The sequence below is a fragment of the Vicugna pacos genome, chromosome 21 (genome assembly GCF_048564905.1).
Source record: "Vicugna pacos chromosome 21, VicPac4, whole genome shotgun sequence".
Taxonomy (NCBI): Eukaryota; Metazoa; Chordata; class Mammalia; order Artiodactyla; family Camelidae; genus Vicugna; species Vicugna pacos.
Window position 1 is genome coordinate 29809399 of NC_133007.1, and position 1129066 is coordinate 30938464.

At 54.1% G+C, this 1129066-nt stretch overlaps 11 protein-coding genes, 11 long non-coding RNA genes and 4 other non-coding genes across 63 annotated transcripts; 14 read left to right on the plus strand and 12 right to left on the minus strand.

Moving 5' to 3' along the window:
• Nucleotides 1-1128: 1128 nt before the first annotated feature.
• Nucleotides 1129-47601, minus strand: CHD1L (chromodomain helicase DNA binding protein 1 like). 4 transcript variants are annotated; one of them, XM_072946723.1, is made up of 23 exons: nucleotides 47453-47601; nucleotides 41449-41561; nucleotides 38624-38730; nucleotides 37950-38064; nucleotides 37340-37371; nucleotides 34154-34235; nucleotides 31183-31300; nucleotides 29726-29881; nucleotides 28952-29044; nucleotides 26240-26336; nucleotides 24444-24517; nucleotides 23018-23128; nucleotides 20181-20295; nucleotides 19397-19550; nucleotides 15877-16042; nucleotides 11873-12021; nucleotides 10920-11083; nucleotides 10176-10381; nucleotides 9016-9114; nucleotides 5233-5303; nucleotides 3154-3268; nucleotides 2354-2462; nucleotides 1129-1481 (listed from the first exon to the last, which is right to left on the minus strand). In XM_072946723.1, exons 1-23 carry the CDS (start codon nucleotides 47547-47549, stop codon nucleotides 1403-1405), a joined length of 2622 nt encoding a protein of 873 aa, XP_072802824.1. In that variant the 5' UTR covers nucleotides 47550-47601; the 3' UTR covers nucleotides 1129-1402. The 4 variants fall into 4 exon arrangements, with proteins under 4 accessions (XP_072802824.1, XP_072802823.1, XP_072802825.1 ...); XM_072946722.1 differs by having other exon boundaries at nucleotides 31183-31345; XM_072946724.1 differs by lacking the exon at nucleotides 38624-38730 and having other exon boundaries at nucleotides 31183-31345; nucleotides 47453-47592.
• A 2957-nt stretch (nucleotides 47602-50558) lies between these two features.
• LOC140688135 (uncharacterized) lies at nucleotides 50559-56034 on the minus strand. The gene is made up of 3 exons (XR_012062903.1): nucleotides 55457-56034; nucleotides 52636-52725; nucleotides 50559-51787 (listed from the first exon to the last, which is right to left on the minus strand). It is a non-coding gene; the product is annotated as an uncharacterized lncRNA (long non-coding RNA).
• FMO5 (flavin containing dimethylaniline monoxygenase 5) lies at nucleotides 56030-83942 on the plus strand. Of its 3 annotated transcripts, XM_072946725.1 has the most exons (11): nucleotides 56030-56143; nucleotides 57516-57570; nucleotides 59991-60098; nucleotides 61282-61459; nucleotides 68437-68625; nucleotides 70554-70716; nucleotides 72005-72147; nucleotides 74839-75038; nucleotides 75843-76195; nucleotides 79581-79653; nucleotides 81915-83942. In XM_072946725.1, exons 4-11 carry the CDS (start codon nucleotides 61325-61327, stop codon nucleotides 82258-82260), a joined length of 1602 nt encoding a protein of 533 aa, XP_072802826.1. In that variant the 5' UTR covers nucleotides 56030-56143; nucleotides 57516-57570; nucleotides 59991-60098; nucleotides 61282-61324; the 3' UTR covers nucleotides 82261-83942. The 3 variants fall into 3 exon arrangements, with proteins under 3 accessions (XP_072802826.1, XP_072802827.1, XP_006212486.1); XM_072946726.1 differs by lacking the exons at nucleotides 56030-56143; nucleotides 57516-57570; nucleotides 59991-60098 and adding an exon at nucleotides 60758-60849; XM_006212424.4 differs by lacking the exons at nucleotides 56030-56143; nucleotides 57516-57570; nucleotides 59991-60098 and adding an exon at nucleotides 60858-61086.
• On the plus strand, nucleotides 59682-59754 carry TRNAS-AGA (transfer RNA serine (anticodon AGA)). Its single transcript has one exon. It is a non-coding gene; the product is annotated as a tRNA-Ser (tRNA).
• LOC140688134 (uncharacterized) lies at nucleotides 69905-93376 on the minus strand. 2 transcript variants are annotated; one of them, XR_012062901.1, is made up of 3 exons: nucleotides 91582-93376; nucleotides 75841-76036; nucleotides 72551-72846 (listed from the first exon to the last, which is right to left on the minus strand). It is a non-coding gene; the product is annotated as an uncharacterized lncRNA (long non-coding RNA). The 2 variants fall into 2 exon arrangements; XR_012062902.1 differs by lacking the exons at nucleotides 72551-72846; nucleotides 75841-76036 and adding an exon at nucleotides 69905-70623.
• Nucleotides 93377-93435: 59 nt separating this feature from the next.
• KIAA0513 (KIAA0513 ortholog) lies at nucleotides 93436-144611 on the plus strand. 3 transcript variants are annotated; one of them, XM_072946727.1, is made up of 12 exons: nucleotides 93436-93695; nucleotides 122540-123034; nucleotides 125145-125244; nucleotides 125987-126060; nucleotides 128420-128490; nucleotides 129613-129817; nucleotides 130639-130679; nucleotides 131167-131245; nucleotides 133625-133702; nucleotides 137772-137852; nucleotides 138295-138389; nucleotides 139402-144611. In XM_072946727.1, the coding sequence occupies exons 2-12, from the start codon at nucleotides 122706-122708 to the stop codon at nucleotides 139449-139451; spliced, it is 1203 nt and encodes a 400-aa protein (XP_072802828.1). In that variant the 5' UTR covers nucleotides 93436-93695; nucleotides 122540-122705; the 3' UTR covers nucleotides 139452-144611. The 3 variants fall into 3 exon arrangements, with proteins under 3 accessions (XP_072802828.1, XP_072802829.1, XP_072802830.1); XM_072946728.1 differs by having other exon boundaries at nucleotides 93436-93588; XM_072946729.1 differs by lacking the exon at nucleotides 93436-93695 and adding an exon at nucleotides 118161-118270.
• A 1096-nt stretch (nucleotides 144612-145707) lies between these two features.
• Nucleotides 145708-155997, minus strand: CIBAR2 (CBY1 interacting BAR domain containing 2). The gene is made up of 9 exons (XM_072945920.1): nucleotides 155931-155997; nucleotides 153850-154084; nucleotides 152124-152192; nucleotides 151936-152037; nucleotides 151821-151826; nucleotides 150948-151052; nucleotides 148010-148123; nucleotides 146644-146751; nucleotides 145708-145915 (listed from the first exon to the last, which is right to left on the minus strand). The coding sequence occupies exons 1-9, from the start codon at nucleotides 155948-155950 to the stop codon at nucleotides 145802-145804; spliced, it is 873 nt and encodes a 290-aa protein (XP_072802021.1). The 5' UTR covers nucleotides 155951-155997; the 3' UTR covers nucleotides 145708-145801.
• Nucleotides 155998-181078: 25081 nt separating this feature from the next.
• Nucleotides 181079-198444, minus strand: LOC116284931 (uncharacterized). Its single transcript, XR_012062617.1, has 3 exons — nucleotides 198374-198444; nucleotides 185989-186145; nucleotides 181079-182155 (listed from the first exon to the last, which is right to left on the minus strand). It is a non-coding gene; the product is annotated as an uncharacterized lncRNA (long non-coding RNA).
• Nucleotides 198445-203394: 4950 nt separating this feature from the next.
• LOC140688136 (uncharacterized) lies at nucleotides 203395-433800 on the plus strand. 2 transcript variants are annotated; one of them, XM_072946750.1, is made up of 3 exons: nucleotides 203395-205826; nucleotides 345910-346090; nucleotides 433205-433800. In XM_072946750.1, exons 1-3 carry the CDS (start codon nucleotides 203511-203513, stop codon nucleotides 433216-433218), a joined length of 2511 nt encoding a protein of 836 aa, XP_072802851.1. In that variant the 5' UTR covers nucleotides 203395-203510; the 3' UTR covers nucleotides 433219-433800. The 2 variants fall into 2 exon arrangements, with proteins under 2 accessions (XP_072802851.1, XP_072802850.1); XM_072946749.1 differs by lacking the exon at nucleotides 433205-433800 and adding an exon at nucleotides 377669-378084.
• On the minus strand, nucleotides 304723-304794 carry TRNAT-GGU (transfer RNA threonine (anticodon GGU)). Its single transcript has one exon. It is a non-coding gene; the product is annotated as a tRNA-Thr (tRNA).
• Nucleotides 353143-354202, minus strand: LOC140687982 (uncharacterized). Its single transcript, XR_012062618.1, has 2 exons — nucleotides 353965-354202; nucleotides 353143-353818 (listed from the first exon to the last, which is right to left on the minus strand). It is a non-coding gene; the product is annotated as an uncharacterized lncRNA (long non-coding RNA).
• On the plus strand, nucleotides 357937-358346 carry LOC140687983 (uncharacterized). Its single transcript, XR_012062619.1, has 2 exons — nucleotides 357937-358069; nucleotides 358200-358346. It is a non-coding gene; the product is annotated as an uncharacterized lncRNA (long non-coding RNA).
• LOC140687984 (uncharacterized) lies at nucleotides 401059-401909 on the minus strand. Of its 2 annotated transcripts, none has more exons than XR_012062621.1 (2): nucleotides 401761-401909; nucleotides 401059-401295 (listed from the first exon to the last, which is right to left on the minus strand). It is a non-coding gene; the product is annotated as an uncharacterized lncRNA (long non-coding RNA). The 2 variants fall into 2 exon arrangements; XR_012062620.1 differs by having other exon boundaries at nucleotides 401059-401349.
• GSE1 (Gse1 coiled-coil protein) lies at nucleotides 419778-592668 on the plus strand. 17 transcript variants are annotated; one of them, XM_072946734.1, is made up of 17 exons: nucleotides 542988-543538; nucleotides 550355-550545; nucleotides 560149-560367; nucleotides 570715-570914; nucleotides 575812-575987; nucleotides 576417-576614; nucleotides 577144-577335; nucleotides 577795-578105; nucleotides 578578-578902; nucleotides 581475-582088; nucleotides 583214-583326; nucleotides 583593-583821; nucleotides 585269-585382; nucleotides 586059-586433; nucleotides 587974-588252; nucleotides 590910-591013; nucleotides 591701-592668. In XM_072946734.1, the coding sequence occupies exons 2-17, from the start codon at nucleotides 550431-550433 to the stop codon at nucleotides 591833-591835; spliced, it is 3699 nt and encodes a 1232-aa protein (XP_072802835.1). In that variant the 5' UTR covers nucleotides 542988-543538; nucleotides 550355-550430; the 3' UTR covers nucleotides 591836-592668. The 17 variants fall into 17 exon arrangements, with proteins under 17 accessions (XP_072802836.1, XP_072802837.1, XP_072802847.1 ...); XM_072946733.1 differs by having other exon boundaries at nucleotides 542989-543538; nucleotides 575815-575987; nucleotides 583551-583821; nucleotides 586062-586433; XM_072946738.1 differs by lacking the exon at nucleotides 550355-550545 and adding an exon at nucleotides 557842-557950 and having other exon boundaries at nucleotides 542990-543538; nucleotides 583551-583821.
• Nucleotides 592669-596477: 3809 nt separating this feature from the next.
• On the minus strand, nucleotides 596478-605092 carry GINS2 (GINS complex subunit 2). The gene is made up of 5 exons (XM_031688875.2): nucleotides 604902-605092; nucleotides 604506-604620; nucleotides 600517-600616; nucleotides 597358-597484; nucleotides 596478-597156 (listed from the first exon to the last, which is right to left on the minus strand). Exons 1-5 carry the CDS (start codon nucleotides 604989-604991, stop codon nucleotides 597031-597033), a joined length of 558 nt encoding a protein of 185 aa, XP_031544735.1. The 5' UTR covers nucleotides 604992-605092; the 3' UTR covers nucleotides 596478-597030.
• Nucleotides 605093-614443: 9351 nt separating this feature from the next.
• C21H16orf74 (chromosome 21 C16orf74 homolog) lies at nucleotides 614444-640048 on the minus strand. 3 transcript variants are annotated; one of them, XM_072946753.1, is made up of 6 exons: nucleotides 639840-640048; nucleotides 631586-631630; nucleotides 623705-623854; nucleotides 623204-623312; nucleotides 617365-617505; nucleotides 614444-614982 (listed from the first exon to the last, which is right to left on the minus strand). In XM_072946753.1, exons 4-6 carry the CDS (start codon nucleotides 623226-623228, stop codon nucleotides 614924-614926), a joined length of 225 nt encoding a protein of 74 aa, XP_072802854.1. In that variant the 5' UTR covers nucleotides 623229-623312; nucleotides 623705-623854; nucleotides 631586-631630; nucleotides 639840-640048; the 3' UTR covers nucleotides 614444-614923. The 3 variants fall into 3 exon arrangements, with proteins under 3 accessions (XP_072802854.1, XP_072802855.1, XP_072802853.1); XM_072946754.1 differs by having other exon boundaries at nucleotides 623701-623854; XM_072946752.1 differs by lacking the exons at nucleotides 623204-623312; nucleotides 623705-623854.
• LOC140688137 (uncharacterized) lies at nucleotides 620931-625278 on the plus strand. 2 transcript variants are annotated; one of them, XR_012062905.1, is made up of 2 exons: nucleotides 620931-622978; nucleotides 623269-625278. It is a non-coding gene; the product is annotated as an uncharacterized lncRNA (long non-coding RNA). The 2 variants fall into 2 exon arrangements; XR_012062906.1 differs by having other exon boundaries at nucleotides 624353-625278.
• Nucleotides 640049-655556: 15508 nt separating the features above from the next.
• Nucleotides 655557-655629, plus strand: TRNAD-GUC (transfer RNA aspartic acid (anticodon GUC)). Its single transcript has one exon. It is a non-coding gene; the product is annotated as a tRNA-Asp (tRNA).
• A 3043-nt stretch (nucleotides 655630-658672) lies between these two features.
• LOC140688138 (uncharacterized) lies at nucleotides 658673-661879 on the plus strand. Its single transcript, XR_012062907.1, has 3 exons — nucleotides 658673-659631; nucleotides 659771-660225; nucleotides 661393-661879. It is a non-coding gene; the product is annotated as an uncharacterized lncRNA (long non-coding RNA).
• Nucleotides 661880-662781: 902 nt separating this feature from the next.
• Nucleotides 662782-677847, minus strand: EMC8 (ER membrane protein complex subunit 8). Its single transcript, XM_006212420.4, has 5 exons — nucleotides 677339-677847; nucleotides 670251-670327; nucleotides 664557-664626; nucleotides 663745-663839; nucleotides 662782-663249 (listed from the first exon to the last, which is right to left on the minus strand). Exons 1-5 carry the CDS (start codon nucleotides 677567-677569, stop codon nucleotides 663090-663092), a joined length of 633 nt encoding a protein of 210 aa, XP_006212482.1. The 5' UTR covers nucleotides 677570-677847; the 3' UTR covers nucleotides 662782-663089.
• A 65-nt stretch (nucleotides 677848-677912) lies between these two features.
• On the plus strand, nucleotides 677913-685192 carry COX4I1 (cytochrome c oxidase subunit 4I1). Its single transcript, XM_072946755.1, has 5 exons — nucleotides 677913-678046; nucleotides 679196-679269; nucleotides 683214-683381; nucleotides 683958-684089; nucleotides 684938-685192. Exons 2-5 carry the CDS (start codon nucleotides 679197-679199, stop codon nucleotides 685072-685074), a joined length of 510 nt encoding a protein of 169 aa, XP_072802856.1. The 5' UTR covers nucleotides 677913-678046; nucleotide 679196; the 3' UTR covers nucleotides 685075-685192.
• A 17480-nt stretch (nucleotides 685193-702672) lies between these two features.
• On the plus strand, nucleotides 702673-766536 carry IRF8 (interferon regulatory factor 8). 3 transcript variants are annotated; one of them, XM_072946756.1, is made up of 9 exons: nucleotides 702673-702889; nucleotides 751054-751228; nucleotides 755997-756180; nucleotides 758485-758573; nucleotides 759755-759860; nucleotides 760874-760921; nucleotides 762494-762880; nucleotides 763643-763758; nucleotides 764333-766536. In XM_072946756.1, exons 1-9 carry the CDS (start codon nucleotides 702831-702833, stop codon nucleotides 764507-764509), a joined length of 1341 nt encoding a protein of 446 aa, XP_072802857.1. In that variant the 5' UTR covers nucleotides 702673-702830; the 3' UTR covers nucleotides 764510-766536. The 3 variants fall into 3 exon arrangements, with proteins under 3 accessions (XP_072802857.1, XP_015101788.3, XP_015101789.1); XM_015246302.3 differs by lacking the exon at nucleotides 702673-702889 and adding an exon at nucleotides 715052-715166; XM_015246303.3 differs by lacking the exon at nucleotides 702673-702889 and adding an exon at nucleotides 747628-747710.
• Nucleotides 766537-814191: 47655 nt separating this feature from the next.
• TRNAT-GGU (transfer RNA threonine (anticodon GGU)) lies at nucleotides 814192-814276 on the plus strand. Its single transcript has one exon. It is a non-coding gene; the product is annotated as a tRNA-Thr (tRNA).
• A 10921-nt stretch (nucleotides 814277-825197) lies between these two features.
• LOC140687985 (uncharacterized) lies at nucleotides 825198-827486 on the plus strand. 2 transcript variants are annotated; one of them, XR_012062623.1, is made up of 4 exons: nucleotides 825198-825520; nucleotides 826295-826363; nucleotides 826599-826745; nucleotides 827035-827486. It is a non-coding gene; the product is annotated as an uncharacterized lncRNA (long non-coding RNA). The 2 variants fall into 2 exon arrangements; XR_012062622.1 differs by having other exon boundaries at nucleotides 825198-825456.
• A 22893-nt stretch (nucleotides 827487-850379) lies between these two features.
• On the plus strand, nucleotides 850380-856568 carry LOC140688139 (uncharacterized). Its single transcript, XR_012062908.1, has 3 exons — nucleotides 850380-851126; nucleotides 851227-852779; nucleotides 856284-856568. It is a non-coding gene; the product is annotated as an uncharacterized lncRNA (long non-coding RNA).
• A 50587-nt stretch (nucleotides 856569-907155) lies between these two features.
• Nucleotides 907156-1000894, minus strand: LOC116284928 (uncharacterized). 6 transcript variants are annotated; one of them, XR_012062625.1, is made up of 6 exons: nucleotides 1000765-1000894; nucleotides 999030-999566; nucleotides 943335-943467; nucleotides 929685-929730; nucleotides 926517-926737; nucleotides 907156-907517 (listed from the first exon to the last, which is right to left on the minus strand). It is a non-coding gene; the product is annotated as an uncharacterized lncRNA (long non-coding RNA). The 6 variants fall into 6 exon arrangements; XR_012062626.1 differs by lacking the exon at nucleotides 907156-907517 and adding an exon at nucleotides 964441-964595 and having other exon boundaries at nucleotides 925898-926737; XR_012062627.1 differs by lacking the exon at nucleotides 926517-926737.
• Nucleotides 1000895-1129066: the final 128172 nt, after the last annotated feature.

Consider the following 1129066-nt stretch of genomic DNA (forward strand, 5'->3'; position numbering starts at 1 on the left):
GAGTTCCTGCTCTGCACCCCTCAGATGTTCATCCAGGGCTCGCCCCCGCGCTCCGCTAGCTGAAGGAAGGACAGCTTTTCAGGAGGGTCCATGGCTGTCACATAATCAGGTTTTCTTTGCATCTGCTGGTACTTCATGGGCTTTGACTGCTTTGGGAGGCATGGCAATTACTCGTGCATTAGGTTAGGTTCCTCTACGTTCTCCCTTTTCGGAGTTCCAGTTCTGCTTCTAAGACTTATGACGCCAGTCAAGAGGTTAAAGTTATCATAATAACCATGTGTCAAGGGCTGAAGGGAAGAGTAGCAGATAGGAGGCAGTGAAAATGAAAGTACATTTTAGGAAAAACAAACTTGGGAATCATGAATTTAGGGTCTAATAGGTCTTCAACACAGATCCTAAATCGTGAAGGGCCGAGGAGCTGGGGAGGGAGGCAGATAGTACAACCCAGGTGCTAAAGGCACCGCCTTCCTTAGGAGGTGATGGTCCCAGCTCTGGGGCCTCCAGTAGCCAGGGTTCCCTGGATCCAGGGCCCAGGGCTGAGGCTTCGGAAGAGGGAGGCCTTTGGGCATCCCAGGTGTTGAGGGCCTCAAAGCAGCAGAAATCAGGCTGGTTGAGGACAGTCGGCCAAGACTGAGACTTCACGTACAAAAGCATGAAAAGCCATAGCTTGTGTGGTGTCTCCCCCTAAGACTCCTTCTCCGGGGGCTCTGAGCCCCCTGCCCTCCTGTCTGACATTCAGTGTCAGCTCTTTGCCATTCCCACAATCCCCTTATTTCTTGAAGCGGAACTGAATTTGGAGAGAAGGGGAAAGGAGATCCTCTGATTTCTCTGAAGTCACATTTGACAGGCCTCTGGACCACTGTGTGCTCTCCAAGATCTGAATGCTGAGCGGTATGAAGAGAAGGGCGGGGTCAGGGGGGCTCCACTTCTCTGGGTCAGGATCCCTATTCTCAGCCTCTGCCCTTCAGAGACCTGTCTTTCCAAGGCACGAACTGGCTGAAGGTGCTTCCTTCTCGGAGTCACCCTGTTCTCCTGTGACCGCTCATTTCTCCTTAATCCACATAACTTTTTCAGCACAAAGAGGTCAGTCTGATGGAGGGGAAGAAAGCTAGAGAGGAAAGAAAGCAATGAAACCACTAGAGATAGGAACTTTATTATTATGCAGATAGCTATGCAAACGGGCCCAGGCACGCTGCCCAAGGGCCTTCTCACACAACCTGTGTGTCCCTGTACCACAGGCACCGAAGCAGCAACACCGAAGGAGAGCAACATTAGAACTTCCAGAAAACAGTATCTCAGAGGCCACTGGGCCCTGATCCCGATGTGAAATGCTCTGTTACAGGAGCTCTGAGCAGACAACTCAGCTGGCTGCTGAGGGCTGGCCCTGACGCTGAGCCAGCGGTTAAGGCACCAGCTGTCGTGAGGATGAAGATGAGGGCTGTGAGTGAAGGCTGGCAGCCCTGCTTCTAGGAAAGTAGTATCTGAGAAGGGCGGTCAAGGAATGTGTTTCATCACTTTAAAGTCAACTTCACTAAAGCTACGCAGTCCCTGGTTTAGTCATGATCAAAATAAGCAGCCCAGAAGCCTGGACCTCCTTTCTCCGTACCAGAAGCCCTTCTGATGCTGTCAGCACCCACGACCGCTGCTCCGGCCTGCTGTGCAGAGGGCTTCTGACACCGCGCGCGCTGTGCAAGCACATAGAATACAGCGTCTCTCTTAAGGTCCTATAGTGACTTAAATATCCTGAAAACCACCGAGTGAATTAACTTCAGTAACGAAGTAAGAGGATGAAGTTTCTATCTGACCGTAGCTCTTGGGGGTCAATTCAGCTTCTTCTAGCGACTCTGGACTTAGTATAAGTTCCAGCAATGCTAACTCACACAGCAAGCAAGTCATTAGAAGAAAATACTAGTCTTGCAAAACTAGATTATACCCTGAATGGTCAAAATTATTTTCTCATTGCTCCTTAAGAACACACTGAACAGGTTCAGAAACACAGCAGCTCACCTGTTTTGCTGCGTGTCTGTCAGCGAACAGAGCGAAGCTGCCAGCGTCGGGCCTCGGTCGGCCGGCCTGAAGGGGGAGACGCGGTGTAAGAAAACCCAACACGTGCCGAGCGCAGCTGCCCCGCAGATCCCCCTCTTCAGGCGCCTCTAGCCTCGCTGTGGGCGGGCTCAGCCCCGGGACACACACAGGTCAGCCAGTGCATCCTAGTTCTTCCCCACTGAAAAGGGGCAGAGTGAAAAACGTGGCAGAAGAGGGCTTGGCCTTGGGTTAACAGTGACACCAGAAAACGCAAGACGTCCTCCTTTTTGAGCTGCGAGAGCACACGATGAGGACAACGAAAGGATACATGTAAGTTGGGATGCCTCTTGCGGCCAAGTGTTTCCGAATAAGTCGCTCAGTACCGTACCAGTTAAAGTCTCTCGTGGCGTGTCCGATGCGTGGAAGATGGACACTTGCTGTTACAAAAAGAACACATCATGATATCTTCATTCATCTGAAACTGAAGGGTACAGTGTATGCAGAGAAGGTAGTAATGTCCTCTGAGTCACTCTAGTTCCCAGTGGACAACACGTGTATAACCATGTGCGTCCCACTCAGAGCGCAGAATTATAATGTCAGAAATATTCTGGGGAGGGGCCGTAAGAGGGAAAATTAAATAATTCTATTGAACATGAGGATCTACAGGCTCTGGAAATAAGTAGGTATAATGGAAATAGAATATGATGGTCGAGATATAATTCTTTAACAAATCAAGCAGTTCCACAAACCCTGAGATGCTCTGGGTTTGGAAACAAAGTGTAACTGGTCTTTGGCAAAGAACTGTCTGCTGATGTGGACTGTGACTCTCGAAGAGGGGACAATGATAAACAGCATTTCCCAACTGCACCTCTGGTCCTCTGCCTCCTCATCTGTGCTCATGATACAAACACCCCAGTGGAGGCGGATAACGGGTACAAAGGAGATTTAGAAACAAAAGGGACTTTACAAACAGGGTGATGCAGTCATTACTTCTGTGGTCTCCCATGTCGGGGCTTACCTTTACCACATACACTGAATGGGGTCTTGACATCTCTCCCCTCCCTTTAAAATTCACATATGCTTAGAAACAGAAATTCACCTACTCCCGGGCACAAACGAAGAGATTACCTTTCTTTTTCTTTGCTGCGAAGAATATCTTCTTCAGGCCCTCTTCCAGGGCTGCCATCTTAATGCCAGACAGCACATTGGAGCGGTCGCGGTGCTGGGCCACAATCAAGGCCAACTAGGAGAAGCAGTCATTAAGTGGGTGACGAGGCATGAGATGCTCCGCCCCAGCTAAGGGACCTGCCCCCGGTGGGGGTGTGAGCAGCCCCTGGGCAGGCACAGCCCCTCTGGGGTTACCCAGACTTTGGCTTCACCTCTTTTTCCTAACTCTTTGTTAACGTGTAGTCAGCTTACAGTGTTAGTCTCAGGTGGACAGCAGAGTGTTCCGTTACACATATACATACATACACACATGTACTTCTCAGATTCCTTTCCATTATAGTTACTACAGGAAACTGAATGCAGCTCCCCTGTGGTTTACCTGCTTCCGGCCTCCTCTCTTTGGAACGCGCTGCCTGAACAGCCAGGTCCTACGAGATCCATGACTCCACGCCCCGCTGTAACTGTTCAGTCTTACTTAGTGGTAATTTTATATAAGCTTTTCTTCCTCTTTTTAAAGATATGTTAAAACCTGAGTCCAAAGCACGCTGTCCTTTCTAAATGCTCTCAAGGGGAAAGAGAATTCTTGAGAATCTTAGGAGCAGGGGAGCTTTAGAGGTCCTTGTACCCAGCCTGCTCTGGGGCTCCAGTCAGCTCTGAGGTCCCGGAGACAAGCAGGCACCCCAGCCCTGCTCAGACAACTCCCAGGAGGACGAAATGGCCAACACCGCCCACCCTGTCCTAACCCAAGTGCCAGGGCAGCGCCTGGGACGGATGTCGCCAGTCGCACAGCGGCCGCGCTGCTCCACGCGCCCTCAGCTGTTCTGAGTCACTGGGCTCCGGGTCTCTTAGGCACGCCCACTGTGTCCTCCTCGTTTTTTAGAAATGACTAGATGACTGAACAAGAGACCACTCTGTTCTTAGCCATGAGGCCACCAACCTCAAGAAAGCGCCCCTGTCCTTCAGCCAGATTTCTAAATTCTTTTTCTAAGTCAGTAAGATTTGGCTCGAAATTTAAGTATGAATTCAGGCCTTGGAGAAAACTAGGTAGGTGTGGTAAATAAAACATCTTACAGGAATTCCAAGTGACAGGCGAGTGTAAGACACTTAAGGTGTGAAAGGAGAATTCTGACGCAGGCAGAAGAAACACGCACTGGCTCACCTCCTCTGCTTGTGGCTGGCAGGAAACACGGCCTGCCACAGGCCTCTTCACGTGCTAAGTGATGAGATCCTCAGAGCTTTCACTCATGTTCTCTTCTTCATTTAGTAAATGTTTAACGGGAGCATTTCCTGTAAGCCGGGACTGCATGAGGAACTGAGGACAAGAGGACAAAGCAAGAGCCCTTGCAGCCAGGAGGGGCCCGCCACCCAGGCCAGCGGAGGGAGCGGACGGGGGACAGTGCTGCTGGGGCGGTGACGGACGGGGGTGGGGCGGGAGGAAAGCAAGGCCCAACCTGCTTGTTACGGGCTGAACTGTGTCCCCCCATTTCCTATACTGAAGCCCCAACCCTCAGTACTTCAGAATGTGACTGTATCTAAAGACAGTGCCTTTAAGGGAACTGAATTCAATGTCCTGTAATACCCTTTAATGAAAAATACAGAAACAAATGTATGTATATGTGTACGTACACGCATGATTGGGACACTGTGCTGTACACCAGAGACTGACACACTGTAACTTACTTCAATTAAAAAAGAGAAAAAAAGTGCCTTTAAGAGGCGGTGAAGTTAGAACGAGCCTTACAATCAGCGCTGCACAGAGGAAACACCCTGTGGGGACGCAGCAGGGAGGTGAGCGTCTTCAAGCCGAGGACAGGCCCCAGAGGAAACCGGCCCTGCTGGCGTCCTAATGCTGGACTTGCAGCCTGCAGGCCCGTGGCAAAGTAACTTTGTTTTTCAAGCCACTCGGTCTGCGTGTTTCGTGGCGACAGCCCGCGCGGACGGACACGCTGCTAGAGGCCAGCGCGAGCAGGGGCGGTCCCAGCGGGAGGCGACGCGAGCCGAAGTTCAGCTCTGATAAAAGGTCCGATCTTTTCTACTTACCAGATCTTGCCCTTTGCTTCTTGACTCTTTATCATCAATAGGAAATAAAAGGACACTTCCCAAACTCAAGTCTGAGGTAAAATAAAAGGGGGCAACAGAAAGAACATTAAGTTCACGACGGAATGAGACCTCCAAGGAAGGACTGTCCTGAGCCCCTCCTGTGCGTGCCCTGCCTTTTCCACAGCCTCCTTGGCTCACTTTCCTGGCCAGTGGTCACTGCCTTCGCCAGGTACTTGCTTCACTTGTGAACTGTTTTTTCCTCAAAAACATTTATTTTTAAAATTTTTAATTGTAGTAAAATACTCATAAAATTTACCATCTTAGAGGGGAGGGAATAGCTCAGTGGTAGTGTGTGTGCTTAGAATGCAGGAGGTCCTGGGTTCAACCCCCAGTACCCCCATTAAAATGAATGAATGAATGAATAAGCTAGTTACCTGACCCCCCCCAAATTAAAAAATAAAATTTGCCATCTTAACCATCCTTAAGCACACAGTTCTGTAGTGTTAAGCACATTCACCCTGTTGTGTAACCCATCTCCAGGACCCTTTATCTTGCAGAACTGAAACTGTGGGGATGAAACAGCCCCCCACGTCCTCTTCCCCCAGCCCCTGCAGCCACCCTTCTGCTTTTCTCTCCGACTCTGACTGCTCCAGCTGTCGCAGGTTAGCGAAATCACACAGTATACAGTCTTTCTGTGACTGGCTTATTTTGCTTATTAGATTATGTCGCTATGGTTCTCCTGTATTGTCGCATGTGTCAGAATTTCCTTCCTTTTCAGGCTGAATAACATTCCACTGTATGTACATACCATTCACCCGCTGATGGACACTTGGCTTGCTTCCACCTTTCGGCTGTTATGAATAATGCTAACACGGGCATTTAAATGTCTGCTCAAGTCCCTGCTTTCAGTTCTCTTGGGTACAGACCCCTGCGCGGGATCGTATGTAATTTTAGTTTTAGTTTTTTGAAGAGCCTTCACGCTGTTTTCCATAATGGCTACACCGTTCTACATTCCCACTATCAAGTTCCAGTTTTTCCATACCCTCACCAACAACTGTTGTTTTGGGGATTTTTTTTGTTTTTAAGATAAAACTGACACATAACATTATGTAAGTTTAAGGTGTACAATGTATTAATTACCCTGATACATTTACACTGCAGTGTGATTGCTACTGTAGCATTAGCTAAGGCCTCAATCCCTCCCATAATTTATCATTTCTTCTAGTGGTGGGACAATCAAATCTAGTCTCTTAGAAAGTTTAACATTTAAAATACAGTTTTGTTGTCTGTAGTCCTGGACTGAGTATTAGATCTCCAAGACTTGCTCCTCTACCAGCTGCAAGTCTGTTCAGTATCTCTACCACTCTCTAGCCCTGAGCAACCACCACATTGCTGCTTTTAAGATTTCAGTTTTCATAGATTCCACATTTAAGAGACTTCATATAGTAGCTGTCTTTCTCTGTCTGACAGCTCACTTAGCATAAGTTCTCAAGGCCTCCATGTTAACACAAATGGCAGGATTTCCTTTTCTTTCATGGCTAAATAGTATTCTGTTTTGTGTGTGTGCGCGCACGCGCATGGGGGTATCCTGTATCTTCTTTATCCACTCACGCACTGACAGACAGGTGGTTTCCATATCTTGGCTGTTACAAGTAATGCTACAGTAAACATGGGAATGCATATGTCTCTGTGATAACCTGCTTTTATCTCCTTTAGATTATACCCAGAAGTAGAGCTGCTGAATCGTATCATAGTCGTAGCTTTAATTTTTTTGAATAATGTCCATACTATTTGCCTACTGTTTGGACCAGTTCACAGTCCCGCCAACAGTACACAAGGCTTCCCTTTTCTCCACACCCTGCCCAACACTGATCTCTCGTCTTCTTAGTGGTAGCCACTGTTACAGACGTGAGGTGATACCTCACTGTGGCTTTGATTTGCGTTTCCCTGATTAGCGATGTCACGCACCTTTTCGTGTACCTGTTGGCCATGTGGATGTCTTTGGAAAGATGTCTATTCAAGTCTGCCCATCTGAAAATCAGACTTTTTCTTTTGCTATTGAGTTGTCTGAGTTCTTCACAAATGTTGGGTATCAACCCTTAATGACACGTGGTTTGCAAATATTACTTCCCATACAGTAGGCTGCGTTTTGTTGATCGTTTCTTTTGTAGAACATACGTTTTTAAGTTTGAGGTAGCCCCACTTGTTTTTCTCCTATTGTTGTTCATGCTTCTGGTGTCATATCCAAACAACCCACTGGGAAGATCAACATCAGGAGCTCCGTTCCTGCATCCTCTGTCCCTCCAGCCAGACCCCCCGCTCCAGCCTGACAGCCCGCGCTCCACTCTCCAGGAGCACTCACTGACCGCCCCGTGCTGGGGAGGCTGGGGTTACAGGGGCACCAAAGAGAATGCAGCACGGCTAGGGGCTCTCTTGCCCTTTCTCTCCGCCTGTTTAAATTCAGCCCATCCTTCCAGGCCCAAGAAAACTTCCACCGCTTCCATGAAGCCCTCCATGGTAATTCAAGCCTATGTTTCATCTCTCCTGCTCCACCTTATTTCAGTCCTTCTTCAGAAAAGAGTACACACTCCCACGTCTGCTTCCTTACTGACCACTTGCACCTGAACTCTGTGCAACCAGGTTTCACGCTACGCTCTCCTCAGAGGGCTCCACGGCTGTGCGACTGCCCCCGGGGCAGACCCAGCGGTCTCTCCCCAGTGCTCATCTGCACGTCGGCGTCTGATGCTGGAGACCACTTCTTGACACCCTCTCCTTCTTATACCTCAAAACTCTACATTGTCAAGGTCCCTTATTTCTCTGACTATTCCTTCTGTCTCCCCTTCTTGCCCCTGCTCCTAAATGGAGGTGTTCCCAGGTTCTGTTCTCCAGCCTCCCGCTTCTCCGTCCTATCGCCTGCAGGGTTTTAAACGAGGATCCAAGTGGGGACTCCTCAGTCTGCACCTCTAGCTCCAGCCTCCCCTGGAGTCTCTCCTTTCCAGCTGCCCACTCAAGATCTAGATCCGGGTGAATTACGTCAACACGTGCTAAACCCTCCGTTCAGTCGTCGGTTTTAGCAGGAAAAGTGTTCATTCTAAATCTTTACATCCCTCTCTGCCCTAGAGAACTGAGGAGGGAAGTCAGGAAAAATCAATCTTTAAGCAATCTGGAGGGCCCTTCTCTATTGGACAACATCCTTTAGCCTCTCAAGCTTGGAGGAAATTATCACAATAATCACTTACTCCTCTCGCCACTGTGATCTCCACACGTAACAGGAGGCGCCCTAGCCCCGTCTCCGTGCCGGCCTCCCAAGTTCCCCTGGCCCCAGACAGCTCCAGCCCAGCCTGTGCCCCCTGCATAGCACGGCCTCCCCCCGTCAGCGCCCGGCTCTCGTGAGCACTTCAGTGGTGTCTGATTTCTCTCCCACAGGTGTCTGACATTTTCATGAGAGTCCCTCAAGAAGATGGGGTGAGTTGGGTAAACAAGGAAATGATCTTCAAGCCTGTCCTTTAAGGTGCACGCAGGGACTGACATTTATCAGAATACCTACACGTTCGTTATCCTCATTATAGTCCCACGGGGCGGGTGGAGCGAGTATTGTTCACAAATTACAAATGAGAAAACGGGGCTGCCTCAGAGTCACACATCACTTGCTAACTGAGGACAGAACTCGGATTCCAGCCAGCTCGTCCGCCCCCTCACCTGGTGCTTTAACCCAGGTGAGCCTGTCCTAGCTGTTCTCCCCCCGCCCCCAACCCGGACGCTCCTCTCTGGTTTGTTTCTCACCTTTCATCCTCCCGGCCAGCTCGTATATTCTTCTTGGCTCGGCAGACCTTGTTTCCAGAGCTGTGAACAAACCCCCTCTGCCCCAGCGGCCAGAGTCATCTGACAGAAGAAAGAGAAAAATTTTCTTCTATAGGAGACAAAATCCAGTCCACACTTTAAAGGTATGCCCCAGAGACTCAGGGAGAATGATTTTTCAAAGGGCAGGAGAAACTAAGGGTTTCTGGAATCTACCTGGCGAACACAACAGGAAAGCATCGGAAGAATTAGTGCTCTGAAAGCGTGAACTCCCCGGTTCTCCTGCGGTTCCCAGGAGACGGCTGGCGGGCCGGGGAGCAGATGCAGCGCAGGAAGGGCCGGGGCTCTGCCGGCACAGCCGCACACAGCTCCCACTTCCAGGAGGAACGCGGGGAGGCTGAGCGCCCTGCTCAGGCCGGCACTGACACAGCTGGTTAGGGCCTTGTATTCAGAGTCAGTCATTTACTCAGTCATACTACAAACGTCTGTTTCTGCTACATGTCAGGCACTGTTTTAGGCACTAGGATTACAGCAGTGGATAAAAAAAATCCCTGCTCCCATGAGGCTTATTTTCTAGTTCAGTGAAGCCATAAGCAAATACACATGGAATTTGTCAGGTGCTGCTGGGTCATCAAGTGAAGTAAGGCAGGAAAACGGAGAGAAAAACAGAGCGGTGAGGGTGGGGTCTGGTGCTCAGGGGAGGCCCTGCTGAGGCGCAGACATCTGAGTAATGTTTGATGTGGCTACTTGGGGAAAGAGGGCTCCTGCAGAGAAGTCAGAGGTACCCAGGTCACAAGGAAAGAACATGCTTGGAGTTTTTGCTTTTTCTCAAAGGATTCACTTGCTTTGTAGACACTGCCTCCTTTTACCCTCATAAAAACCTTGTGCAGAGAACAGAGCAGATATTATCCCATTATAGAGATAAGGCAGTTGAGGCCCAGGGAGATTGGGCTGCTCAACCAGGTAAGCAGGAGGGGTAAGAGTCAAATCCCAGTCTCTTGGTTGTAAAATTCACACTTTTTTGACCACATAAGTCTGCACCAGGCCCATTAATCACCCCGAGGTCAGGGTTCTGCCTCACCTTCCCCAGTTCTTGGCACCATAAAGATGGAGGCCCCCACTCAGACCCCAACCATGTCTCCTACCTACGCAGTGCACGATGACCACGTCCTCCGCCCCGGCCTGCGGGTGGGTGACGTCACCGCTAACATACTTGATGGAGGTCGAGTCTGGGTCTTCATAATCCAGCCGGGCAGAGCTCTCATCTTCCCCTTCCTCGAGGTCCTCTGGTTCGCTGTCCCCAGGAGGCAGGCAGAAGGACTGGTAATTGTTGGACTGCCACCAGGCCATCCTTCACAGGGCCAGAGAGAAAAGGACATTAATTGGGTCTATCACCACGTCCCTTGGAGCACATTTCACATTGCTGTTCACAAACGGTAAGCGCCAAGTGGAAATGCAGTTAGAAACTCACCCCGACTGAGGTTTCCTGCCTACCTGTAAATAAACAAGCTTACCAACGAGCCTGTCTCCTGACTACACGTCAATAATGAGCAGCCACCAGATGTCACTGTTCTTAAGGACATGTGACTAAAAGGGACTGTTCAAACTCCTCTTTGTCAGACAATGAAATTCTAAAATTTTCTAGCTTCAGTTGAATGTATCTTCTCTGCCTTCAGCACTCAGGACTGCTCTCTTAAGTAGACTAACTGTTAAGGTTAAAGTTTAATCTTTAAAAAGTATTGTATTACCAGTAGGAACCAGCAGCTTCACAGGGGTCTTCTGCAATTTTAAAGTGCTGCTCAGCCGGGGACTCACGATACGGCGCTGCTGCCCTGACCGACCGTGGCCCTCGGCTTTATTCATGACACGGTCAAATGCCACACACATACCTTTTCTTACGTTCTGCTTCCTCCTTTTCCCTCCTCTTCTCCTCCGTTAGTCTCTTTCTCTTGGCTGCTGCTGCTTGTCTTTTCTTCCTTCTGTCCTCCAGCTCTTCAGGGCTCAGAACCCGCTTCCGCGCGGTAGACCCCTCGCCGAGGCCTGGGAGGAGGGCCTGGAGGAAGGACAAGACCTGTGAGCAGGGAGGCTGGGGACTACCTGTTCCTCCATGGGCTTCCTTCATCCCTAAAACCACTCTGCATGGAAGCAGCGTGCTAAATATTTCACAAAACCACGCCAACTTGTGTGCTGGCAAGACACCGCCATGCACACGTCCTGGAGACACGGTAACCAAGACCCCGTGCTCTGCACTCCGCCAGAGCCCAGGCATGGCCAGGGCAGCAGTGCATCGTTTTCATTCATCTTACTGGGAATAAGCTACTTCAGAAAACAACTTTTTTTTAATTGACAGCATACCTTGCAGGATGCCATTTTAGGGTTAACAATTTTTAGTGGAAATCCTCACTGTATTATGTCATTCCTTCTTAAAAAGAATGTTTCAACATCATGATCATCTGAATGGTAACCGTCACTTCCTGAGCACGTACTAAGTGCCGGGCACCACGGACGCCGCGCAGACCACCTGCGACTGCCACCCTCCTAACGACGCGAGGTCACGGCCGTCAGCAGCAGGGCGCAGGAGGTTGGTGCAACACAGCGATGCCTTCAGGGGCTCCGAGGGACGGCTGCCTTCACGTGCCCCAAGTGATGAACATACTCTTCTTGATGGTGTTTCTAATGCTGTTTTCACATCGCTTTTACACTAAGGTACACTTAATTATACCTGCATTTCAACAAATACTTGCATACTTATTTCTTAACAAATCACTCCCAGTATCATTTTTTGTTCTCTTAGGATGAAAGTTTGGAGGAATGTACTCTTCCATAAGCGAACAGTTCTTACACGGCCTTTATTTCGGAGTAGCCGGCCCTCTTGCCTGGTTTTCTCCAGAAGGGTTTTCTGAAGATTCACCAGTTGTTCAAACGATTTTCTGTCTTCTTTACTAGGCTCCTTAGAGTAGTCTTTCCCTTCAAATAAGTACATGTGGTTTTCTAAGGACATAAAACACAGAGAGACATGTTGGACACTAAAGACAAATAGACCAATTCGATTCAAAGCAATAACCAGGGTGAACTAGCGAACAGCCTGTGTTCTAAACGGGCTGAGATTAGCTCACGAGGAAGGCAGTGGATGTCTGGTCCCACTGACGCTGACGGGTTTGGGATCCACGTGCAGGTCTCACGTGCTCGTCTCACGTGCTCACCTTTGAGGGGAGAGCGTGGCTAAAGCCCTCCGGCCCATCTCTAGATGGTCCGTGGGTCTCTGCCGGATGCCCCCGCCCCGCGGAGTCTGGCATCACTCATCACCCACTCACTCCACACTATTCCCCAGCATGAGTCTCCCTGACAGTAAGGCTCACCAATACGGGTAACAAAGAGCATATTTTTAAAATTCTAAACACAGTTTTAACCCCTCTCTCCTCCCTTTTCTGCAATATTAACAGGAACGGGGGGAGAATCTACGAGGAAGTAAAGAATCTAACAATCCCTTAGATTTACGACGGTCTTTACAGGCCTCGTGAAACACCCCAGTCCTGGTGCAACCGACCCCACTTAAGACAGGGAGAACTGAGGCTCCGACGGGGGAGAGACTCCCCGGTCCTCAGTGCTAATACATGAAGAAGGCAGGATTTTCTGACTCGGAGGCTGGGGGGCTCTTTTCGGCATATTACTATGTACAGGGGGATGGAAGGCTAGCGGGCAGGGACACTAATGACAGCGACAACAGCGATGACGGCGGGGTACGTGGACAGCACCTGATGCTGTCAGAGCCCTTCTGTGACCACACCTGGTTGCTGTGACTGCGGGAGAGCAGAGCGGGCTCTACCAGCGCCATTGTACAGGGGACGACACTGAGGCTGAGAGAGGCTGGATGGCCTGCCAAGATCATGAATCACTGGATGAAGAGAAGCCTTAACAAGCCAGGACTGGCAACCAGGGAGAGGTGACACAGAGATTACAACGTGAAGCATGTTTAATATAAGCACATGTTACCAAAGAACGTGTTTTCACAGCATTAGTAAAATCAGCAATAAGTGTGTTTTCCCTAAAGAGTACGAAAGCAAAACATTTTCATTCTCAAGAGATCAACTGCTTCACACTTGTACCCAAATCCACCCAGCTGCGATTCTAATTGGCATCTGCTAATTAAATCAGCGGGGGGCTTTCAGTGAGGCGCTCTATCAACAAGTGGAAGAAAAACACAGCGCCGAGAGGCGTCAGATATGATCGGCACACACAGCTTCACACTGCGAGCAGTTCTCGACTTACGGACGTGCTTTTAAAAAAATTCCTGGCGGTCAAGATACAGCAGCGCTGTTTTTCCTTTCACTCTGGCGGGGCGTGCTCTAATTACCGCTCTCTCACACTCAGTTACATCCCTTCAACCACGCTCCCTGTTTTCACCCTGCAGCCGAGAGGAGGCTGGAGACCACGGGCTCAGACCCTCATCTGCCTCCCGCCAGGGGGGCCACCTGCCACGCAGTGAACCCACGCTCACTGATCAAAGACAAAATCCCAAATTTTAATACAACTGGGGAATTTTTCTGGCAGCTGGGCTGCCTGAAAAAAATAGAATTTTTTTGGCAGTTGGACTGAGGATATAATTATCTTTCTGGAAAACTGAAATTTTACTTTGTTCTAGTAAATGTTAGGAAAACAAGCTGAAATTAATCTAGATGAAATGGGTGCAAACTTCAGTGCTTAATGTGCTCAAAATGCAACTAAAAAACAGGACCACATACATCTATTTCTTCTCTCATCTAAAAGTAAATGCCATTTTTAAAAGACATGAGACAACAGTGAATGAAAAGTTCAATAACTTTGGAAAATGGAAAGTGGCTGATAACAGACTTAAAAGAGCAGTGGAAGCAAAACACAGGTGCCCAGTCAAAGGGTGATTATGAGAACAGGGACCCCTTCAACTCTCCAAAAGCGCAGAGCATACAAGGACGAGGACCCGTGGGGGGGGGGGGACTGAGAGAACCTGCACACCGAGGAACAGGAGCGCCCGAACCCCTTCTCATGTCGCCCCCTCAGCGTGAGCAGATTTATTCCAAGCTCCTACCCAACCTTTTCCAAGAATGATCTCAAGCATTCATCTCTGGAGAAACAGCTGCCCAGAGGAAAGGCTTCCTTCCAGACACAGACATCTGGGAAGGCCCCCTTCAGTGAGGAAGGCAGCTCGCCAACCGGTGACGCTGCAATAAGGACCCAGAGCCCAGACACCTACCCGTCAGCTTTGGCATTTCGCCGGCACAGGCGCCAGCCAGAGCCACCAGGTGTTTCAGGGAAACCTCCGGTGGGGACGAGACAGCGTTTTTAGAAAGAAGCAACTGGAGGGAAAAGACAAGGCAGAGGCTGGAGGAGTTCTTTTTTCTAAGATAATAAATACCCTCCCTGGAATACTTTTTAACAGCTATGATAAGAGAGGGCGTGACATCCCTGAAATGAGGACAAGATACAGGCAGACGGCAAGCAGAGAAAGGGCTCTTTAAAAAATACTAATAATGAAACATTTTTAAACTAAACAACTAGAAAGGTCACAAAGCAGAGTCCTGCCGAGTAACGCCAGCCGCCTGCGGGCCGGGCTCCCCACACACCCTGCGAACCCCACACACAGCAGCAGAGCCACAGCTGCGGCGGAACCAGGAGGCGGAGAACACGGGCACCCTCAGCCCACAGGTGCGAGAGATGCGAACGGCCCAGGCCGGCCGAGTCCGCTGCGGGGCCCAGCCCGGAGAGGCAGCAGGGGCTGCGCAGAGAGGGCAGCAGGCTTCTGCCAGTGTCAGCTGCAGATCAGACCTGTCCCCCAAAGAACGCCACACCCCAAATGGGAGAATAACGAGGCTCAGTCAGACCGGGCGGATCAGAGCAGTGACTACTAAGCAACTGAAAGGAAGGGACTAGAAAGGACTCGCAGCCAGCAACTTAGGACGGCACTGCTTCTGGGGGGAGAGGCGCCTCAGAAGGAGGGACATGCCTTGGCAGTTTGGTGGCAAAGGGAAAGAAGGAAGCAAGGGACGGAAAGTCAGGGTCCCACGGAAACGGGAGAATCAGACCGCCACCAGTCACGCCAACCCCACCCTCCACCCAAGAGAGAGCAGCCTGTAGAGACGCTGCACTTCTCCGTGAATGGAACAGGCACTTCTGAGTTAAGCAGCTGGTAAGACGACCAGTCAGACCTTCCGCCCGAGTCCGCACCGAATCTCTGGCACAGGCAGAGTCATTTCAAAACAACCCTAAGACGTCAGAAGACATCCTTGCAAAGCTACCAAGTGAAAAAAACACTGCAGATCAGAAGTTCAGGTACTACAGAAACGGACAAAAGACAAATGTTGACCAAAAGCAGAAAAAAATGACAAAAATCATCTTATGATTTACATGTATCGCTTCACTTAAAACCTAAAATTAACGGCGCCTCACCTCATGGTGAAGATGAAATGAAAGACACTGGTACAAGGCACGTGACAAGCACAGACTTCTGGCTGAACAGAGTAAAGGCTCAATCGGTGTTAGCTGCAGCTCAAAATGAGTTGCCCTGCCACTCGGAGAAGGCCTCACCGCGCGCAGCTCCACACCAAGGACAGACGACTAAGGACAAGCACACATTTACATCCTTGAGACGGATGCCACCGTCAGCACTGGCACCATCAACGTGGTTCAAAGTTCAGCCACATGGGACAGTCAGACGACTTCGAACCACGTGAATCTTAAACAGCCCACGGCGAGGGGCAGGCAGGGGAAGGGCGCCTGGGCAGCAGCACCAGGACCCTCCGCAGGGACGCATCGCACTCATGTCCCCGCGGGGGTGGCAGGACCACCAGCTCTGCTCTCGCCCCCACTTACTTTCTTCCTCCTGGTCTCTGCTTCCTTCCTCCTCTGTCGGCAAGGCATCCGAGAGCCACTGGCCGTCTTTTGTTTCTCCCAGGATAGGCTCCAGGTCTATTTCACCCATGGTGCTCCCCTCCGAAGACAGCAGTTTATCCAAACCGAATTTGAGGATCTCACTCAGCTTGAATGAGAAAACAGAAAAGTCCAGTTGGCTCTTGTGAAAACAAACCCTGGGGTATCAGTGATTTGCTAAGCGGCTTAAGGACACCACCAGGCACGTCCCCTCCCTGATGGTCAGCCTCTCTTCCCTCCCCACGAAGGATGACACCACCAGGGCTGTTCCGAGGATGGATGATGGGTAACCAAAGAGGTAATAAATGACGGACAGAGACGCTGACTCGCAATTCTCAATAGCCAAAAAATTTTCACCTGAAATCTTTTCTGAAGAATAATCATAATTTCCTACATCTCTCACACAGTCGCTTTCACAGGCATTCCAGCAGCCACATGAGAAGTCACAGACCCTGTTAGCTACCCTCCCCCCCGACTTCCGCTGCCAAGCTTCTCAGAAAGAGAAGGCTACACCGGGCACTCTACCTCCACTGCTGACTGACTGACTGCTTTTCTTTGGCCGTTTCGTTCCTGCCGCAGCGCTCTATGGAAACAACCCTCACGAAGGCCAGTGACAAGTCCGGATCACTGGATCTGAAGGCCGTTTCTCAATTCTAGCGCTCCTGGACACTGCTCTGGCCCTGCACGGCCCCACTTCTCTTCCCTTCTCTCTACCGTGCTCTCTGTCCATTCCCTAGGGATGCAGAAACCACCCGAAAAGTTCAGATCGTCTTTCCTGGCTTTAGCTTCCCACCTTCACCTGTGTGCTTCCCTGTGAGCCAAGTGAGATGTGGGCCAAGCTGCATTCACGTCTTGGCTCCTCATTTGCATCTTGTCCTTTCAGACTGGGTCGGTTACCTCTAGATGGTCTATTTTGTGACTAGGAAATTCTCTGGTAGCTGCAAAAAAATTCAGGTAGTTCACCGAAGCAACACACCGGGCTATACTGACCTTGAACCCTGATATACATGTGACAAGGTGTGACTGGCTGCAGCAGTTGGCCCCCAAAATAGAAGAAAGCCAGCTATTTCTGAGGGGGACTGGTCTGAATGCGACACTCCCTTTGGTCCATCTCATATTCATGCCATGTGATGAGTCTCAGCCATCAAGGGACTACCCGTGTTTTTAGAGAAACAATATTTTACAGCAGTTAAGGGCAAAGGGATGTGCCTGGAGGTTAGAGAGTACCCAGACTGGAGTCCTAAATCTGAACGTCCCTGGGAAAATTACTTAAAATGGAAACAGCACCTACCTCGTTCTCTGGTAACTTACATTCACAGAAACAACGGGAAGGAAACACTGCATGTAATACGCAGCACACAGCAGGCATTCAGTAGACGCTGCTGCGGCTGCAGCTGCCTCGCTCTGCTTGTCAACTCCTCCCTGCAGGGTGACAAGCCCGCTTCCCTCCTTGAGGGCGTCAGGAGCCTGTACTCAGACTTACTAAACCACAGTCACTATTTTACTGTTGGATTCTTTTTTACTTTAAAGACAAATAAACCCTGCTTTCTTCTGAGACGAGGGCATTGGGTTGTCACCTTTGTTTTTGGCCACCAAAGAGATAAGCTGTCTAGTCTTGGTAGAGAAGACAGAAATCCGCCATTAGAGCCAGAATGGAACCTTCCGACAGAGCCTGCCTCCAACAGCCAGTGGCCTACGTCCCCACCAGGATTTGGCCCATGGCACAGAGGCATGTCTGCACGACCACACGGATGTGCCCAGCAGCCTGCGTCACGGGGACACTGACTGAATTCCCTGAGCTTCTCCCCACTGGCAACTCCCCACCTCCATGCACACCCAGAAGGGGGCCTCTGAGGCTCTGCCGTTCGTGCCCTCCACCCCCCAAGGTGGGCTCGCCGCCCTCAAGGCTGAACAGAGGACTGGCGCGTGGAGAACCACACTTCAGAGCTCCGCAGGCTGCCCGACCTCTCTCTCGAGCTTTCAGCTGACACCTGTAGTGGCCCCTTAGGTAACGTGAAGACAGCGTCGAGCCCGCCCTGCCGCCAGCATGGGTGAGCTCGCACACGTCAACCAGGAGCCGAAGGAAGCACAGAAAGAGGAAAAAAAACACACTTTGCACCTTGAGGTTAAACAAAAACCAAACAAGAAGATGCACAGAACCCAGGGTTACTCTCGTTTTAGCCCCAACATAAAGGAAACCTTCAGCCTCTCCCGCAAGTTACTAACTCCCTAACAAAACCAGCGGGAGCCTCGTCTCTTGCAAGGCCGGGCGTAAAGGCCGGCGCTGCTCTTTGTGGACATGAAAACCACATGAGAAGATGTCGTTTTTAACCAGACTAACTGTAGACCAGTAGCTCTGTGCGTAACAGTGTGTAGCTTTTTTCCTTTTAAATACTTGTATTTTCTGCTTGACAAACGAGACCTTTTAAAGCCTGCTCTTTCTTACAAACTTTTGCAGATGAAATTCTTGTCTCAGTTTTCCTCTAACAATAGCTTTGTTTGTATTTTATTTTTTACTGCAAACTCTGTTGACTAAAGCCTAAATTATCTTTCTAAACCTCTGTTCTACCTTCCACCTTCCTGCTACCATCCTCATCACCTGGGCTTCCAGCCTCACAGCCACCTGTGAACTGTCCTTCTCCCCAGCCCCCCGCCTCTGACAGCCAACTCCTGTCACTTCATCTTCTGTGCGCTGCTCACGCCAGGCCCTCGCACTGCTGCTGCCCTGGCGGAGGCCCGCTACCCCCGGCACGCCTGGGTCTTTCCAGTGTCCCAGGAGCTGGTCTCTCTGCTTCCAGCCCCTCATGCCTGGGTCAGAATGGAATGCCCTGGGATACACGATCACACGGGTTCTAATTTTAACCCCAGGGCTGCTACAGAGTGTCTGTAAGCCCTCTTGCAGATAAAAGCTTTCTCTAAAATCTTCCAAGCCAGCATTTCTTCCCTATCCAGTGACCCTGTCTTCAAGCAGTTAACTCTCATTCTTTCACCCACTTTTCCTATGTATGGCATAATTCCGAATTCCCAGCCTTGTCCACCCTCTTGTGAGCATGAAGAAGGTGATGTGAACTGACCAGAGGGCCCGGGGTTAAGGTGGAGGTATGGGAGCAATCACTGTTTGTTACACTGCGTTCTTTATTTCACCTCATTCTCCTAGTGGCCCTCGGAGGCGGCCCGTGGCAGCCTGGCTTTCAGAAAAGCAAAGGTAAAGACGCCTGCTCAGAGCCACGCGGCCAACCAGCGACAGGGCCTGGGCTGGAGTGCAAGTCAGAGGGCTCCAAAGCCCGCCACGTTCTAGACCTGCCGCCTGGACGGGAGGCACGCCGGCAGCAGGACTCTGGCCGGGGGACAGATGTGCCGTGGGGGGCGGATTAATGCCAGTTGTTTTCACTTGCTTTCTCATCCCCAGAGAGCACTGGCTACAATCACAACACTTTCCAAAGCGAAGAACGACGTGCATTACCCGGAGGTCAGCGTCCGCAGAGGGTCTCGGGGCTCCCAGGGTGAAGCGGCCCCCTTCCATGACCGCGCTGGCGAGCTGCAGCTTGGAGGCGGCCTTCCTGCAGACTATTTCTTCCACAGTGTCTCGGCCAACCAGCCGAATAACCTTCACAGGCCTGTGCAGACATCCGAGAAGAGGAATGCGCTGTAATAAGGGGTCTGCAAACCCGGGCACAGGCATGCAAGGCCGACATGCCCAAAAGGAGCCTCAAAGTGCCGTGTCTGGGGCACCACTAACGGGAGGTGGCTGTCAGAGGTCTGGCCTCTCTCACTGAAACTTTCCGAAAGAGTCAAGGGAGGGACCACGAGGGGTCGTAACTGCGATTCCTTACCCGTGGCAGCAGCAAACCCCGGGTAGATCTAAATCACCCTCAGGTCAGAGGGCAAGACCTATCTTCTGAGCTTCGTTCCATAACCCTGTAATTTCATGTTCAGCCGAATCAGACTTCGACTCAGGAAGGACGAGTTAAACAACCGCTGAAGGTTCCTTCTAGTCCCTTCTCAACTTGATTTCGCTCTTTTAAACAAAGCAAGTCTGGAACAGTCACGGGCCCAGCCCCGCACTACTCTGGAGTCACCAGCAGGGCTGCGCTCACGCCTCACGGCCCCTCGCCCCCCCCCCCCCCCCCCCCCCCCCCCCCCCCCCGTCTGCGACCGTCCCAGCCCACGCCCTTCACAATCCTCCCCAATCCAGAACCGCTGAGGAGCCAGGGCGGTGGGGCCGTGCCGGCGATCAGGGCTCTCACTTGCTCTGGCCGATTCGGTGAGCCCTGGCGGCTGCTTGCAGGTCATTCTGAGGATTGAAATCACTGTCGAAAAAAATAACAGTGTCTGCTGCCGTCAAGTTCATGCCGACGCCACCTGCAAACAGTGCAAAAAGGAACGTCAGCTGCAGCTCACGGGCCGGGGACCTGACGATCAGGAGGCAAGTCTACACTGGTCAGGCTGATAAATGGAGACCAGTCAGGACAACTGGCTTCATCCTCCACAAGGACACCCCCTCCCCAACTGCAGACAGAGTCTCACAGGGCTCATACTGCCTGACGTGGAAAAATTTAACGACCAAAAGTAACAGAGTGAGGGGAGCAAGAGTAAGTGGCAAAAGTGGATAGTTAAGTGAGCGCCCTGAAGCCGTTTTAAAATCTCTTCTGTTTAAAAACCTTCATTGAGTTTTGTTCAGAACAGTGTGTGGGAGAGGACACATGCTCTTTCAGAAAGCAGTTTTAAACATGAGCAAGGCCTGTCGTGGGCACTGTGAAAAGAAGAGCTCTCGGCATCCACCGCAAGCGGCAGCGGGGCAGCAGGGCCCTGGGCGCGAGGGGAGGAGGAGAGGGGATGCCCCCGCACCGCGGCGAGCAGAGCAGGGAGGCCGCCTCCCTCTGACTGGAGAAGACTTCAGGCTCCTTTGAGCCTGTTTCCACGTTATCAAGGAGACGGTAAGAAAACCACCCACAGGACAAGAACTCTGCGCAGGACAGCTCTGCGCTTCCTCCAGCGCTGCAGGACGGGCCCGGAGGCTTCTTGGACTACAGGAATTAATTAAGAGAACCATGAAGGCAAATTACAGCCTTCTCTTTGATTAATGTGGAAACAAGTGCAAAACGGACTCCCTCTTGCCAGGGTCATTACAGCTCGTTGCTGAAACAAGCAAGCCTGAAACGGCTTGTTCCAAGAGCCAGAATTAAGGACTAACTTTTGAGACGGGCTACTGACTCCAAGTTGGATCTCAAGACAAGTCAGGCTGGAACATTCTAATTAAAGCCTTCATATAAAATTAAAGTCGGAATAAGGAGATAATAAAGACCGATTACTGAGAGATGCCAAATTACACCTACTCATAAGGCCAGCTACCCCGGGGCCGTGCTTCACTCCTTGCCAGGCACCGTTCTAATAAGCACGTCGCATATATTAACTCCTTTAACCCTCCCAACAATCCTACGCGTCGTTACCCTCATTATCCTCATTTTACAGATGATGACATGGAAGCACAGAGAGGTTAAGGGGTTTTTCAAAGCTTGCGCAGCTAAAGGTGAAAGAAAGAGCCGGGTTCAGTCCCCCACGGTCTGGCTCCAGTGCCCACACGTTATCCTCCATCCCACAGTCCCCCTCGGGCCCTCGTGTCACTAAAGTGCACTCATAAAATCTCCTCTTCTTGGGTTAATGTCGTCTAAGCTCAGCTGCTCGTCATCGAGGGGTGCTATCTTACAAATAAGCCGTATCTGGGCTTGTTTGCGACGCATTCATGTGCTATTACTGCCACCTGGTGGCAATATGACTCAATCAGAAATAATTCAAAGTTGGAGGGTAACTATTAAATAAATAATGATGCAAATCTACAGATAAAAAGAGAGCGAACAAGACAGTTAGTGTTTGGAAAGGCTCCTGTCCAGGACTGCTATGGCTCCTAAAAAAAAAAATCACTCTGTTCTGACTAGTTCTGAGTACTCCAGGGAGGTTAGCTGAAAAGCAGAGCTCTCTTTCTTCCTAATTTTAGATGTTTCAAACCATGCCGCTCTCTCAAAATGAAGGTGATGAAATTAGTAACACGTCAGCGGGCTGTTTTCCCAACAGTGAGGATGTTCTGCGCTGCCCCTTTCAGTGTCTCCTAACAGCACCCCTAAGACCATGGATGACACGAATAAATGGCTGAGATCCAGCACGCAGCCTACGATCCTGAGTGAACGGAGCCAAACAAGTCTGACTCTCCCTTTGTGACGCACAGATGACACACGCAGGTGAAGCCACCTCCTTACACTCAAGGATTACAGCTAACACTTCCTTTTATACCCTCTGGTCAGAGGCACTTAATAAATGCTTTCTAAATATGACTGAACTCTCTTTATAACAGAGGACACACATCCCCTTAGAGCTCCTGCATCTATTCTATCAAGATATAGGTCTACGAAAAATAAAATAAAATAAAATAAAATAATGAAACTTAAGACTCTGTGAGTTCAAAACTAATTTAAGTTCCGCTTGTTCCACGACATGAGAAAAATTTCATCTCCAAGAGTGGGTTTCGTATTATTGGAGTAAATGAAAGCATTCTGTAACGGGTAAAGCACGACAAATGTCATACACGATACTTCATATGTAAACAGTGTTACGAATAATTCTAAAGAGCTGCCAATTCCACTGTAATCACATGGTCTTTAAACCAGATTTTTACCCGTAGGAAGGACAACGAGCAGACAGGCTGCTACCTCATTTCCCAAACTCACGGCTGGGAGGGGAGCGGCCTCTACTGAACGTGACTAAAACCCTGCACGAATTCCAGAAAGCTTTCAGGACGATCCGAGGTCAATGGTCAAAGCAGGTTAGAATTACTCCCCAACAACCCCACGTTTCCACCTTACTTCTCTGACGAGACGAGCGCTTAGTTAGGCTGGACAGAAAAGAGCACCCCACTAAAGTCCAGTGCCTTGATCAACCTACGCCACCCACCCCAAGTCCCCTTTCTTTACAGTCCTCAGTAATAACCTCACCTTTCAGAGAAGTAAGGGAAAAGGTACTAATGGTTAGGATGTAAATGCACAGTATCGCCCCCTATGTGTCTGTTTCTGTCAGTGTCTCTGCGGCCCACCTGCCCTGGTACTCAGGAGGAAAATAAAAATGGGCTGCTGTCCAAAGTTCTTAATGGCCAGGTGTCTCTCTTCTCCTCTCACAGAACCGTCCACACGCTCGTAGCTGTAGCCTTCACACAGAGGAAGAAAAAGGAGAAATATTAACCCTTTTCAAGTACTCTTTGTGGAATAAACTGCTGTCAGCTCAAAACCAAACGCTAATTTTGTCCCTTTCCAGATGCAGGCAGGCCCCTATTGTAAGTATATCCCGTGGGAAAAAAATCTAAATCCTGGGGATATTTCCCTGTTTACAAAAGAACTCACCATAATAGACTCCCCTGGGTTTTTACACACATACAAGAAAAAAATACATAGAGCTGATGTATTGGCACTTGTGGGGTTAACGTTCAATGCTGACAATCCCAAGCCAGCCTGGAGGCACAGGCACGCTGGTCCCCACTGTGCGGCAGCTCCAGTTCCCAGGCAAGTCAGACCAGCACTCGGGAGCCCGGCCAGATGGCCCAGCGCTGCCTTTCCGTGAAGTTTCAGGGTTCTCCACCCGTCACCACAGACCCGCTGTCGGGGAGGGAAATCAGATGCTCAAGCTCTGCCTGTGAACTGAGGACGCCGCCTCGACACGCCAGTGCATTTCCTGCGAGCGTCCAATGGACCAGCTACCCTGCGGTGCTTGGGGGAATCACATGGTTCTAAGAGACCTCCTCTGAGTTCATTTTTTAAATAGTTACAGTCCAGAGCTGATGCTTCTTCACCACCGGTCTCAAGATCAACCAATGTTACGGCCTTTTTCCCCATCACCCCACATAAATTTTATTATGTATTAAACAGAGTCCCCAGGTAATAACTTACATTCCCCACTGTCTATATAGAAAAAAATGTCCTTTGCTTTTCCTTGGTGGGTAGGTGGGATCTCTGTGATTCATATTCATCTTTCTACCGGTCCTGAACAAGTCCTCAGCTGCTGAGCTGAATACTGCAGGACACTGAAAGCTCGTATTTTCAAAAACACTCAAAATTTTGCAACACACATTTTCTCCAGTACACATAATTTTTTCTCCCAGTTTTTATTGAGCTATAATTGACAGCTAGCACTGTATAAGTTTAAAGTGTAGAGCACAACAGTTTGACTTACATACCTCATGAAATGGTTATCACAGTAAGCCCAGTGAACACCCACCATCAGCACCCATCGTTCTCAATCACATCACTGACGGGGCTGTGTGTTTATTTCTGCCCTCGTGTCTCCACCCTCCTGTCAAACCCTGCATCACACATCTCTCTCCTTACTTTCAATCTTCCTTTGGTTCTGAATAATGCCTTCCACTGCTTTGCTCTGTAACATCCCCACACCCCAGATCTCTCCTCATGGACCTATCTGGACTATTCTGTCTAAAAGTCTTGAGCAATGCAGTGGTCAAGGGGTGTCACCTCTATAATCCATGTAGTCCTGGAGAATATCCAACATCTGGGTCATCTGGGAGAAAAGTAAAACTCGATGGCCCCTGGCGAAAAAAAGAAAAGGGACAACTGCCAACTCCAGCAGCACGTAAGGTGGGTTTCCCTCAGGTGAGACTTACCAAAGAACGCACGTCTGTGAAGCAGTGAAGTCCTGACGCAGAAACATAAATGTCACACTCATTACAGAGACTTTCTGGGAAGTGCCAGACGCTTTACATAAGAACATGGCCCCACATGTGGGCTCGGGGCAGCAGCTCTCACCCTGGAGCGGGGGTGTTCCTAGGGGCGGTGTCAACGCGCCAGAGGGCACAGGAAGCCCTGGGACAACCAAGGCGCGTCTTTCTAGGACGTCAATGACTAAATGGAAAGAAAGACATGCTCTTCACAGCAAAATACATTTAAAAATGCAAAGAGTAAAATGCAAAATTCAAAAGTACAAAAAACAAAACAAAAACTGGAGAGCCTGAAGAGCATGTGGTCAGCCATCGACGGCTCATCTCCACGTGGAGGTGAAGTCACTACCCTCTCATCTACAGCAGGACTGGCTGAAAATTCCAGAAGCGTCACTTCAGAAAAGCAAGGGGCAGGGGGCATCTCATATCCCACATGACACATGAGAAAACCTCTGTATGGGGAGAGGAGAGAGGAAAGGAGGAGGCAAAATGGACCAAGTCAAGAATAAAGTCAAGCCTAGAGCCCCATGCTGTCAGCTGTAATTTTAAGTTTGCACAAAGAATTATGGCACAGTCAAAACAACACTCTCATTAGGAACACTAATTTAACCTGAGTTTGCAATGGGTATAAGAGGAACAATTATGAAAAACTCTTTTAAGACTCTAGGCCCAACAGGTAGAAAGGGCACTGAACTTGAAGTTGAGGACCTTAATTCTACTCCCATCTCTGTCATTTGCTGGCTGTGTGACCTTAGACAAGTCACACAACCTCTGGGCCTGTTTCATCACTTGTGAAATGAAAAGGTTGGAGAGAAGATACTTATAGGTCCTCCAACTGTAACAAACTTGGAGTAGAAACACCATAGCCAATGAACTACAGTGAGACATGCAGTTATTTGTCTCGCACATTCCTAGCACTGGGCGTTTTTAACAAACCTGAGGTTTTAGTTGGTTTAGGCCTACTTGGCACAACTGTTCCTAAGGGGCAACTTTGAAATCCTTGGGAAACAGGTTTTTCTAGACTGCTCTGTCCCTCTGGGGACCAGGAGGATTAGATACAGGTTGGACACCAGGCACTAAACATCCGTGGCTCCAGAAGTGACTTGGTCTTCTGATGCCCAAATCATGTCTCGGGCAAAGAGCCCCCCACGTTCTTCCTGGGTCCAAACTGAACCCCACAAGTTAACAAACGTGCATACTGACTAGTACTTACTATATGCCAATTGCACACAAGGTACCAGCAGGCAAAAAAGAAATGCTTGCTGTTACCTCTGTCCTTGTGGAACCAAACAACCGGAGTGACGTGGTTAACACACAGGAATCAACCAGACAGCAGATAAGGCAGTGCGCTGCCAAGTGCTGGACTGGGAGCCTAAGGCTGAAGGAATTCAGAGAAGGGAAGGATGACTATGGAGGGGATGGCGGGGGACAGAGTGGAATTGGGGAGTGAGTGCAGTTGCAGAGAAGGCAGAACCTGAATCAGGGTCTTGGAAAAAGGAAAACGGGGATAAGTTTCAAGAAATCAGTGAGGTGCTCATGACTCTGGTTTTTAAAGTCACCAGCTCAGAGCAGAAGACACGAACCCCCGCCTACCTGGGGTACAGGAGCGCCAGCAGCCTATCCAGGAGGTGAAGCTTCCCGCTGGCCTCGATCAGGTGGTCTCCAATCTCAAAAGGCTCTGGTTCTACACCTGGAAAAGAAAGAACCCCTCCCAGTAACGGGCCCGCAGGAGACGCCGCCGGCCAGGCTACAGAGGCCGGGCGCCTTCACTGGTCACGGTCCCGAGTCGCACACCTCTGAAGCGCTTTCTAGTTACTTGTTTGTAAGGTATTTCAGAGCTGCCAACATCAGTCAGAGCCTGGCACACCCAACATGCCCTAAGGTCTACCCAGGGGTCAGAGCCACGCTTCAGGAAACCGAGGCACAGGGAAGTGCTAAAGACCAAACAGCCCCAAACTGGAGTCCTGAGGCTCCCAACCTGGGAGACAAATGACGAAACAGGCTTGGATGTATAAACAAGTAATTCTTAAGGGGGGTGGCAGAATAACCCGGGGGGCTTCTTTTAAAATCCACATGTTCCCAGTGCCCCCTCCCTTAAATAAAAAAAGTCTTGACTGGCACCTAGTTAAGTCTAGGACACCTGAAAACGCTTCACAGAGCTACTTGGCTGGGACCCCCTTGAAACGGCCACAGCGAACCCTCCGTGCTGAGCCTCAGCGCCAGACCCCTGCAGCCACCGAAGGCCTGGAGCTGCCCCAAAGGCTGCCAGTCAGAGTGAAATGAGGAAAAAAAAAAGTTTGGATGAAAATGAACACACTACATATCAAAATGTGTCAAGTGCAGCTAGAGCAGTGCTTCCAGGGAGCTGCAGACATGCACGAGACGGAAGGGAAGCAACAAAGGAGGCTGGCGAGGAGCAGACGTGAGGCAGGTAGAAAAGCAGGAGAAAGAACTGTCCCAGAAGCCAAAGGGAAAAAGTGCTTCAAGAAGCGATCGACCGACACGTACGACGGAAGCGTTGTGCTGCGCACCAGAAACTGACACAACGCTGTCAACCGACTGTACTTCAATTTAAAAAAAAAAAAGAAAAACAAGAAAAAAAGAAGAAACCAGCCGCATAGGATAAACAACTTCACTTCAAATAAAGAAATGCAAGATGATGACTACCTTTTAATTTGGCAAAATTTCTAAAGGATGCCAATACCCATTGCTGGCAGGCATGTGGGCTAACAAGCTCCATCCTACCCTGCAGGGTGGCCTGAGGCTAGACACTGAAAGTCTCAAATGGAATCTTCCCTTTGATACAGCATTGCATTTCTAAGAATCTGTGCAAGTGAAAGTAAACACTTTTTTACCTACACATAGAAGTATGTGTGATTGTTAATTATACACATAAGGAGGCATAATTACTGGTTGTCATTACACAGCAGTGGAGACAACACAAACGTCAAGAGATGGGAGGGGCTGTTAAAATTCTTATGACACATCCATCCAATGGAATGTTAGCCATAAAAATACAATTCTTGACGCGGAAAGTCAATCAAGTTGTGTAGCTGAGTATTAAAAAAAAAAAGCACGTTCCAAACACCATAGGTAATACATGACCTTTGGCTAATAAATGATAAACGAGACTTAGCGCTGATCCACAAGGCTACATACCCAGGGTTACAGTCACGGTAGAATTATGAGGCTTTCAGGTTTATTTCTGCTGATCTGCATTTTCTTATTTTGCTACAATGAATGGTAGTATGTAAAAACAATTAAAAGTAAATTAAAATTATATATGAAAGAAAAAAGTGATCAGCTGGATCAAAGGTTTTGAGAGGTTAATTAAAATGTGAACCACTGGTCGAGTGTCTGGGAGTCCGCTCGTGAAGCAGGAAGGGCGGTGATAAAAGGCTGAGAAAAGGGACATTTGATCATAACGGAATGATCAGCTAAATCCAGATCATGAAACATGCCATAAAATAACCATCCTTGATTCTTCAGAACTGTCAATTTCATGAAAGACAAAAAAATGGCCAAAAAAACAAACAGACAAAAAAGCTGGGGCCTGGGAAGCAGGCCCCGCAGTGCTACCCTAGTTCCGTCAGCTCAGCCGGGACCCTGACGCTGCTCACCCCGGCAGCACCTGCGCCTGAGGAGCGAGTGTGACAAAGCCCGGGAGTGCGTCCACCAGGCGGCTTCAACCACCCACCCCAAGGAGTGCCCCTGAAGCCGTCTCACTGGCCGTCCACCTCCACCCGCAGAACGGCAGCACCCAGCCGGCCTCACAGATCATCAAAAGGAACCAGCTGCTCCCTAGAGTGAAAACTCTCTGAAATAAGAAAGAAGTCAGTGTCTCGGCGTGTCCACCGGATCCAGCCCATCCAAATGCCGGCTTCCACTGTACAGAGAAAGTGGTATTTTGCTCTTGGAAACCTGTTACCTGAGACCCAGGGGAGTATCTACAAGGCCTTTTTGGTTGCATCACAGCAAAATGAATAAAAGACAGATGGTAAAGGGTGCTAGTTTTGAAGACACACACACAAAAATGCTAGGTTTTAGGAACATTAAGAGATACAACCCAGCATCTATGACAGGATCTCGAATTTAAAAAGAAAAAAAACAAAATCCTGAAGGACGTAAAAGGGACAACTGAAGATATGAGCAATATATAGGTAATACTGACATAAAAAAATTAACACAAGAAAATAGGGAAAAGCAGACCATAAATACAGGCAAAGCTTTGGAAGAACTTTGCTACGAGGTTGGCCACAGAAATGTGAACAAAAAGTAACGTCAGAGAAATGGGCACCGCCTTACCATCAAACAAGTACGGGTGACCCACGCACTTTCGAAGCTGGGATAAGACGTTCTGTAGTTTAACTTTCTTTGCCGTCTCATTTTCAAATGCATCTGAAATTTTTTAAAGAGACACAGAGAGGTACTACTGAGCAACAAAAAACCCTCAAGTTTCCATAAATAACTTTACTCATTTCAATAATACATCTTTCAAACCTATATTAACCTCCCGAATTTCACTGAATTGCATTAAGAATTAACAGCACAGCAATATGCAGATTTCTTAACCATCATCTGGTTTTTAAAATCCACCTAACTATAAACGGAACTCAGCAGTACTGTTAGCCTTCTGCAGAATCCCGTTTCCTTCTCTGACGGCTATTGCAGAGCTAAGGAACAAAAAAAAACGCAAAACTGAAAGGTCTTCCCACTCTCTCCCCATTCCCAGTCCCAATTCCTCCCAGTAAATTTGATTTAACAAAAATGTTCTGCAATGTGTTACGTATGTGACACAGTGGGAAAACGCAAGTCATGACTGGGACACCTAGAAGTGTCCGCTTAACTACAGGCAGTAAGGAAAGGGGGAGGGCGGATTTCACAAACGCAACAACCGAGAAAGTCTGAGTTACATTCAAGACACTGCCAGTTTCACAGCAGCGGCCCTCAGTATTATTCAGAACACAAAATTCCATCCCATATTCTCGTTACATAAAGCAAGCCAGACTGTAAAACACTGCCTTGCATGAAAATCACACCTTCACTTAGTTTCTAAATGGACAGGTGCCCTCTCATCACCTAGGTCCTTCATCAGAATGGCCCTGTAGCACCTCTTCTGCAGTGCCGACATGCCGTGGTACAGCACCACTTCCATCTTCCTGGGAAGCTCTGCAGCCACCTCCGCTTTCACTCGCCTCAGCAGAAACGGCTGCAAGAGTTTGTGCAGTTCACTTGCTGCATGAGGAAAAACAAAAACACACGTAGTGTGGGACAGAAGCAAGACCGAGGCATTGCACTACTAGAGAATACACAGCACTTTATTTTTGTTTCCCGTTTTCATGCCAATTCTGTGTTCTAGGCCAGGATGGTAATTTTTCATAGTATTTCTTCCTTCATTGGGTTTTCCTTTCCAGCTCTTCTGATTCTTACCAGTAATCTCATTTGCATTGAGCTATTTTGTTTCCAGGATACTTCTGCATTTGATCAGCATAAAAGCTTAGAAATGTAGGGCAAGTAGATAATATTGTCCCCATTTCTAAGGCTGAGTGAGGCTCAGAAAAATTAAGCCCCTTATCCAAAGACACGCAGCTGGATGCTAATGTTGCCAGCATTCAAACTTACAATCCCTTTGTTCCTTCCCCGGGTGTTGTGAACTTCAAAACCTAGCCTACACTGGAATTACACTGCATGTAGGGCTGCCAGATACAGCAGATAAAAATACAAGTGCCCAGTTAAATCTGAATTTGATAAACAACAAACAATGTTTTAAATATCAGTACATCCTGTGTAATATGTGACTGGGTGACATGTATTTATCTGGCAACCCTGAACATGGGAGCAATCAGAGCAGTTCCCCAGGTAACCCTCAGCCTGCGGTGGAGGTGTTTCTGCTGTGAAAAGCCCTTCCAAATCACACTCACCTCGCACATACAGACCCACACGCTGGCATGCCTGCCATTTGTTCTGAATCACCATCCCAGGATAATATCACAGAAATCGATAATTCCACGAGGGAGAGGGGCACAGGTGTGAGAGGAAGAAGACTACAAATGGCCTGTGTGAACGACGTAGGCCTCCCCCCTTCACTTCCACCACCCAACCATCCAGACTTTGGGTTTTGTGCAGTGTGCAAAGAAACACCAGTGCTGTGGAATGCTGGACAGTAGTTTCAGGCTACAGCACCCACATATATTTCTGCCTCGGGAAGCAGCACAGAAAGTTTACCAAGTCCTTACGGAAATTACATGTTGGAAGAAAAAAAAAAAAAGCCTGCAAATCAGCAGCCACTATCTCTTCCAAAAACGGCCCGGTGAGCACTACCACAGACTCACGCAGCCGACAAGCAAGAGAGTCACCAAGAGCAGACACGGACCAGCACGAGGGCGCTGACGTCGCCTCGTCCGTGTGCGGCGCCTCCCCTCCCGGAAGGCGCCCTCTGGTTATCGGTTCCCTTTCTTTTCTCTCCATAACCGTCACGCACAAGGGCAGCTTCTGGGCCCAGGCCCCTCGGGCAGGTTTGCGAGAAGGGAACTTGCCTGACTCCGACTCCTTCTCTATGTCCTGGTACCGCTGAACGAAATCTTCCACCTGCTCCCTGGGAAAGAGCTCCGGCTCCGCAAAACCGAGGAGAGAGTAGAGCTCCCGGAGGCTGTTCTGGATGGGAGTTCCGGTCAGCAGCAGGCTGAAGACGGCTGAGAACTCAAACGCACGAACACCCGAGGTGAAAACCCGTAGCCCCGGGGGGCAAGGCTGAGTCCCCAGCACAACCGTTACTCGTGCCCAGAGACGTGCGGTTTAACGAGAGGACCAGAGCGGCGACACCCAGGGGCGCGGGCGCAGGCGCAGGCAAGGGCTCCGCCCCGGCTCCAGCCCTGAGAGGGGCTGAGGATTCTCTGAAGACGGCGCCGCTACAAAGACGCAGGTAAACTCACTTGCGGCTCTAAAGCACCGCGTGAACACTGCGGGCGGCTGCCGGGCTGCAGCCCACGTGGGCATGCGCGCCGCGCTATCACTACGCGGGGCGCGCGGCACGCAAGGCGGAGGCAGCGCTCTCCCACAAGAGCGCCCGTCTGTGAACCCTCACAGGTGCAGCCAGTGCAAGACGTGAAGACTTCTGGACTTTTCTGGACCATAAACAACCCAAAGTGGAAAGCAGCTCTAAACTTTGCGCAAAAGATGAGAACACGAAGAGTAAGAGACTAAAGAAGTAAAAGGTTAGGAAAAACAGTAACAGATATTAGTCAAAGGACAGCCTCTGAACTGACATCAACAAGAGCTTGCACTACTTGAGTTAAATAGCACAGCACGCGCGCGCACACACACACACACACACAAATACAACACAGAGAGAAAGCCACAGCCTATGAATATATATCAAACATCGAAATACATTGTGTGTATGTAAATACATATACACACGTACATAATCACTGCACTTTAAAGTAATACGTCTTGATTTGAAAAAAACATACAGATGCGTGCTTCTGTGTGGGCGCACTCATGGCTGCAAAGGACGTGGCAGCGCGTACACCAAATGTTAACACGCAGCGCAACAGGGTCACTGGTGCCTTTTACTCTCCTTGTGTGTCTACGTTTTGATTTGGGATGGGGGTCATACGAAGATACTTTCGAAGGAAGAAAAGGTAATCGGTGAAATGATGTAATCAGTTAAAACTGATTTGAAAGTCTTTTTTTTTTTTTTTGGCATTTTCCCTTTTCTGTTTTGTTTCTTTTTAGACTGTCTAATCAATGCCCACCCACTCATGCCTGCTGTGCTTGTAGGGCAAAGTTTTCAAGCATTTCAAGCACGGGAACTGGTCACAAATAAATGTTTCTAGTAACCAAATCACATTTTTACAGTACGTGCTCACCAAGCAAAGGGCTAAAGTGACCCAAAGAAAATGAGGTCAACAAAGACAATCAAGGTTGTCAGGTACTGCAATCAGCTTGCCCTGCCACCTGAGTTACTCACATTCTTACTCAAAGCCGTGTCCATTTTGCACTAAAACTTAACACGGAAGAAAGTCCAGAGATAATCTCTGTTTGTGTGTGTAATATTTTGTAAACATTTTGCATAAAATATTTTACAAATATTTTCCATGTTACTAAACACCCTTCTACACAATTCTTCGCGGCAGCCGTACTCTGTAAACGCACTGTATGGACAGAGCGTAAATTGCGTGACCACTTCTCGGTGTTCACATTTAGGCTGCTTCCAACTTCAACAAACAAGTTGAAAACAGTTTTAGGAAGCGAGGAAAAAAGGCAGCACCTTTCTCCCCTCCCTCAGCCCAATCAGTAAATGTGACTGTTTCTTTCCGACCAGCCAGCTGCCTGCAATTCCAGCCTCACCTAAAAAGGAACCCTCGGATGACGCAGAACAGTTCTCTCACCGAGTCCCTCCGGGCCTAAGTTTCCTTATGAGTAAGAAGAAAAGGCCCTGGAGCCAGGGGCAGAGCTCGCCTCCCCACTCCAAGCCCGGGGCCTTCTGCTGCACCTGCTCCTCTTCCCCGTTGCAGGAAGCTGGCACGGCAGTTTATGAAGCAGGCTCTTATAAGGTTAGGTGCCAGGATGTGACAACCTCTTGGGAAAGAGATGCTATGCGGAGTCCCTAAAAAGAAGGCAAAGGACACCACAGAGTAGAGGGGGCCCACTAGGGGACAGCAATCCTTAAGACTGGGCCAATAACAGACAGTGGCCATATCTGCATAAAAGCACTAAAAACTGGGCTTTTAACAAGTAAATACACAATTCAGACCTAAGACTCTCCTCTGAATTCCCTCTAAATTTATTAGCTGATTTATTACAGGACAGGAACCAAACTTCAATGATGGGCACAGACATTCACACACATAGTCTCACGAATGAACAAGCCTTTACTAGGTCAATACGGAGAGGGCCCTCCATCCGCACAAGCTATTCCACTAGCCCCTCAGAAAAGAGGGCAAATCTAGGGCTCCAACGACACGGCTCACCTGCTGTGCCAGACTGATGCCAGAGAGCAAGGGAGTGGAGTAAGATCAAGGGAGTGATACTCAGAAGAATGGCAGAGACAGGAGAGACTGGAGGTAACATTCTACAGCAAGAGATCAGGCTCCTCGTGGTGAACTGTCCAAGATTTTAAACAGGTAAACGGAGAAGGGGTACAACGTGTCAGGTGTGGTCCTTATTGCAGGCAGAAGAACTACAGCAAGGCTATCTTTAAAGAAACTGCCTCTTTAAAGACGACCAGAAGAGAGCTGAAACATTTCCAAAAATACAATGTGTTTTACTGGGGTAGAACCTTAGTCACTTGGTAACCAGATTTTAGTAAATATCACCCCTGTAAACGACAAGAGGAAGCAGTCAGGCCATAATAAGCACTCCTTCTGTCACCACCAAATGTTCATTTAACTGCAGAAATCTGACTGGGAAAAAAAAGTTCCAACATAATTGGCTCTGTATAGACCTAAGCTAATGTCTCTGAAGGGGGGTTACGTGAGAACGAAGGCTGCCCTGAGAGCTCACCTCCGAGAGCGTCCTATGCAGCAGGGAGCTGTGGTTCTTCAGCCTGTGAGCTTCGTCCACGACGAGCAGGCTCCACGCGAAGCTGTGGGGGGAGAGCCAAGCCTTCAGTCTCATGTGACTCAGACACGTACCTCACCGCCAGGAGTCCTACCACGACACCCCGGCGCTTGCTGGGAAGGCAGGTATCAGGCCCCCCCTGTTAGAAACACACCCACACTGCCTTCTCATCTGAGACTACCATGTAGTACAGTATCTGGATATGGCAATAAAATTAAGGGAATTTATTTTCCAAGATTGGAAAGACACTGAAGGCAGAAAGGAAGGAGCCAGAGACAAAGAGCAAAAGGAAACATTTACAGTCACTTACTATGTGCCAAACACTCAGCTTGGGGCTTTAGGTATGTTACTTAATCCAAAGACTAAGGTAAGCAGAAATCATTGAGCCCATTCTACCAACAGGGAGACTAACGCTCAGAAGGTAGGTAACCTAGTCAGGGGCACAAAGCTAGCATGAGGCAGAGCTGAGATTCCGACCGAGGAGAAAAGCCAACAGACGGTGGTATCATAGTAGCTAAAAAGGATGGTTTTAAAATGGGGAAGCGGTGCACAGGGTCAAACCTTACAGACAGGAAGCTTCCTCACTGGCTCTTTTCACCTGGAAGTCACGGTGGTGTGACAGAGCACTTCTGTAGCGTAATAGTTGTGACCACAACTTCCCAACAGGTTGCAGTCATAAAAGGATACTCTTTGCAAACACTCCTGGGAAACTGTTTTTTTCCCATGAAAAAATTCAAAATTTGGAAATACATGCGTGTTCCAAGCTGCATTATTTAAAACAACAAAAAGCTGAAAATACTACCAGGTCCAATAATGCATGATGAAATACAGCATTTTAAATGATAAATGATTACACTGTGATAAAAAAAAGCCTATATAACTAAAAATATATAAATATTGTATCTTTTTCAAAAGTGTGAAAATCATGCAAAAGATAATTAAGTGAAAGTTTAAGATTTTTAAGTTGATATTTCATTTGTAAACATTCTGTTTACAGTCCCATTACATTATTTTTATACTTAAAAAACTAAATGTATATTCAAGTAAAGCAGAATATTGGGAGAGTAGTAGGTATAGAAATAAAAATCCTTCCAACACTAAGAGTAAGGTCTTGAGCAGAGCTTGGCCTTAGAAGGAGGGAAGCCTCTTCCTCTAAGGTCACAGAGAAAACCCAGAAAACAGACTGCCAGGCACCACTCACTCTCCCACCGAGGGTGGTGCAGGCAGAGGGAGGGAGAGCAGGAAGCGGGGCCACCCCCGCTGAACAGAAGGGGCCGCACTGAAGGACCACGGAGGGGAAGAGCGCAGCCGAAGCTGGACACACGCCACGAAATGAGGTGTGGAAGTGGCCACAGCGCAGTGCTTGGTTCCTGCCTGAATTGCCATTCAGGACAGAGCTGGTCCTGCTCCTCTGTGAAGAACTAGATACTCAGGTTTTGGCGCACAGCAAGCATCCAGTACAAAGCCTGTTCAATGGAACGGCTGCGGGGAGGGAACCTGGGCTCACCGAAAGGAAGGAGGGCAAATCACTCATCAAAGGACACCCTCAGGGACGCTCCCCGAGAGGACGAGGTGGAGGGAGTTCCAGCAGTGCGTGGACAGTGGGACAAAGGAACTTCTAATCCTCTTGAGCTAAAGATTCCGTGTCTACTGTCAAAAAAAATTTCCTATCTTTCATACATGCACAGTCTCAACTCTCCACAATAAACCTCATTAGGGCAGAGATTACATTCCACTTTCTGGCTGTTCTCAGAGTGTGCGGTACAGTAACACACAATAGAACCTTGCCAAATACATCAAAAGCAAGCATCCGTGTTCTTGCAACCATACTGAGTGAACATTATAAATGGCCCTTTATTACTCAGGTTCTTAAATTCACCTGGAGTGGATTCAAGACAGATGACCTAACACAGAAAGAGTGTATTTCTGCTGAATAACGTGAAACTCCAGTGCACCTACACACTTTGACACGCTCTCTTAAAAAGCAGCTCCACAGCACTGCGTGGTGGGTTTGGATGTCTGCTTGGCCGTTTACTAGCAATGTACCCCAGGATGGGTCACCTAATCTCTTACCTTCCTATTTAGAACGTGGCTGAGAATCCCCACCTACTAGGGTTTTCACCAAGATCAAACAGGATGACGTATGTAAAGTCCCCAATAACATTTATGTCCCCATCTCCGTGTCTTGTGAGACTCCCAGGCACTGCCCGGCAGTCTGGCTGTCCGGGTGCTTCTCATTCCTCTACCAGAGTCTGTGTGCTCTCAGGGCTGCTCTGTCGTTCACTCTCCTGGTGCTGCTGCTGACTCCCCGAACAGTGTGTTTCCGGGGGAGAGATCTTCAGCACGTACTAAGCTGGGCATCGATCACAAAAGACAAGCGAGAAGGAAAGCATCTCTTTTTCTTAAGGAAAGTAAGGTGCTGTGCTTACTTAAGTGACACTTAAAACAAAACACTGGGTGGAACTGCATCATAACTACACACGCTACGGAGAATGAAATCCTGTCAACATACATTCCTTTTCACCTAAAATCTCACTCGTTTCATTTATAAGGTAACTGTTGTCTTGACTACACACTGCAACATGTCACCCCTACTACCAGGTGGTACTAAGAGTTAAATCTAACTTTCCTGTATTTTGTGAGCTGATATGAGGCCTGAAAGCTAATTAATTAGAAAGAAGTATACTTAAAAATCCCTTTCTAAAAAGTTAATTTTATAGCACTGACTGCTACTTTAGGATATTCCCAGGAAAAGGCTGAAATGATTCACCTCCTGTGATGCAGTAAAACCTCCACAAGGCAGTCCTGAAAGGCGTCTATGCAGCTGCGATGTGAAGGCCCACCGTGTACACCAAATCTCACTTCATCCTCACAACGGCCGTTCAAGGTGAGAGATTTAATTATCCCCAACTTACAGATGAAGAAGCTGAGGTTCGTGGAGGTTAACTAACTAACCCAAGAACGTGCAGTTAAGAAGCAGGGGGTCAGGCTGTAAGACTCCTGCCACGTCCCACACAGATGAACAGGCCTCCCAGACGACGCACCAGGGAAGAAGCAAAGCACTGAAACGTGAAGGAAAGACATGGCTTTCACGATATGCTAGACGCGAGCTCTGAACAGCATACTCACGGCTTCAGGAATGATGCATCTTTCAGGCAAATCTGAAAAATTAAAGAAGACACCTTATAAAGGCTGACGCCGACATAACTCGGATGTTAATAAGCTAGTTTGTTATTAACTCTCCCAAACTACACGATTTAGTTAAGTCTTATTCACTCACTGTGTAAACAAGCCCTGAGCATAAACCTAAGCACCATCTGACAGACAGACACAGGGAGGCAGCAGTAAGTGGAAGGTCTTGCTTACAGTGACCCAGACAAGCTTAGCGCGACGAGCAAGGACTTAAACAGAGACTTGAGCTAAGTGTCCTCCTCTCCCATCCTCCAGTAACAGAGACGAGGCCTCAGCCCACAGCCCTCCCCCTGCCGCCTGCCTACTGCTACCCACCATTCGGGGGGCAGCTGCCCCCTTGCTCCACCAGGAAAGAGAGGGAGAGAGAGCTAACTCATTTGAGCACACTTCTTTGCTCACAGCCCCTCTCGGAGAATCTAATGAAAGTAGGCTTTCTTCCCAGAAAAATATGAACTCTCAAAAAAAAAATTAAATATGATTCCAGTGGATTCTACGACCTCTAAGGGCCCAAGTGAAGAGCTCTGACTGCAGGGAAACACACAGGTACCTCGTAGGTAGTCAGCAGCACGTGGAAGCGCGACTCCTGTTTCAGGTCCTGCTGCAGCTGGGCCCGCTCCTCCTTGCCACCCGCGTATGCTACACAGGAAAGCCCTGGGGCCAACCTGAATCCAAGAAGAGAGGCAGATGAACACACAGGACGAGCCACGGGAAGCGGGTGCACGTCTGGAAGATCACACCTCATGGAAGGGCTGTAGGTGTGCCCTCAGGATACTCTACAGCCAGAGCAAGCCCCGGGCCCTGGGATCTCGCCGAGACTGACGGGTAAACCCAAGGGCGAGTTCTCGTGTGAAGACAGAAAAGGGCTGAGTGAACATCAAAAAGGGCCTTGTGTTAACCTAAAAAGAAAACTTTCATTCCACATTGGTTACTTCCTATGAGTGTCACTAGTCTTTATGAAAAAGCTGGGTTTTCCTTTAGTTCAGCAAAATTTACTAAAAATGAGCACTGACTTTTCAAAGTGCCAAACAGTAACAAGAGCATCCCTTAGACCGCCCCACCCCCAGCCCCTCAGTCTCTGTCGGCACAGCCTTGGGTCACACTTTTCTGGAATAAACAAACTCATTGCTTAGGGCAATATGTCGTTTTATCCTATTTCAGACAGCACCCCAGAAAAAAGGAATCAACGTGAAAAATAAAATTTCAGCTACATCTGCTCTGTACCTCTCCATCTCTTCTTTCCAGTTGCTCAAAACAGACAAGGGACAAAGAATCAGAAATGGTCCTTCATCATTTAGTCTTCCTGTCAAGTAAAGGAAGAGAGCGATAGTCTGAAACAGAGAAAAAGGAGGCAGTGCTGATCACACTCCAACATGAGAAATACAATTAAAGTTCCCACAACCTCGTAGAGAACACTTACAACTGCATCAAAAAGATAAAACCAAATGCAAACTGTTATAGAGGACTTGCTTTAACAAAACCCTTGTGTACAATCTCCGCCCATCAGGAGGGTAATCCATTCCCAGGGGGAAATCACAGCCTTAACACAATCGCCAAAGAGACGTGTGGTGCCCAGTTACACCAACAGTCAATAAGCAATGGGGCTCAGCGTCTATGCGACTGAAGCTCTAATACAAAGGGAAACATCAGGAAAGACAACAGGAAACAATGGGAACAATGCAAGGAACATGCAAGATCAGGGATGCCCTGCAAACACAAGGCAGGGAGTGTCGAGACCTGCTGTGCAGAGGGCCGGCTGCACGGGGCCCCACTGCTGGCCAGCATCTCCTAGGGAGCATGCCCCCCTCCCTCCACATGCACTTATGAGGCACCTTCTATTTACCAGGAGCTATTCTGAGCTCTGGAACATAGTAGTGAACAGAACAGACAAAACTCCCAGCTCTCCTGGAGCATAAATTCAGTGAGGAAAACAAACATTAATAACGTCTCATAAGCTTACATCAGGGTCTACACTGAAAATCTTTTAGCGCCTAAGAGACTACTTCAGGATGTGGCTGCACACACTTTCAACTAGAACATCTTCTTTGAAAAGTTGCTGTGACATACAGAGAACACAGCACTCTTTTACGAAACAAGTTTGAGGGCGCCCAGCCCCACCTGCAGAGCTGCTTCTGAGAAAACCGCCCCTAAGGATGTAACCCAAAATCCTGACAGAGCCGCTCGGGCCCGATGTCCACACCGAGGCTAGTGTCAGTACCACGGAGAGGGAACGTCTGCATTCGTCCTCTGGAGAGCATTTAAATAAATTACGATCACTTCCCTTGACAGGCATTACGCAGCCAACAGAAAATCATCACTGTAAAGAACATAATAAATGGAAAATAACAATGACTGCCAGATTAATAATATACAAACTACATGTGCACTATAATTTCAACCATGTAAAGCACACAGTGCTCTCCGTGACTATGGTCAGAGTGCTGTGGTGAGGGGTTACTGAGGTCACATTTCTGTGATAACAGAAATAATTTTCTTTTTCACTATCCATAGCTTCCCAGCCCAAGAAGAACTTACTGAATTAAAGCCATTCCGGTTAGTTTTCGCTTGAGGATACTGTTTAGAGAAAATTTATCTTTTATTACCATGAGATACATTGACAAAACAAATCTGGATTCACTAGTGGATTCTTCCAACCTTCTAAGGAAGAAACAATAACTACACAAACTCTTCCAGAAAACTGATAAGGAAGAGATACTTCTCAATGCATTTTACGAGGCCAGATTTACCCCAATACCAAAACCATACAAAGGAAACTACAGATCAATGTCCTTCATGAACACGGATGCAAAAATTATAAACAAAACTTTAGCAAGACGAAATCTGAGGTGTGATACTGTCAGGGCACTTAAAGCTGGGCTATGTGAACACCCTGGGAAAGGCAAAGGACACGTGGGATCTGCGGGCTCTGGACGGAGTCGGGCGATTTCAGTGTCCCAGGCAAAGCAGAGGGCTCTGCTCCCGAGTGCAGGTCTCTTATTACCTCCCAGAACAGTGGGAAACGTACCTCTGCTGCACAGCTGTCAGTGCAGGAAGGTACCAGGACCAGGGTCATCTGCCTGGGAAACCCGAGGGTCATAAATGAGGTACCTGAGGGGACACGCTCAGAGGTCATACTGTATTCTGAATAATCCCAAGACTGATGAGGTACGCCTGGCTTAGAGCAAGGAGTCTCCAAGACATGGCCAGACTAGATTATGAGCAGAGTTGCTCCAGCCCAATGTCTATGTACGTGGGTTAGACTTGAAAGGACTATGAGACCTTGACTCATTCTGTGTGCTCACCGGTGAACCCTCTTGGTATCCAAATATTTACACCTTCGTGTTTCAGCTCCAGTTGCCTCTTCTGTGCATCCTGACTGCACTGGCTTCCTGTGGCATCTTACAGATGAGGAAACCTTGTGTGATTAATCCCAGGAGTGTCTGTGTCTGGACTGGCCAGAAATTGAAGCCTACCGCTGACATCTGTCAACACGGACTGTTATTGGTGATCAACCTACTGGAAGCGTTGACCTTAACACACCACTCGCTAATCGATGCTCAAGGAGGTTACGTCTGATTCTCCAGGTCTCTAGACTGCAGCCTACCACTGTATGGCCAAGGCATTTCAGAGGACACAGGGCACTTTCTGTGCGCTTCTCTAGCAGGCAGAGAAAAGGGAAGTAGCCCCACCACCCACTGAGGAAGGGAGACGATATTAAAAGTAATCTAGTTAACTAGATAAAGTATGACTAAGGAGGGCAGAGTCAGTTTGAGCCCTGGAACAGGTGTATTTGCTTTACAGAGAGAAAAACTCTATCCATTAATTTTAATTCTATGTCAAGGGCTGGATAAAATAAAGGTAGTGCAAAGTTCAAAACCATCCCCATGGCTAAAGAAGTCAAGACCAAGATCACGATCTCTTAACAAAGGTCCAGGCATTTTACCTCCTAGTATAAAAACACACACCAGTAGCTGGCAGCTAAAGACAGTCATGAGCTGTAAGGAGGTGCTGTAGTGGGAGTAAACAGTGTTCACTCCACAGCAACGTACCTGACAGGTCTTACCCAGGCCCATCTCATCTCCCAGGATGCAGCCATTCTGACAATGGAAACGCTGGGCTAGCCAGTTGACCCCCTCCAGCTGATAAGGGCGGAGACGGATCCCTAGAAATAAAAAACACGGCAGCCGTTTCAGCACACACAGACTGTGTTCAAGACTTCACTGAAGAACGCCGCCTCAGTCCCCACACCCCCAGCCTTACCGGCCACATCCCTTGCTGAGAAGTTACAGACACGCAAACATTTGCTGACCTCCAAACTGTGTTTTGAGCAGACTTAGTCACCACTACACTCAAAGCCCTAACACAGCCCGTCAGTGTTAACAGGACTGCCTTGACAGACGAGAACGTCAACCTGGGATCTGGCCTCTGTACTGCCTGAGTCTCACATCAGTGTCCGTTCTAGGAAACGAGGCATTAACTGAGGCACCACAGCAGCACACAGCAGCACGTGGACTGGACTTGGGTCTGCTTGCCTGATCGCAGCCACTTAAACCTGCCATCGAGCACTAAAGGAAAAAAAATCAAGACAGGACTAGATTCAGTTATGCTTCCATAGAGGTGCAGTGCTGTTAAGAACTGAAATGATGCTCCGCAGGAGTTTGCCAGTGCACAGGGACCGCAGAAAGCGTGTGAAATCCACACGGAGCTTCTGCTGCCTCTCTTTTCTCTTTCACTTGAAAAAAAGTTCAATTTCAGAGAACAGCTATAACTTGAGAAGAGGGAAGACCCCAAACACACTTTACACAAGAACTATTCACAAATGTAAAACTTTCTGGTTTGAACTCATGACCTTTAAAAAGAAACTACACAATATACAACTGTAGAATATTAAAAATATTAAGAAGTTATCTTTACTAAGCACTTACTAAGTACTGGGGAGAGGAGAGAACACTGTACCTACGTTATCCCATTTAATGTGACAGCAATCCCGTGCCCTAGGTATTTATCCCCACCTTATAGGTTAGAAAACCCAGAAAATCAAAGATTAACATGTGCAATCTGGAGACTTCTGCTGCTGGGAAGATGGAGATGTTCTTTTCCCCAATTTTCTTGCTAATACAACTAAAAACCCTGAATATTACCAAAAAAAAAAAAAAGAAGAAGGAGGAGGAGGAGGAGGAGAAGGAGAGGAAGCGGAAGAGGAAGCGGAGGAAGAAGAAGAAGGAGGAGGAGGAGGAGGAGAAGAAAGGAGAAGGAGGAGGAGAAGGAGGAAGAAGGAGGAAGAAGGAGAGGAGGAAGAGGAAGAAGAAGGGGGAGGAGAAGGAGAGGAGGAAGAAGGAGGGGAGGAGGAAGGAGGAGGAGGAGGAGGAGGAGGGGGAGGAGGAGGAGGAGGAGGAGGGGGAGGAGGAGGAGGAGGAGGAGGAGGAGGAGGAGGAGGAGGAGGAGGAGGAGGAGAAGAAGAAGAAGAAGAAGAAGAAGAAGAAGAAGAAGAAGAAGAAGAAGAAGAAGAAGAAGAAGAAGAAGAAGAAGAAGAAGAAGAAGAAGAAGAAGAAGGAAGAAGGAAGAAGAAGAGACTCTGAAAAGGTGGCATGAGGAAAGCAGGCTGGTTAGTGCCCAGAGACCCAGCGAACAACAGAGTGATGAGTTAACCGGTTTCCTTTTGCCTCATATACCCCAGGCTTAGAAGAAACTGGCCACCCAGAAATGTCAATCAGCATAGAAAGAAAGAAAGAAAAAGGTCCCACAAAAGCCTGCCCACATATGAAAATGAATATATGTATGTCTGTGCATGACTGGGACACTGTGCTGTACACCAGAAATTGACACACTGTAACTGGCTGTACTTCAAAAAAAATAAAAGCCTGCTCCCACTAGCCAAAGGAAAGGGGCAGCCTAGCAAGACAGAAAATTTATATTTTTAGACAATAACCACTCTGGTTAAGCCAAACACCATAGGGGGAAAAACTGTGGTCCAACTCACACCAGCAAAGGCCAAGTGAGGGTCTACATTCTGCCCTCAAGCAGCTGTAACCAAGTACCCCAACACCTCCAGAAATGAACCCACAAACTTTTGGTCAACTAATCTTTGACAGAAGAGGAAAGAACATACAATGGAATAAAGACAGTCTATTCAGCAAATGGTGTTGGGAAAACTGGACAGCTGCATGTAAATCAATGAAGTTAAAATACTCCCTCATAGCACACACAAAAATAAACTCAAAATGGCTTAAAGACTTAAACAGAAGAAAACACAGGCAAAACATTATCTCACATATATCTCAGCAATGTTCTCCTAGGGCAGTCTAAGCAATAGAAATAAAAGCAAAAATAAACAAATGGGACCTAGTTAAACTTAAGCTCTTGCACAGCAAAGGAAACCATAAGAAAAACAAAACGACAACCTACGGAATGGGAGAAAATATTTGCGAAAGATGAGGCTGACAAGGGCTTGATTTCCAGAATATATAAACAGCTCATATGACTTAAAAAAACAAACAACCCAGTCCAAAAATGGACAAAAGACCTAAACAAGCAATTCTCCAATGAAGACAAACAAATGACCAATAGGCACATCAAAAAAATGGTCAATATCACTAATTATCAGAGAAATGCAAATCAAAACTACAGTGAGGTACCACCTCACATCAGTCAGAATGGCCATCATTCAAAAGTCCATCAATGATAAATGCTGGAGAGGCTGTGGAGAAAAGGGAACCCTCCTACACTGCTGGTGGGAATGCAGTTTGGTGCAGCCACTGTGGAAAACAGTACGGAGATTCCTCAAAAGACTGAAAACAGACTTATCATATGACCCAGCAATGCCACTCCTGGGCATTTATCCAAAGGGAACCTTAATTCAAAAAGACACCTGCACCCCAATGTTCACAGCAGCACTATTTATAATAGCCAAGACACAGAAGCAACTTGAATGTTCATCAACAAATGACTGGATAAAGAAGTTGTGGTATATTTATACAATGGAATACTACTCAGCTACGAAAAATAGTAAAACAATGCCATTTGCAGATACATGATGGCCCTGGAGAATGTCATTCTAAGTGAAGTAAGCCAGAAAGAGAAAGAAAAATACCATATGATATTACTCATATGTGGATCTAAAAAAAAAAAGGCAAATGAACTTATACATAAAACAGAAACAGACTCACAGACATAGAATACAGACTTGTGGCTGCCACAGGGGAGGGGGGTGGGAAGGGATAAACTGAGAGTTCGAGATTTGAGGATACTGACTGGTATCTATAAAATATAAAACAAGTTTTTACTGTATAGCACAGGGAAATATATTCAGTATCTTGTAGTAGCTTATGGTGAAAAAGAACATGAAAATGAATGCATGTATATTCATGTATGACTGAAGAATTGTGCTGTACACCAGAAACTGACACAACATTGTAAACTGACTATACCTCAATAAAAAAACATTTTTTAAATGGGCAACAAGCTTAAACAGAAAAGGAAGACGAATACCCAAGTGTCCATCAACATTAGTAAACAACAGACATTAAATTAAACAATAAAACAGCATTTTTACATTCTCAAATTTGAAAACATCAGCGTTGGAGAGAGTGTGGAAAAATGAGCAAAAATTCTATATACTCTTCTCCCAGAAATGCTGCCTTTGAAGAATTAAAAATTCACGGCTTTTTATAACTAGAGTTACTGTGGTGATCATTATGCAATATATACAAATATTGAATCGTTATGTCATACACCTAAAACTAATATAATGTGACATGGCAATTATATCTCAATTTTTAAAATTCATAGCAATAAGTATTTGGTTACAAGAGTATTTATTAATATTATGTAAAACAGGAAAAAAACCCTAAATACCTAAGTGAAGGGGCTGGCTAAATTATGGCTCACCCACACACTGAAGTACTAAATATAATACTGAAGAAAACTAAATGATAATAAGGAAAAGAAACATGGTTTCCAAAAAGTATGTACATGAATCTCCATTTTTGCACTTCTGCCTCAGTTCCTGACCAGCCCGGGAAAAGAAGGGAAAAAAGAAATTAGACATACACACATATGCATGCACAGACCAAGGACTGGCAGGAATAGGTAATAACAAGCTACCAGCAGTAGCATTATGTATGTAACTATTTTTTCTTTATGCATAGACTATTACCCTAAATGCTGGGGTTTTTTTTAATTTAACTTTTTTTTTAATTAAACCTAAAAGATAGTTGACATAAAAGTCAAGTTAATAAATGAGTCTGCTGTGGGCACTCAGTGGGGAGATGCTGTGAGGGTGGGGGATGGAGAGAGACAGAAGAGGAGGATGGGTGCCCCCTGCATGAAGATGCTGGCATGACCCATGCATCCCCCAGATGCGGCCGTGGTTACCCTAAATATTTCACTTGTGGAGTACATTTACTACCTGCTAATAAGAAAAAAAAAACTAGTAAGCATTTTTAACCAATTCACAAAGAACAGTTTCTCAGAATGTCAATTTATTCTGGCAAATAGAAATTTCAAGTTATATTATTAAATGGTTATTCCTCTGAATATATGCACTTTCTACTCATTTTCTTTCCCTCCACTACTCATTTATCCGTTCCCACCAAACCCCCACATTTGTCTGTTTACTTCACTCTAATTCATCCAAGCAAACTTGCAATCTCTCATCTATGGTCTCAGCTTCACTGACACAGCGCTCATCCATCCATGTGTGCATTTCTCCAGGTATATAATCTACAGTCTAATGTCAATGTGCACATTTGATCTAGCCTCCTCTCACACATGTTCTCAAAGTACCATACCCAAAAACACATGCAAGGAAATAGGCAAACATATAAAAACGTTAGCTTTATAAACATATAAACTACACCAAACGTAGAAGCATCAGTCCATAAATCCATATTTAAGTTGGATACACACTCCTTGCAGACACAGAGCTATCATGCTCGTAGTTTCAGAGACTCAGGATGGGAGAGGTCTTTCTCTTCCATGTCTGTGTCCGATCCATTCATCTTTATCCATCCCTCTTCCAAGTTAGACACAGAACTGCACCTTTTGTCTCATTCACAACAAAGCCTCACACTTCCTTGGTATTTAGCACACAGTATGAGTTCAATAAATACTTGTTTATACTTTTGAAAGCACTCACAGTCCCCAGGCTAGAAACCCTAGGAAAGCAGGGCCCACATGGGTATCCTCACCTCTGTACCGAACACTTTATAGTATGTGGCTCTCAGAAGCACTCAGTAAGTAGTGAGTTAAAAACTATACCATTGCTTATTACTGATCCAGGGTTCTGTCATACAGTTAAGGCATGGCTGTTTTTTCCCATTTTATAAAAAAGAAAATGAGGATGGGAGAGGTTAGGCGGGGAGTTAAGTGCAGGCCAGGAAGTAGAGAAATGGGATTTGGGTGTCTCCAATCCTACGATCTCCACGCAAAAATGCGGTCCGCCTCCCTACCTGCTGACCGCGGGGAGACGCACAGTTTCGTGCTTCGAAGATTCTAGGGAAGGGCTAGTATAAATAAAATAGTTACGCGCAGTAATGAGCTGATGAACTTTGCTTAGCTGCATATTTCAAACTCTAGTACTGGGAGAGAACTGGCCAGTTGGAGAACTATCCCAGAACTGCGCGCGCACGGTGAACGAAGAAAACGGAAGCTTGGAGGAGAGTCTGGCCGGTTTACAAAAGCAACCAACCCCCCGCCCCCAACCAGGCCAGGCCTCCAAACCCACCGCAGCAGAAACTTTAAACCCGCACCCTCGCGGCGCCAGGACGACCCCCGCTTCCTCAGAGAGGACGGTCTCACCTTTGGGACAGGGGCCTCCCCACGCCCCCCCCTCCCCGGGGCCGGAGCCCCGCTCCTCCGGCGTCCGCGGGCCCCGCGCGCCGCGCAGGCGGGGCTCCGCTCCGCCCGTCCCCACCGCAGGGGCGGGGAGGCAAGGCCCCGTCGTCCGCACCCGCGGCGCCGCCGGACCGGCGCCGGCGCGGGCTCCCGGGCCCGGGGGACGCGAGTGCCCGCGAGGCGGCCCGCCTGGGCGGAAGCTCGCCCGGAGCCACTGACCCGTCAGGCCCCACTGCCGCAAGTCCTGCTCCTGCACGCGCGCCCGCGGCGCCTCGGCTCGGCTTTCGCTCCGAAGAGCCAGCAAGAAGCCGGACATGCTGGCCTCGCGCGTCTCGGCGCCCGCACGCTGCGTCCATCCGGGAGAGGCCCCGCCCCGCGCGCCGCGCGCGCTTCCTCCCCGACGCCCGCGGCGCCGCCCCGGGCGCAGCCGCCGCCAGAGGGCGTGCGCGGGCTCCGGCGCGCGGAGGGTGCGCGGAGGGTGCGCGGAGGGGCCCTGCTCGCTGCTGAGCAGCGCCTGCGGCCCGCGCACGTAGGGCCGCCGGAGTCCCACTCCTGTGCCTCTGGTTGTGCCCAGGCCCGCTCTAGGCGATGATGACCAGAAGAATGGGAGGAACCAGAAGAGACGAAGAGGAGGAGCCTACGAGACTGTGAGAAGGAAGAGCGCAGTGTCCCTGAGCCAGATGAAGAGGAATTTCAAAAAGAAGTGATGGTGTCAAATGCAGCTGAGAGGAGGGGTAGAGACAGTGGTGGTCATCAACGACCTTGGCAAGAACGATTTCTGTATACTGGAGTGGGTTTTAAAGAGAGAACAAGAGGAAAGAACGTGGAGGCAAATGTCTCACACCTTCTTCAGAGCGTTTCACTGCAAAAGGGGACAGAAAACTGGGAGCAGTTAGGAGGGGAAACAGAGTCAAGGGGAGCGGGGCTTTGTTTTCAGATGGGTGGTATTAGAGCATATTGAAAGCTCCTGGGAACGGTCCAGTAGAGAGAAGAGCTGATGCTGCAGGCGTGGTGTCCTTGAGTGAGAGGAGAGGGGACCCGGTGCACAGAAGCGGGGTTGGCCTAGACAGGGGCATGGACACACGGCGCAGTGTAAGCACAGGCGTGGTGGTGAGAGCGTGCGGATCTCTTCCGATTCTGTTGCTTATGCGGGATAAGAAAGAGGGTCACCAGATGAGCTTGAGGAAGGGGAAAGGGGCTTAGAGGTTTGAGGAGGGAAAGGTGTGAAAGAGGGGTCTGGGGACGTGGGAGAGTGAATTGACTGGAGAAATGCGATAGCCAAGCAGGAGCTCGGGACGCTGGAGGTTTATGGTTGTGAGACCCGTCAGCATAGCACGTGTTGGGTACAGGTGAGGGATAGGTATGGGCAGAGAATTGGCTTTTACTAGGCTGGATTTTTGCCAGGTGAGTACTATAAAGAGTGATTATACGGGCCGTATCCCCAGTGTTTAGAGTGGCGGTGAACAAGGCAGAAAATGTCCCTGCACTTACAGCGCTCAGATTCCAGTGAAGGAGACATATAGACAAAATGGGGGAGGGGTACAAGTAAGTCATCAGGCAGTATCTGTGCTGATGAGACAGGGATGAGATGAAGGGCAGGCTGGGGAGCAGTTCTGTGTAGGAACGGCTGAAGAGCATGTCACTAACAAGATGACATTTGAGCTAATACCTGACTGATGAGAAACCAGCTATGTGAAATCAGGAAGAAGAGTGTTCGAAGCAGAGAGACCACAAGGGCAAAGACATTGAGGCCAGGTTAGCAAGGGAGCAATGGACTGGTGAGGCTACGCTTGAGAGGGCCCGGTCATCGATTGGGATATGGGGCTGAGGGAAAGAGAAGCACTGAGGCTGCCTCCCAGGGATCCCTGGCATGGACGACTGAGCGGGTGTTGCGGGGAGAGCGCAGCTCAGTGGTAGAGCGTGTGCTAGGCATGCACAAGGTCCTGGGTTCAGTCCCATTTAAATAAATAAATTAAATAAATACCTAGTTACCCATCCCCCCAAAAAAGAAAAAGCTTGGTGAGTGGATGCTGATGCCTGAGAGTACAGGAGATAAAAAAGCTGGTCTTGACGCTGGAAAACAGACATGGGGCGTGAGGAGGGCCGAGTCCCAGGCCTCGGCTGAGCCCCTGGGACGTGCCCCGCCAAGTGTGGGTCCTTGGCTTCACGCAGGAAAGAATTCAAGTGCGAGCCACCATTGAGTTAAGGTAGATTTATTTAGAGAGATATATACCGCATAGAGCATAAGGCAAGAGAAAGGCAAGGAAAGAGGTGTGGGAACTGGGTGCTCAGGTTAAAGTGAAAGTAGGTGCACACTCCATGGACAGAGTGCAGGCATCTCCAAAGGGGAGTGAGTGCAAAGGGCCACTAGGCGTGGTGGTGTCACTTTTTATGGTCTCAGTAGCTTCATATGCCTACAGGTGGGATCAATCCAACTGCCCTGGGGAAAGGGCTAGGATTACCAGGAATTGGGCCCCGTCCATTCGTTGCCTTTCTCAGTCAGCCTTGGGGCTGTCATGGCGCCTGCGGGCATGTTATTTGATCACGCTGTTACAATGAGCATATAAAGAAGCGCAAGGTCGGCTAGAAGTTAAACCTCTTAATCCTTAAGGCCCACTAGGAGGTGAACCTTCCACCATTTTGGTGTTAACTGCTGTCCTTCCCTGAGTGGCTGTGCCCTGCCCCCCTCCCTCCTGTCTCAGTCTGAGGAAGGGAAGGGAGTGATTTCACTTTTAGGATATGTTGAATTTGTACCTAGAACACTGCCTGACACACAACAGGTATTGTTGAATGTTTGAAGGAGGTGTCTGTAGAACGATTCTAAAGTCCAGGACCTATGATGGTTGTAATCTTGAGGCACAGAAAAGATATTTCCCAGGTGAGGAATCTAAGGCTCGCCTCCCGAAAGCATGGGCAATCTGTCCAACGTCTTCTAGTGAATCAGTGGCAACTGCCAGAATAAAATATAACCCCAACTCCTTTTTCATTCTTTGCTCAGGTTATATAATCATGGTGTTCATATTAGTTTGTTTTATTGCTCCACAGAGAGGGTACACACTCTGACATCAGCAACCCAGTAAGGTTAATGGCAGCCAAGTCACGCCATTGATGGGCCTCAGCATGTGCCAGGCATGACTGAGCACAGGTTAGTAAACAAATCGTGTTTGCTGTCCATTGGGTACCTGCTCTGTTGGGTAACAGCAGGGCACCAACGGGCAGCACCTAGTGATTCAGATATGGAGCTTGAGCAAAAAGCTGTGACCACGGGGGAACCTCTTTTTGGGTACATGGACTTAGACCTTTGGGCTCAGGTTAGGATCGGGTCAGTGCCCCAGAACAGAAAATCACTGTACCGGGAGGAAAGGGACTGGGTTTTCTTTCTCCCAAGAAAGGAAAAACTGTATTTTTCCTTTTGATATAATTATACATCTTTGGCATCAAATAACACATGATAGATTTAAAACCCAGAAAGCCAACATGGCCAGGAATTACATCAAAGAGAGTTCACATTTTAGAATATCAACAAAGTGAGTCTGCTTTACAGAATTCTTGCCCAGTCATTCCGGAAATTTCTACTAGCCTTTAATAGCAAAGGTAACTTGACTATTATCAAGTAAATCTTTGAGGACAAAGTTCAAAGACCGAAGATGTGCCTCCATGCACCCAAATTTCCCCACAGATCTCTTGTTTGACAAGACTGTGTTTGTTTTCCCTTTTAATTGAACACCTTTGGACTGTGAATGAGTTGCCATCCAATTAGTCACATGCAACTTCACTCTCTGTTCTCCCCCCAGCAGTGTAACGGTTCTGCAGTCCATCTAGCTAATCTCAAAAACTTCTTGAGTTTCCTAACTCTGAAATTTAACTTTTGTGACCTATTTCCACAGAAGGAACAAGACATCTCAATATTAAAATCAGGAAACCAAAATGTTCTTCATGACTCAGCCTTACACTGAGATATCTTTAGCCCACGTGAACATGCTGTCAGGGACCTAACCCTAATCATTCCCTCCTGCCATGGCTGACAAGAGCCCAAAGCCGTCCCGTGACCGACCCCTACAAAGTCTTAGGCTTGAAAAACGAGCACGCCTGTTGTACACGTATCTGTATTCCTGGGGCGCTGCTACAACTTTGATGCAAGGGAGCTCTCCTACCTCCATCCCCACAAACTGCTCCAAATTGGCATGCACAATTACTCTTCGTAATCAAAGAGTTAAAACAATACGAGTGTTTCTGGAAGGCCTATGATGCACAGTAATTTATAATGAGGATAAAACAGCTACTGTAGAGTGATGTTGTGAAAATTAAATGAAATAGTTTTTTATGAAGAACTAAACACAAATTTGAATGTCCAGAGGACTGTGAAGGACCAAGACACTTAAGATGGGAGTGAGCCTGGTGACACCCAAGTGTCTGTATCTTCCCAGTGGAGACGCAAGAAATCAGGAGTTAGCCCTCACTGTCAAGGTTCCATCGTCACCTCATTTGCTCAGGAAATCCACGGGCACTGTTCCGTAGTAATGTCCTCATATGTGTGGCCCACAGAGATGGGTTCTGGAAGTAAACAGAAAACGCATGCACACAGAGCATGGGATATCCACTCAGCCTTCTCGGTAACTGGGTTGTGACAGCCAGCTTTGGTAGACTGCACTCCTGTTCCCAGCTCTTCCCTGTCTCCCTATAAGATGGTTGTACACCCATGCCCTTGGCTGTATGACTCCAGTGTCTGCCAACAAGCAGAATCTGTATCAGTTGCTTTAGTCAACGGAATGCAAGTGGAGGTGATGTACTGTAGAACATGGGCTAAAGCTTTAACGTGCTGGCTTAGACTGTTTCTCCCCTTTGCCATGAGAACTATACAAACCAAACGGGCTGTGCTGGTTAAAATCTTTCCTCATCTTTCCATGTCAGTATAAATTCATCTAATGAAAAATGAATTTTTAAAAACTTTAAATACATATATATTACTCCATAGTATGATGTTCCACAAGAGTGTCCTTCCCCATCTTAATAAGCATTTGTGACGTTATTTCAAATTTTTCACTATTAACATCAGCTAACACTTGAACTCTGTGTGCCAGACCACGTGCAAGCACTTTACATCTATGATCTCCTTTGTTCCTCACAACAACGCCATAGGGTAGGTTATAGTCTATTTCTCATTTTACAAATGAGAAAACTGAGCCACAAGAATGTTAACTTCCCTAGGGTGAGGAAAACAGTTACTGGTGGAGTCCACATCGTCTGGCTCCCACACCTAAGCTGTGCCCCAAACAACTCCGCAATCACGTTTTTGTTACTATGCGCAACTATTTCTGGAGGAAATCCTGCAAGGGAATTGGTGGTAAAAGGGACTTACAATTTTGGTAAAACTGTTGCACATGAAGGCTTCCTCAACTTACCTTCCACCCACAGGGGGTGAGCATGCCCATTTCCATTACTTCTCCAGTCCTGAATGTGACCAATCTTTTTGTTTTGTCTTGTTTTCCGATCTGATGAGGAAAACGGATATCACATTACCTAAAATATCTTTGGTTAGGTGTCTTATTGAAGATTACTTCATCGATTAATTGGCTAATTTTTAATTCCTTCTTTTTTTAATGGCTGTTCATACCTTTTGCTCATTTTTCTATTGTTTTGTCTTTTTGTAATAGTCATGTGAAGCTCTTCACATTTTGAAGTTTAATCTTCTGTTGAATTCCTAGTTTTGAATTCTTTATATAAAAAAGTTTTGAACTTGCATGTGTAAAATTCTCCTTCACTGTTCTTGGATTTTGTCTCTGACTTATAAATGCCTTCCATTTCTCCCAGATTATACAAATATTTTCTCACATTATCTTCTAGTATTGTCTAGTTTTGTTTTTTACATTTATCTCTGAAACTTGTTCTTCCGTACAGTGCAGTCAGGACCTAACTTCAGCTTTTTCCCCTAAATCAATAACATCATTTATCAATAACTCATACTTTCTTCCAATGATTTGTCTACTTATTTTTTATTTGGGGGTAGGAGGTAATTAGGTTTATTTTGTTTGTTTGTTTGTTTATGATGAAGGTACTGGGGACTTTGTGCATGCTAAGCTTGTGCTCTACCACTGAGCTAAGCCCATCCCCTCCTTCCAATGATCTGAAATAGGATCTTTATTGCAAACTAAATTCCTTCGTATATACAGGCTATCTTTTTACCCAATACCACAGTGTTGCGATCACTATAATGCTACAGTTTGTCTTGAACATTTCTTTTAAATTTTTGTCTCCATTTTAATTTTTTTCACATATTTTCTTTTCCAGTATTCACTATAAATTTGAGAATCAAGTCATTAAGGTCCATAAAAAATTCAACCAGAATTTTGATTGGATTGCCTTGACATCACTGGTGCTGGGAGACTGGGAGAGTCGATACTTTTACAACACGAAGGCTCCCTGTCTGGGATGAAGGTATTTATTCAAGTCATATTTTATGTCTTTCAGTCAGGTTTTATTGTTTTCCTTAAATAGGTCCTACATGTTGCTTTTTTGTTTACTCTTGGGAAATGTTTAATTTTTTCCTGCTGTTGTTAGTGGGCTCTTTGATTCTATAACTTCTTCTAATCGGTATACAGGAAAACCATTGGTATACAGGGAAACCGCTGGTATACAGGGAAACCGCTGGTATACAGGAAAACCGCTGGTATACAGGAAACACATTGGTATATAAGGAAAACATTGGTATATAGGGAAAACATTGATTTGTATATGTTGATCTTTTATTCTGCCTCTTTATTGAACTCTCTTTTTAGTACAGTTACTCAGTTGATTCTTTTGGAGTTTTTTAAATTTCCACCTATGAAAAAATGTTACTTCATGTTACTGTGATCTTTATCACATGGTTTAAAAAGGTAAAAAAAATGTGTTTTCAGAGTGAGAATGAGTCAGTTATGCCAGCACAACCATGAATAATCATTAAAAGATACTGGCATACATGGGGCCAGAGAGGAAAAAGAGCAACCATCTTGTTTTATGGCCCTACTAGCCATAAAACTGTGGACTCAGTGCACTTCTAGTTTGACCCAAGATGATGAGGAGTCCAACCTCTAATATATGTCAACTGATTTATTTATTATTTTAAAGTTTACATATAGCAAGTTTACTTTTTTTGGTTTACTATTTTATGAGATTTAATACTGCACAGATTCTTATAACCACCACCACCACAAAGAGGATAAAGAACAATTCTAACCCTCTTAATGGGTCTCTCAACCCATCCCTAACCCCCTAGAAACCACTGATCTGTTCACCAGCACTACCGTTTTATCTTTTCCACAACATTACAGAAATGGAAATACACAGTATGTGACCTTTGAGACACTTCTTTCACTTAGCATAATGCATTTCGTGTTCATCCATGCTGCTTGTGTATTAATAGTTTATTACTTTTTGCCAATGCGTAGCACTCCCTTGTATGGATACACCACAGCTGTTCTGTCTGTTCATCCACTAAAGGACATTTTGAGTCATTTGCAGGTTTTGACAGTCGTTACTAGCACTGCTATGACCCTTTGTGTGCAAGTCTTTATGTGGACATGTGCTTTCATTTCTCTACAAGAAGTAGGATTTTACATTGTAGGCATTTGTTTAACTGTATTAAAATTTACCAAACAATTTTCCAGAATGACTAGTCCATTTTGCATCCTCACAAGCTGTGTAAGAGCTCCGGTGGCGTCAGGCCCTTACCAGCACTGGATACTGGCGTTATTTGTTATTTTAGCCATTCTAGTAGGTGTGTCCCAGTTTCCCATTTGGCTTTAATTTTCATTTCCCTGTTGACCGTTGGGCTCATCACGTGGCTTCTGCCATCCATGTATCCCCTCTGAAGTGTCTGTTCAAATCTTTTGCCCACTTTTTAAAAATAGGGTTTTTTTTTTCAAGTTTTAAGAGTTCTCTATGTATTCTAGATGAAAGTTCTTTGTCAGATATATGATTAAGGCAACTTCCTCCCAGCTAAGGCTGGCTTTTCATTCTCTTAAACTCTTTTGAGAAGAAAAAGTTTTAACAAAGCCTAATTTATCAATTTGTTCTTCTATGGATTATGCTTTTGTATCCAAGAAATGCTTGCCCTACCCAGTCATGAAGATTTTCTCCTATATTTTCTTTTAGTAGTTCTATAAGTTGTACATTTTACACTTAGGTCTATTACCCATTGTAAATTAACTTTCTATATGGTGTAAGATACAGGTCAAGTCTCACCTTTTTGTTTTCGGCCTTGGATGTCTAATTTTTCCAGGATCATTTGTACAAAAAGACTGTCCTTTCTCCATTGAATTGCCTCTGTACCTTCATTAAAAATCAATAGACTGAATTTATGAAGGTCTAATTCTGGAGTCTATTCTATTCCACTGATACAAACAGAAGTTAGAAAATATTGTGAAAGTAATGGTAATGAAAGTACAGCACACTGAAATTTCTGGGACGCAGCTATAGTAGTTCTTAAATGGAAATTTAATGAATTAAGTATCTATCTCAAGCTACAAAAAAAAAGAAAAGGTAGAAAGAGGCAGACATAAAATCAGACATTAATGAAACAGAAAATAGAGAACAGAGAAAGTCAACGAAGCCAAAGATGGTTGGTTAAAAAGATTAATAAAATTGACAGACTTGATTAAGGAAAAAAAAGAGAACAACAAAGAGGCCACATCACCATAGATGGTACCCACACTAAAAAAACAGTATGAGGATTCATGAATACGTCACATCACGACATTCTACCTCCAAACCATATACCGAATCATCTACTCATGATCTCCATGGTCCCCACCCTAGGCCCAGTCTTGATGGTCTCTGATGTGCACGCCAGAAGAAGGACCCCTTGCCCGAGGAGTGAGTGGGAGGACAAGGACCCCCAGACATCCATCGGATCTGAGCGTTCTTCTCTACGTGAGTGAGGTGGAGCCACTACCACAAAACTTCCATCCCCTACTGACCCAGGATTTTACCTGGTTTTCTTTTGTGCTATTTTAAGGATTCAATAGGGTTTTACATTTCCAGTGCCTTAGCCACAGAAAATGACGTTGTTTCTATGGGAAAATGTATTTTGATGTTCAACAATTGATTAAAATTGTTAAAATTGATTAACTTTGGAACCCGATCACTTCTTCACTGGAGATTTTCCTCTTGCTTTTTATGGTGCTTTAAGTATCTTTAAATCTTTTTAATGGGTTTGTAGTCTGTGTTCCCAATCATGTTTGAAAATCAGGAAGGGCAGGGTCTTCCCTTGCTTGTTGTTGTGTGTGAGCGTGGCGGGCAGCACTGGATCCACAGGAACATAACCAGCAGGGCTGCTTGACTGACATTTCATCGTAAATAAACTGATTCACAGATGTCTTTCAGATTCGTTTGCTTTTGAACAAGTCCCTGTATCCTCATCTTGTGCAAGTGTTTATCCTCTCTGAATGGGTTTCTTACAGCTGCTCTAACAAATCACCACAAACTTAGTGGCTTAAAGCAATGTAAATGTATTCTCTTACGTTCCTGGAGACCTGAAGTCCAAAATGGGTCTCTCTGGGTCAAAATTAGTGTCCACAGGGCTGTGCTCCCTCAGAGTTTCTAGGGGTGAGTCTTGTTTCCTTACGGGTTTTGGCTTCTAGAGCTGAACTCCTTGTATTCCTTGGTTCCTGAACCCTTCCTCCATTTTCAAATCCAACAGGATAGCATCTTGCTTCATTGTTCAAATGTCCTTCTCCCTCGACACTCACATCTCCCTCACTCTCCCTTTTATAAGGATGCTTGTGATTACATTAGGTCCATCTGGACAACCTCCCCACCTGAAGACCTCCATTTCATCACGTCTGCAAAGCCCCTTTGGCCGTAATAAGGTGATGGTCGCAGGTTCTTTGCACTAGGAGATGGATCTCTTTGAGGGCCGTGTTTTCAGCCTGCCATAGTGTCCATGATTTGTTTCCTTCTCTTCAATGTGAGTTATCCCCTTCCCTCCTCTGTGCCCAGCAGTAACGCCTAGCACATAGCAGGCCTGGAATAGACGCCACACTGTGGGTGACTCCTGCACGGTCAGGTCTGACTGATGCAGGCTTCACTACTGTAGCAAACACGTCCTCAGATGTTAATTCAACAGAAGCATAGTTCTCACTCACGCCACGCGCGGTGCGCGTCAGGCGGCCTTCCTTGGCAGCTCTCCTTCAAACAAGATTCAAGCTCATTCTCTTATAAACCTGCCATCTTAAAAAAAGGGGGGGGGCAATATTTATTGAATTAATTTTTATTTATTTATTTGTTTGTTTGTTTGTTTTAGGCGAAAGGCAGACTTAACAGAAAGAATTAGGATGTGGGAGAACCCCTGAGCAGAGGTGAGCCTGTGCTGCTCAAAAGCCCCTCCTGGTTTGGTCTTTTGCAGAAATTCATCCATAAACACAATTAGACATGCCTGTACGCTTTGCACGCACGCACACACACACACACCCCTTCGAAAGTCTCATATCTACTTCCCTGGAATCAGCCCTTGTCATCTGTCCTTTGTCTTACTGCTCCTCCCCAGTCGCACGAGCAGCTTAGCGGGGTCTGTGTAGTGATTTGCATGCGCTGTGACAGCCCAATGAAGAAATGACTCACTTGCAAATTTGCAGTTAGCCTAGACAGAGAGAAACTTTGAGTCAAGGCTGAAAACATTTTACAAGTAATCTAAAAACAAAACAATTTGCCAGATTTAAAAGTAATTAATTATAAAACACAATTAAAGTAGTAGAGCATTAGAATAAAGTGACATTTTGAAAGATGGTTTTACAAGTGATTCTCGTATTGTTCTGAAACTGTAAACCTGATTCTGCAGGGAGAGGCGAACATTCAGGTTACAAAAGTATTTGTCAGTTTTCCTATAACTAGGCATCTCTAGTACATTCAAAATGATCCAATTCACACATAATTCATTTATAGGTTAAACTTCCAGTACATAAGATGGTTGCATTGAAACTCTGTTCAGAATTTTACTTTTAAAACATACTATTATAGTATAAGTTCACATTTACGACGGAAAGCTTTTATGAAAGACATCAGTCTTAAAAAAGGTACAGGCCCAAAGAATATTGATACTAATAGTAATTAGAGTTGCCTAAACAGCTGTAGAAAGCAAAATTTAAAATTTAATAGCACTGCAAATAGCGGTTTACTTACCTCTAATACAACAGTCCAAGATTAATAGACCCAGAGGAGAAGATCCAGTCATTTAGGGCCCCAACCTGATGGCAGACCTACCTCTTCAACAGAATTTCCAAAGGTCTTCTGATTATCAACAGTCTAGGCTACAGGAAAGCAGAACGAGCAGAGGTCTAGGGCAAACCATTGCCTTTTAAATAGGCGAGGCAGAACTTGTCTACTCACCTCTTCTCAGATTCCGTGGTGAGAACGTAGTCACTTACATGGCCACGTGCAGCTGCAAGAGAAACTGGAAAATACAGTTACTACTGTAGCCACAGCTACAGCCCAATGATGTTGTAACAGGAGGAAAACAGATTTTAATGAAGAGTCAGCAGTGTCTGACACCCCTCTAGCCTCTGAAATTCCAGTTGCTTCATTCTCCTGATGCGCTCATCCCCACCCCAAGGGAGATAGCTCCAAACCCCGCCCAGGTGCTGCCCGCAGCTCAGATTCTGGGGTCTCCGGGTGGCTTGTGATCGTCTTCCTTAGCCGCGGATTGGCTTCTTGCAGCCCAGCAGCTCATTAACTCAAACGAAGTCATCCAGTAAGCCATGGTCTAATAGAAACATGGTGATTGTGTGAGATGTTCTTGTTCTTTAGTATCCAGTGGCCTTCCTACTACCGTAAGTTTTGATGAGGAATAAGATGAGAAGTTAATATTTTTGAGGGAGATGCATTTAGGTAACTGAAAAAACTTTTGCTTTCTAGGAGAGAGTATCATTAGACAGGAGGAAAGACATTTGGCGACAAAAGACATTCTCTTTCATGGTATTTGGTGGTGAGGACACTAGTTAAATAAAGCGTTCTGGAGCAAAGGGAGAAGAGAATCCAGAATAAAAGTATTTAGTAGCTTTTTTTTTAAAAAAAAACTTTTTTGGTAGACCATCTTGATGTCACTACTGAAAGAGTAATGACACTTTGACAGAGAAGAACCACATAAAAAAACACTGTTTAAAAAATTGCTGAGAAATATATAACTCCATCCTTTAGCTTTTCCCCTTTATTCTCCCATTAGTCTATGTTGATGTTTTGTGTTCCCCACTGTGTGTGTGTGTATGTGTGTGCGTGTTCATGTAATTCAGATCATATATCGAGCAGTAATCTTCCTGAGGTACCTGAATGATTCCCCTAACCAAAGATCTATTTTTAAACATATTTTGAGATAGTGGTAGAAATAAGGCAAGCTACACTCAGCTAAAATTAGTTCAACCAAAGTGTAAACTGTAAAGGCAGGAGTTAGGCAAAGAAAAGAGATGCAATAGCGGGAGGAGGGTATAGCTCAGTGGCAGAGTGCGTGCTTAGAATGCACCAGGTCCTGGGTTCAACCCCCAGTACCTCCATTAAAAACTAAATGAAATAAATAAGCCTAGTTATCACTTACCCCACCAAAAAAAAAAAAAGATGCAATAGAGAGATTGGAAACGGAAGAACGACTTGTGGCTAAACAAGATGTAAAAATATCCTCATAAAGGAGCAGTATGTATAGTGATTGGACGCCCAGGTCTGAAGCCAAATTGCCTGGGTTACCTCCCTGCCTTTTCACTTGTCTGCAAAATGACTAGTACTTTCTTCATAGGGTTGCTGAGAAGACTGTGTCTGTTCCAATGAAGTCTTGCACCATACAAGACCAACTCTTGAGAAGTAACCATTGGCCTGGGAGGTGGGGAGATACTTTTGGGGTGAGGTAAGTCAGTCAAAACCCACGGCTGCTATTCTTGGCATCAGGTCACCTTCAGCAAAGTTGACTGAGGGGTTCCAGTAGGAGGTGGCAGAAGATGCATGACATGTCACAACCTACCTCTTCAAGGGTGCCTTGCATCTGTCAAAATGCACTTCTGGGTTGGGTGCGCCCTGCGTCTGACCCAGTATGTGAAATCCTATATCCATTATATCGATCTTTTCTGCAGGATATTTGAAAAAAATGGTTACATTTTGAAAGTGAGTATTTTTTGCTCCTGATTACACACGTAACTGTGAGAGAAAGCACTTTCTAAAAGTTTTTTTATTTCATTGAAATTATCAGTTTGTGTTTTGCTCTTCCCTGAACTATAACCTCCTCTGAGTAGGAAATTTAATCCATTCCTCACCATCCCCCAGCACCCAGCTCAGGGCACCGGTATTTTAAAGTAAATTTCTACCAGTAGCACAGAACCGAAGATCTGATTTCTGAGGCGGGGATGGGGGTCGAGAGGTGGACGAGGGGGCCAGGCTCTGTTTTAACAGAGCTCTTAAAAGGTAAGTGTACTCCACTTCAAGCTTCTGGAGCAAGACCTGCTCTGGGGTTACTGACAGTGCCCCTTCGTCGGGAGGAGTTTGTCACTTTAAGGCAAAAACACACCAGGAAGTTTTAAGTGGATGGGAGGGGCTGGCGACGGAGTGACGCGTTTGCTCTCCGGAGCACAACAGTTTCGTTTGTGGAACTGCAGCGGAAAAAAGTTAAGTTTTTTGCGGGAAGCAGGCTTCCGCCCACGTTTTAGTTCTACTGTGCGGGGAGCGGGAGCCGCCGAGTGGGCGGGGCGCTGGCTGAAGGGGGGCGGAGCCGAGCAGCCCAGCCCAATTGGCTGTTGCTGCTGTTTGCACTTTGTCGCTTTATATTTCATCGAAAAGGGCCTAAGGGGCAGCGTGGCCTCCAGATCGCAGCTGAAGGATCTGCAGGTGTCGCCGGAAAGGCGGTAAGATCCGGCACCCCAGCAGACCTCTCAGCTCTGGTCTCAGCCCTGGGTCTTGCAGGCGCAGGGTTCCCCCATCCAAGGTGTAGTCATTCCCCGTAGCCAAGAGGACACTGGAATTTGGATGCCATGGCCAAGGTCTTCCCTGAAAGGTGTTAAATGATATGTGTTCTCTGTCTTTTGTCACCTCTTCTTTAGGACGGGTTACACTGACACAGTCGGGTGAAGGTCTCCGGAGACCATGACCAAGAAAAGAGTTGCGGTGATTGGGGCAGGTGCGAGCGGGCTCACGTCTATCAAGTGCTGCCTGGAAGAAGGCTTGGAGCCCGTCTGCTTTGAAAGGTCGGATGACATCGGAGGGCTCTGGAGGTTCCAGGTAAATCTCCTGGTTCCTTAATATTTGGAACCCTCGATGTAACTAGGTGCATGAGGTGTTCTGTCTCGTGTCAGGAAATATGATGGGCTTGATTGTGATTAAACCTCTTAGATTTCAGTCTGCTGACAGCAGCAGCCAATACCTTGCCACACCATGCAGGTTCCTCTTTCCCTAGGCTGGCAGCAAAATGAAACACAGGTATCACTTGCTTTTTCCCTTTATTGATGCCTGTGAAAATGGCACAGAGATCACCTTCATTTACAGAGCTTCCTTGATTTACATTTTGGTAAGCCTATCATAAACTTAAAATATTCTAAGTTGAAAATGCACTTAATACACCTAACCTACCTAATGCTATAGGGGAGCCTTGCCTACCTTAAACATGCTCAAAACACTTAATTAGTCTACAGTCAGGCAAAATCATCTCACACAAAGCCTAGTTTATAATAAAGTGTTGACTATCTCATGTAATTTATTGAATACTGTACTGAAAGTGAAGAACAGAATGTCTGGGTACAGAGTGGTTGTGAGTGTATGGGTTGTTTACCCTCCTGGTGGTGTGGCTGACTGGGAGCTGCTGCTGCCGGGCATCACCAGACTATGGTACCAAATATTGCTAACCCGGCAAAAGATCAAAATTCAAAAGTCCAAGTATGGTTCCTATTGAATGTGTATCTCTTTTGAACCACTGTAAAGTCAAAAAAATCTTAAGTGGAATCATCATAAGTTAGAGACCGTCTGTAATGAGTTCTGCTGCTGTTCAGAAGAGGGTAACAATCTGGGGGGGAGGGGTGTAACAAAATAATAAACACTAGAAAATGCAAAGGGGTTAGAAAATTTGGAGTGATTGTTCTTGGTCTGCATTATTCCGTAAGTGGTTTAGGATACTGCTTACAACTCCTTCTAGGAATCCCCCTTTTCAGTCTCCTCTAAACTTTTTGGATTTTTTCTTTTCTTCCCTTCCTTTTTTTTTTTAAACTTTTTTTATTGAGTTATAGTCATTTTACAATGTTGTGTCAAGCCTTCCTCTTTTTCTAAATTCTAGTTACTTTAGATAAATCTCTAATAATTCTAGTCCTTGAATGGAATATAAAATCTGGCAGCCTTCTTTGATTTGAACTTTTCTTTCACTTGAGAAATCAAATCAGTAGTTCAAAGTCCTGTCTTCAGAGAAGGGCAGAGGGCACCCCCAACTGGGTTTTTTCGTCCTTGCAAATACTCAGTTTTAAAGTTGAGTTGCTTTAATATGCAAACCCAGCCCTGCAACTTGTTAATAACAGTTATTATCTAGTTAAATGTCAAAGTTAAACTTATTATAAGTCAAAGAATATCAGCCTCCTTAACTGATCTCCAAAGTGACATCCACTGGGTTTGCTTTTAAACTCACCCTATAAGCCAGTGAATGGTATTAAGGTGTCCAGATGTGTTTCATATTTTGTAAAAACTAACACAGTGTTAGCCAGCTACTTAAAAGTGGCTTCAAAGCTTTCCTTAGTTGATCAGCAGTACAATTCTTCTGCATCTTGGCTCTGTCTTGGGGACTTACTCTATTTGACAATAGCCCTTTTTCAGATCTAGGGTGCTTCCCCTTAGCAGGGTCAGTCATGCCTCTGTCATAATCAGTCTTGGGCATGGGCTGAAAAGACTGTTATTTAGTATTTTGTAATCAATAGAGAATTTTACTTCTGAAATCCAGCCACAACACAGTGTAGAGATTAAGAGCACAGTCTAGGTTCGAAGCCTGTGTCTGCAGCTAGGAGCAGTGTGACCTTGTGGAAAATCACTAACCCTCTCTCTGCTTCGATGTTGTCATCTTCAAGCAGAAGGTGATAACACTTCATAGCTGTTGTGGGGACGAAGTGAATGAGTAACTGTGCCGTCACTAGTGATAGCGCCACGGTAAGTGCTGCCTGTTAGTTCTTCTTCAGTGGGCCTGGAGCGGGGCCCATGCAATTGGTGTCTCTGGCCAGCAACCCAGGCAGGTTTGGCAGCTACTAGCAAGGCATCAAATCAGTTGAGGGTTCACCATCCTATACGATTATCAAGTTTCTGGCTTTTATCTCCGAAGTGGTTTTAATTTGTTCTCAGTTAAAGATTTAACCTGGAGTTTCTTCTGATTATACTCTTAGCAACATTTCAACACCTTATAAACTGCTTCCTTGAAAATAAATAAGCTATATTTCATCATAATTCTCTGACTTCTGTTAAGACACGCCACATCTGTGTCTATTTTATTATATATGTCATATGTAAAATATATTTTATGTATATTTTAAAATACACATGCATATTATATCATATATATTTTACACACACAGGCGCACATACCACTGTATTTCTAGAGCCAAGGGTGATGCCTGGCATGTATCAGATACCAGATACATTTATGTTTTATAAATGAGTTCTTGAGAAGCAAAATGCCTTGAGTGGCTGCTTAGAATGCTTGTGGAAACAGAGGCCTTCCTTCTCACATATTCCATGGTTACACAGTTGAGAGCCTGAGGTATTACAAAAAACCATTAATTGCAGAGTAAACATGTTTTACGTGTTTGATTCTGGTTTCCTTAAGAACTCCCTCTGTCTGTTTCTCTGCCACCCCCTTGCTTGTCAGGTGGAGTCCTGCTTTCCCCTTTCCTACCCCATAACTTTTCTGTGATTCACTGGGGGCTTCACATATAGGATCACCCAAGCACTTTGGAATTCCACCATTGCTGCCGGGTTCCAGTAAGCTACTGGGAACTCAGGGCTTCCATTTTCTCTTTCTTGCTACAGGTCTCAGGGATTCAGTACACATTTTTTTTCCTTCTTGATCTCCTCATTAATGTTAGATCAGACTGATGATGAAAAGATACTCACGTGAGGCATGTCACTTTGATTTGCATACTACAATGTTACTTTGGGGGGGGGGGTAATCAGGTTTACTTATTTTTAGAGGAGGTGCTAGGGATTGAACCCAGGACCTTGTGTATATTAAGCATGTGCTCTACCACTTGAACAATACCCTCCCTGCCTGCTATAATATTACTTTATGAATGAAATAACTTCAAAGGATAAATCCCTTATGAAATGCTGAGGATTTAATATACATATTTAATGATGAAAAGTAATTTTTAATATTCTTTCATCAATTTGAATATTCACAAATCCTTCAGGCATACCAAAACAGTGCTTCTTAGACTTCAATGTCCATATGAATCACTGGTGACTTAGCCAAAATGCACATTCTGATTCATTAATCTGGGGTGCTGCCAAGAGCCTACAGTGCTAATAAGCCCCAGGTGATGCCAGTACTGACTTGATAACTGCACTTCAAGTAGTAAAGTTCTCCAGTGTGTATGTGATACAAAGATACCGTAAGGATACAATATAATGTAAAATGAGGCATGTTGGGTAAGTGTTCATTTAAAATATAAGATTAGCTAATAATCACCCTTAAATGAAGAGGTTTTTTTTTAAATTCTTATATATATTAATCCCCCCACCCAAAAATAAAACAACTGAATGGATGCAAAAACACTTAAAAGAGGGTACCTGTAGAGCCATGGCTGTCAGCTTTGGCTGCACCCTGAAGAATCATCTGAGGAACTTTAACAGACGCTGGTATCAGTCCATCCTGATTCTGGCTTTACTGGCCTGGGACGCCAATAAAGCTGTGCACTAGTTATTTGTAACGTGCTGTGCACATGGAAACCTTTGCCCTTTAGCTTTTACCCCAGATGTCCCAGGTGATAAATGAGGATGACACTGCATCTTTGAAACAAAATCAATAATATTTTATTGAACACACATTTCTGGACCTCAGATTGTTAGATATTATATAACCTCCAGCCACCACCCTCAGTCATTCTGCAGTTTAGCTAAGGATGTGTGGAGAAAGGACTTTGAGTGGATGGGATAAACTCTGGTGCCCTGAGCTTTCTGGGGCCAGCACGCTACCTCTTACCAGCAGATCTCAACCTTGTCTACCATTAGATAAGGAGCAATTAAAACAAGGTCTCTGGGAGCAGAGAGCAAGCATTAGTATTTTCTAGAGTTCCCCATTGATTCCATTGTGCAGACAACGTTGAGAACAACCATCCTAAGACAGCTTCTGTCCCGTGGGGTGCTGAGAGTCTGTCAAGGAACAGCAGACCCACACTGTCCTCACTGCTCCCACTGAAGGGGAGTCATGCTTCTCCTTCCTTCTGCCCTCACCACGGCTACAACCTCTTCAGCTCCAATTACACCACCCTAGGTCCCCTCTTTTATTATATGAACTTCCTACTCTAATGCGAGAGTCGCGTGTTTAAGCAGGAAATACAGCCAAGGTACGTCTGTAGGGGGCAGATTTGTTCACTGACGGTAGGAAGCATTCAAATGCAGGAGCAGGAGCTTCTTTTCCCACCCACTTGCCCAGTGCCGCCCGGCTCTCGCTCTCTTTCATACAGCAGTGGGGTGACCGTGATAAACGCTATCTCCAATCCAGTCAGGTGTTTAGAGGGGCTTGAAGAATCTTGCTGACCCGTGATAACACTTTGTTGTGTTTGTTACTTGGAAAAGAATACAAATACATGAGTATTGTCAGAAGGGTAAGATCTGTGATTCATTTAGCTCAGTGGACCCAACAGACCTGCCGCGGAAAGCGTGGCTCTACTTGTCTACACTTTGAACCCTGAAAAACCAGGGACAGAGTTGTATTTTTTTAGCATTTAATATAGTTGGGGTTTTTTTTATTATTATTACAGAGGGACTTTGGAGATGTCTGCTCAACAAATGAAGTCAAATTTAGAAGTTAGGAGTGTGTCGACCCCTGCCCCCACAAACAGCTTAATTTCAAAATGACCCTGCCACTCGTTCATTTATTTTAATTAAAAAAAAAAGCCATGTACAAACATTTTATTATTTATATATATATACATATACACATGTGTGTATATATATTCTTTTTTCCTTTTTTTAATACAACGGATACTATTGATTTTAATTTTTTTACTTTACTTTTTTGTGGGGGGAGGTAATTAGGTTTATTTATTTTTCAGAGGAGGTACTGGGGGTTGAACCCAGAACCTTGTCTGTGCTAAGCATGTGCTCTACCATTTGAACTATACCCTCCCTCTAAACAACATGTTTAAATAAACTTTTAATTGTAGAACAGCGTTAGATTTACAGAATTATTAGGAAGACAGTAGAGTTCCCGCATAATCCACGCCCAGTGTGCTCTATTATTCACACCTTACACCACTATAATACATTCGTCATAATTAATGAGCCAATATTGATACATTATTATTGTTGCCGAAAAGCCAGCCTCTGTACCCTGATCGCCGGACTGAGAGCTGGAGGAAGAGTTCTGGGAGGAGAGAAAAGAACAGCTTTATTGCTTTGCCAGGGAAAGGGGGACCCAGGAGGCCGACGCCTTAGAGACCACGAGCCCGTCGTGGGGTTGGGGTCTTGAGGTTTCCTAGAAAAGTGGTAAGAATCAGGGTGTTTTACAGGGGCTACCCTCCTCTTCCCCTCAGTGAATCTTCAGCAGGAACTTGGAGGTCTGTCCACTCTTCTGAGATTATCAGCCTGTTACCTCCGTGCTGGAGCGCAGCCTCGGGGTTAAAGTCATGTAAAGAATGAGTCCGCAGGTTGTTTTAGCATCAGGGAAGTCAGTGTGTTTGTTTGCTTTACACTCCTTCATTATTAACTGAAGTCCACACTTCTTTCAGATGTACTGCTTTTTCCCTAATGGCCTTGACCTGTTCCAGGCGTTCCCATCCGGGACCCCACCCTGCGTTTGGTTGTCTTGTCTCCTTAGGCTCCTCTTGGCTGTGACAATTTCTCAGACTTCCCTTGTTTTTGATGACCTCGACAGTATTGAGGATTACTGGTGAGGTATTTTACAGAATGTCCTTCAATGGGGATTTGTCTGATTTTGTTTTTTAAATCATGGTTAGACTGGGGTTATGAATTTGGGGGAAGAGGACCTTAGAGATAAAGTGCCATTCTTGTCACATTGTATCAGTGTTAAAGCTCATCACAGTGATGTTAACCTTGACGACTTGGCTGAAGACGGTGTTTGTCAGGGTTGCCACTGTGAAGTTACTCTTTTTTTCCTCCCCTGCCATACTGTACTCTTTGGAAGAAAGTTACTGCGCACAGTCGACACTGAAGGACAAAGTTGGCTATTCTAGGTCTTTCGTCTTTCCACATAAATTTTAGAATCAGTTTGTCCACAAAATAGCTAGCTGGGATGTTGATTGGGGTTGCATCGAATCTATAGATCAAGTTGGGAAAACTGACATCTTAACGTTATTGAGTCTTTCAATCTATGAGCACAGAACACCTTTCCCTGTGTTTAGATCTTTGATTTTCTCTATCTGTGTTTTATAGTGTCTCCATGTAAGTCTCCTACATACTTGTTAGATTTTTACCTAACCATTTAATTTGGGGGGGGGATGGTTATAAATGGGGCTTTTTTTTAAAAATTTCAGAATCCAATTGTTCACTTCTGGTATATTGGAAAGTAACTGACTTTTGTATACTAACCTGTGTCCTGCAACACTGCTATAATTGCTTATTAGTTCCAGATTTTTTTTTAAGTTCTTTGGGATTTTCTACACAGACAGGCATATCATCTGTGAATAAAAATACTTTTATTTATTCCTTCCCAGTCCGGGTACTTTTATTTCCGTTTATTATCTTATTACACTAGCTAGGATTTCTAGTAGTCCTGGTGGAAGTGGTGAGAGAGGATGTCCCAGTCTTGGGAGCCCTTCAGTACCATCCCAGCTGCGTGCTGTTGGTCAGAAGCAAGCCATAAAGACAACTCAGATCCAAGGGGAAGAGACCACGCGCGGGTGCAGATACTGGGAGATGTGAAGGTGTGTGTGTGTGTGTCACTTTTTTAAAATTGGCATTTCTTTCAGGAAACTTGTTCAAATGTTTATGGGCTGTTTATAAACCGTGACCTTAATTCTCAAATGGCTATGCAAGCTTTCTATTTACCGCAGGAAAACCCAGAAGAAGGAAGGGCCAGTATTTACAAGTCCGTGATCATCAACACTTCTAAGGAGATGATGTGCTTCAGCGACTACCCCATCCCAGACAGCTACCCTAACTTCATGCACAACTCCCACGTCCTGGCATACTTCAGGATGTATGCCAAAGAATTCGACCTTCTAAAGTACATTCGGTTCAAGGTAGGGGATTTTGTGGTTATCTTTGTGTTTGAAGTTGTTTGTCAAGTAAGTGAATGATGTGGCTTCATTTGCCAGGGCTCGCGGGTAGGCTGGCATGCACATGTGTCTGTCCCACCCGGACAGGCTCCACGCCATGTCTTCTCTGTGAAGGAAAAATCTTCATGGAAAGGTCTCTCTTCTATATATTCAGGCTGCAGATCCAGGAAGCTACCTTCATCTCATGGCCTTCACTCTATATCATTTGATTGCAATAAAACAACTGGGGGGAACTGACAGCGATGGGAGCTTTAAAACCTTCTAGTTCCACAACTTGTCCGCTACCGCTGAGCCCGTTCATGCTTCCTGAAGCACTTTTCAGTGCATTATTTTACGTGATCACAATGATCCAGTGAAGCAGTTACTGAAAAGTTATTGAGGAAGCAAAGAAGATAACTCTGGTGTAGAGAGAAGAACGCTGAATTGGGGAACAAGCACTTGAGTTCTAGTCTCTAGTCTTTGCTCTACCACTAGTCAACTTGTGACTGCCGACAACCAAGCTCCTCAGCTTTGCTGTGTCTTAATTTTCTGGTTTGTAAAACAAGATGATTATCGTGGATCACTTCAGTGGCTCTTTCCTGCTGTAAAGTCTTTCATGATATTTCTATCATTTTAAACCACGACCATAAAAGAATATATATTTCTGACAGCTGGCAAAAAGCCCAGATCTTCTTCTACCTTCTGATCATTCTACTAAATCATGCCTTTTTCTACTTAACAACAGAAATAAAATGGCAATATCCAGTGACGGCTCCCAGAGTCTGTCACGTACAGCCCAGTGGTGCTTCTCTTACTTGTTCAAACGCTTACTGAACAGACTTGTTACCATACCAAGTGGTGAAGAGACAAAGACAAAAAAAAAAAAAATCAGTGATTTCACAGTCTAGTTAAGGAGACAGAAAAATGAAGCAAATTTCCACTGTAAACATAATCAATAAAAATAGATACTGGGTGAGAAATATCATAGCGCTGTACACACTGCGGCTCAGAAGAGGGGTGCTAGCCCACCCAGGCATCAGGCATCAGGCACCTAGGGACTAGGAGGGAAAACCGAATTAAACGTTGAAGGTTGAGCATCTCTAAATGAAGAAGGTGTAAAAGCGTGACCCAGGCAGAAGCACCAGCCGAGGTCCTGACGGAGAGGAACTATGAGCAGTCCAGGATGGCTTGGTCTACCAAGACAGTGTGGTCATAAACCCTAGAGGCACACAGGGACACATTATTAATGCTTCCTCAGGCTGGGTAGAGTAACCCATATTTATTATTACTTTTAAAAGCTAAAAATTGTACCACTGACTATCCCATCTCATGCCTTCTTTCTTTATAGTTACTTGTAAAATGGACATTTATAGGTGTCAAAGAGGCTCATTTACATAAAATGGGAGCCACTGAGATGTTTTTCTCCTCTACTGGGAAACGGAGCCCTGTGGCTCCATCACACGTTTAAGGCTGAGCAGTGAGAGCAGGAGCGGGGGGCAAGAAGACATCAGAGAGTCTCAGGGTGTCTGGGGGTCTGGAGAGGAATAAGCATTTAGTGCGTGGAGTGTTTTAGAGGCACTAGAAAAGCCCAAACTTTGTTCAAGTATCGTGTTGCCTTGGGGTATGGGCCAAGAGAACTGGTCATTTGCGCTCTAGAAGCAGAGGAGAGTGCCACTTCAGCCCGCCAAGTCTGCTGTGTTTAGCTTGCCTCATGAAAGTCTTCTCACTCTGACCACAGCCCCGATCAAAAAAGTTCTTATCTGTGGAGTGCGAAAGTCAAGCATCCTTGTGTGAGCCCTGAGATGCGGCGTCCGCCCCCTGGGTGACACTCCGCAAGGAGAGTCGTGTCAGGGAAGACATCCGCTGCACAGGCTGTGGCTGTCGTCCCCCATGGCGGTGCCTTTTTTCCTTAGACCACTGTGTGCAGTGTGAAGAAGCAGCCTGATTTCTCCGCTTCAGGCCAATGGAAGGTGGTCACGGAATCTGAAGGGAAAACGGAGACAGACATCTTCGATGCAGTCATGGTTTGCACTGGCCATCACACCGATGCTCACTTACCCTTGGAAAGCTTCCCTGGTGAGTAGCTTACCAGGAAGGAAGGCCCCAAACCCTGCCCGTGACCTGATCCCTGAGGAGTGGGGGGACCGCGGCCCGAGTGGTTCCCTGAGGAGTGGGGGGACCACGGTCCAAGTGGTTCCCTGAGGAGTGGGGGGACCGCGGCCCGAGTGGTTCCCTGAGGAGTGGGGGGACCGCGGTCCAAGTGGTTCCCTGAGGAGTGGGGGGACCGCGGTCCAAGTGGTTCCTGCCTTGGGATGAAACAAGGCTTCTATCCCAACTCTGCACACTCCCCTGAACGATGCTGGGTACCTTGTACGACTGCTGTCTGGGAGCAGAGATGACGGTAATTTGGGGGACTAGAGGAAAATTAGAAGGCTCTGTATTTAGTCTCACCATGACCTTGGTTTTTCTAAGAATCAAAAGAAGGAATGTGGAGTTGCTGCATTAGGTTGAATGAGGGCTTTTTTAGCAACTGAGGAAACAAACAGAACTATTAGGTTTCTATAGAAGAAAATAAAGCTTAAAGAAAGTTTAATTATAGTCTTTGGCCTGGATTTTCATTTTGAGGGAAAAAAGCACTCTATGTATACTCTAGATCATTGAAAAACATATATGCTCCAACTAAAATGGAAGTAGGGATTTACAGACGATGCAAGAGAGGGGTTGGGGGTGGGCAAAGTAGGTGAAAGGGATTAAGAGATACAAACTACCAGCTATGAAATAAATCTGTCACAGGGATGTAATGTACGGCACAAGGAATGTAGTCAAAATGTTGTAATAACTTTGTTGCATAGTCTATGAAAATGGGCAGGGTATAGCTCAGTGGTAGAGCATGTGCTTAGCGTGCATGAAGCCCTGGGTTCAGTCCCCAGTACCTCCATAAAATAAGTAAATAAATAAACCTAATTACATGCTCCCTACCAAGTCACTTCAGATGTTGTACATCTGAAACTAATATGATAAGTCAACTACCCTTCAACATGAAAAAATAAAGACGATGAAGAGACAGAAGAGAATGGAGGTCTTCTGAAGCAGTTTGGACTTAGGAGTTCACATGTCCAAAATACAAACAGATCCTGATTTAAGCAGACAGCTTATGATAAGGAAATCACAAGGTTCTACTCTGAGGCTGTGGGAAAAGAAAGCAGGCAAAAATATCCAGAAAGGCAAGAGTGAGTGCAGCTGAATAAAGGGGGAACATACGGAGAACATGTGCATAAACTCCGCACACTGCAAAACAAGGAAGGATTTAACAAGTGATGTCAGGTGAACCATCGCGCAATAAGCACTGTCCCTTCTCCTGCAGGAATTGAGAAGTTCAAAGGACAATACTTCCACAGCCGAGACTATAAGAATCCAGAGAGCTTCGCCGACAAGAGAGTCATTATAATTGGCATTGGGAATTCTGGAGGGGATCTGGCTGTGGAACTCAGCCACACGGCTAAGCAGGTTTGAATTAGTAAATTACTTACTTTGCTTCACCAAGGAAGCTGCAGGCAGACCCAACAGAGTGTATGGATGCCTTCACATAGCCCATCGGTGCCAATGGCAAAAGTAGGGCTTGGTTTCACTGCCTCAGCTGGCAACGTTGTAACTGATGATGCGATGGAGCTAAGGTTACCAGTTAGAGTCCCATCATTCATCTGGCCTCACACCAAGGATTCGGTCGTGATCACAGGCTGTGCTCAGAATCTCACTCAGCTGCCTCTTCAGAGTGTGCCTCTGGCTTTGAAGAAGACCAGGCGATTGCTGAGAGAACTTGTTAGAAGGCAGCATTCAGAGCGTGGACCATCTGCTGGCCAGCAGAACTAACATCGATGCCCTGCTGTGAAGGAAAGCCTACTGTGTCATCGACAGCTTTTCACACATAGGCTGGTGGGGGGGCTCTTCCTCTTCACTCCTTATCACTCCCCAGATGGAAGAAAGAGGCAAAGTAATCTTTCCAAAGACAACACACGAGTCAGTGTGAAAAGCGTTCACACCGCAGCACACACAGTCACCTCTCCTCAGCCTCTGTGTACAGTTAGGTGGCATGGAGTGACATTCACTCTAGAGCAGTCTTTATGTCCTTGAGTTTTTTTTGTTTGTTGTTTTGCTCTTAGTATCTTAGATTTTGAACTGAGAAGAAAGTATCTTCATTATAAATTCCTAGAAAAGGGATCAACGATACATTTTGCTATTCATGTCTTTATTGAATCACAACTTTGTGGCAATATGTAAATGCCTGGTTGTTCTTCAGTGACTTTAAGTTGCGCTCCTCCACAAATATGTTTTAAATTATCTTAAAAAATAGAAGTTTAATGCCACAACTTTGTTACATGACCTTAGCCAAGAAACCCATTCAAAACCACATCTTCGCAGTACTACCCACATCTATCACCACAAAACTGATTTAATATGTTACTCTGTGAATTAATTCAACAAGCATATATTAGGAAATAAGTATATAAAGAAGAAAGGGTCGAAGTGTGTATGGGTGTTATGATAAAAGAATGTCCAAGGTATGTGGTGGGAACCAAGGCCTGAGCCTTCTTTAATGTCAGTGGCTTGTTAAATGGTCAGTTACAGAGGAGCTGGGCCTTACAAGCACTGAGGAGTTGGAGACTGCCAGGGAACAAAGCGGTGAGAGAGGGTGGAGGAGAGGAAGCGGCTGTGTCTGAGGAAGGCTTGTGCTGTGTGTTTTACTGCCACGACTCTATCCATGGAGAACTTTTAAACTGAGGCTCTGAACATTTATAATATTCATATACGTTATATAACAAAAGTTGTGTAGACTACACCCAAAAGCCATTTGACTCCTAAAACCATGCATGCTCTTTCAACTGTGACATGTAAGAGTGCTTAATTATGACAGCGCTTAAGGTCACCGTCAGTGAGATGCATGTACGAAGTACGTGACCATCCTGCATGGACAGGTCACCTTCTACTGTGAGCACTTAGACGAAAGCCCACAGAGCAACGTGCTCATACACCTTGCAACTCCGAGAACTATCTCCAGAGAGTTTTATAATGCAGCTAAAGTGATGCTTTTGCCAGGGAATTGAATATTAAACTTTGATCAGCTCTGAACGTGGACTTCGGCCAGCGGAGGAGCAGCTCCCTGTCGTCCTACTGACAATCTTCAGTTCTTTCACTAAATCAGTAACGAAACGTTTCTTAAGTACAGACTGTGGAGTTAATCAGACCTAGGCCGGAAATTCAGCTCTGCCACTTAGTGCCTGTGTGCTCTCAGGCAAGTCATTCATACTCTCCGCGCCCCTCATCCATAAAGTGGGCGCAACAATAACTTCCTCAACAGGCGGTTGTATTGATTAAATAAAAATACAGAAAAAGGACCTCACACCGTGGCAGGTTATAATTCTTAATAAATGGAAGTGATGATGATGATGATGATGTGCTGGGGAGACTAAAAGATGTGCTATACCTCCGCCCTAGGAGAAAGCACATTTGGAGAGACAGAAATAAGGAAAAGAAAAGAAAAGGAAAGAAAAGAAAAGGAAAGAAAAGAAAGGAAAAGAGAAGAGAAGAGAAGAGAAGAGAAGAGAAGAGAAGAAAAGAAAAGAAAAGAAAAGAAAAGAAAAGAAAAGAAAAGAAAAAGAGCGTATAGTGTTAAATATCAATATAAATGATTGATAAGTTTTCTTTTTGTATAATAATGCAAATAATGTCAAAGGCAAAAAAAAAAATACTGAAGGTTTTGGATTAAATGATCTCCAGTTGCTTTCAAATGTACTGTCCCATGATTTTAAGTGAGCTGGAGAGGTGGTAACTGCTAGGGGAGTTCAGAAGACGGAGAGGAAATTACCAGCCAGAAAGGTCCGTGGCGCCTTCATGAAGAAGGTAGACTTGATCTAGATTTTAAAAATGAACAGGCTTTGGAGAGTTCAGAGGATAGGAGCTTTTCAGGGAGGCATAATGACATTAAACAGAAATGCAGTGGTGGTTCAGATTAAGACATATTCTTGGTCAATGAATAAGTCAATTTAATTGTAAGTGTAAGTGTTTGAGAAGAAAATGGCAGGAAAAAAAAAAAAGCCAGACTAATGAGTTTGAACTTCACCTTGAAGAAAATGGGGTCCCATTAAAGAACTATGAGCCGGAGCATGACAAAAGCACACGATTTTCCCCTCCATGCCCCAGGTTTTCCTCAGCACCAGGAGAGGGGCCTGGATCTTAAATCGTGTAGGAGACTACGGCTATCCCTTTGATGTGGTGTTCTCTTCCCGACTTACAAATTTTCTGCAGAAGATTTTTGGTCAATCAGCAGCAAATACATTTTTGGAAAAACAGATGAACCAAAGGTTTGACCATGAAATGTTTGGCCTGAAGCCTAAACACAGGTATGTTCCTAGGATGGGCGCTGGGCAGTAACGACCAAGGCAAAGAATAAGGACTGTTCACATAGGCTGGTAGTGGAGCTACCTCTGCCTGTAACATTGAGCAAGTACACAGAATCTGAAATCAGATTTCTACTTTGCCCCCAGAGAAGTCCAAGATCTACTGTCTATAATTTTCAGCCTGTAATTCTCCTTGGCATTAACCATTTTATCAATCCCCTAGGTACCAGTTCTTTTTACGTGATGCCCAACAGCAACAACAAAATGCTAGTAGATGGCAGTGCATCATCCATCCATTCATCCAGCAAACATCGAGCATCCTTATGAGCTAGGTATTACACTGGCACATGAATACACAGGCTGAAGGCCCAACAGTAGCACTAACACAAATAACGGCAGCCTGCCTTTCTGGGGACTTAGTGCAAGAGAAGTCCTCCGCTGAGTGAGTTACATGCACTACCTCATTTAATCCTCGCAACAGCCCTAGGTGGGCACTGTTTTTATCTCCATTTTGCAAATACAAAACAGTTCTTCCCCCACTTCTCTAACATCTTCCTTTCAATGCCATCCAGGGTCTAGTTTCTACTCTGAGATCCTTATCTGTATCAAGCTGGTATACGTTAGACCTTTCCCAAATTTCATGAAGAGATGAAAAGGGAGACCACTGACATATTGTTTAACCATGTCAATCAAAGCAGAATTTTACTTACATGGTAATGATCTCTCTCTCTCCACCTCCACCCACCGCCCTCCTTCCCCTCTACCCCATGATCTCTCTTGTTTCTCCTTCTTCACCGTCACTCACAGAGCTCTGAGTCAGCATCCAACGGTAAATGATGATTTGCCAAACCGTATCATTTCTGGCATGGTGAAGGTGAAAACGAACGTGAAGCAGTTCACAGAGACGGCTGCCATATTTGAGGACGGCTCGAGGGAGGAAGACATTGATGCTGTCATCTTTGCTACAGGCTACAGCTTTGACTTTCCTTTTCTGGAAGATTCTGTCAAAGTAGTTAAAAACAAGATATCCCTTTATAAAAAGGTCTTCCCTCCTAACCTAGAAAAGCCAACTCTTGCAATCATAGGCTTGATCCAACCCTTGGGTGCCATTATGCCCATTTCAGAGCTCCAAGGACGCTGGGCCACTCAAGTATTTAAAGGTAAGTGACCATGCAAATTGACTACCTAATTACTTAGTGGCATGTTTAATTATGTTTATGTTCTTGCTTATAGATAGCTGAGACAGTATGTATGACTGTAACAGTGCCTGGCACAAAATTAGTGCTCAAAAATTAATTTGTGAGTGAATATGAATAGTAATTTATAACCACGGACATATATCAAAATCTTCTGGGAAATTTTCCCAAAATAGGCATGCTTTGCCTGGTGGTGTGTATTTAATAAGTCTAGGCTGGAGCAGACATAAGATCGTTGCGAAAATGTTCCCCAGGTGATTCCAACGTGCACTCCAGATTAGAACCCACTTTTCCAGATTTTAGGCAACTGATACATTTGTGAAGCAAAAGAATTGAATCTTCTTGCATTAGAGTTAGAAAAAAGTCAAACAGAGAAATGCTGTGATTTGATTTCAGCCAGAAATTAAGACCTGGTTGAAGATTAGTGCAGAATGTAGATTTAACCACTCAAATTCTCGCCTTCCCCGTTATACTCCCTCTTTCCGAAGGTTCTGGCTAGGAAAGCATGAGGAGAACCTGTGGGGTTCTGGATAGTAGGCTCCATACGAACCAGCAGAATGACGTGGCTTCCAGAAGACTTAACTCTATCTAGCATCGTTGAGAAACTACAATGTCCTGGAATTTACAACCGCTCCTCTCTAAGCTGGCTCAGACTACACCCAATGATATTTTAAAAAGTGACACTGGAATACATTAAAAGGAGAGGGGCAAGAGTGGTTAAGGGATTTGAAAATGAGCCATCTGGAAGTACAATTTAAGCAGCTGGGCAGGTTTAGTCTGGAGGAGGTAAGATTCAAGTGAGATAGGAAAGTTCCTTTCAGTTATCTGAAGAGATGCCCCATGGCAGAAGGGTTTTATTTGCATAGTTTATCACTTCCGAGGGTTGAAGCAGAACCAAGGAGTGAAACTTTGAGGGTTGCACAGTATCAGCTTAACATTAAAAACAAACAAGCTTTGGCCAGGCCGGTATGGAGTAGATACAAGCCTCAGAATAGGGAGAAATCAAATGACCTTTAAGGTTCCTTCTAACAAAGAAGTTCCTTGATTCTATGCTTGTTATAATAAAATTTGCTACCGTTACTAATGCTTAATTAAAACTATTCAAAGTTCTTGTTGAAATTACAGCTTCCTCTTCCTAGTGAAGATCCTCATGGTAGCAGAGAAAAAAAAAAAAGTAATAGTGTTAGAGTTGATAGATAAAAAGCCTTTACAAATTTCCCCAAAGTTCTATCATTTCTTAATTCCTTTTAATTCTGTTCAGTAGATCATGTACTCCTTGAGCACTGGACGGCAATCAAATGCAAGTAACCCGATAAACTGGCTTAATTCTGGCCATATTAAGTGGATCTTTTAATTGGGTCAGTTAAGTAAGAGGGGAAAGTTGCATTTAAATAGGCCACAGCATTTTAGTGTACTTTAAACTACTGAGACTCTTTTCTAGGACCAAGTGAACTATTGAGAGGATAAAAGAAAAATGAGTGTTTGGAAGATGCGCATCATGGCTGTGGGATTGGGGGATTTTAGGGGGAGTGCACAAAAAGCCCAGCTTCCTGCGCTAACAAAGCTTAGTGCCAATTCCTCCAGCTTTCTTCTGACACTTGGAAGGAATCATCAGGAGAGTCCCTATAACTTTATCAAACGTCCAACAGGAACCCTGAGGTTTTTGTTCTACCCAGAGCCCTACTGTCTGCCTACCACATTCTTGCCTTTCTCATCTCTGAATTCTACCCTCACTGCACCAATTTTAAGCTCTTAGGATCAGCTAGTTTCCCCCATTCTTTCACACCCGCCCAACTCAGCCTTTCCTCTTCCCTGGCCTGTCCTTTCCCTGCCAAGCCCCGCTTCCCTTCTTCCTCTGTTCTCCAGAATCACTGTTCTCTTGTCGAGAAAATATTCTATCCTTTTCTAGCACGCTGAACCCACTTGCTTGCCTTGACTGAAATCTAGTTTTCTTTTATCTTCGCTTCTTTTGTTGCCCTTTAAGAGCCCTTACAGGTGTTCCACTTTCATTCAGCACTTTCCCAAATTCTATCAATTCTCTGGCTCTCCAGAAGGCATTATGTCATAGCATGGCATTCAAGTTCCTTCACAAATTGGATTCCGGCTGCTTTTCTAGACCTACCTTTTACTAGTCTTCACATATATCCTACCATCTTCTAGATGCACTGAATGACTTACCCACTAAGCGGCCGGCGCAGAAGGTACACGTGTAACCCATGCCTTCGCTGTTCTCTCTCCTTGGCATGCCTCCCCTTTACTCCTTTTCTGTGCAGAAAGGCCTAAGTTTATCTCCTCCCTCCCTTAGTAGTACGGTGAAAGCTCTTTAAATGAAAGAATCATGTTTATTCACCTTCGTGTTCTGAGGCTAGACCGGCGCCTAGCACACGGGGCGCATCTAATAACTCTCAATTCAGTGAATGCAAGTTTAACTTCGGAGGTTTTCTAAACTCTACAGTAGCAACTTCTTATCTGAGGATCTCAGCTTGTGAGCTACCTTCCCAATTTCCAGTGTCGACTGAAATAAAATGCACAACCTAGAAGTTGGGAGTTATGTTTTATTTGATGGACTTCCTGAGGACTCGAGCCTGGGAGGCAGCCTCTCAGATCACTACCAAGAGATTGTTCCAAAGTGGCAAGGTAGAAGGCAGGATATGTAAGTTTTTGCAGCAAAGATCAGGTGGTTGGAACATCAAAAAATTACTGTTAATTAAAGGAAACCAGACATCTCAAGTTAAAGAATTCAGTGCTTAGAATCCTACGCATGGGAAGGTGCAAAGGTAGGGCTCATTGAAAGCATTCCTTTGACAAGCACCTAGTTATCTAGGGCCAGTATAATGTTCTCTCACATCCTGAGCTGCCTCAGGGTGCACAGTTGGGGGCGGCTGCAGAGGCCAGGCTGCCTGTCTGTCTGCATCCCAAGTCCCCTCTGCTCAAGCAGAATGGCAGCCACATCTCTTTTCTCTTGTAACATTATCTCTACATTAAAATGTGCAGGGACACGTTAGAATTACATGAGTACAACCTGCCTGAGGCCTAAAAGCAGAGGGCAAGCAGGCTCACCTCTTCTGAACCTTGTCTTGAGACCCTTAGAGAGTCTCTGCACTTCAGTTCCTCCCTGTTCTTCAACAACACTCTTTAGCCAGCATTTACTGGTCTCAGTGCATGCGAGGCCCTCTGCTAGGTGCTGGAGATGCAACTGTGACCAAACAGAAAATTCCTATCTTTAGGGAACTCAGAGTCAAGCAAGGAAGACAGACAAGTAAACAGAGATTTAATGTGTTAATTGTTAATAGGATTATTGTTCCTACTGACGTAATTTTACATTTAAAATTTTGATTTTTCTCTTTAGGGCTAAAGACATTGCCCTCACAAAGTGAAATGATAAGAGAAATAGCTGAGGTTCAAGAGAAAATTGAAAAAAGGTAAGAAATTCTTCCAGGAAGATATGAGGTCAATCTTTCCACTTAGTTCTTAATAAGAGCAACATTGTACTGCATTTATTTCCCTCATGTTCATTTAAGGTTTTAGATTATATTTGGAAGGAAAAGCAAATAATAGTTTATGACAATAGAATGGAAAAGTACCACCAAGTGGTTTGAATATGGATGGAGAAAGAAAGAAAAGCTTATGTTGAGGGCCTACAAGAAAAGTCAAGGATGAGGAAAAATCACATGGAGAGAAAGTCAGGTATATTATTTTTGCAAGGATTACTTGAAGGGCTAGGAAAGCTGCCAGAGAAAGGAAAGGCGACAGTGAACTCACGAGAGCTTAAGTACGGTCGAATCACAGATCTGCGGGTAGATGAAAAACCTGCAGAGGCCCCTCTGCTGGCTGTCACGTGAGGGCATGCGCAGGGCCCAGTGGCTCGCTGTTTGAGTGGTCTGTGTGACCTGGGAGGGTGGGGCCGTCAGCCAGCGGCCTGGCGCTTGGGTGGCTGCAGTTACTTAGCAAGCTGAATTTCAGAACCTGAGCTTATTCACTAGGTGGCTTACTGGACAAAGTTGACATCGATGAAGTTCCTGAATTTCTGTGGAAAAGTCAGAGGCACAATGGTTCCATGCCCAGAGATGTGGCTTTCTTCAGGTGATTACACCTGCACACCTCTCGCTTCTGGCAAGGGGAGAGAGCAAGTTTTCATTTAACCCTGACACCCTCTCCAGATGGTTTCCTATTTCCCCTCTTCCCTTCACTGCCAAACTTCTACAATGAATCTTCTACGTTATATGCTCTAAATTAGCACCCTTTCTCCCTCCACTGTGACTTCTATTCTTACTCCTGCAACTGCTCTCTTAAAAGTCACCCACGACCGACTCGATTTTCCCTCCTCTCACTGCTGCGTTCGGCGCTTTTAAACATCTTGTCTTCTGGGAGTGCTTCCTTCTTTGCTTTTCTGGCACGCAACTATTCCATTTCAACTTGCCTCCTCTCTTTCCTTTGACTTATTTTCGTCTATTCATCTTCCCAAGGATACAATTTAACCTCTATTGGGGGTCAACTTTGTATAAATACTGAGTGTTTTATGTGCATGAGTTTATTTAATCCTCAAAACAACCCTACGAGGCAGACACTCGTGAATCTCTTTGTGAAACCTTCATGAAACCGCGGCTCTGGACCCACGACGACAGCACAAATGCTGTAAACCCTCAAGCCAGCATGACGTCCGTAAGGGAAAGCTCTCAAATTCTTCCCTGTCTTACCATCTTCTCTTGTAAACTTTAGTTTCACTTCAATAAATTCCTATTTGATCATCTGTCAGTTCCTCTGGAATTCCATCTCACCAGTTGTACCTCCAATTTATTTTCTATCATTTTTTTCCTATCCTTCTTTTTGGATTCCTCTAGTAAACCCATCTAATCTCAGTTAGCTTGACTTGGCTTTTCTCTTATTCCCTTTCTGTCCCACTGTTCTTTCTTTTATTTTCATTGTAGAAAGCAAAACGAGAAAGTCACCAGTCAGCTCTTTAAATCCCGATCCTTCCACGCAGGTATTACACTGTTACCATATTTTCCCTCTGACAAGTCCTTTTAAGCTCTGTCAGGTCTGCACTTGGGACAGTCGGTCCATCCGGCTCCATCCTCCTCCCTTCAGGGTTTCAAACTAACACTGGCCCTGGGAAGGCCTGCTCCTAGGACCCCACCCCCACTGCCCGCATAAGACAGGCGAGGATCCCAAACTGGAGAATTTTTGTGGTGGGTTCTCTCTTTCTGGTAACATCAGAGTCCTCTGTGTGGGGTCCGCCGTGCTTGCCTTCTTATGCCCGTCCTTGTCTTCCGCAGCGCCCTCTGCAGGAGGGAGGCCATGCCCACCGGGGCTCCAGGCGCTGCGGGTCCCAGGCTTGTCATACTTTCCTCTTTCTTCTCAGCCCGTCTATTTCTTCCACATCCTTCCAGGGCTTATTACAGCTCTATTTTAACTACCCTTTTCTACATTTACTATTTAGCAATCTAAAACCGCATGATTTTACCCAAAGTCTTCCATTCTCCTCCGTTTCACGTGTATCTATCTTATCTACTCCAGCAGGTTATGAGGCCTTAAGGACAGAGACAGTGTCTTTTCTTCCTTTTCTGTTTTCTACAGCTCCTAGCCCAACACGGAGCCAACACCCTGTACTCAGAGAGCACTGCTTAACTGACTGGTTGTCTGAACGGTTAAGAGGCCACAGCTTCTGTCTTCTCTGCTGCAGGTATGTGGACAGCCCGCGCCACACCATCCAGGGGGACTACGTGGACACCATGGAAGAGCTCGCTGAGCTGGTGGGCGTCAGGCCCAACCTGCTGTCTCTGGCCTTCACCGACCCCAAGCTGGCACTGAAGTTGTTATGGGGACCCTGCACCCCAATCCACTATCGTCTCCAAGGCCCCGGGAAGTGGGATGGAGCTCGGAAAGCCATCCTCAGCACGGAGGAGCGCATCAGGAAGCCGCTGATGACCAGGGCGGTGGCGGGGGGTGACTCCACGGCGTCGATGGCCACAGTGACCAAGTGTGTGCTGGCCGTTGCTTTCTTTGCTGTGATCATGGCCTATTTTTAGCTGTCCCATTGTCTCTGCCCCAGTGTTCTTTGGAAGCTGGATCTAGAGATGCCTTCTAGAAACCCGACGAGATTGAGCACTGCTCAGCTCCACGTTGCCTAGAGATCTGCTTTTATTTCTCCTTCCAAAGCATTCATCCTCTTTCTTCTTTTCTCTACAGAGAAATCACGGCTTTTCACTTGTGTTGGCTTACCTCCCTTCCTCTCACGCCCCATGGCTTTTTCCTCCCAGTAATCCCCAGACCAGTGAGCTCAGATGCCCTTTCAGTCATTTTGTATGTCCCTAGCACACTTCTTGACAGGTGGAAGGTGCTTAGTCAGTGTTTGCTGTCATTTATCAGATATCATGGTGGGGAGCAGAAGCCAGTATTTGTATGAGAAAGGGGTGACTCAATGCAACTGTGCTTCTGGTAGGATTTGGTTTTCTACTAGAAGTTCACTCTTTTGTTTGTTTTCAATATTGTAACTAAATGTATTTTTCCTGAGAGGTAAGAGACATGATGGTCTTATAACAGTTGGAGAGACCTAAGACAAGATACATGGATATTTAAGCATTTTGTTTCACTAGCTATTCACTCGTGTCTCCAATACCTGGTAATTTTCTCTTTCCCCCTAAGCAACGTGTCTTTATTTTTTTAACTGCCTTCAACTTTCTAGGCTCATGGATCATTCTCACAGTCTAGCAGCTGCCAATAGGTTCAACCTGGTTGAAAAAATGGGGATTATAAATTAGCCGCCCAGTCTTTTTTTCTCTCTTCATTCCCGTGTTAGGACACAGCAAGACTTCATGCCAGGAACTGTGACAATTAGCCATGCACCGCTGCAGTGGGGCCTGTAAGTGTGACTGGGTTTTCTCCCCCACTGCTACTGTCTCTCCTCCACCCACTCCCACACAGAGAGCCTAAGGAATAAGTATTTGAAGAGGTCATTTATGTAATTAATTAGGACTGATAATAACTAAACATAGGGGGTACTCCATGTGTAACAGTTCTTTTTATGTCATATGCTGTAGTTATGAAAAACAAAGCAAATGAGATGAAAACCAGGGCCGCCAGTTTCTGTCCAGCGCTGCTGTTGACTGTTTTCTCATCCGTAGATGTTTTGCTCTGTTCTTGTCTCTCAGAGAAGTTAACTAAGAGTTACCTGTCAGGGACACTGAGTTCCATGAAGAAAGGTCCTGGATGGGCCAGCTAGGTGTGTACTCATAAATGAGCTGCTGTGCAAGACATTTTGGGATTGCTGACAAAAGAATACATTTGCATAATGGAAAGAACACCCTTCGAAATGATTATCTTTCCTGGTATAAACAAGAGAACCAGAAATGTGAGGACTGCAGCTGCCTTCAGTCACATAACTGTTTGCACCATCCCCTGCTCTCTGGCCGAGTTTCCCTGTGGAAGTGCCTTTTGAGAATTAGGTCTTGGACTTCTTCCTTCCATAATCCTTGTGATACTGTGATTTATCCTCTGCTAAAATGGATCTAGTATCTTTTAATCTACATATTACTCTAGTTAAAAAGTAAATTGAAAGCCATTTCTTTTTCATTTCCTTCTTTTAACATACAGGTTTGCCTCTTTTAGCATACAAATTTGTTGAATTAACAGTCCTTTGACAATATAATTCATAGCTATCAGTTATAAGTACACCAGTTTCCTCTTTAAATAAAAAGTATGTAATTCTAAATTCATGGACTCTCTTATTCTACTTATAATATGCCAGGTTACAAAAAATATCATTGATTAAATTCCAAACCAAGCTAAAAGTAAGCTGTGCAAAGGAAAGTAAACTCAAAATAACTCAAGATACAAAGGCCAAGTTACCGATGAATGTGTATTAATATTCATCAATTTATCATATCTTGCTTTTGTAATTATATTAAAAGGTTATATCATTTCCCCAATTATATTATACAAAAAAAAAAAAAAGCTTTCCTGTAGTGCCAGAAAGTAAGGAAGTGCTCAAAAAGCAAACTGATGGGGACACAGGAACCAACTGAGAGTGGCCCCAGTGGCTAAAGATGCAACAATTTGAGCAACGATATAAATAACCTAGTATCGGATTATAATATAAAGTATAAAAAATACCCATGAATCCATACTGATATAAGTAAGTGACTGAGTAATAAGAATTCCATACAGAAGAATTCCAAACAATTTATTTACATAAGTACTCTGTCCTCAAGGAGTTGGAGCATAACTCCCCACTCCTTAAGTGTAGGCTGCAAAGAGTGACTTCCTTCCCCCAAAAAACAGCATGGAAAGGGGGAAAAATAACTTTACGGTGGAGAAATCTGGCAAATATTATCTCAGCTGGGTGATCGAGATTAACATCAAGAGTGAGGTCACGCTGACAGTAAGTACTCTTGATATAAGGTGATGAGAAGGACACTTTACCTCTGGGGTCTTCCTCCCAAAAACCATAACCCAGTGTAACTGGAACTGAGTAGAACCCTGCAGCTATTCACCCCGCCCCCCGCCCCCAGCCAAGTACAAAACCAAGCAGTTAATGACGAGGACAGTAGAGTCAGAGACGCAGTCAGTGTCCGACGCACATTCCTGAGCTGTTTTACAGATACTATAGCTACCACCAGAGGGGAAAAAAAGCTAACTGCGTGATGACCAGACCGCAGCCATGACATAAGCTGCTCCACCTTGAACAGTACTCAGTCTACGACCAGCACAATTCCAAGAACTGGCCTCAAATGAATGGTATTGACATTATCGCTCATAATAACTTATATCTCTTTGGGCATCAAAATAATTGTAGTCTTCTCTGCCTGTGTATGTAAGGGGGCAACTAAAATTGTCAGCAAAGAGATGCTACAGACCCATGTCAGTATCTTCCACTCTGAGAATATGGCGCCCTGTGTCAGCATGAAGAAGTTACAGAAGATGGGCCTTTGCCCCTAATCCAGTAGAAATGGAATGACGTTTGACAGTGGGGAACTGAAAGCAGCTTTTTTGCCCCTTTCCTGTTCTCCCACTTCTGTTCCCCTCTAACCTGAAGGGAACCTAATTATAGGAATGAGACCACTAAGCAGTTTAAAGTAACTCCTGGCTTGTGCTCTCCCGGACGCATACCACGCCTCGTCTAACCTGCTGATTCTTTTCCTAGATCAAAAGAAGTAAGAAGGACGAATCAAGTAGTTAAAGAGCGATTAGCCCTCTACCCTCAACGCCCCCTTAGCAACCCTGCAGCAGGTCACACAGGCGAGATAACATCTGAAGAGACAGCCAGTCTGCACGCAACGGAGAACAATTCAGAACCCAAACCCCTGCCTCCACAATTCACTGAGATTCTTCATCTCCCCACCCAACCCCTCTTCCCCTTTAAAGACTGTCATGGCTAAGCAGAATCTTCGGAGGTGCTCTCTGGACACAAGTCCACCTTCTCTTCAGATTGCCATCTTTTCTGATTAAAGTAACTTTCCTTTCTATTGATACTTGCCTCTTGATCAGCTTGCAGCCAGCAGCCAAGTGTGAGTTCAGTAATGTAACCATGAGGAAAACATCAGACAGACCCACGTTTAGGCATCTCTTACAAAATACCTGACCATCTCAGACGGTCAAGATCATCAAAAGCAAGGAAAGTCCGAGACATTGTGATAGTATAGAGGAGCCTTCGGAGACCTGATGTCTAAATGTAATGCATCTTGGATAGGACCTGGAACGTAAAGGCGATATTAAGTAAAACTTGAAGAAATGTTCATAAAGTGTTTGGGTTAGTAACAATGTACCAATTGGCTTATTAGCTGTGACAAGTGCATGACAGGAATGTACGGCATTAACAACCAATGAACTTGGGGGTGGGATATACAGGGACTCCTGTACTGTCTCTGCAAGTTTTTTTAAATCTAAAACTATTCTAAAATTTAAGATTTTTTTTAAAGATGTATTCTTGTGGTTCAGGATTTGACCCAGAGGCATAGTCTACTGGGATTTTCTCACAGGAGGAAGAATATTGGATAACCATTCACTTAAATTACTGTCTTTTCCCTTGATTCCTCTACAAGTTAAGTTGTTCTAATAAAGCATCCTATAACTTACTATAGCAATTTTGTTCCTTTGCTGAGTAAGTATAGACTACAATTGTAGAGGGGGAGAAAGTGGTAATTTAAGGTCAAAAGACACATCTCCTTAAAACACTTAGGTAAGTTCTTTCTTGTAGCTGAGCCAATAGTCTTCACAAGCAAAATGTATGGCATATCAATGACAAGTGTATTCGTGAATGAGATTGTTTTACTCAATTCTGGGCCTGTGCCTGGTTACTTTTGTCAATAGTAATATAATATATAACACTATGTGAACATTTTCCACACTGCCTACTTGAAATTCCCCAAAGGGCTGTTTCTCCATGCATATTCTCCATGAACACTCACATTCTCATGCTGCACCCTCCTCTTGGCATATTTTTCATTTGCCCAAGATCTGGCCCCACCCAAAGCCTATATGCTTAAGTGCTCGGAAGCCTCCCTCCATACAATGTACTGGGTGGGAACACAGCCACACCCATCAGCAGACTTCCTAAGCCCACAGCTGCCTCTAGACATGCCCCTAGACATGCCCACCAGAGGGCCAGGACCCAGCTCCAGCCAGCAGTGGGCAGGCACCAACCCCTCCTGCCAGGAAACCTGCATAAGACTCTAGTCCAGCCTCACCCACCAGGGGGCAGATACCAGAAGTAAGAAAACAGTCCTACAGCCTGAGGAAGGAGTCTGCGAAGGCAGGCCAGACTTTGCCCTGGGACCAGCTGGGCCCTGGCTTTTGGGTCAGCAGAGGAGAGTGCGCTGCTGTGATGTATAAGACATCTTGTGCAAAGGGCCACTTCTCCAAGGCTGAGAAATGTAACTAACATATAACAATACAAATAAAAATTTAGCCAAAATGAGGTGAGAGAGGAACATGTTCCAGGCAAAGGCACAAGATAAAACCCTAGAAGAAGAAATAAGCGATGAGGAGACAGGCAATCTACCTAAGGAAAGAGTTCAGAGTAATGACTGCGAAGATAATCAGAGAACCTTGGAGGAGAATAGATGCACAGAGTGAAGTTTTCAGCAAAGAGTTAGAAAATACAACAAACACCCAAATAGAGTTGAAGAATACAATCACTGAAATGAACAATACACTAGAAGGAACCAAGAATAGACTAAATGAGGCAGAAGACTGGATCAGTGAACTTGAAGAGAGATCAGTGGAAACCACTACCACAGAACAGAAAAAAGAATGTAAAGAAATAAGGAAAGTTAAAGAGGCCTCTGGGACAACATGAAGCACACTAATATTCTCCTCATAGGGGTCCCAGAAAAGGAAGATAGAAAGGACTTGAGAAAACATTCAGAGAGATACTAGCTGAAAACTTCCCTAACTTGGGAAAGGAAACAGTCACCCAAGTCCAGGAAGCAGAGAGAGTTCCACTCAGGATTAACCCAAAGAGGAGCACACTGAGGCACAAAGTCATCAAGTTGACAAAAATTAAACATAAGGAGAAAATATTAAAACCAGCAAGAGAAAAGCAACAAGTAACATATAAGGGAACTCCCATAAGGTTGTCAGCTGATTTTTCAGCAGAAACTCCACAGGCCAGAAGGGAGGGGCACAATATACTTCAAGTGCTGAAATGGAAGAACCCACAGCCAAGAATACGCCACCCAGCAGGGCTCTCGTTCAGATCTGATGGAGAAAGCAAATGCTTCATAGGTGAGCAAAAGCTACAAGAACTCAGAACCGCCAAGTCAGCTTTACAGCAAATGTTAAAGGAACGCCTCTAGGTAGAAAAGGAAAAGGTACCACTAGAAACAAGAAAAGTAATAGTGAGAGGAGGAGGGTACGAATGCAGGGCATCTAAAATGCATTTGAAATTAAGAGATCAGCAACTTGAAACAATCATGTGTATAGACAGACTTCCACACCAAAACCTCATGGTAACCACAAACCAGAAAGCTGTAATAGATAAACACATAAAAAAGAAAGAGGAATCCAAACGTAACTCTATAGTCATCAATCCACAAGAGAAGAGAAAAACAGAAGAAATGGAAAAAGGCCTAAAAAACCAAACCCTTAACAGTTAACAAAATGGCACTTGCATATTTGTTCAACTCTTTGCAGAGCAAGATAGCACTGTGAATCACAAAAATATAGGCGCACCTACCCTTTGACCCAGCAGTTCCACTCAGGAATTTATCCTACAGACTCACCCATGTACACAAAGATGTTTGCACTTGCGTATTTACAGTAGTATGTTTGTAGAAGCAAAAAACTGCATCGCCCTATCTGCTGTCAGTATATTAAATAAAGGATGTCACGGGTATCATTAAGTCTATTGTGTGAAATTGTGTATTAGTGTGAAAAAGAAGTGGGGGGATATATATGTTTATACGTACACAGGATATCCCTGGAAACATGCAAGGGAGAGGTCTGTAACTTAAGTTTTTAAACCATGTACCCATTTTTAAATACATAAAAATTAAAAATAAATGAGATGACTCAATAAAACAATTGGCAAAACACTTGAACAGGTAGTTCACAAAAGAATATCCAACACATGAAAGAGGGCTCATTTTCATGAGTCATCAGGGAAATGCAAACTTAAACCACAATGAAATACTCTTGACACACCCACCAGAATGACTCCCATGAAAAAACACCAAGGGTTGGCAAGTTTACGGAGTAACTAGGACTTCCATTCCCTGCATTGCCGGTGGTGGGAATGTGACTGTTAGACCGCCATGGACAACTGTGAGGAGTATCTGCTGGACCAAAAGACTTGGGCTAGAATGTTCACACGGTATTACCCACAACAGCCCCACCCTGCAAACAACCTAAATCTCCACGAACAGCAGAATGAACAGTGGTGCACCCATTTGATGAAACACTGTGCGGGAGGAACGAACGCGCTCCACACAACAGAACAAATAGATCTCGCAAATGTGATGTTGGGTGAAAGAAGACACAAAGGTACACACTATATGATTTTGATTAATAAAAAGCTCAAAATTGGGCAAACTGTCTTTGGTGCAGGAAGACAGGGCAGGGCAGTGGTTAGCACAGAGCGGGGATGCTAGGGTCCTAGTAACAGTCCACTTCTTGATCTGGGTGCTGGTTGTACTGTGTTCACTTGGTAAAAATTCATCCAGCCATGTCCACTTGTGATCTGTAGGCTCTACTTCAAGTAAACAGTGGGTGAAAAAGAGACACTTCCAAGGGTTCCACAATGGAAAATGCGAAATTCCTTCAGAAGGGAGTTTGGGTTGTTTCTTGTTTTTTTCCCACCAAGTTTGAGGTGTCAACTGCATCAGCCAGGGAGGAAAGCCACAAGGCTGCAAAGCCACACCCCAAAGCTGAATGATGTGTGCCTGAATTCCTTTGCACGGGGCCACCTCACCTCCAGCTGTGGGGAAGGGTCTGCTGGGATCGCGGGCCGTGCTTGGTGGGGAGAGTGCATGGCTAGGGGACACGTCTGGAGCTTCAGTGAGTGCAGAGCTCTGGGCGTGGTGCCTGCATCCCCTGGGTATCCCAAGCTCGCTCCCATGTCCTTCTTGTCTCAGACACATCTCCCTCCCTGGCCCCCTGTCTAAAATTTCTTCCTCTCTCCCATTCCTGCAACATCTCACTTCCCCCTCTCTGCTTTGTTCCTTGTCCCAGCTCATCCTCTGTCGTTCACCTACTTACCCCATTGTTTATCCCTCACTGCAGTGCAAGCCTCAGAAAAGGCAGGGAGTTTTGCTGGTCTTGTTCCCCGGCGAGATGTAGGCACTCGATGACTACTCATTGAATGTGTGAATGAACACGCTCTGGTCGGCCCCATTCTCAGAGGAAGAAGCGGGCCCAAGGGGTTTCAGTGGTGCACGGCAGGTCACACAACTGGGGGGGGGTGCCTCACAGACTCGCTTCGCCCTCCCGTCCCTGTGACAGTGGCATGATACTTTTGTACAGCTGAGAAAAGAGGCTCAGAGCAAAGTGATCGCCCCAAAGAAGCAGCGCACAGCCAGCCTGCAGGCCTCACTCTGCCTGGGTCTGAAGATCCTGCTTTTTGTCCTTAACACCCTCACTCTCTAAGGAGCCAGAGGCCATCCCCTCTACCATCCCAGCTCTCTACCAAGTCCCGAGGGCAGGCTGGGATGTGACTCCCCTGCTTCTGCTGCCAGGACCCGATCCACCGAGTGGCCTGGAAGCAAGTCCCTGCCCATTTGCGCTCTGACCCCAATAACTCAGTCCTCTTCTTGTCCTCCACTCTCACCCTCCATCCTTATCTTAAACCTATATTGGTTCATTCAACATGTATTTAATGATTACTCTCGGCTTGGCACCATGTTAGGTGCTGCAAACATAAGTGAGCAAAGCCAGACAAAGTTCTGCCTGTTATGGAGCTCAGAGCTTAACTGAACAAATAAGTGTACAATTACAAACTGGGGTGCTCCTCTAAAGGGGAAGGACGTGTGTGGTGAGAGAGTACACCTGGGAATCTGACCTGGTCTGGGGGTCAGACAGAAGGCTTCCCTTAGGATGTGATATGTGAAGGACACGTGGGGATTTGATGAGGAAGGAGTGCAGGGGATGAAGGATGAGAGTTCCAGGCAAAGGGGTGGGTGGGGAGGCCTTACGGTGGAAAGCAGCATGGACTGTTTGAAGTTCCGTAAGGAGCCCAGTGCAGTGGGCGTCGGGGGAGTTGCTGGAGACCAGGCTGGAGACCAGAGCGGAAGGGTTCAGGTCATGGAAGGTCCCAACAACCATAAGAGGGAGTCTGGCCACATCTGACGGCAGTGGGAAACCACTGGAGAGTCTGATCACATTTGTGGTTTTAGAAGGTCATTCCAGCTGCTTACTAGAGAACAGACTGGAGAAGGGCAAGGATAAATGCAGGGAAATGTCGGCTAATAAATGCTGATGGAGGAACCGAATTACAACATTCAACGTTTTGCAAACATCATCGCATTATCATTAATGGATGCTAAACCACTGAGTGAAAGTTCATTGGAAAATAGGATATTTACATAATCTCGAAGCATCTTCCCCACAGATAACTGATTACTTCCAAAGGGAAAGAAGTACCTTTGCAATGGAGAAATGTAGCACCATCTCAACCTTTGGTTAAATAAAGCATCAGGAATAATGAGACAAACTGATGTTTGTGCCTCCTGGTAGGATACACAGAGGACACACATCTGTTACACAGCACTGCTGCCCAAAATATGTGACCTGATTCTACACAGGAGCAGGCAGAAAAACATAACTGAGACACACAACACCAGCCTGTACTCTAAATACACGTTCATGTCTTGAAGGACGAAAAAGCTGAAAACTACTCCAGATTAAAGGACACTTACTTTGAAGTTGAAGGAAGAGATCTTAAGCCAAGGAATGCCCGCAGTCTCCAGAAGCTGGAAAAGGCAAGGAAATCATTCTGTCCTGAATGTTTCCCAGGCCCAAAGTCAAGTTCACTGCACTGTGGTTTGCAGAACTTACTTTCTTCTTTTTAAAAATGACCATGTCATCTGCCTCTCTCCAACCATCTGACAAGTTCAGTAGATCTGTTATGAGATATGGAGAGACAGCGTCCATAGGACTCTCTTGAAGAGATGGTATTTCCCCCAGTGGAGTCTTACCCTGAATGAGCTCTCATTTTCCAGTTTTCCTGAATAGCTGGTATCACCAGAGTCAGAGTAAGGCTGCAAGACTCCATGCCTGGAACCAACTTCACTTGCTGAACTAAGGGAGGACTTCCTCCAGCTGCAGATGCAATTCTTTGTCCCTGTAAAATCTTCAGGATGGGCTTTTATTCTGCTGGACACAGGGCATAACTTCACAGGGACCAAGGGCACGCCCACCTATCTGTAGTGCCCACAGAAGGAAATGAGCACCACGTTCACTCCTTCCCTTCCTGAGTTCCCACCAACCTTGAAACACCGAGAGATCCAGTTGCTCACACATGATGGCTACACCAAGCTGGTCAAGCGAATCTGGAATGGACCAGAAGCAGCTGCGATTTTGAAGGCCCCATGACTCTCATGGAACTGCACTCCCAGCTTTTCCCTTCAGGTTGTTCCCTTAAACTTTTCCAAACAAGTCTTAAGTTCAATAGGCCATCTCCCCAGGGACAAGCAGCTCCATGCTTGGGGCACAGGAAAGACACTCGATCATCAGTCCATATGTCATCTTTTCTCCTAAGTTGCAGGATGCCAGTTCCTCCTACATAACTCCTAGGACTTCAGAGAACCCCCAGTTTTCTAAAATTTGACACTCTGCCCTAGTTCAGATACCAGGGCATTTATTTAAAGGTAGACCTTTATTATTTCATACAGGCAACCACCAGAAGGAACACTATAGCTCTGTAGTGTTGCTTGAAAATGTCTTTAAAGAATCAGTTCTCTATCTTGCTAAGTGCTGGAACCAAGTTCGCCATAACCCTAAAATTATTGGGAGAGGGTGTGTGTCACTTTATGTTCCTATACTTGCTCTAAAACTGAAAAAGCTTTCATAGGAGACACATATTTTTCACCTTTTGTGGGTTTTTTTTTTTCTGCTTGTTTTTTAAAGAAAAAAACGAAACCGGGTGGCCTGAATGTTGTGTTTATTGCATTTGGTGAAAAGATGCTGACTGGCCTAGAACTTTTGGAGCAGAAAGTGGACTCTATCAGCTTTTAAGACGCCCCCTTTCAAAAAGGCATGTTGCCCTTCTGTTCCGTATATCCTTGCCTGCCTTGTTTTACAGGTATTTTCGTTAATGTCAAGGCTTCATCCTAACCCTGGAGGAGGCGAGCAGGAAATGTGAAACGGCATCCTTGTTCTAAAGGTGCGGACGCCTGGGCGGGGACGCAATCAGAATCAGGCTATATTTCCTGGCTCCTTGCAGGGGCTCCCCCCACCTTCCCACCCAAATCACCGAACCACTCACTCAAGTGCTCGCAGAACGGCCTGCCCCACCCAGCTCTTCCCTGCCCGGGAGAACACCCTCGTTTTGAGCAGATCCAGGAAACGGGTTCCCGGGACCTTCTGCTACAGCAACCCACCAGAAGTCCCCAAGCGTGCTCCTGGGGGCCGGGGGCCGAAGCATCCCGCCGAGGGGCGGCCCCCGCGCGGGGGAACCCGGGCCCTAGCAGGGACCGCCGGAAGCGAGCGACCGCCCCGCCCCGTCACGTGACGCGGCTCCCGGGCCGCCCTGCGCCTGCGCAGACGGGGCCGGGGTTGGGGGGCGGGCACGGCTGCTGACTGACAGCTCGCGCGGCCGGAGCCTCTGAAGGACCCGGCTCTGGGGCCGGCGCAGTGGCCGCGCCGCCGAGCCGGACCGCGTCCGTTCGCTCCCCGGTCCCCGCGGCCGGCCGGCCCCCGCCGCGGTGAGAAGGGTCCCGCCGGCCCCCGTGAGGGGAGGGCGTGCCCAGGTTCTCCTGGCCGCGCGAGGGCTCTCCGACGGGCGACAGCTGGAGCGCCCGGAGACCGACGGGTGAGGGGCCGTGGAGTGGGTGGGGATCGGGAGATCAGGGCTTTCTCCGGGGTCCGCGCGTGCCGGGGCTGAGGAGATGGGAAGGGGGGCCCGGAGCCCACGGTGTGGGGAGCAGCGCGATACCTGAGTGGCGGGGCTGGACAAGGTGTCCCCAACCCCCGGTGGTTGACGATGTCGCCAGGTGGCTTTGGGATGGAGCTGGTTCCTCAGTTTGGGGGAGGAAGAACCCCCCTCCCCCGACTCCTGGAGGGCATGCCGGGGAGGGGTGCCTGGGACTGGGAGGGGAGAGACGCTTGCCAAGTTGTGCTGTGTGTCGCGTTTTAAGTTTGCTGCCTCCCTGCTCCTGGGGTGGCAGCGGGTGGGGGGGAAGGTGTGGGGACCAGGGAAAAGGGGCGCTGCCTGTGCTTTCCCAGGGCCCCCTCCACCCACGATCAGGAAGGAAGAGGAGCTTTGCAGAGCGGACAGCGGTACAAACGCAGGCTTAGAAGCTGTTTAGGGTGGCCTGGACTGTCCAGAGTCTTTGAATGGACAAGATGTGGTCTCTCTGGAGCCGGGTGTGCGTCTTCTCTTGGGTGAGGTTTGTACTTCCCTAGGTTGCTCGTTGATTAGATTTGAGGAGAACAAGACTTGGCAGCGGGCACTGGCCAGCTCCTCTAACTCTGGTTAAGTGTGAGGCGAGGGTGGCAGCCTGCAGACTGGGCAGGAACTCGCCTCTGAGCTGGCACAGGTAAGGCGCCCTGACGTGGAGGTTGTTGCGAATCAGTGTTAGAGGCAAGCTGACAGCTGTCAGGGACCAGGCTACTGTAGCCAGGCTGCCTTCCAGACCACTGTCACCTACTGCTAAGTTTTCACATTCATTTGATTAGAGGCACCCCCTCCCTAATTCTAAACCACAGCAGCCAAGATGCCTAACACTAAATTAAGCAAAGAAAAAAAAATTCAGTTGTATTAACACATGAGCGCTTCCTCCCGTCGTTTCACATTTCTAAGTGTATGTTCCCCCATTGTTCAGTCTCTGCCTTCGGCTGTCACCGTTTTTATTTCCACTTTGTTCAGAAATAGGACTGCTTATGCATTTGAAGCTCAGGGCGATAGGCTATTGAAATCAGCTCACAATTGAAAAGTTGACTCATGAGATCCTCTTTTTCCATGGAAGAAACAAAGATCCCAAGGACACAGGCAGGGGCACTGTATCTCTAGCCTCTCATTTGGTTTGGACAACATTCCCACGGTTTGTTCGTTTGGTGTTTTGTTTTGGGGGGGGGGTTTGCAGTGGTTTTCTTTTGTATGGCATGTGCCTGTTAATGTGAGGATAGTTTGTGTGATCTGAGGACAGTGAAAAGCTCCCAGGTGATGTGAGTAAATCATGAACCTTAAATAACTTGCTACAGAATTCCAGAGAGTGGAGAATAGCCATAGGTATTAGATGTGGTCCTTTTTTTCATGACAATAGCTTTGGTTCTTCGGAGGCAAATTGCTTTCTGGTGACTCCACATGGCTCTGAGGGCACTTCTTTTAGGACAGTCTTTAGGAAAGGTTTAGGGTGGGATGAGTCATGCCCCTGCCTCTCTCCCTCCCGCCTCCCTCAAAAAAGAAAATAATTGGGGTAAAAGAAACATCAAAGGTGACCTGGGGAGACAAAAAGTCAGGAAAAGTCAACTAGTAGCAGGAAGGACATGCAAAGGGCAGAGTAAAAATTCTTATCACCAGTGATAACCGCTCAGTTTTACATGACAGAGTAATTTGCAAAGGGCTTCACACACAAAATCTTAATTGATGTTCCCAATAAATTTGGAGTGTAGGCAGTGTTGTCATTCCCATGCCACAGATGAGGAAACTGAGGCTGACTTGCTCAATGTCACTTAGATACTAGAGGCCAGAGCCAAGTGGTAAGCCTCACTGTCTGACCCCAGATGCAGCAGCCCATCACCCATCTGGAGAATGGGATGTGGGAAGGATGTGGGTGGATTACACACACACCCCAGGGCCCTAGTGCTTTCCCAGCATCCTTCTCTCCCACTGCTTGCTCCACCTAAGTCAGCGTAGCGTGCAGGTGTAGACTCGCCTTCACCATTTCCCCTACCCCAGGCTTGAGAGAGGCTGTGACAACTCAGATTTGTTTATAAGACTTTGAGAAATCTAGGAAGTGTGATTGCAAGGAGTGTCTTTTTGCTCAAGCACTTGGGGTTTCCTAATAGTCTAAGTGTCTTCAGCTGTGTGATGCAAGCGGCCAAGGCAGTGCTAGGGAAACTTGCCATAATAACTTTCCTTGTTCTCCACCCAGAAGAGAAATGTAGTGGTTGTGAAACCTAAGGAGTTGACCCAGTAGTTTTGTTTTATCCAGTTTTTCATACATGGCATTGTTTGGATTATGGTGACACTTTTTTTTTTTAAAAAAAGAAAAAACAGGGCACAGCTGTTCTCATTAGGGAGAAACAAGCTTTCATCCTGTTTTCTAGATCTGAGCATCTAGGTCTGAAAAAGGACGTCAGGGGAAGTTGGCTGAGATGTGTTTCAGCAGGTCCATGGTACAAAACAGAATTAAAAGCCAAGGCAGTCCTGGCACACATCAGTACATGTATAGATCTGGAATGAGAAGGTGAAAGTTCCAGTCTATTCCGTGCTTGGAATATGGAGTTCTTTTTCTGGGCATTGTGTTTAATGAAGAACACAGAAAAAAAATCAAGCATATTTGTTGAAAATTGCTACAGTGGGGAATGAGTTAGAGCTGGTGAGCCTGAGAATCTTGGGAGCCATGATTCCAGAAGGTTCAGGAATGTCGTTTATTAAACTTGTCCTGTGGAGGCGTAGGAGCCCAAGAATGAAAGGACAAATGTAATACTTAGAAAGATTTCGGTTTTAAGAACTTGACTGCCAGAGTGACCTTTTAAAACCTACAGATCAAATCATGTCTCTCCCCAGTGACTTCTCAGTAGTCTTGGGATCAGAGTCAAACATCTTACTTGGGTCTCCTCTGTGAGTACTGACCGACCTTCCTCGTTTCTTCAGCTTTATTGGTGACCATTCTCTCACGAAAACCTCTCGTTCCTTCTGTGCCTGCAGTGTGTCTAACTTGCTCTGCCTAAGAGCCTTTGCACTGGCTTTTCCTCCTGCCAGATTTTCCCATGGCTGACTCCCTGTCACTCAAGTCACTGATCCAGTATCACACGCTTAGTGGGACCTTCCCTAACAATCTAAATGATGTCTTCCTGGTCCCCAGCACTCTCACGCGTATCACATTGTCTTGCTTTCTTCATCACGGTGTCAGAAACAGCCTTGCTTGTGAATGCCTTTATGGTCCGCTCCCCTTTTACCATTGTATCAGCAGTGCCTAGCATACAGTAGGTGCTCAATAAATATTCATTGAATGAATGATTGTTAGGACAGACATGTTCAAAGATGGGAGGGATTGCTCCATTGGCAGATACCAAGTGAGTCTTCTTTTACTACAGACAGTCATACAGAGGCTGGCTCGCCGACCATCGGGCAAGAGAATTCAAGCATCAGACGGTAAAGCCAGGTGACTTTCTGTATTAGCTTCCTAAGGCTGCTATAACAAAGCACCACAACCTGGGAGGCTCGAAACAGCAGATTTTTATTCTCTTACAGTTCTGGAGACCAGACATGCAAAACCAAGGTGTCGGCCGGGTTGGTTCTGACCTGGGGGCTTGGAGGGAGAATCTGTGCGTGCCCCCTCTCACATCTGGGGCTTTGCGGCCATCCTTGCTGTTCCTCAGCTTGTAGCTGCATCCCTCCCCTCCCTGCCCCCAAGGTCACGTGGCTGCCCCGTGTGTGTGTGTGTGTGTGTGTGTGTGTGTGTGTGTGTGTGTGTGTTTTCTCATTATTGTCCTTCTGCGTGTGTCTCTCCGTCTCTCACAAGGACACCAGTCAAAGTGGATTTGGGGCCCACCCCCATTCCACTATGACTTTATCTTAGCTAATTGCATCTGCAGCCACCTTGTTTCCAAATAAGGTCCCATTCACAGGTTTAGGGCTTAGAACTTCACCTTATCTGTTTCAGTGTTCACTTCAATGCATAACACCTTCTAACTGCAAGGTCCAGTGACATTTTAAAGGGAAAAACTGGCAGGAGAGGCTGGATTGTTTTTAGACATAATGGCATGGATTTGGATGTTTGTGCCTAAAGCACCTGTGATCCTTACAACTTGCAGGGTAAGTGGGGATCTGTATGTGTTCCAGGTGAGGAGAGTGAGGGTCCTAGTGACTGAGTGACGTGCCCAAGGTCGGGCAGGACCAGACGAGCCTCCTGACTGTGACTGCAGAGCGCACGGCCTCTCCACCCCTCCCCTGCCTGCTAGTGGACAGGTCTTCCTCGTGGCTCAAGCCCAGGGCAGGATGCGGGGTTTCTCCGACAGTCCTGTGGGGCCCTGGAGGGGTTGTCTCCTTCCCCAGCATCTTGCCTTATGCTGTCCTCGTGGTGGAGGGGCCACGGCACAGCCCTTGTAGCTGACGTCCACCAGTGACATAAACAGTGCAGCTGGGCGCGAGGTTCCAGCATCAGACCTCGTGCGGCCGGCTTTGACCTGGGGCCACAGAATTAGAGAAGTTGCATTTTCCCTTCGTTGGGCTTTTCCAGTGATTCCAAAGAGCTTTTAAGTAAGGTTTTGAGACTTCTGAGTTTCAATGTCTTAGATTTTGACCCTGAAAACTTATTGCTGATGTTCCAGGAGTGAGCCGTGCAGGAGTTCGCAGAGAAACTTCCCTGCTTTGGGGGTGGCAGGGTAAGAGCAGGGCAGGCTGCCGCCAGGTAGCTAATGTGACTGCTTCGCCTTTGGGGACCTTTTTATTTCTGGCTCTGTCTCGCCCCCCTTATCCCCCATCTCCTCCACTTTCTCGTGTCTCCTTCCAGAGACCTGGTGTCCTTGAGTGTCCCCTGGATGCCAGCCCCCACGGGCTGTGCTTCCGTCCCTGCTTTCCACTCTTCCTTCCTCCTGCCTTTTCAGACCCCCTTCGGGGGGGACCTGATAGGCTGGTCTGTTCCCAGGTCCTCAGAGCCGATGACAACACCTCTGCCAAGGGCTTTATATTTAGAAGGAAGGTGCTCGGAAGAAATGAGTCTGTAATGGTGAGATGTGGGGCTTTGAGGCTCGAGTGTGGGAAAAGCTTTTATTTATGGCCTGGTTTTCAAGTCAGGTTCCACTTCAGGGTTAGCCGTGACAAGGAGGCGAAGACAGCGCGCTCAGGGACGAAAGGCGGCAGGGACAGTAGATGTTGTGTCCCTGAGGGCATCAAGGTGGTGGTGTTGCAGCTCCTGTTTTTTGTGTGAGGTGCTCTGAGGGGGTTGTCACTAGCCCTCACAAGAACAGTGATGGGGTTGCTACTGTTGTCCTCCCCATTTCACAGATGAGAAAGCCAAGGAAGGGAGAGGCTGAGAGACATGCCTCCCGTCTCAGCTTGTAAGGGCAGGGCTGGCGCACAGACCCAGGCAGATCCAGTCTGGGTACCACGCTGCACTCCCGTGCTGTCTCCCCACCTCCTGGTCCGGGACGGCTCTCATCCTTCCTTGTTTCATGTGTGGTTTGGTGGCATCTTCGTAGCTCTCAAAAGGCAGCGTGATCCCAGTGCCTAGTGTGGGGCGCTGGGGATGCTCCACGTTGTACGAGAGAGAAGAACCTCATGGAAGAAAAGCCTTCAACCCTGGGGCTCCCTGGGCTCCTTCCCCTGCCTTTCAGTGTCCAAACAAAGGACCCAGACATTCCACCAAAGGAGTCATCTCCAACAGCAGCTGAGAGAAATGGTAGGTTTGTAGGGGAAAGAAGCGGAGAGCAGGGGATTATTTTTCCTCCTTGTCACCGAATCCACATGGGGAAGCCCGTGAGTGTCCCCCTTAGTGACAGCCTTTTGTAGACCAGGTGTGCACTGAGGCGTCATCCTGGCCTTTGCATCACAGCCAGGCGTGACTCAGAGCCAATGACTCACCAGTGACAAAAATGACCAGTGAGCTGGGGGAAAATGAGAATCTAGAAACAGCAGAGCAAACGGAAAATGCCAAAGTAAATGAGCTGGGAGGGCTGCTGTTCCGCTGACGTCCTTGAGTGAGTGAGGGGCTTGGGGGCGGGGCCGAGCCGGGAAACTAAGATACAAAAACAGGGCCCAAGAAAAGTGAGTGAAAACCTCACGAGAGAAGAAAACTGAACTGGGAGTTGATAGTAAATACCAAGAATGAAGTAAAAGAATTAAATGGGAACAGAACAGCGACGAACCTCAGGCCCCTGCCCCCTGATTTTAGCTTAATTTGGGTGGTTGTACAAAGGAAAAAGGAAGCCAGTTAATGGAGGAAAGCTGCTCTGGCCCCCTGAACTTGATCAGGCAGCAGAATCACTCAGCATCCTGAGGCTCGATTTGGGTAGTCAAAAAAAATACTTACCTGCCCTCGTAGGGGAAAGAGGTCTTCTACATAATCAAAGTGTAACATAAGGGGGACTGACGAGGCTCCCATACCCCACGGGGAAAGGCAGCATCTCGGACTTCACCTCTGAGGTCACCTGGAGTGCTGACAGCTGAGGGGTCCCTCAGGGTTGACACCTCCTGCCCAGTGGTCCTGCTCTGTCCGCGCCTGCATGCCTGCCTTCTCTCCAGACAGCCACCAGAGCGCAGCATCTCTGTAAAGTCTAAATCCGATCATGGTGTTCCCATGATGCAGACCCTCTGGTGCTCTCCCAGTTGCTCCTGGGAAGAAATCTCAACTCCTTAACTTGGCCTCCAAGCCCCTGCTTAGTGCACAGCCCTCAGCCCTGCCGTCCTCAGCTGGGCCGAGTTCATTCCCACCGCAGAGCCCGGGAACTTGCCATTTCCCCGGGGCCGGATGCTGGTGGTGGAGGTCTCTCAGGACGAGGGAACAGGAGGACGGGCTGAGCCACGTGCACGGGCTGAAGCTTCTAGCAGCCACAGTGAATGAGCAAGCAGGCCCAATGATCAACATAAACATGGTTCACGAGGCAGCTTACTTTCTCCTTCTGCACCAAGCCTGGGATTGTGGTCAGCACGCTGCCATTTGGATGAGCCACGTTTCCTGGCTCAGTAGGCACACGGGGCGTGTGGCCGCGGAGGGACAGCGCAGCGCTGACCCGCACGTGCCGTGGCTTCACTCAGCCTCTACGACGGACTGCAGCGATGTCCGCTTTCCTCTGTTCTCCGGCGAGAACACACGCTCCCTGGAGCCTGGACTTCTGTTTGTCCTGTTCACCGGGCGCAGCGCCTGACGCACTGTATATCCAGAATATTTGCTGGGTGATCACACGAACATCTGACCAAACAAACGAAACGCACCTCCGTCCTCTCCATGTCCTGGAGACAGCTGAGTACTAGTGCCGTTTGGAGCCTCCTCTCATCAAGGGAATTCCGTGCACAAGGTTCCCTGTTTCCTGTAGGTCCCTAACTCTCTCACATCGGGACTCGTGTGTTGTCAGAGACCCATTGTGACTATTCTTTTTTGGGCTTGTTTTGGGAGGTAGCAGCAATACTGCAAGAAGGATTTTCAAAAGGAAGCAGTTAGCAGGATTGAGATGCTGGTGGTGGTACTGCTCGAAGCTAATCCAGATCAGGGATTTTCAACCGGGAGCACCATCTAGGGACAGTTTGGGGTCACGACTGGGAGGTGCTTCCCGCCTCCGTGCTGCTAACCGAGCTACAGTTGGCACGCGGGACAGCCCTCCCTGCAGAGAAGCGTCAGCCCCGCCGTGGGTCTGCCTGACTCACGCTGGCAGCTAGCTGCCTTTCTGATCTGCCTCTGGTAACGTCAGGGAGCTTGTTAGTTTCTGGAAACTTGACAGGTTCTGTGTCGGCCCCATCTTTTCATTCCCTTCTCTCTGTCCTGTAAACCTGCTCCTACTTACCATTTTCTCTCCTCAAAGGATGGACCAAACAGGGGCTGCCTCTGGCTGAGCATTTGAGATGAAAGAAAATCAGCTCCGCTTTCACACCGTAGATTAGAATTCTGCAGAGAAGCCATCTGGAGCAGCCAGCACCTGAGAGCCGTGGGGCGGTACACCTGAAGCAGCCCTGGGACGCTGTTCAGATGCCTTTGTAGCAGAGCAACAGCAGAAACCCATTTCTCTTCACTTTCATTCAAGTAAACATCTGTCAGCTACGCTTTTTAAAAAAAACACATATTTATACTAAAAAGCAGGATTGTAGTGAAGAATTACATATTTCAATCCTTGTTAAATATTAACCCCCTGCCCCAAGTATTAGAGAATTCAGCTCCCATTTTATTGAGGGTAGAAGAGGGACTGATTTTGTGTTTTAGTTTTAGGGTTTTAGGGACTACTTTCAAATATAAAGCGAAGTTGTGCGCAACTTGGCAATGTTTTTTTCATCCTTCCCAACCTTCCACCGAGGTCTGAATGGGTCTGAACTAGCTGGGCTAGGGTCGGGGGTATCTACCGCCTCTTGCCTGCTGCTTCATGCTGTTTTCTCCAGAATAGCCCCCCCTTGTCTGACTGGCAGGCTCCTACCAGATTTGACCCAAGCCAGGCAATCTTTAAAGTTTCCCCAGGCAGGACTGAGTACTCCCACTTCTGGGCTCCCGTTGGCATCTGCATCCTGGAATTACAGCACTTGTCACTTGCTATGATCATTCACTTGTCTGTCTCTTAGATGGTGTTTGGGAAAGGAAGGCCTGGCTCCAATTTATCTTTGTGTCCCCAGGACTTAATCACAGTTCCCAGGACACGGTAGTGGCTCAATAAATGTTTGTGAAACGAGTGACCTGAACTCTACAAAATAACACCTTTTATCTGTCCACGCCGGCACCGCCTCCTTCAGAGAAGGAGAGGCAGCAGCTCCGTTCTTTGGCCTTGGAGTGGTAAAATGCCAGGCCTTGGCACTGAGCGGAGAGAGGACAAACCAGTCCAGGGGCAGGAGTGGTCCCGCGTTGTCCCTGGTTCTGCGGTTTGCTCATTGTGGGCAGGAAGTGTGGGTTCCAGGCGAGGCTCTGTATGAACCAACATGCGGCTTTGCAGACATGCCACCCCCGTCACTTCTCTGCTCTGGGTCTCAAGTTTCTCATCTCAGATCTCCTTCAGTGAGTCTGCACCTTTCCACTGAGCTCCATGTCTGCTTCCCCTGGCCCTTTCTTGTCTGCCTTCTGGCCCCCACCGTCTTCTGGACCCTGACATCTTGGGATTTTACTTGAGTAAAACAAAGTCTAGAATTATTTAGTGTGTAACAGTTTTGTTCCCTTTCCTGGGCAGACATCTCCTTTACTCTTTTATTATTATTTTAAAATCATTCTTTTTTCCCTTAAGGGAAATAATATATTTTATATTACTGAAAAAAGTAATATAAAAACCTAGTATTTGTGAGTTAAAAGGGCTCAGCCCTCCCTGTTTGCCCGTCTCTACCAAAACAGAAATTAGGAAACATCTTTAAATGCTTTGGAATAAATGTCAGGTGGCTAAAGCAGACCTTGCTTGCATCACTTCCAAACAGGAAGACCTATAGATTGCCGTCTCCAGTAGGGAAGTGTTCATCGACTCCAGTCTTTGGCAGCTCTTGGAGCATCCTTCTCTGGGCCCCAATGAGCACGGTCAGCTCCTTACATCACAGTGAGGCTGTGCGGTCAGACTGCGTGGGCTTATCTAGTCCGTTCATTTAGCTCCGTGGTTTAGACAGCTATGTAAAACTCTCTCTCTAAAAAGCTACTGAAAGAGCTTTTCTAAGCCTTAATATTTCTTCAGCCATAAAATGGAGATGATGATGACCTAGCTCCTGTGTTACGAGAATTAAATCAGGTTATCAGCATGGGGCGCTAGCGCAGTGCCTGGTGTGTGGTGAGCATACAGTGAGTGTTGGTTGTAATTATCATTTAATTATTCAAAAGTACTAAATCATGGAAATAGTTAACCTTATGGAAAAGAACAGCCCAGACCAGCCCAGCTCTCTCCCAGGATTGTCGTTGGCTGAAGCAGCAGTAGGGAGCGGTGGCTTTGACCTTCTAAAGAGCACGTCATACCAGGAACCACGGCCACGCTCAGGGGTGGCAGAAGGCCTCAGGCGAGTATGTGGGAGGAGGGAGCAGTGACTGTTTTGAGATGTTTGAAAATGCCATCCTTGTATTCAAATCCAAATTTGTAAGGGGGGGGGAAGTGTTTAGAAAAACGTGACTGAATGTAGCTCCTGCAATAAGTGGCATAAAAGTCTTTAAGATGTTTGATAAAACACCTCATTTCACACCTCAGAGCACTTTGTAGACTTGATGGTGCTCTGTCATTGGACCCAGCGGTGAGTTTTCCCCCGACCCCGTGTCTCTTTTTCTGTCTCCGTCTCTCTCGCTTTCCATCCTTCTGCCCCCCTCTCTGTCCCTCCATCTTTCCCCCTCTGTCTCCCAGGGAGCTAGGACAACCGAGCAGGTATGGTCTGATCAGAGGCACTTGGTGGGATGACACTCACTCCCATGGGGGAGTAATGTTTTGGGGGATTCTGAGTCCAAGAAGCATATGTGATCTCATGCTCACACTGAGAGTCTGGAATGGGATCTTAGGGAGGTATTCGCATTTGCTCAGTCAAGGAACAGCAGTGGGGAACTGGGGTAAATCACTGTAGGACAAACTCACAAATTCAGCCATGGAGGTGGCGGCCTGGGAGCCAGTCCCCCAGAGGACCCAGAGCCATCACGCTTGGTTCTCCTGAGCCTCGGGGTACGACTCTCTCCAGCCCCGATGACTGGCAGAGGTTTGGGTCAGGCGGTGGCTGAGCGTGGGGAGCGTGGTGCCTCCCTGCCGGCCACATCCTTCCAGAGTGCAGCGCACTGCCCGCGTGACTTGCCTTCCGGCCTCTTCTTTTCTCTGCTTGGGTTGTTCTGCTCTGTATGTTGAGTTGCCTGGAATGCTTCACATGGACCTTGCTGTCCTTAGAGAGGTGTGAGCTTTCCCACCTCCGTTTCCTAAAAACCACCATGGCTCAGAAAGAAGGAAGCCTCAGTTACAGAGGGATACTTGGCGAGGTCTCCGCGGCTCAGAGCCTTTGTCCAGTCAGTGTGTGCATAGTGTGAGTTGGAAAGAAGGAGGTGACCTGTGCCCAGAGTGCCTGTCAGGGGCCGAGGGTCCCCAGGAAGGGGTGGGGGTGGTCTCCTCTGTCACCCAGGGAGGTGACTCAGAAGCCAGCCCTTGCCCTGGTGGCCTCAAAGGAGAAGGTTTAAAGAAAATTTTTTTTTATTGCAGTGTAGTTGACTTAACTATGTTTCAAGTGTACAGCAACGTGATTCAGTTATACATAAATATATCCTTTTTCAGATTCTTTTCTAAGTTTTTACAGATATTGACTGTAGTTCCCTGTGCTATACAGTAGGTCCTTGTTGTTTATCTGTTTTATATATAGTAGTGTATATCTGTTAATCCCAAATTCTTAATTTATCCCCCCCTCCCTTTCCCCTTCGGTAACTATAAATTTGTTTCCTGTGTCTGTGAGTCTGTTTTTGTTTTGTAAAAAAGTTCATTTGTATCATTTCTTTAGACTCCACATGTAAGCAATCCTATGTAGAATCTGTCTCTGTCTGACACACTTCACTTAGTATGATAACCTCGAGGTCCATCCAGGTTGCTGCCAATGGCGTTATTTCATTCTTTTTTCGGAGGGGGAGCTCTCACTGCAGCTCGGGAAACAGTCTCTCACCTCCCACCACCAAAAGGCGGTGCTGCCCTTAAAAGAGGAGGTGTCTGTCCCTTGTCACGTCCATGGTCTGTAATGGACAGATGCGTATCTGGACATTTCCTTGGCAGGGAAGAGCGGGAGGAGAGGAGGTCAGGGCTGCACACGTGGCTGTTCTGCCGGCAGCTTCTTACCTGGTTAGCTTTAAAACACAACTAACTGGATCCAGGGCACTTCCTGCCTGCGTGACCCCTCCCTCCACGTGGGCAAAGGGGGACGAAAAATCTCAGAAAACCTGGGGACTCTGGTACTGAGGACTCCCCCGGTTCCCCACCTCCTTCCCCGTGTGTCTGATGCTCAGCCCAGTCTAACAGGAGTTCGGATGCCTGCCCAGCGGAGGCCCTTCTTCTCTGCCGTCATCATTTCTAGCCGCTCTCTGTCTACTGGACTCTTGATTGGTTTCTGTTTTCTTTGTCTCCGGGAGCAGTAATTCTTTCCCCAAGGGAGTGGCTATTGGTGAGTAAACTGCGGAGGAAGGAGGGCCCGTCCGTAGGCGGGGGCCATCCTTTAAGGTCAGCTGGGACGGAGATCGAAGTGACCTGTTTGGTGGCCCTTGTTCTCCAGGGATTCAGGCTCAGGACCTGTTTGTCAGTAAGGGTGTGTGATTCCAAGTGGACACCGGTACCGGCCAAACCAAGAAATCTGGGATGCAGCTGGGGAGTCTGGGTCCCTGGCGCCCCACTTTTTATAAGAGAAGGGAGCTACTGTTGACTTAGCCGCTGTTCTGGGCACCTTAGCACCACATAGGCCCCTTTATTCTCTCCCCTTTGTGTGTAGTTTTCATGTGTATTACATCGTTTAACGTTGAAAACCTCATCAGCCAGTGTAACTTTGGCTTTGAACTGTCAAACACATGTTAAAGAACTCAAGAGGAGGAGGTTAGCCCACTTTATTTACCCAGAGTTTTTCCCTTTTCGCTTGCACCTCCCTCATTCCTGGTGTTCCGTTTCCTTCTGGTATTACTTCTCTCTAAGGAAGTTTCCTTAACGCTTCTTACAGAACACATCCACTGGCAGCAGATTCTCTTGAGAATGTTTTCACTTTCATTCCTGAAGGTTGTTTTGTTTTGTTTTGTTTGTTTGGTTTGGTTTGGTGCATATAGAATTCTAGACTGGCAGCTCTCTTCTTTCAGCACTTAAAAAGTGTTTTCCACTTCATTCTGGCTGCCATGATTTTTGTTGAAAAATCTTCAGTCATTTGAATCCTTATTTCCCCGAGAGTAATAGATGTTTCCCTGGTTGCTTTCAAGATTTGTCCTTTGTCTTTAGTTTTCAGCAGTTTCGTTACAATGAGTGTGGGTGTGGGTTCTTTGGATTTATCTTTTTGGCATTCGCTGAGCTGCTGAGATCTGTAGGTTTATGTCCTTCACCAGATTTGAGGAGTTTCAGTCATTATTTCCTCAGATGTATTCTTTGCACTGTCTTCTTTCTCCTCTCCTTGTAGGACTCTAATGACGCAAATGGTAGATCCCTTAAGATTGTCCCACAAGCCCCCAAGGCTCTGTTCACTTTTTTAAAACCTATTTTCCTCTCTGTTGTCCAGAATGGACCATTTTTATTGATCTGTCTTCATGCTCACTTATCTTTCCTTTGTTGTGTTCATTCTGCTTTCGAGCCTATTTATGGCTTTTAAGTGTTTCAGTTACTGTATTTTTTAGTTCTAAATTTTTCATTTGATTCTTCTTCATCTCTTCTGTCTCTTTCCTCAGACTTCTTAGTTTTCCCTTTATTTCAAGAATGTTCTCCCTTCCTTCTTGGAGTGTTTCTTATAACGACTACTTCGAAGTCAGTTAATTCCAATACTTTGTCATCTCGGCCTTGGCGTAAATTGATTATCTTTCCCTGTGCAGTTGAGGATCTTCCTGGTTCTTTGTACGTTGAGTAATTCTGGATTGCTCCTGAATGTTGAGCGTTACATCACGAGACTCTGGGCCTTGTTTAAATCGTGAGAATGTTGTTATCTTTGTTGTAGCAGGCACTTGACTGGTTTAAGTTCAGGTTCTAAGTCCCCAGCAGCCTTCTCTGGATTTCAGTATCAGCTGTGTTCTCAAAGCCTTCGTGGTGCTCTTCAGATCTGCCCCCGTGTGTCACCGTGTGGCCAGCATGGGACCTGGGCAGTGTTCTCTCCTGACGTTCAGGACTCACCGTCTGCAGTCTGCTGGTTAGGATCATGTCTGCACGGCTAGTGGGGAGCCCGGGAGCTCATACACAGCTTTATGGGCTTATTCCCTGGAGCCTGCCTCTCTTCACAGTCTCTGTGTTTTTAGCCGGAAAGCAGGGGCGTTATTCCTGCTGCTCTGCTCTACTGTTCCTGCAACTTAGCTCACAGCCATGACTAAGCAAGAGGACGACCAGGAGAGAAGAATCCAACAGGGTTTTCACTCTCTCAGACCACACTCCTCCAACCAGAAAGGAAAGTTCCCTCCCTCCAGGTCTGAGGCATCTGTGGGCCCGTCTGCTGCTGTGGAGTTGCTGGGTCTGGGGCATGAGAGAGCCAAGAAGACAAGCAGGAAGAAAGGAGACCCCTGGGTCTTGGCTCAATGTCTCTGAGAATTGGGCGGCCCCTTCCCTGCTCCTCGGCTTGGGCCAGCTTCTCCTGGAGCTCTGCGGATGCCTGTGGCTTGGGTCTCAGGCTGTATTCAGTCCTGGCTGGGGGTCTTGGAGGCAGGGATGGCAGGACCACTACCACTTTGGTGATGCTTCGGACCCTGGGTGTCTTCCCTCACCTGCCTGCTGCTGTGTACCCTTCAGAGTCCTCAAGGAGCTGCTCTGTCCATCCTGTCAGGTTTTATAGCCACATTCAGTGGGTAAGACAGGACAGAGGGTGCTTGCTCCAACTTACTCAGAACCAGAAGGAAGCCAGAAGATGTGTGTTTTAGAGGCATTCAACAAAGAAATCCGATCAAAGAAAGACAGGAGGAAGTCAGACTGTCTCTGGTGCCGGAGAACTGTGGTTGGTTTGTACCAGGAAGGAGGGAAATGAAAGAAGGTGGGAGGATTAGGTGGATAGTAACAGAAGTGCCTGGCACGCAGCGTCACGCAGAGGGCCTACCGAACCCTCTCCCTGGAACTTCTCCCACCCCGTCCTTACGGGCCTGGCCTTGCGGAGTGAGAAGGGAGCTCCAGACTGGCAGCTTGAAGGGACCGCTTCCTCTGTCAGCAGATGGGCTTTGTCCCTTTCCATCGGGGATGTCAGGAAACGTACGCGTGGAGAGTCAGGAGTCTTTAATTTAGGATGTTGAGCATCTGTATCCAGGTAGTCACGGCCGCATGCAGCCTCAGGCCGCAGAGTCTGGTCTGGACCTGACAAGGGAGCTAATCTCTTACAGCAGGTCTCCCTCTCCCTCAAGTAAAGCGGAGCCTTCAGCCTTCGCTGCGAGAATGCTCTTGCCTTGCTCAGAGATTTTCTGGCTGAGAAGAGACCGTTGACCCCAGTGACTGTCGCTGTCTTTCCATCTGCACACGTTGACGCAAATGCAAGCAAAGCACCCCTGAAAGCCCTAAAGCAGGACTTGCCAAGTGGCTGTCTTCTCCGGGCTCTCTGGCGCCGATGTGACTGTTAAAGCTCCTGTTGCCCTGTGGGTTCGTGGCCTGAATGTTCTTCGAATGCCTGGTATTAGCACCGTTCAGAATTCGTGCAGTGCCTTCGCCTTCTGGCTTTTTCTCCGGGCTTGTTCCCTTAGCTCACCTGGTCCTCACAGCGGCGGTGCGGGGCAGGCGAGTGGCTGTGGTGCCGTCCTTCCTGGGCTGTTTCTATGTTGTAGTTACAGGGGGAGTAGGAGTTGACGTCTTGGTTTTCATTTTCACTTTATTTCCATTTAACGTAAACATTTGCACGATGCCATGCTGTCATTATTGCTCTGGTGTTTCAGTGACGCGCTGGAATTATGTAGCAGAATTTACGTAACTTTCTTCTTGTTGAGACTTTAGTTTGTTACCACGTTTTTTGCTGTTGTAAGGCAGGCTGCATATAGGTGTTTTGTTCATGTCTTGGATTATTTCCCTAGGATGGATTAAATCGATACACTAAAAATATTGTTAAACACGTTTCAACATTAGGGAGGATTTCAAAAGACCACAAATGACCTAGAGAAAACACCAGCTTTCACACAGTAAGAATTTCCAGATTTCTCCGTTTTGCAGGGCAGGTTTTGGATGTGCCGAGAGATCTAGCCAGAGGGAGGCGGGAGTGTGCACAGGGAAATGAAGAGAGCAGCAGAGGCCCAGCGGGTGTCAGAGAGGGGGTGCTGGCCGGCGCGGGCAGACGTTCTGTCTTGAGGAAACCAACAACCCAATGCTCATGTGAGGCTCCTTCTGAATGACGGCAGTGCCCGCTCTGCATGTGGCCATTGGAAAGCTGCGTGGGCAGCCTTACCAGCTGCACCTTGACCACCAGCCAGAGATGACAGTGTCCTGGCTAACTGGTGACGGACACTGGTGGTTTTAGGCAGAGGGCTTACTGTGGCCTCCAGGTGATCCCACGTCCAGGAAGAGCCGTCCAGAGCCTTTCCTCCCGCGGAGGCGCAGGTGTCCCGTGTGCGTGGCTTTTGTTCTGGCCCTGCGTTGGGCGGAGGGGAGCAAAGCGCCAAGCCCGAAGAGGATGGACATTTGTTCAGCTCCGTCCCTCACCGCCTTGGGTTCTCAGAGGAGGACCAAGTCCCTGCTCTTTGAGGGAGCCTGTCCCAACCCAGGGAGGCACGGCTGTCTCTGAACAGCGGTCAGGGGCAGTATGCCGTTATTTTGCCAAATTACCCGAAAGGATGGAAGGCCAAGCCGGTCTCTGTCCAGACTGACTCCAGCTGTCCCCAGATTGTCAGCTGTGTCCTTCTTGTACTAAAGCAGAGCAACTGCTCGCCAAGGGAGGCTGTGCCCAGTGGTCAGTTCTGACGTTTGGTTAAAGCGCAGCCAACACAGTGAGTTGTGGTGAGACTTAATGGGGAGCACCTGTCACCAGATACCCCCTTATTGCCTTAAACTTGAGGGCTCACTAAGTCACCGAAGACTTAGTGGGATGAATTAAACATCGGTAGAGTGCAAAAGGTATAAAAGCATCCAGGTGCTTGTGGGAAGTGATTTTTGCGTTGAGACTTGGAACAGCTTTTGAAAAGCTAAGCAATTTCACAGACTTAGTCTGGGGAGGACCAATGATTTGTCATCATACTGTATCTTTTCCTTCCTCCCTGATCCCTCAGAGCTGGGTGAAGCCCTGGACCCCTCTGATCTGGGCAATGTGGTGAAATGGGGTTTGTTCTGGAGCTTTCTCTGCTGCAGCTGAACGAGGGAGGCAGAGCCACTAAGTCGCAGGGAGCCTGTCTCTTCCACGGCCCTACTTCCTGCCCCGAGCACAGCGCTTGGCCCCTTGTCGTGGTTTTAAAATTGATGCAGCGGGTGGGGAGGGTACAGCTTAAGGGATAGAGCACATGCTTAGCATACACAAGGTCCTGGGTTCATTCCCCAGGACCTCCTCTAAAAAAATAAAAATAAAAAGTCAAACTTAATCACCTTCCCCCCTCCAAAAATTTTTTTAATAAAACTGAGCCAGCGAGGTCACAGGTTTGTTAGGAAGTCTTTGTGGAGGACCTGCCAGTCTTACCCTTTCACTGCGTGGGGGAACAAGCAGATGGTCCCTTATCTCTTCTTCCTGGGAGCTGTGAATACTTTAGACATTTCCTTCTTCCCGGAGGTCATAAGATAGGAGTCATCTTTGGGTATAACCATCCTGACAGCTGCAGTAGAGAAAATCCTGCATTAAGTGCCATAAAATGTTATCTCGGGATAGAAATGGCATGAAAGCCTAGAGGTCCAGCGGCCTCGCCCACTAATGACCTGCCCACATCTTCTGCGTCCGGCTTCCCGATAAAGGGGCCACTCGAGGGACCCTCCTGGTGGGTGGAGATGGCCACCTTGCTGGGAGTCTGCCCTTGGACTCGGTTCTTCCCTCTGGAGCCGTAGAGAACAGTCTGATCCCTCGGTCCCATGGCCACGCCTCACAGATTTGAGCCCACTCTCCCGTCTTCCAAGTTACTCACCCCTCAGCAAACCGCCTCAGCTTACTCAGTATTGCTCGTGTGACCAGTTGCAGGTGGCTGTTTGTTCTCGTGTTTCTTTCTTTGGATGTTCTCCAGGTTCTCAGCAGCTCTCTCCTTTTTCCTCTCCTTTTTAAAAAGTCTTATAAGCATTTATGAAATTAAAATACTTTTGCCAGTTTAATGGTTTTTCTGAAGCAATGGATCCCACTGGGTTGCCTCGGGCCTCACGACTGGGGAGATCTATGCCTGGGTTCTCGGGCGTGTTTACCTGGATCTGCTGCCGTCAGAGGAGGTGGCTCCTTCCTTCCAAGGTGTGGGCTTGGACAGGAGCGCCTGACCAGCAGAAGCAGAGTGGAGTGAAACCGCCCCTCCTGCTTTGCATCAGGTCCTTCTGTCCGTGCAGCTGAAGGTCAAGTTCTGGTGTAATGTTGTTGTTGTCAGTGTCAAACCCCCTGATTTGCGGCTCGCGTACTGCGAGCAGACAAGCTGCCTCTTGGTGTTGAGCTTGTCTCTGGACAGTGACAACTGTATCTCCATGGGCCTGGATGGGAGCAACGTTAAGACGTGTCTGATTTCACAGATCTTAAAATGCAAAAAAAGTGCATTTTAGGACAATGGAATACAGTATTCATGAGTCCAGCTAGCTATGCTGCATTCGGGCCATATTTTTCTGTCTTGTCCTCAGAGCTGTATTGCATTTGTCTAGGACCTTGCTAAAACCCACGTACTGTTTCTACAGTGTCCCCCCGATGGACGAGTCTGCAACAAACATGCAAACGGCTCTAGAGCTTTGTTTGACATCAGACTCTGACCCGTCTTCACTGCCTCCTGGTCTGGGTGGTCCTCTGTTGGTGACCTCTAGACAGTCCGCAGCGTCGCTCAGGGAATTCCCTCACTCAGTCTGTGTCACCCTCTCCCATCTTCCCTTTTGAAACCTGGCTACACTGGTCTCTCTCCCACCTCTCCCCTGCCTATCATCTCCGCTTCCTCGGAGAGGAGAGATTGTGATTGGGAGACCCCCCACCCCCACCCCACCCCCGCCCCGCACAGGCCGGGAGTTGTGATTGGTCACCAGGGGCTCAGCTCCCACCTCCTTAACCAGTGCAGGCTCTCCATCCTGATTAAAACCCATGAGCTGGTGGCTTGGGCATCAGGGCATCATGTGCTTGCTCTTCTTCCCAGAACCTGCTGGGGCCCCTTCCCTGCACTGTTCCAGCTCTTTCAAACCGTTTTGATCAAGAAATCAGAACGTTGGCACCGCACATGCTCTTCAGAGAGCTCAGCCAGGAACGGGTGGTGGTTGGTGCTAGCCAGAAGCCCTTTGGGACATCTGATATTTGAGGAAGAGGGACCCTTGTGGGCATATTAACTGCAGTGTTCCCAGGTTATGATGCCCTGTCCCTGCACCACCAGAGAGATCTTATTCTCACCTCACAGCACACTCTCACCAGACAAATCCCTGTTCCAAATGGATTTAACATGTGCCTTCAGATTTTTGGAGACTCATTTTTTAAAATGTATATTTCAACATCTCTATCTTTTACAGAACCTTATTAGAAGCTTTCATTATAATAATCAGTGTCTTTTCATATGAAGACCTTCTTGACAAATTAATTTTAAAATTCAGCATCTGGATAAAGTTTATCTGTGGATGAATTTGTCAGGATGAAAAGAATATTTTATGACCAGTGAGATTCCCTTTTTCACTTTGGCTGCCAGGAAACTCCACTACATTCATTGTCCAGCTTTAGGAGTGGGTTTCTTTGATTCCACTGGCCTGAAGTTGCCCTAGATCCACGTTGACTGGATATAAATCTATGATGGAACAGCTGCCCAAACACACTGACATCTAAAAGGACAATGGTGACACTTCTTATTTGGTATGTATTCATTCATTGGAACGACTGTTGCCTCATAGCCCCAAGTGGCCCCAAATTTCTTCCTGGTTCCAAGGCAGTGTCAGTTATCACCCAGCCAGAAAGTGCTGAGCGGAGTTATCTGTCAGGAGCCGTAGGGCTGACAGCTCCGCCGCCGGCAGAGGCAGATGAAAGCCCTTGTTGTGGTCTTGCTGTGGGAGAGGTTCTGAGCAACAGGAAGCCGGTTTTCACGAGGCTCAGCCGGTGGCTGCGGTCTGGCTGGGGTGCAATCTGGCTGGGGCTCCGCTTCACCCCAGCTGCCCTCGGCCAGCACACGGGGTCTTTCTGTGACTTGTGACTGCGGGGGGGGGGGGGGCCTTGGGGACCAGATGCCAAGGAGCCGCAGGAGGAGCCTGTGCGTTGTGAGGCTGATCATCTGTGGCAGGAAGGCTGGGGGGTGTGGAATTAGTTCCTGCCCCCCGTCATAGTGATGCTGAGAGCCTGCCAGGGCGCTGACGGCTCATGGGGACGGGGAGAGGGTGCTGCAGGACCTCGAGAGTTTACAGTTCATCCACCGGGTCCTGCGGTCTCTCCACAGGATGACAGAGCAAGCTGTGTGCTGAAGGGCATCTCTTCCTCCCCATCTCCTCTCCAACAGCTGTTTCCATGTGGCACAGTTTTCCTGGAAACTGTTCATTATTTTGTCACTTAATAGCTGACCAGATACAGATAAACAGCAATCTACTAATTGAGCCAAGGTCACCCATCTCAAGATAGCCCCAGAGACCAGAAGTCTAAGCCAGGGGTCTGTCTCCCCAGGTCCCTGCAGCCAAACCAAGGCGGCCTGTCGACCTTCCGTTAGGTCCCTTTGAAATAAAACACTCTTCAAAGGACTGGAGAAAACCCTCTCCAGTAAGGTCACCTGCATGTTTGTAGATGTCATAAGAGGGTGACAGACAGACATTCAGATTTCTCTCAACATTGAAATGGTTAAAAAAAAAAAAGTTTGCTGGTTGACCAGAGGAGAAGGGAATCCACACAAATGAAGATGAATTTTGTTGGCGTGGTGGGACCAAGAGCTTTTTCTCCCCACCTTCTATTTCCGAATATTTCTCTCCCAATACATTTACGATAAAGGGATGTGAGAACTAAGTAGTCTCCACAAACTTGACTGAGTGCTGGAGAGAACCCATCTCGCAGATCCATGTGAAGTCTACATCAGGTGGCAGAGAAGGGGTTTATCAGGCATGGCCCTGGCCTGCCTTCTGGGCCAGAGGTTCCCGAACTTCCCAGCACGTTAGCATCTCAGTCATTTTTTCCTGCCCACCCCTTGCCCCCGGCCAGGCTAAAACAAAAACTGAATAGTCTCAATGACTTAACAGGTATTTATGTCCTGACAACATCCTAGCTGTTTGTATCAGTTTCCTATGGCTGCTGTAACAGATTCCCACAAACCCAGTGGCTTACAATGAATATTTATTCTCTTCCAGCTCTGGAGGTAAGTAGATCAAAATCAGCCAGACAGGCTAATGTCAGGGTTTCGGCAGGGCTGGTCCCTTGTGGAGGACCCAGTGGAGAATCTTCCTCCCTGGCCCTTTCCAGCTTCTAGATGTGCCTGCATCCCTTGGCTGTAGCCCCTCCCTCCTCTTCAAAGCTGGCATCATAGCATCGACCCATCACCTTCTCTGACTCTGACCCCCCTGCCTCTCTCTCCCGAGGATCCTTGCGATTATGTTGGGCCCACCTGGATATTCCTGGACCAGGCCCCCATCTCAAGGCCCCGAGCTCAGTTGTATCTGCAGATTCCCTTTTTCCTGTAATGTATGCAAAGGTTCTCGGAATTAGGAAGTGGACATCTTTGGGGGACCACTATTCAGCATATCACACCACTTGAAAACATACTTTTATTTCATTCTTAAATAACCGTGATTACTTACTAATGGGACCTCTGCACCTTTTGTGTTCAGTACACCTTCTTGTCCTGGGAATCAGACTGGACTCAGCCACTCTCCTTTCCCGCTCCACATTGATTTAAAAAAATTTTTTTTTGTTTTGTCTTGGGGGAGATAATTAGGTTTATTTATTTATTTTGATGGAAGTACTGAGGATTGAACCGAGGACCTTGTGCATGCTAGGAGCAAGCTCTACCACTAAGCTATGCCCTCTCCCCCATGTTGATTTTTGTGCAGTACTTGATCTCTGTTGTGGTAAACTGCTGGAAATACAGCCTCAGAAACAGGTGAGGTCATCAAAAGGTCTGTAGGCAGACCTTGTTTTACCGCACCTCACAGGTACTGTGTTTTTCACAAGTTGCAGGTTTGTGGCAAGCCTGCACCAAGCTGGTCTGTTGGTGCTGTTCTTCCAACACCATTTGCTTGCTTCATGTCTCTGGGCCACATTTGGTAAATCTCATGATATTTCAAACTTTTTCATTATTATCTTATTTGTTATGATGATCTGTGGTCACCGATCTTTGATGTCACTATTGTAGAAAGATTATGACTTGGTGAAACCTCAGATGATGGTTAGCATTTTTTAGCAATAAAGAATTTAAAGTATGAACATTGTTTTTTTAGATAATGCTGTTGCACACTTACTAGACTACAGTATAGTGTAAACATAACTTACATGCACCAGAAGACCAGAAGATCTGTGTGACTCGCTTTGTTGCCATATTTATTTGATTGCAGTGGCCTTGAACTAAACCTGCAGTATCTCCGAGGTCCATATTCCTGTATAGCACGACCTAATGGTGAAACTGTGAAATACTTGGAGCTAGTAGTTCGCTCTGTGTCTGGAAGGTGCCAAATATTGCTGTGTTTCCTTTGAAAAACTGAAATACCCCACAGCACCCCCTGTGAGTTTGCTCAGGAGTCTGGGGTGCCCTGGCACCAGTTTGGGAACCACAACTTTAGGCTAAAAGCATCCTCACTCAGCTCCTTGGGCTGTGCCTCATGTGGTGAGGACTGGCGGTTCCCCCTTAGCCAGGCTGCCTCCTCTAGTTGTGGGGAGCAGCCAGCTAAGACCACCAGCTAAGAAGATGCTGTCAGACCCAGAAGTCTGCTCCTGGCTGAGCCCTGGCCCCATTCCCGGCCGGTCACACCGACCCTTCCCTTCCGTCGCAGGTCGAGCAGAGGGGGTCAGGCTCTTCAGAACAGCCTGTGGCCACTGCCACTGAGAAGAAGAGACTTAACTTTTCTTGGGTTCTTCGGGCATATTTTCTGAAAGACAATTACTGAAAAGCCATAGAGGGCGTTAAATTGACTAATAACTATGTTAGTCACAGAAGGTTGCATGAATGAAACAGGTGTCACATCAAGGGAGTGAACTGCCCTTCGAGGGTTAAATCCCAGAGTTCACATGGGTCCGATGACAGCTGGGGGACAGTCATTAATACTCTTGCTTCCCTCTGGAGACCCTCACCTTCTCTGTTTGGAAGTACCTTTGCATGGGGTCAGGTGGGGTTGAAAGTCTTATGAACTGGAGTCTCAGGATGGAGGGTATTTTCCTACAGTAATCCACACCTGGATTACAGGGGTCTGTGCATCTTTGTCACTGACCCTCTACCACATTTCGGCACAGCACGGTAGATTTTCTGTAGGGATGTTGACTCTCAGCTTTACAAGAGGCCCTGCAGAGGATGTTCAAGTTGTGGTTGGAGAGAGGTCACGTGTAGCAGATGCTCAGGCAGCTGGTGTGAGGGACCCTGTGGTCCTGCTCCGCACCCCCGCGGGGTACCCTCCCCGGCACACGCCTCCCTCCCCCAGGCCAGACTTCTCTCTTAAAGTAGGAGTGAAAACGCAGCACTGCCCCAGCAGCTTGACAGAGTGGTAGAGAAGGAAATGTCTTGATGTATTTTTGTGCCTTGGGAAGCACCAACTGCTCTGTTCATATCGCCTCACGTGGCCACAGCAGGCGCCTCGTTCAGCTCATACCACAGTGTGTCATCTCCTTTATCTCGATCATAATCCAGATGATTAGGGACAACGAAAATTCAAATTCACCTTTTCCAAAGACAGGAGACCAGTACAGAGATCAGGTATTCTCCCAGTCTGAGTCTGACTGGAGCTGAAACTCAAGGGAGGAGGCTGGTTTTTCTTTGGGCAAGTCGTCGGCAAAGCTGTCAGACCAGATGCCGTAGTCAGGGCTGGGGAAGGGCACTTCTGGCCTCAGGGGTCCTGGTTCCTCGTGTGCAGGACAAACCTGCACTTTCTCACGCGGTGCTGCCACTTCACCCGAGGGACACAAACGGGTCTGGGTTCTGGATTGGGGGGGTCAGACTATGTTTTGACCTTTCCGTTGCAATGGAGATGCCCCCATAAAACCCCAAAGTGCAAGTGGCCACAGGACAGACTTTGGGAGCGGCGATCTGGCAGTGCCACCTTGGCCTCAATGACGTGCAGGCCTCTGACCCTGAAGCACTGGAAACGGACCCTCAGGAGAGGATCAGAGAGGCTCCCCGTTGACCTGGATTCTGTGCCTCGTTGCTTCCTAGCTGTGTGCAAACCCCCTGCTTCCTCACCCGAGCCTCGATTCTCTGATGCTGCGAGAGGGGCAAGCGGATGGAGAGGACCGGAAGCCGGCATGCCGGGCATGCCGTGCGTGCCTGCGTGCCTGCGTGCCGTGCATGTCTCAGCGCTGTGCATGCCGTGCATACTGTGCATGTCTCAGTGCTGTGCGTGCGTGCCATGTGGGCTGCGCGTGCTGTGTGTGTCATGCGTGTCTGCGTGCCAGGCGTGCCTGTGTGCCATGCGTGCTGGGAGTGCCTGCGTGCCATGCAGCAAGGTCTCTTCTTTTAATGGTAGGAGCAGCACATCTGGTGGCTTGGGGACACTGAAGAAACAGGAGCCGAGATGGATGGCAGAGGGCAGAGTTACAGAACTTTCTAGAGTCTCTCCAGGGGCCTGTCTGATTGCCCAAGGTCAACCTGCTAGAGAAGTGCTCACTCTGGGTGCGCTGGGTGCTGGGGAAATCAGGGTTTGAGCAAAGCCCCTGGAGATGTGGCCCGGCAGCCACAGAAGGTAATGTCCTTCCTACTTCCTGCCGCAGCTGGGGCCGCGTGGGGGTTGGGGGAGGAAGTCAGGAAACCTCCCACCAGATGCGCCCATCTGGCCACCTCCACTGGCCGCCTAGCTCTTGTCCCGTTCTTCTACCTGCTGCCAGGGCTGCCTGCCTGTCACCCTTGGAACCCAGTCCGGGCTCCTAGTGCTGGCCCTGCCTGCCTTGCCAACCTCTTCCCGAGAGCAGTCACTGAACTTTCCAGTCACAGCTGCTGAGGGCCTCTGTGCTGGCTGGGCCTCCACCCAGACTTCTGTCCTCGAGTCTTCTGGGCTGGTCCTCCCTCCATTCGTCTCGGCTCATGTATCTGCCTCCCTGACCCTCAGGCCAAAGAAGCTGCCTCTCAGTGCTGGGAGCTGTCGCCGTGAGACTATCTGTGTAGCACTCAGTGCCCCTGAAGTTCTGGTTAGGGTTTTTATTTTATTAACTGTCCTTTACCCTCCCACTGTCCTCCAGCGCGCGCGTGCACACACACGCACGACCAGTTTGCCCCATGCGGTCTTATTCAGGTCTGTATTTCAACTCCTAGTTGGTGCATAGGAGCTGCTTATTAGTAAATAACTTGTATGAATGAGTGGTTAAGAGCTTTGGAAGTTATAGACTGACTTAGAATTTTGTCTAATTGTGTTGGTAGAAACTTCTGCCATAGGGCCCAGGAGGTGAATTGTAGAGATGTGGTCGCAGGAAGGTCTGTTTTGCAGCAAGTCTGTAGAAGTGCACTTTTAACATCCACTCTCTGTACTTGGAGAGATTCCGCCATGATTTAAAACTTGAGTCTCAGAGTCTGCAGACCTTGCAGTGACTCTGGAGACCTCCTTGTACACAGAGGGACTGGGTGTAATCCACAGAGTTTTTCTTTGTCCTATGATGTGCTTTGAAATAAATTTAAATTAGTTGCCAATGTTGAAGAATTGGATTTCATGTTGTAGATTTCAGTGCCCTTTAGAAAGCTCTTTAGATCGGGACCCACTGGGCCCTTGATCCTGAGTGGCAGCAGTGTGGTCAGTCCCCACTGGGCCCACTTCCTCTGTGTTCTCCAGCTGCTAGAACACAGGTGGTCATGTGAGGTGTGTGATCCTGGTGTGCTGAGAGCGACCGTCACCTTGTCCAGTATAGAAGCCTGTAATTACGTTTCCTTCCTGGAGGAAAAGGCTGGGATCACTTCCAAGGCCCTTAGCACAAGTGGCCACTTCACGCTGGCATCTTGGCTCCACAATTGGGCTTGGCTATGCCACCTTTCTCCTGAGAGGGGAGGTCCCTGGGCTGAGAGGCCCGCATGCCCAGGACTGGGCCCTCCTGCCATTTCTACTTCCTCTCCTGCAGTGCGAGGCCTGTCGCTCTGTCCCCCTCCTCCCTGAGCCCACAGAGGAGGCTTCTGGGAAAGGATGACTCATGCACGCCCCAAATTTCTGAGCTGGAAAGGCGCTGGGAGAGCTTCCCGCCAGCCTCTGAGAGCGCCTCAGGCCGAACCAGAAATAGCCATGATGGTTCGCTCTGATCTGGAATCTCCTGTGTTGTTGGGTTCTGCTCTGGTAAATAGATGCAGCCCTCAGACCAGCCACCTGAAATGTTTCCAGATACAGTGACTCGTTTCCTCTTCCTCTAGATTTTTATTTACTGCAAACTACATTGTTGTGATAAAGGATAAAACAGAAAGAGGAAATTCTCTCAGTGCCAGCACTGTAGTACATTTCTGTCTTCTTTCAGGCCTTTTTCATACGTACACATAACTGTAATTACAGTAAAATTAAAATTCATTCACTTCAGTGTTTCCGGCACCCGGAACAGAGGGGGACTTGCAGTAGAATGATTCAGTAAATATCTGTCGATTGTAGAATATTTGTTTACTTAACTATAAAGTGAACATTTTTCTAATTGCATCATACGCTGATTACTCTTAGATCAAATTGTTAGAATCTGTTTGCCACTTTACTATATTTAGATTTTTTCCCCCAATTTATCAAGATTGTCAATACTGTTGCAGTGAGCATCTCTCTCCATATAACTGTTTTTGAGTGTTTTGAATTTTCTTAGGATAAATTCCAAGCATTTGAATTCCTAGGTCAGAGGAGAGAAAAATAGGAATTATAGAAATTAATTTCTAAATTCTTATTTATCCTTCTTGCTGGGATTATTTGAGAATATTAGCTTTACCATAATCTCACCTACACATAGGTTATAGTGTTCAAGTTTTTGCTTATTGCATAGTGTAAGCTGGTACTTAATTGTTTTAACTTGCATGTCTCTGTGTGTGGTTATTAGTGTGGATTGAAGAATTGCCTAGGCACTTAATAATATTTCCTCTTGTCTGTGTTGCCTATTTGAGTAGTTTGAATATCTATTAGAATATAGTTTTTTTTAGTTGAATTTGGGCGAATTTACCATATAGACATGGTTAACTCAATTTTCCTATCGTAGTGACTATGAACATTTTCCTGGTGTGTGATTTTTCCATTGTTAATATCAGGTGAGTCATTATAGGTGTGATTTTCTGTTCTTTAGAGAGCCTGAGCGCGTGTTTGCCAGAAGGACCTTAGAGAGCCAACCTGACCTCAGTGTCTCAGACGGGGTCCCCAGCCCAGAGCACAGAGGCCACAGCCCACCACCCCTGCTGGCAAGAGGGGAGCCAGGACTGGCCCCAACCACGACCCCTTCATCTCAAGCTCTCTGAGCATCTGAGCTCCTGCACGCCCCAGTTGCTTTCCTGGCCCAGAAAGTTCTTTTGAGCTGAGGTTAATGCTTCTCTGGTTTGGACCAAGCCAGGCTTCATAGGACTGTCTCTCCTGAAGATGGGCTGTTGCCACTCCAAATGATGCGGAGCCAGCTGTTGAATCTTTCTGACTCAGGGCATTTAAAAATATCCCAGGCTGGGGAATTTGGAGGAGCCCATAATCGATTCATGAACATTAAGCTCTTAGGAGGCAGTAAATGCAGTTCTGATACTGAATCACCATCAGAAGATGCGCTAGTTCCACAGTATCAGCGACTACCTGCCCACCAAGTGTTGTCCTAGATATCTGAGGTCTGTGGAGGTGGAGGAGAGGGACGTGGCCCGGGATCAAGATGTGCCCCTGCCTAGAGGAGCTGATGCATCCTGCTTAGCTGTGTGCCCCTCGTCACTGGGGAGGGAGCCCTAGATCTGGCAGGTCACCCCTAAACTGACCAGGAGACCTGGTTTAGAAGGGAAGAGCCTAATCCAGCTCTGCCTACATCGTCAGTGTCCTAGACTCTTAGAGCAAATTCACGGTCAAAGTGGTCGTCCCTCAGCAGTAACACCGTAGACACTTAGGCTCTGTGCTGGGCGCTGAGGTCGCTACAGAGGGGGCTACAGTGTGGTCCACTCCTCAGGGGATTACACTTCACTGGGATGAACAGAAATGCTAACATCTACCCATCACACAAGCAGACTTAGAAATGTGTATAAACAAAATGCTACTGGGGCCACAGAAGAATCAGTAAATGGTCTGCATAGCACGGAGCGAAGCTTCTCAGAAGAGCTGGTGCTAAGCTAAGCCTTGAGGGGTGAGCAGAACTCCAAGTGGGGCTGAGAGAGGAAGACTGGGGAGAAGGGAGAGGACTGCCCTGCCTTCAGAGCAGAGAAATGGGGTGCCGTCACGCAGGGTGGCCATGGTGTGGGGAGAGGGCAGGGAGGAGAAAGTGGGTCCAACCACAGATGTCACTTAGAAACCATTGGCCATCAGGGGTTGGAGGGAGTGATGAGAGGGGACACATACTGGATAGCCGGGAAGGTTCTGGGTCTTGAGTGGGAGAAGGCTAAGAAAGGAACCAGGAAGGAAGAGACGTGAGCCACGTGCCTGACAACACAGTCTTCCAGGCCTGCTGATCTCAGTGACAGCGGGTGGCAGGTGGCCGTCCTGGTGATTTTCGGTTTCCAGTAGCGTCAGTCTTTAGGCCAGAGTGGGAAGAGGGCCTTCGGATGCAGCCCCCTTAAAGTCTGTTTGCTTAGTTTGGAGAAATCCTCGTTGATGGTGTTTGTTCATTTATTCGACAAATATTTACTGGCTGCCCACGACATACGGGGTATTTAGCAGTCAGGTAGACACAGGAGGACCGTGTCGGCATAGATTCTGGAAGTTTGGAGCCTCTTCTCTTTACAGGGGGTTTGTGCCCTACTTCATTCAGCTAAGTCTGGATTTTTGGCGCCAAACTCTCCTTATGTGAGGAGTTGCTCTCATGGTGGGAACGATAATGTGTCTCTGCTTCCATTCCAGAAGCCTTAGGGCCACGTGAGCAGCCCCAGAGGACTCCTCCCCAGTGGCCAGCAGCAACCAAGCAGCTCACACGCGCTCAGCCGCAGGCTCCCTCTGACTCGCCTGGGAACCCCGTCTGCCGGCCTCCCCACCCGCCCGGCGTCCTCGCAGCCTGCCCAGTCGAGCCATGGAGGCCCCCGAGGTCCCTGTGGGCTCACTGATTGACTTTGGGGCTGAGCCATCCTCCTCCTCGCCCCTGGAGGCGCTGCCCCCAAAGCTGCAGGATGGGGACAGCTCCCCGGGTGAGGGCGCATCAGAGAGCGAGACTACGGAGTCTGCAGACAGCGAGAACGACATGGGCGAGTCGCCCTCGCACCCGTCCTGGGGCCAGTACCGCCGCTCCTCCTCCAACGAGTCCTTCTCCTCCAACCAGAGCGCTGACTCGGCCAAGGACGAGGAGCCGCTGGAGCTCCGGGAGTTCATGCGCAGCTACGTGGAGAAGATCTTCTCCGGAGGGTAAGCCTGGCTGTGGTCCCCCTGCTGCCCTCACGGGGCGCCACCCGCCTGGCGCCACCTCTCACCAGCCTGCAGCGGCCGCCTCGTGATCTCGGTCCCCCCTCTGCCCATGGACCCCCCTGGGGAGTTTCCCCAACTCCTGCCCTCCACTCACCAGCACTCTGACCTTGTCAGCACTAAATCCAGGCCACTGGCTTTGCTCCCATAGCACCCAAGCCCCCATCAGGTCCAATCTACTAGGTGATAGTGAATTAGGACCGTGTTAGGCAAGGAGGTTTCAGTTACCCACACTGCTTGGGATGCTCACGGGCAACTGAGCCTTAAGCAGGACAGGGACCACCTCCCCTTGCACCTCTTTCTGGCCTCTCTTTGGTAGTTCTTGATGGGGTGAATAAGAAGCAGTGAAAATTGTAGCAGGAAGTGGAGGATGGAGTCGAAACGTGGACCGAGGAGCCAGGAGTCTGTCTCACCGCTGTTAAGGTCTCCGCAGTGGACGGGAAACCTGCGACCACAGATGCAGTCCACGGCCTCAGGTCTTGACAGCTGGTCCTGTGTCACTCACAGCAGCAGGTTAAGTGCTGGTCAGGTCATCTCTGCCACTGGCAGCTTCAGCATCAGGGGAAGCTCGTTAGAAATGCAGAGTCCTAGGCCCCGCCGGAAACACTGAGTCAGAATCTGCATCTTAACGAGGCCCCTGGGTGTGCACAGACTGCATTCTGCCTGAGAGGACACTTCCATTTTCATTAAAGTGTGAAGAGAATTTCTGCCAGTTGACACCATACAAGGAGTATGTTGTTTCTACCATGGCTTAGGTCCCTCGTTTGCTAAGTGGCAGGGCTGATTTCCACCTTTTTCAGGTGCACCTCAGTTTTCTATGTGGTTAGGGAGGGGAGGAGTCCTAGGACCCAAATAGCTGGCTATCCCCAAAATGCTTTCACGTTTGGTTCTGTGCACTCTGGGAGAGCAGTAGATGTGGCTTCCTACTTGTTTTGTTTGACAAGCACTGAAATTAGCTTTCTCTGAGCACACCCAGTTAATAAAAAGGGGAGAAAGCCCAGAAGCTCGCTAATTTGCCAGGGAGGCCAGTCTGCATTTGTGGCAGCCAGTTGACGATATGGATCACGGACAGCCGAGTTGGAAGCATTTTCAAGAGCTTTCCAGAAATCCCTGCAAACGGCTGGCAAATTCTCACATTTCATCTGGTGTTGGTATTTTGGGATAAATGAGACCAAGATGTTTTCTGCAAAACCTTAAATAAATGAAATTGCACAAGCCAATTAATCTTCAGCCTTCTGCTTCCCCTTTTCTGCCGTTAAATCTGGGGTAGAGTATTGGCTCCCTTGGGAAGGTGATCGGAAGTGGTTTGAGATCAGGTGAGCATTTTGTCCACCCTGGCAGTGGTGACCCCCAGATCTGGGGCCCCCCTAGTCTTCACCCCACACACACACACATAGCTGGGGATCATCAGGGAGGTGGGCAGACTGGCTCTTCAGAAGGGCAGAGGAAGACGCAACCATGCCCTCCTTCTGATGGGTGGAGGTGGCATCAGACCCCTCAGTGTTCCTTTGCCTCACTGGGTCCTGCTGAGACTGAGCAAATGAGGAATTCTTGAATCCAGTGGGTGGCTCCTTGCCAACCTCAGCAGCAAAGATTAGCAGGAAGTTGGATGAGCTGGAGAACCAAGCCTTTGGAGGGTCGTGGAACCCTTGTTAGTGCCCGGACCTCACTGGGGCAGAAGGACGGACGTGTGGGGAGGGGAAAGCATGTGGGCCTTGGAGCTGGGAAGTCTGGCTGGAGCTCCGGTTCTCCACTCCCGGGCTGTGTCTGATCCTCCTAGCCAGTCTCCTTACCTTTGAAACAGAGATAATACCATTTCCTCACAGTCTGCCCGGAGGGTGAGATGAGCTGCTATAAGTCAGGTGTCTGTACCTGGCGGAGGTGCAGGACCATTGGGGTTCAGCGGCCACGGTGTGTCCATCCCTGGGTCCTGCACCCGCGGACACCGACCCACTGCACTCAGGAGTTCCTCTCCTTCCCCTTCCCCGACTCTGAGCTTTCTGGTTCCAGAGGATTGAAGGTTTCTGCTTTTCCCCTCTGCCCCCTCTCTCAGGGAGGACTTGGACCAGGAGGAGAAGGCCCGGTTTGGAGAGTACTGCAGCAGTGAGGACGGGAAAGGCCGGGAATGGTTCGCCCGGTATGTGAGTGCCCAGGTGAGGAAGGCGGGGCTGCGGGGGCTGGCTGTGTGGCCGTTCACCTGCCCTGGGGAGCGAGTCAGGGAAATGCCCCTAGAGAGGTTCCAGAAAGGCCTGTTTAGAATAGTGGACAGTGCCTCCCGGAAGGGAAGGTGTCTGTCCTCCACATGGAACTCTAGGAAAGTTCGTCTTGTTCGAGACAAGCCCATGGGCTCTGTCCATGGATATTTTTATTAAATAACTCACAATGTTCAGTTTTCATAAAGGTAGAACGTTCAAGACGATGACAGCCAAGTAAGTTCAGATAAGAACCAAGTTTTGTAAATAGCCAGCTGGTTCTTTTTCTTTGTTTTCTGTCAAGTGTATAAAATTCTTGGTTTTTAAAGTATTTTTGTCACAAATAATTAATTCTTCAGAGAAAAATTAGAAAATGTAGATAAGCAAAATTAGAGGACGTGTCCAGAAACCTACAGTCTAGGAGATAGCCGGCATTGTCACCTTGGGGTCCTGTCCCCCAACACTTTCCCGTGTGGGGGTGAGCGTGTGACGTGGTTGATTTTTAAGATCTCCTAAGGAGACACAGGAAGCACCTGCTTGCGCTCCACTGAGTGATGCTCGTGTGCAGGGGGCCAGCCCTCTGCTCGGTCCTGGGTTCTGTGGAGTGGGGCCGTCCTGGGCTTGCGTCCCGGCTGCGCCCAGCGATGCTCGGCGGGGCCCGCCCGCCAGCCGCCTGTGACATGCCTGCCCTCTCCCCGGACAGCGCTGCAACGCCAGGTGCGTCTCGGAGCCGGCTTTCTACCGCCTGGTGCAGTCCTTTGCGGTGGTCCTGTTCGAGTAAGTGATGCCGTCGCACAGCCTCTGTCTTCACAGCTGGCCCTCCCTCCCTTCCCGCCTGCGACACCCCAGTCGTGAGTAATGGCCACAGGCGTCATCAGCTCCGATGGCTCCGACGCCCCCAGCATCAGCTAAAAGAAGTCGTGACCAACATGTCACGAGAGAGTTGGCAGTCCCCACCTGGCAGTGGAGATGAGAGGCCCACAGCTGGGTGTGAGTAAAGCCCTCCATGCGGGTCCCGGGACAGGCTGTGATGACACACGGCCCCCGCCCTCCTTCTGGAGATCTGGAGTCCTCTTGGTTTCCTATTGGGAAGTACTTCACACTAAGTCACTGCCCACTTAATGGTGGGGTTGGGTGACGTAGCCCGCCCTGAGTACCAGTTAGGCACTGCGGGAGCCTTTCATCACGGAGGGCGTTCTGGACAGTGTGGGGTGGGCGAACGGGCCCTCCCCTCGGTGTGGCCGTGGGAGGCAGGCCACGTGACCAGCAGGGCTCCTGCGGCCGTGGCTCTAGGACTGCCAGGCCCACTGAGACGTCCTGACTTGCACTGGAGCTGGACGCGCCCTCCAAAGTATGACCCAGAGGGGCTGTGTCTTCCTGGGGGGAGCTGAGCAGTGGCTTTCATGGTGGGGATGGCGTGCGTGGGAAAGGGAGTGCGGAGGGAAGCCCTGACCCTGATCTGACTGTTGTTTGCGCCCACTTGCCCCCATCACCTCCATGTGGCCTCGAGCAGGTCCTGGTCGCGTGGCTTATGCCGTGTCCACTTCACCATGTCCCCATGGCCATTGTGTCCTTCCAGGATGGAAAACTCCTCCCTTACTGTCCCTTCCCCGTCTTCTCCAAACAGAAATGTGGCTGCTCCCTTGACCTTAATTCCTTGTGTCTCAGTGTCTCCCCACCTTTCTCTGTCCCCCCATAAATGGGGGGCATGTCCTGGAGGAAAATGACCAAAAGAGAGGAGCCCCTGTACTTCCGGCTCAGAATGTCCCAAGTTCAGGCTGTGCCCAGCAGGAAATCTGGGTCTGGGAGCCTGCTCGGGTGGACGGGTGAGCCCTCACCGGGGGAGGTGGAGCCTGCCCATGCTGGCTGGGGCACGCCGGGAGCTGCTCCGAAGTCCCCCCGGGTGGCAGGGCCAGCATGCTCTCTTGCCCGGAAGACGTCTGCATCCCCTGGGATTTTCATGAACCCGTATTTGGGTAGGTGGTGCCTGTCCCACATGATAACGTACTTTCCTAACTCTCAGTTTTTCTTTCAATTTGTCCTTAAATAAGTAAAACTTGGCGGTGGAGAGGGCAGTTAAATTCAAGGTCCAACTCTTTCACACTCTTGCCTCTCACTTCCGGACCATCTCCCAGTGACAGCCATTCTTAGTGATGCACATGCCCACAAGTACATGCATTTTCAAAACAGGCAGCACCATGTATTTGCGTACAGCGCTGCGTCTGTAACGGCTGCGAGGCGGGCTAGTGACCATGTGAATGGGCCATCGTTTATCCAGCACGCGCCCTGTTGACCCTCGTTTGGCTGACTCCCCATTTCCTCGCGCTCACAGTGCTGCACTGGACATCACCGTAGCCTTTGCAACTGTAACAGGAGAAATTCCTAGTGGCAGACAGGCCCTCTTTTTGAAGTTTTTCCCCCTTTTTTGTTTGCGGATGTGAATGGACCCACGTGCATCTCATAACCGTAATGTAGTAAGTGCAACGTATGTAGTGAGTATCGCCCTTCACGTTGTGGAGCATTCTTTAGCCTATCGGAGTATGGAATCATTTAATTTGATTTTCAGCAAATGACATAGGGAAGTCGGTACTTGTATTCCCTCGTCCTCAAAGTGCGGTCCTCGGGCCGGGAGCAGCCGAACCTCAGTGTCACGAGGCAGTTTGTGAGAAACGCACATTCTCAGGCCCTGTCCCAGCCCTGCAGCCCCAGAGGCTCGGGGGTTGGCCCGGGGACACGCTGCCTAACAGGCCCTCGAGGTGACCCAGCTGCTGCGCCCGTCTGGGGTATGTCACCTGAGTCACTGCTCGCTCCTGAAAAGCAGGGGCTAGAGGGTGGCCTGGGGCCTGCGCCCGCCCCCCAGCTTAGCGCAGCTTCTCGCTGTGGGGCTGAGCTTCCTGGGCCCTGGCTGTTCCGCCTTGAAGGTGAAAGAAGCCCAGCTGACGGACGGCGAGCTCCTTCCCATCGGAACCGGACGCGCTCCCAGGCCGTGTGCCTGCGGGTGACCCAGGGGAGGAATTTCTGTTGCTTCTCCCACGTGGTCCCTGGGCAGCGAGGTGTCCCGGTCTCGCGGCATGGTGCTCGCGCAGGGTGGGCATCAGGTGGGCGCCCCTCCAGCCTGTCACCTTGCCCCCGCCAGGTGCCACCAGATGGACGACTTCGGGCCGGCCAGGAACCTCATGACCATGTGCTTCACCTACTACTACATCGGTAAGCCCCGGCGCGGCTCACGGTGCGGGGCACACACTCGGGGCCTGAGGCTCAGCTTCTGAGGGCACATCAAATGGGGATTTCTTCCTGGTCCAGAAAACAAAGCGGTCTGCTGTCAGGGAGGGAGCCCACGAGCAGTGAGTCCCCTAGAGCAGGAGGAGAGGAGTGGTCCACGGCGCCAGTCAGGAGGCTGGCGGTCCTGGCTGTGGACACACAGGGCAGGACGTTTCAGGGTCGACGCACGGATTGCTGGGTGTGAGGACATCGGTCTCATGTTTTAGCCAAATGGGACACAGGGTTGGCCGTGGAAGGGGGCGAGGAGGGGCCGTCCAGGGTTTTGGACGGTCTAGGGGTGCCTTGGTGGGGCGTGTGGATTGAGATCTCCTGGCTCATTGCACCAGAACCTCCTGGTGCATCACATGTTCCGCTCCTTGGGCTGCGATGACAAAGACGCGTTCTGGCACCACAGGGACAGGGCTGCTGGGGGCCGGCATGGGCCGGGACCGGGGCTGGGTCAGGGCAGTGTGAGCCCCGGCCTCCCTTGCCACCAGTGGGCGCACCCTCATGGTGCATCCCTTCCTCTGCAACCAGGCTTCGTCCTCTCCTCGCCCCAGCAGCCTGCCCTCTCCATACCCCTCTGTGCAGAAGCCCTTTGCCCTGAAGGGCGCCCTTTGGCCTGTAGGGGTGCTGGGCCTGCTCCACACACTGCCCTGAGGAAGAGATGTTCCTCCTTCTCGTGGGGGCCCTCCTCGCACTGTCTCCCTCATCCAACACCCTGCTGACTCAGGACCAGTCCAGGGGCCGTGAATCTGGAAACTGCAGGCCCCTCCCTCCACCGGGAAAGACTCCCCTCTTCCTCCATTTGTGTGCTGCACTGTGCCCGTGAACTACTCACCTCGCTCCGGCCTCACTGCTTCCTTACCATTGGGTCCCTGCCCGTTTCCTCTTTACCTCCTGTGGCACCTGGCTCACTTCTTGTACACAGTGGGTGCTTAGTGACTGCCCTCTGTCTGCTCTCGGGCATCCTTGGGCCTCTTGCTCCGGCTGTGGTATCTGGCGATTGCAGGAGGGGGCGGCCCCACCATCCAAGCAGCTCTTCCTGCCCTCTCCTGTGCCCTCCAGGTAAACCACACCTACTCCGCTCAGAATCCAAGGAGAAGCCGGCTGGGAGCATCGACTCCTACTTGAAGTCGGCCAATAGCTGGTTAGCCGAGAAGAAGGACATCGCGGAGCGGCTGCTGAAGAGCACATCGGGCAAGACAGAGAGTGTCAAGGGCTTCTTTGGGCTGGAGACCAAGGCGAAGGGGCCCTTGGTCAGGAGAAGCGAGTAAGTATCGCCTCGGCCTGCATCCCTCCCTGACTGTAGGACTGACAAAGGGCAGAAACCAAGTTAGCCTGCGGGTGGTGGTGACAAGGAGGCAGCTCCCTGGCCTGGCGATGGGCGCATTTGTTCGCCCTCGGCCATCCCTGAGGCTGGAGCACACTCCCGGGAAGCGCAGCCTCCAGCCCAGCCTGCTCCCTGGCCCCGGAGTTTTCCAGGGTTTCCCAGCACTGTTCGGTTGGCTGACATGCAGGTATATTCCCCGTGGGTCCATGTTTCTAGGGCTGATGAGGAGCGTCTGGAAATTGTCGGGGGGGGGATTATAAACCCTCCCTCCTGCTCCTCCTCTAAGTGCGGTGCGAGCTTGTGTCATGGAGCAGGTGCAGATGCGGGAGAAATCATGTCCCCAGGATGGCAGTGCTCCGGCAGTAGCTCGGGAACTTCTGGGGGCTGGGCACTTTAGAACAGTGTAGAAACTAGGACTTCCATGCAGCAAGAGAGAGCCCTGAGCCCTGGATGGTCCCTGCCATCACCTCCGATGACCTGGCTACAACCGGGTGACTTGGCTATATTCCTTCTCTGGTCCAGACAGTATTAGATTCAGAGAAAATGGCACAAAGAAGCTTAAACACCACATCTCTTCAATTCTAAAAGACCGGCAATTGGTAAATAAAGCCTTGAGTTCATAAACATGTTCCCAGAGAAAATCCCATTAAATGTACATATTGGTTACGAGTCATAATCCCATTTTAGCAGCGTAGAAGGGTTTCTTTGATTGGAGAAACCGTGGGGGTCGTTTTGTCACTGCTGCGGTTTCTCTCCCCAAGGGAGGATGAGGGCAAGCCCCAGGAGAAGCCTCAGAAGACGGGTGAGTGCCTCCCTGTGCTGTCGGGCCCAGGGGCGCCAGGCCGGCACCCCAGCAGCCCCACTGGGATCTGGCTCAGCCCACGACTAACTAGCAGCACCTCCAAGTAGGTCCCCCGGCATCCTGGGCTCCAGCTCCCCTGAGGCACAAGGCGCTGCCGTACGTGATTCCAGGGTCCTCTCAGCTCTGGCCTATAATCTCTTTTTGAATTTCCATGAAAACCCACTCCTCTAGGGGCAAACACCTCACCCCAGGGAGGCCGAGGGAAGTATCACCAGGGGTGGGGGAGCCATTACCCCGTCCTTCCCTCGAAAGGAGCCCTCCTGGCCAGGCGTGGGCATCACCACGGGCAGCAGAGCAGATGCCGAGGAACTTCAGCCTCGTGTCGGTGTGACCCCCGGGGGGACACAGAGCTGGCCGGGGGCAGTGCCGAGGGTTTGCCGACACCTGATGCAGGCAGCGCCCCCTCAGTCTCCTCCCCCTCCCGCAGTGACTGTGTGCAGCCCGGAAGAGGAGAGCAGGGGGGAGAAGATCTACCTGTACACGCACCTGAAGCAGCAGCCCATCTGGTAAGGCCACCCTTACGGTAGCGAGTGCTGGCGGGGATGTGGAGACACTGGAACCTTGCCCACAGCTGGTGGGAGTGTCATATAGGGGGCAGCCACTGTGAGCAAGGGCCTGACAGTTCCTCAGAGGCTGAACAGAGTCCCCCTGGGCCCCTGCAGTTTTGCTCTTGAGTAGATACTCGAAAGAGTGGAAAACAGGTACTCAGAGAAAAACTTGTGCACAAATGTTCATAACAGCATGATTTTTAGGAGCTAAAAAGTAGAAATAACCTGAATGTCCATCTCCATGGGCATTTGATGTCTGGATACACAAAATGCAGGCTATTACTCATCCATCTAAAGGAACAAGGCACCCACACCTGCCACAACATGGGGGTGAAACATTCTGCTAAGTGACTGCAACCAGACACAAAGGACCACACACTGTATTTATGTGAAGTGTTCAGGATGGGCAAACCCCGGGAGACAGAGAAGGTTAGTGGTTGCCAGGGGCTGGGTGAGTGAAAATGTTCCATGAGATGGATGGTGGTGATGATTGCACAATTCCATGAATATACTAAAAGCCATTGAATTTACTTCTTAATCTTTTTAAATTATAGTTGGTTTAAAATGTTGTGTTAGTTTCAGGTGTACAGCAAAGTGACTTAGTTATATGTGCATGTGTGTGTATATATATATTTGTATATACTGTTTCAGATTCTTTCCCACTACAGGTTATTAGATGATATTGAGTACAGTTCCCTGTGCTGGACTGTAGGTCCTTGTTGTTTATCTGTTCTGTATATAGTAGTTTGTATCTGCAAATCCCAAACTCCTAATTTATCCCTCCCCACCCTCTTCTTTGGTAACTATAATTTGTTTTCTATGTCTGTGAGTCTCTTTCTGGTTTATAAATAAGTTTATTTATATCTTAAGATTCCACATATAAGTGGCATCATATGATATGTCTTTCTTTGCTGACTTACTTCACTTAGTATAATAATCTCTAGGCCCATCCATATTGCTGCAAATGGCATTATTTTATTCTTTTTTATGGCTGAGTAACATTCCTGATATTCCATTTTGTGTGTACACACACACACACACACACTCTCCACATCGCCTTTATCCGGTCATCTACCAGTGGACATTTAGGTTGCCTCCATGTCTTCACTGTTGTAAATAGTGCTGTTGTGAACATTGGGGTGCATGTATCTTTTCAAATTAGAGTTCTCTCCAGATAGCTGCCCAGGAGTGACGTGTATACTTTAACAGAGTGAATTTTATGGTGTGCAAATGATATCCTAATTAAAGCCATTTCATGTATGTGTATAAATAATGTATACACATGAAGGCTGTAGTGAAGCAAGAGACCAGTGATCAGGGAGCTCCCGCCCTCTGTCTTGCTCGGAGGACGCCCACTCGTGCTGCTACCATCCCTCCGAAGCCTCTCCATCAGCATGTTTTGTTTACCCACAAGTAGGCAGCGTACTAGCACCTGAAACCCAAAGGGTCTCAGGCGTGCCCCTCCCTTGAAGATCACAGTTGAGCAGTAGGAGAACTTGGCCACAGCAGAGCAGGGCACATGAGGTGTGTGGTCAGCAGGGGCTGGGGTGCAGCTGTCCGGAAGCCTCTGAGAGGGGCCCCACCTTGCAGGGCCGGGCTCAGTGGAAGCAGGGAGAAGAAGCCGAGCAGCCCGGTCCCACCAAGCCAAGATTTAGCTCTGCCCCTCTGGGCCGGGCCTCGGCGGCTGTCTTTGCATCTGCAACAGCACTCAGCACACTTTCCTGTAAAGAGCTGGGTGATAAACATTTTAGGCTTTGCAGGCAACTACTCCACTCTGCTGCTGGAGTGCAAAGGCCACCTTAGACAGGACGTCAGGGAATGGGCGTGGCTGTGAGCCCATAAAACCTGATTTACACAAACGGGCAGCAGGCCGAGTTTGGCCCACATGCCGTAAATTTGCTGACCCTGGTCTTTGGGAAGAATGATTCTGTCTTGTGTGTCCCTATAAATGTGTTTTCTCTCTGCTTATGGCCTGTCCCCACCGGGCCCCCATTTATGTTTCTAGACCCAGCTCTAGAAAAATAGGTCTCCCAGAAGCCTCTGTTTCCCTTTGGGGGCCTCAGCAAGAGATGCAGCAGGGGAAACAGTCCCTGCCCGCATCCTGCAGGTGGCGGCTTCAGCTTTGACCTGATGAGTCGGGCTGACCCAGCTCCACCCTCCCCTTCACGCCTGCACATCCCCAGTGATGCTCTTCCCTCCTCGGGAGCCCAGGGACCCAGTTCCAGTGGGATAAAGGCACATGCTCGTCTGTGTCCTCCGTCTCTGCTCTCTGAGGCTCCCCAACCCTATCCCTCAGGCGGGCCTGAGACCGTCTTTCCCACCTGCTCTGTCTGGCAGGCACACGCTGAGGTTCTGGAATGCGGCCTTTTTTGACGCTGTCCACTGTGAGAGGAGGAAGCGGTCCCCCACGACCAGGTAGGGGCAAAGTCCGGGCCTGCGCTGCCTCAGGGACGAGGCCCAGGGAGAGGCTTCCTTTCCCGTTTCTGACGAGGAGAATGGAAGAACAGAACGGCTGAGTCGATGCGTCTGTGTTTCTTCCTCCATTCCTTCCGGCCCCTGTGCCCTGCAAGCTGCCTGAAGGGTCCTGGGCACGCAGCTTCGTGGGTGGGGGGCTCAGCCTGCATGAGCGCTTCCTGCCCTGGGGCTCTGGCATGACTTGGCCTGACCCTTCTAAAAAATGCGGACTCCCACTGAAACCATCGGGACCTCCTGAGACCCCCTCTGCCTGTCTCTCTAAGAAGCCAGACTCCTGTGTTGGGGCCATGGCAGTGCGGTCTTGGGGTGCGGGGCTCACATCTAGGGAAAGGCAGTTGCTACGTTCAACTTACTGCTCTGGGCTGCAGTCTGAACAGGCCTTTCCAGCTCCTTACCGGCAGTCTTGCCACCTTGGAAGCCCTTTTGTAAACCATTCCACAGAGCACGTAGTGGCCGCCGGCGGGGGCGCCAGGCCCAGCTCTCTCTGGCCACCGTGAGCTGAGGTTGCCGCCCGCTGTGAGCGGCGGCTGTGTGGGGAAGAGGCAGCAGCCGCCAGGCCTGGGTCGCCGTGTTGGCCCCTCCAGTCCCGGGACTTTGATGTCTCTGAATCTCTCCTCGTTCATGAAACGAGTCCTCTCCTCCAACTCGGGGAGACCCCTTCCGCTTTCTCCGGGCAGGGGAGTAGGCAGGCACCTGCTGCTGAAGACTTTAGTCCCCAGCACGTGGCGGAGCTCAAGCGAAAGCTTTCTTTCTCGGGGGCAGTAGACCCTAACGGGGGCGGGAGGGCCTGCCTCGCACCCCGCGGCAGCGTGCTGTGGCTGCGTTTCCTCGGGAGTCGGGAGCATGTGGAGGGGGGGAGTCGTTGGTACGGTCCTGAGGATTCTAGAGAGAGAGTTCTCCGCTCTGCCAAGAGACACAGAAAGGAAGTGCCTGCAGGCGAGCTGGGTTTCCTCAGACTCCTAGGCAGCTGTCCCCTGGCGCCCCGTCTCCACCTCCGTTTCTGCTGGGATAGCCCTCTTTCCCGCTTGTTCTCTTGTCCGTCCACACATCTTGCATGACTTTGACATGTTCCTCTGTTTACCTGTTTCTGCTGCCGCTCCAGAGGGGATGCTGGAGAGGAGGAGAAGAAGAGGTGTGTGTCCACGTGGCTGTCCGCGGGCAGTGTGGGGCCCTTCCGGGGCCACTGGGGTGGGGGCGGGTCGCGCCCAGACACGCGGGGACAGGCTGGTGATGGTGGGAGCTCGCCCAGGATAGAGACCTGTAGTGGTCAGGGGGCAAACACCGCACCCGAGACCCCCACGGGGCCCGGTGTGCATTCCCAGAGGAGAGAGCAGTGAGGTCCCCAAAGTTAGCTCTGACCGTGAGCGAGTCTAGCCTCCACTGGCCGCTCCGGCTTCTCCGAACAGAGCCTGGAACCACACATTTGACCCCGACTCAGAAGCTACAGGTTGGGGCAGAGGACCTGTCTCTGCAATCATGCCCTGAGGCACGTGGGCTCTGGCAGACCCTCACCTGCTCTGACAGGTTTGGGGGTGGGATCCTGGAGAAAGGACAGCTGTTCCCTCCTCCCAGCTGCTGTGTGACTTGGAGCCTGTGTGTGTGAGGGGGTCTCTTGGAGAGAAGGGTCTAGAACAGGCTGTTTCCTGAGAGCCCATGGTGGGGGTCTGACTTGAACTATTTGAACTTTATATTTGTTAGATACCTTTGTAAGATATTTTTAGAGTTAAAGGCCTGCTGATTCAAAATATAGTTTCTGATACAGTGAGTTTTTTTCCCAAAAGCATGCTTCCTTTAATCAGTGGTATATTTTTAGCTCTTATTGTTTTATGAGAAGTCTTGTTTTTTTTATGCAGCCTTATTATGGCTTTAAAAGGCCTGTTTAGGCACAGCAGATACCTCCGTCTGTAGAAAGCCCCCACGCTCCCACAGCCTCTCTTGGGGGGAGGGTGATGAATCAGCCTTCCTGGAGCAAGGCTTCCCAGCACCACACCCGAGGCCCGAGCGGGCTGGAGCATCACGGCCTCTGAGCCGGTCCGTGCTGAGCCCCACAAGGGGAAGCGAGTCTCTGGGCCTCACAGGCCTTCTCACCCAGAGCAGATGTGGTCTGGCCATGCACATCCCAGACCTGCCCCCGGGACACCCTACATGACCCAGCAGGAGGGCAAGTGTTTGGGGACTGGGGGCGTTGGCTCTGGGTCCTTGGCAACTTTGTGCCTCCAACATTATTGCTGCAATACCATTAGTGCTCTCTCTGTTCTCAGAGGCGGAAATGTCCCCATTTCAGGAGGCTTCCTGTTCTGTAAGCTGTTGGTCACATCCCAGTTCCCACTGTGGCAATTTAGACACATGTTCTGCTCTCTTGTGTTCTTAGACATTGACTGGTATTGGGCACTGAACTCAATTTTAAGGAATGGATTTGATCGTAGGCAGCTTGTGATCGCTGATGACCTTCTACCTGTTTCTTCAGAGGTCAGATTAAATGTCCCAATTTTAGTCCTAACCCCAGCAAAACAAATCATCTCCTCCGGAGGAGTAGGGGTCAAAGCTGCTGTGCTGCATGACGGCAAGGGAGCCATTTCCATGTGGTCTGGGGTTGTGCAGTACACAACCTGCACAACTGTACACAGCAAGCCTGGTACTGGTGTGGGGATTTCTGTGCTTGGATACCTAAGGGTGACCCCTAGGGGAAAGAGGATGGGAAGGAAGATGGGATGGGATCGATGCAGTACCTGGAAGCACAGTCTGGGTCTCTTTGTGGGTTTCCTGTCATTAGTACAAGGAGGCTGGGAGTGATGTTTCCACTCTCCTCTGTTGTGCCCTGGCGTCCCACAGCTCCCGCTCAGCTGCAGCAGCACCAGTGGCCTCCCTGGGCCAGGAGGGTAGAGAGGAGTTAAGAGTTGATGTTCCTGGTTCTGTCCTGTTCCCTCGGCTTCTCTATCACCCTGACCCTGCTCCTAACACTGCCTCTTCTCTCCCTTTTATCTTTTCTTTCAACCCTGTTTTAGTCAGACTTCTCATCCAGAGTGTAATTTTTAAGGGGAAATAGGCTAAAACGAGCTTCTCTTCCATGTCTGCATCTGCTCACTTCTCAGTCGCACAGCCCTGTGCCCTGGGGCGGGGGTGGAGTGGTACAGGGGCAATGCCCCAGCCCCCTGGGACAAGGATACTCTGCCATAAGGGAGGGGCCGATGCCCTCCAGGAGCTGGTAGAATCAGTCCACTCAGGGACACAGAGCAATTACAGCTCAAAAGAGCACCCTCCCCCTGAGCCTGTTTCTGCCCAGAGAACACAGCCCTGGAGCCCACGGGCCAGGCCCTTCCTCATCGGGTTTCTGAGCTTTGCTTAGAAGCTTTGTGCTGTCCTGATGGCGGGTCACGGGTTGCAGTAACAGGTCCTATCCATGCACTCTGGGAGGGAGCAAGCAGAATGAGCCTGGAAGGAAAGTGACGGTGGCAGAGCCAGGCCGGCCTGGTGGGCAGTGTGTGGTCAGAGCATTTCCAGCCCCACAGCCGGGTGGACCTCGCCGAGGAGCCGTGAGGCCTGGGGACAAGCAGAGGTCCTGGGACCTCCTCACTGGGTCTGCAACACTCATTCCCTACAGATGGCCTCCTGTGGGGCCTTGCCCTCTCCGCGGGTCTCTGGGCAGTCACATGGGCCCTGTGACCTCCTATCCTTGAACTGTAAAGGATGGCATGGTGGCGGAGGGATGGGCAGCATTCCTGTCTCCTAAAGAATGTTCTGGGAACCACTCAGCACACATCATCTCTGGGTCCCGGATCTCCTATCTCCAGCAGGACCGTGTGATGAGTTTGTGTCTCGGCCCTTGGGCAGGCAGCAGGCCTTGGGCAGCTTCTCTGGAAGCAGAGCTAACAGCTCCTCCGTGGAGGTGCCCTTGTGTCGGAGAGGCCACACCCGTGCCGCCAATACCTGTAGTCAGAACAGGGGAGGCGCACGGCGGGGACATGGCCCAGGCTCTGAGGACCCCCTGCTGCTCCTCCTGTGCTTGCAGGGAGAGGTGGAGCCACATGACCCAAGAGGAGCGGGATGACAGCCTGCGCTTCAACGAGAACATCACCTTCGGGCAGCTGGGGTGAGAGCAGTGGCCGGTCTCCCCCCCAACCCTGCATGGGTGCTGATGGGGGCCCCGCTCCCCACATCAGGCCACCTGGGGATGAGAAAGCGGGGCGGGGGCTCTGACACTGATGCTCAAACTCAGTAAGGAGGGGCTGCTGGGTGAGATGCTCCTGCCACCATATGATGTCACACAGCCGTGACTCAGGGTCAGACACTGTGCGCTCTCAGCTCAGAAGCACACGATTAACTGCTTTCGGCCTCGACTCCAGTTCCTAATCAACCCGCCACTCAGCACCACCCCTGGCGGAGGCAGTGTCACAGGGAGAGTTGCTGGCTGGCTGGTGAGGCCCTCCCTCTTTCCTCCTCTCTAACGAGTCCCCACGGGCTGCGTGTTGGGCCCCAGCTCCCTTTCCCCAGGAAGGCAGCACGGGTGCCAGCTCACGCCTGTTTTCCCGCAGCACGTTCACACACAACATGCTGGCATTCGGGCTGAACAAGAAGCTGTGCAATGACTTTCTGAAGAAGCAGGCAGTGATTGGCAACCTGGACGAGGGTGAGTGGCGGCAAGGCCGGCAGGGCTGCGGTCTTAAGAACAAGTGTGCTGCATGTGGGCCTTCCCACCCTGCTCTGAGGGTCATCCCTACTGTGATTAGAAATGTGACATTAAACGTTCCTGCCTGCCTCCGTGCTTTTCCTCCCGTTTGGAACTCCATTTCTACCAGTAGGATTTGCCCAGGGCTGAGGCAGCCTGCCAGGTCAGTGCCCACAGACAGGGCCAAGTAAAGGTGCACCTTGGCACTCAGACCCTGACCTTGAAAAGGGGCGAACTCTGGCCATGAGTTGCCCCTTCTTATAAACGGCCACCATATGGCCTGCCTTTGTTTCCTGGACCACCCTGCCATGGGAGGTCCAGGAGCAGGGAGAGGGGGCAGTCTTGAGGTGTTTCCAGAATCTCTGACTTCTGTAATCGAAGGGGACACATTGCTGGTGACCTTCCTAATCTACACCTGGCCCTGATCCCACCTGCTACAAGATAGTTCTTCTTTGTGGCCTAGAAAGCCTTCTACTCAGACATGTAATTGGACAGATCAATACTGTTTAAAAATAAAACTCCATCCTGCACCAAGTTAAAGAGGGTGGTGGACAGGTGGCCTCAGGAGGAACCCCCGGACTATCTCAAAGTCCTGCCACCAGCCCCCCACCTGGCAGAGGGCAAGGACACCGTCCCCTACCATGTGCCCCTCCATGGTCTCCAGGATGCAAGCCTGGCTCCTGTGATGTGGTTCATCTGACCACACCAGCCCTTCTCGGGGTCCCCAGGGGGCCTGTGGGGCTGCCCTCCAGAGCATCATTTCCACGGGAAGATGCATCTGGTTCCAAGGAGCCTACTTCTGGTGCATGTCTGAGGCCAGCGTGCAGCGTGCTGGCAGCTGAGGGCTCTGTGTCACCACGTGCTCACCCTTCCCTGGGAGGTCCTACTTTGTCATTGCCCCGAATGAGAAGAGCATGACCAGCCTGTCTGCATCGCCCTCTCTTCCAAAAAGTCTCACTGTGTTCTCTTGCAGAGCAGTACAAGCTGCTGAGCGACCACATCGAGCAGACGGCCACTGAGTAGCCGCGAGAGGTGGCCCAAGGCACCCTCAGGACTGTGGCGCACGCTGCTCTCCTGGGCCAGCGGCTGGCCGTCACTCCCCTGCATGGCATCGGCAGCACCTGGAGCCGCTCCACGCCACCCTAGAACTAGCGGTTAGAAGATTCTGGTCGCCCGTCCTCTCCACCTCCCCTCTGCCTGTGTCTGCTCCCCTGTCCACGTGCCAAAGTGTCCCTGGGATTACACGGCTAAAACTGAGGTGACTGTCCACACCTCTGGCATCAGGCCTGTGGCCGAGACAGCGGAGGAGAGAGGATGCCTGGTCCAGGGCAGGCGCAGTGTCAGTCACAGCCTCCTGGGGGAGAGGGTGGGGCATCCGTGGGAAGGAGGGGTGAAGGCAGCCGTGAGCCAGCACATGCTGGTGACTCGGGGCAGTCGTGGGTGACGATCTGGGGTCCTCCCCTGCAGGGATCTGGGGTTCTTCTCACAGTCAGGGCTCATGCAGAGGTGGCAGTGGGCCTTTCTGCATCAGTCTAGGGCTGGTGCTGGCTCTTCCCCGGCTCCCCCCTCCATGTGACAGGGACTGGAGTGACAGGATCCTCAAGGAGGAGAGAGACGGGGACAGAGGACACTTTTTCCTGGCTGCAGAAGGCCTGGCCACAGTTGGGTGTGTGTGAGTGCTTTGGAGACGTCACAGGGAACCTAGGGGCCTGTGTCAGGCCATCTAAGAGGTTCCTGGGCTCCTGGTATCTTCCTTCTGAGCAGAGGAACTTCTGCCATTCGATCCTGGGGGTACCTTGGGGCTGTGCACCCCGTGACGAAGCACAGAAAAGTTTTTTCAGCAACTTCAAGACAGCCCGCCCTTTCTGAAGCACACAGTGTTGCTCTTGATTTCAAAAAAGACAGAAAGGTCTGTGTCAGTGCTACAGATGGCGGGGCAGGGGCGGCTTCTGGCGGCGACCACGTGAGATGGGTTAGTAAGCACTTGGGAGCCTCAGCCCCCCGCCCAGCGGCCCGGGGCCTGGAGGCTCTGAGGACTCTGCGGACGCCCCTGGCCGGCTCGTGCCGGTGCCCGGGAGCCGGGGCTTTGCTCCCTGGGGTTGCACCGGGCACAGTCACCAGTCTGAGGGCACTGGGTCTGACAGACAGGCTTCCAGCATGCCGGCTGCCCTGCTGTGGATACTCCATCTGCCTGGGTTCCTCTGTCCGCCCCCAGCTCGTGCTGTCCCTCCTGCCTTTGTCCCCATCCTGTTCTCCCTCCCACCTTCCCCGGCTCGCCGTCCAGTCGCTGTGTCCTCTGGAGCACAACAGACCATGCCTGGTCCTCAGCTCTCTCCAGTGCTCAAGGTCTCCCTCGTGCCCCGCTGGACTGTTCCCGGGTGTTGGATGAGCTGTAGGACGTGTGTCTTGGTGATCACAAGAGAGGTGACATGAAGCATGGGTGTGACATGCTTCTCCTGGAGGACTGGGGGGCTGGGGCTTCAGAAACCCCACTGTTTTTATGATGATGCGTGCGTGTGTGTGTGTGTGTGCACACGTGTGTGACTTCAGCCTCTCTGGCCCTGTCACTAAACAAAGCACAACTGTGTCACCGGTTTGCCTGTCCCGCGCGGGGGCAGGTCACCCCCACCCTGATGTCAGGCCCAGGGATAGTGCATGTCTCCAGTGAATGCATTTCAGAGAAATCACATCCAGTGGCCAGGCGTGCAGGCCTGCATGCCTCCTGCAGGCAATGCAGCCCCTCCTGAGACCTTCAGCTATAACCCCTGGGTGCACTGTGTTCCCTCCAGCACCCCAGCAAGCCCCTCAGGGGCGCTCTCCCCAGCTTTCCTCGTCATTTCTTAGTGGTTAGTTGAAATGCATTAAGACTTTATTCTAAGGTGCCCAAAAGACTTATCCTTGTATATATCAGATTTTTGTATGGATATTTGATTCGGTCTGATTTCTCGGAGAAGGGATTCGGTTCTGAGAGTCTTTGCAGGAGTGCTGAGGGGTGCAGGGCAGCTCTCTCCCCCCTGGGGGCGGGGGCTGGGAGGGCCCCCACAGCCTTGGAAGGAAATGCAGCTTTGATGTCTTCAGTTTTTTCCAAGCACTTTAACTTCACAATGATCTTGAGACTTTTTTTCCATATAGGCCCCTTGAAATAGCAATTGAAGTAGAGGCAAGGGTTGCCATGGGTTCGTGTTCGTGTAGATCTATCTGCTCAGAGTGGAATTAGTCTGACCTCTGAGGTGCTACCTGTCATGCTCAGCACCAGGAGGGGGCACTACAGAGTGACGATGTCGAGGTGGCTTGGAGGCTGCTCTGCTGTCTGTCTCCTGTTGGCAGCTGCCATTGGCTGGACATTTCACTTTGGAGTGTCTGGCCAGTGTCACCAGAGGGGACACGGCATCCCGAGTGGAGGCCAGCAGCTTGCCTCACTGAGATTTCCTCTCTGTGACATAGTCTCTTCCCCTCGGACCTGCCAGAGCAGACCCGGAGCACACTTTCCAAGGTCCCAGTGCGCAGAGAAGTCTCACCTCGCCGGACACACAGGAGGCTTTACAGAAATAGCTCAGGACTCTGAGACTCGGTGCAGGAAGCGTTGGGTCGTATCCAAGAAGAGAGTTTCCAGTCCCAGCAGGATCGGTGTCCCAAGCCAGGAGTTTCGAAGGTCTGCATTAGCAAAGGAATTTCGGGTTTCCTGCTGTCTGTCCTTCGGGGCAGTGTGAGTCGTAGGGAGCCAAAAACAGTTCACTCTTCCAAGTAAAAAGTCCCCTGCTTTGGAAACGGTGATATTGAGATGTGGCTTTGTATGTTTTAGGCCATTATTAACAATTTTAGCAATACTGATAGATGTTTAAGAGGCCATGTTAATGTTCAGATTGTATCTACGGGGGGGGGGGGGTGTGTGTGTGCGCGCGCGCCCGCGTGCCTTTAACCAAAGGCAGAAGAGAGCCAAGTTCCAATATTGTGAGTTACTCGTAAAGTGAAATGGAGTAGACTATGATTTTCCATTTGCCAAAAAACAAAGCAGGCCCAAGAGCCCTTGAATTACCAAAAGGAGGACTAAGAAGAGTCCAGTTGCTGAGTTTTGTGTCCAAATAAACCCTGAGATGGTCCGGGTAATGGGCAAGCCCCTGGGGTTTAGGACAGAGACCCTGGGTGGGCATCAGAGAAGCCACCTGGCCTTTCTCTTCCCTCCTTCCTGGGAGTGGAGGCCAGGGGAGCCCACACCCTCCTGCCCTCCCCGGTTAGACAGCAGGGTTCACTGCTGTGCAGAGAAGGTGACAGCCCCGAGGTTTGCTTTTCTGTGAACTGTTTCCTGTGGGTTAAGCTATCATCCCAAGCACCTAGTATCCCAGCCTCCCGGTGCAAGCAGCACGGCGCCCACACCACAGAGGGTTTGGCACGGGTTTTGTTTAACCATAACCAGAGGTCAGGATGGCAGCTACAAGCCTGACCCTACTGGCCCTGACTGCACCCTGACTAGTTGGCTTTTTAATTAGAGGGGATCTGGACAGAGCCGCGTGGTTAGATAGCTGTATTTACCTGATTTAGATAGTGTACCAAATCACCTTGAGACAGCTGAGCAGCCAGGGGGCCGAGTCATTTGCCAGAATAGCGGGGAGTTCGGGAAGCAGGGGCCGAAGACAGGAGGTCGGCGAGGCCCAGTCCCCACTGCGGGAGAGGATCCAGCTGGGGGTCGCAGGGTGGTCTCTCGTCTCGTCTTCCTCAGTTCTTCTCAGCCCCCGAGTCCTTCTTGCCCTCCCCTCCCCATCCTTCCAGTTCCCTTGAACCACTGCCTGTCCGACTCGGCCGTCTCACCCCATTTCTTCCTTTTTATGACTCTCGAGGGTGGGTTTCACTTGGAAGGCTTTCGGCTGAGCTCCCCCAGGAAGGGGACTGTACTGGTGAGAAGCAGCCCTGATTGACTGGTGTGCAGGGTGCAGACCTGGGGCGGAGCCAGGTCTACCCAAGCCACACAGGCTGCACATCCCATGTACTTGAACTTGTCCTGGTTGCCATGTGGCCTGAAGCAGGACTGTAGGCCCTCCAGATAACAAACGGGAGAAGCATCTCCAGATGGTTCATGTCCAGGAGTCCCCTCGATGCTGAGGCTCTCCCCGGGGCAGAGTTCCCCAGGCCTCGTTCTGTGCCAGGCCTCCCTGCTGTCCTCGGGGAGGGAGGCACCCACAGCGTGCACCCCGCCTGCCTGGGCCCCTGAGTGACCTGGCACAGGCCTGTGCTCCCAGGTGGCTGATCTGTTTGAGCTCTGAGCTTGAGGTGAGCAAAGGGCTCAGGAGGGGACCCTCCCCCTGGCTGTGTCCTGGGAGTTCAAGGAAGGCAGTGCTCCCACCAAAGAGTTCTTGATTACTGTTGAAAGGGGGAGCCTCATCATTTCCAGGAGAGAGCCAGAGGGTCTGGCTTTGCCTCTTTGTCTCCCATCACTCCCCGCAGGACCTCTGGCCTGTGCTGCAGGGTCAGACCCAGGTGCTCTCCCAAGCAGGACTGGGGTGGGGGCTGAGCTGGAAGCAGGGCTCCTGATGGTGAAGCCCCTTGGACCGCAGTCCGCCCTTGCCCTGGGGGCTGCGATGTTCCCTCCTTGGTCTTGCATGATGTGCTTGTGAAAACGAAAGGGTAGCGCGCGGCGGGCTCAGTTCCTACACACATTCCTGTGCTGGAGGCTTCGGTTCTCCTCCCCACAGAGCCGCCAGCCAGCCTGGGGCCGCCCCTTCTGTGGACGCCTGGAGGAGGACAGGTCAACACTAGGAGATGCTAGAAACCCAGACAGCAGACACACATCCCCTTAAAATGCGTGAGCATGGGAGAGCTTTGCCACCCTCAACTGAGGCTTCTGGCACTTTCTGCAGGGCTCTCCTGCGCGCTTCTCTGTTTCTTTCCCATCATCTGTCTCGGACCTGAACCCACCGTTGCCACACCCACAGTTGCCCTTAGTGGCCCAGAAGTAGGGGTCAGTGATACAGGTACGTGATGTGTTATGTGGACAGTTATGCAATTCCGTGTCCCATAGGGTGGTGTGCTACAGACTATATTTTAAGGTGGAGAAAGTTTCAAGGTTGAAGATCTCAGAGCAGTGCTAAAATCAAAGCTGTTTCCTGTGAAGAAAAAAAGTATGTCTATATATTGCACCTCAGATTGTCAGAAGGTGGAAACTGAAATAAATTATCTTTAAAAAAAGGAGTCAGCCTGTTTAATTTTTGTTTTCACATATCCTTGAGGGCTTTTTTTAAAAAAAAAAGAATTTGCAGTCTTAGTGACAGCAGTGGCTTTTCAGAAGAAAACATCTTTTTCTGGGGTCACATAGATGCTTCCCCACTTAGGCTGAGCGGCCGGGTCTTGTGCAGATGTGTGTGTGTCTTGTGGGAAATCTGGAAAGGGAGTGCCCCCGATCAGCAGAGTCCCCTGAGCTGCCACCAGGGCCAGGCCTCCAGGAGGCTCTCACCTCTTTCAGCTGAGACCCTGATCCTGCCCCTCCTCTGGGCCCCGCTGCCTAGCTTCTTGCTTTTGGGGGCTGGGAGTGGGCTTTAAGTAGAACTAGATTATCGCTCCTGCCGGACACAAACAGGACACCTTTATCAGTCCTTCCTAACTTGGTTGATAGGCAGCTTTTGTGAAATGCTGGCTTTCTCTTTTTCTGATGATAAGAGGTCAGTGGCCCCATGGTCATCCCTGCACCTCATGTCCCTGTGTTGTGGGTAAACTGAGTACCCCCAAAACTCACATGTTAAAGTCCTAATTCCCAGGACCTCAGATGTAGCCTTATTTGGAAATAGTCTTTGCAGATATATTCAGTTAGGATGAATGGGGTGGACCCTAATCCAATATGACTGGTGTCCTTATAAAAAGGGGACATTTGGACACAGACATGGGGAGACGCCATGTAAGGATGAAGACAGATCAGGGTGATGTGTGTACAAACCAGGGAGCACCGAGGATGTCTGGGAACCACCCAGAGGTCCTCCTCACAGACCCAGAAGGACCCAGCCCTGCCAGAGCCCTGATCTCGGGCTTGGGGCCTCCAGACTGTAGGGGAATAGATTTCTGTTGTTTGAAGCGCCCAATGTGTGGTGATTTGCTAAGGTGGCCCTGGAGAATGATCCACCGAGCTCTCAACGTTAACACAGGCTTAAACACCCGGAGCCCCGGTCATAAGACAGGAAACGAGACCCAGCACGAGTCAGGGTGAGATGCACCCACATTTATTGAGCACCAGCTATGCACCAGGCACCCGGCTGGCACCTTGATCCCCAGAGCGTCCTGAGAGTGATACTCTCCCTGTCGTACGGATGAGGAAACCGAGGCTCAGAAGGCACAGCAGAGCCCCCGAGCAACCAGCATCAGCCCCGTTCCCCATCTCGGGAGTTCTCGTTCTAGTGGTGGAGGCCCTGCCCCTGCCCCCTGAGGTCCTCCACGGGGTCCTCCACGGCAGAGCTGTCCTCGCTCGCTGCTGCTTTTCTGTGGCTCCGCATGGTGCTCTGAGCACTCTAAACAACAACAACAATATCACAGCACTAATCATAATGATGGTGACAAGTATGGATTTCTAAGTGCTTCGGGAAGGTCTGTTCACCTAATAACACGATGCTTTGAGGGGTTACTATCATTCGCCTCACTTTGCAGGTGAGGCATCTAAGGCACAGAGAAGTTAAGGAACTTTCCCAGAGCCACCCAGCTTGGGAGCAGTGGGTTTGGACTCAGGCCGTCTGACTAGGGACCATACTTCCTTCACTGCCTTTGGAGAGAATTATCCAGAAAGCATGAGACACCCCTTGCCCCCTATTCGCTGGGTGACTAAATCTACCCTGACTGGCATGATGCTGCTTAGTGCCCTGATTTATCCCACCTGGTTGAGCACTCAAGGGTTTCCCTGCAGGAATATAAACGTGCCTGACCACAGGCCTTGCTGGGGCTCATCAGGTAGCAGGTAGTTCATGCACCGCATTTCTTTCCGAAAAGCTGAGACATTCTGAGCTCTGAACCCGCGGGCGGGGCCCTGGGAGGCAGGAGTGCACACGCCCCCAGACGCCTCTAGGGGGCGCTCGGGAGCCGCGGCGGCCGCAGGCACGGGGGCGTGGCTTCCTGAGTCCGGTTCTGGCCGGGTCAGTCCGCCTCAGGCCGGTCCTCTCAGCAGCTAGGCTCGGATTCCGGCTCTTTGGTGGCCTCTGGACCCTTCACTTTGTCGCAGGCCTGACGCCCCACCTCCAGGGCTCACCTGGGCGAGAGACCACGGAGCAGCGGCGGCCGGGCCAGTGTCCGTGAGCGGCCGAGCGTCGCGAGGCCCGTGAGGCCTGTGAACTCCATGCATCTTGGCTCTAAAATCCTGCCGGGAGGGTTGAATCCGCTCAGGAAACAGAAAGGGGTGTGAGCGGGAAGGAGAGAGGGCCCGACAGGATGGCGGGTGCAGAGGTGACTGCCGGGCCCCCCACCCGCACCGGGAGCCTCCGGTTCCTCAGTCCGTTTGAGCTACAGCAGCCCTGTAAGTGGGCGTTATCACCCCATTTTACAGATGGGAAAGCCGAGGCCCAGAGAGGCTAGGTAACACGTCCATCGTCACATAGGAAGATTAGAAATCACCCTCCCGCCCCCCAAAATAGGGTAGAGATGAGTGACTGCACCGCAGCTTATCCAATCTCCATTTGATGTCTTATGGTGTTTTTAAAGCTCATCCACAAATTCTTTGACACTTTCTCCCATCAGGAGCTGGACTGTAATTCTCCCCTTGAATACGGTCTTTGTGAAGCTCAGATACTTCTGAGGTTAGGTCACAAAAGGTGACACAGTATTTCCGCCTGGCTCTGTCTCTGATGCTCGCTCTTGGAGCAGCTGCCACGGTGGGAGAGGCTGTGGTCAGTTATTCTGGGTGCAAACCCCACTATGGACCCAGACGGGGCGGGCCTCATCGGGGTACATCTCATACCACTGCCCAGGGCCCCCAGCTCGGAAGGACTCTGCCGTCTTGGAATTCTTAGTAATTGTTGAACAGAGGGCCCACGTTTTCATTTTGAACTCTGAATCACATCGCCTACTGGCTACACAGATGACAGCCTTCATCAACGAGACACGAGTGGGGAGCCTTGGAAAAGACTCAGCCCCAGCTATGGACTGGCTGAAGGACCCAAATGAGGATGGCGCCGCTGAACCCTCCAACCCCAGAACCAAAGAAGACAAACACAGTGATGCTGGCTGACTTACACCACCAGGCTTGGCGCGTCGCGTCAGAGGTAGCTCAGACAGCTTACTCTAGATCTCGCTCAGATCAGAGGGGGAGGGTACGCACCTTGTCTCGATGCAGAGTGCAGCGAGCATCTCCCTGGATGTGCTTCTTGTTGTTGATTCATTGGTTTTTAAACACCCAGGTGACAGTGAACATGGTGATATCCCCGAGAGACAGTGCGGGGGCCATTACCTGCCTCTGGTCTGGCGCCAAGGGCCAGCTATTTAATGCACTTCAAGAGAATGAGCCTTCAAAGTTAGAGAAACTGCAAAATGTTGCCAGCAAAAATTGCTTCTATCAAGACACAACCAACTTCAAGGTCAACCCCACACCCCAAATAAAAGATGGGGTGTACATGACCCACCTCCAGATCTCTCTCCGGATCGTACCTCTCCAGAGTCTGGAAGGCGCTGGAATATACCTCAACCGCTTTGGCATGGAAGACCATCTCAATGGTCACGAAATCCGACAAAATTTTCTATGGGGAGACAAGCCCGGATCAGCAACACTGTCAGGACAGCCCTGGGGTCACCTCAGGCGTGGACAAACCAGGAGGTGGGGGCTCAGTTGTCCTTGTGGGGCAGGTCCTTGGCAGGGAATTTCAATGTATTATTTCAAATTAGTTTATTTTTGTTTGAACACATAATGCATCTCCATAGTTCAAATGCTGCCTTGCACAGGGATTGTTCCAGAAATGTGTGAGGACTTGTTTCTTGGCAAGGACTTTCTGAAGGGCATCCTGCTCTCAGCTCTGTCATTCTGGGCTCATCCACTCAGCCTTTGCTTGTCTCACTCTGCAGACAAGTGTTTGCAGGCTGATGCCTACAAACCTTCAGCTTCTGTCACCCACAAGCTGGAAGTGGGTCTTACCAGAGAGGGAGGGGTTACTGCTGGTAGACATTGCTCGGCCCAGAGGCCCCATGACCTGATCAGCCAGCTTGTCAAAACATTAGTGATAGAGAGGTAGGCTTCTCTTGATCAGATGGTTCAGCATGGCTTAGTAAACTCTTACAGAGATCCTACTGCATGCCTGCCTCCAGTGGGGGGCTTCTACTGTGTGCAAGGTCTAGCACAAGCTCCTACTGTGTGCCAGACCTGAGAGGAGATCCTACTGTGTGTCAGGTCCAGCACAGGCTCCTGTTGTGTGTCCCGCTCCAGTGCAGACTTGTGTGTGCTGAACACAGCACAAGCTCCTACTGTGTGGGGAGCCTTAGCAGGACACAGGCTTGGTGCTAGGGGAGGATCCTGCAGTTTGGAAACGCCCTCTTCACGTCACATGGGAAGCGCCTGGGTAAGGCGGGCCGAGGAGGTCTGTAAGCTGACCTGGGAGAGGGAATCCAAGGCTGTGACGGAAATCCCTGCCTCCCCACTCCTCCCCGCCTGCCCTGGGAGGCGGTGCTGGCAGTAACACCTGTGAAACGAGGCCTCATCCTGCCCTTTACTGGCGTGTGGCCCGAGTCAATGACTTATCCCTTCAAGCCTCAGTTTATTCATCTGCACAGCAGAGACCAGAGCGGTCCCAGTTCACAAGGCCCTCCGAGATTCAGTTACTTCAACACCAGCCTCACCCGGGAGCTTGTCAGAAATGCAGGTTCTCCGGCCCACCCGGGCCCACGGGATGGGACTCCATGGCAGGCTGGTCATCTCCATTGTAAGGAGCCTTCGAGGGGACTTCTGATGCCTGCTCAGGTAGGGGAACCCCTGCATGAGAGTATTGCTTACATTCTTTTATAGGAGTCAGAGAGTTGTTTTGTAAATATGATCATTTTCTTAGAATTGCGATCTAAATCCAATATAGTGATAATCATTATTTCAAGTTCTGGTTTTTATTTCTTTTAAAAATTCGGAGGTTTGGATAAGTGTCTCTTATCAGTTTAACCCCTGGGTGTTGAAAGATACTGGTTTTAAACTGCACGTTCTGTTGGCCCCTGACCGTAGAGGATGTTGGGTGCTCTCGCTGACCCCCCAGGAGTCCTGCTTTTAGTCCTCATGAACATCAGGTGTTGGACACTGGTCTGCTGGTGGTTTTAGGTTCTGCCTGGACATAGCCGCTCGGGCACTAATTACCACTGTTTCACTTCATTCGTTCGTTCATTCTTTTGTTCATTTCTCAAATATTTACTGCATGTCTGCTGAGTGCCAGGCCTGGGGCCTGGTACCCAGGACTCAGCGGGGGACAAGACAGGCAGGGGTCTGCCCTGTGACGCTGACATGCAGCGTGGAAGCCAGGCAGGGAACAGTGATCTCTGTCCTGGCTCTCATGGGGTCTGCGTGATCTGTCTCCCCCAAGGGTGTCAGCTCTGTGAGGACAGGGCCTTGCTTTGTTGGCTATGGTGTCTCCAGCCTCAGACATAGCTCCTGGCACATAGTCGGTTTGTATTTAAACATCTGTTAGATTCATGAGTGAATTAAAGATACAATGAATCCACCTTCTAGGATAACTGTCCCCCGAGGGAGCAGGGCAATGTGTGCTAACAGTGGGGTGGACCAGGTCTGGGGGTCCAGGCAAGTCTCCCTGAAGGACAAGGAGGTACTAATTTGATGCAGAGTAAGGGCAGAGCCCTCCTGGTAGAAGGCACAGCCTGTGCAAAGGCCCTGAGGTATGAAACGGCTTGGTGCGCTTGAGCTTGGAGGGGTGTGTCCAGATGAGGCTGGAGGGCTGGGCTGGGGCTTCTGGAGACTTGGGGGGAATTTCAGCCTTTATCCTTGGAATGAGAGAAACCACGGGATGGTGTTAAACCTAGGAGTGACAAATCAGAGCTGTCTTTTGTGAGATCCCTGGGGCTGCAATTTGGAAAATGGACTAAAGAGGGAGTCAAGAGGGGGTACAGGGGCCTCTGTGACCACCTTGCCCTTAAAGACCCTGACTCCCTGAGGCCTCTTGTAAGAGAGGGGCTCTGGGCCTAGGATTCTGGGGGCATCGGGTTGGGGTCTGGGTGACTGGGGCTTCACAGAGGGGAATAGGCAGTCAGGGCTAGTCCTGTGCAGACAGGAAGGGGGCTAGGGGAGACAGACCCTGCCCAGGTCTCCTGGATGGTGGGGAGCCGTGCTGGGTGTTGAGATGTCTGGGCTGCCAATGCTGGCTTCCAGGCAGGCCAGCTGTGCTGGACAGCTGCCCAAGCAGTCGGCCTCTTAACCCCCGTGGCCAGGATGAAGCCAGGATTAACTGTCCTAGGAGCCTGGGCTCACACACACACGCACACACACACACCCACCATGTGCACACATACATGGGCACACTCACCAGTCCTCACGCAAGAGGCAGCCCAGCAGACTTCCGCCTGAGGACCTCCCACCTCTACCTGTAGGTCCTTTAGCTTCTGCTTCTGGAAGGCATCGACCGTCTCCTCCAGCTGGTGGGTGGTGCGGCCGGCATCCACCGAGGCTCTCTGCACACAGGTCTCCGCCTGGCCCCGGAGATAGAGGGTGCCATGGGGGCTCCATTCTCGGTCATTTTCTGTCCCTTCACCCTACTTTGGGGCCAGCTGTCCTGTGTCATGGACATCTCTTGCCAATTTAGTCATTGACCATGGCAAAAGGGGCAGGTGCCGCTTGGACAGACTCACTTGTCAGCTGTGTGACCTCGGGCAAGTCACTTAACCTCTCTGAGCCCCAATTCCTGCAAACAAGGGACAGTGATGAGGCCTGCTTCTGCAGGATCGTTGCAAGAATTAGAGTGGGCACCACCAAGATATTATTATAACAGGTACTCCACATTCACTGATCATGAATTCCTGCAGGTAGAAAGGTTTTAGGTAACTAATTTATTGGTTCCTTTGATTGACATCTGTATGACCGACTCCACGGTGGGCCGGCAGATGAAGGAGCTGGATTTCAGAGCCAGGCGCCCTCAGGGCTGAGTTCCAGGTTTGTCAGTCAGCTCCCTGCGTGACCTCGGGTGAGTCACCTCTCTTGGTTCCCTCACCTAGATGGCCCGCCTCGTGTGAGCAGTGAGCACGTTACAGACCCGCGGAGGGGAGTGACTCCCTGACTTGCTGCGTGGTGTTGCTGTGGGGAGGGAACCCAGTTCTCTCAGACCCCAACCAACCGCTTTCCCGGCACCTCAGACTCCCGACTCGAACTCAGGGCCCCGCACACACCTGCCTGGGTGAAGCTCACCTCACCATTTTGCGAGGCCATTCATTACCTTCACCAGACAGACGTGTCCTGCTCACCTGGGACTGAGAAAGATGCTGTTAAGGAGCCAGGTTAACCCGCAGCCCCTGGGGTCGCCCCTGCAGCCCTCCTCCTCCCCGGGAGCACACGGTGCCCGGCCTCACGGAAGGATACGATCATCTGTCTGTCCGAAGGGGACTTCTGTCTCAGCTTCTCCAGTTTTTCCAGTTGTTTGATCTCATGGTTCCGGACACGTTTGAATTTCTTGATCTCAGCCTAAGGCAGGAGTTGGGCTGTTTCCTGGGGTCCCAGCCTGGCCAGCCTCTGATGCGGCCCACCCACAATGCTGGGCCCTCACTCACCTGGGTCTGCTTTATCTGTGTCCCATAGAGTTTCAGGGGGTTGACGACCTTGAACTCCAGCCTCTCCACCTGGGGGACCGTGGACACACAGAGAGTCAGAATGGGCAGAGCCATGGAGGTGCTGGGAGACTTCGCGGCCTCTGACCTGCATTTATAGTGTGCCATCTGCATACCCGGAGCTGCACCATGGGCCCATGGGGGACAAGGCCAGGACCGGTTACCCTTCCCCTACCTTAGGGTTGACAGCACCAACCTGGGCTCAGGGTGCTGCCTCTCAAGGGCTGGGGCGACACATTTCATATCACTGAGCCCTGTTTCCTTGCCTGTAAAATGGGTATGACTGTGCCCAGCGTTCATGGCAGCTCAAGGGGACCCAGCACCACTTCAGTTCTCGAAACTGCCTTAAGGCCTTCCAGGGGAGGGTGACACACCCGCCTGGAACGTGGACTAACACAGAATTCAGAGGTGACTGCTCTGGGCGGCCCCAGGGATACGGCAGGGTCGGCCAAGGCAATGCCTCAGGCCCCTGCACCAGTGCCCAAATGCCCAGCCTAAGGCTAGACACTCGAATAAGCATGTCAGTGATAGTAACAACGGTCACAATGACAGCTGGTGTGGATCACACACTTACCCTGTGGGGGTCACACTAGAGCAGGTGTAGGGGTGCCCCAAGTGTTCCTTCAATCCCCCATCGCCAGGCCCCACCCCAGAGGTTCTGACTCAGCAGGTCCAAGGAACCTGCATTCCTAACAAGTTCCCAGGTAAGGCTGATGCTGGAGGACGGTCTGGCCTGCCAGATGGGTCGGGGGGCCAAAGCCCCCACGCAGTCCCAGCCTCCTCCTTCATCAGCCCTTATGGTGCTTGTAAGTGCAGATCTAAAACTCATGAGAATAATAGCTTTCCCAGGTACAGAAAGGGAGGGGGACTTGCCCCTCCCTTTGCTGGCAGCGTTTCCTTTAGAAAACTTAAAATTGTAAATCCTTCCTCTGTCCCTTTGAGATGGATGTCAACCTTTTGACAAAGACGGAAAAGCCTCTGGCTGGTTTTTACACCAGGAAAGATCAGTCATCTCTGCAAACATCAAGGATAAGAGCATCTCCTGGGGGTCTGCCTGGCGCCGGGCTCCTCACCTGCCTGCCTGCTTGTTGAGGGAGACAAGGAGCGTTCATTTTCTTTGGATAAAGACAGCCAGCACTGGTGGCCACCCAGTCGCCAGGTGGAATTAGGAAGCCCTGTGTGACAGAGGGTGCTGTCCCCTTCCCAGTCCTCGGGGAGGCCCCGTCCCGGAGGACAGTTACCTCCCGGCTCCAGAACGTGCCCGCAATCGCTTCCTCCTGCGTGGCTGTCAGCGGAGCATGGTTTCTGCCTTTGCCGTCACTTGTCTGATCCCTGTGACTTGCACTACCTTGTGGTTTAATGCTTATTCAGTAGAAAAGGTGTTTCATTCTTTTCTGCCATCACAGAGAGGATTTTTCTGGGCTGGCTGGAGGTTTTTATTTTTCATTGTTTCCCTAACTCCCTGCAGCCCCCTTTCCCCCTGCCAAGCCTTCAGGCTCTCAGTCCTATAAACCGAGGTGTGGCCCTGGGAAGGGAGTGGTGTGAGTGTCCTCCCTCAGGGACACCTTTGCAGGAGACACGTCCACTGACTGTGGTCCCCACCAGTCGGCTCCATCCCTCAGACCCAGTCAGGCGATGGGGTCCATCTCCTCTGGGGCAACCCGCTCACCTCAGCCTGCCGGTAATCCTGTACTTTGGCCAGGTCCTCTGCGAAGTTCCTCAGGGTGGTCCGCATCTCCAGGTTCTCAGTGTTGGCAAAGTCGATGAGCTGTTTGACCAGCTTGTCAGCCTTGTCTCGCAGACGGGCCGTCTTGCGGGTGTAGGCAGCCAGCAGCAAGCAGAACTGGCCGAAGTACTTCTCGGTGTTGGTCACCGTGTCCTCCATCACCCTCACCTGGCAGTCCCTGGGGAGTCGGGGGCCTGAGGGCCCATTCTGGGCAGTGACGCCCAGCCAGATCAGGACAATGACGCAGGGGTCACCCACCTATCGCCCCCCTCCTGAGTGGCAAGCCCCAGGCCAGGTGTCTCTTCCCCGGGTTAACGCTCAGTTCTTGGGTCAGATGCGGGAGACTGGCAGGGTCACAGGGCTGGTCAGTGGCCAGACAGGAATGCAAACGTGGGTTTGACTCCTCATCCAACCTCTTCCACCCTGGGACCCTTTAGAGGGGCTTTATCGTCCCCACGGAGTTGGTCCAGATTGCAGCCATCCTGGCGGCCCGCTGTGTCTTCAGTCTGAAACCCCCCGATTCTGTCTTTACCCCCAGCTGTTGAAATTCTCTCCTTTCTCTAAACCGTAAAGCTATTTTTTTTAATTAAAAATTTGGGAGGGGGCGGGGGAACCAGTTTTAGGTTTACAGAAAAACTGAGTGGAAAAGACAGAGAGTCCCCAGATATCCTCTCCCCAGCACCTGTGGTTCCCCTGTTATTAAGAGCTGCCCTCAGGGGCAGTGCCTTTGTTACAAAAGAGAAGCCAATAGTGATACGTTCTTACTAACTAAAGCCCCTCCTTGACATGAGGGTTCCATCTCCGTGTTGTACGTTCCATGGGTTTGACAAGTGCTTGAGGCCCTGTCTCCATCGTCACAGTGTCATAGAGAGAAGTCTCATGGCCCCAAAGACCCTGTGCTCCACCTGTTCGTCCCTCTTCCCTCCCCCAGCCCTGAACCTTTAGCTTGTCCCCCTGGCTCGAAGCTTATCACTTCCTGCCGAGCTTGGTTTCTCTCCCCTCTGCGTTTCTTGGGGTAAGGTGGGCTGGAGCTGGCTGACACATCTTTATGTGCTGCCAACCCAGTGCCTGCCCATCGGAGGTGTTCCATGAAATAAGACAGAGTGAGCGTAGGGCCTGTTGGATTTCATCTTCCCGAGACAGCAAAGGGAGCGCAGCCTCAGGCCCTCACTTCCCTCCCACCCGCTGCACCTCCTTCCAGGTGGTCACTGCCCCTGCTGGTCTCCATTTGACCAGGGTGCATCCCCTGCCCTCTAACCGTACCTCTAAAGCTGGAAGCTGGCAGGAGGGCCCTTGTCCTCCCCCTGACAAACCCTAACTGCCCTTCATGGTTTGCAATGCACGCGGCAGGCGTTACCCTGCAAGCACAGTAAACGGAGGCCAGAGAGGTAAAGCGTATTTATCCAGGCCACATAGCCAGCCGCAGTCTCTGTCCCTCCAGGTGGGGTCCTGGGGCCCCTCAATCAGAACCACCCTGGGGCACAAGTTAGACCTGCAGATTCCCAGTACACCCGCCCCCAGACTTGCGAGCCATACTCCCTATGAGTGAGGCCCAGGGGGCTGCATTTCTAAACAAGCACATTGGGTGGCTCAGAGGTGCCCTTGGCATTGCAGCCTCCCAGAAGAACCAGGCACGGAAACAGCCAGGTAAAAAGCCGATGAGATGAGAGGTGGAACCAGGCTGCAGGCAGTGGAGTCAGGGACGATTCCATAGAAGGGTGGTGCCTGATGTGGCTTTGAGGCATGAAGAGGGGTTTCCCAGGTAGAGGTGAGCAAGGAAAGTTGGATACCCCTGAGCTGTGGGCAATAATGCTGAAGAAGCAGTCAGAGGCCAGATTCTGGAAGCCTCCATGGTCCCGGGCCCTGTCCTCCCTAGACCTTGAGGTGGGCTTGGTGTAAGTGAGAGAGCACCCTTACCACCCCCCCCCCAGCAGTCCAGGCTGCCCCACCTGTCTTGGTGCATCCGGCCCTAAATACCTGGCCGCCCCCTCCCTCCCAGCCGGGATCAGCGTAGGGCCACTCACCTGAAGAGAACAATGTTCATTGTGACCAGAGCTGGCAGCTGTCCTGGTCTTAGGGAATAAGGACAGAGCCCCAGGGGTCCTTCCCAAAAGCCTGGGAGAAGCCGCACAGGGCTGGGCGCAGCTCTGTGGTCCTGGCTCCAGAGACGCTGCCACCTGGTTGCCAGGCAACGTGGCCACCCACAGTCACCCTGGGAGGAGCCTTGGCTGGTTGCCTGGGCAGCCTCTCTCAGGGCCAGCCCCCAAGCGGGTTAGGAGGCTACCCCAGGTGGGGTCCCAGAGGCTCCCACTTTCTGCATGGAGGTGGAGGTGCTTGTGAACTTGGCAGTGTTGGGGTTCGCCAGGAGGTGCAAGGACTGGATTTCGGGCTGCTCTCCCGGGACTCAGCCCCGGGCCCAGATGTGCTGGTGGATCTATCGCTGAGTCTCCTTCTCCCACAAGAAGGTGGCCTGGCCTCTCCAGGCTCCTCGGAGAGCTGGCTATGCGGGGCAGGTTTGTGAAGAAGCACAGAGTGAATCTGGGGGGGTCCCGAGGCCTTGTGACTGATGGAGGGGATGGCACTCACCCACAGGAACATCTTAAACATTTTTATCATCACCTTATTGGTTTTGTCCCCTTATGATAAAAACTGCTCATTATTAGAAAAAAAAACCAAAGAGAACACAAAAAGGAGGAAATATAACAGCACGTATAAAACTGTACTAACTGAAGATTAAGTACAATCCACTTTGCTAATTGTAAGATTTGTGCAGTTCAGTGTGCCTCCACTTTACCTGAAGAAAAGAATATGAAACTCACAAGCACAGCAAGGATGAGAGATGGGGCGGGAGGAGGAGGAGGTAGAACAGCAGAATGTTGGTAACTGTAGCCTCTGATACAAATCTGATACAAATTTAAATAACCTATAATGAAAAACTGTGTGTGTGTGTGTGTGTATAACTAAATCACTATGCTGTAGGCCAGGAACTGACACATTTAAATCAACTCTACTTCAATTAAAAAAAAAAGTGGGAGTTGGGAATCAGGAGGACAACAGAATCTGAGACATTTCACTTTCAAACCTAACCTTTCCAGTGAGCCAACTGCAATGGTCAGTTTTCCACGTTAACTCAGCTGGGCCAGGGTATCCAACCATTTCATCCAACGCGAACCCACGTGTGTGCATTTGGGAGATGTGGTAGCATCTGCAGTCAGTTGGTTTTAAGTAAAGAGGCTGCCCCTCAGTAATGGGGTCGGTGGAGGCTTCACTCAATCACTGGAAGATCCTAAGAGCAAAACAGAGGAGGGTTCCTGGAGATGAAGAAATTCCGCCTCAAGCCAACAGCATGAGCTCCTGCCAGAGTTTCCAGCCCGCCCTGTGGGTTTGGGACTTGCCAGCCCCCACATTGCATGAGCCAATTCCTTAAAATACCTCTCTTCATGTATCCGATTAATTGATTCTGTTTCTCTGGAGCCCCCAGCTCTTCTAGGACACTGAGGGGCTGCAAAGCCATTTCAGGTTTCTGCCACTCTGGGAGGGTGGGCTTGGCATTACAGAAAATGGCCACGAGAGGGCAGCAGAGACCACCTAATGGGGAATCCCCGAGTGGAGGGCCGAGGGGGCTGTGACCTCAGGAAGCACATCCCAGAGAAAACTGCCTTTATCCATGAGGGGAGAAAGAGCAGCGGGTTGGAGAGGAAGGGCAACGGGTAATTCACATCTTGAAACTTTAAGAACTAAGGAATGGAAACCACCTTTTGTAGGGCCACGTGGAGACATCTTGTGGCCAGAGAGGGAAAAGCTGAGGAAGTGGGGAGAGGGGAAGGTCGGGGAGAGGGATAGGGTGCAGGGGCTGAGTGAGGACAGAACTGGCCCTCCCTCCCCCTCACCCACCCCAGGCCCCTTCACTGCCCTTGGCCACAGGGGCAAGCAGGTCTGTGTCCTTGAGAAAAACTGCACAAACCATGTGCACCCCTCATTTAGAGCCCATGACTCTCTCTCTTTCCTACAAGTTAATTTTGCTGAACCACGAGAGACACAATTGCAGACATCCTGACCTTTTCTCCTTGCAGGAGAAAGTTCATTCTCCTGCAAGACCTCAAGTGACCACACACCCAGGAAGGGACAGGGATGCAGTGCTGGCATCCAGTACTCTCTCCACTGTCACGTTTTCCCATCAGGTGCTCACCGAGTGTCTCTCCCACCCCCAGGCCTGGGCTGCTGGTGGGGACGTGTCTCTACATAGGCAGACAGGTCCCTGCCGTGTGAAGCTTTTGCCAGGGGCCCAGTCCAGGCTCTTCCCTCCTGGCTAGACCCCAGGGCAGGCCAGGACTCCTCTGAGTGTTGATTTTTTTCATCTGTGAGGTGGGGACAGTAGTCATCCACCCTCATAGGGTCCCCTCAGGAAGGAAACGAGATGGGGCTGGGGAGGGACCCTTGGTGTCTGGCCTCCGTAGTCCTGGGCAGGATGAGGGTGGCTACCAGTGCCTGGAGGGACCCCATCCTCACCTGGGGGTCTGCTCCCAGATCCAATGCACCAGCATTTTTCATGTAGCTCAGAATTGAATTCGCTTTTTTTTAGCAGCTGCATCACAGCAAGCTGGCATTCCACAGGCTTCGCGAAGCCAGCGGGCGGGCAGGTGAACTCCAAAAGGGGCACTGAGCTGGGGTTTCTGCAGACCCCACAGTTGGCAGTGGCTTTGCAGGCCTGTCGGGCCCCAGGGTTTCTTGTGATTCAGAGCCCGGCTTGGGGGATGTGCTCAGGCCCCAGTGGGGCTAGGGTCAGGCAGGTGAGTCTCGAGTGGTGGAAGCGGTGGGGTGGACTCTGTCCTAGATGGGCCCGCATCAGGGGGCATCAGGGCAGCCGGAGAGGTAAGGCTGGAGGGGGCGATGGGGAAGGTTCTTCAATCGTGCCAGGCCTTGAATTGGCAAAGAGCCCCTCACACCCCAGATTCTGCTCTGGCTGACTTCTGACCTCCAAAATACGAGATAATGATTGTGTGCTTTTTCTGAGTGGACCAGAGGACTTATGGGCCCACTGATTGTGGAGCCCTCTGCCCCCCTATTGGCCTTTCTCACACTCCTCACTCCTGGGCCTGGGCCCTAAGCTCCAGACGGGACCCCTGGTGCCTTCCTGGGTGGCCTCTGCTCCTACTCTTCCCACTGCCTGAGCCCACAGACCCCCAGAGAGGACCCCAGAGCCAGAGTGCAGAGTCCAAATCCAGCTCTGTTGGGTGATCTTGGCGGCGGGGTTGGGGGTGGGGCACCACCCTCCCCGAGGCTCAGCACCCTCCCCGGGTAACAAGGGTGGCGTGCATCTACCCTACTGGGTTCCGAGGGTGTTATGAGAAATAATGTCTGTAAAACTATCCAAATAATGTCTTCGTCACAGTGTCTGATGGTGTCAATGCTTACCAGTCGTCCTCTTCTGATTCCTATCTTTGGGTCATGTTCAAATGCCTCCTCCACCTGAGCTGTGCCCTCTGGTCCCAGACAGCCCTGGCATCCCATGGACCAAGGTGGATGGTGTGATCACCTATGATGACAGCATAGTCACTGACATTCACTGGGCTCTTATTCTGAGCCAGGTGCTGGCTGAGTGTTTCATGCAGACACACAGCGACTGTCAGTCTCACGTCCGAGCCCTCCAGCCTCTCTCATACAGCAGGCGCCCTACAGCCCCTCTGCAAACAACTGCAAGCCACGCTCCAACCAAAGGATGGTGCATTTCTTAGGAATAGTTTGGCCACAAATCAAAGGAAACCTCAAATAACCATGGCTTTAAGAAGATGGAAATTTCTTTCTCACTGTAGGAGGCTTCATGATGCCAGGGCCCAGGTCTCTCCTATCTTGTTTTTCCTATGTCTAGAGTTGCCCCTGTGTTCCAAAGTGGCAGCTGGAACTCCAGTCATCACATCTACCATCCAGTCAGCAAAAAGAGGTGGGGCAAAGAAGGGCATGCCCCCTTCTTTACTTAAGTTGTACACATCACTTTGTGCTCACATCCCACTGGCCAGAACTTAGTCACATGGCCACACTTAGCTGCAAGGGAGGCTAGGAAATGTAGTTTAGGCTGCAGAGCCCACATCTGGCAGGGTACACCTCCACCAACTCCCCAGGGATTCACAGCCACTAAACCTCAGCCTCGGGAGACTCGATGTGGACTCCCTCAGACTTTCCTGGCAGGGCCCTAACATCGGGGATCTGGGGAACTTGGCAAACACCCAACCCTGTGTTTCCTAGAACTCGGGGCTCATGTGCTGAGCAAGCACCAAGGACAGACCTGATGTCCCATCTTTCTCCAGGCCGGCGGTGGCCTCGGGTTCCTCTGGCTCAAGATCATGTTTGTGGCATGCCTCATTGCCTGTCTGCAGTCTTGACCAAACAATTAGAAAAGGGCTCTCAGATTTCTTCAAATGAGCAGAAGGAAAGAAAGAATCAAAACTAAAATATGTTTCTCTTGGAAAACCCAGGGGTGATTTCGAAACCGGGTGATGTAGGAAGTCAGGAAGGGGTTGGAGTAGTTACTATCTGAGTCTACCAAACAGAGAAAAACCCAGGAGCACTACTGAGAGAGGGCCCTGGAGGATGGTAAGAGGGGTTCTGGGGAGGAGGACTCATGAGTCACGGGGTCAAGTCCCGCCTTGGCTGCAGGATGCTGTGTGACCTTGGGCAGGTCACTTCCCCTCTCTGAATCTCAGATTCTTATCTGTATAATGAGAGGGTGGGACCAAGTGTCCTCCCATCTCTGCTGCCCTGGGGATCAATTCCACATCCCGGAACACCCTGCGCTCTGACCCTGTGTAGCTTTCTGATAAGTAGAAAGTCCTCAGCCTGTAGCTCAGGCTGCCTGGGGAACCGTGGCTCCTGGAGTCCAGCCCCAGCTCCACGTGAAGGGGCCTCTCTCCTCTATTCTTTCTCATCTGCTGGACTCCTGGCAGCACAAATGTTTCCTGAACAGGAAAGCCTTGTTCCCTCCCAGGCAAGGAGAAGGCAATTTAGGAGCAATTAGCAGCTCCCCAGGAGAAGAGACACAGGGAAGGATGGTGGGAAAGTAAAACCCTAAGATGCATCTTATTCATATATTTTACAAAGCTTCCCCCCCTAATTACAGAAAGTCCAAAAACATGGGTAGAAAGTGTGGATGGAAAAGCCAATAACCCACATCCAGAGATGCCCCTTAGTTACACCGGGGTGCATGTCCTTACCATCCGTTTGGTGGTATGGTCCTTACCATACCATTTCGTGATTTCTACATATCACAGCCATGCCTGGTTTCTTACCAACTCTGTATTGGTCTAATCTTTGTTATTTTTTTCGGCTTTTTGTTAAGAAAGATTTCAAGTACACAGAACAGTGGGGAATATAGGACATTATACATTGTGTACCCACAGTCTCAGTTCAGATACCGCGAACGTTTGCCAGTCGGCAGCCTTATTCTTGTGGTCGTATATATTCCATGACAGCACTTGTACTCGGACCTGGTCAGTTACCGAGCAAACATTTACGAAGTGGCTACTCTGTGCGCAGCGGTCTCCTAGGCACGGGGACCACACCAGGGAGCAATAGTCCGGCATTTGCGGAGTGGATATTCAGTGGGGAATCTTTGAGATCACGGAGCCATCAGCCAGCAGGCGAAGTGGAATTTCTAACATGCAGCCAGCCTTCCTGGGAGCTCAGGGCACCCTTGAGATGTGTGAAGGTTCCCTCTGGGGACTTTTGACCCATCAGTTTGAGGCCCATTTCCTCAGTAGGAGGGAGTCGCCAGGGCCTCCCCCAGCCAGTGGGAAACCAGTGCCAAGTGGTCCAAGGCTTTTATCAGCCACATCTCCCCAACAGCCACCAGCCATGGGTAGGATGTGACCACGGCAGGGCCCAGCCCAGTGGCCCCCCAAGGCTGACCACATGGCTTAGCATTTCACAGTCCAAAGCCAACAAACAGGAAGGGCCACAGGAGAGGCAAAAATGAACTCACAAAAAGGGGTTGATCCCATTAAGAAAACAGTGCCGGACTGTGGATTTTCTTTATTTTGGTGCTCAAGTGTCTCTTGTGCAAAACGTCAGTGGTTGTGAGTGGCATTTTTTAAAATGTCCTCACTTGGCAAAACGAAGAGTTGGCAACCCTTTGTTGGCTCCCAAAACGGGGAAAGAGGAAAACGACTAGCCTGTGATACTGAAGAGCTGGGAACCACCATCTGGTGCACCTCTCACACTCGCAGAGGGTGGGAACAGCCAAGGCCTACATCAGGGTGTGGTGACCGTTTGCACCTCTCTGACCTGCAGTTTGACTTTCTCCCTGTCCAGCCTGTCCCCGTGTCCAAAGGCCCCATGCTCGAGGGGGAGGGGCAGCATCACCTGGGAGAAGGTGAGCCACTGGCGTCAGTGAGGGAGAGGGGTCAGGACGCTCAGGGCTGCTGGGGGTAAGGTTCCCTGGGACATGTGACACGTGCACCTGTCTCCCAGCCCTCTAAACAAGGAAACGAAGGCACAGAACGGGGTGGGGTCTGTGCCCGAGGAGATCGGAGCTGGGCCCCAAAGTCTCTGCCTTCCCTCCGCTCAGAGTCCTGATTTCACCCATTAGGAAAATTTAAACATAGTTATTTGGGGAAATTGATGCAGATAAAATGCCTTTTTATTTGGCCAAGCCAGAAACATTTTTAAAAAGCCTCCAAAATGAAGAGAGTCCCTGTCACAGCATTTTATTCCAGGAAAAACACTGTAACACACACACACACACACAGATGACCTCGGGGGTGGGTGCCAGCTGTCCTCTCATGCTGACACATTCTAAACGCTCAGCATCCTTATTTTGCTTTTCTGTTTTGAGTTCCCGTTGGCCTAGGACTCCTAGCTTACCTTTGGGGGACAACCTCAGCCAAACTGCTTGGTTTGAATCTCAGCTCCTCTGCGCCCCAGCCCAGAGGCTGTGGCAAAGGTCTTACCTGCCCCGGCCTCAGTTTTCTCATCTGTGAAGTGGGAACAGTAAGACAGGGCTTTGACAGGGTCTGGTGCATGGTGACTAGTCCGGAAATGGCAGCCGCTTTGATTCCCGGTCCTGGAGCAGGGGCCTGGCTGGGCTCAGCACCGCGGGGAGGAGGGGGAGTGAGAGCGAGGAAAGTGGGAGGGCGTCCAAGATCAGCTCTGCTGACTTCAGGCTCCACTGAAGCCAGGGCCACCATCCAAGCCGCCTCCATCAGAGGCACCGAAGGGTGACCGCCCCTCAGGCTCCCTGATTCCACAAGGACAACTCAGCCTCTTCCCCGGGGCCGCACAGAACTTTTTCCTCTAAACAATAAGCGTGGAGCTCCTGTGCTTCCTCCCTCACAGGGCGGCATCGCACATCCGCTGCGTTTGGCGGAGGTGGACACTGCAGAGGCCAAGGTGCGGGGGCCGGGCCCGTCTGGGAGCAGAACTGCAGTGGTGGGGGTGGGGGAACCGAGACCAGGTCCCTCCCAGGGCGGTCACTTTGAGTGTGCCATCCAGCCCGGCGGGGCCTGCAGTGACACGTTAATCAGAACGTGATGAGAACATGGAAATTTCCACTGGATGCCAGTTTGGGTTTGGTTCCTTGGACTTCTGAGTGATAAAAAGTCTTTAAAGCAGTTGTGCAGTCAGGATTTGTGTTCACATGTGGGCGCTGAGGGTGGTCATAAAGTCATCCATTCATTCAACACAATTCTTACTGAGCGACTGCTCTGGGTTGTGGGCCGGGGGACCACGATGGACAAGTCAGGTGTGTGCCCCGACTTCCTAGAGTCTCAGTCTAGAGGGAGCCCCCAGTTAAACAGGGGCATGGCAGCCCCGTGGGCAGTGAAGACTGTGTTCAGATGATCTGGCAGAAGAGGGAATTAAGAGTTAAGAGCCCCCACTGGGATGGCTACTAGCAAAAAGATGGACAGTCACAAGTGTTGGTGAGGATGCAGAGAAATCAGAACCCAGGGAATGGAAACTGGTGCAGCTGCCTGGGGAGATGGCCTGGCAGTTCCTCAAAAGGTTAAACATAGAGTGAGCATGTGACCCAGTCATTCCACTCTAGGTCTCTCCCCAAGACAAATGAAAACGCCCACACAAAAACGAGTACACAAATGTTCACAGCAGCACTATTCACAACAGCCAAAAAGTGGAAACAACCCAAGTGTCCATCAACGGATGAATGAATAAACAAAATGTGTCCCTCCGTGCACTGGGAGATTATTCAGCCCTAAAAAGGAATGAAGCCCAGGCTAGGACGTGGATGAACCTTGAAACACTGTACTTGTGAGAGAAGCCAGTTGCAAAAGACCCACGTATTGTATGATTCCACTCAGATGAAATGTCAAAAGTAGGAAGGTTCATGGAGACGGCAAGTAGATTGGTGTTTGCCGAGGTGGGGGGTAGGAAGTAGTGGGGTGACACTAAAGGAAATAGGGTTTCTTTTGGGGGTGGTGAAAATGCTCTGGAATTACACAGTGGTGATGGTTACATACCCTTGCGAATATTTTTTTTTAAACTGCTGAATTGTACATTTTAAAATTGTGAATTGTATTGTATATGAATTCTGTCTCCATTTAAAAAGAAGCATAGAGAAGGGCTGGGAAATGGGAGATTTCAATCTTTCATGGATCTCTCCACCTGTAAGTCCTGGAAAGTATATAGAATATTCATTCCTTTTAAATTTTCTGGGTTTTCAAAGGCCACATAGCTGTGGCCCCTTCTTCAAGATCTCTTTTGCTCTGGGTTATTTCTGTGGCCTGGGCTGTCCAGGGAAGGTACTGGCACATTCTGAGCACTTACTGTGCTCAGAAAAGACAGGTACATTAGAAGCAGCAAGGATGTCTGTCTTTCCTTTGGAGATCTAAACACCATTCAAATCCTCTGTGCTTCAAAGCCAGCCCTTGGTGGACCTTCTCAGTTTAAATGTATAGCCTTTTAATGAAAAGGAACAGAGAGGGGACTGCCAGATACTGTTGGGCAGGTTGTTCACTGTGCAAGCAGCATTTATTGAACATTTACTATACACCAGAAACCATACTGAGCTTATTTGCTATAATGAACTTTGTTTAATTTTCACACTCACCCTTGGGTGAGAGTTGTTATCCTCAGTTTATGAAGGCAGGAGCCTTGGGAAGATTCGTGATTCCCCCGAATTCATGCTCTTTTCACAGTTGTACCGGGAGGGATGCAACTATGGCAGGAGCCTGGCCTTCCTGCAAAGCAGGGCCTACCTGACTCCTGGGAGGAGCCAGGAGTTCTCCACCACCCAGTGAGTGCAGGGAGCCTGAGGTCTGTCCAGAGCTGGCCTTGGCTGGCGGAAGTGCAGTGGTTAGACATGTGCACCAGAGGTCAGCAGGACCTGGGTTCAACCTTGCCGGTTCTGTTCTTGTGCAAGTTGTTTAATGTCTCTGGTCCAGAATCCTGTGCTGGTCCATTAGTCCATCGGGGCAGGGGCCCAGCTGTCCTGTTTGTAGCAGTACCTGGTGCCTGGGACAATGCCTGGCAGGGATAATATTTTTAATATTTTTTTGAACAAATGAGTGAATGAATGAATGAATGAATGAGTGCTACTTAGTGCCAGGGTCTGGGCCGAGACTGCAGGATGGGCCTCTGGAATTCACCAGACCCCTCATAGAGGAGGCCATAGCCCCCAGGTGCCCCATCCTGGCAGAGGTCGGGTTCTCCATGGGTGGTCCTGCGCTGGGGTGTGATCAGCACAAAACCCAGAAAACATGCTGGAGGGGCCCCTACGTGGCGGGGGAGTGCTGGCCTCTCCTCTTTGGGCCTTGCCGGCGCCGTGACCTTCCGCACCTGGCCCCGTCCATCTCACTGGCTGCCCTGGGCCGCCAGGGAGCTCGTGGCTGCCCGGCTTGCCTTTCACACAGAGAGGGGACCTTCTCCGTCTGCTCAGCCTCACCGGGGCTTTCCTCCCCAGCTCTCAAGTTACATTCCATTCACAAAAACAATCTAGATCTTAAGACATGCGAGCGCATTATAAGGGGAAAAGCGAGGTGGAAAAATGTGGTCAGGGAGCAAGCGAGCTGGGACTGGGGCACAGGAAATGGCTGCGCCGCCCCCCTTCCACCCACCCACACACATGCCAGCTGGGGAGCCTTTCCATCTGCTGTGTGGGCTTCTCGGCTCCGGCTGCCCATGCTGTGGAGGGGGCAGGGGCTGAGCTGGAGAGGCAGAGACATTCGTGAAGGCCCTCACCAGCAACTGTTCCGGTCTTTTTTCTCCACCAGGGCTGCCCGGTACTGTTGGGCAGGTTGCTCACTCTGCAGCAGGACCTGGCTGTGTCCAGTAAGTCCCGTGCCCTGGCTCTGTCGCCCAGCAGGGAAGCTTTTCCTCACACACACACAAAGGCACTCATGGGCTAGTGGTCTTGGTTCCTGTATCTTTACTTCTAAGATGCCTAAAACAGAACTTTGCTAAGTGTGATCCCCCACCCTTCACTCTGAGACTCTCCATGGCTCCCACTGACCCACAGTATAAAGATTAAAAGAAGATGATTAGCATTCACATATCCTGACCATTCACTATGTGCCCAGACTGCGCTAAGGTATTTTGTCTGCAACGCCTCTTTCCCCATCACACACAATCTTTATATTACGAAGCATAAGACACATACGGAAAACTACACAAAACATGTATGTACTATCTAACAATTTATAAGCACTTTTAACCCTCACAGCAGCCCCATGAGGTAGTCACTATTACCTTCCCATTTTCCAGATGAGGACACTGAGATACAGAGGGTAGGTTGTAGGCCTGGGACCACACAGCAAATGGGAGAGGTAGGATTTGCACCCAGGCCTCTGGTTGCAGAAACCCACAGGGTTCGTGCTCCCCTGTCTCAGTGACACCCTGCGAGGGCTTCTCTCATTGTGCCCATTTTCCAGATGGGACACTGAGGTCCAGAGGGCTCAATTGCTTGTCCAGGGCTCGAGCGAGGCCCAGTGTGGAGGAGGCCACACTTATACCACACACAGTACCCTTGCACACAGTAGGTGCTGAATAAATGCCTATGTGAGTGAGGCTTGGGTGCATTCAAGTGCGCCAGCGCCCAGCCCCTCTCCAGGCAGTTTTGTGAGAGGCAGTGGGGGTGGGGTAGAGAAGGCTGCATTCCCTGGGATGCCGGCTCAGACACGGAGTCCTATGGTGGGGGGGCCTTCACCCCTTCTGGTGCTCCCCGCCAAATATCTTTGTGCCCAGAAGAGGCTCGTTTGAGGACAGAGTCCCAAGGTTGCCAGCCTTTGCTTCCCCCAGCCACTGGTGCAGCAGGAGCCTCACCTGCACCCTCCTTGCCCCGTGCGCTCTGCACACAGTAGGACATGAATGGACTGGAATTCCAAACAGCATGATCTCTGCTGCTGGGAGAACCAGCGTTCAACTGTCAGCTTGAGACCTTAGTGTCCTCACCTGCAGAATGGGGTGAACACCTTGCCCTTGGGTCTGCGGTGCGGCTTGAACCACCTCCTCTCCGCGGCCCTCCGGGGTGTGTGCTGGTGCGCGCAGTGGCTGTTTTCTCCCTGTCTTCAGCCGGCAGGGCAGGGGCCGAGCCTGGGCACAGGCAGACCTGTGGCTTAAACAAAACCAAGGGCTGCTGTTCACATGAAATCCTTATCCACGGGGCCCCACAAGGCTAATTCCTGTTCAGGATTTTTTTTCCTGTTGCATCTGTCGGTATCATAAATACTTGCAAGAGGAAGAAAAAAAAAATTCCCCCAGACTTTACGTCAACACAAACAGCCCTAATTGGTCCTGGAGCCTCATAATTCTCAGATTGTCTTGACCGCGTGTATCTAGGAAATTCACAGCAGCAAAGGTGAAGGGTGTTTTCATTTGTAAATTGAAGTGGAGGCTTTGTCTTCAGCTGAAATTTGGCTCCAGCCCCTCCTCGCCTTGGGGCACTTTCTCTATGTATGTGCAGAAATCTAACTTATCACTTTCTTAAGGGAAGGAGAAAATGCATGAATATTTAATTATTTTGCTGCCAAGAGGGGAGGGTTGAGAGCAAAATGAATAAAGAGCTGGATTTTTCTTTTCAAAGGCCATGGTGGGATCCGACCGAGGCTTTCGGATTTCTCCCTGTCCTCCCGCCCCGCCTCGTGTCAGATCGGGGGCCACAGCTGTCGTGTTCCCACTGCCCCGGCATCTCTAGTTTTGGGAATGATCAACCGTAGGCGAGTTTGGGTAATTTCCGGTTGGTTGTTCAGGGCTCCTTGGCATTTTTGTTTGGCTTGCAATAAACCTAAGAGAAGAGGGTGGGGAAAGGGGAGGTGAGGTCCTAGCACGTCTTTGGCAGAAGAATTGCCGGCCAGCAGAGGAGGAGGGCCTGTGGCTGATGAGGCTAGAACATTCTGCAATGTGCAAGCCAAAAAATTCCAAAAGAAACATTCTGTAGTTTCCAGCCTGTAAGAGGAGGAAGAGGATTTCCTCTTTGGGCGGCTTCTGGGGGCTCTGGGGAGGGCCCCCATCAGTGGCGGCCCTTCTGGCGGCCAGCACGGAGGGGCAGCGGCAGGGGCGGGGGCAGGAAACAAGGTCAAGAGTCTGAGCAGGACCAAATTTGGAGAAACTCAGGGCCAAGCATTTCATCCCAGGCAGGAATAGGCCTCTCTATGCAGGCAGAACATCCTCCCCTAATGGTGGTCCTGGGGAGGGCCGCCTCTGCTTCTTGGGGGAGAGGGGTGCTTAAACCAAGGCACCAAGGTAACTTCACTTTGCTGAGCAAGTTTCCGGGAGGGCTGCATGTTGGATGAGAACGACCGAAAGGACCACCTGCTGGGTGGGCATCACAGGCTTCCAGTATATTCCCTGCATCCTCAGCAGACCCTGCAAGGGCCTGGCCACTAGGCCCATAAGACAGATGTGGACCGAACTGATGCTTGGAGAGGAAAACGGTCTGGCCCAGGCTCCTTACATACAAAGAGCCACCTCTTTCCCCATTAGATAACTTTAAGCTGAACTATTATCTTCTTAATAACAACAGTATGCCAAACATAAAGGCATTCTATATAAACTGTTGAACATAAAATAATGGGGAATTCAAAATTTTCAGAATAACCTTTAGGAATAATTAAGACAATTGTGCTACGCCAACTTTGTTATAGCGAGTTGGACAGAACATTGGCAGAATTGATGTGCCACTAGCCTGTCTTTCGCATCAATAAAGCTATAATAAAAACACAATAATGTCTTTGTGTGAGCAGCGTCCCCTTAGATATGGCACCTTGAGCAATGCACAACCTAAACAACTGAACACAGCAGCCCTGATGAATAAGCAGATTCGGACTTGAGGCTGTCTTCCCAGAGCCTGGGCCAGGCTTGTCCCGTGGCTTGATTGGCTGATTTGGCCCCATCCCAGCGTCTAACCGCTAATGATAGAGAGCACAGATGAACCCTAGAGGAAGGGATAGAAGGAACAGAGGTGCAGGAATTAGAGACAGTTTGTATCACTCTCCCCGTGGTCCAGGCACAGGGCCTGGCTCCCAGTGGGCAGACTGACTGAATGACTGTAGGAACAAACGCTCAGCCCACCTCCCCTCCCCTCACTTCTTCTTGTCTGTGTCCCCCTCAGCACTGAGCTCAGGGACGTTGGCCAAGGGAGGGGCCACAATCTGAAACCCCACTGAGCCAGGGGAACAGAAGCCAGTTCCCACGGGCCCTGGGACACAGTGAGCTGTGTCAACGCCACCGGCCAGAGCCTCTTGTGATCAGGGACAATGCTTGGCCCTCAGGCCCGAAGGACATCCCGGGGTCTCCGGAGGCTGGGCCGGTCCTGCCAAGTGCCCTGGCCTTCTGCCCGCCCGGCGCTGCCTGCCGAGGGCGGGGCCCACCTGGCGACCCCTTCCTTCCAGCTGCTGGCTCCGGGGGTTCCGGCCACACCTTTCCTGTGGCTGCCCCTTCTCTTCCCGGCCCCCGCCCTGCTGGCCTGGCCGCTCCAGTGTCTGCCCGCCACCACCCCTGCCTTCCTAGAATATTCCCCTGGGGCACAGGCCTGGAGGTCTCAGCCCCCAAGGAGGGGAGGGAGCAATGAGGCCTGGTGGGGGGTTGACAGCTCTGGCTTTGTGCAGCTGACTCATGTCACATGCTCGCTGAGGGTGGTTTTGAGACAGAGATGCTCATCTGTGTCATGGCCATTGTGTGGGTGCCCTCCACACTCACTCAGGCCTCGCTCAGCAGTCCTTGGATAGGCCAGTGTCATCATCCCCACTACACAGATAGGGAAACTGAGGCTCTGAGAGGTTGAGTGACTTGAGGAGGTCACACAACTTTTACCAAAAGTGGGCAAGGTCTGAGCCCAGGCATGTTTGCCCCCAAATTGGGAGGGTCTAACCACTCTACCAGCCTGCCCTGTGGACTTCAGCCCGCTCGCCCAGGCTGCATCTGGGATTCTCACGCCCGGTGGAGATGCCTGGGACTGTGTTGGAATCAGAGAGAACATTCCCCACCCCCACCCTTGCCAATTCCTGGCTCCAGTAACATCCAACAAAACCGCCTGAACAAGCCAGAGAGTTGAGTGGACTTTGCCCAAACAGCGGTTCTTACAGGGGAGACCAGGCTGGTTGTGCTGCTTCCTTCTGAAGTTTCTCCAGGACAGTCGGGGGGGGGTGCGCGCGTGTGCACACGCACGCGCACGCGTGTGTGTTACCACTTACGCCTGGAGGACAGATGTCTCCTCAGAGCCTGGATGTCAGAGCAGAGATGGGAGCAGACAGTGGGAGGGGTTGGAAGGAGAAGAGAGGAGAAGGCAGGCAGGGAACATAGTCAAGCCACAAGACCAGGGGGGTTGATGAGAGAGAAGGCATGGCTCTTCAGGTGGGGGTTCCCCAGGGCCGAGGGATGGGTCTGCCTGCAGATCCCGGATCTCCAGCCCTGTCAGTGGGAGCCACGGGTGCGGAGGAGAGAGAGCCTTGGCTCCGGGGTCAGGAGAGCCTCAGTCCTGCAGTTGTTAGCAGTGGTGTTCCTGGGCAGATGTATCACTACTCTGACCTTCAGTCTCCTCATCTGGAAAATGAGCAAAACATCGTTCCTAGCTTGTGGGTGGTTGTGAGGAATAGATAAGCTATCAAGAGGAGATTAGGGTGCTTCTTGGTGCTCATACACATTAGAAAAAAAAAGTAAGACCGTTCAGGCCACACCAAAAGGTCAGTTTGAGGGTTGGGGAAAGAATTCTCTATTTCCTCCAGGGCCTGGCCTTGGTTTGGCCCCACTTCCTGTTCCAAACTGGCCGGTCAGGCCTGCCCTGATTTAACCCCTCCCCTGCCCAGAGTCACCTCAGCTGCTTGGCCAGGGCCTAACCTGGCCCAGTTGGTTTGATTAGCCTCAGCCTGGATTTTAAGGCAAAACTCGGTCTCTCCCCTCACAATCCGGGATGGCCCGCTGCCCACCCTGTGCGGCTGCAGCGCTGCAGCCCCTCCAGTGCTCCGGCTTCATGGTGCTCTAAGGCCCCAGGTCAGTGGGTCGCTCAGCATGGTCCGTCCACTCCTACTCTCCCCGCAAGTTGAGCTCAGGAACCGGCACTGGGAGGAGCCGCAGCCCCCTCGAGGCCGCTTCAGAAACCCTTTGCCCAGACCAGCACGCTCTGCCGCCCACTTGCTGTGCGAGCTCCGGACCCCATCTCCCTGTCCAAGGAGCAGTTCCAGTGACCTCAGACATCTTTCCAGCTCCACCTCTCACAAAGTCCACCTTCAGGGTGGTACTTCCCTCCACCTCTGTCCACATACAGAAGTCTCAGGGAAGGCTTTTGATTGGTCCTGGTTAGGTCACATGCCCATCCTTGCACCAATCACAGAGCTAGGAGAAGGGGTGAATGTGATCAGTCAGGACTGGGTCACATGATCTCCCTGGCTGCCAAGGGGCAAGGGCAAATTACTGTATTTGTTACCTCCCCCCACCCCCCAATCTTGGGGTTTGAGTGGGAGAAGCCACTCTCCCAGGTCAGGGATGCAGTTCCACGGGGCAGGGAGTGGTGCTGTGGGGAAAATCCAACCGCCAGATGTCCACAGTCAGGGTAAGTCCAAGGTCGGGTGGGAGCAGGGTGGGACAGAGCCGAGTGGGCGGGACCGGCAAGGGGAATGCATGGGGACCCCACCCCCTTCCGCCACATGTCCAAGGAGAAGGGGTGCAGTGAGATCCCCTGTGCAGTCCCTGTGCGGCGGCCCTGGTGCCTCCGGCCTCCCTTCCCTGCCGCCAGAGCACACATTGCAAACATCTGCCCTGCTGACTGCTGGGGGTCGCCCTCCTGGAGTTTCCTGCTGCTGACAGGAACCGTTCGCCTTTTTATTACCCGCAGCGCACATCTGGGAACACTCTCGGATCAGTCTGGCTAAGCCGTGGGCTGAAGAGCCTACTCCTAGGCCAAGCTCATGGGAGCGGGGGAGTAGGGGCTGCGGTGGGGGCAGCGTGAGTCTGGGAAGCGCCTCCCCCCCCACCTCGAAGCTGTCCCATGTGACTGGCCTCCTGGACAGCGTCCACAGAGGGGTTGTGTAACCAGCCTTGTCCAGGAGGGAGGGGACCGCCTGGGCCCAGGGTGGGGTCCCACCAGTAAGCCTGGCCTGCCAAGTCCAGAAATGGGCCTCAGGGGTGGCTTTGGGACAGGGGACAGTGGGGCTTCTCTGATTAGGGGTTGAGGTGTTAATTCTCCCCCTTCTTTTCCTTCCTTTTCTTTCTTTCTTTCTTTCCTCTCTTTTCTTTTTCTTTCTGTCTTTTTTCTGCCTTCCTTCCCTCCTTCCTCTCATCCCCTTTTCCTCCTTCTTTCTCTTTCTTTATTTTCTCCTTTGTTCTTTCCTTTTCTCTCCTCTCTCTTCTCCTTGAAATGACTGTTAATTTTCCCGCTCAAAGAGCACATCCTTTGAAACTGAGCTGAAAGCAAGAGCCTGAACAAATAGCATTATTTTAGAGAAACCTGGTCTTTGTGCTTAAAGATAACCGGATAGGTAGGGGAGCTGGCTGTGTCTTGCCCGCCTCTCTCCATCATGTGTTGAGTGCCCTTCTCCTTGGGCCTTTAAAAGTGAAAAATGACCCTTCAGCCTGCAACTACAGGCCCAGAGCTTTCCTGATGCTCATGAGTGGCAGATGCTTGCTTCGGAGGTGAACACGGGTGCGGAGGCGAACACGGGTGTGGAAAGGGCTGCACAGATCTCAGCAGAGCCGTGAACTAGGCTGAGGTGCTAAGGAGCCCTTCCAGCTGTAGCCACAAACCCACCAGCCCCAGCTGGTGGGTACCAGGCAGCCCCTAACTTCGCTGACCCTCTGTCCGTCCATCCATCCATCTGTCTGTGTCTCCCTCCATCAGCCACCTGCTCAATCCTCCATCAACACCAGGAGGCTTTATTTATTTATTATGACATGTGTATTTTGTATGCAAGCGTCAGCTCTTTCCAATGAAGAAAACCTCACCAGGGGAGTCTGGGTGGCCTTCCTATGGCTGGGGGAGGGGATGCTATTGGTCCCAGGTCTTCTCACAGCCCAGAGCAGCAGAGAAGCCCTGAGGTATTACTGAGGCTCTCAGCATCCCCAAAGCTTGGCCAGGAACATTCTCTGTGTCCCTTTAGTCATTCATTTATTTGTTTCACGAATATTGACTGAGTCCTTCTGGGCATCAAGGCATGTGTCAGATATGTGGATTATAAGAGTATGCAAGACAAAATGTCCCTACCTACTTCATTTTAGCAGAATGTTAGAAATGAACCCAAGTGAGTAAATGTAAGTGATGACAATTAAGAAGGAGGGTGAGCCAATAAAGGCACCAGAGCCCATGGGTCCAACGTTGACCTGCTTCAGAGCAGAGGCTCCTTAAACCTGCGCTGGATAGGAAGACAGGGTCCAGTCTTATAAGGAGTGGGAAGAATGTTCCAGGTAGCAGGGGCAGCACATGCAAAGGCCCTGAGGCAGGAACAGCTTGGTAGTTTCTAGGATCTGAATGGAACGAACAAGAAGGATAGAGGGACAAGAGGATGTTGGGGGTATGGGGCCTGATAACTGGGCCCCTGTGGGCCCTGGCCAGGACTTTGGGCTTTGTTCTAAGAGCAGTGGTGAAGTCAGTATGTAAGCTTACACAGGAGAGCATCATGATCGGCTTACCTTTTAGGAAAGGAAGACCCCTCACCAGGTGGTAGGAGTGGTGTAGGAGGGGCAGCAGAGAGCAGAGAGAGCCAGGAGGAGTCGACTGTAAACATTTCAGCAGAGGTGATGGTGGCATGGATAGGTGATGCCCTGGATGTGGAGAACAGCAGCCTAAACCTGGAGAAGTCAGAGGGTCCCCTCCTCGTAAGGGGAACAATTAAATAAGCATTTACAAGACAGAGTAAAAAACATAAAATATACAGGCAGCTCTGAGGAGTCATTCATGAGGGGCATCCAACCCCATCTTGGAACAACCGGGAGGGCTTCCTGGAGGAGGAGACATTAAAGCTGAAAATGGAACGATGAGTAAGAGCCAGGAGCAAAGGGGGTTGGGGCAGTGGGGAAGTCCTGTTCCAGGCAGTGGGAACAACCTGTGCAAAGGGCTGAAGACAAGAGGAAGCATGTGCGTTTGAGGACTCCTGCAGGCCAGTGCTCTCAAGAGCAGCAGTGAGGAGGTGAGACCTGGGAGCCAGGGCTGGGCTGTGACTGGCCTATTGTCACGGAGTGGATAGGACTTTGTTCTGTGGGCTCCAGGGGACACTGGACGGTTTACGTCTCAGTGTCATCATCAGTTTTGTGGTTTTGAGCGATCCTGTTGGCTGCAGGTGGCATTGGTGTGAGGGAGACACGCCCAGAAGAGGCAGTTCTGACTCTGCTGCTTTTTCTGAACTGCTCCCTGGAGAATCAGCCACTGAGCAGCTTAGCTCTAACAGGCCTCGCCTGGAAGGTGGCAGGTGGCATGCAGGGCACCGTGGGTTCAGGAGTTAGGCAGACCCAAGCTCACACCCCAGTCCTGCTCTTGTCTGGCTCCGCGACAGATGGGTCAGTTGAGTGAGGTGAGATGCGGCTTCAGGAGGGTATTTCCGTTTTATGGTCTTGGAGTTCTGATCGCTGAATTTTTCCTCCTGGATCTGGTGCTTTATGGTGGCCTGGGTCCAGCCCACCTGCATCCGACTCACCTGGCCCCACCTCAGAGCATCCCAGAGATGTGGGTGATGGCATCACTTGCCATGTCTGGTGTACTAGGAACAGGATCTTTTTCATTAAAAGAGGAAAACATAGAATACGTTTGTCCTATGCAAAAAAAAAAAAGTGACAATGAAAATACGTATGTTCATGTATAACCGAAAAATTGTGCTCTACACTGAAATTTGACACAACGTTGTAAAATGACTATTGCTCAATAAATAATGTTTAAAAAAAAGTAACAGCGATATTTCAATACAGCAAGGCTACTTAGTAAGCATCATTTTAAAAAAAAGAATACGTTGTCCATTAAAGTTCTTGCATGAGTAACCTAACTTTTGAAAAAAACTTTAAAATATTTAAAGCAATTAAGTGCCTCCCTGTGGGGGGCTTTGGGAGCAGCGGTTGAGGCTGGTGGATGACTTGGCCCCTGGGTCATAAAAAGCAGTGTTTGGAGAAGCGGATGAGATGGAAGGAGAAACACTGATTACGGGGATTAGGCCCACCGATGTTCATGAGGCTCATCGTTGACACCCCGTAACTACAGCTTCAGCATTATGAGCCCGCTGAACTCAGCATCAGCCTGGGGTCCGCCAGGGGCCTTTCTCGGGGGAGCAAGCGCTACTCAGACTGTTTGGGGGGTAAAGAGTCACACCATCTATTTCCATTCTTAACACTCCCCCCCCGCAACAGCCTGACCTGGGCTGTGTTTGAATCAGGATCCAAATAAGGTCCGCACTGTGAAGGTTTAATTTAATATATAGACTCTGATACATAGGTTTCCCCTCCGCTTCTCTCTGCCTCTGTCCCCCTCCATTCACTGTTGTCTCTTCGTGTGTGTCTCTCTCTCTGTCTCTCAGTCTCTCCTCTGCCCTCTTTGTTGCATTACACTGTATTTATTGAAGAAACAGGGTTGTTTGTCTTGGAGAGAGTCCCACCGTCCTGAGAGTCTATTACTAAGTGATGTTTATGTGTATTAATATACAGAAGTCCAAAAGCCCTTGGGCTGTCTGGCCTTGTCAAGCTCAGGGCTGCGGGCAGCAGGGCCACTCATCCTCAGCAGTGGACTGTCCTGTGCCCTGTAGGACATTGAACAGCATTCTTGACGTCCCCTCTGGGAGGTCGCTGACGTGTAGGTGTTTGTTGGAGGGCCTCCTGGGTCAGCACCGTAGGGGGAAGAGGGCGGCTTGGCCGCCCCTACCCCCACCCCCAGGGAGCTGTGGCGCTGGAGTGGCCCTTGTAATTGACCCCAGCTTAGCTGAGATGGCTGGGATTTTATGCACCAGCGTTGGTAGGTCACTGAGCCCAGGACACCTGGGAAGGGCCTGACCTGGGTGCAGCTCGCTTTAAGGGGCGACCGCTAAGCTGTCTACTGACAGCACTGCCAGTCATCAGGACGCATCCACTTTGAGGGGGTCTGGGCAGCCCAGCAGGTCACCGGAGTGAAAGGATGTGCGTGTGAATGATGGGTATGTGTCTGAGGTGTCAGTGAGGGTGGCTGCAGGGCCACGAGTGCCCGGGAAGAGGCCCGGGGAGAGGCCTGGGGAGACGAGGCTAGTTCTTTCGCTCCTGCTCTGAGCCCCTCCTGAGCTGGGGCTCACACAGAGGTGGGTCTGCAGAGGTTAACAGGTATAGTCACTGAGCCCAGGGCCATGGGAGCAGCGCAGGTGACAGGGGGCATCGTTTGTCTTAGAGAACTTCACAACAAAGCAACTAAAAGGCCATCTGCTTTTTAATATGTAACAGTCTCATTGCTGTATAATCCACATACCGTAGAGTTCACCCGGGTAAAGTGTACAATTCAGTGTTTTTAGTACATTCACAGATTGTGCAACCGTCATTACTACCTGATCCCAGTACATTTTCACCAACTCAGAAGGAAACTCCTTTCCGGCAATCTCTCCCCATTTTGCTCAAGTCCCCACCCCTAAGCATCCGCTGATCTGCTTTCTGTCTCCAGGGAGTTGCCTGTTTGGGGCATTTCCTGTAGGTGGAATCATACAACGTGTGGTTTTTCGTGACTGGCTTCTTTCACTGGACGTAATGTTGTCAAGGTTCATTTGTGTTGTACTTCATTCTTTTTTAAGGCTGAATAATACTCCAGTGTATGAATAGACCATATATACTGATCCATTCATCCGTTGATGGATATTTGGGTTGTTTCCACTTGGGCTATTATGAAGAAAGCTGCTCGGAACACTTGTGGACACGATTTTGTGTGGATGGGTGTTCTCAATTCTCTTGAGTTGATACGTGGGAGTGGAATCACTGGGTCATATGATGACTGTATGTTTAGCATCTTGAGGAGCTGCTGGACTGTTTTCCAAAGCGGCTGCCCCATTTTGCATTCCCGTCAGCAGTGTGTGAGGGCTCCAGTTTCTCTGCCTCCTCACCAGTACTTACTGCTCTTGTTTTGATTCTAGCCGTCCTCCTCGGGGGTAGGAGATGCTATCTCACTGTGGTTCTGATTTACATTTCCCTAATGACTAACGGCGTTAAGTATCTTTTCATGTGCTTGTTGGCCATTTTTATGTCTTTCTTGGAGAGCTGTCTATTCCAGTCCTTTGCCCATTTAAAAATTAGGTTATTTGTCTTTTTATTGTTGAATTGTAAGAATTCTTAATTCTGCCTGGATACAGATCCCTCATCAAATATGTGAGTCGCACCTAATTTCTCCCATTCTGTGAGCTGTCTTTTCTCTTTCTGATGGTCTCCTTTGGTGTGCAAAAGGTTTTCATTTTGCTAGAGTCCAGTTTCCTTGTTTCTTTTGTTGCTTGTCCTTCTGGTGTCATTTCTGAGGCCCACTACCTAACCTAAGGTTATGAAGATTCCCCCTATGTTTTATTCTAAGGGTTTTATAATTTCAGCTCTTGTATGTAGGTCTTTGATTTATTTCAAGTATATGGTGTGAGGTAAGGGTCCAACTTCATTCTTTTACATGTGGATGTTTAGTTGTCCCAGCCCCATTTATTGAAAAGACAGTCTTCTTCCATTGAGTGATCTTGGCCCCTGTCAAAAACCAGTTGACTGTAGATATGAGGGTTTATTTCTGAACTCCCCATTCTCTTCCACTGATCTCTGAGTCTGTCCTCAGGCCAGAACCACACAGTCTTGTGGACTACAGGTTTGTAGAAAGTTTTGAAATCAGGCAGGTGTCCAGTCCTCCAACTTTGTTCTTCTTTTTCAAGATTGTCTTGGAATTTTCCAGATAAATTTTGCATTTCCATATGCAGTTTAGGATCTGCTTGTCAGTTTTTGAGTTGCTTTTTATTCCAAACAAATGATAAAATCTTTCTTCTACCACCATGCCCTACTGGGGTCCTAAGAGAGTGGACTGAAGAGCTAAGTGTCTGGGTTGAAGCCCTGGCCCCACTGCTTACTAGCTGTGGGACCTTGAGCAAGTTGCTGGACCTCTCTGTGTTTCACTCATTTCAGGTGTGTAATATGGGTGATGAATGTCCCTACCTCATGGGGTTGCCGTGAGGATGAAATAAGCAAATACAGGTGAAAGACTTGATTGTATATAATAAGTGCTCAGTAAACATTAGCTGCTGTGATAGGCGCGTGTTGCTTTTTTAAGCCTTGCAACAGTTCCAGAAGGTGGAGGTTCTCAGCCCCACTAGGCACAGGATGCTCCTGGGGACTTTAAAACATGCTCTTACCAGAAATTTTGATTTGATGTGTTCAGGGTGCAGCCTGGGAATCAGTTGTAGTTTTTCTTTTTCTCCCAGGTAATTTTGTGTTTTTCTCTCTCTTTAAAAAAAAAACTTTAAATTTCTTTTTTGGGAAGGAGGTAATTAGGTTGGTTGGTTGGTTGATTGGTTTATAATGGAGGTACTTGGGACTGAACTCAGGATCTCGTACATGCTAAGATAAGCATGTGCTCTACCACTGAGCTGTTTCACTCCCCACACCAGGTAATTTTAAAGGAGGTGGACTAAGGACCTTTGTTAGATTGAACACAATCATCTCCACTTGGCTGGTGAAGCACCTGGTGTGCACCCTCCGACCAGTCACATTCACGGATCCGGGGGGACACATCCTGCCCCCAGGCTTCACTGTGCAGCAGGCACATGCCGTGAGGAGGCTGAGTGTGGCTAAAGGGCAGGTTGTTGGCATGACATGACATGTGACATGAAATACAAATACTCTTATGAGCAATGGTTCAAAAAGCAAGCTCCCAGGGGTGGGTGGCACGAGGGGACCATGGGGTGCGAAGCCACCCAGGAAGCAGTGATGAATCAGTACTCACCCCATCTCCATCCCAGGACTGCTCAGAGGCCTAATGAGCTCAGCAGTGAGGATATGACTGTAATTTCCTGTGGCTACTGCCACAAAATCCCACCAATGCTGTGGCTTGGACCAACACAGATACCTTGTCTTGTTTGTCTGGTGGTCAGTCGCCCTGATGTGAAGGCGAGAAAGGGGCTTCGTTCATTCTGGAGGCTCTAGAGGAGATGGCCTCTCTGCCTTTCCAGCCTTCCAGAACCTACCCCAGTCCTTGGCTCATGGCCTCTTCCCCCATCTTTAGAGCCAACAACGTCATCTTGCAGTTCCTTTCTCTCTGACCCTGCTTCTACTGTCCCATCTCCTCTGACCCTGACCCCCACCTCCCTCTTCTGAGGACCCCTGTGATGCCTCCTGGATAGTCCAGGATCATCTTCTGTCTCAGGAGCCCACTTTGATTATCCCTGCAAAGTCCCTTTGCCATGTTAAGATCACATATTCCCAGGTTTGAGGGATGAGGGTGTGGACATCTTTGGAGCTGTTATTCTGGTGACCGTGATGACAGTAGTTAACATTTACTGATTCCTTCTGACCCACCGGGCACTGTGCTTTTTGTACCAACCACATGGCTACCCTTGGAGAGCTAGGGGTCCCATCTCATCAGTGGGGCACCAGAGGACAGCAGAGGCAGGACCAGGACTCCCACTGGCTCTCTTGACCACGCCATGCGCATCTTCCCTGTGGGAGCGGCTGGGGCCACGTCCGGGACCCAGGAGGTTTCAGTCAACATTGGAGGTGGAGGAGCTATCATAATTGATCACAATTAGCACTAAATGAACTGGGCTGACAATTGGTGCTGAGATGGTGAGAGGAGTGACAGTCTCCCAAAGGCCTCAGTCAGGTCTGGAACACTGGGTGTCTGAGAGGAGCCTAGCTGGGGAGGAGGCTCCTATTGGTGGAGAGGCCTGAGAGAGCCCTGAATGCCGAGTTTGTGTGTCTAGACTTGATTCCTTAGGCAATGGGGAGCCATAGAAGGTGAGTGAGCAGAGGAGGAACATGAGAAAGAGGGTGTTAGGAAGGCTGCCCCTCGCAGGCTTAAATGCCCATCACCCTCACCCAGGGCAGCTTTTCTGTCCCCTTCTCAGGCCCATGGAGTTCCCAGGGGCCACCTGGCCTAGTCCCTCTGGAAAGCACCAGGGCCACCGGCACCTCTTTCCTGTGCCCAGGGCCCCTCGGTGGCCGGAAGCAATGCATTGTAATGCTGGCCTCCAGGGTTTCCTGCAGCAGCCCAGGGCCTGGACGGGTCTTTGTGAAAACCCTCCCCAGAGAGCCCCGTGCTGCTTGGCCAGGGTCAGGCCCAGGGGCGGCGGGAGGGGAGTTTGCTCTGGGGCCTTGGGGAGAGAGTCTCACAGGAAGTGGATGCTCTCTGCTTACTGGGCTGAGGGGGCCTTTGCAGCCCGTCCACCAGCCTCCTGGCTCTGGGTGTGGGTCACCTCCTAGCCTCCCCTGACCCGGTGGTGGTGGCTGCCAGCTCGTGACCCCCAGCTGGCCGTGGTCGCCTCCATTCAACAGAAATATCATCTGCGATGTCAGGGACCTTCGTGGAGGCCGTGTCCTGCTCCTTGTCAGCCGCACTTCCACCTCCCACGGGCTGGGGCATGCTCCCCTCCACTGGAGACGTTGGGGGTGAGCTGTCAAAGGTCACCCTCGACCCCCCCTCCCCCGTCCCCTCCCGTGACAGCTAGATCTTGTCACTCTTGGCCTCTAACCAGCCTTTGGCTGAGGCAGAGACACACAGGCCAAAACAGAATTTTATTTATACAAATAGTGTCCACCCAGTGCTGAGCAGACAGAGGGCGCTCAGTAAATTGGTGTCAGGGGGCCAGGGAGGACAGTGTTGGAAGGGAGGACACCCTGCTGCCCAGCCCAGCCAGGGGCAAGGAGCCTCCCACCCTGACTGTGGCCTGCCACCTCTCCAGAAGGCTCTGCAGTTCGAGGCCACAGTACCCAGAGGCACAGCCTGGCCCGAGGCAGCCTCCAAACCCAGCCAAGGTCACATCGCACTTCCTGTCATTGACTCCTGAGGCCAGGATGTGTTCCCCGCGGCCTGGATCCAGTCGGCCCCAGATTGCAAGGGGTTGGGGCGGGGCCTGGGCTGCAGCTGGGTGTCAGGGACCTGATTCCTGCCCTGGGGTGGCTGGAGGATCCTTTCTCTGAGCCCCCTAGTCTCTTTGGTCCCTCTGTCCCTGCACCTGGAGCACCTTGTCCCCACTCTGCCCATCCACACCCGGCCAGGCTGGGAAACTGAGCTGCCCCTGGGATCCTTGTTACTGCAGAGCCAAGGACAGATCAGGATGTTTCCATCCACCTACAAAATCCTCCTGAACCCTGCTGTCTTCCTGCGGACCACAGCGATACGCCACGGGGGAAACAAGACAGAGCTGGCTGGAAGTCTGGATGCATGATTTTGAGCTCCGTGACCTCACCTAGAAAGTGTCCTTCCCCCTGAGAGCTGACACCACTCAGCTATGGGTCTCCCCTGGCCCTCAGGCAGGCTGCAAGGAGGAAAGGGCTTCCGAGGGCTTGTTTTCCACTGCCAGAGAAATCGACTACCTCCCTAGCCTGTGGATCGGGTCACCTTGGTGGCCACTGAACAGTCAAGGGAGTGGAGTGCTGCTGTTAACTGAGCAGCTACTGTGTGCCAGCCTGTGCGGGGCCAGCACACTGGGCGTCTCGTTCAGCCATCAGTGTCCAGAGAGGCAAGTGCTGTTATTGCCACATTACCGGTGAAACACCCAGACTTAGGGAGGGGTCGTGACCCATTCAAGATCACCCAGCTGGTCAGGAGGGCCTGGAAGCAAGGACATCGGTCTTCACCTTCTGTGAGGGCTCTGTGGATCCTTCTCCTCAGTGTAGGCACAGTGCTGGCCTCAAGAAGATTCTAGGAAAAAAGCTGAGCAATAAAGGAAATGATTTCCAAGTGTGGGGCATGTCATGTGAGCAGACCTCTGATGGACAATCAGGGAGCACTTCTTGGAAGAGGTGACATCCTCATTTCCGCCTTGCTGAGCCCTGAGAACAGGCAGAGCTTTGCATCGAGAGGGGACGAGCGCTCCAGGAGCTGCTTGGGCAAACGCTCTGCCGAGAGGCTGAAATAGGCCACCCGCCTGGAGTGCGGTGATGAGGAAGGGGAGGGCAGACCCCCCGGGGGCCAGGAGGGTAGCTAGACCATGTGTGCTGTGGCTGAAGCCACACCACGCTGGGTGCTGTGGGACAAAGATGCCTAAATCAGGTTTCCTGCCTTTGAGGAAATTCCAATTAGATTTGAGGTGAGATGCAGAAGCGTGATAAGGTGACTAACAATGGCAGGCAGGCGAGGAAAGTGAGCAGGACCAGACAGAGAGGGTGCAGGAGCCCAGGGCAGGCGAGGCCCTGCCTGAACCGGGTGGAGGTGGGGAAGGCATGGGCAGGACCCCGACAGCAAGAGGGGATGTCCAGGGCATCGTGGGAATTTCTTGTGGCCACTGAAACAAATGACCACAAATGTGTTGGCTTAAAACATCACAGGTTTTTCTGTTACTGCTTTACAAGTCAGAAATCTGACGTTGTGGTCTCCCTGGGCTAAAATCAAAGTGTCAGCAGAGCTGGTTCCTTCTGGGCGCTACAAGGGAAATCTGTTTCTCTACCTCTCCCGGCTTCTCAAGGCCACCACATTTCTTGGCTCGTGGCTCCTTCCTCTGTCTTCAAAGCCAACAGTACAGCGTCTTCACATTTCTCTCTCTGGTTCTGACTCTCCTGCCTCCCTCTTCTAAGGACCTTGTGATTACGTGGGGGCCACCCAGATAATCCAGGACAGTCTCCCCATCTCAAGGTCCTTCTCTTCATCCATCTGCTAAGTCCCCTTTGCCATCTAAGGTCACGTATTCACAGGTTTCAGGGAGCAGGACGTGGACACCTTGGGGGTTGTTATTCAGCTGACTGCAGGTCAATATCTAGGTGGACTTTTGGGGGCTAGGCATCCAGGACCCCAGGGTCAAGGTGGGCGACAGGACTGAGCTGCTCCCTAAAGGGGCTGGAGAGGGCTGAGGAGCCGCAGAGAATTGCCGCGGATGTGACTGTTACATGCAGCTTGCACCGACAGCTGAGGTTGGTGGGGGTGGGGAAGCCCTGGCTTGGTCTCTTGCCAGTTGTGTGACCTGGGACAGGTCACGCTACCTTCTGAGCTTCAGTCTTTGCAGATGAAGAGCAGGGGGCATGAGAGGGTGAGGGGAGTGCAGTGGGATTGCTGACACAGTGCCCAGCACGCAGGAGATGGTTAGCCTGCAGGGGCAGCTGACCCCGCGGGCCTCCTGTGCAGGCCCTGAGGAGACTGTGCCATGGGAGAGTGCTGGCCAGGCCGCACCTGGGTGAATGGTCCGTCCCAGGACCGTCTCACAAGCTGAGAAGGTAAAGGGTGTCCCAGGAAGAACAACTCTGGGGAGCAGTAGGTGCTTAATGGTTGTGTGTAGGATGAATGAACAAGTGAGGCGGGGGGCACCAGTGTCGGGACCTAGGTCCAGGCAGGGGAGAGGGCCTCAGAGGGGAGAGGTGAGGGCCGCTGAGCTCTGCCCGGGGACGGAGCCGCCGGCCAGGGCCCAGGGTGGGCAGAGGCCTGGAGCTCAGCTCAGAGGCCCTCCTCTCCCGGAAGTGCCCCTTCCACCGTAAGAGCCCTTTGACCTGATGAACGGCCTGAGTGAACCCGACTTGGGAGGGGCAGCCGCAGAGCCCGCAGACCTGGTCAGTGACCGCCAGGCGGGTCCTCCCACCCCAGGGCCACTGTGCAGGGGACAGTCCCAGGTGTGGTCAGGCTGGCCTCCTGGTGGGGGGCACATGACCAGGGCCATCAAACCCCCAGGAGAGGTGTGACTAAGTGCAGGACAGTAGCTGCAGTGAGAGATGAGTGGAGAGGGTGCTGCCCTCCTGCTCGGGACCCCGGGAGTCCTCACAGAACAGCCCTCAAGGGAGACCCATGAGCCACCCAGAGTCGCCACGGGCCCAGTTCTTGCCACATGCACCCGCATACCTGGACAGGCTGAGATTCACACCCGAGGGACCTGTGCGTTGACAGAGCACCTGCTGTGAGTCCTGCCTCTTTGTGTGCTACTGAGTGACCCTTCACCTCTTTGTGCCTCAGTTTCCCCACTTGCCAAGTCAGGGGAGAACACTACCTACCTCATAGGATTGTGATGGTGATTAAATGAGTCAGCCTGTGGGACACCCTTAGAAGTGGCCCCTCCCTGGGGCCTGGCAGAGCCTCTGTGAGCGCCCACTGTTCTTTTTCTGTTGGCACAGCTTGCTGGTCCTCTCTGTAATGCATGGAGCATGGAGTGGAAGGCGGGAGGCAGACGTCATAGTGATGGGGACAGCTGTTTGGGGCTGGCCGAGGACGGCCAGATGGGGGCTGTGCCTGCTGGTTGGCTGGGGTGGATCCAGGACACCCCAGCCTCGGCCAGACTAAGAAGATGGACTGCCTCTATCCCCAGGATCTGTAATTCTCAGAAGGACCAGCTGGCGCTTCCTCTGAACACTCCCCACGGGGTGTCAGCTCATTTACTCTGCCTGTGACTTGGTGTGGGAAGCACCATCCTTACTCCACTGTACAGTTGGAGAGAGTGAGGCGCAGAAGCAGGGGGGAATTTATGATGTCACTCAATTTGTACGGGATTTGAACCCCAGTCCCCTGACTATAGAGTCCTTCCTTTTTGTCAATTTCCAAACTGCCTCTCTGGGGCACTAGGGAGCCACAGATGGCTTGAGGGCAGGGTAGTGATGTGAACAAAGTGGAGTTTTGGCAGACTGGGTGTGGAGCAGCCTGCTGATGGGCTGGCTGGGGGACCTGGGTTTGTGCGTGGAGTAGGGAGAAGGGGGAGAGCCTCTAGGAGACACTGTCCTGCAATCAGGCAGGAAGTGGTGTGATGGCCCAGGGGAGGGGTCAGCGAGGCTGGGACACAGCCAGGAGCCAGGTCTCAGGAGAATTTCAAGATGGAGGATGAGATGTGCCCATGCCACTGAGGGCTAGGGGTGAGAGGCCAGTGGCTCAGGCCACTGGAGACGTTTGGCTACCTGAGGACGGAGACCCACCCAGGCAGCTGCAAGTGGGTCTCCCTGGCTTATTTTTGCTGCATTTTCCTTACCTCCTCTTTCCCTTCCAGTCAGAGCTGACTTGGAGTCCCTGGGAACACCCTAGTGGCTAGGCCTCCCAGAGGGCCTTCTACCTGGTCACTAGGGACCCCAGTGGACTACATCCTGCCCCTTGCCGGGAGCCCAGGCTCTTAGGGATACAGTGTGGCCTCCCTTCCCCCTAGATCTATTAAAATCTGGCCTGAAAGTCGGGGAGAGGCAGGTCCTCACTCTGCAAAGATGGCCAAGGGCACATCTGCCTGCATGGAGGTCCCAGGACGAGTGTCCTGGGATGCTGGCCTGCTGACCGACCATGCTGTGTTCTCACCTGGCCCCGAGGGCTCGGAAGTCTGCTAGCCTGGTGGCTGACCTCGGGCAGTTTCCTTAACCTCTCTTGATCTCTTTCTCTGTAAACATGGGGAAATTAATAACAATAAATGTTAAAAGATTCCCTTCTGATGGGATTGTTTTGAAGATTTCTTGAAGAATAATGAAGGTCAGAGTAGCAGCTGCAAACAGGCTCATTACCATTCCACCCCCACTGGCAGGGCTTTACCTGGGGAGCTGGGGAGATCATGACATAAATCTAGCCTTTCATGAATTGAAGACTGTTTGTTGAGCACCTACTGTGTGCCAGGCAGTGTTCCAGGCATGGGGGAGAGAGCCACATCTGTGAATAAGTGGACAGAACCCCCAAGCATCTCCAGCTTTCAGTCTGGGGATTGTGAGCCCAGCCCTGGGCTCAGTCCTTCCACGTAGTATCTCATTCCCCTTCACAGAAATCCTGCAAAGAAGCACAATCATAATCAGGCTAACTGCCCCCCCCCTTAAAAATGGAAGCAAAACACACATCACATAAAATTTACCAATCTAACCATGTTCAAGTGTACAATTCAGTGGCCTTTAGTATAGTCACAAGGTTGTACAACCCTGACCTCTAATTTCAGAACATTTCATTACCCCAGAAGGAGACCCCATACCCATTCGCAGTCGCTCCTGAGCTCCCCTCCCCAGCCCTGAGCAGCCATTAATCTCCTTTCCGTCCCTCTGTGTTTTTTCTGTAAATATCCGGGACGTTTCTTATGAATCCTCCGTTTCGTAGCCCTTTGTGTCTGGTTGCTTTCACTCTGCGTGGTGCTTCTTGGTGGTTTATCCCCATGATAGCCTGTGTCAGGACCTCATTCCTCTTTAAGGCTGAATATAACTCCAGTGTGTGGACGGACCGCATTTTGTTAATTCAGTCATCTGTTGATGGATATATGGGTTATTTCTACTTTTTTTTAATCCTCATTTAAATACAAGGGAAGTGGGACCAAACCAGCTACTGGCTCAACACCTGCCTGGGACGCAGCAAAGACCCTATCTAAGAGGAGGGGGAACCCATTTGCACACCAAGAGCTGCTCGTCCGCAGCAGCTGTGTTCACAGTAACCCAATGCTGGAAACCATTCACGTGTCCATCGACAGGGGACGGGTGCACAAACGGGTGTCATTGGACACTGGAACACCTTCCATTAGTATGAAAGGAGGAGGGACCCATGCATGTGGCAACTTGGAAGACCCTCAAACACTTCCTGGGCATGAGAACACGCTGTGTGGCTCCATTCGTCTGAAAGCCTAGGAAAGGCAACTCACAGTGACAGAGCACACACCGTGGTTTTCAGGGGGTCGGGATGGGGGCCGGCTGGGAAGGGGCACTAGGGAGGGTTTTCGGGGTGATGGAGATGTTGATTATTTTGATCTGAGTGTTGCTACTCGGATGTTTATATGTGCCAAACTTACTTTCATGGATGCATTTCATTATATGAGCTGTGCCTCTGTAAAGGCGGTTTGAGAAAAGAGCTGTGTGTCCCGGCCTCTCCCACCTGCTGTCCTCCGTGCCCCTGCTCTCTGGACCACACAGCCTGGGTCCCTTTGTTTGCACGGTCCCTGAGTTTGTAGCATCTTTGAGCTCACCGGTACTTGGCACACAGGAGGCCTGTTGGAAAGTGTGGCTGTAGGCTGACTGAGGTCTGTGGACTTCCCACCGGGTGCCATGACTCTGCCTGGATGCGGGCAGAGCCCAGGACTGGGAGGACTCTGTTCAGAGCCCAAGCCCAGGGCCACGTGGCTCACTACTGTCCCCCTAGGACTGAAGGCCAGGTCCTCATCTGGACCCCGCAGTTCTGGCTGCCAGCTCTCTCTGCCCTGGTGGTGGGGACACATGTACCTGGTGGGACATCGTCTACCCAGGGCACCCACCGAGGTTCCTCGCTTTTCTACTGCACTCTGCAGCCCTCCTCTAGTCTCCACCCTCTACCTCACAGCTGACGGAACCCAGGCTCAGAGCGGTGATGTCCATGACCCGGGTCTCGAGGAGGGATGGGGGTAGACCCAGGACTCAAATGCAGGCTGCCGCCAGCTGGCCCCTGTGTATCTGCCGCTCCCTCATTGCTGGAAGCATTGGCCCTGAGCCGTCTGGCTGGGTCAGGACATAGGACACTGATGTTGGCACATGAGGTGCTGGGTGTCTGGGGCCCCGTGTGTTCTGGGTCACTGCTGGAAGTCAGCCCCAGTGTCTGCTGGTCTGCTCCAGCTGCTCCACTAGGAAGCAGCTGATTTGGGGTGATGAGGCTGGCAGGCTGAGAGGGCCTTGGGGGGCTCTGTGTCTCTGACTCTATCTTTGTGTCTCTCTGTGTGCAGGGTCTTCTGTACGTGTCTATGTGTGCACGTCTCTCTGTCTCCTTCTGTCCCTGTCCCTCTCTGCCTCTGCGTCTATCTTCGTATCTCTGTGTTTGTCTTTATATCTCTGCCTCGTCTCTCTCTCTCTCTGTATCTGTCTCTGTGTCTCTCTATCTCTGTCTCTCTCTGTCTTTCTTTATGTATCTCTGTCTCTGTCTCTGCCTCTCTGTATCACTATCTCTCAGACTCTCTGTCTCTGTCTCTCTCTGATGTTTCTGTCTCTGCATGGTCGGAATCACCACGTCCCCTCCTGCTTCTGCTCCGGTGGGAAGAAAACCCTTCTCAGGGCGGGGACTTGAGGGAGGGGGACAGGCCCGCCCTGACCTGGCACAGCTCCTTCCCAGGCCTGCTCTGGCGCCTCTGGGCCGTCGGGAAGAGGCATTCAGCCCAGGGAGGCCAGGGCCTGGCAGGCAGGCCTTTCCTGGGACAGGACCGCCCGCTCCCCGCCCACTGCAGCTGGCTGGCTTTCCTCTTTACGCCTGTAGGATAAATTCCCTCTCGCTGGGTCTCTGGGGCCCTGAGCGCTTGCGGGGGAAGGACCTGCCTGCTGCCCTCCATGCAAGCACCCCCAGCCGGCAGACCTGGGGTTCTGAGGGAGGGGAGGAGAGTGAGGACTGGGCCTCCCCCCTCGATGCTGCCTTGTCCTCCCGTGCCCTCCTGGGACCCTACTGGTCACACCCCGGCCATCCTCCCACACCGCTGTCTGCACTGCTTGGCTCCTGTTTGGATGAGCTGCTAGGTAGCGTCTGACAGCTTTGAGGGGTGAGGCCATTGGCAGGACCCCGAGGTCAGAGCAGTCAGGACAGGGCTGGCCTGAGCTGCACTACAGCCCACCCAGAACAGCTATCTGTTCCGAATACAGAGCCCAGTGGGCTAAACATGGCTTTGGGATCCACCAATGTGGGTTCACAGCCCATCTCCCCAGTGTCAGGTCTACATATCTCCAAGTTCAAGGTCACCATCTCCCAGGAAAGCTGAGATACAGACAGGGCCCCCAGCCGCATGGACATCAGCTCCTCATTTCCCACCTACCACCCTGATGGGAAAGGCCAGCTCTGCCCTTAATGAGGACAACACATGCTCACAGCCTTTCAGTGGATCTTCACAAAGTGTCCTTCCAACTGTATTCATGAAAACCCACCTGTACTGACAAGCCCCCACATGGCCCAGCTCCATCCCAGGCTCCTAAGATTCCGTCAGGGGCAGGCAGTGCCCATCCTGGAACGGGAAATCTCCACGAGTGCCATTAGGCCAGTGCAGGAGAGGTACCTGGCCTGCGGGAGGAAAGGTGTCAGGCAGTGCCGGCGGCGTGGAAGAGGGTGCCTGTTAGAGAGCAGGGGTAGCGCAGGGGAGAACACACTGTAACTGTGGCTCCTGCTGGCTTACTGGGTCCCCCTCCCTGCCCCTGATGGATCAGAAGCTGTGTGTGTCTCCCGGGCCTCCGCCTGCAGGCTGGCACGGGGCACCACACACCAGGGTCCCAGCAGCTGGGAGTGTGACAGCTGGGCCCCACCCTGGGGACAGATTCCAGCATGTTCCCTTCCAGGGTGGAGGCAGATTCAGTGAGGAGGAAGGAGGGGGCCCTAGGAGGGCCAGTGGTGGGGCAGCTGGGGAGCCAAGTCCAGGCTTGCCCTGGGCAGGCTGGCAAACGACTTGCCATGCCCCGCCCCACCCCTCATGTGAAAGGGCTGTTGATACTGACCACACAAGGTCACGTGAGACTAAAACAAAAGCATGTGAGGCTAAAGTCGAATGAAGGGATTGGATCCACGGTGCGTTGTGCGCTACCTCCTTCCACACGTCAGCTCTGAGAGGTCATTATTACTCTCACTTCACAGGTGAGGGAGTTAAGGCTCAGGGAGCTTCAGGCTGTCTCTCAGGGTCTTGGCCACACAGCTGGGAAGCGCTTGCATTTTAAAAGTTTTGGCATCTATATGACTTGTCTCCTCAATGGGTTTACAGGCTCCCCAAGGCCCTATTTCTGCACCTGGCAGGGAGCCGGCTGGACAGTTAGAAATCGATGAGTCAATCAATGAATGTTAAGCTGTGTGGCCCCAGGCCAGCTCCTTCACCTCTCTGGGTCTGCATTTCGATACCTGTCAGGTAATGGGTGGGTGCATCCAGTTCTAAAAAGCTTTTAGATCAAACTCCAGGGACCCAGGGATGAGAAGGGCAGGGTCGGGCCTGAGCACAGGGACTTTCCAAGGTCCCTGGTCATTTTTAGCTTTGCTCCCAGTGGACAAGTGACCCTGCTCTGTCCTCGGCCCGGCCCGCTCTCGGCGAGTTCTTTTTCTGGCTGTATGAACTCAGGCCGTGTGCAGAGCCAGAGTTAAACTCAAGAGGGCCGGACACGTGGCCTGGGCAGGGAGCCGGAGCAGATGGCAGGCCACCTGTTGAGGGGTGGCTGTGAATCAGCGGCTCCTGCCCAGCGGCCTCTCTGCCGCCCATGCCGCGCCCCTCCCTCCCTCCCACCTGCCTCCCCACTCCACTCTAGGCCCCCAGGGCATACATTCCAGGCCTGGGACTCTCAGAGAAAGGGGAGACACTGAGGCTGGTTCCCTTGAGAGCCTGGTTCTCTGGGCTGGGGGAGGGAGAGGTCCCTAGCAGCCAGGCAAGGGGCTTTGTCCACCTTCTAACAGGACTCTGAGAGGGGCTGTGGCTAAGCTGTCCCTGAGTCTCCTGACACTCCTGCCCCACCACTGCCCCCCGAGGGGGTCATTTCCCCAAGTCTTTGGGCAGTTAAAAGATTTTGGAATTCTAATAATTGGAATATTATTGGGAAAAAAACCACGAAGCAGTATATATTCATGGTTCAAGGTAGAAACTTTTGAAAATACCCATAAGCAAACCCCCCCCGAAACCCACCATCTGTAGCCCCTGGTGTCAGGTGTGTCTGCTGCTCTGGTCTCTTTTCCGTGTACACATGTGTAATTTTTTTTCCTCTTATTTTACTTTCCCAGTATGGCATTCATCACCTTCTCAGTCCATACCGATGTGGCCAGAGCATGATTTTTAAAATTTTTCATAGTATCATTTTGGATGGCTACCTCTTTATACAGGGCTCAGTCCCTTATCCAGAGTTCTAAAATCGCAAAAGCTGGAAAAACCAAGGTTTTCTGTAACTCATTTGGCCACAAAAACCTGCCTTGAGCTGACATGAGAGTATTTATAGCCTCCACGGCTCCCCCTTGGCATGAAGATTCATGTATTTTGCTACAGAAATCTTAGCAAGGTTGGTTAAGGGTGCTGCGCAGACCCCACTGAGGTACATGGTCATATTGGGCACAGGCAGCATTTTGTGTGTCTGGAATCCACAAAATTCCGAATTCTGGAGCTCCTCTGCTGGATGTACTAGACTTTAACTGAGTTGGATGTGATCAAATGTAGCTTACATTTGCTGGATGTAACACTCTGCGGGTGTTTTGTGCTTAATACTCATGTCAGCAGGGAGAGATAAAACACTGGTGTTGTATGCAGCTCGCAGATGGAGACACGGAGGCTCAGGGAGCTCCCCCATCCAGACTGAACCCAGATCCTTGGCTGCCAAGTTCTAGCACACACTGCCTCCCTGCCTCGCGCCCTGCTCTTTCCTGATGTGATTTGAGACGGCACCACTATCAGTGTTTTTCAAACTATGGGTCATGAGCCGCCTGTATGAGAATCCCGGGATGGTCATTAAAACAATGCAGATGCCCAGGCCCCGCCCAGCTGGCGACCCAGATCCTGGGGAGGGCCACAGGCAGCAGCGTGCCAGATGGGCTCAGGTGGTGCCGGGACTCGTCAGGTTTGAGCCTGTCCGGGTCCCAGGGACTGGGGGGAGGAGAAATGCTGCCCAACTCCGAGTGGACGTGTGCTAGCGGGGTCCCGGGGGCTCAGCTTTGCCTCTATCCCCTGCTACCAGGGACAGGGCAACCCTGGCTGCCAGCTCAGGAACCTTGTGTCTCTGGGGCATCCCAAGGCTACCGGGCACACCCTGTTGGTCTCGGAGCCATGGCTGGGAATGGGCTCTCCAGACCGAAGCTGTTAACCTTGGTTACCATTGAGGGAGTCACAGCTCCATTCAGAAGTTACCTTCCCTGTCTGCTCCTTTCTCAGGACGTGACCTTCCTGTAAATTTCAGCACAAAATTCCCATGTGAGCGCCGCCATTCCCTGCCCCTCTGCTTCTTCTCAAAAGAATGGTTGTGTCATTTATCTTAATCCAGCCTGCCTGTCTTCCCTCCTTGCCTTCTTTTTTCTAGGAATAAATCCTTCTTTCCTCCCACTGTCTATTTTTCTATTTATCCATCCATCCACTCTTCCTTTCTCCTACCATCCATCCATCCATGTATCCATCCGTGTATCCACTGATCCATCCCTGTATCCACCCATCCATCATGGCACCCAGTGAGTACCCAATAAATCATAATTGAATGAATGAATGAAGTTTCTCCAACCAATTTACCCAGTAACCTTATGAAAGAAGGAAACAAGATTCATCTGGAACAAGTGGTTCTGGCTGAATGAGTTCCTCACACCCCTCCTCATTCATTCATTCATTATTCCTTCTGTTAGCAAATGTTTATTGCGTGCCCCTAGGTGCCAGGCATTATACCAGGTTCTAGTGCTGGAGATACAGTGTTGAGCAAAACCAGATGTCCGGCCCTTACCCTTGTGGAACTTGCAAATCCTGGGGGGAGACAGATGTTAATCGAATAACCACACTCATGAATTCATAATTGCAAACAGCAATAAGTGCCCAGAAGGAGAAGAAATCACCCAGCATATCCCAGAGGTTCCCGAGCCAGGCCTGGTGGGGGCAGGGAAGGCTCCTGTGGGGCTTGGGTCCTCATGCAGGAGTCAAAGGATGAGCCTATAGCCGCCAGGAAAGTCAGGTGGCTTGAGAGAGGGAACCAAATAAAGGGACCTGGTTACAAAGGTGGGAATGTAGTTGAAAGAGCAAGTAGGGGAGATTTGGAATGGCAGGAAGCTGTTGTCACCTTCAGGCTGGAGGGACAGAGAGGAGACAGTTACTGGAGCTGCTGCTGGAGCCACAGAAGAGATACAGCCATTCTAGAGACAGTGCCTGAAGAGGGAGGGGAGGATGGAGAAGTGGAGAGGGATAGATGTAGAGGGAGAGGTTGGGGGGAGAGGTGCAGAGGGGAAGGGAGGAAGGGAGAGGGGAAGAGAGAGGAAGAAATGGCTTCCCCCTCCTCCCACCCTTGGGTCTCCCTCCAGTGCCTCCACTGGCTGAACCAAACGGGGAGGCTGAAGGCAGGGGAAGCTGCGGCTTGTTGTTTGTAGGGTTGGCCTGCAGAGCGGGAGGAGAGTGAGGAATGGCTTACATCTGGCACAGCAGGAATTAAATAGGCACAGAGGGGAGGGCATCAAGTTCCTGTCAGCCAAAACAGCATGTGCAAAGGCCCTGTGTGATGCAGAGTGCACAGGCCTCTTAGGAAGGCCAAGGCACCAGGAGGGCATGAGAGGCCTAGAGGTCTTGGGGTCTCCTGGAGCCCTGGGCAGGGCCAGAAACAGGGAGCTCCATCTTCCACCTGAGAGCTGTGAAGCCTGAGGATTTTAAGCAAGATGGAGACCACCACCAGATTTGCACTTTGGAACAGATCATGCTGGCCCCTGGGTGGAGAGCACCTGTGAGACATCCCCAGAGGGGGAGCGGGCAGGAGGCCATGGCTGCCCCTCCAATCCCACCCACAACTCCCAGCTTCTGCCTCAGGCCCGGCACCCCACCCCGACCCGGTCTCCCCACCCTCTGGCCCAGCACACCCACAGCAGGAGAGCTCCACCTTCTTATAATGATGCGGCTGCTTCCTTGATCTGCTGCTTCCCCCAGATGAAGTCCCCTGCTCAGCCTGCCTCGTCCACCCTCGCACCCTCTGCTAAGCCCCCCAACTGCCCGTGGCCTGGGCGAGGGTGCCCGCCACCAAGGCACCTGTTCACGGCTGTTTTTTGCTTCTCCAGTGGCTCAGCTTTCAGATCTGATAAATACTGATGGCCGAGCAGGGTCGAGGGTAGCCCCGCTGGGAGATAGTCTTTCTGCAAGGCACTTCAGGGTGCCCGGCCAGGGTTGCAATGGGACACTGGGGCCTCACTTCCAGCCTCCTGGCCTGCCCCCACCCCACCCCTAGCCCAGTCCACTTGGGGGCAAGCCTGGAGCCCGGGAAGCCACCCAGAGCATCAGACTTGCTCTGTTCTCTCTGAAAGCTGGAGCTAGTCATCTTGTGAGCTGACCTTTGGGGTCTTGAGGAAGAGACGGGTCAGGAAGAATTTCTTGAACAACTGGGTGAGGGAACCTTGGCCTCAAAACCATGAACCCCCATTTTCTAAGGAGTGAAAGAGCTTTAGGCTGAGCATTGCCCTTGAGACTGCATGAGACCTCGGACAAGTCAGGGCTACCTTGCACCTGGGACCCTTTACTTGTTAAAAAATGGAGTGGGTGGGTTGGAGAGGGTCTACGGTCTCAACTCTCCCCAGAAGTATGCACTTTTTTTTTTAAAACTGAAGTATAGCTAGTTTACAATTTTGTGTTAAGTTCTGGTGTGCAGCACAGAGATTTAATTACACATATATACATACTTTCCTTTTCATATTCTTTTTCATTATAGGCTATTACAAAGTATTGAATATAGTTCCCTGTGCTTCACAGTAGGACCTTGTTGTTAACCTATTTTATATATAGTACTTCGGATCTGCAAATCTGAAACTCCCAATTTATCCCTTCCCACCCCCTCTACCCCTGGTAACCCTAAGTTTGCTTTCCATGTCTGCAAGTCTGTTTCTGTTATGTAAATACAATCATTTGTGTCATTTTTTAAGATTCCACATGTAAGTGATATCATATGGTATTTTTCATTCTCTTTCTGGCTTACTTCACTTAGAATGATGATCTCCAGGTCCATCCACGTTGCTGTGAATGGCATTATTTTATTCTTTTTTATGGCTGAGTAGTACTCCATTGTATAAATATACCACCGTTTCTTTATCCAGTCATATATTGATGGATATGCAGGTTGCTTCCATGTCTTGGCTACTGTAAACAGTGCTGCTGTGAACATTAGGGTGCGTGTATCTTTTTGAATTAGAGTTTCCTCCAGATATATCACAATGCATACACTTCTTGAAGGCGGGAACCATTGTGGGGAGCTACAGAGGGCAGAAAGGGGCAGCACCTGCTGTGTTCTGGGTGCTTCTGCGTACAGGGGTGTTTTGCTCTCCCCCAGGCCATGAGAGGTGATAAGCATGGTTATTCCCCATACTTGTCTTGACTACGCAGATATGCCTGAGAAGTTCAGTTGCTTGCCCAAGGCCAGGCAGAGAAAAAATGGCAGGGCTGGGATTTCCATCCAGATGTTGAAAGCCAGAGGCAAAATACTGCAGCCCTGAAGAGTGTGGGCTCTGGAGCCAGACAACCTGGTTTGGAACTCTGGCTCTGTCACTGAGAAGCTGTGTGATCTTGGGCAAGTAGTGTAGCCTCTCTGGGCTTCCATCTCCTCATCTATAAAGTGGAAATAATACTTGCGCCTCTACCTCATGGAGCCAGTGGAAGGATTAAATGAGAGGATGGATGCAGATTTAGAACAGAGAGTGGCTGGCTGAGGGTCTGGGATGGCCTCCCTCTAAGACCCACTTTCTTCCCACTGCACCATCCTGCTGCCCGTTTGTTTGGAGCCTTTGCGGCGTCTAACCCAGCCCCCTAGGTGGGCAGGCGCTCAAGAAATGCACTTTGAACCCAGGAGGGAGTGGAATCAGGACACAAAGTGGGAACCAGGGACTGTAAGTCACTGTTCCTGGTGAGCGCTGTCCTCTCGACAGCTGGAATGTTCTAAATCATTCTAAGACCTGGGCAGATTGGAATTTTAAAATGTGTTTCCCCTTTTAGAGCAAGCCATGCCTAAGTATTTCTGGCCTGTGAAAGGAACACAGTTTCAGAGCCAGGGCAGAGAAACCACGCGTGCTCACACAACCCAACAAAAATACCAGCCACCCAGCCCTTTTCCTCTGTGGCCCATTTGGGCTGCATGTGGGCTGCTGGGGGCTGGCAGGAGGTGGGTGCCCTGCAGGGCAACGGCCCACAGGGTCAGGCTAGTGGGTGGGCACCTGAGAGGAGGGGTCGGGGACTAGGGAACCCTGGGAGTTCCACAAGCCACCACCAATGTAGTTTCAAATATCTTAGGGTGCACTGAAATCTAACATATACCCACCCCATGACCAGAAGCTCCTGTGTTTTCAACAAAAAACCTGGACGAAAATTTTCAGAGACACAATATTCATGTTAGCCTAAGATGGGAGCTCCTGAAAAGCCACTCAACAGTGGAATGGTTGAATATATTATGGTATACTCATCAATGGAATACTATATAGCAATGGAAAAGAATCAGGTACTCCTAGGTGCAAAAACAGGGAAGAATTTCATAGATGTAAAATAGGGCCACAAGCCAGACTCAAAGAGTACATATGATGTACTTCTATTTATATAAAACACAAAGACAGTCTGTACTGACACAAGCTCTAACACGGATAAACCCTGAAAACATCACGCTAAGTGAAAGAAGCCAGTCACCAAAGACCACATATTGTATGATGCCATGTATATGAAACCTCCGGAATGGACAAACCCATAGAGACAGAAAGTAGACAGTGCTTGCCAGGGGCTGGAGGGATGGGGAGGTGACAGCTAATGGATACAGGATTCCTTTGGGGGGCAATGAAAATGTTCTCAAATTGATTCTGGTGATGATTGCACAACTCTATAAATATGCTGAAAGCCACTGAACTGGTGGGTTGTGTGGTATGTGAATTAGATCTCAATAAAACTGCTAAAGAACAGTTTGGCATTAGAAGTCAGGTTGCCCGGGGTTCTGGCTGTAAGTCGTTCCCCTTGATCGGGGGTAGTGCCTGGACGAGGATGCAGGGAGGCTCCTAGGAGGCTGGACATGCCTTGTTTCTGGGTGCTGATGACGCAGATGTGCTCAATTTGTGAAAATTCCACAAGCTGCACCCATAGGACGAAGCACCCGGTTCTCTGTACATGTACACGCTTTTCTGTAGGTAAAAACCTAATGAGCGGTCTTAAAAATCACTACACCCTGGTGTAGTTCTGGACACACACTCCAATCCTGCTTGACAGCCCCGTCAATGAGTCCAGCACAACCCATGGCAGAAGTGAGAGACCAGGGCAGGCGGGCTGGCAGTGGGGTCTGGAATATCCTTCAGTGACTCAGAGGAACAGCTGGAAAGGATCTGTGGCTGCTCCAACCACCCCCACCCTGCATTAGCCAACAGTGGGGACCTGCCGCAGCCCACCGAGTATGCCAGGGCCTGAGACCTTGGGCTGCTAAGGGTCCAGGGACACTGGGCTGGGCTGTGGCCACTGATGGAGCCTTAGGCAGGACTCAGGGGTGTCCAGCAAGCCCTACTGTTAGCCTGCCTGGCAGGACCCAGCCAAGGACAAGAACCAGAGGAGGCTGGCCCGGCAGGCCAGGAGCTGGGCACCTAGCAGGATAGATAAGAGCAAGGCTCTGGGGCCAGACTGCCTGGATTTGAATCCAGCCCTGCCAGCTCAGCTCTGTGACCTTGGGGACGTGTGTTCACCATCCTGAGCCTCAGTGTCCCCATCGGTGAAATTGGGTAAAGACTAATACTTATTTTGCAGACCATCATGAGATCTAAACTAGAGGATGATATGAGCTTTGAACACAGCACCTGGCAGTCAGCGTCCAGTAAACCTTAGCTACCATACACACTGGTGGACGCGAACTGGTTTGTCTTGAGCGCCTACTGTGTACTTGCCTACTGGCAAGGCAGTTGGAAGTCACTACGGTCCACTTTTGTTTCTACCACCTCCCCTTCCCTACATTCTCCAAAACCTCCCTGGGCTTGGAAGCCTGGGAACTAACCACATGAATGATTACTATGGATTTTGTGCTGCAAATCAGGGGTCTATTGAGAAGCCAGCAGCAAGGGAGACTTTGAGTCCCCTCAAGATTTATGTGGAGTGTTTGTCTTGTCATTCCCAGAGGCAGGTCCACCCTAGTGATCATTTATCAAAGGAATTCTGCGAGGCCTTGAAGTTCACGGCAGTTGGGGTCTCGAGATGGAAGAGTTCTGGGGAATGGTGTCACAGGAGGGAGAGACTGGGCTATTTGCTTCTGGAATGTTTCTCAGGTTCACAGGAACCAGGCAAGATTTCAGGAGCACCTAATTCTGCTCTTAGACTATATACCCCATGCCCTGATCCTTAATTGTATAACACAAGCGGTGATTTTTTTTTTTTTAACAAAAAACTTTGTGCCTTACAAAATGCTTCTGCGTAGGCTGCGTCAAGCCCCGGAGATGGAAGGTGGTCCTCTCACTTCTACCCTCTGATGCTCCTGTATTTTAAAAAGGAGGGGGGGATGCGAAGCCAGGGTCATCAGACACACCATATATTTTTAATATTTACATGGAACAAATCTGCCCAATGTGTAAACATACAAATGTAAGGAAATTTCATCAGCCCTGGCAGCTGGGAGCTTATCCCGGTCTTAGGATCTGTGCCTTCGAGCCTCAGTTTCTCCATCTCTGAGATGGAGCTGGTGAATCCTGCTTTGCCCCCCTAGATGGCTGTGTCATTCGAGCTAACGGATGTGAGACGGCTCATAAACCCAAGGCTTCCATAAATCCTAGGGATTTTTTTTTTATTATTGTTAACGGTTACATTCCTTCCCTCTGAGAAGGAGGATATGCTTTTGCCTGTGGCCTGCCATGTTTCAGGCTTTTTCTGAGGACAGCAGAGAAATGCTTGCTTCATTCTTAGGGGGAAAAAAATGGAAAGAAAGAAAAAAATAGGACAGTCAGATGATAAATTTTGTTTTTCTGGTCCCCAGTGAGCCAGAGGCCAAACACACAGCACACGTAGCCTCTAAAAGAGGAACGATGGACCAGCCTATGAAGGTAAATGGGTCCTGGGAGGGGTGCCAGAGGTGCACGCACAGCCTAGAGGGAGGAGGAAACAGGCAAGGGTACCAGTGAGGAGGGAAGTTGGGTTTCAGGGTCGGGAGAAGCTGGGGGCACGTGGGAGGGTCTGGTCTGGATTGCTGGCACTTGGAAGAATGAAAGATTGGAAGCCGGCAGGAGCAGCCGGGCGATTCTGGAACTTGGAAGCTGCAGTGAGGTTTTGGATCGAGCCTGGCATCCCATGTCCAGGCACAGACTGGGCCCCTAACATATCCCAGCCTTGTGGTGCTGTGGGGCGGCACAAAGGGAGCCACCCAGAGACAGACACACAGAACAACGCGTGATAAGTGCTCAGAGCCTGGAAGCTTGCTCTCCCCCGCAGTGTGAGGGCAGATTCCTGCGGTTTGTGGGCCAAGACGACCCTACAGGAAGCCGCAAATTTGAGATGTGCCCAGATGTTCCACGCTGACGGCCTTCTGGTCTCCACATGACCCGGGGTGGGTGTCTCTCCCCCTTCCCAAGGCCAGGGCTGCCTGTGAGCATTGGTCAGTGCTTTTCAAGCCCACTACACTTGAGTCCGAGGAATGAAGGTGGAGAGAGCCAGATGGTGATTCATGTGGCCTCAGGGGGGCCTGGCACCCTCTCCCGAGCTGCAAGGAGGACCACGGGGCTGGCTCTGCTGGGGTCGGGAGGCTGTGGCTCCGACATGAAGTTAAAACGAATGAACCTTGAGATTTCACCTCATCTCTGGCCTACGCTCAGCCTCTTTTGGGTCTCAGTCTCCTTAGGTGTGAAACTGGGGACACAGGTGAGGATGAGCTGGCATCACAGGACCCCGGGCAAAGTTAATGGCTGATAAAGCCAGGGAGTGACAGAGACATGATGCCTGGGCTCTGGCCCCAGCTCCCCCAGCGGCGGGGCCTTGAGCCTTTACCTCCCTCTCTGTCTCCTCCTCTGGAAATTGAGGACAATAGCAGTACCTATCTCCCTGGCTTGTTGCAAAAATTTGGCCATTTTGCCTCTGTGCGGGACAGGGACCCCTGTGTGATTAATATTGAGTCGCTGTGCACAAGCACTACCGTTATTTCTGTGTCTAGAGGGTGTGCTTCGCCCGGATTGTCTCCATGCACCTTCCTCCCAGCCCTGTGGGGTGCATCCTTTCCTTATCATTGTTTTCCAGACAGGGAAGCTGAGGCTCAGAGAGGTTAAGCAGCAGGCCAAGGCTGCGCAGCTAAGAAACGACAGGGCTGTGATGTCAGTCTGGTGTGTCAAGCTGCACAAGTAGCCCCAGCCCTGTGTCATCCTCCTACAGATGACCGTCCATCGTCACATGCCTCCTTCCTCCTCTGCTCTTTGCTCTCCTGCTCCCTGGCTCCCCGGATGTGTGCCAGGGGGCTCTCCTGAGTCACCAGGTCAATGAAGGAAACCAAAACATCCAGCGCAGTGCCTCTCTACTCCCACTCCGGCCCACTTTATACACAGGCACACGCGTGAACACATGCATACACAAGCACAGGGATGCATGCACATGTGTGCACACTAACACGTGCATACACAAAGGCACACTCACGTGAATGCAGGCACTCATGTGCCCACTAAGATGCATACTCACATGCACACACATAAGTATATGCACACACCACACATGAATACACACACTTTCACACATGTGGCACATACTCAGGATATTCCCTGGATGATTCTAGCTTGGCCAAGAAAACTCCATCTCCCTCTTGAATTGTTGACCCCTGTAGCCCTCCTCCTTCATACCGTGTGTGATCTCATCACAGTGCTCCCCTCACCTCGGAGTGCAGACAGGCAGGAGCAGGACCTCGTTAACCGCTGGACAGAGCTAGGAAGGATCAACACACACACACGCACACAGAGTTACCTACAACGTGCCAGGCCCCTGTGATCCATGCAAAAAAGCCCGGTGAGGATCACAGCTCCATTGTACAGAGCAGAAAACTGAGGCTTAGGGAGCTAAGAGGTTTGCCCAAGGCTCACATAGCTAGAGAGGGATGGGACAGGATGGAGCCCTAGGTGTGTGGGGCCCAAGCAGTGAGGCCTGGATGTACATGGTAAGACAGACCTGGTTCCTACAGAAGGGAGCACCCGGGCTCCTAGGGGAACTGGACGGGGAAAGAGTCAACAGGAAAAGAAATAAAATCATTGGTAAATTCCTATGCCAATGAGCTGAGACTGAGAATAACAGGGGAAACTACTTTAGATGGAGAAGGCAGGAAATCCTCTGGGGGAAGACACTGCAGCCAAGACCATAAAGATGAGAGGAGTTGGCTTCACAAAGACAGACTGGAAAGGCATTTGAAACAGAAGGAACAGCATGTGCCAAGCCTTAAGGGACCCATGTGTAGTCCCGCAGCAGACCTGCCTTTCCTAAGCCAGGGGTTGTTTTACCAGCAGCAGCCTCTTGCACTGTGTGGGGCTTGAGAGGTGTGCTAGGACACAGACATCACTTTACAGTTTTCCTAATCAGGCCCCCTCCTCTCAGCAGATATGAAAAATGCCAGAAGCAGGGAAAGCCCCGCCCAGCCCCCAACATTCCTTTGGGACAGTTTTGCTGACACAGCTTTTCTCTGGCCTGGGTGAGAACCGGCAGTTCTGCATTTCTCGCCATGATGATGATGATGACTTTCCTGTTAACCCCTGGACTGTGATCCCTGCAACAGCCACCAGGGATTCCAAAGAGGCGGCCCTTTTCTCTTATTCCATTTATTTATAATGCATGGCCCTCCTCCACGCCAAGAGGAGGCCTAGTTTTACTTACATGTCAGTGCCCCAGAGGGCAGGGGGCAACTTGGCACCTTTGTCCTCATGACTCTGGGCTCCAGCTGGCAGGTTAGGACAGCTGTCAACTACTCAGAAATCAGAGACATAGAATTTTCAAGCTGGAAGGGGTGGCATTTTGCAGATGGAAAATGTAAGGCCCAGAAAGGCCTGGATTTTCACAAGGCCTCCCAGTCTCAGCCAGAGCAGCAGAGAGGATGGAGAGGTCCTGCCTGTGTCCCCTGCCGTGGACAGTCTCCATCAGCAGATGGATGACGGAGACCAGATGTTCGCCTAGTGCGGCTACACAGGCAGGCAGTTGTGAACAGGGGCCTGCAACTGGCTGCCGGGGTCTGAATCTCAGCTCCACCACTCCTGAAGAGTACCTTAATACTCAGTGCCTCCTCTATCTCGACTGTAAAGTGGGCTGACCATGGCACTTAACCCAGAGTTACTGGGAGGAGTAACTGAGTGGATATGTATAAAGTGCTTAGATTCTGCACCTGGCACATGCTGAGTTCTCTCTCCTCTTTGTTTAATAAATGCATGTATCTATACACATGTGCAGTAAATACATGGAAACAGTTAATCCCCTGCCAGAGCTTCTGTTTAACAAGAGGAAGAAAGGGCCCAGAGTTGCTGAGTCTTTGCCCTGGAACACACAGCCCAGACACAGGACCCTTTCTGCCCTTGGCCAGTGTTGGGTAGGGGTGTGGCAGGCTGAGGAGTCTGTCCCCTGGATGGTGCATTCACTAATGTGCTCTGGGAGACTGGAGACAGCTTCTCTTCCCTCTCACCAAAATTAGAACCCTGGGCCCTGAAACGTGCCCCCAACCCGCGGCTCCTCAGGGCTGTAAAGGCCCTTTAGAATGGGGAGGGGGTCAGAGCATCCCAGCTCACTCTGCAGCGTCCCTACTTCTGGGCTGAGGCTGCCCCTCTGGAGAGCTGCCCTTCCTGGTCGGGCTCCTGGGTCTCTGGGGATGCGGGCTGCGTCCTTACCTGGCTCCTCCCGCGTCCTGCTTGACCTTTACTTAAAGACCAGCTCCAGCGGCTGATGGGTTTCCGCGGGTCCCTGAGGAGACCCTTCAGACGGCTCGAGCCTGGCGCGCAGGAGAGAGCCCCTAATTGGGGCAATGAATCATCGAGCGCGGCTCCCGGCTGGACACAAAATAGATAGAGGAGCCGGCGAGCTATTGTGCGCAGTTTGGGACGCGGGCGGGGGGGGGGTGGCGTGGAGGAGAGCGGAGGAGGAGAAGAGGGAGGAGGGAGGGCAGGCGGAGGGGAGGGGAAGGGAGGGGAAGCGGCGCGAGGGAGGGATTCCCCCGCCCGCCGTGCTCCCGCCCTCCCGCCCTCTCCTCCCCTCCCCTCCTCCCTCCGCGCCGCCCGCCGCCCCGCCTCCCTCCTCCCCAATTAAATGACCCAACGCTTTGGCAGGCGCCGGAGCTCGCACATGCGGCTGCCGCTCCAGCCGCCCGGGGCCCGCCGCCGCCGCCGTTGCGTTCCGGGCGCGCTCGCCGCGGCGCCGCCGGGGGCTCGGCCGGCCGGGGGGGGCGCCCCTGCGAGCGGCCGAGCGCCCGCGCCCGCGCCGGCCGCCCGCCGCCAAACTTTGCGGCGCGCACACATGCTCCAAGTTGGGCGCGGCGGCGGCGGCGGCGGGCGGTGAGGGCGGCCCGGGGCGCGCGGGGACCAGGGCGGGCGGCGCGGCGCGGCCATGAGCGGGCGGCCGGCGCCGGTCTCCCGCAAGCAGCGGCTCATGGCAGCCGTGGGCGAGCGGGCGGCGGGCGGCGGCGCGCCGCTCTCCTGTTTCATCTGTGGCGGCGGCATCGGACGCGGCAAGGAGCTGAAGCTGCAGGTGAAGCAGCCGGCGGCGGCGGCGGGCGCGGGGGCCCCGGCGCAGCCCTTCTTCCCGTTCCTGCAGCAGCAGGAGCCGGCGCCCGGCGCGCGCGAGCTGTCCCCGGCCGACGGCTGCGTGCTGGTGTGCGCCGTGTGCCGCTGCTTCCTGGGCGAGCAGTGGGCCGCCTTCGAGCGCGCCCGCACGCCCGTGGACAAGCGCATGTACTGGCTTAAGAGGCCCCACCAGTGCGACGCGGGCGCGGGCGGGCGCCGCGGGGGCGCCGGGGCTCCCCGTGAGTGGAACGTCGCCTACGCGCTGGGCGGCGGGGCCGGCGGCGACGACGACGACGGTAGCGGCGGCCCCGGGTCCCGCGCGGCTGCTGAGGAGACTCGAGACTCGGAGCTGTCGGAGCTGTCGGACACCGATCCCCTCTCTGAGCCCGACCCGGCCCCGCGCGACGCTGCCAGTCCCCACCAGGACGGGGCCCCAGCGGCGAGGGCTGCCCCAGGGCCAGGGCCTCGCGGGGGCCGCTGCCCGGAGTGGAGGCCGGCGCCGGGACCCGCTCAGAGACAGGGCGTGGAGACCTCCACACCGGGAGACTTGGAGGACGAGGGAGTCCCTTCGAAACTCCACGTGGACGGGGAGCCCAAGACCGGCATCCGGCGCCGGCGGAAGGGCACCGGGAGGCACTGGGTCTCTGAGGCCCGGGCCAGCGTCCTGAGGGGCATTCAGGACCCTTGGCAAGGGCCTGCAGTCCAAGTGGCCCCTGCAGAGGGCGTAAAAGGAGCTCCTTCGGTGAGGGCCGCCAAGACTCCTGAGAGCAGACCGCTGGGGGAGACCCGAGGGGGCTACTGCATGTCTGAGGACAGTGACATCAACATCACCAGCGAGGAAGAGGACCGGAAGGAGCAGCCTCTCCCAGGCTCCTGCCGCCCCAAAGAGAAGGAAAACGGTGGCGGCCGTGCCCCCCGGGCTCCCCTGGATAGCCGGGCTGCACCACCAGAGGGCCTTTGCTGCTACATCTGCGGGTCAGCACTGTCCCCGGCCTCGCAGCACCAGATCCACGTGCAGAAGCAGGAGAAGCTGGCCCAGGCTCCCTTCTTCCCCTTCCTGTGGCTGCACAGCCCGCCCCCCGGGGCACAGCCCATCAGCCAGGGCGGCAGCACCCTGGTGTGTCCCTGCTGCTTCTCATCTCTCATGCAGCAGTGGCAGAGCTTCGAGCTGGCCAACGTGCCTGTCCTGCAGCGGCTATACGTGGTTCCCCTGAACAGCCACGCCCCTGGCATGGCCTCCAAGGGCAGGAGGCTCCCGAGGGAAGAGGACTTGCCTACTGGGGCCCTGCCAGAGGCCTGCTACCTCTGTGGGGAAGACTGTACCCAGGATGCCCGGGCCGTGGCCTCCAGGGTCCTCAACGGCAACGCCAGGGGCTCCATGCATTTCCCCTTTCTCAGCCTCCTGCCCTGCCCCCCCAACGCCCAGGGCCCCAACAAGCGCTGTGAGGTCCGCAGCTGCCCCAAGTGCTTCAGCGTCCTGGAGGACATCTGGGCCCTGTACCGGGCCTGCCAGAACGAGGAGCTCATCACCTCCGTTCAGGGCTTCCTGGGGAGGTACCACCAGGCCTTCTCTGCCTCAGACCCTGCTCTCTCCGAGCCGCCCACATTGGCCCAGGGCAGCCCAGCATCCGTCTGCTATATCTGTGGGGCTGAGCTGGGCCCCGGGAAGGAGTTCCAGCTCAATGTGAACCCCTCCAGCCGCTTGGGTGAGAAAGAACCGTTCTTCCCGTTCCTCACCGTCTACCCGCCCGCCCCGCACGCCAGGCCTGCTGACTCCACCGGCCTAGTGGCAACCTGCGTTCTCTGTTACCACGACCTGCTGGGCCAGTGGCTGCAGCACGAGGCCCGCAGCACCCACCACGCCATCAGCCCCTGGTCTCGGCAGTACCAAGTGGAGATGTTCGTGTGCTTCTTCTGCCAGCAGGAGAAGAAGCGCTGTCTTGGGCTGAAGGCTGTGCGGGTGGCCCGGTTACCCTTGTTTCTCTATACCCTGCGAGCAAGCCACAGCCTGCTAGTGGACGATGGGCGGCAGCTGATCATTGGCGCCTGTGTGGAGTGTGGGACCCTGGTGTGCGCTGGCCAAGGGCTTACCCGCCAGGGACCCATGGGCTGGAGCTCCCCAGTGGCAGTGGCAAGGAAGGTAAGCAGCAGTGCTCATCTCTGAAATGTGAGCAGGGAAAGAAGAGATGTTTCTGTGCCTCTGCTAGGAAGGAGTTTGCACTGATTCTGTACTGTGTGTTCCAGCAGGAGGTGCCCTCCCCGGGTCACCTGGCTGGTGCTCAGTGTGTGTGTTGGCCTGGCTGAACTCTACATGTGGCAGGTCAGAGGAGTTGGGGGGCCCACTGTGGTCTCGTAGAAGCATAGGGCACTGCTGAAAACAGCAGGCATGGGCCTGAACTTGAGTGTGTTTGCAGCGGAATCTATCAAACAGAGGAAGTTCGGGGCATGTCTGTCATCCGCCTGATAACATTGGTAATTAGTCCAGCCATGCAGGTCACCGAGAGGTCTCTGCACTTACCCGGTTTGAAACACATCAGCAATGGAAGTTCCTCTACACTAGCTCCCACTTGGCTCAGCTTTTCCAGAATTTTCCACCCAGGTTCACACTTTTCCTCTGAGGCTCTCTGGCTGCTTAATAGCAGATGGAGACAGATTTCCAGACATGGGGGTTCAGGACCCAGGGGAGAGTGGCCTAAACAGACTTTTCTCCCGGTGGGAAGAGAGTCTTTCTTCTCTGCAAGTCAGCTGTGCAGGGGGAGGGCGGGAGGCCTGGCGTGTGCCCTGTTTATAAGGCGCCTGCCTTCACGCTGCCTGCCTGGGAGCAGCCAGACGGGGCTCAGTTAATTTTGGATCTGGCTTTGCAAAGACTGAAGCAGGAACAGCCCCCGGTGGGTCTGGGGAAGAAGTTGCCTGTGAGTTGTGGTCTCCACCACGGCCACCGGGGCCACGAATCCTAATTTCCACCAAAGCCACTGACACTGACTTGTTTTGGCCAGACGCCAGTAGTGGTAGCTGCTGGCGAGGGGCTGGCAGAGGGATGTGTGGACAGGCGAGGGTGTCTCCCCCTGATCAGGAATGGTGGTGCCATCGGCTTGAAAGTTTCCTAATCCTGCCTCCCACGTGTCCATGCGCGTGCACATGTGCAGGGTTCCTGGGTTGCGTGTTCACTCACAGTGGTTGCTGTCTAAAAAGTAGATGCCATCCCCAGTGCCTTCAGGCTCTGCCCAGGGTTCCTTCAATGCCAGTGTCACCTTTGGACTCAGTGCTGTATTTGGGGGCTTTGGTCTTGTCCGGGGCTTTTGTCTTTAGAGCTGTGTTTGGGTGGCCTCTCATTTAAAGTGGCCAAGCCTGCCCCGCCATTGTGGATGCTGACCCTCTCGTTTGCTGTGTGTGGTGGTCCAGCCTGTCAGAAGGGCCAGGACCAGAGAAGAACCCTGCTTTGGAGCAGGACAGAACCGGATTCCAGTCCTGCCCTTTTTCTTGTTAATTGAGTTGCCGAGAGTACACTTCTCATCCTCCCTGGGCTCATTTTCTTGGCTGGGGAGTAGCAACGAGTATCACCTGCCTCGTGGGGCAGTGTGAGAATTAACTAGATCGGGGCATTTGAACGCTTCCAGAAAGTCAAGGACTTGGCTCACAGTTGGACCTTCACGTGCGCCCGACATGTTGGGGCAGATTGTTGTAGGGTGCAGGGGGATTGTTTGCAAGGCTTTGGGTTTGCAGGATGGGTGCAGATTTGGGGCTTGGTGGTGATGGGCCTGGGGTAATCAGAGCGCCCCACCGTGAGGCTTCTCACTGTTTTTCTGCGGAACATGCAAATTGCGGTGAATTTTCCCACGTTGATTTGCTCACTCATCAGGAGTTGATGAGATGCCAGTGTAGGCCTTCACTGATAGAAACTTGAAGAAACAAAAGAAGCTGCAGTTCCCAGTACAGCTGGGAGTGGGGGAGCAGAGGGTAGCCGGGTGTGGATGAAAACGCAGACTAGTGTCTGCCCAGAAGGAGTCAGCAGGAGTTTGGGAGGGCTGAACATCACACTAACTGTCGCACCGTTTCTAAAACAACTTATTTCGGGTACTCCTTACCATGTCCCTGTGAGTCCTTTTTATTCCCATTTTAGAGGTGAGTAAATTGAGACTCAGAGGTCAGATGACCCTGGTGACTGTCACACAGCCAGTAGGTGGCTGAGGTGGGTCTTGAACCCAGGTCTTCCTACTCCAAAGTCCTAATCCTAGCGGACTGCCTGGCAGAAGTGGAGCCTTGGAAGATGGGGAGGATTTGTTGAGGAGGGTGGAATTCAGGAGAAAGGGGAGTAAGGTTGGTGTAAACTAGAGGTTGGGTTTAGATATAGCGGAGCAGTAAAAAGTTCTTGAAAGAAGGCTTGGAATGGGCTGGGAAGAGCTCCACCCAGGGCCGGGCTATGGCAACAACCCAGGTGGCCGATGGGGCCTTGGGCGTGTGTGTGGCAGGGCAGTGGTGTGGGGCTCAGGCTCCTTTAGACAGACGGAGAGAGGAGCCTCAACTTCTGCTTCTAAGAGGGCCTGATTGAAGGTCGGTGGAACGCTGGAAATGCAGTCTCTGTGCCTCCCCTTTCTCCCCCTTCTCCCTTCTCATTCATTTAACAAATATTTGTGGAGCGCCTGCTCTGAGCCAGGCGCTGTTCCAGACACTGGGGGTCTGGTGGCCAGCACAGAGCCTCCGATATTGGGGGAAGGGGGCGCAGAGTCCGCAAAGAGTACAGCTTCCTGCAGAGCTGTAAGCAAATCAGGATGAGGCTAAGGCCAAGTGCCAGGGTGGGCACAGGGATGAGAGCGCAGGGTCACAGGAACTGCAGACAAACCCAGGGGACTCCAGGCAGGGGCTGGCAGGGGCAGAGGAGTGGCTGGTGCCACTAGGGAAGGGGCCAAGGCCCCCACACTCCTTTCCTGATGTCAGCTCCTGAGGCCTTGGTTCTCACATCCATATTCTGTGTCTCTTTGGTGTGTAGTTTGAGAATTCGGGTGGGAGTGGCTGGGGCATTGGAAGGTGGTGCAGGGAAACGGCTTAGCTGGGACATTGTGTTCCAGAACCTCGTCTATCCCGCCCCCCGTGATGCCTCAGTTGTTTCCTGTGAAGTGTTCATTCGTTAGTCAATCAACTTTAACCACTACGAAAGAAATGTGGAAGAGAGAGGAAGGAAGGAAGGAAGGGTGTCACTGATGCCCTCTGTTTAGATCGTGTTTGTGGCTTTTCTCACCAGCTGGACTCCTGGCCCCTGGGAGGGCTCCCTGCTTTGTGGCCACCATATCTGTGAGCTGGTTCTTGAATAGGGCTGTGTCAGGGGGTGGGATGAGGAGGCTTCAGTCCACCCTTTTGGGGATGCTTCCAGGGTAGGAGCCCCAGAACAGGAAGCTCTGCAGAGCCATGGGAAGACCCTGCCTTGACCTTAAGACCAACCTGGCTTCAGTCTTTGTTCTCTAGAGAGCTGGCTGTGTGTCCTTGGGTAAGACTCTTGCCCTCTCTGAGCCTCAGTTGCTGCCCTTGAGAAGTGCAGATGCTCCTTCCTCTGGAAGGTTTGAGATGGGAGAGCAGCTGTTGGGCAGCAGGGGTGCAGAGCACACTCGCTCCTGTCTCTTCCCCGAGGTACTTGTAACAGGGCTGGGTCTCTCGTCAGCACCCATGGGCTCTAACGTTGCAGCCTCTGCCCCCACTTTTCTGCTGGGGGTGGGGAATTGTCCCTCCCTTCGGAGCTGGGAGGCACAGCTGGCCAGGCGGCTGGCAATGGCATCTGGGGACATAATAATGATGAGGATATAGAATGTTCTCTGTGTTCTAGGCTGTGCCACAGGCTTCACCTGTATTCACACTTAACCGAATCCTCACAACAACCCCACGTAGGGAGGTGCTGCTATCCCCATTTCACAGGGGAAGAATCAAGTCCAGAGAGGTCAAGGAGTTTGCCCAAGGCCACTCAGCAAACAACAACAGTGCCAACATCTGACCCAGGAGCCCGGCTTTGGAGTATGCGCTCCAACCCTCGACTCTTCCCGGACTTCGTGTCCCGTCGGGGCTCCAGCTATAAAGGTATCAGTGCCCTGGGCGGGGGTTGTGGGGGGGGTGCCTGGGTCCCAATTTCTTCTGCACATGCCTGCCCCCCCGCTTCAGCCAGCAGAGCAGCTGAGATGCAGGAGGCAGCTTGCAGAGGCCAGAGGCCCCCGAGAAGCCCCCACTGGTTGCCTCTGCTGTCCTCCCCATACCCCACCACGCTTCTCCACTCGCTGATAAGTGGCTCCCTTGTGTTTGCTCCCCCAGCATTGCTCAGGTGTTCAGATTTCAGCCAGGACCGCCTTCTGCTGCTGGGAGGAGCTGGCTCCCGTCGAGGGTGGGTCTGCCGCTTGATGGTTCTGCTTTCCCTGCAAGCGAGTTGGCCGCCAGGCTGCCCTTCCCTCTCACGGCACTCCGTCCGTCCATCGGTCTGGGGAGCGCTCCGGGTGATGGAGCGTGCAGCTGTTTACCTAGCGGCACCCTGGGAGGCGGGGGAGCGCCCACACAGGGCTGCCCCCAACCCCCAGTGTGGCCTCCAAGCCTGAACAGGTGTTGCCGCTGGGCTGCCTTTCTTTTCTCTGCTGACATCTGAGGCCTGCAGAGAGCGTCTGTCATCACTCGCCTGTCAGGGCCGCGCGCACATCTGTTTCCTGTGTTCCCGGCTCTCTGCACCCACTGGGCTCCCTGTTCTTCAGGGAGGGCCTGGCAACCCCCTCCTCCCCAGGTCCAGGCTCCAGGGGGCACCTGGGTAAGGCAGTTGGATGGGGGAGCCTTCCGGAAGGTGCCAGAAAAGGCCACCTGGCTGGGCTGACACTGGCATCCTCTCCCTGTCAGCTGCTGGGAAGTGACTGTTCTTTGGGCCTTTCTCAAGCTCTGACCACCTCCAAGGGGAGGGCTGTGCTTTTCTTGGCGGGTTGGGAACCATCTGCTCAGAGGAGTAAACTTTCCAGATGCGCCCTGTCTTAAACCTGGAGGCGATCGGAGACAACTAGGAAGGCAGAAGGTCTTCAAAACTCAGCCCTCCCTGGAGGCAGGGAAGAGGCAGGGGCCAAGCTGCAGAGGTAGTTTGCCCAGAGCTTTCTGGCCCCTTCTCTGCTTAGATCTGTCTGGATCTGACCCTTGGGAAGTTAACTCTGCCATGACTGTCTTTGGAGGGATCGAAGGTTCTGGACAGATTTGCCTCACTGGCATGTTCTCTTGGCTGAGGAGGAGCCCACGTCTGGAATTCAGGTCCATCTCCTGCCCCAGGTCTGGATCCTGGAGGGGATGGTGGAGAGGGATGTCACTTCTGCCCTCTGGGAGGAGCATTTGGGACCTTGGCTTTTGGGCGCCACGCAACCAATGGGAGGCTCCCAAGGGCGGCTGTGGAAGGAGCTTCTAGTCGCCATGTGACCTTTGCTCGTTTCCCCATCTGTCAAAATGAAAGGTCCCGTCTTCAGGGGTTGCAGCGGTTTGTCTCCCACGCATGGTATCTGACTGACTGCTAGCACTGTGTTGAGAAGGATGCTGATGCTGTGTCCGGACTTGCTGGGAAAAGACCTAGTGACTTATTAGCAGTTTTCTTTTTTCCCCCAGCCTTATTGAGATTTAATTGGCATAGAATGTTATGTAATTTTAAGGTGTGCATCATGTTGAATAGTTGTATGTATGTATTGCGAAATGACCTCAATCCCACTACAGTCACCATTTCTTTTTTGTGGTGAGAGCATTGAAGATCTACTATCTTAGCAACATTCAAGTATGTGATACAGTGTTATTTACTGTAATCTCCATGTTGTACATTAGATCCCCAAATTTGTTAATCTTGTTACTGGAAGTTTGGCCTTTTTGTTCAGTGTCTCCTCATTTCGTGGGCTCTGGGTTTTAAATTCCATATGTCATGCTGAGGCCCTAAAACACCATGATGTTCCGTCCCGGGGAGGATGATACGTTATCAGATCCTCACTGATCATCACTTTTCAAGCAGCTGTACCAGAAGGACCAACAAATCCACAGCCTAAGGCCACTTTTGCTGTTTTATTTTTTCAGTAACACAAGTTAGTTAGATGTATATGTTTTAAAAGAAATTCTGCCAGTCCTCTTTCAGAGGTGCTGCTGCAGTTCTGTCTGCTGCCCTTGCTCTGGAGAAAAATTTGTATACATTCTACCCATTAGCGAAAGAAACGTTGCACGTCTACAGTGTACCAGGCGCTCTGTGAGCACTTGGCGCTCCAAGGACGTGGTATAGAATCAGGCAGGCCCTGCCTGTGGGGGATGGGGGGTGTAAGGACCTGGCTAGGTTGTGCAATGTGTTGAGTTCTGTGCTGGGGTCTCCTGGGAGCCCACAGGATGGTGGGAAACGGGGATGTTCAGGGAAGGCTTCCTGGGCGAGGTGACACCTAAGCTGTCCCAGAGCCTGGAAAGGAATCAGCGGGGTCCACAAGGGGGTGATGTGCTTCTGGCAGAGGAGCATGTGAAAAGGCCTGGATGTGGAGGGTGAGATTTGCTGAAGAACCTTAAAAAGCTCTAGTGGAAGTAGGAGGAGGGGATGGAGTTGGAAGGTTCATCAGGGTTTTGAATCCCCGGAGGCACATTTGAATCCACTAGCCCAGCCTGTTAAATCAGGGTCTCTGAGTCGTGGCACTGGTGTTTAAAGCGTCCGGAAGATCCCAGTACTAGGGGGGACAACTGCTGAGTGAGGGCTTTTTGAGCACAGCCTAGAAGTTTGGGGCTCTTGTCTTGAAGGTATGGCATGATGGTCGTTAAAGGAGTTCTATTCATTTGTTCAGTCTGTCTTAATTAAGTGCCTTCTGTATGCCAGGCACTGTTCTGAGCATCAGAATCCAGCAGTGAGTAAACCAGGCCGGAGGGGAGGGGCTGTGATGGTGACTCCAGGGTGGCGGAGAGAGGGCTAAGTGGGTGCTGTCACCTGAGCAGTGAGGAGGATGGGAAGCGGCCTGAGATGGGACTCGGAACAGTGTGGAAGCCAGGGTCTTGGGGGCGAGGGTTCATCTCAGAGGCCAGCAGGGGTCTGTTAGGTGGGCCTTGCTGGGAAGTCAGGACTGTGACCCTGAGAAGACATTGTTTCATTTTATTTGTTTAAAAATTGAGATGTAATTCACATACTGTAAAATTCACCCTTTTAAATTTGGGGGGACATGGGGGAATTAGGTTTATTTATTTATTTATTTACTTACTTACTTACTTAGGATGGAAGTACTGGGGATGGAACCCAGGACCTCGTGCATGCTAAGCACACAATCTACCAGTGAGTTATACCCTCCCCCTAAAATTCACCCTTTTAAAAGTATACACTTAAGTGGTTTTTAGTGTATTCGAAGAGTTGTTCACCTGTCACCACTGTCTAGTCTGTCACCCCTGAAAGAAACCCTGTCCCCATTAGCAGTCACTCCCCCTCCCCCAGCCCCTGGCAACCATGCATCTCCGTCTGTATAGATTTACCTGCTTTGCATTTCTTAGGAATGGAACCATACAGTATTTGTCTCCTGTGTCTGGTCTGGCTTCCATCACTTATGTTTTCCGGGTCTCCCCCATGTTGTAACATAAGCCAATACTTCATCCCCTTTGATGGCTGAATAGTATTCCACAGTATGGATGGAGCATGTTTATCCACCCGTCAGCTGATGGACACTGGGCTGTTGTGAATGGTGCTGCTGTGAGCATTTGTGTGCAGGTCTTTGTGGGGACCTGTGTTCCCACTTCTCCTGGGTAGCTACCCTAGAGTGAATTGCTGAGTCATCTGGTAATTCCTCGGTTACACTGTAAGTTCTGCTTTCCCATTGAGGGTTTCAGGCAAGCAGATAACATGGTACAACTTAGGCTTGAAAAATTCACATTTGCGACTCCTTGAAGCTTTGTTCGGTCCACTCACCGACCACAGTTGTACCTCCTGTGCCTGGTCTCCATCAACAGATTTGTGTTTGAAGGTGGGAGTTGATCTCCTCCTCCCTGGGACTAGGGGGAGCTGTACTAAGGATTAAAAATGGGTTGTACTTGCCCTTAGGGTGTTTGACTTGCTCCAGCTGCACCCTTGGAAATCAGAAGCCCCGGATTCTGGCCCCAGCATTCACAGTGGGCAAGACCCTCTACCTGTCTGGGTCTCAGTTTTCTCCTCTGTAGAATGGGATATGACGGTGGACGAGCAGCTGAGCCCCTCGGCTCCTGCCTAGCTGTCAGGCACTAGCCGCCTCATCTTTCTGCACCTGTTGGCAGGAGTGGGCTTGAGGGGAGGATGGAGAAGACCCTTGTGAGTCCAGCGGCTCTGAGGTTCTCTGCCCCATCCCTGGCTGCCCCAGCTACTTGCTACCTGACCTGTTCAGTGTGGAAACCTGTGTGAAATTGATTGCTGGATTGGATTGCCTTCGAGAGGTGCCAGCAACCTTGAATGAATAGCACAAAGGTCGCAGTTGGTATCTGGCTCAGCTGAGCCAGGCAGGCGTGCCAGGACCCTGGGCAGGAGCAGCTACCTCCTAAAGCTGTTTTCACCTTGCGGGCTGTGGGGTGAGAGTAAAGTGGGGAGAAGAAGCCATCCAGGGTCCAAGGAAGGCCCTTCAAGATCAGGGACCACCAAGACCACTGTTGCCCACCAGCGAGTATCCGGTGTTGGCAGAGCTGCTGACAAGAGAGGTCATTTCAGTTTTGTCCTAGTCCTGATGAAGACACAGGTCTAAGGAGGTGGTGGCGCTGATGACACTTATGGCACTAGCAGATGACACTGAGAGCACCCACTCTGTGCCTGTATAACCTCATGCAACCCTCCGTTAGCCTCATGAGGTAGGTTTTCTTATTTTATTGATAAGGAAATTGAGGCACAGAGAGGGGAAGTCACTCGCCCGAAGTCACACAGCTGGGAAGTACCAAATCTGATTCTAACCAGGCTGTTTGGCTCCAGCGTTCAGAAGCTTAACTGCTCCCCCACATGCCTCCCAAGTGGGTACCAAGATGTAGCCACGTGGGAGATAAAAGTTTGCCCAGTTAACAGTGGACTACGGTGTGTATGCTCAGTGGGGGAGACAGCTGAGGGCCCAGCCAGGACCTGGCCTAAGGTAGCTGCCAGCCGATATTTGGTGGCTTGGAGTGGATGGGAGTCAGGGAAGGCTGCATGGAGGAGGAGTCGTAGATGGGGGTCTTCAAATCGGCAGGATTTAAATAAGTGGTGAATCTAGAAAAGGCTTCCCCTTACAGGATTTATATACCAGTAATGCCATTTTTCAAATTTTAATTTTTTTATTCTCTAAATGTATTGCTTGGATGCTGCCTGTCAACTGATTGTACCATGGGAACCATTTCAGTGTTTTAAAGACATTTTCAAATTGTACTATATTTTACATCAAAAAAAAAAATACGTGCTTCATGATAGAAAATTTGGAAACTTAGAGCAGGTAAGAGGTGGGTCATATGCAGGTTCAGCTCATCCCTGGCCTGTGGCTCCACTCTTAGCTCCATTTTCCACAGCTGCCACCAGCTAACTCGGTGACCTAGAGTAAGATGCCAACTTCCTCCCTAGACGGCACATCCTTCTCCAGCCACGGAGGGTGGCATGACCTGCCCTGTGGGAAGATGGCATCAGCCCCATTTCTCAGATGAGGAGGCCAAGGCTCAGGACCCTGAGAGTTTTGAATTAAATGGCAGAGCAGGAATGTGTGAGAGCGGGTGGTCCCACGCCCGACCTTGGCCTCTGCCCAAGGTTGAGCGGCACCTATGAGAGAGGATGTGGGGCTGGCAGGGGCCCCACAAGGAGGCTGCCCTGGGACTCCTGCACGAGCTTCCAGAGGGGCCTATGGGGGGAGGGGTGGGGCAGGGCCTACTGCAGCTGCGTTTTATAAGTCTTCCCAGACCCGTAAAGTCGTCCTGGCTTCCAGAAGGGAGGGTTCGCGGATGGGGATTAAGAGGCTTGTGTGGGTTCTGCCAGCCGGGTAGGGTCGGAGGAAGGTGGGAGGCAGCCGTGGGCCTTGCAGACTCCGAGACGCAGCAGCACCGGGATGGGGCTCAGGGGTCCTGGGGTCCACAGCCGTTGGTCCAAGACAGGGGAGGCGGGAGGAGCCTCTGAGGCTCAGACGGCCCGAGAGGGTGGCCTTGGATCGGCGTTGGCAGCTCTTTTAATCCTGATTCCTCTGACAGCAAGGTTTCTCCCTGTGCCCTTTCCCTTCCAGAGGGTTTTGCTCAGTCCTGTGCTGTTCTTTCTCTGTGTGATTGTGTGATATCCCAGGGCCTTTGGACAGGGAGGCCAGGATATTTAGAACGAGGCTCCCAGGACAGGACTGTCTGCACCGAACCCCCTGGATGCTCCGGGAGAGCAGCTTGGCCGGAGCCACCCAGAGGCAGAGATCAGGCAGCCTCGCTGTGCACCATCCCTTGGGTCCTGCAGGGATGTGGGGTTGGGGGAGGCAATGCCACCCTGGAAACAAGGCCCTGCTTCCATCTCGTACAGGAGCCAAGACTCCATCGGGACCCGCGTGTTGCATCCCTGCAAAGGGCGGTCCTGGAGCCTGGCCTGTGCACAGTGTGGCCCCGCAGCAGCCACCCCAGCTGCTGGGCGGTGGTCTGGCCCTTGGCAGGGGGAAGGGTTGCTTCTCTTGCCCTCACCCTCCTTCTCTTGTGAAATTGCGCTTTCTTTGCTTTTCAAAACCGTGCGGGGAAGCAAGGCCTGGCTTTCAGAGCTCCCTGCCGTGGGGTGGCTAGAGTCCTTCCTGTTAGTGGATGCAACCTGGACCCTGGTCACCGTTTACCTGCCACTCGCCAGGTGATGGGGATGCACCAGACCTTCTCTGGGGGCAGGTCCCCAGGGGGCAGGCAGAGGAGGGGGCACTGGAGGCCCTGAATCGGAGGGACAGCAGGTGGTGGGGGTGTAAGAGGATGGAGCCCTTCCTCCCGACACCCCCACCCCGTCCCCACTGACTCATGCAGACACCCGACACACTCACCTTCTCTCTCACACCCAAGTTGACATGCTTGCACTCTGACACCCACCCCTCGTGTGAGTGCGCGCATGCTCCTACACCGGCACGCCCCCCACCTCTGCCCCACATTCTCTGAGAGGGGGTGTTAATATCCGTCAGTTTTGGATTTATCTTTTTCTCTCTTTAATTTTGCTTCATGAATTTTGAGGCTCCTGCACGTTTATGATCTTTTTGTCTTTCTGATGGATCGGCCCTGTCACCACAAAGGCTTATCCCTCTACCTCTGGCAATGTCTGTGTCTTGAAGTCGTCCCCATCTGAAAATCTAGGCCCCCAAGGTTCAGAAAGGGAAAGTGACTTGCCCAAGGCCACACAGCTGTCACTGTTGGGAGTACAATTCAAAACCGTCCGTGTAGCTCCAATAGTTTCTCCACCCCACTGGCTGCTTTAGGGCAGTGGGTCTGAGAAAATCCCCTTCCTGCTAACTTTCTGGGCGCCTGCATTTTGATGTCATGATTGTCAGGCGGCCAGAGCTGTGTCCCGGCCCGCCCTCAGCAGAAGAGCCCCCAGGAGCCCCAGAGGTCGGCCCCCACTGGAGCTGAGCATCTGGCCTACAGCCTGCAAGCTCAGCTGAGCATGCTTGGAACACCCTGTGGAAACTTCTGGCCAAACTCTGCTCCGCAGCTTCTGGCCCCTCCCCACCCTGCTTGGTGAGATTGTTCCCAGCATGATGGGCGGGCCTTCCCAGGACTCACATGTGGAATTTCTCCGGGTGGCAAGACATGTCCCCCCTCCACTGGCTTCTCTGGTCTGTGTGGGCCTTTTGGAGCTTGTGCCAAATCCACTTCCTGGCGGCTTCACCCCAGCCAGGCCCACGGCCTGGAGCTCCTTGGGGGCTCTGCGCTGGCAGCAGGCCGCTTGCCAGTGGTCCGAGTCATCCCAGCCAGCCCTGCTCCTGGGTCTGGAGGAGCGCCGCCTCCACCTCCCTGGGGCATTGTGGGAAACTCCAGTGCCTGCAGGGGGCCTGGGAGGGTCGTTGCCTAGGAGACATCTGTGGGGAGAATTGACAGAGTGAGGGGACATCTTTGCCTTAAGCTATAAATAAGGGAGCGTAAACAAGGATGCTGGGTTGGTTCATCAGCAGTGTTACTGAGCCCTACTATGCGCCAGATGCTCTGCTCAAGAGTTAAGGACCGTAAGTGTGTGATGTGGAGGGTGTGAATGCTGTTATTTATCTAATCCTTGACACGGTGCCACTAAGCAAGAGAAAAGTGCTTCTCATGAAACCAATCCTCCACCCACTGTAAGATTCGTCCTGATTTCAGAGAAGTTAAAATATAAAACAGGTCCGGGTCTTCAAGTCAATGAGATGCAGTAAGATGGGATGATGGCAATGAGCATGGTGATACGGAAACAGCAGTGACAGCCACGTGTTAGGTGCTTGCAAAACTTCGTCTTACTGACCCCATGAATAGGACCTAGGTGGGTGAGTGAGGAAAGATGGCACCTGTCTTCCCTCCTGGCCCCCTTGGGTGACTTTGCCGTGACTGGTGGGTCCTGCTGAGCCAAGCTGCGTTGGGGCTGACCCAGCAGCGACACGGCTGTGTGGAGCACCATGGGGGCAGCCAGCCTGGAGAGGCCTCTTACCTCTGCCACCTCCTGGTTCAGCACTGGCAGCGTCAGGGCGTGACTCAGCTGATAGGCTGACGCTGTGGCGTTCTGATGCCCGGAGCTCTGCGCCCCAAGGGGCCTGAGAGATCCCTTGTGATTCTGGCCGCAGTGGTGCTGGGGCTTTAATCAGGCGGAACAGAGCATCAGCAGAAACTGGCCGCCGCGTGGCTCTGGGGCCCTGGCTGGTGGGAGGGACAGGAGCAGGAGTGCCAGTGTCCCCACCTTCCATGTCCCTGTCACCCTACTGGGAGCAGCTTCAGGCCAAACCAAGCTCCTAGCGAGGGTTCAGGGTACCTGCCAGGAGCCTGAAAACTCAGGAGCCTTTCTGCTCTGGGAAGAGAGAAACAAGAACATCAGAAATTTGCTTCCTAGACTTTTCCCATTATGAAGCACTTCTCCACTGAGTATCACCCAGCTCTCTCAGCCATCCACACAAAAGGAGGTTGGAAGCCTTTGATACCCAGGAAACCGTGGGGAGGCCATGCTGGTGTGTTCTCCACAGGCATATGGTGTGGTTTGGCCAAGGGGATTCTGAAGTCAGACCGTGCCACCTTCCCCCACCACCCACGTGGGCCTCAGCATCACTTCACGTCTCTGAGCCCCAGGCTTCTTGCCCATACGCAGGAACAGTCTTATGATGTCCCGCAGGGGCACAGGAGGCAGGTGAAGCCCCTAGTGAGGCTGGCAAGCAGTCAAGACCCCACAAATGTTTGCTGTGGTTCCTGGGGACAGAGGAAGGAGGGAGAGTAAGAATCTGAGGCTCCACTCACAGCCCTGGCCTCAAGGGCCTGTGGAATGAGTGCCCCTCACCCTCAAAAAGCTCCACTCATGAGCCCCCTCTCTGAGGCCGTCCTGGTGAGTAGCGGGAGCTCCTGGTCAGTCTCCCATGAAGCTGGGCCTTGTTCAGAATGACCACCACCAAGCCGTGGCTGCTGCTGTTCAGAGGAGGGGGGTGGGAAACCTGGATGTGGGCAGAGGTACCTGGCATCTGAGCTCCTGTGGTCCCCTCCCTGAGCTCATCTGAGAGGTGAAGGGGGCAGTCAGGTGATGGTCCCTCACGTGACTTCTGGCCCTGAGAGGAGCCACGTTGGTATTTGGTGGCAGTCAGCAGGTACGTGCCATCTGACTGCTTGTCTGTCTGTCTGTCTGTGGGCCTGTTTCCTCATCTGTATGTGGGGATGCCTGTACTGGGTGTGTCATGGGGCACAGTATATATTACACACTCAATAAATGTTGGCTCATTAATGTTGCAATTTGTCATTTAATTTCCTCTCCAGTGCTGATGGTGCTGGAGAACTGACCTATAGACCTCAAAAAACGGGAATCTAGACCCCATTAGTGAGTTGAGACGAACCAGAAGGGGGCACATTTTGGGTCAGGTCCTGAGGCAGAGGCACACTCTAGAGTCAGGAAATAAGGGAATTTACGAAGATCCATCATTCTCAATGCTGCACCCCTACTCTCATATACAGGTTTCTTAACCTCAAAACTCTATGCAAAACCTGGTGCCTATGGTGCATTTTTCTCGGGAGGGAATCAGTGGCTTTTATTAGACTCTCGAAGGGGTATCTCCCCTCTAAAATGTAACAAGCCATTGTTCACATGCACCTGTCTGCACACACACTCACAGCGCCATGCACCTGAGCTGACTCCTCACCGCTCCTTGAAACTGTCCGACTTGTTCCCGCCACCATGTCTTGACACATGCTTTTTCTGCCTATTTTCCCACTCCAGGAAGCCTTCTTTGCTAAATCCTGCCAGCTGAAGTCTCTCCACTCTCCTGGCTGGTTTAGGCCCTTGCCTGTATGCAACTTTTTCGCACTTGGTAATAATTAATCACTTTATTATATGTGGTTTCACGTTGTCTTCTGATTGCTTCACATCTGTAAGCCGTCTCTCCAACTAAGTCAAGAAAATAGCTAAACTTGAAATTTTTATCCTTTGACCCTCTGTTGGTTTTCCCTTTATGTGTCGTACACAGCGATTCCTTGCCAGGTGTGGGAATGCATTCCTGAAGAGCACCGTGGTTGGCAGAACCACAGTTGGCAAAGTCAAACTCTCAGAGAAAATGCATTAGGGAAAAAAACAATAAAGATGGCATTAAGTATATGGCTTTAAAAACCACAGTAAATAAAAGTTCTAGAAGACATCATTGCCAAAACAAACCAGCTTCATCCACATTTTGAAACCTGCTCCAGTCATTAGCCTTTTCCTGAATTACCTTCTTCAGTGGGTGGTTGACCTGGCTGTCATCTTGAGGTGCTGAGGGAGAATTCTCCCATGAGGTTTGTTTCTTCTTGAGATAATTTTGGTTATTTATGTTTTTCAGGGAACTTAATCATTTCACCTCGGTAGTTAAGTTAATTGACGTAACTCCTCCGTAATGTTCCCTTATTAGCCTTCTAATGTCTGTAGGCTCTGTAACGATATCCCCTCTTGCATTCCTGATAGTGGTCATTGGTGGCTTTTTTCTTTTTTCCCTTGATCAGTCTAACTGGAGGTTTATCAATTTTATCGATCTCCCAAAAGGTTTATATTTAGAGACTGTGCCTCTTTAATGTTTTGAACCAGCCCTTTTGGGCTTGAAATGTAATGTGTTTTTACACTTATATCCTCTCTTGTTCTATTTTTGCAGGTGTAGACAAAATATTTGTGAAACCACCAGGCCTTTTCCAAGTTATTTATGCTTAAGGGCATGTTTTCCAAGCCTGACTTTCTCTCTCTGTGTTGAGCCAGTGCATGTTAAAATCATTTCTGTCAACCTGCCCTGGTGACCTCCACAGGTGAAGTCATGATGATACGTTCTTTTGCTTGAGGGGATTTTATCAAACCTGAGATAAGTAAGAAAAGGTACTAGACTTAAATTTTTTTTATGCAAAATGTAAAACTACATTATCCCAGAACCACAGGTTGTGAAGGATTGCCAGCTTTTTTGTATGTTGGTGGCTCTGTTATTTGGAACATATGTATTCAATAATGCTACGTTTCACTTTTTGTTAAACTGAATATCCACTGTTTAAAATGTTTGTGTCCGTTTATGCTTTTGCTACCGAGTATATTTCATCTGTAACCTGACTGAAACTTCTGTTTCTGTTGTCTTTACAATCAAATCTCAGAGTGTCTCTTTAGAATCAGACTTGGGAGGAAGCTTAGTAATCCTTGAGTCCAACCTCCCTCCCTTTGTCAAAGAGGACCCCAAAGCATAGGGAGGGGAAGGGACTTGCCCATGAACACAGAGCATGTTCGAGGCTGAGGCAGAATGCCAGTGCCCTGGGACGTTTCCGATTCATCAGCTAAGGCTATCTCTCCAGTGACAGATATCTTGATATTTCTTGCATTAGCAATCTGAGGGGCTATGAGAGGCCAGTCCCAGCTGCTAAACCCATGTGGCATCCCCAGCCCTTGGTACAAAGGAGAGGAACTCACAAAGGTGAGTGTAGATGGTGAACAGCACCCTTCTGTGAATCTACTGCCCCTCCATCTTCAGGGAGTTTTTTTCTGGGTGAGTTGCATTCTATTTAAAAGAAAATTTTAATAGCATCTTTATTAAGCTAAATTTGCATACCATAAAATTTACTGTTTTAAAGTGTACAATTAAGTGGTTTTTATTCACGAAATTGTGCCACCAACATCACTATCTAATGTTAGAACATTTTTCATCACTCCTTAAAGAAACCCTATTCTCCCCTCCCCCCAACCTCTGGCAGCCACTAATCTACTTTCTGTCTCTGTGGGTTTGCTTGTTCTGGACATTTTATGTAAATGGAATCGTAGACTAGGTGGTCTTTTGTGTCTGGCTTCTTTCACTCAGCATAATGTTGTCAGGGTTCATCCACGTTGTAGTGTGTGTCAGTGCTTCACTCCTTTTCATGACTAAGTAATAGTCCTTTGTATGTATAGGCTCCGTTTTTGCCCATTCACTCGTTGATGGATATCTGAGTTGTTTTCACCTTTCAGCTGTTATGAATAATGCTGCCGTGAACACTCACGTACTGGGTTTTGTGTGAATGTATTTTTTTTCTCTTGGGGTGCACTAGAGTGGAATTGCTAGGTCATAGCATAACTCTAGGTCTAACCATTTGAGAAACTGTCAGGTTGTTTTCAAAGAGGCTGCACAGGTTTATATTCCAATTGGCAAGGAATGAGGATTCTCGTGGGTGATTTGCTTTGAAAAGAGGAACAAAGTGAGTAGACAGACACTTTTTGTTTGTATATTGAGTAACAATACATATTTAATAAATAGTAAAGTTCTTTTCTGTCCTTGAGCTTTCATATCAAAGGATGATTTTAATACTTTTTCATTGTTAAAGATGACAGATCCCAGCTCTGGCACTTACTGTGTGGTCTTGGGCAAGTAAAGTAACCTGTCTGTGCCCCAGTTTCTTCTAATGTAAAACATTTGTGGTGGTACCTATCTCCAAGAGGGGGGTTAGTGAGTTAATGTGTATAAGGTGCTTGGTATCTGGCAATAAGCCCCATACAAATGCTGGCTATTATTTTCATTATGATTGTATTACTGTCGTAGGGATTTGGGGAAGTAAACGAAGGAATAAAGGAGAACTGGTTCCCCAGCCCACCCTCAGTACCTGCTCCCAACACAGCTCAGAGGCAGCTACTGTTAACATTGTCATATGTTTTCTCCTGGGCATTTTCAACGTTGAAATGAACCTCTGTGTACAGTTGGACAGCTTGCTCTTACTCACTTAATGAACCAGCACAAACACTTCCCAGTGTTGCTGTAAACATAATTTTAATGTCAGTGTGATAGACTCCCAAGTAGGAAGGCCGTAACTTACCCACCCCCAACCCCCCTCCCCCTGCCCCGACTGCCAAGAGTGAACATTTAGGTAGAGCAGAGAATTGATGCCACTGTAAAGTGCATTTCAGGCAATGCTGTGTAAGCTTTTTGGCTTGAGAAGCTTTCCCTGACCTCATGGCAGACCTCGGGGGCGGGTATGGTATGGTGGCCAGGAAGGACTTAGACCCTGAGCAAAGTTTCCAGAGCTCATGGGCCTGGGTGGGAACATGCAGAGGGAGAGCACCTGGAAGGGGGAAGGAGGTGACACTAGGGGGTCAAGGGCAGCTGACTTAACAGTTTTGAGTCTTTTCCTGAAGTTGAGCATGTTCTATGTTGAAAATGTGGACAGTAGAGGTAAAAGGGAAGTAATGAAAGTTACCCATCATTCCGTGACTCAGAGCTTCCGGCCGCTTCTTCTGCACACGTGTGCACACACACACATTCCTGTAGGTGGATCATACCTGTGTGTTGTGCTTTCTAGTCTTTTCTGCCTAGAGCATCATTAATATTTTTCAGAGGGGCTAAGACTTCGGACTGTGGAGCAAGACGACTGGGTTCTCATCGGGGCTGCACCCCTCACTAGCTGTGTGTTCTTGGGCCAGTTACTTGACCTCTTGGTGCTATAATTTCCCCATGTGTAAAGTGGAGTCATAGCAGTGTTTGTATCAGGTCGTTTTGGAGATTGGACAAGCCAGCATGTGTCAGAGCAGAGTGCCAGCTGTTATCCTGTGGTTCCCACGTCACTCAGCATCCTTTGAGAATAGGAATTTTATGGGTAATGTGGTGACCCCAGAACACCTGTTGCTGAATACCCAGCTTGTTTCTGGATTTTCACAGATGTGGCAGCTCTGCAATAAGCCTTCTTGAACCTCAGCTGCCTCCACCCTGGGCCTGCCCACTCCCAGCTATTACTAAGTGACGTCAGGGGCTGCCCTGGCCTGGCCTCACTGGGCAGTGGGGAGCCTGGGGGCCTCCAGCGTCCTTGCTAGCCTTGCAGCAAGTGGCCAGAGGACTGGGGGACCAGGAGCGGGAAGTTTTCTTTGGCAGCCTCTGAGTGGCTTCCCTGGACCAGCTGTAGGAAGGGGCTGGGCAGGAGGGGAGCCAGCATGGGGTTAGGGGTGGCCTGTCTCACACCTGGGCCTCCGCTGGAAACCATCTCAACCCTTTTGGGAGAGAGGTGGGATTTGAATAAACACCTTCCCCAGCAAGAGTGAACCCTATTCTTGGTTCTGCTGGCAGTGCCTGTACCCACGCCCCAGTCCCTGCTGGCTTCTGGCAGAAAGGCTGTGGGACGGGGAGGAGATCTACTCCCTTGGCAGCTGGCAAGTTTCAATAAAGCCTCTGATGTGGGGAGACTTCTGGTTGCAACGGACCCAGCAAGCAGACTCCAAATGAGTTCACTTCTCTGGGCTGATAAGACCTTATCAAAAGAGTAAGGAAAAATTTTGATCACCTACTGTGTGCTCCTTATCTTCCTCCACTCGGTTCATCTGTTTCCTGAAAACCCGCCGTGTGGTTTGGTTAGGCAGCGTGCAGGGAGTGAGAAATACACCATCTTGTTGGGCCTTCGCCATGTCCCCAGGATATAGGTGTCAGCCTGCTTCATCTTAAGAATTTGTTAGTTTGAGACGATTGTAATTTCACATACAGTTGTGAGAACTAACCCTTGATCCAGTTTTCCCCAGTGGTAGCATCTTGCCTAATTATAGTACAACGTCACAACCAGAAGACTGACCTTGACACAACCCACCCCTCTGACTCAGATCTCACCAGTTTTACGGGCGCTTGTGTGCGCGTCCAGGTGTGCTTGTGTCTGTGTGTGTTTACATGTTTCTCTATTCGGTGTCATCTCTGTGTATGTTTGGGTCTCTGTGTCCTTGTGGCCTGTTTCATTTTACAGGGAAGAAGTGAAGCTCAGGGGTCAAGGCCTTACCCAGAACGAGGCAGCCAGGGCACAGCAGAGCAGAGCTACATGTCCGGACGCTCTGAATTACTTTAGGGAAAAAAATCACCTCTACTCTTTGCTGCTGTTCTTGGACTCAGTAACCCCACTGGGTTTCTGCTGCAGCTATGAGCTGAGACCCCTATTCAGGCTGGAAACCTACGGTGCTGGTGCTGAGCTGCTGGCTCCTCCATTTCACAGATGAGAAATCTGAGGCTCAGAGAAGTTAATAGGTTTGCCTAACATCACCCATCTGGGCAGGGGCTGATCTGGCTCTATTTCTTCCAACTCTGCACGTGGCAGCCACCCCAATGGGCTTCTTTTTCCAAGAGGTGAAAGGACAGAGGACACTGTTGATCACAAACACCAGGCTCCAGATTCAGATCAGCTACCAGGGAGGCAGTGGTAGGGGCCTTTGGGAAGGTTTTTGAGCAGGAGATGACTCCGGAAGTGTGCACGGTGACCTCAGATACTTGGAGTGCCCCCAAGTGTGTGCCAAGGAACACTAATGACTCGAGTATTAGGATGATTTTTTTCCTCACATGCATTTGGGAAACGGTAGACGAAAGAAAGCTAAACAGGGTCGTGTGCTGCAGGATTTATCAGTGCCTTTAATGCATTGATGTGCACTATGACCCTCTTGGCAGGGGAAGGACTGTTCTGCACAATGTATTTCAGGAAATGCTTAACAAGATACTCTGCTCCCAGGGCTCCAGTGAGCAGAAGTGCCCAAGAAGCGGGATACAAGGGGCTGAAGTCTTTGTATTTTTTTTAAAGAAGAGGCTGGTGTGGTTGCAAGTGAGCATTCAAGGGGCCACTTATAGGGCCGGTGACTCTCAGGTGAACATGAAGGCCCCAGCCCAGCTCAGGAAACACTTAAGAGAGGGCAGGTAGTGGGATACAGATCTGTCCACCCACCATGATCCAACTGTGTGCTTCTGTGTGTGCGGATAGGGGAGAAACACGCATAGATGACGCCAGCTGTCCTAGGTGGACAGAATTTCGGGTGATTTATTATTTTTAATATAAGACTTTTTTTTCCCCTTAAGCCAGCAGAGGAGGTTGGGCTGCATTCACTGGGGCAATAAAAAGCCATTGTGTATTTGGAGCACGGGTTGAGAGCAATGTAACGAAAGTGGTTTCAAAAGAAGGATTTTTCTGAGTGGCTTTAGGCAGGCAGGTTGGGAGGAGAAAAGGAAATAGTTGTCACCCACTTGGGAGGTGGCTGCTCTCACCCAGGCCTGGGCAGGGGTGGGAGCTGAGAAGGGAGAGCTGGAAGCAGCCTCACAGCTTCCGATTTTCCTGAGGCCCAGAGAGGTTAAGCCATTTGCCCCGAGTCATGCAGCTGCTGGCCTGCAGACCCGGGACTTGGACTCAGCTCTCCGGTTTCAGCATCTTGGAACATTGCCACGTGAGACATAGCTGTCTTCACCTGCAGCGTATCTTCACCACCACTTGAGGTATGCGCTGCTGACCCACCATGCAGAAAACAGGACTTGTGTGTGTGAATCAGGATGTCCACTGCAGCATCGCTTGTGGTAGCAGAAATTGACCCTGTGAATTTCTCCGTGACGGAGAAGATTCAGGATGTCCCAGGACACGGCACTACTGGGGGTATCACGGGGAGGTTAGCAGGAAGGAGAGCTCTCTGTCCTTGTAAAAGTGAGCAGCTGCCGTCCATGTTGCTTCTGGTGCACATCCCTTGTCGGATGCCTTTAGGACCAGAAGTGTTTCAGAAGTCTTCAGCCCCTTAGGCAGATTTTTTTTAGTGCTGATGCTGTATTTCACGTAACACCCCAGCAGGGGAGGGAAGTGGCAGCACCCTGGAATCGAACCCTGTCCTGTTTCTGGGGCAAAATGTGAACACCCTGGTGGGAAAAAACCCAAGACTGTAAGCAGCCTCCAGGCAGGAGAGGTTTTGCTGGCAAATAAGTCAGGGATACTTTTGGCTTCCAGAACTTTTGGATTTGGGACTTGTGGGTAAGGACATGGGCATCGGGGTTAGGACTGCCTCCACTGGAGCGACGCCTGTGAAATGTCAAGTCTCAGGTGTAGGAGAGTCTCGGTTTAGGTGACGGGGAGAGAAGGCCACTCTCCTCTCTGGACTCTTGTGTTTATGTGAAGATGGAGAAAGCCGAGGAAGGAGCTGATCTGATTGTATCCAACACCCCCCCCAAACAGGGGTGGGTGGGAGACACGGCCAACTTCTTGTCCATACACCCCTGCACAGTTTGACTCATGAAGTGAGTGTGTGTTATTTTTTTTTCAATTTTAGGAAAAAAGGCAAAAATGGCCCCAGGTGTGCCCAGGGCTCCCCTTGTGTCCGGGGCATTGGGTTTTTTTCTTGATTTGATCTGAAGCTTTTATAACGTTGACTTGTTTCCTTCACAAGGGGACCCAGCCTGTGCTCCCTGTGCTGCTGGCAGCTAGGCCTGCCCAGACCTTGAGCAGCTCCGTGAATTCCCCCCGTGACATGCTACCATCCTGCACAAAAGCTCTCAGGCAACGCTGGGAGGGAGTCCCGGACGAGGCGTGTTTAGATGGGGTGGGATCTGCTGGACTTTGTGTTCCCTCATTCAGAAGCAAAATGGATCTTTTATGAAGGTTAGCAAAATCCATTTTTAACCAAATTTGAAGGCCACTTTATGCTTGGGCTTCTCCTGAGGATGCTGAAAGCGACCGTGTGGCCACAGCATTTGGAAATGGGCCATGCATCTTGGAGATGGCTGCACTGCCTCGGGGCCTGAGCAGTGCACAGAGCTTCTCAAGACCCTTTTGCAGGACCTGTCGGCTAACTGGTCACCTTGGGCCAGCAGCTAAACTTCTGTGTTTCCTCGGGGTCAAAAGAAGGGGTGGATGTGGCTCATTCATTGATCAACCACTTATTGAGCACCTACTGTGTGCAGTGGAGAGTACTGGTCCCAAGGAGCTAAGAGCATGGTGGCGAAACTGGACAGACAGGCAGGTGCTGCCAGGACAGTGGGGCTGGGAACAGGGAGGCCCTCGCTTACCTCGGGAGGGGCAGGGAACGCTTATGACCCCTAGAGCCCTTCCAGCTTTGAAACCTTGAATCTATATCTCATTCGAGGGCCTCAAATCCAAAAGACATCAGCTCACCAAAGTGCAGTTCAGAAGGACAGGTAACCGAGCTATGTTTCTCCAGTTGCCGATGGTCACTCGGGCATCGGCCCCTTGGCAGGGCTACAGTAAATAAATGCCTCTGTTCGCCTGCTCACTCAGCACTTCTCTCCCAGGGTCGAGGCCATGTGTCACCCAGTCTAGGAACCTGGTCCTGCTGTCCCTGCTCTGGGTGCCTCTGTCTCCTGGTTGGCAAAATGGGAAAATTCCGAGAGCGCCCAGAGTGGTGGTCCTGTGCCCGCGAGTAACCGCCTGGAAGCCAAGAGAGAAAGGGCGCGCGACATGGCAAGGCCGGCCCAGGGCTGACCCTCAGCCTGGCAGCTGGAGCGGAGCTGGTCCGCGTGATTGTTAAAGTCTGTTTTGACTCTGCTGTCAGTGTGTGGTGAGGGCAGGGGGCAATCTCTAGAGCCAATCAGTGACAGGCGGTTTTCCTCCAGGGGGTCAGCATTTCTTACTTCCGACTAAGAATGCCTTTGTGACTGGGCGCATCCTTCTGCGTGGGCTGGTGGGACGTTCAGCGTGGTCCTCAGGGTCCTCGCCCCTGGAACCTGTTTGGAGGTGGGAAGAGGGGAGGAAAGCAAGAAACCCTGGCCACTTCCAGCCCGTGCTCTCCAGCCCCCAGCTGTCCCGTCACCCTGGGAGGCCCTCGGGACCACAGAACAGGTCACCGCAGCCCCTAGCCATCGGGGTCAAGGGCTCACAGAGAGAGGAGCTCACAGGTCCCTGGATATAAAAGGGAAAGGAGTCTTCCTCTGCTGGTTGGATGAACGGATGAACAAGAGGCTGGCTAAGTGCATGCAACACATTCACTGAGCAAACACTTTCTAAGTGCCAGCTGCTGGCCAGGCCCTGTCCAGGACGGGGCGGGGGGTGCACAGCCATGAACAACACAGACAAGAGTCCCTGTGCGCCCGGAGCTGACCCTGCAGCCAAGAAGACAGGCAGTAGCAAAGTGGGCGAGCAGAGCAGGCAACACGTCTGACGGTGGCCTGGTGGGAGAGGTGAGGCAGTTGGGAGGGGGTGGGAAGGTGGTGGCCCAGAGTCCTGCTGACCAGAGGCATGGCCTGGGGAGGGACACTGACGCCCAGGGGAGGCCCTGGTGGCTTCAGAGGTGCCCCCAAATTCCCCTGAACAACCCTGGACACCACTGTGTGCTTCTGATGAGCAGCACAGAGGCCCCCACACCCCCATCACACACCCCTGAGGGCCTCGTTCCGTGGGCTTGGGTCCCGGCACAGCAGCGCGCCCAGGCCTCCTCTGTGTTGGCAAAGCCTGAGCTGAAGTGTGGGGCTTCTCCGTCCCCCGGCCCTCTGGCTCATGTGGAGCAGAGAACAGACACCAGCCCTTTGGACCAAAGACTCAAGGGAGGGAGATGTATTTATTCTGAAGTGTAATCACCCTCTCCAAGAATATACAACAGAGGTCCTGCTGTGTTTGTTGTCAGAGGCGTGTTGGCTTAACTGCGAAAAGAGACAAGTTTGTTCACCGAGATTCCCCGCCTTTATTTCTGTGTAAATATGCATTTTTTTCTTGTCTGTCAAAAAGTGCTTTGGGTGGGAACTCAGAGTTTGCATGTCTGCCCTTTTTTTTTTTCTCTGAAATCTGGAGCTCAGGATCCAAAAAGGATTAAATGGGGACATTCTTTCCAGAGAGCACACTTTGTCCACTTAGCTACGGGCAGCAGGGAAGGCTTTTGAGCACGGCCTTAATGTGACCAGAGACAAAGTCAACCCCTGTGTGGAGGGCCGGGTGACCTCGGAGGCTGGCAGCCGGGAGAGCAGGGAGGAGGCTACTGCAGTGGTCCAAGCATAGATGAGGGGATGGCGTGGATGGTCACTTTGGGATGCAACAGGTCAGGCCTGAAGACTGACTTTTAGGCCAGAAGACGTGCTCACCAAGTCTGCCTGACTTTGCCCTGCTCTGTTTTCCCCTAAATAAAAATAGCTAAGACTGTCACCCTTCCCTCTGCTGTCTGAGGACAACCCCACCTTCTTCCTCACCTGCTCCCTGACACCTCGTCACTCTCTTCTTCCCATTTCCTCCACCTTCAAATATACCTGGGTCTCATTCTTGTCACAGACGGTCCTGTGGGCCAATTTTATCTTCCTTTCTGGGGCTCTGAGTTCCCTTGGGGCAGGGACCTCTTGAAAGAATCCTTGGGCATTTTCCGCACCTCCAATCGGGCGGCCAGGCCAGCATCACTGATCTCTGTGGTCCTCACGTCATTATAGGGCTGATTGATATTTATGGATTGTTTCCTGAGGGTTTTGGTCTCCTTGTCTCAGAGGCTGCATGGACTCTGTTTCGAGAGCCAGGAAACAAGGAAACTTTACTTAGAGAGGTCATTTGACTTCCCCTACATCACACAGCTGTACTGTGGAGGCCAGACTTGAACTCAGGATGCTGGTCTCTGGGTCCCGAGCTCTCTCCTCTGGACCAGCCTTTCCCAAGTGTGCTTGGTGCTCTCACACCGGCCGATGTCTTGTAAGGGGCCCGCAGGTGCGGCATTAATGGACTGGGAATCACTCGGAGGGAAAGCTGTCCTCCTGGGCTCCACTTGTAATCTTACCACCGGGAGACATCTCAGGGCTAGCATCTTATTCAAACCACCCCCTCTCTTTCTCTCAATAAACAAACAGGCAAACAAACAAAATGTATTGGGATCCCATGGACATAACATAAAATTTGCCACAAACTTGTGAAAGGTGTTGCTTTTAGTCTTTAAAGCCTTTTCGATTTCAGAATTGAGGATGAAGAAAAGTAGTGCTTTAAAACCAAGTCCTTCCTAGATACATTTTAGCTACTACCTGTGGATGGTGAATGATGCTGATTTTTTTGAATCTTTTAAAGGTTTTTCAAAAAATGAGTTGAAAAGGAAATCTTCACTTAAATGATAGCCCCAGTGGCGGGGTACGGGGACTTAACCAAGCTCAGGAAAGTTGGGAGGCAGGGTGACACCCTCCATCTAGACCCCCCCATCCAATGACCGTTGGCTCCATGGTCCACAGTGTAGAGGAGCTGGGTTCCAGAGCTGAATCCCAACAGCTGTGGAGTTGGGTGGTGAGGGGCAGGGGCGGGCTGTCCTCATCCCAAAACCTCTCCTCCCCAGGCCCCGCTGCCTTCTGGAATCCAGCACCTTCCCAGGAAGGGGCATGAGGGCCAGGGTCTCAAGGAGCTTCCCACGGGCCCCACCTCCCTGCAGAAGCCTAGGTAACACCCCATGACATCAGTGCGGGGCCTGCTGAAGGCCCTGCGTAGCTTTCCGAGGCCAGGAGACAGCTGTCTGGCTCTTAGGGAGCTGGTGGGGTGGGGTGGGAGGTACTGATGGGAGAAAGAGGCTGACACTCCGGAGACGGCTGTGAAGAACACAGATACCCCAAACCAGGCTGTGGGTCCCCACGGACAGAGCCCCCACCCCAGAAGCACTTGTAAATATGAATGTTTTCATTGTCACAGTATTGGGGCTCCCAGCCTTCAGTGTGCCCTGTGAGCCTCAGGGTGGACCCGCAGAAGGAATTGTCCCCCAAGAGTGCCAGGAGTGCCCTGACGGGGTCCCCCATGCCCCTTGAAAAGACCCCTGTGATCCTGGCAGCCGAGTGTGCGGGGAGATGATTTTGCTGCCCACACGGGAACCTTGGTTTGGAGTCAGACAGAAATCACGCCCAGTTCCCTGTGCCTACCCTCGCCCGAGTGCCCTCCCCATAGCCCAGACGTGGTCTTCCCAGGCCGGGAGCGGAGCTAGGCTGGGCCTCAAGGCGGGACAGGAGGCCAGGGGTCTGGCCTCGCCCCGCCGCCGCCCTGGCGACAGTCTGCAGGCCTCCTGGCTGTGCCCCAGCTCCTTGGGGAGGCCGCCAGCCCTCGGCCTCTCCCTCTCCCGCCAACTGCTCTCCTCCCCTCCTCCTCCTCCCGGCTCCTGCAGAACATCTGTGCACTCCCAGCCCCAGCCGGCCCCACAGGGGACTGCTCCCCAGATGCTCTGGCCCCTACTCCTCTCCTCTGGGAGCCAGTCCTCAGGGACACCTGAGCTGTGAATTCACACCTGGCTTTAGGGCCCCGAGCCCCCGCCTTTCCCCTAGGACCCCCACCCCATCTTCCCTCCAGCTGTCCTTCTTGGTGCCCGGTTTACGACGGCCACCCAGACAGCCTCTCCCAGGCCTGCCTTGACCTGTGGGTGTTCTCAGCCTGCAGCCCCACTGCAGGGGGTGAGCGTCAGGCCTGCTCAGGTAGGGAGGGTCCTGACAGCCATGCACACACATGTCCACAGCCAAGGAGGACTTAGCGAAGGCCCTCTGTGCCCTGTGCCCAGGTGAGGGCTGGTGTAGGGAGAGCGAGGGTGGGAGGCTCCCTGGGCTGGTAAGGGCAGCATTGGGGACCGAGGGAGGGCAGCCAGGGAGGTCTGTGAGCAGCGCCATGGACAGGACACAGGATAACAGACGGCCCTGCAGGGAGGGCCTGGGTGACGGACGCAGAAGCTACCCTGTTCTCTCCTCTGCCAGCCCTTCCCGCCTGAAGCTGGCAGGCTGGACTCCCCATACTAATCACCCAGATTCATCTCGCGGAATGCAATGGTGGGTGGGGCAAGCATGAGAGGTGGTCCAGGAGCTGCCCCGTTTTACAGTTGAGGAAACTGAGGCCAGGGACTGGGGTTGTAACAGTTTTGTTGAGATAGGATTCCCACAGCACCCAGTTCACCCACCTAACACGTACACTTCAGCAGTGGTCGGCACGTCCACAAGGTCATGCAGCCATCACCACTATTTCAGACCATGTTCATCACCCCAAAGGAAACCCTGTGCCCATGAACAGTCATTCCTCACTCCCTGCCGCCTGCCCCCTCCCCTCCCATAAAGTGACCACTAATCTTTCTGTGGAGTTTTCTCTTCTGGACATTTCGTATGCATGGAATCATCTCATATCTGGCTTCTTTCACTTTGCATAATGTCTTCAAGGTTCATCCGTGTTGGAGCCTGTGTCAGGACTTCATTCCTTCTTATGGCTGAGTAACATTCACTGTATGGATGCATCTTAGTTCAGCAGTTGATGGACATTGAGGTGTTCCCACTTTGGGGCTGTTATGACAAGTGCAGCTTTGAACATTCATGTCAAGTTTGTTTTTAATTCTTATTTTTTTATGGAAGTGTAGTCGATTTACAATGTTAGTTTCACACGTACAGCCACACAATTCAGTTATACATATTCACTTCAAGGTTTTGTGCCGACAAATGCTTTAATTCTCTGGGTACATAGGAGTGGGATTGGCAGGTCACATGATAACTGCCAGACTGTTCCACGGCGGCTGCAATACTTCACATGCCTGCCCGTGGTGCACGAGGCTTCCCATCTTCCCACATCCTCACCACCGCTTGTTACTGTCTCTCAGACTCCAGCTGCCCCTGAGTGGGCGCAGTGGTGTCTCACTGTCAGGGAGGGGTATGAGCTGAGGTCTCTGTCCTCGGAGGCTGTGCCCTCTCCCCGGCAGGGCTCGCCCCGTGGGGCTGTCCTCCCTGGGGCTGCAGCACCTGCAGCAGCAGGCTGAGCTCCTGGACGGTGGAGTCATGCAGCTCCTGTGATGCCGAGCCTGCCCCTCCCCTGCCCCTCTCCTGCCCCCAGCCAGCTGGGGGCACTGTGTGCTCACGGCTGCTTACAGAGTCCTCGGGCTAAGACCTCAGTGGGGCGGGTGGACCACAGGCCCAGAGTTCTGGAGTCCAGGAGGTCGAAGCCCCTGGTTGGGGCATTCCAGAGAAAATCCCTGACACTCCCCCTCCAACATTCTGGACGGATGGCTTGCCCGAATCATAAGGCTCTCGTTTGTTGGACTTCTCCCCATCTTAGCTCACTGGTCACTCACACAGCCCATGAAGAGCTGGGCGCTGTGATCAGCATCTCCTTTTTGTGGGTGAAGAAACTGATGTCCAGAGAGGTCAGACCACTGGCCCAAGGCTACACAGCAGAGCCAGGACTTGAACTCACTCAGCCAACCAGTTCGTGCTCAGCCCACGGTCTTCAGAGCCTTGCTTTTTCTGCCTTTGTTTTCCCCTAACCCACTTCATCCTACAGCCCTGACAGTCATTGGTGGGGGGTGCTCTTGTCTACGGCAGATGCAGGCCTCTCTCGGGGCCAGGAGATGTGCGGAGCTCCGAGGAGCAGGGGACACGGCCCGCGTGTGGAGGCCCCACTGACCGGGAGGGGATGTGAACTGAGCCTGGGTGACCTTTCTGCATGACACTGCCACTCCCATCATCCCTTCATTCACTGATTCATTCATCCAACAAATATTTACTGAGTGCAGTTAGGAACCTGGCAGTTAAGAAACTGTGATGTGCAAAACCAGACACAACCCCTTCCTCACAGAGCTTCCAGGCTGGTGGGAGAGAGACAGGTGCTCGCCACCAGACACGCAGACACCTGTGAACTTGCAGCCGGGACAAGGGCTTGGAAGGGGAGGGACGTGGTGTGAGGAAAGGAGGTAATGGGGGCCTTTGAATTCATGAGGGGGTGGTGTCTGGGAGGCTTCCTAGAGGAGGTGACTGTGGATCCACGGTCTGAACAGTAACGGCAAGTGGACAAGGCCTAAGGGGGAAAGGAATAGCATCAAGGTGGAGGGGACAGTGTGTGGAAAGGCCCAGAGGCAGGAGAGAGGCTCATGGCAGGGAGGCCGTCTGGAGGGGAGGCTGAGGAGGCAGGCAGGGCTGGAAGGACCGTGATGTGAAGGGCAGGGGCCCTGCTGAAGGGCTTCGGCTGGGGGCAGTGCGGCTGGATTTGCCTTTTGAGAAGCCTTGTGGTTCTGGAGCATGGAACCAAAATTAAGGGAGCAGGTTTTGAGCCTGATGTGAACCAGCAACGGGGTCCACCCAGGGGCAGAATGAGAGGGGCCACTTCCCAGGGCTGGTGTGAGCTGTTTCTCAAGATGGTAAAAGGTTCTTCTGTGTGACCTGGGCATCTCTGCACAGAGCTCTCTTGCCTTCCCAAGATCCAGCTGGAAGCCCCAGGTGGGGCTTGGGGTGCTGGAAAAAGTATCTTCCTCCCTTGGCCAAGGCCGGGGCCCCCAGAGAAGGCCTCGCCCCTCCCCTGTCCCCTCTCCAGCCTGCGGCCGGCACTGCCCGGCTGGGCCTCCCGGCAGCCACACCACAGCGCATTCATTCATAGGCTCCCACTGCCTCCTCCAGAAAGGGGGAACTTCCAGGCCACGAGGATGGAGGTGCTGGCCCTGGGCCAGCCCAGCTTCCCTGCCCACCAGCCCCTCCCCAGACGCCCCCACCCTGGCCTGCCCTTTCTTACGGCAGGCAAAGTGCTAATTCCCAGCGCAGAGAGGTGGGCCAGAGTCTGTGGCCAAGAGAGGGACTGTTTACAGCCTCCGGCGGTTCTTGGCTCCAGAGGTCCGGCGGGCTGGCCTTGCCGTGACATGTTTATTCTCCAGGCCCACTGCTGGCCCCGGCTCTTGGCAGGGCCGAGCGGAGGGTTCCTGGTGATGGGGACAGGCTGGCGGCTGGGGGGCTGTTTGTGTCTGTGATCGCCTGCTCTCTCCCTCCTCCCTCGCTCCTATTTTACAGTCAAGGAGGCAGAATGTGGACCTGAGGCCCAGGGGCCCCCGCCCTCCTGGAGGGCACTGCGCCCGCCACAACACCTTTGGAAGCTGCACCCCAGCTCCCTGCTTGGGCTCCCAGGAGGCCCTGTGTGGGCCAGGGTTCCAGAGCCCCACTGGGGAGGTCATCAGGGCCCAGCAGCACTTTGGGGGCCCCTTTGCCTGCTGGCTGGGCCGGCCTCAGTCACTCAGTCACTCTGCAGAGTCCTGCTGAGCACCTGGCATGTGCCAGGCCTCAGGTGACAGCAGTGAGCAGGACAGATGGGGCCCCGGCCTCTGGGGTGGCTGCCCAGCTGGGCGGGTCTGGCGGTCCCCTGGCAGGGGCAACTGAGGCTCCTTCAGAGGTCCCCTCCCGGCCCAGCCGCAGTGCCTGTTGGTCTCTGTTACCCCTGAGGCTGGCTGCAGTGAGGGAGCCAGGCTTTGGAGCCAGACCGCGCCAGGTCAAATCCTAGCTCTGCTGCTGACCAGCAGAGTGACCTCAGATGAGTCCCTGCACCTCTCCCAGCCTCTGCTCTCTCGTCTGTAAAATGGGAGGAGGAGTGGGACACTTTACAGCTGACCTCACGGAGCTGATCACTTTCTCATTCAAACATCAGCTCAGGGTCACTGTGTGCCATGCTTGGCACATGGTGACAAATGAACACGGGAGTGGCTTTTAGGGGCGGTGCAGGAAGCAGGGGCAGCTTTCCCAAGGGGCCAGGCTGGGGAAGGACAGACGTGATGCAGAGTGTAGCTGGGGATGAGGTTGGTGTCCCTGGGTCCCCATCCCATGGCCTCACTCAAGGAGCACCCTGCCCAGGCCAGGGTGGCTCCATAGAAAGGGGTCCAACCAGGGTCTGTGGGGACAGAGGAAGTTCAGGAGGGTCCCAGGTGCCCAGGCCCCTGGGCAATGTGGAGCATCAGCTGGGGGGTTGACTCACCTGGATTCTTGTCCTTGACTGGCTGGTGACCTTGGACAAGCTGTACTGTCTCGCCTCAGTTTTCCTGGGGTCCAACCCTGTGGCATCTCAATGTTTGTCCAGATCTGGGTTCTGAGCTCCAATGGAGAAGGGCCACACCACATAGCCAGGTCTCATCCCACAGTGGCTGCTGCTGTCCCCAATGCAGAGGCAGCACCGTCAGCCCAGTTCCCTGCTGGACCCGTGCCCACTGCTGAGCCAGCACTTTCTCTGACCTGCAGGTCCTTACGTGCCACTCTCTGCTCAGCCACTAATGTCCTGCTGCTTCCTCTCCTAACTCCTGAGGTCCTTCTGCCCCGCTGTCTGTCCCCTCCCCGCGATTCCACGGGGAACTTCTGTGGCCCTAAACCAGGCTTGGCAAACTTTTACTCAAAGGACCCCATGGTAAATATTTTAGGCTTTGTGAGCCAGTCCGGTGTCTATTGCATGTTCTTACTTTTCACAATTCTTTTAAAATGTAAAAGCCATTCTTAGCTCAGGGCTGGCTAGTGTGTTGGTGGGTTACAGTTTACAGCGGCCTCCTCTGGTCCATCCAGGTGGCGTGTGGGCTGGCTGTGCATCACCCATGTCCGAGGTTTTTGTTTTCTGAGCACTGACTGTGCCCTGGGCCTGCTGAGCTGCATACGTATTGGCTCCGTTGACTCTGGCAACAACCCTGTGATTGGCACTGTGATCCCATTTCACAGATGAGGAAACTGAGGCCTGGGGAGATTAGCAAACCAGCCCATGGTCTCATAGCCGGTCAGGGCAACAATGGGATTTGAACACAGACCATTAGCATCTGTCTTAACCACGGTACCTCACCCACATGGCTTTTGGCAGCTAGCTTCTCTGCCTTCTACCCTACCCTGATTATTTTTAATGTAAAAAGAGCCCAGATTCTGTTCCTGGCTTTTTCCCCACCACTGGCCTGTGTCCTCATTCGCATTCACCTCCACCCATCCTATTCTCACCACCTTTACCTGCCCCCAAGTTCAGGAGACACCCACTGGAGCAACTTAAATTTCCATAGACAGCTTCTGCAGCACCTGCTTCTCCATGGCCAGCCCTCAGGTCACACAAGGTCCCTTCAGCTGCTCCACCCGCATTCTGCAACCCTATATCAAGTCACATGGGCTCAGCCACATTATGTGACCGAGGCGGGGAGTAGGAGCCCAAGGCAGTCAGCCTGACACTGCCCGCTGGACTTGCCCTGGCAGTGGAGGCCCCTGTAGCTGAGGAGGCCTGAGGAGAAGCTGTCTCCTGTCATTGATCAGACACAGAAAGTCACCCATTGGTGTCCTGAAACTGTGGACCGCCTGAGGCTGGTTCTGAACTTCCTGGTCTCCCAGGTGACTATAAAAAAGAGAGTTTTGGACAGGTAGTTCAAATGAGAGAAAACACAAATAATACAGAGAAAACACAAATAATACATATATGGGGAAATAGATACATGAAAACTATTAAAATACCAGAAAAATGGTAAGACTCAGTGCTGATGAAGGTGCAAAAATACAGCTCATTCGTATTGCTGATGGCAGCACAGATCTGTATCATACTGTCTTTTCCTCAAACCATTGTCAGTAGGTATCAAGGGCTTTAAAAATACTCCATACTTTGACCCAACCGTCCCATTTCTGGAAATGCATCCTAAGGAATTAACTTGCAACAGTGAAAACGATGAGGCACACAAAGATGTTCTTTGCACTGTTATTTATAATAGTGGGGAAATTCTGAATGTCCAACAATTAGACACAGTTCAGCAAACTGTTGAGTGTCCCTTGTGTGGAATATTATGTGGCTTTAAAATGCATGGAGCCCTGATGACACAGAGACAACATGACGATCTAATGCTGAGTAAAAATAGTTAGAACACAAAATTGTACATGTGTCTTGATTACAACCTTAAAGAAATATGTCCACCTAAGTTGCAGCTGAAAGAGAACCCGAAAGGCTGATGCGGCTGTGTTCAGCAGGGGATGGGATCCCCATCCCATTGAGACCTACTTACCTGCTGTCACCATGCTGTCTTAGCATTAAGTGTGAGGGAGGCACTTTTGCCACCTCTGTGCTGTGTGATCTTGGACAAGCCACCAGCTGTCTCTGAGGCTCCCTTCCATCATCTGTGAAATGGGCGGGCACCTCCGCAACTGCCCTTGGGGCTGAAGGACCCAGAGGACTAGCCTTGCAAGGCCTTCACGGTAACAGCTTGTTATCCTGTATGGAGTTGGGTCACTGCCATCTAGCTTGGGGAGGCCAGAGTTGAGTAGGATATTGAGGGTGGAGGGGCGTAGAGCAGGCCCCAGGGAGCTTGGCCTCTGATACTGAAGACCTATGAGGCAGGTGTGAGGTGGCTCATCTAAGGCCACTTAGCTCCTGAGACTTGGAGCTGGGAGCTGACCCAGGCCCTTTCCTTGACTTTGATGTTGCCGCTTAGGGTAGAAGGTTTCAGACAGAATTTCCTTCCTGGGAGCCAGTAAGATCTTTGAACTCTTGGGTCTCATGCAACAATGTGGCTGAAAGCCTCTGTGTCACCTTGGTGCCAGTGTCACTTGCAGCATGGCTTCCGTTTGGTGGCGGATGCCTGTCAGGGTCTGAATTGTGTACCTCCCAAATTCCCATGTTGAAGTGCTAACCCCAGCACCTTAGCATGTGACTGTATTTGAAGACAGGGTCTTTACAGAGATGATTAAGGTAAAATGAGGTCATTAGGATGGGCCCTAATCCAATAGGACCAGTGTCCTTGTAAGAAGAAGAGATTAGGACACAGACAACACACAGAGGGAAAACTGTCTGTGAGATACACAGACAGCCGTCTGCAGGCCAAGGAGAGAGGTCTCAGAAGGAACCAAACCTACCAACAACCTTGATCTCCAACTTCCAGCCTCCAGAACTAGGAGAAAAATATGTCTTGTTTGAGTCTCCCGGCCTGATACTTGGTTGCGGCAGCCTGAGCAAACCAACACACGGCCCCGTGGACATCCATGAGGGGTGTCCAAGGGTAGTAACTGAGGATGTTCAGCAGCATGTGCAGGGGGATGTCTGGGTTTTATTAATTGTACCTGATTGTTGGACACTTAGCATGTTTCCCCCACTATTATAAATAACAGTGCAAAGACTATCCTCCTGCACCTGAATGGTTTTCATTCTTACACATTTCCAGAAGTGTCCCAGGGCCAAGGCTGCTGCACATAGCTCTGCACCCACCCCGAGTGCGTTAGTCAGCAAGACTGGTGGTGCTGCGTGAGGAAGACATTCCCGGGCCTGGGGTGCCTAGAGCCCGGGCTCGCACCTGTCAGGAGTGCCCTCAAGGGGAGCACATGACCTTGAAGATCATCTGCTGGGCTCAGACTCTGAGTTGGGGTTTTCATAGGCGGAGGAAGCACTGGAGGATCCTCACAGCCTGGGGTGGGAAGACAGGCGGCTGCAGGCGGCTCAGGCTCACAGGCTCCGAGGGCGGAGATCAGTGGGCTGTTGGCAGCTGCACTGAGTCAGTCGAGTGGGAGCAGAGGCCTTGGTCGTCCCCACAAAGATCTTCTGTGGCTGGTTCTGTGTGAGAGGGAGGGGGAGAAAGAGAGCGCTGTGAAGTGGGGCGGAGGCCATCCCAGGGCGCCTCTTGCCAGATGGGGGTGCTGGCACTGACGCCCTTCCTTCGGGTACATAATATCCCATAGTAGGCTCTGGCTGTTAGGAGTCCAGAGACAGAAACAACGTTGACATCATGCAAGTGTTGGGTTTGGTGAGCGGGATGCCCGCTGGCCCCTTCTCTTAGCGTCTTCTGTTCACTTGATGAGATCTGCTCAGGTGCCAACACTTTAGGGGACCATGCTGGGGGGATCCCCCAGATTCACGTCCACCTGAACCTGTGAATGTGCCCTTATTTGGAAATAAGGTCTTTGCAGATGTGATCGAGTTATGATTAGGTCAGATTGGATTAAGGTGGCCCTAAATCCGGTGCCTGGCATCTTTATAAGAAGGGAGGAGTTTGGACACAGGCGGGGAGAATGGTATGCAGAGACAGACACACACGCGGAGGCCACTTGAAGGTGGACGCAGAGATGGGAACGATGCAACTACAAGCCAAGGGAAGCCACGGATTGCTGGTGGCCACCAGAAGCTGCAAGAGTCAGGAAGGTTCCTCCTCTAGAGCCTTAAGGAGTGTGGCCCCACCCACACCTTGATCTCAGACTTCTCCAAACTGAGAAAACTAATTTCTGTCATTTAAGGCACCTGGTTTGTGGGACTTTGTCACGGCAGTCCTGGGGCACCAGTGCACACACCCACTGTCCCTCCTCTGTTTTCCCCTCCCTCCTTGTCCAGTCCTGGCTTCTGGGCTGGGGTGGAGAGGGCAGCTGTGCCAGGCCCAGCCCCAGCCAGAGTGCTCACTGCTCCAGTCCCTCTCCTGCTTCTTGCTGGCTCTCTGGCTTTGGGCAACTTACCAGACCTCAGTTTCCCCAGCTGTGAAATGGGTCTGCAGTGCTGCTTCTCTGAGTGGCCTTGGGGAATAAGTGAGCTGGCCCACGGAGGGCAGTGTGCCTTCTCTGTCTGTCATGAGATAACTGATTCTACCTTCTCTGTCTCAGTTTCCCCATGTGGAAAATGGGGGTGATGAAAGCACCAACCTCATAGGTGGCTGGCTTTGAAGGAGGACAGGGAGCCTCGCACAGGCTCTCAAAGCCTGCACCTCGAGCCATAGTGGGAGACAGCGTGCTTGGGTGCCTGACAAGGACAGGACACGCCATGCCTGTGGAATTGGCTTGTCTTCATTTCTGGGCTGCGTTTGGGGCTGAGGAGCAAAGTTTTGTCCAGAAACCAGAGGAAGCTTCTCCATACAAAAGCCTTTGCATCTGAATGTTGGTCGTCCCTCGAAAGGGCCATGCAGAATGTGACAAGGTGGGGGCTGGCAGGTCCCTGACCTCCCACCCACATCTCCGCCGGCTGCATGCTTTTCAGAGGGAACAGGACTTGGGTGTGAAAGGTGGTACTGGTCCAGATCCGCATGCTCTGCCCCTGCCCTGGTTTGCGTACCGAGTCTACGTGAAATTGGGGTCCCCCTCCACCCGTGCACCTCCCTGCTGGGACCCAGCACACGCATCCAGAAACATCTGGCAGGGGTCAGAGGGCTGTCTGCACCGTGGAACTGAGGCATCCAGCTGCAGGTGGAGACCTGCCTCTGCCTGACGGGGGCCTCGGACCTGTCTCTACCATCCTGTTATCCCTCGGGCTGGGAATATGCAGCTCCCCAGGATGGCATCTTTTCCTGTGGTCACGTCTTCCCTTCCCGTGTTTTCCAAGATGGCAAACGAAGCCCCCATGTGCCAGCTGCAGCCCCAAGATCGTAGGACCCCATCCTTGTCCCCCCAAGACCACCATAAGGGCAGCATTATGCTCACTGCACAGATGGGCTCACTGAAGCCGGCCAGGCTGGCATTTCTCTGTTCTGGCCTGGGTCAGGGAAAGCAGGCTTCCCTGGTCGCCAGGCCCTGTGGGTGACGCGTTTTCTCTGGGACAGGTGGGCAGCGCTTCCAAGGGTGGCCCCAGCCTGAGGGGGGAGAGCACTGCTGCTATTTTCAGCCCCTCCAGGGTGAGGGGGCTGGGCTGCTGCCACCCTCAGTGGTTCATGGCTGCCTGGACTTGGACCTTGGCTCCCGAGTGGTGTCGGAGCAGCCTCCAGGCCCCCACACTCAGCCCCTCATCCCTGTCTTGGAGGCAGAGGGGGGAATCCCAAGGCGTGTCCCCCACCCCTCCGGGCCGAGGCAACTCAGCGTAACCCCGTGCCTGGGTTTCCTGAGCCCTTTTCGGGCCCCCCTCTCCAGTGGGTGGCTGTAAAAATAGCACTTGCTTTCAGTTAGGAGCTGGGGGTGGCGGGGGTCCGGTTTCCCTGCTCCTGGAGGAATTACCGGCCCACATGTTGCCAGGAGCCTTGGCTGGGAGAGGCAAGCGCGGCTCCAAGCCGGCGAGCGGGCGGCGGCGCAGATGGAAACTCGATCCCGGCTCAGCAGACTGTTTGATTTATTTTAAAATCAAGCAGATGGCTGCTGCAGGGGTTTGTTTAAGTTCAGCTCTGAGCCGGGCCCGCGGCCAGGAGCCTCGGGACAGCTGCGCCAAAAATTTTTCAATGACTTTGGTCGTCAAACCACCTCTTCCCTCCCTTTTGAACTTCAGCCTCACCACACACATGTCCGACGCTCGCGCCTTCTCCTGCGCCCCACGCTCCCTTTGTCTTGCTGCCTCCACCTCTCTTTGTCCTCCAGTCTGTTTGTGTCTGTGTCTCTGTCTCGTAATCTCTGTATCTCCGTGTCTCATGGCTCTGTTTCTCTCTCCCATTGCTTCCTTTCTCAGGAAACCGTCCCAGATTGCCCTCCCGGCCCCTGGGATTCCTGGAGCATCCCCCTGCCTCGCCCCCACCCCGCCTGTCCCCCCACAGCAGCCCTCCTCCCCCCTCTAGCCCACAGGCATATGGGAGAACAGCCAACCTTTGTGGCCACTCAGCATCCCCTGGGCTGTCCCCTCTCTGAGACACTGTGGCTGGGAAAACTAGGCCCCAACTGTAAAATCCTGGCACAGACCAGCCCTCTGAGGTCAAGTGGCTCAGCCCCCGCCCGGGGCAGGGAGGCTGGGGCGGCCTGCAGCTGTCCCTGCTGTGGGGGCTGGTGGCCTGGGCACCCTTAAGGAGCCCACTGTGTGGCTCTGTGGCTGGGGAAGTCAGCTGGGGGCTGCAGGCAGGATTCATGCCCCCCCGATGTGCCGGTGGTGAGCAGGCCAAGTCACCTCCCCCACACCCCCAAAGGGATTACTTGGTCCCCTATTCAAACAACAGCAGCAGACTCTCCAGCCCCAGGATCGCCCACCGGCCCCAGACCCCCAGCCTCATCCCCTAAGGGGCCAGCACACGCTGCCCGCTTCCTGAACAAGCCAAAGCTTTAAATAGCAGCCAGCTCTGTAAATAATCCCAGGTCCAGGGGGAAGCTCTCCAGGCCAGTGGGGCGTGGCCCCCAGCCATTCCTGCACCATGGGAAAGGGGTGCTGATGGCCTGCTGGGGGCCAGGCCCCATGGCAGGCCCTGGTTGGAGCTGGCCAGGGTGTTTTTCTGCCTCCCCTCTGGTTCATCTGGTGGGTGCTGACTTAGCTGCCCATCTCAGCCTCTGTTCCCCAGGGTCACCTCTGACTCGCTGGGCCACCTCGGGGAGGGCAGGAGAGGCCTACACCAGCCTGGGCACAGGGCAGCTGGGGGTCCGCCAGGGATGCCTGGCGGAGAGGGAGAAGCCAGGATGCTAGTTCCATGCCTCCCCTCCTCTCAGCTGGGTCCATGCTGTCAGGGACCTGGCCTGGCCCCCAGAGACCCTCTGTCCCTGCTGGGGTCCTCAGTGGAATGACCTTACATGCTTTAGGGTGGAGGCCGTGGCCTCTTCCTTTGTCAGACTCTGCCCTGAACTGGGCCCACAGACACCTCGGGAGCAGATCTGTCCAGTACGGCAGTGTGCGGAGCGCCCCCTCCACTGGGGCCAGGACGGGACTCCTGCATCCCTCCGCTGCCGGCGAGTTGGTGAGGTGCGACCACAGGTTAAGGTGGAGGCAGCGCCCTTGGTCCCAGGACCATGGCCTCCACAACACGCCTTGGGGGATATTTCCACATTGCAGTGCTGTCGCATTAGTTGGCTGGGGAGTCGTGGAGGGTGGAAACCAGCCCACCAGCAGCTATAAATCTTGAAAAAACCCTCCCAAAAGGTTTATATTTGTTTTTCAGAACAGCTGATTCCCACCTCCCTTAGCTGTGCACCAACATCTCTGTCAGATCAAACAATTTGAAAATTGTAACGATCTTAGAGCCGTCTGGAACAGTCCAGGAGGCTGAACATGTGACCCAGTTAAAAACTGCGTAGACTAAGGGAGGGGAGTGATTCTCGTGGAAAATGCTCCCTCGGAGGTGGAGGTGGGGAAGCTTTCGTATATTTATTTTCTGTCTCCCTGGTCTTCCGCCTGTGCCCACCATCCCCGAGCAGAGCTCCATCCACACTGTGACTTTTCTTCTCCTCTTTCTGTTTTAACTTCTGTGTAAGAAAGAGGAAAAGAAACACTTGGAAACGACTATATATCCCAAAAGCATGTGTGTGAAACTCTCCGAGTTTCATTTTGTAGGTGGTTTTTCCAGGTGGACGTTTCCGTTTGTCTTCTGACGAGCTGTACAAAGGCGCAGCCGGTTCACTGGGCAGGCGGGAATCAACAGCTATCGCACCCATGTGTTCTCTCTCAGGAAAACACAGAAAAATGCCTTGAAACCCACCAGTGTTATAAATGATAAAGTCTTCAAACTGTTAAACTTGATGGCCAAGCACCACTGGGGCCAGCACCAGTGTTTTACACTTTTTTGTGTGTGTGTAAAAAATAAACACCATGTATAACTTTTACCATTGTTAAAAGGTTTAAACGGTTTTAAAGGGTGCAGTCTATTGGCGTTAAGTGTATTCATTGCTGTTGAGCAATGGTCACTACCTTGTGGTTCTAGAACTTTCTCATCACCCCAAACGGAAGCTCCATCCCCATTTCCAGTACTATTTTTATGATGTTCTGGAGACAGAGAGACTTCCCAGGCAGCACAGGGCACACCTCTGAGGCCCACAGAGGAGAACTTATACAGAGGGCTCCTGTGTAGGGGTGACAGCCCCTGACGCAGCAGAGAGGACAGAGGAGCAGAAAACCAGGGCAGAAATCAGTGAGCCACTGACAGGAGTGAGTCCAGAGAGCGAGAGCAAGGAGGGGAGAAGCAAGGGAAGGGGGGTGAGGAACAGAGACAAGAGGTTCCTGGAGCCAAACTCATTAAAATAAAAGCCCTTGGTCTGGTTGGCAGCCGAGAAACAGCGTTATATTTGGGTTGAGCATGGTCTGTTCCAGTTCCAGCGTATGGCTTAGTTCATTTCGAGTCTGACTCCCTGGTTTCCTGGATGATGAGCCTTTGGCAGGAGCCAGAAACTCCATCGTTCATTCCATGAAGGTCTGTTGAGCACCTACTATGTGTGGGGCACTGTTCCACATAAGGCAGATGCTGTCCTGAACATGACAGACTGCCTTTGCTCCCCCCATGCCTCCCCAGTTGCTCCTGACGGTAAAGAAAACAGGGAACAAATATATAATATGGTATCACGTGGAGATGGTGAGGGCTGGAGGGAGTCTAGGAGCAGGGGCTATGTGTGGATCGACTAACCGATGCTGTAGTCAGTGGCGGGGGCTAGGGGTGGCGAAGCCCTGACTGGAGTGAGGGGCAGGCCAGGTGAGGAGTGGTCCTGGCAGGAGGAACAGAAAAGCAGTCAGTGCAGAGGTACTGGCTGGGGAATGAGCTTCGGGTTTTGTAGATGAAGCAGGAGGCTGGCATGGCTGGAATGAATGAACAGGGAGAAGGGAGAGCCTAGGGGAGATATGAGAGGTCAGTGGGGCAGGAAGACATGGGGCCTTGGGAGTTTAAGTGGGAAGGGGATCCACTGGGGAAGTTCCCCAGGTATTTGTGACTTGGTTCATGTAACCCCCATCCCTGTGGCTGCTAGGTGGAGAGCAGACTGGAGGGGGCAGGCCTGGACATGGTGACATAGCATCAAGAATACAGTGAGTACAGTCCCTTTCAGTTACTTACTCCCCTTTCAGTTGCCCTTTGATCACTGATTACTTCACAAAGAGTCTCAGCTTGGAATTGCTGTCTTTAATGCCTCCCTGACACTTGCTGTGTAAGTCATCTAGTGCTGTGTAACAAAATACCCCAAATACTTGCAGCTTAAAACAACAAATACTTATTACCTCACAGTTTCTGTGGGAGGTGGCTCAGGGAGGGTGGTTCTGGCTCCAGGCTGTAATCAGGATGTCAGCCGGGGGCTGTGGTCTCACCTAAAGATTTGACTGGGGCTGGAGGAGCAGCTGCCAAGATGGCACCTTCACATGACTGTTGGCTAGAGGCCTCAGACCCTTGCCATGTGGGTCTCTCCCAAGAGCAGCTGGCTTCTCCCAGTGTCATCGATCCAAGAAAGAACCTGAAGGGAGCTTCTGTGCCTCAATGACATGGTCTCAGAAGTCACACACTGTCACTTCTGCCCTGTTCTATTCATCAGAAGCGAATCACTATATCTGGCCTGTATTCCAGGACCCCGCCTTTTCAAGGAGGGCGTGTCAAAGCATCTGTGGACATGTTTTTAAACACTTGCTGATCTCCCTTTTTAACAGAGAGAGAATAGGCGTTGGATCCAGAGCCTTCACCCGGGAATAGTATTTGGCTAAAACTGAGTAACGTTGCTGCGTGTTCACAGTATATGTTTTCTGTTGTTCAATACTGATTTTCCTTTTAGGGTTGTCGTATACATTCAAACTGATTTAAACTTAAGAAGTGAGTGGACTTAAGGAAAATTATGAAGTAAGAAATGCTAAGTAAATACTAATTAAGTTGAAGGACCAGAGAGTGCAAATCCCAAGTGACGGCCAAGTCTGGGGCCTGCTGGCAGCGGTGGCTGAGGGTGCGGGCTCTGGAGCCAGGCTGCCTGGGTTCGAGTCCTGGCTCAGCCCCTACAGCTGTGTGGCTGTGAGTAATGATCTCACCTCCTGGGGGCCTCCTTGGTAAAATGAGGGAGCAGCCTGTGGAGCTCAGCTGGGGTCTTCACAGAAGGCTTGGCACAGAGCTGGATAGGCAGTAAGGGCTCAGTGAGTGTGCCCTGCAGGGAGGTGGCACAGTGCTTTCAGCCTCACCACGTGGTCTGCAGGGCTGCTCGTGACAACCGGTGTGTGTGTGTGTAGATGGACAACTAAGGAGATACCAAACACACACTCCCCCCCGGCCCCGCTCACTCAGAGCAGTGGTAGCACTTGGTGAAGATGGGGACGATTCCTTTGTGGGGTTTCTCATCAGGTCAGGAAACTGAGGGTACCCATGAAGGGATAAGTAATCCAAGCAGTGGTCATCCTCCCCACCCAGCGGCCTGCCTGACCATGCACCCATCCATCCATGCATCCGTCCTTCCTTCCTCCCACCCACCCATCCACCCCTCCATCCTCCATCCATCCATCTTTTCTGTTCTTCCATCCATCCCATGCGTGTATGCATCCAATCTTCCTTCCTTCCTTCTTTCCATCCATTCACCCACCCATCTATCCATTATCAACACTTCCATCCATCCATCCATCCATCCACCCATCTACCCATTATCCACACATGCATTCATCCATTCATCCATGCACCTTTCCTTCCCTCTTCCCCCTAGTCATATCTCTGTCTTACCCAACTCCTTCATTCCATTCATCCATCCATTGATTCATTTCTTTTTTTCCCCTCTGTATATCCATCCACCAATCCATCTACCCATCCCTCCATCCATTTTTCCTTCCTTTCTTTCATCCATCCATCTGCCCATTCATGTGTCCATCAGTCCATCCATCCATCCAACCATCCATCCATCCATCCAACAGGCATTGGATTTTGCACTGAGGACATAACAGTGAATGAAACAGCCCCTGCCACCAGAGAGTTCCTGTCCAGTCAGGGAGGACTGTACATTGTGAAGGACCTGAGAGGAGGTGGTTAGTTATTCTGTAACAGTGTAATGAGCACCTGCTGTGTGCAGCATGGTGAGCAGTGAAGGCCAACACATGAGGACCTCACGGTAGGTATGTCCACAGGACAGAGGGTGTCAAAAGGGGGCGTGATCAGATCTGCCTTTCGAGGGAGGGAATACCTGAAGGGCTCTTGAGGGATGTGCAGGAGTTGGCTGGATAGGTGAGGGAGAAAGGGTGTTTCAGGTAACAGGAACTACACAGGCAAGTCTGGGGAAGTCTATGCAGTGAGGAGCGTCTAGGAGAGTCATGGAGGATCTTGGAGGTTGGGGTCAGAGTCGGGGGGTGGGGTTGGGCCCCTTGAGGGAACTCTTGAGTGTTGGGGAGGATGAATGTAGACAGAGAACACAGGAGTGGGGTTCATTTTAGGCCAGCCAGGGCTCCAGATCCATGCTGGCTCTGCAGTGAGCCCTGGGAGAAGGGAACTCATTCATTCATTCACTCACTCATTTATTCATCCAGCATATCCTGAACGCTAGCCATGTGTTGGCCCAGGGGCTGCAGCAGTAAACAAGGCAGGCAAAATCCTGCTCTCACAGACTCACAGTGTAATCAGAGGCATCAAACACTAAACATAAATCAATGCCAAGAGCATGCCGCACTGGGTAGTGAGAAATGTGGTGGAGAAAAACCTGCAGGAAAAGGGAACGGTAGGGAGCACTGCCTCAGGGAGGGCCAGGGTCGCCTCTCCGAGGAGGCGACACTTAGGGAACAGCATGCGCAAAGGCCCCTATGATGGGTGTGGGCCTGCCCTGCTGGAGGAGGCAGTGCATAGTCCCTGCTCTCAAGAAGCCCTGTCACTTGGTTTGCGGTGGAGAGTGGAGTAGTGGAGTGATGTCGGAAGTTAGAGATGGAGAGGGCTTTCCAGAGGATTGTTTTCCTGTGGGTGCTGGGAGCCACTGAAGGTTGTTGACCAGGGGCGGCTTGTCAGCCTTGTTCTTGGGCAGCGACGTGAAGGATGGCCAGGAGGGGGAGGGCAAAGCTTGGGACCGGAAGCTTCTGGGAGTGCTGAGTCAGCACAGTTACTGCCCAGGCTTTGAGGTCAGTCAAGCCTGGCTCTGAGTCACTCCCTTGCCATGAACTAGTTGTGTCACCCAGGCAAGGGACTCACGCTCCCTGAGCCACAGTATCCTCGTCTGTAGAATGGGAATAACTATGACACCTGTCTCTGGGGTCACCAGGGATTCGTCAGGGGGTGTGACATGTGAGCAGCCCAGTCCCGTCTACGGAGGAGGCTGCCGCTGGGACTTTCGCCCCTCGGGCCAGTGAGAGCCACATGAATCATGGTAGCAGGCAGGCAGCAGGGCAGCTCAGCTGTGCCCGATGAGCTCAAGGAGAGGAAGAGGGTCAGCGGGCACACATTCTTGAGCCCAGAAGACCAGTGAGCAGAAAGGATCGGCTCAGAAGAGGAGCCGGTGCAGAAGGAGTTTATCCTGCTGCTGAGGAGCCTGGGGCCTCCACCCTCCTGGGAGACAAGAACATACCCGAGAGAGTTACGCGGCCCCCAGCCCAGCAGCCTGTTCTGAGCTGCACAGAGCCTGGGCATCCAACAAGCCAAACAACTGTTTTTGAGTCACTGCAGTTCGGCTGCCAAGTGGAATCGCTTCCCCCGTTGGCTCTGGCAGGAGGGGTGGAGGAACCCCGCCTTCCCCACGAAGGTGAGGCTAACTGGCCCGGGCTGGAGGAGCCTGGCCTGCAGAGTGGGGGGTGGGGCATCTCTGCACCCGGCTGAGGTCCCCCCAGGCCCGCTGGGTGCCCACCTAGGGGTCTGCCAGCCTGGTTCCAGGTCGGCAGGGGCGGAGGGAGGCGGCCGGCTGCGTCATGGGGCGTCTCTCCCTGCAGGCGTCGGCAGGCTGGAGCCAGCTGCTCTGGCCTCGGCAGGGTGAACCCGGAGCAAGTCAGCACAGCCTCCACAGTGCCAAGGCTGGGAGCAGTCTGCGGCTTCTGTTCGGCTCCTGCGGGCCTGGGCCTCTGTGCCTGCCCAGCTGCCCCCAGGCCTGGCCTGGCCCCCCACAACCCCCACATTCTCTGACAGCGACAGCTAGTTAGAGCTAATGTCTATTGGGCTTTTTCTTTGTGCCAAGCACGGTGCTAAATAAATGTTTTCAGGCGTACTAAGTTATTTAACATTCACAAATATTATTTACCTTTTACGGAGAAGGAAATGGAGGCACAGAGAGGTTAAGTAACTTGCCTAAAGTTGCACAGCCAGCAAGTAGTAAAGCTGGAATTTGAACCCAAGAAGGGTGACTCCAGAATCCATTGCCCTTAACTGCTTCATGAGACCAGCTCCTACAACCAATAGTGAGAGTGTAAACTGTAGCCTACAGCCCCAAGTATCCAAGAGATGATCTTTTCCTGAAATCAAAGTAAATCCAAGTATAATTCTCTTGTCCCTTTCCTCATGGTTGCAAGCTGCCTGCTGCAACTCCAGGCATCACGTGCTCAGGATAGCATCGAAAAGCAGGACAGGCAGGGGCAGGGGGCTCTCTTGGCCTTTTCTCTTTGGGACAATGGTGTTTTACAGAAGATTTTTAGCAAATTTGGGCCTACTTGTCCAGTCTGGGTCATGTGCCCATCTGCAACTGCAGGGTACTGGGAAAACGAGTATTTGACCTTCTCAGACTGTATGCAGTGCAGGTTGTACCATCAAAAAAAAAAAAAGAAGAGGGTAGGACTGGCTAGTGGGTGAGCAGCCCAGTCAGTCTGCTCCGCCACTGGCAGCCTTGCACTGTAGGGGGTGCTGTCTTCATTTCACAGACAGGGAAGCTGAAGCTTAGTGACAGGGGCTTTGTCTGGCCTCTTTGGACCCCATGCTGGCTGCCAGCATCTGGGCTGCATGGCTTTCCTCCTTGTTTGTGTTGGAACTACATCTCCGGCTGGGGATCAGCCTCTGGCAGGTCAGAACAGGGGTTGTTTGTCCTTTGGGCATCCTGATTTGACTCAGGAATGAGCATCTAGAAGGTTCTAAACCACCTTGTGCTGTATAGGAAGGGTCTGTGTTACTCACACCCGTTTCTGTTCCAAACTCCAACTCCAGCAAAAGGGGGTTTGTTGACTCAGGTAGCTGGTGAGGGTGGAGCTGGCCCCAGACTCTTGCATCCAGGCTCATCAAATGTCTCCATTCTCAGCTCTGCTTTCTCCCGCGTGGGGTCCATTCTTGGGCAGATTCGCATTACATGTCAGAGATGGCCCCCAGCAGTTCTAGGCCGATGTCTAGTGACTCCAAATTGGGGGGAGGGGAGCAGTTCCTAGCAAATGTCCCAGGGAAGATTCTGATTGGCCCACCTTATAAAGGGAAAAGCAGAGTGTTGATGGACAGACAGCCCCACTGGGTGGGGGAGGGACAGACTAGAGAAAACGAAAACATTGCTTACTACAGATGAGTGAGTGGCAGGACAGAATGATGGAAAGACGAAGGATGGATAGAAGGACGGACAGATGATAGATGAGTGAGTGGATTGGTGGAGGGACAGCAACATGGAATGACAGTGGATAGATGGATGATGGATATTTGGATGGATGAATGGTTGGATGGATGGGAAGATGGACAGATGAATGGATGCATGGTTGCATATGCTGATGGTTAGACAGACAGATGGATAGATGGATAGAAGGATGGATGGATGATGGGTAGATGTTTGGGTGGATAGATGGATGGTTGGATGGATGGGAAGATGGACAAATGAATGGATGCATGGTTGTGTGTGCTGATGGTTAGACAGACGGATGGATAGATGGACAGATAGATGGACAGATGGAGGGATGGATAGATGGATGGATGGTGGATGGATGGAAAGATGGACAGATGAAGGGATGCATGGTTGAGTGTCCTGATGGTTAGACAGACAGACGGATAGATGGAGCAGTAGCTGGATGGATGGTTGGAGTTGGGGGTGGCTGGCTGGCTGAAGCAACCCCCCCCCCCGTTCCCTAGGGGCTCCTAGGGTAGAGCCACCTGTGTGAGCAGTATGATGGCTGCATTGGATCTTCCTCTCAGGCCCCTAACTCCCCGGGCCCCAAAGCCCATCTCAACCTTCAGCCTTTCACTGCTGTATCAAGGTCATTTCTGCTCCTTCCTCCTGTGAGTGTTTTTAATAACACTCACTCTTCCCCAGCACAAAACGATGCCTGATCATCTTAGAAAATGCGGAAGATACAGAATAACTTGCAAAAGCAAATGGAGAGTCAGCATGATAGTGGCCTCCGGGGCCCCCAGTGCCGACAGCTGGTGGGTGTCACTCCATGGCTCTTTTCTGATGGCTGCCAGGGCCAGTGATGGTGTCCCCTCTGCCTTTGGTTTAGGGAGTGCCGAGTTCATGGGGCCTGGGCCCAGCCAGACTTGCTTCCGCACAGTTGGGGGTGGGGGGTGAACAGTGATGACTTTTTTGGGCAGGCAGACCAGAGCCAAGACGTTGGTCTTTGGTACATCTCTTCAGAGGTATATTTTGCTGCCAAAAGGCCACACAGAGCCAAGCATTTTTACGACTTCTTCCTTGGGAGCTGCCTTCTGAACCCCAAAGAACATGCAAATCCCGGAGAAGCCACATGGTGCTTCCCCGGGGCACACTCTGAAGGGGCCAGCCCTTGTATCTGAATGTGAATGTTCTGCCCATTTTAGCACCAATCTGCTCCCCTAGGGCAGGGAGCCCAGACTACCAGGTGTGACACCCTCAGAGGGGTGGGCGGGTGTCCGGAGTAAAGAGGGACAAGGCTGCTCCTAGTGCTTTGTCCTGCTCAGGATCTGGGCTTGGGGACAGAACGGACAGATCCTCAGGCAGGGTCTGCTGTCATGGAGGCCCTTGCAAGGGCCAGCTGAGTTCCTGTGTGAGGCATCAGGCAGGGAGAAGGTGGTCCTCTCCCCCAGCCCTCGCTTGGTGTTCCTTCCTAGGCTCTGGGGGTGGGGGGGGGTACCTGCCCTTCTGCTCAGAGTACCAGCTCTTTTTCACTGAATGCTCATGTCACCTCCTCCTGGAGGCCTCCCTGACTACTCCAGCTGAAGAAAGCTTCTCTGCACCCTGGTTGCATCTTTAGGATCTAAACCCTGTGTTTGTGTTCTTTCTGATATGGATGGATGAATGGACAAATGGGTCCAGGTTCCAGTGCGTGATGCACGCAAGCCTGAACAGGACACCCACGGCTGGGCTTCCGGGTGTGGGGCGTGGGTCCGAGCGGGTGGTTGGCAGGCAGCAGCGGAGGACCTGCGCTGTGGTTCTAGGGCACTCCTGGGGACCGCTGGCTGTGGATGTCCCCCACCCTCGCCCTGGCCTGGTTCTCATCAGCGAACTGCATCAGAAGTACAGTACCAGCCTTCTCGCCCCTAGAATCCAAGTAGTTACCGCCCTCCCTGCTGCAAAGGCAAGGCGTCAGCCAAACTACGTTTATCAGTCAATTGTTAATTCATTTCCTCATTTTTTATTAATCGCTCTGCCCACCAGCCAGAGCTTCGGATGGGGATGAAAAGCATGGGGGAGGCAGCTGGTTGTCAGAATTGCTGCTCCAAGTAAAGGAACCGGGAGTTGGAACCTGGCTTGGGCCCTCAAATTGGGGCTGCAAGGGGCTGCTCCACCTTTGGGCATATTTACCAGGGGCCCAGTCTGTCTCCTTATTGGGTGGGAACTGCTCTGACAGCTACGTGCATGCACGCATGTATCTGTGTGTTTGCATGTTTGTGTTCCTATGTGCATGCATGTGGCGTGAGTGCAGTATGTTTTGTGGTGCACATGGGGGAGGTGTGGGTGTGTGATGTGTGCACACGCAGAGCCTGCATGTATTGTGTTTTCTTGCACGTGTGGTGTGTGCCTGTTGTGGGGTGTATTCATGTGTGTGGTGTGTGTGTCTGTGCAAGTGGTACAAGTGTGTGCAGTGTGCATGGGTGGAGGCGATAGGAACAGACGGACTGATGGGGAGTTTCTCTGGATGATTAATGGGCTTTGGAAGGAGGCGCCGTGTCCATCAGACGCTGCTGGCAGGTTCTGAGCTTGGCATTCTGCCCACCTCTGCTGAACCAGCCCAGGTGAAGCTACGTTCCCAGCCCAGTGGCCCAGGGCTGGTAGGCTGAGTCCCGGGGGGTGGGGACAGAGAGCCCCCTTCAGAGCTGCTTTCAGCTTGGCCTGCCCTAGGCCCTTTCAACCCATCCCCCTCATCCACAGCCCAGACCACATGGGCAGCAGCATGGAAGGCAACTCCTCAATCCCCCTCAACATATTTATAATAAATGCAGTTCCAGGGCCCCCCTCCCGGAACTCTAGTTCACTAGGACCAGATCAAGGCCCAGGAATCTGCACTTTAACACAAGTATCACAAGGGTCTGATTCTGGAGGGCTTCAGACCACACTTTGAAGAACCCACCTAGTGCTACAAGGGAAGCAAAGGCTAGGAAGGTGCCCTCCCCTGCCCCCTCCTCTATTTGCCCCTTGGGCATCCATTCTCTCGGCCTCTCATTTGCAGTGTGACCTTAGGCAAGGCACTTTATCTCTCTGGGCCACTTTCTCTTTTTTTTTGTATATATATTTATTGAAGTATAGTCGGTTTACAATGTTGTGTCAATTTCTGGTGTACAGCACAGTGCTTCAGTCATACATGAACATACATATATTGGTTTTCATGTTCTTTTTCACTGTAAGTTACAAGATATTGAATATAGTCCCCTGTGCTATACAGTATAAACTTGCTGTTCACCTCCTCATTTTTAATAATAATCCTATCTCTTACTAGCTTTGGGATCTTTCTGCGCCTCAGCTTCTTTGTCTGTGCAATGGGGTTAACACTAGTGCCAGCCTCCTCAGTCTCAGGTTCTTGGGAGGAGTGAATGAGCCATGTCTGAGGAGTCCCACAGGCACCTAAGTGACTGTTACTGCTGTCCCACACCCTGGGGATGGGCTGCATGGTTAGATGGGACCATGTGCGCTCAGTGGGTGGTCAGGAAGGTATGAGTTTCATTCTAGGTCCTAATAACGTAGTATCCGGGCTTACTGAGCCCTCCACAACCCACGGCCTGTGTTCTCAACATTCCCAGTTTATAGACAGGAAAACAAAGGCTCAGATAAGTCATGTGACTGGCCCACGGTCACCAGGCCCAGGAGGGCATGATCCCCAAACCAGAGGTCTTACTCTGCCCTTGGCCTTCAGGTGGGAGAAAGTGAGGTTGAGGCTGCCAGGCCACTGCGCCCCCCTTCCCCTGGCCCCCAGGCACCCTGGGAAGGCCAGGCAGAGGGGCACAGCAAGACGGGAGGGGCTGGAGGGACTGGGAGCCGCTGGAGCCACAGCCGCAGGCAAATCCAGCCCAGCTGGGGGATTAGAGTGCATCTGGCTCAGTTTACACCCGAGAAACAAAGGCGGCTGCCGGCGCCTTTATCTGGTGGGGAGGGGCGGGAGGGGGCAGGAGCAGACTGCCCCCAGCCCCGTGGGGGACCTGGGTGTTAGGGAGGAGGGGACTCTGGGCCCTGATCAGAAACTGGCTTCCCTACCCGCCCCATGACCCTGCAGGGTGGTGACCTCACTTCTCTGGATGGAGGACAGGGTGTTCCTGGGGAGGGGGTAGGCTGGGGACAGTGAGGTCCCTCGTTGGGGGGACAGGGAATCCTAGGAGCCCTGGGGTCCCTGCAGCTGCACTTCCCAGGCCCCCTGCCCGGCCCACAGAGGGGATCCCCAACCTGGGGGGCATGGGAAATGCAGTACCTCAACCTCAGGCCACAGCCCCAAATGTAGCACTGGGTCTCCCTTTTCCATCACAGAAGGGAAGCAGCCAATAAAACAGAAAATCAGAGTAAACTCCCAGTCCCCCCTTCCCCACACAAGCGTGGAGAAGTGTTGGCTGGGGCGGGGCTGGGTGTTTCTGCCCTCCTCCCACCTGCAAGGGGTTCTGGCTCCCAGAGGGGTTCGTTCTTACCCCCTCCCTCCCACCACAACTATGGGGTGGGGAGGTAATCTGGCCCCTCCCCCGTCACCACAGAGCGGGGCTGGGGATCCCCCTCACTGCAGCAGGGGTGGAGGTGGGTCCGGGCCCTCCCCCAAGGCCCCGGGGACGAGGGTAGGGGCGCACCTCCCGCCCCAGGAAGTGAGGCGGCGCGGGTGCCAGGCGGGCGGAGGCCGCCGGTGAGTGCGCGGCTCGCCGGAGCCAGGAGCTGACCTTATTAGCCGGGGGCAGCTGTGCGCGATGCACATCTGGCAGCGGTCTGCCGCAGTACCCCTGCCCCCCTGCCTGGCCTAGCGTTACCTTCCAGGAATGCTGGCAGCGCCTCGTGCATCTGGAGCGCGTTTCTGGGGGCAGCCGGCGCCCCCTCCGGCGCCTGGCCTGGGGCTGGGGTGGGCGCCGCCCCGCCCGGATTTCCTGGCTCCTCCCTCCTCTGGCAGCCTGTGTGGCTCCCGGGCAGGCTCCCTGCTAGGCCCCGGGACGGAAAGGGCAAAGGGATGTGGCTTTCTCTCCAGGGTGGGGAGACTTCGGGACCAGCTGCTTGGCGCCCATTGTAGAGAGGGCGAAACTGAGGCCTGGTCAGGCGCCTTGTCCAGGGCCACGCAGCTCCCCTGTGGTGTGGGCAATTGTAGGGCAGATGCTGATTTCAGTGTTAAAATGGTACAGATCCGAGTCTGACAGAGCCCACCGAGGTTCATTATCACGCCCCTTCTGGCTAGGGCTTCACCTCTGGCTGGCAGGGCTAGAAGCTCCGGGGCTTGGGGCCTGGCCGGGGGCACAGTAACGAATGAAAGGCAAAGCAAGGTCCCCAAGGCCAGTGTTGCGACAGTCCTAGCTGTGTAATGCATCCTGGTTCCCAGCCCAGCACCATCACTTTCCAAGCTATGTGACCTGGGCATGTGACTTAACTTCTCTGTGCCTCACCCTTATCTGTAAAATGGGCTAGTTTGTGTACCTAGTTCAAGGAGTGTGCCTCCACCATGGAGGTAAATGGCTCAGGATTTGAGAACAGAGCCGGATGGGAGGGAGGGAGGAAGAAGAGGGCTGTGTAAACACACACGCACAGTCAGATGTGGAGCAGAGAAAGGGGTGTGTTTTGCAAAGAGAACAGCAGGTGCATGTGCCTGAATCTGGAGTGGAGGCAGGCGAGTAGTTTGGGGCCAGCGTGATGGCTGGGAACGCTCCCTCCGGACGCCAACACCCAGCATCTCGGACTTTGTGGCCAGGCCATGGGGAGCCCATGAAGTTTCATGAGCAGGGGAGTGCTCATGGCACTCTCAGACCCAGGCAGCAGCTCACTCTCCAGGGAACCACCCCTACTCCCTGTAAGGCTCCCAACTGACCTTCCAGCTCCCACAGGCCCCCCGGGAACTTTGCCTAGGTGCCCCTGCCACCACTTCCTCAGGCCCACACCCTTCTCCTGCAAGGCCTCCTGTGAATCACATACACCCTGAGTGCTTTGGTCACCAAGACCTCACACTTGGGGGTCTTCAGTTTAAAGCTAGTCTCTGGTGGAGAGGATGAGGGAGACTAGAGAATAGGACCACAGGCAGAGGGACTGGTGTGGACAGAGGCTTGGAGGAAGGGGTGAGCTTGAGCAGGTATGCACTCCGGGGCTTGTCCCAGTGACCTGAGGGTGGGCAGGGCTGGAATCCTGAGAGGGGAGTTTAATCTAGGAGATGACAGCTTTGAACGCATGCTTGGGGATTTGCCTTATCCTGAAGGTATGGGTTGGGGGAGCCATTGAAGTTGAGTGAATGAAACTCTTTGGGGCAAGATGGGTCTCTCTGCTGCTCCAGCCCCAATGCCTTAAGTAGGCTGGGCACATCCTAGGGGTCCTCTAATTACTGGCTGAGTGAATGAAGATAGGGTGCCGAGGAAAGCAGGTCAAGGGCTTGGCATGGACAGGGGTCATGGAGGATGGTGGACAGCAGGGAACTGGGGCCCAGGGTCCTGGCTTGGGCCATCCAGCTGACGGTGCTGTCAGACACAAGACAGGGGGAGGACTCCTGGGCAGTGGTGTCCCGCCAGGGACGCTTTCTCTGCCAGGCCCAGCCGGAAAAGCCTGGGGTCCCAACCCTGGCCTGGCACCATAGGGCACCCCGGGGGGGCCACCCTCCAGCCCAGCCACCCGCCAGCCTGCCCTGACCTCCCCCAGACACTGTGTCTCTCTTGCCAGCATCTGCTGCCTGCTTCCTCCCTGCCCCCAGCGCCTGTTTGTTTTTCTTCCAGAACCGTAGCCTCCCACAGAGGCAGTCATCCAAGGGAGGTGGTGTTCTGGAGACATCCCTCTGCCCTCCACAGCCCCATCATGCCTCACAGCCCTGGAGGGGATAGTGTGGGAGGCTGGGGCCCTGGCAGGCCGGCGGCATCCTGAGGCACCCAGGGTTTTGTCAGCTCTGGCTCCTGTTTCTGCTGGTGGAATTCTGAGCATGCGTGAGAGCAGCCCTCACCTCTGTGCGTCCTAGAAAGGGGCTCTGGAAGGCCCTCTGCTTGTCTTGGCCCCTCTCCCTGCTCCCCCTCACCCCTTTGCACCCCCTCAGGCAGGATTTGGGTCAGAACTTTGGCAGGGGAGGGCTCTAGGCCGGGATGCGGGGCTCTCCCTTGTGGCCCCAGGACCTTGGGCCTGTTCAGGGCAGGGACCTGTGCAGTGTGCTGACTCCTGTTCCTCTCCCCACACCTCCAGCCTCATTCCTCCTTCCCCCTTTTGACTTTGATTTAGTCAATTCATCCAGCAGACACCCTGTGAACATCTACTATGTGCTGGCTGGCAAGACCTGCCAAGCAGGGCCTGGGACTGAAGAAGGCAGTGGAGCCATAGGAGGGCAGCAAGGAGGGTCCGGAGACCAGAGCTGCATGTGTGACAGCCCACTGTGACTTGCGGAGAAAGGAGGTGAGGTGGCTGATGTGCGTCCACGGGGACAGATGTGTATTGAGCAGCACGGGGTGTGAGCAAAGCAGGCAGAAACGCCCCGGCCACTCCCCGAGCAATTTGGACAGGGTTGGCAGAGGTGGGGAGAAGTGGGTTCTGGAAGAGCCACAAGAAGTAGCACCCCTAGCTGAGATTCTCGCTTGCCCTGCCACTCCCTCCAGCCTCTCCAGGAGCTGGGGCTCAGGCTCCATCAGGACTAGACACCGCACCCTTGAACACTGTGCCCTTGAGCTCTGCTGCAGCTCTCCAGGGAGGCCGTGACCACTGTGCAGAAGGTGGGCTGGGCCCTGGAGAGATGGGAGGCCCAGAGCCAGGAGGGCTTCTTCAGGGTAAACGCTTGAAACAACGCTGGGACATCACCCCAGGGTCTGTGATTTTCCGTTTGTCATAGTTCAGCAGAAATCTGTTCTCTGCTCTGGGCTCCACTGTACCACATCCTGAAACCTCACACTGGAATCCTGAAGATCCCAGATCCCAGAGTAGGGGGACTTCAGGCTGGCAGGGGTGGGGGCCAAGCATCTGTTCCACTGGCTCCCAAGACAGGCAGCCAGCCCATTCAGACAGTGATGAGACCGGTCATTCGGGAGAGAACACGGAGATGCCCTGGGGGATGAAAATATTCTCTGTCTCAAGCTGCTGGGCGCAGGGTCCATCCAAACGTACCTCAGCGCTGGGCTGGACATTGAGCTGTGTGCACTTACCTGTTTGTGAACGTCTGTGGCCCAGTGGGAAGACACAGGCCCCAGGGCCAGGGCACCACCACGGAGCTGGGTGACTTGGTGTGAGTCACGGCCTCAGTGTCACTGTCTGCAAAGTGGGGGCATAGGTGCTGCCTTCCTTGGGTTCTTGGGAGTGAATTAGCACAGGTGCAGTGCAGTGCTGTTCTGATGAAACATACGGCCCTGGGGGGTTTCCATGCCACCCACAGTCACCCTGTTGTTGCTGGCCTGGGTCCCTCCCCAGCCCCACAGATGGCAGATGAGATGTTCCAACCCTGCTTTTACCTGTTCTGGCTCCCTTTTGAAAAATGCCTTATTAATGAAAAGCTGCCATCTGAGATGCTGAGGTCCTGGAGCTTCCCTCCAGCCGGGAGTGTGTGTTGAAACAGGTCCCCATCCTCCTGGTGGGGGTTGAGGGGCCTGTTATAAGCCCTCTTCCTCCCTTTTGAGACCGACAGACCTGGGTTTGAACCTGGCTCTGACACTTCTAGCTGTTTGCCGTGGGGTCATTATTTTCCCTCTCTGAGCTTTAATCTTTGCATTCGTAAAATGGGGCTGGTGATTTTCGCCCTGAAGGGCTGTGGTGAGGACCCAACCCAGGAGCCCCAGCCCAGCGCCTGACACTTAGCAGATGCCCACTTTGGCTGTGTTCCCTCCACCGCCTCCCAGGTGTGCCCCTGCACACCCCCTCCCAAGTCAGCTGTGGTGGGAGTATTTACACCATGGAAATCGGCAGATGCTACGAATCGGAGTTGTTTTGTTTTTTTCAGAAAGCTGATTGTTAAATGTTTACCACACACCACTGGGGAGGGGTGTCAGTGAGTCTCTGAGAGAACTGTGTCATTTACACAGTGTGTCCTTCCTCCCAGGACCCAGTGCCTGGATTTGGGAGCACGTCACCTAGCTAGCAAGTGACAGAACAAGGAGTTAAGCTGAGGTCTGCAGGAATCCAGAGCCCTTTGCTTTAAGTTCTCAGCCTGCAAAGATGGTCAGGGAGGACTTCCTGGTGGTGATGGGGCTCCCAGCCAGGCTTCAAAGGGTTCTCTCCCCCAGATCTCTCCTCTTCTCTGGCTTTAGAACTAAGGCTTGGCCAGACGCCCTTTGTGGCGTCCTCTCCAGCCATGAACTGGCATCGTGCCCATCGTTTGTGATGGGCAAGGGAGGGAGCCAGCCCCTGGAAGGCCGCTAACGTCTCCCAGTTACTGCCTGCGCCCCCAGGTCCGGCCAGGTCCCTGTCTGTTCCCCTCCACCCAGTGCAGCTCCCACCCTGGCCCACCTGATCTGCCACCGTCCTGTTGCTCCTGCAGCCCAAATTCTCAGAGCTGTGTGGTCCTAATGCCTCACGTGATTTCCTAGCACTGAGGTGGAGTTTGATGCCCTCCTCATCACATGCCCAAATGTCCTCCCATCCCCTCCCCTCCTTCCTGAATCCCACAGACCTCAGTGGTCCCTCCTGCTGGATGCAGCTCTGCATACACGTCTTGGTCGCGTGTCCCATAGGTGAAGAAAGAGCTGCTAGGGCTGCCGTGTGGGGCTGGCACCTTGCACACATTGGATGTTCAGGCACCAATGGCCACTGGACTGGGAGGATTCAAGGTGTGGGAGCGGAGCCCTGAGCTGCCTGAGGCCCCCAGGGTGAGTAGGGACCAGGATGCCCTCAATGACCCCCCACCATCCTCTCTGGGGTGAAGGTGACAGCAGACTGAAGTCACAACACCAGTTGGGCGGTGAGCACCGCCTTCTAACCCACGTGTCAGGTGTCCGCTGCCAGGCACCTGGCTCCTTATTTTGGACTCATAGCAGCCTAGTACAGAGGATGCTATTACTGGCACTTTACAGATGGGAAAACTGAGGCTCAGAGAGGACAGAGCCCCCTGCCAGGCATGATGGGGAGCGGGGTCTGCAGCAGCAGCAGATGTCAGGTTGGGGAGGAGAACTGTTTTCACAGCCCAGGCTGCGGCTCCAGGAACAGGAGATCTGGGCAGTGTCCCCACCCTGGTTGCCCCTTAGAAAAATCCAGCTGCCAACACTACCAGGGGACTCTGATTCAGCAGGCCTTGGGTGAGGCCAGGGCGTGTGTAAAGTGCCCCAGGTGGGTCTAGTGGGTAGCCAGCGATGGGACACACGAGGGTATCAGTTTGCTGTGGCTGCTGAAACAAGTAAACACAAATGTAGTGGCTTAGAACGAGACCCGTTTATAATCTTAATAATCAGTGTGTCTCGATAATATCTAAGCAGTAATATCTGGGAGCCAGAGGTCCACAATCAGTCTCACTGGACTCAAGTCAGAGTCAGGGGCAGGGCTGGTTCCTTCTGGAGGCTTCAGGGGAGAATCTGTTCATTTCCTTTTCCAGCTTCTAGAGGCTTCCCGGGAGGAGAGACGTGGGAGGGCAGCAGGGCTATACTAGATGGGACGCATCTGACCTGACCTGACCTGACAATTCTGCCACCAGGACTACATCTCCTGCTGTCGGGGGGGCGGGCACCATGTCCCAGAGCAGCCTGACACATTCCAAGAAGGTGGGGTACATGATGCCAGCTATGGCATCGTGAACCCAGGCCACCCAGTGCCCTGCTAGGATGCAGGATGGTGAAATCAACCCAGCCCTCTGTGCAGCATTTGTGCATGATGGATTTTGGAGAGATGCTCACAAAAGCACGGACAGTGGCTTCTGGAAGTTCAAGGGGCCCTCATTTAATGGTGCAGTGTTCTGTGCTGACTGGCTTTTTAAAAATCATGTGTCTCACTATTTAACATTTTAAGCCTTTGGTGTAAAGCGAAATGTTATCAGGGGCCAGGGGACTATCACTGCTTCACAGGCCAGAAACTTGGAGGTGGCTTTTTCTGGTTAGACATTCCCTTAGGGTGGCGCTGGACGAGGAGGGAGGGCCCGGGAGACCTCGGGTGGCGGATGCACACAGGTTGCTGTGTCCTTGAGATGTGTCGAGCTGGCAGGGCTGCCAGCTGTGCTTTGCCCTGTTTCACTGCTCAGCCAGGGGTCTCCTGGAAGGGGCTTGTGAGGGGGTGCTGCTGGGTGTCCAGTCTGGACAGAGAAAAGCTCAAGCGTCAGGCGTGAGAAAGGCTGCAGTGTGGATGAAGGGGTAAACTGAGTCACAGGCACACTGATTATAGAGGAACCCAGGGGCGAGTGTCCCTGAGCATTGTGTCTGGCGACAGTCAGCCTTCTGAGGGCACCTCCCAGACTTCGTCACACAAGGGGGTGAATTGAGGGCCAGGGGACCACTTCGTGTCCAGAACACCATCCTGGTTCAGATGTCCAGCTCTGCCAGGCCATCCATCAACCTCCCAGGGCCACTGAGTCTTCCCGAAAGACAGACACAACACACAGCCCCCTTGTGAGGAGGCCTCCAGCACCCCCTTCTGCTTGGCATGTTCACCCTCACATGACACTTATACCAGTATTCACTTCATAATTTTATTTGCATAAGGTCCCCCCTTTTAAAAGTAAATTTAGGGAGGAGGGGATAACTCAGTGGTAGAGCACGTGCTTAGCGTACTCAGGGTCCTGGGTTCAATCCCCAGTACCTCTATTAAAAAACAGAGAGAAAAGTAAATTTATTGTAAAAGGAAGCCTTGCACTACAGTCGTGCCAGGCAGCAGTGGCCCTGGCTGGCCCCTTAATACTATCGCTGTTGTCCTTGGAGAAGGAGCTTCCTAACTGACTGTGATAAAAACCCCTTTTTGGCCCCTTTTGGTTGGATTATTGAGATAAAGTTACGCGCCTTGGTCTTTTAAGCAGTTACATTAAAATTTTTATATATTTAATTCTTAAAATAGTCCTTACTCCTCCATCCAGTTAATTTGGTACTTTTTATTTACACATGTACCAGAATTGGTACAGATGAGGGGACTTTAATACAAAGAAGTTTCCTCCTCTGGCAGGAGGGAGGAGATGAGGGTGCAGGGGCTCTGCCTTGTCCAGGCTGGCAGTTCCAGGAGATGGGCCCTAGGTGGCGCCAAAACACCAAACTGCAGTTTCCTGGTCCTCACTGGGGGGACCCTGTGTTCATGTGCCCGTGTGTGTGTGTCTGTGTGGGTGTATGTCTGTCTCTGTGTGTGTTTGTGTGCATGTGTGAGTTTCGGGGAACCTGAAACCACACAGTCTCCACCAGCCCCCCACACCCTTGCCAGGAGCATGGTGGACTTGGGGTGTGTGGACCTCCCTGCAGGAGGCCCCAGATGCAGGGACCCTGCTCCCCCACCCCACCCCGCCCATCCTCAGGAGACGTGATTAGCAGATGTACAGGGCCAGGCCATGATTTATGTTCCTGGTTGCCTAAATTATTCCCAGCCCTGAAGGAGGAGAAAGAAAATGCTTTGCAGAGCTGGGAACCTGAAATCCCAGCGGGGACTCCGGGTAGCCAGGCCTACCCCACCCCCACCCTCAGTGGCCCCAGACCTCCCACAGCCTGGAGAGGGGACTGGGGGGGCAGCAAGGGTACTGCGCCTCGAAGTGATGAAAGTGGGGGCTTCTGGGGAGCAGACTGGGGCAGGGGACATCTGTCACCTCTTCTGAGTGCTGAAGAGAGTAGGGGCTTGGGGGATCCCCGAACTCAGCCTGTCCCTCAAGGACTTATGGCTGGTGTGTCCCCCACACTCAGCCCGAGCAGCTTTGTAGAGGGGCCAGCTTGGGTCACCCTCTGCTTGGATCCGTGAAGCAGCATCCCAGTGCTCTTAAAAGGAAATTCTAGATCTGAGTGCCCCCTTCCTGTCTGACCTCATTTTGTAGCCCCCCATCCCCCAAGCCCCGCTTCCCCCGACCACTGGCTGCTTCCCACTTCTCAGACATGCTAAGTCAGTTCTCCCTCCGCTTTTGTGTCCTCTCAGGGCTGTCACCATGGCCTTCCTTGATCCGTGTTCTTGGGCCCTCGTTGCTGAACCACAGGTGCCCTTTGCTCCATGCAGGAGGGGTCCGTGTCTGCCTGTTCCCGCTGTCCCCAGTGCCTGGACAAGCACCGGTAGATAGAGAGAGCTCAGTAAATATTTGTGGTTTGGATGGACAGACAGATGGTAAGCCCACAGCCATGCCAAGAGGCCAAGGCTTGGGTCAGACATGACCTCAGGGCTCAGAAGCAACGGGGCCTTGTGAGTGGGGAGAACAGGGCGGCCTTGGAGACTGCTCAGGACCCAGAGAGGTCTGCTGCCAGGGGGACCATGTCGTGCTCATGGAGAAGTCCTGGCCTTGGCCAAGCACACAGGGGTTCTCTCTCCCTCCTCCTCTGGGAGACTGGCTCAAGCCCTCAGCCCCGGGGACTGTGTTTGTTCCTTAGCCTCCAGCAGGAGACGTTCAGCCCCCAGAGGCAGTGTACCGGGGTTCAGGAGCATGTACCAGGGTTCAGGAGCGTGGCTCTGACCTTGGGTTACTGGCCTTGAACACTCACATGGTGTCCCCGACTGGGTGGCTTTGGGCGGGCCAGTCACTCAACCCCCATGTGTCCTTCCTTCCCATCTCTGCATAGGTTGCCCCACAGGGTTGGTCGAGGGACTCAAAGAGGGGTCACAGGGAGAGGCTGGGTGCATGGCAGACATCCCGGGGGGCTGGTCTGTGGTTCCCAATGGAGAACTCCGACCCCCGGCTTTCTCTTCTAAACAGTGTTGGGCGCCAACTGTGTGGCTTGCAGCTAGACTGGACATGCACCCGAAGGCCTTTGCAACTGGACTGGACGTGCACCCGAAGGCCTTTCCATAGAAAGGTCTGGGGCTCTGTGCTGTGATGACTCTCACCTTTTGGCTGTAGGAATCCCTGGGGGATAAATCAGGTGTGGGGTTAAGGCCTGCTGTGGGCAGCCCTGGCCTTAGAAGGGCTTTCTTGGGGCCTGCCTGGTGCCCTCTAGCTGGGCCTGCCTGCCTGCGGGGCCAAGGGCAGCATGGGGCGAGCCCAGCTGCAGGGGCGGGCAGACAAGGATGGGCAGGGCGCTGCCTGTGTGTCCTGCAGGGGACCCTGATGGGCAGGTGGGCCTGGGCCCCTGGATCCCCACACACCCGGGAGAGCTCACAGCTGCCTCCTCCCTGGCTCTCCCTCCAATGTCTGTGTCTCTGACTCTATGCTGTCTGCCCATCTCTCCCTGCTCCTTGACTGTCTGTCACTGTTTGTCTCTCTCCATGTCTCTCTGTCACCCTTGCTGTCTCTGTCTCTTTCTCTCCTTTTGTCTCTTTCCCTTTTTCTGTCTCTTACCTCTCTCCTTTTTTCCCCTCCTCTCCCCCTCCCTCCCCCTTCCTCCCTCTCGCCCACTTTCTCTCTCTGAGCAGCTGTTACCTAATAGGCTGTTAATGATGATACAGTAAGTGGAAGGCAGAGTCCTGCGGGAGCCGCCATGATCTGTGTAATTGGTCTCGAAGGAGACAGAAGTATCTAATATTTACACACCAGCATTAGTCCTATGGGAGCCTTATCTTGGCTGGAGCCGATCTGGGAGAGGCAGTTCTGGCTGGTGCCATCTCCCCTATTGGCACCCGCTTGGGAGTTCTTTGGTCATTGGGCTTGGAGATGCCAGGGCCTGGGCTGACGGTCCCAGAAAGCACAGGCTCAGTGATGGGGATGATCTGATTGGACCAGCCTGGGTGGTCACTGGGCACTCAGAACCCCTTCCAGTTAGTGCTCTGGGGGCATTGTATGGCAGGAGTCCCCCAAGTGTGAGGCCAACATCGAAGAACTCAAGGCCAGAGGGGAAGAGGAGAAGAGACAGAGACAGACAGTAGGCAGCTCCTAGGTGATGTGTGTATGAGACTCTGGATCCAGCTGTGCCTGAAGTCCTTCTGCCCCAGACTCTTCACTTACCACATCAACAGAGTCCATCTTTTGCTCAGCCAGCTTGAGGCACAACTGAGAAATCTTGCCTTACCCAGGCATGAAAGGTTTTTAAGCAGCAGTGGTGTTTGTTCAGATTTCATTGTACCCAGTAGCCCAAAGTACCCAGTCAGGTGGAACAAAGCTGCTGTGGAGGGAGGATGCTAGTCAGACCCCACTCCCACAGGGCCCCTCCGCTAGGTCCCGTGGGGCAGTGGGGAACCCCTGCTTCAGACCCCGCCCTTGGCCTTCCAGAAGGAGGCATGGGGCCTGACCAGGTGCAGTCCCGGGGAGGGCCAGGGAGCTCCTGCCATTGGAGGACTTAGCCCGCCCAGGTGCCAGTGTCTTATGGGCCTCCTCCTCCATGGGAGGACGGCGTTAGCCCATTTCAGAGACTGAGAAACTGAGAGGCACAACTGGGATGCAAACCAGGACTCCCAGCTCTGGGGGTGGGGAGCAGTTCTCTCTAAGGTTGCAGCCTGCCTCCGGGCAGGGATCTCACAGGGCAGAAGTCACTCGCTGGAAACAACAGGTCTTCAGAGCCAGTCTCTGGGCTGCCTGCCACTGGACGGGGCAGGCTGGCCTCCGGGCCGGCTCTCAGGGCCCAGGGGGGCTGGTCGGGGCCCCCGCTGCCCAGCTGTCCACCCAGCAGGATGCTATGGGCCTTCCATGTGGCTGTCCCCGCCGCAGTAAACCAGTTGCAGTAAGTTGTGCTTCCTGGAGTTCTGTGAGCCTTTCTGGCAGGTATCAGACCCAGGGAGGGAGTCATGGGAACCCCCGACTGAGAGCTGGTCAGCTAGAAGCGTGGGAGCTCCGGGACTGGTGGTTGGCGTGGAAGTGGGGGCCCCTCGCGGGCCTGAGCCGTTGTTCACCGTGGGGCCTGTGCTAACTCGGATAATTGTGTCAGAACTGAGTTAAATTGTCGGACACCTCGTCCTATGAGTAGAGATGGATGGTAGTCGTGGGGAAGGGGGTTCTTCTGGGAGTCCAAACGCCAGGCTCACCCTGCGATGGGGCGGGAGGCAGGCAGGCGCCCCGCAGCCCGGCGCCCTGACACCCTCCGTGTGGACAGCCAGCGTCGTGGCAGATGTCACTGCTGCAGCAGCTGCAGGTGCTGTAGGACCGAGAGATGTGACTGGGGCCCCTCCTTGCCTCGGTTCCTTGTCTGTACAACAGGGGTGAGACTGATTCCTACTCTCCGGCTGTTGTGGGTTCGCTGGGGCAGTGGGAGGTTTGCGGAACAGCACCCATGGGAACATAGGCCACGCACTCTGTGATGTTGTGATTATATTGGCCGTGGTCTCGGGCAGTCTCTTGCTGATCCTAATTTCGTCCACCATCCCAAGGCCAGGCCAAGCCCCTCTTCCTGCCCTCTGCAGAGAGAAAAGATAGTGGCCTTCCCTTTCCACGGGTCCTGGTGTTCAGGGGGCCTGGTGGTCAACCGAATACTGCCCGGGAGAACCCCCTGCAGCAGAAGTCCCCAGGGAATCCCTGCCAGCCCAGACATCTGCCCCCACAGCCAGGCCTCCACGACCCGCTGACCGTTTACAGACAGAAGCCTCACAGAAGCCTCGGGGCGTCTGTTCTGGGTCCTCCCCACGCCTCCCCCTCACCAGCTGGCTGTCTCCAGGGCTCCCGGAGAGCTGGGCTGGCGGGGACTGGGTGCCGCCCCTCTCCTGCTGCAGGCCCGGACTGCCTCCTGGGGAAGCTGGACAAGGCCTCCCCTCCCTGAGCCTCCACAGCCCTGCCCGGAAAACCCCCTTGCTGCAGAAAACAGGGCATCCACAAGCACCTGTGTTGTATCTCTGACCACAAAACAATATGTGCTCATTCCTTTTAATTTTGATAATTTCAAAACGTATGAAAAATGGTACTTTGCAAGTGTTATTTTAAGTATAGTTTTTAAAACAAGAATTTTATAACAATGTACCCATTTAAAGCATAAGTTCAATGGATTTTAGGACAGTCACAGATGTATGCAACCATCACCACCATGTAATTCTGGATCCTCTCATCACCCCGAAAGGAAATCCCTTGACCTTAGCAGTCACTCCCCATTCCTCCCTCTCCCAGCCCCTGGCAACCACGTTATCTACTTTCTGTCTCTGTGGATTTGCCTCTTCTGGAGATTTCACATACATGGAGTCATACAATTTGTGTCTTCTTGTATTTAACTTCTTTCACTTGGGAGGATGTTTTCAAGGTTTATCCACGTGGTAACACGTGTCAGTGCCGCACTCCTTTGGATGGCTGAGCACCATCCGTGGGGTAGACGTGCCACATTTGGTCTACCCGCCACCACGGGTGGACATCTGGGCTGCTGTGAACGCGCAGGTACAGAGTGTGGGCGTGTGTTTGTGTTTCTCTTGGGTTCACACCCGCAGGGTGGAATTGCTGGGCGACTCCAGGCTCCGGTCCGTTTTCACCAGAGAACCTTTCCTAGATCTTCTGGGCTCTGCCCCGATGTTATTCAGTCTGGTCCTCTCAGGGACTCCCCGAGAGCAGTATAGCCTGTCCCTCCGGGGAAGGACCTGGGGCTTGTCTGCTTCTGTGTCTCAGTCCTGAACACAGCAGTGGCACTAAGTAGGTGTTCAGTAAACATAGGGTGGCTGACTGGGCCATGAGAATCAGTGTGTCAAGCGCTGTTCTTCACTAGTCGATGGATGTTGTGGGTTGGATAGTGTCCTCCCAAATGCCTGTCTACCCGGAACCTGAGAATGTGACCTTATTGGGAGGGAGGGTCTTTGCAGATGTAGGTAGTTAAAACGGGGTCATACTGGATGAGGGGAGCCCTAAATCCAATGATTAGCATCTTTATAAGAAGAGCAGAATTTCAGATACAGAGTGGCATGTGGAGACAGAGACATGGGGAAGGCCAGGTGAAGATGGAAGCAGAGACGGGAACTACAGTGCTGCAAGCCAGGGACTACCAGCCACCCCAGAAGCAGGGAGAGGCAGCAGGGACCCTCCCCTAGAGCCTCCGGGGTGAGCACGGCCCTGCTGACACCTAGGCTGCAGCCTGCTGGCCTCCAGAGCTGTGTTGTATCCAATCCATGAGCTCATGTCACCTGCACTGTCATCCATAGGTAGGAACTGTCTTTGGCTCCATTTCAGAGATAGAGTCTCTCACCTGAGCCACACAAGCTGACAAGAAGCAAAGGCAGGATTTGAACCCAGGGATTCTGATTCCTGAGCCCCCGAGTTAACCCCTGCACGTGGGGTTCAGTGACTCTGCCGCATGCTCAGTGATGCTGATACACGTTTGCTGCTGATGAAAGCACCCTGTAGAGCTGTCTCTGCCCGGCTCCTTGGCGCTCTGGGGCACTGGGCCTGTTACTACACACTCAGTATTACCTCCCTCACTCTGCAGGTTTCCAGAGTCTTCCTCCCCTCCCCCGTCACTCCAGACTGTGTCCCCATGGGCTTACTGTGGAAATCAGCTCTAGACAATTTGTGGTTTAAGCGGACAAGCCCTCAACCCCTCGATTTCCCTCCAGCTCCCCAGGCAGGCCCCAAGCCCACCTGCAGAACACGGAAGCTCCAGGAACGCAGATGGAGAAGCATGAGTCAACTTCAGCCTCCAGGCTAAGAGTGCCCTGAGACTCCTCTTCTGGGCTTGTCAGAATAAGAGGAGACCAGGGAGGCCGAGGTCTCCAAGAGGGCCCTGACGCTCCCACGGGGAGGAGGAAATCCTGGTGTGGGGACTCACACAAGCAAAGCTTTGAACAAACCCAGTCCCCAGTGACCAGAGAATTCCACGGGGCGTTGTCCCACCCAGCCCCTCTCAAGTTACAGATACACAGTCAGAGGCTGTGGGCCACAGGACTTGTCCTTGTAAGCTGTGTGGCCTCAAGCAAAGCGCTCAGCCTCCGTTTGGTGGTCTGTAATGTGGGATCGCAGACTGGCCTCCTTCACCGCGGGCTGGCCCTCCTGGGAGCAGCCCCCTGTGCAGCTTGCTCCGTGTAGTAGTTGGGGTGAGCTCCAGTCTAGAGGCACCCCGCCCCCGCCAACAGGCTGCCTGCAGGCCCGCCGAGGATGCTGTCGCAAGGAGAGCATATGGCGGGCATATGCCACACGGGAACACGGCTTCCCACGGGAGGAGGCAGCAGGCGTTCTGAGAGAGGGAGCTGAGACCTGCTTTGGCGCCAACGATGCACGGTGCTTGCTCGAATTCCTGGCGCCCCTCACCCCAGGTCTACCTGGAGGGTGAGGCTCTGCTCTGTTTTGGTACTTAGGGTGAGCTGGGGAACCTCCTGGGGTGATGACCTCTGCCCACTAGGTGTCGCTGTCCTCTGCAAGATCCTGCGGACCACAGCCTAATCAGGCCCTGGAAACGGGGTGGGGTCTCTCTCAGGGGGGCTGCCTGTGGACCCTCAGCCTCGCCTCTTTCCTGGAGTCGGTGGGGTGTGGGTTGAGACCTGGAGGGAGACTATGAGTTAGCCAAGTGGTGATGGAAGGTGGCCAGGGGTGTTCCCAACAAGGACCTGCATGTGCAAAGGCCAGGAGGTGGGACCTGGCCAGGTGCTTGGGGCGGAGGCTGGTGTGGTAGGAGCCTGGCCAGGCGTGGGAAGGTTGGCTGGAGCTGGAGCAGCAGCCTTCTCATCGGCCCGCACCCTCCCTCGTGTTGAGCACCTGCTGGGTGCCAGGTGCACCTCACCCTGTCCTCATAGTCACTGTAGAGTGGGGTGCTGTTCTAATCCCTGGTGTGCTTGGCACTCAGAGAGGCCAAGTAACTGGCCTGCAGTAACACAGCCAGGAAGTGGCAGAGCCAGCATGGAGCCCTCCCACAGGGTCGTGTCAGAGGTAAGGGGAGCGAGGAGGGGTCTTGGGGTGCCCACTGAGCACTCCTCAGCCCTCAAGGCCCAGCTCTTCTGCCTGTAGAGCCTTACCTGCCACCCTGTCCCTCCCTGTGGCCCCCTTGGCCCACACGCCCTGCAGGCCTTATCATCTTGGCTGCCTGTGTGGAGACACGTGTTGACCCTCAGAAGTTGTCCTTTCACCTCTGCCAAAGTGCCCTGTACGCAGCAGGCACCCAATACCTGCTCTGTTCTTGGTAGGTGGCCCCTCAGTGTGGCTGTACCATGGGGAGGGGTCCCCTGAGCCCTCAGGAGGCCTGGCAAAGGGTGGCACAGGTTGAGACAGACTCCTCTGGGCCCTCAGCCTCCCCGGGCCTTTGCCACCAGCTGGGGAGCCGCAGAGGTCCCCTCCCACACATGCTGTCCACCCGCACCTGGCTTGTCCTGGGTCTCAGTCACACAGCAGGTGGCGAGGAAAACTGTATTTCTGGGACAGCAGGAGATCTTTGTAGTGGGAGTGTTGTGGGACCCGTGGCCCTGTGGTCAGAAAACCCACAGAGGGAGACACAGGAAGTGGTCCCAGGTATGGGTGGAAGCTGGTTCAGAGCTCGACACCATGTCGATGGTGTGTGCTGTGCCATCACTTGTGTGACAGGGAGGTGAAGGGGCATCCGGCTCACTGTGCCCACCACTCTGTCTCCCCTGGGGGTCCCCCGGCCCAGGAGAAGGGGAGGGTGGGGGGCCAGCCCCCACTACGACAGCAGCAGGCAGTCTAAGCAAGGACCTGACGCCCACCCTGATCCTCTGCGGGAGCAGATGGGCAGGAGAGGGGAGGAGGTGGCAACAGTTGGTGCTGCCAGCTTCCGGCTCCCCCGCAGCGGCGGGTGTGAGAAGCAGGGATGGGAGCGAGTGGCAGAAGCCCAGCCTGCTGTTGCCACCTCTCCCCCACCCCCATCCTGCCTCCTTGGCCCTTCCAGAGGCTTCTCCCCAAAACACCCTGCCTCAAGCCTGCCTGGGAGGCCTGAGAGCCCAGTGGTTGGAGCCTGGACGCAAGACGCCCAAGTCTTAGCTGCCAGCCCGGCTAAGCCTCTTCCTGACTACACGACCCAGGACCACTGAGGATGCCCCTCCCAGCCCGTTTCCCCATCTGTAAGATGGGGTGACGTCAGTGCCTGCTTTTGAGTCCTGGCTGTGCTATGTGGAGCTGTGTGGAGAGGTAGGTCCCCTAACCTCTCTGTGCCTTGGTTTCCCCATCTGTGAAGTGGGGAGAGTTATAATACCTGACGTGTAGTGTTGTAGAGCTGAGAGGAGTTTATTCTGGTAAAAGCATGTCTGGGGGGGGCCACTTAATGAAATAGTTAGAAATTCCATTCTCTGGTCACAGTGGCCGCATTCCATGTGCTCCATGACCACACGTGGCTGGTTGGTGGCTGCCGTATTGGGCAGCACAGATCTAGAACATTCCATCATCAGAGAACATTCTGTTGTAGAGTGCTGCTGCTGCCTCCTGGGGAGGCTGAGGGGCGCAAGGTAGGTGGCATTTGCTGTTCTTATCCAAGAGGCAGGCGGGAACCTAGCGGAACCACTCTGCATTTTATGCCGCATTTCCGCAGGAACTCAGTCTGTTATGTTTTACCAGACCTCGAACTGGAGCACACGGTCTGGGGAAGGATAATCCTTGTATATTTGTCAATTGATTTATAGATGTCTTAAAAGACATGAAAACTGAAACCACATTTGGTTAAGCCTTTTTCAGATTGCCTTTACTGAAAAGAAAAAAGATACTAAAATGACACATCTCTCTGAACATCAGGGACGTTTGTCATCATTCCTCTGGGCCTCAGTTTGCACAGCTGCATAAGAGCTGATCTCCTGGGCCCCTAGCTCGGAGATCCGGGGGACCTGGCATGGTGGTAGGGAGCACAGGGCCTGGACTCTCATCCTTGCTTTGCCCAGCGACCTTGGGCAACTTGGCTCACTTTCGGGGCCTCAGTTTTCTCGTCTCTAGAATGGGCAGAATACCTCTGGCTGAGCTGAGGATCTCACTGGGGGCATGTGCAGTGCCTGGGGAAGGCCTGGCGGGAGCCACTTTGAGAAGAGGCAGAATGGACAGAGCTGGGCTAAGAGGCCCCTCCGCCTTGCTGCTGGCCACTGATGCCACACGACCTGGCCTGAGTTAGGCCATCTGACTGCAGGCCCATTATACAGCTCAGAATAGCCCGGCTTTCCTGTCATGGGGTGGAGGGAGGGAAGTGGGCCCCAGAGCTCCCTGGGAACACACATTCTCCAGGCATTGTGTTCTCGGAGCAGGGCTCTGAGTTCTTCCTGGGGTGCAGATGAGAGCAAGAAAGGTCCAGAAGGGGTGGGTGTTGCCCCCCGCGTCCACAGGGCAGGGGAGGGAGGAGTCAGGCAGACTGAGTCTTTTGTCTGAACTCAGCAGCCTCCTCCCACCCTCAGCCACAGGCGGTTGTGAACATGCTGTTTGTTCATCCTTCCGTACGCATATCTCACTGGGTACCTACTACGCGCTGCAGAAATAGGGAGCACGGCCAGGGAGGCCCCACCTCCTGGACCCCACAGCCTCTTGGCCCCTTCTGGCTGGGAGAGGGGTAGGGGGCAGGGGCTACTGGGGCGCCCTTTGCCTCAGAAGGCATCAGAGAATTCCAGCAAGAGCCCCCACCCCTCTGTGTGAGGGGAAGGGAGGTGGGCTTCCCTAGATGTCACCACATTGTCCTCAGAGAGGACATGGCCTTGTCATGTTGGCCCTTGTGAGGCCCCTGCAGCCCAGCCCGACCTGGCCCTGGTGGGAGGCCAGGCCCGTTGCTCTGCCAGACTCCACTCCTGCCAGCTGGCCAGCCCTACATGGTTGCCATGGCAACCCCTCAGCATGTCAGCAGGGCCTGCTGCTCTTCTCCATCTCTCTCCGGGTTCAGAGTCACTTTGGGGAGGCCCCAAGGGCTGCTGGGCAAAAAAGGGGGTTCCCCAGAGGCCAGGCCTTGACCCCTACCAGAGGAGGGTAGAGGGCACCAGACAAAGAATGAGGGTTCCATGGGTGGCCAGGGAGTTGGTGGGAAGCTGTGGGTAGGGGGAGGGCAGAGAGAAATGAAATGAAAGAACCCTGAGGTGGGGGTGTGTGTCCCTGGGTCTCCAAGGGCCTGGCTGATGCCTCCTAGCCAGTCATCTGTGCAGCACCCTGTTCTGCTGTGCAGCACCGGGAGACCTAATCCAGCCCCACTGAGCGACCCCTCTCACTGTGTGGTCCTCCCCTATTGTGTGCCCCCACTGTGTGCTCCAGCCCGCTCCACTGGGGGCCAGGCACCAGAAGACTCTTCCTTGTGTAAGGAGCCAGACGGGCGTGTCCGAACAGAGACCACAGTCACAGCTATCCCAGGGGATTGGTGGCTCTCCCGGAGGCACAGAGAGGGTAATTGACCAGTCGTTAGCTGCACAGGGATGTAGATCCGACCTCCCTCTTAGGGTTGTTCTCACTGTGTGGGAGACATCAGTGTGGGAGATGGGGGACCCAGAGAGGAGGAAGAACTGGGGGAGGAGATTCAGAAGCAGAAAGGGGTCCAGTGCAGAGCCAGGAGAACTCTCATAGTGGGAGTACCGGAGCAGCTCAGAGGAGGTGGGGCCCCTGATCTCACCCTCATGGAGTTTAGTCTGGCTGGAGCTGAAGGAACGGATGTGGAGGGTGAGGGCTGGTAGAAGTGGGGGTCTAGTAAGGGATGGGGCAGGGCCCCTCCCCACACAAGCTCCTGAAAGGACCCTGGATGGTGGTCCCAGGCTGGGGTGGCCCATGGGAGGGGCCCCATGGCAGCCCACCTGCCCTTCCAGCAGCACCGGGTTGGGGCAGCTCCAGCCCCACCCCCTCCATCAAACCCTCCCAACCACCTAGCCTTGCAGTCACCTCTGGTCTCAGGGGGTACACTGTGGCTTTAATTTCAGTGACCTTGACACTTGTCGGGTCAAATATTTCAACTCAGTGGACTCATCCAGCAGGAACAGGTTTCCATGGCAATGGGGGCTGACCCACAGGAGCCTCCTGGCCCCCTGGGCCCTCCCGGGTCCAGGAAGGCGCTCTGGGCTCCTGCCGGGGTGTCCGCCGTCAGAGCCCTTTCTGCAGGATCTGTAACTGCTCTGGGCTTGCTCATTGCCCCTGAGGCTGTGCTGTGCAACAGCCAGGATGGTGTCTGGTGGGGCCCCCTCGCCCCTCCGCCATATCCTGTGATATGAGCGCATGGGCTATTGTCTGCGAGGACTCAGAGACTCAATCCATGTGTGGCCTTGGTTATCAGCCTCGAGGTGGGCTCTTGTTTTTTTCCTGGGGACATCCGTTGACCCGCACTGCCTGGCTGCAGAAATAAAGTGGAAAGACTTGAGGCCTTTCGACATTTCGGCAAGGATTCAACCAAGACGGCCCATGTCCCGTGGGAATCGTCCTCTCCCAGGCACGCAGGCCGTGCGGGAATTGGGCTCTCAGCCAGCGTTGTCAGTTCCCAGCCCTCCCCTTCACCCTCATCTCCCCTCCCCGTGATCCTGGCTCTGTCCTCTGCCCTGGGAAGCCCCGTCTCTGCTTGTGTTCCTGCAGCTTAGGCTCAGAGCCAGCGCTTTCCTGCTGATTGTGCCGCCTTTGTGGCCCCATCACCAACCAGCATTTATTGAGTGCTTGCTGTGTGCTCCCATGTGGAGCCCTTTATGTGCACGACTGAATCCTTGTGACAACCTACGAGGGTTCTTGGGGGACAGAAATCCCCGTGCTACCACTCACTAGGCGTGTGACTTTGGGGACGTGAGTTTGCCTCTTGGGGCCTCAGTGTTCCCATCTGTACCCTGGGCTGATGCCGGAACTCTTTGGGAGAATTCATGTAGAGTTTAGAATCATGCCTGACTTCCGGTTAGGGCTCAGGGAGGGGCAGCAAACCTTGTGCTTCTCCCTGCCCTGCAGAGAAGGGGAGCCCAGAGAAGGCACTCACATCTCTAAGGTGGCACAGCTGGTTCTGACCGCCAGGCAGCACTTCCAGCAGATTCCATGGGGGCCGCATGGGAAAGGGGAGAGCCGGCTCAGGGTGAGGGATTAGCTGAGCCCGGTCTGCTGGAGCCCTGGCCACCAGCAGGAAAGGACTTGACATTTATTGGTGCCCCTTATCCTGAGGCCATCCACCTTTGATGGTGTCCATGGGACCCAGCCAGTGCCCTTGAATGGTTCATCAAAACAGCAGCCGTCTACTCGGGCATGTTCTAGGCATTTCTGCTTCTTTTATTCATTGAGTTCTCCTGAGATCTCTTGAGATCTGAGCTGTTGTCATCCTCATTCCAGAGAGAAGTCAAGGATTTGAGCATCTTTTCGCTCAGCGGGGATGGCAGCAGCATAGAAGCACTTACAACGTTCCCGTGATGCGAACACTTAAAATGCACTCATCTCCCCTAAACCTTATAATGTAGGGCCTCTGATCACCCCCACTCTACAGAAGGGCAGACTGAGGCCCAGGAGCCACTCGCCCAGGGTCACACGGTGGCAAGGACAGAGCCTGTTCTGAATCCAGAGCCCAGGCCGTCTGCCACATTGCTGGCACCTCCCAGCCAACTCTCAGTGCACCCCAAACAGGAAGTCTGCTCTTCAAGAATAACTCCTTTCTGCAAACTGACGAAGACAAATTATTTTTTTAATGGCTTTAATTTATCCCTCTTTCCTCAGAGAGTGTCAGAGGCAATCTGCTTCTCTCTGCCTCTGCGAGCATCCCCGTCTCTTGTTAGTGGCTCAGCTTTGAACATATTTCTTTTTATCATGTGGTGACATGCGGTGGCAGAGGGCAGTTCCAGGAGAAGCTGTCAGGGAGGGGCCGGGCTAGAGTTTGCATCGCTCCTGACAGCTAATTAGCTGTGTGTCTTTGCACCAGGGGGTCTCTCATATGGCAGGCATCAGCCTCAGGGCCTTGAAGCCGCACACCGAGGCTTCAGAGGCACGCCATGGCCTCCCACCTGCATCCCCGGATCGGAGGTGCCCGGGGTGGTGGTTTCCATTTTGGTGGTGCCCTTGGACTGTGGCCCCTCTGGGGCCTGCTTGTTGGCCGGGGTGGGAGGGTGAGGCTGGCATGGCTGATCCCTAGGGACCGAGTTTGCCACTAGTTAGCAGGGTTCTGTATTAGAACCCAGACCAGAGTGGGAGTCTGAGGCTCCGGGTGACCTCAGGCAAGTCCGCTCCTCCCCGAGGCTCAGTTTCCTCATCTGTAGTTTGAGTGTAACTCATTCTGGCTCCCTGACACCTGTGGCCTGCATCCTGTCAGAGAATGTGTTGCACAGTGAGCCAAAAGAACTAAGCAAGCGTCTGGGTTCCTCCGTTCAGGGATCCAGTATGTGCTGAGCGCCTACTGTGTGCTAGGCCCCATTCTAGGCACTGGGGGTATAGAGCAGTGAACAGAACAGTGGCTGACCTTCTAGAAGGGAAGGAGATAATAACAAACCGAGAAATAGACTATGTAATCCCTGCTGTTGTCAGGGAGGGGGCCAGGCTCGCTCACATTCTCCTGACAGCTAATTAGAGATGATTAGAGGCCTGGAGGAGAGGGAAGCATGGGGTGGGTGGAGAGTGCCGGGAGGGGAGAAAGTTGCCGTTTCAAACCGCATGGTCAGGAAAAGGCTCGCCATCAGCATCGATCATTATTAGTATCGTGCTTGTTTACGAGGATGAGTAACAGAGATCATGAACCACCCCCACCTTTTTTTTGGCTTGTTAGAAAAGCACAGTGTATTACTTTATGTTTTTTAGGGCAGGGTTGTCACACTGGAGCAGTGTCAGGATTCCCTGGAGGGCTTGTTAAACACACAGCCGGGCTGTCCCCAGAGGTCCTCATCCAGAATCTGCATTTCTGACAAGGTCGCAGGTGATGCTGATGCTGCCGGCCTGGGGACCCCTGGGCTGGGCCGGGTATAAACTTGTCTCACATGTTAAAGCTTGAACCAAGAACCACTGATTCCGGGGACAAATACATCCCAGATCAAAGTGTATGAAATCACCACATTTTCCATTTCATTTGGTTCAGCTCCAGATGTGCTGGGTCTAAACAGCTGTTCTGGCCCTCATGGAGCTGCCAGTCACCAGGGAGGACACACCTATGGACCCCGTGTGCTGGAATAGAGCCAGCCTGGGCCTCAGGGAGGGCTTCCAGGAAGACGTAACACCTGAGTGACAGTTCCATAGACTCTCAGTACCACCAGGTGGGGAAGATGGGATGGGTGTTCCGGGTGGAAGGGAGTTAGGAGTGAGTGACCATGGGGCACAGCCTGCTGGGGAAGAGCCTGGGGACTAGATCAGGGAGTGGGGTCCCTCTCCAAGGGCCTCAAATGTCCTACCAGGGACATTTCTTCCTGGAGTTTCATCCTGAGGGCAGAGGGGGGCCCTGGATGGATGATGTGTGACATCCTTGTGCAGATGTGTGTCCTGGATGCTGAGTGTGATTCTGCCTCCCCCAAGATCCTTTCTGGAGCACAATGAAACCACCAGGGGGACCCCATCTCAGACTAGCCAAGTGCAACAGCATGAACCAGGCCCCTACCCCATGGGCCTGGCACTGCTGGCGGGGAGCTCGTCCAGGCAGAGTGACAGCCTTGGCCTTACCCCGAGCTGGCTCTTGTTGGGGTATCACACACCTCCACTCTGGGTTTCTGGGGCCAGTCTTTATTTACTTGAGTCCCCATGACCTCACCATCTCCTTAGTTTTTATTTCTGACCTGGTGGTGCTCAGAGCCTCTCCCTCCCATCTCTCCCCATTTTCCATCTTTGGCTTTAAGCTCTCACAGAGACCTGAGAACTGCCTTCAGAGCAGCCTAGGGCAGGAGGAGGGAGGGAAGGGACTGGCAGGTGCAGCCCCAAGACCTGCACTTTGTAATGTCCATCTGTGTGCCGTGATCCTGGGGGCTCGAGCCCTCTCTCCCTGCCAGCTTCCCAGCAGCAGCGATTCCAACATGTGGAGAGTCAGGGAGAAGGATGTAAAATTGGTCCCTCCCTCTGTTGAGAACCCTGGTGTATGATGTGTCTGGAGGATGCCAGCGGCTGGGACCAGGAGGGCCAGGGGCAGTGGGGTTAAGCCCTTGCGGTTTGAGGTCAGACAGCCTAGGTCCTGACTTCGGTTGCTTCGGTTGTGTGATGCCAGTCTAGTGACTTGGCCTCTCTGTGCCTCCACTTTCCCCTCTGAGAAATGGGACAGTAACAGTGCCATGGCCATGTGGGGCTGCGGTGAAGAGTAAACAGGCAAGTGTGCTTGGAGTGTGTCTGGAGTGTTGTAAACGCGCAGTAAGCATTTGCTGTTACCACTGTACGATTCATGGGGGTGGGAGGGCTTCTCCCCAGCGTCGCCAAATTGGGAGTGATGTGAAGGGGGAATAAATATCATTTTGGTTTTCTTAAGAGCAAATGAGCAATGGAATCAGACAAACAAGGGCCTGCAGGTAGATGCAGGGGGTAGAGATGGGAGCTGAAACCAGCTTATATTTGCAGCAGGAAAAGCTTGTCACCAGTCGTGGCTGCCTGGCGCGCCAGTTTCCTAAACAAAACAGAAAGGAGCTTGCGGCCATCCTCTGGTGGGTGGAGGCAGTCATGACTGCTGCTAATGGGAGCTGACTGCTCAGAAATGCTGCCTTCCCTGCTGAGTCTGACCTCTGGGGACCCCGTCTCCAGAACCCCCACCCCATGTAGACCCCCCGAGCTCAGACCCCCTACTGGCCGCCTCCAGAGTATGCCTGAACTGTCTCTTATAACTGGGATTCCCTGCACCCCTCCTTTATTCTCTGGGAAAATTTCTCATTGCAGGTGTCACTTCCTCCAGGAAGTCTCCCATGATAGCTTACCAGTAGCTACAAATCAGCTTCCTGGTAACTGACTTCACATCTGTCTCCCGCATGTAACGTGAGCTCCTCAGGTCAAGGCCTGTGTCTCCAGTTTCTCCTGTGTGATCAGCACCACTAGGAACAGGGGCTTTAAGTTTGATGAATGAATGAATGAATGAATGGTATTATCCTTTGCCCCAAATTCTCCTGGGACCGACTGGACCCCAGCTGGGCTTCCCTCCCCATTCATTGCTTTCTTCCCCTCTGAGTAACAGAGGACCCCGGGCCCTACAGTCATCAGCCCTGCTTACCACAGGCCCGCTGGGGTGCTGGAAGCCAAAGTGAAGACAGCCATCCCTCTACCCAGGGGCTCCCTCAGAGCTCCCTCCAGGGGTGGGAGTCTGCACAAAGATGGGGGTGAGGCCTCTATGGACGCCCGGGGCATCACCACCTGCCCCTGCCCCGACCCAGACCTGCTGGAATCCATCTCCATATGCAGAGAATTCCAGATCACAGATGCTGTCACACTGTGGCTCCCCTCACCCTCTGCCTGGGCCACCTTCTCTCCTCACTGCTTATCTCTTTCCCAGGCCAGCCTCACTCCCCCTCCTCCAGGAAGGCCTCCCTGACCTCTCCCATCCACTGGATGCCTTTGTTTCTTAGCCCTGTGCCTTCCCCAGTGGCCACCCCTTGGACCTGGGGTGTAGGTTTCCACAGGCCCTTATGGGGATTCATAGTCCCCCCAGGGCTGCAGACCCCTTCCTCCAGGCCCCGTGTCCCCAGCGTGTGGGAAGTTGCCTCCTGATACCGACACAGACCCTGCAGTGAGGGCGGGGGCAGCCATTCGCCCTGGGCATGTGGTCCGGCTCCAGGGCACTACTCACCCCCGCCACCGAGAGCCACACATTCAGGTTCTGATTTTCGTGAGGGAGGCATGTTCTGATCAGGCCATGGGGAGCTTTCTGCTACACATGGGAAGTGGGGTGCCTGAGTCCCTAGCTGTACCCTGGATGTTCGGGGCTTATGGAACCTGGGTGAGTGCGTTTTTCCAGTAAGCATCCCAGGGTCAGGAGGTGAGGTCCCAAGTCCACGGTCACGGGGCAGGTGCGGGTCCAGGTGTCGGCACTCAGCCCTGACATCCTCCATGCCCTGGGCCCTGAGCTGCCTGAGGACGCTCGCTGCGCCCCCCAGGAGAGTGTCCTGGCGGCCGGTAGAGCCCTAGACAGATGACACGGAGTGATGGATTCCAGGCCTTGGCGCCGGCTCTGGAGGGAGGAAGGGAATCGCTCATGCTGTCAGGGGAAGGCCATTCCAAGGAGCCCATGGCTCCTCGGGGAGGTGGAGGGGGCGCCCTACCCCACCAGCCTCCTCCCCAGGTTGTGGGGCTCCTTGGGAGCCGTTTCGACCCCTTCCTGCCGTGGGGCAAGGCTGCTGGGAGGTGTGCAGTCTCTCTCCGGGATGCCCTCTGCTGTCAGGAAGGAGTGATTTGGAAGATGGCTGGGGAGGACCTTGCTTGTTGCCCAGTTAGGGAAACCGAGGCCCAAGGAACAAGTTAATGCTTGCCAGCGCGCACCACGGAGGCCTTTCCCCCTTCTCACCTGCTTTTTCACCACTCACAGCGGGCACCCAGAGCCACCTGGGCCGCCCCAGAACCGGGACTGGGTGACAGCATGCCTGGAAAGGAAGCAGTGCTGGGAGCCGAGCTGGTGCTGCCAGTGCGTGGTCCCGACTCCCCCAGGGGCTCCCAGGAGCCCGGCGGCCCGGGCCGAGGCCTCCACATCGGGGCCTGTTTCCTCCCAGCCTCAAGGTGGCTTCTGCTCTGCCCACTCCACAGATGGCGAGACCTGGGCCAGCGATTCTCCAGTGCTGCCTGTCACAAGCCAAGCCCGGACCCACCCGCCTAGCTGCTGGGCCCCCACCTCTCCAGGAGGGAACGGCGGTGGTTGGAGACCTGGAAGAAAGAGGGAGAGCAGCAGAAAAAAGGGGGGAACAGGGGCTGGAGGTGGGGTAGGCAGGGACCTAACAGGGACTTACAGGTACTGGCCACTTTGAGTCCTGAGTGAGTCCATCCTGGGAAAGACCGTAGGCGACCCGCGTCTTTCAGAGGCCTGGGGTTGACATCTGACCTGAATGCACACAGCCAGCAGGTCGGGGAGCAGAGATTTGAGCCCCTGCCCGCGTCCTGCCCCCCCCCTCCTTGTCCCCTCCGCTGCCCGCCGTCGGTGCCTGCCAGGCCGCTCTGCCCTCAGCTGCAGGTCTTGGGCCCTGGAGCAGCCGGCTCCTTCTTGCCTCAGAGGAGGGATGCGTCTCCAGCTCAGCTAATTATGTGGAAAATTGGAAGAAATTGCACGGGCCTCAGCAGGAAATGAGGTCGGGGCTGAAGGTTATCGAAGCAGTAGTGGTGGCCACCCAGCCAGCCTCCCTTGAGACTCCTGGCCTCTGCCCAGGGCCCCCTCCCCACCTAGAGCTCAGATTCCCAGGAAGAGGGGGCAGCAGCGGGTGGCCATCCTCACTTCCCCACTCCTGCTGCATCCCTGTTCACCAAGTCCCCTCTCTCTCATCTTCCCAAGGATGCTTGGAATTGGGGGCAGCGCAGGGCAGCCCCGGACAATTCAGGGCCACCACTGGGGATGGGCAGGAAGGAAGTGAGGGCAGTGGGGGGGTGCGTATGTGCACACAGGTGTGTGTGTGTGTGTGTATGCAGGATAAAGCCAAACGCCTCTGCCTACCCCTCCCAGCCTGCTTCTCACTGCTCTCCCTGCCTCCAGTGCCTCGTTCCATACCTATTTATTGAGCACCTATTGTATGCCTGGCGTATAACTGCTTTTCTCCACCTGTACTCACTTCTCTCCAGTCTCTTGAGCACATGTACACTTTCCCCAACCCCTGAGTTGTTTCCTCTGCTGGCCAACCCCTATTCACCCTTCAGAATCCTCTGCAGGCAACCCCTCCTCAGACAGCTGCACACTGCGTTGACATGCTCTGCTGTACAAGAGAGACGTGTGCTGGCTCAGTGGGGAAGGTGGCTCCAGGCGCCTGGTTCAGACTCTGCTTTGCCACAGACTAACCAACAACCTTAGCCAAGTTGCCTCTCTGAGCCTCAGTGTCTTCCTCTGTGAAGTGGGGACAGCAGAAGCGCCTGCATTAAAGGTCAATGAGTCATACGTGGAATGAGCTTGGTTCCCGCCTGCCATAGCCCAGGGCTGTCATGTCAGGGTTTGTCACTGGTGGTGAGGTGAAGTGGTTTTCCCAGCCCCTTCCCCACCCCCCAGCAGCCTTCTCTCTTGCCTCTGTGTTCACACAACGCCGTCCGTCCTGTTGCCAGGGTGAGTTGTGTGTGGCTGGGCCTGGGACGAGCTGTGTTCTCTGTGCACAGCACACACCTGGGCAGCGGGGCCCCAGAGGAGGTAGTGCAGCGTGACCCTTTAGCACAGAGCGTCTGTCAGCTCTGACGCCTGGCAGCTGCCCCCCCGGGTCCTCCGCATACTAGTGATGGTGATGACCGTGATGACCATCCTACAGGGACTGTGTGGCGAGCCCCTTAACATACTCTGCACCTTGCACACGACCCTTCCTCACCTCCTGTCCCCACCGGCCTCCTCCCACCATGTGGGTCCTCGGTGGGGAGCATTGTGGGCAGCAAGTCTCCCCATTCTGGGAGGTGGCCTCTCCACACTCAAAGCTGTCCAGACACTGGGACCCATTTCCACCCCAGATGTCTGTGCCAGCTTTCCCCCCGCTCCCAGTAAGCTCTGATTTTAATGACCAAGGTCCAGGTAGGGTGGGGGGAAGGGGAGGCTGCAAAAAACTCCAGCATGGGGAGGGACTGCCCTGACATCCTCTGAGCCAAGGGCTCCCTGTTGGGTTGCCCTGGGGTGGGCACAGGCCCCTCATTGTACAGATGGAGAAGCTGAGGGCTGGGATGTTCAGGAACTTGTCCGAGGCCACAATGGAACCACGTCATTTTTTTTTTTTATTGCCATGCTGTTTAATATGGAGGTTGAGGGATGAAAAGAAATGAGCACCCCCAACCTCCAATTTCCTCCTGATTGACAGGTGGTAGCCTCCTGAGGGCTGGGCGGCCTCTCCTGGGGGAGCATCCCACGTCCTTCTGCAGTGCGGTGCGACGGTTGCCCCCAGGGGCATCAGAGGCTGGCAGGGAGGTGGGCGTAATTGACTTGTAACATACAGACCGTGACAGGCTGTCATCTGTGTCAGGCTTGGGGTGGGAGTGAGTGTGCGCGCGCATATATGTGCTGTGTGTGTGTTCTCACCTCGTGTCTTACGGCGATAGCAGTCTTTCCTGATTAGGGAGAACCTGACCAACGCGGCGTCGGTGGCACACAGGGCTGGGGACCAGGACGGAACAGGGGACTCCTGACTCCCCAGAGCTTCCTCCCTTGCTCTGCCTGCCCAGCCCCTCTCTTGGCCCCTGAGAAGTCCCTCTCTCCAGCCTCCCTTGCCCACCTTCAAACCCAAGCCATAGGAAAGGACTCCCAGGTCTTCTGAAAAATGGCCAAAGTGTTCTTGCACCCTGGCCCGTGGCAGCAGGTCTGCCCTGGGTCTCTGGGCAAGAGATGGCCCTGTAGTCAGGGTGCCTGCGTTTCACACACTCGATTTGCCACTGACCCATAAGTGGATGCTATCGAACACTTTGGGGTTCGCATAGCCAGCCCATTTTGCAGCTTTGAACCCTGACGCCCAGAGAAGGCAGGTGACTTGCCCGAGGCTGCACAGCTGGTAGAGCTGGCATCCAGACTCAAGTCCACTGGACTCCACCCCCATGCCCTTCCTGTGATGCTGCTGCATTGCCTTCTGCCCAGGGCCTGGTGTGGCTTTGCTCCTCTAGGGTCACTCTGGCCAGAAGGGACCAGATATGCTCAGTCATGACCTCCCTGGGCCACCAGCTCCCTGTGCAGACTCCTGGGGCTCCAGCCCCTGGTCCTGCCTGCCACAGCACAGCCCTGGGGTCTCTGGGGGCCGATGGAGCACTGCCTGGACCCTCGTTGCTCCAGGGCTCCCTGGCAGGGCGATGACCGTGCTGACCAGCTGCTCTCCCGCTGACATCACTCAGGAGCCTGTTCGGATGGATAAAGAGGTCCTCCCCTCCCTGTGTCCCTCTCCTCCTGGGCCATTTGTCTCAGTGACATCAGAGTCTCACTCCCTCTGCCCAGGTGACTCTGGGGATGCAGCCCACGTGGACATCCAGCACAGTAAGCTCCAGATGCCCGGTAGCCAGAGGTGGAGTTTTCCATTTGCATCCTCTTTTCAAATATTTTCAGAATCTGGAAACAATTAAAGTGGCCCAGTGGGGGCCGCTTTTATTAAATCAAAGCTCGCAGGCTGTTCTATTTGTTGGATTGATGCTGCCCTGGGCTGGCTGCTTTGTTAATGTTTGGTCCTGTGTGCGGCCTTGAAGGAAATACACACCAGAGGGAGGAAAAATCCATTTAATAACCCTTGGAAGCCCAGCTTCCGCGAGCTGCAGAGAATGTCGCCCTGGGTGTTTCCGGGGTGGGAGTGGTTCTGTATGAGGTCTTGCCATCCGCTCCAGAAAGAGCAGTTTCTAAATGTGCCTGTCTGCAGCCTCCGACAGCCCATCCATCCCGGGCTCGACCAAGGCAGGAGGAAGGGAAAGCAGGCAGCCTCGGGGGCAGACACGCCTGGCTTCGGAGGTCTGCCTCTTCTCACAGTGGCTCAGATGGCTTTGGTTTCTCTGTTTCTTGACTGGAGCCAGTGTTCCCGTTTCAGGGTTTGTTTGGAGACACAGCAGAGGACTCAGGCCTGCCCGTGGCCCCATCTCCCTCCATCCTGCAGGCCTGGCCCCTGAGTGCTTCTGAGCACACCTGGCCTGTGGCTGGAGATGGTGGAGGTGGCGCCGTTCCTGGTGATTGCAGGGAACTGGTGTATTGACCCCCCAGCCCCCTCCTGTCCTGCTCCCAGGACAGAGCTCCCGGTGGGATCAGTAGGCTTGGGGGTCGGGTGACCTGCTCCACATGCCTCCCTTCCCTTCCCTTCTCCCTCCCTCTTGCCTGCACTCCCACATCTCTGCTCACACTTGGGTCCTGTCTCCATCTGCCCCTGGAGCTGGGTGGGGTGCAGAGTGGCCTGCAGACACAAGGTCTGGGAGCAGTGGCGAAGTGTCATTGAGGTTCTTGGTGTCGGCAGTCTTCTGGGGGTGAGGGGGGCACCCCGGAGCCTGATAACCCCTCCAGGCTAGAGAGGACAGCCGTGAGGTGCCTTTGACATTTACAGACTGCTTGCCTGTCACTTGCAGAATCAGTGCTGTCCCGTCCCGAGAGGCAGTCGGAGCCTCCAGAACCAGCCCTGGTTTACAGCTGGAATAAGGCCCAGAGGGGCCGAGGTTGCCTGCTAGGTCCCAGGCTAGCGGGGGTCTTCTGACCGCATGCCCCTCTTTCATGGGTCCTGGGACAGAGCCCCAGTGGAGAGGGCAGCAGGGGACGGAGGGGATGATGGAGAGGGAGCCAGGGGAGGGTCACATTCTGGCTAAGACATGCCTCGTTCTGGGGAAGCAGCCGGAGGCCCCAGGGCTGGGTGGGGGCCTGGGAGAACCTGAGGGGCCTCGGGGCCAGGCCGCTGTCTGCAGGGCATCTTCTCTGAGGACTTCTTCCAGATGCCCTCCCGCCTCGCCCCTCCCCTCTACGGAGGTCGCTCCCCACGTACTGCGGGTGGGTGATTCCGCCAGCCTGGGCACAGGTGTGCAGGTGCCCTGTGCTCTGGTGTCCCCAGGCCAGGATCCAGCGTGCTCATCACTATCACCTTTCATCCGCCGGGAGCTGAGGGACAGACAGGCCCCGGGCTCTGCTCTCCTACACGATTCTCAGCTTTTGGCTTTCCCAAGTCGGGAGCGCTCCATCCTCCCCCACGCTTTGGAATAGCCTTCAGCCTGGGAATGATCGGAGGAACCACGTCTGGCCTTCACCATCCTTGGAGTAAATCCTTTGACAACTTTTTCTGTTTCTTCCCGGGCTTGAGGTCTGTTCATGTTTCTACTGCTTCCTGGATCAATTTTGACAGTTTTTAGTTTCTTGGAAAACTGTCCGGTTTTGGTGAGATCTTCCTCCGGGCTGCCGTTCAGCTGCACGTGGTGTTCCGTAAACCCTCAGAGCGTCTGCCCGATTGGCGCCTTCTGCCCTGACCCCCCAGGCACTTGGCACCTGTCTTGAGAAGCCCCAGTCGGTCTCATGCTGCAGCCGGCAAGCCAGACATCAGGGAGGTGAGGCCGGCTCAGCAGGCCCCCCTGGCTGTGCTCAGGGGCTTGGTTTAGGGCCAGGAGGGGGAGCGGGAGGGAGCCCTGCAGCCATATCTGTGCCAAGCGGCCCTGCGTCTTCTCAGGCGAGAGTGGAAGCCAGGACTGGCTGGGAGTTGATGCAATGACAGCCTGGAGGTGGATGGCGCCTGCTTCACAGCCACACCTGCCTGCTCAGACCCCAGCTGCACCCCCAGAGCTGGGGGACCCCCGGGCAACTACTCAGCCTCTCTAAGTCCCAGTGTCCGCATTTCTAACATGGGGCAAACATCACCCACTGTACAGGGGTGTGAGGGCTGAAGGGGAGACATGGGACCATCGAAGGTCAGTGAAATGTCTACTTGAGAAAAGCAGATTTTACTGCATGTAATTGCACCTCAACAACCTGACTTTTAAACATTTTAAAGGAACTTATACATGAATATTCATGGCAGCATGATTCACAACAGCCAAAAGGTAGAAACAGCCCAGATGTCCTTCAACAGATGATAAACAAAATGGGATCCATCCATCCCATAGACTATTACTTAGCCATGAATAGGGATGAAGCACTGACAGACTACAATGTGGGCGAACCCTGACAACATCACACAGAGTGAAAGAAGCCAGTCCCTGAAGGCCACATAGGTGTGACTCCGTGTATAGGAGATGTCCGGGATAAGCAAATCCAGAGAGACAGAAAGCAGATTAGTGGTTGCCAGGAGCTCGGGTCTGGGGAAGGAGGATGAGGACTGACAGCTAATGGGTACAAAGGGTCTGTTTCGGGTGATGAAAATGTTTTGGAATTAGAGAGAGGTGGAGATTGCAGAGGAAGATACCAGAGCACCAGGGATTGGGAGGAGGGTGGGCAGGTCCTGCAGGACAGCTGGCCTGAGCCCCAGTCGCAGCCACTCAACACCAGACATGCAAGCCATGTAGAGGGCAGGCAGGGGGCCGGGAGAGGAAGCCCAGGCCCTGGGCCCTGTGAGGGCGGAGGCCTGGGGGTGGCCAAGCGCAGGCTCGGGGAGGGACTTGGGCCCTGGCCCTGGCCCTGGCCCAGGCAGGAGCATCTCGAGGAGAGGGCCTGGACCTTACACACAGAAGTGCCGTGCTGTGCATGAGCCTCCCCACACTCATGGTAAATATCTAGTGAGTTTGAACCATGCCAACAAAAGGAGAGAAGTTTCTAGAGCTAGCACCTCCAGTGCACCCCCAGGTTCATGGGCATCAAGGCTGAATCCCAGGGGTCTGTCCTGGGTGGGGAGCCAGTCAGGTCACAGGGACTGTAGAGGCCCATCATGGGTACATTCAAGTCATGACCCCACCCAGCCAGGACCCAGGTGTGAGCGGAGCAGAGGAGTGCGTCAGGGTGCCGAGCCCACTACCCCCCAGCAGATGGCGCCCTTGGCCCAGGAAGGGAAGAGGCAGATGGCTGAGCTGCTGGCCTGCCCGCTGCCCTCTGGCCCAGTTTATTTCTGCACATGTGGGTGCAGGGCCTGACAGAGGCCCTCCCTCAGCTCTAGCAGGGCTGTGGGCACAGCCAGAGGGGGTGCTGCTAAGTTCATAGGCCCCAGGGTCCCCATCCCAACAGTGGGCACATTTCCTGCCTTCAGAGTGGGAAGCCCAGAGATAATTTACCTATGTGGTAGCACGGCACCTGGTGGGTGGCCAGAGCAGCAGAAGAGGTGGTCCCAACTCTGAGATTGCATTGGCAGGGTTCAATCTGCCCCCACTTTGCAGATAAGGAAACCGAGGCCCAGAGAGATTGAGTTCATTGCCCAAGGTCACACAGCTGGGAGGTCTAGACCAAGCCAGTTGTCTCCACCTTGCTGGGCAGCTAGAAGACCGTTCTGGTGGCTGCTGACTTCTGCTGCAGGCTTGCTGTATGCACCGTTGGAGCACTTTATGCAGATCTCCTCACTTAATCCAGAAGGAGACTGAGGCAGAAGGAGCTGAGGAAGGTGGCCCAGGAACCTCAGAGCTGCCACGTGGTAGACCAGGAGGTCTGGCTCAGAGCTAGACCAGGTCAGACTCATCCATTCACCCAGGATTTTCTGAGCACCTACTGTGTGCCAGCACCCTTCCCCATGCCCCTGCAGTCTGCCAGGGAGAAGGACACTAGTGAGGTCAGCTGATGAGTCACTGAGCAGTTTCGGCCACGGCAGGGCCCAGGAGAAGACTGCCCAGTGCCTTGGCGCAGTGTTAAGGCTGTTGGATCCTGAAAGGGCAGTGGGGTCAGGGAGGCCTTTGGAGCCTGGCGATGAGGAGTGAACAGGGGCAGGTGGCCCAGAAGAGGGTGCAGAGGTGGGGTGGGGAGCAGCCTTACTCCAGGTGTGGTCCAGGGCAGGGGACAGTGGGGCCAGGCAGCCGCACGGACGTCACCCAGACTTCTCAGAAATGCACTCCTGGGCCCATAGAGGCCCAGCCCCAGGTCTGTGTGGCTCAGATGTGCTCACCAGACACCAGGGCTCTCATGAGTCCAGGGCAAGGCCTGAGACTCTGCATTTTGAACTCCCAGTGATGCCTGTAACGCTGGTCTAGACCTCACTTTGAGCCCCCACCTGGGAGGGCCCTGGGGTGCAGCTGGGCAGCTGGCAGGGGTCAAGCGGGTAGGGGTCTGATGGGGCCCCTCCATCAACCAGGCCTCCCTCATGGACTATCTCCTCTCTCCTTGTGTCCATCTCCAGCAGCTCAGGCCTGAAGTTCTTTCCCATCCCTGGTTTTGGCCTGTGTCCAGGCCGGCCAGGGCCTCCCAGCTGTGTGTACCTGGGGGAGACCCCGAGTGACCCCAGGATGTCTGGCTGCAGGGCCTGTGGCAGGGGTGGCCTGTGATTTCCTCTGGGCCTCCTCCTCGGGACTTCTTCCTGCCTAGGGGACGTCGGGTCCCGTGGGGTCTCTGCACACAGGGCAGCCGTGGGCAGCGAGGCAGGTGGCCTCAGGGGCTGTTTTGGCTCCGTTCAAGGGAGGGAGAGTGATGGCTGCTCTTGCTCTAACTAGATGGTCCCGCTCAAACCTTACAGTTGCTGCGCTAGGAAAGTGATGATTGCAACCCATTTTTCAGATGACAGAACTGGGAGAGAGGTGCCCAGTTCCCTGGGCCGGAGTGCAGGATCTGCTCCCAAGCTGAGGCCCCGTCACCTTGCCGTGGAGCGGTGGAGCCGGGCGGCGGCCGTGGTGGTCCTGACCTGCTGCTTGGGGGAGCTCTGCGCCCATCGCCAGACGGCACTTTTCCTGTTTTTGTTTCCGGGTGCTTGCTTCCCCTTAGCTTTTTTGAGGAAGGTGACATTGCACTTAATAATGCAGATTTTTTTTAAACACTTGATTCTGGATTGACTGGTGCTTCTCTGATGAGCATGGATTCCTGAAGGGCTTGTTGCTGTGGTTTTACTTAAAATGTTTTGCGCATTTACCCCTAATTTTTAAAAATGCAAATGTTACATGGTATCGAAGAGAGGCTTTCAGCCTGGTTCGTCCCTCCCGCTCAGGTGTGGAGCGTAGTGGCAGAAGGACGAGGGAGGGAAGGGGGAGCGCCAGGTCTGAGTCCCTGGCAAGGGGACCCATGTTTTCAGGTTTCTGGCCATGAAACGCCTCTGCCAAGCCTGCCCTTATCCCACTGAAGGTAGTTCCACAGCCTGGAGCCTGTGTCCTCACTTGTAACCAGGGTCACCCCACCCCTGCTTGCTTCTCAGGGTGAACAGGGAGCAGAGGAGCCCCTGCACCTGAACACCTGTGTGTCCGCCCGGAGCCAGGCCAGCGCTGGAGGTGGCTGCTTTCTGAACTCCAGCTTCTCCTGTCTTCACTCAAACCCCGGAGGCTCCGAGCCTCCCCTGCCCAAGTTAGGATCTGGATTTTGGGAGAAGCCCATTTCTCACTGGAAGGAACAGCATCTCAGAGCAAATAGGGGACTTTACTCCAGGGAATCGTGAGCTGGGGAGATGGCCATTCGTGGAGTTTAAGTGCGTGACCCCAGGAATCGCTCAATTCTTTGCACCCACGGAGTTGAAGGGGGAGAAGGAGCCCCGCCCAGGCCCTGGAAGGCACGCCTTTCACCCAGGGCTGCGTAAGCCGGCACTTCTGCTGGCAGTTTTCCCAGAGCTAGAAGGTCTGCAGCTCTCATTCCAAAGCCCATGTCATTTAAGAGGAGATGGAACTGGCCCTTGGAGAACCAGCTTCCCTGCAGGTGGAGCCTGAGGTCGGGGTGGAAGTGCGGAGGGTGTAGGGAGCCTGCACCCAGCTCCTGCGTCCACCTGCTCCGTGACCTTGAGCAAGTCCCTTCACTGGTCCAAGATGAGGCTTCTCTGCCTAAGAGCCTTCCCAGCACCGTAGCCTCTGACCCTTGGGGGCTAGTGCCTGGCTGAGGTCCCTGGGGCCCATGACCTCCCCCTTTTTTTCCCTCATTTCTTTTGGTTTGGAGATCCTCCCCCATACATTGTTCCTGCAAACTACAATCATGAATTTACAAAATGTCTCCCTTGCTTCCTTGTATTTGCATAAATGTTTTTCCTTTTTCAAAGCCCTCTGAGGACGTTGTCTTGTGTTACTGCGTCTGGCTTCTCAGGCAAACCAGGCAGAGAGAAGCAGAGGGGCTGGGGACAAGGAGTGGGGCCCATGGGCCCAGCTGGTGTGGTGAGGTTGGCTCCCCAGGGCAGAATCATCATCACAATTCCTCAGCCCATCCTGGTTGATTTTGCTCGAGCAGCAGGGCCAGGTGAGAACTCCACTGGGAGGGCCGGCCAGGCGCCCTGGCTGTGCTCCTGCCTCTCGTCGCCATGGGCGAGTTTGGGAGGAATGGGCCTCCTTGCTCTAAAGCTGCTTAAGGAGAGACCCAGAAGGTGAAGGAGCGGACGCCCTCTCTTTCAACCCAAGCACCATTAAACTTCCGAGCTGCAAGGGGTCTTAAGGGGTCTTACAGGACGTCAGTGCTGAACCTTGGTAGGGGATGGGTGACATCCAAGGCCTGGGGACTTGTCCGAGGTCATGAATTCTTGACAGCAGACAAGGATGGCTTCTTCCTGGAACCTCGGGATGATGGTCACACCCTCCAGTCAGGACGCGGAGTGGCTCAAAGCATTCCAGCCATGAGCTATTTAACCCTCCCAGCACCTCTCCAAAGGGGATAATTATTACTCATAACCCCTCCGTAGGTGGTTAAACCGAGGCCCACGGGGTTGGGCGAGGGTATGAAATGCCAAATGGAGAAGTTACTCCACGTCACAGCTTAATCTAACCTGCCTCGTAATTAGTCAGGGCTATTCGTTCCCAGCTACTTTCAAAGACCCTGTGTTTGTTGTCTTCTAAAAGCCATATGCAATGCTCCAGCAAAAGAAAACCTCCAAAGAACATAAGTCTCAAACGCTGTCCCACCAGTTCTGTCCCAGCAGACGCGACAGAATGGAAGTGGGGTTGGGGGCAGTGACTTCCCGAGGGGCACCTGTCTTCCCAGTGCATCGGCTCACTGCCCGGGCGACGGGCAGCGTCCTTGTGGGATAGGAGCCCGGGGCGGGGGCTCCAGGGGCTGGTGGGAATTAGAGTTCCCTCTCCTGCTTCTAGAGGGCCCTGCTGGAGGGATTCACGTGTCTGAGTGGACGCGATCCCCGGGACGCGCAGGATTGTTCAGTCAGAGATCACGGGGTGCTGGGTTCGTGCCCCGTGGAGCCCTGGGGCTTGCATTTGCCCCATGTAGGGCCTTGGGTGCACGGGCTGTGCCGGGGGCCACATCAGGCCCGTCGTCTGGTCACCCTGCTTTTCCACTAGTACTCGCTGTCGACTTGCTGGCAACCTGCTTCCCACTGGGGTTGACTCATATTAAAGTTCCTCCCTCCAGGTTTGTGAAAGTTGTTTTTCCAAAAGCCTGCTTCAGACTTCTCGGGTCTTCTGGGGACCCAGGGTGTTTACAGAACTAGGTCAGGGCTGCAAATCCCAGACTGCTGAATGGCCGAGTCTGAAAGGTCCAGAGCAGCGTCCAGGTGGCCGGTCGGTTTGATGGCAAGGACACAGAGCCCCTGGAGGAGCGGGCTTTGCAATAACACACATTGCTCGAGCCAGGGGGACCCCAAAGACTCTTGTTTTTCCTGGGAGGATTTTATCATGACTGTGACTTCCCTTCTTTCTGTCCATAATTTTATGTTTTCTACTCCAAGGTTTCTTAAGTCCAGATTCACCTGGATTGCCTCCTGCAAGGTTTTGTTTCCCAGTTAACTTGTACAATTCAGTCACTGATGCGAGATCACTCATGACCCCCAAACCCAGTGGCCTGAACCACTGCCAGCATTGACTGCCTCTCATGGTTTCTGGGTTGGGATTTCGGGAGTGGCTTGACTGGGTAGTCCTAACTCAAGGCTTCTTGAATCGTCAGCTGGGGGTGGAATCGTCTCCAGGCTGGCCTAGGGTGGGAAGATTGGCTTCCAGGGTGATGCCCTCTCATGGCAGGGGAGCTGGGTCCTGTCCACGTGGGGCATCCCTCCACGGGGCAGCTTGAGGGGCCTGGCAACGTGGCGGCTGGCTTCCCCAGGAGAGCAGGAGGGAGGGGGTCTAACCTGCAATGTCCTGGCCTCAGGAGTCACAGGCTGTCCTGTCCACCGTATTTCACTGGCCACACAGGTCCCTGCCCTTGCTTCAGTGGCCTTCAACACCTGCTCCTTGCTCGGGCCTGACCAAGCGGCTGAATTGGCAGAAGCTGGAAATGCCCTGTGGGGGCGGGGGGGCCGTAAAAGTGGGAGATGAGTGTGTGCCAGCCCCGTCGTGCCCCACACTTCTTAGTGCCACTTGGCCTCCAGCTGGGTCCCCCCTTGACTTGTGGGGCTGCAGCCGGGCTGAGTCACACATATGTTTATTTTGGGAGCACAGGAGGCTCATGGGCCACACAGCCCTCATGCATCCAGTCCACAGATAGCTGGATCTTCACCGGCTGTAGCCAGAGTGGGGTGGGGCCAGCGCTGAATCCTTGGACGCCCTCCCAGCAGGCTGACTTCCACAGCACTGCATGAGGACTGCGAGAGGGACGGGTACCTGGCCGAGGGGGAGAGGAGCACCTGCGGTTGTGTGTCATTGTTCTCAGTGCTTCCCGAGTGTGTTAGCTCATCTCATCCTCCCTAGGGAGTACAGACTGTTGTGAGCCCCATTTTACAGATAAGGAAACTGAGGCCCAGAGAAATGAAATCCCTTGCCTAAGGCCACATATCTAGGAAAGACTAGAGCTGGAATCTGAGCCCAGGCAGTCTGGTTTTCACTCTGATCCAGTTCTCTGTATCCTTCCTGCCTCAGGGCTGTTGGGCGGGTCTCTGTGCCTCTGAACCTCGGTTTCCTCCCATGAGCTAAATAGAGTTGGGGCGAGAGGCAGGACTGCACAGGCCCCATGCTCCCTCCCGCAGCTCAGTGCGTGCCTGTGACTGCAGCTCTCCCTCGCAGACAGCCGCCTGCCAGCCCTCCAAAGTACGGTGTTCTGCTTTCGAGCTGCCCCCGGCCCAGGAGAAGGCCCCGCGGGTCAGGAGGCCGGGAGAATTGAGGATCTGTCCAATGGGTTGTGCTTTAGCTGTCGCTGCAGGATGACTCTTGGTGTGTAATCACAGTATGCGGCTCGGGGACAAAGACATGACAGCAGAGGATGATCAGACAGAGAGAAGGCGGGAGAGGGCAGAGCGGGTGGGGGCCGGGCCTGGGAGCCTCCACTTATATCTCCTCCACGAGAACTCGGGGAGGTGGCCGGGGAGCCCTGCCCTGTGCCCTTCCCTCTTCTCCTGCCCCAGACACCTGATCCCTGGCCCCAGGATTCTGTCATTGCGGCACACAGCTTGGTTTTTTCATGTCCACCAATTAAGGGATTTGCTGGGTTGATGATTCTCAGGAACTTGGTGCAGATGTATTTGAGCCAGTGAGGGGGTGGTGAGGTTCCACTACCTGGATATTAAACGCCTGCTGCTGGGAGAGTCGTGGTCCGCGGCTGGAGGGATCGTGGAGGAAATGGTGACCCGCGGACTCATAAAGGGAAGGCTGGCACACACGGCCACCGTGCACACACAGGCTGCCTTTCCACAGGGGCAGGAAACAGGCATGGCTAAGACTTTAGCACAACTGTATCTGAGTTTCTTTTTGTATTAGATGTATAACAACAGACCCAAATTTGAATTAGAAAATTAATAAGCATGGAGAGAATGAGGGAGATAGAAGAATGCCGTTTGCAAACAGCGCAGGAATCGTTTCAGGCAGGAATCATCAATGGATGACGAAATCAGTGGGCACGAGGCACACGCCCTCCAAACAGGAGGTAACATGGCGCCCTTCGCGGTGTGTGATACCAGGAGGCCCCTCCACGTCACTGGTACTTTCATGATGGTAACACTGAGCGCTTGGCACGGGGTTAAAGTGACCACTTTCCCCTTCAAAATCCATAAAGATCTCCAGGAGAGATACTTTGAAAGGACACCAGGATCCTGTTTCCCAACACGCATCTGCCCACTGATTTCAGCAACCGTTGTTGACGTGGTCTGTGCACCAGCGGCCCCCTCCCCAGACTGTGGAAGAAATACAGATCTCGGGCCCCCTGCCCCAGACTAGGACCTGCACTTTGACAAGACCCCCGGGTGCTTCACATACACAATGAAGGCCGCAGAGAATTCTATTGCACCTTCCAACTCTGAGAGTATAGTTTGGATCCAGTTTGTTTCAACATCACAGGGAGCCACGCAGGAAACCAGAACTTTGAGGCAGGACCCTGGCAGATGAGAGGAGGCAAATGGGGAAACCAGGGCAGGTTACTGGAGAGAATGGGTGGTTCCCCGGACTGTTCGTGCAGAAAAGGAGATGTCCTGACACATCTCAGCCCCTCATCCTGAGCTGCTGAGTTTACAGCCCAGGGCCCACGCTGGACCTCCCTCCACCAGGAGGAGGTCAGGAGACCCAGCCATGGAAAACAGGCACAGACAGAGGGCTCGTGTCCCAAGCTCATTACCAGGAACACAGCGGCCACTTGGTGTTTTCTGAGGAAGGGTTCAGGCGGGTCAGCCCACGTGTTGGCATCGGCGCCTGGTATCTTTGCCAAGTGACTCACTCGAAACAGAACATTTATTTGAGGGAGTGTGTGACAGCACAGCTCTGGAAAATAAAATGGGGGTTTTAGTGTCTGCGTGCCTGGCCCATCTCCCCTCAAACCGCTGTGTCACCACCTCGCTGAATGGGGGACTTGGCGTGCCAGGGTATCGGTCCACAAGGTGGGCTTCCAAATGCTGGCCCACGCACCAGGAGACATCCAACCCAACAGTAGATTATGGTGGAGAGCCTGGCCCGGAAGGCTGGGTCCTGTTATAATAAATTAAGAGCAGGCACGTCTGAGCTATAATCAGCATCATGAGTTCCCTGGCTTGCCAAAAATTGTCTGGCGCTGCGGTGCACACATCTATTAGTGCAAGTGCCCAACAGCTTCAGATTGGATTGGGTGGGGTTATTTTTTGAAAGATGAAAGATTAGGGGGCTATTGGAACATCTGTTCTGCCATCCCTCGGGAAGTTTAAAGTCAGGCGAGTTTATATTATCAGCCAGAATGGGATGTTTTATTCCCTGTGTAGGGAGTTTCAAAAAAAAAAAAGAAAGAAAGAAAGAAAACAGTGAAACTGACACAAGCATTTCCTTGTCCTGCAGCGTGGAGCTCGGGGTTCCCGGGCTCCGGGGCCCTGTGGGAAACAGCCCACTTAAAGAGAAGCTGTTGCAGAGTACGCCTCCGCTCCGAGAAGAGCCAGGGCCTGCGGGCTCCGGGTGGGCGGCCCCTCCACCTTCCTCCGGGGTGCCACTGCCTCGCCCCAGCTGCACGCACTGTCTCCCCTTGCGTCTCAGGGGACAGGGACGGCAGATGAGTGTTCTGTGGTGTCACTGAGAGCTCTGGCTCATGCAAGGGACCAGCTGGAGGCAAGCGCTGGGGTCTGTTCGAGCAGATGGCACTGTCAGATTCGGCTCCCGGAAGTTGTGCAAGACACGCTGCACCTGGCAGGGCTGCAGGGGCCTGTGCTCCGGGGCGGCCTCGGGGCCGCCTCCATGGGGCCCGCAGCAGACGGCTGGGGGTGGCACCCGTTGCCTGCCCCCCTACCCTGTGCCACCCATGCCACGGTTTTACAGGAGGACCTGTTGGAGGACCTTGAAGCCTAATGACAACTCACAACCTTACAGTGACCCCTGAGCTGCCCACACCCCCACCTCTGGCCTCCTCTCCTCTCCTTACTCACTCTGTTCTCGCTCAGCTGCTCTTCTTGCTGTTCCTCAAATACACCAGCTGTGTCCCTGCCTCAGGGCCTTTGCATGTGCTGTTCCTGTTGCCTGGAATTTTTTTTGCTGATACCTGTGTGGCTGGCTCCCTTGCTTCCTTCTGGGACTTCCCTCAGTTGTTACCTTCCCCTAACCACTCTCTCTGAAATTCCAGCTCCCGACTCAGCCACTCCTCTCCCACCTCCTGAGCTTTATTTTCCTTTACAATGAGTGTCCCCAACATACTGCTTTACTTGTTTGGTGACTGTCCGGCTCCAGTCCCTCCAAAACCTGAGTAAGCTCCATTGGCCCCGAGACTTGGCGTGGGTGGTTTGGGACACCTTGAGCAGAGGAGGTTGGTGAGAGAGCAGCAGGGTCTGGCTCTTATGAGCCTCAAACGCCGAGGCCACCCTTCCTGCCTCCACCTGGGGGGTCCGTGCCGTGGCAGCCGTGACCATCTCCCTCAGAACAATCAGACCCAATCTCAAGATTAATTTTCTTTTTTGAAAAAACTTCAGCAAAGCCCCAGTGTCTGGCAAGGCATGGCTTTGACCTAAACAGATCGAGTGCAGACCTACTGTCCAGGTGCACTGGAGCATTCATCCCCCAAACCCCTCTGGTGAACTCATTTTGACCTTGTCTGTCTCCCTATGAATGCTGGGGCTTCACCTGGGCCCGAGAGGCCTCATCTGTCAGGTTACACAAGCAGGTGCCCCTCAGGACACACTTGTGCCCCGGTTTCCTGCGCCCAGCTCCACTTCCCACAGCTGCACCCAGGCCAGCCTCGTCCACCTCGGGGCGTGTCCCCTGCGTAGCTCACCCTCAGTTGTCAGGCTTTTCACAGTGCAGTGCGCGAACCCCCAGCCCTTGCAGAAATGCAGGTCTGTGCTGGGGCCCGAGACTGCGTTCCTAACCTGTTCCCAGGGAAGGCCAGCGTGCTGGGCCACGGATGTACTTCGGGAATCACCAAGCTGGACTATTTGCACAGCTGCTGCCCACTGGGGATACCTGCAGAATACTGATGCCCCGGGCCCTGCCTTCAGGGATGCTGGGCTTAATTGCGCACATCACCAGCTTTTAACAGCACAAGCCCTGGAGTTTTGTCCGCCCGCTTGGTAGATGTTGGGCAGATGTTGGGCGGTTGCAGAGAAGGAAGTGAGTGTTAGGCGGGAGCCCCCAGGGTGGTGGTGACAGGAAGGCGTGGGGTTGGTGGCGGGAACCCCACAGCTGGTGGGGCACGTGGCGAGGTCCTGGGGAGATGGAGTGTGTGAAAGTGGTGTGAAAAGAGTAAAGATCTTTAAAACTTATTATGGCTATTAGTTCCATCACAGGTAATACCCTAAAACCCGCTTTAACCCCCATTTCATCGCTGAGTGGGGTTTAGCAAACATGTTTGTCCGGGCCTGGGAGCAGCATGTGGCTGATTTGATGTACATTGTCTGGCTCCAGAGGAAGAGGAAGGAAAAGGCCTCATCCCGCCATTGGAATTACTGGTGCTGCAAAGGGGCAAAGGCGGGACAATGCGGGTGGCACTTCTGTGGGAACAGTGATGGTACCAGTGGGGACCATCAATCCAGGAAGGCTTCCCGAAAGAGGTAATGTTTTAGAGGAGCCTTGACAAGCCTCTGTCTGATGGAGGAGGACAGGGCGCTCCAGGCAGACAAAGAAAGCAAGCCAGTGTGTGACTTTGAGCAGACAAAGTGAATTATTCAAATAGTCACATGGCGCTTAGAACACAAACACTGCTGTCCCCCTCCCAAGTCAGACCCAAGCTTGGTGACCTGCCAGCACGCATAGGCCTCCTCTCCTTCTGTGGCAACACTGGGAAGCTTTGCATTTCCTCCGAGCCCATAAGGCTCTCATCCTTGGGGAGGTGGGGACTGATTTTTGGAAGCAGCCAGCAGTGATTGCCAGTGAGCCTGGAATAAATGAGGGGTAGGTGCCATGTGGAGCCAGGCTGAGAGGCAAGTGTCAGGTAACGAGGCTCCTTCTCTTATGTGACCCCAAAACCAAGACCAAGGCTCCATCTGGAACGGAACCTGCACTCTTCAGATCTTCTGAGTCCTCCTGATGCCACCTCCTGAGAAGGGCTTTCTCATCCCTGTTTGCTTGATGGGGACCGAGGCCCAGAGAGGTTGAGAACTTGCCCGAGGTCACACAGCCAAGAGGCATTGGACTAAATTCCATATCCACTACAGTAGACAGAGGTCCCCGTAGGGTGCTAGAGAGATCAGCCCACGCTGTCTTTCTCCCTTCTGGGATACGGAAACCTCCACTTTCTTTTCAGTTGTCAGATGAGGCCTCTGTCTAACACTGGCAGTGGGGGAGTTCAGGAGATTGGCACTCATCATTTATTGCTGTTGTTGAATAGCATTTTCTGAACGCCAGGCCAGGGTCAGTTGGTGGTGTTCTCAATGCTTTACAAGGATTGTCTCATCCAGTTCCTCACCCCATCCTGGGAGGTAGAGACCATTACTGTTCCCAGGATACAGAAGGGGCAGTTGAGGACCAGAGAGGGCAAGTAACATGCCCAAGGCCACACAGCTAGGAAGTGATAAGCCAGGATTCAAACCTGGCAGCCCGACCCACTGGGGCACATCTAATGACCAGGGCTCAAAGGACCTCACAGGGCGTCCCAGCACCTACTTCCCCTTCTGGAGTGTGTCAGGCAGGGAGAGCAGAATTTTCTGCTGTCAGGCCCTCAAGACCTTGCTTGAAGCTTCTTTGGAGTCTGTTCCTGGCCCACAGAGACTCCTGGACTCTCTGAAGCCCCCATGCAAAACAAAGCAAGTGGTGTGGGAGGGGCACTGGGAGGGAGCCCAGGCCCCCACTGCTCCGCTCCGCTGCCCAGCTGGCCCTGCTGGCCCTGCAAGACAAGCTGTGACAGCTGCTGAGGGATTTGCATAGGCAAGGGCTGGAGAGGTTTAGGGGTGCTGAGCAAGTCCCCCTGGGGTCCTCATCCACCAGATACCCCCTTTCCACAGACATGGGTAAAACTCAGAGTGGCTCATTTCTGCTTCCCAAAGGGGCCCTCTTCAGGAGGAGCCCTGAGCCAGCCCCCTATTCATTTCGGTTCCAAGTCCTCACGTGGCAATAACAACTGTGCCTCTGAACATTCAAGCCTGAAGCCAGCCTGGGCCCCAGGGCTCCTATCAGGCTGGCCTCAGCACCCCACGGCCTTTCATGGAGGGGACGCAGTGCAGGGTGGCAGTGGGTCAGTGGGCAGGGGGATGTGAAATGGCGCCTTTCTTGGCCTGTCTTCCCACCACGTGGGCCCAGGGGCTGGCACGCAGCCACGCCAGTGCTGGCCAAACCATGGGGACCTTGAGTGCTTAGTGTGACCCAGGATCACCTGGCGCCCTTGCCAGACTGGTCTGGTAGCTGCGTGCTGCACCCAGGCCCAGGAGGTGAGGGTCAGGCCACTGGGTCCCTGGGGCTAAATTTAGCTGTTCTGCACCTCCGCTTCCACATCTGTAAAATGGGAGGGTTACATGGTACTTATGAAAGCACAGAGCACTTGCCTGATGCCGTTATAATGCTAATGCTGATGTGGTGGATGGTTACCAAGGGCTGAGTTAGGTGCTGGACACTGTGGGCTGGTCAGAGAGGGCAGCTGACATCCGTCAGGGGCTTCCCGGGGTGGTGATGTGGCATTTAGACTTACAGGTCCAGGCGGCAGGGGACGTTGGCTTCTGGCCTGATTTGATTACAACTCTGAAAACTGAGTGAGAAGGGAAACCACTCGGCTTCCCAGGCTTAGCACCCCACACCTGGGCCCGGGCCAGCCAGGCCAGAACCATGCCTGGGGGGCTGGCTTGTTCTCAGGGCTGAGATAGGGGATGTTTGGAGAGAAAGAGGCAAGTGGAGACCCCGGGGGCCTAGATGGGCAGAGGCTGTTTGTGGGCGAAGAGCCCTGATACCCAGGGAGGAACCGAGGGTGATGGAGGTTCGGGCCTCGTTGCCAAGTGGGGAGTAACTGTGGGTGGTTGGGAGCCCTGAAGGTTTGGGGTGAGGGGCACCTCCAAGCCAGGGCCTGCTTGGTCTCCTCGGGCTGGGGGGTGGGTCACCATCAGAAGCTGTCCAGGTCTTTGGAGTGGGGAGGGATGGCACCCCCGGGGCTGTGAAGGGAACAGAGACCACCTGCTCACAGCCAAGACCTCCCTCCCCTCCCAGAGAGGCCGAGGTCCTGTGCCCCAGGGCGGGCTGCCCAGACTCTCCATCCAGCCAAGATTTTTGCTGACTCAGCTGACCACCTGCCTGCTCTTCTTCCCTTTGCTAGTTTCTTCTTCCTCGTGTGTGTCATCTCAGGCAAAGGTGGAGAGGAGGTGTTTGGGGACAGGGCCAGTAGCGGGGACCTGGTGTGCAAAACCGCTGGATATAGGACTGAGGCCGGTCTGGGGTCCGGGCTGACCCTGTGGGGAAGTTAGAGGATTCCTGTCCCTCCCAAAAGCGCCATGTGGGTTTTCCTTGATGCAGAGGGGAAGTGGTTTGGATACCCGTTATTGGACAATTAAGTCCTTCAAGAGGAAAGACCGTCTTCATGTCACACCTGAGGATACCTGTCCTACCCTTGGGCCCAGCCCCAGCCTCTTTAGCTGGCCCAGCTTGTCCCCTTGCTGTCCTCTGACCACTCAGCCTTGTTCACGTCGCTCCTCTTGCCTTGCCATTCTACCAGGAACACTCTGGCCTTCAGGGATCCTCCCCACCCCAGGCTTCAGCACCACCTCAGTCTGTGCCGTTCCATCAGGCGCTGATCGTGTGCTGCCTCACATCGTTAACTGAAATGTGAGTCTCTTTCCCGCACCTAGATGCTAGGCCTCTAGAGATCAGGTAACGTGCCTTAAACCCTCTGTCACTCATGTGGCTTTCTGTTCATAATTCCAGGGCTCCCATGTGCAGTTGTGCAGGTTCCACACTGCACAAGGACACCAATTGAAAATCTAGCCTATGCACCACATACCAAACTACATGTCTTGGAGCAAGAGCACATTTTTTTTTCTAATGTAAACCTTTAATATACACCTTGCTCCTCTTTTTGAAATAATCTGTGATGTTAACAACTCTGCAAAAGCCTTTTTGGGGTCAAGAGGGACACGAAGAGGATAGGAGGCAGCCACTTCACACCCTGTCTGTTAGTTTCTGAGTTACTTTGTGTTCTGACCAGATGACGGTCAGGGACCACTCCTGTACTTCTTTGCCCCTGCTGCAGCCACCGCCAGCTGGCACAGTTCCCCGAGAATGGGCAGCCTGGCAGTGTCTGCTTAGTGCTCTGGGGCAGGGGAGCCAGGAGGCATTTCTTCACCGTTACAGCCAAATCAGCAAACTCAGAGCAGGGCCGCCAGCCCCAAACAACCCCAGGAACAACAGCAGACCCTTCTATGGCACGGCTTGTCTACATAGGGTCTGGGGCATGGGTGAGAGGCCGGGGTCGGGGGACGGGGGCGCTGTCCCTCCCCAGCCCCGGGGCAGCACAAGCCCAGCACAGTGGCCACTTTGCAGAAGAGCGCCTTTGTGTCTGTCTGGCTCTTGGTGTATTTTTTTCCTTCCTGAGGCAGTCAAGCGGCGTTTTCCTGATTCTTCCCTTCCAAGAGGCCTGCTGCAGCCCTTGGAGAGGCTGCCGTGCCTCCCGCCCCCTCCCCTGCCCCCGCGCGCCCTGGCGTCCTGGGGCGCGGCGTGGAAGGCAGACGTGCCCACGGGGCTCAGGGCCATGGCGCGGGCACAGTGTGTGGCCTCTGCCCAGCAGGCCAACCAGGCCTCATCCCAACCCTTCTTCCCCTGCCAGCCCCAGCTGCTGACCGAGCTCCTGACCCCGGGGAGACCATCCCCACACTGTCCTCATCATACAGGAGGCTGGGGGTGCAGGGCAGGGATGGCACAGCCCTCTAGTAGCAAGAGGCTACCCCTCCCCAGGCCTCTCTGTGGGGTCGTTAAACTCCTGGCTGGCTCTGCCCTCCTCCCCTTCCCAGCACAGAACAGTATGCTTGTCACTCTACCCACAAAGGGCCCTTATTTCCCTCCATCTTTTCTTAGAGCTGGCTTTGGGTTGACTGGGTCAGGCTATGGGGACTTAGACAGAAATAGGGAAGCCATGCCCTTGACCCCTCAGGCAGAGAGGTAAACAGAATAATCACCCTCAACCCGGGAGGTGCCAGCATCCCACACCAGTGGCTGTTTGCTGTGCATCTTTGGGTGAATTACTTAATTTCTCTGGGCTTTGACTTCTCATCTGTAAAATGGGGATAATCATAGATATTACTTCTTCTGTGAAGAATAATTTTGTAGTGTGTGCATCTGCAGATTAATTTGTTGTATTTTTAACATTTTGATCAGCTTTATTGAGATATAATTTATATATACTAAAACCCATGAGTTTCAGGTATCTAATTCAGTGAGTTTTGACGAATGTTTGCAGTCATGGAACAGCCACCACAATCATTACGCAGAATGTCTCCATCACTCCAGAAAGTTGTGTGTGCCCTTTGGTCATCAGGTGAGCCCCGTCTCCCTGCCCTACCCCTGGCGGCCACAGGTCTGTTTGCCTTCATTAGCTGGTCCTTCCCTGCTAGATGCTGGGCAGGTGCTAGGCCTGCAGTAGTGTCCTGGGGCTGGTGTAACTAATGCCCACAAACTTGGTGGCTTAAACCAACAGAGGTGTATCCTCTCAAGTACCAGAGGCCAGAGGTCTGAGGTCAAGGTGTCAGCAGGGCTGGTTCCTTCTGGAGGCTCAGCGGGAGAATCTGTCCATGCCTCTCTCCCACGTCTGCTGGCTGCCAGCCATCCTCAGTGTTCCTGGGTTTATAACTGTATCACTCCCATCCCTGCCACCCTTGTCACAGGGCCTTGTCTGTGTCTTCACATGTCCTTCTTATAGGGACACCATCACTGGATTTTAGGCCCACCCAAACCCAATATGACCTCATCTTAACTAATTACATCTGCAAAGAACTATTTCCAAGTAAAGTTGAGTTCTTTTTTCCCCCTCTTAATGGAGGCACTGGGGATTGAACCCCGGACCTCGTGCACACCAAGCACGTGCTTTACCACTGAGCTATACCCCCAACCCCCGTGGTCACATTCTGAGTTTCTGGGTGGACATGAACTTTAGGGGGACACTATCTAACCCAGGACAGCACCTCTCTGCTTCAGTTTGCCCATCAGTACAGTGGGGATGATGGCACTAATGCCTCTTCCCAGGCTATTGATTTAATGAAATAACAGAGGGAAAACCCCAGAGCATGGCCTGGCTGCCAGCATCAGCCGATTCAGTTGCCTGTTCCTGCCGGCATCTCTCCAGCAGCAGCGGGAATGCCCTGTGTCCTCTCCACCCCAGAGCAACCCTCTGTCAAAGTTTGAAAGTTCAGACTTTCAGGACAGGTGGCTGTAACCAGAGACCTCCTATGGCTTAGCTTGGCCTGCTTCTAAGCTCTGGATAAACGGTTTCTGGCAATCCGTGCCCTTCAGAGCCGACCTTTAGGGTTTGGGGTTTATTCTCAGGGTCGTGTAGATCTGGCTGCCCCTTTCCCCAGCTGCGTGGCATTCCATGATGACGTTCGTTGGTTCGTGTTCTGCCGAGGACGGGGCATTGGCTCCTTCATCTCCTGTTACAGATGCTGCCTGGTGCCCGTTTTTTAACCTGTGCTTGCGAGGGGGCGTTTCTAAGGGTTTGCAGCTAAATTTCAGGCTGAAGGGCTGAGGTCACCTTTCGCTTTTCTGGACGATGCAGATGCCACTGGTTTGTGGGAGGGTTCTCCGAGGTCAAGAGCCTTGACCCATTCAGCCAGATGCCTCCTCCCCTAACCCGATATGCCCAAGAAGAAACTTTTTGTCTTTAGCCCTCTCCAGCCTGCAAGGGCGCCGCCCGGCCAGGACCCTCCCTAGAGTGTCCTGCTGCCCTGTCACTCACCTCACCCCACCTCAAGCCCACCGCCAGCCTGCTGGGATGATTCTAGAATGTTCCTGACTCCATCTTCCTCTCCCCACCTCCACGCAGCTGTGGTTTTGACTACATCTGCTGAGGGCTTCACGGGAGACAGCCAAATCTTAGCTAAAACACTTGCAGGCAAGAAGTCACCTGAGATCGTCTGTTTCTTCCAGCGAGGCAGGAGGGTTCCCACCCCAAACAGATGGTTCTCTGGGTGGTGGGACGTGAGCAGCAGCCCCCAGGGAGTTCTGGGGGTGCAGCGTCCCCCCTGCAGGTGGGCAGGCAGGTAGACCTGGCCCCTGCATTTTCACCTGGTTGCTGTCAAGGTGGGGGAGGGAGGGTGAGTGGTTCCACCTGCCTGAGTGTCCCTGACTTGGGCTCCCAGATCCTGGGGTGGAGATGGGTGGGTGGGAGCTTCTCTCCGATGTCTGTGGAGGTGCTGTCACTGTAGGTCCCAGGCAAGGGCTCCCGGAACTTGGCAAGGTCCTCCTGGTTTCCCCTCTTCATGGATATGAAAAGGGGTGAGAGGGAGGGTAGAGCTCAGTGGTAGAGTGCATGCTTAACATGCACGATGTCCTGGGTTCAATCCCCAGCACCTCCATTATAAATAAATAAATGAATCTAATTAACTCTCCCTCCAAAAAACACAAAAAGAAAAAAGAAGAGGGGTGAAGAGGTACCCAGGTCCACATGACAGGCCCATGGTCCCTTAAGCCGAGGACGAGGAATCCCTCTCCACCCCCCGTATTTTCTCTGTCTGAACGGGTTTCACGGAGTGCTTTTTCGTGCCCCTGATGAACAGCTGCTTCTCAGAAGTCTGAGAAGAAAGAGCATCCTGGTCTGGAAGAGGGTTATGGTCTGATCGTGATATTGGTGCCAAGCTGGTCCTCAGTGATGACCCCTCACCTGCCGGGCTGGACCCGCTGCTCCCGTGGGCCTGAGGGGCTCCTGGAGGCAAGACAGATGTTCTTGATGCACCAGAGGGCCCAGCTCTGTGCCCAGAGGGTGGGCTGGTGTGTCTGAGATGCAAGGCTGGCCCTGGGAGCCCCCAGTCGGGGTGGGATATGGCCCGGGTGGTCCTAGGAGATGATGCTGTGGGGGTGGGGGCTTCAGTTGTACTGCTAGGTTTGGTTTGGGTGGGATTTGTGTGGGTGGCTGCACAGTGGGCTCTGGGCATGGGGAGGGGACACTGAGATTTCAGCAGCAGGCCCTCATGGAGGGGAGCAGGAGAAAATGTAAGTCGAGGCCCTATCAGAAATTTCCTGGTGGAGTTGATTCTGTGGACAGCAGGCGGCAGTGATGATCTTTGACAGGAAGTGACACCAGGAGAACTCTTCCCGTAGGCATGTATTAGTCCCCTGCCAGGGGCCAGCACAGGGCTGGCATTTAGCAGGCAGCTTCCACGTCTGCTCTGCCCTCCACCTGCAGACTTGGCAGGATGCAGAGGGAGGAACGGCCCTCACGCCGGCTGAGTGGCTGTGGCGTGGCAGATTGTGGACCTGGACGACCGATACCAGGGCTGTGCGTGACTTGGTCCCTGCCTGCCCCACCGGGAAGCCATGTGGGAAGAGGGGTTTCCTTGCAGGACCCCACCTTGCGCTCAGGTGACCAGCAACTCTGTTCTATCTCAGCCGCTCGAGGAGAGACTGTGTCAGGTCACACAGTCACAGGTTCTGGGGATTCAGGGGACTTATCTTTGGGGGACCTTATTCTGACCACCATACCCTGGATGACCAGTTAGTTGGGCAGGTAGGGGCCAACAAGGAGGGACAGGAAAGAAACTAGAGCCCAGGGACCCAGGGACCCACCCCCCGAGAAGAGGAAGGGGGCCAGCTGCAGCCCTGCCACAAGGAGCCGAGGGGACATGGCTAAAGACGGCCTGGAGTGGTGAGGGAGGGCGGGTGAGGCGGAGACCCACCCCTGGGCGAGCATGTTTCCATTTCTCAAGGTCAGTTGGCCCAAAGGGAATCTCTGTTTGCCACACTTAGCAGCCAGCCTGGGTGATGTGTCCCCTCTGTGGATGGAGGACCCCAAAGCTCCAGGCAGGTGCTTCGTTAGGGGCTTCTTTCCATGTTGCCCTTGGGGTCTGGAATGCCCTCTTTGGCTGGTCAACATCCTTGGTCCCTGAGATGGGCCTCTGGGAAGGATATCTCTTTGTCTAGCCCTGATGAAAGAGACCACATAATATTTTAAAATAATTAAGTGGATTAGAGCCATGTTAATGTCATGGGCAGGGCGCGGACTTGGTGGTGGATAGGCTAGAACTCACTGGAGTGGCTCAGGGGAGTCAGGTCTTTATGCACCTGGTGTCGGAGAATTTTCCTTCTTGGCCAGCAAAGTCAGTCCTGCCAACCACCTGTGGTTGTGGGCACACCTCCATCTGCCTGTCTTCCTGACATTCTGCAGCCCTATATCTCAGCCCGCCATGGGGCACGGCCTTCTCGTCAGCAAGTTTGTCCAATGAACATGATTCCAATCAAACCTCGTACAGTTTTATGTGTACCTTCTCATCTTCAAGGAGAAAGATGCACTTGGGTTGACCTGGAAAGTCTAGGATATACACTGGTCCAACAGGACCTTGTTAATGGTTTGGTGCGGAGTCTGGCATGGCAGAATTCTTGTGTCTGTTTGGGAATCTGCCAGTCTTAGGACAGTGCGTGGCAGAGCTGGGGACAGGACCAGGCTTCTGGGTCCTGGGCTGCCTTCCTGTGTGCCTCCGTCCAGCCAGCCCTCGCCTGGCTTCAGGGAAAGCCGGGGCAGGTCCACACCCACTTCCACCCTGCAAACAGTCGAGGCCTGAGGTTGCAGGGAGCGTGTCCAAGAGCAGGCCTGCCTCTGGGCATCCAGCAAGCTTGACCTTGCTCTTAGGATTCAAGTGCAGCACATTCTGCCTGAGGCCTCTGCCCTACCCCTTCCTCTGCAGAAATTAAAATGGCTTTCACTGTAGACTGAACAATTACATTTTTTATTGTGTTAGAATATAGATAATGTAAGCTTTGCCGTTTTAATTGTTAAGTGTACAATTCAGTGGCATTAAGTGCATTACTGCGTTGTACCACTCTCACCACCATCTATATCCAAAACTTTTCATCTTTCCAGTAGAAGCGCGGTCCCCATTCAGCAATAACTTCCCGTACCCTTCCAGCAGCTCCTGGTAATGCTGGTCTCCTTCCTGTCTGTGAACCTGCCTGGTCCAGATGTCCCCTATGAATAGAATCAGACAACATCTGCCCGTTTGGCCCAGCCTCGTTCGCTCAGCAGGACGTTCTCCAGGTTCATCTGTGCTGGAGCCTGTGTCTGTGCGCCGTTCCTTTTGGGGGCTGAGTACTATTCAGAGCGATTATATTTTGTTCATCCACTCATCTGTTAAGGATGACTTTTCTGAGCCGTCACTGTGTGCCTGGCACCTACCTCAGTTCTCCCAACAGCCCTGTGATCTAGGCCCCAGCTTCACCCCAGATTGTGGATGGGACTTAATACAGGTGAGCAGTTCAGCCCCGACCACCCACCTTGCACATGTGTGGCTGAGCTGGGACACCCAAGGGTGGTTGCCCATCACACCCATACCATAAGCCCCCCAGCCGGCCTGCCTCCTGGAGTTTGAGGGTACGGTGGGGCTGGAGGAGGGGGAGACACCGGCAGAGTTGCAGCCAGGCAGCTGGTCCCGTGAGCTGGCGTTGCAGGACAACTCTGCTCTCTGGCCCCCTTGAGTGCAGGTGGGACCTTGTCTAGCTGCCCTCCCCCAGGGGCTCTGTCTTCCTGCCTCCTCCCATCGCTAGGAATTCCTGCAATTCCAGCTGCCTGCTCTCTGAAGTGGCACAAACCTTCCCAAAGCCACAGGGCCTGGCTGGGACCCCCCCCCCTTCCCTCTCACCTCACATGGCGCCAAGCCCGCTACAGGAATGTTGATGGTTAAACCTCCCAAGTCGAGACCGTGTTGATTTTATGGCCGTGTGGGCCCAGCAGAGTGGTGCCCTCTGTGAATGTTTGCTAACAACCCAGGCAGCTGGCAGAAGCAGCCTTCACTTGGGGGGATGTGTGGAATTCCTGAGAGCAATTGGAGAAGCCCCCAGAAGGGGGAGGTCCCTGGGAGGTGGGTTCTAGGGGTGATGAGTGGTTTCCAGAAAACACAATCTCCTCCTAAAAATCTGTCCCCCAAACACAAATTCTTTCTGTCCTCGCCTGTACAAGCCACCCTTCAGCAGGGCCTGGGATGGGAGCGATTCGGTTTATCCCCAGCTGCCCTAAATGGGCAGCGGAAAGGAAGTTCACCCAAGTAACATCTTGGGGCCAATGACCGGCCTCTCTGTTTTGTGCGTCCTCGCTGGGGACGCTGCTTCCTGACGCTCATCTGCCTCTCGTCGCCAGCTCTGCTGCTCTCTGTGTCTCATCTCTGTGCTGTTGAAGCCCGGCCCCGCCTCCCTGGGTCCTCTCCCAGGACAGGGCAGAGGGGTCCCCCTGCAGGCAGCAGCCCCAGTGTGGACCCACCCTCCTTCTACCTGGTTCAGAGGCCCTGGGCGTCAGGCCCTGCTGTTTGTCTCATGAAACCAGCACAACCTACGACCTTGTCCCCCTCCAGCCTACACACCTCCAGGCCCCAGAGTCCAGCCCTGCCTGGGAGGGAAGCCGGGTGCAGGCCAGCCTGAGCAGCTAGGGGAGGGAGCAAGCCACTCTGGGTTCCGTGACCCAGGAAGACAGCTCTGCCTCCTCGATGGGTAGAAACACTCACACAGCAGCAGAACTCTCCAGGCAGACACCCTCCCCGGACCTCCCTGCCCCGACTGAGCTGCTGAACAGCCCTCTGAACAGCCGTTAATGACTGCCCCAGATCTCCAAATCCTCCACTTCCAATTTCCCGTCGCAGAATGTCACCTGGGGGAGGAGACACAGCCCAGGAAGGGAGAGAGGAAATAAAAGGGAGAGAGAGAGAACTCGAACGCACACTCTAATCTTCGCTCGGCGCCTCAGCGTTCAGGAGCCCCAATTAATCATTATTAATTTAATCCAGGATGACTCAGAGTCGTCCTGACAAGAGATCAGCCACGATTTATCCCACCTGCTAAGGGACGACCTTATCAGAATTCGATGAATTTGTCATTGCGTTGAGCAAGGACCCTAATGAATCTCTTGTCTGCTCAGTTTACTGAATGACCATCAGCCGCCCGTGACTCACGGCCTCCCCACCCCCATGGTGCTGCTGTCAGGGCTTTTCTTGGACAGCATTATGGGGGTGAGCTGGGCTCAGGCACGAGGACCCAGCCTTTTCCCTTCTCTGGCATCAAATGAGAGGTCATAATTTTCTGTTCTGATGCTGGCAGTTCTCACATGCATTGTGCATCAGAGTCACTGGGGGTGCTGGCCTGAGATGTGGGTTACAGGGCCTCCCCCAAGCTTCTGATTCAGAAGGCCTTGGCTGGGGCCCAGGAATCTGCGTTTTAACAGGCACTCCTGGTAATTCGGATGCAGAAGGCCCATATGTCTCTCCCTAAGAGCGCTGTGATTTCCTTGAGGTAGGATCTTGGCCTTAGCCATTGTTGAAGTTCCGTGTATTAGGCGGCGGAGGGGGGAGTGATGCTAGCTGCTGTAACAAATAGCCCCCAGTTGTCAACGGTTAATGCAGTAGAAGCTTATTTGCATTTACATCATAGTTGGATAAGGTATTCCGAAGGTCTTCCATGAGATGGTTCAGGGGCCCAGGCACTGCTGTCTCTTGGGACCTTGGCACCCCCACTGCTAGCCCAGAGTGGCAAGGGGTGGAAAATGTTGTCTAGCTGTGTGTCCAGAGCTGTGAATCAGATTTGGTGAGTATTGGCCAGTCTCTGCCTCATCCAAGGCCTGGCGGGGTTCTCAGCACATGCGTGACATTTAGGTGAGGTGGCCGAGTGACTGGAGGCTTGCCGTGTGGTGGTCACTCAGATTTAGCTCGTTTCTGGGGCTCCAGGACATGCCTTAGCCATGGTCATGCTGAGATCAGGAGCACCCAGAAAGTGGGTGCTTTGGGTTTCAGGCTCGTGCTTCAGTGCTGAGTCACAGTCAATTGTTCCCAGAATAGAAGCCCATCGTGGTGTCACCGCTCACCTGCGGCCAGTGGCTGGGGGCTGTCGTCCTTCCCTACCTGTGCATCCAGTGCTGCTGCCCATCTCCTCCTGCAGGAGACCTCCCTGTCACCAGAGGGCACTGAATGCCCCATCCTCTGAACTAGAACTAGGACTAGCACGTGTGGTATTCCTAGTAACTGGCCCTTATTGAGCGCTTGCTGTATGCCGGGGGTTCTTCCTGGGCTCATTCATTTGACCCTCACAACAAACCCTGGGCAGCAGCTCCCATTGAGGCCCAGAGAGCTGAAGCAGCCTGCCCAAGGCCACATAGCTCACAAGCTGCAGACTAGGTGACAGATACGATAGCCAGGAGCAGGGCTGTGAAGCCAGGCCACCCAGGTTCACAGCCGACACGGCCTCCTGAGCTCTGGGGGGCCTGCGAAAAGTGACTTTAACCTGGCCCTGCCTCAGTTTCCCGGTGAGTAAAGTGAGGGTGAAAACAGGCTGCACCCTGCAGGGCAGCTGTGAGAATGACAGGGGAGAACGTGTGTGAAGTGCCCGGCGAGCATGCGAGTGCGGTGAGCACAGCCCTGAGGCTGCCGCAGCTCCTGCTTTCTCGGGCGGGGTCTTCAGTCCCGAGGCCCCAGGGCGCTGTGCCCTGTGCTTCTCCACGCACTCCTCGGGCTCACCAGGCACCCTAACTGCCTGACCACAGGAAGTGTCTGCTTCCCTGCTCCAGGCGAAGACAGCAACTCAGACGAGGAGAACAGGACCAGGAGAGGTCCTGGGTGCAGAAGATTCCCCCAGAGAGGAGAGAGGACTAGACAGGAGGAGATGACAGAAAGTGCCTCCGGGGTGACTGTCCAAGCTCTGTGTCCTTTCTGCACCTGACACCCCAAATCATGGACTTTCTGAGCACAGAGGGACCTGGAGACAGCCTTCCTGTTTCATGATGGGGAAACTGAGTCCCAGGAGGAGGAAGGGACCAGTCATTCTGCTGTTTTGTGTGGAGCTTAGAGTAGCCCCATGGCTAGCAGAGGTTGGGAACTCAGTGGGGTGGAGGCCCCTCTTTCTGGAGGCCACCGGGCATCTTCCATGCCAGGAGGAGCCCCAGACTGTGTCTTCAGAAAGGAAAGGGAAAGAGGGCTTTGGGGGTGCCACTGTGGGCAACCACCAAGGTGGGGGTCCTCTGTCTTGAGTCCATCAGACCTGGTGTGAAAAACGGCCCCTGGCCACTGGGCTGTGACATTCCCAGCAAATATAAGCCATGCTCACAGACGACGGACAGGGTACAGAGGTCACCTGTGGCCTTTCTGGCAACAGGCAGCCTCAAGCCACTCTACAGCCCTGGGGGGCTGAATGTTTCCTCTTCCACCAGCATCATGGCTGCTGCTCCTTTGCCAGAGGCAACTCTAGCCTTCTAGAAAAAACTAAGATCCCCTAACACCAAACAGCCCTACTTTAGGACAAGACCCAGCCCGGAGCAGGACCCACTTCCGTAAAGCCCGCTTAGGGCTGTGCTGCGCAACCCAAGTCCTCTTGGAAACCTGTCCCTCTGCGGCCCATCAGGTGCTGCAGGTGCATCCCAGTGGTGGTGGGGGGTGGGCCCTGCCCTAGCAAAGCTGCTCCCTGGGGGCCCCAGATTCTCCCCACCCAGCGTGGGCTCGGAGGCCATGGTCGTCGACTCCACATGCAAATTACAACCACCCATGGAGCTTTAAACAAAATGCTGGTGCCTGGGCCTCCTCAGCTTCCCCCAGACCAACTAAACCAAGCTCTGATGACCGTGGACCTCAGGCATCAATATTTTGTGAAGTCCCCTGGGGATTCCAGTGTGCTGCCAGCATCAGGGGTTGCCACTGTAGAAAACGATCAAGAACCTTCCTCTACTTTATTGGCTGCCTGCGTCCCTGAAGTACTGCAAGTGGTCTCCAGCTCTGGCTGCGTCCTTGCCCAGCTTCGATTCCTAACCCGCCCCGCTCAGGGTGGGGAATGGGAGGGCAGGTGGCAGCGCATTGGAACACTGGCCCGGCCGGGCAGGTCTGGAGCAGGAGGCCGACCAGGATGCAGGTGCTGGAAGCCACGCCGCTCCAGGTCAGGGTGAGCGGACTGCAGGTGCTTAAGCACAGGCTGCCGGGCGGCTGTTCTTGCACAGTGGATTCATCATGTCAAGAGTGAGCAGATTTATTCTGGATGGAGCTGAGGGCCCCCTCAGACTGGAAGTGGTGTTCCAGAGGGCTTTGACTCAGTAGGAGAGGGACCTTTCTAGCAATTTGGGGCCAACCAGAGAGCAGGCTGCCTCTGGCCCTGGGCTCGGCCATGCGAAGGCAGATTTGAGGGAGCCGTGGGAGTGACAGAGTGGCTTTTTAGGCCAAACGTTTTCCAGAGAGGGGAGCGGCCCTTCAGAGAGACACTTCACAGTGGGAGAGGTTGGGGGTCCCCCCGAGCACCCTGGTTCCCGGCACCAGGTCTCCTGTGCACCGGGGTACGAGCTCTGCTTTGGGGAGGAGGAGGCCCAGTGTCCAGACCCAGCTCACACCATCCAGGATTCTAGCCCTGAGCGCCGGGGTGAGGGCCTGGTACCTGGTAGGTGAGGGCAGGTGAAGGCCGGTGAGGGCCTCTGCCAGGCCCACCCAGCAGCAGAGTTTGTGCTCAGGTCAGAGGGACGGGCTACGGTAGACCCGCTGCCCCTTGGGGTAGGGGCGGCTGGGGCCTGGCTCGCCTGCTGACACGTGGCTTCTAAGGGACTTCAGTGGTGTGTGTGGGCGGGGGATGCTGGTACCCCCACCCCCGTCAGGTCTCACAGCTCCTTGCCTCCTTTCTCCTGTTTCTTCTCTGCATCATCTCTGGTTTAGCCATCCGCAAAGTTCAGAGGTGGCCCACAGTCTGCCCTCGCCTCTCCCACCAGTGTGGCTGTGGTGAGGTCCCAAGGCCACTGTCAGGTTCGAAAATCTGCCTACAGAGCTCAAAGCTGAGAGCTGCTACGCTCACAGTTGTGGATCATGACAGCAAGAGGATTCAGATGAAAATCAGCCAAGAAAAGAGGCCTCTGGGGCAGGTCCAGGAGGGGCCCAGACACTCAGCTTCCAGCTGCCCCTCCCAGCAAGTCAGGACAGCCTTTATTCCTGTCAGCAACAGTGATGACGTGCACAGAATCTCACGACAGGGACGCTCACCTGAGCCTTGGTGTCCAGAGTTTATATCAGGGCTTGGTCACAAAGGCCTTGGCTGACCACCCACAATGCTGACCTTCACCCCCAGCCCGCCCCACCCAGAGGGGGCCAAGACCCTCACTGTAGACACACTATTCACATAGACTGTGCTGTGGCCCAAGGCCCCAGCAAGCCATCCCAAGGGCCTGGAGGTCGCCTCCTGGGAGCCGAGGGCCAAGGCTGGACCTCTGTGGACATGGTCCACTCTTCACTACTCACCACTGCCTGGGAGTTTTGCAAATTTGGATTCAGCTCTGTTGAAGTGGATGACATGTTCTTGATACACAGGGAAAGAGGGGTGTTTCCTCTAGCAAGGCTGATGGCTTCCCCTAGGGAAGGGCGGTGGGGCTCAGACGTGATTCAGGGGAGGCCCTGCATCAGTGCCTTGAGGTTTGGTTTCCTCACACTTTAACTAGAATTTAGAGCTATTTCCTCTCTAAATTCAAAGGACGTGTCTAAAGGAACCCTCAGCTCTGGCAGCCTCACTGCACGTAGCTGATGTGTCCACGGTGAGAGCCAGCAGGTGGGAGGGCTGACAGGTCCCCCTGTCCCTGGACCCTGTGTCCAGCCTCCAGGAGGACTCTGAAGGAACATTTTGGGACACTAGATGGGGTGTCAAAGCAGTCTCTTGGCTTCCCAGGCCTGGAAAGCCTCCTTGAATATCAGCACACGTTTTAAGCCACAAAGTGTGATGCCAATGATAGACTAAGGCACTGGGGCTTATTTTAAACTGCTTGAGAAAACAAGCTCCCCAGGAACTTTTAAAGTAACTGTCAGCGTACCTGCTGCAGTCAGTCCTTAATGAGAAATCTGTCTTATGAAATATTTCTTAGTAAAACTGGCACCCACAAGATCCTCAAGGCAAACTGTGTCTACCCAAAGTGAATGAAATATACATATTTTAAATGCTTTGGCTGCGGAAGGCTCTTGGTAAACAGCTCTTGAGTTCTGCAAGCTAGACAGTCTCTCTCCACTTCGTTTAAATCAGAGGGGCTTTGACCAGAAGCCCTTTGGAGGGACTAGGGCAAGTTCAGCATTCTGAGATCATGCTTTCTGCCACCGTGACCCACAGGGGAAACTTCCCCTCGCTGAGGCCTGAGCTGCCTCGGACAGAGGGGAGGGCATTTCCGCTGACTTGAGGCCTGCAGGAGCTCAGATGGCGCGTGGCAGTGCGGGAGGCCTGATTCAGTTCGGAGACGGGTCACAGGCGCAGTGGTTGTGGGGCTCCAGAGTTGGCCAGGGGACGCGGGTTTGATTCTGCAAGCCTAGGTGGGGCCTGGGAGCCTGCATTTCTAAGACGCTGCAGGGGAGGCTGACGCTGTGGGTTTGGACCGCTGTGTTTAGCGCGGCACTGGACCCAATTGAAATAGACCGCCAGCCACATATGTAATGTTCAGTTGTCGAGTAACCACATTGAAAAGGTAAAAAGGAGGCTAGTTTTAAGGATATGTTTTATTTAACCTGGTATCTGAAATAGCACCATTGTGGGCTGTAATCAGCGGGACCAGGCAGGAGGCAGTGTCCCCTTTGGTGGCCCTCCAGGGCGCAGGTGGGGAACAGGGTCTGCAGCTGCCAAGGGCTGCCCGCCCACTGCCCCCTTCTCCGCGGGCTCCATTCGGGGCTAATGATCCGTCTTCAGCTGCTGGTCTGCGAGCTGGCACTCAGGCGCGTGGCTCTGCTGCAAGGCTGGGCAGCAGGCTGAGCCAGTTTGCTGGGCCGGCTGGCGGCCTGGGGCTCCCGGTGAGGGGTGGACGTGCCGGCGAAGCGTCCATTGTGCCCGCAGCAGCTGAAGCACTTACAGCTGGCGAAGAGACGGCCGCCCCCCTCCTCCGCCCGGGCTCAGGAACAAACATCTCTTCTTACAAAAAAATAAAAAAGGAGAAGTGACAGGGGTCGTGGCTGTGCTTTCCACATGACCTGCTAGGGAACAGAGTGCGTCTTTGTTAATCCAGCCGTCTGTCACTTGGCCTCTGCGCGGAGGCATAAGCCACTTAGCGCCGCCTCACCCCTGACCCGCCAGCGGGCGCTCGGCTGGGCTTGGGGGGGCCCCACCCCTGGGCCTTGGCCAGCGCCTCCTGCTGGCTTCCCCACCAGCGCCCCCCGCCCCCGGCAGAGTAGTCCAAGCAGAGCTGTGCTGATGGTGAAGGGGAGAACCGGGGAGCAGCCCTCTGTTCTGGTGCCCATCACTGCTGCAGGCCTCAGTTTCCTCCATCAGGGAAATGGAATGATAGTCATGGCAGACCTTCTGGATGGCTGTGAAGACCAGCTGGCTATTTTTATTAAACCATCATTTTTTATTAGTATTATCATCATCCTAACCCTCGTTTTCATAATGACTGGGATTAGCCTTCCTTCCTCCCTTCCACTGTCCCCGCCCATCCCCCTCCTCTCCCTCCCTTCCCCCTCCCTCCCCAGACCCTCCCACCTGTACCCGTACCTTGTTCCTTCTCCTGCTGTCACCCTCCTCCCTGCTCCCAGGCACCTGGGCATCATTTATCAGCCACTCTGTCCAGTGTTAGGTCAGGACTGCCGAGGCCCCCCAGGGTGAGATGGGGACAGCTAGAGGAGAATGCCAGGCCAGGAAGGGGGCTTCCAGCCCCACCTGTAAAGGGCAGTGTGTGGGGTCACCCAGCAAGGGTGCTTGGAGCCGACTCTGGCCCGTGCTCTTCTCCTGGCCCGCGCAGGGGCTGCTCAGCGGCCCATCCAGAGCTCCAGGTCACGTGGCCAGGTGGGCTGCGGCCCTGCCCCTCTCCTGCCCCAACCCGGTATCCTTCAGCACCTCGGACTTCACAGCCCCCCAGGCGAGAGCAATTGGAGACTAAATATAGCCACGCCAGCGTCTCCTCCCCGGTCGTCAGGAGTCAGCAATGGTGGTGGGCTGTCAGGGCGGATTAGCTGGCCTTACCGCAGGCAGCAGCTCTGACAGCGGCGGGGGGCAGCCGGGAGGGGAAGCACAGCCTGCTCCTTAGCCTTAGATTCCAAGGCCCAGTAGAGGCCTCGTTTCTTGGGCTCTCCCCAGCAGATGGGCTGATACCTATGTCCCCACTGACGCTGGCAAGAGGTGGGCAGGCTGAGGCTCTGAGCAGGTGCCCTGCCCTGGATATCAGGCAGAGGGCTCCCCTGCCAGGTCTGGTGGCTCCTCGTGCTCCTTGGCTTGTGGCTGGCCCCCTCCAGTCTCTGCCTGCATCATCACGTGGCCTCTCCTCTGCCTCTCTCTTATGGGCCCCCTGCCATTGGATTTAGGGCCACCCTAGTCCCATCTGACCTCTTCTTTACTTGATTGCGTCTACAAAGATCTATTTCCAAATAAGGTCACATTCACAGGTTCTGGGGGGGACACGCATATGGGGGGCACTGTTCACCCCAGTACAAGCAAGAGGAGGAGGAGCAGTCTTGTACATCTAGACTGAAGCTGCCCTCAGAGGTAGGGTGGCCACAGCCCCTTCCCCTGGTCGTCCAGACCTGGCTGGGCCAGAGCATGTCCCAGTGTGCTGGGCCAGCAAGCAGGGGATGAAGCAGGCCACTGAAACACAGAGTGAGGCCTGATACCCCAGCATGCCATCAGCCCCTAGACCCCGGCCACGGGGGCAGAGCCCCTCCCACTGTCCTGACAGGGCACTTTCTCAGTGCGGAGGGCAGAGGGGAGGCCCAGCAGTGCTCTTGTCCCTGAGAAGGGGTGGGCTCTGGGTTCCAGTCCCTGCTCTGCTCCTTCCTGGCCGACCTCGTCTTCCTATCCAGGAAGTGGCCACACTAGCAGTGGCCGCACCTCTCCAGCTGACATCCCTATTCTGTGTGTCTCCCCTTCAAAGCCCCTGGGGCTCCTTGCTCTACCCTCGTCCTGTGATTCTGTGTTTGGGGGGCTGCCCCGCCCAAAGACCACCCTGGAGGACATCCCAGGAGAGCCTGCCTGGTTGGGCTAGGGCCAGGCCATCTTGGCCTCCTGTCTCTCTGGTGGACAACGGGCCCTTTCATAGCAGCTCTGAGGAAGCCAGGCAGAATAACCCCACCCCTGCCCCCAGTTCTCCTTCCTGCGCCCCCTGCCTCCTGTCCCTTGCCATGAGAGGGTTTCCTGCCCTGTCGGTCACCCCAGGACAGCTGGAGCAGCCTCACTCGAGCGGCCTCAGGCCGGGAGGAGTGAGGCCTCAGCCCAAAGCAGGACTGCAGGGCCAGTTCAGCAGACCCTGAGGGCAGAGCCTGGGCAGGCCCCAAGGCCTGGGGGCTTAGACAGTGGTGGGAAGAGGGTGTGGGAGCTGCTGAGCTGCTCTCTTGTCCCAGACCTGGCTTCTGCCACCCTCCAGCCGGGCTGAGCTGGCAGTGTCCACCTTGGGCCTGCTGGACCCCCACACCTGCCCACCTTGGGGGCTGAGAGGCTGGGAGACCCAAGAGATGGGAGCAGGTCCTGCAGCGATGCGACAGTGCACTAGGCCCAGCCGTGTGTGTGTGTGTGTGACTGTGTGTGTGTGTGTGTGACTGTGCGTGTGTGTGACTGTGCGTGTGTGTGTGTGTGACTGTGTATGTGTGTGTGTGACCATGTGTGTGTGTCTGTGTGCGTGGTGTGTGGATGCAGTCAGGGCAGTGTAGGGCACGGGGCACACCCGGAGTGTGGCCGTCATTGGGGCAGGCAGTGGCGGTGGTGTTGGCCGTGGGGCAGGCTCTGGAACAAACTGCCAGTGAGGATGTGGCTTCTCGGCTCCTCCCTCCCCCGCAAGCACCCCCAGAGCTGGTGCCAGGAGACACAGGGCGGTGGAGGGGGGACTCCCAGGACTGACTGGGCCTGCTTAGCCCTGGGCTTGAGCCATCGTGTTGAACTGTCGATAAATGGCCTTGGCCCTTAATGTTCTCACTTCTAAAGGGCCCAGCAGCCTCACAACGTGGCTGATTCTGGTTCTTAGGGAACCAGCCAGGCCAGCAGGGGGCGAGCCCTGTGCTCAGATGACGTGTGGCCCAGGGTCTGGGCGCCAAGTTCTCAGTTGGAAAGCCAGGGTAGCTCTGAAGGATGGGAGGGGTGACATCCAGCACAGAACTGTGGAGCCCGGCACCCAGGAGGCGCTCAGTACACCCACGCCTCTCCTCCACTCCCCTCCTGCCCTGACACTGAGACCAAATCCCAGGGGGCGGCCTCAGCTCTCAAAGCCAATGAAAAGCCCAGCTCTCCTGTCAGTGGTTGGCTATGTGTGAGGGAAGCACCGAGTAAGTGAGCGTGTGACCCATGTCTCCGTGCGACCCGGAGCACTTGTGGTACGGGGCAGCAGGAATCCTTCTGGAAGCTTCTGGATGGAATGGCGTCCTAGTGGGGCTGCCGCAGGTGGGCCTCGTCCTCCCGCTTCCCTGGACCTGGCCGGCGGCGGGGGGGCATCAGCCGTGAGCTCACTCGTGGGTTGGAGCCTGCGGGTACCTTTGGAGGCTCAGGCAGCCGCCGTCACGACCGCGTCACAGATGAACCAGCAGAGGCTCCACCCAGAGCTGAGTCCACGGGGCTGCGAATGCCGGCGGCCCCAGTGCTGTTTCACCCCGTTTTCTCCAAACGTCTCCGTGACCTCTCAGAGGCCTGTGTCTCGGGCCTTCTTCCCTCTTCGCCTTCCTTGACCTTCTCACAAACTGCACACACTCAGTAAAAGACCGTCGGACTGAGCTGAGGCTGCATGTGTGGGAGCACGGTGCCCAGCAGACGCGCGGTCGGGGGTGGCCTTCCATCTGTCCTGTCTGCGCCACCTCGTCCTGGGGCTCACCGCCCGCAGAGCGTGTGGCCAACATCCCTAGCTGACTTGTTCCTCCTTAGGGGCTGTGTGCCCTTAGGGAAAAATGACAGGTTCTCGGATACATGAGGATGGGTTCCGGCTTGTCCGAGGGGGATCTCTGGGAAACTTTAAATAGGGGCCAGCCGATCCATGTTGCTGCTGTGCCTGGGGCCCAAGGCCCTGGAGGGGCCCGGGTGGAGAACAGTGCCCTGGTCACCCCCCACCGAGGGAGTGGGCCCTGCGGTGTGGGTGGCTGAGCAGACTTGTCCCTGGAGGGCTCTCGGGTGAGCCCAGGTGCTGAGTGGTTTTCCTCTTCTCCCCCAGAACGCCGCCTGTTAGCTTCCTCTGAGACCGAGCCCGATGCAGTAGGCAGTTTGATGTAACACAACCCCTAACACTGCCAGTCAGGTCGCGCCATGCCCCCGCTCAGTGTCCGTGTTGACCCCCACCTCGCCCCAAATAAAACCAGAGTCCGTCCTTGGGTGTTGGGGGTCCTGGGGCTGCCACCACAAATGACCACCAACTGGGGGCATACGCATCAGAAATCTATTCTCTCACAGTCTGGAATTTGAAAATCAAGGTGTGGGCAGGGCCAGGCTCCAGGGGAGGGTCCCTCCTGCCTCTTGCGGCTTCTGTGGCTCCAGGCGTCCTTGGCCTGTGGCCGCCTCCCTTGCACTCCTGCCTCTGTCTTCACTTGGCCTTTCCCCATCTATGTCACTGTGTCCTCTCCTCTTTTTATAAAAAACACTTTTATTGGATTTGAGGCCCACCCCATCCAGTGGGACATCGAGTTAACTAATATGCATCAGCAAAGACTCTATTTCCAAATAAGGCCACATCCCGAGGTTCAGTGGGGGAACATGGACTGGGGGGAATGCTGTTCAACCCTGTCCACTTAGCCTGCCAAGGTGTTATCTGACCCCTTAGCTAGCTCTCCTGCCTCCTTTCTTCCCACTCTCCTCGGCTGCCTCAGCCACACAGGCCTTCTTGCTGTTCCTCCAAAGCACCAAGGGTGCTTGTGCCTCAGGGCCTTTGCACCTGCTGGTCCTTCTTCCTAGAAGGCTCTCAGAGCCCCTTCCTCTCTTCCCTCATGAGTCTCCTCAGGTGGGCCTTCTGGAAACAACACACTCCATCCCTCTTAACCCCCCTTGTGTGGTTTTAGTTGCCTTAATTTCTCTCACCCCCCGCATCTCATATGTTTTTTCTGGTCTTGTTGCCTCCACGAGTCTGGAAGACTCGGGACCTGGTTTGTCTTGTTCACTGCTGGATCCCCAGCCCCTAGAATAGTTCGTTGCACATAATAGGTGCTCAGTTAATCTGTGGCCTAAATGAATGCTCATGGATCTCCGGTGTTCAGACTTCAAGGATACTATGGTTTCCTTAAAATAATGATTTATTCAGCAGTGAGGCCTCGGGGGGCCACAGGACAGGGAAGAAGGAGAGGAGGGGAAGCAAAGAGGTCAGCTCCACACCCCTTTATGCCCAAGCTGTTCTGCCTTTATCTGTTTCTTATTTGAAAGGAGAGGCCTGTAGGCAGTCGAACCTCCAATCTAGACGTGTAGCCCAGTTTTACAGATGAGGGCACTGTGGCTCAGGGGAGGGGTCAGGGACAGGCCTGAGGTTCCTGAGTCAGTCGGGGTAGAGCCAGACCTGGAATCTGCTCTCTGACCCCAGGATGTTGTCCCCACACCAGGCCAGACCCCAGCTCCTCCTTCCCCGGGCAGCTGCGGGGGACCGTGGCTCAGGGCTGGCCCTGGGCTTTTGTGGGAAGGCGCCCGGAGCTCTGCACCAGCTACTTGCCGGTCAGAAGGGCCAGACCCTCCCAGCTTCCAGAGTACCATGTCTCTTTCCAAGATCAACATCACCGTCCGCCAGAGGCCAGCTCAGTGTCACGTGGCCCACGTTCCAGGACACTGTGTGTCCTCTGCCGTCCCTGGCAGCCAGTCCCGGCCTGATAGCACCTGACGGGTCAGCACCCTCATAGTGGGGGGTGCGAGGGTGGGTAAGGGCAGCCCACCCAGAGCGAGAGGCTTCTGGAAACAAGGTAACCGGCCACACTGTTTGCACTTCCAAACCCTGCTGCAAAGAAAAATAAATACATAAACCATATCAGATGTGAATTTGCCACATGCAGTGACCAGGGACTATTTGCATGGCCTCTGTGCCAGCAGCTAACATCTGTGGGGTCTGTTGGGCCCGGCCACCGAGCTCTGAGGACGTCTCTGCCAGGGAAGGGCTGTGTCTCCAGCTTACATATGAGGAAGGCAGGGCTCTTGACGGCCCTGAGGTCCTCTGGGGACTGGGCCCCGTTGGGTCTGAAGTGAACCCCAGGCTTGTTCTGCTCTGTCTTCAGCCTCCCGAAATAGCCTTTGAAGGGAACAGCCCCAGGCGCCATGGCTTGTCGCCTATGAGCATCTATGGCTCAGGGCAGAGACAGAACCTCGGAGAACAGCCCGAGAGTCAATCTCAAGTGGGCCTGGGACTCCAAGACCACCGTCTCCAAACCAAACACGGGGTCACGCAGGCCCAGGGGCGTTTTGTTTGGTGCCAAAGACTTAGCATTTCAGGAACCTTCTGCTGGTGGGTGCGATTGGACCCCCTGCCCCCCTTCAGCTGCCCTTAGAAAGAATGAAAGGTTAGAGGTCGGGGGCAATGGCTGACCAGAGTTGTGGGGGCGGGAATCCAAGGAGGCTGTAAAGTTGAGCCAATTCTGGAAGAAGGATGAAACTTTCCAGAGGCAGGGGGTTCTGGGAGGGAGGGTGCCAGCTTGGAGACGGGTCAGTGGCTGGTGGAAAGGAGGGGTGTGTACCCGAGACCTGTAACCTGGGACCCCAATCCCCAGGCCTTTGTGGGTGGAACCTGCCAGAACTCCTAGAAACACTGCCCTGTGGGTCCCCACCTCCCGGACTCCTCCCTAGCTGAGCAGAGCAGATGGCAGAGACCTGGAGAGAGCCTTTGCCAAGGTGCTGTCCATGTGCCCAGGGCCAGCTCTGTGGGTGTGCCACTTGCAGTCACCCAGGGCCCCATACGCACTTCAGTGCTGTCGCCACCCTGACATTCTTAATCGCTGTTGAACAAGGGCCCTCCTTTGCATCTTGCTCTGGGCCCCACAAGGGATGTAGGCTGTGTGCTGGGGAGAGGCTATAAAACCTAAAAGCTAAGGATGCCACTGGCCTGGTTTGAATCCCAGCTCCACCACTTCCTGGCTGTGTGACCTCAGGAGAATTCCTTAACCTCTCTGTGCTTCAGTTTCCTCATCTGTAAGTTGAGAATGAATGCTGTTAAGATGAAATGTGCTTAACGCTTAGAACAGTGCCTGGCACTTAGGAAGTACTCACTGTCTGAGATTATCTCACGTTTTAGGGCTGACCATCAGCCAGCCTCTGTGGGCACGTGGCCTGCGGGCCCCAGGCAGGGGAAGGTGCCTCGCCTGCCTGGAGGTGTTCTCCCAGTAGTCATCTTGCTGTGTGACCGGCCACCCCAAACTCGGGAGCAGGAAACGATGGCAAGCATTGCTTTTGCTCATAAATCCACCATTTGGGTGAAGTTGGCAGGGAGGACCGGTCTCTGCTCCGTACTCCCAAGATGGCGCACCCACCACTTACAGGGCTGGTCCTTGGGCGGGCTGTGGGCTGGCAGCTCAGCCCTGTGTGGCCTGGGCTCTGTCACAGCACGGTGGCTGGGTCCCCAGACCAAGTGTCCTGAGAGAGAGAGCTGGGCAGAAGTTATACCACCTTCATGACAGGACCTTCTTGGTCCCCTAGTGTCTACTTCGGCCAGACCCCTTCACTGGAGGTCATCACCAAACCCCTGCCCCCTCCAGGCTTCAGGGGAGGGGACACAACTAGAAAGTTCTAGAGGACCTGTGGGATTGGAAGTACCACTCTGGCCATTTGGGGAAATGTAATCCATTCATGTGACATAAAAGGTCAGGGCTGGATGGATTTGGAGAGGGCACCCACTTTAAAGATGGGGAAAACTGAGGTGCCGAGAGGAAACTGAGTGCTCGAGGTCCACAGATTCTCCCCTGTCACGTATCAGTTTTGGAAGGATGCCATCTTTTCTGCTCGATAGCAAATTGCTGGAAAGGAGGAGCGGAGTCATCTTTCTCCTTATACCCCCCTGCCCCCCAAATGAGTTGCCTCCCCTGAGTTGGGCATCAGACTCCTGGCCACCCGAGTCCAGCTGACCCCCAGGCCAGGTCCCAGAAGGCCGCTCAGACCTTCAAGGTCCCCTCTCACGTTGATCTCTCAGTGCTGCATACATTAAATGCTCAGTCAGTGCTTTAGAGTCTGCTCATGCCTGACCGATGTCAGGTACCTCAGGGCCTGGCAGCCCCCTCCTCTTCCAAACTGAGCCCCGAACCGCCCACCACTGTGGGAGCCAAGGGCCTAGAGGTGCTGGCCTGCCTGGGGCCCCCCACCCTATCTCAGAAGGGAAGAGAGGCCTGGAGGGCTGGCTTCCTGAGCCCCCTGGCTGGAGGTGTCTCTGCGGCTGCAGGAAGAGCGGGCAGAGCCAAAGAAAGGCCCAGCGGGGGCCCTTTCCCAACAAAGGGAGCCTGCAGAGGCCTCTTCTCTCCCGCCTGAACACTCCAAATGCCTTTCAAGCTCTCCGGCTGACTGGCGGGCTATTCAGAGGCAATGGGAGGAGGTAACCACAGCACAAAATGGGGTGGGAGGTGCCTCTGCCTTCTTCCAGCAACCCAGAGGCAGATCCATTTATTTTGAAAGAAATAAACAAAAAACCCCATGTTCTTGCATCTTCCTTCTCAGAGAGCAGTCCCCATTCTTGGCCCTGAAGGCCGTGCACTGGGGAAGGAACTGGAGAGAGGCCCTGGGCCTGAGTCCCCCACCGCCCCTCCCGCCTCCTTGGGGTTGTTGATGGCTCCGCCTCTCCTGTGATTTTCGAGGCTGCCACCCAGCCCATGGCTGGCTGTTCCTTGGCGGGGGCGGGGGGGGGGGGGGACACTGGCGGCCCCACCCACCCCACCCTGGGCCTCCTGCAGTTAATTGGTTGGATGAGGACAGAGGAGATGTCCAGACCTCCCTGCTGCCCTACCCCTGCTCCCGCCCCCAGCCTCACAGGAGGAGACCTCTGCATCTGCAGGAGGGTGGCTGATGATTCTTCAGGATCGAACCGTCCAATGAGACAGGCATTCAGTGGTGGGCTAAGGGATGTCATTGCCCCTACCCACAGTGGGACCAGAGGTTCTGGCGACACCTCTGTGTTAAGGTTTGAATTCTGCCCTCTGCCCCTGCTGCTCCCCACAGCTCTCTGGGTTCATCAGAAAAAGCTGCAGTCTTGGAACCAGACCACGCCTAGCTGGAGTCCCAGGACCACCCTTTAGTTGCCAGCAAAGGCTCCATCTGTTCTGCACATTAGTTTTCTCATCTATAAAGTGGGGGTTAATATTGCCCGCCTCCCAGGGCTGGTGAGTGAAATTAGTTCAGGAGCTGCCTGCACAGTGCCCATGTCCCTGCGTATACAGGTCTCATCTCCCCTGGGTGCCCCCAGGGACCAGGGATAACATGGGACGACAGTAGGGTTGGTGTCAGGGTATCAGCCACTTGGACAGGCAAAGCCTCAGAACAGCCTGGGCTCCTGGTCTAGCTGGTGCTCGTAAAGGCAGGGGCCCTGCTAGCTCGGGGACACAGAGTGGCCTGCAGGATGCCACTCAATCTGGGCACGCACTGGTCCTCAAGCCTCAGTCCCCCCTGCACTGCTGGGGCATCTCCTGGCAGGGCTGAAGTCGCTCAGTAACGAGCCCCAGGGGCGCTGTGGGGCGCCTGGGAGAGGGCAGGACAGGGTTCACTGGTGCCAAGGCTCATTAAGTCTGCTGTTCAGATGGGGATTAGGCGGGAGCCAGCCCGCAATTCCTTGGGTTTGGTTATTAAAGGCTCCTTGCAAGGTAAACACCAGGCGCTTCCTTTCAAAGCCGCACCTGCTAATTAGAGGGCAAGGAACTCATTAAAACTGTAACTCAGGGCTGCCTGGGAAGAAGGGCGGGGGAGGGGAGGCTGGGCTGTGTGTGGGCAGAACCCAAGGCATAAAATCCTTAATTGGCGTTGGAGACAGACACTCTCCCCATCATGGCACAGCCAGGCTGCTTGAGAGGCAGGTGCAAGGCACCCTTCTCCAAGGGGCTTTACCCAAGAGCCCAAGCCTGGACCCCTGGCCCTTCAGCTTCATTCCTTTGCTTCCACCCCCACCTGCCTGTGCTCTGCCATCTCCTCGGTGGGCTCATCAGGGTCCACATGTTCTTCCTGTAACAGTGAGGAGTGGGGTAATGACAGGGGCAAAGCCATGTTTATTAAAGCCTGCGGTGCCAGGCTGAGTAACAGTCCTCAGGATGTGCCTGTTCCAATCCACAGAACCCATGTGTATGTGACCTGACGTGGCAAAAGGAACTTTGCAGACGTGATTAAGTTAAGGATCTGGAGAGGGGGTTCTTGGATTATCCGGGTGGGACCAATGTCATCCTGGTCCTTATTAAGGGTGCTTATTAAGAGGGAGGTGGAGGAGGATTCTACAAGGAAGGAGGTAGGAAACTTGATGGCCAGAAGTGTTGGACTGATGTGAGGAAGTGGCCACAAGCCAAGGGATGCAGGTGCCTCTAGACACTGAAAAGACAAGGAAATGGATTCTCCCCTGGAGCCTCCAGAAGGACCCAGCCCTGCGACACTTTGGTGTTAGCCTGTGAGACCTGTGGCAGACTTCCGCCTTCCAGACTGTAAGAGAATGAATTGATGATGTCTGAAGGACCGAGCTGGTGTTCATTGTTATAGCAACCACAGAGACCGAGATGCCTCCGCCAAGTGACAGCCACCCTGCATGAGTCACTCCCCTCAAGTCCATGACAGAGGCCTGGGCCAGCCCCACTGACGGGTGAGCGGGGGACTCTCAAAGCTTCCAGGCAGGGATACTGGCTGCACAGTGGTGTCCATCGCTACTGGATTGTGGAGGGGGTACATGTGGACAAGAGATGGGCACCTGCATGCTTGCTACATTATTTTCTGTTATGTTTGAAATATTTTATAATTTAAAACGTTTCTAAGGGACATCTGCCTGGTCCCAAATGCTGCACTCTCTCTCAGACTCCTCCTGCCCCTCTTTGGCAAATATCAGTGGCCAAGTATGTGCCCTTGGGGGACTGGAACCAGATCTTCCTGTGCTCGGACCAAGCCCCCGTAGAGTCTGAGGGTCCACAGGGAGTTGGGGATAATCATTCTGGTCTCCCATCAGGTAGCCCCGAGCACAGAGGAGCTGTTAGTTGCTCCCCTTTCCCAGCCTGGCTGCGGGACAGGAGTTAATCCAACCAACCAGATGGGAGTTAGAGAGACCAAATTCATACCCTGCTGTGAGACGCTGGGCTAGACACCTAACCTTTCTGAGCGCAGCCTTCTTCTGTAGCAGACAGGGAAATGCTGCTGATCTTTGAGTCTCTCTGGAAGATGTAAGACCCAAAGCAGGCGCCTCCTTCTCAGGTGGATGCCTGGGATTTAATGAGCGTGTGTGTCAGGCCCTGGGGCCTCTGGGTGAAAGAGTAGGTACACCTGAGTCACCTGTATGGCGATTTGGTGTCCCTGGGTGCTTCCAGCCTTGATGTGGAACCACAAGGTGGAGGACCAGTTTGGCCATCTGACTGTCTCTCAGCTGCTCTTCTCCAGGCTCTGGGCATCTGACAGGGACCCCTGGGACCCCTCTCCTATACTAGCAGCCCCAGGGGCAACCTTGGGCACAGGTCGGGGGCCCAGACTCTCCGTCACATCCAGCCACTGGGGTAGGTACCAAACACGACTCCTACCTAGAGGTGGAAAAACGCAGTGCTGCAGTGCGCTGTCTTCTAGGGCCATGTCACCGTTGGCCACCAGAGGGGCCACTGCTCTATCCACCCCTGGGTCTATGCACTGGGATATCTGGGTTTCTGGACCCACATGTGTAATTCCTTCTCCTGCATCCAAATAATGATAAAACTAGCAGAAGGGGATGAAGAGTACACACCGTGTACCTCTGAACTCATAGAGTCCTCCAGCAACTCCGCAAAATAAGGACTGCCGTTGGCCCTGCTGTCCAGATGGAGCTGCAGAGGCTCAGAGAGGTGAAGTGACTTGCCTGAGGTCACACAGCAGGATTCACAGCCAGCTCTGTTGGGTTCCAGAGCTGAGCTCCTGATGGAGACCAGTTGGTGTCTCCCCTCCCCTTCCCTCCCCTCTTCTCTCCTCCCCACCTCTCTCCTCCTCTCCCCTCCTCTCCCCTCCCTCCCTCCCTCCCCTCACTTCCTCTCCTCTCCCCTCCCCTTCCTTCTCTCCACCTCTCCCCTCCCCTCACTTCCTCTCCTCTCCCCTCCCCTTCCTTCCCTCCACCTCCCCCCTCCCCTCCTCTCCCCTCCCCTCCCTCCCCTCCCTTCCCCTCCCTTCCCCTCCCCTCCACTTCCTCCTTCTCTCCACCTCTCCCCTCCCCTACCCCCCACCTCTCTAGGCTGACAGCAGCTGAGAAGCCAGCGCCTTGGTGTGTTCTGTTCCGACATGGAAGACATCTCCTCCTCTCCATTCTTAATTTGCGTAGCAGGAGGGGAAGGTGTGATTTCTTTTTCCGCACACTGTATTCACTTGTTTTCCTTTCATAGAAACCCCTGGTTCTGCCTGCTCCCCTCTGTTTCTCTCCGAAACCCCCCTCTCCGCACTCAGTCCCTTCTTCCCCAGAGGTTATTCTCACTGCTCCCCAGTCCCAAGCAGGCCCGTGCTGAGGACTCCCAGCCTCAGAACCTTCTTCCTCCCCGCCCCCACCCCTGTCCTCTCCTTCCCTGCCCAGCCAGTCTCTGCAGGGTGGTCTGCACCAGGCTTCTCCGACTATGGGAAGCACCTGAACCCCCGGGTCTTGGTGAAGTGCGGATTCTGACGCAGCAGCGCTGCGTGGGCCTGGGAGTCTGCGTTTCTTGCAAGCCCCCAGAGGTGGCTGCTGCCCACTGAGCCCCCTGAACGAGGCTTTTAGCCCTGCTCCTAGGCTGTATTTGCTTTCCGAGGCCACCAGCAACTTCTAGTGACTGCTAGTGACCAGTCTTGGTCCACGGCCCGCTTTGGCCCATCTACCCATCAGGGTCTAACCAGAGAAGCCGGGCCAGCCGGAGATGGATGTGAAGACATTTACTGTCAGAAACTGACTGAGTGCTGGTGGGGCTGGTGGGGCGAGTGTGGAATCTGCAGGGCAGGCCCTCAGGAAGGGCAGCTGGACCTCTGCTGCCGGGCTGGAGCTGCTGTCCCCGAGCAGGATTTCTCCCTCCTCGGGGAAGCATCAGCTCTGCTCTCAAGGTTTTCACCTGATTGACTCAGGCCCATACGGAGAATCTAGAGCCATCTCCCTTCCTGAAAGCCAACTGATTATGGACTGTTATCACATTTGCAAGACCCAGAGGAGTGTTTGAATCACAGTAGCTCGCCCCCTCCCGGGCGGGGTACAAGGGCTCCCTGGGTGAGAGTGAGCTCACAGAAGTGGAGCTGTGCAGGCAGCCCCTAGCACTTGGAGAGGGTGGCCCCTTTCCTCTGGGACCACACCTCTGGCTGCTTCCTGCACATCAGTTGGTGTGTATCCTGTGGGTGCCACTTCCCTTGAGTTCAGGGGGCTCACAGGCACCTCCTCACCATACCCCCTCATGACCACACCTTGTCCTTCTCTAGGCTGAGGGTCCCCTGGCCCGGGTTTCTCAGCCTCCACACTGCTGACATTTGGGGTTAGATCATCCTTTTCCAGGAGAAGGTGCTGTCCCCTGCCTTGCAGGACATTGCAAGCATCCCTGGCCCCTCCCCTCTAGATGCCAGGAGCACCCCTAGTCGTGATAACCCGAATGTCTCCAGATGGGCCAGATGCCGCCCCCCGTTGATAGCCCCTGCCCCCACCCACCCAAGGGGGTCAGCTTTGGATTCAAAGCATATTCCTCCTCTAGGGGCTGGGCCCCAGGCCTCTGCGGTGCCCAGGATCTGGCTTCTTCCCAGTTCCGTTTCCCGTCCAGGACCTCATCGCTTTCGCTGAGCCTTTCCCACCACTGACGGCACCGCTGCCCTCGCCTCTTGGCCCACCAGTGTGGCAACGGCACTGCCCTTCCCTCCACCCTCCCTCGACTGCCCACTGCCCACGGGGTAACTGGCCCCACGGGAACCCAGCAGGGGGGCAAGAGTGTGAATTCTGTAGGTCGAGCAGCTGCTTCCCATCTGGGTAGCCCTGGGCCTCTTGGCGTCACTTTTGCTCTCTGGAAAATGGGTGTCATGGTGACAGTTACCCACACTTTGGAATAGGGCCTCAGTAGCAAGACAGGGGGGAACAGCCTGGGGGCTGCCGGTGCCCTTGGCCCCTCGTAAAGGGCTTGTCTGGCTTTATCCGCTGTCACTGTCCCCCCGTGCCTGGGCTGGGCAGCTCCATGCCTGGTGAGTGTGCCCCTTCTCAGCTTCCCTTCCCTGGGATCCCTTCCTCCCATCTCTGTCTTCAGAGTCCTGCTCATCCCAGGGGACTGAGCTCCCGCAGCACCAGTCTCACTCTGGCATCCCAACCAGAGGGGCAGGGGCAGCATGCCGGCCTCGGGGCACTGGGAGTGGGGTGAGCTCCTCATGGAGGAGCCCTTATTTGGGGCTGTGGGACGCCAGCCAGCCTAACAACACCAGCCAGGCACCAGATACAGGTCAGCCCGTCCCCTGAGCTGGCCCAGAGCTGGCCTGCTGACCCAGCCCCAAGGCCGCAGGTGCCCTGGGCAACACTGACGGGGTCTCGGCTCTGCGAAGCCGGGCAGAAGGAGGGTAGGGCTCAGAGGCGGAGGGGAGGCGGACATGGCACTGGCTTAGCTTTGTTTCCAAGGGAGGCAAGCAGGCAAGTTCAATCCACTTTTTAATAAACGAGGCCTTTGATCTGCAAAAATGAGTAATTAGCAAGGAGCCAGTGAGTTGGCACCTTGGCAGCCTCGGGGGCTGCAGGAGGTGGAGGCTGCTGTACAGAGCAGGCTCCGAGGATGCTGGGCGGCTGTGTCTGGGGGTGCGTCACCAGAGACAGAGCCACGCACTGAGGGTGGGTGCCTGGCTCCTCTGCCCCCACCCCAGCAGGGACGGCTCTGTGCTGCTCTGAAGCTGCCCCTCCCCACCATTCCCTCCCTCCCCAGGGCACCTGGAAACCTCCCTCTGCTGGCCGTGCCTGATTTCTGTGATTTCTGTGATTCTGATTTCATGTCCACCCTCAGGGCATCCCCGCCTTGTGAGCTGCAGAGCCAAGGAAATGCTTTGGGGGGCTTTAGCTCCCCTTCATCTCCATCAGCGCCTCCAGGTATCCTAAATAATCGAGTGTGGAGTTTAAAACGAGTGTTTGTTGGGCCAACCTGACTTGCAGGCAGCACCCTCTCCAGTGGATGGGCTCCCCTCTTAGGGATGCGTGGAGCCCCCACCACTCGCTGGCTGGCCCCGGGGGTGGATCCTGGCAACAGGGTGCGGGCCACCTCGTGCCCCTGGGCTGTGCTGGGAGGACGGCCAGGGCACAGCACACGGGCCTTGATGAGGCAGGAACCAGGCCTTCCTGGGGCCCCAGCATCTTAGGACTGTGACAGAACAGGGCATGGGGGTTACTTCTGACTCAGGTGTGGGCTGGGGTCCCTCTGGAACTCCCTGTGCCTCGGGTACTGGTGATCACCAGGGTCATTTGGGAGCATCTATTAACCCTTCTCCTGTTGTGTGGGACTCAGTGGTGTCTGGGGCTTGGCCACTGGATTTTGAGCCTGTGTTCTTTCACTTATTCATTCCACAAACGTTTATGAGGCCTGGCCCTGGGCCAGGAGGTTGGCAAGGGTTTGCTCAGGGAGCTCCCAGTCTGAGCATCAGGCTTTGAAGACAGTCTCCGAGGTGCCAGCAGCAAGGGAGCCCCGCAGGGAAGGCGCGGCGTGGGATCAGAGCACCCAGCCCCTGGCAAATCACGGTGGACCTGGCAGCCCTCTCCAGCTGCCACACTGTGAGCTACCAAACAAGGGCAGTACATCACGCACGTGCATACACACGCCCACACATGCACACCCACTTGCTCAGACACATCCCTACACACATACGTTCACACGTGCACACATACACACATATACACATTCATACAGGCACACATGCGGGCTTACACAGTGCAGTTCACATGTGCACATGCTTGTTTATGGGTACGTGCATGCTCATGTACACACAGGCACTGGTGCACACACGCCCACAGGCACACACACTCCAGGTGCAGACCCGGTCTTGAAACTGTCTGAGAGCAGGGTGGCAGTGGGGTGTGGTACCCCCTTGGCCCGACAGACTCCTCGCCTTTGGGGACACTTGAGGGAGGACCAGAAGAGGGGTGGACTCTAAATACAGGGTCTGGAACAGGGGTCCTGGGTGCCTGGGTCTGAGGCAACGCTGACATACTTCAGTAACCGGAGGATAAGTTTCACAAAATGATGTTTTTACAGCAGGTGGTGCATTCCAGTATTTTTTTTTATTCTATTCCATTCCCTTTTAATAAAAATTGCTCTCATATGGGAAATATCCCAGAATTTGAGAAACGCGAGGCAGACGACATTTCAGGCTGCCCCGCTCTGAGGTTTGGGGGTGCTGGAGACTTCCCGAGCTCCCATTCATCTTTGCAGTGAGACAGAGATTACTCAAACAAAGCCGGCTCCTCCGTGCCTCCGCAGCCCGCTCGCTGCCCCCGCTCACACCAGCCCCTCTGCCCGCCAGGTGCCGGTGGTGCTTCTCCTTTTTCATGATGATCAAAAGAAGCACAGCATCAGAATAAAGATCTGGAAAATAGACTCAGGACCGAGGGAGGCCCCTTCCTGCTCCCAGATGCGCCCTCCCCCTCTCCTCCGCTCGTGCCCTGGGGTCACAGACCCTTTGCTGCCCCAGAAGGGCTGACTCACCCTTGTCGCCCTCTCCCCGTTTCATGTTCACTCTGTTCCGCTGTCTGATTGTCGTACTGTGAGATCTTTATCCCACTGTGTCTCCAGACTTGCCTTCATCCAGATCTCACTTCACCTCTAACCAGCTGTTTGTATGAAGTTGCTTGATGTCCTTTGTATGATGGGGGTAACCTGAGTGCCCTCTGAACTTTCTGGGCTGTTCTAGGGGGGCAGTTTTATGTGGAGGTTAAAGGTACAGACTAAGGACGACAGCATGACAGCACTGGGGTGCAGAGCCGACTCTGTGTGACCTAGGGCAGCTGACCTACCCTCTCTGTGCCTCAGTCTTCTCATCCACAAAATGGGTGTGTGACACAGCAGAGCCTACCTCATAGGCGTTTTAGGAGGATCTAGCAAGTTAGGATGTATAAAGTATTTGAACAGTGCTTGGCACATAAATCAATGACATTGAGTAATTATCTGAAGGGGTGGCTGTCAGGAGAAATAAAATCTGGGCTCTCTTGAGCAGCTCCTAAGGGCCAGGCGGTGTTCTAAGCAGCTGTGTCTGGGGTCTTTTTTTTTTTTTCCTGTGAAGTGAGGACTGTCATGACCATTTTACAGGTGAAGAAGCTGGGGCCCAGAGAGAGTCAGTAACTTCCCTGCAGCCACACAGCCCACAGTGAAGGAGTTGCTGCCTGAGTCCAGGCACGCTTTAATAGGTGGAGGCTGCTGTCGACCTCCTGCTTATTACTGATACTGGTGCTTGAGAATGAAACAAGGTGATGTGTGTGGAACACAGCCGGGTGTGAAGTGAGCTAGGCTGCTTTTTCCCGTTGGCACTGTCGGTTTGAGCAGTCGGGCAGGTGACTGTGTGAGGTCACAGCAGGGCATCTGTGCCTCAGGTGGCCCTGGCCTGACCCAGGTGGCTGTCGTGGGCTGAGTAAATGCAATGTGGGATCACGCAGGTCCCCTGCGTCTGCTTCCTCGCCCACAGAAGGGATTCCACTGGCTGGGCTGCCATGCTCCTCCCCGCGCCGGGCTGGCAGCCGCAGAGTCATCCTGGTGCCCTCTTATGTGATTGCAAATTGATTCACCACCCCCGCCCCCGCCCCCTGCAGCTGCCCGACGATTTGTTCTAGAGTCTGCACCGGTATCAGTGCCAAGCCAGCTGGCCTGTCATTTCCCTCCTGGGAAAGGGGCGCGTGTCTGTGCTGTCCCCAGGGTCAGCTCTCATGTCTCCCGAGATCTCTCTGAACAAACAGCCGGCCCTGGCGTGACTCGCCCACGTGCTGTGCCCTTTCTAGAGGCTCCCACCTTCATTTCCCATTTTTAGTTTTCCCCTCTCCACCTCTATCAGGACTCACTCCAGTCAATTATTCCCTTCAGATCCTTTCAGGGAAGACAGCACTGCCAGGCTTTGAAAATCACTCCTCAGTGTTTCTCCCATTATTAGATTTCTTTCCCTGGAAATAGGGTGTGTGCACGTGTGCCCACAGAGAGAGAGAGAGAGAGAGAGAGAGAGGGAAATTATTCTTTTTAGAAGAGTAAGTTTAAAATCCTTTGCTCGTCAGACTGTTAGATTTTTGAATTGTGTCCTTACATCAGGAGACTGTACTTGGATTTTCATTGTTGATGACTTTCTTTTTCGCCTGTGGGCCCAGAGTCAGCGGCTTTGCTATTAACGTCTTCTTCCAACCTGAAACATCAGTGGCAAGAGGCCTGGAACTTTCCCTGTCTTGCTCTGAAACCCCAGTGCCTAGAACAGTGCCTGGCCCAGGGCAGGGGCCTGATACATATTCTAAAATTAATTCCTAGGTGCAGGGAGAAGGGTACAGCTCAGTGGTAGAGTGTATGCTTAGCATGCACAAGGTCCTGAGTTCAGTCCCCAGTGCCTCCATTAAAACAAAAATAAATTTAAAAACCTAATTACCTCCTGCCCCCCAAAAGTTTTTTTAATTAAAAAAAATTAATTCCTGGGTCTGCTGGTTCTTCGACTCCCCTCCTCCCCATGGACACCGAGCACAGTTTTGAGCCGCTGGCGGCCATGGGAAGTTTAGGTGAATTCTCAATCCCGTAGGTGAGGGTGTAGCCAAAATAGAAGTAAACTGCACAAGCCATGTAAAAGTAAGTGTGAGTGTGCGGGACTGGCCCCAGTGCAGCTGCGTATGCTGTGTTCTGAATTCAGTCGCTGTGCGCCTGCAGGTGCAGGGGCCCAGCCTCTGCTGGGCTCAGAGGCGCCGGGCGTGAGGTTCGGAGCGCAGCTCTAGACGGGGCTTAGTGGGCTCAACCCCTGCTCTGCCCCTGATTGTCCCTCCAGGCAGGTTACACAACCTCTCTGGGCCTCCAGACGCGCTCTCTCGTCTGGAACGTGATGCTGATAATGACAGTGTCTAGCTCACTGGTTGTTTCGAGGATTAAGTGAATTAAAACGTGTGGGAAGTACTTAAAACAGTGTGGAGCGCAGAGCAGGCGCTATGCCTGTGTTTAGCCATATTTTATTGCCATTATATTTATCATTCCTTCATATCTCAAATGAAACCTTTTGGCTGCCAGGAGACGGTTCACTGCTGTGACCAGAATACACAGATTCTGTCTCGTTGTCTGGGGCCCCTGTCATTAACGTGTTTGAATGGGTGAATTTCAAGTCGGCGTCCAGCTTGGTGCACAGGGCCCCACGATGACAGTGGTGTTGGAGCACTGGCTTGGCTTACCAAGGGCTGGTGACCTCTGCCCCCGGGCCTGCAGGATGCCAGGACACCCAGGCTTCCCAGCAGTGGAGTTAAGAAGGGCCCTGGCCATGTCCTGCCCGCTGTCCCTCCGTAAGGGCTGGGCGAGCGGGCCAGCGTCTCTGCAGGCCCCCAGGCGCCAGCCTCCAGCCCGGCCTGCCGCCCCCTGACACTGAGGGTCGCTGAGCCGTGACCCAGCAGATGTGACGCCCTGGGAGGCTGTTTGCTGTGGCTGTCACTGTGTTTCCATGATCTTGTGACAGAAACCCTGCCCCGGCATTAATTTACATTATAGCTGGTGCACCCGGACGTGTGTTTTTAAAGGGTATAATTTCTATCAACTTCAATTAGAGCTATTTTTATTTTTGTCACCCTGAAGAATTTCCCTGCGGTTAAGCTGCCGTTTCTCACTGTAATACCCCTGGCAAGGGCTGGGGGAAAATTAATAGTCTAGCGATCACTTAGCTAATGCACTGTCACGCTTGATAAACTGACTGCCCTGGGTGAGACAGCACAGTTCCCTCCACAGGAATTATGTCATGTTCACCTGCAGAGGCCTAGGCCCCTGTGGTGAGGCCCAGGGCCTAGCTGAGCCCCGACAGAGCCCAGGGCAGGGACCCCTGCTCTCACCCTCTTTTCGGGATCTGTCTTTGCAGTGATTGAGGTGCACCAGGGTGGGCGTCGGCCCATCTTCCTGTTGTGTGGCATTTGGCAGGTTGCTAAACATCTCTGATCCCTATTTGAATAGGGAGCCTCCAAAAGGTTTACTGCTGATAAGCCACCTGACCTCTCCAGCTTGGGGCATCAAAGGAGGCCATGTAGAAGGAGGGTTGTGTGTGTAGGTGGGGTGCATCATGCCTGGTAAACAGGGCTGTGATTTATGATCGGCGAGAGGTGCAGACCCTCACTGAGGGTTTACTAGGTAAAGCCCGAAAAAGTGCAGACCCTGAAGACAGGAGGAGGGAGCTGGGGCAGGGCTGGGGTAGGATGCGAACCTGGGGTGAGGGCAGAGGGAGTGGCTGAGCCTGCAGGGAACCAGCTTCCCTCCACCTAAATCTGGCAACGGGCTACAAACGGTGGCACAGCCTCGCCGGGGACGACTCCTCTGGAATAAAAAGGCACAAGCCACCGATCTGCCCAACAAGCTGGTGACTCTCCAGGGAATTATGCTGAGTGGAAACAGCTAGTCCCGAAGGGTTACACACTGTGATTGCATTTACATAGCATAGTTGACATGACAAAATATAGAAGTGGAGAACAGCTCAGCGGTTGCCAGGGCTTGGCGTCGGGGGCAGGAGGGAGGTGGGTGTGCTTACCGCAGAATGTCACAGGGGTTGCTCAGGATGGGGCTGTTCTGTATCTCAGCAGGGGAGGTGGGTACAGGAACCTGCGCCGGTGATAACACGGCCTAGAACAAAATACACACGTGGACAACTACAGGTCAGATGGGGAAGTGCGCCTCAGACAACTAGGTGTCCTGTTGGTCCCTTCCGTGACCTTGGGCTGCAGTGGTGTAGGAGGTTACCACTGAGAAGACTGAGCAAAGTGCGTGCAGGCCTCCCTGTGCCGTTTCCCACAACTCCACATGAATCTGGAAGCATCTCATTGTAAAAATTTCAATTAAAACAAAAATAAAAATCAGATCACATCTCTCCTTGGCTCAGAACCCTCCCAGCTCCCGTCTTACTCCGAATGACAGCCAGAGTCCCTTAGAGGCCTGGGAGGCCCTCCATAACATGACCCCATTTCTTCCCTCACTCTTCAGCCACATAGGCCCTGTTGCTGTTCCTCAAACACACCAGGGACTCTGCCACCTCAGGGCCTTTCCACAGTCTATTCCCTGTGCCGGAAACACTGTTCCCCAGGCCACCACATGGCTCCTCCCATAACTTAGATGTCTCCTCTCTGCTTTGGTGGAGACACTATGCCAGGCCCTGAGGTTACTGAGTGCTGTGGCTCAGGTTACTTTAGTGCTGGGGAGTGACAGTCTGGGGGAGGGGCAGAATCAGGGGTGCTCAGATGAGGGCACCAATGGAGGTGATCCAGGGCAGGGTCTGGCCCTGCCTGGGGAGAGTCCAGGGGAGCAGGGCAGACCCTTGGCTAAAAACAAGGCAGGAAATTGGGGAGGGGCGGAGGGCATTTCAGGGTGAGAAGAGGGACTCATGGGCATGACAGTGGCTCACTAGTAGACCTCTATGTTGCTTCTACTCCGAACCCTGAACCTGGGGAGCCCTCGCCATTTTATAGATGAGGAAGCCAAGGCTCAGAGAGGTAGAGTCACTTGCCTAGAAGGCACACAGCTCATGGGCGATAGAGCTGGGATTTGAACCGGGCTTGATGATTTCTGCGTCTGCCCTCAGCCCCTGCAGGATGCCTGGAGGGGTGAACGGAAGGTGGTGAGCCCAGCAGTACAGGCGCACGGATGGGCGCCCACGTCCTTCTGTCCTTCCGCAGTCCCTCCCCCGCAGGTGGATCTTTGTAAACAGCAAGCCTCAGCAGCACTCCAGCCTGAAAGCCCCTCCTCTGCTCTGAGTCATGGCTCGGCTCCCCTCCTCCCGCAGCCCCCTCCTCCCCCAGGTGTGTTCAGGAGTCACTCCACACCCACTTCCACCCCTCCAGCCACAGACCTCCTTGCTGCTTCTAGAACAGGGCTCAGCAAACTCTGCCCACAGGCCACATCCAGCCTACAGCCTGCTTACATACCACCCAGGAACTAGAAATGGATTTTACATTTTTAAATGGTTGCCAAAAAAAAAAAAATCAAAGGAAGAATAATAACATTTCACCACATGAAAATTATATGAAATTCAAATTTCAATGTACGTAAGTAAAGTTTTATTAGAACAGCCACACACTGTCCATTTACATGCTGTTTAAGTCTGCTTTGGTGCTCCAAGGCCGAAGCTGAGTAGTTCTGACAGAGACCACACGGTCCATCAGCCAGAGATACTTACTATTTGGCCTTTTCAGAAAAGGTTTACAAACATGCTCCTTGCCTCAGGGTCATCGTGTTTGCTGTTCCCTCTTCCTGGAACACTCTTCCCCCAGGTATCTAGCCCTGTGGCTAGCTCCCTTGTTTCCTTCAAGTCTTTGCACAAATGTCCCCTTCTCAGTGGGGTCAGCTAATGGAGAATTCTACCTGCACTCACCCACCCTTCTCCCCATCCCCTTCTCCAATTTGTCTTTCTGGCACCTCTTACCAACTGACATGTGAATATGTATTTATTGTCTGTCTCCCCCAGCCAGCATGCCAGCTCCTTCACAGCAGGAATTTTAAAATGTTTTGTTTTCTACTGTATCTCAGGCACAGTGCCTGGCAATAGCAGGTGCTTAATAAATGTTTATTGGATGAATGCATAGATGCATGGATGGACAGATGGATGGATGGATTGATAGACAAATGGCCAGCTGGATGGATAGATGAATGGGCAGACAGGTGGATAAGTAGGTGGGTGGGTGGATAGACAGATGACTGGATGGACGATGGATGGATGGACAGGTGGATGGCTGGGTAGATGGATGTGTGGTTGGTTGGGAAGGTGAGTGGGTGGACGTGAGGCATGACAGATGTGTGAAACGCTGGGCTGTCCCATATCACATGGCTCTTAGATGCCACATGGAGAGCTCAGAACTTTCCTGAAGGGTTTTATGTAGGCAGATGAATGTGGTGTTTTGGACAGTGGACTCAGGCCCAGCCATGGTTCAAGTGAAGTGAGCAGAGCTGTGTGCCCAGAAACCCTTGGGGGGCTCTCTCCCTGGGAGGCAAAAAGAGGTAGGCACAGTAGGAGGGAAAGGGGACCCCAGGAGAGCTGGGGTGTCGGGCAGTGATTGGTCTGGATTAGTCTAGCTCCCCCTTCTGGCCTCCAGGAGCTGGCCTTCTAGGATAATGCCAAGGACTCTGGAGCCCCCGTATGCCCAAGGGCTCTCTCCCTGACCCTGGCTCTGAATTGGGTTCCCCCAGCATCCCCCACATGCTCTGTTGCCTGGCAGTCATGGGGAGGCATGCTGGCCTCTGGAAATGGTGAATTCCTCCATCCAACCCCCTGCCCTGTCCCAGGCCTTACGAGGGAGTCAGCCGGCTCAGAGGCCTCCCTTGAGAGTGAGGGCTGGGCTCATGCCTCCTAGAATGTTCCTTTTAGCCACAAGAGCACCAGAAGCTGGGCATGCCTGCCCCTGGCCAGTTCCTACTGGCCTTGCTGCTTGAATATCCTACCGATCTCCCTGTGGCCCCGCCCTCCCCAGCGGCACCTGCCCGCCCGGGTGTCTCTCTGTGCTCTGGGTGCTGTTAGCAGCAGACTCCGGCTTTGTAATAATCTCCCAGGGACATCATGCCCCACCTGCCCATCCCACACTGTGTCTCAATTGCCCCATCTGTGTAATGGGGCCTAACAGTTCCTGACCCCCAGGAACTAAGGCTTAATGAGGCTGACACCCACAAAGGCTGACCTGGGGCCTGGCACTCAGTAGGTACTATCAACATATATTGAAGAATGCCGAAGCCTCTGCTTTAGGGTTATGGCCCATGACCCTTCTGCTCCAGCCCTACAGGGACAGACAGTGGCTCCTGGCTTGGAGACACTGCCTAGTTTCAGCTGAACCCAGAGAATCTTTCATCCCGACAGCCCCAGGTCTTGAACCAGGGGCTTTCTGGTTCTCTTTATGGAAAGTGGGACTGGAGTCTCCCTCTTTCTTTTCTCTTCTTTTTTTTTTTTTTTTGAAGTATAGTCAGTTTTCTATGTGTCAATTTCTGGTGTCCAGCATGTTTCAGTCATACATATAAATACATATATTCATTTTCGTATTCCTTTTCATTATAGGTTACTACAAGATATTGAATATAGTTCCCTGTGCTGCACAGAAGATCCTGGGCTAGGATGCATGAATGCAGCCTCGGGTATTTAACCTCCTCGCACTGTGGCTGGGACTCTCAGCATCCCCGTTTTAGATGAGGAAGCTGAGGCCCAGAGGCTTTGAGCCCAAGATCACCCACCTTGGAACCCAGACTGTGTAACTGCCTTTGGCCTCTTTTCTCCAGTGAGCTCGGCCACTGTCTTCCTGAGAAACGCCAGTGCCTTTCTCCTTACCAGACACCCAGGGGAAGGTGTCCTGTGCCTGCTGGAAGGGGAACCAGGTTGGGTGATCTCTGTCCACTTCCAGACCTCTTAACCTCAGTTGCCCCATCAATAAAATGGGCTGGTCAGACTCCCCGCCAGGCTTTACCCGGCAGGACCTTTGCAAAGCTCTGGGAGGTGCCTGTGTTCACATGCTTTGCAAATCATTCAGATGGAGAATTGTGACTGTTCCCATCCCCTCAAGTGGCTGCAGTGAGTCCTCACCTGGCGGGATATGAAGCCAGGAACAAAACCTTCTTTTTATTTTTCTCAGTCCTGGACCTTGTGTCCACTTGGGCTTCTCAAGGCTGGATGAGCCTGGCCCCTCACTCCACCCCTCCCTCCGGCCCCTGAAACGTGGGGGCACCTGAGGGGACTCAGCTAGGGAAGAATCTGATTGAGACCCCCGGCTGTGGCTCTGCTGCCCGAGCCGGTGACCCCCTCCCCACGAGCGCTGCAGCCGGAGTGCCCTAATTGCTGTCACAGATGTGCCAGCCACCAGCCTCTCCCGCGCGATCTGCTGTGTCGCGTGAGCTTAATTAGTCCCTGATTACTCATTTACTGGGTGCTGTGTGTATTCCATATCTAATAACTTTCCAATTACGCCCGGGCCGCACTGCACATTTAATAACCCGTCGTTGTCTGTCTTTCGGGGCCTCTGTATTTGGCAGCTCCATCTCCCCCTGACCCGGCGCCTTATCGTTCTCTTTATTGTAGTATTTGGAGTTCTCCGCTTGCCATTACGGGGCTATTACAGGGAATTAAGGGGCATGAAATGCTGTTTTTCGGCCTCTGACGCACCAGCTTGTAGTGTGGAACAGGAAATGTTACCAGAGGGGGTCGAACACATCTTTGTGGGTGGGTTCTCGTGGGGGCCCGGAAACGGGGAGGAGGGGGCCTGTGCAGGGCTGGCCCGAGTCCTGATTTCTCGTCTTGACAGACGGCGCCAGGCCTGGACCCACGTGTCCCCAGCAGGTGGCAGAGGTCTCTGGCCAGCCCAGGAGGTAACCCCCTAGGCCGTGCCCACCCAACCTCCAGCCAAGGCAGGCAGCCGGCCATGGCTGCTTGGGAGGGAGGTGGCTTTTGTCCCCGAACTTGGCTTCCTGCCTGTGTCCGATTTATCCTCAGGGCAGAGGGCAGGCGATGCTGTGTCCTCTGGTGCCATCAGGACGCTGGCGTCTCCTCCCCCCTCTGCTGCAGCTCGGTTTTGTCTCTTCCTCCCTCCTTGCTCTTGAGGTAAATCAGTCACCACCCATCAGCAAACCCACTGCCCCTTTCGTACGGCCTAACCCTTCGTGCCGGAGACCACAGTCCAGTCACTGTGTGTCTGCTGAGGCAGCGAGTACAGAAGCCAGGCCCTGCTGGTGCTCAGTGAGCACCTACTAGGGGGTGAGCACCTACCGGGTGCCGGCGCAGTGGGGGCTGGGTACCTGACAGACGACTGGCCTGGGTTCTCAGCTCTGTGATGCTGCCAATTCCCAGGATCCCCAGGCAGGGAGCAGTGTACGTCCCAGGCCTGGTCCTAATGGCACTGTAAGACGAGCTGTGAGCTTGGAACACTTGGCACTGGTAGAGACTACATTGGTTCAAGAGCCTGCTTTTTATTAGTCAGGAATTGTCGTAAATTTGGCCTTGAAGGGTGAGGAAAGGCGGCTCTCTGCCTCTGTGTGATGGTCTGGCTTAGAACCTTTGCCTCCACCTAAGATGCGGCCAGCATGAGATAATCCAGATTCAGCACACCACATGTGTCTGGCGGCCTCCCCCGTCCATTAATAGTGACTGAGCCCCCAGGAGTCCCAGGCAGCTGCTGACAAACGCCAGAGAAGGGGCTAGAATCCTTTGACTTCCAAGGAGAGTCAGCGTAGGGGAACGGCTAGACCAGGACAGGGAGGGTCTCTGGCACACGGAGGTGCCAGGGAGCATGTATTTCTGGGCAAGCCTTGTTCTAGAGCTTTTTGATTGTATTAGTTATTTACTGCTGCGTAAGAAAGGACTACAGGTAACCAGCCCACAGCAACACACATATGACCACCCCCTCAGCGGGGTCTCCTGCCAAGGGTCCCACAGGCTGCCGGTCCAGCATCAGCAGGACTGCACCCTCAACTGGAGGCTTGCCTAGGGGGAGCCCACCTCCAAGCTCACTATGGGCAGGATTCATTTGTCTGTGAGCTGCGGGCTGCTGCGAACATTCAGGTGCAAGTTTTTGCGTGGACCCACGTTTTCGGTTCTCTGGGATATCTACCTAGGAGTGGAATTACTGCGTCATAGGATGACTCTGTGTTTGACCCTTGAGGGACTTCCAGGCCATCCGCAAGTCCACTGCACCATTTACAATCCCACCAGCAGTGCATGAGGGCTTGCTTAGTGTTTCAACCCTTAATAATCATGAGAATGCAGCTGTTAAAAACGGATTCCCAGCTTTCTCCGGAAATGTCGGACCTGACAGGATGGGGCTGGCTTCCCTCCCTGTTGGGAGGCCGGTGCTGGGTGGGACTGAGGCAGTTCCCCTCGTCTCGTCTACCCAGGTCCTCGTTTACAGTTTACCCTCCTGGCTTCCATGGGGGTATGTGTTGGAATCTCTCATCCTTCCTGTCCCCCCTCCCTTTCAAAGCCTGCTCCTCCTGAAGGCCGAGTTCAAATTCCACCTGCTCCGGGAAGCCTGCCTGGATTTCCTAGCCCTTGGGGGATTTCTTCCATCCTCAGACTCCTTTGTGCTTGTCTTCTGCACCCCCTCCCACTCAGTAGCATTCTCTTTTGCCATCTGCTGTTCTCCACTTAAGAGCTATGTCCTCTAGTTGCTTCGTAACAGCAGTCTTCTCCCAACTGCCTAAGTTTGAATCCCAGCCCCTCCAATTACTGTGAGAGCTCGGGCTGCTTTGCCTCTTTGTGTTTCCATGTTTTTGTTTGAGACAGGACTGCTGGGAGGATTAACCGTGGCACATGGCAGGTGCTCAGTAAACGACATTCTCGTGCTCACAGCTCCCCATCCGGGAAGCCATCCCCACCCCCATGAGGCGTCTCCTAGCCACCTTCCCCCTGCAGGCCCCTGGAGGACAAGCAGGAGGTGGGCCTCACCCCCTCTCTCCTGTCCACCAGCCCGTGAGCAGGGTCAAGGCTGGGGCACAGTGCTGCCCTACCCCGCTCCCCGCCAGCCCGCCCCCAGGGGGTTGCAAGAACGCCTCCTGGTGACCAGGTGCCACCCCATAGACAGTCCCTGGGGGTGGCTGGACAAGTCAGCCTGTGACTAGTGTGGGACCCAGCAGCCCTACGTCTGGCAGTTTTCTGAAGAGATGGGGGCAGCTGCACGAGCAGCTGAAACCCGACGGGGAGGGATCTGTGGGCTCTAAGGTCCCCCACGTGCTGATGGGCCCCCAACCCTAATCTACCCAGTGAGTGAGTGAAGTGAGCTGGACCCGGGCGCCGCCTCCTCCTGCCCCCGCTGAAGCTGAAGCCGCCAGCACCCCTGAGGGATTTGCGGGGGCTGCGGTCTGGGCAGTGTCAACATATGGATCCCATAAATTAAAGTGTTTCCGGAAACAAACAGTAGATTTATCTGTCTCTCCCATGTGGGGCTGGGGGAGCCTGGATGGAGGGCCATCCATCTCTCTCGGGCACTTTGGTTTTAAAGCACTAACCCCGGAATAAACAGGATCAACATGAAGTTGCTTTTGCACAGCCAAGAGGGACCGGAACTTGTGATTGTGGAGCTGGGGGTTGCCAGTCCCCAGGACTGGTCGCCAGGGAACTGGAGCCCTAGGAGGGGCTTCCCCCGACGTCCCGCCCAGGCCCTGAGGTCAGAGGTGTGGGCCCAGGGTGGGGAGCCCTGCTGACCTGGGTTGACCCTGCCTTGGTGTCTGGCCTGTGACGTGAGGCTCCTCCCGCCCCCTCTGAGCCTCACTTTCCGCATCCGTGGAAAGAGGCTGGGAGACCAGGATGGCCACAGTCACCGAGACAGAAAGTAGGAAGGCGGTGCCCGGGGTGGGTGAAGGGGTGTGGAGCTAGTGGTGAATGTTATGGGGTTGCCATTTGGGACGATGAGAAAGTTCTGGAAATAGATACACATGGTGACTGGACCTGATGCCACTGAGCTGAACACTTGAAAATGGTCAAGATGGTAAATTTGATGTTACGTGTATTTTACTACAATTTAAAACCCTAAGACAAAGCGGGAAGTGCAGATGGAGTGACTGCCCTGCATGGTGAACTGAAGACTAGCTCGGCTAATCGTTACAGTTGAAACTAACTAGTAGGTAACCGTTACAGACTTCCGTGCAGAGCTGAGGGGCTCAGGCAGCGATGGGACCCAGGGGGAGAGCCCCAGTGCCTGGTGGCCGGCCTGTGTCCCCAGGCAGGGTTTGCTGGGTGAGTTGGCCTTCTGGGACCAGCTCTGCCGCTGCCCTGAGCCGGCCACGCTGAGTCGCTGATGACAACGCCAGGCCTTCGCTGGGGAGGGGCGGCCCAGCGGCCCAGAGGGCCCAGCCACTGGGCACCTCCAGGCAGGCGTGGCCAAAACTTACCATGTCCCCCTCCTGTCCTTCCAGGTCACCTCTGTATCTCTTGAGGCGTCAGCGGCCATCCACCCTCCTGCCCGGGAGCTTGAGCCCCGGCCAAACACCCCAGCAGAGAGCCTGCCCAGGGGCCCCCGGACCGCCCAGGAGCAGGGGCCAGCCCGGTGTCAGCACAGCAGCCAGGACGGGGCTGGACCGGACCTCACCAGCACAGGTAGGTGCCGGCTTGTTACTATGCCTGGGTACTAGAGCGGATCAGGCCACCCCAGCAGTGAGGGGTCCCCAAAGCCAGTTCGGACGCAGACTCCCACCCCACGGTCGCTGCATTCTAGGGGAGAGCCAGGAAGCTGAGTCTCCCTCCCTTACCCGAGTCTGAATTTTTTTTCATGCTTCTCAGGAATTAAACCAAACTGTGGTTTCACCAGAATTCCTGCTTCTTGACACTCTCTCATCCTCAATTCACAAATCGCCTTGTTGTATTTTTTTTAATCTCTGTGTGCATCATATTCATTCATTCATTTAAAAAATAATGTCAGGGGAGGGTATAGCTCAGTGGTAGATAATAATAATTTAAATAACTAAATAAATAAATCCAATTACCTTCCACCCCCCCAAAAAAATTAAAAATAATTTAAAAAATAATGTAATGGATCTCCATGAACCGCTATCCAACCCAAGCCCCAAATCGCTCCATCCACCTGGATGCCCCACCCCACAGAGGGATCCGTGTCTCCCATTTGCTCTTCTGTCACACCTGTGTTTGCCTGAACACCCCATCGCCTGGTTTCTGGGGGGCTGAGCTTTGAGCTTTGTCTTCTGGGCCTGGCTCAGCACTGCAAGGTCCGTCTGTTGTCACAGCTGCCACAGCGCTTGGTTCTGCCGCCGCGTGCTGTGCGAGGTGCAGCTCTGCCCGTGCGGGTACCCGCTCTCCTGCCGTGTGGGTGCCCCGCACACGGCTCTCGGTGTTAACCTTACCCTGGCCGGGGGGACAAAGGTGTACGACCGTTCTCCAGGGTGGGCATTTACAGCCCCCCTGACCCCAGCCACAGAGACCCCGTCCGCCTGTCTCGGCCCCGTGGGACTCATCACTTCCTCCATGATGGAGAGGCTGGCCCCCTCCTTGGTTGTTGGGCCCGTGAGTGTGAGAGTGGAGCTCCAAGGTGTTTATGGTGGGCCATATGGGCCCTGGGCTGGGAGCAGTGTGTGGACACCTGCGTTATTACCTAGGGAGGGTCGGGGAGCAGCCCCGTAGGCCAAGACCCCTCAGAGTGGGTCCCTGTGTGTATCTTGCCCCCATCACTGTCCCTGAGAGTCCCAAGACCCTCCTGGTGCCAGCCCTCTGCAGGGGCAGCTGGCAGAAAACACTGCTTATTAGTGAGAGGGCCTGGAGCCAGCAGGTAGGGGGAGTGAGTGATGGAGATGGGGGCAGCTGCACTCCCCCTGCCCCCAGTCCTCAGGTCCTGGGCGTCCATCTGGGGCATCCATCTCCAGGGAAACAGCAGTATTCACCTCTTTCTCTCTGCAATGTGGACTCGGGAAGGGAAAGGGCTGGCCAGGGATGGAGCTGGCTGACCAGGGGCTGTTGGGCCACCCGGCCCTCTGAGGGGCTTCCAGACCCAAGCAGATGGGGACGGGGTGTCAGGGAGCAAAGGGGACATGCGGGTGGTGGGCAGGGATGCCCCCAGCACACTCAGAGCCTGGGACAAGTGACTTCTTGCTTTGTGCCTTGGTGTCCTCATCTGAGGGATGGAAATGAAGGCTAACGAGAGACCCCGGCCCGCGGGGCAGGCGTGAGGACTGAGTGCCTGGAGAGGAGCCCCTTCCTCGCAGGCCCCGGCCCCTCCCCCGCCCTGCCTGAGTGCTTATAGTTCCGGCTGGCGTCAGCGCTATTGTTTGTAACTGCTAGTCACCCAGCAAGGTGCCTCCTCCAGGCAGCAAGGGGATCCCTGAGGCTGTTCTCCTGATCCACCTCCTTCACCCCGGCTGTCCCTCAGCCCTGGGTAATAACCTGCAAACCCGTGACCCTCGGGGACCCTCCCTTGCCCCAGTTGGCACATGGGAGGCCCTGCCCCCTGCCCTAGGGCCACCCGGGGCAGGGCAGTGGCACAAGACCCACGTCTGCCAGCTGCTCCCTGTCAGGCCCCCTGAGGAGGGGGGTGGAATGCAGCTCCACAGCTGGAGACCTGCCAGGAGCACCATCCCGCAGTCAGGCCCTTCCCGGGGAGGCTGCCGCTGCTGCGTGGAAACGTGACAGTGACTAATGGTTTATTACACACCTGCCACCTCTCATCGGGCGGGCGGGTACAGCCCCCGGGGCCAGCTGCGCACTGCCAGCTGGATGGCGGGGCGGGAGCAGCGGGGCAGCACTCACAGACACATGGACATGCACGGGCTCAGGGACACTCAGGACAAACAGACGGGGGAACACATGACACACAGGGTACCTGTGCCGAGGAACACGCAGACACGCACATACAGACACGCGTGCACAGATGGGCCCCGGGACACTCTAACATGTGCACACAAACACACGTCGCAGACAAACACCTGGGAACACAATATATGTGTGCACACATGCTCCCCCCCGCGCACACGTGCACACAGCCCAGTCGCTCCCCCTCCCTAGAGCTCTGAACCCCCTCCCGCTCCCTGTGTGGGAACGTTCACCCCAGCGCTGGCTGGGGCAGGGGCCTTTCCCAGAAGGGCAGGTGGTCACGGGCAGTGATGCCTGGAGGGACAACTACCCATTGTAGTCCATTTCTGACTGCCAGTTCCCTGCAGACCTCTGGAGTGTAGGGACAGCAGCCTTCACCATGTGATGGAAGCTGTCACACCAGCAGCCCTTGTGCCGGGCTGGGTGACTGGATCAGCTCCCCCGGAGACACACATGATCATCCTCGGTTCCTCCCAGGGGAGGCAGCTGTGTGGTTCTTGGGCACTGCATTTGGAGAGCCCACCTGGGGAGTAGTCACTTGCTGGCTGCAGGGAGAACAGCTCCAGGGCTGCAGGGGAACCAGGGACCCCCAGAGCTGGGAGGCGTCTGGCAAGTGAGGCCTGAACCTTGGACTGACCGAGCTGCTGGGAGAAGAGCACAACCCCAACCACACCAGAGGCAGCCTTCCCTAGTTGGTGGCAAGCCTCTAGGTCCAGCTCTTCCCGATATTCTTAAGCCTTTAGTCAAAGGAGGATCCATTTTTCACGTGCCGCTAGCAGGCAGTATAAAACCTGGCGAGAGGACACTCCTAATTCATCACCAGCTGCTGGGGACAGGCATTCCTAAACAATTATCTGTGCGCCGTCACAGCCTCCTTGGGAGAGAAGCAGCACCATCTGGTGATAAGTGAGGGTGTGGCTTGGTGTCCTAGACCCAAGTCCAAGTTTCTAAGTCTCAACACTGCAACTTCCCAGCCATGGAGTCTTTGCAAGTTTCAGAATCTTCCCAAAGCTTGGTTGCTCCAGCTGCCGAGTAGGTGTGAGAACAAAAGAAGTCTTCCTTGTAGCATAGTGTCAGTGGCTTGGGAGGAACACCAAGGGGGCACCCAGGGCTGCAGTGCAGGGCTGTGCAGGTCACACACTGCACAACTCCAGGGAGTGCCATGCTGGCTGTAGTCTCTGTGACTGTGCTCCCTGCGTGGCCACCAGGAGGACTGTGTTGCGCAGCTGAGCAGCTGCCCTGGAGTTCTGCCACATGGGCCCTAGACGTCCCTTCTGAGGTGTGGAATGGCTTCTAAAGTGGTTAATAATATTCACTAGTAGAGACAGTGGAAGCTGCGACCCCCCTGATGGGTTGGGATGGGGTCACCAGAAGCCAGGCCAAGACTGATTCTCCAGGTGTGGCTATGTTCCTGGGGCTCCTCCCTCTCTCCCTGGCCATGTTGGGGTGCTGGCGTGAGCCACCCCTGCTGGGGGTGGTCTTTGCCTTCCTGCTGTCCTAGCTGCCACAGCTCTGCTCCCGCCCAGAACGCCTCCCTTCTCGTTAGTGCTTGTTCCAGGATCCTGGGGACCGCTGGCCCAGTGGGGGGGGGAGGAGGAGCGGGGCCGGCAGGGTGGGGTAGGAGCGGGCAGGAGGAGGCACAGTGCATCTTCCCTTTCCCTTCTGAGCCGGCCCAGAAGGTCCATCCTGTTGCCTGCTCTTGTCGCCACCATAGCAGCAGCTACCTTGGAAGAGTTGGGTGTTAGCTCTCGCTGCTGCCGTAACAGATTATCAGTGGCTTAAAACGACACACTTTTAGTATCTTATTGTCCCAGAGGCCGAAGTCTAACTGGGCTAAAATTGAGATGTGGGCAGAGCTGCATTCCCTCTGGGGGCTCTAGGGGAGATTCCGTTTCCTGGCCTTTTCCAGTTTCTGGAGGCGCCCACGTTCCTTGGCTTGTGGCCCCTTCCTCCATCTTCAAAGCCAGCAGCGTTGCCTCGCCCTGCCCCGCTCCTGCAGGCACAGCGCCTCTGTCTCTTTCCTATCTCTTCCTGCCACTTGTGATTCTGGGGGCCCACCTGGACAATCCAGGAGACTGTCTCATTGCCAGGTCAGCTGGTTAGCAAACTTCATTTCCCTTTGCCAAGTAAGGGAGCATCACCCCTGGTTCCAGGGATTAGGACCTGGATATATTTCATGGCCATTGTTGTGCTGACCGCAGAATCCCTGATAAAGCCAGTTGCATTAGTCAGGGCAAGCACTGCCAGGTACTGTAACAGGGAGCCCCATGCCCACTGTGGTTCCTGGTTGGGTGACACAAGGTCTCCAGTTCCCTTTAGCCTGTGGTTCTGCCAGCATGTGGCTTACAGAGTATCCTGATTCCATCACTGGCAGACACAGGGGAGAAAGCCACTGGACACTCCCACACCTTGGCCTTGAGGTGGCTTGTGTCCTTCCATGGGCCTCACCAGGATCGAAGGGCGCTGGCTAGTGACAACTGTCCACTGCAGGAGGGGCCAGGCATGGTGAAGGATTGGCCGGCCACCTCTACCCGGCCGCCCATCCCACTGGGTGGTTCATCCACAGCTCCCTGAGCTCCGAGAATGTGGATCTGAGTCTGTCCTGCTGCTCTTGGACACCGTCCCCCACCCTGGTCCCTGTGTGCTTTGGGGAAGGATTGGGACTTCTCATCCCCTGCAGGGGTGGGAGCATGAAGCCCAGCCCCTCAGCTTCCAGCAAAAGAGCAACTTACCATCCGGGGCTCCCCTGGGCCGGGCTGGGGCTTTACCTGGAGTGGCCCCTGTTTCCTCATCCTGTCCCATCCCTGCTCCCTGGGTGCTCTGCCTTATAAATCACTTGCACACACGTCCTTGTCTGCTTCTACAAAACTGCCTAAGACAGCGTGGTTCCCTGGGCTGTGTACTCGGCGCTATCTGCAAATAGCACGGCAAATGCGTGTCCCGGGCCCCGTGTATAACCGGCCTCTGCCTGGGCTCCTCCTCTGCTGATGCTGGGGGCTTGGCCACAGGTACTGTGGCTCAGCCAGCTCTCCCAGGAGGGGTGTCCCTCAAGCTGAGTGCATGAACAAAGGGCGCCCAAGACCACCGAGAACTAGGCAGCTTCCCAGGGGCTGAGCCCCTCCAACCCAGGCTGAGTCTGTGGGGCCCCGGCCATGCCGGGGAGCTGTAACCAGAGGGCCGTGAGGACACAGCAGTGTGAGGGGCTGGATGCTGAACCACAAGAGGTGCCAGCGATGGTCCTCGGGCTGCTTCCTTTTTCCCTCTTGTCTTTTCAAGCCCTGCGTTTAAATCAAATCAGTGTTTGTTGGGTATGGACACCCTTAAGTGTTCTGATCCAGACTGGCGCTCTCTGAATTCAAATCCAGGCCTTGTTCCTTCTGAGCTTTTGGTAGGAGGCAGACAACCTCTTTGGGCCTTGGTTTCCCCTGCGATGGCTGTGAGGGTCTGAGAGTTGATCCGTGTCCCTTGCTGAGTGCAGCGCCTGGTGCTCAGGAACGCAGGGTCTGGCCCTGGCCCTGGCTCCTGCCGGGGGAGCGAGCTATGACCGCCGGAGCCCTGGCTTCCTCTCAGCTTTGTCTCCCCTTCGTTGGGCACGTGGGCTCCCAGACGGCAGTGCTGGGCCTCCATGCCAGGAAGGCAGGGCCTCTGCTTAGGTACTTGGCTCACGCCCTTGGCGGGCCTGGCCTGGAGCGGGCAGGTGAGGGTGCTGAGCGCTTGGGTAGGAGGTGCTCAGAGGACTCGTGCCCCTGTGGCCAAGCGGCAGCTGCTCAGAGGCACCAGCAGCCGGGTTTGGCGGCAGCTCTCCCTGCCCTCTTCCCTGCCCGATGGAAAGGCGTTCTATGCAGCAGGAATGCCTCTCCGCTCCCTTCGCCCCGTCTCTGCCTTTGTGCGTCTCCAGCTGAGCTGGGGTCCAAAGTCTGTTTTCTCTCCAGCTAGTGAGTGTTGGCCTTCTGGGGAACTTCTTGTAACGCTTGGGAGCACAGAGCTCGCGAGTCAGGGCAGGAGGCTGAGAGGCCCAGACAGCCTGAGAGGTTGTTGACTTGTAAGTCGCTTCTCCCCAGAAGCCTTGGAATATTTCGGGGGGCCTGAACCCCTCCTACCTCTCTCCTGCTCACCAGGGTCTGGTTGCTTTCAGCCGGTCCCTTGGCTGGTGTGTGACTCTGTGTGTCTGTCTGGTTCAGATTTCTGTGACATGAAAAAGGAAAGAACTTGGGCAATCTAATTAAACGATAAACTGAGCGTTGACTTAAACGAAGTTCGAAATGGCACGAAGATAAATGGCCAGGTTTGGCAAAGTTCGACCAAGAGGGTCTGTTGCCCTGAACTCTAATCCCTTTCCAAATAAGTGTGTGATCAAGACTTCAGATGGAAAAAAAGAGAGATCAGCTTAGCTGTAGAAATGACTGTTCTGGGGCTCAGGGTGGGCTGTCCCGGGTGCAGTGTTGGGGACCCCAGGGAGCTGGAGGTGGCATAGACCAGCTCCCCCCCAAGGGCTACTGCACCTGGGGTCCACCTGTCTGCCATACTGGCCATGGCCTCCACCCAGCCACCCACCACCCTGCTTTCCCCTCAACAGGGTTCAAGCTGGTAGATAAGCTGGCAGTTGAGGGACCTCGGCTATCGCATTTGGCACCGTGTGGATTTAACTGGCTCGAAGAGCATCACTGTAAGACTCTCCCTGTGTCCACAGCAGCTTTCACCCACAACCTTCGAAGTTAGAGCAAAACTCGTTTGAAAACTGGGCATCTCTCCCAGCATTTGCTCGTGTCTTCACCATGGTTGCCTGTTTACACCTCTGTCCCCACTTCTACACAGCCATTCACGTGTGTGCATCAGTTCACAAGTATTTATTATGTGCTATGTGCCAAAGACTGTACCGGGCAGCAGGTGTGATGCCAGGTGCTGAGAGGTGCCATGAAGCAGAATAAAGGAGGGGAACAGGGTTGCAACTTTAGCTGGGCTAGTCCCAGAAGGCCTTGCTGAGGAGGAAGCATCAGGCAGAGAATTCCAAGCCAAGGGTAGTGCAAAGGCCCTGAGACAGTCTGTGCTCAGCATGCGTGCTCTCTCCAGGAAGGCAGGGACCATATCTTAAGGGTCCTCTTTATCTCTCCAGTGCTTGTTGCAGAGCACAGAGTAGGCGCTTGATCAATGTTTGTTGACTGAATACAAGTTTTTAAGTCAGCTTGTGCTAGGGGATGGGACAAGGGGAAGGTAAAGAGGAAATGAGACTCCTGTAGGCATCGGGGATGGACGTTTACCCCAGCTTCCTGGGCTGAGGGCTGATGTTCCGAGCAGGTCCTTACTCCATTCTAGGACTTTTCTTCCCTCTCCAGGGCTTTGCTCTAAGGTAAAATTCCAGCAACCACAAGCTGCTTACTCTTTCTCGAGGTTTCACGTGTGATCATGTTGGGGTCAAGGACACTTCCAGGCCATCTGTGAGCGATTGGTCCTTCCTCCGCCTCGGACTTGGCTGACTGGGGAGGGGCTTTGGGCGCCCTGGATCAGCACCTGGAAAAGAACGCTCATTGAGCAACTGTTGTACGCCAGGTGCTGCAAGTCTGGGAACAGGTTTCTTCCTAGTTGTATTATTCTCCTCCGGCTTCTGTGACAGACCCCCTAGAACTTGGCAGCTTAAAGCAACACAAGTTTATTACCTTGTAGTCCAGAGGTCAGAGGTCAGACACTAGTCTCATTGGGCTAGAACCAAGGCGTCGCATGGCTGGTTCTTTCTGGAGCTCCAGGGGAAAATCTGTTTCCTTCCCTTTCCAGCTTCTAGAAGCACCTGTGTTCCTTGGCTTGTGCCCCAAGTCACTCCAACCTCTCACTTCTGCCATCACATCTCTCACTCCCCACCCCCGCCTCCCCCTTACAAGGACCTTTGTGATGGCATCGGGCCCACCTCAGGGTCCATGACTTAATCACATCTGCAAAGTCCCTTTTGTTCTGTAAAGTGACACATTCACAGGTTCCAGGGATGAGGACGTGGCCATCTCTGGGCCCATTATTTCACCTGCACAGCAGTCATTCTTGCTGGACTGAGCTGACCATGTGCTGCTCATAGGGCTTGGGGCCCATGCCCATGACTGACCCAGCCTGCCAGGCCGGTGAGGTCTGCATGGGGATACAGGAATTTACTGCGCACTGGCCCTGCACCAGGTACCATTGTGGGCGTGTTGCCAGGACTGGCCCGCAGGCCTCACGGCCCTGCTGCCAGAAGACCTGAGATGGCTGGTTCAGCCCCAGCAGGGGCACCCTGTCACCCTGGGTCAGTTTTCTCCCCTGGAACATGGGGGTGATGGTGGAACCTTTCTCATGAGGCTGTGGCATGAAGATGACCTCAGTCACTAATCACAGCATTTAGAGTGGGATGGGCGCCCTCCTGGGACTCCCCAGGCCACCCTGGTTGGGAGGTTTCCTAGGAGAGGCTGGATTTTCTCCCATCCCAGGAAGTTCTGGGTGCAGTTTGGCATTTGCCCAGGAGATGGCGCAACAAAGCACCAGAAACCTGTCCAAAGCCCCAGCCCTTGGGTTGCTCCCAACCCTGGTCCCTCTGCCTGCAACCCACCCTGGATACAGGGAAGATGATTGACCCCAGAGACCCAGACGTGGCTCTGCCCCTCCCCTAGCCTCTCACCACTGCACCCCAGCGGGAAGCCTATGGGCCCACCTTTGTGCATGTCAGGTAACCCTCTGGGCCCGGCCTGTGCCCTAAGGCAGCTGAGTCGTGGTCCCCACCCTCAGCAAATGTCCAGCCCTTCTGTCCACAAATACGCCAAGATAAGCTCTCACAAGGACTGGATAACAGAGAAGGCTTGTGTATCCAGGAGGGCTCCTGGGAGGAGGCAGCATTTGAACTGGGCCTCTGGGCCCTTGTAGGAAGGAGGGGGGCCCATCAGGGAGGAGACCCCAGGGCTGAGACCCCTGTGACAACAGGCTCCTTCCCTTCCCCTCGTCCTTCCTCCCTTCTCCCCACCTGTGAGTCTCCTACGAGAGCTTCGTTATGGGTCACCAGCAACCACAGCCCATGCTGGGGTGCTGCCCACACCCCTAGCTTCTGGAATTCCCTCTGAGCCTCGGGACCTCACCCGCCCTTGCCTGTTCAGCAGCCCCCTCCTCTCCAACAGAGCCCCTCTGTTCCAGCCTTCTCCTCACCCCTCTACCCCATTACAGCCCCTCCTCCCACGGGCACCGGCCTGAAGCCGTAGGTCCAGGGCAGGAAGCCTGCACCCTTCCTCCCCTTGAGCTGAGCTCTCCTGGGCCCTTTCTCTCCACGAATGCCCCCCAGTGTGGCTCCTGCTGCCTGAAAGATTATCTGAAGGAGCGAGGGCGGCCTTGGTGGAGGGTGCGACTCCCTTTGGGACCTGGGGTCTCCTCTGCTACCCAAGGCATGGGTCTCCCATGGGCAGTAAATCCCTCGGGCCCACCGGGTCCTGCTGAGAAGAGCGCCGGAGCGCGCGGGGAGGCAGGAAGTGGCCGCCTCCCTCCGGGGCATGGCTCCTGTCTGCAGCTGGCAGGGTGTGTGCCAGGGCGGGAGGGGACTGGGGGCCGGAGGAGGGCCTGCGCCGCGTGGTTGTGCTGTGGCTTGCTGGGCAGCCTTTGCTTGCATGCGCACACTCTCTCTCTCTCTCTCTCCTGACTTCTCGGGAGTCTGCTCCTGGGGCTGGTCTGCAGACCTGGGAGAGAGGCTTCCTCTGTCTCCCAGCCTTTCTGCTCCACCCCGCAGCCCTCCCCCAGTCCAAAGGGAGCTGCTCCAAGGCGGCCAGGCCAGGGGGCCAGGGGCTGGGACAGCCAGGTCTGATGGACCAGAAGAGCCCCAAATGGCAAGTTCTTCTACAGGGTGAGTCCCCGGGACGGCCCCATGCAGGGCTGTGGGGTTTGGACTGGGTCCTGGGACAGTGCCCAGACTCGCAGGACAGAAGACAGAGATGGGGGAGCAGATGCTGGGCTGTGAGGCGGTGAGGGGTGTGCGTCCTGGCTGCTGGGCACGGCGGCTCATGCATGTGTGGAGCCTCATGGCCCAGGGGACAGACGGAGTGTCCCCAGAAGCCAGCATAATGGCCCCAGTTTGAGCCTGGGAGCTGAAGGGCAGGCATTGGGACCCTCAAGGGGCACAGCAGAGCGTTGAGGTGTGGCAGCCAGTGCTGCAGCCCCGAGGTCCCCCTGGGCATGTCCTCGGTGCCCGTACCAAGGGCAGCTCCTCTTCCCACTGTGCGTTCCGGGGCACAGGCTGTCACGGGGCTTAGTGCTGGGCCCCCAAGAGGCCCCCGAGGGCGAGCATGGGTGATCCTGCTCTCCTAGCTGGTGGACGTTAAGTGCAGAGCCGGGTGGCCCACCGAGGTCACTGAATCCTGCCCTCCTTTCCTACATAGGGAGCCTAAGGCTCAGAGGAGGGAGCACACTTGTCTGTCTCTGCCCAGCCACCCAAGACAGAGCAGGGTCTAGAACCCAGATGACCCTTCTCCCAAGCCACCTCCTGCTTCCAGAAGTGGTGGGGAGAGGAGCTAGGAGCAGGTGGAGAAGGCCAAGGGACAGCCTCCCAGAAGGTCCTGGGAGGGACACAAGTGTGCACGCGCAGGTGACGCCAAAGCCCCAGAGCTCCTGGTCCCATACCAGGTGGGGTGTGAGGGCTCTTCCCCCTCCCTCCACCATGGCCAGCTTCTTGGACGCTCAGGTGACATGCAGGGCCCTGGACTGGGAAGCTGGAGGCACAGACTAGTCCTGACCTTCCACTCCCTGGTTTGGATGTAATCTGATTATGGAGGAATGCACTGACAAGGGGGGCACACACCCCTGCCGGTCCACAGGCCAGTCAGTGGTTAGGTAGTGAGCTCCCCGTCCTTGACAGTATTCAAGCAGGAGCCTCCAACCCACTGGAGAGGTTGTGGAGGGGCAGTGGTCAGACGGGACAATATTTTTTCCAAGTCTCAGATTCCAGGTCTCTCCTCCTCTCTGTGCCCCATATGTGCAGCAAGAAGGACTACAGCAGCCGGCGTTTAGCAAGCACCTACTGTATACCAAGGCTCTTTGCCACCCTTAGCTGGCACCAGCTCACACACCCTTTGTGTAGTTGCCATTCTTCTCCCACGTTCCAGATGAGAAGACTGAGGCATGGAGGGTCAGGTGACTTGCCAGTGGTCACCAGGCTGGCCAGCTGAGTGGCAGAACTGGGATGAAAGTGCGGCACAGAGTGTGCATTCTGACCCACCGTGCAGGATAGGATATATCCTCAATTATGGGAAGTCCAACCCCATTCAGCAAAATGTTTCCTAAGCTTTGGGAAGCCCAAAAGTTTCTTCAGAATCACTGCAGGGCTTTGGCTGGGAAGACAGTGGGTGGTGGCTTTCCAGGCCCCAGGTCCTCCGCCAGGCCAGGGACAGCTCCGATCCTGCCAGGACAGGCAAGTGCCCAGCAACGAGGCACCTGTGGGGTTGGGAGGTGGGGCACCTTGTCCACCCAGGGGGGCGGGACACTGGGTTCCCAGGAGCAGGCCCAGGCCCAGCCTGCCTTGCAGGTGCTGGGAGGGCAGCCAGGGGCTGCCAGAGCCTTTGTTCCCATCACAAAGGCCCAGCACCAACTCCAGCCTCCCTCCTCACATCCTTGGCAGACAGGCGGGCCACACCCGCCGAGGCAGCCCCAGGCCCCGTCTCCTACACTGCCTGGTACTCAGTGTCTATGCTTTCAGGGATCCTTCAGACCAAAATGTCCTTAAACAGAGGAAGGAAGCTGAGCCCTGGCCCGGGTCATGGGCACAGGATCTTGGTGGGTATTGTGTCCCTTTCTCCGGGTGCAGCTCAGCCCTGCCTCTTCCAGGAAGCCTTCAATGATTGCCCCATCCTTATAACCCCCCCGGTTTTTTTTTCTCTCTCTCTCAATTTCATCTTTTCCTCAGCTCCAGAGCACGAGAGGAGCGCACTTGGCTTCACCCAGGTCTGAACCAGGGCAACTGTTAGGTGGGGACGTTAGCTGAAAACTGGGACTGTCCCGGGCAAACCAGGACGCATGGCTGCCTGGCTTATACCACGATTGTTGGCCATTAGAGTGTTGCCTTCTCTGGCTCTCTTTCTTGTCAAATAAGATGGACAAAAAACTGGAAGGGGGAAAGAGGGAGAGGAAAGAAGGAAAGGGAAAGACTCAAAGCACAGGCTCTCGTGTCTGCTCCTGTCTAGCGGAGCCTCGGTTTCCTCACCTGTGCAGCATGAGTGCTGGCAGCAGCTGCCGCAGAGGGTCTGTGTGGTCTGAGTTTGTGGGCATGTGCGGCTCGGTGTACATGTCACTGTGCATGTGTGTGAGCCCAGCAGGCCCAGAGGGCGAGGTGGCCTCTGTGGCTTTGGGCTGAGGGAATTAGTGTGCAGACAGTGGCTTTGGCAGGCGGCCAGGCCCACAGTCCCTGAGAGGTGTGAGCAGCATGGACGTGACACACGTCTGACCTGCTGGTTCGGTGGGGCCACAGAGGAGAAGGCCCCTGAGGCTGGCTTTTGGGACCCTAAATCCTCTCCTCCTGGGTTGCCCACTGCCACCCAAGGCTGGAAGAAGGCCCCTGTCCTCTGGGGTGAGGACAGATGAGTGGACAAGGGCCAGCCTCTCTGCCCCTTCATCTCGGTGGCAGTGGCACTATATCTTCCCTTATGGGGACCGAGAGACCATTTCAGGCACCCCTTGGGTCCCAGATGTGTGAAAAGTGAGGCTCTGGACCCGGCTGGCCTGGGTTCAAATCCCAGTATTGCTGCTTATTGCTGTGTGCCCTGGACAAGCTGCCTGACCGATCTGGACCACTTCCTGATGTGAACCTCGCTGGCCAGGGCTGTGAGGGTGGAGCGGGTCCTAACCTGAGGCCCTCAGGACAACACAGCTCAGCAGTGTGAGCTGTCAGCACCCTGACTGTCACTGTCCCCCTCGTCATTCTGTTCTTGTCTGGGAGTATTTGAGTCACAGTGTCACCCCCCCATCCCCTCCCCCAACCACCCACAGCCCACTTCCTCCAGTGGGGAGAAAGGCAGGAATCTCAGGACCCCGACTGGGCCAGGGAGGAGCCCATCAGGCCCAGTAGGGGGTGGGTAGGCAGCCCGCCCGCCACACCCACCAGGGTGAGTGAAGGAAGTGCTCGGAAATCACAGAAAAGCAGTATCCTGGGAGCAGCTTCCAGGCGCCCTTCCCCTCTCCCCACCCCACCCCCGCATCCTGGCCCTCTCTCCCTCTCCCCCAGCAGCGCGCAGAAAGGGAAGGAGCATTTATGGAGCACCTACTGCATGCCAGCTCTCAAGCCATTAGCTCTGTATTATAGAGAAACTGAGTCTCTGGAGGTGGGAGGTCTGCCCCAGGCATCCTGAGGCCTGGGAGCAGCCCAGCAGTTCCACAACAGGAACTCCCACCGGGGACCAACCTCCACACTCTGAGAGGGCCTGCCTGCCTCCTCTTTAGATGCGAGCAACTGCTCCCTGAGCCCTCCAGGTCTCCGGGTGCTGCCACCCTAGCCCTCTCCCCACCACCAAGCTGGCATACCCTCCCTGGCTTCCCTACCTCACCCCCGGGAAAGCAGAACACGGGGAGAAAGCTGACTGCAGTCTCAGGAATCAGACCCCGCCGGCAGACCTGTGTACTGTCTCTGAGCCTCAGTCTCCCCAGCTGTAAAATGGGGACAACTGAGGGTGTTCATCTTCTCTGGCATTGGGAAGGCCAGGCCCCTCAGCCACTGCCCGAGGCCCCATCCTGGAGGACCGCCCTGGCCCCCAGGGGCTGATCTGGGGTAGGCTCAGTGGCTGGGTGGGCTAGTCTGGCCGCCTCACATCTCCCTAATGGCAGGTTTGGGCACAGACAGAGCCTGTGGCCCTGTGGTGTGGGGTGGTGGCTCTGCTCCCCCGCCCTTCTGCCCTCCTGCCCGCCGTGTGGTCCCGGCAGGAGACACGTGAACACAGCCTGGCTCTGTTCTCCGAGCTGTGGGAGGCGGGCTGTCACCGCGGGAGCCGGGAGCTGGAGGTGCGCCCAGGAGCGGGGGAGGGGCGGCGGATGTCTGCGCCTTCCCTCGCCCCTCAGCGCCAGGCCCTGCCAAGCCACAGGTGCCCCCGCAGCGCAGGAGGTGGGTGGGGCGAGGGAGGAGGTGTGAAGGGGAGTACAGGATGGCGAGGAGGGGGTCTGTTGGGGAGAGAGCTGCCCCACTCCGTTCTGGGGAGAGAGGTATCCAGGCGACATGGGCTGGTTTGCTCCGCCACCATCACCAGGGCTGCAGTCCCACTGGGTTTCTGAGCAGCTCCTGCTGTTGTGCAGGTTGTGCACTGCGCCATCCTAGGGGGCCCTTCGGTTAGAGTTGGGCAGTGTGCGGTGGCCTTGGCCTCCCTCCCATCTTCTTCACCTACCACATTTTGATCTTCGGTTCTGGAATTCTGATCACCTTTGATCAGAAGCCTGGAATGTTGGTGGGGGTGATGTGTGTGAATGATTGGGGGTGACAGGGCACCCATCGTGGGCTGTGCATGGTGTGGGGCTTGGGGGTTGCAAGAAGCCGGGTTTGTCCCTCAGACGTCAGAGGGATGTCTGTGTGTCTGAGCGCCCCGGGCACCCCATTCTCCACAGGCATCTGTGTACCATCAGAACGTTGTGGGTACCGTGCCTCCCTGCCCGCTGTCCTGTTCTCTCCTTTGCCTCCTAGCCCTCCTTGCTGAGATACAGCGTCTTAACTCGAGGGTTCCCTGTGGGCTGCTGGCCAAACAGAACCTGGAAAGAGAAATGCTGACCAAAACCTCTCCCAGCTATGTGACCTTGGGCAGGTTCCCTAACCTCTCTGTGCCTTCGTTTCCTCATCCGAAAAGCAGAGGTAACAGGGTTGTGGGCAGATTAAATGAGATAATGATGGAAAGCGCTCCGATCTGGGATAGCATGGAGAAAATGCCAGTTGTTTTCTCACTCCACGTGCCCTTGGTAGAAACTGCCAGCTTTGTTCTTTGCTTGAGTGCTTGGAGGTCCTGGGAGGCTGGGGTTCACCTCCTTTGTCCCCCTGGGGCGGCTGACACCAGGCTTGGCACAGGTGAGCCCTGGATTCATGAGCAGCTGCAGGGTTGCAGGGGGAGCCCTCCCTCTCCTGGAGCTGGGGGAAGGGTGTGGGCCCCCATCCCTCCGCCCACCCAAGCTGCCCTGGCCCCTTTGACCATGCCCGCCCTGCCCTCCCACAACCCCATGAGGAGGAAACCGTGGGCTCAGCACTGCTGCTCAGCTTTATCTCGGGCCCTCTGCACACAGACCTGTCCCCAGGAAAAGGGTTTATCAGCCTGGTCATCTGGGCCCCAGCAGGCTTGGGGAGACATGTGGTCAAGTGGCAGGGGGCTTGGAGGGGGAGGCCAGGGGGGCGGGGGCACACCCACTTTGGCCTGACAAGGTCCCCTCCTCCATGGTGGGCTCTGAGCACGTTAGGAAGAGCCAGGTGTCCAGACTCCCTTCCCAGACTCCATGACATTCAGACCCCACCAACCCCATCCCCAGCCCTTGGACTTGGTGCCCTCCACGTGGTTGCCCGTCCGCTAGGGCCTTCTTGGGCTGAACCCCCAGGGAGCAGCCAGGGGAGCCTGGAGGGTCATAGCTGAGAAGCCCATTTCAGGGTGATGAGCCAAGAGAAGGCTGCCCAGCCTCCCTGGTGCCCCACTAAGGACCAGGAGGACGTGGTTCTACCCCCTTTAAGAGCAACAGCTCACGTGTGTTGAGCGCTTACTGCACAGGGCGGCCCTGCTCTCCGTGCTTTGCACAGATTCACGCTTTGAATCCTCCCCACAACTTGAATGAGGCAGATACAGTGTTATTAACCCATCTTGGAGACCAGAAGACTGAGGCCTGGTCACCCTGTGCCCTGGGCCTTGTGTGCACCCTGGGTCCTGGGGCACACCAGGCAGCCAACTTGACATGGAATATGGTCCCTGTGGTCCCTGACCATCCTACTACCCTAGCACCATCTGCCGTTGTTTCCCCCGTCGTGGCTCTGTCTCCTCCCTGAGGGAAGCAGTCTTCCTAAGCCAGTGGCCGGGGTGGCAGAATTGGACCCTCCCCAACAGCAGGCATCTGCAGAGGCGACTTGAGAATTTGAACATCTGAGTTCAGATCCCAGCTCCGGCACTTACTGGCTGCCAACGTGCACCAGCCTCCTAGCCCTCCAGGGATGTGGGGGGCCACGTGGTCGGGGGCATGTGTCCCTTCCATGCTCTCCACATGCCCCCCCAGGCCTTGGCCCTGCTGCTGGCTGCTCCCAGAAAGCTGAGGGCCCTCCCTCTCTTCCCGCAGGTCTGAGGGTGAAGTCACCCCTCCACAGCCTCTTCCACATCACATCCTGTCCTTCCTTAGGCTATCCTAAGACACACGTCATTACCTAGTGATGGATTTCACTGATTTTCGTTGATTATTGTCTGTCGTCTCCTCTGGCCGGGCAGCTCCAAGAAGTCAAGAATTTCCATCTGTTCTTGTTCTTCTCTGTCTCCTCAGCACCTAGATCAGCACACAGCACGTAGTAGGCCCTCAATAAATACTTGTTGCAGAAATGAATGGCTGATCAGCAAGACAAAACAAAGAGCTTCTTCAGGTTTGTCCTCTTATTGATCAATTGATTGTTACTCTCAGCTCGCTCCCGAAGAGACTGGTGGTGCTCCCAGCACATAGTAGGTGCTTTTGAGTCTTGGCGTCCTTCCCTATGTCCAGGCTGAGCAGCTGCTCCAACCCCGGGGCCTCTGGTTCTTGGGACCAGTCAAGGTCTCACCAAAACAGAGCCAGGAGCCCCATATCCTGGCGGGCATTTCCTGCTGCCCCAGCCCGTGGGTGTCAGCTCAGACCCCCACAGGGCTGTGAGGGTCCTGGAGTCCCGCCACCTGGGTGTGTGCTCCGTCTGCTGCCTGACCCCCAGCCTGGCCAGAGCCCTGTGGCCGTGGTCCAGGAGGCATGGGAAGCAGGTCACTGCAGTCACCCTGCCGCTCCAACTCCTTGGACATAAGACCCTTTGTAGGTCCACAGCATGGCCATCAAGAGGGTGTCAGGCCTACTGGACTCCCTGTCCAGTCCACACCTACTGGGTGCCCCAACCCTGCCAAGCATGGCGGCAATGGGGCTTATTTTCCAAATCCAAAGACAGGACATCAGGTGTTTGGCCTTGGGTAGTCAAAACACTGTCATTTCCAGAAAATTCTGGTGGATTATAAGGACCTCAGGACTGGCCAGGAAGTTCTACCATGGACAGTCAGCATCTCCCTAAATGACAGCAGGAGTTCAGAAGTAGAAATCTTGTCCTCAGGGATCTTAAAGTCCAGCTGGGCACCCCAAAGCAGTTTGGGAGGGCTTCCTGGAGGAGAAGAGACAGAGCTGTGACTTGAAGGATTCCAAGATGCAAAGAAGGATGGTTGAGGTCTTCTTGGAGACAGAGGGAGACTATTCTAGCCGGGAGGGGTGGTGCTCCAGGGCCTCATCTGAATTGTGGGCATGTTAACGCCTCGCCCATCTCCTCCCTGAGCCCTGGAATCAACCCATGGAAACTGAAACCCGGGATGCTGCTTCAAGGTCAAGGTCATAAGCAAGCAGAGGTGGAGGCAAAGTAAAGTGAGGAATCCCCATGTCTGCTGCCCAGGTGTCCCTGCCTCCTAGCCCGTTACCATGATTGGGTTAAGAGTTGACACTTAGACATTTGGTCTGTGCTCTTCCTTAAATGGTAGTGGTTTGAAATCCTGACATAAACATGGTTAACAAATTGGCTCCATTTGGTGTGGCCCCATGTCTAATTGTATCCAATTAACACTTACCGGGGGGGGGGGTCTGAGTCGTCAGCTCCTGATCCATCATCCAGCCTCACAAACCAACCCTCCACTGCTCCTCCATCAGCCAGGAGGTACCATCCTTCCCAGATGGGAGACACATTCCTCCCAGTCTTTGCGTTTGGTTTGGGGACCTGTGAATTTCCAAATGGGTGTGGGAGCCTACTGGTTGTCTGGTAAAGTCTTGGCAATGTGTGTTAATTTAAGTTTTTTCTATTGAGATAGAATGCACGTAACATAAAGCTAGCCATTTTAAAGTGGATAATTCAGTGGCATTTAGTATGTTCACAGTGTTGTGAGACCATCACCTCTTTCCAGTTCAGCCCCTGGCAACCACTGATCTGCTTTCTGTCTGTAAGGATTTGCCTATTCCAGACATTTCATATACATGGAATCATACCACATGTGATCTTTTGTGTCTGCCTTCTCTCCGTGAGCATGTATTCAAGGTGCATCTGTGCCGTGGCTGTGTCAGGACTTCATCCTTTTTCATGACTGAATGGTATTTCACTGTGTGGATGGCCTCATTTTATGTATTCATTCTCCCGCTAACGGATATTTGGGCTGTCTCCATACTTCGGCTGCTATGATGAATGCTGCTGTGAACGTTCATGTACACATTTGACTTGTGTTTTCAGTTCTTTGGGGTATACAGTTGACCTTTGAAAAACATGGGGGTTAGGGGGATCAATCCTTCGAGAAGTCGAAAATCCACATGAAACTTACAGTTGTCCCGCCACACCCACGGTTCCTCCAAACTAGTATATGCAGCCAACTGCGGACTGTGCCGTACCGTAGTCTCTCCTACTGAGAAACACCTGAGTGTAAGTGGACCTGCTCAGTTCAAACCCGTGTTGTTCAAGGTTCAGCTGTATGCCCAAGAGCGGAATCTGCTCGGTCATACTATTAATTTAATTGCATAAAAATGTGCAGTGCTCTGATTAGGTGCCACTCATATTCACGGCATCCCTACGAGGTAGAGACTGTTGGCCCATTTACAGATAAGGAAGTGGAGGCTTGGCAGTTAGACCAGGATCTGAATCTGGCAGTCAGAGCTGGTATCTCCCACTATACAGAACTGAGGCCAGCAGCTCCGTCTGGCCCTTGGGATGGTAACCACATCTCAGGGTCACCCAGAACACCGGACAGGCCTGGGAGAACTCACCTGTGTCAACCACCCTGAGAGGCTGTTGGGTAAGCCTGAGGCTGGCGTGTCTGTTCGTAGAGAAGTGTCACCAAGAACAAACTGGAGACGGTTACCTCTCCTGGTCCAACAGCAGCCTGGGGGCTCTGCGCTGACCTGGGAGCTGGCTGGTACACACCCCCCTGGGGCTCCCCCTGCTGCTCACCCAGGAATAATGACAGCAGTGCAGGCTCTCAGTCAGCTCCGCTCTCCAGGCCCCCGACTTCCTCAGCACCCCTGCCTCTGCTGATGCCCCCTTCTGTGGGCAGTCAGCTCGCCCACTGCGCATCAATCTCGCGGCCCAGGGCCCCGACCTGGCCGCCCCCTGAAACCTGGTTATCCCCCCACCACACGTGCTGTGGGGCCTGGGGGCACAGGCAGCTCCGATGGCTCGTCTGTCCTGCCTGCTGCTCCCTCCCCAGTCCCTCCGAGTCGGGCTTTATCTTGCTGTTCTGGGCCCTTCCTTTACCCACAAGCCCTGGCTGCAAGTGGGACAGGGGCTGGAACCTCGGCTGTCCCAGACCCTCGGGACAGGGTTTACGCCCCACACAAGGCTCATTGGGCAGGAGGCCCCCACTGTGAGCACTTGTGTCTGAGAAGACACGTGGTGACCCCTAAACCTTCCAGACACTCAGACCCCATCTCTGCAGCGTGGGTGACTGAGGAAAGCCCCTCCCAGTCACCCAGCCCCAGGATAGCAAGGCAGGAGGCCAGCCCCTCGATTTCCCTATGACAGCGGCCTGGACAACCGGGGGACCTGCTTGTGGGCCCTCAGCCGGCACCCAGGCCGTGGAGCCCACCCTGGATTCTGGGTGAGTTGGAAGGACGGATGGGTTTGGGGGCAGAGCAGGTCAGAGCAATTCCAAATAAGACCAGAAATCCTCAAAGCCCTCCCTCTTCCCAAGGCTCATCTGGGAGCAGGGCAGACTCCAGCCCGTCCAGCCCGTGGCTGTCCCTGGGCCTTCTACCTAGCCTCACGGGCCTGGTGTGGGTACACGGACCTCTGATCATGGGTCTAGATGTGTGTGCAAACATAGCCACAGTTCCCAAGTGTACACGCCTTCACACACACACACACAGCCTCAGTACATAAGCACACACATACACTCATACATGCACACTAAACACACACACACAGCCTGTCTCACGCTCAGGCATGCACATAGAGCCTCCAGCATACGCACGTGCGCACGCGCACACACACACTCATACGGTGTCTCTCTCTTTCTCTGACACACACGCTCCTCCCCCAAGGCCAGCCTGGGTGACTGTGAGTTTCCTCAGATGCTGCCCACAATTGACTATTCATGCTTCCCTCTAATTGCCTCGTGGGTGTTTGTCTGCTTGGCCAGGAGGATCTTAAGCCGCAGGGTCTTGAGAGTGGGACTCGGGTAAGAGGGGTCTGCCATTAAAGGGACCCCCCAAGGGCAGGAAATCATCAGGCCAGGGGTGGGAGGACCCCCATGTGCCTCCTACTTGCAAAGCCTAAGGTCAGAATGGACCACTGGTCTCTAGGCCACAGGGATGTGTCTTTGGCCCAGAGGCAGCTGTCATCCATCCTTGGCTGTTCTCTGTGAGGCTTGGCAGCCACTCCCAGCTTTGGTTCAGATCCTGGTTGGTTTTTCCCTCAGAATCAAGTTAATGCCAACCATCCCTCCACATCGGAGGAGACTTCCTTTGCCAAAGCCGCTTCCAGAGTGTCCCTCCCCAGAACTCACTCCCTGCTGAGAAGCAGAATCACCTCCCTCCACAGATGAGGACAAGCTCAGAGACGGGCAGCGATGAGACAGTGGGGACCGCCCAGCCCAGGACCCTGATCTGGGGCCCCGGAGGCCCCCCCAGGAGAGAACAGGGACTGGGCCTCCTCACACCGGCTCTAAGGATGTGGTGGATGTTGCAGGGCTGTCTCCTTCATCCTGTGAGGGCCGGGCTCAGCTTGGAGAACCTCTTCCTGGCCCTGAAACGCAGCCGACAGGCACAGGGTGCTGGCTTCCCTCCCAGCCCTGCTGTTTACTTGCTGTATGACCTCCAACCATTCTCTTCACCTCTCTGAACTTTCACCTCCACACCTGTAAAATGGAACCAACAGGATCACTGACCCACAGCCTCACCAGGAGGATCATGTGAACTCCTGCTGGTGGCTCAGCCCAGGGCCTACAGAGCAGGCACGGAGCCAGTGGTCTTGAATATCATGGGAAAAGATTTCGTTTACTTGTCCCCCTGTCCCCTGGGTCTTGCTCTCTCTTCTCATACAAGCTGGGACCTGTGCGGGTGGCAGCTCAGCCCACAGCAGGGTCGAGAGCTCACAGCCAGGCGCGTGAGTGGAATGCTCTGAATGCCCGGCAGCCCTCATCTTCCGGGACCATGATGAGCTGGTCTAATGAAGCCCCAGCCCTCCTGAGAGGACACGTGCGTGGACAGAGGAGTGGGGCGACTTAAAATTGGCCCCACAGGGGAGAGGCTAGGAGAGTGCACAGAGCAGGCCTGTCCGAGTCTTGGGGTCCTTTTCTGTGCCCTGAGGGCTCGGAGCCTCCGCTAGGGCCAGGCTAGGGTGCTGGGCACCTGCCCAGCTCCACCCAGCCTCAGCTCAACCAGATACCTCAAGGACTACTTCCTCATAAAGGTGTCGCTGGCTCCCTGTCACCTGTCCTAGGCCCCGGGTTGTTCTGCCATTCAGGAGGCAAGCCCATTCTCGCCCAGCAGACCCCTTGTTCCACGCAGGACCCAGCAGGACAACCTCAGCAGGTGTTTGGGCTGGGTGCCAGCCAGTGGCTGCTTGTCTGGGGCAGGGGTCTTGGCAGAGATAGGAAGCGTATCAATGCTGTGTCTGGCGGTGTGGCCCCCACTGTCAGAGTACACTGTGCAGACACCTGGACAGACTCACGGCTGCACAGTCAGGGCCTGGTGGGAGATGCTTGATCCTGCCCCACCGCAGGCTGTCAGCTCCTTCCTGGCGTCCCTGGGGAATGAGGCGGGAGGCAAGGCTGAGCTGAGCGTTGCAGCTTAGAGGGGGTGTCCGCCCCCCACCCCCCGGGGTCGGGCTGGCTGCTGATGGATGGTAATGAGACCCGGGGAGTCTGATGAAGTTCATTTTTCACCTGCCTGTGTTTTCGCCTCCCTGCTCTCCCAAGGCAGCTGGTAATCCATCCTGGAGCCCTTGAGAGGCCTCGGCAGTAATGGGGTCATAGATCACTCCCTTGTGGAGACAGAGCCGGACAGCAGAGTGGAGCCATTAAGGATGACCACCAGTGACCCCCGGGCCAGGCCGGCTCCAGTGCGGACTCCAGATCCAGACGGGGCCTGCCACGCCCTGAATGTGGGAGTGAGTGGGAGAGGCCCCGGACATCCTCAGGGTTGGCGCAGGCCCCATGGGTGGTGAGGGGGCACCAGGAGCGGATGGTTCTTCCGAACTGGAGGGCCGGACCCCCGTGCCCTGGGGACACCCAGAGTGGGCATCACTTTGCAACTGCCCCTTTGGTCAAAGCTTCTCTGTGACAGGTCAGGGTGGAGGGGATGCCAGCTTGGAGACCACCCCCACCTCCCACCCTGTTTAAACCTGGTAACTGCAGGTGGAATCCTTCACATGCCCGCTTGCCCCCGCCAGCTCAGCAGTGTGGCCCACAAAGATTGAAACAGCAGCAGATGCCTGGCCCACCCCCGCCCTCCACATCAGCCCTCCTGCTCCCAAAGCAGGATAGGGGGCAGTTGGTTCCAAAGCAGAGCAGGAGCCCTGTCCTGCTTGGTTCAAACCCCGGCCTCAGCATCTTAACTGCTGTAATGGGCAAGTGCCGACCCTCCATTGCTTCAGTTTTTCCATGTGTAAAATGAGATGATAACTAGTGGAGTTTCGTGATGATAAAGGGCATTATAAGCAGGACGTGCTTTTGACAGCGCTGGGCACCTAATGCCTCAGAATTGAGATGTGTTACTATTATTGTTGGTGACAGCAGCATTAGTTCACGGCACAGGCTCTGATCCCAGCTGTGTGACCTTTGAACACATGCTTACCCTCTCTGGGCCTCAGTTTCCCAACTTGTAAAATGATAAGAGGATTGAACAGGCTACTCCTGAAAGGCCTTAGAAGGAAGCCTCCATGGAGTCAGCACTCAGGAAAGACTAGCCCCAGTTACTGGGTGCCAGAAATAGCCCCCCACCCCATGCTGCCCTCCTGGAATCTTCCATAGCACACCAGGGAGGGAGAAAGGAGGGCTCCCAGTTACAGGCCCCAACGGTCAGACTCTGGGCCAGGCCCATGGACAGGAGCCAAACACTCCTTACAACACAGGGGCTTGGGGACCCTCGGGGCCACACAGGTCCTCACCCAGCTTCCTGAGCTCTCAACACTTTACGACTGGGGCACCAAGAGCCCCGTGAAGGCCATGGGGGGCCTTGCTGGGGCGTCCCCACTCCCATCTGACAACTCTGGTCTCTCAAGATGGCTTTTCTGGTCCAGGATTTGGCAGGTTTTCCATGCAAGCTGCCCAGACACCTGAAGGCTGCACCTCCAGGCCCCACCGAGCCCCCACCTCCACCAGTTTCCCAGAATCACTCCTTCCCGAGCACCCAGCCTCCTCCCCACCCACCCCTCACCCACCCCACTTGAGCCCCATTGCTGCCAACGCCCTGTAGTCCCTTCTTTCCCGGTTCTACAACACGGCCTTTGCACTTGCTCTTTCCTCTGCCTGGAACAACCTTGCATGATTGGCTCCCCTTGTCTTTCCGGCCTTAGCGCCAATGTCACCTCCTCCGTGAAGCCCTTCTGGATCACCCGATCTGATTGCCTCCCCCAAGAATCCCTTGTTCTCAAATGCCTTGATTTGCTTTCTTCCTCACACCGGCACTAGTCACCCCAAAATCGTCTTGTTCATTGGTTTCCATGGTTTTTAAAATCTCCCTTGGTTAGAACATACTGTTGTGAGAGCTTGTCCATCTCTTTTGTTCACTAACGTGTCCCCAGAAAGAGGGATAGTGCCTGGGGCATAGTAGGTGACTAGTAAATATAATTGGCTGCACAAATGGGTGGAAGGAAGGAAGGACGGGTGGGTAGAAGGAGGGAGAGGCAGGGAGGGTACTTGGGTGGATGGACGATTGGTCCCCACCCAGAGGGCAGACAATACCTGGGCCTCTTTCCTTCTTTGACCCAGTTCTGCCCATTGACGGGGACAGTGGGAGGTGGCTGGTGGCTCCGTATTGGTGGCTGGGTGGTGACAAGGTGGGCGACAAGATGGGTTAGATGAAGCACCTCCAGGCAAGGTCACAGGTGTGTCACGATTTCTAAAAGGTGGAGAAAAATCTCTGTGACGTCGAGGGCCCTGTCGGAACCTTGGAGTGGCCGTTACTGACCAGGAAAGGGAACTTGGGCCCGGGGCCCCCCAGCCAGGTGCTGGGGAGAGAGGCAGTTGGCGCCCGGCACCAGCCAGGGCCCGCGTGGCATTGTCTGGAGCTGTGTGGTTGAGCAGAACCTCTCCAAAAGGCTGCCAGGCTCATCCTGGGGTCGGGGTGGGGGTTGGGGCCATGATGAGGGGAACAAGTGAATTTGCATCAGATTTGCACGCAGGTGGTGTCAAGCCTGGTTGTTCAGAGCTCCTTCAGGTGGTCAAGTCTCTGCTTTTCCTCCTCACCCCACCCACCCTGTTTCAGTGTCCCAGAGACCCTGAAACAGGAGGAGGGTGCCCTGTGCTGCTGGCCGAGCCTCCTGGGTCCCCTCTTCAGGGTAAATAAGCATAATCCTGACGCATTCCCTGCAGCAGCCCGACACCTGAATTAACCGCCCGAATCCTCACAACCTCTCGGGGTGGTGCAGCCACTGCCCTCGTTTTACAGAGGAGCAAACTGAGCCCCAGAGGGCGGTGTCACTCACAGGCAGCCACGTGGCGGGTAGGCTGGGGCTTGGCACTTTGTATGGATCAGGGCACTGAAGTCTCACATGGACCCCACGGACAGAATTAGGCTCTTCACCCATCTTACCCAAGAGGCCTGAGAAGGGGTGGAGAGAATGAAGCACAACTGTGCTGGGGGCTGAGCTCAGATTCACCCTCAGGTCAGGCTGGGAAGTCTGCATTCTCTCCCGTACTGCTGTGTGCCCAGAATCCAGGACCATCGCTGGGGAGTAGTAGGTGCTCAATAAATACTTGGTGCCTGGCAGTTTGGGAGGCCGCACACCTGGCTCTTCCCAGGCAGGCAGTGGGCACATTTGGGTGACCGAGGGGAGGTGCCCAGCAGGAGAGGAGGACGGGGCTCTTCACAGCAACACCAAGGTTGGATTCCTGCCGAATGAGGGGACCCGGGCCCGGGCTGGCAGGCAGGGCCACGAGCCCCTTTGAGCCCTAATTCCAAGAGCCCGCTTTGTGTCCCGCTGTAAAACAATATGATGGGTTAGGGTCAAGTTGTGGTCCCATAACTTGTGGGAAGACATTTCAGAACAATAAAGGTGTCTGGCTTTATATCTGCCCATATTTTATCCTTGCTTTAGCTTCTCCCGCTTACTTGCCTTGGATTTACTGTGCGAATATTTTAAACGGGTTGAGGTTTGATGCCTGCCAACGGTCCCCCGGCGGTGCCTGTCCCCTCCCTCCTGCCCCAGGGAGCCTGGCCCTGGCCAAGCCCCCCGTGCTGGCCTCCGCCTGCTGAAATACTTGCCTCCAGGCTCCTCTGACAGCCGGAGCTGTCTCCTGAAGCAGAGGTTATTGGACTGCGGATGTTATGACATTATATTTTGTGTCTGCGCTCTCGAGATGCGTGATGCTGGCAGAATGATAAGCTTGAGGCTGGGCCGGGCGGAGGGGCTGGGCGCCACAGGCGACTGATAGCGGATGACTTCCCAGCCCCACCGCTGGCGCCCCAGGAGTTGACAGAACCAGGGCACCAGCCTGCCCGGCTGGGGCTGCTCACACAGTTTGATGCTGTCAGCGCAGCTTACTCCAGAGGGGCAGGGACAGAACAAGACAAAGCCACACCAGCAGCCCTGCCTCTGCTGTGCTGGCCAGGATTTAGGTTCTGGGCACCGTGCTGAACGCTCTGGTTTATGAATGTGCTATGCCCATGCCACCAGAGGAGACAGGCGTTTTTATCCCTTTTGTTAGTGAAAGAGACTGAGGCACAGAGATAAAGTGACTTGCTGTATCCGTGTCCCAGGGCTATAAAACAGATCACAAACTGGGCAGCTTCAAATAGCAGAGACTGGGCCTCCTACAATTCCAGAGGCCAGAATATCAAGGTGTTGCAGGGCCGTGAGCCCTCGGAGGGCTCCAGGGGAGGGTCCTTCCTTGTCTCTTCCAGCTCCTGCTGGTTTCCGGCCATCCTTGGCGTCCCTTGACTTGTGGCTGCATCCTTCTGGTCTCTGTCTCTGCTTTCACACAACCATCTTACCTGTGTGCATCTGTGTCCAGATTCTCCTGTTCCTGTAAGGACCCTGAGCATTGGATGAGGGCCCACACTGGTCCAGTATGACTCACTTTAACTTGACCCCCTCTGCAAAGACCGTCTTTCCGTCAGGGATCACACTCGCAGTTTCCAGGTGGACGTGAACTTGAGGGGACACCGTTCACCCCAGTATGCTTGCCCTGGTCCCTGTAGCGGATGCTCCTGGGGCCCCACTAGCTTCTCCTCCGCCCGTCCCGGCACCTACCGGCGGAGAGCTCCAAGGTCCCCGTGGCTTCCAGATCCCTGTGATTCAAAGCGTGAGCTGCCACTCCAGGAAGGAGGCTGACATCGCACCAAGAAGGAGAGGCGTTGCTGAAAGACCCCGTCCTCCCGTCCTCCCATCCTCCCTAGGGACCTTCTCTCCCAGGCTCTCCAGCAGGACGGTTCATCGTGGCCCCTCCCCCCTTCCTCAGGTGCTGCCTCTGGGGGAACTCGAACGAAGGCGATACAAGTAGTAAAAATAATAACAGGACAGCCAACACGCACATCACTGGCTCTGTGCGAGGCAGTTAACGCATTTAATGTCCACGAAAGGCCTGGGCGGAAGGCTGCCAGATTTACAAAAAAAACAAGACAGGATGTCCCATTGAATTTCAGCTTCAGATAAACAAAAAACACATTTTTGTACAAGTGTGTCCCATGTAATATTTGGAATATGCTTATGCTGAAAACGTATTCATGACCTAGGGCTGGGGGAAAACGGAAGTGACTGCTAGTGGGTAGGGGACTTCGTTTCGGAGTGATGACTGTATTCTAAGATGGACAGAGGTGGCAATTGCCTAACCCAAGAATGTACTAAAAACCATTGAATTGCATACTTTAAATGGGTGAATTGGGTAGGGTGTGTGAATTATATCTTCATGAAACTGTTATATTTAAAAATGTATTCATCGTTTATCTGAAATTTAAATTTCCCTGTATTTTGTCTGGCAGTCTTGTTAAGATAGAGGTTCTCCCACTGTCCCCAGTTCACAGATGAGAAAACTGAGGCCCAGACAGATAGCACAGCCAGAAGGTTGTGGAAGGGGCTACCCAGGCAGTTGCCTCCCTGACCTTTAGGGCAAGGGCTCTTCGTTAGAGGGGAAGTGACCCTGTGAGCTTCAGCTGTGTCCGAGGGCCTCCGGGTGCACAGGGGCAGGGGGCAGGCAGTGGCCTACACCCTCCCGGGGGCTCCAGGCCAAATGAGCTGTGGTGTCTTGATTGCATCACCCTTTGCCTCCTGTTGGCACTCGTGTCTGCTGCTGGTACAGCACAGTCCTGCCCGGCACCTGGCACACAGTAGGCACTTAATAAGTGCTACTGGCATTGACCGTACTTTGGAGCTGCAGGGCTACTGAGGCAGCTGGGAGGATGTTCTGTTAACTTCATTTAGCAGAGATGACTTCTGAGACCCAAAGGGCCACCTGTCACTGAATGAGACAAGCCTGGAGCCTTCTGGATCAGTCTTTCTTCAGGCTGCGGTGAGATGTGTGGTCCCACAAAGGCCCTGGGACCCACACCCACGAGGTAGCAGCCGACTCCAGGCTTTGCTCTTTCTAGGAGTTCTGGTCTAGAACCAGGCAGTCCCCTAGCCTTGGCCTGAGCCGAGGGGTTTGTGGTCAGCACCGCCCCTCCACAGGCAAGTGGGCCTCATCACCGCCAGGGGGCAGCAGGGGCTTGGTTGCCACCCCAGCCCTGCAGTCCTGATTCAGGGCCCCGGGGACAGAGCTGGGCTTGGGGAACTTTGGTCTTGGGGGTTGGTGGTGGGGTGCTGGTCTGTAGGCATCGGTGTAATGTCCACCCCCGTCCCAGGGGCTGGCTGTCCCAGTGCTCCGTCAGAGGGACTGATGAAACGCCACCTGCCTTGCATCAGACTGACGGTTACTGCTGGCTGCTCACTGCCTATGGGTGGTGATTGTTGAGTTCTGCTGTTCCTCCCAGGAGGAGGAGTATTTAGTCCCTGGGCTCAGGGAGCCGGCTGTCAGGTGGTCCAGGAAGGTTCCCGCCCTGCCTGCTGCCCGCAAACTTCTGTGAGGGTGGAAGTCGGCAAGGGGGTGGCAGGAGAGGGAAAGAAAGAGGTCAAGGCCTGAGAAATTAAACGTTCATAAATGTAGGCCCGGCACTCACAAAGTAGGGCAAAGCCATTAGTGCTCATTAAAATTTAATACCTGCCTGTGCTCCCGCGGCCCCCGCTGGACACTCTAATTCAATGGGTGTAGAGGGAGAATTCGCAAATCATGGTGGAGGTTGGGGACTTGCTTTTCTCATGTTAACGTGAGGAGGATGGTCTGGCTTTGAGCTTCACCTTCAAAGTGGTGATGTGGGGGGTCCTCGGATTAGCAAATCCTCTGTGTCCATTCTTCGTGGGGTGGCTGGTCTCATCCGGGATGGCTCTCCCCTCTGCAGGTGCACCCCAAGCTTCCAGGCCCTGCTGGGAGCCAGATGTGGACCTCCCCTCTGAAAGTCCCTGGAGGGGTCAGTATTGCTCTTTTGTCTTCATTGGAGTGAAGGGCCCCCCTCCCCCCAGAGCATCTTTTCCTCAGCAAAGTAAGCCTTTCCTGTCCAGTTTCCCACTGCCTCCAGAAAGCGTGTCTTCCCTGGGTACTGTGAACACCCTCTGTGCCAGCCCCAGCTCTGTTGGCACAGTTTCCAGTCTCAGCCCAGGTCGGGTACTCTGGAAACTCTACAAGGTGCGGCAGGCTAGAGCATCCCTGAAAGGCTCCCTGGAGGAGGTGATGCTTAAGTCCTCAAAGGACATGTATAGGAGTTAGGCCAGTGGAAGGAAGCGGCTGGGCATTCTCTATGGGGAGGGTGAGCTTGTAGGGAGGATGGGGCTAGGGTACTTAAAAAAGGGAAGCTGGAGGTCAGGCCCTGGCAAGGTGGGAGATGAGCAGGAGGGAGGGTCTGGGGTAAACTGGGGCAGGGCCTGCATGCCAGGCTAAGAGTATGGATCTTGCCCTGAACCACTGGTCTGAGAATGGAATGGATCAAGCCGAAGAATCTCAGCCTGGGGCAGCCCGGGCTTCAGGGCAGCGTCAACCATGGAGTGTGTTAAAAGGAAGAAAAGGAGGAAACTGAGATTATTGCTTCCCTGCTGTGTGCCAAGCTCTTCCATGTGAGAAGGACAGCACGAATCTCCCCATTTTATAGGTGGATAAACTGAGGCCAGCGTGTGGGCCAGGTCTGCCCAAGGGTGGAGCAGGAATGCAGAGGGGCGTTGCAGAGCCTTCAGGCCTGGCTGGGCTGGACACAGGCTGGCATGTATGCTGGTCAGAGACACTTCCCAGGGCCAGTGCCCAGCTCTGTGGCTCCAGCTTCGGGCTGGGCACCACGCCCAGCCCTCACCACAGTGGCTCTGAGCCTCCCTTCCCACCAGGGCTCCCAAGAAAACCCTTTGCATCTTTTGACTCACCCTTAATAAACGGGCCTTCCATCTGTCACCTCCGCCCTCCCCTGCCCACACTCTCCAGGGGCCTGCCCAGAGCAGCTCCTAAATTATCCGCCTGCCTCCTCCTGGCTTCCTCCGGCTCCCCGCTGCCCTCCCCTGGCCTCAGCCCCTTTCCCAGCCTGGCCGGGAGCAAAGCGAGCCCAGAATAGATCAGGAAAGAGGAAAACCACAAACACCCCGGCCCTGAAGCAGGGACGGCTGGGGGAGTCCCGCCAGACTTGGGGCTGCCCCAGACCAGACTCGAGACCCCCGTCCTGGGGCCCGGAGAGCTGGCGGGCTGTCCTGGGGCTCCTTGCGTCCACTGAGCTCAGAGGTGCTCAGGGGTTTTCCTCCTTTTTGCCCCTGGCTTCCTTCCTGGAGAAAGTTCTCACAGATACTAGTAAGGCCGTCGAGAGCACCCTTTCAGACCCAGGCTGCCCGTTCCGAGCGTCAGTCTTTCCTGCTCACTCACAGCTCACATCCCATGTTGGAAAACCCACTCAGATCCCATGAGAAGAGGAGGGATGTACACACTGCTCCCCGGCCCCACCCCTGCCACTCCGAGCCTGTGGGCGGTGGGGGAGATAGATAAAGTGCAGCCTCTTCTCTGCCGGCTCAGCACTTGGCGGTGGGGGGTTGGGGGCGGCTTGGGGGTGGGCGGGTGTATCTTGTTTTAAGAGACAGGAAGTATTCGGCCACAGGCCCTAACACAGACAGGTCCCGGCTTGAACTCCAGAATACAGCAGATTCACTGCAACGGTGATGCAAAAACACTCCCCCCTCCTCCAAAAGCACCACTTTCAGTTCCACGTGGGAGAAACTGCTGTCCTGGGGGCCGTGGGCGGACTGGATGTGGGGCCCCCCCGCTCACTGTCTCCCTCCACTCCTGCGGTCTGCCAACACCTTCCGATGCCAGGCCGCTGCCAGAGGCGGGCTGCCCACCGCCAGGCGCCAGCAGAGGAAATCAGTTGGCTCGGGGCCCGGCGGCTCCCTCCTCTCCCCGACTTGGCAGGGGGGTGGCTCTGAGCAGTTTGGGGCGTCCAGGCCATGTCCAAGTTCTCTCAAGGGGTCAGAATGGACATCCAGAGGCCGCCCAAGTGGAACAGCGCCCCTTGGAGGGCCTGTGGGGACTGGAACCAGGGGTGTGTCAGGAGGCCACATCTGGAAGGCCCTAGGGCCGGGAGCACTGGCATGGCTGCTGCCTGGGAGACTGCTGTGTCCTGTCTGTGTGGGAGCCTGTGACCCCACAAGGCTTGAGACCATAAGACAAGGGAGAGACAGACAGAGAGAGGGAGCAGGAGTGGGTGGGCAGGGAGCAAGAGATTGTGAGAGAGGGGTGGCCCCTCCAGCTGGCGAAGCTGGGAGAGGATGCCAGGATGCCGGGGAGGTATGGAGTGGATGGACGCAGGCAGAAGGTGCCCCCCGTGGTGCCCTCCCTCTCTCCCAATTCCCTGTGGAGTTCGGTGAGGAGGAAGGGAAGCGATGAGGCTTGGTTTCAAATGCCTGGGCCGGGGGTTCAAATAAATACTTTCTCTTAGTCCCTGGGACAAACCAGAGATTTTTCTCCTCTTTCCCAGATGGAGAAGTAAATTGCAGCTCAGAGAGGCAGAGTGCTGGACCAGAGCCACACAGCAAAGCCCGCTGGCCTGAGACCCGTGGCCCTCCGCCTCTGCACATGCACACACACCTGTGTCCACGTCCTGCTGCGAGTGCTGCTCTGCCCCCGCTCCCCGGCCGCTGCACGGCCTTGGGGTCCCCTTGCTCTGTCCCTGCTAGGAACTCGTGGTCTCTGGTGGCCAAGGCTTTCAGAGGGACTGGTTCTGGAGAGGGGCCCTCCTCCTAGCTTCTGAGCTGTCACGTCTGAATTCACAAGGTTCCAAAGTCACCTTCTGGGCAGGGAGCCTGGGCTTCTGACTCAGCCCCTGGGCCTCCCTGGAGCCTCTTGGCAGCACGGGCGGCACCACCTGCCGGCCGAGCAGCCATCTGGCCCCGCTCAAGGACACCCGTCAGCTTCACACCTTGGTCGTCTTCGCAACCGCTTCTCTGGGGACCCGCTGGCCTAGGGCTTTGGGACCAAAGTGACGTGGGCAGGGAGCCCCTCCTGTTGTCTGATTTTAATTCGGGCACCTCCCCCAGGTCCCTACATGGGGCCCTTGCGGAGGGAGGCATGAGGCTTCCAGAAGCTGATGAGCCCCGGGGAGCTGCCCCCCACCACAGCGTCGCTCTTCCAAATCCTGAGGCCCACCTTCCACCCCACAGACCAGTTTGCTCAGAATCTCAGGGTGGGAGGTTCCAGGAGTGGTGGATTTCCAGGCTCCTGGGTGACTCCATGGGCCACCCAGGTGAGAACCTTGCTATAGCTGCACCCTGCTCTGCATTTGAGTCTTCAGGGTTCAGCCCCCGGTAGGTGGTGTCACCTCCTATACCTCGATGTCCTCATCTGCAAAATGGGCCTGACAGTAGTGCTGACTCCACGGATGGGCCTGGGGACTCAGTGAGTTAACGCAGGTGAAGGTCTGGGCGCCTCTGGAAATTGGGGCAGAGTGTTAGTGCCATCTTTCTGCAGGTGGAGGAGCGAAGGCAAATGTGAGAGCTCCCTCCCTCCCGGTCGGGAGGTGGGGGCTCAGAGGTGGCAGCCTGTGTCTCATCCCAGCTGCATTGCTGGTTGTCTTTGGGTCAGTGGTTGCACACACCTCCCCACCATGTCTGCACTGTGGGGACCTGTCTGCCACCTGCGGCTGTGGCAGGAATAGAGGTAACATGTGTGAGAGCTGCTGGGTCACCAGCATGAGACTAACCAGTTCCCTTCCTCTCAGACAGATTGCTGGGCAACCTGGCATCTCCATGTCCCCAGCTGTAAAACGGGGGAATTAGGCAAGAATTGAGGGGCCAAGTTCAGGTTCCTGCAACTAACAGGGGAAACCAAACCTCGCAGCTGGTGCCAGGTTGCTGAGCTAGTGGACAATGTCTTTTCTGGTCACTTGGTCCTGCTCAGGGGAACATGTGTGCACGTGTGTGTAGGTGTGTGTGCATTTGTGTAGGTATTTTTAGATGGGGGGCTGTGTGCATGTGTAGATATGTGTGGTTGTGTAGTGTATGCATACTCACATGGTGTGTAACTGTGTGCATACATACGGTGATATTGTGTGGGGCACACAATATCAATTGTGTGCATGTGATATGAATGTGTGTGTGTGTGCTTTCATGCACATGTGGCAGTGTTTGCTGCATTGCTGTGTGCACACACACTGATGAATGCATTGCATTGTGTGTACAAACAATGTATGTGTGTTTGTTGTACTATCTGACTGGTGTAAACACGGGTGCAGTGGGTGTGCACTTGTGGGGTGCTATTGGGAATCTTCCAGAGTCGCGTCAGCCTCGGCATCTGGCCCCGTGCTCACAGGGGGCTGCCTCGTCCGAAGGCCCTGGGGGCCCCCCCAGCTGCCCCCCGACCCCAAGCAGGACCCCATGCAGTCTGGAAAGGTCTGCTCCCATGGGGTGGGGTTCAGTCCACAGGGGCTGCAAGGACTTTCACGTGTGTCAGTGTGACTACTCGATGCGCGCAGAGAAGTACAGAGAATGGAGCCCCTTCTTTCACATCACGCACCCAGCCTCAGGAAGGAACTGCTGCCAGCGTGCTTCCTCTCCCCGCCAGCCCCCTTGGGCTTGTTAGAGCCCCTGCAGGCCCCTGGGGAGACCCCCCCTGGTCTCAGCCCTCCTGCCTCAGCTTCGTTGCTGGGAAGTGGACGTAACAGCGGAGCCGAGCTTTGCTAGGCGTGTGCGTCTGCTGAGCGCTGGCCGCGGGCCAGGCGCCCTGAGCACTGGGGCTGCGTTGGCGGCGGACACACGATGCCCCTGCCCTCATGGGTGCACATTCCAGGGTGCGTTCCCCCTGCTCCTGCTCGTTGACTGCTGGCAGGTCACTGCTGGCCGGGGTCAGACCCAGCCCAGCCCAGCCTCAGCCGGCTCTGCCTGGACAGCACACCTGGCTGAGGAGCAGCGGCCTCGTGCTGCGTCCCCGCTGGGCCCCAGCCCATAACGCTGCACTCTCCTAGCCAGGCCAGCACCTTGAATAACGAGCGCAAATTCTTTAAAAGTCAAGACAAGAGGCAAAATATGGGATTATCCACCAAAGGTTCGGCCAGCCCCTCCCCATTCTGTCATCAAAAACAGGGGAACTTGAAATTGTCACCACACTGTAAACTGACTATCCTCCAACAGAACAAAAAAGATGTGAGAAAACAAGGTGTGACTGTGTGTTATGTATCTTGTGCCTGTGGAGGTCTCATCTCTGTCTGTGATTGTGTCCATCTGTCCGTGTGTCTGTGTGCCTCTGGGTGTGGTAAGGACATCTACGCGTGTCTGTGAGGTTGTGTGTCTTGTGTCTGTGTGTGCAGAATTGTGTGTATCTGTGTGTGTCTCTGTGTTTATGTGGTTGTGTATCTTGTGTGATTGTGCATGTGTGTGTGATTATGTATGTCTGGTTGTGTCTGTGTGTGTTTGTGTTCTGTATGTGTCTGCAGTTGTGTATTTTGTATGATTGTGTGTGTATCTGATTGTGGGTGTGGTTGTAGCTGCGTGTCTGTGTGTGTGTCTGAGCACCTGTGCTTGGAAGCGGGTGTAGCAGAGACCTGGCTTGGACCATGCAAATCTCTGTTTGCAAGAGGAGGCGGCTGGGTCTGAGGCCTAGTTTGAATATCCAGATCACAAGGGTGTGGACCCCAGACCCTGTGCCCCCAAGTGGCCCCAGAACCCCTCCCCCAAGATCGAGTCTAGACCTTGAAAGACTGGATGGGAGCAAGTGTGCCAGGGCCCAGGAGCTCTAAGTCTGAGCACCCCCTACCCCCACCGTGGGTGCAGTCTCTGGGGGAGTGGGGACCCCGCCCAGGCAGGATGGGGAGGGGGGCCAACGTCGTACATTATTCAGCAGCTCCTGAGTTCACATTCTTCTCCCTGATACTTTTACAACCTGTCAGTAAATAAAAAGATTCTACATTATTTATAGAAATGGAGCAGAACTGGCCATGAGGATTTAGGATTGCCGTTATTAGGAAGTCCTCGGGGCCACTGGAACGGGCACCGGGTGGGAGGGACAGGAGCTGGCCAGCTGGCCCAGAGGCCCTGGCTGTCTCCCTGGCTGGCCCGGGGCTCCTAGAGGAGGGCACGGCCAGTCCTGCCAGCTGAGCCCACTCCGGGCCGGCCTCACTCTGGGCGGGCGGCCTGGCTGTGGCCACAAGGTGGTGGGTGGGGACCACCCACATAGGATGAGAGCAGGGGCAGTGGGGGACACCCAGAAGCCAAGTGCTGAGCGAGGTGCCAGGGAGTGTGCGAGAGGCCCTGATTACTCCCAGACAGTGTTCACGGAGCACCTGTTCTGTACGCAAGGCCCTGCACGGCATCCAGGGCAGGGCCCACCTCCCCAGTCCCTTTGTCCTTAAACTGTTAGTCCATCAGCCCAGTCAGGGTTTGGAAATGGTGCTGCAGATGGTCAGACCAACTGAGCGTGCCCTGGCCTGATGCGTACACCCCCTGTCCCACTTGTGGACGCCATGTCCTGCCCTGCCGGGCTGTTCTTGCCAGATGAGTCATGTGTGGGGCCGAGTGATTCTCAGCCTGGAGTCCCCCGGTTCCCTACCAGAAGTTTTTAACTTTGCGTTCTCCACTTTGATGGCAGTCTAAACATAACCAACATGAGCATGTTCTGTTGTTGGACGACCACCCTTTAAGCATTTCTGGGGACTCGGGGTGTGTGTCCATGTGCAGTTACATTCACACAGATCTCTCCTCGGGATGGCGGTGAGTGCCACACCCTGGGCTTCTCAATGCTGGACCCCAGGCACACTAAGGGCTCCCGTTGAGGGAACTGTTTTCTCACAAGCCCTGCAGTCCCCAAATCTGAGAACTGATGGCCCAGAGAGGGCAAAAATCCTGTGCTGTTCATCTGTAAGCCCAGCTTCCTGCACATAGAAGGTGCCCTATGGTGTTGAGCTGGTTAAGTTATTCATCCTTAGGAACCTTGCTGTCTGGGGAGGAGGTGAAACAAGCCATGGACACGGAGACTGGGGAGTAGCCTGTCATGAGGACCATGGCATTTTCTGAGCTGAACCTAGAGATACTGAGGGGCCCAGGGGAGCGGGGAAGTCAATGGGACATGGTTGATCAAAGAAGTCAGCCATGAAGGGGAGACTGGAGGGGGACCTGAAGGAATGAGCTGAGTTTGCAGAGGTGACAGAGAGCAGCCTCACAGCTGAGAATATACTGACTGGGACCCGTCATCTTCTAACTGAGGGCTGGGGCCAGGCTGCACTGCAGGAGGTTGGAGATAGGAGTGTGGACGAGGAGATGGGGCTCTGACAGCTCCGCTGAGTGTGGGCTACAAAACCACAGACCAGCACTTCCCAGAGAAGGTGCTGAGGGTGTGTCTGGCTGGGTGTATCAGCTATCTACTGCCGTATAACAAATTATCTCAAAACTTTGCAACTCCAAACAACATTTATTATCTCACAGTGTCTGTGGGTCAGGAATCTGGATACAGCTTAGCGGGATCTCCAGCCCTCACAGGTTGTGATCTGGGTGTTGGCCAAAGCTACCGTCTCATCTGAAGGCTCACTAGGGAAGGACCCGCCTCACAGCTCACTCACAGTCATTGGCAGGATTCAGTCCCTGGAGGGCTGTTGGACTGAGGACCTCAGTCCCTTGCTGAAGGTTGGCTTGAGGCCTTCCTTGATTCCTTGCCACGTGGCCCTCTCCCATGTGACAGCTCATAACGTGGCAACCTGCTTTATCAAAGTGAGCTGCCAAGAAGGCAAGAGCGTGTGTGCTGGGGGAGAGGGAACCAGTCTTTCAAACAAATCTCTTGAGTGACACCCCATCCTTTCTGCCGTATTCTGCTCATTAGGGGCAGGTCCCTACGTCCAGTCCAGGAAGGGGCATGAACACAGGGAGGTGGGATCGCAGGGAGTCACAAGAGAAGGATAAAATTAGTGGTGTTTCTCCCGAGTGACCATCTTGTGAATCACCCAAGGTTTGGGGGACTGGTACGTAAGGAACGGTGACAGTCTGAGTACGATTGGGGTGCTCCCCTGAGCTGCTGTGGGGAGGGGTGTTCAGGAACTGGCTGCACTGCTGGGTGCAACACAGAGCAGGGGGCACGTGTCTAATCCCCTAAAACATCTCTGCTGTGACCCTTGGCTCTGGCTGTGGTAGAAGTGAGAACAGCGACTGGGCAGCCTCCCTCTGCTCTGCAGGTCTGGGCACTCTGAGGGGCTGGTCCTGCCCATGGTGCTGGGACACTTCTGAGAAAGTGGCCCAGGTTGTCCGGGCTGCCATCCCACTGGCGCATCTGGACCTCTGGGTGTCACGGCCAGTTCCATCTTCTCTGGTCCCCATGCAAGATGAAAGTCAATCTTGCCTTCCCACAGACCTGGCGCCCTGACCCACCATAGATGGGTCCTGAGGGATCACAGCCTCCACCCCAGGATGTGCTGAGTGCCCGGTGAGGTGGGAAAGAGGGGCCCTCCCCAACACTGCCATCCTGGTGACACCTACATGAGTGAAGTCAGGGTTCTGCTTATGGAAGACCTGGCAGGGAGCAGGGCACTGAAGGGACTCATGCAGAAAGATCAGGTACCTCCACAGGCCAAGAAACCTGGATTTCAGGAGCCGCATGGCTTGCCGAATGACTGCTACAGACGAGTGTTTCCCAGACTTCTGCATCTGTGACTCACAATGTGAATTTTATATTTTACGTCATGACCCAGCCTCTGTGCATGTGCGTGTGCCCTTGGGACGGTGCTCAGGTGATGCTGGTGTCTCCTATTTTCTTTTGGGCAGTGGAGAAAAGATCCTTACCCCAGCCACAGAATGATTTCACGGCCCCTTCTTGGATCTTAACTTGAAGTTTGAACAAGAAAGGTGAGAGTCAGTGCCCCAGAGCTGTTTGGAAATCAGATAGGCATAGATATCAGGCTAGCAGGGGGTGACTGTCACACCTGGGGGTCCTGTCTTCTCAACTTGGGTCTTCTTGAGGGGGGAGTGTGTCCTCTTCACGTCCACATGTGACACAGAACATAGAAAGTACTGAATAGAATATTAACGATGGATGAATGAATGAATGAATGACTACATGATGAACCCACTGTGGAACCAGGTGGTTCCTGCTGGGATCCTGATGTCCCATCAAACTCACATCTTAGAGAAAAAGAATCTGCAAACCGGGGCAGGAAGTGACTGGGCCCCGGCTCCCGCCCCCGCCTGCAGCTGAGGCAGCCAGCCTTCTCCGCCAGCCACATCCCCCAGCAAACCCTTCTTCCACCACCGACCTCTGTTGACCCCTGTAATTGGGATCTGCTGTTTGAAAGAAGATTCATTCCCTTTGCAGTTGACGGACCTGCAGGAGAGGCGGGGAGGATGGGAGGCGAGGCCCCCTCAGCCTCCAGAACTTAACGGCTTGTCCCCCTGTCCTGAAGGTGCTTGCTGCCAGCCCAGCAGTGACAGTTTTATTGGCAGGCGGGCCTGCCAGAAGGATTGTGGGCTATTTACAGTGTCGAGGCCGTGGCTTTGCGCGGAGACAGTTAACATAAATTCACATGATAGATCCGTTATCACTTCATTGAACTTCTGGCGGACCCATCGAAGGCCGAGTGATAACACACTGTTTCCTGGGCTTGCACAGCCCTGGGATACATTAAATACACTTTATTTACGGCTCTCCATCGTGGCGCTGTGGGCAGGAGAATGCAGCTTTTGCAACTACCGTCTAATTTTATGATGAGCATTAAAGCCGGGCCTATAATTTGCACCTTTTTATTCATTAGACAGTGGTGCAGCCATAAGTCAAAAAGGCCCAGGGATTTAGATGCAGATCCAGAAGATAAACTATTGACAAGCCAGATGTATTTTTACATTAGAGCGCCTTTACAATAGTTTATGTTGAGAGTGGAATATAAATTGCGTTATTAAATATGAACCGCTCTTGGAGCCAGTGCTCGCCAGCGAGAAGAGGGAGGGGGCTTGGAGCCCGGAGCTGGGAGGGGCCGCCTAATTTCTCAAGGTTGAATGTCTGATTCTGCTCTGTGAGTTTTGTCTGTTCAGAGCCCCAGTCAGCATGATGGGGTGGCGGCAGCGGGCTCAGACTAGCCCACCGCTGAGCAGGCAGGATGTCCAGGGCTACGCTTCCCGCCCAGCTCCTTCCAGGAAGGAGGGCTCAGTCAGCTGCCAGGCCAGGAGGACGCATGCCCACTCGCTCTCTGGAGTGCGCTGGGGTGACACTGGTGAGGTATGGTGCCCTTCTGACCTGCAGGACGCCCAGCAAACTCTTCCAGGACATTTCAGCTGCTGCGCAGAGTTTGGCAGGAATGGGGGCCTGGCACATGGACTTCTGTGGGGTCACCGGTTTCCTGGTCCTGGGCTGGCTTGGGGGCCCAAGAACCTGAATACATCCCAGGGCTTCTCAACACCACTGCTGTTCAGGGCTCGATCAGTCTTGGTGAGGGGCCCTCCTGCACACAGTGGGATGTTGAGGTGCCATTAGCACCTCCCCCCCAGTTGTGACTACTCAGAACGTGTCCGGGAGTTACCAGCTGTCCCCCAGGGGCAAAACAGTCCCCAGAGGAACCCCTGATATAGCCCATCAGGCTCTTGACTTAACATCAGAAGACCTGAGGTCACATTCCGGCTCGGCCGCTGGCCACCCCTGGGATTTCAACTTTCCTGGCCTTCGTGTTCTCACTGATGGAAGGATGGGGTCGGAGCACTGAATTTCTGACTTCCTCCGCTTACCTTCCTGTGGTTCTAGAAGGGCTGCACAGGTGTGTCAGGACAGCTGTGGGATTACCGCCGTTGCTGCTGGTCCAGAGCGTCTCCGTGACTGGGTTTGCAGCTCTGTCCCCCTGGGTGGCCCAGGTGACTCCAGCGAGCATGCACTCAGGTGGCGTTCCTTGGACGGAAGGAATGGGTCTCCGGGTCCCAGATGTCCTCAAGCTTCCAGTGGGGCTAGATCGAGGTTCTCGAACTCCTGCAGCATCACCATCCCCTGGAGGGTGTGTGAACATCCCTGGTGCTGCGCTCTGTCCTAGCATTTCTGACCCAGTGGGTCTGAGTGGAGCCAGAGACTGCATTTTTAACAAGTTCCTAGGTGACGCTGACGCTGTAGGTTCAGGACCACAGGCAGAATCACTGGGCTAGAGGAAGTCAGGGTGGAGAAGGGCTCCTGGAAACGGGCTGAACAGGAGTCTTGCGGCAAAGTCATAGAGGTGGGGCTGACAGGCTCCAGGCTTCAAGGCTTGGGGCCCCAGGGCTATCTGAGGCGTGTGCTTGACAACTGGATGCCTCAGAAGCGGAAGATGAACCTCACTTGCTGCCTTTCCTAGCAAGTGGCTCTTCTCCACTCCCATTCTTTGGACAAGGTGGACTGCCTCTCTCCCTCCTGGCTGCCCATCCAGATTAACACTCAGCACAAACCTTACCTCCTCCAGAATGCCCTCTCTGACTGCTCCAGCCCCCCAGCGCAGAGAAGCCACTGCCACTTGTGGGATGTCGGTGATAGGCACCACCACGAGGATGTGGTCCAGAGCTGAAAGGATTCATTTCCCCATGTCATCCCTTCCAGGCCCCAGCCCAAGGTCCTCCGGCCGCTGGGTGGGGAACGGACAAAAGGGGCAAGGACAGAGGCCGGGAACTGTTAGGAGTTTGTTGCAATAATCACGGCGAAGACATGATGGTTTCTGGGCCCGCAGTGGTAGCTTTGGAGGGAGCGACTGGATTCAGGGTACGTTTGGAACTCGGAGCTGTCGGGATTTGCTGGTGGATCGGAGGTGGGATTTGAAAGAGGACTCAAGAACATGTCCAGGGTTTTGACTTGAGCAACTGGAAGGCTAGCGTTGCCAGGAGGAATGGGTTTGGGGAGAAGAGCCGGAGCTCCGTTCTGACTGCATTAAGAGATGCTGTTATACACCCAAGTGGAGATCCAGTTGGCAGTTGGATATTTGAGTCTGGAGCTACAAATGCAGCGCCCTTGGTGCACAGATGGTGTGTGAGGCTGGGAGCCTGGGGGAGACACATTGGAAGGGAGTGGTGTTTGGGGAGCACTGGGCTCTGGCAGGCTGACAGTTTCGGGGTGCTGGCTTGGTCACTACAAGGACAGCAGCGAGGGTGGATGGGCCCAGCCTCAAATAGACAGCTCCCCCAGAGAGAGTGCTGTGGACCATCAGGGACTCCATCTAGAGGGGGATCAGAGTTTACGAATACACCAGCCTTTCCCTTGGTGGTGATGCAGTGCTTCTCAGCCTTGAATCCTTGTTCCCATCACCCGGGAAACTCTAAAACACCAGATGCCCGGGCCCCACCCACAGAGATCTGATAGAAATGGGCTGGCTGGGGCTTCTGTGGGGAGGGTTTTGAGACCTCCAAGTGACTACGAGTTGTAGACGAGACTGAGAGCCGCTACTCTGGGAGGGCCAAGGTCGTGGGGCACTGGGCTAGAGCAGGACAGGGCACAGGCAGGGCCGGGACCTTTGCTGGAGAGTCCCCTCTGAAACCCAGCTGGGACTGTTCTGTCGTTCCTTCTGCCGGCAGTTGTCACGGGTTTGTGAAGTGCTCAGGCCCGTGTTGGGATGCTGACCTGACCTGAGAGATGAGTCCCCTGTCCTCCCTCCTGGTGTCTAGAGGGGTCTGACAGTTACCTTGGCAAACACTAAACAGTGTGCTTGTCACAGTGGCTGGTAGAAGCACTGGGAGCTGAGCCTGAAATCAGGGAGGGCTTCCTGAAGGTGGTGATGCTTGAGCCGGTCTTTGAAGGCAAAGGATGTTCCCTACTTGGAGAACTGGAGACGGGCATTCCAGACAGAGGGAATGGCATGGGAAAAGGCTTGGAGACTGAAACAGCATGAACATGGGGCTGTAGGGGGCAGATCTCCACACAGCTGGGACAGAGGATGTGGTGCTAGTGGTGGGACACAGTTGTGGGGAGCAGCAGGGGCCAGGTCAGCTTGGGTGTTAAGGTGGGGAGACTGGACTGTGGCCTGAGTTGTTGCTGAAGACGGGGCTGTGCTGGTTGGACAGTGTCCCCCAAGTGCATGTCCACCTGGAACCTCAGAATGTGACCTTAATTGGAACTAGGGTCTTTGCAGGTGTAGCTAAGATGAGGTTATACAGGATTAAGGTGGACCTTAAACCCAAGGCTGATGTCCCGACAAGAAGGCCCTGCGAAGGGGCCAGGGTTGCTGGCAGCCACCAGAACCTGGAAGAGGCAGGAAGCTCCTCCCCCAGAGCCTCCTGAGAGTTGATCTCAGACTTCTGGCCTCCAAAACTGTGAGAAAATACATTCCTGGTTTTGTAGGTCACCTCATTTATGGTGCTGGGTTACAACAGCCACGCAGGACTCGTACAGGGCCAAGCAGATTTTGATTCTCACCTGGTTTTATCCTCCCCCTCAGTTCACCTCGAAGGAAACCAGGGAGAGGCCCTGAGAGCCCCAGGTGGTCCCAGGGCTGACTGTGCACCTGCGCTCTCTGGTCCCACCCGACCACACCTCCTACTGCTGGCCAGTTGGATTCCCTGGTAATGGAGATGGTAGCAAGTGAGCCCCTGGTGACCCGGTACACCTGCCCACGCCCCGAGGCTCAGCATGTCTGTTTGCCTGTGGTCAGTACATGCTGGCCCAAGGATAAGGGGGCTGAATGGTGGCTTTTCAATGTCCTGTTGGAGGTTTAGGGCCTCCCACCAGGGCCCCCAGAGAGGGTGGGGGAGCCCAGGCTGGAGCCTCAGTACTGCAGTGTTGCAGGCCTCCATAAGGGGGCGCCACTAGGATGCAGCCCGCCCTGCAGGGGGCGTCCTGGAGGCACCTGCTGCCTCCTGTGCCAGGCATGTCTCCCGACCCTTTGGGCCTCAGTATCCTGCTCTGTCAAATAGGAATAAGAACAGTGCTCACCCCAGGGGTCCCTGGGAGGATTAGAGTGGCATCTGCAGAGTGTTTAGCACAGCACCCAGCAGGCGGTGAGTGCTACAGAAGTGTCTGAGAAAGAAAACCCAGAAGGGAAGCCAGGCAATGGGGCTGAAAGCGGAAGCCCGGTCTCTCCTTTGCAAGGCCCCGCAGCAGCCTTGGCCCAGGACAGAGGTGTCTGGTGGTCTCTCTGGCCCTGGCCCCAGAGTGTGGGAGGATGGGAACCCAGGACATCCTGCCGGGTACCTGCTTTCCACTGAGTCACCCAACTCCCCGTACCTCTGTCTCATCCAGCCCTGGGAGATGCACCCCCCAACGAGCACAGCAAGCAGGGCACTGACTCCAACCCCTCGTTCAATGAGAAGCAAACTGAGGCACAGAGAGGGGCAGAGCCTGGCCCAAGGATGCACAGGTGGCTGAGGTTCTGACTCCACCCACCCTGCGATGCGCTCTCTGTGGTGTCTCATTTAATCCTCACCTGTGATGCGAGGGGTGGAGATGTGAATCACCCCAAGGCACAGCCTGACCCTGACCCAAGGAGTCTCATGGGCCCAGGTCTCAGAGAGAGCTAGAGGTAGAGCTGGGCCTCCAGCAGTGGCCCCCGGCTAGCTTATCACTTACTCACTCAACAGACTCCTGGACAGCTACTTTCTGATGGGCAGAGGAGGGAAGGCAGGTTTCCCGACTGTCTGCTGCTCATTCTGCAGACGTGCCCTGGTGAATGGTGTGTGTGTGTGTGTGTGTGTGTGTGTGTGTGTGTGTGTTGGCTACACGTCACTTTTCATCCTACCTGCTTCTCCAGCTTCAGAGGTGGGGAGAAAGCAGGTAGCTGTATTCCCATCCTTAATTTTTCCTTTAAGAGTGGCCTCTCTGGGGGTCCAGACTCAAGGACCTTCTTCCTAAGAGAACCCTTATTAGTTGACATTCACTGAAGCTTCTTCTGGGCCAGACTCTGCTCTGTTCTTTCCACACATTACTTGCTCAGTCCTCACCCCACCCCACGAGGTGGGCCTTTGTTGTCATCCTGGGACCTTCTTGATGAACACCTCTTGATGACACCCTTCCTAATGTGGTTTTGATAAATGCACAGACCTGACCACTCATTTTTAAATGGATGACCCAGTGTGGGGAGGCGGTCCTGGACCCCAGGTGGCCCATCTGTGGACCCCTGCACCCAGCTGTCCCCAGGGCACCTGAGGCCTAGGTCGCCCCATCTCTGGTCCCTGCCTCCCGCATCCAAGGCTGTGACGCAGCAGCAGCTTTCTCTAATGGGTTAAGTGACTTTGCTCCAGACACAATCCTGCTTACATTATCGGCATGAATAAAAGATGAATTCGGCGGGGGTGGCTGTCAGGACCCTCCCACACACACGCACAGAGGCTCTGGGCAAGACTGACAGTAAGAGGCTTTTGGGGAAGGAGCTGGGGGTGCCCCCACAGAGCCACTAAATGAGGGATGTCGGCTTCCTCCCCTGGGGGACCGGGGGCTGCGCCGGAAGTGGGGGAGGGGCGCTGAGGAGGGAGGGGCAGAGGGGCACTGGCTGGGAGTCCAGGCCCATCGGACACATGTTTATTGAGCTGCCACTCTGTGCCTGGCGCTGTTCTGGCCAAAATAAATGGGGAGGGTGCGGGGGAGTAATGCAGACAAGGTCCCACCCTGGGGAAGGGACATGGATAGAAAATACACTTGTGCTCAAGTGAGTACATGATGCTGGGCAGAGTGTGATAAGAGCTGTGGAAACAGTGAAGCCAGGGAGAGAGGAGAGGGACAGGTGGGAGCTGAGGTTTCAGGAGGTGACCTTCTGGCCTGAAGGGGTGAGGAGGAGGTGCATTCTGGGCAGTGGACACAGCAGGTGCAAAGGCCCTGAGGTGGGCGTGTGCTTTGGTGCATTTGAGGCTAAAGCTGGAGAGCGAGGTGGGGAGGGGCGGAGGCCATGGAGGAAGGATTAGGGCGGGTCCTGCAGGGCCTCCAGGACCACTCAGGGCTCTGGCTTCTTTTCTGAGCGGGGGTTGGGCTCAGCAGACTCTGGCAAGCAGGCTTTGAAGGAGGGGCTGCTGGAGTCCGCAGGCTGCTTGTTAACCAGGCCTGGCCGCTCTGGGCTCTGGCAGGGCAAGGCAGGGCAGGGCACCCTGCTCTCCTGCTTGCCTGCTTTATCTTGGCAACAGATTGCACAAACCCCTGAGCTAATATTGAACTTGCCTGGATTTTAAATAGCAGCTGTAAACACCACTGCTCCCAAGCCCCAGCCCTCTGATCCCTGCCCGAGGAGGGCATTCAGGTGCGGCTGGCCCCAGGTGCTGCCTGGGCAAACACTGTAGAGGGTAAGGGGGGCAGAGTCATTTACCCAGGAACCAGAATCCTAAACATCTGACCTGCTCCTGAGTGTAGATGTCCCTTTGTCTGGAAATGGCCAGAAGGGACGTTTCTCTAGAGAAAGGGGCAAAGGTCCCAGTCTATCTGGGGAGTCATTTCCAACCCTGTATGGACATCCTCACTGATGCAGAACCAGGCTTCTGTCCTTCTGCACTGCCTGATTCCACGGGCCTGTGCTGGGGTCAGGCCCCTCAGCAGGAGGCCTGGCCACCCTCCCCCACTGCCCAGAGGCTAGGTCACTGCTCCTGGAATGTGGTCGCCTTCTGCTGAGCCTTAGACCCCTGGAATCACCCTCGGGCAGAGTCCCACCTGCAGGGATTCCCATTTAATCTGTCTCAAGCAGCCAGTTCATGGGGGGCTGCTATGCCCTGAATGCTGCATGCCCTGAAGGGGGGGTTCTGTGATGCACTGGGGGTCGGGAGGAGCTTGGACAGAAGAGAAAGTAGATCAAGCAGGGGGGCAGGGTGCCAGGAGGGCTGGGGCAACATCCTTCCTCCACCAAGCTGACAGAGCTGCGGTGAGAGTGTGCACCTACCTGTCGTCTGTCTGTCTGTCCACCCTCCCTCCCCCACCGATGCTCCAGCTCTTCCTGTGCCTGCAGAGCTCCCCCCAGGTGTCTGCTTCCTGGCCTAGCTCGCAGGGCGGGGCCCCCGGCAGCCCCAGCATCATCAGGAAGGGGCTCCTGAGCCCCTAGCTGGGGTGTCAGTTGCAGCTCTTCTCCTGGCTTGGGGGCTGACCTGAGGACACTTCCAGAGCAGAGCTTCCTGCTCTAATTACTGTCCAGGCTGAACCCCTCGTGAGACCAGAGCCCCTCTCCCCAGCGCCCCACGGCTCGGGCACATTGCTTTTCAGACAAAGAATATTCTAGGGTCTCCTGAAGGAGCCGGAAAGGCAGCTCTTGTCTCCCTACTAACAACTGTCCCCATTCATCAATTCACTCATTCATTCATTCGCTTGTTCACGGAGAACTTACTAAGCACCTCTGTGTGTCCTCAGCACTGGGGTGGGCAGTGGCCCTGAGACCCCCTGCACTCACAGCGCAGGGAACAAGTGTCCTTATGTGGAGTTGAGCTTGAGATGTGACGTCAGGGTCACTGTTCAAGCTGTTTTGCCTGTTGTGCCCTGGGCCCACCTTTCATTATGGGTCACGGGGAGACTGGCGGTTTCCTGTCACGAGGCCAAGCCTTCTGGAAGCAGCTTGCTGGGACTTGGGGCCACAGGATGGAAGAATGCCAGTGTTTTTACAACTGGCCCAGCTGGACTAGCGACTACAAGCTGCACATTGACCCACCAGCTGGTGGGACCCACTTGTGTCCTGCGGTCCAGCCCCCACCCACCTCTGGAAATCCAGGAGGCTGATCCCTGGGGACATGGGCAGCCACCCAGCCTCCCCGCGCCTGGCTCCTTCTCTCCCAGCCTCCAGGATCTTGCTTAAATACTTTAAAACAATCTAAAACTAATTATCACGAACAGGCTGCTTGGGAACACCTGCTCCATCCGTCCCTCGGAATAGCTAATGTGCCTGCACGGAGCGCTGACAGGCGTCGGGCCCGCGCGTGTCCCGAGTCGCCAGATGCTCCTGCGCGTGGCGCCCCCATCGCCACCCCGCCGCGTGGCACCGCGAGGGCCACCGAGCCCATGTTTCCAGCGCTCCCCGCACAGCTGTCACTTACCGCTATCAGTAGGAAAATCATCACCCCACGAAATCATACATATGGAACATCATATTTGCAGAATATTTATTTTAACACGTGTCAGGGCCTCCTCGGGTTGTAGGCAGAGCCTCAGCCTCACACACCGGCAGCTGGAGTGGGGCTTTCTTCCCAGAGAACAGCGGGGTAGGCAGAGAGCCAGGTGGGCGGCACACACCAGGGGGGCTGGGCTTGGGGACCCCAGCCTCCTACCCAAGGCTCCAGAAGGCCCACCCTCGGTGCTCTGGAGTTGGGGGTCGGCAGTGCCCCCATCCCTGGATCTGCCACATCATCACAGCTGTTGAACAGCTGTCTGTTCTGAGCCATCTCAGTTGGGGGCCAGCCAGAAAATGGAAACCACAGCGGGTATTTCAATAGAGAGGATTTAATACAGGGCATTGGTGAAACAGGTGTTGGAAGACTCCAATGGCAAAAGGGGGACACGCAGGTAACAGAGAGGTAGTGCCTGCAGGAAGCAGCACACCCTCAGGGCCAGGACAGAGGCTGGGGCTGCTGGGGGCCAGACGTTTGGCAGAGGAGGGACCTCAGAGCTGGGAGGCCGACCTTGGAGGAGGGGGAATGGCTGGGCAGGAGCTGGGAGTGTGGGGAGAAAACAGAAGCTGGAGAGAGGAATCGCTGGTGCTCATGAGACAAAGCAAATCTCATGGTGGCAAAAGGGGCAGGCCTGGCACTTCCTGCTGGGAACTCAGGGGTGGAGCTTCATTGCTGCTGCCCTGGGAGACGCAGGGCTGCAGGGACAAGGGGTGGTCGGTACGAGACACCGCCACCCCCCACCCCCTCCAAGGCCAGCCTGCCTTTCCCACCTTCCGTTTGTCAAGCTGTGCTGGCAGTCTTATCTCCCTGGCTCTTAAAGCTAGGAAGGAGCGACTTTGCTCCCAAATTACCGATGCGGAGACTGAAGCTGAATGGTGAAGTAACTTTCACCTTGGCCAAGAATCCACAGCAAGTAGGACTCCGGTAGGCATCTTATAGATAATACCTTGTAGACAGCTTAGTCCCTTAGATTCCTTTCTCATAGATAGGGACATCGAGGCAGGGAGAGGTGAGGGTACCCGCCTAGATTCGCTTAGCTCATCAGTGGCAGGGCCAGGATTCAAACTTCAGACAGTCCTGCTCCAGAATCTACACTTTTAGTCACCATTGCCTAAGAATTTGTTGGAAATGAATGAATGGATGGATGGATGGATGAGTGGATGGATGGATAGATGAATAAACAAACAACAGAACATTATCCCCTTGGCCAGAGGCATCTGCAGTCACTGGAAAACGTGCTGAATTAATCCTGGCTTTAGCCCCCTTCTGGTGGCTCAAAGATCCTCATCTTTTATTTTCTAGTGAGAGGTGCAAGAAGAAGAGACTGGGGAGGGTGGGACAGAACGTGGGCTGTGATGTGTGGGCTGTGGTTTGAATCCTGACTGTACCCCTTACTGCTTAGTGACCTTGGAGCCTCAGTTTGCTCCCCTGGGAAATGGAGTGGTGAGGCTGTCTACCCCACCTCCCCGCAACCTATGACCTTACAGTGGGAATGGCTGGGCACGTGCTGTCTCTCTGTATATACTTGACCCACCAGCAGCTCGGAGGCCGTACCCACACAGGATGCACACATCCAATACGCCACGTAACTTCTGAACACACATGTGGGAGAAGCAGACGCTCATGGGCACTCACGTTCCTGCAACACCACCCTCGAACAGAACATGCAGAGCCACACACACAGAGACACAGCACAGGACTCCTGCCCGGAGCACATATCCAGGGCACCCCCAGAGGACACCCTGCAGAGCCACATGCCCACCATCCCATACAGTCACAGGGGCGTGTGCAGCACACCTAGGGCACAGGGTACCCCTAAAGGGACAGGCCAAACTGCCACCCAGGCAGGAAGTCCCCCCGGGAAGCTGCATGCACAGGGCACCAAGGACCCAGTGTTTACCCCAAGGGGCTCTGGTGGTAATGGGTGGGCAGGGGGCAGCTTGTGCCATGTGACAAGTATAGATCTGCGAATGAGGTATGGTCATGTCCCTCCTTGCTCAGAGCCTTCCGTGGCTCCTGTCACTGGGTCAAAGCCAGAGCCCTTGCTCTGGCGTCTAGGCCTGGGGTGATCTGTCCCACACCCCTAGCTCCATTACCCCCTGTCCAGTCTCCTCCCAATCTGTCCAGCCACAACGGCCTCCTCCCGACTCTTAGACATGCCCCAGGGCCTTTGCACTTGCTGTTTCCACTGCCCCCTTTTTTTTTTTTAACAATTCAGGAGTGTTCCAATGAAAAGTTTTTTTTTTCCCACTGCCTCTTTCCACTCTTCTCACTCACACATACCTGCATGATTCGTGGCCACCCTTCCTTTCACAGCAGAGCCTCGGGGAGGCCTCCCTCCCTCCTTCCTTCCCTCTCTCAGGACTCTGCACCTACTCTGCTGTTTTCTCCAGAGCTCTGCACCACAGCTGATACACACATGGATGTGTGTATTTACTAAGTTTCTGTCTCCGTGCTGCACTGTCAGCTCCACCAGGGACTTGTTCCACTCAGAGCGCTATTCCCAGGGCTGCAGACAGGACTGACACCTGGCAGGTACCCAGTAGAAACTATGGGGAGAGCAAGTGTCCGTGGATTTCATTCATTCTTCTGTCTCTTCTTCTCCTGGTCCTCCGTGTGTAGATGAGGGGCTTAGGCTGCGTCCAGCTCTGTGCCAGCTGTAGAGCAGAATCGTAACAACATCTAGCGCTTCCTGAGCACTCGCCTCGCCCCAGGGGCTGAGCTAGGGGCTTCACGCGCTACCTTGTCTAATCTTCACAACCTCATGGCGCATGAAGCACGTTTTGCAGCTGAGGAAACAGACTTATCATGAGGATAAGATCTAGCCCCTCGCAGTAGTTTGGAGCAGTCAGACACAAATGAAAAGGTGAACGATGACGACCAGTGATGGTAACTGTCAGGACACAGGGTGCGCCTTCTGTATGGTCCTAATCCATAGTTCATGGGTGCGGGGAGAAGCTCACACAGAGAGGCAAGCAATCTGCCCGAGGGCACCCAGTTTAGCTCAGCAGGACCAGCTTGGCGGACCCTGGGAGGGACACAGGCAGAAGCTGCACTGGGAGGGCAGCCTGGAGAGTGGAAGGAGGTGGGAGAGCCTGGGGGGCAGGCATCAGTCACAAAGTGGCTCTCAGCCTGGGCTGCACGCGGCAGGCACCTTGGGAGCTTTCCACAATACAGACATTTAGCTGCCACCCCAGGGGTTCTGGATGGGTTACTGGGGAGCAATCTGGAGGTGGTGTGGAGGGCAGTCACCTTACATGTACAGCTGGGGGGACTTTTATGTGTGTGTACACCTGGGTTATCTCCACCCAGATGGAGGTCTAGCAGTGGTTCCCGGACTTGCATGTGCCTCAGAATCCCCCCAGGGGGCCCCTTCAGACATGGAGTGCCGGCTCCAGGCCCAGGGTCACCCACGCAGCAGGTCAGGGGTGGGGCCTGAGAACCTGCATTTCCAACGAGCTCTGCGCGATGCTGCCGCCGCATGGAGATCCTGCTTTGAGAGCCACTGACACAGCATCCCCAGTCTGTCAGAGTGCGCTGGGCACGAGGGTTCCTAGAAGCCCTCCTGAGAGACTCCTCGGCGCAGCTAAGGTTGGCAACTTCCACCTCAAGGGGCAGAGCCTTTACGTCTCGTGTGCAGAGCTGGACTCAGACTCCAGGATCCTCCTGGGGCGTTTGTGTGCAAAGCCTCCGTGTCTGTCCCAGTGTGGCTGAGGGAAGCACGCACGGGGACCAGAGGATGGGGGAAGCTGCCTGGGTGTGCGTGGAGGGGTTTTCGGCAAAACCTGGCATTTGGCCGCATGATGGGGCGGCAGGGGTGTGGGGGCGGCCTGCTCAGCCAGGCCGATTGTTGCTGCAGGACAGCGTATGGCAAAACTCTTTGTATTTTTCCAGAGAAGCCGGAAGTCCAGATTTTTCTGTCAAATCTGATTTTTAAAGTTGGCAACGAATGCACCCATGCCGTTCTTACCACCTAGCGAAAACCACACCAAACCCCAACTGCGCTGGCAGGCCAGAGCACAGGTGCTCCATCCAAGCACCCGCTCGCCCCCAGTCTGATCCTTTAGGGGGATCAGGGCTGGAAGTTGGCCTCTGGGGTGGGTGTGGAGTCTTCCTTCTGGCTCCCTTCTGACACTCGGCCAGCCTGTCTCCTGCCCAACTCCAAGCCCACCAGGGCAGGGGCAGATCCCTGACGCCCTAAGGGCCTCGGGGGTGTCTGGGCGCCCTCCGCCCCCAGTGGCCCAGGCACCCTCCCCTGACAGCTTTATCAAGCCTCCAGCCTCCCCAGTCCCATTGTTCCTGACATCTGTTTCGGTAAGTGATTAATTGCAATTAGCGAGCGGTTTGAAAGCCCTGGAAGAACACTCAGCAGAAAACTCATCAAGATTAATGAGTGGCGGGGCTGTCAGGGGAGGCATCGCCGCCACGCCGCCACGGTGGGACCCAGCAGAGTCGTCGTCGCCTGCGCAGGTGCCGGGAAGCGACTTGGAGGTGACCCCCCTCCACTCCACGCCCCCCAACTTGCCCCGAAACCCTCCTCCCCCATAAACTACCACTAGATGACTTCTCATCAAAATGCATGAATTACCCACTAATAAGCTATTAATAAAACCCTTAGAGTGCTATGCGGCTCTAAGCATGCAGACTGGATTGCGATGCTTCCAGAACACTCTGCCAGTGGCTGACGTGGACACGCCCAGGTGGGGGAGGCAGGAATGTGGCAGCCTGTACACTGCCGTACCCACCACCCCCATCAGGTGATTGCTGGGAACTGGGGAGGCCCCTGAAATCCAAGTCCATTGCGAACTGAAACCTTCCCCCTTGAGATGGGAGTCTCAGGGGCATTCGCCTCACAGGCAGGTGGAGACCAGGTGGGAAAAATGCAACGAGCAGCTTGAAACTGAGACCCAGTTTTGGCATCGCAGCCGCGTTTTTCTGCTCTTTCAGGTGCCCCAGCACCTGCGTGCCATGTCGCAGAACGCACATCTCCACGCGGTTGTTTTCATGTTTGCACATTCCCTTCCAGGTCTCGCCCGCACGTCTGTATGTTGCACCTTGTACGCACGTGGTACACGTGTGTTGTGTGTCGTGCACACTGTTGTACATGTGGCAGGTATCGCTCGCGGGCCATTGCACGCCACCTTTGCTGTCCTGCCCTTCGTGAGTTTCCCTGGTTCCCTGCATCCCCTCTCTGTCCCATTTCTAGTGATAACAGGTATTTATTGATAGACAATTAGATGGTGCGTGTCTTACAGTCACTCTCTGCAATGCTTCCAACGTGCCTGAAGTGCCCCTGGTTTACAAATGAGGAAACTGAGGTTGGACCTTTAAGCAGCGTGGCCCCAAAGACACCGTTAGTGACGGAGCAGGGATTTGAACCCAGGTCTGTCTAACAGCACGGATTGAGCTGGTGTCCCCAACGCCCAGAGGAGTTACGCTGGGTACGGATGGAAAGGCCCTGCTTTTTTTCTTATGCTTTTTCGGTTCTGCTGTGGAGCCCAGGTGGTGATAAACACCCCCAGAGACTTTTCTGGGGAAATTGGGAGGGACCTGGAGGTTCTGGGGGACCCAAGGGCTTGGCAGGCTGAGACACCCACCCGGGCAGGCGCTGTTACTGGCAGTGGGCGGCGAGATGTGAACAAGGCATCCAGCATGCTTTGGGTTAAACACATTTTCTGGCTTGGTTCATGTTGTCATCTTCTTTTCATTTGGTCTGCACACAGCCAGAGGAGGAGGCTCTGTGCCCTTCATACAGAGAAACTGAGACTCGGGCAGGTGAAGTCACCTGGGTCAGGTCACCAGACATAAACTGGAACTCTGATTTGATCGAGCTCAGATCTGTCTGACCTCAATCCCTTTTTCCGTTGTTCTAACCCCCAAGTCACTTGTCCTGCCCTCTGTCAGCTGTAGAGAAGGAAGCTGAGTGTATGCATGGACTTTGACCGCTGTCCACTCCCAGGGCCCTCTGCTGCCTGCTCCTGACAGGATCTGGGACCCTTCCACTTGGCACTGATACCTGTCTCTCTAACCAGATGAAAGTTGTGTGGATGGATGGATGGACGGATAGATGAGTAGATGATTGGGTAGATGTTGGATGGATGGATACTTGCATGGACTTGGAAGAATGGATAGATGGATGGTTGGTTCGATGGATGTTGTGAATGTTGGATGATGGATGGCTAGATGTTGGTTGGAAGAATGGATGTTTGTTGGATGACTAAATGTAAGGAAAGGAATCTCTGACTCTGGGAGGGGAAGGAAGAGCCATAATTCCTCATCTCCCTTATGGAAGGGATGAACTTGAGCACAAATTCTGCAGCGTCAGTTTGAAGGACTGTGGCCCAACCCCTCACTATACCAGGGAAGAAGCTGAGAGTCAGAGACGGGTAAGGACTTGGTGCAGTCACAGGATTTATTCACGGCAGAGTTGGGAACCCTGGCGTCATTCTTATGACACAGTATGGTTCCCACAGGACACCCATGGTCCTCTCCTGCTCTACGAGCCTCACCTAGCCTATGACCCAGGTCACTAGGGTAGTTGCCCATAATAACAAAGGTTATAATAATCAAAAGTAGTAACATTCATATCACGAGTATTCTGTGCCAGCTCTTTACATGTGTATGTAACTCTGATTTCTCCCAAAACCCCAGTGAGGAAGGGGCTCTTATCTGCGTTTTACAGATGAGGAAACTGAGGCACAGAGACTGAGTGGTTTGCCCAAGGCCACACAGTTAGGGAGTGTCAGGGCAAGAATGACAGACTGGCTGGGGCCTGTGCCTGCTCATCCCTGCCCTGCCCCGTTGGGGCGGGTGCCCTTCTCCCTAATCCCACAGCAGGGGGGACCTCAAAGGCGTGTGACCTGTCCAGTCACACGGAGCCCTAGGCTTGGTTCCAGGCTCTGGTGTTGCCATCTTGATGCTCAATCCCTTTTGAACAAGGGGCCCCACATTTTCATTCCACACTGGACACTGTCCAGCTCAGGGACGGGGCCCGAGCCTGCTGAGAGGTGGCAGCAGGCCTGGGATGCTTGGAACCTTGGACTGCACGCAGAGGCAGGAAGGCAGGCTCTGGCCGGTGGCCTCCCAAGGATGGGCCTGGTCTGGGTGCTCCCTCTGCCCAGCCCTCCCCCCTCGCGTCCCCTCTCCCCACTTCAGTGGGGCTCCCCTGGGGCTCTATGTACTCCAGGCCCATGCCCTAGATCTGTCAAAGCCCCCACAGCAGGTGCACAGCGCCTGACCTCTGGGCTGGGTCTTGTGGGAGGGCGTGAGGCCTGCTTGCTTTCCCACTGCCCTGACCCCCAAGCCCTCCAGCTTCAGCGGGTCCTGGAGGGTAATCTAGGCCTGGCAGTGTGTCTGAGAGAAGAGGAGAGGGAGGGAGTGAGCTGCATGTAGAATGGTATAATTGTGCGGGGAGCCCTTTAAGTCCTTTTCCTTAATGCCAGGCCCCCCCAGCTGTCTCTGCCAGTGCGTGCCTGTTCTGTGCAGTGAGACCTGGGCTGGGGTTTGACAGGGGGCCACGCACCGGGTGAGCCTTCTCACTGCTATGGGCCCCATTTCCCTGTGGGGAAAGCTGAGGCCAGGGGGTCACGTGTGTGTGCTCAGACATCAGCCAGTGGAATCAGGCCACATTCCACCCCCAGGTGGTGGGCTCTGAGGCCCCTGGTGTCCCCCAGCCGTCCCAGAGAACAGGCACAGTCTGGACTTCCCAGTCCTGAATCTCAGGGATGTGCTTTGGAAATATACTTAGGCTCTGTTGGTTCCCCCAACTTCTGCGGCCTTCCAGGGAGGGGCAGGGCGCCTGGGGCAGGGCTGCTGAGCCTCTCAGGCCCTGGGTTAACGGGAGGGCAGTTAGAACTCTCCTTTCCCTCCTCTGCGCTCGGTTCCAAGGAGGTGTCAGAATACATCATCGGTTCTGCAAGGTCGTTTTTTCTTATCCTGATTTTGCAAATAGGGAAACTGCCCAGAGACCTCAAGACACTGGCCTCAGTCCACACTGCTGAGAGTCGGCTCAGCCTGTTCAGAGCCCACATCTTAGCTGGGCGTCAGCTCGGTCGGTGGTCACTCCAGGGCGATGACGTCAGCTGAGCCTCTCCCTGCAGTCCTTACAGCTCGGGCTTGCTGTCCAGTGGTGGTGTCGAAGCCTCTGCTGGGGCAGGAGTAGGGGTTAACCGGTCGTGTTACTGGGGCAAGTCTTTATCTAGAATGCAGACAGGGTCCCCGTCAGAGGGAAACTCCCTTCCTCAGTAGGGGCGAAAAATGAAACTCTGGGCCCAGAGGGTTAAGGCCTGGACCTCTGCAGCCCAGAGAGGGGAGGATCTGACCTCCCGGGGAGTCCCTGGGAGCCAGCTCCAGCCCCAGGCCTGGCCAGCTGGGCACGGCCCAAACCCCGGAGGGCCCGTGGGCGCCGGTCTCCCGCCTGAGGGGGGCGGGATGGCTGCCTGGCAGGGGCCCCGCTGGCCGGGCGCCCGGTTCCCGGGCGGGGACCCCAGGCTGCGGCCTTCCCGGGTTGGAGAGAGAGCCTGAGGGCCTGAGAGTGGGCTGGGCTTGGGTCCCCGCCCCCGGCCGGGAGCCTCCACCCCGGGGGTGGTGGGGTCCGACTGGAACGAACCTCCAGCTCATCAATGGGAGACATCTGCTTTAAAAAGTGGGGATGAGGAGAGGAGGTTAACGCCGAGGTCAGAGCAACGGAGCCCCCAGCAGCGCCCCACACCTCCCCCGGCGACTTTTGGCCTCAGAGCAGATGGCGGGGGCGGGGGGCGTAGGCGCAACCCTCGGGTCTCACGTGTTACCACACCCGTTAAATTTCCCATTGTAGGGGGCGGGGGCAAGGAAACGGCTGCCTCCCCTCACGCCCGCAGCGCCTCCCCCCGCGGCCATCTGATCTCCCTCCCAGCGGACAAGCTCCGCCTGGCTCCCTGAGGAGGCGCCTAGGGTCAAAGAGGCCCCCTGCGCGCCCTCCACAGTCCCCGCCCCCAGAGGAAGTGGGGGAGGGTCGGGGAGCGCCGAGGAGAACTTTTTACATATAAATACAAGAACCGGCCTCCTGGAAAGGCTTTTGTTCCTCATCTTTATTTCTGGAAAGCCAGAGGTTGCCGGGGCCCTCCAACTGGACCAGGAGACTGGGACGCGGAAATAATGCCGCCTAGGGGTCGTCGCCCATGCCCCCCCGCCCTGAGGAAGGGGGTGTCTACACAGCCCGGTGGGCTCTGGCCCGGAAGTGGGCAGGGAGGGGGAAGCCACCAGGTCTGCTCGGGATCAGAGCCCAGGAAGGGATCTGGGTTTACGTCCCAGTGCCGCCACTAACTGCCTGTCACTCTAGGCTGCCCCTTCCCTCTCCGGGCTTACGTGTCCGCCCCCCCAAAGTAAGTGTGCTTTTCACTCCCCTGGTTCCCAGCTCGGGGCATAAATTCGTTGCTGGGCCCATCCACTAGGGCAGGTGCCACTCCTAGAGCCCGCTGGATGATGGGTCAGGGACAAGGCTGTCTCTGGGTTGAAATTCTCTGACCCTTTAGGTGTGTGGTCTTGGGGCAAGTCGCTGAACCTCTCTGAGCCTCCAGTTTCCTAGATCCTAAAGGACCTGCCTCACATCATAGGATTTTGTGGGATTCATTCAGTTATGGGTGTAATGTGCTGGGAAGTGGTGAGCACGCAGAAAACAGCCCACTGCTCTTAGGACTTCCATCATGTGGCTCAGCGTCCGCTTCCTGGGTAGCTGTCCCAGGCTTGGAGGAAGGGGTTCTGTCCTGAGCATCCTCAGGGCACTTACCTCTCCATGTGTGTATCCGCCTGAGTAGGATTCTGTGTTTCTGCTTCTGCCTACCCCATCAGCCTGTGAGCCCCCGTCATTTCTGTGCACTCTGTAAAATGTGTGGAATGGGCCTGCGAATGAATGAACAGCAGGGGTCATGTGGTCTCCAGGGGGCAGAGGAGGGAGAAGAGTGTGCCTTCACCCCATTCCTATTGGTACCCCCAGTGCCCACCCCCTAGGACCTTAATGGGTAGTTCATACTGGGTCCAGGCCCTGTTCCAAGCACTACCTCATTTAATCCTAGGGAGCCTAGGGGTAGGTGCAGCATCCCTGTTTACAGATGCGGAAACTGAGGCCCGGAGCAGCTGAGTCACTTGCTCAAGCTCAGCAAGTCAGGAAGAAAGATACCAGAATTCTAACCAAGCAGTTGGTTCCAGAGCCTGCCTGTCCAGCCACAGCCTGTCCCGTTTGTTGAATGACTGTAAGAATGACTCTTAGCCGTGCTGAGGATTCTTAGGGGACCCATATAAAGCCGGTGTGAAGACACGAAGGTCCAGGTCACTCAGCTGCGCCCAGGTCCCTGGGCCATGCCTGTGCTGCCCCTTACAGTATGCTGCCGTGTGTAGAGGTCTGAACCAAGGCGTCGGCTGGTGCGGGCAGCTGCTTGGGGCCGCCCTGCGCGGCCTCCTGCTTGCTGCCCACAGAGGCTGCCTGGGCAGGTTTGACCTGAGTCTCTGGCCCAGGGCCTCTGGTCAAAGGCGTCCTCCCCATGCGGTGGGGCCAGCCTCCATCACCCAGAGGCCCAGAGCAACCTTGGACACTCCCGACCTCCCTGCTGGCCCCTGGAGGTCCCTGGCCAGGGCTGTCGGGGGTCTTTGGCAGCCAGTCTGTCTGGGGGCCCTGGGGGCCATGCCTTTTCCTGCCCTGCTCCCTCTCCTGACCCTGACCTGGAGGGTGATTTATGCAACGGTGGCAAAAGGCCACTGGCGGTGGGGCCCAGGGACAGGGGTCAGGACAGCTAGGAGGCGCCGAGGATGAGGGTGGTGGCCTGGCCCGTGACCCAGGTGGCTGGGGGGCTCAGGGGAGGGGGCAGCAGCTCTGGCTCAGCCTCCCTTGGGGGAGATGAGGCCTTAATTCCTGCCATCTGGCTCCCCCAGCCCTGGAGGTCGGGCGAGGTGCCCCCCCACTGGCTCTAATGGTGGAGCCCAGCAGGAGGGGAGAGACAGATGGCGGCGGCCGGCTAGAGAGGTAGAGGGTGGACTTTGTTCAGAGGCGCTTGCAAAGAGGGGGACAGGTCTCTCTCACACACATGCACGAATGCGCCAGGCACCACTCTGGGGCGCTTTGGAACCCGGGGTCCGTGTCATTGCCGGGTGGGCTTCTGATGCGCCTTCAGATCCGGACTTACCTGTTGAACACTCTCCCCAGCACACAATCACAGACAACGTGTGTACATGCGTGCACGTGCACAGAGATGCGCAGACACACGCACACACATGCTCACCCCCCAGCTCTCGCCTTCAGGGTCGCGGTGCACTGGGAGGTAGATTGCTGCCCCTGGGCTTCAGAGGGGACTCTCTCTCCTGCCAGACACTTGGCTGTCACCCATCTGCTCTCCCCACAGCAAAGTCTCTTCCCAGAGAACCAGCCTCTCTCTGCTCTGCCCCCTCGTGTCGCTATGTTTATCTGAACCTCCTTGTCATCTCTTTTACACCTACGTATGTAACCCCGAGCAGACGGCCATCCCCTGTCTTGTTCACCAGCATACTCCCTGAGGCCTGGCATAGTACATGTTTGCTGAACGGATGGCTTGGGGCAAATCTGGCCTGCAGAGATAACCTAGGCCGTCGGAGTTTAGAGGTGAGGGTCAGGAGTCAGTTAACCTCTGCCGGGCTGTGTTCTGGAATAAAACCCCAACCCTTTAGGATGGCTTAGAGGCCTTGGGTGCCCTGGCCCTAGCAGCTCTCCCCAGCTTCATCCTCTCTCTCGCGTGGAGCCCTGCTGCAGCCACACTGACTGCCTTGCTGGTCCTCAAGCGCACAGATCTCGTTCCTGCCTCAGGTCCTTTGCACTTTCTCTTCCAGCAGCCTGGTGTTCTCTTCTTCCAGATACTTGCAGGATTCCATCCCTCTCTTGTTTCGGGCCTCAGCTCAAATATCACCTTGACAGAGAGGCTTTTGCTGGCCACCCCTCCTTAAGACAGCCATCTGCGTCTACCTCCCTTTGAGCAGGCCTCAGGGGCTGAAATGTTTGTTACTTGTCTGCCTCTTTGCTGACGGGCTCCACCACCCCAGCACCAGCCCCACACAGGCAGGACCTTCATCATCTTCCCTGCCGTATTTTCAGCACCTGGAAGAGTGCAGGTGCCCAGTAGTTGGTTGATAAATGTTTTTTGAATGAAAGAACGAAGGGCGGGTGTGACCAGAGCCAGTTCAGAGTGGCTGGTGTGTTGGGGAGCAGGAGGTTGAACCTAACTCCGAAGGTAAACAGGCTGTTCTGATGCACAGTATCTGATGCTACACGGTCGTCCGGATTTTTTGATCAGGAGAGAGGCATGATGTGATGCCTCCAGATTCCGTACCTTGAACTTAGAGGGTACCCGTGGGGAGTCCCGGTCAGGCGGCCCATTGGGTGTGGACCCTTCCTCAGTGGTGGCTGCCCTGCTAGTCCCATGTTAGTGTCCTGGGGCTGCCATAACCCAGCATCACAGACTTTGAAATGACAAAAGCCTCTTCTCTCACGATTCTGGAGACCAGAAGTCCAAAATGAAGATGTCCAGAGTGAATTCCTTCTAGAGGCTCTGGGAGAGGGTCCTTCCTGACTCTCCCAGCTCCTCGGCGGTTCCGAACTCTCCTCCACTGTGGCTGTGGCACTACAGCCTCAGCCTCCGTCCTCCCGTGGCCTCTCCCTGTGGCCACCCTGCCCGCTGAGATCCGACGTCTCCCTGGTCAGTTTCCTTTTTGGGGGGTAGATGCAGCTTCCATCTCTGGGGGTCCAGGACAGATCTCCTTGTGTGGTCTCCAGCAGGCTGGCCACCTTGAATTCTTGGGTGGCGAGTGGCTTGATATTACCTTTTCCCCCTGGACCATAAGAAAGCCTCAGATGGAGCCCAGAAATCTCAGTTCCCTGGTGTCTGGACCAAAGATGGTCCAGGCAGCCGTGACCAGATAGTATTGGAGATGGGCCCATCAGGGCCGTGCAGTGCAGCAGGTAGTCAAGAGCATGGCTGGGCTGCTTGAGTAGAGATTTGAATCCTGGCTTCCGCTGTGTGACCTTGGCCAGTTTCTGTACCTCTCTGTGCTGCTTTCCACATGTAAGACAGAGGGAGTGTTGATACCTTCCTCCTAGTGTTGTTGAGGGGCTTGAATGAGGACGTGTGTGTGAAGTGCTTAGGTCTGGGTCTGGCCTGCAGTGTTACTTACGTGAGTGTTCGCTGTTCCTGCTGGCCAGAACTTCAGTGCAGTTACAAGGAGCAGAAGCCTAGAGGCTAATGTGCACAGCAGACGTGGTGTGTGTCCGGCGGGGGCACGAGGCTGCACAAGGGAGTACTGCACACCTACCCCGGCCCTGCTTTCCTCTTCGCTGAGTGCCTAGGATGACAGGGGCTCCAGCACGTGGAAGATGGAAGAACCAGCCCTGCAGGGAATGTGGCAGGCTAGGTGACCTTGCCTGGGTATTCTGACCTCTCTGAGCTTCAGCCCCCTCCTCTGCTGACAGCGTGATTGTGTCCACTTGTCCCTCCTCCGCAGCCAGCCAGAAATAACGTCTGCGGAAGGCCCGGAGCTCCTGCAGTTCAGCGAGGACTTGAAGGGTGGGGGTGAGGAGGGGGCTTTCCAGGCTACAGGAAGGGCACAAGCCACATTTCCCAGGGGCAGACAGGAGCGACAGCTCAGGGCTAGGGGGACTACATCAGGATGGCCAGAGCCTCCAGTCCTGGGGGGAAGACCAAAGAGTTGGCAGGAAGGCTGTGCAATGCCTTTTCCAGATCAGACGCCCCTCGTCCAGCTGGATCCCCGAGGTGCGTGATGCAGAAGGCTGTTCGTTTTCACAGCTGCTGAGTCTGATTGATTTGGAGAGCGGACACTCAGAACAGCCCGGGAAACATCGGGGGTGGGGAGTTTTGGTGGTTGTTATGTTTCCTGGGCTACCACCCAGAGGGCAAAGGTCATGACTTGCAGTGCCCTGGTACGCCACATCCCCCAGACCTCACAGGCTGGTTGGGGTGAATCCTTCGGCCCCTGCACCCCCTCAAAGATGTTCACGTGCACACACGCTGCAGCTGGGGTTCTGTGTTGCTGGAGAAAGCTGCCTTCTCTGGACACAAAGCTGTGATGCTAGGAGGAGTGGAACCAGCACCTGGGTCAGGCCTGACCTCCTGTCCAGTGTGGAGCCGGGGTCCTCCCTCAACCTCCCTCTAATCCCAGCTCCACGTGGGCTGCAGATGTGGACACAGAGGCTCACTGTGGCTCAGTGAGTCCCCTGGAGTCCTGCCCCACCCTTCTGGGGCCACCTCTTCTTGGGAGGCCCCAGCAGGCCTCTTGCTTTGCAGCAGAGTGTCAGCCTCCAGTGATCTCGAGGCAGCTTCTAATTCCTCGGGCTCCCCAGCCACACGCACGCCAGGAGGCTGCACGGTGCTGTCTTTTCTGCACGGCTCGCCCTTGATCTGCTCAGGCTTTACCTTCCTGCCTTAATCGCCGGCGGCGCCCCACGAGGCCCCCTTGTTCAGCCACCCGCCCAGAGTCGGGCTTGGGGCACTGCATGGTCCGCAGACGGCCCTCCTCCACCCTGCTGCCCCCCAGCGGGGCCCCTCGCTGCTTTCTCTCCCCTCCCAGGAGCACCTGCCACGTGTGGTAATTAGGGGCTCGACACCAGGTGTGGCTGGGCCTGGGCTGGCTTGGCAGAGGGGTGCGCGCTCCCTGCCCCACTGGTGATGCTGCAGCACCAGGCTGGGGTGAGCGTGCAGAAGAGGGAGAGACGGACGCCGCGTGCCTGGGTGGCCACCTCTCATGGCCCCGCGCAGGTGCAGGCCTGGATTCTGCTGAGCTGAGCTTTGCGTGGCAGGCGGCTGGCAGGGAGCTGCCGAGCCTTCCCAAGGTGGCACCATCTGCACTGTGATAAAAAGCCCCGAGGATGATAAATAGACAAGTCGCGCTTTTATTGGATTTAAGCTCGGGCGCAGCCACTTTGGGTTTGGCACTGTGCTAACGACAGATTTCTGCTTCTCTTGCAAGGCCTGGCCTCTCAGGGAGAATGCCAGTGGGCGGCCCTCTCCTGGCGGGAGGGAGAGCGCCCTCCCCACTACCCCCAGCCCACGGTGGCTGGCCTGCTCCCATCATGTGCCTGCCTGTGGGGTTTCTCCAGGGGCCCCCATGTCACAGCCCCTGGGATCAGATCAATGGTCTCACACCCGGGCTCTGACACCTAATGGCTATGTGTTTCCGGCAGGCCACCTAACTTCTCTGTGCCACAGGCACCCCATCTGTGAAATGGGCAGATGATGGTGTTCCCCGCCCACACAAGCTTGCGAGGTTCTGTGAGTAATGGTGGGGTACGTAGGATTTGGAGCAGTGCCTGGCGTGCATTCGGCGAGCGTTATGCAAATATTAGCTGCTGGTATCCCCACCACCACCATCATCATTACTGTCAGCGTTATTGCTTCCGGAGAGCCTACCCTGGCCCAGCATCCTGCTGGGTGGGGAGCTGTGTGGGGTCAGATCTGGGAGTAGGGGACCCATTCCTGGGATGACCCGGGCTCTCCCGGGACACCAGGGCTGCTGTTCATCCCTCCACCCATTGGGTAAAGGTGGGAGCTCCAGAGCTAGGTGGTCTGGCCGCCTCCCAGTCCTGCACTGACAGCTGTGAGGCCCGGGGCGTGGCTGCAATACCCTGTGTCTTGGCTTCCCCCACTGTCACGTGAGGACAAGAGCAGAGCTCGCCTCGCAGCGTGGTTGAGAGGCTGAGATGTGCTGACCCTCTTTAAGCTCTGGGACCATATAGCTGGCATCAGTAAACATCGGCTCTTGGTGTTGTGGATGGTTGCCTGTGTTGGACACTGGGGGGACAGGGAATCAAGACAGGAGTGAGACGGTGGCCGGAGCAGGAGGTGCCTCCAAGGGTCCTCTGTACACGGCCCACCATTGCTCTTGGCACATGAAGTGGTGATACCCACTGTGCCAGCTCTGGTGGGCCTGCAGCTCAGCCTGAGGAAGGAGGGAAGGCACAGCGTGTCATGGGGACGGTGGCCCCCTCTGTCCCACTTGGCTTCCTGTGCACCATCGTGCAGGTGAGCTAACCTCTCTGAGCCTTGGTGTCCTCGTTGATGTCTCCTCAAGGACCCCCCCTGGCCCGGCTGCCTTGCTCCCTCCCCTGCCTGCTGTCCCCACCTGACCTCCTTTCCTTCTGCAGACACAGGGCTTCCTTTGTTGTTCCTTCCTTCCTTCCTTCTCTTCCTCCCCCGACCCTGTTCCTCCACTAGCCTCCCTATACCATGTCAGGTGCTGTGTGTCCTGCAGCCCCGAACTAGGCCTCTCTGCTGCTCCAGGCACCAGCCCCGCGTAGCCTCTCACCCTGGGCCCCCCTTGCCTCTTTCTGGGCCCCCATGCCTTGCCTGCTGTATTCCCCGACATTGGTGGTGGGCACGGGTGAGAGTGTGCCCCCTCCACCTCCTTCATGGCCCAGGGCCCTGTGTGCATCCCAGTGGCCCTGGTGGGAGAGCCCAGGACAAGAGGAGGCACCAGAAGGAGGCCCACAGGAGTACGTGGGGGCCATGATTTTGGGCTCACAAGTTCGAATCCCAGCGTCACCAGTGGACCTCGGGGAGGCGACATCTGCAGACCTCAGTTTTCTCATCTGGAGAATAGGGCTGCTAAACAACCAGCCCCGCAGGTGCGTTGTGAGGTCTCAGGACTCAGGACACGCTAGCTGTCACCATCGCTGGGCCAGGCACTTGCTCGGTGCCTGTTTTGCTTTCATAAGGACTTGTGAGGTTGTTCTATTATTCCCACTTCCCAGATGAGGTGACCAAGGCTTTGCAGGGCTCAGAACTTTTAGCATCATGTAGGAATCTAGTTTCTGAATTGAAACCCCATTTCCTGGGGGGAGGATATGGCTCAGCGGTAGAGTGTGTGCTTAGCATGTACAAGGTCCTGGGTTCAATCCCCAGTACCTCCATTAAAGAAGAATGAAAGAAAGAAAGAAACCCCATTCCCTCACCACATTTCCCTCCAGACCACAGAGAGCTCAGAAATGCAAGAAGAAATGAGGCAGGATTTTAGGTGTGAGGCCAGACCTTAGGGTGCCTTCCAGGCACAGCTTTGAGGCTGTCTATACCCAGTCAGCACCCAACCTTGCCAGCAAAAGTCCAGAGAAGTTAAAGAACTGGCCAGGCATCACACAGCTTCCCACTGCCAGGCCGACACGTTCTCTCCTGGTGGAGTAAGCTCGGGGAGCAGCTCCCTGTAGCTCTGGGCCTGCTCTGTCTCCATGTCGGGGGACAGGAGGGCTGGTAAGGAAGGGCAGGGCAGCCTGGTGGCTAGCGAGGGCTGCCTCCTGCGCCCGGCTCCCCTCCTCCTGCTGCAGCTGGCTCTGGGCTCCACGTGCCCTCCAGATGGTTCTGACACAGCCAGGGTATAGAACCCCTGGCTCCCGAGCTCTTTAAATAACTGTCCAGTGTTGAATGGTGGCATTTCAAAAGCACTGGGAGGCCGACTGCGAGGGCAGAGGGGAGGGTGCATTTACCGAGCATCTGCTCTGCACCCGCAGATGCTCCAGGCCCCTAACACAGGTGCATGTTAGCCCAGCGAAGTGGACGTGAGACCCAGGGGAATGAGGTGGGACCCCGGGGGAAGGGGTACCTTCTAACAAGAGCAAGGCCCAGATCTGTGGCCATTTCCTCTCCCTCCTGCTTACTTATCTGGTCCCTCTTCTTCCCTCCATCCACTGAGTTAATGCAGACTGGCAGGGGTGGGCGGGTTTGGGGCACCACTGGCAGCCTGCCCGCCCCTGCGGCCCACACTCCCTGCCCCCGCAGCCCCGGGCAGGAAACCACCAACGTGCTCATGAAAGAGGCAGGCGCAGCTGCTGTTAACAGGTGAGCCCTTCCCGAGCTGGCCTCTCCCCGGGCCTCCTGGAGAAATCCGTAATGAAGTGCAGCTGTGAACTCCGGTTTTGGGTCAGAAAGGCAATTTCTCATCTCTCCTCACAGCAATTGAGTCGAAAATCTGGGAGCCGTTTGCCTCTCCGGTGCCTCCGCCCCTCGGCCCTGGCGGCCGAAGCCCAGGCTCTGGAGGCGGGCATCAATATTGCCGCTGTCAGGGGCAGGTGGCCGGGCGCGGGAGGGAGCGGCCCTGCGGGGCCGGCAAGGTGGGAGCAGGGAGCAGCTGGCCGGGGTGCTCTGGGGGATCCGAAGGCTGTTTTTCCTCTCGTTTTAATTGGTCTTTGTGACTCTAATGGTGCCCGATTCACCTCGTGGCAGCGTGCTGGTCGGGGGCTCCCACCGCACCCGCGTCTGAGACTTTCGGGCGGCGCCAGGCAGCTGTTCCTGGCCTTAGGACATTCCTGGTGGTGCTGGGCCAGAAAGAGCCTAGAAAAACAAACCCCGGGTGGCTCGGAAAACTAGGGCCCACCCTGGGATGGGTGGCAGTGTGTGGGGAGTTGGGGGGGCCTGGCTTCCAGATCAAGCCCTGTCACTCCACCTTTGCTGCAGGGTCACTGGAGAAGCCAGTTTCTGTAAGGCCTGGATGACTGGAGAAACACTTGCCAAGTAAGACTGATTGAAAACGTGAGCCCAGCAGTGTCTCCTCTCCTCTCGGGAACAAGGTTTCTGAAGCCCCATTGCCTTGTTTACCTGGCTGAGAATCATGCGGTGAACACTGAGCACCTGAGCCTAGCGGTTGTGGGCGCTGGCTCTGGGGTCAGCGTGCCCAACTTTGTATCATTGCTCTGTGACCCTGGACAGAGAGCTTGACTTTCTCTGATCCTGTCTCCTGTAAAATGTAGAGGTTGGATTTGAAAAGCCGCTTTGAGGATCTGATGATGACCACAATGACAATAATAATACTGTAGAAAGACAGAAAAGTGTGCCACATCTGGCAAGTTACCAGTTGCCCCCTTCCTGCCACCCTGCCCACGAGGGCTCCCTGCTCAGCCCGCCGAAGGGCAGGGTCTCAGCCCCAGTGGCCTTCCCCCTCCAGCCCCTTTGCTGTGACTCTGAACTGCCTGGCTGCATCCCACCACTCTCTCATGGGTTCACGTTGTGGCCAGCTCTATTGTGGGTTCCTTACTTTTTTAAAAATCCGGTTTATTAAGACCTAACTTACAGTTGGGGGATAGGGTATAGCTTAAGTGGCAGAGTGCATGCTTACTAGGTCCTAGGTTCAATCCCCCAGTACCTCCACTAAAAACGAATAAATGAACCTAATTACTTCCCCCCCTCAAAAAAAAAAAAAGACACAACTTACATTCAGTAACATTCACTCTTTTTTTTTTTTAACGCAGATACTGGGGTTTGAACCCAGGACCTCCTGCATGTGGTATGCATTCTACCACTCAGCTTTACCCACCCTTTTTAAGTGCACTGTTTGGTGAGTCTTCACAAATGTTTGCAGCAGTGAGACCACCACCACAATGAAGATACAAAACACCCCCGGCCCCAGAAAAGCCCCTTGTTCCCCTCCCCCACCCCTGCAACCACAGGTCTGTTTTCTGTCCCTCTGGCTCCGCCTTTGCCGGACTGCTGGACTGTCGTAGGGGGAAGGTGTTCAGCGTGAAGACTACGGGTCTGGCTTCCTCCTCTTTGCACGCTGTTTTTGGTGCCTGTGTCATGGTCGAGACTGGGGTCCTGTGGTCAGGATGCACCACAACCTGTGTGTCCACTTGCCTGTGGAGGGACACTGGGGTGTCTACTTTGTGTGTTTTAATTCTGCCACAGCTGTCTTCGCCTGCTCAGGCTGCTGCATTGGAGTACCATGAACCAGGGCTTAGCCAACAGCTGTTTATTCCTCAGGGTTCGAGGCTCGAAGCCCGAGAGCTGGCACCGGCAGCCTGGGGCCGCCTCCTCACCATGTCCTCACGTGGCTGCTGCTTGGCGCACTTGCAGAGACCATTCTCGAGTCTCACTTCTTACAAGGATGCTAATCCCATCATGGGGGCCCCATCCTCACGACCTGATCTAAGCCAAATTGCCTCCCAAAGACCCCACCTCCGGACACCATTGCACTGGGGGCTAGGGCTTCAACAGATGAATCTGGGGAGGACACAAACGTTTGGTCCACAACAGCAATTCATATGCTCCCGTGAAGCCTGTGGCATCATCCCCCCCCCCACCGGTGGGTGGCGATACGGAGGCCATGGAATAGGCCCTCCTTGCCTGCCTTTCTCCCCTTTCTGGTTCCCAGCGAGACTGAGCAGGGCCCATGTCCCCTAAGGAATAAGTCTGTGCACCCCCGGACCCATCTCCCAGTGTCAGGTCTGACCTTGGCTGAAGATGCCTCTTTGTCTCTGCCAGAGCCCTGTGGCCAGCTCGAATAATTGGATTTTAATAAAACGGATGGGAGTGCAGGAGCAGTTCACCACCCTGGCCTGCGCCGAGGCCCTGCAATTAAACCGATTATGTCTTGAGAGTCAAGCTGTCTGACTCTGCATCCCTAATTTGGTGGTGCTTGCCCGCCCTACCAGCATGGTTGTTTATTTATTTACTGGATTTTCACGAGCTGGGACATGCAGGGGGGGTGAGGGGTAATTAGCATGAGGTGGTGAGCTGGGATCTGGACTTTGGGTGTTCCCACCCCAGCCACCCACCTACCTCTCCCTCCCTACAGTTTCCGGGTCCTGGCAGCTTAGGGGATCACTGGGGACTTTCAGATACTGATGCTGGACCACCCCTCCCCCAGGGTTGTGATGTAGGTAATCTGGACTGTGGCCAGGCCATGGGGAGTTTTCAAAGCTTCCCCAGTTGAGTTTGACCAGCAACCCCTGGAGACAGATTCTTCTGGATGCTACCTCCTTCCTGGACCCACTGTGCTCCCATGGGCACAGGCTGTCTGCACATGAAGGCTTGTGGCCATCTCCTCATGGGCTCGTGGAATCCCGTTAAAGGGTCTGAGCTCAGGGACCCTCGAGATGGACATTGCCAGAAAGAAACATCTGGTGGGCAGGATGCCTGGGGGCTTTTCCAGGCATTTTCTCTCCCCCATTTATTTTGTTAATAAACACTGAGCGCCTCCTTTCTGCCAGGCGTTCCGTTGGTGCTGGGTGGGTGGAGACCCCTGTGTCGGGGCTGGGTCTGCTCTGTGGCTTCCACCCACCCTGCAGGCACCAAGGGTGGAGACCTTTGCCTTCTCTGGGAGTGTGTTTTGGCTATAATTACCCCCATTGCCTGTGTATTTTGGGCTTCACAACCCCTAAGAGGTGCCCTGATGCTGCTGGTCGTTCTGGCACAGACCCCGGCTTAGCACCTCAGATGAGGCCCAGACCCCAGAGCCGGGCTCCCTCTGTTACCTGGGGCGGTGGTTGCCCACCACAAAGCAGCCCCTCTGGTTCCCACGCTGGATGAAGGTTCTGGATTTTGGCATCAGCAGAGCAGATGAGGGAGTGAGGAGAAGTTGTTTGGGGGATCCCTGCAATAAAATCACCAGGGTTTGGGGACCCTGGACAGCTTGCCCACGCTCTGCACCCCTTTCTTTCGCAGCCCCTCCAAGAGCAAACGCATGTGCAGGAGGCCGGGCCCTGAACAGTCAGTGTGCTCCAGGTGTTTGATAATTATGATTAATCGGGAAAGGGAAGGCCACAAAGTAGGCTGTGAGCCAGCTATCTGGAGCAACTGGGGCTGAGGGGTTGCCTGGTGGGAGCTGGGCCCCCAAGCTCAGGTGGGAGGACAGCCCCTTTAATTAGGTGAAGTCAGTGGGTAGCCATGGGGCAGGTCCCATCTGGTGGCCGCCCTGTGGGCTGATGGGGGTCCTGGAGCCCCAGCTGCTGAGGACTGGGGTAAACCTGTGTCCCTCAACCCCCAGGGCAGCCCCGCAAGGCTGAGCTCAGACGGGCAGTTCCTGGCCTGGAGTTGGAGGGCCGGGGAAAGGGGGAGACCTCACCTTTCATGTGAGTGACCCTGCCCAAGTCCTCTTCCCTCCTGACACCTCATTTTCCTTACCTGCAAAACGAGATGACACCCCAGCCTGATCTGGGAAGATGCGTGTCAGACTGAGGGAGACCCCTAGGACCGAACCCACCGGCCTGGTGCTCTGCTCTGAAGCCCTCTTGCCCCTCAGAACCTCTACATAGCTGCTCCAGGACCCTCATCCCGAGCCTGGAAGCCCTCATGGTTGGCTCATGCCTGCCGGGAGTCCTGCCACCCGCCTCCCACCCCAAGCTGAAGCACTCATCCCCCACCCTCAAGCTAGGATGAGCCTGCGGGTCAGGCCCTGCTCCATGCGCCTTACAAACCCATGTGAACTTGTGTCATCCTCACCATAAGCCTGCAAGGAGATGCTTGAAGCATATGCATTTTCTAGATGAGAAAACTGAGGCTCAGAGAGGCTAATGACTTGCCCGGGGTTGCACAGTTGTTAAGTAACAGCTGGGATTTGAACCTGGGCAGTTGACTTTCCCCCTGGACTCAGCTTCCCCTGGCCTGGTTCAGGGGAGGCAGGTGTCCCGCTGAGTTAACACAGGCCTGGCCTCGGGGAAGGTCAGCGGAGGGCAAGATGGTATTTTGGGAGATGCTGTGTGCCAGCCCCATGGTGTGTTGGACGTGCGGTACACTGTGGACTGTCGTCAGCGTTCTCTTTGTCTGGGTTTGGGGACCGATGGTGGAGTCCAGGAGAGAGGGCATTCCAGGAGGGAGGGACTGGCCATAGAACACGTGCCAGAGCAGTGCTTCCCGGTTTCTGCTCTGGAATTAACAAACTTCTGGGACCTCAGCACACACAGCCCAGCATTGCACACTGTGTGGAGTTTGGTGGGGACCAGGAGCCCCTGCAAATCCCCAAAGACCCCGAGGACAGGAAGGGGCGGTGCTTTTTTGCCTTGTGTGTGTGTGAAGCACTCGAGGTGGCTAAGTGGTATTCAGAGAAGATTCAGCTAACATCTGTAGTAGGGAAGATTGGAGTAGGGTGTGTGCTGGCATCCGAGAGGCCTGCTGGGAGGCTGTTGTAAGAACCCAGGCCTTGGAGGGAAGACCTGCCAGGCCCCCTCCCCAGGGGAACCACGGGGCAAGCTGTGTTTTCCAAAGAGGACACCGTTCCGCCCTTCACCGCACGAGGACAGAACAGCCCCTTCCCTGCTGAGCCACAGGGAATCGCGTGCGCCCAGAGAGGCTGACAGGGCTCCCGAGACGCCTTCTGATACAGGAGCCTCAGACGTCGGTGTCCCAGGCTTGCCATCAGCCCGGGGTGGCTGAGGAGGTGAGCTTGCCGCTCCTGCCCCCTGCTTTTCTCTGACCCCAAAAGAAAGGGCAGCTGGGTTTGCCCCCTGAGCCCTGGGAATATACAGCCAACAGCCAGATAGGGGCAGGGAGAGGCCCTGTCGGGCCTATCTGGAAAAGGTCAGGCCCCCGGAGCTGGCCAGACCCAGGGTGGGAGGAGGAGGGGCAAGTGTGCCTTGACCTCAGGAGCCAGGAAGCAGGGGCGGGCAGGCCTCCCCTGAGAGGCCTGGGCTGCAGCTGCCTGCTCCTGAATCCCAAGAATTTGGCGGCCACAGGGGTGAAGGCACCTCTGACCTGGGATGAGGATACAGGCCATCTTGGGTTTCTCTCCTGTCCCTGAGAGGGTCAGCCCGGCAGACCTTGCCGCCTCCCTCGCCGGGATAAAACGTGTCATCACCCCAGGAGCCGGGAAGCCCCCAGCTCTGGGCATGCGAGGAGTGGGGTGAGGTTCAGGGGTGGGCTGGGCTCCCTCCCAGGGTCCCCCTGGCCATCTGCACGCAGCCCCTCCCTCCTGCCCCATGTGAGCAGGCCAGTGAGGTCCTCACCCCCCAGGAATCCGGCTGGGGGTCATTCTGCCTCAGCCCCCAGGGGTCCAGCTTCAGCATGGATGGACGGGGGACAGATATGGGGGCCAAGGGAGCATCCCTGATCCGGGAAAGTATGACCTAAGGCTTGGTACTGCCCCTGGCTTCCCAAGAGCAAAAATAACAGCAGCCAACATTTCAAGCCTCGCTGCGCAATGGTTGCGTTCTGAGCCTGCCTGCACGTTGCCTCATTTCATCCCAGGACGGAGGGTAGTACTAGTGGCCCGTCTTATAGATGAGGAGGCTGAGGCCATGCCCTCTGGCTCCTGTCTCCGGAGCAAGGTGGTGTTCAGGCTTGCTTGTGCCATTTTCGGTCCTTTGTTTTGTCTCCATTTTGCAACTGTACGTGACACCTTGCTGCTGGCTTGGTGGTTTCAAATAACGCCTGAACGCATTCACCCTGAAAGTATGGCATTGGGGCCAGGTCAAGAGGCAGGCAGGATCTATCTAAGGTAACAACCCTGGCCACCCCAAACACTGTCCTGGTGCCCTCCTTTGTCCTGCCTACACCTGCACCTGGGAACGGATGGGAATCAATCATTTACCACTTTGAATGATTTTAAGAGTCTGTGTCCTTCCTGGGAGGTTGTACTCCCAGTCTGTGCTCTCAGAGTGCAGGGGAAGACTATCCCTAGGAAAGGGGTTCAGAACCAGGAGGGCAGGACTTGGCAAGCAGCGGTAGAACCACCACCAGCCCGCACAGATCTTCTGTGCAAATTAGAAAGTGCCTCTTTCTCCAGGCAGATAGAACCCATTCCCAGATTTGTTTTATGAGCAGAGTGAAGGCTAGGTTTCAGCTCTCATTTGCCATTTCAGCCAAATGTTCTTGTGCAGTGAACAACTTGAACAACTGTACTTGAGGATTCTTCTCCCAGGGTTCCTGTTGTCTCCCATCATCACCACCCCCAGTTGGCTGCTACGGACTCAGCACAGACCCAACACTACCCAGCATTCTTTCACCCTGGGGAGGCCAGGGTGCCCCTCACCACTGCCCTGGTTGATGTCTTTTGCCAATGTGTTTAGGGGGACTTGGCTGAGATCTGTTAATGTGGGTCAAGGGGTGGTTTAGAGGCGGAGGATTCTAAAAGGTCATTTAGCCCAGTGTGCCCATTGTACAGTTGAGAAAACTGAGGCCCTGTAGGTTAATGTGACCTTGAGCACATCAGTTCGACTTTATCTTCTCTGTGGGATGAAGAGGAGGGGACCCCAGGACACAGACAGGACACAACTTCACCCAGTTCCTGGCCCTGTGGTTGGTCTCCCCATGCCTGCCCTGCACAGGATAAGCAAGGGCACCCCTCCGGCCATCAGCAAGGCAAGGGTGGTGGGGTGCTGTTGCCACCACTGGGAGTTCTAGACAACCCTGGGGGAAAGCAGGCTGCACCCCATCTCCCTCCCAGCCCGCATCCCTGGACCGATAGGATACTCCACCACAGCCATTCCAGCCAGCCTTGCAGGGACCTCATGTACCTCCCACTAGGTTTCCTCCCAGCCTGCCTCCCTCGCCTCCCGCCCCTCAACTCTCCTCTTCCACCATGGGGTCTGGGCCTCTTGCTCACCTCCCCCACCTCCTCCTCCTCTGGGAGACTTTATCTCAGCCCCTGACCCTCCACTAGCTCCTGAGAGCCAGCCTGAAGCCCGGCGGCCCCTCCTTCCCCCTCTCCTCCCAGACGGTGGCTCTCAGCGCTGGCTTGATTTAGTAGGCGTTGGAGGAGAAAGGCAGCTTGAAGAGTCACTAAGAGATTCGATGCTCCATGCTCGCCAGCACTTATCTGGAAAGGAGAGGCCAGCAGCCCCTGGGAGGGAGCTGGGGTGTAAGGAGGAGCACACCTCTCAGCCAGGGAGGGGGCTTGGCAAGCCAGTCTCTTCCCAGCCTCTGCAGGGTTATTAGCATCTGGGCTACAGTCCCCCCACCCCCAGCACACAGCGTGGGGGCTGTCCCTCCTTGCCACAGTCCCAGAGGGTGGAGGGGAGGCGAGGTGGGGTGTCCCTGCAGTGGCCTCCTGCGGGTGGGGCTCAGCTCCTGGCAACCCCAAATTGGGGAGCTCAGAGACCCCTGGGTTAGAAAAGATGTCAGGTGGGCTCAGAGGGAGGTGGCCTGTGGCTGCTGACTGGCTGTTGAGGGGCAGGGAGGGCCCCCTTCGTGGCTCCCCTGCACCCCCACCCGCCTTTTGCTTGTTTGCCTGCCCTCCTCTCCTGGTACCCGTCCTCCTCGTTCTCCTCTTCCCTGATGAAAAATACAAAAGGAAAATGCGCCAGTGCCCAGGTCTGGGGAGCCCCAGCCCGCGAGATGGAGAAATGAAAAGCGGCCCAATTAGAGGCTTTGGTTCTGCAAACTTGATGCTCGGCACTTGAACTGTCACGGCGGAGCCTTAATTAGCAGCGGCGGGGGAGAGGTCAGGAACAACTCAGCAGTCTTGACAAGCGCGTTATCAAGTGCAGGGGAGCGGGGGCTGCCCGGGGAGCGGGCGGGGCGCAGGGGAGGGGACGGGAAGAGAGGAGGACGACGGGGGCGCCGCGGCGCGCGGGAGGTGGCGGGGAGGAGGCGCGCGGCCCCAGCCGAGCGGGAAGGGAATAAAATGGTTGCTGCCAGGCGGCCGCGCAGCCACGGCTGGCGGTGCATGAAGCCGCGGGCGAGGGGGCGCGCAGCGCTCCTGAGGGCCGCGTGAGAGGCCGCGCGGGGCTCCCGGGCGCCCCGGGCCTGCCCCCCCCCGCCCCCTCCCCTCGCCACAGCACCCCTCCCGGGGCCCTGCAGCAGGCAGACAGGCGTCCCCGGGGGGCTCCAACCCCCCAGTTCCTGGGCCCCTCTGGGGGCATCCCGGCTGCCCCGTGACCGCCCCCCTCCTCGGCGTCAGCCCCCCCCCCCCCCGCCTCTTGCCACCTCCCTGGGTTCCCAGCCCCCGGCGCGCAGCGGGCGGGAGGAGCGGAGGAGCGCAAAGCGTGCGTGGACGCCCCGCCGCTGGGTGACTCCGAGCCCACGCCGCCGGCTATGCTGGGAGGTCCCTCCTAGAGTCCCCCGGTCCCCGCGGGCCCCGGCGAGGGCGGCACAGCATGCTCGGCATGAAGACCTGGTCGTCCCTGCTCCAGAATCTCAGTAAGTGCCGGGCTCGCCGCCCACGGAGAGGGAGACGGGGAGGGCCTGGGCTGGAACTTTCTGGGGCTGACTGCCGACCCGGATTACCCCCAGATCATGCACGTGCCCCCAGGCGCGCCGCCTGCCACCTCCTCTTCCTGTCAACTCAGAAAAGAAGCCAGTGGATTTCTTTTTTAAAGTAGAAAAGCCCCGCCTGTCTGGCCGTACCTGGGACATCCAGGGTGTAGTGGTGAGACCATGGAGGATCACCTTCACATTTTGTCCCGGGGAGGTGGCCGGCCTGCACTAGCCTTGCAGGGGTCTGCGATATCATGGCTAATTAGCAACCCTGGGATGAGAGTGTTAACCTAGGCCTCCCCTTGGGGCCCGCAGGAAACCAGGGGGCTGAGACCCAGGAAGAAACAATGGGGGGGAGATTTCTTACCCTCTTGCACACAGGAGGGTACCAAGGGTGGGATGTGTGGCTTAAACTACGTTTCACCCATCTTGTCCCCTTCTCAAGCTGTGCTAGCATCTCCCTGGGCCCTCCTCGTGAAGGAACTTTCTCAGGGTGTCAAGGCTGTGACCTCGCATTGCTGTGCACTAATTAAGTCAGTGAGAGGGCCAGCGCTGTCTCGGAGCCCGCTATGGGCAGTGCCCGCATCAGTCTCCGCTGAAGAGGGTTTAGTACGTCTCCAAGAGAGACCTAGAGCATCCCTGCACGCTGAGGGTTGAAGGTGGTGGTGGGGACGGCAGAGGCCCTGAGGCCCTCAGCTGGAGGTCAGGCAGAAGGGGTGATGGAAGTCAACCACGGACAGTAACTCAGGTTGCCGAGGTCCCTTCACAGTGGTGCCAGTGACAGAGGGTGGGTAGGAGGATGGCATCAGCACAGCTCCCCCGTCCCCTGTAAGGCTGGGCATCCTGACCTGTTCCTCCACTGGTGCCCCTCCTTCTCCCCACCCCACCCCCTCACCCACCCTGCTGAGGTCCCCAGCCCCTCCTCCCCGCCTCGCCTCCCTTCCAGCCCCACGTCTCTCTGTGTATGCCTCTCTGCCTGTTTGAACTGAGGCTTTTAAAGGTTTTTGCCTTTTGAAAACTCAGGGAGGGGAAGAGTCGCTCATGGAGAGGTCGTGAACAGTGGATGATTACAGTGCAGTGGGTAGAAAGGGCTTAAAACAAATCCCATCCGTCAGATGTCGGCTTAGGCGGTTTCCCGTGCTCCCCTGGGGGGCCAGGTGGGGGCAGCAGCTTAGAGGAAGGGGGAGGCTTTTTCCCTTTCAGCTGGACGAACCTACAAAACTCCCATCTCACTCAGGTGTTTTGTCATCATTCCCTCTGATCACCCTTCTTCCTGGGGCTGGCAGAGGGGGGTCACGGAGGTCCCACCCCGAGGGACCTTGGCAGCCCCAGGAGGCCCCTCACCGGCTGTGTGCCCTTGGCCAGGTCACCCAGCACGTCACACCTGAGTTTCCCCAGGGTGAGCGGGGATGGCGGTCACGCGGGTGTGCGCCGCCATCTGCCAGGTGGACCGGGTCCCGGGCCCATGGTGCTCGAAGGTGAAATCCCCGCTTCCCCCAGCCCCCAGGTAAAGAGTCCACTTCCGTGGGGTTGAAAGGGCCTCACTTTGTTCCCAAAGCCCAGCTAGAGTGGTGGAGGGAGAACCTGGCCAGAGGGACCTGTAGAAAAAGCGCTGCATCAGCTGCCGGGGCTCAGAGACCTTTGCTGGCGGTCACACCTTGAGCCTCACAGCAGCTGCAGGGGGGAGGCGCTGGCTTTGTGCTCTCTAGTTTTTGCAGGTGAGGAAAGAGGCTCAGAGAGTTTACCCTCACTGCTAAGAGTCACACAGCTAGTAAGTGAGGGAGAGGCAATGGGAACCCGGGCAGTCCCACTTGGCCGTGTCCCTGCTTAGCCATCTGTGGCTGCCCGGCGCCCTTTCCTCTGGCAGGATCTGGTGGCCACTCCATGGCAGTCTCGGATGGCCCCTCTGCGCCTGTAGGATGCAGCCACCACGTGAGAGGTCTGAGCTCCACTCTGGTCCCGCCTTCCCCAGCCCTCCGGCCAGCTGACTCCCACGTCTTGTCTGTGCCATGCCCGGGCATTCCTCTCTCTGCCTGGTGCCTCGGCCACTCAGGAGGCAGAGAGCACAAAAGCAAAGAGGGCCAGACCCCCGAGTTCCTATCCTCCTACCCCCCTCACTTCTGTGTGACTTGGGGCAGGTGACCTAACCTCTCTGTGCCACAGTCTCCATTGGAGCATGGGGATGATGGTTCTGCCCTCCCAGGAATAGATGCGTCAGCCAGGTTACTGATAGTGACAGCGTGCTGTCGTCAACTGCTACTATCTTCTTCCTCCATCTGGAAAGCCCTTCCATGTTCTCTCTGCAGTCTACCCAAACCTCAGGGCCACCTCCTCTGAGAAGCCTTCCAGTTTCCACCCAGCCATTAATCATCTCTCTTGCCTCCTCTTGTCCTCATGGCCCAAGTTATTTTTTTCTAGGTAGAATCCATACCTTTGTGCGTGTTTTCTCTCTACTGTCAGACAAGAGTTTTGTGAGGAAAGATCCTTTTCTTTTCATTTCAGTCTCCTAAGATGCTGAGTATGCCATAGGTGTCCAATACATGCTTACTAGATGACTAGAGGGCTGCCGTTTTTCTGGTGAGACCAATCAGTGTTTTTGGACCCACTTCCTCCATGCACAGTGGGCGCTTGGCTCTCACAGATACTGGAGTAACATCCAAGTCAGTGTGGACCCTTGGGGATGCCTTCAAATGGTTTCCAAGTCTCCCCAGGGGGACAGCTCACTGGTCACGGTGGGGAGGCCCTGGCCCTCAGAGCTCCCTCCCTCCTTGGGCTGGGAGGTCAGGCTGACATCTGGACAGCTGGACAGCTGTGGAGAATGTTAGAACGGGGCACTCTGGGGGGACCATGTGGTCAGCTGTTGAATGTGGGGTCACCCCCAAAGCCAGGGTCGGGGTAACCCAGCTGTTGGCCACTCTACGAGGAGCCAGGGGCTGGGGCGTCAGAGCACTGTCCTTGTGTGTTGAGATGAGAGCCTGGAGGTAGAGGCACACAGTCTTGGTTGTTAGATTATTCCCGAAGTGGGGTCCCAGGTGAATGGGAACTCCCAGAGGGTGGGCGGTGGCTGTCAGAAACCCATGGCCTCTTGCTGTCACTGCAGCCCCTGGAGGACCTGGACCAGGCTTCTCCCCTGAGATTCTGTGGCCTCAAAGGGCCCTGAGGGCAGGCTCTGGCAGCAGAGCCTGTCGGTCCTCGGGTCAGCAACTGTGAGAGGTGAGGTTGGCGCTTGCAAACCCTTCAGAGAGAGCCAGGTGGCAACACGTCTGCCAGCGGTGCAGGCTCCTTGGGGAAGGCGATGGAAGGGACATCATTTGTGCTTCTGTCTTTCAGTAAGTAAACCAGATGTGCCATTTCCAGGTTTGCATACAAGTCTTGCTCTATTTGAAAAAAACCTCCCTAGAGACCCTCCACCAAGAAGGAAGAACCGAATTAAGAAATGGGGCAGAGCAGGTAGCTTAATTGCCAGGTCCTGGGCTCCGGACGGCCTCAGCAGCCAGGTGGCCATGCTGGCCGCTGCTGGTTAAGGTGGGGCACCTGCCTCTGCTCGCGCCTGGTCTAGCAGTTCAGAGTGCCAGTCTGGAGCCAGACAGCCTGGATTTGCGTCTAGATCTGCCTCTTATTGGCTGTGTGCTCTTGGGCAATACAGTTAACTGCTCTGTGCTTCCGCCTCCTCCTCCGTAAAAGGGGAAATAACAGGAGCACCTGTCTTGTTCTAGTTAGCTAGTGTTGTGTAACAGATTGCCCCAAGGCAGTGACTTTCAGACACGTCTCAAATCTCCCTCCTCCATGTTTCCCAAGGATGTTGGACTAAGTGGTTAATATGTGTAAACTGTGCTTAGAACATGGCGATTACCTTGTAAATGTTAGCTCTCCCCAGTGCTAGGTCCCTGAGACATTCTTTGCATCTAAAGTGACACTGGGTGCTGGAGGAAAGCATGTGGAAGTGGTTGTGGAAGGGTCTGGGGTCCTAGGCCTGCCTGCTTTCATGATACCATTTCCTCTCTGCCCAGCCTCTGGGTTTTGAAGTGACCCTTGACCTTTGACCCTTGACCATTTCTCCCACCTTGATTGGAGTCTTCCTGGTGGGCTGCCTCTCACCTGCCTGGTCTCCTGTAGGTCCGTGTTCAGGGATCCTGGGGCCACAGTAATGGGGGGGTGGGTCCTGGAGGAACAGGAAGAATCCAGGTGCACATGTGTGTCCTTGGACAAGCACTTCCCTTCTTGGGGCCTCTGCCTCCCCAGCTCCATGAGGATGGCTTGGACGGGCCCCTCCCAGGCCACAGTGCCAGAGTCACGGGCTCAGCCACTCAGACCTTGGTGCAGGTAAGTTGAGCCACTTCAAGGCTGACATCCCTTCCAAACCTCTAGGAGGACCCAGTCCTCGGCCTCACCTCAGAAAGCTTCCAGCCAGGGAATGGCCCTCTCCTCCTCTGCTCCCAGCCCCCTCCCTACCTCACTGTCCTCGAGAACAGTGACCACCTCTCCCACCTCTTGATGGCAAAGAGTCAGCTCTGGAAGGAAAGTGGGGGAATGTGCATGTTAGCATGCTGGTGACATTGCAGGTCATCTGTACTGGGGTGAATGGTGTCTCCAAAGATTCATGTCCACCCGGGACCTTACTGGGAAACATGCAATTGGCTAAGGATCCTGAGAAGAAATCAACCTGGATTTGGGTGGATCCTAAGTCCAATGACTGACATCCTTATAAGAGAAAACAGACACAGAGGGAAGACAGCTGTGTGCAGATGGAGGCAAACTGGAGGGGTGGGGCCACAAGCCAAGGACACCTGGAGCCGCCAGAAGCTGGCAGAGCCAAGGAAGTGTCCTCCCCGAGAGCCTCTGGAGGGAGTGAGCCCCGCCCACACCTGCATTTTAGAATTCTGGTCTTCAGACTATGAGAGAACACATGTCCCTTGTCTTAAGCTCCCCAGACTGTGGTCACTTGTTCTTGCAGCCCCAGGATACTAGTACACCATCATTCCCCCCTTTATATATTTTAAAAACATATAAAACATACCGAAGACCCCCAGTATTGTGGCATGGCTGAGAATACAGACCTGGCTTTGGGGACCTGTATCCCCCAGCCCTGGAGGCTAGGACCTCCCTTTCCCTCTCTGGTCTCCAGTTCAGACACGAGAAATGAGCTGGGCTGAGGGAAGGAAGGCCTGTACTGTCTGAAGTGGGCACAGCAGAAGGCGGGCTTGGCCCAGTAGCCGCCCTAGCCGTGGCCCATCTGCAAGAGATGGGGACCCCAGAGGGCGAGGGCGAGGGCGAGGGCGAGGCGGGGAGAGGAGCCAGGGCCGTCACCCTGTGATTCTTGCTCATCTCCGGCCTGAGATGCTGCCACTTCCCCTGCCCCCACATCCTCCCTTGGCCTCGCTGCGGGGCGAGGCTCCTGGGTGCTGGAGCCGGAGTCTGCAGGACCCCCATCCGTGCTCAGTTGCTCATCGCCTCTCGCTCTCTTCTAGAAGGTGAGCCAGCTGCTTTGCTCACCGAGGTATCCCCAGCACCCAGAACATGCTGGAACCTGTAGGTGCCCAAATCCTTGACTTGAAAGGACCCGTGGGGCCGGCGAGGTGTCTGCCTGCCTCACCCGACCTGACCTCACCGCCTGCGCACCCAGCCCATTGCTCCAGAGCGCCAAGCCCTGCAGCATCTACCTCACGCCTGTCCCAACGGCCATCCGAGCAACTGCATCTGGCCCCGGGGAAGACGTGGGAACTGAGGCCTGTGCAGGTCAGGGCTTGCCTGGGGCCCGGCGGACAGGGCGGAGCCGGGATCTGAGTCTCCTTCCCGGGTGAAGCTGCCATTCCAGGTCCGAGCTGCCGCCCAGATCTCTGCGCCCGGCCGCTGCGTCCTGGGACACCCCAGTGCTGTCTCCACCCTGGCCGCCTCTGGTTGGGATGCTGAGCTCATCCGGCTGGTGACCCACACCCGCAGAGCTCGAGTCTCTCAGGGCAGAAAAGTAATCCTGCCAAGTGTCAGGAGTGACAGGGTCTGTGTGGACTGCTGGGTGCCCCCGCGGAGGGCGGCACCTCTCTACTCTGCTCCCCCGGGGTGGGTGAGCTGGCAGGGCCTAGGGCCACCGGGCTGCCCCCCCCAGCCACCAGCGTGGAGAAACCCCGGTGACCCAGCCAATGTTTCTTTTAATTAGAGACAATTAAAACAGTGTGGCGGGTGGCAGTTTGGTGGCTTCTTTAGGAAGAAGCAGAGCCCAAAAGGAACCTAAAAAAATAAACAGGGAAAATAAAACCAAGTGAATTTTTAATAGCGATTATCTCCTGACACATAGCGCGCTGCCATCTGGCAGACACACAAGCCCACTGAAGCTTGATGCTGGTGGGGGAGGGGGGCAGCAGGAGGGAAGGGTTCCTGCTGGCAGTCTAGAGCAAGGTGCTCCCTCCTTGGATGGTCCCTGTGGCACGTCGGAGGCCCTTGCCTGCCCGCCAAGGGCTTTCTCAGCCCGGCCCCCTGGCTTCATAGACTCACCCTCAGCTGAGCTGAGTGGAGAGGCTGGGTTCCCGGCATCTTAGCCCACTGTACGGTTCTGCTGCACCGTGGTGGCGTTCAAGAAGGTTGTGGCTCCGTCGCAGTGGCCACAGCCTAGGAATGGAGGTGGTACTTTCTGTTACTCCCTGCTGCACGCCGCTCTCTCAGATCATTCATTCAGCCAACGTGTTTCAGGCCTCTGCAGGTGGCTGGACCTGGGATGGGCCCTGATGGCTCAGGAATGAAAATTTTGTCCCGCTGTCACTTAAGCTTGGGGGAGAAATCTTCACATGAGTGGTTACATCTTAAGGTGTTTGGACACCATTGATGTTTGGGGCTGGAGGCTTCGTGGTGGGGCTGTTCTGTGTGTTGTGAGACGCTGAGCAGCCCCTAGCCTCTGCCTGCTGCATGCCAGTAACATCCCCCAGTTGTGACAACCAAAGATGTCTCAGACCTTGCCCCGTATCCCGTGGGGAACACAGTGGCCACAGCTGAGAATCACTAGCTTAAGGTGAGTGTGAGTAACAAAAACCACAACCTGAAGGTCTTCAGACAACAGAGATGTGTATTCTCATAGCTCTGGAGGCCAGAAGCCTGAGTCAGGGTGCAGACAGGGTCGTGCTCCCTCTGAAGGCTCTCAGGGACGGTCCTTCCTTTGCCCTTCCAGCTGCTGGTGGCTCCAGGCACCCTTCCAGTCGGGAGCTTCTGTCCTAGGTGGTAGATGATGGGAGCAGCACCTGCTGTGGTGTGGTCTGAAGGTGCGGGTGCTGTGAACACCGAGTGGGGGGGGGCTGCCGGATTCAGATGCAGGATGATGAGCTGTCCTGCAGCGGCAGTAATGAAGCGCCACAAACTAGTTGCTAAACAAGACGTTTATCCTCTCAGTTCTGGAGGCCAGAAGCTGAGGCCCCGCAGGCCTGCTCCCTCGGGCTCCGGGGAAGAATCCTTGCCTCTCCCAGTTTCTGGCGGCTGCTGGCGTTCCTTGGCTTGTGGCCTCATCTCTGCTCCATCTTCGTAGGCCTCCCCTTTGCGTCTTCTTCCTCTTATGTGGACTCTCCTCATAGGACTTAGAGTCCACGCAGCTAATACAGGGCCATCTTATCTCAAGATCCTTACTTACTTACATCTGCAAAGACCCTTTTTCCAGATAGGGCCACATTCGCAGGGGTCCAGGGGTAAGGACGTGGGCTTATCTTTTGGGTGCCAGAGCTGGTCGCGCTGATGCCTGGCGGAGAACTCCAGGCAGAACAGGTGGGGCAGAGCCCTGAGCGGGGAACTTGCCCAAAGTGTTCAAGAAACAGCAAGGAAGCCAAGGCGTGGGGACGGCGGGCTGTGGGGAGAAAGAAGTGTGTGTGTGCAGTGGTGTCAAAGATTGGCCTTTCCAGGGGTGAGGTGGGGGCCTGGAAGGGTTTGGGCAGAGGGGAGACATGAGCCGGCCCCCCTTCTCATGGGGTCCTCTGGTGCCTCATGAAGCATGAAGCAAGGGGCCAGGACAGAAGCTGGGGACCAGCGAGTTAGTTGGCTACTGCACAAGTCTGGGTGAGAGGTGTCAGCTGGGCTGAAGAAGGTGACAAGGGGCCTGGGTTTGGCTCCCCTTCGGGGAAGAGCAGACATCTGAGTGCAGCTTCCCACCCAGGGCAGCCCGCTCTCGGATCGATTTCTGAGTGTCTTGTCTTCCTAAACAGCCCTCCCGCCTCCTCCCTCCGTCCTCCTCCCCACCCCACCTCACCATGCTGGCAGCTGTTGTTCCTGGGAGCAGGGAGAACGCTGGAGGTGCGGGAGGGAGGAGGGTGGGGACCCTGGGCCACAAGGACGCCGGAGGGGCTGTGCCAGCCCGGAGTGCACTTCCTCTCCCTCTGCAGCATTTCCCACAACTAAACCTGAGTGCTGGGTGCCATGACGTAACTGTGACCGTGACCCCTGCTCCCCATCCCTCCCCCATGTCCCTCCCGGGCCCTTGCCCCCTCTCTCCTTTCCTCCAACTCCCCTCCTCCTGCTCCCTCCCCCTCCCTCTTCTCTCCCCCAAGGCTGCCTTCTGCCTGGAAGCTGAGCCTCCAGGCCCCCCCCCCAGGGCTGGGGGAGCAGGATGCTGCCAGGTCCTGTGCCCGTTTCCGAAATGATGCTGTGCTCTTACTGCACCGTCCTGCCGTCCTGCTCTCTTCTGATGTATCAGACGTACCCCTGGCGCTGACCGACTCCCTGCTCTGACCTTGGGTCTGAATTTCGGTGTAAGCTCCCTCTTGGCTCTTTTTCCAGACGGTTCTAATTTATCTCCTGATTGAATCAGGGGCGACCCCACGTCCCCCATGCCACAGCTAATGTGGCCGAGGGACAATCAATTTTAACTTGTCATAACCTTCCCGAGGGATTCATTGACCCGCCTCTGGGGCCCCGCTGACCTCTCTCTTCTCAGCCCCTCCTGGACCGTGTCCCAGTTCTTCTACCTCCGTCTTCCTCGTCTCTGCCCCTCCCAGCCAGGTCCCCAACCTGGGGCAGCCAAGGCAGGACAGTTTGTAGGGGAGTGCAAGCGTAGACAAGAGTATTGCTAAATCTTTAATCAGCGCTGGGAGCCCCACGGGCCCTTGACCCTCTCCGGCCGTGGTCACCAGGCCACAGGGGGCCAGGCCCAGAGACTGCTTTGAGGGGGCTCTTCCGTCCCACAGGACTGTTTCTGGTCACATCAGACTCATGGAGGCCGAGTCACCTGCTGCCCCTTGAGACACGGAAGGGTGAGTGAGGGCAGGAGGCTGGGGGCCTGTCTTGCAGCCTGCCGCGCTGAGGGAGACGGGCTTCCGTCGCAGAGCCTGTGATTATGCTGAGGGGTGATTGTTTGTAACACCAGCCCAGCCGTTGGAAGCTGGTTGATTTGTAGCATACCATGGTCTGTCTGCAAAGACGGGCAATTTGGGGCCTTATAAATCTGGGGCTGCTGGCTCACATCTCTCTGTGGCTGCAGGAGCCCATGTCTGGGTGCCTGGGCCTGTGGCTTCCTAGACAGGAAGCTCTCTTGGGAGGGAAATAGGGCATCTCGCTTCTGCTGGGAAGGGAGAGGAGGCAGCCCAGTGGGAATTCTCTCTTCCTGAGGCCTGTGAGGGTTCCTGTCTAAGAACATGAAGGCCTGAGATGCCTGGAGGGGGCTCCTTGGCAGCTTGGAAGGGCCTGGCAGGATCGCTCGACGTTCAGAGAATTGCAGACTGCAAAGAGTTGGGTCTCCTGTGCTTTCTGATCCTCCAACTCACACACACATCAGGCTGTCCCCAGTGAGGCGGGCAGGCTGCAAACCTGGGCAGCAGATTTTGCTTTCAGCTCCATGTTGTAACGGTCTGGAGGGGACACCTTAAGTGTTCAGGGTGCAGAATGGAGCAGGGAGATTTCCATCGTCCCAGGCGTAGGTCCTCACAGCTGCCACTTGTCCCCTGGGTCCAGCCTCACCAACCATTTTTAGTTCATTATGTTCCCATTTGCCTCACAGCCTTTGCACATGCTGGTCCCACTTTCTGTAATGATGTTCCTTGCTGACTCCAACTTTTCCTTTGGGTCGAGAGTTTCCCAGCCCGTTTTCTGGGTCTGCTTGGTTTGGGTGTGTTCATATGACTCCGTGCTTCCGGCTGTCTCCCTGCTAAGCTGGGCTGCACCAGGGCAAGGACTGGGTCAGCTCTTTGGCTCGGGGCCCATCATGCCTAGTAGCTGGAGCATGTATGCAGGAGGTGCTCAAAAATGATTCCGGATACATGTTCTGTTTTATGTGCTTCCTGACTCTTTAGCCAAAACTAAAGCTGGGAGATCTTCTGCCAAGTGCTGCCTGCTTGTGAGCAAGGCTGTCCTGGCCAGGGGCCAACTTCCACCCTGGTCAGGCCACTCCCCCTGCGAGTGCCTCTGCCTGTTCCACCCCTGCCCTTGGGCCGACTGAGAGGAGTCACTCCTGGGCCCTTGGGAGTCACTCTCCAGGCAGAGGACAGGCTGCAAGAGTTGGACTTTCTTAGTGGTTTAATTGAGATCTAGTTCGCGTACCATATGAACCACCCTTTTAAAGTGTACAAGTCAGTGATTTTTGGGACATTCGCAGAGTTGTGCAGCTGTCACCACCATCTCGTTCCAGAACATTTTCATCACCCCACAAAGAAACTCTGTGTCCATTCCTCCCTCACCCAGCCCCTGGCAGGCACCAAGCTACTTTCTGTCTCTGTGGATTTGCTGGTTCTGGACATTTCATGTAAACGGAATTATAGAATTGGGGCTTTCTGTGTGTCTTCTTTCACTGAGCATAATGTTCTCAAGATTCATCCATCCTGTAGTGTGAGTCAGGAACTCACCCCTTTTCACAGCTGAGTAATAGTCCAGCATGTGGATGGACCACATTTTGTGTATCCATTCATCCGTGGATGGACATTTGGGTGGTTTCCACTTTTTGGCTCCTGTGAAGAGCACTGTGTGAATGCGTGTGGACATGTTTTTGTGCGGACGCGTTTTCAGATCCCTGGGCCTCCCTGTGTTTACGTCACTCACTGCCCCTCCCGTTCAGTAGACTTCCTGTTTGCGTTGAGTGCAATGGGGGTGGCTGCGGACATCCGACATCACAGTGGAGTGTCGCTGTGTGCCCAGTGCTGGTTGGAGCCAGTTCACAGAGGCCCGGGCAGCTCCAGGCCGGGCTGTTATCATGCCCAGTGCTCGGCGGGGAAACTGAGGCCTGGGGGCCCTCACTTGTGGCTACAGTGTCAGGGTTTGTTTCCTGTCGCAGTTCTCCAGGCTCTGTTTCCAGATGGGAGAGAGGCGGGGGCAGGGGCTGGAGATGACATGCAGTGATGGGTGGTACTTCTTCAGCATCTCCTGTGTCCCCTGGCAGTCCTGAGCCCTCGGTTGAAATCTCTAGCCTCTCATAACACCCTGCTGGTGTGCGGACTGGTGCTGTTCCAATCTGACAGATAAGGAAACTGAGGCACAGAGAGGCCAAGCAAATGCCATGGTCGTGGGCCTTGAGTGTCAGGGCCAGGAGTTGAACTTGGACACTTTGGCTCCAGATGCTGCTACCTGAACCCTGACATGTTGGGGCTCAGGCAAGAGGCAGATGTTTGGACGGGGACAGAGAGAAATCTCAGGGGCCCACTGGGCAAGGTGAGATGCAGTCTTTCAGAGCCTCTGTCTTGGTTTCTTACTGGGGCAAGTCTGGAATCTCTGCAAGTCTCCATCCCCACCCCCACCCCCTGCCTGCTCACAGGTCCCTGGGGATCCCTACTGCTGCCCCCCTATTCCTAAGCCACCCTCTCTAACTTTGCTGCTCCTGGGAGGCCCAGCAGGGCCTCCACTCCAATCCCCAGCACCCCCCACCCAATGCTGATCAGAGGCCTGTTGCCTGTTCCTGCTCTGTGTGTGGTGTCTGATTGCTGTCTCAGGAGGCAGAGCAAGGACCGTTCACCAAGAGGTGTCATTTTCACTGCAGGTGTGTCAGGCGGTGGCGGCGGCCAAAGCTCCCAGGGAAGAGTAGGGGCCAGATTGGGTGGCGGGCACCATCGGAGGGGTCCCTGACCCCCAGTCTGATTTTTCTGCTTGGCACCTCCGGCACCCACTCCCTGAGGTTTCAGCTTGAGGCCCAGAGCCCTCTACCCGCCTCCCTCTGCTTCTGAAATAATAATCGCCCAGAGCAGCTGGGTTCCCTGCCGAGCAAGCGCTGGCGGGTCCCCCAGGGAGCAGCGCATGCAGAAACCACAGGTCTCTGTCACCCACCTCCTGGGACAGCGTGTGCTGCCTCTCCTCGGATTTCAGATTTGTGTTATGGCTTGCCCTTGCTTCCTCCCTGGGCCGAATGGCCTCAATCCTCATTTCGGCGATTTTCCCCTTGTTGTTCCACCAATTCCAGCCAATCCTGACACTGGCTCTTCCTGAAACAGCGCCACCTCCCTGAGATCAGAGCCAGACTTCCTAGGTTCAAGTCCAGGCTCTGCCACTGGCAGGCTGTGCAGCCTGCATGTCAGTTCCCTTATCTGGCAGATGGAGAAATGGCATTTCCCATTTTGAAAGATTGACTGAGCCACATAAAGGGCACATTGTAGTGTCTGGCTCATGGTCGGTGGTTCTTGTGATGAGAGAGGCACACATCAGGCTCAGAGATGACAAGCAAGTAGCAGAGTTAACTCGGTGTCAGGGGTTGCAGAGGGATGTGATGCTTGAGAAGAGTTTTGAGGGGTGTGTAGGAGTTTTCTTAGTGGATAAGGAGAGGATAGAAAGATACTCGAGATAAAAGGAACCCCAGGCAAGAAACTCAAATTAGTCCTATGTAGATGGACTCCTCTTCCTTCAAAGTGGGGAGTTGATCAAGATGTTCCAGTTGGGTTGAAATCCTCTGGCCTGTACAGGTGCCAGAGTTTGGAAAATCAATGCGTTTGCTGAAAGTGCTTGGTGTGGTTAGCTTCCAGGAGCTGAGATGAGCTGGTGAAGACAGGGCCTGGCAACCTCCCTTGGTCCTGATGCTGCTAATTCTGCTGCTGGAGCCAATAATGCATCTTGGAGGACATCTACCCTAGATGCTGGCACTTGGGGAGATGTGCTGAGAAGCACAGAACAGGTGCAGTGAGGACGGCCCTATGCTGCATGCTTCATTTTGCACTTATATTATTCTCATAACAACCAAAATGAGGAGGTGCTTCTGTTTTCATCCCCATTCTACAGATGAGGAGTCATGACTTGTGGCTTGCCTGAGAACAGCTGGGAAGTGACAGAGCTGGGGTGCAATCTGACCCCCACCCCAACATCTGCATCCTTAGCCACCATGCTTAACAGCCTCCTCGGACAGGCTGGCCCTTCGCCTTGTGGCCCAGTGGCCTGGTGTCTGGAGACCTGGTCCCTGACTCTGCCCCTTGGAGGCAGGGGAACTGGCCTGAGTCATTTCACCTCTGGATTTCACATCCTCACCCCAAAAATGGAGCTGCTGTTGCTGACAGCCCCCCTGGTTGTCCCATGCATTTGGAGGCCCTGGTGGCTGCAGAAGGGCTTTGTAAACTCGGTTCCCTCCCATGCTGCTGCTGTTCTCCAGAGAGGTGAGTGGTCCAGGCCCAGAACATGCCAGAGGTCTCTGCGCATGGACTGCGTTTACTCTGGGGGCCTCCTGGGTGGTACCCAGTTATTCCAGTAAGAGGGAGAAGGTGTGCGTGTTCCTTCTGGAGGAGGGACACTGCTGAGCTGGGCCTGGCAGGTGCCGGGTGCCTGGGTATCAATGCTCAGCTGAGGCTCAGCTCCAGGGCAGGGCCAAGGCCAGATGGCTGGGCTCAGATCCCCACCCAGCACTTACCACTTGGGTGACCGTGAGCCAGTCACTGAACCACTCTGTGCCTCAGTTTCCTCTGTCTGTGCATTGGAGAGGCTAGGGGCTGGGTGTGAGGGCCAGAAGAGCCCCCAGAGGCTGTCCCAGGCCCGGCACCTAGTAGGTGTCCCATGAACAGTAGTTTCTGTGCCCTTTCTCTTCCACCAGCCAACGCCCGGCCCTGGGCCACTATCCCCGCCTGCTTGGCAGGCCCTATGGGATCGAGTGTCCCAGAGGCGGCGGGCTGAGACCAGCGGACCTCCCAGCTGCACACCTGAGAAGCTGCTCCCAGAGTGTTTGCTTAATTAATTGACTTTCTGAGAAGGAGCCTGTCCCCGTGTAAATCTACCAGCAGGCCCTGGTGCTTGCCGCCGCCGGATGCAGCGAATGCAAGACTAGACTTTAAATAAAGGTGTGGTTATTGTTTGAATAATTGAAGAACATCGGGGAAACAGCCCTCCTCCCGTCCGTGGCCAGCTGGCTTCTGGGCCCGTCTCCGCTGCCGGTGGCCCCTTTACCCACACAGGACAGAGGGGCTTTCAGACCTGGGGGCTGGTTGAAACCCCCCAACAGCCAGAAGGAGAGGGATAGATCGAGTGCCCCCGTTCTCCAGACGGGGCAGCCGAGGCCGGGGCATTTCAAAAGCAGGGCCCCGGCCTGGAATCCAGCATTCCGGGCTTGGCGGAACAAAGGGAGGAGGTGGCCCAAGTCTTAGGGATTGTGACATTGAACCCACGAAGGCCCATGGATTTGCAGAAGGTGGCATTCCACGCCGTGCGATTTTCTGGGGGGCCTGGGACTGCTGTGTGTCCTACAGGAATGTAACCTTAAGCAAAACCACCCCGTGGCTTCCCCTGCTTTGCTGTTTCCTCCTGATCCTGTGGTGAGAAAGGCCGGCAGGTGTCTGTGGGCCCCACACGCTCCAGCCTTTGCTTAATCCCCTCTGAACAAGCTGGGCTCAGCCGACAGGATCCGGGAGGATTCGAGGACAGGGTGGTGCCTTTTCTTTCCACTGGTGACTGGCAACTTCCTTCTGGACATAAATTGGTTTTTTAAAAAAATCAGTTGTTGTAAATTATCCCTCCAGAAACAGAACAACTGGTTGATCTGAAGGCATAAAAAGTGCGTAACTTGGGGGTGTACAGGCGTGGTGGAAATCAGTGGCCCTGAGGGACAGAAGCCGGGGAGAGGCTACAGCTTGGATGGTGGTGGCTGATGTGGCTGCAACCAAGAGCCGGCCCTGTTGGAAGCGGCTTCATGCACATCCAGTCACCTTTGTGACACTCCGGGGAGCACTGTTACTTGCTGTTTTACAGATGGGGGGATGGAGGCACAGAGAGGCTAATTAACCTCCCCACCTCACACAGCAGAGCAGGGACTCACATCAGGCAGTCTGGCCCAGAACCCCCTGGAGCCCCCAGCCCCTCTTTCTCTGCAGCCAGCTCTCCTACCCCTCACCTCCTCATCTCTCTGGGCAGCCCTTCCAGCTCATGGGCGTTGCTTGCTCTACCATGACAGCCTGTGGGGGGTGCCACCTCCCCTGGGCCCGCCCCTGGGGCCTAGGGCACCTGCAGCTGCCTGGGCACAGCCGCATCTGAGCCAAGCCTGAGGCTTAGTCAACCTTGACTCCCCAGCACCTGTCTTAGGCCCCTTGCCAGGGCACCCACTGCCCAGATGGTGTGGTAGGGTCACTTCCTCCATCACAGACCAAAGTGAGATTTATGGTTGTCAGCAAACCATCCGGAACATTCTGGGTGATGTTCATGTCACCATACGCCTCCAGACAAGTGAGGGACAGCCAAGCCCAGAGACAGGCACCCCAAGGCCGCCCACTCATGGTTTCCTGTGCCCTGTGGGCATCCATACTAGCCCCAGCTTTTCCCCAGGGGACGGTCTGGGCCCAGAGAGGGAAATCCACTTGCCCTCAGTCACCTAGCAGGAGTATGGCCAGGTCCCACCTTTGCAACTGGGTTCTCAGATCAGAGGTGGGGGCTCTGTCCTCTCTTCCCCTGTGCCTGCACCCCTGCCTTCATTTCACTTTTCAGAGCAGGGAAGGAGGGAGCGAGGGGCGGCCCCTCTGAGCGTTGTGCCCGCCTGCTGCTCCTGGGAGGGGATCCTTCATCCCACAGACCTGCGTCGCCACCGCCGCATCAAGGACAGATGGATTACAGCTAATGAGCCTGCTTGCACCATTAACACTGGAGAGCCTTCCCGGGATTAGAGCCGGCTCACAGCCCGCCGGGGGCCAGCTTGTCACTCTGGCGGTGGCGCCGAGGCGGCTGGCTGTGCATCCACGTGCCCTAATTGTTCCTGTAATTGGGAGCCTGATGCCACCCTCCCTGGGGACAGCCGGCCAGCGGGAGCTGCCCTCTGCGCTCTGACCCCTGCCCTGCCTTTCCCACCCACCCAACCCCTACCCAGCTCGTCCCTAGGGGGCTGGGGTCCTAGGAGCTGTGGCTTGTGGCCCCCTGCCCCTCACACGCCCACTGAAAAGGGGAGGAGCCCCCCCAAGGCCTGGACTCAACAAGCCCCTATTCTTGCCCTGAAACCGGCTGGGGAGGGATCGTGGCCCCGTTTCACAGATGAGTGAGGAGGTCTGCCTGACAGTGAGGTGCACCCAATGGGACCCACCCCCGCCCAGCCCCCTCTACACTGTAGTCCCCTCTTACTCACACGCATTCCCTTACATCCCCCCATGCACCTACATTCTCACACTCATGACCACACGCAGGTGCACACACTGACACACTCACCTGTACTGTCACAGACATCCATGCGCGCATATGCCCCCGTCCACTCACACTCCTCTCAGACGTGTATGCACACGCGTCTTGGGAAGCCCCCAGGAGCAGCACTGCCTCTCCCCCACTGTCCTCGGTGTCACGTGGTCTTGTGCGAGTCACAGTAGCCCCGGAGTGCAGGAGATGACGTTTCTTCCGTCTGAAAAGTTCGTGATTCTGGAGTGATGTTGCTTTGCCCCTGTGCGGAACCCTCTGTGGCTCCCTGTGGCTGGCTGGCATGGGTGCGCCTCCAGGGTGGGGGTGAGGGGTCTGCCAGGTGCTAGCTGAGCGCCCAGTACAGGGGCCCTGCTGAGACGCTGGGAGGTTCCGAGTCCACTTGGGAGGGGACAGAAAGCAGGGAGGGAGCAGCGTGAGTCATCACTCCCTCCGCGAGCCTGGCTGTCGTCAGCACATCCACAGTCAGCACCTCCACCCCACACCCCCAGGGAAAGTTCTTGTGAACTCAGACCTAGTTTCCACCCAGAAGGAGTGCATTCATCTTGCCTCATAAGCTGTACCTTCCTGCTCGTCCAGCTGATCCCACGTGGCTGGAGAGAAGTTGTTTAAACCCTGACTTTGCAGACCTGAGTGGGGCTGCAGGACTGGCTCCAGCGGTGGTGAGGTCAGGTCTGTTGGTACCCTGGGCGAGTTGATTTAATGAACGCTTGACGGAGGGCTCTCTGTGAGCCGGGCACATTTGAGCGCGTCCAGGTCCCATGGCAACCTCACGGTCCCTCCACTTTATCTCTGTTAGGCCGGGAAACCGAGGCACAGAGAGGTTCGGCGGCTTGCCCAGGAGGCAGAGCTGGGGGTGGCAGGCGGGGCTTGAACGCTGCAGTCTGGCCCACAGGGGGATCCCCGTACAGCCCTGAATAGAACAGAAGTGGGAGCCAGGCTCTCAGAGGCCAGGGATGCGCCCCTGGGAGAGGAGGGAGGGAAGTGAGATGCCATAAGGAACATATACTTGGTCTCTGCCCTGGTTCCGGCCCAGAGCTCCGAAGTCCCTTGGAGTTTCCCAGGTGATGGGAACATTTTTGTTCTAATGAGGCGACTCTGGGTGGGCTCGGGAACAGCCTCAGGATGGGTCTGGTCACCAGGACCAGGATTGGGAGTTTGGGACTTTCAGCCCCACCCCCATCCTCCAAGGAGGGGAGAAGGGCTGGGGCGTGAGTTAATCATCGATCGTGCCTACGTGATGAAGCCTCCACAAAAATCCCTGACCTCTAGAGTTCCGAGAGCTTCCTGGTTGGTGAACACATCCTCTGCCAGGAGGTGATGCACCCAGAGAGGTAGTGGACGCTACATGTCCACCCCCAGACCTCGCCCCAGGCATCTCTTCCATCCGCTGTCCCAGAGTTGCATCCTTCGTGATAAGTGGGAAAAGTAAAGTGTTCCCCTGAGTTCTGTGAGCCATTCTGGCTAATCGTAGTTCAGTCCCTGAGGCTGTGGTTTCTAGCTGCACAAAGTGTTACTCAGGCCGTGGTAACCCGTCCCTAATGCCCTCTGTGTCCCTGTCACTTCTCTTGGGTCTCTGTAGGGCAGTGGCAGCATCAGTAGGATCAGGAGGTCGATGGCGCTGCTGCCCAGCCACCGAGGCTGCGAACAGGAGCAGGCAAGGTGAGCCTGGGAAGATGGCCTTCAGTGATACAGGGAGCAGGTGCCCACCCTCACCGTGACCTTACGATGGCCACCCAGCTGTCTGCATGTGGACAGAGGCAGAGGATAAGCAGAGCTATGGAGCAGGCTTCCCAGGGAGGGGTCTGTCCTCCCAGAGGACGCAGGCCCCGCCCACCTTATTGTCTTAATGGTCCTTCCGGCTCTTGTTTCCTTGTCCTCTTGCATTCTTTTCCCCACTTAATTCAGCCTGTCTGCTGCCCTCCGTTTATGAAGCTCCTACTGTGTGCTCACACATGTGCTCAGCGTCCGGAGGGAAGGTGTAGGACCTGACCCCTGGACTCTGTTTGCCACTCATTCATTTATTCATGCAGCTGACACCTGTCATGGTCCTCAGGGCTCTGGGCAGGGTTAGGCTGCAGGAAACTCTGGGTCTAGTTGAGAGAGAATTCTGGTTTCTTCCTCCTACAGCACATCCAGACCCCCTGCTCTCTACCAGGCATTAAACTGACGAGTTTGGTTACAGCCAAGGAGAAGAAGACAGGTGCACAAGTGACTCAGGTTCATGGAGGGAGACATCATGAGAAAGGGAAGTACAAGATGTTGTAGGAGCAGGCTTCCCAGAGGCCATGAATTTGATGGGGTTTTGGAGGATGCCTAGGAGTTTGTGAGGCAGAGAACGGAGGATGCAGTTTTTGAAACTGTGGAGGAGGGCCTTGTGGAGGAGCTTGAGCAGATCAGGGAAATGGGCAAGGGCAAGAATTAGGGAAGAGCAGGGAGAGTGGGTGGATGACCTCTTGGAGTCGAGCCAGGGGCTAGACCCTGGAGAGTGTGTACAGTTCGGTCAGTGACGGGAGGAAAGTTGAGAACACTGAGTCCTAAAGCCCCCAGGGTTTGGACTTGGAGTGCTGGGAAGTCAGTAGCTCTGTATGCGTTCGTGTTTTTCACTATTACCTTTTTTTTTTTTAATTTGCTTTGATTCTTTTTGCCCATGGTACAAAATACACAAGAAAAAAACGTCTGGCATGCCCGTCCAGTAGAACTTTCTACATGGTGGGAAATGTTCCACATCTGTCTTGTCCCACGTGGTAGCCACTAGAGCTACACTTGGCTCTTGTGACCAGGGAATGGAATTTCAAATTTTATTTAGTTTTAATTAAATTTAACTTTGAATTCAAATCACTACCTGTGGCTAGGGTGTTCTGTCCTGGGCAGCAGAGCTGTGGATTGGAAATGAAGCCACCTTCCTGCCCCCAGAGGCCCCACCCCCTGTCTTGATGAGCTTTGGAGCAGGGCTGATGTGATCGTTCTACACAAGGACCCTGCAGGCAGGTGCTCATGGTGTTTCCTGCCCACAGCTGCCCTTGCCTCTCGGTAGGTTCTGTGGGCTTCTCCTAGCTGCCGAAGGAGCCTGCCAGGGAGCCAGGGGCTTGTGGCTCAAGCACCCGTCCTGCCTCTGTAGGTGCTCAGAACAGGCTGCAGAGCCCCGGGGCAGAGATGGGGGTGTCACATCACCTTTCCGAGAAGCAGGTGCAGCCCTCGGACCTGCTGTGAGCCTGGCCTTGCGGGTTCAGTTACTAAACGGCCGAGGGCCTCCTTTAGAAAAGGGTGGACCCTTCCCAACCGTATCCCTAGTGTTGTGGCTCAGAGCCCATCTACACTGGGATGAATAGTGTCCCCTCAAAATTCATATCCACCCAGAACCTCAGAATATGACCTGATTTGCAGATAGGGTCTTTGCATATGTGATCAAGTTAAGATGAGGTCAGGCTGGAGTAGGCCCAGATCCAACAACTTCCTTGTAAGAAGAAGAGAGACACACAGACACAGGGGAGAAGACGGGAGGGAGGCGGCCACAAGCTAAAGAATGCCCGGAGCCACCAGAAGCTGGAAGAGGCAGGAAGGATGCTCCCTAGAGCCTCCAGGGAGGGTGTGGCCCTGCTGAACCCTCAGTTTCAAACTTGTGGCCCCCAGAACGTGAAAGAATGAATTTCTGTTGTTTGAAGCCCCCAGCTGGATGTTGCCTGGTGGTCCCTGTGCTGGGCGTCCCGCTATGTCCCTTGCTCCATGCTGAGTGCCTTTCACAGGCTGGGGCTTCCAGGAACACCTCGTATTTTCCGTCTTTGCTGGAAGAGACCACCATGGCTCCATTCAGCGTTCACTTGGGGTGGGGAGGCTCTAATGGAAGGAGGGGTGTCCCGGGAGCCAGGAGACCCGTCTGTCCAGGACTCTGCTCACTGGTTTGCACCCCTCGGCCTTGGTTTCCTCATCTGTGAAAAGGGGCCATGGGTGGGATGTGGCCATGGGTGGTATCCATTCCAGCAGCGTCCTTGGAGGCCTAGCTTACAAACTTGCCCCCTCAGAGATCCAGAGGTGGGTGTCACGGACAACAGGCGCTCAAGGCTGCTGCCGTGTTGATGGCAGCCGGCTCCCAGGCCTACCCACCTGGCCCACCCGCCCTTGCTGTCCTCTTGGAGGTGCCAGGTCAGCCCAGCCGGTGCTGCACCGCCCAACTTCGATCCCAGGGCCGGGCGGGAGAGTGTTGCTGACACCCCCGCTCTAGCCCGGAGCACGGTGTCCATCAATACAAGAGGAGGCTCTGTGCAGTAATAGCGTGGGGCCTGCCGGGCAATTGATTTAGATCATTTTATAGAGAACCTATGTAAAATAAAAGGCCTTTAATCACATTTGTATCCATTTCCAGGCTCAGTAAATCAATTTGAATTGAGCTGGGTGCCACGGTTACAGCTGATTAGCGTGTGTATATATGGTCAAATTAATGCCGGCCCAGTCTGCTGGATGGGGCACAGCCGTTAGCTCCTGCCTGAGCCTGCCCACTCTTGGCGGGGCGGGGCCGCACCCGGGACCCGACCGCAGAGCAGGCTTCTCTTAGTCCCCCTTCGGCTGCCCGGTGCCCCCAGCCCTGCTTCAGGTGGTTCCCGTGGGTGCCACATGCTCCCACCGTCCTGGGGGAAGCTTCTATGCTGCGGGAGGAGTTTTCTCAGCCGCTGTGTGGTGGCTTCTCCTGTGTGGGGCCTCCCTGCCCCTCCCTGCTGAGCCTCGGGTGGGCTGCCCGGGCTCCTTCATGTGGGCAGCAGGCGCTGATTGAGCCTCCTCTGGGTGCATCCCTGGGGCCAGGAGAAGGGACCCAAGATCTGTTTGCTCCTTACCCGGTATTTGTGGAGCACCAGGACACATCAGACCTCACAGATAGCAATCTGTGCCCTCAGAGACAGGTAATAAACCCAGTGCATCTGCAGAAGAGGTGGAGTGTTGGAAACTCAGATGCTTTGGGGAGGGCGTAGATGGGTTGCAATTGTAGACGAGAGAGGATTGGGGAGGTGGTGTTTGAGCAATGATTTGCAGGCGGTGAGGGAGTGGCAGAGGTGTGGGGAGGGGTAGGGGGATAGGGAGGGTTCTGGGGGCAGAGGGAGCAGCCAGAGCAAAGGCTGGGGAGGAGGACAGCATGGTGACGGGGACGAGCAGGGGCACAGACTGTGTGGCAGGTGCGTTGAGGAGCTGAACAGGCATCCTCGGAGGGTTTGGGCAGGGCCAGGCGTGACCTCTCTGGTTGTTGTGCAGAGGGAGGAGGGGAAGGGCAGAGGCAGGGAGGCCTAGCAAAGGAAGAGGTGAGAAAAAGGCTGTGGGTGAGGTGGGGTGGGATCTCCTGCTCCTGGGATGGGGCAGTGCGGTGCCCTGACTACGGCCACATGGGGACCCTTGAACCATGCGTGGGCTGAGCAGGGGCAGAGAATCGGGGTTGAGGGGCATTTTGGGCCTGGCTGCATGCAGCCCAGACAGTGTCCCTCACTCGGGGGACACAGTCCCCCGCTATACGCTGTGGCCCATGTGTACAGGAGGTGCTTTCTGTCCTTTGTCCTTGTCCCCACATGGGTCTCAGGTCTGCTGTGGACAACCCGGGACGGGGCTGGGGCATCTTCCTGCTTGCCAGGTGCCACCAAGGTGCAGGGACCTGGGGGAGGGTATCGCTTAGTGGTAGAGTGTGTGCTTAGAGTGCACGAGGTCCCGGGTTCAATCCCCAGTCCCTCCATTAAGAAATAAATAAATAAAACTGATTACCTCCCCCCCCCAAAATAAAACAAAACAAAACAAAAATGGGGGAGCTGACCCCTGGGCAGAACCAGGCAGAGAGAGCTGGGTCCCTCTGGCCACCAGAAGCTGTGCCCACACCTTGGAGGCTGCAGGTGCCAGACGGGCTCAGCCAAAGCACCAGGTTGACTTGCTCCTGCTTATCAGAACTAGCTTTTCAGCTAGGGACACTGCACTCTTGCTGTTTGACCCAGAAATAAACTGAGTCTGACTCTTTTAACAAGTTTGCTGCTCCCCAGGGGCTGCCCAGATAGGCCTGTGCAGGGGTCCCTACGATCTGGCCCAGGAGGCCCCCATCCCAAATAACCTAGTGGGTGTCTTCCATTCAAGTCCTGCCCCTTCGATGGAGTCTCCCCGGTGTCTCACCTCCCCAGTCTTTCCCACAAATCCCCACCACAGCAGCAGCATCAGTAAATGCTTACCTGGTGCTTAGGAAATGCCACCACTGTTCTCAAGGCCCCATCCCTGTTAACTCATGTAATACACACAGCAGTTGCATGAGGCAAGTACTTTTCTATCCCCATTTGGAAAACTGAGGTTCAGAGAGGTTCAGTAACTTGGCCTGAGGTTGCACAGCTTGGAAGTGGCAGAGCTGAAATTTGAGTCCAGGTCGTTTCCAGGTACTGAGCCTTTAATTGCCAGGGCAACCTACACCCCAGAAATGATGCTCACTTGGGCATCTTCTCAGAGGAATCTGTCCCAGAGCAGTGATGCCATAGGACCTCTCAGTGCCTTTCCTAGCCCTTCATGAGGTTGCCTGCCCTGGTACTTGGCCCACGTCATCCAGATGTATCCTACCAGTGTTTACTGAGCACCTTCTGTGTATCAGGCTCTATGCCTGGAGTTAGGAACACAGCAAGAAGCCAGGTAGACACCTCTGCTGGGGGAGCTTATATTCTGCTTCTGTGTTGGAAGGAGGGGCGGTGTGTGTGACAGAAAGCACACAGATAATGGTCAAAAAATCAGTCCAGGGGGGATATGCCCTAGGAAGAAAAATACAGCCAGGGGCAGAGTGTAGAGAACCAGGGGCTGATGTCAGTGGGGTGAGCAGGGGAGGTCTGTGTGCATGTGACTTTGAGCAGAGGCCTGAAGGAAGGAAGCAAGCAAGCCCTGTGCTGTCCGGGGAAAGTGTTCCAGTGAGATGGGGTGGCATGTGCAAAGGGCCTGAGGCAGACCCTCACCTCAGCATATTCCCAGTAAACCTGGTTTGAGGTTTCAGACTCTTAGTTTCCTAGGGCTGCCCAGCAAATTACCCCAAACCGGGTGTCTTAAAGCAGCAGAAGTGTACTCTTTCCCAGTTCTGGAGGCTGGAAGCTTGAAATCCAGGTGTGGGCAGGGCTGTGCTCCCTCCAAAGGCTCTAGGGGAGGGTCCTGACCGCCTCCCCCAACTTCTGGCGCTCCAGCAATCCTTGCTGTTTCTTGGCTCACATCACTCCTGTCTCTGCTTCTGTCACATGGCCACCTTCTTGTAAGGACACCAGGCATATTGGATCTAGGGCCACCCTAATCCAGGATGACCTCATCTTAACTAACTGCATCTCCAAAGCCCCCATTTCCAAATAAGGTCACGTTCTGAGGTTCTGGATGGACATGAATTTGGAGGCAATGCTCTGACACCCCAGCACAGACTTGGATTGTTACAAGGAGCTTTGGGACACACTCAGCAAGACCCTCTCATCTGATGATGAGGAAACAGAGCCCTGGTGGGTGAGGTGCCTTGGGGGCCTCCTGGCACACGGTGAGGAGGTGGTAGGCTTGGCTCCACGCTGGGTCCAGGCTCTCTGCGTTGCCCAGCCTGAAAGCATTGCATTGTGCTGCCTGGAAACAGAGCTGGACGGTAGGGAGGTGACCGCAGGGCAAGTGGGCCGAGCTTTGGTCTGGCCTGGCTCAGCGTGGCTCAGAAGTTTCTAGGTCAGGCCAGCAGCCCTCCTCCTGGCTGTGATCACGGTGGACTCTTTCTGGCACTGCATTATTTAGAACGTGGCCATGCTGGTGTTCTGTGGCCCCTGTTAGGGGGTGGAGAGGAACTGGGAAAAGTCCAGAATGTCAGTGACCCATCCCCCAAAAGCCACTGTCAGGCTAATTTTGGGAGATCCTCTCCCGTGGGTTCCGAGGCAAAGGGATTCCGTCAGGAGGGCGGGGAGCACTGAACTGGAGTCCAGGCCCCTGTCCTAGTCCCGGCCATGTAACCCCAGCCCCCTGGCAAGTTGCTCGCACCCTCAGGGCTTCTAGACCCTTCACTCTCAGACTACTGACAAAAGACAGCCCTGTCTCCCTGGGTTTTGAGACTTGAATGAGGACGTGCTTTGAAATCTTTAAACTGGTGAGAGAGTGTTAAAACCAAATTATAGCCTCCAGGAGGCTAAGGGCAAGGTAGCTGAGTCTGTGACCCGAGGGGGCTGGCTGGAAAGGACACCTGAAGCCTGGAGACCTGGGGTAATCCATCCAACGTCCCCGAGTCTCTGATCCCTCATTTGTCAAAAGCTACGGCGGCACCTGCCTCAGCGCATCATCAGGCAGCCCCAGCGCATCGTCAGGCAGCCCCAGCGAATCGATCGTCCTGGAGGCCAGAGTTGGAACCCCCAGTACACAGGCCAGCCAGATGCTAGTATGTGGGAGGGAGATAGGGCACTGCCCCGAGCAGGGGTCTCCTGCTTCATTTCCCTGGGGACTGGGCCCACGATGGCAGTGACTTGACCCTGCTCCCTGGAGGTGAGAGGTCCCCACTTCGCAGCCGCCAGTAATTCCCAGAACCATCCATCTCCTGCCACCCTGCTCCTCCGAGTACCACCGTCAGGGATGAGTGATGGGGCCTCTCGAGGGCCTGCGCTGGGAATTGTTACAACAGGTTTATGCCGCGTGAGTGATGGTGTTTGCACCGCTGACGCCAGTACCGCCAGGACCCGACAGTGCCAGGGACAGGACTTCACAGAGAGCAGAACAATAAACGCCGTGAGAAGCTTCCAAAGAGGGAGCCATTACCGTGCCCAAGAGACCACTAAAGGGCACCGGAGCAGCAGTTGGAGCAGGAAGGCCGGGCCCTGGGGTGTGTCTGTGAATTGGCCACCAGGCCTGCCCTGCAGCACATGGAAGGCTGGGCGGTTTTGGCAGGTGGAGGGCAGAAATGGAACTGGGGAGAAATTGGCTTATTTGGAGGAGAGCTGGGACCATGCTGTCAGTGTTTGAAAGACTCAGAACCTCTGATTTTGGGCCAGGTTCCCTGTAGTGTGTGTGAGTGGCTGGCTGCGGGGGAGGGGGGCGGGTGGGAGCAGAGAGAGGCTGTCGCCCGAAGACTCGGTACAGCCTGCCTGGGAAGCGTCCCTTACCTGCTGGCTGTCACCTGGCCGTCTGGGGCTTCAGGATGGCCCTTGTGGTGGAGTGTTTCACAGCCCCCTTTGTGTCTGGACTTTTCTAGTCCCACCGAAGCTGTCACTTAGCATTGTTCCCTGGGGCTTACCTGGGGGCCCACCTGGTCTGCTGAGGTCCCCTTCCCCCTCTACCTCCTATGGTTTACATTGGGATTTGGGAATCCCCTCACCTGTGTGGCTGAAGCTGTGAAACCAGAGCCAGAGCCTTCAGTCTTGGGGCCTCAGTTTCCTCATCTGCAAAGTGGGGCTGCAGGTCTGTCAGGTAGGGTTGAGGACAGTCAGGACAAATGAGATCATGTGCGTGAATTCTGCAGTCCAGTGCCAGCACGACATTCCCTGGAAGGCATTGAAGACATCTGGGTGTTATTTTCTGTCGCTATCCCCAATTTAAATATCTTCTCCTGGCCTCACACTTCCGCGCAGCGGTATTGTGAGGTGGGTAACACCTCCGTATCTTAGCTTACATCTCAGTCAGAGCTGCGGAGACCCAATCTCCAAATAAGGTTTGCTGGGAGGTTCCAGGGGTGAGCATGAGGACACAGCCCACAAACAGGTCAAGGTTACGGGGTGGGGGGCCCCAGGACTGCGCTTGTCCGGTGCCTGTGTGGTCTCAGCACCCAGCGTGGGCAGCGTTTGAGCCCTCAAGGCCTCCTGGGAGGGTGGCGCTCTTGTTCCCCCCATTTTGTAGATGGGGAAATGGAGGCCCGGGGAGCTGCCACCACTTTTGCCTGAAGTCTCTTGGCCGGGAGCTGGGGGAGCAGGTGACCCAGGCTCTGGGTCGTGCTCTCCTGGCTGCTGTGTCTGTGCTGCCCATGAGTGCCACCTTCAGTGGATGGGCCAGGGTACCTGGGCCCAGAATCCAAGGGATGTGTGGGCAGGGGCTGGGCCACCAATGGAGAAGATGGTGGTGGGTGTGTGGGGAGGACACGGAGCACGCCCGCTGCTGCTGCCGCTGACCAGGCAGCGATTCCCCTCCCAGGATCCTCCCAGTCCTGCACGTCCACAGCCCTGACCTGCTGGGTTGCCCCGTGTTTCCTCATTCCCACCCGCAAAACACATTCACACACAGATGCACAATCACACACAAACACATGTCCACACACGTGCATACATGTGGACAGACACGCATATGCAAATATGCGCACACAGACACACTACACCTGTGCACACGCTCGTGTACACGCTACACATGCACGCGGTGCATCCACACATCCACACACACATGCACACGTACACACGACATGCACTTACACGTATCACATGCATACGCATGGATGTGGGCCCTGAGGGGCAGGGCCTGGGTCTGCCAGGTTCCCAGACTCCCCATGGGTGGCACGTTCGCAGCCCCTCCACGTCCTGATGACAAGGAGGATGCCCGGCGCCTGGGGAGGCCGGCCCAGTGGAGTGTGGTGCCCTGTGGGACGCTTCCACCTTGTAATTTCAACCCGGCCGCTCCTGCTGACAGCAGCAAGGTGCGACAGAAATAGCAGCAGGATTCACGCAGTGGTGACAGCAGTGGTGACAGCCGGAGTCCCCACAGAGCCTGGAGCTCTGGTCCCTTTGGTTCAGGGTAGCCAAGGAGAGGGAGGCTCTGCAGCTGGCTGGGATGCAGGAGGACCTGGTCAGGCCCCGTCTCTGCTGAAGGGACAGTGTCTGGCCACCCACGGGGCAGCAGGGTCAGTGTGGTCCCTGTACCCGCCTTGCTTGCAGAAGGGTAAGGAAAAGCAAACACTTGCTTGGGTAATTGGAAACCTGACATCAGGGGGCCAGTGGATGGGTCTAGGGGCCCAGAGTGACTTGCACTTGGTGGACGGTGGGGGAACAAGGCTTTTCTAAAAGAAGTTGAGATCTGATGGGCTGGGCAGGTGGAGGCACTACAGGGTTTTGAGTAGGGGAGGAAGCCTCCTTTCTGAACCCGGTGTACCAGTGGGACTGGAGCATGCTCCTGAGAGGTAGGCCTGGGCATGTGAGGTGGGCACCAGTGAGTGTGCAGCCAGCTGTCACAGAGCCATCTTCACACAGGTGGGAAAATAATTTTTGAAAAATGCAACTTAAGGTAAATGTACTTAATACCACTGAACTGTGCACTTAAAAATGGTTAAGGCGGTCAGTTTTGTATGTGTTTTGCCACAATTAAAATAGTTTTTTAAAAAGTTCACCTACACCTACATTTAAAGCCACCCCCCACCCCTGAGCCATTTTATACCTGCTGAGTCAGCTCCCAAATGCAATAAAACAATAACATGCATTGCTGGCACAGTTGTGGTGAAATGGACAGATGCCTGGAGTCTGGCAGTAGGACAGGAAGAGCCCTTTTGGAAAAGCAAAAGGGCGGGTTGTAGCGAGACCCACAGAGATGCTTCTTCACTCGGGTCCCAGAAATCCCATGCTGGGATTTATTCTAAAGAAATCAGTCCTCACAAACAAGCAGGTAGCAGAGCAGCAGAAATGAAGATGTACTTGCTGCTGTGAGAAACTGGGACCACCTTCAGTCCCCCCGGCAGGCACTGATGTCAGCACGGCAGAGGATTAGGGTGTTCTCAGGACGATATTCCCAGAGACAGAAGGAATCGGGAATAAATAACAAGCCATCAGGTGCACAGAGGGGTCCACACGGCCTGGAAGAGGTTTGTTCTTCTTCTCCTCCTGTCCTTCTGGGGACGGGAAAAACAGACACGGATGTGCTATATTGTTCCCATGGATTCCCTGAAAACCCCCAGAGAAGTGATAAACAGATCTTTGCATCCTGGTGCTGGCTAATTTGTTTTCAATAGGTTTCAATCAATTACGTGGGGTCTCAGGAAGGGGAAGTGGCCCAGTAATTGGCTAATATAAATCACTCGGCACTTCAAAAGCAGCTCTCCACTGAGATGCAGCAGCCCAGCCTTCGATTCTTAATAAACAGGCGCGTTTGTCCCTCACCCCTTGGTCCCCCGGGCTCAATGGGAACCGTGCACTAAGGGTCCGGGAGGAGGGACACATGTGGCAGTGATGGATTTGGCCACCCCGCAGAGGTCACCGAGTCTGGCGCGCTCCTCTCCTGTGTGCCTGCAGGAGTGTCCTGGGGCTGCCTGACAAAGTGCCAAAACCAGGCAGCTTAAGCTGCAGAAATCCGTTCTTTGGTGTTCTGGAGGGCTGAAGTCAGCCATCATGGTGCGGGCAGGGCCGCGCTCCCTCTGAAGCCCCCAGGGGCGGATCCTCCCTGCTCTCTTCCAGCTTCTGGTGTTGTGGCCCCTCCTCTGCGCTCCTTGGCTTGTGGCCTCATCCCTCCGGTCTCTGCCTCTCTTGTCATGTTGCTTCTTCCTTGTGTGTGTCTGTCTCTGAGTCTCTTCCCGTTTTGTGAGGACCCCAGTCATACCGGATTAAGGGCCCACTCTACTGCAGTGTGACCCCTTCTCATCTTACATCTTAATTATGTCTGCAAAGACTCTGTCCAAATTGGGCCCCATTCAGAGGTACCAGGATGAGGGCTTCACCGTATCTTTTGAGGAAAACACAACTCGGCCCACACACCCCTTTTTGGGTGGGGACCTCAGGGGGTGGGCTGCCGCTGACTGATGCCATCCCCTCTGCATGTGGTTTTGGAATGGACATCTGTTCCCATGTGGGGCCCTGGCCTCTCCCCTCCTTCTCCTTTGCCGACTGTCTTACCTGGGCGGAGGGTGTGGGGTGGGCATGAGGCAGGCAGAGGGTGGGATGGTGACGTTCTGCAGTGGGGGGAGCACCTGGCGGTGGCCCCGTTTAGCATCCATAATCATCCTCCTTCAGCTGTGAGATTGCCCTGTGCTCATCTGGGAGGCTCAGTGGGGAGCCGGGGGCCAACGGGGAATTTGCTCCAGCAGGAAGATCTCAGGAATGAGGAGTGGGCAGAAGTGGGGGCGGCTCCGTGGGGACGGCAGGGATGGGGTGTGTGCACTGCTGGTGCTGAGGCAGGGGAAGAGCAGCTTGAGGCGGGGTAACCGAGAACCCCCAGCCCTGGGCATTGAGAGAAGCAGAGAAATGTGTGGGTCTGGGGGCCCAAGGGCTGAGGTTCCCAACAGCCACGCTGAAGGCTCACGCCCCGTGGTTACGAGGACTTGGAAGTGCATCGTTCACTTTGACCCTGGCAGCCGCCCAGGGAGGTCAGCCTGACCCATCCCCGACTTTCTGGGGCGAGGTAACCGGGAAGTCCTCCAGGCTGTCCGGCACGTGCTTTCCTCAGCACTGCCCATGCTTCAGCTCATCCGCTCCTCAGAACTGCCTCTCGGTGGGGAGAAATAGGACAGTCCCCATTTTCCAGACGAGGAAAGCAGGCTGGGCAGGACGATGGCCCGGGACATCCAGGCAGAGAGCCGTCTGGCCCCGAGCCCCTGCTGTTAACTGTCTCCAAGGAAAACTGCCTTCCCCGTGGCCGGTCAGCCCCGAGGCCAAGCCAGAGCCCAGGTCTGTATGTCCTCTGACCTCAGGGTCTTGCTCCAGCCCAAAATGCTAAAAGAAGTGGGAGAAGGAGTGCTAAATGCTCAGAGGCAAGCTGCTTTAGACCCCCAGGGGAGGGCACACATCTGGGGTGGAGGTCCAGAGGTGCAAGCTGGGCAGGTGTTGGTGGAGGGCATAGTGGCCCCAGGGGACTAGGAGGTGGAGTGACAAAGAGCCATTCATTCCAAGACAGGCCAGGGCTCAGTCCTGCTGGAAGACAACACAAGCCAGGCATACACGCATAATGTGGCCTCGGAGGTGATGGGGGTTCAGAGGGAAAAGACAGGATGCACGGGTGGGCAATGGGGGTAGGGAGGTCAGGGAAAGGCCCCCCTAAGGAGGTGACTGAGCTGGCACCTGAACAAAGACATGGGGAGGAAACTGTGTTGGCATATGGGGAAGCAGGGTCAGGGCAGAGAGGGCCACAAGTGCAAAGGCCCTGTGGTCTGAGCTCGCCTGGCCTGTGCAGAACAGCAAGACATGGAAACCACAGAGCAAAGAGCCAGATTTCTGGACCCAGGATCCTCTCTTCCCTGCTGCTGTCTTTGGCATCCAGGGGTCTCTTGTCTTTGTCATCACACTGCCTGCCAGGGTGACCCTGGGGGAGGCAGCCCGCAGCTGGGAAGCACGAGGGCAGGTGTGGTCCTCTTGCGTCACCGCCCAGCCTCCACCTGCCCCTGCACAAGAGCTCGCTCATCTCTCCTGCTCACAAATCACCGCTGCCTAATGAAGTACCCTGCGCCTTGAAAGAACTCCAGGGCCCCTTGCTCTGAGCCAGGTCAGAGCCCTCGCGAAATTACAGCTGTAAGACACGGCGAGGGGGAGCAGGGCCTCGCGCCCTGCCTGTAATTACGGCCCACGGAGTGCTGATTGCCGCAGTCCAATTAATTAAACACGGCAGCGACCCAAATTATGATCCCTTGCCTCATACTGAGCAGTATTTTTAACCTTAACTGTCGCGGCTGAGCTTAAATTTCCTATCTGGACAGGAGTGTCACCCGCGGGAGAAGGAGTAGTGTTGAACCAAACCTCGCCGGTGACAGACCCTGTAATTAGGAGCTGTAGTGCCCCCACGACTGGTCTTTAAAACTGTCAGAAGCCAAACGGCTGTCATTTGACAGAAGACTATCATTACCCGTGAACCTATTAGCTGCAGGTAAATAACATATTATGCTGGGGATGGGAAGCAGGCAGGTTAGGGAATTTGCTGACGCTTAATTAGGACCTGCAGCACCGAAGATGGATGGTCACCTTCCCGCTTCCTTCATTAGGAGGAGGGACAGGTGTGGTGGTGGTCGTGGGAGGGAGCCCAGGCTGCTGACTGTGCAGAAAGCGCAGCCTCCCTTGTCCTCATCGCCTCTGCCTCCCGCTGCACTGTCCACACTGCCCTTCCAGACTGAGGTCGACACTGATCCCTGTAGGGTGAGAGGATTCAGTGAGACCAAATGTGTGCGCACCCTGGGGCTGAAGGAGGATGGTGGAGCAGACCCCCTACTCGGCAGTGGGCATCTCAGTGTGGGGCGCAGGGACCTGGATCCTCCCTGGGATCTGGGAGGTGTGGGCTGAGAACGACACTTTACAGTTTGTGAAGCCCATCCCACTCGAGTGCACTCAAGCTTCCTGATACTCACACGTCTCTTCCCTCGCACTTTACAACTGGAAAGACCTTCAGGCCCTGGAGGCCTCGTTTCCCAAGGTGCAGGGGTGGATTCCAGTCCCACCCACAGGGTCGTCACAGGCGATGTGTGGATTCACGTCTTCAAACTTAAGGGGGACCCAGTTGTCATTCTAGCATGTATCCCGGGGACATACAGTAACAGTGAAGCCAGTGGCGTCTTGAGTGTCCGGGCTTAAGTGGTGACTTGAGGCCGTTTAGACAAATATTAAGTAAATGGCTCTGCGGGGTGTCTGGGGCTGCAGGTGTCAGGAGGCCTGACTCCACCGGCTTAAGGGGATTTTAATATCCCAGAGCAAGGGGTGCAGAGGTAGGTCCGGTGGGCCGTACCCCTCGGGGGGCATCAGCCTGGGGCTTGTTTGGTAGATAAAGGAAGAATTTAGGGAAATGGATATTGAAAGGAAATTAGAACTAGTAAATCACTGGAGAATTCCCGCAGTACCCAACCATCCACCCTCCCACACACCACACACACCTGTGTGTACCTCCAACAGCACACACGTGCACACATGTACCCACATGCACCTATGTGCGTGGACACACACACAGGGACACCTGATGCCATGGGCCCCTCCCCACTCATTCTCCAGGTTGGATCCTGGTTTTTAAGTGTTCGCTCTGTACCTGCTCCATCCTCATGGCTCCAAGTGGAAGGACTCCTGGGCGCTCTCACCCCTGGAGGCCAGCCTGCGCTGAGCAGGGTGAGCCATGGGTGACGGTGCCGTGTGAGAGATGCCCAGAGGCGTGGGTGGTGCCCGTGAGTGCAGAGTGATGGGGGTGGACAGAGAACGGGTGTCTCCAGCTCCACGTATTAGTGTTACCTGGGCCTTTCTGTCATCTGTGGGGCCCAGGAGGGATGCGGTGGGACCCACCAGGGTAGGGAGGTTATTTCAGGAGAAGGGGACGGGGCTGCAAAGGGCAGGACTGCTGGGGTTGGGGAGACTCCTGGAGTGGCCGGTGTAGCGTGAGGATGGCCCCGACGGAACCCCTGGAACACCCTGCTCGGGTCGGGGATTCTATGTGGTGCGGGTAGGTGGTCCGCGTTGATGCGGTTCTGGGCCTGGGAGGCGGTGGAGGTGCCATGGCACTGATCGTGACAGCTCACGTGTGCTTCCGTGTGCCTTGTGCTGTCATTTGTTCATTCATTTGGCAACTATCCAGGGAGTTCCCGCTGCTTGCTGGGGAGCAGGACAGGCAGTCCTTCCTCTCTGGGCCTGACAGCTCAGTGAGGGGAGAGAGCGGTGAAGCCCCCTCCTGTTTCCCCTCCTCCCTGTGCACTCACTTTTCCTGAGTCAATACCCCTGTCCTCCCAAGTCCCAGACCTGATCTGCATGCGCAGTGTCCCCACACTCGGAGTCCACAGCCCTGCCGGCCCTCCTTCCTTCCTTCCTTCCCCCCGGGGTCCATGCGTGGGGGCTGGTTTCCCGAGAGCGTGTCTTGGTGACATATTTGGTGGGCCCGGCTGCCTGGCTGGGAAGATCCATTAACTGGCGTCCTCGCTGCTCGCCAGCCCCAACCACGGTTTAATTTGCCAGTCTGTGGGCTTCCTATCCACGCATTCATCTACATTTGTGTCAGACAAGATTGCCTTTGTCTTCCTCTGCCTGCTAATAAATCCCCTGTAGATGTTGGCCGAGGTGTTCTGCTTACTTGGGATCTGGTTTGGAAATTGGGTTGGGGGTGACTCTGAGGGAAAACAGCCCTGTGAAGCCAAACCGAGCTGTCTCTCCCCGTCAGAACCCCCCCGGAGGTGGCCGGGCTGGCCGCAGGGCCCGTGGCCCGCCAGATCCCCCCCGGAGGTGGCCGGGCTGACCGCAGGGCCCGCAGCCCACAGACGGGTGCTTACTGCTTGGCTCTGGACCCCATAACAAAGCACCAAGGACACAGCGGCTGAGACAACAGATGATTAGGGTTTTCACAGCTCCCGAGGCTGGAGGTCCAAGACCCAGGTGCTAGCAGAATCGGCTCCCCCTGAGGCCTCTCTCCTGGGCATGCAGACAGCCGTCTTCTCCCTGTGTCCTCACGTGGTCCCCTCTCTGTGTGTCTGTGTCCTGATCCTTTTTCTTATAAGGACACTGGCCATTTTGGATCAGGGCCCCACCCCATTGACCTCATCTTAACTTAATCACCTCCTTGAAGATCCCAATATAGTCACATTCTGAGGTGCGGGGGGTTAGGACTTCAGCACAGGAATCTTAGGGACCACAACTCAGCCCATAATGGGCCCCATTTCCCCTTTCCACTCATCTGTGAAGTATGATGAGCATCAGAAAAGTGCATAGAAATGCCCACCTCATGTGTGTTTACTGGCTGAATTCCCCGTGTAACCAGCACCCAGAGAAGAAATGGAGTGTGGCCAGTCCCCAGGAGCCCCCTCCGGCCCCTGGTCAGTCAGTGTTCCCCTGGGGAAGCCACTGCCCCAACTTCTAAGCCCAAGAGGTAATTTTTTAGAACGAGTGATGTTCTGAAGCGACATGTTCTGAGTGGCTTCTGCACCACCAGGGGCAGAATGGAGGAGAAGCAGAAACAGCTCCAGGAGTGGGCTGGGCTATCCCGGGGCTTGCAGGCGGGCTGCCTGCGGGAAGAGACACGGTCCGGCTGTCCCCTTGCCTGGGCCCTGAGTGTGCCTCGGGGTGGGGCTGGCCAGCCGCTGAGTTGTCTGGCAGCTGCTTCACGGACATGTGGCAATTACCCAGAAACACAGGCCTAAGGGAAGAGGTCGCCCTGCGAACTAGACGTGCAGAGGAAAGTTGGCTTCTTGGTTTGTCTTATCCCCAGAGTGAAATTCGCAGGAACTTTGTAACGTTTTTTGTCTTTTACCTGCATCCTGACACCCCTGAACTTGACATTCAGAGAAACGGCTTATAAACATCTCGTGTCCAGCCTTGTGTCACATTCTGTGGGACGGATCGTGTGCCCATCAGCTCTGTGCCCTGGGACTGTGGGCTGACACTCGGACCGTGTGGACAAGGCAGGCGCAAGTGTCTGGCGGGGCAGTCGCTCCGCGGGTAACTGAGTACTGGCTGGCTGGCACTCATTAGGTGTGACCGTGGCTATTGGAGTTCCCAGAGGTGGACGGCGGCAGGGAGGGTAGAGGGTGGACTTCAGCCAGGACCCGAGGGAAAGGGGTGTGGGGGAGACCTCAGCAGAGAAGGGGAGGCTGTGCTGGGGAGCACACAGTGCAGACAAAGGCTAGAAGGCTGGACCATGCAGAGCTACTCATGGAAAGTGGCCATTCCACTTGACGGGAGCCAGGTTTGTGTGGGCACGTGAGGAAAAGACGGTGGCCGGAAGGGTTTGAGCTGGGCCCGTGGACAGCTTTGAAAGCTGAACTTTGGCGAGATAGCAAGAGTTCTGGCTGTGGGGAGGCCGTGTTTGTGGGGGTCTGAGGGCCCCAAGTCCCGTTTCTGGGCCCAGTCTTGAGGCTGCCTGGGCCTTACTCAGAGCAGTGGGGTGGTGGCCGGCTGGGTGACCCCGTGTCTTGTTCATCTCAGGAGCCCAGAGCTCCAGGTATGGGAGCTGCTGTCCAGGATCCTGGCACATGGAGGGGGAGGCCATCAGCAGCCTCCTAGCCCTGCAGGCTGGCTCCGGCTGGAGGACACCCACCTAGAGGGCACCTCTGCTCCAGACCCTCGAGTCCTACAGCCACGGGTCTGGGCTCCCCTGGGCTGCCTTGCCCGGGCCACCACCCACCATCAGCTTCCCTGGCAATGAGTGGGCACCTGAGCACTGTGGAACCCCGTGGAACTGGGAAACAAGGAGGCCCCGTCTAAGGTGGAGCAGGGGCAGCCCAGCCAGGCCCACGCGAGCGTGCACACGAGGACGTGGGCACGCACGCCCCTCCTCGCCCAGTCCGCGGCTGCTGGAGGCTTGGAGGTGTTTGGAACTGGACCCCCCCCCCACAGGCTCCGCATCCTGATCACCCCTCCTGATCTCTGCGTCCCTTGCAGACAGTCTCCCTGACAGAACCTGACAAGAGCCATTTCCAAGATGGATTGATTCAATTTAGCACAGATTTTTGCTGGATTTGGTGACGTATGGCTCCCTGTTGGAACCGCATCAAATGTGACTCCGAAGAGAGAGGGTTTATTAGGCCAGGCGGCACCGAGCAGGTGGGGCCCAGGGGGCGGGCGCCTCCCACCCGGCTGCATCTTGTGTGCTTGCCCTGGGGTGCCTTGGGGTCCCCACCTGCCCCCAGCCCTCCCGTCATTAGGGGGCCGCAGCCTGGCCCAGCTCGGCCCAGCTCAAAGGGAAACGCCTTGTGAGCCGGCTTTACATTGTACTCCAGGGGCTGAATTTCCATTTTATTCCCAGAAGCAAAGTTTTGCTACTGCCGTGGACCCCACCGCAGGAAACCCAGAGCTAAAGACTTCTTCCCTCTGGGCTGATAAATTTTTAATGGAGGCCGCAGCTCCAGCAGGCATTGCCCATGGCTCACCCCCAGCCTGGGACCAGTGCTGTGTGTGTGTGTGTGTGTGTGCGCGCGCGCGCGTGCATGCGTGCGCATGTACGTGCAGCATGCAGAGCCTGCCTTGGCCAGGGCACAGACGCCACAGCTGGTGGCCTCACCTTGTGACCACAGTCGTGTGCATGAGCTCAGGCTGCTGGACTAGATACTCGGCAAGGGCCAGGGGTTGCTCCTGCTGGTTGCTGCTGGAAGGAAACACTGGAAGGGGGAGAGAACCCGTCTTGGGTAGGGAGGCAGGACCCCGAGTGCGGGTTCATGTGGCTTTGGCCTTGTTGTCGGAGCCGTCCCACGGGAGTAAAAGTCAAAGTCATAACTAGAACTATAAACCCTTCCTTGACCCCCAAACCTACTCCCCTCTCCTGTATCCACCTCCGACTCCCCTTCATCTGCTTCACTCCAGCCACGCCGGCCTCCTTGCTCTTCCCTGAACACTCCAAGCACACTCTGGCCTCGGGGCCTTTGCACCTGCTGTTCTCCCTGCTGAAGTGTTCCCCCTGAGACCTCCACCCTGCTCATGCTCCTGGCTCCTTCAGGCCTTTATTCAAGAGTGAACTGCTCCATGTGGCCGACTCTGACCACCCTGTCGTGACACTGAGTTCCTCTCCTGGCTCTGTTCCGCTTCATATTTATCTCTCTCGAACCGCATACACACGGATGCTGTGTGAAGACCGGAGCCTCACTCTGTATCCCCAACGCGCAGAACCGTGCCTGGCACTCAGGAGGTGGTAGACAGGTCAGAGTTCCTGAGTGAGGGACTGGCTTTGGTGGTCATCTGAGCTGGATTTGCAGAAGCAGGAGCCTGGCTTGAGTTTCCCTTTGTGCATGTGGCCCCCTCAGAGACATCCTGTCCTGATGCCTGGAGCCTGTAAATGTGACGTGATTCAGAAAAGGGGTTCTTACGCGTGAGATTAAGTTAAGAACTGTGCAGCGAGATTCGCTTGGGTTATCAGGTTGGTCCTGAATGCAGTCGCAGGAGAGGTAGAGGGAGATGTGAGATGTAGACGTGGAGAGGCCAGGCGACCGTGGAGGCAGCCCCCCAGCCAAGGCACACCCGTGGCCGCCAGGAGCTGGAAGGGGAGAGAAGGATGCTCCCGGTGCCCTGTCGGGGGCACGGCTCTGCCAACACCTCGACTTCAGCCCAGTGACACTGATCTCCAACTTCTGGCCCCCAGAGCTGGGAGGGAGAGAATAAATGTGTGTTGTTTCACTCCTCCAGTTGGAGGTAATTTGCTGTGGCAACCGCAGGAAACTGATGCGGCGTCTGGCGCTATTTCACACAGCACGTGGAGAAGCCCCAGCAGCGGGGCAGGGGCCGGACAGGCAGCTCGAAGCTCACCCTCTCGCTGAAAGGCCAGCCTCCCTCCGTGCTCTGAGTCTGGGTCTCTGCCTGTGGGATCTTCTGGGTTGGGGATGGTTTGGACGGTGGGAGAGTGGGTGAGGGTGGGTAGGAGAGGAAAGGGGAGGGTCTGCACCAGGATGTGAGGGACCACAGGGAGCACAGCCCGGCCGTGGGGATCATTAAACTCGGCCATGAGGCAGGGGCACAGGGTCTAACTCAGCCTGGGGTCACCCTGGGGCTCAGCAGAGTCCTGGCAAAACCGAGCCTGCCCCTCGAGCACGTTTCTTGGAGTTGTGGCCCCGAGGGACAGAACGAGGGACCAGGGTGGAATCAGAGCAGGTGGTAGGGCCAGGCGGCTGAGGGGAGGCTGCTGGGCCACCGGGCAGCATCCGGGACCACCGCCTGGGTTTGCCGGGAGGGACCCAGGACCCGCCCCACCCCGAGGGCCGCAGGCGGCCTGGTGATGATTTCCCACGTCCTGGCAATCGCCGCTTGTCCATGTGGTTGGAACCCCAAGCTTCAAAGTGCGAACGTGCTAATCCAGACCCCTTCCAGTATGTTTTGGGGGGCTGCTTTTGAAATGTGCAGTGTTTTCTCCTTTCTTTTGAGGCAAATGGCTGATGGATTGCCTTTCATCTCCTACTTTGAGGAGCTGTAAGAGCTACTTTATATAAACATCAATTACCGGCATGTAATAAATTAAGGGTCCCTCACACCGCACGCATTAGAGTCCAGCCCAATAACAAAGCGCTGCCATCACCCGGGAACAGGAGGGCGGGGGCTGATAAGCTGCGTGACGTTGGTGGAGACAGAGCGCTAATTTAATTGCAGATCTGCAAGAGGGTCAGGGACAGAGGGACCTGGAGCTCACCTGCTTGTCCCCCGCCTGGCGAGCACAGGCAGTCGGGCAGGGCGCTAGCCAGTGTCTTGGGAAGTCTGCCCCACGCTTTCCCTGACCTGAAGCCCAGTGTTCGGCATCTGGGTCACTTCGGGGACCTCTGGAACCCTTTGAAACCCTCCTCCACCCTGACCTCTGTCTGCTTCCTCCATGTCTCTGCTCTCTGGCCCTTTGGCCCATTCTGGGCAGCTCCTGGCCATCGCCCAGCCGGTACTCCATGCCATGCCCTGACTCCTGACTCCCAGATCTGCCTGCCACCACCACCCCCCGCCCCCGTCTGCAGAGAGGGTGGTTGAAAGCATGGACCCTGACTCTGTGCCGGGTTCACTTCCCTCCCTGCTCAGCCCCTTTGCAGCTGGGTGCCCTTGGGCCACTGACTCGCCCTTTCTGTGCCCTCATTTGCTTCTGTGTGTAGTGTGGGAAGACCGTGCTGGTAAAGTGCTTGAACCAGCCCAGCACCTAGCTACAGCAGCTGTCCTGCCACTGTTGTCGTCACGGGCTGCAACCTGAATTAGGGCTCTCCTAGGCTACACCACCAGCACTGAAGCCCCCCGGACCTCACCCCATAGGAGCCACTTTTCTCTCTTCCCACCCCTGCTCCTCAGCCTGAGCACATCCCCAGGTGTCCCCGCACCTCCCCTTCATTGGGCCTCCCTGTCCCTTGTCTGCCCGACTTCTAGAAGGACTTGGGGGCCACTCCTGCCTTGAGCGTCAACCTCACCCTCCCCTAGGAAGCAGTGGGACCCTCCCTGCTTGGACTCCCACAGCTCTCCTCACCCGGCCCTTTCCTTCCTCCTGAGAGCAGGTTGCTCGTGGAAGGCCCCCTGGCGCACACCCCAGGTGGGGGTCCGGCCCACCCTCCACCCAGCATCCGCATCTCCTGGACGGATTCTGTGGTAAAAAACGGCTCTGGGGAGAGCCCGAGAATCTGCATTTCTGCTCCCAGGTGCTGCTGCTGACGTGTGGGAACCCCACTTTGAGAACTGATGCAGGTTGGAATCCCTGGGGGCTCCTGGAAAAGCTTCCCAGGTGATCCCAGGGTACAGCCAGGGCTGCCGAAAGCCTTGGAGGGTGTGTTTGGAGAAAGAGGGGCGCTCACCCTTGGGTGCTGAGGTTAGGGCTGTGGCTCCCGAAGGTTTCTCCTGGGGACGCCCACACAGCCCCTCCCCTGTTCTCTTCCCCTCCTAGCTTCCTTCTTCCCGCCTCCCTTCTCTCCCCACTCCTCCTCCCTTTTTCCTCTCCCCCTCCCCTCCTCCCGTTCAGTCTCAGAGGTGGAAGACCAGGGACCCAGGCCTCCACTCTGGCCAGGAGCCCCCAGGGCTTCCCTGGAAACAGACCCAAACTGCGAGCCCCCTCCCCAGGGTGAGTGCTGCCCCTCTCCAGGGTTCTCCCTGCCCTCAAGCCTTCCCCCGCAGAGTGGCTCCTGGAGGCGGGGGTGGGCAGGCCTGGCTTTGCAGCCCCTGGCCCAGCCCTGCAGGGAGCAGAGGGCCAGCTGGAGGTTTGGCGCAAGCCCCACTTCGCACACACCGCACATTTGACTTGCCCAGACTCGTACGTAGTACACAGGCGCCTGCGGAACTGAGAGACTCCAGCCCATGGTTCAGGGAAGGGTCCCTGTTGCCAGAATCTATTACGGGATAGAGATTTCTCAAGTCCAGACCAAGAGGCCTGGCTGTGAGCGCCCGCTCCCCTCCCCACTGTTCTGTTATGGAGCCCCCAGCCCCTGCCAAGCCCCTGCTCCTCTCCCCCAAGCCCCACCCTCCACCTGGGTCTGCCCGCAGGCCTGCAGGGATCCAAGGAGCAGAGGTGAGTCAGAGGCTTGGCAAGGATGTGTGCGTATGTGTGCTCCTTTATGTGTGCACTTATGTGCGTGCGTGCACGCGTGTGCACATGCACATATACGTGTGCACGTGTACCTCTGTGCATGAGTGTGAGCGTGTGGGTGTGCGAGCACACATGAGTGTGTGCTTGTGTCTACATATGCATGTGTGTGCATGTGTGCACCTGTGTGTATCTGTTTTCGTGTGTGAGGAGGGCGGGAGGTGTGTGTACGTGCTCCATCTTGGGGAGCCCAGGAGCCCCCCTCCAGCTCCCAGAGTGCCTCCCAGTGATGAATGAGCAGTGATGTTCCCCAAGCAGCATTCCAGCTTTCTGAATAGTTTCCATCTGCAGGCACCACTGTACCCCTGCTCCATCCCTGTCCCTGTCCCCAGGGGCCTGCGCTCCAGCCTGGGGGTGCCCAGGGAGCCAGGGGCCTCCTGGCCTTGGTCCCCCTCTTCCCCACCCTTGCCTTGCCCGTGGTCCCTCGTGTCAGCCTCCAGTGGGCTCCCTGCTTGACAGCGTTAAGTAGGGAGCTGGGGTTGCCGGGAAGAAACACAGCTGCTCCTTCCAGCTCCGGGTCTGGGGTCGCCCTTGAGTCTTCTGGTGAGATGGGGCAGCGGGATGGGGTGCTGGGGGAGGGCAGCAGCCTCAGAAGGAAGGGCCAGAGGCTGTCCTAGTGGCTGTTCCCAGCTCATGCCTGTGTCTCCTCGGGGCTCAGAACTGGTATTTCTGTGTATGGGCAGATGCCCTGAACAGGTGGGGAGCCGAAAGTGTCCCCACATTCTCCCAGGGTGCCCTGTGGCCGGCTGTGCTGCAGTGGGCTCTGAGGGTCTAGTGGGGTGGGGCAGGGGACACACATGCCCACAGCAGGGCTCTTTGGTGGGGCCCCCAGCACACCTCAAAAACACGGAGTGGGGAGAGGGCTCCCATCTCCTCTGCCAAGACCTTCAGCCAGCCTGCTGCCCTGCTAGTCCTGTGGCTGGGGGGTGCCCCCTACCCTTGGACCCCAGAACCCCACTCCTGGCCCAGCTTTCTCCCCACTGGGCACACGGGATGGTGGCGGGCAGAGGCTGGATGCAGAGAAGAGGGAGAGGAGGCCCTGGCAGCAGGCAAGGCTGGAAAGAGAGGCTGTGGGGCTGGCGCACAGCGCCAGCCCTGAGGGCAGCTGCCCTGCGGGCGTCCTGCACCTGCACTCAGGTCCCTTCTTCCTGCCAGAACGCCATCAGAGCGACGTCTAGGGTCCCTGCCTGGGGACAGATCATTGCACATGCTCCTAGACGGTCACCAGCCGGCAAATGCTCGCTCCTGGGAGGAAGGCGGTGCAGACCCCGAGGCAGGAGACGGGGGAGCTGGGTGGTGTTCTGGCTGTGACCCCTGTGACCCCTGTGTGACCTTGGGTGGGTTCTGTCCTACCTGTGACAAGGAGACAGTGCAGGCCCTGCCCCTAGGAGTTCAACGGGGTGATGATTGGGAAGTCAGCCTGGCTGAGGCTGGTAGGCGTTCCTCTGACGGCTGGATGTCCTCTGAGATTCTGTTTCCCCGGTTGTACAATGAGGGGCTGGACCAGGTACTGTAAGGCCCCTCCGCCATTTTTCTGCCTTGATTTGAAAAGCCATGGTGGCACCCGGGGGCCCCCCACCATAGGGTGCGAGTGGGGTGGGCTTTGCTTCCTGACGCTCCTGGTGGGTGGGAGGGGGCAGGCTGTGTCCCCCCCTGGAGATGCAGAGGCAGCCTGGGGGGTCTGTCTTCTTGGCACCTAAGGGGCCTCAGACAGGGGCCCTCTAGGTCTTGGCTTGGGATCTGATGGGAGGAGATGGAGGCCCCTGAGGACACTCCCAGGGTCTGGGCTTCCCAAGACCTGGGTTCCAGCCCCTGCTGCACTGTCACAGGCAGTGGCCCCGCCACCTAACCTCCCTGTGCCATGACTTCCTCATCTGGGAAGTGGGACCGTGGGGCTGGCAGTGATTAAGGAGCCCAGCCACGCATGTAAATGCTTCCAGGAGATCCGCAGGTGCAGAGGGACCACCCGATGACATGTTAGCATCTGTGTTGTTTGTCTTGGAACCAGTGGAGCCATCCTGACATCGGGCCACAGCCCAGTCGCTTCCTCTCCCCGCTCTGAGGTCTTACGCTGAAGCCATTTGCCTGGAGAGAGAAAATGGCTGTGCGCACCCCCTACATCCTGTGCTCCCCCACGAGCCCTCCTTTCGAAGCGGCTCCCTCGCTTCCAGCCCTGAGCAGCTTTCTCTCTCTCTCTTTTCTATTTTTTTAAATCTTGCCAGCAGAGCATCTCCTGGCCGGTCATTCCATTTCATCTCTGGTCTTGGGAGAGTGACATTTACATATTAATATTTTCCGAAGGAGCCCCACGCTCGCCAGAGCAAGTGTCTGCCTCGTGGCCTCACATAATGTGAGGGAGATAAAGCGCCTGGCTCCTCCATGAATAACGGCAAATGAAAGCCGTGTGGCCGTGAAAGGCCTCACATCTGCCCTGTCAGCATGTGGTACATCGGCTCAACAACTGACTGAGCGCCCGCTCCCTCCCAGGGTTTATCTCGACTTACAGAGGACGCGCTCTTTGGGAGGGGCCGTCTCCCCACTTTGCCTCCCTGCCACTTCCCGCTGCTGCCGCCGCTGTCTCCAGCCCGGTGCCAGGGCGGGCTCCCACCCGCAGGGCCGCGTCAGGTTCTGGGAGCGGAAGCCAGCCAGTTATCGCGCCCCTGCGGGCTGCCCGTGATGCCCCCACGTCCCCGGCCGCCCAGGCAGCTGTGCCTCCCGGTCCAGAGTGATCCCGCGGCGCTGTGCGGGCACGTGCAGGGGGCTTTGGGAGGGACTGATGGGGTGGTTCTCTTGGGGTGCGAGGGTCCGGGAGAGAGGCGGGGGGGGGGGTCTCTGGGGAATGAGGATGCTCCAGTAAATGGGATGGAGCCAGCCACGGTGGTGGTCATGGAAGGGGCCACGATAAAATGGCCATGATACATGGACCACCTGGGACCTCTGTGGACCCAAGTTTCTTCTATGCATTCATGTCCCCTAAGCCCCCTTCCTGCTCCCTTGCATTGCAGCGTGGGTGCATGATGTGTGCTTGTCTAAATCATCTCATTGTCCATCAGGCAGGGACGTAATATCAGCATTTTATGTCAGGAGACAGGGGATGGTGGGGACTAAGGCACAGGGAGGGAAGTGGCTTGGCCAAGGCCACACAGCTTGGAGCCTAGAAGAGCTCCAGGTGGCCACATTCAGGTTCCAGCTCTGCCTCGGACCAGCCGCTGCCCTAAGACTCAGTTTACCCTGCTGTAAAATGGGGACAGCATACCACACAGGGCAGATTCACAGTTGGTTGGAAACACAACACACGGTGTGCAGGTAATGACTCTTGGATATAGACAAAGTGGTTGATGTGTGTTCAGGACACGTCGTCATCAACATGAGGCTCTCTCCGGCCTCATGAGGTGCTCACCCAGAAGTCACCCACCCTGCCTCCCTGCTGTCTGGAGGGCCTTTCCTGCTCTATCTGTGAGTCTGTTGGTCATCTGCCCCCAAGTCTCCAGGCTTGGCAGAGTCTGGCTGAGAGGTCTTTGCTCCAGGGTTGAGGAAGGTTGGGGAGTGAGTCTGAGGTCTTCAGCAAGGCCTCCAGGAGGAACATAGTTACAGCAGGAACTCTGACCTTGGGCTGTGCGCCTGCCTTGCCCAGTGCTGATCTCCCACCCACTGACTGCTGACTGCAGTCCCGGGTGCTTCCTGGGGTCCTAGGGCAGGGTGCAGAGGGCACAGGGCACTGGGCCCAGACCTGAGAGCAGGTTTTCTGTCCAGATTGAGAGACTTATACCCTAAGAATGTCCCAGGCTCACCTGTTCAGATGAGGAGTTGGAGCCCAAAGCAAGTTTGTGCCTCAGCCAGAATCATGTTCCAAGCCTCCTGCCTCTGGGTCCAGCACTGTCCTTCCTGGCCAGCCCCCCGGGTACTGTGGCCCTCCCTCCTGCCTAGTGCAGAGGCCTACCCAGGGCTGGCCTGTGGGCATCAAGAAGCCTGAGCTCCAGGCCCATCTTCATCTGCTGCAGACTAGCTCTGGGCATGTTTGGGACCTCTGTGGACCTCTGTTTCTTCTTCTATGCAGTTATGTCCCCAAAGCACCCTTCCTGCTCTGGCATCCTTCCCTTGCATTAAGCATGTGTGTTTGCAGCTTCCCCGCCCTCGGCATCTGAGAGAAGGCAGGAAGGGGTTTGCAGCCCCACCCCTGCAGGAGGAGTGAAGGACGTGCATGGGGGCCGGGAGGTGGGGGCGGCCTGGCTGTGCACTCAGGCCACCCGCCCCGGAGAGGCCAGCCTTTCCGTCTCAGTGTTCTCAGCCTGTAAAACCCGGAGCCTGCTGGCACCCAGCCCGGGGGGTCTTGAAGGGTTTCCACATACTGTTTTAAGATCCTCTGCTAATGAGGGCCCTGGCAACACCAAGTGTTCCTGCGCCTGTGCGTGCCAGCGAGAAACTGGGCACAGCTCACAGAGGCGAGTGGCGTCTCCTAGCTGGTGAACATGATGGGGGAGCAGCCCTCACCCGCCTTCCTGTGGAGCCTCTCCAGGGCCTCCTCGAAATTCCAGGAGCCCTCGGGGAAAGCGGGCATTTGGAAGCCAGGCGTGGCCCTGCCAGCTGGGCAGCCGGCCTCCTCTTCTCAGAGCTTTCGTTCCCTCATTTGCAACAGGGGCTACCTGAATGGGGGCTGGGAGGGCAGCGGCTGTGAGGATTTAACCAAGCAATTGTCACACTCCCCTCCCGTGCCCCTGACCTCAAAGCACCAGGGCTGGCCTTCGCTACCAGAGGCCCCAGACGTGCTCTCCCCGTATCCTTAACCACGCCTGCCCCCGGGCGCTGGTCAGGACGGGTCAGGGTGTCAGTGGGTGTGAAGGATGAGCCCGGCCCAAGGCCCCCCCCGCATCCCGGGCTTCCCTTCCCTCCGGGTGACCAGCCCCCACCCGTCTTGCTTCTTGGTCAGTGTGACTCCCTCCCCGGCAGGTCTTCAGGGCTCACCCCGCTACCCCACCGGCCTTCACCGTGTGCTACCTGGGTCGGGTATTTCGGGCCGTAAGTGGGGACAGCAGAGGTCCTGGGGCAGCTGCCCAAGGCAGCACTGACCTGAGCCCCTCGCAGGCGTTGTGCAGAGCTGATTTACCACTCCCAACAGGTGGGGTGACTGTGCTCGCCTTACAGATGGAGGAGTGGAGGCACCTCGTGCGCACTGCCTGCCCAGGAGCTCGGCTGGGGGGTGGGGGGGAGGGTTTGAACTCCAGAGGGCTGGCCCCAGAGCCTGTGTGTGTGGTGTGCATGTGCATGAGTGTGTGTTGGTGTGTGTGGATGTGGATGGGTGTGTGGTGAGAGCATGACCCCGCCTTCCAGCACAACTCTGTCTTCTGCTTTTGTTAAAATCCCATCTCTGCCCTCTGAACACTCAGGAAGGTGCTGGGTAAATATTTATTGACTGACTGTCTGATTAATTGTCTCTGGGTGGGCCGGAGTTGGGAGGAAGAGTCTTTGGGGACTGATTAAGGAGCTAGGGAAGGAAGTGGGACTGGGAGACTCTGGGGCTGCCTCCTGCCTTCCCTCCAAGACTCCCAGCCCTGGGGGCTGGAGCTGATGCAATTCCAGGCAATTGAGCAAGGAATGGGGCCCCTGGCTCTTGGCTGCCTGCACCCTAGACCTTTCCATAGGTTCCAGATGTCACCTCATGTGGGGCTCCCTGGACATCAGGAGAATGGAGAATCCCAAAGGTCCAGCCTCGGTGTTACCTAACCCCTGGGGAAAGATTTACCCTCTCCCCACCCAGCTTTTCCTGGCTGGTGAGACGGCAGCACAATAAGCAGGTGGGCAGGCCTCTGGGAGGGGGAGTCTGGGCGTAAACAGCCCAGGCAGAGCAGGGGTCCGGGCTGCAGAGGCGCTGCCTGCCCAGGGCTGGGGCCAGGTTGCTCCCTTGGTTTCCAGGCTCAGTGACGAGGCTCTGGGAGGGGGACTGGGGCTTTGAGGGGTGACACTGTCTCTGTCACACCTGAGTACCTGGGATGGGGGCCTGAGAGACGCCTCTCACCCTCCTGATTCCCTGGACTGGTTCTCGGAGGGGTGGGGCACCCCCACTTCCCAGCCTCCCCAGCTCTCTAAGGCGAGGGCTCACAGCAGCCCGCAGGTGGTCTGCCCTCTCTGGCTGGTGGGGGTGCAGGCTAGATGGGTTTTGCCCCTCGGATGTCAGCAGAGTAGGCGAGGGGGCAGGGGGCATGGTTGACGCTCAGGCCTTGAGACCCAGTCCGCCCGGGATCTGATCCCAGTCACAACTCTTGCTGGCTGTGTGGCTTCAGGAAGGGAGGTTGGCTTCTCTGGGCCTCTGTTTGCTCATCTAGCAATGGGGGCTGCTTGTGAAGCACAGAAGGAGATGGCCTGTGTAGAAAGAGGCTTCCAGCCCACCGGAGGCCCTCGCCAGGCAGGGTGGTGCCCGTTTGAGGGGGCTGGGAAGCAGGAATGTTCATAACACTCTGAGCTCTTCACTTTTCTGGGCTGGGAAGCCAGAGTCAGGCCTGTAATTAGCAGACGGAGAGAAGAGGGCAGGGGCCAGCTGGCTTCCCCTCACCATACACAACCCTGGGGAGATCTGTAGGGGGCGGGGGACGTGGGCGGGGCGGGGCGTTCACACGCTGGGGAAGCTGACACCCACTCACACCTCAGGGTTTGTCCAGAGCAGCTTGACCCTCATCTGGGCATTTCTGCGCTGTCCCACCACCCCTGGGGCTGGGGAGGCTGCCACTCGTGAATGCACAGCAAGATTAAAGCCAGTGAGTGACCACCGCCCTTGCCGATTCCCCTCTTGCAAACAAACAACTGTTCCCCTGGGTGATCCGGCTGCTTGCTGGGCAGCCGACCCTGAGGGGTAAGTCTCAGCCACTGCTGGCCTCGCTCCTTTTTCCCTGACTCCCAGCCTCTGTGGAGCCCAGTAGGCGGGGCCAGCAGCCAGTTGAGGGGGCCTGAGAGGAGCTGTTGGCCGCCGAGCACATCCCTACTTGCAGCTGGGCCCCTCTGGCCCACTAGTCTCCACCCCAGACTAGCGGCACAGACGGCCCCTCTGCCGGGACTTACTCCCTCTCCCACCCCCGAGCCCTCTCTGGTGGAGACCCCCAAAGGATCAGCGGGCAGAGTGGTGACCAGCCCAGCTAGAGGACAGGACAGCTGTGTAAGAAAGCTAGGCAGCGTCAGGGGCCCAGCTGCCTGCCCAGGGGTCAGCTCTGCAGGGGGTGGGAGGCACAGCCTGGGGGTCAGAGTCTCAGACGGAGCCCAAACACAGCCACACAGCTCTGGGGGCGCTTAGACTGTGAGCTCTGCCCCCGAATATCTGGGTTTGAATCTCTTCTCCACAATTGCTAGCTTTGTGACCCCAGGCAAGCTGTTTAACCTCTCTGGGCCCAATTTCTTCCTGAAAGTGGGGCAGGAGTGGTGCTTCCCTGCACGGGGTTGCCATGAGGCTGACATGCGTCCGTGTCAGGAAAACTCTTAGAACAGCACCTGGCGGAGTGCTGTTGGTCACCTTGGTCACCTTGGTCACCTCACCACAGACCTCACGTTCTGCAAACCTGTAACCCAGGGGGGGGCGTGCGACAGGAGATGAAGACCCCCAAGCTCCTCCTCAGCCCCCCAGCCCCTGGCTCCAAGGCATGGACCGTCCCAACCAGGTAGGGTTGCCTTGAGACAGCCAGTCTCACTCTCCTGCTGTCAGGGCAGCTGGTCCCTGACTCTGCAAGCCAGGCCCTTTGCACCCCCACCCTGTGCAATAGGAGACACATTGGCGCCTGCTGCGGGTGTTAAGCACCTACTGTGTTCCAGGGCCTGGTCCAGGCACTCCCCAGCGGTCACTCGGTGAACCCTTGTCCCAGCCCCCTGAGATGAGCCCCAGGCAAACACAAGCGTGTTAGCAGCCTGGCCAGCTGGACGGAACTCCCGAGGAGTGATGCTAGTGGCCGAGGCTGTGGGCTGGAAGAGGTGAGCCCGAGGAGAGAGGCGTGGTGGCTGAGGATGGCAGGAGCCTCTCCCCACCATTGTGGGTCCAGGCCCAGGTAGAGGCAGGGCCTGCCAGCCCTGGCCACCCTCTGGCTGGGAAGGCAGAACTCCGTTCCCTTCTGATGATGGATAAAGACGCGTGCACTCTCTCACACAGGCGACCAGAGCTGATAATTAGCTTTTAACCTGTCCCCGCCGTTAACTCGAAAAGGCCACCATTTGTTCCAGGGAACTGCTAGTGTATAAAGAACCAAACATGGCCAATTTTGTTCAGGATGAATTAAGACTTGTAAATGTAGAATGAGTTCATCTATTTAATTAAGAAGCGGCAATATGGACGTTAAATTAAGTTCACAGCGGACGTGCCAAAACTGTGTTATAAAAATGTTGTCGGGGATGGGGGCAGGGAGCTGGGGAGGGGCGTGGCTGGTCCCTCCCGCCCCAGAGTGGCCTTCTCCCCAGGGGAGCTGATTGCGACCAAAATAGGCGCCTTGTGTTCCTTAGGAGGGATCATCTGCCAGGCCACTGCTGGCTTCCCCTGACTCCCCGGCCCCGCCACTGTGTGCACACGTGCCAGAGGCTCTGAGGCCACCTGCCGTGTAGGCAGGTGATTTATGGGAAAAGTGGTGCCCATGCTGTGGGCGGGGGAAGCAGAGAGGACAAAGTGACGGGAGAGGTTTGCTACAAGAAGGACCCTCCCAGGGAGGGCGGAAGGAGGAGCCGGCCCAGGCTGAGCAGGAGGGACAGGGTGAGGATGAGGGTAGCTGCCCCCGCGCAGAGCTGCAGCGGGGCCTCCCAACCCTCGCTCCCAGCAGCTCTGGCATCTCGGAGAACGGGGGTCACTCAATGCCAGAGAGCACAGAGACCATCCGGAAGGCGGTTCCTTTCCTTTCACCCCCAAATCAGGCTGCCCTGGAGAGGGATTGTGGCAACAATGCAGTTTTCTGGGGACCATCAGCTCCCCTGGGTGGGGAGTGTGGAGCTTTGATTGACCACAGTGGGCTGACTGCAGAGCACAGGCACACGGAACGTGGAGGAGAACACAGCAGACTCCGCCCTCAGAGACAGGCGCGGTAAATGCCAACGCAGCACCTGTTGGAGTGATGACGGGAGGAGGGGTTAATTGCAGTCGAGAGCGAGGGCTAAGTCAGGGAGTGTTTCCTAAAGGTGGGCACTTTCTCACTGCGTTTTAAAGGATGAATAGGAGCTTGCCTGGTAAATGGGGAGGAGGAGGGCACTCTGGGGAAAGAGAGAAGACCATGCATAATGTGCTGAGCACACTGCAGGGGCTCATCGTGGAGGGAGAACTGGGAACACAGCTGGAGGGATGGGCAGAGATGTGAGGGGCCTTGAACATCATTCTGAGCAGCTTGCAGGGGGACCCTGAAGGAAACGGAGAGACATTTAGTACTGTTCCGGCCTGGGCGCACAGCAGTTAGTGAGCCACACAGACAAAAGTCCCTGCCCTCACGAAGCTTACAGTCTAAACGAGGCCAAAGATGAGAAACAAACAACAACAACAACAACAAACAGAGAAATAAGGCCAAGGTTTGATGGTGGAAAGTGCTGTGGAGAGGACGTAACAGGGTGAGGGGGATCAGTGCAGTGGGGGTGGGGACTGCTTTTTTTTAATGGGGTGACCAGGGAAGGCGTTTCTGATACCCCTTAGCAAAACCTGGAAGAAAGAAAAGGTGTCGGGGACGTCCTGTTTGCTGCAGGCGGTCCCAATTTGTGCCTCTTGTTCCGACGTGATTAATAATAGAACCTCATCATGGTCATGTGGAAGTCCACTGGAGAAGGTGGCCCAGGTTACAACAAGGGAAGGGCAAGTGCAAAGGCCCTGGGGCGAGAGTGAAAGCCAAGAGGCCAGCAAGAGGGAGAGGTGGGCAGGAGGTAGATAGCACAAGATCCCAGAGAGGGTTTTAAGGGCGTGGCATTTACTCAGAATAAGATGGGAGCCACGGAGTGTTCTGTGCAGAGGCCCTAGCATCTGCCTTTGGTGTGACAGGCCCCCTCAGGCTGCTGTACTGAGAATAGACTGCAGGGGGCGCAGGTGGCAGCAGGAGTTACTGCAATAGTCCAGGTGAGCTAGGACAGGGTTGAGAGGTAATGCAATTGCAGGTATGTTTTGAAGGAGGAGCTGAAGGGCAGTGGATCATGCTTAGGGTCAGAGAGAAAAGGCAGTTGGGCTGAGGGAAAGTTTGCGCAGAGAGGCGGCTGTTCCAGGACGCAGGGGCAGCGCAGGGGCAGCTCCGCGGCAGGTGGATAGGAGGTCTCAGAGAAGGAGCAGAGAGCCTCCTGCTTGTGGCGGGTGGAAGACCTTGGACGGCTCAATATTTGGCCTGCAGCTGTGTTTTACTTGGTCCCCACACAGTGTTTTATTTATTTTTTAAAATGTATTGCCAATATTTAAAAACCAGGAGGTTTGTTTTTTTTTTAAACAACTAAATTTCTAGCTGTCTTTGAAAAGCCTGAAGCTCTGGTTCCACCAGGTCTGTGTTCCCCTTGGCACCTGTCAGTGGGAGCAGAGCAGCCCCTGCCTATGTCGGGAGGGGCACGTGTCCTCCCATTCGCTCCAGGCCCCGATGTCAGTGCAGGAGCCACGAGACCTCAGCCTGCTAGGCCCCTCCGCCCAGCTCCTTGTGCAGTGCACTACCTGCCCACATGTGCCCAGCCTGCTCGCCCTGATTGGAACCCACTCCTAAGGGCTGGTGGGAAACAGGAGATCTGTCTGAAAATCCCCATGGGTTGTGCCTGCCCTCCTGTCCCCCCGGCCCCCCAGTTTCCAGCTCAGCTGTCTGCCTTGGCTCCTTGAAGCCTGTGGAACCATTTAAAAGGCTTCTAAAGATATTGATCAATCTCTCTAAAATGGATTATCCCCATTGCCTCCCAGCCTGACTGGGCACCCTGGGTGAGATCAGAAAGGAATTATGTTAGCCCGAGGCCAAGGGAGCAAGGGCGAGAATGTGTCTCTTCCCCAGTGATGCAATCTTATCAGAGCTGAAGTTTACTCTCCATGTTGGGATATAGGATACTTTGGGGCTGTCGGAAAGAAAGAATAATCTCATGATTTGCAGCCTGCTCGACACGGAGCCAGCGGTGGGGGCAGGCTGCGGTGAGGACCATTTTTCGATAGCTATTCCCTGGAGGAATCAAGCCCTGGTAGAAATCCCGTTGGAGCCCCAGTCTTGGGTGTCGCGCCTGCGACCCGCTCACAGCCTGCGTCTGGGGCCCAGGGGACAGGCGCGTTCATTAAAATTTGAGACACAAATGGAAAACTGCTACCTGAAGCCTCAGCAAGCAGCCAGCCTGTGGGTCTGGGTTCCTGTTAATGGTTGGAATAGGGAGGAAGCAGTTACAGCCACCACCCCACAGTTCCTTTGGAGATAGTCGGGTCTAATGGGAGGAGAGAAAATCCAAACCCGTCTGAGGCAGGAAGAAGCCTTGAGGTCCAAGTGGGGACAGTTCTCTTCCTGTCCCCTGTCCCAGGGCTGAGCCCCAGGGGCTCTCCTCTCACTTTACTGTTCTGGCTTCTCTCCCCTCACCCAGCCTGCACCTCTGTTGCCTGGAGGGGCTGAACCGCGCCCGGACCCTGTTGGGTTTGTCGTCCCCGCGGCTCCCCCCACCCCCGCCATGATGCTGGTAGCGCAGGGCTGTCTCTGGTTGGGTCTGGTTTTCTGGATCCAGGACTTGGGTGCAGGGAGGTGATCCCAGGAGATACCAGTGGGTATAGGAGATGCGGGTCTGAAAGAGCCCCCGTGTAGGCCTCTGGAGCTTGGCTTTGCTGCAGACCCCTGAGAGATGGACCCCTGAGAGTCCTGGGGCGGAGAGCATCAGGTGCAGCGTAACCCAGCCGGGGCTGCGGTGGGGGCTGATGGCAGCAGTGGTTTCTTGTAACCTGGGGCAGTGGGCAGCCCTCACCTGGCACAGGCCCTTGCGCTCACGCCCAGATGATCTCTGACTCTGATGCACAGATGTCCAGAGAATGGAGAGGCCTGTGTGCACGGGGGCCTTTGTGTGGGTTTGGGTAGGAAAGAGGCAGGAGCCTTCTGAGGGCCTCAGCCATCCAGGCTGGGTCCTCGGGCAGCTCTGCCAGCAGACCCTTCTGGGTGGGCTCCAGCTCCTGGGGACCCAAGGGCTGGTGGAGTAGGGGCGCCCCGAGCCCAGAGAGGGCCCTGGTGGCATCTTCAATGGAATGCTCTGGGAGCTGTGCCCTGCCCGCCCCTTCCGCCCTCTGGTGCTGCCCCTCACTGCCCTGAGGCCCGTGCTGGGATGTCTTTTGTGTGCACTGCTGTTTATTCGGCCAAGGGCTGGGTCAGGGACTTGGAGTCCAGGCCGGTGTGAGGAAATGGGGGTGGGGGACTCCCTGGTTCTCCCCCAGGACAACCGGATGGCCCTGGGTCCTGAGACAATGGGCCCAGGGAGGGGGCCAGGTGCTGGGCCCAGGGCAGGAAAAGGAGGACTTAAAGATAAACACAGACCCGCCCCGTGGACTTGAACTTGAGCTGCAGCGAGGTGGACTTGAACTTGAGCTGCAGAGCAGTGGCCAAGACAGCCCTCCCTGGTGCCCGATGGAGCCTGCGGGAGACAGAGGCGGAGTGGGGGAGGGCAGAGATCAGAGATGGTGTCCAGATGAAGTAACAGCCAGTGGTGGCCAGCGCTTGATTTGCTTCAGGGGCTTCATATGTTAACCTTTAATTCCCACGAGCACCCCACAGGGGAGTACCATCATCTCCCTTAAATACGGGGAAACTGAGGCACAGAGGGGTGCATCCAAGGCCGCATGGCTGGACAGTGGCAGAGGGGGATCTGAGCCTGGGGACTCTTGCCCCATTCTGCCTCTTGAAGCTGGGCTCCCCCTGCCCACCTTGTGTTTGGGGTTGCCCCCCCCCCCGAGTTGCTTCCAGCTGCCACCCTGGGCAGAGGCTGAGCGCCCCCAGGAAAGGTAGGACACACCCATCCCTCTGGTGGGGACTCTGGACTCTTGAGGATCCTGGTGCACTGGCCCATGTGGGTATTTGGAACAGGGGGTGTCACATCTGCTCTTTTTTTTGGGAGGGTGAGTAATTAGGTTCATTTTTTTAACAGAGGCACTGGGGATTGAACCCAGGACCTCATGCATGCTAGGCGTGCGCTCCGCCACCGAGCTACACCCTCCTCTCGGCACATCTGTTCTTACACGTGTGGGTGGGAGAGAGAAGGGGTGTGTGGCACCAGTCTGCCCCCCTGCACGTCCTGTGCCTGTGGCCGCAGCCTCCTGGTATTGTCAACAGAACACAGAGCCTTGGGATTCTCCGCAGAATGTGCCCCTGTGCCCCAAACCAGTCCCCACCCCCCAGCTCTTCCTCCTCCTGCAGACACTGGGCGTCTCCCACAGACCGCCCTGACCGCTGTCTTCCCGAGGAAGGCCGCGCAACCCACTAACTCGGGAAGAATATGCTAGAAGTCTTATTTTTCTCACCTCTAAAAAATCTTTCCTTTTACATATATTTGATAACAGATTATTAACACAGAATACATAAAAATAATTTGTAAGTATACGAGTATTGAGATGAGTGTTCAAAGTTTTTTTTTTACATTTAAAATCAACTTTATTGAGGTACCGTTTTCATTAAAATGCAGCCATTTAAGGAGTTCTGTTCATTGGCCTTTGACACATGTGTGTATCTGTGTCATCACCAGCTCAACCCAGACATAGGACTTTGCTGTCATTTTAGAAAGTCCCTTCCCAGGTGTGCCTGCCCAGACTTACCTCCACCCCAGCCACTGACCTGCTTTCCGTCACCCTAGGTTAGTTTCTTCTTTTCAAATTGTGCATCTTACCTATTGTGCACATAAAGTTTAGCATCTTACCCATTTTCAAATGTTCAGATCAGTGGTATTAAGTATGTGGCCAGTGTTGTACAAACATCACCACCGCCTGTCTCCAGAACTTTCCCATCTTCCTAAACTGAACCTCTGTCCCCAGTCAACACTCACCCCTCGTTACCTATCCCCCAGCCCCTGGCAGCCACCATCCTACCTCCTGTCTCCATGAATCTGACTCCCCTAGGGACCTCCTATGAGTGGGATCCCACGGTGTCGGGCCCTTTGTGACGGGCTTCTCTCATCAGCACGACGTCCTCAGGGTTCACCCACGTGGTAGCAGGTGTCAGTGCTTCATTCCTTCCTAAGGCTGAATGATAGTCCGTGGCGTGTCTGTATCACAGTGTGTTTATCCACTCGTCCGTTGGTGGGCACTTGGGTTGCTTCCCCGTTTGGGCCGTTGTGAGCAGGGCTGTGCACGTGGGGGTGCCAGTGTCTGTGTGGGTCCCGCCTTTGGTTCTTCTGTGTCTGCGCTCAGGGAGCTTCGCCTGCGCTCGAGTGAGTGGAGCTGTGCCTCGTGCACTCTGAGCCTGGCTGCCTTTGTGCGACATTCTGTCTGTGACACTCGTCCAGGTTGCTGCGTGGTGTTCCTTGGTGAGTCAGCACAGGTGTTGTTCTGTTCTTTTGCTGATGGACAGACACTCGGGGCTGTTCTGGATAGACACTTAGGGGCTGTGACCTGGAGAGCCAGGTGTTCGCCATGTGGTGCTGGCTCCTTGCCCGCTGATCGGGCAGGACTCTCACTTCTGCCCGAAGTCCACACCTCTCTGAGCAGTCCCTGGACCAGGCTTCTCTGGGTGCTGGATGCAGATGGAAGTGAGACCCAGCCTCTGCCCCGAAGGGCACCGGGCACCGAGACAAGGAAGAGAGGCTGCCGTTGAGACAGGGCGGGGGGAGTCTGCTTCTGGCTCTCTCCACGGTTCCTGCTTGATGCTGCCAAGATTATAAACCAGCAAGCGAGCTAGGCCTGTAAACAGCCTTCCTCGCGGAGGCCCACCAGCTGTCAGGCCTGGCTTTCCGCCCAGCGCACCCCCTTCCAGGCCACCGTCTTGGCCTCCTGGGGCCACTGCGAGGTGTCCTGGGGTATGAGGTTCTTCAGAATGGGGAACTGGGCCCTCCCTGCTTCCTTCTCCACTCCTCCCAGGCTAGGGATGGGGTCAGTGGAGTTGGCCTCCAGAAGCCCCAGGCCGCTTCCCACATCCTTAATGGGGAAGCTTTTCCAAGTCACCAGGGGAAGCAGGAGAGGGTAAAGGTTGGCCTCCTTATCAGGGCTCCTCTGCGGGAGGGATGAAAAAACAAAGCCACCGCAGCCCTCTGGGCCTCTGGGCGTGACAGCTATTGATAAGAGGAAGGCTGCCTGGGTGGTTTGTGGTGACACCCAGTGAAAGCAGAAGTGGGTGGGACCCTCGCTAATCTGGAGCTGCATGTGGTCAAGACCCTAGCCCCAGACCCAGGGACTGAGGGGTCAGAGCAAATCAACCCCTGGCCCAGGGCCCTTTGGGAACCATTTAGTCGCCCCTACTCCCATTTTGCTGAAAGGTGATGTGTGAGTATGGGGCCTGAAGATTGGTTTTCCAAATTCCTTCGGTTGTGGGCCTCAAAGACCCAGCCCTGCCTTGGCTTCATGCGGTCTCCTGACATGCATTCATGGAGCACCTGCTGTATACCAGGCCAGCATTCAGTGATTACCTGCCCTGGGCCTGGACTTCTGGATTCCAAGATGGAAGACACAGTAAAGGCTGGGTCAACAGGACAGTGGTGACAAAAGGGGATCATGACGATACAGACCCCCAAGGGCCGAGAGAGAGACTCAGGGGGCACTTGGAGGGGCCATCTAAGGGGAAGTGTCCCAAAGAGAGAGGCCAGGCAACTGCCTAAGGACTGGTAGAATTGGCCAGGTCACCAGCCAAGCTTCCGTGGGTCTGGCTAAAGGCCAGGACACTCTGAGTTCTCCATGGGGCCCCACTGGCTTGTTTCCTTTAGGGAAGTGGTCTGATGCTCAGGCTTAGATCAAGACTCCTTTGAAAAGGGGAAGCAGAACCTTCTCGGTGAACCGACGGTGAAGTTGGCTGTGTGGGGCGGGAAGAGGCGAGGGCCCTTCCTGAAGCTTTGGGGGCCAAACCACCTCTATTACCAGGGTGGAGGGGGGGATCCTGAGGTGTCTGCCACTTGCCAACCACATGCTCTCGTGGCCCCTCCCTATGTCAGCCTTGGGCAGGGGCCCATGACACAGAGCCATTAGCCACACTTTACATACAACAGGATACGTGAGAGGGTGGGGTGGTGGAATGTCCTACACTTTCCCCCACACTCAGTGCTGGGAGCTACCGAGAGGTCACCAGTGGCAGGGGGTTTGGACCCAGGCCACCTGGCCCCCAGGCTGCCCCACCGGGGGGCTATATGTTCCCCCTGTTTCCCGCAGGGCCTGGGAAAGGTGGGGAGCTTTGGGGCTTCCAGTCGGCCGCCAGTCAGACATCGAGACTGCTCACTGGTCACGACAGACAGGGGAAGGCTCCAGAAACTCAGAGGCTGGCACAGTTGGGGGCCGGTGAGGTGAGGACTGTACTGTGTGGAGCAGGGCACGTACTCCAGGTGTTTGGAGAAGCAGGAGACAAAGGGCCCGAAGCAGTCAGTGCCCCCCACCCTGACAGCAGGACCCACCCCACCAGGTGGGGTGAGGAGGAGGCCTTTCCATCGCGGCTCCTGGGAAGGCCCTGTTAAAGCAGAGGTGGGAGGAATTTTAGGGGGAGTGAAATTCAAGCCTGCTCTTTGGGGACCGAGCAACAGCTGCGGGCGATGTTTGCTGGGGCAGAGGGCGCAGGGCCTAAAACTGGGGCCTCAGTTATCAGTGTGCTGCAGTGGTCCCTGCTCCCTCTGTCCCCTTGACAACAGATACTCGCGGCTTGGTTGTAAGGAGGAGCCAATCTTGATTTGGGTTTTCATGGGCATCTGCTGGGAGCAGCAGGGCAGGAAGAGGGTCAGACAGAGGCGTGAGGCTCTGCTCCCGGGAGCTCAGTGATTCTTGGCACCAAGTCAAGCTTTAAAAATTCAAAGGCTAAATGAGGAGACATAGGCTGCCTGGCCAGACTGACCTGTGGTCACCTTTGCTGCCCGGGGCCACAAAACTGCAGGAGGGCTGCAGCCAGAGATGCCTTCCAACTCCAGCTCCCTTGGAGAGGTACCCTCACTCCTTGGAGGCTTCCAGAGCCACGTTCCCTATCGGGTTTCTCGCTGGGCTCCTCTTCTATCCAATCTGGGCATTGTTCATTCATTCATTCATTCACTTATTCAGTATGGAGTCCCCACTGAGTGCTAGCACCACACTAGGCACTGCAGGGACTTGGTGGTGGGGATGCCAGGTAAGCCCCACAGAGAAAGATTTATAAGATGACAAGGTGTAAGTTCAGGGATGAAGTGCTACAGAAACCCTGCTGTAGAGGGAGGGATGGGGTGACCAGGAAGGGCTGTGTGAAGCTTCTTTTGAGGGCAGTCAGGGCAGGCCTTCCTGAGGAGGTGACATTTAAATAGGGGCAGCAGGATGGAGGAAGCTGTGTGGATAGCTGGGGGAAGAGAGTTCCAGGCAGCAGGCACAGCCAGTGCAAAGGCCCTGAGGCAGGAAGAGGCCAGGCAGGCTGATGTGGCTGGAGCAGGGGTGAGGCAGAGGCGGGGCTGGGGCCAAGTCTTGTAGGGACCATGGCACCAGAATCCCAGGCTTGAGCCTGACTCCTCTTGGAGCAGAGTTTCCCAGTGGTTACCTGCCTGCCTCCCAAGCCTCTCGTCTCCCTCAACCGTAGCTGGAAGAGGAGGAGAGAAGGCACACTGGCCATTCTGAGCCCTTGCTGGTCCACCCTGAAGCCACCTGTGGCCACCCGGCTGGCCCATCGGCAGTGGGCTTTCAGTTATCCAAACGTTGCCTGTGCTCTTTGCTTCCAGCCGGGACTGCTGAGCGCTGCAAAAGGCAAATGGCTTTCAGTGGCGCTGCGGGGGGAGCGGGGGCTTTGCTCCCTTGCCTGATTGCAGCGTCTGTAATCTGCTAGGTGTTATTGTTGAGCAACCACACAGCAGCGTGGCAGGGAGTGTAGGAAGTGTGCGGCGCGGCTGGTGGGGGGACCCGCTGTCACCAACAGCCATGTACCCTCTGGCACTTCCTGGCCTCATCCCTGGCCGCGTGTGTCCACGTGACATGGCTACGGTTTGTGGCCGGGGCGGCCTGGCCGGGGCCCGGGTCTCCACTGAAGCTGCCCTGAGGGAGCCAACCGTGGAAGCAGGCAGGTAGTTTGAATCTGGACCTCGCCACCCTTCGGAGGCCCTGGGGAGGAGGAGGTGGCAGAGGAGGAGAGAGCGGATGTGGCCGCTTTCGGGGAAGAGGTCGTGTGCCAGGCCGAGCCAGACCGTGGAAAAGGACAAAGGAGGCTCCGTCCCGTCCTGCTGTCCCCTGGCGGTAGAATTTCTGCCGCCTTGACTGCCTTCCCTCACCCAATCTCCCTCTCGCCCTGGGGTGCGTCTGGAGACCCCCCCACCCATCCTCCTGTAGCCCCCAGGTCGGCCCCCATGCCCGCCAGCATCCCTTGGCTGAAGTGGTCTGCAGCCCCCAGTGACGGATGGAGACCTCCCATCCTGGTGCCGCCATCTTGGCTGGAATGGCATCGGCGTCCTGCGTCTCCAGGCCAGGCCACGGCCTTCCTTTCCCCCATCTCCTCCAGCCTTGCCCACTCCTGTAAGTGGCTTAATTAAGGAGCTGTGTGGTTTATTTATGTATGGACCTCGCCTAATTGGCGTGTTTGTCTTTTCTCATTATTCCCAGCTGGACAGAGCCGTTTGAACAACAAATGGAAAGAGGCTGGATTTCTCCAACACAGTGTCTATTTTTGAAAGCCGGCTCGGTGCCCCCGCTATTAGCTGCGTGCACATGTTTGCCGGCTCCAGCCACATGCCCATAAGCACTTAATTGTGGGTGCAGTTAGTCAAGGCGGGCGGCTCTCTGCAGATTTCAGGGGTGAGGGAACCTAATTACACCTGCAATTGAGTGCTTTAGCAGGGACAAAAGATGCCTGTTCAGCTAATTGCAGGCACCAAAATTGCCCCCACAGAAAGATTCCCTGGTAGATGCTCTGAGAGCCAAGGCCATGCATCGTAATAAAGAACGGATACTCGAAATTATAGCGGTGGGGGGGTGCTTGTTTTGGCCTCAAGGATTCAGCGTTTTTGCAGTAGTCATTACACTTTTGGGGTGTTTTTTTCCACTGTGGAGGCCGTTCTGTGACTGAGTTTGTTTTTTCATTAGCACCTCTACCTTCACACAGAGAAATGTCACTAGTGAAGGGAAATTTGGGTTAATCACCTTCTCTCACCTATTTGCTCACCAACCACAATGATTCACCAGATCTACCTGGAGCTGGCCTGGATCACCACGCTCTGGCCTCCCTGAAGGTCTCGAGTACCGTGTGCGCTCAGTGCGTGGTCTGCAGGTACCTGCGGTATCTCCTGAGCTTGGGCTGCGGGGCTGGTGTGGTTCTGGTGGGTCAGGGGGCAAGGAACAGGTAGAGGCCCTGCCCTCGTGGAGACTGCAGCCTGGCAAGGTCTTAGAAGTGATGGTTCTCCAGGTTCGGTTTCCCATTCTCTGCAGGGTCCTTCAGGCTCGTCTTTTCTCCCTTGACCGGAGAGCTGCGGACGCTTTGGTAAGTCCCACCCCTGGGGCCACTGCAGGTCTGCTTCTGTCCGCCATTGCTGCTGCTGACTCCCTGCCAGGAGTGTGCACTTCTGATGCCTGGTCATTATGGGTTGTTTTTTTTTTAATTGAAGTATAGTCAGTTTACAATGTTGCATCAGTTTCTGGTGCACAGCATAATGTTTCAGTGACACATACACATATATGTTCCGTTTCATATTCTTTTTCATTATAGGTGAAGTACAAGAATTGAATACAGTTCCCTGTGCTCTGCAGTAGGACCTTGTTGTTCACGTATCTTATATATAGTTAGTATCTGCACGGTCATTATGTTTCTTTCAGACTTTGCCCCTGTAAGTTGAAGCCCAGGATGGAGCTGATTTCCTTTGGGAGGGTGTGTATTTGTTTCCGGTGGGTGCCTAGAGACACAACCGCTTTGGAGCCTCCTTAACCAGTCCAGAACTTAATGTTCCCGGGGCGCCCTCGACTTCAGCCTGACTGAGCTTCTGCATAAGGGCTGGCTGGCTCCCCCATCACTCTCACCCTGACTAGGTAGTTCTCCGGGGCCCTGACTTATTGTGGGGAGGGTCTTCCTATTAGACCCCTGACTAGTACAGAGGGACCCAGGCTTTGCTTTCTGTCCTCCTTAACCTTCAAGGCCATAAAAACCTAAGTTCAAATTTCAGTGACTCTGTCCACGCCCTCGGGGCCAGTGTGGCCTCAGGTCAGCTCTGACGATTCCAGTTTCCCCGTCCCTATTGGCCTGGTGGTTCCTTATTGTCTTTTCAGCTCTTTGGTGAGCTGAAGGAGCTGGAGGGATATTTTTATGTGGCTCCCTGAGTTGATTTTATTGGCCATTATGAGAAATAGGAAGTCCAGGCCACTTCTCCAAGCAGAGTCTGGGAGCAGTGGGCAGGACAGGGGACAGAGCACGAGACGGACATCTGTGCTGGGCGTGGAGAGTGGCCAGGAGTGGCAGACGCTGTGTCCAGGGTGGTCAGGACAGAAGCAGGTGGCCAAGTGCAACAGAGAGAGTCTGAAAACCAGCTGGCTCCCCAGGGGCCACCCACAGCCAGAGGGCCCTCTGGCTGTGGCTGGCCCCCTGAGTCTCAGCCAATCGGAGTCACAGACCTTGGGCGGGGGCTTTCCTAGGACCCTCCTCTGCAGGCCCAGCCAAGCAGGACCTGGGCAGTTGGGGGAAGCCACAGAGTGGGCCCATCAGGACACCTAGCTGCTACGTGGCCATCACTGGTCTAACCATGTCCTTGCTGCCCAGGCTCAGCTCTGGGGCTTGGCTGGGTCTCACCTGGCCCAGAATGTCTCCTTCACTTCCCTTCTCTTGGCCTGGCTTCAGGTGCCGGTGATCATAGGCCACTTGGTGGACACAACAGGGCCACTGGCGTGGCCAGAGGGTCCATGTTCTGTGTCTGGCAGCAGAGTGGCCCTGTTACCCATTTCTTTAGCACCTGGTGTTAGAGGTGAGGCCACCTTGCTTGAAAGGCCATCAGTAGGACATAGCCTCGGGGGCATCCTCTGTGATGAGCCAGGCTGTGGGAACTTGCCTTGTGTGGCACAAACATGTGACATGCATGTACTCTGCCCAGGTCACGCCCCTGCCACCCTGCTTGTCATCTGTGTGACCTCAGGACTGACCCTTCCCTTCTGGAGCTCAGTTTGCCCCCGTCTGTGAAGGGGGCAGCGATTCTCACTCCCCAGCACCGAGGAGGAACTGAACCAGTGGGAAAGATGAGTCAGCGCCAGCTCAGCTGTGAAGCTTGGGGCTGTGTGAGCAAGATGCATGTCTCGCCCGCCGTCCGGCCGGAGAAGGCATCATACAGTGTGCAGGGCCCAGAAGGGGGCCAGTGGTTCAGCTTTGCCGGGGCGTCAGCTGACTTCTGCCTCTGTGACCTTTGCGGAGAAGCGGAGGAGGTAGCTCTGGGTATGATCGTGTGTGTGTCTGTGCTGAGATTCTTCAAGTCAGGGCTGGGATGCGGGGAGAGTGTGAACCCACACTTGATCAGTCGGCAAAGGAGGAAAAAGCAAGCTACACGGGGCAGTTTTCTCTTGGAAACCTGTTCTGTTTCTTAAATGTCAGAGTGAGCAGATGGTGTGTCTGAGTTCTATTAATCATGGGCTTGCGGAGCTGGAAGGCCTGCGGGATCATTTAGTTAGAGCATCCTACCAAGGAGGAGACGAAAGGCCAGAGATGGCCACAGCCACACTGTACCTTCAGTGGGGGTGGGTGGAGCTGCACTGGGACCCAGCTGCTCTTCCGAACCCACACCCCTCCCACTCTATGGGATTAAACAGGTGGATGCTCCCCCTACTCTAGGAAGTCATCCTACCTCCCAATCAAAAGCTGAAGCAGAACTGATTCGGGGATAATACACCCCCACAAACAACCGGAAATCCTGTCTTTGTGACCCATGGGTCAGGACTGTGGTCACCAACTGAGAATGTTCTGGCCTTGGTGCTTTGTTCAGCTCAGCGCAAGCTGGTGTTTTCCAGGTGCTATCAGGAGACTGATGGTTGTGAAGCCTGGGGCACCTGGCCGCTCAGTGCTGGCCACTCAGCGCCTGGTTTGGTGGTGGTCCTCCTGGACCTGCCTGTTTATCAGAGTTCTTCTGAGCCACATAACTTCTCCCAACCCCAGCTCTTGACTGATGCTGTTTCCTCCCCCGTGGCAGCTGTTGTAACGGGCCATAACACAGGGAACCCGGAAGTTCACCTCCTCACATGATGTTATGAAATTGAAACCACCATTTCAACCCAAGTGGGCAGAATGGCTTCTTTGTCCTGCTTTCCCCAAGTATATCCCACAGCTGTTTTCCAGTTAGCCCTGAGATGGCTCCAATCAGGGCCACAGCCTTGGTTCTACAATGATAGTGAAGTGGGGCTAAATCATACTAGAGTGTAAATGACTGATAGCAGGTACTTTTTTTTCAAAGCAGGCTTTGTTTAGGTTAGAGAGAAAGAGGACTGTGGAAGAAAGGCCACAAGGCACCAGGGTTGCCCACTTAACATATTGGCCCCTCCCTCCTCTTTCTATATGAACACCACAACATCACTGGATTCCTTTCCTTATGATCCTTTTTCCTGAATCACAAGCTCAGCCCCACTTTGGAACCGTTGGTTCTAAGCAGCATCAAAGAATCAGAGACAGCTGGAAGACCACAGCACCCCATTCAGCCCCTCTAACTTTTTACATGATAAAACTGGGGCCAAGAGCAGGCATTTGTTTGCCCGAGGCCAACGGTGGTGCTGGGTTTAAAACTCAGGTCCCTCAGCGTCCTGGCTGGATCCTCTATGCTACATCAGAGGCTTTCAACCAGGGTGATTTTGGTACCACCTCCCACAGGTGGGGCATAAATTTGAACTTGTCTCGAGACATGTTCATTGTCACAACTGGAGTATCCCATTGGCATCCAGTGGGTCGGGGCCAGGATTGCTGTTACACAGCCTACAGTGCGCAGGACAGCCCCCTCAGCAAAGAACTGTCTGGCTCCAAATGTCAGCGGTGCCACATGCATGCTTTGCAAATGACAAGGCAGAATAGCTGTTCTCCGGGCAGGGAGAGTCTCTTGCTGGGGGCATGTCAGGAGTCCCCTCAGTTCAGACATGACCCATTGGAGGATAAAGAAAGGGCAGCTCAGTGGGGAGGTACAGCTCAAGTGGTAGAGTGCGTGCTTAGCATGCATAAGGTCCTGGGTTCAATCCCCAGTATCTCCTCTAAAAATAATAAATAAATAAATCTAATTACCTCCCTCCACCGAAAAAAAGAAAAAAGAAAGAAAGAAAGAAAATAAAGGGCAGCTCGGGCCACGGAGGACCGAAGCGAGACGCTGGGCAGGGGAGGGGCACAGGCATAGGAGTGGTGGGGCCTAGCCAGGATTTCTGTGCGAGGTAAAGGCGGAGAAGAGTAAAAAGGGGGCCCAAGGCTCCCTACTTGGATTCTGTCCCACTGAAAAGCGTGCCCAGCGTGAGGGGAAGCTGGCAGAAGCCGCCGTTCAACACCATGTCATGTCAGCCAGAGGGCTGCACGGACCTGGAGCGGCTCGGCCCAGGGGGAGGCGGGAGGTCTGTGCATCATCCACAAACAGGTAATTACATCCCGGCAGTGACTCCTTCCTTCCCGGCAGACGCCAGTGGCAGGCAGCGGGAAAGGCTGTTCACAGATGCCTTTTTCCCTTGAACAGGCTTTTTTGCCTGATCCCTGGTGTGCAGGCACCAGTGGGGAGAAGAAAGCCTTGTCAGCTTGCCTCCAGGCAGCCGAACAGGACAGCGGCTGCAGCAGGATCTGAAGAGGCAGGCCACACATGGGCTGTCGCCGTGTCCCCAGAAGGTGCTGCCACGCCGACTCCCGTGTCTTCCCTACCCCCGGAGACCTTCCTCGGTGCTTTCCAACAGCTGCCTGCCAGCCCTGTGCTTGCTGGCTCTGCACGAAGCAGAACATTGACAACCAGGGCCGTCCGAGATTACGAATAGTCTGCCTGCAGAAGCGGCCCGCCTGCACCCTGCGGGGCGCGCGAGGACAGGCAGAGGGCCTTCTTGCAAGGACGTGCTGTGTGGCCCTGGCAGTCCCAGATGCAGTCTCTGTCTGATTTCTCTGGCATCCACGCAGCCCACGGGGAGGGAGCACTTTGGCCATATCACAGCATCTGTCTTGTAAAACCATTATTGCAGAGTTCCCCAGTCGTGAGCTTGCCGGCAGCCCTCTCCAGTGGCAGCCCTAACCTGGAGGTCAGATACGCAGTTCTGTGTGTAGACAGCAACGTGCAGCGTTCTTGCCCTTCCTGGTGTTTTTGTTTGCTTGCCTGGCTTTTCCTTAAAAAGGGTTTCCAAGGTTGGAGGAGGGTAGAGCTCAGTCGTAGAAAGCATGCTTAGCATGCCCAAGATCCTGGGTTCCCCAGCACCTCCACCTAAAAAAAGGAGGGGAGCACGGATTTCTGGGCAAAAGCCCCTTTGCCAGCTCCTGCTAGCTTGGTTGTCATCGAGAGTAGTTTAAAATGCAGGGTCTGGGTTCGAATGTGAGTTTTCCTCTTACTGGCTGTATGACCTTAGGCAAGTCACTTTACTTCTCCAGACCTCAGCTTGCTCATCTGAAAAATGGGATGATAGATTTATTTTTATTGTGAGGATGAAATAAGATAGTGTACTTAAAGCATCCAATGTAGTGAGAGTCATTAAGTAAATATCCGTAAAGGAGACCTATTGGTATGTGTACTAAGCTACCACTCGCTGCTCTAACAAAGAGGCCTTGAGAGCTCAAAGACTTCTGGCACTAGAAGTTACCCTCCACATGCACTCCCAAGGGAAGTTACACAGTAGATGTTTATTTCTTAATCACATCCCAACATAATGTATAATTGACGGGGAGCCAGGCAGGGGCCTCTGCTTTCACCATCACCTGGGGGTGCTTGATGGAGGTGCTGCGTCTTCTATATGTGGAGTCAGGGTCATCCTTGTTGCTGACCCGGAAGGGGAATGTGGAGGCTCATGCATGAGGCTTTTCTGGGCCAGGCCTGAAAGTGGCAAGTTCTTACTTCAGCCAGACATTCTCTTGGCCAGAATGTGGTCATCTGGCCCCACACATCTGCAGGGGGGCTGAGAAGTGTAGTCTGGGTATGAGCCCAGGAGGAAAGGGGAACAGGTTTGGTGAAAAGCTGGCCGCCAGGCTTCTGTAGCTTGTTGTTGTGGCCCCAGGCCTTGTGGGGCCGCTGGGATGCAGACGGCAGGCAGAGCCCTCAGTTCATAGGATGGTGTGGCTGGGCTGGCCAGCCCTCTGTTCACCAGCAGACAGCCATACTCAGTGATCTCCTGCCACCCGGGCTGCTGCCCATTCCCCAGCCAACACTTGTGTGTCGTGGGTAGGAGAGACGAGAGGGCAGATAGGTGACCAGAAAGGCCCCTAGTCAAGGGGGTTGACTTCGGCTTCACCTAGAACAGGCGGCTTGAGCACACACCTGCCCTTGGGTCCTTCACCGTCATCCCGGCCCTTCCTGTAGGCCTGAAGCTCAGATTGACCCAGCCGGCTCGAGGCCTGTGGCATCCAGCCTTGGACAAGGCCCAGGGCCTCCCTGGGCTGGCAGGATAGAGGGCTTTCCATTTTCACAGATGTGACAGGATGTATGAGTTTCCTGTGGCTGCTGTAACGAATGACTGCAAACTGGGTGGCTTAAAACATCAGAAATGTAGTCTCTCCTGAATATTTTGAAGGCCAGAAATCTGAAATCAAGAATGTCAGCAGGGCTGCTCTGCTTCTTCTAGAGGCTCTAGGGGAGGGTCCTTCCTGCCGCTTCCAGCTCCTGGCGACTCCAAGTGTCCCTGGGCTTGTGGCCACGCCCCTCCAGTCTCTGCCTCCGTCTCCACCTGGGCTTTTTCACTTGCGTGTCTTCTCCTCTTTCTCTTTTAATAAGGCTACTTAACCATTGGATTTAGGGCCCACCCTGATAATCCAGGATGATCTCATCTTGAGATCCTTAACTTAATTACATCTGCACAGACTCCTTTCCAAATTAAGGTCAAATTCATGGTTCCAGGTGGACATATCTTTTGGTGGGCCACCATTCAGCCCATCATTACATGGGGCAGGTGGAGGAGGCTGCAAGAGGCACAGTTAGACCCCTGAGACGGGACAGCACTCCCTGGATGGGGCGTGCTCTGGAGCCCCTGGGTACGAGGAAAGCAAAAGTGAACACACCAAGATGGAAACGAAGCCTGGGTCTGCAGACGTCACCCTGACGGGACATTAGTTCTCCCTTTCTCTCCCAACGTCAGACTTGCTTATCTTGAGACAGAACATTCACACACATCCAGTCACCTAAAGACCAGAGCCGGACGAAGGGAGAAAGTGGGTGTGTCCGCTCCCTGCGTGCCCTGGGGTGAGTGACTTCACCTCTTGGGGCCTCAGCATCCTCATGTACAGAATGGGGTGATGGTCGGTGTAGGTCTGCCGCGGGGGATGGGGGCAGGTTCCAGGTAAGATAACATCCTTAGCAACACACGTAGCCCGGAGCCCTGGGTGTGCCGAGGCCCCCCGCCATTGTGGCTGCTGTTTTCGCTGTTACCACTGTTACCCAAAACATCGGCGTAATTTCCAGGTCTGTTTACAGAGTCCTCACTCTGTGCTGGACACCAGAGTGGTTACACACCCGCATCTTCCTGGAATGCAGCGGCAATTTCATCCCATTTTCCAGGTGAGGAAACTCAGGTGGTGACATCACTGCCTGAGGGCACACAGTGGGTGGGAGCCCAGCTGGAATTTGAACACTCTGGTCTGTCTGACTCCACACCTCGGAAGCATATGGACATGGACTCTGGAGCCAGCTCAGCTTCAAACTGCCATTTACCCACTGTGTGTCCTTGGGCAAGGTGCTCAACCTCTCTGTGCCTCATCTAGAAAATGGAACTCCTAATGGTGACCTTGAACACAGTTGTTATGAGGATCCAATGAGCTATCCATGAAAAGTGCTTAGAACAGCAACTGGCGCAGACTGAGTGCTCAGGGAACATCAGCTGGCATAATTATCCTAGAGAGGGAAGTGGAGGGGGCAGTGAAATGCCCAAAGGGGCATTTCAGGTTAGCCATGTGGCCTCCCAGCCTCCCCTCTCCTCCCTTCCCTGGAATCCTTGGGGAGGTCGCTGCCTGGCCTGGGCAGCCACAAGAGTTTCAATGGGTAGAGAGAGGCAGTGAGCTCTGGGGCTCAGAGCCGGACACCCCATCGCTGCACACTCCAGACCCCGTCCGCAGTCTGTGTTCTCAGCACGTGCTGGGAGACTATTTTTATTGCATTCAGCTGATGCTCTTGGCTGGCTAGGCTGTCTCCATGCTGTGGCAACAGTAGCCCCACTAGAGGGAGTCTGGGGCCCCTCCATTTTGAAGGTGCAGCTGGGGAGAGTGGGAAGGAGGGGGCCCCCCTGCACCAGTGGGGGTCTAGTGGGCCACACACCACCTCCAGGGAAGCAGCCAGCCCCCGGCTTGTTTCCCCATCGAAAGATGAAGTGGTTTTCTTTGCCTTCCTTGACACTGCTTGGAGCTTCCCTCTGACCCTGGGTTGGCTGGCAACCTGGGCAGGTGTCTTCGGAGAGGTGGGGATGAGTTTGCCCTTCGGTGGCCTCAACTGTCAGAAGGGACACTGGAGACTCAGCTTGCACCGATCGCTGCCTCTTTTCTGTAAGTGCCCAACTGCTCCCCAGAAGTGAGCTGACAGAGCAGGAGGACAGGGTATTGCCATGGCCAGGCTCTGAGAGAGAAGAGGGGATGGAGATGGTATTCCAGCCTTGCAGAGAATCCCACTGAGCTGAAATCCTCTGAAAAGTGTTATCCTTCTCACCTAGGCACCTGACAGCTGGCCCAGGTGTGGCCCAGATTGGCTGCCCCTCCCACCCGCAGCCAGTCTATAGGCACCACCACAGGAGGGGTGACTCCCCTGGAAATGAATGGCCTTAGTGATGGGTTCCAAAAACTCCAGCCAAGCCACAAGGGCCGGTGGGAAAGGGAAAATCCTTCCAGCTCCCCCGTTCAGCCACATTATGGCAAACAACCGAGCCATTCAGTGGAGAGTCAGCCTGTTAAGCAGGCTGCTTGGCATGGCAGGGGTTGCTTTATATTTTTCAGCTGTTTTGGCATCAGGTTGGGAGCTGCGGTGCAGCCACCCTTCCATGGTAGATCTCATATTTTCCTCCCTTACACATGTCCCTGTCACCAGGAAATGTCACTAACCTCCTTTGAGCTATCAAGACCCAGGGCCCAAGGAGGCTTAGGGTATCACTAGAATCTTAGTGCTCACCTCCTTCCCAAGGGAGTGGCCAAAAGCAATTAGGGCTTGGCCTGAGCATTTTGAGATAATTTGATGCAGGCGTTCAAATACTTACTGGTGGGGGAATGTCTGCCTTTTGACAGGGAAGCAAAGATAAGCGGTGCTGGTCAGCCAGTGTGGGGTCTCCCCTTCTCTCTGCCTCCTACTGCTTTTAATGCTCACCCACCAGCAGCGAGCCAGGCCCCGATGCTCTCCAAGGCTTTGCCATGCCTCTCCTCCCACAATTTCAGTCTTGGTTGGCCCTGGAGCAGCTGTCTCCAGAGGGCCTTGCAGAGAAGCCGGGTGGTTGGAATTTGAACTAGAGACCCCCATTGCCAGCCCCCAGTCTGGGAGCATTCTCCACAGGTGGCTCCCAGAAGGCAAGCTTCTTTCTGACACCATCTTCACCACTTTAGTAGGGGAAGGGAGGCGCCCAGCAGATTGGGGGACCATCCCTCCCTCTGTACCCTGCCTGTGATTGGCCCATAATTACAGGTTTATTGCCTGTACAGCTATTGTGTAATGACATGTTTTCAAATTAATTTTTATGGCTCCTGCCATTAGCATATACAGTAGAGGAAGGTTCGGTATTAATTGCTACTGTTGTTCCTGTAATCCCCGAGAATTAAAAACCAATAAAAGAATGACAGAAGAAGCTGATAGTTTAGAGTCTTTAAAAAATAGTTGTATTTTTCTCCCCCAAGCAGAATCAGAGATTCCCTAAGTTTCTAAGGGGTCTGGGGGGTGGGGCAGCTCACCCTGGCTGGCTGATGCGCGCCTTGGTGTCCCCTGCTCCCAGAGAGGCGCAGATTATCAACTGGACGGGTGCTAAATGGGTGCTAAATAGCTGGGAGGTGAAAGTGGGGACTGAAGCAGAGGCCGATCCGGGGGCGGGCGGCAGGTGTTAGACCCGGACCCTGCCGTGCCAGGCCGTCGTCTCCCTCGCAGGGCCGCCAGCGGCGACGGGCGCAGGGGGAGGCGCAGGGAGCGCCGAGCGCGCCGCCACGCAGCCCCGGAAACAAAGGGCCGCCGCCGCCGAGGGCCAAGCGCGACCTCCGGGGTCAGCGCGGGGCGGAGCGGCCAGATGCTGCCGGCGGCCCCGAGCGGCCGGTTTCCTCCAGGTCGGCAGCCCCGGGGCCCTCCCCGGTGCCCGTGCGCGTTCGGCCGCCCGCGGGGAGGGGGCGCCGGGCGGGGCGCCGCGGGGAGTGGGGCATTAAAAGACGCTCCTCGCACCCGCGGCGGCCCAGCGGGCGAAGGCAGCCGCCTGCGCGCTGCACCCACCCAGCTGTTTGGTGGTGGCGGGGAAGAGCGCCACCCCTCCCCTTGGCTCCGAGCGCTCCGCCCAGCCCATTTAAGATTTTCTGGTGGGGTGGACGTGGAGTGGGGGTGTGGTGAGTGGCATAAAGGGTCAAAGGGCACGCGGGGTCCGCCCACCTCCTCCAATTTGCCCTCCAGAGCTCTCCTCTAGAGTATCATATTCCAGGAGTCCAATTGTCACCTGAAGCCCTCGAGTTTAGCAGGGACCCCAGCTTCTGCTTGGGACCCCTAATTTACGCAGCGGCTGGAAAGCGTTGGCAGGAACCCAAGCCTGGCGTGACCCTGGTGCCCCTCGGTGGGTACCTGCAGGCTCAGGTCCGTTCCTCAAACGAAGGTGATTGTACCTGGGGTCAAAAGGTGACCCCTTAGTGTTACCAAGTCGTGATTCCGGCTGGTTGTGCCACTGAGGAGCCCTTCAGAAGGTAAAAGGGCTTGAAAATAAATTGTCACATCAAGAGGCAGCTGTGCAGCGCGCGTTGAAGTGTATGTGGGGCGGGGCGTGGGTAAATGGATCCTGTCTCTTTAAAATCGCTGGGCTGGACAATGAGTGCACAGGATGTGGTTTGGCGGCAGGGTTTTTTCCCCTTCGATTTGGGGAATTATCACATGGGGCCTTCTTGAGCTGGTGTGAAAGAGAGGCGGATGGGGAGGAGGGATCCAGTCTCCACACTCACTTACACACACTCTGTACAGTTGGTCGTTTTCTTAAACCAAATTAGCTAGGGCTCTCGTTACTATGGTGCAGCCGGGGCTTGCAGAATCCCAGTAATAGCATTTATTAGGTCTATTTGCCTGGAAGCATGCCTTCCCGGATCTGATAATGCACCAGTGCAGGGAGAGTGTGGGAGATGGTATCAAGCATTTGATTACACTTGCAACAGGGATTTTTAAGGGGTGGGGTGAGGAAAAGAAAGGGGAGAAAGAAGCCGCTCGCCTTAGGAGCTCACCCTGGGCCGGTGCAGTGTGTTTCCGCAGCCCGGTGTGGGTTTCACAAAAGGCGGGCCAGAGCTCCCGGGGCACGATTTGGGGATCCTCCTCCCAGGCCCCAGCGGCGAGTGAACTCCTCGCTCCCGCAGCTGTCAGACGTGGGTGGGGAGGGAGGGAGGACGCACGGGCGGGCGGGCGGCCAGAGCGCGGAGTTGGGCAGCCGGAGGGGGGGACCGGCGGCGCCCGCAGCCGCCCACAGTTTGCAAACGGCCCCTGCTTTGGGGCAGAGGGGAGCACCCCGCCTCCAACAGCAGCACCCTCCCCGCCTTAGGAGAGGGGAGCCCAGCTCTCCGCGCCCCGATCCCGATCCGCATGGATCTGCTGCCCGGCTCGGCGGCAGCGCGGGGGGAAGCTCGCAAGTGAAACTATTATTATCGCCCTGTGAAGCATGGAGCTCTTGGAAGATGCCGCGTAGAGACGGAAGGAGCCGCCGCCGCCTGCAGCCGCCCCGCCGCTGCGCCCCTACCCTTTCGCTTTCATTAGGGGAGACAAATCTGCTGTCAGGCAGCCAGCTTTCCAATTTACCGATAATGATTCTTGCATGAAAATTGATCGAGGGTCTCTCCACCGCCGTGCGCTCTCGCCTGCCCGCTCTCCTCCTGGCTCCTTCTGCCCGGGCGCCCAAGCCCCCGCGAGTTCTTTCTCCTTCCCCCACCCTTGCTCTCTGAGTCAGTGGTGGGACGCCGGGCCAGGGAGATAACCAAAAAAAAAAAAAAAAAGTGGGGGAGGTGGTGTTGGTGGCGAGAGGGGGAGGGGAGCCGGCTCCTCGGCCTGCTTTCTTCTGCCCGAGACTTGTTTGCAATCGCTGCCTCTTTTATTTACGAGAAGAAATCTCCCCCTCGGTACTTCTTGGCTGTTTGGGTATTAATTTTCTCCTCTCCCCTCCCTCTCCCCACCCCCTCCTCTCCCCCACCCCGCCCCTCCTCACCCAGTAGCTAAGGGGAAACGAAAACAAAGCCGATTTCTCCTTGGCAACAAGAGATACCCCCTCCCGCCGCCCCCCCCCTTCCTTTTTCCTTCTGGTTCTGAACGTGAAACCCTGTTGGAAACAGGTCCCTTGACCCTCGCCCTTGACATTCAAATGGCTGAATGGAGGAGAGATTGCTACTCGCACGTCTTGGGGGCTGCTTCTCTCTCTCTCTCTCTCTCTTTCAAATGAGTAATCCCTGAAGATCTTAACCCCCCAATTTCCTCACCCTCACCTCCCCCCTTTATTTTTCTCGCGCTCCTCTCCGCTCTCCCGCCTGCTTTCCTCCGCCGTGCGCCCCCTCCTTCTTTTATTTGCATCTCAAGTCCAAAAGGCAGAAAATACACACGCGGCGAAGACACCGGGCAGCCGTGGAGGCTCCAGCCCTTCCTTGGTCGTCAGTTACCTCATTGTGGATCTGCCAGGGCCAAGGTGGCCGAAACTGCTCGGGTGCTGGCTGGAGAGAGAGCCTTGTGATCATTTCAGGGAGAGAGAAAAAAAAAAAAAAGACTGATTTTTTTTCCCGTCGCTGTCAGGATCGCTCTTCTGCCTTTATTTTATTGTTTTGGACATTTTTGAGCGCCGTGGCTCGGACGGCGCTTTTTGTCTCCTCACTGGGTTTTAACATTTTTTTCCTTCTTCATCCCTCTCTGGCCACTATGGAATTCTAATCTGAAACATGTTTGGATTGAAGCCTCCTCTGTATTACTTACCAGGTAAGCGAGCTCTGTGCGCCTCCCCTGGTCCCGCGCGGCGCCGGCGCGCCCCAGACCCCCACCCCACCCGACCCCTCCAGATCCCCCCGGCCTGGGTCGGGGCCGTGGGTCCGCCGAGCCCCCAGCGGACCAGCAGGCGCGCGCGGCCCCCGCTGCTCCCGCTACGGTCCGGCCGGCGGTGTGTGCGCTACGTGCGGCGAGGAGCGCCCACCCGGCCCGCCGCCCGCTTCGCGCCGCCGCCGGGGGTTGCGCGTCTCGCTCCTTTTGTCTGCCCGGAGCCGGCTCCGTGGCGGCGGCGCAGCGAGCGGCCGGGGCACTCAGCCTTCCAAGGTGAATTAAGCACCGGGTGTGAAGTTACTTTCCTGCAGGCCGCCGCGATCGGGTAGCATGCGCCCCCCACCCCCGCCCCCAGTCCCAGGGCTTATTTTCCTCTCCCTCCAGCCAGCCCCTTGCGCGGTCTCCGCGTGAGCGTGGTGTCTTCCCCCCACCGCCCCCCTTCCTGCCTGGGATTCCCTGGAAGGTTTTGTGCCTGCCGAGATCGGAGGAGAGGGCCGGGGGAAGCTCTGGAGAGTGGTTGGCGTGTCTTCCTGTTTCCCTAACCTTCCTGAGCGCTGACAGCAGCCTGCCCTGTAACTTTCTGTTTCGGGGAGAGTCGCGCTTGCAGCCCAAAGAGGAGGAGCGGGGGTGACAGCCGGAGGTTTGGGGAACCCCTCTTCTGTCCACCTTATTTGGACTTCGAAACCTTAAAAATAATTACATGTAGGCTAAAGAGAAGCTGGTGAGCCACAGTTCCTGGTGAGGGGGGTGGGAATCTTGGCGATCCCTGGGGCCCTCCCCGCAGCTGCGCTGTCACCCCCCCCCAGTGCCCCATGGGTCGGGAGTAACTCACCAGGCCTGTCCCTGGTGTGCCACGTGACCCCAGGTCAGGCAGGCTGGTCTGCGTATGACCGCTGGTCCTAGGAATGAGCTGTTTTTATTTCCCTTTCCTTCCTTTGAGAGTTTTATCTCCCCTGGGCGTTGACACACATTTCCTATAGAAGTTGGGGCGTCTGTGGATTTGGGGGTGGGGAGACGTAGGGGTGCTGTAGGGAGGAGAGGGGAAGTTCCTGGGCTTTTCATGTTGGGGCTTGGAAAATTCTGCAGAAGAGGCTGCCGGTAGAGGTTTATTTCTGAACTGTTTTGCTGGGGAAAGGTGCACGTGGCTGGGTGCTGGGTTTTGGTTTCTTTCCCTCTGTGTTCAGAAGCCCCTGTCACTTTGGCTGTGGCTCCCACTGCTGTTCTGGATCCCCCGGGAGGACTGTGGGGGAGGGAATGGGCCCAGGCAGGACCCAGCTCTGAGAGATTTGGTCCTGAATCAGGGCAAACATTTCTACCAAGTTGAAAGAGTAGGGGGAGGCTAGGAGGGAAAAGAAAGTGGGAAGGACTTCTCAGTTCTGTGTGAAGTCCGCACGTTTACCCTTTGTGAGTTTCTCTGTGGCTGTTTTGGGTCCCTAGCCCTTCCCAGGAACTGACAAGGTCTGTGTCTCGTTCTTGGTGTCTCCACCACTTTCAAAGGAAGAATATTCAGGGGCTGCACTCCACCCTTGATCTCTTTTTTCTTTCCTTCACTGCCTGAAATGCAAATCCGGCCCCTTGCTTCCCTCTGTATTACCCTCTGCAGATCCGGTCCGAATTAGAACCGGAATCCCCAATTTACAAAAGGGCTGTGTTCTAACACACGGCCCAGTCCTTGGGCTCAGAGCCTCCTCCCCCCCCCCCCCCCCCGCCCCCAGTCTCTCCCATAGGAAGACCCCAGGTGGCTGAAAGCTGGTGCCTGGTGAGATGCCCCAGGGCCCTTTGAACCCAAGCTGTGGCCCGGCATTCCTGCTCTGGCTGATGTCTCCAGGCGGCCTCCCCTTGGCCTGGGAGCCGCTGAGAAGCTGGCAGGATTCTTTCCTCTTTGTACCTGCAGCGCCGCCCCCAGAGCTGCGCCTTGCCTTGTAGACACTCAGTACATTTGTGGCAAGAATGAATCTTCTTAAGTACAGGGCGTCTTAAAAGCACAGGTGCTTGTAATCTACACCCCACTTCACCTGCCATTGGGTGGCTGCTGGTGCATATTTATTCATCAGGTGACCGATTTTCTATTTACACTGGAAGCCTCAGAGAGAAAAGGAGGAAGTGTCAGGCTAGGATCCAGAGCAATTAAGCAAAATCAATCCTGGCTGGTGTGAAGCCCTGAGCGGCAGGGGGTGAGGGCTGCAGGTCGGGACCCCAGGGAGGTCAGGGCCCGCGTCCTCTCTGCCTGTGGAAGGAGGTTTGTCCTCCCTCCACTAGAGTTTTCTTTTTTTTTTTTCAATTGCCTCACTAGGATTTGTACTTTATAATTTTGCTGTAACAGTGTAGAGGCTTAATTGGGAAGAGCTGTGGTCAAGTGGCTTTGCTTCCCTGGGCTTTGGCCAAGTCCTCTTAGAGTAGTAGAGGGAATAGTCAAAGGAATGACCTGGTTCTCATGAACTTTCCCAGCCCCCTTGCGTGTGCTTTGCGGGAATCTGTCCTGTAAATCTCATTCCCACTCCTGAGCTCAGTGCTGGTGTCTGCCCATTTCACAGATGAGGAATGTGAGGCTCAGAGGAACTAGCATTTGGCCCAGCTCAGAAATGGTGGAGCTGGGACATGAAACTGGCTGCTGCCCGCCATGCTGGCCCGGGAAGCAGGGGCCTGGACATGGCCAACCTGGTGTGCTGGGGCTTCATGGCCTTAGAAGGCTGACACCCAGGTGCTCTCGAGCCTCTGGGACCCTGTTCTGTCCCCTGTCACAGTATCTGTTACCCCAGGGAGCCAGGGCCCAGAACCTGCCTGTACAGCCTTTCCTGGGGGCAGTCCATTCACAGCCACGCTGGCTTCAGGCATGGCTCCCCCTGCTTTGCAGGCCTGAGGCCAGGCACTGTAGGTTTGAGGTCCTGCTCTGCCTCTTCCGAGCCATGACCTTGGGCAGGTGACTTGAGCTCTCTGGGCCATCTGGGAAATGGGGTCTGTAATTGTATTTACCTCAGTATGGACATAAGGCAGGGGGTGGCCATCTGCGTCCCACCACTTGATTTTTGTCAATAAAGTTTTATTGGCACACAGCCATGCCCGTTCTTTTTTGTATTATCTGTGGCAGCTTTTGAGCTATGACAGCAAAATGGAGTAGTTGCGACAAGGCTAGCCAAGCCTAAAATACATTATCTGGTCCTTTACAGGGGAAATTTGCCAACATCTGGTGTCAGAGATTAGAGTGAATCCTTGCACGGCACTCAGAATGGTGCCTGGGGTGAAGTTAACACTTAGCAAGTGATAGCTATAATAATGACTATTATTATTAAGGTGCAATTATTTGCAGAAAGTCACAGGGCTTCTCAGTAGTAGAGCTGGGACTGGAACTCGGGTGTTTGGACCAGGCCTCTCACCCCAACGATGCAGTGTCTGGCCTCTGGTGCTCATTCACTGGTGGGAGGGTTGGGATCTAGGAGAGGACACTTCCTGTACCAGGAGAAGGGGACATGGGCATGTGCAAAAGGAGCTGAGGACCAGTGGGTGGCTGGGATCTCTAAGGCTGCTTCTCAGAATTCCCTCTGTGTGCACATGTGCCCTGCTCCCGCCTTTCCTGAACTCCACCAGGCTGTGAGCTCCATGCAGGGGGACTGTGTGTTTCTTAAAAGGTCTGACTCAGCATCAGACCAATAATAACAATAATAAAAATGATAAGGAGGAAGTGGCAGCAGTCACTTTTTATATGGCGCCCACTCCATACCAGACATGGTGTTAATGGAATCCCACTTGTCAGATGAAGAAACTGAGGCACAGAGAGGTGGAGGTCACATGGGCAGTAAGCGGTACAGCTGGGCTTTGACCCCAGGCAGTCTGGCTCCATAGTCTCTGCTTCATAAATATTTGTTGAACGAGTGAGGGAGGGAGTTGCCGTTGGTGTTGGCGGTGGCGCCCTGCCGGCCCCCTTATCTTGTTCCTGGAGTTCGTGGAGGGAGTACTCCTCGGCTGTCAGCTGACCCCACCCTGGCCCCATGCTGAACTCTCGGTGACCCGGGCTTCCCCTGTAGATTTACTGTCCACTGCTGGGAAGGACACTCCAGATTTTCCAGTGAGGAAACTGAGGCCCAGAGAGGGCTGGGACTTGGCCCAAAGCCACACAGCCCGTTGGTGTCTGCTATCAGAGAATCTTGGTCTCCCTAGAACATTTTCCATGCCCCCAGGTCCCCCCCAAGGGTTAGCTGGCCCAGACCCCGCTCTCCACATCCTTGGACAGAGCTTGCGAGAGGCAGGCTTCCCCTGCTGGGGGCTGAGGGTGCCCAGGAAGGTGAACTGAGGCCCAAGTGGCCTATGAGGAGCTGCCTAGGCTTTACTTTCACCCCCCAGACTGCTTCCAGGAAGCCCTGGATGAGGCTGCAGGTGCGAACAGGCCGGAACCGTGGGCCTCTAGCTGCCAGCGCCCAGATCCTGGGGTGCCACCTCAGGAGCTGAAGCTGGGTGGGGGGGCGGGTTGACCGCAGTTGCCAGCGGTGACCAAGCTCACGTATGGCTTTGGCTCACTGTCAGAAGCTGCCGGGCCACGAGCAATGGGCTATGGCTTTGGGGGCGGCTCTGGAACCATCCAGGGTCTGCTTTGGGAGCAGGTTGGGACTAATGGGATCTGAGTCGGGTAAAAGGACAACATTGCTCTTTCAGTTGTGATTGAGAAAGCTGCTTATTTACAGCTCAGAAACTCAGCAGGGACAAGCATTTCGTCTCCCATCTAGCACTTTCCAGGCAGTCACTAATTAATCTTCCGATACCCCTGAGAAATGGGGAGGGGCCACCACATTTCCATCTGTCGGCTGGGAAAGCCAGGGGCCCTTTTGTCCCAGATGTGGCCCAGCCCTTCTCCAAGGGGCCTGGTCTGGTTCCCACCCCCCTGCTCAATTTGGTTCTCATTAAGATTTTTTTTCTTGCTTAAATGTGTTGCTCTGACTCCATGGGTGGGAATCTGATACAGCCCTGTTGCAAACTCTCCTACTTCTTATCTCCTTGACTCTCGGAGTCTGGAGAAGTCTCTTTTATGCTCTTGGAGCAAACAGTCATTTTGCTACCTGGAGTCCTGCCCCAGAATGGGGCAGGGGCAGGGGCAGGGGCAGGGAGGATTCTCTTCCTTCTCTGCCGGGGGAGGTGGAGGGTTGGAGGGCAGCTGGCCAGGGCCACCCAGCTCCCAGAGACAGAGCCAGGGGAAGGATGGAGTGTCTGGACCTGGGCTTGTGTTCCAAGTCCAGGGCTCCATGTCGCTTGTCTGTCTTACCCCGAAAGTGGACATGTGTGAATGGAACAGCCCCCCTGTGCTTTCTTCTCTCCACAGTCAAGTGCAAATGGGCCCCTCCAGTCATCTAGTCTGCCCTGCATTTTGCAGCTAAGAACACGGATGTCAGAAGACCTTAGGGACCTGTTGACTTCTAATTCTTAGATTTTTGGTGAGATTGGGTTGGTAGATGTGGGCTCTTCTTCTGCTGGGGTACATCCTATCCTAACAGATAGGGCGTTTATCTACTAGGATATTCCACTTTGCAGGAAAAAAATGTCAAGCTTTCATGGCCCCCAAAGTAGTCTTTCCCGAAGGACAGTGGACCCCTCTCTTGGGGGACCTTAGCAAAGCAGTTCCTCGTCTGTGTTTGGAATTGTCTCTCCTTGGTGGTCTAGCTATGCAATCAGCAGAAATTTTGAAGCCACCCGGGCGGGGGGAGGGGGTGGAGTATATTAGAGCGGAAGGGGGAATTTGGGGGTGAGGGAATAAAAATAGATGAGGTGCTTTTTTTTTTTTTAAGAGCTCCATATAGATTTAAAGTCCTTTTGTTAATTTAGGAACATAAAACCGTGTGATGTATAGCTTAGTTTGCTCGTAAAATTACTAAGTGTGGCATATTTAGAGCTGTGAAAGCTTGGGGTAAAAGGGAAAAAAATCAGTGAGAATTTTTTTACAAGTCTTTAGGGGAAATGCTTTTTTTTTCTGGCTTGTTCCCATCGATGCCAGGCCCTCCACAGTCTGCACTGGGGTTGATGGTTGCCCTCAGCCCGGATTACAGCTGGGCAGTGCTTGTTGGGGGTGGGCTGGATTTGAGTTAATCTGGGCCCAGGCCTCACCCCCAGAGCCTCAGCAACGCCAGCCCTAGAGCCCAGGCCCCCGGCGGAGGCCCATGGCCTTGAAGGATCCGTGCCTCCCTGTTTTTTTCCCGGCTCCTCCTACAGAGAGACAGGAAGCACCCTCTGACCAGGTCTGGACCGCTGCCCAGTGGGCATTTGGCCACTTGCTTAATGGCCTGCGGGGTTGGGAGTCACAGAAAATTGGACTTGGAAGGGATCTCTGAGGTCACATAGCCCAGCCCCTCTCTTCTTTCGATTTGGTGGTTACTGAGGGTCAGACACAGCACGCCACCATGGGCCATTAGAACATTGCTTTTCACAGGGAGCACACACATGCATTTGACCTAGTTCTGTCCTCCTGGGACACAAAACAAATCTGGTCCCTCCTAAGTATCACCACCAGAACTGGGCAAGGCTTGCCCCATGGGGAGCTGGGCCCTGTGTTGACCTGTCAGGAACAGTGAAGGAGGTCTGTGTCTCATTCTCAGGTTGCTTCAGGAATACACAAGGAGCGAGATGAGCAAGGATGGAGTGCTCTGAAGTCTCCCAGGATCAATCACCCTTGTGGAAGAAATCCAGGAAGGCTCTGTGGAGGAAGTGGCATTGGAGGCAGGCCTTGGAAGTGAGGGGTGCAGAGGCTGAGACTGGGTAGAAGGAGGCTATTACAGTGAGAAAGAATGAACAAGAATAGGGAAGCCAGTGTTAAGACATTTGGCATGTAGAGTTCACGCCAGGCATGCTAAGAATGGGGCCCTGGGCTGTCTCTGCTTTGGTGGTAGTGGGGGACGTGGATTGAGTAATTCAGGGTGACAAATGTTGCCCAGGGGTGTGTGTAGAAATTTCTAGGAGTGCAGAGGAGGCAATGATTGGTTTTGAGGTAGGGGTGGCGTCAGTATCCAGGAGGCCTCAGAGAGGAGATGACGTTTGTGCTGGCCTTTCTACTCTGAGCACTTGGAAGGGAAGGCCACTACTTCTGCCCTGATTCTTAGAGGTGCCCTCTGGTGGCGGGGCTCTGAAGCCTGTGCGTCCTTTAAAGAGGATGAGGACCCTCCTTGCGGGTGTCCAGACAGCAGGGCCCCTTTCAGACTTGGTGGGTCCTGGACGGGAGGCATGGGAAGGAGAGAGTGAGCGGGCAGGGTGGGGCTCACACAGAAAGCCTTCCCTGGCCGCCCAGGGGACTTTCAAGCCTTTCTCCCTTCTCTGTTCCATCCCGTGTGCCAGACCCTGGAGGCCAGGCAGCAGCCTTGGGACCAGCCCTTGCCCTCAGAGTCTGGGCAGGGTGGACAGGACCCAGATGGTGGGAAGCAGCGATGACCCCGGTGGGGCTGGGCCAGGCCCCTGGGAGATGGTGGCCCTTGCACTGCACCCCAGGGCCAGAAGGATAGTTTTTGGGGAGGGGAGAGCTTGACGAGGAGGGATGATGTAGTGTGGTGGGAAGAGAAGCCAGTGGGTGGGTTGAACCGCACTGGGGGGGGCTTGAATGTCATGAGGCCAATGCTGTAAGTGGGCGGGAACCCAGGGCTTTAAAGTAGCCAAGTCCATCTGTTTATTCCATACATGTTTATGACATGCCAGGCACTGGCCAAGGCACACGGAGTACAGCCAAGAAGCTCCCAAGAGCCGTGCCCTCTGCTTTAGCAATGAGCATGTGGTTCTGTATCCCACAGTGCTGCCTGTGGAGAAGGCAGGGGGTAGCCAGGGTGTGGGCAGAGGGTGGCTAGAGAGGCCAGAGACCTGAAGACAGGGAGGTGTTAGCCCTGGAGAGAGCTGAGGGGGAGATGTCCAGGCAGAGGGTCCAGCATGTGCAGAGGCCCTGAGTCCTCGAAGGGCATGAGCCATGGGGAGAGGGTGGAGGGGAGATGGAGCTGGGAGTTGGGGGGTGGGGTAGGTGGTACAAATTCAGCAGCTCCTCTGGCTGCAGAGCTAAGAGAGAGTCCAGGCGGTCAGAAGGCAGTAGGGAGACCAACGTAGAGGTGACTGCTGCGGCCTCAGGCCAGACAGGTGGCGGCTGGACCAGACTGGCAGCCTGGAGGCAGCGAGAGGTGGGGGGCCTGTCCCATCTGTTTTAGGAAGGTGGCCCTGACAGCCTCCCTCCTGGAAGCAAACTGTCTGCAGAGGTTCCCCTCAGAGTGATGGGGCCCTGCAGGAAGAGAGCAGGGCAGGGGGCCTTTGAGCCCGGACTGACTCTTCTGTGGTTCTCAAAGTGGGGTTCCCAGGCCAGCAGCATTAGCACCAGCTGAGAGGGATTCGAGCTGCAGATTCTCGAGGACCCCTTCACAAGACCTACCGAGGCTAACGCCTCCCTGTCTTCAGGTCTCTGGCCTCAGCGGCCCCCCTCTGCCCACACCCTGGCTGCCCCACGCCTCCTCCTTCTCTGCAGTGGGGTCCGGCAATCTGTGCTCGCGAGCCCTCCAGGAAACTCTCATGCTCGCTCAAGTGTGAGAACTGGTCTAGCACTTCGGCCTGCCTGCAGAAACTGAGCTGGGGCAGCTGGTCCCCGGGAAGTTTGAGAATGGGGTTGTGATTGTCACCGGGGCCCTTAGCTAGAGAAAGGGCAGGGGAGGCTGGCAGCAGAGGGTGTAGAATAACCAGGAAGGGCCTCCTAGGAAAAAAGTGGCATGTGGGTTTCCAGGGCCTGCACTCGGGAGGAGGCAGGTAGCAGCCGGGAGCTGGGGTTCCGTGGTGGCCCTGGCGGCCTCGCCGGCCCCAGGTCAGCAAACTTCTGATGCTGCAGCGCTGGTTGGAACAAAGACTAGGGCGACAGCACTGGGGGCGATCCTGCCTCAGCTCCTGCCTGGCCATGTGAGTCTGGGCAGGTTACTTACTTTCTCTGGGCCTCAGTTTCCTGTATTGTTTGGATTCTGAGGGGCAGGTAATTGGGTTTTTTCATTGATTCCTGCTTGGAGCAGGTACTGGGGATTGAACCTGGGACCTCTTGCGTGCTGAGTAGGCGCTCTACCAGTTGAGCTATACCCTTCCCCCTGGGCCTCAGTTTACTTATCAGTTAAACCTGGCCAATGGCGGGCCAACTTCCTCGGGCTGTCATGAGCATTCGATGGTTCCAGGTTCATCCGTGGAAGCCCAGACCACGTGCTGTAGATCCGCTAGCTGCGGTTACCTTTGGATCCGTAGTTCCCGGCCGTGGACTTCGTGCTGCCTGTGTCCTAGATTCTGGACGGGCGTCAGAGAAGGAGGCCCTTCCCGAGGGGCCTGGCTGAGTCCTGCTTGATGAGGGCAGTGGCCGGGGCAGGGAGGGCATTGCCCGTGGCCCCTGGGGCTGGGCCGGCTGCTTTGCTCAACCTCTTGAAATGGCTGTCAGCCAGCTGAGGCCGTGCATAGCGCTCTGGTCACAAGATGGCAAGTTCTAAATAAGTAAAGAAGAAATGGAATCGCCTTGATTAGATCACCCTGGCCTTTTTCCCACTGCCCCCCACGTCAGAAAATCTATATTGGGTAAACCCTGGGCCCTGAGTCTTACTGGATGGTAGGTGGCGTGGCCAGATCGTCTCTGGTGGAGAATTTCATTTTAATGAATGCCTTCTCCAACCTCCCCACCCCCAGCGGACTCCAGTGTCACCCTCAAGCCAGCAACAGAGCCCACCTCCAGAGGCAGACGGCACCTTGTCTTGTACCCTGGGGCCTTCTTTGAAGCTGCCCGACACTGGTCCCCACCCCCTTGTCACTCTTGTCCTATAATTCATTTAGGATTAGCTTTCAGACCTCCTCGCCGGTCCTAACTTCTGTTGTCTTGGTAACTGTGTCAACCGTTTGCTGGTTTCCCGTGATTATCTGACAAGAGAAAGGGGGAGCAGGCAGGAAACATAAAGGAAGGGGGGGAGGAGATAGTGCTTGGGTCTTAATTGAACTCACTGGAGGGGCCCAGCGGGGTGGGGCTGCCTGCCTGCGAGCAGCTGGGGAAAGGACGGGTGAGGTGAGGCAGGGCTGGCAGCCCACACGGGCTTCTCACCCACTCTGGGAGTGAGTGTCTCGGCCTTATCTGAGAACTTAAGGGCCCAGGGCCAAGGTGTCCCTGTCCCCCCACCACTTCTCTTTTGGGAAGTTTCATGCACAGGCAGATTTTAACCCGTCCTTACTTCTGTATTAACCAACAGGGTCCTGGCCGTGGGTGGGCGGGCCATGTCAACAGTTGGGTGGCCGGTGGGTGGGTCTGCAGGGGACCAGGACTCCCTGGGAGGGAGGGGGACTTCTTAAGCCCATGTGTGGTTATAAAACAGCATAGTTTTAATATGCTCATGGATGTTGTGAGGCAGGAATTCAGAAAGGGCAGGTTGGGAAACCGCTGGTCTCTGCTCCTGAGGCCTGGGGCCTCAGCTAGGGAGGCTGGAAGGCTGAAGGCAATTTGGTGGCTATACTCTGGAGTCATCTGAGGGCCCGTCTCACTTTCCCATCTGGCAGGTGATGCTGTGGCTGCTGGCTGAGGCCTCAGCTGGGGCTCTTGGTCTGAGCGCCTCCATGTAGCCCTTGCACGTGGCTGGGGCTTCCTCACAGCATGGCTGCCTCGGGGGAGCTGTGCTTCCTATATATGGGGGTTAGGGCTCTGAAGACAGGGGTCCTGGCTCACAGGGGGAAGTGGCATGGCCTCCTAGACCTAGCCGTAGAAGTCACATGGTGTCACTTATGCCACATTCTGTTAGTTACAAGTGAGGGATGAGCCCACCGAGGATCAGCTGGAGGAGAGTTAAGCCTGCTGTTTTGATAGGGGCACAGTAAGGTGCTCGAACAGCACGTGGGGTGCAGTCTGTCGTGCACACGCCACCCCCCACCATCTCCATGTCCCGTTAGGTGGCGGCCTTGTCCTTAGCAGGGGAAGGATTCCGTCCTCCTCCAGGGACAGCTTCTGAAGTGTCCTAAGGCAGATCTGGTGGCGCTCCGCGCAGAGGCCTCGGTGAGGGGGGTGCTCAAACCTGGGTGGCCTCCCATGGCAGTGGGAGCCCCCAGTGTCAGGTTCACCAGTCCTGTACACATAAGGGTTGTTTCTCGAGGTAACAGCCTTGTTACTTGTCACAGAAGAAAGACCAGCCCCTCACCAGGACCGGTGGGGAGCCTGGAGTGACTTTTGGGGAGCTGCTAATGAGCTATGTCTGATTTTTATGAAACTCCATGGTAAATTATTAATTTGGGCCAGAAATGAAAGTGTGGAACCAGACAGGCTCATGAATATTCATCCTCGACTTCAACACGCAGGGACTGCTCAGTGGCTGGAGCAGCCAGCGAGACTTGTGACCCAGAAGCGGGCGAGCCGCCCGGGGAGGAGGCTCTTGGGAAACCGCTCGCCCTTCTCTCCCTCAGTTTCTCAGTCCACTGATGGGGCTGATAACTCACATCTCATCAGCACAGTTGCAGCGAGGCCAGCGCCAGGACTGGCCTGGGTGGGGGGGAGCATTAATCAGAGGGCTCCTGACCCACCAAGTTTCACGACAGAGACTGGCATCGCGGAGTCACCGACAGTGATACACTTGCCAGGAGGGAACCCGAGGCCCACGCTCCTCTGCCACTGCTGCTCTCCTGGGATCTCCCAGGAGTCATTGCTGGGGCGCCCCAGGAAGATGAGATGCCCTCTGATGGGCACCCTTTGGTTCTGGCACAGCATCCGGTTGGTGTTACGGAAACTGCCTCCGAGATGGACTCTAACAGGCCTCTGCCATATTGAACCGCTCTGTGTAGTAGGTTGGCATTTCCAGAATGGTTCTGCTGGGATCTGCTCTTCCCTGATGGAGCCTGGCTTCTGAGCATGGGGGGCAAGGCCCTTGGGAGTGAACCCTCTGCCTGTCTGTCTAGCCTGACCTCTGCCCCTCCGCCATGCTTAGTCCGGGCCCACCCATCAGCACTGGGTATTCCTTTCTCTGCGCCCCCAGGCTGTGATGGCAGGAGTGACCCCCTCCGACCAGCTCGTCACATGTAAGGGAGCACAGCCTGCTAGTTGAGCTCGTGGACTCAGAAGCCGGGTGGCCAGGGTTTGAATCCTGGCTCTGCCATTTTTCCCTTGTGAGACCTCGGGCAGGCTCCTGGAACGCTCTTTGCCTCAGTTTACTCAAGTGTAAACCGTGGGGGATGGCACTTCCTGAGCTTGCTGTGAGGAGTAAAGGGGCCTGTGACTTCCAGCGCCCAGCGGGACGCTCGGCGGCGCGGAGCGGGCCCTCTACGGCTGTTCGCCCGCTGTTGGTACTGCTGTTAGCGTGCTTGTCGCCGTCATCTCGTTTCCAGCTGGGACCGGAACTCAGGGCAGGCTCCGCAGGCCTCCCCAGCCCAGCGCTGGAGCACAGGCGGGGGCCTGTGACTGCAGTCTCGTGTCATGTGTGCTTTCCCTGCTTCTCGGGAACCGATGACTTCAGATCGCGCTGTCGCCACAGTGTGCCGCGGGCAGGGCCTGGGAGCCCCGGCGGGCTCGTGTGGCTTTGGTGAGTCTCTGGGGCTTTGCACCTGCCCCCCGCCTGGACTGGCCCGCTTGTGTCGCAGACCTCAGAGATGGCCTGTGTGTAGAGCTGAGGCCACTTCCTGCCTGAGCCCCGGCGGGTGGAGACGGGGGTTTCGATCCCCCACCTGGCAGAGGAGGACACAGAAAAGCGAGGTTTCTGGCGGCTTCCGGGGTTAGAGCCAAGATATGACCTGCGGCCCTGGGTTCCCAGGCTTCACAGGCGGCTCCTTGCAGCGAGCTTTCAGAGACACGGCTCTCAGGGGGCAGGCCGAGCCGCCAGACAGGATTAAATGTGGCCTGTCTGAGTCCCAGGCACACAGGCCTGTTTCGGGGCCTTGTCTGGTCAGGGTGGGGGAGTTCCAGGCAGCCTTGGCCCTCGGTCAGCATTGGTCTTCAAGGCCTTGGCATAGGGGGAGATGCTCAGAGCCCAGGACTTAGGGGAGGCTGCCAAGTGCGTGGTGGGGAGTGGGGGCACCCTGGAGGAGGAGAGATCTCGCCCTTGACCCACCTCTGCCAGCAATGCTCGGGGGCCTCCGGGGTCCCAAGGTCCAGCTCTTGGAGGGCTGACACCTGCTGCGTGACAAAGCCACGGCACTCTTCCCGGCTTGCAGAGAGGGTCATGAAAAGCACATGAGGCTTTGCTTGGTTTATTGAAACCAGTAACTCCACCTGCCTGCCTTTCATTCTGGTTTTGGTGCCTTTGATTCAGGGCTCTGTCACCTCCCAGGTACTTGGGCTCGGAGAGAGGCAGCTAGCGGGTCAGACCGGTGGGGTGAGCCTGGTGGAAGGAATAATAAAGCAAATAGCCTGCAACCAACTTTGTTCTCCTTGCCCTGGTTTGGAAAGATGTTGGCTTCTTGCAACTGCAACTGCTCAGGCAGTTTCTGAGCACCTGCTGGGTGCCAGGCCCGGGAGGGGCTGAGGGGAGGATCGAAAGTAAGTCACAGGTCAGGCTCTGAGGCCCTCCTGGCCACCTGAGAAGGGGAGAGGCTGAGCCACGAGCTGGCTGCAAGCTCTGGGGCCTTAGAAGGAGGCAGGCGACTCCAGGGATTTGGAGAACGGGAAGTTCCCCTTTGGCTGGAGCAACCTGAGAGGGCTTCCTGTAGGAGGTGATGTTGGAAAGAGATTCTCAAGAGTTGTTGGGTTTTGAAAGGGGAAGATGGGGCAAGTGTGAAGGGAGGAGGCACAAATTATACTGTGTACTCAAATGATCTGGGATCTTAAGGGGCAGGTTCTGATTCAAGTGGGTCGAGGTGGTGCCTGACAAACCAGATGGGGACTTTCCCTCCCTTGAGCTCCAAGGTCATCTGCATCCTCCCCAGGCCCGGGTGGCACTGCTGTAGCTGATCCACTGGCCACACTTGGAGTAGCGAGGGGCCAGACCTAGCCACGTGTGGCCACAGAAATGGAAAATTAAATTAATTAAAATGAAACAAAATCAAAACTTCCATTCCTCTGTCACACTGGCCTTACTTCAAGAGCTCGATGGCCGTGTGGGGCTAGTGGCCACCATACTGGACAGTCAGGAAGAGAATATTTCCATCGTCACAGAAAGGTGCATCAGACAGTGCTAGCTTGTGACCTGGGCCGGGGTGGGGGGACGCCAGCAGGGGCCTGGGAAAGCCTTTGAGTCTTCACAGGGAGGGTCTCAGAGCCCGGGGCAGGGGTAGGGGGTGCTCTTTGCTGTGTTGGGACCGTGGGGAACCCCTGGACCTACCTGTAACATTGAACACAGGAAGGATAATTCAGAGGTAACAGGAGCTCAAACGGGTTCCCAGAGCCAGAGCCATTGTGGAGTTCAGGCTGGCAGTGTCACTTGTGGGCGACAGGGCCAGGGAGGGGTGTGTAGGAGCTGGAGAGAGGGTGTCAAGCGCCCATCAGTGGGATGGGGAAGTGAGCTGGGATGGAGGTTGGGGCCAGAAACCACCAAGTGACAGTTTGATGAAGGAAGGAGTGATCTCCGTTGTCAAGTGGCATTGGCTTTGGGGGCCAGGTGGGCCCCGGAGGACCACAGCTCTAGTGATTTACGATGTGCAGATCCACACGCACTTCGTCTCCTGAGCGGGATGTCTCTTTAGAAGGTCTCCAAACGGATTCTCTCTTTCACGTACATGCACGCTTTAGTCCATCCTTACGGCTCCCTGGGAGGCCCAGGAGGATGGGGAGCTTTATTTTCCAGAGCAGGTGAAACGATGTACCCGGAGCACAAACCTGAGAGAAGCAATTCTGGAACCCAGCTCCCCCTCTCCATCCCACTCTGGTTTCTGGGACCGCCCTCAATCCTAGGGGTCCCCGCAGCCACAAGACCTCAGTGACCTCTTCCAGGTACAAGCGCAGATCCCGGAAAGGGACACCTCTGCGTGCCCAGGAGGCTTTCTGTTCGTCTGGGGAATCCGCGTGAGAGGGATCACAGGCAGAAGCCTGGGCGTCAAGGAGGGGGAGTCCTGGACTGGGAAGAGAGGCTTTTGACTGAGTGTTGGGCCTGCCTGTGGGGGTGCCTGAAGTCCCAGGCGAAGGGGTCTAACGGGCTTCCCATGGATTGGTTCCTCCAACCTTCACATTCGCTCTTAGCCAGGCACTGCTATCAACAGCCACATTTGCAGAGGTGGAAACTGAGGCACAGAGAGGTTAAGTGACTTACCCAAGGTCACACAGCCAATAAGTAGTGGAGCCCCTGACATTTGGATTCCAGAGGCAGTAATGACCCCCCTGTTTTCCAGCCTCTCAGTTGTCACCCCCTCCACCTACCTATAGGATCATGGCCCCAGACTGTACATAATGTCAAAACAAGACCCCCACGTGGAGTCCTGCGCACCCAGGGATCCCCTCCCAGGCCTTGCCACCTTGCACGTCTCTGAGTTTCCACTGGCTTTGTAAATTATTGAGAGAGAATTCACATACAGCAGATTTAAAGTCTGCGCTTCAGTGGGTTTTAGTACAAAGTATGCAGCCATCAGCACCATTTAGTCCCAGAACATTTTTCGCCCCAAAAGGAATCCTGGACCCATTTTACACCATCACCCAAGCCCTGGACAACCCCCACTTTCTATCTCGATGCATTTGCCTGTTCTGCACAGTCCATCTATGTGGAATCATACAATACGTGGTCTTTTGTGTCTGATTTTTTTCATTTAACATAATGTCCTCAAGGTTCATTATGTTGTAGCAGGTGTCAGACCTTCATTCCTTTCCGTGGCCAAATACTGTTCCAGCGTGTGGCTGGTATACATTTGGTTTATTCATTTGTCCGCTGATGGACATTAGGGCTGTTTCCACTTTTTGGCTGTTGTGAATAATGTTGCTATGCTCCTATGTGTTGTGTACTATGTGTTTGTGCGGACATGTTTTTATTTCTGGATCACATGGTGGCTCTAGATTTAAGCTTTGGGGCCGCTGACCCTGCCAGACTGTTTTCCTGAGCTCAGTTTTTACTGCTGTGAAATGGAACAGTGTCCCAGGGACCCGCTGTTTTTCTGTCTCAAGCAACTCATTCATTGGAAACTCTATGAAACTAAAGGATGACTTCCACATCTGCTATTCATAGCAACGCCAGGGCTGCCCGGCAGGAGAGGCCAGAGCAGGTGGCCAGCAGCACCCTGGCCCTCACCAGTCCCTTCCTGGGAACTCCCTCCCCTCTTCTGGCCGTCAGTGCTCCACGTGGACTCACTGTGAGCGAGTGTCCCTCCTGCGTTTCTAGGGAACTTCCTAGGAATTTGAGAGACATTTCTCCAAAGCCGAATTCCATAGAAAAAGGGATGAGGGCTGGGACGTGTGGGTGACCTCTGCCACCCACCTCGGGGTGGGGGTTTGGGGGAGAACTTGGGCAGATGCGGTGCTGCCTTCTTGGCTGAGGCAGAAAGACCCCCCCGGGCCCACCAGCTCCCGGAGAGCTGGTTCAGAGAGCCCCCCGCACCCCCTTGGGGCAGGAGCGCCCAGGCCTCCTGTCGGGCTCTGACAGGCAGCCCCCGAGCCTGAGTTTTTCTTGGAGGACGTCCAGCTAGCGCAGAGCTGGTTTGGCCCTGGTGCTCTTGTGGGAGAGAAAGGAAGCTATTGAGGGCCGGTCATGGAAGTTGTAAAATGGATAAATGACCTTCCAGAATGCTTTTCCTCAGCCCTGCAGTGAGAATTCAGCCTGGGAAAATCCCAGCGGCCAGTATTCAGCTGCAGCCCAGAGAGGGAGAGTGACTTGGCTGGGTTCACACAGCAAGTTCAAGCTGAGCTAGGAAGGCTCCTCCTGAGAGCAGTCTGTGCCTTTCAGCAGCTCTGAAATCCTCTCTTGCCCTCTGACATAGCCTCTTCTATCCCATTAAAACCCGAGGCTTAATCCCCACGGGTCAGCAGCAGCCAGACTCTACAGAGCTGCCCCTCCCTCTACAGGACTTGGGGTCACGAGGCCACCAGAGCGATCTGACTGAAGAGATGCCCAAACCAGTTCCTTTCCAGGCATCTCCATCCTGCCTCTAAGGGGCTGCCCGGCCAGCCTGCCAGGAGCTCCCAGGGGAGCAGGTTTGGGAACGTGGCAGGTGCACCTTCCAGAAAGCACCAGGCCAGCCTGTCCCCTTTGCAGCTCTGCTGAGATTTGGGTGGATTTCTCTCATGCTTTCTAGATGCCACTCGTCCTAAGGGTTTCCTCCTCACCCATCTGCACAAGGCGGGAGGTGGCCTGGCGTCTGTCCCTGTCACCCTGGAGACCTGCGGGGGCCCCTCGAGGGATCCGGACAGGGAGGTGGGGATCTGCTGTGGGGGGGACCCCCGAGTGCCCCTGCTTCCAATTTATCGTGGCTGTCTGTGCTCTGCTCTCTCCTGACAAGGCCGAAGCCCCCCTCGCCCCGCCGGCCACTTGCTTAAAAGGTTAATCCCCGACTCCCTGGCTGCTCCCCATACCCCCCTCCCCCTCCTCCCAGCTTTTTATGTTCCAGTTAATTAAATGGGGCCACCTATTGTCAGAAGACAAAGTTAGATATTTATTACACTTTGGGGCTCCCGAATGTCAAAGGTGCACACGGTTTGAAGAAATCTTGGCAGGGAGTAAGCCCGCGCACATGTCTGCAGGGTCCGGGGCGGGCGGGTGGGCAGGCAGGCGGCTGCCACCTCAGGTGACCTGAGTCCTTCCAGATTTAGCTGCCGCTCAGCGCTTGCCACCAGCACACATCTGACTGTGCATGTCGACTGGGGGAGCACGGGCAGAATGGCCAAGAGGTCTGGTCCCGGCATAAACCCCCTGGTTCCGGAGATTACTTCATTGGAAGGAGTGAAAGATGCCGTTAGAATGTATACAGCTCCCCCTTACACGTCTCCCACTGCGGTGGGCACCTGTCTGTGGCCAAACGCCCCGTGTAGACCCAGGCGAGGGGGACACGGCTTCCCCCTCCCTGCCCGCTCTTCGGACCCCCTCCTTGGGGTGTCGTTTTATTTCCCCATTTTCACCTGGGTACTGCCAAAGCAACGTGGCTCATGGTGATGTTTTTTTTTCATGGGGTTGGGGGAGAAATATGGATGTATTCATTTTATAGAGCTTTTTCCCCCCTTAATAATAATGCATCAAAGATGTTTGACATCTGTAACTAACAGCTGGCATCCTGTTATGGAAGACTGTCCTTTTATTTCAAAGCAGGTTGAACTGTCATTAATAGTATAATTAGGTGATTATCACTATCTAGCAGAAAACTGCTTAATTGCAGAGATTGCTTTTCTAGGAATCTAGTCTTTTTATGGTTATATTTGTTTTAGCTGTTTGAATTTTCATGATATTTTGGCATTTGGTATGGTGCCTCGTTTTGTGTGTGTGTGTGTGTGTGTGTGTTTTCTTCCTGTTTTATAATGTGTCTGACAGCTGTCTTCAGGAGCATTTGGTCCCGAGGAGTCTTCTGGTATTAAAGCAGTGGAGGGAGAGGAGAGGGAAGCATTACCTGGAAGGGGTTTCCTACCCGAGGGCCCTGTTTAACCCGCTCTGTGCCAGGCTGGTGTCCTGCGGAAGCAGGCCCGGAGTCCCAGGTCCCCTTTGATGTGTCTGATCTCACTGTGGATAATGGTATGAAATTAGACATTTAACCCCAGAGCCGAGGTTGTCTGTTAAGAGGCCCCTTTTACAATGCAATTTATTTTTATGGCACGTCCTTAATACACAATATTACCAAATGCTTCTGAGTCGTGTGGATTCTGGAGAGAAAGGCACATTCTACAGGGATGTGGTCTCAGATGTAACTGGAATTTGAAAATCACTGGGTTTTACAGAATCCAAGAGGAAAGAGTTTATCTTCCTAAGAAGAACTTTGAAAGAAAATGAGTCCAGAGGTGAGGTTGCCTTTCAAAAGCCAGCAGAAGCCAGGTGCAGCCTGTCTCCTTCCTGGGCTGGGTTCCCCGGTGATGGGGGAAGCTGGGTTTTCGGAGCCCCAAGGCTGACCTCTGAGCAGCTTCCTTCATCACACCCCCAGTAGACTGTTCCAGCCCTGCTCCCAGCGGGAAGTCCCTGCATACTCTTTCTTCCAAGAAACCCCATCCTCCCAAGAGCAGGGCTGTGTTACGGGTGTCACAGCCCCTTTGCTTCCTTTGAGGCCCAGGGAGAAATTCAATGGCAGTGGTGTCCTGGGGTTGCGATGTGGGTCCCAGGATCCCCTGGGCATGCCCACGTGACCTTGGGAGCCTCGTGCTTCTGCCTTGCTATAAACTCTGGGGACGGGCAGCAGAGCCCCCTGGGCTGTCACTGGGCCACTAGGGGAGCAACTTGGGCTGGTTGCTTTGTAAGAGCAAGCAGGTCCCTCCCTAACTGCAGGCCCTGCGTGATATCACTCCACCCCCTTGTCCCAGACAGGAAACTGAGGTCCTGGAGGTGGGATGGCCTGCCCACGGTGCTAGCCAGAAGTTCAGCGAGGCCCTTCAGAGCAGAGGGACAGGGGCCCCCGTGGTGACCACCCTCCAGTGAAGTGGGCTGTGCATTCAAGACACTTTCATTTTTTATCTGCTGTCAGGGGCAGACTGCCCTGCTGACCGTGGTGGAGGAAGTGGTCAGGGCCCACCCTCCTGCCCCCAGCTCTGCCTCGACAGCGACAGGGGGGCAGGGGCGTGAGGGGGGACCTCTGAGCACCTGCTGTGTGCCCCGTGCCCTGCAGTTCCTGCATATTAGCTCACTTAGTCCTCTGCCCACCCCGGCATCATCCCCACTGCACAGGCGAGGAGAGGCAGTGCCACCTGCTCAGGGTGTGACAGTGGCCCAGAGGTCTGGGTCGCCCACCCTGGGAGCCACACCTTCAGAAGGCACTACCTTTGACTTGGAACTGATGTTTCTTTCCACCTATAGTTTTCGGGAGAAGTCGGGGTGCCCCCCACCCAGCCCCCTAGGTCTCCAGCACTTTCTGATTCTCAGCCGATCCTGCCAAGCTGGTCGGAAGCCCAGTGGCCGACTCCTCTGTCCAGCAGGCGCCTAGGTCCGGGGAGTCTGGGGTTGGCAGCTGGGAAAGACAGCAGACCTGTGCTGTGTAGCTGCAGGCCAGCCGCTTCCCCTCTCTGAGCCTCTTGCTGAACTGTCAGCCACCTGGTGTTGGGAGGCTGCTGGCCTTTGTTCTCCTGGAGCCAGCGAGGCTGGTGAAAGGCCCTGCGACTCTAAAGATAAGCTCTGGCTCCTCCCAGCCCCTCCTGCCAGGGCCCAGCAGGCTGAGGCGACTGGCAGGAGCCTCTCCCAGGAGGCTAGCGCAGCCCCAGACTGCGTGCTGACACCTGGGAGGGTGGAGATGAGACAGCTGCTCCTACAGGGCGGCCCCTGGGTTTATGGCCGCAGGGTAAATAACTCCTAGTCAGTTTTTTCACCTTAATGCTGTTGATACTGCTGACAGCATAGCTGCTGGGCCCCTGTATAGATGAGGGGGACGGGAGGTCTGCTCCGGGTCACCTCGGGTCCCAGGTGAGGGGCCATAGACACAGGTCACCCTGCCCCTGGTACCCATTTTACAGATGGGGCAACTGAGGCTCCAAGAGCTTTCTCCCACTGCCGCCTCGGGTGCCAGCCTGTTGCTTCTGTTCTCTCTCCTGTCCTGCATAGTGAGTATCTGGTAACTTTGGCTATTGTATTTTGCAGAGAGGAACAGAGGCTTAAAGAGCTAAGTGACCTGCCCAAGGTCCTGTGGCCAGAAAGTGGCAGAAGGATTCCTATCTAGACTGAGCCAGCACTTAGATCAGATCAAGTGGCTCCTGCTCAAAACCTCAGAATAAAACCTGCAATCTCCCCTCACCCACTTAACGGAGGCACTGGGGATTGAACCCAGGACCTTGTGCACACCAAGCACACATTCTACCACTGAGCTCTACCCCTGACCCCCAAGCCTGCTGTCTTAACGGCAAGGCTGTGCTCCACACCTGCTTTCGCACATGGCCCTCCGTCAGGGCCTTTGCACACGCTGACCCTCTCCCACCCTGCATGTCTGCCTCACACACCTACCGTGCATTTTTTGTGTATTTTCTTGTGTGTCTCCCCAGATGGACTATAGGCGCTTCCAGAACAGGGAGAGGTTGGGTTTGTCTTGTTCATGGTAGCAACCTGGCGCTAACACAGTGCCTGGCACACAGTAGGTCCTCAAGAATGCTTATTAGTGGGAAGCTCCGGCTCACTGCAGGTCACAGCCAGCATGTGGCTTGGGATTTGTAGTTCTCTTGCCCCTAAGAAAGACGGCTCCGTGTGAGGAAGAGGGGACCCCGGTGATGCCAGCTTGGAGCCTCCAGGGCTGGAGGAATTCTGGGCTGGAGCTTCCTGGGTGGGGCTTGGGCCGTGGAGGACCCTCCCCTTGGGGCGGGGCTTAGAGACCCTGAGGGCCCTTCCGTGGGTAGAATGGGATTTCTGCAAAGTCTCATCCACCCGCTTCTTTTGAAATTCTGGCTGGGGCCAGTTTGGGTGGGGATGGGGTGGGGGGTCAGTCACAGACACAGCTGTGCTTTGTATTCTTGGAATCCTTCTGAAGCCAACTTGTTGGGGAGGGCGCTTTGCATTGTAAATTTCCACGGCATAATTGTGTCTTAATGTATGATAATCCTGCCTGGCCCTGCTGCCAGGCGGCCTGTGTCAGCCATGCCTGCGCGGGCTGTGTGCTGGGCAGGCCAGGGCAAAGTGACATGTCCTGGAGGCCTGGGGGCAGCGCGGTCTGGCTGGGTCCTGCTGTGTCGCTCCTAAGGGGCCTAGGGCTGAGGTTAAGGGATTTCCCCAGACCTGAGTGTGGGAGACCCGCTGAAGGCTGGTTTTCTGGCGTGGTCTCCCATGCCTCATACAGGAGCAGGGTTTCTCAAGGAGCCTGTCTCAAAAACTCACAGAACTGCCAAGTCTTGGGTCAGAACCAGCCCTGAAAGATCATCCATGCTTGGGTTGAATACCTCCATGGACGGGGCACTCATTCCATGTAGTCAGCAAACATTTATTGCGTATCTACTGAATGTTGGGCACTGGGGATCCAGGACTGAGCTAAGCAAATGAAAATTCCTGACTTCCTGGACCTGACAGTAGTTGGGGAGGTAGACAACAGACAAGATCGATAAGGTGTGTGTTAGATGGGGTTACAGAGGAAAGGTACAGCAGGGAAAGGGGAAGGCCAGAGCAGGGCGAGTGGTGGGCAGAGTTTTCCATAGGATGGCCAGGGGAAGCCTCTGAGCAAGGGCTTTGATGGGAGTGAGGGAGGCAGCCCAGTAGATTCCTGGGGGAAGAGCAAGCCAAGTGACAGGAGCAGCAAGTGCAAAGGCCCTGTGGCTGGAACCGGGCTCAGCTCCTGCACTAAGTTGCCAGGTGTCCCGACTGGCAGCCTTCTGCTGATGTGTAGTGAGCTCCTTCAAGTCATAGGGAAAGCAAAGAGGAACAAGAGGTGGCTTTGGTTGCAGATACTATGGTCCTGCAGTGGAAAAACGTGTGGTGAGAGGGAGAAATAGATGAGCTGAGAGAGGGCAGCACATGCAGAGCCTTTGGGGGGACACTTCCCAGAGATGTGAGAAGGACCTGGGAGTTGGTGGTGAGCCTTGGAAGCTGCGCTGCGGCTGAGCCCCAGAGAAGGAGGGCAGGGCTGGTGTCTCTGCCTTGCTATTGAATTTGGGCCCTCCTGGCCATCTGGCCTCCAGTGGGGGAGGTGCGCAAGGAGCCTGTCAAACCTCATGTGGACCTGCCTGCCCTTGCCAGAGAGACTGTTATCTCTGCTTGACACATGATAACCAGATGATGCCCAGAAGTTCAAGTGTCCTGCTGGCCACACAGCCTGGCGGTGGTGGCTGATGCATGTCAAGGGGTCGCTGTTATGGCCTGAATGTGTGTGCCTTACCCCCCAAATTCATATGTTGAAGCCCCAGCCCCCAGTGTGGCTATATTCCAATATTGGGCCTCTAAGGAAGTAACTAAGAGATAAATGAAGTCATAAGGGTGGGGCTCTAACTCCATAGGATTAGTGTCCCTTCTAAGCAGAGCCACAGAGAGCTGGCGCTCTCTCTCTCCACCATACGAGGACGCAGGGAGAAGGTAGCTGTCTGTACCCGAAGGGGAGAGCCCTACCAGCACCTTGATCTTGGACTCCCAGCCTCCAGAACTGTGAGAAAATACATACTTGTTTTTAAGCCCCTAGGCCGTGGCGTTCTGTTACGACAGCCCAAGCGGACCACGACAGTGACTAAGGCCCCAGATATAACACCTGGGCATTGTCTCCTGGTCCTGCCCGGTGGCAGAGAAGTGTGTTGGTGGGCTGATGGCCTCCGGGCGGGGCCGGGCCCTGGGCCTGACCTGGAGAATGCTTTTAATAAGGATTTGGTGAAACACCTATGGCCTGTTTTGGGGAGGGGCTCCCCTCCTCCCCTCCTGCCTCCCTCTCCTGCTGCATTAGGAGCTGGAGTCGGGCAGATGGAGGCTCCCTGAGAGGCCGAGATGAAGACTCCTTGTTTCCTCCCACCCCCCACCCCCCTCCCCTGCCCGTGCTGGGAACTAAGTAGGTGACAGTGTTGACAACTGAGGTTGTGGCTTTGACGGCAGACTGCTGGGAGCCAGAATGGTCAGTGTGTCTGGTGACAAGGGACTCCAGGGAACAGACACCAGCACCGCCTCGACCAGGCCCGGGCTAGGGCCAGGGCCGCGTGGGGTGGTGTCGTGGGAGCCTGCTGGGCCTAGGGGCCGGGCCCAGGAGGCCGGGAGCTGAGGAGGCTGGGCTCTCTGCTGCATCTGACGGGGACAGGCACATGAGGGCCAAGACAGACCTTGGAGTGTGCCTTGTGGGATAAGGGTTTGGGGGAGCTGGGGAGGGCAGGGTTGATGGGTCTTTCCTGTTTCTGTGCCACTGTTGTGAGAAGGGACACTAGGCAGGACGCAGGTGAACTGTTCCTGTGGGGTCCTTGCTCCCTGACCCCATGCAAGTGTGTGTGCATAGGGGACAGGGACAGGCATGGCCAGGTAACTTGGCTGTCCAGTGGGGACTGGGCCTGTGGTACCTCCTGTCTCTGATCCCAGGGACTAAACGCACCGCATGCACAGCTGCCTGGACCTTCCGCACTTGGTGAACTGGGCTGACCTCTCACCTTCACTCAGTGTGCAGCCCTTCCAGTGTTGTAATTCGCCGGCTGAGGTTCCCAGCCCCAGCTGGCTGCATCTGAATTTCATGGAGTTAAAAAACACACAGACTCCCCACCATTGCCCCCGCCAGGCCCCCTGCCACCCAGCACATCTGGCTCAGGGGACCTGGGCTGGGGTGGAGGGGGCAGGGTGTCTGCATTTTTCAAAGCCTTCCACCCGAACTGGATAATGAGTCATATTCAGGAAGCAGACAGTGCCAGTGTGGGGATGCCTAGGGTGGGCTTGGCTCAGAATTTCTAAATCAGTGGCTAGCCTCTGTTTGGTTTGTGGGCTATTGGCTGTTGGCACGGAAATCAGGAGGCAAGGGGGCTGGAATAGACAGACATGCTGCTTCTGCATGAGCCCTGGTGTCATCTCACTGAGAACTCTGAACCTGGCAGATGTAAGAGGATGCACTTAGCACCCCAAACAGGGCTCTGCAAACACTGCCCCTCCTCCCCTGGAGGTGTCAGCACCCCATGGATTAATGTGTCCCAGCAAGAAGGGAGCATGCCAGGATTCCATGTGACCTCGGATCCTTGGCGCCTTCGGGGTGGAACTCTGCTGCAGGAGTCGGCCGGGGTTCAGAGGGGTCGGAAGCCCCCGTGTGCTGGGCTGCTGTGAATGCCAGGTTCGAGGAAGAAGATGGCATTCTTTGAGCCTCTTTGGGGGCTGTCCAGAGCCCAGACCCTTGGGAGAGGGCAAAGCTCCCCTGGCCTGCAATCAACCAGGGCCAGGGGAGGGGTCCTTCCTGGCTTGATTCTGTCTCTGGGGGAGCCTGTCGAGCACGGTACCCCCGGGTACTGAGCCCAGGTCTCCCTCCCAGCCCGCTGTGTTGATACACTGAGCTTCTTTGCTCAGTGGTTCAGGGCGTCAGGTGGGGACAGGCTGTCCTGTGCAGGCCCCCGACACCCCCACCTCCTAATGCCTTTTTACCCCCAGAGCCCGTCTGCAGAGCCTGCGGTTGGTCTGCCGCCTTGTCATTTAGCGGTTCCAAGTCAGCGATCGGGAGGCAGCACAAACTGTGGCATTTGCTGAGCGTAAAAATTCAATTAATTCCAGAAGGCAGATTAAATATAAGTGAGTTTTAATAATTTGCTGTGAAGTCAGAGGATTACCGCGGGCACGAGGAGGGAAGCCACACATGCGTGCGTGAGCAGGTTGGCACAATCATGGGGATGCCAGCCGGGGACGCTTCCTGGAGCCCCTGATTCCTCCCAGTGGGGCGTGCCGCTGATGCCCAGCAGCCGCCTTCCGGAGGGTGGTGTCATGGGGTCTCCGGCTGGAATTCTAGAAGATGGCAGGCGAGGCTGGCACCCCTACCCCACGTGCCTTGTAGCCGGGCAGCAGGCAGCTGAGGAGACAGGTGGCGGTTCTCAGCTGGGGTCTCCTGCCAGAATCCTGAGGAGTGATGGTTGTGCCCAGTGTGGGCAGCCCTGGCCGCGTGTGCCCTGCAGCCTGCAGTTCTGCCAGCAGCCCCAGTGCCCCCTAATCTCACCTTTCTTTGTCTGCTTCCAGGGTCCTCAGGGGCTGAAGGTTTCCAGTTCTGGGCATGGGCTGGTTTTGTTGTCTTAACTTTTAAGGAAGTACACTGAGAGCAAGAAAGGAGCTCAGAAGCCAAGGTTCTCAGCACCTGGGTCCCCCCAGCATACACATACGTATACACACACTGACACATCTCACGTCAGGCGTGGGGAGCTTGCATGCACACACAGTCACACATGCACTCGTGCACATCCTTGTGTGCACACATGCATACAACGGCACACAGTGCATGCACAAGCCACACAAGGCATCACACATGGTTACACACATCCATACCCATGTGTGCACACAGTCACACACGCGTGCATGCACACACACGCACAGTCCTGTTCCAGAAAGCCAGTAAGTTCATCACCTTCCTGAGTTCCCTCTAATTCAGAGGCATCTGGGAGACAGCGTGCTTTCCATGCCTGCCTTTTGTCTTTTCCCACCGCCAAAACACACACGCAGACCAGACCGAAAAAGGAGGACTAACCCCCTCCCCACCCCGTTCCTTGTCATGCCACCAGAAATGAGGCCTGACCCTAAAAAGGCAATTGGTGGTAGGCGCTGTCTGGAGCCAGCCTCCCTGGCCGCCCTGCCCCAGGGGAGGGAGCGGGAGAAAGGAGGCAGGCAGCTTTTATGTAAAGACAGTGATGGTCCAGTGAGTACAAAATGCTATTTCAAAGCCAGCGTTCATCACTACCACTTCCCACTGTGATCTCCATAGATTTCTTTGTCTCCTTCAATTGGCCCTAATTATGGAACTGGAGGCTGCCTGATCAGTTTCATTCTTGTCATGAAATCCTGAGGGCACGCATGGGGACGGGACACAGGCTCACCAGCTGCACAGCCCACAGACTGGCCTTGGGTCTTTGTGTGCGTGCCTGCATTTCTGTGTGGCCCTGAGTATATGTGTGCATATGCATGTGTGCGTGTGCTTAGAGACCTCTCTTCCCCTCTGCTGGTTCCCCCAAATGCCTGGCTGGTTCGTGGGCCCTCTTTTTGGGCAGGAGGGAGTTCCCAGTGGACCTCCCAGCTGAGAACTGGCTAGCCGGGATGTGCATATGGTAAGCAGGCTGGGATGCTGGCTGCCATCGAGATGAACACCTGCAAAGATGAAAGCCACAGCCAAGCGTGGCATACCCTGCCTTCCCTCCACGCTCCCTCTAATGCCCTAATTATGCCGTGTTTGTTTCAGTAATTTACACTCTCCGGGTACTGATCCATCAATAATGAATGTATTACCTGTCTCTGGTAAGGTTTGGGAGATCCAGGATGCTGCTTTGAAAATGTCTGCAAAGCAGGAGGATCAGGGAGGCAGAATGGTCCCCCCGCCCCTGCACACTTTTTTCTCTCCGAACGCTCGTTCTTTCTCAGATGGCATCGTATTTGGCAAAAGCCGTCTGAGGCTGGTACTTGGTACAGCTTTTCCGTTCCCCTTCCGTTTTATGCCTTTTTAATATTTAAAGCCATCATTGGGCTGAGCGATAAAATTCTTTCAAATCAAAATTTATCCTCCAATCTCATGCTCTGGCTTCTCTCTGGCCGGAAAAGTTGGTGGGGGCAGCGCTGGCTGAGCTGGGGTGAAGGTGGGGCCGTCTGTTTGGATGAAGCGCGTGCCAGCGTGGAGGCTGCTGAGACCCCCGCCAGCTCCCTGCCTGCCCGATCCCCTCCCTCCCCCTGACTCCCATGCACCATCCATCCAGAACCCTCTTGGAAATATCTAGTGCTCTCCACATTTTCTGGGCTGACACCAGTGACAGACCCACCCAAGACAGCCTGGGGAACGTGTTCCAGGGCCGGATCCCGCCGTGTGGGGCTGGATCCTCCCTCCTCCCTTTTGCGGGAAAGAAAAGTTGCCAGGGAGTTTTTTAAAAAGGTGTGGGGGGAATGGCGTGATGAACAGTGAGTGGTTTGCCGGGAGGGAGAGAGGTGGCGGCCTCCACCTGCTCTGGTCTCAGCGGCTAGCCAGGTGGGCAGGACAATGAGATATGCCTGGCCTCCAGGTGCCAGCCTCCGTAGCCCTGTCTTTCAAGCCTGTGTGCCGCTGGCATCCTGGGGTGTCCAGAGGTCTCTACCCGTCAGTCCCCAAGGGTGTGTCTGGAATGCTCCTCCTCTGCCCTGCTGCTGTGGCTCCTGAAATGGCCCTATCCATCCACCTGAGGCTTCCCTTCTCCCCACCCCCCTTTTTGGTAGCCCTCCTCCGTGGCCACCCAAGTGGCATTTTCAGGATACCAGGGATGGAGCCCAGAGCTGGGGTAGGGGGACACATGCCAGGAGACACCAGCAGGGGCGCCCGGGACAGCAGGACCCTCTCCTGCGTGGCCGGCAGCTTCTCCAGACTCTTGCTTTGTCCCATTGTTGGTTTGGGGATGTTTCTCTCCCCAGCCGCATCCCTGTTGGGGGTGGGAGAAGGAACGTCTCCTGCCCTTTCCCAGCCCACGTCTAGTACCCTCCTTCGTAATTGCTGTCTGGCATCCCGAATGGCCTTGGGCAAGTCACCTCTCCTCTCTGGGTCTCAGATGCCTCCTTTGTAGGAGCGAGGACACCAGCAGTGGTCTTTCCTGAGTGTTTCCAAGCCAGGCACTGAGCCAGGTCCCTGGGCTACACCTCTTCTTGCTCAGGGGTGGGACGTGGTAAGTAACACGGACCCAGAGCTGGCCTGCCTGGGTTCATTTCCTGGCTCTGCTGTTTACTAGCTGTGTGACATTAGGCAAGTTACTTTGCCTCTCTGTGTCTCTGTTCTCTTGCTTGTCAAATGGCGGTAATAGAAGAACCTACTTCATGTGGGAGGTAGGGCTTTGCAAGGATTACATGTGAAGTGCCTAGAACATCAGAATGCGGTTATTATCAATAATGAATTTTCTGTTACCTATGAAGGAAGACAGTAATGATCCCCATTTTACAGATGAGGAGCCTGAGGCTGACCTAGGTGGTCACTGGTTTCAATTCAGATGTCCGAGAAAGGGCTGGTCAGCTGACCTAGGGCTGCCACAGCAAAGTACCACAACCAGCGTGGCTTAAAGGACAAAAATGTATTGTCAAAGAGCTCTGGGAGCCAGTAGTGTGAACTCAAGGTGGCTCTCAGCAGGGCTGGTCCTTCTGAGCCGTGGGGGGAGGATCTGAACCAGGCCTCTCTCCTGGGCTGTCTTCTGTCTGTCTCTTCACATTTTCTTCCCTCTACGTGCATCTGAGTCCAAATGTTCCCTTTTTATAGGGACACCCATTGTTGGATGGGGGGCCCACCCTACTCCAGCATGACCTCATCTCAGCTAATTAATTACATCTGCAATGACCCTCTTCCCAAATGAGGTCATACTCTGAGGTCCTAGGGTTAGAGCTTCAACACAGGAATTTGGTGTTGGGGTGGGGGGACACAGTTCAGGCCATAACTGAAGCCCAGTGTGGCCTCAGACTCAGGGATCCTTCTGGCTCTCAGTGTGAGCATGCCCTGGCCTTGCTGGGGGGTGAGGACCTCACTGCCCCCCTGGGCTCTCTCTTTCCACTCCTCTCTCTGATCGTGCCTCCCTGTAGGTGCCCCACCAGCTGGCGTCAAGGTGTGTGTCCTTCCAGGGGCTCCCGGGATGGACTCCTTCCCTCTGGGAGCCCAGCCACCCCAGCTGTTGCTCTGCCAAGGTTGCATGGTCAGGAGTCATAGCTGCTCCTGGAAGGTGTTCACAGTCCCACTGAGCTCTGTTGTCGTGCCCACGGTCCTGCTCTGTGGCCTTGCATACAGAGAGCATTCCCAGCGCACACACAGAACCCTGGGCACACAGCTGGGTTCAGAGAGGCTGCTTTCTCTGTTGCAAGGAACCTTCGAGCTTCTTTCTCCCCCCTTTCTCTGTGCACGAGTCATCCATGCCCCCAGGCCCCTCTGTAGCCCCCGAGACCCCCAGTCCCACATCACTCCTCCTGCCTGGTGGGAGCTCAATGTGGAATGCACAGTAGCTAGCTTTTTAATTTTAAGTAATTCCAGCAAGCAGCAAGGGAGAGATAAGTGCCCACGGCTGCCAGGGGTCTTGATGTAGCTGGATTTTATTGAGCTGCCTCAGTTCAGTGTGTGGGTTGGTTAAAGCCTGTCTTTCTCGTTGGGCTCACGTCACCCCTCCAAGGCATGGAATTGGGGGGCACCTCCATTGCTCACAGCCTGGAGAAGACAGAAATAGGGATGCCCCTCGGTCCAGGCTGGCTGCTGGCTGCAGCCTGGATTCCCTAGTGGGATGATGAGACCCCCACCTCCGGGGGCATCTGGAGGGCCCGCCTGCGGAAAATGAAAAAAATAAATAAAAAAGCAGGCGGGAGAAATAAAGGGGGAAAATGGCGATGTAGAGCCCCAATTGCTAGCAGATGGTGCTGGTATTAGGAAAATGAAAATACATGCAGTAAATTTGCTATTTGCCAGTGTTAATTTCTTATCCCAAGGTAAAACCTTCCCCCTGGCCCTAGCCATGCCATCTGCATGTTCATAAAACACATTACAGCAGAATTGATCCAGCGGCAGCGCATGTGGGGCTCTGGGTGGTCGGGCTCCCAGGGGGGAGGGCAGGAGATGAGGGCGCACCTGCTGGGGTCCTGGGGACGGTGGTGTGCGTCCCACCTTCTGCCCAGGTATGTCCAGGGACACACCTGGGTGCAGCAGGGCTTCTAGAATCAGGCCCCTGGTAGGTTTTGCCCCATCACTGAGCAGAGGCCCAGGGAAGGGTAGGGGAAGGCTCTCAAGACCCCAGGAAGGTCTCCCACGTGAAAACTGGCTCTTGCCCGAGTTGTCCTAGCAGGGCTATTGATCTCCATCACCCCATCCCCATTCCTTCCTCGATGCTTCCTTGGGCCCCCGACCCCAGACCTTCCCATATCAAGTAAAGAGTTACAGTTTTGCAGGATAGGCAGCCTTGGACCCTGCTTCAGCCTCTGGCCTTGCTGGACTGGTTGCAAAATTGTTCAATGTTATTCCTGTAGCTGTGCCCCTCCAAGCTGTCTCCTCTGGTCCTCCCGGCTCTCTGCAGAGGAGGCCGTGCCCCTTCCCTCTCCAGCCAACCCTCTGCAGTTGCCAGGAGGTCAGCTGGTGAGCCCATCCCTTTGGTGGTGGGTTCGTGTCCACTGCCCCAGGTCGCTGGGGCCGCCCCTGCTCTGCAGCTGACTTCCTGCATCCCACTCCGTTCCTGGCAGGAGGGCAGAACCAGGCCGGCCCACTGGATGCACCCAGGGCAGCTACCTTGGAGGAAGGACCCCCTTCTCCGCAGTTTTAGGATGTAGTGTTCTTTACTGGGCGGCAGGTCTCAGTCTCCCTGCATTGAGGGTGGACTCTGAGCCCCTGGGACCCCTGGACTTGAGGGGACACTGCACACGCTCAGCGGATGACCAGTGCCCCCCCCAGCATCCGGTGCTCTCCCTCCCTCTCACTGCGTGCCTTAGGGGGCCGGTGGCCCAGCCTGGGCTGCTCTGTGTGCTAATTACCAGTGTGGGAATGGCTTTATGGTCCTCCGGGGCCCTGAGCGAGCCCCCCACATCTGGTCAATTAATGCTGAATCTGTAATTCGGATGACATACAACCCCAGCCTGCTCTCCAAATGAGGCGATTAAAAGGCTCTTCTCCTCCTTCGCTGAGGAACAAGCAAAACCGGGACCTTCTTTATTTCGCGGGATTGATGGGCCCTGCCCGTGACCTTTGGTAGGACAAGAAGTATTATCAGGAATACTTCTGTATTTCCCGACTTTGCAGGCTGCATAAATCTCCTATCAATTCAGGCAGGCGGCGGAATCTGCCGCCGCTGCGTTATTAATACGGTGCACTTCCCCAGAGGAAGGCAGGCCTTTGTCAGGAGGGGCCCCGGGGAGGGGGCTGGGGCTGCAGGAGGGGAGGCAAATGCCCGCGCCCCTCCGCGGCCTCCCCCAGCCCGCGCGCGCCCGGAGGGCACGGTCGTCCTGACCCCCCGGCCCCCCTCGCCCCCTCCCCTGGTGCTCCCCCCTCCATGTGCCGCCAGCCTCCAGGAAAGAGCTAAAAGCTTTTTTTCCGCCCAGAGTCCTCATCGGTTTGAGTGTGGTCAAGAGTGCCAAGGCATGAGAGCCAGGCACGCAGCCCATACCTGCTGGGGCGGCTTCTGGCTCAGGTAGGGCCCTATTTCCCAGTGGCAGGGGTGGGTGGGCTCACGTCCTCCCCCTCTGTACTACAGACTCGCTGGGGAGGCTGAACTGGGCGAGGGTGGAGAGGGCGGCGGGCCTGTGATCCCGGGCAGCGGGTGGGCGGGGCCGGGGCAACAGTTGGGTAGGGCCCCGAGGGCGGGGCAGCGGGTGGGCGGGGCCTTGCACCTGGTGGGTGGGGCTCTGGGCGTTTCTGGAAGAACTCTTGGAGTTCCTAGTGTTTGAGTTGCCCCGGGGTCTGTGGAACGGGGTGGGTCGCTACTGTTTGTTTACCAGCTCTCCATGGAAATAACATTTAGGAAGCATCAAGTGTGAGGGTGTGAGTGCCAGTGTGGAAGGGGTGTGGGGGACAGAGCACGGACCCAGCAGACCCCCAGCCGCCTCTTCCAGCTCAGGCCTGGCTTACACCCCGGCCCCGCCCACCGACTCTGGGCCTCAGCAGTTTGCATGCCTTTGGGAACCTCTGTTTTCCAGCCTGTGAAATGGAGACAATACTGTCTCCCAGGGATTCCGCACGTACTGCGTGGCTGGGCAGTGAGGGAACTTAGGACCGGGTTCTTAGAGGACGGGACAGGCTCACAGAGCTGGACTGGCGCGGTGGCCCGTGGGCGAGTGCCCTTCTTGGGACAGTGAGGGCTTCAGTCTGGCCTATGGGACAGGCCCTCTGCGCTGGCATTGGAGGTTGAGGCCAAGGTAACAGCCTGTGTCATGAAGGCCACCTGAAGCCCAGCTGGAGCAGGGACCCCACCACCCTGCTCCTTCGGCCGAGCTGCGGGGAGGCCAGAACTTCCCAGTGTGTGCAGACGCATTAGGTCACAGACCCCTGACACTGCGGCTTGGTTAGGGTTATCCTGACAGTCTTTGAGCAGAAAGTCCGATGCTTTCATCAGATCCTCAGAGTGCCACGTTCTCACTGGGCGGCAGGCACTTGCGAACGCAGCCCCAACAGGCGTCTGATCCGAGGGCCCTCTTGGCTCAGAAAGGAAGGCGCCCCTCCCTCCGCCTCAGCTCCCCCCGGGTCTGCGTCTTGGTAGGGAATGGGCTTCTTCACAAAGAACCATCCCTCCTCCCCACGGCCTTGCTGGGTGGGGGTCCTGGGGAGGTCGCCTGGACATCAGCTGCGGTTGGGGGCCAGCTGGTCAGCATGCAGACTTCACCAGGACTCCGGCTGCTCCTTTTCCACTCCGGCACTTCAGTCCTTCTTAGGGGAGGCATTGCATTCACTCATTCCTTCTGTAAGTGAACAGCTGGGCGCTGCTCTAGATGCTGGCAATTCATCTGTGAACAAAACAGACGAAAATCCCGCCGCCCACCCATACCTTACCATGGAGCAGCGCTTCAGTGCAAGATTTCACGGTGGTGGAATGTTCTAGATCTGCGATGTCCAAAATGGTAGCCACTGGCCACATGTGGCTGTTGAGGACTAGTCTGAGGAACTGAAGTTTTTGTTTGATTGAATTTTAAGTAATTTCTATTTTAATTTGAGAGACATTCTGGGCCAGTGGCCACCCCCCTAGAAAGTGCAGATCAGTGGGAGAAACACCCGTATTAGGAACTGATTTTCGATGTGGTTCTCCTTTTCTGACCCCCTTCCTGTGTCATGGGGACCTTCAAGTGAGTCTGTGGGAGGAGGGTTTGCCCCGCACTGCAGGAGTGGGAGGGGAGGAGCGTTTCTGGCAAGTAGCCCCCTCCTCTGCTTAATCACAGCAGATGCAAAAACGTCACTCCACCAGAACACAGCTCCTTAAGAAAGGGGACCTTCTTCTAGGTTGCTTTTTATGTGTAACTTCCAGCCCCAAACTTGGCATGTCAGGGTCTGCTCAAATATCTATTGAATGAATGAATGAATGAATGCGTGCATGCATGACCACCCCAACTCTGCTATTTGCCGGCTGTGTGACCTTGGGCAACTTACTTACAGAGAGGGTTCTCTGTGCCTCAGTTGATGGAAATAACGCTAGCCCCACCTCTCAGGGTTGTTATGAGGCTTACAGGGTAAGACACCCAGAGCCTTTGAAGCAGGAGTTATCGAGGATGTTCTGTAAGTTTTTGCTTTGATTAGTAATAGAGGAAACTGATGGTGGTCCCTGGACATCCCCATGGGCAACCTGTCCCTCTCCAGGTCTCTCCTTCCTCTGCTCAGCTGCCTCTGGGAGCCCTGGATCACATTTGGATGTTGGTGTGTGTCGCCACAATTTTAGAGTAGCAGAGGGACGGAGGAGCCATCATCTGTGGTCCCTTTGTTTGGAAACTGAGCCCAAAGAGAGGTGACCTGGCTAGGGTCACACAGCTGCTTGGTCAGTCCCGGAGCTGGGACTGATCCTGGCTGTCTCGAGTCCTGGTCTGGAGGTCCTTGTTGGTGGTCGCCACCTCTCTGAACAGACCTGTCCTCACCAGGCAGCTGGCTGAGAGGCACTCACTCGGAGCCAGCCTGTGGAGGGACGGGCTCAGGGATTGACAGAAACACCCTGTCTGTCCCCTCCAGCCAGCCCTGGCCACCTGGGGGCTCAGCACAGGTCCAGAGGCTGCCCTGGCCGGCCACATCCACACCAGCCCAATGGGCCCCTGGGCAGAGAGCCTTGCTAGGCCTCAGTTTCCTAATCTGTAAAATGGGGCCACTGGTGCTGTACCTCCAAAGTGGTGGTGAGGAGCAAACAAAATAATTTGTAGCAACCTGCAAAGCCTAGGGCTGGTGCTCAGAGAGCCTCGGGGAATGTCACCTCATCAGAGGGCCCAAGTCCCCTCCCCTCATCCCCCTGCCCTGAGACTCCCCGGCTGCCACTCACAGTCCTGGAGTGTGGCTGCCCGTGGGCTTGGTTCTTGGAGCCTCAGCTTGACCTGTCCAGCCAGGCCTCAAGTCACCCTGGGGGTGCCTCCTCCCAGGCCTAGCAACAGCCGGGTCTCTGCAGCTCCTGTCTCATTGGCTGCCCTGACTTCGCTGTCTCCCCGGGGCCTGATGTCATCCCATGGGCAGCCTGGAGGCTTGAGGGGAGAGGGGTGATTCCCACAGCCGCATCTCCTCCCCGTCATCCCCTTCCCTTCCATTCTCTCTCTCCTTCCTGCTCCCCATCCTTCCTGACCACCCCTCAGCCCGGCCCCTTAGCCTCCCCACCCAGCCCCTCTACTCCCCCCTCCCCTGGGGTCTGCCCTGTGCCAGCTTCTGCCTGTGTGAATGTCTAATCTCCAATTTTATTCGCTGGGCTCCAGCCCATTTGCATAATCCACATAGTCACCCTGGTTTTAATTGCCCACAACTCTGCAGAAAGATCATGTGGTTAAGTGGTAAATCATAATTAGATAAATAATTGGTTTGGCCACAGCAAGCTGCTTTTGTTACACCTGCCATCTGCTGGACCCGTTTTTTCTTCTGGCCAGAACAATGCGGTTCTGATGACAGAGCATGCTGCTTCTCTCTTATGGGGAGCTGGGGGGGGGGGAGGGCCGGGCAGGAGCCGGAGGAGGGGCCGGGCGGGAGGAGGGTTGAATGGAGGGGCTCGGAAGCAGAGCCTGGAAAATTGCCTGGTTGCTGGGGTCTGTGCCTGGCCTGCGTCTCTCTCTCCCTCCAAGCGGGCACACCACACAGTCGCCATTCATTACCGGCTTGGTTAATGCATCTGAGTGGCAAATTTGACTTCTTTGCAGAAAAGGGAGGGAGGAGATGAGCCTAGGGGAGAAGTGGACCAGCACAGGCTGCCCAAGGCCTGGCCTGCCTGCGGTTTGTTGAGAGGCCCTGACAGCCAGGGCAGGAGGCCCACTGCTGAGGGCCTGGGCCCCATCCCGGGGGACTGGTGGGGGCAGGTGGGCAGAGGTTCGAACCCGCAGGTCTCCCTGCCCACTGCGGTCAGCTTCTCCATCTGCTCTTCCATGTCTCAGGCCCCATCTGTGAGCCCAGGAGTCTCCCCAGGAACTGGGGATCCTGGGCCGGCCAGGACTCCTGGGGGGGGGCCTTCTGCACGGGCGGCCTGCCTGCCTTCACGCTTCTCTTGCACCCAGCCTCAGTCCCCTAGCTCACTGGGAACTGCTTCAAATGGTCCGTCCTTCACTCACTGGCTCATGCAGTCATTCAACAAACACACAGTGTGCTTCTTCCTGCGTGATGAGTGTAAGTTCGAGCCTTTGTCCCTTTGAGCCCGACCTCCCTGGGTAACTTGAACAAGCCCCGTGACCTCTCAGAGCCTGTTCTTCATTTGTAGGGTGGGGATCATGATTGTCCCTGCCAGTGGGCTTGGGGGAGCATCAAAGGACATGACAGGGATAAAGTCCATCAAGCAACGCCTGCACTAAATAGATGCTCAGGACGTGTGGTCGCTTGGGTGTGTGGCCGCCCTGAGCTGTGCTGAGGGCCCTGATGGGAGAGGCCCCCAGTGCCGTGAGCAGGACCCAGGGAAGACAGGGCTCAGGACAGGAACCCCAGGTGGTGCACAGAGGAAAGGCGGGGGCCGCCTAGATCTGGACATCCCTGACTCCAGGGCATCTGTGCTTCTGCTCAGGACAGACCGGCCCCGGCCCCAACAGCACAGCCCTTTTCCCAGGCCTCACAGGCAGCCTGCTGGCCTTGTGTGTCTAGTCTTCTGGGGTTTGCGTCTCAGACATCCAGGATGCCTCCTTCTTCTGTGAGGGCTTCTCTTGTCCTTTTCAGCCTAACAAAAGGCAGCCTGAGAGCTCCAGCCCCTTTCCGGAGACCTAGCGAGGGAGAAAGGAGTGGCCTCCGGGCTAAGGACCCCTGGGGGCAGATTGCTGGCTCACTGGCATCATGATTTTACCAACCAGAGAATACTTGTATCTTCCTGAAAACCCACTGAGGCCTGTGGGGAAAACTGGACACAGTCCATGTGGCTGGGACTTTGGGAAGCAAACGTCTTTTGTTTTTCCATCGGTCTGTCCATCCATTTATAATCCTTACACTTGGTCCAAAGGTGGGACTCCGCGTCCTCACTCAGTGCACGTCACAGCTCCCAGGACGGATGCATTACCTCGTCTGACACGGTCACAGTGGCCCCCTGCCTGGTGAACCTTAGCTGCAGACCCCTGTCACTAACTAGAGAAATGAGGCCTTAGCACAGTTCCCTGGGAAGGAGTGTACACAGACTCCAGTGATGACTCTAGACTCCAGCTTTCCAGGAGACCCTCTCGAAGGCAGCCGGGGGTCTGAACTCACTAAAGATATAAGCTTTGGATTCTCCTCAAATTAAATACTCTGCCTTGCTTTCTCAATGAGCCCACGTGTCCCTGTCAGGCCCAAATATCTCAACCTTTGGCTCAGAAAATGTGGTTGTTTTTGTATTCTATGTCTCTGCCTCCCAATATGGTAACCACTGGCCACATGTAGCTATTAAAATTTAATTCTTAAAATTTAAGTTAGTTAAAAGTAAATGAAATGAAAGATTCAGTACCTTGGTCGCACTGGGCATGTTTCAAGGGCTCAGTGGCTACACGTGGCTAGGGACAACTGTATGGGACAGCTCAGATACAGAACACTTTCGCCGTCACAAAAAGTTCTGTTGGAGAGTGCTGTTCTAAGTGTTTACTTATGCAGAGTCTTAAATAATTAAAAGATGGTCCGTCCTCAGCTGTTACTGGTCTCAGGTTAGATTTTCCTGGTTTCTCCTGATAGAGGAGGGAGGACTGGGCTGGGAATCAGATTTGAATTTCCGTCTTGTCTGTGGTGCTGTGTGACTTGGATTTGATCACTTAACCTCTCTGGGCTGTAGAGATCAAATTTGGGGACCTTTGGGAGAGGCGGTGTCCTGTCTTTCAGAATCATAGAGAGGAAGGTGAGATGTGGGCCAAAATAGATTTGTAGTGTTCCCCAGGCTTGAAGACACCATACTTGTTAGTGACAGAAAACATAAAAATGGCTGTGGTTCCTTGGACCAGACCCTAGGCATTTTCAGGGCGAAACAGTGTGCAAGGAAAGATGTTTTCCTGTCTCTCTCTCTCTTTCTCCTCCTGGGCCTGTGTCCCATCTCCTGTTGCTTCACTATCTCATCTCTCAGAGGAGAGGCTGGACACAATGGCCCAGAAGTTTCTTTGTACCAGATGCCTGCTTTCTGGGTCTCTGGGGGCTGCACTTGGGTTTGTCAGCACCAGGCCTGGGCTGGTCACTCCCAGCTGTCCCCGCCCTGCCTCTTGTCCCCTCTCCATTGTAAATCATTGCCCTGACCACGAAGCTGATGGCCCAACCGCCCCGTCACACCCGGCCACTGTGGGGAGGGGGTCAGTGTGCTCTGAGCCTCGGTCATCCCCAGCAGCAGGCATCAGCTCTCACAGAAGGACCCCCATCCCCAGCCAGACCTGGCTTTCTGAGCTCTGTGTCCTCACTCCAAATGACGCAGGTTAAAAACCAACTTTGATCTTTCAGGAATTGCCCGTGTAATTTACAAGGTGCTTAAGAAAGCCCTAGCACTGCAAATAGCTGAACAGGGACTCCTGATCCCCCTTCCTGGACCCCCGCTTGCTCAGCCTTCTCGCAGAATCCCTGCTAAGGCCGAGCCTGGGCGGCCAGGCAGGGAGGGGGCTCCTGGGCAGCGCGCATGCAGGGTGCTCAGGGCCAGGGCCGCTCCCCCACCTGCTGAGTGCTGGGAAGGGGAGGCTCGGCTGGTCTGAAGGGGCCTGGAGATTCCTTCTGCCCAAAGTTCTGTCCTGACAGGCACGGTGGCACCAGCCCCAACCCCGTCCGCGTGTGGGGTGCCCGATGAGACATGCCCAGAGGGGACCTGCCACCCACGGTCAAAGCCATGGGAATTCTGGGGGGAACCTTCGGCAGCGAGTGGCACCAGGAACCGCAGTGCCCGTGGGCCCCTCCCCACACCCTCCTTCCTCCTACTCCCCTAATTATTTTTCTTGGATGTTGTGAATTAAATCTTCCAGTAACCACAGGAGACATCTCTGGGTAAGGCCCTGCTCACATCTCCATGCGCCGATAGAAGTTGTTAAATGAATAATGTTGACTTGCGCTGGGGACCCAATTCTTTCTGAATATAATTCCCCTTTGAGTTCCGGGGAGCTTCCTGCAGAAACCATAAACATAATAAACACGTCTCCGTATCAGAGGTTGGTGATGCTGCTTCGAAGCCTTTTGGGGAAGAGAGGCGGGGAAGAGATAAATTAAAATTAATTTTTAAAAGAGGATCACGCCACAAGTCAGATGATCTGTCAGCTGGGATAAGGGGGTGGTTCTCAAAGGGGGAGCCCCGGGGCACCCCCACAGGAGAGGGAGCCCGGGTTGCCTGTTGAAAATGCAAATTCCTGGGCTTCACCCCGACCCCACCCCCGAATTAGAATGTGGGTGATGGACATCACAGCTGGGGAGTGACACCTGCAGATCTGGCTGAGGAAAGTGAAGTTTGGAGGTCATGGGTTAATAGAAGGAGCAGAGGGGTGAGTTTGGAGAGCCAGCTTCCTGTCCAGGTTCTGCCCTGGCCAACTGTCACCACAGCTCTTGCGTTTCACCTCTCTGGCCTGCTCTCTGTCTGAAGCACTGCCAGAAGTGGGTGGAGGTGGCCGGAGGACTTGGAGAACCATGCCCTTCCCTCTCCTGGCTCCTCTTCCTCCTAAGATCCCAGCCAGACTGTAGGAAGGGTGAGCTTGTCACCCCAACCCATGGGCAGGGCTCCGAGATGCTCCCCCAGTCACGGAGGATGGCCGTCCTCCCTGCTGTGATAGGGGTCTGGCTCCAGCAGGCAGGGTCCCACCTCGGGAGCATCTGAGGCTGTGGCCGTGTGCCCCCGGCCCCCTGTGTCTTGGAGGCACAGTGTGTAAGCATTTCCTCCCCCAGGAGAGATGCGGGGTCACCTCGAAACTACGTGGCTTCCAGCAGAGCCTGCTCACAGATGGGGTCAGGCAGCGTGGGGACTTTCCCAAGGTCACGACGCAATTTGCCGGCTGAGCCAGGAATAGAACTCCTGAGCTGGCCTGTGCTCACCCTGGGCTCAAATTGCTAGCCAGGCAGGTCTGCACGGAGAGCTGGGCGCCTGGGGAGGGAATGGAGTCCTAGATGTGGGCCAAGGGGAGGGGCCGGGAGCTGTCACCCTGAGTCGACAGGAGGGCCAGGCTGAGAGCTTTCTCCAGTGTCCCTGTCATCCCTGGGAGAGGAGACTAAACTCTAGGTGAGAGGCTGGTGCTGGGTGGGGCTGGCTGAGTTTGAAGCTGGGAAAGCTCTGATGGTGTGCCTCTTTGCGAGCTTCTTTTAAGGTCGTCGGGGAGCCTTAAAAACGACAGCAATGGAACCCCCGCGTTTGCTGCCCTGGCACCTCTGTGCAGAACACTGTACTTTTAGGGGGAGAGGTGGGCAGCCTTGCAGATGTAGGCTTCTGTAAGGGCTGTTAGGAAACACCCGTCCTCGTCTACTCTGGACAGGCGCTGAGCATTCTAGGAAGAGAGGACGTATATTCTGGGAGGTTCCTGGGTCCTGAGTTTATTTGGGGGCAAGAGGGATTCGTGCAGCATTTGTTGCTGATGAGGGCTTGCGTCCTCCCAGGGGCTTCTTAAATTCATTTAGATGAACTCAGCGAACACTTATTTAAGGGCTTGTGAGGGTCCAGAAATAAGGAAGACTGTTTTCTCTCCACCACTGGCTCAGCCTGGTCAGCACAGGACAGAAAGGAAAGAATTCCAGTGTGTCTAGACTCTTCTAGAAAGGCCTGTGTGTGAGAGGGTGGAGACGTGGGCTGGCACCTGGATTTGTAAGTTGTGGCAGGAGAGGTGGGCACGTGAGGTCCTGAGAGGCGAAGGTGGAGACATCCAGTGGGAGAGGAGCCCGAGGAGGTGAGGTCACAGGGCAGCCCAGGAGGGGACCCTGGAAGAGGGGGCCTAGCCTTTGGTGTCTGTCAGGAGAGCACTTGTCCCGAAGCCCCTGACCTGGCCGTGGGGGCCGAGGCTGGGTGAGGGCCAGTCCTCTGCCCACATCCAACTTGTGCAATTGGCCAATGATAAAGGCAACTGGGATTTCATTGTCTGAGTGATGGTTTAGGGCTTTAATGGCAGGCGATGGATAATGAATCCAGAAATGTCAGGAGCTCTGCCATCCGGAAAGGATGGGGTGGTGCGGGGAGAATGCAAGGGGAAGGGAGAGGAGGGTGCAGTTCTAGAGTGGAAGCTGGGTTCACACCCCAGCCTTAGCCTCCTGCGCCGAGAAGCCAAAGGCCTGGCATGCAGTAGGCACTCAGTAAATCTCAGCTCCCAGAGCCCCGCTGGCTACCCGGTGGGGGGAAGGGGCGGGAGCAGCCTGCTGGTGCAGGTGTGGGCGCAAACCCACGGGCCCCACGGGTGTGCTTCGGCAGGGCTGTTTGATACATAAAGAACTCTGAAGGCTTTTAAATGTGCAAGGAAAATCGGGGAATGTGGGCTCCCAGATAAGTTTCTGGGGGTCCTTTCAAGTTGTCGCTGTCGGGGACCCCAGGGGCCTGGCTGGCCCGGAGCCCTGTCCAGCCCCGCCTGGCCCGGGGCCTGGGGTGACTCGCCACCCCAGGGCTCTCCTGGGCCCGAGGCCTGTCCGTGTGGCCACTTGGGTGGGGGTCCTGGCGCCCTGTCCTCTGAGCTGATAGACCGAGAAGAAAGGAAAAGCCCTCACCGGGCTGGAGGACAGCGGGTTCGTTTTTACAGAGGAGGGTTGTTCCTGAGAAGCTGAAGAGGGAACCACCCGGATTTCTGCATCTGCTGGGTGTCCGGGCTCGGAAGGCGGAAGTGTGCCTGCCCCCGGGCACATGGGGCAGGGAGCTCCCGGGCGTTCTGGCTTTCGACCCCCGAAAGGGCCACGCTGGCCTCAGGTCAGGGGTCCAGGACTGGGGTCTCTCCTGCCGCTGGTGACCTCTGGGGGCCTAGCCTCCCCGTGCCACCCCACCCTCCCCTCCCTCCTTGTCCCCTAGGCCTGCCCAGGTCACAGCTGGCTGCTTTCCAGCCCGGGGCCAGGTGGCGGGAGCCAGCGGCAGTGCTGCTGCAGGGCAGGTGTGTGCCTTTCAGTGTCCTGACCTGCAGCTGCTCGGAGCCCACAGGGGCACGGCCTGCCTGCGCCCAAGGCTGGAGAACTGTTGATGGGGGTGAAAACGCAGTTGGGGGAGGGCAGTGCCAACCCCCAGCTCGAGGGCTCAGAGGCCCCGTCTGCGGGGACGGCACGGAGTGTGTTCCATGGGCTGAGCATGGAAAACGCCCTGGATGCAGAGAATGCTTGAACCTGACGGGCTTCTCTCGAAACACCCAAGGCGAACAGCATGAAAGGGAACTCCCAGGGGATGCTGGGGGCTCTGGAAACCTACGCCCTGCCCTGCGTCTCCCAGGACCAACCTGGGGGCTCTCAGATTGGATCTTTTTTTTTTAAATTGAGGTAAAATCCACACAACGTGAAACTAACCATTTTAAAGCGAACAGTTCAGTGGCATTTAATACCTTCATGAAGTTGTGCAACCAGCACCTCTGTCTCGGCCCAAGACAGTTTTCACCCCAACAGGAACCCTGTACCCGTTAGCGGTCCCTGCCCCGCCCCTCTGTCCCTGGCCACCACTAACCTATTGTCCCTGTGGATGTATCTTCTGGATGGACCTTCCCGTGGATGGAATCACACACTAAGTGGTCTTTTGTGTCTGGCTTCTTTCCCTTAGAATGCTGTTTTCAAGGTTCATCCGTGCTGTAACACACTCAGTATTTGCTTCCTTTTCGTGGTTGAATAATATTCCACTGGGTGGACAGGCTACATACAGGTTTTTAAAATCCACTGTCACTTGATGGACAGTTAGGTTGCTTCCATTTTCTGGCTGTGCTGAACATACTGCCACAAGCATCCATGTCCAAGCTTTTGTGTGGACACACGTTTTCAAGTCTCACTGTATTAATCCATGCTGGAGCATGTATCAGGACTTCACTTCTTTTTATGGCTGAATAATAATCCTTGGCAGAGATGGATGACACAGTTGTTTATCTAGTCATCCGTGGAAGGACACTGGGGTGGCTGGATGATCTTCAAAAAAATTTTTTTTATTGAATTGTAGTTGATGTACAATCTTTCTTTCTCTCTTTCTTCCTTCCTTCTTTCCTTCCTTCCTTTCTCTCTCTTCTTTCCGTCCTTCCTGCCTTCCTTTCTTGAGGTACAACACATTGAACCCAGGACCTCGTGCGTGCTAAGCATGCACTCTACCACTGAGCTAAACCCTCCCCTCCCAGGTCATTTTTAAGACACATCTCTGAGAAGGAAGTCCTAACTGCATACTGTCAACATTTTAAAAAAATGACAAAACCAAGAAATTTGGTGGCTCTCTCTTGCTCTCCTCCTGTCCATCCGGCTACCCACACCCTGCAGGTGACCGACCAGTAGTACTGACCCCGAAGCCAGCATGGGGCTGTGCCCGGGGAAGGGCTGGCATGATTCTCGGAGGGTCTGTGATGCCCGAAGGCCTCTAGCCAGACCCATGCTGCCCTGGCCCACGCCTCAGTCCCCCTCCCCCAGAATCGTGCCGGCGTGGCCTCCCTGCCTGCCCACCTGCTTCCTTGTAAAACTGTTTTATTTGCTGCCTCCTTGCCATCCATTTCCTTCTCACACCAAATGTAAGTAATTCTCTTGAGCTCCAGCTGTGTTCCAGGCACTGTGCAAGGCTCTTTCTGGTTTAGTGTCATGTTTCGTCCTCACTTTAAAGCTTGGGAAGGGACTGTGTTGCTTGCATGTCAACAGCTGGCAGAACTGGGGCCCAGCGAGCGGGGAGGCCATTTGCTCCGCCAGGCCGCAGCCCCTCAGGCTTAGCCCAGGGCTCTTTCCTCGGGCCCGCTCCCCACCCCACTCCCATCCCTCCCGAAGGCCAGTGGGCTCTCTCAGAAACCATGTTTTCAATTGGCTTTGTGGCTGATTCTGGAATGAGGTTGACACAAAGATGACCGGGAAGTCGTGTTTAGGAAGCGACGGTGAAGAAGTCAGCTGAGGCTGTGGGAGCTCAGCGGCTGGAGACGGTGGGCGGAGGGGTGGGGAGGCAGTTTCACCACAGCTGCCCGAGGCCTTGAATGCCAAGCCAGGAACTCAGCTGGCGCTGCTGGGACTGGAAGTACTTTCCTGCTGGGAACAGAAGCTGTGAGGACAGGTTGCTCCGGAACAGAGGGGATGTTTCTGGTTGGTTTTTGCTTAATTGACATTATTGAAACTGGCGCGTGTGCCGTTGATTTTGGCCACGTTTTCTGCCACCACCCCTCCACCCTGGAAGTTTCCGCTGCTGCCCGGGAAGGCAGAGCTGGGAGTCTGCACCCCATACCCCCTCAATGTCAGCCTGCCAGTAGGCAGGACGTGGAGCTGAGGCTCAGAGTGCTCTGCGATGTCATGAAAGCCGGCTAGAATAAGACCACTCAGGGGCATGTTCTCGCCCGGCTTTACACTGCAAATGTTGACAGTAGGAAGATGTGGCCAGGTTTCTCTCAAATATGAAAAATGGGAACTAGGCATGTGAGTGCGGAAATGAAAACTGCCTCTCCCCCCAGCAGCAGCGTGGAGGGGGAGGTGCCTGCCAGCCCCTGGCAAGCAGTTGACTTCTCTGAGCCTCAGTTTCTTCATCCGGGCAGTGGAGTGGCGCTGCCCCAAGGGGCCCTGAGCACAGCAGGGGTTGTGTCCTCCCACAGCTGAAAATCGGAGGTGAGCACACACGAGTGGGGAAGAAGCCCTGGGCCTTCCTTGCAAACTGTCTTCTTGCCAGAAGCTGCAGCCTGGGGGCCACTTTCCCCACGATGACTCAGCCAGCAGCCAGGGGGAGGGACGGGTGAGGGGGAGTGGCCTGAGGCTCTGCTTACCTGGCAGGGCCCAGCCAGGCCCACCACGAGGGTGTGGACTCCGGCCTCATGGTCTTGACCTGGAAAGGCCTTGTGACTCCCATTAAATGCCTGGGCCCCTGTGTGGGTAGGGAGCCAGGGGGGTTTGTGCTTGACCTGTGGTGAGGCCACCAGGCCAGGGTCTGCCAGTTGGTATCCTGCAGGGAACAGCAGGCGTGTTGTGGGGGTGGGGTCGCGGTCGCGGGTGGCAGAGAAGTTCAGAACTACCAGCCTCAGGACCTCCGTGGACCTCTGGCAGCCTGGGCTGCCTCCTCCAGGAGCCGCTGCCTCCCTGAGGGTCTGAGCAACCCCCTCATCCATCCACCCTCCCCTGCCATGGCCTGGCCCCGCTGTATAAAGTTTAAAGGTTTTAAATGCAAATATTTCTCTTTTATAGATGCCAGCTGTCTCCAGAGAGCGCGTTTCCTCGCTGCTCAACTTTATTGTCCAATTAGCTTCCCATATCTGGGTACTGGAGAGCCTAGGGGGCTGGGGGGGCGTGGGGGGAGGGGAGCACTGGCTCCAGCATCGGCTCTAGGGCTGGAAGCTGCCCCCAGGGGACTGTGTCTGGGGGAGGTTGGGGGGCCCGGGTCAGAGTGGGGAGGGGGTGGGCATCCTTCCCAAGTTTGGGGGGGCATCTTCAGATTCCAGGCAAGGAGAGGCAGGAGCTGAGCCGGGGCAGCTCATGGTGGGAGTATTCTTTTATTAAAAAATAAAAATAAAAGCAGCCAGCCCCGCGCACACTGGCTTCCTTTTAGTCCCTCTAGAGTGTCCCCCCTCCCCGCCTGCTTTCTAGCCGTGCGGCGGCTTCCCCATTCACCGGGGCTCAGCGGCTCACAAAGCGAGGCAATTAGAATTGAAAATCTATGCAAAACAGCTGTTAACTGATTGTAAAGGAGTGCAGCTGTGAGCTGGGTGCAGCTTGGAAGCCGGCGCTGAAAGGGCAGGAAATGTTGGGGCAGCCCAGGGTTAAGAGGCAAACTCCTGCCACCTCGTCCACAGGGGTCGTCTGGGCCTTAACCCTTCCTGCTCCCTGGAGGTGACCTTGGCCACTGGACAGCCAGCCGAGATGTCGAGGCAGTGGGGACTTCCCTGGCCAGGCCTAGACGTGCCCCCCGCCCCAGTCCCTGGAGAGCTTGGCTCCTCCCTAGGAGGGCAGGCCTGGGGAGGGAAGGGGAGGGGGAAGGAGAGGGGCTGCCAGGGTTTTCCCTCCCTTTTTATCCTTTCGGCGGGTCTGCGTGAAATGTGAGTGTGCAGAGGCCGGCTGGAGGCTGGGGCTGTGTCACTTCCCCACTGGGCACCGACTCTCTCTTGGGGGGAGGGGAGTCCGGGGCTCCAGTCATCACAGGGAGGCACAGGACCCCCCACCCCCCACCACCGCCCCTAGCTTGCTAAGGATGCGCTCCCTGGCCCTGACCCAGACCGTAGGGTGGCCTGGGAACCTGTATTTCGCACACTGTTCTCCCACCCCTCCTCTCCGTTATCTGAGACTCGCTGCCCTGTGCGATCTCTATCTAAGAGTGGGACGCAGTCCCTGGAGAGATGAATTCTAGAGGCAGGGATGGGAAAAGCCTTCTTGGAAGAGATAAGATTTAAGCTGGGCTTTGAAGAATGGAGAGGATTTCTGGACCAGTGATAGCTGGCTAGAGAGAGAAAGGGGACTTCAGTGTACAAGTAATGGAGGTTTGGCCACAGGGCAGGGCAGGAGGGGCTGGGGATGGAGGGGGCGGCTGGGCAGGCCCCTTGCCCCTCAGCCCTTGGTGCTCCTGGTGGTGCCCTCTACATCAGTGGCCTTGGGGTGAGTGGACCACTCATGCAGAGGGATGGCACAGATCCCAGGGTGCTGGGCTCTGGGTCCCTCAGTCCCCTGGAAGGGAGAATGGTTTTCAGACACTGGGACAGCCAGCAGAGGTGCTGCAGCCACCCCTTCCCCATGTATCTGCAGCAGAGGCTACGGAGAAATGTTGCTAGGTGTAGGCGACACCCCCAGTCTGGATCAGGCTTGGGGTCGAAATTGTGAGCCCTAGATGAGTCAATTAACTGTCTTGGGTCTCCTCACCAGGCTTTGTGATGGAGATCAGGAGGCCACCTTGCAGGGCCCTAGAGGATTAAGTGACAGGAGCTGAGCTGCCTTGGCACATGTTAGGTATCTGGTAAACGGCAGAAGGGAACCTCCCTTCCCACCCACACTGAAGTCCAGGTCCCTGACGCTTGTCTGCCAATTCAGATGCTGAATGGGGTGTCTAGGGTGATGGAAAAATGATGGTGACATGCAGCCCTTATGTGCTAGGAACAGCTGGTTAGGGTGGAGGACACTGTTAGACCATGAGTCCTGTGGATCGGTGGCAGGAAGATAAAGAACAGGACTGCAGAACCCCCTTCCCTGGTATCCAGGGCCCATCATAGACCAGGGGCTGGACCTGTGCTGAGACTCAGTGGAGGACAGTGGCAGGTAGTGCCTCCAACCCCTGGGAACCTTACTTGGCCCAGGACGGTCCCTGGGTGGTGGTGGTGGTGGTGGTGAGGGGTAAGTTGCCAACCCGCCCTCCTGTCTTCTCAATTCCTTGCTGCCTCAAAGTACCCCTCCTATCAGCACCCTCCCCCTTGGGCCTGGCATTTTCAGTTGTGTATCTGGGAAGGCTAGTGTGTTTGCTGAGTGACAAATGTCCACCATGTTGGTTAGAGTCAACCCTTTCTTCCCAGGAGATCCCTTGTCAGTCCCAGGCTTCAGTGGGTAAGTTTAACAGGCTCCTGAGGCTTTTCCTTAACTGAGGGCTTTTTCATGCCTTTGGCTGGGTAGGTTTCCCAAGTCCCAAGCTCCTGGATGTGGGCTGGATTTCACAAGGACGCGCCTGAGTAAGTGCTCAGAGCCAGGTTGAGGGCCTTCTGACCCCTGCTTCCTGCTCCAGGAGGCACTGTTCACTGACCTGAGTCTGGGGGTGCGGGCAGGCACTTGCCAGCAATCTATCGCCTCTGGTGAGCAGGGTCATCAGGGCAGGTGTCCTCAGTCTGGGAAGTGTCCCCCTACAGCCCCCCATAGGATTGGCCCCAGCCTTGGGTAAAACTTGCCCTCTTACACTGGACCTCCTCTTTCTGCCAGGTTTCCAGGCATATGGGAATGAGGGAGAGGAGTGCAAGGAGGGAGCACTTTGCCAAGGAAGAACTCACGACTGGCTGCGGGGTGGGAGCTGCCGAGGAGGAGAAAGAACACGCCTGGAGGGAAATGGAGGGTGGCCAGCCTGAGATTAGGAGTCAAGCTACAAACCTCGTTAGTGAGGAGTGCGCGGGCTGCGGGAGAGCAATTCCCACCCTTAAACTCGGAGGCCAGCTCCCGGATTACTAATTTCCTCCGGCCGGGCGCACTGACAGTGAGTGTCATCCATCTCCCCCGTGCCAGCCCGCCTGGTGGCTGCCAGCATTTTCTAGCCAGGGCACGCACAGCCAGCTCGCTGCTGCCTCCCGGCGGTCGCTGGGGTTGTCTGCAGCTCCCAGCCGCCTCCGCCGGCTGTGCTGCGAACTGGGAGACTCCAGGTGCGAGCAGTTCCCAGCCAGAAACCATCGCAACAGTGCCTACGTGACCTTGAGCAACTCTGGCCTCAACTTCCTCATCTTTGAAATGGGGCTCAGATTGCCCGTCTCGCAATCCAGTGTAACCAGATGTCTGCAAGAGAGGGATCGGCCAGTTCTAAAAAGTAGCCAAATGATAAACCGCAGTGGCCACCCCACAGATTTTTTGTTCTACCATTGTGATCCTTCTCAAACAGGTGGAAGAACTTGACCTTTCCCCAACACCACCACCGGGGGCCCCCCAAAGAAGAAGGGAAATAATCGCGAGTCCATGTCCTGGTGTGAGAGATTTGGAGGTTGGGCCTGGGTGTCCAGACTGGAGACTGGGCTGGGAGGAGACTGCTGGGCAGGTGCGAGTTGTTTCATTTGCAAGTTACTCCCCTCCCCCCACAGCCTGTAATCTAGGTGGGAAAGGGCTGGAACCGCCCCCAGAGGTTTTTAATTTTGTTTTTCAGGCCTTAGGCCGGTAGTTGGTCTCTCAACTCCTCCCTCCCCTCCCCCCACCCGAGACTCTAGACCGGGATGGAGGCACCCCTTCCCCCACGTCCTGGCCGCCAGGGCCGCGGTGAATATGCCGGCCACTGCTGGGGATAAATTACCGGAGGCCGCGCTGCGGAGACACTGTGTGGTGCCTAAATTAACAGCGTCGGGCAGAGGCCTAGGCCCCCTGGAGGGAGGCTAGGCCCGTAGCGAGGCGGGTGGTGGAGGAGAAGCGCCCCTCCCACATGGTGCCAAGGCCGGCCAGCGCCCGCAGGTAGGAGCCAGTAACGGCCCCCGGCCTCGCGGGTCCGTTTCCCTTTTCGTTTGTGGTCGGCCAGGAGACTTGTGCAAGGAGAGGGGCCGACCCGCGGTGGAAGGTGGATCAGGGGAATGAGTGGTTTGGGGGCGCCAGTCCGGGCTCTGCCCCTCGGCCCCCCGCGGGCACACAGGCGGGTTCTCCTCCCTGCTGGCGCGGGCTCCGAATGCTCCAGGCCCGCCAGCGTCATCGGGAACAGATGGATGGGGGGTGGCAGGCGCCCAGCGCTCCCTCCCGTCGCAATCCGGACTGGCGCGAGGAGGGAGGGAGAGGGAGGAGGGAAGGCGGGGGAGGCTGGGCCCGCGGGGACGGCTGCGTGCGCGCCTGCCAAGCGCGGCGCGGGCATGTCCCGGGGCAGGTTTGGGGCTGGCAGAAGCGCGGGCTGGCACCGGAGGGCGAAAGTTGAAACCCGCAGCGCGGCGCTAGGGCGGCTGCTTGGGGCGGTGCGGGAGGGGGCGGTGGGTACTGGTTTGCCTCCGGGCTTAAAGGTGTGAAAGCTGTAGATTAGAGAATTTTCAAAAGGAGTTGTACAGGGAGAGACCCGGGGGCATCTGAGCAACGCTGGGAGCTTTGGACGCCCGCGAGGTCAGAGCCCTGGGGCGCCGGAACGCGCCAGGGCCAGGGGCGTCGGGCGAGGCCTGCCCCATTAACCCGGCGCTTCCTGGAGACGCGGGCCGCGTGGGGGGTGGGCTCGAGGCGGGTCGACGGCGCCGCTGCTGGTGGGGGCGGGGCGGAGCCAGGAGGTGGGGAGGCTGGGGCCGCAGTCCTTCGCCGTGCCGCCTGTGGGTGCCCAGGAATTTCAGGACGCTCCCTGAGTCATTCCAGTCTGTCAAGTGCCTGGGTGAGGTAGGGTGGGGTGGGGGGGTGCCAGGAATGGGGAGGCGCTGCTCCGGGGCCAGAGGCCCAGTGGGTCGTGCCAGTTTCTGGAGGCGGGCGGCCTCGCCTCCGACCGCAACCCCAGCTACTTAATGATCCCCCTGGCGGAGCGGCGCCTCCGTGGACTCTCCAGCCGCTGGGACATGGGTTCTTAAAAGAACTACCCCCGCCCTTCCCCGCACTGTGGCCTTCCCAAAAGTTACTTAAAACAAAACGAGAAAGGGGAGTTCCTAGAATTTTGAGAGGAAGGCACGTAGGCCCGAGTTCTTAACATTCAGCCATTTCAAGTTGGGGTAGTAAGGGGTGGGGGTGGGGAGGATAAACGCACAGCCTATCTTGTACTACCCTCCCACCCCCAGCACACACACTCCGGCTCCGAGAAAGTTTTCCTCCAAAAGGCCTCCAGGAACACGTGAGTTTATCCGTTCATTCCTTGTTGGGCCTGCTTGTTCCAGACAGTTTTAGGCGCCGGGGAAGCGGTCGTGAGACGCACAAGGGCTCTTCTCGCTTGGCGGGCGTATTGGAAGTGACTGCTCACTACTTTTGGACTCAAGTGGCTAGGCTTGGACACCAGTGTATCGCGGACCCCTGACCAGTCGAGCCAGGGACCCCCGAGAGCCTGAGGGTGGCACTTCCCCTACCAGCTGGTGTCCTCGGCTCACCTGGCCGGCCTGGCTGGGGAGGGGCGTGTGCCTGCGCGGGTGTACCCGGGCGTCCGTCGGTGCGCGCGCGCGTGTTTGCGGCTGAAACCCGACGCCTCCCGCTGGCTGAGGTCAGGGAGCCGGGAGCGAGCCAGTGGCCCGGGAGTGGGCGGCGTTGCGCTTGGGTGTGTCCTCGGCGGCGGCGACAGCAGCAGGTGTTTCTTGGCCCGGGCCCCGGAAGCTCCACCTCCCCAGCGGGCCCGAGTCGTCGCCGCCGCCGAGCAGCCCCGGGTGAGATAAGCAGTTTAGACAAACACTGGGCGACGGTGGCTCCAGCATGTGTCAGCCGAGGCGGAGCTGCGGGGCCCTGGCATGAAAGGTGAGCGCGCCGCTCGGGGCAGGGGGCGGGGGGGGCGGTCTCCGCGCTCCCTCCCTCCCCAGCGCCCCCCTCTCCTCCAAGTTCGCGGGTTCCGCGGGGGCGGCCGCCAACGGCTCCAGGGCAACTTCCCCCAGAGTGTGAGCGGCGATAAGAGCTGAGCGGACAGGCAAGCGACCAAAGCACCCCCCCGCCCGCGGCGGGTCGCAGCCTGGGCCGCCTGGCTCCGGGTGGGGGCTCGAGCCGCCGCAGGCTCGGGCTCGGTGGCTGCGTTCAGCGAGGGACGCTTAAGAGCTCGCGGGTGGGGAGCTGGGGGGCTCTCGGTGAGCTGTCGACACTCTGAAGCCGGAGTGAAAACTTTGCGGCGGCGGGGGAGGGATCGAGGGGGGAGGCGGTGCGTCCCCGTGGCAGGTGCTGGCGGCGGCTGGGGAGGGGGTTGCTCGCCGCCTGGGGCTGCGCCGTTTGGCTTTTTGTCTTGCTCCCCTCCCCCTTTCCTCGGAGCGAGGGAGACCGCCGGGAGGGCGGGACTGCAGCCTCCCAGGTCTCCGACCCCCACGCCCTGCTTCCCAAGGGCGCGCCCCGGGCTCCGTCGCTTCTCTCCTCCCTCTGCCCACCCCTCCCCCCACCTCGTTGGAGCAGTTCCCCTGCCCCTCCCCCTGCTGAAGATGGCTGCCCCGGCCTCGGAGGTGGGAGGTGATTGCATCCGCTGCCCCCTACTCGCGCTGCCCTTTTTTCCTCCCCGGCCCTTCCTGCCCCGCCTGGATGCGCCTCCCCGCCCCCAGCTCGGCGGCCGCGCTGATGGGCGGCGAGTGGCCCGACCGAGTGGAGCCGATTCAATTATATTGCAGCACCAGAGACACCTCCTCGGCCGCCCGCCCGCCTCTCCAGCAGGCTAATTAAATTCCCTTCGTGGAGGCGGAGCGGGAGTTGTGCTCACCCTCCGGAGCTCTGGAGGGGGGGCCGGGGACCACTTAGGAGTGCGCAGTGGAGGTTGAGTCGCGGGTCTTGGGGAGAAAGGGTTTCCCGGATTGGATGAAGGGTTGCTGGGACGCCCCCACGTGATGTGCCGGGGCTCCTTGCTCGAGCGCTGGCTTTAAGTTTGGAGGGCTGTGCGCTCGGCGGGGAAGCACCTGCTGGGTGGTGGATACCAGCCGAGTTGAGTCGATTTGGCTCCTGTTTTGTAAACTAGCCTTTGTCTGCGGAGTGCGTCTAAAATACATTAAACCCTTGTTAACCCCTGCAGTGCCTTATCTGGGGCCCACACAGGCTGTGGTTTGGAAACAAAAAGCGGGACCACCAGACGAAAAAAAAAAGGGCTGCTTTTGTGAAAGACTGGAACAAAGGGCCCAGCGGATTCTGGGTGGGAACCTCCCCGCTTAAGCCGATTTCCAAGCAGAGGGGCAGAGGGTCAGAAGGTCTTGGTGAGGCACTTAGAAATGTCCCCTGGTTGGCTGGCTGGGTCCTCTCCCCTGGGATTCTGCGCTGCCAGCCCGCCCGCCCGCCCCCCGTGGAAAGTGAAGGGACCAAGGTGAGCAGGCTGCCTCTGGGTGTTAGTTAGGCTTGGGGCATGTAAGTGTTGCTCAGCCTGTGTTTACGGGCTGCCTCCACCCGTAGGGACGGTGGAACCTGACTCAGCTGGGCCACGCCACAGGTGAGGGGGCCCAGGGCGCAGGCTCCGACTGGCCGCCTGTGTGTCATCCCAGCTGCTGGCTGTTCAGGGGCGTTACCGCCGTGCCCTGGCCCTGGTGGACTAGGAAGCTCGCAGGCCTGGCTCAGAGATAACAGCTGCATGGATACTTCACATCAGCCCCTATCAGTGCAGCCCTGATGCCAGGGTGAGTGCTGTGGGATTGGCTTTTGTCACATTGTCTCAGAGCAGGAGTAGACCCCGCACTGCAGTGAGGAGGGAACGGGGCCTCAGGAGCCAGCCAGCCAGAGTTTTGACACTTCAAGCTTCCTTTATGTGAACTTTGGGGGCGGTGCAGAGTCTGGAGCTGGTGAGCAGCCAGGGTGGTGACCCAGGGTCAGCCCCGCCTTGGGAAGGGAGGCTGGGAGGCCCATCGTATCTGTGGGGCCAGGCTCTGAACAAGGTAACAGGCAGTCCTTGACAGCACAGGCCCTGACCTGTTGCGGACAGCTTCCGGAATCCTGAAACTCCTTGTTGCAGTTGAGATGGGTTTATAGATCCTGCAACCTGGTTTTCTACAGTTGCGGGTGGCCAGGCCTCCCCAAGCCCAGTGAAGCTACTGCCTCTGGGTTCGCGGCCCCTGCCTGGGGAGTTCTCGGGGGTCCCCAGGTGATTCTCCTGTGCAGACTGGCACTGAGAATCAGAGCCTAAGCTCACCGCTAGAAGCAGCTGCTCCCTTTGGAACTCAGATTCCTTTGTCGAGCCATGCCCTTATGCAGTCCTTCGGCCTCTAATAACGTCCCTGCCTCTGTGGGAAGATCAGGAGCTGCAGTTCCGAGAGAGCCTTGGGGTTTGGGAGCAGAAGCCTCCAGCCCCTGGGTTCAGCATCTCTGGCCAGAGGAGCCAAACTCTGCACAGCGCCACTCTGTGGCCACCGTGGGTCTTGCCCCTCCGAGCCTGACACCTCCCCAGTCCACTCAGTCCCTAATGGCCCTTGACCCTTTGGCAGGAGTTGTCTCTGCTTCTCCTGCTCTGAAGGAAGAAGGATTTCTGGGCTTGGAGCCCCTACCAGAGGGGTGGGTGCCTGCAGCTCTCACTTCCCCAGAAGAACGTGGGTGAGCAAGACCTGGCTGCTACCTCTCTCCTCTTGCCCCAGGAACTCGTAGGGGCTTGTGGAGTCAGCCAGCAAGGCAGGTTTTTCCTGGCCCCATCCGAAGGCTTGGAATTCCCAGCCCGGGTTACTCGAAGTCTGTGCCGGGCTGGGGCTGGGTGGTAGCTCGTCAGTTCCCTCTGTTGTGGCAACACAGCAGCCTCCAAACCACAGGGCGGCCTGAGGCCGGCCCGCCCGGCTTCCATGCTGTGCTGGGGGAGCTGTTTTTCCAACCTGCAGGGATCTGTGCTTCGGGTGACATTTCAGCTTGGCCACTCGCTTTAATTTCTCTCCTCTCTCGCTGAGTGTGGTGCGGGTTGCTGAGCCGCTGGCTCCACTTTCCAGCACTGGCCTTTCTCCTCATCCGAGGCCACAGGCAGGAGGTGACGTTTGGGAGCATTCTAGTCAATGAGAATTTATTGAGCTGGGACGTGCACACACAGGTAACTCTCTCTGCCTGCCTGCCAAAATGGGGGGGGGGGGGCGGGTGGCTTTAATCTCGCCTCTGTAGCGTCTTTCCCCCACTGGCCTCTTGGCTTGTGCCCCTGCTCCAGCAGGATGAAACCTCAGGGGTTCATACTCAGTGCCTTGTCTCCCTGTCTTTGCTGGGGCTCTCCTCTGCCTGGAATTCTCCACTTAGCTCCACATCCCGGGGGTCCCTGAGACCAGCTGCCCCTCCCTTCCTGATGCCTTGAGCACGTTCAGAGAGGAAGCCACTTACAGGGCTGGGGGAAGTGAGAGCAGCATCTGGAGAGGGTGGGATGGAGGCCAGGCCTGGAGAGAAGGGGAGGGTACCAGAGTTCGCACACATCTGGGGGAAGAGGGGAATTTGGGTGAACTTGAGGCTTGGGGGGGTCCCTGTGGGACTTGGGGGTCTCCAGGAGGTGACTTTTAACTGAGGAAGGAGGTGTATGGGGAGCAGGAAGCCCCCAGCCCAGGTGCTTGCCTACACTTCAGACTCACCTGGGGAACTTTAAAACGCCCAGGCTGGGTCTGTGACCAAACAAGACCCAAATCTCTAGGGGTGGGGCGCAGACATCTGCGTTCTGTAAACCCCCAGCTGAGCTGAAAGGGCCTTCTGCTGGGGGTTGGGAGGAGGAGATAGGACTTCCTTTCCATGGGGAAGGTGGGGGGCGGAGATTTTAAAATTTATTTTTAACCTAAGTATGGGCTGATGCTTCTTGAGACCTGGGGTCTCACTTGGGAAGCTGGAGTCTGCCCTCTGTGCCCCAGAATTGCATAGGACCGAGCACCCCTCCCCTGGCTGGGCAGGCAGTGGATAAACAGTGCCCAAGACTCCGTCACTGGGTCGCTGGCTGCCTCGGGCTTTGCATTGACCTAGGGTAAAATCCTGAAGGTAGGTGTCCTTCCTGCCCCAGGTGAGCTGGGAGCCCCTCTCCTAGTGAGGCTGTCCAGTGCAGAGGTGGATTTGGGTGGGTGGCTTCTGTGTCTGTTTGGAGCTCTGGCCAAGCCTTCCAGTTCTGGAACTGGTTCCTCCAGCTGGAGAACTTGACTTGTGTGAAGAGTTGCACGTTGCCGTGACTTTGAGGCTGGCTGCCAGACCCAGGATAGGAGCGTCCCACATGGGCAAGTGGTAACGTAGGTCCTCCCACCATAACCAGCTGTCTCCCCTCTAGCTGTTCCCCACCTGTAGCCTGGGGGTGCAGAGGCCTTTTCGGAATTGAGGATTTAGATGACCGAACGTAAACTGCATGCTTGCCCTGAAGGGGTCCGTGCAGGGGAAGGGCTGAAGACCTCGGGGACCTGGGGTGAGCCCCCGGTGTCTGCTCTTCCTCCCGTGGCTCTGTGGGGCAGTCCCTGGCCAGGGCGTTAGCATTCACCTGTGGCTCAACCCCCACAGCCTTGCATGCTTTGCTTCTGGGCCTTGGTTTCCTCATCTGTCAAGCAGGGATGACAGGCGCCTCGTTCTCGGGCTGTTGAGGGTTAAATGCTTTCTCTCAAAGCACCCAGAGAGAGCAGCGCCTGTCACTGAGGGCTCTTGTGTCCAGGTTTGTCAGAAACAGCACCAGATCATCCCCGTCCTGTTGGCTTTAGGATTCCTAGGATTTTAACTTCAGAGGCCTGGAAGGATCTGTTCCCCTGCCCTGGCAGTGTCCGGTGTGGGGAGGGGCTGCGGCCAGTTGTCCCCCCAAGACCCAGAGGCTCAAAGTGCCAAGTGGGCCCCTGCTGACCCTCTCCTGTTGGGGCTGAGCAGGCAGCTTCTCCTGGGGCCTCGCCTGCCCCCAGGGCCTTGAAATCACACATTCTTACTGTGTCCCCCTCCCAATGAGGAGGGAGGAGGGAGGAGGGTGGTGAAACGGCAGCCTTCCCCTAGCCCCGCCCTTCCCATGCTCAGTGCTCAGAGTGGGTTGTGGTCACAGGCAGCAATAAAAGGTACCGACTGGCAGGCTCTCGTTCCGGGCGGTGTTGACGTGGGACTGGTTAAGCCGTCCCGAAGGAAAACACGGGAAAACCCACGTGTCACGCTGAGGAGGGCCAGCCCTGCTGGGGCCTAGTTCGTGTGAATCCGTCTCCTCTCCCCCCAGCGGAGCCAGAGCTTGGGGCACCTCCTACCACGCCATCCTGCCTATTTAGGGGGCAGGAGGGACAACTGCCTCGTGCGACACACGTGACATGGGGGTGTGCTTTTACTTTGCTGTCCGTCTTTGCAGGTAGGGATTGACCATTAGCTGGGAGAAATGGAGGCACCACGGGGCCTGTCTGTCTACCTACCCTCTGTATAAAATGGAAAACCAAGGGACACGAGCGAATTCATCCTACTGAATTCTGGGTGTCCGTTTCTCTGAAGGCAGTTTTGTAACCTTTTTACGTAGGAGATGAGGCCTTCCTGTATTCCCTGAAAAACACATGAGGGTTTGCTAGACTAGACAAAGTTGGATGTGGATAAAGCTAAAATTCTTCATCAGATGGGAATGTTGGAGGGACTTCTGCCAGAGGTGGAAGGGCTGCGTGATCATTAGTTGGTTAGTTGCTCCCATTTAACAGGATAAGCAAACTGAGGCCCCCAGTCAGCCCCCGTGGCCTTGCCCTCTGGGCTCTCGGGGCCCTGTCTGTTGAAGAGGATTTCTGGTTGACCCTGCTAGGACGTGGAGGGGGACGGAAGCATGGGCTGAGGTGGCGTGTTTTAAGTCAGATTGATGTCCAGTCCTCTCCTTTCTGAAAACATCAACTTAGATTTTTGCAACATGCAGTTTTCACCTAAATATGTGTCTTTGTAAGACTAAGGAGGGGTGCCAGACCTGGGAAGCTGTCACATGAGCACAGGGAGTGCATCTTAACCAAACAGCTGGTTTCCGAGTGGAAAGGGGCAGAACCACGTCTTCCTGATGTGGCAGTGTACGCGGCAGGGTGTCTGTGCCGGGCTCTCTCCTGCCGGGGCCCTTGGCAGGCCCCGGGATTTCGTACTGCAGTCACCAGCAGCGTCCGTGCCGCGTACGGGGACCCCCACGGGTGTGCTCACACCTCCGGACTGATCTGTTGAAGAGATTTCAAGAGGGGAAAGGGCTGGGTGACAGATCTTTAAAGATGTTGCCAGATTCCTCCAGAAAGAATGTCAGGGACTCGCTCTGCTGCCCGCCTGTACAGCCCAGACATTGACGCACCCGATTCTGGCTAGTGGGGTGCCTGCTGTGCCCCTCAGCCCTTGGCCTCCGAGGCCGTTCGTCCCCCCACAAAGGAGTGAAAGCCCTTTGATCAGCCTTGGGTTTTGTTGCCCCTGCAGCGGGTCCCAGGGGTAGACTGGATCGCTCCTTGCCACGTGGCCTGGCGTCCTGGGGGATGAGGCTGGTACCCGTGGGAGCTGGTTTTGGCCTCAGCGTCCTGCCTGGAGCCTTACAAGTTCCCAGTTGGCGCTGTGGAGGGGATTTTGTTCCTTCTGAGAAGTTAGGGGTCCTGCAGGCTAGGCTGGGCAGCAGTTGCTGGAGAACGGCTGTGGCCAGAGGAGGGTGACCAGCTTGACCCGGCGTGTGCCAGGTTCGGGATGAGGGAGTTCATGGCTGGTGGCTTGTGACTGTTTCTGCAGGCTCTTCCCTGGTGGCCCTGCTTGGAAGCCCATTTTGGCTGCAGGGTAGTTGTTTCTTCCACTGGGGCGTTTACTGATGTCTGGAAACATTACATGGACTTTGAAGAAGGTGCAAAAGCCCAGAAGAGGAAACACCGTTAGAACTTGGACCGTGGAAGCACCATTAAGGACTGAGTATCCTTTTGGCCCAGGTAGAATATATTGGGGAAAGGTGTTAGTGCAGAACTCAGTGGGTTTTTTTTCTGGGGAGTGGATCTGATCTGCCACTTGGAACCATTGTGAGAATGGACCTTTTGTAAAAGCAGAGAAACCTTTTTTTCCCCTCTTGATGGAGGCACTGGGGATTGGACCTAGGACCTTGTGCACGCCAAGCATGTGCTCTACTGCTGAGCTATAACTGCTACCCCAGAAAAACATTTTGTAATTCGAGGCAAGTCCTGGCTTTGATTCAGGTGGGACCCACCTGTGGTTGACATGCACCAGGATCACGGCCTCCTTCCTGGTGGGCCCTCACCCCTGAAGCTAAGGGTGGATGGGATTACCTCTTCCTGTTGAATCTGGATGAATTCAGATGTTACTAGCACCCGAGTGGAGTGTCCTGATGGCGCACGCATTTATTAAGCTCCTACAAACACTGTTCATCGCCCAGCCAGACCCACGTTGCTTCTGGACTGGAGAGACCTCCCGGCGTTGGGCGAGCTGATCAGCCTGAGACAGTGGGGTGTAGTGGGGCCTCTGACAACCTGGGGACTTAGGGACAGATTAAGGGACAGTTGCTACTCTTGGGATTATGATTTGGTGGCTCCTAATTTTTCAAGAGAAACTATGTTGTCTTTTGACTTGAAACTTCCAGTTTTAGGATACTGTCCGTTGATTCACATTTAAACATGTCTTGACTTCAAGCCAAATCAAACCAGGTGGATGGATGAAAGGAGGCCAGCTTAGCCTCTGGCACCCCTGTCTAGTCCCCCCTCCCATCCAGAGTACTGATGGGGGAACCGAGGCTCAGACCACATAGTGACAGGACCGCACCGGGAGGTTCAGGGGGAGCCAGGCCGGGGACCAGGTCTTCTGGCTGGTTTTCCAACCAAGGGTGCAGTCCTTTGTCGTAACCGCCAAAGTTACCAGTCTGCCTGAGCACGGATGCCCGGTGTCGCCTTTCTCCAGGTTGAATCTGGTCGGCTGTGCACCTGTGAAGAGGTAGCTGACGTGCCTGTGCAGGCTGTGGACCTACTATGTGCCCTTCGGGGCTGGGGATGCAGGTGGGATGCCTGCCCTGCACAGACAGCTTTTGTCAACATTCACTCAGTGTTGAAGGGGCAACGCTCTTGAATCCTCTGTTCCTGTCACTTCACCTGGGGAGCAGGGCATGAGCTGTTTTAACACCCAGTGTCCTGCTTCCTCTTCTCAAAGTCTGGTCCCTCACTCAGGTTTCCTCCCTTTGGAGGAAGGACCTGGTCTTGACCCCTGCCTTCCTGGCCTGTTTCCCCACCTGCTGGCCCTGGCCTGCTGCTCGCTCCATAGAAACTTGAAGGCTTTCAGTGGCCATCTCCTGGCCAAGTTGGGTTCTTGTCCTTTGGGACCTCTGCCTTGGACACCTCTGACCCCCACCCATGTCTTGCACCCTGTGCCTCCAGGCTCTGCTCAAAGGGCTCCTTTGTGAGTGAGGCTCAGCTTGGAGGTGGCCTGGTTCGCTCAGGGGCCTCAGGCACACAAAGGAGTCATTCCTGGGGTTGTCCTGGGTGCCCTCCAGCCCAGGCTGCCAGAATGTGGGGCGTGGGGGTCGGGTGGACCCTGAGGTCAGATGTATTCCTCCTCCCTGGCTGGGTGCTCACAGCAGCCTGCAGGATGGGAGGTGACCCCTAGTAGGGGGGTCCTTTCCAGTGTCTCCTCATTTAAAGGGAAATGGCCGGGACAGCAGCAAGGAAAACTGGTTTCCCGTCCCTGCTCCTCAGCCTCAGCTTGCAACCAAAGACAGGGGCGTGACTCTCTTCCAGCCTCTGTTTACCTGTCTGTAGAACGGGGGCAGGGAATGGGCTGTATAGAGGCTCCTTGGGTGACCTGTCTGCTCACGGTCTGTTTCTAAAGTTGCTATGAAGGGTAACTGATGCTCCAGGCAGAGCTAGGCCATGTTGTTGTTACTGCCCACACTGTTTAGGAACGCCTCAGCGGTCCTGGACTCCAACCTTGACCCTGTCTCTCAGCCTCTTTTGTCTTAATTGTGCGCTTCCCCGAAGCTGCAGATTTTCTGCCTCTTCTCACCCCGCACCCCTCCCAGGCCGCCCAGCCGCCCCCTGGCTGCCGCCAGCCCTTCATCTGTCCGTCCCAGGCTTCTCCAGACGCAGCAGCCCTTAGAATAATCGCTGTCAAATGTCGCTGCCATCTGTTGCCTGACTTCCGTCCTTTGCCTCCACCGGAACCTCCTGGACTCCTGGCTATCTGCAGCCTTGAACCTCAACCCCTGCATGGGCCTCAATCTCCTCTCACCTCCACCTGCTTTGCAGCTGGAGCCCGAAATGTTGCTGCCCTCTCTTTGCAGCTATGGGGCATTGCTGGACCCGTTGGCGGTGGCTGCCCAGTGACACCAGAAATTAGCTTTGCCAACAGCTCACCCAGAGGTGTTGGCGCTGGGCGGTGGGCTCACCCCTGGAGGTGGGCTCCCATTCTCATTGACTGGGGTCCTGGCGGACAGTTCCTGCAGCTCATGGGCTCCTGCACTCAGTACTCTGGAGTGACTTAATAAATGCTGCTGATAGACAGGTCTGCGCGGGGGAGGATGGCAGACTCCTTGTAAAATGAGCTGCCTTGTTACTCATTTCACTCCTGGGCCAGGGTCCCCTCTGGTCGCACAGGCTGGCCTCCCGTTCCTCCCACTTCTTCCCCTCCCCTCCCCCTCTCTCTCCCTCCCTCCTCTCTGGTTCCGGGTCAGGATCCAGGCCATCTGCTAGGGCCGGCCCCTGCTCCAGCAATTAGCCGTGGCTTTGGCTCTGCCTACCAGCTACGGGCTGTAGCCTTAGGGAGTACGTCCAGTTCTGGGACTCAGGGCCAGAAGAAGCCCCGTCCCCTTTGAAACCTACAATCTTAGTTGAAAAGAACGTTAAGGCGGACAGCAGGCTCCCCTGTGCATCTAGGAGCAAGAAGACCTTCCCCGACTCTTCCAGTCGCCTCCCCCGCCCCCACCCCCAAGAAAAACTGCTTTGTGCGAGTGAACTCAGAACAGCCAAAGACAAATATAATAATGAATTTATTATGAAGCCGCTCAGGCTCCCGGGATCACGTGGTGCCCCACGACGCTGCTGCCGCCGCCTTCCAGGGTCTCTGCTCAGGTGACCTCCGCCTTGTCAGGGCTGCAGAACCCTCGCCCCTTTGCGGGGGGAGCCGGGGCATGGGGGGCTCCGAGCTGGGGGACGCCCTGTATTTGTTCACAAACATTTCTTTCTGTGGTAATGAAAAATTACCAAGAGGGGTGATTAGAGAAACCCAGTCCAGATTGCACACGCGGGCCTGGAAGTGAAGCCCTGCTGGGCCCAACCTCGTGGGGTGTAATTACCCCAGGGGGGGCCGTCGAGGGAAGGGGCCGATTGGTGCTTGAACCGGGAGCCAGCAGAAAATTCATCTCAGCTATTAGCTTGTAATTACAGAGCATGGAGGGAGCAGGCCTGAGGTCTGGTGCCGGGGAGAGCGGGATGAAAGGAGGCAGTAATTACAGGAGCCGCGGGGGGCTGGAGGGAGGCCGCTGCGTGCTGATTAGTAACGCCCTCCGCCGAGCGCAGAGGGGGCGGGGGCCGAGGCCGTGTTTAATGGAGTGTTAGGGGCCTGCCCCCCTTTTCATGTCCTGCTGCTCGGAGCATTCGGACAGCAGGCACCCCGATCGATCCAGGTCTGTTCTGAAGCATTGGGAACAAGGTGGTTCTGGAAAACGTCCTCTGTGCCGCCAGCTGGGCTCACCATTCTGCCCTTGGATTTTTCTTTGCCTTTTTTTTCCCCCCAAAGCTTTGTGCTGCTCCTGGCCATGCTAGAAACTTAGGCAGAGACGAGAGAAAAGTATGATGGAAGCCACCACACTCTGGTGGAAGGAGCAGGGCTGCTGAGGGCCTCCCTGGCGGTGCTGGACGGGAGTCAGGCCGTTGCCACCCGAGGGACACGGTCTGAGGGGCTGAGTTGATTTGCGGGTGCTGCCAGGCTGGGGGCTTCTCCTTGCCTGCCCTCGGCCTCGCGGCTGCGTTTGCCTCTGGGCATCTGGCTGCGGCGGCTCTCTTCTCCTGGGGGGCCGCGGGGGCAGCCAGCGGCAGCAGGAGGCACCTGTCCAGAGGAGGTCAGCAGCGTGTGATGCAGATGGAAGGCCGGGTGGCCATCTGAGCTCCACACATGCCGGGGCTGGTACAGCGGGGAGGGAGCCCCGTCCCTGTCCCTGCCCTGGGCCGCCCCAGCCCCCGGGCCTCATCCATCACTGGCCCTCACGCTGTGGAGCCTGTTCCCAGCTGTTAGGATAATGAATTTACATGAGCTGGTAATGTAGACACTGCTCAGCCCAGGCCAGGCGCCGCGGAAGTTAATGAATACCTCCCTAATGAGGGCGGGGTGGGGGTAGGCGCCCTGCTCGGGGGCTACCCTGAGGCCCACGTCCCCCTTACTTGCCCCTGGGGTGTCCGTGATGTCTGGTGGCTCCTGCCTGGCTTCGGTGGCAGGACACCTGGGGGGGCGGGGGCAGAGCAACCCTGAAGTGACTCCAAGCCTGTGACTAGGGGGTGAGGCACAGAGGTCGGGGTGGGCTCCGGGAGGCTGTGTCGGTTACCGGCAGGTCCAGGGCGACCCGTTGTGGGCTCTGGGTCCCTCAAGTTTGGCCTTTGTCCTTCCATGTCCTTTGTGCCAGGGAGCTGTCACGCCGGCTGCCGGTGGTCCCGAAGCCCCCGCTTCCCCTCCCCGGCCATCCTGATGCACACGTGCGAGGAGGAATGCTAATTTTAGACTCCCCTAATGAAGCTGTTCATTTGGAATTCTATTTTAAGTGACCTGACATCAGCAGAGCAGCTTCCCCAGCTTGAAGCTGCTCCAGGGCCCACAGCTGACACCATAGCAAGAATGCTGGCTTTGGGGGACCCCTAGGAGGCCAGGGGGGCTGTACACCGGGTGCTGCAGGCCTCTGGTGGGGCCTGGGCAGCAGGTTCCAGGCTTGGAGGAGAGGGAGGACAGACTCTGGGGGTAGGGTGTCACTGGATGCCTGTAAGGGGTGACAATGACATTCGGGTGGTAGCTGACCCAGGGAGGGAGGAGGCAGAGACTGGACCCTCCTGCTGAGGCCCTGGTCACCCAGGAAGGGCTAAGGCCGTTGGTGGGGGTTGGGGGCCAGCCCCAGTCCCTGGGCTCCTGTGACCGGCGAGTGGGAGCCCCCAGTCTGGGGGGTGCCCCGTGCTCGTTGGTTATACCGGCCATGTGAGGGCAAGTCTTTGTCTCTTTGAGGGCCCCCTTTTAAAATCAAAAACAAAAAAACCCTGGTTTGCTACAGAAAAGGTAGAACATAGGGAGGTAAAAAGGCCAAAAACGAGGAAATTGCTCCTCTTACTGCCACCAGAGACCACCCCCAACAGCCTTGGGGGCGTGTGGTGTGTTGGAGTCTGACCTGCGACTTGCTCCGTGGCTGTCCCCTGCTTATTTCAGCACCTCTGTACAGTCCTGCCCAGCGCTGGCATTTGGCCACCACAGTGTGTCCACCCAGGTCTCAGCTGGCCAACCTGTCATGTGGCCACTAGGCAGTGACCTCACATCTGCTCCCTGGGCTCTGGGGACAGACGGGTCACTGGGAGGCGGGAGGACCGCATGGCCTGGGTCACATCCCTGCTTCCCCTCCCCCGGCATGGCAGCGTGTGGGTGGGGGCTGTGGGGCAGAGTAGAGCCAGCCCCTCTCCCACCGCCCCAGAATGGGTGTGTATCTGGGACCTGACCAGCTGTATGTATGGTCAGGTAATCCCAGCCCTGCTGTTGACTGTGTGTTGGCCCAAGGGCCTAAGCCTGGATTCTCCCATCTGTAAAATGGGCACAGTAATGCTTTTCTCTTAGAGTTGATAGGATTTGAAGGAATGCCAGGAAGAGCGGGGAGGTGGTTAATGGCCTTTGATGGCATCAGAGGGGCCCGTTTGGAAGCTCTAGGTAAAGACATAGAGTATATGGAGATGGTTGAACTTGGGGTCCATGAAGAAAGAAAATAGAGATTGAGGGTCTTGATGGAGGATGCGGTGATGCTCACTGGACCAGTTATCTGATGCTGCATAAAAACCTGCCCCAAACCCAAATGTGGGATTTGGGAGTGGCTCGGCTGCGAGGCTGTGGCTCCTTCTTTGATACCATCTCGTCTGAAGACTCCCGGGGTCAGAGGAGTGAGTACCTGCCAAGATGGTGCCCCACATGGCTGCTCAGTTCCCCAGACGTGGGGCTCTCCACAGCCACTGACCCCTGCGTCTCAAGGGGTCCGAGGAGCCCAGGGAGGTGGCCAGGGGGCTCTGATGACCTCACCTTGGCAGGCACACTCCATACTTCTGCTGTACCCTATTCAGCAGGAGAGTTGAGACGTCTGGCCCATGTTTGAGAGAAGAGGGTTTGTCTCCACCTCTTGAAGGCATGAGTGACAGACTTTGGATGTATTTCTGAACCCCCATCATAAATCCCAGCTCTGAGGGTGTTTGCACCTGTGGTCTGGCATCACAGGTTGGCCTTGGCAGGTGGTGTCATGAGTGGTGAGGACGTGTATCTGGGCCTGGGAGTCTGTTCGAGTCCCAGGTGTGCTGCTGAACTGTCTCCGGGGCAGCCCCGCATGGTGGTGTCTTCCTCCGAGTGCTGGTAGGACCTCCAGGACCTGGTGCGCTTTGTGCCAGGACTGGGTCTCTGCAAGGGCAGTGCTTCGTTGTATACACCCTCCCCCAAAATAGAGCCCCACTGATCCACTGAGAGCGTCTGGTCCCAAGCGAGACCTGGAAGACTCCTAGGCTGCCCAGATCAGCTCGTGTTGGGGTCATGTCCTTGTCCCTGCAGGCAGCAAGACGAGAGCTCTGGCCCCCTTCTGTCTTGGGGTGTCCTGTGTGTTAACTTCCACCAGCGACTGCCACTCAGGGACGTGGAGAGCTGGGCCATGCAGCTCCTGGCCTGGTCGGAGCAAGGGACAGTGGCAGGGAGGGCTCTCAGGTTGGGGTGAGGGGTGCCCATGCCAAACAGCACACGGACCCCTGACACCAAGTCACCTCTCGTCGCAGCTCTGGTCACCCAGGTGGTGGGGGCCAGTAGCAGGTGGCACAGATTGATCAGCTCGGGTCCCAGTTTGCTGAGCCTGACCTGTATGGACTCACCAAGCCCCTCACCCATCCAGACCTGGGTTTATTATGCCCTCAGTAGCTAACTAGCTGTATGATAATAATAGTGGCCCCTGGCGTGTGCCAGGCCTGCTCTGAAGCCCCTCATGGGATTAATTTCATAAGGGACTCTGTCTTTATTTGCAGTTTACCGATGAGGAGGCTGAGACCAGAGGGGCAGAGTAACTTGCCCAAGGTTGCACAGCAAGAGGCCGCAGAGCTGGGACTCGAGCCCCGGCGTCTGGCAGCCTGATCGGTGTAAGCCCAACCTCTAGGCTCCTGCTGCTTCCTTGCGCTGTGGCCAGCTGTGCAAGTCCTGCGCTCTCTGTCCCTGGGAGAAGAGGGCACCAACAGGGGCCTGGGGCTGCCCTTCCAGAGCTCGGTGTCCGTCGTGCTCGAGGGTCTTCCAGCAGCTGGCTGGGTGCCAGGCTGGCTGAGAAAGGACTCTTGTTAGGAACCTGCATTTTCTAGCCATGGGGCGCCTGGGGTAGGGACCCCCCCACCCCACTGGGTTGTTGCTTTTCCCTGCTGGGCTCGCAGTGCCTGTGGGCATGTGGATCCCACCCCTACTCCCACCCTCTCCCCAGTTCTTCCAGAAAGAGGAAGACACACAGGGTCAGCCTCGGGTCAGCGCTGCCCCAGCTGCTCAACGGGGTTGCTGCTGCCGGCGCCATCCCCCTCCCACGTGGCACCGCCCACGTGGCCGCCAGCAGCTGGGAGGCCAGCCTGCTGGCTGTGGGCGCAGGGGCTCTTGTGGGGGTCCTTTGTTTCCGAGGTACAGACCCTCTCCCAAGAGAATGGTGTTCCCTCGAGCTTGCGCCTGCCTCAGTATTGTCTTTTATGCACCAGCCCCCACCCCAACACTGCCATGGCCGTTTACCCGGCCGTGCCCCCAAGATTTCTTTTCCCACCTGCCTGGCAGGGAACTGATGGCGACCTTAGCCCGGCTGTCCAAGAGTCAGGGTTTGGGATGTGTGTTGGGGCCTGCAGCCTCTCCTGGCTAGTTCTGGGGGCAGCAGATGGGCAGGGCAGGTCTTGGGGCCGACCTGTGGGGATCTCCTGTGCTCACCTGGCCACCCATGGGGATGGGTGAAGAAGCAGGTTCCAGTTAGACTTTAGATGGACTGAACACAGAACCCTGCAGAGATGAGAAGGGCTCTAGGGGGTGCAGAGAGCCTCTTGGGGTGGGGGCCTCTGCCGGGGGAAGCACACGTTCCTGCCACGTTATTCTCTTGAATGTTCTGTTTGTGTCCCCCCTCCCCTTCCATGCCTCCCCTGGACCCCTCCCCAGGTGACCCCACGCTCTTCCCTGGAGCTGCTCCCCTGAGGTCTCCGTCTGAGGCTTTGCAAGTTGGTTTGCCTCTCCCTGCGCACGGCCCGCCCGTTGGCTCGCCCCCTGTGAGGCCGTGGGCCTGGGTTCACGCCCCTCGCATGTACTCATGGTGAGGGAACGGGGGTTGGGCCAGTGCCCCCAAGAGGGCAGGAGATGTTAATGGGAAACTTATTTATGGTGCTGCTCGCGCCTGCTCACGAAGGGGCCTGGCCGGCCTTTGTGATGGGGCGGTGAGGCTGGAGAAGGTCCAGCCTCCTTGGGACTTGAAAGGCTGGGGGCTCCTGGGAAGGCGTCTGATGTCACCCCGTGTGGGAGGCAGCTCCTCGGCCAGCCAGCCTGGGGGAAATGGTGCTTCTCCGCGGATGGCAGTGCAGACCCACAGTTGTAGTCTTTTTCGTGTAGGCGGGGCCCCGGCACAGTCTGCGGGCAGCTGTGCGCTCTGCCTGCTGCTGTCCTCCGAGCTGCCTTCTCAGTGCAGACCTGCCGGGTCCCCGGTGGCTTTGGGATTCAGCGGGGTGTGTTGGTGGCACACAGGGCTCTGGCCAACTCCCCGGAATGATCCTAGGTCTGTGCTGCCTGCCTGTGCGAGCCTCAGTTTCCTTTTCTGGAAGGGGGGCACAGTACAGAGCCAGCCTCCCCAGAGTGCCAGGCAGGCGGCCGGGCAGGCTGTGCTCTAATGTGAGCTGTTCTCGTGATCAGCACCAATGCCGCCCTTCTGTCTGCGGGTGTTCCTCTGGTTCTTGCAGGAATGCGGGCCCGTGCCTCGTCTCCCCTGACCCCTGTCAGGAGGCGCTTTCTAATCTCCGGGCTGCCCTGGGGAGGTGGTGGGGTCGTGCCACGGGTCGTGTTGGCAGGAGCTTTTTGGCCTCTAAAATCAACAGGGTCCTGGGCACAGGGTTCTTTGTGGATGGATCCTAGAGGGTGGGGGTCGCCGGGGCGAGGCTCCAATCTTTCCGTAGCGCTGGCTCTGTTCTGCTTCACCTGTCCTGCCGGGTCGCCCGGGCCTCCTGCCGTCCCTGCATGCTGCCCGCTGGTGCCGGTCCCGGGCCCTGCAGACCCCGCTCTGGTGCTGGGCCCTCCTGCTCTCTGGGTGACCTCTGGTTCTTCTTTTCCTGTTTCAGGCATGAGCCATGAGCCCAAGTCCCCTTCACTAGGGATGCTTTCCACCGCGACCAGGACCACCGCCACCGTCAACCCCCTCACCCCCTCGCCGCTCAATGGCGCCCTGGTGCCCAGCGGCAGCCCCGCCACCAGCAGTGCGCTGTCGGCCCAGGCCGCGCCGTCCTCCAGCTTTGCCGCCGCGCTGCGCAAGCTCGCCAAACAGGCGGAGGAGCCCAGAGGTAAGAGGCGCACCTGCCAGGCTGCGGCACGAGGGAGGGGGAGAGAGCGAGAGCAGCCCCTTCCTTCCTGCCCAGGCCTCGCCGGCTCCTGCGAGGAGCAGGTGCCCGGGACGCAGCTGTTCCCACGAGCCGCGCCGCCTTTGAAGGGCTCCGGAGGCAGGGCCGGCCCGCCCACGTGCTCGCAGCCCCATCTACTCTTGTTTCTCTCGGGCTGCTTGGTCCCGGCGGGGACAGTGCTGTCTGCCTGCAGGCCCTCCTGGGCCCTGGGAGCCCACCAGCCCCGGCACCTCTGCTCTGCTCCTGCTTCTCGCGCGCTCTGCTGCTTCTGTCCTTCTTGGGCTCTAGGAGCCACTACGGGGGTGTCCGGTGGCCTGTGGCTGAGGCGGTGGGCGTGCTGGGCCACGGGAGCCCCAGGGGACTTCGGAGGGCTTGCTGGGCCCTGCTGCCCGCCTCAGGAGCCTCCAGCCTGCTCGGGGGAACCTCTTCCCAGGCGTCATGTTTCCCGGGAGACCAGGAACTCCAGGCCTTGATACCCACCTCAGACGTGGCAGGGCATGCTGTCTCTGGAAACGTTCCTTGTCCCAGAGCGGAGGGGCACAGCTTAACCCCCCAAGGCTGGAATTCTGTGGTGGCGTGGACAAGTGTCCCCCAGCAATCCAGAGCCCTGTCCCCTGGTGTCACTTGGGCAGTGATGTGCTGTGTGACTTTAGGCAAACACGGACCCTCTTTGAACTTCAGCCTTCCTGTTTGTACCGCAAGACTTGCTACAGCACTGGCTTTGAGCACTTCTGAGGGTGACGGTCAGCCTGTCTTGGTGAAGGGCTGCTGGTTGGATGAGTCAGGGTGGCAGGAGCAGTTTGCTGCCAGGAGGCCTGGGTCCCTGCGGGTTCTGGTGCAGGCCTCCCAGACACCCTCTGGGCTCACTGCCTAGAGGCAGGGAGTCGACCTCCCAGGCAGAGGAAGAGGGTACCCTGGGTGCTCTGCTTGCCCCGAATGTTCGAGGCTTGATCCTGGGCTCCGCGGCCCTCTTGGGCACCCAGAGGACATGAGTGCGGGAACTCTGTTTTCACAGACCCCAGGCCTCCAGCTCTGCAGAACGGACATTGGTCCTGACTTGAGTGGGCTTGGCATCTGCCAGTTTCTGAATTCCACCTGTTCCCAGGCCCTTCCTGCTTCTGTAGTTACTGGCGGAGGAGGAAGTGTTGAGGGAATAGGCTGGAACTGACAGGCAGAGTGGATACTGGCCCAGGAGGAAAGGCCACGCGCGGGGCCTGCTCTGCTAGGGATGGGCCTTGCCACGGGCATCTGCCTGGAGGGGGCTGCCCCGTCCACCCAGACAGGCCTTCCCTGTCCCCGCACACACGCCTCTCCTCGCCTCCACGCCCACCAGGGGGCGCCCTGACCGCATGTGGGCAAGACCAGCGGCAGGAGCCCCGCTGGTGTCCGGAGGCCCTGCCGTTCGGGGCCCCCGCACACCACACAGCTGGAGAGCAGAGAGGCAGTGAGCACCCTGCCTGGCCTGGTGCGGCCCTCCGAGCACTCGTCCCAGGCTGGCTGCAAGCCCCACAGGAGAAGTGTCTGCAGTGGGAAACCTGAGCTGGGGTTGAGACCTGGGGGTCTCTTCAGAGTCTGCGAGAAGCCCCCTGGGGCAGAATCTGCCCAGCAGACTTGACTGACTTCCTCCTTGGCATCCCAGGAGGCAGAGACACAGGGCCGGTGCGGCTTTCAGAGACGGCCGTCAGCACATGGGAGGACGCTGGCTCCATCTGGCTGAGTCACCCCCGAGTGTCGGGGCTTCATCCACCAGCTGTGTCCACTGCTGGCAGCTGGGCTCGTCCTGGGGTGACACCCCTCATGCACAGAGGATGTGGCGGTGTGAGGACAGGCAGTGGCGAGGTCTGCAGACATGGCTCATGTGAGGGCCTCAGGCACAGAGCAGAGCTGCCTTGATGGCCTTTGTCTCCTCTCTGCTGCCCCAGGCTGGCCCCAGTATCCGGCTCGAGTAACAGGCCAGTGGGCAGCCAGTGTGGCAGAGGCTGCCGAGCCTCGCTGGCCAGGAACAGAGTGTGCCGCTGGGAGGGCCCTGCTCCCCGAGCTGTATCCGAGTGTTCTGCGTGGTGCTCTGGGAAGGGTGCCCAGGGACTTTGCAGCAAAGGGTCAGGAGGAGGAGAGGGGTGAGCCACGCTGGCCCGAGCTCATACTGTCTTCAGAGGGTGGTGTCTGCCGCAGGCCGACCCAAAGTGAACCCCATCATTCTGATGAGAAGGCCAAGGCCTGGGGGACTCAGCACCTGGGGAGCAGTATTTGGACCCTGGGCCGCCCTGGTATGAAGTTGTGCTGTGTGTCCTGGGCATGTGTCATTTCTGGCCACAAGCAAAGTCTGAGAGTTAAAAGCAGTAGCAAAGAGCTCTATTTGTGATGCTCCATCTGGTCAACCCCACTGGGGCCTCAGGTTGAAGACATGAGCTCAGTCACTCCTTGGAGCATCCTCTGGGCCACACCCACACCTGGTCCCTGCTTTTCTCACTGAGTCGCCCCAGTGCTGACTGGCCATCTCACCTGCCTACAGACTGGGCTGGCAGCCCAGAGTTGGCCCATTGTACAGATGGAGGAGCTGCAGCTCAGAGAGGTCAAGTCGTGAGCCTCAGGTCACACAGGTGGCAAGGATGTGCCCTGTGTGTGTCCTTCGCTGCTGCATCTTAAGCCTTTCCAAGGGGACATGGCTGGACTCAGGACGGCAAGCCCGAGTGCGTCGCCCTGGCTGGGGGAGGGGTGCCTCGGCCCCACCCCCAAGCACCCGCCACAGGGGCGCAGCGTCTGTGCTTGGTGCTGGGGTCGGGGTGGGTGCAGAGAGGGGTGGGGGCTGTCAGCTTCTGGAAGCCTGGATGCAGCCAGGGCTGGAGGGGAGAGCCGGCAGGCCCCAGACCCCGTGCCCTGCCCCTCCAGAGAGCCCGAGGGGGATGTTTGCTGGGCTTGGTGATGGGGGAGAAGGTGTGAGTTTTTTAATCCTGTTAATTTCTTAAGATATCATTCACATCCCTTGAAACTGATCTTTTAAAGCATACGATTCAGTGGGTTTTCCTGCACTCAGAGTTGTGTGACCATCACCCTTAATTCCAGAACATTTTTGTCACCCCTAAAAAGCACCCCGTCCCCACACCCTTGCCCAGCCCCGGCAGCCACGATCTGTCTCTGAGTCTGCTGTCTGGATGTCTGCCACCTGTGGGCTCGTGCAGCCCCGTGACCGGCTCCCGCGCTCAGCCCCGTGTCTCTGGTTTTGGTGACTGGATGACCTGGCGGTTGGACAGCACCTCACACCTGACACCAACTGTGTGAGGAGGTAGACCCAGTGAGGGCTGTTCCCTCCTTAATCACGGCGGTGATGGCTAACTGAGCGCCTGCTGTGTGCCAGGCAGTCCCCCACTGCGTCCCTAGTGCAGGCCTGGCCTTTGCTCTCTGTCCATCTTGCCGCTGGACAAAACCTAGCTTTCAGCTTCTGGCTTCCTGAGTCATAAGCAGCAGAGGGGAGACTGGAAACTCCGCGAACCTGTGTCCCAAGATACCATGTCTTTCTGTGTCCCGCCCCCACTAGGCCCCCCCACACCCATGTCCCCCTCCTCATAGGGAGGGAACCAGCGCCTCTGCTGAAGGCCTCCCTCCTGTGAGGGCGAGGCCTCCTGTCTCTTTAAGATGCCCCAGGATGCTGGTGTAAAACGCCCCTGTGGCCCTAGAGGAGCTAGCATCTTAGTATCTGGAGGCTGAGGTGACCCAGGACCCCATGACCAAGCCCCGGCAGCCCCGTCCTCACAGGCAGAGCGGTCCCAGTAGAGCCAGCATCGCTTCCAGACCTGGACAGGGAGATGGTGGGAGGCGGGCCTGACGGTGCAGAGGAGACAGGCGAGGCTGCGGGCCCCCATCCTGCTGTGGGGCCGTCCTGATCGGCTGCACACCGCCTGGGCTCTGGCTTCTGCCCTGGGTGCCTCCGGCTCCCCGTGACCCTCCCCGCCCCCTTCCCCCACCTGGAGGCGTCTTACTCTGAGCCGCGAACCGCTCTCCCCTCTGCTTCCCAGGCTCTTGTCTCTCCTCACGTCGTGTCTCCGGGGTGCGGTTTAAAAATTCAGTTCCGAGCAAGGAATCTACACGCCGTGTCACTTGCTCTGCCCCCGAGAGAGGACGTGAGGAGGTGGGAATTTTACCTTTCCTGAGGCTCCAAGATACGTTCTTTCCTTCGTAGCCACACGGCCCTGCTCGGCCCCCTCGGCCTGCGTGTCTGCCCCTGGGGGACTCCTGAAGGGACTGCACGCGCAGGGGGACGCCTGGACCCACGCGGCCCTGTCACCCACTTCCAAGTGGGCACTCAGCCAGGCGGACACGGGTGTTGGCAGGCTCTGGTCACATCCTTGCTGTGTGTCCTGGCATGGCGCTCTCCCTCTCTGAGCTATCTTCTGTCTCAGGGTGAGGGTAACATCCTGCCTTAAAGATACTAGTGACTGGGGGAGAACACGAGCTCCAGGCACAGCGCTGCATGCAGCAGATGAGGTCCACCAACCATGGCCACCCCGTTCCCTGCCCCCACTGCCTTCCCCCACCCCCAGCAGCACAGCCCGGGGCTCTCGCTGGGAGGGGCTGGGAGAGCAGAGTGCTGCGCATGTGTGCGTCTTGAGACCCAAATTGGCCCCATTTTGAGGGAGAACCTGTCCCGTCTGGGCAGAGGTGGGGGGTCAGCCCTGGCCGCCAGGGCAGCTGCTGCCTGTCCCGACAGCGTGGGTGCTTCCAGGCCCAGGGCAGCCTCCGCCACAGACCCTCGTGCCCCTGAGACCCTCGTGCCAGGACCGTCGCCTTCGGTCCTTGGAGAAAGGGGGGTCTCAGGACGCGACCAGGCCCACGCTGCACGTTCTGCAAGGAGCCTTGGGCTGCAGTTTGGGTCTGACCCCATGTTGGTGGTCCTGGTTGTACCCATGAGACCCTTTGTCAGTGCCAGGCGAGGGCTCCCCAGCTGCAGGGCAGTGTGGGAGCCCGAAGTGTCGGCCGCTGCTCAGGGAAGGTGCGTGAGACTCAGGGCCGTGCTGCCTCCCCACCCCCGGGAGCACGTAGGGCAATCCTGACCGGTTCCCCTCTGGTCCCTCTGAGGCCAGTCGCCTCTTCTGGGGGCAGAGGGGGCAGGGTGGGCTCTGGAGCCACAAGGCCTGTTTGCATCCCACATCCAGCCCTCCCAGCAGGGCGTGGGGGGTGCCGAGCGGCCTCACCGAGCTGGTCTGCCAAGAGCACAGGCACCGATTCCGCCGCCCGCCAGAGAAGTGACCCGTCAGCCCCGAGCACGGCTGGGGGGTAGCAGGCGTCTGCTGTCTGCAGGCCTCGCCTCGCGGCTGGCTTTGCGGGTGGGTCTGGTCTCCGCTGGGCCCCCGGAGCCTCCTAGACCGAGGTCCTGTTCCTGGGAGGCCTGGGAGCACTCCCCGCTCTGTCGAGGTTGGGGGTGCGACTCTGCCCAGCAGCGGTGCCGTCACACAGCCAGCCGGAGTGAGGCGGGAGGCGGGGCTCTCCTGTTGGGCCTCCTGAAATCTGCTTCTTTTAAAGAAAATAGCTGAACAGATGAGGGGAGAAAAGATCCCGCCCGGCACGCTCAACGGCATGTGTTCTGGGTGCGTGGCCGCAGGGCTTGGCAGCGCAGCACTTCCTGGGGCGTCTGCAGCCCCGTCTGTCGTGTCGCATGGGTGTGAGCGCAGGGGCGTCTTGGCACCTTGTCCTTCTCTGTCTTCCAGCCCAGGGATTTGGAGGAGAATGAGGCCTATGGAAAGGAGCTGGGCTTGCCCTCTGCAGGGAGCCAGATGGGAGAGGAAGGGTTAGTGGGTGATGCCTGGCTCTGGGGCATTTGGACAGGACGCCTCCCCAGGCCATGTTGGTGCAACAGTGACTTCCCCTGACACCTCCCAGAAGCCCCCTCTGCCTCCCTTCGGCCCCCCTTCCCCCCTTCTCCCTCGTGTACCCCCTCTCTGCCCCTCATGTACCTTCACAGGCAACACGGGAACCCACCATCCTCCCAGCCCCCGTCCTGCTCACTGTCAAATAATTGGCCCCTGAAAACGCATCTCGTGATAAAGATCACCCTTGCCTTTGCTGGCTGGGGCTTAGTGACCATCACATGATGGTGCGCTGGGGACAGGAGCGTACCGCTGGCTGGAGGCATGAGGCGGGGTGAGAGCTCCACGGACAGCGTGGTGGGTGGACAGGGCCCCGGCTGCTCCGACCGTGGAGAGGCTGGCAGGCCAGTCGGGAGTGCCCCGGGCCAGGGAGGGAAGCAGGCCTGTGCAGCCTGTGGGGCTCTTTCCCAGGGGTTCTCCCTGAGCTGTAGGTTGGTGGAGCCATCGACCTTTGTGCGGCCGAGGGCAGCCCTGTGCACACCGAGTACCCGGCTGGCCCCTCTGCCAGGCCTGTGGGGAGTCCAGGGGGCTCTCACCCCACTCCCTGCCTCCGTGGGCTGGCGGTGGGGACTTCGTCTCTGTGCCTCTCACGTGGTTGTGTCTGAGGGTCGCAGGTGGCTGCCTGCGCTGCTGCTTGGTCCCCACCCCAGACCTGTCACGGCCACCTGCAGCCGGCACCCCAGCTGTCCCTGCGGCGTGGGCCTCTCCAGCCCTGCGAAGCCTGGAGTGACTCCGGCCACAGGAGTGGGCATCTCAGGAAGGTGTCCCAAGGGTCCAGTTTCAGGGAACACATCAGGTCGTCACTGTCCGTCATCTGCTCTCTGTCCCTGCCCTGAGTGAGGTGGCCTGACTCACTCTGCAGTGTGCCAGGGATGCAGGGTGCGTGCGGTGTGACTGAGGCCTGGCCTTGCCCCACCACCACCACCCACCAGTGTGCCAGGCAGGGGTGGTCCTGGCACAGAAGTCCTTGTTAAGGGCATCCAGTAGGTGCTTAACGGCTGTTTGCATGGCTGGCCGAGCAGGCATCTAGGAAGTCCATGGGCGTCTGTGTTGTTGTAGTTTTATTTCCAGCCTCCGTCCTGCTCCCCTTGCCACGATGTTGGGGTCTCAGCTGTTAATTACATGTGCCCAGGCGGCCTCGGGCGCTAATCCGTGAGGTCAGATGACAGAGGTGACGCCCTGCCGCCTGTCATCTCCCATCCACATGCGTCTTGCTGACTCTGGCCGCATACCGCCAGTTAATTACTGCCTTCGCAGCCGCTCTGAGAACGGGGGTCTGGCCGATCACGCTAATTGGCGGGTGCATGGTAAGGGATCGATCTGGCTGCGGAGTGACAGCCTGTCCGGCCCACCCCCAAGGGGCGAGGCTGCTAATTGCCCGAGGCCTCCGCGGGCAGGCACACCTGGCCCCTGGGCTCCCGGTCTCTCGCTGGCCCCTCCTGCTTCCTCACTCCCCCGCATTTAGAAATGAGGTGGATCGGAGAGACCGAGCTAATGGCACGGGGGCGGAGGCTGGGAGGGTGGGCTGAGAGGTGGCAGGGTGCAGCCAGGCGGGAGCCAGGTGGCCCTGAGTCCCCACATGCACATGGTGTGACCCCTGAGCCGTCAGACTCTCCTGGTTGCGAGGCCCCAGGGACTGCAGCAGGCGGGGCTCTGAAAGGTCTGCTCTCAGCCTCCCCTCCCTCTGCCTGGTCCCTTAAGGAGCAGAGCCCCCTGACCTTGACTCCAGCTTTTCCTCCAGGCACTGCAACCTCTGTCTTGACTGCTGGGGGCTCTTGTGTTTGTTTTTGTTTGTTTCTTTACTTTTTTAACTTCACAGTACTTTCGTCCCTCCACAAGCAGAGTTTCCACAGGGCAGTCCGGGGTGCAGGCCGGGCACACAGTAGGTCCTCCAAGGCGTCCATGCACCTGGGGCTGAGGGTGGGGGGAGTGTGAGCAGCAGTCAGGGTAGGACCCTCCCCAGGAGCCCAGAGGTGGACACACCCCAGTGTCCACGGACAGATGACCAGTTGAACAAAATGCAGTCCATCCGTATGGTGGGATATTACTCGGCCAGGAAAAGGAATGATGTCCTGACTCGGGCGTCCCTGTACACGAGCCATGGAGGCATCATGCTGAGAGGACAAAGCCGGGCCCAACAGGCCATGAAATTCCGTTTCCATGAAATGTCCAGAAGAGGCAGATTTATGGGGACAGAGAGCAGGTGGGTGGTTGCCAAGAGCTGGCAGAGATGACAGGGACTGCTGATGGGGACAGGGTTTCTCTTTGGGGAGAAGGAGAGGTTCGAGTGTTGACTGGTGCTGGTGGCACGGCTGTGATGTACTAAAAACTAGTGAATTGCGTACTTGATGTGGGTGAGCGTCAGACGAGAGAGTTACAGCTCAGTAAAGCCATCATGACCAAAAAAAGAGCAGTAGGAATTCCATGGAAGTTCCTTTTTTAAAGAGAAAGATTTCTCGCCTGGTTTCCCCCCGCTTCTCCTGACATTTAAATTAGACCGTAAGTGTCCGGCAAGGCGGATTTTCAGAGCGAACCACGTCTGATCAGGAAACGGTGAGGCCCTGGCCGCCATTCTGCCCGCACCGGGTACAGCATCTGGATCCCGTTTTTTGTCTTCCTCGCTCAGTGGGATTTGTGCCACCCACCTGCATGGCTGGGGGCTCTGGTGGCTTTTTACTGCCCCCCCCAGGGGCCCCCGTTCTGAGTTTCCCTTTGGAGCTGCTGGGCCTGTGTCTTTGGTGGATGGCAGCCAGGTCCCCGGGCAAGGGGTTACCTGGCCCTGGTGTGGGCAGAGATGGTGCTTTGGAAGATGTACCCAGTGTCCCCAGGTTGAGCAAACCTGGTGAGGGAGCAGGGATGCCCTGTGCTGACTTGTGATGGATGGCAGCGGCCAGCTCCACGCCCCAGGGCTGGCCGGGTCAGCCGAGACCCGCCTCTTGCTGCTGTCCCGAGGCTGGCTTCTCATCTGCTTGTCAGGTGTAGCTTGTTTCAAAATCTTGGGGGCTGCCCCCCTGGGAAAGGAAGGTGGCCTTGTTGTCTGCCATTGGCTGTCTGTGGGCAGTAATGACATCTGACCCAGAGCCACGGAGCTTGCCCCAGCCACTGGGCGGCATGGCTGGGACTTGGACCCAGGGCTCGGTCTCAGTGGTTGGCCCTGGCCACTTTGGGGTTGCAGAACTGCTGGTGCGTGGGCTGAGGTTAGCGAGTCCATCTGGGGAGTTGAGTCACACCTCAGGGGCAGCAGCCTTCAGGTGACGGCTCACTGTCCTTGTTGCCAGACGCTGATGGGTGGGAGCTGGGAGTGAGGGGGTGCCTGGACTTGGTGGTGTTCCCGCGGTCGCCGAGCAGCTCGGCTGGGGGCAGATCTGGCTGGACCTGGTGTCTCTTCGTGGGGCTGCCCTGCACAGTGTGTGAGCCACGCACAAGCCTAGGGAGTCACACTGGAGCTGCCCAGCCGGGAGCACCCTGGCCAGGGCAGAGCTCTGTCCAGACAGCTGTGGGCCCTCAGCATCCGTGCTGGCCCCGTCTTCCTCCCCCACCCCCAGGGTTGCAGGAGCCCCCAGTGGGCCCCCTCAGAGGGGAGTATTTGCAAGATGGGGGTCCTCTGTAGCCAGATCCGCCCAGATCTAGGCTGGCATCCACCCCAAATCAAAGCCATAGGAGGAGTGTTCAGGTCCCAGTGCCTCCACCTCTGGCCACGTGAGCCCACGCAGCCCCTGTGACTGTGGGCAAACGTGGTGCCTAGAATTTGTTGAAGCTGTGCCGTGGAATAAAGTCCCCTATTTGGCCTGCCCCAGACACAGGGCCCCGGGAGCTCTCCGTGGCTCTCAGACGAGGTGGGGTTTGCCTTGGGTCTGTGTCGCGGACCTGCGTGCCAGAGGGGCTTCTGTGTGAGTATGTGCGGGGGTCCCTTCCACCCCCAGGCTGCAGCCCAAAACAGTGCAGGGTGTGGGTATGCCCACGACTGAACCTCGTTGGGCCTGGGTGTGGCTCTCAGGAAGCCACCCCAAACAGCAGAGCTCCAGGGGCCGCTCTGCTACCCCTCTGCCAGGATATGCCTCAGTCACGGACCAGAGACACGGCAGGAGGCATCGGGGCGAGCCTGGTGCCTGCTGGGCTTGGGGGCGCCAACGCACCCGGACCCTGTCACCCCTTCCTCACACACGGCCCCTCCTCTCCGCCCTTTGTGCTGCTGGCCAGCTTGGCTTAATATGGGTGCCTTCTTTCTTGGGACCCAAGATGAATTCCTCCCAACCCCTAGGGCCCTGCCCTTCCCTCCCCACCCGCCCCCGCCACCCTCTGGAACTGCCAGGAACTAAACTGACCCCTGCCAGCCTGGAAGCCCCCAGGCCTCCCTGGGGGGGCCACACATGGGAGTGATGCTTGGGGCGGGGACACCTGTTCAAGCTACTGTGTCTTTCTCCCGCAGGGTCTTCACTGAGCAGCGAGTCATCCCCCGTGTCCTCTCCAGCCACCAACCACAGCTCCCCCGCCAGTACGCCCAAGCGTGTGCCCATGGGCCCCATCATCGTCCCCCCCGGGGGCCACAGCGTCCCCAGCACACCCCCCGTAGTGACCATCGCCCCCACCAAGACCGTCAACGGCGTCTGGAGGAGTGAGAGCCGGCAGGTGAGTGCAGGGTGTGCGGGTGGCGGCCAGATACGGCCACAGGCCCTGGGAAGGCGGCCTTCCGCAGAGCAGGCCTGCATTTGGGGTTGAAGCCTCTCCCTGAGTCCTCACGTGGTCGCCTTCTGTGCGTATGTCTGTGTCCTGGTCTCTTCCTAGAAGGACAGCAGTCCTGTTGGGTCGGGGCCCACCCTAGTGACCTCGTTTTACCTTAATCACCTCTTCAAAGATCCTGTGTCCAAGTAGGGCCACTTTCCAAGGTCCTGAGGGTTAGGACTCAGCCTCATGAATCTGGGGTAGACTCAAAGCTTGAAACAGTGTTTGCGCAGCGTAAGCACGTGGTGAACAGTAGCTGTTGTTATTTATTGCACACACAGGGTTGAAGCAGCGAAAATGCCAGCCCGTATTTTCACAGGTCACGTTTTCCTGTTTCTGTCTTAACTTCTGGCACCTGCCCACCCCAGGAGGCCCTTTCCCACACTTGGGGGTCCCCAGATGTGCCCTGCCCAGGTGACCTGCTTGAGCAGGCGTCAGTGGCCTTGGGAGCAGTTCTCAGTACCGGCCCTGGGGCTGAGCCCGGCCAGCCTCCACCCGCCCCAGCTCCCAGATGCTCCCAGCCTGCAGGGGCCTTTCCTCATTAAGAACCCTAGCGCTGCACTTCTCTCCTGGATTTTTCTGCCGAGTTCCCAGAGGGATAGCACCACTTGGAAATACTAATTAAACCACAAAGAAAGTGGAGGAAGCGGGGGGGGGGACCTCTCACCTCACCCCATCCCTGCTCTCTGCCCTGCTGGCTCCGGTTGGGGGACGGGCACCAGGGCCCCACCTGGTCATCACTCAGGGTCTCTTTGCCCTGGAGGTTGGAGGAGCCAGCCTCCATCCACAGAGGTGGATCCCTGGATTCCTGGAAATAGGCCAGTACCCCCAGCTGAGTGTGGCCCTAGCTTGACCCCTACATCTGAGGTGACGGGCCTTCCCAGATGGTCACTTGGCCACGGCTCCATGCCCACCCACAGGCTGCTCTCCTGGCTTTGTTGCAGTTGGGAGACGGGGCGGCAGGGCTGGGCCTGGCGGGCGGGTCCCGGCCTGAGCCCCCCCAGTCCTGGTTTGAGGGCGAGGACAAGAGGTCTTCGCCAGAGCCTCCTGCCTCCAGAGGGTCCCTTGGCCCCCTAGCAGTCAGCCTTGACCGCAGGACCCTGACCTCGTGACCCTCCTGACTCACTGGGCCCAGGTGGGTTCTGGGTCCTGATGCGTCTCTGGGTCAGCCCTGGCTGGTGACGGTGCCCATGGCCCGAATCCTCCCTGTGGTCCTGCACACGGCAGCTGCCCTTCGAGACCCAGGAGCCTCCCAGCTGTCTCCCTCCTGGATGCTCACATGCCTTCGCTGTGGGCCTCCTACCCCCCAGCCTGGCCCTCCCTCCTCAGGGGTCCTGACTGCCTTAGAAACACTCAGTAACCCCAGAGGAAGGGCCGTGGTGGGTCTGCCCCGCCGTTTACTGAGCCGGCAGTTCATGAAACACTGATGCCACCAGGGAGGGCGAGGGGGACAGAGCTGGATTAGCCGATGATGTACGGCTTGTTAGCTCCCGCACAAAGGCTCAGCGGAGAATTTAATCCTCCTGGGGAGGGGAGACGTGAGGACAGGAGAGGGAGTCGCTTCCTAAAGTCCTGGCACGTGAGTCACGGGGGTGGAGCTCCTGTGCGGCAGGGAGTCATGGGGGGCCTCGGGGCCTCTGTGCCGGGGTCACCGGTATTTCCCGGGTAGTGGGAGCCATGAGAGGACAGATGAAATGACAAGTAGTCTGTTTTAAAGCTCACAGGGCATGTCTGCCCATCTGCCTGTGGAACCCTTCCTAATCACCAGAGAATGAAGGGTTCTCCCGCTCCCCCCTCCCCCCGTCCTCCCTCCTTCCATCTCTCCAGCTGCGCCTGAGGCCGCCCACCACTCAGAAGCGAGAGCCGCCCACCGATGCCCCAAGGTGCAGGCCTGGCCGCCGCCGTCGGGGGCCTTGGGGGGGCCAGCTGAGCCTCCCAGGCCTGGCCAGGACTGAGGGGTGCTGCCCCAGCCCATCCTCCTGACCTCGTTCCCAGGTGCCTGTCACAAGCTTGGCAGGGCGCCAGCCAGACGGGAGACGCGTGGGTCTGGCACTGGACTCCCTGCCCGCTGGCCCTCCCCGCCCCCGGCCCCCCCAGCTCTGTATTTGTCCGCAGCTAGCCGGGAAGGTGCCATCTGGCCCAGCTGCCTTCAGGCAGGGCTTTGTCCCGCCAAGGGTTGCGGGGGGCTTCTGAGGACGTCTCTGGGCTGGGGGCGGTGGTGCATCCGGGCCCTTCCTCTGTGGCAGGGGCTGCCTGGGCCCCCCCCCCCCATTGGATTTAGCAAACACAGTCAGAAGCATGGGGAAGGGGGTGATGGCCTGGTTTGCCTAGAGCTTCTCCCCAGATTTTATCCTCGAATTGAGGTCCCCTTCCAAGGACTCTGCTGTCCTGGGCTGAGGGTAGAGCTCCTTGGCCGCTGTCTCCCAGCCACTCCTGCCCGAGGCGGAGGTGGGGCCTCGCTGCCAGTGTGGAGGCAGAGCCCAGGCCACCCGGCCCGTCCATCAGCGCAGCATTTGTCAGGGGAGCTGCACTGGTACCTGGGGGCCCTCAGGCTCCAGCTGCTGTGTCCCCTTCTGGAGAATGTCTCAGGGCCATGCTGTTCCTTGTTTAGTCCACCCCAGACTTTGGGCAAAGGGCCTCTCCACCCCACAGTGGCCCCTGTGAGGGGCAGTCAGCCCTGTGCTGGTGCCGGTGGAGGGAGGGGTGTGGGGGGAGCCCAGTGCTGATGTGGGAACAGCCCCTTGGATGAGGAGCACAAGGAGGGGGCTCGGCTCGGTGGTGCGGCTGCCATGCACGCCCCGCTTCCCCCTTACGTCTGTCTGCACGCTGTCCCCTCTGCTCTGTGAGGGCTGCTGTGATGGCCCATCTGACAGCCAGGGAAACCGAGGAGCAGGCACTTGCAGGACCCGTCCTGGGTCTTCAGGACCAGACCACAGTCCACCCTGCGCCTGGCCCAGCCCGTGTAGGCGTCTCCTGAAATCGGGAGGTGGGAGTTCTGGGCTCCCTGCCCTGACCCGGGATTGGTGCGCCTGTGTGCCCCACCCTTGACACCTGCCTCGTGAGCACCCCTCCTGGGAAGGGCAAGTCGGGGTTCACGCACTGCAAGGACCCCGCCGGGAGACTGGAGGGGCTGTGCTGACGCGCGGGAAGGGAACAGATGTTGCCGCTCATTAAAAATTCCAATCAGCGGCCTGTCTCCTTCAATTAATGATCGCTGCCGTGTCTCCTGGAGGACCGAGGAGGGCGGGGTAGTGGCCCGGCCCTGGCTTGTTTGGTAAATATGCCTGACGGATGGGCCCTGCCTGCTCTGCGGCGTCACCCCTGCTGACGTGGAGGACGGGTCACGGGGGTGGGTGCAGTCCATCCCTTGTTGCCCACGAGGGGAGTTAGGTCAGCTGGGGGGCTCTGCTGCCCCGTCTCCTGACTCCAACAGAGGGAGACCATGGGCAGAGCTGGGGCTGCGGGGGTTGGAGGAACCAGGGGAGGACGTCCTCTCAGGGACGGGCTCTTGTCGCTGCCTTGTGTGTGGTGGTCGTTCCTGGGTACGTGCCGATTCAGTGAGGAGGCAGAGGCGTGTTGGCCCCCCTTGTTCTCAGGGTGTTGGCGTTCCGGGCCGTGGTGGAAACACCGCAGGTTTAGGTGGACAGGCCTGGGTTCGTGTCCTGCTTTGCTGCTGGCAGGAGTGGCCAGACCTGACCCCGGGTGGGGGGTGCCGTGCAATCAGCCCCAGGAAGGGCCAGGCTCCGGAGCTCTCGGGCTCAGGGCCACCGGGGCCGGCAGCATCCTCGCCGAGGCTGTGCAGGGCTCTCGTGGTGATGGAGCCCTGGCTGCGGCCAACGCTCTGCGCCTTACCTTGCGGCTCCTGTTAAGCCACGTGAATAACCAGAGTGACGGGACCTTTCGACGGTCGTGGAGCTACACGCCCTTGCGGATGGGCATGTAGAACGTTCCTCTGTGTGGCCAGGGGTGACGGGGGCCGACTTTTTCCCGTTCCTGCCTTGAGCGAGCCCCTTCTGGTTCCCCGGGGTCTGCCTCGCCGGCCAGGCCCCAGGCCTCACTCTCTGTCCGGGAGTCTGGGGTGGGCGGGTGGTGGGGGCACAGCCCCTAGCACCCCCAAGACAAGTCTGGCCAGTTGAAGCCCCACAGCTGCCTGCTCTGGCTGGTGCCAGGGCCACCCAGGGTTTGGTGGCAGGGTAGGCCGGCATGTTCAGCCTGGGGACAGCGCCAGCTTCTTGGTCACATCTCCATGGGCATTGGGGGCGAGGTATCTGTGATGCAGGCTGGCAACTGCCAGCACAGCTGATGTCCCGGCCCCTGGGGTGCCTGTGCGCACCTGGTGATCAGCAGGCAGGGCCTCCAGACGGTTCTGTGTACGCACTGTCGGCAGAGCTCTCTTCCTAGGGTGCTGGGATCTTCAGTTTGGAGCTGGCGTGCCCCTGTGGGAGATCTGCTTGGATGGGCATGGGTGCGTGTGTGAGGCGGGGTAGGTCCCTGCGTGGCTGTGTCCCTTGTGGGCACTCGGCTTGGGGACCTATGTCCGATCCTGGAGGGTCTATCCTTGCCCGTTGACTGAGGAGAGCGCAAACCCGTGTCTGCTTTTCTTCCTGTTGTGCCTCCCACGCCCTGCATACCGTGGGCTTGGGCGAGAACCCTGAGAAAAGGCCATCTCTGGAACGTGCGTTAAAGGAGCACCCCCGCCCCGGGGGTCTGGGGGAAGGCCCAGCCCGTCCTTGCTGGCAGCGGCGCAAGCTGGCCGGCTGCCTGCCTTCTCGCCCCGCCCTGACTGCTGCTCTCTGCCCTCCAGCAGGACGCCAGTTCCCGGGGCAGCAGCGGCGGCCGTGAGCGCCTCATCGTGGAGCCCCCGCTGCCCCAGGAGAAGGCGGGGGGCCCAGCCATCCCCTCCCACCTGCTCAGCACCCCCTACCCCTTTGGCATCTCCCCCAGCTCGGTGGTACAGGACTCCCGCTTCCCACCGCTGAAGTAAGTACAGGTTGGAGGCCCGGCAGTTGGGATGTGCGGGCTGGGGTCTGGGCTCCTGAAGCCGGCAGTGTGAGTCCACACCAGATGAGCCTGAGAGCCGCCAGATGGTGGCTCAGCCCTGGGTCGGAAGCCCCGTCTGCACCCACCGGCCATTTCCCCGCTGAGCTGATGGCTGGCTCTGCCGCCCACCCAACAACCCTAAACGCCCAGCCTGGGCTCCTGGGCCGGGAGTCCCTCCAGGCTCCAGGTAGGAGGCCTGCGCCCACTGGTGAGGACAGCAGCTGCCCACCTCTGTGCCCAGGGCCTCCTGCCTGGACCTGTTCCCAGAGACCTGTCTTTGTGAGGGGTGCGGGGAGGTTGGCCTGTTTTCCAGCCTGGAGCAGGAGCTCCGCTCACCTCCTTTGGTTGCTCCTTCCATCCTGCTTGCAGCCTCCAGCGGCCTGTGCACCACGTGGTGCCCCCCAGCACAGTGCCCGAGGACTACCTGAGGAGCTTCCGGCCCTACCACACCGCCGAGGACCTCCGCGTGTCCTCCCTGCCTCCCCTCGGCCTGGACCCGGCCGCTGCTGCTGCCTACTACCACCCTGGCTACCTGGCCCCGCACCCCTTCCCCCACCCGGCCTTCAGGTGAGGGGCCCCCAGGCGTCCCCCACCCACCCTCACCCAGACACTGATCGGGGCCAGCTTCCTGGGGAGGACTGGGGGCTGCTCCTCCCAACCTTCCAGATTAGCTGTTAAAAGTTTGCCCCGGTAGAAAATTCGCATTTGAGCTGCTGGACTTTCTCACTTTTGTTTCCACTGGCTCCATTGGTGGCATGTGACTGTCACAGAACAGAGCGTGTAGTTTGTGTGTGACCAGGAAACCCCAGTGGGGATGGAGCGGTGCCCCTGCTGGGTGGAAGCTTCCCGAGTCCCCCGACAGGTCTGCAGCTACGCTGTGGAGTGTCCTCCACGGAGGCCTCCGCTGGGCCTGGTGCCCCGAGCTGCTGATACCTGTCGGCTGCTGTGAGGAAGGGGCTCTGGGGCTGGCTGTGGATGCGGCCTCCGTCTGCAGGGCCTTTGTGGAGGTGCCCTGGCCGGGGCACCTGGTAGAATGGCGGGCCCTGCCTTTTCCCTTTAACGTCGGTGCTCACTGGGCCCCATCTTCTCGGCACAGGATGGACGACTCCTACTGCCTGTCAGCGCTGCGCTCGCCCTTCTACCCCATCCCCACACCTGGCTCCCTGCCTCCTCTGCACCCCTCGGCTGTGCACCTCCACCTCTCCGGGATCCGCTACCCACCCGAGCTCTCCCACTCATCCCTGGCGGCACTGCACTCGGAGCGGATGTCCAGCCTCGGCACGGAGCGGTAAGCCGCGTCCCCCGCTGGGTGATCTCTGCTCCTCCAGCCCTGGCTGTCAGAGCAGGAAGAAGCCCAGGCCAGGCTGGCCAGCCCAGCCGCCCTGGCCTCAGTCTGCCCATCTACAAAAGGGACGGTGACAGTGGGTGCTTGGAGCTCCTGGCTGGTGCCTGGTGGGGCTCTGTCCTCAGAGTCTCGGAGTCACCAGCCCCTGGCTGTGAGCTCTTCGTGCTCTAGGGCGTTTGTACACACCTTTTGATTAAATGGACTTTGGGTTTCTTTACGTAGTAACAGAAGCAGAACCTGGCTTACCTCCCATCAGTATTCGGATGGGAATGCTGGGTTTTCACGAAAACCTTGGGCTCGGGAGTCAGTCTCTCACTTCTGGGCGCGCTCCCTAAGGGACTGTCCCGGTCCCTGCACACCCTGTGCGCTGGAGGTCACCGTCCCCCTATGCTCACCCTGCAGGCTGCAGATGGATGAGGAGCTGAGGCGGGAGAGGGAGCGCGAGCGGGAGCGGGAGGCTGACCGAGAGCGGGAGAAGGAGCGTGAGCGGGAGCGGGAGAAGGAGCGCGAGCGGGAGAAGGAGCTGGAGCGCGAGCGGGAGAGGGAGCGGGAGCTGGAGCGCCAACGGGAGCAGCGGGCCCGCGAGAAGGAGCTGCTGGCCGCCAAGGCGCTGGAGCCAGCCTTCCTGCCCGTGGCCGAGCTGCACGGGCTGCGGAGCCACGCCGCCGAGGAGCGGGCCAAGCCCCCAGAGCAGCTGGCCCCAACCCGAGCAGGTACCAGGGGGAGGGCTGCGCCGGGGGCCGCGTGCCATGGCGGCTCCCCGAGGACGGGGCTCAGCTGCGTAGGCTCCGCCCGTTGGCGTGGTGCGGGCTCACGGCCTGCCGGGGGCTGGGGAGAGAGGCACGTGATACAGACACAGCAGTGCAGATAACTGTAAGGACGTGCACCACAGGAAGGTGTAGCAGAAGTCTTAGGAAGGGATAGTTTTGAGTATTCGTAACTTTTTTTAAAATTATGACTATACAATCTAACTTTCAACAACATGTTTAACAGTCAGCCTTGGTGCCCCATAGTCCGTTGCTTGGTGGCAGCCTCCAACTGAACAAGGGCCAAGGCCAGTTCCTGAGTGCATCCATGCCCCTCTGGCTGTGGAGAGAACCCTTTGAAGGGCCCCCGGGGTTGGGGGGCTGAGAGGGAAGGAGCCTGGGGCCAGGATCCTGCTGTGACGGCCCTTCTTCCCCACAGAGAAGCTGAAGGACGCGGGCCTGCCGGCGCCCAAGCCCGTGCAGCACCCACTGCACCCGGCGCCCGCCCCCCACCACGGCTTGCCCGGCCTCCTCTCCAACCACGGCCTCTTCTCGCTGCCCGGCAGCAGCGCGGCCACGGCCCTGCTGATCCAGCGCACCAACGAGGAGGAGAAGTGGCTGGCGCGGCAGCGGCGGCTGCGGCAGGAGAAGGAGGACCGGCAGTCGCAGGTGTCCGAGTTTCGGCAGCAGGTGCTGGAGCAGCACCTGGACATGGGCCGGCCGCCAGCGCCCACGGAGACGGAGCACAGGCCGGAGAGCACCAGGTGGGGCCTGGCGAGCGGGGTGGGCCAAGGGTGTGGGAACTCCCTGAGGTTAGCATTTATTGAGCGCCTACGGTTTGCTTTCTGCTGAATGTTGTCACTTATTTCCTTTTGTCCTCTGACCCCCATCCTGCTCGTGAGGGAGCAGTGCGAGGACGGGAGGCAGTTGCCCGAAGGCAGTTGCCCGAAGGCGCCCATCCTCAGGTTGCCTTGCCGCCAAGCCTGTGCCCAGAACCGGGATCCTTCCCGTGCAGCTCAGCTGCGCCCCCACTGGGACACCCATGGTGCCTGCAGAGGGCAAGGGAGGATCTTCAATTACTAATTCCGTTTGTTCTTTCCATCTCTCTCTGCCCAAACTTTTTTTTTTTTTTAATGAGAAGGGGCTGCCTTTAATTTTTCTGTAAGCAAAAAATTCTGTTTTCATAATTTGAAAAAAATTCCCATCTCCCGGACCTGTTATGAAAGCGTTTCCTAGAGGCCTTTGTGCTGGACCCCCAGCTGCCAGCGCTCACCCTGTGAGCTCACGGCTGTGGCCCCGGGCCCCCCAGCCCACCCTCCATCCCTGCAGAGCTCATTCTAAAGGGCTAACCCTAACCCTCAGGCAGAGTGGGCGGAGAGAGCCCAGCCAGCCCTCAGGAACGCTGGACCCTGCTCCCCTTCTCTGGGCCTCGTTTTCCTCAGTTGTGCACAAAGGAGGTGGGGCGGGAGGCCCTCTGAGCATCTTTCCAGCCCTCAATGTCCAAAGTGCTGTCTGGGGACAAGAAACACTAGGGTGTCTGGGTCTGAGGTGTTTTAATGTCCACTTCTTCTGCTCCCTGTCTCTCATTCCTCCAGCTTTTTGCTGACGGGGGGTCTTCTCTCTGTGTCCTAGGTGCCACTGGCTCACCCAGCAGCCACACGACTGCACCCACGTAGGCCCCAAAGAGATTCCATGGCTAATTGGGTGTGACTGGGAGTGAACTGTGGCTGGGCTCTGGCTGGGTCTCCGGCAGCCTCTGGCTTGCCCTGCTCAGTATGGCTGCAGTGAGTCCCCTCTGCTGCAGACGGTCCCCCTGCTGCTCTGGGCCCACTCCAAGGCCACACAGGGGCTGGCTTGTCTGCTTGTGAGCTGCCCTCTGCTCCTCCAATCCCTGCACACTCGAGACTAAGAGCGCAGTCAACATCTCCTGGCATCACACGTCTAGCATCTCTGGATAAATCTGGAGTCCAGCTTTGACTCCAGAGGGTGTCTTCCTCTCCGTGGGGCCCCCAAAGTCCCAGCGCAGCTGTCAGGGCCTATGTGCTGCTGCCCCCAGCAGGGGTGGCCTCTGCCCAGATCCTAGTGGAGCCCTGGGTTGGGGAATAGGGCCCTGGCCCTGGTGGTCCCCATGGCTGCTGGCGGCATGCTCGGCCCTCCAACAGCATGAACCTGATGCTCTTTCAAGCCGTCATCCTCCAAGCTAGAAAACCATTCTGTGCTTGGCTTCAGAGCATGAAATATTTATTCTGCTGATGGGTTTCATTCCTTTGCTCTTTACTTAAGGACACACAGGCTCTTGATAAGGGTCTGTCTGCCCATTAGAGGAGCAGCAGCTTTGGGGCTGTCTCCCAGCTTGAGCTGGAGAGTAACTCGAGGAGCCTTGGTGGCTGTGGTTACTGTCCCCTCCTCGGCCTGGCAGGAAGGGCCCTGAGAGCCTGGGCACGCGCCCGCCGTGCTCTCGGCACCTTCCGTCCCCTCAGGCCTTGCCCTGGGTCACCTTGGTGGCATGGGGCTTCTCTTTAAAGAAATAGATACTAACTTTGGAAAAACAACACCCAGATTGTCTTTTGTAAGTTGAATTTTGTTTTAAAGGCACCAAGGAAAGAGTCATTTAGTTTGGCTTCCGGCAAAGCTGATTGTCTGATGGAGGGTCCCTTCCAGTTCCCTCCCTGCCTGGCTCCCCGGTCAGGCACCCCGCCCGGTCCTTGGAGACCCTTTGGGTGTAGCTGCTGCTTTAGGGGCTTGTGGAGTTGCTGCAGTTCTGCCGGGGACCACTGGGGGGCAGCAGCAGCCAGGCCTGCCCTGGCTGTCGGGGTCTCCCCAACAGCTGCTCTCTGGCTTCTGTCCACGTGCAGTGGGGAGAGGAAGTTGTGGCCACACCTTTGGCGCCAGAGCCGTCTTGTGTCCCTGTGGTGGGTCTGCCTGTGGAAAGTAAAGATGAGGCTCTGTCCTCACAGAGTTGATGGGAAGTTAGGGAGTGGTGGGACAGGATGAGCCACTGCCAGGTCATGAGTGAGAAACAGGACAGAGCGGGGCTGCGCCTTCAGCAAGCAGAGCCCACCTGGAGTCTCTATCCTCTCGTGAGCGAGCTTGCGTGTACCTGCCTCAGGCTGTCTTTGAGGAGGTGTGGTCCCTTCACTGTGGGGTAGGGGCCCTGGATGGGGGCCTACAGGAGGCCTTTACTCCCCTCCAGCTCTGGCGGGCTAAGTGAGTTCCCATCTGGGCTGCCATAGAAGTTGTCCCTCGCTGCCAGGTGCTGGCAGGTAGCCGGGGGGCAGTGGGTGGCTGATGCGACCACCCTCTCAGGACTGATGGCTGGTTCTGTTCTCTCCCTAGGCCGGGACCAAACCGCCATGAGCCGGGAAGCCGAGACCCTCCACAGCACTTTGGCGGGCCCCCACCCCTCATTTCGCCCAAGCCCCAGCACCACTCCGTGCCCACAGCCCTCTGGAACCCGGTGTCCCTGATGGACAGCACGCTGGACACGAGGCGCGCCCCAGAGGGCCATCCCCTGCACAGCCACCCCACCCCATTTGAGCCCAGCCGCCAGGCGGCCGTCCCACTGGTAAAGGTGGAAAGGATCTACTGCCCGGAAAAGGCAGAGGAGGGGCCCCGGAAGCGCGAGGCCACCCCCCTGGACAAGTACCAGCCGCCGCCTCGGGAGGCAGGGAGCCTGGAGCAGCCGGCCTTCCCTCACGGGTCCGCGCCCTTCCTGGCTGAACTCGAGAAGTCCACGCAGACCCTCCTGGGCCAGCAGCGGGCCTCCCTCGCCCATCCTGCCCCCTTTGGGGAGCTTACCGGGCCCCTAAAGCCAGGCTCGCCCTCCCGGCCCCCAGCTTCTCGGGGCCCCGACCCCGCCTACATCTACGATGAGCTCCTGCAGCAGCGCCGGAGGCTGGTCAGCAAGCTGGACCTGGAGGAGCGCAGGCGGCGGGAGGCCCAGGAGAAAGGTCCGCTCTCCCCAGGTGGCCCTCGCCCCCAGGACCAGGGGGCGGTGGTTCTCGCCTCTCGGCCTCTCTTCTCCCACTCCTGGCTTCCGCTCTGAGGTTTAGCAACTCCAGGGAGCAGGTTCCCTGTCTTCTTCGCCTGTCTTGCCATAGTGCAAAGCTGAATCAGCACGCACAGTTACAGACGATGAACCGGGGCTAGTGAGACAGCCCTAAGTATTAACAGTGCGGCACAGCAAGCAGGAGGCTGTTGAGAGAGCGGGCCCGGGTCCGGCGGGGGCTCCTCACTGGGGCCAGGGTCACAACTGCAGGCAGGTGGCCCCAGGGCTGGGTCGGGGTCGGGCGGTCTGGCCACCTCTCCTTCCAGCTCCTGCTGGGGCTGGGATGGCACTTAAACACCAGTTCCTCAGGTTCCCCCAGAGAGCCAGAGAACAGGGGAGCAGGCACCCACCTGCACCCCCGTCTGCCCGGGAGGGGTCAGGGAGGTTCCAGACTAGTTTCTTCCGTGGGAAACTCAGGCTCTGCACGGCGCTGGACTCAGAGTCTTGGCCAGGAGCTGGGGCCGGGGCCGGGGCCGAGTGAGTCCTGGGTGGTGGTTCTGGGCTAGATTTAGGGCCCGAGAGGCTCTCCTCTGTTCACCTCGTGAGGAGGAGCGGGGAGCGTGCTGGTGCCCTCGGGTGCAGAGGTTCTGTTTGGCATGTGAGTTTACGTGCATGCTCCGTGCCTTTGAGAGAGCGGGGAGCTGAGGGTGCCTGTGCCCTCCTGAGTTCCGGACCCAGACGGCCACAGCAGACAGCAGATGTGCACAGACAGCTTTGGGCTGCCTTGGACACGGCCCCGGGCCTGTGTGATGAACGGTCCCCTGCCGAGGGATCAGTGTCAGCCCAGGGACCACCTGACCATTTGGGGGCTGTGGATCCAAGGGAAGCCTGGTGCCTGCCTCCTGCCCCCCACTTCCCAGCCTTGAAAAGCCCTCGGACTAGGGGTTAGCGTGCGTTTCCACCTGGGACGAGAGGAGTCTAGGTTTGGGGATGTTCAGAGGGCCAGTAGGGCCAATGGGTGGGTCTGTACATCCGCCGGAGGATTGAGGCTCCCTGCCCAGCTGAAGCCGTGTGTCCTTGCCGCCAGGGTACTACTACGACCTGGACGACTCCTATGATGAGAGTGACGAAGAAGAGGTCAGGGCCCACCTCCGCTGTGTGGCTGAGCAGCCGCCCCTCAAACTGGACACATCCTCTGAGGTATCTGGGGTTTCGTGGCCGCTGTCGGGCTGTGGGCTGGACGCTGGCACCCACCTCGGGGCCCGCCTCTTGGCTTTCCCGCTGTCGGGGTCCTCCTCCCTCGAGGCCCGGCACAGAGTGGCCATGGCACATGGGCTTCAAGGACCCCAGGAGGGGCCCCTGGGTCAGTGGGGGCAGACCACTGCCAGTGGTTTCAAACTCATTTGTTTTCTTTCCCAATCTAGAAGCTAGAGTTTTTGCAACTTTTTGGCTTGACCACCCAACAGCAGAAGGAGGAATTGCTGACGCAGAAGCGGAGGAAGCGGCGGCGGATGCTGAGGGAAAGGAGCCCGTCGCCCCCGACGGTTCAGAGCAAGCGGCAGACGCCTTCGCCGAGGCTGGCGCTGACCACCCGCTACAGCCCCGACGAGATGAACTGCAGCCCCAACTTCGAAGAGAAGAAGAAGTTCCTGACCATCTTCAATCTGACCCACATCAGCGCAGAGAAGAGGAAGGGTAAGGCCTGCCTGGACCTCGTGGTGGGGGCGGGGCCGCCTGAAGGCCGAGTGCCCCTCGGGAAGCGGGGGGGGGGGCCTGGGCTCCCTGGGGAAGCAGCCCCTCTGCTCTGACCTGCCCCACTGTCTCTTCACCATCATGCTCCTCTCCGCCCAAAACTCAAGTCGCCCCATTCGAGGCCCATTTTCTCTTTCTCCACCCCGGGTGGAATTGAGGACTCGCCAGTGTTCTCTGTAAAGCCGCCGTAAGCTTGATGGTTGCTCTTGGCCCTTTTCGGCTCTCCAGTGCCTTCAGCTCCCCTGGGCATGGGGTGGAGATGCGCCTTTCCTCTGCTAGGTGCTCCAGGCTCCTCAGCTCCGGGCTGCTGATGTGGCCGCTGGGCCGGGTGCTCTGACGCCAGGAGGCGGTAGGTGGTCCGTGGCAGCCAGGCAGAGCCGACACCCACTGTGAGTGGATGGCTTCTCCTAAGAGATGCTTCCAGATCAGTCTGGCTACCAAGGGCCGTGCTGGGGCCGGTTCTTAGGCTGGAATCCTTGGTGCAGAAGAAGTGGTGCGTTCTGCACGCCGTCTGGGGCATCCGCTCTCACTCACTCGGCGCCAGGATGTAGCTCGGGGAGAACTTGGCCTGTGTGGGGCACACACCTCCGAGTCCACCGCACTGACACCGGGTCAGCTCTTTCTGGAGGGACGTCAGAGGAAAGCAGATGTGCTCATCGGTCATTTAGTTGCTTTCCTTTGTTTTAGGTGGGTGTGGCAGTTTGGTGTTTGTGTTTAACCAGCGAGCTGGAATTCTTGCTTTGCCTCAAAGGGGCAGTGACACGTTGTTCTCAGTACAGATCCCCAAGAATGTGTAGTTCTATTTGTAAAGAGCATCTTTTTTCCTGACTTAATTGCTGGAAGCCACCAGTGATGTGGCCACTTAAGTTTGTCAGCAAGAGGTACCTGAAGTGCACCAGGAATTCGTGGCATCGAATGTCACAGGGTCTGGGTCCTTCCCCCAGTGGCAACCGTCGTGGGAATCACACTCGCGTGACGTGAGCGGTGGGGAGGAGAATGTGCCTGGAAGCGGCCTGTGCTTCCGGACAGTGGGCTGTGGCTCTTCAGGGCTGTTTCCTGTGTTGGGGACAGCTTTTTCATCTTATAAATAAGAACACATCCTCAGAAGGTACCTCGGAAGATCGTCGATACCTGTTATTTCACCGTACACTGTACGCACGGCTGTTCTTGGAAAACGTCTGAAATGTTACGTAGTAAAAGCCAAGAAGAATCTAGGCTCACTCTGAAATGAAGCTTCTTCCTTTAAACCCAGCCTGTCCCCCTGGCTTTGTTTCTCCTTTTAAAGGACTTACTGCCTGCCTGCCAGTCATGGCCTGGGCTAGACTCCTGCCCCCTTCCCTCTCAGAAATGATGCAACCATCTTGTTAATCTCAGGCTGCTTTTCTCATAGACAAAGAGAAACTTGTTGAGCTGCTCCAGGCCATGAAGCAGAAGGCACTGTCAGCAGCAGTGGCAGACCCGCTCAGGAACTCTCCGAGGGACAGTCCGGCTGTCTCCCTGAGCGGTAAGGCCAGCCCATCCGCCACCGCCCGGGACTGTCCACTCCAGGTCGTCTTCCTCCTGGAAACAGCGTGCGCTTCTCTCCATCTCTCTCTTAAGCTTTCTGCGCGTGTGAAGGATCTCCTCGGCCAGAGTCAGGGCTCGGAGAGTTAAGGAGGGGGGTCCCAGCTTCGGCAGAGCCCCGCCCGGTGGGCAGCACGGTTGTGGACGTTGTCCATCAGTCGGCCCTTGGTTGGCGCTCTCCTCCCGGCGTCTCTGTCTTGCTCATTCCGTCTTCCAGGCCTCTCCGCCACCTGCTGTCACTCCTCTCTCTGCTCTGGCTCTGACTCTTGACTCCACCTCGCTGTGCTGCTAATGGAGCAGGAGATGTTGATGCTCCGGCCCTGTCCTCGACCCCTAACGCAGTCTTTCTTGTTGGGTTGGGCTATGTCACCTTCTGCCTTCTGGATGACCTGAGGCAACTTGCTTCTTCCTGTAGACTCTTCTTCCTAGATGCCTTCCTGGGGCAGCACCTTTCAAGGATGGACTTGCTGCTGAACACACCACACTGTGCACTGACATTTACTCAAATGGCTCCCAGTTCTTGGTCTTTTGCACTAGGTCTCTCTTCAGTGTAAGCTCTAGAGTTCAGGGTCTGCCTGTTCACTTGCAGCTCTTAACACATTCCCTGCTTTCTCTAGAAGAACCGGCCACGCAGCAAGTCTCTCTGGATGTGGAGACGCCTGTGGGTGTCGCTGCTTCCTCGCCTGCCGGCCCGAAGGCCACGGAGCCTGGGAGACTGGAACAGCGCCGGCCCCAGGAGCTGCCGCGAGTCCAGGAGACGGCTCCTGCCAGCGGCGAGAAGGCCAGGCTGAGTGAGACCCCTGGGGGCAGGAGGAGCCTGAGCATGCTTCATTACATCCGGGGCCCCGCGCCCAAGGACGTCCCTGTGCCGCTGTCCCATAGCATCAACGGGAAGAACAAGCCCTGGGAGCCCTTCGTGGCAGAGGAGTTTGCACATCAGTTCCACGAGTCCGTCCTGCAGTCCACCCAGAAGGCCCTGCAGAAGCATAAAGGTAACGAGGCCGCCTGGGCCTGCTCTGCTGCTTTGTTCCGGAGCGCCGCTCAAACCTCGGGCGGGGTGCGAGAGACACCTGGTGTTCTTATTAGAGGCAGATTCTGCCTCTGGGGGTCCAGGATGGGGACCGAGAATGCTCCATTCCCAGGAGATGCTGGTCTGCTGGCCAACTGTACTTGAAGGAAGTTTACATCTGAATTGAGTAAGGCCTGCCCTTTCAGTAAGGGCAGGCTAGGTGCCTTTCCAGCAAAAATAGGATCCATGCTTCTCGAGGTAGTCATTTTCCAGAGTCCCCCACACAGACTCACCTGGAAACCTGCCTTTCCTTCAATGATCAGACCCAGCGAGCACTCAGTGACATAATGGTTGCTCCAGCCCCACGTTTGAGCCCCCAGATTCATGCCTCTTGGACATTTTGGTGGGAGCCACTGCAGGTCAGAGGACAGAGGTCACTATGTTTCATTCCCACCAAATCAGATTAGACTGAAATTAACTAGGAAAGAACCCTCAGTGAATATGGAGGATCCTACTGAGTTATAAGTGAGGGTTGTGCTCCCCAGGAGCCAGAAAGAGAGCTTGCTTATCACACCAAAACCGTTGACAGTTTTCTGTGATAACGTCTAAGAGCTGAGGAGATAGGTGAGCGTTTTTAGACATACAGGTCTGATGTTGTTAGCGTCCTTCAGGTAAGTTAATGCTGTCGGGAGAGAAGAAATGATACCCAAAAAGGAAAGAAAGGGCAGTGGGTTTCACAGTGATTTAAAAAAGAGAATTCCCCAGGTCAGGAGGAGGGCTTTACTGGGTGTTTGTCGTGACGTTCCCTGAATCATGTTTTTCAAGATGTTTTGACTAGATGGCTAGGTTAAACCCCTCTGTGCCCCTCTAGGACACTCCCACAGAGGCTGTGGCCAGCGGACACGTTTTCCCTGCTTCATTTCAACCCCTCTCCGGGATTACATTTGACCATTTCCTCGGGATTTTAAAGTTATCCAGCCCCTGCCAGGCTGAGCTGTCCTAGTGCGGTGACTGAGCAGGTCTCGGACTCTGCCCAAGGCTGCCATCCACAGGGAGGCAGCGTGCACCTGGTAGACCACCGCCAGCAGGGCCAGCAGACAGAGTGGACCTCGTCTAAACAGGCCCCAGTGATAGCGAAGTCCTGGTCAGGGCAGAGCACTGGGTGTGCTCGGGACTGAAGGGCCTGCATTTCATGAGGGAAGTGATGCTTATTGAGGGCCAAGCTTAGACTCCAGACTAGCTGAGACTCCCGTGTTACAGAGCAGGGCGTGGCAGCTCAGAGACCGGCTCAGCTGAGAGATCATAGACGTGTTCTGACCAGTGGGAGCCCAGAGCTGCCACTGTCTTTATGACTCCTCCAGCCACTTCTTTGGTGTGGGAAGGGTACGGGCCTCTCTTACTTCGTCTCGTCTGCTGGAGACCTGTAGTCATGCTGTCGCCCCTTGTCCTCCTGCTCCCTGCCCCTCCCTCCCCCAGCACGCGGTCCCCACGGGCCCTGTGACGCGCCTGTCTTCCCTCCCCAGGAACCGCAGCTGTGCTGTCTGCAGAGCAGAACCACAAGGTTGACACGTCCGTCCACTACAACATTCCTGAGCTGCAGGCCTCGAGCCGGCTGCCCCTGCCCCAGCACAACGGGCAGCAGGAGCCCCCTGCTGTGAGGAAGGGCCCCCTCCAGCAGGAGATGGACCAGGACTCAGAGGACGACGACAGCGATGACAGGGAGGAGGACGATGAGGACCCCCCCAGGCGCAAGTGGCAAGGGATTGAGGCCATTTTTGAAGCTTACCAGGAACACATAGAAGGTACGCGGTGGGGCGGGGAGCAGGCTGAGGGTCCAGTCGGGAAAGTGCAAGAAAGCTTAATAGACTGGTCGGTGCAAGACTTCCCTGCCACTGATGGAGGTTCCCGGGACACAAGTAGAAACAAAAACTAGAAGGTACCTTTTCTTCAGCACTATTTCCAGAACTGTTCCTCTGGCTTCCTTATGATGGAAGTCCTCATGGACAAAACTGAGGTCATTCTCACTGGTGGAATTTAAGCACCAAGCTCCCGCCCCCATGCAGTATGACAGTGCGAACCTGGGCCTTGCCCTCTGTGCTGTTTTCCCTGCGCTCCTAAATATTCTGTCCGTCCTGACACTTGTGGCTACACACAAGGGTCCCAGAAAATGCAACGCTGATTAACTTCACAGAGCCCCCAGAGAGGCAGGCCTGGTCACTGCCTGAGCCTGTGCCGCACTGGAAGCATCTCAGGGTGGTGGCAGACTTCCCTCACAGGCACTGTGGTCCTGGACCAGCGCAGACTGTCCTCGCTCAGCTGTGAGTGTGGGCCCACCTGGCCTGGGCAGCCCGCGCTGGCAGAGCTCGGGCACTGTCACTGTGCCTCCAGCACACCACCTCCTGTCTCTGTGCCTGTTAGACAGAGGCTGTGGTCTAAGCCTGGCACAGGGAGAATTGGAGGTCCCCCCCTATCCTCTGCAGTGAACCGGGCAGGGGGCCCTTTGGGGGCAGAGCGCTGACTCAGGCACTCAGAGTCCTGACTCGGCCCCACGGGGGCCCCTCTGTGCTCGCCATCCTCAGCAGGTTGGCGGTGCCAGGCATCGCTCTGACAAGAGTTGGGAGGTGCCAGCCACCGCTCGCAAAACCTAGGCCGCCACCGCCACTTTCTGTTTATTACCATATTGTACAGGAGTGTTCGTTTTTATCATGATTATCGTGATCATTTAAGTAATACTTTGAAATAAGCATTTACAATTTTTTCTCCTTTTCCAGTTTTATTAGATAGAATTACTACAGTTCGACTGCACCTAAAACAAGCATTTTAAAACCCAGCTTATTAGTACAGACGAAAGCAATGTCCCTGTAGCCACAGTCAGAGCATCGGCACCTACATTTTGCTTCCTTTTCTCTTTCAGTTGGAATCCTCATTTTGCATGTTATCATATTTTATTTTACTAGAGTGAAGTTTCTCTCTTCTGGGTTGGCTTTTTGGGGTCTTGTTGGGAATTCCTTCCTTACCCCAAGGACATACTCTCCATTTCCTTCTAAGTCTTCAAGTTCTGCTTTTCTTAGGCCTAGACTCCATTTCCGTGGATGGATTAAGGTAGAAATCTAGCTCCACCTTTCACACCTGGACACCCTGTTATCTGGTGGGTTTGGGGGCGCCCTCTCCCCATGGGGGCTTTGCGACACCCCCATTGCCTGGGGCAGCTCGCCCTGACTTTTCTGATGGCTCAGCTGTTCTTGGCCCTCGGTTTCCCCAATGAATTTTATGATCACTTTATATTTGTCCCACCCCCAAAAAATCCCATTAGATTTTTCAGTTGCATTGAATTTACAGATTTGGGGAGGTTAGACATTTTGGGGGGGGTTAGGTTTGTTAAAGGAGATACTGGAGTTTGAACCCAGGACCTCGTGTATGCCAAGCACATGCTCTACCCTCCCCGAGAATGGACATCTTCGATAGTGCTGTCCATCTACAAATACGGCATTAAGTTGTGATAGATTTTTGCTGTTTTTCTCCATGAGCAGTTTACTTTTCTCAGATTTAGTTTAGGCATCACCTCATCATTGTTATTCCTTAGATAATCATAGATGATCAGACCTGCAGGTAAGAACCTTAGTTCTTTCCTTTTGAATTCGTACTTTTTCTTGTCACACAGCACTGCCGAGGATCTCAAGGCTGTTGAATAGGGGCACTGGTGGGGCCTTTGTTTGCAAAGCTTTCAAAACACTCCACTAAGAATAAAGGCTCCTATTTGCTGCTGGGTTTACGGTTGTGTGGCTGTTGAAAGTTCACCGATGTATTTTCTAGATGTATCAAGATGAGGACCTTATTTTTTTCCATCTTTTGATGCTTTTTTTCTTGACGTTGCTTCCTCTTAGCTGAATTAAGGTTTTAATCTAAGTTCTTAAGTGATATTAGACTGATTTTATTGTACTTTATTTTGCTATCATGATGGTTCTGGCTTCTGTAAAGTCAGTTAGGTAGCCTTCCTGGTTTCCATTCTCTGAAACATTTCATATAAAGTAGGCATTTATTCTTGAAGGTCTGAAGTCCTGTTAAAACCAGGTTCAGTATCCTTTGGAAAGGCAGAGATCTTACTAATTAAAACTATACTTGATATTTCTTAAGTTTACTTGGGTCTTTTTCTAACAGCTTAAAAGCTTTCAAGCCTAACTCTTTTTATCTTTCTATCTTTCTTTTTGAAAAATCCTTTTTAAGGCCATAAGTTTACCCTTACTTCCTAACCTGTATTTCTTAAATGCCTTTCGACGCTGGATCCTTTAGTCTTTATTCCACTGGGCCAGATTTGCTTTAGTGGCACTCGGGTGTTTCCCAGCACAACTGAAACGGCTGGGAGCAGCGTGGCCCAAGGAGAGGACTGCTGGGAGGGGAGCGCCCACCAGGCCGTGGCCCCTGCCTGCACAAAATGTGTCAACATTGCTTGACTTTTCAGAGCAGAACCTGGAGCGGCAGGTGTTGCAGACGCAGTGCAGGCGGCTGGAGGCCCAGCACTACAGCCTCAGCCGCAGCGCGGAGCAGCTCTCCCACAGCGTGGCGGTGAGTCTCAGGGCCCTGCCTTGGCCGGAGGGGCTGCCGGTGGGCTCCTGGGGGGTCTCCGAAAGCAAATACATGCTTTTTTTGTTCACCCTTTCAAGTTTGGGTTCAAGAGCACCCATACAGCCAACTGCTGAAGGGAATCCTGCTCTTGAGAGATCAAAACTTGTAGTCTTAGGGGGAAATTCAGGAATCAGTTAATGACCCAAGATACACCTGAGGAAGGACCTGTCTGCCATTAATTTGCAGAGTATTGATCCTCAAGGGTGAAGATGCTCTTTGAGGGAACTGTGTACTTCCTTTATCAGACTCCCCTACTGTGCTTCGTTAAGGATGGAAGGAGGAACGCTCTTGAGGCAGGACAGGCTCCCCTCCCCCGCTGCGGCCTGCCCGACAGCCACACAAGCTTCCTCCCCACCCGCGTCTCGGGTCAGGTCTCACACACCTTGGCCACTCCTGACACAGCCGCTGTTAGACGCAGGGCTGGTTCTTGCAGGGTTGAAGCCGAGACAGCAGCAGACACGGGTTCTGTGAGAGCCCAAGGCTGGGGGCCGGCTGGAGCTGACTCCCGAGGCCCCTGCCAGCACACCGAGCTGCGAGGGCTTCCTTCCCATGGGGCCTCCAGCGCACACCACCCATTCCCTCGCAGCGTGAGATGAGTTTGTTTTACCTGAACTTCTCTCTCTCCAGGAGTTGAGGAGCCAGAAACAGAAGATTGTTTCAGAAAGGGAGCGACTCCAGGCAGAACTGGATCACTTACGGAAGTGCCTTGCGTTGCCTGCAATGCATTGGCCTAGGGGCTACTTTAAGGGATATCCTAGGTGACGGTTTCCCTTGCACTAGGCCGAACCTATAGTATAGAAATATTATCTATTTTATTACCTTGAATATTTAATATTTTTCACTGGGAGGTTTGAAGCTTAAAAAAAGAGAATGTGCCATGCATGAAGCAAAGGATTCCAGGCTCCACAGAAAAAGAAAGAACTCGCCTTGACTTCAATGCAATTGAATCACCTTTGTAATTCAGCGAGCAACCAATGTAGGATGCCCGTAGCTTTTTCTTTTTAAAGGCGGTTTTCTTCTTTTCCCAGGCCATCATTTTTTAATCTGAAAACGAAGGCTCCATTACCAACACTAAAACTCTCGTTTGTAGCCCCTGGGTGCGTCAGGTCGGACCCCACGGCTTCTGTGCCCTTCCTTCCCGTGTTCCCAGGCTTCGAGAACCCAGTTTGCTCCTCGCTGCAGGCGGGGCCGGTCTCGTTCCTCCCCAGGTCGGAGGAGACCTGCTTCAGCTGGAGGAAGGCGGGGTGCATTTTAAGTAAAGGGTTTTTTTGTTTGTTTCAGTTATTTTTCTGCAAAATTCCCTTCAAAGCAACAGGTCCTTAAAGCACACAAAGCAACAGTACTGAAGCCTCACCCAAAGGCTTTTCCCTGGAAAAGCTCTTTACCTAAAGATAAAGCAAATCAACAAACTGAAGGTACCTTTTTATTATTCTGTGGGGGGGGGGGAGAATGTACCGAGCTCTGTGTATACACATACTCACCCCGCGTTGTTACTGCAGTGGGTGGTGTTTTCATACAAACGTAAATTTTGAGAGAAAAGTCAAAGGTGCTTCAGCCTTGTACTGTGTATATATATTAAAAAACAAAGTTTTGTATGTTTTTATTACTTTAATTATTGTTATAAAAAAGCCTGCCATTTTTAATATGTGGTTTGGGGGGATTTTTGTTGTTTGTTTTCCTGTTTGGGGGTTTTATTTGTTTTTGTTTTTTTGGGCAAAAACTTGCTTTTAGTGTTTGTACTGCTGCTGGTCAGGACATTAAAATACTGAAGTGTTTTTAAAAATTAAAGAAGAAGAAAAGTAAAAGAGCTTACCACTGGCGCCTATGCGATCACTTCATTTTTGAGTCGCACCAGAAGGTCATGTAGAAAGCCCTGCGCTGCTTTTTACCTCCGCCTGTGCCCCTTCCCTGCTCAGACAGCAGATGGCGACGCTAACCAGTTGCTATTAAGTGAGGAGAGGCTGGTCTGCAGTGGGAACACCGTAGCTACTGTGGTGCACCTTCACGGGCACACGGACACGGGGCTTTGGGAAGTGAGCAGTTCCTGTGTCCAGTCTGAGAGCAGCTGCAAAATAGCAAGTTAGGGGCTTTAGATGCAGCGCTTTGTAACAGCCTAAAAGTAGGATAAATGGTATCTGAGCACAACTCCTCTTGAACCTACTGTGACAGCACAGCAGCAGCTAGGAGCAGGCGTCATCCTATCAGTGCAGAGCCCGGGCAGAGAGAGCTTCCTTCCCGTCCCACTCACTGCTCATTCAAGCAGTGCTGAATCCAGATCAGGAGGGGCTCTCGTGCCCCAATGGGCCTGAACTAGAGGCCATAGCAGCCAGTGGTTGGTCTGTGGCGGGAAAGAAGGGGAGGAGCCCCTTGGTCCTGGGCCAGGGAAGGGCTGGCTGACCTTCAGGAAGGCCATTCCCTGTGACCGGTGGCCATGCCCTCAGCCCTAGACCTTAGCTGTGTGGAACAGCTTGCTGGCAGATGGCAGCGTGTGGCTTTATCTGTTCCCACACAGTTTGCTCTGTATGTCTGCCAAGACTCTTCCAGTTATTAGCAAACTCAGAAAGTGCCGCCAGTATTACCAGCAGTCAGCCAGCACCTTCCTCTCTACAGACATGACTTGACTTGACAAAAACTAAGGGCTGTTCTGTGGGCCTCCTTACCTGCGAAGACGCAGGGCACCGTGTTCCACAGGTGGGCACAGGTGTTCAGAGGGAGCCCCACAGCCGACCATCAGGGCCAAACATCATTGAATTTCTCTTAATAATCTGCTTACTGTTCCTGGTCTGAAGGTTTGAGTTACATCTTACACTTCACCCCCAGTCCTCTTCCTCCATCACAGGGGTCTGGCCGCCTCTGCTACTCAGCACTGAGGGAAAAGTAGTCCATTTAAGTTGATGGGGAAGAAAAGCACAGACCAGCCCTCCACCCGAGGGGACCCTCTCAGCTGGGTTTTAGTTAGGGGAGGGTTCAAGGGATGCCTGCCCGGGGCAGGGAAGCTGTGTCACCAAGAGCTAAACTAACGACCTTTTCCCTCTATACGAGTGACACCCCCCCCACCCCCTGGAGCTTCTCCATCGCTCTGCCGCGTGGTACCCCAACCATCCGTGCGGCTCTCTGAATGTGCTCGGGCTCGAGAAGTAATATGACAATCAATCAGAATATGATGTAAACCAGTGAGGCAGCATGAATAAACTAAGAAAAAGGTAAGAAAGTGTCTTGAAAACAGAAGTGCACCACTGAGACAGTACCCAGTCGTGGCTTTTTCAGTTAATAATCTGAAAACACTGATTCTGAAAGAGCGCAGGAGCATAAGTCTCTCTCCAGCCTGGGCTTAACAAAAATTCACAAATAGGGAATCCCTGCCACTGTTTTCAGCTGGTTCACACTGCGATGACAACGTTCAGAAACACCACATTTGCCCTAGAATCGAATTGATTATGGAACTTTTGCCAGTATTTTTGTGAAGACCTCAGTGCTTCACGACCGCGCGTCTTCCCGCAGCACCTGGGAGAGACGCTGCCATCTGTCCTCCGAAGGTGCTTTCACTGACCTTGTGAGGGATTTCTTCCAAAGCTGAGTCCTGGGCTTGTACAGTTAGATTGTCAGAAACCACCCAGAGCTTTCCCCCAAACTTGGCACCACACAACCTGATCCTTTGAAAATGAGGCTTTCTTTGTTTCATATAATCAGAGCCAAACTGACATAAAATAGCATGATCTTAATCGATTATTTCAGACAGGTGACCAAGACTTTCAACAGCTTAGTCTATATTCTACAGTAAATAAAACACTTGATTGGCATTGATTATGCCCTCAGGGAAATTCAGACTATTAAGAGGAGCCCACACCTTCAGCAGCAGAGAATTGCAACAGGAAATCTTAAAGTTCATACATGGGATGGTGCTTCAAGTAGCTCACAATGCTACCACATCTCAAAAATTAAATCAGACCCCCTCTTTCCCTCTGAGCCATGGTTTGAGGTGTAGAAAGTTCCAAGGACCCACCACCAGATGGAGACGGTCAGCACCGTCCATGCTGTGACTCCTCAAGTGTATGTTAGCCACTTGGCAGCAGTCCCTGTGCTCTTTCAAGTAACCAAGCTATTGACTTTTCTTACTACTTGCATTAGTCTGTCCCCAACTTTCTGATCCAGCGCTTCACTTACACCCCTTAGCTCTGCCTTGACCTGAGGAAGCCCACGCTGATCGGCTGTGTTGCTGTGTGTGTGCCCTGTGCTTACCTGCTAGAACAGTGAGCCAGGACGGGAGGGAGGAGGGACGGTGCCTCGGTCACTCTGGGGACAGTTTAGATGCTGTGAAATTAAACCTGTTCTAAGTGTACTTGTTTGAATTAATTGTATCGTAATATTATTTGTTGAATGTAGTAATTAGGTATTTATGAATATATTGCTGTAATTTCTGACAACATTCAAAAAATAAAATCTTCCTAAATCATGTTGAGAAAAAATCTTTTATGTTGCAATAAAGCCCCTCAAAAACAAAAGCTCGACGATCCTGCAGCTTTGCAGGTGAACCGCGCAGACAGGCCGGGCTGCACCTCAGCCAGGCTTTAAGAGAAGGGTGTTCAGGGTGAGACCTGAGACACGCACAGCTCCCGAGCTGCCACAGTAGCTCGTTTCATGCTAGAAGAGTCTCCAAAGTACATCTGAAGGACTCTGTGTAAGAGCGAGCTGAAGAGGCAGGACTAGGTCTTTGGGGTCCTGATCCCTCCACATCTGGCCCTCAGTGCTCAAGTAAGAGCCACCAGCTGTTTGTTGGAGGGACAGCTAGGCACCAATCTGGGCTGGAGAAACAGTGCTCGAGTAACTTGAGGCTTGTACTTGAAACACTGAAGGGCAGAGACCAGCAGGCACTCTAGCCTCATTTGATCAAGCACATCCACGCCTCAAAAAGCCCCCGAGCTGGTGCACCACTGCCTCTGACTGCCGCTGCGACTGCTGCCAACAGCTGCTCACTGAACCCACACGCGCGCGAGTAGACCATCATTCCCCTCTTCAGGTAAGAGCTTTCTACAGGGAACGTAGCCATTCCAGAATGCTACAGCTACACGTTTTTCTCCTAGGGAGAAAGTAAAATACCTCTCGAGCCACCACTGCCTGTAACAGTCCGTCCAGCACCACGTCCCCACTTTCCCTCCTGGTGTCGTGTTTCAGCTTCACCCTCACACTCAGTGACACGGAATTAATTTTTCCCTGACTTTCCCCTTGATGATGAGCCACCCTTTAGACCCGACCCAGGAGTAGACAAGAGAACGAGACGTGCAGAGTCCTGGGCTGAAGCTGACGGCCACCTGCTACCTACCTCTCTATTTGGTCGATCAGGCTGTTTTAGCCACCTGGCTCGCCCCTGTCGGGGTAGTTACGCAGGAAACAAACCCAACAGAGATTTGGGCTAATCCATCTTTACTGTGTGTCAGGGCTCAGATGGACACAGCTCGCTGTCACCGGCCACTCGTCTGCTATCCTCTCTGTGAACTACCTCTGTAGGACATTCTAAATTAAATCCAAGTGATCAGTAGCAAGAAAGAAAAAGGGCCAAAGCCACCACTGGCATTCCTACTGTGGCTCTATCTTTTAAAAGCAATGCCTGACATTAGTGAATACTCACCTGCCTGTGACAGTTCTGTGCAGGAGACCTGAGTCTCTGCTGGGGAAAATTGTTTTGCCAAAGCTCTTTTTCTCCTCCACCCCTATAAAAGGACAGCTGGCTGCTAGATACAGACGGGGAATTAATGAGCGCCTTGGGGACTAAGCACAAGCCTGTTGCTTCCCAACGTTATAAATCCATTCCTTGCTTCACGGAGCTTTTTTTTTCACACGTTCAGAAGTAGTTCTTGCGCTCCAGAAATGTGAGTACCTCCGTCAAGTCCTGAGCACGCACTCACCAGCTGGGGAGCCTCCTGCCGGCAGACACGAGGCCTTTACAAACCAGAGTCTCCCTAGAAGTCCTGAGACTGGGCACCTCCAGGAGGCTGCAGGTTTGTGCGGAGTTTGTACATGTGATTGAGCGCTTGTGTGAGGAAAGCCCCGCTGGTGTTGATCTCCATCAAGGTGAGGTTATCCAGCTAAAACAAAAGGGAGAACAGGCTGGGTTGGTTTGAGTTTCTGCCTTCGAGAAAAAGATCAAATCTACTGGATAAAAATAAGAAACGAGTAGGTAATTTTTTGAGAGCCCAGCACAGCCAGTAATCTCTTCCTGCAACGCCCCCCACCCCAGACGAAATGCAGATGTCAGGCCCTCGTGGGCAGGCCTGCTGCGCACCCACCTTGGCATGTGACTCTTGCTGTCTCACGAATCTGTCAGCAGACACCCGGAGCTTGGCTATGCGAGTGTCCCACACATCCTTGATCAGGGTCCGGATCTCATCTGCTTTCGGGATGTTGTCCGAAGCACTAAGGGAAGCAAAGGTGACATAAATTGCACAAGGAAGCACTCGGCGAACTAAACCACCATCCAGGTGGAAGTGGTTTCTTTTTAAATGTTTCTTTGGATTTAGGCAAAGTGCACAAGCTGTTCTAGACTCCAAATTGGTTATGCTCTGTTTTTTCCATTTTAAAATGTAAGGATTTCTAGCAGTTAAGCTTGGTGCCGAGAAAATTCAGCCATGATCCACACTGAGTTATCTGGGCTCTCGTTAATGGTCCCACGGCAGGTGTGGTACCAGGACTTGAAGTTTACCTAAAAGAGAATTAGCTCTCAGTTGGTCATCGTCTGTCTCAGGATAACTGAGTGTTCTGTGCTGTAGAATTTCCATCTAGAATTAATTTCTTTCAAGGGCTAGCTCAGAGGTCATGGCTTCTAACGCTAATACCCTACCAGTTATCCAAGAGGGCAGCAACCCACCAGGGAGAGAAGACCACACCTCTGCCTGGCACTGCGCGGCACTGCACAGCAGTCCCACCCTCACAAAAGCCCTGAAGGACAGGCGGTGTCCCACTCTTCAGGGAAAACACAGATTTGCAGAAATCAGGAGAAGTCCCAGGTGAGCATCGGCAGCACAGGAGCAAGCGCTGGGGACAGGCCTGGGCTGAAGCAGGCGCGGGGCACTAACAGCCTGCCTTCCTGGGTGACACACTTTAGTTTAAAACTCATCTTTGAAGGAAGAATGAAACTAGAAGACAAAAGCAAAAGCCAGCACATTTCATCACCAGACATTCTAGGAGAAGCTAGAGATGGATGGTCTTTCCACATTCGAAAATTAGCTTGTGATTTAGTAGATGGAGAATCAGTGGTGAAAATTTATGTCGCAGATTTTATTTGAGATCCAAACATTTGGATCTTAAGCTCTGGACTGCAGGTTAGAGAACAAAGGACCCGGGGTTCTTGTTAACAACTGCAGAACAAAGGTCTCCCCGCTGAGCGAATTACTGTAAAGAATTATAAAACAAGGGCTTCAAAAGGAACAGCATACATAACGTGCTGAACTGAAAAACCAAAGATGAACAAGTCTCACCTCTGCTTCCATATTCTCTCCCCTGCTTCTGTATTCTCCCCCGAGTTGCCCCCACCGCCACAGTGGTCCTCTCAGATTTCCCGTGACACCCGCCCAGGGACCTTGCCACCACAGGCTTCCCTCCCGCACAGCTAACGTGTCTGGATGTGTCCCGGCAGCTCTGGTTCCCCAGACACACCATGGCCTCTCACACTTCTGTCCTTCTACCTACGCTGCCCCCTCCCCTAGTAAGTTATCCCTCCTCCTCTAAGCCAGGGATCCCTTCTGGCACCACCGGGTGTTAGGTTTGCATCCACTGCCCTCCGAACAGCATTTATGACACTGCAGGGTAACTACCTGCTAACAGGGTCACAGCTCTTCCCCACAAAACCGGAACTCAAGCCTGCATGACTGTCTCCACTACCCGGTGCAACACTCAGTTTAGCACACTACGCTCAGAATGTTGTGAACTGCAGCCCCGGATCAGCTTAAGGACAAGTCCACATCATGCACATTTTTATTTGAATTCCGCAGTGCTGCTCGGCGGGCCCCTGACCCTCGCTGCTCTACGGCAGGCAGTAGGGAGCTGCCAATTTTTGTTCTAGTTCCCCTCTTGAATCCATCAATGAAAAGGTACTCAGGGCTTCGAAAGCTTGACTTCTTGCAAATTACATTCCAAGTATCTCCTAATGTGACAACCACAGAATGAAAAAGGAAGCCCCGCGCAACAACAATCAGGGCAGGCTCTGATCACGGCACCAGCCACACCCCCAATCAGAGGGGTGACGGCCAGCACGCACGGAAGAAAGACGTGGCGACCATCCATACTAAGAACAGCCCTCACAACAAAACTATTAAGACACACAGTCTACACAGGAATGCTCCCACTTAAAAAAGAACAGCCCTTCAAGACCACAGTAGATAACGTACTCCAAGTATCTCCTAAGCAAAGTATCCACAACTGCCTGCCCCCTCCACAGATTTTCATTCATTCATTCATTCGTTCAACAAACAGCAGCAGGCACTGTGCTGGCACATACAAGACACAGTCCCTGCCCATTTGAACTGGAGGCGGGGGGACAGCACAGGCATACAATTAGAGAATTACAACCGACAAACGCTGCAGAGGTACACAGAGCTGCTAGGGGGACAGGTACACTCAACCTGAGAGGGAGGACCTTTATGTGAAACCAAAGGAGGAAGCAGAGACGAGACGGACTTACTGGGCAGAGGGATATACAAGCTCTGTGTGTGTAAAGAAGTGAAAGAGGCCAACGTGAGCCTGGAACTTGGACAATGAGAGGGAAGAGCGGACCTTAGGAGGCTGTGAGAAGGCAGAAGGGAAGCAGGCTCTGCGGTGCTTTAAAGACCGTCATGAGGCCCTCAAACCCTGGAGAGGCTCCCAGGAGAAGAGGGGATACATGGCAGCTTTATCTTTGAAAGTCCACTCTGGCTGGAAGATGGAGAATGAATTAGAAGCTGATGGGGAGCCTGGACTGGACGAGGGGACACAAGAAGTCACTACAGCACATTTTTGCCCCTAGTGCACTTTCCTTAGAGCTCAGGGTCGGAGGCAACTGTGAGCCCTGGGCCTTTCCTATGAAAGAGATGCAAGAACTCCAATGCACATGCCCAAAGGAGAAAGGGGTACAGCTTTACAACAAAACATTTGCAGTTAAGAAAAAGGCTACTGCTAGAGAGGCAGAGGCTCATCCTGGAGTCCAGTATCAAGTGGCCGTCAGCATGCAGAATGGAGACCCAAGGATTTACCGGGAGAGGGAAGGGTGGAGAGAGGGAAAAGGGAGAAAGGAGAGAAAGGCCCCGGGGCAGTGTGCGCATGCCCACAATGACTCCCAGATCACTGACCAAGGAGAGGAACGGGGTGGCCAGAGATACCCCGTGCCTCGGTAACAAGTGTGGAACACGGCAGGAGGGGGTGAGAAATGTGAGCTCCAGCTTGCGTGTGGGTTCCAGGAAGCGCGAGGTACTTACTGGTTTAACAGGAGTTTGGTGAGTTCCACGTAATAAGGGCTGGGCATAGGGGTGAACGTTTCTTCCTTTCGTTCATGATCCCTCATCATCTCCAACTTTTCTGAAATTTAAAAGTAAACAACAATTTACCATGACCATAACCAAAACAGTTTTAAAACCTTCCAAAAGTTACCAAGCACCTATGTTACTCATCCAATCAACTAACAACATGAGGGGAAAACTTTAGAATGTCTATCGCTAACTAGGTAATTCACGGCCTATTTCCTCAAACACTTCTCTTAGAGAAGGTGGTAAATTTTTGATATTGTTGTTGTTTTTTTTTTTAAATTATTTTTTAATTGAAGCATAGTCAGTTATAATGTGTCAATTTCTGGTCTACAGCACAGTGGCCCAGTCATGCATAGACATGTATGCATTTGTCTTTTTTTTTTCATTAGAGGTTATTCTAAGGCATTGAACATAGACCCTCGTGCTGAACTGTCGTTGCTCTGGCCTACAGAATACGTTAATAAAAACAGTATGTCCGAGCCAGAAGTTCTTTTCTTAGGGAAAGAGCAAATTATTCTACCTACACGCAAGCAGGGATGAAAGGAACCAGTGACTGGAGAGGCGTATTTATACTGAACCTTGTTCCGAAGAGAGCAAGACAACTTACAGCTAATAGGGGGCTGGCAGCCACACCTGAAGAAAACAGCAGAGTCCAACTCCACCCAGCAGGAAACGCTCCACACACTGCAACAGCCTCAATCCCACCCCTCTGTCCCTCCCCCGCGCCTGAGAAAATCCTAGTCCTGAGTCTGTGCCCACCATGGCAAAGGGCCACACAGACACCACTGTGCTGCCAAGTCTCACCTTGAATGGCTGGCCACCTTCCCCCTCAGCGTGGTCCTGCCCCTGACCCTTCCGGGCCCTGCTCACCCTCACCCTCAGGGTCTCCATCCTGCCGCCCGTCCTCCCCCTCATCTCTCACCTGCTGCCTCACTGGGCGCCCACCTGCCCCCTCTGGCCACATCGCTCAACCCCCTGCAACTGCCCCCGCCCTGACCCTCCTCTCTGACCTGCACAGACCACCGCTCAGCAACTGTCTCTCACTCTTTAGTGACCAGTATTTCACTATTTGACCATTCTATCAAACTCTATGTAACATCTTTCATCAGAAAAAGAAGAGCCTCCCCTGAAACCAAATCCTCCAGCTACCAATTCGTTTCTTGTGCCTTTTACAGCAAAACTTCAGGGCTCTCTGACACTGGCGGTAACTGCCTCTCCTCAACCATTCAGGTGGGTGCCTGTGTCACCCCCTGAAACAGCTCACACACACCACCTCTGCTCAGCCAAACCCAATGGCCACGACTCGGGCCACATCACATCTGACAGGGGTCAATCCTCACAGTATATTTATCACTTGGCTTCTGGAACACCACTGTCCCTGAGTCCTCTTCCCACCTCCCCACCTCCTCCAGGCCCTCCTGACCTCGACACACTGGAGGACAGAGCTCAGCTCCTGGCGCCTCTCCGCACCTAAACCTACATCCCGTGTGTTCTCATCCCACATCATTTAAATGCCATCTATGCACTTGTGGTGGCTTCCAAATTTGTATCCCCAGACTAGCCACTCCCCAGAATTCCTGACTGCCCACACTGTCTCCACTTGGGCAGCTAACAGGCACCTCCAATGCCACATGATCAAATCCATCTCCTGGCTCCCCCTCCAACCCTCAAACTTCCCCTAGTCTGCCTAGTCTAAGGGAACAGCGCCTCCCCCTCCTTCTGCAGCTCGAGCCAGCAACCCTGCTGGTCACCCTTAACTCTCATCTCTCAGGTCCCACGGCCTGTCCTTCAGCAAATCCTGCTGATCCTTTCTTCCAAATGCACCTAGACTCCACCCAACACTGTCAACTAACTGGTCAAGCCACGCTGAGCTCTTGCCAGGATAACTTCCTACTGCCCTCTCCCCACACGCATCTTTTCTACACAGCAGACTGATTCTTTTCCTTCCTAACATCTAAATCGGACAGAGTATGAAATACCTGTTCAAACCCTGCAATGAATCAACTGACAACAGCCAACGCTGGCCAGGAGTGGAACACCAGGAACTTTTTTTTTCTTTAAAATGGGAACTTGCTTGCATTTCTGCTGGGATTGTTATAAGAGTGGCTCAAGCACTCTGGAGGGCTGGGTGGCAGTTTCTAACAAAGTTAAGCACAGGCTGCCCCATGACCTGGCAACTCCACAGCTCTAGGTATTTATTTACCCAAGAGAAATAAAAACACATACCCACAGAAAGACTCAGCTGAGACTGTTCAACGCAGCCTCATTCACGGCAGCCTGCAATATGACCCAAATATCCACCAGCAGAGGAACGGGTGACCAAACTGGAATACTCGGTGAATGAAACACGACTCAGTGATAGAAGAATGGTGCAACCACACGTGCAACAACAGGGCTGAATCTCAAAAACATTGTGTTAAGAAGTCAGAGAAGTCAACTGACACGCCAGATGGTTCCATTTAGACGAAGCCCAGGAACCGGCAGGACCAACCTATGACGGCAGGAGGAGGAGCGGCTGGCTCCCGGGCAGGGCCTGCGGGCTCACCAGTGATTTTCACTACTTCTCACCAGAGTACGGCCCAGGCCTGTGAAAAGCTCAGGCTGACTCTCTCTGCACCTTCTCTCTGACGCTGGCAGGTTCATGTGCCGTATCTCCTTGGGTTTGAATAGGCCAAAACTGCCAGACAAGGATGCGGTGCTAACAGAACCAGAGTCTGTTGGAGTTCCTGCTAAACAAAAGCCCTGCAGAGTAGAAGGAACTGGACTTTCCTGTTATGTCCGAACACCACCAGATTCACTCATCCTAATCGGACAGGGATGAAGACAAATTGCGCAAGCAGTCTTTCTTAAACTATACTTGAGTGTGCCTGGCTCCCCATGTCCTTGCTTCTAGGAGGGGGACTCCAGGTGACTCCCAAAGTGAAGGGGGCAATCAAAACCACTCATGCTTTTTAAATTCTCTATGCTCCCCAACCCTGACCCCGAATAAAGTTAATTTAAGATTGTTTACCCTAAGAAGCCACTCATACCTCCTAGGTGACAACTGCAAAGTTTCAGGATAAGTCTGTCTGCATCTCTGATGCAGTATTGTTTGTTTCCAACAGTTTTACTGAGGCATAATCAACCTACCATACAACTCACCCATATAAATTGTACAACTTAGTGGCGGCTTTTTAGTATATTCACAGAGGTGTGCACCCATCACTTCAATCAATTTTAGAACATCACCCCAAAAGGAACCCTATAATTGTTCCATCAACCCCCCAAGCCCCCACCCCTAGGTGACCACTAATCTACCTTGTCTCTGTGGATCCTCCTGCTCTGAACAGTTCATATGAATAGAATAATACAATATGCGGTCTCTGTGTGGGGTGTTTTTTTTTCCTGCTTAATGTTTTCAAAGGTTTATCCATGTTGTACCATGTGTCACAACCTTATCCCTTCAGGTGGTCATATAATATTGCCTTGTACAGATGACGCATTATTTTCATGCATCCTCTGTAATGTAAGATAATGGCACTACTCCTCAGCATGCTTGTGTGTCTGCGTGTGTGTGTGTGTGCGCGTGTGCAGGGGGGCGGTAATTAAGTTTATTTATTTGGTTTTTCAGTGGAGGTACTGGGGATTGAACTCAGAACCTCCTGCATGCTAAGGACGTGTTCTACCACTTGAGCTATACCCTCCCCGTAACTCAAAATAAAGTTTCTTTAACGTTATATAATATTTAAAATTTTAAGAGCAAGTTGAAATGTCTTAGAATCAAATTCTGAACTACAGTTGGTAACCCCACCCCAACGACCATCAGTAACAGTGGCTCCCAGCAGCCTCTGGGAGGTGAGGCTGGAAACATTCACTGATTTCAGCTGAAGGACCCCGTGCCCCCACCAGCGGGAGGGTGTCCCCCGGCCCCCAGGGCCCCCTCTCCTCCCCCACATCCTTACCCACGTCCATCCACTCGGGAGGAACCAGCCGACACTTCTGTCTTTGTTTCAAGTTGATGGCCAGCCACAGAGGCACTTCCACGGGTAAGCCGGGGTTGAAAGGCCCCAGGTCGCCCTGCCCAAGGACACACACCCCGTCACACGGGACAGAGCATCGCCGCCGCCGCCGCCGCCGCCGCCCACTAAGCTGAAGCCCAAACACAAACAAGAGCCCGCGCGCGAACTCGGCCGAGAGCGGCGTTTCCCCCGCCCCCCGCGCCCCGAGCGCCGCCCGCCGACAACTGTGGGAGCCGGGCCCGGCACCGCCCTGGGAAGGAGAACCGACCTCACGAGTCGGCGGCCGCGCGGAGTCCGCACAAGCCCCGACCCGGCCTCTCCCCGGCGCCGGCTCCTCACCCCGATAAGGTAGATCTTGTCCAGACTGAAGTTCGGGATAATGGTGACCAGCTCCTTCTCGGCCAGGAACTCCACCTCGGCCGAGTCCATGGCGGCGCCAGCGGCCGGACCGGGACTCGCCGCGGCCTCCGGCCCCTCAGCGTCCGGGAAGACGCTCCACGGCCGCCGCTTTCCCGCCACCACTTGAGGCCCGCCCCTTCCACGGCCGGAAGGAGCCTCAGCCGGCCTATAGGAACGCGGCGCTCTCCGCGGCGTGGCGGAAGGTGGGGAACGCGGCTGCTGCGAGCCCGCCGATTGGCGAGCTTGAACGAGGCTGCGCGCAGACCCCGCCCTCTCGTGGATAGGCCAAGCCCTCTCCCGTGTCCCCGCACAACCCTGCTGTGGGCCGCGCACCTGGCGCCGCGGGCGGGCCCTCCTGCACGTGGAACCACGCTGAGCGTCCCTTCCTCTGCCCTGGGCGCCTTCCCGCCAACACCACGAGTCAACCTGGGGGGTGGGGGGTGGATTCGGAGCCAGGAGTAAGTGCATTTAATAGGTCACGGCGTGACCTGGCCCCCGCGGAGTGAGGGAAGGCATTGTTCCTTCTAACTTTACAATCTTCAGTCCTCCCTACACACATGGGTTAATATCTTAAAAAAAATGCTAATTCCTCCACCGCACCCACATCTTCCAGTTCAGAAACTGCGGGAAAGAGGCTCAGAATTTGCACGTTGGCAGGCTCCCCAGGTGAGACTTGTACAGGGGCATGTTTGTTCGGTTGCAGCAAATACTATTGAAGTGCTCATCTCCTGGTTGGTCCAGGTGCCCCCTGTACAGTGTGAAACCTAACACCAGTGGTTCTCAAACCCTCCCAGCAGATTCCCAGTGTGCACATGCACACACTTGGGGTCCAGGGTAGGGACAGAGGGTTGAATTTTAACCAGAGATTCTGATGGGTCAGTAATAGGCTAGGGAAGCTTCCCAGGAGGTGAAGCAGCTAGAGGTGGACTGGTGGAGTCAGGCAAGGGGCTGAGTTTGAAACCCTGATCATTAGGCTGTAAGACAGAGCACATGTGATGGAGGATTTCGGGGTTCTGTATTCCTACAGGGAAGCTGCCCCACCCCAGAAAACCCCACTCTTTCCTCTCTAACCCTCTGAAACCGGCCCCAGGTCAGGCTGTTGGGAAGATGAAACCATAACTGAGGTCTGCCCCTCACATCGCCTAGAAAGCTGTCTGTTGCTTGCCTGCACTGGAAATTGTCATTACAGACCTGGAGATTCTCTTCATTGTGTCCTTTATGAAGACATTACTTTAAAAGAAAATAAATAAGAGGTCTCTCAGGATGCTGTGTGACCTCTGAGCTTCAGTCTCCTCATCTGCAAGCAAGATAGGAAGAGAAAGAGCCCCGGATGTTTGGGGAGGAGGGGAAGCTGCAGGCCACCTGTTCCCTCCTAAAATAGAATCTCCCTCAGGCATCTGCAGAGAGTGTGTGCCAGCTTGTCTGGGTTTTGATTGATGGGGGAATGTTTTCTTGATTGGCAAATATTTGCGTTCCAGAGTTGGCGAGGCTTCCCTCCCTGATTTTCACAGCCTGGGAAAGAGCAAAGGAAAAGAGCTGGTGGGAAAGCTGAGGTTGGGAGAGGCCTCGGCAGGCTGGGTAGGAGAGCTGGCAGAGCCCACTGTCCTGGTGTTCTTACCTGTAAGATGGGGACAGTGTCGCTTGCTGCTTACCTGGCCGGGCTCTTGCAAGAACTAGATGAAAGGGCTACAGCCTTACACTCTGCAAAGTGGTAGTGTCCTGGAGTCTTAAACCTGAGTGTACATCAGGGTCCCTTGGGGGGGCTTGTTAAAGCAGCACGATTCACAGCAGCCAAAAGGTGGGAACCATCCAAATGTCCATCAGCTGAGGGTTGGATGAACAACATGTAGTCTCTACTATGGAATATTACTCAGCCATGAACAGGAATGAAGCACTGATTCATGCTCCAGTGTGGATGGATGAACCTTGAAGACATTACACTGTATGAAAGAAACCAGATGCCAAAACCATGTTTCTATTTATAGGAACTATGAAGAATATGTAAAATCCATGGAGACAAAAACTAGATTAATGCTTACCAGGGTTGGGGGAGGGGAGTGACTGCTGATGGTCATGGGGCTTCTTTTGAGGGTGATGTAAACGTTCAGGAATTAGTGGTAGCTGCACAACACTGTAACTATACTAAAAACTACTGAATTGCAAACTTTAAAAGGGTGAATTTTATAATATGTGAATTATTCCTTAATAAAACTTTTTTAAAATGTCTCTTCCTAAGGTACACACTCAGACTTTCTGATGCAGTAATCACATATTTGACATGCCCCCTACTTCCCAGGAAGTTCTTATAATTGGGAAAACTGGGGAGGGGAGTGATTTGCCCCAATCCAGTCCAGCTCCCAGCCACTCCAGGACCCAGAGAGGACTTCTGAGAGTCTGGCCTCTGGAAGTGGGGGAAAGACAGAGTAGACAGACAAGAAGTAAAGTGGGGGAGGGGGGAGCATGGGGTCCTGCTTTGGATGGAGCAGTCAGAGCCCCCACACCATGGTCTCCTGTTGTAAAACCTGCCTCCCCCTAGGGGGTCAGAATGGCCCATAATGAATTAACAGCTGGACACAAAACAAATGGGGAAGAGTCCCTGGGGAAGAATTCCAGATGGTGTGTATGGATGCTCACCACTTCCGAAAGTCTGGGCCGCCTGTGGCCACTTCCTTCCACAAAGGACAAGATGGAAACAGGGAAAAACAGAGAAACCTGACCAGCATGCCCTCAGCCAGATGACCAAAGTCAACATCAGCGATGACCCGCCGTGGTGACCGCAGGCTCCCCGGAAGGGTGTATGAGGAGGGTGCTTTGTCCTGGGGCTTCCTCCCCGAACCTCCAATTCCAGGCTAATCCTGAGAAGAACATCAGACAAATCCTACTAGAGGGACAGTTCCAGACATCTGGCCAGTCCTCCAAACATCAGGTCATCAAAAAGAGTCTACAAAACCATCCCAGTCCAGGGGAGACTGAGGAGCCTTGACAACTAAATGTCTTACTTGGATCCTGGATCGGAACCTGGAGCAAAGAAGAACATTAGGGGAAAACTGAGAAAATGTGAATAAAGTATGGACCTTAGTTAATAATCATGGATCACAACTGGTTCGTTAATTGTGACAAATGGACCAGCGTAACACAAGACTAAGGGTTAATGACAGGTGAAACTTGGCTGGGGGTGCAGTATACGGAAGCCTCTGTTCTATCTTTGCAACTTTTCTGTAAATCTAAAGCTACTCTTTAATAAAATGTTTAAAGAAGCCTCCTCTGCAGGCTCCAGGGCACCTAAATCACTGAGCAGCCGTGAAACGCCTGCCCCGTTCAGGGGGTCAGCACTGTGCATACCTTGTAGTCACAGTAGAATTTAGGCTGCAGAACAGAACAGTACAGCAGCAACCTGGACTTCTGATTTTAAAGGCATGGATTCTTCTGCAATGCTGGAAATGTCCTGTAGTCATGCTGTCCAGGACGGAGGCCACAAATCCCAGGTGGAAACAGTTTTGTGGGGGACTGGGGTCCTCTGAAGGGCACTCACTCCTGCCTTCGATGCACCCTCGATGAGTCCCAGGGCTGAGCACATTTGGGAAAGACCCCAAGCACCTTCATTCTATCCCGGATCAGTCTGCCTCTTGCTCTGAATCTCTGCCACGTGGGAGCGGTTTTCTCACAGTGAGGAGGCTGTGGTCCAGGAAAGTGAAGAATTAATTGCAGGGGAGAATTGAAGAGGTGACTGAGAAGCTCCAGGAATTCTCGGCCCTGCCTGTGCATGAGAATCACCCGCTGGATGCCCTGGCCATACCTGGACTGAAGGAATCAGAAACTCTGGGTGGGGCCCAGGCCTCAGCCACAGCGGACGGTCCAGCCACTCTCCCGTGGTCTCCGGAGGACATTCGGGGAAGCAGTGACTTGCGGCTGTTGGTGTCTCCCGTCTAAGGAGGGGCTAGAATTACAGTCACAGCAGCAAAAGAGAAATGCAGGATGGAAAACACCTCCTCCCCAAACCCTCCCATCCCCTGCCCTGGCTGAGGGGGGCGACGGGCTGGTACCGGGCAGGGCCCTCACAGTAGGACAGGATTGCTTCCCTAACTAGACCCCTACCACGTCCCAGGGGCCTGAGCGTCTGTGGGCGCTGCCTGCGCCTCTCTGCACCTCTCCGGTCTCTGAGGTTGCACGACCCCTGCAAGCCTGACCTCACCTGCTGTTTCTGGCCGGCAGCAGCTCTGATGGGTGGGGCCCAGCCGCTCCAGCTGTGACCTGTCTGACATCCCTGTCTCCTGGAGCCCTTGGAGGGTGGGCGGGATTGACGCAAGCGAGGTTCTCAGCTGCAGTGACATAGCTGGGCCACAGAGCGGAAGCTCCACGCCTGGTGATGTTTCCATGACAGCCCTCAAGGTGTTCTGCCTGCTGGGTACGGTGGCAGGTGAAGCGAGACAGACAAGCAGTGGCCAGCTCTCCAGGGCCGCTGTGTAAGCTGCTCTCCGGAAACTGGACGAGATCCTGAGCCCAACGGGAAGCCGTTTGAGGGATACAGTTCGGGGAGAAACATGAACAGATTCGCAGTTTAGAGAGAGAACTCTGGGGGATGGAGTGGGGATGCGGTCTAGCAGCTGGAGACTCACCTGGAAGCTGGTAGTGATGGCCGGACCTAGGGCAGCAGCCCCGGGGACCAAGAGGAGGGACTACTGGGAACCAGAGCCATTGACTGCCTGCCGGTGTCCAGAAAAGCCAGGCCGAGGATGCCTCCGGACCCCCCCCAGGTGGTCACAGGTCTTCCCCTTCTACCTGTGACGCTACACAGCCCAGAAGTGTCCCCCCCGCCCCCTTGCATCCCGCTGGCCACCAGGGTTTGGTGGGGGAACCATCACGCCATCCACACGGCGCCCATCACGGCTGAGCCGGCCGCTCTCAAACGGCTCCAACACGGTGCGAATACACCCGTGTGTCTTTTCACCATCTGCTGCTGTCATTAAAAAACTACATTTCCATCTGTTTTCACACTTCTCTCCCCTCCAGCCCTCCCTCCTGGAGGCAAACAGCACAAATCCCAAGTCGAGGACCCCAACGTTCCCCCACCTCTTGGGACCTGGGAACTTCTCCGGGACACACCAGGGCTGGGGTCATGGGCTTTCTTGGAGCTGTTAACTCCTCTTGGAGTCACCATGGTCTGTGACCTCTGCCCCACTCCCCGCCTCTCCACACACACTTTGCAGGGAGCCATTTACCAAGCTTTTTCATTATGGGTTTTCATCAGTGCGTGTGGCTTTGGCATTAAAAATAAATGAAAAATAAACTGCAGACATCAGTAACCATTCCCCCAGAATGTATTTAAGGAAGAACAGACTCAAGAAAGAAGAATCAGGGATCCATGTTTGGGGTTCAAAATAAACTGTCATTCTGGAGGCCCCCCGACCTGTACAGCACCCCTGACCTTTCATGGAGGGTCACGTTCCCGTAGAACCCGACAACCCCGAAAGGCTGGGACCACAGATCTCAAACACAGCTTTGCAAACACCAGCTGAATCGCGCACATCCTAGAGGAACTTTTAGACCCTGTACCAGGCATGATTTTAGGTCCCGTAACCACCTAGCTGCTAGCCTCGTTTGAAGACTGAAGCAGGTGAGGCTCAGAGAGGCAAAGCAACTTGCTCCAGGTGCCCAGCTGACCAGCGGGAATGCAGGGATGGATACCCACAGGCTGGGAAGTGGGCCCCGAGGCAGGCTTTAGGTGGAAGTGGCTTCTTCGGAAGGCAGGCCCAGGAAGTCCCGCGAAGGTGGGGATACTCCAGAGGAGCCGGTTCAGGTCAAGGAGCAGGTTTCTCCTGCTGCCCCCGGGGCTCAGACCCCTGGAACCTCAAGTAGCTAGGAAGTGTGTCCCTGGACCCACATGGCCGCCCTGGGAGCTGGTTAGAGACGCACCATAGCAGACCACCCCCCACTTCCCCAAATGGAATCTGCATTTGAACCAGATCCCCCCCTGAGAGCACATTCAAGTCTCAGAAGTCCTGGGTAGATGAGAATATTTCTTAGAGTGACCTCACCACCCCACAAGGGACTGGGAAGGTGGGGTACCTATCTGCTAACTCCCATCCATAGGGGTCAGAGGGACTGCCAGGCGCCATGAGAGCCCCCCTAACCCTGCAGCAGCTCTGGCGCCAGAGGAAGCCCTTGCAGGTGCGGGTGCTGCAGCACAATCCTGCTGTCACATAAACTGGGGCACTGATGACACCTCTGCAGACGTGGTCCCAGGTGCTCTGCTCCGAAGCCGTTGCTCTAGCCACCCATCCCACATTCACACCCTCCATGTCATGGATTCCTCAGGTCCCCGTGGCGCTGTCCCCATTCCCCAGATGAGCAAACAGAGGCCCAGGGAGTTAGGTGACCTGCCTGGTCATGGCTCCCATTTATCGACCGTTTGCTCTGTGCTGGGCACCATGCAGGGTTGTACATGGATTATTTCCCTTAATCTACAGATGCGCCCCATGTGGGAGGTCCTGTTACCCTCACTTTACAGGTGAAGGAAAGGTTCAGAAGTTGAGTAACGCTCCAAAGTCACACTGTACAGTGCAGGTCTGGCTGACACCAAAGCCCTCACTAAACCCACTCCCTCTGTTGTTTCTCCTAGCTCCTAAGAATGGCGCTGGGCTGCGGCGGGGTGCCCTGCCCCTGCTCTCATGCCCTTGCGCTGAGCAGGGCCCCTCCACCTAGCCCTTCCCTCATGGGGAGCTAGAGCTTGCTAGAAGCCAGAACCTCAGGGACAGGTGCTGGACAGCGAGCACTGTCACGGGGTTTCCTGCAGCCTGGGGTGCAGATATCGCCAGGAAGGGTGCCTCTGCCCTCGCCCAGCAGGCACTGTCCTGGGGTGCATCCCCAGTGCTGGCTTTACCGGGGACAAGCCCTTCAGATTTAAGAAGCCCCAAATGCCCAAGACTGGTGTGGGTGCCTTGGGCCCCAAGGCCTTTCCCCAGGAGAGCAACGGGCTCGCCTGGGCCCTGCAAGAAAGCCAGGTCCAGCACCCCAGGGCTGCACAGCCTCCCATCTCTAGCTCACAGCCCTCTCCCTGTTGCCATGGGCACTAACAGCCTGGGACGAAGTGGTAATTAGCCACAGCAGGTTGCTGAGTGGGCTAGAGGTCTCTGAACAGTACCCATGGAGTTATGGGGGCTCCCCACACCTGTGGACCGAGCCAGGCTTCAGGGCGAGCACCCAGCCCCAGCCCTGAGACCCAGCACCCCCTGAGTTCCAGAGGAAACAGGACTGGGGCAAAATGCCAGTTCAATGAGAATCCAGGAGGAAAGGGATGGTTTGCCTGGACAACTAACAAGAGATACGTACTGGGGGCCATCAGGGGAAAGCTCAGTAGAGCACATGCTTAGCATGCATGAGGTCCTGGGTTCAATCCCTAGTATCTCCATTTAAAAAAATTGGGGAAAAAAAAAGAAATATGTGCTTGGTAAGTCATTCAGCCTCTATGAGGTTTATGTGGTTGGTAAGACTATGGGGTCTGGGTTCAAATTCTGCCTCTGAAAAAAAGGGAACTCTCCTGCACTGTTGGTGGGAATGCAGTTTGGTGCAGCCATTATGGAAAACAGTATGGAGATTCAAAAAAAAATTAAAAATAGACTTATCATATGATCCAGCAATCCCACTCGTGGGCATATATCCAGAGGGAACCTTAATTCAAAAAGACACCTGCACCCCAATGATCATAGCAGCACTATTTATAGTAGCCAACACATGGAAGCAAACTAAATGTCCATTGACAGATGAATGGATAAAGAAGTTGTGGTGTATTTATACAATGGAATACTACTCAGCCATAAAAAAGAATAAAATAATGCCATTTGCAGTAACATGGATGGACCTGGAGAGTATCATTCTAAGTGAAGTAAGCCAGAAAGAGTAAGAAAAACACTATATGATATCACTTATATGTGGAATCTAAAACAAAAAAGAGAGAGACAGACGAACTTATTTACAAAACAAAAAACAGACTCAAAGAGATAGAAAACAAACTATGGTTATGGGGGTGGGAAGGGGACGGGAAGGGATAAATTGGGACTTGGGGATTTGCAGATACTAACTACTACATATGAAATAGGTAAACGGCAAGTTGACACTGCATAGCTAAGGGAACTATATTCAGTACCTTGCAGTAGCCCATGTGGATAAGAACATGGAAATGAGTGTCTGCGTGGTCACGCATGGCTGAAGCGCTGTGCTGTACGCCAGGAACTGACACGCAGCAAACTGACTGTACTTCAATAAAAGTATATACATACCAAAAAAAGAATTTCAGGACGGCAACAGCAGAGCAGGAAACCAAGCGTGGGGCCTCCGGAACGTGGGCTCTGCTGGGACCTGCAGGTCTTGCACCCACAGAGCAGGCCCTGACCGTGTCAGCGGGCCGGGGTGCGCCCGTGTCTCCTCCGCAAGCCCACTGTCCACGCGCGGCCCGGCAGGAAGTGCTGGGGGTCCCAGGGCGGCCCTTGGCCAGCAATCAGTGGAGGTGACGTGCGCAGACCCCTTCCTCCCCTCGGGCAGCGGGAGCGCGGACGGACGGGAGCCCCACACTCCCTCCTTCCTGTGTCCCCCGAGCTCTGGGCTTTGCCCTCTGCTCCTGGGCGGCGACCTCTCGGCCCTTGGAATATCCCGCCTGACAGGAGTGCCTTTGTTTGCCTGGGGCCTCAGCCACATGGGACAGTCTGAACAGTGTGCTCTGTGGTGGGCCTGGGTCCCGCAGCATCAGCCTGACCTCTGGGGGGGCTGGAGACTGAAGCCACCGCACGTCTCCGTGGCCAACCCCCAGTGAAAATGAGCTCGGTGAGCGTCCCGGAGGGGTGACCCCCACGTGTGCTGCCTGCATGCCTTTGCCAACACTCACGCCTGCTGCCGCCTCTCAGTCTGCATCTTTTCACTGTCATAAACCATAAACTCCACTATAAACTTTGAGTTCTGTGAGTCCCTCTAGTGAATCACTGGGCCCGAGAGGGGCCTTGGGGCCCCGATCCCAACCCCGTGTACCCTAGGATCACCTCCCAGATACATTTCTTGCTTGCGAAGTCACGGCTCAGGCCTGCTTCAGGAAGAACGCTGAGTGGGCAAACCAGGACCAGGAGAAACAGCGGAAAATAAGCAGAAACACAGGTGCACGATCCGAGCAGTCCATGAGGAGAGGGCGACACCAGCAAGTTCATAAAAACCCCACCACCTCCCATCCTAGAGACGCGGCATCGCCAGGATGCTGCAGCTGTGTGCAGGCATGGCGGGGCTGGAACTCGAACGAGGTCCATGTGACTTCAGAGCCCGTGCCCTTGGCCACACACACCCAGGCCTCCTGGGCCATCGGCAAATTGAGGCGCCAAGACCGTCCAAAGGCCCATCACCAGCCGGACCGGACCCTCCGGGACAAGCGATTCTCAGAAACCTACCTTTGCACCTGGGTGCGCGCCACCTCCGCTGCCCCCCCAAGGAGCAGGGGCCACTGCTCGTGGCACGGGGTCTTTATTTATAATAATGCAAAAAGGAAATTATAAATCACTTTTGGACTGTTTCTCTGTCTGTAAGACAACTTGTGAAAAATGGAACCCGTCCTTTGTAAGAAGTTCTTGTGTGTGCTGACCTCCTGGGCAGCCGCCTGCATGGCCCAGGGCACTGGGCGTCTGTGTTTGTCCAGAAGAGCGCCTCTCCCTGGCACCCTGATGGCAGTCACCGTGACCCCGGGGGTCAGCAAGCACGTGTAGGCGTTAGAGTCCGGCCCACTCAGTGGGGCCTGGGAAACATTGTTCTGGAAGCGGGCAGGGCTGACTCCTCGTGCATCTTGCCACTCCTCTCTGGTCAAGTGCCGGAATCGCTCTGTTCTCCCATCTGGCTACTCAGCGCATCCGTCCCAGGCCCCCGGACACGTGAAGTAAGGCGCAGCCAGAGCAGGAGCCGGTGCGGATGAATCCCCAACCCACGCATCCTCCTCAGGCCTCAGGGTCTATTTCTCCATCCTCCGGGCACGACCCCGTCTCATCCAGCCACACTAGGAGCAGAGGGAGAATCAACATCTGGATGGACCCCCCACCACATCCAGGCCCCCTTCCCGGGAGCTCCAGGGCCGCTGCCCCTGGGCTCCCTGCCTTACAGCACAGCCTCGAGCCCTGCCACATACAGGCAGCGATGTTGGCAGATTCTGAGAGGGGACCCCAACGACACTGGGTCTCACGGGACGTCCCACCCATCCTCTGCCCACACCCAGTGCCGAGCCCCCCAGATCTCTGGCTGAAGTCTCTGGGATTGTTGCCCACCCACCCGGCGTCCCACCCTGGCTCAGCCTCTTCTGAGTGCCATCCTGGAGATGCCATCAAGCCCCAGGCTGGACAGAAGGTCAACACATCCACCTCCCATTCTAGATGGGAAGTGGAGGCCCAGAGATGGGGAGACCTGCTTCTGGTCAGCAGGGTGGTCTGGGCAGGCCTCTCCCCAGGCCCTCGCTGTCAGGGGACCCCCAGGTATCTGATCATCACTCGGAGCCCACAGCCCGGGAGGAAGCACCGTCCTGGTCTGGGGGTCTTTGCTTCTCCCCTAAGTATCTCTGGTGAGAAGACCAACAACACAGGAACCGTGCTGGGTGGGAAGCCAGGCCCTCCTTGTCTCGCATCCTCATGGCCTCTCTGGGGCACTGTCGCTCTCTGTGCGACGGCGGGGGGGGGGGCGCTGGGGCTCAGGGAGGCAAAGCTCTCTGCTCACAGCCACGTGCTGCTGCCTGGTGGGGCCAGGGTCCCAGGTCAGGGCTCCCGACTCTACGGCCTGTGCCCTTTCTCCTGCACCCCTTTCTAAACGGGGAAGAGCAGAGCGTCAGACTTGAGCTCTGCCACCGACAGGACAGGAGGGCACCCCGTGCCGATCCCCCTGCACCAACCTACCCCAGGACCACTTACGCGTAAAGGGGTTTAGGCGTCTCCGTGGGCACCGAGGGCCTCCAGGCTCTCACCCCACAGACCTTGTAGAGTAACCATGAGCCCCCTCTACACTCACTCTGGCCCTGGTGCAGGGAAGGTGGTCATGATCCCGTTTTACAGATGAGGCCACTGAGGCTCAGAGAGGAAAGGGAGCTTAGTGGCAGAGCCAAGAGCCCGGGCCTCTGCTGCCTGTGCTGAGCTCTCCCATTAGACACTGAAACAAGAGTCCAGCTCTTCTCCCACCTTGCTATGTGACCTTGGCTGAGTCTCTGCCCCTCTCTGGACCTGTTTCCCTATCTGTAGAGAGAATGGTGATCCTCACAGCCCATAGGGTTGGAATGAGAATTAAGTAAGACTTGTGAAAAGCATTTAGCCCAGTGCCTGGCACTTGACAAGGTGACACAGGAATGTGACCCACGGCAATCAGTCACCACTGAGCAAGGCCCAGCCCCAGAACCTGCAGGGGGCCCGGCCCAGAGCCCATGGCTTCCTCCAGGTCACTCACCCTGGTGGGCATCCAAACTGAGAACTTCTGCAAAAGCCCACCCGAGTTCCCCACCAGACTCCCACGAGCCCCACGTCAGCCCTGTCGGCCGTGGCCCCTGCACAGGCCAGGCTGGGCTCACACCACGACAGTCAGCGGCTGGACAATGGCACACTGAGAGGGCGCCTAGCCTGGGGTCTGGAGGGCAAGTTCCAGATCACAGCACCTGGGCCTGAATCTCAGCTTACCAGCTGTGCAGCGAATGTCTCAACCTCCCTGAACCTCAGTTTACCCATCTATAAACCGGGATGAAAACTGGACCTAACTCAGTTACTGCGAGGCCTCAAGAGAAAAATACACTTACTGCTACCATAATCACTACTTATTACTATTACAATCACTGCTCTCACTAACACCAGCAGCCGCAGCACACAGCACAGGTCCCGCTCAGTAAATCTGCTCATGAATGAAAGCAACCTGAAGCCCCGGCTCCACCGGTGTCCACAGAGGGGCCAGTGGGGCCTCCCCTCTCACCCACTCCCTGGGAACAATCCCAACTCCTCTCTTCTCCCTGCAGCGAGCTGCACCTGCCAGGCCCGGAGACCGGCCCTAGGCGGGGCGTAGGTGAGTTTCCAAGCCCGTCTTGTCCAGCTGAACCACTGCGGCCAGTGACGTGGCGCCCCAGGCCCCCGGCTGCAGGGTGAGGGGCGCCCATCAGTCACCTCAGCGGCCACCCAGCCCCAGCCATCACTCGGCCGGCTGCCGGCGGGGGCCGTCTGGCTAATTACTCAGCAGGCCACGTCTTGCTGAGGCTGGTGCCACAGCGAGGCCTACGGGTTAAGTGTATGCAGATCCCAGTATAAATTTTTAATAAACTGGAGGTGGGGCAGACATGCAGTCCAGATGCGGCCCGTGTGAGCTGTGCCCAGCCAGACCCCAGACCCGAGCTGGCCTGGCGGCGGGGCGGGGGGGGCCTTACCTGCCCTCCGGGAGTCCCTGGGCAGCATCATGCCCGTGGGCGTTGGCGGGGTGATGATGATGTTAGGTACATCCAGGTGCTTGTCGCTCAGGACGGGGGCCTCGTCGTGGCTGCCGCTGCTGCTGACACACATTTTTAAGCCTGAGAGGGCAGGTCGTGGGACACACATGTACACACGTGACAGAGACAAGCATCAGTGGCCGCTGGGAACTGCCCGCCACCACCTGCCGCCTCCCGCCACCAGCAACGTGGGACCTGAAGGCTCCACGTCCCCACTTCGCAGGGGTGGAAAACCAAGTCTCAGGAGGGCGAAGTGATCCACCCCAGCTCGCCTAAGTCTCTTTCCTCTGCTTTGTTCACTCACGTCACCTCCATGTGTGACACACAGTAGGTAACTCAAAACAGGACTCAGAGTGGATGAAAGAGACAGGGCCGGAAACGGAACGCGGGCCCGGGTGACTCGGAGCCGCGCGGGGAGCTGGCGCCCACCACTTATTTTCTGGGAGAGGCCGTGTGAGATCAGTGTTGCTTAGTCCTTAAGTGTTGGGCTGAATTCGCCGGAGAAACTGCCTGGACCTGGAATTTTCTCTGTGCAAAGACTTTGGATTACAAATTTGGTTTCTTTAATAGAGATGGGGATTTTCTGTTTCCACTCGTGTCCTTTTTGCTAAGCTGTACTTATCAAGGAATTTGTCTGCTTCAAGATGCTGAATTCGCTGTCCTATGTCTCCCACGAACTCAGGGCAGGTAACCTGGCCAGCCCAGTTTTGATCTCCGGCTGACATAAAAGTACTCGCACCATCTCCTCCGTGGACCCCTTCTTCCACTCTTCCCGTGTGTCAGTGCCACCACCATCTGCCAGAAACCACAGCCTCGGCCACAATTCTTTCCTGTCCTCCTCACCCTCCAGCCAATTTGATCAACCACCAAGCCGGCAGATCCCACCACTGTGGTATCTGTGACATCCTTCCTCTTTCCTCTGGCCCCCAGCTAGCCTCTGCTCCCAGCTTATCCCTCATCCACCCACTCTCCAAATGACAACCAGAAGCTGCAAATCTGATCACACCTTGTACCTGCTTAGAACATTCACTGGCTCCTGACAGCTAACTACAAGCAGCATTTTCCAAAGTGTGTTCCCTGGAACACTGGCCTCCTCAGGCTCCTTCAGGAAGGGGACTCCATGATCAAATGAGTTTGGGAACCCCATATATTTGACTATTGGCTAAATCCCACCTACTGTATTCTTCTCTTGGAGATCCTCATGCATGTTCGAGAATTAAAGGCTCTGAGAAGTCCTGCAGTAAGGAAGCTGCTTTAATTGTGCTTAACCCTAGGCTTCCTGAACTTAAATAACCTCAAGTCTGTTTTTGGAGGAACACCTGTTAACAGCTCACAAAACCCTGATCATAACTAAAGTCAGCCTCAGCCCAGCTTTCAGCCTTCACGATCTGGCCCAAACTCATTTTGAAGCCTCACTCCCTGCCACCTGCCCACACTCCCCAAACTACTCACAGATCTCCAAGTGCCCTGGGCCCCCCAGACCTCTCATGCTTTTGCACGGGCTGCTCCTCCTGCCTGGAACGCTCCTTCCAGCTTTGTCAGGGTGGTGAGCTCCTACTTATCCTTCAAAACCCACTAAGGCTGCTGCCAACTTGATCGAAGGCAGTGGTTTTTACACCTTCTTTAAAGCAGTAGAACCATTTCTTCCTGCCATCTTACACAGAAACCCGGAATGTAAAGCAAATAAAAAAAAGCCACTGGGAGGAAGCCATCGTTATCCCCGTAACAGTCGGCATTTAACGATCATCTGACGCGTGCTAGACACGGGGTGCCCCCAAGGCACTTCCTCCTTCAGTCTTCACGGCTGCCCTGTGAGGTGCGAACTCACAGATGTGGCGACTGGGACCAGAGAGGGCAAGAACTTGCGCAGAGTTGAACAGCTAGTGTGTGGCGGATGCAGAATCTGAACCCAAACCCGAGTCTGTCTGACCAAAAGCTGGTGCTTCTTGCAACCACGACCCTGTAACAGAGCCGGGAGCCTTTCTGCAAAGGCCGAACAGTAAATATGTTTGACTTTGGGGGCTGTGCAGTCTCTGCTGGGACTTCTCACCTTTGCCCTTGAGCGCAGAAGCAGCCACAGACAATATGTAAATGAGGTGGGGCTGTGCCAATAAAACTTTATTTACAAAAAAACAGGAGGGGCAGCTAGACTTGGCCCATGGGCTAGGGTCTGCCAATCCCTGCTCTATAACACCCAGGAGTTGGAGAGTTTGGATCAGGGACATGCCTGGTGCTCTAACAGGTAACAGTGGAACCTGGAAAGCCTGAGGCCCCTTAATGCCAAAAGCAAACCCCACATCCAAACTCGGCTGCAGGGGGGTGACAGGCAGTGGGCTTGAGCAAGTGAATGGAACGAATGGAATGAATGAATTCCTGGGAAGCACCTGCCCAACGAGCCGGGGGGGGGGGGGGCCAAGAGGGTGCTCAACTCTTGCTAGTTTCCTCTAGAATCATCCATAAAGCGCGTCTCAGAGCACCAGCCACAAAAGCCAGCTCTGATTACCGTTATCTGTGACAGGGAGCGTTCCCCGCTCTGTCTCCCAGGCCCCTTCCTTGTTGAATTTTCCCAAGTCCTAAAATAAATGCTAACAGAGAGAAGCCACTCTCCTCCCAGGGCCCACATCTGTATTTTAACCTGTTCTGGGAGCTCCGTAGCAAAGCCCACATTCTTAATCGGGAAGCATCAGGTCACTCGGTGGGCCCTGGAGAGATATTGGAGGTAGAGAAGAGGGAGGGGAGGGGAAGAGGGGGGAGGAGGGAGGTGGGGGAGGGGAAGAGGGGGAGGGGAGCGGAAGGGGGAGGAGGAAGGGGAGGGGAAGAGGGGGGAGGAGGGAGGTGGGGAGGGGAAGAGGGGGAGGGGAGCGGAAGAGGGGGAGGAGGGAGGTGGGGGAGAGAGGGGAGGAGGAGGACAGGGGAGGAAGTGGGGGGAGGACGAGGAAGAGAAGGGAGGAGAGGTGGGAAAGAAGGAGGCTGGGACCCCAGCCCCTCTCAATCCTCATGGGCGGCCCAGCCTCAGAGCAGAGGTGGCTGAGCAGGAGGAGGAAACAGCTCTCAGGAGATAAAGCTGACTCTGGGGATTAAAAACAAATGCCAACCCTGCCCCAGACAAGAAGTTCATTTGTGCTAAAGCCGGAATTGTTATTTGTTAATTATGTGCTGGTCTCGGGCCATTAAGGGCCCATTTCCTAAGGGGAAGGGCTTGGCTGGGATTCCAGGGGGCCAGGCCCTGAGGAGGGAGGAGGCCGGCAGTGAATCCCAGATCCTCAGAGCTATCGGAGACAATGCAACGAGGAGCTTGCACAGGAAGCTTCTGGGCTGGTGGCTGTCACCGGTCCTGACCAGGCCCCTGCTCTGGGGCACACACGGTTCTCCGTGCTGGAGACAGAGCCGGCTGGGCCAGAAAGCCTGGCCTCCTGGACCTGGCCTTCCTGTGACTGGAACACAGCGGCTTTGTGACATAAGGTCAGGCGGAATCCCTCTGAAACCTGGTTCTGCCCTTGCCTGGCTCCAAGGCAGTGGTTTTCCACTGTGGCTGCCTCCTACAACCACGTAGGAAGTTGAAAAAATATACTAAGCTGGGGGGACCCTGCTCCCAGGGGGCCTGATTTCACTGCTCTACACGGGCCACCAGGACTTCAACAGGCTCCGACGGGAGCCTAACAACCGGGGCTGGAAACCCAGAGCGAGGGTGCCTGGGAACACGAGGCCGTCCTCTCCCAGCTGCAGCATCCCCGGCTGGGAAAGTGGAGCTATGACACCAACCTTCTAGGAACGCAACACTGGGCGTGGGGCGAGTGGCTGCCCAGCGTGTGAGAAGTGGCCAAGGCGAGCCAGCTGGCTGGGGCCCTGGGGGGTAAATACTGGGACGGGTGAGGGTTGCTGCCACCTCCCAGAGACCAGCCGCCCCTTCTGAAGCATCCCCCGTGCCGGGCTTTGGGCTGAGTGTGCCATTCCCCCTATAGCATTAATCCTCACTCCATCCCTCAGGGCAGATGCTGGGGCCATGGCCACTCTCCAGTGAGAAAACTGAAGCTCAGAGAAGGGAGGTGACGTGTCTGAGGACATGCAGAGGCCAGGTGGTTCAGGGCCTGAGCACCCACATCACCTCTTCTGGGATCAGCCACACCACTTCTCATCTTTGAGAAGCTCTCTGTTCGGGACGCCCTAGGCTCGGAGGACAAGGCACCATTCCTGGCCCCTAGGCCACCCAGAGGCCACAGCCTTGCAGGGCTGGAGCCAAGAGCAGGTGCAGCCCCTCTGCAGGCATCGTGGCTTAAGGGCGCCCTCTGCTGGTTATTTCCAAAATGGCGCTCGATCAGCACCCTGGTGCCAGCTCAGAGACCACGTCCTGGGGACCACATCCACTCTCCCCCACAGCATCATCACACACAGTGGTCCTGCTGAGCCCACAGTACAGTGGGAGGCCAGAATGTACTCCTGGGCTTCAATGCAGCCAGGGCCTTCTTTCCTCACCTGCAAAGTGGGGTACTTAATAGTCCCCACCTCCAGGGGGCTCTGAGAGCATGAAGAAGAGCCAAGGGGTCTGACTGCTATTTCCATTTAGCCGGTGAGGAAACCACAGAGCCAGCCTTGCCGTGCACGATCCACGTGAGCCATTATTAATAGCATGAGAGCCTAACCTTAGCACCTAGTCACTGACTCAGCCAATACTGAGCACCTACTGGGTGTCGCCCCCCACCACCCCAGTGCAGGTCAGGGATCTCGTCTCACCCCTGCAGCCACACAGCTGGCATCAGGCTCAATGCTGTTTGTGGGGTGACTCTGACAAGATATTCCTGGGTCTAACTTAACACTCGGAGACCCTTTTCCTCACTGAGTTGGCATGGCCACGGGCTCGGGAAGGAAGAAAAACCAAGTCAACTCCCCACCGTCCTGCTGCCCTGCTGACTTTGCCCCGCTGGCTTGCACAGTGAGGGGATGCCCCCTTCCCTTGCTGCGTGGGGATAAACTCCTCAGCACAGAGCTGGGCCCAGGGGAGGTGCTCAGTCAACAGGCATCTGTTGTGCACCTACTGTGCGCTGGGCATTGTTCCAGGTGCTGGGGACACAGCAGAGCACAACACAGTCTCAGCAGATGTTTCTCTGCTCCCACCCCCACTGCCTTCCTCCACCTTTTGCTTCAGGCCCCAGCAGCAAACTGGGACCCTGATCTCAGAGGAGGCCAGAAAAATTAATAGGGAGGGTCTCCTATGATCCAAGCCATTGTTGGGAGGGGCCCCTGCTGCTGAGCTGGGAGGCCAGTGCTCATGGGAGCCTGGGGGCTGCGTGAGCACTTCGCAGGGATTCATCATTTGGTCCTCCCAGTGAGGCTGGCAATGTGAGAAGCCCATCTTTCAGATGGACACGCTGAGGCACAAAGAAATCTCAGGGGATGTGATGCAAAGCCTGCCCTCCTGGGGGCCAGGAAGCAAAAGACACTTTCCAGAGCCTGGGCCAGTGATTGGAGGAAGAAGGAGCAGGACCTGGGGAGTCAGCAAAGGCTTCCCCAAGGGAAGAGATGGGAGCGGCAGGAGAGACGTGGAGAGGGCACTCAGGTCAGTGGCAGCATGCACAAAGGCCCTGGGGCTGGGTGGAGGCTGGGGCTGGCACTAATTCCTCCGAGATGATGGAGTGTCTGGATTGAGTGCAGGTCTTTCAAAGCAACAAACTGACAAATGCCTCTGAGGGTTCCAGATGCACATCATCTTTTTTTTTTAATTCCAATTAAGGGAAAAGCCTTGCATTATTACAAATGAGGCCAGGGTGGGAGGGGGTTTTACCTTTTCCAAGCAGCCGGGGCCCCATGGAGATGGCAGTGGATGTTTTAAATCTCTTTTTAATTAAGGAAAAAGCCCCAGCTTGCGTCAGGGATGAGCTGCTGGAGAGAACCTGGGAGGAGGAGCCAGAGAGAGAGAGATGCTTCAGGCCCAGCAAGGTGGGGAAAGCGTTCGCCTCCCTGGGCTGCAATTGCTTTCCTGCCTCCGCCTGGACTCGGGCAGTCCCTCCCTCCCCGCCAGCCCTTTTTGGTTCTGGCAGATGGTCCTCACTCCTCCCAGCACCAGCCCCTCTGGAAGGCTACTCGGGGTCTCGGCCACTCAGGGTGAGGGCTCAGATGGGCCAGATCCGGCTCCATCACCTCTCCACTGTGTGCTGGGCCAAGCGGGCCTCCTCCTGGCCCTCAGTCTACCTGTCTCTAAAATGGACTCGGGGATAGACCTGCCCTCAGAGGATGACTGTGAGACCTGAAGTCAAAGAAAATCCGCAAAGCACTTGGCACCTGCCTGGCCGGTGGGAAAAGTGCGATGAGCGCAGCTCAGGGTCCTCAGCCTTCGTGCTGCTGGCGTTTGGGGCTGGGTTATTCCTGGCGGCGGGGCCGTCCCAGGCACTGGAGGGCGCTGAGCGGCATGCCCGGCCTCAAGATGCTGTAGTTCCTGTCATTTGTGACAAAAAAATGTCTCCAGACATTGGCAAGGGTCCCCTGGGGGCAGGGTTGCCAGGTAAGATGCAAGACAAACACTTTTTTAGTATAAGTATATCCCAGGCAATATGGGGAACATACTTATCCTTGACAATGAGTTCATGTTTATCTGAAATTCCAATGTAACTGGGCAGCCTGTTTTACAGTATTTTTTCCTCCGAAATCTGGCAACTCTATCTAGTGGGGGGCAAGACCCCCCCCGAGCTGAGAACCATGGACATAGCCGTTAGTGACTGAGACCCTGTCTGGGCATTCAGAGCAGGTGCCTGGGAGCTGCTGGTCTCCTCTGTCCCGAGTGGCCCCCTGCACACCTACATGGCTGGAGCCACGGGTAGGGGCTTTGGGATGGCCTGGGCCAGAGGGACTGGCCTCCCCAGTCTGCCCTTTGCCAGCTGTGTGAGCTGAGCAAGCTGCTGACCCTCTCTGAGCCTTTGTTTCCTTGGCTGCAAAGGAGCTACGTGTGGTTGGCCCCCTGCCAGAAGAAAGATGTGTAAGGACACGGGACATCAGGCGGCAGGTGTCCGGGGCAGCACGGCCAGTAGCAGGTGTTCAGTGGGGCCATATCGCTATTGCTGCTGTTAGCAGTCACTACTGCTATGAACAGAACATCACTGTCACTACTGTGCAACTAAGCAAGTAGATTCCAGTTAGCCCCAGAGGAAGGAGGTGAGTGGTGCTGTCCTGGGGGGTGCCTGGATCCCGGGGACAGGGGCGTGTCCACCCAGCTGTGGGTGGCAGAGGCCTGAGAGCGGTGCAGCCAGACAGCAGAGCGGACCAGAGACTGGGCGGTAACAACGACTGCTTCCAAGCAGGTGGCTGGGAGAGACGAGAGTGCAGGCTGACTTTTTACTACAGATCCTTCTGCACATTTTACGTTCTGTACCCTGAAGGTGGTTTACACAGTCAAAAAAATAACTAAAAAGAGAAATAAAACATTTTCTGAGGAGATGTTGACACAGACGGATTTAGGAGGTGGAATGGGGAAAAGTGGAAGGTAGGGCACTCCTACTGCAGGAGAGGTTTGATCAAGGTGAGGAGGTGAGACAGTAACAAGCAGTGAGAGGGCCGCGGGAGAATTCAGAGCATAGGCCTGGAGAGACAGGAAAGGGATGGGAACACCACCAGGAACACGCCTTCTCCCTGAACCACTCAGGACCGCCACCCAGGGTGTGGTCGCGGGAGCCCAGGGAAGCCGGGAGTCCAGCCCACAGAGTCCTGAGGAACGGGATCAAGCCAGCCTCCCCAGGCCAGAGACACGGGCAGCTGGGAGAGACCCAAGTCCACCTGAGTTCTGCTCTCACCTCACTCCCCAGCCACCCCGCTCCTCTTCACTTGGAGACAGCCATGATTACCATGTTCTTGTATTTCCTTCTGGAATATTCTGTGTATATATGTGTACATACGATCACAGGAATATTCCTGTTCTGTTTCCAACACCAGCGGCAGCATCAGGGCCCCTGTTCTGCACCGTGCTCTCTTCCCTTCCCTGCCCGTGTTGGAAATGGCTCCCTACGCGTTCAGTGGAGCTGCTGGTCCTTTTTCACAGCTGTAGACTACTGCCTTGCACCACTCACCCCTCTGACCCTCGAGTGGGAAGCCCACGGCTGGGCTATCAGAGCGTGTCACCTGGAGCTAAGGCTGGCTGTGGTGGGTGGCTGTGACTGGGGTCTCTGGCTTAACGGTCAGGGGTCCACAGGGCCAGGCCTGGTCTGCATCTTCGGCCTGAGTACATTCTGGGCTGTGCAGCCCAGACCCGCCCTCCTGGGCCAGGCTAGTCTCCAGCGGCCCAGAGCGCTGCCCACTGATGGCTCACAGCTAAGCCCCTCCCAGGACCTACCCTCCGCCCAAGAAAGCTGTTCACCAAGCTGGGTGGGCCTGCAGTGGGACAAGCAAGAAGCTTAGGGGGCACTACTTCCTGAGGCACTTACTCTCAAGACCAGACCCGTGCCTCACTCTCCTTGCCCTGGTCTCAGCCCTACCCTTCCAGGGACAGCTCTCCCCATGTCCGGGAGATGCCAGGTAAGGGGCCTGCCCCCTGGACCAGGACAGCTCTGCAGGGTCATCTCAGCTCCTGAGCTCCTGGGACTGGTGGAGGTCCAGCTACAACCACACAGAAGCCCAACCCCACCCGTGAGAGCCCGGCTGCCCACCGCCCATGTGGGCATGATGCCACGAGCGCTCCCCAGGCCACGGTCTGTCCTGCCACCTGGGACAGACTGAGGACAGCTACCTGTTTGTGTGCGGGACTCTTGGCTGAGTCAGTGACCACGGGGTGGGCGCCAGGACTATCACTTCAGCCATGGAGGGCCTGGCTCACGGGCATAAATACAACTTCAAAGACATTTCAAAAGCGAGGAGAGTGGGTGGGCACATCTTAGCAATAACCACGGCCCCCAGTGGCCACTTCTGCGTGCACACCACGCCCCAGGCCCTGTACCCCGCTCCCGACGCGCACCCTCCCATCCCAACAGCAGCCTTGGCCCAGCAGCGCTAACTGAGCCTGTTCCACAGTTAAAAACAAAAAGCACCGATTCAGGCAGGTGCAGGCTCCAATCCAGGGATCTTTCTAGAAACTTCTGAACAGATCTTGGCCCAGGAGACAGGGGCTCGCTGAAGCAGATGGGGCTTAGCTTGACCTCGCCCCTGCCCCCACCTCCCCCTGCCGCCCGGGAGAGCTTGCAGCCCCCCAGGCTCTCTGCAGGGATTTAGCCCCTTGTCAGGCTTAAGCTAAACCCAGCACCTGCTGTCCTCCCGAAGGAGGGAGGGAGGGCCTCAAGTCTCCCAGCAGGTGGGAGAGGAGTCGTGGTCCCTAACCACGGCACACACAGGATTAACCTCCCTTTCCTCTCACTCTCAGGCTCCGCGGGGTCAGGAATCATGCTGCCCTGCTGGTCCCAAGCTGGCAGTGAGGTGAGGGACCCTCCCCTCCCCAGGATCTCCATGGGCAGGAAGCCCCTGCCCGTTCCACGGATGGGCACACTAAGGCTCAGTAAATTAAGAAATTTGTCTTTGGTCCCACCATGGGACCTTCCCTTCAAATGCATGAAACCCCTAAGGTATGCTCAAAATGTATTAGCCAAATGAACACCTTTGCCCCTCCCTTCTGTGGGGGCCTCCCATCACGCTGGTGTAAACCCCAGTTCCCTGTCCCGCATCTGGCCCCTGCAGTTCTCACCTGGACCCATCTGCAGGATCCTGTCTCCATGGTGATGCTGGAATTGGCAGGGGCTGGAGCTAGCATCCTCTGGGGACTCCCAGAGACCACACCAGGGCCCTGAGGTGGCTGCAGTGGGAAAGCTCACACCTCCAGCTGAACTTTCCCCTGCTAGGGTCCCCACACGGCTGGGGCTGCCTCCGGATGGGCAAGGCACCAAGGGCCAGGAAACCCAGGGCACCGTCTCTAGTGCTCATCATTCTTGAAACTTGGCCCAGGAGATGGTGCCACTCATCACTCCATTTCACAGACGGGTTTGGGCAGGGAAGTGATCCTGCACAAGGTTGTAGTTGGTTAGGGGCTGAACTGGTATTTGAACCCGGATCTCTAATTCCAGAGCTACTTCACTAGTGGTTCTCAACCTTGAGCCCCAGAATCCCCCAAAGGGGATTTCTTAAAAACCCCCAGAGTTTCTGACTCAGCAGGTCTGGGTGGGTCCCGAGAATTCTCAGTATCTGTCTGGTTCTCAGGTAATGTGGAGGCTGCAGGTCCGGGGACCCCTGCCCACTGAGAACCACACAGCCCCACCGTGCTGTTCCCTGGGCAGGGCCACCACTGCTAACAGGGACAGAAAGTGCTCACGAATCAGGGAGACCATGTGCCCTCCCTGCCGTGCACCGAGCCAAGGCCCTCCTGACCGGCAGTGGGGCATGGAGCCAGTGGGCGCTCCCTGCGCCTCGGTCTCCGCTCCTGTGAAGTTACCTCCGCTGCCCAGCTTTCGTGAGGATGAGATGAGTGACTCAGGGGATGTGGCTTAGGGAGCAGGGCCTGGATCACAGGGACGCCAGCACACGCCCACCTTCACACGGGAAGGCATGAGGGAGATGCTCTCTGGACAGTGGACAGTCCCACAGGTCACAGCTGCTACTGCCAGGCCCGTGAGCGCAAGGACCCCACTTAAAGTGCACCCCTGTGCCCACCCTCCCTTGGAACCAGAAACAAAAGGGTTTCAGCACAGCTGTGGTCCTCCCCCCAGTGTTACACTGTCGTGATTTCCCGCCTGGGGCTGACACTGCACTGGCAGACAGGCAGCAGGAGAGAGAGGAGCCTTCTCATCTCACGCGCAGGAGGCTCCGAGGTGAAGGGACTTCACCTTAAGCCCCCCCCAAGTCCACATCCACCCGGAACTTCAAAATATGGCCTCATTTGGAAATAAGGTCTTTGCAGATATAATGAGCTAAGGATCCTGGGATGTGATCACCCTGGATTTAAGATGGGCTCTAAGTCCAAAGACTGGCATCTTCAGAAGACAAAGGAGACTGCTATGTCTTCCTGGAGCCACAGGAGCTGGAAGAGGCGGGGGTGGGGGCCCTCCCCGTGGGGGCCCTCCCCAAGAGCTCCCAGAGGGAGCCTGGCCCTGCTGACAATCTGATTCCAGACTTCTGGCCTCTAGAATGGAGAGAAAAAAGATTTCCGTGGTTTTAAGCCCCCCAGTTTGTGATCATTTGATACAGTGGCCCCAGGAAACTAAAACACCATCTTACAGGTTAATGGGAAGACTTTAAGAGATCACATAAACCAAGCTCCTGGCTACCGCGGTTACTTCAAAGGTTGAATTAAAATGTTTTCCTCTAAAGAGGCCACACCAGCGGTGACAGGAGCGAGGCCTCTGGGATCGCCCTGCCTGGGTTCACACCCATCCTGAGTCCCAGTTGTGTGGCCCCAGGCAACTGCACTGCCTCTCTGTGCCTCAGCCTCCTCCTCTGGAAACCAGGAACCCCCAAAGCACCCACTTCATGGTGGGAGGAGGGATGGATGAGTGGACCAGCTCAGAATGCCCGAAACCAGGCCTGGCCCAGGTGAACTCCCCAGTGAGAGTTCACCACCTGTCCTTATTATTGGACCAGGTCATTCCGATTTCTGGAATTTATCCCAAAGAAATAATTTTTAAAAATCAGAAAGCAAAGATGTTCGAAATGGCAGTATCCACAAAAGCTCCATGTGGTGAACAGTCCAAAGCCCGACTCTTGGCGGAACGGAATAGAGGCCTTAAGGAACCGAGGAGGGGCTTCTGCCCGGAGACGTGCAGCGCTCGCACCCTCACGCTAAATACAAAAAAACACAAGGCAGCGCACAGAACTGCACCGCCCAGCGCCGACAGGTGAAAGCACCGGGCAGCGAGGGACGGGACGTGGACAGTGACCATCACGGGGCGCAGCGGTCCATCCCTCCACCACTTCCCGTCTGTGGCAAATCCCGAAAAAACAAGGCTCAGCAGAGGAGGATGCAGGACCTCTGGGCTGGTGGGCCTGAGTCCTCCCGGCTAAGCACAGGGAGAGCAGTGAGGGGTTCTGTGCCCCCGCCCCCCACCCATGCCCTGAGTCACACCCAAGCCTGTGCTGACTTCATCCCCTCCAGAGACCAAGGCTGGGGTGGCTGGGGGTGGGAGAGGGCGGTGGGCCGACCCCAGAAAGCCAGCAATAAAAAATGCATGCGCTCCCTGGCTAGGTGCCTCAGGCCCCACACCCAACCCAGCACTCAGCTCCTCCAGGGCCTGAAGGTGGTCGTTCTAAAAGCTCCCAGCCCAGCAGCACTCAGCCTGCTGCCTGGGCATCAGTCCTGCAGGTGTGGGGGCAGGGGCGGGGCACGGAGGTCTCCCAGGGACTCTCAGCACCTACAGCTCCTGGGTCTCCTCCCCTGGCCGAGCCCTCAGTCTTGAAAGGGAAGGAAAGTGGCCCAACGGGTCCCTCCAGGATCTTGGTTTGTTAAAGACGTCCTGACACAACAGCCAAATGTGGAAGCAGCCCAGTGTCGGTTGAGGGGTAAATGGATAGACCAAATGTGGTCTACATGCACGGTGGAATACTATTCAGCCATGAAAAGGAAGGGTAGTCTAACAGATAAACAGCAAGGTCCTACTGTAGAGCACAAGGAACTATATTCACTGCCTCATAATAGCCTATAATAAAGAAGAATCTGAAAAATAATAGATATATATATGTATAAGTGAATCACGTTGCTGTACACCAGAAATTAACATAGTGAACCAACTATACTTCAATAAAATACCTCAAGAAAATAAAAGAAGGAAGACTATTCTGACACCTGCTACAACATGGACGAACCTTGAGAACATTACACTGAGTAAGTCAGACACAAAAGGACAGAAGCCATTATAATTCCACTTATACGAGGCACCCAGAGGAGGCAAATTCAGAGACAGAAAGTGGGTGGTGGGTGTCAGGACCAGGGGAGGAGAAGGCTGAGTGAGCGTCTACTGGGGACAGAGTTTCAGTCAGAGAAGATGGAAAAGTTTTGGAGACGGATGGTGGTGATGGTTACACAACAATGTGAATGTACTTAATGCCACTGGATTGTACACTTAAAATGGTCAAGATGACAAATTTTACATTATGTCTGCTTTATTACAACTAAAAACCAAAAAAAAAAAAAAAGCTTGTCCTGAATGCCTATTCTGTAGGGAGATTCTACAGCAAAGTCTAAGGGAAGTCAGTCCTTGAGCTAAGGGAAGGTCTGGGGCTCTGGACCCAACCACAGGCCCCTAACCCTCCTGGACGCCCACCTGCTCAACAAACACCTCCTCCCACTCCTCCAGGGGAACCACTGCTTCCCACCCTGGAGGAGCTGTCCATCAAGACGCCCCACCCCCTCTGAGGGCCAACCAGACTCTCTCCTGGCGTTCCCTCATCCTGGCGAGGGGACCTGAAGGCTGGTCCCTCATCCCAGGTACCTCCTGACTGCCTGTGGCAGAGGGATGGAGTTGGGGCCGGCCTGAGACAGGCAGGTGGGGAGTCAGAGCTGGGGGGCACGCTGCACGTGGGCGAGGGTTAACAGGGCGACTCCCAGATTCCAGGCTGGGGAGATGCTGGGTGGGAGCATTTGTCACTGAATGATGGGCTTGGAGGGCGAGGGGTCTGTGCGGGCCATCTTGGTCTAGGATGTCCCCAGGTCTTCAGATGCTGGACAGAAAGGTCCGGAGCACAAGACAGAGGTCAGGGCTACCTCGGCCACCACCTACAGCACCCTCAGTGACTCTGTGTCCTTGTGGAACTCTCTCCCAGTGGCCTTCCCTTCTCCCAGTCCTCCTTCCCCAGCACCCGGCAGGCAGGCAGGACTGCCTGCCTTGGTGATAGCAGGCCCTCGGGGCGGAGAGCGAACACTTCCGTGTGTGCCTGGAACCTTCCTCCGCAGCCTCTCACCCCCTTACTCTGCACAGCCTGGGAGCAATCCCTCCGCAGGGGAAACCGAGGTGTGAGGGGCGTGGTGACGTTCCCCCATCACCCGACTCCAGTGAAAGGGAAACCCTGGAGGAATGCTCAGTCAGAACACGCACTTACACACAGCCTACTGTATACAGGTGCTGCCTTCAGTGGTGGTCTCCTCTCCCCACCCTGAGGCAGCAACACTGGGGACTCTGGGTCTCCCCTGACTCCTGCCTCCCTCCCTCCCTCCCCTCCACGCCCCTGCCCCACCCCCCACAAGAGCTGGAGGGGAAGAGCCAGCGCTTACCTTTCAGGCAGGTCAGCTTAAGCCCCATGTCGGTGCCTCTGCAGTCTGCGGAGAGAGGAGAGGCTTGTTTTGTATGGGCCGCACACGGCCAGGCCCCCACCGCCGGACTGAGGGGTGCACAACAGGAAGTAGTGGCGGAGAGAAACCGCGACCTGATGGCGCCCACTGACTACATCTGGGCTGAATTTGCTCACAGACAGGTGTGTGCTGATAGAAAACACTTTCAGGCACCTCCTCAAAGCTGAACATATCGGAGGAGGCCCAGTGCGGCGGCCAAGCCAGTGAAGTTACAGGTGATGGCTTGGCCAGGGCCGATGAGGCAGAACCAGGACCACCTGCCTTTCTTTCAGGGAAAAGAGGACCCTTGGGCGGGCTGTGGAGGGGCCCTGAGCCCTTATGATGGGCACACCTTCTGTTATAATGCTGTCCCTCTTCCAAAATGCAGGCTCTTTGGAGATCTAACACAGGAAGGGAACCCAGCCCCTGGTCCATGGGTGTTAAAGTGTTCCCAGGCAGCGTTCCCATGCTCTTCCTGCAAGGTGATGGCTCCTGCACACTGAGTTGCTGACGTATAAAACAGGCGGCCCCTGAGGGCACGCCTGACTCTCCATCCTCAGTTACAGTGCTAGGAGGTGCTATCACCGTCCCCACTTTACAGAGGAGGAAATCAAAGCTCAGAGGGTGGTGGCAGCTGCCTGAGGCCACCCAGCTGACTACAAGGAATGGAGCTGGGATTCCAACCCAGGACTGCCCTGACCCCTGGCTGCGGCCCACCCCAGAGGCTCTGCAGGCCCTTATTTCCACCTCGGAGGGTCCTTGGGTCTCTGAGAGGCTGCGGGCAGGGATCCCCTCACTCCTGAGAGAACCAGTGTGCCAGGCTGGTGGGTGAGGGGGTGGGGACAGCCACAGGCAGCACCCCCAGACCTCTGACGTGGGTGTGATGGAATGGGAGCCCCACCCTTGCAAGTTTTTTCATCCTGCATGGAGGCTGGGATCTAAGGCAGGTCAATACTGGGAGACACAAGCGCCCCGATGGCCAACTCTGGTTTGCCAAGGGACCTCGGATGCCCCCCGCTCCTGCCTTCTCTGCCTCTGCCATTCCTTGGGCACAGACCTCCCAGCCCCCATCCCTACTTCCCTTAATACACTTCTTGCACACCTCCTATGCTGGCATCTGGTCCCAGAAGACCCAACACAGGTGGGTATAGGGCCAAATGGGGCCCTGTGCCTGATACAGGCTGTTCAGATGAGGGGGGGGGCAGCTGACAGAGGTGTGGTGAGCCCAGGGGGAGCCGACTGAGGTCAGGAGGACAGAGCAGGGTTCCTGCCCCAGCCTGGGAGGCCTAAGGACCATGTCCCTGAAGACAGGCAGGTGTGGACCAAGTAGGAAACAGCCTCCCAGGTCTCAGGAACAGAATGTACACAAGAGGGGCGTGGCCCACGGGAGGAACCAGGGGGTGGGCAGTCCAGGCAGCAAGAGCCACAGAAGGGTCAGAACTGAGCTGGACAGAGCCTGGTTCCGCAGTTGAGAAGCTACTCTGAGCGCACACAGGAGCGTCTTTATTCCAGAGGGGCCCATGCGGGCCGGGGCTCCCCAGGCCCTCACTGCCAGCAGCCACAGCACCCCCAGGAGCCGCAGCACCCCCAGTGCAGCACCCAGGCACACCTGGCTGCACTGAGCCAGGCTAGACATTTAACAAAGCCCCTGGAGATCCACGTGCTGGTCAAAGTGGGAGCAGCTCTGCTCTGGGCCGGAAACTAGGAGCCTGGGCACCTGAAGAAAAAAAACTGACGCCCGGGCCCCTCCCCTAGAGATTCCGGGTAACTGGCCTGGGGTGCGGCCTGGCACTGGGATTTTCAAAAGCCCCTGGGGAGGGGATTCTAATGTTCTAATGTGCACGATGAGATGCCAGGGAAAGTGTGTCCTCCCTCAGGGGAAAGGTGGGGAATGCTGGCGCTGCAGAAAGAGAGCCCCAGACCAGGCCTGGGGGAGTAATGGGCGCCTCTCCTGAGCATCCGTGTGTGCCCAGCAGCCTTCTGAGCTCCTTCACAGAGACTCACGATCACTTAATCCCTACAACAGCCCGTTGAGACTGGACCATTCTATCCCCACTTTGCTGATGGGAAAACGGGCACCAAGAAGTCAGTTAACCAGCAAAAATGTCCTATGGGCAGCAGGTGGTGAGGTCAGGATTCGAAGCCCATGTTTCCAACCTCAGCTTAGCTCTCTCTCTCTCCCTGACCCTGCCCGACCCCACCCAGCCTGGGTCTCCTGCCAAGGGGTCTAGAGCTCAGAGGTCAGGACCATCAACAGATAAAACCCAGGACCCGATGGCCACCCTTAACATCACAACCGTACAGACGCTGCGTGTAGTGCACTCTGAGTTTACAGTTTGCTCTCTTCCATTTGGTCCTGGGTAAGTGTTGGTCACAGCCCACCCAATAGATTTTACGACATCCCACCCCACGGTTTGTAAAACGATTTATGCTAAAGTCCTCACTGACGATGATGTGATGAAGGACTCTGCTGTACAATACTCCAGAAAAACAACAGTGAGGGGGAGGGCACAGGGTGCTGTCCACTGCTGCAGCTGGGAGATGGAAGTTCATCACATACTTTTGTGTCAGTTGGAAAAACAATAAAATGGTCAAAAGAAAGACAACTGTCTAGGAGGTGACAGTAGGGGGCCAATGTCGAGTTTTCTAATTTTGATCATTGGGCTGGATTTTTGTAAGAGAGGGTCCTCAGTTTTAGGAAACACACTGAAGTGTTTGTGGCCAAGGGCCATCATTTCTGCAACTTAATCCTCAAAGAGCTCAGCCAGGGATCATTAACACGCGAGCAGGCAGACAAAGAAAACAACTGCGGGGGAAGCTTCACGTCTGGTGGAGGATGCTCGTCGCATCTCCTGCTCTGCAGCCTTCCTGCAAGCTCAAAACTATTTCAGGAGGAGAACTCAAAGGAGGAAAGAAAAGCGGAGGGTCCCTCTGCCTCTGCTTGGCGCCGCCGCCCCCCAGCGGCACCCAGGCTGCGGCTTGCTCTCCTGCAACCTCTCCCACGGGGCTGGAGGGGCGGCCGGGACAGGGCTCTGGCTCGGGGGAGGCTCTGTGTTACACTGTGCCTGGAGCAGCACCTCCCAGAAAATTGTCCCAAATGCATTAGGTTTTGCCCCCAAAGCTGCCTAGTGACTTAAGAAAAAAAGCTATCTCAAAACACTCAGGGAAAGAAGGAAGTCCATAAAGCAGGAGGACCTAGGAGTGGCTACGGTGTGGATCAGGGGACACCGGGGGGCAGGGTCAGGCAGACTCCGCATTTAGAGGTCACGTCTACGTGGAGTGCTTCCATTTCAGGTTTCTAAATCTCCTGAATGGAGCTTTCACAAATTGACTTTTCTTATCCCAGTGCCTGTTGCTGTAACTCCTCACAAGCACAGAAGGAAGGCGGTGGGCGTGGGAGTGGCTGGGAGGAACCGGGGGTCTACAGGAGCTGTGTGACCTTAGGCCAGTCACTGCCCTCTCTGAGTCTGAGATGCTGATGCTCTGCCCCCAGGCTCCGTGTCCTACCCTGTAAAACAGGCGTCCTGACCCAGCCTCCAGGACAGGGCCTAGGAGAGTCGTCACTAGCATCACCTCACTATCAGCATCCTAATGTCATGATTCAGTGCTCCTCTGCCGGTGCTGTCCTGTCGTCCCTGATTCCGAGGTGCGGCCTCTTGTAGCAGGAGGAAGCGCTCCCAGGGGCAATTTATGTAGGATTGTGGACAGAGCCCCGCCCACTACACTCCCTCCATGAACAGGGCTGCGAGAGGAGGGTACTGGGCCAGGGCCAGCCCCCTGCAGAGACGACAGATGCTTTAACGGGAGAAGCCCCTCCTGTAAACGGGATGAGATGTCTGGGAAGGAGGTGTGAAAGCGTGATTCTCCCTCTGTCCAAGTGGAAGCCAGACGCCTAACTGTGGGGACAGAGGTGACTACCCCCTGAACTTCAGTGGCACCACCATGACAGTAACAGCTGACAGATACCGAGTGAATGCTTTCAAGAGGTGGAGTCCTGGCTGAGTTCCTCACAGAAATGTAAGCCTGACCCTAACTCCACCCTCCGAGATACCATGATCATCACCCCTGCCTTACAGATGAGGGAACGGGGCTCGGAGCGGTCCAGCAGCCAGTGAGCAGCGGCTCTGGGAGACCGAGCCCCCAAACCCTCCACCGCTCAGTGCTCCAGCATTCCACATGCACAGGTCTCTACTGTCTGAATTTGTTACCAAGATACACATGTTTACAATTAGAAAATAAAGATTTAATGGGAGGAAAGAAAACTTAATGAGAGGGCCCCCTTAGCTTGGCAAGATGCTGGGAAAGCAGTGGGGCCCAAGAGAACCGTGTGTTTAGGTATAAATGTTCTCTTTCTTTCACACATTTGCAGGGGGTGAGAATTTCTCTTTCCTATTGAATCGGGCTCTGTTTACGTCCCCTTCAAAACATCAGATTGTTAATTATTTGCACAACAGCTTGAAGGAGAACAGGTTCTTTCTTGTACCCGGTAAAAAAAAACCCTCCCCACCGCCAAATGGCCACTTTGACAGGCTCCTCTCGGTCCTGGGCAGAGATAAACCGGTACTTCCTCCTGCAGGGGTCTGCCCCTCCCCCAAGCCGGCTAAATAAATGTAGAGCTGCTTGCACACCACACAGCCTCTCTATAGCCCCGAGCATCTCCAGGGAAAAGGACCTGCAGGGCCAGGCTGTCTGTTACAGCCTGTATAGATGCCTTGAAGGTAAGAGCCGCCAGCCCCCAGCCCGCGGCAGTGAGTGCTTACCAGCTCTCTCCCCCATCCCCCGCAGGCCTGCCACGTGAAGAGAACAGCCAACTTACGTGCTCTTTGCACAAAGTAAAAAGTAATTAAGATGGAGCCATGCGTGTGGGAGACACAAGAACCACTCAGGGCCAGAAGGGACCCTGCTTTTAGAACTCTGGCTCCAACGTTGGCCAGTTCCCTGCAGTTTCTATTTTTGGGGCTCCTGGAGGTTGGGCTCTAGAGCATGGATTGAACCCTTCCTGGAATGAATCACACAGACCTGGAACTGGAAGTGGTTGCCATATAAAACACGGGATGCCCCTACAGCATGGGACATACACTAAAAATCACCCACCGCTGATCTGCACTTCAAATTGAACTGGGCACCCTGTATTTTGCTCTGCTAACCCTGGTGACCCTACCCAGACGAGGGGTTCCCAGATGAGACCATGGAGGCCTAGAGAGGGAAAGCGAGGGAAAGGCAGAGTCAGGTGAGAGATCTGATCCTGGTCTCTGCAGAATCACCCCCCAGATGAAATCAGAATAGCCCCGTGGAGGTCGTGACTCAACACGGGGGCACGGAGCCTCACATCCTTAACAAAGACCCCACCTGAGGACCAAGGAGAGGGCGGGGTGAAGAGTCACAGCTGAGGAGTGTGACAGTGTGCCCGGTGGGTGGACCCACCGGACTAAATGGAATCAGCTCCCACACCCAGCTGGGGGACTCTGGGCAAGCTCTCTGTGCCTGTTTCCTCACAGCAAACACCGGGAAGGTGGTACTGGCAGAACGGCCAGTCGGGCCTCCCAGCAGGCACACGGCACGTTTTGGTTTTCTTCCTTTTTTTTCTTTCTTTCCTTCTTTCTTTCTTTCTTTTTTTTTTGTAGAGGGGAGAGGTAAATAGATTAATTTGCTCATTTTTAGAGGAGGTACTGAAGATTGAACCCAGAACCTCATGCATGGTAAACACGCACTCTACCACTTGAGCTATACCCTCCCCCATTTCCCTTTTTTTTTTTTTTAAACGCACTTTCTTTTTGCCATGGGATCAGAATCCCTACAATAACAGCCAAAGGGACTGTGCTGGGAACAGATGCTACAAGCGTTAACTCGCCTCCCATCCTGGTACAGAGTGCAAACCCCAGCGTCTCCCTGGCTTTAGCCTACAGACCTGCAGGAGGCTGCTTGGGGAGGCCCCGCAATTGAATGGCCCACAGCGGCCCAACAGGAAGAGAAAGAGGGTGTGGGTGGGGTGGGGCAAGGTGCCCACCCAAATCCCCACCTGCTTTGCTGTCACTGGGCAGGGTCTTGGGCCACCTGGCATCTAGCTGTGGCCTTCCACTGGGTCTTGGGCCACCTGGCGTCTAGCTGTGGCCTTCTACTGTTTAGCCATGTAAGCCTGAGCAAAATACTTGCCCAGTGCCCCTCTGGGCCTCTGTGAGATCCAGTGCAACACTCACGGTTTGTGCAACTTTCCATATGTTATAGGTCCATAAAAACGTTTTTCAGAGTTTTGTTCTGTTTTTTTAATGGTGGTACTGGGGACGGAACCCAGGACCTCATGTATGCTAAGCATGTGCTTTACCACTGAGCTATACCCTCCCTCCCCCAAAAATGTTAATTTAAAAATAAAGGGGTATTCTATTGGAAGTTGGGTTAATGGTTAATTAATCATGGGGTTAATTAGGAAACATGTCATTGTTTTTACAGCACCCTTGAAGTTAGGAGCCACAAACTACCAGCCCTTAGCAGTGAGGGCTTGCCAGCTCCAACCAACCCCCCACTCCCCCACCCCGCCCTGACAGGTTTGCAACGCAAAGAGAAAAGACAACTTGTTCTCTGCACCAAACAAAAAGTGTGGCACTGTCTGTGGGAGACCCAGCACCACCCCCTGGCTCCCAGGAGAGACTGTAGCTGCAACGGCCGAGAGGGAATTCTGGGGGAATTTCTGTTTCTTGATCTGAGTGTGCACTTTCAATGTGTGCCTATTCTTGTGTGTATATCTTAACAGTATTTTCATGGGAGGATGCGTGTACTTGGCGTACCTCCTACACTATGAGGGCTAGAGGTTCAAGGCCAGGCCTTGCCACGTACCCGTCCTGTGACCTGGGATCAGTCACTGTATCTTTACAAGTCTCTGTGCCCTCATCTGTAAAATGGGGATAACAACAATGTTTGGTCAGAGAAGGAAAACAGAAAACGCAGGTGATGGGCACCAGCGTTCAGTGCAACAAACGTTAGGTATCGCTGTCTTTCCGTGTCCACTGAGGGGAAGTTCTCATTCAAGTCTCCAGGGGTGATCTAAACCTTGGGCTCAGGGCCCACTGAGAGCGCCCCATTGGCAAGAGAAAGGCTTCCAGGGAGAGGAGATTAAACTGGCAGAGCTTTCAGTCTCCTTGGGCCTAGCAGGGGGATTAAGTGTTTCCATAAATACACTGCCTCCCTCCCATCCAGGGTGGGGACCCAGAACCCAAGGTGGGTGTGGTCTGGACAGGTAAGGAAGTGCTTTGTGGAGTTAGCCCAGCCTGGGAGGTGGGCTCCGCAAGCACCTCTGGGGGCTGTGCAGGAAAGGCCAGAGCCTGCCAATCCAGAGAGTGTGCCTCTCTGAGCCTCAGTTTCCTCATCTGTAAGATGGGGTGTTTGTTCCACAAAGACTGCTGTATCAGAGAAGTTCCTCCACCAGGCTGCTTTCCACTCCCCTCCTCCCTCTTTCTCAGTGAGGCAGAGGTAGCTCAGCCTGTACAGACTTCTCTGATTCCATCGCGGCCTAACAGCCGGGGGGCACTGAGGGAAGTCCCCACGGCCCTACCCCTGCCCACCAGCCTGGCCCCCTGGGGCGGCGGGTCCCACTTTGCCATGAGTGCCTATCCCCGGTTCCGCTGAGCTCAGCCGGCTGAGAGAAGTCGCGAGCGCGTTCACACTGGTCGCCCTTTGCGGTTGCAAACCCGCTTTGATGCCCTGGGAGCGAAGGGGGCCCCTAAGTGAGGCGGTTCATAAATAATACATTCTGAAATACTCGATAGAGGGGAAATGGTTCCTCTCGAGGCCTCCTGCCCCCACCCCCCGGCCGGGCTGCTTTCCAGCTTTCAGGAATGGCGGTCTAGTCCATTCCCCAGGAACTCGTGACAGCGCGGGGCGCAGGTGGAGAGTAGGGGGCCAGGGCGTTCCACGCGCGGGGACCACTCCGCCCCCCGCCCAGTGTAAGTTGTAACCCGGCCACAGAGGGCCTAAGTTTCCCCAAATCCGCGTCTCCGCAGAAAAGTCTGCAAAAGTTGAGGGGACGCCCGAGCCCGCGAGGGTCCCGCACCGCTCCCCGGGGCGCCCCTCCCGCCGCGGGAGCTGGCGGGGCGTGGACGCTGCTCCGCGGGGCTGCGGCTCTCAGCAAGAGCGCCGTCTTCTAGAAGGGGTGGGGTGGGCAACGTCGTGCCAGGCACCCGGGCGCGCGGCGCGGGGCACTCACCGCTTCCTGATGGGCTCACTGCGGGGCCCGCCCGGGCGCTGGTGGAGGCGGCGGCCGGGCTCGAGGAGCCGCGGCGACGAGCCTGCAAGAGAGAGCAGCGGGGGTCATGGCCCGGGCCGGGCAGTGCGCGGGGATTCCCGCTCCTCCGCGGCCGGCCTCCGGGCCGCAGCCGCCGCCGCCGCCGCGCGCACGCCTCCCCCCGCCCGGTCCCCGGGGGGCGGAGCTGACAGCAGCCCCGCCCCGCCCTCGGGCGCAGGATCGCACCGGTCGGGCGCGGGGGCGGAGGGGGGCGGAGCGGGGCGGGCCCGCCACCTCCCTGGGGAGCAGCGAGGGGCGCGCCCAGCGCCCGGCCTCCGGCTTCTTGGAGTACCCCTGCCCTCTTTAGTTTCCTCTCGCCGGCCGGGACGCGGGGTGCGGGGAGGGGTGAGGTTGAGGTGGCGGGTGAGTTTGAGGGGTGAAAGCCGGGGCAAGTTTGCGCCGCGGCCGGGGAGGTGGGGGGGGGCTCTCCACAGCGCGCCCCTCCCCAAGGCTGCGTACCAGGCTCCGGCCGTGCACCCCTGGGTGGTAGAAGGTGGGCCTCGGGGGTTCCCCCATACCAGATGGCCGTGCTTGAGAGGGCCCCACCTCCAGGCTGCAGAAAGGGGAGGGGAGAAGTGAAAGGCTCCACCATATCGCCACCCCCCCCCCCCCCCGCCCTGGGCCCCTGGGGACACGTTAGCAACGCGCAGCCTCCCCCACCAACCCCATTTAGTCGCAGGCTTGTGGGGCTTCAGATGGCCTGGTGGTAGACTCTGGCCCTCTGGCTCTGCACACATGCTTTTGCCCCCTACTTCTGGGGGTGAACCAGACGGTGCGGCCCAGCTTGGGGTGTTAGGACTTGCCCCCTGGCTGCGGGCTGGCTTCAGGTTTTGAGGACGTCCAGCTGATAGTAATTCCCTGGTTCCCGACTGTGTGGGTGCAGAGACCTTTTATCCAAATGGGTTCCTGAGGAGGCCTCCCACGGAGAGGAGGCCTTTGCAGGCACCTACCCAGCTTGCCAGGAATAACAAAGCCATCCCCTACCAAGTGCTTTTCATGTCATTGTCACAAGCCTGTCACACCAGCTCCATCTTACCAGTCCAAGGTCACCACACCCTGTGTCTGTGTCCTTCTGGAGGCTTAGGAAGGGAAACTGAGTCTCAGAGCAACACAATGACACTCCTTTGGGCAGCACAGGAAAGAATCAGGTTGCAGGTAATAGAGTCAGCACCCCAGCTGTGTTCTCCCTTTGAGTCATTCCTAAAAATGTTGCAATCTTTTGGTTCCCCTGACTGCATCAAGGTGAGAGTGACAGGCAGGAAATGTCTCCTGTCTCCCCTAAGCAGAAGGACAGAGCGGGACAGGGTTAGGGGCAGGGTGCCCCACTACCCGTCCCCACCCCCATCATCCTGGGGGAAGGTGGGGTGTGATGGTCCTCGTCCATGTTCCTCCCCAGGGAGCTGTAGGGCAGGGCTGCTCTGCATGGTCTCCTGTGACGGTAACAACAGAGGGGTAGGGAAGCCCCCAGGGACAGCGGGCACAGCCACCCATCTTCCTGTCGCGGAAACGCAGCCCTTTCTGCTGGCGGAGAATCCTTGAGCCGGCTGAGTGCTGGGTGCTGGCCGTGAGCTCGGCCTGTCTCTGGGCCCAGGTTTCCACAAGGAGAAGTGGGATCCATTCATTTCCACAAGCACCTTTTGAGCACCTGCTCTGTGCTGGGCACCGGGTACCACAGGGAACAGCATAACTGGCACTGACTACCACCTCTGCGCTCGGCCCCATGTCACCCCTGCTCAGGATGGCCCTCCTCTCTGTTTCCCAGGGGTGGGGCCCGAGGCGCAGGACAGTCACAGGTCACCCGGCAGGTGAGCTGTGAGTTCTGACCTGTGCCCTGCTCTCCTGTAAGCAGAGAAAGGAGAGGCCAGTCTCACCAGTCTCTTGGGGGAGCCTGGCCCAACTCAGCACTGGGGGAGGGGACAAGGGGCTAATGACAAGAAGCCCCTGGATCATTCTGTCAGCTGGGGTTGAGAGGAGGAGTGGAAAGAGTCCAGTTTAATCTGCTTCCTCTCCCAGGAGGCCTCTGCCCCTTGAAAACAGTGGAGTTTGGGCTTCAGTATCAGAATTTCTCCATGTCAGCACTTTGACGTTTGGGGCAGGTTCATTCTCTGCCATGGGGGCTCGTCCTGTGCACTGTAAGATGTCCAGCAGCCTCCCTGGCCTCCACCCACTAAATGCCGTGGCATCGCACCCCTCAAGTTGTGACAACCACAAACATCTCAAGACATTGCCACCTGCCCCCTGGCGGGCACAGCTGAGAACCCCTCAGTGTATTCCAGTAGTACCCAGTCCTGGTGCTTAATCGATAAATGAATAAAAATGAATGAAGCGAACACCCAGACCCAGGTTCACCCCAGGGACCCTGACCTGAATGGTCTAGGTAGGGCCCAGGTATGGGTGTTTGGTAAAAATTCCCAGGCAACGTTAATCGGCTGCTTGTGTGGACATGCAGAGTCAGAGCCCACTTGGAAGATTACAGACTTGAGCCACGAATCAGCCAAATGCCATGCGGGAAGCCTGGCAGATACTGATTTGAACAAACCAACTAGAAAAAGGTATTTGTGACACTAGCAGAAAACTGAACACAGTCTGGGTATTAGACAATATTGAGAAATTATTACTAATATTGGGGGGGTAGGTATAGGTCAGTGGTGGAGCACATGCTTAGTGGGCACAAGGTTCTGGGTTCAATCCCCAGTATCCATTAAAAACTTAAAAAAACTTAAAAAAAATTATCACTAATATGAATAGATGTGACAATGGCATCACTGTTTTTTAAAGCCTTGATCTGCGATCTGTCAGTAATACCTATGGGAAAGCATTTATGAGTGAATTAGTGTGATGATGAGGTTTGCTTTAAAAGACTTAGGAAAATGAAAAGGTGGCAGAGTGAGAGTGGGAGGAGTAAAGGGAGATGAAAACAGTGGAAAATGTTAATTGTTGAAGTTCAGTGATGGGTACATGGAGGCTCATTATACTAGTCTCTCTACTTTTCTGTGTTTGAAATTTTCCAAAATAAAGTGATTTTGTGTGTGTGTGTGTGTGTGGTTTTTTGGTGAGAGAGAGAGCCTACTTGGACACTTTTCCTGGCAGCCACGTGAGGTGCCCACCATGAGGAAGTTGGTCTTAGTTTTGGGGTGGGGGCAGGGAGAGGAAGCTGGGGTCCCCAGGGGCTCTGGAGGAGCGTGGAGCTCAGTGGGTTTACCACCCACCTGGAAGCAGCTGCAGCGACTGGAGAGGAGGGGGCAGCCTTGAACCCACAGAGCCTGGAGATGAAGGCAGGGCGGCAGCCCCACACTTGCCTGTGAGCAGAATCACTTGGAGCTTTGGGAAAAGGCAGGTGCTGGAGGGAGGATTCCTGAGGTGTGGGCTCCTGGGAGTGGTTTGTGAAGTCAGGTCCCTGACACTTGTGCCCAGCACCCTCCCTTCTGAGCCCCTGGGTCTGCAGAGGAAGTAGGAGGAGAGTAATTAGAGCAGTTCCACCCCTCCCCTCCCCTGGGGGCTAAAGGCTTGGAGAGCAACTTCCTGTGTATGATTCATCAAGGATTCCAGCGGTGACAACACTTGCCATGTACCAGACACAGTTCTAGGCTCTGAGAACCCAGTGAATGAATGAGACAGTCAGAAACCCTTGCCCCTTATGGACGTTAGAGTCTAAGTGCTAAAGGAGAATAAAACGCAGAGGAGGCTATAAAGGGTGGGGAGCTAAAGCTTTAGACAAGGTGGACAATTAGACTCTGAGAAGGTGGCCTTTGACTAAGCCCCTGGAGGAGCGGGGAGCCGTGTGAATATCAGGAGAAAACACTTGCTGTGCGGGGTTCTGGGTTCAGGGTGTGGCCCAAGGAAGGCAGAAAGGACCAGATTAGTAGAACGGCTCCTCCTCCTGAAACGCCCCTCCCCCCCCCATGTCCAGTGAACTCCTCCCGACTTCACAGCTCTGAGCAGGTGTCCATCTGCCAGGCTACCGCAGGCTGCCGGGGCTCACCCCGTCACCACCGGTGGTCTGTCTCACTAGCAAGGAAGAATCCATAGCTAAGTAGGTACTCGGCACTGTTTGAAGCACTAACTCTGCGTGGCCTTCTGAGTGGGTGCCATCGTTACCCCCTTTCTATAGACGAGATGATCGAGCCCAGAGAGGAGCCGTCACTTGCCCGGGGTCTTGGGCTAATGGGGGGCAGAGCCTGATGTCCTCACTCTGCTGGTGCCCCCCTCAGTGCTCGCTGAGTGAAAACCAGGGCCTTTGTGTGAGCGAGAGAGACGGCAAAACACAGCCCCAGGAAGGCCCAGGTCATCACGCCCAGCAGGAAAAGCAGTGCCCACCAAGAGCTGGAGGGTCACAAAAATCAGTGGCTGCTTGATCGAAATTAAAACCTTCAAAAGACACCATTGAGAAAATGAAAAGTCAAGCTGCTTGCAGGGAGAACACATTTGCAAATCACATACCTGGTTAGGGACTGAATACGTAAAGAACTCTCAAAACTCAATACCCAGAAGGCAAAGAACCCAATTAAAGCTGAAATTTAAATTTAAAAATTTTTAAAAAGATTAGCATAGGTATTTCACCAGAGAAAATGTACAAATGGTCAAGGGGCACATGAAAAGACACTCAACATCATTAGTCTTCAGGGAGAGGCAAGTCAAAACCACAGTGAGACACGACCTCACGTGCGCTAGGACGGCTATAACAGAAAAACGAAAGGAACATAACAAATGCTGGTGAGGATGTGGAGAAACTCTTATTAAATTACTACGGGGAATGTAAAATGATGCAGCCACTTTGGAATCCAGCTTGCCAGAGTCTTAGAAAGTTAAATATTTATTTACCAAATAATCCATCAATTCCCCTTCTAGTTACCGGCCCAAGAGAAATGGAAACATGTGGCCATGCAAAGAAAAGGCCTGTATAAGCACTATCCACAAGAACCAGAAGCTGGAAACAACCCGACAGCCCCCCGCTGAGCAGGGCTGCCTATGCCGTGTCCCTCCGGACGTGGGATACTACTCAGCCTTAAGTCGGAAGGAAGCAGTCACACCTGCCACGGCGTGCGTGCACTGCAAAACCAACATGTCAGTGCAAGAAGGCAGACACGGAAGGCCACACTGAGGATGATTCCCTGTATAGGAAGTGTCCTGACGGGGAAATGCATAGAGACAGAAAGCAGACTGGTGGTTGCTTAGGGCCGGGGCTGGGAATGAGGAGGGACTGCAAATGGACAGAGGGATCTGTACATTTACTAAAAATGATTGAACTGGGCACGTAAAGCAGGTGGATGCTACGGTGTGTAAGTTACCCCTCATTAAGGCTGTAACATGACAACAGCAATGACACCAGCTGCCGCATTAACACCTCCTGGGCTTGGCCACGAGAGCTGATGCAGGGAGAGGCACGGCCCGTCAGGGACCAGGCCCTGGAATGACTGGGCTTCCGGGGCTCTGGGCTTTTTAAGAGCTATGGGTGGTTGAGCCACACCACCAGCCTGAGGGCAGCTCTGCAGCAGAGAGAGGGGAGCCCCGGAGTCTTACGGAGGGGCTGGAGCACCTGTAGAGGGGAGCGGGAAGGCAAAGGTTGGGCTCCCAAAAAGAAGGGTAGGGGGAGCGGAAAGAAGAGGGAAGACAAAGCAGGAGCGCCTGGAGGAGAACGGAAGGAGACAGAGGAGGAGGAATGGAGGCAGAGAGGGCGAGGAAGAGGAGAGGGCAGCGGCTCCCGGCACCTCGGAGAGCACCCCCGAGGCGCCGCAGGCTGGGCAGCCCGGCCCCTCCCGAGGGAGGGGCACGTGTGCGCAGAGGAACCAGGACTGGTGTTTCCCAGCCCACACCTGGGCGAGAGAAGAGCTGGGGCAGCCGCCCATTCCTTCAGCTCCTCACGTGCAGAGCACCTCCCAGGTGCCCGCACTCTTTTGGGTGCTGGCGGTATGGGGGAAAGACAAAGGAGGACCCTGCCTCGTGGAGTCTGCAGGCTGAGGGCAGAGAGCCCTGCCACGTGTGGGGCAAGCATGATGGGAGCTATGGGGGCAAAGGTCGGGGGCGGCGGGGCACATGGCAGGGTGCAGGGCTGAGGTAAGAAGGCAGGGAAGGTGGCAGGATGGGAGTGACCACAGGGCGGCCCTGCCTTGAAGTCCCTCGGGAGGCCTGGCAGAGGAGCCCAGAGTGGGAGGGCAGCGTGAGCCATGCCGAAGGTCAGAGGGGCCAGACCAGCGGGCCCCGGGGGTTGAGGGGTTCGGCAGCGTTCTCAGCCGGGTGGTGGACAGACTAGAGGGCTGCAAAGCTGGCCCCACCCTGCTGCAGGGAGGCTGGGCTGGAGGGGCTCGGAGAGACACTGGTCAGGCGGATGGACCAGGGCTGCACCAGGCCCAGTGGGCTCTCCATGACCTATGAATGGTTCCAGAGCTGGAGAGAAAAACAGTAAACAAAAACAAGCAAGACTGCAGCCACAAGAAAGAACGGCAAAGCTCTTCAGGTCCGGAAGTGGAAAGATCTTCAAGTGAAGAAAAGCAGGGGTCAGAGGCAAGACTTCCTTCACATGTTCTGGAATAAGCTGGGCTTTCCCAGCTCAGCTTAGTAGAAGCATTTCAAAGCCAGGGGGCAGTGAGCTGGGGGGATGCGGGAGGCAGGGGCCCTGCTGGAGCCAGAAGCATCAGCTGGTGAAGAGCCTGGTGCCAGAGAAGGAGAACGAAGACCCAGAAAGTGTGCCCGTTGGGGACTGCGGTGCTTGACAGAGCCTGGGGGTGTCACCATTCATCACAGAGAAAAGGATAAACACCATTGTTAACTATTTCCCATCTAAAACCATTGAAGTATGTTTAAGCGCTGGGCCTGAAGGGATCAGATTCAGTGACCTGAAACCTTAGCTTAAGTGAACTAGACTTTTCCCAAAGATGCCAGATGGGAAAGGTTTCCTCACATCTTTGAAAAGAGAGGGACCTCCCCCCCGGTTCAGCCCGGGCTCCCCATCTGCTCAGGGGCAACTCCTCAGAATGCGGCGGGCTAGAGCCTTAGGGCTCATTTTTCAAGCCTCGCCTGGCTCAGCCGCCTGGACTGGCATCTTCAAAGGTAACCTTTCTGAGGCATCAAAGTGGGCGCCTGGTGCGCAGGGCTAGGGCACTGTGCCCGGGGCCGAGCGTTCTTCCGGGAGGACTTGGGTAGCCAAGTGCTGGCTTGCAACCCTCAGTGTAGTCCTGGCCTCCCCAGGGCTTTGGATGAACCTACAGGGGACAGTGCCAGAGGGTGGGGTGTCACATGCAGCGGCTGGGACGGGGCAGACCCCAAAGGCGCCGGAGCTGTTCTGCAGAACATTGTTTCTCTGGCCAACATGGGGCTTTCCGGGAGGCTGTGCTCTGGGGGGCTGGCCCAGCAGATGCCCAGTCTTCCCTCCACAGGCTGTCGGCTTCTGCGGTCACTCCCTCCCTCCCCTGGGGTCTCCAGTAAGGGACCAGCTGCTCTGCACAGTCTGAGAACACCAGGAATGGGCCACAGGGGACTCAGACACACCATGGTTCTGTTCTCAAAGCGTTGGCCACTCACTTACTCATCAAACTTTCCCAGGCCCTGCCACAAGGCGCCAGCCTGGTTCTGCTCTCCAACAGAAATCTCACTCAAGCCCCAGGTGCCGTTAACGATTTCCCAGTAGCCTTGTTTAAAAGAAGTATAAAGAAATAGGCGAATTTCATTCTAATAGCATACTTCATTTAGCCAATTTATCCAAAAATTATTTCAACGTGTGGTCCATATAAAAATTACTAATAAGATAGTTTTACATTCTTCCTTTCCATGCTAAGTCTCCCAAAGCCCATGTGTATTTTGCACTTACAGTGCATCTTGATTTGGACTAGCCACATTTCAAGTCCTCAGAAGCCACATGTGGCTGCCGCCTGCCATATGGGACAGCACAGTTCTAGAGATGCAAAAAATAGTAACATGGAGACCTTCTGTTGGAGGGGATCACTGCCCCAGGGATGAGGGATAAGGGGGTGGTGGCTGCAGACTTGTAAATAACTGATTATGTAAATCAGAGCTTGGTAAGGGCTGCAGGAAGGGGGAGCAGAGACCCTCTGTCTACAGTCTCCCACATGGGATCCCGGGCTCAGGGTACTGGGCTCCTGGTTCCTGCTTTGCCACTTGGTAACTGTGCGCGGTGCCTGGTGAACTCTGGCTGCTGGTAAGCACTTAATGAATTAGCTGTGAGAGATGCCACTCCATTGAAAGCTTAAAGTGCTGGTCCTGGCCAGAGAGCTGAGAACTGCCTTCCTTGCTCAGGGAGTAGAAATGCGGAGACTGTAGGGCAATGTGCACCATCTGGGGAAGCTCACCCCTTGCTCTGTCAGCCACCCCACGGAAGGGTCTGTGTCCAGAGAAGCCTGCACATGTGAGCATGAGGAGGGGCCTGGGGCTGTTCCCTGCAGTGTCCTGTGTGAAATAGTGAGCTTGGAAATACTCTTCTGGTCAGAAGGACAAACAGACAATCTGTGGCATATTATTAGGACCTATTCGTCCGATGGAAGACGGCCCAGCAGCCAAGGGGAGTGAACCACATCTGCCTGCATCTACACAGGGAACACTCGAAAGCATACTGAGTGGGAGAAAGCAAAATTATACGGTGTGAGGTCAGTGGGAACGTCTTGAGAGAGAGAAAGCGGTACCTCACTGCACATATGACCGCCCAGAACTGTCTGAGAGGCACACCCTCCGGCTTCAGATGAGCAGTGGATTCTGGGAAGCGGGGAGGAAAAGGGGAGTGGGACAGGAGGACCAAGGGGGTCTTATCTCAACATTTTCTCTGTTAGGAAATCCAGCAAATACAGCCAAATGCTAACACAGGAGAAGCACCTGTGTACAGGTTAAAGTGGTCTCTGTACTTTTCTTCACTTGAAATATTTCATAAAACAAAACTAAAACCGTGCTGAATGAAACATATGAATGACTGAAAGGCCTTGAGAAAGTCTCCTGTCCTCTCTGTGCTTCAGTTCCCACAGCTCAGAGATGGGATAAGAGTACCTGTGTCACTGAGTTGATGTGGGGCAAAAACGTGGCCACTTTCCATGACCAGCAGCTGGTAACAGGAACTTTGAGTCAGTCACAGTCGTGAATGGTGAGTGCTGGCTCTGTGCCAAACACGAATGAACTGACTTAATGACATCAAGGGCGAGAGGGAGGCATCCTTACCCCCATTTTACAGACGAGGACACTGAGGCAGAATAGTTAAGTCACCAGCTGGTTACCAGTGTCACCAGCTAGTAAATGGTGGAACTGGGACTTGAACTCAGCCAGCCAGGCTCAGAACTGGCATTTTTACCCTTTTCATATTTGCCTCTGATCAGTGCAGATTCTCTTTCGTTTTCCCAGAGACTGAAGGTTATTTTTCAAGTCTGCAAGTGCCAGATCAGTGCCCAGTGCTCAGGGCGCCGACTACTCCCTGGAGAGCAGGTGGTGCCCACTCTGGCGGCAGGTGGCTCGCAGGGGAGCCTCAGGGCCCGGCCCTCGCCCCGGCACAGACGAGCCCGTCTGGAAGAGCAGACGTTAGGAGACCCCCAAGCACCCCAGGTCCAGGCAGCTTAGTAAACGCAGGCCCACCATCACGACTGCCCCCTACAAAGACACTCAGCCGCGTGAGGTCCTCACAGAAGAGGGAGTTCCGAGTCCAAATCCACCTTCATGTTGCCTTGGGGCCCAGAGGGCAGCTCCCTCCCTGGAAGCCCCTGGCTACCTGAGCTGGGGAGTGAGGGGGTCACAGCCTCCCTGCGGCCCAAAGACAAAACCTGGACGATCAGAGATTCTTTCCTTGGCAGCGAGCTCTCCTCCAAGAAAAAGTGATCTGCGTGGCTGGGAAACACCATCCTCCCTGCAGGCGCTGGCAGCCAACAGAGAGAGAAAGTCAACTGGCTTTCCTACATGTCACTTAATTTCAATACCTCGTTTCATTGAATTTGGAAAGACTGACTTTAGTTGGTGACGGGTTGGGGAGTGGGAAGCAGCGGCACTGCCACCTCTTCCCGACTATGAACGCCTGTAATCTTTACATTAAAAACAAAAGCACAAACCCAGGAGTGTCTTCTGCTATTAGAAAATAAAGGTGGTTTTCAAAATTCAAGAGAAGAGAACAGGAAAGTGCTTGCACATGGCTGAGCATCTGGCAGGAGTTCCCCAGTGAGGACAGAGAGGGGCGCCCCCAAGCCTTCTGGGGGTCTGAGGGGCACAGCAGGGGGGCCAGGCTGCTCTCCCTCCACGCCCTGCGCTGAAGCCCCTGCAAGGCTGCCGGCGCCCCACCTCTTACCTCTAGGAGAAGAGGTCGGCGGCCGTCTCGTGCCTCCGGCTGGGGACAGTCGCTCGCTCTTCTCGGGTGGCCATCTGGGCTGTGGCTGCTCCCGGTCCCCGGCTGGCCAACTGTTTCCTGACTCTGCCCATTTGGACTAAATGCCTGGCCTTTGCAGAGAAGGGAAATTATCTTTAAGCTCAGGCCTTCCGACGGCCCCCATGGCTTTCGGAAGCTTACTCCGTGACATTAATCCCTGGCTCACATCCCCAGTTTCTGGCCTCGAGGACGGAGGTTTGGGCCAACCGGGGCCCAGGCATGAGGGCATCCAAACCAGACAGGGGAGGAGGAATGGGAGGGAGGATGGGGCGATTTCTGGAAGGCTGTTCTGGGAGGGCAGCTGTGGGACTCTCGTGGGGTCCAAGGGGGTGATGCTAGGGTCAGCGTCGGGGGATGCTGGGAAGTGGTTCTCACACAGAAGGGGAGATGTCTGGAGGTTGGAACTGGGGTTCTCAGAGTTTGGTTGTGTCAGGCATGCTGGTCACCACACAGGGTTTACGGGGAGGGCTGACCTGATGACTTGAGAGCCTGGGAGGGGCGGGAGGGTCGCCTGCAGTCTCAGCTCTCCAAGCAGGCAGGACCTCAGGGAGGAGTAGCAGAAGGCAGCCACTCACAGCCCCCCCACAGCAGGCTGGGGGCAGCCCTGACCATGGTGATGGGAGGGGGCTGTGCTCCAGTGGAGCCCACGTGAGATGCCAGACAAGCAGCCCCAGGGCAAGAAGCAGTGCTGATCCTGGCCTGGGCACTTCAAACCGCCGGCAGGCCGCCGCCGGGACTGGACGGTCACGTGGCACTCGGGTGGAGGGTGCAGGGTCTTCACGTGTGGCCGAGAGCTGTGGCGGGGCTACAGCACCAGCCTGGCTGAGACAGACCAGGGGTTTCCAGTAAGCTGGTCAGACCCGAGTCAGCCCTGGCAAGGGCATCTGCTCAGACCTGGGAAACCCACCCGGAGCCACCGTTCACACCAGTTCTCGGAGGGAAGACGGGCCTCTCCTCCCAGCAATTCGCAGGCCTAGCGCCGGAGCCTTCTGGAGTTCAGATGAAAGCGCCGCTGAAAGGCTCGACTCTGATGCCCTCCACCAGGAGCAAAGGATGCTCCTGGAATCAAAGCCTGGAGCCTGGGAGGCAGAGGCGGTGGAGCTGGGCGTAGAGGGTACCAGTGTGTTTGGGTTCCCACGCTGAGAACACAGCGGCCCCGAGTGGGAGAACCAGAGGCCTTGGCGTTGTTGGCGACTGGGCTGGAGAGGCAGCTGCACCCAGGGGCTTCTGCTCGCACCAGGAGCCTCCCTTCCAGGTCCCAGTGCAGACCGTGGGGCGCTCTGTCACCGCTGTGGGGCAAACTTAGAAACTTTCTTCCTAGAGCTGCGTGGGGCTCTGAGAGCTGGAATGCTTCAGGAAGCCACGTGCTGGGCTGCGCAGTCCTCGGGGGTAACTAAACACTGGTGGCCGAGCCTGGCCTCTGCCCCAGTATCTCCACTCCAACCACTTCCGATACCACGTCACTCTTGTAACAGAGCTGCTCTGATGCCAGGAGCGGAGGCGGAGCTGAACCCGAGGAGGGAGCCCCAAGGCGCAGCTGGAAGTCGGGAGGGAGATGGCCGTGGTGGCAGTTTTCCCAGACTTGTCCTGGCTTCTAGAATTCTGTTGCTGCCACATGCATCAAAGCGCCAGGACAGTCCTGGCACTGGCCCAGCTCCGCTGCTCCTCTGGCCCCTCTGCTTGGGGTGGGAAGGGCCAAGTAAGGACACGGCTCTTTCCTCGGCCTCTCCAGTGGCCGGGAGTCTAAGTCTCTGGGGCCAGCAGCCTGGGGCCAAGCCGTGAGGGTCACTGCAGGCCTGGCCGAGCCCCTAGGTGGCGAACCAGGGGCTATGCGGCTTCCTGCCACAGGCGCCCCTGGAGGAAGGAGGCCCCTCAGCTTGGGGGTTTTGCACCATCAGAGCCTGGGTTGGCGGGTGGTCCAGTGGGGTCGGCAGGTCCCAGGGAAGGGCCCCGTGGCCACATCTCCTCTTCTGTAGTTGACTGGGGAGGCTTTGCTTGTCCTAGGGCCATGGAAGCTTCTGGCTGGTGAAAGTTAAGGGTGCCACATGGTTCTCCTGGCCCTGAGAGGGCGCGTGGGGCAGGTGGATGGCGAAGGCCGCCTCTCCGTGGGGTGGAGAGGTGATGGGGTGCGGTGGGATCCATTCAACCCTGTGGCATTCCTTTCCAACGACTCAGCAAACAGCAGTCCGGGCGGGACCGTCTGCGGAGCTGGGAGGTCCAGCCCCAGCTGATAGCTCCCTGTGGAGTGGGGACCATAAATGACAAGATTTATTCAACTCCAGGCTTAGCCAGTGACCCTCAGTCTCCAAGTCAACCAAGGGCAGTGAGACAGACGGCCGGGCTCTGTTAGAGGCGCTTGTTGGAGGCCTGTATTTCCAGGGCTTTCCCCTCAGCGTCTGCCTCCGGAGGGTCTGGTGTGGGTCCGACAGGTTCCCCCCAGGTGGCGCAGGGAGCCACAGCCATCAGAGGTGTCTCGTGGGAGCTTCTGGGCGAGGTGGGAAGTGGGCAGGCATGTGCTCCCAAATCCACAGCCTCTCTCGTCACGGGGAGCCCGTGCCTGTTGGCACAGAGGAGGGAGACCGGCACGGAGAGCACTTCCCTTCCCTCGAGTCACTGGGCTGCTCCCTCTCTTCCTGAACGCCTCTCCTGCCCTGTGGAGCCTGGACAGACAGCACCCGCACTTCCTGCGCGCTGGACATCGGGGGACGCTGCCTGGTCTGGATGTCCAGGTTCGTGAATCACGGATGCACACAAACGCTGAGCCAGCTCTCACGCTGGCTCCCAGGCCTGATCCCCCGTGCTGACGGTTCCCACACCCGCTGCCAGTCTCCGACCCCGACCCAAACCCCAGACCCACAGGGGTGGGGCAGTGGAGCTGTCGGGAAAGCCCAGCAGTGGAGTGAGGTAGTGGCCAGGGATGCCTGCCCAAACTACTGCGGGCTGGTCCCTCCGTGCTGCCACGTCCTGGCTTTCTTGTGCCCTGGCTTCCGTACTCCCCGGGAACCTCCCAGGGCAGGTGTTTCCACCAGGTGGACGGCCCTCACCTGGGGACTCAGGCTCATCCTACCCATGCGCCTGCTCTGGCACTGAGAGCCTGTGGGCAGGCCTGCAGCTCACTCTTCTCTGTGCCTTCTGCTCCCTGCACAGTGTCCAGAGGCCTGAGTAAAGGAAGGACCAGCAGGAGTCAGCCGGGTTAGAGGCTGCGGTGGGGGGAGCGGCTCCGAGCACTCACCCCTGATCTTCCTGCAGGCCCAGGGAAGGGGTGGGGCCCACAGGGTGTCTGAGGCCGTGCCCGCATGGGCCTGGTGCCCAAGATGGGCTGCTTGGGAGACACATTTGGGAGGACCGCCAAGGGATCCCTTGCTGAAAACAGAAACCTATTTAACCTCCTTTGTGTCCCAGGCTTCTCCCCATCTGCTTTGCCCCCCAGCCTCCCCAACCAAAATGCACTCCCCTTTTCTCTGCTGCCAGCTTGCCCCACTTTCTCAGGTTCAGCCCTGCCTCAGTTTCCCGCTCCCACGTAAGAGTGACAGCCCGGCGTGTGGCTTCGTCTGCAGGTGCATCAGCTCACCTAGGTAACCACGCTCCTATAATTGTGAACACTGTCCCTCCTGGATAATCCCGTAATGCCTGGATGAATCGTGCCTTTTTTCTGGGGCTCCAGCCAGCACAGAGCCTGCTGGTAAAGGCACCCCAGGTCTCGGTGAGTTTTGAGAACTGCCTCTTTGCCCAGAAGTAGTTCAGCAGAGAGCTCAGCTGACCACGGGACAGCCATTATACCAGCAGGATCTGCAAATGGCTTTGAGCTCCTCAGAAACAGGTGCTGAGTAAATTCCAGGCATTAGGGGTGACTGACAGGACAATTCAGCTCTGGCAGGACCAGCTCTGAGCTGCAGGGCAGGATGAGGAGGGAGGCCAGGATGGCAGGGGCAGCCAGTGACATTGATAGTTTTCCTTAAAAGTCTCACAGAGGGACATGTCCTTAGCCACAGCTGAGCATCTCAAACCAAACACTGCTGCTCCCTGTTTGTGGAGCCCAGGGAGTAAAGCCGAGTCTCAAGAACACGCCACCCCAGCACCAAAGGAGCTGCAGAGGCTGCTGCGTCGGGCGCACCTGACGCCATCATGGCATGTGGGGCTGTTCTGGGAGGCCTGGGACCTGTGAGCTGCGGGCATGGAGGACACTGAAATTCTGCTTCGTCACACCGTCTTCCCGTGTGACAAAACGGACTCTCAGGTTTTCAGTATGTTTCTCCTGATTACATTAGTTGAACACATTTTCATATGCTTACTGGCCATTTGGAAACCTTCTTTTGGGAAGTGCCTGATCAACTGGGCTGTCTTTTAAAAAATTTGACCTGTAATTTTTAATATATTTGGATGGATATTGGATAGAAGTCTTTTGTTGGGTGACTGTATTATAAATATCATCTCTTGCTTTGACCTCCCTTCTCCTAGTCATAAATTTTTTTTAACGAACAAATGTTCTTGACTTTAATGTAGTATAATCGATCACATCTTTATGTGTCTTGTTTACAAATCTACGCCAAGCCCAAGGACATGAGTGTGTTCTCTTGTTATTTTCTGGAAGACTTATTTTACTTTTCCTATTTAGACTAATATTCCACGATACCACTACGCACCACCGAAACATCTAAAATTAAAAAGACTGACCACACAGGGTTGCTGAAGACATGGAGGAACTGGAGCTCTTACAACTGCGGGCAGGTGTTCAACTGGTACAACCCACTGGTTCAACTGGCAATGTACCCTAAAGAGCTGAACGCACAGCCCCCAACAAGATCACTTGTGCACATAATCCTGAAAGAAACGTGCACCTATGTACAGAAAAAGGCACATACAGGAATGTTAACTGCAGCAATATCTGTATCTGCCCAAGTCTGGAAAATATCCAGATGTCCATCAACAGTGAAATGGATAAACTGGGGTACGCTGATACAAAGAAATAACACACAGCAATGAAAATGCATGGAAAACTGCTACAGGTAACAACACGAATGAATCTCACACAGTTCGAGTACATGCTATATACTTCCATTTATATAAAGCTCAAAAGCCAGGCAGAACTAGCCTAGGGTTTGGGCACGAGGGCGCTCCTGGGTGCTGGCAGGGTTCTAGTGTTCTGTATTTTGAACCTGGTGGTGGTTGCAAGAGCCTGAGCCCACCCGCTTCATTCACTCCGTGAAAATTCACTGAGCTACTTACTTGTGCTTTGTGTGCTTTGCGTATACATGTTATACCTCAGTAAGTAAGTATTTTAAAAAAAACCTCTTGGGGGAGGGTATAGCTCAGTGGTAGAGAGCGTGCTTGTCATGCACAAGGTCCTGGGTTCAATCCCCAGTGCCTCCTCTAAAAACAAACAAACAAATAAACCTAATTACCCCACACACACCAAACAAAAATCCTCTTGCAAAATATGCCTGAGATGGGAACACAGAGAACATAGGATGTGAATACAAAAGGCAAATGTAATGGTTCTGGAAATGAAGTGATTAAATAATCCAGAAAATATAAATTACAGTTCTTTCAAAAAATTTAAATCTAGGACTCCAAAATTCACAAATGAAGAATTCTAACATGTAGGGGAGAGAGGACCAGGATGTTCAGTGAGTGGGGAGATCCCAGATGATTCTGCATCGTAGCTTTGACCAACGGCAGGGCCCTGGGAGCATGTCCTGCACTCACGGGGGCAGCTGGACAGAGAGCTCCTGCCAGAGCATCTCCGGAAGTGGGGAGTACTGACAGGGCCAAGGCGGAAAAACAAAAAAGAATAAATAGGCCTTCCTAGGCGTTAAGGAGCCAGACATCATCCTCGCCCTGCAGTCCTGGGTCTGGGGCCATGAGCCTGCTCAGAAGCTGGCAGTCTGGTGTCAACCTGTCTGCTTCCCGTTGCTCAAATGTTAAAGGCACGTTTGTGCATTTTGTGCGAACACACTTTAAAAGAGAAAAAAAAAGAGCTTCCTGCTGAGACTGGGTTCACTCAGGAGACCTGATTCCTGCCAGGCTGAACCCTATGGAACCGTGATGCTTGAGCTGTTGACCTGTTGACCTGTTGACCTAGCAGTTTCCCAGGCGTCAGCCTAGTGGTTAGAGTCCTCTGGCCAGATACATACATTGGGGAATTGCTTCAGTTCTGAGGATCTTAAATTCTTAATAATAAAGCATGGGTTTTGGTCAGAGATCTGGGTTTTTTAAAGTATAGGCTGAGTCCACCTGCTAAAAACTGACTTTTGGGCCCAGAATCTCAATGAACTTGGATTCTCAGGGCCTGAGCCCAGGAATCTGCACAAATTTTCTAACGTTTACTTGTAGTTATGCCTTTTACCTCTTCATTTGTAGTGTAAGCTGCTCAGATGTAGGCCCCATGCTTCCCACTTCCTTGCATTTCAGTATTTGAGACATTACAGGTCTCAGGAGATCTTGACAGAGGCGACAGCTTTCTCCCTTGTCTTCGTGAAGAGGGCGTCAGGAGGATGGTGGGACAGGGGCGTCTTCAGTTTCTTTTTGATTCTCCACCACGATCACACGCTGACATTGTGGTTTGTAGTTAGGAAGAAAATGCATTAGGACTGGGGTGGGGGGCAGGAATGAGGACGGGGGGTGTGGAAAGAGGAGGAATCCTTTGCTCCTTGTCTCCCAGGGGAGGCCATACCTTCTGGTCCGGTCGTGTGAGCCCTCAGGAAGCCACTTCCGCAGTCCAGGCCTTGGTTCCCCACCTGTAAAATGCAGACCATAATACCCTGACACACCCCTGGCTGGTAGGGAAGGCCAGTGTAAGTGAAGGGTTAAAGAAATGTCAGCTCCTGTTACTTCTGAGAACAAATGCTTTCATTCATTCACCTATATTTTGATAAACGTCCACTGAGTGGTCACTATGAATAAGCACTTAGGTCTTTCTTAGCAAAGGACTAAGTAGTCCTTTGCCGTGGGGGTCAGCCTGGCAAACAGTACGTTCTAGAACCGTTAAAACATTAGTAGCTAAGAACTTTTTTCAGTGTAGCCCAAACACATCCTACTGGGAGCTGGCACACATATTGCTCCCTCTGGTCTTCAGGATGTCCCTGCAAGTAGGTGTCATCACCCTGCTTTTCAGATGAGACATGAGAACCCCAGCTGGGGTTCACCACACAGGCCTCCTCCCGCTGGGGGACGCCAGGCACGGCTGCAGCGTGGCGGAGCTGAGGCGGGGGATGAGCACTACCGCGGGCAACAGGAAGACTAATTTTTGAGAATGTCCAACTCTGAGGAATGATCACGTCTTCAATAATGAGGTGAACACAGCAGAGGAGGGAAGCCGGGGGCACTACAACTGGATCCACTTCACACACTTCACTTAATCCTCAGCGCCCAGGTGTACCCAGGGCTCTTGGCAAACTTGGCTAAGAGTCTTGACTCAGGACAGATTCCCCAACTATGCGGGCTGTGCCAGGCCAGCAGCCTTGACCAGAGAACTTGACGACTACAGGCAGATCTCATTTGATTGCACTTTGGAGATACTGCATTTTTTTAGAATGGCAGGTTTGTGGCAACTCTGTGTCGAGTCTATCAGTACCATATTCCCAAAAGCATCTGCTCGCCTCAGTCACATTTTGGTAATTCTCACAGTATTTCGAACCTTTCTGTTACTGTTATGGTGATCTTAGATTTTACTTTTGTAATTGTTCTGGGGCACCAGGAACCACACCCACGTAAGACAGCAAAGCTAATCAATAAACCGTGTGTGTTCCGACTGCTCCTCCGACCAGCCGTCCCCCCATCTCTCCTCCTCGGGCCTCCCTGCTCCCTGAGACACAAGGATATTGAAATTAGGCCAGTTAATGACCCCGCAATGGCCTCTAAGTGTCCAAGTGAAAGGACGCGATGGACGCCTCTCCCTGAGTCAAGAGCTGGAGACGACGGCGCTCAGCGAGGAGGCGCGTCGGACGCCACGGCGCCTGCCACCCAGGAGTCCTCCTCGAGGGGGGCAAGCGCTGCGCCGGCGGGCGCGCTGCCCGAAGGGGGTCCGAGGGCCGGGACACAGCGCCCCCTTAAGCCGGCGCCCCGCTCGCTCCGCTCCGGGAAGGCCGCGGGAGGGGAGGCCTGGGGCTCCGCAGACGGCGTGGGGCTGCCGGCGCCCGCCTCCCGAGGCGGCAGGGAGGCCGCCGCCCCGACGCGCGGACGCGCGGCCGAGGCCCCGGCGCCGAGCCCGCTCGCTCGGCTCGTCCGCGAAGGGGCTGGCGCAGCACAGCCCCCCGCCCCCCGCGGGAAGACGCCCCGGGGGCCCCGGCGGCGAGAGGAGGGGTCGGGGCCGGCTTCGGAGCGCCCCGGGCCAGGCGGCCCTCCCGCTGGCGCTGCCGCCGCTGGTGACCGGAAGCCGAAGCCCGTGCCCGCGGACCCTTCCGAGACCCCCAGGGCCCCGAGGAAGGGCGCTGAATCTACCCTGCCTGTGCCCTAGAAATGGACCGACGGAGCCTGGACGACAGCGCGTCTGTTTGCAACATGGTTTAGTGCACGGTTTTAGTTCCACTTGAGACCCGAGGCTCAAATAAAAGAGATCTTTTCAAAATATTACTGCTCACCGACAACACGCCGGGTCACCCAGGAGCTGATGGAGACGTACGAGGCTCATGCTGTTTTCACGCCTGCGACACAGCAGCCCCGCAGCGCCCAGGGATCGAGGAGCGGCTCTGCCTTTCCTGTCTTAGCACTTAAGGGACACACCTCGTGAGGCTGCAGCTGCCACAGCCAGTGAGCCCTCTGATGGATCTGGACAAAGTAAATCGAAAACCCCTGGAAGAGGAGTCACCGTTCTAGATGACGTTAAGGACATTTGTGATTTACGGGGAAAAGTCCAATGATCAACATACAAAGGAATCTGGAAGTTGACTCCAACCCTCAGATAACTTTGAGGGGTTCAAGACTTCAGTGGAGGAAGTAACAGCAAACGTGGTGAACATACTGAGAGAGCTGAGAGAACAAAGAAAGTGGTTTCTTGAGATGAAATCTACTCTTGATGAAGATGCTGTGAAGACAGCTGAAATGACAACAAAGGATGTAGAACATTACATCAACTTAGTTGATAAAGCAGGGTTTGAAAGGACTGATTCCAGTTTTGAAAGTTCACTGTGGGTAAAATGCTGTATCACACAGCACTTCGTGGAGAAGAGAGATTGTTTATGAAGTCAGTCCATGCAGCAAACGTCACTGTTGTCCCATTTTAAGAAACTGCTGCAGCCACCCGAACATTCAGGAGACACCCTGATCAGCTGGCCACCAACACTGAAACAAGAACCCTCCACCAGCAAAAAGATTATGACTCGCTGAAGGCTCAGAAGATAGTATGTTTCAGCAATGAAGTATTTTAAAATTAAGGTACGTACACCGTTCTTTTCAGGTACAATGTGTTGCAGACTTAACAGACCACAGTATAGTGTAAACATAACTTCCGTATGCATTGGGAAACCAAAAAATTCACGTGACTCACTTTATTGTGGTATGTGCTTTATTTCAGGGGCCTGGATCTGGACCCACATCTCCGAGGTGTGCCTGTATTGTGAAACGCACTTGTTTACTATAGCCTTACTGATGGTATCTGGAACTCTTTTCAGACAGCACCAAATAAACGATGCTCGTTTGCCTTATTTGGCAACACAAGTTCAAGCCAAAGGTTCCCTCCAGTCAAGCTGACGTGGATGTTCTGCTGGCACTTGTCACATACTTTGAAAGCAGAAGACCAAGGGGAACACAGCTTCTGGCAGTTCTAAAGCTGGACTAGATCCCAAGAAGTTAATCTTTAAGGAAAAAAAAAGCTCTGTAGAAGAATGGGGATTTATTTCAGAGAAATGCAAAACCTGATCAGACTTTGTATCCCATTCAAGGATATCTTAAGCATTTCAAGGAGTAACATGTCAACGTTACGAGGACACAAATATTTAAGTTATGCCCTAGATTCTGAAGTGTCTGGAGGTAAGTTAGAGTAACAAACCACCTCTCTGAGAGTTGTCAGGGGGAACACAAACTGACATTTGCTGCCAAGCTTTCTAATGAACTGAAGAAAAAACCCAGTGCTTGAGAGGCACTGAGTTGATGGGAAGTCTCAAGAAATGTCAATTAACAAAACCAAAGTCTATTTTAAAATTCAGCTCTTTTCATTAAAAGGGCTAAAGATGTCTGCAGGGCATGGAGATTAATGTGCAGGCGATTTTTCTTGCTTCCACTCACCACGATGTCATAAAGCAGCTACTATGTTAAGACAGACATGAAACTAAAAAGGGGCAGTTTTAGAAGCAAGTATTTTTCTTTTGAAGGCAAAACAAAAAAGGTAGGTCAGAAAAGCTGAAAATTACGTGTAGGAACAATAGCTTTCCAAGTACATCAATCAGAAAAATAAGCTATCAAATCAAAGCTAATTATACAGAACTTTTTACACTGAGGAGGCTTAAAAATACCAGATCCCTGGAAGATTTAAATTGCTCAAGATAGTTCTAAGTCGTTTTTTATTCTAGGTCAATCTAATTTCATTAGAATTAACAAGATCAACTTTTCCTTAGGACGCACACTGCTTTTCTGTTCTTTAAGAAGTCACAGCCTACTTTTTCATGTTTAGTATTCTCAGTTCTTAAAAGCAACCACGATTAGACATGGAAAACGGCATTTTTATGTAAATCGGTAATTCACTTGTCCTACTCACTCATGACGGATGAATGCCATGGGAGAAAAATGCCCACCAGTATGACTTTAAGCACATGGCTGGTTCTAAGGGGAGGGGCATCTCAACACACCCCCCCGGCCCTCCAATCCCTTCAGAGGTTAAGTACGGAAGAAATATTTAGGAACATTTTGATTGACAAAGATTTCTTCAATGCACAAATGTACTTTCTGCTGTTCCTTTTTAAGTCTTTTCTATGAAAAAGCAGAGTATGAATCCATTCCAGTGGCTATCTGACAGGCTCTCATTTTTATTCTGGGTAGGGAAAGTGAAGACAGTCTCAGGGCCAAGGAGACTGCAGGTCCAGCGCCCACACAGCAAGGCTCGGGAAGAGGGCTGGGTGCTCGGCAGAGGCTTTTGCTAATTTTACAAGCATCCAGGAGCAGGTATCTGCACTTTGGAAATCTGCTTTTGTCTTTTCACAGATGCATTCTTCCCTCTGGAGTACTTAATATGCTTTCTTCTGAAAATGTAAGCCTGACTCAGCCACAGAAAGGGCACCCGGTTCCAGGCTGAAATCCAAACTGGAGAGGGGCACATGTTCCTGGGAAGCTGGTGGGAGAATCAAGAACAAGAATTCCACAAAGAGATGAAAATGAGGGAAAATAATAGTCTATGTTTGCAATGCCTCCAAAACTAGCCTTGGCCACACCTGTGATTCCAGATAGCTCTGCCAGTTCCCTTTGACCCTGAACTGGAGGGAGCCCATGTTTGTTTTAAACCCAGGGAAAGACAGCCTTCTCTGTGGTAAATGCTGGAGATGATTCTTCTCTTGTTTGAAACAAACACAAACCCATCTGGAATGAGACTGTCCACTGCACTCCATCTGTGGTGGTCCTGGCACCCACAGCGAGGAGAGTGAAAAAGATAAAGTGCATTGACCCACCACCCTTCACATGTGTTCCCCACGTGAAATACAGTCAGTTTACAAAGTTAAAGAGGTGTTTGAAGAAAGAGAATTTGGTGGATCAAATAAAGTGCATGTATTATAACCAATGTCTGAAATGTTTTTCCTACTTGTTAAGAAAAAATAATGAACGCTGTCATAAACCCTTTCAACAGATCACGCCAATTGTTACAAGACAGCAGCAAAGGTATGGTTCTGTGAACTCTGCACGAAATAATTCATATAAAAGAAAAAGCTGCAACGGAACCATAACATTCCCCCATCAATTTCCTATGGCTGGGTTAAAAAGCCTGACCAAATGTTTCAAGTACACTTCCCGACAGCATGCTGTGAAACTCATGGAGCCTAAGTTCTGTTTTGCTTCTGTTGCTTCAAATACAAAACAACTGTTTTGAAGACAAAAATTAGAACCATTTGGATAATCATGCAAGTCAGTTGGGAGTTAGGACTGAGTCCTGCCTTTTTAAGATAATCTTAGCACAGTTCCATTTTTCCTTTCTGGTTCCAAAGGTTTCCCAACTTTCTGGTTGAGAAGCATTATACTGGGCTCCTATCCAAGCTGCCTTCTCAACGATGTTGGTTTTTACCCTGAACGATGAAGGTTTCTCAGGCAACAGTGGCATTATTCCCACGTGTAGAGTTGCAGTAGCTACGAGAGCCTGGCACCAGGTGGGGCAGTGCTGTCTGTGGCTGCAGCCTCTGACACCAGCTCACGGGTTCTCAGGCATGGCTCGGCACCGGCGCGCCACGCGCCGGCCCGATCCCAGGACTGGACGACGTTAACTCAAACAGGATGAAAACTCACACTCTCATTTGCGTATAAGACATGGGTTTTTTGTTTGTTTGTTTAGGTTTTTTAAAAGATAGTTCATAAGCTTAAAAAGTATTCTCTCCAGATTATAAAAGATTAGTTAAAACTGTTTAATAGGAACAATCTTGGACAAGCAGAAATAGCTTTGATTCGGAGAATTTTAGCAACGTACAGCTGGGAAGGACTCCACAGGGATGGTCAGATTGGAGACTCTGTACCTGTTCTAGAGACTTTGCATTAGAAAGATGACTGATGGGACATTCTGCCCTCTTTCAAGGCACAGGCCACTTCTGAGAACTGTCAGCTTTCCACACAGGCTATGAGATACTTTATTTACATTTAAAAATAGCTTTTCTTCTTCAGTGTAGTGGAAGTGCCCAGAGACCAGTCACTGAAACCCCTCCCTAACACAGATGCAGAACAGCTTTATTGATCTCTGGGTTTGTCCAGTCATTCCGAATGTCATCCAGGTGGTTATCAAAATCCACGAGCGTTTCGTAAGACCGGCTGTCCAGGAGCGATGCTGAGATCCTCTGGGCCTCCGGCCAGTCTTCACAGTAATCACTACGAGGTGAAACAGGAGAAATCAACCCCTTAATGAAAACAGGTGGCTTTCAAAAGAGTACCACATGCAGAGTGGTGCAAAGGAAGACAATAAAGAACATGAGCCAACATGTCCAAATAAACACATGAAGATGTACATAGAGATATACACATGAGATGCCCTCCAAGTGAAATTCTGAAAAAAATGGAGGCAGATGACTGATGCCTTCTGACTGATTACAAATAAACCAAACCAAATGCCTGCAAAGGAGGTATGGCTTGGGGAGAGGTGCCCTGGGGCTGGGGAGGGAAGACCCTTGAGTAACACTCACTTTCTCTTTACCGCTTGGAAACCCTACAGGCCTGTATCCCAGGAGCCGGGGAACATGCATAGTTTCTGTGTCAGTTTGCACACTCCTCTAGAGAACACATTAACTTAAAAACCCAGGAGGCTGGGGCCAGCTTTCCCGTGCGAGCTGGGTGCCTGAGCGGCCATCCCCGGCGCACGGCACTCACTAGTGTGGGTCTCTGCAGCGCCATTTGTTTTCGTGGTGTTCGTACACATGGATCGTAGGTACCACGCAGTCCATCGTAAACTTGGTGTTGTCGACCTGTGACAAGACAAAGGACATGCTTGTGAACAGCGGCGGCACCTTTCTGCAAGTCACAGGCACCTCCTTGGCTCTCCCAGAGCAATGTCAACACTGCCCGTGGCGCAAACCTCGGCTCAGTGCCCGGCGCTGCGAATCTGACTCCACGGCGCACCAGCGGGGCCTGCCGCACGGGGTGCTGGACAGGATAAACGCTAAGTACTTAATTGCTTTTTCACAAACGCGAAGCTTCCATGCGTTACTTTGCTTCCCTGTTAGAATTCCACCTGAATGGAGATGGACAAGGCTCTGACATCCATTACCCATCCACCCGACTCCCCTCCTCCCACGACTGTGCCGGCCCATCTAATCCGACAGTCCTCACACTGGAGCACGCATCAGAATCACCGGGTCGCTTATTAAAACAGGCCACAAGGCCCTAGAATCTCCATTTCCAACAAATTTCCAGGCGGTACTGACACTGCCGGCGTGGGGACCTCACCTGGAGAGCTGCTGGGGTCGAATGACCCCCACCTTTGGAAATCCGTGTGCTGTGGCTACAGTGGCCTATGTCCCAGCAGCTTTAAGTCTGCAGCCGGGAGGGGACGCAGGACGCAGAGTGCGCCACAGTCTGAAGTCCCCGCAGAAAGGAAGACCACTCACATGATAAAGCCTCCTGCTGGCAAGGGGCCGCTCAGCAGCGCCCCTGCACACGGAAGCCCCGGGGAAGGGACTCACCATGATGAGAGCTGTATCGCTGAAGCCCTCGGCGATCCTGGAGGCCACCTTCTCTGCAACCTGGTTTGGACTGTGAAAGAGGAAATCAGCGAGTTTACCGTGTTCTAGTTGAGGCTGCTCAGCTGTCCGCCTGGCAGAGTTAGCAAGGATACAAAGGCCAACAGCGCCGATAAACTGCCTGTGCTTGTTACACCCATTTGAGTAGCTTTTGGTGACCTCGGTCCTGCCGCAGTGACTTGTGGGGGCAGGGGACACTGGGAGGGCAAGCACAGTGTAGCAGCTCCCTTGCCCTCCCTCACCAGGAATCTGAGGTGGAGCGGATCTTGAAAGGGTGGCTTCTAAACAGAAAGGCTCCCTGGAACCTGGTGGAGAGCGCCCCCAGGGCACACGGCCCTAACCTCGGAGCCCTCTGCCCCCCACCTCCACCTGCGCTGCTTCTCCACCTGTGCTCGCATTCACTTCTTACTGTGTCACTTGCTTTTTAAAAAAAATTTTTTTTAAATTCCTAAGCCATTCCAAAGCTTCTCTGTGCTTGTCAGCCGTGGCCCTGTGCCCCATCCCAACCCTGACAAATGACAACTTTCCATCATAAGGCAAGTTGATAAAGTGACCTGGAGACTGGCTCCCACATCACCCCCGCACGACCCTCCAGACACAAAGTTCTGTCTCTGTCCTGTCCAGGAAGAGGCCTCCTCCCCCCAGAGGCCCATCCACACTCAGCCTCCCCCTCGGGGGCCTTATTTATACCCCACCTTGTCCTCCGCCGTGGGCCCAGCTCTGCTGTCACATCTAAGCCTCTTCCTCTTTAGGACAAAAAAAAAATGTAACTAGTTCTCTCCAAGCCACCATCCAATGTCTCTTCTCCCTTTCAACCATACTTCTTCAACTTAATAGGCTGGCATCTTGTCCCTCTCACTCCATTTCCTCACCACACCTGCAACCTGGTGTCCGCCCTGCCCGGTCAGCTGAGGGTCAGCACCCCTGAAGCCCCCCTGCCACCCGCCACGCTCCCAAGGCCTCCCAGCTGGAATCGCTGCAGGCAGGCCCGCTTACTTTCAGTCTCCCTGACCGAGGAGACGTCCCACTTTCTGCCAGCCCCCCAGCAGGTACTGCAGATTCTCCCCCTGCCTCTGCTGCCTTCATTCTCCCTGCCACCCGTTTCCTCCAGGCTGTCACCATAGGCAGGGGTTTCTAAAGTTGCTTCCTACCTGCTCTCAATTTCTAGGCTCTTCTTACATGAGGTATTCTGAAAACTGTCTCTAGAATCATTTTCTTGAAATGAAACTTCCATCATGTTCCCCTGGCTCTCACCATCAGCTTCTAAGATAAACGCCCACTGTCCTCAGCCCGGCAGATCTGGCCTCTCTCACCCATGGACCAGCCACTGTTCCTACTCCCAGGAGCAATGCTCTGTGTCCCTTCAATTTCAGTAAACTGTTTACACAGCATCTCCCTCACACACCCTTCCCTCCCGCATCACTCATACTGTTCCCTGTTTGGAATGCACTTCTGTGCCCGTCTCTGCTCACTGAATTCCTTCCACCTTTAATGCCCAGAAAACACCATCCTCTCTGGACGTCTTGCCAAGCTATCCCAGGTGGGGTCCATTTGTCCCTTCTCTAAACACTTACTCCTTGGTATGCAGTTGTCTTTTGTGTGCATCTTATTTTCCACGTACAAGCAGAGTCTCGGCTTTTTGAAGCAGGACTGAGCCATATGTATTTTCATGGCCATAAAAATACATTGATTATTCGAGTTTATTTAAGGAAACACACTATATAATTATAATCCTTTCCTTGTGGTTGAGGTGAAAAAAAAAAGCAGGTTTAATGCTTTATAAAAATAAATTATCTCATTATTCTATTTTCAATTTCAAAATTGAGAACTTACAGAGAGAGATGTGTGAATATATATTTGCAGTACCAGTTTAATATAGGAAGGGCCCCAGGGATTCGTGTCCCTCAGGTCACCCTAGAAAGCTCTCAAAGTGGAGGCAGCCCTTTCCTGGAGTCGGCACAGCTGCGTCCCCACAGCTCAGACGGCTGGCAGCGAGGAGCAGAAACAGAGCTGTGGGAAGAGACCTGCTTATTCGTCCACGCCAATGGTGGAAAAGGCACACCCCGACCGCTCCTGCATTGCTGTGGGTCCTCACTCACTCACACCTCAGGTGCAAAGAGAAACAAAGCCGGCATTTGCTGAGAGCATGCTCTTCCCCCTAGAGGCATCTGCCATGAAGAACCTTGCAAAACTACTATCCTAACATTATAATTATCACAGTACATGGTGATTTTATTGGGAAGAGGATCAAAATACATTTATTAAAAACAACCACCATTTCAGATGCCCCCAAACTCAAATTTAACATGTATTCTTTTGAAAGAAGTTAAAACTTATAGCTAATGACTTGCCACAGTATTTCAAAGAATTACCAATTCTGTTTACTTTTTGTGTTACACGCTTAGTCTCAAACACCAACCTGCTCTATTCCTAACGCACGCTCCTCACGTTATGGTACTCAAGTCAGAACTTTGCTTCCTCCTAGGCTGGACAGAGCCTTGTTCACTGAAGAGTCAGCTCCCAAATAAGACTGTGGGGACCCTGGAGAGGGAAACCTCTTTGCCAATCCCCTTCCCAACCAGCACAAACTCAGGCATTAACTTGTGATTGAGACCTCACATTGACATCTAAAAGCTCTGTGCTGAGTGTCTTCTTCAGGCCAGGGTACTGCACCTGTCAGGGACATCTACCCACATGAAATGCCAGCTGTGAAGCAAAGCACTAGCAATTCTGAAATGACACAATAAAACTTGATGGGATGACCTGAAGCTTAGGAAATGAGTACAACTTTAAACACCTTACATTTCTTTTTATCAGATTAAAACACTGAGTGATCCTTTCTTTGAAAAAGTAATCACAGGACTAGGACTAGTCTCAGCCTCTACTCTGAACCAAGCCCAAAGCTGAGCATGCTGCGTGTGGCTGCACTCTCCCTCCTCACAATCATTCTCTGAGGGAGGAACTCGTGGTTCCATTTTACAGACAAGACGACTGAGGCCCAAGAAGGTGACTCAGTAAGTCACCTAGGACTTGAATCCAAGTCCACCTGGCTCCAAAGCTTATGCTGTGAGACAATGTTAATCAGCTGTTATTTCTAGAAGAGGAACAAAATTTTAGCTCGGAGTGGCTGGAGACAGAAGGCAAGGTTTGCAGGTAGAAGCAAACAGTGCTGAAGAAGAAAGCTGCTTGATCCCAGCTCCTGAGCTTCCAAGCTGGGTGGCTTCTGCGCAGGAAGCGACTCTGGTGGGGGTTTCTTCAGCCGAGTGTCCTTTTGAGGACTCGGAAGGACGACACCAGTAAAGCCTGAGGCTGGCACGGTATTAGGGACTTGAGGTTCCCTCCAGACACACTGGAGGGGCGAGCTAGGTCCTGAAGTGTGGCACAGGCTCCTGGTCAGCAGGGATGCCAGGGTTACTGGGCACACCTCTTACCACGCAAGCATCCTCTACAGCTCGACTCCCCTACGGCTGGTAGGTACTTAAACACTGACTTCAGTGACAGAACGAAGACCTACTAAGCAGAGCAGGTGAGGGAACTGGGAAGTTCTAGAAGGTGTGACTAGTGTGAAAATGGTGTCTGAGTAAGGTAATTCCAGGCTGGGCTGGAATGAGGTCCAAACAGAAGAGGGAAGATGAAGAGGCCATGAGCCAACTGAGGCACGTGGACCAGACAGCCTGCGCAGGTGCACTCGGGGCGACCGGGTGAGGCGTGGATCTGGGGCCGGGGAATGGAGGAAAGGGAGGCGTCTACACTCACTCGACAAGCAGTGCTATCACCTCACACCTGGGCTCCTCTCCCTGCGCGAACAGCTACGGGGAAGTACTTGCTGGGTTCAGGAAAACCTACCGGGACAACTCCCCACCACTTACAGAATCACGTGGAAGGCCTCCCTCGGATCCCCCCTCCCGCCGCGCCCCACTCCGGCCAGTTTCCAGCCAGCGTCTTCATCACGCTGCCCCCTCCCCAGGCACTCTTCCCTCCTCATCTCCACGTCTGCCCTCGACCAGGCCGTGCCCACCCTCGAGTGCCCAGTTCAAAGGACACCCTTCCTTGAAGGCTTGTCTGGTCACCCCAATGAATTTAATTCTTTCCTGTTCCTGCGGGCACAGCCCTCCACACTACCCTCACGGCACAGGGCCCCTGTCCCGCACCACAGTCCTAAGTTTCAGTGCCTTTCATACACAATCTGGCAACTTGGAGGCCAGGGCCAAGCCTCTAGCTTGGCTCAGCACAGTGCCCGGCCAATCTCTTTCATGTAACAAAGACCAAGCCCGACATGGCTATGAACAGGCCCGAGCACATCACACGGGAGGCAGGTGGGATCAAAAGGAGAGAAGGTCCCAGAAGGAGAAGTTAATAAGAGATGCGCCAGAGGGGAAATCAGCGGCCCCTGGGGCACAGACAGAGAAGAGCCAGAGAGGGAGTGGGAGAAGCTGGAGACCCGGGCTCCAGAGGGCACTGCCGCTGCCGCCCAGCAGAGGCTGTGAGCAGGGGCTGCACTGCGCCCAGCTCAGTGCTGGTGGCCCCGCTGCCCCGAGTCCTGACTGGGCCCAGTCCTCCAAGGGTAACATGGCTTACATCCCGGAAGGGCTTCGTCACTTTCTGTACTGTTTCCAAAAATGCCACTGAGCCCCATCTCTTGCCCAGGCTGGGCAGGGGCACACAACCCCAGGAGGCACTGGGGTCTGGGCTCCTTCACTGCATGCCCTTATCGCCTGGACACGGGACTCAGTCAGCGCTGGATGACAGCGGGAGGGTGTCTAGGTGCGGGCCTCTGGCTGGAGAAAACCAGAGGGCGGCTGAGGTGCTGATTCCCCTGGGACCCTCCCTGCGGGAGGGCACGTCAGGCCGGCTGCTGGTCGTATCCCTCAACCGAAGGGCACCGCTCTTCCTGAGGTGGCTGCCTGACCCACCCCTCCTCATCCCACCAGGCCAGGGCAGGTTCCAACTTTTGTCACCAGCTTTGGGTTACCACACCAGCCTCTCCTGAGTTCTTACATACCCTTTACACCTTTGGAAACAATCCGCTTATTAAGCCCTCTTCAAATTATCCTTACTTCAGTGTCTCATGTGTTTTTCTGCTGGGACTTTGACATGGAAATAAAGCAAAGTTCTCAGCCTGGTTCATTAGTGAGAACCACAGTGGAGGCAAACAGCTGTATAAAAGAAACCAGGACCTAGCACGAAAGAAGCAGCAAACACCGTATTTTCATCCAAGTATCAGACCCTAAGAGCACCACACCTAAAAGTTGCTTTATTTACCCCAAAAGAGAGTGGTATTCTTTCCTAATGCTCTGCCCTGCAGGAGGCCTAGTTTGGGAATGGGAAGCAGGCGCAGCGAGTGGGGACAGGAACTGGAGGACCTGACTGTTGTTTTCACTGTACGAATTCCCTTCAAGCAAAATAAAGAAGATACAGGACAGAATCCCAACATTAATATAAATGTACAGAATTTGCTGTTCTGGAATTACCCACACCCTAGTCCCCCTTGAACACTATAAGTAAGCTCAGGGGCTAGGAGGGGTTCTGTTCTCACAGATTCACACCCCGAGCCTACAGAGGTTGAAAAGCACCTCAGAGATCGTCTCGGTCACAGGATCACCGTGTCAGACCACAGAGGGTTCTGCATGGACATACCTGGCATCCTTTACTCGTTCATTAGCTTGATAATAACCAGCAATCACATAGCTATTATCTTTGCACCATGAATCAATCTGAAAGAAGAACAAAATTTGAGAAGAAAAGATGAATGATTTTCCCTTAAATATCAAGTCTCAATAAATACAGAGCCCCCTCCAACCCTCACCCCAATGCCGGGACAAGACATGATACAATCCCTGCAAGGAAGGCTACAAGAATGAAGTGGGTGTTCATGGGAAAGACGGTCACCCCAACCTGCTTTCCACAGTCCATGTGAGACCAGAGAAAGCACAGAGGAGCACGGGCCGCTCACTCGCACTGAGGTGGGATGTCTTCTCAGACGGGGACGCCAACGGCCGGGAGGGGTGGTGTTGGACACGAGGAGGATCTCCTCCCCCTGTCCCAGCAGAAGGCCCCAGTGTCAACACATATTAAATGGGTGCAGTGCCATGGGTGAGGGGACAACAGCGTAACCCACATTTTCTTACAACAGGAAGCACTGAGGCACTGGGGCTCGAACAAGCCTTAGGACCATTTAAATCCATCCTTCACAGACAAGCAAACTAAAGCTACGAGAGGTTCTGAGTTTGCACAGCCAGGCAGCAGAGCCAGGACAGGAGTCCAAGTCTCTTTCGAAGCCAAGTCCTTTAATACTATACCTGAGGATTCCTAGCAGCATAGCATGAAAAACGTGTCATGCCGGGACATGGGGTAAACAGGCACACGCATGCAGGAGGGCAGGTGCAGGCAGGGATGCACCTGGCACACCCACGCTTCTCTGCGGCGTGCTTTTAAATGGGAGCATGGTGGCAGACTTTGAAAGTTTTTTGTTTTATAATGCCACTCTTCTCTCATCAGATTTAGCTTCCTGCAGGTCTAATGCTATTATTAAAAACAACAAAAGGTCATCCTGTTTTTGCCATAATGGAATTTTAATAATATACTGCAATAAATTCTATTCTGTCTGCAGAAGAGGAAAAATTGATCCTTGATTTTTTTCAGAGTGAATAAACTGGTTAAAAATGTTCTTCCTTTCTTTTTCCTTCTTAAAACATAGCTCTATTGCTCTTTTTCTCAAATTCTGGTTTGGGCCTCCAGGAGCCTCCTTTATGACTAAAGGCAGACATTACAAAATAGTTTCAGTCCAAGGTTCCCTGGCTCACACAAGGATTAGAATAATAATTCTGGTCTCCTAAGAGCCCACAAATTACCATAGTGGGTCAAAACCAAGACTCATTGAACCAATTAGATGTTTTGGTCAAAAGATGAGGATTATGTCTCCAAAGTATTTCTAAAAGCTCTTTCACTGTAACTTTGATGAAAATTATTTCACAATTACTTACATTTTGTTTCTATCACTTCTCTTTTTTCCATTTTTTTTGGATTTATAATCATTTTACAATGTTGTGTCAAATTCCAGTGCAGAGCACAATTTTTCAGTTATACATGAACATATATATAGTCACACCTTTTTCTCTGTGAGCCACCGTAAGATCTTGTATATATTTCCCTGTGCTATACAGTATAATCTAGTTTATCTATTCTACAATTTTGAAATCCCAGTCTATCCCTTCCCACCCCCCCATCACCTCTTAAAGAAATGGGTTCTAGAAACTTTTACTGCTGCTTACTGCAGCAAATTCTTTCATTTTTTTCTAAATTTATCTCTATGTGGTATCAAAGGGCATAGCCTAGTTCTAAAATTTGGTATTTGGCCCCATTCCCTGAACTCAAACCTGTATGTTTATTTAGTGTAGCCTTCTCGACCTTTGTTTCTGATCAAAGACCAGCCTCCAGAGTGCATCCTCACTCGAGGCGACATCACCTCTGTGCACTTCAGTGCTCCTCTCCCAGCTCTTCAGTGTGGGCTACTCTTACAACCAGAGTCAACTACAGCTTGTAGCCTGAGTTTGGCTACTGTCTTAGCAGCCTAATGCCCTCCTTGTAACAAGTTACAAAAGCGTGGTGGCTTAACAGTACAGGTCAGAAGTCTAACATGGGTCCACAGGGCTCATTTCTTCTTCAGGAAGGAATTTCTCCCTTGCCTTTTCCAGCGCCGAGAGGTCTCCACACTCCTTGGCTGGTGGCTGCATCGCTCTGACTCTGCTTCTGTTGTCACAACTCTTCTCTGACTCACCCTGCTGCCTCTTATAAGAACCCTCTGGGACTATCAGATAATCCAGGATAATCTCCACATCTCAAGATCCTTAACTTAATCTCATCTGCAAAGTGCCTTTTGCCCTGTGAGGTTACATGGTCAGAGGCTCCAAGGAGTAGGATGTGGACATGGAGTGGAGGGCACTTTTTGGCTCACCACAGCCACTGTTAATACAAAGACAATAAAACTGTTTGCTACTGATGATGCCCTGACAACCCCAAGCAGTAGTCTTTAGTAAACAAATGTCAGTGGAACCAGACATCCTGAGTGGGAGTGACCTGGTGTGGAGTAAGTCAGTGTGTGGAAGGAGACAAGCAGTGTGGACAGCAGGTGGGGACGGACAGGGCAGGCAGCCCAAAAGGCTCGCTAACGAAAAGCCCTAGTGGATTTAAGTGGCAGCTTATAGAGTAAAGGCAACTCGCTCCCTCCCCAGTGGGGCAGGACAAGGCCAAAGAACTGCAAAGCTGTCTGACCTCTGTTCTCAGTGAATCCATTTCCACCTCCCTTACCTTGCTGCTATGACACCTTCCTCCCCGGACGCATCTTGTGAACAATCAAAATGAGTAAGTTCAGGACAACACTCTGAAACTTGATGTCAACTTAGCAAAACTGATTCTGAACACAGGGTCCAAACTGCTTTTGCTTATGCAGTTTTCCTTTGGAGAGGGAAAGGAGGTCACTTTGCCCTTGGCAGGAGCCCACTCCTCTGCTCAGTGCCCCTTCAGGCTCATTCCATTCCAGGCACATGGAGAACTACGAAAGGCTCGGGCCCAGCTCATCCGTTGCCAGTTGGACTGCACGCAGACGGCGGCTGCTCTTGGCAAACTTGCTCCTATCTGCATGTGTGTGGCACTTGTAATTTTCAAAGCTCTATCACCTACCTCCTGGGACTGTACAACAGCCGTAAAGCAGGCGAGGAGGGGAGCTGATAAGAGCCCCCTGAGGAGGGCACTGCTCCCATGCCTGCCACTGACAAGCTGGGGGTACCCGTGAGCCTCCAGGCTGCAGCAACACGCAGGCCTTGGTGTCTAAAAGTAGAGGGGTGTTCATTTCGCTGAGAAGAAAAGCTCCTCCTCAAGCCGGCTGCTGGGCCGCTGGCTTTTCTACGGCATGGAAAGGGCTGGCTCCGTGGGGGAAGAGCTCTGGAGGAAGCGGCATGGGGACAGAGGGTGAAGGTCAGGGGAAGAACTGAAAGGACAACCCAGAGCGGCTACTTCCCCCTCCGTTATGGTCTGGAGACAAAAGAGGCAGAAGGAAGTAGGGAGCTTAGCAAAGAGCCAGAGGACAGCAGCCGGTGTAAACGAGCACTGAGGAGGCACACATGGAGGCAGCAGAGAGAGAGTTCCAGGTCAAAGTCACGGTGACTAGACCAACTGGCAAATAAGGAAGTCATCTGAGCAGAATGTAATGGAAAGCTGCTTCACAGCACTAGGAAACCAACGAGAGGGGAAAAGGACAAAGAGGGCTTAGAGACAGCAGGTTTATGCTAATTTCCCTACTAACATTTTATGGGTTTTTGCTTTTAGAAATAATTCCATCACTACCTACGTCAAAGGGCTATAAGGATAAATTAAGATAACAGGCATAAGCACTTAAAAAATAGAAAGCACCTACAAATGCAAGGACTTTTTAAAATGGAAAATTACAATGAAAAGCCTTTCAAAGGAGTCCGATGCTGCCTTTTGACAGACTGCATAAAAGTCAGTCTTTCCCACTTACCAACGATACCTCAATACAAAATTCCCTGAATAGAAACAAAGTCATAAGAATTAGGTCTCACATATACTGTTTCATGGATTTGATGCTTTATTAAAACTACGTCTTCTACAGCTGATAAACTACGGCTCTGGACACTGAGATTTTTCATTGCCTTCAGATTATAAAGTTGCTAAGCCAAAAGTTGAATGATGTAATCATAGAAATCTTAATTGTAATACAAAATTTGTGGATGGACTCAAATTGCAAATCTTCCTTTATAACTTTATTCTGAAAGTTATTTAATCTGTATTCAACTGATGCCTTTCTCATATTTGTCAAATGCTAAGTCTATGGTTCAAAGTTTGGGTCAATATAAGCAAGAACAAACCACCACTGCTTGGCAAGGACAGAACTTTGGCTGTTTGTTTGCAGTGCCCCTGTCCTGAGAGTCAAGGTCTCCCCTGGGCATCTTCCCTCCCCGGGTTAATGGTGGAAGCAGCCCTGCTCCTTGGGGAAAATTCATGTAAAGTGACTCCAATGCAGTTGTTTATAGTTAGAATATTTAAATAACAAGTACTGCATTCATATCTTATAATAGGAACATAATCCATTAACTTTGTAAAGGTTACTTAAGAATGAGAAGAATTAGTCCTATTTTGACAAGTCCAAGTGAGTTTCAAGTTCTTTAAGATGCTCCTAGATATTTCTGATAGGATTTTCTATGGATTTAAAGCAACACACCTTTCCCTCCTACTCTCTGTGGCTACACCTTGGTTAGTCTGCTGACTCCCCTTCTTCCACCCACTCTGTGAAAGCTGGAGTTCCTCAGGATTCTGTTCATGGCTCTCTACTTATTACACACAGCCCCAGCCAATATGATCTGCTTCCATGGCTTCAAAAATCATTGAGAAGCTACTGGTTCCCAATCTATGTCTCCAGCCCATCCATTCTCTAAGTTCCAGACCCATTTTTCAACTTTCAACAATAGGTCGTCTCCATTTTCCCTCAATGAATGGTACCATTGTCCTCCCAATGCATAAGTCAGAAACCAAGGTATCTGTCACCCTTGTGTCCTTTCCCTATGTCCACACAGGATTAGTCACTGAACGCTGCGGATTCTCCCTCCTGGCCCTGTCTGTCTCCTCTGCATCTACAGTGCACTCAGTTTAGGCCACCTCTCTGCCTCTAGTGTTACAGACACTCCTGTTTCCAACATCCTCTTTGGTGCAGGCTGGAGCAATCACACCAAGACACAAATCTGACCACACAACTCTCCTCCAGTGGCTTCCTTTTGCCCTCATGACGGAGCCCAAACTCCTCTGTGTGATCTGCAAGGCCCTCTACAATGCATCAGGCCACTGCTCACCTCTCTCTACACTCTAGCTTTTCCCTAAACACCCCTCCCCCTATTTTCTTCTGGTCTTTGCACATGTGGGTCCTTCTGCCTTGAGTGCTGTGCTCTTCCTCCATCCCCACCCCTTGAGTTAATATGGCTGGCCTCTTGCATGTCCCCTTCTCTGGGCGGCCTGCATTCCCTTACCCTACAAGCCTGGGTTAGCGGACCTCTCACCACTTTCTGCTTAACCCCACGTACGGCACTTACTCTTCAGTATCGTACTTGTCCACTTGGTACAGTTCCAACTTCACAGCCATACCCCTCCCACAGCAGCGGCCTGGCACTGTTGGAGAACTGAATAATCCTGCATTAATGCTACTGGTTAATCTAGTTCTCTGCAAATAAATGCACTTCACATATCCAGTCACCCTGCAAGTCCCTTGATAACAGAATAATCAAGACAGTTGGTTGAAAAGACGTGCATTAAGCGGGGAGGGTATAGCTCAGTAGTTGAGTGCATACCTAGCATGCACCAGGTCCTGGGTTCAATCCCCATTACTTCCATAAAAAATAAACAAACCAACAAATAAATAAATAAATAAACCTTCCCCTCCCCTCTGCCTAAGAAAAAAAGAGAAAAGACATGCATGAAAACATACGTGCATGCCCCAGTGATATTTTGGTACCAACAGTACATTCCTTCAGGAGCTACAATGGTTTACTTCATAAATATCATCTACTTCTTATCTATCTCCTGCCCCAAGATGATATTCACATAATGACTCAGTTTAACAGGCACTCAAAGATGTGCCCTGTAAGCTCAGGCCAGGACCATCTGTCTAAAGATACTTCTTGTTTACCAAGAATGTACATGGGTGTCATAAACAGCTAAATTATGAAATAGATTCATTTAACTTGTTCATGGGTACAGAGAAGGATTCCTCCCTACATCTTCTCAAACTTACCTATTTTTTTTGCAGAGATAAACTAACTTTTCTTTCCCCCCAGTATTAGAGTTTACATGTCTATGAAAAACAGTACTTCAGCCCAGGTAGAGGCAGGTCCAAGGCTATAATTTATTTCTCCCTAAGGTTTTAACTTAAATTTATAGGTGGTCTTTTTTCCTTCATTGGTTACCAGACCTCAAAAACCACTACCTAGAATTCAATGACCAGCCAGTCTACCCTTACGCGACATCTTTTCCCACTGTACTTCATTAACGTAGTCGAAAGCAGACACAGCAGTGTGCGGGCTGGAAGTCATGTCTGCTCCAGCTTTAAAATTCCAGTCTTTAGCTCTTAAAACCAAGGGTGCGTTCTAGATAAGTTACCAAGGAGAACAGGCAAGTTCTCCATACACAGCGCTCACGCGCGTTCTAGAGCAGCAGTGTCCTTGATGCCAACGCTGCCTTTCTAAACGTGTCTCGAAACTGGGGTTCTGGAGCACTAACATCGGAAGAACCACAGCCTTTACACCCACGGCCCTGGGAAGGTGTGCAAGAGCCAAACCGCAGTATCAGAACTTCCCGCGACTCAAAATCCCACATACAGTGTCGAATCATCACTCAATTAACGACGGCTTGTTTCTATGAAGACTACTGGTCTGAGGAAATTAATGTATAATGCGTCGCCTGAAGCACCTCTAAAAACACCCAGGACGTTAAGGTCGCTCCTTCGGCCGCTGCGTGTACGAGCTGCCATCTGCGGGGCGCTTGCCAAGTGCAGGAAAAGACCCACGCGCCCCCGCGGGTCATCAGTCCATGATCACCGCGACCTGGGGGTGGGTCTAGACTCCGGCTGGACCACTGTGAGTCCAGTTGGGACTGCTTGGAAGCCGATCGCCAGCCCGTCTCCTGTCCCGCCGATTCGCAAGGAGGCCCCTTCCCGCGCTTACCAGGGTGAGGGCCACCTCCAGCATGGGGGCGAGGGCCAGGGTGCCGTGGAAGAGGGGGATACAGTCCACGAAGAGGGTGTGGTGGGCGCCTGGGCCGCCCAGGGGGAGATGCTCCTTGCGCGGCTTCTGCTTCTCGGCTACCAGCAGTCCGTTGACGGCGCAATGCGGGTACTTGGCGCCATGCAGCACCATCTTACAGTAGGCCTGGGTGGTCAGCTTCACCCCGGGCATGCTGAGCCCGGGAGGGCCCCGGAGGCCCGGCGCCGGCCGAGGCCTGGATCTGCTGCCTGGCCGCGGGGCGCCTCAGCTGAGAAGCGGGACGAGGCGGCGACTGCCTGGCGCAGCCTCGCGGCTGGCGTAGGCCCCACAGGCCCGGCCCCGCTCCGGGAGCGGCTCCTCGAACGCCGGATATTGCCAGGGAGAGGCGACAGGCCCGCCTCAGACTCGACTAGTGCTTCTCCCCGGTCGCCGCCGGAAAACGGTCTCCCAGCATCCGCCGGAAAGCAGCACAGCCCGGCATTTTACGACGTTCGCCGCACACCCCACTTCCGGTCCTGTGACCTCCGGCTCAGCTGGGCGTGGGGTGGAGTCCTCTTCGATCCCGTGGTGCTCCGCGGCGCGGCTTCGCTCTCTTCCGGTCGCCGGCAGCCGGGGCGTAGAGGGCGGTCGTGGCGGGCACGGTGGGCAGCGGCTGGGGGGCTGCGACAGGTGAGGCAGGCGGAGGCTAGTCCGCGCCGCGAGGCCGGGGAGGGGTCGGGCGCCGGGAGCTATCGAGTCTGCGTGCCCACCGCCTAACGCCCGCAGGAAGCGGCGGCTGGGCCTCAGAGCCGGGTGACATTGAGGCCGGCCCGCGAGGCTCCGGTTTTGGGGGCAGGCGCATCGTGGCCTGTGTGCCGTCAGGACGCATCCGGCTTATCCCATCTGCCCTGCCGCGCCCGCAGGCTGCCTTCGGGCTCTGACCTTGGAGTGCCCGCTGGTCGAGGGCGCGGGCCCGAGGGCAGGCCGCTTTGCAGGCTCCCGATCACCCTTTCAAACGGTGTCTGCGCCACCGTCTAGGATGTAACGGGGCTCCCAGGGGAGGCATCCGCTTCCAGGACTGGAAGAGGCTCGGTATCTGCCCACAACACGGTACAGGCTGAGGGAGAAAAACACGGGAAACGGGGGCGAGTTCAGCCCTGACGTCATGCTTCTGTTTATTCTGCCCCTAATGGGAGTATTTTCCGAATGCATTCGGGGTCCTTTTCATCGTCAACAGTCCCCTGAAAGTCTCGGTTTTGAGGGAGGGGGAGGTAGGGGAGATGGGCCTGACTCAGGAAAGGCCCAGGTGAGAGGTCGGTCATCCCGGTCATCCGTTGCCCTGCAGGGATTGGAAGTGGACCTAGGCCGTGTTTACAGCTTTTCTCCCGTATTTTCTCTTCCTGTCCCATGCACGTATTAGGTGTTTAACCAAATTGTGGGTGCAGTGCATGACGCAGTCCCTTTGAGTCGTTTACGTTTTCCCTCTAAACAGTGGAGGCCATCAAGGCAACACAGTCTTGCTTTTCCAGTCTCCTTTAGAATTTTTTTCTCTTTGCTTTATAAGAAAGCCCGTTTTCTACCAGTTGTCTTAAGCGTATACATATTATGGCGCTTGGTTTATAATGAAGCTCCATTAAAATGTACTGACTGCTGAGAAGAAAACCTCGTCCTGGGTGGTTTTGTGAATTCAGAGCTGGTAACGAAGAACAGATCAATTATGTTGGGGAGAAGAAAAACAAATTGCATTGACTTCCACAATGCACTGGGGCAAAAAGAAGACTCATTCCTAATAGATGTTGACCCACATTCATAGAGAAGGGGTACATTTTTATCTTTCAGAATGTTGGCTACCAGAGTATTCAGCCTAATTGGCAGGCGAGCAATTTCCACCTCGGTGTGTGTACGAGCACACGGTAAGTGTAACTTTTCTTTTTGTTCCTGCTGTGTGGAAGGCCCTGTGCTGGATTTCAAACACAAAGGGCTCAGATGGTTAAGGTCCTGATCATGTTGAGGTACTTCAGGGGAGGCGTAAATGTTTTAACAGGGCGTAGTTCTAGATTGAAGAGTATTTTTGAATCATACTGAGTACTACTCTGGATGTTTGCTTATACTGACATTTTCTTCCTTTTCCTTCTTTCCCATGTTTTCAGGTTCAAGTTAAAGTTCCATCGCTTTTAAGAACTCTCCCCCTCCAAAAAACTCCCAACCACTTACCTTGAATACCATTTACATTATTGATTCAGTGGAAGAGAAGGAGCTTGACTTTCTAGCCTGAACTGGTTTTAATCTCATTTCTGTCTTGGACTAGCTACTTAAGTTTAAGAATCTGTTTTCTCACCTGAAATATCTGCAAAGAGCTTAGTTCAGTCCCTGGTGCATAGCAGGTTTATTTTGCATTTATCAAGCATTTTCTTTGTACCTGACACTTAGGCACTTACAATGAAAAGAATATGAAATATGGAATCTTTCCACAAGAATGTTTGCAATCGGGAGAGGAACAGATACCTGAGGACAGTGTTTCAGTAAGAGATGGACCCTCAGGAGAAATATTTGGCCTTGCCTGGGGTACAGGGGAGGCTTCTGGAGGAGAGGCCTTTATACTGAAGGAGCAGCGGGGTTAACTTCACATTCAAGAGGGGAATGGCATTCCAGGCAGAGGGAAAGTAAGCAAAAGGAGGAAATGGCAATTGGCTTGGCAAGTTGTGTTACCGAGGGGTCAAGTGCAAGGCTGGACTGGTGGGTGATGGAGTCGGGGACCAAGCTTATGTACCCAGGGACTCAATAGCTGTTACCTGAACTGCTTTTTGTGTGAGTTTCCCCTTGAAATTGTGTCCTTTAATTGGTGATGCTGTTGTCTTAGTTTTCTCTATATTCCTTATATTGCTCAGGGTAACACTATGGACACAGACTCTAAAACAAATCATTATAATAAGAGTGTTACTGAAATATGTTATTTAAATGAATAGATAATAAAGAAAAATTAGTTGTTTGCTTAATACATAGAGAAACATTCCTTCACTAAAAGCTTAGGAAGTCACCACAAAGGATAAATTTTGTTTCCATTTTGGCCTTGCTAATGTATTTCCTTAGCTCTTTGTTTGGTTAATTTAGTTTGAAGTATAATTTACGGAAAGTAAAATTTATCTTTTCTAGGTGTAATGTTCTGTGGATTTAGATAGACTCATACAGTTGTACAACAGCGACCCCAGTCACAACATGCAGCATATCCATCACCCCCAAAAGTTTCTTCCTGTCCCTTTGGTCGTTCTGATCTGTAAGAAACCAACTTCTATTTCCTTCAGTGGCTCTGGCCATGACTTACTCTTAGGTATTGATTTTGGCATAGGAAGTAAGAGCTTGCCAGTCCCTTCTTAAAACCCTAGCGTAAGAACAGCAACTGGCCTCTCTGATTCCATCACATTGTCCTCAGAAGGGCAGATAGCAGCCCAGACCAGCCCTCCCTGTTTGCTCACCGTCCCAGCCCTGCTGTTGTTTTGTTCCTCAGATACACCAGGCTCGTCCTCCTGTCTCAGAGCTGCAGAGTTGTGGATGGTTGCTGCTCTGTAATCATGCTCGGCTCTGACCACTGGTTCTAAAGATGCTCCCTCCTTACCTCACTCTGCCTTGTTTTCCTTAGAGCACCAACTGGTGTGCTGTGGGTTTCTGCGTAGCTCGTCCTCTGTCTCTGTCTCTAGAATGCAAGCTTTTGGAGACCAGGACCTTACCCGGTTCATTCACTGCTTTGTCTCCAGCACACAGTAGGCAGGTGGAGAAAACTGCAGTCCACCAGACGAGTCTTGTCCTTTCGTTTTAAACGTCTGATTGTTCAAGTCTTATCTGAGTACGTGAAGCGGTTCACAGGTAAAACAGGAACGCAATATACGGAGTGCTGTTCGTAGCCACTGTCGGCAGCTTGGGTGTTTGTGTGGTGACACGTCTAATGAGGGGGATGCTGTAATTCACCAGGTTTCCTCAGCAGACTCCCGAGTCCATCGAGGTTGAGGATAGAACTGGTAAAACATTCAGCAGAATGCTGTCTTTGCTCTTCTCTTTTTAAAAGGAATAGGTGGTGCATTAACCACTATGTGCCTGTGGTTCTCCCCCCACCAGTTTGCTGGGGGCCAGGCCCAAGGTACTGAAGAGTCCTTGGCAGCCCTGAGATCGCGAATTGGCCACTCTTGTTCTAGAAAATGCAGTTTTGTGCTTAGAGTGCTTTAAGGAGATGAGCATTCATATCTTTATAACAGCTTTATCGAGATGTGATTCGCGTAACACATTGATTCACCCATTTAAAGGGTACACTCCAGTGGTTTTTATGTCTTCACTGAGTTGTGCTGTTATCAGTCAATTTTAAAACATTCTCATCACCCTAATTAACATCTATTTTTAATAACATGCATAAACTTGAGTGCTTTTTAGTCCACTCATCATTTTAATAGAATATTAGAATCTTAAAATTGTAATTCTAGTCATTTTCATCTCAGATCCTTTAGGGATAAGGTTGGGTATGAACGTATAAGTGTGCTAGTCATTTGCATGGCACAGATAAGCATCTAGAGAAATTATACTGCTTTGTTTAAGACTTAATGTTTGATTTCAGTACTGTTAACGTAATTTGGGAGATGTTAATCATTGGGACTAAGCTAATGGAAGTGAAGCATTTTTGTAGGACTTCATGCCTCCAGACCAGTTTGGAACACAGTTCTCTTGCAGGCACAGGGTAGAACCAAACACAACTTAGGAGGGAAAGCCCTAAATAAAATTTAAGACATTCCTTTTGTTGTCTGCACCTTTTCCCTCTTTACTGGAGTAATCCATGGATACGCACTCATTTTAAGGCATGAAAATTTCTATCTTTTTGAGCAGAAGTCCCCATTTCATCCTGTCTTCTTTCTACTGATAATGAAGGGTTTACTTTGCCAGGAGTTTTATGTGTTTAGTTACATATATATGTGAGTATGTGTAAGTAACATCTTTAAAAAGAAAACAGCCCTGATCACGTTCTGTGACTTGGTAGGCACACACACAACTGTCCTTCTATTTTGAGCGCACGGCTCTCCCTCATTCATTTTACTGTTGTAACTTGTTTCCTGACACACGTATACCCTTCATTCCCTTTCTCTGCCCTGCTTTTTCTCTTTTTCCAGAGCCTTCATTTCCCAGCACAGTGTCATTTATTGTTTGATTCTCACTCCTAGCCTGTAGACACCGGCAGGAGCCGTTGCTGTGCTCACTGATGAGCCTAGACTCCGGAACCACACTTGGCATACAGCAGGTGCTCGGTCAGCGTTTGTTGACCAGACGAACGACTGGTTCCGTGATACCCCTTTCTAAGGAGTGCAGTTTCTAAGTCCAGCCTCTAGTGGACATAGCTTATTTGACATTTTGCCGTAGTAAGTAGTGCTGCAGTAACCATCTTGTGCGTCTTTCTTTCTGAAGTTTGAGCCCTTGTATCTTTTACGAGTTTATATTGTGCTAGTTCTTCCTCATTAGTTGGAGTCACTTGCAGAAGGGACTTCATTTGGTCCGGCCTCCAGTCTGGGGTGGGGACCTGAGAGCCGTGTCTGACCTCTGCACGAACACGGTCAGTTACAGCAAGTGCTGCCGCGTTAGCCGTGCCCGGAGGCTTCTGGTTGGCCGTGGGGAGGGTGCTGCGCCGTTAGCCAGCCCCCGGCGGCCCAGCCTGCTCCCTGTTTCACGCTGCAGCCCTGCAGCTGTTTGGAGTGGTGGCCGCAGCCCCTAGGGGACTGAGGATTTCAGGGTGCACATACTTGTACTTCGGGTTTTAGAAGTACCGCCTTGTCTGTAACTCTGAAGCTATGTGAGTTTTCAAGTCTTTATCCAATGTGTTTTTTAGGAAGCGTTGTGAAGAGTGAAGACTATGCTCTCCCGAGTTACGTTGACCGGCGTGACTACCCCTTGCCTGACGTGGCCCACGTCAAGACCCTCTCTGCCAGCCAGAAGGCCTTGAAGGAGAAGGAGAAGGCCTCCTGGAGCAGCCTCTCCATTGATGAGAAAGTTGAACGTGGGTATTGCAGGGAGGCGCAGGCAAAGCCTGGGTCAGGGGAGAATCCTCCTGGGTCTGGGCTGCGAGCTCTGGGCTGCTGCCTGGAGAGCGGTGTGCTGGGGAGCGGGGCGGGGGTCCTGGTTCTGTGGGGCTGTTCTGGGCCTGGTCCCTTTGTCTGTGCTTGTGGGCTCCAGCCCCGGGAGGAGCATGAACGTGGACGCAGAGGTGCTGTGTGTGTAGCGTGTGAGTGCACCTCCTCGGCACTCTGCTGGGTAGGCCTGGGCATACTGTAGGTTACCGGTGGAAGACCAGGGAGCACCGTCAGGTAGGAAAGAGGCATGAAAACACTGTGCTTAAACAGACCCTTCTGCCTCAACTTAGAGAAGAAAGAATGTTTTTCTTTTTTGTACCCAGAGCCAACTCCATGCATTGCCTTCCTTCCCTCACCCCTTGCATGTGCGTGCGTGTGCATGGGTATGTCAGGGCCTTAGGCGTGTATTGTGTTCCTGGCTCCATGTGTGCCCCGTGTCATGGGGAGGGAAGTTGGGGCAAGGAGGGTCTCTGGGCCTGCGAGCGCTGTTCGTCTGTCCCCAGTGTACCGCCTTAAGTTCAAGGAGAGCTTCGCAGAAATGAACAGGAGCACCAACGAGTGGAAGACGGTTGTGGGCACAGCTATGCTTTTCATTGGCTTCACTGGCCTCGTTATCATCTGGGAGAAGCGCTACGGTGAGCGGAGCGGGAGGAGGGGCTGGTGCTCGGAGCCTGGAGTTAGCCAGCATGGCTCCATCTCAGTGCTGGGGTGGCCAGCGGGGTGGCCATCGCACACCTTGGCCACCTCTGTTCTGGGCTCCATCCAGGGGTGGTTTGCCAGGTTTGGGAAACTGGCTGATGTGGACTGAAGTGGTGTTAAGCCAGAATCTTGAGTTACTCAGAGTGGGCCATGCTTGGTAGTGAATGACTTAACTCTGGACCGCACACTGCATTTCCAGTAGTGGTTGATCACTCAGAAGAAGGCGTAGTGAAGGTTCAGTTGTGGCAAAGGGAACTCTTACTCATCTAAGGGATGTTTCAGCTGTTCAGGACTGTAGCTCAGTAACCAGAGTTCTGGGTATTGAGACCTAACAGTTTCTGCACAGCCAGGGTTGGGGTGGCCTGCCAGTTCCAGTGCTGCCTGTCCCAGGTTCTTTGTTTCCAGGTGGAGTAGGTCCAGTCCCCTCTGAGAGGTATAATGTGTCCTCGTGGTCTCCCGTGGACGGGGCTCAGGAGCAGACCCGGGCCTGTCTGACCTCCCCCAAGTACCGTGTGGTCATGTGTGCTCTCCACTGGCCTCTAGACCCGTTGTCTGTATCCTAGAGAGAAGACGTTCTGCTTTTAGCTGAAGTATTTTATTACTAACTTCTACAAACGAAGGAATAATTTGGAAATATCAAGAGCTGTCAGTGCATTTGTGTGGCTGAGGGTGTCGAGTGGCGGGTGACTTCACCACTCGGGTGCCAGGGAGACGGGGAAGACCTAACCCGTGTAGCTTGTTGGCTTAGAAACAACTTGCCTCATGAAGTTGTTTTGGACTGTAGTGTACGGCCCCATCCCGCACACCTTTGACGAGGAGTGGGTAGCCAAGCAGACCCAGAGGATGCTGGACATGAAGGTCAACCCGGTCCAGGGCTTCTCGGCCAAGTGGGACTACGACAAGAACGAGTGGAAGAAGTAAGAACCCGCCACTCGTGCACCTGGCCTCCCCTTGTTCTGTCACCTCCGTGCATCTCGGCCTACTTACTGGAAGCCGTCCTCACAGCATCAGTGCTAATAAACGAGCCATTTACATGAAATCCTTGTGATCCGTTCTTTGATAACTGAGTGAAATGAAAGTGTCATCTAAACACAGTGGGTTTCTCCCAAGTGTCCGTAGTAAATACATTTCGGGTATAAATGAAATGGCAAAAATAAACTGTACAAGGTGATGTTGTATGAAAACTAAAAATACAGAGTCCTGTGGTACGGTAAGTTTTAGGTTTTTGACAAGAGGTTTTTATGGGCATCGAATCCCATTGTAGTAGCCAGACCGACAGATGTCACCGTGGCCACCTTTCTCTTGGGACTGTCTCTCTCCCCTTGGAATTGTCAGTGTTGGTTGGGGTGTGCGGCTCCGAGACTGGGGAAGGCAGGCAGAGTTCTGAGCTCCCCAAGGAGGTCCGGGTGATGGACTCTTCCCCTAGGTCTGCTTTTGGCTGGCCCTGTCCCCTGGGTACTCAGCCTTTTTATCTAGAAGGCAACAAGGAAGCCGGTGCCGGGTCGGGCAGCAGTTGAAGGGTCCCTACCCTGCCCCCGGCAGGCTCCCCGTGGGGCTCGTCCCACTGTCCTGTCCCCTACCCAGCTCGCTCTCCGGTCTCTGCCCCTCACTGGCCGTGGGCCGCAGCATTGGTACAGGAGCGACACCAGGACGGGGGCTGTATGGGAGGAAGTTGGCCCCTAGAGCAGGACCAGTGGAGTGTCACAGGAGGCCATCGGGAGGTTGTGGGAAGACTTGAGCTAATCCACTCAAAATCCAGAGCAGGTTAAATACTGTCTCTGATGGTAGTGTCTTCCTGCGGCCTTAGAAATGCCCTTGATTGTTCTCAGAGGGCCAGCTGACTCCCGTCGGAGGCCCTCTGGTGGGGTCAGGAGATGCTGGGAGCTGCGGGGCAGGAGTCTGGCTGTGAGGCCCAGTGTGCCTCTGTGTGGCTTCGCCTACAAAACTTGGGCCTCCCACTGGGTGATGCCATTTTGGCTCCTTCCCAGGGTGGGTTCCTGGGGACCTGGCTCAAGGCTCTTCCGACCCTTTGATCGTGAGCGGGGCCCTAGTCTGGGCCAGGGGCTCCAGTACCACTGTCATTCCTCAGAGGACCCGTAAGAGGAAGGGGCCCCGCCCAGGATGGATGGTGGGACTGAACTCTGCTGGAGGCAGAGGGCTCTCTGCCTGAGTGGAAGTGAGAGGTGGGGCCTGCAGGTCCCTCTGACCCCTCGACTTGGCTTCCACCCACATGGAGTCTCCCTGAGCCGGGGGCTTCCTGGGGGGGGGTCAGGCTCTCCCGGCCTCACCGCCGCGCAGGAACCCCCCTCTTGCCCTTGCTAAGAGGGCTGCTGCCACCTGTGTCCGTGTCAGATTCCAAGCTGTGACTGTCGTCCTGTCATCTCTGTTTTTGTGGGTGTATGCCTTCAAAAAAATCCTTCTATTGCCATTTTAGTGGGAATTCAGGAGGGAACAGAGTTAGTGCTGGGCCTAACCCCCTCTATCCTCCATCCTCAAGCTGGAGGCCCGCTGACCATTTATGGGTCATCTGCATGTCATGGGGACATAATGGTGAAAAGGACCCTGGGGACCACAGGAGCGCCGAGGACAAGGAAACAATGGAGAAAATAAGTTTTAAGGGCACTCTGAGGGGCCGATGGAGGGGCGTTTTGGGTGGGGATGGGTGGTCTCACCGAGGAGGCAGCACGTGAGCTGAGCCTTGACTCACACCCAGGCTTGGCAGAGGCAGGGACAGCGGGGTGCAGGCGCGGGTGGTTCACACTCACAGGACTGTGGGAAAGGCCAGGAGGAGGAGAGAGCTTGCTCTGTTCAAGGACCTGAACGATGACCAAGGGGGCTGTGAGGGAGAGGAAGGGTGTGGGGGCAGGTGGAGAGCTCAGATGCCCAAGCACAGGGGCCTCATGGGCCCCGGAAAGAGGGAAGGCTGAGTTCTCTTGAGGGGCACGTTCTCGTAGCGCCTGATGCCCCCCACCCAAGGGTGTTCTGGGAGAACCTCGTCGTTCCTTTTGTAGCGTGAAGTTGGGGACAGGACTTTGAGAAACACCAAGAAGGCTGATGGTGCAGCCCAGAAGGCTCCCTGGCCCCCTAGGAGTGGTCCTTAATGGGGGTCCTCAGAGTGGGGGTCCCTGCCCGGCCCAGGCCCTACATCTCTACCTGGGACCATTGCAGAACCCTGTAGGCTGCTCCTCACCTCGACACGCAGCTGGCCTGTGGGAGGGCCTTCTGAACACTCGGGTGGGCCCTTGGGTGAGAACGGGCTCGAGGGGAGGGAGGGTATCTTACAGGGTGCAGTGTATGCCTTCTTTATGTCAGTTTTTTATTGTGGGAGAATATATGTAACAGGAAGTTTACCATTTTAGCCATTTTTAAGTGTACAACTCTGTGACATTAAGTATGTTCATGGTGTACAGCCAGCATCACTATCCATCTCCAGAACTTTCTCATTGTCCCAAACTGAGAACCCCGTACCTGTTACACAGTAACTGCCCGTCCTTCCTTCCCCAGCCCTGGTAACCACTCTTCCCCTCTCCGTCCCTGTGAATTCGATGACTCTGGGGAGTTGTACTGTGTGTGACCTCATGTGTATGACTTACTCCATGCAACTTGACCTCAGGGTTTGTTCATGCTGTAGCATATGTCAGAATTTCCTCTCTCCTTTTTCAAGGTTGAGTAGTTTTCTGTTGTATGCATATGCCTCATTCTGTTTACCCCTCTGTCCACTGATGGACCTTTGGGCTGTTTCCTTTGGCTACTGAGAATAATGCTGATACGAACATGAGGGTACAGATAACTGTTTGAGTCTCAACTTTGAGTTCTTCTGGGTCTATACCTAGAAGTGGGAGAACTTTCTTTCCTTTCAAACAAAACTGTGCTTTTAATCAGAGACGAATATGTGGTTTTCTCTTTCCCTAAGACTGAAAACTGGGGTCAGAGACCTGGGGTGAGAGGGGGACTGGCTCCTTTCACTTTCAAATCTAATAAACACCACACTGCAGGGTCTCTGTTTCCCACTTCTGAACATGCTCTCTGTTGGTTGGGAGGTCTGATGCCCTAGGGAAGCAGTGATTCCACCAGGAGACACAACAGTGGCTCCAGGGGACTGGAGATCGAGTCCCCCGAGATGGGGGAGGGCTCCTCATGCCGCAGACCAGCAGAGGTAGGGCTCCTCGTCCTGTGGGATGAGTGGTCCTGACTTTAAACGGGAGACGGCTTTGTGTTTCACAGCTGGCTCGAGGAAGGCTGTGTCTGGAACCCTGGGGATGCTCTTGGGGGCCTCTTAGAACTTCCAAGTCCAACAGTAAAAGTTAACAAAAACAATAGGACCACCAAGGGTTCAGATCCTATGTGAATGAAGGTCGCTCCAAGAGGTGAAGAACTTCAGCCCACTGAGGCCTGGGGAGGGGAAAGGAAATACGGAGTGGGTGGTGGGCGAAGGAGGTGACAAATGCCGGCCGGGGCTCCACGACCGCCCCGGGAGTGAGGGCTGTAGCAGCGATGCCGTTTTTTCCCTGCTTGTCGTGTGTGGCCGTGTGCGTGCTAACTTTCTCTTTCCTGCCTTCCTGTCCCTTACTGTTTTATACAATTTGTTGGAGGTTGATTTGCCGTTTTAGCCCCTAGGTGACTGAGTATTCAGACGGCACGGTGACTGAATTTGAGGAGCAAGTCACATGGCTCAGGGATACCCCTCCACACGGAATTTTGGGACTTACTGAGTCCTCATTTTGGGGTGAGGGTCAGAGTGTCTTCCTTTGTATGAAGGATGTCTGCGTCTCGTCTGGTCAGGTCGTAGAGTAGTTTTGATGCTGTCTGGAGGTGCCTAACTGTGCGTGGTTGCAGAGCAGCCTCCGAGATGCACTGTGCCAGGTGAGTTACTGGCTCTCAGCCTCAAAGCCCCCTTCTGTACTGGCTGATGGATGCTGGGGCCGGGGTGCTGCATGCCCCGCCTGGGCTCGGCCAGCTGCAGTAGCCTTTGCTCTCGGGGCCCTCAGGGAGCCGGAGGGCTGGAGGAGAAAGGAGCCCTTCCCATCTGCCGCTGCTTCCTTTCTGCCTGCTGCCTGCCTCCTCTCACTTCCTGGGAGCGTCCCTCCAGCACGCCCCTTCACGCCAGCAGCGGCAGCTCCTTCCACAGCAGCCGCGGAGCCTGGCTTTCAGTAGCTCCCGCTCCTGCAGGACCGGCCTAAGCGTGTTTCTTTGAGAAGCCCTGGCACAGGTGCAGAGCTGCGTGCAGCAAAGTCCTGGCGTGTGGGGGAGTTCCTGGGGGACCTCACAGGCCGTCAGGTGGGGCTGGAAGCCTGAGGTACCCCCGGGCCCCACGGATGTCACAGAGCACTCTCTGGAAGGGACTGTCACCATGGGAGACATGGTTAATTATTATTTTGAAAAGAACAGTTGAATAAGTTGAACACTGAACACTGATTTTTAATTTACTCTCGAGATTGGTGTCTAAGGGGAAAAGCTGTTACTTAGGAGGAGGTCCGCACGTGCGCTCTTCTCCTTCCCTGTGTGACATGCAGCTGAGTGAGTTCCAGGCCCTGCGTAGCGCCTCATGCGCCTCGCACTTAGCGGTCTCCCACCTGGCAGTCTGTGCCTCTGACCCCCTTCCTCCAGCCCCCTCACCCAGCTCTGGTAACCCCCTGCCTCTGGTAACCACAAGTCGCACCTCTTTTTTATGAGTTTGTTTTTTTGTTTGTTTGTTTTTGTTTTGTTTTTCAAGTCCACATATAATTGAGATCATACAGCGTTTGTCTTCTCTGTCTTATTTTGCTTGCATAATGCTTTCAGGTCCAATCATATTGCAAATGGTGGGATTTCTTCATTTTCTATGGCTGAGTAGTATGTATACCACCCACTTCTTTATACGTTCATCTATCGATGGACACTTAGGTTATTTCCATTTGTAAACAATGCTGCTATGAACATGGGGGTGCATGTATCTTTTTGAGGTAGAGATTTCGTTTCTTTTGGATATCTTTCCAGAAGCAGAATTGCTGGGTCACATGGGAGTTCTATTTCTAATTTTTCGAGAATCCTCCATACTGTTTGCCGCAGTGGCTTCACCAATTTGTATTCCCACCAACAATGCACAGGGGGCCCTTTTTCCCCTCCCTTCCCGCATTTGTTGTCTTTTTTAATGATGGACATTCTAACGGGAGAGGTGATACCTCATTGTGGTTTTAATTTGCATTTCCTTAATGATTAGTAATTTTGAGCATCGTTTCATGTACCCATTGGCCTCCTGTGTATCTTCTTTGGTCCTTGGCTCATTTGAGGTTCGCTAACTTGGGCTCACGTCCTTTATCACCCCCGAGCTGAAGTTCCCGCCCCAGAGATGGGGCTCACGTGCCTTCTAAAGGGCTGTCTTCAGCTTGCAGGCATCTCAAATTGAGCACTTGGGTCTGTGTCTTTGAGAGGGAGACTTAGTATTTCAGTGGGCCGCCTTCGCAGGTCTGCGCAGCAGAGGGGGAGCTGAGGCCTCGTCCGCCCTGTCTGACGGGTGGGGCGTACAGAAAGTGGTCCTGGCAGAGTGAGCGGGGCTTTCTCCTGGGCTTCCTTCAGGGTCAGGGCACAGAGGCTGAGGGTGGGCGGCATATGTGTGCACACACCCTTCCCTGTCCCTGCTTCTCCCACAGGCAGGGCACTTGCAGGGCAGCTCTGGCCAAACCTGTCAAAACCAGGCCATGTTCCCATGTCCTCATGTCCCCATGGGCGGCGATATTCTCTCCTCCAGCTGCCCTTTCTCTGTCCTGCAGAATCCTCTGGCCCGTAGGGACATCCTGCTGCGGGTGTCAGCTCTGCAGGTTGGAAACTTCATTTCACTGCCAGGGATGCTTTTCGTGGCCTCTGACTTGGCACAGACCCCAAAAGAAAAATGCAGTTTACAAGGGTGTCGGCTCACAATGACCAAGACCCAGGTGCTTCTGGCACTGCTGCTCCCTGGGTTGAAATACCTAAGGGCTTCATCTTTGAAGTAGGCTGGCGAAGGGTTCAGTGTACCATCCCCAACTCAGGCTGCCTGGGGCCCAGCTCTGGCTTACTGCCTATGTGCATTATTTCCTCTTTACAGATGTGAGGTTATTCTCCCATTTTACAAGTTAAGGGATGGGGCACAGAGAGGTTAAGTGACTTGTTTAAGGGCACACAGCCAGTGAAGGCAGGGCTGGGATTCGAATTACAGTTGGCCTCCTCCAGAGCCCACTCAATGCCTCCTGTGTTGATGTTTTGGCTCGAGTACCTCGTACAACTCCTGGCATATAGTAGGTGCTCAGTAAATGTTTATTGAGTAAACAAAAACATGTCCAAACCCTACGAATGGGTCAGCCTCTAAGGGTCTTGCCAGACGATTTCCTCATCTTCTGCCCTGTGACAGTGATTTCTCCCCGCCCGCCAAACCAAAGCAGAAGTGAACAGCAAAACCAGCTCCACGCAGCCGTGCACTGCTGTCCGGCCGACCGACAACCTCCTGAGCCTTGCCTTCTGGACCTGCCCTGCGGGCAGCACCTGGTCTTGAGGTGGATGGCAGGAATCCTGTTTCCTCCGTTAAACACAGTTACGCCAGTGCCAGATTCAGTCTGGCACACGGATGGGGCGCGCATCGTGGGTAAGCGACGAAGACAGGCTTGCCGTCCTTGGGGATCACAGACCCTTCGCAAACCTGGGGCCGCTCTGGCTGCTGCTCTCACAAACGCACACAGCAAGGCCCAGCCCCAGTTACCGCTGGCCTGAGGCAGGTCTGAGGGTGGAGGTGACACTCTTAGTACCTTGTTTTCCCGGGATTGTCCCAGTTTTAGTGCCCAAGCCCTGCATCGCTGCTGTTGTCATTTACCCACCAGTTACTGTGGCAGAAAATAGCTCAAACTGTGCAATTTCTGTGATTTACTGAAAAAAGCTGAAAACAGGACACTTAGAGTGTCCTGACCAAGTCCCAACAGGAGCAGGATATAATCCCCAATTACAGGACAAGTCCACACAGGCAGCCTACACATCCCTGGACCCCTTGGTCCCAGGGTGACCAGGAATGCTGTCACCTGACCGAGGAGTGGGTTCACTGCTCGGCATCCCTCCCAAGGGCGCTGAAATCTTACAGAAAATTAGTGGAATACAAGCCTTCATCCCAGTCTTTCTCAGCCCAAGCTGCACATAGGATCCCCTGGGTCACTCAGAAAGGTGCGAGACGTGGGTCTTACCCTAGGTGCAGCTGCAGGGTTTAAACTCTGCCCCAGGGGATTCAAGTGCAGGTTCAAACCACTGCATTCATCCCCAAATTGCCTGGAAAACCAGCTGAAAACACAGACCTCTCTGCCCTCTCCCCGGGCTGCAGGATCAGGATCTCCAGGGGGGCGAGGCTGGGGTTAGTTAACAAGTCCTCAGGTGCTCATGAGGCCGGGCTCAGGGGAGGCTCCCCCTCACCCAGCCTGTTAACAAGAGGGGACCCCAACTGCTGAAGCGGCTGAGGGGACGGGTGGGGAGGTCAGTAAATGCGAGGTTTCTCTAGGAACCACCTTCCCTCGCAAACATTTGAGTCTGACACCTTCACAAAGCTGGGTGTCATATCCCAAGTGAACACGAGGTGGCATCCAGTCTCCATGCTTGTCCTGGAGCCCCCAGAGACTAGCTCTGCATTAAAAAAATTTTCCCCTTGTCAAACTTGTGTACTGAAAAGTTGGCAGGAGTTTGTGCAATCTGGATTACAGGGCAGTGACCTGGATTGTCCTTGAGTGTGCGTGACGTCCCCTGAGAAGCCTTGTATTTGATCATGAAAATCCATGGAAATTTTGTATTCTGCTTCATGATATGGCTATATTTGTTTTAATATAGAAATAATGATTTCCACAAATTACGAGTAAAACTGGCCCCCCAGGAAGATACACTGGCTTTTGCAGGCTTCTTGGCACTGCACACCTCAGATCTGGGTGATGGGCTGCAGATCTGCCTCCTGACACGCAGTGTGTGGTGGGGAGCGAGACTGACTGTCTCCCCCTTCGTCTGTTTCCTGCTGTGGGAAGGAGAGGACCTCCATCCTCAGGGATCAGGTGACAAGCATTTGCAAAGTCTGCTCTGCAAAGTCCTGTTTGCTTCCAAACGTGTCATTATCAAATGGCTCAGGAGCTGCTTTCCCCCTCCATGCTCTGGAGGATGCATGTTATGTAACAGAACCAAAAAACATCTGACAGATGGTGTCGAAGATGCACTTCAGAAATGGGGAGCTAGAAACTTAGGGAGCTGGGGGGCAGTGAGGAGGCAGGGCGGTAGGGAGGGGGAGCCAGGCCCTGAGTCAGGTTCTGGTCGGCTGAGTAGCCTGGGAGAAGGTCCTGGCCTCTTCTTGCCTGTTTTTATGGTGGGAAAGGCTGTCCCCGGGGAGTTGTGAGGCGCCCTGAGCAAATCCTGAACTCTGGCCACACGGAGTAGCCGCCCCCTAAATGCCCCGACTCCCAGCACCCAAGTTGCCACTTTGTCATCCAGAGTCCGCCTGGTGGCTGTGTGGCCCTGCGAGGGAAGCACCAGGTTTTATGGTGAAAACAGTTCCCAGAGACCTTTTCAGAGCCTTCGGCTCTCAGCACAGTGTCCTCACCGTGGGGAGCGCAGAGCAGTGCTGAGCTTCCCCGGAGGCCGGCGCCCTGCCTGCTTTCCCCTAGAGACACGTTTTCTCAGAGGCCTGACAGTGCGGTGCTTCTGGCCCTGCGCTCGGCCCAGGGCGGTGTGTGTGTGTGGTTAGTGTCTCAAGAGCCACAGGAGTAAACAGGGCATGTTTTCTTGGGGTATCATTTTCACTCAAAGTTTTGGAAAAAGGTCCTTGTTGTTTACAAGTACAACAAACACGGACATACCACAGAGTGGAAGGAGAGGTTCAAGCCCATTTTAGAGCTAAAACACACGATCCTAAAGGGACTCGCGCGGTGGCTGGTTTGAGCTGCCCTTGGAGGAGCTCTCCTCTGCCTAGAGCACCTTGACAAGTAAGTCTGCCAACAGCACCTGCTTCTGGAGCGCCTGCTGTGTGCGAGGCACCGCAGGCCTGGGGAGTGGGGGGTGGGTGACCGGCTCCTGTGCCCGAGGGCCTTGCGGTCTAGAGAGGGGTCTTGGCTCCATCTCCTGCACTCTCCTCCTCCTCCCCTTCTTCCTCCTCTACCTCCTCCTTCTCCTCTTCCTCCCCCTCCTCCTCCTCTTCCCCCGCATCACCACTATCTCCAGCTTCAGCATCATCACCGTCCTCATCACCATTATCCCCACCGCCACCGTCTCCTCCTCCTTCACCTTCATAAGCTCCAAAACATGTGTGTCTGCTCTGCTCCCTGTGGTGACCCTAGTTTCTGGGATATCACCTGGCATGTATTAGGTACTCAATAAATATTTACGGAACGAGGGCCTTGTCATCGTGTAGTCACGCTAACAGCTGTGTTATTTGTTATCTCAGGGACTACTTACTGTAACCCTAGGATGGGGACCCCAGGTGGGGACACTGAGAGGCTGAATGACTTCCAAAGGCTGTATGCCAAGGAGGTGTTAGGGTCAGGATCTGACCCCCGGTCTGCCCACCTTCAGCCCTGGTGGCCTGAGGCTCCTGGCACGGCCGTCAGGTCGGACTCCAGCCCAGAGGGCATGAGCCCTTGGGGGTGGCTTTAGTTTAGTTTCTCCTTTGGATACTGAGATGATTCAGTGTTCAAAGACCAGAGAGCACGAGCTGGAGGTGACCACTTGTGTCCAGGAGGTGTGGCCAACAGGGGATTTGGGCATCATGGCCAGTGGCCGTGCTGGCCTGTGGTGCTTCCCAGGTACTCCTGTACATGCTGTGGCCACGCTGGCTGGAGGGGGCGTTGAGGGGCTTTCCCTTTGATCAGGAGCCTGCTGGGGTCACCTGGCAAAACAAGTCATAAGTCTGCCCCAGAGGACTTTCCCAGCCATTGGGGCCACCACTTCTTCAAATCTCCCTGAGGCCCTGCTGGAAAACACCAGGTTGGGATGCTCATGAGTGTGGGAGAGCCACTGTGCTGGGGCTGTGGGGGAGACAGGCTGGAGAGGCTGAGGACCCATGTCGGGGCTGGGTGCACTGTTAGGTCATAGCCAGATGGCAGAGTTGGGCGGTGTCCTGTGTTTATCAGAACGAATTATGCCAACCTGGGGGCTTAAAACAATAGGAATTTTCTTCCAGTTCTGGAGTCCAGAAGTCCACACGTGCACACAGGAATGCGTGTATACCTGTGCACGCATGCATGCACGCATGCGTAAACACACGCCCTGAATACTGACAGCGTTATTTATATCTCTAGACCCCTTCACACCAGAGCCGCCCGGGACTTCCCAGTTACGTGTTTCCATAAACTCCTTTTCCTTTTGCCCACTGGGGGTGGTGGTGGGCTTCTGTCACCTTCAGTACACTTCAGGGGCTTGCCTGGGGGACCGTGCGGATCTGATCCACTCCGTCCCGAGTCGTAGACGGAAAGCTCAGGTTCAGAGAGGTGAGCTGTAGGGGCAAACGCTCTCCCGCCCCTGTGCAGGCACCTTGTTTTATTGTACTTTATTGTGCTTCAAAGATAGTATTTTTTTTTTTTTTTTTTTTTTTTACAAATTGAAGGTTTGTGGCAATCCTGCTTCAAGCCAGTCCATTAGTCCATTGGTTCCATTTTTTCAACAGCATTTGCTTGCTTTGTGTCCGTGTGTCACATTTTGAGAATTCCCACAATATTTCAGACTTCTTCATTATCATATTTGTTGTGGTGATCTGTGATCAGTGAACCTGGATGTTACTGTTGTAATTGCTTTTTGTCTTGCTTTTTAAATTAAGGTGTGCACAGTCTTTAGACATAATACTGTTGCACACTTAATAGGCTCAGTATGGTGCAAACATAAGTCTTACATACACTGAGAAATGAAAAAAATTTGTGTGACTCGCTTTATGTGGTGCTCTGGAACCAAATCTGCAGTATCTCTGAGGTCTGCCCATAAAAGTGTTTTCAGCTCGAGGCAATCCCAGGAAAAAACCCTCGGAATCCAGCTGTACCGCAACACCTTTGGCACAAAAGGGAGCCAGTGGGCAGGCGCTGGGATGTGGACCCTTGGGGCCCCGTGTCCTGGCCCCGCGTCCAGGCTGTCCCTCGTTTACTCCACACACCGCCTGTCATCGTCAGGCTTCTGCTCGTGGTGACTGAGCCTTGGTCACTGGCCACAAAGCCCTCCACGAGTCTTTTGAAATAATAATACGCAACCAGGGACTGGAGCAGTGGAATGCTGAGCTGTTCATGTTGCAAGTGAATTATGTATTTTTGTCCCTTTGCAGAGAACAGATCCTTCAGATGTTTACGTGATAATGTCCCCGTGGGTCTCAGAACCAGAAAAGACAATGTCTGTTTCAGGTGTCTGAGCAGCCTGAATTTTTCTTTCCTTGGGCTTGAAAAAATAAGCAGGTTCCTCAGAGGCCAGGAGGCTGTGTGAGCACGGTCGGCGGTCTCCCTTGGGGTTCTGGTAAAGGAGGCAGGGGACCACCTGGGCAGGCCTGTCGCAGGGGCTGGGTCGGGGGCCTCCCTGGGAGTCGGAGGGGCTGTGGGCAGCCCCCACCAAAGCCACGATCCCACGGTCACGGAGGGCTTGCTCTGCTCTTGTTCTGTCTGCAGGACGATTCAGTCCCGAGGGTCCGTCTTGGGACAAATGGTGGAGTGTCATGTCTGCTGCGAAGACCAGCCTTTGCTAGCATTCTTCAGATGCCGAGTCCGTGTGGTGGGTTTGTTTGCCTTTTACTTTACAATTGTTATAAAGTATTTCAGACCCAGAAATGTATGTGCAGGACAGCACAGCGAGCCCTGAGGACCTGTCGCGTGGTGTGAGACAGCGTCACCGGGGACCCTTCTCAGCTGCCCCCACCCCCCGCAGCACTGATGCCTTCCTTGGCGCAGGTCTTCCCCTGTGGGCACTTTTCTCTGCCCCTTGAAATTTCCTTCCAAAAGAGGTGACCTCGGAGTGCTTATTCACTTTTCCAAAGGACCCCTGAGGCTCGTGGAGCTGCAGCCTTCATGTGGCCTTGGGGGCCACTGGGTGGACTGGGACAGTGCAGGTGACCCACAAGGGTGAGCAGCTGAGTCCTGTTCTGGTCGGCCCCCACCTGCCTGGCCCGGGGCAGCCGTGTCACCGCCCTGCGACTCCACAGCTTCCTGCTCTGAACAGGGGGGTCACAGGGGTTCCCCTCAGGAGGGCTGTCGGGCAGATGGAGTGGGCCAGTCCCCTCTGCTGGTTGACCTTGAAGCCTCGGTTGGTATTAGCTGTTAGTATTATGCAGCCTCTGGACACATCTGGCCCCATTTCTCAGGGAGCTGGAGGAGGGGAGCTGTCTCCCCCTGTCCTTGGGGTGCATCAGGACCTGTTCCGCCATACTGGTAGGATGTCACCGCCTCTTGGCTGGATGTCACCGCCTCTCGGCAAACAGACAGTGCTGGATTCCTTCCCCAAAATAAAAAAGCAAAAGAAAGGGGTTTCATCATAAGCTGTTTAGCAACCCAGGGAGGGAAAAAACAATCAGAGACGTGGAAACAGTTTCTGGGGGGGCCCGCTGTGCAGGGAGCGTGCTTCCCTGCGGTGAGCCCGCAGAGCCGCCGGACCACATGCTGCAGGGGCCGCCGCTCAGGAAAGGGGAACAGGAAAAGCATGGCGGGTTGAGCAACTGGAGCCCAGATTGGGGCCGGACAACCACAGCCCCTGGATGCCGCAGCCACCGGGGGTTTGCACAGGAAGAGCCCCCAGCCCAAGACCCTTGGGCCCTTCCGTGCAGGCGGCGCCTTGGGGTCAGGCCTGGGCTGCCACCGTCCTGCCCACGGGCCACTGAACACCTCGGAGGAGGGGGCGCCGGGGGAGGCCCAGCTTCTAACCCGAGGGTCAGAGAGGCAGGGGCCCAGGGCTGGGGGCTCCCTCCTAAATCCTCAGGCCACACCTCCGCCGGCCTCTCCAGAAGGATTGTTACCTAATCAGTCGGCCCCTTCTCATAGCTTGCTTCTTAACAACCTCTCCCCACGACTGCCTTGGGGTGTGTGTTGTTTATGTCCAAAAACCAGACAAAAACTCCATTAGGGAAAGTTTAGCGAAAGAAAACAGAATTTACCTCTGATCCCACATCTGCACACTATAGCGACTGCAATTTTGCTGTACTGCCTTCCAGACTTTTCCCCCTTAATTCCTATTTTTTGCCTATGATTTAAACACAGTGTAGACATAGTTGGAGAGTCAGCTTAGACCCGACAAAACCCCCCGAGCATTTCCCCATGCTGCCCTGGCTTTCGCACACATCCTCATCAGCGCCGTGGGTACGTGGGCTGTTGTTTTATTTGTAAATTTTAAGAAAGTGTTTCAGTAGGGAAGAATTTCAAACATACGTAAAAGTCCAGTGAGTAGGAAAAGGAAATCTCCAGGTTCTCATCATCCAGTTTCAACAACTCCCAGCACGTGGCTAGCCCTCTGGTATTTTTTTTTTAATTATGGTAGAACATACACATAACATAAAACTTAGCATTTTTAGCCATTCAGAGCACTCGGTTCAGGGTCAGTAAGGCCATCGAGATTGTCCTGCAGTCGTCACCACCATCTCCAGGAATTTTTCATCATCCCAAGTGGAAACTCTGTCCCCATTAAACACCCGCTACCTGCCCACCCCCACACCTCTATTCCACTTTGTGTGTCTATGAATTTGGCTGTCTAGGTGCCTCATTTAAGTGAAATAAAAGTATTTGGCCTTTTGTGTCTGATTTCTTTCACTCAGCTTGTTTTCAAGAGTCATTCATGTGGTGGCAGGTGTCAGCCCTCCATTCCTTTTTAAAGCTGCGTAATATTCCTTTTTAAGGCTGGGTAATATTCCGCCGGACGTGTATACCACATTTTGTTTATCCATTCACCTGTCGACGCACATTTGTGCAGGTGTTTTTAAGCAAGCTCCAGACATCATCTTGTTTTGCCTCCGGACATGTCTGAGTGCTCTTAAAGATGAAGACTTTAAAAATAATTATAGCAATAGCTTGATTCCATGCAGACAACTTGGTATTTCCTTATATTGTCCAATATCCAAGCAGTGTCTACACTGCTTGGGTTTTCTCATGAACGTCTTTCTGAAGTTGGTTCGCTTGAATTAGAACCCAAAGAAGCCTGCTGCACCTTTTAAGTCTCCTTTGATCCTTTCTTCTCTCTCTGGCCATGTGTTCGTTGAAGAAACCAGGTCGTTGTCCTGGGGAATGTCTCCCCTGCTGACGTGGGTGGTGTGTCCCCGTGCCTCCCTCTGTTCCCTGGCTGGACCCAACTCGGGCTCAGTTTTTGGCAGGAAGGCTTCCGAGAGCACCGAGTCCTTCTTATGACATTGACTTGAGCGGGAGGCCTGGGCGCCAGCTCCATCACTTTGTGTTTTGCTTGTTTTTGTTTTTTCTCCTGTACATGTATTATTACTCTATTTTGAAACCTTTTCAAACTTATAGAAACAAAAGAATATTTCAAGGAATCCTGTGCACCCTTCACCCAGAGACCCCATTCGGGTTTCCCAGCAGATGGGACCCCCAGTCTCCTGCTCTCTGGGGCAGGACCCCATCTAGGGTCACATGATGACCCATCTTCAGTCTGGATCTGTTCCTGAGCCTTTCCTTGGTGTTCACAGCCTTGACATGTTTGAACATCACAAACTAGTCCGTCAAATGCCTCTCAGTTTGGATTTGTCTGATGTTTCCTCTCAATGAGATGCGAGTTTATTCATTTTGGCTGGAAAATCAAAGAAATAATGCTGTGTTCTCCAGGAATCCTATTGAGGGGGAGAGGTGTGCATGATGGAGGTGTGCCTGTGCTTATTCACTGACATCAGTGTGCTTTCATGGATTCCTATTTTATTCAAAGCCAAACCCTGTTACTGTCATTTATTTTCATCCTCAAGTACACGTGCATGTCTAACATTGTTTTCGTCACTGAACTGTACAACCGAGCTTGTCCCATAGCAGGACCTTCGAACTCCCAGTTCTTACTAACTATGCCTAGTTACTCCATGAGACGACAGTTCTATGATGGTTCCTTAGCCTGCCTCCACTTTCCCCCGAGGACACTGCAGTGAGTATCCTTACGCAGGGACCCTGTTCCCTTGTGGGAGGCATTCCATTTGAGAAAGCATGAATTGCTGGAAATCTCTTCCTCCTTTTGAACCCAAATCCACCTCCTTGCAGCTTCCACCCACCACTGGCAGGAGCCATGAAGCTCTAAAGCACATGTTGTGCCTGACAGTTCTGTGCTGGGTGCTGTCGAGAGCCCTCTGGGCTTGCCCAGCCCTTCAAGCCTCTGCACCCACAACCCAGCAAGCAGAAGCCAGCAGTGGCCCGTCAGCCACCCCGAGTCCCAGGCCTGTGGGACAGAGCCTTGACCTGGACTGGCATGTCCACCTGTAGGCCAGACCGGAGCAGAGATGCACAGGCCAAGAGTCAGATGTGGCCATCCTGTGCAGACTGACCGGCGCCATGGCGGGCGTTGGCATAGCAGAAGGAAGACCAGCTTTCACGGTGGATGGAGGGACTCGGCCTGCTGTGGGAGTCTGGAGAAGGGGGAGTCCCAGAGGCCACTGCCCCTCCAGGAGGTGCCCAGGGCAGTGGGTATCAGCTCTGCCCCAAAAGGGCTCCAGGCCCACTGGTTGCGGATGCTTGTCCACCGAGGGACGGGCCCAGACCTCGCAGCCGGGGCTGGGAGCATCTGCTTCGTGCAGGCCTGGCTGTCTGGCCCAGAGCCCACTAGAACATGCCTGTTTATGACTCGGCTTCCCATGCAGATCCATCCGGGGGCGGACACTACAGGGAATGCTGACATGAGGATGCCGCTCCCCCACTCAGAATTTTTAGTGACAATTAGTGCGGCAGCCTTCTGGTTCTCCTTCTGGTGCGAGTCTAGCGAGTTGGGGTCTGCGTTAACTCTGCATCTTTGAGACCGACAGACCCCGGGGAGCAGGATTAACGGGACAAGGGGATGGATGCCGCCCCATGAGGCCTCCTGGAGAGGGCCCCCTGGTCTTTTCATGTTTTCCAGTGAGCAGGGCGAGAGTGGAATATAAGAAGTGGCTCTCAGAGAAGCGCTGCTGCACAGAATGAAGCCTTTGAAGCCACTACAAAATGACACTTTGCTGTCAAAACTCGGGCTTTAGAAACATCAGCGGGCGCAGCAGCCTGGGTAGGGCTAATGATGTGGGCTTGGTCCCTCGGGCGCATGACATAGCTCCGCCTGGAAGGGTTTGAAAGGCAGGTCCCTGGGCCTCAGCTGACTCTTTGGTCATTTAGGGATCATAACCCTCAGCCTCAGATTTGTTGGGAGAATCAAACAGAATCAAATGCCAGTGAAACACTCAACATTAGAGTTTATTTAAAAGGTCACCATTAAAAGCAGGCTGAAAGGCTGCTAGTGGTAACACGAAGCTTATGTGGTCAAAGTCATTTACAAAAACAGGTTCCTGGCTTTTGAGGTCAGTTGAGTTTCTATCCTCAGAAAAAAATAGTGACAAGGTCAGAAATGATTCTGTTTTCAACTCTGGAGTCCAAGCTCCTTTGACAGGTAGGAGTGAATGTTCTAAGAATTCATAATGAAGTAAAACGTCAAATAAGGGAATTATAAAAATTACGTATTTTGGAGAAAGAGGCAAATTATAAGAAAGTTGGATGACATAAGATGTTAGAAATGACCGAAGAAAGCTCAGCTTCCGGGGCTGTCCTGGGGCTGGTGTGGGTCCACCCCCATCGCAGATACCTACGTGGGCTGGCTCTTGACGTTTCTAGAAGCGGAAGTGCTCCAGGGTCTTCGGAAGGCCTCCGGCTCAGATGAGGAAATGGCTGCGGAGCTTATGTGAGTGAGAGCTGTCCATCTCAGCGCCCAGGCACTCAGGAGACCTTCAGCTCCCCTCTGCCCTCCCCGGCGAGGAGGCCTCAGTCCCCCAGCTCCACGGCTCAGCCTCCGAGCCACAGGGGTGACTCACCCAGGTGACAGCTGATGAATCACCGGCTGGATGCAGGTGTTCAGTGTCTTAACACGGCCTGGGGTCCCTCCTGGAGGCCGTTGGCAGCCCTTCGGCACCCTTGACACTCAGAGACCACTGAGCTAGGCTCACATGTGGCTTCCAGGCAGGGAATGGGGGTGAATCCCTAGAGAATAGTGGTCAAACTAGATTAAAGCCAGCGTCAGGTCGGGGAGGCAGCTCAAAACACATCGGCTGCCCTGGGGCTCAAGCATTGCCCTGAAAACCCTGTTCCTGACAAGAAGACCCATTCCCTCTCCGTCTATGCAGGAAGGAATGTCACAGCTGGAGCGGATCCAGAAACATGCTGAGAAGATGAGAACGCAGTTGGCGTGGTGTTAAATGTTCCAGCGAGACCAGCTGGCAGAGATTCCACAGTTATGAGGTGGGGGCGAGGCATGGATGGAAATCTCGGGACGGGGAGGTCAAATGTGACTCAAGGAACACCTGAGATGCAGAGCGCAGGGCAAGGGAAGCCTCGCGAGAGCACGGGCCGCACAGGTGGGAGCAGGCGCGGCATTGCCCGCGGTGCCCCGCACTTAGGCACCGAGGCTCGGTGCGGAGGGTGGGTGAGCCTCTGGGCCTGTCCCGGCGCCCCGGCTCTCCCTCCGCCCTCTCCGGGCGATGACCCCGTCAATGGGCTCAGTCTCCTTCTCGGTGGCGGCGCACCCCAGCTCCAGCGTGTCGGTGGATGAGGCGGCCGGCTGTCTGCTGCTGGCCGAGCTCCGCATGGAGCCCGGGGACGGGCAGGTGGGTGCACCGCGGAAACGAGGAGGCAGTTGGCGGTCCAGAAATGAACGCCGAACAGAACAAACCCAGTGTGGTCTTGCCCTGGCCCTGGCCTGGGTCCTGGGAACCGGGCTCTTGCCCCAGCTGGGTCAGGCCGTGCTTTTTCAGTTCCCCATCCACCCTCATTCCCAGGGCGACTGCCGCCCAGTGCAGCTGGGAGCCTGGCCATGGGGCTGCAGTCCCTCCCCTGCGGTGGGCCAGCAGCTGGGAGCGGGGCTCTGCATGCCAGCACCTGTCCCGCCCTGGATGGGGACGCGGGTGTGGGCCCGTCTGACTGTGTCAGCTCTCAGAGGGCCGTGAGGTGTGGGGGATGGCAGGGGTCATGGCTGCCCAGCCTGAGCTGGATGCTGTTTTTGGGCAAGTCACCAGCCCCCTGGAGCCCCTCTGTCAACTTGTACGCTAAGATCTATAGTAGAGGGTCCCTGGCTCACATGGGCCCCATGTGTAAATGCCATCAGGCTGCTTGGGACTCAGACATGGACTGCACCCACCTTCTCTTTGGAGGCCCCTCACAGGACCTTCCTTTCCCATGAGGGACACCTCATCAGTCTCCCCACATCCAGGACAGTCCCTCCTCTTCACTTCTGAGGACACTGGTGTGGGTCCCTTTAGTTCTGCCTCCTCTCCTCTCTGGGGACACAGTGCCGGGTCAGACATGGAGGGTTTCCAGCTTTCTACACTGTCGTCCTAGAGCCCGTGGCTGGGACCCTGTCTGGTGTCGGGTGGGGGGCACTCACTACATTAGCCGAATGAAGGGATCCCAGTGAGGCACCCTACTCAGGGCTAGTGGGTGGCCTGGGCCGGGGAGGGGCGGCGCCTTCCAGCAGAGTCGGTCTGGCCCGCCCCCTCCCCCTCCCCCACAGGAGGCCATCGGCAGCCACACAGCGGGAGGTCAAAGCCAGCAGCTCCCTGCAGGTGTCCCTCCCTGCAGGTGTGAGCTCAGGGACAGTGCTTTTACCAACAGACTGGATGCAAAAACCAGCCCTGAGTCCCAGGGACAAGCCTCTCCTGCTGTTCCTCCTGCGCCACTCTCTGTCGGAATCCGTTCTAGAAACTCTCAGCACCTCACAGTGTGGCACCCAAGGCCCAGGAGCCCATCCCCGGGTGTGCAGAGGGGCTCAGGGAGGGGTGGCCTCCCACGTGCACGTGTGGGTCGGGGCAGAGCCAGGACTCGTTCCACGTCCCGTCTCTTCCCCTGGGTCCCCACGGAGAGGGGCAGCCTCTACTCCATGCCTTTGGAGCTCAAGGAGGCTTGGTGGTCCTGCGGTGCTCCCTGAATCCTCACGTGGCCCAGGAGCCGGGCCTTGGCCAGGCAAAGGCTAACATCTGGATAGCCAGGGCTGCTAGGGAGACCTGGCGCCTCGCCCGGGCGTCCCCTTGCAGCCTCAAGGCTCTTAGTTCTTTCCCCAGTGGCAGTTGGGGCGAGCCCCCCAGGCTGAAGGGCCCTGACACATGCCCCCAGTCCCCTACCTGCCCTGCCGTAGCGGTGAGTCCTTGGGGAGGGCTTTCTGTCTAGTTCATGAGACACATTTCTTTTCCTTCTCTTCCCACTCACAGAGATGCCTCCACTGCTTCAACCCAGCCACAGCCTCCCCACCCTCCAGAAATCAAGGAAAAGCTTTCTCTCACCCATTCCTCTGCTGCCAGCTGGATCAAGCCCTTCCCCCCAGAATCAGAGAGATGGTGATGTGCCAGGGGGTGGGGGCTGAGCGGGGCTTTTGTCCCAACCCCACCACTGGCTAGTGAGGCTCCTGGGAACGTGGCTTTGCCTTGTCCAGCTCCTTTTCTCACCTGTCAGCTAGGTGACTGCAGACATGCATGGGGCTCTCACATGGATCACAGGGCCACTGGCCACGTGAAGGGGCCCCAAACTGGCCCTGCCTCTCCCTCCCTCCGTGGCACTCTGGGAGAGTGACTTCACTTCCCTGGGCACAGAATCTCCTGCCCCTTCAAGTGTGGGATTTGGAGACTCTAAACTGGAAGGCCCCTGCTGGAAGGCGCCCGGAGTCTCTGAGGTTGCTGTTGTGGGGCTCTGGGTGCTGGATTAAGTGGCTCTTAGGCTGTGACCCCTTTGGCATTGATTGCTCCCCGGATGTGACTCCTCCACTTACCTGTCCGCGTCTCCAGCTTGCCCCAGGTCAGCGACCCTGGTGTGGGCTTTTTGGTCCTCCCGACATGCATGTGACTTAAAGTCTGCTCTGTGGTGTTAAGATTCCAAAGTCTGTCTCTAAACTTTTAATCACCCTGGACAAATGCTTTGAGGGAAAAGACTCTTCTTTCAATTCTAGCACAGAGAATCTAAACGTATTTTCCCTATGCACAGCCAGCCCCTTTCACAGCTCTCTGAGTGTGATTAATCCCTCCCCACCCATGGCCAGAAGCCTGTGTTCTTACAGGCTTCCCTGTCCCCAGCCTCTGGGGACCATGACTGAGAACAAACCCACCTGTCAGGGAAGGGTGTCCTTTCACCATCTACTGGGACTTGATTTGAGCCACCTGCCTTTGACTGAGAAGCTGGGTGTCAGAGGCTCTGCCTCCCCAGAGCAGAAGGGGCTGATGGATGGATGGATTTGAAAGCTGTGACTCATGCCGTTGTTCACTGCCCGGTTCTCTGCTGCACAGGGTGAACAATTTTGAGGTGTGTATAAAATACCTCTGGTGTGGGTAAAACTCTGGCTCACACTGGGTGATACAAGGTACGTTGCACTCGCGCTGCTTAGCTCAGTCAGTGTGTTAGTCCCCTGGGGCCACAGTAGTGGAAGTACTGAGTACTGGGTGGCGTAACACAGTGGAAGTGTATGGGCTCGCCGTTCTGGGGATCAGAAGTCTGAAGTTACGGGCAGCGAGGCTCTGGGGAGGGCACCTTCCTTGCCCTTTTCTCCTCTTCTGGTGGTTCCCGCAGTCCTTGGCTTTCCTTGTCTTGCAGAAGCACGCCTCTGACCCCGATCTCCATCACCATGTGGCCTTCTCCCTGTGTCTGTGTCCAAGCTCTTACAGCACCAGGTAACGCATTAGGGCCACCCTAACCCAGTCTGACCGCGTCTCCACTTGATCTCATCTGCAAAGACCCTATTTTCAAATAAGGCTGTGTTCACAGGTCCCAGAGGTTAGGACTTCATGTATCTTTTCAGGAGACACAATGCATCCACAATGAAGAGGGAAACGGTGTCCTGGTTTTTGTTTTTGGAAATCAAGCTAGCTTACATTCAGAACACATTAATTTTGGAAGTTTTATCAAAGAGTGTGGCATGGCTTGTTTTATTGATTTGATTGGTTTTAACTATTCCAGGATAACTCAAACCCACTTAGGTCTTCCTCGCTCTCATTTGTTTGTATGTGGCCTCTTACTGGCCTGTGTGTGGCTGGATTTTTAAGAACGCTGTTCTCTGCTCTCCTAACCTGGAATGCCCCTTCTCCCTCCCAGATGTGTAGGTCGTGGATAAAGCACGAAGCTGGGTTCCAGAGCTGGTCTGACCACTGGAAAGGGAACGGGTGTGCAGGGTCGAGGGGGCCTGGCTCCAGCCTCCGACTCCTCCCCAGGGGAGTTGCACAGCAGCACGCCGTGACAGCGCATGCGCGGCGCTGTCCAGCAGGGACGCGTTTGAGAGTCAGTGCCCCGTGTTCTTACTGGTGGCTGGTCACGTGAGCGCCCTCTTCCTGACACGCACCCAAACCCCAGACTCCCAGGGGGACAGCGGGCTCTGACACCAACCACAGTGTTGGTGCACATGGTTCGGGCACAGGGAGCCGCTCGTCCATCCTGGGAGTAAGGGGACCCTCCCCCAGATCAAGTTCCCTATGCCAGCCGGGGGCCAACCTTGGAAGCAGGCCCTTCTGGGGACCGAAGAATCAGGCCTGCTGTTAGCCCTGCTGTACATAGACATTGCCCCCAGTCCCTCCACCGCTCCCATCCTCATGACCACACTTCAGGGTTTAGATATTTGGAGCTTTCTAAGGATCCCAGCACCTCTCCCATTACCCTCCCTGTGCTCTGCATTAGCCCGGCATCCCCCAGCCACCATATTTGTTTTGAATTTTTATCATTCTTTGATCACCCTGAGCAAATTCACTGCAGTGTGTCTTTGCTCAGGTACCCCAGGACAGGATTAGTTCTTTTTCTTTTCTTTTTTTTTAAATTGAAGTACAGTCAGTTATAATCTGTCAATTTCTGGTGTACAGCAGTGTCCCAGTCATGCATATATACACATATATTCATTTTCATATTCTTTTTCATTAAAGGTTATGACAAGATATTGAACATAGTTCCCTGTGCTATACAAAAGAAACTTTTAAAAAATCTGTTTTTATATATAGTGTCTAACATTTGTAAATCTCAAACTCCCAAATTTATCCCTTCCCACCCCCTTTCCCCGGTAACCATAAGATTGTTTACTACAACTGCCAGTCATTTTCTGTTTTGTAGATGAATTCATAGCGTCCTTTTTTTTTTTTTAGATTCCACATATGAGTGATATCATATGGTATTTTTCTTTCTCTTTCTGGCTTCACTTAGAATGACAATCTCTAGGTCCATTCATGTTGCTGCAAATATCATTATTTTATTCTTTTTTATGGCTGAGTAGTATTCCATTGTCTAAATATACCACAGCTGCTTTATCCAGTCATCTGTCGATGGACATTTAGGTTGCTTCCATGTCTTGGCTATTGTAAATAGTGCTGCTGTGAACATTGGGGTGCATGTATCTTTTCAAATTTAGAGTTCCCTCTGGATATATACCCAGAAGTGGAATTGCTGGATCATAGGGTAACTCTATTTTTAGCATTTTGAGGAAACTCCATACTGTTTTCCATCACGGCAGTGCACCAAACTGTGTTCTCACCAGCAGTGTAGGAGGGTTCCCTTTTCTGCACAGCCTCTCCAGCACTTATCATTTGTGGACTTTTGAATGATGGCCATTTGGACTGGTGTGAGGCGATACCTCATTATTGTTTTGATTTGCATTTCTCTGATAATTAGTGATATTGAGCATTTTTTTATGTGCCTATTGGCCATTTGTATGTTCTCATTGGAGAATCGATTGTTTAGGTCTTCTGTCCATTTCTGGATTGGGTTGTTTGTTTTTGTGTTATTAAGTTGTATGAGCTGTTTATATATTCTGGAAATTAAGCCTCTGTCAGTCACATCATTTGCAGATATTTTCTCCCATTTCATAGGTTGTTGTTTTGTTTTGCATATGGTTTCCTTTGCTCTGCAAAAGCTTATAAATTTACTTAAGTCCCATCTGTTTATTTTTGCTCTTATTTTTATTGCCTGGGCAGACTGGTCTAGGAGGACAGTGCTGAGATTTGTCAGAAAATGTCTTGCCTGTGTTTTTGTACAGGAGGTTTATGATGTCTTATCTGCTATTCATGTCTTTAAGCCATTTTTTGGGAAAATTCATAAAATATTAATTTTGGAACTCTGTAATAGCAGATTGTGTTTCCTTCTTTTTTTTTTTTTGGTTGCTTATTCTCCTCGGAATAAATCTGTTCTTTTTTAAATTGAAGTGTAGTCAGTTACAGAGTGTCAATTTCTAGTCTACAGCACAATGTCCCAGTCATGTGGATATATATATATAATCATTTCGTATTCTTTTTCATGAAAGGTTATAGCAAGATATTGAATATAGTTCCCAGTGCTGTACTGAAGAGACTTTTAAAATCTATTTTTATATATAATGGCTAACATTTATAAATCTCAAACTCCCAAATTTAAACCTTTACACCCCCTTTCCCGAGCAACCATAAGATTGTTTACTGTGGCTGTGAGTCTGTTTCTGTTTTGTAGATGAGTTCACAGTATCCTTTTTTTCCTTTTAGATTCCACATATGAATGATATCATGTGGTTTTTTTCTTTCTCTTTCTGGCTTACTTCACTTGTAACTATGATCTCCAGGTCCATCCATGTTGCTGCAAGTGGCATAATTTTATTCTTTTTTTATGGCCGAGTAGTATTCCATTGTATAAGTATACCACAGCTTTTTCATCCAGTCATCTGTCGATGGACATTTGTGTTGCTTCCATGACTTGGCTATTGTATATAGTGCTGCTATGAAAATTGGGAAAGACAGGATTACTTCTATCCTCAGCATTAGCATTTCATCTCTCGGCCTATAAGTATAGAATGCAAATGCCAGATCATTTGTAAGTCAGTTGATTTCTAGGCAGCATTTCACCCTCTTTATGTGTTAGGTCTTGGTAATGTCTATTTACTGTTCTTAGGCTGTTGTCCATGGTGAGGGGGATATACCTGTGTTTCCGGGTCAAGCCTGTCCCCGCAGCGCCACCTCATCTTGGTCTCTGCTGGTTTGCCCCTGTGTTATTAACCAGACCCCATAAATGCACTCCTTGCCTGTGTGTTTCTGGATTCAGGAGCACTTTTACTCTAATAACATAGCAGAAGGCAGCTGTTGGAAGGCAAACAGGCTGGGGCTTGTGACTAATGTGCACTGTTTAAGGGACATGGTCACCTCCCCTCTGAGGTTCTCAGTGACTCCCCTTAAGAGCCGCCACCTCTGGGCTGTGTCTTACCTCCCACCACTTCCACACTGAGGGTGTTTGAAGGTGGAGTGTGGTCGAAGCTGCCCATGGCACAGGGGTGGCCGGGTTCCGCGTGGTGGGGTAAGCTTGTGTTTCGCCACTGACCCTGTCTGACAGGCTCAACATCTCAACATCCACCATTTGGTGCAGCTTCCAGAAAGTTCCAACTTCTGAATTTCAGCGTGTGATGGAAGAATTGGGGAGTGTGTGTGTGTGTGTGTGTGTCTGTCTGTCTGTCTGTCTGTCTGCCTGTCTGTCTCATTTCATTGAAAAAGGTTGACCCTGAAAACAAGTCCGGCATATGGATTCCTTCTTTTGGTGAAGAAAGGGCCGTGGCCAGGGCTCAAGCATCGCTGCTGGATGGAGCCGGTGTGCGTGTTCCGTTGATTTACCAGAAGCACAGATTTCTCCTCCAGCCGAGCTGGGTTCTCTGCACCTTTGCTCATTTTTAGCACAGGGTGCTGCTCTTCAACCTGAAGGAGGCCCCTGTGCCCAGGTTAAGGATGCTGAACTTCTCCCTTGAGGCAATTTGTCTGACTCTCAAGGGAAAATATTGCATAATCTCGGAACGCCCATTATTTATATGCTGGCAAGAGAAACACTGTCCTTGAAAGAGGCCTCGGTCTCCAGTGATTTTCCTTCCAGGCTGCTCTCACCCTCCCTGCCCTCGCCTTCCCCTCCTGCCACAAATATTTATCAGAACGCTCCAGTGGGCAGACACGCTGGGCCCCACACTGCGGGGACCAGAGGCACAACCAGGAGTAGATCGTGTCCTCAGCCAACTTCCGATGTGTCAGTGGAAGGAAGACATGCTCACAATGATCCCAAACCCAAGGTCTCAGGAAGGCTGGCTGCTAATCTGGGACGAGTTCTAGCAGGACGGGGCCCATTGTATCTGCTACATCAGAAACTTTGCCTCGTGCCAGTCACTCAAACTGCCCGGTCCAGCCTCCATCCAGAAAGTTGCAGGACAGGTGGGATGGCAGGATCCAGCAGCAATCTGAGGATGCCAACAAAGCTGATTTGGGACATTGGGTGAGTCCAGCGCTGTTGTAGGTGTGCGAGCAGGGCTGGCGCCTTGTGAGGGTCGCAGGGGCCCAGAGCAGGGCTTTCTGAGAATGGTGAAAGGAGACCACCTTTGGATTCGGTGTCCACGGATGGCCTGGCCATTTCAGTTAAGCCCCAGAGCTGGCCACTCGAGAGCAGGGTGGGGAGAATGTTCTGGATCACGGGAGCGACACACAAGAAGACCTGAGTCGGAGGGGGGGTTGCTAAGGAGCACTTACACTCGAGAATACCACGGCAGTGCTACTCTGAATGCAAGATTTGGCAATTTCACTGCCAGCCGAATGGAACCTGGAAATGTGATATTCCAGGAGCCTAGCCTGGAGGAGAGGAGAAACCCATCAGCAAAATCTGTGGGGCCTGGATCACGTGTCCGGGGCCTGAGGGGAAGCCAGGCGGCAGAGAGATGGGATGCCCGGCCTTGGCTGCAGATAAGGAGGACAGGGAGGCCACGGAGGGCTGTGAGCTGCGGGGAGCTGGACGCGGCTGTGGCCCTGCCTGGAGGCTGAGCGGGCGGCGTTCCGTTTCCCCAGGGCAGTGGCCAGACTGAGGAGGCTCCCTTTCACTCCCAAAGGGCTGCCCGTTGGTGCAGGACTGGACAGAGCGTCTGCGTAACAGTCAGAACCTGGGAGCAGTCTGGGTCCCGCCAGTGGAGGATGGAGGAGAAAGGGCAGTGCTTTGTGCATCAGAATGCCCCTCAGTGGCAGGAAGGGACAGACTGCTCACAGTCACGTGGCTGGCCCTCGACACAGCACTGCATGGAGGAGCCCCGCTCAGGAGTGGACTCACCACGCGGTTCTGTTTCTCCGACGGTCTAGAACTGGCCAGGCTGCTGTGCGGTGGGAAAAAGCGGGGGTGGCGGTCAGTGTCGGGGGGGGGCAGGCTTGAGTAGAAGAGGCGTGAAGGAACTTTCTCGGTTGAAGGGAGCATCTCTGTCTTGACAGAGGTTTGGGCTGCACAGCCATACACGTTTGTCAAAATGCAGCAAATACGTAAGTAAAATGTATGCATTTCATTATTGGCAAATCTCCCATGAGAAGAAAAAATGGTAAAGAAATGTTAACAACGTGATATTAAGGCTATTAAGTCACTTAATGTTGCTAGGTTTTAGTTTCCTCATCTGTAAAATGGGTCAATAGAACCTCCATCACAGGAACGGCTGGGAGGAAATAGTGCACAGAAAGTTTTGGCAGTTTCAGTAAAATACTCCACTTCCGTTTGCTCAGCACCCAAAACAGCGCGCACCGTGCAACCAGAGCCTAACAGCATTCAGCCGAGCGCTTTGTGCCCTGGGTCCTTGCAGGTCCCCCGCGCCCCCCCCTCCAGGGGCGCGATCCTGGCTGACAGCAGCCCCACGGCCACCTCGGCCCTTGTTCTTGCCTTTTGCCCTCAGCCAGAATCTTTTTCAAGCATCTTCAGTGTCTTCCTTTCCACAGACTGTTTCTTCCAAAGAAGTGACATAATACCAGAAGAGGGTGCTCGAGCTGGAGTTAAAAAAAAACAAAACTGGGCTCAGAGCTGTGCAAACTTTAGCCAAGTATCTGACGGATAAATAGCAGCCACCACGTCTCACAACGGAGTAACAGCAGTGGTCACAGTCATGGCACCAGGATGCGGCGTGTAGCAGGTGCCCGTGAGGCTGCCCTGCAGGCCCCGCCTTACCCTCCGGGCCCCTGAGCCTGAGAAGGTACAGAGCCAGGCTCAAAGCTGGTCCGCCCGACCCTGGCGCCGGTGCCCTTAACCTCTTGCCTTACAGCGTCCCGGGACTTGTGCGCCGCTTCTGCCCCGTCAGTTATAAGAGGAGGAAAGACGGCAGTCCTGCGCGCCAGGCTGTGTGGAGGAAGGAAAGAGTGGTCGACTGAGTCCAGCTCTGTGACATTCTGGAAAAGACAAAACTGTGCAGACGGTAGAAAGATGCGTGGTTGCCAGGGGCTAGGTGGTAGGGATGAACAGGTGGGGCGCAGAGGACTTGGGGGGCAGGGCAACTAGTCTGTATGGTACTATAACGATGGGTACTTGTCCTTAGGGATTTGTCCAAACCCATAGGATGTGCAACACCAAAAATGAACTGTATCGTAGCCTCCGGACGCCGGGTGGTGATGTGCGGGCTTCAGCCCTAACAGATGAACCGTGCTGGTGGGGATGCTGATAGCGGGGGAGGGTGGGGACAGGCAGGGGGACATGGGAAATCCCTGTACCTTCCTCTCACATTTGCCGTGAACCTACAACTGCTCTAAAAAACGCAGTCTTAAAAAAATCTAAGTGACACAGTCTAATCGTAGAAGTACTAGAAATACAAATTAAAAGCCACCCACAGCTCCACCAGCCAGAGGCCATCGCCAGAGGTCATCGCTGTGTCACATTTTGCTGAGTGGTCGCTCAGAACTTTCGGATGCGTATGTGCAGCCGTATTAACATATTAATATTTACTTTAAACAAAGACAGAACATGCTGCTGCCTCGGCGTGAGAACTTCCCTTTCCTCTCAATCCTGCATGGTGGCCTCTGGGTAGTGACTGCCCCTAACTCACTGAGCTAGCCTCCCCTCCCTGGCATTTATGTTGTGCTTGCTGTTTACTCTCCTTTCCGTTTTATTCTTTGCTCCAGCATTTTGCTTTATCTTGTACTGATCTTTTTATATTCCCCCCCACACCCCACTCCCCAGGTTTTCTCCTCTGCACGTCTGGAGGATGTACACTGCTTTCCTATTATTTTAGTAGGCACCCTTAGCTTCCCCCTTTTATTGTGTTATGTTTTACAGAAAAGTACATGAAATATGAAAGTGTCCCTGACATGTTCCTAGGATGCATGCCCCCCACCAAGCCCCCTCCTCGGAGCAGACACTGTCCTGGTGTCCGGTGACACTGTCCTGGTGTCCTGGTGACACTGTCCTCAGGGCCCAACTTGGCTTCCACTTCCACTGCCTGTGTCCCTAAATGTTCTGTTTTCATTGATTTCCAACTTGGTATCAATGGAACCATATCGCGTGCATTCAGGGGGTGGGGTGGGACTGGCTCCTTTCACTCAATACTCCATTGGAGATTCATCTATGTTGTATGTCACCCTAGGCCATTCATCTTCATTGCTGTTATTTTATTCCTTTGCATGAATATACCACAATTATTTTGTCCATTCTAATGTTGGTAGAAAACTTCCCCCAGGCTTTGGAAATTACTACACTCATACACACACACAAACACGCACACACGCTCACACACGTATGTATGTGTATATATACTTTTTTTTTACATGCATTCAGTGTTTGCATCTCTATTGGGTGTGTACTAGATGTAGAATTGTGGATCATAGAGTATAAATAATTGAAGCTCATTGTGGTTTTAATTTGTGTTTATCTGATTTTTAATGAGGTTGAGCATGCTTTCACATGTTTGTTGGCCTTCTGCATTTCTTGTGAAAAGTGTCCAAGTTTTTCCAGTTATGGTGTCTGTCATTTTCTTGTTAATTTGTAGGAAATCCTTATACACTCTGGATAAGAACGATTTGTTTAGTACATGTGTCATAAATATCTTCTCTCTGTGAATTGCCTTTCACTTTTCTAATGGTATCTTTTGATTAATAGAATTATTGAATTTTAGTAGAGATGAATTTATCAATCTTTCCTTATATATCTAATGACTTACTTCCATCTTAAGGAAAGCTTTCCTACCCCAAGCTCATTAAGGGAGACTTCTACATTAATCCTAAAGACTTTGTAGTGTTGCCTTCACATGTAATGTCTGTAATTCACATAGAACTGAGTTTTGTATATGGTGTGAGGTAGGAGTCCAACTTCATTTTTTTTTCCTCCTTACGGATGCCCAGTTATCCCAGCAGGCTTAATGAAGCAGAACACAATAGAATAGTATCTTCACAGAGATGAACAAAAATAACTGTCCAGCTAGAATCTCAACCTGGCTAAATCATCACTCAAGAGTGATTGTGAAACAAAGAGCTTTCAGTTGAAGACTAAGAAGGTTTACCACTAATGACCTGTACTGAAGGACTGTTCAAGGGCTGGATGCAGAGTGGAGTTAACTGAACACAAGTGGAAGATCTACCCACAGCTCAGCTTGATTCAGCAGAAACATTGTTCATTCCATGTTTTGAAGTCATTAGAAGTGTTCAGATAGAACCCAACTAGCCAGGCCATGAGCATAGCCAGTGGTGAGGACTGGGGTTCGGTCTGATCCACCCTCAGTGTCATTTTCATCCCTAGGCTGGGCAGAAGGTTGCTGGTTTAGGTGCAGAACCCTCGCTGAAGCGAGGTTTTCTTTGCCTTCACAAGTGAAGGAAACCAAGGGGAATCTGCTTGTTCATGTCTTCTCCAAGTGGAAGAGAGAAGTTTTTTTACAAGAAATAACTTTTTCAGCAAATCCAGTATAGTTTTTTTTTTTTGACCCCTCATTTTTTCCCTGCAGTTGTGACATGTCTACATGAAATTGGCCACAGGAAGGAAGCCTCGTTCAAGAAGTTATTTTCTGAACATCCCTCTACACCCGAGATTTCACAACATGCATGCATTTAGGTGGGGAGATGGAGCCCTCGTGCCCTCGCTGGCAGCTGCAGTTTGGGAGTCAGAGGTGATCGGGGAGCTCTCACAGCTTCTGTGGATCCCCTTGCACGGACAGGGAAGGTAAGAATCGAGGGGGTAATTCAGCATTGCCTTTAGAGAAAGAGCCTTTCAGAGCAGAGGATCCAAGCAGTTCTGGAAATAAGCCTGAAGTCAGAGGTCAGACTCTCCAAGGGGGAAGTTAAGAGTTTAGAGAAGGACTAGGAAAAATAGACTGACCCACAGGGAGGTCCCAGTGACCCGGGACGGCTGCTCTCTTTCTGGTTGTTTGTTTGAATTCACATAATTATTTTTGAAAATCCTGTCAAACGCCGATTTCTTTTCCATTGACACCGCCCCCTCCCCATAACTGGTCAGTGCTAATTGTGCAAGTTTGGCTGGATGTCTGTTGAGCTAACAGTAGGCAGATCCTAGCGCAACATTTGGGGAACACTGTTCTCACGGAAGCGATAAATCCTTTTCCTAGAGCAGTGGTTATCAAACCCGTGGGTGCCTTAGAATCACCTGGGGGGCTTCTGTGAGGACTGCTGCTCTCAAAAGTATCCTTTCACTTAAGATGGGGAGCCTGTGGTCATTGGTTTATGGCCTGAGGCATGTGCAGCCACCACTGGCATCTTGGAGAGTGACTGACTTCAATATTTGCTCTTGTCCGTATACTCAAGGGAGGGCTACCCTCCAGTTTCCCCATCAGGCTGGCCCCTGTGAACTGGGTAGATTTTGCATCCAGTCCTGCTGCACTTACAGGCACTAATCATTCAAGTTACAGGCGTGACCGAAATCCCCTGACTTCTGGTCCTTCCCCTCCCATCATCATGGGCGTCTCCATGCACAGCTGTGTTGGGGTACAGATGCATCTTATAACTGCCATCTTCAGTGCCTGTCAGGCCCTGGCTGCTTCACGTATCCCATTTCAGCTCTAAGACAGCCCTTTGAGGTGGATATTTCTCTCTGCAGTTTGTAAAGAGAGTCACAAGCTCAGGGTGGTCCAAGGGACTCTGGGTGAGGGCACGTGTGGACTGTACCCTCAGTGGCCAAGCTCACTTTGCTTGGTGCTGCATCCTGTGCTTCTGTGAGGGCAGCTGGAGTGGCCTTGCGTCCTCTTTGTCGGCATCTTTGGAATGGGGGGGGACTCCAGCCACAAGGAGGCACTGCTCACTCCTGGGCACTGCTCTTTGACTTGGCATCTTTACCACTGCTTTAGTTATTAATGTAGTTTCAGACAGTTAGGGTCCTAGTGATAATCAAATTCAGACTCAGGTTTTCGACAAGGAAGCAGATGCACAGAGAGGAATAAATGGACTGGGGTGATGTATCCAGTCAGTGTTGCTGTGTAACAAATCACCCCAGACTTAGTGGCTTCACACAGCAATGACTTCTTATTCCTCATGGTTCTGTGGGTGGACTGGGCAGTTGTTTAGTTGGTCTCACCTGGGTCATTCACATGGCAGCAGCCAGCTGAGAAGCTGTTTGTCCTGGGCATCTGCAAGTGATGGTGAGTGTTCCGAGAGGGCAAGAGCAGGGGCTGCCACGCCTTGGAGGTCGCAGGTCACTTCTGCTCTGTGCTGTGGTCAGAGCATGTCACAAGGCCCTCACAGAGCAGGGAGTGGGGAAATAGTCTCCACTGTTGACGGGGGAGCAGCAAAGCCACGTGACCAAGGGGCAGTGCACAGGACGCACAGTCTATGGCAGTGGAGGGGTGGCAATCGTTATGGCAACAGTTTACCTAGACGATGTGGCCAGTTCCTGGCAGAGGCAGAACTTGAGCCCAGGACTCCTGATGTTGTTCTTTGCTCTGACAGCGAGCTGCTCAAACATCCCAGGACTTTCTAGAATCCCACGGGTTCCTCAGGAGTCTCCCTGCTCACCGACAGGCTTCTGGCTCTGACGAGCGAAACTGTATTGCATATTTGAAAGTTGCTAAGAGAGTCCTTGAAAGTCTTCATCCCAATGGAAAAATGTTTGTCACTAGATATGGGGCCAGATGTTAACTAGACACCGTGGTGATCATTTCACGAAGTACACAAACACCGAACCATCACGTTGTTTCCCTGAAACTACTATCACGCGGCACGTCTAGTCCACCTAGGTCGAAAAAACCGCACAAACTTCTTTTCCTACAGTTCTTGAGCCAGAAGTCCGAAACGGCTCTCACGGGGCCAGCTCAGGTGTGCGCAGGGCTGGCTCCTTCCTCAGGCTCCGGGGAGGATGGTCTCCTGGCCTTCTCCACCTTCCAGAGGTCCTCGGCTTGTGGACTCTTCGAAAGTCTTAACAGCTTCAGATTTCTCTTTCTTGCCCTCTCTGACTGTGTCTGTCGTCACATCTCTTTCTCTGACTCACCCTCTGGCACTCCTCTTGTAAGGACCATTGTGATGCCGTTGGACTTGCCTGGATAAGGCAGGATAATCTCCCCATTTCAAGGGCCTTAACATATGCACACTCCTGTCTGTCTCTCCCCGCCCCCCTCCCTCCTTGCTTCTTCCCTCCACGGGACCTGCACAATTTGTAATCCTGTCTGTGTCTCCCCCACCGTTTTAGAAACTGTCTTGTTCAAGCTGTATTCCTGGGACCTAGAAATGTTGGTTGGATTACCCTTAAATTGAAAATTTCCTCCTTTGATCCACTCCCGTCCACTGGCAGGCCGTGCGTTTTTCCAACGAGAGAGGAAGAAGTCCACCGCGCCGTTCCCGCCCCGGGGCTTTCCGGCCAGTGTCGGGGCCGTGCACGTGGGTAAGCATCGCAGCTTCCCCACGTGGCCTCGCGCTGGGGGCAGTGCCAGGCCCGGGGAGCTGGGCGCTGGGGAAGCAAGCCCTCCGTGAAGACCCTGACTACAGGAGGACCTCGGCTCCCATCCCTTGTCTTCTGGTCACTTCTGTCTTCTCAGTGAAGTGGGAACAAGATCAGGGCAGTGCTGGAGGCTTGAGGAGAGAGAAGGCAGGAGGTGGCTCCCAGGAGAAGGACCAGGATGGAGCAGTGGGCCTGGGCACCAGGCAGCAGGAGGGCTGAGGGCTGGATGAGGAGGGAGGTGGGCCAGCATGTGCGTGCCCTCCACGGCCGGGTTCTGCACTGGGCACGGGCGTGGGGAAAGCTAGGTGTTTGCCGAGGAGCTAACACTGAGCGGGAACTGGTTCCCCTTCCTTTCCGGCGGAGCAGGTGGGACCTCCCACTGTGGACGGAGGGCAGGTCTGGAGGTGGGAGTGGGGCTCGTGGACACCCAGAACACGCTTCTCAGAAGCAGGTAAACTGCAGTGTTTTCCCTCAAAGCTGTCCTTACCTTTGAGCTCATGAGCACGTGGCAGGAGGTGAGTGCAGGTGAGGGGTGAGCATGAACAGCGAGGGCCCTAAGGCCGCTGTCCCGGACCTACTGCCCCCACTGGGGGCTGTTGTCCGAACAGAGGACTCACCTGGAAGGCAAAGTTTAATCATCACCATCATTTTCAAGCTTATGGCGTGAGCGTCCACCACGTGCCCAACAGACGGGGGCTGTGAAAGTATAAATCCTGAGGGGAGTGACATTCTGGCGGCAACAGATCAGCTGAGACCAGAACACAGTCATGCCTGGCACTTAACAAGCTCAGAAGTTATTTCTTATCCAGACCTGGGGACTGTGGCCCAGGCTGGTTTGAATTTGCCCCTGAGACAGGCAGTGGGAGAAAAGCAGGGGCTGGAGGGTTGAAGACCGAGTTCCTGCCTGTGCAGCGGGCGCTCCTGACAGGTATGTTCTCAGTGCCTTTTATGGGCCACGTGTGGGACTCAGGCAGCCCCAGGGACCCCCCCGGTTTCCTGCTGTGACAGGTCCTGCTGATGGGAAGTGGTGCCCGATAATTCAGTTTCCTTTCTTATCAGATTCTCTTGAATCCCGTTACTCTGACACCTAAAGATGGGTCAGGAAAAGCCCTCCCTTGGAACTTCTGGTGCCGTGGGCTTCTGCCCTCCAGACTGCCCAGAGGGCCTGGGCACTGCCAGGCAGAGCTCGGGCTCCCTCAGGCCGGGAGGCCCCAGCTGGGGAGAGGGAGCGTGGGTGACGCCCAGCAGGCAGGTCTCGGCCACTCCCTGCTGACTGCCTCTCGCCCGGGGAAAACAGCACTCAGTCATTTTAGAAGCCACCGGCCTCTCCACTGACCCTGTGCTGGGTCACGGACCCTTGGGCAGTGTCAAGGGGGTGAGTTTGGTTTTGGGGCAGATTTGAAGGTTGGGGAGCAGAGGCAGGAGGGGAGGGGAGGGGAAGAGATCTGAAAGATTCTGAAGCAAAAGGAAGAAATGTAACTCAGTGGTTCTCAACCCCCCAGGGGACAATGGGCAGTGTCTGGAGACATTTGCAGTTGTCACAGCCAGGGGAGGGGGTGCTACTGGCACCTGCTGGGTGGAGGCCAGGGGTGCTCTCCATACCTGCAGTGCCCGGAGCAGCCCCGGCACGAACGGTGACCCAGCCCTGACTTGACTCAAGGGACCAGCTGTGGCTGGAGGGCGAGGAGCCCGCGTGTCTCCACCGGAGTCCCGCAGGGAAGACTCATTCGACTGGGAACTCCCCCGATGGAAAAAGCTCCAGTTTTTCTCTTGAGCTGCAGCTAGTGTGTGTGAGATGCGGCCTCTGGCCGACTGTGGAAATGGAAGAGCTTATTCCGGCTCTGGGGTCTGATTCTGGTCTTTTCCCTACAGAGCATCCTTTCTGATTTCCCCTGATCCAAACAGGAGAGGGTGTCACTAGCCACTGGCTCCTTGATACAGATATCCACGCCGCCATGCCACCCCCTTTGGATAGTCGCCGTGGAACCGTTCCTCTAATGGGCTGGTTTTAGGAGGTCCTAGGTACCCGGGTGCGGCAGATGGCGCTATTGGCGACGGCTCCCTGGGGACTGCTCCCCCCAGCCGGGCCTTCCTGAATGTGTTTCCCACTAATTTGGCTCTCGCCTCCGAGGATGGCACCTTGCTGACCGGGACCTGTCCTGGGAGGGCTCAGCCCCGCACAGCCTGCTTTGGGGGTGGAGCACAGCGAGGCTGGCTGGCCTCCCTGCCTTGTCTGACTCGTGCCTTTCCAGGTGGATCTGAGGGCCTGGCCGCTAAGTGGTGAGGAGCAGTGGGGGCAGAAGCGATCAGTAAGGGGAGAGTAGGGTCTCGGCATTCAAGGGGGCACATGGATGAGCACCTGCTGGGCGTGGGTTTTATGGGGAAGAGCAGAGAAGCCCTGGCTGTCCCCGGTGAGGTGATGGCAGTGCAGTGACAGCAGCGTCAGCTCCTGGTGGCCGGGTGAAAGGGGCACTATTTCCAAGGCTGTGACTGCTTCCCGGGAGCTGCGGGCTGAGCTGTGCGCCTGGAGGTGACACGTCTTTCTCCCACCCAGGTGTGTCATCTCGGGATGGGTCCACGGAGGACCTGTCTCTCTTCAAGACCACCCCTGGTGTAAATGTTAGCCAAGTGTCACCAGCCACTGAAGGATGAGGGTGAGGGTGAGCACGGTCAGGTGACCGGGGCGCCAGGTCCGGGATGTCCACCGGGGAACACAGCTTGGAAAGTACACACCGACATGGCAGCTGAGAACCAAAACCCCTCTGAGCGTGTGGTCAAACCCCTCTAGAAAAAAGAGAAACCAAGAGTCTCGGGCCATGTGCCCAGACTGTCGCGTGTTCGGGCCGGGGCCTGGGGTGGGGGAGGCATCAAGAAAACTCCGGAAATTCTGTACGATGTTTTGCTTTCAGTCACCTAAATTTAGAGGAATCCTCTGGCAAAATGAAACTGAAATCTCCCTTCCCCGCTCTAGTCCCCTGGGTAGTGGACTTGCTCCTGATCACAGAGTGGGTGCTCCCAGGGGTTCGGCCGCGTCACCGTGTAATTTACATACAATTACAACCCACCAGTTTTAAGCCTACAATTTGATGCGTTTTGACAAAGGTGTACCGTCATGTAGCCACTGCAATTACCAGACGAAACGTGCCCATGGTCCCCCGAAGCGCCCTCACCTCTTTATCACTAACTCTTGCCTCCTCCCCCTGCTCCCTGGCAGCCACTGATCTGTGTTCTCTCACTGTGGCTTGGTCTTTTTATATAATTGCACAGACATGGAATCTTACAATAGGCAGTCTTGATGTTCGGCTTTTTAAACTTGACGTAATGCTTTCACGAGTCACCCACACTGCTGTGTGTATCGGCAGTTTGTCCTTTTAGCTGAATGCTGTTCCACGGCCTGGAGACACCCAGTGTGTGGATCCATTCGCCAGCTGATAGACGTTCGGGCTGTTTCCAGCTTTCGGAGCCTCAAGTAAGGCTGCTAGACACCTTTGTTTACAGATACTAACGGGAGCGTATGCTTTCTGTTTGTGTGGTTAATACCTAGGGGTGGAACTGCTGGGTCAGATGGTAGCTTTACATGTAACTTCTCAGGGAACCAGCCACCAAACTCTTTTCTAAGGGGGCTGTGCCATCTTGTGCTCCTACCGGCAGTGCCAGAGGGGGCCCGCTGTTCCGCATCCTTGCCAGCGTTTGGCGTTAGTGTTTCCATTTTAAGTCTCCTAATGGCCGCGTGGGGGCGTCACTCCGTGGGCTTCATTTGTGTTTCCCAGGTGGCCAGCGATGCTTTCATGCGCTTATTTGCCATTTGTGTATCTTCTTTGATGAAATGTCTGTTCAGAGCGTTCGACCATTTAAAAGAACTGGGTTGTTTGTTTTCTTATCGCGCCGTGAGAGTTCTTTATATTCTAGATACAGGTCCTTGCTCAGATACGCGTTTTGCAACTGTCTTTTGGTGGCTTGCCTTTTCATGTTCTTAGCAGCATCACTTAAGAGCAAAACTGAAAAAAATTTTGATGAAGTCCAATTTGTCAAGGATTTCTTTGATAGTTTGTACTTTTTCGTGTCCTATTTAAGCCCAAGGTCATGTAGCTTTTCCCTTATGTTTTCTTCTAGAAGGTTTATAGTTGGAGCTCTTACATTTATGTCTTAGACTTACTTTGAGTTCATTTTTGTATATGATATGAGTCATGGTTCTTTTTTTTTCTCCCTGTATAGATGCCTAGTTTCAGCTGTTGGGACTGCCATTAATCGAAAAGATGATTCTCTCTTAAATTGTTTGGCACCTTTCTAGAAAATTGGCCATGTGTCGGTGGATCTGTTTCTAGACTCTACTTTGTTCTGATTTTACTAGAAAAAGTAAGATTAAAGCACAGTGCCTCTCATGAAAACACATTCATACTGTATCCAGTAATGTATTTATCTAGGACGCCAATTAGAGTGTTTCTATTCCCTCTGAAAAATACAGTCCTTTTTTTGTGCAGGTTTGTAGTGTGCTTTGGTCAAAAGCATTAATGGTTGGGCACAATTTAAATACCGTAACTCATGAAAACAAATGGTCAAAATGGTCTAATGACTTCTTTTTTAAACGAAGTATAGTTGATTTAAATGTTGTGTTAGTTTCTCGTGTACAGCGTAGTGATTCAGTCATACATACACACATTCCTATTCTTTTTCATTTTCTTCTGGGTAATGATAACTTACCGCAGTTATTACAAGGTACTGAATACAGGTCTCTGTGCTATACTGGAGGACCTTGTTGTCTGTCTGTATTATATGTAGTAGTTTGTTAATGACTTTTGAGAAGGAGATATTAACTAATCTGAAACACACACCCTGCCCCGACTTCTGCACTTCTTTATCTTGCACAACGCTCAGGCTGATGAGCATCCAAGAAGACCTCTGCCTCCAGCCTAGAAAAATGGGAGCTGCTCTCCGTGTAAACGCACCTGAGTGACATTTCCCGGCTTCCAGGGCTACTTGAATTTTCTTTGGTTAGTCCAATGTCAGGCGTGAGACTACCTAGGTTGAACTTACGTTCCTTTTCTCAGTGATTAATACAAAAGTTCATTAGTTGGACATGATCGCGTGTTACACAACTCGTGCCAGACGCGCACCACACAGGGTGTGGTGGGGGGAGGGGAGAGGTAAAAAAGCACTTACATTCTTGCCACCACAAACCCTATTTTTGTGCTGGCATTTATGTATCACGTGCACAGAAAAACAGGTAGTCTGATGTTGTATTCTGCTTTCATATATGACATGTCTCATCAAATGCAGTGTTCTCTGGGGCTCCTTACTCTTGTGTTTCAAAGACTAGTAGGAAAAACACCTGTGTCTCTTGTGGAGTTGATGCCTTAATTTTGTAATAGTCACTTAAAAAACCAGCTACCATTATAGTAGTGTCATTTATTCATAAAGGAAAGTATATTTTAGCTCCAAATTATGAAGACCCCCTCAGACAGGCACCAGTATCTGAGACCTGTCGTTCAGACCCATGGAAAGGACCCAGGGCCAGAATCAGACAGGCTCGGGGTGTCAAGGGTACGAGAGAGGGGATTCCTGCCAAGGGGAAGTTGTGTTAGGTCACCCCCCGCCCCCGGTCCTTTCCAACACAAAGAGCAGGCGATCTCATGATGTGGAATAACCTGGAACTGCTTCTCTGTCCTCTTGCTCTGATGGCCCAGCCCTCAGCCCAGCTGCCCTGTTTTGCCAAAGAAACAGATATGTGACTTTAGGGCTGGAGGTGCCCCTAGAAGTTCAGTTTGGGAGTCTGTTTGTCCACGGTCCCCCAGCCGGCCGCTGACAGGGATAGGCTGGGGAAAAGTTCTCCTGGGCGCTCCAGCTGCTCCACCAGCCGACCCTGCCGACCACACAGCCGCACTGGCCATCCTCTTCCTCGCCAGCTCTGACCCCCGCCAGAGAGCGAGGGCTGAGGGGCCGGCCACCCGCCCAGGTCCTTTCCCTCCTTAGCATCTGTCCTTCTGCCCTCTTTCTGATGGGGAGGCGGAAATTGTCTGGGTCTAGGAGTCTGTGTGCAGAATCCAGGGAGTGCCGTCAGCCTGGGAGCTGGCGTCTGCTTCGGTGACGCCCGGGATGAGCGCTGAGCCGCGGAAGTCAGCTTCTCGGGGCAGCGGCGTGGGGAGGAACGGTTTGCTCTCTTCCCTTTAAAATGTTCAATATTGCCGAGTCATTAATTTTTAAATAACGGGAAGTTGGTGGAAATACAGAAAGAGGTGTAGGCAGGCTCCACTCTTCTGCCTGTTCGCTTAGAAAAATGACGCCCAAGAGCAAAAGGCTGAACAGCTGCTCCGTCTCCTACTGGCAGTGGAACTTAGAAAATAAAAGTGGAATTACTTCACGTTGTTTTCGAAGTGTTAGTCATCGCAGTTAAAAAGGGATGTCAGACTTGCAAATGGTGGAAAAGGACAGTCATGATTTGTGGGTGATGTAAGTAAGCATGTGTGCCATCTACTAATTAATAATGGATATTGATCCTCGCAGGGAGGGCACTGCGGAGGCCAGTCATAAATCAAGCACTCAGAAGCCTGCATTTCCTTTTAAACAAAGGTCATCTAGAAACTGTCATGGGAAAAAGAGTTCATTCACAATAACAAAATGTGTGAAAAGCAGGAGAATTTTCACAAGAACAAGTAGGATCCCAAGTGGAAAAAGTCAAAGGGTGTAAAAGATGACTTGGTGTTCTTGGATAGAAAGACCTACTATTGAAAATAGGACAGCTCTTCATAAATTTCCTATAATTCAGTCCAGTTCCAAGCAAATTATTCATGAGCTTAAAAAATAGTTATTCTAAACGTATCTATAATAAAGTGCACAGAGAAGGATGGCCAGGAAGTGTGTGTGTCTGTGTTTCTAGCTTCTATAAAATTTATTTTAAAGCTTACATACAATCAGTCTCACTTTTTTTGAGGTCCAGGTCTTTACATTCTGACAACCGCATGGGGTTCTGTAGCTATGACCGCACCAGGATTCAGTTCCACCCCTCCCCCAACCCCTCACCCAGGGCAGCCGTGGACCTCTTCTCTCCCCGTCACATTTTGCCATTTCAAGAACGTTGTGTAGATGCAGTTGCACAGAATGTCATCATGGGTCTGGTTTCTTTCATGTCATGTATTTGAGGTTCATCCATGTGGTGTGTGATCCATAGTTTATTCCCCTTTTTTTCCCTCTTTGGCTGAGCAGTATTCCGTTGAATGGAAACACATCACACGCTATATCATTGCATGGAAACAAATATACCACAGTGTCTTTATCTCGTCATCCACAGAGGCGCATCTGGGTTTCTGATTTTTAGCAATTAGGAGCAAAGGTGCTGTGAGTTTTGTGTACAGATTTTTGGGAAGATGTGTTTTCAGCTCTGCAGGGTGAGGGTGCATTTTTGCTTGCCTTAGAGCTGAACTTGGGGAAAAGCGTTCAGTTTTTTGACATTAGGTATAGTGTCAGCTGTAGGTTTTTTGTGGATGTCCTTTACCACGTTAAGAGAAATTCCTTTATATTCTTAATGTGCTGAGAGTGTTTTCTTTACTGTCATGAATGGATGTGAGACTTAGTCAGATACCCTTTCTGCATCGACCCAGGTAATGATGTGGTTTTATTTTTTAATCTGCTAAGACAGTGGGTCACGTTGGTTGATTTTCTCACGTTGCTCCAACAGAGCATTCCAGGGAAAGCTCTCCTTGGTGTTGACTGGTTTTCTTACGACTGGCTATGGTTCCGCGACGCTCTGAGGAGGACTCTGTGCTGTATCCGTGAGGGATGTTGGTCTGCGATTTTCCTTCCTTGTGCATTTCTCTGGTTTGGGAATCAGGGTAACGCTGGCTGCGCAGAATGACTTGGACATGGTTCCCTCCTCTTCTATTTTCTGGAGAAGACTGTGTAGGATTTGTATTGTTCCTTTATTAACTCTTTGGTGAAGGGCTTGGGATTTCTTTCTTGGAGGGCGTTTTAAAACTACAAACTCAATTTCTTTAGACCTAGGACTGTTTAGATTATCTGCTGTTCTGAGTGAGTTTTTGTAGCCTGTGTACTTGAAGGAATTGATCAGTTTCATCCAAGTCGTCAAATTTGTTACAGAGTTGCTTATAGTGTCACTTTGTCCTTTTAATATCTCTGAGATCTGTATGATGTCCCTTATTTTGGTAGTCTTGTCTTTCTTTTTTTCCTGGTCAGTCTGGCTAGAGGTTTATCAATTTTCCTGATCTTTCCAAAGAACCACAGTTGGGTTTTACTGATTTTATCTATTTTGTTTTTAATTTAATTCATACTTATTTGTGCCTTTATTTTCTCTTTTATTTCGCTTACTTTGGTTTAATTTGCTCTTCATTTTTTCTCTTTTCTTAAGGTAAAGTCTCCGATTATTTATTTGAAAACCATCTTCTTTTTTAATAAAAGCATCTGCTGTCTCTAAACTTCCCTCTAAGCACTGTTTTACTGGCATCTCATGAATTTTGTTAAGTTGTATTTTCATTTTTATTCCATTCAAGATATTCTATAATTTCCCTTATGACTTCCTTTTTGACCAGGGATTACTGAGATGTATGTTTAATTCCAAAATGTTCAGGGAGGGGTTCTGAGTGTCTTTTTGTCATTAACTTGTAGTTTAATTCTGCTATGGTCAGAGAACATACTTCATATGATTTCAATTGTTTTCAATTTTTTCAGGTTCGTTATGTGACTGAGGACATGGTCCATCTTGATGAGAGTCCATGTGCACTCACGACCGCGTTCGGTCATTGGATGCAGTGGTCCCTGTGTGTTGACTGGATGCAGTGGTCCCTATATGCTGACTTGGTGGAGTGGTCCCTATGTGCTCACTGGGTCAAAGATGGTTGCTGATGTTCAGGTCATCTGTATCCCTGGTGACCTTCTGTCTACTTGTTTTATCAATTACTGAGAGAGTGTTTACTTCTCCCAGTATCATTTTAGAATTTGGCTGTTTCTCCTTTCACGGCTATTATGTATTATTCATGTGTTTTGATTCTATGTTGTTAGGTGCATACACATTTAGGATTGTTATGTCTTCCGGATGAATTTTTATCATCATATATTATTCTTATTTATCTTTGGTAATTTTCTTTGTTCTGAAGTTATGTATATATCCCTTAACACAGAATGATCACTGCAATGGTTTGTTGAGTGAAAAAAGAGCAAACATAATGGTTTTATTTATGTAAATCTAATCTATCATCCGTCTGGCAATCAGTCAGTCATTTATCTACCCTTCTAGTCTATTTAGTCAATCTACCTATCTCCATCTGTTAGAAGAGCAAGGGACTTGGAAAAATGTTAACCAAATGTTGATGGTGGTTATACTGAGTGGTTTAATTTGGGGGAATTTCAATTTTTTTCCTTATGCTTTCCTACAGTGTGGACATTTCCTGCAAGTATCTTTCATCTTTATAGAAACTAAAACCAGTTTTAATAGGGGGCTACCTCAAGTTAAGTCAACAGTGCCGAGCAGGGAAACAAAGGTGTCAGTACGTGGAAGCAAGCAACTCACATAGCTACATGGGAATCCATCTTTATACTCGCTCTCAACTCCTCCAAATTTTTTACTGTATTTTTACTACATTTTTAAATACATTTTTACATCCAAAATATATATTTCCATTTTTTTTTCTGCACAAGTTCAAGGAAATAGCAATCTCATTTTCCCCTATCCTGCCTTCCTTGGTTAACTGCTGAGTCAACATTTCAGAGTTGGAAATTTTCACTGTTGTAAGGTTACTAGTTCTCATCCAAAGAGTACATCTAATCCATTTTTTCCTATTGCTGAAAGTGTTAAAATTTTTTTTTATTTATACATAGCGTAAAACGTACCACCTATCCACATGTGGGTGTACAGCTCAGGGGCTCTAAGCACATCCACACGGTTGTGCAGCCCTCACCACCGCCTGCTTCCAGAACTTCTCCGTCTTCCCAAACTGAAGCTCTCCGTGTTGAACACGAGCGCCCCTTTCTGCCCACCCAGCCCCGCTTGGCCCCTATTCCGCTTTCGCTCTCCGTGGATCTGCCTGCTGTCGACACCTCATGCAAGTTAAACCGTGCAGTGTTTGTCCTCCTGTGTCTGGCTTCTTTCATTGAGCTTCGTGTCCTTACCGTTCGTCTGTGCTGGAGCAGGTGTCAGAACTTCCTTTCTTTTTTTAAGGCTGAATAATAGTTGTATGGATAGACCACATTTGTTGATCCGTTCATCTGTTGATGGACATTTGGGTTGGATCTGCCTTTTGGTGATTACGAATCATGCTGCTATGAGCATGTGTATACACATCAGATAATCAGTTTTTAAAAGGCAAACACAGGGGAGTGGTGGGGGGAGGAGCTTGTAATCTGAAGCACAGGATGGACTCAGGTGAAGGCACCCAAAGTTAGCCACGTGAGACACTGGCATGTTAAAACCCTTAATAAGAATTAAAATATGCAAAGGCTCCAAGGCAAAGCCATAACTTTTGTAAACAGAATTTCAGTTCATCTCCACTGTGAGAAGTATCATAAACTGCTCGTTGCGCTCCTGGGACTTGAGGGGACCATCTGTCCCTCCTGACCCACAGTCACCCCTGTCGGGTCATGTGATGCAGAAGGAAGCACACCCTCCCGGGTCACGCTCAGCCTATCCTGGGATGTGCAGGAAGGAGCCTAGATCCTTGCTGGAGCCACGGTCCAGGTCAGCGAGGTCAGCATCTTTGGAGCAAGATTTTTTGAGAAGTAACAAAGAATGTCACATGTCATGACCAAAACCAAGTAGAGAATGGATTTCAAAACATGACCCTGGAGATCCCCCTACCAACACCATTCCTCCACCCCCGAGAACAATCCCAGGAGGTCTTCTGGGAGGCGGTGTGCTTGGCAGATCTCTGCAACCTTGACGAGAGGCGTGGCGATTATAATAATAGCTTTTCTCAGGGAGGAATTTGGAACTCAGCATCCTTGACACCATGAACACTGAGTTGTAAATGGATTGAACTGGCTAAGAGGGCGTGCAGATTGAACATAAATTGAAATGGGATACTAAAAGAGTGTAATGTATGTATGACAAATGTCTTGGGACTAGTAGACAAGGAAAACGGATGAATAGCGAGTGAGCGCGAGGGACTGGGCCACATCCTTAAATCACCAGGCTCTGAAATAACCTCAGTTTCTCCTGGTGTCGAGGAGGACGCCTGCCCCCCGCCTCCCTGAGCACTGGGCTCCGGGGCACACGGAGGGACTGCATTCTGCAGTTCTTCTGCATCTTCCTAGAGCACAGGCCGCCACTGCCCTTTCTGCTCTCGGACTGTGTCCCTTTGGGACTGAGCGGCTGCCTGCGCCCCTGATGGGCAGGCCGCCCTGCAGCTGCGACCCGGGTGACGGGAAGGATAGTGGGTAGAACTTGCAGAAAGGTAAGAGCACATCTTACTTCTTTGTTAGTAATTCAAATGCTAGGGCTTACGCAAGGCATTTACAAAAATGGACCGTGCTGTGTGGATTGTAACCTTTCCTTTCTTGTAGCACGTCCTTAGCATGGAGAAGGGGACCAGGAACCCCCTGTTTCCCTAATGACTGCTTTATCGCTCGCTTCAGTGGCCCAGGTCCCTGGCCAGTTCCTAGAGTATTATTTGAAGCACCACGAAGTGTCTCCCTCTACCCCAGAATACTTCCCTAAATCGACTGGGTTGTGGTTTTGTCCCCGTCTATAGCCGTTTGTTTGGTGTGAGACATTCGTGGCCGCTGTCGAAAATGCAGACTTCTGTTGTTTGAGAGGGTGGCCCACCAAGCAGTGGGAGAATGGGCTTTGGGCTCTGACGACCCTGTCCCCCTCCCGGCTCTGTCTGCTCGCCCTCAGCCTCTGATGTTGAACAACTTACTTGACTCTGCAAGGTCTGTTTTCTCCTCTGAACCACAGGGTAGCGCCCACCTTGCAGGGTGGCTGGGAGGGTTACACGAGGTGATACGTAGGCCAGTACTGTCCAGTTGAAGCACAATGTGACACACAAGCCTAACCTATCGTTTTCTAGACGTCACATTAAAAAAACTAAAAAACAGGTGCAATCAGTTTTTATAATATAGTTCATTTATCCCAACAGAGTCAAACATTATCAACTCAACATGCAGTCGATTCAAGAAGTATCGATGAGATGGTTGACCTTCTTTTTTCTCTTACTGAGTCTCCAAAATCTGGTGTATTTTCCATCTCAGTTCATACCAGCCACATTTCAAGTGCTCGCTGTCGCCCTGTGGCTGGTGGCTGCCGTGCTGGACGGAGCAGGAGTGGACAGGGCCTGGCATCACCACTTCCTCCCCATGCGAATTTGTCGGCTCCAGCCGCCAGGCTGCTGGCACAGCCCTGATGGAACGTTACTTGTGCCAGTCTCCTGCTCCTGCACGCTGAGCTGTCACGAACTGAGTGGCTTTCAGCAACACCCGTTTGTTGTCTTGGCTCTGTCCGTCGGAAGTCCACAGGGACCTAGCTGGGTTCTCTACTCAGGGCCCCAAGGGCTGCGGCCCCGGTGCTTCCAAGCTCACTCTTGTCGTTGGCAGGCTTTCGGTTCTTGAGACTGCGGGACCGAGGGTCCCCGTCTCCTTGTTGGATGTCATCTGGGGACCCGTCTTTGCTCCTACACCACCCACATCTCCCTCATGCTTTCCTGGCGGCCCCTCGTGCTCTGACCCTCTGACTCCCCCTTCTGCTACCAGCTGGAGAGAACTCTCTGCTTTTAAAGGGCTCATGTGATTAGACTCACCCAGGCAGCCTCTCTTGTGATTTGCTCAAAGCCAACAGATTAGCAATTACACACACACACCTTTTTGCCGTGTAATGCAGCGTAATCAGCGTGACATCTCATCACCTCCACAGTCCCAGGGGTTAAGGCGGGAAGTCACTCACCACTAGAAGTGGACGTGGTGGGAGCATGGGGCAGGCTCGCACGCCCGCCTCGTCGGATGGCACCGCCGGGGTTACGGGCTGCTCTGAGGCCGTGGCGTGTGGAGGCGGGGAGGGAGGGTGCTGCGGGCGACAAGGCGCCTGTGGATCCCACACGCCACTGGGATCTGGTGCAGATTCCGGTGCCTGCTCCTGGGAGTTCGCTCTCTTTCTCTGAACTAAGCATCTTCCCAAGGGTTAGACCCAGGCCAGCTGGTGGACTGGTTCCCCACTAAGTACATGGGCCCGAGGACACTGTGATTTGATGCTAACACGTTTGGCCCTTCTGGGTTTCTGAATGCAGTGGTGATGTTTGGGGCAAGATTATCTTGAATACTTCAGAAGTAAAACAGTATTTGTTGAGGGGCTGGTCATCACAGTCCTTTCTCCCCTCCGGTTGTGAGAGCTGGATCCCACTGCGGGAAGAGGAATGCTGGTTCATGGCAGGCGGTGCGGACTGGCGCTGGGCGCAGCCGGGGTTTGAGCAGGTCCTGCACTGGAGGCCAGGGGGCCTCTCGAGGAGCCAGCCATCTCTGCCCCGTTGCTGATGTCACTGTGGTGCAGAGCTTGTGTGTCGCACAAGGAAGCTCAACAGAAGATGTGCAGCAGAACTGTTCCGTGTGCCTGTATCCCCGTGAAAAGGCGGTGTGCGGGGTTTAACTTCCCACACTGGTCGCATGGCCCTGAAGCCGGGCCTTGCATTGCAGTCTGGACATCCTGGGGAGGGAGCGTGGGGACACGACTGCTCTGTGGCAGAACACAGAGACGGCCCTCTCCTGGCCAGCGGCTGTCCCTAAGGAGTTCTAATACGCAGGTTGCTCAATTGGCAGGATTCCTGAGGTGTCTTCTGTTACCAGACAGGGACCAGCACCAGGGAGTGCTCTGGTGAGAGCCACAGCAGTGTCTCCCAGCTCTTCACCTGGGGCCCTTGGGGCCCATGGAGATAAGTGTACTTCCGTACAACTGGGTTTTATTTTTGGCAGTCCTGTACATTTCATCACATGCATTTCAGAAATGTTGTCCTTGACAAGGGGCCTCGCCGGATTGCTGTGGAATCCATACGAATTTCCTATGGTGGCTGTAACCAATTGCCAAAAACTGGGTAGCTTAAAACAACAGAAATGTGTTCTCTCACAGTTCTGTCTCAGGCTGCAAGTCTGAAATCAAGGTGCTGGTGGGCTCTGAAGGAGAATTTATTCCATGTTTCCTTCCCAGCCGCAGGTGGCTGCCAGCAGCCTGGGGTGGCCTTGGTCCCTCTGATTTCTGCCTCTATCTGCATGTGGCCTAAGTCCTCTGTTCTTCAAAAACACCCTAAATCCAAGATGTTCTCACCTGGAGATCCTTAACTTAGTTACTTTTGCAAAGACCCCTTTTCCAAATAAGGTCACATTCCCAGCCTTGGAGTTTAGCACGTGGCCATGGCTCTGGAGGGGTCACCATTCAACTCACGAGGGAGCCCACGGCAGAAAGAGGCTAAGGGCTCTCCTCTCCTTCCTGGAGGGTCACTGATCCTTCCTGTCAAAACGTCCTGGCTTTTACTGCTGTAAGTTGCTTGCATTCCCAACTTGCAAATTGAAAATAACAGTGCACTCCCCTGGCCTCTTTAAAAAGTTCAGGTGAGGGCTGACAAGTGCATTTTTTTCACTCTAAAAATGATCGGATCAGGAAAGCACTGAGTGGACGTCCGTTAAAGTCTCTCCCGTGTACGTTCTACAGCATGAAACTTCCTGAAGGCTTCGGGGCAGGAGGGAACTCCCGCAGTGCTTGGGACGGGGCTTCTGCGCTCTGGGCTCATCTGTTTCGTGTAGGTCAGTCTCAGGTCGGACACCCACGTCCCCGCCCCTTCTCTCGAGACGCTGGGAGCCTCTGCTGGGTCAGAGCTGGCCAGGAGCCATGTAGTTTCCAAACCGCTTTCACCCACCTGACATCGGCGGCTGGGACGCCTGCTCCCTCTGGCTCACGTGGCCGACCTCTCTGCTCTCGGGTCCCAACTTAAATGTCACCTCCTGAAGGCTGCCCGGCCACCCTCTCTGCCCCGAGGTCCCTTGCATTTTCTCTTCCCTTTTTTCCTGTGGTCTTTTGCTGGTGGTGTCTGCACAGCGAGGAGGCAGGCCAGCCTGATGCCTCAGGATGACATAACTTTTAAATTTCTTCCAGTCAAAACCAGAAGAGAGAGGTGGAAAACCTTGGGTGAAAACCATGTCCTTCAATAGCTTAGGCAGAGTAAAATTTTGGTGATTTTAGTTTGAAGGTTCACTTAGAGTCTTTCTGAAACAGCACAGTAGCTAAAAATGGACCATCACACAGAGCTGGGAACGCTTCCATCCTCGGGCCCACGACTGCTTTTTTTATGCTGCTTTCTCTTCGTTTCTTTTTAATGAGTTAGAATCCATACTCCATAAAATGCACGGTTTTAAAGTGTGCAATTCAGTGGATTTAGCACCACCACAAGGCTGACCCAAGTGATATTTCGGATGCTTGGCTGTTGCAGAAACAAAGTGTTTTAATGTTTTCTGGTATGGAATTTGTGTAGTGTTTATTAAGAACACCCCACTGCACAGAATTAAAACCCCACTTAAAAAAACTGACGAGATGAAGAATGATTTTCCGCGCGGAGCGTGTCGGGTTTGGGGAGCTGAGTGTGAGGGGTGAGCCGGTGGATGAGGTGCTGCCCCGCTGGCTGGCGAGAGGGAGGGCGGCCACCCCGGAAACCCCCAGATTCACGGTCAGGGAGACCCAACACCCACGGAAAATTTTTCCGAATGACACAATGCGTCCTTTCATCCTGGCAACAACCCGACATGAAGATGCCCACGGAGGCTCCCTGTGACTGGGGACCTTCCTGAGGGGCCCTCCATCTGTGTCCCAGTGCTGCGTGGGAGCCCGCCCGGTCCTGGCCCAGAAAGCCCTTCCTGCGTGTCCCTTCCTCTCCTGCCTGTAACCTGCACACCGCCCACCGTGACACTGCTGTCCCCGCACGCCCACCCGAGACGACGCTGCCCCTCACATGCAGGAGGCGTAAAACCAGGCCCCCTCGGGCCCCCGCCCTGCCCCGGGGTCCCCAGCGCACGTCTCTCTCCCGCTCTGGTCTTTCTCTACCCGCTTCCTCCACGAAGTCTTCCTTGAATGTTCCAGCTGGGGGTGAGTTCCGTGCGGAGGGTCAGCCCCACTGCCTTCACGTCAGAGAACCTGAGCCTTCTAACCACGTGCACGTGCTCTATTTATTTATTTACATGTTTATTTCTGCATTTGTTTGCTACTGGAGCATAGTCAGCTGACAGCGGTGTGTCAGTTTCTGGTGTGCGGCGTGATGTTTATTTTGCTTTGAACTATAGTGATTTGTGCGCCTGTCCCACCTTCCCTCCCCGAGAGGCCCCAGGCTTCCTGAGAGAGGAGATATGGCTCCTCTTCTTCATTCCTCCTGATTATTCAGCGTGTGTACATTTTCTAAGCAGCCAGGTTGAGAAGTCAGTCGTGGTTGACGGGCCAAGGCGGAGCCCCTCCCTGTCTTCCCTGTGCCCGTCTCTGTGTTTCAGGGTGAGCACGCGGATCCCGCCGGACTCTCTCTTTTCCACCTGGAGCCCATCTCTGGGTCTGTCCTTCGTTGGATTTCTGCTTTTAGCTTCAGCTGTTCTGGCTGCTGCCTCCTGCGCCCAGACCCGCCCCTGCCTGGGGTCTGCCTGCCGGGGCCCCGGCGCTGTGCTTCTCTCTCCATTGCTCTGAATTCTGAGATTCTGGCTTCTGCTCTGCCCAGCAGCACCCCACCCCCACCCCCGCCATCTGGACCCTGGGCCTCGGCAGCCAGGCTTCTGGTCTTTCTGGGCCTTTCTGGACACCACCTCAAGGAGCTTACCTATGGGTCTCCATGGTAACAAACGTGTGTTCATGGGAACATTTCAGGGTAGCAATAGATGCCAACGCGTTTTGAAGCAGATAGAAACAGCCACCTCCACTTTTATCCGTCTTAACACAACCAGATGTCCACTCTGGCTTGTTTGCATCATCCAGCCTGTTCCAGATCCAGCCTGGCCTGGCTGGGCTCACGGCGACCTCATTTTACTTCTTCCTCCTCAGAGGCAACAACCAGCGTGAACTCAGAGTCCGTCATCCCCACGCAGGTTTTAATTTTATTTTCATGTGTGCGATTCCGTAACAGCACACGATTCTGTTTCATTTACTTTCAAACTTTATATAAATGATGTGATGATGCATGTGTTTAGCCTGCAACTTGTGGTTTTGATTCAAAATTAGACTTTTTGGGTCTGTCCTCTGATCTGCGGCGTGGCATTCTCTCGTGTTCACGTGCTGCAGCTTGTCCGTCCGCCGCGGGACGGACATCCACGCTGCTTCCACGTTTCACCTGGAGAGGTGTCGCCCGGGTCCTTCTGTCTGCTGAGAGCCTGCATGCGACTTTCTCCAGAGTCTGCCTGCAGGTGGGATTGCTGACTCGTAAACTGAGCATCACCATCCTTCCTAGACATCCCTGGAGTTTCCTGATGTGGGTGTCTGATGCCCCGTTTCTGTGTCTACTTTCTTGGCCGTGCTGGGTGCTGCTAGACTTAGAGATTCCAGTTGGTGTGATGAGTATGAAGTTCCCCCTCATTGTTTTGACTTGCATTTTCCTCGTTACCATTGTAGGTGAGCATCCTTCAAACGCTAATCGGCTTTTTGGCTTTTTCTCCTCTACAAATGCTCTATTTAGATAAACATATTTAAATACAGCTTTACTGAGATATAATTTGCATCCCATACAATTCACCCATTGAAAGTGTACAGTTCACTGGCTTTTAGTAAATTCATAGAATTATGTAATATCACCACCATCAATTTAGGGCATGGGTAAAAAGAAATTCCTCACCCATTTTCCTCCAAACTCCCCAGCCCCAGCCACCAGTCTACTTTCTGTCTATAGATTTGCCTGTTCTGGGCATTTCATATTATTGGAATCATACAATATGTGGTCTTCTGCGACGGGCTTCTTTTAATTAGCGTGATGTTTTCAAGTTTCATCCATGTTGTAGCATCATCAGTATTCCATTCCTCTTTAGGGCTGAATAATATCCCACATTTTGTTTATCATTCATCAGGTAATGGACATTTAGCTTTTCTTCTTTTTGGCTATCATGAGTAATGCTGCTGTGAACATTCGTGTACAAGTTTTTGTGTGAATGTATGTTTTCATTTCCCTTGGATAGACACCTAGGAGTGGAGTTACTGGGTCATATGGTAACTATATTTTATTTATATCTTTTGCATACTTATCTTTTAGTTGTTCGCTTGGTTTTTTTTTTTTTTTTTTGGTTCTGTTTTGTAGGATTCTTTTCCTTTCTGGATAAAAGTCTGTCTATACTGTTTGTTACAAATATCTTCCAGGCTGTGGTCTTGTCACCTTTTCTTTGTGGTGTAGAAAATGTAAATCTATTATTTATTTCCTGTATGCTTTATGCTGTTTTGTGTCTTGTCAAAAAAAGTCATCCTCTATTCTGAAGCTATAGAGTTATTTCCCTATATTTTCTTCTGAGGATTTTATATGTTGCCTTCTACAATCAGACCGTTAATCCATCTGAATTTTGTTGGATGCTTGTGCAACATGGAACTCATTTTCTTTTATTTTCTTTATGGATAATCAGTGTCCCTGCTCCATTTATTATTACCCAGCCCCCCTCCCCCCCACTGATCTCCGAGGCCTCCTCTATCACATGTCCAGTTTTCACATATTCAGGGAGACAGTTTCTGGACCGATCCTGCTGTTCCATTAGTTTCAGCTCCTAACCTGTGCCACTACCACATTCTCTTAGTTCCAACAGGTTTATGATAAGGCTGGACACCTGGTAGGGCAAGTCCTCCCATACCATCCTAAAACTTGGCTTTTCTCTGTGGCATTGAACTTTCCAATCCATGAACATGGTATAGTCTCCATTCAGCTTTGTTTTCTTTTGTAGCATCCAATAATGCCGTGAAATTTTTGGGGGGGGGACATAAACATTAATACCATAGCATCATTCAAGGAAACTGATGTGCTGAAACAGTAAATAAACTAATCGAAGCATCAAAGAGGAAGTAAAAGCATAAGAATCATATTTAGGGAAAAGAGATCTGACTTGCATGGCTTGTGTAGCTGCCTAGTCCGTGTCGGGGAGTTGCCGCATCGAGAATCCTGCATCCTGGGATGAAACAAGCAAGTTTTCCATTCACTTAAGCCCAAAAGAGAGTCCCTGGAAATGATTCTAGAAAGGGATAATCTCAAACCCTTGGGGACTCTGGGGGCAACCCAAAGAATTGGAGCCGAGTGAAGAAAGAGAACTGATGTACCTCCCTCATGCGAACTGACCCTCATACAAGAGTAACTTTTATCCTTGGTCCAGGAGCAAGGCATGAAGCAAGCGTTTGCACAATCTCTAGCTTGACCTGCAAGTGGTGATGCATTTATTTGCATGAGTGGGTGACAGGGTTAAAAATGAAGAGCACAGACCAAGAGGAAGGCTGTCAGGAAGGAAATGACTAACTTGTAAAGAAATTTCAGCCATTTGTGTGCCCTGCCTGGTGCCTCCCCCACCAAGAGTTCCCGGTTGGTTTGTTTTTAAGTTTAGCATAACTCTGCCTGGAGAAATGAGCCATTTATATCTAGAAGAAACAGAAGCGCCCGACTGGTTCAGCCCTTTAATTTTCCAGAAGAGGAAACAGAGGTGTGGATGACCCTCAGTCTGCTCCAGCTGCACCCTAGCCCCTGAGCAAAGCAATGTGAAGGACTGGAAAGAGCCCTGGGGTTGAAGTCAAGAGGCTCCAGCCTCCACAAGCCTCAGTTTTCCTACCTGTCAAATGGGGACAGTCCTACTCTTCGTGCCTACAGGGTGGTTTTGAGAACCAGACAAGAAGATTTGAGAATAGTGTTTTGTAAATGAGAAAGTGAACGACACACTGAATCTGTCCTGGCTGGTCTCACCTGAGGCTGCACGGTGACTTCGTCCGTCCCCTTCGTCTGCTGTGCCAAGTTCTGTGATGCAGCGCTGGGAATCCACGGGGCTCATTCTGCTTCTTGGCCTGGGAGCCAGCTCTGCTCTGCATCTCTCTAGGTGGTCGTGGGGCATGTCACAGCCAGCCACGCGATTACCGCGAAAGAAATTACGACCTGGCGTGAATTTAGCTGCCTCCGTTTAGGAATTATGCACTGAAGACTCACAAAGTGAAAATGAAGTTGAACTGGAATCACGGAATCTTAAAGTCGGAAGGGACTTAGACATGATGGACTAAGCACCGCGCTCTTCCAAGCAACACAGGAACACTGCCGGCAGGGATCTCTCACAGGCGACCAAGCCCTGGCTCCTTCCAGGGAGGGGCAGCTCCCCCTCACTGGGTGCTTCGCTCCGTTTTTAGAAAGATTCTGAAAGCACAGCTCATTATTAAGTGGACTGAGGTGGGAGCAAATTCTGCCCACTGACACAACCACCATAGGCCACGTAAGTCTGAAATGAAGATTGCTTACAAATAAAGACTGTGTCTGCAGTCTTGTTTCTTAGAGCCAGTGTAAAGATAGAGTTCTAGCATCCTATTTTAGAAGTTTGTTAGAATCCTCAAAATTTGTGATTGTTTAGAGGTAAACAATTATTACTGTGCTGATTTTTTTCTGCAATTAATCTATACATTTATTAGAGAAATATTTGTTGAGTCACTCGGCGATGGATATGGATAAACATTTTCTGGATTATTCAGCACAGCTCATTAAGTGTGCACGTCTCTGGACCCTACCCCCAAGATACCAGGTGCCCCAAGTTACAGATGCAGATTAAAATGTAAAACCACTCATGTATGCTACACGTCAGAACTCATGCTTTCGGTAAACCAGCGTCTCCCAGCAGTAACCCAAAGTGTCGCAGGTACTTTTGATCTATGCTTAGTATCCTCTTCCTGTGAAGAGCTGTTCTTTTCCAGGACTTTTTCAAGCTCTTTCCCTAGGAATCAATATGAGTAAAATTTACATTTGAAAGGCAAAAAAAATAAGCTTAATGAAATTCTTTTTCTTTACATTGAAGTTGTATATGCTTTGACCTCCCCCCACCTGGGAGTCTGGTTATGAATCAGATACATAGCACATTGCAGGAATTTAATGAGCATCCAATAAACGAATGAATGATGCCTTTAAAAGTAATTTTAGGATATAAACAAACATAGACTTAGATCTTTATTATGCTTCTGAAGTAAAGAAATAGACTGGGGCAGTATTAGCAGCTATAAATGATCATCTAAATCCGCCTAGAACAAACAGAGAATTGATTCAGTTAGAACTGCACCTAAGCAAGTGGGGTTAAAGGTCACATCTTCAGAGCAAACAGGTTTTACCCAGTTTCTGAATGCTTCTCTTCCCCAGGGCTTTCAGTCAGTTCCAATCCAGCACCTTGAAGAAACGTCACTTTTTTTCCTGGAAGATTGCCTCTTACATGAAAAAGTTGATCGTTTGTACACACGGACGGACACACACACACACACACACCCACCCACCCACCCACCCCCATACCCATGTGTTTAATGGCCTGATAAATGGTAGCCATTTGTTCTGTGCTGGATAAACTAACGAATGAATCTTTTCCTTATCTGCCACAATAAACTGCCAACTTTCAAGAACTAGTTTTCCCAGGTGAATCATACCTGCCCGCCCCTGTGGGCCCAGGGCTGCCATGCCTGGAAGCAAGTCTTGGTTCCCAACCTAGCGAAGGTAGGCCAGGAACCTGTGCTTGACTCGGCATCTTTGTCAGTTGCCAATTTTCGGTACCAGCCATAGGTGTCCAGCAGGATGACACCTGTGCACATCCGTGCACAACCCCCCGCTGAAGCTGTGGAACACTCCGCCCTGGAAAGGCTCCCTGGTGGCTCACTGCAGTCAATTCGCATTCAACCCCCCTCTTCCCACTCGAGGTGACCTCTAGCCTGACCTCTACCACCTTGGTTGTGCCTCTTCTTGAACTGTGTATAAATGAAGTCGGATGCCTAGCTGTTTTTTTGCCTTGGCTTCTTCCACTCAGCACAGGGTCCGTGGCTTCAGTGCTTGCGCGGAGCGCAGGGCTGGCTTGTTCTTTGTTACTGTCACACAGCATTTCATTGGCTGTTTACACCAGAGGTGGTTTACCTGGTCTCCAGCTGGTAGCTGTTTGGGCTGTTTCCAGTGCAGCATTCGGAGTGACTGGGAATAAAGCTGCAGCCAGGTTCCCGGAGTGTGTCTTTCCATGGACCTCCCGCCCTCGTTTCTCTTGGGCATATGTTTGGGAGTGGAAGCGCTGGATCTAAGATAGGCATAGATTTAACCTGTGTTTTCCAAAGTGATGGTGCCGGTTTGCCCTCCTGCCAGCACTGTGTGAATGGTCTAATCTTTTAAAGTTTAGCCATTCTGGTGGGTGTGTAGTGATATCTTGTGGTTTTTAATGTGCGTTTTCCTGAATAGAATTTTGATCATCTTTTCACTTCACAGGCTTCTTGGCTATTGAGTTAGTGCAGTGGTTGTTCAATCTTTCTATTTACTTTTAAAAAATTGAAGTACAGTCAGTTACAGTGTGTCAGCCTTGTGCACAGTGCAATGTTCCAGTCATGCATATACATACCTATATTTGTTTTCATTTTTTTTTCCACTGAAGGCTATTAAAACATATTGAACATAGTTCCCTGTGCTATACAAAAGAAACCTAAAAAAATCTGTTTTTATATATAACATTTGTAACATTTTCATGATATCATATGGTATTTTTCTTTCTCTTTCTTACTTCACTTAGAATGATGATCTCCAGATCCATCCATATTGTTGAAAAATGGCATTATTTTATTATTTTTTATGGCAGAGTAGTATTCCACTGTACAAATATACCACAACTTCTTTATCCAGTCATCTGTTGATGGACATTTAGGTTGCTTCCATGTCTGGGCTATTGTATATAGTGCTGCTGTGAACATTTATATGGGGTGCCTGTATCTTTTCGACTTAGAGTTCCCTCTGGATACATGCCCAGGAGTGGGATTGCTGGATCATATGGTAAGTCTATTTTTAGTTTTTTGAGAAATCTCCATACAGTTTTCCATAATGGCTGCACCAACCCATATTCCCACCAGCAGTGTAGGAAGGTTCCCCTTTCTCCTCAGCCTCTCCAGCATTTGTCATTTGTGGATTTTTGAATGATGGCCATTCTGACTGGGATGAGGTGACACCTCATTGTAGTTTTGATTTGCATTTCTCTGATAATTAGTGATATTGAGCATTTTTGTCTATTGGCCGCTCCTATGTCTTCACTGGGAAAATGCTTGTTTAGGTCTTCTGCCCATTTCTGGATTGGGTTGTTTGTTTTTCTCTTATTAAGTCGTATGAGCTGCTTATATATTCCGGAGATTAAGCCTTCGTCAGTTGCATCATTTGCAAATATTTTCTCCCAATTGGCAGGTTATCGTTTTGTTTTGGTTATGGTTTCCTTTGCTGTGCAAAAGCTTGTTTGTTTAATTAGGTCTCATTTGTTTATTTTTGCTCTTATTTCCATTGCCTGGGTAGACTGCCCTAGGAGAATGATGCTAAGATTTATGTCAGAGAACGTTTTGCCTATGTTTTCTTCTAGCAGATTTATTGTGTCTTGTCGTATATTTAAGTCTTTAAGCCATTTTGAGTTTACTTTTGTGTATGGAGTGAGGGAGTGTTCTAACTTCACTGATTTACATGCTGCTGTCCAGTTTTCCCAACACCATTTGCTGAAGCGACTGTCTTTTCTCCATTTTATATTCTTGCCTCCTTTGGCGAAGAGTAATTGACCGTAGGCCTGTGGATTTCTTTCTGGGCTCTCTGTTCTGTTCCATTGATCCATATGTCTGTTTTTGTGCCAGTATCACACTGTTTTGATCACTGTAGCTCTGTAGTATTGTTTGAAGTCTGAGAGTGTTATTCCTCCAGCTTTGTTCTTTTTCTTCAATATTGCTTTGGCAATTCTGGGTCTTTTGTGATCCCATATAAATTTTAGGATCGTTTGTTCTAGTCCTGTAAAAAGTGTCCTGGGTAATTTGATAGGGACTGTATTAAATCTGTAGATTGCCTTGGGCAGTATGGCCTTTTTAACGATATTGATTCTTCCAATCCAAGAGCATGGGATGTCTTTCCTCTATTTACTTTTTAAATTCAAGTATCACAGTGTTTACTGATAGACAAGAGTAGGTAAAATCAGGGCGTGAATAAGACTTCATCATTTCAGCAGACCTAATTTCATTACTCTTATAAGAGGGACCAACGCAAATTTACCATTGTTTTGCACCCACAAAAAACCTCTTCAAGGACATTAATGATTTCTCAAAACTGATCAGCTTTGTGCAATTCTATCATGTTTCTTTTAAAAAGTCTAAGCACTTGCCGAGGCTCAAGGCTGTGAACACTTGGCACATAAAAAAGCACGGGAGATAAAAGTACGGGCAGTGTACTATTACAGCAACAACTACCAATTACAGCTGAGAACTTTGTCATAACAGCCAAATGGATAATTAAATACTGCAGCAACTCAAATATGACGGAGCAAAGTGCATTCCTATAGTAGCCACTCCTCCTATTCTATTTTCTAACTTAAAATTTCCGCAAAGATCCAGGCAATAAACTGCCTCTGCCAGAGAATTTAGAATGGAATCTTTCCCTTACTGATTCGTAGGATTTCCTTGTATGTCTGGGTATAAACCCTTCCCAGGGAATGCGTGCTCTGAGTGTCTTCCCCCGTCTCGGCTTGCCTCTGCATTCTGAGTACTGTCTTTACTCAACATAAGCTCTTGCTTTTAATGGAGTCCAATCCGTCTGGCTTCTCCTTTCCTGGTTAATACTTCCTCCATCCTGTTTAACAAAGCTTTGCCCCCCAGCCTCCCTCAACTCCCTCAGGTCTCCTTGATCTTTAGCTTATTTCTCAGCAAATGTTCTGTTTCACGGGCTTGGCGTTTCTGACCTATCAGCTGCCCCGACCCCATCGCACTGATGCTCCTCAAAGCCCTTCTCATCCAGCCAGGCCACGGTCTGCTAACGGGTCGATCTCTCACTACCTCCTGTTTCTTGGGCCCATCTGCCCAGCTTTCTCTGGTTTGCCCGTTCGCGGTTTCAGCATTAGTGCCATTCCTTAGCATTAACCATCGTTTCTTTGATTTGGTGTTGCCCTTCTTGAAGGAAAGCAATAGTGTCACTGCATGGACGTGGCCTTAGGTTGAAAGTTCAGTTTCGAGTCAACACAGCACATTGGAGGGGATCAATTCCATCAGCGCTGTCCTTTATCGGTCTCTTGTGGAAGCAGGCAGACAGGAAAAATTTCCAAGATGTACATTTCTATACCCAGAGTTGTGCTTGGAGGACACTGGGGACAGACTCGGGAAGAGGGGAAGACCAGGGGCATGTCGAGACCCCGCGTGGCTGGCAGAGCCAGGAGCCAGGAGGCACCGCAGGGCACACGTGGGCAATCTGGAGAGCAGAGACAACTGGGGACTGTAAAGCCTAAAGAGGGATAAAGAGCTCCCACTCCTATGCTTTTGGTGTCTGGTGAAGTCAGCACGACTGCTGTGGCTGGGATGAGCAGGCGCTGCCAGGTGGAGGCACGGCCGCAGATCTGCTGCAGGTGGGGGGAGGCCCCTCCCGGGAATACCTGGCACCCCGCCCTCCTCCAGATGCTGGTGGCAGCAGCTCCCTTGTCCTTAATAAGAGCCTGCAGCCTCAGGGAAGCCGAGAAAATTCCACTCACCCTTGTTAATGGCAGGTGAACACAGGTACCTGGTGGCAGGTGAGGAAGCCACAGTCACCTTTGGAATAAGTGTAGGAGGCTTTGCATGTCAAGACCTCCTCAGAATTAGGAGCGCGTGCAGCAGAGTTACCACAGCAGGCGTGAGACTTCGGTCCCCAGAAAGGCCTGCTTCCAAGGTTGGCCCTTGGCTGGCATCTGGGAACTTGATTTTGGGGAGGGTCCCCCTAGTCCCAGACTGATGATCAGTCCCAGACTGATTTTGGGGAGGGTCCCCCCTGTGCCTAAACCGTGTGTACAGTGTGGTTGGTGTCAGAGCCCTGCTGTCCCCCTGGGAGTCTGGGGTTTGGGTGCGTGTCAGGAAGAGGGTGCTCACCTGACCGGCCTCCAGTAAGGACACGGGGCACTGAATCTCTAACGCGCCCCTGCTGGACAGCGCGCTGCTTGGGGACTCCCCAGACCTCACCCCACACCTGTCACCTGGGCAGTTCGTGCTCTGCATCCTTGCACTGTGATAAACCTGCTGTGGTGACAGCCATGTGCTGAGTCCCTGAGTCCCCCTAGTGCATCACTGAACCTGGAGGCGTTCCTGGAGGCCTGGCTCAGACCCCCAGCGCGTCCTGAGCCCAGAAATGAACAGGTGTGCTCCCAGCTCCCCTCCCGCCGCTTCCCTGGGGATCGCCTCTTGCAGTGAATTCACCCTTGCTATCTGACACCCCTCAGTCAGCGCTGTGCTAAGTAGGGGTATTGAACTAAAATAAGATTTTACCCTTTATCTAAAGAAGAATTCAGTGAAATAATTCACATATACATTGAGTCCTAAATTATGTTATGAAGACTTCAGTGTTGCTGGAGCCTGGTGTTTGTGAAATGAGGGTCAGTGAAGGCTGGGGTAGGAAAACAGTGACCTGAGGTGGGTCTGAAGGACAGCACGGCAGGCGGAGCTGTGGCCCCGAAGACACCCACATCCTAGTCTGGGAACGTGTCACCTTACGTGCCAAAGGGGAATAAGGTGCTGATGGAATGAAGGCTGCCAATCAGCCGACTAGAGGGGGGACAGGGTCCTGGATTGTCCAGGTGGGGTGTGTATAGATGCCCAAGGCAATCACAGGGTGCTTAAACATGGAAAAGGGAGATCTTTGTCTGTTCAGGGTGCTGCAGGAAAAAACACAGGCTTGGGTGCTTATGAAGAAGGTGAATTTATTCCTCACAGTTCTGCAGGTTGGGAAGTCCAAGATTACAATGTCTGGTGAGGGCCAGCTTCCTACACAGCTGTCGTCCTGCTGTGTCGTGGTGTGGTGGGAGGTGGGAGGGGACCCCCCGTCGTGCTCTAGGTTTCCAGGGCAGGAGCTGCTGCTCTGCTGTCGGGGGCCTTGGCCTTCTCAGGATAATTAACCTCTGTCCTCTGAGCAAACACTGCAGAGCACTTCTGAGCCCTCTTGCTAAGCCTGGGCTTGGGAAGTGTGAAGGGAGAGGTGTGGACTCGAAAATGGAAAAATTCTCTCCCGGGAAACCTCTTCACCAATTCCCTTTACCTAGTCCCCAACCTCCCTCAACCCACACAATCTCACTCACTAATCCTAAGAGGCAGGAATGGCTAGTTGAACGTCAGAAACTGTCCTTTCTGTAGATCAAAAAAAAAAAAAAAACCCCAGCTGAATATTGCCAATTTCAAACAATTTAACTTGATGTTAACAACACCATTACATGGATGAGGAAACTGAGGCTCAGGAAGGTTTAAGTCATTTGCTGAAGGTCACACAGACAAATAGTTGGAGAGTTTAGACTGGAACAGGGGGCCTGACTCCAGAACCTGCTGTTCTAACGGCAGTGACAGGCTGCTGTCCACGGAAGGGGTTCTTGCTGGGTGATGGTAAGAGATAAGGTTGAAAGAGTTTGATTTTTAGACACGAGGGGTGAGCATCTGGGCCTGATGTGGCAGCCACGGAGAAACCACCGTAGATGGAAGGGCTTAAGCTGGGGGAGCAAAGAGCAGGCTAAACAGGGTGGTGACATGGAGGCAGAAGGCCAGCTGGCTGCTGTAGGAATCAGGATGCTGGCGGTAAGTGGAGAGGAAGGAATGACCAGAGATGCTTTGCCTTTTGGGGCTTCTTTCCTTGGCACCATCTCTAGCACATAGCAGTTGCTCAAAAAAATGCTCATTCAGTAAGAAGTGAACTAAGCAGATAAGGGTAGAGATTGTTCCTTGGCAGCGAGGATGCACCACGTTGAAAATATGGGGTTTCTGGAGCAGCTTTCATGCCGGCCAGTGTGTTGTGAACAATTCCTGTCATGCCTATAGTGACACCTACTGCCAGTAGCACGTGCTGGGACCCTCCACTGCTGACTTCTCTATACTTGTTGCTCCTGTCTTTGTACCTAAGTGGAGCGCTGAGCAGAAATTTGACTACACATCTGTGTGTGGTGGACAGTGTTTGGAAGTGAGTAATCTGGTAGGCTTAAGGGGCACATCTGTGAAAAGATAAACACACACACAGGCTGTTACAAGAACCTCTAAGGTCCCAGGCACCCTGAGTTCTGGACACTGATCCCACATCATAACAAACATGTTAAAATACTCCCATCTATGTAAATACTCTTAGAGAAGTTAAACTTAAAAATTTTCTTTTTGAGGGGAGAGGTAATTAGGTTTATTCGTTTATTTTTAGAGGAGGTTCTGGGGATTGGCCCCAGGACCTTGTGCCTGCTCAGCATGCGCTCTGCCACTTGAGCTATACCCTGCCCCTGAGAACTTATGCTTTAAAAAAATACTTTTCACTTGAAACTACTCGGCAATAGGGAGCTCCTTTAATTAATGGTTGCTGCGACTCCCCCGCAACTGTTGTATTAGGAAGTTCTAAGTGGTTTCTCATGTCATTATATTTGAAAACCGTGTATATCAATCAATACATTACAGGTATGAAGTTGACATGTTATAATTTGGAGATCTCTGAATATTTATTCATTTCAAGTTTGTAGTGTAGTTTTTGCATTTTGGGGCTAGTAAAATTTCTTTTTCAGTCGCAAACCTTTTTCATAGGTCCTTGAAAAGCCTAATGAATAAAACAGCTGGGTGAACACTGCTGCTTGTGTAGGATTGGCCAACTCGACGTAAAAGTCAATGAAGACTCACTTTTCTCTATTCTAAGGCTACCCCAGAACAGAACATGGGAAAACGTATCTTTTTTTCTTCTGTTTCTAGGGCGGGCTTTCTCATTCCTGTCACCAGTGTTATTCCCCAACTCCACTCCCATATTTAGAATAAATGCCAGCTAACGTGCAGGAGAGGCTGGACGCTGAGCATAGACACACAGGGGACCCTTCCTGAGCAAACCCGATGTTTCCTGGGGAAAAGAACTCACGATGAAAATGTCCCTAGTTGGATGTACTAGCATTAACAGGCTGGAACCTGCCGCTTTTACTTCTGACGTTTAGGGGGCAATGGTTTCGGACAGGTCTTCAGCTGGCTGTTTTTTTTTTTTTTCTTTTTCTGACACTGTCGGTCAATTGCAGATGACTGGTCACCTAGGACTGGGTCTGTAACTGGCTGGTTCTTCCCTTGACCACATCTCAGGTGGGCGATTTGCCACCGTCTAGACACGTTACCAGGGGCTTCATCTGGATGAGTGATGCTTCCCACGCAGCCTGACTGGGCTTGAGTGGGGACCCGGGGGTCAGTCTGCGGGGACCACAGCACTGGCCTCTGAGCCCCCACCACTCCCGCCTCGACCTGCACTATCTGGCCTCCACGTTGGCCCCGACCTCCGCCATCTGACACCCACCCCGCACCCGACTGTCCTGACCTGCGCCGTCCGGCACCCACCATCCGCCCTGACCTTGACCTGGGCCGGCGGACGCCCCTGCGGCCCTCGGGAATTCCGTGGGCACTCCTAGGACCCCCGGCGCGGACCCCGGAAGACGCCCTGACCGTCTGGCCACCGACGCCTCTGCGCAAAGTGATTTCTCGGAAAGCAGAGCTCTTCGAAGAAGGCGGGCCGGACGCGCCCCGCCCCCTGGGCGGTCCCGCCGGCCCTCCAGCGCCCATTGGCCAGCGCGACCGTCACTCGGCACGCCGGGCCCGTCCCCGGCCTTAAATCCCAATGCCTAAGCCGCCCAGCCCGAGCGCAGCGGCGAGCGTGGGAACGCGGGCGGCGGCGCGGAAGGCGGGCGGCGGCCCGGCCGGTGGTGCAGGTAGGCGCCGGCCCGGGAGGGTTCGGACTCGGGGCGCCGACGGCGGCTGGTGCGCGGAGGCAGCGGCCGTGTGGCCTCGGCGGGCGCGGCCGCCGCCCAGCTGCTTTCTTCCGCCGCCTCTTTCCCCTGAATGTGAAGCGAGCGTCCACGCTGGAGGTTACTGTGCGGCTGCTCCCGAAGATGAGCTGATGCTCTTGAAAAAAATACCATTTTCTTAAAGACTGGTTTGCAAGGAAAACTTTAGCAATGAAGGGAAATGCTGATCCGTTTATTGTAATACCTGCTCCCCTTCGCGCTCGCATCCCGCTGCAGGGAGTAGGGCTGGAGAGTCCTGACTGTGAAGCCGCTCCGGGGCCAGCTGCCGTCCTGGGGGGGGGGGGTGCTGTGAGGCGGGGCGGACTGGATCTTTTATTCTGACTGGGCACAGTTTTTAAGATTTCTGATTGGGGTTGGAGGTCCTTTCCTTCCATTGTAGCCCAGTGTTCCTGGCAAGAAGGTCTGTCTGGGGGTCACAGCTAGAAGAGCATTTTGGTGTAACATAAGCCGCAGGGCAAAGGGCAGACTTTTCCAAGGTGCCATGTGCTCCTTACCGAGAGTGTGACAGTGCTTTCTGAATGGAAACCGGAGGCTGAGTTTTCCAGTTTCAAACTATCCCACAACATATGGGTGATGTAAGACACTTTTTTAGGGGGAAATCTAAGTTAGGATCCATTCCTTAAACGATGGTTCTGAGAGTCCTTTTGGATTATGGCAGATTCCTCCCTGAAGAGATTTAGGAGAGGTTTAGGCATTTTAGCAAGATTGAGACCAGAGGGAGAAATGGCTTTCATGCTTTCAGTCCTTTTGGTCCCACGGGCCGCCCTCAGAGGCGCCGGAGAAGGTGAGTCCAGTGCCTGCGCCACCCGTCAGGCCCTTCCTGGAGGCCGGGTGGGTGGGCCCAGGGCAGCCTCTTAGCGCCTCCTGCCCGGGAAGCCTGACCCGATTTATAGGGGTGCAGATTAGCTCCAGATAGCACTTGGCCCATAAAGAGCTATCACCTAAAAAGTCAAGGAAGAGGAAGTTATAAACATGTGACCGGGTTTATAAATTTTTCCTGGCTTGGCATTTGGTGGAATTAATTTGTTAGTGTTCAATAAATCGTTCTGTGTCATGTTGTGAGATAATCTTAGGCTTTTAATGCTTAGAATCTTGGAGGTGATCTCAGTGACAGTTCAGCTGTCCACATGCTGAGATCTCACCTAACCATGTCTCTTCGCAGAATTAGTAAAATGAGATGCTGCTGGGGGGCTGGGGGCTGAAGTGCCTCTCTGGGCCTTAGTTTTTTCTCTTCTGAACAAAGGGTGTGAATTAGATGATTTCTAAAGTATTTCCATGTTCTGTGAGTCACTCTTCCTCTCCATGCCATCTTTCTTACTTTCCTTTTTCTTTTTCTTATAAATCATCAAGACGTTTGTCCTTAACAGTTTTGGGGTTATGAATCCACTAGGAATCCTGATGAGAAGGGCTTGAGCTGCTTTCTAGAAGGATGTCCATACAAACAAAATTTTGCTTTTTATTTCAGGAGGCTCCTGGGCACAGACTCTAGTTTATGAACTTTGTACTCAGGGGGTGAGCTAAATAAATGCTACCAAGCGGAAGCATCTCAGTAGGTCTGCAGACACCAGCCTTCTCCCCCCCCACCCCGCCCCCATTCCTGGAATGGGGCGGGGGTCTCTGTCTTTCCTCCAGGAATGCTGTGTGGGAACCTGTCCCCTGCTGAATTATTTTCTGGGGAGTGGGGTCGTTTTCTCTTTCTCACCAGGTGCCCTGGCCAAATCTGTCCCTTCTTATTTAAAAACACGAAGGACTGTTTCAGAATTCTGGGACTTGAGATCCATTCACTGCAGATGAGGAGAGGCTCAGAGAGCTGGTCAAATGACTTTCCCAAGGCCTCATTAGAGGAAAGCCTTTGCTGGAGTCTGCGGTTTCCCAGTCGAAGTCCAATTCCCATTTCACACACTTCACTCCTTTCTGAATCCACAAATGGGCAGCTCAGGTTGTTGGATGAAAAAGTTAAAGAGTTGGCACTCCCAGGCCCTCAGGTCCTTTTCTCTGGGACCTGGACTCCTTCTCGATCCCCTGGCCGTCTGCAGGGTGGCTGGAGTCTCCAGAACACACACTTATTGCTTTATGGACCAGGGTGGCTCTGGATGTGACTGTTCTTGGGACATAATGTCTTGTCACTGCTGATTGTTTCAAACTTGTTTGCCCGAAGAGGTCACATTTCAATCGGAAGAACAGAAATGCTTTTTTTTTTTTTTTTTTCTGGGTGGGCGTCTGTCCAACTGCCTAGGGGATTTCCACTGTTCTTGTAAACGGGCTGGAGTCAATACGGTGTGGTTGTTCTCTCTCTGTGCCCCTGGGAAAGCCGTCTGCTCTGGCAAGGATATTCTTCCCAAGGATGTCTCTGAGCGCCCCAGGACGGTGAGGCCCCTGGATTCTGGTGCCTTCTGGAAGAGGCTGGCTTTGCTCTGTTCTGTCACTGTGGTTAATTTCCTCACTCTTGTCCACTGTCTCCCCGTTGGTCATGAGTTCCCGAGGAAGAAAGGAGGGATGTAATGACAGCATCTGTTGTCTAGAGAGAGTCCTCCAGGGTCCAGGCACTGTTGCAGGTGCTTCGTACTTGTCGTCTGAGTCCTCACTGCGATGACGCCCAGCACCGGCGGTCATCCTGGTACGTGTGCCCGCAGCGCAGTGATGATCCGTGTCACCCAGCTGGGAGGTGGCGGGGCTCACGTGGGCCCCCAGCTCTCTCATTCCCAGCCCTGCTGTGAAGGAGCAGTCTAGAAAAGATCCTCTTTCTCTGAGAGCACAAATGTTGTATTTGCTCACGCATGCTGGCCCGGCTGGGCATTCAGTGGTGGAAAGGGCTCTGAGTGATGGGCTGTTCGCTGAAGAGATCTGAAAAGGTCGAAGTGATTCCCCCATCTCGTGCAAAAAACAGAATGATGAACGACGCTCTCAGATGCGGTTGTGTTTGCCTGAAAAAGAACGCGGGGTGAAAGCTGGAAAGAACGCAGCCAGGTCCGTCGGTGGTGGCTGTGGGGGAGCTGTCTGGCCCACGCACAGCTGCGGATTTCCCAGGGAGCTTTCAGTTTTCGCTGGGGCTGGAGGTCCTGGCGGCAGGCATTGTCTTCTCACGGCAGGTGGCCCAGAGTTCCCGGATCTGTGGGTTTCCCCCCACCGCCCCTCCGGCCAGGCACCTGGGTCGCCACCCTCTGGTTTTCCTGTTCGCAGTATGTGGGGTGCTGGGAATAGTGAGACAGAAACTGTAACATCACAGGACGTGCCTTTTCTCTCCAAGGATGTGTGACCGAAACGGCGGCCGGCGGCTGCGGCAGTGGCTGATCGAACAAATCGACAGTGCCATGTACCCGGGGCTGATCTGGGAGAATGAGGAGAAGAGCATGTTCCGGATCCCGTGGAAACACGCTGGCAAGCAGGACTACAACCAGGAGGTGGACGCCTCGATCTTCAAGGTAGCGCCTGGGGCTCCCCGCCCTCGCGGGCTTGGGGAGGTGTTAAGCGGTGTCTTCCTTGTTTGCTGGGCAATTAATCCAATTTTTTTAAAAACAAATGGTGATTGAGTGCCAAATAGGTCTCAAAAAATAGACCAGGCGATTTTACATCTATTACATGATTTAATCACTCTGAGGTCAGTTCGATACTGTTGGTCAGTTTGATACTGTTTTTCCAACAAGGAAGCCGAGGGCACTTTCTTCTGTACTACTGGTGGGGACAAGCAAACACAGAGAGAAGACACTTCTTTGAGGCCCTTGAGACTTAAGACCTTTTCTCCTGAGCTATCACCTAAATTCCATTTAGAATTCTAGGACAGGTTTCATTCTTCATTCTTTCAAAGTTACTGCCTCTGCTTGGCAGCGCAGGGTCAGCTCCGATGAGGGAGATACCATCTGCCATTGCTTCCGGGGCCAGGTCACGTGGGTGTCCTGGACCTGCAGCGGGCGTCTAAAAATAGTCCCCTTCCCTTGAGAGCCGTCAGTCCCCCATGCATGGAGAGACTTGCTGTTTAGTTCCACCATGTGCATCCTGCCAGCCAGCGCTGACAGGGAGTCCGCGCCGCGACAGGCCCGGCCCACGCGCTGAGTCTGTCTGCCCCCCGCGGCCCAGTGCGGGAGGTGCTGCTCCCGTCCTTGCTGTGGGGAGGAGAAGGGGCTTGTCCAGGCTCTCCCCTCTCTCGGACGATGGAGCCACTGTGTGAACCCAGGCAGCCCAGCTCCTAGCAGGGCTGTTCTCCTCGATTCAGGCAGAGGAGCCAGGAGTCAGGGCAGCCCCGCTGGTTATCAGAGTCCCCTGTGGGCTTCCTGAAGGCTCCAGGTGTGCAGGCCCCACTCCTGGGGGGATCTGGAGCCCCAGGTCAAGGTGAGCCCAGACTTCCACATTTGCAAACTGGCAGACCAGAGGTGGTCTGGCTCAGAACCTGGGGTGCAGACCACTGCTGTGTGTGCCTGTTCTGCTGGCATCTGGGGGCCAGAGTTGAGAGGGGGGAGTGAGTGAGCGTGGGGAGGAGTGGGAGGCTGGGACTGGGGGCCTGGACAGACCCCAGATGCGCATGACTGAGGAGAGCGAAGGCTGCAGACGCAGCACAGCCTCTGACTCTTGGCCCAGATGACTGTCTTTGACACACAAAACCCAAACGACGAGAGATCGTACTTGGGCCTCAGAGCGGAGCACAGAGACGTCTAAGCTGGCTCATGAGGCATCTCAGTTTGTCACGTCTCTGCCTGATGTTTGCCAGGGGGGCTGCATGTTGGAGCAGTTCTGCTGATGTGTAACCCAGGTCTCAGAGCTCTCAGACAGCTGGATGCCAGGTGCTGGCCCCTGCAGGAAAGGTGGGTGCGCACGGCACCCTGCACTCACCCTCCGGGGGGCCTGGCCACCCCTCCCGTCGAGGAAGGACCGGGGGAGGGGCCTGGGCATCCATTCTTGGTGGCAGTGTGGACTCCTCTCTTGTAGAAGTTTCTTGCCGTTGGCATCATGGGCAGCTTCCGTTGGGAATGGCTAAATTTTAATAGTGCCCAAGGTCTACTTGGGAATTCTCGATCAGAGCCGGCTACAAGCCAGATCTCCTGCTCCTTGGCACCGTGGACATCGGGGCCAGATTATTCCTCGTGGGGCGTCCTGTGCTCCTAGTAGGAGGCTAAGCAGCACCCTGGCCTCAATCCACTAGATGCCAGTAGCACCGTCTGCCCCACTATGACCACCAGAAAGGCACCCAACATTGCCAGGTATCTGCCCCCCCAGGGGCACCCTCTCCCTGACCGTGGAGAGCCCTGCTGGGAGCTGAGCCCGACAGGATGAACAGATTTCAGCAGGGGTGGGGTGCCGAGGGCCCTGCGCAGTTCTGACCGCTACAGCCCCCTCAGCAGGCTGGACCTGCGGCTGCACAGCCCTGGCTTGGGTCTTGCTGGCGGAGATGCAAGGCCTCTCCCTTCATCCTGCTCCCTGCTCCAGCTTTTGCTCGGAGGATAATGAAATAGAGCCCCAGATTTATACATCTTATGCAACGTTCTTCACGGCCGTTTCAACAGCATTGAGGAAAATGTGCAAGATTCCCAATGTTTCCGTTGATTACGCAGCCGCTCAGTGTGGCAATCTTAGTGAGTCCACAATCTCAGCAGGAATGGGGGTGGGCTGGGGCCGGGCGCCCCCCCCAGCAGGGTGGCCAGCGAGAGGGCCACAGCGGGGCTGGCGGGGACACGGGGGCGGGGGGAGGATGGGTCTGCACGTCCCTGAGTCCAGCTCCCTTCCATCCTCCGAGGGGCCTGTCTCTGCTGCGTCCAGCCAGCAGAGCTTTGCTGTGGGAGGAAGCCAGCAGTTGGGCCTTGAGCCACCTTAGGGGTTTTCTGGTCGAGTAGAGAAACTTTTGTTTCAAACGTTCAAAGAAAACTTATCAAAAATTTGAGTTAAGGAAAAAAACACGAGCCTGCTTCCCTGCCTTAGTGAGTGGGCTGTAAGAAGCCGCTTATACCAGAGTGTCCTTCGTTGCCTGCTGGTGTCATGCTGTGGTCAGCTTCGCGGCCTGGACCAGAGATGGGCGATGGGGGAGCCATCGGCTCGCAGTGTGCTGTCCCTGAGCACACGGACACTTATTTTTAAAAAGTACTCTGCCTTCCTCCTTTTCATGAGGTTAGGGGTGTGCCTCCTGGGCTGTCCCTCCACCGACAGGCTTTGTGGCATCACACAGCAGCAGCTGTTTCAGGGTCAGCTGGCCTCCGAGGAAGCAACTCGCATTAGGTTTTTAAAGCACGAGGATGGGCAGTGTTAAACGGGGCAGAGCCGTGGTCCTGGGCTAGGTGCTGGCTCCCGGCGAGCGTGCGGCAGTGCGGACAGGGGCCGCCGCCTGGCTGTTAGGGTGGGCCTCCAATGACTCTGTTCTGTCTAGTATTTGCTATGAAGGGCTTTGAGAGATCACCCAGGTAAGTCGATATTTTCAAGCCAGCCAGAGAGCTCCCAAAAGGTCTCAGCAGGTCGGCAGTGGGGACCCTCAGGCCAGCCTGGTACACGGCCTGACCATGGGGTCCTGCTTTCCTCTGTGGATGTCCTGGCTTGCTTTACGGGGTGACTATGAGCTCTGAATGGGGCAGTGACCACGCCAGGGCCCTGCGGCTGTGCAGTTCTGCACATGTGCCGGCTGGCCCCAACACGGCCCCCAAAGGCAGGCTCTCCCGGGTCTGTCTGTGATGTGGGTTAACCAGCCCAGTGGTTCTCAAATGGGACTGTGCACGTCAAGACCTTACTTCCCTGGGGGACACATGGCAACGCCTGGAGATGTTTTGGGTTGTGACCCCCAGGAGTGGGGGTGCTACCGGCATTTAGTGGGTAGGCCAGGGGTGCTGCCAGCCTCCCCATAGTGCCCAGAGCCCCAGATGTCAGTAGTGCCTGGTAGAGAAACTGATTCAACGTAATACAAATTTGACATTACTGTTCAGGGTGTATGTGGTTTACTCTTTAATTTGTGTGAAGAAATAAATCAATGCACGGTCTGCGATGCAGCTGCTAGATGAAGGAAAAAAAGATTGTAAAGGATTGAGAACCGTTTACTTCTAAGCCTGTTTCTAAAGGGGACTGTGCACCTGCGGGAGGAAGGCGTGGCTCATGCTCATTAGGAGGAACACCCTTCCAGTCTCTCTCCCTCGGGCAGAGATGCAAACTCTGAGCTCAGGGCATCAACAGAGGAGCGACCACAGGCACTGGACTGTAAGGTCTTGTTCTATCTGGGGAAAGCGCCAGGACTCACAGTGGGGACGGGACTCACAGGGCCGCGACCAAGTTTCTGGAAGCGTGGCCTCCTGAGTCGCAGTCACTGGGATGCTGGCTGATGGTGCAGATTCCCAGGCCTAACCCACAGCTCCGCAGGGACTCTCAAGGGCCAGGGCCCGGGCCTGCATTGTACCTAGCTTCCCCGGGGACTGGTGTGTGCCAGAAGCTGCGAAACGCTTGCTGCTGGCCGTAGTGTAGTGGACATCCCTTGGAAGTCAGAACGGCTGGTTTTCAATCCCCAGGCTGGGTCATGTTGGGAAAGGTACCTCTCGTAACTTTTCCTGAGTGGGGTTGAGAACTCCCTCCAGGCCTCGTATTATCTTAGGCTGGAAGACACACCTGCTGCTGCCTGACAGCAGCCTGCTAATCACTCTGTTCCAGTTTTGAAATCTGAAAACTGTGCCCATACACAGGTTTAAATTTTTTTTTTCTAATACTGCCCCATCTTACCTTTAACTTCAAGTTTCCAGCTGGAAACATGTGGTCCTGATGTAGATTCTAAGGTTTGGAGAGGTCAGAAAACAGATCTGTGAAAAACCCACAGTTTTAAACAGTACCCTGGCAGAGGAGGGGATGTGGGTAGGGAGGGTTAGAATAAACGCCAAAGTGCAAAACAAAATTGCTGCTAAAAGTAGCAAGGCAGTGGATGACCACATTCAGACTTTTTTCCCCTACAAATAAAATCTTTTATTTGTCACCATTACACATTCAGACTTTTTGCAAATGTTCCCTTAGCCAGAGGTTGATTTGAAAAAGCAAGTGTAACTTCCTCTTTGTGTTGTGTTTCTTGCTTGCCCTGTCTGGCACGGAGCGCAGCAGCCTCCTCCTCCTCCTCAGCCTCCTCCTCTCCCCCTCTCCACCCAGTGGCCAGAGAAAGGTGACTTTCAGGAGGGCGAGAAAGGTCTGCAGATACTGTCCATCGTGACAGCTGTATATATCATGTGCTTCCTTTTCTTCCCTCAGGCCTGGGCAGTTTTTAAAGGGAAGTTTAAGGAAGGGGACAAGGCCGAACCTGCCACGTGGAAGACAAGACTCCGCTGTGCTTTGAACAAGAGCCCAGATTTTGAGGAAGTGACCGATCGGTCCCAGCTGGACATTTCTGAGCCATACAAAGTTTACCGCATCGTCCCCGAGGAAGAGCAAAAATGTAACTATCCTTTTGGTGCCCTCAGCCTGACAGTCTGGGTCTAAGTCACCACCCACGGGGTCTGGGGCAAGTGCTTTTAGCTAAACAGCTGCCTCCTCTGTACCAGCAGAGGCCGAGGTCTCCTGCAGTTTCCAGTCGAGTGAGAGGTGGCCGTTGGGGTGGGGGTGGGGTGGCTGCTGGCTCTGCTGCTCAGACCAGGAACACGTGGTGGGGCCTCCGGGAGGCTCAGAAGTGGGTGGCACAGGGCTCCTGCAGGTGAGGATGAGGGGCTCCTTGTCTCCCAGCAACTCGCAGGGCAGCCAGGGGCAGCGCACGGTAGACGAGGACCAGCGGGCTTCCAGGGCGGAGGGCAGAGGGCGACCGCGCCCTGCCGGCTTCGTTGCTGGAGGGCGGATGGGCTTCGCTCTGTTCCATCCTGACCCGCTGTCCAGGAACTGCAGGGCAAGGTAACTCCTGCAGTCCCTCCCGCTGTGAAATCACGAGCGCGATTCTGAGACGACTAAAGCAGAAGAGTGGACCCCGGCTCACAGGCCCCCGTCCTGCTCCGCACGCTCTGATCAGACATTGCTAACCAAGCAGGACTGCCTGAGCTCTGCTCTGGCCTCGGAATCCCCTCCGAAGCATGCTGAGCAGCTGCTGTAGGTCAGAGCTGGCCCGGGAGATGAGATCCAATCACTGTCACTGGTTTAAAACATTCCTTTGATTTGCTGATTTTCTGGCCATTTGATGTAGCCTTAGAGTATTGGCCCAACATCCTCTTCTCCTTAGAAGCCTATTTACTAGCCCGAATACTGCCTCGGGCTGGGCATAAATCCTGAGATTCTGGGGGTGCTCTCCCCACTGCAGGGAGGTCGAAAATGTTGACGTGTAATTCTAAAAAAGTTAAAATCGTGGCTCGAATGAAGCTGGTGAGCCCAGGTTGGGGAGCTATTTTCCTCACTCACAAGGGCACCAGCACGACGACAAAGGCTGCTTGACTGAAGATGAGATGTTGGTGCCCAGGGTCGGTGGGAGGCGGAAGGCCAAGCTGAGCCCGTGCGTGTCCCCCCGGGTCACACAGCCGTGCTGGGGCGGTGATCTTTCCTGCTGATCGTTTGTAGCTTTAAATGCCTGTGAACTAACACCTAACTGTGCTGAGCTGGAGCCCTGACCCATAATCAGGGGTAAGTCAGGCTGGCCTTCCGCACGGAGAAGCAGCTGCCCCGCAGGGACACCGCTGCGTTCACGCTCGAGGTTGCCTGCTGCCCCCTTCCTTCCTGCCAGTTTTGGGTAATTTCTCCACCTCACAGAGTTAACTGTGATTTGAAAGAATACAGAAGTTTCTCTTAATTCCCTGCCCCCAAGATCAGCCGAGCCTGAACTGGCAGGTGACCCTAACTTGTTTACAGTGTGGCGCGCAGCCAGCATCACCTGCAGGGGTGATGTTACAGAAGCAGCAGGTTCTCGGGGGCAGAGAAGTGCTGTATTTGCATAGTGTCTAGATGGACACACTCTCCTCTGTACTTCAGTGGTTTGCAGGCTGCACCGGGGGTGCCCCCACTGCCCCCTACTTCCCCACCAAGAGCTGCTGCATGAATTCTCAAATCTATCAAAATGGAATCAAAATTCAGTCGGGATGAAACAGTGGGTCGGTTCATCCCAGTTCAGATGGTTGGGACTGATGAATTCCAACAGACAAGTGTTTGCTGGTCATAATGCGTCTCCCACTAGGCTAGTCTCTGCTGGGGAAGAGGCTGGGGGGGAGGGGCAGGTCCAGAGTGCTTGGGGTGGAAACGCTCCTGTGCCTGGAGACGGCTCCTGATGCAGGCGGGTCCAGCCTGGGCCTCCGTGAGCCTCCACGGCGCGCCCACCGTGTGGGCGCCACAGATGCACACGTGTATATTTGGAAAGGCCAAAAGGAGATTTCCTGCCCATTAACTTAAAAAAGGAAGACTCCGAGCTGCAAACACACTGCAGGAAACCTCTGCATGTCTTTAGATGCCCCTGCCCGTAATTCTCACCTCTGTTGGGTGTAGAGCCACTCTGACAGGAGCTCATTTTCATCTCGGCCAACAGAAGGAAGACACCCGAGCGCTCCCTTGTCCTGTGCGTGCGGGACGCAGCGGCCAACTTCTCTTTTGACTTTGCTGATCACACGGCTGTGGCAGCCTGGGAAAACGGCGTCTAGGCCTTTCCCCAGCCCCCAGAGCCGCATACGGACTTTTATTTCCTTTAACCTAGCCTTTAGAAAAACCACTGACCGTGGCCTTGGGGGCGGTCGTGATGCCTCAGCGCTCTGTCATGCGCTTGTCCGGTTTTCCGTAGGCAAATTAGGCGTGGCGGCTCCTGGCTGCGTGAGTGAAGCCCCGGAGATGGAGTGTGGGCGCTCCGAAATCGATGAGCTGATCAAGGAGGTGAGTGGGGGCCGTGCCCGGGGCCCAGCTCTCCCAGCTGGGAGGTGAGGCCAGGCGCCCGCTGCTCAGCCGCCTGCGCCCGGCAGCCTGCCCTTCCCCGGGGGCTGGTGCGGAGCCGCCTGCTCTGCATGGCGAGGCTCCCTCAGGCTCTGAACTCTTCCTGTTTTCACCATTTTGAGTTGGCATCGCATCCTCCCCTGCCTTTTTAGGCAGGCAGGCGGCCGTGCGGCATATGCTGCCCGGGTGTCAGCGTACTAGCTGGCGGGCTGGCTGTCTTGTAATTTGCAGCGTTTAGTCCTCGATGGGTTGGAAGGCCACAGAAGCAGGCTTGTTAGAATTATACAAAAACTCGCAGTTAACAGGCTGTAAGTAAAGGCTTGATGGGGTTTCCTTAGGCAAAATGCGTGGGTTTTTGAGCACTAACTTAGCTGCCATTAGCCTTCTAAGTTTCCATGAATAGTCCCCGGCCGGCACTGCCCGGCTAAAATGATCCCACAGCTTTGGCAGAAGGCGGTGTGGTGCTCTAGAAAGTTGCTCAGTTCTCACGTGGCAGTTGTAGAAGCCTTCAGAGCGGCCTGACGTCAGAACAGGTGACGTGACCCAGCCCCCCGAAGGCTGCCCGACTTCCCTGTCGACAGCAGCCGTTCGGTTTCCAGGTGGGCTTTGGCAGCAGATGCGGCGAATTCCTGGCTTCATTTCTTTCCAGCGATGTCCCATTTTCCGTACAAGGCTTTTCTGCCAACTCAGTTGGACTGGCACACCAGGGTCATAGGAAAGTCAGAACTCAAAACGTTTCCTAAATGGGTTATCCACCTCCTTCAAGGAACTTGTCAGAGAGTGAAAATCTCGACCCGTGGAGTGTGGCAGAGTTCGTCCAGCCTCCCCATTCACTGGTGTCCCAGGACTCGCCTGCTTCCCCTGGGCATCAGGGCAGCTGGATGACCTGGCCCTTTGGTTATACAACAGGCAGGTCCATGTCAAAGGCCCATGAACCTACCAGGGGCCCTGAGAGGCTAGTGACTCGGCCCCATGGTCTAATTGCTAAGCTGGGTAGAGTTACAAGATGCAGAGTGAAACGTTCCTTCATCGAGTGTGGTAAGAGATGACACCAAGGTTTAGTTAAGTCTGTACCAGCACTGGCGTCCCAGTCACAGCACCGCTCTTCTCGGCCCTGCCTGCAGCCTTCCGTGGACGAGTACATGGGGATGGTCAAGAGAAGCCCCTCCCCGCCGGAGGCCTGCAGGAGTCAACTCCTCCCAGAATGGTGGCTGCAGCAGCCAGGCGCAGGTGAGGGTGGAGCCCAGGGCTGGCAAGTGGGTGCCACGCACGTTCAGTGGTTATCAGCCTTCAGTCCTTTCTGCCTTACAGCCACCGGGGTTGGTGGGGCAGTGGGGCAGTGGGGCTACAGTAACCCCTGTTTTACTGAAGGTGACTGAGCCCAAAAAGCTGCCATGGCTTCTAACCCCCAAGGCAGACCCCATCCACACCTCTGCCCCGACTTGTCACCACCCCCTGGAAGGCCCAGTGTCCTTCCCACGTAGTTGGTGGTGCTCCCCACTGTGCTCCTGGGAAAGGTGGGCGGAGGGGCGGGTCCGCCTTCTCCAAGGCCAGAGGGAAGACGCAGCTCCAAGCCACGTGGGTCACTGGCCCATTCGGTCAGTCATTCACAACACAAAGGAGCCCTCAGAGCCAAGGGCAGCTCAGGGTGTCTGGAGAGGGGGAGAGCTTGGAACCTTGAATTTAAATCCCAGGTCAGGAAGTTGCATGTCTTATTCAAACCTCCGTTTACTTGTCTATAAAATGGGGACACCAAGACCTGCCCACTGGGTCATGAGGACCAAACGGGGCATTTGCCCTTTGATTAGCTTCTGATGCTCCCTGCCCCCTCCTTGAAACGACCCTCCCTCCCTTGGGCAGGGACCCCTCTGCTTCCTCCTTTACCTCTTTCCCCCACTGTCCGCTGTGGGAGGCCGGGAGTTGACAGCTGGCCCAGTGGCCTGAGGCCGGCAGGCTGTGAGGGGCAGGAGCGCTCCAGGAGTGCTCGCTGGGCCTGGCTCCCCTCTGACACCAGGCCTGGGTGGCAGGCACAGTCCTGCCATGTTCTGGTAGCAGGCCCTCGGATGGGGAGGAAGTGTAGCCCCAGTGTCACTGCCACACGGTCAGGAATCTTTCCACTGGGTCGGGAAGGAAGACACTGGATGCAGCGGAATCCTGTGGCTGGGCCTCAGGAGCAGCGGCGCTGGCTCCCTGTGCACGCCGGGTCTGGCTGGGTCTGAACTGGTTTTCGTCCTTCTCCCCAGGCTTGCCCCTGGTGCCGGGCTACACTGCCTACGATGCGCACCACTCAGGTACGGAGATGCTGGGGGTGGGGTGGGCATCCTCTAAAGACACAGCTTGAAGGCCCCGTGTGGGTCTGCGAGGGCCGTGGACGAGGGTGATCTGGCGTCCGAAGTTGGGAGTTGCTTCCTCCTCCTCACTGTGCGGTTTGGGAGTTAGCACATGGCTGGTCTTTTTGTTCGACCAACAGATACATTCAAAGAGCTCTTCAGAGGCGTAACTAGGGGGACAAAGTATGGGGACAGACCAGCTCTGCCCCTCCTGTGTGGCTCCAGGGGCAGTAACTGAGCCACTTGGAACCCAGGCTCCTGACCTATGAAGCAGGAAGAGTAATGGCCACCACCTCACGAGCTTGTAACACGGTGTTATTATTACAACTTTCTGGGAGGAACCCAATTGGTCAGCGAACGTCGCTGGTGTCAGTTTCCTTTACTCTCTCCCAAACCCAACTTTACGATGACAACGACGGTAATGGTGTTGATGGTGGTCTTGGCCGTGGTGCTGGGGGTGACGGTGGTGGCTGACATAAATGAACGCTGGCTAGCTAGGTGCCGGGATCACTGCTGAGACCTTCATGGCCTTGTCTCCTTGCTCCACCACCTCTAGGCCGGTGCCATTATTATCAGAAGCTTTGGGCCACGCACCTCACGGGCGGCAGAGCCAGGCTTGGGCCCCAGGCTGTCCCATCCGTGCTTCCCGCCACGTAAAATGCTGGAGACAAGTGCAAGTTAACACACCTCGCTGTGCGGGCGGGTACAGACGCCCCGTGGCCGCCAGCGTGCACCCTCGGCTGTACAGAGTCGAGGTGATGGGGGCAGAGGCGACGTCTGAGCTGGTGGTGTGGCTCGGTGCCGAAGAGCATGGCCCCGCCAGGCGCCCCCCCCAGCAGTTGTGTTGCCAAGGCCTTCACCTGTCTACGCCTCAGGTTCCTGACCTGGGAAATGGTGCCGTTATGAAGTCTCTCCATCGGGGTCGTTGTGAGGCTTAAACGTGCTAATAGGTCCAGAGCTCCGGCGCCTGGCCCGCGCTGGAAGGCCGGGACACACTCTGTAGCTCCTCTTTTGTGTTTTCCCAATGTGTCTAACAGCCGCCTGTGCGGTGCCCCCATGTGTCCAACACAAAGATGGGCGCTCGGCCCCCTCATGCAGAGGGGCGGGGCCATTGTCCCCACTCTGCCGATGGGAAGACTGGGTACAGAGTGGTGGGGCCGGCTGCCCTGCTCCCCGAGCTTTGGAGTCCGCACTCCTGGGATCTTCGCCGCACCGCCCCTGTGGTCAGACCGTCCCAGCAGGGCCGCCCGAGGGGGGCGAGCGCCTGGGACGGGAGCAGGACGGGGTTGCTGTGGGCTGCACGGAGGGCTGACCGGGGCTGCCTGGTGGCCTTGGTGAGTTGCTGCTGCTCTGCCATTGGGTGTGCAGGTCATTGCTCAGGCCCTCGAACCTTCTCTGAGCCGGAGCTGTCCCACAGCAGTAGGGGGGGTTCACTACCACAGCCCCCAAAAAGCCAGCCCGAGTTTGGGAGAAAGGCAGGCTCCGGATGTTTGCACAGAAGGGACCTGCTGACCTGTCCTCGTCTTCCCACAGCCTTCTCCCAGATGGTCATCAGCTTTTACTACGGGGGGAAGCTGGCGGGCCAGACCACCACCACCTGCCCTGACGGCTGCCGCCTGTCCCTGAGCCAGCCCGGCCTGCCCGGCGGCAAGCTGTACGGGCCCGAGGGCCTGGAGCTCGTGCGCTTCCCGCCCGCGGACGCCATCCCCAGCGAGCGGCAGAGGCAGGTGACGCGGAAGCTGTTCGGGCACCTGGAGCGCGGCGTGCTCCTGCACAGCAGCCGCCAGGGCCTGCTGGTCAAGCGGCTGTGCCAGGGCCGCGTCTTCTACAGCGGCAACGCCGCGCTGGGCCGGGACGGGCCCAACAAGCTGGAGCGCGACGAGGTGGTCAAGGTCTTCGACACCAGCCAGTTCTTCCGAGGTCCGTACCGCCGTCCGCGCTGCCCCCAGCCTGGAGGGCCCCGCCTGCTCCCGGGTGTCCTCTGCCCCTGGAGCGCGGGCACGTCCTGGCCGGGTGCCGCGGGGACCCTCCCTTGCCCGCGTGTGGAGTGTGCTGGTCGCTGCCTTGCGCAGCTGCCGGAGGATTTAGGAAGTGAGCACCCGCTGCTCTGTGGTGGGCTGTCCCCACGCCCTGGGAGCCGGTTAGAAATGCAGCCGCAGGCCCCACCTCCGGCATCTGGCGCGGTCCCTGCGTGGTGGACACGCTGAGTGCTGGGACCACACCCGTGCGCGGAAGTGCTGCCGGTGGCCAAGGCTGCTCTATGAGGTGTGTGGCTTGGACCCCGTCCTGCGAGTTCCTCCTGGAAGGTCAAAACGTGACCGCAGTCAGCCTGGCTCCCCTCAAAGCTTCCAGCTGGCTCCCTCCCCTGTGCCCCCAAAGCTCTTTGCTCCTCTCCCTATAAAGGCAGCGGCTGGAGCTGGTATCAGGCCTCTCCTACCACCTGGCTAGTGCACTCCTGGGGGCTTCCTGGAGGAGGCCCTGGAAAGGTGGGCAGAGTGGTGTGTGTGAGCTCAGGCGCGAAGGCCCTGAGGAGTCTACCTGCCGGAGAGGGTCGTGAGGCTGGGATGCCACCCCTTCCCCTGGTGTCAAAGAGGGTCCTGAGCTGGGGATGCCGCCCCCTCCCCTGGTGTCAAAGAGGGCCCTGAGCTGGGGACGCCACCCCCTCCCCTGGTGTCTTCACAGAGCTGCAGCAGTTCTATAGCCACCAGGGCCGGCTCCCTGACGGCAGGGCAGTGCTGTGCTTCGGAGAGGAGTTTCCAGATATGACCCCCTTGCGCTCCAAGCTCATTCTTGTGCAGGTAAGACCGGGCAGCTGCAGGGCTTGTGGCCAGATCTTGCCACCTGCACATCCGGACCCAGTTCATACTTGGGCTGGAGAACAGGTGGCCAAGACTGGGGACTCTACTGTGTGCAGAGGCAGGCCTTGGTGAGACCTTCACTTGGGGGACATAGGTTCTTTTTACCTCTGAGCCCTCTTCTCCAATTCTGGGACTCTCACAATCTATGCGTTTCCACTCTTTTCTGTTTGATGTTTTAAAAAAAATCAAAACCTCTTTTTCAAAAAGATTCCACCTTTTCAGTTGTCTTAAGGTCTAAGTGACTGATTAAGGCTTTGCTAGCCCTTAACTCTAGTCAAAGGAATGAAACTCTAATGGTGGAATTCTGGACCTCAGCCAGAGCAGAACAATCTGGGGAGAGTACTCATAGGAGTCTTTGCAGGAATACTGCTTGCTCTTTCTTTCCATCTGCCTATTTTGGGTTCACTTGGGACTCACGTGGAGATTCTGAATGATAGCTTTGGACTGGGGTAATCAGAGAAAGCCTTACCTCACTTCACACCTCCAAGTCTGGCCTTGTGCACTGTCCCTCCAGGTTGAGCAGCTCTATGTTCGGCAGCTGGTGGAGGAAGCAGGGAAGAGCTGCAGCGCAGGCTCCATGATGCAGGCCCCCGAAGAGCCCCAGCCAGACCAGGTCTTCCGGATGTTTCCAGATATTTGTGCCTCACACCAGAGACCTTTTTTCAGAGAAAACCAACAGATCACAGTTTAAGTCTCTCTCTCGGTCACCCCACCCGCATCTAGCCTTTACCTGATTGCAATTACTATCGTAATTATTTAAGGAGGTGGACCACTCGGCCTGGGTGGAACGCTTCCCTCTGCCCTTAATCTGGTGAGGGTGTCCTCTGAGGACGTGACAGGGAAACACAGCCGAGACCCACTTCTGAAATGCAGACCTACACGTGCAAACTCACACCAGATGGTTTGATGCTCTGACTGTAACCTGTGACCAAGACATGTATTTCCTGCATTTCCCCCTAATTATCATTAGTTGCTATGATTCTTTCAGCATTTTGGGAAACTTGATATTTCCAGAGATTTGGCATTCAATTTTATTGGCAAATAGCTGTTTCCAGTAAAGAAATATGCACTGGAAGATCACCTTTGGTTAGAGCTATAGACTTAATGATTTCAAATGCTTGATTCAATGTGAAGTGTCTTTTTACTTTTAAGCATGTTAATAAGATTTAAAACTACTTGGATACTAGGCTCCCTTTAATAAGTGAAAGCAGAACTCTTGGGTTGTTAGAAAACTGTACATTCTGCCTAGAATTTGGTGCCAGGAGACCATTTCCATCGCCAGGTGAACTGGTGTGTTTTCATGTTCACACAGGGAAAGCTTTTCCTTTCGCCTTAAGGAAGCTGAGAGCTAAATTTATGTTTTCATTTCTGTAATTAAATCATCCCCAGATACCTTTCCCTCTCTTCTAAATGATTTCGACCGGTTTTAAAAAATTTGTACTTTTAACTGACCTATTTTAAGTTAATTGTCCTGTTGTAAACTGCTTAAAAAAACCTTTTTTTTGATAAAGTGGGCCAGATATAGACCACAAGCTCAGAAAATAATTGCAGATTGTACAAGCATGTTGATTGTGCCTTAGAGTCAGTCAGCCCCTTCCCGGGCCAGTGGTGGGCACCTCGGGCGCGGCCCCAGCGGCCTGGCCACACTGCGCCGTCCTCTCCCCGCTCACTGGGCCCCGGCCGTAGCGCGCCCTGGGGCGCACCGGCTCCCACCCTTCAGAGTGGGATGCTGGGATTCCAGTGGACGTCCCAGTTTCAGCCCTGGAAGAACCTACCCTATTTAGCAGCAAGTAAGATGCAACTACTACCCAAAGATGTGTCCAGATGTTTACCCTAAATCATGGAACTAATCAAAAGCTGGGCAGAAGCCTGCAACAGCGGCTCGGCTAGCCAGGTCGCGTCACCCCACTGGCCTTCCGACGTGCGGTGTAACACACGTTGTAACTTGCACGGTTAAAAAGCACCAGGACATTCTTCTCTGAAAAACAAAATGTCTTACCTGCTAGATCGGGGCCTCTTGTCGGTCTGTGCGACGCCCCGGGGCAGGCGAGGGCTGAGGGCCTGCAGGCTCCCCGCTCCTCGCAGTCTGTGGATTAGGCCGAGTCAGTGCCACAGTCGGTGTAGACTCCGGGTGGGTTGGTGAGGGTCTGTCTGCTTCTCCCTCGCCTCGGCTGGAGAGAATTTTTTCTCTCCTTTTTCTCCCAGCCTGGTTCAATGCCAGCCCTGGCCCAGAATCTCGCAGTCAGCCCTCATTTGGAGAAGTGGGAGGAGGTGGGGTTTGGGGGAGGGGGTTGCCCCAGCTCAGCCAACATGGTGGCCTTGTAGCTGTAAGAGTTCCTGATTTAAAATCCGAAAAGCCAAAGAATAAAGAATGCCCGTTTATCCTTCCCACTGCCACTCCTGCAGAGGGGCTGGAGGTGCGGCTGCAGCAAGGCTCAGCCCTGTGCGTTCTTCAGCTGTGTTTGAATTCACATGAGAATATGATAATGCCAGTAAAAGTGACTTGCTCTTGAGCCAGCAAGGCCAGCATTACGTCAAGGATGACGTACCCGTTTCTGGGGTTTTGCCCGGTAACAGTGGGCTTTAGTGTGTGGCTCAAATCCACGTGAAGCGCACATCGTTAATATGCTGAGTGAATATTTATTTTTTGTATCCATTATAGATGTTTATTGATCTCTTTTACTCTTTTATTAAAATAAAATGCTTTTCTAAAGCTGATGTGTGCCTTTTTTTTTTTAAGTCACTGTCAAGTATCTTATTTTCAGCAGCTTCTAGGTTCTTTAAAGAGGGAAATGCTAAACGATGCTGCGCCGCGCCTGGAAGGGTTTTTGGCTCTTTTTCTACCCATTCCCAGAACAAAAGCAGAAAGGTATGGAGACTTGCAGATCATACAGAATTCTTTGGAGAAAATGTGGGGGCACATCTTGTTTTTACAAAACCTGAGGGGTTTTAAGATCACGTTTGGGTTTCTGTGAGCCAGCTGGAGGGAGAAAGCAGGAGGCTGGCGCTCAGCCCCTGGAAGCTGCTGGAAGAGCCCCGTGGGAGGGCTGCCCATGACAGGGGAGTGTCTCCTTCCACGCACGCACATGTGCTGGGCTTCAGGGATACAGCGGGGACGCCAGGGGCCTGGTCTGAAAGGGTCAAGGGGATGGCTTCATGGGATGCGCCCCCTGGACCACCCAGGACAGACTGACCGACTGCAGGGCGGCGGAGACCCGGCCAGGGACCGTTCTTACGCCGCTTGCAGGCGAAGAGACTAAGGCACAGGTCTGCTGCCCTTTGTGTCCTGGGGGGACAGCTCGGTCTGAGAGGCCTTCGGATAAGCTCGCGCCGCACTGATTAAGCTCCCTGGCTGGCTGACAGCCCGAGGAAACGCAGCAGGCGGGTGAATCGCTGGTTTCTTGGAAGTGAGTCACATTCATTCCCACACGCGGCAGCTAGGAATTGTGTTTACAAGCAAGTCCATTTGTGTCCTGTGGATCAGGGCCAAATGTGGACACGTGACGAAGTCTGCTTCCCCCTAGACTTCAAGACCCTTCTGCAGACAGCTGACAATCCTCCCCGCTCGAGGTCTCGCAGCCACCTCAGAGGGAGAGCAGGGGGCTGAGGAGGGCTTTCGTCTGCACGGGAAAGAATCAGGGACAAGCTGCTTCAGTCTAACTGGGGTTCTAGAAAATGCCACTAGGGTCCTAGATGTGAACTAAGTTTTGAGGTGCTGACCCTCCTCTGCACAGTTAGCTTCTGGGATCTTGTATTGTGGGAACGGATCTCATGAGACATTCCAGAAAACAAGCAGCCTTCACTCTTTGTATTTTAAAAACATCGTTAACAAAATTAAGATATTTCAACAATTGCTTTCTGAGTGATGGTCACTTATCACAAAAAGGAAATTTAAAAAAATCCCTTTTAAAATTGCATCAAAAATAATTAAGTACTTAGGAATAAACCTTGCTAAGGAGGTGGAGTAAGTATTCCACGAAGAATTCCACGAAGAATTATAAAACATTGATTAAGAAAATTAAAGGTGATTTAAAGAAAGGAAAGATACCTGATGCTCCAGGATTGAAGAATTAGTATTCCAAACACGGCCGTGCCACCCAAAGCAACCTACAGATTTAATGTGATCCCTATCAAATTATCCAGGACATTTTCACAGAACTAGAACAAATACCTAAAATTTCTATGGAACCACAAAAGACTCAGAACTGCAAAAGCAACAAAGAAGAAAAAGAACAAAGCTGGAGGCATATCACTCCTGGACTCCCCGCAATAGCACAGAGGCACAAAATCAAAATGCTGTGGGGCTGGCATAAAACCAGACAAATGGATCATTGCAACAGAACAGAGAGCCCAGAAATAAACCCATAGACCTATGGTCAATTAATCTTCACCAAAGGAGGCAAGAATATGCAATGGAGAAAAGACAGTCTCTTCAGCAAGTGGTGTTGGGAAAACTGGACATCTGCATGTAAATCAATGAAGTTGGAACACTCCCTCACGCCATACACAAAAGTAAACTCAAAATGGCTTAAAGACTTAAATATAAGACAAGACACAATAAAACTCCTAGGAGATAACACAGGCAAAAGATTTTATGACACAAATCTTTGCAATGTTCTCCTAGGGCAGTCTACTGAGGCAACAGAAGTAAGAGCAAAAATACACAAATGGGACTTAACCTGTAAGCTATTGCACAGCAAAACAACAACAAACAAACAAACAAACAAAACCATAGGCAAAAGAAAACGACAGCCTTTGGAATGGGAGAAAATATTTGCAGATGATGTGACTGACAGAGGCTTAATTTCCAGAATATATAAATAGTTCATACAACTTAATAACACAAAGCGAACCACCCAGTCCAGAATTGGGCGGAAGACCTAAACAAGCAATTCTCCAAGGAAGACACACACATGCTCAGTATCACTAATTACCAGAGAAATGCAAATCCAAACTATAATGAGGTTTCACCTCACACCAGTCAGGATGGCCATCATTCAAAGTCCACGAATCATAAATGCTGGAGAGGCAGTGCAGAGAAGGGAGCCCTCCCACACTGCTGGTGGCAATGTCGTTCAGTGCAGCCATTACTGAAGACAGTATGGACTTTCCTCAAAAAACTGAAAATAGACTTAGGCTATGATCCAGCAATCCCACTCCTGGGTGTATATCCAGAGGGAACCTTAATTCAAAAAGACACCTGCACCCCAGTGGTCACAGCAGCACTATATACAATAGCTGAGACATGGAAGCAACTTAAATGTCCATCAACAAATGACTGGATAAAGAACTGTGGTATATTTATATAATGGAATACTACTCAGCCATAAAAAACAAAATAATGCCATGTGCAGCAACATGCATGGACCTAGAGATCATCATTCTAAGTGAAGCAAGCCAGAAAGAGAAAGGAAAATACCATATATTATCACTCATATGTTAAATCTAAAAAAATGATACAAATGAACTTGTTCATAAAAGAGAAACAGACTCACAGTCATAAAAAACAGACTTACAGTTACCAAGAGGGAAAGGGGGTGGGAAGAGAGAAATTAGGAGTTTGAGATTTGCAGATAATATGTAATATATATAAAATAGGTAGACTACAAGTTTACACCGTGCAGCACAGGGAACTATATTCAATCTCTTGTAATAACCTTTAATAAAAAATAATATGAAAATAAATGCATGTATTTATAAGTATGACACAAACATCGCAGTGCACACCAGAAACGAACACAGCATTGTAAACCGACTGTACTTCATTTAAAAAAACTTCAAAAAAGAGGGGCATTTCTGAGACTAAGCCGCACGGTTCCTGGCTGTTTACAGGTTACACGTGCACATGGAGTGTCCGGTACATACAGTCACCCCTTCCCTGACCTCGGTATTCCATTATGAGGACCAGAGTGTTAAAAAGAACAAAGAATCTTGAAAATAAAACTGTCTCAGAGAAACACAAGAGGGAGGGGCTCTGCCTGTTTTCGTGAAGTTTTGGGGGGCAAATCACAGTGCATTTAACAGATGGAGGTTCTCTCTCCCCTCAGGAGTTCGCTTCCTGCAGCTTCTGCAGAAGCCCTTCCTCTGACCCCCTGCTCCTGTCTGAAGCGCGCATTGAGCAATCCAGGCCAGTTAGAAATCCTGAAGCCAGAAATAAAGTGACTGTTGCTTTGCTGTCCCTGCACGTTTGCTCTGGGTCCCAGCAGAGGCAGAAGGCAATGTTTGGAGGAAGCAGATGGCTTGGTCTACTGTACATTTCAGAACATTTCAACTGCAAGGCTAGCTGGGGCTGTTGCATCACTGGGCCAGACAGGGTCACAGGACAGAGGCAGGGACCCCTGGAAGCCAAACCGGTGGGCTGCAGGCTCAGTAGTCCAAAGGCAGGGCTCGAGGGGAGGGGGCGGAGGCTGGAGAGGAGAAAGGGGTAAACCAGTTGGGAAAAGTGCCCGAATTTTTACCCAAGTCCTGCACGGGCTGATGCAAGGGCCACATATATGGGCTGCGAAGCTGGGTACAAAGCCCGCCGCCACTGCTGATTCGCTGTGAGACACTGGGCGATGACCTCCCTCTTCTAAATTTCAGTGTCCTTGGCTATGAACTGTCCATCATTCCCACTTCATGTGGATGCTGTGAGGATCCACTGCCTTGATCTCATGACATTGCTGGGAGAATTCACTGAGGTCATTCAGGAGCAGGTGACGTGGGCAGCAGTCTGGGAGACTGAGTACTGGGTGTGGAGCTGAAGAGGGAGGCAGTTTGGTTCTGAGCGAGGATCGGCCTGGGCACGCACTGTTCTAAGCCCATCATGCTGGGTGTCTCCGCTGCCCCCAGAGTCCACCCTGCTCAATCTCCAGGAGGCTGAGCGCCGTGGACTACTACCAGGCTCCCCGCCTCTGGCCTCCGGCTGAGCGCAGCCAGTGGGACCCCAGCAGGAGACGAGAGGGAGGCGAGAGGTCAGGGCGCTCACACCGTGGTCTTCTCCCTGCAGGCCCGAGTCAGCCATGTCCCTCCCAGGGAAGTGGACTCTACGTGACCGTTCCTGGCCCCAGTAACCATTCCCACCCCTGTCCCTTTGGGTGATGACAGCTCTGCTGCTGCCTGTCCCAGCTCCCGTGCTCTCTCTTCTGGTGGCCGTAGACCAGGTGTCAGCAAATCTGGTGAATGCAGCCCCCTGTCTGTTGCTGTAAATAAAGTTTTATTGGAACCTGGGCAGGCTCGTTGTTTACACACTGTGGCTGCCGTCACGCTTTATGACAGAGCTGAGCAGCTGCCACACGGCCCCCAAAGCCTGACACGTGTGCTGCCTGGTCTTTAGAGTTTACAGAGCAGTCTGCAAGCTCCACCTCAGAACCCCACCCCGAGGAGGTGGGTGCCTTTGCCAACGCCCCACGGCGTCTGGCTGGCGCTTGATCATCCTCACACCTGTGAGACGGGGAGTCTGGTTCCCTGCATCCTGCAGAGGACGACACTGGGGCCGGGGGAGGCCAGCTAATGACGGCAAGGCAGGGCTGAGACGCGAGCTGGGAGCCCAGCGCCGGCGCACCCGCCGCCTGACGGCCGCGCTCCGGGCAGCTGCGCACTCAGCCGGGCCGCCCTCGGCAGCGTGGGCGGCTGGCCTGCGCCGGTTCGGCCCATTCCTGGGGCTGACACACCCTCACGCCTTGCTGGCCTGGGTTCGTTTGGACACTTCTCCTCCGCGACAGCAGGTGTCTCTGAGGGAACCCTCTCGGGGATTTCGACGTTCCTGGGGGAGAGGGCCCCTAAAGCCTGCACATGTCGATGACACCCCTGCCTCCACCACATCTCCCCACGCAGCACCAACAGGGCAGGACCAGAGGCTGCGCGAGGACCCCGGTACCGCCTCCTTGTAAGTGTGAGCAAGGCTGGGGGCACCTCTGGGTCACCTTCTTCTCCCGGGGCTAGAGGACTGGGGTCTGATGGGAGTCTGGCAGGTAATTACACGTTCCTCTTGTCATGGTTTAGTCAGTGCCCTCATCCTCTCTACCAGGGTGACTGTGCCCCTCAGGGGACACTTGGCCATGCCTAGAGACATCTTTGGTTGTCACCACTGGGGAGGTGGGTGTGACTGGTGTCTAGTGGAGAGAGGCCAGGGTGCCACTCAGTGCCCAGCAGTGCACCGCCAGCCCACTCCCAGCTAGAACTGTCTGCCCCCAACATCAGCAGTGCTGATGGGAGAAGCCCTGCGGCGGGGGGAGGTGTCTGCCTTGCCCACTATCAAGTCTCAGTGTACCGCACGTGCTCAAGTAATAGTCCTTGGAGAGATGAGCAAATGCTCTCAGACCCACGGAACGGGGGCGTAAACGCTTCCTAGACCTAAGGCACCACATAAGCCCTGTGCCAGCGGGGTCCTGGCACTGGGGTCTCAGAGGATGGAAGCGGAGAGCAACCCGGGGCAGGGGGACTGGTGGACCCCAGAAGGAGGAGGAGGACTGGGGTGTCCCGTGGGGAGGCACTTGGGCTCAGAGTGGGTGGGAGATGGGGGCCCATCTGAGTCTCTCGAGGCGAACCAGGGCCTTTGTGCAGCTGGAGGGCAACAGCGGATTCCAGACACTGCACCTGCTTGGCCCAGCCAAGGCTGCAAGGCTGTCAGCCAAGACAAAGCTTTACTCAAGACGAACCTGCTTTTCGGAAGTCTTGGACGAAGGTGTGGGACTCCGATATCCTGAAACTCAAGGTAATTCCGTCAACTGCGCCTTTCATTTCCTGATTGTGAAGCGAGCTGGGGTCACTTCCCTCCCTCTTGGGTGTAACCTGCCAGCACCAGAGGTCAGCAGCGCCTGCCTTTTGGATCCCTGCCCACAGACCAGGGGCTCTGCCCCACCTCTGCCACATCTGTGACTGTGTAACCTCTCTGACCCTCAGTTTTCTCATCTGGCAAATGGGTGTGAAGCCACAGAGTTCTGATTTGCTGAAGAGCTTTGGATGCTGCAGGATAAGCGGGAAGACATGCCCTCACTGCCTGGGCTTGGCTGGTCCTGTCCGTGTGTGTCCGGCTGGCGTCCTTTCTCCCAATGGGGCGATGGGTCGGAAGGACAGCACTGTCTTGACTTTTAGGGTCAAGGTAACTGCTTCCCTGATTTCCTTTATGCTTTTACTCCCAAGCAGACCCTGAACACACGCCTGTTTTGGGATGTCCGGCAACAGAACCTATAGCTCGCTTTCCTCCTTGTCTGGCTTCACTCGCTCGCCATGCGGGGAGCGCCACCCGCTGCCTGGACTGTTCTCATCCAAGAGCTCGGGTGGCATTATGAATGCTCACTGGTGGCACGTTAGTAACCTCTGTGCCCCCAGACTGCACTGCTGGCAAAGCTGCTACAGCACCTGCACACAGGTACCCTTGTGGACACCCAGCGCAGCTGCCAGCTCGACGGTTAAGACTACGTGGGGCTGTGCGAGAAAAACGCCCAGCTGCCTTCCAAACTCCACACTCCCACCAGCAGTGAGTGGGTGAGCCCTGAACTTGCTCCATAGACCTCTGATCCCTGTTACTCGGTGAGGTAAGTGCAGTTCCCGCCTCTGACACCAGAGCGGCTGTGACGGACGTGGTCAACGGCTTGGGCTCGGGCAGGAGGTGGGCTCCCTCACCCACGCTGGCCGTTCACGTCCAAGTGCCCGTGGACAGAACAGTTACCACCCCACAGCCCAACCCGTACCGTCCTTGTCTGTGGACGGGAGATGTGGGTAGGACCCAACTCAGGGGACACTGGCGGTTTGGATGGGGCACTGCAGTAACCAGGGGGACGGAAGGCCCCCATGAATATTAGCCACCAGCTAAGTATTAGTGATACTAGAATATGAGTTGTAACTGGCAGTGAGCTTCACAGAAGACTTCTCTTACCCAGATGCTTAGAAAGTTCAAGAGAGAAGGAACTGGTTGAAGGCGGGATAATGTCCCCCAGGACATCCACATCCTAGCGACCTTCACGGCAAAAAGGACTTTGCAGATATGAATAGGTTAAAGACCTTGAGATGCAGAGATGGTCCTGGATTACCCAGGTGGACCCCTGTCATCACAAGGGTCCTTACGAGGGAAGGCAGGAGGGTCAGAGTGAGATACTAGAAGATGCCACCCTGTTGACTATGAAGATGGAGCCAAGGAAAGCAGCGCCTTCAGAGACTGGAAAAGGAAACAGGTTGTCCCCTGGAGCCTCCAGAAGGAACCAGCCCTGCGATGCCTCGATGCTAGCCCAGTGAGACCCATTTCAGACTTCCACCCTCCAGACTGTGAGAGAATGGATGTGTGCGGTTTTAAGCCCCTAAGTTTGTGGTCATTCGTTACAGCAGCAAGAGGAAACGGATCCAGAACCTCCGTGAGGACACTGAGGCTGAGAGGGTGTCAAGGGGCTGAGGTTCCTGGGCAGGGACATGGCCCTGCAGGGACACCCTCCTGCCTTTGCTTCTCTGACCTGCCTTCTCTCCCGTCCTGAGTCCAGGGCTCTGTTGGTGACATATGGGAGCTACCCTGCCCAGAATACTGGGGACAGGGGTGAAAAACCCCAAGGTTGAAAATAGCTCTGTACCCGGTGTGGTTCGGTTTCTGCTTCTCAGCTGGCTGTGAGGTTCGGCAACTCATAAAGCCACTTCCTGCTGCCTCGCTTCTGCCAGCCCGTCTTCGCTGGCACTTCCCCCGCTCCCATTCCCACTCAGCTCAAGCTGTCTGAAAGCCAAGTCCTCGGCCATCCTGGGGTCAGGAATGTGTCTTTCCATGGAAAAATTCCTGACACGCTTTCCGGACAGCCTGCGACCCGGGCTTTCTGGTTTGGAGGATTTGCTTTTTTTCTCTTTTTCTGGTGACGATTATGGTCTTCCTCCTTTTGAGGTTAAAGTCAGTCTTCCTTTCTCTAGTGTGAAATTCAACCATGATGTTTTTACAGTCAAGATTATTTCCATTCAAAGCCACTGTTAGCACAGTGTGAAGACACTTTCCTTCGCTTCCACTGAGTTCTTGGGCTTGACCTACAGGTGCCGGGCGGCTGGGGAATGTGAGCGTCATCTGACGCCTCGCCTGAGCTGTGTGGGAGGGAGGGGATCATTCTCTAAATGAGGCTTACAATTTCTGTTTCATTTCAGATAGGAACACTTCAAAAATGCCGAAGATGTTATAGGAAAAGCCTGTGTTTCCCATAAAGACTCAGCCTAACAGCAGCCAACTAGTTGTCCAATTTACTCCCTAGCATGGAGGTGGTCCTCAAGGGATATCTGCTGAATGAATAACCAAATGAATGAATGTGTGAGTGGGGTGGGGGGACAATGAATTCTGGAGGATGTTCCAGAGTTTGCCCTCACATTTGACCTCTTTTTGAACCCTTTATCAGGTGAAGCCAATAACCCCGAGAGTGGCTGTAACATTCGCTGAATGGAGACCAAGATGAGCCAGAGGGCCAGGAGGGAGCAAGCCTTCGGAGTCTGGAAGAAACAGAGCCGGGCTTTGGCTCACTAAGTGCACCAACGACGGCAAAGGCTGAGGGGGATTTAGTGCGCGGGGAGGCACGTGTGTATCGGATGGATGACAAGGCGTCTTCCTAACTGTGAAAAAACTCACTGTGAAAAACGCACAGCTGTTGAGGACCTAACAACTCATTAACCACTTTGTAAGAGCATCATTCCCATTATCCAAATGAAGAAACTGAGACTCAGCAACATATAAATAAGCAAACTGCCCAAGTCTGGGTGACAGACCAGAATTTGCCTGGAGTTTGGTCTGGGACAAGGACACCATCCACTTGCTCTCTTCTTCCTTGCTCAGGAGCCCCAGTTTTGTTCCTCTATGTCCTCCTCCACGTGATTTAGAGTGAGGGGTCCCCACCTTCAGACCCGGCTGCAATTCCTTGTGCCTCTCTAGGACAATACTGTCACCCCTTGCCCTTGGCACTGAAGGTTCAGGAAGGAGCCTGTGACTGAGTAACGGCGAGGAGCTGTGAGGAAAAGACCTGCTGGAGCGTCTAGGGCGTCTAACAGAAGCAGGCCCCTCCTTCCTCGGCACGTGACCATGTGTGGGGCGGTGACAGCATTGCTGCTGCCATCTTGCTGGGGGCCTGTGAGCAATGCAGACACCTGGGCGCCGCGGGGTGGGGCAGAGGAGCGCCAGACCCAGGCTGCCTCAGTTAAGCATTGTTTATTTTCAATGGCAGATATTCCCTTGAACCTGCAGTTTTCTGCTCCTGACACACTGGTTCCTCCTCCTCATCTCCTGCCAACTTCCTTCCCTCACCAGCTAGGAAAGCACGAGGACGCTGAGGCCTCCTGCTCCTGGCCCAGCCCCTTCATTTACACAAATGGTCTCTCGGCACCCCCCCCCCCCCCCCGCCTTGCTCAGCTGTAAAATGGGACTCTCCTGCGGTGCTCGCTTCCCAGCGTGACCGGAGTGTAAGTGAAGAATCACACGTAAAGTAAGGCACCCTCAGAACTGTCACCGCGCAAAGAAACGCTGGCAGTGTGGACGGCGGTGTGTGTGTGTGTGTGTGTGTGTGTGTGTGTGTGTGTGTGTGTGTGTGTGTGTGTGTGTGTGTGTGTGTGTGTGTGTGTGTGTGTGTGTGTGTGTGTGTGTGTGTGTTAAGCGTATGGCGATCTCACTGGGAGGACGCGGGCCAGAAACCGGCCTCTCCCCACTCCTCGTGCTTCGGACGCATGTGTGGCCGCATCTGATTGGCGAGCCTGGGTCACATGACTGAGCCCCGCCCACCAAGGGAGTCTGGGAAGTGAGGGCTAGAGAATGACTGGCCAGACTAGGTCACATGACTGAGCCCTGCCTGCCAAGGAGGGTGCTGGGCAGTGAGGACTAGGGCCTGATTGGCCAGCCTGGGTCACATGACTGAGCCCTGGCTGCAAGGGAGGCAGGGGAGTGGGGGACTGGCGCTTTCTTCTCCCCTTTCCTGGGTGGGAAGGCCCCTGGGCAGCAGACAGGTGTGAAGCTGGGTAGCCCAGGTCAGGGAGGAGTGACTGTCCTCTTCACGCGGGTGTGCCATCTGTATCCCGTCCATGCAGACTGGCTACATGGCAAGGAATGATGACCTAAACCCCCAAGACGCCTCAGTTCAGCTGGCCAGCCTCTGAGAGTGGGAGAGGTGGGAGAGGGACTCAGACCAGGGCTTCTCAGCATTTTTCTCTCGGCACCTTGCGTTTGAACACTGGGATCTGTGGCCAATCAGCTGAAAGATTAAAAGCGTCAACATAACAGGTCAAAACAGCACTGAGGGCCAGTGCAGGTGGAGTGTAGACTCACATCTAGGTCTGGGTCCATGTGAGCCCCAACCTGCAATTATAGGCATTTGGCTGCATTTCCTTTTCGACTGATTGTGTTAGCCACCAAATGATGGAGTTTCAGAAGTACAGTTTGTTCATTCACCCACCCAGCTGTTCACCTTCCATCCACCCACCCATCCACCCATGGTCCATTCATCTTATCACCCATCATTTGTCCACTGAGCCAGGCTTGGTGCCAGGCTTGGGACACAGTCAAAGGAATCACCCCTGCCCTAAAGGCACCCACAGTCTTGGTGACCTCACAAAATGCCAGGCAGCTCCCATTTGGAGTTTCTGAGACTTAAAGGACTTGGGCAACTCTCCTAGTCTCCCTGGGGCTGCCCTGGGTTGGGCACATTCAGGTAATAATTGTAGGTTGGACCATCAAATTTGCATTTTTTACCCTTTTGGTCTCAGTTTTGCAGAGGAAACTTTTCTGGAAGTCTTAAAAAAACTGAAGAAAAAAAAACACAGGAAGCCATGTCTTGTGTTCTTTGTAGCGAGTCTTGTGCTAATTTTGAACCAAGCTTTATTTTCTTTTATTTTTAAGTTCAGAGTCTATTGTGTGAAGAGAGAAGTTTCCTCCAGTAAAGTGGCAAACTCAGCCCTGGACCTGCAGTGGGCAGGAGTGTTGAGAGGGCCCTTTGGAGTCAGGCAGAGAGGATGAAATGCACACAGACACTCCCGGCTCTGCCACCTACCAGCTGTGTGACTTTGGGGGAGCAGCTCTGTCTCTCAGTGCTCTAGCATCCTCATCCCTAATCTGGCAGCAATACTGGTAGCACCTACTTGTCAGGGTTCCAGTGGGGGCAGGAGGAGTAAACACACACACACGCTGCTCCACGGGGCATGAGCTCCCCAGTGCCTCTGGCCCAGGCAGCACAGCAGACGATGATGGAGGGAGAAAGGGGTGAGGTGAAGAAACGCAGGGCGTCCCGCTACTGCTGCCGATGGTCCAGGGTGAGTATGGGGCCACAGTGAGCGCTACAGACGTGCCTGGGGTACACCCACTCCTCTTTGAGGTGCTCCAGCCTTCTCAGGTTATGATGGTGGCATCGCCAGGTGGGAATTTGTTACTTTGTCTGCCACCTCCTTCGTGTGACATCTCTTAGCAGCTTCTCACGTGACAGCCACGCCACTGGCTGAAAACGTCCAAATCCACATCTTTAGCACCAACATGACAGATCCCCGAACCGTCTAATGAACACCCCCTTGACTTCTCTGCTAAGATGGCCCGACGCCTCAGACTGAAAATATCCCTAATTCCTTATTTCAACCACTGCCCTCCCCCGAAAGCCATTCCCCTTCCCGTCTTCTATGTCTCAGTTAAGGACAGCTGCAGAGTCTAGAAACCTGAGTGTCACCCGAGCCACCCGGCTCTCTCCGGGCCCCCACCATCTCTTGCCGAGCTAATTGCCCTGGTCGGGTAACTATTTTCCTGCAAACTTCTGGCCACGAAGCACATAACTCTGATCACACCATGACTCCCCAGCCTGAACCCCATGGTGACTTAGAGCTATGCTGGCCAATATGGTGGCCACTCACCCACGTTGCCTGTTTACAGTAATAAAATTAAGTTGTGACAGCCACCCAGCTGGCCTTCAGACTGCCTGCTCTGCTCCATCATCCACACAAGAGCCAAAGAGTACAGTCTAGAACCTGGGTCTTAGGAGACCAGTGCCCAGCTCCTTCCCTCTGCTTAACCATCGTTTGCAGCCCATTCAGTGGCTCATGCCCCTGGCTGCCTCTCACTCACCTGTCTGGCCTCCTCCTCCCTGCCTTCTTCCACACGCCTCACTCTCAGCCCCGTCTCCACACTCTGGCTCCCTTGGCACCTCTGTGGCTCCAGCCTGCCCTCCATCCTCTCCCTTTCCTTGCTCCTCCCACAGAGCCCCAGGCTGACATGTAGGTCCCTTGCACGAGGAGGAGGCGAAGGCCCGGTGCTGGGTGCCCTGCTGTGGGGATGCTGGCTCCTCGGCAGGTGCCTCAGGCCTCATGAAACTGATGTTCCAGCACTTCTTTCTCGCGTGGGTGTTTTACTGGGCTGTGTGCCAAATTCTGTATTCTTTTCATTTAAAATATTTTAAAATTCAATTTATTTTTGTGTTCTTTCTCTTAAAGAAAGAGGACCTTACATTAAGGCCCACAAACCTAGATCCACTCTGGGCAAGCTGTTTGGCCCAAATAACCCGTTTCCACATCTTTCAATTAGGAATAAGAAGACCTCTTCACTGGGCTGGAGCGCCAGCATGGTGGTGTAAGGAAACGGGGTGGCGCTCAGCACCGTACCTGGAGTACGATGGGGTGGGACAGCTAATGTTGGATCACGCAGTTTGATTGATAGAATAAATCAGTGTTCACATTGTTAGAATTAACAGGTCCAATTTATAGGCGTGCTGGCCTCGGCCTCTACAGCCTGGTGGGGTGGGTATCATGGTTGTTCCATTTTTCAGATGTGGAAACTGAGGCTTAGAGAAGCAGAGTGATTTGGGGTGTCAGGCAGTGGCCCACTGGTGGAGCCAGGTCTCTGTGGCTCAGAAGCCAGGCTGTTCCTGGGCGGGTGCTGTTCCCCGGGGAGGCGCTGGGAGTGGGTTCTGCCTGTGGAGCACCCCCGCCCGGTGCAGGGACCCTGGCTGGGGCTCCGGAGCGCGTGACCGGCTCAGGCTCTGTGCCCCACTCTTCTCCTTTCTATTTCAGCTCTTCTCATTCTGAATTTCGTTTCGGCTCAGGCTCCTACCTTGACATACACACCCAAGAGCGGAGCAGAGTTTCGAGGACCCCCAGCCCCAAGGTAGTTCCACAGCGACAAGGTGCCCGGCTCGCGGGATGAGTCATGCACCTTTCTGATAAGAAAAGTGAAAAGGCGAAGTTGCGACCTGAAGACGCCCTGCAACTTCCTGAATCCAGCGCTCCACGTCCTGCCCCAAGGAACAAGCGACTCCCCGAAAGGAGGCACAGGTGGAAGTCCCACGTTTCGCTGCCGTTGGAAGGGGAACTGGTCGGGGAGGCTTGGTTTCAGGATCTCACCTCCCTGCCGGTCGGGGGGTCAGGGAGGGTTTCCCGGAGCCCCTGCGGAGCAGCGCTGGGGCGGCCCGACCCCTCGCGGCACCTGCGCCTGGCGGCCCGCTGCTGCACCTTCTCCGTGCGGCAGGACCACGCTGTTGCGACACGGGCTGCTGAGGGCTCTGTGGCCCCTCTGGTCAGAAGGCAGCCCAGGTGCTGTGGGCGAGGCCCCCTGGAGGAAAACACCAGCTGCCTCACTCTCCCTGGGGCTGGTCTCAGCCCCGCACCCCATAGTGCCTGCATTCGGCGGGTCAGCAGCCAAGAGTCTGGGCTCTTTGGTTAGACGTCCCGGGTTCGGGTCCTGCCTCCTCTATGTACTTGCTGGGTAATTTCGGCAATCTACTTCCCCTCCCGAGGCCTCAGTTTTCTCATCTGTATGATGGATGAACTAATAGTATCTGGTTCACAGGGAGGCTGGAAGGACCGAGCACATCGCATGTCAGGAGCCTGTCGTTGCAAGAAATGAGGCACAGAATGAAGGAAGGAGTAGGGAGGGGGGCCCTGAAATGCTGCTCACTTGACACAGGGGAACCTGACACCACCCTGTGAAAAGCTTTTACTTGGGAAACATTTTGAAGTGAAGCAGAAAAGCTTTAAGAATTGTGCAAAGAACATGCTCATACTTTCCCACCCAGACTCACCTATTTTTTTTAAAAACTTGAGGTATAGTCAGTTGCAATCTTGTGTCCATTTCTGGTGTACAGCATCATGTTTTAGTCATACATTTACATGCATATATTCATTTTCCTATTTTTTATCACCTATTTTTTTGTAATAGCTCTGAGACCTTAGAGCATACAATTTGCTCATCTAAAGGCTGCCATTCAGTGGCCTTCAGCATCTTCAGAGATTGTGCAACCATCACCACAGTCAATTTTAGAACATTTTCACAGCTCCCTCCTCCAAGAAACCCCACACCCCTTGGCTCACCCTCATCTATGGTTAATATATATATTTTTAACTGTTGATACTTTTATGCATCCTTTTGACTGGTGGCTTCCAACATTTTTGAGTCTTGGAGACCCTTTTAAGTGTTAAAATAGTCTGCAGAGGCCTCACGTTCATTTATGCACTCAACACGGGTTTCTTGAGCGCCTGCTGTGTGCCAAGCCTGGTTCTAGGAGTTGTGGCTGCAACAGAGAGCAAATCCCATGCTGAGAGAATCCGCGTGAACCACAGCACGGAAGGGGCTACAGAAGAACGAGGAAAGGGGCACTGGAGAATGCAGCAGGAGAGAGAGGGCGGGCTTCTGTGGGCGACGTGGAGCTGGGTGTGTCCAGACAGAGGGAGCAGCACACGGGAAGGAGCATGCTTGAAGGCAGAATGGACAAGAGGCTGGTTTTAGCTGGAGGGTAGCCTGAGGCCACATGGGCGTTGTCGGGGGTGGGAGCAGACCACACAGGGCTCGCAGAGGATTTGACATTTCCATCTCCATGCACTGGGAACCTCCGTCATTATCAGACGCTGCGCTGAATTCTGTAACATGCTTTGGCCCACAGGTTTGTCCTTAATCACAGCAGCCTCTGCTCTGTCTGAACAGTAGTCACGTACACGTGTGCAAGAAAGAGCGGGATGGGAATGCCTTGGGAGGACTCCCTGGTGCTCAGGAGCCCATGTCCTACCAGGTAGCCGGACACCGCTGCTTTAGACCCTCCTTATTTCAGCATTTTATAAACTCCATTCCACAGGTCACTGTACCCCATCCCCCCAAAACCAAAAGAAACCCCAAGCGTTCACAAGTTTTGGGAGTACCCCAGTTCTTTCTGGGCATTTCACAGTGCACAGGAGCGTCTTAAAGGCTCTGAAAAGTCTCACAGGAGAGAACCCAGGAATTCCCAAACTCAACCGCCCAGGAACGCTTTTATTCCATTACTCCCATGAGACTAGTGTTATGTGAAGAATGCTTTGGGAAACATGGCTTAATTCTGCAAATGAGCCAGCTGAGGTGTGGAGTGGGGACGTGGCTAAGACCAAGCTAGAGCCTGCACAGAGGGGAGGCTGCTGTGAAAAGCGGAAATTACAGGGTATTTTAAGAAGAGCTCACTCTTATTACTCTTAAGGAAGCAAAAGCCCCCGACACCTGGGCACTGGCCCGGCTCCTGGCTGGGCATAAACCAGCTCCCAGCCCACCAGCCTTGGGAAAGGTCATGGAAAAATGAGGCAACAAAGATTGCAATGGAACCGGCAACTCCATCACAGGCGCTCCTGGAGGGGCTTGGCTGGGGAGCCTCGACACGCTCAAAAACACACAGTCCTCCAAACTTACACACCCGCACTGCGAGAGACATGAAGCAGCTTTTTGAAAATATGTGGAATTGTTTTGCAAAGATATTCATTGAGATAAGGCTTGACTCAGGGTGACTGTGTCTCCCAAGCAAGTCATAGACCAAGAAGCACTATATCATGATTAAGAGGTACAAACAATCAGGTATAAAATAAACTACAAGGGTGTATTTTACAGTGTGGGGAGTACAGACAGTATTTTATAGTAACTATAAATGGAGCACAACCTTTAAAAATTGTGAACCACTATATTGCACACCTGTAACATAGAATACGGTACATTGACTATACTTCAATTTTAAAAATGTGATGTTGTAAAATAAACATGTAAATAAATTAAAAATTTAAAGAACCCTGACATAAAAATGCCTAGTAAAAGTGCAGGGAGCTATGACAGAACATCGCAAGGTCTTGACCTAGTGTGGGAGGGTCAGGGAGAACTCGAGCCAGTGGCAAGCAGACTGAAGGTGGAAAAGTGAATGTGAGGGCCAGACGAAGAAGAGTGGGCAAAGAAGCTGGCAGGTGCCCCTCAAGCTGACAGCGTAGTTCTTTGGACGGCTCTGAGCCAGGAAGGACCTGAGCCTATTGGAACGAGAAGAAAAAGCAATATTTTCGTGGGTGTGAAGTGCACAGTGTGGGGAATACAGTCAATAACCACGTAATAGCTTTGTATGGTGACATGTAGCTAGAATATCGTGGTGGTCAGTTTGAAATGTACAGAAATATCAAATCGAGTCACTATAGGTCAATTATATTTCAAAAACAAACAAACAAACTCATAGAAAGAGATCAGATTTGTGGTTACAGTGAACTGGAAGCAGGCAGTCCAAAGGTGCAAACTTCCAGTTACAAGATAAATAAGCACCAGGCGTGTGAGGTACATCATGGTAACTGTACTTAACGCTGCTGCATGTTACATATGAAAGCTGTCAAGAGAGCAAATCCTAAGTTCTCATCCCAAGGAATGTTTTCTTCTACTTCTTTAATTTTGTACCTATACGAGATGGTGGAAGTTTACTAAACTTATTGTGGTAATCACTTCGTGATGTATGTAAGTCAAATCATTATGCTGTGCACCTGAAACCTGTACAGTGCTGTATACCCGTTACATCTCAGTAAAACTGGGAGGAAAACAATTTTTTAAAAAGGAAGTACTATATCATGAATGATGGAAAGATACAGTTTACTCCACTCTCCCCAAGTCCAAACTTAAACCTAGGTCTCTCTACACCAGAGTGAGCCTTCTCCATCGCAGGCCACATCTGCCATCAGGGCGCTGGAGGAACTGGGCGAGGTACCGCGCAGCTCCACACGGAGCTGAGTGAGGACTTCCACGCTCCTGGCTAGGGGGGAAGCTGGTGATGTCTGATGGTTATGATCGCAAATCCAGGTCCATTCCTTCTGTAACCCAGTGACCTTGGGTGAGTTTCTCCATGTTCCTGAACCTCAGGGGGGTCTGCTAATATTAGTGTCCACAACTCATATTTGCTTAAGGATGTAGTAGAAGGCATGTATGAAGTGTTTAGCCCGGTGCCCCATCAACAAACGGTGGCCGGCATTGTTGTCATCACCGTTACTAACTACATAGTAGAAGATGAAAACGAACATACTTACATATACGCATGACTAGGACACTGTGCTGGACACCGGAAATTGACATCTTGTTAATGACTGTACTTCAACTTAAAAAGAGTCCCCGTGTAGACCTGCGGGCAGCATCCTTTCTAGACTAGATCAAGCTCCCAGCTCTGGCTCTCCACGGGAACCACCGGAGGAGCTTCGACAACTACAGACGCACCCCCACCAACCCCGAGATTAGGAGTAAGAGAAAAGCTGGACATGGCCTCCCTTCCACGAAATCTATAGAACTCTGCTGAGTGAGCAAGGACAGACGGTTGGACGGTCTGTTCCCTGCGGCCAGGGCCCTGTTTTGCAGCCCTGGGGCCATCTTTAGAAGATCGACCTCGCTGGCTGTGCCCAGGGCTGCTGGAAGCCCAGGAGCGGTGGGTGTCACAGGGAAGTGGTCGGCATCAGACCCTGCATCACTCCCCTGCACGCTGAAAATAGCTAACACGTGTGGAGTGCTTCCAGCATGCCCAGTGCCGCACGTGCACACGCGGCTTTGATGCCCACAACCCTGCAAGGTACGTGAATTAGTTCCCAGTTGCTGCTGTACCAAGTGAGTCCAAGCCTGCTGGCCTAGAACAGCACAAACGTATCTTCTTACGGCTCTGGAGGAGTAAGGTGTCGGCGGTGCCGTGTGCTTTCTGACGGTGCCGGGGCAGAACTGGCCTTCTTGACTCTTCTAGATCCTAGAGGCACCCACATCGCTTGGCTCATGGCTCCTTCCTCCATCTTCAAAGCCAGCACTGCCACGAGGAGTCCTTCCTGCATCACTTTCCCTCGACTCCCTCTTCTGCTCCCTCTTCCACTTTTAAGGGCCCTTCTGATGACATTGGATCCGCCTGGATAACCCAGGCTAATGGCTCCATCTTGAAGCCAGCTGGTACATGTATAACTGAATCGCTTTGCTGTACACCTGAAACTAACGTTGTAAATCAACTACACTTCAAGCAAAAATAAAATTAAAAACAAACAGATGATTAGCAAGCTTAACAGTAATTCCCCTTTGCCGTGTACCCTGACGCACCCACGGGCAGCCGCGGTGGGACACCTCCGCGGGGACCGCCGCCTACCGGTCTGCGTGCTGTTCATTGTTCCCATAACAGAGATGAAGACACAGAGGCTCAGAATGGCTACGTGGCTTGTGACCGACCACACAGCAAGTGCGGGCTCCAGCCAGATCCCCGGACCCTTCGCTGGGGGCCAGGGGCCCACCCTCCTCCTTCTGCAGCCTCTGCAGGCCTAACTCGGGCTGTGGGCGTCCACGTGGTCGCTCTCCACGACACAGAGGCTCGTCCCGTTCCTGCAGCCTGAGCAGATGCAGAAACCACACGCAGGGGGGGAGGCCCCTCGCTTCCCACTCCACTCCCGTCCCCCTCGAGTCACAGATGGGCTTCAGCCCAGCGCCCCACCACACCCTTTCCAAGCCAGTTTCTGTTCATTTAATTGGACTCGTTGCGTGTGGAGCCGAGCCGGCTGGGAACATGGAGGGAGGTAAAAATAAGAAGCCATTTGGACTCTAGAAACTTTTGCGGCCTCACAGGGGCAGCGCCACATGCTGGGGGCACCGGGTGGGCTCGTGACCATCTCAGAAGGTTCTCCCTCCATCTCCCCGCTCTCTCTCCTGAAGCCCTTCCCCGCCCCCCAGCTTACCCAGCGGTAAACTCTGGGTTCCTGGACCACTGGTCCAGCCTCTCAGGGGCCTTCGGGGCCTTACTGGGAATACGCACCTGGGAGCCCATTAGCAGCGCCCATTGCTGCCTCTCTGGACCTGCGGGATGCGGAACCGTGAGGTCCCAGCACCTGCTCCGCTGGATTCTAGAGTCTACAGGGGGCCCAGCGAGTGGGAAGCTCCCCGGGCGACTCGAGTGTGCGACGTGGCTGAGAATACCCACTTGAAGTTCTAAAATTTCTAGACCCTTCTGACGATGGGGTTTCGTCTTTGGATTTTTTCATCTGTTCTGAATTTATTTTTGCAATGAGCATTAAAAAAAATAACAGTAAGGCACAATTTATGTACATAAGTATCCATCTGAGAAAACATAAAGCCAAGACTCTCATTGTATGGAAGGCTGAGTGTGAGGCCGGCAGAGGAAACCCAGTCTTTTCTACAATTCAGGCCCCATGGGGGACCTGGTCAGTGCAGGGCTCACCTGGCAAACGCCAGGTCCCTTCCCTGCTGGGGGGTGTGACACTCCATGACACGGAGGGCAAAGGGACATGGAGGGTGGGGGGCTGGGCGGGGCCGGCCCAGCCCCTCCCTCTGGTGGCTGCAGGGGCTCCCACTCCTTCCAAGCTGCTGGCTGCCCGGCCTGGCCTGGCGACAGGGCCCTGGCCCATGACTCTGTGGCTTTCTCAGCAGGGGCCCGGGCCGGCACTCCCAGGACAGGCACAGAGCTGGGCAGGCAGGATGCTTTAAGTCCAGGGAGCAGCAGCATCATTTAAGAGACAGCAGTCGGCGGGTGGGCTGGCCCTAGGGAGGGGGCAGTCTGGGAGAGGAACAAGTGAGGGGAGCAAGAGGGGCAGGCTTTCCTTGAGTCCCTCAGGCCTCGAGCCCCTTGCCGAGGGCGGCGGGCAGGCACATGAGATGGTACAGGGCAAAGTGGTGCAGGGCAAGGCAGCCTCTGATTTGCCTGTGAGCCTGGGGACGGACGGCAGGAGAGGGCTGGGGGCTGGTGAACTCACGGGGCCAGGGGCAGTGAGCCTGGACCTCGCTGGAGTCGGGGCTGGCCTGGCCTTGGATTGAACACAGGTCTTGAGGGAGGGGAGGGCGACTTCCATCAGGGGTGAGAGGAAACCCCTGGTGACCCGAATGAGTCCCATACAGTGGGATTTCAGGCAGAAGCCAGGCGGGTGTTTGGGGGTGATGTTTTCCCAGCTGTGAGAACACACCCCTCTTACACCGCCTGTTCTAGACATAACATCCAGTTATGCTCTGGGCCAGGCGGCCCCCCGGAGGGCAGGGTTCTCACAGGCCTAAGCTCCCTGCGGCCCTCCGGGGCTGAGTGCAGCGTCCCCCGGGCTGGCTGGGCTCCAGAAGGCGGTGGTGAGAAAACCTGAAACATCGGGGCGGGGGGGCGGGGGCGCTGGTATCATGAGGAAGAGAAACCAGCCTTTTTCGTTGCCCACCCTGCCACTGGTTTGGTTGGAACACATTTTCCCCTTTAATTTTTTTCTTAGATTATAGAAACAACGCAGCAACCGCATTCTATAAAATCTGAAAAAGGAAAAAAAATCCTGTCCCCCCACACCCCCACCCCTGCCACCCCCAACCCCACAGCTCCTGGTCTTCGTTCTGGTGTGAGACTATCTGACCTGTGATGTTTAAGTGCGTTGTGTCACGCACGCTGTCCTCACTGCTACGCGCCCCTCACGACTGCCTGGAGCGTGGGCGGCACCCACGTTGCGGGTGTGCTGTCCTCTGTCCACCTGCCCCCGAGTGGGTGGCCAGCGAGCAGGTCTGGCAACTTCTGACCCTTGGGAAAGCTGCTGCCAGGGCTGTGGGTGTGTGTTTTTGCTCCTTGTTCATTGTTCTTTTAGGATAATGTCCAGGCGTGGCGTTACTGGGTGGCCAATGTAATCCAGTCCCTGGCCACTTTTCCGAGGCGTCCCCCTTCGCACCCTCCCACCCCTTGGTGGCCACAGGGACCTCCTTGCTGTCCTCAGATGTGTTCATCATGGCCCCACCTCATGGCCTTTGCACGGCGGCTCCCAGAACCCTCTTCTCCCAGCCGTTCGAGTGGCTTTCCCTTTACCTCATCTGGGGTCTGCTGGGATGCCACCGCCTCAGAGAGGGCCCCCTCCCCTGCGTCCGCCAGTCTGGCTTTACTTCCCTTGCGTGCACTTGTCACCATGTGACACAGTGCGGTTGGTAGCCTCCCGCTACACAGTAAGCACCACGTGCACTGCGTCCGGGGCATCGCCAGCTTCCCGTGGCGGTGCTGAGTGGACATTCGAGTCCACGGAGAGTTACGGCCCTTCATGTCTCCTGATCGGGGTTTCCGGATCGTTTACAGGACGTGTGGACGTTTCCCAGCCCTTGTTAAGGGCTCCTGTGACAGTGCTTGGGACCCAGGGGGCAATTTCAGTTGGGGATTTTCCTTTGCACATTTGTGCCTCTAAAGAGTTGGACATGAACAAGTTCTGGGTGTTAATTTGGTTCTGGGGTTGGCCCCTGATAGAAGAATAGGTCTCTGCCCTCAGAAGCAGCATTTTAGGCCCCGTTTGACCACGAGAGCCCCGGAGGTTCCAGGCCGTTCACTCCAGCGGGGGCTGATGCTGCTCCAGGGGCCAGACCACTGTGGTCCAGGGATGCTGGCCTGTCCCCGGGGTGGCCTGCACCAAACTCAACCCAAACCCAGACTCCGATGCCCCAGCTCTGGGGAGTCCACCCTGAGTGTGGTGCAGATGGCAAAGCAAAGAAGTGGCTCAGTCCGTGCTGCCCGAGCGTCTGGGAACAGAGCTCACCTGCCGTCACAGGAAGCTGGCTGGCTGGGTCCGGCGGCCCAGGGAACAAGCAGAGGGCAGTGCAAGTCTGTGCTCCCACACGGGCTCCAACGCCAGCACGCTGTGTGCCCCTGGGCATGTCCCCACTCTCCCTGAGTCTGGGTGTCCTCTGGTGTAGACGTCCCAGGCAGGATGGAGGTCTGTGCAGAGCTCGCTGTGGTGGGGGAGGGGGCAGTGGGGACCATGGGGGGAGGGGTGCCGAGATACATGGCAACCCAACTTCTCAGCACCCCTCCCCCAGTGTCCCTAGCATGGAGGACAATCCTGACCCAGTAAGATGACCATGGAAACCCTCACACACAGGGACTCTCGGTCCTGGAAGGGGCCAGTCCCCTGGAGTTTTCCTTGTGGAGCAGCATCCTGGGGTTTATCTTAACGAGTCTGTTGACCTGGGAGCCAGACCACCATAGGGATGGTTAAAGGCGTGACCTGGCTTCCAGGCCTGGCTCAGCTGCGTGCGGTCTGGGGGGCCCGGGCGCGTGGCTCGCATGACCCAGGACGTGCGTTCTCACCTCCAGGATGGGCGCACTGAGGGGGCTGCCCTCCCGGAGCACAGTGCCCGGGGGGACTCGTACTGTCAGGGTTGGAAAGGTCCACCCAAGCGCGAGTGGAGCTGCCTCTCTCTGCACCTGGTTCATGTGGGAGGCACCCGGCTTGGGCAAGGGGTCCGTGTGGTCCATGTTACTCTCGGCCCCCCCGGAAAAGGGAACTGACTCTCTCCCACGAGCAGTTGGTCTGGTCTTGTAAAGACTCTGGGCCCACGTCACAGGGGTGAAATGCCTGCCCCGAAGCCCTGGGGCAGCTGCCCGTGGGCAGTGAGAAGGCGCCACGAGTGCCAGGTGGGGGTGCGCCCAGGAGTGCACCCATGTTCTAGTTTAATTCTCCCCACAACCCCTGGGAGGGAGCATCAGCCCCATTTTACAGCTGAAGACACTGGGGCTCATTACCCGGAAGGTGCCGCGGGGGTGCATTTGGCCCCCAGGGCTGCCTGAGGCGGGAGCTGGCACCTTGACCTTGGTTGGGAAGGACCGGCCCCCGCGCCCCGCGGTCCTGCTGCCCGTGGGACAGCCCCGCTGGGACGGCCCCGCCTGGATGGCGGCGCAGCGCCTGCTGCCAGCGGCGCTCCCTCCCAGGCCTCGTCCCAGAGATGTCTCGGCGGGGCCTGGGGATCTGCATCTTAGCCAGCTCAGCAGCTGCTCTGCGGGCAGGCAGCTGGGCATCTGGAGAGACCACGGCACTGGAAGAGTCAGGCCTCCGCTCCCCACACCCTGACCACACGGGGAAGACACTTCACACCTGGGGGGCCGGCGCCTGGGCGGGCCGCAGCTTCCCCACCACTGGTGCGAGGAAGTCCTGCTGCATGGGTGCTAATTAAAGAAAGGAGACAGACCCTACGGGCTCTTTGATCTGAAAGGACACCTAGGAATCACGCAGTGCTCTGGGTTTTTCTTCCTTTTTAATTTTGATGTTCTGGAAAACTGACTGTGTTTTTAGAGCGGTTTGGGGTCCACTGCAATACTGAGTGGAAAGAACTGTCATTAACCTCTGCCCCCTGCAGTCTCCCACAGTGTCCCCCAACCATCAACACGCCCACTGGAGTCGCACCTTCGAAATGTCATCGCTGCCCAAAGTCATGGTCGACATTTGGGTTCAGTCTTGGTCTGGTGCCTTCTCTGGGTGGTCTGGTCAAACATAGAAGGGCAGGTATCCGCCATTAGAGTGTCACGGAGTAGCTTCACTGCCCTAAAAACCCCCTCTTCTCCGCCCACCCGCCCCTCCCTCCCTGTACTCTGCTTTTTAAACTGCAACATCCAGTTGCAGGCAGGGGCGCCCCAAGGCACAGGACGAACAGCCGTCTCCTTGAAGCACACGTTACAATATACTCTTTGGGGAGAGGGAATAAAGGACGACGTTACAATCATCGAAGTGATTTACTGGAATGAAAAACAATGTTTTCTGAAATAATTGCAAAATGCACAGGAATTGTAAAGATAAGACCTGATACTTCCAAGAAAGTGGGCCCATTTCAAGTGGTCAGCTGCTAAAACTGCCGGCTCTCCAGAAAGAAAAAGGCGCTTGCCAACTTCTGTGGTGTAAACGCTCCCGCTGCAGCTGATTTAAACTGCCCATGCGACGTCCCTGAGCACAGTTGGCTGTCACAGGCTGGTGCGAGCTGGCTTCCACCCGGCACGGGTCCTGCAGACCTCGTGGGAGTGAACTCAGATTTCTGTGTGGACAGAAAGCGCGGGTCTAAGAGGCTGGAGAGGTGGGAGCATTGGTTACAAGTCTCTCAGGAAATCAATAACGAAGCCAATACTAGAGCCCAGCTCCTGACCTGCAAACAAGCGGGTTCTTCATCCACACGCTGCGTGCCAACTTCTCCAGACTGGTGTGAACAAAGCCTCACCGTGGGCACCACAGCCACAGACAAGCCCTCCATTTGAGTGTTCTACCCACTGATCTCCTCATCCACTCTTCACTTCTTCACCAGCTAATTAAGGAGCCATTGACTGAACCCTGGCCCCGCACCGGTGTTACTCCAGGCGCTGCAGGAGTGAGCGAGATGTCTGTGGGTGCTCCTGGGGTGGGGGGGACCCCTGCGTGCTCACGGCCTCATGAGGAGGGGAGCCAAGGAAGCTGCAATGGAAAGCAAGACGCAGCTGGAGTCTTCTGGACTTTCCCAGGTCTCATCACGTGGCTTAGCAGATGTCTGGTGACTTCAGGGGCTTCTGGATTCCTGGTAACTGCACACCTGGCCCAGGACCGGCACAGCACAGGTGCACAGTGGATGTCCATGGGACGAGTCGGGGCTGGGTCCACAGAGGGTTTCTCCCCGTGGTGGTGGGGGGCTTTGACTGTCATTTCCACCCTCGCTCTGGTCTTCCTGATCTCACCAACACCGCCCAGTTCCAAGGTAGTCAATCGAGGGAAAGTCTGGTCATTTACCCAGAAGCTCACTGGGCCATGGAGGGGTTGAAATGAAGGCAATTTATGGTAAAAGGTTGAGTTTGGAATCTGACCAATGTGGGTTCAAATCCCACCTCTTCTACCCACTTGCTGTGTGGCCTTGAGGAAGTCCCTTCCCCTCTCTGAGCCTCAGTTTCCCCATCTGTACATTAGGGATAAAATGGCCCACTTCCCAAGGTTTGCTGTGAGGATTAGAAATCATATATTGATATACTATATAATAATACAACAATAGCTTGTGTCTAGCACAGAAAAGGCACATAGTATTACAAACAGTGAAAGCAACGGACATCAGATCTCGCAGAAATCTCAGCACGTTGAGGGCAGAGGGACTCTGGGATTGGTCCAGCTTTTAACTTTTCAGATGAAGAAACTGGGAACAGAAAGGGGAAGTGACTTGCCCCAAGTCACCGGGCGAGTTAGTATCAACACTGAAATTCGCCCCTGGTGACTCTCGGCTTTCGGGGTTTGTGCCGAGGGTTCCGGAGGCTGCAGGAAAAGGAGACGGGCCCGGGGTTAGCTGAACTCCCGCTTCAGGGGGCTGCTCTGCCTTCTGAGCCAGAGCCACAGTTCTTTAGGGAGATGAGACAGCAGCTATGGAAGGGCTTTGCAAACTGTGAAGTGCTGTGCGTTCTGACCAATACCTAGACTAACTGATGTTGACTGGGTGCTAGGGGTGTGTCAAGTGCTCTGCGTGTTAAGTCCTGCCGAAAGCCCCAGGAGGGAGCTACAGTTACCCCTATTTCATGGACCAGAGGGGTACAGTCACTTGCTGAAGGTCACACACCTGGAGCAGTCAGAGCCTGTATCCAACTGTCACCGTCGCCTGGTCCACATCTGGGTCCTCCAGGAGCCTGAGCAGGACCCTCACAGCCCAGCGCACTCCCCAGTGGAAATCACCCCGTCTCCTTTTCAGATGAGAAACAGAAGTTGAGGGCCTGGCCACCTCCTGCACGGAGCCCCAGGAGTTGAGACCAAAACACTCCCCTGGCCCTTGAACCCATCTGTCCCCACGTCCCCTGGGTCTGCCCCACCGATGCCCATGCCCTCGTACTTCCCAGGTCACAGAGCCCGAGTCCTGTGAGAGGCCAGCAGGGCTGGGGCTTGGATCCGCTCTGGAAGCATCTGGCTCCTGACGGCATTTCGTGGGAAACTTGTACCCACCCACCCACCTGTGGGTCCTCGGCTGAGCCGAGAGCAGGCGGCCGCCTGGACTCTCCCCTCCAGGCGGAAGGGGGAGCAGCAGCCCCGCCTCCCGGACTTCCATCAGGGCTGCTCAGGGGTCGCTATGGTTGGGAAGGAAGTGGGGGTGGGGTTTGAAGCGGCACTTACACGGCACTTTGAGTAAGAATCGAGGAAATGTGACTTGTCCAAACAAAGTCTACATGGACGGCTGCTTGAGAAGAAGGCTGGGGCCACACTCACCCTCGAGTCCCCCCGAGCGTCTCGGAGGCCAGCGCCCTCCAGAAATGGAGGGCGTGAGCTCTCTGCGGGTGGGCCGGCCTGGCAGGCGGGCTGCGGGGCTTCTGCGGCGGGCCTTGCCGGGTGTCCTCCACGGCTGCGGTGTGGGTGTTCACGGGGTGCGGGCTCCCAGAGTCGGGGCAAGTTGGGCTTGGAAGCCGGCTGCGTCCTGCCCCTCAGGCTGCGGAAGGGACAGCCTTCCTAGCTCAAGCACAGGCAGCACTGGTTCAGCTTCCTGGCCAGTATCAGTGGCCGGCCTGGAACCCAACAGGCTTCCAGGATAAGGCCGTTTGTGATTGCGCATAACAGGGAGTTGCGGGGAGGCTGCGGGGCTGGCTGGTCCCACGGCTCAGGGCTGCCCTCAAGGAGCCAGGTCCTTTCGATCCCCCGGTTCTGCCAACCTTGACGTCGGCTTTGTCCTCGGGCTGGTCACGAGATGGCAGCGGTGGTGCCAGGTGTCCCGTTCAGATGACAGAATCCAGGCGAAGCAGAGAGACCACCCCCTCTGTGGTACTCCCCGGAGGTGCGGAGACCTCCCAGGAGGCCCCTGACCGGCCGACACCGCCTTACACTTCACTGGCCAGAACTGGGTCACATGCTCACTCCGGAACCAATCGCACTGGAGGGACGGGATTGATGGCTGACCGAGACTAATCATAGCGGGTGGGAGGCTGAGGGTAGTCAGCTTAAATGACCATGATTCCAGGAGCCCGTGGGGCTCTTTCCTCTGGAGATGCAGGCCTCCCAGTTCTTCTGAATGAAGACGGACAGAGCAGACTCCCCAGACAGAGCAGACCCAGAGCAGCCGCCTTTGAAGCTCTCAGAAGCCCACCCGGCCCCTGGCACGGATCAACATTTAACACGTCCTTGACTGGCATCTCATGTCCTGAGCTGCAGCCCATGACCCACCACCGCCCGCCCCCCAGGCCCCCACCGCCCCACCGGCGTTTTGGCTGCGGCTCAGCCAGTACCCAGCTTTCTCTCCCTTTCCCATCTCCCACTTCGGTCCCTTGCCCAGAAGCCCAGGCTTCAGTCTTTGTCCCCATGAGCCTCCGTTCTCTGAGGGTTTCCTTCACCTCAGATGGTCCCTCCAGTCCATCCAGCTGAGTCTTGGCAAAATGATCAGTAGAATTCTTTTTGCTTCATTTAACCACCTTTCCTTTTGCACGCCCCCCACAACTTTTTACTCTGAAAAGTTTTCAAACATAGGTAAGTTAAGAGCGATGAGTGCCAGTTTTTCCCCACTACCCACATTCAACATTCAACAGCTGTCACCACTCTGCCAGAGCTGCTTTAAGGGTCTGCGTTTATGCTTGTGTTTTTGTTGATCCGTTGGAGAGTAAGCGTGCAGGTGTGTTCACAGACCACACACAAAGACATTAGACCTTCTCCTCTGGAATCCCAATGCCGTTATCACATCAAAGAAACTTGGCACCATCTTTAACAACCAGCCCTACTACAGTTTCCCAGCGACGCGTCCGTCACTGGCGTTCATTTGAATCTGAAAAGCAAGGAAATTTATTCCAGCATCTGAGGGGTTAATGAGTTTACTCTAAAGTGACCAAAAACTACACTGAAAAACACGTGCAATTTTCCCAGAAGTCCTCCTTATCCTTTCCTCCACTCCCACTTACATCTCTCAAAGTGGTTTTTTTAATTTTTTTAGGTCAGAGAGAGGGCAGAAACCAGATGGCATTTTAATCAGCAACTCAAGGGCCTTGTCCTGGGAAGGCTCCCGGGTCTTGGCACGAGACGAGGTCTCCCTGGTGTCCAGCAGCTTGCTTGGAAGTGGGCTCCCTTCCTCCTCCTCAGCATTTGCTGGCTCAGATTCTCTTGACTTTTAATAATACCACAATGGCTGCCGCCTCTGGCTCTGCCTTTCCTCCAACGCTAAAGCAATAGTTCCTTCAAATTAGGTTTCTCAGTAAACTGTGTTGACTGACCCTTTTAGGGAAGTGACCACAGGGTCCGTGGCCACAAAAAAGTTGGGGGGGGGTGGTCAGCCAGAAAAACAGCAGAAGCGTGTGTTTCCCAAACAAACGTGCGAGACAGCGGTGATTCTGTCTTCTAGTCTCAGAGGGATGAGCAGCAACCTCTGTCCCTTCTCACGTGCTCCCAGGCACCTCCGGTACAGTGTTAGATAACTAGTAGCATTGTCATTTTTAATTCAAGTACAGTCAGTAACACTGTCCCACTCATGCATGTACATACATGTATTTGTTTTCATTTTTTTCATTGAAGGTTATTACAAGGTTTCAAACACCGTTCCCTGTGCCGCACAGAAGAAATTCACAATAATTATTATCGAGGCAGCTCACATTCACGAAGCAGCGGCCGTGGGTCAGGCGTGACTTGATCCGCCACACGGGCAGTGTGGTGGACGGAACGACGCTCTCCAAAGACAGCCATGGCCTAACCCTGGGCACCTATGAACGGTCGCTTATGTGGGCAAAGCAGGACTGTTCAGAGGTGATTGAATCAAGCATTTCGAGTGGGGAGATTCTGCTGGATGATCTGGGTAGGTCCCAGTGCAGTCACACGTGTCCTGAAAGGGAGGAAAGGGGGAGATTTTGCACAGTTTGGAGTACAAGCCATGTGGTCCTGGAGGCAAAGGTTGAATGATGAGGCCACAAGCTAAGGAAAGACGGCAGCCATTGGAAACAGGAAGGGGCAAGGAAACGGCTGTGGGCAGACGGGGGCAGGAGGCTGAGGACCAGGCCGGGGTCCTCGGGGCTGGACGAGGTTGTGAAGAAACAGGGTTCAGTGCCAGGTGCTCTGGACTCCACCTGGCTGGCTGTGCCGTCACACACACGTTTAACGAGAACTTACTCCGTGCTGGGCACTGGGGACACACGGCAAATGAGACGCAGGTCCGGACCCGGGGGTGTGCAGTCTGGTGGGGCGGGCAGAGCAGAGAGCCCACACGGAGGGCTCAGCGCTGGGTGCTGCGGACGCCGTGGGGACGGCCTGGCGGGGGCGGTGAGACGCCTCGGCAGAGGACGGAGCAGGTGCAAATCAGAGTCGGGGAAGCACAGCGTGCACGAAGGCTCTCGGCCCCGGCTGCACAGCAGACCACTGGGAGCCGCCGGGACCCCACCCCAGAAGTCTAGACTGACTGGGGAGGGGCCTGGGGTCTGTGTTGGAAACCATCTCCTCAGATGACACCAGTGTGCAGTCAGGCCTGGAGGGAAGTGGCTCAGGGGTCGGGGGGGCCTGCTCTCATCTTGAGGGGCTGGACACATAGCAGCTTCCTGGAAGAGGTGGTGTGATGTCACACGCGGTGTCTGCTTTCCCTTCTACTAAAACCAGAGATGGTTGTGCCTCCGGGTCCCAGAGGTCCAGAAGCCTGGGGACGCCCTACCTTGCTGCTGACGTGTGGCACTCAGCCGAGGCTGGCGGGGCGGCCAGTAAAGGTTTCAAGGCTGGGTGCGCAGCCCGCCCCTGGGCGGTGGGCACCAGGAGCACACACTGGATGGGGTACTTTTCATCCTCCCCAGGGAGCAAGCAGGCATTTTGAGAGACGCAAGTGTTCAAAACACCATGTTGTGTGAATGGATGAATGAACAGCGATGAGGGCCGATGATGGGCAGGGCCGAGACGGCGCACCTCTCTCCAGCCCCGGGGAACCCCGGTGCCGGTTACAGCCCACACTTCGAACATCAAGGGCACAGAAGAGCCTTATTTGCACTCGAAGGGGAATCATGCTGGAAGTTTTGAGTGGGCCTTAAAAAAAGACAGTGCCTGAGGTTGGTCCAATGATGCTTGAAAGATCAAAAGCAAATACTTCAGCAGGGGAAGAAAGCACTGGGCTGACAGGCAGGTGTCTCTGGGTGCCAGTGAGGACAACTTTAGCCTCAGCCCCCCTCCTCCTGCCCCGGAGCAGCGTCTGCCACGCCACCACCGCCTCTGGGCGTGAGAACTCGATTCAAGAACAGCACAGTTCTTTTACAACGACACGTGAGGCCCGGTTCTGTGTTCAGTGGTGTTCTGTTGGGGGTCGTGCCTCACGAATGATGCGCAGCACAGTCAGAACCAAGTGGCAAGACAGCTTGTTCAGAACGAGTGAGTGCGGGTCAGCAGAGCTTCACAGACGAGAAGAGACGCCGGGAAGCACTTGGTTTTCGGTGTGTGGTGATTATGGTTGCTCAGGAGGGAGGAGAGAGCGGGGAGGAGGGACGGTGAGGACAGGGACGAAACCGGAGAACATGAGAGCAGACCTCGCACCTCACACCTCTGGGAGGGGGAGGCCCATAATTAGTTCTGCTTTTTAAAGAAATCACCTAAAATATGAAACTTTCTGCTGCCCAAAGGCTGCTTTCTCTGGCTTCATCATTTCATTACTTTTGGTTTTTCATTTACCTTTGTGGTTGGAATTTGGGCCCTTGGCTGCTGAAAATAGCCCCCAGGGTTGACTTCCTTCTGAGGGGCAGCATCCCGCTTCCACTTGTTCTGAAAGGCCGGGGCTCCCTCCTGCGTGCTGGACGGGCCCCTGCCGTCCTGAGTCTTCCCGGGGGCGTTCGGGCTCCTCCGCTCCGTGAGGCTGCGGGGCCCGCACGTGTGGCCCTGGCCCGTCCTGGCTCCGAGAGCCGCATTCCTTTTGTTACTGGGCTCATCGGTCACTGTCCCAACACTGTGACTCCAGACATCAGAGGTCAGAAAGCGCCAGCCGTCCAGAAAGTAGCCGTGAAAAGCAAAACGAGGATGAAAAGTCTCAGGCCCACCTTGTGACCCAAAGACCCGGTGTTCCCGCCCTTGCCCTGTGGTCAGGGGGCAGGACCTCTGTGTTTTGCTCAGTTTACACACAACAGGATTATACTGAGTGCACTGCCTGCGCCTGGCAGCGTCTGGATTCCGCACCTGGAGGAAAGTTTACGGGTTTTTTTCACGGCAATGGGACCTGACAGTGGCCTGCTGGCTCAGCCCTGGGTCTAGGATTCCTGCTGGTGGGACGGCGGAGTGAGCGCTTGTGCCGCGGTTGCCTTCACGCGGGACGGCCTTCTCCTGGGACAGAGGAGGGTGTGAAAGCAACGTGTGTCAGGGTCCCCTCTCGGAACACCCGGCGTGGAGATTCTGAGCCGGAGGAGGTGGTGCTTTGGGCAAAGTCTCCACAGCAGGACACCAGGTTAGATGGGGAGGAATTGTGCCCTGGGTCTCAGCTTTTTTTTTAGTGCCACAGGCTAGAGCCATTCTGGTTGAGAATAATTCTGAGGAGAAAGAGCTTCTGAATCAGTATAAAAACAGTTATTTTGCAAAAGGGCAAAACTGAAAAAAAGTTGTTTTAGAGGGCATTGCAGTCACAGAAACGTGTCGCCTAAAATACTCTGTAACGGTTTGTGGGAATGTTCGCAGCCACATTATGAAAGGACCCTGTGCGAGAGTTTCCAAGGGCAATCTAGAAAACCAACGCCGAGCCCAGGAGCTTGGCCGACCCGCCCTGGAGATGTCACAACACAGGGCTCTCAGGGCCACCCCGATGCTGGACCCGCGGGGACCGGGCCATGGCTTTCCAGCCTCCGTTAGGAGGGACACGGGGAGGATTTGTTCTGAGGGCAGCTCAGCCTGCCCCCTCCGGCCCCAGCATGCGCGCTGAAGAGTGGGAATCTTAAAGGATTAAGTTTTGCACTTTGATTAAGAAGGGAAAAAGAAAGGTCCACTCACCACTTCCTCAATTGTCACAGCTTTTTCACCACCGGGAATGGTGGAGGTTAGGCAAAAATAGACACGGTCATGATTTGTCACTTAGCAAGGAATCCCAGGGCCCTGCTCAGGGCGCTCCCCTGGATTTAGTCATCAGCTTGTCCTAGAGACTCAGACCCCTACCCCTCTCCTGCGGGCCAAGCTCCACTAACTCTGCCCCAGCCCAGCCCCCGCTCAGCTCTGCTCCCAGACCTCTCTTCCCTGGGAAGATGGAGACTGAGCTGCAAATTCCTAACCTCAGTGGGTGCATCGGGGGCGGGGCAGATGCAGGAGCGGGCCAAGCTGCTTGATGAATTTTGGTACCTTAACGCTCCATCTGTGATGGGGGCTCCAGACACACACTCCTCCCTGAACTTATAGTGACACTGCCAATGACCCTGCTCACGTGTGTAGGCGGAGGGGGGAGGTCGGTCCCTCCCTGCCAAGATGGTGGCAGGGCAGCATGTAGCTTTAGCTGTCTCCCCTACAGGCAACTGACTTGATCTAGAACATGATGATTCTTCTCGGGCCGTTCACTGGCTGTGTGACCTGGGCATTCTGAATGACCTCTCTGGGCTTTAGTTTCTGCATCTTTAAAAGAGGGACAGGAGTCCTAGCCCTCCCTAACATACAGGGATGACGTGAGGCAACCGCACTCTGGGCAGCTGCCAAATGCTCACCGTGAGCCCCACGCACCGCCACGCGGCCTGAGGATCCGCTGACCCCTCCTCTCTCTCCGTGCGCGTTTCGTCTTGATGTGTGCAGCCCCTGGCGTGTGCCTTGGTTTAATACTCATTTACCAGCCAGCTTACTGTCCACCTGGCACGGAGCTGGGCACTGGGTGGACAAAGAGATGTGGCCAACATTCTGGATGTGGAGACAGGAAACCCGTGACTAACAGACGAGTGTAAGCGACAACCTGGAATAAAAACCAGGGCTCCCTCTGGAGCAGCGGGCTGCCTGTTCCAGGTGGGCGCTCAGGGTGGGCTTCTTTGAGGGCATCCTGGAGCGTGAGAAGGAACACGCAAAGGCGGGGTGCTGGAGGTGGGGGCAGGCTGTCCAGGAAGACAGCACAGCCAGTGCAAAGGCCCTGGTTAGCAAAGGGGCTCTGTGTGGGGGAGGGAACAGGAAGGCAGGTGTGGCGGAGGGGCTGCTGAGAGGTGGGCCCGCTTCCTCTCCTTCTGATTGGAGCCTTTTCTATAGGATTAGGAGATGCTCACTGTGTTCGTCCCGGGGACACTGGGATGTTTTTAATGCTACGGTGGGAACGCTGGTTTTCACTGAAGGCTCATGAAGACTTGTCATGTTCTAGATCAAGGTGGCTATCTAGAGGGGAAACAGAGAGACATGTGGAAGCTTCCCTGTAGCACGGGGACCCTAATTTATATTCAACAAACTCACACGTGTAGCACTTACTACATGCTTAGTGTGACTGGATAAACTACAAATACGAATCAATTTAATCCTCCAGCAGCCACACAGGGCTAGGTACCACCATCATGTCACCACCATCACCACTGCTATCATCTCCATCATCACCATTAGCATCTCCATCAGCAACACCATTAGCATCATGCTCAGTAAGTTGCCCAGGGCTAGTGTGGCTGGCAGAATAATGACCCCTGCAGGGATGTCCCCACTCTAACACGCAGAGTATGAGATCTTACATGGCAAAAGAGGCTCTGCAGATGTGATTAAAGATCCTGAGGTGAGGAGGTGACCCTAGATTAGCCAGGTGGCTTGACGTAACCACCAAGGTCTCATACGAGGGAGGCAGGAGGGTCAGAGTCAGAGGGATACGCGAGGATAAGAGCAGAGTCCGAGAGAGATGGGAGCTGCTGTGCTGCTGGACTGAAAGATGGAGGAAGGGGCCACGAGCCAAAGAAAAGCAGGTGCCTCTAGAAGCTGGAAGAGACGAGGAAACAGGTTTTCCCCGGATCCTCTGGAAGGAGCACAGCCCTGCCGACACCTTGGTTTTAGCCCAGGGAGACCCCTGTCAGGCCTCTAACTTCAGGAAGGCTGAGATCATACACTGGTATGTTCTCAGCTGCTACATTTGTGGTCCTATGGATGGCGGCTCCAGGAGCCGATGGACGAGAGTGATTTACAACCCGAATCTCCAGCTTTGTAACATGGTGCCCCTCTCGGAGCAGGGAGAGGCTCACCGCCAGGCTCACCACGATGCCAGTCACCCAGTGTCTGCACGCACCTCGGGGCCGACCCCCCGCCCACCGCACCCCCCCAACCCCGAGGAGGTTGTGCGAGGCTCTGTTCTGGCTGCATGCTGTGCTGCGGATGGTGCTGTGCTCAGTCTGGCAGCTAACTTTTGAATTGTGAGCTAGTGGGATGTTGGAAAAGTGACTTTCGCAAACTTTTGGTGTGATTTTATGAACTGTAAATATGAATCAATTTAATCCTCCCAGTAGCCACATAGGGGTTGGTACCACCACCACCACCATCGTCATCAACACCACCAACAGCATCGTGCCCAGGAAGTTGCCTGTTGGAAAAGTGACTTTGAGCAAACAGAGGGAAACGGACCCCCAGGCTTTGGATGTAGGATGCGGTCCAGCCCCCACTGCTGGCCCAGAGAAGGAGGCACCCGCCCTTACGATGGGTGAAATGAATGTCCCTCTTGGCTCACAGCTGGTCAGACCTTGATCTTTCACATAGAAAAAGTGCAGAGAGGACAAAAAAAGGAAACCAGAAGCTGAGGGGGAGGGGGCAGGGAGAAAATACAGTGCTTCCCAGAGCGCCTGGTCTGAGCTTGAGGGACACGGGGTGCAGGGGGCCTGGTGGGCACCCCCTTGTGGAGGGTGGAGGGTGACTTGGCAGCAGCGGTGACCTCTGTGATTCTGCGAAGCCCCTGCGAATGGCGGGGCCGAGACCTTCGTGGCGTGGGGACCCGCCAGCTCCAGGCAGAATCTGAAGCAGAGGAACTTGGCAGAAAACTAACTTCTCTAAAAATATTAAAAGCCTGCAGCCCACAGAGGCCTGATTGCGAGGCCCCTTGGGCTCCGACAGCCGGGTCCCTGACCGTTGAGACCCAGCGTGGTCCCTGGCATTGAGCAATAGGGCTCTGCCCTGGCCCCGTCCCCACCGCCCGCCCCGCCCTGCTCCCACGGAGGCTGGGGGGAGAGGCCGCTGCCCGTGTGCCTTGGTGTGTGCACGCGGGTGGCCGTGTGTGTGCATGTGGCTGGACAGATGTGTGCGTGGGTGTGCATGTGTGGCCTTGTGTGCCAGTGAGTGGCCCCACAGCCCTCCTGGTGGCCTCTTCTCCAAGGAGAGTCAGAAAAGCTCGCTGCGGGTCCCCAGCATGAGTCCTGGGCTGCAGTCTGAGTGGGGTGGGTAGACAGAGGTAACAGAATAACGAATTTTTTGAGCTCTTACTGTTTATTGAGCTCTTACGGCGCTGGGCCCTGTTCTAAGCACTACATAGCACCAATCCACTGAACCCACGAGCCTATGCGGTAAGAGCTACTTTTAGTCCCCTTGAATGGAGCATAACTCGAGTCCAGAGAGGTGAAGTCATTTCCCTGACGCCACACAGTATTGGGGCAAGGAGCAAGGAAGCCTGCCTAGATCCGGGGCTGAGGCCCAAACCCCTTACTCCACGGCCTCGTGGAACAGTAACAGCCCGAGCCCCTGGGCAGGTGTGGCCTCAGTGGGGGTGGGAGGGCACTTCCTCTCGCCCACAGTTGGACTGCAAGGTGGCCCCTTGGCCCTCTTGAGGCTTCTAAATCCTCCGGCAACTTTGCAGGGAGGCCTCCTCCCAAGGCCTGGGAGGGTCCTGGCAGCACTGAAGGCCCCGAGGGACGGCAGGCGCGGCGGCGGTGGGTGGGGGGCTGCGAGGCTCCGAGGCCCCCAGTTAGGAATCGCTCGAGTGCGGCTGAAACATTTGTCTGCCAGCCTCTAGAGTCTGGTCCCAGGGCACCTTGCTGAGAAGCCCCAGATCTGAACACGGAGGCCCAGGAATTACAGGGGTTGCCTGCCCTTGCAGCCCCACTCCTCGCTGGGAAGGGCAGCAGGCGATCTGGCTTTCCTTCCTGGTGTCTGGCTGTGCAGCTGCCCCAGCGCGGTCTCCAGCCCCGCCGCGGCTTCCTCCCACGCGGAGTGGGGCTGTGCCTTCGCTGGTCACGTGGGAGCACCCGCAGGGCCCCTGCCCCTCTGCGCCCGGGAAGGAGGGAGACCTGTCTCCCCTAAGCCTCGCTGCCTCCCTCCTGGGCTGCCTGGCAGCGTCAGAGCACGATGAGGATGATGACATGCATGGCCCCGGCCCCTGGGGACCCGGCTTGGGGGGGTCGTGGTGTGGCAGCCCCAAGCCCGGGTCCTGGGGCCCCACTGCGGGGCTCACCTCCTAGCCCCCCAACTTCCTAACCATGGAACCTACCAGTCCTCCTGGGGCCTCAGTTTCCCCAGTAGGGACACGGGGAGAGAGTAACAGTGTCCACCTCACCAGACAGCGGTGAGGATTAAGGTGTTGCCTGCACGACGGGCTTGGTGCTGGGCCGGCACATAGTTAAGTGCTCCCTGTGTGTAGCTGTGAGTGTCGCCTTCTCAAAGGAGGGACGAAGGTGCTTGGAGCTGTGCCTTGGCCGGGAACCAACAGTTGTTGTCAGTCCTGTCATCCCATTTTGCAGACGGGGACGTCGAGGCTCCGGTGCTCAGACCCCAGGAAGGATCAGGCTCTGGGCTTATGCACTGAGACCCTTCCCTCCTCTTCCTGTACCCTCCTGAACATCAAGGCAGCAGTGTGCCCTGCATATTCCACTGGTAGAAAATCCAGTGTGCACTTTCGGCACCAACACCACTGCATCCTGGCCCCGTGAGGGTAGATGAGGCCGTGTGACCATCGCTTGCTTTGGACACATCCTGGGCCCTGCTTTTTTCCACTGAGGTGAAGCCTGGAGCATGACCTTGAACCACTGGGGCCACTAAAACCTGCCAGAAGCAGACGGTGTGAGGGCTGGGTCTCAGGCTCCAGCATCAGAAGCCCTAGGTTCAAATCCTGACCCTGCTCAGGGATGAAGCACTGTCTCCTAGATGACTTAACCATCTCCTGCCTCAGTTTACCTGTCTGTATAGGGCTCCCGTGAGCATAGCAAGGCAAAGCTCTCACATCAGGCAGCTGACCAGCCTCTAATAAGTGAGGAAAAGACTGTGAAAAGAAAAACACAGAGGAGTGTAACTGAACCACTGGGTGAGCACCAGAAGCCAGCACGGCGCCGCACATCAGCTGCACCTCAATTTAGCGAAGTTTAGGTCCCTTCACCTTCTTTTATAAGGGATGTGCAACGCACAACACATGACTAGTTATTGCTAGTACTTTCTTGACGGACCCGCATTTTGCGGATGGAGAAAGTGAGTCCTGGACGGAGGAGGTGACTTCTGTAAGCACAGCCTGTCCCGGCAGCAGTGGGGCTGGTGGGGCCGACACAGAACCTCATTCCTTCTAGTGAAGGGAGGTGTGCCTTCGGGTCTGCTCCTCGGGAGTCAGAGTGCAGCTGAAGGCGGCCCCCACGCTCGTTCAGCAGAGCCCGGAGAGCAGGGGAGCGGCCTGCGTCACCCCCCCGCGGTGAGCGCGGGCCCCGGCCGCGTGGCCTCGGGAGCAGGGCTAACCACTCGGGGTCCCGTTTCCCCGCCTGCAGCACCACCCCCGACCTCCCCAGCGCTGCCAGCCTGGGCCATGTTTTCAAGCCGCAATGGAGGAAAGAAGTTTCCTTGGGGCCACGACTATCTAGAAAATATGCTGACACAGGGACACAGCTACATGATCTCGACCGCTTGCTTCCCTTACCCCAGCAGTTTCTTCTTCCCTTGACCTGTGGGCTAGAGATAGTGAGCACTTACTTCTCTCCTGGCATAAAGTAAATGTTACACGGGTGTCATGCAGAACACTGAGAAAGCCCAGGAAAACACAAAGCTGGAGGGAAAAGCAAACAAGAAAGCAAGGTGGGGGGAGAAACAAAAGCAAAGTCAAGCAAAAGCTTATACCAAACATGGAGCTGCCGTAAACCCTCCACATATCCGGAACGCTGCCCCAGCTCCCAGTATGAACAGCTCGTACAAGTTCAGGGTGTTCCTCTCCCAGAAGCCATCTGAGAGCGTTTTCGAGAACCTTCTGCATGCCAAATGCCCCGTCATCCACGAGGCGGCCCGGGTCTGATCCTGGCCGAGCTGGAGGTCACAGAGTGCTCCAGGCCCTGACTCCCTGGGCTGCCCCCTTGCACAGCAGTTTTCTAGGTGACCTTGAGAGAGTTCCCACCCTCTCTGTGCCTTGCCTTCCTCGTCTGTGGAATGGGGCTCCTTCCACATGGGTAAGTCTGACGTGCTCAGGACGGAGGGGCTTTGCGCACGGTGGTGGCCACCGTGATTTTAAATCCAACCCGAGCATCTGTTTCATAAAGAGCAGCTGCTCGGAGAACACGCGGGGAAGCTGTATGGGAGGAACCCCGGGGAAACCCAAGCAGCGACTGCCCTGCGGCCTCGGTGGAGCCGGGCAGGGGCTGTCGGGAGCTGACGGGGGCAGGGCCACTCCTGGTCTGGTTGTACTGTTGGTCTACATTTTAAAGATGAAGAAATGCCCAAACAGTTGCAGAAACAGACAGAAGTTCAACCTTCTCCGGTGCACATCCTCCTTCAGCGGCCACCGCCGTGGGCCTGCGGCGTCTCCGGGTCTAGCACAGAGACCCTTTGCGACGGGGGCACCGGCTGCCCCGCTGTGGGAGGCCCCGGCCTCGCGGCCACGCCATCTCCAATGCTAACACCCTGCCTGGGGCACAGCAGGGGCCCGGAAAATGCTGAGTAACTGAATGAAGAGATGAACGGATGGACAGGATTCAGTCTTCATCAAAAGAGCAAAGATGAGGACGCTTTCTGGTCTCCAAGCCAAGGGAGCCTAGGGTTCCACAAGGTCCCAGTGGTATCAGCACTTGTCCCGACAAGGGGACGGCGCCCCGGGCCCGCGCCCCGAGCCGCTGGCGCTGCTGTCAGGGTCTGCTCAACATTCTCTTTCATTTTCACTTTCGGTCTTACCTTTGCAATTCAGAGTCCACAGGCCACGCTGGCAGGGCCACAGAGGGGGACACGTCTCAGCCGAACGTGTGGAGGCTCCTGGCTGGGAGCTTGGGTTTTGACCTCTGACGTGCTGGGCTGGGCCGCGAGGTCTCTCTCACTGTCTGCTTTCTTTTCCTGATGACCAAGTGACGGCAGAGGAGGACATCTGGGTGTGTGAGGTGTGGGGAGTCCTTTCTGCCCAGTGCATGCCCGTGACCCTTCCTCCCCCGCCCCCAGCCCCGCCAGTGGACGACCCGGGGACTCAGGCCAGCTCTGGATGGTGCCTGGGGTCACTGAGAAGGCACAGTGGCTGCTGGGACCACAGCCCCAGAATGGCTTCTCCAAACTCCTGGGACCCCCTGGGCCTCCAGGATCCCAAGGGAGGCAGCACCCCCTGCTGGCTGGTGCACCCCTTCCCTCCAAGTCCCCTGCCCTGAACCGACCGGATGTTTGCCGACCTCTTGGTCCTCTGGGGCTGTGGGCATCCGTGGGGTGGCTGATTTTCGCCCATGTGGCCTCCCGAGAATACACAAACGACCCCACCATTGCAGCCCTGGATATAGGCTGCTGAGAAATGCCCACTCGGGGCCATCAGGGGGCAAGGGAGGGGACTTCAACGCAGTGTAACCTGTGCGGGGAGCCCAAAGCTGCCCGGCAGGGTGGGCAACACGGAGGCCGTGCCGCCCAGGGCTGTGCAGCGTGCAGACAGGGTGGACAGGCGGCAGCACAGACTAATTTCAAAACAAAATGCCAAGTTAGCCACAAAACAAACCCAAACGGAATGAGGGTATGATACGTTACCATGTGTTGACCGGAAGCAAACCTGTGGCTGCAGGCGAGGGGGGACGAGGGCGGACGAAGGGGGACAAGGGGGGACGAGGGGGGACGAGAGGGGACAAGGGGGGACGAGGGGGGACGAGAGGGGACAAGGGGGGACGAGGGGGGACGAGAGGGGTTCTATGAAACTGACCATTGTCTCGCTGCTTTTGTTTAAACCTACAAACAATGAGAATATCCTATCGTGTGGCCTCACAAACTGCAGTGTATTTACAGAGAAGAGAACAGAGAGATGAAGAGGAATGTTCTACACCACAGCTGACGGCGTGGACGACTGGCCAAACGGAACACTCAGCAAAACCAGGGTGGGGGTTACGGTTTGAGCACTTTTCTGTGCCTGTATCACCTTCAGGAAAGGCTCAGGAGTGCCCGCCTCTAGAGCGACCATGTGCGCTTGCAGGAAAGTGCAGTTGGCCGAGGGGCTGCCCAGGATGCGGAGGGCAGGGGATGGGAAAAGGCCTGGCCCTTTCCTCCACCTCCTGGGCATCCCAGGCAAAGAGCGGGGGGCGCTGGAGACGGCAGAGCCCCCCGCCCCTCCCCAGCTCCCCCGGCACCCCTGCACCGCGGGCCCAGCTCTGGCAGCGGGAAAGGAGGAAAGTCCCCACTGGTTTCTTTTCGTTGCCACCAAACAGGCTGCAGATGTTTGCTCCTGAAACCCAGGACCGAGCTAGTCTTACGTGGTGAGGGAGACGCTGCAGGGAGAAACGGAATGGGTGGCTCGGGGGTCTGATCCGACGGCTGGGAGTAACGCTGGGGGCTGCAGAGAGGGGGCCACAGGTCTGTCAGACACGGGAGCCACCAGCCCCCTGGCCTTCATTTACAGCCTCAGACTGGGATTAATCTACTGGGTCGGTTTTGGCCTCTGTCATTCGCTGGATCCTTTGGGCCTCGGTTTCCCCATTTCTAGGGGGAGGGGGCCCAACAAGTGATGCCTAAGGATCCCAGAGAGCACATCGCTGTGTCCTATCTTTGCTTTCCTCTGCCATTTTAGGGGACTGGTCACATCCCAACAGCAGAAAAAGTCATACTGTGTTTGAATTTGTAGACACACTAAAACCAACAGCACAAGCAAGCTGAGTACTTCCTAATTAGCCTCCCGTCAGACCGCGAGCGCATGCGGAGGCCGCCCAGGCTCCGGGGACAGGACACGCTGCAGGAAGCCGGGGAGGTCACTGCCGGGTCCCTCACGTCAGGTGACACTGTCCAAGAAGACCTCACTTCGTGATTGCTAATTTGTGGCTTGTCTACCCATCCTAAGTGCTTCCAAAGCTCTCAGCCAAAAGGCATGTGGGATTTTGTAAAGATTGGGAAGCAAAGTAATCAGGCACATTTCGCCCACCCAGAGAATTCTCCTTTCTCTGGGCGGCAGACGTGAGTGTGAAGTTGAGAAGGAAATAAATGAATTCTCTCTGAAACTCCTCTTGGTGGTCAAGAGTCCTGGTGTCTCACTGCATTACTCAGAAGCTGCCCACCGTTCCTGAAAGAGAAAGTGTTACTTCTGATCTTATTTTTTCCAGAGGAAGGGGGGTGATTCATGTGCTTTTTTTTCCTTATGGACAGTAGTTGAACTAGAAAAAAGACTTGGGTCAACAGGAGCACGTCTGATGGCCCTGTGTGGACAGAGTCCTCCCCAGTGTCCTTGGGATGCTGGGAGTTCAGGGCATTGAACTCTGTGGCTGTAGTTGTAAATCATGGAGCCTCAGCTGGGAATGGAATTGAGCAAATCAGGAAGGGCGGATGGGAGAGAAATGAAGCGCCTGATGGGCTGGGGGCCCTAGGGAGGCCAAGGACTAGGTGTTTCGCAAACATGTGAGAAGAAAAAACTGTGAGCTGAAGTCTGGGGATGTCTGAGGGATTCTGGAGAGAGAGAGAGAAGGCACCTGTGGGTCCCCGAAGCACAACGGAGAAGGAGGTCAGTGAACGGAGGAGACTGAGACACCAAGCATGAAATTCAGCTCTGACCTTCCTGGCAGCCATGGCAAAAAGGGAGCAGGATAAACACCTGTCTAAGAGAAAGTGCATGGGTCTTCCCTGTAGGTATGGAATCCACCTTGAATGACAGATGGAATTGGGAGGAGAGAGAGTGAGAGGGCTTGTGAACTGGGTGTCCAAACGGTCACCGAATGAGGGAAGTATCCAGGAGTTAGCAGCCTGCATGACCAGAGGCTCAGGGGTGGGAAAGCGCACAGACAAGCTGTCGTGTTGCCGTCCCTGCAGATCTAGTAGAGCACAGTGGGCGTGCTGCCAGCCCTGCTCAGGAGCACGGCCCAATCCCCCTCCTGCGGGGATCGGTAGTCTGCACCAGGGGCCGCACGGAAATGAGGTTTGTGCTCAGACATAGCAGCTTCATTAGCCCAAGTTTTCTGGACCTTTTCACTTAAGGCTGGTCATGTACCATTTCTTGAAGGGTTCCTGATCTTTGACAGTTATTTGGTGGTGGTGGGTGGGTAACCATTTAATCATGTGAGCTGTTCTTTCACAAGATGCGGCTTCCAGGTCTTTCTGCAGGTGGGTGGGTCAATACAGGTCATTTCAAAATGCTAGCTCTCTGTTGCACGGGGAGACACTGAACTGGGAGAGACACACTCGTCGAAGGTCCCTTGGGTCATAAATGGCAAAGCCAGGACTGGGGCTGGACTTGGAAAGGTCACGACACCTGCTCACTATAGCACAGGACGCAGGTGACAGGGCTGGAGCGCAGGCCAGGTCTGTCCAGCATTCAGTGCTGTGACTTCACCAAAGACCGAACCATAATGAACTCCCCAGGCGACGTCCCAGGCACAGGCCTAACTTTTTGCACTGATGTCACGAAATGCAAAGCCCATCCCTGGTCACAAGATGTCTCTCGTTACTGCTGTCAGAGGCCATCAATCCCTGGGGCACCAAAGGTCTAATTCAGCAGGTGCTTTCACATGCCCTTCAGTTATGTGTGACAGTCACTGAACACTTCATGAACCTTCCTCCCAGCAGGGAAGTGCAGTGCTCTGTTGACCCTGGCAGGGGAGGGAACGGAGCCCTGGCCAGGTGTGCGTGAGGACAGCAGGACCGCGTGCAAACAGGCCACGTGCCAGCTGCAAAGAGGGGTCTTGCCCTTGGCGTCCCCTGTCCTCAGGCATCTCCCCGGGGGTGGACGGCGGACTTGCCTGGGATCCCAGGACATAGGGTCCCCTCTCCGCCGGGCCTATCCTAGACCAGGTCGGGAGGTTGCTCTCGATGAAGCAGAAAGTACATCGGTTCTTTGATCGAAGCGGAGCGACCATTCTCATCAGGCAAAGAGTCAAACCGAAATATCGACTCGGGCTGCAGACTGGTCTGAAGGGCAGGTTTTGTTCTGGGTTATTCGTTTGAGAAGCCTGGAGGGTCCCATCCAGTTTGCTTTGAGGGGTTGGGGGACCTAAGTTTCTACCATTTTGTTTCTACTTGTGGCTCACTGAACACACACACACACACACACACACATTTGGGTTTTATTCCTCTGGGATTTGGCAAGGGAACTGTGGGCCTCTGGTCTACTTAATCACTCAACAAACATTTAAGGTAACCTACTGTGTGCCAGATAAGTATCTGGGATATGAAGACAAAAGACAAACTAAGTCTGCGGCCCAGCCACATACATTTCGGGGAACACTCAGAAGCCAGTGGGCCTGGAGCAGAAAGTCAGCGGCAGGAACTGGCGGATGGCACCCAGCTGGTCCTCGCTCCCGAGACCAGGAGTCTGAGCAGTGTCCCGCAGGTGGGGAGATGCTGAGCGCTTCGCTTGGGGTCAGCCAGCGGCGCAGCCGGTGACATCTGAGTCCTGGTGGGACCCAGGCATCAGCACTGTCCATTCTTCAGAGGTCAAAGGAGGAGCGGCGAGAATTTGGAAGGAAGAACTGACCCAAGGGCCCACATCATCCCATCACCCCAGGCAACGGGAACTGAGCGCCTGTTTTCAATTTCCTGCACAGGAGGTGGCATACCCACCCCTGCCCTGTTCAATCACATAAACACTGTTCTTTAGAAGTTGGAAGAATAGAGGGTGGGGTGAAAGCCAGAAACACAGTATGTGGCTTGAATCAGAGACAGAGTACTCGCTCTGTCAGGACAGTCCCATCCAAAGGCCCGCAGTCCTATAAGAATCGTCCCCTAGGAACCCGTTCGCTGCCCTTTCTCCCTCTTGCAATCAATAGCGAGCTCCTCTCCGAGGCGGTGAGTCTCTGTAAGGCGGGGCTTGGGCTGCTCCTTTCCCTCGGTCTACATGTGGCCCAGGCCCACCACCCCGGCCTAACCGCGACAGCTCCCCCGTAAGAGCACCTACTGTGTGACTGGCATTGAGCCCAGCGTCGGTGCTTCGCAGGAGGGGCGGCCACCATCTCCATCTGACACGCGGGGAGACGCAGGCACAGAAGATGGAGTAACTTGCCCCCTGGCTGTGAAGCCAGGATGGCAGGGTCTGGGAATGGGAGCCTTGAAGTCTCTTAAATCACTTCGAGATTGTGAGTGTGCTAAAAACCACGGAATGGCATGCTTGAAATGGTGAACTCTATGTTATGTGAATTACAGTATATAGAAATATATATTAAATATGTTATTAAGTATGATTATTATATATTCATATAGATTGTTTCAAAATGCAATAAAAAAGAGAATTCCGGTGCCCCCCGAGCAGGCCTCCTGCCCAAGGTGGCAGAGGTGCCCGTCCTGGCCGCGGCCCTGGGCGCAGGCCGAGGGCCCTCCCCGACTACCAGGAGGGAGGAGGGACAGAAGGGCAGGTGGGAGGGAGGGAGGGAGAGCACCAGGATGAGCTCGAGCCGCAGCTCAGCCACACAATCCCTGTGAGGCCTGAACTTGCCGCTTCTCCCTGGGTCTCAATGTCCTCATTTAAAAAGTCCTCTCCGCCCTGATACTGAATCTCAGTGCCATCTCTAACACGTCTGGTCACATGATTCCCCTGCCAGCACCAAGGGCGGGCCTGGAGGGACTTCAGGAGTAGATGTGCCCCTGGGTGTCTCCCACCTGGAAGGAACCAGGAACCGCCAGGCAGGTGGGCCTTCCCTGCTTCTGCGGGTCTCCCTGGGGGCCCTGTGGTCTCTGGCCCACCTTCTCGGATCCCGGCTGCTGTGCCCAGGGCAGGTCTGGGTTTGGAGATGTGATGCGCCTCCAGAGGGAACTGGCTGAGTTCTGTCAGTCTCATTGCAAGTCACAGGCCACCGCAGGCCTCCCACACGAAGCCACAGCCGCCGCCAAGCCGCCTCCGCTCAGATCTCACCCCGCTTTGGCTCAGGTAGAAACTGGGATGTGGACACTATCTTCTATGAAACCAACTTACCTCATCTTCAAAGAAACCAAGCCTACCTCCCTTTTGGGCAGATGAAAACCAGAAAGCCATTCTCGGGTGTGGGCCGTGAGGGTGCGGGCCCGCTCTGCCGTGGCCGCTCAGAGCTGGAGCCGGCCTGCCGGGCTGGAGGGCGCCACTGTGGGCGTCCCTGCCCCGCTCGTATCTGTGACGTCCCGGAGCAGCAGGGACCAGCGGTGCTGGGTGTTACCCCGCGGGGGTCGGCGAACACGAGCCCAGGGTCCCTCTCCCAGAGCTGGTCGCCGAGCGCCGAGCACCAGTCATGCTGAGGTGCACGGGCGTTGCCTCGCTGGCTCACTGGCGCCTCCCGGCTCGGCCTCTCCCTCGGCTGCCTGGTTTCTGCTGCCTGCTGGAAACGTCCACCCGCGTGCTCCTCTGGCTGCAAGGGTTAAAAATCTCCAGAGTGAAGCCAGCACCCTGGTCCTCCCCACGGCGTCTCTGGTTTTCTCTATTCTTGTTAATGACACCAACTCCTCCTCCAGTTACCGAGGCTCCAGACCTCAGAGGCACTGCCAACTTCTCCCTCACTCGCCAAACCGATCGCTGGCTCTTGCTTTTGGCGTTGTCTTTCGTGTCCAGAGTCTTTCTTCACACCCTGTCACTTCCCAGGCTCTATCTTCTGCAAACTCCAAAACAGCCCACATAACTCCTTCTGACATCCCAGAAGCACAGCTTTAAACACAACAGGTTCTCTGGTCAGAACGACCGTAGCCATCAGGACGACGTTCTGTTGCCTGGGGAAGTATTCAGCGCCTGCTGCAATCTGTGCATCTGAGTGCATCTTTCCCCTCCCCTCCTCCCTTACTCCCTCTTCAGCGCTGAGATGGTATTTCATGGGCCAGCTGTGACTGGTTGGTGGTTGTGGGTCTGGAATGTTCTACAGTGGAGCTGCGTGATGATCACGGGGTTCATGAGGCTGCCTCTGGGCTCGCTGCAAGAGTGCTGCAAACGATTAGTGATGTCTGCTACGGGTGAGGGATAGTGAAATGTGCCACATATTTGCCAAACGACTTCTCACCAGCCTGGGCTTCTCTCTATAGCCCATGCCAACCTTCCTTACACTTCCCTACATCTGTGATTTTCCTCCAGTGCTGCCCCTCTCCCTGCATGCTCCACCCCCACCAACTCCTTAAGAGCTGGCCTAAGTCTACTCTTTTCATGAAATATTCCTTTGGTGCAGCTGATGTTGAATCAGGAGCATACGTGTGACTAATCCAGCCAGAAAATGACGAAGGATATGATTGGCAAAGCAAGGGTTCCTGAGCACAGGTGTGGGCTGGCTGAGCCTGCATCAGGGGGCGGGATCTTCTCAAGTCCAAGTCCTGGGCCGAGCCTTGGATCTCCTGTGGTTAGGCCCGGAGATCTGCATTTGAAATAAGCCCCCAGTGACCTTAATGCACTGTCTGTAGGTGAACTGCTGTGTAGGAGGCCTGAGAGTAAATTCTGCCCTCTTTCGCAGACCTGAGACCTGAGGCTGTTAGGGAAGGGCCAGTGATTAAAAATGCCTTGGAATAACAGGACCTAAAACTGAAACTGAAAGTATTAGTGGCCCCTGTCAGCAGTCAGGAGGTCAGCACCTTATCTCAGCGGACCCTGAATTTCTCACCTTTGAAACGTCGTGAGCTGTTTACTGCTCAGAACTCCGATCAGCAGGCCAGCGTTTTACTGGTTAGTGCTGGACGTGAGGTGCTTCACTTTTTACCGGATGAGACAGACTCAGGGTCATCTGCCTGCTGTTGGTTTTATACGTGCGATGAAAATATATCCTGCTCTGTTCAGTGGAAAATTCATGTTTATAATTTTTCTTTGGCACTAAACACACACAGTGATCATTTACCTGGAAGGCTAGAAGGTTGAGTCTTTGTTGTTTTTAAGGAGAGACGCTTTCCAACTGAAAGTTGAGATTGATACAGAGAAATGCTTGTACCATATAAACCCTGTATATTTGGCATCAGGTGATAAAGCTTAAAAAAGGATGGGCGGGAGGGTACAGCGCGAGTGGTAGAGCGCATGCTCAGTGTGTACAAGGTCCTGGGTTCCATCCTCACTACCTCCTCCAAAAATAAATAAAGAAATAAACCTAATCACCCTCCCAAAAATACTGAAAAAAAAAAAAGAAGCTTAAAAAAGAATGGTTGACCTCTAATGGATATATTGGGAGCTGATCCATGAGGAAAACTAGGAAATTATCTTTCAGATTAAAAAAATCGAATCCATTGCACACTGAGACTTTTCCAAATACAGTAAACGTGAATTACTAGAAAAATAAAATAAAGATATACGAAATACAAGCCAGGGCTGGGGGAGGGTGTAGCTCAGGGCGCAGCGCGGTGGCAGAGCATGTGCTTGGTGTGCACAGGGTCCTGGGTTCAAGCCCCAGTATCTCCATCGAAAAACTAACTAACTAAATAAACCTAACTACCTCCCCCCAAACACTAACAGCAACAAAAAAACATAAGCCCCAACTTTCCAAGTGGGAGGCTGAAAAGCACTCTGTCAAACTGCTACGCAAGTGTCCCAACCCTTCCTCGCCATTGCTTCACCAGACCGCGCGTGGACTGGCACCTGCAGCACATCTGCAATCGCACCGGCTGGATCGACGTCCTGAGCTCCTGTGGCGGCTGCCCACCCCTCCAGGGGTTCTTCCCAATAAACGGGCGAACACAACGCAAGTCCCGCTCACATTACGGTCACCGAAGTACTCGAGTGCACTCTGGGAAGCGGGAGGGCTGGCGTGTGAGGAGACACGTGAAGGAGGCACACGGCCTCCAGCGCGCCTTCTTCTTCCTAGTGCTCCCCCTCCAGCGCCCTCTCCTCTCCAGCCACAGCCAGCTTCCTTCACGCCCCTCTGCTCCCTTAGCAAAGCCCACCGAGCAGACCAAGTAGTCACCCCCGCAAAAGTCAAGAGGGGAAGGACTGCCCAAGACACTTCGCTGCTTCTGGGAAACCTCCCCTCACTTACAGACTCAGCCGGGCCTCCGTCGGCGTGCACGCCCCGAGCGCCTGCACAGTTTGCCATCCTCATGTGGACCTTGGAGGATAAAGCTTCGGGAGGAACCAAATGAGTGTTTTTAGGAATTCACGTAACTCCACTCTAGAAACAGTACTTTGGCAGTGGAGCTGGAGACTGCTTACCTGTCTACACAAACAAACAAACATCTAATTTTGGTTGGGACCTTGAACCTCAGACCGTCAAGAAGACAAGATATGCAAAGTGCACATCTCCACCTCGTTAAAAATACATCTGGGCGCTGGGCCTGGCTTCCTCTGTTCGCTGGACGGAGGACCTCGTCTCAGGTGGGGTGGCTTGGCCACTATTTGCATAAACTGTTTACTTCTGAATTCTAAGAAGTGGGGTAGCCAGTGGGCATCCAAAGAGGTAGTTCTCCGTGGCCAGATTCAGACTTGTCAGGGGCTGTGTGACCTCAGTTAAGTCCCCCAAGTTTTCTGATTTGGTTTCCACGTGTCTCAGACAAAGCAGCCAGACTTGGCAGTGACGGCTACCTTTGTGGACACCTCGCTGACACATCCCAAGACCCTGCTAAGCCTGCCCTGTGTTGTCACCCTGACTTCATGAGCTCAGCGTGGCGACTGAGCCCATTTCACAGATGAAAAAATGAGGCTGGAGAGATCATCATCTGCCGGAGCTCACACCGTGAGGATAGGACTTGAATCAGACTTGACCCCCTGGAGGTTTGACTCCAAAGCCTGCATGTCCCGCCCCACCCCCAACTTCTTAAATTATGGAAACGTTCAGAATATTATGAAATATGACATTATTATGAAACTGTTGGCATACTTACGTTTTCTCTCTCTCTGTGGACTGTGTACCCCGTTTGAGAGGACTGCCTTTTAGCTCTGGCTGTGCTGAGGTCTAACTGAGGTGCATGAACTGCACAGACTTCGGGTGGACAACGTGATAAGCGTTGACACACACGTGCACTCGTAAAACCACCTTCACGCTCAGACTGCAAGCATACCTGCACCCCGCAGTTTACGCTGGCCCTTCGGTCACCCCTCCCACCTGTTTTTCCTGGATGCGCCCCACCCCCCACCGCGGCAGCTACTGAAATGGTTCTCATCACTACAGACTGCATTTTCTAGAATTTTGTACAAGTGGAATTGCATACTTTGTATGGCTTTTAGGGGGAGGCTGGCTTCTCTCATACAGTGTAATTACCTTTAGGTTCATCAATATTGTGGTAGGCGTCAAGAATTCATTCTATTGCCTGATGCACAGCATTGCATTGTGCAGACAGACCTGGGTGTGGTTTCCAGCCTTTGCGGATTACAGGTAAAGCTGCTCTCATTTGTGCAAAAGAATTTACACAAAGAGGAAACAACCCAAATGTCCATCGACAAATGACTGGATAAAGAAGCTGTGGCATATTTACACAATGGAATACTACTCAGCCATAAAAAAGAATAACATAATGCCATTTGCAGCAAACTGGATGGACCTGGAGATGGTCATTCTAAGTGAAGCAAGCCAGAAGGAGAAAGAAAAATACCAGATGATATCACTTACACGTGGAATCTAAAAAAAAGGACACAAATGACCTTATCTACAAAGCAGAGACCGACTCACAGACGTAGAGAACAAGCTTATGGTTACCAGGGGATAAAGAGGATGGGAAGGGATAAACTGGGAATTTGAAAATTGCACCTCCTGGGGAGTGATGGAAGCGTTCGCTGTCTTAATTGTGGTAGTGTTTCCATTGGTGTACACATCTATCAAAAGTCATCAAATTGTACATTTGAAATATGTATAGTTTACTGTATAGGAACCATACCACAATAAAGGTGTTAAAAAAAAAAGAACAAAAGTGAGAAAAATAGAACTTACATGAATGTAGGCTGTGGTGGGCAAAACAAACACCTTACCCAAACCATCCATAGCATTTTCCTGAGACTCTGTGACTATGTTACGTTATACAGCAAAAGGGATTTCTGCAGGTGTGCCCAGGGCTAGAGACCTACAGCTGGATTATACTGGGCTGTCTGGGCGGCTCCGACCCGGGCGGTCACTGACTTGCTGACTGACTGCAGCTTTGCCTTGCCCAGAGCAGACTTGGAATCGCGCGGCAGGCGGGCTTCAGAACCGGCCTGTAGGTACCTGCAGACGAGCGGGCTGCTGTCGGTCGGGACCACTCGGAATCTACGGATCAGGTTTGGGAGAACTGGCATCTTGGCATGTTCTCAGTAGGTTTTCCAGTGAAGCCAAGTTCTGGGTCTCGCACAGGTGTAACTGCCGTCAGCGTCAGGGGCTCCCACGCCTGCAGGGAAGTTTGGGGCTCATCTCCCTCAACCCCTTTGTTTTACATACAATGAGCTGCTTCTGGTGCTTATGCGGACGGACTCTTGTGGCCCTCATCCCAAGTCTATGCCGGAGGCAATGATGGTGCCCATTTTGCAGACGGGGAAACCAAGGCACAGAGAGGTTCACCAACCCACTCAAGGTCACTCAGCACTAAGATGTGGCAGAGCCTGGTGGTCTGGCTCTGGAACCCCTGCTCTTAATCACCCTACCCTGTGAATCCCACTTGGCAGACTAAGAGACTGAGGTCCAGAGAGGGGAAGTCACCCATTCAAGAGCAGAGTGAGCTCGCACTGGAACCGAGGCCGTGGCTGTGGTGGCATCTGGCTGTGCTGGGAGCGACTCGTCTGAATCGACCTGGGTGTCTGCGGACTGTCCTCTCCCTGGTTGACGGCCCCAAGAGGGTGGAGATCAGGGCTTCCTGTCTTCGAAGCTGTGCATCGGGGACAGTGTTGGACGCACCGGAGGCTCTCCTTAAGGGCCTCGGGCTGGGATCCCCCGAGTGTCACACCACGTCCTTTAGACTGAAAGGTGCTTGCGCAGGTGAAACGCAGAGCTCAGAGTCCGGGGCCACGTTGAACACAGCGAACAACAGAAGCAACCACAATCACACAGTGAAATTCTTCTGGTTTCCCTGACTCCACGGAAGTCTAGGTCTGTGTCCTCGAGCTGCTGCTCTTACTTCCCTTTTCTCATGGTCTGCGTGCCCTTCACGGAGCAGACAGGCCCAGCTCCCTCCGCACCGTCATCACCGAAGATTAAACCAAACCAAACCTGAGGTCTCCTGACCATTTCCCCCTTCAAAGGTGGAGAACAGCACAGCAAAACCAGATGATGAACCAAAAGGTCGCTGGTGGGTTCTAGAAAACTCCAACCACAAGGATGAGGAAGGATGCGCCGAGTTATATAAGAAGTTGGTTCAGATGTGCTCTGGTTTGGGGTGTGGGCTCTGCGGGGCCAGCCGTTGTGAAACAGCCCTTTCCCGGAGAGCACCTGGGCCCGCTCCCCTCCTGCTGGGGCCGCCCGGGGGGCGGGGGCGGGGCCAGCGCGCTCCCGGTGCCAACACCCTCTAGCATCTATCTCTGAACATCTGGAATTTCACGAGATGACAGCACTTCAAGGTGCTTCCTGGAGACGGTGCCTGTGGGAACACTGGCTCCTGACCGAGATGGCGGGGTCGGTGGCACGCGGGGCTGCAGACGTGACAGAGACCCACCCACTTACCCACCCCCGGAGTGCCGGCCGGCTAGCTGGCTGTGCGGTGTGTGCAAGTCCTCCCAGACGCACACCCCAAGGTGGTTTGAGATTTACAGCAAGACGCTTACAGGCGCTGCGCTCCTATAATACGCCAGGATGCTGGTTGCTACATGCAGCGAGAAATCAGCCTTCCCCTCCACCCAGGGTCTACCCCGGGGGGGAAGCCAGGTCCCTTCTCCTGAGTGCTTGGTTACCTACAAAGCCCCTGACCAGATGCCATCACTGCCGCAGGTCCCCTGGGTGCTCGGGCTGGCGCAGGTGGCCCATCAGGCCACCTCTCCTGAGAAAATGGACACAAACCCACTAATCTGATGGCAGAAAAGACGCCGCGGAGTCTCTCCCTTGGAGCTGTGGGACCGGATCCTTCCAGGGGCCTGTTGTAAGTGTGGAGCCTCTAGAGGCCGCACGAACCCTTTCAGGCTCCCTGGACTGGGCGCTGATGGATGGGTTTGTCTGACCAATGCCTGCGAGGGGCCAGGGCCAGGCCTCCGGGCAGGGCCGCAGCAGGCACTGGAGCAGACGCAGAGCCTCCCTCCGGAGCTTCCAGTCCGGGCGGGGGACAGACTCGAGCGAGCACACCCCATACCCCGACGGGGACAAACGCCAAGCAGGGAGCAAGGTGGCCGGGTGCGCCTCTGAGGGTCTCCAAGGCCCGGAGAGGGGTTCTGTGGCGCAAGGCTGTCAGGAGGGGCTGTCCGAGCGTGGGAACGGACAGCCGCTGCCCAGGGGCGACGGTGCTGGGACCGCTGGGAATTTCGCCCTGTGGTTCGGGCACCTTCAGAGGTTCCTGGAGACTCTCCCTGGTTTCTGTGGTCTCACCTCTGCCCTCACTGTGCCCTGGGCGCCGCGCTGGGCAAGGTGCAAAGAATCCGAATCCCAGCCAGCACCCTGGGGGTGTGGTTGGGGAGGCGAGTGTGGACAACAGAGGAATCACCCCCTGAAAGGGATGGGGCCCAGCGAGAGGTGTGCACCTCGGGGGTCAGCCTCTGGGGTCAGGCTCTGGGGTGCTGGAAACAGGGCCTTGCTCTCTGCTGCTCCCCTCTCACGATTTGAGGCCTTCTCCGGACAGGACGTGGGAGCCCAGAACTCCGTGGACCTGGGTGTGGGAGGAGGGGGGCATGAGGCTGTGGCCAGGATACCTGCATTGGAGTTGCCTTTGCCACTAAACAGCTGTGGGGCCTGGTGGCCCCTTCTCCTCTCTGAGTCTCAGTTTCTCCATCTGTAGAGTGGGGATTGCCCAACTTGCCAGCTGGGTGTGCACAGCAGCAGCCACTAACCACTGAACCTGTGGGTCTGAACTGAGTTGCATCCTAAGTGTGAAATGCTCAGCAGACTTCAAAGACTTGGGACAGGACGTGGGTGTGAAATGCCTCGCTGATCATCTTTCAGTACTGGATAAGCGATAATATGTTGGATCTATTTGGGTTAAATAAAATATATTATTAAAATCAATTTTTCTGATTGATTTTAATAATATATTAAATTATTAAAGAGAGTCACAAGTCTCTTCTTACATCTGTTAATGTGACTAATAGAACTTCTAAATGACACTGGGTCACATTGCACTTGTAGTGGGCAACGCTGGTCTGGAACACAGGCTGCGCGTCAGAACGCCCTGGGAGCTGTACAGACCACTCATCCGTCCTGGAGGGTCTTCTCTAACTCTCCTGGGGCAGGGACTAGCCATTCCAAGTTTTCAGAACTCCGCTGGTGATTCTTATGTCAGCAAAGCTTGGGAACCCCTTCTGTAGAGAGATTTGCAAGATTCCATAGCAGGCGTCCTTACCTCCCAGCGACAAGGAGGATTACCTGGCATGCTGTGTGCAGCCGGGCCAGGGGAGGAGAGAACCTGGGGGGCATGGGTCAGGTGCATCCGCCGCAGCTGCCTGCAGCCATTACCTTATGCAATTGTTAGTCACCCCCTACGATAGGGACTGTGTTGCCCCCATTTTACAGATGAGGAAACTGAGATAAGAAGTCACTTCTCAGAGTCACAAGCCTAGGGAGCAGCGAGACTAAGATGTGGACACGTGCTTTCTCCATTGCACACCCCCGTGGGGAACGCTGTGCGCCCCAGCTCTCGGACGCACACACAGTTGAGGAGGCATGCTCCTCAGATCCCAGGAGGCGGCCCGGGGAGGGTGAGAAAAGCAAGACAATGGCCACAGCATGTGGCTCAGGGGCTCGCACGCCGTTGGTGCGGCACGGGCTACGGCCGCGGCTTCTATCCTTAACCTCGCCGCTCCCACCGCCACCGCCACCGCCACCGCCGTCATGGAGCCTCGGCCAGGGCTTCTTGCCTTCCGTCTTCCCGGATCAGCTGCGTAGTCTTCTGTGAAGAGTTCACAGGGACGAGTTGGGCAGGGTCGAAGCAGTAGGGAAAGGGACCCAAGCTCTTAGGCGCCATGGTATTTAGAGGGTGGGGGGAGGCAGTTTTTTGGATTCTGATCCCTGCCCGGGATTACAGCTAGGTCCACAGGTAGCAATCCAGGGCTCGGACCATATTCATGACTGCCCTGCAACTCTGCTCAGGGAGAGCAAAGCCCTTATTGCAGGGGATATCTGATGATAGTTTTGCAATAAGATAATTGCTCTTTTGAGGGAGTCTTGGTCCTGGCATCTTCAGAAATAGCTCCAGAGCTGCGGAATAACTGGGTGTTGTTTTCAGAAACAAGCAGAGTTCTTCCCCGAATTCTAACACTCTTTCTACTCCATCCACGGGAAAGAAGGGCAGCAACGGCAAAACTCCAAGCCTCTTTCTGAGGAGCAGGATGAGCATAAAACGAGAAGCCGGAAGATCAGGGTTCGAGCCCTGGCTCTGCTGCATCCAACCGTGCATCCTTGAAAATCAGCCTCCTCATTAAAACCGAGGGTAATAACATTGATTCAAATCTGACAGCGCTCTTGTGAGCACAAACAGGGATGGACAAAGGCTTCTGAACTTAAGAGCTCTAGTGATACTCAGTTATTCCCACAGAGATGTTACGTATACACACGTTTGTATGTGACCATATACACTAACCAAAAGAGCGCCAGGGCAGTGCCGTCCCACAGAACCTCCTGTGATAACGAAATGTTCTGTGTCGGTGCCGCAAGTCACAGTCACCCACGGCCTCGGGAGTGCAGCCGTCCTTGTAAGGCTGGAGCGGGCATGCAATTCCCAGAAGGGAAGGGTTCCCTCACGGGCGGGTGAGCCGTGGCCTGCGTGCGTTACGGAATCTTCTTGGACTTACTGAGGAGCGCGTGGGCTTGGTGATGGGACACAGGAGGGGCCCCATCACGACTACTTGACATTCACCTCCAGGACACACTCCCTGGTGCCCTGCACTCTGACCCACAGGGAACTCTGCAATCACAGAGGACTTATTGTCCACCCCTCCCATCAATTCCCTCCTTGTGACCACTTGCTTGCTGTCAACTTCCCCGCCCTCTGTCTTGGCTCTCTGACCTCACTTCCCACGGCTGGGCCTTGTTGTCCAAGGACTCCCTCTACCAGTCTGTCTGTTGCTACACATATAGGAGCTGTTGGCACAAGAGAGTCCCTTTTCCTAGCCAGCAGGCAGACAATTGGTCAATATGGCAAGACAAGCACGCTGGATGGAATGCTTTTAGCTGCAAGCCACAGAAGGCCCAAGCCCAGCTGGAGTAAGCTACCAGGGGACACATTAACTTACCTCACAAGAAGGTCCAAGGTAGAGAAGTTCCAGGGTTGACTAATTCAGTAGGTCCCGACATCATAAAGGACTCAGGTTTATTCCACTTTTAGCATTGCCATCTTCAGCCTGATTTCCCCATGGGCCCAAGATGGCTGCCACAGCTCCAGACCTCACATGCAGGAACAACTACTTCCCACTGCATTCACTGGCTGGAGAGCATGTGATTCATGGAGATACACCAGAAAGCACATGGAATCACAGCAGACTGTGTGACAGCACACCTCCTGTTTCCTAACGTTTTACGGACATTAACATTTCACAGCTTTGTAAAATATCAAGGCTGGGGTTGGGGACTCTGCTCTGCAGAGGAGAAAGCTGACGTTCAGAGGTGAAGGGCACTGCTGAGGCCACACTGTGAATCCACCGGTGACGGGCCTGGAGGTGAGGGTCCAGGTGCAGGGTATGGCATCTGAATTTGGGCTCCTGCTCCCATGTTAAGTGTTCCCTTTCCTAAACATCTCTGACTGGTGTGACCTGAGGATCTTCCCTAAACAGCAGCCACGCTGGACCCACCAGGAGAAAGAAAACTGCTGGAACCTGCCGTCTCAGAGGCCTCAAGTCTGTGTCTCTGGGGCGCTGGCTCTCTCTAGTGGATAATCTCAGAATTGCAAGGTGTTCCGTCAAAGTCCACAGCAATTCCCCAAGCGAACCTAAGAAACACCTGAAGGGCTTGCCAAGATGCAGATTCCAGGGCCTCATCCTCAGGGATTTGCATTCCGCAGCCCTGGAAAGGGGCCGGAAATATGCATTCTAAGTAGCATCCAGGGTGACAGGGATGCTGCTGGTCCACGGACCGCACTGAAAACCACAGCTCCCCGGCAGTTTGGGGTCAGAGAAAGCACATGGATGCATGTGGAGTCTGAAGACCTGAATGCTAGTCATGCTGTGTGACCTTGGGCGAGGCCCGTTCCCTCTCTGGGCCTCTGTGTTCTCACCCATAAATCCAGCAGGTTGGACTGGAGAGGGAGGAACGAGATTTGGACTCACTAGTCACTTCCTAACTATGGGGCTCCACCTTTTTAGGCCTCCACGTCTATATCATAAAATGGGTGCAGCAAAGCTCGCCTCCTGCACTCTTAGGGCAGCCGTTCTTCTGAGCTCTCACCTCTCAGGATCTTGACAAACTGCAGATTTGGATGGAGGAGGTCTCGGCCGGGGCCTGAGACTCTGCATTTCTAGTCGGCTTGGAGGGGCAGTGCTGCTGGTGCATAGGTAAGAAGGGTTTAAAAGACCAAAGGAGACGGCACAGGGAAAAGGCGGCTTGTAAATTTTAAGGTCTGATCATCAGGTAACTGTCTCCCTTGGTCGAAGAGCTGGGGAAGTTCTCCTGGGGACTCGCAGTGGCGAACGGCCTGTGAAGTTAGCAAGCTGAAAACGACGCCGGGACGCTGCTCCTGCCCGCTGCCTGTTTGGCTCCCTTGACGCACCTGCCCTGTCTTTGCACTGGCTGTTCCCTCTGCCCTCCGGGCTGACCCTACTCCTCTTGCAGGTCTCAGCTCCCTCCTGGAAGCCTTCTGTCTTCCCGAAACTGGGCAGGAGCCAGAACTACGGGCCTGATCACCACATGTTGGGTCAATGAAGGAACAGCGGGGACAGACGGTGCCTGGGAACAGAGGCCTGGGCTGAAACTGGACAAGGAGGACACACGTGCACGCACACGTGTGCCAGCATGTGCATATTCAGCATAGAGCGCTGTAAAGTGTCAATCAAGGGACCTGAAGATCATGCCTCTTTGAAAAGGTTTTTGGCTATCTAATCTTGGAAAAACAGAATTTTCAGATTAGCCAATTCTGAAAAGATAAACACTATGTCTGTTGGGACTGAGTCCAGAGAGAGAAAAAAACCCGGAGAGACTTCTCAGCTCCCACTGTCCACCAGACAGGCCGGTAACCTAGGCTCCAGAGACAGACGGATATGGGTTTGAGTCCCAGCTCCCCCACTTACCAGCTATGTGACCCTGGGAGAGTTGTTTCACCTCTCTGGGCCTCGATTTTACCAGCTCTAGAATGGGGACAGAGAACAGTGCCTCCGTCCAGAGACTGCGTGAGGCCCACATGAGGCGGGGCAGGCAAAGCTCTCACATGGTCCTGGCGCTCAGCCGGTGTCTAAGGAACGCTCCTTATTATTTCCTGTATTGTTATGGACCAGCAGAATGCCTGCCTTGCTCTGATTTCTAAGGGAGGTTTAATTGGACAAGACTTCGTAATGTGGAAGCTGAACTGGTGCCTTCTGCCCAGTAGAAAGGATGAAAGGATCCTGGGCTTGTGCCTGGGGTTTTGCGTACAGCCCATCTCTCTGGCCTCAGTATCCCCGACACCAACCTGAGAGGGATGAAAAAATGGCTAAAACGAGAAAGGCAGACAGTACCAAGTGCTGACAGGATGTGGGGCAGCCGGGCTCTCATATCATTTGGTGGGAGTGACAAAAAACTTGCTACAAGAATTTTGGAGAACTTTTGGCGACCGCTCCTGGATTCATCCCGTGACCCATCGCCTCCGATCTTGGCAGACACGCAAGAGAAATGTCAGTCAACACACGTTTACCCGAGACACAGACAAGCGAGCCCACGTCAGACAAAGCTGGCAATTGCCCCGATGCCCACCAGAAGTGCACGGAGGAGCAAACCCTAGGCCATGCACACAGCGGGCTAGGCCCCGGCAGCGAGAGTAGGCGAGCCAGCGGGGTGTCAAAACACAGTTGTGCCTCAAAGAGCACCCACTGTGTGACTCCACTCACATCAAGTGCAGTGGCCGGCGGAGCACATCTCTGCTGTGGGAGTCAGAGGGCTGGTTACCGTTCTGCGCATGGGGGGAGGGGAGTGACCACAAGGGGGCGCAAAGCAAGCTTCTGCTGCTTAGGACGCATGCCCTTTACATACCATCTGCGACACTCGGGTAAAGTGTTTACACGGAAACAAGGAAGGGTCAGGATGACATGGTTCCAGGGCCATTCTGGCTCCCGCACGCAGCCCCGCTTCCTCCTTTCAGCTGTGCTCAGCTCCCAGGGAGAGGTCCCGGCAGGAGGGAGGGGACTCCTTGCTTGGGGTTTGGCAAAATTTTCTGAGGTCAGGCCAAGAGGCGGCTATGGATGGAGCGATGAGTAAGGGCTGAACGTCCCTGCAGGGGAGACGTGGGTCTGCCTTTGGGTTCCACAGTGGTTTCCTTGGCAACCAGCTGTTGTCCAAAACACAGAACAATGTGAGAACACGGCAGGGCCAGGCAAGGAAAGACCCTCCGGGGAGCTCACGCACAGAGAAGAGAACGAGAGGAAGCATCAGGGCAAGTGGCCCCAGGAGGCAGACCCACCCCCTGTCCACCCCGGGAATTTCTGCTTTAATCAAATGTGTGCAAATCAAATATTCTTTTCTCATTGACAGATAGCAGACATTATGAGCCCACAGCTGTGTTTCCCAAAAAGGCAATCGTCGGGGCTGTGACATGTCACTGGGTCTGCCCAGCTTTCCCCAGTTTGGAGGTCAAATAGGACCCCCTGACGTGTTTTAAACACAGTAACTGCTTACGTTCAACTTGTCCTCATTCGCTCCTAGTCTAGTGTCACCTCTTAAAGACCTTACCTCCCTCTTACCCACAAGCTTTGGAACGGCCCCTGCGCCAGCTGGAGGTCAGGCTGCGCACACAGTGCAGGCTGGGGGGCTGAGTAGGAGCAGGCCTGCTGCCCCGTCCGTCACAGCGCTGCTGCAGAGGTGGCCACACGGTGTCTCTGCTGAACGCTGGGTTTGCACAGCCCGTGGGACCCTCACCTGCTGAAGTGGGACCCCCACGTCCGGGCTAGCGCTCTTGTGATTCACACTCCTGGGCTCAGATTTTGTTCTCCCAGTGCCACGTGCGCCAGGGTGACTGGGTCCAGAGGTGTTTCTAGACTCCCCAGAGAGGGGATGCAACCACCTGGATGTCACACAGCTCAAAGGACGAGGCTCCTGAAACACACACACACACACGCACGCGCTGAGGGTCACCTGGAATTGTGAAGTGGGAACTGACTCTGAGGTACGTTAGGGATGACGATGCTCCAGCTACAGATCCTGCGAAGACCCCCGGTGGAAACGCAGGTGGAGCAGAGGAAAAACTGGGCTTTCGAGTTACTTTTGTATTACAGCCCTGGTTCTGCCAAATCCTTCTGGAAACTCCAGGCAAGCTGTTTCACTCTCAGAGCCTCAGAAAACAGGTATTGGAAGAGTCCCCACCGGGGAGGGCTGGAGGGAGGAGGTAAGGACTGACGTACACAGAGCACCCCTAAATGCCCCTCCTTCAGGCGCCCGGCTCCTGGTGCCCTCACCCCGCCCAGGGCATCCTCCCTCAGGACGGGCTCCAGGCTTCTCCTGGCGCTCCCTGTGCAGCCTGGAATCAGCCGCTTCTGCAAGGAGCTCGGGTTCCGACACTCGTGGTTAAAACCTCCCCAGGTGCTTGTAACGGGCACGGCGTTGCGAGGCCTGGGTGGGCTCCCGTGTTCCTTCCGTTGGCGTCACGGCTGCGTTTCGTGGACTGTTACTCTGCTCTGGTGCTGTTTACAGATCATCGTGCGTGACCTCACAACCAGCCCACGTCGGGTAAGTCATTACCCAATTCTGCACATGAAAAACCAAAGGCTCCCAGAATTAGGCACCTTGTGGGGGCCACACAATTAGTGGGGAGCAGAGGCGGGATTTGAATCCAGGTCCCTCTGCCTCCAGAGTCCCTTCTTTTCCCTGTTCTACCTCGAATTCCTGGCTTTCCAGCCCTAAGAGTGATGAAAATCTTCCCTGCGCGCCCAAGCTTGCCTCCTCGTCCCACCCCCACCATCGACGTTCCTCCAAGGACTTTTATGTTTTAATTTCCATTCTTTCATTCCTTGCAAAGCCACAGGGTAGTGAAGCGGAAAGTATATTCTGCACGTGGAGCCACACAGACCCAGAGCAGGCAACTGGCTGGCGTGCAGGGCGGTGTGGCTGGCGGGGCTGGTGGCCTTGCCTGGAGGACCTCGGTCTCAGTGCAAAGGGACAGTGTGTCCTGCAGACCAGACACAACAGGCAGCGCAGGGAAACGGCTCTTACACGGAGGCAGCAAAGTTACAGCCGTCTGAGTACCTCTGCACAGCGGCAGGGGGCTACACCGGCTGTAAACACCCGGAGGACCCAGTGGGAGCGGCGGCATCGTGGCCCCGAACGACCCAGAGTTTCTCCAAGAAGCAGGAGAGGGCCAGCCACTGGGCCCTGGGCCTGCTGCGTGGGCGTCTTGTACAGTTTATTAGCTTCAGATTCTTCATTTAAAAAGGGAATACAGGTTTATTAAAAAAGACTTTGGAAAATACATTAACAAAATAATGAAGCTTCTGTTGGCCACTCGAATTCACGATGGCATCTGGTGTACTTCCTTCCAGAGCCCGTGAACTGTCCCTGCACTGCCTCCTGAATCCATCTGCTGTTACGTCACAATGATGACGATAACACAACCGCGGGCGCTGCCAGGCACCGCCGGGCACTGCTCAAGTCTTGACCTCATCGGCTCACCGGTCCGCACAGCGCCGGGCGGAAGGACGAACCTTCACTCGTCCTTGTTTACAGATGGAGGCACACAGCTGGGCCTGGACTCGAAGCCGGGCGGTGGCAATTAGACGGTTGGCACAGACGTGTCTGGATGCCTCCACCAACAGCACCCGAGTTCCTGGCATCTCAGGGTTCTATCTGAAGCTTCCAGGATGCTGACAAAATCGAAATTACATCTCTGACAGCTCTGTGAATTCCTTCAGGGCCCCCCAAGGCTGGGGCTTCAGTCAGCCCTCAGACTGGCCACGCCCTCCTGGAATCGCCCGACTCCTGGGTATCACATCTTTCTCTGGGAGGCCCAGAGCCCAGAAGGTGTCAGAGTGACACCGCCCCTTGTCTCTCCCCTGCAGGGCCTCCCGAATGAAGATGCTCTGAGTTGGTAGGTCTGTGGGTTGCTGGCAAATTTTAATCTTGGGGCTCCCTGTGTTCGGAAAGCATCTGGGCCTCCGCCACCTGCCCTGCAGCTGAGTGACTGTCGGGTAAGAGGGTTCCGGCCGCCAGCCAGGCCCCCTGTCAGTGTGGCCTCTCCACCCCCGCCTGCCGGCTGACACCTCCGTGCCCTCCCTCCCTGCAGAGACAGATAGCATCTTTCCCCAGGAGGCAACAAGGGGCAAAAGGTGTTCTGGCCCCAATTTAACTGTGCCGGGGCTCCTGGCTAGGTGGCGGAGTGCTCTGAACTCCAGGAACAGCGAGGGGGCTGGCGGCCTGGGCCCCCCATCCCGTGGGCTCATCCATCAGCGGGATGGCTTTGATTCTGATAACGGTTTGATCTCCAGTGACAGGAGGGGTGGGGTGGCGGGTTTAAGGCTCCACTTCCCCCAGGCCTTGCACTGAGCTCAGTGGCTCCAGAGGGACCTTACCCTGTATTTGGCCCCGGGAGCCGGCCGACCCGCTGGCCCAAGTCTGAGACAAAGCAAAGGAGGGGCAGGAAGCCTGCTTCTGGGGACCTGATGGGAAAGGAGCTCCCGAAACACTGTCCCCCATGGCTGCCTTTCTAGTGCATTTTCAATACGTGTCTCATGTAATTAGAGTCACTGGAAGGGTGGTGTCGGCTGTCACTTCTCAGATGAGGAAACAGGCTCAGAGAGGGTGAGCCAGTTGTCTAAGTCTGCCCAGCTAGGACAATGGAGCCTGAGGTCATGAGAAGCAGGCAGGGCAGCTACACCCACAGGGCTGCAAAGAAGCCAAAGCAGCAGTGTCGGACACTAGAGAGGAGAGAAGGAGGGAGGGGGAAGGACAGGGACGTGGAGACAGAGGCTATGATGCGCCAGGAGGGGAGGGAGGGCCTTCGTCTGGGACATGACCTCCCAAGACCCTCACCCTGCCCTGCTGGAGCAGCGGGTGGGAACCTGGGTGGCAGGTGCACAAGCACACGTGTTGAGTGCGTGTGTGGGCTGTGTACACTTGTGTGCCTGCCCTGGGTCCCCTCCCCAGAGGAGCCCCCTCCTCATCCTGAGAACTGTCCCCTCCCAGGACCCTCCTCCCGGGGCCCCACCAAGCAGGCTGCTGGATGGCGGCAGCGCTCAGGGCCTGCAGCCTCACCCCGACTGAGGTGGTCCCACTGGACCTGGGGCCCCTGCCTCCACGTGGGGTGCCGGGTTTGGGTGCCCCTCCCTCCCTCTCGTCACTCCTGTCCTCCCACACGGCCACCCCTGGGCTGTCCTGCACGGAGACCACAGTCACTGGGAGTGCCGGCCCCACTTTGCACCCTCCTTCCAACCCACGTGGCGCTGTCTCGCGGAGGTGAGAGTGGAGCCCTTGGGCCTCAGCTTTCTGCTCTATAAGGGATGCAGGGCCACTTCTACGTTCTCATTTTTGAACCGTATCATCTATGAAAACAAACCCAAGGCCTGGCCCTGGGGCTGAAGTAGACTCAGCCAGACCCAGCCTGATTGCCTGCCAGGACCTTTACGTCCCCAGTCTCGTTCATCTCTTTTCTAAAATGGGGACAGTGCCGGTCCTTACCCTGGGGGGGCCGAGGATGGCCGAGACACACCTGGCCACACACCTGGCTGACAAGCCCACGCTCAGTGGCCGCCTGGGTCCTGATCGGGGCAGCGCGGGTCCCTGGGGCCGTGGGCGGAGCTGCCAGTTCAGGGAGGGCCGGGAGAGGTTCCCAGGCCCCGGGAGCCAGCCCAGGGGACTTTCTCTGCTCCCTCCCTCTAATCCTCTCGCCTTCCAGGCTGCGCCCCAGAGGCTTTGTTCTGCGTGTGGTTTCCGGGGCCCTTTGGTGGAGCTGACAGAACAAGGAAATGCCGCACACGGTTCCCAGAAGCGCCTGGCTCCGCGCTGCCCTGGCTCCATCAGCCGCGGCCGGAGACCAAAGCCGCCTCGCGCTTCTGACGTCCGGCGGCGGCCGAGTCCGCGGCGGCGGGGCCGGGCCAGCTCCCCGCCGTCCTCGCCCCCTGGGAGCTCGGCTGGCTCAGGCTCCCTTTGAAGCCACTGGGAACTCAGTGCCCAGGGCCGCTCTCAAGGATCAGGGGCAGGATGAGGCCCCTGGTCCCAAGAGCACACTCTGGGGTAAGTGGGACTTCCTGAGTCGGCTCTCGGCCGGGAACACGGAGCTTAAGCCAAGGTCATTCAGCAGGTCTGCTCACTAGCATGTGCTGGCTCACTCACTCATGCATTCACCTCCCCCATCCCGTGAATGTGACATTTTCTCTACCTCTCAGAGACGGCTCCGCCATCTGTAAAATGGGATAATAATGACACACATTTCAAGGGGCTGCTGTTAAGATCAAACGAGACAGTTCCAGTATGGTGCCTAGACACAGCACATGCACATAGTTCCTCTGACCTGACAGGGCAGCTGAGTGGTCTGACACTGAAGCCACTGGCCTCCTGAGTTCCAACCCAGGCTCCAACACCCACTGGCTCTGTGACCCCTGGCAAGTCACTTAACCTCTCTGGGCTTTGGTTTTCTCACCTGCAAACAGGGTACAGCCACAGGACCCACATCAGAGAGTTGTTGATGATACACAAGTTCAAATTTGCAAAGCATGTAGAACAGAGCCTGGCACTGAGTAAGTGCTGTATCAGTGTTTGTGGAAAAATATAGATATCTCTTCCAGAAAGAGCTGGCAACACGGGGCCGTGATCCTCAGTGCAGTCCTTTGCTTGAGTGTTTGAGGGACGTCTGTTTTCCTCGTGACTATCAGTGTGGTTGGGTGGAGCGGGAGGGCACAGGGAGACAGTGCCAAAGGAGAAGTACTGTCTAGCACCTGGTCCAGAAGACTCTTTCCCACTAATCACATTTTTGGTCTGAAGAGATGGAGGCTCAAGTTGGCGATGTGACTCACCTGAGGCCCCATAGTGAGGAAATGCTAGAGCTAGTCTTGAACCCAGGCTGTCTGTCTTCAAGACCTGTGGATCCTGAGACCATGAGGCAAAGCGACTCTCACCAAGTGGCCAAGTCAGAGAAGTGGGAAGCGGGGGCTGAACCCAATTGTTTTGGCTGAGACACAAGAAAGGACTTGATTTGTTGATCCATATAAGGAATGTTCCGGAGATGGGTAGGCATCACTGTTGATTTGGTTTAGCATGAATGGTATTACCAAGGACCTAATTTCTTTCTTTCTGCAGTGTTAGCTCACTCTCAGGCTGACTTCCCTCTAGATCACGAAAGAGCTGCAGGAGTTCCAGGCATCACACCTAAACACCATCCATCTATAAAAAGATAGAGCTAATTTTTTTAGGAGAGGCCTCTTTCCCAGAAGCCTCTAGCCAGCTCCCTGGGTCTTGGTGGGCCAGGTGGATGGTGTGCACATTTCTGGACCAATCCCTCTAGCTGGAGGAATAGCGTGCTCTGATGGTTTAGGTCTGACTTACCTGGGCTGATCTCTGTGACAAGGATTCATACCTGAACCTTGGGGTAGGATCAGCCCCTCCTCAACACCTATGTCTAAATCACAAAGAGGCAAGCTAGAAGGGATCTCGGGGACACTCTGGACACACCACGAGCTCCTCCCATGTACCAGGCCCTGGAGGAGTGGAGGTCAACAGGACATTATCCTGTGCTCACACCTGGTGGGTGAGACAGACAAGAAAGCAGAAACAGTGCAGTGTGATACATACCATGGTAAGGCAGGCATGGGGAAAGGAGAGCTGACCTAGCTTGAGATGGCCAGAAAACTAGTTCTGGACAAGAATTCAAACTGAGACCTAGCTAGAGGGAGGGACAGGAAGGGTGCTTCAGGCAGAGAGAACATTGTGTGAACTAAAGGGAGACAGGTGTGCTCTGTGATTGATTAGCCATGCCTGCCGTGGGTGCAGCGTACTGGACAGTAAGCTATGCGCTGAAAAAGTGAATTTGCTTAGAATGAACTAGCACTTCAGAGTAAACTGGGCCTTTATCTTAAACAAACAAACAAATCCCAAATTATGAAAATGAGCTCATTTTAAAAATACGCTGTTTAATAAAATTGGATGTATAATGGCATCTCTAAGCTAATTCTTAGACAACGTGTAAAGTTGCTTTTGCATAATTTTATAAAATTTACCACATTGTGAGGTGGCTCATCAACCCAGTGGCTCATCAACATGGGGGTTTAAAGGCCCAGAACTCTTGCTCTAACAGGGACTGCTCTGAAGCGTCACCAAATCCGTGGTGCCCTCCACGGACAGTGGAGGCCTCTCCTGAAACAGCATCCCAGTCCAGAGTCTCTGACTACCTGGGCCTGCCTCCTCCCTGTCTTCTCCCTTCCTGGAAGCTCTCCCCCAAAAGCCTCCCGCAAACCAGGAGTCTGCCTCCTGGGAGCCCAACCCTGTATTTTCTTCTTTCCTTCCTTTTTTTTTTTTTACATTTTTAATTGAGTTATAGTCATTTTACAATGTTGTGTCAAATTCCAGTGTAGAGCACAATTCTTCAGTTATACACGAACATACATATATTCATTGTCACTTTTTTTTCCGCTGTGAGCTACCACCAGAGCTTGTATATATTTCCCTGTGCTATACAGTATAATCTTTTTTATCTATTCTACATATGCCTGTCAGTATCTACAAATTTTGAAATCCCAGTCTGTCCCTTCCCACCCCCTGCCCCCTTGGCAACCACAAGTTTGTATTCTATGTCTATGAGTCTGTTTCTGTTTTGTATTTATGTTCATTTTATTTTTTTTAGATTCCACATATGAGCGATCTCATATGGTATTTTTCTTTCTCTTTCTGGCTTACTTCACTTAGAATGACATTCTCTAGGAGCATCCATGTTGCTGCAGGTAGCATTATGTTGTCGTTTTTTATGGCTGAATAGTATTCCATTGTATAAATATACCACATCTTCTTTATCCAGTCATCTGTTGATGGACATTATCTCACATACATCTCAAAAATGTTCTCCTAGGGAAGTCTACCCAAGCAATAGAAATAAAAGCAAGAATAAACAAATGGGACCTAATTAAACTTATAACCTTCTGCACAGCAAAGGAAAACATAAGGAAAACAAAATGACAACCTACGGAATGGAAGAAAATTTTTGCAAATGATGAAACCAACAAAAGCTTGATCTCCAGAGTATATAAGCAGCTCATACGACATAATAAGAAAAAAACAAACAACCAAATCCCAAAATGGGCAGAAGACCTAAACAAGCAATTCTCCAAGGAAGAAATACAAATGATCAATATGCACATGAAAAAATGCTCATTATCACTAATTATCAGAGAAATGCAAATCAAAACTACGATGAGGTATCACCTCATACCAGTCAGAATGGCCGTCATTCAAAAATCCACAAATGACAAATGCTGGAGAGGCTGTGGAGAAAGGGGAACCCTCCTACACTGCTGGTGGGAATGCAGTTTGGTGCAGCCACTGTGGAAAACAGTATGGAGATTCCTCAAGACTAGGAATAGACTTACCGTATGACCCAGCAATCCCACTCCTGGGTATATATCCAGAAGTACCCCTACTTCAAAAAGACACCTGCACCCCAATGTTCATAGCAGCACTATTTACAATAGCCAAGACATGGAAACAGCCTAAATGTCCAACCTTATATTTCTAAAGCTCCTTGCTGGAAGGTGTATTTTTCTCCCTTCTTGGAGATGCAGGGGGTGCGGGGGGTGGGAGGGGGGAAAGTGCAGGTTTCTGAGCAGTAGCTTAATCAATGCCACCTTGTTTTCCAAACTCAGACTGGACAATCTCAGAATGAGTCCCGCAGGGCTACCATCCAGCGCTAATCCAGAGAAACCCACACCATGTGAAAGGCTCTCTCTCTTTCTCCACTGTATTTCCTACCAGAGCCAAGTACTTTCTGCCTCCACCCTGACCTGGTCAGGCCAATTTTTCCTTAATGCTCAATTTCACCTGCCAATTTGTGAGACAAGAGCCCCCTATCCTGTGGGAGGAAGGCACTGCCTTTAAAGTCTCCCGAGGCCCCTCTCCCTTCTTAGAGCACCCACAGCTCCACACAGCCTCCTCTCTGGGTCTGTTTGGAGAAGGCACCTGGGATTTCCAAGCCTCACTCCCTGGCCGGCAGGAAGAGCCTTCCTTTGCCTGCACGCTGGCATTTTCTAAGAAGCTTTTCTTATGGGAGTAATTGGAGCAGGCCTCATTTCTCCAGGAGTGAGAGCAGAGCAATTTAGCAAGGCTTTATTAGGTCAGACGGAGAATGCCAGGCTTGTCTGATGTGCTGGCGGCACAGGGATCCTTAGTGAGATGCAGGAGAGTGGGGGGGGGGCCCAGCGGGCAGACGCAGGCCTCTGGTCAAAGCCGTGGCTTCCCCAGGCCCAGGCTCGGGGTGCAGGGGGCTGAGCCTGGGGAGACCCTTCAGCTCACCGAGGAATCATCTGGGGGCCCTGGCCTCTCTGCCAGCAGGGCAGGCCCTAACAGCCCCTGGTGGCACAGACAGCACCCCCAGAGCGTGTCTGGCCAGGTTTGGGGAGGGGTCTTGTGGACGTTTCCGGGCCCTCGGGTCTCTGGTGCCCGTGTGGCTCTGACGTGTGCGCCCCCAGGGGGAGGACTTGCCGGGGTGGTCCTTTCTCCTGGGATGCCTCAGCATCTGCCTCCTCCTCTGTGCTGCTCGGCTGAGGGCTGAGCTGTGGGTGGGTCAGGCAGGTGCCCTGAGCTGAGGCTGGGCGAGGGGCCCGGGAAGAGGGGGCATTCCCTCGGCAGGAATACAGAGAGCCAACCCCAGGCCCCCTCCCGCCAGCTCGTTGAGGGGCTACTTCACGTTCACATGCTGAGTCTGGAGGCTTCACGTTGTGCTCTGGTTCCTTGAGTCGGGTGGATTGAGGGTCCGCACATAGACGACCGTGAAGAACTGCTATGACTCGGGTCATAACCACAATCCTCCCCATCGACAGAGACTCGTGTCCAGGCCTCGTCCGGGGTGTCCCCAGGCTGCGATGGCCACCTGGGCCTGCTCCTGCTGGAGGTGCTGGCCGCCGTCCCCTGCGGGAGCCGGGGACAGGACCACGCCGCCGTCTGTCGGAGCAGAGCTGTGGGGGGTGGGCGGGGCCGGCCGCGGGGGAGGGCGGGCCACGAGCAGTCTCAGCTCCGCGTGGCTTTCCCAGTTCCACGGTTCTTTCCCCAGCGGGCCTGGGGAAATGGTAACTCTCGCGCATTCTCCTGTGGACGCATGAAGGATCCCCGGGGCCACGGCAGATCTGACCTGAGCTCCTGAACGCCTTTGTCCCACGCGGTCTCCCCGAGCCGAGCGTGGGCCCTGAGCCCCGGCGACGCGCCCGTGCGACGCGGGAGCTGCGTTCTCTGTTGTATTGTATTTCCATGAGTTTTACCTTGAAAACGGATACTCCATTCAGTCATTAAGGAAAACTTTAAGCACCTTTGTGCCAACTTGGTATGTAAATCTACCTTTTCAACTACACATTTTAGCAGCTGTAAATGCAGAGCAAATATTTCTAGTGAAAGTTTACCCATCCAAATGGAGATGTGGGAGCGTGAAATTATACCAGATTTTAGAGCGTGTAAGTAAAATATACACCGGGTTTTGAAGATTTAATGTGAAATAAAGAATGGAAATATATCGTTGGATTTTTTATAGTCACTACATGTTGTTGTCTTGGGTATTTTGGGTTAAAGAAAATATATTATTAAAATTAACATCCACCCCCTTTTCCCCCTTTTTAAAAAAATATGGCAACTAGAAGGTTTAAAATTACACATGTGGATGTATGCATTAAACACTTGCTGAATTAAAAACAATAGAAAAACAATTGCACATGTGGCTTATGTTATATTTTGGGCGAGGAGGCACAGTACTGGTCTGGATGGCCAAACTGGAGGTTTGAAACATATCTGCTGCTCTGACATTGCCCAGTATCAGCACTCTGTGACCTTAGGAAAGCCTCAGCTCCAGCGGAACCTCAGGTTCCCAACACCGAATTGAGGAGTCAGACTGGACCAGCAGGTTTGGGTTATTGGAGGGAGACTTCCAAAACCACCAGATTTGATGACTGCAGTTCCTTCCCACTGTGATTCTAAGATTGGGCTAAGGACTAACTCACACCATTCCCACTTCAAGGCTAGGCAGCTAATGAAGTGACAAGAGAGCTGCTGGTCACAGTGGTACAGTTGTTGACTGCACAAGAGAGCCTTTCCTGATTTGCATGAAGTTGAATGTCAAGATTTCTCAATGTGAATAGAAAACACGTGCAGAGCATTTTTCTCAGTTTACAAGGACTTGCCTATATCTAGATGTTAACGGAGTTAGAATCCACTGTTTCCTGAGGGCACCTAAGAATCTGGAAGGAAGAGTCTTGGATGAGGACTAAGTTCACGGTAAGGAGGGAGGGTTGCTATTGGACGTGGTGGGTTCTGTGTACACTGTACAGAGACTTTAGCCTTCAAAATTGAAGTCTGAGCCCTCAAAACAGAAAGCTGCTCCTCCAGAATCTTCGAAACTGTCCTCTGGACATGCTCCCAGTGGACAACGCTGCTGGCTGACTGCTGCCTACAGTCATTCTCACTCGGTCTTTAACGGGCCCCCTGGCAACCACAGCGCAGGCTCCCCACATGGCGCCCTCTCTCCTTCCTGGGCGCAGGAGGACGCCCTGCCCCGGCCCCCACATCTGGGTGGGGCCAGGCGACTTGTTTTTGCCGAAGTAATAGAAGCAGAAGTGACGTGGGCCATTCTGGGCCCAGTGGTTAAGAACGGCCTTCCTTCTCCACCTTCTCTTCCTCCCCTGTCTCCTGGCGGGACAGGAAGGATCCCAGAAGAGGAACTGGACACACCCAAGGACACAGAAGCACAGGTAGACCGAATGAGTGTGTGGAGCCGTGCTCCCAGGACTACGTCAGGCGAAGAGTGAAGTCTGTGCGATGCCACTGCAATCTCAGGGCCTACTCATCACAGCAGCTGGCGCACTGACTAGGACAGTCCTTCAGGAGGGACTGGGCCCCCCCCGCCCTAAAGGACTGCCCTCCCAGGCCACGGGAATCGGGTGTGGAGCCTCAGTGAGGACACACGGGTCCTGGGGAAGAGGGAAGTTTCTGGGCTTCCTGCCCCGCTCCCCACGACCCAGCACACCCTTCTCGGTCCCCACCCTGCCCTTCTCCGCCACACGTGGGTAATTAGAAGCTGTTGGTCAGAGGCTGGCTGGGAGCCAGGCATTTTCTTTACATGGGAAAACAGAAAATAAGGTTATAAGTTCCGAGCCATGGAAACCACCTAGAACTCCAAAGATGTTTTGCCGAGCACTGTCCTGACGGAGTCTCAGAGGGACCACTGGCCTCCAGACGCCAGGATGACCATCTTCCCTCGGCCTTGAGGCTCTTCTCTCCCTCTGGGCCCTTGTTTGGCACCAGAAGGGAGAATGGAGGATGCTGGAGGCTTCTGGACTTCCCAGCGAGCAGGAGTCTGGAGGGCCTGGGGGTGGGGCGGGGATGAAGGGGCCTGGGCAGTGCTGGAGGGAGATTTCCGAAGGGTCGTCATTCCAGCGGAGCACGGTAGGGGGCTTCGTGGGGTCTCGCCCTCCTGCCAGCATTCTAGCCTGCAATGGAGGCATGGCTGTCACTGAGGGAGACCTGAGAGAACTGTCAAATTTATAGGAAAGCGGCCACATCAGTCGAGTTGGAGAAGGTCGCTCTGTGAGGCCCAGCGACTCACCAGCCTCACATCCTTAGTAGCTGACGGAACCGGGATCCCTGGAACCTCGAGCCCAGGCTGCGGAGCAAACAGACACGTGGGCGTCTTCGTACATCAGAAAAGAAGGAAGAGCTTGCTCAAATTCACACCCTAGACACTAAAACCTGTCAAATGCGACCTGCCTTCTCGGAGTCTCCTCTCGCTGTCAGCTGGGATCCGTCGCCCTGCCAGGTCCGGGCAGGCTCCATGACCGCCGGACAGAGAGAGCTGGCAGCAAGGAGGCTGTGTGGCTTCTAGGCGGCCAGGGGAGCGGGTGGTTTCTGCCTGGCGCTGTCAGGGTGCTCACCGGTCACCCCGTGGCCACCCAGCTTCCCCGAGGCCCCCACACTGGAGGGGCTGGGCTGGCGCCCCACCCACAGCCCAGCTGAGCTCCGGACACCCAGGCCAGTCAGCATCGCAGCCTGGAGCTTCACTGGAGCGTAAGGCTCCCCCGTGTCCTCTGAGAGCGGTTAGCCCGAATCCTCTGATCTCTCCCGACTTCACTTGTGCAACAAGGGTTTATTCAGTGCCTTCTCTGAGCTACATTTTCAGCCAGATGTATTTTGAAATCTGTGTTTCTTTTGGATTTTAGGAAGACAATCTGGGGCTTACAACAGTGATTTACTTAACACCTTTAGTGGGCTCTACTTCTTTTCTATTTCTGTTTCTCCAACAAAACATGATTTTCATGCTAAGTCACTGAATAGCCTCAAATCAGATCAGCTCAGGCTTTGCCCCAAATTTTCCAAACAAAAATGTTTTCTTGCCCAAATAATTGCGTGCTTCTTGGAGCCTTCAGGTTTTGGGGTCGCGGACGAGGAGTGCTGATTTCATGGCTGCCTTCCATTTATGGGAAGCGGGACTCATATACCTTTTATCCTGGCGATAAGCAGTTTCCCTTCTGAATAAAACTGCAGGTTATAAAAAGTTGATTGAAGTAAACATATTATGTAAACAAAAAACACAAGCTGCAGGCAGATGTAATAAAAAGAGTGATGGTTCCACTTGAATGACCGCAATTTGGGGAGCACAGATCCAGCCCAGCCCCACTCTGACACGGACCATATTTTCAGTTCCATTTTGCAGGAAATAGTCGCTATCACTTACCAGGAACTTATTATGGGCAGATCTTTGTGTATGCACTTTCAAGGTGCTAACTTATTTCATTCCCACAAGAAATCTGGAAGGAGGGTACTTTATTACATCCCCATTTTGCAGATGAGAAGACAGGGACACAGACAGCCTGCCTCAAGTCACTCCCTAGTCAGCAGTGGGGGAACTGTGTGCACTTAACCCTCGCACTCAAGCGAGCACTTGCCGGACCAGAGGAGCAGACGCAGGAGGAGGTGGAGATGTGGGTGTAGACACAGACACACAGACACACAGACACACAGACAGACACAGTTATCTAGACGGATGGATATGGATCTAAGACAGAGAGAGGTAGATGGATAGATGAATGGACACGTGGGCGCACAGCTGGACACATTTGTCACAGGGCACTGGGGACTAAGCACCTCCAGTGTCCGCAGGGCCGGCGTCAGGAAGGGAAGACGAGGAGCAGGCTGGGACCGGCAGGCATGGGGGCAGCTGCCCTCAGACTTGAAGGAGGGGGATCCAAAGATGAGGGAGGACGCTGAAGGCCCTATGAGTGTCTGGAGTCTCTGCTTCAGGGTGGATCTATGCCTGCATCCTTCTTTTTTCCCTTTGAAATTGAAGTATAGTTGATTTATAGTGTTGTGTTAGTTTCTGGTATACAGCGCAGTGATTCCATTATACATACATACATTCCTTTTCGTTATAGGTTATTATAAGATATTGAATATAGTTCCCTGTGCTATATAGAAGAAATGTGTTTTTTAATCTATTTTTATATACAGTGGTTAACAAAAAACGTGCTTTAAACTTGTACAAATTTTTTATCAGAGCAGAATGGCTGTACAGAAAATCCTGGCACTGTAAACACAGCACTGAGCTCACTGGGGATCCCAGCTCCCAGGCCAAGGGACAGACCATGACCCAACCCAACAGTACCCTTTGCCCCGTTCCCACAACCACCTTGTCCCAGGAACCATAACGCTGACCTCCATCACCACAGAGCGGTCTATCTGATTCGGAGCTCTGTGGCTGTGGAGTCCTGCAGTGTGAATACCTCTGTGTCTGGCTTTGTGAGCGTGAGCCCCGTGTTCATTGCTGTGTAGTATTCTGTGGTGAGACAACGTCTCGGTCTATTTCTCCGTTTTACCATTGATAGATGTTTGGGTAGGGCAGCCGTGAACATTCCAGTACGTGCTTTTTGGTGAGTGCACACCCTCTTGGTTGGGGGACACCCACAAGGGTCCTCGCCGGGCCCCGGGCTGGGAGCACGAGCAGCTTAGCGGATTCCGTGACTGTCAAGCTTAAAGGTGCCTCTGAAGCCTTGCGGTCCTCAGGGCTTTGGAAACCTACCCACCCCTTGCTACAAGCCGGCAGCTTTAAAAGGATTTCTTTCTTTGCAGCTTTTAATAGCCATGAAATTCTTGGCGACATAAAATATGCTCCAAAGGGGGTAAAAAGAGACCTGTGCAAGTTCTTGTTCAAATAAATAGCCTGTCTCTGGGTTGAAAGGGAAATCTGTTCCTTGCACGGCTGGACTTTGTTCTGCGGCCCCTTGTTTCAATCCTTATTTCTTAGTCCTTGAACAAGGCCTGGGGACCCTGTCAAATAATGTAACACTTCCTCAGTTTTACTCCTTTTGGCGGGCACTGGCCTCCCGGGTGCAGACGAAGTTTCCCTGGGTCAGCCCAGCGCTCGCGGTGCACCTTCTCTTCCGAGCGCCCTGAAGGCGAGTGCGGGGGGGGGGGTCGAGGGGGGGGGCGACAGTAACCGCCAAGGGGGGGTTCCAGGTGTGAGCCTCGGTCTTTCGGATGCCACACGACCCTCCTCTTTTAGAAAGAGTCCCCTTCCCGACTGCAGTGTAATGTGCACGCGGGAAAACGCACCAGACGCGAGGGTCTGCTCAGTGAAGCTTCACTGACTGAACACAGTTGAGCCACCAGCACGCGGGTCAAATCTTAGACCTACACGCACCCCTGAGGCCCATTTCGTGGCCCATTGTGCACCCCCAGCCAAGGGTCCATCACTCTCTCACTTCCAAGAGCACAAATTAGTTTATCTGTTCTGGAAATCCATCAAACACAGCATCACAGAATGCCTTCTCTTCCCTGCCTGGCTTCTTTCTCCCCACACTGTGTTTGTGAGACGCATCTGTGTGGATGCGTGCAGTGACAGCACGCTCATTTTCACCCAGCTGGTTTACCGATCCCACTCTGGGCGGGCATTCGGGTGGGTCCCAGTCTGGGGCTATGAGACTGCCATGAACATCCCAGAAAGTGCCTTTTGGTGAACACACGGGTGTAGTGCCGCGGGGCACACACCCAACACGACACGGGGAATGACACTCAGGCTCAGCTGCTGCAGATGCTGGCAGACGGCTTTCCAAAGTTACTGCCCCAGCATGAGCTCCCACCCGCAACGCGGGAGATTTCTAGATCTCTTGCGATGTCCTTTTAGGTTCTTGGACGCCTGGGTGAGTTTTTCCCCCACTGTGTCCTCAAAACCAGGGGCTTCTAATCCAGCCAGGATCCTGGGACGTGAGGGTCTGGCGAGTCTTCTACATGCGCAAGGGGTTAGGGTTTCAAGTGACCCAACTATCTCCCCGCAGTTATCTCTGTGTTCGCTCACCCCAGGACCCAGTTATCTCCGCAATCCGAATCCCTGCCTCTGAAGTGGAGCTGGGTCTTTGATCTTCCCCTCGGGGAAGATCTGGGCTCCGGGAGCCGGCCTGGGGTCCGGGCCAGGCGGGGGGGTCCTGGTCTTTGGCCAGGCGGGCTCCCTGGGGATGCTGCCGGGGCAGGCACCGCGGGGGAGCCGGGGGCCCCTGCAGTCCCGCCTTCTGAGCCGGGGGCTAGATCAAAGGGCTTCGTTTCCCTTATCTGGGCAGCAAGGCAGCAGGCAGCCAGGGACAGCCAGGCTCTGAGGGGGAAGGGAATAATTTCTTCAGCCCCCTGGTGTGCCAGGCACTGTGCTGGGGGCGGGTACGGTGACAAGAGAGGCCTCCCTGACCGCGTGAAGTCCTCAGGGCTGAGACTGCAGCAGCAGGGCACAGGCATATGCACACGTGTGGGGCGCTGAGGACCACGGAACAGTCAGAAGCTCCTTAAACACAACCCTGACAAGGCGACCATAGAGGCAAAGTTGACACAATGGACATCATCAAAATAAAAAACTTCTGTTCACCAAAAGACACCATAGGGAACTCAAAAGACAAACCAGACTGGGAGGAAATATTTGAAACACACGTACCTGATAAAGGACTCACATCCAGGATCTATAAAGAACTCCCACAGCGCCACGGATCAGTAAGAAGAAGACAAACAGCTGGGTAAAAACCAGGCGAAAGCGCAAGGAAGACACAGAGTGGCCGGGAGGCTGCGGACAACCGCTAGGCATCCTCCCTGGTCACCAGAGAAACGGGACTTAGAGTCACAGGGCGGTACCGCTCCCACCCACAGGGTGCCAAGGGCTGGGGGCGACGCAGGGCGGCTGGGACTCCACCTGGGGGGGCCAAGGTGATACAGGGGCAGGGGGACACCTCTCCATGCCTTGGTGGCCCCATCTGTGAAATGGGGATAATGAGAGCCTCAGACACTCCAGCACAAGCAAGTGCGCAGGTGCAGGCAGAGGGCGCCCCCTTGGGGAGAATGGTGCTGATGAATCCCCCCAGAACCGCACCAGGTCTGGTTTTGCGGAGCCAACCCCCTCCCCATGAGCTTTTGGGGCTGGGGACACGGGCTCCAGTCCCTGCCAGCACCTGAATTTCACATCCTCTGTCATCTGTCTGTGAAAGGAGGTAACGATGAGGGTGACCTCAGGGGGTGGCTGTGTGGCTGAAATGAGCCCCGAGGGCTTTGCCGGGAGCCTGGCTGCAGGACCAGCTCCGCACAAAGCATCCATTGCCCCAGAACTTCCCTTAATCACCTCTCTCCTCAGTCCCTTCCTCCTCGGACTTAACAAATCTTGCCTGGTGACATTCCTGTTTGGTGACATTCCTTCTTGTGTCTGTGCACATCTTCTCTTGCTTGCACCACTACAGTAACCTCTTAACAGCAATCCCTGCCTGTGCATCACTAACAGACTGATCTTTTTAAGTAAGAAGCTTTCTCACGCCCCTCCCTTGCTTAGTAACTGTCCATGGCTCCCCACTGCCTAACAGGCAAGAGCCCAGATTTCTTCGCAAGACACCGGGCCCTCCCAGGCTAGCTCGTGCTCCCCTTTCTGGTTTCACATCTTGTGATGCAGCCTGGGTTTCAGCCACACCTTGAACCTGCCTGTATTTGGGATTTCTCCTTCCTCCTGGAAAGTGTCCTGCTGCTTCCCTTCAGCCAGCGGTCCTCAGCTAGAAGTGCTTTCGCTCCCAGGGGATATTTGGGACCCAGAGACATCGATGGTGCCTGTTCCTGGTCGAAGCTAGGGATGCCACGCAGCATCCTGCCGTGCGCTGGGCAGCCCAAGCGTCAGGCACGCTGAGGCTGAGGAGCCCTGCTCGAAGTTCGTCAAGCGCCATGTCTCCTCCGGGAAGCCTTGTCACAGCCCAGGCGTCAGTGTCCCCCCCGCCCCCCGCCCCGGTCCGTGAAGCCAGCTGTTAGGTGGCGTGACTGAGAGCTGGCACCACGTGGGCCGCAGTTAGATGAGACAGGTCACCTCCCTGCCAGCCAGGGGCTCCCCGAGGGCAGGGGCTGTATCACCATGAGTGTCCCAGAGCCTGGGACACGAGAGAGCTTGGGAACTACTGATGGCCTAGAAATGGAGGAACCAACTTACTGCACTAATTAGAACTAGGATTTTGGCCTGGGACCCAGGAAGGAGCATCAGAGAAACATGAGTCCCTGAAATTGTAGCACAGTGAGGTGGTCAAGAGCACAGACTCTGGGTTCAGATCAGCTGTGTGACCCTGGCTGCTCACTTAACCTCTCTGTGCTTCTGTCATCTCTCTTGTAGAATGGAGATGATATTAGTAATCATCTGTGGTGGATTTCAAACATGTCCACACATTCTTCAACCCTCCTCCCATCTGGAGGTTAATCTGTCTCCACTGCCTGAACCCGGACAGGTGACGTGACTGCCCTTGGGGAAGAGGACGCAGCGGAAGTGATGCTGTGTGACTCCGAGTCTAGGTCGGAAAAGGCTGCACGGTTCTGGCCAGTTTTTCTTGGGACCCTTACTCATCATTGTTCCCTCAGGGAGGAATCCCAGGTCCAGAAGAGGATGGGTGATGAGCCTGCAGTATCTGTGGGGCTCTTCCTCTTTCTGGGCAGAACGCGGGACAGGAAACCGAGTGCCAGGTCGTGGGAGCAGGCCCAGGCTTGCCGAGCCGATGCAGCACCACGCAGGGAGGGCCTGAGGGCGCCGGTTCAGATCCAGCTGTGGGGCCTCGGGTGGGGCACTTAGCCTCCCTGTGCCTCGGTCTCCCTTCCGTATGGGGCAACAGCGATCCCCTCGTGACCTCCGGGGCGGCTTTGAGGACCCAGGGAGACGGTGCTGGAAAAGTTCTGAGCCCACAGCCAAGGCTCTGGTGCTAGCATTTCCTCTGCTCAGGGAGAGGCTGATGAGCTCAGACCCTTTTGTTTCTAGGAAACTCATCTGCAACTGGTTCTAATAAAAGCGGGGCAGCTGGGCCAGGGAGGGCAGGAAGTGCCAAAGTCCAGGGCTGCTCCCCTGGCCCCAGGAGCCTGGGTCACACCAGCGTCCTCGGAGCCCCCTCCCAAGGACTTGGAGGCCAGGCGTCTTCCTGGCCTGAGGTGGTCAGCTGTGGTCCCGGGGAGGGTCCCAGGGGCAGGGGCACACACGCGCGCGCGGTCCCACCGCCCTCTGCCTCCCACCTCTCCTGAGCCAGCTGCTGACATTGTGAGGAATTGCTCCCCAAGGCAGTTTGGAAATACAAAAGGACATGCTTCAGCGGCAATAAATCATGCTTTATGTCCTGGGTCCTGCCGAGGATGCTTCAGATTGTGAAGTTTCCTGGGGATTAAGTGAATCTGATGACAGGCAGAGGCCTGAAGCTCCTGTGGTCAGGCTGGGCTGGTGGGGCCTCCACGGTCTTGGCCCAACACAGACGCCTTTCCCTGCAGGGCTGCGGGGGGAGGCCAGGAGGCTGACATTGGAAATGGCTTGAAGCATCAAGATGTCTCTCTGCCTCTGAATTACCCTGAAGTGTAACTGACAAGACACCCTACTAGTCGGTGTTGAATCCCCGCTTGTGTAGAGGGTGTGAGTGCCCCAAGAGGCCCCCTTTGAACTAATGGCAGAAACAGGGTAAAGTCACGGGGACTGCCAAGCCATTTTGATCCCAGCGACGCCTGGACAGGGCCACCCTGTTGGGGCTCTCACAAACATAGGTGCTCAGTATTTCTCCCTGTAATGTGGCTCAAGTCACACTCGAGGTATTCCCAGCCTAGAATGCAGAAGGGCTGTGTAGAGAGACACACAGGGAGCAACTCCAGCTCTGCCCTGGCTCGGGGAGCCCCTCCTGGGCTCTAAGATGAATGTATCAGGGCCAGGATCCAGCCTTGATCAATCCACCAAAGAGGGTCCAGTATCTGCAATGCGCCCGGCACATACGATGCCACAATCAACTAGTTTATTCCAGGAATGCAAGGTTGGTTAAACATATGAAAATGACCACGTCAACAGAAGAAAGGAGAAAAACCACATGGCCATCTTGATATAATCAGAAAAAAAAACATTTCAAAAATTTGGAACCAATTCATGATAAACTCAGCAAACTAGGAGTAGAGGAAATCTTCCTCAACTTGATAAAGGTTCACTGATACATGAAAACCCTACAGCTGACATCATACTTGAGAGTAAGGACCAAATGCATCCTCCCTGAGGACAGGAACAAAGAGAAGACACCCATTCTGACCACATATATTGAACAGGGTCCTAGCTAATGTGAGAAACTAAAACAAAGGAAGGCTAATCGGAAAGAAAGAAGGAAAATGACTTTCTTCATAGATGGCATCATTGCACACACACAGAAAACCCTAAGGAGTCTATGGGGAACTGCTAGAAGTAATGAGCAAGTGCAGTAAGGTAGCAAATATACTAGGTCAATTTGCTAAAAAATTTTTTTAGTTCTGTTTCTACATAGTTGCAATTGATAATTTGAAGATAAAAATTTAAAAGTATCATTTGATGCTGGAGATGCTGTGGAGAAAAGGGAACCCTCCTACACTGCTGGTGGGAATGCAGTTTGGTGCAGCCACTGTGGAAAACAGTATGGAGATTCCTCAAAAGACTAGGAATAGACTTTCCATATGACCCAGGAATCCTACTCCTGGGCACATACCCAGAAGGAACCCTACTTCAAAAAGACACCTGCACCCCAATGTTCATAGCAGCACTATTTACAATAGCCAAGACATGGAAACAGCCTAAATGTCCATCGACAGATGACTGGATAAAGAAGATACGTATATTTATACAATGGAATACTATTCAGCCATAAAAATGACAACATAATGCCATTTGCAGCAACATGGATGTCCCTGGAGAATGTCATTCTAAGTGAAGTAAGCCAGAAAGAGAAAGAAAAATACCATATGAGATTGCTATATGTAGTATTTAAAACAGACTCATAGACATAGCATACAAACTTGTGGTTGCCAGAGGAGAGGGGGTGGGAGTGGACAGACTGGGAGTTTGAAATTTGTAGATACTGACAGGCATATGCAGAATTATAAACAAGACTATACTGTATAGCACTGGGAAATATATACAAGATCTTGTGGTAGCTCACAGTGAAAAAGAATGCGACAATGAATATATGTATGTTCATATATAAATGAAAAATTGTGCTCTACATTGGAAATTGACACAACATTGTAAACTGACTATAACTCAATAAAAAAAAGAAGAAAAAATACCATTTGAAGTAACAGCAAAATTGTAACATATTTGAAACTAACTCAACACTGTTAATCAACTATACTTCAATTAAAAAAACCCGTAACATATTTAAGGAAAATAAAACCAGAAAGTATTGCTGAGAGAAATTAAGGGAGACGTATAACTGGGGTGATATATCATGTTTATGGATCAAAAAAGCCACCGTTTTTAAGATGTCAGTTTCCCCCAAATGGATCTATACATTGAATACAGTCTTAATAAAATCCCGACAGGCTCTAAGAAGAAATAGAAACTGACAAGCTGACGCTAACACCTACATGGAAGTGGAAAGGGCTTCGGTAACAAAAACAATTTTGGAAAACAAGAAAGAAATTGGAGGGCTTACATGCCCTAATTTCAAGCCTGACTGTAAAGCTACGGTGCTCGGGACAGTGTGGTACAGGCAGAAGGACAGATTCAGATCAGGCGAGCAGAACCAAGAGCTCGCTGACTGACCTGCAAGCACGTGATCAGTTGCTTCTTGACAATGGTGCCAATGTAAGTCAAGGAAAGGAAAGGACAGTTTCCCAACAAACTGCCCTGGGATGGACCAGTGCTGCCCATTAGAAATATAACGCAAGCCACAGACATAATTTTAAGGTTCTGGTAGTCATATTAAAAAAGCAGAAGGAAATAAGTAAAATTAATTTTAATAATATTTTAAACCCAATATATCCAAACATTGTCATTTCCACACTGGCTTTTACATTTTTTTTCTACCTCAAGTCTTCAAAATCTGGTGTATATTTTATACCTGCAGCACATCTTGATTCAGACTAGCCACACTTAAGTGCACAAAAGCTACCTGTGACCAGTGGCTACCATTTCGCACAGCATAAATTATGGATAAAAATGCACCTTGAACACCATTATAAAACTATCTCACATCATTTATAAAATTAATTGAAGTGCATCATCAACCTCCATACAAAAGCCAAAACTATAGAACTTCAAGAAGAAAACATAGGAGAAAATCTTTATAGCTTTAGGATAGGCAAAGATTTCTTAGACAAAACACAAAAAGCATAAACCATAAAAGAAAAACATTCATGATTGAATTTAATCAAAATTTTAAACTTATGTTCTTCACAAGACACCCTTAAGAAACTAAAAAGCTCACCCCAGTCACTGACTGGGAGAAGATATTCAGTGTACATATTTGATGAAGGACTTACATCCAGTATATTCAAAATATCCCAAACCAATAATAAGTAGCCAATAACACCATGGAAAAAATGGAAAAATTATTAGAAGTGTGTGAAAGTGTGGTACTGGCACCAAAAATGACATATGGATAGTCAATAATCACAGTAAAAATGTCCGACCTCACTAGTTACTGGGGACATGCAAATTAAAACCACAATGAGACACACACTCATTAAATGGCTAAATTAGAAAGACCAACAATACCAAGTGCTGGCAAAGATTAGAAGAACTACAACTTCCGCTGCCGGTGGGCACGCACAATTATATAAGGGTGGAAAACAGCTGCACAGCTTTTCCTGGAACCAAACATGCATTTACCACACGGCCCAGCGACTCCGCTCCTGTGCATTTCCTCAAGAGAAATGAAAACACGGGGCCACAGAAAGATTTGAACAACTAGGCTCATGACAACTTCGTAGCTGGAACCCCAAACTGGAAACAATCTAAATGCCCATCAAGAGGTAAATGGATAAATAAGTTACGGCATATCCATATAGTTGAATACTACTCAGCTTTAAAAGGAAAAAAAATCCTACCGATAAATGTAACATGGGTGAATTTCAAAACCGTTAAGATGAGTGAAAGCAAGCACACACGGGAGAGAATGCACAGTATGACTTTATTTATATGAAACTCTAGAAAAGACAGATCTAACTGAGTAACAGAAAGCAGATCAACGGCTGTGTGGGGCCAGGACTGCAGGAGGGCGCAGGGATTGCCTGAAGAGGGGCTTGAGAGAAATTACTGCAGGTGATGATGGGATGTTCTATAACTCGTTAGTGGTGACATTTACATGGGTGGTATACATTTTTTGAAATTTGTTAAAACACACACAAAGTGAGTGCATTTTATTGTATGCAAATTATATCTTTAAGAAGTTTATTTAAGAATATCTGTCATTTCACAAAAAATTAGAATGCACAGATTAACAGGAATTACAAAAAAATCATCTACAATCTTACCCTTTGGAAATAATCCTGTAAGTACTTTGGTGCGCAACCCAGACACTGCAGACAGTCTCTGTGTGTATCCCATGCATGTGTAGGGTTCTACAAAATCAGAGTCATGTGACACTATTTTGTAATTTCCTTCTTCCATCTTGAAATATCTTTCCACATCCACAAAAGCACTCCCATATCCACCCTTATAAATGGCTGTGGAAGCATCACAGCCTATGACTCTATCCTCATTTACATCATCTGACGCAGCCTGTGGGACATTTAGGCTGTTTCTCATAACCATGCTGAGCTACACATCCTAGGAGTTACATCTCTTAGCTCATCAGATGGCTTCCTTGGCTGATTTCCAAGCAGTGGAGGCGGCTGGGTCAAAGCTACAGACTTTGTTAAGGCTGTTGAGCATCACCTGGCAGTGCAGGACCCACCATTGGACGGATCTGGATTTCCTTCGTCAGTGTGTGAGGTGCCCTGGAGCACCAGTTCCAAGAGCCAGCCAGCCTTTTTCCTACTGGCTCCCCACTTCAGTTCCATCAGAGACAAGAACTGATGAAAACTTGCAGAATTTACTCTTCTGGAGGGCGTGTGGGTGGAGGTGCGTGGGGGAGGGACCTGGCACCTGCAGGGAGAAATATTTGGGCTGCTAGGAGGGTTTCTCTGCCTCTGGCCCTCAGGGAAGCCTGCGGGGAGGCTCCTCTGCCTGGCAGGGCTGGGAGGTAGGCCAGGCCAGGAGCCACACTCCCGAGCAAATACCGCCTGGTCCAGGTCATCCCTGCAGTGAAAACTGGGGCGTTGCCCAGGGACCTCACCTGGCGCTGCGCCAAGGGTGGGGGTGGAGCTGGTGGCCAAGGGCCAGAGCAAACTGCAATTAGAAACTTCTCTCATCTTTTCCTGCTGGTGTCTGAGAAATGGTTGCTGTTGTCGGCACGGAAGATGATTTCGTTAAGTCAGGTGTCCACTGTATCTTTACAGGGCTGGCCACAGCAGGAAAAAAGCTACAAAAACAGGTCTTTGGCCCTTTACTACCTGCTCTCCCTACACAGCACATGACGCCTGGTAATAAAATCTGGATAAGTTTTTCCAAAAGGCTGTTCTCTTTCACTGCCGCTACCCTTCTCCCCTCTCCTTTCAAACGGGTGCTAACCAGCCCACTGCTGTCTCCCTTGGGGGAACAGATGACTATTCTATATGGTCTCTCCCCTCTAGGGGTTCGTGTTAAGTTTCCCATTTGAAAAACAGTAATAATTACATAGGAGAAAACTAACTTCAAACAGTGAAGACGGAGGGAGGGTGACAAGGAGCTGTCCCCGCCCTCCTCGAGTGCTGGTCCCCCAGCGCCCCCCCCCCCGGGAGCGAGCCGCAAGGTCTCCGGCCGACGCGCGCAGGCGCAGGCGCAGGCGCAGACCATGGCACAGAGAACCTCCCACGCCAGTTCCTAAGGCAGCCGTTCCATCGTCTCAGGCTCACAGCCCTTTACCAGGTGCTCTGGAAGACCCCCAGGCCTTCGGGGTTCACGGTGACACGGCCGAGCTTCGACAGGTGCTGCCGGGGTTCAGAGACACTCTCCGAGTTGGCAGAAAGCACTTCCGGGTTTAGGGACAAGGACTTCCGGGCCGAGGGCTCAGGGTCGAGAGAGTCTCTGGACTCCGTCCGTGCACCTTGGGGCGCACAGCTGACGTCTCTGACGCTCAGGCGTCCTCACCTGGGGCACTGGGATAAGAAAAGCGCCCGCGTGGCTGTGTTGTTGTGCGGACTGAGAGGACGTCCCAGCGCCTGGCTTGGAGGACTCCTGCAGTGAGTGTTGGCTTCTGTGTCCAGGGAGAGGGGGTCACATGGGGACGAAGTCAAGAGAAAGGGTGAAGGAACCGAAAGGCGGAAGGACTGCTGTGTTCAGGTGTCTCACAGGCCGAGACCAGACTTGCTTTATGGGGCTGGCGCCAAAGGTCCGACGGAGGAATGGGCAGGAGGCCAGCTTCATCTCGTCACGTGGGAGGCCTTTCCAGCCCTGGCAAGGAATGAGCTCCCCACTCCTAGAGGCATACAAGCCAGATGACAGCTTCTTGGTGGCTCAAGCACTGGAGCAAGCAAGGAGTTAGACTAGAATCCAGCCAGTGGATGGACACAAAGGGAGGGTGTTTCCCATTGTTTCCCACAGTGCCTGGCCCGGTAAGTCCTGCACGGTCTTTGGTCATTGTTCTTATTTCATTGATGCCACTGTGGTGGTTTATTTCCTTTGTTCTGCTCTACGTGTTTCTCCACTGAGCAGGTGTTAGTGGTGCAACAGAAAGGCCACGTAAGAAATGCTCTACCTATGAACTGTGGGGACCCCACGTGGTCGGTGGCTGCCTTGGGGAGGGACAGATGGCTGTGTCATTGGTGAGTGAAGCTCATCCTTTCATTTCAAAGAAGACCCCTCTGCCAACCCTGGCCACCCTTGCCTGTGTCTGTCTGGTGAGTAGGTGAAATCCAGGTGGGCTGCCTGGCAGGAGCAGTGGGAACATGTGGCTGGAGGCGGCCCATTCATTAGTGGAGGATGGGCAGGGGGTTTCAGGGGGCAAAGGGCAGGCAGGAAACCAGCAGCCCACCCCAGCCTGCCTGCACAGGCTGCGCTGGGCAGAAACTGCTTCCTCTCTTGCCTGGCGTTGGGGAGAAAGGAACTACACTCAGTTCCTGAATTGGAAAGGAGAGGAAAAGGCGAAGGCTGTGAACTGTTGACAGCGCTGCACTTTCCCCAGCCCTGGGAGTGAGCTGCATGGGAACCACGAGGCGGAAGCGATATTTTAGCAGCTGCTTTCCAAGTTTGATGAACAGCAGAAGACATGGTCGTTAAGACAACAGATCCAGATTTCCGGTCCTCAAGAAGTCTTTCCAGAAAAGTGGCAAACAGTGTGTGTGGCACCTGGGAGTCTCCCATGCCATGGCGGGCCCCAAGGCAGTCTGCGTCAGCCCTGCTAACTGTGGCACCTGGGGTAGCCTCCCTCGCCCCTGGCACTGCACCTGGCTTTCCTTGCCTTTCCTTGTCCCACGCAGGACTTGTCTACAGATTTGATTGAGGTTGTATGAAGAAAGTAACTGCTACTTATGATTTGAAATATCTGGATTCTGGAAGTCAGTCAGACCTTACCAAACGGCCTCTAAGTGGTTTGGCATATTAAATTATTCTAATAACAAACAAGTCCGTAAGGACTTGCAGCAGCTTCTGGTAAAATTACAGCAGTAACAGTATCAGTGTTTATACCACCTACCAGGTGCCAGGCACTGTGCTAAGCACTTCATGTGGATTTTGGGAACCAGTCGCCATGGGTCCTGCGATGGTTGTATTGTTCTACCCATTTTGCAGGAAAACTGAGCTGAGCCGGGGAAAGATTTCCCAAGGTCACTCGAACTACAGTGGGTGGCTGGTGTCCAAATGCAGGCCCTGTCTTGCCCATCGCCCTCCACTGGACACACACACACACACACACACACACACACACACACACACACGGAGGCAGCAGATCTTAACCTGGGGCTCATGGTCTCAAAGGCTCAAAGGCAGGTGTGGGTAGACTTCTGGGGGATCCAGAACTGTATGCAAATTTATGTAAATATGAATTATTTCTCCCTGGGAAGCAGCTGCATTGATTTAAAAGCTCTTTAAACAGGCTCATTGGGAAGGTAATCAACTGAGGGTCATCTATTGGGTTCCCTAGAGACAGACCCCCCCCCCACCAGAGAAACCAGGAAGGGGTGAAGCAAACAAGGAATGAAGACACCAGGCCAGCAGCAATTTGAAGCTGAGACCCCACCTCAGCCTGGGCCCAGTGGGGGCTCTGGAGGGTGAGTCAATGCAGCACTGGTTTCCTAGTCCCAAACAGTAAGCCGTGGCTGAGGGCTGCCCCGGGGGCTGGGCCTGGCGGTCCCAGGAGCCCTGGGACCGTTCTCAGAAGAGTCTCAGGTGCATGCCTGAAGCAGCAAGGCACAGCGAAGCTGGGGGAAGTGCACGTCAGAGCCACGGAAGGGGTGGGGCACCGGTGGCGTCTGCTGCCATGTGTAGGCTGACCGCCGCGGCTGGGATATGGGGCTGGCGTGACTTGCATGGAGCTGCCAGGAGCCAGGGCTCCAACTTGCCGGTGCATTTGGGCAACTTTCTCCCCGGATCCTTGGCTCCCCATCGACGGAGATGCACGTGATTCCCAAGTCTCCCCCATTTCTTCCTGCTGCACCCCTGTGACTCCCTTCCCATCCCATGAACACTGTTTATGTGCCTGCCCCTCAGTTTCCCCTTCCTCGGGAGTCTGCAAACCACTCTGGCCTCGGCCACATGTCATGGGACAGGTGTCCTGGAAATGTGTGCTGCCTCAGCCTGTCCAGGAGGGTGAGAGGAGAGGAGGGGAGAGGGAAGAGAGAGAGAGAGACAGAAAGGGAGGAGGGGGAGCAGGGGGAAGAGGGAGAAGGGGGTGGGAAGGGAGGGGACAGGGAGAGGCAGGTTCTAGGAGGGGGAGGGGCTGCCCTTGGAACGGCGGGGTGGCCGGCACATTCGTAGTGAGCGTCCCCTAGGGGCCTGGTTCTCTGTCGTCCGGGCCGTTGCCAAGTTCCCTGCCCCCTGTCGTGCTTCTGGCCAAGTCATCACGTACCGCTGGAGCACCTACTGGGTGTAGACACTGGGCCACTTGCTAGGGGTCCAGCAGTGAACCCTGGGGCAGCCTCTGCTTCCACGGGGCTCATGCTCTAGTGGAGTTACACCCCATCCAAGTGCACGACATGGTGACTCCAGGCAAGGACCCAGCTTCTGGCCAGCTTGCAGCCCAGGATCGGGTTTGGTGGAGACCCTGATTCCCTCCGGCCCTCACAGCTGGCCTTGACCACGTAGGGAGACGTGCAGACAGAGGCCCTCCCGTGGCCCCTGCCTACCTCTCCATCCCACCTATTTCCACTCTCCCTGCTCTGGAATTTTCTAAGTACGCCTGAATTGAATCCCAGCTCTCACACCAATCTCTGCCATCCCGCAAAGACAGCAATTCCTGACCTTGCAAGAGTGAAGAAAACAAGCAAGCAAGCATTTAATTGTTCTGCCCGTGGTGCCTGGAGCTGAGAATTTCCCCCTAGGCCCTTGCACCCTCTTCTCTGTTCAAGTTCCTCCCTAGCCAACTGCTCACCTGCTGGCCCTGGGCGTGTGATTTCAGCCTGTCCCTCAAACACCCTGAGTGTCATGGCCACAACCCCGCTGCCACCTGGCAGGCCCCCTCGTGCCCAGCTGTCCCGGGAGCTGCCCTGGACCGCGGGGCGGTGGAGCCCCGGAGCCCCAGCGCAGCCGCCCCCCACCCCCCGCGCGTTTGCATGTCAGCGCCTGAGCAGTGCTTTCCTCTCTGGGGGCCCTGCTGGGAAGTGCTGATGGGTGTGAGCTAATTGTGGCCCACTGCCGCCCGGGGTCAGGGCAGGTCGGGGCACTTCGGGAGCTGCCGGAAGGCCAGAGTGCAGGGCGGGTGGGAGTGCCGGCGGAGGACCCCCGCGCTTGAGTTTCATGGCCTTGGCGGGGTGGGCAGAGGGCTGGCCCAGAGCTATCCTGGGGCAGGCATCCCGCACTAGCCCTGAGCTGGCCCTCATGTCCTTCATGGAGTGGCCTTGGTGGGGAGAGAAACTGAGCCATCACCTGGGATGATGCCAGCAGCCGGGAGCAGCTGGCAGGGCACATGGCTGGTTTCAGCCACCCGGTGCATCAGGGCCAGTGAGGTGGGCGTGTTCGACGCAGCTGGATTCAGTGGGGTGAGTGGGCCTGAGACTGCATTTCTCTCAGGTCCCTGGCAGCGCCGATGCCTCCGGCTGGGGCCACACTTTCCTCTGGGCTAGGTGAAGGCAGCTCCCAGGGTGCCCAGCCATGGGATGGAACCCTGCCTTCCTCCCCGCCCTTCACAGCGACCGAGTGCCGGCCTGCGGGTCTCCACCTTGAGCCCTTGCGATGCTGCCCAGCCATGGGTGCACACGGTGCCCGCTGACCCTGGGGCCAGGGGTCAGCTGCCTCCATTCGTCATCATGAACCGAGCTGAAGGGAAGCGGGCCCTCTTCCTGAGAGGAAACTGAGTGTGGGCAGCGGTGGCCTTGGACACGGAGGCCTTTGCTCAGGATGGTGGGCCCAGCCTGCCCCTGCCCTCCCCTGCTCGGCAGCCTCTGGACACTCTAGCTTTCCATGAGGGCCACCTCCGCATGGGTGACCAGCTGGGAACCAGACGACAGGGAAACTTGAGAGCCTAGCTAGCTCCCCCAGATGTGAGCAGCTGCCCCCACTACCCTGTGATGGTGGGAGAGGCTCATTTCAGACTGTGGTTCCCAGGTTGCCCTCATCCTGGGGACTCTGGGACCCTCCCCACAAGGTGATGAGTGCAGTTCTGCTCTCACCCTGACCTCCTCTGAGGTCCAGGCCTCGGGGTCCCTCAGTGCAGGGGGCCTCCACTTCATCTGTCTGAGTATGGTTCTCTCGCGTGTTTGCTGGAGGCAGCCCTGATTCAAATGTCCGCGGGGCTGCAGGGACAGCCCCTGTCCACTTGGCCCCCCCATCTTCTCCCCCGTTCCTACAACCCAGCCACCAAGAACCCCTTGCTCTAAACGACCAGGCAACACCGCCCTTCGGCCCAGCCTTTGCCCTGGCTGTGCCCTCTGCCTGGAGCGCCGCTCCCCACCCACCCACCCGACGCCATCCCGCGCTGCATTCGCATGGCCTCCCTGCCCGCCTCACAGCCACCGCCCCTCACCGGCCTCTGTGATCTTTCACAGCACTTAGAGCCACCTCGGCTTTTGGGTTAATTTGCTTTGTCTGTAGTGTGTAAGCTGCTGTTGTCTGGGGCCCCGTCTGGAATGGGTTCGCCTTGTAGAGCAGGGCTTTCTCTGTCCTGTCTCGGGACAGTGGTCAGCAGACAGCAGCTGCTCAGAAAAGATGTGTGGCAGGGTGAATGAATGAGTGCGTGAGTGCGTGAACAGCACAGGCCATGCTTCAGACACGGTCCTGAGCTCTGAGCGGCCAGGAGTCACAGAGAGGTGCAGACCCCTGTACGAGGAACGTGGCTACTGACCGCGGTAAGCGGGGGCTGGAAGGGCTCTGAGCGTTACGGGGCCGTGCCCCTTCTGTCCAGCAGAGGGCAGCCCACTCCCGACCGCGTGGGCTTCTTGCTGTGCTCAGAAGGGCTTGTTTCTTTTTTGCTCTTTTAACATATTTTTGAAGTTTAATGGGAAATATTATTTTAAAAAATCCCACAGTGCACACGAGGGGGCGGGGATATAACTTGATCTGACACACAGGCGACTGGGAAACTGTTTCCTCCTAAGTTTCAAAGTCCCTTTTCTTTCCAGGACTCTAAGAGACCTGGGAGTGGGTCTTGGACTTTGACCTGCTCCGAAATGGACCTGTTATCTAAAGACTCTTCAAAGTACATCACATCTGCTACAGCCCAGCGCCACCGGCCTGCCTGCTGGCGTCACGGTCACTGAGCTGTGTCTTTGGAACAGAGTTCCCCAGGAGATGTCTGCAGCTGGTTCAGGGGCCGCACTGGCCAGGGAGGGAGCGGGGACAGGAAGCCTCGGCTGTGTATCTGGTCTGGTACTAATTAGCTGTGTGACCTTGGGCAAGTCACGTAACCTCTCTGGTCTGTTTAGTCTTCTTTTAAATGGGGTGCCAGATCAATTCACCTAGAAGTTCCTCTGAGCACAAAAGTCAGTGGGGAAGGGGGGGCTCCTAGCCCAGTGCCTGGCATAAAGCAGGCTTTGGAAGCACTTCATGAATGTTAGTGAACTGTGTGGGACACAGGCATGGACCCGGGTGGATCTGCAGTCGGTGTTCATCTCCAGCTCTGGAGTGGAACTGAGGCTGAAGTGACTCTTGGCCCTGCCACTAACTGGACGGGCAACCTCCAGCAGCTGGTTTGTCTGAGCCTCAGTTTACCCATCTGCAAGCTGGGATCAGGGTGTCCCTTTGCAGGGGTATTACGAGTTTTCAATGTGATAACAAATGAGAGTGTGTGAGTGAGTGTGTCAGCAAGTGAGAGCATGTGGCTGTGTGAATCCTGAGTGTGCACATGTGTGTAAGTGTATGTGATGGGGGACAGTGGAGAAAAATCTAATACATACTCTTTTTTCATTGGGGTGAAATTCACATAATACACAATTATAATCATTTTAAAGTGTACAATTCAGTGACTAAGCTTTCCAAAAGAGCATAAACATTATGGAAACAACGTGAGAACCCACTATCTGCCAGGGCCTACACCAGATGCCTTGCCCACGGGATGTCGCTCAATCCTTACACTCCACAAGGGAGAAAGGGAACTGGCAGACGAGGAAATGGAAGCTCAGAGAGGTTGAGCAACTTTCCCAAGAGCACCCAGCTGGGACGTGCAGAGCAGGATTCAACACCAGGGCTCCCTGGTCCAGGCGCAGGCAGCGACGAGGGGCCCGTGGCCTGTTCGCTGTCCCTCTGACCCAACTCCAGAGCCTGGGGAAGGGCCGCCAGCAGGCTCGGGTGGGGGCCTGGATGGTGAGCAGCGCGGCAGGAGCCCAGTGGAGTCACTTGACCTCGTCATCCCTTCATTTCCTGCCCTGCCAAAGAGGAAATGTTTACACAGCGTCCCCACACAGACGCTCCGCAGGCCTGGACTTGCAGTAATTAGTGAACAATGAGGGTCCAGTGGCTATAGAGTGGCCCAGGCACTGGCCTGGGGTCAGGCGGCCAGGGACCTGGCTCCTCACTGACAAGCTTGCCTTGTGACCCTGGCCTGTCCCCACGCCACCCTGGGCCTGTGTCTCTGCGTGGGAAAGGCAGAGGCTGACGACTGGCCTCTAGACCCCTCTAAGGCCCTGCCAGTGGGTGACGCACCTGGTGGCGCCATGCAGGGAGGAAAGCAGGCAGGGCTGAGGCGGGCAGATGTCCCAGTGCGATCCGTTTGGGGTCCGTGAGTCAGCTCAACATCCAACCGCCATTTATGAACCGTCTTTTCCAAGTGGTCTGTTTGCTCCTTCATTTGCTAATGCCTTAATTAAGGAATCAAACAGATACTTGTTATGTAAGCACGGCTAGCTGTCCTCCCCTAACTGCTGCCCTTTATGTAGCACTCTCCTTAGGCGTGGCTGCCGGGCCCCGGACTGCATTTCCCAGACGCCTTTGCTCCAGGTGATCACGTGACTAGCCCTCGCCAGCGAAGACGGTGCTGCTTCTCACACCCATCCTTTAGGAGGGGGGTTGTCCCTCCCGAGGGGGGAGGGGCCGGGCAGCTCTCGGTAGGCCGAGGGCTTGTGCTCAGGTAGAACAGCTGCTTCCAGGTGTCTAGCAGTGCTGTCACAAGCTGGGTGGCTTCAAACAACAGACATCTCTCCTCTCCTGGTTTCGGAGGCCAGAAGTCTATGTGTCTCAGGGCCGCTCTCTCTGATGGCCTCGCGCAACCCCGCGCCGTGCGGTGGGTGGTGCCGGCCATCCTAGTGTCCCTGGAGGTGCTGCCTCCCCTAGCCTCCCTCCCCTGGTGTCTTCGTGTGGCCTTCCTGTCAGGACAGCTGTCATTGAGTTTAGCCCCTAGTCTGATCCAGTGTAACCTCATTTTAACTAAAATCAAATCAGCAAAGACCCAATTTCCAAGTACCATCCCATTCACAGGTTCTGGATGGACGTGTGCTTAGAGGAGACACACTGTGCAGCTTCCGTGTGTGGAGACGCTGGCCTCGGCAGCGGTTCAGAGCCCTGAAAGGGATGGTCCCAGGGGCAGCCGCTCCCTGGCATTCACTAAGACCGGGAGCTGAAGCACAGACTTTCAGCTGCGGGCTAGGGGGCCAGAGGGCTTGGTCCTGGTGTCAGGGTCGCCCGGTATCAGGATCTCACTTGCTCAAGAAGACCCTTGCTTTCGCGCAAATGGCTTCTCCTTCGGATCACCGCATCCTTTGTACTGTCCGGTTAATGCCGTCCACTGGGCTCCACGGGATGTATGTCTAGAAGACACACTGTGAGTCGACAGCTCTCTTCTCTCTGCGTGTTGAAGAGGTTGAGCGCCTCATGGACCGGTGGCAAGCTCAGGCTCCACCACTCTCTTACTGTGTGTCCTTGGGCAAGTTACTTAACTTCTCTGGGCCTCGGCAGCCTCATCTATAAAATGGGATGGATGCACATAGTACCTACTTTGTAGGGGCTACTGTGAAGACTGAATGAGATCATATATGTGACAATGTATGCAAAGGGTCTGCACACAAATCATGGCCCTTTTTTGTTTGGTGGCTGTGTGGTTCCGTGGTTCCATTCCCTGAGTTGCCTAGGAACAGAGCTGTCGGGCTGGCTCTGAACTCCTGCCCCTCCTCCCCGAGCTGCCTGGAGGGAAGGTCCCAACAGGGGGTGGCACTGTATCCCATCCATTGTTTTCCTCCGGTCAAGTTCTCCTCCAGGGTCCCTGAGGTGGGGACATGTCCTCTTTCCAAATTCCACCCCACTGTCCCACAGGCCCAGGACAGGATGCAAGTGCAGGGGAACAAAACGGGAAACGGGAATCCGCCCGTGCAACGTGGCCCACCAGCGCTCTTTCCCAGGCATGACTCAGGGCGTTGGAATCACCCACATTTGGTTTCCAAAGCCAGCCTGGGCCTCTGCAGGGTTCACGTCCCCTAATAGGTAACAGGACAGCTGGGCTCCGGCTTCAGCTCGGACAGAATCTGCAGATGTAGGCCTCTCCGGGATCCAGGTCCCCGAGTCTTCCAGCTTCGGAGCCAGGCCAGCTGCCCTCCCGGGTCCTCCGTCTCCCTCCCCAGGGCAGAGGGGCAGCACCAGCGCCCTCCTGCCTGCTCTGGGGCCTGGCTTTGCACTCATCTCCACGTGGCCCTCTGTCTGGACAACTGATGCCAAGATCTGATGCTCCAGTTGAGCAATCTGGGGCAAGCCTCAAGCAAGACTTGTCCTGATTTTCAAGATAGAGTCCAGACGTGGTGGAGCTGTGGCCAGTCCTGACTGTGCCTTTCCCTTGAGCGTCGCCTGGCCTCTGCTGCCTCGTCCAGCGAGGCCTGCCTGCCATGCACTGATCTGGACTTGCTTTTCGAAAGGCCCAGTTTGCACCTGGCTGAGAGACTCATCCTTAGCGCAGTGATACGACCTGATGGCATTGGTAGGACAGTGGCAGCTCATCACGGCCACCGCTGCTGGAGGACACACTGCTGTACCTGCGGTCTCCTCACATGCTCCCGACGGCCACGTGGCGGGCGAGGCGGTGCTCAGCTCTCAGCGCTGGGTCCACCAGGCTGGTTGTGTATGCCTGGCCCTGCTCAGAACGTGTGATGCCTGTTCCGTGTGAGCGGCTAGGCATTTTGCTTATCATCCCTGGAGATGGGTGAATATTATCATCCCATTTCACAGATGGGAAAATGGAGGCTCGGGGAAATGAAGTTTCACTTAGCTGGGAAGAAGAAAAGCTGAGTTTCGCAGCCAGGGCAACCAGACTCCACTCCCAAGTCTAGGAGCTTGGGGCAAAATCTTCCCCTCTTAGGACAGGGACCCCACTTCCTGCCGCCTCCCCACCTCAGCTGAGCAGGGGGTCTGTTCTGTCCCCACTACTGGAGACAGAGGGGCTCTGAGAAGTTTGGGGAAAGCAGCCAGTGTTGCCAGGCTCTTTCTTTTAGGTGAACAGGCCGTCAGGGTCAACTGTGAGACCAAACTTGATATTCCTGCACCTAAAACTTAAGAGCTCTGGGAGCCCTGGCCGGTGGGGCACGTGTAGGCTAGAGTGGGGGCCGCAGCAGCGTGAGGTCCAGTTCCACACACTGAGGCTCACACAGGCTCCCAAGAGAACAGGGCGAGGGACCCTTGAGGCCGAGTGGTGGTGGGCTTCATCTCGGCAGGTAGGCTGGGTCTCCCGGAAGCAGACACCGAGATAAAGATCTGGGGTGTAGGCAGCTTGTCCGGGGGGGCCTGCTGTCAGTCGGCAGGTTAACCCCAAAGACCCCCCCGCCCTGCCCCAGCCCTGGCGCCAGTGAGTGTGTGCTCTGACATAGCAAAGGGCATTTCGCAGGTGTGACTGGGGCTAAACATTTTAAAATAGGGAGATTATCTTAGATTACCTGAGTAGGCCCAGTGTAATCAGAAGAGTCCTTGAAAGATGGGAGAGAGACTTGAAGATGTTACGCTGCTGACTTTAAAGATGGAGGAGGGGCTGCCAGCCAAGGAATGCCGACCAAGGTCGTTAACAAGTGTGTGGGCAGCTGGGGTTCGGCCCCAGCAGGGATCCTCTGGGCGACCACACAGAGGTCTCGGAGTCCTGCCCCAGGGCCGGGCACAGGGCGGGAAGTGACGCAGTCAGCCTCAGGCGCCCATCACTCACTGGGGGAAGGTTCTCGGCACTCCTGGGCCTCCCCCTGCGGCGCGGAGCAGTCCCCCAGCACAGGCGGGGAAGTGGAGAGACGTGGGCGCGGCCGCCCCGGGGCTGCGGGCGGCGTGGCACCAGCCTGACTTCACCCGACTACCGCCTCCCCCACGCCCGTCGTGGTTTTATTTCCCCTGTACCTTTCGCTAGTATTTTTTTCAAGTAGATTCGCTGTAGAAGACATTTAAGTGCACATAAAAGGAGTCTCGGCCCTAATAATAATTCCTGAAAAATGACAAGTTTGATACTTAATTCTGCATTTTTCCCTAATAAACACGAAAAGAAACACATTAACCATTAAAATAAAAAATTTGCCCATCAATCACCTAAAATCATCTGTCCCACCCAAGAATCCACTGTACACTTTTGAAAATGCTGCATTATCTTATATGCCACAACAAGAACCCATCTCATGAATGGGGACCTGAGCTCAGAGAGGTTAAATGATTCTCTTAAGGACACACAGCAAGTGGCAGAGCCCGCAGATTTCTCAGTCGCCAAATCCTGTAGCCTTCCTCCTACACCACACTCTGCCCCATAATGACAATGACAGTAATAACCATCATCATCCTTGAGGCCCAAGCTCTCTGCTCTAAACAGGGCAGCAGCTCCCAGTTATCCTTGCCCTATTATTTCATTTCATTTACAAGGGAAGGTGTTATTTTATTCATATTAGTAGCAAGTATCATTGGCTCCATTTTTTCAGAGGAGGAAACAAAAGCAGATAGAGTTTAAGTCACTTGCCCAAGGTCATACAGCAGGGCTGATCCCTACAGGGTTTCAGGTTCAGCCCCTGCCTGAGACACGGAGTTCCAGAAGCGGCTGTAGATTTATTCTGCTCAGGGGATAACCCGGCGCTGTGCTGGGGGCAAGTGCACAGATGACTTCCCAGACCCTGCCGTGTGGCCTCATTCTCGCTGCTGTCGAGTGCTCCCCACCCCGGAGCACCCTGAGGAGCAGTAGGAACCCGCGTCTCTGTGAGGAGACCCCAGGTCCCCAGATGGCCCAGATGCCCCTGCCTCCTGGGTGTCTCCTTCCCTGGGCAACGCTCAATAATAATTTAAACGTCTCAGAATGAAAAGGGCAAACTCCCATGTAGGGGCCCTGTTCAGTCCTAACCACCAAAAAGTGAGGAATTTCTATCTAAAGGGGCCTAGCTGGGGCCAGGTCATCACAGCCAGCCAGCCAGTGGCGGCCCCAGGCTGCTGATGGACACCAGTGGTTGTTCAGTTATATAATGACGTGTCACCTGATGGGCCACAGGTGTCCAGAGGAGGCAAGGAGGCGGCATATGGCCGGAGGCAGGACCTGGTTGGAAGGAAGCTGTGTCCTGGTGCCCCACCGCCAGCCGCCTCTTCTGGGGAGAAGCTGGGGGCAAACAGTTCTTGTTTTTTTTTTTAATTCACATAACTTTTGTTGCTCTTTTCTTGTTATCAAGGACATGACTTAAGACTTAGAAGCGTGTAGGTAAGGGCAAGGAGTGAAAAAGTGAGAGGTGCAGGTGCAGATGCGGGCAGTGGGAGGCGGCTCATGAGTGGCAGCCCTGCCCGTATCCCCTTGGCCCTCAAGGCTCCTGGGAGTCAGCCTGAGGCTTTCGAGAAGGCCCATCCCCAGGGGAGACGAGAAAGGGCAGAAGGAAGGCTGCCGGGAGCTGGCGTGAGCCCGGGACAGCAGGGAGCACGTGGATACGCACGTCAGCCCCCTCTCCCCCGGGACGGCCTGTGAGGGCCCCGGGAGGTAAGTGTCGTCGGGCAGCTCAGGCACTCGGTCTGGCACCTCGGTGCCCCCGAGAACAGGGGGTATTACATAGCTGGCTCCCCTGGGGTCCAGTCTCGTCAAGGGGGACGGGAGGGTCCCGCAACACACACTGTTTTGTTTTGAGGAGATAGTGCGGGAAACAGGCCTGGTCTGTGGCCTCCCACAAGGACCATCACGGCTTGAGGGCCAGTCTCGGGTCACCCTCCCATCTCCTCTCACTGGGCTGGGGTTATTTGTGTCCAGACCAGCTTCCCTGGGGGCAAGGACCATGCTTTAATATGTAAGAAGTTTTAAAACTTTAACTGTATTTCTTTTATGCTGGCCAAGCATTGACAGGGTTCTGCGATCACCAGGTGCAAAAAGATGTGTGGACAAGGGGGACATCGCAGTTTCTTTTCCAACGGGTGACGACCTTGTCTGAGTCACCCATAATCTGTAGATTCATCTCCGTCTCTTTCTTTCATGAATTTAATTATTTTAAATTTTGATCTCATTTGAAAGGTAAAAAAGACCAATAAAGACAGCATCGCCCGCTGCCGCCGCGACAAAGAGCCCACCCTCTCCCCCCCAGCCCCGGCCTGGCCGCCCCCTCCCCACACCACAGGGCAGGCCGCCCCCTCCCCCAGCCCCCCCACCCCAGCCTGGCTGCCCCCACCCCCCACACACCGCAGGGTAGGCTGAGGGCCGCGGGGGACGTGTCTCAGGGGAGGAAGCCCAGCCTGAGGGCAGTTCCGGCCCAACATCCAGCGTGGCGACAGTGTTCTTCTTGAACCCAAATCTCTTGGGTTCCGAGAGCTGTCGGAGGGGCGGCTCCAGGATCCTGTGTGAGAGGAGGGTCCCTTGAGCTGCATTTCCCCTGAACTTCACTGAAGGAGACAGCAGTTCCGTGTGGGACAAGGCTGGTGTACCGGTGCCCAGCGGCCCGGGTCCCCCCCGGGTGGCGGGACCTGCCTCTCGGGGCTGTTGCCAGTCCTCGTGGGTTAATGGAGCACGCGGAGCACTGGCGCCCTGCCCAGCGCGTGACGAGCCCCCAGCCCATGTCAGCTGATTAGGGAAGCTGGGGTGGAGAGCCTGTCCCCGCCTGGCCACCCCGCCCCAGTGGACACTGCCGAGCGAGGCGGGGGAGGAGAGCCTGCGGGCCGCAGCCTCAGCTCCTGGGGAGAGGCTCCCTTTCTGCTATCTTAATCCCTTGAGACGCTGGAAAAAAAATGGTCCGAGTGGAAAGGGCCTCCTTGGGCGCCTCCCACCTCGGGGCAGCCGCCTTCCTGAGGACGCCCTGCCTGCCTGGTCGTTGTGGCCTCTTCCTGGGAGGCCCAGATGACACAAGGCCCGAGGCCCGCCCTGCCCCCAAATGACCACACTGTTCAGTGAGAGTCCAAGAGTTAGTGTGGAGAGATCACACCCTCTTCTGGCCACTGCTGACGGGGCAGTGTGGCCCAGTGGGTAAGGCTGGAGGGTTTAAGAAGCTGTGTGTTTTGGAGCAATTTACTTCACCTCTCTGAGCCTCAGGGTCATCATCTGCAAAATGAGATAACCTTACTTCCCTCAGAGAATAAGCAGACTGCCTGTTGGCCCCCAATATCCATCTTCCCTTCCTCTGTATAATAATACCCCCCATTTTGAGCCAGGGAAGTCACGGCCCCAAATAAAGACTGCACTTCCCGCGCGCCCTTGCAGCCAGGCGTGGGCATGTGAACAGGTGCTGGCCGTGGGTGGTGGAGATGTGACTCTGGATCTGCCCGCATCCCTGTGTCCCTCTGCTTGGACTACACTGTGGACGGGTGGCGAGCCACTCCGGACCTGGCGGACGAGGACATGCGAGACGGGGGGCCAGCAGGGTGGAGGGAACCTTGCCTGCCGGGGGCCTCTACCAGCGGGAGAAGTGGGCTTGTCAGCTGGGGCCTGTTAGACACGGCTCAGCCCCTCAGCTCTTCGGTGCAGGTTTCTGAGGCCAAGAGCAGGGCTATGAGTTTTATGTGCACTTTCGCACTTAATTTTCATAACCGCCCCTTCAAGGGGGGTCAGCACCATGATCATCTCCGTTTTGCAGATGAGAGAACCCAGGCAGAAAGGGGCTTACAATCATTTGGCTCCAGTCACATAGCCACTAAGAACGCAGACCCGTTACTCAAAGCACAGCGTCTGCAGAGCCCACAAAGCTACTCCTCTGGAAGCCGAGGGCGAGTTTTCCCGGTTCCCAGGAGCAGCTCTTGCTGTGGGGACCGGGGAGTCCTCCCCACAGGACTCTGCACGTGGAGGCGCTTAGTAAGCAATGATTGACTGGGTTTTTTTTCTGGGTGGATATCTCAAGAAATTTGCTTCTCGTGAAGATGTGAGACGGGTAAGAGTGACGCTAGCAGGGAGCTGAGTTCTCGTGGAGAGTCTGGGAGCCGCGTGCCTCATGATCCCTCTTTGCTGAAAGGCTGAAGCTTCTGTGAGGAGCACCGTCTGAGCAGCTGACCCGGCCACAGAGCTCAGAGATACCTTTCTTTTCAGAGAACTCGCCTTCCTCTGGATAAACAGTAGCACCTGAGCTGAAATAAAATAAAAAGGCTGCTTCTCGAAGGGACTTATTCCAACAACCCTCACAAGGAACCTGTGTGTCCATCTTGAATGTCCATCACCCAAATCTCCGTGTTTCTATGGTCAGTCAGCGGGAGCTGGATTTGGCTCACACGGCTTGCTGGGCTGAGGCAGGTCAAGCACTGGGTGCCAGGCTGGGGAACAGAACCGAGGTGCCTCTTGCAGCATCTGGACAGAAGGGGGAGGGAAGGGCCCAGCCCGCGACCCTGTCCCCGCGGCGGCCGTGCCCAGCCCTATCCTTCCGCTACGCACTTGCCCCTATTGTGTGGCTCCCCTGGCACCCGGACGGGCCTCGCTTGGCCACCATGTTCTGAAAAGGCGTTCTCACATTTTTCTTCCAAGACGGACGGCCTCGAGCATAAACAGTCCTGGACGGTGGGCATCCGGCCTCCGGGGTCCCCGTCGGTTCTATCCGGTGTTTGTCATTTCCCGGAGCTGGCCAGGGTGAGGGGTGGGGTTTGAGCCGGGATGGATGAGACGAGGGGAGGTCGGGACAGACGGGGGCCCGCTGTTTACCCTGCGTGGCCACGTGACACCTCCACCTTCAGGTGGTGACGGAGCCCACGCAGCTCATTCTGTTCTGTGTGACAGGAAGCTTGTGGCTCAAAGGCGGGGTGTTTGGGCTAGGGTTCGTAATCTCCTCTGTTTCCGATCACCTGTGAGGATCTAGGGGCACAGGACCCGCTGGCTAGCTCTTCCCAGGAAATAGTGGGGTCTGAGTCATCCAGCCCTTGGACAGATCAAGATGGTTGGGGTGGGCCTCTCCTGGGAGGTGGCGGTCAGTTTGCATCCTCGTCCAAAATTGCTCTGTTGGCACCCTGGCCCCTCAGGAACTTGAGTGTGACCCCCGTAAAGACTCACAGAAGGTGAGTAAGAAGCTGAGCGTCTGGCCTTGTGAGCTCAGGCAAGTTTCTGGGAGCTGAGCTTGCTGGATTCCAAGCCTTTAAGGTTGGCTGACCTGAGCCGTGGTGTGTGTGGGCGAGTGTGTGCACAGACGTCAGAAGGGTGATACAGCCCTGATCTGGGGTACTCACTTTTCACCCCAAAGAGAACTAGTCTTGAAGATCAGCAGGCGGGCCCTGGAAAGCCTGTCCAAGGGTCGGTGCGAGGGGTGGACGGGGCCTCCCCCAGGCCATCCATCATTTGGAGGGTTGACGGGGCGTTAGCACGGCCTCAACAAGAGATAGCAGAGGAAAAATGGCCTGGACAGGGGAGGCGCTTATCTGGCCCGGGGCTGTGAGCCGGTCCATCAGTCACACCAGCAGCGGCTGCCCCCGGCTTGGGCCTCGGCATGTCCGGTACCCTCCTGGTCACCTCCAGCTCTTGGTGAGGCTTTTTTGTCCAAAATGGCAACAGTGCTCGTCTGTGGCAACAACACCGCTCCTGGGGCACGGCTTCCAGATCCTTTGTGGACTTGGATGAGGGATGTAATTAAACATGCCAATTTTGTTTTTTTTAAACGAATTGCTGTTGGCCTCCAGCAGACAACGGGCAAGACCACCACCACCACCACCATCACTGCTGTAAGGCTTCTGTTGCGTCCGAATGGCTTTTTGCCCCTTAACTCACTTGAGGTGGGCAACAGCAAGCACACATCCTTGCTTCCCAGTTAAAGAGTTTCTGAGAGCAAATAGCTGGGTATTGGGTTGCTGGACCACACACTCAGCTGACCTCAAAAGACAGGTGGAATTCCCAGGGCCGCTGTCCTAGAGCGAGGAAGGCGGGGGTTATCAGGGCAGTGGTGATTTATAAGGTGCCAAGTGGCCCAGGGGACCCAGCATCCCCCCAGCTCACTCACCAAGCAAATGTCCGAGCATCTCCTGGAGCCTGGTGGTGGCCGGCTGAAGGGGGAGATGGGAAGGGGGGCACCTTGCTGGCTCTCCAGGCCCCTCCGTGGGTGAGCACCATCCATGAGGGGTCTCTGGGTTATCTGCAGCCTGGGGGCCGGCCTCTGGCTGATGACACATGTGCTGTCGTGGAGGTTACAGCTGACATGTCTCGGCCCAGATGGCCCATGATGGACTTTATCTCCCAGGTGGAGGAGGGTGGCCAGGGGCTAGACCTCCCTGGCTGCCCTGTGGGCGACCTCCACCTGCCTCAGGGAGGTGTCCCTCCTCAGCCAGGTAGATCACAACAGTAATAAAAGAAACACAGCAAATTGTGGCGGCAAGACTCACTCACTACGTGCCAGGCGCTTTACACACCATTCTTCCCTCTAGCCCCGCAAGGGTAGTTGTTGTCAATCCCACAGCACCCTCCGGGAGCTGGGGCTCCCTGCAGGCAGATGCCCCGGCTCCCCGGGCCGGCTGCTGGCTCTTCCACACCCGCTCACCTGTAACCTTCACAGCTGCCTGGGAGGGAGGTCCTACTGTGACGCCCATTCTGCAGGTGAGGAAACTGAAGTTCAGAGAACTTGTGACATGCCAAGGCCCCCAGCCGCCAAGTGGTGGAGCTGGGATTTGAACCTTGACCCACGCCCTCCTCCATCAGGACAGGGGTCTCTGAACAAACGGAGGCGCCTCTGGGCATGGCCCAGGGAAGGGCCCTTGGGTACAGCGACAGGACAGGTGCCCAGCAAAGTGGGGGCTGACGTTTTCCTTTGCAATAACTTCAAACTACATGTTGCAGCGTCTAAAAAGCCATATGGGAAAATCAGAACGCGAATACACTTCCTTACACTTTTCTTGTTTGCACGAGATACGGTGCGGCGGGGCGCAAAAACGAGGCTGTTAGTCAGGATCCTGGCTCCCGCTGGGCACCAGGAGGGGCCGTGGGGGGCTTCAGGGGACCACGAGTCACTGTCTGTTTCCTGGCCTGGGGCCAGGTGCACGATGTGCTCGCTTTATGAGGACTGACCCGTCCACGCATTCGTGGTCAATGCGCTTTTCTGTAGGGACGCTTTTACTTCAAGAGCGCATTCTCAAAATCAAAGCTAACTGAGCACGGAGCTTCTGAAAAATGACACTGCTGTTCGGCACCTTTGAAAAGACCCACTTACAAGTGAAACTGCTATAAAAGAGAACATTTCTATCAAAAAATCTTATGAGTAGTGGATTTGTAAATACGTATATTCTTACATATATATTTATATTTTATACGTGTTTTTATGTATGCTGAAATATATATATATATATATATATATATATATATATATATATATTTTTTTTTTTTTGCTGTTGCTAAACACGCTAGAGATCTCTACAGAGACAGAAAGCCTGACACGTCACAAGGACACTAGCAGATACGCGGGACCGGCCCCTCCGCTCCCCGTGGTTCCAGTCTCAGCAGCTCAGCTTCTCAGCAGCTCACTGCGCCGCACCCCGGGAGGGCTGCTGGCACACAGATCGCAGGCCCCACGCTCAGAGTCTCTGACTCGGGGTCTGGGCTGGGGCCCAAGAAGCTGCATTTGCAGCCCCTTCCCGGGGACGCTGCAGCTGCTGGCCCAGGAACCCCGCTCTGAGAAGCGGGTCTCTAAGGTGCTAAAACAGACAGGCCAAGTGGGTTCCCGCAATGTGGCCCCAGCCCTCTGTCTGGACTCCTGCCATCACATGCCTCCTTCCTTCCTCCAGCTTGTGCGTTCTGGGCCCAGAGGGTAGCAGATGCGGGACAAGCGGCTATCGCATCCAGGTGTCCCCTGCGACGGGACAGGCTGTGTCCCCTGCCCTGGCTTCCTCCTGTGTCCTCACCCGCAGCCCCTCAACATTGTGCTTCCATCCACGGTCGGTTCAAAGCTGTCTTGGCTCTTCCCGTCCTGTTCTCCCCAGCCTCTCCCCAACACCCTGTTCCAAAGCCACGCCCACATTTTCAGGTATTTTTTACATGCCTCCACACCCAGGTATCCAAGACATGACTCTGCTTCTCAACGGCCCAGTGGGGTGAGCGCCGTCCGCCCGAGGGGCCCAGGGCGGGGCAGGGCGCACCGTCTCAGACGACACCTTGCCTGTGCTTGCACTGGTCCTGGTGGCCGGCACGGGGCGGTGGCGAGGACACTGGGACTCCCACTGGCAGGCGCCCCTCCACGTCCACCAGCACTCCGGGGCTTTGAGTCATGCCCGGTGGCCATGCTCTTTTCTCCCCGCATCTGAGTTTCCCCAGAAAAGACGGAGGGGGCACACGTGAGGTGGTCTAATGGTGGGGAGACCAGGGGGACTGGGGTGGCCCGTGTTCACAGGTGAAGAGTCGGGCCCAGATAGGGCTGTCGGGCAGGGCTCGGGGGAGGCCTTGCTCCTGTGGCATGAGGGGGCCCACGACGCATCTGCAGGGATCCAGGCCCCGGGACTGGCTGCACTTGAAGTGTCCCATCTGACTCTCCTGCCTCACTAGTGAGGAGACGTGGGGGGACTCAAGACCATGGCAGGGAGGAGTGGGGGACGCTGTTGACTGAACTGTTACTACTGTTAGCTTCTGGGCTAGGAGCTTCGGGGAATGCTGTCTCCCCAGTCCTCACCCATTACCCTACTTCACAGATGGGAAGACTGAGGCCAAGAGAGGCCATGTGACTTTCCCAAGGTGACTCGGGTGGGAGTCGGGGGACCAGGCCTGGACCTGGGCCTGGGCCTGGCTGACCCCAGAGCCCTCAGGGGAGGGTCTGCTGCCCACCTGGGAAGCAAGTCTGTGCTCACAGGCCACCTCCCAGGTGAGGTCCTGAAGCCCCCATCTCCCTGCACTGCTTCCCAGGGAAGCCGGCTGAGGCCTCAAGCCCTGAGGCTCTCTCCGCGAGCCCGGGGCCCATTTTTACAACATGTATTTGAAAAAAGCAAGCAAGGCCAGCACCTTGGTGTCCCTCCTCAGCCAAACCTCAAGGACCTTCTCTCAGCTGAGCAAGAAGCTCCTCCGGGGAGGTGTGCCCGCGCACGCCAGGATGGAGTCTCCTGCCGACCCCTGCCTGCCTCCTGTTGTTTCCTCTAGGTTTCCAGCGAGAAGGCCTTTTAAAGTTTGCTGGTATCTGTTCCAAGGGGCCCGGCGATGTAGGGCTTTCCGGTTTTCACAGGCAGTGGGGGCGGTCAGCCGTGCCCTGCTAACTTGACCCCAGAACGGGCGGCGTTATCAGCCCATCTCTGCAGCCTGTGCGAGGCCGGGTGAGTTATGTCGGGGAGGTTATCGGGGACAGACGGTAGTTCTCCGCCAGGGCCGCCAGGGCTCGGGGTTAATGGGCAAAGGTCAGTGCCCGCCAGGGCTCCATGTGGGATGCATTAAGTCACCACCGGGCTCGGTGGAGGGTGGCCGCAGAGTCCTCATGGAGGACTCAGCCACTCCTGGGCCAGTCCCCGCTAAAGTCACCTCCCTGGGATCACAGGGCCCATGTCCAGGGGGCTGACTTGGTTTTTCTCTGGAGGAAAAAGCCAGTGGACCCTTCGCTTGGAATCAGGGTGTCCCTAATGTGAGCAGATTGTGGCGTCCACCTCCACAATCAGTGCAGATGATATAATAATATCCAGCGTGTAGGCACTTTGCAGGTGAAGTGCTCCTAATAAGCCCATTTTACAGACAAGGAGACTGAGGCCTGGGAGGCAGCAACACTGGCCCCAGCAGCCTGGCTCTGGTTCACTTCAGAGCGTGTGAGTGCCTGCAGGCCCCCGTTGGGCAGGCGGCCGGCGCCCAGGCACTGCTCTGGCCTCCTCCTTGCTGACGAGGATCCCAAGGCCCTGTGATCTTGGAGGTCGTGGGTTTCCTGAGCTCTCTAGTCCAAAGGGGCAGCTTGCGATCGTAACTCTGAAGCAGGAAACCCCAGAATTCTCTGCGGACCTGGGGGGCCCGGGCTTACCCGAGATCTGAGGCATCTTCTGACCATGAGGCCGGGTGTAACCAGGGCACATGCCTCCCGGGCCCTGCTGTTGGGAGCTGACGGCCCATCGCAGATTCCAGGCTGGGGGAGCCTGCAGTGTGCGGAGGCCTCAGGATCGAGGCGAAGGAGGCACCCAGATGGAGGGAACTACAAGGTTTGGGCTCTGGGTTCCCTCCCCACTGTGCCGGCGTGGCGTGCAGGCTTGTTGTGTTTTAGATATGGCCGTAAGGGTGTTCACCAAGAAGGCCCGAGGATGAGGAGAGCAATACCTGGGACCATGTGGTTAAAGGCGATGATGGCGGTGCCCACCGCCGGGGGCACGCCGGGACTGGAGACGCACCTGCTGAAGCAAGAACTGCTGCTGCTGACCGAGTGTGAAGCACGTGCTGCAACCAAACCAGGGGCCCAGCCGGCGGGGGCTGACGATGCGGAAGTGAGCTCTCTCCCAGTGCTGGAAGGAAGAGGTACGAAATCAAGGGGCTGGCTCCCTCAGGAGGCTCCGGGGAGGGTCTTCCCTGCCTTTTCCAGCTCCTGTGGCTCCAGGCGTCCTTGGCTTGTGGTTGCATCACTGCAATCTCCGCTTTGGTCCTCACGTGCCTCTCCCCGTGTCTGTGTCGCAAACCTCCCTCTGATCTTCTCTTGTTAGGACAACTGTCATTGGACCTAGGCTCCCCCCAGATATTCCAGGATGGCCTCACCTCAAGATCTTTACCTTAAACACCTCTGCTAAGACCCTTTTTTCAAAAGACCCACAGGTCCCGGGGGTTGGGACATGGACGTAGAATTTTCAGGGGCCGTCAGCCCACTGCATGGGCCCAGCACGCCTTATCCACACTCCTGATTCTCACAACAACCCTCATCATCCATTGCGAGAGGAGGCAACTGAGTCTGGGGCCCCTGGAGCCCGAGGTCAGGCGGCAGCAAGTGCACAGAGCTCTCGTCTGGGGGAGCAGACTCAGTTCACCCCAGGTGTCCTCCTCGCCTCCCCAGGATGTAGACAGACGTCCGAGGTGGGGAGGTGCAGATTTCTCCTGAATCCCTCCTCCCCAGCGTGGCAACGCTGTGCCACAGTGGAAGGGGAGGGGCTGGGGAGGGAGGGGATGGCGCGTGCGCGAGGTGGGCGTGAGGCGGGCGCTATGTCGTGCTGTGACGAGTCACTATTAGAGCAGCGCAGGGCGGCCCCGCCCTGCTTCCTCTGAGAGCTGTGTCTGTCCTCACAGCTGCCCTCCGAGGTGGGAACTACCCAGCCCCGTTTTACAGTTAAGGAAACTGGTAACTATTTACTCACTTCCAACTTTTCTCTGGAGAATTCCATCACCGTCAGGACCTCAGTTCCACCTCCCTCTCTCATCTCCTGCACGTGATGCTGTGCATCTAGAATCAAACTGATGGAGTCATTTTGACCCAGAGGGATGTGTGTTTAATTCCAGGACCTCTTAACCCCTGCCCAGGCAGGCCTGTGAGAAAGGAGCTGTTGAGGGTTCTTTGAGGTTTGGGTGGAGGGGACACCCTGGGGCGCTCAAGGCCCAGGAACAGTGCTGGGTCCCAGATAAGGCACGGCATCAGGTGGCCCACCTTCCCAGGACACAAGAGGCTGCCTGGAGCACAGGAAAGCTCTGAAACCTTGGACCAAACACGAGGGCCAGGCTGCTGGTGGGTGGACGAGCACAATCTGGCAGCAGCCTGGGTGCCTGCCCTCCTCCCTTGGCCTTTCTCCAGGCCCAGGAGACCAGAGCCCAGGGGTGCTGTGGGAGTGGGACCTCTGGCTTTTCCACTGGAGGACCCGGCTCTGACTCCTTTTCCCAAAAAGGCTTCCACTAAATTTGACGTCAGGTCAGCTCCTACAGAGCGTCCAGCACCCCACCCACCAGAACCCCCCGGTAAGCCGTGTTAAACACAGAATGCCCCTCCTCGTTTTCGCAGTGGACACCTAGTAACATCCCGCTCTGACTGTGCTGGTCAGGATAAGCTGGGTTGTGCTGCAGTAAGAAGGAACTCCCACATCTCAGTGGCTTCAGACAAACAAAGCTCGTCTCTCACTCACCCCAGGTGCTCCGAGCAGGACATGACAGGGGCCTCCTTGCTGTGGTCACGCAGTGCCCTGAGCAGACGGAGCACCCTCTGCTGTGGTGCCAGTCCCCAGGCCAGAGGGAAGTGGGAGCTCTGGGGGAGGTGTCTAGAACCTCTAATTAGATGTACTGGCTTGGAATGACACTCGTCACTTCAGCTCAAAACTCATTGGTCAGAACTAGTCACATGACCCATCCAACCACAAAGGCTGGAAGTGCAGCCCTGCCCTCCACGATTTACAGGAAGGAAATCACCTGGAAATATTGAGTGATGGGCACTTTGGAAACACCATCCAAGCCCAACCCAGCATTGTGAGGACGGCTGGTCAGTGAGCATCCTATGGTGGGTGGAAGGAGCACCGCCAGGCACTAGCAGTGCCAACACCAGCCTCCTCTGTGATGCTGGGAAAGTCCCCCATGTTCTCCGGGCACCTCAGTTCCTCCTGGGTAAATGGGAAGAATTACATCCGCCCTTATTTCACTCTGTGCCTCAAACCACCAAGCCTTGTTGCCATGTGTGGATGAGACCAAGGAAGATAACACCCGTGAAAACTCACTGAAAACTCAAATGGACTAGATTAATGTAGAGATTGGACAACGAAAATATTGCCTAGCAAACCGCATGGACTTAGCAACAAGCCCCAACTTTTTATCCTGGAACAATTTCAGATGTACAGAAAAGTTGCAGAGATAGTACAGAGGGTTCCCTTATGCCTTCCATCCTGTGTCCCCCAGTGCATCACCTCCCACAACCGTGGGGCGTTTGTCAAGACTAAGGAATTAACATTGGCACATTACTACTAACTAAGCCACAGACTTTATTCAGATTTCACCCATCTTTCCATTAGTGTCTGTTATCTGACCCATCCCCCAGTGCCACACAGAGCAGCTCCAATACCCTCAGAATTCCTGTGTGTGTCCGCATCATAACCAATTACTCTCCCCTTTCCCAATTCCTGGCATCTACTCAACTATTTTCCATCTATAGTTTCTCCTTTTCCAGATTGCCACATAAATGGAATATATACTGTATAGCCTTTTGGATCTGATTTCTTTAACTTAGCAAAATAAGTTCAAGAGGAATTCATATTGTCACATGAGTCAATAGCATATTGCTTTTTGTTGCTGGGTAGTATTCCACTGTATGGATTTACTACAATTTTAATCCATTCACCTGCTGAAGGACGTCTTGGATGCTTCCAGTTTGGGGTAAATAAAACTGCTATGAACAAACTGAACGTGAGTTTTCAGTTCACTTGAGTAAATACCTAGGAGTAGGTGTGCTAGGCTGTACAAGGAGTGTTTGGTAGTAGAACAAACTGACAAACTGTCTTCCGTGGTGACTGTACCATTTTGTGGCAACAGCAAGGAATGGGAATTCCTGTTATGTTTTGGATTTCAGCGGTTCTAAGAGGCAGGTCATGATATCTCATTACGTTTTAATTTGCATTTCCTTAATGACCAGTGATGTTGAACATTTTTTCATATGTTTATTTGCCATCCATATCTCTTCTTTGGTGAGATGTCTGTTTAGATCTTTTGCCCATTATTAATTGGTTTGCTTGTTTTCTTATTGTTGAGTTTTAAGGGTTCTTTATATATTGTGGCTATGAGTCCTTTTACCAGACATATGATTTCAGATATTTTCTCCAAGTATGTTGCTTATCTTTGCACCCTCTCAATATTCTCTTTCATAAAGTAAATGCTTTTAATTTTGATATGAGACAATGGGTTGATATTGTTCTTTGATAGATTGTGATTTTGGTGTCATATCCAAACACTCATTGCCAGAGACAAGGTAATGTTGATTTTAACATGTGCTTTTTTTCCTAAAAACTTTATAGGTTTACATGTTACATTTAGGTTAGTGATCCACTATGAGTTACTTTTTAGGTAAAGTGTGAGGTGTATATCAAATTGTTGAGTTTTAAGAGTTCTTTATAAATCTTGACCTTGTGTCCTGTGACCTTGCTAAGCTCATTTATTTATTCTAAAAGTTTTTTTTTTAAGATTCTTTGGGATTTTCTAAGTAAAGAATCATGTCAACTGCAAATAAAGACAGTTTTATTTCTTCTGTTCCAATCGACATGCTCTTTATTTCTTTTTCTTACCTTATTGCACTGGCTAGGACTCCAGCATGATGTAATTAGGACTGGTGAGAGAAGACATCCTTGCCTTGTTCCTAGTCTTAGAGGAATAGCATTTGGTCTCCCACCATTAAGTCTGATACCAACTGCAGGTCTTCTGTAGGTCCCTTTATTAGGTTAAGAAAGTGCCCTAGTATCTTTTCTTTTTGGTCATGAATGGATACTGAATTTCGTTAATTGCTTTTTCAGACTCTTAATTCATAAGATTATCATATGGTTTTGCTTCTTTAATCTATTAACATGGTAGATTACAGTCATTGATTTTCAAATTCATTGAATTTTTGAACAAAAATTACATTTTTAAGTGTTTTTTGTACCATTACTAATAGTGTCTAGGTTTCTCCTGCTGAGTGACTCTGACTAAATCATTTACTGTTTCTAGGCCTCAGCCTGTTTGTAGATAAAGCCTGTTTGCTTGTGGGTTTTTTTGTAAATAAAGTTTTACTGGTACACGGCCCATCCATTCCTTGGTATAATGCCGATGGCTGTTTTCTCACTGCAACAGCAGAGTTCAGTAGTTGCAACAGTGATGGTATGAGCCCCACAGCCCCAGACATTCTCCATTTAGCCATTTACAGAGAAAACTGAGCGACCTCTGCTCTAGATACAGCCTGGATGGCCAGTTCCCAGAGTGGCGACTATCTCTATGGAGAGATTATGGGTGATTTTACAGTTTTTTTTTTTAACGTCTCTTTCAAAATTTTCTGAAGCATCAGAAATGTAAATGCTACTTTGGCAATAAAGAAGAAAAATCATCAGTGCTTCTCAATTACAAAATAAGAACTATGAGAGAGGGGAACGGAAGGTGTCGCTGGGCTGACCCTGAAGCTGAGTCATCGCTGTGTGGCCCCTGAGCTTGCTGCGTGGACCTCAGGAAGCCTCTGGCACGGGCACTCATCCAAAAGCCTTTCTCTTTCCAAGGGGCCGTTGACGTGGGAATGAAGAGGGAGGGGTGCAGGGGCCAAGGAAGCCAGTTAGCCACCGGCGGACCTGAGAAGGCTGGGCTGCACGCCGTGGGGGGGCTCGGGAAGCGAGGCCCATCTGGTTTGCGTTAGGTTTATAAGGTTGATAGCAAATAAGGGTATTAGAGCTAATTTACTTATTTAGAGAAAGACGACTCAGTCCCAGAGGCTGTGATCGGGACGGAGCAGCCTCCCGCTCCCCGGCCTGCAGCCATGCCCTGTCGGAGGAGGGGCCCGCTGTGCCAAGGCCCTAGTGCAGGGATGGGTATCAGTTTAAAAATAGCCCTGCGATCACTCCAGGCTGGGCTCTGGAACTTGCCAGCCCCTCCCCCTGCCTCCTCCGTGAGGCCCACTCCCACCAGGAGGATCTTGGCCCTCTTAGACCTGGGTTCCCACAGCAGCCCTGGGATGCAGGTGGCCGGCCCATGGAGCAAACGCAGGGCAGGATCTCCCCCAACCTGGGGTCCCACATCCAGCCCCCTCAGCCGCCGGGTCCTGGCCACAGAGCCCCACAGACAAGCCCACACACCCCAGTTCCCCTGCGCCTGCAGCGGCCGCAGGTGCCCACCCATGCCGCCGGAGTCCCTGACCGGCTCACTGCTTCCTCGTGGACACTTCCGGGCTGGGGCCCTTCTGGCAGGCTCCACCCTCAGACCCAGGGCCCTGGAGTCTGGACTTGGGCTCCCTTTGGCTTGGTTTAATGGAAAACACCTGTGCTTTGTAACGAAACCACAGTAGGTTCCAATCCCAGCTTTGCCGACTGTCACCTGGGGCGCTTCCTTTCCCTTGTCTGTGCGGTGTTGGAAGTTGGGGCCTAGTGAGCGAGGAGGACCCACAGGGGAGGCAGAGTGCGTGGTGATCCTGGAACTGGGGGCAGAGAAGGCAGGAGGCTACGTGGACCTGGAGTGGCTGGGGCATGCACTGAACCCGAGGGGTCCCCTGGGAGCTGTAGGACCACAACGTCAGAACACAGCTGGGGGCGTTCAGGGACCACTCCCCCTCCTTCCTACCCTCCTCCTTTCCCCCCTGCCATCTGTTCTCCTCCCTCCCTCCTTCCTTCCTTCCATTACACTTGTCATGACAAGCTTCTCAATATGGCCAGTGCATCCCCCTTGTTCTTGGACAAGACAGCGTGTTCTAGATTTACAAGACTTAATATTCCTTCTTCAGACTTTAGGGTTGTCATCTCAGTAGCCCCCATTAGACCCAGGAGTTCCTCTTAGGTCCATAATTAGGACTCCTGTGCCACTTAACAGAGAATGAGTCATTTGACAAGAAATTATTAAATGTCCACCACCAAGCTCCATCTTAGGAGCTGAAGTTATAGCCATGAACAATCATAACTAATTTAGGCTCAAAAAATAGGTAAAAAGAAAAAAGATATTATGAGGAGCAAAAGGTGAAGGAAATAGAAGTCAAATCCCTTAGAAAGGTTTGTAGCAGCGCCTTTCAATTCTAGCTGCGTATTTGAATCGCTTGACAAGGGTTTTAAAAGATATCCACACTGGTCCCACTTGAAACCAACTAAGTCAAAATCTTGAGAGTGAGGGTGAGGAATCAGGGTGGATTGTTTGGCAGCTTCCCTGTTAAGGTGAATGCACTCGATGTGGAGAACTACAGCCTCATTCACTAAGTAACTAAATCTCCATTCTTGCTCTAATCCAGCGATACTCAAAGTTGGGGTCCCAGACCAACAGCATCCACATCCCCTGGGAACTTGGAGATGCAGGTGCTCAGGCCCAGCCCCAGCCCCAGCCCCGCTGAATCAGTGACTGTGCACGTGTATGATTCTGAAGCAGGCTCTGATCCACACAACAGGGCTGCTTGCTCTTGGCCCTGGTGCTTCCAGCCTCACCCCAGCTGAGCTCCCCAAGTCTGGCGCTCCCCCTGAGGCCTGGGAGGCCCACAGGTCTCACCCCCCTATGCCAACCCAGTCCACTCGAGTGGCTTCCTGAGAAGCACCAGGAAGCTCTGCCGGGGCTCGGTGGGAGGAGAGTGGTAATCAATTAGTGATGTCTGCATGGGAGCGGGCGTGCGGAGCTTCGGGGCTCCTGCTCAGTGTCTGCAGCCAAGATTTAGGTAAAACTGTTCCTTCTACATCAGAAAACTTTATCATTGGAAACCTCCAATAATCTCAGTTAGGGTGCTCGTGGGGGCTTGTTGAAATAGACTGGGTTTAATGGCCTACTTTCTTTATAGTCTTAGCAAGAAAGCTTCACGTTCACTGCCATTTTGGATAAAGCACAGTAGAATGAAATTCTGAAGGACAGCGAGAACGCCAACAACTGAGCATCCGCCCAGAGGAAAATCCCCTCCGTCTTGGTTCTATTATGTCCGTGGCCGACTTCGTCCCTCCTGCCAACTTGGAAGTCCAGGTTACTTCTGTTATTCTTTATCCTTTAAAATAAAATTCAGTTTTGGTCTGAAGAGATAAAGGAATATCCCTTCACAACAGAAAACTGGGGAAAAGCTAAACAGAAAGGCATGAGGAATTAAGCTGCAGTCGTCCGCAATCCCACTGCCCAGACCCTCTGGTTCCATCCTTCCAGACCTCCCCGCTCCGGCCCCCGCTCCTCATCTCTCCTTGGCAGGGGAGGGGAGGCTAACTTCCGTGCACACACTGCCTGGTTTCACTCGTTTGAAATTACAGTGACAAGTGCATGGCTTCATGAGAAAATGAGGCCCCGGGTTGTGAGGTGCAAGCAGAGAACAGCAGAGTCACTGTGGTGACCAGCGCTGGCCGGGGCTCCGGGGCCAGGCCTCCAGCCCTCCGCCTATCTGTGTGTCCAGGGTTGCAGGAGAGCTCAGCCCGCTGACTTCTCCAGCCGCACTGCGATGCAGTGTGGCAGCTGTTTTTACCACCCCCTCCTTGATAGATGAGGACATAAGAGCCTGGGAGAGGGGAAGCACCTTGCTCAGGGCCACAAAGATAACAGGGGCAACATCTCCAGAACCCCCTGGAAGGGTGTTTGCATCTACCTGGGAGAGAAGAGGCTGGAGTCAGGGAACCTCCTTGGAAGGAGAAAGTCAGGACTTGAACCTGCACACTGTGCTTCTGGAGAATTGCCCCTGTGTGGGCCTGTGTGACTCCTCCTAGGTCATGGAAGTGAAGAGTATTTCCATTTTAAGTCACAGAGACTCATTTTATATTTAAGTTAAAAAAAGAAAACTCTTTCTGAATCATGTAATACAAGGACCCGGTTGCAGGAGTTCAGGCACAGCTGGATCCAGGTGCTTGAATAATGCAGTAGTCTCCCTCTCTCCCCTTCCTGGGTTCTACTTTGCTGTAGGCTTTTTTCCCTTGCAGAGGCTTTTTTCCATGTCCTGGCCTCTGGCAGCTCCAGATGACACTCTACTGGTTTAGTGACGTCAGCATGAAGAGGGTGCTCCTGTTCTGTTGTCCCAGCCACATCCTGGTATTGACTCTTACAGGCTGGCCATGTGATACCTCCCAGTCCATCACGGTGACCTGGGTTGTCTGGACCTGGGTCCTGTGTTCACCCATGAAACGGGTGGTATCATCTACCACCTGCATATCATGGAATGAGAATGGGGAAGGGGTAGTTCTCAGAAGGAAACTGAGAGGCTGATCCCTGAAGCAGGAGTCACTATCTAGTCAGGTGCCTGCAATGCCACCGGGGGACACGCCCCCTTCAAGACCTTCTGCAGAACAGGGTCTTTTCCGCAGGGCACGGCCTTCTGCTGCTCTAATGGGGTGGCCGTCATTAACAGATTCACAGGGATCGGGGTTATCTGAATATGCCATTAAGCCCCGCTGTCATCCAGCTCTGGCAGGGCCTGTGGTCCTGGAGCAGGGGACAGACAACCAGTGAGGGAGAGAGGCTTCTGGAGCTCAGGAAGCCTACGTGGGAGGCTCTGACATCCAGAGGATAGCGTGACGGCCCCTAGCGTGGGCGCCGGGAGTTTCCAAACAGAGAGAGGTTTGTGGACAAGCCGCATGATTTCACAATTGTGCTCCCGGGTCAGCCCCATCACGGCAGAACTTTTGAGCAATCTCTCAGGCCCTCCAGGACAAGCGCTGGCTGCCGTGTGCAAGGATGGTTCCTCCAGGTGGAGCCAGTTCCACTGCCCAGCAGCTGTGTCTCTGTTTACACGCCTTGGCTCCCCACCACTCACCCTCCGATGTTCCCTTTCGTTTTGGTCTCTTGTGGTGGGAAATTCCAAGAGTGTGAGGAGTGAGTATGGTGCATTCATGACCCTATCTTCAGTGCCCGGCACACAGCTGGTGCTCACTAAGTGCCGTGTGTTTTGATGGGTGATGGATGGTTGGTTGAGTTGGTTGAATGGCCTCTGGGTGGAGAGTGGGTTAGATGGATGTTTGGATGAAAGGATGGTTGAGTGGACAGACGGCTGGATGGTTCAGTGGATGGATGGGTGGCTGGCTGGAGGGACAGTTGAGTGGACAGACGGCTGGATGGTTCAGTGGATGGATGATGGGTGGCTGGCCGGAGGGACAGTTGAGTGGACAGACGGCCAGATGGAAAGTTAACTGGAGGCAGAACCATTTAATTGTGGAGGACAGGGTCTTGGAAGCCAGACTGCCACGGTTCGAATCCCAACCCTGTGATGCACCAGTTCGCTGATCTCAAGGAGATTTCAGCCTCTTCGGGGTGCCGTTTTCTGATCAGTGCAATGTGGATATTGGTCCTCATCTCAAAGGCTGCAGTATGTGAGGTGCAGCGAGGGCCACAGGGGTGAGGTGCTCACCAGGGGGCTTCCCAGGGTGCGGGGCGGGAAACGCAGACGCTGCATCCACGAAGCCGAGCAGCCGCGTGCGCACGCGCACAGCAAGCGGCACGGCCCGCTCGGACAGGCCGCCCTCAGCAGCCAGCGCGGCGGCGCGGTGCGCCCGAGGGACAGCTCCAAGCTGTGCTCGCATTTTCCGCCGCATGGGTGGTTGCTGCTCCTAAGGCCAGCTTGAGCAAGTGTGCAGTTGGACGAATTCTGACCCAAGGACACCCCCCGTGGCCACCCCCGTGGAGACACAGAGTGGCGCCTTCCTAGGGAGACCCTCACCCTCTGCGACCGCCCCCCAGTCCTGGCCTCAGACAGCCACGGTCTGCTGTCTGTCACTCGAAAGTGGTTTTGCCGGCTCCGGACTTTCACACATGGGACCGTGAACATGCCCCTTCCTCTTGGTGACGCTCGGGGGACTCGCCCTCGGGGGCGTGCACCAGTACCTCTTCCCCTTTGATTGCCAAGCCGTGATCCATGGCACGGAGAACCACATTCGGTCACCCTGTCGCCTGCAGGTGGACACTGAGGTGTCTCCAGCTTGGGGCTCCATCGATTAAGGCAGTTATGAACATTTTGTGACCAGGTCCTTTGTGGAAATGTTTTCATCTCTTTGGGGTAATATACATAGGAGTGGAATCCACCTGGAGTTATTTTCCATTCAGTCTTCTGACGGGGTGGAGACCTGCTAGCTGTTCACAGCTGGTTTCCCAGATGGACCATGGTTCCCAGCAGCCCTTGCAGTCCGGGGAGGCCACAGGCCAGGGTGTATCCATGAAACATGGGCAGAAGGGGTGGACCCTACTTTTGGACCTGGTCCCCAGCCCCCATCCACCCTCTGTGCTCTTTGCCCCTCTACCAGCCTGGCTCTGATGCACCTCGGTTGAAGAGGCAGAGCCATGGGACAGAAGGGACAGGGTCTCTGGTCGCACTTTGGATGGGGGCCCCTGGACCACATGGGCTTGCTCACCCTGGGCTCTGGGAACAGGAAGCACAGCCACCCCGTGCTGGGCCAGGGCACACTGCGGGCTTTTCCGCTACAGGCTCAGCATCGCCTGCTTCGCTGCTCCAGGCTCTCGCTCCTGGAAGACCCCTTCCCAAGACAAGGCAGATGGGGACACAGCTGAGGCCGCAGGGCCCCCCGAGGCCACGGGACGTAAGGGAAACAGCATCGGTTTGGCATCAGGGTGCCTGCCTAGGAGTGACCCGTGTGAGTCCCGGAGCTTTCCAAGCCTCAGTGTCCTCATCTGCAAAATGGGACTGGTCGGGCCCACCCAGAGCATGAGAGGCCTTACTGAGCCCCCCGCCAGTCCCTGGGGCATTGCAGGGGCCTCCTGACTGTTAGCTTTCCCTCTGTGTTCAGTGTTGCTTGTCTGTCTCCCCACTTAGGGGAGGAAATGACCAGCGGGGCCACCTCAGCGTCCACCCTCTCCTGCTGTCCAGCAACAGAGTGGGGGTCATGAAACACTGACGCTTTCCCAGATGACTTCTGTGTGTGACCAGGTTGAAGACCCCGTGTTAACATAGGCCAGAGGGTCCCAGAGTGAGGTCCTTGGGCCAGCATCACCAGGAACTATGCTAGAAATGTAGGTCCTTGGGCCCCGGCCCGGCCCTCCTGGATCAGGAACGCGGGGTGGGGCCCGCGATCTGCGCATTAGGATGCTCTCCCTCTGGGTGGTTCTGACAGCTCTCCAGTTTGAGAACTACAACTCTAGAAGGTTCTACGGTACAGAGGAAAACAAGCAAGCCCCGCGGGAGGGAACAGGCCAGTAAAGAACCCTCTCTGCTTAATGCTTCCAGGGAGCCCAGCTGGGCCGGGAGCCTAGTCCTAGTCGGGACGTTTCAGAGACGGCCTGGTGGACGGGCTTGGCGGAAGGGCCCGGGCAGCTCCAGCACACATGGCTGCTTTCATCTGTGCCCCTTCTCAGCAGGTGTTCCTGTCCCCCTCCCTTGGGGCTTCTACCCACCACAGTCACGCAGCCCGCAGGACGGGACGGGAGGCCTCGGGGCGCACCCGCACCCATGCCCTCCTCCCCGCACAGACGGGCCAGCAGTCGGGAGGGCTCAAGTGCCGGCCAGGCCCCGGCCCTGCTGCCGACTGACTCATTAAGCTGCATCTGGATCTAATTAGCCGTGGAGTCTCTGCAACCAGAGGGCTGCCTTTATCGGGCACATGGCGGGGCCGAGACAGGAGAAAAATGGCCGCGATAGGCTGGGCTTCCTGGGCAGCTGTGAAAGAGCAGCGGGACTGAGAGGTGGGGGCGTCGGGGGTGAGGGATGTGGGAGCCGGGGGGCTGAGGAATGAGAGATAGTGTGGCGTCGGAGGGAGAGGCAGCCCACTGTCCCCTGGTGACCTGGACGCCGCGGGGGCCAGCAAGGCCCACCGCCCTGCAGGCACCTCCCTGGGCAATTCACGCTCCCTCGGGGCCCTTCCGAGGGGAAGGCGTTGCTGCGTTCTCATCACCGCCTCGTTGTGCCTCATGGCCCCTGCCGTCAAAGACCCTCCAGCGTTTCTGATTCAGGAGGGTGGGGTGGGGCCCAGGAGCCTGCGTTCCCAGCAAGCTCCCGGGTGGGGGACCCCACTCTGAGAGCCTGTGCTTTAGACGAACACGGGTCCCCGGCTGCGCCGCCCGGTGAGATAATCTGAGAGCGTGTCGTCTCCTGCCGTCTGGATCTCAGCCCCGAGATTCCGGCGAACTGCCATCTGTCTGGCGTTTTTTCCCATTTGGCACTGGGGGTTTTAAAGGTCACCGGGTGACTCTAAGGTGCAACAGAGTGACGACGCCCAGAAAGGCCAGGCATTTGCTGGCCACCAGCTGTAGGCACTCCGGAGCTGACGTCAGTGCCTAACTCGCAGCTCTCCCGCGCTGAGTGTTAACAGTAATAGCGCAACGTGACAGGCATCGGACACTTTCCGCGTCCCGGCGCTGTGTGAGGCATTCCACGTGGAGTAACTTACTCACTTCTCTCAACGTTCCCACTAAGCAAAGGCTATTTTATCCGCACTTCAGAGACAGGAGCACTGAGGTAGGAAGCGAGGTTAAGTAGCTTGTGTGGACTGAGGTCCGGAGCCCCGGTGGCCTCTGCCCCAGGCAGGGGGTGAGGGGCCCCCCGGTTGCAGCGGGATGGCCAGCACGCGGGGGGCCTCAGGACCTGCTGTCACGGTGCTGCCCTGGCCCCCTCAGTGCCGGGGCCTCGGCAGCCCATGGTTCCGGTAGGGGCAAGTCAGAGTCTCAGAGACCGTGTTATTTCTGCCGTGAGAGCTTTCCTCTGTCACCTCCTGTCCTCTGGTTTTCCTGATTCATCCAGCAAAACCCATCTAAGTCAGAATACAGCAGAAGTAAAACCACGCCTGAGTAGCCAGGGGCTCCCCTTCAGAATTTAGCCAAGTATCTGCAAGTAAATTTAAAACGCCTTGGACCCAGCTTCTGCCTTTTACCTCCGGCTACTTTCCCAGCCCTGAGTCCCCTGACCTTTCAGCTCTAACGTGCACTGACGTGACACCCAGATAAGCAGGACAGGTCCGTGGCTGGGACTGGTGAGGCCCTGGCGGGGGGTGCAAGGGCGGTAGTGAACCCGACTTCCTGCCGCGTCTTTCGGTTGCTCAGAAACTGCCATTCAAGGGTGACAACAAAAGGAGAAAGAAGAGTATTCCACGGAAGAATCAATACAATCCTGCGAACAACAGCAGGCGGGGACGTCAGGAACAGCGGCGGGTACCTGGCAGCCGTGAGGAACGTGGCCGTCTCCTTGTCGCCTTTCAGCACCCACCTCTGGTCTGGTCCCCAGAGCCTCAGCGCCTGTGACACCAGCACCGTGGGACCTGGGCTTCTTGCTGGCCCTTGGAGGCTCTCGCTGCCCGATGGGCGGGGATCGCCACTACTTTGTCTCCAGGTGGCTCCCCAGTGCCCCCATTGGCTCTGGCGCGTAGCGGGTGAAGTGACTGAAGCACCCCCCCGCCCGACTCTGTGACCCAGACTCACAGCAGCAGCCCTCAGGCATCCGGAGAAATTCAGAATCTGTCTCCACCCTCTGAGAAATGTGCAAGTCATTTCGGAAAAAAAATTTCCATAAAAATGGTTGAAATTAGAAAAAAAATAGTCGGGTTGATTAAAGCGGCACAAACAACGTGGGGACCTGATTAAGCTGCTCAGCTGCAGGGTGGCCGTGGACACCCCCGCCAGGCCTGGTGGCCAGGCTCCACGCGAGCCAGGAGTTAGACCTGGGCCCGGCATGCGTCTCTGGATGGGAACAGACCACGGCACTCTCACTTTAAAGCTGGAAACTGCCACGTGCTTCGCTCTGCCTCCCTAACGCCCCCTCTGTCTGCATCCCCCCCAACCTAAGGTGCCTCTTCAGTGCTTCTCTGAACAGAGGGTGCATCTGGTGAGATCGGGCTGGGTTTCGGGCGGCAGGACCTACTCACAGGGCCCAGCATCTCGCCCATGACAACACATGCCCGCCAGGAACCCACTTGAACGTTCAACGTCAAGAGTCGACGTGGCGCTGCTTTTGGCTGAGGGTGGCGTGCCGGGTCTCAGGGCAGAGAGGGCACGCACACAGCGCCTGTCCAGCAGCATCAAACTGGGGATTTCCTCCGTGTATTTAGACACATATTCTGGGGCCCTGACCCCCTTGGGGGTTCCTGTTTTTCTTTGCCAGCCTCTACGTGCAATTAAAGCTGGTATTCGGGACGGAGGCGGGAGACCCTAGGGCGGCTTTCTGGGCCCTCAGAGCAGCTTCTTCCTCTCCCGCTGCCTCCTCCGCCTCCTCCCCTCTGCCCACCTCCCACCCCGCTTCTCCCTTCCTCCACCGATGTGGATAGTGCTGGCCAGGCTGATGCGAAGAGTTTCTTCTGGTGACCAAACGGTGCCGGGAAAAGCCGGCGTCATTTGAGCACATGCATGCCTGACTCCCATCAGCCCACCTCGACCATGTGAACTGGGTGCCTTTTTTATCCTCATTCTGCAGATGAGAAAATGAGCCTCATGAGGACAGGAAGCCGTGCAGCCGGGATGGGAACTCAACCCTGGAACCGGCGCTCACAGGGCACAAGGGGGAGGTGACGTGAGCACTGCCCCATGCAGTGACCTTCTGAGCAGCCAGTGTTCTCCTGTGACAGGTGATGAGCTTGGGGTCTGCGAGGCCTGGGCTGGGCCTGGCAGGCAGCTGAGGGTGGCCACACCAGGTGCCCTGACCCCACCCAAATCCTTACTCCACGGCCATGCTCCTTGGCCACCCTCCCTGGCTCCCTGCCCTCCTTGGCTGTGCCCTCTCCCCTCTCTCTCCAGGTCTCCCAGGGTGACAGTCGGGGCCACTGGAGAGGACAGGCTTGTGCTGAAGCCCCAGTGCAAGCCCCTCCAGTCTCCCCTTGCCTCCCTCCATCACTCGTCCTCCAGGCACGTGTCCGCCGTGGATTCCTGGCCTCTGATTCCTCTTCTACATGATGAAGGCAGACAGGGAGGACTGGGGACCATCCCCAGGGCCTGCCAGAGAGACCCAGAGGGTACGAACAGCTAGGGTGTCTGGAGGAAGGTGGGAGCACTGGTGGTCGGGGGGGGAGCATCCAGGAAGACTTCCTGGAGGAAGGCGCTTTTCTCTGCCATCTCCCTTCCCCGCCCTCAACACCAAATGCCAGGCTGGCATCTAGTCTTCCCCCCTCCTCCTCCTTGTTTAATTCCACACACACACGTGAGGGCCTTTCTGTCTGTTCTGTATGGAAGAAGTTGGATCGTACACGTGTCGCAGCATCTTGCTTCTCTCATTCAAGAGTATATGGAAACCCCACCGCCAGATCCACGTCGAACTTGCTTTTTAATAGCAAAAATCGCAGCTAATGTTTACTCTTGAGGAAGTACGACATATCAGGCACTTTTCCAGACGTCTCCTTGTAACCATCTCATTTAATCCATAAGCAGCCTTATGCAATGCAGAGTAATAGCACTCCCACTTCAGGGCAGAGTGCTTGGTGACTTGCCTACAGTCACAAGGCTTGCGAGGGGCAGGGCAGGGCAGGCAGAGAAGGCCACAGCCAGCCTAGGGAATCTCTAGGTCCCAGTTTCCTGCCCAGAAATCCCCACCAGAGGGAGGGAAGCAAGGACGTGACTGTTCACCTACCGTCCTGCTGGACAGCTGGGAGCAGTGTGCAGGGCTCAAAGGATTAAACCAAGAGTGACCACACGACCCGGCAATTCTTTTCCTTAGTATCTCCCCAAGAGAATGCAAATGCAGATCTGCACAAAACCTACACACAAATGTTTACAGAGGTACCACTCACAATGGCCAAAAGGTTGGTTTGAAACCACTCAACTATCCATTAACTGATAAATGGATGAACAAAATGTGGTCCACCCACATTTTATGGATATATTATGGAATATTATGCAGCCGTGAAAAGGAATGGCACAGCTACTACATGGATGAACCTTGAAAACATTATGCTGAGTGAGCGAAGCCAGATGCAAGGCTATACATCATATGATTTCATTTATATGAAATACCCAGACTAGGTAAATCTGTGAAGACTAGATTCATGGCTGCTAGGGGCTGGGAGGGGGCAGGAATGGGGATTGATTGCTAATAGGGACAGAGATTCCTTTGGGGCCGATGAAAATGTTCTGGAATGAGACAAGGGGAATGATTCCCACAGCATTATGATGCACTAAATGCCATGGAATCATCCACTTTAACACGGTTCATTTTACTTGTTACGAATTTTACCTCAATTAAAAATGTAGCTCACGTCATCTCTTGGGCTGGTGCGGTCTCCACCGTGGCCTCTGGGACCCCAGACCCACACTGCCCCCGGGGGGGCCAGCCCTTCTCCCTCGCTGCTCCGGACGGCCTGCTGTCGTATTTTGCAGTGACGTTCACGCCTTCAGCGAGATGTCTGCAGTCTCCCTGCCAGGCCCGGACTTCTCCCTCCTCTCCTGCACTAGGAGACCCACTGTGCATGGCTCCCTGGGCCCCCAGGTCCTCCTGACCCCGGGGAGAGCAGGTGCTCAGAAACAGTGGTTCTCGAACTTGCTGCGTGCAGCAGTCACCAGAGATTCACAGACTCCCAACACTCAGGCTGGCTGCACCCCAGGGATTCTGCATCAAGCGGTGTGAGGGGGAGCCCAGCGTCTTGAAAGCTCCCCCTGCGACTGAAGCACAGTCAGGGCGGAGCCTGACGCCCTGACGACGCTGAGTGTGACGGAGGATGGAGAATACTACAGGGCCACCGTCTCCTCATCCCAAAACGTTGGTGCCATTTTTCTTTACATAGGAAATGCTTAAAATAGTCATATTTAAAGTATTTTAAACAGCACTGTCTTTAAGTAGAGCCCCTGTGAACAGCGTAACCGATGCCTCACACTCACTGCGTGCCTACTTGGTACCAGGCACTGTTCCCAGCGTGTTTTATACGTTGGCGCTTAAACTTCGCAGCAACAACTGAGACAGCGCCACAGCCGGTCCGGCTCTGCACCTGGAGGCGAGGAGAGGGCACGCAGCTGAGGCCAGCCAGCCAGGGCAGCACTGGACTTTGACCCAGGAGGGTGGGCTCCAGGCAGGTGCAGGGAAGCGACCACACCCAGGCGCGCTGGCTTCCCCTAAGCAGTGTGATGAGCTAACGTGCGGGCTGTATTCTCCCCAACTCCCGTTAAAATGAATTCAAAACGTGGAGACAGTCAGGTGCTTCTCCGAGCCCCTTGAAGCATCTGGCATCTCCAGCCATAGACATCTCATTCTGAGAAGTCCTAGGGCAGAGAGGGAGCGCCTGGTTTGGAATCCACTTTCCCGCTGCATTCCAGCTGCGGGACCTGGGCAGAGGTCCCAGGGTCCCGGCGGAGATGAGGTGTGAATGGAGCGACGCAGCAGCGCTCGGGTCCTAAGCTGTAGACCTCGGACCACGTGGGCCTGCAGCCTGGGCGTCCTGCAGAGGCGGGCAGTTGCCAAGGGGTGCAGGATGAGTCTATAAATGGGGCCAGGGACACCTAAAAGAATTTTGTGCAATGGTCACCTTCCCTCCTGCAAATAATCCCAAAGGCAATAAACGGTGGTTGCAGATCAAGGGTTCTCAATGTTTGCGTGACCAGAGCAGCCTCTGACGAGGGTTTCAGCAGTTCCCACGCTGCCGCCGGGACCTTAGGTGGAGTCTCACTCTGTCAGGCGGCTGTGCTCTTCAAGACATAATTGATTAATGGGTCCGCAAAGTCAGGGTAGATGTTTAGCTAAGAAATAAAAATTTTTAAAGTAAAATAAAAAGCTTAAAAATAAAATTAATAAAATAAACTAAAAATAAAATAATAAATTAAAAAGGACATAAAATAAATAAAATAATAGAAAATAGATCAATTAAAATAAAGAAATAGAATAAAAATAAAAATAGAAAATAAAAGATGAAATAAATAAAAAGTAGAACAGTAAATACAAAATTTAAAAATAAGATTAAAAAATAAAACAAATAAACAAAAATTTGAAACTAAATGTAATTAAATAAATAATAAAATACACAAGATTAGCTATCTAGGAAAACAAAAGTAGACGCATATCTACACGTGGAAGGCAAATGTTAAAGCTCTAAGTGGAAACCATAGGAAAGTACTTTCGTGGCACTGGAGTCAGGACAGCCTTCTTAACACAGAAATGAAACCTTAAAGGACTTGGGTAAATCTGACTATATTAAAATCGGAACACAGATTCTCTTGTCCTCGACAAATACCCCGTGAATGACATGGGGTGGGAGAAGGGAGGCACAGCCCAGAAGTGGGTCTTTTCCACGGAGAAGCCTGCTCCGGCCTCGCGTCACTGGACAGCACCGTACGTAAGCGCCCGCTTCACCTGTCTCCCCCGTTTCCTCATCTGTACATTGCTGCGGGTCACAAAAGGTGACGTCTCTATAATCTGCTTAGAGCAGCACTTCACGTGCTGTGGGCACTAGGGCTGGCCAGTACTGCTATTCTCCAATTTGTAAAATACTTTTAAAGAAATCCTTAGAGAGTATAAGACAACCTAAGAGCAGAGGATACAAGGAAGTGACCGGGCGATTCACGGAAGAGGAAACGAAACAGTATCACTGACAGAGCGCGTACTCCCACCCATAGCTGGGAACGTGGTAACGCCAGCTACAACGAGGTAGCTCTTCAGGCTGCTCGTGGTGACAGACTTGGAAGTGTGTCAGCCCCGCATTTCATCAGAACACCGAGCGGCGGGAAGTCTGCTGCAGTCGGACAGCAGCTCAGAGCACTCGAGCCGCATAGGCGGCGTTCGGCGATCGCTGGTAAGTTTGAAGGTAAGTAGCCTCCAGACGCACGGGTTCCAGCTCCCGGAGAAATTCTTGCAAACGCGTGTCTTACGTGTACGGGTGTGCGGGGGGAGAACGCCCCAGCGGCATCTGAGCGTCCACACCGCAGCCGCCTCTGTAACAGCAGAGTGGGCGGCGTGGGCCCTGTTCACGTGGGGAAGGCAAAGCGGTTCATCTGCGGGAGACGCTGTAGCCACACCCACAAAGCCCACAGCGGATGTGGAGCGACCGTGAAAAAGCTTCCAAATGAAATGTCGACATGAGGCTCTACAACCTTTTGAAAAGTGCAGAACAAAGCTATAGGCCGTTTTTGGCTGCGTGTGAAAGTAACAGCCAAGAGCAAAAGGCAAAAACCCGAACTCAGCCCAAAGAACTCCTGGGAGTGGCGCTGGTGGGGCTCTGGGGGACGAAGGTCACGGGGCCCTGGGGTCTTCAGGTGCCTCGTCATGCTCTTAGAACAAAAGGGCAAGTCCTAGAACGTACCCTTGGACGGGCTCTCCGTCCTAACTTCGGCCCCTCACTCACACCCAGAGAGGACCTTTTCACATCTGTCCCCCGACGTCAGGGCTGCGGTGGTTATTGATTCAACAGGCCGGAAGCTGATCCCCCCTCCAGCCGTTTGTTCCTAAACCAGCAGAGGGGCACCCCTCCACCCCCTGCTCAGTCCAGTGCCGGCAGTCAAGGTGGGCGCGGGTGGCCGGCTGGGTGGCCACCAACCTGGAAAGGGCCCTGTTCTCCCAGAAATGGTCTCCAATGAAGCGTAAATGGCCAAATATTAGCCTGCCACATAACAGGGGATGAGAAAATGTCAGTCTGTTTCTTGTATTTGATGCAGAAAAACTATTTAAATCTATGAAACTTACAAAAAAAGGCGATGTGTGTCGGCGAGGAGGGGAGGGGGGCCGGTTTTCGCGGCGGGCACATGTGTCTGATGTCCAGACCCCTGTGCCTTGCCTTATTGTGGTTGTTTGAATCCCTTCCAAATGGGCCTTTCTTTCCTTTTTTCTCCCCAACCCCCACCCCTTTTCATATTTTACATGTTGTGATTTCACTGAGCCCTTCCAATTGGTCGTCAACAGTTCATTTGTGCCAGGACCTTCTGTAAACTCTGCATGCGGGTCTCCCGGCCTGACCACCCACCGAAACAGGCTGTCTAAACAGCGTGTGTCTGGGCCTCAGACACAGCAAGTGAGTTAAAGATGGATCCCGTCCAAGGATTTTTTTTTTGCCTCCAAGCAGAGGTGGGGGTTGGGTAGGAGACCCTGGTAGCACCAGGCCCTGCTCAGATGTGGCCTTTTGAAGTTGGAAGGAAATGGCTCCTGTCTTTTGTCATTTTTCTCCATGGTTGTCCTTGAGCTTAGAAAGATCTCTCTCACCCTCTCCAATTTGGTGTGTGGGGTCAATCTCTGTGTCAGGAACAAACTTGTTACTAGAGACTGGGGCTTCTTTCAACCTCATCCCAAATGCCTTACGGCCCGGGTTTGCCACCCCATCCAGTCCAACTTGGGATTTTCCAGGCCATAACCCCTGGGGTACAGCTCTCTCTGAGTCCTGAGTGGTCCTCAGCCTGTGGCTGGCAACATGAGAAGTTGCACAGTGACACTGAAGCAGCCTCAGCATGTGCCAAGGCCCTGTGGCCAGTGCCCACATGTGATCACATTTAACTCCCACAGCAAGAGACCGAGTTAGGCCCTGTTAGCACTTATTTTGCAAAGGAGGAAAAATGAAGAGTAGCGAAGCAAACGCACTCATGACTCACTCGTGGTGGAGAGGAATAGGGTCCAGGTGTGTTGCCTCAGGGACTGGTGTCCTGTGCTGGTCACAAGATTCTCCTGTTCTCCGGTTTGCCCAAAGAGCAGAGAGTGGTTCATGAACATTGGATCGATGTGTGTGTGTGTGAACATCTGTATTAAGCTATGATTCACATACTATACAATTCATTTACTTAAAGTGTATAATGCAACGGCTTTGGGTATATTCATGGAGTTCCACAAACTTCCCTACAATTCGTTTTAGACTATTTTCATCCCCGCAGAAGGAACTCTGTACTCATTAGCAGACACTCCCTGTTTCACCTTCCTCCTTCCTCCCAACCCTGGTAACCACTCATCTACTTTCTTTCTCTACAGGCTTACTATTCTGGATATTTCATATAAATGAAATCATGCAATACGTGGTCTTCCGTGTTGGGATTCTTGGATTCAACACAGCAATTTCAAGCTTCCTCTATACGTATCAGAACTTCATTTCCTTTCATAACTGAGTACTATTCCACTGTATGGGTGGGCCACGTTCGTTGCATGCATTTCATCAGCTCATGGACGCTGGGGTCGCGTCCCCTTTTGGCTACTCTAAATAATGCTGCTGTGAACATGTGTGGACATGCTTTTGTTTCTCTTCAGTGTATGTACTTAACAGTGGAATTACTGTTTGAGGAGCTGCCGGACTGTTGTCCAAAGTGGCTACACCGTTTTGCATTCCTACCAGAGTGTGTGGGGGCGCTGGCTTCTCCCTGTCTTCTCCAGGACTTGCTATTTCCCGTCTTTTTGATTTGAGCCGTTCTAGTGGGTGTCAAGTGTTACCTCGTTGTGGTTTTGATTTGCATTTTCCTGATGACTAAGGCTGTTGAGCATCTTCACAAACACTTGTCGGCCATTCATATATCTTCTTTGGAGAAGTGTCTGTTCAGATCATTTGCCCATTTTAAACTTTTATTTTAACACCTTTATTGTGGTAGGTTCCTACACAGTAAACTACACATATTTCAGATGTGCAATTGGATGCATCTTGATAGATGTGTACACCAATGGAACCACCACCACAATCAGGACAGCTGACATTTCCATCACTCCCCAAGAGGTGCAATTTTCCAATTTCCAGGTTACCCCTTCCCAGCCTCTTTACCTACTGGTAACTGTAAGTTTGTTCTCTATGCCTGTGGGTCTGTTTCTGTTTTGTAGCTAAGTTCATTCATGTCCTTTTTTTTTAGATTCCACATATAAACCATATTATACGGCACTTTTCTTTCTCTTTCTCATTTGCCCATTTTTAATTGGGTTGTTCATCTCTGTGACTTTCTGTTGATGTCTTTCCCCCTGCTTGCTTAGGAGATCTTTTCAGGCTGAGGTTAATCTTTGGTTGGTCACCCACCCACTCATTCCTCCACTCGCCCGCACTCACACCTGCACTGATGCCGTGGGTCTCGGGTGGGCCCAGGAATCTGCATGTCTAACAAGTCCCCAGGTGGTGCTGGTGTTGCTGGTGTGAGGACTCCACTTTGAGAACCACCGCCTACAGAAAATCCCTTAAATGTGGGCGAAGAAGCTGGTTCAGGAATGGGGATAGCAGGGCAGTTTGTAACAGCAAATGAATGGTCACAACCTAAATGCCCTGCAGTAGAAAAACATTCATTCTCATCACTTCCCATGGCGGAATATCGCACAGCAGTGAAAAGGGAACGAATCTTAGCGCCACACATCAATACAGGTGAACTTCCCTAAGGTGGCATTGTGCCAAAACAGCAAGAGCAGAAGGGGACGCCCAGTGTGATGCTATTTATATCAAGTTGGGAAGTGGGTCAACGTCAGCGCCACATTATTCACGAGTACGTGTAGTAAAAATAGAAAGACACGCATCAGCCCAGCCGGTACAAGGCAGGAGAGGAGCCCCCCCTGGGAGCGCGGCTGTGTCTGTGCACTTCACGGCTTACGCCGAGGGGTGGGCTCTGTCAGAAGCGCAGGGCCGCCTCGGGCCCCAGTCGCACCGCACGTCCTTGCTCAGCGTCGGGCCGAAATGCGGGGCCCGCCGCCCTCTGACACTGTCGGGTTCTGTGGCTGGCCGTGCAGACAAGCAGGAAGGTCGAGATGTGGTTTACTGCTGGCTATAAGGGTGCTGAGCCTCGGTTCTGGGCTCCTCACCTGGGCCACAACACGCCACAGGCAGGACCGCCACCTGGGCTCCTCTCGTCCCCTGACCCGGAGGGAGCTGGGCTCTGGGGACGGCCTGACCACGTTGACGTCTGTGCTGTGAGTAGCGGGCTGTCACATGCTGGCGCACTGAGTCTCATCTATTTTGGGGGCGGTGGCTGCCAGCCTTCCCGCTGGCTGGGTCATTTTCATTGTAGGCTCTTACCCTCATCACCTTCGAGGGTTCTTCCCTAACCATCACATGAACGCGTACTGAATTCTTATCTGTGCCATTTTGCAGACCAAAATGACTGTATAACTGAAACTGGGATGACGGCACAGGCTGCTTTCTCCTCGGAGAGCTGCTTGATTTCCATTTATCAATGGGGTGTTTTTTTTTTTTTCAGTGGATGTACTGGGGATCAAACCCAGGACCTCGTGCATGCTAAGCACGCGCTCCACCACTTCACCGTACCCTCCTCCACAGTGGGGTACTTCTTGATGTCAAACTTGGGCCATAAAATCTATCAGAAGATCTAGTCGCAGCCCTGTGTGCACATTTTCCTAACCTGGCTCTGAAACAGGTTTCTTGACTGCGAAGCTCCTTGACGACACTGAGTTCCTTCCCATGGGAAGGATGGTGCCCGGGACGGGGAAGGCGGGAGGCTCACTGCTGGGTGAGGAGGCCTGCCGACAGGAGGGCAGGGGCTCGGCGTGAAGACCGCCAGGGTCAGGTCTCCCTGGGGAGGACGCCATGTGTGGGTCCAACTCCTTGAACAGTGAGTGCCAGCCCAGTAGGGGTGTGGTTCCAGCCGTGAAGAACTGGATATAAAAAAAATCCAGCCCTTCACCAAAGATAGTCTGGGAACACTCGATGTCACGGCCACGTTGTACAGCTGTGAAAGTTTCTGGGCAGACCAGCATTGGTCCTCTGAGTGCGCTCTGAGTAGCCTTGGCTGGGGAAATTCAGAGACTGGTGCGAAGTGGCTGTGGTGGGCTGAGCCGTGTCCTCCCCAGAGACATGATCCAGTCCTAACCCCGGTACCTTTGACCTGCAGTTTTACTTGGAAGTAGGGTGTTAGCAGATGTAGTTGAGTTAAGATGAGGTCATATTGGGCTAGGGTGGGCCCTAATCCAATGTCTGGTGTCCTCAGAAGAAGAGGGAAATTTGGACACGAACACAAAATGGCATGTGAAGATGGGGGCCGCGGTTGGAATGATTTAGCTCAAGACCAGGAAGGCCAGCGATGCCTGGCAACACCGGAAGCTGCGGAGAGGCAGGGAAGATCCTCCCCCAGAGCCTCTGGAGGGAGCGTGGCCCTGCCCACTCGCTGACCGTGGGCTCCAGGGCTGTGGGAGAATACTTTCTGTTCCTTCAGGCCACCCTGTTGGGGGCACTTTGTAATGGAAGCCCTGGGAAACCAGCTAGTTAGTAAGAGGAAGGGATGTGAAGCCGTGTCCCGCTGCCTCCTGAGCCATCCCGCACCCCAGGGCATCACTCAGCCCCGAGGCCCCCCGCTCCGGGGTGGGGGGAGGCCAGATGGCGTGGGGGGTGGGTGGGCTTTGCTGCAGCCTTCGGATCCCTTTTTGAAGGTTCCGCATGGGCCTGGCTCTTAGATCACTCTTCTTTTGCCTTGAGCTCTGTGGGTTTGAAGCCAAAACCATAAGCAGTTTAATCATTGTCTGTCCTGGAATTACCCTAACCAGCCAGGCCAGCATTGTGCCGGTCGTCCAGCCCGCGAGCTCTTTGTTCTGCCTGCAGGCCTCCTCCTAAGCGCGGTTGGGGGAGGATTGAGCATTGTCCCAGGAGGCATGGTGGTTGCCGTGCCCGCTCCCTGGGCACTGATCCCATGAGGCTGGTATTCTCAACAGAGCCCTGTGGCATCTTTGCAGAGCGCTGTTTTCCAACGCTGCCCTCCTCTGCCCTCCAACTGCACACATCTGCATGGCCACGGGCAGCAGTGGCAGTCCAGGCTCCGTACTTCGGAGCAGGGCCTGGGAGGGGTGGCTTGTGGAATTTTCCAGGGCTCTGAGATGACAGTGGTGGGCGTCCATCCCCTCGAGCAAAGAGGGCTGAGCGTGGGCAGTAGGAGAGGGGAGCAGGTGATGCTTTAAATGAAGCTGAGATGTGCCAGAGGTCAGAGGTCAGAGCAGATGGAGTCTCTGGAGTCATTGCCAAAGGGAAGGAGTGGCCTGGTGTTCACGAGGCTGAAGTCAGGCGTGGGGTCCAGATCCTGGCTGTGTCAGTCACAAGCTAGCTGACTCTGGGCAAGACACACACCTTCTCTAAGCCTCACTTTCTTCATCTGTGAAATGGGGCAACAGTAAGGCCTGCCGCGTAGAACCAGTGAGGAGGCCAGTAACGTGACACCAACAGAGAGCAGGACTCAGTATCCGGCAGCATCCACACCCAGTGGTGATTGTCACCTGGCAGCAGGAGTTGCTGGACTGCCGTCTGTGGCTCCCCCTGAAGTCTGCCTCCAGCAGTGCTGAGCTGGTCCTGTGCACCCCAGTTCTCTGCACCCTCCTCTTCTCTACCTGAGAGCTTTCTCTGGCCTCATGGGAACTTCACCAGCTCACGTGGGGGGCAGCCTAGTGATGCCAAGATTGAATGCCTCCAGGAGCAATCCTCAATCGAGGAAGGGTGGGATTTGGTGGATAAACACCCAGATTCCCCATCCTTCGGTGGGATAGCTTTGAAGCGCATTCTACGTGGTTCATCAGAGAAGATCCCATGGCACTGAAGCCCTGTTACATACAATGGTAGCCCTCTCACTGATGTCTCCCTGCCCTGACTCCCCACTCACTCGTTTGTGCTGACAGGGGTCACGTCCCAGAGAAACCATGGGCACTCAAGTCTCAGGGTCTGCCTTTGGGGGACCCACACTGAGACAGCTGTGATGTGGGGGCAGTGGACTGAATTATTGGGCAGAGAAATGAGAATCAGAACTCAGAGAGTCAAGGACAGGGAAAAGCTGGCAGCCAAAATTTTAAACAAACTAATGACAACAACAAAAAAAACCAAATTCATGGACTAGCAAGTTGGCCTGAATGTGGGGAATGGGCAGCATGTCAGGGGACGGAGCTATGTGACGAACCACAGATGCAGAGAGAGGACATGAAGACACGTGGTGGTGGAGAGGTGTTCCTGCTGAGAGCTCCTCTCCGCCTCCGGAAAAGGCAAGCCCCTCTCTGCAAACATGGCTGAATGGAGGGGGAGTCACAGACGTACGTGTCTGGGAGAATCCCCAGCACAGACCCCCAGGAGGTGTCCTGAAGGGTCCTGGGGCTCATTTCACTGTTTCACAGGATCCCACGGAGACTGTACCCTTCCTTGTGATTTTCTGCCCGTGTGAATTAAACATCCCCCCATGGGATAGTATTTCATGTCTCTGCACCCATTTTACTCTTAGTTACATGTGGCTTTATTTGATTTCCTTATTTGTATTACTCAATTATAATTTAGCAAAGTCGGTTTCTTCACGTAAAGGAAATCTTTGCTAAATATGCTTCCAGTGGAAACATAATCAAGGGGGTCTTTCGTGGGGAAAATATGGGAACTCAGTGATTTGAGCCGACATCCCTATTTTACAGAAGAGGAAAACTGAGATCCAGAGTGGGTTAAGTGTTTTGCTTGAGGTTACACACTTGGACAACAGAGTGAATATGCAGACATTTCAGAATGAGCTGTAAAGAAAAGGAGGCCACGCAATGGCATGCAAAGCTAAGTGTCTGCTGAGCTCTGGCTGAGCTCGGCAGGCGGGGCTGAGCTGGGCTCGGAGAGGGCCCAGTGCGCGCTCTTCTCACAAAGACAGGACTGCAAGGGGAAGACCCGACCCTGCAAGATCACGTCGAGACTTTGCTAGTGCGGTGTCTGTGAATATCTTAGCCCAAGCAAGCCCCGGGACCAAGCTTCACGGCGAGCAGTGGAGAAATGCATTCTTTCCATGGCCATTTGGGTTGGGGCAGAGTGAAGACTTGTTGAGCCATGATCTGATCTACCACAGGGGCTGAATCGGGCGAGCAGACAGGCAGCATGCCAGCACAGACGTTGCTGGCAGAGGTCATCACCAGGGCAGAATGAATGCCTTTCCGGACGGAAGCTTACCTGGAAGTTTCCTAACTCTGCCGGCTCCTTAGTCATCAGCCGCAACCATGATGAGGCGTCGGTGAGGATTCTTGTTTGTTCCTCAAATTCAATGTGTCTTTTCTACTCTTGCTTTTAAATTTTACTCTTTACCACTGTTTTCCGACCTTTTTATCATGAGTCTTGGTGCAGCTCTCTCTGTGTTTATCCTGCTTGAGTTTCGATGATCTTGGAGCAATAACAGCCTTACAGTTTTCATCAAATTTGGAAAAATTTTGGCCATTATCTCTTCAGTTATTTTTCCTCTTCTTCCTCTTTTTCTACGTCCGCCTCTGGGACTCCAATTACACTCATATTAGACTGTCTGATGTTGTCCCGTGCAACTGTGTTTTGGTTTATACGGTTTACATTTCTATGCCTACAAGGTCACTGATCTTTTCTTCTGCAATGATTAATCTTCTGTGAAGCCCACCCAGTGAAATTTTCATTTTAGATATAGTATTTTCCGTTCATAACCTCCCATTTGATTCTTTTTTACATCTTCCAATTCTTTCTTCATTGTGTTTATGCTTTTCTTTAAATCCTTGAGCATATCTATAAAAGCTGTTCAAAGTCTTTTCACGCTAATTCTTACATTACTGTCACTTTCGTTCTGTTTCTTCTGAGTGATTTTTATCCTGGTTATGGGTCACATTTTACTGCTTTTCGCATGTCTAGTCATTTTTGATTGGATGCCAAATGTTACAAATGCTTGTTATTTATTGAGTTGTTGGATTTGGTTGTCTTCCTCTAAAGAGGGTTGAAATTTATTTTGGCAGGAGGTTAAGTTACTTGAAAATCAGCTTGATCCTTCTGAGACTTGTTTTTAATCTTTGTTAGAAAAGGTCTAGAGTAGCTCTTACTCTAGGGTCCCGTTGGCCCGACTGCTAAGGGAGGACCTTCTGGAGTCTCCCTGATTGTCCTGATTTATCGACGGCTGTAGAGGGCAGCCCAGGGTTAAGGGAGCTGAGTTCTGATCTGTGTCTGTCTTCAGACTTTCTGTTATGTTACGCAAGCGATATTGCTTGGCCTTAGTTTTCTCATATTCCAGGTGTAGGACTGGATCTTAATTAGTGTTCCTCATGCTGTTTTTTTTTTTCAGTCCTTGGGGTTGCAGGGAGGTACATGAGCAAACACTATGGGGGTGGGGATAGGAAACAGAGGTTTCAAATAGAACCTCTTACCCCGTTCCTACTAAAATAACTTCATGTTTATCTGTTTCATATATAAGACTTCATAGGAATAACCGCTGTTAAATGAAAATTTTGAGAAACCACTATATAAATATCTCTAGATTTCATGCCAGCTCAATTTAACATTCAGCAAAGTCAGTGAGCTAAGTTGATTCTCTGATTAAGAGGACTATTCTGTCTCTTGAAAAAAAAGTAAAATAATCTGTAAATATCTGTAAAAACATTGCAGTGTGACCACGTCCTATTCCACTGGATAAATGAGTTTGAACCACTTTGGTGCCCACTCCTCTACCTGCCCTCAGATTTGTAATATCGTTACTGGTGAGACTAGTTGATTCTACCTCTATTCTAGGTTAGGTTGTCTGTTTTTAGAGAAACAACTGCATTAGGTCATCAGCATTCTAGATCAGGAGCTATTCCACACACATCTACCTGAGTAAGTGCTCAGCTCAAGCCAGTATCTACATAGTTAGATAGTAAAAGCTAGTCTCTGTAGCTGTCCTGTGTAGCAGTGTCTTAATTTTATTTATTAGAGGAGAAAATATGTTTTGGCATAAACTCTTGTTGAATCTGCTTATCACTTAGACAGGCCCAACAGAATCTGGTTATAGCTGCTTAAAGGGTAACATTAGCCGCTGGAGTATCTGCAGCGCGGTACACAGAAGATCTATTCAAACAAAGTGTGTGTTCCTGGCAGGAAGCTGGGAAGCTTTTGGGGCGCTCGTTTGAGCTGATAAGGCATGGACAGAAGCCTGCTTTGGGGGGAGGGCTCTATGCCAAACAAGCCAGGCTTCACGGCTGACAGGCGGGGCTGTGGCATGATGGCTAAGGACGTGTGACCATCTGGCTGTGGGTTCCATCTCCGTTCCTGCCCAGGTGAGTGGCCCGAGGCTCTCTGTGCCCATCCGTGACCCTCGCTCTTGCCATTTTAGCAAATGCCAGTGTGGTTTCACTGCCTGCCCCTGTGCCGTTTGCCCGAGGGCTCTGTCTGGCTCTAGGAGCGGGCTCTGCCCGTGCAGAAGGCCGGCAGCGTCGGGGAGCGACACCCCATGGGAGCAGCCCTCGCCCAGCGATGCCGGAGTGAGTGGGCTGGCGGGCGACTCACCCAGCTCACTCTCCCCCGGGTGTGGGTGACTCTGGGGCGCATGTCCACGCTCTTCCCTGCAGCTCCCTGGAGGGGCTGTGCTCCAGTGGCCTGACGCTGAGTAGCTGGCTTGCCATGGTGCCCTGCACAGGTGCGTCCCCTCCTGGACTCCCTCCCTCCCTCCCTGCTGGTGATTCTTGGGGTTGCCCCCCAGCTCATCCACTCATGTGAGACCCCTGTCTCAGGCTCTGCCTCGGAGACACTCCCCCCTAGAGACAAGGCAAGTCGCCCAGCAGCAGCAACCACGCTCCAAACACAGGGCGACTTCTTCCTTCTGGCCCCAGGGAGGTCCCGGGGCCTGGGACGCACCCAGTTTGGGGCGGCAAAAACAGCTCCAGGGCGAGGGGAGATGTGGAGGCCAGGAGTCAGAAGGCTCCTTGGCTTTCTGCGTCTGTGTCCTCACCAGGTGGCTGGACTCCCTGCAGGCGCTGAAGTGTAGAGCGCAGACCCCTGGAGGTGTGCGCTGTGATGGGGAAGGCCTGGCAGCAGGAGAGGGCATTGCTTAAAGGGAGGCTGGAGCCTCCGGGAGGAGGCTGGTGCGTGATAAGACGTTGCAGGGGCAGCAGGAAGACTCAGAGCCAAATTCCAGCGTTTTCACCCAGGTAGAGGATTGGCGGGTGGGGGTGGGGGGAGCATCCTCTGCAAACGAACCATCTCCGACTCCATCTCCTTTATCTGTTGCCTGAAATGGTGTTATTTCCTCCCTTGAAAATGTCTTCAGGCAACACAGATAAAACGTGAGTGCTCCTTATTATGTCGCATTCCTTCCCCGCTGCCACGCCAGTGCGGGCTGCTGAGATTCCTTATCGATTCCTGCTCCCTTTGCAGAGACCTCCCGCTCATCCCCGGCCCACTCCCATGGACCGAAGCCCTGAGATTCTGCCGAAGAGCGGGCTGGCCGGCCCAGAGGGAGCCGGATTATAGACATGTGCACACAGACACTTGACAATTGAACGGCTGGCCGGCCCCGGAGCACCCCCTCGGCGGACCGAAGCGCTCAGGTCGGTGCTGCTGCGGCCCCGGCTGCCCGGTCCTCAGCGCTGAGGCCTTCCCCGTCGCGCTGGGAGGTTCGGCTGGAGACCGGGGAGCGCCTGGGACTTAGAGGAGGCCCGTCCTGCCCAGGGCCTGGTGGATTAGAGAAATACGTAGAATTTCCAAATTTAGCATTCAGGAATCGCTTCGTATAAACAAGGGCTGCTTTTGCCGTCGAGATGCGGAGTAGATAATGCCAAAAAAGTCCCCCTTTGCGACTGAATTCTGTGATTCCGCAGCCAACCTCCAAGTTGACTGCTGGTGCGGATGAAGGGCCGCTTCCTGCCTGTCCCTCCGCCTGGGTGGTCGGGCTTAGGATGAAATATCCAGGCTGACAAATGCTTTTACAAAGGCCAGATTATAAACTGTAAACCCACTGTCAGCTGGGCAGAAGAGAAATCTAAATGCCTCTCTGCCATTTAAAGATTTAGTTTGGCCCCGAGTCTGAAGCGCTGCTGCAGCCAGCAGAGCGGCCCTGGCGTTTACAAACTCGTCAGAGCTGCGGGGGCGCTGGGCCCGGGGATCTATCAGCCAGGAAGCAAACAGCCTTCCCCAGATTTCAGGAGACCTGGGGATCGTTACACGGACAAGGTGCTCCAGAGCAAAGGACAAGCAAAGCAGAATTTCTAGAGGGGATGGAGCCTAGCACGCATCTGTACCTGGGGGATGCTCAGGTTCATGGAGAGATTCAAAGGGTGGTTTTTTTTTTTTTTTTCAAGGGAGAAAATAGACTGACCTGCAGACCCGGAGACACACACCATGGGGGACGGCCCAGAGGGCCTTTGCTGCGTGTGTCTGAGAGAATCCAAACCCAGGCTTCCCACCCACGAGGCTTGTGGAAGGCAGGTGGGGGAGCACATGGGCTCCAAGACCCTCAACGACCCGTTCTCCCCATCCCAGCTCCTCGCTTAAGGCAGAAGGGCCCGGCATCCAGCAAGTAGGGGTGAGAGGAAGGTTAGAGGATCGGGGCTGGGGGGACCTACCCCCCAAACAGGGGCTTGTCCACTCCAGGCTGAGCTCCCACCTGCCAGCCTATTACTGTGGGGTCAGCTCTGGAGTGTCCATGTGTGTCTCACAGAGCCAGGCTGCCTGGGAGTGGTGGCTCAGCCCAAAGCCTTCCATCTCCTGGGACTTGAGAGAATGAGGGAATTGGGCCCTGTGAGCCAGGACAAGCCAGGGGAGGCTGGGTGTGGCACAGTGAGTGATCAGACCATCCTTCTGCACAAGCAAAAGCAGAGCAGGGGTCTTCACTCAAATTTCTATTCAACAAATGTTTTGGGGGCACCTGCTCCGTGCCAGGCACTGTTCTAGAAGCTTGGGAAGCATGAATACGCCAAACAGGCAGAGGTCCCTGTTTCCACGGAGCTTATGTTCCCAAGGGAGGAGACAGAGAGTGAGCAGGAAACATCGAAAAGAAAGCTGCAGAGGGGACAGCTGATGCAAAGGCCCTGGGGCAGGACTATGTCTGGACAGCTGGCAGAGCAGCGAGGATCCAATGTGGCTGGAGCAGAGAAACAAGGGGAGAGCAGGGGAGGTGAGCTCAGAGGAGTGAATGGGGGGTTGGAGGGGCAGGTGGTCCAGAGCTGCACTGGGCAGTTCCGGAGACTCTGGTCTCACTTGGCCCCTTATATTTTCATTTATGTTAATTAAAGGACAGTTGAGCTAAAAAGCGACTCCTCAGCCACACCGACCACATTTCAAGTGCTCAGGAGCCACATGGGCTGGTGGCTGCCCTGGTGCAGATCTAGAACCTCCCATCCTTGCAGAAAGTTCCACTGGACAGCACCTTCCAAGGCTTTGGCAGGACTTGTGAAGGTCATCATGAGAGCTGCGGCTTCTACTCTGACAGACATGGGACACTGTTGGAAGGCTCTGCCCAGAGGACCGACGTTTTCAAAGGATCACTGTGGCTGCTGAGAAAAGAGAGAGCTTGACAGCTGTGGCCCAGAGGGGGAACGTGTCTGCGCATCAGGGCCACCGCACAGCACTGCAGATCCAGGCCTCAGTCGGGGCTCTCCCCCTTAGAAAGGACCTTCTTCTTTATACGGTAATTGTATGCACATATCTATCTATGTGTATATATGACGCGTGTGCATATGTAGGCATATCTGTGTAGCTATGTACGTGTAATATACATGTGCCTATGTGCATATTTGTACACAGATGTGTGTGCAGGTGTGTAATACACCCCCTGCATGTATGTGTATATATAGCCATACTCACATACATGTAGGTGTATATATGTATGTATGGTTCTTCCAATGAGCATGTTGTACTTTTTTAACAGCTTTACTGAAGTGTAACTTACTGACCATAAACTTCACCCAGTTCGAGCGTACTGGTCAGTGCCCTCAGCACACGGACAAGCTGAGCATCCACCAGCACGGTCCAGCCCCTCGCTCCTCTGGAGCAAGATTCAGAACCCGGGGTCCAGCTTGCATTTTTCGGGCTCTGTGAAGGGCGCCCTCAGCCTGGCGAGGGTTGGTCCTAGCAGTTGCCCAGATGGAAACTGTCCTCCCCTTGGGGTTGCAGAGATGCAAGTGGCCTGTCATTGAGAACTGCTCACATGTGAGACAGGCAAAGCCTCGGACGGAGCCTTTCTAGACAAGACGTGTCACATCTGCTCTTGCCCTCCCGACACCCCCTCTTCCGTCCTCTGGCAGGCGCTTTCTCCCCGTCTTTTCTCAGAATCTTTAAGCATCTTGCTTTAGTCCCGGTTTTTCCAGCCTTCTGGCCAAAAGTATACACAGGGAAAAATATACAGAGAGGTTAGGCTTCTTTTCCCACTGAGCTAATATTTAGGGGAAAGAAGATTAAACAGACAGTGCAGGGTTGGCTTGGATTGTTACCACGTTATCCTTTACAAAATAAAGGGTTTTAGCAAAAAAAAAAAAATTCAACAGAGAGGGGAAAAGTTCAAAACTCTAAGAGAAATGATGGTGATTAATGGCCAAGTCACGGACCAGAATCACTAGAACCCTGCTGTGTGCAGGGCACGGGGGTCACAGAAGAGACCACGGTCCAGTCTCTGCCTTCTGCGTGCTGCTAGGCAGCACGACAGAGTCATTCATTCACTCATTCACTCATCAGATATTAACTGAGGATCTAGTATGCGCCAGCTCTACTCTACAGAGATGAGTCAGGGTAGGTTCTTGCTTCTCAGATGCCCAGAGTCCAGCTGAGCCAGGACACGTTTTGCCCAGAATTTTCATTAACGTTCATTGAGTCTTGCGGTCCGGGTGTCACTCGGAGAGCAGAAGGCACAGGGTTCGGGGAGGAGGAGAAAGAAGCTAGGACTCAGTGAGGCCCCCGCACAGCAGGCTTTTCCACCTGAGCTGTGGTTTGAACCGCCTGGCGCTCCCCTGTGGAGCTGCTATTACATGGAGCAAACCGCCCAGGCCCAGTGGCGTCAGACAACAAGGGTTTCCTAGGTGCACGGCCTCTGTGGGCAGGAGTTTGGACAGAGCACACAGAGGTGGCTTGATCCTGCTCTGGAACCGCGGGGCTTCAGCTGAGAGCACTCAGAGGCAGGGATGACTCAGCGGCGGGGGGCGGAACCCTCTACAGGCTCCTGGCTGGGCTGGGAGGACCCCAAGTCTCGCCGGAGCCCCTTCCTGGGTCCTCCCCCCAGGGCTGGGGCTTCCTCACTGAGCGCAGCCTTGGGGCAGTTGAAAGTCGTACACGGTGGCCCAGCACCCAAGCGTGACCACTCCAGAGAACAGGGTGGAAGGGGCAGTGCCTTGAGGACCAGCCTCAGAGGTCAGCAGTGTCCCCTGGCCGCGTCGGGCGGCTGCAACTTGAGTCACACCCCGTCCAGACCCGAGGGGAGGGACACGGCCCCTCCTCTCCCTGGGAGGAGGGTCATGTGGGAGACGTGCAGGATGGGTGGAAGATATCATCATGGTCATCTTTGGGAAAGGTCATCTGATTGACAAATGGGGAGACCGGGGCACAGAGAGGGGCAGGAAGTTGCCCAAGGCCACACAGCTCAAGTGACTCAGCTAGTTTCTGAGCCTCTTTTAGTGCCCAGGCTCCTCTTTCCATTTTTCCAGACCCCTTGGGGCAAGGACAGTCAGCCGGGGAAGCTTCTCAAAGGAGGTGGCGCACATCTCTCCCCATCTCGCCCTCGCCTGACTGCCCTGCCTTGCCGGCCCCAGCTGTTTCTATGGCCCTGCATGCCGTAGTCATTGTCTTGTTTTCCTGCCATCACTTCCCTCCCAAAGACTGACAGCTACAGCGTAAGGGCGGGTTCAGTGGAGAGCAAGACCCCCAAATGTCCGACTCTTATTAAAGATATTTTCTCCCCAGGCTGAATTCCTTTTCCTTCTGGTCCCTCCACTTGCCAGGACCAGAAGCCATAGCCAAAGCCATGGCCATGTCTGTGGACCTCACAGTGAGGGGAGAATGGGGGGGTGGTGGTCCCGACAGGCTGGTGACGCCCACAAGTGGAGGATCTGGAGAAACACACAGAGTTGTGCTACATTTATGGAAGCCGAGGGGTGCTGGGCGAATACATTATGGTAAATGGCTATCTTCACTGTAACGGTTAAAATTTTGAGATTTTTAAAAAACTTAGTGTTAGTCTAATTTAATAGAATATTGTATGGCAACAAAAAGGGCACGGAGTTCTGATTTGCGCCACACACAGATGAAACTTGGAAGCATTTTGCTAAGTGAAGCCGGACACAAAAGGTCACACAGTGCACGATTCCATCATAGGAAATGTCCAGAACTGGCAAATGCTTAGACGGAGAAAGTAGATACGTGATTGCGCGGGGTTACAGGAAAATGGGCAGTGACGGCTAAGGAGGCAGGGTTGCTTTTGGGGGTGATGAAAATGTTCTAAAATCAACTGTGGTGATGGTTGCATGTATCACTGAATATACTAAAAACCACTGAACTGTACATCGTAAGTGGGTGAATTTTTGGTATGTGAATTATATCTCAATAGAGCTGTTAAAAAATAAATTTCCTTACGAACTTTTCTTGCCATCTGTTTGTGTCAGAGAAATTAAAAAGAACAGATAACCAAAAAGAAGAAGATAGAAAACAGTATCCTACCACTAAAAACAAGCCACTAGGGAACCTCGGCATGCAGAATTCCAAATACACCAGTTTTTGTGTTTTATTTCCATTGTTTTCTGGTTTGTTTTTGTTGTTGATGCTGTTGTTTTTAACACACGTGGAGTCACAATGCAGAGTGTTTTGTGTTCTGACAAGTCTTTGAAATCTCAGTTTTCTGGACAGAACAGATCTAATTTGACTGTAGAGACCCGGTAAACACTGCAATTATAACCGCAGAGCAGTAACATCGCTGCTGGGAAAGAAACTTGCCCAGGGATCTGGGAACTTTCCGTTGGGCGGCTGAATTCAGGTTTTGTAAACAGGAGAGCTCCACGATGGTTTCCAGAGCTGAGCACCCGTCCTGGTGCAGGGGCCTCTGGCCGGGCGGCGGACAAGCCCTGGTGGGAGACCAGTGGGGGACGGGCTCAGTCGCCTTCAGCAGGGGTGGGGGTGGGGGTTGAAAGAGAAAGTTTCCCCCCTATATATCTTTAAACCCCAGTTACTTATCTATTCATTTATTTGTCTGTCTTTCTAAATGAAAAGAAGTGATTTATTCACATGGCCACAAAAATCAACATGTACAAAAGAGGAGCAGACAGTTGAAGAAATTCTCCCTCCTCTTCCAGACTGTATCACTACCTGGGACCCACCAACATCGTCAGTTTCTGGGGTTCCTGCCTCCATGTCCAATCACACATGTGGAAATACACTATTTGCCCTCTTCTCTATCAGGCTCCTTAATTACATACATAATACATGCATGTGTGTGTATATGATACCTAAACATAATCTTGAAGATTGGTATCAGTACACATTGAAATGATTTACATTTTGATGGCTGTATACTATTCCACTTTATGGATTAAACTATAATTTATTGAGCCAGTCCCATATAGCTGGAAACTTGTGTTACTTTCAGCATTTGGCTATTACAAATGGTGCTGCCATGAGCGTGACTTTACATAGGTCTTTGCCTCTGATTGTGAACATAGCTGTAGAAAAAACTCCTAGAAATTTAATGGCTGGGTCAAATAATTTGTGCATTAAAAAATTTGATAGCTCTTTCCAAATTGGATAGTATATTGTATTGCAAACTATTATATCGCAAACTGTAACCTTCTAATAGTGCACGAGATCATCTGTTCTGACCTAATTCTGGGCTTTTCTTTGGCGATTCCTAAAAGGGGACCAGATATAGATGTCCTCTTCCCCTTCCAGAGCTGGAGAGAGGCGGGCCCACTGCCCCATGTCACACAGCTGCCCTGTGTCCGGTCTCCACCAGAACCCGCCGCTGGGTAGGTGGGTCTGTTGTCGTCTGATACTAACAGCCCCCCTGTATCCTTCTTCCTCTCTTCCTTTACAGGTGTGCCTCTGAGATATCACAGTTTCGACTCCAGACCACTGTGATAAAACGAATGTCGCAATGAAGTGAGTCACACGGATTTTTTGGTTTCCCAGAGCACCTTAAGAATTACATTCACACTATACTGTGGTCTATTAAGTGTGCAATAGCATTGTGTTTTTTTAAAAAAAAAAGTTCATACCTCAATTAAAAAAGTACTTTATTGCTAAAAAATTCTACTCATTATCTGGGTCTTCAGAGAGTCATAACCTTTTTGCTGGTGGAGGGTCTGGCTTTGATGTTGGCGGCTGCTGACTGATCAGGGTTCTGGTTGCTAAAGGCTGCGGTGTCTGAGGCAATTTCTTAAAATCAGACAAAGTGATGTTTGCCACATTGATCATCTCTTCCTTTCACAAACGGTCTCTGTTCCATGTGGTGCTCTTTGGTAGCATTTTACTCACAGTTGAACTTCTTTCAAAACTGGAGGCAGTCCTTTCAAACCCTGCTTTATCAACTAAGTTGATGTAATGTTCTACATCCTTTGTTGTCATTTCAGCAGTCTTCACAGAATCTTCACCAGGAGTACATTCCATCTCAAGAAACCACTTTTTTTGTTCATCTATAAGAAGCAACGCCTGGCACAGTAACGTTTTATCGTGAGATGGCAGCAATTCCGTCACATCCTCAGGCTCCACTTACAATTCTACTTCTCTTGCTATTTCTAGCACATCTGCAGCTACTTCCTCCGCTGAAGTCTTGAACCCCTCAAAGTTATCTGAGGGTTGGAGTCAACTTCCAGATTCCTTTGTATGTTGATCATTGGACTTTTCCCCGTAAATCACAAATGTCCTTAACGCCATCTAGAACGGTGACTCCTCTTCCAGGGGTTTTCGATTTACTTTGTCCAGATCCATCAGAGGGCTCACTGGCTGTGGCAGCTGCAGCCTCACGAGGTGTGTCCCTTAAGTGCTAAGACAGGAAAGGCAGAGCCGCTCCTCGATCCCTGGGCGCTGCGGGGCTGCTGTGTCGCAGGCGTGAAAACAGCATGAGCCTCGTACGTCTCCATCAGCTCCTGGGTGACCCGGCGTGTTGTCGGTGAGCAGTAATATTTTGAAAAGATCTCTTTTATTTGAGCCTCGGGTCTCAAGTGGAACTAAAACCGTGCACTAAACCATGTTGCAAACAGACGCGCTGTCGTCCAGGCTCCGTCGGTCCATTTCTAGGGCACAGGCAGGGTAGATTGAGCGCCCTTCCTCGGGGCCCTGGGGGTCTCGGAAGGGTCCGCGGGCACGGGCTTCGGCTTCCGGTCACCAGCGGCGGCAGCGCCAGCGGGAGGGCCGCCTGGCCCGGGGCGCTCCGAAGCCGGCCCCGACCCCTCCTCTCGCCGCCGGGGCCCCCGGGGCGTCTCCCCGCGGGGGGCGGGGGGCTGTGCTGCGCCAGCCCCTTCGCGGACGAGCCGAGCGAGCGGGCTCGGCGCCGGGGCCTCGGCCTCCCTGCCGCCTCGGGAGGCGGGCGCCGGCAGCCCCACGCCGTCTGCGGAGCCCCAGGCCTCCCCTCCCGCGGCCTTCCCGGAGCGGAGCGAGCGGGGCGCCGGCTTAAGGGGGCGCTGTGTCCCGGCCCTCGGACCCCCTTCGGGCAGCGCGCCCGCCGGCGCAGCGCTTGCCCCCTTCGAGGAGGACTCCTGGGCGGCAGGCGCTCGGCTGCCTCGCCGGGGTGAGAGGCCTAGTTTTTGGCCTGTCCTGACCTTTGATATGCCTTCCTCACTAAACTTGATCTGGCCTTTGATTTAAAGTGAGAGATGTTCAACTCTAGGAGGCCACTGCAGGGTCATTAATTGGCCTAATTTCAACATTGTGTCTCAAGGAACAGGGAGGCCCGAGGAGAAGGAGAGAGATGGGGGGACGGCCGGTTGGTCGAGCAGTCAGGACACACAGGTTTGTAACCTAAGCGGGTGTGCTTCGTAGAGCCCCAAACAATAACAGTAGTAACACCTAAGGTCACTGATCACTGCAACAAAAATAAAAATATGAAAAAGTCTGAAATATTGAGAATTACCACAATGTGACACAGAGACACCAAGCGAGCACATACTGTTGGAAAGATGGCACCAACAGACTTGCCTGACACAGTATTGCCACAAACCTGCAATTTGTAAAAAAAGTGCAATGTCTGCGAAGCACAGTAAAGCAAAGTGCAATAAAACAAGGTTGGCCTGTATTAACAAAGTGCCCTGAGTTGCAATCAGGCCCAAGGCCACCCATCTACAGCCTCCCATTTTTTTTCCAATTGAAGTATTGTCAGCTTACAACGTTGTGTCAATTTCTGGTGCACAGCATCACGTTCAGTCATATACATACATGCGTATATTCGCTTTCATATTCCTTTTCATTAGAGGTTATTACAAGATACTGAATATAGTTTCCTGTGCTCTACAGGAGAAACCTGTTGTCTATAGAGCCTCCTTGGAAGTGAGGTGGGGGCTTGAGGCCAAGCTTGCAACTTGACGACCAGAGTGGAAAGAACTGGGCAGCTTCTGCACTGTTTCTTCTCAGGGAATCGCCTTCCTGCCACTTCCTCTTGTTTCCCAGCTACCAGGAGACAGGGACCAAACACTGGAGACCCAACAGGATGGATGGAGCCTGGGTCCCTGGCTGACACGGGAGGCTGGAGGAAGGGGCCCCGGCTCTGCACAGTGGACAGCGGAGTGAACTCATCAGCTCTCGAGGGCTGCTCAGCCTCGGGAACCCAGGAGACAGGTCTGGGCAGCAAACTGGCATCAGCAAGGGGACCGGAGAAGCAGAACAGGGAGGCCTGGGGGGCAGCCCCGTTTAGGCATCTCTAGAGACCCCCAGAAAGACCCGCAGACCTCGGGGTGTGGGCTCGCAGAGGTCCTTGGAACCCAGGTGACTCCGAGAGCCAACAGGCGGGGGATTCGTCGCTCTGGGGGACATTCGAGTTTTGGAGGGATTACCCAACCCACAGGCCACGTCATTTCTTGGTAATTAGCTGTAAAACAGGTTGCAAAGCAGGTTGGAATTCCGAGGCCTTGCTGCCTGGCCCCAGCTGCTCCAAAAACCAAATCACCAACCAACAGCTGGAACAAACACTCATAAAAAGTCACCCAACTTTTGCTCTCCATCTCTTCCTGGAAAATGTTCACAGCAGGCCCGCACAGCCCACACAGAAAAGCACAGAGCCGGCCTTTCCCACCAGGCTCTTCGCCGCAGAGCCTCGCGTTCCTGAGACTTCCTAAATCACCCTGGCAGTTGGCTTGGAGAGTTTCTGGAACCCAGCAAAAGGAAAGGACGCTGAATGGCCATTGAACAACTTAATGTTCTCCCTCTGCTCTTGGTTCCTCCCAGGCCCCTTAGGATGGGAGAACTCGGCAGGCTGTTTAGGTGAATGGGCAGGCCCCCGAGACAGAAGAGGTCGCCACCGGAGGCGTGCAGGACGGCACCTGCGAAGGGACCTCTGATCGCTCATCCGTCACACTCAGTTCACAGGCGTCTGCCTGGAGCTTCGGTCCACAGAGCTCCGAGCAAGACAGTGTGGACACAGAGTGAGGATGGGACAGCCTGCCTCTCAGGGATGTGGCTGTCACCTGAAGCAGATGCACAATAGTCACAAATGAGAACTGCAATCAAAGGGATGTGCAGTGGGTAAGACAGTGTCCCCCCACCCTAATCCATGTTCTTCTAGAATATGAACAAAGAAGTGAAGATGTGATTTATTTGGAAATAATATCTTCGCAGGTGTGTTTAATTTAAGAATTGAGATGAGATCGTCCTGGATTAGGGTGGGATGTAAGTTCCATGAGAGTGTCTGTATAAGAGACAGAAAGGACATACAGAGGCAGACGCACTGGGAAAAGGTGGTGGGGCTATGGAGGCAGAGGCTGAAATGATGAGTCTGCGAGCCAAGGGGCCGCCAAGGACGCCAGCAACATGGGGAGCTGAGACAAAGGTGTGGAAGGAATTCTCCCTCTGAGTCTTCAGGGAGAGTGCGGCCCTGCTGACACCTTGATTTTATACTTCTGGTTTCCTGAACCAGGAGGGAGTATATTTCCCTTGTTTTAAGCTGCCCAGTTTGTGGTAATTTGCGAAGGTGGCCACAGGTGCATGAGTCCCGGTGCATAGACTTGTGGGAGTGGCTTCTCCTCCCTGGAGGATCAGGGAGGGCTTCAAGGAGGAGATGACAGTTGAATTGAGCCCTGAGGTTGCTGAAGATTGCTGGGCAGATTGTGAGAAAAGATTGATTCCTGTGGCTCTGGCCCCTCTGGGTCCCCGGAGGGAAGGGCAGTGCTGAGGAGGAATGGATAACTGTGGGGAGGGGGTGCATCCCCCCTTCCCATAAACCACTGACGGCTTCCAACAGCAAGGCTTCTAGAAAACGCAGTCTGCCACGTGCCCAGGAGGAAGGAAGAACGCAGACGCTGCTAAGAGCTCGCACTGTCACCCACACCGTCCGTCACACTGCCCTGAACCATCCAGGCTGATTCCGATACTTGCAGCTGGAACACGTTGGACAAGCACAGAGCTCAGCTACCTGAGACTTGGACTCTGTGCTAAGTAACATTCACTGTTTCTGTTCATTTTAAGACCATTTGCTTTTGTACATATCCAAGCTATATAAGGCATCAGGCCTGTTAACCAGACTCCTGGAAATTCTTCGAACAATAAAATAAAGTGGGTTTGGGAAGGAGCTGAGGGCGGAGAAACCCCCCTCCCGCTGTCGCAGACAGCGCCTCTCTTCCTGTGACTTTGCTCCTTTGTCTTCTCGACGACAGGGGTCCCTGGGCTGAGCACGGTCTTCTGTTCCTCTCCCTGTCACTCCTGTGTCTTCCGTGTCATCAGGTCTCTGCTGGAGGAGTAGACAAGAGGGGGTATGCAGGGCGGCTCTGCAGCTGTGCTTGAAACAAACGTATCGTGCAGGAACTTGAGTCAGAAACACCCTCTTGAATCAACGTTTGGCAAGAGGGCTGCCTGCCTGGCAGGCCCCCCAGAGTCAAGGCTGCGATGGTCAGGGCAGGGAGGGCTCCTCCACCACGAAGCTTTATAAAGATTGCCTAAAAGTTATGAGAGACTAAAGACGAAGCTGACAGTCTCCTCCTCAGCCTCGGGGCCATCGCATCCCTTCCTGGGAAAGGCCCAGATAATTGCAGGTGCAACCTCACAGCCGGAGGTGGGGACTTGCCCCACAAGGCCAGGAGCAGTCATAGATGAGGTGGATGGCTGGGGAATCGACTCCTTAAGGTCCTGAGATGCTCAGAGATCAGTCAGGCCTGCCTCTGGTTTCACAGCAGAGCAAGCTGACTTGCAAAGCTGAAGGGCTCTGCCCCAGTGCCTCACAGTGTAGACACTGTATCCTGTTTCCTACAAAGTTATGGTGAGCACAATTAAGAACGACCACTATCAATGCTGCGCAGGGGCCTTGTGGGTGTTAATGTCCAGTTACTCCTGGCTGAGGAACTGGGGAAAACCTTGGCCAGGATGACTCTCTTCTTGTCTGACCTGGAGGCTTCTCCCCAGGCTGGGTTCTGCAGAGGGTTTTCTGCAGATGGCTCCACATTTCCATCTCTCACACTTAGATAAATTGCCTTCCTCTTGAGGCCTCAGTTTCTTTATCTGTAAAATGGTCATAAATTTCTTCTTCTCAGGAAGGTTGTGAAAATTTAGTGCAGATGATACTGGTTAAATGTTTAGATTATGGCAAGTCCTCAGTTGTCATAACTCTTGAGTGATGACGACAGTGATGGCTGGTGGCAGTGCAGGTGAAGACAGTGACACGGCTTTGGTTCCCTTTCAGTGGAATCGCCACTAGTCATGGGCCAAGTGGGGCTCTCTCTGCTTCCTTCCAAAGGTCTGTCAGTACCAAGCTGAGCTGTGCTACTGACAGCGGCGCCCGTGGCAGCGAGAACAATCAGGAGTACTGATCTTCCTTGTAAACTGCTGATACTTCATTTTTCATGGAATAGTTGGTATTTATTTTGATTTTTTTTAAAAAAATGCTGTATTAAAATACGTTTAACCTTGATTACTGAGTTTTTTTATGGCCACTGAAATGTTGCCAGCGGGACAGATGCCTCAAGAGCGTCACCCCAGTCTGACTTTTCTTGTCGTCCGAGGAAGGGCTCCATGTCTTACTCCTCCACGTGCTACTTGACATTCACCCAGGAGAGACTCTGGCCCTGCTCCTTCAGGGCTGTATTTGGCACCTTTGTGTTTTCTGATCTTGTACAGTGAAGGGAAGTTTGTTTTAAACACTTTGGGGGTAGACCTGGGACTTCCTGATTGGGGTCTGATATTGACAAAAGTGATCACCATCGAGTCTGAAAAGTGGGTTCCCTGCACTTCCTGTGTGACACAAACAAACTCCCCTGCAAAGCGCCAGCTGCTTGGTTCCAGGGCTCTTTCTGATGAAGCCATTCCTACCCCACCGCCAGGCAGACTAAGAGCCCTGCGGACTCCTTCCCCTTGGCCTCTGGGAGAAATGGTCCTGGGGCAGCCCAGTGGCCGGTGACAGCACCAGGGGAGTCAGCACCTGGAGGAATGTCCTCACTGTTGGCCAGTTTGGTCCCTGGTTCCACAACCAGACACGAAACAGGGCGGAAACTGGGTTTCATCAAGCACGTAGATTTGGGAGGGAGGATATTTATGATCCAGATAGCACTCCAGATGTGGACTGTTCTCACGTGATTCAGAAGTTTAGTTCTTTAAACAACAGTCTCGGAGGTCGCGGACTCTCCAGCAGTTTTTAACCTGTGTTTAGCAACCCTCCTGGGTTCCAGGGCTTGGAAGGGCTTCCAAGAATCCCATAGGTCCCCACGGCTGGTTCCAGGGCTGGGAGACGAAGGGACCAGAGGCTGAGTGGGCAGAACTTCGGGCCTCTCTCCTGCTCCCACCGAACCACTGCATGTGTACTTGCTCCACTCACAGGGCCTCTAGTGTAAGTTTTGTTTAAAGAAGTGACTCTCTGATTGAAAATAGTTTTAAAACCATGAACCCAACTCAAAGGTCTTTAATCCTCGCTGCACACTGGGAATCACTTAAGGAATTTTTAAAAAGTCCAAGACCCAGGCCCTGTACCCAGGAGTTTGGATGTAACGGGTCTGTGGCAGGGTGTGGGCACCAGCATTTTAAAAAATCCTCCCAGATGACTCTAAGTGCCACCAGGGTTGAGAACCGCTAATCTGGGTCAGCATTCTTCTCTCTGCTTACACGAAATTGGGACCCAGTGAGGTCATGTGACTTGTGCGGAGCCCAGGCTGGATTAGAACCCTGGTCTCCGGCCATCAGTCACCGCTCCAGGGACTCTGCAATGCACGCACGGAGGAAGATAGAATCTCGTGTGGTTGTGACCTTCTATGGTTTTATTTTCACATTTGACCAAATATTTTTAGCCCAACATTTGAGTTTCAGGGAGGGGAAAGCCTCAAGCAGGAAAGGACGTTGTTATTTATACTTCCGCTGGGAAACGGGGTGGGGGACCACAGACGAGTGTCCCCCAGGACCACACAGACCCACAGGGCTGAGAAGAGGCCCCTGAGGGCTGGCTCCCAGGCTCACGGCTTAGTTTAACCACTTTATACACTCAATTTCGCATTCCCCTGGGAATGCTGTCCCAATGCTAACTGGTTGATGGAGACAAACTGTCAATACTGGTGAAGTGTTTTGAGTTTTCAAGGTCAAGGTTTTGGGTTTTTTTTTCCAAGAATAAAAGAAAAAGAAGAGAAATAAACTTATGGAATCTATAGCCAAACTGGCCTATCATGGTACAAAGACTACATGAGTAACAATTTTAAGAGGCATGTTAATAGTGGCAGTGGGCGGGGGATACCAGCCAGACTGAAGGCAAAACCAAGAGAGCCTTGCGACAGACATGCCCTTTCTCATGGTGGAAAGTGACCAGTCCAGGTAATGCCAGGGAGGGGCTCTGCTAAGCAGGAGCAGGGCAGTAGGACATAGGAGGCCAAGGCTACATACAGACCTAAAGTTAACAATGCCTGGGGTCCCACAGGGAAAGAGGGGTTTTGTTTCATCCTTTGACCCACAGAATGTGGTACAAGCACCACAGTATAATTTTTGAGTCTGGACCTTCAGACACCTAAAGCCACTGCCTTCACACCTGGAGTGCCTCCTTTTAAAAGCTGCTTCATGCAGTGAGAGGCCAGGCCATTTTCCAGGAGGAAAACCAAGCTGCTATTTCCCTGCGTCACTAAAAGGTTCATCAAGAGAAAGGAATCCCCTCCATGTATTAGTCAAGATAGACCAGCTGTGCTGGGTGACAAGTAGCCCCCAATTGCAGTGGCTCTGCACAACCAAGACTTATTTCTCACCTACACAGAGTCTGTGGTGGGTCCAGTCCTTTGTGTGGGGGAGTTTTGGCTCTGCCACCTCATCACAAAGCCTCTGCGGTCACCGAGGTGTGGGAAAGGACACCAGGAGGGTCATGGAACAGCACTCTGGAGCCCCACACTGGAAGTGACGCAATTCTCCCGCCTCTCCTGAGCCTCAAACAGGAAGTGACAGGTGCTCCCGCCTCTCCTGAGCCCCACACCAGAAGTGATGCATCCCTCCCACCCACCGCCAGCACTACCACGTGGCTCTGCCCCAATGTAAGGGGCTGGGTCCTCAGGGGGCAGACAGAGCCTCTGGTGAGCACCCTTGTCTTTTAAGGGCTCTCTAAGTCCTCAGACAGCTTCCAGTATCTGTTTGCTAGCAGAGGACAAAATGAGCTTAATGAAAACCTCAGAGAAGACAGACCCTGCCTGAGGATGGCCGAGTTTGCGTGTGTGTGTGTGCGCCTTCTTGATTTTGTGTTGCTAACAGCTAATACGGTATTAGTTTTTGCTAAAATTATCTGTGCTTTACATGGTATTTGAGAAGCAATCTCAAGACGTTGAACAGTCACCTGTGAGAGCTCATTTGAGAGACCTTCCTCAGGAGGGAAGAGGCGGACTAAGTGGAGGACTATTTAGAGTGGGGGTATCCAGCAGGTGTAGCAGTACTGATTTCAGACAAAATAGACTTTAAAACAAAGGCCATAAAGAAAGATAAAGAAGGACATTTTATAATGATTAAAGGAGTAATACAAGATGAGGATATTACACTCGTTAATATATATGCACCCAATATAGGAGCACCTAAATACATAAAACAATTCCTAACAGAGATAAAGGGGGACATTGATGGGAATACAGTCATAGTTGGAGATTTTAATGCTGCACTAATATCACTAGACTGATCTTCCAGACAGAGAATAAATAAAGCAACAGAGAAATTAAATAATACAATAGAAAAATTAGATTTGGAGGATATTTTCAGAGCATTACACCCCCCCCAAAATAGGATATACACTCTTTTCAAGTGCACATGGAACATTTTCCAGGATCGATCATGTACTTGGGCACAAAAGAAACCTCAACAATTTTAAGAAGATAGAAATTATCTCAAGCATCTTTACTGACCACAATGCCATGAAACTAGAAATCAACAACAAAGAAACAAAGGAGAAAAAAAGGAAAGCATAGAGATTAAACAATATGCTATTAAAAAACCAATGGGTCAATGAGGAAATCAAAGCTGAAATTAAAAAATACCTGGGGACAAATGAAAATGAAAGCACAACCACACAAAATTTATGGGACACAGAAAAGGCAGTGCTAAGAGGGAAGTTTATAGTGATACAGGCCTTCCTCAAAAAAGAACAATCTCAAATAAACAATTTAACCCACCAGCTGAAGGAACTAGAAAAGAAGAACAAAAGACCCCAAAAGGCAGCAGAAGGAAGGAAATTATAAAGATCAGGGAGGAAATAAAATAGAGATTAAAAAAACCATAGAAAAAAATCAATCAAACCAAAAGCCAGTTTTTTGAAAAAGTAAATAAGATCGACAAACCTCTGGCCAAACTCACAAAGAAGAAAAAAAAAGAGAGCACAAATTAGCAAAATAAGAAAGGAAAATGGAGAAATTACAACAAATAACATAGAAATACAGAATATCATACGAGAAAAACTATACGGAACCAAAGTGGATAACCTAGAGGAAATGGACAAGTTTCTGGAAAAATACAGTCCACCAAGACTGAATCAAAAAGAAACTGACCACTTGAACAAATCGATCACTAGAAATGAAATCGAAATAGCAATTAAAAAACCTTCCTACAAATAAAAGTTCAGGACTGGATGGCTTCACTGGGGAATTCTACCAAACATACAAAGAAGAACTCATACCAGTCCTTCTCAAACTCTTCCAGAAGATTGAAAAGGAGGGAATACTCCCAAACTCATTCTATGAAGCCACTACCACCCTGATACCAAAACCAGGCAAAGACACTACCAAAAAAGAGAATTATAGGCCAATATTACTGATGAATATAGATGCAAAAAACCTCACCAAAATATTAGCAAATAGAATCCAACAGCACATAAAAAAGATTATACATCATGACCAAGTGGGGTTCATCCCAGGGACACAAGGATGGTTCAACATACGCAAATCAATCAACGTAATACATCACATCAACAAGAGAAAGGACAAAAACCACAAGATCATCTCAATAGATGCAGAAAAAGCATTTGATAAAATTCAACACCCATTTATGATAAAAACTCTCACCAAAGTGGGTACTGAGGGAACATATCTCAACATCATAAAAGCTACATATGACAAACCTACAGCCATCATAGTACTCAACAGTGAAAAACTCAAAAGCTTCCCACTAAAATCTGGGACAAGACAAGGATGCCCACTATCACCACTCCTATTCAACATAGTCCTGGAAGTCCTGGCCACAGCAGTCAGGCAAGAGAGAGAAATAAAAGGGATCCAGACTGGAAAAGAAGAGGTAGAAGTGTCACTATATGCTGACGACACGTTACTATACATAGAAAACCCTAAAAGGTCCACACAAAAACTACTGGAGCTGATGGAAGAATTCAGCAAGGTAGCAGGTTACAAAATTAACATTCAAAAATCAGTTGCATTTCTTTACACTAACGATGAACCAACAGAAAAAGAATGTAAAGAAACAATCCCCTTTAAAATAGCACCCAAAGTAATAAAATATCTAGGAATAAATTTAACTAAGGAGGTGAAAGAATTATACACAGAAAACTATAAACCACTGCTGAAGGAAATTAAAGAGGACTTTACAAAATGGAAAGATACCCCATGCTCTTGGATTGGACGAATCAATATTGTTAAAATGGTCACACTGCCCAAGGCAATCTACAGATTTAATTCAATCCCTATCCAATTACCCAGGACATATTTCACAGAACTAGAACAAATCATAATAAAATTTATATGGAACCATCAAAACCTAGAATTGCCAAAGCATTACTGAAGAGAAAGAAAGAGGCTGGAGGAATAACTCTCCCAGACTTCAGACAATACTACAGAGCTACAGTCATCAAGACAGCATGGTATTGGTACAAAAACAGACATACAGACCAATGGAACAGAATAGACAGCCCAGACATGAACCCACAAACTTTTGGTCAACTAATCTTCGACAAAGGAGGCAAGAATATACAATGGAAAAAAGACAGTCTCTTCAGCAAATAATGTTGGGAAAACTGGACAGCAGCATGTAAAGCAATGAAGCTAGAACACTCCCTTACACCATATACAAAAGTCAACTCAAAATGGATCAAAGACTTAAACATAAGACAAGATACAATAAACCTCCTAGAAGAAAATATAGGCAAAACATTATCTGACATACATCTCAAAAATGTTCTCCTAGAACAGCCTACTCAAGCAATAGAAATAAAAGCAAGAACAAACAAATGGGATCTGATGAAACTTATAAGCTTCTGCACAGCAAAGGAAACCATAAGTAAAACAAAACGACAACCTACAGAATGGGAGAAAATTTTTGCAAATGAAACCGACAAAGGCTTGATCTCCAGAATATATAAGAGCTCATAAGACTTAATAAGAAAAAAACAAACAACCCAATCCAAAAATGGACAGAAGACCTAAACAAGCAATTCTCCAAGGAAGACATACAAATGATCAATATGCACATGAAAAAATGCTCATTATCACTAATTATCAGAGAAATGCAAATCAAAACTACAATGAGGTATCACCTCATACCAGTCAGAATGGCCGTCGTTCAAAAATCCACAAATGACAAATGCTGGAGAGGCTGTGGAGAAAGGGGAACCCTCCTACACTGCTGGTGGGAATGCAGTTTGGTGCAGCCACTGTGGAAAACAGTATGGAAAGTCCTCCAAAGACTAGGAATAGACTTACCGTATGACTCAGGAATCCCACTCCTGGGCATATATCCAGAAGGAACCCTACTTCAGGATGACACCTGCACCCCAATGTTCATAGCAGCACTATTTACAATAGCCAAGACATGGAGACAGCCTAAATGTCCATCAATGGATGACTATGTATAAATATACAAGGGAATACTACTCAGCCATAAAAACCGACAACATAACGCCATTTGAAGCAACATGGATGCTCCTGGAGAATGTCGTTCTAAGTGAAGTAAGCCAGAAAGAGAAAGAAAAATACCATATGAGAGTGCTCATATGTGGAATCTAAACAAACAAACAAACAAACAAAGCATAAATACAAAACAGAAATAGACTCACAGACATAGAATACAAACTTGTGGTTGCCAAGGGGGCGGGGGATGGGAAGAGATAGACTGGGATTTCAAAATGTAGAATAGATAAACAAGATTATACTGTATAGCACAGGGAAATATATACAAGATCTTATGGTAGCTCACAGAGGAAAAAAATGTGACAATGAATATATATATATATATGTTCATGTATAACTGAAAAATTGTGCTCTACACTGGAATTTGACACAACATTGTAAAATGACTAGAAATCAATAAAAAATGTTAAAAAAAATAAATAAATAAATAAAATGGGGGTATCCAACAAATTGTTTTCTAGGAGGCCTCCCTACATCATTGACTTATTTTTCTAGGACAGGAAGCAGAGATTTGTCCCCAGGGCCCCCCACCCCACTGTGGGAGTGGCTTCCTCATGATCTCATGCAAGAAACCAGAGCCCCAGACCAGGGCTCACAGATTGGTCTCCTTTCATATGCCTACTTAGACTGATTGGTCCTTCCTGGCATGATGTGCTGAGACTACACCTGGACCTGGCAGAAAGCAGTGTCATGATTGATTAATAATGTCTGCCAGGGATAGGGGAAGAGGAGAGTAGCTGCACACTTCAAAATCTGTCTATTCCCATTTCCCCACTGTTTAGCATCTCTGAAATCTGGGAGCATTGTATAATTCATGGCACCTTATAGATTATTTTGCAACGGATTTCTGTGGCTCACAAAATAATGATGCGTTGCACAGTTAACAAAACAGATAACGCTTGGTATTTGCCATTGTTTGGTTTGTTTGCTTAGAGGGCTGCTGTTAGGATTGAATGGGCTTAGATTCAGAATGCCTGGACCTGGGAGGGCTCAGTGTGGTGAGATTCCTCTCTGTCTCTCTCACTCCCTTCCTTCTCTCTCTCTCTCTCTTTCTCTGCCCCTTTCATTTGCCTCTCTGAGGTTTTATTCTTCCACTTTCTGCACAACCTAGGCCTTCGTCAGCCCACCTCACAGCATCTGTGGAAGGCACACCCCTGTCCTTTAGACTGCTCCACAGTGGCCCCCTCAGCACCATCCACATCGCCCTGTCTATGCTCCGGCTCTGCCATCACTGGAAGATTCTTTCCATGTTTTCAAGTTCAAATTCTCTGGACCGGGAGGGATTCACATAACCTTTTTGAGCATTTCTGAGGTTAGAGATTGCTGGCTAGCTTGTACATTATTTTTCCTATGGATTGTGCTCAGCCCTGACCAAGTCAGCTATGACCAGGGTGAAGAGGTGGGCGGGTGGGGGATACGGGGTTCCGAGGCACGACATTGCTCCTAGGAAGCAGGGAAGCGCTAGAGTTAACATACATACATATGCAGACTTGCAAACCTTGTACACATATATGCGTAGCCTACACCTTTACACACCTGTGTCCATGTACATCTTCCGTCTTCCCTTCCTTCCTTGGGCCTCGTGGAGAGGGTGGCGTTAGCACACTGGGCAAGACCCTCTCTTCTTGGCTTGCTTGCTTATTCCTTCTTGTCCTCCAAGCCCTCATCCCGTTCTGTACTGACGATCACCCTAACATGTTTGATGTGAACATTTTTGTTCGCTGCCTTCAGCTAAAGAGCTGGATGTTCTGGTTTTGTAACCCAGATCTGATACTGATTAGCTGTGACATGAAGCCTCAGTTTATAAAATAATGGCATTTAAAGTAGTAACTGTATTAAAATAAGTAACACTAATTGCTATGTTAAGACATACACCTTAGAGGGTTGCTGTGGTAGCTGAATGAATGCACACATGCACTTAGGATGTGTTACTTAGATATTAGGGATCTTCGGACAGCACCCACCCTGCATGTAGCGAGCAGCATGGAAGAGTCTGTCATCCGTTACATCCAGTGAAAGGCACACCGCGTTCTTCTTACACAAGTGCTTAGATGATGAAAGTTGTAGCCAGCGACGTATCTCATTCTATTACTTATTTCAGTTGGCACATTTCATTCAAGTATATGAATGAAACTATCATTAATTTTTCTCGGTTTTAACTATTTTTCACAAAGATGCATCTTAATGGTTGCTTCTCTTTCTTGTTTTTTTCACTTCCCAATTTAACAATTCCATGTTGTTGAAATCTCAGGTGTTCCCAGTGCTTTGCTATAAAAATAACAGTTCATTTTTGCATCCACATACACCCACTTGTGTGTAATCTCCGATTTTTCCTTAGATGACATCATTGGAGGTGGACTTGCCGGCCAACGGATGCACATGTCGTGAGGGATAGGCTACACGTGGCCAGTTCGCCCTCCAGGCTGGTGGCCTGATTCACTCTCCTTGAAACCAAATAGAAAACGCTTGCTTCCTATTTCCCCTGCACGGGGCCCAACAATGTGCACATTCACTGTAAAATATAAAATCTTTAGCCCTGTGATCTTGACTCTCCGCTGCAGCCCCATCAGAGGCCGAGTGGATCACAGCAGGAAGGCAAAGACCCGCGTCAGAGAAGAGGAAAGCCCCGGGGGAGAGGGGCGGCGGGAGGCAGGAGAACCGGGCGGGGGGGCGGGGGAAGGAGGTGTTTGGTCCCTGGCATCACAGGGGACGCCTGCTGAGTGCAGAACCAGGGCTGGCAGGGCGGCGGGGGGACGGGCGGGCTCCACTGCTGTTCCTGGAAGCGAGCTGCCCCCTGGTTCCACGTTACGTTCATTTTGATTGTAAGTACGGGTTTGCCTTCCCTAATGGCAGGGTTGGGTAATGATGTGGTGCTGGGAGGCATGTGTTAGCCGGGAGAATCTGGGCTGCAGATTCCCGATTCAGATGGAATGCTTGGCTATTGGATTTTCATCTCCCATCACTTGATGGTATTTGTTGAGCTGGAAATGCGGGGAGGCTAATTCTCTCTGATTTTTGTTTGCTTGTTTTTAATTTGGGCATGCGGCTAGAGAACAGACAGTGGCTGAGGCGCCCTTGACAATGGATGAGCCGGAATTTGCTATGGGGCTTTGCAGGGGGAGGCACAGGGCACCGGGTAGCTTGCGGGAGGCGAGTGGGGGGAAGTTCAGACGTCTGTGGGGTGGGGGCTCTGAATATGAGCTAAGGAGCTGGAGCTTCCCCCCAGAGAGTCTTTGAAGGGGCTGTGTGTGGGAAAGGTGGTCTGTGGCTTGGATTGTGAATCAGTGAGGAGTGCTGTCAGCTGCAAGTAACTCATTCAAGACTAACAGAAGGCAAACCTCGGAGCTGACTTCTCTCACAGGTCACGAAGGATGCAGGTAGCAGGCAGCTGAGCTCTGTCACCGCTCTGGGGTGGGGGTGGGGGGCAGCTTGCAGACTGCCTTAGCCCCCAGCCCAAAGTGTTGCAGAAGCTCTAAGCATCCCATTTACACATTCCCCACTCCTCCCAGTCCCTTCCTCTGAAACATTCTCTTCTCATTTATTAAAAAAATGCCATCATCTTTGTTTCAGAGAGAGATACAACAATCCCAGAGAACTGGCTTCAGGCGGAGGGTTAGCAGAGCGGCCGGGAGCCCAGAGTGCCCGCCTGTCTCCCTGAGCATCGCTGCCTCACCCACGGGGCCGGGCCGGGCCAGGGGGCAGCTGGGCTGCTTGGTTCTGATTCCACATTCTGATTCCGTGTCCGGCCCCTGCCTTCGGTCCCCATAGGGCAGGCAGCCTGGAGGAGCACAGGTACAGCCTCAGAGGTTCAGATCGGGGTTCAAATCTCAGAGCCACCACTTAGAGCCATGCGGGCGGGTCTGAGCTTGCCTCTGGCCCTCAGTTTTTCCATCTGTCAAATGGGGGTGAGAATGCACAGCCAGGAACTGTGGAGAGGATTAGAGACAAAGCATGGAATGGCCCCGGTCCTGCTCCTGGCGCAGCGGGGCTCAGCCCACGGTCACCTCTTTCCAAGATTCCTGCCAGAGGAGGGGTCGTGGACGAGCAAGAAAAGGTAAAAGGGATAGGACTTTCCTTAGCCTTTGCGTCTAGTGTGGGTTATGATAAGGAAATTTAAGGTGCAAATGTAGATGCTGCGGGTTTCTAGGGCAGCTTCCCACGTACCACGAGGTGCTCAGGACTGAGCCCCTGCGGCGCCCCTGCGCGGATGTGAACGCCCACTCTGGGGCTTGCAGGGAACGGCGCTGGTTCAGCTCTTTCATCTGAAAAGCGGACACTCCCTATTTGCCATGTGTGTGATAAGGAACAGATGTGCTGGGATGAAGGCAAATATAGGTACAGCTCCTCCAACAGCTACTGCCAACCCACCCAAATGCCTGCCTTCCCATCACAGGACAAAGGAACCAGGGACCTGGCATTTTGGAGAAACCACGAAAAACTGCAGCCTTCCCGCGTCTGGAAGCCACTGCACCAGCATCTCGGGGTAGTCGAGGTGACTGGCTCCAGCTGCTCTCCCCGGGGTGCTTATATGGAATGCGCTTCTGGGACAATTGCAGGGTCGCCAGCAGTGGTAAAGTAAATGGCTAGATGGAGGAAGGGCCAATTTTAAAAAGAAAGCCACATCCGAGCATCTGGACTTAATCTGACAAAGAGTTGGCGGTGGAAGGACTCTTAGATTCCACCTACTTCAGACTCTTTATGTGCAGATGAGAAACTACAGCTGAGGAAGTGGAAGGGACTTGCCTAAGGTCATACAGCAAGTTGGTGGGAGTGCCATTCATTTGGTCCACCAATCCGTCCATCCATCCATCCATCCACCCATCGATCAGCCATTCAGTCAATCAGAGATATGTGCTCAACGCTTCTGATGTGTCAGGCACTGTCCTAGGTGCTGAGCATGGGGCCCCAACAAGCAGGGCTGATCCCCATCCCCAGGGAGCTTACAGTCCAGTGCAGGAGACAAATTACAGCAAATCACATACTTAATTTCAGTTGGGATCATTGCTATGAAGAAAAATTCAGGGTGCTGAGAGAGAAGGGAGGTTCTGGAAGGACCCCAACCCCCAACCCCAAGGAAGCAATCTTTAAACTGAGACCTGAGGTGGGAACAGTCAGACAAAGGAAAAGGTGGAGGTCGAGGGGGGCATTTCAGGCAGAAGGCAGGCGCTAACACAGGAAGGAGCACAGAACACGGAGAGGATGAAGGAGCCTAGAGGTGCTGGGCTGGCCGGCAGTGTGAGAACCCACACTTGTGGCTTCCAGGCTTGGCAGCCTCTCCCCTGTGCCCTGTGCCCTGTAGGTCCCACCTCATGACTCTGCGCCGTACGCAGCCAGCCCCTTCTCCGATTTCCATGTGTGGAGAAAACTGGATGACGAATCTTCGCTCTAGAAAGGGTTCATTCAAGGCTGGGCTGGGGTTTAGGGGTTGGAGGAGGATCTTATACGGTTTATGGGTAATAGAATACCAACTAATGTGGCACACATAGTAATGAAATACATTATCTCTAGAAGTAAGAAGTCTAGCTTCAGCACCCCATGGTGCTGTTTCGCAGTAACATTCAGCATCTCTGAAGTTCTCCTGACCTTTCAAGCATAGTCACAAGGTGGCAAGTGTCCCCTTAAGCATCATATCCTCACATAACTTCCTCCAAAGGCAGGTAATGGACAAATGACCTCTCTCTTTTCACCAGGCAGAAAGCTTCTTTTCCAGCAGTCTTACAGCATACTTGCTCTTATGGCTCATTGGCCCCAAACTGGATCATGTGCTCTCTGCTCGCTGTAAGGGAGGCTGGAAGCATGATGATCTGTGCAGGAGAGGAAGAGGAGTTTGCATGTGGCTGCCTGTCACGTATCTCTAGCAATTGAGGTGATAAATCCCCCAAAAGGATTGTGTTCTCCTTCCATTCCCAAGTCATAGTCCTACTGACTATTATCAATCTATCTCACAGTCCTCCTGACTATTATCAATCTATAATTCTGAAGTTCATGTTTGTTAGTATTTCAGTGTGTGATGTGATGTGGGAAAAACATTTGACACAATTCAACACTCAGCCAATAAGAACAAGAAAGGAACTTCCTCAGGCTGGTAAAGAGCAACTAGATAGTCAGGTTGGGAAAAAAATGAACTCTGACCCCTACCTCACACCATGTACAAAAATTAATTGTAAATCCACCAAAGATCTACATGCAGGGGCTAAAACTATAAAACTTCTGAAAGAAAACATAAAACATTTATCTTCACAAACTTGGGGCAGGCAAAGATTTCTCAGACATGTTAGAAAAATGCACTAATGAAAAACGTGGTAACACTCAAACTTAAAAACATTTGCTCTTTAAAAATACCCTTAAAAATGAAAGACCAAGCATCAGACTGCAAGAAATACAAAATGTTTTCTTTAGACATGAAGAATACATGCAGTTAGGCCCCTGGGTGTTGAATGTGAGACCAGTTACCATCCTCAATCATTGTCATCAGTAAAGGAAGGGCTGTCACTAACTCGGCATCTCCTTGGTGGCAGGTGCCATGCTTTCTGCTTTGGACACACTCTCTAATCTTCACCTCTCACCAGTATTACAAGGTAGAAGACGTCCCCCAGTCACAGCAGAACAAGGCGGCTCTGAGAAATCACAGACTTGGGGTGGTAGTGGTGTCAATGGTGCCAGTTCTTCTCTCCTTCCTGTACTTTCACTTTTGCCCTGTATCTGTGAAGAGCTCTCCCTCTGTGTGCTCCACCCCTGACTTGGGCCACGTGACTTGCTTCGGCCAATGGCTGTCAGTCAGCATGTGGGAAGGAGAGGTTTGATGCGGGCTCCCACACTGGGTCATGCTCTCTTGTGTCTATGCCCCAGCTGCAAGGACATGCCCAGGCTGGCCTGCTAGAGATGAGACACAAGTGCAGCTGGGTGGGCATCCCAGGGGCAGCCAGCCTAGATCCACCCCGCTGCCTATCCCAGACACATTACGAACCCAGCCAGATCAGCAGAGCTGCCCGTCTGACCCCCAGCTCAGCCCAGACACACAAGCAATGCCCACCTGCTGAGATTTTGTATTTGTTACACAGCACTCTCATGTCAAGAGGTAACTGATACACCCAGAAAGCACTGAATCAGAAATTGTGCTCAAGTCTGTTGATTCCACCATCCACGTCCCTCCCATCTGACACTCTAGTTTTACTGCCATTCTCATAACTATTCACATTCACGACACAGCCTAGGATGTAACATTTTGGAGAGTGTGGCATCTCTTGTTGTTGTCAGAGGGAGTGGGATGGAGGATATTTGGAGAGTTGGTGGAAATCAGAATACAGTCCATGTAGTGTGGTTGGAGTCTGGCTAGCTGTTGCTCCCAGATTGTTCCTCATCCTTCCCAGGCAACTGCAGCCACATCCTAGCAAAAGCTTTCTCATATCTGCCTCCATCGCCTTAGGAAGGAATGCTAACCCTAGTGTGGACTCTAACCCTAACACCAAAACACACTGAGCATCTGCTCGCAATCAGCTCTACACCCATCATCCCATTTAATCTTTCCAATAAGCCTGATTATTCCCATTTTTCCACATGAGAAAACTGAGGACCAATGAAAACGTCCTCACGCCTGGTTTCGGGAAGAATTGCAAACCACAGAATGCTTTTTCACAACTCAGAATCTAAAGAAGTTCCTGCTAGAATTGCCAATAAGAAATACATCAATTATATTTTAGTTATTCATTCCATGAACCAATTCAGTGTAATCATTATTCACGAGGCCAAGTGATGACGTTTTGAAACTTTCAAATGCAGGAAATAAAAACTGACAGTGCAAAAAGGAGAAAGAGTTCAATCCATAATCCATAAGTACAGCAGGAAATTCCAATACTCCTCTTTCAGTAGTTGATAAAACAAGCAAACAAAACCAATCATGGCAGACACAGAAAACTTGAACATTACAAACCAACTTGACCTAAACAACGTCGGTAGAATGTGCTACCCAGCAACGGCAGAGCACACAGCCTTCCCTGGGCACATGGAGTATCAACCAAGGTAGACCAGCAGTCTAGACCATGACCTGTGTTTGTATAGCCCATGACCTAAACGTGGTTTTTATATTTTTAAAGGGCTGCAAAAAATAAATAAAACTAGACAAAACAATAAAGAATATGCAAGAGAGATATTACCAGGCTTGCAAACCCTAAAATGTTTGCAATCTGGCCCTTTACAGAAAAACCTTCCCTTACACTGTTTTAGGTCATAAAACAAGTCTCAATAAATTTAAAAAGACTGAAATCTTACAAAGTGTATTCTTTGACCACAGTGAAACTAAACTGGCAAATTATTAACATGAAAGTATTTGAAAAAAATTCTTCAACATTTGGAAATAAAGCAAATAGACCAATAGCACAAAACAGAGGGTCCAGCAGGAGACGCACGGTCACGTGAGGATGTCTCACATGACACAGATACTTCAGTATGTCGGGAAAAGGCACAACCAGTCAATAAACAGTGTTGAGACAATTGGCAAAAGAGCAAAAGCAGAAAACTTAAACCATAAAACTATTAGGAAAAGTTTAGAAGACTTTGAACATTTTCTTAAACATATAAATGCAAATGCAAACTACGTCCAAAACCTGCATAACAGTCAACACCAGAGAAGGAGTGAAAATTCAAGTGACCAACTGGGAAAAAGTCCTCGCCGACTATAAAACACAGAAACGACCAACATCCAAAATATTTAACACGTTCTTAAAAATTGAGTTAAAAAAGATGAACACTCACCTGCTCATCCAGGCAGAACCGTTCAAAGGATAGTGGGAGGCGGAACCTGGAAGTGGAACACACATACCAGACGTGAAAAGGTGTGCGAACGCATCAGCGCGCAAAGGCCAATTAAAGTAACAGGGTACTGCTGTTCCTCCATACATTAGTCATAGTGCAGAGACGGTCCCGGCCAGCCTCGGGAGGGGACGGGGCAAGCCTAGCCACCGCTCGTCCCCACGTGGATACCTTGTTTATGGAAGCACCCGACAGTATCTGTGCAAACTGGAAACCTACAAACGTGACAACCCAGACACTGTACTTTCAGAAATCATTTCTGGAGAAGAAATACCCACATGTGCACAGAGAGGTAGGTCCAAGGATATTCACGGCAAACAGTTTTATTATAATAAGACACAGGAAGTAGCTTGCGTGACTCTCAGTAGGGACATGGGAAAGCAAACTGTGGTATTTCCATATGGAAAACTGAGCCCTGGCTTAAACAATAAGATCGATAATCACTGGGGACATGGAAAAATCTTTACATGGAACATAAAAAAAATACACAATGTATATGCAAATATGTGTAGATACATGCAAACGATATGTAAATGCATATACACAAAATGAATATGTAAATGGTTACACATGCAAAACTGCAACAGACTCACAGCTACAGAGAACAAACTAGTGGTGATCTCTGGGAAGAGGAAAGGGGGAGGGGACAATGAGGGACACGGAATTAAAAGATACAAACTCCTGTGTATATTAAATAGAAAAGCAACAAGGTATATCGCACAGCGCAGGGAATTATAACCTTCATCCTGTTATAACTTTTAATAGAGTGTGATCTGTAAAAATACTCACTAGGCTGTACACCTGAAATTAATACTGTAAATCAACTATACTTCAATTTAAAAAAAAAGATTTCTACGACACTGTTGGGGAAAAAAAGGGAGTTCTGGAATGTGTTCGGTTTTATGCCATCTATGTTTACGAAGACCACAAGGCGGCAACTCTTCTGTGTACACAAATTTATGTCTGTGTAAATCATGGAAAATGTCTCGAGGATCTCCAGAAAACTGGTAAGTAATTTTCTCTCCATAAAGAGATTACAGGTGATTTTTGTTGTTTCTTTGTGCTTTTTGTCTCTTTTCCAAGATAGAGATTTTTGAACTTTTGAAAAAGGTAAAAAAGTGTATGAGGTGGCACACGCTTTACAGTATATTTAAACACCGTGTAAGGGAAACCAGCTGTCCTGCTGTTCCAGCCTGGCAGGTCCAATATGCTTCTCAATTTCCAGCGGTCTATACATTTACAACTTCATTGCATCTTCTGAATCCATCTTGAGCGGAGGGAGACAATCGCCCTTCTTGTGAGGGTGTCTGAAGATGTTCTAGGCATTTAAGTTTTATTCTCACCTCTCATTCCAGGAGGGGAGGGTCAGCCTTTTTCCACGACAGCTGATACTTCCCTCTCATTTGCTTTAATTCCACGTCACCCCCAGGCAGCCTTGCCCCAGGGACCGTCCTGAATCCAAAGGCACTAAGAGAGCCCTTAGCGATGAGGTCACAGGGAGAAGAAAGGCTTTCAGGGAGGTCACAAGGTCAGTGAGCCAAGTGGCCAGGCTCCTGGCCTGTGTCAGCGCCCCCCCCCCAACCAATGCAGCTCCTCCTAACCTTTAGGACTCTTTGCAAACCCTTCAGAGGGCGGGTACTTCAGTTCCAACTTGCAACAAAGCTTGTAAAACCACGTCGAATGGGAAACCTTCATCTCTCTGAGCTACTGGGGACCTCTGGGGGGTGTGGGAGGAGGAATCTCCCAGGAGGAGAAGGTGGAGGAGGAGGGAGCCGTTGAGGGCAGGGACTGGGGAGAGGGTACGGGTCTGAGATAATCCCTTTCTGGTCCAGAGCCTCAGAGGGGTCTGCGGAAAGTGTCTCCCAAGGGCCAAGTTGTAGGCAAACATTAATTTCTTCTCACAGCAGAGCTGCTCGAAGCCCTCGGAATCCTGGCTCCAGAGTCCTGAAGGAGGTTTATTAAACCTCAGATCATGAGGCAGGAATGAGTGGTGAGTCCGTTTAGAGAGTTGCAACCAAATTATTAAAAGTTTTAAAACTTCAAAAAATGAAATAGACTAGACCAGTGCTCCTCAAACGACGTCCTTGTGCAGACCTGGGGCGGGCTCGGGGGTCTGTGCTTCTGGCTCTCCAGGGCTGCTGGCGCTGCTGGTCTGTGGACCACACTTGGGAAGCAGAGGCTGAGGTGCCCAGCTAGACCAGAACAGACAAAACATGCCAGTGCAGCGCATGCCGTGAGCCTACAGCTCATTTTGTGAACACTCGTTTCGGGGGGGATGTGTGTGTGTTTGTGTGTGTGTGTGCGTGGGGGCTAGGATGTGTCCTCTTAAAACTGGGGCCCAAGGAAGTGAAGAACACTGGAGCAGAATTACAACCAGGACCCGAGTCACGCGGACAGGACGGACACTCAGGTGGGCTCTGGCTCTGGGTCACTCATTCCGACGATATTTTAAACATGAAAATGTCCCTGTAAGGGACGCCCTGCTTATCTGGTCCCGTGCTGCTTCCACTATGAAAACTTGAACTGGTGCCACTTCCTGTCCTGAGGGCTTGCACAGAGGGGTGAGAAGGGCATGTCTATTTTGGAGTCTCATTTCAAAACCTCCCAGTATCACCCAAATCAGCGGGCAAAAACAGAGTGCTTGGGAGTTTCTCTCAGAGAAACGGCCAAGCGCGTCTATCAATGACGCGCATGCAGCCGGCGGAAGAGCCCGCCAATGGCCGCTCCATCACCTTGGCAGATGTGTACATTACGCTTTGATCTCCAAGGATGCTGTATTTAGATGACATAATGCGCTGTTGGTTATCTTTCTCTAAGGTAGGAGGGACGTAAGCAGATACCCACTTTTGCAAGATAAAATTAGCACCTCTTTGCTGGAAGATAAACATTTTCGGCAGGAAAGCTCTGATTAAAGTACAAAGCAGCCAGGGGTATTAGGCTGTGCCCCTTTGAGTGAAATTCCTATTTATAATAAAAGGAAATAGCACGGCTATGACATAAGGCCCCGAGGAGCTGCCACTCCCGCTGTAAAGAAAGGGCTTCACTCCTGCAGCCGGTGCACAGAGACGGGGTGGGGTGGGGGGGTCCAGGAGCGGAAAGGGGGGCTCTGTGCGGAACCCTGACTCAGAGCACAGGCCCCACTGTTTCTGGCGCACTCTGCTCCCACGTCCCGGGGCTCACTGGCTGGGGTAGCTGGGCAGAGGGCGAGTGGGGCTGGTGCTCCCGCCACAGGCCGTCGCTGAGCTGCCCACCCTTGTGCAGGGCTGGGTCTGCCCAGGCGGGCCACCACCTGGAGAACCTGTGCAAAGGCTCTGCGGAGACCAGCTCTGGAGGCCGCATCTGCTCCCCCAGATGCTCTTCAATTCCCACTTACTTGTTTTGCCCCCAGGACCCCTGGCCCCTGCGCTTTTCCTGCCCACACCTGCCTCTTCAGAAGCGGGTCTCAGGACCATGCCCTGGATGGGCCCTGATGCTGCTCGCAGCTGGGAAAAGAGGCCAGGAGTGCACGTGGCTTTAGACTGCATTTTTCTCCACTGGATGGCTGTCTTTCAAAAATCAGAGAATGTCGGAGCCTGAAAGCCCCATCCAGCTGCGCTGGTTTGCTGAAGCTCCCAGCGCACTTGGCGCTACGAACTTTTCCTTTTCTGCAGGCAGCATCTAGTGAGGTTCCTCCACCCACTCAGCAAATGCTGACAGCCGTGTGCTGTAGACTGGGCACTGCCTCTGTGTCCAGAAGGAACAACAGAGTGTGCTGAGGGTGGCAGGAGGGGGACCGCGCAGCAAGCAGCCTGGCTCCTCTTGTGCTCGGGAATCAGAGGCAGCCAGAGGAGGCAGGCAGGTAAAGGGGCACCTGCATGCGCCAAGCCTCGGGGGCAGGGCAGATGGAGGGACACCTGCAGGTCGAGGCTGTGGCCATGGGAGAGGGCCGCCGCAGGGCCAAGGCCCCAGACTGGAGCCCTGCAAACCACAGGGACGATTCTGGGCTGTTCTTCCACTGCAGTTATTAACCCTCCACCGTTATTCTCAAAAATGTCCAGGCTTGAACAATAGGTTTCACCTCTACTTTACGAAGTATTTTAAGCAAGAGGGTGACTTCTCGACATGTGGGGAGTGAAGGGCCCCCTCAGCTGCCACACGATAACAGCTTAGAAGGGCAGCGCCCGCCACGGCGACTGCACCGGGAAGGGAGCGCTGCGGAGGGGCAAGGGGCCGTCAGGGAGGGTCCCAGGCTGCTGCTCCCACAGCGTGCGTGTTAGCAGCGGTTCCGCTCCCCGCCACATGGCGCGTTGCACTTCCGCCTGCCCCGGGTGACCCAGGAGGAAGAGGGGCTGTCCCCACTTTCAGGATTTGCCCTTCGGGTCTGGGCTCTCAGTTCCACCCCTCCCAGGACCTGTGTTCACAGTTCATTTCTCTATTTTGGCTGCAATGGCCTTGGAAGCCACACAGTGTCTTCGGACCCTGACTCAGCACCCAGCTGAGAGGGACTCAAAAACTGTGATGACACATGAATGTATCTGCATCTTCCATGCCAATGATGAGAACGGACATTCACCCAGTTTCCCCTCTGCTCATTTTGAGGGCTGCAGCTTCAAAATGGGCGGTGATTTGGCCTAGGCCCACTCTTCCTGCTTTGGAGGGTCCTCCTCCCGTCCCCTCCCCAGCCTCCTTTCAGTTTCCTGAAACTCTTCACTAGTCCTGGTTTGGGGAAGGGGGCTTGCGGGTACTCATTTACACCTTTGTGTAAATTTCTGTTGCTGCCTTTCCATCCCTCTTGGGGAGGGCGTTTTATAAATCACAACTCATTGGGAGTGGAAGTAAGATGTGTTCCCCAGGAGAAACATTTCAGAGAGAGCAGGCAGGGTCGGCGAGGCTCCCCAGGCGCTTGTGGTAACGTGGGGCCGCCCTCGCCGCCTTTCCCTGAGGATCCCTGAGTTCTCTGCCCTCGGCTGTCCAGGCTGCCCGGCCCCTGTAGCTATACCTGCGTCTCTAGGGAGCGTTCCCCAGACATGAGCCCACTCTGAACGTGCCCCCTTTACTCTGTCTCTTTCTTATCACAGACACGCCCACTGGAGTGCCTGGCCTGTAGTGATAAACAGTGTCTGAACTCCTTCATTTCTCCTCCAAAACCAGTGTCTCTGCTCAGTGCCCCACCATCACGCCACTTTCCGAAGCAAACTGCGCTCAGCTCACCTGGAAAAACAGGCCCCTCCCTGGGTCCCTCCTCCCCAAAATATATAAATCATTTTTTCCATGGAAAACAAATGCATTTGATATTTGATACATCAAAGAGAGGAGGAAAAGCTTCAATGTAGTTTCCATTTTCCAGTTTGGCACTGACTTCATTGTTAGTTATGTCTGTCTTTGGAGGCCACGTTCTGGCTTTGGCTAAATCCATCCCTGGCTACTTCACGGATTCTCCTTGCTTAAAACCTCGAGACCTCAAATCCTTAGAACTATTCCTTCTACATCCTCAGGTATCACCTGATCAGTTTCAACATTTACTCCAGCCCAGAGCAGACTGAGACAAGCCCTGAAAAGATTACGTGCCGCCCCCACACCTGTATGACATTCAGCGTAAAAGCAGCTCCAAGCCTAGGATGGACGTGAGGAACTCCAGCACAGAGCGGAGGGTTCTGATTATGCTCTACAACAAGCGTGTTAGGTGTGATTGGCTTTATCGGTCCGCCTTCTGGTGACTGCCCTCTGATTTTTCCCTACTTTTTTGGTCATGTGTTTCCCAGTTTCCCCTCTGCTGGCTTGTTTATCACGTTCTCATTAATCTGTAGTTCTGTGTTTCTACATTTTCCCAGTCACCTTACTTGTTACATAGGTTTATATTTCTTGCTTTTAATTCCTTCTTCTTTTCTTTTTTCTTGATGTTTAATTTACATCCAGGAAAGTATAGAGAGTACATAAATCTTAAATTTATAGTTTGATGGTTTTACAAGTGTGTGCACCTCAGTAGGGACAGGCAATACTCCCAGCGCCCAGGCACCCCCCCCCCCCCGCCACCCCAAGCCCTGTCCCTTCTTGGCCTAAAGCTCTCCAGAGACGGCCTCTGTTCTGACTCCTACCCTCAGAGCCTTTGGAAACACATCAAACTCTTCAAGCATGTTCTGCTAATGCTGCCCTGTGGGCAGCCCACCAGGGTCTGAACCCTTCCTCGTAAACTTCCGGCATCACCAAAAGCGGTGATCATTTGAACACACTCCATTTCCCAGACTGTCTAGACACGCCCTGTCTTTGGGGGGCAACTCGGGGCAGCCATCTCTCATGGCCCCCTACTCATCCAGCCTTGGCTCCAGCACGGCCGAGCCAGCTCAGCGTCAGCCCCTCCCTGACCGGCCTTGGCCAAGCAGCGCAGCAGGGGCGCGAATGCCGTGGACTGAGACACGCGCATCAGACAGGGGTCTCTGTCTGTGTGTCATCCTCTGTGTGAACACAACCTGGACTCTGAAGACCTCGTCCCTAACCCTAACTCTGCCGCAGCGTGATCCCAGGTCTAAGTCCCTCATCCCTGCAAAGACCAGCTCAGTGGAGGCCCCCAGGCCTCCCTCCCTGCAGGCGCCACTAATTGGTCTTCCACACCCTCCTCCCCAGACCTCACGGAGGCAGCGTCTAGACAAGCCATCCTCAGCTCCAGCTGCACATCGGAGTGCTTGGGGGCTTTAAAAACATCCTGATGCCTGGGGCCTACCCCCAAGGACCCTGATTTCATCAGTCTAGGGTGTAGCCTAGGCATTGGGTGTTTTAAAAACCTCCATGATTCTAAAGTGTGGTTGGAGCCGGCAACTCTTGCTCCAAACCAAGGAGGTTTGGGCAGCTACCCCACCAAGCAGGTGACACCCACTGTCACTCTGCTCTAAACCCAGCCACTCTGAGTGGCTCATGGACCAGCAACTTGGGCATCCCTGGGTGCTGGTTAGTGGTGGACACGCTCAGCCCCACCCAGACCTGCTGAGTCTGAACCTGAGCCTGACCCCCTGGTTTATGCGCACGTTGCACAAAACGGGATGAATCCCCAGGTGCTTGCAGCCCCTTCTGTGGTTTGGCTCCACCCGCCTCCCTCCACCACTCATGGGCATGGCTTAAGAGATGATGCGGGCGGAGGGCTGCCTGCCCTTGCATTAGTGTGACAGTTCGTGTTTTTCCTCTCTCTCTCTCTCTCCCTTTTGCATATGTCCTTAATCAGCAGAAGTGTTTCCCCCATAGTTTCTGTAAATAAATCCCTTAATACTAAAGCTATTGTCCTCCAAAGAACTTGTGGCAATTCAAAAAAAAATTGTTTTCCATGAAGTCCACTTTCCACTTTCCACTGAGACACGCAGGTCCTTGCACTGCAGAGGCAAAGGCTCAGAAGCAGAAAGCACCATTCCACAGGACGGGGACTCGGGGCGGCTGGGCTCTAGGTGTGTCATGTCTCCTCGGGGGCCTCCTTAAGTGTCATTAAAATGTATCAAAAGGCATCAAAGGCTGGAAGCTTTTGCCTCTGATTTATTACTATCGGGACTCTATTGCAAAGAAACAAAAAACAAAAATTGGTAAAAAGCATTTGGATAAAATGTTTCTGTTACAGAGATAAAAGTGTAACATAAATGTGAAACAATGTTTAAAAAAACCCCAACAATAGCGGGAGACTGTGGCTCCCCAGTTAAAAATCGTCCTCAAGTACATAGGGAGGCGTGGAGCCGCAGGGAGCATGCAGCCCTGTCTATGATCACAACACGTATATAGAAAGAAAGCCATAGAAAAAGTTAAGTTACATCAATCAAAGGTATATTACAGAAAAGAAAAAAAATCACCCACAATCCCGTGCTCTATTTTTTTTTTTGTATTTGCAAAATGTTGCCATCATTTAAATTGTGTGTGTGTGTGTGGGGGGGGTACTTTAAGAATATCCTCGAGCCGAGGAGAACAGCCGGAGAACTGTGTGTTTATGTTAAGGTGATTTCTCATTGGCGGAAGATTTTCTTTGGTAATTAAAGGAAGAGATAGGAAGAAAACTGAGGGATCATCATTTATAGACGGGGAAGCAAGTCCAGAATTACTAAGCAATATGCCCAGGGTTGCACTGCAGGTAAGTGGCAAGAAACAAACCAAAGCCAGGATTCCTGACGGCAGAACTTTCCCATGAACCGCTCTGCTAATCGCTGTGTCTTGTGCTTCACTCTTCTTCTAGCCCCTCTTGTGACCAGGCAGCATCCCATTTTTAAAAAAATGAGTATTGCTCACAACACATTCAGGTGTTTTCTTTTTTTCCTAGCCTGAGGTAAACAGCAATACAATAGCTGACAGCAAGTGCAAACCAGCACGGTACCCATCACTGCTGCCCTTGTACGAACAGGGAAACTGGGGTCCAGAGAGGGCAAGCTACTTGCCTGAACAAACACAGCTTGTCAGAGGCAGAAGCAGGGTTTGAACCAGTGTTACTGGATGCCAAGCCCCTGACTGCCATGCTGCCTAGCTCCATCTTGGAAGCCTCCAGGCCTCCAGCAGAGCTGCTATCCTCATGTTTGAGAACATAGCCCAAGCTCCCAGATGCATCCCTGAATCAAGGCTTGCAATTCACGGCCGGCTCAGCGAGAGAAGATCGGGCTTTTGGGCTGAGATCACCCCCCCCCCCGCAACCACGGCACCCAGGGATGGTGCAGCACCTCTGGAGGGATGTGCACTTTTCCTATCCTGTTCCACATGATCCTGAAACAACTCCATGACATGGGGACATTACCAGCCCCACTTTGCAGGTGGGCAAACTGAGGCTCGGGATGGTAAAGTCACTTGCCCAGGCGACAGGCTGGGGCTTGACCTGGGCTTTCACTGCTGATATTGGACCCTGATGTCACAGCCCAGAGGCTACAACCTCTCTGCTGGCAGGTGGCTGGTGGTGGCTTCTGACTCTCATTTTGTCACTTTCCAGGGGACTGGTCTTCAAAGATGGACTGACCTCTCTCTGCCTCAATGTCCTCTTCCATAGAAGGAAGGCAACAAGAATGCCTGCCAGCCAGGGTTGTTGTAGGGGTCAAATCAGCCTGCCCCCAAAGCCAGCGGAGCAGCCTAGCACTCCCAGCACCTCTCAATGCCCCCACGAAGACCGGCCGTGGCCGGTGTGATTATCACACACTGCCGAGCCTCCCGTCTCCCTTCTCTCTGTGAAAAGGAGCTAGTTTTCCTGTCTTCCATTTCCTCGTGCTACGTGTGGGCGGTGACAGTCACCATAAGGGTCACTAAGAAGCTGGGAGAGGATGTAGGTAAATCTGTTACAAGTACCAAGTGCCTGCAGATGCCTCTGGACACGAGCATTTGTATCTCAAATATTCACACTGTCTTCAGCCACCCGTCCCAGTCACGGCCTGGAGCACGGTTCTGTCTGACAGTCGTCTTATAATGGACATGAAATCCGCACATGAAATGCCGCCGTCCACCTGGAGAGGGGTGGCCTTTGTAAGTGTTGACACTTGGCGGCGAGGCTGGCCGGGGACGCCAGGTGAGGGCTGATGGCCTCTCCTTTGAAAAGGAAAGGAAAAGAGCCTCCGTGGAGGCCGAACCAAATTTCTCACAAAGAGAAGGGAGAGGCTTAATAAAAAGTTATCGTTTAAATTGTGTTTGTCTGGGGGCTGTTACATTCCAGTTGTGACTTAATAACAAAAGACAATAAGCTGGCATTTGGCTGAGTTTAAGCTGGGGTCAGCTGCTTCCAACAGGGCCTGAGGAGAAGGGGGTTTTGCATTTGTCCCCGTGGCCTCTCTGTGCCTGGTGGACAGGGCTGCTGACCCACGTGGGAGGACCTACAGCGTCCAGACGAGGGTTCCTGCCTCTGCAGGGCTTTTCTCATTAACCCGCGGTCACACTTGTCCCATAAGTCAAAGAGGACCTGACCCGTACGGGATGGCTGGGTATCTCCCAGCTTTGCTAACTGGGGCTCTCTTCTCACCTCAGTCAGGCTCTGCTCTTCGTCTGAGCAGACGAGGTAAGAAGGAGGCTGAGGTTTCCTAACAAGCCGCCCAGCAGGGCGGCACGGTCGTTTCTAAGCAACCAGCCTCAGCAGAAACCCCGGTCTACTTGGCAGGAGAGTCACCCTCCTCGGAACGCTTCGGTGCGATGTCCCGAGGAAGGCAGGAGGCGGCTGGAAGCCCCCCTGGAATCCAGCTGCGGGTGCTGCCTTGAGCCGGCACGCCACTGCTGCTTTCCCGGGGGAGCGCCTCCTTCTTCGCTGTGGCTCTGTTTGTTCATTAGAATTAGGGAAGGTCTGACCGGCCAGTCCCTCTCCAAGGCCGCAAGTGCTTCCGGAGAACAAAAGAAGCCTCAGTGATTACGGGCTGGGGACTCTTTTTACTGCCTGCTTGGAAATGATCAAAATCAAATCAAACAGCATAAAAGTGTGCCTTCTTTTGTGTCTTTTCATCAGAAGGACTTGAAAAAACAAATAATGATGTATCCGCATTTGGGTGTTTTTTTTAATATATATATTATTACACACACACACACACACACACAGAAATAACACCAAAAAGAAGCACTTCAATGAATCTGAAAATTAAAGCATAAGATCTTACTTTAAAATTTAAAAGCCCCCATATATCTAATAGTCCAAACCCAAACTAATATAGATAATGGAAACTAATATAATGATAATGGATTTTTCCCCATCTGAATATAAAAAGTGTATTATATGTTATATTGACATTTGGGCTAAATCTTTGCCTTATAAGGTGTCTGACATAAATAGCTTTTATTATGAAACTCTTAATGGAAGGAATACACACATTTCTTAAAGGTCCCAGCTGCTAATGTTATCATCTGAGACATAAAATTGGAATCCCAACTTCCAATATCAAATTTTAGCACAAACCCTATAAAATGTATCTTGTCAGAATGTGTCAGAACCGCTAAGCTCTTTTTGGCTGAACAAACTGCAGCTGGTGCTTCGTCCCGAAGGTTAGGAGTCAACCCTGTGTGGCCTCCGGGTCGAGGCAGTAAATTGGTCCGGTTTTCACCCCGCGGCCGGGCTGGCCGGGGACGGCGTGGGGTTAGAGCAGCCACGTCCGGGCGGCTTGTCGGGGTGACACGAGCCTGCAGGGCCGAGCTCGAGGCCTGGAGATAGGACCCGCCAGCAAGTATGCAGGGAATGTTTTTCTTCGGGCTCTACTGAGGCGCACAGACCATGGAGATTCTGTCCGCGGTGACAGCCTTAACACTTACCAGAGCCCTGGACGCCGCTGCAGAAATGGCATTGCCCACCCGGAAAGTGAGAAGGTAACGTTTATTTTTGTATTTTTCTCTCTCTCTCTCCCGTATACAGACTGTAGAAAGACCACCAAGTGTGGGCCATTTTTTTTCCCACCGTGATGTACAATTCACGTTTGTTAATCAAAAAAAAGTGCCCGAGGTCATCCACCTAGACTTTTTTCCCCCTTCTTAAACAGGAAACGGGTTTCAGATGTTTATATGTTAAAAAGTAAGGCTACTAATCTGCTTAGCCATTTACCAGACCCTGGCTAACTCTCGCTTACATTTTATTGTTCAGACCTCAGAAAATGACATTCATTTTTATCCCTCTTGTTATTTAGAATTAAACAACAAAAAAATCTTTCAATAGTCACCTGCTTTTAGGGGGAGGCGGGCAGTTCCAGCAGAGTTTAAAATAAAGGAGTCCTGTAGTTTAGGGAAATTGTTCTTAGTGGCAGTGACGCCACATAAAGTGTGTGAAAATTCAACACTCTGGCAGTTTATTAAAATAGACTGTGGACACATATATTTTCACGTGTCTGTATCCACAAGTGGGCATCTCACTTAGATTCACAACACAGACGCACAGATGCCACAGCTACGAAGGCTGCAGCCGTAGCAAGAACAGTCCTTCTGAACACTGCGTCTTTCCCTTCGGGTCAGTGTGGTATCTCCACCGTTCTCAGCATGAGGCTGTGAGTGGTAACAGAGAAAAACCATTTTCCACGGGGGTCTGTGGTCGTTTGAGAGGACTTCAACCTGATGCTTGGAAGGGAAGGTTTTTGTTCTATTGCTGGAATTTTTTTTCCTCAGGGCTGGTAATTTTCAACAGTCACTGCTGGTGAAAATGCCTCCCTGTTTAGTCCAGCAAATCAGCAATACTTTCCTATGTCGGGAGGTTTACGTATTTATAATCTTGGAGAAAGGAGCGCAGACAGGGAGGTGTGAGTCCTTTCTAAGCGAATCTGAATGCTTTTTAAGTAGCTTTGTTGTCAAATCACTGGCTGAAAGGACTTTTAAACGTAGAAGTCAAAGCAGGAGGGATGATATCACATGCCAAACCCGATCTGATGGCCCCGACTGTTTACCCGTCTGTGTCTGACCAAATGTTTCACGTCCATAGCTCAGGTAAGGAGGCAAAATGATCATTTTTAGAGGCATTTCATCAAGGAGAGAGAAGCAAATAACGAGCTTTAAAGTCAGCCCGGGGTTCTGTGGATCAGTGAAAAAGGTACCAGTGAAAATGAAAATACAGACAATGTCCCTGAAATCATCCTCGCCTATCTCCTACATAAATGCGTATTTCTATATGGCAAGAATGCATGTATTTTCTTTTTCATCAGAGTTATCAGAAAAGGCTGGAGACAATGAAGGGTACAAGTGTAAACAGACAAACGTCCAAGCTTCTTAAAATAGGGGTGAGATGGGTAGGATGAAACCAAAGTATAAGTGTGCATTTTTGACAAGCAAAAAAATCTTGATTTCTCAGCCATGTTTTGATTTGGTGTTCGGATGGATGGAACTCGGCTGCACCGGCAGAGGTGTCAGAGACCCCCAGGGCAAAACTCGGGGTCACAACAGTGACGGTACCACTGATCAAAACATGAGCAGAAGTCACAGAAAGTGCTGCTCCTGTGCGAGAATCTCCTGCAAAGCGCCCGGCAGGGGCTGACCCCTCCAGGACAAACCCACACCAAGCCCAGGCTCGTTCTCCGAGATGCGCCTGTGGTGCCCAAGGCCCCTGCACCTCGGCTGAGGACAGAACTTTTGGTTTGGGAGGCCCCCGGCGTGAGAAACAGCAGCCGGGAAGCCTGGCGTGGTGTCTCTGCCATCACCAAAAGGCCGGAGCCACCGACAGAAGATGCTAGTCTGACAGGATGGGGAGAGGGCGGTTTGGGGGACTGCGGCTCCCCCCACCCCGGGCAGGACGAGGGGCCCCTGGAGACGAGGCTCCTTGGCCTTCCTGCGTGAAAAATCACAGGAGATGAACCGCTTGGGCCAGGACTGTTGTTTTTTTTTTAATGTCTCTTTGGCCGAGAACTGTTATGCACGGAAAAATGCCGAAGTCTGCAAGTCCAGGGCAATCACCGTGTCAGCGCGGAGCCGAGATGTTTCCCAAATGAACACCTGGGTGATGTAAATCACCCCGGGGGTAAACACTTCAGGCCTAGACCGGGCTGCGGGCGGGGCAGGGCGCACCCGGGGCGCACCCTCCCACCCGGCCCGGGTCGGGAACCAGGCGCGGCCCCCGCGTAGTCGTAAAGGCTTTTTCATGGAGAAAGACCCCCTCCCAGCCGGGAGCAGACCCCTGTGTAGACGCCCAGATAGCGGACAGAAGCCTCCCGCCCTCCCCACTGGCCGACTTACCCTGAGCTGCTGTCACGGAGTGAAGCTGTCAGAGGTTTATGTCCTTAAGAATGGCTTTACAGTACCCAGCGAGGGGACCGGGGCTACTGGCTTCGAGGTGGAGAGTTTTGAAGGCGGCATGCAAAGAGGAAATCTGAAGGGAAAAAAGTTCGTGCTTTAACATCACGATAGTCAGATCATCACAGCAGTAGTAACGGTAACCAAAAGCTCTGTGTGCAGAGCCCCAAAGGCAGCAGCAACCGAAGCGGCATTCCCACTTCTAAAACGCAGGGAGTTGAGACATCACACTCTCTCTCCTCCCCCACTGTCTTGAAATCCTTGACTTCTAACGGATGACCATTTGGTGTAAGCGACTGTTACAAAAATCCCTGAATGGGGGGAGGCACACGGCAGAAAACATCCCCCAGAGATCGCCAACTTGAGGATTTACATTCTGATGTTCTAATTAAAAAAAAAAAAACTCTCCTAATTACCGGGTGAGGAGGAGTATTTTAAATGATATATTCTGTCTTCAGCCAGACAGACGTGAGGACGAGCCACGGAAACATTATAACAGCAGCCTTCACTGCGGGCTTTTTATGGCTCTATTCCTTTCCACCACAGCATGGATTAGAGCAGCGGAGAGAACTCGAGAGGAGCCATCCGGCCTCCAGGATCAACCTTGCACCAAAGAAAAATAACCCGGAGAAATTACTCTGCAGCCTGAAACGAAGCGGGGATCAGATGGTTACTGATCAGAGCAGATGTTTAAATTGGATAAGTCAAATCGAGCATTATTAAATAAAGCTTGTTTAATACGTCTCGCACAGAAAACCTTTTGAAGAGCGTTGTAGACCTGATACTAGAAACCTCGCTGGGCGCGTGTCTCGGGGCTTAACCGCTGGGCACGGGAATCTGAGTTCTTGCGACAGAAAGTGCTCTTCCTTCACGATGTATTCCTCCCCCCACGGATAAAGTGAAAGCAGGAAGGTTTTCAGGGAGCTCTCGAAAACTGCTGATGCAAGATAGTAACTGGGAGACAGCCGAGCCACGTGTGAATGTTTATTCGTCAGACAAGGTGCAGCGCAGCCGCCCGGGGGACACCGGCGACCTGCTCTGGGGCCGGGAACGCCCGCGTGGGGGGGTGCCCTCCTGCCACGGTGCGGTGGGGGAGCAGCTGACCCGTGCTCTCACCAAACCTAAAACCACTCTCTAATGAGTTTTACAATATTTACATTTTCAATTGTATTTATAGGACACCAGATGTCCACACTCAAAGGAAAAAAAAATCATTTAGAATATAAAATCCCACCCCTTCCCCACACTCGATAGCGTATTAGGTATTTGTGGGTTCCCGCTGCCAGGCGTGTATGTGGCCGCCACCTCGGAGCTCAGGCCGCCATCCCCTCGGGGGTTGGGAGGTGGAGAAGGAGCACGGCCCCCATTGTCTGCGTGACCATGAGCATGCCTTTAATTCTGGGCCACATTTTCTCCCGTGGAAAGGGAAGGGGCTGGCACGTCCCAGTGAGGAGATTCTTTGCACCTCTCAAGGACCCCAGTCCCCCATGAGTGCGTGCTCTCACATGTGGGGTCGGAGCATCTGAGAACCTGCTCCAGGCAGACCTAAGGCGGCGGCTACAGGGCTTCCCCGGCCAGGTGTGAGCGCGCCCTCGGGCTTGCAAGCCCCTCGGTGCCTTTCTTCCCTCACCCTTCAGAGTGGTCTTAGAATATCCAGCCCATGCCAGGGGTGATTGGAAAATGCCATAAAAATACAAGTTGGTATTTTTGTTCACTTTATTGTTTTCGTGGTCAACTGCCTGGGTGCCCAGACCTGACCAGGAACCCATGACCCAGAGCCCCAGACAGGTTGCTCTCCTGAGACTGAGTCCCCTGTCCTCTCCGTGCAATGCAAGCTCCTGCTGGCTCCCTGCGTGCAACCCCATTTCCCCAGGGCCCTTGCTGGGGAAGTTTTATCCCCTTTCTCAACAGAGGAGCAGTTGGCTTTTTAGGTCCTACCCATGTCAAATGCCCAGCCTGTTCCCTCCGGTTCAGCAGCCCGGGACAACCGTGTGGGTAGCAGAGCCGCGCGTGGCACGTGAGGCACTGCCGGGGCACCGGGTTCAGCGCCAGGGCACCGGAGCTCTCCAGGAGCATCCCTGCGTCCCCTCCTTGACCCTGGAGAGGTGTTCTCGCCCCTCTGCTAGGCCGATCTGCAGACCACTGTGCGTCCTGCCCTGAGGGACCAGCAGGACGGCGGCCGCAGGAGGCTTCCTTCTGTGCTGAACTTCCCAGGAACCATCGGGCCGGAGGGAAAGCGGAGCTGAACGTGCCCCAGGAGGGAGGCGCTCAGCGTGGCTTGGAAACCCAGGTGGGCGTGCAGTGGCCTTCAGGGTCCTTACATGCCCCGCAGGGGGTTCCAGGCAAACTTTTGGTGGTGCTGCTTCAGAGGAGCCTCGTGTGCTGCTTCAGTTAATCAGCAAGAGCAGCTAGGGAGCTTGGTCTCCATTCCCTCGGCGGCGGCTGCAACCTCACACCTCTGAGCATCAGAGCCTGGGACTGAGGGCTGGGCAGGAGGTGGGGTCGCAGGACAGGGTGTGCGGCCCCTGGGACGCGAGGGGGGTGGAGAACTGAGAAAGGTGGGGGGACAGAGGAGAGAGCTGTGGTGTTAGACGCCTGGGGGAGGGGGAGGAGGCCGGGGCCATTGGCTGCGAGGTGGGAGCTGGGGGAGATAAGCGGCTGCAGGGGAAAGGCGGTGGGAGGAAAGACGGGGGGGGGGGCTCCACCATTTGGCTGGCGTCTGCTGGAGAGACCGGCCCCCAGAGCCCGCATCCCAAGCCTCCCGTGCCTCCCGGGACCCGCCCGACTGTCCTGTGCGGCCTCCCAGAGCTCTGACAACCCAGGCGCCCGGCCCCACCGAGCCTCTGAGGACGTTCGGCTGGGCGCAGAATTCGGCCTAGTGTTTTTCACCTGCTTCCAGGCAGCAGGGTGTGCAGTCAGGGGCTGAGATCCCCTGCCCTCAGCATCCACTTCTCGATTCCAGCTTCGTGTGCAAGCTTCCACTCGACAGACTGAAGACGTCAGAGGCTTGTTTTTAATTCACACACACTGAAGACGCCCCGTTGGGCGGCAGACTTTCTCTCCTCTCTGAGCAATGCCGGTGGTCCAGCGGCCACAGCCTCCAGGAGGAAGCGTCCTCTCCATCAGCCAGACACTTGGGCTGGGGCCTGTGAGGGGGCTTGGTGAAGCAGAAGCACACACGGGGGAGCACCTCCCAGGGGTCGACTCCACTCTGCGGCGCTGGGAAGTGCAGGCACCCCGCACTAACTTGTGTGCCCCGCTGTCCAAACCCACAGAACGAACAAACGGGGCTCCCAGAGCAGCTTCTGAGCTGGACAGAGACCTCTACGAGGAACCCCATGTCACCCCAGTGCTTTCTCCTTCTTGGTAAATGTACTGAGACAAAATAAAGACAGCAATTCAAAGTCTTCTGAAAAAAAGCTCAAATCTTGATGAAGCATCCATTCCAGTTACGTGCTCTAAGTAGCTCTGACGGTCTCTGGCCCCTCGCTCCCGTGTAAATCACAGGTCACACCGATGGAAGGTAACGTAGGAGTCTCTAGAGAGCCAGGCACGGGTGTGAGGGAGCCGCCGAGGCAGGGCTGCCCGCCCTGCAGACGGGGTCTGCGGGCGCAGAGGACGTGCCCCGGGCGGACAGAGGGAGGCCAGGGCTCAGACGTGGGCCCAGGAGGGCTGGCCCCACAGCCGGGAGGGCCCAGAGCAAGGATGGCATGGCTGAGTTGCAAGACGTGGCTGTTACTTAGGAGAACTTCTGAGACGCAGCCCCAGCCCGCTGTGCCGCTTTCTGTGAGTCTGGGGACCACCTTCCCTTTCAGAGGCCTGTTTCCTCTCCCATAAGGTGGGAGCGGTCCCAGGTGTGCTGCGCCTGCCTGCCCCACACTCTGCCCCTGCTGGGGGCAGGATCAGTGAGGCAGTGTCCTCCACCCTTTTCTCTTAGACTGTGATGAGCTGGGGTCTGTTTGTCCTCAGGGAAAAGCAGAAGCTCTTCTGGAAATACCAAGCCAGTCTTTGCTGGGACAAACCTTGGGGCTGAGACAAAAGGGAAGCGAGGCAGGCTTGGAAGAGCAGCAGGACCCCGGGCGGCGCGGGGGCTTTCTGACGTTCTGACTGTGGGACGGGCACGACTCGCAGCTCTGGTTTCTCTGCAAGACGGCAGGAGGACACCCCCACCACATGCCCTCTGAGTCCCACCAACCTGCCAGTCTCAGCCCTGGGAGGGTTACAGGAGCCAGTCAATGCTCTACGCTCATAAAAGATCAGCCCAGAGCCTTCCAGAACCTTCCACAGAGTCATCGCAATGAAAAGCAAACAGCACAAGTGGGGCTCTCACTCATAAACATCTCACTGTCATGCCAGCCAGAGGAGGTAGTTACCACCCCGAACCCATTTTTCAGATGCAAATACTGAGGCCCAGGGTGGTGGTGAAATTTAACTAAGGTCACTCTTGGAGCTGAGGCTTGAACCCAGGTTGTCAGCCTGAAGGGCCACTTGTTCACCATCAGCTTCTCCTGTCTCTCCAGGGACTTGAGAGATGGGAGTTATTATTATTAGGTTTTGGTGAAAGACAATTTTCTATTAAAAAAAAACCCTTTTGCTTTGAGGTCACTGGAGATTCACATGCAGTTGTAAGGAATCATGTGGCGGGATCCTGTTCCTGTCACCTTAATGGTGACATCTGGCATAGCTCGAGAACAATGTCACAACCAGAGAAGAACATTGTAACAACCCACCCCCGTTATTCATGCAATACGGCAAAAAGGGATGTGAGGGGGCCATGTGGAGCACAGACCGTGTCTCCCTCACTCTCCTACCTCTGCCTCTCACTCTACCTTACGTTAAATCTCATGACGCGACTCCCTCGGAAAATGTAAGTTCCACGAGGTCGACGACTCTTGTCCACTGCGTTTGCTGTTGTATCCCCAGTGCCTAGAATAGTGCGTGTTTGCTGCACACGGTTTTAGCAAATATTTTTAAAGGGATGGATGAACGGATGATGCTTTTTCAGAGACCCCTGTAACCCTTCTGAATTCCCTTTAAAAAAACCCTGTAAAGTGGGCTGACTGCTCCCAGCCTGCAGGTGCGCTGAGGATCAGGCAATGTGACCCACATCCCGTGCCTGGCACGTGGTGTCCAGCGGGACAGAACACGATGGGCTGAGCTGTGTGTGCTCCCCAGGCACCCAGGGAGACTCCCCCTGCATCTCCGGCCTGTGTCGCTGGCCACTCTGGAAGCTGCCATGACTGCCTTCCAGGGTCTCTGGGGTTTGTCTGCCCCTTAATGGCCTGTGATCTTTCAACAGTTAAGAGCATCGCTAACAAGAGATTCGAGAACGATTTGTGTCACTTGAAGGAGGCTGGCTTTCTGGAGGGTGATGTGGGTCTTAAGTACCGTGCAGCTGCATCAAGTCTCTGTTAATTCTGCTGACTTGAAATAATAAACAGCTTCACACCCTCCATTGTTCTGGGGCCTCATGCAAACCAAGTGGGCCCTCTGCCCAGAACCCTACAAGGATTCGTTAAACAGGGGCTGTTGCACCTCCACCTCACAGGTGAGGCTCCCCTGCCCGAGGGGTTCTGGCAAAGAGCAGAGCCACTGAGCATCAAGTGTTTACCCGTCTCCTGACCCACAGAACCAGAGAGTTTTCACAACCCGCGCCTGCCTCCTGAGGTGCCGGCTCTGCATGTGGGATCTTTTCACATGAAGAATGGGACGTGGTACACCCCAGCACACACCTGCTCTCCCTGCATGTTCCTTTTAGTTCATGACAGGCAAGGATTTAAAAACAAACATATATTTATTTCTATCAAAAACTAAGTATTGTAGCATGTTCATTATAAAACAAAACATTCATTATAGAAAATTTATCAAGAATGGAAATGCTTAAGGAGTAGTTTATCAATTAACTGTAATCCTGCCGTTCTGGAATGAATTGCTTTATTTTATTTTATGTTTTATTTTTCTGCTATGTCTCGTGTCTTTTTTAATGGAGGCGCTGGGGAAGGAAGCCAGGACCCGTGCATGCTAAGCGCCTGCTCGACCACTGAGCTAGACCCTCCCCTCTTGTGGCTTGTTCTGTCTCTCTCTCCTCTGTCTCCGTCCTTCTCTCTAGATAACGCAGTTTCGATTATTTTATCATTTTAGAACTTGTTTTTCTCATGAATATTTTATCATAAAATATTTTTATTTCTTTAAATATTCTCTGGGAACTTACATATTTTAAAATAAAAAAATCAAGTCCTGTGGTGGAAGATGAAGAAGGCAAAAGTCCAGAGGGTGGTTCTGCCAGTGAGCAGAGGAGCCGGGGGCCCAGTGGTGGTACCCACCTTGCTGTTCGTCGTTTGAGTCACCCTTCCCCCACTGATGGGCACTTGTGTTGGTCCTGAATATTCACCTTTATAAATAATGATGTGGATGGATTCCCTTAGACATGAATCCATGTGAACCTGCCTGCCTGTGTCCTTCAGTGGGTTCCCAATGGAGGTCCCAGATCAAAGGGCGTGGACACATCTAAGCTCCTGGTGTGAACGGACAGAGGCTGCACGTTCATCTACAGAGCCTCTCAGCAGCGAATGCAAATGCCTGTCTCGCGTGCCTTTGACAACACTGAGTAATGAGATCTTGAACTTCCTTTTTTGGTTGTTGCCAACTTAAGGAGCAAGGATTTCTAGTCACAAGCTTGGTTCTGAAATACCTGACTTCACTTCCAGACACCTTCATCCTGAACCCAGTCTCTGGAGGAAGCGCTAAGGAGCCAGCAGACTGGGGCAGAGCACCTAGCGGTGGTGATGGAGGTGGAGAGCCGGGAACTTTTTCTGCAAAACCGCTCCCTTCCCTTTGGGGAGCTCAGGCCTGGGGGCAGAGACCACCTCTCTGGGTACTTATCAGTCTTGGCTGTCGGTGGGGAATTTGCTGGGAGGTCTGGTGGGGAACTGGAACCAGGGAAGGGCACGCAGACGCCTGAGACTCGTGGGTGGGAAATGCCTTGCAAACTCTCCGCCTGTGGCTGAAAGGAACTTGAGATAAGAAGCCTGCCCCCTTTTAGAGAGCAGATGGTCTGGGGGAGGACTTCTGGAGACTGCGGTGCCCACATGCCCCGCAGGGGTGGACTTTGTGAAGCTGGCGGTGGCTTGTCCCCTCTCCTCGACCCCGAGCCCCAGCCTCTGCCCACCCCACCGATCACTGTCTCCCTTGACCCAGATGACATAGGCCATCAGTGCGTAGGTGCATCAAGGAGAGAGACCCGGCCGCGCCTGCCCTACAGAACCCAGAAAACACCACCACAGCATCTGGTCGGCGGCGCTGAGCCCTCGGGCCCTGTATCTCAGAGAAAATCTGCAATTCCAGTCACTGAAGTCTCGGCCCTGGCTGCCTGGTTTTCTGCTTGTCCCCACTTACTTTCGACTTTTTTTTCCTGTTGAGGTGAAATCAACACGCTGTAAAGTGAACTGTTTAAAGTGTCCCGATCAGCAGCACTTGGCCCATTCTGTGCTGTGCAGTCACCACCCCACCTCAGCGCAGGGCACCTTCATCACCCCAGAAAGACATCCTGGACCTTGGGTTGTCACCTTCACCCCACCTCCCCCAGCCTCTGGCAGCCACTCATCTCCTCTCTGCCTTGTCTGGCATTTAAGTGGAATCACACGAGTGCCTGCCTCCTTCGCTGAGCGTCATCTTGTCAAGCTTCATGCGTTTTGCAGCCTGTACCAGCACTGCCTTCCTTCCATCCCGTGGCAGGACGCTGGTGTATCCATTCGGCCCTTGGACACTTGGGTTGTTTCTATCTTTGCCTGTTGTGAACACAGCTGCTGTGAGCACCCATGCACACAGTTCTGCCTAAGTGCCTGTTTCCAATCTTTCAGGTGCCCACCCACCCAGGAAGGGAACTGCTGGGTCATGTGCTGACTTTGTATTTAACTTTTTGAGGAGTCACCAGATGCTCTTCCACAGCAGCTGCACCATTTTACATTCCCACCAGCAAGGCGGGAGGGTTGGTTCCAGCTTCTCCAGCTCAGGCTTATTCTAACAGCATCTTTCCAGAGGCAACATCCTGCCTCTTTGATCTGCAGGATAATCCAGTGTGGACGGGGGAGAAGGCGCTGCCTTCCACATTGTTCCCTCGTCAGCCTCCACGTAAGACCCCGGGCAGACAGCGATCCCCTTCCCCATTTCCCAGCCACCACTCCACCTCTCCCACCTGGGTTTCCTCATTTAGAGAACGAGGCAACTAAACCCTAGAGCCACAGCCCGGCGCCGGGCTCACAGGGGCACTCAGTGAAGAACGGCTGGGCCACACGGGCAAGCGTGGGGGCGTGTGGGGGCGCTGCGGGAGGCGCCGCGACTGCGGGGCCCTAGGCTGACGCTCTTTCCACTACTCCGTGTAGCTGTGAATGATGTAACACGTACTGTTAGAACCATATCTACGACGGAAAAGGCACTTGTAACGTGTAAAGAAATGCCAAAAAAAGACGGGGAACGGAACCAGGCTGGTTCTGACTGCACCTCTTTCGGGGAGGGTGGGATGTCCAGGGGCAGCTGCTGTCCTGAATTGATGGCTATTGAGGAGGGAGTGGCTGTGGCCACCTCTGCGGCCTGCCGAGCTCTACACACAACCTTTCAAGGGCCAAACAAATGCAGTGATTTGCTGAGAAAAGGCCTTTTGGGGCCACTTCCGGCACTAAGGTCTGAGGACTTCTGGGACAAAACCAGCATCCATCATCTGCCATGACATGGTCCTGTCAATGGCCACCCTAATGGGAACAGGGCTCAGCGGGACAGTGTGACTGCTCCCCTCCCCTCCACGCTGCCCTGCAGTCCTGGGGCAGCAAAAAGGAGGGCAGGGCTGGTCTCCTCCTCGCAGCTGTCCCGCAGCTCCTTTAGGCTACAGGAATCAGAGCCACTGGCTGCTGGGAGTCCAGACTCCTGCCTGCAGGAACTCCAAGGCTGGGCACTGCATGGCCGTGGCAGGCCAGGTTTGGAGATGAGATAGGTGGCCTCCCCGGGAAGGACAGGATACACCCTGGTCATGGCCAGAGCTCTGGTTCTGGAGCATGCTCTTCCCCACAGGCTATATGATCTCGAGTAAGTCTCGCATCTCTCCACAGGGTAGGTACATTTTTATCTGTGAAATGAAGAGGAACTTTCACCCTACAGGGCTGTGAGAGCAGACAAAGCACGGAAGGCAAACACACGCTCCTCAATGAACAGACACTATTTTGCATACATGAAAAAGGGGGTCGTTCAGGCCAAAGTCCAACAGAAGTAGAATTGAAGCCACAGATGTAATTAAAAAATGTCCAGCAACCACGTTTAAAAGGATGTAAAAGGGAACAGGTGGAATTGATTTTCAAAACATTTTAACCCAGTGTCTCCAAATTATACCGTCCTGCAATTAAGATAAACTATTGGCACACTTAATGCTTTTTTATGCGAACTACTCGAAATCTGGCACACAGCCCCGCTCCCACCAGCCACATTTCAAGGGCCTCAGCGAGTAACCACACAACCGGTCCTGGTCACGTCGGGGAAACTGGTGACCGGGACGAGGGTGGCTCAGGGGCTGGGTGAGGTCAGAAGCCAGACCAGAGTGTATTTAATTAAAAGGTGGATCAAAAAAAAAAAAAAAGGTCATCCCATTTCTGCATTTTAGGAAAGAAATTCTAGATGGATGCTGACCAAAATGCTAACTATCTCTGGCTGGTGGGTTACGGCAGGGTTTTGGCTTTTGTCGCTGTTTTATCTGTGTTTTCTCATCTTCCCACAGCCAACACATGCTCACTGGGGACCTAGAACTTTCAAAAGTATAAGTACCATATTGGAACTCTAACAACTAACTTCAGTCTCTGGGGTACACAGATGGAAAGGAGGCGGAGGAATCTCTGAGCAGAGTTGGGGTGAGAAGGGGTGCTGCTTCTCTGAGACGCCATAGCCCTTGGCGTCTGAAGCCACATTCTGACCCTCTCCTGACTCACCCTGACTTGTGAGGTCTCCTCTGGGCACACCAACACCCACCCCAGACTGCAAGCAACTTCAGGGAAGGGAAAATGAATTTACTGAGCACCTACTAAGTGCCTGGCATTGTTCAGGACACAACCTTGCATCCATCTTTATCTTACAGATGAAAACACAGAAGCTCAGAGAGGGCAAAACACCTGCCCAGGAGCCCTCAGCCTCTGAGTGGAGGTGGCCAGAGGCTGGTGATGACAGTGGCCCCAGGGGCTGCACTCTCAGAAGCATGGAGCCCAGGCATATGAGTCCATTTCACCCTCCAACAGCCCTGCAGAGTAGGGTGCTCGCCCTAAGCCCCATTTGCAGTTGGGCTAGGTACAGCCTGGGCTGTGTGCCTGGCTCCCAGGAAACGAGAGTGCTCAGAGGGCTCCCCTCTAGGCCACCTGCCCCTTCTTCTCTACAGAGACCACAGCTCCTTCCTCTACATCACACTCCTGGCTCCTGCAGCGTGGACTCCATCCATATCGTTGACTTTTCTGTGCCTCCTCGTGTGTCCCAGCATGGTGGGCACCCAGGAGATGCCCCCTGGGCTCCCAGGGATGGGAGCCCGTCCACTCCACCACTGGCCTCCGGCAGAGAGACCAGCATGTGCTTCTGCGCCCTGCTCCGGGCTCTAAACAAAATCAGACAAGTCTTAGGATCAGGATTGGAGGAACCACAAAAGGAGAAATGTGAACAGAAAACAAAACAAACACCTATGTGTGCAGGGGCTGCAGCAGTACGTGTGCGCGCGGGGCTCGGGGTGGGAGGGGGCTGCTGAATTTAGGCAAAGGTTCAAGCTGATCATTGCTGTTAGCAGAGTCCAAATGGGGAGCCAGGAAAGGGCCTCAGGGAAGCCGCGTGCCTTCACTCATCGTCTTGTGCCCCAGCCCATTCACACACAAGCACCTGCGGGCCACCTGTGTGGCGAGGGCACGGTGCCCGCACGGGGCGCCTACTTAACCAGAATGTCAGGACGGATAACGCGGACAGGCCTGCCAGGAGCTGGGCACAGTGTGGGAGCGCCATCAGCTCCCTGCCCTGGTGTTCCCACTCCACGGGTGGCTGGCTGCCCAAGGCTCAGAGGTGCACGGGCTGTGCTCACGCGTGCAGACGATGTGGCTGTCCCCTTGGGGGAAAGAACACCCCTCATTGTAAGCAAAAGGCCCGGGAGGCTTTAAAACACGCTCGTGTCCGGGCCACCTGGACGTTCCGATCCACGGGTCTTTGTTTATTTACTCGTTTGTTGTTTCTGTTTCGCCCCTGGTGGTTCTCAAGAGCGGCTGGGTTGAAAGCTTGGCCCTAACCCAGCACCATGCGCAGTGAGGCCCCCATATCTTCAGCGGGTGTCCCTCGGGAGCCTGTCGCAAGGGCCTGAGCGGGCTGAACGCCCACCCGTCACCGTGTGGGAACGTGTGATTGTTGAACAAGGGCCCCCGGTTCTCAGCCGGCCTCTCTCCCACAGGCCAGGCTGCCGACTCAGGCACCCAGAGCCATCGCTGGCTTTCTGGATGTTGTAAAACGCAGATTGCTGCTTGTAGCCACTCAGGGTATATAACACGAGGTAATCAATCCAAACGAATAAACACAGTGCAGAGAATCAAAACCAGCCGCAGCGTGAAAGCCAGCAGGCGGCAACACCGCAGCCTGGAGACGAGAGGCGGGGCAGGGCTGGGCCCACGGGGCCTGGGAGCCTCATCTGAGGCCTGACTGTAATCATCGCCCTGGCTGGCTGGGGAGGACCGACGGCTGCGTGCCAGCCGGTGCCTTCCAGGCCCTCCCTGACCCTTCTCCTTGTCCCTGCCCCCGAGACACTGCCCCACCCTCTGCTGCTCTCCTGGGCTCCCCCTTACCTGTAACCATCTGAGGGGTTGAAAGATGGCCCCCCAAAGACATGCCCACATCTTAATCCTTGGACCCTGTGAGTGTGACCTTATTTGGAGAAAAGGCCTTTGTTGATGTAACGAGGTTAAGGATCTCCAGCTGAGGTCATCCTAAATGGGCCTGAGTGGGCCTTAAACCCAGTGAACGGGTGTACTTACAAGAGATGGAAGAGGAGGAGGGGCCGCGTGATGACAGAGGCAGAGGCGGGAGGGATGAGGCCGCCAGCCAAGGGACGCCTGCCGCCCCCAGGAGCTTCAGCCTTCAGAGGGGGCCCGGCCCTGCTGACACCTCAGCTTCAGACCTCCTGCCTCCAGAACTGGGAGAGAATGAACTGCTGTTTTATGTCCCTGGTCTGGGATAGCCATCTGCAGTGGTCCTAGGATCTACGGTGGTCCTAGAAAACGCATGCACAGTCCAACTGTCTATTTTACTTTCCGAAAACCTGTCCACGGGCTGCCCCACTCAAGTGGAAGGAGGGTAGTGGTGTGTGTGTGTGGTGTCCACATGTGTAGCCCCAGTGCCTTCGTCAGGCAAAACTCCAGCCCCCAGCCCCAGGGAAGGGGGAGCAGCCATTGCTCGGTTCTCCAAGCCGGATTCTCAGTGTGTCCTGCGCCCACAGCAGCGTGCAGAGCCCCAGGGGTGCTAGGCTGAGGGGCCCTGCTCAGAACCCAGCTTAACCCATCCCAACCTCCACCACCTGGAGGCGGTGCATGCCCAGGCCTTTCCCTCGGGACACTCCGGGAGATGGCGCTCCCCATCACTGCCACGCGTCCTTGACCCCAGCCCCCCGTGTCACAGGGCTTCAGCCACAGGCAGCCCTGGGGTGCCAATGTCTCACTCTGCCTCAGAGCACCATCCCCTCGGCCCAGCCACGAGCTTCCCCAAAGCCATGCCTCCCCTGGGTGCAGCGTGCTAGCCCTCGGAAGTGCCCTGGGGCACGGTGGGGCCAGAAGAAGAGCAGACGTCTGTGCTGGCCGGCTCTGTCACAACCAAGTTCACCCTGGGGTAAGCGTCCCTGCTGGCTGTCTTCCGCTCACCCCTCCGGACCCACGACCACCCTCCAGGCCCTCTCTTCCATTGGGAGCTGAGTGGATGGTACAAGAGAGCAGGGAAGGAGGCTGGGTGTTCTCTGCCCCTCTCACTGGGCCACCCAGCCCACTGCATCCTCGTCCTTATGACCGCTGCCCTCGGCTGGGCCTCTCGGTGGCTCCTGTTCCTCCTGTTGCCTCTCTGTCCCCTCGGCCTTGCACTGTCTACTGCTGCCTGTCCTTGTCGAAGTCCAGCGAACTTGCCCACACCTGCGGACAATGCCTTTGTTAAGACCGCTTCCATTTAAAACCTTGTTTGAGTGGTTGTTTATTTCCCGCTGGGCAGGCCCCTGAACGGTCCTGTGTCCCTAGTGATACTGTTGCGCATCCCCTATTACCCACACTGGACAGGAGGCCACACCTCACACACCGTCTCGTGTCTGAGTCCAGCCTCGAAGGTCCCACCAGCACGTGAGCTCCCGGAGGTCAGGGCTTTGCTTTAATTAAAATTTGTACTGAGATCTCTGGGCAATAAAAACAATCCAGAGAGATTCAATACACTCTGTGTCCAGTTTCCCCCAGTGGTAGCATCAGCACAATGCCCTAAGTGTCGCGCTGACGCACACTGCCCACTCTACTCAGACTTCTCCAGTTCACCGTGGTCGTGTGTGTGTTTCTGTGCACCTTTATCACACGCGTAGGTTTGTGTATCCGTCACCACAGTCATGGCACAGAACATCTCCAAACCACAACGATGGTTTTAATCTGATTTCTTCAGAAGTTTTTATTAACTGGATTTCCTCAAGAGTCTCTTAAAATCTGATTTCATCACCATTTTATCCGCAGTGCCCAGAACCGTGCCTGGCACTTGGCAGAAATTCAAAATGTACCGACTTGGCTAAATGCTGGGTGCGTTTCATCCTGACTGCACCCCCTTCCTGTGGACAAGGATGTGGGGGCTGAGACGTCCACCGTGCTCCTGGGCGAGTGCGGGCTCCTCGTCGCTCTGTTGGACTGCCATCCAGGCTTTCCTTTCTGCTCAGGAAGGGCTGCCCTCTGTGGCCGGCACCACTGGCACCGGGTGCGGGGGGCTCCGCACATCCTTGTTCAATTCCATTCGCTGCAGCCTGAACGCATCCATCTCTTTCTACTCTGTGGTCCAGTGTGTTCTCCCGCAGCTGTGCTAGGCCGGCGTCCTCTGTGCTCGTCCAAGGATGATGAAAGCTCTGGGCAGGACGCAGCGGAGCCTGGAGCCTGGACGGCCTGATAACTGGCTTTCCCTTTGATGTTTTTCAAGTTCAGAGCGGACCCAGGCCCCCTGGGCCGGCCTTGCACGCTTGTTTATTTGTGTCCCGCATAGGCCTTTGAGATTTCCCCTTCCCGAGTGGGACAGCCATCATTACTGCTGTCATTACCCTATTGGAAATGTTGCTAAACCCCCTCTCCGCTCCATCCGACCCCTCCTCCCCAGTGCCCGAGGAAGACCACCCAGGGCGGCAGACTTCCCTCCATTTAATTTTCGTCTCAGGATGTAAGTTTGCAATTTCATCACAATTAAAAAAAAAAAACCCGAAAACAAAACAAAAAAAAAAGAGGCCAGCCTTTCCCCTCCCAGACCTGGGGGCCATCCCTCCCTGATGAGGCGGGGCTTCCAACGCAGGGAGGACAAGGGACCAATTTCGCAAGAGGACACACGATGCCGTCCTTCTGACTTAACGTTCCACTCGAGTTAGATCAGAAAGTCAGCTAAGCCGCGTTCTTCTCGTAAATACCAGCAAGTAACTCAGAGGGCACAGGAGAACCACGCCATTTCCTCTCCAAGAGCACACATGTGCTCTGGGCTGGAACGTTGTGGACCCTGAAGACATCTGCAAAGACCCTCGTGACTACGGGGCCCCCTTGCCACGTCTCCCCAGGTGTCGCCTCCTGTGTATAACATTCGCCTTTTGTTTTCTTCCTTCCTTCCTTATGCGGCTTTTCCTGGATCTTGTACAGCCGGGCCTATGACACACCCGTCATAGTTGCCCCACGCGCACGCGCATACGCTCCCAGTGCATTTCCCTCCCCTACTTCCAGCAGTTTCCTTTCTCCGTCTTTTGGAAAATGTTGCTACAGGGCTTGAGCATAACGGGATTCAAGTGGGTGACCTGCCGGGGAATCTGGCAGCTTCCACGACTCAGCTGGTTTCTCCTTCCTCCATCATGCTTTCCCACCCTCTTTTTGTGTTTTTTCCCCCCCTTCCTTCAGGGCAGTAATAACTGTGTGTGTGTTTTTTTCCCTGGTGAAGGCTGTTTTTCGACCTACCTTCAAGGAGAACATTGGGAGGGAGGAATAAGCCTTGTGTCAACCCCTTAAGTCCCCAACTTGGAGGAAAAAATGGTCTAGTCAAAGGAAAGGCAGTAGAAACGAACTGGTCTTTAAAATGATGCTCTATTCCATCTCCACTGAAGAAAATATAAATTCCAGCCTCTGTTACCCTGGTTTACCAATGTTGCGGGGCTGCTTGTGCAACCACACAGACTGCACACAGCACCACCCCGGGGGTGCCATTCACGTGGTGGCAGCACCATGCCACGTGCGGGACGGGCGAGGTCGGTTTGCACCCTGCAGTGGGTGTGGGGATAGACGCTGTCACGCACTGCTGGCTGCAGTGGGATTCAGCACAAGCCCTTTGGAAAGACGTATGACAATTACTACCCAAATTAAAAATGCGTTTTCCCTCGGACTCGGCAAGTCCCCTTGGGGGACCCTGTCCCACCGTTAGACGTGTGCTCTCACAAGTACGTGCAGGTTTATTTATTGCAGCACTGTTTGTGCTAGCAAAAGTTTAGAGGCAAACTAGGTGCTGGTTCATAGATGATGAGTCAAATAAATCATGGTATATCCATGCCGTGGAAAGCGACACAGACTGTAAAATGAAGAGGCAGATCCAGAGTCCCTGATGGGACTCTGTGACATCACTGTGACACATCCCTGAGAACCTCTGAGCTGTGGAAGTGTATGCCGTCTACTCCCCTGACGAGTTGGGTGCTGCTGAGCAAGTTATTTAACCTCTCTGGGTCTCACCTTCCTCACCTGTAAAATGAGGGTAGCAGTAGCACCTACCCTGTAGCACAGAAATCGAAGAGAGTTCACAAGTCAGTACAGACTAAACATTTAGGACAGCCCCTGGCACGCAGAAAGCGCTGTACCATCACCGTCACCATCATCGCCATCCTCAGCGTCAAAGAGGAAGCTCACGTGCGCAGACACAGGCTTCGGCCAGCCCTGCGAGGACAGGCTGGAGCCACAGCTGACAGGGGCTGCTGTTGCCAGGGAAACTGGAAGGCTGAAGGTCAGGATGAAGTGAAGGAGGACTCACTTTTAACCTGTGACTTTTGAACTTCTATCACATATCTGCATCCTCTGTTTTCTGCAGTATTTTAAGCGAAAGTTGCAAGCATCGCAGAAAGGTTGGAGAACTGGGCAGTGACCGTCCACGCTCCCGCCACCTCAGCTCTGTACTTAGCATGCTGCTGTAGCTGCTTTGCCTCTCATCCACCCACCCATCAGTCTGCCCACCTATCCACCCATGCTTCCACCTTTCTACTCACAAACCTACCCGTCTATTCATCCATCCACCTGTCTGTCCATCAAGCCCTCATATGACCTTCATAATGCATTTCAGCGTAAGCTGCAGATATCAGTGCTCCTCCCCCTAAACTCTCCGGCATGTGTATCATCAGCTGGAGTTTAGTATTTGTCTATGGGTTTTGCTTTTTTAGGTAAAACTCACACAGAGGAAGTGCACAGATCTGAGGTGTCTGCCCGACGGCTTTGATAATGCATTGCCTATTTGAAACATAAATCACCTGCTAGTAAAATGTGGCTGAGAGAGACTGAGACACACAAGCCAAAATAGTGTTTTGAACCCACAGAGAGGACAAACATCACGAAGCCAATGCGGTAACACATCTAGTGGAGAGGGCTTTACAAGTGACAGAGGTCTGTACAGACGGGTCTCAGTTACGGACCATCCCTGTTCCCAGGACGCTTGTCCCCTTCTGGAATGTTCATAGCTAGATTCTCAGGCAGGAAGTGCAATCAAGTTGGAGGAGTTGGCGTCAGCCTGCGGGGTTCAAATCCCCGCCCCTTTGCTGGCTGGCTGTGTTATCTTGGAGAAGTTTCTTAGTGTTTCTGAGCCTCAGCTTCCTCATCTGGGAAGGATGCTGTTTCCTGCTTGTGGTGGGGTTTGTGGGGAGGGTTCCGTGAGCTAAAACACACAGTGTGTTTAGAAGAGCATCTGTTGTCTAGTGGGTGCTCCTTAACCCTTGTCTCTTGCTATAAATCACACATTTCCCTACCTTTGCTTTTACTTAAAAAAAAATTGAATTGGAAAGACCCAAACCAGTGCAAGGTTAAGTTTTTCATCCTTAGGGGAAAAGCATCATCTCTCCCTGCAGCTCCATTGCCCTCCGCATCCTTTGCAAAGACCCAGGGAAATGAATCAGCCTGCAGCCTCTTGCTCTAATTCTTTGATTACTACATGATTGCAGCATCCACTCAGTCCGGGGCTAAAAATCGAAAGAAAACAAAAATTCTTGAGTCATTTCCAGATACTGAATCTGACACCACTATTCGTCTCTCAGTTTTGGCAAAACCTACAAAATGAGTGACCAAGAAGGGTAAACAAGTTTAAGTAAACACTCTATATACTGATTCATGATTTAAGTACATCGGTTAACATTTAGCTTCATTTACCGCAGTGTTTTAATGTCATTAAGAATGTGACTTCTTAGGAAAACTAAGAAAGTCTGTTTTTAGCCCAGACATGCAATTAAGGGAATTAGTAACGTGATACGTCATCCTCAGGAGCTCCGAGACAGTAAGAGCCCTCGTGCAACCCTTTTTAGACATTCTTACAACCCACGCCAGAGCTCACCGGGCTTCAGTCTGAGGGCAGCACGGAGGGGAAAAGGAAGAAAAAACGGAAAGGAAATCACTGCCCCAGCGCCGAACGGCAGTACGAAGGGATTTGTAATCGTGTACAGACACTGAATAGTCATAAAATCGGGGTCCATTCTGGGGAATTAAGTCGATTTCCTGTCTGGATTACAACCACTCTCAAGCATCCACTCCAGCTTTGCAAGGATTCATGTGTGTGAGACTGGAGAGTGTTTTCTGGGGCTGGAATGGTGGGGGGGAAGAGAGGAGGGATTTATTTTTTCCCCGTTAGGGGCCCTGATGGAGAATTCCATCTCTGACAAGCTTTGGGGTTTCGCTAGTTTCCGGGAGCTGGAGACCCGCTGGGTCAGGGGCTCTGCGCCTTGGCGCCTGAAGGGGGCCTCTTCAAAGTGGGACTGGCCCGCGCACTGTGGGACATTGAGCAGCGCCCCTGGTTCCCTCACTGGACACCAGAGAACCGCCCCGGCCCGGTCGAGAGCACTGATTCCAGAGTCCGACGTCTGGGTCCAGTGGGTAGGGGCTGGACTAACTTTTCAATTGTCTTCACTTCAGTTGTTCATCCATAAAATGAGGGCGTCCCCACAGAGCCTCCCTCGTGGGTCTCCCTCAGGAGATCAAACAAGAGAATGTCGGTGGAACTCCTAGCTCAGTGCCCCATACATGGTCAGGGTCAAGTCTCTGGCCGTTACTACTGTTGTGAGGTCGCAGGTGGTGGGTGGAGGGAGGCGGGAGGAACACGGCCCTGAGCCCTGGCAGGTTGAATCTGAGGCTGACCCAGTTGTCTGCCTACCTGATTGTCGCCCCCACTCCCTTCTTCAGAGCCCAGGGTGGCCCCACCCACCGCCCACTCTGTCCGCCTGGCTCTGTCCGGCCACTGCCTGCCTGGCTTTAGCCTTCCCTGGGTCCTGCAGCCCCACACCCCTCCTCCCTCTCAATCCCAAGTGGTCAGAGCCTGTTGCACAACTGCATGTTGCCTTCTGTCTTCCCCTCCCCCATTGCTGTGGGCACGGCACCTCGGGGGCACAGCCAGAGCAGACACTGGCCTCACAAGGCAGCTGAGGGAGTGACCCTGACCCTGGGGACCTAGAACCATGCTGAACACGTGGCAGGTGCCCAGTGAATGCTGAGCATAAGAGATTGTAGGAATGAAAGGTTGGGTCTGTGCCTCTGAGTGGTATGCCCACTTCTTCCCAGAAAGAAAAAGTGAGGGGAAAAAAGACACGAAGTGTTGTTTGGATTTTATGTGAGCACAGGAAAGATTACCTTCCTGGAGGGTAAAGTTCACCCTGCCTACCTACTTATTCAGTAGCCACTTACTCACATATCTACCCATCTAGCAGTCCAGCCACGCACCCACCCACCCACTGGTCTACCCATCTGTCTACCCATATACCCATCCATCCATCCATCCACCCCTCCACCTACCCATCCATCCATCCATCCTCCGATCTACCCACCCATTCCTCAAAAATGTATTCCGACCACGTGCCAAGCACCGGTTGGGCTAGACTCTGAGGGTACAGAGGTATTTTAGCATCCATTCTGAAATAATTCAGAGCAAAGCTCAACCAGAGGAGATACCATGGGTGTTTGCTGAATGACTGAGTGAATGGATGAGTGAAGCAACAGATGGCATCAGGGCAGATTAGTCCCAAGAACCAGTAGTTGCTTCCGGCTTCTGAGGCCTCTGGTGTCTCGGGCCTTTGGCTCTGTCTGCAGGCGCCAGGCTCCCCTAAGCAGAGGGCCAGCAGTGGGGGTGGCGGGCAGAGCGACATCTCCCCACACAAGCAGAGCTCCCTCTGAGGGTGTGCGGTGCTGGCCAGCGGCTGGGGAACACTTCTACACTCGGGGACCCCTCCCGAGGAGACCCCTCATCCACGCTGAATTGCTTGGTCCTTGCCAACTGGGCCAGTTAGTTATCAACCCACAACCCTGGCACTGGTGCAAAGCAGGGCTTTGGGAGCTGGGGCACCCATCTTGGGAAGCTCCACTCCCTCCTCTAGTGAGCTCAAAATCTCCCTCCTTCTCCGGAAAGCCTATCATCAAAAGAAACAACGTGAAAAAAAAATAGGAAAAGTTGAGGCACCATGATGCTTGTCAACCGAGACACACGCTGTGCTTGGCACTCCGGGGCAAAGCGAGAAGCCCTGTTAGCCTACCCTCCGGCCTGTGACCTTGTGAGCTGTTGGAAGGGGACGTGTTTACCTGGATGGATGATCATCAGTGTCACTTCCCATTTGTCAGGTCAGACAGCAGCTGGAACGGGGCGGGGGGGGGCTGGGAAGGGCCTGACTGAGACGAGCGTGCCCCACCTGCCCGCACAGCTCGGGGAGGATGGAAGAGGAGCAGGCTGACCAGGGCGTTTCTTAGGCAGGCGGCGCCGTCCTGTCAGCCGGTGGCGTGGCCTCCAGCCCCTCCTTAGTCACTCCTCTAAGAAGCCGAGGGGCCCAGACTCCCGGCTCCTTCACGTTGCAGCTGCAGGCAGGCGAGACCCAGGCTCCGGGGAGAGAGATCAGACCCTCCACAGCGCACGTGCCCGGTGAGCAGGGCGACAGCTGTGCCATCACTCTGGTCCAGCACCACACAAGCACTTCCCGAGGGACGGCTCGCCACCCCTCACAAGACGCCGGGGTGGGGGAGTACGTCATTGCCATGTTGTTCATGAAGCTGCTGAGGCTTAGCAAGATTCAAGCAACTTGACGAATAACATGGCAGGGCCAGGACCGGACCCAGGATGACACCTCCAAAGGACCAGTGTTGCAACAGGGTGGGACTAGGTGTCTTGGCACTGGGGCCGATCAGCTCCCAAAGGGCTGCAGCTCCCCAGGCTGGAGATGACAGGGCCAAGCCGTCCATTCTGGGGATGGAGAGCCTGGGGCGTGGGTGGGGGACTGGTCCAGCGAGCAGGCTGCCAGTGCAGGGATCACCAGGGTCACCTGGGGACAGCCCTGAAGGTTGACTGACCAAACCTCTTTCCTCAAAGCAGCAGCAGGAGGGGAGGGAAGACAAGTCTCGGGAGTCCCGGCATCTTGCAGGGGCCCCACGGTGTGTTCAGAGCCGTCTAGACTGGCCCACCACGAGCGGACCCCTGAGAAGGTGCCCCAGCATCCGCAGTAGAGCTGGACACAGACCTCCCGAGCTATGGCAGGAAGACCAGCCTCGCTCCGTGAAAAGGAAGCTGGTGTTAACGTCAGAATAACAGAACTTACTTTCAAGGGCGAGGAGAAAGGGCTTCTGCAACCCAGCGCAGTCTCTTTCCCTCTGCTGATTGTTTTCTTCTCTTCATGCCCCCAAACATCAACCCCAGGGTGGAAGATCACTTCAAATCTTATTCTGTAGTGTGGAGTATTTTTCTTGCCGTTTCCTAGCAGAAACCAATTTTGGATGAATAACTTGGGACCGCAGAAACACGACACCTAAGCACCAGCGCTGGGTGGCAAATTTCTCTGTGACCACAAATATCCTTTCTCCTCAAGGACCAGACTGGAAGCATCTGGGCTGTTTGTGCAGCCCATCCTCAGCAGGCGGAGGCGGGGCCGCCTGGTAGCAGCAATGTGCCCAGTTCCAGGTTCTACCCCCGGTGCCGTCCACCTGTCACCAGATGCCTTGTCCTCTTTGTTCTGTTTTCCACAGCGCCAGCAGGTTCTTTAGTCCCAGGCGTAAGATTCTCCTTGCGTGGAGGAGGAGGTGCCTAGCTCAAATCTCATGCTCACAAATATCCCAGGATCACCACTGACGCCCCGGCTCTGTGCGTGGTGAGGAGAGAAGGGTGGTGAACCAGGGCTCCTTGCCTCCATTCTTTAGTCCTCAATTTACCCTGGTGTTTGTAGCCTTTGATGCCCATCCTGTTGGAATTTGGACCCACTTTGGAAGTAGAAGAGGACCAGGCTGCTTACCTCCAGGGGCACACCACCCCCGACCATTAGCAGGGGAGCAGAGTGCAAAGCAATAAAGAAACCTAAAGGGGAGACTTGTCTACACCCCTTAGCCTCTGGTCTTTTTTATTCTCTCAAGATTGTATTACAAAAACTTTCAAACATATAGAAAAGTTACCCGTGGTGAACAGCCACATGTTCACCACTGAGATTGTACAACTGTCAACATTCTGTGATTCTTGCTTTATCACTTTCCCATCTTTCCTCCCTCTCTTAACCTCCATCCATCCATCCACTCATCCATCCTTCCACCCATCCCTCCATCCTTCCATCCACTTACCCTCCTATCCACCCATCCATCCTTCCAGCCAGCCAGCCACCTTATTCTTTTTAATACTCTATTTTTAGAACAGTTTTAGATGTACAGAACAATTGCCAAGACGGTACGGAGTCCCCATACATTCCACACTCAGTTTACCGACTTGTTAGCATCTTATGTCAGCACAGCACATGCAGTGTAATTAATGAGCCACTACTACTATGTTGCTATCACATCATGATTAACTCAAGCCCATACTTTATTCGTATTTCCCATTACGCTGTCTTTCTGTCCCAGGACCCCAACCAGGATCCAACATGACAGTTGTCATGTCTCCTTAGGATCTTCTTGGCTGGGACAGTTTCTCAAACTCTCCATGTTTCTGATGACCTTGACAGTTTTGAGGAATATTGGTTGGGTCTTTTGTAGACGGTCCCTCTGCCAGGATTTCCCTGGTGTTTGCTCGTGATTAGACAGGGATCCATGTTATTTTTGGACGCATGTCCTAGTCAGTTTATGAGCCTCTTTTGTCAAGTGAGGATGAAGAAAATGGTCCTCTCTCTGTATCTGGGAATGCTGTGTAACAGCAGGGAAGGCTAAGGTACTGCTGGGTTCAGATCCCAGCTCCAGCATTCACACGTGGGGACTGTGGCCAAGACACTTAGTTTCCTTAAGCCTCAGTTTCCTCCTCTGTAAAATGGGCACAGACGGTTCCTCACTCAGAAGGGGCTGTGAGGCTTCCATGCAACTCTGAGCACAGGGAGCCGTCGCCTAACACTGCCTGTTGTTTTTGATGCTACAAATGTCCAGCGTCTGACGTAGATAATTAAGATAAAACCTGCAGAGGTTTTGTTTTTGTTTGTCCCTTTCAACAGTGGGACAGTTGCATGTGACCCAGCCCACCCCCAAATGCTGGGGCTGGGGACACTGGTGATAGCTCTCGAGGAAGGAGTCGGGCTCCAGCCTGACGGGAAGCACAACCCCCCTCCAGAGGCCGGCCCACTGGCTGTCCAGCCTCTCCCAGGGCATCCCCCTCTCTACTCTCAGCCCCACGTCTCCAGCCAGGAGCTCCCTAATCCCCTGGTCGCTCCCCTGGCAGGCAAACACTTTCCTAATACTGCAGGGAGGAACATAGCTAATCCTTGGGCCTATCTTATTATTGCTGCAAATATTTCTTTTTTATTGGCTTGAAAGGAGATAAGCCGGGTGGAGGAAGAGCATCCTTCCCGGCCCCACGGGAATCCCAGGCATGTGGCCTGTGCTTCCCAAGTGCAGCCAGCAGGCTCTGAGGGAGGCTCCAAACAGTCTTCTGGCCCCAGGTCGATGGCTGCAAAACCAGAGTCAGGCAGCCCGAGATCACGGGTGGCTGTCCAGTGGTTTCTGGGCTGGAGCGGATATCCTTCTGGAAATTTCTCTGCATGCAGGAGGCCCGTGACGCTGTTGCTGGACACATGTGACATCTCATTTGCGAGCTGACTTCAGTTTCCAGAGATGGAGGAGCCAAAACCACGTCTCTGCTGCGGAAATCTGACTTTGCCGGGGAGGACAAACGTGGACTCGTGTTACCCAGCCCTGAGAGCAGGGTGGAATTCTCGGTAGATAACAGGCCCGGGGATGTCAGAGCCGAAAGGAGGCTTCCGGGCCACCTCGTAACTGCCACTGGCATTCACGGCGTTCTGACTGTGGGACGGGCTCTGTGCTGAGCAAGGGGCGCCTTATCTCCGCGAACCCTCCCATTCCCTCTGTGAATTTTATTGTCCCCATTTTATAGATGAGGAAACTGAGCCCTGAACATGAAGCCATGCATCCGAGACCCCACAACTAGAAGGTGGTGGGGCCCTGATTCAGCCCAGTGTCTGTTGGGCTCTGGAAACTGTTTCCTCACCTGGGCACCCACAACCACCCCATGCAGGGCTATTTAGCTTGCATTCAATGGGCTCCTTTGGGTGTCACTGAGTGGGACTCAGGGAGGTTGGAAGCCCCCAGGATTTGCACAGAGAACATTGTGCATTTTGCTGGGTGAGGGTTTCCGAGGGGGTTCAAAACCTGCACCCCTCATTTTTCAGAGACAGAAGCAGGGAGGCATGCAGGTTGCCATGGCTACCCAGCAAGTGAGATGCAGAGCTGGCCTCCGTCCCCCACTGCCCATCCACTGCTTTTCCTCACACCTTTTGTGCATGAGCACATTTTTAGAGTATTTTATTCCACATGAAACACACATAGAAAAGTGCCAGGTACATGTGCAGAGCTCAACGTGTTATCAACAGGGAACACACCTGTATGATCCCTCCCACCGCCACTGCTCATCAAGGAATAAAATTGTAGTGGTACCCAGAGCTCCTCCCCAGCTTGAAACCCACTTCTCCACAGGCAGCTGCTCTTCTAGCCCCTGGCATCCTGGGCCACTTCCACAGGCGCGGAGCCCGATGCGGACAGACTGACATGGTGCACACGCTGCAGAGCAGCTCTTGACCCAGCAAGATGAGACCGATGCACTGCCCTGCACCGGCCCGTCTCCAGGGCAGGGCAAAACGCTGCACGCACCTCCCGATGATCATCTATCCGTGCCCCTGCTGAGGGCCCACTGGCCGTTTCCAGTCTGGGGCTGCAGGGACAGGGCTTGTCTGCACGCCTGCTCGGCCTTCCTGCTGTGTGTGCACCTCGAAGCAGGCCTGCGGGGTCATCCAGCAGGTGCTATGTCAGGCACTGAAGATGCGGGAGTTTGTCCTCCTATGAGCAGCTGCTCACTTCCTTCCAGTAGTTAACTTAAGCCACGCTGGTGGGTGAGGGTGGAACACTTATTTTAAAATGTAAGTACAACTGGCCTGCTCTTTTGTTTTCTCCATCGTTTAAGGCCTTTTTCTGAGTCCCTCTCATTCCCTGGCCCATGACACACAAAGCCAGAGGCTGGACGCAGGCTGCCGCTGCCGCCCGGGGCCAGGATGACGGGTGGCCTATGAGCCTCGGTTCTCACAGTGGGGGTGCTGGGTGGGGGTCTTGAGGGGCCACCATGTGCTGGCTTTGGGCATAGCATCTGGGGCGGGAATTCTGGGTGGGAGGGGCTGTAGAACCAGGCCCGCCTGCTGGGACTACCGGGTTTTGATGAGCCCTGGGTGGGGCCGCTGGCAGCTCTAAGGCAGCGCGGGGTTTTCACTGCGTGCCTCTATCCTCTGTCTGTAAGGATGGAGTTCCCAGGGCCAACGGCACCGCTGGCTGAGTCCCATCGCTGCCTACGGCTACCTGTTAGCTGCCGCCCCCGTCGGGGAATAGGAGCTTGGTCGGGGTTGTGATGGCGGGTGCCCGCCCTGCACCGGGAATCTGAGCGGACCCCGACCTGCCACGTGATCCCTACCCACACGTGTCCATTAAGAACAGAAGATGGCTTCAGGCACAACTCTCTCCTTGGGTGGCCTGGGAATCCTGGTGTGCAGACCCCTCCTCCCCCAAGGCCACCCACATCTGGAGGGAGGTGGGGCTGGGGGACACAGCGGGCCGAGCTGCCTGAGGATGTACCTGGCTGCAGTCCCTCAGAGACTGCCAGCTGAGGGCCCCTCCGTGCGGGCCAGCCCCTAGACACTGAGCTGTCTCCACCCACACACCTCTGGCCCCACCAGCTGATAGGAAAGAACATCTCTAAATCGAACCCTAGGCTCTCTGCCACCCAGCCCCTCCCCCAGACCAGACCCTGAGCCCACACTTCAGGATGCAGTAAACCATTCCTCTCCCTCCTGGCTGCCCTGTGCGGCTCTCACTTACTCAAGGTGCCTCCTGCCTTCCCTCTGCACCCTTGTTTGGGACGTTTGGGACATTTGGGCCGATTCTAAGTGGCAGTTGTCAGAAGCCTCACTCTGAAATCTACGGAGAGACACTTTTCTCCCCCTCTTTGCTGCTAACGAAGCACTCTCACTGTCTGAAAACTCTCCAAGGTGCGGGTTTCTCTGTCATTGATTCTTTGTCCCTCTTTTCTTCTCTGCTCTCTGTGTTTGTCTGTGTCACCCTGCTGTGCCAGCTCACTTCTCCCAAGGCTCTTCAGCCACACACACACACACACACTCTTACCCAGAGATCCATGTGCAGGAAGTTCTAATCAACCCCAGAATGCAGGCAGTGCAATTCCTAGTGAGGACACAGGCACCCTCAGGATGCAATTCAACTGGCTCTAACTTGATGGAGTGTATGTATGTGTGGGCATGGATGTGTATATATGTGTGTGTGTGTGTGTGTAGGGGTCCCAGGGTTTATTTGCCTAAGATCATAAACAAACACACCCATGGATACAGCCACCCAAAACACTGCTCACCGCACGTCAGTGAGGAGCGTCTATTCACACATTTATGCACAGGTAGGGTGACTGTTTAACTGACCATCTCAGTCGGGACACTTTTGAGAGCGAGAGGGTGTCACGAGTAATGGTGCCAGGACCAGGGTGTAACACGGGCTGTACCCTCCCACCTGTATGCGGCAGGCAGTGGGGTGTGGGGGTCGTAGCCCCGTCGGAGAGCCAGCCGGCAGGGGCACATCCCGGCAGGGCTTGGCCTGTGCTGGGTCTGGGCCGGGCCGGGCTTAGGCCGTGGGCCACCCCTGCCACAGAGCCCCCGGCACGGCTGCCTCCACTTCTGGGCCAGAGGGAGGACTCCTGAGATAACGGAGCAGGACATGCACGCCGCTCTCAGCATTTCTTGACACAATGGAGAAATACTTCAGTTTGCATCTATTACACCAGAAATCCAAGCGAAAGAGATCAGAACCGAGCCAGACGCAAGATTTTCCCTGCTGTGGAATGCTTTAAGCCCTGCCGCCGCAGCCCACGGAATCGCCCCCTCTCCATCGACTGTGCTGGTCCCACCCGGCGTGGAGGGAGGCCGCCTCGCAGAGCAACTAGCCAGCTGGCTGTTCGTCTGGCGGGATGGGAATCTGGGTGTCCGGCGGGGCCCTCCCTTGTCTCCCGAGTGGTGGCCTCTGGGTAGCGCTTTTCTTCCCAGCGGGCCGCTCTGGAGTGGAGGTGTGTGGCGTGGGGCCGTGCGTCAGCCCCCAGGTGCTGGGGCGGCTGTCCTCATGGGGGGATGGCCCCCACAGCTCACCCGGGGGTCGTTTGAAATGGTCGCTGTTTTGTGGGGCAGTGAAAGTGCTCTTTGTGGTCAATTAGTGCCTCCCACACTTGCCACCCTTTTTAAATGATGTGGAAAAGGCAAGCTGTGTGTTGTTTACGGTCCGCTGTTATACTGTTATTTGGTGAACCTGTTTCTGTCGCCGCCAAAGCGGGGATGTTACATGCTCGCCCGAGGATGTATTCACCAACCTATTAAAACTGGCCGCTAAGTCTGAGTTACTCGTGAATTCTCCTCACTCGTTTTGCACAATGCTATGCTATGTCACCATCACAGTAAACCCAATACCGTGAATCTCGGCGGGTGCGATCTGCAAAAAAGCGGTCCCCAGCTAAGATGGTTCTGGACACTGAATATGCATAAATAGACAAAGAGAGGAGATACTTCATGAGTGACATTCACAAAAAAAGTACGTTTCGGAATGACTTTGCGGATCAAAAGTTTGCTTTTAGAATGATGGTTTTTGTGAATTTAATTTTCCCTTTAATAGTTATCACCGAAAGCAAAAACTACACGCAGGGAATAAAAGAGGAAGTACGGGCTTTTCCGCACTGGCAGCTCCTTTAGAATCTGCAGCAGAGCAGCAGCGAGGGGGCCCACGCACGCGGGGGAAGCCGCGCGCTCCCTTCTGGCGAGCACGCTCCTGGTGGGGCTTCTGCTGAGCGCTCACCGTGGGGAAGCGCCCTTGATGCCTTTCTGACTCTTTTAGGAGAAATGCGGCACAGAGGCAAACATATTTCAGTTAGTGGAAGAAACAAGACATGTCTTTCTAAAAGACATAATACTCCATCCCCCCCAACACGTGTTTCTCACGTTGGCAAACGTGTTATAATTGTGTTGAACTATCCGGTCTCTGAAGTCTTTGGAAACTTTACAGAGGAAACATTTTTATTCCCCTGAAGCCCTCCTTTGCGTGTGTGTGTGTGTGTGTGTGTGTGTGAGTGTGAGAGAGAGAGGGAGATTTAAGGACTTCAGAACTGAAGGTTAGAAACACCAGACAAATTGTCCTGAACCCCGAAGCCTCTGTTTCCCCAAAAACGCCTCAGAAGCTGTTTTCTTCCTTTCTGCACGATGCAGGGTTCTCTTCAGCTTCCCCACAAATCCTGAAATTCCTTTGTTTAAAACAGAACAGAACAAAACAAAACAAAACAAAACTTGTGGCTTTTCTCAAAATGACAAACCAAACACGCAGACTCTCAAAGCCCCAGGACACAAGCCGGGCTGTAAACCTTCTGACTCAACAAGCAGGTTTTATGGAGGCCCCAGTAAACCCCAAGGATGGCAATAAATAAATAGCCAAGGGCCTCTCCCGCACAGCCTCGTCTCCAGGGCCTCGGACGGCTGGAGGCAAAGGGAGAGCGCCGCACGGCGCCCGGGCCGAGGGAGGTGCAGGCGGATCACCCGGCCTCTCCCAGGCAGTCCAGGGGGAGGCAAGCTGGGCGGCGCAGCTAGTACGCCCATTCCAGAGCGTTCTTCCCAACCGCCACCTCCACCAGGTATGTAAGTATTTGGATAAACACTAGAAGGCAAATCCAACCAAGCAACTAGCAAAAACGGCAACTAGTGACTAGTGTTACTACTAAGGATGTGAAAAGGCAGAGGCAGAGGATTTTAACTCCTCAGAGCTGCGTGACGCCCCGATGTGAATCCAGTCTCTCCACAGAACAGAGCCCGGTTCCCGCTGCTGAGTCTTGGGGGTCCCCACCTGGACTGGCGAATCCCGAGAGTCCTGTTCAGCTGGGTCATTTCCACTCCCTGGCCCCTGGACTCCCTTGACCTCATCCAGCTCTCAATTCTGAATCTAAAAATGGGGCTAAACCCCTTTCTGCCTACTCTTTGTGGAGACTCTGTGCATGAGATGAGTTAAAAAGGGAAAGAGGGAAATGCTGTCCCCCGGGCTGGACCTCTCTGCGCTAGCACTCGCCACGGGGTGGGGCTGACATCGTGGGACTATCCAGTCGATGCCTGTCTCCCTGCAGAAGCCAAGCTCCCCAAGGGAGGGGCTGGGCCCACTGGTTCCCCTAAGGCGCCCGGCCTGGCCCAGAGCACGCCGCGTCTGAAGGGATTCAGGCCCAGCGGGGGGCCTCGAGTCTGCCGGTGGTGGGGTAGGTGGTGGGGTATCCGCCGGGTCTGATGGGAAGAACCGCGAGAGTTACAGTGAACTACACAGACATCGACTGCTGGTCCTGCTGCTATGATCCCTTGACGAGGTCCCGGATTCCAGATTTGAAAGCCAGCATTGGCCTGTGATGTGACAAGTGTGCAGGGAGGGCCCCAGCTGACTTCCCCCACTGCAGGAAGCCCCCTCCCCGAGTCTTGTTAATCAAATCCCAGCCCGCCCCCTTTTGGAACAACATGCCTTACGGAGCAGCATTTTCCCATCTTCCCTGGTCCTAGGGAAGCCCCGGGTCCCTGGGGAGGCACCTGCTGGCATCTGCACATTTTCTCAGGGTCCCCGGCAAGGGGGCCGGTGCCCTAGTGCGAGCGGCGGGGACCGAGGCTGCTCCCGACGCCCCTGCCTGATGAGCCTGGCCAGCAGGCCGATGCCTGGCGTTTCCGTGGTGTTGGAGACCCTCATCTTTCTTAATGGGACCATAAAAGTGCCATCACCCCACAAGGGTCAGCCCTGCACCCAGTGCGGAATAACCCGGGGGCGGTGCTAACCACCCTCCGTCAGAATCCTTTTTACAGACACCAATTCCACAGCCTGGCTGGCTGCTTCCCGTCAAGCCGCTGGCACCAACCCTGCGAGATATGTGTCTCCCATCACCCAGCACAGCTAGGCGGGAGGCTGGGTCTCTCCTCCACCCCCAGCTCCAGGCAGCCAGGCTGGAGGAACACAGAGGAGCTGGAGTCAGGAGCTTGGTGACAGTGATCTTGTCACTGCAAGAGTTGCAGACTTATGGATGGCCCCGTCCTGAGAGGAGCTGGCTGCTGGACAGGTTTCAGAGGCCCCCTTGGCTGAGAGGTTTGCAGCCTCACTGCAAAATAACTCACTCTCTTGGCCAGCTCCTGGAAGACTGTACAGGCAGGCAGTAACGGGTTTATTTGTTCAAGGACAATTGCCCCAAGCGTCTGTCCACAGGTTCGCCTTAGCTGCGAGGCCCTCAGTGTGGACAGAGCAGTACATCCTGCACAGAGGCGCCGGCCCACAGGGGCAGGGGGTCCCAGGGGCAGGGTAGAGGGAGCCAACACGGCCTATTGGGGGGGGGCTCCAGATGGCCCCACCCCTCAATTGCTCATTGGGCGACTGGGGACCAGAACACAAGTATTAGTTGAGCACCTACTATGTGCTATGTGAGGCAGGAGAGGCCTCTCAGACGAGGAGCCTTGTAAGCGGAGAAGGAGCGGGCAGTGTGGGGACTTGAGGGGAGGTCATTCCAGAAAGAAGAGCTGGCAGGTGCCGACAGAGATGCCTGAGGAGCAGACAGGACTCTGAGTGGCTGCCACAGGGCAGGCAGAGGCAGCCAGGAAGGGCCTGTGGCTTAGGGAGTTGAACTGGATTTCATGGAGCTGAGGGACCGGGGCCAAGCCAGGAGACCAGGGAGGGGGCTGGAATGGGGGCAGGCCTGCCAAGGCTGGGCCACAGGTTCAGGCAGTGTGTTCCTGAAGAACACTTTTCCCCAAACTGAGAGGCTCACAGACACCCAGTACCATCTCACATCACGCTTAATGTCTTTCAGAAAGCCAGGAATGTTTATGCATATCCAGGGCTTTTTAACACAAAACTAGAACCTCCCCCTCCAAGCAATACAGTTTTGCATTTTTGTTAATACAGTATGAGCATTTTCTCATTGTATTAAAAGTTCTCTCAACATTTAAAAAAAGTCCTGAAAAAATATCTAGACAGACACAAGCCACTGGTGGGATGGAGAAAGTAGGTGGGTGGGGGTCTGGCATGGAGCCCCGAGTGGTCCCAGGGCACACCAGATCCCAGACACCGTCACTCCGCAAAGACTCCTCCCCCTTGGCTGACAGGCCTACACCAGGCCACAGTGGGTCCACACAGCACCCTGATTTTAAGACGTGGCCAAGAACAAGTCTCACCGGTATACGTGCTTATGTGTGCCAAACCCTGTTCTTGATTTTGGAGACACTAAGTCGAATTCCCTTCCTCCACGGAGCTCAGGTTCAAGAACCAGAATGTTCTAGAACTTTCCAGTAGCCAGCAGTCCAGGTTAATACTTTGGAGTTAATACTTTTAGGAAACTTGACAATTTTTTTTTTATTTTTCATCTTGATATTCTCACTACCTGTGGGTCAGCCAGCAAAGAGTCCTTTAAAAATGACATTTTTGGGGCTGAGGTAAAAGTCTGGGAAGTAGACAGTGGGGAAGGTCGCGGGACATCGTGGACGTATTTCATGCCATTGAATCGCACACTTAGAAATGGTTAAAATTGCAAATTTTGTGTTTGTATGATCCCACAACTAAAAAAAAGTTAGTAAGGTCATACACCAAAACGCACTGAATTGTACACTTGAAAAGGGCGGACTGTATGATATCTGAATTTATAACTCAATAAAACCACTTAAAGATAAATTTAGATAAATAAAAATTTCAAACGATGCCTTTGAGAAATAAAAGGTAAAGCAATCGATCGTCAAATGCTCCTAACCCCTAACTTTTGTTTCTTACTAGCCAAGCCTTTGCTCGGTAGACAATCACAGGTAAAACAGCAGAGAAGAGGCCGCGCTTGGAGACCTGCCAGAGGCACTTCTGGATCACTGATTCAGTCAATTTCGTCACGACGGACACACAAGAGAACTGGACAGGTTCTAGAAATCAACTGGTCTCAGAAGTAACTCAGTACCCCACCAACGCTGTCAAAACGCTCTCTTCACTCTCTTTACACCAATTACGACTTGATTTCTCATAATCCTGGAGTTTAGTGCTTGTGTGAAGGCAAAACTCCCCACAGGACAGACGTTTTGTTCAGCAGAGGGACGACCCAGTTTGCCCATTAAATGCTCACATTCACACGGTCTGTTGGTTCAACTAACCACTCAAAGAAGTCAAACCCAGATCCCAACAAAGGTGAACTGAACAAAAATCAAAATGTGCGGTGGGTGGGGTGGGACTCGACACCATGGGAGGAAATGGGGATGGGAGGGGGCTGGGGCCAGTTCCCCCAGAAGGAACTCACGATCTCAGTTTGGCTTCAGGTATCTTTAGGAACAATTTTTCTTCTGCTGTTGGCTGGTTCGAAGGTGGAATTGCCCTGGCGACTGGCATTTTGTTTAACTGGCACTGATGGTGACCAAACCCACGAGGCTGAGCTCGGCACCCCCAGTGCTGCTGATTGAGGTGAAACTGAACAGCTCGGATGTGACCACAAAGCCCACTGAAATACGAGTGCCCCAGGTCGGGCTGGACGCAGAGCCCGAGGAATAGAGGCTTCACTGTGCTCCGGAACAGGACCCAGTCCAAACCCAGGGCTCTGGGATAGAGGGGGAAGTGGCCGGAAGGACAGTGCAGTTACTGAAACCGGAAACTTTACTCAGTGAGCGGAGCCGAGCCTGGCATTGCCCCCTGCAGGCGGCTGCCTGGGTTCCAGACCCAGATGATGATGGGTAAAGAGGAAGGAGGCCTGATGCAGGTCAGGGGAGGCTTCCTGGAGGAAGCGGCACTGCGGTAGAATCCTGAAGGAGGTGGAGGGGCCCTCCAAGACCGGGGGAAGGACTCCAGCCAGAGGAAGCAGGTGTGCTAAGGAAATCAGGGGCCTCCTGGGAATTCCTGGTTCTCCAGGGTGATGTCCCCACAAGTGAGCAGGGAACCTGGAGAGAGCCAGGGGGCTGGGCCTGGAGATGGGGCTCTTCCCTGCAGGCAGGGGGGCCCCTGGAAGGGATCTAATGGGCAAGTGGCATGATCAGGTGTGGGTGTTAGAAATCCCTGGAAGGTGGGCTGGGTTGGAAGGAAGCAAGGCTGGGGGAGGGGGACCAGTTTGGAAGCTGTGACAATAAATCAGGCAAGAGACAGTGAAGGTCTGAGCAGACAGTGTGGCGGAGACAGTGGGGCAGGGCACAGCGTGGACTCAGGAGGAGGTTAGGAAGATTTGGGATGTTCCCTCGTGGCCCCTCCAGACCGCCTGCCTTTCTTCACCCTCTGCTTCCAGGGAAGCCCAGCCAAGGGGAGCCACGCGGAAGACCAGAGGGAGGGGCTGGGCAGGCGTCCGCTTGCTCCTGGGGGGTCCCTCCCTGGGAGGTCACCGTGGCTGTCGTGTCCCTCACTCCAAGGCTCACAAAGGTCACTTCTGCACACTCTCTCCTAAGTCCTGCTAACCTCTTTCCCCTTGTCCCCTCGGACACGGGTGGCAACAGCTCCACTGCCCACCGGCCCTGGCTTCTGGAACTTCCCCTCGGGCCCCCCAAACCCCCACCCTACTCATATAAAAATCCCTTATGAAACAGATCCTGTGGAATTCTGAAATCTGAGTGGTTCGTCTGCTTCGGATCAGGACCCTGGTGGAAACACAGGCTACATTCCCTTCTCAGAAGTCTGGGGTCACGTCACAAGCATTCATTGTGTTTCTAGACGTATGTGCTGGGCACAGTGAGGACAACAACGCAGGTGGGTCCTCTATCCACACAAGACCAGGGCAGCACCTGGGGACCTCGGTAAGTATGCAGATTCTTGGGCCCCGCCCCGGCCTCAGTAGATCCGAACTTCTGGGGAGAGTCCCGGAGTCTGAGTGTTAACAAGGTTCCCAGGGATTTCTGTGCAGACTGAAGTTTGGCCACAACTAGGGGCCAGGTACCCCGCTCAGAGCTCAGTGTTCTTACAGCCAGCACCTTACACGCGGCCTGCTAGGGCACAGAAACAGCATCTCGGACAGGGGCCTCCGAGCTGATCAGCAGCCGTGTGAGTGCCAATATCCAAGCTACCAGCGCCGGTGGTTAAAGATTTGGAAAATCACCCCTGAATTCTTATACAGGGAACTACTGATGTGTTCATTTGTTTCCATTGATAGTTTTCTGCTGTTTGTAATGTGTCTCCAAACCCAGAAAACTGCAAGAACAACGTAACAATTTGAAAACTGGGAACCTGTGATGCACGGGAACTTACGGCGCTCACACTGCAGCTGACAGCAGCACAGGGTCTCCCCCTCTGACGTGTCCGCGGCAGCGAGTCCTGCTTTGTGAATACTGAGAAGTTGGTGGTAATCGGTCGTTGTATGCGGAAGCCAAGTATCTTCTCCTTAACAGGCACGTTTCCAGCAGGTCCGACGATCTGCAGGGGGTTCCTGGTGTTCTGACAAACAGCTCTGCTGTGTACCCCTTCCGGGAAGCCCTCACCTGGGCACCCTCACTCTGACTCCCAGGAAGGGCCCTCCCTGTCCATTCCTGGGCCTTTCCATCCGTCCCCAGTTTACTGGGCCCCTGAAACGTAAGCCCGGGCTGCGAGTTCCGGAGAAGTTTCAGCTCCACGCCTCCTCACTCCTCACCAATCCACGTGTTTTTCTTTCTCCTTAGTGCCAAGATGCTCAAAAACAAGACAGAACAGAACAAAATGGGCCCTTTCTTTATCTTGCTTGTCTATGCATTTAGCACGTTGCAGCGGGGCCGGGCAGGGTGCAGCTCAGTGGCAGAGCGTGTGCTCGGCATGCACCAGTTCCTGGGTTCTGTCCCCAGTAGCTGTTAAAAAAGTAGAAATAAAGAACTTGCAACAGGTAAACGTCACCGCCATGCCACTAGGGAGAATAAAAGCCCTCGTTTGCGCTCCTTTGGATCGGATTTCCAAAGGGGTCAGACATTTACAGAAACGGCCCAAACTGCACAAATAAACTGTAGGTCTAGCGCAGAAGGTGGTTTACATTACCCTGGGTCAGATGAGTTTGGAAGCTGTAGCCTCGGCCCTTTGAAAACCACTCTGCATCGCATACATAAGCTCTGTGCCCCGTCTGGGATCCCTCAGTCCCATCAAGAAGCTTCGAGGAAAGGCCTCTTGCCCTGCAGACCCACGGCCTGGTTCACACTCCAGCTGGGCAGCGCTCGTCCCCCAGGGTCAAACAAGCAGGGACGTCAGCCCAGGACTCCCAGCACGCCTGCACGCCGCGGGCCGGCAGAGTCCCTCCTAACTTGTGTTCGCCTGCAGGTTCTGGGCCGCCTCTGCTCACCCTGAGTGCCTCAGCAGCAGGACCTGGGTCACGCTGGCTTGTGTCCCACATCTGGCCACACAGCTGGTTGATTTTCCGGTTTGCTAACCGCCCCCATTTTACAGATGGGGAAACTGAGGTTTGGCAAAGGCCCAGTGACTTGTGGGGGCCGATATTCCCTGATTCTCAGAGCAATGCCTGTACTAGTTACTAGGTGACTGCCTCTCAGCTCCAAATCCACCTGCTACGGGTGGAAACGTTGAGTATATGAATTGGTGGGGGGTGCTGGTCCATCTTCATAAGAAGAAGGAAATTTGGACTCAGACGCGCACAGAGGGAAGAAGGCCATGTGAAGGCAGAGACGAAGGTTGGAGGGATGTGTCCACCAGCCAAGGAACCTCGGGGTCCCCACGAGCTGGAAGAGGCAGCAAGGATGCTCCCCGGAGCACCTGGTGGGTTCACGGCGGCCCTGCTGTGCCCTGATTTTGGACTCCTGGCCTCTGAAAGGTGAGAGAGTACATTTCTGTGGTGCTGAGCCCCTGGGCTGCCCCAGGACGCTCCAACACTGCCCTCTGTTCTTTGCACAGTGAGGCGGGAGCTGGGGCTCTGCCCTCAACACCTCTCCCAGCTGCTCCCCATTTGCTTCTGCATGTGGGGGTGCTGCAGGGACACTGCTGCCAGGAAGGGGAGGTCGGGGGGAGGTGCCCCTCCTGTATGCCCCCGACCCACCAGCATCACAACAGCAATGTCCTTCTCCATCCCAGCCAGGCAGCTGGTGCCACCGGCCAGGTCTGTCCCCTCTGCCGTGGCAGAACCAGCCTTGTTGTGCCCCCCGAGTTCTGCTTCCCTCCCTCTGGGGTCTGGGTCCCAGCTTCACAGGACCCCTCTTCCAAGCTTCCCAATTCTTGCCAATCCCACCTCTTCCCTTTGCGCCCTAAGCCCTAGAGGTGGGAGCTGCATCTGTCTATGGTTCCCACCTTGGCCGAGTCTCATGCTGCCTTTTTGCTCATTCATTCTTCTGACACCTGGTCTAAAAACTGCCTATTAAATTCTCTCTGTTAAAGTAACTGGTGCCTTTAAGGGGTCCTGAGTTCAACTTGGGATGGCAAAAAAGTTCCAGAGGTGGACAGTGGTGATGGCAGCACAACAACGTGGATGTGCTTAATGCCACTGAACTAAAAATGATTAAAATGGTAAATTTTACATTTTGCATGTTTTATCTCATGCACACGCACGCACACCCACAACATGACGTTACGGTTCCTGTTTTCCTGACTGATACACATCACTTAAATGGTGATGCAGAAATGCATGTGTTTAAGATGTGGGTGAGACATTACCGAGCATTTACCAGGTGCTAATCTGTACTAAGTACTTAACCTTCGGAGTCTTTTTTAAACATTTAAAAAACTTGAAGTATAACTGATTTACAATGTCGTGTTGGTTCCTGGTGTGCAGCACAGGGATTGAGCCACACACAAACCTGCACGTGCTTGTTTCCGTCATGACAACCACGCACCACTGGCTCCAGACCCCTGAGTGGCACAGCAGGACCATTGTTCATTCTGTACATGGTAGTTTGCATCTGCCAACCCCAAACTCCCAGTTCCACAGTATCCTGTAGAGCGTTTACCGTCCCCACCTGAGAGACAGAGAGGCTGAGGCCCACAGAGGCTGCGCTTCTGGTCGATGGAGACAGCGGATGGCAGAGGAGAAGGCTGGGCAGATGGGCCCTACGCTCATTACGTGGGGCCCCTCCCTGTCTCTGGTAGCTTTCTTTGCTAGAGTCCCCTGGATCGGATATTAACACAGCTGCCGATCCTTATTTTTAAATTAACATTTGCATGATAGATCCTTTCCCGTCCTTTTACTTTCAACCAACCTACCTATGTCAGTATATTTGGAGTGAGTTTCTTGTAGACAGCACACAGTTCAGGTGTGGCTTTTTTTTCCCCAATCCACTCTGCCCACCTCTGTTTTGATTGTATTTAAAACGTTTATATTTAAAGTGATTATAAATCTGTTACAGCCTGTCTGCTGTTTTGTTGTTTATTTTCTTTGTTATGTCCATTTTTCATTCCTTTGTTCCCCTTTTCTTGACCTCTTGCAGGTTACCTGCACATTCGTCTGATTCCGTTTTGACTCACTTATGATGTGTTTGGGTATACGGCTGTTACAGCTTCCTCGGGCCGGCTCTAAAAATTATCACCTCTAGACAGATTCCAGGCTTCCCATTCCCCATCTGCGGTACTTGGGAGGCAAGATACGGATGCTCAGGGGATGCCCCACCGAGACTGAGTCATGCCCCAAGTTCCGAGCTCCCTCAGCAGCCGGCCCTTCCCACCCCACTTCCCGGGCTCTGTGAGTGTGTCTGTGGGGGTGCACTCAGGTTTTTGGCTGTCGGATGGAGGGCCTGGAGGATGGTGCTCTCCATCTCGGCAGGAACCAGATGTCTCCTGGGAGGGGACATCTGGACCCGAGTCCTGGCCTTCAGAGCCCCTGCTTTTCCATCCACCAAGCTACCCTCAGCCCCCAGGCTGCGGGGACAATTCTCTCTCAGGGTCACATTCTCAGCCCCTGGCTGGGACTTGTGGCTGAAGGCACACTAACCTCCCATGCGCCTGCCCCAGTTACTCTGACCGAGGAGCCCTGCCGGGCATACCCTGCTCGCCTCTCTCAGCTGGAAGCTGACTCAGAGCATGTGCTCTGACCGCTTCCTGTGGAGGCCTCTGCAGCCGTCTGACCCAAGTGTTCCTCACCCGACCCTCCACGTTCCCCTTCCATCACTCAGTCCCCTCCTGCAGGGGTGCTCAGGAGAGAGACATTTCAGCCCCTTGTTGGTCCATGGCTCCTTGGGTGGCCTGAGGAAAGTCCATCAGCACACGCTGAAACCTCCATCTCCTCATCCCACCTCTGGTCTCTGGAGGCCCTGAGGAGGCAAGAGAGATGCAGAGAGCCAGACGTCATGGCCACTGCGGGGGGACCTGCTAGGTGGTGGTCAGTTACAGGGACAGACCCTCAACACAGCTCTTCCTGCCAACTTTTTATGCAAAAGCTATGAGCTCTTCACAGAAGTTGCGCATTACCTCAGTCAGTCAATCAGCGAGAACAACTGGAAATAAATAGGCCCTTCCACCCCTCCACCTGCAGCCTGGACGCGCGCCCGCACCTAGGGCGCAGCACCGCTGCGACTGGGTGTGAGCACGTGTGTGAGCCGGTGCCCACGGAGCCTGGCCCTCTAGTGAGGCCCACGTGGCGAGAACGATTATTTTTATAAGTTTTCATTGTTTCTTAGGCTTTTATCACACCCGTTTTCTGTTCGGTCTCTCACCCATGCAATTATGGAGCAAAATTTTTCAAAAAACTGAGAACCATTATGCACTTTCTTTCAGTTCCAAATCCGCCTTACTTCAAATTCATTTTTCCACATGAAATTTGGGGAAAGGGGCAGAATTTGGAAAGCCCCACAGAAGAGACCAGACACAGGATGTCATAAAGGCCTGAGCCATGAGGCGGCGGCGGCAGCTACACAGGGGACCTCTCTTCCAGGAGCCGCGGCCCCTCGTCATCCACAGCGGAGGCCGAAGGGGGCAGCGGTGGGGAAACCTGGAACCAACACTTAGCTTTCTCCTACTTAGTGTCTGCAGCTGGGCTTAAGAGATCGGCGCAGGCAGGGGGACACCGAGCATCCTTAGCTCGCCCCAAAGGCAGCTCTGGGCTCCGTCTGAGACTGGGCTGGGCTGAGAAGGGAGGGCAATGGCTGAATGCAGTCGAAAAGGTGGGGGGGGGGGTTTAAGGAGGACACTAGGCGTCTCCTGATTACACGGGGAAGGCTGGCTCACCCTTTCAGTAACCACACACACACAGAGCCGTCTGCCTGCCCCCGCTCCTTAGCCATCGTCGCCATTTCCAAACCACTTTCTTCCATCTTGACCATGTCTTGAAAACCTCGTGCTCCTGGAGGTCACTGTCACGGAGGGGTTCCACTGTCTCTCCTCTACCCATGGAGTGTGTTTTCATTCCTGCTCCTCCTCTTCATTCCCCTCTCCAGCACCCACGGATAACCCTTCCAACTCCCGGGCCCCTCAACGACCTGGCCTCCCCAGTGCTAATACCCTTCACGCACTGGTGAAACTCAAGTTGGGTTGCCTGTGTCTAACATGGGAGAGAAATAAACCTGTGAACTCTGGATGTCTGTTATATAAGTTGAACCTACTTCCTAAATTATGCAAAGGAGAGTCTGTCCGTTACTGAGAAGCAGTAAGACCCGGAGAGGAAATACTGAGTTGACCACGGCAGGCGGGGCGATAGATGGCTTCACAGGATTCCAGCGGCCCCAAGCTTGGCCTGGAAATAGCCACCACACCTGAAGGGCCAAAGGGGCAGGAGGCAGGCCGTACCAGTGGAGACCTCAGTGGACATCGACGTCCAGGGCAGGTGTGTCTCCCGGTGGTGTCAGCACCAGGTGAGTCCCAGAGCTCTCAGGCACCACCCTGGCAAAGTGACGGGAGGCCCTGGAAGGGACCAAGATTCTGTGAACAGAGGCTCAGACTCGGAGTTAGTGGGGCTATGAAGAATTAAAGATTCTATGGAGTTGTCACTGCTCCATCACCCACCCCTACAGCTCCACGGGGACTGAGGGACATTTACACATGGGGCGACCCTTATCAAAAGCCACCAGCCAAATCTGGGGGGTACCAGGGCCTGTCTGCCATGCAGATTTATCACTTTCAGATAATTGCTGAATTAGGGTCCTGGGACGACTGCTTTTATCACTCAAAGCACATCGCTGCCTGAGACCACCAGAGACTGCAAGGCCACTCCCCAGTGACCTTGCTAAGAGCTGACGTGTCATAGGTAAAAGCTATTCCTATGGAGGCAAAATAAGAGAGGTTCAGTTACCATGCAAGGAATATCAGAATGAGGAATCCCTTCGGACATGTGAAGGGAGAGCACAGCCCGGCAAGCAGCCTTTTCCTGGGCACCAGAGCATTCAGGTTCCACCTGCCCAGACGTCTGCATCTGTCTGTGTATGTAGGTGTCCACCCATAATCTATCTGTCTGTCTATCCATCCACCCATCCATCCATCCTGGATGCGGTTCCCCTATATTCCGTCTTGCTAAGAAAATCTCAACTTCGCTTAAATATTCATTCCTCCGGGAGGTGCCTGGAGGACCACAGCCAGCAGGACAAGTCTCCTGCTGTGGGATCATGGGAAAGCGTCTTGGTCGAAACTGGGGAGCTATTTGAGTCTCAAGGGCTCAGCAGATCTGGTGACCCCGGCAAGTGGCCTTTCAAGGACTCCCCTAGAACCTCAACTCAACCATAACTCCTTGGAATTCATATCCTCTGGTTTATTTTAAGCAACAGTATTTTAACGCCAGAAAATTCCCATGTTTCCTTTAGTGATTGGTATTTAAGTTTACAGGATGAAAAATACGATTTGATTTTCTCTGGTGCCTTTTCCCTACGGTAGAGCAGTGCATAATGAAGGACCAGAGGACAGGTTTCCATAGAAAACACTTTTTTAAAGGGGGACTCTAGGGTTTAAATTCAGATATGCCTCATTTGAACCCTCAGGACCACCAAAGTGTGAAGTTACTACATCACTTATTTGCAAAGAGGCTCTGGGCTTCTTGATCGCTGAATTTGTACTAAAAACAAAGACAGGAGCTGCAGCAAACACTCAGTGCTAATGGTGTGCAGGCTGGGCTTCAAAGTCTGGGTGCACCAAGCAACACAGTCACCACAATGGTCCCATGAGGCGGGGGTGATTGTTGCTCCCATTTTACAGATGAGGAAGATGAGGCCCAGAGAGACTGAGTCACTTGCCCAAGGTCACACAGCATGAAGTGGCAGAGAGCTGGGTGCACACCCCGGCTGAGGCTGACTTCACAAGGGAAGGAAGTCTATCCAGATATCAAAAAAGATGAAACCCAGGAGAGGTTATCAGGGGGTCACCGACAGAAATGAGCCCAGACTCCCCTAAGAGCCATTTCGAGTGACTCTTCCTGCCCTGAAGAGGGCGACCCCCATGGCCTTGCAAGTTCTTCCCAGGCTGATGGAGAACGGGAGTGTGGCATGTCCAAGTAGACAGGTGCCAGGAGAAGAAGCTGCCCAGTGCCTGGAGAGCTAGCCTGGTCCCCAGCTGCTGGCAGAAGCAAACAGTCTTCCGGTGCCAGAAAGAAACAGGGCGAGGGATGGAGGAGGGCGGCACGTTGCCAAGGAGCACCAGAGGGCTGGGCTCTGGGGCAGCCCAGGAACCGTGGGGAATGTGGGCCTGTCCTCACTGATACTAAGAAAGGTGCAGACGCTTCCCCGACAGGGAGGAACTCCCAGGGAAAATTCCAGAGTCAGGGACAGGCACTATCGGCCCGGGTGGAACCCCGACCCTGTGACTAATGGGCAGCAGAAGCCCTGGAGCTGGGTCCAGCTTCACCCTGACCACCCAGGTGACCCTGGTGACTCTCCAGGCTCCTGTCTGACCTCAGTTTCCTCCTGTCTGTGATGGGGGTGGTAGGGTATCAGGACGATTCCATGAGATATCAACAGGGGTCCTGGCACTTGGCAGTGTTCCCGGGCCATGCTACCCCAGCATTCTTAGAATTTTCTAGAAGAAAGTTATATTTTCACACACGCACGTGTGTGCATGCACACGACTTCCAGTGGGGAAACTGTTAATATTTCATGAGGTTGTGGTTAAGCCAAGAACTCAGTTCTCAGCCAAGGAAATCAAATTTTAAAACCCCAGGGGAGCTGCCTGAGAAGCACTGACAAGCCTCTCTAATGCCTTCTCCGAAGCTCCGTGTGCCCGGCACCCGGACTCCCGTGCCGCAGAGGCCCCTCAGCAGGACTGGAGCCTCTGAGCGCAGCACGGCACGCGCGTGGTGCTGTCGTGCGGCCTCTCTGTGGACTGGACTCACCCGGGAACACAGAGGAATGCCCAGGAGGGAAGCCTCTTCCTCAATGGGCCTTTTTTGCTTTTTACCCCAGAAGGATATGTTCTGTATGGTGACGCAGAATGCCACCTCACACACTGGAGAACTTGAGCAACTTCAGTGGTGTGTCTTGCCCTTCAAAACTTCTTTGTCAAAGACCATCAACTGACTCCATCCGGCCCAGAAGGAGGGGAGGTGGTTCAAAATGGGAACTAAAGCATACCTGGCAGGGGGAGCTCTTTGCGGGGAGGGAAAGCTGTTTGCTCCCCGGTGACTTCTTGATTTCGGCTTCTCTCTTCTGCCCTTGGTCTTCGCACAGCTTCACACAATCAAAATACAGTGGGGAGTGGGGGACACCTCCTGCTCACTAACTGGGATGACCTCCACTTTCCAGTTGAGGAAACTGAGGTCCAGAAAGGGCAAGCCACACTGCCCAGGATGACACAGCTGGCTGGAGGGAGCATCACCTCCAAAATGTCCCTGAGTGGCTCGCAAAGCTGTCCCTCCCCCAGGGTTGAGGCACAAAGCAGACAGCTGGGATAGGAGGGAGTCCATCCTGAAACTGGTGCCAGACAGCCCAGCACCCAGTCCTCCCCAGGTCCCGAAGACCTCAGAGACCCTGGGGAGCCTGTCCTGATGGAAAAACAAACAGACAACCCCCCGACACCTACCTGAAGTGACCTGGTGCTTAAGTTTGAGTTTGATGGTGTGCTGGGTTCTGCATTCGTGAAGCGGGGCATGCCTGGTGGGCCAGCTGGGAGCAGGAGCCGTGTCTGCTCTCACACCTTCCCAGGCCTGGAGGAGGTAATTGCTGGGTCTCCGGGAGTGCAAAAGTAAACAGGGGGCGTCCTCTTTGCAAAGTACCACCCTTAATTACACCAATAAGAACTTGAAAGCAAGCCTTGCCATGGAGAATCAGCAATGCCGATTTAACCTAAACACAGAAACTAGAAGGTCTCTAGCAGTTCACTCTAATTATTTAACTAAGTCCACCAGCACCCCAGTAATTGTGCTCCATTCCTGCCTAGTGAAGGCTGCTGTGGTCACGAGATACTTAAAGCATTCTTAAAGGCAGGAATTCAAGTGTTAACCAGGATATGGTAGATTTCATTATAATTTCACATGGTTCTTACTCCCTGGCCCCAGAAAGAGGAAAGAGGTTGGTGCAAGGATTTCTATTATTATTATTGCAATAATTATTATCCTGTTTATTACTATTGTTGAGATGTAAGCCAAAGCAATTGTGTAGGACTTCCAAGAAAACATCTTAAAGTGTTGTTGACTCAGCTAAAAAGGCAGCCTTTCATCCTCTTCCTCCCATCACAACCACTTTTTTCTTCTTCCCAGAATGTCAATGCAATGGATGGAGCTCCAGCAGCTTTTTTGGCCCTCAGAAAAAGAAGCTTGAAAAGCTTCCAAAGAAAGACCTCTGAAGACCTTCAGGGAGATAATAGCCAGATTCTCCCATCTTTTGGCCTTTTGGTTTTAACTGAAAAAGCAACAGTATTCCAAAAACCAAGTAGTTCAGCTTGAATCCTCTCTGTTGCCTCTACTTTGGTTGCCACTAACCACAGACAAGTCATTTTAAACTCTCCTGTGCTTCAGTTTCCTTGTCTAAAATACAGAGATAATAAAATTACTGACCTCACAACATTGTTATGAAGATTAAACACACACACACACACACACACACACACACACACATATATATGTAATAGTAAGAGCTATACACACACATGTTAAAAAAATATGATAGCTCCCAGCCATGGTGACCTACAGAAACCATCAAATGGTTCTGCACTACAAACAGACTTTAGTACCTTCTTGTTTGTTTTTTTCTTTTTGAGCCTGGTTTTCCATCTTTAGGGCTGGTTATTGAGCTCAGCAATACAGTAAATTCCCTTCCCCTAAGTTGACCACAAGCACAGAATCCTACCCAGCATGGCCCTCAACCCACAGCTTGCTCTAAGCCACTGCACACGCCCAGGGTGGCCAAGATAAAGAATCTGCACCCTGCCTTGGCCATCAGTAGGACGGGCAAGTCCGCGGCCCACAGGCCCTCCGACAGTGCCCAGACTCAGAGCCGGGCTCAGGAATTTGCAGCAGATTTGGACCAGTTCATCAGCGTCCAGGCTGGCTGAGCAGACCCACCATCACTGCCTCTCATACAGGGTCCTCCCATTAGGACCCTCTCCAGCCACCAGCCAAAGTCCCTTCTCACTAAATCCCTGCTTTCGGCTCTAGGGGACAGTGTGGGCAGGATCTCATTCTGCTCAGACCCCAACCCTCCCCACCCAGGGACCTAGTATTGAGCAATAGCCAGGGAGGCTGCTTCGAGGATGTTCCCTAAGCCTTGCACGGGGCGGCTCTGATTTCGAAAGTTGCTACGAGTCTGCTGGTCCTTCACTTCTGTTTACTTCTTGGGAGCCTCTCATATGGACGGCTGGTCTGGAGGCCTTTGTGCCTGAGAGAAGCAGCCATCCTTCTTGGGGACTGTTTTCATTTGGGTTCCTTCCCAAGAGAGGCAGAGACAGCATTCAAGTGAAGGAGTTTGTTTAGCTAATGGTCCCAGGAAATATCAGCGGATGAGCCGGACAGGACAAAGGGGGAAGAGGGCAGCCCGTGAAGGGTGGGTCACTGGGTGCTGAGCACCAGCGGGCCTTGGAGCTCAACCCTGCTGTGCCAGGAAGACTCTGGGAGCCCGTGCAGATGAAAACTCTGTTACCCCAGCAGAAGCAATGGGGTATTTACCAAAGGCTGCTGGTGCTGTGTGTGTGCGTGCGTGCGTGCGTGTGTGTGTGTGTTCCATGCAAACAGCAAAGTCCAGAGAAAACCCACTAGGGGCAAGACACACCAGGCAGCTCTTGCCGGCTCCTCTGGGGCTACTGGCTCTGGGGGGGAAGACAGCTGCCACATAAGACATCCCACAGCACCAAGATCACCATGCTGGGGCTCCAAGCCACAGCCCGGCTGAGTTCCCAGGACGGGGCGGCAGCAAGCCTCAACTGCACTGACTGGCAGCTACGAGAGTGCGCCATTCTGTACATGCAAGCCAACACCTGACCACAATCAAAAGACAGCTCCCTAGGGAGGCCCACCCACCTAGGCCCTTCCTGCAGTCCGCATCCACAGGCACACACAAAATCACATGGCCGTTTTCGCCACTAGGTTTTGGGTAATTTGTTACAAAGCAGGAATAACTAGAATAGAAGGAGAACCCCCACAGTACTCAGCATGCTACTGAAGAAAATGCTCACCGAGGATCCATCAGTCCAGGCTGGTGATAATTACACCACATCTTCAAGAAAAACCCAACACTGAATTCTCATTTTTGTTGTTTCCCCCCAAGCCAAGACTTGCTGCACTTCATCTGCACTTCAAGGGAAACACTTTTGACTGTGCTTGTTGAACCTGAATATTCATGGGCACCTGGGACAGCTCCTTGTAACGCTGAACACCCCAACCTCAGCCTGGACTCCAGCCGAGGTAAGGAAAGTCCTGAGAAGCCTAGGGATATGCCAGATTCCCGGCCAGGCTTGAGACTGGCACCTGCAGGAATCCTCCAGGAGCTAACGTGCCACCCACGGGGGCCGGCCGGGGGCGTTCAGGTTCTGGGTCCCGTTCAGCCGTATCGTGCTAACGTCATGCACTTGCTGAGAAGAGTTCTTCCTGCTGTTGGGGTCTTCCGAAGGTGCCCTGACTTGGCCAAGAACTAATTAACACACACCAGCTAATCTGGCATCCTGGGGTCTCCAGGTGTTGTTTAAAAACTGCTACTCAACTCCAGCGCCTGTGAGAACTGGCGCTGGAGCCCTCCCCCTGCAGCCCGCCTCTGAGGGCTGGCTGCACCCTTCACAGAGGTTTAAGGAGCAAGGCTGGCGGGTCCCGGGTGCAGAAGCTCAGGGGTATCACAAGGTCCCCCAGGGAGGTGGAGCTAACCCTGAGATCTGGGCTCTGGAGGGCGGCCAGTTTCACAAAAGTTGCTCAACCAGAACCAGAACTTATGGGGACTGAATGAGGTGATGTTGGAAAAGAGGCCAGGAATTGGTACCCTGAGTGGATGCAGGATCTCACTCCCCAGCCCAGCTGCTGCGCTGCCAGGAAGCTAGAGGACACGTGCTTCCCTGGCATCACCTCCCTTGGGTCTCCCATCTGGATTTCATGGTTTGGGGAGCTGCTGAGGAGGCCTGATACCCCACCCACTGGCCAAGACCCCTGAGCAAGCCAGCACCCCTCCAATCCCCTCCCCTCCCCTTCCCCCTTCCTCCTCCAGACTCAGCATGTGAATCCACCTCCCCCGACCCCTTCTCCCCTCCCCAACCTACCCCTGTTCATACTGTCAGCTCCTTGGAGCTTCTGGGGCTCCTTCCTGAAGCCCCACATCCCCAGTTCGGGCTTGCACTCCCAGCTTTCACCTGGCCGCCCGCTGCCACAGTGAGTGACCGCAGTGCTCAGTGGAGACCTGGTGCTCAGCCCCCAAGGCCCCTGGACGCCCTCACCCAGGCCTGGCCTGGCTCACTGCCTGGCGCAGGGGCGCACGAGCCACCGGGCAGGCCCAGGAGCCCCAGCTCGTCACTGAGGGGCCTGGAACAAGCGGCAAGCTGTTGGAGCCTCATCGCGAGGACTGGACCGGAGGCACAGACTCTAGACCCGAGGAGTTCAGGCGTGGGGGCTGCCGGGGCTGCCCTCCTTACTGACTCAGCCGGCAGCACTGAGTGTAGGAGAGGCCAAAGGCCCGACCCCTCCTCGCACAGTCCCGGCCTCCTCGGCTATAACAGGATAATGAAACCCCACTGGGCTCAACACAACCCCAACCCCGCAGGGCCAGTCTCTCAAAGGTGCCGAAGTGTCCTCTCAGGCTGTGTAGACAGGACTAATTCATATCTGCTAACTCGTATTAGGCGCCTGCTACATGCACCTCCACCCACTCCTGGATGTGGAAAGGTCACCCCATGGCATGCACTTGAAATCCAGACTCCTGGGCCCCTCTGCAGGCCTGGAAATCCAATAGGCCCAGGCTTGGGGCCCTAGACTCTCAATTAAGGGTCAAGGGTGATTTGTGTGATCTGGCAGGGTTGGGATTGGTTCTTGCAAACTAAAGGCTCCTGAGTCTGGCCCCAGGTGTCAAGGCCTGCTCACCTGTCACAGGGTGGTGTGCTCTGTTTATCACACTTGGGGCCGTGGGCCTGGCTGGGAAAGGACAGTTGCTCAGCGTGCAGCCTCCTCCACAAGCAAGTGGTACCCTAACCTTTCTCCCTTACTCCGCTCCCACCTCAGTCCCCTCGCCTCCGGACCCCGGAAACCCATGGTGGGGGGAGGGCTGAGGGATGCATCACTGTCATCAGGCTCAGAGGCTTGCAGGGTGGGGCCGAAGAGGGCTTGGTGAGCGTGGGGGGCTCAGTGCCAGCGCCCACCACCAGCGGGGCTCCAGGAGGCCCGGTATTAAAGCGCTGAAGGGAGCGGGGGTCCAGCAGCAGGGAGGCAGGGAGGACTCAGGGCAGGGAGCTCAGCACGACCCGAGCAGGAGCGGCCGCCGGGGGGGGGGGGGGGCGAGGGGGGATGCTGAAGGGCCACCCTAGCGGGGGGAGGCGCATTAGGCTGCTCCACTGCCGGCTCCCTCCCAGCTCAGCTGGAGCTCCCTCTCCCTTTTTCCCGTTTTCCCTCCGCATTTCTGCCTCCCTCCCTCCCCAACCCCACACACACCTTGGGACCCGCCCTCTCCTCCGAAACTCACCTCCGCTTGCTCCTCTCCTCAAAGAGGCTCTTTGGAAGTTCTCCCCACTCCCCTCAAAACCGTCCTGGCCCCTCTCCAAGGCGCCCTCCTGTCTTTCTCACTCCTTCTCTCCCCTTCAGCGACTAGCCCCGCACTTCTCCATCCCTTGGGGTCCCTGCTCCTTCCGCCCTCCACGCCCCTCTCCCCTCCCCGCCGCACAGCCAGGCTGCTCTGCCTTGACCCAGCGTGCACCGTCCTCTTCCCTAGCTGCCTCTCCGCGCTGGCGGCTCCAGGGCTGTTTGGCCGGAGGAGTCGGAGTCAGGTCTGGCCGGCAGGTGCAGAGGAAGGTCCAGGCGCCCGCACCCCAACCCCCTCCACCCCTGTGCAGAGACCGGTCCATGGCGCCCTTCCACCCCCAGGGTCAGGGGAGCCCCGGGGCTGGAGACTGACCCGCCCTGTCCTGGGAGCATGGTCATCACCCGTTTCCCTTTCAAATAAAAAGAATGCGGTAGGAAGGTGGTCAAATTGAACCTGGATTCAATTAAGGATCTGCGCATGTGAAATTAAATTTTTAATTAAAAGTAGAGGGGCAAAATTCCCAAGAAAAGAGTTAAAATAGCGATAACCCCATTTTGTCCAGTGCTGTCAGTGGGAAGGTTGGAAGATGGAGGAAGGGCTCTGTCTGCAGTTCAGGTTGGAAGGAGAAAAGGTGGCAGCTTTATACAGGACCTGTGGGAGCCTAGTCTGCTCACCATGAAGATGGACTCAAAATCTCTGACATCTCCTGCACTGGCTTCTGGGAACTTCAGCGAGAAGGAACAGAGCCGCAGCATCAGTGCTGACGGTGAGCTTCACGGACCTGCGCCACCCCAGGCTGGTCCCCGAGCTCCTTGGAACCGAGTCTTTTATTAGAGCCCCAGCGTCCGGGACCCCGGGGACTCAGAGCTCAGCTGGGGACAAAGAGCCAGGAGTGGCCAGATGCAAAGTCGTGGAAAACCAGAAAGCAGGGCACAAAGTCCTCTGTGAAGTGCCATCAGCTCTTGCTGAGCAGCCCTCTGCCCCTCCAGTTTCACTGAAACCCACTCACAAGAGGAGAGCAGCACGGGCCAGCGGGAGCGGTGGGAGGAGGGCCGGGCCCAGGGCAAGCAGCACGGAAGCGCCACGTGCCAGCAACGAGCTGGTAAATCCCACTTGCTCTCTCCTTAGGACGGAGGCTCTGGGCCAGCGTCGGAGGTTCTCATCCACGCGGATGTTAAGGCATTTCTCTTGGTGCCGCTCAAAACCTGGGTGGCAACCATTCACTGTTTTTGTGATAAGAGGGGACAAAAGAATCGAGCGGTGAACGTTGCACATACTGGGCTTTGTTCAAGTCAAATAAACAAGGATGTGTTTCTGGGGGTGGGATGCGACTACGGGCAACCTGGCAGATACAGAACCTTCCAGCCCACTTCCAGGCAGTCTGGGGCTGCAGAGAGCTGGTGTCGCGCACCTACCTCAAAGGACGGGTGCACAGTTGAATGAGTTCCTGTGAGAGCCTTAAGAACACTGTCTGCCTCAGAGTGAGGGTGAAGTGTTCGCATTGGTGGCGTTGCTGCAATAGTCACGCTTCCATCCACAACACACTTTGGGAGATAAAATTCGATTTCTGTGCCTTTCCTGGGGGACAGCATTGGGTCTGGAGCCGCCTGCCGTGTTTAGTGGTGAAGCAGCCTTGGCAAGAAGTGCCGCTTGCTCCCCTGACACTCAGCACTCCCAGCCTGCGTCTGCGACAGTCCGATTTGGAAGGGGGAGGCTGCCTCCGAAGTTCCCCAAACGGGCAGAGCCACAGAACGGGCGGATCCAAGTCCTAGCTGCTTCGCTCCCATCCCTTCCCTCTCCTGGGCAGCATCTGGGCAGGGCAGGACTCATGAGCTTAGAATAAAGAGCCACGTTCACGAAATTGCATAGATTAACGTCAGTGCTGCCAAAGCCCACGGAGCCCCAAGTGCCAATGCCAGACACGCATCTCCATGACACCTTCCCTGGGAAGGCTGAGCTACACAGAGGTGCTCCGAGCCTCTGCAGCGAGGAAAGGGGACACTAAAAATCACATTGTAGAAAAATACTGAAGGGCGAGGGAGATGTTCGGGCAATCAAAGAAAGCAAGTAATTTGCAAAACCAGCACATGTACAATTCCACCCTGTTTTGATAAGATAATTAACAGTAATAACAATAGCTCAGACACTGCTCCACACGGCGGGGCATGTGTGTGCTGCCCGCGGACAAAACCCCGAAATGCAGAAAGTGCTGATCTCTCCGTTGTGGCATTTTTGTATTTTTTTTAAATCCACTTTTGGGCCCTTGTGTATTTTCCAGATATTCTATGATAAACAAGTGTTACATTTATAAACCATTTCTATATATTTTCCCCTAAGAAACATGCATGAAAAGTCAGGTTTAAGCACCCTTTTAAGTGGAACTGCTGGTGAACAGTAGCCCCGAACTGAGAGGCGGGCCAGGCCCACGCCCGCTCCCCTCCCGCCCTCAGGACTAGGACTAGCTGGGTCCCGTTTGTCACTTTTGTTACTGCCGGGAGCCTGGATCAGATTGGGTTTAAGGTTTCATACAGTAGCTTAGTGGAGGTCTTTGCATATGCCAGACGATCAATGAATGCTATTAAATAATATGTTTCAAAAAGACGGTTCCGGTAGCCTTCCCAGACACATCAAAGTCCAATAACCACCCCCCAACCCCAACCCTCAGGGCAAGCGGGTTCCCCCCCACCGCCTCACGTCTGAGATGCCTCTGCCTCTCAGCACAATGTGGGAGGGGGGTGAGGAAGACCAGGGCAGAGGGGACACCGACAGCCTCTGGTAGCAGGTCCCGAGTCAAATGCACTGCATATCCCACCCATCTGACTGGAACCTTCTGGAAGGAGGGTATGGGGAAGCCAAGGCTCCCTGAAGCTCAGGCCAGCCCCCAGGCCAGGCAGCCAGCTAGGATGGGATGGAGCGGGTCTGCCGCCCATGCTTCCTTGCCACAACTGATGCTTCCTTCCCCACCTGTCCTGGTGGTGGACAGATTCAGCTGGAAAAATGCTCAATTCCACCAAATAATTACACTGTTGTTGCTGTTGTTTTAACTGAATTGGCCCATCAGTTTAATTAACACCAGCAGGCAAATAGCCCCTGTGGCCAGGACTGCAGCCAGCCTGCCTTGGTACTGAAAGCCTGCATCTCAGCAAAACAGGGCTCCACCGGGGGCGTGTGCTGGGGGCAGAGCGGGGGTGGGGGTGCGTCTTGGTTTAAGAATGTTATCATTTCATTAAAAAGACAAGCAAAACTGTTTGGTCAACAGTGACATCAATTTATAAATGACCCTTCCATGTATCCTATAAACGTCCCCTTCTCCAGATTCTGAGGGCCTGAGCTCGGGGAACGTTTTTTTTTTTTAATCACACACTGAGTGAAAAGAGGAGGATGTTTTGCTGTCAGCGCTGTGAGGAAACGTGCTGTGCGGGGACGTGCGCATTTCACACGAGACACTGACTCCTTTCCACAAAGCTCTGCTCCAGGAGTTCACACCAGCGCCTCAGATGGGATCAGTGCTGTGCCCAGGGTCGCAAGGCCCTGCACCGACAGCAATGCGACGCCAGGAAGTTTTAAGCGCACTGTGAACCTCGAACACCTCAGAACGTCTCCAGACAGGCGCTGGAGGTCCAGAGGGGACGGGACTGAGCAAGCAGAAAGACTGACTTCTGTGCGCAGTCCCCTGAGTGCTGGTGGAGCCTCAGCAGAGTTCACCCGTCTCTCCATCTGCTCCACCAAGAACCCAAGGAACCCCCCAGCAGATCACTGCTATGTCATAGAGAGACTCGGGGGTCTGGGAGGCAGTTACAACTCTGGGCCAACAGCATAAGAGAAAAGCTGTCCCCCCCGAAGGCTGATGTCAGTCCCGGTTCCACCACCGCTGTCCCTGGACTAGGGCGTTCTTCACGGCTGTTTCCCCACAACTCCTTCAATTCTGTCCGCGAGGCGAGGGTCCTTCTTCCCACCCCTTCGCCCCCGGCCCCATGAATACTCACGCCTCTGAACCTCAGTGTCCTCAGAAACACAAGAGGCGCTTCTGAGGGCTTCGTAGCCTCAGACTAAGCGTTCGACTCCCAGCCCATCACCCACGTGCCAAGGGCCAAGTCCTAAGAGAGCCTCGCCCTCCAAGCTTGCCACTTACTGGGCAGACGCGAATATGGCAGGAAAGGTGACAGGACGGGATGGGGAGGCATCCCAAAGCTGTACGTGTGAGCTGTACGGGCAGGAGCAAATGCAGGGCTCAGCCTGGATCAGCCCTGGGGGCCCAGGAGGCCTCCTTCCCAGAGGAGCCGAGACTGTCTGGGCCCCAGAAAATTCCAAGAGGTGGAGAGAGAAAGCACGTATCTGAGAGAACTCTGGCAAAATAACTGGCTTAAAAAATCTCCTAGTGCAACCATTTACATTACAAAGGCAAAATGCAGAACTGAGTTACACTGTTCTAAAGAGGATTTTGGAAAACCGACACGTCCTTCCCTTTAAGGGGAATTTCTCTTTCCTCTCTGGCTTGCTCGCTCGCTCGCTCTCTCTCGCTCGCTCGCTCTCTCTCTCTCTCTCTCTCTCTCTCTCTCTCTCTCTCTCTCGCTCTCTCGCTCTCTCGCTCTCTCTCGCTCTCTCTCACACACACACACACACACACAGGCACGAGCCAGCTGGCACCTCCAGGCCAGCATCCCAGAAGCGATGCCAGCCTGGATGCTTCCTCCCTCACCCTCAATGCTGCTCTCTTCCCAGAACCATCACCACACCTGACCGCTGCACAACTTGCTCCCATGCTGGGCACGCACGGCCAGCCCGGATGTGCCTCCTCCTTAGGTGGACTTGCTGGCAGGTCACCCGTCCTTGGACAACTCCTTCTAACAACACCAGGTCATCTCTGCTGGGGCTGCACCGCGCGGGTGTGCCTGCAGGTCTCTGGGGTCTCACTGGTGGTGTCAGGAAGTCCTGAATTCCTCCCCAGAATTCTTAAATCCTTCCTCAATCCCTCCCGCCAGAGAGCAAGCCCCTAAATCCAATCAATTAACAGCCCAGAAAGTCAGTCCTTTTGAATGAAAACTAGATGCTAGCACCTAGTCACCCAGCCAGGGGGTGGCTTAAAGCAACTGCGGGTCTGCAGGAAGGAGCCGGGGCAGATGAAAACGCTCAGGGAGAGCTGTGTGTGCCGACGTGAAAATATGTCCCTGACATACATTGTTAGGTTAAAAAATCAGGTTCCAAACTAGCTGTCCAATATGATTCCACTAGCTTTCAAAAGGAAGGGTGATGGCAATGTTTATACGGAGAGAAGCTGGAGCAGGGAAGGCTGGGGGCCACCAAATGCTGCCTTTAGTCATTTAGAGTTAGAAATTGGGAGGGGGCATTTTTCAACTGTCTTTTTTATATTTTTGGTAATGACTGATATTTCTACCTGAGTATGTGATTTTTCATAATATTAATACAACAACTAAGCTATTTTCATTCAGTACTTTTGGTGAGTAAGAAATGCCTGATTTTCCAGGTAAATCTGTAGACAGGAAGCAGATTACAGGTGCCGGCGGGGGCTGGAGCGAAACTGCTTAGTGGCTGTGGGGTGTTCTTTTGCAAAGAATGAAATATAAAAACATTTTGGAACTAGACAGAGGCGGTGATTGTTACGACATTGTGAAGGAGCTAAATGCAGCTGAATTGTTCACTTCAATGTTCTCTTACGTGGGTTTTACCTCAGGGTCAAAAAAGGAGTCTGCTGCTCTTTTGGGAAACAAGCCGCCCCATGAGACCGCCTGTTCACCTCCAGGCTGTGCGTTTGTAATCCACCTGGTTCGGAACCAGCGATGTAGTCAGGCGCCTGGTCTGTCCGGAGGCGGGGGGGGGGGGGGGCGGCGGCTCTGCTTTTGTGTAAAACCACAGGAAGGGACGGCAAACCAGTGGGGGTTAGCTAACGAACTGCCAAGATGCCTTTCGGTTCAAAAAAGAGCTCAGGAGAATGAAACCTCTCTATGCATGACATCTGATCATTTTCTTACAGACTGCAGATCTCACCTCAATACAAAAGTGCCAGTCTGACATCCATTGAAACCAGACCTTCTAGAACCGTCTCTCTGTCTCTCTCATTTCCATCCCTCTTGACGGCGTATGATACTGAGACGATTTATATGAAACATCCTGAAGAGGAGTAAATCCTCAATCGAAAACGTAAAGTTGGGGTAAATGTAAACTGAAGCTGAGTACCAAGATTCTGAGAGGGGACATCATCTGAACACGTTCGCGGAAGCAATGAAATCACACATGGCCGCAGGTCATAAGCTCACCTCCGAGATGTATTTCCGTGGGAGGTTTCCCTCCAGAGGACACCCCCTCATCCCACCCTCAGGAAACCCCGCAAAGGCTGAAATCCCTGCACGGGATGGACAGACGGACACCAGGCGCAGGCCCTGCCCACACTCGCCCACACCTCCCACCCGGCCAGCCTTCTCTGCACCCAGGTTTGCAGACACGCGCACCGCACGTCCCCTCGGGACATCTTTCCGTGTGAGCGAGGAGGAACACAGGCCAAACTCCAGCCACGCTCGGTAGGGGTGACTCATCGCCCCAGTCCAACTGAGCAAACGTGTGTGGGGATGGGGCGGGGAGCAGGGAGGGGCCGAGGCTGGAAGGTGCCAGAGAAAGGCTGGACGAGAAATGGCCCCTCGGTGGTCATCTGGATTTCTTGGAAACCGCCTGTACAGCTTACCCGGTGTAGAGCTTCACGTGTCGTCACTTTCTTCCAAATCCTCTTCTCCTCTCTCCGTCCCCCACCTCTCCCTCCCCTCCCTTCCCGGGGCTCCCTCTCCTTCCCTCTCCCATCTCTCCCTCCCTCTCCCGCCTTCCTTCTCCCCCTGAGGAGGTCCAGCTGGAGAGAGACAGCTCTCTGAGTTCAGTTGGTGCAGACAGGACTAAAGTAAACAGACTGGTCACCGGGCAGGCAGTTAGCAGCCTTTGGACAGATGATCAGCGCTGGGCTGGTGGCGGACCACACACACAAAGCCCCCTCGGACCACACAGGCATCGCCTGCCCGCCTGCCCCCCCACACACACAACGCACGCAGGCCGGCCTCGCCTCATCGCGTTTCCTCTGTGCCCCAGGAGGCTGGGAGAAGCGTCTAGACACCCGGTGGGGCCCCTCTAACCAGGCGTGCATGTGCCTCGGGGTCTCACTCTGTGGGCTGCGCCCCTTCGGGCCTCAGTTTCCCCGTCTGTGAGCTGGGGTGGTCACTGCAGTTGGTGTGCAGGGTGTCTGGGCGCTGCCTCCTGGGGCCCAGCGCTCACCCCCCTGGGACTCGCACTCCCATCGGTTCCCTCCAGCTAGCGGCCTGCACCCTCCCCAGACTCTGCACAAGACCCGGGTGGGCCTCGCTGAGTGCCTGCCTGCCATGCCTTTCCTGCCCCGAGACAGCTGGAAGCTGCCTCCCTCCAGAAAGTCTCACCAGTGGAGGCCCTGGGTGTGAGCTGACATCTGTGCCACCCCCTCCAATGAAGCCACCCCCTCTCCTGTGAACATGAGAGGCTCGTGAGCCAACGGGGTTCAGGGTCTGCTGCTCCTCCCCGGCTCACCGCCTTTCACCCACCCCCACCACCTGCCATTCCTCCATGTCCGGGGTGGGGCTCCCAAGTCCCCGGGTGCTTCCTTAATGAGGAGTCTGGGAAGGGGCCCATCTCCTTAGACTCACCGGGCTTATCAAATAGAGATGTTGCCCCCTAGGGTGATGGAGGGGGTGCAGCTAGTCTCCATCCTGGTAACACCCCAAACCACTGCTCCAGGGTGGGGTGTGTGGCCTCACGCCGCCACGGCCCCATCTGCAGGCACTGCTCGGCTCCCAGCACGGCCAGTGCTGACCAGGGCCATCTGTCTTCATTATGCAGGTTTATTTGGGGAGGTGAGCGATGGGGGCTGTCATGGCTGAGAGAAGCCTTGATCTACTGGCAGACGTGCTTTGAAGCCCCCGTCAAGGTTGCTGTTCCGCAGATCAGAGCCAGACGGAGGGCAGCCCCGGGCCGTCTCCACAGAATGGGGGAGGTTGCAGTCCTGGGGCTCAGGGAGCCCTCCCTGGGAGAATCAGGTGTGAGCCAAGCCTTTGAACTCGGCACTGCTGCCCTGTCCATCTCCCTCCACTGTCCAGCCATGTTTAATGAGCACCTGCTATGGGAGTCACCAGCCCACACTCCAAGGACATAACGATGGACACCAAGGACAGAGGTCTCGTCATCTGGAGGGAGAAGCAGACAAGGAGCAGAGAGATACGTTAGGTTCTCAGAGAACAAGGAGAACACCCAATACAACCGGACAGGATGGTGGGGTGGAGAGCCTGCCGTCAGAGCATCCCTGGCTGGGGCTCTGTTTGAACTTATGTCCCGGAAACTCTTCCGGAACACCATCAAGTGGAATGTGTCCGTGACTCTTGAGTCGTCCTCCCAGGTCCAGGCTGCTGAAGCACCTGGCTGGTACACCTGCACTCAGTTTCTTTGTCTGGAAAATGGGCCTACGGTTGCTGTGAGGATTGAATGAGGTCACACAGGCAAAGCCCAAGTGAGACCTGGGACTGCAGGAGAAGCTCCTTGTTAATCCATGGGTGAGGTCATCGGATGCTGAAGAGGCTCTGCCATCTTGGGCATGAGGAAAGACCTGGTCCCATTCCTCAGAGTTCTCTCTACCACATTGCCCTGTTCCTTGGGATGGTATTAAATTATTAGCGAATAATTACAAGAATAAGAAGGGCTTTCCATGGAGGAGGAACCCTGAAATCATCTCCTTGCTAAAACAGGCAAGGCCGTGCCTTGCAGATACAAAGAGGGTAACGGAGCAGGACTAAAGTGGTCGAGGAATGACGCAGTGGAGAAGGAAGGATCTCATTGCAATCCCCAAGAAAGGTGATAAGGGGATGCTTCTCATTCTGGGACCTCCTCTCACTAGAACTTCCAGGTTGAATCCCGGCTGGATCCCACGCTGCGTGTGGGTGTGAGCAAGACAAATTACAAATCCCCCTGAACCTCAGTTTGCTCATCCATGAAATGGGCCTATAACCCTGTCACCAGGAGGGTTGTGGGCATCGAGTTTTGAAAGGTGCAGCTCGTGCCCAGCACGTAGTAGGTCAGCAGTTCCATCTCCTTTCCCTTCGCCCCCACGCCTTTTCCTTCCTTCCTTTTTTTTAAAACCACTAACATATTGCACTTAAAAACTGGAGAAACAAGTTGGGGTATCGTTCATTGGCAGAGCAGTTCCCAGTGCCCCCACCAAGGGGGGGCAGAACCTGGAGGAACAGCCAACCTGGACAAGCACCCACCTCACGCTGAGCGAGTGAGCGTGGCCCTCCGCCCGAGGGAGCAGGGTGCCGAGGTGGGTTAGGCCAGGTAGCCGGAAGCTGAGCCCCGACCCTGCCTTCTCACAGGCAGCAGGCTTTTGTGTACCTGGAAGCGGCTGCCCAAAGCAGGACGGCGGGGACGAGGGGGCGCCGGCTTCCCTGCGTCCCTGGGTCCCAGGGAGACTCACGCTTCTGCCCAGGTGCCGCCGCCACGCACGCCCCTTTCAACGGCTGCGGACCCGGAGGCGCATGCGCAGAGCACCGCGCAGCTCGGCGCCCAGGTGCGCGGCCGGGAGGCTCGCGGCCCGCGGCGGCGGCGGCGGGAATCTCGCGTGGCTTCCCGCACGGGAACCGCCGCAGGTCCGGCCGCCCCGCGAGCGCCGCGCAGACCCTCCCCCGGCCCAGCCCTGGCGCGGCCGCGGAGGCGCTGGCAGTCCCGCTGAGAAACACGGAGGTCATGCCCCGGGGCTCCCCCTCTGCCCTCGCCTCACCGGGGAATCTGACAACAGCCTTGTTATTTATGCAGCTTAATGCGATCCAGAGGCGCTGGCACAGCGCAGGGAGAGGGAAAGCAAAGCGGTCTGGCCCCACAGAAACCAGTTTCACTTGCTGCGCTTTAAGCAGGACATGCAGCGAGAGGACGGGGCAGCGCCGTTCACCCCGCGCTGCTGGCCTGGGACACATTCTCAGAGTAGCTCCAGGGCGTGCAGTAAACACTCCCTGATTAATTCCCTCCCAGGAACGCTGCAGACAAGGGGAAAGGCTCCCTGGAAACAGTCTCTGCGTTCATGACTTCTAGCATGCCACAGACTTTGCATGTAAGCTCCTGAAATTGCTTCTTCTTGGGAGAAAATCTAAATTGGATTTGGGGGGCTTTTTTAGGTAGGTTTTTCTCCCCCAAAGTTTATCCTCTCCAAGGCCTCAAAGACTCATGTAATCAACATCACAATTATTTAACATAGTGATGCTATTTTGTTTGTCTGTGTTCTGTGTTCTCTGTGTTTCATTTTTCTTTGCAAAGACACAGTCACTGTGTCGCACAGACCTGGGGTGACCCCGGCCCCTCCACTCACTGGGTCTGTGGTCTTGGATAGGTCACTTGGTGTCCCCTTCACTAGTAGACTGGGGGTGGGGCTGAGACTTAGCCCCCCAAAATGTGGGCTAATTAGAGGTGAGAACACGGATGACCCAGCAGAGCCAGACACAGAGCCGGCTTCATGTACCAGTGACTCACCCACAGTGGGTAAAGGTGAACACAAGATGATGGAGCCCATAGGCCTGGGTTCAAATCCCAGTTCTGCCCCTTGCCCACTCTGTGACCTTGGGCAAGTTACTTAACCTCTCTGTGTGCCTCTGTTGATTTTCTCATCTGTAAAATGAGGACAATAATGGTTGTGAAGATAATATGAATTAATAAATGCCAAGCACTGAGAATTGTCCCTGGCTCACAGTCAGCTGGCTTTTATTGTCATCGTTGTAGGGAGAAAGGCTATTCCCAAACTCTCAGTTTAAAATCTTCACAAAGTATTGCGCAAACAACAGCCTGGCAAAAATGATGATGATATGAAAAGCCCTGCAAAACCCCTACTCAGATGAATCCTGCTTTCAGGTGTTCTTGTAACACGTAGATGTTTTCGTGTCTTTTGTCACAGAACAGCTTCAAGAGCTGCTCTCCTTGGAAACGCACCAGCTGAGGAGCTACCTGTGGGCGCTAGAGCTGGGCTGCCCTCTGCAGTCAGGACCCCGGGGGGTCGGAGGGCATCTGTGTGTGCACACGCACAGCGTGGACGCGGACGCTTGACGTTAGGGGCTCAGTTCCAGGCCTTGGGTCCACTTCAGCTTGGGTTTTCACCAGCATCCGTTGTGTCCCCTGTCCTGGAATGAGGACCATCCCCTGACGGCCACTCCTTCAGTACTGATCACCCCCCAGGCTGCTGTGGCTGTGTGGGGCCACATTTCCTGCAAGTTTGTTCTGTTTCCCGCCAGAAATGAACCCTGGGGAGGCAAAGGTTTCTGTCTTTTGTTCACCACACTGTCCCCTGGGATAGGACAGTCCGGAACGCAGGAAGAAATTCATGAATAATTGTGAATGAATGAACGGAAAACAAACTGAACCTCACAAAGGGGATGCTTTTGTGAGGTTTTTTAGAACATTTTTGGACAGGTAATTTCTGTGAGTTTTTTGTTTTTCTTCTTCAGCTCAGAGTGACCTGCAATTTGGTTTAATTTACTGAAAGTAATTCTAGAATATAAACGGGATGCTGTGCACCAGTGCAGCACTGTATGATTTTTAATCATTTTACATCCAGGCTGTACTTCATTCATCACCTTGGAAATCCCACATGGTAAGCAGAACAAATGGGATTTTGTTTTCCCAGCGTTCAGCCTGAGCCCAGCCAGGCGGACCCTGGGATAAGGACCCCAGGCCTCCTCGGTGGCAGTAGTCATCTGGGGTGGCCGTGAGTGATCGCAACCGGCATCCACGCCGAGGGGGCAACTCTGCAGAGTGCAGGGTTCTCCCTTTCGATATCCCCACCCGCATCCTCATTTCCTGAATTGACCGTGCCGTAAAGTGGGTCTGACCCCCTTTTTCTCCCTTCGTCGGCCTCTGTCTCTCTCTGTCCCTGTTCCTCTGTTCGACTGTCCCCTCGTGTCCCCCTCTGTCTGTCTCCATCTGACTGTTCCCCGCGGTCCCTCCCTGTCGGGAGAGGCTCAGGAGCTTAGTTCACGACTCACGCCCCCACCACCGCCAGCGTCCAAGCCTGCCGCCTGCTTCCTGGGAATTTCAGGCTGTGCTGCGAGCGAGCGAGCGCTGGGGGCCCAGATCTGCTCTGCTCCGCTCACGGCAGGGAAGCCAGGTCCCCCGCCAGCTCCCAGCGCGGGTTCTGCTTCCTGTTTACTTCGGAGGGAGGCTGGGGACTGCGGGGTCTGCAGCCAGCCCTGTGGTCCAGAGTGAGCCAGGCCGTGTGAGGGGTTATCAGCCCATCAGCCCAGATGGGCTGGAGGGCTCTGCCATCCGTCAGCTGTCTTCCACTGTCACCGCAAGCTCCCTGTCCTGGAATGTCATCTTATTAGATGGACCAGGCCAGGCGGGATAGCTTCGAGAGTTTCTGCAGGGCTCAGTGAGTTATTCCATTTTTATTTTCAAAATTAGGGCATAGATAGTCCTCTAAAGCTCTTATAAAAGTTTCTTATTATAAATTGCCCAAAAAAGCATCGAAATTTAAAGAAAAAGTAATGACTGTCTGTCTAAAACCTCATCATGCAGAAATAATATTTTGGTAAAATTTCCTTAAACGTTTGTCTATGCAAATTATACCCAGAGAGATCAACGTATACTAGTTTACAAAGGTGGCATGGTACCCCACGTGCTGCTGTAGACTTGTTTCTCTTGTTAGCTCCACAGTAGGGCCCGGATGTATTTTCATGTCAGTAAATACAGATCCACATCATCTACACATACTCCTGTCGTGTCCCACAAACTCCAACAGTGGCATTCAGACTTTTCCCAAGTTTTGCTATTACGTGTTATAAACCACGCTGCAATGAACATCCTTTGCACTGAGGATCCGCCTAAGTATCTCCTGGGGTCAATTCCTGGAATATATTCCTGAATATATTCATAGAATATATTTCTATATTCCAATTCCTGGAATATAAAGCTTTGGTATTCAAAATAGTGATGTGTCAGAGCAAGCCATCCACAAACAAGGGATTGCCGATTTTCCTTCCACAAACCAGCTACTGCTGGGTCCCCTTCCGTTCCTGCCTCACGCTGGGCGCCGCCGGTCCTTCCCATGTGCCAATACTGGAGGCACAAAGGAGCAGCTCACTGTCACTCTTCCGCCTGTTTCCCTCTGTCGTTTATGCCCCTGTGAACTGGGGCAGCTGTTTGGCCCTAGATCTTCATGATGCAAAGGTCTTTAATGGTCATGCCCCACCCCCTCCACACCTCTGTCCATCCATCGAATACTTGAATCAGCCCAACTGTTTCTCTCAAAACAAGTCACCCTGAATCTGGTGTTTGAACACTCCCTTCGCTGGGGAGCTCCGCGCCGCCGCCGCCGCCGCCGAGATGGTCTGCTGCCTTCCCAGCGCTGCTTTGTTAACCCTTAAAAGACAGGACGTCTGGAATAGCCCTGCCGTAGTACAAAGGGCACTAAGTAAGCCCTTCAGGGAGCAAGGGTCTCAAGCCTCCAACAATGCTGGATGCATGTTAGGCTACATTCATCTTTGTTCCAGTCGAGGTCACTGAGACACAAAGGTGAAGGAACCCGTGGATGGTCACACAGCTATAAAGCAGCAGGGCGAGTGGCTGAGTTGTGCTGTTTCTCAAACACTTGGAAATGGCACCACTTAGGCTCACAAAGGAGACGTCAAGCTGCTTTGAAATCTAACTTAGAAAATGTAACTACAGATTTTTGAAGACTTCTGCTACAGACACCATCTTCAGCTGCCCAAGAGAACTAGCCTCGCCGCAGACCCTCGCTGAGTTTGGGCTTTGTGCAGAGTGCACTGGCTGGCGGCTGGGGCTCCCCAGAGGGGAGGCCAGCCCAGCCTCAAAAGTGTCCCATGACTCCTGCCCGTCGGCTTCTGGCTCACACATCCCATATGGAAAAAAAGTCTAACTCAACAGAGACCCCAGATTAGTCCAAAGTACTCACTCCTATCTTTCCCCTGACTGGGAGCTGTTTTAAGAGATCAGATTAGTCCTCAGGTCTAGCCTCAGTCAACCCCACTTTAGTATGAATTAGTCCAATGAATTAAACAGTTGTACTTTGCCAGGAGTAATCATGCATTTTTTAAAAGGGGCATATTCATCCTTGTGAACTGGACAGTGGGAAGGATACGTTTAGTTGGACAGGACACTGCTCAGCCTCACTGAAAGTAATCCCTAAATTTCATCTCAGTGGACACACAATTTGTCTGTCCTCAGGATGTACAAGTAACAGGTTAAGCTATGGGCTCCTAATCTGAGGAAGGTGGGGCCATCGAAATAAAATCTTTCATGTTGTTTCAAACCAAACCAAACCAAACAGCAATCAGCCAAAAAAACCTTGAAAAAAACCAAAAAACAAAACAAAACGAAACTAGAAACAAAACAAAAGTGCCCACTGTGATCCTTTTTAATGTAAAAATGCCACCCTGGGCCCAAAGTTTTTCATGTAAAGTCCACTAGCTGGGAACCACCATGGCTTGCAAACTAAGTTTAGAAGCTTGCATCCCAAGACCCTTAAGCAAAGGTTACTTGAGGTCTATTCCGGGTTCAGGCCGGTGGGGGGAGAAGCTGTATTTGGCAAGGAAATGCCTTGTGAGAGGCGCTCGCTGACCAGGGGCACAGAGGAAAGCTGTGAGTCAGTGCGTTTTTCTTCTGGCATTTACAGCCCTGAAAAATGATTGCAGCTTCCTCCGGCTGCTGGAGCCAGAGCCTGAAGAAGTGACCTTTAAGGAGAGTCTGTTTACTCCATCCTCAGGCCAGGGCCCTTGCGTGAGCTCAGGGAGACTGCGCCCCGCCTTGGCGCTGACCCCGGGGCTGCGTCCAGACTCACCAGCCTGGGAAAACAGCGGGCGAGGGGGAGTGGGGCTGGTGAGGGGCTGCTCTGGAGCTGGGGATGGGGAGGTCGGGGGCAGCCGCTTCCCACTGGGCAGCCGGGGACTGGAACACCCTGCAAAGCAGGTCTGCAGTGACCTGCCATCTTGCGCTCCATACCTTCTGCAAGCTCCCTCTCAAGGCCAATGTCAACCTCTCTTGCTTTTTAGACGAAACAAGAAGAGATTAGCCCACATGGGGACAGGTCCCTCTCTCCCTGGGCCACACTGCAAACTGGGTTAGAATCTCGCTCCCCTGGACCTCTCCACCAAGGCACCCGGAGCGGGAAGCGGAACCTGGCAGCAATCAGAATTCTCCGCATGGCTGTCTGAAATGGAAATGGCCGCATGTTTTACCGCTGACGAGGAAAGAGAACCTGATGCCTCGACTCAGTTGCTTACACGTGAAATAAAGACGCATATGGAACAGGATCTGCTACTTTTCAAAAGTATAAATAAAACCGGAGGACTTGGATTTAGGTTTTTAAAGGTCATTTTGAAACCTTCCAGCTTAATAACACGATCGCTGCTAACTTTCTCTTTGTATCTCAATTCAACATCTTTTCTCTTGGAGAGATGGCGTCTTATTGTAATCCTTTGGTTTCTGTTATAAACATCAGGCTCTTTCTTGTGAGAGAATTTAGGAGAGGTGAAAAAGGAAAATGAAGATGACATTAAATTTCACTGCTCAGAAGTCACCACTATTAACACGGTGGTAAATTCTTTTCAATCCGTTTTTCTTCAAGTGAACGTGAGTGTCACGTGCTGCGTCCTTTACAAAGCCGGCGTCAGGAATTCCATACTGCGCTTTGCGCGCTTGTCAGTATCTCATAAGCACTTTCTCAGGTCATTAAAGATCCCTTATAAACATCGTTTTAATGGCTGCCTAATATGCCATCTTCTGGAGGTGCCATAATTTATTTTATTATTCCTTTATGATTAAAAAAACGTTTTAAAGTATGCAGACTTCCTTTACCGGTGGAAAAAATAGAATAGCTGCTCTGGAATGGTTATTTGTGATTTCCTGAAATTAGGTCAAAAATATTAGACATTTTTTGTTAACCCAAGTACCTACTTCCTGGTGGATTCCAAATATTGACCCTATAGTGCCCAGAGGAAGGGGAGTGGCCAGCCCCTTTCCTTGTGAGACTCAAGGCGGGGTCCCCAGCTAAGTCTGGGACATGCTTGCTAGGGGTGGTGGTGAGTGGCGCCCCTGCTGGGAGGGGGTTAAGGGTGGTCTGTTTTCTGTGTCTGTGAGTCAGGAGCTGCGTGGAGAACGAGAGGAAAGGAAGCATGGAGCCTGCGCTGGAGAGGGCAATCCCGGAGTCCACGCAAACTTCAGGGGTTCCCAGCCCCTCAGCCCTTACTGAGCCCCTCAGGAATTCTCAGGTCTCAGGGTTAATTAACAGGCTCCTCTGTGACCCAACTCCAAAATTATCCTGGAATCCCTTCAATCCATAATTCTAGGAAGATCACAAAACTTTTTTTTTGAGCACTCTCTGTTGACATTCAACAGGGAAAATGTTTGTTTTTGCTAAAGTTGAGAAACTATAAAATTCTCTCAGAAACTTAAGACATTGAGTCCATCACAGAGGAAGGAGTTCCCCAACCCCCCCCAAAAGTTTCAGATGATTTTACAAGTTGTGTAAATCCGCAATGCATGTTTAGCATGCTTAAAAGAGCTACAAGTGGGCACAGCCTTGGTCAGGGGAGAGCGAAAACAGTCACTCGTGCTTCTCCTGCGCGGTTCCATCCTTGTGAGCTGTCTGATGGGATCAAGAGTGACACGACTCCTTTCGCTCCATGAAACATTAGCACGCAGGCCCGTCTCTGAGATTCAGTAACCTCACTCCCTTGTCGTGGCAGGCCCGGCCGCAGCACCCAGGCTCCACGTGTGCCCTTGGAAAATCCACCAAACTCCTGAAAACCTCAGTTTCTCCACCTCTAAATTGGGGTGCCTGCCTCACAGAAAAGGAAATAAAGCACAGAAATGTTCTGGATCCGGCTCCCGCCAGGGCACGCTCTGTACCTCACTTGTGAGGAAGTGTCTCATGAGTTGTCGTGGAAGATCCTGAGATGCAAACAGAATGCTGGGATAAAGGTCGGTGGCTGGATACTTTGAGAAGAATGGATGAAAGAAATATGACTTGATTTTCCTGACTCCAAGTCTGGGAGTCATTTATGTTACAGTTTCGTATTCTAAATGGAATCCATTGTTCAGAAAAGGAGAAAACCCGCTACCTAGCCGCGGAACTGAGACAGCCACACACTCTGAGGACTTCAGGTATCTGGAAGGAAGTTCCTTAGGCAGGGCTCCGTTTCATAGCCTCACCAGCCCTGCACGAGGGTTCTGATTTTTGAGACCGTGTTTGTCCAGAATCCTGGCATAATGCAGTATTCTTGTTGATTAATTATTATTTACATATCTTAAAAAATTTTTTTTCAGGGGGGAGGTAATTAGATTTATCTATTTATTTAAATTTTAAAGATAAGTCCTGGAGATTGGACCCAGGACAGAGCATGCTAAGCGTGTGCTCTGTCACTGAGCTATACGCTCCCCCTTGACTAATTAATAATAATAATAAGCCGCACGCTGACGTGACAGTCACTAAGATCAGGGAGTCGGTAAGCACCCACACAGAGCTCATCCAGTCCTCACGACAGCCCTACCGTGTAGCTCTCGTGACCCCCGCCCGGCAGAGGAAGAGACGGAGGCACAGGAAAAGGCTCACAGCTGGTCTCAGGCGCCCGGGCTTGTGAGCGGTGGACCAGACCCAGCTGCTCAGCCCCAGATCGATGCTCTTAGTCACTCACTGTGCTGTAATCCTGCTATGTCACGCTCTTCTGCATAGAGTCACACACCTAAAAGTAAAACTAATTTTCCTCATCTAAAATTTAAAAAATCATCTGTTCACAGAAGTTTACACAGAACGAACCAGAAGATACTCGGGCAAGGGGATGACGATGGCCAGTCAGATAAACCGTGATGAACTCGTACGACTCCGGCAAGTCAGATACCCCACGTGTAGAGACAACGCGTGCTGGCGCTTGGCTGCTGCCCCGGCCCTGGGGCTGCGCCAGGTGCAGACGGGGGGCGTTGCCACAGCATCGGGCGGCGGCACTGGTGGGTCTTGAGCCCTCGGACTCTGCTGTCAAATTCAAAGGGGAGACCCGTCCTGCCCCTCTGGCCAGCGCAGCAGCCTCCCAGGCCCAGTCCTGCCCGTCTCCAGTGGCCCCACTGGCAGGAGCGTGAGAAGGACTGCGCCCACCCGGAGACAGGGGCATGGGGGGGCTCGGATGCTGGCCTCAGACATTCCCAAGTGGACACGGCCTCTGGCTAAGTGACCTGGGCAAGGCAGGCGTCCTGGGCGTGGGTGTGCTTGTCTGCAGAGTTGGGGCGGGATGCTGCCAGATCTTCCCCACCCCACCCCCGAAGGCCCACGTGACCGATTGCTGGCCACACTTTGGCAGTGCTGGGTATTCTCCAGTGTGCCCTGTGCCGGGGCCACGGCATGACGTCTGTCCAGGTGGGCACCACATTTAAAAGGGCAGCTGTGTGACCAGGGCCTCACCCTCCTCCTGGGCAAGTGGCTGAACAATGGCACCCGCCCCCTAGGTTCTGGGTGAACACCAGGAGGGATGCATTTAGACCTTCCCCTGTGCCAGGTGCTAGGTCAGGTCAGGGTCAGCGGGCAGTGTAGCTGTTGTGTGTTTGAAGCCCTGGCCTGACGCTCGGGCCTGTTATCACTCAGGTGTGGGAGGACCAGGCAGTGCTGATAAAGCCGAGCTTGGGTATCACCCCTGAAGTAACTGGGGCTAAACGTGTAGAATTTGACTTGAGGTAATCAAAGAGAGAGTGCATTTGCAAACTAGCAGGTTAAAGTTAACGTAAACTTTGGAAACCATGAGGAAATTAAGGATATCACTTTAAATTAAATATCTTAAGTAGACAAGTTCTTTAAATGTGATAAGACAGCTATGGTGCATTAAGTCAATGCCGATTGGTAATTAAAAGTGGATTTCTCCAGGCTCAGCTGCCCGGAGAAGCGATCCACGTCTGGGAGCTCATAGCCCTCGGAAGTATGTTTTCAATAACCCTCGGGCCCCGTCGGCCCTCCACTGGGCAATAATAATGATTTGTTCTTGCAATGAAATAATATTCATTCGCTGCTGGTGCAGTGCACACACAGGGCAGCGTTCGCTGGGTGTCGCTAGCCTGAGTGTGACCCGGGGTCGGGGTGACTTCACGGAATTCCAGAGTGTCAGCGCAGGAAGGGACGGCAGGCATACCGAGTCTCATCCCGCCACTTCGCAGAGCTAACGAAGGGTTTGCGGGGCTGTTCAGACACGGAGGAGCACCTCGCTGTTGGCTCCTGGGATATTTCGGGGAAAACTGAGCAGAGGTGTTTTTTCCCAAGTGCGGCTTGTACATCAAGTTCTGCCTCCCTCCTCTCTCCCCCCCTTCCCCCACGTCCTCCTCCGCCCCCCTCCCCTCTGCCCTATCCCTTCCCTTCTCCTCTCCCCCTCCTCCCCCTCCCCTCCCCCTCCTCCTCCTCAGCATCCCAGCCCATTCACGCCGACTGGCCCATACCTGCCCCAGCCTCAGTGTTCTGGCTGCGCCAGCCTCCAAGGCCTTCTCGGGGCGCGCGGCGCCTGCGCTGAGCTGGCACTCCCGTGGCGGAGCCCCTGCGCGCCCCAGGGCAGGTGGCGGCGAGGGCGGTTTCCCACAGATGCTGGCTTTATGTCCAGTTAGCGGAAACCCATGAGCCCTCTGGCTCCGTTGTCCGTGTCTGCAAAAGGTGGCTCTTTGGGTGTCTCCTCCCAAAAAGACCCCAAAGAGTCGCACTATACTAATAACTCGCCGAGACCCCCCTCTGTCCCAGGAGCTGTGGGGGCCCCTGACCTGGGATGGGGGACCGCACCCCTCGTCCACCCAGGTGGTCCCACTGGAAACCCATGGGATGCCAGGTTCTCTTGCTACGTCCAAGGCTCTGGGGTGAAGAGTCAGGGTCTGGGTCCCCCAAATCCGTGTGGGTGGATTCAAGCAGTGGCCCCAGGGTTTTTAAAGCAATGCTGACAGGCAAGCTGGATGCTGTTGGATGGAGCTGCCCGTGGAAACTTCCTCAGAAGGTTGCAAAAATCTACAAAGGCTGCATTTCTCAGGGTTGCGCTCCTATTGTCTACACAGGATGACGGGGGCTGCAGCCTGAGGACCTGCCACATGTGGGGACAGACACAGCGGGGAGAGGAAACGTGAGCAGCTCACGGACGAAGGCCAGGAAGGGCTGACCACCGTTCTGTGGTCTCTCTCTGGCTCTGCCCTGTTCTCTCCTTCCATCTGTTTCTCTTTCCGCTTCTGCTCCGACTGTCTCTGTCTGTCTGTCTGCATGTGAGCTTCCCCACCCTCCCTACTCCCCCTCTTCTCTCTTCCTTCAGTTTCTCTCTCCCCACCCCTCTTTCGGGTGTCTCTCTGTCCATTGGTCCCCCCTCGCTGTATGACGCACCAGCTCCAGGCCCAAGTCCCTGTGCTCTCACCATGGTCTCCAGGCTGCCAGCATCCTGAGCCCTGGAGCCCCACCGCCGCCCATGTGACCACGTTAGGCTTCCTCTGGAAATGGGAAATCCGGGCAGCCCTGGCCTTGGCTCTGTTCAATCCTATCCAGTCCCAAAACGCACAAGTCGCTCGCTTATGAGAGAGGGACACACTGTGGGGAAAAGGAAGAACCTTGCACGTCCTTAGGAATAGTCAACTTTCTTCTGGCAAAACATCTCTCCTGCCTCACGGGCCCTGGGCACCCGCAGCTGATGCCCAGCCACGTGGAAACTGCTGCTGCTTCGATGGTCGAGCACAAGTCGACGTGAACATTCAAAGGCAAGAACTAGCCTTTCTGGAGACTCCCCGCCTGTCCACGCAGCACTGGGGGTCTGACTGGCGTGCCTCCCAGAGTGGGAACCCCCAAGAGCTGGCATCAGTATCTGGGACTCCCAGGCTGCTCTGCAGCTCCCAGGCAAAGGCCAGGATCCCCCTGCCCCTTGTGACCAAGCTCCCCACGGTTCAGACGCACTGCAGTTTAAGGAACCCAAGCAGGTTTTATGAAAGGGTGACCTCCTCCTGAGCTGGGCGGTGGACAACCACTCAGTGCAAATTGTTTGAGCAGCCTGTGGTCTCTGCTCCTCCAGACTCCTGAAGGACAGCACCTTCACTGTGTCACTGGAGCCCTAGCACGAGTGACACAGCTGCGTCTTCGCTCCTTGTGAGAACAGTCAAGCTTTTGCTCACACTGATGGCTCGGAAAGCCCCCACGTCCTGCAGGCAAGGCCCAAGGTCCCTGCCAAGCCTGGTCCTGAACCAGACGCGTGTTCTCCCCTCGGCTCACCCCACCCGGTCACCAAACCTTTCCTTTGTCTTTGGTCCCCAGCCTGAGCCGGCACCTGGCGCAGGAACGGGTTCCACCACGCTCAGGGTCCAGGCAAGATGAATTGATTCCCCCGACAACCAACACACGTGTACTGAGCACCTGCTGGGTGCACAGCACTGTGCTGGGCCAAAGTTCTGGCCCCAGCTCTGTGGGGACCAGCCAAGAAAGCCTAGACGAGCACCGGTCTGCTGGCCTGGGTTTGCAGCAGCGGAGAAAAGACTGAACGAATGAACCAACCAGTGAATGAGCGACTCTGCCACAGGCACCCTGTGACCCGCGCTGTGGGGTGGGGTTGGTTGGTGAAAAACGCCCGTCAGACCAGGCCCATGAGTCCTGGCTTGGCAGCAACCTGGACCCATCTTGGGAGGAATGCATTGTCGCAGTGGGTGGAGGGGGCGGAGAGGAGGTGCCGGCAGCGCGTCCTGGTGCCGCTGCTCTGCAGGGGGTGCACAGACGGCCTGTGCTGCTTCCCAGAGAGGCCCTCCCACCGCCTCCCACTCTCAGTGGGCCAGTGATGAGCGGGGGCACCTGTGCTTGGCAGGACTTGGTCCTTGATCTCACCTCGAACCACCACCGGGAAGGAGGAGAGTGGCGACCGGCCGGCCCCCCAGCCCGAAGCAGGCTGGGCCCTGCTCCCTTAGCTCCGGCCCCAGTGACTCCTGAGGGCCTCGTCCTCCAGGCCGTGGCCCCCCTCTTGCTGCAGGCTGGCTGCTGCAGGCTGGCGCAGGAGTCGGAAATCACACGCACGACGCAAGACGACCCTCTCCCCCAACACAGTGCGTGGGTGTCGGCTGGCTGTCTAGTTTCCAAGTCCAGAATGTAAAGTTGGGAGTTGGGGACTTGCAGATACTAACTGCTAGACACAAAACAGATAGACAACAAGGTCCCACTGCACAGCACGGGGACTGTATTCAGTGCCTTGCAATGGCCTAGGATGAGAAAGGATATGAAAAGGAACATATATGTACAACTGAGTCACTGCGCCGTACACCAGAAACTTACACAACATTGTAAATCAACTGCACCACAACTGGAAAAAAAAAGGAGTAAACTCCACGAACACAGGGTCTCCTCCTGCTGTGTCCCCAGTGTTCGCAAAAGGGTCTGTCTCCCGGTGGACGCTCCACGGACCCTCACTGACCGCATGGACAGGGCGTGCGTGAGCGAGCAAGTTACCTCCTGGGTGGTTGTCAGGCTGGAATGCCCTCTATACCCTCCTGGGGAGTTACTGAAAAAATACTTTTCTTTTAAAAAATCTGTGTGTTCTAATGTGCAGCCCAGATATGGGGAAATCAGGCTCTCAAAAGTCTGTCACCGAGACGGACACATTCCTGCGCTGCTGGGGTGTACGGGTGGGTGGAACCTTCTGGAAGGGCGGTTTGGCAGTGTGTTCCGTCACGTGCCTGCGTTTCCAGGCACGGCCCTGGGGTCCTAAGTGAGGCGTGGGCACAGCTCTGGCTGCGGAGATGGCCACCAGAGCCTTCCGTAGTTGTCAAAACCTAAGAATCCAACAATATAGAAAGTGTTACCCAGCGCGCTGCCTTCAGACTCTGGAACATCCTGTGCTGTTAAATATAATTTGAGGAAGAGTCTTTATGGACATAAAAAGTCCACAGTATGCTGTAAGATTTTTAAAAAGCAAGTTGAGGGAGACACTATAAATAGCATAATCCAGTTTTTAGAAGGATGGCTGCTCAGGGAACGTGCCGGAAGGAGGGAAGATCGCGGACCCAGGAGCGTGGGACGTGGTTCTTGCAGCTCCGCTGCGTCAGGTCGTCTGGTCACGTCTGAGTCAGGAGCAGCACCGGGACTCTAGTGAGAGCCCGTTCAGGATGAGGAAACTGAGGCAGATAGAGCTGCAGCGCCCTGGACCCAGGTGCTTGACGCCGGGATCTGCGCACTCTCCCCGGCCCAGGGCTGGCTGTGGGGCCCGGCGCCGGCGCCGGCTGGGTCTGCGGCTTGGCGTTGCAGACGTCTTGCCCTCTTGTTCTTTCTGCGCGCATGGATTCTCGTTTTCCTACAATGAACATGCAGCCACTGAATCGTAAGCGAGGGCTTAATAAAACTATCTGAACTTGGAGGCCAGGTGGCATCTTCCACACTGCCATCTGCACGGGTGAAAATTACTGGGGTGGCTGGCCCCCTTCCCCTTGCCTTTGTCCGTGTGGACTCGGCCCGGGGTGGGGTCGCTGCCCCCCAGCCCCTCCTTATCTGGGGCTGTTGAAACTGCACCTGGACTCTGTGCACAGCTCTTGGCTGCACATCCTGGAGATGTCAACAAATTGGAGGTTGTTTAGAGAATTGCAACAGGATGATTAAGGAAGGAGCTGAACGGATTTGTCAGGAAGGCTTTACGAGAGCTAAACACGGATGGCTTGGAGTAATGACAACTGTCCACAAGCATGAGCCGGGTGGAAACGCTGGAGCACGAGGGCGGGGCAGGTAAGGGGCACGTGGGGCTCGAGTGGGGAAGATCTGAGGGAGGTGAAGGGGCAGAGAGCCAGGAGTCTTCCCGGCTGTGTGGCCAGGGAAGTGCGCCCAGAGTGGGCTGGTGCTGGGGCCGTGGAAGGGGCCCTTCCCACCGGGCATCACTGGACTCCACTGAGAATCTTTGGGCACTACAGTCACCATCAGACATCACTGGGCATCTCTGGGTATCACTGGGCACCATGGCCTTCATGTCACTGACGGGGTACGTCATGGCTGTGGGTGACCTGCCAAGGAGGAAGGAAGTCTGTGGTGCAGCTGGGCTGTTGATGCCCGGGGTGAGGTGCAATGGATAGAAGCAGCTCCTGGAAAGGGGTGGTTGCAGAGAAAGGGGCCGAGAGTGGTGGCTCTGGGCAGACACTGCCCCCAGGTCTCCTCCACAGAGGCGAGCTTGTTCAGAGAGAGACTGTCCACCCTGCTGTTCGGGGCTTCGGTGTCGGGACAGTTTCCCAGTGCAATTTCCCCTGCTGGTCTCCAAGCTCCGTGGGCGCTGGTGACCTCCCACTTTCCACCAGGAGCTCGCCAAAGTCCCCCCAAATGACCTGGGTAAAAGCAACACGCTTCCCTGCACTCCCCCTGTCAAGGTTGATGCCCCAGGCCCTCGGATGGAGACCGAGGGAGACCCCTGTCTTGGAAGGGCGCCGGTCTGTCCTATTAATCACCTAACACAGGGTCTGGCAGGTGGGAGGTGCCAACAGTCCCTTGCATAAATCGTCATTTAATCACCCTGATCAGGCCCCTCTCTGCTCAGGCTGTCCTGACATCAGGATCATTTCAAATGCTTTCAGAGTCGTTTCTGTGATCTATTTCCTCCCTTCACGTTGCTGCGTTTGGTCAACCTGTTTTTGTCCAATAGAAACACCACATGATTTAACATTCCCTTTAAAACAAAGCAGAAGAGCAATCAGAATAATTGAACAATTCTAACAGAACAAAATCCAGTGAAAAGCACAGGGGGACAGAGGATACTGGACACTCCAGGTACCATCACCATCACTGAGCCTCAAACACAAACCGTGGTGCGTATCTGGGCACAGGGCAGAGGGAGAAAGCACACGCCTCCTGCTTCCAAGAAGCTTGGCATCTAGAGCAGGTCGGAGACACGTGCAGAATAACTCTGGTGTTACCAAGTGCAAGGCTGGGGGTAGTGCCGCCCACTGATGCCAGGAGAGAACAGAGGAGGGAACTAATGACGTCCGCCGAAGTGGAATTCAGCCTGGGCTTCCTGGAAGCCAAAGCAAAAGGTGAGGTGGGCAGAGTGATACGAGTCCCAGTGCCTGAAGAAGAGGATTGATTTTTAAAACCTGCATTGACAGGATGGGTCGCTACGTAGCTCCAGTCACCTGGGAAAGACTAAATTTTCATACTGCCTTTGAGAACTATCCATGGTAAATGAGTAAGTGAAAATCAAGTTGGAGAGTAATGTGTACACAGCAATCCCCTTTCTGTAAAGAAAGCACAAGACAAAACCGATACTGGAAGATGCTGGGTGTTATCCCCGCGTCTCCCACCTGGCTCTCCCTGCAGGACGTGGGATGAGGAGAGGGAAACAGGTGCCTTTGGTTTGTATCCACCTGTGTTGGTTGAGTTTGTTAAAACAAGCATCTATTCTTTTCCTAATTAAAAAAAGAGGGGGGGGAGTGTACTTGAACACACATGTGAAAGGAGGAAAGCCTCCCCCAGGAAACCTCTGTGTGGAGGCTGGCTTAGGCCTTGGTAAGCCGTCTGGAGAAAAGCCTCAGGCTCCCCACGGCCAAGGGCACCGGCCCCTGCCAGCTGCAGGCTCCTCCAGCCTGCGGCAGTCGGGGGCTCTGGGAACGCCACCTCATCCACACCAGCCCTGCCCAGCGCAGGTGGGCTCCAGCCAGCCACTTCAGCTCTGGGTTTTTGTTTTTTTTTTAAATTAAAAAACAGAAACAAGTAGATGAGTGGAAGAGACGCGAAGTGGTAGCTGCCTGTCTCCTAGGGACCCTTGACAGATCTGGTCCCCTTCTCTGTCCCCGAGGCTTGAAACACAAATCAAGACCTACAGCTGTGGTCATGAGGCATAGAGGGGTTTCCGTCAACAGCAGTGAAGGAAGGTTTCCTGCGATAAACGCCCTGATTGTCACTGAAATCTTAAGCTCGCAGGTTTATGGCCGGCTCAGGCTGGAGCTTCCAGACCAAATCATGTCAGGGGTCACTCTCACACTTTACGGATCTGGCCAGAGACGAGGGTCCTTCTCTGTCGGATGTGCCCGGCGGCCCCAGCAGGGCAGAGCTGTTGGGATCTGCTGACCGCAAGCTCAGAGGCGGCCGGTCCCGGCCGGCTGCCCGGCGCTGGTGGGGCCGTCGGCAAATCGCTTCTTGGGCCTCCACGTCCTCACCAATAAAAGGAACAATAATTTCTGCTGGGGGCGGGGTGTGGTGGGCAGGAGGAGCTACGATGTGAGAAAACATGCTAAATGGTTAGGAAAAAGCATAACGGACCGAGAAATAAAAAAATAGCTGAGCATGGACAGTGGTGTCAGGCAGATCTGGATTTGAATCTGAGTCCTGCCACTTTCTAGACAACCTCGCGGCTGAGGCTCAGCTCTCGCACCGGTAAAATGGGCACAAATAGTAACACCCACCCCAGCGCACCCGGAGGGCAATCTGGCAAAGATCGCTCTGCTCCCCGTTTAGGACTGCAATTACCCATCCTCCTTCCTCTGTTTGCTTCTCTCTTTTCTCCAAAATACCCATCGCCATCCTTATTTATTTTATTGTCCTCTCCCCTCTCCCTCCATGGAAACTCCATGAGGTCTGTTTCATTCTCCGCTCTCTCCCCAGCACCCAGGGTGGTGTCTGGTGCACAGTAGGTGCTCAACACGTCTGCCAAACCCGAAGACTATTAGCTGGTCAGTGTCGCTGCATTTGATCGTGTAATCTACAGATAATTAGGAAACTGATCTGCAGTGAGGGAAATTCATAGAGTTAATGTACTTTATTTTTTGAAGGTCTTTGAAAGTCTTCTTTCAAAAGTGTAAAATCCCAATCTAGATGTATGGAAAGAGGGGAGGGGTGACGGAAGCACGGGAATTTGGTTGCTCCAGAATTTTGTTCTTTTTTTAATTGTGACATTCCCATGTTCGGAGCACATTTAAATCTGCCTCCCACCCCGACAGCTCCCTGCCCTGGGCTTTGGCCAACCTTGGCTTACTCCTGGCTGTGTGCACCTTTGGCTGCTATCACAGCCCTGGGGCCAAGTTTTTCTCTGTGTTTTCAGAGAACTGGGCTCACGCAAGTACACTTAGTAATGGGGAGGGGGAGCCTCCTAGGTCTCAGGAAACACTGCCCACAAGAGTCCCCCTCATTAAGACGCCACCCCATTGGGTTGGAGATCTGGTCAGAGCATCCGCCGGATGAAGCGGCCAGCCTGGACCATTCCTCTGGCGAGGACTGGAGTTCAGGGCTCTGGGGAGCATCTCCATCTGCACCAGGGTAGAAACCAGAAAGCCAGGAGAGAGGAGGGAGGGTGGGGTCGAGAGCTGCCAAGAAGCAGCCCAGAGCGTTTTACGTTGGAAAAGAAATGCAGCCAAGGTTGGATTCTGGAAAAGTCTCTGATTAGTCTGACCCATCCCTGCCCTCCCATTTCTAATGTTCCCTTTGCAGAGTAAAGAATCGAGGGAAAGGCCAGTCGTTTAACTGCGGAATGTTTGGGACAACCCCAGACATCAGAACATCTGCTGAGTCTGATCTCGGGCGAGCATCTGGTATGACTTTCTTGCTTATCTGAATGATTGCTGCTGCAACACCATCTCGTCTGTGGTTTCACTGTTCATTATAAAATCATGTTTTACTTTTAAAATGCAATAATGGTGGAATGAACCTAATTAGGCACCGAAACCAAAATCTCACAGAAAAGAGAGTTTTCCTCTTTACCCACTGCAAGAGACTTGAAATCAGATTATTACCAAATCTGATTTGCAATGGGTTAAAAGCGAGGTACCAGCTTGAGTGTTTTAATTGGTTTCAGTGACATTGCGCCGGAAACACAAAGCTCTTTAGGAAGAAATAACAGCAGGGAAGAAAACGGTTATGATTCATTGGAAAGAAAGATCAGGAACTTACAATGTAGATTCTTGGCTAAATGCTCAGCACACATCTCCCCTGTCTGTAACATGCAAGGGGCCGAAATCGGCACGGGTGGCTAGCCTGATCCGTATTCATACTTTCAAACTCATCCTGAAAGGTCAGGTTTCCCAGTTTTGGGTTAAGCAACGTCAGGAGGATCTGTGAAGTCCAAGGTGGGATGGGTCCTTCTACATCTTTAGCTTAAAAATGGGTCAGCCTCCCAGCCCCAGCTGATTTCTTTTTCTCTGCAAGTGAGGCTCTTTTCCCCGCGGTCACCTTGCTCTTCCAAAGCCTTTGTCGCAGTTCCTCCTGCCCACACACTCACGCTGCACACGTGGCGACCGGCTGGCCCAGCTGCCTCGGTCACGTGAGAACAGCGCCCGCCCTGCTCAGCCAGTAGAGGCTCCTGTTATTAGGTGGTCTTTATTAGGCTGGACGGCACGGAACTGCCACTTCAAACAATTATTTATTTTTAATTTTTATTATTATTTTTGATGGAAGTATTGGGGGTTGCACCCAGGACCTCGCGTGTGCTAAGCGTGTGCTGTACCACGGAGCTATCTCCCTACCCCCTAAACTGGCATTTTTGTAGGTCAAAGGCAGTTGGATGTTGGCAGTATCATGAGGTTTCCAGCAAACGTGTGCCAGGCATGGAAAGAAGAGCCTTATGTGTTCCCGAAAGACAATTCAGTGCCTGCATCCAGCCACTAGAGGCTTTGGGCCTCAGTTTCCTCATCTGTAAAATGGCACTGACACCAGGGGGAGGGTGAGTAGATGAAGCAGTGGAGACAGAGGTCCCCCGGCATAGCTGCGCCACGAGGACCAGCAAGCGGCAGCTGTGGTGGCCTCCCGTGAGCCGCGGCAAGCCCCAGGTGGGGAGACGCTGGCACACTTGCTGCACCGGGGCTGAGGTAGGCGGCCCGCTCAGAACCCCGCCCCCTGAAAGCCCAGCTCCCACCTCCGGCTCCAGATAAGCCCGAACGAGAGGATGCCTGGGTCCTCTCCGAAGTGACTTAAGCTTGTGGTTTACACAGGGATGAAAGGAGAGTTCTTGGGAACGAGAAACCAACACGGCTGCCAGTTATAAAAACAGAGTCTCGCACAGTGGGTGTCAGGCTCTGCGGGAGGCCAAGCCCTGATGTGAGGCGGGTCTCGGCGCCTCTTGAGCTGAACTTCATCCTGGTTCTGGACAAGGCTCTTTTCCCCGGTTGCCCAATTCGTCCACAGTGTTGTTCATTTTCCAGGGCTATAGATTTTGGCGACTTCAACACTTGAGCTCTAATTCGCACAAGAAAACAAAAACCACCCCTCCCGAGGGACCTGGTCTGCCCCCTGGACTCAGGCGAGCCTTTGAGGCGCACGATGCCCTCCTCCACAAACAGACAGACAGACAAACCAGGCCTCCTTCCGGCTCCCCTTCCAACAGCGGCCGGGCGGCAGGGCCTGTCGTCTGCTCCTGCAGCCCCACGGGGCTGGCGGCCGGGTGAGCGTGGTCTCGAGTGACCCTCACCTCTCTGGCTGGTGCCTCTGGGCCCCCTCCCCCCCGGGCAGGACGGGCTGCCTGCTTCCCCTCCCATCAGCCCACCGGCCCCCAGACCCCCCGGCGCCTGATCCCCGGACCTCTCGTTCACCCCAGTGTCCCTCTGCAAAAAGCTACACTACAGGCAGGAAAGAGATGGAAACTTCTTTTAAACTATTTTTTAAAAATCGTGTTCCGTGGAGCAGGAAGTTGTATTTGTCTAAGAACAAATGAACTGAACCCTCCTGTCCCCACCCAACCACCGCCAAAGGCCCCATCAGTTCACGGCAGAATCTGCCAAACTTGGGTGGAGACCGGCTCTGTCCTGGCGCCTCCGCCTCCTGGTCACAGCGAGGCCGAAGGGGACAGAACGCTGGGATGGTCATGTTTCCTGAGCGACTGGGTGGAGGAAGCCTTTCCCGACGAAGACCAGGATGCTCACCTCTGCCCCCTCCCCAGCTGAATCCACCTTCTAAAGCAAGAACAGCCAGGTAGGAAAGCGGAGAGGATGCTAGAAGTTTTCACGAAGGGGTCTCCTAAAGCCAGAAGGGCCCATCCTGTCCTGTGAGGGCTCTGCACAATCTGTACAAGAAAATGCAGAGACTCTAAACCCTGGGCCCTGCCCGCCTTTGGTATCTTGACATCAACCCTATGACACGAGCCCTGAGTTTACCCCCATTTCAGAGATGGGCAAACTGAGCCCCGGAAGGCAGGAGAATTTCCCATTGACCCCCACCAATGCCTGCTGGACCTAGAGTCCTGAGCCTCTGGCCCAGTCATGGTGAGACCATCAGCGGCCTTCAGAGCGTGAAACTAGCCAGGGGACGGGGATTCTGTGCACACCCCGCGGTCCCTGAGGGAGGGCCTGGGCTCGGTATTTCCTCCCTAGAAGAGCACTCTGTCAGTCTTTGAAGTCCCTAGCTGTGAAGAGGGGATCAGATCTGTCTTTACGGCCCCTGCCCCTCGTATAAACTAGCCCGCAGGTCAGAGGCAGAAGAGGTGGCTCGCGGGAGAGGGGGCTGATCCCAGCTTCCGTCCTCCGGCCTGAGATGCCTGATACAGGTTAAGAAGGAACCGGTCCACGATCCCAGTGTGGCAGTGTTTGTTGAGAGCCTGTCCCGCGAGCCTGCACAACCTTCTCTGAGACCCTCTGCAGGTGGCAGTGGGCACAGGCTATGGGGACCGTGTTGGCTTGGCACTAGACAAGACTCCAGTCCCCCTCCCCCATCCCCCCCACCTGTCTATACACAGGGTGGGGGTAGCGGGGAGCCAGGGGGATGGGGCAGGAGAAGGTGGTGAGTGGGGGGCAAGCAGGGGACACCGGAGCCAGCACTGCACGTGCATGTCCTCCCCCCATGTCCATGTGGTACTGGGTCCCCAGCCAGCAGCCCCTGCTCTGCTCAGCCCCCAAGCCCGAGGAACCCTCAGAAAATCTTCCCAGGCAGGGAACAATGTAAAGGCTGAAAAGTATCCAGATCATCTGTTTTGGGTTAAAATGAAGAGAAATCAGAGTTTTAAGGGAAAAAAGGAGAAGAGAGAGATAAGCAAAGGTCTTGAGCGCAGGGTGAGAGGAGGCCCTGACCCATTGTCTGGTGGATTACCCAAGTCCGTCTTCCCTGACCCCGCCGGGGACGCCACCGCTGGGGTCCCGTTAGCCAAAATCCAGGTCTGGCGTAGGCATCTCAGCCCCGGGCCTTGGCAGGGATGCGGTCCTACAAGGACCTCCTGGATACGAAGCCCATGGGGTTCTAAACGCAGCCTCTGAAAGCCCCAGGGAGGCAGCCAGCCTCAGGGTCCCGCTGGTGAGGCGGCAGTTAACTGTGCAAACATCACCTGACTTGGTCACCAGGCTGGTAACAGGAGACGTTGGCCTCTGAGTTTGACCTCTCACCCCCTCTTTACTAAATAGGCCTAATTATTGCATTTGTCTGTCATTCGAGCCACAAATGAGCCATTCAGGTCGTGGCGGGAAGGCCTCGCTGTCAGCCCCTGTCGGGGGAGCTGCACTAATTGTGTCCTTCAGAGGAAGTGCGGTGGGAGGTGGGGGCGGGCCCCGCGCTTCCGGGGAGGGGACTCTTCCTGTTGCTGTGGAAGGGCTGTCACCGAGCCTCCAGCCCCAGGCTTTCGGCTCTCTGCTGCTCAGGGAAGCTGGCCCTTCCATCTTTGGGTCCCTGGGTTGAGTTCCAGACCCACATGGAGACATCCCTCCCTGCAGCCCAGCCAGCTGTGCATCGTCTACCCAATGGCCCTGGTGCCTGCCAGTGCCATGTACCCCCATGCGCCTCTGTGCTGCGGAGACTACCTTTCCCAGCCTCCTTGTGGTTAGGTGGCCACGTGATAGGGTTCTGGCCAATGGCATGTGAGCAGGAGGTGGGTGTGCCCCTCCAGGCCTCGCCCATGAAGACCCCCTGTGCCCAGTCTTCACTGTCTTCCCCCAGCTGCTGCCCCCAAGCACCTAGAGGAGGGGGAGCCACAGGACAGAAGAAACCTGGGTCTCTAAGTGACTTGGTGGAGCAAACATCCACAGGACACTATCCCACCCCTCAACCTGTCTTATACTGTGATGGGAGCACAGAATAACATTTATTTTATGAAAACTCTGAGACTTGGAGTTTATTTATTTCAGCACTTAGCCTATCCTGATTAATTCATGTTTATCCCAGAAGGCAATGTGTTCAGGGAAGAGATTACAATTTTGCCAGCCTCCCTTGCAGCTAGGGTTGGCTAATGAAATGTAAGTGAATATTACTGGGCAGGGCATCTGGGAAAGCTCCTTGAGAGATGAACAGATGAGTAGTACAGTCCCTTTTCCCTCCTGCTTCCTGGAAGGCAAACATGATGGCTGGAGCTCCAGCAACCATTTTGAACCATGAGGTGCTAAGGATGGTGGAGCAAAAGATCAAAGGAATCTGACTCCCTGATAACTTTGGAGCCACTGTATTGACCCTGGACTCCTTACTTCTAAACTTGTTTCACAAAAGAGAAGAACGCGCCCTTGTATGTTACAATCACAATTATTTTGGGTTTTCTGTGAAAGTATCTGCGCTAATCCCAATACCCCCATTCCTTGCATCTAAAAATGTAGGGATCCCGCAAAGGTGAGGTGAGGTAACACGCAGGAGCAAAACACAAGCTGTGCAGTCTGGGCGGAACTTTGTCACATGATCATATCTGGGTATAAAGGTGCTTCATTGCTTCCTGAGTCTCAGCTTCTTTCATGACATGGAGATGAAAATGCCAACATGAGACATACGTGAGACAGAGGGGCCACCTCCTCGCCTGGACTCCCGGCTCCGGCTCCTCCCTCCTGCACTCCATGCTTACCTCGTAGCCTGTCTCTGCCCCTGAGGTGTCCAGCCACATCCTCAGAGGCTTTGTGACTGGGGAAATCCGAGTCCCTGTGTTATGGCTGCTCAGTGCTCCTGCCACTGAGTGATCACTGCAGCTGCAGAGACGCTGTCTTCCACGGAGGAACCTCCCTGGCGAGGGCAGCTGTCAGACTGGACCATCCTTCACTCTCCTGCCACCACCTGAGGGGCACAGGCAAAGCCAAGGTGCTGCCAAGAGGCCTCTTAACCTACTAGTTCCTTAGCAAGAACCCAGGTGACGAGAATTCATGAAAGCAAAGATTTCAAGGAGCTGGCATTTGACAACCAAATGCTGACGTTTACCTGTGCAGTTGCCCGTGTTTACTCTTCATGGTTCTACTGACAGTGAGCCTCTGCGGAGAAAGAAAACATCCAAGTCGCTCTTGGACTCTGGGCTGGGTCTAGTTGTGCAGGTTGTTCACTGCACAAGGTACCTCCACAAGGGGCGAGTGGTTAGCCCACGCTGCACTCACAAGGGTTGCCAATGGCTTGGGCTCTGTTTACCAGGGGACAGACAAAAGCATCTTTTTCTAATTTGCACAGAGATACTCTATGGGCTAGTGGCAGACGGCTTAGATCATTGACTGATAAAACCCCTGTCTTTGTGTAGTTTCTACCTCTTTTTGCTCATCAAGGCTTCCAAATGCACAAAAAAGCACTGAAGGCATGTCGTGGGGATTCGGGGCACTCCCTGGAGATTAAGTGTTCTTACCCTAGAGCATTATCCTGACTTAGGACTGCTTTAATCCTCCACTCTCCAAGTTAAATGACTATCTTGCAACAATAAACGTCTATCAGCTGGGCTTTTCTTGCAAAATTGGAGGAAGGTAATTGGGGAGGCTAAAGTGAATCCTGGGTGACTAGCACGCTTCCTAGACGGACAACTGCATGCTGGAATGCCTGCACGGATCCAAGAAACCTGTCTGACCCACTCTATTTTTCAGTCGTCTCAATTGCTGGTCCTTGAATGCTGTTTCCAGAAAAGAGCCCCTTACGGTTCATGTAGAGGCAGATGTGTGAAAATCTGGCTGGTACCTGAGTACAAACCAGAGGATTTAAATTCTACTTATGGTCATGCAAGTACATGGGAAAAAGGAATTGAAATTTGCTGCGGGAGAACGGCTCAGAGCCTGGACCGTCTCATTGTGACAGACGTTAGGAAGTCCTCAATGAATAATGGGCACAAGTCAGGGTCCACCTAAAGGGACCCCCACTGGCCACATCCAGGCCAACTGGAGCCACAGAGTAAATACTGGTTATTGATCGCTGGTTACAACCAGAGACGAGAATAAGAATTCATGAATCTATGCTGTTATAATATATAACTGGGGGAGAAGGAAAAGCTCTTTCTTGCAGTAAAAGTGCAATGAAAAACTTTAGAAAGGATGATGGGGTAAGAAAATAAGTCACTGTTTGGAAGCCACCCTTGTCATACAAGAAGTACCAATGGATGCTAGAGCTGGCAGGAGGAAGGAGGGTGAGTAAAGGATTTTCGTGTAGTCTCAAGGTGGCTCTCCACAAGATATTTCTCAGTCACAAAGAGGGACATAATAACTTTACAGACAGAGGCACCACCAAGTGATCAGTTACCATCACCGGTGATGGGACAAATGACGCCATGGGCCCCAGATATGATGCCCTGACAAGGATGCAGCATCACTTCTGGGGTGCTCCTGCCAGAAATTCATAAACTGAATCTAATCACAAGGAAGCATCAGACAATCCCAAACTGAGAGCCATTCATCAAAAGAACAGGCCTTCCCGCTTCAAAAATGTCACAGTCATGAAAGAATAAAAAAGCCTGAGGAATGTTCCAGAGTGAAGGACGCTAAAGAGACAGGACAGCTGGATGGGACCTGTGAGCCTGGACTGGGTTTTGAACCCTTCAAAGGGAGAGAGACGTGTCTCCCCCTTGCTTTGGCTGTAAAGGACCCTCCTGGGACCACTGCTCGCTGAAGCAGATGAGAGCATGTGGTCGGGGAGGAGCTCTTCATCTTGGTAACTGTGCTGCGGTGGTGCAACCAAGCGCCCCTGCCTTTAGGAAACACATACTGGGATGTGAGCGGTAGGGGGGCGTCGTGTCTGCCGATGTGACGTGGTAAGCATGGAAAGGCGCCAGCATCGGGGAAGCCGGGTTAAAGGTTTACAAGAATTCTTTCACTCCTTTCGTCACTTGAAGTTCTAAAGTTATTTCAAAATAGAATGTTTCAGAAATAAACGAATGATTTTGCATCATGCACACACATGTGCACCTCCCCTCGGCCCCCAAGTGGCCACAGCGCATTCCCTCCCGTTCCTGGGGGCCGGTCAGTGACACCCTCACTCACCCTGACACTCTCAGTGAGCCTCTCCACGCCGGGCGATCTGTCCCCCGACTGTGACAGCCTGATGGGGGGTCCAGGACTTACATACTTTGGTGTCTCTGCACAGACTAACTCTGGGGCTGGCACAACATCCAATCCTCGACTCCGAGAGGTTCCGGCCATCAGCAAGGCCAGGCCAGTCATCGCGGAATAACAAGCGTGTGTCCGCAGCGAGAGGGAACCAGCAGCACGCAGCGCGGTGAGCGGAGCGAGTTAGACGGCGGACTTCCGAGCCCCGGCCCTGGGTGGGCCCTCCCCGGTGGGCCCCCCCGGGCCCTCTCTGTCCTAGCTGGTGGGCTCTGCCTGAGCTCATGGACACAAAGCTTCTCCGGCCCCGTGTGTGTCTGCGGGGGTGCTCACGTCATGCGCAAGGTAGTTGTGAGGATTACGTGAGATTCTTGCTGGGAACGCCAGCCTAGTGTTCACCGTGAGGTACCGCAGCCCCGCAGGAGTTGCTATTTCAACCCAGGTGAAACAAAAAGCAAAAGGCTCCCCTCTTCTGGATTCCTCAGAAACGCATCCAGCGTCACCCGTGAGCCCCAGCAGAGCTGTCCTCGCAACGCTGCGTCCAGCTCCTTTCTCCAAACAGCCTCCCCACGATAGCAGAACTCAACCAGCTCGGTCTAGTGACTCACGGTCCAGAAACGGCCACGGGGCCACGTTGGGTTACGTTACTGTGATTCTCTCAACAGCTGCTGACAAAGGATGGACTCGGAAGAGCCCGAGCTCGGGGTTGTTAACGTGCTCAGCCGGCTACCGAGGCAGGGCTGAGCCAGCCGAGGCCCCGGAGCTACCGACAGCACCGCGTGGTGAGGAGACCGCTTTCCAGCACAGAGGGTTCGAACCGTCAAGCGGGGACGTGTCCAAAGGCGCTGATGATCTCAGGTAATGGCTTTGGAGGACGGACGGCTTGCTGGTCTTGGCGCTGAGAACGCGGCCCTGCAGGACTGCTTCATCTGGATGGAAATGGACCAGAGGCTTCCCAGCGACCAGATGCCTGGCAGAGTCAGGCAGCCGTGAGAGGGCCACAGCGCAAGGCCTCATCCCTACATCACCCTGCAGAGAAGATGCTGTCACGCTTTTGGGGGAAGAACAGATCGTGCGGCATTTGGCTCCCTTCCTTGCATCTGTTTTCTCTTTGGCTCGCTGGGAAATGAAAAGGAACACATGAAGTATGTTTGCTGGACAACGAGGTGCAGAGACCAAGAGATGGGGGCTTTCACTGGTGCCAGTGACCGTCAGCTGACAGGACGACTCTGTTCTAGGTTAAGAAAACAGAGACGTCTCCCACCCCAGCGCTGCGCGGGCAGACTCTGTGTCCGGCTCGTCGGGGCTCTCCCCAGCCTGCGGGTGAGGCGGCAGAGGCAAGACTCGGCTAAATCGAGCAGCTCGCCAGGGCCTCACAGCCCCTGCGCATCACAGGCAGGACCTAGCCCCAGGTCACTCTGAAGCCAGTCTGCCATCACCTCATCCTGGGGAGACTCACCCGGCAACCTCCCCGCCCACTATCCCCGCTTTGAGGGCCCTTATGGTCGGGAACAAGGACTCCAAAATCAGGATCAAAACACAGGTCGACCATGCCTGTGAACTCTGACCCCGTGTGAGTCATGTGAGTCACTGCACTCCTGTTTCAGTGACTCAGCCCAGCCCGGAGCTGGACCACGTCAGAGAAAGCCGTGTCGCCACGGAAACTGCTCCCTCCCTCCGAACTGACATTCCAAAGCATTTCACCAACTCTGAATCAGCAACAGAAATTTTCCAGACAGAGGATCCTCATTTCAAACCGAGTCAGAAGACCCTTAAAGGAGTAAACGGTGCTCCCCTGTCTCCAAGGAGGTTGGTCAGGGAAATAAAGCAGCAAACTGGTCCTTTCCGGGCTGTGGAACGTTTCTGCAGCCGCCGCTGTGTGCCGGGCGGGGGCCTGAAGCAGTGGACACCGCATGCACAGCTGCTGCCCTCAGGAAGCTTGAGTCACAGGGCTGCCTGTGACTAGGGAAGAGAAATCTGCCTCAATATGAGATTTACTAGAAAGCACCCTGAGCTGCGTATATGAGCCACGTTCTACACTATCACACTGATCAGTAAAAGAGGTGACATGTTCATTTCCCTTTTGCTTCCCTCTTTTTGTCAACTCTCAACTGGTTGATGACTGGTCACGAGGTTAATTATCATCACTCTGCCCACATTGCCCATCTGAGCCCTGGGTTAGATCCTGTACCGCAAAGCTGCTGTCCCTCATATCTCTGCATCTTGATATTGGTCAAAAGGTGGATCTGGGAGTGGGCCTGGCTGCATGTCCCAAATCAGGTTTACCAGAGACCTGCACTGGTGGTAACTGGACCCCACTTGTGCTTGAATTCTTATTTGCACTTCCATATGGAAGGAGACTCCCCGATGGGCATGGATGGGGAGGGACAGTCTGTAAGGGCAGGAGCCACATGTTCCTGGGGTTTTGTCCCGTCTCAGGCAATGAAAACTCTACCCACATCTTTGCGGATGCAAGCTCCCTCCCATTCATGCAGCTGCTCAAGGGCTGCGTGGAGGCAGCCATGTTTGTGGCCCCCACCGGCACAGCTGATTGGCTGCACACTCGAGGGCAGCTCATCCTCTGGCTGTGAGCGAGGCCCATCAGATACTCTCAGGAGCCATGACATCAGAGGCACAGAGACGGCCGTGGATGGTGGTGGACGTGAGACCCCCAGGCCGAAGGCTTGGGGGTGGAGCTGGGACAAGCCAGGACCTGTGACAGCCAATGCCATGAGGGAACAAGGCTTATCAATAGGCTGAACACAAGGAGCGAAGGAGAGGACTCCTGCAGAAGGTTAATAATAATAGCAGGTGAGCTCCTCTTACGATCAAGGCGCAGTAACAGACGGGATAGCTCCTCGCATCAGAAACAAAAAATTGAGAAACTATATGGTCTATGAAACACTGGCTTTTGACACTCTGGATACCAGGCAGAAAAGAAGGGGGATGGCTGAGAAGCCAGAAGCCAAGAACACGGGCGCTGTGGTTGCCCCGTCAGCGGCACCGAGAGCTGCCTGGCCATGGCACTGGCCAGCGGGCCTCTGCTGAGGACACAGAAGCGTGTCTGCTTAGGAAGCGTTTGCTGAATAAACGGGACAGGCGAGTTCTGGTTCCCCATGGCGTCCAGTGTGATGGCGGCTATCCTCCTGGTCTGTGACGTGGGAGCAGTGATGAGCCTCCTGTGGTGTCCCCTCCACAGCTCCCTCCCCACCGGGTCCACTGGCTGCGTCCATCCGGCCATCCGTGCTCCTGCCAGGCAGCCCCTCTCTCCAAGCTCTCAGAAACCCTCTTTCTTGTCCTGAGGTAGTAACAGCCCCCACAACAACACCCCCACGTACCACAGTTCATTACAGTCCCCATAACCGGTCCTCAACTTTGTAAATAGTCCTTTTGTCCGACTCTCCTCGAATTTCCCAATCTGACTCTACCATCGTCCGGTTTCCTCCCAGAAGCCTGACAATACACATCACCCGCCACCCCGACGTTATTATTTGGGGCAACGATTCAGAATTAGCTTCTCCACCTCCAGGAAGATCATATTTGCAGGAGAGCTCACAAAAACTGAAATCTGTTTGAAGTTGGCATCATTTCAGAACCATCACACCCAGGTCAGGTGACCTGGATGGAGGGCTCGGGAGGGGGAGGTTTGACCGCTGGCTATATTTAAAGTCTCAAAGGAGAGGCCATCCAAAGGCCTGAAAAGTGGAGGGTTAGGGAAGCGTCTATTGTATTCCACGACCTTGGGCAAATCCCTTGATCTCTGGCGTTTTCACTTCCTTCAAAAAATCGGAGGCAGTTTGGAGTCCTCACTAATAAAAGTAATTGCAAAGCCCTTTGCCAGAGCGAGTTCAATATCCATTCTTGGTCCTGGGTTCAGAGGTTATTTTTGTGCGGGTGAGCGTGTTGATAAGGTGTTTCCTGGAGGTGATTGTGAGGCCCCTGTGAGCCACCGACCGGTCCTCCTCCAGCAGTGCACTTCGGGGGGAAAGAATTCCATGTGGACCCTATTTTTGTACTGTTTTCCCCAGAATAGAAAGGCAAGCTCCTGTCCAGCTTGCGTTCCGGTGGCTTTACCTCCTGGAGAGCTCTCGCCTCGGAGGGAAGGACTTCCCCCGCCTCCTGCTTCCTCAGTAGGTTTCCTTCGACCCCCGCGCAGGGGGAAGCCAGCTTGGCAGGAAGACACGCAGCCAAGGTCTCACAGAGCCTTAGCTGTCTGGCTGGGGGTCCCACTTCAGCCCCTCCTTCCCCCTGGACCAGACAGGACGTGGCCCAGAGACTCACCCTGGTTTGGCTCCGCAGAGATGCCCCTTGGACTTAGTTCCGCAGAGCAGGCAGGGGCCTGCCGGGAGAGGATGCCGGGCCCCAGGGGGCCGCGTGTGCCCATCCCCTCCACTCCGAGGCTCAGCAGCGGGCGCGGGGCGGAAGGAGTAGGGGGCCTGGGAGTCACGGGCTGCCCTCGGGCCTCAGGGCTGCCCTACCCAGCTGTGACTCTGGGGCACGGTCACCATCTGGGAAGTGACTGGGCGGCCTGCTAAGTACAAGACGCCCAGGTAAATGTTAATTGCAATTAGACAATGATTTTTGTTTACTATGACATGGGACATACTTTTATAAAAGACGGTCTGTGGTGGATCTAAAATCAAATTTAGCTGGACACGCTGTGTTTTTTTTTTTGGCTGCATCAGCAACCTTCACTGTGCATTAAGCAACTGGCATCCCAAACGCACTCAGCAGAGTTCTCTTCACTACATTCATTCGGTAAATATTCACTGTGAGTCCACTGGGGCCAGAGCCTGGGGACACGGCGGGCAGTGAACAGCATCTGTCTCCCGCGGCCACCGTGATAAATACCACGCCTCTCAGGGCTGAAGTGGCGCACGTGTATTTTCTCACGGTGCCGGGGGTCGGAAGTCCGACAGCGGTCTCACAGGCTCAGGCGAGGTGCTGGCGAGGCTGGTGTCTCCTGAGTCTCTAGGAGAGAATCCTTTTCCTTGCAGTTTTAGAGGCACCTGCGTCCCTTGGCTCGTGGCCTCTTCCTCCATCTTTGAAGTCAGCAAGATCAGACGAGTCCTTCTTAGGCTGCAATTTTAGTCCTTCTTCCACCTCCCTCGTCTGCTTTTCAGGACCTGTGATCACAGCGGGCCCCCAAGTCATCCAGGATCATCTCCCGCTCAGGGTCAGCTGATTAGCAGCCTCAGTTCCATTTGCGACCCTCACCGCCGTTTGCCCTTTTCAGCATTTTCACAGGTTTTGGGGGTTAGGACCTGGCGTCTTTGGGGAGCCACCATCCTGCTCACACAGTCTGTGACCGCACGGAGCTCAGTCTGGGGTGGGAGGTGAGGGTGGGCGAAAGGCAGACCATAAACGAGTAAACGAAGAATCAGTGTGTTTGCAGGTAATGCACAGTATTCCTCCTCCCATACGTGCCCCTCCCCTCAACCCAAGGGCATCTGGCTCAAGCTCGGCTTGTAAGTAACAGAGTCAAAATCTGAGCTCAAGACACGGATCAGATAAGGACAAGCAGCCTTCAGAATAACAGACCACTTTGGGAAGCTGGCTGTATCTGCAGAAGCTGAGTACAAGCCTAGCCCGAGACCCAGGGATTCCACATTTGGGCACTTCCCACGAGAAACGTGTGTGCGTGTCCACCAAAGGACATGCACCAAATACGCAGGCAGCACTGTTTGTAACAGGCAATGACTAGAAACTGCTAAATGCCTTTCGACAGCTGCAATAATTACGGGATAGTTACACAATGGATTATTATGCAGCACTGAGAATGACCCGGTCTTGCCGCACACAGCCCCGTGGGTGAATCTCACTCACGTCACGCTGAGCCAAAGCGTTGGCACAAACACCTATTCCAACAGGGGACCCCGGATCCATGCTCACGTGGGTTTGGGGCTGTGTCAACCTGCCTGGGCTGAGCCCACTTCTCACCACGTGGCCCCAGGTTGGAGGTGGTGGAAAGTGGGCCGTGCACTCAATCTGGAAGGGAGAGGGGAGCAGCACCGCCCCCTCCGAAGTCCGAGGCTGCCCCGGTGGGAGAGGCACGGAGGGGCCGGCGGGTCTCACCTGCTCCAGTCTCCTCTCCCACCCACCCGCCAGTGACCCCTGGACCACCCGTCGCAGAAGCAACTCTCCTCCACAGAGGACCCTCCTGCCCGATTCCAGTCTGGCAACCCCCACGCAGCTGCTTTCCAGGGTCCCCTGCAAGCCCCACTGCACAGCACTGATGCTTCCGGGAGGCTGGGGCAGGACTCGTCTCTGACCCTCCACAGCTGCTCCACTTCCTAAAGTCCCACTCCAGTCCCTTAAAATCAATCTGCCAGCCCCCATCACTCAGGGGAGTCCTGCCTCCCTGACCTGAGTAGGCCTGATAAGCCTTATCAGGGGGCGGGGGAGGCGGAGGCACAGCGGGAAGGGGCACAGGGGCTCTGGGGGCCGCAGGGGCTGGTTCCAGGCCTGTTTACTTCATCAAGCTGCATGCCTACGGTATGGCCATTGCAGCATGTACCTTTTCCATGGGTGTTTTTAAGTTTTGCAGCCGTGGTTCTTTTCTCTCCTGATGCTTATCAAGTTCCCAGAGCAGATGCGGCAAGCACACGGTTTCACGCGGTGGGGCTGCCAGGCCCGGGCTCAGCGGAGCAGCGGGGCCCGCCTTATCTTCTGTGAGTTCCCAGGCTGGCTGGCCCCAGCCCCGGGCGCTGGCCCTGAGATGGTCACTCAGCCGGCCATGGACAGCGAGCCTCTGGGAACCGGACCGGAGGGCCTGGGAGGAGGGACGCGGGGCTCCTCCTGCCCGGGAGCTGCCTCTGCAGGGTGGGAGGCCATCCCCAGGGAGCCCCTTTACATGGCAGTGGTATCTTATCTCGGGGCACTGCCCAGAGGAACCGACCACACTCGTAAACCTCCCGAGGGCCGTTTTATGTGCTTTTCCCACCAGCTTTCACAGGGACCCTGAGAAAGACGCTGCACTGGACCAGCGGGGCGGGTGGGGGATGGACCCACGGACTGCCTGCGTCCGCCAGGGCCAGGACCACATCCCTGGGGTGGCAGCATCCTCCCCAAGAAATGGCTTCTAGCCGCTCGACAGTTCCTAGCAGAGCCTTGCTGGTCTCGACGCTGGCCGTAAGACAGGCCCATCTCTGCCTCCCTGGGGCTAGACAGCTGGCCCAGAACGAGCTCTTTTGAAAGTTATGTACATTTAGTTGCATGTTTTATACATTTTTGTGTATTTGTATTTATTTTTGAATCACATGTTATAAAAAAATTACATTCTATAAACTATCATTTATAATTTATAGACTAGTTTACATATTACATATAAATATTTAAATATATTTATATGCTGTGTATTATATACTTATAATTACATAGACTATAAAATATATAAATATAATATTTATATCATATTTATACTATAGAATATAATATTTATATTATATTTATAATGGAGACTATAATGTTTATAATATATAATATAAAATATAATAGTTAAATCTATAATTTTACTTATATACAAAATGTGTGATCTATAAATATATGTATACAAAATATTATGTGATCTATAAATATATTTATATTATGATTAATTATATAATTGACATAGCATATAATTTATATCTTATATGTAATATAAGATATATTTTACATATTTATATATAATAGAGAAATAAGTGTATTGATATAGAACTATATTTATACAGACTGTCTGTATATTTCAACATCTGTCGGGCCCTCCAGCCACTGTCCTGTAAGTGCAAGCTCCCAGCGGGAGCCCAGGCAGGAATGTGGACCTGGCATCTCTGTCTGGGGACCCATGGGGACAGCACCAAGGGGCCCCGCTGCCCGGGCCAGGCCATGCCCCACACCTTCCCTCGTCATCCCAGGGTTGCAAGATGTCCCCTGAGCGCTCACCGAGGCTGCCCGCACGCCCCCACCTCCCTCCTCCCGCTCCTTCCGGAGTCTTCCTGCTGCAGAGGACCGGCAGTTTCATCCTTCCCTTCCCGGGGCTCTGACCCAAACCCTAGAGGCACTGTCCTCTCTTCCTTCTCCGCGTTCTCTGTCCTCCCCCCGCCCCCCCCCGTCCACGTCCCTAGCAGCACCCTTGGCCGGGCACCTTCACCCCCTCCTCCCCAGCTCCCTCCCCGTCCGTCCGGAGCCTCCATCCCTCCCCCACTCCATGAGCACAGCCCTGCCTGCACCGGAACCACACTGGCCGACTCTCACACTAGAGCCTACATGATTCTTTAAACCTCCCTTGAGTCAAAACCCCTCGTGACTTCCACCTCAGCCCAGTACAATGCAAGGCCCTCACCGTGGCCCAGGGGACCCCCTCACTGGCCCCCGCACTGCCAGGCCCTGTCCCCACCTGCTGCCCCCACCCCAGCCTCTCACCGCCCCCACTGCCCCTCACACAGTCCAGCCACGGAGCCGTCCCTGCTCTCACTCCCCTCTGCCAGGGGGCAGGGATCTGGGCGTCCACAGCCCCCTCCAGTCCGATGTCACCTGAGCAGAGAGGCTGCAGGACGGTCCTACTGAAACAGCACTGTCCACACCTCCTGCCCCCTTCAAGCTCCTTGACTTTCCTTCACAGACTTGAATCTGCAAGCTCACCACGCAGTCTCTCGTGTCTCACTGTCTGACACTGGACCCCAAGCTTCCCAGGGACGGGGTGTCGGTCGGCCCCTCCAGCGCAGAGGGCAGAGCCAGGGACCCTGCAGTACTTGTTGAATGAATGAGTGAGTGAATGAACGAATGAGTCATCCTGTCCCCGCCTCCTCCACTCGGCTGTCAGCTCGCTTTCTGGGCCAGCCGCGGCCGTTTCCAATGAGCGTGAATAGACATTCTCCTGGGATATGCATTTTCCTGTCACATTTCCAGCTGCTGGTGTCCCTGAGGCACGAAGTCTCCACCACACACTCAGAGTCACTTCCAACACGCAGCTCCACCCACACAGGACCTGCAACTCCCCCAGACCTAGTGACCCTTTAAAACCTTATCTCAGTTTCCGAATACACTTCTGAACTGAAACGAGCCAACTACCTCTTTGCAAGGCTTTTTCGAGGAAGGATGAGCCGCAGGAAGTTCTCTGAGAAGGTCCTCTGGAGAAGGAGCGGGCTGGGGGCCCTCCCCCGCCGTGCCCCCTCTTCCTCTGCACCCATCCCTGCTTCCGTCCCCGCCCTCTTCATCCTTCATCCCAGCCCCCTGCCTCCTGGTCGTCCTCCTGCATGTCCCCCACCACAGCTGCTCTTGGGCTCCAAGTCTCCAGGGGTCATAGCCCCCTGCCACAGAGGGAGGGCCGGGGCCCAGCGGCCTGGCCGCAGCGCAGGGCTGCACATGGGAGTCGGCCTGGCCCGGTGGTTCTGGGTTCCTGCACACACGTCCTCTCAGTCTTATGGGGAGTTCTCCGTGGGGAGTGGGGCCAGATGCAGACCCCAGGGTGTCGGAGCAAGTGCCTGCCTTCTGGCCAGCAGCGCTCAGAGCTCTGGAGGTTGTGCGGGCCCAGGGGCCAGGAGGGGCGGGTTAGAATCTGGTGAACTTCTACACCTGAGAGGAAAGTTTGGCCCTTTGCTTCCAGCACACTGGAGGCGCCAAGCGGTTGTCAGGTTTGGTGTCATCTTCCCGCCAGTCTCAGGATGCCCTCCCTCAGCGCTCTCCCTGCTCACCCGGCAACATTTAGGAATTCTGGAAGCCTCCTGACAGCTCAGTGGAGAGCACTCATGGGAAGACAGGGGCAGGGAGAGAAGTAATAAAACACACATGGCCCCTGTCTGCACACCCCTCATGGGAAGGTCCCCTGGGTTCGCTCCCTGTCCCAGGGAGGATGAAGCACCACCTCTGGCCACACCTTCTCATCCTGCTTGGTGTTCAGCCCCCAAGAGAACACAGCACTCTTATTTATACAGCAGGAATCCTTTCTAACATGCCCACAGCAGTGCTTGGATCTGCTGCGAAGAGAGGCTGCTGGCTGCTCTGAACTTCCAAACCTTTGGACTGAGTTTGGCCTGTGTGTTTTGGGTGGGAACCCACTCATTCATTCATTTATTCACTCAGTGCTGGCTGATGTTCTCCACCACTGTGAGCAGGATGAAAGCACAGAAGTTTATGACGAACAAAAGTGAAAAACTGAAAATGGTTACTCTGGGGAATGGAACTGGAGATGAGGTCGAGCAGAGCAGGACACCAGTGTTTTCCATTCAAAGGTTTCCAGAATTATTTAATTTTTCTTAATCATGTGCATCTATTAACATGAGGGGAAAAAAAAAACACAGACTGGATTGTCAATCCCTTGCTGAAACCCCTCCCATGGCACTCAGGACTCACAGAAACCAACCTCAGCCCTTCCCGTGGACTCCAAGACGTGCTGGACTGGCCCTGTCTCCCTCCCCAGCTGCACTCAGTGGGAGAGGCCCTTTCCTGCCACAGGGCCTTTGCACATGCTCTTCCCACCTCTGAGTGCTCTTCTCCCAGCTGTCACTCTGGACATCAGAGCTTCTAAACCTAAGTGAGTATGTGTGTGGTCACTGGGTTTACACTCTCTTTCCTGATAAACGCTAAGTTCCGGGAGGATGGGGGCCATGTGTGTTCACACACTGATGTACACCAGCCCCCAGCACACCCTGGCTCATGCTGGCTCTCCGCTGTGGCTGGATATAGCAAAGTGGTAGCAATTCATCCCCAAGACGAAACAGACAGAAATCTCTCCCTCACACCCTGCTGCCTGGTGCCAGCGCCTTTCCCATTTGCTAAAATGTGGGAAAAATCAATGTCCTAGTCCTTAGGTATCCACTGAGCAGTGACGGGGGTTGGGGACTCAACTGGAGTGTAGACTTGAACAGATGTGAGTGGAAGGAAGAAAAAAGTCTCCAGAAAACCACCTCCCTGATGTCCTGATGTTCCAGCCCTGGCCAAAGCGGCTTGAATTCTACCATCAAAGCCACTCCTCTGGACTCAGAAAGGCCCATGTGACAACATGAATGAGATCGAAGCAGACAAGGCCTTGGCATTCAATGCTGGGACAGGCTGAAAATCGAGGGATGTGACGTCCCTGTGACAGGGCGGTGGCTTCACCTCCACCCACCGGACACCAGCCCAGCACCTGGCTTCTGTCTGCTTCCACCTGCCCTGGGCGCTGCTCCACCCGGGACGGCCGCGTGTTCGCATCCTCGCCACCAGGGGGCGCAGGGGAGCCCAGTCTCAGCACCTGGAGACTCAGGTTCCCGCCACGCTCAGTCCCTGTTCTAACTTGGGTTTCATTCCAAACACCTGGAAAACTTATATAAATGTGTTTTTTTTTAAAAAGAATCTGCAGATGCCTTAATCCCAGTCTGGGAGAGCCTGGTGTGCTGTGGGTGCTGGGAACGCAGGTTTTTAAACAATCAGTAGCCTCGGTTGACTGTGATGCCGCGTGGACCCCCGAGGGCCTGCCTTTCCGTCGAGAGCTCGCCCACAAAGGGTCTGAGCACTAAACCTCCACAGAGAAACTCAGGCCCCCGCCGATCGGCACGGGCGTGAGGAGAACAGAGGGAGAGGAGCCCTTGCTCTCTGTCTCCCTGTCTTCCCCCGTCACAGCGGGCGGCCGGGCGGCGGGCGCCACGTGGTGCGGAAGGCCCCAGAAGGCACAGAGGTGTGGGGCCTGTGGGGACAGGAGGCATCCTACCTGTGGGCGCCCAGGGCCAGCACTTCGATTCTACTTTCCCGCCGTCTACGTGTGTCTGTGCTATTCTTCAGTCCGGCTCCGGGCCAAGGGCTGAGCTCAGCTGCTGGGTGTCATTTGCCTCCCTGGCCCCAGGGACCCCCCCTTTTATTTCTCAAGTGCCCTCTGTCTGGGTTCCCACTTGGTCCCCTCTGGTCACACAGGCAACAGTTACAACGTGTCCCTGTGTTCAGGTGTGTCCTCGTGCAAAGTTTTGTGGGCAATCTGCAGGAGTGTCTTGTGTTAAACATCTCACTCTCCTTCCCCTTCCCCTCAGTGCAGTATGAATACCCCTCGTGGTGCTGGGTGGGCTCCACCCACTGACCCTACGTGGTGCCTCCCACTCCGGGGTGGGCACCTCCCACGGCAGCAGCTGCCATCCCGGGGACAGACTCCCCAGTCCTTGGGCCGACATCTCTGTGCACATCCTGTGTGGACCGCGTGTATGTGAGAATTCTGCAGGGTGTTTACCCAGGATGGGACGTGAGCACTTGATTTGACTACTGTCTCGTCCGAGTTTTATGCCTCAGCCACAAGGGGGAATGTCAATAATGTAATAAATGCAAGTCTCCTATGATGCAAATGCTTCTAGACCCACATGGCAGAAAAGTAACTTCAAAGCTGGACACAAGAATGCTGTGGACTGTTACTCTGATTGCCTGTAAGAGGTAGACAGTACAGCCCCCCCTCAGGTTACAATGGGGCTACGTCCTGACAAGCCCTCAGCAAGTGGAAAACACCGCAAGTCACAGATGCAGCTAACACACCTAACCTACCGATCAACGCTGCTTAGCCCGGCCCACCCCAAACACGCTCAGTGTCGATGGTTCACCGTGGTGGTGGCACGGCTGACGGGGGGCTACGGGTGGATGCCGCTGCCCAGCACCACCGTGCGAGAGGATCGGAACCACACATCCCTAGCCCAGGAAGAGATCAAAATTCAAAGCACGATTTCGCCTGAACGCGTGTTGCTTTCACACCGTCTGAAAGTCAAGGAAATCGTCTGTTGAACCATTGTCAGTTGGGGACTGGCTGTTATTTTTGTGCTTGAAAAGTTTCAGCTTTCTTCAGAGGCTTTGGAAATCAAGCACGGAAGACACTCTCTGGTTAACATGCAGAAGAAGATTCTAAATATTCAGGGTGTGGTCCAGGGCCGGCAGCATCTGCATCCGTGTTAGGCGTGTGGGACTCAGCCCCTACCCCAGGCCTCTGCGTCAGAGATTTCACTCTGGAGATCTGTGTTTGAATGAGATGTCCGGGGGGTCTCAGAAGGGTTAAAGTCTGGGGACAAACGAAGATAAATCAAAGAGACGTAGAGACACAGGGAGAGAGTTGACAGAGGAGGGGAGAGAGGGCAGGCAGACCGATGTTAGAAGGATTCAGAGCAGAGAGACAAAGAAAGATGAGAGATTAGCTAGACGGACAGACAGACAAGCTGACACTGATTCTGGCAAATCAGAGAACACAGAATCACAAGTTGAAACTCCCTCCCGGGAGCTTTTTGTGGTGTGTTTATCAAACGGTGACAAGATCCCCTGAGCGCCCTTGAGGAGGGTGGCAGCAGGCACTTGGCAGATGGGACCGAGGGACCAACTGCCTGCCTCAAACCAATCTCAGCGTTAACCCATTTTACAAAAGCACATCCTGGGAAGGTTTCCACAGAAAACAAGATCCAAGGATGAGACAAAGCTGAAACACCTGGCCCAACAGCCCCTCACTTCACAGACATCAAAACTGGGGCTCAGAGAGGTGAAGTGCCTCCCTCAAGGTCACACAGCTACCCAGTGGCAGACCCAGGCTCATTCCATCTTCATCAAAGGCCTCTTGGATGACACGCACAGCCCTCAGTGTGCGAAAGAAGGTTCTGGAGGTGCTCCCAGAGCCGTGGGGCAATTCCACAGGGGGCTGGCCTGACTTCACAGATGGAGGGGATGGGGCAGCTCTCTCCAGGACCCAGGGGGAGCCTGCTCAGCCCTCCCCATTCTGCTGCCCGTTTCCCCCCCAGAAACACAGAAAGCCAAATCCACACACGACTGGCGGCTCCGGTTTCCCGGCCAAGTTCATTGTGACATTTCAAGATGAAAAGCACAAACGTGGTCCGGTGGGCCAGGCCGTTACCCCGGTGCTGTTCAGCCCGGTTTACGACTTTCCTGGAGCCTCTCAGCCGGGCAATGCCAGGGCGAGAGCCAGAAAAGGAACATTCCTAGGTGACGTCAATGCAGTCAGGACACTCGCGAGGGGCAGGCACTCTTCCTGCCCCGGGAAGGGGCGGGGTGCGGGGCCACCGCAGAGCCAAACGGAGAAGGAGAAGACGTGGATCTATGTCCTCGCAAAAGGTCCTCACCCGGTGCACGCCCTTGCTTTTAACTTTAACTCTGAGCCGAATGAATGCCTTTAACTGAATAAATGCTCTGGCTAATTAGCAGATGGCGGACACCCATTAAATCATTACAGTTGAGATCACCAGAGAGGGCATCAGACAGTCAGGACATTAATTGCATTATTTTATTTCCAGATAAAAGTTATTTTGGTGGAGCCAGGCTCGCCAGAGAACAGGGCGATAAGATCAGATGCTGTCGTTAACTGCCAGCTATCCTATTAGGGGTCCGAGCAGACGGAGCTCCGATGACAGTCCACACTTGAACGGGCTGCAGGGATTTGCTTCAAGCCAGAGGAAAAGATCAAGCCTGGCCTGCGAACCAAGGTGACCAGCTGGCCCGGCTTGCCTGGGCCTGTCTGGGTTTTAGCATCCGAAGTGCATCCCAGGAACCCCCTTAAATCCTGGGAAGCAAGCTGGGCTTTGCCGGCTCTGGGGTAGGCAAAGCGGGCACCTTTCTTGATGGCCCAGCCACAGCGATGGCTTTCACATGAGAGAAAGAAAGAAAAAAACACCTTGTATTCTTTCTCCCCCAGCTCCTTAGTCAACACAGAAGTTGGATTCAGTGCCCAGCCTTGGGTCTCTCCCTTGGCAGCCACCCAAAACCTACTTGCTGGCCAAAGGAAAGGGAAGAGAGAGAGAGAGATTAACCGCTCCCTGGAGAAGTGTGTCTAGTTCTGGGGGAAACCAGCCTCTTAGGAGAAAGGTGTCGGTAGGAATTGCACCCACCCGCCACGACACAGGCATGTTATTAGAGAGATGGACATCTCAAAGGCAAAGTCATCCTCTCTCTCCTTCCCTGTGTTTGTACAGCACCAGCCAGAATTGGCCAGAATCGGCGGCCCCTTGACTAAAAACACCTGGCCGTCAAGCAGCTGCAGGGCGGGCAAGACAGAAACCAGGAAGGGAGGTGGGCCGCGCTGTCCGGCTGGGATGCTGCAGACGGAGCAGCCTCGCCGGCGAGGACCTGCTGCCTCTGTCCCCTCGTCCATAAACGGTTCCCGCCTTGTCCCACGTGGTGTCATGGGGACGCTGTGACATGAAGGGAATTTCAGGAGGGTGTGGACGACGGTCTAGCTCGTTTGAAATGTAAGAGGTGACACACCGGGAGGTCCTGGACTTTAATAGGCAGCACATGGTTTGGTGGAGCCCAACTCTGGGCCACAGAGAACGTGGCAGACGCCCCACAGGCCCTTCAGGAGCTGTGACTTCAGACCACCGGAGACTCTGATTTTAAAGGCCTGGTCCATCGATTTCACACTAGACATGGGGTCCCGTGGGCCGTCTTTCTACGTGAAACAGCTCTGGGCCCAGCATCCCGCTAGAGATCAATGATGGAAGTTCGTTCTCTGCCCTGCCTGCATCCTGTCTCCCTCGCAGAGCACCTCACGAGCAGGGATGGGTACCACTGGCCATGAGGATGATGAATATTTAAGTGAATGTCTACGATTTGCCAACCAAACCTAAGTTATTCTTTCTTCTCAGTTTCACACCTCTTTCAGATTGTTCTTATTTGATTGTTGTAAAGTACACACCACTTAAAATTTGCCATTTTAGCCATCTTTAAGGGAACAGTTCAGTGGCACTAAGTATATTCATGTGGTTGTGCAACCATCACCACCATCCCGTCTCCAGAACTTTTCTGTTTTCTCCAACTGGTGCTCTGTCCCCATTAAACACTCACTCCCCGCCTCCCCCAGCCCCTGGCCCCCACTGTTCTACTTTCTCTTTCTGTGAACCTGACTCCTGTAGGGATCTTGTATGAGTGGAATTATAAAATATTTGTCCTTCTGTGAGTGACTTGTTTCACTCAGCCTAATGTCCTCAGTTCATCCATGTTGTAGCCTGTGGCAGAATTCCCTCCCTTTTTAGGGCTGAGTAATATTCCACCGTGTAGATGGACCACGTTTTGTTTATTGGTTCATATGTTGATGGACAGTTGCCTTGCCTGTTTTTACGTCCCATTCTGAGAGGCTTAACTAAAGAAAACCTTTTCTTTTCTTTTCTTTCTTTCTTTTTTTTTTTTTTTTGCTTTTTACAGGGTTTTTCCCTGGTTGTGAGGTTTTACCCCAAAAGGGAGAGGCCACCACTCCTGGGATTCCAGGTTGATTTCTGACAACAACCTCTCTTGTTTTCACAGAAGAACCAAGATTTCTGGGGTTTGAGGCCAAGAGGTTCTTGGGCTTTTCTGAGGCTGAGGAGGGAAGTGGGCCCCTGTCCTGATTCCACTTGCCCCAGCCAGCCTGGAAGCTCAGAGTTCTACAGCCCCCACCTCAGCAGTCGGGGGAAACGCCGGAGTCCAGCCCTCACGGGTCCCAGCTGGATTCTCCCTGCAGGAGTTCAATAGATCCCTGTGCTGGCCTTTCCTACCCGGAAGGACCTGTCCGTTTTGCAGACACTCTCTTACCCCCCAGACACCCCCCCAGGGAAAGACTTCTCGGCCCCTGCACACTGGGTTCGTGCTGGGAATGCTCTGATGGCCTTCTTCCCGCCTCACCATCCGCAAACTGTCAGCCTTTGGAAGTTTCTCCAAAGATTCTCACTCGTACAGGATCAGCAGAAGCCCAGCAGAAGCCAGGAACGAGCTCTCCCCCTGCCCGGCTCCTGGGAGCTGACGCTACAACCCTCCTCCTCAGCATAAACAGAGCTGATCACTTTATACCCTTTGTATATTGTTTCTTAATATGAATGAAGTGAAACCGCTACCCGGTAGTCATTCAAATTAGCGCCTAACGTAAACTGACAACTCGCATTGAAGTGTTTTGCCTCAGAAGCTGTGAAAATGGTCACAGCGTAGTAATTAGCCCACACTGACTTCACCCTGACATTCGCTTTGTGATGATTATTATTTTTAATCAAGGAAATGAGGCTCATTCTGCTGGATAAGGGTTTGATCCGATCTGTGGCCCTTGATTTTCGGCGGACCTGATCCGTGCCCTGGCCCCCGGCACCCCCGAGTCAGCCTCACAGGAGCGGCATCCGCGCAGCCGGCTCCAGCATAAGCTGCGTCCCTGCCGCGGGGCCCTGCGGCCTCGGCGGGCAGGGCGCAGGCCGAGACCAGGGCACGCTTTCAAAAGAAGCAGAGAGGTTTTACCTTTTTGCCAACAGTTCTGTAGGCAACATTTGTTTCCTATTTTCCTTCTTCTTTTTTTTTCATTAAATCACTTTTATAAACTCCTCAAAAGTTTCAGTTTATTCAGTGACAATTAGTTTATGGCATTTCTGAAGTGGATTTAGATTCGAGTGATAAAATTACAAGCCAAAATTGCAACCATAATGGAAAATCCTGGTTCATGTTTGGCTTTAAAGACCACAACTGAAAGATTACGGGCTGATGCCAAGAAGCAGGAAGGAGTAGCAATCACAGAACATTCTTGTCCACAGGCAGCCGGATCCCCGTCTCTGCCCGCCGGCCGCGGCGCCCCGGGTGGCAGGCCCACCCCGCCCCGCTTCGGACGGCAGGACGGGACGGAGAAGTGGCGCTGGCCCGGCCGGCCCGGCAGGTGGAAGGAGGGCAGACTTGCCTGCTCTTGCCCTGAAATACGTCCTTTCTTCCTCCAGCCCCAGAGCCAGCACTTTCCTGAATTCCAGCCTGGCTGATTGCATCTCAGTTTCTCTGTGTTTAACGGAGACCTTCCTGAGCCATTTCCTGATAGCAGCTGGATGCCTTTTGAACAGTCAGCAGTAGGATTCTGGAACAATCTAAACTCGTGATGGCAGTTCCAGGGGCAGGGCCGACTGTGAACCCGCGCAGGAAGTGCAGCACGGGGCCAGCTCGCCCACGATAAAGTCTTTCTCCTTCGTGTGGTTTAGACCCTGACAACCCCTCCAGGTCCTGTCACCCTCGGGGAGGACAGACCCGTGACAGGAACCCGGCTGTACCGAGCATCTGCCCGAGCATCCTGAGCCCGGGTGCCAGCTGGGAGCCAGCGCTCCGCCGGAGCCACTGCACGCACAGTCCACAAGAGCCACAGGGTCAAGTGGCCCAGAGGACCCCTCACTCCCTGTGTTCCCAGATGCCTCTCAGACACCCACACACCCAAATGCAGGAGCTGGAGGGCCTGAAACTTCGGAAAAGGGTACAAGTATTGCACGTTCAATGTGAAAAATCTAAATGTGCACAAAACCCCCCAAAGAATCCAAAGAACCACAGCTCACATTTGGTGCACGTGCTACCAAATCCAGATCCTGTTCTCCCCTCTTCCTTAGACGGACAGACAGATGGATGGATGGATAGAGAGCCAGACAGACAGATGGATGGATGGATGGATACACAGATGGAGAAACAGACGGATAGACAGACATAGACAGACAGCCACAGAAAGATGATACAGACCGATAAAGACAGGTAGCTATGCATATAGCTGGACGGACAAACAGCATACGTACATACATGTATGCATATCCACTCATGCACACAGACACACAAAAATACTGGTATAAAAATGGAACCCTATGCTACAAAGACTGTTTTACAACCCACTTCAGTAACTTAATACTAACTTGGTGCCACGAACCATGACTTTTATGTTACAAGGCCAACATGTACAATTCAATCAATGCAGAAATGAGCCAGGACAGAGACCCGTCCCCACGTAGAGCCCAGCTCGCTAAGGGGCGTGTGTGGCTCCGCCTCGCCGGCTCCCTCCATTTGGGTGCAAACATACCCACGCATTATGTATTTGAACATAAACAGCCTCACACCATGTGTGCTTTTCCTGAGACTTCCCTTTTCTCTAACTGACTTGTGTGGACATCCTCCTTGTGGTCCATGCAGATCCTCCAGCCTTTCCAGTGGCTCCAAATCAATGGCCACCAGGGCTGCTAGGTTCCCTAAGCATTCACCCCTCCACCTCCGACTGCCATGGGGAGTCCTCGGCCCTCTGTCTGAGCCAGCACAGGGAGGAGTGCTGGCGTGCCCCCTACCCCAACCACAGCAGCCCTCAACAGTGAAGGAGAGGGATTTCGAGGACGGACACCCCTGCCTGCCCCAGGAGACAGCTCTGGGGCTGCTGTGTCTTCTAGGGGCCCAGACATGGCACCCAGGTGCCCACGGTGGTCCCTTTCTCTGTAATGCTTCTTTCATGGGCCCCTCCCTGCCCTGTCCCGCTTCCTTGGCCCCCACTGCTATTTCCCGGGGTCACATCCCGAATAAACTCCTTGTGCTCAAATCCTTCTGGCAGATGTGCTCCTAAACCCAGGCAGCCCCAGGGCTCAGGCCCAGTGGTTCCCCACAGGTGATGTGAGGTTGTCCTGGGCCATGATTTTCAGTGGTTTGTGAGCATACTGTCTATAACTGGAGTCAGCATTCTACTGCCTATGGGCCAAATCTGGCCCTCCATCTGTGTTTGTAAATTAAGTTTTATTGGCACAAAGCCAGCCCGTTAGTTTACGGCGTACAGTCAATGGCAGGCTTTGCAGGACAGCAGTGGAGCTGAAGAGCTGTGATAGAAACTGTATGGTCCCAAAGTCTAAAATATTTACTACCTGGTCCTTTACAGAAAACGGTTCCCAGAATTAGCGGAAAAGACGAAGCCACCCCCTACTTAACCAGCTCGGGGCACTGCTCACTGTCTCCTGCACAAAGAGGCACTCGCACAGCTTCCTTGCAGCTAAGTCTTTGCGGATATATGTAATTATTTCCTTTAGATGAATGCCTCAGGAAGGATTTTTGGATCAAAAGCTAGTTGCATTTTCAGGCTTTTTATTGAGGCCTATAATTATATTTCTTTCCAGAAAGGCTGAACCAACTGACCCTTCCACCAGCAGGGTTTGAAAATGCCCTTTTGAGGGTCAGTGATCCTTCACTCCTCAGGGCCAGGCCACTCGAGAGACCAAACCAAGCCCTGCCACCGCCGGGCCACACGGAAGTGAAGACGGTCACAAGGGGGGTGATCTTCTGACACTTAACTTTGAAGTAAGAATGCCATTTGGTCCTTCACACCCCTCAGCTCTGAGCCACACCTGCTCTGACCTCCGTGAGGTCAGTATGAACCCCAGGAGCAGAAGAAGACGCCGACTAGGAGCGGTTCAGGCACTCGCCCGAGGACACGCGCCTCGGCGTCTGTACTGGCTTCCCGGGGCTATTGTAACAAGTGGCCACAAACGAGGGCATTAAAACACCAGAAACTCGTCCTCTCACAGTTCTGGAGGCTAGAAATGTGGAACAAAGTGTCGGCAGGGCTGTGTCCCCTCTGACGGGCCCAGGGGAATAATTCTTTACCTCTTCCAGCTCCTGGTGTTGCCAGCAATCCTTGGCACTCTGTGGACACATCACTCCAATCCCACGTGGGGCTCGCCCTGTGTGTCTGTGTCCAAATCCCCCTCTTCTTATAAGGACACCAGGCATTGGGTTCAGGACCCCCTCATCCACGAGGACCTCATCCTAACCTGACGACATCAGCAAAGACCCTATTTCCAATGAAGGCCACACCCACAGGTGCTGGGGCTGGAGACTTCGGCACATCTTTTGGGAGACACAGTTCAACCTGCAACAGCATCTCCAAGTGAGCTCTTCCAGGAGCAGGGAAGAATTCTAATTTATCTGGGGGGGGGGCACAAGGCAGTGAGACGGAAGTAGAGGCGGCCCATAAAGGGGTGTGTCCTTTATCCATTTGCCCCCCTGGGTGACAAGAGCTCCCTCCTGTGGGGGATGGGAAAATGCTGAGAAGCCCAAGCCTCAGTCACCCACTCAGAGGTGGGAGGGCCCAGTATCTACGCGTCGTCCAGGGCCAGCCTGCCGGTGGGGTATTGGCAGAGCAGCCTCGCGTGGTCGGGAGGAAGGCCCCCAAGCCCAGGAACACAGATGATGGTGAGTAGGAGTTGGCCAGAGCCCGGGATTCAGTGAGTGACTGGGGACCAGGAGCATCAGCCTCAGAAATGCAGTCTCAGGCCCCACCCCAGACAGAAATGTGCATTTTAACCAGCTCCCCAGGGGATGGGCATGCATGTGACAGTTTGAGACCAGCTGGCCGGAGCACACTGAAAGGCTGAGGGGTGGGGGTGGGGGTGGGGCCCCCCGGGAGCTGCCACACTCGGAGATGCAGGAATCAGGAAGACCTCTCAACACAGCGGAGTCAGAGCAGCATCTGTCCTACTAGGAAGGCAAACCCAGTGATTTAAGGGGCTGTCAGTTGGGTGAGAGCAAAGCAGGCGAGGTCCCGAGGCGGGCTCGCCGAGGTGTGCAAAGGGGGCGGCCCAGAGCTGACCTGGGCCCTGGCTGCGTTGTGGCCATGACGCTGGGCACAGAATGGGATCGCTGGCACCGAGGCAGGTAGCAGAGGCCAGGAGCTTTGATGGGGCAGCCAGCCACTTGTACAGTCACCACACCTTTCCTGATGGCGCGGGAGAAGGAGGAGGCCGGTTCCCTGTGTCAGGGGCACACAGTCCTGCGGGGCACCAGGCCAGCGGCCAGTGGCCAAGGGAGCCCGGAGAGCCCTGCTCATTTCTCCTCCTCCCAGTCTCTAGCTTAACCATGACTCCTTCGCTACCTCCTGTGCAGGTGATCAGCCCAGCGCACACCTGCCAGGGAACTAGGGAGCCACTGAAGTTTATTGAACAGGGGAAGTGCTGTGATGGAAGAGGTACTCGAGGCTGCAGGAGGGTGACAGGGATGGCTGGGGCGGGAGGCGGCAGGACGGCACCATGGAGCTCACCTGGGGAAGTGCCCCATCATCTTAGAGGAAACTCCAGCCCCGGCTCAAGAAAACAGGCAGAAATATCTTCCCCCGGCTGCGTACAACGCCAAGCAGCTCCCCGTGCCTGAGACAAGTTCCCACGGAAAAGCAAGCTGGACTTTAATGACGTGGGAAAAGCTGCTCACAGTGTCCTGTTATGTGGGCATAATGTTACATTCTCAGGTCACAACTCCTTGTCACAGATGTTAACTGCATGCCCACTGTGTGCCAGTTGCTGCCCTGGAAACCCTGGGCAAGATGGGGTCTCACCCTCACAGAGCTCACAGTCTGGGGGAGGGAATGGAAGAGCTCCCAGGCACACACAAGGCGGGCAGTTAAGCAAAGCAAGACGATAGGGGTGCTGTGGGTCCACCAAGGAGGAGACTGGAGGCTCAGGGAGGCAACATCTACATGGAGTACAACTGGAGAGGTGGGCGGGAGACATCCAGCTAAAGAAACAGGAGAGGAGTGTTCCCGGCAGCAGGAACAGCACGTGCAAATGTCCTGAGGATGAAGAGAAGACAAGAAATACTTTCCAGAATAAGCAAGGACAGAAAATCTTGGGGAGGAGGTGCTGACTCTTATGAGGTAACCAACGTATGTGCTGTGCATGCAGTGAGATCTCATTTTGTAAACCCACAGGCATAGTCCTGTAAACCCAGGGCAAACGAGTGGAAGAAAAGATCCCGAAATGTTCCCAGGGACGATCTCCGGGTGGCGAAACTGCAGATGACTCTGTCTTCTGCACACTTCTCTGTAGTTGGCAAAATTTCTACAATAAACATTGTAGCAGTTATCTACTTAGGGCTCAGATCTGGCATGCTGTTACCTCTACGGCGCGCAATTGACTGAAGAACGTCACAGGGATGAACTCAGAGTTAAGAGGAGGGGAAACACATTCTGTCCCTTTGGTGCAGGGAAAATACAGCGTCACGTGACAAAGTCATGGACACAGGGAGTGGGGAGGATTGGAGCCAATGATTTGATGAATCTACTGAGCCTTGAAGGAATGCTATTGGGAGGAGGAGGAGGAGGAGATGGATGGATGGGCGAAAGACGATGTTGAATCAGATGTTTCCACCAGCCAGGAGTGAGAACGGCAGCCCAGACCCAACCCCTGAGAGTTCAAGAAGGGCGGGAGGTGAGGCAGAGGGAAAACCAAAACCATCACTGATGCCTCAGTTTACCCACTTCTGAAAAGGGGATGGAAGAGTCTTAAAGTTTAACCTTCACAGAGCTCTCAGAGTAACGCCTGGCACGTAACAGTAGCTTTTAAACATAAGCATGAAATGAACAGGATGTCAGGCCCGGCCCGCCCCGCAGCTCTGCCCTGGCCTGGGTGGAAAGGCGGTGGAACCCCCACCCGGCCGGCAGTTCCCTCACAGCTTTTACCTAGCATCTCCCACACGGTTTTTCTTCTTCCGCCAAATAAATATATCACTTCCCTCCGGCAAAAGAGAAATAAAAGCAGTTCCTTAATGCATAAGAAGAAAGTATGGAAGAAATTCCAGTTTGATGGTCTACAGGTATGTTTGTTTGGACTGGCGCATATAAATCAGTGCCTGGCTTACATCAGATTATCACAGCGGAGTGGGCTCTGGGCTGATTGCGTCTTTACAATCTGTTTACGAGGAGGGCTGAAGTGAAGCGTTCTGGAAGGGGCTGCAGCATAAGCCTTTGAAAGTTTTCATAATTGCTCAGTCCAGACCGTCGTGCACTGGGAAATGCACCCTCGTGGGAGCGACATGGCTGAGGGAACCAGAGTGGCCCCCTGCTTCCCAGCAGCCCCTGCGCTGCCTAGGGATGGTCCCGGGAACACGCTGGGATCTCTTCTGCTATTTTGCCCTGAGCATATGTGATTGTGTCTGTGAATTTACAAAACAAGATCTCACCCCGTGCATATCTTATGTACCCTGGTTACCGCTTCAGTTTCAGCTGCCCCCCACCCCGAAAGCATTTCTGTCCCTGCTCATTCCAGAAGGCACTTCTTGTCTACTCTGTGTCCCCAGGACCTTTGCACGTGCTGCCCCTTCTGCCTGGAGCATGGCTCACCTCTTCTTTAGCTGTGCTGCCTCCTCCCATCTTGCAGGCTGGACGTTGACTTCCATGACTCCCCAGTCTGGCAGGTGGGCTGGAGGTATAGCCCCCAGGACCTCGGGATGTGACCTTATTTGGAGGCGGGGCTGTTGCAGGTGTAATTAGTTAGGCTAAGATTAGGTCCTGCTGGGGTCAGTGGGCCCCTAGTCCAATATAACTGGTGTCCTTATAAAAAGAGCACATTTGGACACAGGGACACACAAGGAGATGCCATGTAAGGATGAAGACAGAGACCAAAGATGGCCAGCAAACCCCCAGGGGCTGGAGGACAGGCCTGGAATGGACAGTTCCTCATGGCCGCTGAAGGAACTAGCTCTGCCAATGTCCTGGTCTCGGACTTCTGGCCTCTGACTGTAGGAGAAGGAAGTTCTGCTGTTGGACTTGACCCCAGCTTGTGGTAACTTGTTAAGGCGGCTAGCAGACTAGCACGGGGCCCTCCTTGTCACCCCCTTCCATGCCAGTTTGAGAGGCCGCCCTCAGTGGATGGTCATCAGCCTCTGCTCTTGAGTGGGGATCAGAGAGGGTGGCTGAGAGTGAGAACGAAACAGCTGTGCCGTGGGCTTGGCATGTGGGAGGGGGCTAGCACTCCCCAAGCCGTGCCCGGAGAGGTCTGCAAGGACAGTCCCATGGCATGGGGGGCACTGACGCCGTGGGTCCTTGTGCACACCTGCAGTGCCTTCTGAAGACTGTCTATCATGTACAGCAGGGGCTCTGAAACGCAAACCTCTAGAGGGGCCGGGCATTGGGTCAGAGCATCATCTCTTGCAGGAATAGGTGTTAAACTGGGGGAGGGGGTCACAGGAATGCGCACACCCTGTGTTTCCAAAGCCTTCTCTTACGTAGAACAGAGTCAGACATCTAGAGGCCAAGGGCGACTGGGGAACAGGAGGGAACAGGCTGCAGCTCCCAGGAGAGCCTGGAGTTGAAGGAAGTGCAATTGTTTGGAGGAACAAATTACTCAAGGAAAGACCACTTTCCTACAGGGAGGTCTTCAGAGGGGCAGCTGGTGTGGGTGCCCTGATTCCCAGGTGGCGTGATGCTAAATCTCCTTGGCCTACAAAGCACCTTCCCCTTGTCTGTGCGTGGTCTTGCCTCCTGGACAGAGAAGCCTCAGGGTCTTAGACCTCATATGGTGCCAGCGACAGCACGGACCTGGCACCCAGCGGGCATCCACACCCAGTGGGTGTCCTCGGATGGCGTGTGGATCCTGACATGTTTACTCCTGAGAGTTACCGGCCCACCTCTGCCAGGTGTCCCCAGTGAGCTGTGTGCCAGTTTGTTTATAACTCCTTTTAAAAGTAAATCTATTTCTTGCAGCCACTGTGGAAAACAGCATGGAGAATCCTTAAAAAACTAAAAAAAGACTTTTATCGTTTGATCCAGCAATCCCACTCCTGGGCATATACCCAGAGAAAACTCTAATTTGAAAAGACACCTGCACCCCAATGTTCACAGCAGCACTATTTACAATAGCCAAGACATGGAAACAGCCTAAATGTCCATCGACAGATGACTGGATAAAGAAGATGTGGTTTACATGTACAATGGAATAGTACTCGGCCATAAAAAAGAATGAAATCTTGCCATTTGCAGCAGCATGGATGGACTTGGAGGGCATTCTGCTAAGTGAAAGAGGCCAGACAGAGAAAGATAGACCGTATGACATCACTTACATGTGGAATCTAAAAACTACAACAAAGTAGTGAATATAACAAAAAAGAAGCGGAGTCACAGGCATAGAGAGCACACTAGAGCTGTCAGAGGCGGGAGAGGGCGTGGGAGGCGCAAGCTGCCGGGTGTGAGAGCGGCTCAAGGCCCTACGGACAACACGGGGAACAGAGCCAATATTTTGTAATAACTATAAATGGAATGCAATCTTTAAAAATTGTATAAAATTTTTAAAATAAGTAAAAATAAAATTAAAAAATAAAATAAACCTATTTCAGTACAAGTTGAATGCATTTAAACAAAAATATTGATAGAGGTACTACAGGCCGAGAACTGTGAAGGGGGCCTGCAGGGTGCGGGGGTCTGGGAAGTTCTGGTGTCCGGGGATGAGCAGGGATGGGATTAGGGGTTTGATGGACGGGGCTCTGGAACACATTTCCTGGACAAAGACACTTAAGTATGGAGAGGCAAAGCAACTGGCTCTCCTGTGAGGTGTGGAGGAAAGGGCTGGCCGCAGGTCTGCCTGAGGGCTCACCTCTCCACCGCCCCAGCCCACAGCTGCCTGCCCGCCCAGCCCCTGACGACGTGACCCTGCAGAGAACCTCTAGCTGAAATCAGAGAGGGCCCTGTTTCCATGGAGGGAGAGCTCTGGAAAAAGCTACTCTTCTTGTTTTGGTTTGGTTTGGTCGTTTTTGATACCATTGATTTTCTGGCCACAAGCAGGGTGTCATAGCGTGCACAAGGGATGCTCTGGGTTTTCCTGCAGACACAGCTGTAGAAACAGCTCTTTTGCAGATGGGTGTAATTAGGCAACAGAGTTTGGCCCAGTAAGTTGCAAGAAGAGTCCCAGTAGACTCAGATGGAATCTGTCTATTTGACCTTCCGTTTCCCCTTTCTTTCTGCTGGGAACATAGATGCAATGGTGGAGATGGGGCAATCATCTTGATGCCATGAGACAGCAATAAAAGAATCTCCAAAAAAAGGGAAAAGATCTCAACTCTGACAGTCTTGGATTGAACAATGTTGCTGCCACCTTGGGAATTCTCAACACTTGAGAAAAGTAATATACCACGTGTGTTTAAGACACCATTTGGGGGATTTCTGTGAGTAGCGCCAGATGCGATTCCTGAATGATACACTCCACTGGGGGTTGTTCCTGACGGCCAGTTCTCGGGGACAGACCCCGTTTGGGGCTTTTGCTGCAACCAGAGAAACCCATGTTCAGAAATGTTCTTCTTCCTCTAATCAGATAAAGAATGCGCCAGCCTTCTGGAGACCCGCAGGCTGCTGGGCTGACTCCATGTCCCTCTCTGTCATCTGCAAGCCCCAAACCCTGCCTGGAGAGGCCTGAAATGACAGCCTTTAGCTTACCACTTTGGTGAGGAAACATTCCCTGTCGACCACATCTCATCTCCTCAGGAGGACAAAACTGGCATCCGCCATGGCCCGGGTACTCAGCACAAAGACGGTGAATTATAGGAGAGTCTGTCTCTTGCTCCACCCCCTGCATCAAAAATTAGTCCTTAATCAGATTACCACACCAAGTATGCAGCAAGAGGGGGCTGGTCAAGCGAAGGAAGGCATATCCGTGCAACAGAACCTTACGCCTTTAAACCAACGCTATGGAATATGCGATGCGTGCCAGAAGGTTCGCAATATTCCTAGTGGGGAGAAGGGCTGCCAGCAGCCGGGCGGACACAGACTTTTAAGGATCTGCACGGGATGCAGGGCAGGGAAGCGGGGGTTATGCCCAGAGCACAGCAGGGCTTGCCTGCAGCGGAGGGGTTGTAAGTGACACCTCCTCCTTACTGTCTGCCTGCACATTTTCTTGCCTCCATAAAAGAAAAATTAAGGGCAGCTAGGAAGCCCCTCTGCCTCTCACTCGGCAGATCTGATTTCAGCTGTAAAGGGGTCAGCTGAGTCCTGGCAAATTTCATTTTCCACTATTATCCAAATGGAATCGGCTAAATCTACTTTTAACAGCAATGTTCTCAGGGTGGCGCAGGTCCCACCTCCTTTTTTTTTGGAAAATCCCCTTTTTCGGAGGCTTTCATTCTGACACACTCAGTAAAAACGCGATTCAAGACAGTTGCTTTCTCCTTGGTCCAACTGGCTCCTCTTAGCCGCCCCGAAAGAGCAGCGATCACTCTCAGCCCAAACCATCAGGGAAGTGTTTACACAGCCACAGATGCTCGCCTTCCACAGAGGGGACCCAGAAATGCCTCAGGGATACCACCATCTCTTTTTGGGGAAGAAAAGTAACAGCCAAGGAGGAACAGGAAGAGCACTAGGAGAAAGAGATGACTGTCACAACCCAGAGGGTCTTTCCGGCAAGTTCCAGAACCATCCACAAGCATGACAGGGCACCTCGATAAATCAGAGTCTCCTTTAACGAGACTGGCAGCCCTGTGCCTATTTTTAAAAGTTTATGACCCTGGATTTGCGAATAAAACCAGCAAGGCATTGCCCGGAGCTGTGCAGAGCGAGGCATTTTTAAGTTTCCATCTCACTCTGGAGCAGCAATCCATCATGATAAGACGGGGCGGGAGGGACGGAGCCAGGCTCCCTGCGGCCTCCCCTCCCGGCGGGTGAAGCTATTTAAGTGGCAGGCACCGCAAGACAATCCATTAACCAAAAAAGGGCGCTGTGGCCAGAGCTATTTCTAGGTCCCGGCCAGCACTCGGGGAGCACCGCCTCGTGGAGCCCGCGCAGGACGACTCGGCTGGCGTCAGCCTGCAGACTGTTCCCCGCCAGCTCCAAGCGTCTCCTTCTGTATCTGTGTCCTGGGGCTGCCAGGACCCGGGGCCACAAGCTATGGGGCTTAAAACAACCAAAGCCAGTTTTCTCACAGTTCTGGAGGCCAGGGGTCTGGAATCAGGGTGTGGGCGGGGCCAGGGCCCCTCGGATGCCTCTGGGGGAGGGGCCTTCCTGCCTCTCCCAGCTGCTGTGACTCCAGGTGTCCCTGGCTCCCGATAGCGTCTCTCTAACCCCTGCCTCTGCCCCCCTACAGCCTCCCCTCTTGTCTCTCCTTTATGTGCCTCTTATAAGGACTGTTTCCATGAATTCAGGGCCCACTAGGATAATCTAGGATCATTTCATCCTGATATCCTTAACTTAATTACATCTGCCAAGACCCTTGTTCCATAGAAGGCCATGGACACACCTTTTCAGAGGTTGCCAGTCAACCCCCTACCCGTGAGCAGGTGTCCACACCTTCCCAGGAAGACCCCAACTCATGATTCTGGGGAACAGCTCTGTGCTCTCAAGTTCAGCCATCTGCCCACACCCAGGTGACAGCATCTGGGGACCAGTGGCACCTCCCATACCACCCCCAGAGGTCCTGCGCCCACTAATATGCATCAGTCAACAGACCACTTACAAGCAGGGGCCCTGATGTCGGCCTCAGGCTCAGTCCTGCAACCTCAGCCCCAGGAGCGCTGTCTTCCACGTCTTCCATGTCCTCAGCTGGGTTCTAGATTCTTAACCCGTTGGCATCAAGTCTGTCTCAGAGGGTCCACCCCATGTGCCTTGGTGGATTAGTTCGTGCCCCGGAGCAAAATTTTCCAGACGATTCCCAACATGCACCTTTCCCGACAGCACTAAGCAACGCGATCAGTGCGGACACCGCCTGCCTGGAGGCGGCGTCGGGCCCCACAGGTTACGGGCTCAGTCCTGGCAGGCTTCTCATCCAAACTCCAGGTGCCAGTTACAAGTTCAGGCTGTCACCCGCGCTTCTGACCGGCTGGCTATAGACAGATTGGAGGTGCCTACCGCCCCCTCGCCCCGCTCTGGGTGGCTTAATTGGCTGGAGTGGCTTACAGACTCAGAGAAACATTTGCCTGCTTATTACAGAAGGATGTAAGTCAGAACAGCCAGATGGACGGGTCGCACAAGTCAAGGTGTGAGGTTGGGCGAGCAGCTCCCGTGCTCCCTGAGTGCCCACTCCTCTCACCTTTCTACGCGCTCACTGACCTGGAACCCCTCTGGGGTTTTGTGAAGGCTCCATGACACAGGCATGATTGATTAGACCATCGGCCACTGGCAACTGAACTTAACTTCTGGCCCAAGGCTCCCCTCCCTGGAGGTCAGGGGTGCGATGGAGGGTTCCAACCCTCTAATCACACGGCTGGGTCCCCTGGTGGCCAGCCCCTCCTTAGGTGACCTAGGGACTTTCCCAAAGACACCTCATTAACTTAGCAAGACACCTCGGTGGCTCTCCTCTCTTGGGAAATTCCAAGGTTTTGAGGATCCTGGCTACCTGAATAGAAGGGAAGACCAAATAACGTATTTCTTCTTATAAATCACAATAGCACATTACTGAAATCCACAGAGCCCTCTATCCCAATGCATTTCTAGAAAACCCAACAGGTGAAGCGGATGGAGCCCAGTGGGGGGGGGGGCAGAGGCCAGCCCGGGCCCTGGCCCGGAAGCTTCTCCTTCACGGAGCTACTGTGTGGAAGTGCCTTTGGTCCTTGGCCAGGAGAGGTGAGTTAAACCAGAAGGGGCCTTTGCAGTTCTTCACTCCACCGTCAAGCAGCAATTGTTTCTTAGTGTCTTTGACCGTCTGCCTTCCAGCATTCCAGCTCTGTACCTGAGCTCGCAACCATCAAGCAAAACAAAGCGAAAAAGGAACTAGACGGGGCTGGGAGGGGTTCACATATTTTTATAAAAAAAAAAAGCAATACATGTTCATTGTCAGTGCAAAATGTAAAACCTGGAAAACATAGATAAGCACCTAAATTGAAACACAAATCATACCGCAATGATCTTCCAGTGACCTTGACCCCAAACCTTCCTAATAACCTGAGCATGTGAAGTCAGAGACTATCGTGCTAACATTCGAATTCAAGTGCTTTTCCACCCCGAACCAATAAATGAAACACTGAACTTTTAAATCGTGACATACGCAGGGTCTTGTAACCTGTGTTGGCTTGTATCTATTTGCCCTATGTATTTCGTAAGTATTTCTTATACCTTTATGTTTAAAGCATCTCTTTGTGGGCATGCCCCATCTTTTACTGACTCGATTCCAGGCTAGCAGTCATTTACGAAACTGCCATTTCCCCCTGGAATATATAAAAAATGTTGTGATATCCGTGCATTGCAGCATCTCTGACTATTTCCTTTGAATCGATGTCTACAAATACAAGGACTGCCTTGGAAAGTGTGCACTCACACAGCATTCAGTTCCCTTCGTCAGTTTGCCTCCGTAAAGCTGTATCAGCTTGCAGTCTCACCAGCAATATCTGGTAAGGGTACTTTTCTAAAAAAATCTCATGTGGAATAGTACAGTTTTTAAAGCCCTGAGCCAGTTTGGTGGGCAGAACAGAGGGACACCTGTGCTTCAGTTTCTTTGCTTGGATGGCGGTGCAGGTGGGTAATTCTCGGGTGGTTGGCCATTTGCATTTCTTCCTGTGTGAGCTGCTTGACAACGTCCATTGTCTTTTACTGTTTCAAAAATCCAGCTCTTGGTTTGAACGCTTTTTTTTCTAATTTTTTAAATGTCTGTTTTATTGATTTCCTCCCTGATCTTTATCATTTCTCTCCTTCTGCTGGCTTCAGGTTTTGTTTGTTCTCCTTTTTCGAATTCTTCTAGGTGGTAGGCTCGGTCGCTTACTCAGATTGCTCTTGTTGTTTGAGGAAGGCTCGTATCGCTGTGCGCTCCCCTCCTAGGACTGCTGTCGCTGCAGCCCCGTGGCTTTTGTGTGGCTCGTTGCCTTTGCCAGTTGGGATAATTGCCTTGATCTTACTGATTTGCAAGTGTCACTTGCATATTAAGAATTTTAATTCCTAGTAAAAGAACTAATTTCTTCTTAGTCTTCTGAAGGCCATTTAGAAAGCCTTTCACAGATGTTGCTAATTTTTCCCCCAATTTGTTGTTTGCTTCCTAATTTTGTAATGGATCAATAAAAGGATTCTACACACTCAAAAGTGCTCATCTTCTTCTCTGTGGTTTCTTTCTCTACCTATACACTTAGAAAAGAAGGGAACGCAATTTTCCCCACTGAAGTGGAAAAAAGTGAGAAAATACTAAGACTGGGCAAAACCACTTCAGGAACCAGAGAACCAGAGGAGGCGACATCATACCCTCTGTTCCAGAAAACGAAGTTTGCCTTGGCTTTTGGACTCTGCTGGGCTCAGTGTGTTTTACTTAGTACTGACTCTCTTTGCCGGATAATGAGTCTGTGTTTGAAAAAACGCCTTCTCGGATTTGCTTGACACAGCAGCTGAGGTTGTTATTCTGACACAGTAAGAGGTTTCTTTCCCCCGCCCACCAGGGCCCCCCTAATCAGAGCATCTTTCTAAACGTAGCCACACAGAGGAGCGCGCAGGCCCCGAGGCAGACGACGGGAGAACCCTGAGCTTCTTGACCACGTAAGCCACTTCCCCACAGCTGTGGGCCAGCCTCGAAGAGCGCCAACGCCCCGACTTGTCTGCGGGACACGCTTTGCCGAGGGGATGCCGGGGTCACCTTTTGTAGATTCCTGTGACAACCTGGCCCCCTGGCCACACCTCTGCTGCCCATTCAAAGGGCCTGGGTGGAGCCCAGGAATCTGCATCTTCCACGAGATTCCCAGGTGGTTCACGGTCCACATCTGGGGAGCCCTCTTTCCAAGCCGAACCCTTCATTTCACAGCAGAGACAAAGGAAGCCACAAGTGGGAAAGGGCTCACGGGTTCTCCTGGCAAGAGTGGGGCCCAGACGGAGTTTGGCGGTGGGTCACGCACAGCCCCCTACCCCCGGCCCCTGCTAACCCGCACAAGCCTTGCGTGAGTCCTGCCCTATGTGGTCTCAAAGGTTCCCAAATCTTCATTCCTGGGTCCATCTGGAATCACCTGGTGTCAGGGGCAATACGGGTTTCCTGCGGCCGCTGCCACGGCTTGCCACAAACTGGGGTGCTTGAAACAACGGAAGTGCACTCTGTCACGGTTCTGGAGGTCGGAAGTCCAAACTGGTGTGTGGGCAGGGCCGTCCTCTCTCTGAAGGCTGTCGGGGAGAACTTTCCTGGCCTCTTCCGGCCTCTGGCTTTGCTGGACGTCCTGCGCCTTCCTTGGCCGGCAGCCTCCTCCCGCGGCCTCAGGGCCTTCTCCTCCGTGTGCGGCTGTCTCCAGGACTCCTCCTCCTCTTCTTACGACACCGGTCACCTGGGACGCAGGGCTCACTCCACGCCAGTAGGACCTCAGTTTAACTTGATGGCGTCTGCAAGGACTCTGTTTCCAAATAAGGTCATGCTCTGAGGTCCCAAGAAGGGTATGGATCTGGGGGGGACCCTCTCCAGTCCAGGGCATGTTGAGATGGGGAGGGCAGGGCGTTCACAGGGAGCATCTTCCTTCACGGACGCCCAACAGAATCACTGAGAGAATAGAACGCTTTCAAGATCCTCATGCTCACGTCACCCAGACCCACCAAGCAGGGAGGAGCAGCTCAGTGGTGGAGCGCATGCCCAGCATGCACAAGGTCCTGGGTTCGATCCGCAGCACCTCCGTTGAAAAATGAATAAATAAAAACTTTATTAGCATCCCCTGCTAAAAAATTTTTTAAAAATTTTAATATTTCCTTGGATTTTCTGATATACAGTTGCACACCCCTTCCTAAGGTGGCCCCAGGACAAGGTCTCAGGGTGACATGTCAGTGGACATGACAGGGGTCAGTTCCCAGTGTAAGCGGCTCAGAAGTGGGTGTGGCTGCTTCTTTCTCCTTGTCCCCAACCACCAGCTGGAGAAGGAGGACCACAGAGGCGAGGGGTGGCAGGGCCACGAGCGAAGGAGTCTGGGTCCCTGACCTTGTGGAGGGAGACAGTGACCTACCGACACCTCCAGCACACGACTCGTGCCCTGGATCGTGCGGGGCGCCGCCACAGCAGCGAGCCGCTGTTACAGCCGTTACAGGAGCCCAGTGAGGAGCCTGGTCTGGGAGGGCGGGAGCCCTGCCCCCGCGGTTCTGCATTCCCCGCGGCCTCTTCCTATCACCTTTGGATGACCCCTGATTTGAATATGTGACTAATGTTTTGTATCTTTAACAAAATAGAAGTCAAAAGCATTTTCCACCGACCTTAAATAGGGACCTACTCCTTAAAGTTCTCCTCGAATTGAATAACAGGAAGGCGCTGATGATCCTGAATAATTTCCATTTTGTCTTGGCTGCCAGGAAGTCCAGAGTAAAATCTGGTGTTTAACTACACACCTAGCCGCTCCAGATTCCTGGAAATCGATCTGCCTCCTCGGTGTTTTCGGACCGACCTTTCGCTGTGCACTCTCACGGTGTAGGTGTGTTCCGAAGATGGAGGCCAGTTCCGATTCCCTTTCACACTTGGTGGCTAATAAATCAGAAAGGAATACACACACAGCGAGGCTGCTGGGTGAGCTCTGCACGCACGGCTGGGGCAGTCGACCCTGGGGCCCGCGGAATCACTGTGGCAGATGGCAGTTTTTTAATTATCTCGTCAATTAAGGGAACGATCTCCTGCCAAGGACCTGGCAACATGCCGGGTACCCAGGAAGACCACACAGACCTGCAGTCCTTCTGCAGCAGGGCACGTGCGGGCCTAGCAGGGGGGCGCGAGTGCTCGTGAATAACCACCGTAACGTCGGGCCAGGATGGTAGCGCTCAGCACCGCTAACACAGAACAAAACAGTGTGCGTCTGCAAAGGAGAGAATCACCAGTGTGGACCACAGAGATGGCAGGAAGGTGTCCCAGACTCAGAGCATCTAATCTGGGTTTCATGAGATTAAATAAAACGGTGAGGAGCAGAGAGGGGAAGTGCTGTGAGCAGGCAGGGCGGCCGCGGCCGAGAGGACACAGAGGGCAGCGGCTCTGAGGGGCCTTCTGCGTTTCCTTCCCCACCCCCACCCCCGGCGCCCTGTCAGGGGAGGCAGCCCTCTCCTTCTTCTTTATTATTATTTTGTGTTTTCTACTTAACGTGTAAAGTTACTGAAAATATTCACTGTGTCCTGGCATTTCACGCTGAGTTTTTCCTAAGATGAAATCAGAATTCGCCACTCTCGAAGGTTCTGACCTTCGGGGACTTGATGGAAGTCTGACATGTTTCACTTGGCAGGGGCCCGACTCCTTCCCGTGCCAACAATAAGAGAGCAAGATAATGCTGGTTTCAGATCTTGATTCTCCAGAAAATGCCTCTGGCGTTGCACTTTCTGTAACACAGTGGAGCAAACAGGACGATTCCAAGAATTGTGTGCCAGGGTCCTCAGGGGACGCGGAGCTGGCTTATAATTACCGAGAACAAGTGTTCAAAGCCCCCATTACTCAGCACCTAGCCCTCCCCCACACCCCCCCAGGAACATAACAAAAGTGGCCGAGAAAAATCCCCTTTGAAAGAGCTGCTTATGCCAGAAGAAAACAAAAAGTTAAAGAGAATTCTTTCCCATGGGCGCTCACCCTGCACACGCGGGACTGGCTATGCAAAAATGCTCACTTCCTGTGCCGTTTCCAGAAATGGGGGGTGGGGGGTGAGGGTGGGGGGGACTTTGGGTCTGGCACCCATGGGCCTCTTGATGCTTTTTGGTGAGACTCCCCATGAAGGTGAAATTGTGCAGGAGCGGAAAGCGGCCAAGAGGGAAAGACCCCAGATCCCCCAGCGGCCTCCCATCTCCACGGCCACCCAGACCACCGGGCATCCCAGGACACCAATGCCTGGGGAGGGCGGCGCAAAAAGCGGGCATAACCAGGGTTTGTTGAATGAACAAATGACCAAAGAGGGAGAGGGCAAGGGTAGGAGACACCACTCGAACCCACGAGGACAGGGTGATGACTGCTTTCTGTGAGCTTTCAGCCAATAAATGCTTCCCTGGACATCTCCACTGCGATGAACTGCTCCAGCCCCGGCGGTCCTCTCTTCCCTCTGTGCACAACCCAGTTTCTAGCCTAGGAAAATGCCCGCTGTCAAGGCATGAGGCATGAGTCCATCCCATGTCCTGGAGGGCAGGACAGAGATAGCCCCTCCCAAAGCAAAGTCTGAGGGCTCTGATCAAGGTGCAGTGATGCCGGGAGCCCCAAGACAACTCAGGTGCACAGCTGACCATAGAAATTCGTTCACTAGTGCACGCACACATTCATTCCGCTCTTATTTACTGAGCGTCTTCTACTGGCTGGGCACTGTGCGAGGACTTGAACTCAAGGCTTTGCCTCCGGAATTTCCTTATGCTGCCTGGGGCTGGGTTCCATAGTGTGCCCGGGACCCGAGGCAGCTTAGCAGGAGCTCTGGGCATGCCTGCTACCCTCAAGGCACCAGTCACTGAGGCAACGTGACCCTGTGACTTCAGCCAGCAACACCCCCTCCCCTCTCTCAATGACCCCATGACAAATCTTGCTAATTTCTCAGGCAGAGCCCAATCACCTGGGTTCTGTCCCGTGGACGAATCACTGATAGACTCAACACCGTCCTTACCTGACCCCCGGCGACCTGCCTGGGGCCGTGACCCCAGCTGTACCTGGCCCGAGGAGCGGGCTCTCTTGGAGACAGATGGGCCCCCTGCGAAGGGCCCACGTATCATCCCAGAAAGAGCTGTCCCCTCTGTGTATTCCGCGCCAACCTGGGAGGGGCCGGGCAGGACGCCGATGGGAAATCGGATCCCTTGGAGAAGGAGCAAAGATAATGACGTGAGGGGGTCAGGCTTTTCTGGGCTTTCTCATTAACGAGGAATGTTCAGAACACAGGCCAACAGGCAGATGCAGACACCAGCCCTTCCGGCTTCAGCAGTCCTTCCAGCTCTGAGGACCGGGACAGGCAGCAGGAGCCACACGCGTGGATGGCCACACACCACCGAACATGCCACGGCGACAAGAGGACCTTGGGAGGCCTGGCCGAGGCACCATGTCCTTGCTGCAAATCCAGTAACTTGGACAGAGCCGTTTGGGCTGCCCTGAATCTGAGGACTGCTGCGTTGAGAAATTTGGAGTCCATGTCCGCACAGAGCCCAGGACTCCCTGGCCCACAGAGCTCGGAGCGCCTCCACTGGGGCCCTGAGGGAGGGAGTGGACGGACAGGAAGCGCTGGCTCCTTGGGCGCAGGGGGTGTGGTGGGGGAAGCCTGCCCTTTGGCGTCCGGCAGACCCGGGCGTCCATGCTGGCCCTTCCTCCCTCCAGCTGTGTGGCTTTGGCCGACTGCCTCGGCCCCTCAGAGCCCCCACTTTCTTCCAGAGCCTTCATGTGCACTCCTTGCTGGCCTCGGCCTGGATCTGCCGAATTACTCTGGCAGGAGGCAGCAGGGGCAGGAGCCAGAGCTGGGGTTTGGGGGCAGAGAGTCAGGGTCAGCCCCTCTCTGCGACTGAATCTCTCGGGGCTTCCCTTCCCCTTGTACAAAGCAACAGCACTCCCCAGAGCTATGTGCGGTTAGAGGGCTATGGGTGGCGCTCATGGGTGTGCCTGGCACCGCACACAGAAGGCCCCCTGATGAGGGTTATCTTTGTCACTCTGGGACACTCACCTCTCGCTGCCTCACCTGTGAAATGGGGAGATAATTCCTTGCTTTTCAGGATGCTGGGCAGCTCCATGAGAGAGGCACCCGCTTCACATAGGGAAATACTTGAGAAGTGGCAATTTCCTCTTCCTTTCCTTCTTAATTGCTCGTAATTGCCTTAATTCTTAGTGACCCTAAACAGTCAAGCAGTCCTCCGAGGTTCCTGCCAGAGCCGACAGATATTGCCACGGTCAGCAGAGGTGTGCTTGGGCCTAGAGATCCCAGTCTTCAAACCGGAAGGCATCTTCTTTGCTCATCCTCAGGGACCCCCTGCAAAATGGGCTCATATGGTAAATTTTGTTCTTGATGGATGTGGAAGAAATTTTCCATCGTGTACTCAAGATCCCTTCTGTCCTTCTCCCCAGCCAACAGAACTCAGCCAAAGGTTGCAATGCCCAGGCTCTCTTGCAGCTAGAGGTAGTCATGTGACATCATTCTGACCAATGAGGAGTGAGCTGGGGTCCTTGGTAGGAAACCAGTTCTTCCTTGCTCCTGCTTCCCCCCTTCCTGCTTGACGGGCAGAGGAGAAGGGTGCAACTCTGCTGTTTTCATTTAACAGCACATTCTAAAGCCCTCTTTTATGAGCTTCCTCAGGCCTCCTGAAACTGCTTAACCTTCTTCAAATGACATTATTTCACTTTTGATTTGGAATCATTCATAAATCACTACCACTGGATTCCTAAATGTATTGTCCGGTAAAACTGTGCTGCGTTTGAACTATATATGCATTTTGTCATGACGAGAGGTACTACATTTTAAACCTCAAATTGAAGTCTGACACACCTACAGAAAAGGGCAGAAGTCCTTAAGTGGACACCAGATGAATTTCTACCCTGAACACGCCTGGGTAGCCAGCACCCCAGTCAAGAAACAGACATCACCAGCCGCCAGAAACTCTCCCTTCTCTGTCCCTCTCCCCGAGCGATAACTGCTAACCCGACTGCCAGCAGCATGGATTAGCTTTGCCCATTTTTATGCTTGTCATACATAAAATCATACAGTGTGTGTGCTTTTGTTTCTGGCTTATTCTTATTGCTATATAATATTTCATTGCATCAACATACCACCACATCCTCATTTGTAACAGCTGCCCCGTGTTCTAACATGTGAGTGTGTCATGCTGTATTTAACTGGTCCTCCTTCAGTGGACCAGGGGGTTTCTGTCTGGGGGTGGTTGCAGGCAATGCTGCTGTTGGACTCCTGAACACACACCTTGGGGTCCATTCAAGCAGGAAATCTTGAGGCGAATTCCTACCTCATCTCTTTATTTATCTACTTCTGAACTGTTGGGCTTATTAAAGAATCATATAGCCCTTTTATAATGAAAAAAAATGCCAATAAAATACATTCAATTGCCGAAATACCCCAATAGCAGAGCGGGGCCACTCCCTCCCTTGGTCTCCTGCCTCCACAAAGCACCCTTTTCCTTCCAACCCCCACCCCCCGCTGAGGCAGCCTCACAGCTCACAGCCCTTCTGTAGTGCACTCCTCCCGAGTCTGGAAATGATTTGACAGCCTCGTGAATTTTATAGGCTCTAAGCACCCATTAGCTGATCTGATCATTCTCAGAGACCTGAAAGTCAAAGTTACCTGTGGTTCTGCCAAACCTTCACTTGTCGGAAATTGGGACAGGGAAGAGTGCTTCCCTCATGGTCTGTATCTCAGAGAGAATGGAGGGAAAGTTCTGGCCAGAGCCATTGTCATTAGAGAAAGAGAATTCAGGAGGCCTGAGGGGGCTAATAAAAAAGATTGTAAGATGCAGGTTAAGTGAAAAGAAGCAAGGCTTGTTTAAGCCAGAGTGTCCTACATATTCTGTTGGGGTGCATGGGAGGGAATGTCATTTACATACACTTGAAAACAAACTCATCTCCCTACCAGGGAGGCCCCCCGTGCATGAAAGCTGTTCTTCAGGGGGGCATCTGACACCACAGTGAGATTTTCGGGGGGATGAAAGGGGCCAGACTTGGATTTTGCATGTTATTTCTTTCTGTACTGTTTCAGCTTTTCAGCCAGGGGCACTGTGTTCTTTTTCTACCATTGTATAACGATTTACCACAAACTCAGTGGCTTAAAACAGCACACATGTACTGTCTCACACTTGCGGGGGTCAGGAGTCTGGGCACTGCTCCACTGGGTTCTCTGCTCAGGGTCTCAGGAGGCTGCCATCAGGGTGTTGGTCAGGCTGTGTCCTCATCAGAGGCTCAACTGGGGAAGGATTTGCTTCTGAACTCCCTCAGGTATCTGGCAGAATTCTGTTTCCTGCAGCTGTGGAACTCACAATGGTTTGAGTCTTTGAGACCAATGGGAGAGAGTCTTCAACATCAAGGAGGGCCTCCGTCTCTCTTCTATAGGCTCTCACCTGATTAAGGTAGGCCCACCCAAGAGAACCATCTTTTTTGATCAACTCGAAGTCAACTGATGAAGGACTTTAATTTCATCTGCCAAATCCCTTTACCTTTGCCACCTTCTGTTGGTTAGAAGCAGGTCACAGGTTGTTCCCAAGCTCAAGAAGAGAGGCGCACAGAAGTAAAAAGTTTGGAGGTTCAGAGGCTTTAGGGTTGGTTAATTCAGTGTCCTCACCAAGAACCCTCTTGCTGCTCTTCCCTCCTCAGCATGTCAGCCTCCTCCTCGCTATCACAAACTGGTTGCCACAGTTCCAGCTGTCACTTACAGATGCCCTGATACCCAACGGGAAAAAACAAACTGTGTCTTCCTCAGATCTCTTTCTAAGAGCAAGAAAGCCTAGAGGGTAAGAACTGTGTGTTTTCCATCCAAGCGCCCCTTGTTGGTCTACAGCCAGACAGATGAGCTGAGATGAGTGAATGAATCCCGCCTCCAACACTTACTCTGTGGCAGAGGGCGAACCGCTCCACCTCCCTGTAACCCAGCTGTGTCATCTATCCAAACTGATAAAACAGTATCTACTTCAAAAGTTGTGCAGATTAAGTGCATGGTGAACGCCAGTCTGCGCCATTACCGTTATCCCTGCTGCAGACGTTATTATTGCTAGCCCTGGGGCCATGTCTGGCTTAATGAATACTTGAGTTGCTGAGTGACCGGCAGGAGGGAACTGTCACGTCAGCAGGACTCGAGGAAGGGGAGCAAGGTGTGGGAAAAGCAGGGGTTGACAAGCGGCCAGCACGGGACCACCCAGCACGCCCGGACTCGGCGTCAGGAGTGACCGATTCCCGTCCTGCAGGAAGACCCTGAGCCTGTGGGGCCCAGCTGGTGGCCCCCAGACCATCCTGGCCTTTTGTTTTAATCTGGCCTGCCCGCCGGCCCTCCGGCTGACACTCAGTGTCATTACTCTGCTCTAGACACTCAGGTACCAGCTCATTTGTCAATCAGCACGGGCGTTTCGGTTGTCAGAGACACTGAGATCTCTGTGCAGACACGGCCGCCTTCGCAGCCGAGAAGACCCCCAGCTGCTCTGGGTGGAACCCGCAGTCAGAGGGGACCGCCCTGGGAGAGCCTGATCTTGAGAGCCCAGGAGAGACAAAGCGCCCCCGAGCCAGGCTGAAGATCCACCCCAAAGGGATCCGAAGGTGCAGAATGGGGCCCAAGCCTCTGGAAATGTGGCCCGGGGCTCCGACATGCAGTTGAATCCTCTCTAGCTGTGACTCTGGACAAGTGAGTCACCCTCTCTGAGCTGCTGCCCCCTCTTCCAGAAAAATGAGACAGTTGCTGAGTCCTTCCGGCCTCCGATTCTACAGCCAGTTCAAGGAAAGAACAGGACAACCCGGGGAGTCAGGAAGGAGGCTCAGGAGACCCCCGGAGCAGCTCTGGCCCTGGGAAGTCACTGTGAGCCTGGGCCTCAGTCCCACGTGAAATTAGAAGGAGGGGGGCACTTAAACGCATCTGCCTGTCACCCCGCTATCCTTTACACTGCGCGTCTCTCCAGCGGGTCGCGACATCACTGCGGCGGGCCGACTCCAGCACTTTTTTTCAAGGAAATGAAATAGCGTTGAATAGAACAGAAAACGAAAGGATAACTAAAGGCAAAGACGGTTGGGGGAGCTTTCCTGCAAGTCTCCGCACCTGCGGGAACTGGGTCACATGTCAGGTGGACTTCTCGCAGTGGGCACGTTCGAGACACTTTGAGAGTCGCCGCCTATCACACGAATTCCCAAGGCCACCCGTTCACTGGACCCCTGTTCCCAGCGCTGGCCGGCCGTGTGCGGCAGGGAGAGTGCGAGGGGTTAGCCGAGCTGAGCCCACAGCAGATACAGCGCTGCCCTCCCGGCAGGTCGTGAGAAATCATTCTCTTTGCAGGTGTGACCGCTGCCCTGAGGAGGCATCTGCGGGTGGGTGGGGGCTGCCCCGCTTGGGCGGGCTGGCGGCCGGGGCCTGAGGCGGTGCTCTGCACGGGGTGGTTCTGGGCCTGGTGGGGTAGGAGGCGCAGGAGGGCGGGGGTGGGAGGGGAGCAAGGAAGCGCGTGCAGGGGTGGGAGTGGCTCCAGGACAGGTGGGAGGGACCCCACAAAACGACGCGTGCCCAGCTCTTCACACACATCGCCGATGACTGCAAGACCCAACAGCTGGAGCTCAAGGTCCCCGGGTCACCTCCTGGATCTCTTCTTATTTTTCTTATCCGCCAGCCCAGGGGCCCCGTGTGAGGGGAACAGAGCAGAAGCCCGGGGTCTGCCCTGCACTCGCATTCCCATGCAGGGAGGTGGATGTTCCTAATTTTTCTGGTCCCCAATCAATGAATGTGGCAGATTAGTGAGATGGGACCAGAGACAAGTTAGGGCAGTGTGGGGCTGGCTGGCTGGGGTCTGCATGGAGCATGCGCAGGGTCCGCCCCGGAGGGCTCACCTCTGCTCCCGCCGCTGCTGCACCGGTCCCGTGCCGGTAAACACAGCCAGCTGCGTCCCCAGGAGGAGAGCGCGGGGGACAGGGCCCCCACCCCAAGCCCCCGTCCGATCCTCCGTCATCACTCACCCCTCCCTCTGCGCCCAGAAAGGAGCCAGATGCTTATGTGGCCAGCTCTGCAGCATCGCCAGCTTCTTGTCATTGCCCCTCAAAGAAGAGAGAGTTCCCGCTGCTGCAGGATTAAGTCATCTGCACGTGACTTATTTCTCCAAACCACAACTGCGGGCCTGCTGAAGACCTGGGGTCGGCACCGCAGACGCACTGGGCCCGTGGCTGAGCCCAACTTGGACCCCAAGGAAGAGGCAGTGGGTTCAGCCCGTCGGGCCCGGCTCGCCAACTCAGCTGCAGCCGGGATCCGGAAGGGGGGGCCGGGAGGGGCCGGCGTCCGAGGCCCTGTGGGAACCACCGCGCCTCTCTGGACTCGACTTCCACGTCCCCTCCGTAAAACACCACAGCAACCGTGGCTTGACAGGCACCCCGCCCACCCGGCCTGCCGAGCACCGGCCTGGGCTACTTAACTTCATCCTTGTAGGTGGCACCCAAAAGGCAGGCGCGCTTATCCCGTTTTACCGGGCGCAGCTGAAGCTCAGAGAAGTTAAGGAGCTTGCCCAAGGCCACACAGCCAGAATGGGGCAGTCCTGACCCCACAGACCAGGCTCTCGTGACGTTCACTTTGTCCAGTGGGAGGATGAGGTGGAGGTTGGGACAATACCTCGTCTATTTTTTTTAAAGTGTCAATCCTTTATTTCATTAATCAAGCAGTAGTTGCACCTCCAGTGCGGTTTGGAAGTGCACAACTCGCAGAATTCAGGGGGTTTTAGGGTATTCACACACGTGCAACCATCGCTGCAGTCCGCTGCAGAACGTTTCGTCACAGAAAGAACCCTACCTTCCCCGAGCAGTCACTGCGCAAATCTCCCTGTCTCTGTGGCTTTGCCTATCCTGGATGTTTCACTGCCTGGCTTCTCTCACGCAGTGCAGTGGTGCCAAGGTTCACCCGTGGAGTGAGCTCGTGCCAACGATTCCTTCCTCTTATTGCCTGGATCCTGGGAATAAAGGGCCGCGGGGCCGGCAGAGCAGCCCGGGGCCCGGCACGGACAGGAGCCGCGGCCACAGGGAAGAGCCCGGGGAAGCCGTGAGGTACCAGCTGACTGTCGGGGGTGGAAGCGGAGAGGAGCCCGTGGGACGCTCGGCACTTTGATGCCCTTCCCGCCAACCGTGGGGCCGATGGCCCTCGTCTGGAGTCCGGGTGGCCTTCTGACTCGACAACTGAGTCCACATGTGACCCTGGGCCAGTTCCGGGAGGACTCTCGGGGCCTGAAGCCCCCCCCATCCTCGGGATGCCCTGAAATGGCCAGTGAGACGCCCCGCTTCCCCGAGGCCGCTGTGCTTGCAGCAGCCCACGTGCGCCACGTGGAAAGGGACAGGTGGAGCCATCCGGCCCCCCCGCCGTCCCAGCCCAGCTGCGCGGGTCTTCCCATCCGAGCTGCAAAGACGAAGCAGACCCGCTGCATCTTTTCTGAGTCCTCGACCCACCAAAGAGGGAGCTACAGCGATAATAAGAGATCCTTCTAAACCCCCACCCGTCAGGTCAGCTGCTGCTCCGCTACCGTCTCCACCTGAGCCTGCCCCTCGGGTCACCAGAGGCCCATTCTGCTCCCTCCTTCCCACACGAACATGCCAGCCTGCGCCACACAAGACAACCGGAAAGCCTCGGCAGGAATCTATCCCAGCTCTGAGCCCAGGATCTGGGAGGTGCACGGCGGTCCCTAGGACCGACTGGGGAGATTCTTGGTGGAGCATTTGAGTGAAAGGGACGGGCCCCCCGTCCACCCCGACACGCAGGGCTGGGAGCATGGGGAGCAGGCTTAGGATACCCGCTCATCAAAGCCGGCTCGGCTGCGGAGGGTCCCGGGGGCAGGTGAGCGCACCCGCGGAGCCCTTCAGGACACGGTGCTCAGACATCCTCCTGGGCCTCCTCCCCTCCTGTGCGTCTCCCTCTGGGCTGAAAGGGGGCTTCCTGGAAGGGCGGCTTCTCTAGGAAGGTCTCCCCACTGGTCTCTGCCCTGAGTCATTTTGTCTGACTTCGGGGTTTGCTGGGCACCACATCCTCTGCCTGCACTCTGCTCTGAGAGAACTTAGTTAAAATCAGTTGCACAAGTTTTCCCGGGTCTTTCTCTGAGCTCTTTCGACTTTGCTTTTTCTGTTGTCGCGGATGTTGAAAAGCATCTGTCTTTTCCATCCTGCAAGCCTTTGATTCCCTTTCATTTTTGCTGCCAATGAGCCACTTTCTTGAGCTTGTCTCTGTTTGTCATGCTCTGCCAAGCCGCAGTCACCACACGCGTCCTCCGCACCAGGTTCCAACCTCTTGCCCCAGAGCTGCAGGCTCACCAGGTACAGCAGCTGCGTCCAGAGTGACACTCACCGAGGGTTCCCGCTGTCCGGGCGCTGAGCCAGGGCCGCACGTGCTAGGTTTCTGTCAGAGCAACACCCACTCCGGCACCAGCGTCTGGATCAGCCCCGACAGGCTCGGCTGTGCTCCGGGAACCACTTAAGCCCCCCCTGCACCACCAGTCCTCCTCACTCTCCTCCCATGGACGCAGGGTGTCCCTCGACGCATCGTTTTGAAAACGCTGGTTGCTACAGGCAGCCTTTCCCCTTGTCCCTGGGAAAGCATCCTGCCAGAACAGGACATGGCAGACGCCGCCCACATCCCCAGGGGCCGACACAGGCCTGGCACGAAGGGTCCCCCCCAGAGAAGAGGAGTGGGTGTCTTAGGGGATGGCTGTCCACTTAAGTGCTTGATAAAGGAATGGCGACTGACTGAAGGAAAGAGGGAGGGAGGGAAGGGAGGCTGGAGGGAGGGAGGCAGGAAGCAAACAGCTGTCGCTCCATCATTCTGAGCAGATTTTGGTGGTGACCCAGGAGCTATTTTCATAATTTCACCAAACCTCATAGAAATTGTACGTGAACCAAAATCAGAGTGACTCTCAGGTCAAGTTTCACTGCTTCTGGCCCCGGGTGGGCCGATTAGCTCACGCTCTGAGGGGCGGCCACAAGTGTGTGTGATGAGCAAGGAATGAGGAAGCTGTTATCATCTGAGAGCAAAAGAAGTTTCAAAACTTGGGATGCAAGGGGGTGTGATGACGAGGGGGGCCGAGGTCGAGAGCCTCCCTGCCAGTGAACTGCCGTGGATGTCAAAACAGAGAGACCTGGCATTCAGAGCTTTTAAAGCAAGGCTAGCAAGTTTTTAAAGTGACCCAAATAAAAAACTACAAAATCACTTGCTTGTTTCTGGGCTAGTAATGAACATTGCTTAGAAGAGGCTTAGGGTAAACGGGTAGGATCTGGCTGCAGGCTGTGGCCTCTGCTCTGGCGTCACTGTCCCCATGGATGGAGCAGGGACGGGGGAAGGTGGGGGCTCTGTGTGTAGCTGGTCTCAGCCTGACAATGTGAGAGAGATCGCAGAAGGATGGGCCCACGAGGCCCTCAGGTCAACACCCTTCCTTGTGCGTGAGTCCTCCTCACAGCACCTCCGTACGTGCCCGAATGCCTCCCCTGACGGGGCGCTCACTACCGCACAGGCAGGCATTGCTGGGCAGTCCTATGGGGATGGGGAGGGGCCACACCATCCACTGCCTCCTGCCTCGTCCAGGCCCTCCGTCAGCCCCTGAGGTCCTGACTGTGAAGCCCTTCATAGACGACCCTGGGGCGCACAGCAGTTAAGGGATTGCCTCAGGCGGGGACCCAAATCCAAGCTGCCACGGGTCCAGCTCCAAAGGTGAACCCTCCCATGACCCCACACCTGCCTAAGAGCAAAGCCGCATCACCCTGGGTCAGGAGCCTCGTCCTTTACGAAAAGTGCGGCTCTCCACCCAGGGGCCGGGGACACGGTGCGAGGTCCTCTCCCCCGTGTCCTCTCCTGCCCGAACGCCCTCACCAGGCTACGACATCAGCTGTGGGCAAGCCATTTTCACTCTGAGTTCGGCTTGGGATGGTGTCGTCTCCAGGTCAGAAACCTTCTCATCAAACGTGGGTTGGAGGGTTTTATTTTGCTTTGTTTGAGGGCATTGGAGGACGGGGATCCTTTGAAAACATCAGATTATCTAAGAACCATGGGGAAGTGCTTCATTTTCCCAAAAGCGGGGGCGAAGGATGCTTTCAGCGCACACACGGGTGATCACTTCAGAGGCTCAGCACCAGGGAAGACACCACGGGGCGTCTACGTGGGAGGGCACGGCACGGGGTCCTGTGAGCAGGCACCCTTTTTTAATGAGGAAACTGAAGCTTACAAGACTAAACTAATTTTCCAAAGCAGAGTAATCAGATGGGTTCCCCCAAGGCCCTGCACACAAATGATAAGAATTTGTTGCCCTAAATTGAATAAATGATAAAACCCAAACCAAACCCAAAACAAGAACAAAGAAATAGAACAAACAGATGTGACATGGGGAGTTAATTATAATCTCCAGAGTTACCTTGCATTTTACATTACATCATGTAGCTTCCATGCCCTTTTGGTCCTTAAGAAATAAAAATAATTCACGTGTGCCCACCCTCCCACCGCTCCCCACCCTACACACACACAGGAATCACTTCTCGCCGTGACACACGCTTGGCTGAACTCACTGGCCCCGGCACCAGGCAGAATCTGAAGCATCCTTTCTGCTCCAGCACTGACCCAGGAATCGAAGCAGAACACTGAGCCTCATTAACAAGTCTGGACCCACAGCGTCTCCACTGAAAAATATTTCCACTTATCAGGAGATGGCACTTCCTCAAGGGACACGAGCATCACGGAGGCGTCACTGACTCCAAGGGGGAGTCTAGGCTCAGCTCTCCCCGGCCGTCCCTCGCTCAGGGACGGGATCCACGTCCTGAAGCTGCCACAACAGATTACCACAAACTGGGGGCCTCAAGCAACAGAAGTTTATTCTCTCCCAGTCTGGAAGCCGAAAGTCCAAAATCAAGGTGTCCCGGGGCCACGACCCCTTTGGAGGCTCCAGGGGAGGGCCTGTCCCGCCTCGTCCAGCTTCTGGTGGCCCCGGGTGCTCCTTGGCTTGTGGCTGCACCCCTCCCACCTCTGCCCCCGTCTTTTCATGGCCCCCCCGGGTCTGTGTGTCCATTCGCCCATCTCTTATGAGCACCTGTGACCTCGGACTCAGGGCCCACCCTAAACCCAGGGTGCTCTCATCTCCAGACCCTTAACCTGATTACATCTCTGAAGACCCAGCTCCCAAATAAGGTCATATCACAGGGCCCGGGGGTTAGGGTGTGGACTTTTTTTAATGGAGATACTGGGACTGAACCCAGGGCCTCATGCATGCTAAGCATGTGCTCCACCATTGAATCACGTGTGTCTGTTTTGTTCCTTTTTTTTGGATGTGGACTTATCTTTTGGGGGACTCAATTCAACCCACTGCCTGACCACACCAGGTCACACTTACTCCCCACAGAGGAGGTGCCCGGGAGTCCTATGGGCAGCGAGCTTATCTGCTTATTCCTGTGGGCATCAACTTGGCATCACACCACTCACAGCAGTTGCTTGAGAGTTTTTGAAGGAGCCCGTGAACGAGTGAACAAAGGCGTGTCTAACCTGAGCCTCGCGGAGCACGGGGTGGGGCCTTTCCCACCACGTCCAGGCTTCCAGGGGCTCTGCCCGCGGGAGAAGTGGCTGAAACGACGCCGCTCTAGTGTCCACTGTGAGATTCGGCATCACAAAGGGATCTGCAGATCCCAGAGGCGTTCGGAGGAAAGGCAGCCGGGGTACCACCAGGGCCAACCTCCTTACCTGCCAGGTGAGGAAACTGAAGCCATGTGGGGCACGGACTTGCCCGGGTCGTGCTGGTCAGCACCGACAGGGCCAGCCCCTGCTCCTCCCATGGGGCCCCGCCCTCTCCCCCTCCATCATCATCGTCATCCTCAACCAGGGCAGCTCCCAGGAACCCACTCTGCCCTGCCCCGCACTGTGCTCGGCACCTCACGCGTCTTCTCTTCCGCTTCTCAAGCCAGTGCTCCACCCACCGTCCCTGCCCGCGGTGCTGCCGCACGACTGAGGCTCCGGGGGAGAAAGCGCTTCCCGAGGGCTCACTTCTCACAGCAGTGAGGGAAGTCAGGTTTCTAGCGTAACTTGTCCTGACTCCCAAGCCAGTGCTCCAAGCCAGGGGTGACTGTGACCACAGCCAGGTCGCGTTCGCGCCACCATAAACCAGGACATTTCTCATGAGAGCAGAGCGTGTGACTGGAACACCGCCACACCCATCCCCCAGGGTATCGTCCGAGGCTGCTTCCCTGCGACGGCGGCACCGCTGAGTAACTGCGACACAGACGGTACACTGTGCAGAGCCTCAAATATTTATTGTCTGGTCTTTCACTAAATAAGACGTTTGCTGCTGCTCCACACGGCTCGCGTTGCCTGTTCTCTAATACGCGGCACTGTGATACGTTCAGCTCGTTACAGCGGCCACAGCGAACCGCGGTCACTGCGTCTGCTACCACCCATGGCGAGACCGGAGGCCTGTGCGTCTAGGATTCCTTGGATTCTTTCACACTTGATTCTCAAGTGAATCCACCCACGAGCAATTTACAAGGAGCTGGGCGCTTCCAGAAGGCGACGGCCCTCCCCGCGGTGATCCCATTTCCCCAGGTACACTTTCCAAATGGAGATTCCCCAAAGGGACCAACGGAGAAGGAGAAGAAAGACACGAAGAAACCCAGCAAGTTGAACTGCTCACACCCAAAGCGGGGGCCCGTTCCTGCTGACTCTCTGCGTGTCAGGAATTTTATGCCAACAAGTGACTCTTCTACATCAATAGCGCATCACCCCATCCCCAACGGGAAGTGACATTACAAAAGCCGGAAAGGACATCAGACACGCTGGCTTGGCAGCCGCAGGCACATGTGAAATTACTGTCAGAGTTCAAAGGAAGGGCTGCGAGGTGGGGGCGCCAGGCGGCAGCATCACCCATAATGCCTTTACCTCGTGGGACGGAGCACGGTGACAGCCTGCTCCGACCCGGCCACGGCTTCCTGACGCCCACACCGATCTGGCAGGGGGTCCTGCAGGGCTAGGTGTGGGTGGGCTGGGCAACTCCTGGGATGCCACCTGCTCCCCGCACGCATCCACCTGGCTCAACGGTGGGGACCGGTGCTGTTTCTGGGGCTGGCCCACCCACCGAGGCCGGTTGTTTGGAGCACTTTCTCGGTCCCCTCCCCTGTGCTAAGCAGGAAGACACTGTCTCACGTCTTTCGTGTGGTCTGGCCAGGTAGGAGCAATCACAGCTCCCCGTTTATGGATAGGGAAACTGAGATAAATGAGATTACTTGATGTGCTCAGCATCCCAAAGTCCCAGGAGAAGCCACGATTCAAACCCAGAGATTCCATCGCTTGTAACCACCAGGCTTCACTGCCTCAATTTGAAGCCCTCTTGAGAGATGCAGCCAGGCAATCTCCTGCAAGGTTAGACCTGAGGGTATGAGGGACTTGCCTCTCCAGATGAGTGACTGAGCCTCCATTTGGTGATGAAGTTTGCATCAACTTTTGTGGCAAGACAGGTCAGGGGGAATGGGGCAGCAAAAGGAGATAAGGCTCCTCTGGTCAAACAGGTGACTTGGCTTATCCACTTGACTCATTAAACTACTTGGTGAACTCCTACTCAACCTTCAAAACTCAGCTGAAATATTCCTTCCACCATGAAGTCCTCCTTGTCCCATAAACAGAACTGATCGACAGCTCCATTGTCCCCGTGCAGGTTACATGCTGGAGGCAGGTGCCTCTGTTGTGCCTTGCCGGTATGTGTCTCACCCTGTGTGGTGAGTTCATCAAGGACAGAAACTGAGTTTGATGCTCTTGGATCACCAGCTTGTGGTAACAGGAACAGCAGCATTGAGCACGTACTAGGGGCTGGGCACCCATCTAAGTGCGTTATACACATTAATCTTTAAAATAACCCTAGGAGATGGGTGTGGTTAGTATCCCCGGTGGCTAGGCTCTGAAGCCAAACTAATGGGTTTGAATCCTGGCTCAGCCTGTGACTCTGAGCGCGTTACTTAACCTCTCTGTGCTTTGGGGTTCTCATCTGCAAAATGGGGATAATCACAGTGGCTACCCAGTGGAGGGCTGGAACCCGCTTGTACCAGCTTGCAAGCACTAACTATTAAATTTTAATAAAACTTGCCTATTTGCCATTCTTAAAAATTAAGTTAGGGACACCTAAAATTAAATTGTATTAAAAGCAAAGGTAATAAATACTCAAAACTCATCACTTCCTAATAATTTTACTGTGTTTCTACTATACTCTGCCCTTGGGTTACATATGTCTGTCCAATGTCTACACGGGGGACACGCTAAGTAACATTGAGCTCCTGAGCGGCTCTCCTGACTCTGTCTGGAGCCCCAAGGAGAGTACCCCCCCCCAAGGCACTTGGCAGATGCTACGGATCAGGACTTCTTTTTCCCAGAGAGCTGGGTTGTTGAGCATCTACCACCAGAGCTACCTTCAGCAGACAGGCGGTACGCAGTAGCCAGCACTGCTGCTACTGATGAACAAACTAGAGGTGAATAAGCTGCCCAAAGCGTGACAGACCCAGGCGTGATCCCCGACGCTGCCGGTCCGGAGCTGGCCCCTGAACTAGCTAGAGCTCGAGGCGCACGGCACACAGATCAGGGGCCAATCAATGTTTGTTGGGTGAACAAACCATCATGAAATTCATGGGTCTCAAATTCTCGATTCTGCTGGCCACAGAATTGCCCGGGGAGCTTTGCTAACGCAGCTTCTCCACAGCCTCTCTCGTGCTGGGCTCTGGAACGGGTGGTTTTAGCCAGTGTCCCAGGGGTTCTAATTCTGGACCCGTTCCTGTCCCAATCTCTAGCCTCCAACCCCAGCCAGCTCCTGCCCCGGCTTCCGTGCCCTCTGGTCCTGCCATCCAGCCTGGCGGGGAGTGGTGGCTGTGCGATGGGGGACCATGCTGGGGCGCGGACACCCTCCCCCAGTCTGAGCACAGGCACGAACCAAGAGGGCTCTTCAAGACCACAGGCTGCTTTCAGGCCCCCCGCCCCAAGCAGGGAGTGAGGCGCTGGGACTGAGGAGGCCTGGCCACATTCATGGACACGACCAGACGAAACACGGTGAGATGTGCATGGCGCTTGGAAGTTTACGGAGCGTGGCCACCTGGCTCCTACTTAGCCTCACAATAACCATATGAGGACGGCAGAGGAAGGACACAAATCGTCCCCCATTTACAGACCAAGAAACTGAGGCTCAGAGAGTTACTTGCCTAAGCTCATCGCTGCACAGACCTGGAGCCTTAGCTTCCAGGCTGTGTTTTCCCTCAAAAGTGGGTGTGAGGAGAAGGGTGGGGAAGTTGGGGTGAGGGGTCCCCGGAAGTCAACATTTATGCATTACTCTGGCTTAGCCACTCACTAGCTGTGTGACCTTAAGCAAGTGTCTTAATCTTTCTGTGCCTCATGTTTGCTCATCTGAAAAAAATTAGGGAAATGACTGGCAGCCCTCTTGTCTGGTTGCTGCAAATCAACAGATGTAGAGACGCTTCTTAGAATGTTGTACCAAGTGGGGTCAATAATGGATTTACCCAAGTGAAAAAAAAAGACCAAGGAATCATTTGTAAGTGCTGTTTCCAAAGAATACGCCCAATGTTTCAAAGTAATTGTTTGTGCCTCTAGGTTCCAGTACTAACATCCCACGGTGACCACAATAATGGCTGTAATAATAATGCCACCTTTGTATATTTTACGGCTTCTCATGGCTGTCTCTCTTCTCTGAAGGCCTCATACTAATTTAGGGCAAGGACAGGAAGTGGAGGTGCTCTGGGGTGGATGCTGGGGACACACGTTTTGCTCCAAAGGTCCTGCTAACTCAGTGACAACAGGGAGCCAGAGCTAAGAGGGCCAGTGCCAGGGTCCCATGGACACACACCACTGAAGGCTTGTGGCCGTTCTCAAGTCCCTATTCTCTCTCAACCTGTCTTCCCATCTGTAAAGGGGATGGATAAGAAAACCCACCTTACAGAGCTTCTGTGAGCATGAAATTTTAAAACGAAATTGTGCCTATAAGGTGTTTCAGCCTGGGGCAGCAGCCCCTAAACCTGACTGCACATCAGAATCATCTGGGAAGCCTTAAAAACATCCCACTGTGTCCCACCCCAGACCAGCTCCCTTCCGGCCTGTGTGCCAGTCACTGCCTCCTCCAAGAGGCCTTCCCTGACCACCCCTTACACACCAGCGCGCCGTGCTTTCTGCTTCTCCGTTGCGTGTATCTCACACCAGTCTGTCCTTATTGCCAGTCACCCCTCCAGGTTGCAAACCCTGTGGACTCATGCAGAGCACACCTCAGAGCTGTTCTGCTTGCCATGAGGGAGCTAGGTGCTTATGCCCTAGGGACACTAGAGCCCAGCACTTAGGGGAGAGTAGAGTCCGGTAACCAGAAGAAACTTCAGGCCGAGAGGTCTGGGTGCCAGGAATCGTAAGGCTTAAGGAGCTAGGAGCTGGCCCACCTTGTCTGCTCCAATCTCTGAGCCTCAGTTTCCCTCCCTGTAAAATGGGAATATTTATACTACCTAACCTGTGCTGTTTGGAGTAAGGAAAAGCAGTCTCTGCTTGTGAAGCACAATGAATGGTAGTCCTCACAGCCACCACTGTGTGCATCCCCTGGATTTGGTTCAAACCCAGCTCAGCCCCCAGCTGGGTCGCCTGGACCAGGCACCAAGCTCACGTAGCCTTGGTCTCTGCTTTTGTAAAGCAGAGTCGATGAGACCACCTCTCCCGACTGTTGGGAGGTTAAATGAGACAGTACATGTGGTCACCTTGACGAGTAACATCTCCTCAAGCTCGGGGTGGGGGGTCACTGTCCGATATAATTCTCTCTTCTTGGTCAACCACTAGACTCTAGATTTTATGGACTGGGCTCAAAAAGAAAGAAAAAGAAAAGAAAAAACAGAAAGCCTATAACAAGAGGAAGAGAAAATGGGACACACATGTGCACGTGCGCGCGCACACACACGCGCACACACACACACACGCACACACGCACAGACTTACACACAGGCCAAGTGGAGGGACCCCGTCAGCACATAAGCTGGAGGTGGGGGTCGCCCCTGAAGCCTTTCCTCTGACAGCTGGTGGCAGCAGTGATGAATTTGTGAAGTTATCTAATTTTCCACTGTTTTAATTAGAGACTTGGGCTCTGAGGCCTCACAGCTGGCGTCTTTGTGCTGCGTTCTGTTGCCTGACAGAGAAAAATGTCTTCTCTAACTCCAGCCAAGCTCTGCTCCTGACCTGAGAGAGCAAAACTTCTGGGATTCATAAACTTGTGGTCTCCGGGCAGGGTGTCGTTTGAACCAGGCCTCCTTCTCGCGGGCCCCCCAGAGCCGAGGCCAGGGGCCACCATCACAGGAGGGGCTGGGGAGGAGGCAAGGCCTGGGAGGTGGCCCCTAGTTGTGTTTGGGGTCCTGAGCCCAGGCTGTCGGCATCTCCTTAAGGCCTATCGATCGCTGAGCCCGGCTGGGAGAGGCGAACGCTGTGCCTCTCCGAGACAACGCTTTTGATTGCAGTGTGTGTGCTCTGAGCACTTTGATTTATTGCTCATCTTTTGCCAAGTGATCTTTTACAGCGCTGCATCTGATGAACGCGCAGCTGGGGCCAAGGCTCTCCCACCTCTCCGGCTCTCTGCGGCCGGCTTCCTGGTGACTCACTTTGAAAAGAGGCAGGATGAGGGTGGAGGAGAGAGAGGGCCCTGGAGGCAGACACACTCCCGTCTTGCCTCTGCCCCCGGCCAGCGGGTCGCATCCCTGAACCTGCCTTCTCTGCCCAACGGCGACCGTAAGAACAGTGGGTGGCTAGGGAGGTGGCAGGGCGTGAATTAAGTCACGAGTCACAGACGGGGGAAGAAGTTGCTAGCTTAGGGAAAGAAGGCCCCTGTGAGATTCAAGCAGACTTCTGGGCGAGGAAATGCGTCAGGGCTGTGATAAATGCTTTACACGCAGCACTGCTGGGACCACCCCAGAGCGACAAGGGATCCCACCTTTCTCAGAGTGGATGTAAACTCTCCGTCTCTGAAGCCCTGTTCAAAAGCACCTGTCAGACATCTTCCACCATCTGGCAGCATTCTGTGCCAGGGCCGGGGCCAACCATCCCATCCGCCTCTCGGGGAAGAACCATGCCTTAGAGGCACGCAAGTGCCCTGCACAGAGGAGGCCCCCAAAGATGGCTGTGGGTGCCGGCTCAGGGACAGGTAAGAAAATGGCTGTGGCATCATGCCCAGAGCAGGCGGGAGGAGCATGGCGGTGGCTCGGTTTACTGGTTGACCATAAAAGACGTTATCCCCACATCACGAGCTCAGTCAGCGCTCAGAAGATGCCCACCCTGGGCTGACAGCTCGGCCTGCAGATAACTCCGCTCAGAATCACACACACAGTGGTCTCAAAACATGAGCTGACAGCCTACCTTCTTCACAAAAAAAATCTAGCCGGATTGTATACATCTTAGATGCTCCAACGACCATTGCAGTTGTTGCCTTTGGGACCGCACCCAGCCAGGCTCCCAGGTGGCTCTGCTGTGTCCCAGAACAAAGCTCATGCATATTTATAGGAACACAAACATATCTGGCGCCCAGCAAGGTAAGGTCCACGATACCTGGCACCTACTCCAGAATCTTCCCATATGCGAAGTTAGGAAAACAGTGTCCATAACGAGAAGGGGAATCAGTCTGTCAGAAACGACTGGAAACAACACAGATGATGAAGCAACAGCCAAGTAGCACTGCCGTTGTTATTCCTGCGTTAGCTGTGTCACCGGGGGCTTTCCCCAACCCTGGCCCAGCCCACAGAAGGGACAGTCCGGCGGGAGAAGCTGCGAGTCTCGGTTCCCTGGCGCTGGACGGTTCAGAATGAGGGGAGGAGAGAGTGGGCAAGGCAGAGACGGGAAACATAGTGCGACCCTGACACCTCCCACCCCATGTCTCAGCCATGTCCCCTCGAATGCACATCCCAGGTGGGTGGAGGAGGAGGATCCCAGCACTTTGTGTCAAGATAGACTCAGAGACGAGGGTAGGAGAGGAGGACACCTTGTTGATCAAATCACAACACCTGGATACAGCTGAGCCTGAAGCTGAACTGCCCCAGACTTCTCAGGCAGCTGAGCCAGTTTTCTGTTTTTAACCCAGCCAGGTTGAGGTGGGCTTCCTGACATCTGCAAGCAGCCAAGGCTGCACTGACACAGTGACTCGCTCCCTCGAGGTCCCTGTGTGTCAGAGAAGTAATCGAGGAAGCTTCTGGAAGGTTAAATTCTGGTCAGTGTAAAGCCCACCCCCCAGGAGCCCCTCGAGCGGAGATACTTTTTCTAGCCCCGTAAGACCAGGGCTGGGGACCCAGCGACTCTGACACGCCCACCTCCTCTGCTTTCATTCAAGCCATCTCTTTGCAGTGTCCTGCAGGGGATCACGATAAAGCTGGCAGCTGGATCTCTGGGGAAGTGGGAAGTCCTCGGCCCCTTCCAGTTAAATGCCTAATTAAAATCGAGGGCTGAGGCCCATGGACTTGAGAACATTAACCACGTCCTGCTGTCGGGTGGGGAGTTCACGTCGCCCCGCCAGGAAAGCACAGAACCCGGTTCTGGGGGCTGGGGCTCAGAGTGCCCTTTGTCCTGGGGGCCGTCTCACGCCCACCCTGCACTCTCAGGGCTGGGTGTGCAGGCGTGCTCCACCTGGGCACCATGTGGACGCAGGAGGGGCCATCTCCATGGTGCAGAACGCTGAGCCCAGCCAATGGGCAGGAGGGCCGCTCCGGGCCCGCAGCACGGCCCCTCTCCCACCTTGGCCTCCTTCCCCTTCGTTCTCTCCCCTCCCGTCTCCCCTCTTGCATGCGGTTCGTCTGTCTCTCCAACTCCCCTCTCTGCCCATTTCCCTACCTCTTCCTCTCTCTGACTCTCCTCTGCCTCCTTGTCAACATCTGCTACTTGTCTGCGTTTCTGTCCATCTTTCCAGCCTCTCTCTCAACCTGTCTTCTCTTTCCCTGTTGTTTTCTCCCAGCTGCCTCTCCCCCCGTCTCTCTCTGTGTCTCCCTCTCGCATCTTTCCATCTCTCTCTCCCATCTCTGTCTCCCGCCTGCCTCCTATCTTTATTCCCTATTTTCTCTGGTTCTTTTTCAGTCTCATGATCAACCATGGAGAGGCCGCCAGGAGAGGCTGAAGACCCCAAACTTTGGGCTCCCCTCCGGAGCCACATCGGGCCCAAAGGATGTAGCAGAGCTCAGGCCACGCCGTCCACCTGTCAGGTCCTTTGGGGCCCTCAGAGGAGTCCTGTGCTGATTCTGGACAAAGCCTCAGTCCTGGAGTGACAACGGGGTCTCCAGAGTACTCAGGAGACCGAAGCCTGCAAGGACTTGGGGAAGAACCTCCTCCACTGGCCCTTGCGTGGCCCTTCCAGGCTCTGTTTGTCTCCTTGGCCTCCACTGGGGCCTTGGAGGCTTCAACTCTGGAGGCTGGACTGACCGTGGACCAGAGTTTGGAGTCACCAGATCCCGCACAGTGGGGCTCAGTACCTGCATTCACCTCTGAGGACTGTCACTGATGAACTATTGCACACAGGGGTGCTTAGGACAACAGAAGTGTACTCTCTCACGGTTCTGGGGCCAGAAGTCCGAAATCAAGGTGCCAGCAGGGCCGCACTCCCTCTGAAGGCTCCAGGGCAGAGTCTGTTCCGTGCCTTTCTCCCCGCTTCCAGCCACGCTCGGCGCTCCCGGCTGGTGGACGCATCACCCAGGTCTCTTGGCCGTCTTCCCTCGGTGTGTCTCTCTGTCTCTTCTCTTCTTACAAGGATACCAGTCATGCCGGATTAAGGGCTCAGCTACTCCAGTGTGATCTCACCTACTCACGTCTACGGCAATCCTTCCAAATAGGGTCACAGCCCCGGGGAGGACGTGAACTTCGGGGGGACCCCATCCAACCCAGTAGAGCAACCAAAGGCAGTGTGTGTGGCGGGTCGGAACCCCGCTCTGCAGTGTTGAGAAGGTTACTTAGCATCTCTGAGCCTCCTCGGGCCTGATCCCTAAGACAGAGTCACAGAGCCACTGCCCAGGCGCTTGCGAGGACCTTCCCGCGTACAGGGCTCACACATGGCAAACGCGAGCACAAAGAAGCAGTTAGGATTCTCAGCGCACGGCACCTAGGGCCTGCCAGCTGGCCCGCTTGGTCCCACATGCTCTCACTACCCACTCCATCCAGACATAACTCCTCAGCCTCTGGCTGCCCGTCTGCCGTGGGGTAGAGGTGTCCTGTGTGAGATACCGCCGGGGGTCCCAGGAGGAATCTGGGTCTTGACTATCCCTGACACCCATGCTTTGGTCCCAGATGCAAACTCCCTGAGCGGACATAGGAAGTGGAGCAAGAGAAAGAGGGGATGGGGCCACAGGCAGAAGGCGGGAGATCTGAATGAGGTACACCAGGAGCAGGAGTTTGGCGCCCTGCGGACCCGACCTGGATGCCAGTCCCAGCGTTTACTCACAGCCCGGCTTCGAGCAAGAAGTGGAACCTGCCACCACCTGGACGGCAATCGTCTTCCAGGTCACGAGGCAACTGAGAGCCGTAGATGGAACAAGCAGTGATGAGGACAAGATGTGTTAACCTGTTGGTGCCCAGCCCTCCCCTGTCCTCCCCCAGCGCCATTCTCGCCCGCAGGTGTGAGGGAGAGGGACAGACGGGAGAGGCCAGCCAGCCGGGCCGCCTGCTCTGCGTTAAGAAGGCCGGGAAAAGGGTGAGAGAGACATGCAGAAGGAAAGCCATGCGGGCTGGGCTGGGCGGAGGGCTGGGGTCTCGCCTGTGGGCAGCTCCCAGGAGAGTCCGACTACAGGAAGGGTGTTTTATGAGATGCACTGCTGTTGAGGGGGGGCTGGCATCCAGGTGATGGACCTAAAAAGACGCACGTATAGCAGGAGCCAGCAAGCCACCATCTGCTTGTGCGCAGAAAGCTTTCTTGGAGCCCAGCCATGCCTGTCCACTTACGAGCTGTAAAGGCAGCGTTCAGTGCACGTGACAGAGACCCCAAATCGGTCCTCCCTGCCCCTCCGTAGAAACAGTTGGCTGACCCCTGAATAAAAGGTAGGGTTCCTTTTCCTGGGTACCCTTCCGTAGCCAGAGGACACTTTCTGCTCCCAGGGTTAGGGGTGTAAACCACTTAGCCTGCAGCTCATTGTACCTGAAGACCTTTCCAAGGGGAAAAGAGAACAGAGTGGCAAGGGAAATACTGGCAGCGGAAGGAAGAAGGGACAGGAGGCGCTGGCCCTGGAAGCAGTCGCTCAGAGAGGGTCTGGTCTGACACGCGGCTGGGACGCAGAAGAGCGGGCAGGAGACAACAGACCCAAACCCTCGTGCAGGACCCTCATGTCTGCTGTGTCCCTGGTTCACTCACCTGGTTGCCTCCCTTAATATTCATGTAGTTATTTTAATCTAGTCTCCAGTGTTCCACCCACACAGGTTGCAGAGGGAGCGGGAGCTTGTGGCCCCACCTTCAACCAGAGTTTTAATCAAGCAGCAGACTATCTGAGGGCTGCCCGTGTCTCCGCCACAGAAAGAGAAGGCAGGAGCCTAACTGGGCTGGAATCTCTGGGGTGAGCCATCCACACTGACGTCCAGTGTTGTAGGGGAGCAGGAGAGGCAGCCAGTGTCTGCTAGGGGAAGTCTGAGAGGACTTCCTGGAGGAGGGGGTTTTTGATTGGGGCCTTTAGAACTGAGCAGCAGTGCAGCAGACAAGCGTGAAGGGCATGAATGGCCCCTGAGGCCAGCTGAGCCCCTCCTCCAGACTTCTTCTCTGCTCTGACCAGGGAACGGGGTGGGGGTGGCAGCAACACTGAACATTGTCGCTAGCTCCTCCAAGAGAGGACGTTCAAACAGATTGGGCTCCTAAGTTCAGGATGCGAGGAGACAGAACTGGAGAAGAAAGAGGAGAGAAGAGATAAGTAGAGAAGAGGGGCAGTGAAGAGAAAAAGAGGACCCTGACATGGAAGCGAGATCCCAAAATATCAGCTCACTGAAGCCTGAAACCACGGCTCAGATGTGCCTCCGACGTAGCCTGAGTAATTCTGTCAGGGAGATGCGGCTGTCCTCCCTGTGCTACAAACGGGGAACTAAGCCTCACAGGGGTCTAACTCAAGGACCAGCAGCTAGGAGGTGACAGGGCGAGACTTGGCTCCTTGAATTCCAGCAGTCGGGCTCCAACGCCCTCCCTCCAACACCCTGCAAGCCTCACCTGCCTGTCAGTCACCAACAGGATTTTCCCAGATGCCACCAGGCAGGTGTCCAGAGGATGACGTCTGCTCACAGCCTCCCCAGGGCCCCTACCGATTGGAAGTGGGCTCGGAGGACTGGAGGGACCCTAGCAGGACGGCACTTAGCTGCTCCCACAGCTGGTAACCATCCAGCAGCAGCGGGGTCACCTCCAATAGCCCCCTGCTGCCTTCTGCCTTTCCTTGAATCTTCCTGACGTTCTCCCACAGATAAGGGGGGACACTCAAGTTCACTGCCTTTTCCCAGCCTGCACCACTGCTGCGGAGCAGCTGCCCAGGGCCTCCCACCAAGGCCGCCAGCAGCTTGGCCGGCCTCAGAGGGCTGCAGCAGGAGACTGGGGGGCAAGGGGCCAGGGCACAGTTCCAGGGCCGCAAGGACACTTGCCCCCTCCGGCCCCCGGGCCCTGGCTCGCACTGATCCTGAAGCCTTGTTCTTGTCTAGAAAACTCCCCACATCCTGGGGGATCCGCCCCTTCTACAAGGAATGCGTCACCACTTCCTCTGGGTGTGTGAATTTCTGTGTCTCCTACCACCCAGAGCTGAGCGGTCGACCTACCCACCCCATCCCCGGACATCACCTGTGGCTGGAACAGAACAGGTGGTCATTACACGAGCCCACTAAACCTTCCGGGCACCTCTGTGAACCAGGCACCGTGTGACCGCCTCCCTCTACTCCACCCCCATCCCACCCACAAGAAATGGCGGGCTGGGACACCACTTCCGAAAAGTCGCCAAGCCCCTGACCTGGAAGAGGCTGGTCGGTGCCTTCAGGGAGCCTCACGTCTCCTGTAAAAGAGGAAAAGAGCTGCCCCCTTCTCAAGTCGTCGGCCACCGGCCCCACCAGCAATTTTCCATTCTGCCTCCGGTGCTCTGAAGCCCAGTCTGAGTGTGAGAGCCACAGTAATACACATTCTATGGTGACTAATATGGGGGGAAATCCAGCGCTTCTCAGGAAATAACAGCTCACAGGCTGCACTGCTTTTTGCTGGGAAACCCCCAGTTCCCACCAGAAAAGTAAGAAAGGCCATCAATTCCCAGGCGGCCGAGCCAGTGGGTCTCCGGGCGCGTCCCACCGGCGGCGCGGAACACCTGTCCTCCGGCAGGAACAGACCTCTTCCAAGTAAACACACAGCCTCAGGGAGGGAGGCCTGGCCGGGACAGGAATCCATCCGCCCGGCTCCGGATATCCTGGACACTAGTCCGCACGCTTGCTTCCACTGTCTTAGAGAAAAATGGCACCCCTATCCAGCCAATTCTTTTTTCCTTTTCAACTGGAGAACCAATCTGAGAATGCTTTCCAAAGAGCCAGAACAACCTGGAAACAGTCCCTGGACTTAACAGAGTCTGGTGGCGTTTTTCATTCATTCCTTTATTCCCTCATCTCCTTGGTGAACAGGCCTGTACTGAGCCCCAGCTGGATAATTAATTCCCTGTGTCGGGTATCGTGTGGACCCTGCACCCTGTCCTTGGGTTCTGGCTCTGTTATTATTGGCCCGGGTGTGGCCCAGGCAGCTCATTGTCCACCAAGATGCATGTCACCCCTACCGTGCTCAGGCTGCTGCTGGGAGGTGGCTGCCCAGCAAGGGCCTGCACTTCCTAGCCCACCGGGCAAGCAGGTAGGAGCTGGTGACTTAGTGGACAGTCCTTGTTAGTGGGCTGTGGGCAGAAGGGACGCGGGGTCCCTGTTGTTGAAGAAGCACCCGTCATCCAGCCGTGTTCTCTTTCCTCCCCACATGCTAGATGCAGAGAACTCAGCTTCTGGGGTGGGGGGACAGAGTCACAGGGTGGAAGGGCTCTTGAGTGACCACCATGACCCATCCACATTGGACTGTTAAGTGCGCAAGAAATGCAAGACGCTTGACTCTGCCCGTACATTGTGTCCAAGGCACAGGAACGGCCTTGAGTGGAACAGAGTGCCCCACACAGGACATGGGAGGGGCACTGGCGTGGACACTGTGGCAGTCAGAATGCCCTATGGGAATATGACTCAAAGCTGCGGACCACGTGCCAGAGATTATGTGCGTAATTTGCATAAATAAGATCGTGTTTCTACTTGGGGAGGATTACCTGCTTTCCCAAAACCCATTTATGGGCATCTGTGAAAATCCCGCTGGACACACATCGCTCAGCATTCGAGAATTTAACTGGTATGAACCAGCAGTCAGAGTTACTAGCGGAAAGCAACAGAGACCACCTCCGGCTGAGAAGAAGAGAAAAGGAATTTATTAGAGAAACTGGCTGTGGCTGATCACTGCTAAGGGGGCTGGAGACTAAGACTTGGAAAGTCCGCGGACAGAACCGATAAAACACACATGGTGCCGGCCCACCGGGCCTGCCCGCCTCTGCTGCTGCACCGGACGCTGCCGCCAACCTCCGCCGAGGCTGGGAGCCCTGGGAAGAGGCTCCGAGACGGGGTGCCAGGGAGCGGTCTTGAGAGGGAGGAGGAGAGAGCAGAACAGGTGGGGGGAAGGCGGGCTGTAAGGAAGTCCCAGCCAAGGACTCAGCCCCTGTGCGGGGAGCGTCTTTCAGGCCGGGTGAGGGTGTGAGACTACACCCCAAGACACCGGTCATCCCCAAAGACAGCGTGTCTGCTGGACGCCCCCTCGGTGCCTGGGGAGTAAGTTGTTCCCGGAGAGGGATCTGGGCAGAGCGCCCCAGCGCCCACCTCTCCCCGGCCACCCCATCCGAGAGGGCCAGCCGCAGCTCCTGCTTCCTGGGGCCACAAGCTCCTGGCCAGGGCAGGCGTGTCTGGCTGGTGGAGCCCAGGCTTCCAGCTACAGGGAGGCTGGCACAGGGACCGCCTGGAATTCCTGTTTCCATCCTGGGCTCTGCCTGCTCCCGTCACAACACAAAAGGAGGAAGGTTCCCTGAACACGGGTAGAGTGCCGGGTGACAAGCGGTCACTACATACAGAGGTGAGCTAGTGGTCAGCCAGAGCCTGGCAGGAGACAGTTCAGGAGAGTTTAATAAAAGGAGACTCCTTACAAGGTGCGTCAGGGAAACCACAGATGAAGCAGAGTCCGGCCCTGGAGGGGAAGAAGGCAGGGCTACTAAAAATCTAGGAGAATAGTGTCTGCAGAGGGTCACCCCGCAGGAGCAGCCGCCTGCAACCCCCGGTGACCATCAGGGAGAGCTTGGGGGATGAACACCCTGCCTCTCTCCTCCCTCCTTCCATCATCCGCTGGAAGTGCCCCAACTCTCAACATTAGGACGAGCTAACATCTCAGCGTCAAGCATCTTATTAACACTTCACGTAACATCTCACTTACGCTCACAGTACTCCTGAGAATGACCCTACTTTACCCCGTTTGTGGCAGATACAGCTGGTGCCCCACTCCTAGCCCTCACCCTGACCCCTCCCCTGCTCCCTGACCTGACCTCCGGAGCCAGCGCCTGCCTGCTGTGACTCAGGCTCCATGCCAGCTCCATGCCAAGTTGGTCTTGATTCCACAAGGCAGGAGGGAGAGCTGAGGACCAACCTCCTGCAGACACTGTTCCCACTGATGATTATGGAAACAAGGGTATAAATACCTCCGCTCCCTTCCTGCTCTAGATGGTTTAAGCTCCAACGGGTAACAAGTAACAGAGTAACTGCCTTAACAACATTCCTACATCAGCTCCTGCCTCCTGGTCTTCCTTCTCCACCCTCTGCGTGTTCTTCCCGCATCCACTTCCCCAGTAAACTCCTCACTGGAGTCTTCATTGCAGGATCAGCTTCGAGGAGAAACAAATTAAGATGAAGAGGCCCAGAGAGGTTGAGTGACTCACTGCAGGCCACACAGTCTCACCCAGGTTGAGCAGTCAGGGCTGACTGCCTGTCTCTCCACCCTGGACCTCGCTGAAGCCACAGGTCCTGAAAATGGTGGCATTCTCAGATTCAGAGACTCCCTGAGTTCCTGGACGCATGCCGAGCGAATGTCAAGGTTCTATCTTCTGCGCCAGGAGTGGCGCAGACTTTGCTTCCAGGAAGGCTCCAGCAGGAGCCTGGCATTGCCTCCTGGCTGGGAGCCAGCCGCGTTCCTCCCGGGCTCTCGGAACGCAGGGCCTTCTGTTCCTGTCCACAGAGCAGATGTGTGAGGAGGGTCTGCTCAGCGTCAGGGGGAGTGAGCCCCAGTGCACGGCGCAGCAAGGCCGGGAGGGGGGCTGCCTGTTGCTCTGCATTCAGTCCTGTGCTCCATCCTCATGGCCGCCGTCCCTCCCACCCACCTCCAAACTGTGGCTCTGAGCGTGTCACTCCCCCGCCCAAATCCCCACCCAGCTCCCTGGAATAACACCCTAAGTCCTTAACCTGGACTCCACCCTTGAGAGACCGGGCCCCAGTCCCCACACCCCTCCTGCCTCATCCTCCCCCACGTTCTCCCCTGGGGCTCTCACTCCCAGGACAGAGGCAGGAGAGGCCGCCTAAGCAGCTGACACATAGACACTGCGAGCTTGGGGCAGGCACCAACTCAGTACCTCCCCATCTACCAACTCTTTCAGCAGCAGAAAAGCTGAGGCACAGAGAGGCTTATGACTTGCTCACGGTAACACAGCTAATGATAAGCTCAGCCTAAGTTCCACAGTTATTATAAGTAAGTCTGCACAGGTGTCTCTCCCAGGTGTTCAGAGAACATTGGTCAAACAGTCTGGCTGGTATGGGACAGCAAGGACAATACGAGACATGGATGAGAGGTGAGAATGGGGCTGAATGGGTAGTCTCAGAGGGCTTCCTGAAGGAGGCGGCACTCGACTTGGGCTGGGAAGGCAGATAGGTTTAAATAGGAAAGGATTCTGGAGCAGCAAGGAGAGCGAGCACCCGTGATGACACGAGCCAAGGAGGGATGATGATCAGTGCGTCGGCCATTCGGCTGCAAGAGTGTGTTCAGCTCGGTCGGAGGACAAGAAAGGTGACTCTTCCAAGTGGCTGGTCAGCGAGGCACAAGGAGCTGTTCATTGAGGGGGCCCCTCTGAGCGCCCGTTTTTTGTTGCAAGTTCCCGGGGGGTGTTCTGAGTAGAGTGTGAAATCACATTTAAACAGAGGAGTGGAACCTTTCTGAGCGGCCGTTTATCCCCCAAAATAGGTTCGCAAGGCCTGTCAGAGGTGGAGCCACGAAGGCCATTTCACACAGCCCTGGGCTTCCTGAGCCGGCTCCCGGCTGCCCGGGAGAGGCTGCTCTGTGAGAGCAGGTCCCACTTAGGTTCTTTTCTATTTTTGCACCCTTGACCGTCTGGGTGCACGTTTACCAAGTGGATGCCTGTGTTTGATTTGGCAGTGGGATGTAGGAAGGGGCTGGGAAGCCCTGGAGATATTTGGAACTGGCGAGGAGATGCTCATTGGCTTATAACAAATTTGCATTCCTCTACATCAGCTCCTCCGGGCTGGGCTTGAAAAGGAGGCTTATTCATCAACCAGCATGGAATTTGGTCCCCTCCCTGGGGTTGCTGGCTCCCATTCCTCTCCCTTGCCTATGTAATCAATCATGTAAACAGCAAGTAATCTGCAAGGAACAATAGAGTCGTGTCGTGTGTTCGTAGGATCCTGGCAGAGCCGGCTCCATGGGCAGGGGGCTGGATGCCAGGAGATTCATATGGTCTCATTGCTATGGACTGAGTTGGGTCCCCCTCCCCCCCAATTCAGCTGTTGCCCTCCTAACCCCCGCAGTGCTGGTGTTTGGAGGTGGGGCCTTTGGGAACTGATTAGGGTGAGCTGAGATCACAGAGGTGGGATCCTCATGCTGGGATTAGCGGCTCCGTAAGTAGCAGAGAGAGAGGTCATCTCTGTCCACAACAGGAGGACCCGGGGAGAAGGTGGCCGTCCACAAGCCAGCAGGAGTCCTCACCGGGATCCGGCCCTGCCAGTGCCTGGACCTTGGACTTCCAGCCTCCAGAGCTGCAGGAAGTAAGCGTTTGTTGTTTAACCACCAGCCCCCCACCCGCGGCCCCCCAAGCAGGAGGCTAGCACAGAGGATGGGAGTGTCTCAGCAGGCAGTCAGCTGGCTGGAAACCTGGGCAGTGTCAGAGGGGGGTCTCTTTGTCCTAGCGGCTGAGCCTCAGCCTGCGTGCTCCGCCTCCTGGGGAACTGTCCTCATCCTGAAAGGATTTTGTTTCTATCCTAGGAGGACGTCCGCCGTGCCTTCTGTGGCTTGATGGAAAGGTAAGTGAGGCTGGCTCTATTCTGAGCTGACTGAGGCACCGGCTGTGTGACCTGAAGTGCGTTACTCAGCTTCTCTGAGCCTCACTTTCTTCACCCTCAGTACACGGGGAAGTGAGGATGATGTTTCTCACCTAATCCAGTGTGTGGGCAGATGAAGGGAAGACTGTAACTATTAAGCGCTTTGCAGAGACCCTGGCATCGGCCGGGTCTCAATCAATTGCTTCTCCACCTTCCCTTCTTCCATGACTGTTCCCGGACTGCTCCATTTGGCGGAGGCCCCTGCGGTTTGATGTGTGCTGTTTGACACCCAGGTGACATGTTACAAACTCCAGGAACCTCTGTCAGGAAGGCAAGGCAGCAACACTAGTTAGTTTCTCTGAGGTTGCTGGGTTTTTTAATTCTTTGGGTCCACGCTTTCCATTAGCTGAACTTTTATAGCTTGGAAAGAAGACAGAAAATTGTACACACTTCCAAGAATTCTTGAGGTAAGTTCCATGGAGTGCAGGGCTCATTAAACATGGACCCGCGTCCAAGTTTGGGACCCAGAAACCTTAAAAGTCCCATGGAGAGCGAGGCGAGATCCCCGAGAGCAGATCTAGAGTGGTGCCCAGGCCATCTGCTCCCCTGGGACGGCAAAGGACACAGGATCTGGGGCCAGGTGGCCTGAGTCCCGGCCAGGGCTCTGCCACTGACACCTGGCCCCTTACCCTTTCTGAGCTTCAGTTTCCCCTCTGTAAAATGGGATAACCAGAGTGACTTCCTCAGAGCATTGCTACTTGGTGAAAGCAGCTAATCCCTGAAAAGTTTTTAAGAACTATGACTGTCATAAAGCAAAAGCTCAGAAAATTCTAGCTGCTATTATGAATATTATTATTTCTAATTCGGATCCGGACTAGCTGGCCTCTCCCGTGCTTGCCTTCTCCTCCCGGAGGGTCCTTCCTGTCCATCCAAAATTCTCAGCCACAATTTCTGACACACAGATGAGTTGGGATCCCTGCTTGGCGAGTCACAAAGAATTTGCTAGAAAGAATTGCTAAGGTTTTGGAATTCCTGAAATATGTAGATGATTCAGTCCTTGCTTTATCAATAGACCTGATTTATTAGGATTTTACAAATTTTATAAATTAGATCTAATTTATAAATGACTGACTCCTTGCTTTGTAAGTTAGATCTGATTTACAAATCAGGATTTTATAAATTTTACCAATGAGACCTAGTTTATAAATGGCTTGTCTCTCGCTTTATCAGTTGGACTTGATTTACTGTCCCTCTCGCAACGTCACTCTCCCTTGCACGTTCTGACACACTTTCTTTTTAATGGTACAGATCTGTTTGTTAAAAAAGAAAGTATCTGAATAAAACAAGTTAAGTGGAGAAAAATGAGAAGATACAGATAAGCAAAAGCAAGAGAAGCAGCATCACCGGCAGCGCCGAGAGGGAGCCCTGCTCACCTGCAGCGTGGCCGCTCGCGCGCTGGGGCTTGTGGTAGCTACGCGAGGCAGCCGTCCGTTTCTACGGGCCCTGCCCCCTTGCCCTTTAGCACCTTCCCGCAGTTCCCCATCAGATGTTCCCTCTGTGCTGCCAAGGCCTGCCTGGCACGAGGGCTACAGTCCAGTGGGGAGACGGTCAGATACAGAGACACGTGCAGGGTGGGCCCAGGGCCTCGTGCCCACCAAGAAATCGGAGCAACCCAAGGGTTCCAGGGCCCTGCTCAGAAGTCACTGGGGACACTGGGCAGTGTTCCACAGAGAAGTACCACGAGCCCAGGGTCACCCCCATCAGATGGGAGATGCTTTAATTCACTCGGCGGCACTGAGGCTGCCCCAGCAAACAGGCAGGTATGTCTGCTTCCCTAGCGAAGCGTTCAGTCCAGCAGGCCAGGCAGAGTCAAGATGCAAAGAAACAAACCAATGAGATCTCTACTGGCTGTGACCGCTGTCCCGAAGCGGACACGCAGAGTGGCCCCCTCCCAGGTCAGCACTGGCCCACGTGCGGTGGTCCCACCACTGACGTTAGGGAGTACACAACTGCAGCGCTGAATCAAGCCAGCCCACACCAAAACACGCGCTTCCTTCCCCCAAAGAGAATGCTTCTTCCGACCCTTCTGACTGAGTCTGCAGAAAGCGGCCCGTGGAAGCGCGGCCCCTCTCTGCCCAGCGGCGACCACCGGGCCCCGCCCCGCCCCTCTGGCCGAGGGCAGGCGGGCTGAGGTGGCGACTAGCCGGGCTCACAGTGCTGCCTGTGGTTTCAGGTTTATACCAGAGATACAGAGTTTCCTTTTAAAATCAATGCATTTAAAAAGCAAAAGAGAGAATATGGAAAGGAATATACGCATGTACCTGTATGACTGGAGCCTTATGCTGTACACTAGAAACTGACACAACACTGTGAACGGTAAACTGACTAGACCTCAATTAAAAAAAAAGGACTGCGGGGGAGAGTGTAGCTCAGAGGTAGAGCACGGGCTAGCAGGCACGAGGTCCTGGGTTCCATCCCCGGTACCTCCATTAAATAAATGAGTAAATAAACCTAATTACCTCCCCCACCAAAACACAAAAACAAAACAAAAAACAAGAAAAATAGAATTAAAAAAAACAACATTGAAAAACATGCTGAACATAAACTATTAAGGTTAAGTAAACTGAGGGCAAAAAAAAAAAAAGCAAAAGAGAAGTGAAGGTAAATAAATACACAAAACAATGAAGAATTCAGGCAAGGTTGTGAAGAAGTCGCCCTGGACTCTGATGTCAGACATTCTAGAATTCTATGGTCTAAAGCAGTGGTTCTCAAAGAGGGGTGCCCCGGGGGCCTGCAAGAAATCTGTCTCAGATCCCAGCCCAGCCCCTTGAAATCAGAACTGCCCCCACCCCAAGTGGGCCCACCAACCGTGCTTCACCAGCCCCACAGGGGGATCTGATGCTCCCCCAGATGTGAGAACCGCCGCCCACACGTCACGGAGCTGCCCCCGCTCACACTGAGCAGGAGCCGCTTAGAAGCAAAACCAGAGAACCAGGGCTCCCAGGGCTCGGCCTGGCCGAGGGCCCCCGACCACACCACCCAGAGACCTTGCAGCTTTCAGCGCTCCATTTACTCCAGACGGATGTTTAGGACTTGGCCAAGTGGGTTCAGCAGGCCAGCCTCCTGCGTGCTTTACTCAGAGCCTGCTTTCTGCAGCCGGGGGGCGCTCCCTGGCGCGGCACCCACCGGTGACCAGGTTGGGGGGGGTCATTCCCACGCGGCAGGGGCTCTAGACTTTAGTGATGGCGACCCGCCCCCTAAGACAGACATTTGTGTCTCACACAGGACCCGGAGCAGAGGCTCAGCAGGCAACTGAGCCCTGCACCCTGATCATTTTTATCCTCCCTCATTTTTTTTTAAAGGCTGGTCTTGATGCAGTAAACTTCTGTAGGTCTGGGAGCGGCAAACTTCTCCTTAAAGGGCCAGAAGGTAAACGCCTTCCGCTTCCTGGTCACACGGTTCCTGTCGCAACTTCTCAAACCTTCAGCGAAACGTCCCTGTTACTTAAAGGCCAGGCGGCCTCCCGGGGTTTGCCGAGTCACGTGCGATGAGCAGTCCCGGTCCCCTCTAGCCCCCAGGTGTTCCTTCTCCCAGGGTCCAGGGGACCTGGCTACTGGTGGCTCACAGCTGAGAAGTCCCGCTCACCTGCTGCGAGCAGCCCGCATCCAGAGACTAGCCAAACCTTGAATTCAGGTAGCTCCTCTGAGGTCGGGCCGAGGCCTCCGTGACCACAGCTGCACAGCCCAAGCCCCCCCCACAGATGGCACCCCTCCCCACCAGCTACCAGCACAGACGTTGACAGGGCACCCAAGAAAACCTCCCGTGTCCCATGACTTATGTCCTGGAGAACCCATGGCCCACCAAAAGCTGCAGCCAGCTACGAGAAAAAACATGGAGTTCGTCCATCTCTCGGATTCAGGAGGCGGCCCCCAAAGCCCATGGCTTGAAGACAAAATCCGGGCAGCCCGTGCCGGCCCCTCCCTCCCACACAGCGGCTGAAAGCTCTCCTGCGCGCCAGGGAGGCCCAGGCCCAGATGGTGGAGGCCCGGCAACTGGCGGGTCGGCGCTGCTGGTCACGGGCCTCACCGTGCGAGCTCCTGAGTCTCCAGCACACGGCAGTGTTTATCGGGCAGGGACCCACCACCCATCCCGCAGGTCAGGAAATGCCTGGAGCACCTCAGTGGCCACCTCCCTCACGCTCTCCGTCAGCCGGGAGGAGAGAAAGGTCGATGCTTTAAGTCCCTGATGCCTCGAGCGGTAAGGGCTGGGCAGGAGAGGGGCACCGGGCCGCGTCACCCCTCCCCTCCAGCTCCTCGGGGGGCTTCGCGGCATCACTGCCACGTGGGGAAACCGGGGGTCTGGCTCAGTTACAGAAAGCCTGCTCTGAGCTGACAGCGGGACAGAGGAAGGCAGAAGTCACAGAAAGCAGGTACGAAGAGAGGGGGCAGGCGGGTAACTAACGGCGGCACGCCCGTGCGGGGCGCCGCCACTCGGCAGCTTAAAGAACAAAACCCGAAACCAGGGGCGCCTGCTGGCAGCACAGGCGCCCCGTGAAGCGGCGCGCTCAGCGGGAGAACCCGGACGCGCAGGCGGGCGCGCGGCTCGGCTTCGCCCGGCTGACGGCGGAAGAAGGCCGGCGGCGGGGGCCGGGGCCGGGGAGGGGGCCCTGGGCGACGGGTGCTGTGCGTCCTGGTCCCGACGGCGGTCACGTGACGGCGCCCCACCGCCACGCCCGCCGAGCTGCGCCCTCAGTGTGGGCGAATTGTGCTGGCACTTGTGGAGATGGACCCCCCCCGTGGGCCCCGTGAGGTTGGGCCAGGCTTGGCGGCGCACCCCTGACGGACAGAATAAGCGGAAGTGACGGGGTGGCTCCAGAGGCCTGGTCATTAAGGACACTGCGGCTTCTATTTTGGTCTCTCTCGGGTCACTCCCTCTGAGGGAGCCAGCTGCCCCGCCGTGAGGACGCCGAGCAGCCGCCCGGAGAGGCCCTCGAGGTGGCGCGCCCAGGCCTCCCACCAGCAGCCGCGCCACAGGGCCGCCTTGGAGCCGGCTCCTCCAGCCCTGGTTGGGCTTTCAGACACGACGGCAGCCCTGCCGCGTTCCAATGGCATCCTCACGAAACCACCCAGCTCGGCTGTTCCCGACCCTCAGAGAGGTCGGCATAATCAGCGTTTGTTGCTTTGAGCCACTAAGTCTGGGGTAGTTTGTCGCACCGTGAGAGGAAAGTGAGCCGGCGGGAATGCTGTTTCCTCACTGCTGGCCTGTCAGCGGCCAGGATGGTACCAGGTACACAGCAAGCGTTCAAATTAGTATTCGATGAGCGAGCGCATGAATGAGTGAGTCCATGAATTAAACAATAACGAAAGTAAGAACTGTCCTGGAATGTCGTACGATACCCTTAAGGGGAACAAGATACCATTTGTTGCGGGCCTAATATGCGCAGACACTTCTCCACGTTTGTCCCTTAATCCTCCCCAACAAGCCCTTGAGGTGCACCACTGTGGTCAGACCTGGTTCCCAGATGCAGAAGCTGAGCCTCTCGCCCACAGCTCTCCCGTGCCTGGCAGCCCCCACTCAGGGCACAGCCTCCCTCGTCGCCAGCACCCCCACCCGAGCGGCACCTTTGTTGCAGCTGAAGGGCCTGCGTGGACGCGCCGCCCCCGCCCGGGGTTGGTCGTCACTCCGGGGCTCACCAGGGCCCCCGCCACACACCTCCTTCATCCCTAGAGCCCTCCGTCCCTAGGACACGGCTTCCGCCTTGCAGAAACGTAACTGATGTTTGCTAAATGGAACTTGAGGAGGGAAGAAAAATGATAGCGTGAAGAGGCGGAATGCAAACATGAGAAGGCAGCTCTCAGGAGAGGACACCGAGGCGCGGAGAGAGCACGTGACGCAGACGCAGACCACAGGCGGGTTGTGACCCAGGGGCCGAGCTTGAGAAACGGGAGGCGAGCCGCTTCTCAGCGACCGGGCCTCCCCCGTCTGTCATCCTCACTGTGTGATTTACTTTTACCTCCTAACTGATTGCAAAGTGACCCGGGCTTTTGTTTGTAGAGATGGGGAACTACAGAAGAGCCTCGGAATTTCACAGCGTCTACCTTTCCCGCATCCACAAAGAAAACAACTGAATATCTGGTGTGCCTTCTTCTGATCATAACCAACATTTTCATGTGACAAGAAGGGGCATCATCGGTGACACACACTCTGTGAAGGGTTCCTCAACCTCGGCACGACTGTCACTCGGGTGGATAGTTGCTTGTTGCAAGGGGCTGCCCCGTGCAGTGCAGGACGGCTGGTGGCACCTGCTGCCCTGCACATGCCAGTGCCACACCTGGGTGACAGCAACCAAAAATGTCTCTGGATACTGGCAACTGGCCCTGGACATTGCAGCCCAGTTGAGAACCAGGGCTGCACAGCACCCTGCCTGCTTCACCCCCTCGGAGGCCACACGCATTCTTCCTGGCCGCGAGCACCTTCCAGTGCAGGGCCGTTCAGTAGGTGCTTGGGTGCACCTAATCAGGGGGCCCTGTTTTACTAACCAGCACTCTGGAGGGCTGTCCCTGCTGTGTCCAGTGTTACTCGGCTTGTTTTCAGAGCCCGAGCATCACTGGAGCCCTTAGCTCTGCTGCAGAACACCAAGCTTGGCGCCGCGTTTGGTCCAAAACAACATTTTTTTTTCTTTGTTCTGCAGAAAGTGCCCCGGGAAGTCGGGGTGGACTGTGGCTTCTGTACGGAACTCTCCGGCAGGAGGAACTGCTTTCAAAGACTTGGCAAGCACAGCCTTCACCTTGCTGTGGATTTCCTGTGACGAGCTGGGGCCCTGAGACGCTGAACAATAGAGCCTCGGTGGCACGACCTCTTCCCTCGCTGCTGGAAATCACTACAAAAAGCTCAAGCCCGCTTTTGCAACCAAATTGTTCAGAACGAATTTAAAACTTTTGATTAGGCCAGTGTCTACAGAGGCGCCCTTGGGCTGTTCTTACTTCCTCTGAATGCTTAATTACAGAGCAACCGGTCGACCTGGCCAGTGTATTGGATGAAATGCCTGGAACAGGGCTCCCTGGGGGTGTAATGGAGAGGAGCCTGGACTGGGGGTCAGAAAACCTGGGCTTCTGCTCCTGCTGTGAGGACTGAGGACACTCGCAGAACCTGCCTGGGCCTCAGTTTCCTCATCTATAAAACGGGGATGATAACACCTCCCTGACCTGACTCCCAGAGATCTTGGGAAGGTCCCATGAGTTTCTGTATCTGTAGATGCTTTGCAAGCTGTCACACCTTATAGAAATGGAAACATCTTGTAGGAGTATTATGTGAGGAGCAGGCTTTGTAAGTATGAGGCTCTGTCCTCATTTGGATACTGTTTCCCTCAGGACTCAGGGCAGGAAAGAGAAATCACTCTAAAAAGTCAGATAATAACAAGTGTCGGTAAAGGTGTAGAGAAGCCGGAAGCCTCGTATATGGCTGGTTTATGGAACGGAAGATGGTACGGCTGCTGGGAGGAAGCTGGTGGTTCCCCAAACAATGAAATACACAGTCACCCTATGACCCAGCAGTTCACTTGTAAGTATACACCCCAGAGAACTGAAAACATATGCCCACACAAACACCTGTACACAAATGACTACAGCAGCCTTATTCATCAGAGCCAAAAAGTGGAAACAACTCAAATGCCCACCAAAAGGTGAATGGATAAACAAAACAGGGTCCATCCATACAATGGAATATTATTCAGTCATAAAAAGGAATGAAGCCTTGACACCTGCTATGTCATAAACACTATGCTGAGTGAAAGAAGCCAGATACAGAAGGCCACACTGTATGATGATTGCATGGTTCCACTTATACGTCCAGAAGAGACACATCCATAGAGACAGAAAGGAGATTAGTGGCTGACCAGGCTGGGGGGCAGGGAAGTAGGAATGGGTACAGGATTTCTTTCTGAGGTGATGCAAGGTTCTAAATTGACTGTCGTGATATTTGTACACATCTGTAAGAAGCAGCAATGTGGAAGAAACTCTTGGGTGATACCCAAAATAACGTTATTTTTATTTTTGACTTTCAGGTGAAGAAAAAAAAGAAGCATGAGCTTTGGTGTGCAGTTCACCTTGGTATTTACTCCCCGCCGCCAGCATCGCGGGTAACGCACAGTAGATGCTCCAGAAATCAAGTCCGTCAAATGAGAGAATGAACAAGTGGATGGACAGAGGAAGGAAATTCTGCTGTGTGGGGCTTGTTTACCGACAACGCACATATCCTTATAATAACGCAACACAGACATTTTCAGCCCCCTTTTTCACTGAATGTGAGTCCATTTAGGAACTATGCTTGGTCTATTTAGAAATCGCTAATTTACCCAAAAGTCAGTCATAAAAATAATAGTTATTTATATTTTTTACATATTTATTCATCTGTTCATTCATAAAGCATTGCTACCTGCTGAAGCACTTCACCTGTACTAGGACCTTTGACCCACACACAGCAACCTCTTGAGGTCGGACCTATTAGTGTTTCCATTTTATACATGAAACAACAGAGGTGTAACGGCCTGCGATATAATCGCACGCAACGTTACTCATGGCAGCACTGGAGGAGCAAAAGATCGGAAGCTCGGTGTCCGACAGGCAGGCCCTGCTTCGATAAACTATGGTAATACTTTGAGTAGACTGCAGTGTAGCTGTTCAGAAGGAATAAGGCAGATATTTATGTGCTGATGTGGAAGTATCTCCAAGATATACTGAGTGAAAGAAGAAAGCAAGAGAGAAAACAGCACGCATCGTGTTGTTATGTATTTTCTGGCCTACGTTCTGATTATACCTGGAGGGACACCAAGAAAGTGGTAGGACGGCGTGCTTCCCAAAGGGGAGCCGAGAGGCTGGGTGTGTTGTCAGGAGAGGCGTGCGCGGGCCGCGGTAACAAACAGGCCCCCAAATCTAAGTGGCTTACGTACCAGAAGTTGGTCTTCCACCCGTTCAAGAGCATCCGGGGACAACAGGGGTTCTCTGCTCGTAAATCACTCAGGGGCAGAGGCCGACGGCACCACCATCCCAAACATCCCTGGTCTTCGACAGAGAGAGCTCTGCACGCCTTGAGCTGACACTGAACTCCAGCCTGCACGTCACAGATGTCACTGCTGCTCTCGAGCCCTTGGTCAGCACTTGCTACGTGATGCCCCAGCCCCAGGAAGGGCCAGGAGACGCGAATCTACGTGTGCCTGGAGGCAGGGAGCCTCTGAGCAGCACTAGTCCCACTGCCCTCCTGGGGACAGGCCTTGGCGGGAGGAGGACTTCCCTCCGCAAGCCCTTTTAAACATGTGAATATTTTCCTTGGGCCTCTATTGCCCAAACAAAAACTGAAATGTTTAAAAAGTGCGTCTCTGAGAGTTAACACACAAGGTAAGCTTAAGTCCCAGGTAACCCGTAGAGTCCACACCCCGCCAGGTGAGGGAGGAGGACCACTGCAGGCCACTTGACTTCCAACGTGCATTTAAGGAGCACCTACTGTGCACCAGGTGTGGGCTCTGCAATGGACATTCGCGGTTCAATAAGACCAGCCCTTCCCTCCAGGAGCTCACAGCCAACAGGGGAGAAAGCCAGGAGATGCGAGTTCAAATCCTGTCTCTCCCTTGTATCCTCATTTGCCTCACCTGTAAAATGGGCCTCCAAACACCCACTGTAGAAGGTGACAGAGAGGACCCGCTGCACCAGTGTGGCCGAGGGTGGATTGAACTGGAATCTGTTGGCCCAGAAGACACCGCACACGTGGAAACCAGGTGCGTGTCTCCACTTTCCCAGAAGACATTGGCAATGGGGTGAAGGGCTGCCCCTGGGAGGCCTCCCTCTTCTCTCCCCCCCCCCCCCCGATTTCCTTCTCTCTGCTAATGGACCCATGCTCTGGGGTTAATCAGACCACTTTTCATTCTGTTAAACTGCATCATTTTTGATCTCTGCACTCGACAAATCCACACAAACCATGTTAGGAGTTATTTGTGGGGAATAATCTGCTTAGTATCTTATCAGAGCTTTGAAAGCTGTAATTCAGTTCAGATGGGGGCATTTCAGGGCTGCAAAGGGGGAGGGAAAAAAGAATGTCAGAATGCTGGGATTATCAAGATTTGGATTAGCGAGCAATTTCCTGAGTTCCCCGACTTCACAGATGAGGTCAGAGAGGTCCACTCTGAATGGAACCCATTAATCTCCCTGTTGTGAGCGAGGAAACGTTGGAAAGTGCAGGTGTTAACAGTCTCCGTGTCATTTTGGGGAGAATGTGAAGTGAACCCTCGCAGGAAGTGTGCTATTCCCTTGCCAGCATCCTGCAGTATTATTTTAGGCAGCAGAACTGAGGCTCGGGAGCAGAAGCCGGCTTTCAACACACCTTTAAGGCAAGAAGGGTACTTCGCAGGGAAGACTTCTGCTGCAGAGTTGGGGAAAATTAAAATGCTGTGTTCTGAAAGGATGCTTAAGCAGACCTCCCCAGGAAGGCCATGCCAGTGCCCTCGGCCACGAGCCCACCTGACTTGGCGGAGTATGTAGACTGATTCTCGTCCTGTGGGACCTACAGGCTAATCTGAAGAGCACCAGCCAGCAGACACACACACACACACATCAACTCAGCATGCACACTTCTGCCTACAAGGGTTGCTTCCCCCATAATTTGAGGAGTTTATTTTTTAAATGCAGATTAAAAAGTTCTACATTACTAAAAGAAATCAGAGTGGGTTCCACCACCCTGAAAAGGTTCTGCTGGGAGTGAGATGGAATTTTCTTTTCTGGCCCTTCCAACTGCACGGCAATTTGGGGAACATGTTAAGAGCAAGAACTGGAAAGCTCAACTGTCAGGCCTTGTGGCTGCCTGCATGGAGGCTCTCGGGCAGATTTCTTAACCTCTCTGTGCCTCAGTTTCTCCATCTGTAAAATGAGAGAGGGTGTAACTGTAATAGTATTCTCTATCCAATCAAGTTGTTGTGTTGAATTAATGCAAGTACAGGCACACTTTGGAGATACTGTGGGATCAGATCCACACCACGGCAATAAAGCAAGTTACACAAATTTTTAAAATTTCCCAGGGCATATAGAAGTTATACTGTACACGTGAAACTACTATAGTATTGCAAATCAACTATGCTTCAACAAGAAGTTATGTTCACCCTATACTGCAGTCTACTGAGTGTGCAACAGCATTACATCCAAAAAAAAGTACATACCTTAATTAAAACTACTTTATTGTTAAAAAATGCTATAACATGGGGGAAGGTAGAGCTCAAGTGGTTGAGCGCGTGCCTAGCATGCACGAGGTCCTGGATTCAATCCCTGATGCTGACCACAGATCACCATAACAAATACAATAATGATAATAAAAGTTTGAAATATTGCCAGAATTGCCAAAATGTAACACAGAGACGTGAAGCGAGCAAATGCTGCTGGAAAAACAGCGCAGGCAGACCTGCTGGACACAGGGCTGCCACAAACCTCCACTTCATACAAAACAGCAGTATCTGCATTGTGCTACAAAGCAAAACACAGTGAAATGAGGTCTGCTTGTAAATCACCTGGAACAGGGCCGGGCACGCAGGTGGCCCGACCTGAGTTGGTTACGAGGATGACAGTGGTGAGGATGACCCTGACGGTTATGAAGACGGCGTGAGGATGAAGGTGGTGGTGGCAGCAGTGATGTTTACGATGATTATCTCAGTCCACTGGGACTGTTACAGCATTACACCTTAGACTGGGTGGCTTCTAAACATGTATTTCTTCTAGTTTTGGAGGCTGGGGGTTCCAAGACTAAAGTGCTGGTAGATTTGGAGTCTGCTGAGGGCGCCCTTCCTGGCTCTTGGAAGGCCATCTTCTCCAGGCGTCCTCACATGGCAGAAGGGGAGGGAGCTCTCTGGGGTCCCTTTGCTAATCCCATTCATAAGGCCCCGCCCCCATGACCTAATCACCCCCCAAAGGCCGCACCTTCTAATACTCAGAACACAGGGTTAGGATTCAACATGTGCATTTTGCGGGAACAAGACATTCGGTCCACAGCAATGGTGGTGCTGAGGACGGTGGCTCTGTGTGTTCAAATGTGTGACACAGGCAGCCCCTGGAGTCTAGGAATATGTATGGGGGGGGGCGTAGTTTGTGAGGTACGTGTCCTTGTGTCCTGAGACGGCGAATTAGGGACATCGCATGTGGTTAACTGTCAACCGGCAAGCCCCACTGAACGGATTAAAGTGTCTCCAGAGCTTGATTAGGGCCTGGGAGCGCCTGGCTAAAGAGCCTGTGGCCACTCCTAAGGACAGGGGCTCTGGCTCCTTCGTGAGGCGCACAGGCTGCACTGCGCAGCTTCCTCCGGGAAAACCCGGTGGACGGCGCATTTTCCACGGGCGAGCAGACCGCCCGCGCAAAGACCGGGGCGGAGCGAGGAGCCTTTGGGCCCGGCACCATCTGTGGAACAGACGCAGGTGCTGCTGCTTCACGGGCGAGCAAGCCAAGCCCTGGAGAGATGGAGCAGCCGGGCCGAGGCCACACGGGGTGTGAGCAGCAAGGCCGGGCTTGAGCCCACCTGCAGAAAGCTCATCTCAGGGCTGCGTGCTATTCTGCGACGTGTGGCAGCCACCAGCTCCAGGAGCAGCGTTCTTAATCTTTCTGCTGCTGCGTCTCCATGCTTCGTTCAGAAGGCGTTTCCCTGGGCAGATATCACAGCACAGGTTCCAGGCCCTGGCCCTGCAGGTGTGCTGAGCCTGACGGTCCGGGTGTGGCCTGGGACCCTACGTGGCATCGCACCCGCCAGGTGAGTGGACTGCAGGAGGCAGGCAGATCTCTACTTCGCCACCACAATTTGGCAGGCCAATGGGACCAACTCTTTCAACTTGGCTTTGATGCCCAACAGAGTGGAAGGCAGAGGAAGAGACGGCTCAGGAGACAGAACCACAGGGTGGGCTCTGCCACTTCTTAGCCAGAACCTCACTTTGGGCCTCGGTCTCTTCATCTGTAAAGTGGGCGCAGTGGTCCTCACACAGTTGGGATCCAGGGAGATGATGCCGCTGAAACACGGTGCCACGTGTCCACCACTAGTGACCCTATTCCTAGGACCCGCAGCCCCTTCTCCCCGCCCACACCAGAGAAAACCGCCCGAGGCGCACGCTAGCTCGGCGGCGGGGACGCACGTCTTCCCACCCAAGCCCGCGGGAACCAGCGCTTTCTCCGTGGAAGGGGCTCTAATCACCTCACACAAGGAGGCAAACGGGAGATAAAATTACCAGGGACTCGGGTCATAAATACTTACTTTCTCTTTTAACATTTTTACGATACTCCCTCTTTTCAGATGCAATAATTTACCCTAATGTGCTCCTCCCGCCGTGTTCTCTACTCATCTGACGTCTGTTTAAGTGTCGGGACAGCAGGACGAGAGTAAATCACACCATGCTGCTTATACGTATTTCATTCTACCGTGCGCTGCCCACAGCAGCTTCGTGCCAACGCGACGGCCGAAAGCAGCCCCTCTGCCCTTGGCATTATCTTGATGAACAGGACATAAATTTTAACTCCTGCAAAGTGGAAAATCACCAAAATGCCATGGAGTTGGTCTGGCCAGTTTGTAAGGAGTTGGAATGGAACATATTTGTCTTGTCCCATCCACCCAGGGAGCCATGAATCAGTGTCTAGTGGACCCGCCACCAAACACTTAACAAGAGAACTTCGGGAGGACCCAAGGAGAGAAATGCTACTTGTTTCTAAGGTCGCATCATATGGGAAAGCTTCCCACATGGAATTTTGTTGAGGTCTGATGTCACTGTAAGAGACAGATGATGTCTCCACTGGGATCAGGCTCCAATGAGTAGGACAAAATAAACAAACAAAACTGAGCAATGAATGGTGGCTTAAACATACAGTGCTTTATTATTTAGCATAAAGGAAGATGTCAGGGGCATTCCAGGGCTGGTATGGTGCTTCTTTGAGTTTAGCAGGGGACAAGATCCTCTCAGCCTCCCTACAGGGTGCCCCCCCCCTCCTCATGGTCCAAGATGGCTGCCTGAGCTCTGGCCATCACATCCAAGTTTCTGATGACAGGATGGAAGGAGAGAAGGAAGTCCATGCCTTCCTTCTTTTTAAAAATAGACATTAGTTTTTAGAGCAATTTTAGATTTATAGAAAACTGGCGAATACAGCACAGAGAGTCCCCATCTACCCCATGCCCTGCTTCCCCTGTCACTAGAGCCTTACATTAGTATGCCACATTTGTCATAACTAGTGAGCCAGTATTGATACAGGACCACTAACAAAAGTCCAAACTTCATTCAGGTTTTTACCTAACGTCCTTTTTCTACTCTAGGCATCCATCCAGGGTTCTTACACTTTGCACTTAGTCATCATGTCCCCTTAGGCTCCTCTTGGCCGTGACAGACAGCTCACTCCCCTCCCTTTTAGGGAGACTTCCCAGAGGTATCGCAGGACCCATCCTCTTCCTTTTCATTGGCCAGAACTGGTCACATGGCTGCGCGCAGCTGCAGGAGAGGCTGGGAGACACGTCTCCATTCAGGGTACCATGTGGGCAGCAGGACACTAAGGAAGAGGTGGAGCGTGGATACTGGGGACGTTAACAGTTCCTGCCACAGAAGGGTCTAAGGAGACCAGCCTGGTCAGCCTTGGACGTGTTCCTAATAGCCCCAACTGGCCGTGGTGACTGTAGCTCAGGAAAGGTCATTGATGGCCCTGAGGTCACACAGCCAGAGCCGGAGGAGAGACCTGCACGTGGCTCCTTCCCTCTTCCAGGCCCCTCCACGCTCCTCTCCTGCTCCGGCTTGTTTCTGAGTAGATTACAGCTGCCGCCTCCTCTCCCTGCAAGCCTCAGTCTAGGCGCTGCAGCCCCCAAGAAGGCCCCTCTCACCCAGGGGCTGGGGCAGAAGCCCCTCGCCACGTCACCCTGGGCTGGCTCAGAACCACCGACCAGCGGACACGCTCTCCATCCAGGGTGGGGTGGTTACTGAGTGCTCGTCATGCGGCAGGCACTGTGCCCCGGGCTCCCACATCGTTACCTGCGATCCTCAAAGCCATCTCATGACGTGGGTATGACTACTCCCCTAGCTATATGAGAGGCGGCTGAGAACTGGCCCAAGGTCACAGTCAGTACGACAGGGAGCTGGACCTCCAGTCAGACCTGGCTCCAAGCCCACACTCACGCGGGGCTGTGTGGGCCCACTGCATTCACCCGGGGTCAGTGGGCCCCTGCGGCCAGAGGCCCAGCCCACATTCTCTTCCCTCTCCCCTCTGACCTCTTGCTGGAGTTTTTCTGTGGCTGGACTCCACTGAGAGCGAGGGCAGGGGGGCCGGGCGAGTACCCTGCAGGGTATCACGTGTGACAGCCTCCGCGGGCAGAGCAGAGGAGGGAGGCAAGGATGGTGGGAGGTGTCCCCCCAGGGTCTGCGCTGCCTGCGACGCACAGACGTCCCAGAGCGCCTGTGCAGGCCCCTTGTGGCCCAGCTCAGCCCCTGAGATGCTGTGTGCCCCAAGACGCCAGCCTGGAGGCAAGGCTCCGTGAGTGTGGGCACGGCACCACCAGCCTGGTTCTAGGATTTGATTTCCAAGGCTCCCATTTCCACATCTCACAGCCTCCTGGAAATTCTGCAGGCTTGCTAATACTCCTTTCTAAGTGCCTCTGCTGCCCAGTCAGGCAGAGTGAGTACCTTGTTCTGTTCGAGAACCCAGAGTGATGTCAACAGGGGCAAGAGTCTGGGTGTCCCCAGGAAAGAGATCGCACGCTCGGCCAGGGGTCTGAAGGTGCTTGTATGGAGAGGCTGTTCGCAGAGGTGTGGGCAGATGGGATCAGCAAACCCAGGCAGCCACGGACATGCTCAGGTCTGAGGGGGCGCAGAGAGGACACAGTGGTCTGGAGCCAGCAGAGCCCCGGGGCTGCAGGAGACAATGGTGAGGGGGCACACGGTGCTGCCCCAATGCTGCAAAGGGCCAGGAGGAGGATGTACCTGGCACGTCTCTCAACCTGCCCATCAGCCACCTGCCGCCTCCCCTGGCTGAACCTAAAGCAGGGCAGAGAGAGGATGAGGGAGCCCAGGTGCGCTGTCTCTCGGCATCAGAGAGGGACCCAGAGGCTGGGGATGAGTGCAGCCACGAGCAAACACCAGCCCTGGGGGCCGGACGTGGACACTGGTGGGGCTCCTGCTGTGGGCTGCTGGGCGCCCTCCAGAGGCTTTTCCCACATGACCTTGTCCATCTTTGACCATACCCTTGGGGCAGCCTCAGAGACACGCTGATGGGCTGCAGCCTGGGCACCTGTCTCACTCTAGGCCAGAGTTACAGCTACCCTGTTAGAGCTCATGGCAATCCTGGTGGCTGAGCAAGATGGGTATCTTGTCCCCTTTTGCAAGATGGAGAAAACGGACTCAAAGAGGTTGGATTCACTTCATGAGCATGTGTCAGTCAGCACAGATAGCAGCTGGAACAAACATCCCCAAATGCCAGGAGCTTAACTCCACACGGAGCCCTCTCTCTCCACAGCCCAGCACAGGATGTGGGCCCGGGGCTGGCTCCGTGCAGTCATTCCACAAGCCCCGTTTTCCTAGGTCTTGGTGTCTCCCACTGGACCCCAGCATCTATTCAGTGGGCAGGGAAGAGAAATCATGGAAGATGGTGGAAATTTCAGGGGCCAGGCTGGACGTGGTGGGAGGGGACAGGCAGGGGCATGAGATGCAGTGCTTTGTCACTGTCGGTGTTTCTCAGCATGATTATGAGACTCAGATTCACAGGTCTCCATGTCTCGGGTTGGCAGAGCTATTCACCTGCGCTGAGCAAGTCCAGCGCTGGCTTCTCTGAGCTGCTGGGGAGAACAGGCAAGTCCCCACAGGGCTGGCTGCGAGTGGGGCCGCCTTACACATCACTCCGTTAAACCTAAAAGCTCCAGCAATCCCAGGGATTACGAGGAGCCCGGCGAGGCCTTGCTAGGACGGGCCTCCGGGAGAACGTGGAACGTATTTACATTTGTTGAAGGGCTCATTCTGGTGAAGGATGACAGGGCCTCGGCCTCAGAGAATCATGTGTGCACGGGCCTTTTTTTTTTTCAGCAAACACTCAAACTCCCCAGAGGTCAGATGCAGTGCAAGGCAGAACCACGCTCTGCTTTGGGGGGGATGCTGCTGTGGGCTAACCAGGTGCCGGGCGCCAACGTGTCTCTGGATTTCGGTGCCTTCCATTCTGGTTTCTGTGAGCTTGGCAAACGTGATACCTGCCCCAGGTCCCTTTTCACGGTCCCAACCGGATTCTGCAGGCGCCTTCCTGGACATCCACACTGGGCTCTTTCCACATCCTGCTCTGGAGAATTTCTGTGGCCTCAGGGGCCATAGATGCTGCAGGGTTTGCCCAGAGCCTGTCCATGCACGACCGAGAAAGCGCTCAGGCTCGTGGGATGAAACGTCGGCCAACGAAGCCAGTGGATAAATGTCCCTCCTTCCTCCTCCTTGGATGGGCTGTCCTGAGAAGCAACTGCTTCTGTGGACTTTAGGAAGAGGGTCCCCCAGAACTGAGGCATCACCTGCTCTTAGTACCAAGTGCCGGTCAGTTCAGACTGATCCCTCTTGTGGGCTCTCCTTGCCCCGACTTCTGCCCCCTGGGGTTGCACCTCCCAGTGGGGTAGTGGCATGTGAGCCTTGCCTCAGATTTTGTTTTCTGGGGAACACACACTCATACACACACTTACACATATTGCGATGGTGCTAATCTTGAAACTTTCTCCTGGTGAGTCGATGGCTTTCTCCTTTCCGTCCATAAAATGATCAACAGGGCCTTCAGTGATCATGGAAACTATCGTTTCTGTGGCAGAGAAGGATGCATTGTCCTCGAAATCATCCCCCTGCCTCCCTCGCAGCGGGGAGCCGGGGGGAGCAACGGGGCGTGACAACGGCGATGTGGACCCCTCCAAGCCTGATCCAAAAAACGCGGGTCTGCAACCTTCCCCATTCTCCTTCTCCACCCACTGCTGAGTGGAGAGACCCCAAGACCTGGAGAAGCAGAGCCAGAGGACGGAAAGAGCGAAGCTCCCCAGGAGGGACACCCCACCGGGAGGGCCAGCGGTGCACCGCTGCGTGAGCGAGAAGCGGCCCTCCAGCGCTGAGCCGCTAAAGCACGGGGGCTGCGCGTTGCAGCAGCAAGACCATCCTCATGAGTGTGATGAAGTACATGTCTGTGCACTGTCTCACTGAGTGGTCACAAAGTACAATCAGGATTAAAACTGGAAAGCTGCAGACACTGAGGCACTAGAGGTGGCAGCATTTACAAGGTCACACAGTCAGCAAATGAGGGGAAGCTCGCTGGAATTTTAGTGCTAAAAAGAACTCTTGCCATCATGAAGTAGGCCACCTCCAATTGATAGATGAAGAGACTGAAGTTCAGAGAGGACCCATGACCTACTTGATCACTGGAGTGCCGAGGGTTAGTCCTCCAACCTCCCAATCTCATATCCCCTTTCTAAGGCACTGTGGACGGACAAGGGTCTTCACAGCACCGCGCTGTCTCTTCCAGGGGAAAAACAAATGGAACTTTTGGGGGAGGCAGTGATCAAAGAGACCAATCAGTCCTATCCAATAATAGTCTGAGTCTAATGGACATTGAGCAGAAAAGCAATAATGCTATGGCAAAGCACATAGACAGAGTTGGAACCGGCTCCTCTGCTAACTAGCTGTGTGACTTGGGGCAAGCGACTTAACCTCTCTGTGCCTCAGGTCCTCTTTTATAAAAGAGGGCTAGTCATGGAACCTACCCAGCAAAGTTGTTGAGCGGATTCTAACAAAGTTGTTCGATGAGGTGCCGGACACCGCTCGCGCATGGCAAACGCTCAAGCCTCAGTTATTACTTTTGCTGTTTGAATTCGCTGTTCAACCAGTTGCAAGGCTATCAGAATTTACTAACTCACCCTGTTCCTGCGCAGGCTCTTTTCCTTTGTCCCTTCAAAGTTCTTACGTCACTTCCTAGCTTCAAAAACCCATGGCCACACGCTGACTCCCCTCCCCTCTCTTCCCCTTTCGGGAAAAGATCTAGTATCAGTCAGATAAGTAAGCCACCAGGTCACCTTGCCCTGCCCTGGGGCGTTGCTGGCTCAGCCTGAGCTCTCACGGTAGGTGCAGGCAACACAGCTTCCCGGGACAGAGGCTCGGGTCCGAGCCGGCAGGCAGCGGCCGGTGCAGGAGCCGGGCGCCCTCCCTGAGGAGCCCAGGTGGACGCCCCCTCCCCGGATGCTGTGTCCTGCCAGGCGCTTGGGTTTGAGTCACCAGATGGCAGAGATGCCTTCAGCCTTCTCTCCCCGCCAAACTGAAAGCCCATAATATGCACCCCAGCCTGGCTGTGTGGTTTTCTGATTTGCTCATTTCCCACAAGGTCCTTAGGAGGATGAAGGCCTGGTGCGCTGATTCTTGGGAAGGGTGTGGTAGGAGCAGCTATCTTTGGAGCAAGCAGAGAAACTTTCAGAGAAGGATGTGGAATGTCGGTGGCGGGGGGAGGAACACAAAACACTTTACCAGAAAGTGCCCTCAGCCTTGACGGACCTTGATCTGAGGAGACCTCGGTTCTGCCCACCTCTTCACAGCCACCTGCGTCCTTCCATGATCCATCTGTCCGTCATCCACCCATCCCTCCTTCCGGCTGCTCATCCATCCACCCATCGCATCCCTGCACTGACTACAGGATTATCAAGCATCAGACACAGGCCCAGTGCTGTTGAGCACTGGGAACAAGATACTGAGCAGAAAGAAACCGATGCACTGCCCCAACCCCTCAGCTCCCTGTCCGGCGAGGTATTCACAAGGATGATGATTCAGATGAACCCCCCAAAAACAGACCCCAAGGCAAGGAATGAGAACAGTCCACGTGGAAGATCGTCCCAGGAAATCACCACAGGAGAGCGGAGAAGTAAGACAGGGAGGGGAAGGCACTGCAGAAAAGGTACACCCCGTCTGCACCCGGAGCCCTGCCCTGCTGGAAACCTCCAGAAGGCTTGTAGACGGGCCGCGGAGTCTTCCCAGCTGCAAGACGGGAAAGCTGGGGCCACCATCCATCACTGGTCAAGGGCACCTGCTCCAGTGAGCCGCCCATGGGGCCGGGGGGAGGAGCAGAGCACACCTTTTTATGTCTGTGCAGGCGTAAGTCTGTTCTGGAAGGATGAGCAGAGACCCACAACCAAGTGATGCGAGGTGCGTGTGCCCAGCACACACAAATCCACAGCCATGCCTGGGAAGCAAAGAGCAGGCAAAGCACACGATGAGCCGGCACCTCAGGAATTCCCTTTGAAAGAACCTGCAGGACTTTTATGGAAAAACTGAAAACTTTCCTAAGATGCAAAAGAAGGCCTGAACAAAAGAAGAGCGACCCCTGTGCGGGAGGGGGATGGCGGGAGAGCTGCATTCCCCCCAAATTAACTCTGTACCCCGCGAGGAGCTAGGCAAGGTTCCAGCGGCATCTTTGGAAGAAATTGACAAGTACGTTTTCTAAAATTCACATGAAAAAATAAACTTCCACAAACAGCAAAGACCATTCTGGAAAAGTGCAAAATGTGATTTTTACCTTAAAGCGTTTGGTGCTGTCATCCTGGCACCCAAACATCTTACGTATGTTTCTTTACTTTTTAATGTAAACATCATTTAAATCTTAATGATAATTTAAAAGCCTCATGATAATTCATCAGGTTGCTCTAACTTAATTTCCTTAACCACACTCCTATTGTTGACATGTCAAATTTCAGGTTTTTATCATCTTAATAAATCTCATGAAAGGAATTTCTATTTTTCTTTTCTTTTTTGATTGCTGTAAGAACATGAGAGACCTACCCTCTTACCAAATTCTTTTTTTTTCACATGTTTTGCTTTTTTGTGTTTGTTTTATGAGGGGGACGTAATTAAGTTTACTTATTTATTTATATTTGGAGGAGGTCCTGGGGATTGAACCGAGGACCTCGTGCATACTAAGCATGTGCTCTACCACTTGAGCTATACCCTCCCACCTCTTATCAAATTCGTACTTGCATGATACAGTGTTGCTAACTATGGGTACGATGTTGCATGGCTTCTCTAGAACTTGCTGTCCTTGGAAAACTGAAACTTTACACCTGTTGGACACTAACTCCCCCCCTTCCCCCGACGTCCCGACAACCACCATTCTTACTCTGCTTCTTTGAGTTTGACTTTTTTAGATTTCACATATAAGTGAAATCATACAGTATTTGTCTTTCTGCATCTGGATTATTTCACTTAATATGATGTCTATAAGATTGATCCATGTCTCGCAAATGGCAGGATTTCCTTCTTTTTAAAGGATGAATAATATTCCACTGTACAGACAGCACGTTTTCTTTAACCATTCATCCGTTGATGGACACTCAGATTGTTTCCGTATCTTGGCTGTTGTAAATATTCTGCAATGAACACAGGAGTACAGATACTTCTTGGAGATCCTGATTTCAGTGCCTTCTGGTAAATATCCAGAAATGAGACTGCTGGGTCACAGAGCAGTTCTGTTTCTAATTTTCTGAGGAACCTCTGTACTGTCTTCCAGAATGGCTGTACAAATGCACATTCCCACCAGCCGTGTACGAGAGCTCCTTTTTCCACACACCCTCGCCAGCACCTGCCCTTTTATCTTTCTGGTAACAGTCATGCTGACAGGTGTGAGGAGCTAGTCCTCTGTGGTTCTGACTGGCGCTTCCCTGAGGACTCGTGCTGTTGAACCCCTTCCTTTGCCTGTAGGTCATCTGCATGTCTTCTTTTGAGAAACGCCTATTCAAGTCCTTTGCCCATTTTTGACTGGTGTTACCTGTTTTCTTGCTATGAAGTTGTTTGTGTTCCCTATCTATTTTGGGTAGTGACCCCTTTTCAGAGGTACAGCTTGCAAATAATTTCTCCCATTCCAAGGGCTGCCCTTTTATTCTGTTGTTTGTTTTCCTTACCGAGCAGAAGCTTTTAGTTTGAGGCAACCCCATCTGTCTGTTTTAGCTTTTACTTGCCAGTGTTTTGGGGGGTCATATCAAAAAAAAAAAAAAATCCCTGCCCAGACCAAAGCCAAGAGGCTTCTCCCTACGTCTCCTTCTGGTAGTTTTATAGTTTCAGAGCTTGTGTTTATCTTTAATTCGTTTTTAGCCTATTTGTGAACGTGGTGCGGGGAAGTAGTCCCGCCTGATTCTTCTGCGTGGAGCTATCCAGCTTTCTCCACGCTGTTTATTGAAGAGACTATCCTTTCCTCATTGTGTACTCTTGGCACTTTTGTCAAAGATCAGCTGACCGTAAATGAGTGAATATATTTCTAGGCTCTCGATTCTGTTCCATTGGTCTGTATGCCTGTTTCTATGCCAGTGCCACACTTTCCTGATTACCTTAGCTTTGTAACATATTTTAAAAGCAGGAAGTGTGATGCTTCTAGCTTTATTTTTGCTCAGGATTGCTTTGGCTATTCAGGGTCTTTTGTGGTTCCATAAGAATTTTAGAATTGTCTTTTCTATTTCTGTGAAAAATGTCTTTAGAACTAGGAAAGGGCTTGCGCTGAATCTGGAGATCACCTTGGACAGCGTGAACATGTGAACAGGTTAATTCTTCCAGCCCGTGTGCATGAGCTCTCCTCCCACTTGCTTGTGTCCTCTTTGATGTCTTTCATTAATGTTTTATAGTTTTCAGCCTTTCACCCCCTTCCTTAAGTTTATTCCTAAGCATTTTATTCTATTTTGATGCTATTGTGAATGAGATTGTTTTCCTCATTTCCCTTTTGGAGAGTTCATTGTTAGTGTATAGAAATGCAACTAATTTTATATGTTGAATTTTTTATCCCACAACTGTGCTGAATGAGTTTATTAGTTATTTTTGTGTGGAGTCTTTAGGGTTTTTACATATAAGATCATGCCATCTAATCTACAAATAGATAATTTTACTTTTTTCTTTCCTGTTTGGATGCCTTTTATTTCCTGTTCTTGCTTAATTGCTCTGGCTAGGACTTCCAGGACCGTGCGGAATATACATGGCAACAGTGGTCCTGATCTTAAAGGAAACGCTTTCAGTGTTTCTCCACTGAGTGTGATGTTAACTGCGGGCTTTTCGCATACGGTCTTTCTTACGTCGAGGCACATTTCCGAAGAAGAGAAAATACTTCCAAACTAATTTTACAAGGTCAACGTTGCCCTGATACTAAAGCCAGATGAGGACACGACAAGAAAAGAAAATCATGGGCCAATGTTCCAGATGGACACAGATGCAGAAATCCTCAACAAAATCCTATCAAACTAAATTCAGCAGCACATTAGGCGGATCACACACCAAGACCAAGCAGGCTACGTCCCTGGGATGCAAGGGCGGTTCAACACGTGCAAATCAGTTAACATTACACACCGCGTTAAGAGGAGGGAGAAGCACATGATCACCTCAATAGACGCAGAAAAGGTGTCTGACAGACTTCAACACTCTTTCATGATAAAAGCCTCTACAAGCTACCTGTAGAAGGGAGAACTTTCTAGGTATCAGAAATAGCTCAAACCCTCTGAGCAATGGCTGTATTTTTATTTTATAGGTACTGCAAATTTCAGTATCATTCCGTTTCCCTCTAACCGTGAGGGGCAGGGAGGATGAGAGAACTCAGAACCAAATCTGTGGCCAGTGCCCAGAGCATCGTGTTGGACACTTCTCGTACCAATTTCACTGCAAGTACTTTCACATCCATGCCCTCATCCATCCTGGTTTAACACAGTTAATCAAATGTACTAAGTCTAGACATTGCCAAATCCAGACACGGCCCCCAGCTGAGAAGCCCTGGAGATGCTCAGGGAAGTTGGGCTTCACATAGCCTGGGGAGCCCAGACACTGAGGGTGACAGCCAGGGCTAGCTCTGCCATCTCCTGATGCCCTCTTGTCTAGAAGATCTGCTCGGCCTTGTAGTACAGGCTGCTGACTGGCAGAGGAGTGGCCTGGCCACTCCTGCAAGGAGGCCCCTAGAGTCTTGTCCTCCTGGACACAGGCGTCAGGAGGCAGGCCTGACCAGGCCCAGCAGACAGAGCAGAGCTGCCTCCCCAGTGCAGTCGGGGCGGAGGCAGGCAGCTGGAGCAGCCTGACTCTCCAGGAAGGACGGCCGTGCTCCCTGGCACTCCCCTGTCGAGGCTTTGAGCGTCAGGGGTGGCTCATCTGAGTATGACTTTCCTTCCTCTGCAGAGACCTCCCAGGGCCTCTTTTGTTCAAGCCCAGGGTCAGGATTTCACAGCCACCACCAAGGGCTACAGGGAACGCTCAGAGCCCCAACCCCTCGAGCTGACACCACTCGAGGCCCAGGGACCCCACGTCCTGCTTCCCTCCTGGCACCGCAGTCCAGGGGTAGTCAGCTCATGGGGCGTGATGCTGGCCAGACTGTCTCAGCCACAGGAAGGCTAAGCTTTGGAAACCTGATGCTCACCCAAGCGAAAGGTACCCCAAATCACTGTGTCCCCACTGCGAACCCCAACCTCAGTCCAGGCAGCTCATTTTCCTTTGAAAACGGCTGGCTTTCATTTCATCTGGGAAACATGCACATGCCACCTCTCAGAATGGGTCTTTCCATCGGGGAAGAAGCTTGCTAGAACACAGCGACACACTATTCCCCCCCAAATGGCAGGAACACCCTGCCCCCAGGCTGAGCCTGTTCTGGAAACATCAGTGTTAACTGAGAAACAGGCCCAGATCGGCCGCTGAGCCCAGCTGAGCACCCGGAGCAGCTGGAGTCGGGACTTCCACAGAGACTCACTTCTGAGCCCCCACCGCCCCCGGCGTCGGGTTGAAAAGTTAGTCCTGAGATCTTTTAATGACAAATGCCTCCCAGAGTCAATGTGCAGTGGAATTTAAGGTTAAAAGCATAATTAATTAATTAAAAATAAACAAGTCACTCTTCACTCAACATGTGTGTCTTGAGTGCCCACCTTGTGGCCGGGCGGGGTTCCAAGGAGGAAGACAGCTGGGGGCCCTGACCTGGGAGAAAGGGCAGATGGGGGTGTGTGTCAGAAGATGTGTGAGCAAATGAACGTGTGAGTGGGGGGCCTGCAGGGGGGTCAGGGAAGGCCTCTGGCGGCATGAGCAGCGGCCCGAGGGCAGGAGCGTAGAGGCCCTGAGGGAACTGACCAAGACTAGGGCGGCTGCTGATGATGGTGGGCCCCAGGTCAGGGAGGCAGTCGGGGAAAAGGAGAGGTACAGGCAGGTCAGGTGGGAACTTGTGAGTGGTGGAGGGCACGCTCATGCCCCCCCCCACACCCCCCCACACACCCCTGCACACCGGTCCTGCCCACCCCCGTCCCAGGACCTTGTTTCTGGCTCCATCCCCTCCCCCTCTTCTGGATTTGAGCCGCTCCCTGACACTGCCCTTCCCTGCAAAGTAACCCACACACAGTAGGCGTGTCCTTGACCTTGTCCTCTTGTTTCCACGTGTACTAAAAGCACCTCCACCCGGGGCAGGAGGGTGGGGTGCGTCGGAGCTGAGGTATGCAGTTGGCGCCCACTCTCTGACAACACCATGGATGCTAGTCTCCTGGGGACTGGCAACACGGATGCCTCTGCATCTGCTCGCATGTCACCAGGACACAGCACACACAGGGGAGGCCCTGGGGCCTGGGACTTCATGGGGAGGCTGGGAGGGTGGGCAGGACAAGGGGAGAGCGCACAAGGCTAGCGCAGGGCTGCACCAGAACCCACCCTGCCTGTGGTCTGGAAAACGAAAGAAAATGGGAAAGATTTTCCTTGGGCAACCTTTGTGGAACATCCCATGCTGGGCCTGGTGATGGATGGACATCCTTTCACCGGGGCTACCCCTGGGGCCTGGGGGCCTGGGCCCGCGGCTGATCCGGGGCCTCGCTCTTCTGCACATGGAAGGGGTACCGGCTGTCCAGGCAGAACCCTGACGTCTTATCTCCGGCCCCTGACGGGAAAGGGAGGTATTTACGAGGGTGAAGTCCAGCCTGGCCGTGAGCCAGCTCACATCCTCTGCAGAAGGTAGGGTTGTTTTTTTTTCAGACTTTCCTGTTCTGTTGAGCTGAAGAAAAGCATTTCTTGCACAGAAAAATAAATAAATAAACACGAGTGAAGAGAATGAGTTTAATCATCAGGTTGGTGTGGTTTCAGTAAGATGTGGACCCTGGGCTTCAGTGTCTTGCCCGATCTCCTCACCAACACACACACACACACACACACACACACACACACACACACAAAATACATATACACACACATATTCCCTGCATAGATACAGGTCCTGGCTGCAGATCTTCAGGCTTTTACACCTGCTGCATTCACAGTGGTTTCAGGCAACAATCCCACATGGAGCTGCCAACGTCTGGCGAATCTGGAACCTGCCATGTCACCAACGGGGTGTGAATTCTTACAGTCCCTTGGGAAACAGCTTTAAAATAGACATTAAGAACCATAGAAAACAGTCATACACTTTGATTTAGTAAAAAAAAATAACTCACTCCTAGAAATTCATGCCAAATAAATAAGCAAATAAGAAAAGAAGAAGGATCTGGGTGTGAAAATGTTCATGCCAATGGTTTTAGAATAGAAAAGAGAGAGGAGCCTTAAAAGCTCCAGCAGCAGATGTGCTACGTCATCGACTTGACGCAGAAAACAAAAGAACAAGGCAGCGCTTGTGATTTAATAAGGGGAAAAGGCATCTGTGTTCACTAAAAACTTACAACGGCGTCTACAGAGGATGTGCGGAAGCAGAAGAGTGAGAATCAAAGGCTGGCTTTTCGCGGCAGCACGGTTAGAGGGCCATTATCAATGTTAAGTTTAGGAGCTACTGATACAACTTTCTCCACGTGGTTTAAGGATACTGAATAAAGTAAATAAAACCTATACCGTCAATGGACAAGCGGAGATGGTTGGACGGGTGGTCCCCCGGCCCGGAAGTGACCCCATGGACCAGCAGGCAGCCAAAGGCTGTTCTTCCTCAATGTCCAGCGTCAGGTGTACCCCCCCCCGCCCGCCCGCGGAGCTGCAGTGCCCACGGGCACCGCTAGTAGTTAGGATCGCGGCTCAGAGCCCAGCTCGACCCCTCGAGCTGCGTGGTCTTGGGGAAGCGGCCCTCATCGCCAGCCTTCCACCTCCTTATACTTACAGCTCCCTTCACATGACAGCTCATTCCATTACCCGAGTACCTGTTATGGACGGATGGCTTGAGACCTTTCAACTCTCAACCTTAACACTTTATGGTGCCTTTGAAAAAAAATTAAAAATAAGAAAGGAATCCTTCCATTTTGGATGGCAGGCACCTACTTGCCTGGAGGCAGCGGGTTGGATGTCACGACCCTCACGTCTCCTAACAGTCTACAATCCTAGGTCCTCGCTCGTTGATCCCCAGGGGGCTCTGCACTGTGTGGGGGACAGTCCAGAACTCGAGGCTGAGTCCTTTATCATCAGAGTGAGTGCCGCTTGAATGCAAAAGCATATGGCCTTCCCGCTGGCTTCTTCACAACAGCTCACACATATTGTTTGCCTCCTGGGCCTCCGTCCTCCAAAATCTCACGTTGGGTGCCCATAAAAATGCATAGGCACTAACCTTCCTGTTTTCCCAGGCAGGGCTCTCTCAGGAAATGCATCACCATAGGGGTTTGCAGACCGGCTCCCAGGCAGACGACAGACGCTCACCTCGGCTCTGAGTTCAGAGCCCCAGCTCACTGCGCCCAGATCTTCATTCTCTGGAAAATGGACTTGAACTGTGGGGCTGCCCAGGGGCTTATCTGCGGGCAATGGCAACCAACCATCCAATCGTCCCCCCGGTGCTCATTTAATATGTGCACACCATGTGCCAGGATTCCCGCCTTCAGGGAGAGTCGACCTTTTCGGGAGAACATTCCAGCTAGCTAGTACTGCATAACAAATCAGCCCCAAACTTAGTTTTGGCTGAAACTACTAAAAACAATCATTTTACTATCTCCTATATTTGTTTGCTAGGGTGGCCATAACAAAGGGCCACACGCCAGATAGCTTAGACAACAGATACGTCCTCTCCCGCAGCCTGGAGGCCGGAGGTCCGAGATCAAGGTGTGGGTAGGACTGGTTCCTCCTGAGGATTCTCAGGGACAGTCTGTTCCGGCCCCGCCTCCTACCTCCTGCTGGTGATCTTCTGTGGCACTCCTTGGCTTCCAGGCATCATCTTGACCTCTGTCTTCTTCTCCTGGTGTCTCCCTGTGTCTGTGTCCCATTTTCCTCTTCTTATAGGCACAGATTAGAGCCCAGCCCAATGACCAAATTTTGCCTTGATGACACCTATAAAAGCCCCATCTCTGAATAGGGTCACATCCTGAGGTACTGGGGGTCAGGACTCCAACACAGCTTTTTCAGAGGACACAGTTCAGCCAGTACCAGCTCCCATGGGTCTAGGGTCAGGACCTCAGGAGGGCTCAGCTGACGGCCATGGCTCAGGGCCCCGTGTGCGGCTGCAGGCAGGTGGCGGGGGAGGTGTGTGGCAGAGGCCCTCCCTGACACAGCCTCAGGTCCTCTCCGGTGTCTCCCCGTGCGGGGAGCGTGGGCTTCCTCACAGCATGGCTGCCGAAAGCTTCAAGAGCCAGTGCCCCAGGGAGCACCCAGAGGGCTGCCTCCCCTTTTAGGACCTCGCTTGTGAAGTCACCAAGCGCCACTTCTGCACCCTCCGATGGCCAAAACGGTGACCAACCGACACCTGCTGAGTTTCAAGGGCCGGGGATGTAGCTCCACCCGTTAAGGGGAAGGGCGTGCAGTCACATGTGGGATGGGAGCCATCCCATCAGCCATCTTTGGAAGACGCCTTCGGTCTCAGGGGCAGAACGGTCAGCAGACCCGTGGTGTGGCAGGGCGGTGTGGGCTGTCTTCCTGATAAGCACAGAAACTGGACCCTGGGCCCTGCGAGGAGACGGGGGGGGGGGGCTTGCAGGGGGTGGGTCTCAGCGAGGGACCTGCCAGCGCCCAGGCCAGGAGGTGGGAGGAAGCGGGCGTGGCCCACAGGGAGCTGTCCGTGGCGCGAGCGCACTCGCCCAGCCCCTCCAGCACCATCTCGAGGTCCCAGCTCCCCGCAAGAAAACCTCGAGCACCTGCCGTAGACCCACTTAACCCAGTGACCGTCTTGTCGCAGTTGGGGCCCCTGTTCTATCCACGTAATTCTGCTGTGGCCACTACTTTGAAATGGACTCTAATTTGTCTCCATTAGGGATTGGCAGGCTTTTCCAAGAAGGGCCAGAGAGTAACATCTGAGCCTCCGTGGGCACACAGGCCCTGTCCTGACTGCTCCACTCTGTTGCACCAAAGCGGCCACAGTGTTTAAATGAATGAGCACATGAACACGGCTGTGCCCCAATAAAACGCTATTTACAAAAACAAGCAGTGGGCCATTGTTTGCTGACCCCTGACCTAGACTGAGGCTTGTTCTGGTCAGAACTGGAGTCCCAGCTTCCCCCATCTACTGTGTGTGGTTCTGCACATGTCGTTCAACCTCTCTGAAGCCGTTTCCTCTTCTGCAAAATGTTTTAAGTTGAGCTGGCAATACTGTCTCCATCCCAACTACTCAGCTCTGCACTGCTGGAGGCAGAAGGACCCTCTTCAGCACCCAGGATGGGAGAGAATGAAACAAGCATGTGAGTGTGCGCGAAAGGCTGTCAGCACTGGAGAGAGAGAGAGAGAAAGAGAGAGTCCAGCATCGCCATAGCAACCCCGTACCACTCCCCAGCTGCCCCGAGCCCGGGCTCCTGTGTGTAGACAGGGATAAGTGTGGGCCTCGTGGGCCGTTACAGCAAGAATAGATGAGGTTCCCCGGGGCTGTACGTAGGGGTTGGAACTGGACCTCCAAGGGGAAGATGGGATGGCCATCTCTCTCAGGGGGGCAGGGGGTCTGGGCTAGAGGTGCTGACAGCCCTCTGGGTAGATCTGGAGCCCTTGGAAGACCCAGATCCCGTTTATCTCGGTTCCTCAATTCTAAGCTGTACACTGATCACATTTTAGCATCTTTGAAGTCAGAGAGCCTCTTCTGACCGATACCCATGTGTGACAGGATGCCCTTTCCTGCCCTTCTCTGCGATAAAGGCAGTTATCAAACTGATGAGCACCTCACAGTCAGTGGTGATTGGGGATGGAAGAGTGAGGATCTAGGGAAGGGTCCCAGACCTGAACGGGTATGTCACCATTGCAGGTGGCCTCAAACATCACCGGCTGGCTGAGGACAGGGACCCCCAGGCCCCTCCAGGCTTCCCCTCCCCCATCAGCTGGAGTCGGGGAGCAGGGACAGTGCTGGGCTGTGAGGGGCCTTCACCTCAGCCCCCACTTCCTCCACAGGGCGGGCGCTTCCTTGCTCTGGGCACAGAGACGCCCCCTCCCACCCTAAGGAAAGCACAGTGGCAGCCCCCGCGTGGAGCATGTGACTTTCCTTTCAGCCAAGCCTGTTGTTTTGCAGCCCCGCTTTGGAAGACTTCAAAACCATGAAGGCTCTGAAATCAAAGGCTTCCTGTTATAAATTCATTCCTACACCTCAGGTAGTTGGTGGGTGGGGGGCAGGGAAAAACTAAGGTTCAATGAAAAGTGGCTGAAAACGCTCTAAAAATACTCTGCCTGGGGGAAGAGAAGGGCTAGCGGGCCTCGGGGGTGGGGGCGGCGGGGAGGGCGGCTGGGGCGTGCCGAGGGCTTGTGAAGGATGTTCACCCGTTCAGGTGTCAGTACTTTTGTTATTCTGAAGTCACCAGTGCCTTACATGTATTTTTTTTAATGTCAAGACTTGCTGAGGGCTAAGTGCTCGACGAGACGTTTAGAATGCAGCCTGGGCTTCAAAATCAAGGCCTCCTCGCCTGAGAGATGAGAAAGCTGCGGGCACCAGCTGGTCACAGACCACGCCAGGCAAGACCAGGATTCTCCCTGAAGGTTCCAGAAAGAGAAGTCTGGCTCATGGGCACCACAGGACAGCCCTCGCCTGCTTTTAAAAAAAAGTCCCGCTTACAGGACCAAAGTGTATATTTGAGAAAATTCCAAAGCTTCCAAAGGGGAAGCTTGAAATCGCTGGGCCCTGACGGGCATGCACGGCCCACTGGGGGCTGGCCTTCACTCTCTTTCCCTGGCTCGGTCGATGGAGATGAGGACCCACAGTGACACCGGAGGGCTGGCAGGGACGCTGTGGACACCCTTCCTCTGTGTCCCCTGCCCGCCCTCCCCGGCTCAGGGCCCCCTTCTCTCTGCTCCTCCTCAGGGGCCTGCTCCCGCCCTTGGAGCCAGGAGGGAGGCTGGGACGGGAATCCGCCTTCGCAGGCTCACGACGCGGGAGGCAGGACGGGGGGTGGGTGAGAGCCGGGCAGCCAACAGCAAGGCAGGAGGGCTTTTGAAAAGGACAGGGATGGCACTGGGCCCGGGTTTCTAGAAGGTCCCTGAATCATGAGGACGGATGCGAGATCTTGGTCTCCCAGGCCTCGGAGAGGGGCCCCCACCCTGAGACATCAAACATTCCTTCCCCTCACGTGTCTGGCTAACACTATCCGGTCTCAGCTCGAGTGAATCTCCTTCGGGAAGCCCCCCCACCCCAACCAAATCTGGTCTGGGGTTGGTGCAGCCTTTCTCTTTCCCATGCCGAGCGTTGTCTCCATGGGGCACCCGGCCCCCTGCACTGGAACCGCCACCCCCCCCACGTCTTTGCCAGAACTTGATACACTCGCCCCACTTATAACTGCAGCCGTCCTGGCGAGCGCGCACCACATCGCTGCGGCTTGCATCTGGCCTGCCCAGCACCGGGTACGCGATCCACTTCGGTCGACCCCGCACTGATGCGTTCTTGGTTGCACGACCCTTGCGCTCAGCCCCTGGGATTACCCACTGGGGACCGTGGTTTCAGCAGAGTGTGAGCAACAGCAAGGAATTCCCCACCAGTGATAAGTCAAATCCACTCCCAGGGCGGGAGCCTGTTTTCCTGACCCCCAAATCCAGATGAAACCTGCGCACTTCCCTCTTCCCCCCCACATCCAAAGAGCCCAGATGTGTGGCACCAGGTAACGAAACACCTGCTTGCTGAGCAGAGTTTTCCAGTCGTCAGTCTCACGTGCTCGGGGCGGAGGCCGAGGGCGCGTCCGTCTCACCTGGTGGTGGGACACGGGTGAGTCCAGACAACGCAAGCGGGCGGGGACGAGGCTGGCGCACGAGCCCCACAGCCACACCGAGCAGCCTCCCGCACCTCCCCCTCTCCAGGGGGTTTGGATGATCAGGGTATTAAACCAACAGCCGGACACGGGGTCAGACTGACTAACACACGCACGGAGGCTGCACCGCAGCGCACACACGTGGTTCCCACATACAGTCGGAGCAGCAGCGAATAAGAGGAATTTTGGAATGATTCGCTTCACAGTTCCCTTAAGTAACATTGTCTTGTTACAGACGTTAACCTCGGGCCTTTGCTGTTATATATTTGCTTTTATTGTTTTCATCCTGAGAGCAACCTGTAGGAGAGACACTCGTCAGCGCGAGACGGGTCAGGGGTCGTGAAAACATTGATTTTCAAGGTGGCTGAACGGCCGTCTGGGGAACACTCGCCAGTTATGGGAAGCAGACGTCGCTTCTCAGAACCTCCTTTATCACTGGGGGAAAAATGCATGAAATCGCAACCATCAATAACCGTTTCATAGTTTCGCCCGTCATGAGACAGACTGGAGGAAACGGCTCCTCTGATCCGGCTTTTCTGGGGGGGCCTGCAGTCGGCGCGTCCTCCCTGCAGGGTGTCGGCTGCCCCGGGCACGTCGGGGGCTGACCCGCGGCGCCGCCCAGCTCCCACCCGACCCCTGCTCCCCAGGCGTGCGCCGCAGCCCCTACTGCCAGAATCACTGGGAGATGAATGAACTTCCATTTTCTTACACCGGAGTTTTGGGGTGGTCTCCACAGACAGAGTGCAGGCTTGGGCTTCCAGCCGATCCCTGTTTAGAGCCCTCAGACCCTCTATCTTCTCATCTGTAGAGTGGGGGTTCAGTCAGATTGCTGGGAAGAGTCTAGATAATGCAGGCAAGAGCCACTGTCCCTGAGGTTAACTCCTCCTCCAGCTGAGACTCTGGCTGCTGCAATGGGAGAGCCTCTGGCTTGGGACCTCATTCACTCTCTTCTTGATTTTGGGTCAAAATGAGCACAGGTCCCATTTATGGGCATCTGTGGTCCACGCATCAGGCACCAGGAGATCAGCTATCCGTCATCTTCACAGCCCTGCAAAGTAGGAGCCGTGCCCCCCACAGGGAAACTGAGAGGTGAGACCAGTCACTGGAGCCCTTGCGCTGGCAAGACGCAGAGATGGAACTTCACCCCAAGCCTGCCCCAGCCCTGGACCTGGGGTCTTGCACTGCACCACCCCACCTCCCACTTGCTTATTCCAGGGATCTGCCGCCTCTTTGGAAAGCCCCTTTCTCCACTGCCCGAGCTGTCAGTGAGCCTCCGGACGGTCCACAGAGGAAAAGTCCAGGGATCCATGGCTGGGTGTGGCGCCCGGGACCTGTGGTGCCACCACTCACGGCCAAATTGGGTGGACGTCCTGACCCCGTCCCCTTTGCCTGCCCTGTTCTCAGTGGGGACCATGTCCGAGCTCACACCCACTCATCTCAAAATTGCTCCTTGGATTCATCTCTAAAGCCTGGAGACGGGATTGGTGGTGCTCTGGGACAAAATTCATCCCCGAGAGGGAGGGTGAATGCTCACCCTTCCTTATAAAGACTGGCTTCACGCAGGAGTGATGTGGGAAGCAAAATGTCCTTATCCCACAGAAGAGCCTTTTTCAAGAAGTTTGTACAGGATGTAGCTTCCCTGTCCCTCTTCCCCCCCCACCCCTTCCCTCCCGGGCATCACAGAGCACTGGCCCGGCCTCCTGGGTAACTGGAATATTCCTCCTTGGAACATGGTTGGGGTCTTAATGGCCAAAAGAGCCTCTAAGACACCAGAACCCTAGTTAAGAAAGATTTTTCAAAACCTTGTTGATCCTGCTCAGACACAGCTCTTGGAAGTGTAAATGTATTCGGCTTTTCTGGAAGGCGATTTAGCAATAACTACCAAAATTGCAAGTATGAATAAACAGCGACTTGAATTCCCCGCTGTTAGGGATTTATAGAAAGGAAATAATTAAGGATGTGTGCAGGGAGATTTAACTCTAAGATGTTCGAGGCCTTGATGTTTATCTAGACATTCAACACTTAGGAACTGGCTAAACAGGCAGGGGCCAAAAATGTAGGGGGAATTCTAGTCAGCGAAATAGAATTACATCCCTGCTCTATTATTACATAAAAAAGTTTCAAAGCTGCATTCAACCTCATGTCTTTACCAGGATGCAGGAAAGTGAGTGTGAGAGAGAGACAGAGACAGCGAGGGAGGGAGGGAGAGTGTGCGTCTGTGTGGCAGGAGCACAGGTCCTGCATCAGGCTAGCTGAGTTCACGTCACTGCTCCATCGCTGTGACTGTCTCTGCGACTCTGAACAAGTTGCTTCGGTTCAATAAAATGGGGATTATAATAATGCAAACCTGACAGAACTGTGTAAGGATAAAATGAGATAATATACGTAAAGTCTAAGGGGAAGAAATGCTGGATAAATGCAGCAGAGCATGTTTTTAAAGACACATCAAAGGCAGGGATAAAGGACACAAATGCTCAAAATCGTTATCTCTGAGCGGTGGATTACCGGCAATCTTTTTCTTGTTTCCTTGATTTTTCTAAGCTTTCTACTGTGAACATGGAACATAGATGTGTATGATCACGAAAGAGTTCATCCTTAGGAACCAGAAAGAATAAACTCTCGCATCCCTCAGACGGGTCCAGCTCCACGAGCCGGGCTGAGAGGTGTCTGTCAGCAAGGGGTGGGGGCGGCGGGTGCGAAAGCAGGCGGCAGGCACCGCCGGAGCCGACACCCATACCAGTGCAGCATTGCGTGCGGAGCTTGGAGGCACGGGGCAGACACAAGGTCAAGCAGAGACCTCCTTCTGGGCAGGCCAGCCTTGTCACACACGCCTGCGCCTGGGATGTGGTCACACTCAGAGTCCCACAGCACCTTGTGTATTATGTCACGGTGAAGCCACCTGCCCAAGGCCCCACGCTGCTCAGCAACAGCGCCAGGGTCGGGTGCAGCAACAAGCTCCCGCACCCATGTGCCCTCCCTGGCCACCAGGCTGCACTGCCAGCCAGTGGGCAAAGCCCTGGGCTCGGCACATGGCCTGAGGACTCCAGTCTGAGTCTGGGTTGGGCTCTGCCTCTTCCCAGCTGTGGGACATTGGGCCAATGTCCTAACCTCTCCGAGCTTCAGTGAGACAGGGCCAGATGAAGGAGCCTGGAAGGCTGGGTGGAGTGGTTCGGAATTAGAGATGCTGGGGCAGGAGGTTACAGGAGTGATCAAGTTTGCTCTGGGCTGTTGGCCACACCCAGCTGGGCGGAGCTGAGGCAGAACTAGGGCCCCATTCACGCTGTTTGCAGGAGATGCTGAGCAAACGTGAAGACAGAGAATGGCCTGGGGGCTGCCTTGGAGGAGCAGGCCAAGTCAGGAGTCAGCGGGCACCGGTGCTCCAGGCAGGCTCTGCCCATTACTGGCTATGCGCCATCCCTTCCCGGGTCACTTCCGGTGTTACTCCCCTAGGACCACAAAGCACCACAAGGAGCGGAGGTGGCACTTCAACCACAGAAACGTGTTCTCTCGCAGCTCTGGAGGCCAGAAATCCAAGGCCAAGGTGTTGGTCCAGCTGGTTCCTTCTGGAGGCTTACAGGGGGTCTGTACGTGCCCCTCTCCCAGGTCTGGAGTTGGCAGCCATCCTTGGGGTCCCCGGCTCGCAGCTGCATGACGCTCACCCTTTCCCTGTCGTCGCAAGGCCTCCCTGTGCATCTCTCTGGGGACGTGAGGAGCAGGAGAGCCCTGGTGGCCCAGAAGGCGCTGAGCACAGTGCTCAGCTTGTGAGCGCCTTCCAAATGTGACAGCTTTGATGGAGCTAGTCTTCCGTCCTCTGTGCCTTCTGAGGGGATGTGCACCAGCATGACCTTCTGCTGGCTTTTCCCACAACTTCAGACAGGTGGACATGGAGCTCTGAACCCACACCCAGCTTAGCACCTCCTCTGGGTGCATCCTCTCCGCCCCTCCAGCCTTTGCTGCCTTGCTGGAGACAGTGAGAGAAGAGGAGCCCACCCACCCTCTCCAGGACAGAGGGCAGAGGCTGCACCTGGACTGCAGGTGCAGAGGATGCCGCAGCCCGGGGGCCTCTCCCCAGGACACAAACCCAGCTTCCATGGGCTGGCAAGGAAGCCTTGGCACCAGGTGACATAAGTGGACAGGGAAAGGCACTCTTGCCTTCTAAATACACTGCTTCACATGGATGTCTGGACCGGGCGCATGGGGAAGCAGGTTTGGTGCCCACTCCGGCCCAGCAGACGAAGGACCACAGTTTGGTGCTGAATTGGGCATCAGGACCCATGGAGCAGAGCCCGCAGTCGGCAGCTGGGGAAAGTCAGACTTGAGAGGGAGGGAGGCGCCCTCTGCTCCCCGTCTGCGTGGTCTCTATTCCTCAGCACCCCTTCTGTGGCCAGAGTAGTAATTATACCTTCCTCACTGGTAGTCAAGAGGGTGACACGTGAGGGCTTTCCAAAACAGCAGTTGGTGCATGGAAAGTTCTCCAGAAACATGAATTATTATCTCCCCAGGTAACTGGAAAAGCTGGAACCTGAACCAGGTGTCCACGCCCCTGCCCTGAGCAGGCTTCCTCCCACAGCCCAGCCGGACCCCAGACGCCAGGCCGGTGAGCTCACTGCAGGCTGGGCAGTGGCAGCTCTAACTCTTTCTCACTCTCCCTTCATAAGCGTTTAGGACACATGTTCCTGGGTCCTGTGTGCTTTTCAGGAGGCTGGAGACACAAGAAAGAACAATGCAGCCCAGACAGAGACCTCATTAGGTTTGCTGTTCATCAATAAAGACACTGGGGTAAGGCCCTGCTGGGATGTACACATCCAGAGCAGGGTGGAAGAAGTCAGGAAGGCTTCCTGGAGGAAGGGACATCTGAGCCAAATCACTTAAGGTGCCTGGGAGTCAGCCAGGCAAAGTGGAGGAACATGGGGCCTCAGGAAGCCAGGAGAATGAAGAGTAAGGCCAGGACACCTCACTGTGTGCCTTTTTTCCTGTCACGTTGAAACAGGCACCGGTGTGGGGAGAATGTTCCAGTTGGAGGAACTCCCCTCGCGCCAGAGTGAGCCAAGGTTGCCCAAGCTGGCTCTGGGTGATGACTCACCACCCTCAGGAGAAGCTCCAGGGAGGTGGGGTGAGGGGAGTT

Bases quoted from the DNA above. Each gene is read 5' to 3' on its own strand.
- CHD1L (XM_072946722.1), bottom strand. From the start codon at position 47,549: ATGTCCGGCTTCTTGCTGGCTCTTCGGAGCGAAAGCCGAGCCGAGGCG. The intron at 29,045-29,725 runs GTGATGAGAGGG...AAAAAATTTCAG, and splicing joins CATTCTGATGAAGGACCTAG to ATGCATTTGAAAATGAGACG. The intron at 1,482-2,353 runs GTATCCTTTCGT...CGCCCTTCTCAG, and splicing joins AGAGGCATCCCAACTTACAT to ATACTACTTTCCTAGAAGCA.
- FMO5 (XM_072946725.1), top strand. From the start codon at position 61,325: ATGACCAAGAAAAGAGTTGCGGTGATTGGGGCAGGTGCGAGCGGGCTC. The intron at 61,460-68,436 runs GTAAATCTCCTG...TATTTACCGCAG, and splicing joins GAGGGCTCTGGAGGTTCCAG to GAAAACCCAGAAGAAGGAAG. The intron at 68,626-70,553 runs GTAGGGGATTTT...TTTTTTCCTTAG, and splicing joins TAAAGTACATTCGGTTCAAG to ACCACTGTGTGCAGTGTGAA.
- KIAA0513 (XM_072946727.1), top strand. From the start codon at position 122,706: ATGGAGGCCCCCGAGGTCCCTGTGGGCTCACTGATTGACTTTGGGGCT. The intron at 133,703-137,771 runs GTAGGGGCAAAG...CTGTGCTTGCAG, and splicing joins AAGCGGTCCCCCACGACCAG to GGAGAGGTGGAGCCACATGA. The intron at 137,853-138,294 runs GTGAGAGCAGTG...GTTTTCCCGCAG, and splicing joins ATCACCTTCGGGCAGCTGGG to CACGTTCACACACAACATGC.
- CIBAR2 (XM_072945920.1), bottom strand. From the start codon at position 155,950: ATGAACATTGTTCTCTTCAG. The intron at 154,085-155,930 runs GTGAGTGGCCCT...CCGACTCCCCAG, and splicing joins ATGAACATTGTTCTCTTCAG to GGACTGCCAGGTGAGGGTGA. The intron at 146,752-148,009 runs GTGGGTCATGTA...CCCTCCCGGCAG, and splicing joins ATCCGGAGAGAGATCTGGAG to GATTTTAGAGCCAAGATGCA.
- LOC140688136 (XM_072946749.1), top strand. From the start codon at position 203,511: ATGAGCGGGCGGCCGGCGCCGGTCTCCCGCAAGCAGCGGCTCATGGCA. The intron at 205,827-345,909 runs GTAAGCAGCAGT...CTGTCCTTCCAG, and splicing joins CAGTGGCAGTGGCAAGGAAG to GTCACCTCTGTATCTCTTGA. The intron at 346,091-377,668 runs GTAGGTGCCGGC...CCTCTTTCCCAG, and splicing joins ACCGGACCTCACCAGCACAG to ATGGAGAAGTAAATTGCAGC.
- GSE1 (XM_072946733.1), top strand. From the start codon at position 550,431: ATGTCTGGAAACATTACATGGACTTTGAAGAAGGTGCAAAAGCCCAGA. The intron at 578,106-578,577 runs GTACCAGGGGGA...TCTTCCCCACAG, and splicing joins GCTGGCCCCAACCCGAGCAG to AGAAGCTGAAGGACGCGGGC. The intron at 582,089-583,213 runs GTCCGCTCTCCC...CCTTGCCGCCAG, and splicing joins GCGGGAGGCCCAGGAGAAAG to GGTACTACTACGACCTGGAC.
- GINS2 (XM_031688875.2), bottom strand. From the start codon at position 604,991: ATGGACTCGGCCGAGGTGGAGTTCCTGGCCGAGAAGGAGCTGGTCACC. The intron at 597,485-600,516 runs GTAAGTACCTCG...TGCTTCCCTTAG, and splicing joins ACCAAACTCCTGTTAAACCA to TGCTTCGGACAACATCCCGA. The intron at 597,157-597,357 runs GTGGGTGCGCAG...CTTTTGTTTTAG, and splicing joins AGCAAGAGTCACATGCCAAG to CTGGATAACCTCACCTTGAT.
- C21H16orf74 (XM_072946752.1), bottom strand. From the start codon at position 631,613: ATGGGGCTTAAGCTGACCTGCCTGAAAG. The intron at 617,506-631,585 runs GTAAGCGCTGGC...CTGCCCTCTCAG, and splicing joins TAAGCTGACCTGCCTGAAAG to GCTTAAAAATGTGTGTCAGC. The intron at 614,983-617,364 runs GTAAGGCCCCCC...CTCTGCTCCTAG, and splicing joins CAGGGACTCCCGGAGGGCAG to TGTGGCTGGATGAGACGGGG.
- EMC8 (XM_006212420.4), bottom strand. From the start codon at position 677,569: ATGCCCGGGGTGAAGCTGACCACCCAGGCCTACTGTAAGATGGTGCTG. The intron at 663,840-664,556 runs GTGAGTCCCTTC...GTCTTGTCACAG, and splicing joins GCGATACAGCTCTCATCATG to GTCGACAACACCAAGTTTAC. The intron at 663,250-663,744 runs GTGAGTGCCGTG...TTCACCTCGTAG, and splicing joins CGCTGCAGAGACCCACACTA to TGATTACTGTGAAGACTGGC.
- COX4I1 (XM_072946755.1), top strand. From the start codon at position 679,197: ATGTTGGCTACCAGAGTATTCAGCCTAATTGGCAGGCGAGCAATTTCC. The intron at 679,270-683,213 runs GTAAGTGTAACT...TGTGTTTTTTAG, and splicing joins GGTGTGTGTACGAGCACACG to GAAGCGTTGTGAAGAGTGAA. The intron at 683,382-683,957 runs GTGGGTATTGCA...GTCTGTCCCCAG, and splicing joins CATTGATGAGAAAGTTGAAC to TGTACCGCCTTAAGTTCAAG.
- IRF8 (XM_072946756.1), top strand. From the start codon at position 702,831: ATGAGGCGGCCGGCTGTCTGCTGCTGGCCGAGCTCCGCATGGAGCCCG. The intron at 702,890-751,053 runs GTGGGTGCACCG...TTTCTCTCCAAG, and splicing joins TGGAGCCCGGGGACGGGCAG to GATGTGTGACCGAAACGGCG. The intron at 756,181-758,484 runs GTAACTATCCTT...GGTTTTCCGTAG, and splicing joins CCCCGAGGAAGAGCAAAAAT to GCAAATTAGGCGTGGCGGCT.